General features: G+C 44.5%; 1 protein-coding gene across 1 annotated transcript; it reads right to left on the reverse strand.

Moving 5' to 3' along the window:
* Positions 1-352,460: 352,460 nt before the first annotated feature.
* On the reverse strand, positions 352,461-843,844 carry RFX6 (regulatory factor X6). Its single transcript, XM_069605240.1, has 19 exons — positions 843,619-843,844; positions 842,869-843,025; positions 817,969-818,092; positions 808,897-808,958; positions 723,595-723,672; positions 716,333-716,360; positions 627,089-627,196; positions 529,669-529,746; positions 516,036-516,149; positions 469,299-469,348; positions 467,778-467,937; positions 463,109-463,253; positions 451,616-451,710; positions 417,401-417,518; positions 407,092-407,214; positions 398,263-398,472; positions 387,679-388,194; positions 358,442-358,657; positions 352,461-353,125 (listed from the first exon to the last, which is right to left on the reverse strand). Exons 1-19 carry the CDS (start codon positions 843,842-843,844, stop codon positions 352,944-352,946), a joined length of 2,790 nt encoding a protein of 929 aa, XP_069461341.1. The 3' UTR covers positions 352,461-352,943.
* Positions 843,845-992,001: the final 148,157 nt, after the last annotated feature.

Raw genomic sequence — 992,001 nt, forward strand, 5'->3', positions numbered from 1 at the left:
AGAAGTGTCCATGAGAGGGTCTGGTACTGTAGCAGGAACTCTGCGGCTGTTAAGCTTCCTGGTCTGTGATGGTGTTGGGTGGATCCCTGTGCTAGTCTGTGTTAGGGAGAATTCTCATAAATGTGATAATTCCCTTCACCTTAGTGACCCCCAGCAACTTTACTGGATTTTGAGGACTTGATTCTTTTTACCTGGAAAGAGTGTGAGCCTTTTTCCCACTCTTTCATGTTCTTTCATGTGTTTTGATGTGTGTTTTACACTTGTGTTCTTTGAATATGGGGTTTTAGATAACTCCATAGGCATCATCTTTTCATGTGTGTTACACAGCGCCTTCAGTGCAGTGGCACAGGGATGTCTTTTGAGACTTCCCAAAGGTTTACATACCTTCTCTGGGATACACTACTGTTTCCCAGAGAATGTGAAGTGAAATTGACTTTACTAGTCTTTCCAAATTCATAGACCCAGCACACACCATCTTACAATGGAGTGCTGGAGGGGTTACATAGTATTCCCTGTGTCTAAACACTCATATAGCAGTCAAATGCTACCCTTTCCCATTGAAAAGGCTGGTGTCAGTGGTTTTACAACGAACTACCATGGTTTTTCCCGCCCGCAAACACTGATAGCTAAAAATCACAGAGCCATGTTTTTCAAGATGGCGCCTTAACCCACTTTGTTTAAACAGGTACCGCTCTTCTTTTTTCGCTGTTTCTTTTTGGAAAGAACCTTCTAGAGTTTGTCTCTGCGCGCCAAACCAGATTTGGTCCCTTTGTTCATGTGCCTTTGGCGGGCTTCAGGAGTTAAGCCTGCCTCTGGTGTCTGAGTGTCTGGGGTGGGCAGGAAGTATGGGAGGTGCCCAGAACTCCCTGTGCTTAGTCTCCTAGGAGACCCAAATGCACTCTGGCATGATTGGCTGGATGACTGTCCGCCAAGGACAGCCATCCTGCTGGGTGAGTGACAGCTAGGCTGGAATGAATGGGAGAAAACTGTTTAAAAGGCGAGTCTCCTGGACTGGAAGGCAGAGTCGACCACTGGAACGAAAGAACTGAAGACGAGCTGGAAGAGGACGGCTGCTGCAACTCCTGGACCATTGGTTTGCCCGATGAAGCCCTGCCGCAGTTCTGAATTGCCAAAGCTCCATTCGACAGAGAAGCTCCTTCAAGGACAGCTTCTTCCTTTGAGTTGGTGGGACCAATCAACTCGTAAGACACCTGGATACCATTCTCAAGGTTGGTTAGGATTAACCAGGGAGAGGGACACCAGCTTGTGTTCTTGAATCTACAGCTACTGGAAATTGAAGTGAGTCCATCTTGTTTGCTTTCTTTGACGATCCCGTGCAGTGCAAGAGTTCCTAGACGTCCTCCCTCTTGTCCCCACCACTGAGGCTCAGGAACAATGAGACCTGCAGGAACTGCCAGAAAACCACGACTTCAGCAGCATTTGTTTCTTCAAAATAAGGTACTGTGCCCATTCGATTGAGAAAACCTCTCTCTCAGAGTGAAAGTTTGTGAAACTTTCCCAACTTAATAATAATAATAATAAGCCTAATCAGCTTGTGATCCGACATATGATTCTTTTTCGCCAAAACTACTTCTAAGAACTTTTGCAAAGACTTTACCGTTGGATACCAGAACTGCTCTTTCCTATCCAGAACACTAGCCCATAGACTTTGGCCTGGCCTATTGACTTGAATTGAACTATTCTGGTGAACTGAAACTATTTGCACTATCTACCAAGTATATGTAATCTATTCTGCTACTTTACGCCTTTTTACCCCTTTTGAAAGTTACTTACGTGCCATTTTGCTCCCACTTCAGGGGAGCCTAACTTGTTCAGAAACTTATTGGTTTAGTACTGAAGTATATCTGTGTATATTATTAAGTTGCCTAACACTAGTGAATGTTTTATAAATGATTGTGCAAATAAATTAATAAGTGTGTTACAAAGAAACCTTGAGTATAAGTGTCTACTTGAACCACTGTGATTGTAAGTCCTCTGTGTAATATCCTGTACTGTTCACATTTCCTCTTGAGATAAGCCTGACTGCTCAGCCCTGCTACCACTAAACTGTGTATTACAGACTTATACCAAAGGTTGGTTTCGCTTACACCTGTAGCACTAATTCTATGTGGTGGTCCCAGAGGGAACTGCATGCAATTCTGTCTAACAGTCTGAGGTAGAGAAATGTTCATGAAAGGGTCTGGTACTGTAGCAGGAACTCTGCAGCTGTTAGGCACCCTGGTGTGTGATGATGTTGGGAGGATCCCTGTGCTATTCCGATGTAGAGGTGTGTCCATGAGAGGGTCTGGTACTGTAGCAGGAATTCTGTGGCTGTTAGGCACCTTGGTGTGTGATGATGTTGGGAGGATCCCTGTGTTAGTCTGAGGTAGAGAAGTGTCCATGAGAGTGTCTTGAAATTACTGCGTTGACAATCAATGTAATTGAAGTGCCAATCCAGAAGTCATAGAAGGCTAATACTGTCGCCTACGAGTTCACCTGGCTATACTGGAGGTATCTGATGCCCTTGTGCCTATGCTTTGCGGTCCAGTTTCTGGATGTGTTTTTCTCCGGCTGTTGATGATGCACAAGCAACCAATAGTAGCCACTGTGGTCATTCTTTTAACCGATTGTGGAAATCCACCCTGTCCCGAAGCCTTTCTTGAAGTAATAACTTATACTTCGAACCGAATGCTCTGGACATCATCACCAGCTCTACAGCATCTGTTGCAACAAACAGTACAGCGTCATTAAGTAGGCGTGGCCAACTGTAGTACTATCTTTTATTCTGTAATGTGCCTGCAATAAAAACCATTATGAAATACTTGAACAATATTTGGTTGAAGCCCTTATATATATATTGTATAGGTTTTCTGCCAGCTTTCACATATGCAGTGATATGTCTACTGTGCACACTTGCCCAGGCTCTTTGTTTATAAAACTACCAAATATATATATATATATATGTATCAGGGCCACGACAAGAGCAGCTTCTCCTCCCTTCATCATGGTTTAGCTTGGGACACTTTGTCAAGAGCCAAATGCTTCAGGAAAATGAGGTGTGAACTCACAGAGATGGAGGTGGGTGCTGGGAGGGTGGCCGCATCGTTGAGGTGTCTACATTGAATGCACACAGGGATGGGAGTTGATGGCTCAGACACATGGCTAGTACAGTGGGTCATTATTGCAAACATATTGTTCTGTCCTGCATGAAGAGCAGTTCTCTTTCACAGGGACCAGACCTGCCCTGCCAAATCCTGGCTCCAACACAGAAGTAAGAATGTTGATTAAATGTGCATACTGTACACATTGTACAGCAGCGGGTTCTGATGATGTTCTGGCCCGCAGTGTGAATTATACATAAACATACATAAAAATGAAATACAAAAAGGAAAAAATGACAGTGGTGGGGACATGGAGGCATATGACCAGTTGTTCAAAGTAACCCAGTTTGTGAGGAGATCACCAACAGGTTTGCGAGTAGCAGTCTCAAACCCTTGCTCCCAAATGCATTGCAGGATCCAAGGCAGACGTGATTCAAAGCCGATCCACCCATGCAGAGTGCTGGTAGCTCTAACACCTGTGTGCTTGAATGGATGCCTACATCACACTCTCCTACTCGCATCACCTCGTGGCCAGGTCAGGAAGGCGCAGGCACTCGGGTACCATTCAATGGCAAGAAGCTACTCAGTGGTGGAATGAGAAACACAGTCATGAAAGGTTTTGGACGGCTACCATTGCCAATAGACTGAGGCTAAAGCAATGCCGAAAAAGGGGCCCAAGGCAGCTTTTACACGGCCGATAAAAACAGCGAGATTTTAAAAACTCAATAGGCCTCATTACACAGTAGGCGGTAAGGGTTTACCGGTACCGGTATTTTACCGGTACCGGTAAACACTTACCGCCTTACTACGAGGTCCCTTTGCGGGTTGGAGAATTTAACGCCTGCTTTTTGCAGGCGTTAAAAACCAACCCGCAAAGGGACCAGGGAGCTAATTACGGTACCGCAATTTGCGGCACCGTAATTAGCGCCTTCCCCATTCCCATAGAGCCCTATGGGGCAAAAATGGGAATGGGGAAGGGCAATGGGGGAAAGGGGAATTACCGCCCCGCCAACCTTGGAATAGGGCGGTAATTCCCCTTTCCACCAAGGCGGTGCCGGTATTTTACCGGCATGGACCCCTTGGTCCACCGCCATCCGTGTAATGAAGCCCAATGACACCAACTGCAGTTAAAAAGTCTTGCTGAATATTAAAACAGCAAATAACTATTTTAGAATAATAACGTGCTTCTTCTGCAAGGCTAGCAGACTTATAGATTTTGCGCCTTGAAACACCTGTGTATAGGCGCGCTATAAATACCATATCAGATCATACATGATTCATATACATAGTTTTTGTGGCTTCATCAGAGGAAAGACAATATTTGCATCCAAAATGGTGATTCTTTTTCTTAAGATCAAGAAGGTCGAAGGAGAACCAGACATCAGTTTTAGGATGGCGATTAAGTTGATAATCAAAGGAACAGTTTGATCCGTAGAGCCAGCTATGAGTTGATAAAGGTTGCATAGGTCATAGCAGGGCACAAATCACATGTGCAAGGAGGAAAGTTCAACAAAATAGACATTAATCATTTTAATGAATGATGTCTCCAATTCCCAGTCAACTGGGGGTTGGGTGGGGTGAAAGGAAGAGGGAAGGGAATTAGATAAGTAAATAAGAAAACGACCCAGCCAGACAACGGGGCAAGTAGAGAAAATAATCACACACATTTTGGCGGCAAGAAGATGAGATCAAGGGCATGACCTGCTTTACGAGTAGGGTTAGGAATACACTGCTACAGATTCCGTAATTCCCTGGTATGTAAATCCCACAGTACAGCATGATGCCCATTACTCAGATATACTTCCCTAACCACTTCTCTGAGATTTGGAGCAAAGGAAAAGTCAGAGGTATGGGAGGGGCTATAGCAGAAGAGAGATAGACACTGTAGATGAAAGACGGACTTTAGTAATAAGGCATTCACTGGAAATAGGACTCAGGGCCTAAGTTTGATGGGTTTCTTAACTGTATTTATAAGTAAATATGAGTTCTACTCCCGGGAATGGGGGTGGGAGGGTGATTAACACACATAATTGTGTCTGTAGATGGAATGGTCACAACAAAGTCCTGAATAATCAGTGAGCCAGCTTTCTCCTAGAAAATTCAAACTCGGGTGGGGAAGATTAAAGGTCATGTATCTTCATCGGAGCAGGCTGCCTACACCAGCACCTGGGGCATTGTGAGCTGCAGGAGCTGCACTAAGCAGCAGAATTCTGTGAAGGCAGGCCCTGTGGGTCTTAGTTGCTTGATTTAAAAAGAATACCAGAAATTGTAGCAGTTCTTTCGGGCAAAGCGTGCATCACGTTCTAAATTACATCAGAGGATGTGTTACTGGCCATATGGATGGCGCTTTCATTTTGAGGCAAATTCAGAATGTTTAAACATTCCTTTGGGATTATTTAAAATTCGACCAGCATCAATCCTTGTATTGCAAAGCACCTCTAAGGTGGCTGCTTGACACATGGGCCTGGAGTATTTGTCTGACTGGTAGCTGCCCCCACTGTGATTGGCTGCCTCCTTCATCAAACAGTCAATGAGAGGTGCCGGCAGGCGAAAGCTAGCCCCTCCTGCAAAGGTCCACAGCTAAGGCCCCGTCTGAGCCTGTCCAGGCCTGCAGCGACCACACTTTCTCACCCACACAACAGACTATGCTGCAGCCTGCTGTGCCATCCTGCTCTCCCATGATCCTGGTCTTCACCACCCCTACCAACTGATCCTCTAGTGAGTGATGGCTGAACTATTCTTTTTTGCCTCCTCCTCTAGCATTCTGATCCATATCTATGCCTATCTCACTCCTCCTATCCTCATCACCTTCACTTCTCCTTCCTTCTGTTTGCCCAATGCACAAAACTGATTTTAGTTTGTGTATTTTCACATCCCGCACCCTCATTTCAATGCATTTGTGCACTTTTTTATCCTGCACTCACATTTGTGTTCTCCCTTTGTCACTACTAGGCCACCTGTGACATTAGGTTAGAACTGTGTAGTGCAGTCACCCCTTCACCCTTCTCCTTTCAACTTCTCTCTGCCCCCCTAATTGCACTCACCATCTCTCCTATTTCCTGTAACTGCTGCTCTATCTCCTAACCCACTTCTCTCACTAAGTCGGGAATGAACAAGCACAAAAAAGACATCCTGCGTGCAAACCCTGGCCTTCCCATTGCAGACACCTATGTCAGCGCTGCATCCAGAGAGGTCTTCATGGATACTCTCTTCACTGTCCCCTCTCCTGATCCATGTACTAAACATCTCATCTCTACTCTCCCCCCTTTCACTTCCTCTTCCATTAACGTTGGTACCAAGTGGGAAGTCCTCTTGACTGGCTTCTCATCCTCACGCTACATCTTTAATGTCTACTTTTTGAAGGACTTTCACCTTAATAAGTCATCTATTGCAAGAATTGCTAACTCTATCTTAAGGAGCATTGCCATGGATTCTAGAAACATTATTAACACCAATGTGGATAAGCCAAGGGAATATGAATCCAGGGAGGTGCTTAAAAATAAAATCTTAGCCTGGTTCAATCAAAGAGTGGGCCATAATTGTGTTATGACTCAAGACCTGAGAGTCCTACGAAGGATACAGATTGATAACTGGTGCTCCCTTGACAACACAGAGTGCATTGTTATTGGATGTAGATTAAGTAGTTTACCCTTGTTTTATAACAAAGATATAAACCTGCAGAAAATGTCCTCTTTTACCAAGTTAAGAATGATTGTGACCTGATATTTTTGATGGTTATGTATGCTTTGGTAATTTGCTCCCTTGCCAATGTTTTCTCATATGCCTGATTGTATGATGTCTTTCCATGTTATGTTTTGTATTTCTGTGTCATTGTTTTTGTCAGTGCACTGAGGCCTATGGGCGTTCTGCGCTATATAAGAAATAAACTAAACTAAACTAAACTAAACTACCACACAGGCACTATCATGGTCTAGGGTCCTCAACCCAACCTCCTTCTCTTTGACCGGATCCTGCCTTCCCTCATTAATTTTCTTCCATCGGCTGCCTCTCCCACCACCACTCTCACTGTCCCTCCCTCACTGACTGGAGTACCACGCCCTTGTGCTCCCCCTAACAAAACCTTCAAAGGCAAAGAGCTCCTCCACCTGGCGATTCTTAATGCCCTCTATACCATAAAACACTCTGCTGACATCTGCCTCCTTCTTGAAGACACTGACCTCGACATTCTCACACTCACTGAGACTTGGTTCAATGCCAGCTCAGTCACTGATTTTGACTCCCTCTTCCCTGATGGCTTCAAGATCAATTCCAAGCCTCGACCTTACTGTGCTGGCAGTGGGGTTGCCTTGATCTGTCCTGAGTGGGTTCCCTCTTCCATCATACCCACCCAACTCTATTCTTCCTTTGAGAGCCTGGTTTTCAAGTTGGTCATCTCTCCCTCCTCCACTCTGACCAGTGCTACCATTTACCAGCCTCCAGGTGCTACCACCCTGCTCCGCTCCGAATGGGATGATTTCTGATCCTCCTCATTTTCAACCACCTCCAACCTCCTCCTCTTGGGTGACCTCAACATCCAATTGTATTCCTCTGCCTCATCATCCACTATTTGCATTGACCTCTGCGCCTATCGTTCCCTCCCCATTCTCCCCTCCGGTCCAACCCACTTGAATGGTCACACACTAGACGCCATCCTCCACTCTGACCGCACTCTCACTTCCCCTCTGGTCACCCCTCTCTCTTGGTCTGACCATTCTATCTTCACCTCACACCTGGGTCCCTTCGGCCCTCCTAAGGCACCCTCAAAAGCCCTGCCAACCTCATTCTCAAATATCCGCCTGATGAAACGAGTGTCAGCTTTTGCTTCTACCTTCATTCCTCCTTCCCCCTACCTCATATTCTACCACTGACTCTGCTCTCAGCAACCTTCACTCAGCTATCACCAAAACTCTTGAGATCCTTGCCCCAGTCAGGAGGATCTGCCTGAAACTGGCCTGTAAGCTTAACACCTGGTATGACTCCAAACTTGCAGTCCTGAAATGAAAGTGCAGAGCAGCGGAATGGAAGTGGGAAACCTCAGGTTCACCCTCTGACAAACTGGCCTGTCGCCTGCTCCAAAGGAATCCTAGACTCTCCATCCATGCCAAGAAAAGGGTCCACATTCAGGCACGGGTTTCTGGTGCATCCAACAACACAGCTGAACGCTTCCGAATCAGCAGAGAGCTAGCCAACCCTTCCACAGTCTCCTACTCCCTTCTTCCATCACAGGCCCTCAGCAACACTCTGGCCACACACTTTGCCACATATTCTCAGAACATCCTGAACACCCTTGTTCCTCACCCACCAAACCCATTCCTCACTCCCTTGGCCACTCACCCTCCTCCTTCCGCCTTCTCCTCCTTCACCCCTGTCACACCTGAAGAAGTTACCGGAGTTGTGCGCTCTATGTAGATGTCTTCCAAACAGGTTCCCCCCTTCTCATCCAGATCATCAAGCACAATATTGGCTCTCATGCTTATGCACTGGCTTACTTCTGCAACCACTCTTTTGCCACTGGTTCTTTCCCCTCCTCCCTCAAGCACTGCCTTGTGCACCCACTACTGAAAAATTCTTCAGCCGACCCTACCTGTCCTTGCAACTACCGCCCTATTTCAATCACCCCCGTCTGGGGAAATTTCTGGAGAAGCTGGCCTTGCCTCAACTCAATTCCCACACTGAACTTGTCGGTGGTCTCCACGATCATTAATTTGGATTCCAAACATCCATAGGCACAGAAACTACTCTTCTGAACACCAGTGAAGAACTGCTTGCATCCCTGGATTCCAACTCCCCTGCTGTCCTCATCCTATTTGATCTCTCCTCTGCCTTTGACACTGTCAAACAACCCATCCTCATAAAAAGGCTCCACGATACCCTTGATATCTTGGAACGGGCACTGGAATGGCTGACCTCCCTCCTCACTTTTCGCTCTTCCCAAGTCATGTTGGGAACCTTCTCCTCTCTTACCTCCTTTTCCACCTGTGGAGTCCCCCATGGATCTATCCTCTCCCTCTGGCTCTTTAATATCTACCTTGCTCAGATGGCACTCCTCATCTCCTCCTTCTCTCCCAACTTCCAGTGTTATGCCGATGAAACTCAATTCCTTTTCAGACTTCCAGCTGACTCATTTGCACCTTCCTTCATCCCTGACTGCCTATTTGATATCCAGCCTGGTACACTTCCAACGATCTGTGCCTCAATGCCAGCAAAACTGAGATCCTTCCGATTGGGGAACCTGCTCTCTCCTTCTTCCCTTTTCTCTGGCCTGCCACCTTGGGCTCTCCCTCTGCTCCTTCTTCTGAAACCAGAAACCTTGGAGTCATCTTTGACTCCTCTGTCTCCCTCCCCGTCACACTCAGGAAATTGCCAAGAAGTCTGACTTTCAACTCTTCCGTCTCAAAGGAATTCTCCCTTTTCTCACTTTCCCCCAGAAGCTCAATGTTACCCGAGCCCTGGTTCTCTCTAGGCTTAACTATTGCAACAGCCTCTTACTCAATATTCCCTCTTCCACTCTGTGTCCCTTCAAGTAATCCAGAAAAGAGCAGCAAGACTTATCCTTGGCCTTAAGCCCAGACACCGCATCTCTCCTGACCTAAAAATTCTCCATTGGTTCCCAGTTGCTGCACTGATAAAATTCAAATCTCTCTGCATCATCCAAAAGGCTTTCTGGGGCCAGGGACCACACTATTTGCAACTCTCCCTTACAAAGTACTCTCGTTCTAGACCTCTACGCTCCTCTGGCACCTACTCCCTGTGAGTAAAGTGTTTCTCGCTCACTTTCCTCAGCGGGATCCCTCCTATGCGATAGTCTCCCCTTCCTTCTGCATTTTGAGCAGGACAGTCTTAAGTTCCGTAAGCACCTCAAGACTTTCCTCTTTTCCTCCTCCTTCCCCTCTTCTCTCCTCTGCTAATCTCGCAGTTGCTGTGGTTGGTGTCTTGGACTTTTATGCATCCTCGGGGCTCCTGACCTCTCACACCCAATCTCCCCAGCTTCTGTCTACCTTCAGCACTTACCTCGGCTCACCCTCTGCACTCTAGACTCGCACTTTCCCGTGTAACACGGCTCCTGGCTGCATAGCACTTACCATTCCTTGCACTTAATCTGTAGCTCACCCTCAACCACGGACACCCCAGCACTTACCCCACTACCCTCTTCCTTGCTGCACTTGCAGGTCCTGAATACTCACAAGGCATAGTAGGTTTGGTCGTTCCTCCTCCACTGTATTTTTGTTTTTGTTTGGATTTTGTATATTTTTAATTGTACTGCAATCCCATGTTCCCTCCCTGTTGCCCTGTGGGCGCTTTGAAATTGAATGTATTTGCTGTATAAGCCCCTAACAATCATACACTAAATAAATAAATACATGTATCACAATAGAGTGTCTTTCAAGAGAATCAGCATTAATCCCAAACCATTTAAAGTCAGGAGTGGGGAGGATATTGACAGAGTATCAGGTGAGGATATATCCAAAGAAGTTGGGGTTCTAGCTGCAGGAAAGGCATTTACACCAGGGGCCCCAATAATCTGCGAAGTGTGGAGAGCCTCCAGGACACTGATAAGAAAGATGGTTGTCAAAAGAAGACTTCGAACGTTCATCTAAATTCAGAGATGTAACTTAGAGCAACCAGTGCCCTCAGCCACATCCTTGATACTGACTGGAGCAGATTGGCTTGTCGCTGGAATTCCTTCAGCACACCTGTGCACCCCCGCTGTGGCGGACACAGAGTGCAGTCCTTCATAAGGGCCCGTAGCAGTCATGTGGACAAGATGAAAATAAGTGGTGCGTCCACAGCAACTGACCCTCCATCTTAGAATGTGGTAAAGCTGCTGTGCCACAGTGTGTGCAGAGCAATAAAAGAAAGAATCAAACATGGGGCCATGCAACCCTGAGAGCAAAGCACCTACATGGAAATAAGAATACACAGAGCATGAATGAAGTTAAAATAACAGGGTAACAAAGATATATAAAAGTGAGGCGCACTGAGCGCAACAGCTACTACCAATCTACAAAAACGGAGGCAATCGCTGAGTGCAGTGCTTCATTAGGGCTAGTTGGTTACGTGGGCAAGGTGAAAATACGTATCACTCTCACTAGAACTAGCTTACCATCTTAGAATCTGGTAAAACTGATGTGCATTAATGAAGCACAATAGCAAAAGAAAGAGAATTATGGTGTGCATGCACCCTCCACAGTCCAAACAGATCGACAAGGAAGCCAAACACACAATAAATAAATAATCAAACATAGGGCAATCCAATACCACCAGTAAAGCGCATACAAGAAACTAAGCACATGCACAAAATAAAGGAAGCTAAAATAATTGACTAATTTAAAGAGAGGAAATCTGAGCACAACACCAACTCACAATCTCCAGAGCTACATTCTCTTTCATGGAGACTTCAACATCCACCTGGATGCTTCCTGTCCTTCCTCTGGACTCTTTCGCGACCTTTTCAACTCTCTCACTCTCTATTGTCCCCACTGGCCCGAAATCACTATGCAGGGCACACTCTGGATGATCTGATCTCCTCAGACCTTCCCCTTTCTATCCTTTTCACCACTCCTCTCTCCTGGAGTGATCACTTTCTCCTTTCCTCCCAGCTCACCCTCTCTACCCCTCAGGCCAAGCCAACTCCAGTACTGCCACCCACCTTCTCGGTCATCCGACCCATGAATCGTGTGTCAGTTGAGGCTTTCGCCACCACTTTCTCACCCACTCCTCCACCTTTGGTTGACTCACACCCTGACACAGCCCTTTCCATGCTCCACTCTGCTATATCTGATAGTCTTGATGTTCTTGCCCCTGTCATGAGGATCCGCCTGAAGCGCAAAGCCAAGTGGCTGAGAGAAAATGGCGTGCTTGTGGTATATCCTCTGACAAACTGGCCTGCCGCCTGCTTCAAAGGCAATACCCGCTCTCTGTCCTCACCAAGAAGAGAGCTTGCATCCAAGCCCACGTCTCTGCAGCATCTAAAAACTCGGCTGAACTCTCTAAAATCTGCAAGGAACTGGCCAATCCGGCCGCAGTCTTTACCTGTCGTATCCCTTCCCAGGCCATCTGCACTGCACTGGCTTCATCTCTAAAATTCAGGACATCCTGTCCTCTCTCTCCTCCTCTCCCTACCTCCCTCAACTCTGTGCTCTTCCTCTGGCCCTTCTTCGGCCAGCTATCCTCCCTCCTTCTCTGCCTTTCCCCTGTTCTCCCCAGGTAAGGTTTCTAGACAAGTCTGATCTATGAATGTCTCCTCAAAACAGATTCATCCCTGCTCCTCCAAAACCATCCAGGACCACATTGTCTCCCTGGCTCCTGCTCTGGCTGACTTCTGCAGTGACTCCTTTGCCACTGGAATCTTCCCTTACCCCTTAAGCTCCCCCTTGTGCACCCTCTTTGAAAGAAGCCCTCTGCCTACCCATCCTGTCTGGCTATCGCCCAATCTCCATCACTCCTTTCCAGGGCAAACTCCTGGAAAAGCTGGCCATCTCTCAACTCAAGCTTCACACTGAATCTGTTGGTTGTCCCCATGATCATTAGTCTGGCTTCAGAGCTTCCAGAAGCACGGAAAACGCTCTTCTGAGCATCCGTGAAGACCTGCTCTCCAACCTTGATTCCAACACCTCTGTTTCCTCATCTTACTTGATCTCTTTTCTGCCTTTGACAAGTTCAACCATGCCATCCTGCTCAACCATCTCCATGATAACCTGGGTATCACCGGTCAGGCCCTGGCTTGGATGAATTCTTTCCTCTCTGATAGACCCTCCCAGGTTCAACTTGGGTCCTTCCTCACCTCTATCTCTATCTCTACCTGTGGCGTTCCCCAGGGGTCTAACCTCCTAACCTCTCTCCCTTGCTATTCAACCAATACCTGGCACTTCTTGACCACCGCATTGCCGCGCTCTGCCCCAACTTCCAGTGCTATGCGGATGACACTCAGCTCATTTTCAGGCTACCTTCAGCCACCTCTTTTTCCTCTCTCATCTCTGACTGCCTGTCCGCCATCCAGGAGTGGTGTGCCACCAATGATCTCTGCCTTAAGACCAGTAAGACTGAGATTTTCCTCATCGGCACACCCACTCCCTCCTTTCCTGTCACCCTCTGGCTGGCCTCTCTTGGCCCCCCTCCTTCTCCCACCTGTGAGGCTAAAAACCTCTGGGTCATCTTCGACTCCACACTCTCATCCTCCCCTCACATTTCTGACATCTCTAAGAAGTCACACTACCAACTGCACCTCCTCAGAGGTATTCTTCCTTTCCTCTCCTTCCCCCAGAAGCTCACTGTCTCCAGAGCTCTGGTTCTCTCTAGGCTGGACTATTGAAACAGCCCCTTTCTACATCTGCCTACTTCTACTTTCCGCCCTCTGCACCTCATCCAGAACAGGACTGCAAGACTTGTCCTTGGCCTTAAGCCCAGGGATCGTATCTTTCCAGGACTGAAATCACTGTGCTGGCTCCCAGTAGCTGCGAGGATTAAGTTAAAAACCCTCTGCATTGTCTACAAGGCCTTCTGGGGCCTGGGGCCTCAATGCCTTCAACTCTCTCTTCCTAAATATCTTCCTTCTTGGGCTCTTCGCTCATCCGCCTCCAACTCCCTCAGGGTCAGTCACGTCTCCAAGCAACGGAACAGCCACCCTGCCACCCTGAAACTTGAGGAGAATCATCTCTAGTTCCAGAAGCACCTCAAAACCTTTCTCTTTGCCTCTGCGTTCTCTCCTCCTCTCCCCTGCTGAATTTCCTGGCTGAAACTGAAACTTCACTGGTTACCTGGCCACCCTTTGATCTCGGGCCCAGGCCCCCCCCCAGTCGCACACCTGCACTGCCTTCCTGGCAACCCCCGCACTTGGGGACTGTTTTCTGTATCCCTTCAGTCCCACTACCAGCACTTGACACCTATTGTCTGCACTTACCCTTGCACTTGCCACCAGCTGGCCGTACTTTTACTTATTGTTATTCATTCTATTATCCCATGTTCTGCATTGTCCCCTCCCCCTTACCCCGGCACTTTCCCCCTTCCCATGCACTTGCGCGATCTGAATGACTCCTGGCCTAATAGGATCGTTGTCTTTCTCTTCTCTCTGTTCCCCCTACCTTGCCTCGTTGCGACTTGAATCAGTTGTGTGTGGGACGCGTTATAAATGCCATATCATATCATATCATTGTAAGTGAGGCTATTTTCCAGGAGCGTGCACTGAATCACTTCTAAGAACTATCAAATGTTTGAGATAAATCACAGTATTTAAGGGCTGGCATTAAAGGACCATATTAGTACTGTTTTGTAGTGGTTACTCGAAAAGTGCACAAATCACATTGTAAAGCACTTTTATAAATCCTTTTAGAAAAAAGTTACTCAAAAGGTACATTATTTATTTTCCACGTGCTGAATGGATGGCTACCTGTCCAATAATGTAAAGAAGTGCAAGCCCAAATCTCGTTTGTTTGACTCCACTATTGTATACTGCCAGTCTTAAAGACACCCAATGAAACACATTGTTTGATGACGTCATCAGCTCATAGCAGATGTTTGGAAAAAGCATTTAGGGGCTGATTCGTGGAATTTGTGCGCCGAAAAACGGGGATTTCTGCCCGCAAATCCCCATTTGTTAAACAGGGATTTGCGGGCAGAATGGCGCACAAATCCCCATTTTTCAGTGCAAATTCCATGAATCAGCCCCAGAGTTTGTTTTTATGTACGGTGTTAAGAAAATGGGAATATCCACATAAAAGCAAACAATGTTTATGGTTGTCAAACTAGCCGACATAATGGAAATGAACTAAGCATTTAGAAAACGCGTTTATTTTCTTACACACTTTAATTGTGTTGGAAGAAGACACATATGTCTAAGGTAACTGCAGCTGTGTATCAGATTTCAATTGTAAATGATCCAATACGATTCTAATCACCGAAACGTTCAAGCTCAAGAAAATGAACTACTGATAACATATCGATTTGTTACAAAAGGTGAATTGCCAAGCCCCTGTTAAGGTGCTTGATGCACAGTACAGGCCCAGCTCATCGTAGCAATCCAGTCCTCCTCAAGAAAGTTCTGGAGGCGAGCACGCTGCCATGTGAGATGTCCAAGAATGCCGTCAATGAAAGCTACATCCGAATGATCCCCTTAGTGTTCTGCGTCTGTACTGTTTACTAAGACTACACATAGGTACAGTATTACACATCTTCATTACACATCTTCATAGGAGCATGCCTCAGACACAGTACAAACCTCTGAAGTGTCAAACGCTTAAAGGCCTATCGGTAAAATCGGCAGGTGAGCCTAATTCACGGAATATTTAGTCACTTTGCACTGGGAACAAACAACTTGATTCGCAGAGCGGTGCAAAGTGTATTTTTGCAGTGGAAAGTCACTTTGCACTGCAAAACTACTCTTTGCAACACGCTCACTGGGCCTAATTCACAGTGCAACGGGTACTTTTGCAGTGCAAAGTGAGTTTGCACTGCAAAAATACGCTTTGCCTCGCTCTGTGAATCAGGGTGTTTGTTGGCAGGACTAAACGTTCCATGAATCTGGCTGTTTTGGCCAAGGAAAGCTTTCACAGTCTCCCAGTATTTTTCCGGTATCTCATTCCAAAAACACAACATTCTACGATGCACTTAACATTGTGCTCTGCCGCCATCCTGTGGTGAACTCTTGTACAACATATAAACGTCAGCAGTCTATTTTGGAGTAAGTTAAATGTTAAATGTTAAAGGTATTTGTACCTCGCACCGTGACCAACGGAATTGGTCCCCAGGCGCTCTGGCGGATCTGTAAACGATAAGGTGGGATGGGTTAGTAAGGTGGAGAGGGAGTAGGATAGTGAGAGGAGTGGTGTTCTGTTGGCAGCTTCAGCTTGGTATACACCAGATACTGAGCTTTGGTGCAGGTATTGGATCGGTGTCAGTCCGCGTGTGCTGTTGCTCCGGCTTATGTGTTGTTGCAGTGTTGTGAAGTGCGTGCGGCTTGTGGTGCGAGAGATGGTTGTGTGAGTTTCTGAGTGGGATAAGTATGCAGAGTTTGAGGTTATATTGGTTAGTGGTTTGCCTGAGCTCTAGCATGCTTACATGTACAGTAAGTAAGTAATATATGCACACTTATTCGAGGCATATCAGAGGCAAATCAGTCGGGAGGACCATTAATAGACAAAGGCCTGTTGTTTCCTTATAAATGCAGGAGTGGCCCTTGCTGGCTCTTAAATACATATGCACATGTGAAACGCTTGCATTCAGGATACATGTGTAAGCTTCACAAATATGCACTCCTCCGGTCCGTCATTCTTCTGAGTTTGCTAAATTGGGTACCCTGATATTTGTGTGATGAAAACACCAACTAATACAGCCCTTAGAACTGGGCGACCCTGGCATGGAGCACTGTATACAGGCTGGTAATTATTACACACAAACACATAGGGCCTGATTTGAACCCCATTGAAAACGTTTTGTAAATCAGGCGCATCATCTTCTAAATGCTCGCTATTTTCCCACTAAGAGATTTTTGTCGACCAATCCTGTTGTTGTCACAAACAGCATATGTCCTTATAATAGTCTGGTGAGTTCATAGAGACAGCATGGCAGGTGCACAGGCATTGTATGGGCATGTACAAGCTATTTCCATGATAAGACATGGTTACTGAATAAAAACTAACACTACCTCGTCTCACTCATGTCATCGCACATGCATACCTTAGCACTCACTCTCTCTTACCCATGTGCTTCAACCGTATTGCTTTGTACCATAAATGTGTGTATACTATATAAACCGTATAAACTGTATAAATCGTAAAATGTATAAAATGTATCCTGTAACCATCTTCCTAAGCGCCCTCTTACCTCTGGGTCTGGTGCGCTATATAGATAAATAAAATAATAAACAAACAAGACCATGTAATACCGTAATACCATAGTTGTATCTATTACTCAGATGAAATGGCAGTTATGTCTATCATATAGCAGACATTTTTATTTTATTTTTATTTTATTCAAAGTGGTTGGTTTGTTACACACCTTTCACAGTACATTCATAAAACTAAAATACTCCAAATAAAAGAGGCAATGATAAAGAAAAGAGTTAAGGTCATCATCATGAAATGTGCACGAAGAGCAAAATAACCGCAGTGAGACTACCTGGTTTAGTCCAGCCGGGCCAAAAAGAAAGAGAAGGGAAACGTAACAAGTGACAAGCATAAAAAAGCTAGATGTGAGTTTCCAATTCAACATCTGGTCAACAGGTAACAATATAGATCCTTCCTTCCTTCCTTCCTTCCTTCCTTCCTTCCTTCCTTCCTTCCTTCCTTCCTTCCTTCCTTCCTTCCTTCCTTCCTTCCTTCCTTCCTTCCTTCCTTCCTTCCTTCCTTCCTTCCTTCCTTCCTTCCTTCCTTCCTTCCTTCCTTCCTTCCTTCCTTCCTTCCTTCCTTCCTTCCTTCCTTCCTTCCTTCCTTCCTTCCTTCCTTCCTTCCTTCCTCTCTCTTCTTTTTCCCAATATAACGCTACTTAGATATCTAGGGTTTGCCATCAAAACATCATTGGGGGAGTGCACTGAAAAATTCAGTGGCTGTGTTTGGTGTTTGCCGCAAAGCAGAAAAATACTTACTGTTCATTGATTGTGATCTCCTATTTTGAGGACACTTCCTACAAAAGCTTCAACAGAGTAGGCAATGTGTGTGTGGAGAAGTGCATGGCAAAGTGCAGTTACTGTCTTTGGTGATTGGAGCAGATGAGGAAAATGTCTCCTCTTCAGGGATTGTTGTCACCTCTTCTGAGGCTGGTTCATACAAAAGTTGTGAGCACATCCAGAGGTCATGGCAAAGTGCAGTTACTGAGTTTGGTGTTTGGAGTGGAGCGGAGGAGAACAATACCCACTCTACATTGATTGTGGTGTTACGGTGGTCTCAAAATGCCAAATAGACCCAGAGGAATCAGAGTCAGTTCAAGCCAAACTCACAGACAGAGCAGATAAAGTGCAAAACAAAACCCAGCTTTATTTAAAATTTGGTCCCTCTTAGCGTGTTAATAAAAAACAATTGTACTATAAACATGTCACGAATGACGTCATAACATAATCTCAGTTTACAAAACCTCTGGCGAACAGAGATAAGTTAATGGTTTTGGCTAGTTATGGGTTCCATAGGGGTTAAACATTTCATTGAGTTACAAGTAGGTGATGGCTCCAACTGGAGCCACCCCTATATTGGTATGTTAAAAATACATCATCTCTACGACAAGTGGTTGGTTGGCATACTACTTGATGGGCAGCATGTGTAAGGCAAAGTTTGAATGCAGTACCCTCTGGGAACACTACAAACAACTATGACTACAGGTATAGGCAACCCAACCTTTGTTAAAAGCTTGGACTACACAGTTTTGGTAGCGTGTTGCGCAGCCAGGCTTATCTCAAGAGGGGAAATGTGAGCTGTAGTGGAGTAACACAAAGATTCACAGTTACAAGTATTCAAATAAACTCTTACACTCAAGGTTTCTTGCATAAACAATTAATAATGTATTTATCAGTCAGCTATAAAGCCTTCTTCAGAAGAGAGCAATAGAATAGCAACACACACATATACTTCAATACTGTACACCTTGAGTTTCTGAATCAGACAAGGCCCTTTTGGGGTGGCCCACAGACACAACCTACCCCCACAAGTGACTTCAGTAACAAGGGTGCTGGGGACATTAATATCTTACTGTTGGCATACAGAAAACTCTTTAAAAAGTAAGGAAAAGGAAAAGGTTATTATAACACAAGAATTTACAAATCATAAGCAGGGCAAATACATTCAGATAGCACTCAGAAGAGTCATTCAAGTCAATAGGCCAAAGTTTTTGTATAGGACGCAGCACTTCAGGTAAGTAAATGGAAAAGTCTTTGCACAAGTTCTTAGGAGTCTTTGATGAAAAGAAGAATCAAATGTAGGGCCACAAGCTGATAAGACTTGTGAGTTGCAGAAGTTACAAGCACTTCCACAGTAAGAGGTAAGTTCTCTTAGGCTTGATTTACAGTACCTTGGTAAAGAAGAAAAAGATGCAGCTGAAGACTTATTTTCCTGTACAGCTCTGCAGATCTCACTGTTCCTGGACCTCAGTTGTGGGGACAAGAGGGAGGACGTCGGGGGACTCCTGCACTGTACTTGCACCGTCAAAGCTGGCAACCGGCAAACTTTACTTTCAGTGTCTGTTTCGCGTTTCAGCTCCTTGCGGTACAGCAAATAGCAATACGCGCAGTTCCTGGCTGTCACGGTTGACTTTCCTCACATCTGAGGTCTCTCACTCAACTGAGAGGGGGTCAGGCTTGGTCAGTCCTGCTTTGTGATTGCTCGGAGGATCTTCCAAAAGCTGTAGGCCAGCTTACAAGCAATGCACACAATCTGGTGTCCCTCTCCCGGGCTCTACAGTTTCCTGCAGCAACTCTGAGGAAATTCAACTACCTCCGAGATGGGTGTCCAGGTGGCTTACTTGAGAGTTGATTGGTCCCACCAACTCAAAGGGAGAAGTCATCCTTGCAGGGCTCCTCTGTCGATGCAAACTTAGCGATATAGACCTGCAGCAGGGCTTCACCAGGCAAAACAAGGGTCCAGGAGTTGCATCAGCCATCCTCTTCAATCTCTTCTTCGGTTCCTTCATCCAGTGGTCGACTCTGCCTTGAAATCCAAGAGACTCACCTTTTATTCAGTTCTCTCCCATTCATTCCAGCCTAGCTGCCACTCACCCAGCAGGATGGCTGTCCTTGCCGGACATTCAGCCAGCCAATCACCACAGAGTGCATTTGGGTCTCCTAGAAGACTAAGCACAGGGAGTTTCGGGCACCTCCCACACTTCCTGCCTACCCCAGTCACTCTGGAGCCAGAGGCGGGTTTCACTCCTGAAGCCCACCATAGGCGAATGAACAAAGAGACCAAACCTGGTTTGGCACGCAGGGAAAAACTCTAGAAGGACCTTTCCACAAAGACCTGGTGAATAAAAGAAGACCGGGCATAATTTTAACAAGGACGGCTGGACACCATTTTCAAAAAGATGGCTCCCGCGGTTAACAATACCGGGGCCGCGGACGGTCGCGGTAAATGCAAACCTTGTTAGTTCTAAACAAAACCACTGCCACCAGCCAGTCCATTGAGGAAAGGGTAACATAACAAATTCTACATGAGAATTTAGACACAGGGGATACTATGTTACCCCTCCAGCACTCTATTGTAAGATAGGGTGTGCTGGGTCTAGCAAGTACAATGCTAAGTAAAGTCAATTTCACTTTACTGATCTGGGAAACAGTAGTTTACACCAGAGAAGGTATCTAAACCTTGGGAAATCTAAAAAGACTTCCCTGTGTCACTGCACTGAAGCTGCTGTGTGACACAATTGTAAAAGATGATGCCTATGGAGTTTGTCAGGCTGCATATCCAAAAGAAACACAGAGGTAAAATTCACACAAAAATACATGAGAGAGTGAAAAAAGGGTCACACTCTCTCCAGGTCCAAGTCCTCAAAATCCAGCAAAGTTGCTGGGGGTCTCTAAGGTGGAGGGAATTAGCAAATTCTTGAGAATTCTCCCTAACAGCATGACACTAGGAATTTTGATAGGTTTGCTCTCTGCTAACCAACCTTGGACACTTGACAGGTCGTCAAGATATGAGCCAGACATGGAGTATGGGGAGAGAGACCCATGGACTGTTCTTTGTTCAATTACAAGTAACCATCCCTCATTCTCAGGACATGAGACTGGGCATTCCCTTTGTACTTGACCTTGTGTGGCAGCTTGCGTCTATGTGTGCATTTAGGAGGTATTGCATAAGTCTCATCTCTTTTGGTGCTCATGAATAAACAGTATTCTCCAATAAGAGAACACATGCTAGGAACCAGTGTATACAATTGAATTACCCTCTATTTATTAAGCTTTTAGGAAATATTAATTTGTGTGTTGTGTTTTCTGTTACCACCAGGTACACTCTTGAGTTATTCTTCATGGAGTCTGTTGGCCTACTGTTTTACTGCACCTGGCTAACAAAGACAGGTTATGCTCCTATAAACCTTTAATTAATCTGGGAGTATATTGCTCATGTCTTGGGAATTGTTATTTCATGCCTTCGGTGTGCCATTCCAGTCCTCCCTTATTTTATTCTAACCTTGGCACTGGTTGCCAGCTGCTGTCTGAGGTTTGCACGGATAAGTATTTCTTTGGATTACATTTTTGAGTCATCGCAAGGTCATGAGGCCTTTGCTCCTCCAAAAGCATGATTTGGCTTCCATTTCTAAGACGATGGCTGCCCAATTGCACTCTTGTTTATGTGTTAGCAAGCTATATTAGAATGTTGTTCATGTTGCATTCACCTTATACATATATCATGTTAGTGTTCTTCATGTCTGTGGATGCTATGTTAATATTCTTCATGTATAAATGCATATATTTACCTATTGTACGTGTTCTTTATGTGGAGTGCATGTCTGCATCGTGTCCATTGAATATGCTTTTTAATGTTACATAGTTATTTTCAATGCTTTTGCCATCTCCAGCTCATATTGTCTCCACGTCCTGCTGTACCTGCATAGGATAAAGGCAGAACGGTTGTCTCAGTGAGTAACATTTCTCACCGTTGTGGTATTGGGCTGGGGGAGGGGATCGGCTATGGATGACGTATACATCTGCCTCCCTACAGCGGCCCTCTGTTTTTGAGGGCAGTTTTGACTGTGTTTGGTGTTTGGAGCGGAGCAGGAATACGCCTACTCCCCAGTGATTGAGGTCACCTATTTTGAGGGATGTTCCTACAAAAGCTTTGCAAAGTGCTGTTTTTGCAGGTGATCACAGTTGAGTACAAGAAGCTCTCTATAGCCTCCAACTTCTTCATCCCTAATTTGAAACTTCTCATTCAATCACTTCCTAATGACATCCCCATTGCCATGCTGATAGACTTTAACCATCCCAAGCCCTCTGGTGCTCCTGCATTGAACTTAACTCACTCCTATCGGACCACTCCCTCTACTCCCTGATGGACCAACCTACCCACTCTCGTGGGAATGCTCTTGAGCTTGTATCTTTTTTCAAATTCATACTCCTCATGTGACCACTCAATTGACCCCCTCCCTCTGATCACTCCATTGTTCACTTTAACATCTTGTTTCCCCTACTCTCTACTCCTCCTCTCCTCTCTTCAATGACTAAGAGGAAATTCAGGCAGGACTATCTTGTCCCATACCTTGATGGTGTGAGGACCTCTCTCTCCTGTCTCTCTCCTAATCATGCTTCTTCCATTGACCATATTTTTTCTGACTTCAACTATGTACTTATGACTCCATTTGACCAACATTAGCCTGCTCGCATATTCACAGATTCCTGCCCATATCCTCAACCCTGGGCCATCTCTGAAATTCAGGCCCTGAAAAACAAACATCACCATGTTCTACCACATTGACACAAATTATGAACCCCAACTTTACTCCTAGCCTACAAAAATTCCTTTGCTGGTTTCACATCTGCACTAGATTCTACCAAGTCCTCCTACTTCACAAAGCTAATCTTCTCCCTTCATAATCACCCTTACAATCTTTCATTCACCTTCCATGCTTTGCTCAGACCTCCCAAGGCAATTTCTATTTTCTTCCCCCTTTCTGCTAATTTCTTTGCTCACTGCTTTTCCTCTGAAATATCAGAAATGTGTGATACTCTCACATCCCTTCTTTCCCCCAACCCTTCTTTTGTCCACCTCTTCTCCCCCTACCTCACCTACTCTCTACTACTTATCCCATACCTCTCCTATTGAATTAGCACCCATCATTTGCAGTGCCAACCCATTTTGTGCTTCTATTGACAATTTTTCTCCCCAAATGGTCAAAGTCTTGGGTCCTCTTCAGGGGTTGGGTGGTATGCCGGCGCAAATTGCACTGGGATACTGCCCAATGCAATTAGTGTTACCGCAACTTGGTCCGCAAATTGGTTCAATTTGGCCGATTCACAAGTTGCAGTGAGGAGGTAAATCCCCATTCCCATTGGGTCAATTGGACCCAACAAGGGTTTCTTGGCACTATTTGCACTGGCGCAATTAGTGCCATGCTAATAGTGCCGGAAATGGGCAGAAAAGTGTGATTTTTACCTCCAGCAAAAAGCTGGAGGTAAAACTCCCATTTCCTGCCCAACTCGAGATTGGGCGGAGCAGTATATGGGGCGGTAATAGCATTCCCGCTGTATTTTACTGCTCGGCCCAACTTGTGATGAGGCGCTTAGTATCAATCACTCGAATCTCTTTAGCTTCTATCTGTTGGACTCTTCCCCGCCTCCTTCAAAATTGCAACCTTCTTACTAAGGGTGTACCGAACTTCGGCTTCAAGTAAGTATTCGGCCGAATTCCGGCTGAAAGAAAGCTATTCGGCTCCGGCCAAACATTTTCTTGCTATTCAGCTCTTGCTGAAAACTTTGACATTCCATTTGAATACAATGCACATGAACTCAGAAAGGCAAATATAGACTTCAGTTTGCAAAACTGAATAGAATTCGACCAGACAAATTCCTATTACACAGCTGAAAAATATCTTATATTGTAATCTGCTCTTTAGGGCATGTTTTTGTTACAGACTTTTAGACAAAAAACGTGCATATCTTTTATACTTGGCCTGCAACAATACAGGAACATCTTTTCTTTTGGCAAATTTCTATATGCAATGTGCACTTTTTTCAGTTGGAAAAAACAAACTGAAAGAAATGTGCATAGATATTTTCAGTGTCTGTCCTGTTACTTCCCATTGCGTACGTCATAGTCCCCCTTTTCTTTTTTTAAGGACTTGAGTCCTGAGTTTAACATTATCTGATATTTTATCAGGAAATTATAAGTTACATATGTTTGTGTATTGGCGAGAAAGAGTGTCTTGGATAGTGAAAAGTTAGCAGCATTTGTTTGGTTGGGATAAATAGTTGTGAGATGGAGTTCTCGCATTTCAGATTTCCTCTTGACTTGTGTCCTGCATGAGCCGACATGAACCATTTTATACATTTCTATGTGAGCTGCAAAGAAGTTTCGAAACTGGACCACATCGACTTTGCAACTGAATAGAGAATGCAATGCATCTGATTCACATCGGCAGTCCTTTTGCATTTGTGAAGCCTCCTACTTTAACTGGCACTGAATATGCAACAATCTTCTGTACATTAGGTTCCTTCATTTTGGTTAAATCTGCTTTATTTCTGGCTTTTATACTTTAAATAAAGATGCTATATTAATTGCAATGAAGAGAAATAAAAGTATAAATTGCATTTAAAATAGTGTTTTATTTGTTTTTTTAATAAGTGTGTTTTTTGAAGTTTGGAACATGATTTATTGAATAAAGCAACTATTCGGCTTCATATTCGGCTTCGGCCGGGCCAAATACTAAATATGCTATTCGGTACAACCCTACATCTTACCCATACTGAAGAAACCCTCTGCTGACCCAAACGCCCCAGCAAACTATCACCCAGTTTCCCTCCTTCCTCATTATTCAAAGGCACCTGAGTGGGTTGTCTTTAAAGAGATCACTAAAATACCTTGAAGATAATGGTCTTGGAGATCAACTTCAATCTGGCTTCCATAGTAAACACTCCACCAAGACTACACTCAAGAATGTCTCCAACATTCTCTCTGGTGATCACCACTCCTATTTTCATCACTCATCCTTTGTGACTTCTCTGATGCTTTCAATACTGTCGGCCACTCCCCTGTCATCCTAACTCTCCAGGACTTTGGGTTTAACAAATCTGCTCTTGCCTGCATCACCTCCTACCTGGAATCTCAATCCTTTAAAATCAGCTGAGCATGCAATCACCACTCTTCCTGTTGATATCAGTCAGTCAAACAAGTTTATTCGGTTGTATAAAGCAACCATTAAACGACAAGTAGACACAATTATTACACTAATTCAAATTACAAAAATCTTAAAATTACACTTCCATGAAAAAAAATAGTTAAAAACATTGGCAGAAGCAGCATACAAATACATTTGGCAGTTAGGCGGTTGCCTCGATATGAACTACATTAAAAGTTGTTTTAGTGAAGATTAGTTTAAAAAGACAATACAAAATACTTTAACCCAGTACAGGTACTATAGAGATTTCTTACGGGCCCTCGCCACCTTGCAGTTTCACAATGCGATTTCTGAAATACATCGCTCTTTTCAGAAACGTCAAAAGAGCCCACGCAGTGTAGACTGATTCAGCGCTCAGGAGAAACACAAGAGCAGCCCTGTGTGTGCGGATCGTTGACTTCTTAAGGGCAGGAATCAGAGACATTTTACGTATGCCTGCATACCCTATACAGAAGAATAACAAATGAGAGAGATCCTCTCTATCATGTCCACAAACCGGGCAACCCGCTGAGTCAGAAAAACCCTTCCATTTATAGGTGTTGCCTTGCAACCGAAGGCAATCGAACCGTGCCCTTGTAATCAGCCACCTGTCCCTTTTTAGCGTACTCCAAAGCAAGTAAGGTTGAATTCCCGTTAGACAACTAATACTTGAATGAAATTCACCTTTGCTATGGCCACGCTCTAGCAGAGTTCTTTTGCTTGCTATGCTTTTACCCAGCAAGGCTTTGTACACAGACCCCTCACTTTTGGTCAAAATAGTATCAGGCGGAAAAAGGGCGCCTAAGTTGGCTTCACCCAGAATTGAGAAAACATACGCAAGCCATGGAATTTTTTTCCAGCCACCTTTGCCCAACACGGTACGAATAATAGTATGGCACAAGGAAGCTTGCTCGTTAGCCCACAGCCTGACCCAAAATAAAAGAGGGGCCAACGCCCACTGATCTTCCCAAAACTCCACACCCAACTCCCTATGGACGGCTATTCCAGATACACTGGACGGGAGCCCAAGCAGATTTTTAAAGAATTTGTTCTCCTTACTCTGTATTTCCCCTGTATTCTGGAAACCCCAGATAGCTGCGCCATAGAGGGTGGAAGCCACAGTTTGAGTACCATATATCTTAAGGATCACATCCAAAGGCCGGCCCCTGCACTTCGACATAAATCTAAAAATTCCACCTATCTGTTGACTCATCTTAATAGATTGTTTGGTCACGTGGTCTTTACCATTTAAGGCCTCCGAAAAACTTATTCCAAGGTAATCAAAAGTCCTAACTCTAGGAATAATTTCGTCTGCACAAAGCATGGGTTTCATGGGCACAGGACGTTTTCTGCCAACGCACGCCATTACTGCCGATTTCTTAGGGTTGATTTTTAGGCCCAGATTATCCATAAACCTTGAATAAGCATTAATCAGTATCTGTAGGGCCCTAGGTGTTCTTGCAAGAAGGACAGTGTCATCTGCATAGGCCAATACTGGAAACCCCCTTCCTCCCAAAACTAAAAAATCGGCCAATACTCCAATCAGGTCCTGTGAGAGGCCATTAATATAAAGGCAGAAGCAGATGGGGGCCAGCACGCAGCCCTGCCTCACACCGCACCCCACCTGGAAACATGCCGTACAATGCCCCCCAGAGCCACTTCGTACACAGGCCTCATTATTTGTATGGAGGTCAACCAAAGCCTGTAAGATTTCCCCTGGGCACCCTAAGGACCCAAGCACTGCCCAGAGCTTAGCTCTATCTACTTTATCAAAGGCAGTGCTTAAGTCCATAAAAGCTAGATAAACAGCCTCGCCCCTACCAAACACAGTATTAGCCACCAATAAATACAGGTTAAGACTTTGTTCTATGGTGCCTACTCCAGGACGAAACCCAAATTGGATGTCAGAGAGAACTGGCTGTGCCCCCAGCCAGGCTTCTATACGGGCCAGCAATATTCTCCCAAAAATTTTAAACGATGAATCTAGTAGGGAAATAGGTCTATAAGCACCGGGGCTAGACAAGTCTCCCTTTTTAAAAATGGGGAATATTATTTCCCTCTTCCACGAGGAAGGATATTTCCTCGATTTGAGACAAGCATTGAATGCCACAGTCAGAAGTGGGGCCCACAGGTCAACTGGGTCCTGGAACAAATCTGAGGGTATCATATCCGGGCCAGGGGCGCGGTTGTGTGCTTGGAGCCTGATTGCCTTAGCAGTCTCCTCCACTTCAAACATCAGACAGGGGCCGCTAAAGTCTGACGCGGCCTCTAAATGTTCAGATCCAAATAGACTACCAAAATGCGCCAACCATGCCCCTTCTTCCACATGGGTGGCACTCCCCACGTTGGACCACCAACCATCCGGACCACTTTTTACAAATGCCCAAAAAGCCTTCTGGTCCCTCTTTATGGCGGCATTCAAAAAACCTTCCCAGGCTCCCTGTTCTAACTCCCTTTTCCTTCTCTTTAACTCCTGTTGGTAGGTTTTCCTATCTTGTGCAATCTTCGATCTAGAACTAAATGGGTCCTTAAGGGTTCTCAGCAGCGATTTCTTTGCATTTTTGCAGGCTTCATCAAACCATCCTTTCTTTAATATTTGACCATTGGACTTGATAGTTTTAGAGAATTTTGAGGTTAGTGCAGCCAATAATTCTACAAATTTCTCTACAATTATATGTGCAGATTGATGATTGCCCAATATGTCCAGCACAAGCGAGTTATTCTCCCTTAAGGAAACATGATGTAACCCCTCCTCTAAGATGGTACCCCATTTAATTCTTCTGGAACCTGAGAGTACCCCCAGCCGCGGGCTGGGGGCTATGACCAGAGATTCCCGTTCCCCCAACAGACCCATTAGCGTAAGACAGATGGGCAGATGGTCACTATGAGTATCCGCCTGCACCTCAAAACTCACAACACATTCCCAGAGGTTTACTGAAATACAAAAGTAATCAATAGTGGAACAGCCTTGATGGTTCTTGAACGTTCCCTCCCCTGGGATGTCCGGGGCCTTTCGACCATTAACAATACGGAACCCCCATTCCAACAGCCAGGAGTTAAACTGAAGACCCTTCGGGCAAACTCTTGCATCTCTCATACACCTGGGCGGGATGTTTTCTACCAGATCCTCAAGGGGGTCAAGAGCGCCCTGGTCCAGCCCCCCCCCCATTTTTAGATTAAAATCCCCCCCCCCAGATGCAGGAGGTGAACTTCCTGCCTTCCTTGGACAAGAGGTTCTCAATGAACCTCATGACCTTGGGCAGTCGCTCCAGATCAGAAAGGTGAGGGCTATTATAAAAATTGATAATGCAGATTACCTTCCCCATCCTAGTTGTTAGGGAAGCAACCTGCAAAAAATCCAGCCCAGTTGGGATCAACTCAATTCCGCATTCCAGCGCACCCTTGATCAAGATGCACAAACCACCAAAGAGTCTACCTCTCGTCTTTTTGTTGGCTGGGATATCGAACGAGATAAAACCATCTAAATGTGGGGGTTCTAGAGCCCAAGTTTCTTGAAGTAGGACTATAGAGTTAGCTTGAAGAAGTTCCATCACTGGACCCAGCTTTAATTTCCTCGTTGCGCCTGCTATGTTCCAAGAAAGTAGGCGCAATTGCTGATTATCTATGGCCAAACTCCTATGGGATGCTAAGGGGGTCAACACCATTGCCCCATCCTCAGTTACAGCCTCTTGTCAATCCACGTCCTCACACGACGTCAGGATCTCGAAATGGTTTTCCAGAGGCAAGGGTGTTGGAACAATTTCTGCCGGGGCTTTACGCTGACCCTTTTTGGATAAGGTTGTGCTTCAACCGTCCAGGGGGCTATTAGACGGTGACTTTCTGTCCAGGCTAATAATAGGGTTTCCAAAACCTCCGGCCTGCCTACTACCTGAGAATGGGGTCGGCAACTTCCTTCCCCCAACAGGGACATAGAAATAATCCAAGGGAAATAATTTACTGGACAGTTTGGAACCATTGGGTTTAAGGCCCCGGGCTAGATTGGTATTCAAGAGATAATCCGTAATCTGACCATCAGAAAAGGTGATTACCACACAGTCTCCCCGTAGATTCTTAGGTCTATTTCCCACCCATGCCACACGCCTGGCCATACGAATCATTTTGGGATCGATCTTGGGTCCCATCAGATTCGAATTGACCCAGTGCGAGGCCTTATTCATCAGGGAATGAGTGGACTCAAAACTTCCAGTTGGCAGCCCGGGCAGACCAGTAATAATCCCTACAAGGGGGACCGCTTCCGGGGGTAGGTTCAGGATTGTATTGGTCCCTATCCCACTCCCCGGCCCCTTTTCACATTCCATTTTTCTAGGTTCGTCACTCTCCCCATCCCTTACAGGCCCATTTAAGTTCTTGTTAGCCCCTGGAATATCATCCTGATCTTCAATGATCACCACCTCCTGACTGCACCTTAGCGGAGATATAACTTTCTTACCATTAGAGGCGGTTTTCCTCGGTAAAGGGGCGGTTGGTGGACACTTACATCGCCAGTCCTCTGGGCCCCTTTCCTCAACAATAACAGCCAAGTCAGACAATTTAAGAGATATTGCCCTAATGGAGTCATCCATAATAGCCAAGGTGGTCAAAACCCCTTCTTTAAGCCCCTTTAAAGAGTTTAACATCAACTGTAAAGGCTTAAGCTTCTCCTCCAGTAAGGCCTCCAACCATTCTTTGTCGCCCTCACTGGCGACAGAACAGTCTAGCGACCCAGATTCCCTTTGCGCCAAAATCCTACCATTAATACTGGGTCCCCCCTCCACGGGGTGCGTTGATTGCGACAGTAAATGAGGAGGCGTCACCAGACCAAAGACAGGCGCATCCCCCCTAGACACCACATCCCTATCTACAATCCCCTGTCCCTGCAAGTCCGCCAAACCCAATCCCTCGCCCCTGGGAACAACCTCTCTAGAGGCAGGTTCAACCGCATTCATACAATTAACTATTTTATTTGCCATGGCATCCATATAAAAGTCCAACGATCTCTGGGAAGGTGTTACACCATCTTTCGGAAGGGATTTAGCTTTAGTTACTGTTTTTGGGGGTTTGGTGGTAAGGGAAGAAGTGACGTTTTTAAGTTTTTTCGCCCTTTTGCTAACCACCCCAGCGCCAGCCCCAACCCCTCCTTCTCCAGCTTTCCTCTTCCCCATAGATAATATATATTAGAAACTTAAATGGAAAATGTTAGGCGGGGAACAAAGAAAACCGGGCAAGCCAGTATAAGCCGAAAGTGGAATAACGGTGAGAGATGAGGGGGAGAGAAAAGAGAAAATCTCGCAGCCCCCTCACACTCTCTACAAAATTAAGCACTAAATACTATATAATACTAAATGATGTTAAAAGAAAATTATGTTCTAGTAAAAAGCCCCATATAAAATATATATATAAATATGGGAATATAAAATGGGTTAAATACAGCAAATATTATACAGACTTTAAGACCATGGAATAAAAAGAATTACGAACATTCACAATTGATAAGTATAAAAGCGGTAGGTGGTAAAAGAACCATGCACGAATGGGGATAGGGGTAAATAAAGACCCCCCTTACATGAGTCAAAGGCAGACAGTAGCAGTCAATGGTGGGTGATTATAGCCCAACTTTTTTTTTTTTTTTTTTTTCTTTTCTTCCTCCTTCCTTCTCCAAGTCAGGAGCAGAGTCAGCTATAAATCAAGGTTTCCAAAGATAGATATGGGTGACTGCAAGCAAAGCTTGTGAAAACAAAGGCAGGGGTTATAAAACCGGTCCAAATTCAGGGGAGCACACCAGTGCACTGGACAAAAAAGTCACTGGAGCTGGGGGGCGGGGAACGCCCGACAGCTCAAGGAGCTGCCGTAGTCCGTCTCTCCCCCCCCACCCCTCCAGCAGGCCTTGGAAAATGGGCAAACAAAAACACAAGATTTGACCGCAAACAACTGCGGCAGAAGCCGTACCTTGCTTGCGTGCAGGATTCGATGAAGCCGTAGGCAGAGGGCTGGGGTTGACAGAGCAGTTCCAGGCAGCACCAGCGGCAGATGTAAACTGCCTCCCCACAAAGTGCCGCAAAGGACACCAAGGACTCTGCGGACTCCGCGCGCTCCGCGCTGCCGAGGGTTTTCGTGCCTGAAGGCCCGCCTCCTCCTTCGCCGGCCAAGAAAGTTAACCCCTTGCAGGGACGCACACAGGGAAGCTCGTGGACAGGGCTTCCCAGACACCAAGGACTCTGCGGACTCCGCGCGCTCCGCGCTGCCGAGGGTTTTCGTGCCTGAAGGCCCGCCTCCTCCTTCGCCGGCCAAGAAAGTTAACCCCTTGCAGGGACGCACACAGGGAAGCTCGTGGACAGGGCTTCCCAGACACCAAGGACTCTGCGGATATCACTCCTTGGACCTCTGCTCAACACCCTCTACACATTTGCACTAGGAAGAGTTACATCATCCTCTAGGTACTCACTATTATCTTTTTCATGTTGACCCTCAAATCCTCTCCTCCTTTCACTCCTTCACCTCAGCCATCTTTGAACAGAAAAAGAACTGTCTGACTGCAATTTGTCAATGGGTGGCTCTCTGTGACCTCAGGCTGAACTCTTCAAAAACAGAATTATCTTTCTTTTGGCTTCCAATGCCATCAATCCCACCCTACTCCTATCTCCTTCCAGCCTGACCTTCTTGCTCCTTCACTCAACATTGCCTCTGCTGCTGGTATTGACATCCTCAACATTCGGAAAATTCCTTTTCATACTAACACCTGTAAGAGAACTGTAATCTCCACCCTCATGCTCAGCAAACTTGACTACTTCTGAAGCCTACTCCGTGAACTTTCGCTCTACTCCTTCATCCCTCTAGACAAAGTCCTCAACTTTGCTTTCCTCACTCTCTGTAACCTACCCAGATCCTCCCCTACTTCTACTTACCAACAACATGCTGGTTGGCTCTCCATGAACAACTGCTCCCTTTTCAGTGTCCTTCTCCTAGTATACCCAACTATCAGTGTTCTTGCTCTTCAGTACCTATTTCATTGTACATCTGTCTACCTACCTTGTCATTCCCTCTGAGCCTCCTCTGCACTCAACCTCAGTGTCCCATGCCCCCACCTGGGCATCCTCTAATGTCCATTCTTTCTCCCTACTCACCCACTCCACTGGAAACCACTGCTCATCACAATCAAAGCCAGCCCGACTGTGGATCTCTTCAAAACTTGGCTTACACTTCACTGCCCTCTTACCTTTACCCCTACCTGACCCCACAATTCCCTCCAGTGACTTTAATATGTAATTTTATGTATATATTAAATATGTAATAATATGGAATTGTGTATATTGGTATACTATTCCTCTTCAGTTTGAAACACTATACATATATACATTGCACCACAAAACAACCCTGCTCCACTGTTCAGTGACTGACGCGTACATGGTAATACGTCATCATCATCCTTGCTGGTGTATTGGCTATTGTTGAAGGCCATTCCCTGATTTCCACAATGTAGCGAATGTCAATTGTTAAACATCTTTTTGTAAGAAGAGATGCAGATACCTGAGACATACATATTGAACCATCAGTCAAAACCAAACTTATTATTTGGGATAAATTATAGTATAATAAGATTAATTCTATTTTTTTACATAAAGGTTCAAGTTTTTTTAAAGCAATGAATGGTCAATTAATTATAAATATTCTGCCAATGATATACAAAACAACAAATGTCATTACATTTCATTTTAATACACACATATTCCTGCATTCCATTACTGACTAATAACACTTAAAACACCATACATACAAAAAATACTTTAAATCATGTATACAACACATCCATTGTAGGAAAACATATTCTGCATTTACAGTATTATTTCATATACAATAATAATAATTTCTCCCATCCATTAGTACTAGAAATGTATTGAACATTTACAATATTTATGTAATCTACATCGAATAATTATCTCTTCAACCAGTTTTGATACATTCTGTGGCCATGTCGCCATGTGTTGAAAAGCTTTTTTCTTTAGTTGCACAACAACGTTGTTAATGCCTATTTTCGTCCCTTGTTCCTTTTCAGGTAATATATCTGTAATAAAAATTTAAAACTGCAACTAATCTATCTGTTTTTTTCACATTAATGTATCTCAATCTCTGGGTTCCTAAATGATCTCCTTACATCCCATATTGATGCTAACTCTTTCACAATTACCAATGTAGGATCTTGCAGTTCTTTTGCAAAATGAACCCGCCTTGCATGGGGCACTTCACGTGAAGGTGCCACCAATTAATCTTGTGCAATGGTGGTCTGCCTAGTGCCCAGAGCAAGTGCTGTTGCATGAGTTAAAAGACCACAAGTAGCAGGAGTGCCCTGCTTCTGACCATATATGTGTCCCCTGATGCCTCCCTGAATCTCTGTTGGTTCCACACAGTAAAATCAGGTGAATATGCCACTTCCATGTGCTGCCCTTAGTGATTTCTGGATCGTCCGGCTAGTCTTCCCAGGTGTCACTTGATGATATGTATCTCATCCACTCGCTTCAAGAGACAGACACAGACTGATGTGTCACCTACTGCCTCCCTGAATCTCTGCTGCTCCCTCCCAAAAAACTCATGCTAGCTACCTCTCCCACAAGCCTCACTCAGTGATTCCTGGTTCCTCCTGCTCCTCCTCCAAGGTGTCACAACATGGCACATGTCTCATCCATTTACTTCAAGACACGGACATTGACTGCTGTTTCATCTACCACGTTGTAAGATCATTGCTTCTCCGTCACAGCGAAATCAGGGAACGTGACTCTCCCACAAACTGTCCTCAGGGATTAAGAGAGCATCCTGCAGCTCCACCCAGGTGCCACCTGATGGCGCGCGTCTCGTCCACTCACTTCAAGAGATGCGCACCCACTGGTTGGTCTTCCAACTACCCGAATCTCGGCCGATCCAGCTCAGCAAAATCAGGTGAGGATAACTCTCCCACAAGCCGTCCTTAGGGATTCCTGACTCCTGCAGCTCCTCCTCCCAAGTGACACCTGATATCGTGTGTCTTGTTCACTCATTTCTCAGAGACGGACACTGACTGGTGTGTCAACTACCACCTTCCTGAATTTCTGCTGCTCCCTTGCAGGTAAATCGGGCAAGCATAACTCCACAAGCTGTCATTAGGGATTCCTAGCTCCTTCCACTCATCCTCCCAGATCGTAAGATTGTATGTGTCTCACCCACTTGTTTCAAGAGATGGACAATGATTGGTATGTCACCCACCTCCACCAATCTGCTCCCATGCCCCAAAATCAGGTGTTTCTGCCAATCCCACAAGGTACCCTGGAGGATTCTCAATTCCTCCCACTCCTCCCCCTTTCAGGTGACATGTGTTGGCACATGTCTCATCCACACATCTCAAGAGAAGGACACTGACTGGTGTTCCAACAACCAACTTCCCAAATCACAGCTGCTCCCTCACAGCAAAATCAGGCCAGCATGCCTCCCCCACAGGCTGTCCTCAGGGATTCCTGGCGTTCCCAGCTCCCCTTACCCAGGGATATCCAATGGCATGTGTCTCATCCACTCATGCCAAGAGACAGACTCAAACTAGTTTGTCACCCACCTTGCCTAAATCTCTACTAATGGTACCTGTGTTGTTCACTGATTCCAAATCACTCAAGGTGTCGCACAGTGCTGCATAAGCAAGACCAACCCTAAACCTCACTCTATGACTGGGTCCCAGTCATACATTGCCTCTCTCTGTTCTTCTTTCTACTTCTTCTCATACTTTCCCTGATCTTCATTAAATATGATACACCTTCCTCCAGCATTGATATACTACTTCTACGAAAGCTTTCTGAGACTGAATGGGAGTTGTTGCCACATGTCTACTTTTAAGCCATGTGGATGTACATCAGACAAACTTTTCTAAAACTGTTCCTGAGGTTTATCCTTGATGAATCAGTCAATGTCTGGTTGATTGTTTTTGTTAGAGAATTTATGAGCTGAAGAATTTGTGCAGTATTTTCATTTTGTAATTTTGATGTGATGTTTATCACCCCTACCTCCAGAGCCTTCTCTCCACTCCAAGGGCCTCCCCAGCAGGGCAGTGGTAGGAGTAAAGGCAGGGAAAAGCATACACCTGTTGCTGTGCATCTGTTATGAGAGCAAACGATCAACTCCCTGCAGTGGGTGGCTGCTACTAATTCATCAGCACAAGAGGGGTTTATCAGTGTCACACATAATTGTATTGATAGTCCACTGCTCACCCCATTAAGTAACCCTTCATATGTGTATGAAAAGACATGTACCATATTTATGAAATCAATACACAATGCATTTAGATAGATCCCCTGCTCTTTATGTTCATGTTCAAATTCTTATCACTCAGTAATGAACACTCAATAAATGTTTATAAACTCTCATGTAAAAAATACATCTTTTAATTATGAAAAACTTGTAATAAAGAAATATTGCCGTTATTATCATCAATATAAACAACACACTTAAAATGAAAAAAGTCATTAATGAAAAAGCTGAAAATCATTGTCATTGCCTCTACCTCAAATCAAGGCTAAGAAATCATGGTCTCCTTAAAAAACAACTACCTGCCTCAACGGTTCATGAGAGGCAATCCCATAGATCATACTAGGCAATCTAGCATCTGCCTCACCAAATGATGACAGGCAATCTCATAGAAGCATCTGTCTCAATCAATACCTCAATAACCTTCACACTTTGATATCAAATGAAGGGTAAAAGGCCTCTAGATACTCACTAACTCTAGAAGGTAGGCAGTGGAGAGGGCTGGAGAAGACTGGATGCCTGGGAATATCCACAATTCAAGGAAAAATGGAAAATTGAAAAATACAAAACATATTAATAGGTCACATTTTAATGCACCTTGTTTTTTTCATTAAAAAATATCAAACATAGGATTAAATTCTTAAAAAAATAATTAAATATCCATTGGGATTAATGGTGCCAGCATATATTCAATCCAGAATAAAGTGTCTGCTCTTAGGTGGTGAGCTGATTTGCCTTGGGGGAGAAAAATAAAAGTTATTTCAAAGCAGATCAAACATAATCCTTTTCTGCTCAAAGGTCAATAGGCAGGGTACTTTAGGGATGCAAAAAATGCCTCAAAACAGCCAGAATCCAGCTTGGTGACTTTAACATCTAGTAAACGAAAAAAGAGGGAGTTGCCCTGTCCCATCTGGAAAGTCTCTGCTCTCTTTCACCTTCCAGCTATCAGCCCCTGCTTCCTGGTCTTCCTGCTAGCTATGCTTCCCTGAACAGCTGTGTGTAGGGCCTGAGCTCACTCTATTTTTTACTTGTCAGGCCGTCCTATTTCACAATCACTAAAGTTCATCCAGCACTGAAAATCTTTCTAAACAAAAAATCAGCGAAGCAGATCTTTTTTCATAAGCAATTAGCAACGACAAACCATCAGTCGACACTAGGAATATTTCCCAAAAAAGTGTCAGTGGACAGCACCTGTCTTGTGTAAATATTAGCCAAGGAAGGATTTAATCATTCAGCACTAGGAATCTTTCCAACAAAGGTGTTTGGCGGACAGCATCTCACCTGAAATACTGCAGGATGGCATTTTGTAGTTCTTCCACTTTCATTGCATTTTTATCACTTGTTTACAATTTATCCTAGAAAAAGCTGTATATCAGTGAACAGCCTTTGATTATACAAGAGGCTTGTGGTGTACCCGACTCAAGGCTGCTGGCGCTCAGCCTGGACTATTGAAAAATATTCTAATATACAGTACTTTAACATTGCAAAAGCAAATCTTGCAGCCTGTATTTTATTAAATATGAAAGTATTTGCATTGCACTGTGCATTTAGCAACAAGGCTGGGTCTGCAGATCAAACCACATGCTGTTTTAAGCTTGGCACACATGGGCAGACAAGAGAAATAACATGTCAGTTTAACATTTTATACTTACAGAATTGGGGGATAAAGAGTGGGTTAGCTTTGTTTAGGCCATGAAAATTCTGCTAGCCACAGGTGCACAAACATGGTCAGGTTCACAAATTAAAAGTTGAATGTGAAGGAAAGATTCATTTGCACAGAGCATTGCCACAGAAGCGAGATGCTCCTTGAAAATAAATACTAATGGTTAGTGCAAAACAGGAGGGAAAGGAAGGAGAAGGGTGGAGGTAAAAAGGATACCATTAGTAGGAGATTGTGCTAAGCAGAACGCTGCTCAAAGGACTCAAAAGGGGTGAGATGGGTGTTGGAAATGTGACGTGGTCAGAGGTGACATCATGAAAAAGTCTGGGAAATATTAAAATGTACAGAAACATACAGAGGTGTTTCGGAGATGAATGAAGGTTTTGAAATAGAGGGAGAACAAAGGGTGCTGGGTCATTTTGCAAAGCTGGAACTTTGGTGAGGCTGGACTCCTGGGCTCCCGATTGCTGTCGCTGAGGATTCTAGTGATACATTAGAAGGGAGTTAGTTGGTGGCCATGGTTCGACTATGTGGCAGTGTTCTGGCAAAGATAAGCTGAAGCGTACCTTGTTGCAGGAAAGGCTATTGCGTGCCAAGTGCGTGACGTCTCTCCTAAAATGCAGATTGACAAGGTTCATTTGGGTGGTGAGCATCAGAGAGAGAGATACAAATTAGGCTAATTGACGAGCTGTCAGCCTGGACATGAAGGACATCACCTTCTTAATCTTTAAGGTACCAAAAGATTAATGTCGTAGGCTGAATTCAGAATCTTGAATGTGAATTTTTCCCTTCGGTGCAAGAGGGGTCATCATTTGACGAACCATCCAATGATAAGTGAGAAAAGGTCAATAACAGACAACTGAAATCCTAATGCTGTTATAACAAAATTATTATCGGGCAGGGTCTCCCAGGTTAAGGAAGAAAAGTGCATTTGCCACGCCATGCCAAAGTAAAATGTGTTCTTGCACATGTGCCTAACGATACATTTTGTTAGTTTTTTTGGTATTCATGCTTAACAAGTGACATAATTGAGTTGTCTGTTTTTTGCTGATGAGATTGAATATATAAAGTGCCTAGCTGTGAAAGTGTGTAGTGGTTCTTATTGTGTCTTCTGGCTGTCCTTTTATTCTTTTACCCCTAGAGGTAAAAGAGCATTATAAATGAAAGGTTCAGTACTAAGCCAGATAGTGCATAGCTAATAGCTTCCTACATATTTGGTGGAGATGCTGAGGATTTAGCCAGTGCACCAACCAGATGTGGCATTGCATTGTCAATAGTGTGCTGTAAACGTGTACTATAGAAGTTTTCAGGCAGTGTGAATTATGCAGGCAGGTTGAAATATGTCTGAGGTGAGCATGGCAACTGTGTGTGCCTATGCAGCATCTAAATTCTTTACTCTAGGAATGTGGATATCAGACACTTCGAATGTGTGGTGAGAGCACTTAATTTCAGAGATTGAAAAGGAAGTGCACGATAAATTTTTTGAAGAGGGCACAGTTTTGCCCTCTTGTTTGGTCAGACTCTATGAATGCGATGACAAGAAATCTCAGAGAGACAGCTTGGTTCGGTTGAGTGCAAAAGTGTGGTTCATTTTGCACAGGATGTTTGATATTAGGATTCAGGAAAGGCAAACAATGGTAAAGTATCAAAGTGAATTGACCGAATTACGCGAAAGAGTGGTTTAGCTAGAAGGTACATCAGGTGAAAGGAGTTTAGAGTTTTCACAGTTGCAGAGCCAATGAAATCAGTTGATAGAGGAATTGTCATATTTACAAGCGAGTTTGCAGCATTATTATACATTGCAGTATGAATTAAAAGACGACAGATTCAGGATGACGTGAAACATATTGATCATTTAAAAGGGGAATTAGCTCAGATTTGAGTTGATAGAGAAGAGGTTGAGAAAAAATGGATTCATTATGTAAAGAAAACAAACAACTGTCACATGATGTTCAGTGCTTAAAAGACGAGATCACTGGCGGAAAGTGAAATGAGTTTAAAAGTGGCTGTTTGATTACATAGAACAAGTGACAGAAATGAATGTACTAGTTACAGAGCTTGGCTTGAGCAAGGTAAAATGAGTGCAATCGAAGGCAGATGCTCTAAAAGCACAAATAAGGCAGTTGAAATCATGAATCAGGGGTTTAAGAGGACACATTTTGCACTCACGTTACAGTGAGCTGCAGAATCTGCCAGCGAATGAACCGATGTTTCAGGACATGGTAGACAAGGTATCACAGAGGCCAAGGATTGGCCAGCTGCCAGTTTCTGGGAGGAAAGAATGCAACGAGACTCCGGCTGGGATAGAGAGGTAGAGACAATCTGTGAGGCAGAAGAAGAGATAAGGTTTTCACTGAGGGGAGAGTGACAGGCGCACCAGAACAAATGCGAAAGAAAAATGGTGCCTAGTAAATTTGAAGAGCACAGATGCAGGGGGTTGTAAAAAGGGAGCAGACAGAGCTACACGCAGATCTCACAGCTATGGGTCCTCACAAGAGAATGTGATAAACATAGACCCGGTTAAGGCTCTGAGGTCACTTAAAGAGATTATACGGCCATTTACAACAGATGCTAATGGGTCCATAGAAGAGTAGTTTGATCACACATTTACAAAACACTAACTGCTGCAAAAGAGCAGTACGTTTGATTCTTCCATTGGACAGTTCATCCAACACATGCTGGACTTTTGCATAGTCTAAAAGAACAGCTCATTTTATCTTGGGAAAAGTACCAACAAGAAGCGAGAAGGTATTGTTTGCCCTACAAATCAGTGCAGGAAGCAAAGTGAGTGGCTTATGCATTGCCGGCAGGCTCAGCCAAATCCCCTAGGCAATTTTGACAAACACTATAAAAGGAATGTTTATAGTTTGATGTGGCTGCAACGTTATTTCGATAGATTTCAAGAATACACTTTTTATGGTCTGCATCAGCCGATTGAAGCAGAGTTGGCATGCGATTTTTCCCATGAGAAGAGTATTCAGTGAATATTAGATCCATCTATGAAGGTGTGGGAAGTGGGAGGTGGTAGTTTACCCTACAGTTGCAGAAATTAATTCAGGGAAGAATATGGAAATTGGAGACAGGAAAGCCAAACATGACACAATACAAAATCAGAAAGAATTGTCAATACAAGAAAGGGTCCAGACAGGGAGTGCGACATCACAAATGCCTGTGTTTCAATACACCAACCCCAGGAATCGGGCTACCTATGTAAGTCCACAGTATTTAGGAACCTCGCACTGGTTAGGGATTCAGTTCAGTGTTGCAGAATCAAATAGCACCTCAAGTCAATCGCCTTTTGGACCATATTAGGCATTGGGAGCTCAAAGTACAACAATGACATATGGGAACAGTGATCAAAGGGAACCAAGATATGTAGAGATCAGTAGCAGCCTAATGAAAGACATAATGTTACATATAGCCCACACACATATGCCCAAGACACAGCGCAAGGGGGTTTGGACAGAGAGCAACCCCCACATTCTCCCCCTCTCTGTCATGGGAATTCAGAGGAAAAACTTACCAATTCCAGTCACTGACGTTAACCATGGTAACCAGAACAGTCCAGGGCAATTTGAATCAAATCAATATAGGTCTAGAACACAGAGAGATTACTTTAGGGATCAAGAGAGATTTCAGGGCCTAGACACACAGGTAAAGATGCTTGTTGAGCAAGTGGGGAGACTGTGTGCTACTCAGAGAAATCACCAAGAAATGGCAAATCAGAACGAAGAGCACAAGAGTGACGTTGCCCAAGGAACTAGTAAGTGTGAGAAACCAAAGAGTGTCTCACCTACTAGTCCCCGGGGATCTCTCTCTCAGGTGGCTAGGGCACGGCCATCGCTTTTGGATCCAGACCCTGGGGGTGGAATAGTGAGGGAGGATCACCTGGGTGAGGGGGCTTTGGTGAGTGGTTTTGAGGCAACTGATGGTGAGACGTGGTATTTCCCCCTTAAGCATACCCATGACCCATCCTATTTTATAGGATTCTCCAATGTTCCAACTCCCCCCCTCTTCCGCACAAACACTGGGCTGAGGAAGAGGGTGACTGAGAGTAAAGAGGCTAACCAATACATATCTCATTGGGCATGTCCCGCTAATCGGGTCGGGCAAAGGCAGGCAATTGACTTTAATCACATACATTTGATACCTATTAGCTCTCCCCAAGATGATAAAAGGCAGAACATAGAGACACACTCTGAGCAAAGTGGAAAACGAGAAGGCAAACCTACTGGAGCAGAGGGACCAATCGAGGGACCAGTGCAAAGGGCAAAGAAAACCTGAAGTTCCCTGCAGGAGGTCCTTGCCTCCAGGAAGCTGTGAAGGAGATGCAGAGAAAGCCAAATCGCAGACCAGAAGAAACCTGCAGTGTGTTTCAAGGATGCCAGGAGCCCTCCCGGGTCAACGACAGAGAAGCAGAGGCAAGGCCAAGCCTGTGGTATTTACATTAACTCGTGAATCAAAGCCATAAAGACAAGAAAGGAATGAGCGCAACCAGTGAGTTAGTGAAAGACATGAAAGGCCGGTTCAGGTCAAGGAAAGATTGAAGCCACAACAGTGTATTTCACAAGTGAAGGTTGCACACATGCTGATGAGATGCAAAAGAAAGCTAACCACTGATGAGTAGCGGAGTGGTCCGGTGAAAGGAAGTAGCCCACTCGAAATGTGAAATGTTTGGTTATAAAGCAGCAAAGTGAATGAACTCTGAAATGCAAAATGGTCAATATTAACCCCAGCAAAAGGGGACGTGAAAAGCTGAATGCATGAAGAGAAAGATTTCTTATGAACTTTTGAGCTTATACTACTGAACTACCAAGATCAAGAGACACTGCGACAAATAACGTAAGAGTGTGAGCTGAAGAGAAAGGCGAAGTGGTCTGCGGCGGTCTATAGTAAAAGCCACGACATCAGGAAAAGGTCAGAGCCCGACTGAAGGAGACTGGAAGTGTGATAAGTTAGGGGAAGGGAACCCCTACAGAATGTGAATTAAGCTTGGTTGACAGTGAGAAAGCTGATTGACAGTGATATATGGATAATGTGTTCCTGCAGGTAAACATGGTATACAACTCAGTCCCAGACTCAGGTGCCTTCTTGCGGTCCCAGCTTGGAATCTCTTCCTGCGGCAAGGAGTTCGAAAATTATTCACTCGCTTGAGACTAATGTCTCTGTAGAGCCAGGTGTGATCCTTTCCAAGAGCAAGATTAAGGCCCCCATTGTTTCCCCAGTTAGTGTTCCAGTGCTCTGAAAAACACAAATGACACTTCCTAAAAGCGGTCACAGACAATAGCTTCTGAAAATGCTGAACTGCTCATATATGTTTTGAACTGAGGCTCTGATTAGACCTTCTTTTTGCTGTTATTGAACCTATAAATATGGAGGGAATTCCTTTTTGTACCCAATAGGGCTAAGTGAAGCACTGTAAATAAACACATATAAAAATAAAATACCTACCCAAAGGACATTATAGCAATCAGGAATGGATGTGATCCATTGTGTGTGCCGATGTGTCACTTGGCACAGAATTCTCCAACACGATCGTATGATAAAGGTAGTCTTATGTGCCCTTTAGTCATGTTTTGGTGCAGAGGTGGGTTTGGAGACTAAGGTTGGTGAAGCCACACCAACTTGATGTCACAGGGTCAGGGGAATATCAGCCTAAAACATCTGATGGACCCACAGGTTCTCCCAAGACATGCCACATGTTTGCAATAAATTCAATGTGCAGGATACACAGGGCCACAAGAATAGAAAATGTCTTGCTGAAACTTGATGGGCCAATCAAAGCTCCCGATTCAATAGAGCAGTTCACTGGCGGGATACAAGTGTCATCTCTCTTCCTGGTTTTCTGTAGGTTGTGTTTGACAGTCAGAGGGAGGAACACGGCTGTCCCACATGGGGAGATAGCATAAGAGCTTGTGTTGTTGCCATGGAAACCAGTTTTGACATTCCCTGTGTTTGGCATTTTGTTGGGTACTGTGCGTGTTTTGTGAAGCTCCTTCAACTCTGCTTAACCCTTTGAGAAACCTTTTGGGGAAGGCTTTTCTGATGATTTTTCTGACTCCCTTCTCTTTTATTGCTTCCAACCCTAAAAAAAAGAGAAATACTTTAGAAAAGTCTCTTCCCTTTGTGAAGCCTTTTGTAATTGGTTTTTCGAATCAGTCTCTCTTAACTTTCCCTTGTCCAGTCCCTAAAAAATCCTTTGGGAACTCCTGTGTGATTGTTGATTAAAAAAAAAGAGAAACAAACACACTATGCCTTGACAAAGAAAGAGAAGCTCGTTTTGAAACCTTTTGTACTAGAAACCCCTTGTGAAAACCTTGCCCTTAGTGCCAACCACCTACAAAATTGCCATCAAGAAGTGATTACCTTTGGGACAATGTTACTCAAATTAAAGTAAACGAATCTGCCAAACCTTTGCAGCAACAGCACACATCCTCCCAGTAACTACACAAGTTAACTTCACTGCATACATTCACAATCCATTTAAACATGGCTCATGAATAACCATTGAACGTCCAAGAGTTCTTCAAATTTAACTATTAACATGTATTTTCATTAAATCAAGTCTTCTTTAAATAATGGTACAGGCACAGGCAGGCGTAGGCCCAATGCATTCCCATATACATCTTTCATAGGCCTGGGAGGACAGCTCATCGGCAACGCGCCCGCTTTGGAAGCAAGGCGATGCGAGCAACGCGAGCAACACAGGTTCGATGTTGGGTCCTGGTGAGAAACCCCTCTGGGTATTAAGCGTGCAACAGTGTCCCTTGTAAAAGAATATTTAGATGGAGAATGAAGCAGCCCATTATTGTGTAATAAACATAACTAAATGAACTTTAGTTATGTTTATTACACAAAGATTTAGCAAGGTTGAAAGGGGGTTACTATCACCTTTAATAAAAGTCTGGAATGACCGTTGTGGCATCTACGCTGCCCCTTTTATGCAAAAATATGTATTTTCCTATTAATTTAACTGCAGCCTTCCCCTTTGTTCTCTTTAAATTGATTTTAACCTTAGGCACGTGACTAGGCAGAGGCTGGCTCATGTTTATGTCCGCCTTCCCCTGTGAGGCCCTGATAGCAACTCCAATGGACATTTTATGGGAATTGTGACCTCAAGGTCACTTCAGCTGAAAGAACAGGCATGACCTTATCAGCCCTTACTGTGGTTTCCATCTAAGCAGTGTATTTATTTCTATATATATTCTTTATTTCTAAGTAATGGCCATGATTGATAGTTGACAACCAGGCCCCTTTCTTCAGGGCAGCAGAGGAAAGGTCTTGAAGGTTAAGTTTCAAGTTTGGAGAAATGACCTGCTCATGTATCCTGCAAGCAATGGCCTTTTAAACTCAAACACAAGGCATTTTCCATGACATCTGATAAGGCACCTTGGCCTTATCCATAGGTATTAAGTTTCTTTAATTTAAAAATACATGAGTATCACTTCTGGATTGTCCATAGGTATAGGGCAGTTATATGAGAAAACCACGCTCAAACTTTGAAAGTCTAGTGAGCATTTTTCTCTGCATACTGTCATTTGGATGAGGGAAAAACTAAAAGGAAATTCTTGTATTTCTTGTAAATGCGATGAGCTCTGTTTCACTCTAGCTCCTGGAGCACCATCTGGTATTACATTGATGATAATGTACACCATCTGGTATTACATTGAAGACTGCTGTCTCTTTAAGTAGAAGTGCAGCTCTGCATGGATTGAGTAAATGGCAATATCAGCCGCATATCTTTCTTTTCCTTGCTGAATTGCATTGTGCATATCATTGTACTTTTGAACTTCCAGCTCACTGTCTTTCCTTGGTGTTTTAGGCCTGGTTTGTTTGGTTCAATATGCCTCATGTCTGACATCATCATTTCTGTGCTGGCCTTATATTTCAATGGCCATTTATAACTAACTCTGGCATCTTTATTTCTATCATTCAGGTGCTATATTTCACCCCACATGCTCTGGTTGAACAGGACTCAGGTTTCAGGGATTTCAAGTAGATGGGGGCTGCTCCGTACACACGTTTGTGAATGATTGATCCTGCTTTAAAATGTATGTGTTCCTGGATTGGTAGTCAATGTAGAATTTTTTTCTGTAGGTTCAGACATGCTCCCGCCTGGTTTATTAACAATGAATACAGCATTGTTTTGGAGCACTTGACATTTCCTTAGGTTGGTAGATGAGACTCCAATTAGTAATAAATTACAATAATCCAGTCTAGATAGAACAGTGGCTCGCGCAATCATTGCACTGCTGTCTCTGGTGATATATGGGTGAATGTTTTTAAGAAGGCAAAGGGAATAGTTACAGTTTTTTTGTCAATTGATTCATGTAGGCATCAGAGTTTAAGGTGGCCTCCAGGTGTATACCTAGGGTGTTCACCTTATTCTGAACGGGAATGCAGTTTGGGCTTATTTGGAAACTTGCATAGGCAGCACTTAGTTTCACCTGGGCAGACTTTGAACCAAACATCAGTAACTATGTCCTATTTCCATTGAGGCAGAGCCAATTAGATGACATCCAATCTTCAATGTGATGGTAAATTGTAGTAAGCGTTGCAGAATCAGTTGTGTAGTCTCCTGTTATTTCTATGGCTAACTGGGTGTAGTCTGCGTAGTTGGTAAAGAACACACCCAGGTTGTCTAGGAGGAAGCAGAGAGGCCAAATATACTGATTGAACAGGATGGGTGACAGGCTTGCCCCCTGCGGTACACCTCACCAGATTGGAGCTCTGGGTGAGCAAGCCTGACCCCACTTGATTCTTGAATCCCGGTCTATTAGAAATGAATGGAACCAGTCAACTGCTTCGTCAGAGCAGTGATCAAGATGGCGCAGGGTTTGTTTGAGAATGCCATAGTCCACCAAATGAAAAGCCGTGGATTAGTCCAGCAGTGCCAGAAGACGCAATTTACTGTTTTTTTCCATGATGCAGAGCATATGCGACTGAAGGTCCGCCAGTGCATTCTCAGTGCTGTAATTGGACCGAAAGCCTGACTGTCTAAAGTAAAGGATATTATTTGCTTCTACAAATGACTGTAACTGCATATATGCAGCTTTAGCTAAGACTTTAAAGAGAATATTACAGTTGGTGATTGGTCTTAGATTATTGGAATCTTTGGGGTCAAGATTGGGTTTCTTCGACATAGGGGTAACTGGGACTGTTTTGTTAGATTTAGGAATCATCCCTTCTCTAAATGAGGCATTTACAAACCTTGTGAGAAATTGAACAAAATTATTCTTATCTTCCAGGACATTTTTTGGAGGAATTGTGTTTTCTGAGCATGCTGTAGGTCTGATGCGTAATAGAATTGTTTCCATTTCGCCTGTAGATATTTCCGAGAGAGAGAGATGGAGGGTTGGCTTGTCGGTTCACTGTTAGCATGTAGGGAGATGGTAGGTGTGTTGGTCCCAGCCTGCATTTTATCTTCAATTTTCTGCATTGGGTATAACTGCAATGCACAAACACAATTCATGGTGGAATAAATGGATGTTTTTATAGGCACGTGAAATCCACTGCATCCACACCTATGGTATCTTTCTCAGATGGTGTGGAGGAAACATCTGCTAGCTTGACGATCGATATAGGTCCTTCTCACCCATACATGGAACGTGGCAGTATGAGAAAGATGCTAAACTACATCCCAAACACTGACTGCAACCACCAGGCCTATAATGCCTTGATTGGCTACACACAATCACCTTTAATGGAAAGAATGTATGTACCTACATATGGGAGCAGCCGACATGATAGTCTTTTCCAGAATGCACGAGTACCTTGTCTGGTTTATGGGGTACTCAGCCACATGGAGAACATGCCATTCAAGATGCTCTGGATGCTCACATCCATTTCCATCACCCCAAAATCTCCCACAAAATAGAGAAAGTAGGGGAAGACTGACACAAATTCACATGTGTACATAGACAAGCCACCCAGCCTACTTGGCCACCCCTATCTCTCGGGCCTCTTCTCCTGGCACCCTATCATCTAGCATCTTTACCAATCCCTTCATTCCCTTTCCATCTTGTGCATCTTCTTTCTTTGTCCAGACCCACCTTTGGAAGTCTGCACAAACATCAACTATACCACTAACATATTTGCTTTTAAGTCCATCTCCTACACTTGGAATGGTGTCCAAGACTTACTTAGAAAATGTTCACCCCGTTAATCCTCTGTTCCCAAATGTCACTCTCAATATGCTTGCCGACATCTCCTTGTAAGTGCTCCTTTTTGTTCCTCTGTTTGTTTTCTCTGTCATCGTTGCTGCCCTACCCTACATCCCCCATCAACTTGGACACCGTGAGAAAAATTATACGTCTGGGTCCCTTTCACGCAATTTGATTACCACCCGCTGTATCCGTGAATCTTTACACTTCTTAACAGTACTTTATTCTGCTGCGTTCGCAAGTTCTCATTGGACTTCATTTTGCAGGGTTTTCAAAGTTCTCATTAGCCATTTGATCTTGAAATGTAGGTCATGAAGGAGGCCAGAAGGTATTCTGTGTTATCTTTCATTTAGTATATCCCCGGAAAATGGATAAAACATTCAAATTAATGTGCACAGTGCTGTAGAAATGTAAGCCCTGCATTCCATCATCCACGTTTTAGCAAAGGTTAGAATTTTAACTAGGGCCACAGGTGTGACACTCATATATGTAACTCAAGGGTATGAGACTCAGGCTGAATCTAAATAGATGCCAATGCGCAGAACACATGCTAGAAAATATTCACTTTGCTCCTCGATGCTATTTCAATGGGCTGAGTTTCAATAAAAAAATAAAACTAACATGAAACAAACATACTAATTTACATTACCTATGTCTTAGTAACTCCCATAATAACATGTAGTGCAAACCAGTACGTGATACAAACTGGATGAAGATTGATGGAAATGCATGGTGGTCTGGAAATGGAAAATAATAATAATTTAAACGTGCAGGCTTAATGCTGTGCTGTGTCTTCAAGTGTGGAATGTGAGATCCACTCTGCCAAAAGAGATGTAACACTTTCTCTTCAGTCATGCAGTTTGTATCTCGGGTAAAGGCACAAAGGAAACAACGTGCAATTTTAGTGGGCTGATTTGTCAAGGGGGGGTGCTTTTTGAGTGACACATGGGTTTCAGAAAAAGGTTTGAGGCAGAGAGGGCTGGGTCATTCACTCACTCACTGATGAAGGGAGCAGAAGCACTGGAAGAGGAGACTGCTTCCTGAGAGACTGAGTCTCCTGTGTTCTTGCTGGCAGTCCTTAGAAGAGCTGCGGTCTCGAGAATCCTTATCTGGGTTGACCCTGGGCACGGCAGACAGAAGGGCTGAATCAGGGAATATCGCCAGTTTAACCTAGGTAATTATACTGTAATTGAGGTGCGTGTTAAATTGGATGTTTGATACTGTGTAACATAGGTTAAATAATTCAGTTCATTTGTAGGCGTTGCATTAATAATAATAATTTAAGCGGGCATGTAAAACTGTGGTTATATTTCTCCATGTTTTGCTGCGATTCAGAGTGTCAGAGCTTCTGCCAATTTTTGTTGCGAAGTTCAAAGCTAATTACAGGCAGAGCTCTGGACATTATCGCAGATAGAGCGTTGAAATCCCTTGCAGGAAAACCTTGTTTATATTTGAATTTACACCATGGGTGCATATGGCATTCTGTGTAACTGGCATATTTCTAGTTTCTGATAAAGAACAATAATTGAAAATGTAATTTAGTCTCAGTGTATTTATTCTGCACTCAGTCTCATTGAGGTGGCACGCATAGAGATGTGAAATGTGCAGTAAGATACATATTAAAGCAAAGTTAGTAAATTGTTTTACTCTGAGAGGCTGAATGAATATTTTGTATTTCATTTGCATGTTTAATGCATTATGGGATGCAAGCAACCAGGGCACAAAAGAATTATATTTTAGATATAATATCACAGGAGAGCATGAGCTAATTATTCAGAGTGTACTAAGTCCAGCACCTGTTTACCGTTAGTGACCCTGGTGAAATAATTATAAGGCAGTGTTTTGAAATTAGTCTCACCACTATAAAAATACCCCAACAAGTTTACCACAATATATTGCTAAGAGATAAGAAAAATTACGACCATACCAACATACCACTAAATACCAGGAGATACTAAATATCACCCAATAAGTTCTCTAACAGTATACACCTTGCGAGGCACTGTCGACACCAAAAGATTGTACTTCAACTGTGCAACCAAATGCAATACCAATAGAGCTAATATTTAGAAGATTATCTCAAAATATTGGTCATTGGTGAAATTGAGTTTACCAAATAAGAGCTAACCCATCTTACATGTTAACCAAGGGACATTATGGAATCTGCATCCAATCATTGGTAATTTTCCTTGTGCCATGTATTAGTATAAATACACCAAGGAAATCACTAACTATCAAATAGGTGATGTTATTTGGATTATCAAAGGCATGACAAACTGCAAAAGTAAGAGTTTAGTGTAATGTATAAAATGCACACGTAGTTTAGGATACATTGGCCAAACCCTTAGAGCACCAATTGTTAGAATCACATCTTAGAACACTTATTTGTTGTCAACATCTCAATGCACCACTAGTCCGATATCACTGAAAATAATCATAAGGAAGATGATTTATGTTGGTGGATTCTCGTCTCAATGTTTCCAATCCCACATACGGAATGGGGCCATGCCTTTATAGATCAACAGTGGATTTATAGAATTATATCACCTTTAGTAAATCTTAATGATCAATTTGACTCGTCCTCTCTAGTGAATGATTACTTAGAGTACAAAAATGTTTAGAACATTTGTGATCCCCCACACCAGTTGATTTTATTATTTTCGAGCCCTATTTGTGTGACATCTCAAATGACATGTATTAGCATGTACTGGTGCTCATCTAGAATACTGATGATTTTCCAAATACAAGTTGCTATAATACATTTTTTAACATCCATCTTATTTTGTTGACTGTTTTAATGAATTGAAGGTTTTGGATTCCATTTTATTTTTCATTTTAAATTGTGACAAGATAAGCCAAGAAATCGGGGCTATTAGGTGTAAAAAATGAGTCTTCATGCAACATGATGATGACATACTATTCGTGTTGCAGAGAAATATACAGTCAAAATGTTACCTGCAAACCCGCTGGTGCCGATATCAATGCAGAATCATGCCTCCTGTGATGAGAATTCATACAATGGAATATTTAATTGGTTAGCGGTCACCTTCTCATTTATTTTTAAGCTTTCCTTTTGATGACAGACACTCTGACCCTCTTGTAATTTGCATTTGGGATGTGTATCTTTTTGGATATACCAAATATCATCAATAGGGAGATAATTTACAAGAACAAAATCTGGAAAAAGGTTAACTTCTGTCATCCCTTAAAGATTCATGAATCATGGGGCCAATTGATGAACAGAAGGCTGTATGCCAACCGTGAAACTATTGATTTCAAAATACTCACCCTTTTCATGGCTACCCCCATACGGCATACCGGGTCCGGGTTCCGTGAATGGGGAAATACTGGCCCATTCCAACATTGGAGGACTCGGTATTTCCCCATTCAGGGAACCCATCCCCGTTTCCATTCGAGCCCCCATAGTGCTCAAAGGGAATGGGGAGGGAGCTAACAACGGGCCCATTAATAACAGGCCCATTGTTAGCTCCCTGGTCCTTTAGCGGCTCCCACTAAGGGCGCCTAGTAAAACCAGCCGCCCTTAGCGGGACCCGCTAAAGGACCTCGTAATGCGGCTGTAAGGGGTTAACGGCACCCGCACCCTTACCGGCGCAGTTAATCCCTTAGCGCCAACCTCGGAATGTGGCCCAATATCTCCATCTTAGAATAAGAAGGCTCTTTAAGATACGCATATATGTTGGCAGTAGAGAGTAGTGAAATCGTACTAATAATAGTAAAGCTCAATTTAGTCATATGGATTGTTTTATTCAGTTTCAGATATTTAACATGGACATTTGGTGATGGAATAATAGCAAGATGTTGCAGATTGTATTACAGAGTGTGCATTGATCTAATATGTCTTCTCCTGTATAGTTGGATAGGTAGTGTGCAGTTCAGTTACATTTTAAATGTGTGTAGTTTAAATTAATGTAAGTTTTATCATCATTTTCATTAATGTGGCTTCATGTCTATTTATTGTCACATCAATCTATGTATTTTCTGATTAAATAAGTCATGTAATTGTATATTATTCAATGTGTTGGGTACATTTGTTATGTTTTTGATGTGTGATCAGATTTTGTCAAATTACAAAGATTTTTGATCTATTCCCAGATAATTGATCATTAAATATTTTAATAGTTTTGGTGGCATACAAAAATTTAAATGAGTCCAACTTAATAAGATTACATTTGAAAAGTACATTCATTTCATGTTGAATTTAAAGTAATTCCAAATCACGTATATTGATATTTGAAACTATTTAGCAAAAAGCCCTTTCTTCTGTATAGTTTTCTTTCATTGAAGCTGGGCATGATCCTCACACACGGACAAGAGCACATCCCTCATCAGTGTGGCTGTATCCACCTCACTAGCAAAACCATTGGATTTATGGCCCTTTAGTAATGTGCATGCAATGGATGGGGTTGCAGAATAACTCCAAATAATCACACCAACTCAGGAAGATGGCAAAGAGTCTGTTTTGTTAAACATCATCTAATGCAGAGAGTTTACAACAGACATAAACTGACTTTCGCTCAGCTCTCGACGATTTTCTCATAAAAATATCCTAATATGCAAAAAAATATGTCATACTACGTGGCAAATAACAAAAAACCTATCAAGGGGTGGGATTGGTTAAGGGAGACATCTAAGTATACATTGCATAGGGAGTAGGGTTGTAATTGGCTGACCACTGTCAGGTGGACAACTTATGCCCACCTCTAAAAACATGTCAACTTTAACACTATTAAGTAAACAGTTTATCACTGTCTTCACACTATAAGGCCCTTCGTTATACGGCCCTCTACAATTGGTTGGCACACTTGTGCCGTGTCTGAAACATTCGCTCCAATTAGAAGCACGTAAACTCAAACCCAGGTGCCAGGAGGTGGACTTGACTTTACCCCCACACCTAATTAGCCCAACATCTCTCATTGCCCATACCTTCTGCCATGAAGATTGTATTTGAACTTGACCTTGCAAAGTATCCTTGTCTGTGGGAATATATGGGAGTGCAGACTCTCACTATCGTTGTTCTAGGACTCAAAGCCTTTCCATCCTTGGCTCACGTGACTGGAGACCACAATGTAATACATTTTGCAGCATTTAAATGTCTTAAATGAATAAAACCTAGCACTCTTGTTGTTCTTTCTTTGCACCTTAACATGATTCATCCTTTGCACATTCACTGCTTTCAAGAATAGATAACCGACCATGACTGCTTCAGTTTTGATACCAGGCCAGACAGCCTGTAAAGGCGCTTCCCCAATCTCAGCTTATTCTTACTGCGACACAATTCTCGGCCTTTCATCTCCACGGGTCTGGGTTTACTAAATTCATGACACCGATGTCCAGCTCCTATACAATGGTGGCTTCGCTTGCAGTCTATTCACTACATATAGTCAGCTTCTCTGATGACTTAGTCTACTTGCGTTTCAGCATCTGTACAATTATTGAACGGTTGATTTTCTGCCGCACTTCGCCCCCATACAATCTTCTTTTTGTACATGAAAGTTTACTCGATTCTTATCTTTACCATCAGTTTCTGTACGATCCATACATCCTTTTCAGCCAGTATTCTTGGGGTGTCACACTTGTCTCTTGTGACGTCATTAGCTTTGCTCTTTTGCTCCTTTTCATATTCCTTCAGGGAGTTCCTCCCTCAGATTGTCGTCCCTTTTGGGATACATTCGATAGGGTTTTCTCAGTTGGTACCTTATTTCGAATCTCCGCTGCGGTATTGACACAACTGCTGGTGTGAAACAGGGAACAATCTCAAGCCTTCAACATATAGGAGGTAGGGGGATGGGATTTCCTGAAGAGGCATGCAGCTGCTTCTCTACACCATTGGACCTGATCATGTTTGATAGGTTACGTTCTAGCAGGCTCACAACTTGTGGTACACCTGCAGTTGGTTCAGAACATGTTTCTCATGTAGGCGCTTCTGAAGTGAGAGCTGATTTTCTGAGCCATGGCAATGATGCCCTGGCAATGGCTTATAAAACATGTCACAATAAAAGGGAAGGTCAACAGAAAAGCAAAGAACCTGCAGGATCTTACACATCCAAATAGCAATAATGATATTTGATCCATTGTCAGCAGCAAAATGCCCAGCTGTAGCTACTGCACCAAAATTCCCCCACCTTCTCCCAATTGGAAATTCCCTTGTGGACTCTACCTTCAAATCCTTGCATACCCAAAGTGGCCTGATTCTGGATGATGCTGGACTACGGGCACCTGCTGACCTCTAGGATTACTGGGGGGATCCAGATCCCTATCGGCTTGCAAGGACAGGGAAGGTCACCCAGTTTCTGGTCACAGCCATGTTGAAAATTCTCTGTTCACTAGTCCACATGACCATGGTGAAGTGAACCCTCTAGCCTTCATACCTACTGACTGTCCCACTGCTTAATGTGCTGCATTGTACAACTCTGGTAAAGCACTGTGTGAACATTAATGTTGACTGGAAACTTTGCATTTGTGACCAACTTCACTCATGAACCAATGGAAACTGGGGTATTTGAGAAAAGAATGGTCAGAAGGTCAATCGACAAAATTACCACCACGTTAGTGGTGCCCAAGTGCACTCTCTCATGTGACCTGTGACATTTTTCTGTATGGTTAAATGCCTCTATCACATGGATCTGGCACTGGGTAGTGTCACTGTTGGCAGCATAGTGGGGACTTAGCATCCAAAACAATCTTAGCACACCAGAAATGCTTTCTGAGATGACAGTATGAGCTAGGGTTGGAAGGATAATGGACTGCTGATGTTAGTTTGTGCCTATGAAACAGGTGTGCACATGGATTGTGCGCCTCATAAATCCTCAATAAATAAAAGCTGCACACATCTCACTGTGAAGGGGCAGTAGGGTTGGTGGTTTTATAGTGCCATTGGTGGTCTGGATAGCACATTGGTATGGATAGTGTTTGAAAGACATTGCACAAAAGTCAAATGGTCTCAACACGAGTTGGGCAGTAATGGTATTAGCTCTGCCAATACCACTCTGCTGGATTACGAGTCAGCGCAAATGCTGCCAGAGCCAAAAGGAACCGGCGCCATTACAGCCGGTGCAAATACAACCAGAGCTAATACCGCCGACAACACAAAGCTCAATTACAGCCGTAACCCAAGTACATGTATGGAAGTATTAGCGTCAAAATCCGGCCCTAATACAGCCGAGAATTACCTGCAGCTGAAGGTAAATGAGCCCAGGTGCCAGGAATCAAGCCATAGGTGTACACAATGCTCACCAGAGGGCACACTGATTCCAACACCATTGATGCCCTCCTGCACCATGTCAACCAAGACATTGACTGCCCACCACCCGGGCCCAGGTCAATGACTTGAAGGCACGGTTTTATGCCACTTCACAAATGCCTAATGTAATAGCAGCCATCGACTGCACCCATGTTGCATTGGTGGCACCCCAGGCCCATGAGGTCGTATACAGGAACCGGAAGCACTAAAATTCCATCAACGTGCCAGTGACTTGTGGCCCTGACCTCATCATTACCCACTGCTGCACCCGATACCCAGGTTCCACCCATGACTACAAGGTCCTATGCAACAGCACACTGCCAGGATACATGGAGAGGCACAGAGGACAACAGACCTGGATAGTGGGTGGGTCCAATCCCCGCCACATATGTACGGAGTAGCACAAGACAAAAAATAGGTGGGGGATAGCAACACTGACGAGAAGTATTGCATGTCGAGAGAATGGACTGTCATAACCTGGCCAGCACCTGCACCAATGAGGCTGGGCATGTAAGGGAGCATGCACACGTTGGACACACCTGGACACACATGGTGACAGACACACACCACTGCCATCCCAATGACATATCAGACCACATGAACCAAAATGCATCTTGAATGATGCACAGTGCAGATCCAGACAGCACCACACAGCATGCACTCCCATGCCACAGCTGTTTGCTCATGTAGTCACCTGGGACATGTCAAAGAACAGCCGCCACAATGACACAGGGTGCATGTATAGGACAAGGAATGCATTGCATTATTAATGAAGGCTGCAAGCCCATCACACATACACATTGCATGGGCGGGATTCAGACATGAATGCTCACAGCTAACAAGACCTTTGCATGAGACAATTGACTGATGTCTATATTCCTCACCATGTAGGTGACTCTGGATATCCCCAGTGTGTGGCTGATGACCCCTTTGCATGACCTGCATACACCACACGAGACCGCTTACGACCATGCCCACAGCCGTACCTGCGTATACATCAAGTGCACCTTTGCACTCTTCAAGGCAACGATTTCTGGTGCCTAGATTGCACCGGTGGAGCCCTGATGTATGCCCCTGACAAAGTTAGGAAAATAATATTGATGTGTGCAATGCTACACAACATTTGCCTGAGGAGGAATGTGCCACTACGTCCCGATGTGGACAGGCCACACCGAGAGGAAGATGCAGATGATGAGCATGTGGCGCTAGCCAGAGCAGAAACTCACAGGGATCATGTGAGGGACGGGAGACGTTCCCAGCAGGCACTACTAGACAATTACTTCTAGTATGCTGCCCTGACTCAGTCCAGTACCATCACAGTGTGAATAAAGTGCACAAGAACACAAACATGAATGTCCTTGCATAATAGAAGTTCAATAGATTTGTATGTAACTTGTTTGATCAACAATATCCCTTCCCCTGCCCACCACGAACTCCCCAGCACATAATCCTCCCTCCCCCTGCCCTCACCAACACCCAAACACACAATCCCCCTCCCACTGCCCTCCGTTGTGTTCATTGCATAGCCTCCCAGGCCAACATTAGTCATGCCATCTACAATGGCCTTGGCCTCTTTTCCCGACTCCCATCATCTGGTGACTGTGTGCTCAGATGGTGCTGGGACCGTGCCTGGGGAGTCCAGGTGCGATTCCTCTGTGGAGTGGTTAATGGAGATGGTATTAATGCTGCCCCCTGCAGCTACTGCCATTGGAGGGCATTGCTCTCCAAGATTTGTTCTGCAAGGGCTGCAACACCCTCACACAGCTCATGCACCCCTTTGCCTGAACCCAGTCAGTGAAGTGGTGCATGGTGTGCCAACTCTCCTTGTCACACGCTATCCTTCTTGTGGCCCCATCGATGGCATCACAGATGGCCTGCATGTGTTCACTATGTGCATTGGCAATGGCCTCCATCTGCCTCTCTCTTGCTTCCATATCATTGAGTCTCTGCATGACCATGCCCAAAGTGGCTGTAGGCTGAGATGGAGAGGGGGTGCCTTGCCTGGATGGGCTGCCACCAGGGGAGCCATAGGAGGGTGTGTATGTGTCAGGTTTGGGGGTGTTTTCTCCAGCGGTGTGGTCGGCTCTGTGGGCTCTGGCTGCGATCTCTCACATTTGCTGGGCTCTCGGCGTGGTGGATGGTTGACGGCACAGACTGCGGTCTGGGGTTGGGGACACTGCTGCATGGTGGCTGTCACTGCTGCTGCTCTCCCCTTTTACCCCCTGAGAAATGGTTTGCAGTTGTGTATCCTCTCTGGCGGTGTGGACTGCCACAATGGTGTCATCAGTGACAACAGGTGTGCTGCTGGTCAGCTGGGCTGGGGGTCTAGATGTGCCCCTGCTGTGGCAGGGTGTGGTGGGATGCGTCTTGCGCCTAGGGGTTGCATGTCATCCCCTTTGTGGGGTGGTGGTGGCATGGGAGGGAGCACGTTTAGATGACCCTGCTGCATCCTCATCTTCAAATGCCTCTGGAGATGCTTGTGTGCCTGTAGGGGACATAGGGGATGGCGTTAGGACACATTCTTTTACTTGTTCTGGCATACACAACGGTACCTACATGGTGATGGGTGTGGCACCCGGATGTAGAACTGATGCACAGGCCTGTTCTGGTTGCATTTGGTAGTGGATTTGCAACGATGGAGACACGTGCTGGAAGGGGGCAGGCCCATTGGGGGATTGACTTTGGCTCTGGTGGCATGGCAGGGGTACACTGCTGGCCTAGCTGTTGATTGACTTGCATGTATCTGTTCCACAAGCCTGAAATTTGATGACACATGTGGTAATTGGGGGGGCCCTGGTACTTGTCGCTGTCAGGTCCCGATGGAGCACTGCTGTGCCCCCGCCATGGCTTTGTGGTGCATGGCGCTTGGTTGTGTCCCATGACTCCCACGACACTGCTCTGACTCACAGGGGTGGCCTTGGTGCACTGGCACATGGGTTCTGTGGTAGGTGCCTGTAGTGGCTCACACACACTGCCCTGAGGCACAGTGCACGGCTCATGGGTCGTTCCGCCTGGGGATGCTGTCCTAGGCTGGTGTGGTTACATGCAAATGTAGGGGGCGGGGGTTGACTTACCTTCTGCCTCCTGGCCGCCAGAGCCTGCCTCAGCACCCCCGAAACCCTCAAAACCCTCCATGTTGAGGACCAAGCTGCACTTTTCTTCCACGGAGTGAGGGGAAGTTCCGGTGGTGGACCTCCCTCTGTGGCCATGGTGTTCTGTCTGTGCTGGGCCAGCATTCACGGGCCTGCACACGCAAGTCATTCCACCATTTCCTGCAGTCTTCCCCGTCCTGGAGCACATGACCGACTGCAGAAACCTTCCGGCTCATTGCCTGCCAGATTTGAGTGCACTTCTGGGAAGAGGTTTTGCGCTGTCTTGCACCATAGAGTTCCTCATGGTGGGCCACAACCTCATCCACCAGCACCACCAGCTCACCCTCTGTAAATGTGGGCTTTTGCAGGTGATCTTGGGCCACTTTGCCCTCAACCCTCTCCTTTAACACTTCTGCTACTCAGGGAGTGTGGAAGGCTGCCAGGGGCTATGATTTTTAATGGATTGTGATGTTCAAAATGGCCACCACAGTGCTTCCCATTTTTGTGGTGATGCATTTCCTGCAGATGCTAATAATGCAGGCTAATTGCGCCGGTGCTAATAACGCCGGTGGCGATATTGCTAATAGCACTGGGATTTTGGGTGGTAGCCTGCTTTCTGGTGCTGTTTCCACCGGGTGCAATTAGCATTAACACCGGGCCGTGTGCACACACACACATTCTTGTGATGCGCCGCAATTTGAGCCACGGTTCCCAGTCGTAACGCTATTTCTGCTCGTCCGCTTACCGCCCAACTCCTGATGAGGCCCAATAAGTAGATTGATCTTTCTCCTTCATCACTGTAACTATGCCATTGGCCTCCAACACCCCATTAGCATTGTTTTCCACAATCATGTCTGGCTGACGTCTGTACTCAGATGGGTCATACTCTTTCCCTTGCTCATCATCATCATTATTTATCCATTCTTTCTTTTCCCAGCGGCAAATTGAAAGAGAGTCTGTCTTGGGGTGGATGTTTGTTAGTTCCCTCAATTTGCTTGGAGCTCCCGCCACCTTGCTCTCCAATTGACTAGGGCCCAGCAATTGAATACTATCAGTGGGATCCACTCTCAACATCATTTTCGTACTAATCTTAAATAATTTCACCCATTGTGATCTGTGTAAACGAGAACGGCCAAGGCATGCTTTGCACAAGAAAGAAAATGAGAATGAGGACAGCATAATAACTGCCATTTATGGCAAACGTGATGAAACAATTACAGTAATTCCTAAAATTCACCGGATTTATAATTAACTGAGAGGAATAAAACATCCTCCCTGACAGCAATGCTAGAATTGAAAAACTTGGAAACCAATGTTCTTAAAGCAGAAGAACCTATTCATGGAAGATTAAGCAGGCTTTGCTGGGGCATATATGCTGGACCTGTCTAAGACATGAGCTGCTGGACCCTGCAGAATCCAGACTTCTTCAAGGAACCAGCGAGAACAAAACCAGCCCTCCTCACTCTGACCCAGCAGGAAGAGCTGGACCATTCACCTATAGGAGGCTGTGTTTCCTTAAAGGTCACTCACTGGACTCTACCCAGCTCATCTGGTGGCTGGAGCAGCGACTACACCGATGGACTGGCAGCATGTAGGATATGCAAACCATAACTGCTGACATGATTACACCCGCATGAGGCTCTGTGGGATCTCAGGCTTACCTTCTTTGAACTGCTGGTCTGTTAGGTGTACATCCTCAGCTACCAAGTGAGCTGCACCACGGGCCAGCATCAGGGTCATTGCTCCCCGTTTCTCCAAGACCATCCAAGAGCCCGGGTCATCCGCCTTTTCCAAGAGCCTTCACTTGCACACCCTGAGGCACTTTGGCTGAAATGCAAACTTTCCTTACTCTTGGACGCCTACTCTTTTCATACCCATAAGGCCTTCTCGTGTCTTTGCCCCATTGGTTTGATTTGAGCTGTGTCCTAACCATGACGTGCTCTGACTCTTGAAAGTGTCTATCAAACGCAATCAATGTTATTATGGTGGTTGATACAAAATGCATGGAAAAAACCCTCTGCCTGAAATGTGGGCGCTGAACAGGCCACTTCAGCTTAAAAGTCACACAATTGCTGCAGCTGAAATAGCCTACTATCCTTTGAAAAGTGTGACAGCTCCACTTAGCCATCACAGCAGAGCTTTACTATGTGGTTTACGCTTGTGACTGGCGTTAGGGTTCCCTCCTCTCTGAAAGCTCTCAAACTAAATGCTTATTTTGGAACTCAAAACTGAACCCTTGAGCTGCCTATAGAGGTCACTGTCCTAACACTCTATAACCTAGAATGTTACTTACCTTTTACATACTGCATTCTTCATCTCTTTAGTTTATCTATGCAGAGTGTATTTTTACAAATGTATGGTGTGGGCACTCCCTTATTGTGTTTCTATAGTTTGTAAAACTGTGTCTTTTTACTACACTTCTCCCATCCCCAAAATGAGACATAAACTGCATTTCTACATTTACCCCTGAGACTAATCTGATGAGTAGCCCTACAAAGTAGCTTTGGGTTGCTCGTTCCTGCCATACTAGTAGGGCCTATTCATAAAAAGAAAAATCCGACCAAGATAGTTTTCCAGAAGAGTAGGTGGGCATGCATGTTGTACAGAAAGCCAATGCAGTGGAATTGAGATGAAGGCAATGGTGGCTGGACAAGTTGGCTAGATCAAAGTCTTCTCTCGGCATAACAGGGGTCTCCATAGGAGAGGAAGCAAGAAGCTAACGTTAGAGAAGAAAGAGTTGTGGGTAAAGGAGGGTGATAGATGGCAATTGCGAGAGGTATGAGTGGGAGAAGAGCAAAAGAAATATTCTCAGAGAATGTTGGAAAGTAGTTGGAGGGGTGAAGGGGAATGGATTGGCTGGCTTTATTGATAAGGAAGCCAACAACTCAAACTATATTGATCAGATGTGAAGACTGTGAGGGAGTAGCAGAGTCCATTTGGAGGACATAAGGAATTACCTGGTCCTGGAAGTGATCCATGTCCCCACCATGGTTGCCATTATGGATAACTTTGGATGGCTGTGAATAGTCTCTGCCTCAGCGATGGGAAAACAGAAATTCTCATTGTGGGCTCCCAATCTAAAATAGCTGCCCTCCACCTGGACTACTCTTCTATTAATATAGATGGTACATTGATCCTAATGCTCAAGCAAGTAAAAACATTTGGTATGTACCTAGACTCCAACCTCACCATATTAGCATGCTCTCATCTTCTACGGCTTACACTTTCAAACTAATCAAACTAAGTCTACAATTTCTGTCTCCTACCAACTGCCTCATCCTGGCCAGGGCCCTGGTATTATCCAAGCTGGATTACTGCAACGTAATACTACTAGGTATCTCCAATACCAACCGCAGTAAATTGCAACTCATGCAAAATAAAGTTCTAAGAGCAGCCTTAGGGATAAAAAAGTACGACCACATCTCCAAGATCAGAAAGGATGCTCACTGGTTACCCATCAAAGCCAGAATTATCTTTAAAACACTCTGCATCGCGCACAAATGCCTTGCCAATAAAGCCCCCACCTACCTCAATAACGCCTCACAGAAAAAGCTCTACCAGAACACTGAGATCCAATGACAATCAATTTCTAGTATGACCCCGTCACAAAAACAGCAGAGCTGGGGGCAGTAGCTTCCATGTCCTGGCCTCCAAACACTGGAACTCCCTCCCCATCAACAACAAAAAAGAGCCACCATTACCCTGCTTCAAAAAACAGCTAAAAACCTGGCTGTTTAACCAATATTAGTATTACGGTCACTCAAACCAACACTAATAGATCGCTCACCTGTTGAATGTGTAAATACTGTTCTGTAATGTACTGTATGATTCTGTATTTAAATGTCCATGTTCTTCGCTATGTATGATCAATGTTAAGCTGTCTGTAACCGCGCCGTGATACCCCAGGGTCTGGGCGTGTAACAAATGAACAAAATAAAATAAATAAAATGAATAAACCACAGGGTTTCCTATAGGGTAGAGGCCTTTGGAGGCATTGGAACAGAGGAAGTAGAGATAATTGGAGGTGGAAGTGAGAGGACACAGCTGGAGCAGGAGTAGGAGGCTGGAGAGAAGAGACCATGAGAAGAGGATGAAGGAGACAGTGATCATTGAAAGAGAGGTGAAGATCAAGGAGCTGGTGAAGAGTAAGGAAGTTGTAAGAAGTGGTCATAGTAAGGAGGAATGGAGGAGTGAGGAGGTAAAATGGAGGACGATCAATAGTAGTGATCTGTTTGAGGGAGAGTCACAAAAGGAGAGAAGGGAGAAAGACATATAGAGGAGGTTATAGAGGAGGTTGGAGATTAAAGTAAGAAAGGCAGCAGATTGTAAGGAGGAGGATAGGAGAAGCATTTGGAGGAAGGAGTTGAAGAAGAATCAGGAGGTGATTGGAGGCAATGGCATGAGGATGGAGGAGGGGAAGAGTATGAGGGAAGTGGGATAAGGAGGAAATGAGAAGGAGGGGAGCACAAACAGCCAATAAGAGGCTGAGCTGATAGGGAGACAGAGCAGGCATGTTGCAAGCTTGAAACAAGGAAATTAAGGACTGTCTTTTACCCTCTGCTCCACAACTCTTTTCCTCTTCCTGAGCTCTTTTGCTTTCACCTATTGCCTGCTTAACACACAGCTCTCTTGTATATCTTCCACTCAGTCCCATCATTTGTAACCAGTCTCCTCCCTCTCAAATCTCACTGCATGCTTTGTGGCTGTGTGTGTGCTGTGCACCTCAAAGGCATCTCACCCCCCGGGTCCCCAATGCACCTAAAATCCCTGCCTCACTTACCTACCCCACAGTAATATGTTCACACAATATTGTGTGCAGCCTCTGTTTGCTAACCTCACCAGTGATATGTTTACGTGATTAGTAGTTTTGATGCTGGTTTCTAGCCCATAACAGTTCATCTGCTCTTATGCCAGATGTTTTGATGCAATGAGCACATCATTCTCTGATAGACAATGCTGCTAAATAGATAACTTCAGTTTTCCTCTGTTTAGTTTGTGTACATTACTGCTTAAACTGCCCATTGACATCCTTCCATGCATAATTCACTACTCCCACAGTTGGGTGCAACACATTTTCTGAGGACCGTGTGAAACCCTCCCGCTGTTATGTTTGCTCATCTCAAGATAGATAGAATGGTAATATGTAAAGTGTTATAGCTGATCGAACCATATAATATCCGTTCTTGTGTTTTCTCTATACTTAATAAAGTCAAACTAGCACGTATTCCCTACACATGGTTTAAGGGTGCCTGGGTGACTTAAGTCTAGCAATTCCTGCCTTGCTCCATAATAAAGTTACTTCTTAGTTTCATTTGTACGCATATGTGACCATTAACCAAAGAGATAGCCCCTCTTGAGTTTAGTTGGGTCAAATCTCAGTGAATTAAGCATATGGTCATTCGCCCTTTATCCCCTCCCTTGAACAATTTAGCAACTTCTTGTCCAACCCAGAAAATCCTTTTTATGTTTTTTCTTTTTTCTTCTTTTTTTCATCCTTTCTCTTTTCCATTTAAATTGGTTTCTTTCTGTGATTGATTGATTTTGGAGATGCATATTGTTTGTTGTAAGTATAGTGGAAGGGTTTAATTAAAACCAGATCACTAATAATTTAAAAATATAATCCTTTTGCCCTCTCTAAACCCTCTGGCTTCTCTCTACATATCTTGAAGTTCTCTTGCCATTAATATGACTTCCCATCCCCCTGTTCCACTTCTCTCAATCACTGTATCTCATTATTATTTCATTCAAAAGTACCTCTAATAACAGAAAAACCTTTAAAAAAGACTGTCTTCATAATATCCCGAACACGCCTTGTTCTGACTACTATGAGAAAAAAAGGAAAATAGGGAATAGTGCCCTTATGTTAGAGAATAACCTCCACTAATGGTGACTAACCTTCATAGTTTTTTCAAAATCAATTCTAAAAAGAAATTAACGCAGCATTCCTTAGGGAATCTATAAATCCCATGAACAAAAAACCCAAATACACCATAAACCTCAATGATAATGGGACTGTATTGTTCCAGGCCAAAAACACCAGCTAGTAGCCTTAGACAAAGTACTTCCTAACCTCAACAGGATCTTCAAGAAAAATAGCATGCCATTTGCAAAATGGCTACTGTCACAAAGTCTCCTGCCTGGTTCTGAGGACCATCAAAATGGAAAATCAGTGTCTCTCCAGGTCATTGGATGATGGGTGAAGGGGCAGTATGAAGAGGATCCTCTTGCCACTCTAAATTGGCCACTGTCCCACGGATGTCAATGTGGGACAGTCCTGTTATCTTGACCCTCAACAGTACCCCAGTAAGTGAAAGCGGGACAGTCATAGTGCTTCTGACCCTCCTCAGCCCCATAGCAAACCAGCCCAGGAGAGATACAATAACATTGACCCCCCCCCCAACTGAGAGAGCCAGAAGCCCTTTGTAGGCAGACCCACATTTCTAGACGGGCCGTCACTTTGCTTCAGTGGTAGTGAGTTTAACCCACACAATACTTGGAATGTTACTCCCGCTACAGTTACCAATGAACCCGCTGTAGCAGGGAAGTGAATTTAAAGACCTAGGGAGGCACTTTGCCAGCTCCCAAAGCCTGTGTTAGTTGAAAGCACCAGGAAGACTAATCAAGAACTCTCAAGGTACTAGATGAAACCCCCAGGAAGAGGCTCTGTAGGTTCCCAAATCCAGTGTTAGCTCAAGGCCCCAGAGAGATGCTTCTTGAGCTCCCAAAGTCCACATTAGAAACAATGTCTCTGGTTTGAGGCTTTGTGACCACAGGTTACAATACAATCTCACATGTCAATTGTCTCCAAGCACAGTGTTTTCTGGGTCGAGTCACAAAGCAGCAAGTTGACTATGACCCAGTATTCTATACGCATTCAGCAGAGTTGAAAACCTTATCAAGAGATTTTCCAACAGCCCATTCACATGCTGGGAGAATGGGAGACCTTGGTTCTGCCCAGACAGTATGAGGCAGTAAGGAAGTAGAACAGGAATCCTAAGATGATAGCTTTGCCGGATAAAGACTTGGTCCAGCACCCTGCCCCCCAAAGTGAGCCCAAATGAAGCTTGATAAAGAGCCAATTCCAGCCTGTCTCTTAAGGTTCAAACAAAGGGGAATGAAGCAGAGCCCTATATAAAGTTGAGACCTCAGACCCCAGTCAGTGAGTGTGGGTTGCAGCAGAAGAAGCCATGCGTTTGGCAGGGGGTGGAGAATGTGCAAAGTTGTAGATGGCAGAGAATGGAGAGGCGGTGAGGTGGAAGAGGCTGGTGAAATGGCAGCACTGAAGAGGAGGAAGTGGTAGCAAGATCGAGAAGGAAGGAGAAGTTGTTAACATCAGGAAAAGACTCTGGTAGTATGGAGGTTGTAACATCAAGAAGGGATTAGGAACTGGTAACATAATGAGGAGAAACAGGTAGTCTTGAGGCAGTAACAATGGGTGAAGGGCAGGGGAGAACATTACAAGTAAAGGAGGTGGAAATAATTCCAGTAGGCGCGTCTGTGGGCCAGTTTCGTGATCAGTGTTCCTGCTTTGAGTGACATGCCTGGATCTGCGATTGTTTCAACTCTCTTTGCTACTACAAAAGTTGCCCACGTGCATGCCAGCGCACGTGTCTGTGAGCGAGTTTCGTGCTGAGTTTGTGCAGTCTTCGCTTGACAAACTGGTGAGGACAGACGAAATAGAATTTGACTCAAAACTGTGAATTATACTGTAATGGTTATCACAGGTGCAAGCAAGCGAAAGAAAGAGCTTCCTAAACGCCTGTTGCCCCATTCATATGTTTTGTTCAGTAGGGTGGGGAGACCGGTTGCCGCCATGCGAACCATTAAGTTATTGCCACAGGTGCTGTGAAAATAAGTGAAGCAACATTAAAAGTTTTTTTAGCTCCTCTCCTAGCACCCAACCTGCACTTAACGACACGGAATGAAGGAGATAGGACAGAAAAAGCAGACCGGTCAAAAATCACAGTCTTTTTTGCTGCAAAGTCCAAAGTTACAAATAATACTGTAGCAGTAAGCGTGAATACAATAATGATGGCTGGCTCACCATCGACCTCCATTGCAATAGACAATAGTTAGCTTTTAAACTTATGTTTGAACCTGCAGCGAGAAATGCATAACACAAATTCACAGCAATCTTGCAACCAAGATTCCTTAATGATCCCAAACACCAATCTTTCGGCGAGCCCTGACTTAAATAGAGACGCCCCTACTACAACAGCTGATTCTGATTCCTGTAAGACTTCGAGTGAAATTAGAACAGCCCGGGCCCGCATCTCACAAATAGTTGCATCCTTCATGCCGAGCATAAACACTATAGCGACAACGATGGATGCAATATTTCGTTTATGCTCAACTTTGGTTCAAGAACAAGGAGAGACAAAGAACATCTTGATGAGTGTGGTGTCCCTTTAACTAGCACACCCGGCGGAGTGACGTAACTCGGTCGTGTGTGGATTCCAATAAATGGGGCATGTCACGTACACGCTTGGAGCCCGGACGGGTAGCAGAGCTCGCACGTGCAGGGTTCCGGTACCAGTGGTTGTCCAGACAGGCCCCATCCGGGCTGGATTCTTCTCACAGCAGCACCCACCAAATGTGGCCCTCTTGGATCAGGAGGAGGACGGAGCCACCCAGGACCAGGACGCAGAGGAGGATAATGAGAATATCTTTTTTTATCTCGAGTGTGAGCATCCAGAGATCGAAGGCCAGGAGGCAGCCAAATACTGTGGTGCAGATGGATGGGTCACCAGTGCCACTGTTGATGGACACAGGTGCTTCAGTCAATGTCATGGACAGGGTACATTACAAGGCCATGAGAGAACCCCCGACTCTACAATATCCAAAGGCACGCATTTTCACCTTCAGGGGCAACCAGCCCATCTCATTGACAGGGGCGTTCGTATTGAATCTGGAGCATGGCGACAGTTCAATTAAGGAATGCTTCTTTGTAACAGAAGCATTGGGAATTGTCAACTTTGCATATAGTGTGTATGTGGAAGATGTGCAGGCAGTCTTCGAAAGGTTTGGGGAGCTATTTGTGGAGTTCAGCCAGTGAGATTGTGCATTGATGAGTCCATCCAACCAGTGGCCCTAAAAAACTGAAGAGTCCCTTTTCCTTTATGAGAGTTAGTGGACAAGGAGTTGGCAAACCTTGTGAACTTGGACATAATTGAAAAGGTGGAAGGCCCAACGCCCTGGGTGTCACTCATAGTGATTGCTCATAACCCCAAGCAGCCTGAATCTGTCAGGATCTGCGTAGAAATGCCCAACAAGGTTATAAAGAGGTAGAAGTGCCTTACCTTGACAATTGATGACATCAACGCAGAGTTGCAGGGTGCAAGATTTTTCTCCAAGCTGGACTTGAGGGCTGGGGACCACCAGGTGGTATTTCACCCAGAGTCCAGGCACATCGCGATGTTCATGACACACCGGGGGCTGTACCGCTACAAACGTCTTAGTTTTGGTGTGTTGTCAGCTGCTGAAGTTTTTCAGAACTTGATACGAGGGGCTCTGGAAGACTTGGAAGGTGCCTTGAACATCAGTGACAACATCCTAGTATTCGCAAAGTCGGAGGTTGAGCACATGGCACGGCTGGTGAGGACACTGGAATGCATACAGGTATTGGACTTAACAATGCATCTGGAGAAATGTGAATTCCTGCAGACAAGCATTGAGTTTTTTAGCTTTGTTTTTAAAAATGGAGGGGTTTCCCCTGACCCCCGCAAGGTCAAAGACATAATCGAAGCAAGGCCCCCGGAGAATGTGACGGAGGTTCGCAGTTTCCTGGGTGTGGTAACCTACTGCGGCCACGTGGTCGGAACCACTGAGGAGCCTAACAAGGAAGGATACCACCTGGCAATGGGGTCATCTTGAGCCGGCATTGTTCGAGAATGTAAAAAGGGGCCTCACGGCTGAGGAGACGATGGTATTGTTCGACCCAGCTCTTAGTTCTGAAGTGGTGGTGGACGCCAGTCTGTTTGGTCTGGGGCAGTTCTAACGCAAATGGACAACAAGGGAGAATCAAGGCCCATTGCTTATGCCAGTCCGGCACTATCGGAAACTGAACAGCAGTTCTCCCAGATTGAGTTCAAAGCCCTGGCGTGTTGTGGGGCTGCAGGCATTTTCGACTCTACATGCTGGGGAGGCCGGTGACTGTGGTGATGGATCACAAGCCTCTTCTGCCCATCATGGCGGGCTCATCCTCAAAGCTGCTGGCCTGGATTGATAGATGGATGCTGGTGCACTGGATTATGTGTATTGCTCGTGTACAGCGCAGGGGCAAACAATGCGGCTGACTATTTGTCAAGCCACCCCCAAGACAGAGGGGATGGTGAGGATGCGTCCAGCATTGAGGAGGCCGGCGAGCACGTGCAACTCATCGTGGAGTCAGCTACCCCAAACTCAATGCCCATCCAGGAGCTGCAAAGGGCATCAGAAAGTGATGAATGCTTCCGGATTCTCAGGGACACCCTGTAGAAAGGGGAATGGAAGGCAGTCCTGGAAGGTGTGGGTAAGAGAACTCAGAAGCTTGTGCTACTCTGGAGCAGATGTGGAGGGTCAGGGATGGGCTAACATTCCCAGACTCCAGGCTGCTGCGGGGCAACAGGATGGCTGTGCCTGCTCACAAGATACAGGAGTTGATTGATCTGGCACATCAAGGTCCCCAGGGGATGGCCAAGACCAAAGCTCGACTGCAACTGAAGGTGTGGTTACTGTACTTGGAGAAGAGAGTGGAGGGGTTTTTGGGGGCCTGTGTGTGGTGCCAGGCAGCATCCCCGATGCAGAGGTAGCCCATGATTGAGTCCATGCCTTGAGAAAGACGGCCATGCGAGGCGGTGCATAGTACTTCCGCTCCACGCGGAGAGAGCTCCACTTCCTGGTGGAGGTGGACCATTGGTCAAGGTACCCGGAGGTGGAGTTTGTTGACTCTGTGTCACTCGACAATGTAGCAGTTGCACTGGAGAAGATCTTCACAACCCATGGTCTCCCACAGACTCTGTGCTCAGATAATGGACCGCCTTTCCAAGGGGAAAGCTTTGGCCAGCTTCTGAAGGATTATGGCGCGGACCACAGGAAAATCACTCCAGTGTGGCCACGCACCAAAGGTGAAGCAGAGCGATTCATGAGGACCCTCAACAAGGTGTTTAGTATTGCCCATGGACAGGGTTAGTGCCTTTGCAGTACTCTATACCAGTTCCTCAGGAATATCGAACAACCCCGCATTGCTCGACTGGAGTAGCCCCAGCAGAAGCAATGTTTAGGAGATGCAGGGGTCTTTTGCCGGCTGCGGGTGAACGAGAGCCGGCTGTGATTGATGACACCCAGATAGTAGAGGAGAGAAGCCAGAATGAGGGCGAAAACATTAGAAGGGGGTTTCGACAACACCAGTTAGCCCTAGGAGATGAGGTGATCGTAAGAAATAGGCAACCCCAAGGCAAGCTGTAGCTGACATATGAACCGAGCACCATGGATGTAGCTGCAGTGAAGGGGTCGATGGTGACAGCCTCAGATGGAACTGCCACCATTAATAGGAATGTCAGTTTCTTCAAGAGGCTGGGCGATGGCACACGGCTGGGGGTGTCCACGGGCAGAGATTGTGCCTAAGAACCGTATGAAGGTGGTGGGGCTGGCTGCTCTCAGATTCCCCTGGACTGAGAGGACTCAGGTGAGGAGAGGCTGAGCTGGGAAGGGGGCAGACATGCCTGCCTGAATTACTGTGTACTGGACCCCTGATTCAAGCAGCCGGGTGGTGCTGGAGACTATGTCACCTGTTTGTCCTTAAAGGGTGCTTGATTTGATCTGCCACATGTTTTGTGTGTGTGGTGGTTGTTGTTACATTGCTGTTGTTGTTATGAAAAAGGAGGAGTGTGGTGTCCTGTTAACTATCACACGCGGTGGAATGACGTAACTCTGGCACGTGTGGATTCCAGTAAATGGAGAGTGTCACATGTTACAAGCAAACAGCAGCAAAGTGACAATTGAGGGCCCAAACATTCAAAGGGCACCCCAGGGAAATGAATGACTATATAGAACAATTGCAGAAGACTATATGCTATAAGTCCACATTATGAACAGGAAATACTGCCTACGACAAACTCCTTACGGATTAAGGAAACGCACACTTCCTATGAAAGCCCTTCCATAAATTGCACATATTTGTTGTGTCTGCTGCAGCAAGTTCCTGAACTCAGAATATTATGTTATGTTATGTCATGGGTATTTCTTAAGCGCAGCGGCCACCTCAGGGTATCTTGGCGCTAGAGAGAGAGCAACAGCCAATTTAAAAAAGAAATGTCTTGATCGCTTTCCTAAAAGCTAGATGGTTAGATTGTTTCTTTATGGGTAGTGGCAGCTCATTCCCCAAAATAGCAGCTGCCACGGAAAATGCCTGACCTCCTTTCCATGCTCGTCGATAAGAGGGCACGATAAACAGGTCTGCAGTTGCCGAACGCACCCGACGATTAGGATAGTAGCACACAAACTTGGCCCGTAGAATCTCTGCTCCCAGATTATGTACAGCCCGGTGAACAATGAACAGGGCCTTGAACCTGATGTGTTGACTCACAGGCAACCAATGGAGGGATCATAGAACTGGAGAGATATGGGTTCCATAAGGGGAGCCAGTAGCTACTCTTGCGGCCAAGTTTTTCAGGCGCTGCAGTCTTTGAATAAGCCCCTTCGGTTGAGCCAAATACATAGAGTTGCAGTAGTCCAGCCGGGATAGAATAAGAGCTGCTTCCACTGGCGGACACAGAGGCTCAGAAATCAGAGGGAACACTTTTTTTAGGACTTTCAACTGGAAATATCCTGTTTGACAAACGGCTGCAACCTGGCTATCCATAGAGAGAGAAGCCGATAGTGTTACACCCAGATTTGTTACCTTCCCCGTAGGTATGCAGAGGGCACTGAAAGAGACAGGCCAGAAGAAGACACCCAGAGTGAGGGATCAGAGGGTCACCCGACAACCAAGACCTCAGTCTTGTCTCCATTCAGTTTCAGGCAGTTGTGGTTCATCCACTCACCAACAGCAGTCAGGCATGTTAGCAAACACGACACCATCTCAGCCTGATCTAGATCTAAACGTATCAGGATCTGAGTGTCGTCGGCGTAGGGATAACACCTGACGCCGAAGGAAAGGATGAGACAAACAAGTGCTCAGATATAGATGTTAAAAAGAATGGGAGACAGGGAAAAACCCTGCAGAACTCCACAGCTAAAATGGCAGGGGGTAGATAGAAAAGGTGGCATAGAGAGAGTCTGAGTATGATCTGGCAGAAACGAGGTGAACCAAGCTAGTACCTCACAAGATATACCCATCTGGGCAAGACGGGACAACAGGATGGGGTGGACGACAGTGTCGAAAGCCTCTAATAGATCTAGTAGAATCAGGGCACCCCGCCTACCGAGAATAATTACCGCAAATGATTTGCTTAGTGTTGCGATACCGGACTTGGACATTTGCAGCAATTGTGCCATTGCCACCTTTGTCTCACCAATCATTACAGATTGTATTCGCTCCTACTCCACATACTTAAATAACTTGGGCTTTGCAATACAAATTATGCTACTGGTGCAGAACACTGTATACACTTATATACCCAGAAAGAGAAAAACATTAAGGCAACATGGTGATCACAAACGTGTTACATGGCAGAAGCGGCGAACACACAACTACCACATAAGCTGACACAGTCTGAAGGAAAGCCCTGGGTGGCAAACGCAAATAGTGGATGACAGAATTGACCCTCTTTGACAGGTAGAGGTATCCAAGTATTGTCTTGGAACCCGAGAGGCCACCACTTGTTTATCTCCATCCAGAGAGAAAAGCACTAACAAGATTGGCTGACCTGCTAGTCTTACAGGAAACATGGCTAATGCAAAACTTGGCGATTGATGGATATATGATCTCTACACGAGAAGCCATTAAAGGAACGGAAGGGAGACCGAGGTGAGGATTATGTATCAGTGCCAAAAGCCACCTACACATGACAGAGGCAAACAAGGGTGCGCCGATAACAGCCTCCTCTGTTCTGTGATTGCTGATGTTCATATCGAAACATTATGACTCTGGTGATTGTTCTATATGATCCACCTGACAGGACTTGTACTCAAACATTAGTGGAGGAACTTAAAAGGATACTTGAAGCATGGCAGGGAAGAGCCCCTGCTGGGGCGGTAACAATAGCAGGAGATTTTAATGCTCACTCCATATAGGTAGATGATATGATAGCCCCTTAGACGAGTACCATAGCAAGGTCATCAACAATAATAATGTACATTTTAGTTGGAATCAGAAAAAGCTATTGGGCAAGGGAAGATTATGGACAAATTTGCTGGTGAATTATGACCTGTTACCCTTGGTACCTCCGAGTGGCCAATCATTGCTCACTCTTAAGACGTGGCGCAGTGGCAATAGCACGTCATGTTTGCATGCTATATGTGTAAGCTATCAAATATGAGCACAGATGTTGTCTTACACTGTAAATGTCAATGTATTGAGTGATCATGCAGCACTGCAAGCTTCAATACTCTAACATGAAACGGTGGCAATGGGGAGACCGATGGCGCAGGCCACTTGTAATATACAGGGGAATTGCAATAGGTGGATCTATTCACCAGGATTGTTCTTCTCGGGGGCCAACTGTTCAAAGGAAATCATTACAACATAAACACTTTATCAAAAGTATTTCTGACTCATGCGGGGCAGACGAATATTTAAAACAGAGGGAAAATATCCTGCAGTATTTGACATTGAAATACAAGCCAACATGAAATTACACCGCAGAGCTATTCGTAGCTTTAAACTCTATAAATCCTTAACTACAGAAGGGAAAAAGATTGAATTGATCAAATGTAGAACTAAGTACAAACAGTGGTTAAGGACACACAAAACAAACAAAAATTCTGCAATTTGGAAATTGATCTATAGAAAATAAAAGCCCATGATGCCAAGATATTTGGCATATACACGGGACATACATATCCGGGTTAATCCCTAAGGAAATTACCACTATCTCTGAGGAGAGTTGGTGTGAATACATTGGTAAATTGTATTTGGATAAACTCGTACGTCTATTTATCGTGAACTATTTGCTCATATCCGGCAATAACATTATACAAAGATACCACTTATGCAAAAGTTAAGGGATGATGGCAAGTGACAAAAAACGTTATTAACAGGAAATGTGGGGGCTCGGTGGAAGCCCTACTGGAGGTGTACAGAAAGAGCATTGTGCCTTGCACCAAGTATGGCCTAGAAACACTATTGGAAAAGCACATTGGTTGGATTAAGGACCTGGAAGGGTCAACAGTTACGCTCCATGATAGCTCTTCCAAATTCGGTCCAAGTTGAGGCATTGCATCTAGAGCTGGGGCTGAGTTCCCTTCATAATCTTTGGAAAATGGCAGGCGGTAAGTTGTATATTAGACTCGTGTACAGGGAAGAGAACCGGGACACCTTAATGACCCACATGGCGGAACATGTGAATAGCACGCAAAAAAACTCGGCATACATAGACTTGTTTAATACTGTTTCTCAACATTTAGCAGAAATTGGACTTGATATTCCCAAAGAAAATTAACTTGGTGTATTTGCAAAAATGCATAAAACCTAATCACTCGATTGGGCTGGAGTGTGAAACATAGCTGCACTTACAAACAAGAAACATGATATGGAATACACTAAACAGGGCCATGAACGTGTTATCCACAGACATTATTTAACCAAGCTCTGTTGTCTCAGGCTGGGTCGCTTTATCACGTATATCCGCCTAAACATATTACCAGTGTATGAATACACGGGGGCATGGAGCCGCATTGGGTGCAAAAAGTGACTCTGCAACCAAGACATTGAAACATCCGGACATATATACTGACGGGATGCTTAGACTTAAGGGTGTTGTACTTGAAGGGTTATGGCGACTTCTGTAGTGTAGAGACTAGAATCCAATCCAACCAATTCCGGTCACTGATATGCTCAGCAGGCTCTACTGTAATCCCTGCAGCAGCCTATCATATCTGGCTATTAGGCCTCTAAAAAACAATAACGTTAGAGGAAATAGATAGATGAGGATTTCATAAATAAATATATTACTTGTAAGAAATACATTAGTGCTAGTTGAGCTTGTTAGTGACATTTTCATTGCTTTCCTCCTATTTGTATTTAATGGTTTGCTCATGGCTAGTGATTGTCAAGAGGTTACATAGATGTTTGTTTTTTTCTTGCTGTTTTCCTGTATATGGTGCAGAAAGCTTTTCCTATATGTACAAATAAATTCAAAACTAAAATAAAGACAGTACACAGGAAGAGGTGGTAACATCAGGTATGGGGAAGGAGGTGGTGACGGAAGCTGGTGGAAGGGATGGAACAGGAGAGGGAATAACACCATAAGGTTACACAAGTCAGGAGGAGGAATAGTTAGGCATGTCTTGGGGTAAGGGACAACGGAAAGCCCTCAATCAGTCAGTTAGGGTTTGGGAAGCCATAGAACACGCAATGCTCAGAGAATTGAAAGGAGTGAGAGAGCTCTTTATGAATTGTAAAGGAACTGGGTAGAACATTTCAAATTGACAAGAAGCCAAGAAGGCCCAAGATCCCCAGGGTCACCACAGAGGACTCTGTGGGACCTCCCAGAAATGCAACAAGCCAGCTAAGACAGTGTAGGTGAACCTCCTGACAGATTTTAAGTTCAGGAAGATCCTGTTTTACGTAATCCAAACGTGTATCTATTTCCCGAATAAAAGCTTGAACTTGAGGATAGGAACTTCCTCTGCTTCTTGGCAGGAGGCAGCCCTGCAACACTACCCACTAGCTATCACTGTAAGTGTGGTGCAGCGAGGACACTAGTTTGATCATCTACAATAACTTTTCCATCATGAACCATTTATCCTGAAGCAGAGGCTACAATCACCGAAAGCCTACAAGGCCTACATTCACCAACTAAAATGTGTCCCCCATCCCTACTATAGAAAATCATCCTAATGCCCCCAATAGCTGACCTGCCATAAAGAATTCCCATCACATTTGTCAATGCATCAAAGAATATAACATCAATCTCCTTGAAATCACCAAAATGTGGTTCACACCCATTAAATCCATCCTACCTAGAGGCTATTAATTACTCATTACAGACTGATTTACTAAAATAAGAAGTGGGGTTGCTCAATCCTTTCCAGAGAGGTTTCACTTTGTTTAAAACCCCCATTACCACTAGTTTATATACATTGCTAAGTAATTGAGGCATCAACACCCCACTAACAGTTGGGTACTGGCCACCCGGCCTACAGGTACATTTAATCAGGTAGGTAATACAGTATTGAGCTTTTGCCATTTACATTTAGTACAAAAGTCGAATTACATAACATGTAACCAAGCATTTGCACATGCATAAAATAGAGCACGAGTCATTAATACATACACAAATACAAAATATTTAAAAGAAAAACACAGTGGTTAGAATATTTAGATAGCTAAACTTCAATTATAAGGGGCTTAAACATATATTAAAATGTTCTGCCCAAACGCTTGAAAGAGACATTGATATATTTGCTGAGATCAGTACACTGATGGGTCTAAGACACAGTCTGAAAATATTTAAAGAGAAATGTCAGGATCTGTCACTGGCATTAAATATTGAAAAAAACGTCATGGTGTTTAGTAGAAAGATGCAGAAAAAAATCCAATTGAAAATGCTGGTGGATTGCCACAAGTTAGAACAGGTGCCCTACTGCGACTATTTGGGCATAAGGTTTGCGGAGGATCTCTCATGGTCAGCTCACCTTGCTAAGGCTACAACAACACTACAGAAATACAGTGGGGGAATATGATGTTTCTTTAACAGACTAGGAAGGGGTGCTATCTTCCCAGTGATGAAATTGTATCGGGAGCAATGTATGGCAGCATCAATATATGGTGCAGAACTGTGGGGTCACTGCCCCTTAGCTGAGCTGTGTGTAGTGGGTAATAACTTCCTCCGGAACCTGCTCATGCAGCCAAAGGGAGTCCTGATGGCAAGCTTGAGATGGGAAACTGGCCTCCAACCGTTAAATGAAGTCATTGCTACCAAGCCATTTCTCAATGGTATTAGGCTTTGGAGTGTTCCAGAACTGGCAAACAATAGGAAGGCTCTGAGTGTTCTGTTACTGGTGCCTGGGGCTCGGTCATTGGCCTGGCCTAAATTTCTTAAAAAAGGCTGCAAAGAACTGGGTTTGATGGACCACTGGGTAAACCCGGAGGTCTTAACATTGAGTGCTAAAGTCAATGCTAAAACAATTTGTCGAGGGGTAATCCTGGGTAAAATGCAAACAGCCGGTACTGAGTTGAAAACAGGAGGCCCCTATATTATGCTAAAACCAGTTGCAGGTATTGAAGCATATTGGGACTGTGTAACCCCAGCGTATGCCCAGATGCTGTTTGTCCAGCTGCGCAATAATACCCTTATAGTAGCTGAGTTTACTGCGAGCTGGGCAGCAGCGAGGGAAAATCATTGCAGGGTGTGTGGTGACACAGTGGAAACATTGAAGCATTTTCTTTTGTTTGCCCAGGGTATGACAGGCTGAGGAGGTATTATTTATTGCCAATCTTCTGATTAAAGGAGATTAGGACAACAGAACGGGCAATAACTTTCTGTAAGAGTACCACAGGCGTGAGCCGGATTTATTTTATTGCAAAATAAATACATAGGGCATGGTTGTATAGAGCTAAGTATATTTGATTGAATTGCTTGGGTATTTTATGAATTTTATGCATATTTTTAGAGTGTATTATTGACATGTATTTTTAATAGTTTCTGTTTTTGAATGTTTTAATGTTTTGTTAAGATGCTTCTATGGTTGCCATACCGAATAAAGCTATGTACAACAACATACTATCAAAAAGTGTGGTTAAGTCCTCGACAAACCCTGCATCACATGACAGTACCTCTCCTTAAACTGCCAGGACACACGAGCTCTCAGTCGTAAGATATTTTACCTTACCTTTGCCATCCTGCACCTATGGGTCAGTGATCGTAGTGTGCAGATCGACCTATATTCAGAAGACAAACTGCGAGCAGTAACTAAATACCTCAATGAGCACAAGTTCATAAAGATATTTAAAGCCAGATCGTGCTGTAGATCTTTAGCTCTTATTTTAAGCTGTTGTTTAATCATTTTACCCTTCTTCAGTTGTTCAATGTTTATACCTCACTTTCTACATATCAAGGTACATCTCTTCCGAAAAGGATAGGTAACCTGCAAGCTTTTTGACAACATCTCCCCATAACATTCCTGATATTTGGATTTTCTGACATGTTTAAAAATAATTCCGGCAGAACTCTAAAAATCTTAGTTCTAGCCGTGCACCGATGCAGGGGGTGTCAGTTCCCATCCTTAGGCTCCCCTAGGGGCCTCAGACACACGCCTAATAGCTTCCAAAAATCCACGATCTAAGAACTGCATACAACTTCCGAATGAACCTTGGCCTCCATGACCTGAATGCATTTGTCGAGACGATGGCCACCAAATGTATATTCAAATCTTGCGAGGCTGAACACGCCTGTCAGAAGATATTTTTTCACCAACCCGAGATTGGGAGACCGGGAGCAGGTACCTGCAAAAACCACCCCCAGATATTGATAATTATCCACTACTGCTTTTTTTGCTGTTCTCGCTGTTGATATATTTATTTCATTTTTCATAAACATAACAAGCAGGTTCAGAAAAAAAGCGTAAAACATGCCTATATTATTCACTACTTCTATCTTAACACCATTGATCGACCAAGCAGATTTCAATTTATTACTGCCGAGGGCGACTGTCTTGGCCTTTGAAGAGTTTACATTTAGAACGTTTTGTTTAAAATAACTGCAATTAAGGCCTTTAGGAGCTGAATCAAGTAATATAGGGTTATCAGCATATAGGAGTGAAATGTAACTAATGCCATTTAAAGCTGGAGACAATAATATATCATGCGGAATGCAGGGATTTAAATCAGATAAGAAATTATAAAAAAGCAAAGGGGTCATTGGGCATTGCTGTGTTACCCCTTTATTAACTTTAAACTGCTCAGTTGGTCCCTGACCTAGATGGCTAATGACAGAGGCCTTACAACCTGAATAAAGGACGATGATCATCTGTAAAAGAGGTGCAGGTACTCGCAGTTTCTGGAGTTTACTCCACAAAAGAGCACATTTGTGCAGAATCAAATACCACGGCACGGCCTGTTGCCCACAAAATGGCTTCCTAATTGCAGAGCTCCTGACCCCCGTCGACTTCTCCAAAGCATATGTCCCTCTGTAAGAAGTGATTCACACTAAACAAACAGAGTCAGTTAGAGCCCAGAGAGCAGAATGATACTGGTGGCGTGACCCCGGGGGTTCTCGGAGACCCAAAAAAGGAGACGTCAGCAGTCCCTGGGAAGCACGGAAAAGAACAAGGAAAATGGTGGGCAGAGCTCTCCAGAGCAAGCAGAAAGCTGTGAGAGAGCGAGGAGCAGAGCACAATCTCGGAATTGCAGCAGGGGAGTGAAGCGGAGGCTGGGGAGAGCACATAGGATCAATAAGCTTAAGCCCTGAAGGTGAGCGGTGACTGGTGCTAGGAAGACCCTCAGCATGGAGGCGGGGGAGAAAGCTTGGAAGGAGAACAGCAGCTCTGTGCAGAAAGGGAGAGGAGGCTGCTGCAGTGAAGCAGAAGGGCTCCTGCAGCACAGAGTCTACTAGGCGGGAAGGTCTCCGGTGATGCTGATCTACCACTGATACAGGAATAACAATGGGAGCTGGGTGACCATGGAGGGGGCACGCCTGAGGGGGATTGTGGCAGAAGCACCACTGGGAGGGTGAGTGGATACTTCATATGCCGGCCACAGCCCCAGGTCTGCTGCGTGGAGGCAGTGACATCCTGTACAATGCTAATTTAGGAACAAAAATTCCAAGTTCAACAAGGAGCGGGCACACATGAAGAGGTGGCAGGGGAGGAGAACTGTCTGACCGCTGAACATAAGGAATAGAGCTCAGCAGAAGTGCAATACAGAAGGACTGGCTGAGCCACCACAAAGTTAATGCAGACAGATCTTGAAGAGTGCAAGGCGCTGATGGGTGACAGGCAGCAATTGGTGGGTGGTGCACAGCAGAGAATACTGTATACGCAGGAGGGCTATTAAAGATCTATTGGAGGTGGGTTTACTCCTGGTTATCTTGTCTGATTCGGTATCAATAATCCTTCTAACACGGTAGTTAGTGCGATACAGGTTCGCTTTTATTGATGGTTTATGAAAGATTCCACTTGATACAATGATTAGTGTGTAGAACACTGTTATGGCATTTTTTTGTGCCTTGGTGCGGTCAGCCGACACGTGTTTCAACCCATACGGGTCTTTCTCAAGGCTGAACAATATTCAAAAGGTGCAAAGTGATATGTGGTAAAAGACATTTTGTGACCAGCATGTTTAATTAACAAACATTAAACGTGGTGGGTGATGTGTGGTGGTGGTGAGAAATTTATAAAACATTGCATAATTATACATTGTGTTTACAAGTTGGATTATTAACAAAGTAGACAGAAGAAAAAATGGGGAGAGAAAAAAGAGAGAGGTTAAGCAAGAGCGGTGGGGAGGAGGATGGGCGGAAGGAGGATTGGAGAGATAAATGGTCTTCTTACCAAGTATGTAATGCTGCGGTCCCTAGGTGGGGTTCTTGTTTTATTGTGGGTGGCTGTCCTTATGGCAGTCTAGCTCCTATTGGGCTCTGAAAATAATTCATGAAAAAGTCTGTGGTTAAAACTGGTATATGATTTTAGATTTTATAGTTCGAGGGGGGTCGGTTGAGCCCTTTCTTGGGTATGGCGAGTTTCAGCGAGGGTTGGATCGAGGTGGCATTGCTTACCTTCGTCTGAGTAGTGTCTGTGATGCGTTGCTCCCTGCGGCTTCAGTGGCGAATGAATGCCGCCATGTTTAATATACTTGCGCATGCGCCTACCAGCCATAGTTGGACTGGCGGTGCATGCGTGAGCGTGTGGTGTCCCAGCGGGTGCTACTGCGCGTGCGCGAAGAGATAGTGTTCTTAGGAGGCAATTGCGCATGCACGGGTGCGAGTTTGCGATACTGACGTGTGCATATTTTGATATATTTCTGATTGGGCCATGGCCCGGTGGAAAGGGGCGGTTTTGTTGGAACCTAGGAGGGCAATTCAAGGGGGATCTAAATGGAAGGGTGTAAGTGGTAAGTGGATAGCTCATTTAAAGTGTGATTGGATAAGTCATTACGGATGGTCAGTCGTGGCTTGCCAAGAATTTGTCGATGTCTGAAACTGTTATTCGTGTTCGTCGGTCGGGCCAGGGTGTGATGCTCATTGGAGTATATCATGGAGGAGGCAGATTTGGTGGTTGAGAGGGTTTACAGAAAGACATTGAGGTCGTGATCTCTGTTAAGACCATTTTTAACACATCTAAAGTGACAGATAAGTCGCGCTTCTTCTTGTCTGAGTTTCTGGATTCTGTCTCCTCCTCTCGGGCCCTGAACCACCTCCAAATACCGGGCAACTACGAGAAACTGGACAACAATCCCCAAGCCAGGATTCTCAGGGAACACCGAGAACTCCTAAACAAATACCAAGCGATAGGACTCATTACAGAGGATGAATATGACTACCTTAGAACGGATCATCCAATTATGCCAACGCTGTACTTCCTACCGAAGATCCACAAAACCTTTGACACTATTCCAGAAGGGAGACCAATTATGAGTGGCATTGGCGGTATTACTGAAACACTAGCAAGATACGTCAACAATGTAATACAGCCACTCATCGTCAAGATCCCTACCTATCTCAGGGATACCATGCATACTTTGGAGATACTTTCCAGAATCAAATGGGAACCGAATTTCTTAATGGCCACCTTAGATGTCAAGGCCCTGTACACATCAATAGACCATGAGCTTGCAATATCGAGTATGGGGTACCTCCTCAAATACGAGTCAGCGTCACACCTCGATCAAGTAGAAATGACCAAATCCTTCCTGAAATTTTCACTCAACAACAACATATTTATTTTCAATGGTGAATACTACAAGCAAACCAAGGGGATCGCTATGGGAGCCAGCTATGCTCCAGCATTAGCCAACTGCTTCATGCATACCTACGAACAAGAGCATGCAATGAAGGAAACCAAATACACCAGTCTAATTGTCAACTGGGCTCGTTTCATAGATGATATCATCCTGATATGGAAAGGGACAGAAGATGAACTAAACCAATACATGGATTACCTCAATACTAACAACTATGGCATCGAACTAACTAGCCATATCAGCTCGGAACAAATAGACTTTTTGGATCTCAAGATTAAGATTGAAGACAACAAAATTACAACCAGAACATTTCGTAAACCAACGGAAGTGAACTCAACCCTTCATGCACAAAGTTGCCACAGGAACAGTGTTATACGAAATATCCCAAAAGGTGAATACATCCGAGCGAGAAGGAACTGTAACACAGACAAATCCTTCACAGAAGAATGCGACCTACTGGATCGCAGATTTAGATGCCGAGGTTATTCCGCCCAAAGCCTGACACCGGCAAGAGAACAAGCTATACACATTCCGAGATCTACACTGTTAACACCTAAACCCAGAAGACAGGAATGCAACCCCAAGATTAGATTTGTCACAAGATACAACCAAGACAGTCATGCCCTCCAAAAAATCTTGACCAAACACTGGGAGCTACTCCGTATGGATGAACATATCGAACCTCAGCTTGAGACATATCCAAGCATGTCGTTCAAAAGAGCACCAACTCTCAGGAACCTACTTAGTCCTTCCTTTCTCGCGGAGAAACACATCATGGCACAAGACTGGCTTAGCAAGCAAACACCAATAGGCTTCACTAAATGCGGCACTTGCTCAATGTGCAAATATGCGACACAAACTAACTGTGCCAAATTCGCAGGTTGCCCAATATTTAAAATCACGGAGCACATCAATTGTAGAAGTAAGTATGTGATCTATGCTTTGATTTGCGTATGTGACAAGATATATATTGGCAGCACCATCCGAGAAGCTCGCATCAGGATAAGGGAACATATGAACAGCATACATTCGCAAGATCCTAAACTACCGCTGGCCAACCACTGGCAGAAGTACCACCAAATGAACGACAAAAGTGAAATAAGGTTCATCGGACTGAAAATCGTCAGGCTGGGCCCGAGAGGAGGAGACAGAATCCAGAAACTCAGACAAGAAGAAGCGCGACTTATCTGTCACTTTAGATGTGTTCAAAATGGTCTTAACAGAGATCACGACCTCAATGTCTTTCTGTAAACCCTCTCAACCACCAAATCTGCCTCCTCCATGATATACTCCAATGAGCATCACACCCTGGCCCGACCGACGAACACGAATAACAGTTTCAGACATCGACAAATTCTTGGCAAGCCACGACTGACCATCCGTAATGACTTATCCAATCACACTTTAAATGAGCTATCCACTTACCACTTACACCCTTCCATTTAGATCCCCCTTGAATTGCCCTCCTAGGTTCCAACAAAACCGCCCCTTTCCACCGGGCCATGGCCCAATCAGAAATATATCAAAATATGCACACGTCAGTATCGCAAACTCGCACCCGTGCATGCGCCCTCCTAAGAACACTATCTCTTCGCGCACGCGCAGTAGCACCCGCTGGGACACCACACGCTCACGCATGCGCCGCCAGTCCAACTATGGCTGGTAGGCGCATGCGCAAGTATATTAAACATGGCGGCATTCATTCGCCACTGAAGCCGCAGGGAGCAACGCATCACAGACACTACTCAGACGAAGGTAAGCAATGCCACCTCGATCCAACCCTCGCTGAAACTCGCCATACCCAAGAAAGGGCTCAACCGACCCCCCTCGAACTATAAAATCTAAAATCATATACCAGTTTTAACCACGGACTTTTTCATGAATTATTTTCAGAGCCCAATAGGAGCTAGACTGCCATAAGGACAGCCACCCACAATAAAACAAGAACCCCACCTAGGGACCGCAGCATTACATACTTGGTAAGAAGACCATTTATCTCTCCAATCCTCCTTCCGCCCATCCTCCTCCCCACCGCTCTTGCTTAACCTCTCTCTTTTTTCTCTCCCCATTTTTTCTTCTGTCTACTTTGTTAATAATCCAACTTGTAAACACAATGTATAATTATGCAATGTTTTATAAATTTCTCACCACCACCACACATCACCCACCACGTTTAATGTTTGTTAATTAAACATGCTGGTCACAAAATGTCTTTTACCACATATCACTTTGCACCTTTTGAATATTGTTCAGCCTTGAGAAAGACCCGTATGGGTTGAAACACGTGTCGGCTGACCGCACCAAGGCACAAAAAAATGCCATAACAGTGTTCTACACACTAATCATTGTATCAAGTGGAATCTTTCATAAACCATCAATAAAAGCGAACCTGTATCGCACTAACTACCGTGTTAGAAGGATTATTGATACCGAATCAGACAAGATAACCAGGAGTAAACCCACCTCTCATACGCACCAAATTGGGGTCCTGGCTAAACCCCTAACCACTCCTGTGATCTTGCGACACCAGAACAAACCTTCCAACCTATAAATGGTGCTTAGCATGGGCAGGTTCCAATACTAGAGCCAACCAGACCCTTTATTCACTATTAAAGATCTACATGGCAACTGTGCAGAAGTAGATGGATTCAGCAAAGTTGGATCTGATTTTACAGCAGTTTGTGAAGCTCAATGAGGCCATCGCAGGCATGAACGCCAGAATGATAGATACACATACTGAGGTGCTGGTAGTGAAAACGGACATGAGCAGGATGGGCAATAGTTGGAAGAGAAAGTGGGGCAAATGGAGGAGGTGGCTGCCAAGATATTTCGCTCTAGGCACAACTCGAGGAAGTGGAGACGGCGCATAACAAGTTGAAGGACTGAAGCAGAAGATGTAATGTGTGCTTCTCTGGCTTCCCTGAGAGAGTGGAGGAAAGGGATCCACTAACATTTCGGGAGAAGTGGATAACATCAGTATTAGAGCTGGAGCTGGGCAGACCTTTGGAGATCCAGAGAACGAACAGAATCAGGAGGCAAAATGGAAGCACCCCAGCCCCTCATCGCATGCTTCTGGAGGCACCAGCACGTGTGGCAGATCCTAGCACTGGCCAAGAAAGAGAACCGTACAGTCTGGGATGGCCAAAATTGTGCATGTCCATTGATTATTCCAGGGATACCATGGAGATCAGGAACTAATTCCTGACGCTTAAATCGCAACTGAGAATATAAGACATAAGATACAGACTACTTGACCCTGCTACAATGCTACAACAAAAGGACAGAAGACGCTAGAATTCAGGGAGCCAGAGGCACTGTGGGACTTTATACAAGAGCAGCAACCAGTATAAATGGACACATCTCAGCTGGAGCGCAATGGAGAAGCACGGCATAATATGAGCGCTTGCAGAGAAATAAAAGATGGGAGAAAATAGATGGCATCAGACAGGCTGCCAGCGTGCAGAACAAAATGTAATGGCCGACAGACCTGCAACGCAAAATATGCCCGGACGGGAGAGACAAAGAGAGAAGCCTAGGTCTCCAATAAAGTCTCTCCCCTGAAAGGGCCTGAGTGGAGGAAAAGCAGAATCCTGGGCGGAAAAAAAAGGCAGGCGGAAGGAGGGAGAGGCCATGTGGATCTAGAGTGTATGTGCAAGTATGGTACTGGGTTGGAGAGGGAGACGTGCCAGGCATTCTGTTTGGGGGTGGGGAGGAGGAAGGAGGGCATCCAGGAAAATAATTGTAAAGGGTGTGGGGTGTTATAAGGGGAGTACAATGGCACCAACACCGAGAGGAGGGAGGAGGTTGGAGGAGAGGACACAGGGTCCCTAGGTTTTTGCTTTAATGTACATAGTTACTCAGCAAAAAGATTGAGGTCCAGCTTCAGCGCGAGTCCTCTTTGGGGATTTGAATTGATGGAGGTGAAAGAGGTCCAGAAGGGGCCAATAGCAGTCTCAGTGATTAGCCCCAGTAAGTTTAAAAAATATACCACCATGGGCAGGGGTGCCGGAGAACAAACAAGTGGAGGGTGAAATGGTGAATAGAGCTTTAAATGTAATCTCTCTGAACTTCAGTGGCCTTTATCATTATGCCATCAAGTGTAGAAATGTGCTGCAATATCTAAACTCGAAGGGGACCAATGTGGCAATAACAAAGGAGATGTATCTGCTGAAGGTAGAGGCAGAAAATCTATGTATGTGACGGGTGGGGAAAGTGTATTACAGCTGCCTCAAGAAAGGGAAGAAATGTGGGGTAGACATTCTTATTAGGAAGTCTATGCCTGCTAGGATTAGCAAGGTGTGGGCAGATGTGAGGGTGGGTTGGTAGCTTTCAAGATGCATGTGGGTGACAATACACTGAAGGGTGGTTCATTATACGCACCCAGGGCTGATGAGCAACCCTTTTTCTCATATTTCTCTAGAACGTTGAATGAGATGCCCAATAATAATATATTACTGGGCATGGGGGGGAGGGGGTGCTGGGACCTGACCATTGACCCCTTCCTGGTTAAGTCAGACAAACACATAGATGGGCTGAGGAGGGAAAGGGAAATACTAAAGCAGCTTATGGCAGATCATGGTCTGCTGCTAGATTCATGGGGACTAATAAACCCAACAGCAGGAGAGTACACCTTTACCTCGGGTGTCCACAGCACGCAATCGATGATAGATTTCTTTTTGGTGTCAAGGAGAGTGGTGCCTCACTTAAAACGGGGGAAAATACTCCCGGGGGGTCTCATACCGTGAACCAGTCATACTAGCTCTGGATACTGTGCTACAACACCAAAGCTCCAAAAGGTGGAGATTAAATGTCAGCTTGCTAATAGTGAACATGATAGAGGACTCCTTTGTGCTTAATGAGTGCTTGGTGGGGTTGACAGGCACTCTATAGGCTGTGGGAAAGTGGTACTTATGGAGGGCACTGATCAAGAAAGGGGCCAGGAAGAAGAGCGTGGATAAGAAGAACCCGGGGCATCTAGAAAGAGAGTTAAGGGAGTTAACGCTGCTGTTAAGACGGATTTCTGAACTCTGACCTGGTGGCGCAGAAGTTCAGAAGGCCAAACTAATTACTTGGAACAGGGTAACCTCTGGACGAGCCAGACCAATCAAGGTAGCGATCGCGGCGGTCAAGACTAGATCTCAAGAGGGGTGAGGGTGACTGAAAGCCCGCAATGAGCACACAAAGCAAGAGCGCTTACAAACTACTCCAAACAGTTGTTATATCAAAAATATATACACATTTATTTTAAGGCCTTTAAAATAATGACCGTAGCGAGAAAATCACAATATCACAATATTAAACCAACACATACCATATCAACACAATATATATACAAATACAACAGTCGCTAGCATTATAAGCACGAAATATGTAGTCCACCTGAAAGGGAAGGAAAACAGGCAGTGCGATAACGCTTTAGACTCAGTTCGCCTTCAGAGGCACCTAACTAGATGGAAGTCCGAGCCCTGCGAAGAGTGGAGCCTTGTGCTCAAAGTACCTGCCACGCCGGTGCCAACGGGCAAAAGGGGAAGCTCTTCGGAGGAAGTCAGGCAGTTCGGGTTAGTGCACAACAGAAGGAGAACAGGTTCCGCAACTCAAGCGCAGCCTCCACAGCGAGCAGAAGCAGAGCGCGAGTACGGCAAAAAGGGTGCTGTTTTTACACAGCAGGGAAAAGCAATGGGATACTGCAGGAGGGCGACCAGATCCTAGCTAAACTACTCACCGGTCCCCGAAGCAAGCAGACCCAGGCTTCTCCACGTTAGTTTCAGCAGCTGGCAGGTTCAGAAGAGCAGGGAACGCCTCGTAGTCGTGTAGAGCAAAAAGACGTCCCAATCGACGAAACCAGCACAGTTTGTTGTCGCAGCAGGACAACGGAGCGGCCGTGTGTATCTGAGCCAAATGTACACTCCTCCCTTCAGACTTGGGAACGCCAAGTGTACGAAGCGTGGGAGAGTGACAAGGACTCGAAATACAACACAACCTGGCGGCGGTTACAGAGCAGGACTCCCTTGTAAGCTGGTCAGTCAACTGGATGGCCCAGAGACACTTCCGAAGGCTTACTTGGCAGGAGTTGATGAAGTCGCCGGGAATAGCTGTTCCTGCTATTCCAAAGGTCGAAGCACCAGTACAGGCCTTCTGGTTCGATCCAAGGAGGAAAGGGTTTCACAGGACGACAGAAGTGCAAAGGAGGATTCCTTCAGCGGGTCACCAGCGATTCCTCGGTCCAGCCTCTTGGTTGCAGGATACTTGGCTCCTGTATTCCTTCGTTCGTGAGAACTCAGGAGATCGACATGGTAGTGGTGTTTCCAGCCCCCTCTTATCCACGGTTCCCTTCGCGCCAAAACGGAGGGGAGCCAATGGGAGATCCGCTCATCAACACACATACCATACGTGGACCAATCACGGACCACGGTGGACCCAGGCATTCATACCACCCTAGACTCTCTGGCACCCAGGATGTGTATTGGGACCAGACATCCCAGCCCACACCCTGGAGGCACACAAATGACATGTAGAAGCCCGCGAAAGCAACCACGTTTCGCGGGAAAGTACATGCCCAAATAAGGAAGGCCCCGGGTCGCTCGACCTGGGGAAGGTGAAGGGAGCAAGACGGTCAGTGGACAGGACAAAGGAGCCTCGTGGTCTGGCCATTTTGGGAGCCAGGCCACCATTTTGGGTTCAGTGCGAAAAACGTGCTCAGAACGCCAAAAGGAGCTCAAAATAAACAAAACGATCGCTGCCACCATTCCAGTCCCTGAATGACTTGCACCGATCAAAATACCGTCCTAAAAGAGTATCTAGGGCCTGTAGAAGGCTAGAGACCCAAGAGAGCTGTAACTTAGCTTACAGTGCCCTCTTGTGTCATGTTGCACTAAAGCCGCAACATGATAAAAGAAACTACGGGAAACAGCGTTCCCCGGTACTGACTGTCTTAAGGGCATGTCAGTTTCCCCATAAGAAAAGGAGCGAAAGCCCAGAGGAGTGCAGCAGAAGGCTGCACTTCTCTGGCAAAGTCAAGAACAAGGTGAAAAACAACAGCAAAAAGTTTAGGGGTTGCCACATGGAAGGAAAATTACCTACAATTACGAAATCTTTCCTAACAGCTGCAAGATGAGAAGGACCCCAGAACAGACATTCTATTGCTGCTCAGGAATGCAAAGTACGGAGTGAACAATCATTTCACACAGAAAGCAGAGCATTCCCTTTTATGGCTACAGGCCTCACATTATCAACAAGGGGAAAAAGCAGGGCGATAACTGGCAGCCCAGCTTAAGAAGAGGGAGGAGCAAGGGGGAATCACAATGATCCAATGCAAAGGCACAGGGAAGCATGTAACACAAGCCAATGAAATCCTACAGGAATTCTGTGCTTTCTATGGAGCCCTGTACATAGCAGAGTTTGCTGCTGACTTGACAACAGAACAACTGTTCTTAGACCCCTTTCCAATTCTGCACTTAGCTCTGGAAGACCAGTTGATGTTGGGGGACCGGATACAAACAGAGGAAGTGTGGGAATGTATCACTAGTATGAGCAGTGGGAGATCACTGGGAGAGGATGGTCTGCCGGGGGAGTTTTACAAGATGGGTGGACTAGAATTGCTGCCAAATTGGCAAAGGTGTTTAATGAGGCGGTGAAACTAGGGAACTGCAGTCGAAGTTTAATGAGGCATTATTAACAGTGATCCCGAAACCAAGCACAATCCCCTTTTCTGCATCAACTACCAGCCGATCTCACTGATTAATATGGACATCAAAATCTTTGCCAAAGTCTTAGCGTCAAGGATGAAAGAAGTAATCCCAAAATGGAACCATATGACACAAGAATATCTGTTCAGGTCAATAGACAGCTTTGGGTTAGGGGTGCTGGAACTCTGCATTGGTCCAGCTCTTATATAAATGCCCCAGCACCAGAGTTAGGGTGAAGGGCTCTGAGTCGGAGGCATTTTGCATCAATAGAGGATCGAGGCAGGGATGTCCGCTTTATTTTGGCACTGGAGACGTTATCCTTGGCTATAAGACTAAATCCAGGAATTAAGGGAATAGAAACACTTATGGGGGAACAGAAGGTGCTTTTCTACACAGATGATATCATGCTGACACTGGCAGATCCGGATTCCTCAGTGAAGGAGCTGGTGCATACAATTGGTGGTTTCTTTTCCTTCTCATGATATAAAATTAACTGGGAAAAGTGCAAGGCTATGCCCCTCGATGACAGTACTTACAAAATCTGTCTAAACGAGACCCAATTGCGGTGGGTGCGTGAGCATCTCAAGCATCTAGGATATACTTATGAAAGGGTTTGACAAATATGATTAGAGACAATGTGGATCCAGGGTGGGGGGAACCACAAGTGGAGTTTGGAAGGTAGGCACCGCTGATCCTGTCCATTTGGAGTTGGACCCAAATAGTTACAATTGTAATGACTGCTCGGCTGAACTACATATTTGGCATGCTACCCCTGAAAGTGCCGGCAGGACTGATGAAAAAAATAATGCTGGGCGTCAAATCATTTGTGTGGGAAGTGGAAGACCGTGACTGAAAGTGGAGTATCAGTATGCACTAGCGAGAGCAGGGGGGCTCAGGTTACCTCAAATGGATGTATACTACGTTGGCCAACAAGTGTCCGGAGTGACAGAATACTTTCGGGGTGAGGCGCAGAGGCTGGCATGGGTGGTATGGGAGCAGAAGATCTTGTGGAAGCAGGGTCTGGGCATCATCTTTGGAGCGGAGGGGAGGGATGAAGCGCACCCAATACTCAGCGCAAACATTTTAGAATTGGACCAAGCCAATGCATGGATAAAGGGCGATTTTTACTGCCATTTAGAGGCCCCAGTTTGGCACAACAGGAGGATTAGGATAGGGGTAGGCATGTCTACTTGTAGAGATGGGTAGATTTGTGTATACAGAAAATGAGGGACATTCTGATGGGGAATCATTGCACAGCATTTCGTGAAATCCGGGTTCAATGGAAGTTGGGGGCGGAAGAGGAGTGGAAGCATAGGCAGATGACACAACGCACACAGAAGATCACCATAGAGCACCAAGGGGAGATTTGTAGCTTGCCGATTACAATCTTGCTAGGGAAGTGAAACTGGGGCAATGGGGAATCATTGCACAGCATTTCATGAAATCCGGGTTCAATGGAAGTTGGGGGCGGAAGAGGAGTGGAAGCATAAGCAGATGACACAACGCACGCAGAAGATCACTATGCAGCACCAAGGGGAGATTTGTAGCTTGCCGATTACAACCTTGCTAGCAAAGTGAAACTGGGGCAAGGGTCAGGCTTTACACAGAGATAATAGATTTGTTGTACACAAGCCGGAGTAGAAATGAATCGTGGACAGATTGTAGAAGCTTTTAGGGGAGCAGTTTTCAGAGGAAACGATTCACAGTATCTTCCAAAACTTTGAGAAAGGGCTTACGGAGGCGAGGCTAAAGTTAATGCGCCTGTCGACATGGAGCCTACTGCTCATTGGACCAGATCCTGACCCAATACAGCAAGGGTCTCAGAGACGGGAATCCAGCAATTTTAAGCCAATTTCACTCCCCACTTACTGTTATTAATAGCACACAAAATATCTTGCAATGAAAAGGTAATTTCACCATTGGAACCCATCAGTTGCCAAACCACAAGTGGAGCCAGCGCTTCCGCATTATACAAAATAGCCTTATAGTAGGATACCCACTCTGATGGTGAAATTAGGCTACCATCCACTTGTGGACAACCTGAAAACCCACTGGCTACTAAGTTCCAAAATCCCCTTACATTATTTTCCTTGATCATCTTTTCCAGAAGGTCCCATTGCAACACAGCAAATACTCTTTCCTTCTTAAAATGTTTCTTATACTCTTGTTTGACCAGCTGCAGGTTTTTGTTCTTAGATGCAGCCCACAGTTTGAATTTAGCCCTGCAACATTTGCCGTGGAACCAAGCAGCATCTTTGCACTTGTCTAATCGGCGGTGTGAAGAGAAGCTAAAATCCTGTCTGTATTTACCAGCAATGAACACAATTAAGTTCTCATAAACTGGAATTGCCACCTCTGAAGACTGCCGGAATTTGAGAAGGGAAACCTTGCCTACCGAGCTCTGCCTCTACTAAAATAGAAGTTAACTTGTCCGTAGGTAGTTTCATTATGTAAGAGGCTTTAAAAGGAACTGCTAACGCAGTAGACAGGTGTGGGTTTAGTGAGGCCACACTCCGCAGAAGGACCAACGGTGGGGGAATGACCATAGGAGTACAGGCATAAAGCTACTCTTGATCTTGTTTTGACAGACTTAAGTTTAGAGGAGTTGGCCTAGACAGTCTTTGCTCTAATTCCTCCCTGGTCAAATCTATGATAAGACAAATTGGATCTGAATTTGCTCCTAAAAACAACTTAGTATTTAGCTTCCTTTCTCCTGGTGTAGCCAAACTTGCTAGCTTACAGGGAATATACCAGGCATCATGAAGGTGGCAGATAATTGATATCACATACTCATGTACTTCAATTCCTTTACTTTGCAAAACATCACGACAATTTAAAATACATGAGCAAAAATATTGGTTAGAAAAACAAAAATGGACGTTGCAGCCTTTACAGTGCATGCAATCAGACAGTATGCACACATTTGGAAAGAGTTTAAAAGAAATGTCATCTACTCCCAAAGCTTCGTACTTGGCTTTCACTAATGATTTTTTATAAGAGTTTTTGTTTCCGTGTGTTAGTCCCCTGAAACAAAGAATCACATTTCTTTTGAGCCAACCGATAAGAGGGTCGTCTCTAGTAGCCAACCTCGCACTAGATATACTCAGAGCCTCGAGCGAGCTACATTAACCCGCTGCGGTACATAGTTGACACAATTGGAAGAAACTTGACATTCAGTCTGGCTTTTAACCAACTCCCCTGGAGGCACCAGTCTATGATGAAGAGTAGACCCCTTGATGTTGAAACACTTTGAAAATGGTGAAAGCGATTGTTGCAGTGCAATAAAAGACGAACCACAATCGGAACCTTCCAAAGACTCCGAAATGGCTTCTTTAGCTCTACCAGAAGCTCTACCAGAAGGGGCAGGATTCACAGAAACAGCTTGGCTCCCTAGATCAACAGCTAAACACCCTGCGTGGATATGGTCATATTAGGAGTCGTGTCACACAGTTCACTTCCTGATTCAAGCTCCAAGATACTTTGGCCAGAGTTGGACGATTTAATATCACTCCCTAGAGTGGTTATCATAGATACCAAGGAACCTATGATGTACAAACTTGTATCCATTCTCTCAGCATCCTTTAACCTCAAATCATATAGCATTAACAATGATCTGCTTACTTCAGAATAAGCAATCGTGAAGCCAATAACACAATCTACCAAAAACCTTGAACGCCCCGGAACACTTCGCCATCGCCTAAAGCAAAGTCAGCCCTTGATTCATTGGACTGGTCTAATGGGGAGACCGGCCGTGAAGAATACGTAGAACCCATGCAGCCTGTTTGGTCCTCAAAGGGCTGGCCTGGGGATATACAGGGAGAGGCAAGATGTGAAGAAGCAGGGGCCAATTGTATACCCTGAGTCCTCTCCATTAGATTGATGGGAGGACACGCTAAAGCATTTGTGATTACATTGGTAACGGCTGGAATGGCAGAAAAAAACCCTGACACTATCATAACCTACTATTGGGGCAGCGTACTGTAACACGGTAAGACCAGAAACTGGTGCTGATTCTTCTAGCAATGCCCTTGTTGATGCTGACATAGCACCAGAAAGTGGGTACAAACTTAATGATGTTCTCCACATACACTTCTGCTCGTAATGACAGTCGATTGAATGCTCGAGTGCCTCCAATATTGACCTATTTGAGGGACCTACTTCAGGAACTGATAAAAGGGAGGACCGGAGAGAGGCCAGTGCGCTTTCAGTGACACTTTCTGTGTCTGACGATGGTATAAATACTTGTGTTAACATTGAAGGAGAAGGCACTCTGGCCAGGAAGACAGTGGGCCTCATTATAAGTTTGCTGGTCTGGTAACAACGGTACCGGTAAGCTTGCCGGTACCGTTGTTATCGGACCGGCAAACTACGAGGTCTGCTAGCGGGTGCCTTCCCGCCCGCCAGGTATGACCTGGCGGGTGGACCAGCACCCAAAAGCAGACCTACATGGTAGCACCGGCGCCGTTATTAACGGCGCCGGTGCTACCGACCTCCCCATTCCCATTGAGCCCTATGGGGCTCGATTGAGAATGGGGAACATTTTTTACTGGCACCCAGGAATGGGCAAGTACTGAGTCTGGCAAGACCGTATTGACCCAGTAATTACCCATTCCCGGGCGCCCGTTAAAAAACGACTCAGGCGACAGCCGTGCCATTAATTACCGGCAAGGCTACTGCCATAGTTGTAATGAGACCCAGTATTTTTTTGAAGACCACACTGCACAGAATCTGAAGTCAGGTTTGAAATTAGTGGAGAAACAGCTGAGTCCGTGGTAATGTTCTGAAAAATGTCCAATGGGTCCAATGGTGCAAAATGTGGATCTACGAAACCTGTCAAACATCCGCTGCTTGTTGTAGTTGCTCCACCATTTCCTTCTCTTAAAACTGAAGCTACAGCTGACAAACCACAGCCCACAGCCTGCAGCCACGCCTACAGCAATGGCTGTCTGTATGACTTTATACCTGTATGCCTGTTTGAAGCTATAAACAGAGGCTTATAGAGGCTTAGTTAAACTCATGAAGTCCTAGGGCTCGAAAAGGCACAGAAGGCTCATGTGATACCGCAATACCAATACCAAAACTGCAGTACCGCAAGACCGCTCAAAACCATGCAACCCTCAAGTCCAAAGACATGAGCCAATATTGGCTGAGTAGCAAAATAACTAAAATAACATAAACTAAAATAACGTAAACAGGTGTAAGGTGTAAGATGTATTGCGGTTTTAGGACAGGGTGTAGGGTGAGCATGCCAAATTAACACAAGACCTTGACAAGTGCATTAGCACTGCACTCGTGCCGGTGCCGCCTTTCTCCCCTCCTCTCCGGACACCAGCAAACTGCCTGGCTTGAGCCGTGCTGCTCCTGCATCTGTCTGCAGCTCTCAGCTCTCCACTCTCAGCTCCTGGCACTGAGAAAAGTAAAAAAGAACCACAGAACGTGTCTGACGTCTGGCGTGGCAACACGCACCCGCAAAAAACAGTATGCAGTGATAAAATTGCATCAAAAATGTCCCCAGTACAAAAAAGTTGCGGCAAAAATGCTGTGGTTTGACCCGTTAAAGGTGTACCCCATTACACCATTTAAGGGGAGCAGAGGTTGCGGGGGTGTCCCCTGCTCACCTTAAATGGTATAATAGGTCCAGGGGTTGCGTGGGTGTCCCCCGCATCCTTTACATGGATTGCGGCGGCAAAGCCACACCTTTTTTGCCGCAATATTTTGTGTCCACGGTCATTTTTGCCATGTTTTTAACATATGGAACCCAAAAAACTGTCACTTCTGACACAATTTCCTCGTGACTAGCTTGACCGAGTCCCTTAGCACCATTCAGGCCAGTACCAACACAATATTGATCCTTGAATGATATCAATCTCTACGTACAGTGCTTGGTTGCTTCCCTATCTAGATTTGTGATTTGCAAATACCATACTACTCCCGTGCATAATGAATTAACCTGTGGTTTGATCAACCAGACAACACCACCACTAGTTTGTTCATACAAGCCTTGTAAAATTTGGCTTTGACAGCCAGGGTAAATAACTTAATGCATAGAAATGGACATGGCATGGCCATCATCTACTCTCTTGATGTTACTCTAAAATATACTATTTACATGGAACTCTTGTGTTCAGAGAACCAAATTCTCAATGAATGGTAACCACTCAAAGCCACACTTCATGAATAAAATGTCTCATGTCCAAACCAGTACATCCTGATAAAATAAACAAATAGAACTTTGAGGAGAAATTCCCTTTACTGAAGACTTACTCCTTCTCACGTATTGATGAGGACAATGCGAATTCGCAACATTTCTCTTTGCACGCTTCATGCAGTTTACTATGAAACTTTGTAAACCTCAACATATTGTACAAAATGTGAGGTTCAGCAGGAAAGCACTAATATTATATTTGTCATTATCATTTGTCATTCACCCTTTTGTGTCCTTCAACTTTTTTTTCACCACACAGCCAACTCTTGGCTCTGACACTTCTGTCAGTGGGCTCAGTAGCACCAGATCTCTCTCGGAGTCCCCATAAAGGACGCAATATGAATATCTGGTCTCTAAGCCTCCACAACATCCCGGAAGTCTTCAGCACATCTCAAGGCCATCACACATCAATAACCTTACTTATAAATAAACGTATGACTCATTGCACTCCTAACTGTCAAGATAATTGTTTTGCCCATTGTGAACAGCTTCATACTCTTTTCATGACTGTTTTGGTCTAAACCGATGCATTGGTTTAGACCAATGTCTAATGCATTGTATGGTACATGCATTCCAGCTAATGCTACCACCCGATCCCCATATTACCCTCCCCTCCCCTTGTCACCTTTGTCTTCTGGTTGATCTCCACCTTTCTCCTGCTGTTGCCAATTCCTGCTTACCTTATCCTCATTCCCTTCTCACCCCACAGACCACGGTCTTCTTTGCCCCCTGGGTGGAGTCATAGTTCACCCACACACACACGGGTTTGGTGCTCTAAGACCACTACGGTGGTGAGGTGCGCAGTCTAAAAGCTAATTAACATAGCATAACATATTGAGTGAAAACAAATATGTTAAGTGACAGTTAAGGTAAATGTGTCCTGTGCAACATAACCCTTAAAAGTTAGTAAAACATCATTAGTTAAAGTGCAATTAAGGGGCTGGTTTAATGCAACAAAACCCCTAAAATCTGGCAGGTACTGGAAGATGCATCATCTTAACTGTGAGCCCCCCATTGCACAGCCCTAAGCACATCAATGACAACACCAATAACATCACTAATGACAATGCATACGACATATTGTATTAAGTCAACTATGAAATCACTGGAAACTAGATCACACTGATGACATCACAGACAGCAGCACGGATGATATCACACATAACATCACATAAGACATCACTTGCCCTCGTCAATTACATCATTGGTAACTACCATTCATGATGAAAGCAATATCATGCGCTATTTCAAGATAAATGTGCCATACTAACAGAGATGTAATATCCTGTGCCATGTTTTCATGCATACTTAATCGAATGTCAGAAAATATTTTGCCAGTATCGTAAATAAAGATGGATTAGTAGTAAGAAGTTCATGCTCACAAGAATCGTCAGTTGTATGTGCATTACACCAGGAATCAGCAAAATGTGGCTCTCCTGATGTTTTGGACTACAGCTATCATGAACACTAGCCAGTTTAGTCGATGGTGTGGGATTGTAGAAGTCGTGGTCTAAAACATCTAGACAGCTGCAAGGCGCAGACAGCTGCACTAGAACGATTAAAACTTGGTGCAGTACAGTATATTATCTACTTATGTACAGAAAACCATGCATCCTCTGAACATCTAAACTATATTAACTTGTGACTGGTCTTAATGGGTCACCAGTCATACCGTTAATTTATTTTTTTTATAATTAGGGATGTGAAAAAATATGGGACTTGAGAAACTGTTTCTTCTCATTCATGTTACTATGATTTTCTGGACTTCTACAAGGTCATAGTTATACTTTTCACAATACCACTTTTGTTCTTCAACATGCCCCTAAAGATTATACTCTTGCCTTTTTAAAATGTTCAGGCATCCACACAGACCACCTTTATCATATCCTGAAAGATGGATTTACTACTGAGAATTAAACCTATTAGGCTGAGTTGCATGCACAGTCTATCAATGTAGGGACAGAGTGATAAAGGTACTAGAGCATCTTTTTTAAATACACATTAATCTCTGTCTGATACAGGTCTTTAGGAATACTATGCTTGTAAAAGGACAGTATTTTGTAATGTGAATTTTGCACTTGTCTACACTCTATTTTAGATGCATGTTCCATGCCACGATTTGCCACCCTGAAGGAACATCAAGAGGCACTGTGATGAGGAAAAGGATGAGGGCTTGGATGAGGAAGAGGCACTCTGATGAGTAAGAGGAACTGTGATGAGGAAGAGGCACTGCGATGAGGCACTGCGATGAGGATGAGGGACTGGATCGAGGAAGAAGGAATTGGTCGAGGAAGAGGTTGAAGGACTGTAATAAGGAACAGGGTCTAGGACGAGGAAGATTAAAAGGGACTGTGTGATCAGGGGGGAGATTGCAACCAGGAAGAGGCACTCTAATGAGGAGAATGCTTGGGGGGAGGAAGAGGAACTGCACCGAGGAAGATGAAGTGGTATATGATGGTGGAGAGGAAATGGGCTGTATTGTGGAAAAGGAACTGTGATGATGAAGAGGAAGAAGCACGTTGATTAGGAAGAAACTAGGGTGAATTAGAGAGACTTTGATCAGAATGGGGGACTGCAATAAGGATGGGGAAAAGAGTAAGGAGGAGGGACGGTGAGAAGAAAGAAAGACTGTGACAAGTTAGAGGAAGAGGAGTTATGAAGAGTTAGAAGTACTGGGATGAGGAACAGGGACTTTGATCACCAAGAGGGAGAGGGATTGTGACGTAAAAGAAGAGGGACTGTGAGCAGGACATGTTCATGTGAGGAGAAGGAGTTACTGTAAAGGGGACGAGGAAGAGGTATTCTGATGAGGAAGACGAACTGCAGCAAGGAAGATAAACTGTAATGAAGAAGAGAAAGAGAGACTGGGATGGGAGAGATGGATTGTGACAAGGGAGAGCAAGAGGGTCTAGGACAAGGAAGAGGGACAGGGAAGAGGAAGAGATACTAGGACAAGGAAAATGGACTGTGCCAAGAAAAAGGAAGAGGAACTTCAATAAGGAAGGGCAAGAAGAGGGACTGTGATGAGGAAGAGGTACTGTGACAAGGAACAGAAATGAAGAAGAGGGGCTTGGACCAGTAAGAGGAAAATGGATTGTAATGCAGAAGAGAGACAGTGATGAGGAAGAGGGGCTGCAAGAAGTAAGAACAACAGGGAGGATGAAGAGACTATGATGAGGAAGAGGGACTGGGACATAGAAGAGGGATTGTCTGGATGAAGAGGGACTGGAACTAGGAAGGGGAAAAGGGACAGTTATGAGGAAGAGGGCCTGTAAAGAAGAAGACAGACTATGATGAGGAAGAATGACCGGTATTGGAAAGAAAGACGTGGATGAGAAAGAGGGACTGTGATGAGAAAGAATGACCGGGATGAGAAAGAAAGACATGGATGAGGAAGAGGGACTGTGACAAGAAAGAGGGAATGTGACTATTATGAGGTAATGTGATGAGGAAGAGGTAATGTGATAAGGAACAGGGGCTGAAACAGGGAAGAGAAAGAGGAACTGTAATCAGAAAGATGAAGAGGGATTATGGTGAGGAAGAGGGGCTGGGATGTGGAAGAGGGACTGAGAAAACAAGAGGGACATACGGGAGAGGAAATTGGATTGTTGTAACAAGTAGGAGGGTTTGGGAAGAGGAAGAGTGACTGTGATGAGGAATTGGAAAAGGATCTATCACAAGGAAGAGTAACAGACTATGAGGAGGGCAATGAACTACAAAGAGGAAAAAGAAGAGGGGCTGGAGCAAGGAAGCTGCACTGTAATGTGGATGAGTAACTGGGGCAAGGAAGAAGACTACAAATATGTTCAAAAATTCATATACAATATATATATATATTAATTTTACATTTCTGTTTAGTATATTTTAACATTTTCTTTATGTTTACTATCAATTACATGCATTTTAAAATGCATTATATCTGAACTTTAAAGAATATCATATAAATAATGAATATATATATTTTATTTGCTTTAATTAATTACAATTTTTTAGCAAAAGGAAAGAAAAATCCATCAACCTTTCATTCAGTGTTATGTTTAAAATCTAAAATAGATATCCTAGTAAAGTTTGTTCATGAACGTGAAAACTGCTATCACGTGTGAAGTCTTTCCGCCATTCATCAAAGTGGTCCACCAGTCTTCTGTATCACGAGTGGTGTACTTAGACATCAACTGGCCAAATTGCTTCCTTTTTTCAACATTTAATGCTGGCCAGAGTAGCAGAAGATGTTTCAATGTTTCCACACTTGAGTCCTCTTTACAAAAACAAAGCAATAGGTGGACCAGTGGATCAGGATGACACAGATTATTCAATAATTGCACATTGTAATCAATAAACATATAACACATCACTGTATGTATTGTTTAAAATCATTAGCTCTTTCCATCAACATATCTTTCATATTTCAGGCATCCATTCTCAATCCCACACTAACTCATTCACACATTCTCATATAAAACCAATTTGGCATTTTATATATTGTGTATTTATAGTGTAATACTACACAGAAATTTCCATAGGTTGTAACAGTTGTTTATGACCCAGTCCTTATTCTCAGGTGTCGTATCTCATCTGGTATTTTATTTTCCAGATTGTTCATATAATCAAAGATTATATGAACAATCTGGAAAATAAAATTGGTAAAGTTGGTTTCTCGCTCTGTTACAGTTTCCAAAACCTAAGATCTTTGTTGTGTCCTTGCTTATTTCTAGTACATTTGCCTTGATGTAATGTTGGAGGTTATCCAACTGTCGTTGAAGGCCAACTGGGGTTTGGTCTATCAAGACCAAGTCATCTGCATAGAATAAACGTGGTAGCTGAACACCCCCTACCATTGGTGGGAAACACCTGATTGAAATCTGGGTTGCTCAATGTCGGCCAAAAAAAAGTTAAACAAGCCCAGAGGCATTGGACAGCCTTGTTTCACTCCTTTTACCATGAAAATTTTTCCTGATAAGAGTCCTGATTGATTCAATCGAACTCTCATGGTTGTAACAGAGTTTAAAGCTCTTAGTGGCCCCATTAATGATGCTGGGCAGTTCTGTGCCGCCAGTTTTTCACACAGCCTACGGCGGTTTACCTGGTCGAGAGCCTGGACCAAATCCACACGAAAATCTCATGTTTGCCTTCCCGCACAAGTCCTTTCAGCATATTGAGTAATGGGATGTTTACTGCTGTTCCAATGCCTTTAATGAAACTGGTTTGAAAAGGGTCATTACAAGCTGTTGTCAAGGACCATTTTTGGAACTGCTGTAGGATTAGTGAACCAAAAAACTTCCCAATTACATCCAGAAGGGCGATAGGGTGATAGTTGTTTTGGTTTTTCCTGTCCCCTCTTTTAAAGATAGGGACCACTATCGCCTTCTTCCATGAACTTGGTATTTGCTGTGTTTTGGTAATCTGGGCAAAATGTTTGGGTATGAATTTGGCCCATTCCTCCGGGTGTTCTTTTAGCATGGAATTTGTTAAACCATCTGGGCCTGGAGCTCGTGAGCTGTTTAACTTTTGAATTAGCTCTGTGATATCTTGAACTTTGTGTGGAATGTTCCAGGGTCCAGTCATGATGGTTTGGTCTAGTGTGGCTGTAGGGGACTCCTTTATGGTGTAGAGTTTCGCAAAAGGATGTATCCACGGTTGTTCACTGACACAGTTCACATGCAAGTCGATGGAAGTACCTCCAATGGACTTGACTCAGGCCCAGAAGTCACTTGTCTTGCATCCACAGATAACTCAGAGCATTGTCTCAGCATCATTTTGGTACATTATTGATCTATACGAACATAGCCATTGTTTGTAATTCCCACCCACAATTTTTGCCTTAGCCTGGTCGTCTGGATGTTTTAATTTCTTTGTGACTCATATAGCCTTTCTCGGTGTTTTTCTTTTTTCCACAAGTAGAGCATCGAAAACGTGTAGACTGTTTAAAGGCTGTAGATGGCGACTCTGTTTCTTTGTACAATGTTGTTCTAGGAGGGACATCCACTCCACCTTTGAGACTTCTTGTACAAAGTCAATTGTAAGGTTATTGAAAGTAGACCTTACCAGTTTTAGTCTGGTTCCTCTGTTACATTCAGACACATCCACAGACATTGTCTGTCACCAGGAGAAGTAGCAGTCCAATCCATATATAGCAAGTTGTGATTGCTGTTTGTCGTCCTTACCACCCTGAACATTGTAATGAGAGGGAGAAGGTTTCTTGACAGAAATATGTGATCGATTATTGAAGATCGTGCTTCTCTCTCCTAAGTTGCATGTGGTGGTATGACCTCCTTGATATAGCTGATTAGTATATGAATATCCTTGGTGGCCATAAGTAATGACCACAAAGACCTTCTTGTTATTCGTGTATTCTCTTGTTTTAGGCCGGCTGATGGTGGGCCATCCTTTATGCATTTTACATTTAAATCTCCACTTAGGATGACATATGGAGTCTGCTGGTTGATATATGTGTTGTTGATACAGTTTGCAGTCATGTCTATGAAGGCCTCGTTCGTTATCGCTTGTGGGTCCTAATAAACATTAATTAAGACCATTTTAGATGGAATTTTTGGGCTTTGTGGCATTTCAGGGGCCTGCCACCCTATAAGGAGTTCTTGAGCAAAGACACTTGATGAAATTATTTTAATACAGTTGAGTGCACTCCCAGATTTTACGGCTGTTAATAGGCCTGATGTGGGTCTCCTTTTGTACCTTTTGTTGTTGGACTCAAGTTAAGTTCGCAGTCGTCAAAGGACGGTTTTTCATAGAGCCAAGTCTCTTGCAAGCACATTAAATCATAATCTCCCAGATTTTTGTTGCTAATTTCGGTAAGATGTATGAAGCCTCTGGTGTTCCATGAAGCCATTTTTTGTCGTGTCATCCCAAACACATTCACATTTTTGTGAAATCTCTTTGGAGATTAATCACACAACTTCTTGGGTGGCTACGGTTGTTGATGATGTGCTAGAGCATTCGGAAGCCAAGACCAATCCAGTGAGCTTCCACTTTCTGCCGGAGCCCAGGTAATAGTTCTAACATTTCTAACTTGTCTTTGATACTGATCCCATTTGATGGTCATGCTCAAGTTCGATCCCGGGCCCTCTGGAACTCGGGCCATCTTTAAAGGGTCAAAATAGTGCAGTGTGGGTCTTCGGTCCAATTTTACTTGTGGAGGTTGGATATTTGCATCTCCTGTCAATCCTATCTCTCTCCTGGTATTGCTTCTTGAGCTGGTAATGTCACAACAGCCTCCATAGGAGTCTTCACCTGTGTTAGATCAAAACCCAAAATTAACAGGCTTTCTGCTGCATCTATCATCATACCCTTAAACATCAGTGAGGTTATATGGATGGAGATCCCGTCAATATGCTGTTTGTCTCCAAATTCGAGGATTGTCAAATCTTTTTAGGTCAGTTGTCTTAGGTTTGGGATGCAATGCAGCAGTTCCATCACAGTTTTTCTGTTAAGTATCAGATCATTGTCTTTATCAAGGATTTTCTCCAGCTTCAGAGAGCACTCAATAGTACTTTTTGTTCTCAAGGAATTTGACCGATCATGTGGGTTCCTGGTTCATCTCTGATCCTGTAATCTTTTTGTGGTTGATGGTCTTTCTCTATTTGGAATGTGTCCGCTAGTAGGTGAAGAAATCCTTCCTCTTTCTGAATATTCTCGTCTAGAAACTGAGATTCGCTTTTGGTCATGCAAGTTATCGGTTTGATGTTGTGAGCTTGTACATTTTCGTGGATACGGGGGATCACTTGAGTATCTGAGATTCAGTTTGCTCAATGCTTTCTTTCTTTTCTCCGAAAGGGTGAGGAAGCACAAATAGTGATAGTCTGTGGATGATGGTTGACTAGTGTTGACGTAGGCGGCTTTGGGTTAGTAATCCCAGAAATGGCTCATTCTATGGTTGGTTAGGAATCTAAGTCTTCAATTGAGTATGCGGATAGATCCATCTGGGCTTGCAGTGTTGGACTGGTATCGTTGTCTTTTGCAGGGAGGTCCATTGGCTCCACCTCTCCCGTAGGTACGAACGAGCAATAGATGTGGTTTAGGAGGAAGTAAAGTTTTTGCTATAGGTACTTCCTAAGCACTGGTTTCGGTGGGACTTTCCGACCTATTTGTGGCTTTATGGTTTTTAACAATGGGCCGTAATGGTTCAATTGAGGAATTTGCTGATGCCGCAATCCTGTCTTTCTCAAAATTACTCTTGTTTAGCCTCTGGGAAAAAATGGCAAATTCAGGGTTGATTGTTCCTGCTGGACGTGGATCCTCTTTCTGAATTTTGTCCACTTCATTCTCCAGTAGCACACATGATCTTTGCATCGTTTTTGAGGGGCCAGAGGGAACTTCCCTCGTAATTGGTTTTGTATGCATTGGAATAATGTTAGCCACTTCTTCATCAGTTAAATCGACTTGCAGGAAGATCTGTAAAGTCTGTGTGGCTTGATATTGCGTTAAAGGAAGCATGGAGTTTTTAGGTGAGATGTCGCTGCTAGGATGAGGCTGTAGAGGACGTTTAGTATGGTTTCTCGACTCATTAGCTGTAATATAGCCTTCCTTGAATATAAGTTTGGAACGCATCATCGCCATCAATGTAGCATGATCCTTCAGAGTGCTTTTTACGGATTCATAGGGCCTCATTCTGAGATCGGAGGTAGTCATGGCGCTATTTGAGCTATGACTGCCTCCAATAACGGTACCAGCACCGGTCTCGTTCAATGGGGACTTACCGGTGTAGTCTGACCTTTGCGGGACAGGTAAGTCCCCATTGAAAAACCATTCCCCATTCCCATTTGAGCCCCCATAGGGCTCAATGGGAATGGGGAAGTAGCTAATAACGGTACCGCAATTTGCGGTATCGTTATTAGCTCTGAAGTCCCTTAACGGGTCCCGTCCTTAACACATGGTCAGACCAGGCGTTAAGAAAGGGACCTGCTAAGGGACCTCGTCATAGGTGGCTAAGGGATTACCGGCACCGGTATCCTTACCGGTGCCCGGTATCCCTTACAGCCCTACTCGCAATGAGGCCCATAGAGTTTTGTGAAGGATGATAAAGCGATGGTTAATGTGGAGATCATTGTTAACAAATCTGGTTTATTTTTCCTTGTTGATGGTTGGATTTGTTCTGCTTGTTTGCCATGTTCTACTATGTTTATATTAGAAAAGTCCACACTTGAGTTTGACATAGTTTTTGGGTTCACAAAGTCCTGCGAGGGGCCTCTCCGCCAGACATGCTGATCCCGGTCTGGAGTGGAGGAGACATTCCTCACAACATTTGACCATCTCTGATTGATTACCGGGTCCCCCATGGTCCCCTCCTCATTTACCTTTTTTCTCTGGTAGAACCATGTATCTTGGGGCCCTAGTTTCATGTTGTTTCTCCAGTTCAGGATCAAGCTCTGTGCCTGTTAATTCTTTAAGGAAATCTGGGCAGACTTTTTTCAATGCTAAGGCTTAATGCCGTAGTTACTCCGCCTTTTGAGTTTCAATAGCTGTTTTATTATTCCCGTCCGTCTCCACTTCGTGTAAAGGAGGGGCCAGCGAAGTGGCGGGTTGTTGTTCATCCAGTGATCTGTCCAATTGTATTAAATTCTCTTTTTTTTTGGACCATCTTACTTTGGTCTGGTTTATGAGGATCAAGAAGCCTGACATTTTCTAACACAGTCTCCGTAGTTCTCGAGTCCAGGACATCATCATTGTCAGCTGCGCTGAGGACCTCTGTACCCTCAAGCATTTTGGCATCTGACAATTCTCCTGGAATGGTAACGTCAATGTTTCTCGATGTTTTGGGAAAGCAGAAAGTTGCCAATTTAGTACCTGAACTATTTCCTTTTGGATTTGTTTTACGAAATATTCTGGGGGGATTCAATGTGTTGGTCCCTTCCCAAATGTTCGAATTGGATTGGATGAGAGAGGGCTGAAGAGGCATTATTTTTGTGGTCTTTGCATCTGGTTGGTTTTCACTAGAAGAACGATCTGGTAATGTAAACTTTTTTCCAGGATTTCCGAGGTTCTTTCCAGTCGTTATTCGTATTGATGGTCAAATTCCCTGTGCTGTTAATACCAAGGGTGTACCCAAGGCGACCAAGGCTGCAGCATGCTCTCTCTCATTGGTTTCAAATGCACTGGATCTAGATCCTTATCATGTCTTGTTTTAGTGCAGGCTGTGTTAGACAGGTGGTGTTTTGAAATAATCGAGGGAAATTCCTGCCAAGTGGCTGAATGAGGTGGAGGAAAGCTATGCATTTGTGCCTTTGTCAAAATCTGTGAGTGATTTGGGATTTTTGTCACCACGATCCCGCACTGATCCGGATCTGTGACTAAGACCACGCCCATGGTTTGTGGGAATTTCCCCCCTAATGCTGGAACCACCTCCCCCACTCCTACGGACCTCAGAGTTTCCATTACACCTTGTTTCCCTTCATCGGGCTGCGAAGACCGTGATAGGAGGCTCTCCGGCTCTTGCTTATATGTGCACAAATCAACACTACTTGTCAATGTTTCCTATATTTGTTTTCAGTTATTTGAAGGATATTACCTTGATGATGAAATTACCCAATACTGTAGATTTCACAGTATCCAATTTCACCTAATAGGAAATCTTTGAATTTCTTTTTTCTTCAAATTAGTTAGGTAAGTAGGTAGATTTTAAAACATAGATGGGGTGGGGCAAGGGGATACGATAAGGTAGAGGGAAGTGGAGGGTGGGGGCTCTCCCCTGCATAATAAAAAAAAATAATAAGAAAAAAATCAAAGATTTCACCTTTATCACGGACATCCGAAATTACCAAAGCCTACTGATTCTTAGAATGATTCTTAAAACTGTTCAGCTTGCCTTCCACTGGCATGAGTAAATGCAGTAAAGTGATTATGTAACCAGGTCTCTGCAACCTGCAGCTCCCCATATGTTTTGCACAGTGACTCCCTAGAGTCTTCACCATTAACTACGTGGCTAAGGCTGATGGTAGTTGTAGTCCAAAGCATTTGGAAAGCCAATGCAGACGAGACCATCTTAGAAACTCTTCCCAACGTTTCTAGGTAGTGGGATCTTGAGAAAATCTCCCTGTAACTTAATAAGTGAAAACAGCCTACAGGTAAATGTAGCCCTCTTTAAACACAAAACATACATTTACCTACCAACAAGAAAGAACAGTGCCAATTTGCATTTCATATTTGGGGCTATCACCAGTCCAATTTCATTAGCGCCAACGCAAATGCTTTTCCACTGGATTTTCACTGGCACAAATGCAGTATGGACATGCCCACTTTTAGGTAAAGCCGCCCTTCGCCCACCCTCGTGCTGTTCACTGAGCTACTGCGATAATGCACCATCTTGAAGCAGTAGCATCACTGTCAAGCAGGAAGGCTTGTATCTTCATTGCAGCGTCAGTCGCATGTACCTGAAAAAATGTGACATGTCAAAAATATCCTTCATAAACAACTGCCACAAATGTAGACCGGAACATGGGGAGACATGTTGGACTGCGAGGGCGCATTGTTTGCTGTACCAAGTGCGACTCTTCACATCACACCGTTGCTACTGGATGGCCTCCCATCGGCCCCACTCAACAGAAACATTTCGAGTGGGAAGAAGCTTTAATACCCCAGCACTGTTTAACATTGGAAACGATTTAAAGTTCAATACATGGAACAAAATGACCCACTTGACCACTGGATGGATTACAGCACGCTTGAATAGTTGTGTTGCCAACATTAGTACCTTACTTTATCGGAGGAGTGAAGGTTGAAATACGAATGGCTTCCTGTTAACTGTGACAAGTGTTGTGCTCGCCTCCGAGGGCCCTTTCAGTGAATTGAAAAAAAGAAATAGTTTTCAGCAGAAAAACGTTTGTATTTTGAACAATGGGGCTAATTAAAAGTTGTTTTGTACAACGGAAGCACTGCAGTGATGGTTTATGGTAGACTGCATGTGGGAGAGGAAGGATAGCTCAGAGGGAACGTGTTTGTCTGGGAAGCAAGACAGCACAGTGCAACGCATGTTCGGATCCCGATCCCGCGTTTAGACACCACTCGTTGGTATTAAGCACCTTATAAAAGAATAATTATATATTTCGTTAGAGACACTCCTTAAGAGCAAAGGTACAAAATTAATACAATCCAAAACGTACTTGCTTAAAATATGCAATTTGAAATATGATTTAATGTTCAGAAGAGCGGTCCATTGTATACATATGTAAACTATACTTCCAAATATGATTGCTTTGCTCAATTTGCAACCATTTCAAGATGGCATTGCATTCAACTTCAACAATATATTAGATTCTTGCCTTCAGAGTATCTTAATGTGTGCCGATGCATAACAATGAGGTAGCGCATTTCACGTGTAGTAGCTATCCTTCAGTACAGTAGTCAAAAGCCAAATCTTTAGTAGAGGTGTCTCCTAGCACGAATTTCCTAAAAAAGGTTTTAAAAAACATACTATTTCTCGTTCAAGGCAGTAGTCGGCCAAGAGGCACCTGGGCCACATTAACAAAGCCCGGACTGTGTCAAGCACAGCCCGTGCTTATGTGCCTTACTAAACATAGTAACCCAAATACACCGCATCCTGCCAAGCTCATATATTAACACAAGAGGAAAAGTACCTCCACAGCAGATGGATGGAGGTGTTTTGGCGTAGCTTACAGCTACCAAACATCTTCCCTTGTAGGCACAGAGTTGTCTTTTGATTACAGCTCACAAGCCATACCCATCCAGACCACCAGTGCCACCTGCTGGTCTAAAGTTTAAGAGACCCCGATGTGCACTAGATATTATGCTGATCTTGTCAGTGACCCGTGGTTACCTCCTCTCCATCCAAGTTCTTCTGCCAATTACCCCATCCAGCGTTCTTTAAAAGGGGGTCAACCTGCAGGTACGTACTTCTGCCCACACTTGTTCCCAGAACACCGACAGGAGATACCCCACCTTATTTTTTTATTCATTTATATACAGGAGGAACAATGCTCTTTTGATCACAAAAGAATGTCAAACAGATGAGAAATCAGATTTGACAGAAAGCAGTGAGTGTCTTGCAATGGAGTGAGTTTGAGGGACATTCTGACCAGGTTGTGGAGGGGAGTAAATGGAACAGTCCCCTGGAACAATACGTAAGTGGACATACATCGATTAGGGACAACCCAACATTGGACATTTTTAAGTGCAGGTAGGCGGTATGGCAAGCAGTGCTTGGGACATAACCATGATGGATGAAGTGCTAGAATGGAGGCAGAAGAAGTGAGAGACAGAGGCAGGTTAGAGACGAGGGCAACATGTTAGCTACCAGGCACATGAGAGGTAGGTAGGCCACCTACTTGTTAACCATGGCCGATGACCATAGTTGACATTGGTAAAACCACAAACAATCATGGATTGTCCATGAATTTAAAAAGAGGTATAGACCTCGCTACAACTCCTGTCTCCAGGTCTTGATAAATTGAGGTGGAGGAGGCACATCTCTGTTCCATTGTGTGGCAGGTGTGGGTGAACGGGCAACTGGCGGCTCTCTGATTCCGGCATAACAGGTATGGATTGATGATGGGAAACGCATTAAATTGCAGGCAATGCCCCATGCCACACTGTACCATGGTCTTTACTCCCATTCACCTAATCCCCACATAAGCCCAACAGTCATTGCTTGTCTCTTGCCCACTCCAAACAACCTATGGGCACAGAAGTGTCAGTGATGGGGCAAAAGGACATTGCAATCACTGTTGCTCCCAGAATCCTCTCTACAGCTACCAGAGTCTCGATATCTTCCTTTGCTAGGTCTCCCTTCACCTATCCTAATAATCCAGACCTCTTTACTTATTGAAACAGTAATGTGAAAAGTGTTACTTATGGAAATTATAAGCATTGTGCACCTGTTAGGTAGAAATGTTCCTTATGTTCTAGCTTTTAAAATGATATTGATAACATAAACGACCATGTTACAGAAATTATGCAAGTGGAATTTTGCACGATAGTAGCACTTGGGCAAAAATTGCCCTAGCACTGTACAAAACTGTCCTTTCAATGCATTTTTTCAACAGGACAATGGTTGCCTCAGTGCTAAACACTGTTCCATATTATCCCTAAGGCCAACTTTGCTTTGGTGCAATCATCAAAAAAGCGATGTGTGGAAGGTTTTGAATTCATCTCAATCACTGGCAATGCTCTGGGAAACGTTCCACACCACCAGTGTTTAGCCCATCTGAACCATTGGAAAGGTGTCCAGCCATTTGCAAATCAGTCAGGTACTGCCACCAATGGGAGCAGCCCTGCCCATAGTGCTAGGTCAGGCCCCCTCCGCATGGAAACACAAGCAACCGCAGACATGTCTCAGCCAGCAAGGCTCATCAGTGGGGTGCAGCTTGGTTCTGTCATGATGCCTACCTCCAAGGAACCAGGTCCGACCCAGCGACCCCAGAGGCAGGCATCATTTCCCCCAGGGGAGTGCCAGCGGGCCCAAGCTGGGGCTCTTTGGACGCAGTCCTGCCGCCTTAGGCGCCAGGCTCATGTTGGACCTCTGTCCTGGTGCCTTAGGCGCCAGGCTCATAAAGCTAGACATGTGTGCAAGTGTTTTCATGTGCACTTACCTGATGCAGACCATGCTGCCACATCCAGGCCCTCTTGAGGCCTGAATGGAACTACTTTACCTGTGGGACTACTTCCACCCGGGTGTGGTCGGGGAAGGATACATACCTGATCGGAGGAAGGATACACACTTGGGACTTCTTCCAAAGCTATTTAAACCACACCCGATCAGCAACTCACGCTTCGCGTTGTTCTGCTCCTCGCAGCTGGACGCTCACCATGTCAGCTCCTGCTTCTGGACTTCAGCCACGCCTGTCAGCATCCTGGGTCACCTGCAAAGGGAGACAAGAGACCTTACCAGCTAAATCTGCACCACGGATACATCACCGACGATCCTGAAAGGGAAGACATTTTTTTTTTAAAAGCATTTCGTTACGATCGCTGCAGCGCTGCATTTCACTTACCTTTCCTGGGTTCCTCCATCTTCAGCAGCGATCATCAGGATCCACAGCCACTTCCCAGAGCCTAGAGAGAAAAAGACAAGAACAAGGTGAGAGAAGGAAAGGAATAGGAAAAGCTCAGTTTCCTTCTAAGACTTACCTGTTGGGTCATTCCCATTTCATTTCGGGTCTTGCCGCTTCCAGGCATTTTCCGGACCCCGGCCCCTATGGGGAAAAAAGACAAAGACATTGAATGAGCGTATGCAAAGTCAGTTCCCGAGCGCTCACCCAGAACTAACCTGCCATTTACTGGAACTGGAACTGCACGTTTCACTTCGGGTCGGTGCCATATCTCCGGCATTCCGAACCCCGGCCCCTAAGGGGAAAAAAGACATAAACATTAGCGCTTGCTGCAAAAAGACAATGAACATTATTATTAAGGTTGGACTTTTGAACTTGCTACAGAACTCTTACAGCGCCTTACCTGAATAGTCAAGCTTATTTGAACTCCCATCAAACCTCAATCCAGTGAAGTAACTGGGTTGCAACGCGCCCCTGCATCAGAAGCAGGATGGAGAACTCATCCTTCCAGACCCTAAGGTGAGACTTCACGGGGAATCGTGGAAGGGTATCGTGGAGGGTTGGAAGAGAGTGGGAGGCTTCATCATAACTCAGTCAGTAGGTAATACTCCCTTTTCACGCACAGGGGAATATTCCTGCGAGCCGGAGAAGCCATAGTAGAGGGCCCTTCCTGTCCATCTTCAGAGTCCTGCGCTTCACCATTGCAGAAGCATCAGCACTGGAAGCCAGACCTGCGCCTCCGTGGGAATCAGGTGAGCGTTACAGGTTCGCTATGATGCCGCCGAGCAAGGTGTGCACGTCTGGGCATACACTCTCTCACACAGGAAGACAAAATATAACCAAAAAAGTGATGGACGGAATGTAGTGAATAAGTCTGAACCACTGGCACTGCTCCGAACAACCTTCCACGCCATTGTTTTTTTAGCCCTTCTGCGCCATTGCGACAGGAATCCACCCAAATGCAAATCAGTCAGGTATGTCCACAAATTGGAGTAGTCCTGCTCGAACTGCTAAGCTAGGCCCCCTCTGTATGGAAGCACAAGCAACCCCAGACATCTTTCAGCCTTGTTGGATTGAAAGCATATGTTATTTTCACTATGGAAATGTTTGCCCCACTGCTTATACCAGGAGAAATTAATTGCACTTGCGCTGGTGCATATTTTCTGTAAGGCAACCCATGGTATTCTAAAATATGTAATATTCAAGTTCAGTAGTTTTAATTGATGTAAATCATACATGTAAGCATCTATCTTCATGTAGCAATCCAAAAAATACTCCAACGTCCCTCTCATGATTAAAAATCAACTTTAAAGCCACACGGTTTGACTGACGCCACAATATGCTGCTGTACATTTGAAATGAAAGTGTTATGTTCGGTTTTTCTCTGTGTTTCCTCATGGAGAAATCAATGTGTATGTACTTCAACTGCATTCGCTCATGAAGACATAACAATTTCATAATGCAATGTACAATGTAATAAATATCCAAAATCTAACTTCTTATTCTCAGTCAATACATTAAATTCATATCTACTTTAATGTCTTGCAAGTCAAAACATGCTTCATAATATCTTTTTCAAAAAGTGCTTATGCCATTTAAAAAAAAAACACGTTTGGCATAGCAGCATTCCAGCTTTTCTTGCATAAACACAAAAGAATAAAAATTGAAATGATCAAACGCCAAACAGCATGGTCCAGATTATCAAAGCTTTGCACTTGTGCAAAAAGTGGAGCAAATATATTTAGCACCAGTTTTGCTGTTTAGAGAATACAGAATGGAGCAAACAGGTTTAGCTGCAATTGGTATTATCAAAAAATGTTTTCACCAGGGCAACATTGAAACAGGTTGTTTTATTAACTACCTTTGCTGCATAACATGGAGCAATGTAGTAAACAACTTTTAGTGCAACACACCTTGTACAAAAAATGGTCTAATGAATTCTTGGCCTCATGCAAATATGTGTTAGATAACATTGACTGTGGTTGCTACATTTTGTATTGTCAAAGCATTTGTCCACTTGTTTGCACTGGTGCAAATGTTAAATAATCTGGCCCCTTATGGTGCACTCCATTTTTCAGCATATAGCATTTTCCCCCACTTTCGCCACCTGTACCAAAGCAACATTCAGCGCAGTCTCTTTATCCTCACTCCACTTGTCTCCCAGTCCTACTCATCATGAATAATACTGCATATGTTTATACAGCTGCTCTCTGCTTAAAGGATATTTGACAGGAGAACAACCTTTGTTAACCAGATTTGTAGCGCACACGTTCACCCGGGGGGCATCTTGGCGCAAGGACTACACCACTAGGCTAAGGCAACTGTAACCTAGAATAACAAGGTTTTCAAAGACTGTCTGAATTGCCGATGATTCTCCGTGCACCTAACGGCGAGCGGCAGGTTTTTCCACAGTTTACCAGCAGCGAAGGAGAACGCACAACCTCCAACACTCGATAACGGTATTTTCGAGATGCCAACTAACTAAGCTTTACAGGAGCCGAGAGGCCAGCCAGGAGCATAGGGATGGAATATGTCTTGGAGATAATCAGCACCCTGGTAATAGAACCCCTGCTGGACCAGACACAAGTTTTTTAAATGTAAACCTCCGGGCTACTGGGAGCCAGTGGAGCGAATGAAGCACTGGGCGGATGTGAGAACAATAGGGGGTGTTAATGGCCACATGGGCAGCAAGGTTTTGCAGAAGCTGAAAGCGATGAATAAGGCCAATGGGCTGGGCCAGAAACAGGGCGTTTCAGTAGTCAATGCGACTTGTAACCGAGGAAGCAACAACCAAAGGTTGCAGATGGGGGAAGCAATGGTATTACCTTACGGAGCACTTTAAGGAGGAAGTGACTCATTTTACATACTGAACTGACTTGAGGATCCATCAAGAGTGACAAGGAAAGAAGAACCCCTACATTCTTAATCACCGACACTGGAATAGGAAGAGCACCCAAGGCAGAGTGCCAAAAAGAAGAAGTCCACAAAGCAGGGTTAGAGGGGAGACCCACCACCAGGACCTCCATCTTGTCCCCATTAAGCTTGAATACGAACAAACAAACTCTCTTAGATTATGTAGTAAGTACTAAGACAATTTAATAACTCATTTTCATACAGAGTAACAATCTGTTTTATTATTTGCAGTACAAACTAATCCTATGTGGATTCATCTTTTTCACAAAACTTATTCATACATAATTCATTCAATACCCATTCATCTAGCCCAATATGTCCTCGGCTTTCAACAAAACATTTAATATCAACAGATTCAAACAACAGTGTTCTAGACACAAACAAAATGGATACTGTTTAGAGTACAGAGTCTTGTCCGGTTAGTTTCCTTATTATCTGGTCTATCTTGCTAAATCAGTGCTGACAGTTGATGTATAGAAGCGTCGACACATTAAGCTCGAGCAACTTCCGATTCATCCACTCTCCCATGGCCGCCAGACATGACACAAGCACAACGACACCTCAGCTTGGTCTATATCTAACCAAACCAAAATCTAGGTGTCATTGGCATAGGCATAGCATTGGAAGCCGTGGGAGAGGATGATATGAACCAAAGGCTGAACATAGATGTTGAATAGCATGGGGGACAAGGCCAGCCTTGGTGAACACCACAATAGAGCAAATGAGATGAAGAAGAAAAAGGAGAGAGAGAGAGTGATTGACCCCTGTCAGTGAAAAAGAAGGTAAACTGGGCCTGAACAGGACCAGAGAAGCCTACCGAAGCCAAGCAGGACAGCAGGATGGAGTGATCGATGGTGTCAACTGCTTCTTTTTTAAAAGCATGTGTGGTGCTGGAAGTTAAGCTGATCACGCTTGTTGACACTGCTGTTTGAAATTGAAGATGGCAGTGGCGCCATCCTGAAGCCGAAAAAGTTTGACTTCCTTATTTTGAAAAGCACCTCCAGCTGATTGGCCCATACAAATTCCTAAGAAGCCAATCCGGCAAGCGAACGCCGGCCCCCCACCAAAGGCCCACACTCAAGGCCCTGTTTGCGCCTATTTGTGCCTGTTCGCATCAGGGCATGGAGTCTCGTGGCTAAAAGCTCCATAGCCCAGGTAAGCACCCCTTTGGTATGCTTGTACACCTATTTTGCCTCTGCTTCGCTCTCTGCCTCATGCCTTCCGTCTACAAAAATCCTAGCGGCTGGCCGCAAAACCTACTGTTGCAAGTAAGCCTCAAGACCATTCCTAAATTGCTGACCCCCGCCCACTGGCTCTACCTATGCTCTGAGCAACTCTACACCATAACACCTGAAACTATTACAAATTTGTCCAATTACTTTCACCTTATCGCCACACCAGCTGACAATTGACTCATGCGGACGTCAGCGGCGCACGCTTTGACTACACCTCGGTGCACGTTTGTGAAACTTTCAGCACCATAGTGTTATGGCTTGTGTGTTGTAACTTGCTTCTACGTCACAAGTTCACTGTGGCATAACTAGCCTTAGTGTGTTGCTTCCAGTATCCTATTGCATATCCCCACTGTGCTGCATATCGTACTGCTGCTTTTAGCTCATATGGCTGTTTCCTGCATTTTGTTGCTTTTCATATTATTTTGAATCCAGGCTTTAGGGCTATACTCTGCAGCATGCTGCATTTCTCATTATGCTGCTTCTAGCCTATAGGGTTGTATCCTACACTTTGTTGCATCCCATATTGTGCGGTATCTACCCTATAGGGCTGTATCCTGCATCTTGCTGTATATCTCATTGTGTTGCATCTAGTCATAGTTTGATTATAGCACTTGCAAGTCTCCACCACTCCTGCTCTGCACAATCCCAGTCTACTTAGAATTCCAACTTATGCTACTTATTCTTTTCTCATGGCCACCTTACGGAGAGTAACACTCACTATGACTACCATCCTTCCCTTGTTTCACACTATACCACCAACTAGGTTCCTGCCCTCCCTTCAGCCTCACTCACCGCGGCGTGATGTGAACCTAGCTCCAGCCAACAATGTCCACTGGCCCACTACCCCTGCTGAATGGATCCACCTTTTCACACTCACACCCACGCCATGGGTCCCATGCCCACTCAGCCTGAGAAATAGCAGATTGGGTTCCCCTTTTCTCAGCAATAAGACCACGATTAGGCCCCATACTCTGCCTGCCACTAACAGTCTGTTCAATATCTTGCCTACAATAACTCCCATCTTCTCTTCCGACTCCAATAAAAACCCTTGATCACCTGCAACCACAACCCCAGTACCTGAGACACCCGAGGCACTAGCTATCAAAGGAGCTCTTATTATTGCACGATCCTTCTTAGCTCATGTTCTTGACATAGCCGACTTCATCACAACCAATCAACTTGACTTCTTGGCCATATCAGAAACTTGGTTATACCCTGCGGCTGGACCTATCCTGCCCTTAACTCTCCCTGATAACTACACAATCATCAGAGCAGATAGAGGCACTGGCAAACGCAGGGGAGTGGCTTTCATAGTCAAATGACATCTGGGCCTTAGAGAATTTTCCAAAGCCGGCTTCCCTTCAGATGAACTTCTGTCGGTCAAACTCCCTATCTCAGCCACCTGCACCCTGCTACTCCATCTCATCTATCGGCCCCCTGGCTCAATCTCTTCTTTCGAGGAAGACATCACCCTCCTCTTGACCCAAAACACCAAGCCTTATTCCCAAATCATGCTATTGGGCAATCTTAACCTTGGCCTTCAAGACCTAAATTACTCTAACGCTACAGCCATAGAAAACTCTATCTCACAACTTGGCTTTGAGCACTGCATCACTGAGCCCACACATTTCAAATGAAGAACATTGGATTGGTTGGCAGACCTAAATTGTACTACTACAATCCTTAAAATGTGGCTTGTGCCTGGTCAGACCATCACTGCATCACCTTTAGCATTCAGGAGAGCACCCGCCCTGATCCCTGTACCGCCATCGCTCTCAAACGCTGGCCAGAAACAATTGTAACATAACACTAAAATACTTATTACCCCTACTTCAACCCATCACAGATCCTTCAAAAAATCTAGATAAGGACCCATCCTCATTGGTAGACCTGTACAACCGTACATTAGAACCCGCCCTATATAAATTGCCCCACTTAAATTAACCCCTAGCCCTTTTAAATAAATGGTTCACGGCTAACCTAAAAACCTCCCGTAACATGAAAAGATCAGCTGAAGCCACTTGGAGAAAAACACCATCAATCTTTAAAAAGGAAAGTTTCACGATTGCTGCTACTAACTATAAAGCAGCCATTCTTAATACCAAAAGAGAGATCTACAATGTTAGAATTCAAAACGCTAAATCTGGCACGAATGATCCCTTTATGATGCTAAGGGAATTGGAGTCCCCTGCTACACCTACAGAAGTCTGCATCAAGGACGCAGCTTGGTGCGCCAATATGCAGAAAGCCTTATCTTACAAAATAGCCTTACTTCAATCTAAAATTGAAACAAAAAAGAAAAACCTTGCTCTGAGTTCCCACTCACGCAAAACTGTCTGACCATCAATCTCTCCTGTGTCACCCTTTCTACTTCACTACAGTCACCATAAAAGAAGTTGAAAACATCATTGCGGGTCTACAATCGTCAAGATGGCAGGGAGATACTTGCCCATCTTCAATCATCAAGGAGGAGAAAAAGATCTAGCTCCGTTCATCACTGCCTTGATTAACTCATCCTTTGAAAGCTGCTCAGTACCTAATAATCTTAAAGTAGCATGGGTTATGCCTCTCCTCAAAAAACCCAATATAGATCCAAACGTATCCACTAATTATAGACCTATAACAACAGTCCCATTCCTCCTAAAAATATCAGATCGAGCAGCCTATCTACAAATACAAAAACACTTGGAGGTCAACAACCTTCTGGGCTTGCGTCAATCTGTTTTCAGACCCAGGCACCGCACCGAAACCGCCCTCCTGGATCTTAAAATCCAAATGGATGAAGCCAAAGACAAGGGCAATCTGGCCATTCTTCTACTGCTGGACCTCTCAGCAGCGTTTGATCTTGTTGATCATCAGATCCTTACCAAACATTTGACCACTGCTGCATCTTTCTCTCCGAACGCCGCAAGCTGGATCCAATACTTTCTCTCAAACAGAACAACAAGGGTCTTTGCACCAAACGCATCTGCTGATCCCGTACCAATCTATTGTGGAGTCCCACAGGGTTTGTGTGTTTCTCCCACACTGTACATTTTCACAAAGCTCCTTTTTGATCGTCTTGACAATCTGGGTGTGACCTACACAAATTATGCTGATGACACTCAGGTCCTCATTACACTCACTGGTAGCTAGGAAAAAGACTCAAAACTGCTAAATGACATTTACCTCGAAATTCAGGCATGAATGGCTGCACACAGCCTTTGTCTAAATGACGACAAGACGGAGCTTCTGATCATTGGTTCCAAAGCTCATCTAAACAAACTTGATGCACGTGACAAGACTTTCAACATTGATGGAAACATCATTAAAGTTGCCAATGAAGTCAAAACCTTAGGTGCCTACTTAGACTCCTCCCTCTCACTCAAAAAACAAGTTAACACTACAGCCTCAACTACAGCATACACCAATAAAGTGATCAATGCTTGTAAAACCTACCTGTACACTAACAGCTGCCTCACGCTTGCCAAGGCACTGATTTTATCTAAGTTGGACTACTGCAGAACTTTATTTTTAGGCTCCACCGAAAGCAATCTGAATAAATTACTTGTTCTTCAGAACAATGCTCTCAGATCGGCTTTACATATCCCACATTCTAACCACATCTCTGCAACCAGACGGGACACACGCTGGCTCCCAGTGTATGACAGAATCTCACTGCGCACATTATTCATCACGCATAAATGCCTATCTAACACAGATCCTAAATATTTGGCTGACAAATTCTCTAGGAACCTACCATTCAGACCCACAAGATCCTTCTATTCTCACTGTCTCAACATTCCGAAGTACAAACTGAAAACTTCAGGTGGGTCTAGCTTCCCTGTGCTAGCTGCAATGAGTTGCAACTCACTCCCTACAGCCATCAGGGCGGGATCGTCTTTCTGGACCTTTAGATCCAAAGTGAAAGCTTGGCTCTTTGCCCAGCAACACTAAACTTGGCTACTACCATATTTATGTGATTTGCTCCTCTTCTACTGCAACTTCACTGTATCATTCATGATGTTGGTACTTTGACTCATTTTGTAACCCTGCCAACAAGCCGTGTGTGAACTGTCTCTCTATGTATATATTTGTAACATTCACCTAAGCTCAAACGCCCAGATATCTCAGGGTTAGGTGCGCTCTACATATAATAAAGAAATCTAAATGCTGCAGAAAGATCTAACAGTATCAGGGCTCCTACTCCACCTCAGTCAACCAATGTCTAGGTCATCTACTACAGACACCAGGACAGTGCTCCACGTCCTGGACAAAACCCTGATTGAAAGGGGTCAAGAAAACAAGAAGTTTCAGGAAAGGAAGACCGAAGGGGAGACACCAAAGATTCCAACAACTTCATGATGAAAGGGAGAAGAGAGAGAGAGGACAGAAATTAGCCAGAGCCGAAGCATCCAGTGAAGTTTTTTTCAGAAGGGGGATAACAATAGCCTGTTTTAGCTCCATGGGAATGGAGCTTGACTGATGAGCAAGACTCACCTCCTGCGTGACCCATTAAATAATACCAGGCATAACATCCTTCAGGTTAGTAAGGGGGACATGAGAACATCCTTTCAACTCTCAACTTATCTAAGTGTGATCTCAGAGTGAATTGGCAAATTCAATTATAAATTATACCGCCTGTGGTTTCCTTCGGCTTTGCAATACAAATGCCTTTGTCCTTTGCACTGCACACTTTCACTGCAGCATGACCTCTGCTAACCAGGCAGCTTTAGTGCATGTGAACAGCAAACACAAGTGTGCTTTGTATAGTGCTAGGAACCCTCCACGGAGAATGTAGTCAGTAAACTGGCCCCTCATTGGGACACTGCCCTTGATATGAATATTAATTTCCGCAGTTCAAAGTACACTCTCATCATTTGCTTCTGGATGGAGAACATCCAGCGGGCCCAGTTGCCTTTGTGCCTGCTTTGGCAACTCAGAAAATGAGCACAGGCAATAGTATTCACTCATATGTATGATCAAAGCGCCAATGCAATTGTGGGAGTATCCCTCCTGTAATGCACGACTGCTGCACTTTCAAATGTGCCTTTACTATTAAAAAAATGTGTCCACGGGGCCTCTTTTGTAAAACTAGTATAACGCCCTCTGCAGGGCAAACTGCACAGTACGTATTTTAGTGGGTGGTACATAAGTTAAAGAAGCCCCAAAACACTCATGGAGCGCGTGTGACCTGTTCACAACAATTATGCTGGAGAAAAAATGTTGATCAATTGCTCCCTCTGTCCCCCATAGAACCCCTTTGCTCTTTATGGTGTGGACCATCTGCACCGTTGGCAGCAAGCTCTGTGTTTGTGAACTCTGCTTAGGAGTTCGGCCTGGAAGTAGATCCTTGCCTCATCAACTGGACTGCCATCTTACGGTGCATCCATGACATTGTAACTTCTACCACTCTTGCATGATTACCCAACCACATGCTCGAGGATGTGGGTGTGTTGTGGTTGGCAAGCGGTGTGGGATATGCAATTATGGATTGGTATGTGGCTCCTACCAAGTTAGAGGTGAAGGTGATTACTATATATATGCCCAACCCACCTGTCAATCACTGCTTATCTGTTGGTGCTTTCTTGTTTTGCCACCCTTTGCCCTAATTAAGCAGCCCTCCAGCTTCCTTTGCTTTGCAGATGGTGAGCAGGTGCAAGTGGATCTAGGTAACGTGGCATAAAACCTGCCCACCTTGTTAGTCCTTCCTTTTCTTTTTTGCTCTTAACTCTTATATCAAGGCTGTCTCTGGCCCTGGTGTCCGAAGAGAAGGGCAGAAGAATAGGAGGCAATTCCTGTTTTGAACTGTTCGGACCGGAGGATCCAGGAACAGATCCCATTCCCTCTCAACATCAGGTAAGCTCCCTTGATTATGTGTTTCACTCCTCTCTCCCAGCAGCTCATTCCTATCATCACCACTCATTGCCAACCTCGCCACTCACCAGCAACATCATGGACAATGCATTGCAATAGCCACACCCATGTCATCATACACCCCCATCACCACTCCATCATCCAGCATTAAACGAAAAGTGACGCTCACCAATGTCCACTCAGCAATCAATCATGCATCTGACATCATCAACCTCATCACAACACATGATTTGGATGTCATCTTCATTACTGAGACCTGGATGACATCCATCTCCTCTCGCATCTTAGATGTCCTCTCCCCAAAGGCTACAAAATTCTACAATGAGACTGACCAAACAAGATCGGCGAATGCTTCGCAATCATTTACAAGGCATCATGGCCATGCACTCAACTGGACGTAGCCACCATTGGTTCTTTCGAAAACCCATGCTGACACTTCCCGCTCTCCCCAACGGATGCAGTAACTTTTCATCTTATCCACAGACCACCCAAGGTCAATACCTCCTTCATTGAAGACTTCATAGACTTGGTCACCACCATGTCTCACACGCATGCCAACAACATCTTCCTCAATGACTTCAACATCCCTAGCAACCCAACAACCAAATCAATGAAGAAATATCTCCACTGCCTACTCGACACACTGAACCTCACACAGCACATGAAAGAACTAACTCACAGGAAAGGTAATATGCCCACCCTTCATCACAACTCTCCTGTTCCACTCGACTGGTCGCACTATCTGGCAATCCCCTTTGAGTTAGTCACACCACACCTCTCAAGCAAACCCATTGGAAACCAAGCAATCAAGTCTTCAAATCCTTCAAGAACTTCCCATTGGAGGCTCTCACACAATAAATGCACCAAGGGTCGAGTGACCTCTGCGTAGTCTTCAATGGACTTTCAACTATAATTAATAAGTCCAAGAAGGCTTCTTAATTCTCACAGAGTGGTAGGGTATTTTAATTTCAATAAGGCTTCCACCTTCTTCGCCTGGGGATTAAGACCCTCTGCTTTCTGCAGCTGTGTTAGAACATACCTGATTTCTGCTATATGTTCCTCCAGAGTTGAGCTCTTGATCAAAATATCATCCACATAGGCCAGGTTTCCCCTTTCACCCAAATCGGGCATGGCCTTATGTAGGAAGATGTTGAACTCATTGCCAGAGTTTAGGTATCAAAAGGAGGTTCTGATCCACATGCACTGCTGCCCCCTGAAGGTAATGGCAAGCATCTACTGGTCTTCCCTACTCAAGGGTACTGTCCAGCAACCGTTGGTCAGGTCAATGGCATTGAACACCTTTGATCCTTGGATCTGGGCCTGTCCGTGATCGATGAAGGGAAGGGGCCATCTTGACATGTGGACCCATTTGTTCAATTCCCCCAGGTCTGGACAAAATCTCCATTGACCGTTTGGTTTGGGGATCCCCAGTACTGGGTTGTTGAAGGTGTCGTGGAGCGGACAAATTATCCCACAGGATTCTAACTTCTTAATAATCTCTGTGAGTGGCTCCATGGATATGAGAGGTAACTGGTGTTGTTTCACAAATACTGTATCCATCTCGGGGTCTATGGGAATGGAAGTTGAATTAATGGATGTGCGTCCACAGTTGTATGTGTCCACTGAAAAGATATCTTGGAATTCCAGGAAGACCTGTTTTAGATTTTGTCTTTGCTCCTTGGTCCCATGGGCATCATCAAGATTTATCCTTTCCTCGACCATCTAATTGAAACCTGGAAAGACCTTGTGCTTGGTAATTTCAGCGGTATCCTCCAGTTGGGTGGAGAGATATCTTTTGATGGTGTTTATCTGGACAGGGGATTCGAGGTAGTGGTTCTTGACTCTGAACACTACCTCCTCCCTCCTAATGTCACAAGTCACCCTTCCACACCGTAGGAGCAGCAAGAGTACACCATCAAATTATGGCCATGCCTAGTAAAAAATGTTTCTGGAGGAATACCGTTGCTGATGTCGAAACAGTCATTTGGGATTGGTCCTATGATTTAATGACCTAAACCAATAGAATCATGTTGGGCATCAACCGCCATTACAATAAAGGTCCCTGCACCCAAGTGATACTTCGGGGGTCGCTGTTATCCACCAATATTCGAATGGTGTTGTACCCTAAGTCTAGTAGAGGTTTCAGATTTAAATACAAACCTTGTTGTTGGAGATGGGAATTTAGATTTATATATTCATCCTGATGGTTGAGGTTCTGTCCTAGCACAATTTTGAGGGCGGGGGAGTCAATTGTCGCATCTTTCCTGGTATTGTGACCTGTTCTCGCACTTGAACTTCAACCGCATAAGGCAGCAATTGAGCGGACTGGAATGCTTTTTCAGTGTTGTCAAAGCCCATGGGGTTACTACCCAGTCGGGACGAGGCTTTATTATTAAAGGCACTGTCTAGCATTCTCTTTTTTAAAACTTCCTATGTAAAATTTTGAGCTATTCAAGCTCAAAATTTGCAAAAGCAAGCACATGGGCGCATCCATTTTGTGAAATGGAGGCCCTCCTGTGCTGGCTTTTGCTTTTGCGGCACTAATGAAGGAAAAGCCAGCCAGCTGTAGTAAACAAAAGCTACCGCTGGGTGGCTTTCCCTTCATTAGTGCTGCACGCAGAGGACCGGGACCGGAGACCAGAGCAGGAAAGCTGCAGCTGATTCTCGGTAAGTGCTATTTATTTATTTTTTTAAAATAAGCACTAGCTGCGTTTTTTTTTCTAAGTTTTCCGGGCTGGAGGAGCCCGGAAAACTTAGAAATAAAACCGCAGCTTTAAAAACGCTGTATTTATGTTTGCGGTCGCTTTTGAAGCGACCGCAAACATAAATACAACGTTATTGTGTTGGAAAACGCTGCGGTTTTTCTTTCCAAGTTTCTCAGGCTCCTCCGGCTCGGAGGAGCCTGAGAAACTCGGAAAGAAAAACCACAGCGTTTTCCAACACAACCGCGTTGTTTCTGCCTGAATCTGCTTTCCCATTTGGGGCTCTCGGGCTCCGTGGGGAGCCCGAGAACCCCAAATGGGAAAGCAGATTCAGGCAAAAATAACGCAGCATTGTGGAAAACAACCGCGTTGTTTCTGCCTGAATCTGCTTTCCCATATGGGGCTCTCGGGCTCCCCGTGGAGCCCACGGGGAGCCCGAGAGCCCCAAATGGCAAAGCAGATTCAGGCAGAAACAATGCAGCATTGCGGAAAACAACCGCGTTGTTTCTGCCTGAATCTGCTTTCCCATTTGGGGCTCTCGGGCTCCCCACGGGGAGCCCGAGAGCCCCAAATGGGAAATCAGCTGTAGGTAGAAACACTACGCGGCATGTAAACATAACCGCGTTGTGTTTCTGCCTGCTGTGGCTTTCACTTTGGGTCTCCGGTGCTCCCCTGGGAGCACCGGAGACCCAAAATGATAGCCACAGCAGGCAGAAATACAACGCGGTTGTGTTGGAAAACGCTGCGGTTTTTCTTTCCGAGTTTCTCAGGCTCCTCCGAGCCGGAGGAGCCTGAGAAACTTGGAAAGAAAAACCGCAGCGTTTTCCAACACAATAACGTTGTATTTATGTTTGTGGTCGCTTCAAAAGCGACCGCAAACATAAATACGTTTTTAAAGCTGCGGTTTTATTTCTAAGTTTTCCGGGCTCCTCCAGCCCGGAAAACATAGAAAAAAAAACGCAGCTAGTGCTTATTTAAAAAAAAAAAAAAAATAGCACTTACCGAGATTCAGCTGCAGCTTTCCTGCTCTGGTCTCCGGTCCCCGTCCTCCGCGTACAGCACTAATGAAGGGAAAGCCACCCAGCGGTAGCTTTTGTTTACTACAGATGGCAGGCTTGTCCTTCATTAGTGCCGCAAAAGCAAAAGCCAGCACAGGAGGGCCTCCATTTCACAAAATGGATGCGCCCATGTGCTTGCTTTTGCGAATTTTGAGCTTGAATAGCTCAAAATTTTACATAGGAAGTTTTAAAAAAGAGAATGCTAGTATTTTTTTTTTTTATGTTGCCTATCTATTTTTTAAATAAAATTTTTTACTAGACCATGCCTTTAATTAGGTCCAAACTGATTGTAAATTGGCTCACAATGTCACTTCCCAGATAAAAGGCGGTAGAGAAATCTCTCACAACCTAACAATGATGTTCTTTGCTTTTGGAGCCAATGGACATTTTTATCATACACATGCTAGGCAGGAGATGTATGGAATTTGGGGTTTCCAGACCTACTTCCCATTTTTCAACCCATTTAAATGTGGCAAAGGTCTAATCTTTTGGGAGTTTCCTGAATATTTTGTCGCTAATGAAGCTCCTTCCATTATTCATGCATACTCTGGTGAGCACTGGCTCATTTTTATTTTTATTTATTTATATTTGTATAGCGCACAGCGGCCCTGAGGCATTGTGGCGCTTGTTACAGAAAGCTTGATAGATTACAATTTTAACATATTACAGCAAATGTTGAACATTTCAGGGAGAGTGGCAGAGATACCCATTCCTTGGTTACAGTGGAACAAGGTGACAGTAATGATCAAGCAATGCAAGCAGTTGAGGATAGTCGGTTAGTTAAACAGTTTGGTTTTAAGCATTTTACGGAAGACAGTGTAGGATTTTTCATTCCTGTGTGCAGATGGGAGGGCATTCCAGTTCTTAGGTGCTAGGTGTTGGAAGATGGCGCCTCCTCCTTTAGCTCTTTTGAAGGATCGGATGTAGATCTGATTGGTGAGATCAGATCTCGTCGGTCTAAATGATGTACAATGGGTGAGCCTTTCAGATAGGCAGGGGGGGTGTTGAGTGAGAGGAACTTGTGTGTGAAGGCCAGGGTTTTGAAAAGAATAGGATCTTTGACTGACAGCCAGTGTGCGTCTTTCCTAGCTTGGTATATGTGTTCCCTTTTCGGGATGCTTTAGGCAGCTCTCAGGGCATTGTTTTGCATAACTTGCAGTTTGTGAATGTTTTTTGCAGAGGCGCCCAAGAAGAGAGCATTGTAATAGTCAAGTTTAGTGCCGACTGTGGCTCTAGCAATGGAGAGACAGTTTTATGTTGATAGGAATGGTTTAACTGCATTAATGATTTTAGTGGTGAATGCCCAGAGGATGCTATGGCATTGACCTGACGAGTCTTGGATAGCGAGGAGTTGAGAAACACCCCTAATGTTTTTACTGCTGGGCAGACAGTGATGGTGGTGTTGTCAATGGTGAATGTGCTGTATTGTGGCAAGAGTTTGTTGAGTGTTTCTTTAGTGCCAATCACAAGGATCTCTGTTTTCTCTCCGTTGAGACAGAGGCCGTTGGCTGCCATCCATGATTGGATGGCAGTGTAGATTTTGGTTAGGGCTGCAGCGTCTTGTTCAGAAATGCCAGTAAGGGGGAGTAGGACTTGAGTGTTGTTGGCATAGTTGGTGTAGGCTATGTCACGACGATCAAGGCCATTCAAGAGATGGAGGGTGAATATATTGTAAAGGGTGGGAGCGTTGCAAGAACCTTGCGGGACTCCACAGTGTATGGTGTTGGGTGGAGCACAGGCAGAGTCTGAGAAGACTCTCATGAACCTACCACTCTCCCATTTACCTGAATGGGGAAAAACAACTGCTCGCCCTTTTTCTGAATGTCCGTCAGACTTCGAGCAGGTTCTTCCTTGTCTGGTTTCACAGGTCTCAAGGTTTCTTCTGATTTTGGACTGGTGTAAACATTCTGAGTGTTCCCTTCCAGTGTGGATTGCTACTTAAAACTGGGAGGAAGGTTGGTTTTCAAGAATGGAGAAGAGTTCCCATCAGCAGTTTGTTCTCCTACAGAGATGACAGTGATGTCTTTGACTTGGTTATTCTTGAAATGGAACTTTATATTCTCAGAACGATGATCAATTGCGTGACAGGTACCATGCAGGTTTTCATAATTGGTACCATTTTTTATTTGATAGGGCGGTTAGTCTGAGCCCAGAGGACCTTGTTTACACAGTCGATGAGAGGTGATAACCTCCTTAGGAGATCGTTCCCCAGTAAACAAGGTGGGCCCTCTGGAGTCACAACTATCACCGGATGTTTCAGCTTGTGACGTCCAATTTCTATGTCCAGATCTGCAGTCCCTTTGACGGAAATATCATTCCTGTCAAAATGTTGCCGTTGTTTGGGAAGTGGTGTGAGTGGAATTTTGTGGCCCTCCCCCCGCCTTAGCTTAGTTGGTCAAAGGCCCTTTTTGACAGGAGAGTGCCTTGGGATCCAGTATCTACCAGAGTTGTTAATTCACACTGACCCTGAACCTTAACCGGTGCATAAAATGAGCCTTCTTTCTCCTCCAAGGTGCAAAGAAAATGTGAGATATTTGACAACCTGGTGGTCATTTTCTTAATATTCAACTCTAATACTGTGTGATTTTGGGCAGTTTTCTGTGTCAGAGTTCAGGAATCTTTAACAACAACTTTGCAACTAGTTCCTGGTCCTGAGTCTGTCTTCATGCTTACCCTGTCCCACTTAGGGTCTCTTGGGACCCATTTTTCTTTGGGAGGGATCCCCCCATTTTGTAAAGAAAAGGTCTGCTTGCCTGAATCCTCCAGGGATTCTTCTCTTTCAAGGGGGATAATCTGGAGTTCCTCCGCAAAGTGGGTTCTCCTTTGGCCTCTCCTACTTACCATTTGCTCTTTCAGTTCTAACATTTCGGGGGCAGAAGAGACTCTTTCATTCTGAGAGGTTTTTAAGGGTTCTGTTTGGGTGAGAAAGGTAGCTTCCTCTAGGGCTTTGCATATCCCTCCACCTGCTCCCCCTCCTCAGGACCCTGTGGTTTGTCAGAGGATTCCACCTGTCATTTCCACTCTGGAGCATCATACCTGGGTGTTGGGGGTTTTTGGGAAGCAGGGTTAGTTTGAGTTGGATTGAGCCCTCATCATGGGCCCCAGATCATTGGTCATTTGCTGGACCTGTCACTCCAATTGCGAGACCTTGTCTGGGTGGTAGGGATGTATCAAGTCACACATTTCCTGCTGCTGAAAAGGGCAACTGTCCCTTCTCCCAGAGTAGCTCAGCTACTGGAAATTCCCCCCATAATTTCCCATCCCAAATCTCCCTTCCCACGAGTTCAGGGATCTAATGTCCTGGAACCGGGAAGAGGGAGGATTGTTTTGGAATTTCTGATTCAGGGCATATCTGGGGTAAATGTTCAGATTGGGAGGTGGAGTGATACTTCTCTCCTGAGGGAAGTTTGGGGGGAAGTATCCCGGGGCAGTAATTAGCTGATTAGTCCCCTCCAATTGGGTCAGGAGAGTGTATACAAACCCCAGGATTGTTTTAGTACCTTTGTACCTAGGATTTATGTAGGTGGCAGGGTCAGAGGGATCATTGTTCTAGGGCCCTGCCTGACTACCATTTGATTGGGCCATGTTGGGGGGTCCCTTCTGTTTTCCATTTTGCTTGATGGCAGGAGTGTTACTTTTAGGTCCTCCGTCTCCAGATCCAATGGAGGGGTAGTTTTGACCTCTGCTTCCTCTGGAGCAGCCGGGGTGTTAGCGGGTTTGGGTGTTTGGCTGTATTACTCTCAGCAGGCTTTTGGACCTCATAATTCCTGGTGACCTGTTTAATCACCCAATCCAAGGTCCTCTGCTTGTGAAAATCACACACAAACTGAGTATTTGGAGAGAGCATGGAAATGTGCAGTTATGAACTCCCTACTATTGGTGTTCACCTGCCGAGAAGTCTGAGCAAATGCCCGCTTTAACTCCTGCACAAACTCCCTTGGTGCATGATCTTCCCCACACTGCAAGTTATATGCAGCCTTACCGGCCACTTGTGGGTTCCAGTGAGTGGAAATTCTTTTTAATATGCCCTCGTTATAGGTGGACCATTTATAATGATCCTGGTCCTACATTCCTGCAAAGAAACTGGAGTACTCAGGTGAGAAAGTACAATTAGCTAATTCTATACAATTCACACCATTCCTGATCTGGAAAGATGCCATAATCTGCTCATAAAGTCCCAGGTGCTCCCATGCCGAATACTTGACATTCTTGTGGTATGGGGTCAGGAACCTATGTATGGCTTTGATTTGTCTTATTGGGTCTTTCACAAAACCCTTGCTCTGCTTTGCTGTCTTTTTCTTCCTCTGCACCTCAGCCCATTCACCTTCTGACCCAGAGCTGCTAATAGTACTCCCTTCCCGGTCTTCTAGGTGCTCCCTGTCTCTATGAGAGATCTCCCAGAACCACAGGGTCTGGACTCCTCTCGCCTGGACCAAAGAGAACTCTCAGGGTCACTCTCCCTGGAGTTCCTTTCAGGCCAAGCATAGAACCCAGTTTCCTCTTCCTTCCTACCAGGGAGTCTTGGGCAATCCCCCGCTTCCCCCAAGTATACAGAGGTTTTTAGAATGCCCTTCCTAGGCTGACGGTCGGGCTTTTCTCCTTCAGCAAGCAAGCAACATGGTCGCATCTTCAGCCAATCTAACTCCCTGACTTTCTCCTCATAAATGTTTCCATGGTCTGAAGTACTTAAAGGCATGGTCTAGTAAAACATTTTATTTAAAAAATAGATAGGCAACATAAAAAAAAATACTAGCATTCTCTTTTTAAAAACTTCCTATGTAAAATTTTGAGCTATTCAAGCTCAAAATTCGCAAAAGCAAGCACATGGGCGCATCCATTTTGTGAAATGGAGGCCCTCCTGTGCTGGCTTTTGCTTTTGCGGCACTAATGAAGGAAAAGCCAGCCAGCTGTAGTAAACAAAAGCTACCGCTGGGTGGCTTTCCCTTCATTAGTGCTGTACGCGGAGGACAGGGATCGGAGACCAGAGCAGGAAGGCTGCAGCTGAATCTCGGTAAGTGCTATTTATTTTTTTTTAGGAGCCCGGAAATCTTAGAAATAAAACCGCAGCTTTAAAAACGTTGTATTTATGTTTGCGGTCGCTTTTGAAGTGACCGCAAACATAAATACAACGTTACTGTGTTGGAAAACGCTGCGGTTTTTCTTTCCGAGTTTCTCATGCTCCTCCGGATCGGAGGAGCCTGAGAAACTCGGAAAGAAAAACCGCAGCGTTTTCCAACACAACCGCGTTGTGTTTCTGCCTGCTGTGGCTATCACTTTGGGTCTCCGGTGCTGGAGCACCGGAGACCCAAAGTGAAAGCCACAGCAGGCAGAGACCCAAAGTGAAAGCCACAGCAGGCAGAAACACAACGCGGTTATGTTTACATGCCGCGTAGTGTTTCTACCTACAGCTGATTTCCCATTTGGGGCTCTCGGGCTCCCCGAGAAACAACACGGTTGTTTTCCCCACAGGGAGCTGGAGGAGCTGGAGGAGCCTGAGAAACTTGGAAAGAAAAACCGCAGCGTTTTCCAACACAATAACGTTGTATTTATGTTTGCGGTCGCTTCAAAAGCGACCGCAAACATAAATACCACTTTTTTAAAGCTGCGGTTTTATTTCTAAGTTTTCCGGGCTCCTCCAGCCCGGAAAACTTAGAAAAAAAAACGCAGCTAGTGCTTATTTTAAAAAAATAAATAAATAGCACTTACCGAGATTCAGCTGCAGCTTTCCTGCTCTGGTCTCCGGTCCCCGTCCTCCGCGTACAGCACTAATGAAGGGAAAGCCACCCAGCGGTAGCTTTTGTTTACTACAGCTGGCTGGCTTTTCCTTCATTAGTGCCGCAAAATCAAAAGCCAGCACAGGAGGGCCTCCATTTCACAAAATGGATGCGCCCATGTGCTTGCTTTTGCGAATTTTGAGCTTGAATAGCTCAAAATTTTACATAGGAAGTTTTAAAAAAGAGAATGCTAGTATTTTTTTTTATGTTGCCTATCTATTTTTTAAATAAATTTTTTTACTAGACCATGCCTTTAAAGTATTATTCCTTAAGTCCCAGGACACACTGGCCACTTTCAATTCTGTGTGGTAGAGATAAATACTCACCAATATCAGACAGGGACTGGCCTTCTTGATCAGTTGGGCTAGTCCTCGGTAAGTCTAACTTCCTCATGTCACCTTGTTCTTGATAGGTGGCATGCATGCTGTTGGTTCCCATTTATGAATGAGAGGTTGTAAATGAGTGGCATGAGTACCCTGTTGGGAAGGGTGTCTCCCCTTGATCAGTGGGCCTTGTCCCATATCCGATTGGTCAGGGTGGCTCGGGTCCTTTGTATAATTTTCGAATTCCTTGGTGAGGCTCTCACACCTGTTTCTCTCTTTATTTGTGTGCTGTTGGTAGTCAGATAGCTGGCTTTTTAATTATGACACTGTAGCCTGATTAATCTCATGCACCCTGCTCTGAGCTACCAACCGATCCTTTGTTTGCTGCATCTCGTGCTGAAGGAATTAATTTTCCCTCTGTGAGCCTTGTAAGCTGCGTGCATATTCAAGGTGCTTTTCCTTCAGGAGAATAATCTCGTTCTCTTGTTCATCCCTATAATTTGCTGCCTCTGATAATTCAGCTTCTATTTGCCTCGCTTGCTCTATTAGCTCATTCCTTTCTTCTCTAATTCTGGAAAGTTACTGAGAACCTGACTGTCCCTTTTCTGCCTCCATTTCCAACTGATTTATCCTCTAACCCAGCTGTGTCCTATGTTGTTTGAGAGTACTTACCTGCTGATGTATCTGACCAAAGTCATTTTTGGAATCAATCCCTTTAATAATTAATTGACTATTTTCAGTTTTACATTGTTTTTATTTCTGATTGGAATGTGATAATGTCCACCAAAATTACTCTAATACGAGGAGCCTGGTCATTTATCTTTTGTTGCAGTGTGCTCAGATCTTCTTCACCCTCTTTATGGGCATTTGTCAGTGCAAAAAACTGTGTTTCACACTCTACACTCACTTGCTGCATTGTTTTAACTCAACTTTGAGCTGTTGAAAAAGGTCCTGGGCCTGTGATCGGTCTCCAGCCACATTCATCCTACTAGCCTCACTATTTTGCCAACTCGCTTCCACTAAAAGCAAATAAATATATAACTGTTCAATTCGCTGAGCCATTTGTATGTGCTCATCACAAGCAGTTGTCATATAAAATGCCTCACGTGCTTTGTGCAATATTCCGCAGCCAAGCCAAATATCATGGCTTACTGAGGTAACCTCATGCACAATTCTGGTTTGCCAGTTTCCCACATTGTCCTCAACCCATTCTCTTTTAAGAACTAATTTAGTTAGCAGGTGCTCCTTGGTTTCCCCAAGGTGTACAACAGTCATTTTCACAATTGGCTTTTTGCACTTTAGTAAAACTTTCTTCATGCAGGGGCAAAATCACCCTGTTCCTGCTTGATTTCCTCACACAAATAAATTCTTTCACAATCTTAATGTGTCACCTATACACCTACCTGGAACTCAGGGGTCAAGTCCTAGGTGCACTTTAACAAAACAAAGATGACTTTTCTTCCACCTTAATAACCATTGAGGTGGAAGGAAAGCATCTTTGTTTTGTTAAAATGAATAGTCTGTCACAATGTTCTTGTCATGGGTTAGAAATAGGCAGGTAAATCCCAGCCACTGGCCCCCAATTTCTAACAGTTTATTTAGAAGTCACCCTCAACGTAGGGATTTCCTTCCTTCCCCACTGAAGGTCTAATGTAACAAACTGTTTAACAGATTATTTTCTTCAGCCCTACTTCAGACGCATATCAGGCCCCTTGGATCCCTCCCCCTGAGCTAACAACGAGCCAAGAATAAGGCCGTTGTACGGAAAATATATTGGTATTTGCTTATATTAAAATTAATAGACATTAGCACGAAAATGTCAAACACCACTTTATCTGTGGCACAATACAATCAACTTCTCTCAGCATAAACAAATCACAAAAGTAATTTGAAAAGAACACAATCACAATTCTTCACTTTCTGCAAATTTCACTTCAAGAAATAATTACACTGATCAATAAAGAAAACAATTATCATGTAGTGTTGTGTGAGTTTAATTTTCCTTCAGGCTTTAAAGCTAGCAGTAGGATTTCAAGATTGGTACATATACAATTTTGATTTTGCCCATACTTTTGGTTTAAAATAAACACATAGGGCCTCATTACACGGTAGGCGGTGAGCCATGGCGCTATTAGCGCCATGGCTCATGCCGGTAAAATACCGGCACCGCCTTGGCGGAAAGGGGATTTACCGCCCCATTCCAAGTTTGGAGGGGGGGTAAATCCCCCTTCCGCCATTGCCCTTCCCCATTCCCATTTCTGCCCCATAGGGCTCTATGGGAATGGGGAAGGCGCTAATTACGGCACCGCAATTTTGCGGTGCCGTAATTAGCTCCGAGGTCCCTTAGCGGGTTGGATTTTAACGCCTGCAAAAAGCAGGCGTTAAATCCCCCAACCCGCAAAGGGATCTCGTAGTAAGGCGGTAGGGATTTACCGGTACCGGTATTTTACCGGTACCGGTAAATCCCTACCGCCATCCGTGTAATGAGGCCCATAGTGATTTAGCAATTTGTTTTTCAAACCCTCCCCCTACTTTGGTCTGAGTTGGGGAAGTAGGATGGAAAAATTGGAATGATTTGGGAAATTTTGGATTTCAGATCACCCTTCACTGAAAGGCCTGCGTCGGGGAAGCTGGATAAAAAGGTTGGACTGATTTAAGAACAAATTCACCCCTCTTCCTTAAAGAAGTCGATGTCAGCAGGACAAAAATGATTGCCCAATTAAATTATAGGTTGCTGGTATGCCTCGGCAGGCCCGCAGGAAGGTTATTGCCCTCCGTAAGGGTATGCGTCATTGCGCAAACCCATTCTATACCCACTGGCAACTGCCCTGGAGAATAGTGGCTTCGGCTCACTCCGCAGCACTCCGCAGCAATTTTGGACTACAATTCCCAGCTTTCCGCCTCCCGCTGTCAGCTCAGAGGCGATGATGCGTGAGCCTCGGTTTCGTCCGGTTCTGCCTTCTCCTTCCCGATTTAAACCTCGGAACCGGGCGAAACGCTGCTTCTGATTAAAGTTGCATGCCGGTATTTAGAAGTTCCGTCTTCAATCCTACATTAATTGCTCGTGTACCAGACCTGTTTCTTCATTCACGGACTGCTTTTGCCTGCCGCTTTTGGAAAACTACTTACCCGTGTACCAGACCAGTTTCCTCATTCATAGACTGCTTTTGCCTGCCGCTTTTGGAAAACTACTTACCCGTGTACCAGACCTGTTTCCTCATTCATGGACTGCTTTTGCCTGCTGCTTTTGGAAAACTACTTACCCGTGTACCAGACCTGTTTCTTCTTTCACGGACTGCTTTTGCCTGCCGCTTTTGGAACCTTGTGATCACGGCATCGGTAAGACTCTTCTTTTCACCATTTGCTAACAAGCACATCTCCTGTACTCATTGTACCTTGCCGCTGAACTATAACACCTGCAACACTCCAACTCAATTGTGTCCTTTGCTGTTGCTGTTACCATCCTCTTTCCACAATCAGACTTCCATTGGACATTCTTCAGTAGTGTACAGGGACGCTTTGCGGATAGTGCACCTACCCGACTCTAGTGCGGCCCTCGTTCCGCCCGGGTTCAGTTTCCCTAACTAACCTACCTATTTGTTATTTTGCACTTCCGTTGTCATGAACTTTTTGGACATTACAGATTCAACAGCACATTAGTGGTAAGGGTTTTCTTTTGTATAGTTATCCATTTTCCTTAGCTAATTGACAACTATAGTCAGGACAGGTTACATTCTCCTCTCTTACTTGTAGGTGGTTTCCGGTTGCCTTGAAACAAGGGGAGGGCATAGTTCAGGTACTACTAGAAAGAAGTATCGAGGGAAAGGGATCTTTCTTTATTCCGAATTGCTCACCTCTTGTTTTTCCTTTACAGCTGGGTTCGTGGCGGCGTGTCCTCCAGGCCCTTTTGAGCGATCAGTCTCTCTGCCTGGTCCTACCCAGCAGAGAGTCATATCGTTAAAAAGGTCTTGTGCCCTCACAGAGAGGAGGCTAGGTTGGAGGCCACGACCTAGCTCTTCAATCAATAGTTCAGTCCTGCGCTTTCCGGCCACCGATTTGGTATACTCCCCGTCCTGTGAGTAACAAAATCAGAAGCCATGGAAGAAGCGGATCCGTTGGCCACTCTGGTTCATTTGGTATCCGAACTACGGGCAGACATGACTGCAGCGCATGATGCCTTACACCAGCGGATTGATAACATGAGGCCCTTTCCTGCACCCCAGACTCTGGAGATTGATCCGTCCGGTGCTACTGCCTCAGGCTCTGGAGCGTATTCAGCCTCCGCCTCTGGGTTCACCTCTGGCCCTGTTCTGATGGCCACACAATTCCCATTGGCCCCTCCGGAACATTTTACTGGTGACCCAAAGCAATACCGGACATTTATCAACCAATGCAAATTGCATTTTCTTTGTCATCTTTCTGCCTTTCCCAATCCTACCACGAATGCGGCCTTTGTCCTTTCACACCTTGGAGGGACGGCAGCAGCCTGAGCTAATCCCCTGCTTGAATCCAATAGCTATGTTTTGTATGACTGTGACGCTCTTATCACAGCCATGAATAGGGTGTTTGATACCCGGTACAAGTCACAGGCCACAGACCTAGAATTCTTGAATTTACATCTGTGTACGTCTTCCTTGTTTGCATACCTCACTAGGTTCAATCAGTTGGCAGCCGAGACGGATTGGCCGGACGAGAAGAAATCTGCGGTGTTCTACAAAGGATTGTCTGAGGAGTTAAAAGACATCCTGGCTACTGTGCCAGTAATCCCTACCACATTCGGGGAGTTGCTTGATTTGGTGTTACAAATAGACGCTAGATGATATGAAAGGAAGGGAGAATGGAAAAATGTGGCTCCAGTACCCCTTTCCCTTGATTCCGTTAATCCTCCTTCCTCTGCTTCTTCTGAACCTATGCAGATAGGGGCAGTGTGTGGTCCGTTGTCTCCTTGCCAACGTGAACACCGACGATCCAACAATTTATGTATGTACTGTGGTTCGTCTGAGCACCAACTCAAGGATTGTCCAAAAAGACCCGTTAAGAAGGCGTGAAACGCCAGCACCCGGCGATAGCAGGAGTCCCTACGCCGGGGGTATTATCTTTGGACTCGAATGTGGCAATTACCATACCTGTTAGTCTGCCAGTGGTATTTACCACTACAACTGACTGTTCTTTCTCTTCTCAGGCTATAATTGATTCAGGTGCTACTGGGAATTATATGGATTATGACTATGCCATGAGCAATAACATTCCTGTGGTTTCTAAACCACAACCTGAAGCCGTACATGCTGTAGACGGCTCTTCTCTGGTCTCGGGTCTGGTTACTCAAAGCACGTCTCTCGTCCGTATGCAGACGGACGATGGACATACTGAAACACTCACATTTGACCTAATTAAGGCCCCCCAGCTTCGTGTAATTTTGGGCATTCCGTGGTTACAGCACCACAATCCTGACATCGATCCTGACATCGACTGGGCCAGGAAGATGGTACAATTCCCTTCCTCTGTCTGAAACGAAAGGTGTTTTCAGACCAGTAGCATTTCCGGTACTTCCTGTCAAGCCCTGGTGGCCTCAATGGCCTTGATAGGTGCCATTACCAATGCCATCGAACCTTGTATCCCTGTGGAATACGCTTCTTTCCGGGACGTCTTCGATAAAGGTGGCGCAGACCAGTTGCCCCCACACAGGCCATATGATTGTCCTATCGACCTGGTACCGGGGGCTAAAATACCTGCCGGCAGGGTTTATTCACTCACACTGCCAGAAGACAAAGTGCTAAAAGAGTACATTGACAAGGCATTGGCTACAGGGTTCATCAGACCGTCGAGATCACCGGCAGCGTCTCCTATGTTTTTTGTTCCTAAAAAGGAAGGCGACCTTCGCCCTTGCATTGATTACAGGGCATTAAACGCAATCACAGTTAAGAACCAGTACCCTCTCCCCCTGATCTCTGTACTCTTGGATCAGCTAGGTTCTTCTATAATCTTTAACAAACTTGACCTGCGGGGTGCCTACAACCTAGTTCGCATAAGAGAGGGGGACGAGTGGAAAACCGCCTTCAAGACCCGGTACGGGTTATTTGAATACCTTGTGATGCCCTTCGGGTTGTGTAACGCCCCGGCCACCTTTCAGGCCTTCATGAATGATGTATTTCACGATTGTCTGGACCGGTTTGTTGTGGTCTTCCTAGACGATATACTGATTTATTCTTCATCCAAGAGTGAACACACCGGACATGTGAGATTCGTCTTACAAAGGCTGAGAGAGAACCGTCTCTTCGTCAAAGCCGAGAAGTGTATCTTCAATTCATCGTAGGTTGAGTTTTTAGGTTACGACCTTACCAATCGGGGCATCCGGATGAGCCAGTCCAAGGTCAAGGCCGTTTTGGAATGGCCTGTTCCTACTACAACCAAAGCCCTACAGTCATTCCTGGGGTTCTCGAACTTTTACAGGTGCTTTATCTTTTAGTTTTCTACCATCTCGGCTCCTTTAACAGCTTTAACTAGCTCGAAACAGCCATACCGATGGACACCAGAAGCGCAATCCGCCTTTGAGGCCTTAAAGGCGGCTTTCTCTTCAGCTCCAGTGCTGCAACATCCCGATCCGCTCCTACCCTTTTTGTGGAAGCTGATGCTTCTGGGACGGCCATCGGGGCTATACTGTTGCAACCCTGTCAGCGCAACTATCCTATCACGGAAAGAGAGTTGCTGGCAGTCAAGGACGCTTTCTCGGAATGGCATCACCACCTATTGGGGGCCCGTCATCCGGTTACCGTCTTCTCTGACCATCGGAAGTCTATTGGCATTCAAGTCGATGAAGTGTCTCACTGCCCGGCAGGCCCGCTGGCACCTTTTCTTTTCTCAGTTCAATTTCACCATCACGTATCGGCCAGCCCGTCTCAACGTTTGTGCAGACGCCTTGTCTCGCCTGCCCTCTCACCTGGAGCAAAGCAAACCCGATTGCCATCTTCTGCTGCCTTCTAGGGTAGTATGTACATGTACTCCACGCCCTTTGCTCCGTTCTTTAATCTCTGACTGGGTGAATACACATAAAGAGGAATGTGTAGCCCTAAATCTTGACGTGGTACAAGGACTTCCCTATATTCAGGGCCGCCTGTTTGTGCCCCCGGGGAAAGCTCGTCTACATGCCCTTGCTTTGTCCCATAACTCCTTGATAGCGGCTCATCCAGGCCAAAAGAAGACTCTGGACTTGCTCTGTCGTTTGGCCTGGTGGCCGTCTATGTCTCAAGACGTGGTTTACTATTTGGCCTCCTGTTCTGTGTGCGCTCAATGTAAGGTCTCCCGGTCTAAACCTGTGGGTTTATTGCAGTCACTCCCGGTCCCTCACAAGCCATGGTACATGGTCTCTATGGATTTCATTGTGGACCTGCCACCGGTTGACGGTTTTGACACCATCTGGGTGGTAATTGATTATTTCACAAAGATGGCGCTTTTCATTCCTTGTGCGGGTTTGCCCTCTGCTCCGACATTGGCCTCATTGTTCCTTAAAAACGTGTTTTGTTTCTTTGGTCTGCCTTCTATTGTGGTTTCGGATCGCGGGCCGCAGTTTACGTCACGTTTCTGGAGGGCTCTGACGGCATCTCTTGGCATCGATGACAGGTTCAGCTCTGCCTTCCATCCACAAACCGATGGGCAGACTGAACGGCTCAACGCTACTCTCAAGCAATACCTACGCTGCCTTACACTTCGTTTACAGTCCTCTTGGATGGCATTGCTAACACCCGCTGAATTCGCTTATAATAATTCTCTGCATGCCGCTTCTGGTGTATCTCCCTTTTTTGCACTTTACGGACACCATCCGCGGTCCTTGCCCCTGGATCCTGACCTTCCCATTGACAATCCAGCGGCTCATGCGTGTGTTCGGGACCTCAAGTCCATTCATGGGGTCGTTCGTCAACACCTGCTGCATGCTCAGGTAAAAGCGAAGAAATATGCAGACATGCATCGGACACCTGCACCCAACTACCGTGTGGGTATGAAGGTTTGGTTGTCATCACGCAACCTGAGAAAACCTGGTAAACGAATGCTCTTACCCAAGTTTGTGGGTCCCTTTTCCTCTTACAAAGGTCTTAAATCCAGTTGCTGTGCGTCTTTCGATGCCCTCATCCTGGAAACAGCACCCAGTGTTTCATGTCAGTCTGCTGAAGCCTTGCCCAGCCAACATGCGGTTGCCGGTCCGCCCACCCCCGGTGCGGGTGGATGGCAATGATGAGTTCGAGGTGGCTGATATCCTGGATTTTCTACTTCGGAGGGGTCGTCCTTTTTACCTGGTTGACTGGAAGGGATTTGGCCCTGAGGATAGGTCTTGGGAGCCTTTATCTAATATCCATGCCCCGGCCCTGCTTCGCCGCTTCCATGCCCGTAGGGGGGTGGTGCCGCCTTTGGGGGTGGATGCTGTTACGCCTCGGCAGGCCCGCAGGAAGGTTATTGCCCTCCGTAAGGGTATGCGTCATTGCGCAAACCCATTCTATACCCACTGGCAACTGCCCTGGAGAATAGTGGCTTCGGCTCACTCCGCAGCACTCCGTGGCAATTTTGGACTACAATTCCCAGCTTTCCGCCTCCCGCTGTCAGCTCAGAGGCGATGATGCGTGAGCCTCGGTTGCGTCCGGTTCCGCCTTCTCCTTCCCGATTTAAACCTTGGAACCGGGCGAAACGCTGCTTCTGATTAAAGTTGCATCCCGGTATTTAGAAGTTCCGTCTTCAATCCTACGTTAATTGCTCGTGTACCAGACCTGTTTCTTCATTCACGGACTGCTTTTGCCTGCCGCTTTTGGAAAACTACTTACCCATGTACCAGACCTGTTTCCTCATTCACGGACTGCTTTTGCCTGCCGCTTTTGGAAAACTACTTACCCCTGTACCAGACCTGTTTCCTCATTCACGGACTGCTTTTGCCTGCCGCTTTTGGAAAACTACTTACCCGTGTACCAGACCTGTTTCTTCTTTCACGGACTGCTTTTGCCTGCCGCTTTTGGAACCTTGTGATCACGGCATCGGTAAGACTCTTCTTTTCACCACTTGCTAACAAGCACATCTCCTGTACTCATTGTACCTTGCCGCTGAACTATATCACCTGCAACACTCCAACTCAATTGTGTCCTTTGCTGTTGCTGTTACCATCCTCTTTCCACAATCAGACTTCCATTGGACATTCTTCAGTAGTGCACAGGGACGCTTTGCGGATAGTGCACCTACCCGACTCTAGTGCGGCCCTCGTTCCGCCCGGGTTCAGTTTCCCCAACTAACCTACCTATTTGTTACTTTGCACTGCCGTTGTCATGAACTCTTTGGACATTACAGATTCAACAGCACATTAGTGGTAAGGGTTTTCTTTTGTATGGTTATCCATTTTCCTTAGCTAATTGACAACTATAGTCAGGACAGGTTACATTCTCCTCTCTTACTTGTAGGTGGTTTACGGTTGCCTTGAAACAAGGGGAGGACATTGTTCAGGTACTACTAGAAAGAAGTATCGAGGGAAAGGGAACTTTCTTTATTCCCAATTGCTCACCTCTTGTTTTTCCTTTACAGCTGGGTTCATGGCGGCGTGTCCTGCCCGCCCTTTTGAGCGATCAGTCTCTCTGCCTGGTCCTACCCAGCAGAGAGTCATATTGTTAAAAAGGTCTTGTGCCCTCACAGAGAGGAGGCTAGGTTGGAGGCCCCAACCTAGCTCTTCAATCAATAGTTCAGTCCTGCGCCTTCCAGCCACCGATTTGGTATACTCCCCGTCCGGTGAGTAACAGTTATAGTTTTAAGGGCACACTGGGAAGTGAGCTTTGTTAAATTCCATTTTTAACAAAATTCACCCCGTACTGTTCTGCCAAAGGGGGAATTAATTAAATTGGTATTTTTAGTTAAATAGGCTAAGGATATACACAGTTTTGCCCCTCCCAGCCACTATAAAGGGAAATGATTTAAGGCAAGCAGACTCCCTCACCCTTTTGTTTTCCCTGGGCTCAGTTCTACTTACATATACAGTCTCTGTCTAAAGTTCAGGAAAGCCAGCTGCATTCCAGGACACTCTGGAAAGATAGGGCAGGGGTCTGGTCCCTCCACTCTCAAAGATGGCATCCCACGCTCCACCATAGCACCCAATCAGCTTTGAGGCCTTTCTAGAAATAGACAGCTCCACCCAGATACACTCGCAGCACTCTCCTCTGGAGAGGAGACAGCTGTCAGATGGTAAGTTTCAGCAGCCCTCTCTGTCTCTTTGTCTCCTTCTGTGTGTGTGTCCGCACTCCCCCTTATATAGCAGTGATGACACCACCACTTTTACAATCTTGGGAAAGTACCCTGCAATAATTCCTGCAACTAGGATTGGACAGTTACCCTTCTCTCTCCTCAGCCTCCAAGTCAAGATTGATTTAGTCGTCTGGAGCAACATATGGTAATTCCCATTTGTAATCAGCCTTTGTTCTCCTTTCAAGTTTTTGGCAAAAAGTAGTGATGTATCACAACTTCATAATTGCACTATCAACTGCCATAATATACATATTTTTTGATTCAGGTAATCTTAGGGAATTAGATAAGCCGATCACCAACTCCATACTTTGTAGCACGGGCATGTGGCACCTTTCTGAACATTCCATAAAAATCATAACAGTTAAGAATATGTAAGTTATTACCCGTATCCCTAATTTTATTCTCCACCCACTCACCAACTCTCATATTTGGAACATGTTCAGATCAGCCAGAAATACATCTTAGATAGCCCTTGCAGTTCCCTGAGTCGCATGTGCATGCATTTTAAATTTCCAAAATCGCCTGGAAATTACATAAAAATGGTACATAGTTGAAATCAATCTGCCTTTTGTTGCTGAGAAAATGGCCTAAATGATAATGGTCCTTTTAAATTAACTGTGAATCTTCATTTGAGACAAATGGAAATTCTATTGGCTTCCGGTCATTTGTTTTCACTGGCTCAGCCTGTACCCAGGTTTTTTTTTTTATCTCAGTCTCTTTGTGTTGGAAGCTTGCTCTTTGAAGTTGCTGGCTCCATGTTCACACACATTAATCATGCTCCAACCAAGGGGAACTTCCCCTGCAGTCCATGCCTTCAGAGCCAGCAGGTCTGGAGAATACTGAATTTTGACACCTTTAGCAGAACATTTTATTGTAGTTGGTAATTAGATGGGAGATGTGACATCCATACTGGGAGTGAGAGATTTCCCTGTGAGAAGTTTCCCACGGCCAGCAAAAGGGATTGTCTTGTTCTGACATGTTTTCATGAACACAAAGTGGCTTTTTAAATGTCACTGGAGCTTTGTATGTGAAACCTAATATACATTGCTTTTTGTCTACCGCACATCATGTTTTTTCCCTGACATTTTTGTGTGAGCTGTAAAGGGATTTCATTCAGGCACACACCCAAGTCTCGCCCAGCATGTAGTGCGCAAATGAAACCCTTATTTATTTGTGTCTATAAGTTCAATATTCGGAATGATATACCACTCATAGCACACCCTTCTCAAAATACCACCCCCTCCCCCCGGTCACACTGAACCATCAGGCTAGTTTGGAATGTAAATATTTATTTATTTATTTAGAATTTAAATCACAATATATTTTAACAGGTAACAACAATCACCAATGGGGTGACAGAACACTGAATAATATCTTTAATGCACTGGGAATCAGGTAATGAACACAAAAAGAATGCAGCACAGAAAAGGATGCTTTTTGGTTGGTTTGGAACAAATAGCGCTATGGTTAGAGGTTCCCCCTGCAACAGCCCTCAACCCACCAATAGGCAATTTAAATAGATGTGAGGAGAGAGCAGGCACTCAGGAATAATACAGACCAAACAGAAAATCACTCCCACCTTCCCCACTTAAACACAAAAGTAAAACAGAGTTGACTTTTCAACTGTCAGGATGGCTTTGAAATTGGCTGAGCAAAAGCACTAAATGAGTTCAAAAATGCTTAAATTATTATAAATTTCTATGGGAGCCGCTTTGAACAGATACAAGCAATCGCAAGCAATGATTTAATCAAAAGAAAACAATTGGAATCTCAAAGGATAAGTGGGAAATAATTTAAAGACCATTCACATGTGTAAAACTCATGCAAAATGTAAATCTGCGGCAAACTTTTACTATGCGATTTTTGATAAAAACGGGTCAACCGCACTCTTTCGCAATGCGGTTTTGGGTTGTGGAGATAGCTAAGGAATTGAAATTTCATTTCTATCTTTAAAACTGAGGGAATTATAGAGGTTTTAGTGAGAGGTGTTTTTCGGAAATAAAGACAAAAATTTGGACAGGAACTTCAGTTTAAAATCCGAAAATATGGGTTATGCTTTTACGCAAGACTAGAGCATGCAGACTAGACAACCAGGTTGGGACGAAGTAAGCTCTGAGACTGATTCATGACTTCAGTAACAGATCCCCAGCGCCTTCCCCGGCGGAACCAGTCCAAACACTCGAAGTGGGATTTATGGATCAGAGTTATACAAATAAAAATGACTATGAAATGACACTTTAGCAAATAGACAGAGTAAGATAGCACTAAGATTTTGACACTGTTACTGGTTATGAAAGTAAGGATAGTTCAGAGATTGGGGTGGAACAAGATAAAGCAAGGTATACAATAGCTCTCTAGCATCCTGTTAATGTCATGATGCCTACCCACGGGGCACCACACCAGGTCAAGCAACCCCGGAAGCAGGCATCAAGTTATTTTGAAGAAGCCCAAAAACCCCTGCTAGGGGCTGTTTGGGTGCGGTCCTGGCACCTATGGCGCCAGGCTCATATGGAGAGTCAGTCCTGGCGCCATAGGGGCCAGGCTCATAGAGTAGAACTTACCTGATGCAGACCATGCTGCAGAGCTCCAAGCCAAATGAGGCTTGGAAGGGACTATTTTACCTTGGGACTATTTTTTACTCGGGTGGGGCTGGGGAGGAATACTCTCCTGGGACTACTTTGGAGGCTATTTAAACCACACCCGAAGAGCAGCACACGCTTCGCGTTATTCTGCATCCAGCAGCGTAACGCTCACCGTGTCTGCAAGCCTGCATCCAGTCTTCTGCCACACCCGCCTCGAGTCTGCAGCTCCTAGAAAAAGGGAGGAACAGAAGGAGAAGAGGTTAGAATAAGAGCAAACCTTCGATCCTTACCTGAATTCCAGATCCACCGTGCCTTCGAGCTGGAAGAAAGCAGCATTTTACGTGCGCCGCCTCACCTGCTGCAGCGCTGCGCTGAACTCACCGGCCTTCGCAGCATCCTCACGATCCACTGCATCCTTCTGCATGTTCCCGGCGCACTCTGGCACCTAAGGGGAACACATGAACAGCAAAGGTGAGCCAAGGGAAGAAACAGAGGCAATAGCAACTACCCCCATAGACTTACCTGATTACCGCCGGGGGAACTATTCCTCTTCACGGGTCGGCGCAGTCTCCATTTCATCCTCGCCTTACCCCGGCCCCTAAGGGGAACAAAAGGACAACAGGGTGAGACAAAGGGACAAACAAGGGGAACTCTTCTCACCACAATAGACTTACCTAATTTTACCGCCAGAGGCATTATTCCCCGAACTTCATATTTTCTCTCCACACCTGAATAAGGGAGCAAGCAACAGGTTACATTATGGCCTTATTTTATTGAACTGTGTAGGATAAGCCAAATCCTTACCTGAACTTAGTCAGCTACCACGAGGAACTCTTCGCTGGGGTCAAGCTGCAAACTGCAAGGAATCGGACAAGAGTGAAAGTCAGACATGTGAACTCTTATGAACTACATACTTTTCAGAGTCAATATTGTTCTGGAACTCACCAATTACTTCGAGCCAGTGAAGCAACTGGTTATCAACGCGCCCCTGCGCTCAATTCAGGATGGAGAGCTCATCTTTTCAAACCATCAGAAGAATATTCCTACGGCCCAAGCAAACGAAGCTAGGTGGGCTAGTCCAGTCCGTCATCTCGGCCCTACGCCTCACATTGGTGGAGACCGCAGCTGTCCAGTTCAGATCGACGCCTCTGTGGGAGCCAGGTGAGCGTAACAGTTAATATTCACAATCCACTGGGATTTAAGATTTTTGGCCCGTCAAGATTCTGGTCAATGGATCGGTCTATCAGGGAAGGACAGCACATCAGCTAGGATCAGCTAGGCCTGTCACCGGAACTGCACGTGGTCTGCCCTTCTTGTTTCTGGATATTTCAGATCAGCAGGATGGTGATTTCATCAGGCAAGCATTAATGGTAGCAAGCCAGATAGTTTCAGGATGCTTCCCTACAACACAGCGCTTCACTGTGTTGTAAGGATTAGTTAAGGATGAGTCCTAGCTGAAAATCGTTCAGCTACTGCTTTGACTGGTCATTGGCATCTGGATCTGGAAGGATGTTGAAGGCTGGATGTTGAATGCTGGAACAAAGTGCTTCACTGGAATCAGAAGAGAGAGTGTGTCTGTGTGTTGTCAGCTCTCTCTATTTATCCTGTGATGTCATTCAAATGACATCATAAAAATGGGTGTATGGCTTAACTAAACCTGCCCCTGTGAACTGGGTTTGGATCAGAGCCTCATCCCTGCCTTGCATCCGAGTGATTGGATCAAAGACAGATGATGTCAAGTTTCTGGTTCGGTTTTTATAATCCTTAGAAACCTCCCCTAGCCACTAGTATCACAATCAAATATCGTCCTAAATAAATATTTATACATTTGTAACGTCTACGAAAATCACATACAAGGATTACATATTTTATGGAGTATCTGTTCATCAAAATCCCACAGCTGTGAGACCTTGTTTCGCCTTTTTGAAGCATTTTGTCCATTTCACCATGAACACATTTTCCAAACTTTCTCCAACTTTCCACAAATATGCGTGTTTACCATAGGAATGTGTGTGCAAAGTTTATAACAATTCTAGCATAAATACAGTTCCCATGAAACCACACATATTGCCATTCCTGTTCAGAATATGCTACACAGTTCCACCACGTTTTGAAATGTAAGGCCAAAAATTAAATTAACAACTCTGTCCTTTTTAAAATTTTCATCACCAGTGATAGCGAGTTATAAGTCTCTAAAAAATCTTCATTACATATTCTTGGCAGCAAATGGTACGCCTTTTGTCTGTCTCGGGAGGCAAGGAGCAGCTCCCACCTTTGGGATTTCCTTCAAGGAGCAGCCCCCACCTTTGCGATTTCCTTCTGCAAGCCTAGGTTACAACCTTTTCACACATCCATTTCCTGGCCTGGAGAATCTGCCATTGTTCAGTCCTTGGCTGCAGACACAAGTCTGGCCTACCCCACAATTATCATGTGTCAGTGAGCATCTGCTGAGAGGAATGCCCTCCCCTTGGGTGGAGACCTGTTTTTCAACCGCTTGCAGGCCCAGACAGCCTAAAACAAACTTGTTGTATCAGATGACATAGATAAATTACATTCTTAGATTTAAACCTGTGGGATCAAACCAACTTAGATCTGTGTTCCTTTCAGCAACAATCCTTTTATATTTGCTAATTCGGCAGATCTTTAGTTTTAGACAACTTTAAAGTTTAATCAGCAGAGCCCATTTGACAGGGGCTGTCACTCACAGGTAGCCCAGCGTGGCTGCACAAAGATTTTTGATAGGAATTGTCATTCACAGGCAATCCAGTTTTGCTGAGAAAATGTTTTGCTCTTAACATTTCAGAACCTTGTAAATTCACAGTGCTTCATCAGATTAAATGAATTTTAGCGCCAAGTAAGATTTTGAATGTTGGAACAGTGTATGTACAGGCATTTTGAAGTTTCAGCAGCAAAGTAAATGTCATTTACAGGCAAATTTTGGAGTTTCACTTGCAAAGCGCTGCTGCTCCCTCTGCACTCTATGTTTACTTGTCATAGAGCCCACTGCCACTTTTTCAGCATTGTGTGCTCTGTTCCACCACACATGCACCATGGGTGGCAGGTTGTGCAGCCATCTTTTTGTGTGTTGAAATGCGGTTTTGGCGCGCACAAGGGTTTTGCCGCCATTTTGCTGTTCCTCGCACCAAAGATATCAGAGTGAGGCCGCATAGTATAGCAGAGTGGGTCAATACATTCCACACAGCAGTGGTACATTTCAAATTTAAACTGCTTTTATGTGCACACACCGGTGCAAGCCGTTTTTGTTTCAGTGTTTAAAAATCCTGTTTTCCATGTGAAAGCGATCTTTGATTCCTCCTTCTTTTGTAAATTAAAATGCTGCTTTTCCTTTGGTAATGACAGGTAGGCCCCTTTCCACATGGCTCTTTAATTTTACTTGAAAAACAAAAATTAAGGCGAAGCCGTTTTTGTGTCAGTGTTTAAAATCCTGCTGTTCATGGTAAAGGGGCTTCTTTTTGGGCCCTTTGATTGCACCCCACAGTGCAGATGCCTTAGCCTGTTTGTCCTGAGCTAGCTACTAAGAGAACACTTCTGTCTCCTCCACTTCTTCCTCTTCTGTCTCCTTCTGCACCACCACCTGTGCACTCTCCTCATTTGGGGATGGGCTACCCAGCAGCTTTGCTGTATGCTTCCCAATCTCATCTACAATACCAAGTTAATTATGATGTTGTCCCGGAACAATTATAATCTTTCTACAGCTACACTGACTCTGTTCTGCATCAAATCAAGTCTTGCCTGTCAGTCCCACTCAATAGTATCCAAACCATCTCACTTAGAGTGTCACAGTTCTTTTATTATGTTTTAGTACTGTTTTGGTGGTTAACAGCAAGGGAAGGGAAACAGATGGCATATGCCACACACTGTTTTGTTGGACAACCACACAAACAAATGGGATTAGGAATACAACAGGGCACACTTTTGTTCTGTTTTTAGACAAAAGGTAGTGCTGTTAACAGCGAACAGCAAACCCATTCAGACGTAATGAAACTTTTCTAACACACAACATTTGTGCTTCCAGGAAAGTGTGTCCTCCATTACTGGCTGCCGGAGGGTGCCACAAGATAAAGCGGGAACTCTGAATATGAAGGAATGTACTTGGTTCAAGCAATGCTGGGTGGGCGGTTAACCAGCCTTATTTGTCACTAACAGCACTGTCATGCCCATTAGAAGGGGCATGGAATCAGTAGTATTTTGCTATTCAACTCAAGATTGCCCTGGACCTTCCTCATGATAGCCTTGTTATTTTCCATGTTGGGCTATAGCTGGTGAGCATCTGTCTTTCTAATTTGTCTGTGTTGGGCAAACAAGTGCGTATGTAATGTAAGACACATTCCCCTTGCTGGGCATACCTTTGAGGTGTCTACATTGGAGGTGCGGCTATGTGCAGCTGTGCTTGCCAAAGGTCAAAATGAGGGTCTCGTTTTGTAACCATATAGTCGTATGGAATGGTTCGTGTTCATTCTGCACTTTTATAGTGTTTGTCTTTGTGCGTAGTTTGTCTATGGTTGCCCATGGTTTGATGGTCTTTAAAAAGGGTGCAATTACCATTATATCCTGATGTGGACAGATTAAACTTGGGCAGTCATTGCTTACACGGTCCTATGTCATTTCTTAGAATTTTTTTCATCGAAGTAGAAATCATCGATATTTTTTTCTACTGTAAGATTTTGCTGCACATCTATGCAGGGGGAGGCCCCCACGCCCCACCTTAGCCCCTGTACGTTAATTAGTCAACTAAACCCACCCACACATACATTTGGGGAGGCCCCCACGCCCCACCTTAGCCCCTGTACGTTAATTATTCAACTAAACCCACCCACACATACATTTGCGGCAAAATCTGTTGTAAGAAATTAGTTTCTATTTCGATGAAATCTACTGTGGCAAAAATGAAAACAATTGCACTTACACACAGAAACAGGGACTCCGATCCTGGCACAGCAGGTATGCAGTAATTCTGCACATGCATAGTAGGTCACTGTGTGGATATTCATAGAATACACAGTGTACAGATGGGGACATTGTCTAGTTAAAGTAGTTTGCCTGAATTTTGTTCCCCCTAAAGAGTGAGAGAGACAAAGGGAGGGGGAGAGAGACAGGGGGGTAAAGTGAAAGAGAGAAAAAGAAGGATAGAGAGAGAGAGAGAGAGAGAGAGAGAGAGAGAGAGAGATGACCCTTCTAATGCTGTGTGGAATATGGAAGAGGAAGTGCTCTTCATTGGGCCCAGATTTAAGTGGTTCAGATCAGATTGATCCAGAGCACATTGACCTTTGATGTAAAGGGGTGCAGTGGTGGGTTGCTTTAAAGATGTTGGGAAACGTAAATGCTCTTCTCGATTGGAGAAGGAGAGGTTGAGTGTGGGATGTTCAAATTCTCAAGGTTCCGCCATGTAGAGCTACTATATACTGGTTGTGGCCTCCCAATTACACACAATGTACATGGTCCATATGCAGGAAGACAAATGAGGCCCACATATTGGCACCTCTGGTGTGTTAATGGACCAGAAACGAGCCAATGAAAATCACATTTTGGTGGCTTAGAATATATCCCAGGACATGGAGGACACAGAAAATTGAATGTTCCATGCATTGGGACAGGTGCATAAACAGAAGGAAGCTACAAGTGTACATTTGGGTGAACGTCAACATTTCTGTTTCCACAGTTTTGCCTTGGTTGAAATGCTTGAGCGCTATATCCTGAGAGACGTTGATTTACCTTTCTTTGTTGAAATGTCAGACTCTATAAGAAAGGCAATAAAAAGAGAAGCAACATTAGCCTGCAAACAAAAAATGAAAGTGCCATCTCATTTGAGGGAAACAAGCAGCATAAGCACGCAAATAGTGATATGCAAAACTCCTGATGCACATGCTCTTACTCATATATGTTCTGATAAAGTGCCTTCTTGTGTTCTCAGTCCAAGGCAAAATAAACATGACTTGCCCCTCAAACGTCTTCTAAAATCGGATGAGAAGAGGTTGAGCATCTTTTGGGTTAAAGAGGGTAGCAGGTGATGGAGGTGTCCTTCATGAACATTCTGCTGTATCAGTGTTTCCGCATGAGTGAATTTGCACCTTGCCGAAGGAGCAAGTCAAACCGAACCTCATATTCTGGATTTGGCTGCTTTCTGGGCTCTCACGAGACTTGGGCACACTCAACCTCACCCAGACTTTCCCTAATCATAACAAGATGCCTGAGGTGTTACAGCAAATCAATGTAAATGCTGCTTCAAACACACTCTGGGATTACTCCTCCTGGGTGGTCAGTGACAAGAAATATTGTATGCCTGAAGATCATGCAGGAGGGTCACTGGGATTCTCTCTTGTCTGGTGCTTTCCACAAAAAGATGGCATGTGTTTCACACTCAGGGCCCCTAATTGGTCATTTCCTGCCCCCAATCAACTATTGGACGTTCTCCTCCATTTTAGTCACTGACAAGAAATGCCATGAATGTCATGTCAGGTAATTCATTGGACTCTCTCCTTAGAAGTAGCCCCTGGAGAGCCCATTTCTTTCTGCCTCCTATTTATTTTATGTATTGGACAATTGTATGGCGCCTATACACAAGTGTTTCCAGGCTCCACAAGACAAGATGGTGGGGGTTAGGGGGTAGCAATTGAATAACAACAAAACACAAAAGACGAGGGGTCGAGGGAGAAGAGCAGGAGTGGGGGCCGCCCAGGGAAGGGGTCAGGGAAGTGTTGGGGGTCAAGAAGACAAGTACAATGGGAAAAAAGGGGGAAAGGGAGATGAGTGTGGTGGCAGGGTGGACAATTTGGGGTAGTCCGGGGAAGGGGGCCCGAGGGCAAGTGCTGGCAAAGGCTGTAGGGGGACTGGTGGGGGATGGTCTGGCCCCTGTATGCTTCTGAAGGGACTGGTCCCCAGTTGGAGCAGCAGATGGATATTTAACAAGAAAGAACCAATCCTATTTCCAACCGCTGCCTCAAAGAAATCTTATTGCAGTGTTATACCTGGCTCAAGAAAATTTAGTCGGGTTGAGTCAGTGGAAAATCAGGTAATTCTGAGTTTATTCACATCTGTTTTCCCAGGATAATTCTGTTGTAGATAAACTAATCAGGCAGACATTTTAGAAAAGTGAGACTGCTACTATGAAAGGACAGTAGGACAGGCGTAGTCCTCCTATTTTTAATCTCCTCCTCCACTTTTTCTGGGATACTTGTAAAGAAATCTTGTTTGGCAACTCTTTTGCTGCTGTTCTTCGCTTAAAAAGAGAACGCATGAAAGTAATTCCCCTTCATATCTCAGGCGTTTGCTTGTAGCTCCTTCTGAACCCTGATGTTAGATCCTAATGGATCTACATCTGACTGATGAGACGTGCAAAAAAATGCGTTTCGGTTGACATTTGCAGAGTTGACTAAAGGTTTGATGGAAACGCTGTGCAGCGGTGGCTAACGCAAAGTTCTGGTTAAACATTCTCCCACCGTTTGCATTCTGCCGTCTGGTGTTTTTACACGGACGGCTACGCGAGGCTGCCGGCAGTATTGACTTTGTAATTAAACTATTTTAATGTGTGGGTGTTCTGCGCGCTGCTTTTAAAACCATCTGTTGCGCTATAAGGAGGATTTTCGCGAAGGTATAAGACATGTACAAAAAGTATATGTTTATGTTTGCAGGTATATATTTACATATATTCATTGATAAACATGCATCTGAGTGAGTCTGCGGGCCTGATTTAGAAAATAGGTTTCCAATGGGAAAGTCGCTTTGCAAATCAGGCTCTGTGTGTCTTTGAGTTCGCATGTCTCTGTGCACGTGTCTGTATTTATTTATTTATTTATTTATTTTAATGTATATAGCGCGCAAACAGCCCAGGGGCATTGAGGCGCTGTTACTTGTAAGAGCTTAGTTACAGAGGTACAGGAATGGTCGCAATCGTTGGTACATTATAAATACTACAGACATAATTCTATGCTTACAGCTTATGCAATTGGTCATTACATTACAGCTTATGCAGTGGGTCATATCTGTGAAGAGGATGGTTTTCATAGCTTTACGGAAAGCGATGAGGGAGGCCTCACCTCGGATTGTGGGAGGCAGGGCGTTCCAGTGTGTGGGTGCAAGATATGGGAAGCTGGATCCACCCGCTCTGGCTCTTTTTTACTAGTGGCACGTAGAGCCACGTAATCACTTGATAATGTAGCTAGTTATTATTATGTCAGAATGTCTATGGGTTATATATTTTTTTCTTACCAATATCTTTTTGGAAAAAAAAATCCCCGCTTCTCAGTATTTAATCGAAAATTCAATTTTTTTTGGACCACTTGTAGGTTGCATCATTTGAAAACAATAGGTGGGCATCTACTTTGGCTATTCTGGCACAATGGCATTAGAATGCACAGACCACACTTTGGGATGGTGAATAACCACTATATAGTGAACAACAATCACTTGTCTAATAAGCTCACAAACATTAATTAGCAAGTACCGATTAGGGGTTGTGAATGCACAACCCACCGGCTTCCTGTACTCATTGAGCATCTACAACACAGTTACCAGTACTATGCTGTGCTAAATGAGATCCTGTGATAATGATGTACTGTGTACTTTATACCAGTTCTCTTTGGGCACCAACCAATATGAAAGGTATCACAATTGCAATATGAGATAAATGGAAACTGTTATGTTCGCTAGACTATATGTGACCCCATTTATTCATAAAACCATATGTCGGTTTGTCTTCCCTCCTCTCTCCTCGAATCCTGACCTTTGGTATCTATCAATGTGCATCTATTGGATTTGATTGTACTGGCACTTACCCCACGTCATTTGTATAAAACCATTGTTGTCTAAAAGTTTACTTTCTCAAACAACCACATTCTAATTAGGTGCACTGATTGCAATTGGTGCCCATGCAGCCTTGAAAAAGACGGAGAGTCGAAACATGTGTTGACTGTTTATAGTCATGATGATTTTTGAGTGAATAAACTCACATATCAAGAATACCAAGAATCTGGAAAAAATGTTCGAGAATTCGCTTGCAACTGCAATTCTGTATATACTTGCATTGTCTTAAATGCATCAGTGATCTTCTAACTAAGGCTAAGAGCGAAGAACTAGGGGTGTCCACACACTATATAAGTGCTACGGTTCTAGGGTTTTGCACAGACCACTAGCCACGTGGCTGGCCTGACGTTTTGAAATTCTGTCCCAGCGCAACTGGACACAGAATACCCTGACATTTCCTTTAAAATAATGAGCATGTGTAGCAGCCACTACCTTCTCACAAGATGTGTGCCTGGGCCCAGGCTCTCCATCCCAACCATCCAGCTGGCCCCTTGGCACATGTGTGACCAACAGGACACCCCACCCTGCAGTATTGTGCCATCACTGGCACTGAGGTCACACAGACAGGGCCGAGTGTATGATTCCCATCCCAAGCCCAGCCACATGGGCAACGGTCACATGGATGCTCCCCTCATGTCAGATCTGGCAGACTGCAACGTTCAGCCAAGTTACTTGGTGGGTAATCATTGCATGTTCAGGAGTCCCTCTGTCACCCCGGCTGTTGTGGGACATCCACAATGCACAGTGCTAGTTTCACATCCTACAGAAAACACAGGGAATGTGGCGCAATGTGACACACATCCCAGCAACACTCAAGGGGCACTGGCCATTTTGCTGGAGCTGACCCCACAGACGGTATTATGCCACTAGCAGACACTGTCACAGTGTTGCTGGCTCCAAGCGGGACCCGGGATGGTGTCCTTATGGGTGGCCCAGCCTCATTGCCCTACATCCATCTGTTGCTTCAACCAGTTCCCTCAGCCAGACCCAACTGCACATGTGGCCAGGCCTGGACCAACAGCTGTACTGAGTAACAGCTGGCCCAGCCAGGTGGCACATTTCTTGGGCCAGCCAAGTGGCACATTTGTTGGCAGCAGAGCTCCAAGGATAACATTTGGTGCATGCGTTGTCATACGTGGTGGGTGTCTCCCTGTGTGGCGGACATGTGGCATGGGGCATTGAGTGTCTCTTCTGTGATGGTGCCGGAGCACAAGAGCAGGTGTGTTGCTACACGCATGTCTGCTCTGTGGGAGTGGCTTAGCAAGGCCTGCACTCACTTGCAGGGCGAGGAAGCACAAGTGTTCTGGTAGGTGGCAAATGGAGGTGCAAGTGGAGCTCCGTGATGTATTTGGGGTCACCAGGACTCTGGAGGATACTGCTTGGGGGCATCAATGGCATATACCCAGTTGTGCACATTGTGGTACCACACTTCTGTGCCACGGTGTAGGCCATCGCTGTCAAGTTTCCCTGTCCCATGCGTGACTCCTGTCTATCCGGTTTGTGTCCTTTCCTACTCTGCATGTCTATGTGAGCAGAAAAGGTGTTCATCACCTGTCCCACTGGAATGCAGATGGGTCCCATGATTAATGCTTCAGTCTAGCTGCAACAATTTGTATTCTCCCATAGTCCCACACTCTATGACATGCTTCACATCACCGTGACACAGGCGTGTTCTGCTTTGGTCACTGGCATGGTCTTTGCCACTCCTACCTACCTGCCTACTTTTGCACAGGCTGGAATGCACCCCAGGCATTATTTGTGATTCCACTCATTCTGTGAATCGTTGGACTTCTGTCCTCCAAGGGCATTCACTTGAAATTATTTGAGGCCATTGCAATGGCAGAAAGACACCATAAATATGCCATATGACATTGCATTACCATGTCACATGCACATTGGGTGGTCACGGTACAGGGGGTGAAATGGTGTGTTATCCTGTTGATGTGCAGATGTGCAGATGAGTGTGGTCCACCAGGGAGTAATGGAAGATGCTCCAATCCTGGATTCAACAGCAGTTCTCCCTGTTGATCATGTTGGAGGATGAGGCAGGCCAGATGAGTTGAGGTAAATGGAAGATCTACATTGGAGTGATAAGGGGGCAGACTAGCAGAGGGCTGCCTGGGGGTTGTGGCTGAGGTCAGTGGGGTGAAGGGAGGGGGGCCTGATGGCTGGGTGTGGCCTGGGGGTTGTGGTAGAGCTGAGTGGGGTGAGGGGATGGGGGTACGGTGGCAGGGGGCTGCCTGGGGGTTGTGGCAGAGGTCAGTGGAGGTGGTGGTCGGTGGTGTCAGGACTTGATGGGGCTGTTTGGGGTTTGTGGCGGAGGTCAGTGGGGTGAGGGTAGGAGGGTATGGTGACAGGGGACTGCCTGGGGGTTCTGGTGGAGGTTGGTGGGGGTGGTGGGTGAAGTCAGGCCTTGAGGGAGCTGCCTGGGGGTTGTGGCAGAGGTCAGTGGGGTGAGTGGAGGGGTTGTGTGGTGGAAAGGGGCTGCCCGAGGGTTGTGGCGGAGGTCAGTGGGGGTGGTGGGTGGTATCATGACTAGAGGAGGCTGCCTGTGGGTTGTGGCGGAGGTCAGTGGGGTGATGGAAGGGGCAGTGTAGTGGCAAGAAGCTGCACGGGGGGTGGAGTGGAGGTCAATAGGGCTAGGGGAGGGGTGTGTGGTGGCAGGGGGCTGCATGGGGTTTGTGGTGTGGTTGGTGGGGTGGTGGTTGGTGTCAGGACTTGAGGGGTCTGCCTGGGGTTTGTGGTGGAGGTCAGTAGGATGGGGAGGGGTTGTTGCAGGGGGCTGCCTGGGGGTTGTGGCAAAGGTAATTGGGGCTAGTGGGTGGTGTCAGGACTTGTGGGGGCTGCCTGGGGTTGTGGCAGAGGTCAGTTGGGTGAGGAGATGGGTTGTGGTGGCTGGGTGCTCTGTGGGGTGTTGCAGAGGTCAGTGGGGTAGGGTGAAGTGGCCAGGGGCTGCCTGGGGGTTGTGGCAGAAAACAGTGGGGCGAGGGGAGGGGGTGTTGTGCTAGGGGGTTCCATGGTAGTTGTGGTGAAGGTCAGTGTGGTGAGGGGAGGGGGTGAAGTGGCCAGGGGCTGCCTGGGAGTTGTGGCGGAGGTTAGTGGAGCAAGGGGAGGTAGATGTGGTTCCAGGGGGCTGCCTGGTGGTTGTGATGGAGGTCATTGTGGTGAGGGGAAAGGTGTGTGGTGGCAGGGGGCTGTCTGAGGGTTGTGGCTGAGGTCAGTGGGGACTGGGGGTTGTCATATCTTGAGAGGGCTTCCTGGGGGTTGTGGTGGAGGTCAGTGGGTTGAAGTGAGGGGTCTGTGGTGGCAGGGGGCTGCATGGGGTTTGTGGTGGGGTTGGTGGGGTGGTGGTTGGTGTCAGGACTTGAGGGGTCTGCCTGGGGGTTGTGGTGGAGGTCAGTAGGATGGGGAGGGGTTGTGGTTGCAGGGGACTGCCTGGGGGTTATGGCAGAGGTCAGTGGGTTAAGGGAAGAGGGGAGTGGTGCCAGGGGTCTGTCTGGGAGTTGTGGCAGAGGTCAGTGGGGTGGTGGATGGTATCTGCACTTGAGGGGCAGACAGGTGCTTGTGGCAAAGGTCAGAGTGGTGAGGGGAGGATGGTGTGGTGCCAGGGACCTGCCTGGGGGTTGTAGCAGAGGTCAGTGTGGGTGGTAATTGGTGTCAGGACTTGAGGGGCCTGCCTTTGGGTTGTGGTGGAGGTAAGTGGGGTGAGGGGAGGAGGTGAAGTGGCCAGGGGCTGCCTGGGGCTTGTGGCACAGGTCCGTGTGATGAGGGGGGAGGGGTGTGGTGGCAGGGGGCTGTCTAAGGGTTGTGGCAGAGGTCAGTGGGGGCGGTTTAAGATCTTGAGAGGGCTTCCTGGGGGCTCTGGTGGAGGTCAGTGGGTTGAGGGAGGGGTGTGTGGTGGCAGGGGGCTGCCTAGGGTTTGTGTTGGAGGTCAGTGGGGGTGGTGGGTGGTGTCAGGACTTCAGGGGGTTTTCTAGGGGTTGTAGCTGAGGTCAGTCAGTAGGACAAGGGGAGGAGGTGCCAGGTGGCTGTATGGTGGTTGTGGCAGAGGTCAGTGGGGTGAGGGGATGGGGTGTGTAGACAGGGAGCTGTCTGGGGGTTGTGGCAGAAGTCAGTGGGGGTGGTGGGTGGTGTCAGGACTTGAGGGAGCTGCATGGTCATTGTGTCAGAGGTCAGTGTGGTGAGGGGAGGGGTGTGTGGTGGCTGGGTGCTGTGTGGGTGTTGCAGAGGTCAGTGGGGTAGGGTGAAGTAGCCAGGGGCTGCCTGGGGCTTGTGGCACAGGTCTGTGTGGTGAGGGGGGAGGGATGTGGTGCTAGGGGGCTGTCTAAGGGTTGTGGCAGAGGTCAGTGGGGGTGGTTTAAGATCTTGAGAGGGCTTCCTGGGGGCTCTGGTGGAGGTCAGTGGGTTGAGGGAGGGGTGTGTGGTGGCAGGGGGCTGCCTGGGGTTTGTGTTGGAGGTCAGTGGGGGTGGTGAGTGGTGTCAGGACTTCAGGGGGTTGTCTAGGGGTTGTAGCTGAGATCAGTCAGTAGGACAAAAGGGAGGGGTGCCAGGTGGCTGCCTGGTGGTTGTGGCAGAGGTCAGTGGGGTGAGGGGATGGGGTGCGGAGACAGGGGGCTGTCTGGGGGTTGTGGCAGAAGTCAGTGGGGGTGGTGGGTGGACTTGAGAGAGCTGCGTGGGCATTGTGTCAGAGGTCAGTGTGGTGAGGGGATGGAGGGGTGCGTGGTGGCAGGAGGCTGCCTTGGGGCTGCCTGGGGGTTGTGGCAGAGGTAATTGGGGCTGGTGGGTGGTGTCAGGACTTGTGGGGGCTGCCTGGGGTTGTGACAGAGGTCAGTTGGGTGAGGAGATGGGGTGTAGTGGCTGGGTGCTGTGTTGGGTGTTGCAGAGGTCAGTGGGGTAGGGTGAAGTGGCCAGGGTCTGCCTGGGGGTTGTGGCAGAGGTCAGTGGGGTGAGGGGAGGGGGTGTGGTGCTAGGGGGTTCCATGGTAGTTGTGGTGAAGGTCAGTGTGGTGAGGGGAGGGGGAGAAGTGGCCAGGGGCTGCCTGGGAGTTGTGGCGGAGGTTAGTGGAGCAAGGAGAGGTGGATGTGGTGCCAGGGGGCTGCCTGGTGGTTGTGATGGAGGTCATTGTGGTGAGGGGAAAGGTGTGTGGTGGCAGGGGGCTGTCTGAGGGCTGTGGCAGCGGTCAGTGGGGGCTGGGGGTGTCATATCTTGAGGGGGCTTCCTGGGGGTTGTGGTGGAGGTCAGTGGGTTGACGTGAGGGGTCTGTGGTGGCAGTGGGCTACCTGGGGTTTGTGTTGAAGGTCAGTGGGGGTGGTGTGGGATGTCAGGATTTGAGGGGGCTGCCTGGGGTCTGTGGTGGAGGTCATTGGGGTGAGGGAAGAGGGATGAGGTGGCAAGTGGCTGCCTCTGGATTGTGGCAGAGATCAGTGGGGTGGTGGGTGGTATCACAACCTGAGGGGTCTGCCTGCGGTTGTGGCAGAGGTCAGTGGGTTGGGGGTAGGGAGTGTAGTGGAAAGGGGCTGCCTGGGGTGTGGCAGAAGTTGGTGGGGTGAGAGGAGGGGGTGTGGTGGCAAGGGGCTGTATGGGGGTTGTGGTGGAGGTCAGTGGGGGTGGTGGGTGGTGCCAGGACTTGAGGGGGTGCCTGGGGTTTGTGGCAGAGGTAAGTGGGTTGGTGTCAGGACATGAGGGGACTGCTAATACTTAGGGGTGTAGGGAAGCAGTTTGGATGTCTTGAAACTAGGGGTGATGCCTGCAGTTTTGCCAGGGTTCTGCCTTGAGTTGTGGGGGCAGCACGCAGTTGGGGTGCATCCATGAGTTATGGGCTGACGGTCTGAAGTTTCGCCAGGGTGCTGTCTTGAGTTGCAGGGGTTGGAACGCAATTTCACCAGGGTGCTGCCTTGAGTTACTGGGTGATGGCCCAAAATTTCACCAGGGTGCTGCCTTGAGTTGCGGATGGACGGCATGCAGTTGGGGTGCATCCTTGACTTACTGGTTGATGGTCCACAGTTTTGCTGAGGTGCTGCCTTGAGTTGCGGGGGGGGGGGTGGCATGCAGTTGAGTTGGAGCCTTGAGTTACGGTTTGACGGTCTGCAATTACAGCAGGGTGCTGCCTTGAGTGGCAGGGGGATGACATGCAGTTGGGGTGCAGCCTTGAGTTACTGGTTGATGGTCCGCATTTTCGCCGGGGTGCTGCCTTAAGTAGCGGGGGATGCTATGCAGTTTCAATGGGGTTCAGCCTTGAATTATGGGTTGATGGTACGCAGTTTTGCCAGGGTGCTGCCATGAGTTGCGGGGGACGGCATGCAGTTGCACCGGTTTGCTACCTTGAATTACAGAGGGTGGCATGCAGTTTTGCTGGGCAGTTTTGCTGGGGTTCTACCTTGAGTTGTGTGGTGACTGCAGACAGTTTTGCCAGGGTGCTGCTTTGAGTTGTGGGGGGCGGCACAAAGTTTTGCCGGAGTGCTGACTTGAGTTGCAGGGGGACAGCACACGGTTTTGCTGAGATGCTGCCTTGAGTTGCATCGGGACTGCATGCAGTTTTGATAGGTTCTTGCTTTTAGTTGTGGGGGACGACACACAGTTTTGGCAGGGTGCTTGAGGGTGGGACAAAGGTAGGCACAAAGGTTATTTGGCAATGGTTTTTGTTTGCATGGGGCGTGTTGTGGAAGTTCCAGGTGCAACTCGATTTTGTTTGCACCTTGGTTTACTTTGTGCTTTGGAATCCATGAATGCATGAAGCATGCAAAAGAAATGTTTGCGCGCATGTAGCTGCAAACTTGTTTTAGGCGCTAAGTACTTTGCGGGTACTTCACAACTTTTCTATGAATCAGGCCCTAAATCACATATTACAATTTATTTTGAATTTGCAAATGGAATCATCTGCCCTAGCGCAACACTGTCACATGACTCCCCACCGTTTCATTTGTTTTAACCACTAGGCAGCATTAGGGTGTCGCCACTAACCCAGTGTGTACATGTAGCAAGGTCATGTTGGGACGGGGGAAGCCCCCCAAGCGCTTTAAAGTTAGACGAGATACTTATGAGGCACTGTGATGAGCCCAGGGAGAGGTGGAACAGTGAGAGGGATGCCTTCCCATCCAGCAAGACCCCATATTAATATAACGAATTATAGCTAAATACATGGTGTGGCCCAAGGCGCGGACGGCATCACTATTTTGCATAGATTAGTTATCCTATTAGAAGGGAAGGCTTCCATGGTAAATGCGGCATTGCATGCACTAGTCCCGAATCCATGATGCCACAGAAATCTCCAGTCATGCCCGAGCTCCCATGAGGACAGTTCGCAACCCCACCCGCCACACCGTCCATTCATTGTTCCAAAAGTGTTGCAAAGATGTGTTTTTCACCCGAGAAGAATGTGCCCTACAAGGCTGCAATCAGAGAACGGCGCCTGGTGTGCACGTTATCTCAAACTGGCCAAAGCATGACCCAGCCCATTTTCTGGTGACCATGAGTTATATAGCCCATATAACTGACTAAACCCTAAGATTCCTGAATTCCATGGCACCAGGTGCCCTTTCACCACCAACCCCAAAGTAACAAGTCCTGAAATGTTCAAAGAGGATGGACAGGGCCTATCGTTGGAGCGACAATTTTGTTATTTGTATTGTGAGGTGGTGGGAGGGATACATTATAGTTCAAAATGAGGGTGGAGACCTTGGAGGCGGATGACACCGAGGGAGTGAGTGAAATGTGTGTGTGAAGGTAGTGCCCCATAACCTCCTCTGTATCCGTTTTTAGGCCTGCCAAGTGCACGGTATGAGTGATAGAACAAGCTGTACAGTAGGAGTATAATACATTTTTCTGACCTTTAACGTGAGAAGAAGATGAGCCCCGCAGCACCCACGTGATGGAAGATGGACAGAATGGGCTGGGACCAATAAACTGCCATCCCTTATGGATAGAGGTAGTACATGTATAGGGTCCATCCAATCAGCCATGCAGGGTTTTACTGTATGTATTGCGTCAGTTATGACAATGTTTTTCTTTTTAAGATTCTGCTTGTACTACTTTTCGGCAGGTCGTTCTTAGAAGCAGAGTTATTTCCTGTTGCTCTCATCTGCGTGTGAGATTAATCTAGTTATCCTTACAAGATCGACTTGGGCCTTTCTTACCTAGCGTGTTGTCTTCTCTCTGGTGTGAGAGTACAGGGTTGTGCCTTCAATTGTTGACCCTGACCTGTTCCCAGCACCCCCCTGTACTTGCAGAGGCTTCCAGGCTGCATCTCCAGAAGGAGTCGCGCCCAACTACAGTGACCGGCCCCCAAAAAAACATGTGTTTTGAGTGTTTTCGCAGGAGCCCTTTTAAGAAAAGTCCTCTCAGGTCTTTGACGCGGGGTGCAGCTGCGAGGAGAATGCAGGCCAGTGTTGGAACCCTGGGACGGAGGAGTTTGGGTGAGCATGCACATGTGAGTAGACTCTTGTAAGAGATAATAAGTAGGGGACAGATGCATGGGGAAGTATGAAAGGTGTGAGTACGGGGAGAGCGAGGTCATCAATGTGACATGGAAAAGGTCAGGGCTATTTGATGGTAAAATTCGTATTATAAATGGAGTGTAAAGTATTATAAGGTAAGACATTATGAGGTAAGGCAAAGGTAAGGCAGGGATCCCCTCCTCGGAATGGGTGGGAAGGTGGTATAACAAGGAAGTATAGTATTTAAAGGGTTCCATGTGATAATATACCCGCAAAAATGTTGCGATACAAGAATGGCACCATTTTTTTGCAGCAATATTACCATATGGAACCTGTGGGGGGCACCCCTGCTACCCCCATACTTTTTTTAAGGGAGTGGGGAACACCCCTGTAACCCCTGCTCACATTTTCCCCATATATTGTCCCCATAAATAATGTTGCTTATGCCGTTTCCTGGTGACATTATTTATGGGGATAATATTACCTTATGCCATTTAAAGGAGGTTTATGGAAATAAAAAGTAGTGGTCTCGTATAAGTAATAGTCCTGGAACAAGTTGTGGTTGTTATTTTAGCGTATTATTTTAATTTATGATGGTTGTGTTTTTTGGGTGAAGGGGTGGTAGTTGTGTGCATCATGGTGTGGTGCTGCCCAATTTTGTGGAGCGGGATGTGTGCGTATGGAAGGGTGAGAGAGAAGGGTGGGGGTTGATTTATTTTGTTTTTGTTTTTAAACGCAAGTGGCAACATGCGTGGCTTGTTAGAGGGATTTTGTGGGGTCAGTAAGAGATAGATGTCACTAGCATGGGGGGAGGAACACCAATAGAGCACATATACATGGCCCTGCCACTGTATCATGGCAGGGTCGAGAAATATCATAAGCAGTGGATCACAGAAATGGGAGGAGAGGGGGATTGCTCTGCCTTTGGCCAGGGCAGGGCTCACACAATAAGAGTATTTTGGAAAACATGTATACATTTTTAGTAGCAAAATATAAGGGGAAGCAGCTACAGAAGGGAAAAGAGATTTTTGATCATTGGCATATGTTCGAAGAAGCAGAAGATCAAGGGAATGGAGTGGAGGTTCAGAAAGATGGGAAGTGCAGAAAGGGAAAAGAAGAAGGTGGGGCGCCAGTCGAGGGTAGTGGATTATATCCCTTGATAACATATCCCAAAGAAGGGTTCACTAATCCAAGCTGTGTACCCGCTGCAATAGGGATCCCTTCTGCTGTGATAGGGTCTCCCTCAGTGTCAGTAACACTACAGGCTTCCGCTCCCTCACCTCCATATACCCACTCACCTGAAGTACCGGCATCAGCAGGTTACAGCTCTAGGGAGTTCAAGAATAAGTTGAAAGGATTACTAACAAAACTGAGAAGGGTACAGACATCCCCAGGAACAGCAAGAGATTTAAGTGCATTGAGAGAAGGGTCGGAAGAATGGAAGTTATAAAACGTGTAGGAGTTGAGAAAGAAAGGAGCCCGGGTGGGTGGATTATCCTGGGAGAGGAGAATACGGAGTTGGGAGAGAATGGGGATGTTGATACGTTTACTGAAGATCAGAGCAAAGTAGAACGGAGGGGTGAAGAGGCGGCTGAGAATACCCCCCAAAGAGGAAGTTTATGGGCGGAGGGCAGGTTGAGCAATAAGGCTGGCTGGGTGGCGTTGGTAAAGAAAAGAGACATTTTGAGGAAGGGTGTGGGAAGTAAGGCAAAGATTCAGATGCCCCTCATATATGAGGGAGCAGGGAGGACCCAAATGGATAAGAACAATTTAAATAAGACACTCCCGCAGCAGGGTCAAGCAAGTGGATATACGAATTTGAAAAGCAAACCACAGGGGTGCCCCTAACAATAGGGGATCTTAAGTGCCTGTTGGTTGCCTTAATTGGGGACCAGGCTGGGTACATGTGGGTTAAGGCTGGATTACCGGGATTAAGCCTGGGGGATGATGCACACAATGAAGCACCATTTACTGGAGTTAGGGCAATGGTATGGGACGCACTACGGAGGGCCTTCCCGGATACCCCACATTTACAGTCTTTGATGCAGTATACCTTGGGTGATGATGAGGACCCAGCTAGATTTATTCTTGAAATGCAAGAGAAGTGGAGAGCTGAGGTGAGAGGGTTGTGGGATCAATCAATACCATTCTTCTATTTTATTGTAAAGAAAGGTTTGCTCAAGGAAGTGCAGAAGGCACTGGATAAGACCATGGGTATTGAGGTGATAGGATGGCCGGAAATACAGAGTACAATAGTGGATAATTGTAAAAGGATTAAGGAGCGGGAGAGGGAAACAGTGCAAAGTCATCAGGGGGATGAAGTGAAATTGGTGGAAAAAAAACGGGCAAAGGTAACAGTTCAGGAGCTTGTAACGACGTCAGTACACGTAGAAGGAACAGAGAGCACCCAGCAAGTCATGACTACCACTATTGCTGCACTCTGGGCCAAAGGAGGAAAAGGACAGTGGGGTGGGGGGCAACAGTACTCAGGCCCACAGTGGCAGCAAGGCGGCAGCAGCAAGGAAGATGGGGATTTCAAGCAGTAAGTGCAGGAGGGTTTGGACCCAGGGGAAGTGGGTTCAGACAGTATAATTGTTGGAATTGTTTAAGGTGGGGGCATTTCGCAAGGGAATGCAGGAGCAGGTCTGTAGTGGGGTATAATTATGGGCCACAGCAACAGGGCCAAAGGCCCCAAGAACCCCAAGGACTAGGGTACCCGCAACAAGGTCAAGGGTACCAGAATCAAGAGTATCCACAGGGGCAATACCAAACTTATAATCAGCAGTCCCAAGCACCGGACACACAAGCACAGCACCTGCCGCAACAACAGCAGAGCAGTGCTGCCCCAGTAGACAGAGTGCCAGGAGGGATTGCTGCTCTATTTAGGAGAGCAGCAGTAGTAGAAGGTAGCCCCTTCTAATCCCCCACAACGAACACGTATCCTGATTAGGACAGCCCACAACGAGCACTCACGTGTCCAGTCTTGTTGACGACTACCGACCCTGAAGAGGAACCTTTGGTGGAGGAAGAGATAGGAAATAAGCAATTCATATTCATAGTGGAATCTGATGCAACTAAATCATGTATCATGGAAGGAAGCTTCCCACTATCAGGAAAATATCTTGACGCGTAGAGATTCTCAGGGGCTATTTCCAAGGTTCCATGCACTGAGGAGTTGGACATAAAGGTGTGAGGGAAGGTAGTATGGGCGCCCTTACTATATTCTGAGAGTTCTCCTGTCAATTTACTGGGTAGGGACCTGATCAGTAAGTTAAATATGACCATATCTTTTACAGATCATGGTGTAGTCTGTCCATACCTGGGATGTGCGCCGTGAGGGCAATGTTGATAAAGATATAATTACGAGGGACGTGGTAGACTGTGGGATTCCCGTGGACCTGGACATGTTTATCTATGGTATTACAGTGCTTGTGCCCCAGATTGCTAAGTAGTGCTGGCGAGTGCCCACTGATTTTGTTTTTCGCCCAGCTGTGTCACCTGAGGTGGTGGCATGAACAATATTATCGCTGGACCTACTGGTGTTGTTGGTTTCGGACAAGCAGGTTATCCTATTGGGAATGGATAGGGACGGGTGTGAGTGCCTCACAGTGCTCTGTATATCCAACCATGCAGATGAAAACTGTTTGGGAATAACGACAAAGAGGGGGAAATAATACTAGAGATATGCATCCCATGTGACATCATCATACAGTAACAAAGAGTGCAGTGCTGCTTAATGGCAGCATTAACTCATCCCCATTTTTTGAATGAAGATTTACAGTACATGCCTTCACAGATGTGGACTAAAAATCCACATGATGCAGGATTATTGAAAGATGTAACACCTGTGCATATAAATCTGAAGCCAGGTGCAGTGCTGCCTAGGGTGATAAAATATCCTCTATCAAGAGAGGCATTAGAGGGCATTAGAAAAACAATACAGGCCCTACTGGACCAGAGGATTATTGTACCATCTACGTCCCCCTGTAACACTGCAATATATCCTTTTACAAATTCAACATGGGGCAATTGTAGAATGATCCATAACTTGCGCCCCCTAAATGATGTGGGGCAGAAAGAGTTTCCAGTAGTTCTGAATCCTGCAACAGTTTTATGCAGCATCCCCAAAGAAGCCACATATTTTATATGTAGTGGATTTGAAAAATGCATTCTTCTTGGTTCCACTCCATCCTCACAGCATTTACGCAGGGCCAGAAGTGGTTCGGGCACACTAGGTTACCCCAGGGGTACTGTGAGTGCCTGAGCATTTAACAGAATACTGCATGCCGATCTAGGGAATATTCAGGTGCCTAGCACGATTATCCAGTAAGTGGCTTATCTGCTAGTGTGTAGTGACAGTGATCAGCACTGCTCAAGGGACTCCACTGCACTCCTACAATTGCTGGCCTGTAAGAGGTACAAGGTTGATAATGCAAATTACAATATTTACAATATTACAATATTGCCATCAGGAAGCAATCCATTTGGGGCAGTCCATATCGGCGAATTTGAAGAGGATACTGCCCAAGAGGGCTGGGTCAGTACATGCCACTCTCAGACCCGCCTCAATTAAAGAGATGCAGAAGTTTCAGGGCTTATGTAATTATTGTAGGGCCTGGATTCTAGATTATGCGCCGTACACAAGACCACTTGTACATGCCCTTAGGGAAGTACAAAGGACAAAGGACCACAAGTTACAGTAGATGGGTGAAATGATGAGACAGTTTGATGACTTGAAGTGATTAGTTTGGCACCCGTACTGGCCACTTCAGATTATATACAGGAATTTTATATTTTTTCACATTTTGATGGTCAATTTATGACAGCAGTGTTGATGCAAAAAAGCACTATGGGCCACAAGCCACTAGGCTAATATAGTGGCACTTTGGATGCAGTGATGTAAGGGCTGTTTGCGTGTGAACAAGCTCCAGCAGCTGCTACCTTTGCAATAGAGAACATTTCTATGATCTTAATTGGGTGTTCAGTAATGTTGTATGTGGAACATTCTATGTTTGCTATTCTAGAAAGGTCAAAATCTACCCTGACTACGCAAAGGTTGTCGGCATATGAGATCATCATCTCTAAACCCCAAATTCATGTGGTTAGGTGTAAGCCACCTTTTTAACAGACATACCTACTACAGAGGACCTGACAGTGCACAACTGTGCCACATATGTGGGGCAGGAGGATGACATTCCCAACGTAAGGGACTGTGCATTGACAGAGGGTGAGATACTTTTCGCTGCCGGGTCACCCACAATTAATCAGGAAGGTGGGCAGAGATGGAAAAGGGCAGCAGTGGTATAACCTAAGGAAGGGGAGTATAAAATGGGGGTCATGAAAAGGTTGCATACGCGTTATTCTGCACAAGCGGTAGAACTTGTGGTGCTCATCGAAGCACTGAGAGCTTCACGAGGGTGCCATGTCACAATATATTCTGACTCGGCATACGTTACAACAATGGTACATGCCGGTCGCTCCCTCTGGAAGAGGAGAGTGTTTCGGGGGGGTGAATGAATCCCCAGTGCAGCATGCGTTGCTGCTAGAGATGCTGATACAAGAGTTATAACAGCCATATGTTTTGGCACTCGTATAGTGCGCCGCCCATACCAATGGGACAGACAAATATGAAGTGGAATGCAGCTGCCAACGTGGCAGCCAAAATGACAGCATATCTGCCAAATGAAATACCCACTGAATATGTTGTGACTGCCCCAGCAGCAAACGAGCATCCAGTGAGAGGGAGAGGGAGAAGGAGTTGTGGTTACGGAGAGGGTGGAAGTAATCTCTGACAGATATGTTATGGAGGTAGAAGACAGTAATGCCCCAGGAGCTGCTAGCAGTAGCGTTTGAACAATTACACTACCAGTCTCAGAGTTCGAAACAACACATAGAAGCAGACATACAGGAGAACTGGGTCATACCAAACATCCAGGAAAGCATCACAGAAATCATCATACACTGCACCAGGTGTCAAAAATTTAGTACAGGGATGACACTATGAACGTTAAAGGGCACCTTGCCACAACCTACTGGGCTGTTTCTGTGAATTACACATAGACTACGCTGATATTTGTATTTGTATTTTACGTTTTTTGTATCAAGTTGTTCAATTGTGCAGAGCTTTGGCATAAAGCGCTGTATAAACTAATAAATACAAATACAAAAATACAAATATGGGTGAGTGTTGTAATGGATCTAGGTACCTCATTGTGGTGGTCTGTCCTTTCTCAAGGTGGGTGGAAGCAGGGCCATGTGCTCACAAAGATGCCAAGTGTGCTGCAAGGTTTCTAGTGTGGGAAGTATTCCTGCACTGGGGTGTGTGCAAGTTTTTAAGGTGAGATAATGGCACACATTTCTTCAATACGTTATTACAACACATGACAGCAGTACTTGGCATCACGCATCAGATGTGTTCGATTTATCACCTATAGGCCAATGACGTTGTGGAGAGAATAAATGGCCTCCTTAAAAGCAAGTTATCCAAACTGTGTAGCACATTGAAGAAAAACTGGGTGCACTGTTCGCCCGTGGCCCTTATCAGATTAGGCACGCAGCCAAGCAAAGATCACCATCTGTCACCTCACGAGGTGGTCACTGGCCGGCGTATGCATACTCCCATATCCTCTGTAATAGTGGTTTCTGTTGCACATAGGGCTGCAGCAGTGTTAGGAGAGGAATTCAAAGAATATTTAACAACACGAACTCGGGCCATTAAATGTGTCTTCCGACATAGTCCACCTCCTAGTATTGTTACAACAGAGATGCCAGATGCTGAACATACTACGGTGACAGATCATGAGCATATTACCATTCTACCACTACTGCCTGGGGACTATATCTATGTTTGCAATTTTGTACGCAGATGGAACAATCCTCAGTTCCAAAGACCGGACAAGATGGTGTTTTCTACTCCTCTTGCAGTTAAAGTAAAAGAATTACGCAACTGGGTCTAGCTATCTGATGTTCGTAGGGCACCTCCAGAGAGTACATTGGTGCATCAGTTATCTTAAAACAAGGGGTGAAAGTACTTGTACCCCAACTATCTCGCCAACCTGTCCAAGGGGTGATACGGGTGTGCTGGTACGTACAAGTGGCAGGCCAAAGCTCAGCTGCGAGCTCCGTGTTTTTCTTTTTTGTAGGAGTGGTTTTTATTCTTGTCTATCTCTCTTTTTCTCTTCTCTCTCTCCCTATTGTTTCTTCTTCCTTTGCGTACAGAATATGTCTTGCACTTTTCTCCCTTGTCGTTGTCTTGTGTGCCTGTGCTTCTATTTCAGGAAAGAAGACGATGGACCCAACTAATGTACATAGTTTGTTAAATTGGGACTTGAGGTGCAGACACTAGAATGAGATATTGTGGATATCTATCTATTATTGTGGGTCAGTAATTGCTGGAGGACTGTGTGTGATATTGCTAGTACTACTGGGAGTGTATTAGGGCAGGGAATTATAGGGGGAGGTCCTATAAAGGGGGGCAATGGGGTAAATAGGATTGGATATTATCCAAATGGAACTATATATATATACATGTTAATAATACAAGTGAATTTACATATATCAGTACTAATGTGAACACTAATAATAATAATGGAAATTAATTTAATGATTCTAATATGCAGGTTACGTTAGTGGATGAAGCAGATAATAGGTTGTTTACAACAAGTTGGGTATTGTCTACCACTATGAAACAGTATAATGTTATTTCTGACAGTACTTCTAAAGCGGCCATCCTTGAGAATGTGTATAGAAAAAGGAAAAGAGAGGTATGACAAAAGTATGACAAGTATCAAGGGCTGGGTTTTGATGTGATTGAGGATATTCATCACCCTGAGTTCACTAATTCATGGTACTCTGATATGAGTGCTGCGGGGAGAAACGCTGTGAATTGGAGCAGTTACGTGTGTTCACTCATTCCACATGTGTCAAGGACTCCCAAGGTGTTAGTACTACAAGCAGTCCCAATTGTAGATGCACAATGCCCAGGTTAATCTTGCACTATGAAGAATACAAGGAACGTTCCAGGCACATAGTGTGCAACTGCAAATGGTAAGCCCAGATTTTGTAAAATACACCAAAGACGCAAAAAACATCAAGTGTGTGGAGCTATCCTATCTGATGGTGAAGTGGTGGAAACATGTCAATAACAACTGGCAGGAAATTACACTACCTTGCTTGCCAGAAGTACTGGTGACATATAGCAAGGAACGGATAGGACACGTGGTCACCTTTTGTGCCAAATCTGGGCAGAGCATAACACAAAGCTAACGTGGATTGCAACAATGGAAAAGTTGGTGCGAGTGCGCAAGGAAGAAGAATATAAACTTTGTTTCCGCAGCAAAGATACAGTCTTTGTCGGCACAAACACACACTGTAATAAAACTCTCTTAATCACAGACATGAAGAAAAACACGTTTGTGCTGATGAATTACTCCTAGGTCTGCGGCCTTCAAGCTTACTTGCACCTCCTGCCATCATTGAGGGGCTGTTGTTCTCTGGCCACATTGCACTCAGCACTATTAGTAATCCCAGAAGAACACTTGAAGGGGGAGTACTACCTGCAGAGGGGGCCAGTGAGTTTCCCCACAGCGGAAAATGAAGATAAGTGCTTGGTACCCACACAAGAGCTCCACATCCAGCTGGGAAAAGGACAGTTCTATAGAGGATGAAAAGATTGAATTACATAATAAAAAAACTCTTCCACATTGCTTGCTGCGATAAGAGAAGAATACAGGCTTTTCAGTTCAGCAGAATCCATTTTTTCCTCTTTATTCTTGCCGGGAGTGCAGGCTGCAGACAATGCCAAATTGTGAGGTGGGAACAGGTCCAGCACACGGAAGACACAGAGGATAGGTTCAATGTGATCAAGATTGAGTTGCAGGCATTGAGACTTATAAGAATGCAAAATCGCAATGTGCTGGATATGCAAACAGCCTTGGAGGGTGGGGTTTGCAAAACATTTGGTGATTCCTGCTATCCATTTGGGCCGCCAGAGGACGCGCGGAACTAATCATTATCCCACATCATTGCAGCTGTCCATGGCCTGGATGTTCGCATGAAGGAGGAGGGAGGAATTCTGGAGAGTGATTGGCTGGCTATTTTATTAGGGCTCTGTCATGGCTAGGAGAGAATGTTAATGCCCATCATTGTGTTCATCCTGGTCATTTTCTGCACTTGCCAGCTGGTTCTTTGATGCTGTGCCACTGTGGCACCTGATAGCCCAAGAATTATTGCATCAATTGGGGGTCCAAAAGCACCTTGCGTAACAAAAAATATTGAAGTATAAACTGATGTCCCAGAGGGTGGCCCAAAGTATGAAATGTTCCCCATCCTGTATGGAGATGAAGTTGATCTTCTACACTGAAGTATCATTTCTCCACCCCCTGATCCAGAAAATTACACAGAGGTTTGGGTGGACCTGGAAGGGGAGGGGAGGATGCATTTATATAACTTGTTCACCTGAAGAGATGCGCATATGAGGGAAGAGTTTGCAATCAGTGTGTAGGGCTTGGGTGCCAGCAAAGAGGACTCAATCATGTGTGGATATAGAAACTGGGGGCTGGAGCACAGAAACATTCCAGAATTCTTTACTGTAGAAGTAACAAAAAGGGGTAATGTTGGGAAGGGACTAGCCCCCCAATGTGCATTAAAGTAAGACGCGATGCATTTTAGGCACTCTAATAAGCCAGGGGGAGGGGGAACAGTGAAAGGGATGCCTTCCCGTCCAGCAGGACCCCATGTTAATATAACCAATTATAGTAGATATTAATAATCCTAGGTAGAAGGGAAGGCATGCACGCTAAATGCAGCATTGCATGCACTAGGCTCACATTCATGAGGCCACCAAAATCACCAATCATGCCTGAGCTCCAATGAGGACAGTTTGCACCCCCACCGGCCACACCATCTATTCGTTGTTCCAAAAGTGTTGCAAAGATGTAATTTTCACCCCAGAGCAATGTGCCCAACAAGTCCACATTCAGAGATGGGCACCTGGCTTGCATGTCATCTCACACTGGCCAAAGCATGACCCATGCCCATTCCTGGGTGACCATGAGCTATAACCAATATAAATGACTGAAACCCTAAAATGCCCAAATTCCATGGCACCAGGTGCCCTTTGACCACCAACCCCAAAGTAACAAGTCCTGAAATGTTCAAAGAGGATGGACAGGGCATATTGTTGAAATGACAATCGCATGATTTCTATTGTGAGGTGGTGCGAGGGATGAATCATAGTTCAAAAGAAGGGTGAAGATGTTGGAGCCAGATGGCGCGTAGTGAATGAGTGAAATGTGTGTGTGAAGGTTAGAGTGCCCCAGAACCTCCTGTGTGTCAGACCTAAGGCCTACCAAGTGCAGAGTATGAGTAATCAAACAAGCTGTGTAGTAGGAGTATAATTAATTTGTTTTCTGACCTTCGATGTGAGAAGAAGATGAGCCCTGCAGCACCCACATGATGGAAGACAGAATGACTGGGCTAGGACCAATAAACTGCCATCCCATATGGATAGAGGTAGTATGTGTATAGGGTCCATCCAATCACCTGCACAAGTTTTTACTGTACATATTGCATCAGTTATGACCATGTTTTCCTTTATAAGATTCTGCTTGTACTACTTTTCGGCAGAACGTTCTTAGCAGCAGAGTTCTTTGCTGTTGGTCTCATCTGCGTGTGGGATGACATTTCTTATCCTTACAAGATCGGCTTGAGCCTTTATTCCCTAGCAGGTTATATTCTCTCTGGTGTGAGCGTTCAGGGGCGTGCCTTCAGTCACCACAATAGATATATAGACACTGAGCGCAATTAAAATTGTTGTTGTGTTCTTATCCAGGTTTCTACAATACCCAGCATAGTTTGCAAAATGAAGCGTTTTGGTGTTCATCCTGCATCCTTTTTTCTTTCTCCAATTGATGTTGTAAGTGCTGCAAGTAAGCATCCTTGCACATTTGAATTGTCTCCTTCACTGTGATGCTTTTTGAAAGTCTGTCTGAGAAGTGCCCACTTTTACTTTGAAACGTTGGTCCACAAACGAAGCCAGCAGGTATTCCATGTTACCTTTAAATCAAACTACTCATGGATCACTATGCAAGGCTGAATGTAGGTCCCTCACCAGCTGTGTCACATCTGACCTCCCAGCCAAGGTATGGGCCCTTGCCATGCTGGTCAGGTTGCGCTCAAGCAGGTAAACCAGAGGAAGTACCCCATTCAAGGAAGTGTTCTGATGGTTATCAAACTTGGGTACCTCCTGGAAAGGGCGTAGCAAAGAACACACATTAGGCACCAGCTGACACTGAAAATGCCCTATCTCAAGCTCTGCTGTGTGTGTTGCAGTAATCTTTGATGACATATAAATGCACTCATAGCCTGTCCAACATGTGCACAGTAGTGTTCCTGAGATCTTCAGGTTGAGCAGGGTCAACTTTTGGCATACTTCCAGCTGGCCAAGTGTATTGTTGGCATGGAAAGTTTGGTCTAAATGGAAGCTACTCTTCTGGGTCATAACAAGCATACAAACCATGAGCCCATAGCCACTATGCCTCTACCTCCTCAGCCTTCTCACAGATCCATCTTCCAGGCTCTACCCTGAACCCCTTTTATGAACAAGATTGCCAGTGCCAAAATGCATACAACTGCTACACCCTTGAATTACTCCAGGGTCCCAATTGGCTGTTGGTGGAAGAAAATACCACCCAGTGTGTTTTACCACTGTTAGACAAAGCTCTGGCAAATGGTTCACTTGCCCTTAATAAAGTGGACGTTTTGTCCCATGGATAGCTGTACTACCTGCTCCACTGTAGCCAAAGCCTCATTTTACAATTCCGGCACTGCCTCATGTGAATAAATATGTCACACGGAACGGTCCAATGGTGATTGACTTTTCCCATAAGGTGCCGGAATCCAGAGTTTTCCCCAAAGGAGCAGGACAGTAGATCTACTACCAACATTATAACCAGATGAGCATCTAGCATGAACTGTCTGTCATCGGTCTTGTGATAGTTTTGGCAATGTTAAAACAGTTCCATAACATTTCCCAGGAGCAATAGAGGGATCAATACTATGTGCCACTCGGGTACTGGGGGTAGAGCTTGGTATCCTACTCTCAAGCCCTCATAGAGCTGAATTATGTTCAGGGTTAATTGTGTGGATTGGTGAATGTATGCAACTTGTCTGATGGTATGCTATAATCTTTCAACTTCTTCGAGGCTTGTTCATGGTGCTGCTGCATATTGAACTGCTTAAATATGGTAAATAAGTTGGTGCTTGCCTTTCCTCAGCAAACTGCTTTCTTTCAGTGTGCAAGTGAAATTTGGTTGCTACTTTTTCTCATTGAGGTGCTACCACACTTTTGACTTTCGTAGAGGGGTAGCACTCAGGCTGGGTTCATGTGAGTGTGATGGTGCTGGCAGTTATTGAGGAGACCCCAAAACACCAGAGGTATTGAACTCAGTCCAAACAAGACTCAATGACAGAGTAGGAAAAGTGCACAGCAAAACCCTAAGACAAACCCGGAACAGCATACGAATATTCAAATCTCACTGCTCTCAACATATTCATCAAAAACAATTGCTTAATTATTAAAAACACATCATTAATGACATCACAACATGATATAATTTCGCAGAATTTATGGGAATTGGGGATAGGTTAGTGGGATTGGCAACATATAGATTCCATAGGGGTTAAATATTTCCTTGGGTTACAAGTATCTGATGACTCCACCTGGAAACACCCCATTGATGAAGGCAAAAATGCATCATCTTGAGGGCCACCAGTGGGAACGTAGATGGCAGCAGCCTGATCATCCTGCTCTGCTTCCACTGGGTCTTTGAGAGCGATAGCCACTGCTTGTGACCCCCCCAAAAAGGCTGTTTGGTGATCTTTAGATGGTTGGGCCTTTGCTGCACCACTGAACGAAATTCCAGAGCGTGCATGGGGAAGCATGAATCATTGAGGAGCAGGATGCGGCAGTGTCAGGCCCTGCCGCTTGCAAGAAATGCTGAACTTCCCCCGCCTCATGGGGCTTGGATGTGCTGCCATTGCAGAGGCTCGACAGTGTTTTGTGGCAAAATGGGTGCTCCTATGACTGAGACCGCGGCTCCGCACGGCCCAGCAAAAAGAGCCTGGGTGGAGACAGCAATGGGAGTCCAGTGGAGTTGGGCTGCGTTGCATTGTGCGGCCCAACGAGTGGCGTGGGACCAGCAAGCTCTGAGGAGTCCCTGGAACACTCAGGAGCTGGGAAATCAACACACGGGTGAAATCCTGCCCTTTGTTGTCCCTCTGGGCCCGGTAGGTGGCTCAGGGGCACCCGGTCTGCAGAGCTATTGAGAACACCTCCGGAGTCTTCTGTGAGGTGGGAAAGTGGGCCAGGCCAACATGGTCTCCCCGGGGAGACCTGATATTATACCTATGTGGCAGCAAAGGTGGCAACTGACAGGCCCTGATTTAAGACTGATCCTGGTGGCATAATATATTCTAGGTGAGGTGCTGGAGTGATGCAGTAAGGCTCTACATCTTTTGAGACTGAGGTTAGGCACTTGGTCCGAAGGCACAGTGGGTGCCAGCCAGGGGCTGCTCACCCTTGGTTCCCCCCCAGAGCATTGTGGGGTTGTAACCAGACTGTAGGGGACCATCTGAAAACACAGACACCATACCAGACCCAGGGAGCTCAGTGGTGCAGGTAAGAACAGAAGGTTAGTTTCCATTGCCGTGTCACCAGTTGGTGCATGGTATTGTGCTTTACGAGCCCCTTATGGGAGTGAGCCTCAGCTGGGGATGAGTTATGGGGGCTGAACTGGAACTGCAATTTTATTTCTTTGCCTCATCCTTATAGGGGGACCTCATTGTACTGTTGAGGATACCACAGATTTGAGAGTCCGTAACTGAGGTCAACATTCGTTCGGAGGGATGGTGTGGGTATACACTTGACCAGGAAACCCCCCCTCTGCTGTCACTCTCCATACTCTGAAAGAGCTTGCTGGTAGATATTGCTCGCATTTGCGCACTCCATCCACAGTGGTACCCGAAGCTCTGGGAGCTTCGGTGCTCCATAAAGTTCTTGTTTACGCTTGGCCTGTATGGATGATGGAGCCCTATTGAGCTGTGGAGCTCCCTTCTGTCCAGTTATTGCCAGAAATGATGGTGGGTGTGCCGTGTGTCCCACACTTCCCCCCTTGATAATGGACTTGAAGTATTCCTTACAGATATTTTAGTCTAGCGGCTTCCTTGTGCCTTCACTTGGGCTCAGAACAGCATCAGGGATGATGATGGAGATGGCTGCCAATCCAGTGTCCACCAAAAAGGATATTGCGGCATTGCTGGAAGAGATACAGGGCATCCGTGCTGATACCGGAACTCGGATGGGCACCTTGGGCAAACAAGTTGATCAAATCGATGACACATTGCAGAACCTTGAAAACAACCAAACCTCATTGGATACGATGGAACTCCACATCGATATGCGGCTTTCTGAACTGGAAAAGACGGAATGGAAATGACACTCGGGATGGATGACTTTGAGAACTGTGAAAGACGGAATTACCTCTATTTCTTTGTAATCCAGCAGAGGGAGGAGGAAATGGAGAGAGACATTAAGAGGGTCACCCATGAAGTGGTTAAACTCTTGTTTGGTGGCAAAATCATAGCCAAACCTACTACTGACATAGCCCACCATTTGGATGGAGGGGGTAGAAGCCTGAGATCAGTGTTGGCCCGGTTGCACTACTATGAGGAGAAAATAAGGATCTTGGAGAAGGCCAGGAAATTAGGGCCGGTTTCGTTGGGAGTGTCTAAGGTAACGATTTTTCAAGACCTATCTGCATTTACCCTGGCAAGGAGGCAAATGTGTGCTCCCCTTACCCGATGGCTCAACAAGAAGGCGCTTGGTATCGCTGGGGGTTTTCCTCCTCCATATCTTTCGAGTATGATACTCACAAGTATAAGTCGGTGACAAAGTGACAACATCCAAAGAGTCATGGGGGAGCTGGTAGGGCTTTCTTAGGAGGAACCCAGAGAAGCCAATTGATCACTGGCTGAGGGATTCCAAAAGGCGAAAGGGAGCAAGTGGCACAGAAGCCCAGGCTCCAGGAAGTTTATAAAATGGAATACACTATTGGAACCCAGGGTTGACTCTTGAAATATATGATATTTAACTGATATATGTTCTGTTGACTGGGTTGTAGTGGATGCTCTCATGCAAAATGTTATGGTTGGTTACTAAGTGTGGAGGGGCATGGGGCTAGAGCCCATGGGACGCGGTGAGGGCGTTTCCCAGTGTTCACCTGTTCTTTTGACTTGGGTCGACAGGGTGGGGACTTGACCTTTTTGGCCTCTCAGTTCTATATGTTATGCTGGCTGGGCTGAGCTTGTTGCCTCCATGAGACTGTTATGGTTGATTATAATTTGGGGTGTAACACAGTTGGTCCTGGGGAGAGAGAGGGGGAAGCCTAATGTTCCTTTGATCTGTGCTGTCATGGTGGAGACATGTGGCTCTTGAGGGCTATAGTGGGCAGGTGGTGAGGGGTCTGGGAGCTCTTCAGAGTTTGAATGTTATGGGTATAGCCCAGTGGAACAAGATTTTCCTGGTGGTTCGGTCCAAATCCAGTGATGGTAACTCAGCTGGACTGGGCACCTGTGGGGTGAGGGGGGTAGTTCTAATTTGGGGGGAGGTATTGTTCATGGGGAGATGAACAATTGTTCTTTGACTGGGAGCAGGGAGCTTGGGAACCTCGAGCTTCGATTCTTGCAGCAGGCATGGTTTATTTTGCAAAAGTACAGTTGCCTCGTTGGGAATGTTTTCTACTGGCTGATGTGAATGTTGTTTTGGTGGTGGGGTCTCTCACTGCCCGGGGTCTAAAATCCCCCACAAAGTGGCCTCTCATACTCAGAGAATTAAGGAGAGCTAAGTTGGACCTGCTCATTTTGCAGGAAACCCATTGGACTAGGGGGATCCCCCGGGGCTGAAGTCCAGGTACATTGGGGAGGTGTGTCAGTGCTACATTGCTGTCAAGGGCCTGTTGAGGGGCAGTCCAATCATGGTTGTGTCAGTTCATGGGCCCAATGAGGGTAAGACTTATTCTGTTATGGGATAAGCTCAAAGAGGAACTGAAACTGTTTCTTGAGGGTCAACTGATAATTTGAGGTAACTTCAATATGGTCCTGGACCCAGGGAAGAGGAGGTATCTCGAGCTGAGTGTTCCCAATCCAGGAAGTTTCATAGCATTAGCGCCAATATGGGGGTTACGGATGCCCTTACGTTGGAAAAAGGTGGGGCGTCCCCCTTTACTTTTACTCTCAATTTCATGACTCTTACTCCAGAATCGACATAGTTCTGGCTGACACTGCCTTGAAGGGGTTTGTCAACTCTGTTACCATGCCTCCCATCCTGCGGTTGTATCAAGATCTTTTTTGGGTGGTATTTGGGGAGGGATGGGCTTTTAGGCCATTGGGGAGGTGGATGTGCAACAACCTGCTGCTAAAGGACAAAGAGATTGCTCAGGTGCTTCAGACGCACATTAAGGAATACTTTGAGATTAACGATGGGGGTGATACCAGCACCCAGTTTGTGTGGGATAGGTTCAAGGCTACAATTAGAGGGGTGTTGATTGGGATGGGCGCATAGAAGAAGTGAGAAAGGCAAAGGAAAGAGGCAGACCTACTATCAAAGATGGAGAAACTCCACCCGGAGAGTACCACGTCGGGAGGGCAGAACCCACAACCGGTAGCGCAACTGCATCTCTATAAATCATGGCTGCAGGATTTTCAGGTCGAGGATATGGAAAAGAAGTTGATATTTTTTAAACAGAAGAACCACGAGAAGGGAGATACAGCAGATAGATTACTGCCATGGCGGTTACGAGAGGTGCAGACATCTAAATTGGTTAACAGAATCAAAATCCTGATTGGGGGGACCTCTTTGATGCAGGGGTGATAAGGCATGAGTTCCCAAATTTCTATGAGGCCCTATATATGTCTGAGTTCTCTGGGAATTGTGTACTTGTGTCTCAATTCCATGGCTCTCTACAGATGTAGGGTTTATCTGATATTGCCGTGGACAGTATATATGGCTCAATTACCCAAGAAGAAGTGGCCCTCAGGATTAGGGGATTGAAATCAGGTACCCGTCCAGGCGATGGCAGATTTTCAGTCAACTTCTACAAGATGTATTGGTCTCTCCTGGCCCCCCATCTGTCCAGGGTTTTTAATAAAAGCTAGAGGAATAAATACTTCCGGATTCTATGTTGAGTGTTTTCATTGTGGTTATTCATAAGCAAAGGAGGGATCTGGGAGAGTGTTCTTCATATAGACCCATATTTCTCCTAAATACAGATGTGAAGATATTAACCAGACTCCTGGGATGGAGGCTTGATGGTTTCCTCTGAACACTGATCCAAGAGGACTAGCTTGGCTTTATTCAGGGATGTCAGAGATTCAACAACATTAGAAAGACCATTGACCTGATTCATGTGGAACAGGGGGAGGATGTTGACCCCGTAGTGATCTCATTGGACTCAGAAAAGGCATTAAACTGTATCAAATTGCCCTACATGTTCCAGGTCCTGGAGAAGTTTACACTTGGGCCGCACATTCAGCAATGAATTACAGTACTATATGGCTCCCCTTCAGCCTGAGTATAAGTTCATGGGATTCTGTCTACCTCTTTTATCTGCGCTCCAGAGGGTCGAGTCAAGGTTATCCCCTTTTGCCCCTACTTCATGCCATGTCCCTAGAATCCTTAAAATTGCAGTCTGTGCCAACTGGATAATCAAGGGTATCCAATGCAGAGAAACGTCCTTTATGTTGTGTCTATTCGCTGATAATATCTTGGTATATGTAGTAGATGTACACTCAGCGGTTCCTGAACTTATGTTGTTGATCTTGTACTTCGGCCAGTTTTCGGAGCTCAAGATTAATGTATGTAAATCTTGTAATATGTCAATCAGGCTAGAGGGCTCCTGTTTGGAAAATAGAGTTCTGTTTAAGGGGATGAGAGTAAAAAGGTTGGGGCTTACGTAACAGGGAATTTAGCTTGCTAGAGATCTTACTGCACTGTTTTCATCGATCTATACCCCAATGCTCATTATTTTGAGGAAGGATTGGTGAGATGTGCTCCCTGGGTGCTCTTGCAGTAATGGAGGATGATTTCTGTTAAAATGAATGTTCATCGCCGATTTCACTATCTCTTTTCGAGGCCTGCCCATGGAGGTCCCAGAGGTATCATTTAGAGAACTGAAGACCCTGCTGACCCGGTTCGTGTCACAGAACAAAGTCCTCAGAATTAAACATCCAATGCTAACTTTGCGATAGGACTGGGGGATTTGTGTATCCTGATCTACCGATTTATTATAAGGTGGCACAGCTACTGGTGCTGGTGGAGCATCTAAGAGATGACTTGGAAAACAATTGGACCTTTCTCGAGAACGTTGTGGCACACCCACAGAAGATTAGAGATTATCTGTGGTCTCTGCAACGGACTATCAACCAGATGTTGTGATCACATCCCACCTTAGGGGATTTATAGTCCTTATGGAAAGAATCCAAGACTAATGTTCAGTTGTCCTCTTGGCCATCCCCACTTTCATCGGTATGGGTGCCCCCAATAGACCTAGCCAAGCAGGGCTTCCGTCATTTTCAGATTTGATTGGAAAGTGGGCTATAGAGGGTAGGTCAGCTGTTTCGGGAGAGGTCTTTCATATGATATGACACCTTGGCCGATGTGGTGGGGAAGGACTCAATGACAATTCATTAATATTTCAGGTTAAGATGGTTGCTCACTTACAGGAGGTGGGAAGATAAATTGACAAAGAACTTGACTCAATTCGAGGAGGTCTTAGCTTCTGCGGAGGGTCAGAGGGGAATCCTTTTGCACCTATATTTTTAAAAAGAATAGTTTTATTGTGCAATACTTAATTACAAACATTCTATGAATGTAGCGTACGTTATAAATTAGTAGCAGCATTAGATAAAAAGCTGAGGAACAGCTTCCACTTCAATTCATGCTTATATACAAGAGTAGGGGAGGAAGCATTACATCATTCCAGTCTATGAATATTGCATATAGAATTCCACCAAATGTTTTGATTAATACGATCAAGGTTTTTCCAATTGCCCGAAATAGTTTGAATTGCAACTAAGATGAAGAGATCAAACATATGACAAACATTACTTTTTAAAACTCCTCGTAAAAGAGCACTACCTAGCAGAAGAAATTTAAAACAGAAGTCATGTTGAATCTTGAAGATTAGTTTCATTGTATTGCACACGTATTTCCAATATGTCTTCACACATTCAAAGTCCACAAACATATGTTTAAATGTTCAGCATGTAGGCAGCTCCAGCATCTTTCGTTTTGAGCTGCCTTGAACATGAAGAGGTTAATAGGAGTAATGAAAGATCTGTGGTGCAAAATGTACAGGGTTTGGAATAAGTTGGCTGATGAAGTAACCTGGGAAATTATTTTCCACACTGGGGGCCAACTTTTATCTTCATTGGTTAGGTTACATTCATGCTGCATACAATTTGAGATCCCTACAAACGATCAGGAGATGTTTCGGCAGATAAGATTTTGTAAAACATGGAGGCACTAAAATTAAGATTTAGCATGTGCTGCAATCTTTCGAGAAGCTGATGAATTAAATAATAAAACACCAACGTTTTCCATTAATAACTATAGCATATTTTTGCTGATAGGAAAGCAAAGTAGATAACTTTGCAGCAAATTGATCAAAAGACAATGGTATTCCATGAAGAAATAACTGATCTACATACTTAATTCCCTTGGAGAGCCATGGCTCCCAAAAGACAGACTTGCCATTTACCTGTACCAAGGGGTTGAACCAGAGAAATTGTGAAATGAACTGTGCTGAGTTAAGAATAGTAGGATGCAAATAGGTTCTGAGGTAGCAAGTAGATAAGATAACACATAAGCCTTTGATAAATCAATGTTTCCCTTTAATAATATAATCATCAACAAGTGACAAAGGAAATACCATACCTCTCACCATAGCTTTCTCCAGGGTCAGCCATACAGGCACATTGTTATGGTTTGGAGGGGTAAACCACATCTGCGTTTGTTGTCAAGACAAAGGTTAAATAATCATTTTTTAAATCAGGAAACCATAGGCCACCATTTGCAGGAGATTTTTCGAGTTTGCATATGGATATTCTGTGCTGCTTCTTCCCCCACAGGAACCTGGTCAGGGATCAATCAATAGCTTTAAACAAAGAGGAAGAAACGGAGATTGGTGGTATATACAGAAAATATAAAATGATTGGAAAAAATGATAATTTTAATTTACTCAATCCGACCACACCAAGACAGATATGGGGAGACCGTGCAGCTGTTAAATCTTTGATTCTGGATACTAACGTGTTAGTGTTTTGCTTAATGTTATCTTTAATAGATGAAGAAATGTGAATACCTAAATATTTAATTTCCAATGGACACCATTTCATGCCGAAATTTTGAATATGACGTTTGGTGTAGTATATATTGAGAGGCAGTATTTTGGATTTTTCAGTATTAAGTTTATAGTCAGAGTCTAGGGAAAACTGTGAAATGACATCTAACAGGCATTGTATACTAGTGCCAGGATTTTTAAGGAACAGAAGGAAATCATCCACAAACGCCACAAGTTTTACTTGCACTTTACCAGCATCTATTCCTTGTATAGTATTATCATGTCTAATTGAAAAGGTTTCATTGCCAAAAGAAAAAGCAGGGGCTACAAAGGACAACCTTGGCGTGTGCCTCTAAATAGAGGCTTGTCCATTTGTAAAAACAGCTGTTTTAGGATTGGAATATAGCACACAAATCGTGGAAGGAAAGGAGGCACCCATCCCATGCCACTTGAGCACGTTAAACATATAATTCCATTCTACCCTATTGAATGCTTTTTCTGCATCTAGAAGAGGATAATCTACCTTTAACATACCCTAACTGGTCATTTTTAATCAGATTAGGTAAAAAAGGGAGAAGTCTATTTGCCAGAATTTTATCAAAGATTTTACAATCAGTCGGTAGCTTTGGGGAAGTTCAGGGTTTTTGTTAGGTTTAGGAAATACAATTAACATGGCTTCTGAAAAAGTCCCCTGAGCTTTTTTCACTGTGATGAAATGAGTAAAAAGTTCATCAAGTTTAGTTACTAATAGGGTGTTAATTCATGCATAAAAATACATGGGGAATCCATCAGGGCCCAGGGCTTTATCTTTTTCAAGGTTGCTAATGGCCTAGAGAATTTCATCTTGAGATATGGGATTATCCAATGTTCTGAGATCTACATCAGGATATGTAGAGTGGGAGACTTGCCCAAGTAATTCTTGGCAATGAGGATTATTAGGCTGTGACTATGAAGAATATCATTTTTGATAGTATTTAGAGAAAACATTGATTATATCCTTATCTAAAAACTTTCAATTACCCATCTGATCTTTATTGACTGCAACTATTGCTTTTTGTACTTCAAATTTAAGATATGATGCAAGTGACTTACTCGTTTTATTGGAAAATTGGTATATCTTTGCCTTATATTTTAATATGTTTGCACTCGAGGATTCTGAAGACCTTTTTTGTACTGAAGTCTTAGTCGAAGGATATTATTAAGGATGCAAGGAGTATGGCTATGTGAGTATTGCGATTCGAGGGATTTTAATTGTCTTGATTTTTCTTTTTTCATTGCATTGTGTAATATAATTTGGTGTCTAAGTACACATTTATAGCAATCTTAGTTATCTACAATGGATGCATCTTGACCATTGTTTTCACTAAATAAATTGCCATTCGTTTCAACTATAAAAGGTGTAAATGACTCATCGTGCAATAGAGCAGACTTAAATCTCTATCTATTAGATGTATGGTTATTTTGTGTAATTGCTAGCTGGACATGAACTGGGGCATGCTCCGATAATAATATGCAATCTATACTGTCATCTAGAATAATATTTAACATGGAATAAGAAAGGAGCATATAGTCTAATCTAGAAAATGAATTGTGGGAGTTAGAGAAAATGTGTACTCTAAATCAGAAGGATGTGTCATGCTTCATGCATCAATGAGGCCTAATTCTGATATGAAATTCTGAAAGTCCCTGCACGATCTAGTATATACAAAGCCCACACTTCATTTTCTATCATGAAAGGGGTCAATGACTAAATTACGGTCACCACAAACAATTAAATTGTGAGAATTAGATTGAATATGATTGTTTCTTAATGACAGTCAAAAGGAAGGATCTGGAGAAGTAGCACATATACATTGAGGATAGTATATTCTATTAATCAACCAAGATTTTTACTAATACCCACCTTTCCGAATCATCAGAATCAGTCTTATTAACTTTACATATGAGCACCTTATTGATAACTGTAATTTCCTCATCCTTCTTGCCAAGTGGCACACTTGAAAAAACGTGTCCTACCCAAAAGCATTTCAGTTTGGCTGCCTCTGCCTGTGAAAGATGGGTTTCTTGAATGCACGCAATGGATGGTTTGGTTCTATTTAAACGGGACAAAAACTTTTGTCTTTTAATGAGATTTTGTAGACCCTTTACATTCCAGGAAGTTATATTAAGTGGAATACCACAAGGTTGTGTGCAAATTAAAACCATAACCTTTAGTATTGAAAGTATACAGAATCATATTAAATGCTATTATGGCAATAAACATAAAGCAGTTGTAGTAAGTACATTGACCATAGATAGGCTGATTATCCTGCATAAATTATTACATGAAGGGATATACACATAAGGGAAGGGGAGAGACAAACAACGTCAGCATGAAATTCATCTATAAGGAAAAGCAACTTTTCAACTAGGAAAACAGCCACACCAATTAATGTTGGCAAAATGGTATAGCAATGGTAGAAAGCCGAGCAGAAAAGGAGGCCAGAAACACACCTCCACTCCAGTGGAAGATGCAACTTTATAATTCAGTGGTTATGTGCCATTAGTTCTTATGAATCCATTTGGGGAGTGGGTATCGATGTATACATTTCTTCCATTCTATGAGCTTGAATAAAGTGTCTACGGTCTGTTGGATTCTCAAAAGTAGCAGTATGACAATTGAGGCTAACCTATAGGATTCCTGGGTGAATAAAACCATATCTAGCACATAACTGCCATAAAGCTAGTCTGAATGTAAGTAGATCCTGAATCCTTGCAGCTGTTACATTGGAAACATCCTGAGTTATAGTTATCTTTCTACCATCACATATGTGTTGTTTGATTTGTTTAACTTTGTTCATCTTGAGATGAATATGTGTGTAATCCAGAAGGGTTAAGATGCGAGTTCTCGAAGAGCTATTTGTATTACGTACAGAGTAGATAGGTCCCACACGATGATTCCTTTGAATATTCAATTGTAATGAAGTGGAAAGATCCAAGAGCTTTGGGAGCATAGTAGTGAGGAATGAGATAAGGTTATCTTTTTCGGTCCCCTCAGGAAGACCTACAATGTGCAGGTTGTTACTTCTATTTCGATTTTCAAGATTTTCTGATTACTTTTGTAAGGATTTATCTGTAGATTCTAATACTGCTACTCTGCAGGTGACATCTTCTGCATCACTTACTTGTCATTCCAGTTCTACTATTCTAGACTGAAAAGTAGGCCATTTATCATCTAGCTGTTTTAGTTTGGCATTAGTTGCTTCCATGAAGGGCTTTAAGGCCCTTATTTCCATTGAAACGGTTTGCATGGCAAGGGCTAATTCATATTCTTTTGGTGTGAGCTGCTTTTTGCCGCTTAAATGTATTAGACGGTGTCAGAGCTGCCTCTTTGACTTGATCCTTTTATGAATATGCCACAATGTTACTTGCTCACACAGCTTGTGACAACTTTAAAGTGTTGTGAAGAAAAAGTGCTTCCCTCAGCACAACCGTACCACGCGTCGAACTGGAGCCGGGACAGTTGACAGGAACTTCGGCAGACAAATCAAGGGACCCCGTTGCGTGAGGCCTTGCTATCATACTCCATGACGTGCCTCATAAACTCCAGGAAAGATGCAGGGTCGCTGCCAAATCCCTTTAGGAGCTTGATAAGGATGTTTTTCTCTTCTTTTTGAGGTAAGGTGTATATTTAAAAATAGAAAATGTCCCCCTGGAGCGGGAGCGCACAACTATGCATCCATCCCTCATGGCGCTCAAGCCATGCCCCCAATAAGTATACCTCTTGATGCCAATTTTCTTCTAGTTTTTTTTAAATAGGCTTCCCAAGCAAAAAAGCCTGCTGTACTGCTCCTTGGGCATTGCTGGCTACCATAGAATGCCCTGAGAAAAAAATACTCTGGTGCTCATTTAGTGTAATTGTTTCCCTGATGATTATTTATTTATTTATTTATTTATTTATTTATTTATTTATATACAGGACGAACAATGCACATTTTATCACAAAGAACGTCCAATAGCTAAGAAATCAGATTTCATGGGAAGCTGTGAGCTTCTTACAATGGGGTGAGTGTGAGGGACATTCTGACTAGGTTGTGGAGGGAAATAAATGGAACAGTCACCAGAGACAATACTCGTGAAATAGTTTATTTGGATCAAAATCCATAAACCAGCGCTAACATACAAATATACACAGTTGAATATAAAAATACAGTTAACATGAGCAGTATAAAAAATGTACAATGCAGACTAATAACATACAATTTACGAAAACAGGATAAAACAACTAGCAATATAAAACCTTGCATTTGAATAGGAAGAGAAGAATTAACATTTGATATGAAACAATTTATGTTAGAGCGTCCACAATGCGTTTTATTCTTTTCCATGCCTTCCTCAAATATTCTGACAGGCCCCAGGCAACAATCAGGGGTTTGGCACGCAACAAGAACATAAGCACTGGACGGCACTGAGCAAAATTAGCTTCTCACATGAGTGGGATAATGGTTTGTTTCTCGATGTCATGATAACAAGAGCAAAACAAGACAATGGGCCTCATTCCGAGTACGGCGCTAACTAATGGCGCTATTAACGCCTTGGTTGACGCCGTACCCGGACCGGCAGCACCTTGGTGGATGGCGGAATAACCGCCCCATTCCAAGGTTGGCGGGGCGGTAATTCCCCATTCACCAAGGCTCTTCCCCATTCCCAAATGAGCCCCCATAGGGCTCAATGGGAATGGGGAAGATGCAAATAACGGTGACCGTTCATTACGGTCACCGTTATTGGCTTGGAGGCCCCTTTGCGCCCTCGACTTTAACACCTGCTCAAAGCAGGCGTTAAGGGCGAGGGCGCAGAGGGAACTCGGAGTATGGCGGTAAGGGATTACCGCCACCGGTCTCGTTACCGGTGGCCGCTATCCCTTACCGCCATACTCGGAATGAGGCCCAATGTGTACAAGGTCTTCTTTCAGAGCCCCACAACCCGGACAAGCAAAATTCTGCTCATACTCCTGCCATTTCTTCATTTTACCTCTCAACAGCAGTAAATTAAAATGCACCCTGGTCAGTGCCCAGTGATCCACCTGTTGGTCGCTATGCGTTAAATAGGGTTGCATGATGTCCAGCTTTGTAATAGGAAAGTGTAGCCTATTAGACTCAAGAGAGAGGCCAATGGATCCTCTTTTTTTTTTTTTTTTTATCAAGGTAAGCAAGCAAAAAGCTCCCTTATACATTCTGCTCCCCCGTATTGCTAAAATGTGAGCCAGACATTGCAAAGTTGGGGCCTTCACCTGTCTCCCACAATCAGAAATGAATTTTAGCCATGGTACCAAAATCCCCAGCCAGTGCAAAATCGGTGCTTCATGCCAGTTGTCACCAATATGGGTTATACCCAATTCTGCATGCACAGCGTGGTTAGAGGCGGAACTGGGGAGGCCCAACCATTTTCTGCAGAAAGTTGTTCTCAATGACTCTAATGGCCAATGTGTTTTCGGGACCCTCACAGTGCCACCCCATAATTGGTGACAGCCTTTGTTTGTGCCCGATAAACTTCCATGTTTATACTCAATGGTTGGCCTTTAGCACATTTTCATGAATCTTGCAATGCCCCCCAGAGCCTGTTTCATTTGAATGGTTTGTCTATGGACATGTGCCACCCCCTCCAATTTTCCAAGAAGCAAATGCCTAGATAATCAAACTTGATTACCATGGGGATAATAGACCTCTTACTCATCATGATGCTCTCCCAGGGCTGCATGCCACCACTGCCGACTTGCTGGTATTTATTGTTAGTTTTAAGGCTGTCATAATGTCAGTGTAGGCATTCATACGTTTTTGAAGAACTATCAGTGTCTGAGGAATGAGGTCCATATCTTTGGCGTATGCAAGCAAAGGAAATGCTTTAGCACTCACCCAGGGATAGTCTGCTTTTGAGTTCACAAGGGCTTTAAACAGGCCGTTTATGTAAAGAGTACATAGGACTGGCACAAGAACGCAGCCCTGGCGCACTCCAGTATCAACCTCAAAGACATAAATTGACATACACAGATTAAGGACAACAAACATTGAAGGTTTTTAAGTGCACTCAGGCAGTACAGTCAGCTATGCTCAGGATTTGACCATGATGGGTGAAGCGCTAGAATGGAGCCAGAGGAAGTGAGCGACAGAGGCAGGTTAGTTATGAGGGAAAAATGTTAGCTAGCAGCCAGATGAGAGGTAGGTTAAGAGAGTAACCTAGAGGCAAGGAGGTAGGCTTTTAGTTTGGTTTTGAACAAATGTCTGTGAACTGTTAGTCGGATGTCAGGACGAAGAGAATTACATTCAAGTGGAATTCAAGCAAGAAGAGAGAAAGAGCGGTAGCAAGAGGAAGCACAGGGAGGGCAAGGAGCCACAAGGGTAGTCGAGGAGGCAGAGTGGAGATTACAAGAAGACTTATACAGTTGGATAGAGGAAGATAGGTACAGTGGTGCTTTATTGTGGATAGATTTGTGATGGAGGAAAAGACATTTAAATCTGGCTCTGTTTTGCCTTGTCAGCCATCAAGCCTGGTGACGGAACTACAAGGAAGTAGGTGTGAAGTGAGGGAGTTCAAAGAACATCCAATAAGCAAAGTTAATGATCTTGTTGAGAGGACAGAAAGAATAGTTGGGGAGACCAAAGGGGATTCAGGCACAATAGTCCAGTTTAGAGAAGGCAAGAGTTGTTAAGAGATGCTTGGCAGTGTTGAAAGTAATGAGGTGCCTCATTTTCCTACTATTTAGGAGGTTGAGGCGAGCTGCTGTTCCAGTTTTGGAGATGAAAGTACAGAGGGTGTGAGAAGGGTCATAGATGATGCCAAGATTTCTGAAGAAGAGCAGAGGAGAGTGTCAGGTGGGAAATGGATAGGCAGAGTAAGAGATGAGAGAGAGCTTTTGGCAGAGAACGAGAGCACCTCTGTTTTGGCAGGGTGCAACATCAGAGAGTACAAAGCTACCCAATATTTAATGGCAGAGAGACAGCTGGACATTTTTATAGAGAGATTAGAGGAGGGTTCAGGAAAAGCGAAGATTTAGCGGTCATCTGCAAAGAGTTGTTACGAGAACCCAAAGGAGAAGCTTAGTGCTCCAACAGCAGGGGTGTAGAGTGTAAAGAGGAGCAAACCCAACACAGAGCCTTGTGGAACACCAACAGAAGACTGAATTTAGATGTGTTGTTGCTCCAAGAGACAGATGATTGGTGAGCTGCAATGTAGTATTCAATCCAGGCAAGGGCTTGAATGCAAATCCCATGAAGAAAGATAGTATTAAGGAGATCAGAGTGATTGACAGTGTCAAAGGCAGCAGACAGGTCAAGGAGAATTAGGATAGAGGAGAGGTCGGAGTCCTTAGCAGAGGAGATGAAGTTTAACACATTCATGAGAGCAGTTTCCGTGGAGTGAAAGGAGCATAAACTTGCTTGTAGGGGGTCTCAAAGGTTGTGGATGTCTAAGAAAATGGTGACGGTTGACCACAACCCTTTCAAGCACTTTAGAGTAGTGCGGTAGGAGAGACACAGGGCAAATGTTAGCCAGTAGGTTTGGGTCAGCCCCTTTCTTTTTTAGGAGAGGAATGACCCTGGCTGTTTTAAAAACAGAGGGAAAGCAAGCAGAGTTGAAGGACAGGTTGAAGAGTTTAGTGAGGTGAGAGGCCACTAAAGGGGCAATAGGCTTGGCTAGCTGAGGAGCAAGAGGATCTGATGGGGCACAAGAGGGGTTAGCCTTCATCAGTAGAGATAGCACTTAATCAGTATTTGTGTGACTAAAGTGGGAGATGAGGCAGAGGATGATGGTAGAGTAGAAGTGTGAAATGTAGGAGGAGGGAGTGCAAGGAATATCAGGAGAGAGTCTCTCATTTTGGAGGTTTTGCTGTGAAGTATTCAGCTAGGTCATTGGCTCAGAGAGTGGAGTCGATAGTCATAGACTTAGGAGGTGTGAGAAGTGAATTCAGGGTGCCTTGTAGCCTGTGAGGATGGTTGGGGTAACAGTCAATGAGGGTTAGGTAGAATTCACTTTTCGATCCATCAAGAGTGGACTTCAAAGAGTTTAGGGCAGGGAGTTAGGGCTGCAGGTCCTCATGCGAGTGGGTATGCCTCCATTTCAACAACAGCCGATGCATGCCTGTGTGGAGAGAGTGTGTGAATGGGTTGACCCATGGTTGAGGATGCTAAGATTTATGGGTGAAAGCAAGCAGTAGAAAGTGAGAGGAGAAAAAGTCAAATAGTAGGAATTGGAAACTGGAGAAGGCAGTGTTGGTGGAAGAGGCATCGGATGTGAAGGAGGAGAGTGAGTACTGTAGGTCGGAGAGAGAGGGGGGAATGTCAGGTTTACATTTCCTTTTAATAATAGGTGAAGCAAGTGATGAGGAAAGGTCAGAGGGTGATAAGGAGATGGTGGTGGAAACAATTGAGTATCAGATATGGATGGTGTGACAGTAGTATTAGTGGCTGAGAGAGATGTGGAGATAAATAAGCAATCCAAAGTGTTACCCCGTGTATGAGTAGGTAGGTTATGTATAGAGTGGAGAGCGTGGTCACTAAGAAAAGAGTGAAGTTCAGATTTCTGATCAAGTGGTTGGAGAGGGAAGGTTAAAGTCACCTAAGAGAATGAGGTGATGTTTAGTGAAAAGAGAATCAAGGAGTTGCCCAAGATCATCAATGAATGGTCCGGTCCAGTGGGACCAGGAGGGCGGTAGATGGAGATGGTGTGAACTGGGTGAGGCAGAGCAATAGTAGAGATGGTGAATTCAAAAGAGGCTGGAGAGGAAGTGGGATTGGAGATTTGTGAGGCATTGAGGCAGGAAGAGAGTAGTTGGCTGACCCTCCAACTCTGCCTGTTGTTAAGGATTCCAATCGGGCGTCACACACCAAGCCAGGACTCTTGCCCTTAGCCTAGGATGTAGCGCACAATTGAAATACTTTTTCTTTATTTCCTAGAATACGGATTGAGCTGGCAACCAACCCGTCTCACACCCCCTTTTACGAATACCCTGTGTCACAAAGGACCATGAACCAGGCCGGTTGGGTGGAAATACAATATTTATTTTATTTATTTAAATTCAAAGAAAATCACACAATTTGAATATTGGGCACCAATCACCAATGGGGTGATAATTACAATGTACAATGATGAAACACACTTGGTTGACCTTCTACTATAACATATTCAAAGCACAGATGAATGGGAGCAATTTTACTGTTCGGTTAGATTGCATCAGAGTTAAGATTTCCCCCTACAATGCTCCCTCAGACCCCTATTAATTGAATTTTGAGTGGATAGAAAGGAGCAGCAAGGAGTCAGGGATACTAGGCTTTCAAAACCTTTGAAATTGCATAACTAGCACTCGGAATTACTAAATATTTAATTTAATGTGCGGTTGATTAAATGAGGTAAATATGCGTTCTAACAGTAGCAGGGGTGTAAGAACACTAGCAATTACAAGGCAAGATATCAACAAAGGGCATACAGTTCAAAAATCAACTTTGGAATAAGAACACAGTGCAGCCAAATCACACATTGGAAAATTGCATTTTCTTCTTTTTACAGGTTTAAATGTGAAAACGGCTTGAAAAACAGGTGAAATAGACACAATCGGAATGCGTTTTTTATGCTTGGTGATAGATGCACATCACAGGGATAATATGAACGTGAAAGAGTGACTCTGGCTGAATAACTGGATGAGATTTTCAATGTGAAAGGAAATTCGATTTTAAAAATAAAAGCACTTAAAAGAGAAAATAGGTATAAAAGGAAAGGACAAGTCTTACCGAAACTATATTTTAAAGGAATAGTGCGCTCTGAAATATTATTGTCCCGAGGGTTTGGGCATGTGTTTTCAAGTATACTTTGATCGATCGCACAAACATTTCAAATGCACCGTACTGTAGTTTTCCTCTTTTGTACCCATGCGGAATCAGGCTGCAAGGCGCAGCCATCTTGTGATATTGTGATCAGTTGATGCATCGCCCAAGGTGGACTACCCACACGGCACTAAATCATATCCCCCACCCCTGAGGCTGACATCACCAAACCTAGTGAAATTCTCTGCCTATCTCCATGATGTTACTGGGCAGCGTAGCCAAACGCGCCCAGTCATCACCTACGTGACGCAGAACCCAGAAATCAACACACATCAACCCACAACACAGCGCGTCACAATTTGGAATACGAAACTATACTTCAAAAGGAAATAGCAAAACAGTACAATTTTTAAAGTACTTTTATTTCACAATCAACGCTCCGAGAACATCTAGCGATTGCCATATTCAATGAAATGGGTACATTTTTTCTATTTCTCTGTTTTTTCTCGGTCCACAAATATTTATCATGAGTCATGTGGTGTTCCTTTTAGGTAGGTATAAGAAGCGCATCAGATGCACCGTGAATCACAAGACTTGGGCATCAGCTTGGCCGTAGTCCACCGTAAACGATGGCAGATTGCTCCTTATCGCTGGTACCGCATAAGGGCATATGGGCATGTGTCGATCATCCAAAAAAAGGGTCACTGTGACCCAGCCATTCAAAAGTATCTGCAGATGGCGGTTGAAAAACCCGTCTGTTGGTATCTGGAATCGATGACAATCGCAGAAAGGCACGATGTAGCTGTTTGGAAAACATAAGAGAAATGTCTCTCAATAGACGATCTTTATTACAATTTATCATTTTACCAATGAATTCGCCCGCATTAAAACTAATCGTGGACACAGACATGAAACAATGGCAACACAGAGAAAACAACGTGAAAACTAGTCCACAATTATATTCAGAAATTAGTCCTATGGAGTATATTCAGCTCGAAATGGGATGCGGAAGCTGACGCTACAATTTGAATAACAGACAGATGGCATTTTAATTAAATATTAGCATTGAACCTGGGGAACCGAGTGGTGGTCTACATGCATCTCGATGCTGAACTCCCCATGTGCCTGGGAACAAAGACAAGTACACACACAGGTTGTACTTGCGTGTCATTGCAGTATGCCACAAAGAACAACCCAGTAGAATGTAACCTAGCAATAACGGTGGGCTAATGATAAATTAAGTCGTTGGTCTATATAAATGGTCGAAAGTAAAACTTACATTATATTCAGCATTTACATTCTCTTGGGGTAACACAGAGACACCATTCAGATCAACGACTTTTAATAAAATTAAATTGCATGATCCTTTGTCCAGTTTTGGAATGGTGAAACTTATCAAATTTGATGTTATTACAACCCTCCCTTAATTCATTCCTTTGGGGATCATGCCTTTCTCTCAAGGTCGAAAAACAATTGAACTTTACCCTGTGTGCGTTACGTGGTGTGGGTGCGATTTCTCGCCGTCACCATAATCAGTACAAAAGGGACCCTATAAAAACTCAAACAGAAAAGAGTTGAGTAAACATTGCTTTATTAACACACAAGCATTCGCGAATGGGCCACAAGTTCAACCGTCTCGCAAAGCAAGTCGTCAAAGTGCCGCCCTTTCCCCTGCACATCGTGGTCCTTTTATACCCATCTGTTTTACATTGTCATACATTGCTGCACATAGATTATGTCCACCACAAGGCGGTTCCTCACAGTCATGACTTTGCATCAACGGTCAACAGTTCAACATCTGCTATTGTGGTTTCCTGTTATCTGTTATTCGCTCTCTCTCGTGCCCCTCTGTGTCCTTATCTCTGTGCACGAGGCTGTGCTTACTCATTCCTTCCCCACCCGTAATCTGCAGATAGTTTTAGCAGGCTCAGCATGCTTCGACATACAGTGACCAAACACAATTCTTCTGTTAAAAACAAGTTCTTGCCAGGTCAGCAGGTCTTAAACGCCGCTGTATAAAGAGAAGGCCTCTTCTTTTAACAAAAGGGTACATTCTTTTAACACATATGGTGATTAGTACAAACTCCAAGTGTGAGCACAACATTACATATGTATGCGTACCTTCAATCCACCCTTTGCTCACACTTGAGCATCAATCTAAACAGTCCTAGCATAAGCAGATGGCAGGAAAGCAACATCATCACATACTGTATGTACCATAATCTTCTCCAGGCCTCCCATGTCAAAAAATTCCTGTTGTACATGGCTTTTATCCATTGGATTTAGGCGCGTTATGCTGGAAGAACACATGGAAACACAGCACGACACACATACCGGGAAGCATTGGATGCAGAGACAAATTCCTACAACTATTGCCGCTAGAACCAGTATAGGCGTAAGAAGTTGCCATCCAATTTCTTTCAGGAGCTTCATCCACCAGCTATCTCCTGACCCTTCCTCCTGGTGGATGCTATCCGCCACTTTATGCAGTTTGTTTACTCCATCCAGGATTCCTGTACTCCCTTCTGGTATGTAAACACAGCATTGGGATCCCACCAAAAAACAGACTCCGCCCCTTTCTGCAGTGAGTATGTCTAAGACATACCTATTTTGGAGAGCCACTAGCCGAATTGCTTTCATTTCATAAGTGATGTTTTCCATTAGGTCTGCAGATTCTTCGATTACGAACTCAAGGGCCCTGTTTGGATTTCTTGACTGTTCATAAAGATGCCCGCTGGAGGAACCAGGACCCCCATCATATCTATAAACGTTTCCCATCCTGTAGGTTGATACGTAGGAATTTTTGGGTTTACTGCTCGTTTATTTCTGCTGTGTATTTCTTTATGCAGAGTAGACGGGGCATATACCATCACAGCCAGCATTATTCTGGCTATGTAACATACCCCAACAAAATCTTTGGCTAACCACAAATAAGCCCTCTTGTTACATACGTAGGCATGTCCTTCAATCTGTAACAATCCCTTCGTGTAGTTATTTAGATTCACCATTTGACTGCACCCCGAGATCATTCTTTGATTACCTCTTGCGCTCCTCTTAAAACATATATTCTTTGGCCTAAACTCTTGTGTGATGGTGATAGGGGGAGGAGGTTCTCTTACTATCTGTACCATAGCAGGTGCAAGCCCGATTCCCTCAGTTTTGATTTTATAGCGTATCTTTTCCTTTAGAAGGGTTTTGTTCTCTCCTCTAACATAACAAGCTGTATTCGGTATCATGTATTGCTGTGCTGACACTATTCTCATGTAAATTAATGTACACCCGGCATCCTCAGTAACTGGCGATGCGTACACTGGGATGCCTTCACTGCTATGTCGGGGCATGTGGGTGCAGATCCAGCAATCAGTTTTATTCACTACCCCATATGTTGTGTTTATTATCTTCACGTATTCATTTTTAGCATAGTCCTCCGGGTCGTGTTGGTCATAGGCATCTCGATTCCTGCTCTTGACCCAATCTGTTCTCCCTGTTTCATTTGACTCGGGCAACAGGTTCTTTAATTCATATCTAGATGGATGTTCCAGATACCAGAATATTATGGCAAATGCTATTAGTACTACTATCGTGCATACAGAAAACAAAATTTTGCCTCTTGTGGTACAAACTGGTATTTTCCTCTTACCTTCTGTGTTTGAGGAGCATACACTTATCCGTTCAGGGACTAAACCAGCATACACGGGTGTAGACATAGTTCAGTATATGGCTCAGTATACAGCGTATATCAGTTGCAACCTAGCGATATAGCAATATCCCCTATTTAAAGCACCAGTGTCCTTATTACTCTAATAGTGGTAGGTCTCACTGAAAACCTTCATCCGATCTGTCCCACGTCTCGTAGTGCCTGTCCCAGGAGGGGAACGCCGAAGGCCCTTCAGGCTACAAGCCCGTCGTCTTCAGTAAGGCACAATTCTGCTAAAACCAACAAGAGAGTCCAAATGTTCATCTCCCTAATGATCAAAGTTCAAAACAGTGTCCTTACACGTTGCTTGGCACATACACGTCACGGGATCGGAGACGATGGGCACACCTACTAATGGCGTCTGGCAGTACTGTTGCAACCTGGGGTTGGTTGGTTCCCTTTTCCGGAGGAATCAGTAATGGAAGCGTCTTCTTGACGTGATTCACGTGGTACCAGTGCGGTTTGCCATCAACTTTTACCGCAGTTTGTGTTGCGAGGAGCACCTGAAACGGGCCCCTCCATCTGGGTTGCAGTCCGCTGGTGCGATCGAAGGCTTTTATAACAACCCAGTCACCGGGCTGCACGTCGAGACCTTCTCCTATCAGAGGAGATGGAGCTACTGCGTTCACCTGTGCATTAATAGAAATCAGTCTATTAGTTAACCCAATACAGTACTGTTGTAATGCAGGCCATGCTTGCTCAGACAATCTCTTAGGTGATATGGGGGTCCCAATACTTGGTGGGCGCCCCATAGCAATTTCGAAAGGAGATAAACCATGTGTACGCTTAGGCATAGTACGCATACTCAATAATGCAATAGGCAATGCATCCGGCCATTTCAGTCCCGTTTCAGCACAAGCCTTTGCCAGTTTGTTCTTCAGTACCTTATTTGTACCCTCTATAATCCCAGCTGATTGAGGATGAAAAACTGCATGGAAACGTTGATCAATACCAAGGGCCTTGCAAACTTTGCGTACTACTTCACCAGTAAAATGAGTCCCATTGTCAGACCATAGATATCTGGGGACCGTATACAAGGGCACCCAGTGTTTCAATATGCATTGTGCTGTGGAGGTGGCACTATTGTCCCGCAGGGGATATGCTTCCACCCATCCTGAGAACCCACATTTCATCACCAAACAGTAGGAATGTTTATTTACAGGCTCCAGCTGTATAAAGTCCATATACACCACCTCAAAAGGGCAGGTGGGTAACTTACTGTGGCCCGCCGGGGCCGGTACACCTTTCCCCACATTATATAAAACACATATTTTACATTGTTTTGCCCATTGGCGACAATACATTCCCAATCTTTTGTTGTACCACACAGTACTTAAAACTTCTTCCATAGTCCTTGCGTTAACGTGAGTTGGACCATGAGCCACACTCACTATCACAGGTAAGTATGCATCAGGTAGTACCCAAGTATTCGTATTGGTATGTGCCCATAGCCCATCTACCGTCTCCTCGTATTGATCATCCTTGTGCCAAGATAGTCTTTCTTCAATGGTTGCATCTGCTTGGATTTCCTTTACGCGCTCCTTCGTCCCTTCCATAGTCACATCCCTCCCCACTATGAGCTGTCGGGCTTCCCACCGAGTGTCCCTTGTGGCAGCTAGTTTAGCCATCTGGTCAGCCAAAGAATTTCCCTGCGTGACATAATCCAGTGTTTTTTTATGCGCTGAGCACTTCACTACGGCCACCATTTTGGGCAGCGTAAGGGCTTGCAATAATTCAGCAAATCAATCGGGCATGTTTAATAGTATCACCTTGGGAGGTTAAAAACCCACGCTCTCCCCAGAGTTTACCAAAACTGGAAACCACCCCATGAGCGTAGGCTGAATCAGTATAAATTGTCACTTTCATACCGCTGCTTAACACTAATGCTCTCGTTAGCGCAATTAATTCTGCTGCCTGGGCCGATTTTTCACACATTTTCCCACTCTCAATCAACCGTTCCCCTGTAGTTACTGCATACCCTGCTGTTGTCTCCCCATTTGGCAGTTTGAAACAGGAACCATCACAGAATAATATACCCTCATTATCAACCAGCGGGGTGTCTTGCAGGTCTGCTCTACCCTTAGTGTGTTCTTCCATTTGGATCACACAATCATGCCTAATGTCATCAGGTGAGGTGGGCAAAGGAAGCAGTGTCGCTGGATTCAAAGTGTTACACCGTTCAATTTTTACATTACTGGCAAACAGGATCATCTCATACTGTGTGAGTCTAGCTGTAGTCAAATGCTGTGTATGCACTCTATTCAGAAGAACATCTACCGTATGTGGAACCTTTACTGTTACTTCACTCCCTAGGATGATACCTGCACTTTGTTTTAGGGCTGTCGCTGCTGCAGCTACTGCTCTCATGCATGGGGGTAGGCCTCGAGCTACTGAGTCCAGAGTGCTAGAAAAATATGCACATGGTCTCTGTTTACCCCCTTGTTCCTGTGTCAAGACTGACACAGCGCAACCTTCCTGTTCATCAACAAAAAGGCAAAATCTCTTAGTATAATCAGGTGTGCCTAAGGCCGGTGCGTGGCATAGAACATCTTTCATAGCTGTCAGGGCTTTTTCCATCTCAGGTGTCCATTCTAATGGGCCGTTTTCTTGTACTTCTTTTAAGGCTTTTAGCATGGGCTGGATCAATACAGAGAATTCAGGAATCCAGTGTCTACAGTAGGATAAAACACCAATTATCCTTCGGAGACCCTTTGCCGTGTCTGGACCTTTTATGGACTGTATCAAAGCAATGCGATCAGTAGACAGGGTTCGCCCCTCTTCGGACAGCTCAAAGCCTAAATAATGGACCTTTTGTTTTACATGCTGCATTTTGGCTAGGGCTACCTTGTGCTTATTCTCTGCTAAGTGCATTAGCACCAATCTGGTCACATAATGGCATTCCTCTTCGGTGGCTGCACATAATAGCAAATCATCAACATATTGTATCAGAGCAGTGTTAGCGGGTAGGGCTAGGTTATCCATCTGTGTTTTTAGTGCTTGGCTGAATATGGCGGGACTTTCTGTATATCCCTGCGGGGCTCTAGTAAATCGATACTGTCTATCTCGAAGAGTGAAACTAAACAGGTACCTGCTTTCTTCGGCAATAGGAATGCTGAAGAAGGCATTTTTCAAATCAATTACCGTAAACCATTTCGCTGTTTTGGGAATTAAAGTGAGTACACTTGAAATATTAGGGACAACTGGATATCTGGGTTCTACTATTTTGTTTATCTCCCTCAAATCAATAATGAAACGATAGGGTACCGCTTCATCACCTTTCTTGTGTACTGGAAGGATCGGAGAGTTACAAGGGCTATCATTTGTTGGCTCTACCACCCCTAATCGTATCATGTCCTGTACTATTTGATATAGTGCCTGCTCTCCCTCGTGTGATATGCGATATTGTTTTATCCTGGGCAACCTGGCACCAGGCTTTAGTTTGATTACTACTGGGGAAACATCCAACACTCCTACATCATTCCCATGAGTGGCCCATAGTTCATTCGGGATGTCTTGGAGTTCCGGGGGCAGGGTTTGCATTACTCCTATCATACTCATAGGTTTGCTTATGGTCATTCTCACTCCCTGGGGGGAGCAATATATTGTGGCCCCTAGCGTTTTTAATGCATCAATACCTAACAAGTTTTCTGGGCAGTGATTGGTCAATAGCCACCCATTCTCCCATTTTACCCCATGAAGTTCCGCTTCTACTATTTCACTTACAGGAGTCTTTATTGGATTTCCCCCAAATCCAACTGATACCTTGCTTTTATCCGATAATGGGACAGCGGGGACGGCTCTGATATTCACGGAACTGTTTCCAGCTCCCGTGTCTACCAGACATCTCAAGTTTCGGTGGGGGCCGATCCTAATAGAGGCATAAGGCCCCCTTTGGTCTATAGGAACCTGCACCACTCCCGCTATCTCATTCCGGCATCCTCAGGACATATCGCTTGTGTTATCCTGAAAATCATCGTTATAGTATACCCCTTCTCCACATTCTTCACCCTGGCATACACCTTGCACTTGTGTCGTTTGTCGTGGCTGATACAGTAGATTGGGGGGAGGCGGGGCCGGCCAGGGAACATCCCCTCTTGCTTGTCCGTCAAAGGCATTGGGTTGAGGGGGTTTAAACATTCTATTGTCTTGGTTGCCGTACCCACCAGTCCTATTTCCTGGGGCAAATGTTGTCTGTGAAGGGGGCCGTACGCCCCTTCCTCTCCCACCACTCTGGGGACACTGGGATTTCCAGTGTCCGGGTCTCTTGCAGAAGGCACATACATCTTGGGGTAGCCCATCCCTCCTCCCATATAGCGCACCTCCTTGCACTGTACCTCTTCCTGTCCCTTGGCCCCCTATCATGTTGCTACTATAGCCCTGTGACGGGCCGTTATAATTGTAGTTATACCTGCCTTGGGGCCCTTGATGCAACTGTTGCATCAACACTTTGGTTTTTAAATCCTTCTCTTGTCGTGCCTTTTGTTGTCCCTTCACTCTTTCCCCTCTTTCGTAATACCTAGCCATTTCGAGGAGATCCCGGGGGTTCCTAGTCATCCATGTACTTTCTGCCCTCCTAATGTTCTCCTGAATTGGCCCGTGGAGCCCCTCTACAAAGTTTGTGGCAAAGTACCGTTGGCCCGTTTCAGACCCTATCTCTAGCCCACTGTGCGCTTTGAATGCTGCTTCATAACGCAGAAAGTACTGTGCTACTTCCTCACTTGCACCCTGTATCACAGCGGACAGTTTCTCCACATTCACATCAAATGGGGGTAACACCTTTTCTAGAGCCCTCAGGACTGCCATGCCATGCCCCCTTAGGGGTTCAGGATATTCCTCATGCAGTTTTCTATTTTTGCTCGCATCCATTACATCTTTCCATTTTATTGTTTCATTGTCTTTGGCACGAAAGGGGGTCCATATTTCTTCTGGGACAATGGCTAACAATATGTTATCTACATCCTCTACGGTAAATAACCCTGGTCTGAATAACTTTCCTACTTCTTTGTAGAATCCTGCCGGGTCTATACGGGGGTCGGGGATGGACTTGGTGATATGCATTAATTCAATTCGGGATAAAGGGACATACACATAGGTGCGCATCATGTTACCAGTGGCTGCCTCTATGGTGGGTTGGCACTCTCTCATTGGCATTAATAGTAACTTTTCCGTATTTGTTTGTTCACTCACAGGGGCCTGCGCTGGTGGCGAAACAGAGGATTGATGACTAAGAGCTTTCTCTTTTATTTTTTTATAATCTTTTAATAGTTTCTCCACCTTAGCCATCCTCCATTCTTCCGCCCCTGAATCATCCACTCTTATATTAGATAGCAGTTTCTTATCCAATTCCGTCCTAATCCTATTCCACTGGGACACATACCTAGGCTCCTTTTCCTCTTCTATATCATCCACCCTAATAAGAAGATATTTAATTACGTTTACTTGTATAGGCCAGCCAAGGCCCTCCATCAGACTCACCAGGGTGGACATGGACTGCGAGTGTATGGATGCTATCATACGATTAGCTACGTTTTGGCCCGCCTGGTCTGCATCTTTGAGTTTAGCCTCTCTTTCCCTCACCTCTCTTTCCCATGCCCTCTTTTCCTTCTCCCATTCAACACCGCCCCTTATGACTTCCGCTATTATGTCGGACATACATCCCCATAACTGAACACTGGACGCAGTCACTGGTAGTAACGCGACAGCGTCCTGATATGCTGAGGGCAGATCCGCAGTACTCTGTCCTCTCAATTTACAGTTACCCTCATGAAAGGTATATAGTTTAGTGGCCACTGTCCTAAATTCCAAAGGTGTCAAACGCCCCAATTGGTCCCGTAGGCTGTCATTGAGGGGTGTGCCATACAGCCCGGTCATAAAGATTTGCAAGTCTCCATCTCTATCCTTTTCTACAGTAGTCGTTCTCCTATGGTCTATCAACCTATCTGGGTCTCCATACTTCATTGGGAATTCCACCCTTTCACCCTCACTGTCTGCCGGTGGAGCTGTAGCTCCTGGAAACAATAATTCAGTCGTTGTTTGTTCTGCTTCTAGCCCTATCACATCTTCATATCGAGGCACCGGCACGGCAGGATACATACCCCCACTGTTCTTAATCATCATATGTCTATCCAACTGATCTAGCCTCTCACCCTTCTCTTTTATCTCTAGATCATGTAATTTTTGATTTACCGTTCTCTTCTGCTCCTTTGCTTTTCGTTTATTCTGAGCATTGCGCCTGCGCATTGCTTCTACCCTCCATAGTCGTATAGCCTCAAACTGTGCGGGTCTGACCCGTCTTTTTACTAATTCTATTTCTACTTTGGATATGCGGTCCACATCAAAGGACCCGGTGTCTGGCCATTTATGCTCAATCAAATCTTTTGTGTATTCGGACCATTCTTTTAAGAACAATGTTGAATTCAATCCATGTTTAATCAACATATCAAATGCAGGGGTTCCTTCAAGGGGGGCATAGTGTCTCTTGCCTATACCTCCCTTGTGGGAAGCCGTTTGACCCATCTTGGCGGTATACCGCAATTGCCTAAAACACTCACCTTTCCCAAATATGCACCTATTGGCTAACAATAATAATACATCCTCCTGGCGTATCTAACATATCATATCATCATTTCAACATTACTTCTTCATAGACGGACTTACCACCGTCCTCTTCACAAACCCTGAATCATTATTTCCTTATTCCATCATGCATCCGTCCATACCACTTATCTTAAGGGTCCCGCCAGAGTGTTCCGGACCCGAAGGGCGACAGCCTGCTGTTCCACCGCCAACGGAGCCGGAAAAACAAGGATGACGCGTTGGTTGCAATCAAAGGTGCGGATTCAGTTGTTGGGGCCCCGTGATCAATTCCTTCTCCGGTTCCGCCGCGGCGTTCCTCACCCAGTGACGGACTGTCGCTCCTTCGCGTCCCACTTCTGACACCAAAATTGTGGGTGCGATTTCTCGCCGTCACCATAATCAGTACAAAAGGGACCCTATAAAAACTCAAACAGGAAAGAGTTGAGTAAACATTGCTTTATTAACACACAAGCATTCGCGAATGGGCCACAAGTTCAACCGTCTCGCAAAGCAAGTCGTCAAAGTGCCGCCCTTTCCCCTGCACATCGTGGTCCTTTTATACCCATCTGTTTTACATTGTCATACATTGCTGCACATAGATTATGTCCACCACAAGGCGGTTCCTCACAGTCATGACTTTGCATCAACGGTCAACAGTTCAACATCTGCTATTGTGGTTTCCTGTTATCTGTTATTCGCTCTCTCTCGTGCCCCTCTGTGTCCTTATCTCTGTGCACGAGGCTGTGCTTACTCATTCCTTCCCCACCCGTAATCTGCAGATAGTTTTAGCAGGCTCAGCATGCTTCGACATACAGTGACCAAACACAATTCTTCTGTTAAAAACAAGTTCTTGCCAGGTCAGCAGGTCTTAAACGCCGCTGTATAAAGAGAAGGCCTCTTCTTTTAACAAAAGGGTACATTCTTTTAACACATATGGTGATTAGTACAAACTCCAAGTGTGAGCACAACATTACATATGTATGCGTACCTTCAGTGGGCTTGCTGAGCGTGAAAGCAAAAAATCAAGGCTGCTGACCTTCACTCAGACTGAAGATACATTCTTAGTTTGCAACATCTTGTCTCGACGCATCCATGATTAAGCGACTTTTGAGGCATAGGCACATGAGGAAAAATGTGGGGGCTGTCAGTGCTTGCTGTTCTTGGCGCTGCTGAGGGGTAGTGGAACTTTGCAATGACAGAATGCGGCCTAGTCCAAAATTGTAGCCGAGGGTGCAGAAAATGGAGTCCATGTGTGTCTAGCAATAGCGCCACCTGTGCTTATGTCAGGGCCTTCTTCCCCATGACAGCAGAAGGGCAAAGGATGTGCCCCACTTGAGTGCAAGAGCAGGGTGTAACTTTTGCGCATAATGTATAGGGGCGGGGGGCTCAACCAACCCACTCCTTCCTTACATTAGCAACAACCCCCTACACATGCCCCCATGAATTTATTGGTCAGAGTGCAGCTATTTCTCACCAACAACCCACTTTAATCAGTGAATGTCCCGCAGTAGGTCGACGAAACTGGGAAGTGTGAAAGCACAGCGTTATATTGTATGGCATTCGTAAAAATGGAACTTGTTGAAAAAAAATTGACAAAGAGGATAGATATCAAAAGACAAATTTGATGCTTTATTTGGACACTTCATAAAAACATTGTTGATCACGAAAAGAGATGATAATCATTTGAACCTGGAAGTGAACTCTTCCACAAGCTCTGCTTTAGGAGGACAGGGCACGTTGGCAATGTTTTGTTGCAATGTATGTGTACACGAAAAAAAAAAATTGCGTGCAATTCCATGAGTATGTATCTCCAAGACAGTCATAATAAGATCTTTCACAAAATCAAATTCTATTCCCTCATATACTGGCTTGACCACACATGTTTTGCTTCTTTTCGTAAAGGCCATTGTGTAGCGAAGCATTCCAAAGTTTCCAACAGTCCTCGATTGTTCATGCCCCACATTCTCGTTATGCACTAATACCGCTAGCAATATCCTATATTTAATACCATCTATGCAGAAATGCAATCTCTTTGGCCTGTACTTCAGGCACATATTGTGGAACACCTCCAAATTTCCTGTGTGACAGAATTCTGTGAGTCCCTTCAGATCTCTTGATAGAGTTTTATCAAACACAATCTTCTGAGGGCTTTGTGTGGAGATGAAGATGGAATCAACCACTTCTTCTTCAGTTCCTGCTCCGGCGACAAAGGGCCATGTGCACATTGGTGGAAATGTTGGTTTGCTGTCCAAGAGTGAACGTTGGAACAATGGTACATTAGTGACCGCCATTTCTCTAGTAGACTTTCCACAGACCCATCACAAGTATTGGAGCTCCACCAAAGATGGTTGCTGAAAGACTGGGACCACTGTAAAATATTTTTGGAACCTTTTTTTTCCCTGCTGCTGAGATTTCTTTATTGATGGATTTGGCAACGTGTCATACATCAAATTGATGGCGAATATTTGGGAACTGCTCTCGCATTGTCTTGGCTATAGAAACATGTCTGTCCGTGACTATGAGGTCGATTTTCATTCCCCTCGATTGGAGATGCCACAGTGATTGTATAAAACCAAGTTTTTCCATGGCCACTGAGGATTTACATTCGAACACCTGCACGACCATCAAACTCACAATTTTTTTACTTTCCATGTCCTGAAAGTGATATGTGCAGTACTTTGCTGAAAATCCAGGGCTGTCACACTGTCCATCGCCAGCTAGCTTGAACCGTTTTTCGGAGAATGTACTTTGAATAGACATTTGTTCAATTTTCCAAGCTTCACTAGTGGCAGGGAATAGATATTGATGTTGATATTTATAGTACTGCGTTTTAGAAATGAAATGGAGTCCCACAAATGCACAGAAACTGGACATCTTACTGAAACTAGACCCACTGAAAAGTAAAGCTGCTGCACACAGTAGATTCCCAGCTGGCAGTTTCCCGAGCATTGGTTGATAGGAACATGGACATTTTTCATGGAGCATTTCACAGGTGGCATATATTTTGAGGTTACTGCCTTGTGAAACACGAGTCACATTCACCAATGGCTTCCCACATACTTCCCCTCTCACTGAATGCACACATTTCAGCATCATTATAATCTCCATCAAGCAGCTGTTGAATACTATGTATTTGTGCTCCTTTATTAGACTATCATCCTGTTTTAATGTTGTTTCTGACTGAACTGTGGTTGTCATATCAGCCAAACTGGACATACTGTAGTCGAGATCTTGGTCTAGTTCCTCGGTCAATTTTATTGATGCTTCAGTCTCTGTCATTTCAGAATCTGTTACTTGAACATGAATCAGAGAAAACATCAATGTTGATTAGTTTTTGGGTGGCCTTTGTTTGGTGGGTGTTGATTGTGTCATGTGGTCTGCGACTAATTCAAAAGCACCTCCATTACATTCAGTTTCATCTTCATCTGGTGGAGCAGTCGCATTGTAGCAATGGTCCAACAACACTTTGCTGGCTTCGCCGGTCACATTAAATTCATTTTCTGGCCATTGAGCAAAAGGCATCTTGAGTTGGCTTATTGATTTGAACACGCTGCGCCTCAAATAATAGTTGCTCCATGGTGAAATTAGTTTGGCAGGCAGCATCTCTGATTTCTGTCGCTGTCTGTGTCTGCATAGTTCGTACACCATCAGGCAACTAGAAGACATGTTGGAAAAACATGTTCAATGTAAATCCAAAATACAGTACATGGCACTTTAGATTTTTTTTAAAAAGCATGTTATGAAGGCATCAGCGCAAAACACTGTTTGAAAATGAAATTGTTTGTAAATTACCATAGTTTCTTGGTTTTCTGTGAAACCTGTGTCTTGTTACTGTAACAACTGCACCAGAAAGCTGGTCCACCGACTTGGATCCACGTGCCTCCTCTTCTATATCCAGATCAATTAAAAATAAGTAATTTGTATTTGAAATCAAATTATTCCATCGCACAAATGCCTTACCCAGATACCCTTGTATACTGTTTACATCATTTAGTCAAAATATACATTTCAAATTTCACCTGATTGATGGATAGTTTACTCGATGAAAGATGACTGTGCGAAACACACTGATTGAAATGTTGCACTCAATCAATTTGCAAAAGCTGCTCGTTTATAATAATGTCACTGTCTAATAGTATTAGATCTAGGACCTACTTTCTTTCATTCGAGGGAACTGTCAGTACACATACCTCTTGCTCCTGAGCAACTAGGAGGGATGATATAATTGTAGTAGAAGTATCAGCTTCTCCCTGTAACACAGTACTTTTTTTTTAGTATGGATGAAAACATTTAAACTGAACACACACAAATTGACGCAGACGATGGTACATATCAATAAAAAAACATGAATGAAACATTGTGTAAACGAACGACACGATACGTAAATATGATTATATTATCTCAAATTCCATGCATAAAACAATTCCAGAACTGAATAGCTAAATAAGACTACCTGATACACACTCAAAGTTGTTGTTGACTCCAGACATTACATGGATCCAGAATCTTGCTCCCTCATATTCAGTGCATAGTCATGGAGTTGTAAAGAGAAAATTTGATTTGATTTAGAAATGCTAATCTTAAAAATTGGCATGTAAGAGACAGATTACAAAAACAGTATGCTTATTTCAAAGGGCACAATAGCATAGTTATCTGTGCCCATAAATCATTTTCTATGATGCCCCTAAAACCAAGGACAGATGATCAGCAAAATGGGGTTTAGTTATAAAGCAATACAATCTTGAGAATAAGTATTATAAGGGACATTTACACCTGAAACACCAATCCGTCCATTTAGTTACCTGTTCACTACCCCAAGGGCTACAGATAAATCCAGAACTGTGACTCACCTGAGGCAGCCTGTGCATGAATAGAGTCGGAATTGTATTTGAAGCAATTTACGAGTCGTTCTGAGTCGATTCTTCTTTGTGTACTTGGATTGGTCATACATATTTGTGGCAAAGTGCAGGCTGCAGACATGGAAACGATCACCCCTCGTGTCCTTCAAAACTTCACAGGCTCTATTTTCAAACTCTTTTGGCTTAAATCCGCAATATCAGACCCATTCTCTTATTTGATCTACATTCCTCAGGAATGCATGCAATGTAGTGCCTTCTAATTTGTTATGGGTCGTAGAAGCGCAACAAAACACAGTACATGCAGGCATTGTTGGAAATTCTCTAAAAAAAAGGTCAACACTATTCAAAAATTACTTTGCATAAAAGCGTGCGAAAGAAGTAAATATACCATACTTTTCTTCTATGCAAGCTATGTTTTGACCACCGAAGCAAAACCAGTGTAGCGTGGCCGGCTGTATTATAGGATAACTTTCATAAACAATTTGTTGATGTGATGAAAATCATAACATGTTACTCGTCCCTTGAATGTACTATTGTGCATCAAAAGGAAACATGCTTATAGACACGGTCCACGAAGGATGCAATTCGATGCCAATTGACACTGATGAAAATTGATAGATATCGAAAACACAACAAATTAAAATCAAGCCAATGGCAAAGAGATGAATGAACATAACACTGCTGGGTGTATGCGCTCGAAGTAGATAGAAATTTAGAGATCAAGGAGATATGATTAGGTGACCTGCCCTTACCTTGAACAACTAACAGTTAGATTCTGCAAGCAGGGTACTTAGTGGCAGGAGAACAGGGAGATGTCCAGAGGTAGCACGGTGACGAGCTGACTTGCAGTGGTCGCAGAGATTCTCACGTAGCACGTTCACGAATTGACTTGCAGTGCTCAACGATGTTCTCATGTTAAATATCAAGTGGTTTATGAAGAATTACAAAAGAGGGTGTGTATGTGAATGAATGACGTGTATTTGGCGTGGTCTTATGTGGATAGCAGGGGCGCGGCCTGCTTCAGGGGTGCATGCCTGGGGACACGGGGTCTGGCTAGGCCATGTGTAAAATGGGCCCTGGGCGTAAGATACCTTTGAAGTGTACATGGTGTTTGGCACCTTGGCCGTTCCCACCCCTGCCTGCCTCCTTTGGCAGCGCACATCCACTGGTGCGAACTGCCTTTGATAATGGGGCGGGGGAGGGGGATGGATGGGCATGAGGCATGCAGACAAGGCCCGGAACACTGCTGAATGGAGAAACATTTATGTGGATTGCAGATGCACGGGCTGCTTCAGGGGAGCATGCATGGAGACACGGGGTCTGGCTAGGCCATGTGTACAATGGGGCCTGGGCGTAAGATACCTTTGAAGTGCACATGGTGTTTGGCACATTGGCCGTTCCCACCCCTACCAGCCCTTTTGGCAGCGTCCATCCACTGGGGCACGGCCTGCTTCAGGGGAGCATGCCTGGAGACACAGGGTCTGGGTAGGCCATGTGTACAATACAATGGGCCCTGGGTGTAAGATAGCTTTGAAGTGTACATGGTGTTTGGCACCTTGGCCGTTCCCACCCCTGTCAGCCCCCTTTGGCAGCACACATCCACTGGTGCAAACTGCCTTTAATAAAGGGTGTGTGGGGGGGTGGATGGGCATGAGGCGTGCAGGAAAGGTCCAGAATACTCCTGAATGGAGACACACTTGAATCACTGAAAAATTGAAACAACCATTGATGATAGTTCCGTTGTGTTTTATTTTGATGCTGATTTTGAAGGAATAAATGTACTACACATTATAAAGTTCTGGTTGCAGCACAGTGAGGGGAAATCCCCTATACTGACCGCTGTCACTCTGGAAAGTTTCTCTAATGGCACCAACGACACAGTCGGGTATTACTCATTGAACGCGGTGTCCAGGCCACCATGTAAATGAGCGATAGGCCACCAGCCTGTACCACCTGTGAAAGAGAAAGATTCAAACTGTTTTTAAATGAACAAGATAAGTGTATTAAACGTTAGTGGACAATGATAATTCTTGTATCCAATGGCATTGTTGCCAGTACAACTGTTACCTAGACACTGTACAATATTGAATGTCTATGCATTCCATTACATTTGGGACACAAAGAAATATTGCTTCATGGATGTACATGAAATTAACATGAGGAGACCACTATGATTTCCCCAAATTGCGAGTGATGTATAGAATTGCAAGACTACATTTGTTTGCCATTGATAGATCAAAGTTATGACAATATAGGAGACAACCATGAAATGGTAGTGGCCTATGTGACATCACAACTTGAGTACCCTTACTCATAACTTGGATTGCGAGGGCGAACTGTTGCTCGAAGTTCGTGCATAAGCACCATCATAATCCTCAACACGATCCGTGTGAGGCAGGCTGCCCTGAAGTCTGGCAGCTTGGTAACGCATTGTGGCTGTGTCTCACCTTCCGATATGTAGGACAAGCATCCAGAGTTTTCTCGGCAGCAGGAGTTCTCCTCCTCGGTTGGCATTAGAGTACACTGATTGCAGGTACACCATGTGGAAACGCCGTCCATGCGACTAGGCTCTTAATCTGTTGAATCGTCCTCCCAACTGTCGTCCGAAGCCCCATTTTTTGTGCATCTTTCTCTATCTAGTAATTCCTCCTCGGAATACTACAGCTCGTAGTGGTAGGGCTGTATTTTTGCCATTATGTGGAAGAAAGAAAAGATGGCGCCCAAATAGGGACCCTCCCCCACTTGTTCCATCGTGTACGTTGTAAGGTAAGGAAGGAGGAGAGAACGGCGAGGACGGGACGATCGAGCCGGGATCAAGAGGTGTTCGGGGAGCCCCTGTTTAAGTGATGAGACTCCTATGCAGATCTGCACACATCTGATCCCTAATCGACGTACCCGGCCAGAGAACAAGGAGGCGAAGGTCCCGAAACGAGGCAGAGCCAAGAGACGCAGACCCAACGTCATTGGTTGTGTCAGTATACAGACAAATTGTGTCTTGGAAGACAAATTGACTTATCAGGTGAGTCGTACCCCGATTCGAAATAGCCCTGATATTGGTTGAGAGTTGACTTTGCAAAATCAAACGCCCAGTGTAAGGTTGATTAGCTGAGGGTAAGGTTAAAACATGCCTGGGTTATTGTCCACCCTAGCAGTGTTTTTCCGCTGCAGTAGACAATCTTTGAAAGATGGCCAAGTTGCGCCACCTGGGGGAAAGCCGGCATACGAGATGTATGTAAAGCATGGTGTGGGTGCGATAATGTTCTGAGAGATTTGGCATAAGCAAACCAGAAACCAAGAAGATGTTCAGTGGCCGATTAATGAGAGTTTTGAGATTGAGAGAATAGATAACTTGGAGAAGGTGTTGATAAGAAAGAAAGCACGTCCCGCAGCATTCGATATCCTTAGGCACTGGAGAAGGGAAGCTATGCTTCGTTGGAAAGGTAGAGAGAAACATGCACGCAGGCATAAATCAAAAACTGAAATAGTGGAAGAAAAGGAGGAGGAGTGGACTGAGAGTCTTAGAAGGATAGGTAGACGCGAACAGTTGAACATAGAAAGAATATACCCACAACGAGAATTGCATATAGCAGATGATTTAATAGAAAAAATGTTGACCGATACAAAGCGGGGTCCAAGACCAGAAAGTAAAACAAACGCATCAGGAACCACTGTTCAGCCCCCTCCTGTTGCCCAATCCCCCGCCCCCTCCCAATTGTTCAAATCCTAGCACAGCCACAGACTGCGCACATAGCCCATTAGCCAGACAGTACCACAACAGTCACTTCCGTTCCTGTTATCCCATCCGCACCTCCCGTCCTAAAAAAAAGACACAGTCCCGTCCATCCCACCCGCGGTTGAACTTGAAACTACGGCGGTGAAAGATGGGACTGTACAAAGTAGATGCACAAGAGTGACCTGCAGTGTGATCAGCAAGGAGAGGAAGCAGGAATTGCAAGCTCAGGCAGATGTGTATATATGGGAACGATGGGATGGCAGCATTGGACTCGATGTATGACTTCCAAAGAAGCAATGAAAGACAGGTAGTTTTGGAATGCATGGGTGAATATTTTGTGAGAAGATGGAAACAGTTAATTGGGAAATTACCACCACAACGATTGTTAGATTTAAATGCATTAGCACGTTGTAGAGAAAGAGACAAAGAAGTAAGGGAACATGTATATGGACTTTTTGAGCTTAAAAATTAACTTGATAATGAATATGCTGAAATGTTTACCCCACCTGGGTATAGAAGCAAGGACGCTGGGAAAGGGGGGACGCAAAAGGCGATTGTTGATGAGTTATTATTATTAAAACAGGTAGGGGAGGATTTGAGAGCATGCTTATTGAAGACGGGAGTGCTACTTCAGCAAGTAGCGGGAAACAACAGAGGTAGGGGGAACGCACAAGGAAGGAGTAATTCAAATATGCATGGAGGACCGTTGGAGCAGAATCAGTGTGCATACTGCAAAGAGGAAGGGCACTGGAGAGCGCAATGCCCACATTTGCAAAATAGAACTGGGGTGGTCAGAGAAGACAGCACCGGGGGCATACAGGAGCAAATGGACCGAATAGAAATAATATGCAGCAGCACCAAAGTAACCAAGGAGGTCAGAATCAAGCTCAGCATCAGAACACTACCAACCAGAGTCAGGGACAGAGTAATTAACAACATGGGAATAACCAGTATGGGGAAGCTAGAGGGAGGGATCGGAACATTTTCGATACACAACAAAATGCGTATTACAGCAATAGCAGTGATTACACATCGGACGATGTGTTATTCCCTCAATAGGACAGCCCAAGACAGGGGGCGGAACCAGTGTCTATTCCTGTGAATCAGAAAGGACCCTACATAGAGATGAGAGTCGGGGATACAGAGCACCGTTTTCTTGTAGATACAGGAGCGCAGAAGTGTTCAATAGATCATCACTTGGTTCCAGATATACCACTGTCAGGGTAAAAGAATATTTCTGTAGGGTTCGCAGGTACACCAGTAATTAACCCAGTGTCCCAATCAGTCCCAGTAACAATAGGTCCATTCACTGAGCATTGTCCATTTGTCTTAACAGATAATTGTGGAGAAAACCTTTTGGGATTGAATTTATTGAAAAAACTAGGTGCAGTTATTCATTGCACTCCCGATGGTGTGTTTTTAACAATTTGGCCACAAGATGCACAGGTGTCTGAATTTTTGTCTAAACCCTTGCCAGGAGAGTTGAGTAAGGTGCCAATCTGTATATGGGCAATAAATGACAATGATGTGGGATGCTTAAAGATGGAGCCAGTAAAAGTGATTTTGAAAGAAGCGGTCATGCTGCAGCGTATTCCACAATACAGAATTTCAGCTGACGGAGAGCAAGGATTGAAAGGGATTGTTTCAGATTTGGTGAAATTAGGGGTAATTGAGGAAATTGCAGGTAGTACATGCAACAGCCCCATTCTTCCGGTATACAAGAAAGGAGATAACGAGGTACCCTATCATTTCATAATTGATCTGTGCGTGTTAAACAAGGTAGTCAACCCTCAATTTCCCTTAGTGCCAGACGTCACCACCATTTTGACAATGATACCTGCATCAGCAGAATACTTTAGCGTGATTGATTTAAAGAATGCTTTCTTTAGCATTCCAGTGAGCAAGGACAGTAGATATTTGTTCGCGTTCACTTTAGAAGGACGGTCATTCACATTCACGTGCATTCCGCAAGGATACACGGAAAGTCTGAGTATTTACAGAAGGGCATTGAAGGAACAACTAGATATGCTAGAGCTACCAACAGGATAGACGATCTGTTGATCGCTGCAGACACATAGAAGATTTGTAAAGAAAGTAACATTTTACTATTAACACACTTAGCAGTGCATGGCCACAAAGCCAGCTTGAAAAAATGTCAGTATTGTCGAAAGGAAGTAGCGTATTTGGGTTACTTACTTTCGAAAGAAGGGAGAAGACTAACGCCAGAGCGAATAGAGAGCATTTCTGGTATGCCTATTCCAAAAACACAGAAAGGAGTCAGAGCCATAATAGGTATGGCTTCTTATTGCCGGCAGTGGATTGGGAACTTTGTGTTCATTGTGAAACCAATGGTGGCATTGACGAAAAAGGATGCTGTGATGCCTTTGCAGTGGAATGAAGAATGTCAGAGAGCATGTGAGTCGTTGAAAATTGCATTATGTTCTGCTCCAGTTTTGGGCACACCAAATTATGAGAAGATTTTTAGACTGTTTGTATGCGAAAGTGAAGGATGTGCATTGGCTGTTTTGACACAGGAACAAGGTGGAAGAAATAGGCCAGGTGGCTATTTTTCTTCCGCGCTGGACCCTGTAGCGTGCGCACTGCCACGATGTTTGCGAGCTGTTGCAGCAGCTGCTCCGTCAGTGAAACTAACGGAAGGGATGGTAGTGGGGCACACTTTAATTTTGATGAAGCCACATGCCATAGACGTTCTACTAAATAGAACACAGATGCAACACCTTACCTCTGCTAGACTGACTAGATATGAAATCATCTTTTTCGCGCCCCACATCCAAATTATGAGGTGTAGCGCTTTGAATCCAGCAGAATTAATGCCACTGCCCACAGAGGAACTTGGTGACAACAAATCATCTCCCCATGATTGTTTAATGGTTACTGAGGAAGAAATGACGGGGAGAGTTGATTTAAGTGACACCCCACAGAAAGAGCCAGATGGAGAGTTATTTTGTGACGGCTCTTGTTTTAAATTACCTGATGGCACATCAACTGCCGCCTACTCTATCACTACCCTAGAGAACATTGTAGAAAGAAAAAGAATCCCCTACAACCAGAGCCTGTGAGATATCTGAGAATTTAAACGTGAACATATATACTGATAGCCAGTACGCCTTTGGCGTGGATCATAACTTTGGCTGACTCTGGGTGGAGAGGGGTTTCTTGACATCACATGGGGCCAGAATCCAACATGGCCCTTTGATTGTACGATTGCTGTCTGCACTCATGTTTCCAAAGCACCTAGCAATAGTGAAATGCGAGGGGCATAAAAGAGTGACATGTAGAGTGGAAGAGGGAAACGCATTTGCAGACAGGATTGCGAAACAAACTGCCACTGATTTAAATACCAAAATGATGACAGTACAGTCTGAGGAAGTGCCTTGCATGATAGAAGATGGGATTGCCACTGTCAAAGAAATGCAGGCCGAAGCTACTGCTGATGAGATACAAGAGTGGGCTGAGGGCTCTGCTGAATTAAATTTGGAGGGTTTTTGAGTGGACAAGAGAACAAAAAATTGGATGTTGCCTAATTCCTATGTAAATGCAATGGTCACAATGACCCACAGCCCTACCCTCATATGTGCCAAGAAAATAATCCAGCATCTAGCTATGCTATGGGAGAATGTAAACATAAAAAAGAATGCAGAGAGGTTGGTCCAGAACTGCATCACGTGCTTACAGCACAATGTAGGAAAGGGAACCGTGACTCCGACAGGAAGTTTTGGCCCTCCCTCTATGCCTTTTGAGGTAATCCAGTTTGATTTCATAGAAATGGAGCGATGCCAAAACTTGAAATATGTTCTGGTGGTAATATGTGCATTCAGCAAATGGGTGGAAGCATATCCTTTAAAGGACTGCACAGCAATGAGCACGGCAAAAGTAATGCTAAAGAAATATTTTTCCCGGTTCGGCCTGCCCCATGTCATATGGTCAGATAACGGTCCACATTTGGTGGGCGCAGTGATATTACAAATATGTGCAGGTCTCATGATTGATAAGCGATTCCATAGTTCTAGACATCCAAGTTCGGCCGGTCTTATTGAACGCCATAATGGAATCTTAAAATCTAAGATCAGTAAGATATGTGCAGGAAGCAAGTTGAGTTGGGTGGACGCATTACCATTAGCACTATTGTGCATGCGCACGTCAGTATAGGCAAGAACTGGGCTCTCCCCATACGAAATTGTTATGGGGAGGCCAGCAAATGTTTGGTGCGCACCTCAGCCTAAGCGGCTTTGCGAAGTTGAGCATCCTGTGCTTAGTACTTATTGTGGACTTTTAATACAGCAACTGCGTTTGATTCATCAGCAGGTGCAGGAGGTTTTACCCGTGAGGTATATTGGCCCGGGGCATGCACTGGAGCCAGGAGACTGGGTGCTACTAAAATACTTCGAATGAAAGACATCGTTAGCAGCCAGATGGCGTGGCCCCTATCAAGTACTTCTGGCAACGCAAACGGCGATTCGTGTGGATGGGAGGAAGGCGTGGATCTATGCCACGCATGCTAAAAAGATCCCACCGATGCAGAAAGACTTGCCTGACCGAGACGACCAGAAAGAAACAGCAGCTCCAGAATCGAAAGAAACTGTTGCTAGTCCCTTACTACAGAATTTGCCGAAACCTGAAGTGAAGCTTGAAGCGAAGCCTGGAAGGATTGCTATAAAGGAGAAAGGGCAAAGAGTGCCCCAACGTTGGCCAGCTGAATCTGCATCACTGCAGGCCGACATAGAGTGTGTACCACTTTGGCGCACACCAGCATCTGCCATTGTGCCACTGCCTGAAACGAAATCTTCATTACCGCTGCGGCGACCACAGCCACTTGTTATTGCGCCACAAGACTCTGAGTTTGAGTCTGGGAGTTGCCTGGCACTATTCATTGACCACACTGTATCAGGAGCTAAACGGTACAATCTGCGCCATCGAAAGAAGGAGTGATCAAATCTGCATTTCATTGATCTTTCATCATTGCCTCTGGTTCCCATCATGGATGGAGAGGGAACTGGAGGTCTAGAGGAGAGAAACGTGAGAGTATTGCAAATCGGGCAACTCAAGACTCGCGGATCCTCGGTGCGATCATAAAAATCTATGTGTCCGGAATCCGAGTGAAGAAGCGGGGCCCACATGGTACAAAGGCAATTGATAAACTGCTCTGGAGTTCTTTTGAGCAACATGCAAATGCATAATGATCTTGCCTGAACGAGTAAGCAATCCAGGCTGCTAAGAACTGGTAGAATGAACTGTTGACATTTATTGAACTTATTGACATTCGGACGAGTGCCACAAGGAGAGATATTCACGACGACCACTGCGGAAGAAGAAGGACTGTGAGAGAGAGAATGCCAGAACCAGCTTTAGCCTCCTCCTGCACCGCTGCTGATAACAAATTAGGTATAAAGACTAAAAAGTTAGAAAAAATGCATTGTCGAAAAAACTGTATGCTGATCTTAACGATAGTTATGTGTGTTATGAGTTTGTTAGCACCAATAATGACAGCGTTGATACTATGGTACGTGGAAGCAATGCACCTGTTGAATATGCTCTTACTGGTAATTAATATCTCCACCACTGAAAGCCCGGTTCATGTAATTACTTACACCTTGTCCCCAATGGAAGAGAGGCACAGAGAAGGATATGGGAATAATACCCTATTGCTCATAATGAACATGACACATGCAATTTTAAAGAAAAATAATTGCTGGGTATGCGGCCATTTACCGCAGCATGCTGGGAAGGGAATAGGTTGGTATTTGCAGCCATTACCATTAAGTTCTGCATGCAGTGCATCACTGAGTGCATTATTTTATGGGAAATGGAATAAGAGTGATACGGGTCAATTAGATAAAACAAACATGAATGAATTTGAGGAAATAATTATGAGACCTGTAGGCTGTTCTATATTTCATAAAGCACGAATGTTAATACAAAAACCTACACCTAAACCTGTACGACGAGATAGATTGTCTCCACCATCCAAAACATCAGTAATCACGTTTCGTGTTAGAGCAGAAGAAAATAAAGATGCAATGCCCCCTTCCTATACAGTGAATTATAGCCCACAAACTGTCCCTTTTTGCCTAAAGAAGAAAGGCTCCTATTCAGTAGGAATGTTTATTGTTTGCATGAATACAGTGGTTCTCAAAAGAGAAGTAGAACCAGTGTATGTAGGTGATCCCGTTTATTTTATATGCAGAGAAAAACCATATCCCTGGTTACCTAGAAACTGGGGAGGCACATGTTATTTGGGTCTACTGTTCCCAGGAGTGTTCCTCTTGGAGACAGCAGGTGTAGCTAGGCTATCCAGATCTAGGCCACGAAGAAGTACAGAAGACGCTTTGATTACAGAAGACTTAGCAAAATCATTCGTACCATTTCTGGCCCAAGCAATAAATTCCTATAACATAAGGCAACTATCCAGAATATTAGAGAATACAATAAACATAACAAGAGATATACTATACAGCATGACACTAGAAGAAAAAGGGATTAGATTAATGACGTTGCAAAATAGAATGGCTCTTGATGTAATCCTGATTGATCGTGGGGGAGTTTGCAAAATTGTGGGATCAGCCTGCTGCGTATTCGTAAATGACTCCTCCCCTATGATTTTTGAAGCGATAAGAAAGTTACACGTCCTGAGTTCTGAACTCCATACCATGAATGGAAACTGGGAGGCAGGGTCCTGGTTCTGGGAAATATTACGTGCGTGGGGAAGGAAGTTAATTGCAATACTAGTAGTAGTGTTCAGAATATTTATGACTTGCTGTTGTTGCATATACTGTCTGCCCCTAGTTTGCACTGAGATAAGTGAAGCGTGTATGCATATAGTAACCCAAAAACAAACACATGGCCAAGATCACAAAGATACTCATGAAATGAAAACAATACAAGAATTCATGGCCATAAATATTGATGAGAATGAAGATGCAAATAGTGGCATGCAAGATTCAGGTTCAAATTCAAATTCAGATACTTCAGACACATCATCAGAGGAGGATGCATTGTATGGATGAGGCATTTGGCGTCGGCCAAAAGGATTGGTTTGTCAGTCTAGAAAAATAGATACCTCTCACGACTAATGGCAATGTATCATATTGGCCGACGACCAACCGTCTCATGCACTAAACGTCAGAAATACAGACTCATAAGTTTGACCAATGTGCGGCCATTTTGATGTAGCTAGAATCGCCATTTTGTTCACTAACGTTTGCTCATTGCTTTTTGTTCAAAACTGCTTAGCCTAAAGCTTATTCTGCTTATTCTGCTTCACTGATTACTTTGTTGTTCAAAGCGAAAGAGCAAGGTCGTGAGGCCGTGAGTTATTCGTTGAAACATAATGTAGGCAGCTCCAGAGAGGAATTCTCAATCCCCTACCGCATATAGCCTTGGAGAAGAGCAACACGGCATTTAATCATTTCACTGATGCCAGCCAGTCTCGTTGATATGGTAGAAATGCTAGAAAGAAACAGCTAAAGGCTTGAATTATGCTTTTCTTATGGCCCCCCCTTTCCTAAACCCAGCAGAGCGAGCTGACTCCCAGGACACGAATAGCAAATAGGAAATAGCAAGGCCTGGAATGCGACTCTTCCCCCGTACGCAGCTTGGCAGCAAGAACAGAAGCACTGCATTCTGTTTAACAAAGAAATATGTCTCTAGACTCGCAATGTTGCATATTGTTGCTAAAATAGATGTTTGAAGGTGTCATATTCGTTGAAATTGTCAATCATCAGACCCAGTTCAAAGAAACTGTCCAATGAGTGTAATGAACATGTCATGACCGATTGCAGGATGTCCATTTTGCATACATGCAACTGATGTATGATATTTGCTCTCTTGCATCCCTCGAGGTCTGGAGACACACGTCGCGGGGTGTGAGACCGAGTTGGCCAACTGAGACTCTTTGCTTTGCAATAAACCCTAGCTTTTGGGAATACAACCTCGTGTCTGACGTGTCAGTTCGTGTGTGGTGATTTGCCTTGTTTCCACTACGCGAGGGTCTCCTAGGGGCCCCTTCAATAGGACTAAGGACTTATACAAGACAGAAATTAGTGGAAGAATTGCGCTAATACTAGGAAATCAAGGAACAGAATAAACTGAGGATTCTTAAACCAGTTATCAAGGTATTAATGGAATTAACTAGAAGGTGGAACCAAGACAAGGGGCCTCATTACAACCCTGGAGCTCACGTAATGAAGGGGGCCGGTACGGGACCGGCACCCTTCATTAAGTGAGCGCCGATTATGAGGTTCCCTTTGCGGGACCCGGACCAGATGTCTGGTAAAACCAGACACCCATTCCGGGTCCCGCGAGGGGAAGAGGGAGGTAATAATGGGCCTTTTGCAATGTGCCCGTTATTACCTCCCTCCCCATGGGAATGGGGAATGGTTCCATCAAGGAGGATTAACCGGCTCCTCTAATGTTGGAATGACCCGGTTATTCCTCATTGAGGGAACCCGGTAATGGAGCCCGGTTTGGAGGCAGCCATGGTGCTAATAGCACCATGGCTGCATCCAAACTTGTAATGAGGCCCAAGGTATCAAATTAGGGTACACTATGTGTTGCTATGGTATGGGGAGATACTCACAATCAGCGCTGGAGTTTGGTATTTGGGGCAGCCAACTGGGTTTCTGGACTCAAAAGATCTGGTCACGGCCCTATGGCAGGGCTCTCCTAGCAGAAAACAGCTGGGCCTGTCTGGTCACGGCACTGCGGCATGCTGGTAGTGGGGCAAAAAGCTGCTTTGGTCACAGGATACTCTCAAAAAGGGTACCACCGCTTTCCCCCCTTTCTCCCTGAGTTAGTGGGATTTTGTTATGGGGTTTAGTTCTGAAGTGTGGTTCTGCCTAAATAGGATTAGCTGTACTCTGGCCTGGCAGTGGAATCTGGAATCTTTGCAGGATGAATATGAAACGTTTGGATACACATGAGCTGGGAATTCAGAAGAATGTGTGTCCTTGTCTCTGTGAGCTTCCCCCTTTTATAAGCCAGGTGACATCACAGGATTTACCATGGGTGCAGGCTTTGGCTGGACATGCCTCTAAACAACAGGATTGGTCAGGGTTTACTGTTACCGCCTTCCTGTCAACCGGTTGGACTTTAGAGACATGACATCAGTTTTACGGTGTGGGTTACTATGTTCGGGCCCTCTCACAGTTAATTTTGCCAAAACTCTGTTTTGACATAATTTTCAAATTTTTACAGTTGTAGTGCTTTTCTCAAATCATATAGGAAAATTACGTATTCCACACAGAGCATAATATTCCCACTCCCAAGTTTGTAGGACTTTGTTTCGCCCTTCTAATAATCTTTTGTCATTTTCAGTGGGAAATATTTTACCTAAAATTCTATACTTTTATACATGTATACCTATTATCACAAGGCATGTTAGTATTGTATTTCAAAGTGGCACCATATACACCTTCCTCAGAATGCACAATTTTCTGCCATTTCCGTCCCCAACTTGCTAGTGAAAGCTACCACGTCTTAATTTAATGCCACAAAAATTGCATTTAAACTGTAAAACATTCACATTACTACGTTGTCCGGTTGCAGAAATAACAGTCCTAAAGTTTATTAATTAAAATAGTCTTTTGAGCCAGATGGGCTGGCCTTTGTCTTCCCAATATGGTCATTTCTTTCAAGGCCACAACCAAATGTCAGTTTAGCCCTGTGCTGCCTTGGAGTTTGTCTTTGAAGCTCTCCAGTTTAATTTGAGGGGAGGGCCAACTTGAAATTTCACTCTTAAGTGTCCAGAAATCTATTGTACCGGGCTAATGCCCAGCCACAAAGTCTGACGAGCGTGTGAGATACTTCCTCTTGGTCCATTCATAGGGCCTCATTACAAGTGAGGTGGTAAGGGGTTAACGGCACCGGTAAAGGTGCGGGCGCTTTTAACTCCGTACCACGTCATTACGAGGTTCCCTCGCAGGACCTGCTCTAGACATCTGGTCAGACTAGACGTCCTTTGCAGGTTCCCGAGGGGACCAGCATGCTAACAACGGGCCTGTCATTAACAGGCCCGTTGTTGGCAAGGTCCCCATTCCCATTGAGCCCTATGGGGGCTCAAATGGGAATGGGGATGGTCTGGGTTTCATGAATGGGGAAATACCGGGCCCTCCAAAGTCGGAATGGCCCGGTATGTCCCCATTCAGGGACCACGGGCCCGGACCCGAGTTTGGAGGCAGCCATGCCCTTATTAAGGGCATGGCTGCCTCCAAACACGTAATGAGGCCCATAGTTTCCAAGGGGCTGGCCCCTTTGGGGGAAGGCAAATCCTGTTCCCAGAAAGCAAATGTCCTTTGAAGCCAGGGCAGGAAACCTGTTCTGTGGCTTCAGCACAGTAAATGCAGTTATTCATTTACTTTTTTTTGTATATATGTATATGTATGTACGTTTTCAAACAAAACCCCCCTTACATTTCTAGGCAAGGACAGGGCCTTAACTCAACAATTTACCTTTAAAGAGACATTTTCTTATTTGCAAAAAGCAACCCTTTTTACACGTGGTACGTTTTCCTTTTGCTGTCACTTCCAATGCGGTTTTCTCTTCCATCTAGATTCTGAACATTATTTGCAACCCTAGTCAATTTCTCATACACAGCAATCTATTCAAGGAAAAAGTCCACTGACACTCACTTAAGCACAGATAAATGGGGCTTCTTGTTGAAGAGTTCAGCTTTGATATTTTGTAAAGCATTTTTCCATACGACTGGGAGTAAAGTCCTTGGTGTTTCACAGATCTTGCCTGACACAGCCTGTCATTCAATGAAAAATGCCCCTTTTTGTTGGGCACAACCTGAATATGGATGGGCATAGCTGTGTCTCACTGGAATAGAACTGTGTTTTGTTGAACAGATGAAAAAGAACATCAGGGTACCATCATTTTAAATATAAAATATTTCCATTTATTTCAAGGGGAAAGCACCGCTTTTATATTCTCTTCTTTGGTGCATGTAAGGAAACACAGGTGCAGCCTTTCTTGGTGTGTTCCCTGTTCCATCTTGCCCAATAGGTGCTTGGCAAAGACAGTGCAGCCGTCATTTTTGTAGCTGCTGCAAAATGCACTTTTGATGCAAGGAAATGGTGCTCTGCTGAGCCAGCGCAGCCATTCTGCTGGTAACTGCTGAAGTGCAGATTGGTGATGGAGGGGAATTCTGCTGGGTGGGTAAATGTACCCCACACTGCGGGTCGAGGAGAGTGAATGAAGGATAGTTTAGAGTTGTGCAGGGCCACCAGAGTGGCAGTGTCAGATGGATAAATCCAGGTTTCAGTGATGGTAAGCTCTAGGGGAGAAGAGCTGGAGTGAACATAGTCAGTGATAAAGGACGTTTTGTTGCAAACAGACCGAGCATTCCAGAGTGCAATGTTCAGTTGATGCAGTAAGGAAGGGTAGAGAAGTTGAGTCTCAAAGGAAGAGAGGCAATGTGGATTGCTGTTAGAGGAGATATAGTTAGCTTGTTGGCTTTGTTTGTTGAAAGGAGGTGGAAGAGCGATGGAGCAGTGGGAGTTTTGAGTTTGAGTTTTATAATAGGGATAGGAAAAGAGGAAGTTGTAACATGGCTGGAGAAAGCATTGGGCGAGATGAGTAGGAGGAGCAGCAGGAGATGCTGAAGTGAATGCATTATAGCTGAGTAGCACAGTGTGGATAGACAGTACAGTAATTAGAAAGCTTCGGGTAGTCATAGGTGCAACAGGGAGAAAGGCAAAAGCAAATGCTCATAGGCTAAGAGGCAAAGAGGCTGGTCAATGGCTAGTCTTCACCTTCACTGTTGTGCCCTTAACTGGGATGCCCCTGGCTGGACGCCCCTAGGAAATTCAGAAGGCATGACACACGCTCTTGTCACCTGATTGCCTAGTCTATCAGTGGTTGGTCTCTCTGATATTGTCCATGGTGTTGCGGGGATGAGGCAATTTCTTTCTGATTCATGTTCCCAGAGGAGCCTCTTATGGCCTTCAGCTGGAGATTGGCTTGATCCAAGATGGACACAGGAAGGGATGTCACCAATCCAAGATGGCCACTTGCAGTGAAGTTCCAGGCAGAAAGTGAAGCCAAAAACCAGAAAGGATGACATACGCTCTTGTCACCCTATCGCCTAGTCCATCAGATTACTAAAGAAGCTGTAATGGGTGTGTAGGGTGTGCATCAATTTCAACAAATCAGCTTATGCTTTAAATCATACTCAAGGTAGAGGGAATTTTAGTTCTATAGCACTATTTCTGAAAATGTTCAAACTTAGCTCAAAGTGTATTCTTACAAAACTGTCTATCCAATCAACTCACTGCACTCAACCATTCTATGTGAAAATATAGCATCATTTACAGAGAGAAAGCACCATTGTCTAATGAAAAAAAGGGGTTCATGGGTATCCAAATTACAACTGCTTGTTTTCTGAAGCATGTACTATAGGTATTGATCAGGGAAATGAGGCTGCAGTGCACACTGGAAGTTTATCAATTTGGGAACTCAATGGGCCTCATTACAACCCATGCGGTAAGTTCCCTACTTTACCACCATGGTGTAAACTCTGTTTACACCATGGTGGATGGCGGATTTACCGCCCCATTCCAAGGTGAGTGGGGCGATAAATCCCCATTCCCCATTTACCCTTCCCCATTCCCATTTTTGCCCCATAGGGCATAATGGGAGTGGGGAAGGCGCTAATTACGGCACCGTAAATTACGGTGCCGTAATTAGCACCAAGGCGGGTTAGCGCCTTGCATTTTAACGCCTGCTAAAAGCAGGCGTTAAAATGATAATCAGGCGTTAAGGGTTTAACGGCGCTGACAGCGCCGTTAAACCCTTAACGCCTGGGTTGTAATGAGGCCCAATAGGTCTTGCTTTGCAAAAGCAGAGGGTAAGCCTTTTTCCTCATATAGGGGCTTACGAAAATCACACATAGAGCATACACTAAACCAAACCAATTGGTTTTCTATATGCGTGTAACAGTCTAGTTTACTCATTAAGATACAGTCAACATTTGGTGGCTAGAGTGGCTGCACTATGCACCTTCATAATGCGAGAGAAATGTTCATAAACTAGAGAATTGCCTTCCCCTTGAGACTTAAACGATGGGGACATTGGCCCATCTGAATCAAAATGAAACAAATTAAATTGGAAGCATAATGGCATTACACATTGTTGAAGGCCTGAAAGGCTGCATTGTAAGTTGTTCTCATTAATTCAACCAAGCATTAAAAATTAGTGATAAAAATATTAATTTGTCAGAATTCGTTTGTATAATTGCTTGCCTAATTAATGTTCTACAGTTAAATATAGGGAAGACGCTAAATTCTATCAACTATCCCTGATACGACTGAAGCTGTACTCTATCACGCCGCAGCACGCCCGCCGTTATCGATTTGCATTGTCCCGCTCAGAATCAAATCCTATCAGTACAGATAAAATTAGGAAATCTACTGTCGGCAATGTCCCTGGAACCGGTTTATCTGGTGTTCGTTTGTTCGCATGTGCTCTGCTTCACCCGGCCACGCAAGATGAACCCGGAAGTCGATTTGATTCCTCGCCATATTTTCTGCCACTTGTGTTTGCTAATTTCTATTAGATAATAAAGACACGCCGGCTCTAAGGAGATAGCCTTTCACGTGACAGACCTTGGGCGCACCGTGGCTTCATTCGCAAGCTGACACCTGGTTGTAGATAAGTAAACGTGATAATGGAAACAATGTCACAGTTTTCATTCCAAATGGCCCGCTCAATCTTGTGTATTCATGTTTAATTCTATCAAAAAAGGCGATGGAAGAGTGTAAATGACAGGTTCACCTTTAGGAAGTAAGAATTATATTTTGTTTAAAGTTCCTTTTAGAATGGATTTCAAATATCCCCTTTTGATTATTATTAGTTTACTATTGCATCAGAGTACAGATTGGGAGATGTGGCATATGAGGATGGGAAAAGAGCTTGTAGATGTTGTTTGGCTATTTGCCCACCCATTGACTGCCCATGGCCCTGCTAATCCCTATGGCCATTCCCACCCAGTTGCAGCCCCTTCCCTTCCCCAAAACACCTCCTCACAGGAACTCTTTGAGCTCACTTTACTCAAGCCTTACATCAAACTTTACTCAAGTGCCTGCAAGTGTTTTTTCAAAGCAGTCTTCTGAGAGTTAATGAATTCATTGGATAGGTAAACACGCTAATTGTGTAATAGAAATGTCTTAAGCTGATCTGGCTTCAGCCACTCTATTTGTAATCATTGTGTGTGTCATTCACTGAAGTCCTGTTAAAAACACGCATTGGCAAAGTCAACCGTTTTGACTTGTGTATAAACATGAAGTATTTTCCAGGCACTGCTATTAGATGCCCAGGTACTTGCACCATTTTGCACCTGCTACCATCAATAGCCAGTTAATACCAGTACGTCAGTGCCTGGCAAGTGCCTTTCCCATGTCTACACAGAAGGCGAAACTGTTGGCATTGCTAATGCTTGTTAGTTTGGGATATTAGCTGTCGCTTGTGACACCTATAAGCAAAAACTATTGCATTAGAGTCAAGATAGGCAGAAATGGCATATGAGGAGGGGCACACAGCGTGTAGGTGTTGTTTGGTTATTTGCCCTCCCATTGACTGCCCTTGGCCATGCTAATCCCAATCCCACCCAGTTCCTGCCCCTCCCCACCCAAAACACTTCTACATAGGAACACTTTGAGCTCGCTTTAATAAAGCCTTAGCATCAAATTTTTGCACTCAAAGTTCCTGCCAGTGTTTTTTGAAAACAGTCTTCTGAGAGTTAATGGGCCTCATTACAAGGTATGCCGGTAAGGCAAAAACGATGCCGGTATGGTAATACTGGCATCGTTTACCGTCCCGTTGCATTCCGAGCCGCAAACCCGGTATTAGCGCCACCCTAAACAACGGTGCCGCTAATAGCGGCATAGGCGCGTACACGTGCCCCTTCAGGGAGCAAATACCGGCATGCCGGTAATAGGTGGGAATCACAACCTACGCAGACATGCAAATACCGGCATCGCGAAGCCGGTAATCAGGGGCTGCACGATGCCGGCCATACAGGCATCGCGGACCACCCGCAAACAGCAATCAGGATACAAGGCAGCTGCCACAGGTGCACACAATCCCCACATGTGGAGTCAATGGAGGCTGTGCTAGTATAAACTGAGCACACCCACACACCACACCCCACCCCACAGGTGGAGGCAATGTAGACCGACCCAGTACAAAAGGAGCACACCTACACACCACACCCCTTCCTACACCAAAATGCTAACACTAGCAGTTGCAATCATGGCGCTGGAGGACATGCCTATACTGCTACAACTACAGCAACAACAGCAACAACAACAACAACTACAGCAGCAACAACAACAACTACAGCAGCAACAACAGGCGGCACAGAGGAGACGCAGGAGGAGAAGGAGGGTGAGACAGGCCCAGCAATTACCACCAGCGCAGCCACCATTACCTCGTAGGCAGCCACCAATCCCTCGCACCAGACCCAGCCCATTCAAACTAACCCCTGAGCAGATCCACACCCTGTACCGGTTGGACCATGACACCATCACTTTCATAGTGGACATGATACAGAACGACATTTCCAGCCACATAGGAATACGCACTACCATCCCCCCACTACTAAAGGTGGTGTCTGTGCTACACTTCCTGGCCACAGGCACCTACCAACACAGAGTGGGCCAGCTGCATGGCATTTCACAACCACTATTTTCACGCATGCTGAACCAAGTGCTGGATGCCCTCCTGAAGCACACAAGCACCCACATATCCCTACCATGGACTGCCCAGGAGATAGCCGAAACCAAAGTAGGCTTTCATGCACTGGCAGGCATGCCCAATTGTGTCGGTACCATCGACTGCACCCATGTGGAATTGGTAGTCCCCCATGCCATAGAGGCGGTGTACCGCAATCGCAAGCAATACCACTCCATCAATGTCAAATGGTATGTGACCCCAGGAAGATCATCACCCATTGCTGTGCCCGATTTCCTGGATCAACACATGATGCCATGTTACTGGGTAATTCCACGCTACCCCATCACATGGAGAGACATGCCGGACCACGTGCCTGGCTGCTTGGTGAGTTGCACAACGGTCCCATGGCAGTGCTTTGAGGTACTGAAGTGGGGATGCATAAGGGGGGGAGGGATACTGCACCTTGGTGGGAATAGCCGGTGATCGGATAATGCATGCAGAGCCAAACACTCCTGACCTGAACCAGTCAAATGGTACATGACACTTCACTGGGCCACATATCACAAATAATGCATATCGATGAGAACAAGTAAGAGGCACAACCAGGCCACCATGGTGATGGCAAGCAATGCATAAATGAACAGGATGGCAAGTGTGGCAATGTGGGCAGTGTGACCATGCATAGTAAATAATGAACAGCAGGAATTGGAGTCAAAACATTGTTGCACTACCACAGCATATCTGCCTCAGCATGCATGATTTCACCCTCCATCCTCTATTGAACGCCATCCAGACTACCACACCTCATGACAGTATATATTGCACCTAGATAAAAAATGTTCATGCTTACAGGGACATGTGCATGGCCACACCAAATAGCTGCACCATGACTGTGCTCCCTGAATGTGGCAGTTCAGAGTGACACACACCTATTTGAATCTGATTGCAGGTGATGGAGGATATCCCTTGAGGCTGTTCCTACTCACCCCTGTGTGTAACCCGCAGAACAGCCATGAGGAGGAGTACAATTGTGTGCACACCCGTACCCGTGTTGTGATTGAGCAGACCTTTGGCCTGTTGAAGAGGCGGTTCCGCTGCCTCAGCAGGTCTGGTGGGGCACTCCTATATAGGCCTGAGAAGGTGGCAAAGATCACCAAGGCCTGTGTCATGCTGCACAACATGTGCGTCCGGAGAAATGTACCACTGCCACCTGACATTGACATGCATGGTCTGTGTGAGGATGATGAGGATGGAGACGGAGGTGAAGTAGCCCCCCTGCCAGTACGTGATGCACGGCATGGCCATGCTGTAAGCCAAGCACTAATTCACGAATACTTTTGAAACACAGGGACTATGAAAGACTTGTGTCAGTCAGACACTGGGCCAATGTGGACATGCACACAGGGAATGTTGGGAGTTGGGCACTGAACACTGTACCACATTGAATGGATGCACACAAAAATAACAATGTCCAGCCATGTTTTTTTCTTATCACGTGTGTATTATTTACAACAGTAAAAATGTGCCCACTCCCCCCTCCCAGACTCCCCCCACAAACTCCCTGACCCCCCCAACAAACTCCCTGACCCCCCCAGCAAACTTCCAGTCCCCACCAACAAACTCCCTGACCCCCCCACCAAACACCAACACCCCCAATAGACTCCACAAGATGCACCCCTTCCCCCCCAACCTTATGTCCCACTACCATTGTGCCCCCACACTACTTCCGGGACTTCTTCCTGTCCAGAGGTGGCATTTCAGTGTGCCTTGCACTCCTACGTGTGTGGCGCACTGGGCTGGTGGGGACAGATGAAGCTGGTGTGGCGGTAGTAGGTGATTCGCTGGCAGGTGCCACACCACCTGCAACCGTGGCGCTGCATATGAAGCAGCATTGAGGTCAGCACCTGTGTCACTGCCCTGAGGCAGTCCCTCATTAGCCGAGCCGATGCATTGACAGCGGCTGTGTTTGCTTCGATGGCCGCTGTGGTCCCTGCAATTGCTGTGGCAATACCCCGCCTGGTTTCCTCCCCGTCCGCTATGTACTGGCGGAGTAGGTCTAACATGGCCTCCTGTTGGGCCTCCACCATCGACAATTGTGTCTCCAGGGTTATGGAGGGGGCTGGAGTGGTGGGTTGTGCAGTCACGTGGATGCCATTTTCGGGACTGGACTCCTCAGAGGTGGGTAGGTCACAGTCACAGAGGCAGGGATCAACTTCACTGCAGGTGGTTGACTGCAGGTGTTGGGGCGAGGGGGTGGGCACGGGGCTCGGGGTGGCCGGGCATGTCACCTCAGTGTCTCCCTCAGGCTCCACACTGGCATCAAGTTCTTCCCCAGTGGAGGCGGGTGCTTCCAGGGACTCCCCTTGGACAGGTGTGGGTGTGGCCTGCTTGTCTCCAGCGGAGGTGGTGGTGGTGGTTGCCCTCTTCTTACGGTGTGAGGTGGATGCCCTCGCAGTTGTCTCATGGGTTGCTTCTTCCTCATCATTGCCTGGGGGGGTAGAAGAGATGCAGGGCATCAGTGATGGTGTGACATGGCAGTGGCGGTGCTGTTCATTATTCATTTGATCATGCTTTCATGTCTTACAGGTGTGTCACGCAGGGTATTCAGAGGGGGCATGTAAGCATTCACTGCATGGCAGGTGGCATGCCATTGATTTTGGGTTTGTGTGAAGTATCACATGGGCAAGCTCCAGGTGTGTTGGCTGTGTGTTGGTTAAGGGATGGGCACTCAGCATGCATTTCAGTGTGGCAGCGTTTGGCACGCCATCTGTAGTTGGGTATGGTCATGTGGGTGTTGGGACATGCATTGCCTTGCCTAGACTCTCTACCACTTCACTTGTGCTACTTCATGGTCTCCCCTACAGGGATCTGCAGGGTTACTCACCTCCTTCCGCGGTTGATGCCGCACCCGTCTCCATCTCGCATAATCCCCCGATGGACTCAGGACTGATGAATCTGCTGGTTGTCTCCTCCCAGGGCATCAATTTGGCAGGGGGGTGGACATCCCCGCCTGTGGCCATGGCCTCCCTCCGATCGGTGGCCATGATATTGCGTACTCTCAACCGGAGGCAATCCCAACGCTTCCTGCAGTCCCTCACACTGCACGGGGTGGGACCTACGGCTGATACCTTGCGGGCTACCTCCTGCCAGATTTGCCTCTTTTGTTGCTTCACCTCCCTCTTCTTGTCGTGGGATTGTATTGTGTCTGCATGTGCAGCTAGAGTGTCTGCTAATATGGTGAGCTCTGCGTCTGAGTAACGCTGTTTACGTAGCCGTGGGGGTGGTCTGCCTGGTAGCCTTTGACATTGTCTATGGATTTCCACTTTGCTCTCCGAGTATCGACTGGTGGTTATGGAGGATGGCAATGGATTGTGTTTTTAAAGATGGCCGCCAGCCCATTTCCCGTTCCTGCGCAATGACGTAATTTCCGGGTCCGTTTTTTTGCGAACACGGTATTATCATGCCGGTATTGCCATGCCGGTATTTAGGGGTTGGTATGAGGCGGTACCGCTATGGGCGGGTCCTGCGATGCCGGTATGGTGGAGCTGGAGGCCCTTTAGCGGCATGGCGGTATTGCCACTACCGGCATGGGGGGACGCGCGTGCTCGCGCACTCGTAATCACTCGCTATTAGCAGGTTCATACGAGCATGGGCCCGCTCATTCCGGCATGCCGGTAATGAACCAGGTTTTACCGGGCAACTTGTAATGAGGCCCATTGCCATTGTAAATCCGCTACTGGTGTTCTAAAAATGGCTTAATCAGATCTGCCTTCAGCCACTCAATTTATAAGCATTATGGGCCTCATTACAAGGTTGCCAGTAGGCCGCCGGTGCTACCAATGGCTTACCAGAAACCTCGGTTTACCGTTTCCACTGCCCGATATCCCGGTATACTGGGATATAACGAGCAGCGGAGGACAAGTAATTTCCCATTTCTGTGGAGTCCCATAGAACTCCACGGGAATTGGAACACTGAAGCATGGAACCGTTAGTAACAGTGCCAGTGCTTCAATGATTTTTCTGCTGGTAGGGGCCTGAACTACCGGCAGGTCAGTCCTGCCGGTAGCTCACAGCCCCTACCGGCAGACTTGGAGTGACCCAGTCCAGAAAAGGTGTCGGTAACAACGATTACCAGCACTTTTTTCCAGACCAGGTAACTCATAATGAGGGCCCATGCGTGTCCTTCACTGACGTGCTGTTAAAAGCAAGCAGTGGCAAAGCCAACCGTTTTGGCTTGTCTATTAAAATGAGGCATTTGCCAGGCTAAAAGATGCTCAGGCACTTGCACCATTTTTCACCTGCAACCATCAATGACCAGTTAACACCACTTGAGCTGTGCCTGGCAAGTGCCTTCCCTGTGCCTAAACAAAAGCCCTAACTGGTGGCATTGCCAGTGCTGGTTGATGATGGCGAGAAGCCGAGTTGTCCAAAACCATGCGTGAGTAGTGCTGCAGGCTCTGACCTGAGGGACAAGGACCACAGGGCCCACCACACCACACGACAGCACAAGCAGAAGAGAGGATGAGTTTGGAAGGGGAAGCTGCCGCTGTTTTTGAGTTACAGCAATGCTGCTCATAAGCAGCAGATAAATACATGAACGTGCTTCAAAGAATGGGACACAATATTATGGGAATAGCACACAGTACAGGAGGGCAATAAACCATCGGAGCACCATCAATTATAGGGATCAGTCTGCAGTTCAGTTCCCTTCATTAGAAAGGCTCTGATTAGTTTATAGGAAATTAGTGCAATACCTGTTGGCTAACTAGACAAGCGACTGTGGTAATGTGAACTCAAATCCCCCAAACAGCTATGTGGCAATTGAGTCTCCCAAGGTAACAAAATGAATCACAAATAAACTTTAATGCTTAGTTTATTTCTACAATGTCTGTGTCAGATATGCATTCATGGTTTTGTAGCACTTCAAATCACTTGCCAATTTAATCTCCATAACAAACTTCATGACCTGTCAAATAATTACGATAAGCAAGTGACCTTATCACACAGTTTATTTTGTTGTGTGTCTTGAATGTACAGTACAAAACTAAGAGAAGATTTGTTTAGGCTCACATCACTTGGTCCACGTGCAATAGACTGAGGTATTTGGTTGAATTATTTTTTAGTTAACAGTATACAAGTCAAGTCCAACTTTTGCCTTGATCAGTGCAAGCAGACCAAAGATATGATTTGATAAATTAACTGTATATCAGCAAGTTGTGAGATCCTCTGCCTTAGGCTCATGGGCAAATCAAAAATTGGGCTGGATTTCCACAGAACTTAAATCCTGCAAAAATGTCTCCCAAGATCTGACGTCATGGGACCCCAAAGCCGTTGCCTCACTACACCTGCAGTGATCAGCTCTTCCCAATGCTCAGATACTGACTACCTTGCTTTTTTGAATCTGTAAAGATAGCTTAGGCTCGATCTGCTCGCCTTTTGCACAGGACAATGCTGCATGCCATGTCTTTGAAACCCCAGTCGGACCTACTCCCCCATTACCTCAATGTCAACAAATTGGGAGCCAGAAGTGGGTAATAATAGTGTAATTGTGTCATAATCTTTACTGGGGACTGATTATGGCTATGTGTTGCTATTGGAGTGTAGTGATGTCACTGCCAGAATGTGGAGTGTTAGTGGGGGTTTGGAGTGCTGGGTTCTACTGGTGTCAGTTGGACCTAACCTGCTGGGCTGTATGGATGTCCCAGTGCTTTCTCTACATTATAACTGGAGAATAAGCATACAAGTAAACGTACCTACTGGTGCTTGTCTGGTCCTGTGAAGAAGGTGGCTTAGTTTACCACACTGGCGACAAAGATGTTTTTATTTGCTGCTGGGAAGGGGCAGTAAATGAGAAGTGCTGTCTTCCAGAAAGACATTCATCCAGCAGTAAGAAGCTGCAGGCCGGGCGGTGCAGTGGAGGTCCAGGTCAGGGTCCAGTGCCAGGATCCTGAGAGTCCAGTCCAGGTTAGGGTCCAGGGCAAGGATCCTGAGAGTTCAGTCCAGGTGGCCAGAGGTGTGGCTGTTATTATCCTGCAAGCCGGCCGGTTGCTGAAGCTGCGGAGGGCCCTAACAAGAGGGGCCCTCTGGAGTTCGAAGGAGGAGCGGAGCTGTCCAGTGGTGGAGACAGCTGGTGAGGTGCTGACTGCAGTCCTGGTGCGAGTTGGGTCGTGCGCAGGCTGAAAGCTAAGGTGGCTGGGTGGAGGGTCACCAAGTTGGGTGATCCACACGTTGTCAGGCATGATGGCGGGAGGCAGCGAGCGTGGGCCCTGTGAAAATACTAGCGTCCTGCTAGTATACAGCCGGAGAGGGCGTTTGGGCTTTGCGAGCTGTAGTGATGGCTGTTTACAGGGAGCGCCGTGCCTGCTGGGATGGCCGAAGCGGGCTGTTTCCCAGGTGGTGGAGCAACAGCGGGATAAAGACACCAGTCATTTTGGCGTCGGTGAGCCGGTCAGAGGTGTTTCCTCTGTGGTGCCGGCAGCTGAAATGATGACGTCGGCGGAATCGGCAGGGGCGTTCCAGCGGGGATTCCTGGAGAGTGTCATGGCGTTGAAACGCAGCGTTACGTTCCAATTGCCGGATGAAGGCAAGGAGAATCTGGTACTGTCAAGAGTCAATGCTGATGAGTTGGGAACGTTTTTGTTGCTGCGGGGCACACTGAAATTGCTGAGGAGCCCATTCTTGGAATAGTGGGTTTTCATGAAGAAGTCTCTGAGCAAAACAGCGAGGATTGCGGAGGACCGGAAGGTTGCAGTGTGCTGGAGGAGCAGGCTTTCTGTTTCATATTTTCCAAGGAATGGAAGCAGCTACCTATTTTCTGTGTCAAGTGTTGTGGCAGTGCAGAACGTTTCAGGGTCTTGCATCCAGATCTGTGGGGTTTGGACCTCCGGATTAAGGTTCTCACGGGTCCAGAGGACTAACTGAGGTACGCGTGGGGGGAGGCCAGTTTTGCTATCAATGTTGTTTGTGTTTATGTTGTGGCCTCTGGGGTAGTTGCTTTTTGGGTTGGGCCCTGGGATAATGTTAGCGGTTTTGGGTCTGTATCATTGAATTTCGTTTAGGGCTGTTGTCTCCGTTTTGTGGCCTGCCATATAGGGTGCTCCCCCGGGTTTTCCCTTGTATACTGGTGGGATAATGGTCACATCTTGTGATAATCTTTTCTTTTTTGCCGGACTGGCTGCATATCTTGGGGGTGCAGTGGGGTTGGCGCAGGGAACTTTAGCGCCATTTCATTTTTACTTCCTTTCATTCTGTGGACATGTGGGTGTGGGGTTGGCACAGGGAATTTGGCGCCATCGACTTTATATGGTTATTGGTTACTGTGGGGTTTTATATGTTGTTCTGTGGTGTTTGTGTTGTTTGTAGGGGAGATTTTCCCTAGTAATCTCTGGGGTGGCCGGTTGGAGTCTGGAGTCTGGAGGGGCAGTTAGGGGCTGTCTGTTTGGTTTAGGTGACAGTGAGGTGCTGTTTAGGATGTTGGTATGGTTGGTGCCGTCGGTGATGTTAGGGGCAGTGAGGTGCTGTCTAGTGATTAAGGGACAGTGAGGTGCTGTCTAGTGATTTAGGTGACAGTGAGGTGCTGTCTAGGGTGCGGTTAAGGGACAATGAGGTGCTGTCTTTGTTGTGGTCAAGGGGCAGTGAGGTGCTGTCTATGTTGTGGTTAAGGGGCAGTGACGTGCTGTCTATGGTATTGTTAAGGGGCAGTGACATGCTGTCTAGGGTGCAGTTAAGGGGCAGTGAGGTGCTGTCTATGTTGGGGTTAAGGGGCAGTTAGGTGCTGTCTATGTTGTGGTTAAGGAGCAGTGATGTGCTGTCTATGTTTTGGTTAAGTGGCACTAATGTGCTGTCTATGTTTTGGTTAAGGGGCAGTTAGGTGCTCTCTAGACAAGTTATGGGGATAGTGTGGTGATGTGATGTCTGGCGGTAGAGTTTTGATTCGGAGTTTTGGAGTTGGACATATACATTATGGTCACGTGTCTGTGTGGGGCTTGGAGGTCCAGTGGGTTAGTTTGGTTGTGGTATGCGGGGTCTCCACCGGGGAAGGTTGTACTGTTTGGTTCCTTCTATTGTTGTTTTTCAGCGGGTTTATAGCTGAGTGGGTGTTCAGGCCTTGGGGAGGGCCTGTGGTTTGCGTTTTAGTTTTTGGTGTTTTCCATGTAAGATCTTGGCTATGTTTTGTGGTGTTGCGGGTTGGCTCAGTTGGGAGTTGTTTCTGAGCTGATGTGAGCTATTTATTTCTGTATGACGACAGGGTGTTTCTTCATCTTTGTAGTTGGTGAGTAGTTGCAATCGAAGTGTGGTGTTCTAGTGGTGGTTTATAACTTTTCTTGCAATTTTGTGTTTGTGCTGGGTCTCTATTATGGCTTTAGTGTTGTGTCAGTGGTAAGGAGGGAGATGTTTCATAATCTGTGCTGGGGACTGATTATGGCTATGTGTTGCTATTGGAGTGTAGTGATGTCACTGACATAGAATGTGGAGTGTTAGTGCGGGTTTGGAGTGCTGGGTTCTACTGGTGTCAGTTGGACCTAATGTGCTGGGCTGTATGGATGTCCGAGTGCTTTCTCTACATTAGAACTGGAGAATAAACCTACATGTAAACTACTTACCTTCTGGTTCTTGTCTCATAAAAAAGGAGCCTTAGTTTACCACACATTGGGCCTCATTACGACCCTGGCGCTAAGTGAAAAATGATGGCGGTAAATGGTTACCGCCATCGTTTTCCGTCAGGTCCGATCATGACCCGTGACCGTTAACTACGATGCCATTAGCGGCATCGTAGTTAACGCTGGCGCTAACTGCGCCAAGGGTGCGCGCACGCGACCGCCCACACCGTACTTAGCGCCATGGCGGAAAGGTACCCAAATGCCGACCCAAGCGGACATGCACCTAACGCCATCACCCAGCCCGTTAAGTACCTTACCGCCATGGTGCAAATAACGCCATCGCGAACCAACCATAAAGGGCCATGTTAAGTGAATGCAGCTGCCACAGGTGCACAGAAACAGCACAGGTGAAGGCAATACAGACTCAGGGAAGCACAAAAAGAGCACACCCCACCCCTTCCCACACCCAGTCACACTCCACAATGATGGCAATACGACTAGCAATGTTGGGGCTGGAGGACCTGATAGCAATGCATGTGCTACAACAGCAACAACAACAACAACAACAGGCAGCACAGAGGAGACGCAGGAGGAGAAGGAGGGCAAGGCAGGCCCAGCAAGCCCCACCAGCACAGCCAGTGCCACCACGCAGGCAGCCCCCAATCCCACGCATCAGAGCCAATCCATTCAACCTCACTGCTGAGCAGATCCACACCCTGTACCGTTTGGACCGGGACACATCACCGCCATCGTAGACATGACACACAACGACATCGTCAGCATGATAGAAAGTCCAACCGCCATCCCCCCCCTACTGAAGGTAGTGTCTGTACTCCACTTCCTGGCCACAGGCACCTACCAGCACACAGTGGGGCACCTGCATGGCATTTCACAACCATTATTCTCACGAACACTCATCCAAGTGCTCGATGCCCTCCTCAAGCACACATACGACCACATCTCATTACCACGGACTGGCCAGGAGATTGCAAACACCAAAGTGGGTTTCCATGCACTAGCCGGCATACCCGGTTGCATTGGTGCCATCGACTGCACCCATGTGGAATTGGTGGTTCCACGTGCCATGGAGGTACCGTACCGCAACCGGAAACAGTTCCACTCAATCAACGTGCAAATGGTCTGTGACTCCAACAAGATCATCACACATTGTTGTGCCCGATTCCCCGGATCAACCCATGATTCTATGGTCCTGAGGAACTCCACAATACCACGCTACATGGAGCGACATGCAGGCCCAAGATCCTGGCTACTCGGTGAGTCCAATGTCATGGAAGTGGGCAGGTGAATGACGTACCGATGCATACTCCACCTTGCATAAAGGGGGGGGGGATGATGCATACTCCACCTGGCAGAAAGGGGGGGAGGGATGATGCATACTCCACCTGGCAGAAAGGGGGGGGGGGGATGATGCATACTCCACCTGGCAGAAAGGGGGGGGTGATGCATACTCCACCTGGCAGAAAGGGGGGGGGATGATGCATACTCCACCTGGCAGAAAGGGGGGGGGGATGATGCATACTCCACCTGGCAGAAAGGGGGGGAGGGATGATGCATACTCCACATGGCAGAAAGGGGGGGGATGATGCATACTCCACCTGGCAGAAAGGGGGGGAGGGATGATGCATACTAATTAATAAAATAATAATTAGGCTTTTATATAGCGCTACAAACCCTCAGGTATCTGAGCGCTGCTTATTATTACCCACGGTGTGTGGTGCTCATTTGGCCCCGCCGGGATTCGAACCTGCGTTAACAGGCTCTGCACGGGTATCAAAGCGGGCGCTCTACTCGCTGTGCCACTTGACCGGCTTCACCTGGCAGAAGGGGGGGGGATGATGCATACTCCACCTGGCTGTGAGTAACACAGAGAACGGAGACAGCGGATGGGCACTCACAATGCACACAACCCCTCTGCATACATTGGGTGATGGCATGCAAAACAGGCCATGGGAGCCATGAGCATATACTGGTTGCATTGTGTGAATCAATCAGTGCATGTAGAAGTGAGCCAAAGTAACAGTTGGATGCGAGCCATGGTGGAACATCATGTTCCTGATCAGACAACATGACTGACACATACATTCTCGCCTACATACAGGTGATGCAGGCTATCCCCTGAAGAGGTGGCTCCTTACACCAGTCCGGAACCCGCAGAACCAGCACGAGGAGGACTTCAACCGTGCACATACACGTACTCGTGTGGTCATAGAGCAGACATTCGGACTATTGAAGGCACGGTTCCGAAGCCTCAGCAGGTCTGGTGGCGCACCCCCATGCACATCCGGTAGGGTGTGGGTGTGCCCAGTGAGCGCACGACGCAAGGCGGCAAGTTCCGCACAGATGTCCCTGGACATGGCCTGCATGGCATCCCTCAGGGTGGCAGTGCTCTGTGCTACTTCGGCCCTTAGGGTCTCCGTGGCCTGTTCAATGGCAGACCTAGCCCCCACACATTCCGCGGCATGCTCATTCAGCATCGTGGCCAGTTGATGCTGCCGTTCAGTGATGTCCTCGAGGAACTGCTGGCCCTGATGGCCCATGGCCAGTGCTGGTGGAGTGATGGAGGGGCTGCTCCCCTCCTGTGGAGTGTGGACAGGGCATGGGGTGGAAGGCCACTCCTCTACCTCTGCGTGCCCCTGTGTGTGATCCTCATGGGGGCTGGCGTCTGAGAAACAGGGGGAATGTAGTAGGTCAGTGGGGCTTCTGACCTCGTGCTCCATGTCTGAGTCTGAGCATGCAGCTGTTGCAGCTGTCTCACCGATGTTGCTGCTGGCCGCTGACCCCGTGCCTTCTGTGGCAGGCAATGTCGGTGGAGGTGGAGCAGCTGCTCCTGGCCTGCTGCCTACAGGGGTGCTTGCCGGTGGGACGTCAGGTATGCTTGCAGTGGGACCTGCTTGTAGTGGGGTCTGCCTCACTGCAGCTGAGGTTGAGGGTGCAGGGACGTTATTGATGGCCTTCTTGGCTATCTTCGGCGCAGGGGTGTCCTGGTCCTCTGGGTGTGAATCTGTGCCTGTGGTGGAGCAAAGGAGGGAGGGCGTTATTGATGGGTCTGCAGACTTTGGAATGACAATGATTGACATTATTCTGGTCAGTAGATGAGGCAGATTTCAGGCAGTGCCATGCAGGTTGTCTCCTATTAGCGTGGAATGTGGATGCAGGTATGCGGGTGCCAGCAGTGCATACAGGGTGGTGCTTGCATGTGGCTATGGGCAGTGTTGATATGTGTTGCATTTACACTCTAGGGCAAGCTTGTGCTACACATGATTGGACTGCAGTGACTATGGCATGTCTTGTTTGAGGCACCTACCTTCATCGCCTGATGTGGGAGCTCCCCTTTCCATCCCTCCGACGCCTTCAATGGATTCCATGCCAATCGTGGTAGCACAGATCTCCTCCCACGGTTGGAGTTTTAGGGGGGATTCCAACCCTCCACCGGTACCCAGGGCAAGGTTGCGGTTTGCAGAGATGACGGCTCTGACCCGTATGCGGAGGTCGTCCCAGCGCTTCCTGCACTGCTGTGGGGTGCGGGGTACGGTCCCCACCGCGCTGACGCGCTCAGCCACCAGGGCCCAGATGGCCTTCTTCTTCCCTATGGCTGTCCTGGTCATTTCCGGGGAGAAAACGACACCTGCGTTGTCTTGCAGGGTCTCCGTAAGCATGCAGAGTTCCTCCCGGCTGAATCTCTCCTGGCGCTGGCGGTCACATGCCTTTTTCACAGCTTTTGGCATTTTCGGGTACTTGGATGGGTGGGTGATAGGTTGGGACAGGTGTCAGGGTTGGGTCTGGTGTTGTTCGGTAGGATGGCAATGGATTGTGTTTTTAAAGATGGCCGACGGGCTGTTTCCCTTTCCGGCGCGATGACGCTATTTCCGGTTCTGCTTTTTACGGCCGCCGCAAATTGCGGTGGCCGCTACTTACGGTGGCCGCTACTTACGGTGGCCGCTACTTACGGTGGCGGAAGTGCACCTTGCTCGCTTTACGATGCCGGTAGGGGCCTTTTCCGCCATGGCGTTAATTGCATTACCGCCATGGCGTAATGCTCGTGCGCGATGGGTCGTAATGTGGCGCTCTTTACGCCATCGGCCCACGGCGTAAACGCTCATTACGCCATGGCGGTAAAGACGGACGATTACCGCCTGGGTCGTAATGAGGCCCATTGTTTATTATAGTGCTCAGAAGGTGGAGGAATTTTGCATCATTACCAATAATGTTTTTATTTTTTTTTACGTCTAAGCACATTAAAGTGTAATAAATGCTTAATGGCTGCAGACAAAGCAGAGAGTGGGTAACAAAGAAGTGCTATGGTGTGTGGCATGCCTCTTATGAATGTTGGGTGATTAGAAATGGGACTGGTGCAAAATGATGCATGCTGTTTGAAACAATGACAGCAAGCAGGTGATTGTATCATGTACTTTATTTCACTGTTTCAGTTACGGATCTACAGAAGTGAAACCCTCAGGAGAGTTCTTTGTGTGCACATTACTTTTCATGCTGGTAGGCTTCCATTTAGGATGGGGATGGGAAAAATAAAACCTCCAATCATACTCCTTTTCGCAATATGTTACTGTAGCGATATTGTTACTTTGCTTTAGTGTGTCAATTGTGCAATTTCAAGTCATCTCATGAAGCAGAGTGTTTTAGCCGTGTTTCGGTTTTTAGAAGTCTATCACTTGCCTACCATGTCTACACCGATTGCCCCAGGCCCGCTGCCCTCCGCTCCGCACCCCCACGTGATGAGTTCCCCGAGTACGTTCTTTCCTTCTCCAGCCAGGTTCACGCATAATGGTTAAGCAGATCCAGACTACATCCCCGAATTGGTCCTCTAGACTTGGTTGTATGTTTTCATTTCGGGAGTGGTACCCCTACATTAAAAACTGGAAAAGCAGTCTGCTGGTAGCATGAAAAGTGTAAAATCAGGACTGCCTGACTTACTCATACACGGAACACACGTGTTGTGCTGGATGCAGGAACGACATATCAGTCTGCCAACATCAATGAGTAGTGAGCTGCCTGAACTGCAAGTCAGCTGTCTGCACGAGAGTTTGAACCGTATTAACCAAGTGTGGTGGTCCACTTCCACCGGATTGCATCTCCTTATTTTGAGCTGTGGTTGCCTGTGTTGAATTTCCATGCAACCTTTGAGAGACTGGGTGTGGATTGCCAAGGTGAAAGTTCACCCATTCTTGAGTGTGTGCAAAGGTGCTGCCCTCTAGCTCCCTAGTGCATTATGTTCCCAGATGGTCATGCACTGCCTCCTGCCACTCTCTTAGCATAATATCTCGTTTGTTTCATTATTGTTCAGCATGCCCAGGCAGCATAGGCCCCTAGACCTAGGTTTAATTCTGTGGCGCATCCTTTGAAGAACACATCAGTTGTATTAATTCTGCCTTAGTACTGCATCCCCTGTCCGTACCGGGTGACCATGGACTTTGGAGAGTACTAGCAGTGAGTGGTCCTTCTGCTTCTTGTGCTCCATCGGTCCCCAGTAGGCTTAGCAACCCCGGATGCATTTCACCCACAGTTGCAACTGAATATCATTTGGGGAAGACACCATCTGCTGAAATCCTCGGAGAACATGCTCTCCTGATCCACATGATACCATGTGTACAGTGTATATAAGTGTCCATTTTTGGATCACATCTCACTGTGTTACCAGACTAGCTTATTCGAGGGAAAGGTAACTTATTTCTCTGCACTCCCCATTTATGACAAAGGGAGAGAGGAGTGATTACAAAGAGTATTTTTTGCATTAGTGACAGTTTTTGAATGTATGGCATAGATTAAACCTTAAGTGGCACCCGTAGTGGCGTTTTCTTGTAGCTGCAGTCGTAGCCATCCATTGGGATACCAAAGAATGACAGAATAGGGTCAATAGGGCAAGGGTCATCAATCCAGAGCTTTATTGATTTTTACAAACCAAAATGATGATGGTAGATCTCCCTCTGAAAGTGAGCTCTGCTAATCAGGCTCACTTTCCTAATCTCTCATGCTAAAAAGTATAGAGCAAATATGTGACACCCTTCCAGCTGCCTCGTAGTGTGGCAACATGGCTGTTAAAGAATACCATGTGCACTGCTGTGAACAACGTGATGGAACCTAAAGTTCCAATAGCCAAGAACTTCCTTTAACCATGGGCCATTCTGATCCAAATAAATGATATAATTGTGTACTCAAAGGGAAAGGTGGTAGTTTGGTAAATTAATAATTATAAGCCATATCTGCTTGATATGAAGGCCTACGGCAGAGGTCTGAAACCTCTTGCTGTCCAGATGTTTTGGACAATAACTCCTGTCATCCCGATCATGGGACTTGTAGTCCAACACGCCCAGAGAGCTGCAGCTTGAAGACCCTTGAGGGAATATACAATTATACTGGCCAAAACCATTTTGTCTTCATTTATTGCCAGTATGGTTCAATTCAGCTGTCAGCATCAGTATATTTACAATCTTGGACTGAGTTTTACCCAAAACAGACCTGCTTCAAAGGCACCCATACCAGCACAATGGGGACATCAAACCAGGGTGGTATATACTAGAATTTCTTTAATGTAGGCAGAAATGACTGGGCTAAAGAGTAGCCCAGGAGTGGAATTGCCAGCAAGAGATTGGTTCCACCATAATTGGGGTTTCAACAGACTCCCGAACTTTCTGTACCCCCACCTACTTCATGTAGACAAAGCACTCTGGGAATGACATCACCAGGAAAGGACATTTGTCACCGCAGCCAGGATTGGGCCCTTACAAAAGACTTGAATTGGACCAATCCAGTGCAGCAAAATGGGTAAATACGGAGACGAGACCCCCCTTTCAATTGAACCATCTTTGAATCATCGCTGAACCGAAGAAGAATGTTTCACCCAGATCTTTATTGTGGTACAGTTTGACCAAGGTTCTCTGTTATAGAGGTGAAGATAAAGAATTCCAAGGAGGAAGAAGGACTCTATGCTACCCACCACAGATGGCCATTTGGGGTGAACTGATGTTTGGACAGGTCTGTCTACTGCCTGAACATTGTTAACAAGGATCATGCTTCATAAGTCACAGACAGACAGTGCACCCCAATTCCAAGCTGCTCTGTAAGTGGAGATGAACAGGCATTGCCTAGACCCTTCTCCAAATGTTGGGGAATGGTCTCCCTTCACTATCAATGTAGTGGCAAGGGAGAACTCAAGGGCCTCCAAAAGTGCAGTTTACACAAAGTTCCAGCTCTATCAGCGATGTTCTATGTCTGTGCTGCCCAGGAAGGGCACTCATCTTTGACTTTACTGGAAGTGAGAGGTATGCTTTGGCTGCTCTTGAGTGATGTATATTTTGCTGTGCAATGGGAGAATGCAGACGGGGGGGGGGGGGGGGGTTTGCCTACTCGGTGCAAAGTCTGCATATGCTTTGTGGAGTCCTGCGCTGCTCTCTACTCTTATGTTGAACAAGTGATTTGCAATATATTGTGAAGAAAGCAGAATGAGGGAATCTAAAGATGGCGCACCACACATAACTAATGATGAGTGTCGACGTGGCATTTGACATATATAACCACATGTATATGACTTCAATACCCTGACAACCGCTGCCCCCACATACTCAGAAGGTGGATTTCGTGAACACAGGGTCGACCACACTTAAAAAAAAAACGTGCACAAAACCCTAAATATACGAACCATGAAGAACACATCCTTTTCCCATGCAGGAATTGAAAGACATTAAATGATCCATATATCAGACAGAAGAAGCTCCATTCAAGCATAATAGAGTGAAGATCTCACTATCCTGGACAATCAATGCAGAAGAAAGAGATTACCATGACTAAAACAACCATCACTGATACTAACCTCTACCACAAAAACAAATTAAGAACATAGAACCCTCCTAAAGACAGTTAAACTAAGTACCAACCTTTTCCCTGCACTGTCATTAAGCATGGGTGAATGCTTTTTAAAATGACTTGTGACTATTTGTTGTTTTACCAGTGAATATTTCGGACTGCCTGGGAGCCACTCAATTATTCAGGAAATCCATCCAAACTTTATATTTTTCAAAGTACTCCTGAGGCTCATGGACCTTGCAGCAACAAAGGCATTGTTTTTAAAGAAATATGAACCCCTTGCCCATATTCTACAGTTACCTTCACATTGCTGCTTGTAAAATTCATCACTCCCTGGCAGATCCAGCACAGACAAAAGGTACCATGCCTATTGTGAAAGCAGAAAGACTTCTTTTTGTTGTGCTTTCAAAGTTTGCTATACAAGAAAGCTGAAAGGAATTCTTCTAATATTACTTCACTGGGTAATCATAGTAATAGATTACCTTCCTAGGATGCATGTGATTTATTTGAAAATATTTCACCTAATGGAGATTTGACCGAATCTATTCACCGAAAAACGAAATGAACTTTTTACCTTCTCTACTTTTTCTTTTTATAATGCAGGGGGATACCCCCCACACCCCCTTCCCCGCCCCTCCCTACCCTAACTTATACCCTTACCCCACATCCCACCTTTTTTGCACTACATATATACCACTTTACTTAACATTTTCGGTGAAATAAATTCGGTGAAATCTCCTTAGGTAAGATTGTATTCTGTGAAATGTAGGTATACAACCTTCCTTTAAAGTGATCTGATAACTATGTCAACTACATGTTGGGACTCTGAGTTGAATTTGCAGGACTACCACTTTTCTATTCCTTGTTTCCCATGGAGCATCAATAGCTGCACTAGTGATCAAAAGGTAATTATGGGATGATGGGCGGGGTTTTTTACTTTTACACTGCAAGTTTATACAAAATATATACGCCAGTGCCCAGCTGAATTTGGGAATAGTGTAGCAACTTTGATGGTCCCCAAAAACTCTTAATATTTATGTGATTGGGGGCAGGACAAACATATGTGTCCATGCATATACTTATGCACCGTATTCCATAGAAAATCCAGTAACAATTCATGGTGAAATTCACAAAAATGGACACCATACAAACCCTGCCCCATAACACCTTACAGCCATTTGCATGCATGGACATCAGCAGCATCATTGCTTCTTTCAAAGCGCACTTCTCTTATCATCCAATGAGAGGACAACATCCCCTAAAACACAGTTTTAAAGACTCTAAAGACAAAGAGCTACTTTCCTGTTTTAGCTAGTTTTTAGTTTATAAAAGGTTATTCGGAACATAAAATTCCACAAACTCACAGCATTAAAATCATCATTCATTACATGGGCTAAAACAATAATATAAACCATAAAATAATTAACATTTAAAGGAATAGTGCGCTCAAAAATATTATTGTACTGAGCGTTCGGGCATGTGTTTTCAAGCATACATTGATCGATCGTACAAACATTTCCTATGCACCTTACTGTAGTTTTCCTCACTTTTACACATGCAAAATCAAGCAACAGGGCGTGGCCATCTTGTGCTAATCTTATCCTTTGCTGCATCGCCCTCAGGTGAACTGCCCTGGCGGCACTAAATCATATCCCCCGCCCCTGAAACTGACATCACTAGACGTGTATGGCCCATTTCACAACGCCAATACACGTCTAATGTCAACGTTCTCTGAGCTCCAGCTAGTGACGTGTATCCATGGAAATGGCAGGGCACCTCTTTCCTCAATAAGTATAAACAGACCGCTTCTCATCAGACAGCATCAGAGTAGCTTTTTCAATAATTTAACTGTCTTTTTTGTGTATCCTGTGGCTCGTTTCTGCTCTGCTCAGCTATCTTCGTTGCTCGTAGCCCATGCGAACAGATACTAGTAATATCATTACTATATATTTTAATTTTGTCACATAATGGCATCAATACACTCCTACCAGTACAAGCCGGAGTATTCCGAGGCGGAATGACTCGAAAGAGAAAGATGCAGAAATGATGGGGCTTTGGACGACAGTTGGTAGGACGAATCACCAGATCAAGAGCCTGAGCCTAGTCACATGGATGACATCACCACCTAGTGTACCTGCAATCGTTGCAAGGTCATGCTTACCCGAGGACGAGAACTGCTGCTTCTGAGAAAACTCTGGATGCTTCGCCTACATATCGGAAGACGAGACACAGCCGCAATGTGTTACAGAGCTGCATGATTTCAGGGCAGGCTGCCTCACACGGTCTGTGTTGAGGATTATCATGGTGCTTATGCAACAGTTCGCCCCGCAATCCAAGTAATGAGTAAGTGTACTCTAGATGTGATGTCACTTCATGTTTGTCTCCTATATTGTCATAACTTTGATCTATCACTGCCAAATGAAAGTAGTCTTACAATTCTATACATCACTCGCGATTTGGGGAAATCATAGTGGTCATCTTATGTTTCTTTCACATACAACCAAGAAACAATATTTCTCTGTGTCCCAAATGTAAGGGAACGCATAGTTGTTCACTTTTGTAATGTGTCTATACTTTAAAGCCCAAGTTTATTGATCCATTAAGTAACATTTGTACTGGCAACAATGCCATAGGATACAATATTGCATTTTCAACTTAAGTTTGATACACTTATCTTGTTCATTTAAATACAGTTTGTATCATTCTCTTCCGCAGGTGGTACAGACTGGTGGCCTATCGTGCATTTACATGGTGGCTTCCTGGGAGGCTTGGACACAGCGTTCGACGAGTAATATCCGCCTGTGTCGTTGGTGCCATTAGAGACACATTCCCCAGTGACAGCGGTCAGTACAGGGGATTTTCCCACGCTTCGCTGCAACCCGAAGTATATAATGTGTAGTACATTTGTGCCATCAACATCAGCAACAAAATAAAATACAACTGAACTTTTATGAATGGTTGTTTAAATTTTTCAATGAATCCAGGACATGCTCACTTGTCCTGGCAGGGCTGACTGGGTGGGAACGGCTGAGGTGCCAAACACCATGTAACCTTCAAATGTATCTTACGTGCAGGGGCCATTGTTCACATGGCCTCCCCAGACCCAGTGTCTCCAGTCAGGCTCCCCTGAAGCAGACCCTGCCCCTGCAATCCACATAAGTGTGTCTCTCCCTTCAGCGTTTTTCTGGGCCTTTTCTGCATGCATCATGCCCATCCATCCCCCCTCCATTATCAACGGCAGTTCACACCAGTGGATGTGCGCTGCCAAAGGGGGCTGGCAGGGATGGGAACGGCCAAGGTGCCAAACACCATGTACACTTCAAAGGTATCTTCTACGCAGGGGCCATTGCTCACATGACCTCCCCAGACCCAGTGTCTCCATGCATGCCACCCTGAAGCAGACCGCACCCCTGCAATCCACATAAGACGCATGTCACTCATTCACATACACACCCACTTTCCTAATTCTTTATAAATCCCTTGATATTTATCATGAGAACATCTGTGAGCACTGCAAGTCATCTCATGATTGTGCTACCTGAGAACATCTGTGACCACTGAAAGTCAGCTCGTCATCGTGCTACCTGTGAACATCTCTGAGCACTAGAAGTCTACTCGTGATCACGCTACCTGTTCTCCTACTACTAACTACCCTGCTTGCTGAATCTAACTGTTTGTTGGTCAAGGTAAGGGCAGGTCACCTAATCATATCTTCTTGATCTCTAAATTTCTATCTATTTCAAACAAATCTACCAAGTAGTGTAATGTTCATTCACCTCATTGCCATTACCATTGACTTGTGTTTAATTTGTTCTGTTCTCGATATATAGCAATTGTCATCAGTGTCATTTGGGATAGAATTGCATTCTTCGCGGACTGTGTCTGTAAGCATGTTTCCTTTTGATGCATGAAAGTACATTCAACGGACGAGCAACGCGTTACGATTTGTGTCACATCAATCAATTCTGTATGAAGGTTATCCTAGTGTATAGTCGACTACGCTACACAGGATTCGCTTCTGTGACAAAAACAAACATTGCATTGAAAAATGTATGATATAATTCCATCTTTCTCACGCATTCATGCAAAATAATTATTTAACGATGGGGACTTTTTTTTACAGATTTTTAAACAATTCCTGCTTGTATGGTTTACAGTTGCCGTTCTAAGACACATACCAAACCTAAGGGCACAATAATGCATATATTCCCAAGGAATATAGTTCTAATTAGAGAATGGGTCATATATTGCGGATTTGCGCCGAACGAGCTTGAAAGTAGAGCCCAGGACGGCTTGGGGGACTTGAGGGGTGATCGATTCCGCATCTGCAGCCTGCACTTTGCCCTGAATATGTACGACCAATCGCAGTACACAAAGAAGCATAAGCTCAGAACGTCCTGTAAATTGCTTCCTAATGCAATTCCAACTCTATTCATGTACACGCAGATTCAGGTGAGTCACAGTTATTGATATTGATATTGATATTTTATTTCTATCGCGCTCATACACAAGTGTTTCAGAGCGCAACAAGGCAAGGGAAGGGGAACAGGGGAGAACAAAAACAACGATCTTACTAGGACCAGTGATATTGAGAACATTGAGTTCATGAATTAGCTGTAGGCCTTGGGGTACTGAACAGGTAACTACATGAGCGGATTGGTACTTTCGGTGTAAATGTTTCTTACTAAACTTTGCATATTTACCAGATTGTATTGCTTTACAACTATACCCCATTTTGCTAGACATATGTCCCTAGTTTTAGGAGCATCATAGAAAATTATTTATGAACACAGAAAACTATGATATCGTGCCCTTCGAAATAAGCATAATCTTTTTGTAATCGGTTGCTTCACATGTCAATTCTTTTAGGTGAGCATGTTGACTGAAGCACAGACTATTGATAGTGACAAAATCACTGACACGTCCAGTATACCAATAGTGAGCCACACAGACTTGCTGAAGTTCATATTCTTGAGAGTTGGATCTTCCCACATATCTAATGCAAATCACATTTTCCCTTTACCACTTCGAGAAAATGTACTGAAAATGAAGGAGCAAGATGCTGCATCCAACTCTTTTCCAGAGTCAACAACAACTTCGAGCGCCTATCAGCTATTTTTATTTCACTTTTCTATTACGGAAATGTATTATGCATGGAATTTTAGATAATATGAAATAGTTTACGTACCCTGTTGTTTGTTTACATAATGTTTCATTTATGGGTTTTTATTTATACTTACCATGGTCTGCATCCAATTGTGTCTGTTCAATTTCAATGTTTTAATCCATACTAAAACAAGTACTGTGTTACAGGGGATGCTGGTACTTTGACTACAATTACATCATCCTTTGGAGCTCGTCCAGCGCATGAGGTATGCGTACTGACAGTTCCCTTGAATGAAAGAATGTAAATCCTATATCTTATACTATTAGATAGGGATATTCATATAAACGTGCACCTTTTCAAACTTTTACCATTTCTGTTCTAATGTTAAAATCTCTACCCTAATGCCGAATACAATTCAAAATGCTTGAGTGCAACATTACAATCAGTAGGTTTTGCACAGTGATCTCTGATCGAGTACACTTGCCATCAATCAGGTGAAATTAAAAATGTATATTTTGACTAAATGATGTACACTGTTAACAAGGGTATGTATGTAAGCGATGTGTGCAATGAAAGAATTTAATTTAAAATACGATTGACTTTTTTTTAATGAATATTCTATTCAAGGGATGTATAAAAGGTCAGGAATTAGAAGAGGAGGCACATGGATCAGAGGTGGCGGACCAACTTGCTGGTGCAGTCGTTACAGTGAATAACACGGTTTCACTGAAAATCAAGAAAACAAGGGTAACTAACAAACAATTACGTTTATGAAAATTGGTTTGTACTGGTGTTTTCTTCATAAAATGTTTTTTTTAATCTAAAGTGCTATATACTGTATGTTGGATTTACATTGAACATGTTTTTACAACCCATCTCCTAGAGGCCCAGAAGAAAAAAAAAGTATGAAGCCACAGACAACAAATGAAATCAAAGATGCTGCTTGCCAAACAGATTTCACCATGGAGCAACTATTATATGAGGGGTGGCATAGTCCAGTCAATAATCAGACTCGAGATGCTTATGCCCAATGGCCAGAAAATGAATTGAATGTGACTGGCGAAGCAAGCAAAGTGTTTTGGACCATTGCTACAATGTGAGAAATCGACAAGATGAAGAAGAAACTGAATATAAGGAGGATGCTTTCGAATTACTCAGTGACCACTTCACACAATCTACACCCGTAGAAAAAGGGCCACCCAATAAACAATCGACATTGATGGTTTCTCCAATTTGTGTTCAAATAACACAAGCTGAAATGACAGACACTGAAGCCTCAATGCAATTGACTGAGGAACTTGCCAAAGATCTCGACTTCAGTGTGTCCTGTTCGGCCGATATGTCCACCACAGTTGAGTCACAAACCACATTCATGCAAAACGGTAGTCTAATAAAGGAGCACAAATACATTGTATTCAGCAGCTGCCTGGTAGAGATTATACTGATGCTGAAAAGTGTCCATCCAGTGAGGGGCGAAGTATGCGGGCAGCCATTGGTGAATGTGACTCATGTTTCACAAGGCACTAACCTGAAAATCGAAGCAACCGGTGGCCAGCTCCATGTTACATTTTCATGGTCCGCTCAACCGATGCTGGGCAAAGTGCCAGCTGGAAATCTACTGTGTGCAGCAGCTTTACTTTTCAGTGGCTCTACTTTTAGTAAGTTGTCCAGTTTCTGTCAATTTGTGGGACTCCAGTTCCTTTCTAAAACACAGTACTACAAATATAAACAAGAATATTTATTCCCTGCTATTAGTGAAGCTTGGAAAATTGAACAAATGCCATTGAAAGGACATCCTCTGACAAACGGTTCAGGCTAGCTGGCGATGGACTGTGTGAGTGGCCCGAATTTTCAGCAGAGTACTGCACATGCCACTTTCAGGACATGAAAACAAAAAGAATTGTGAGTTCGGTGGTCATGCAGGTAAATCCTCAGTGGCTATGGGGAAACATGGTTTTATAAAATCCCTGGAAGATCTCCAATCGAGGGGAATGCAAATAGACCTCATAGCCACCGACAGACATGTTTCAATAGCGAAGGCCATGCAAGAGCAGTTTCCAAACATTCACCATCAATTAGATGAATGGCACGTTGTGAAATCAATCAATAAAAAAATCACAGCTACTGGTAAAAAAAAGGGTTCTGAAAATATTTTACAGTGGTCCCATTCTTTGAGTAACCATCTTTGGTGGAGCTCCAAAACTGTGGTGGGTCTGTGGAAATTCTATTTGAAAAAGGGCACTCATTATTGCACCACTGTTCCAACGTTCACTCTTGGACAGAAAACCTACATTTTCACCAATATGCACATGTACCTTTATCGGAGGAGCAGGAACACAAGAAGAAGTGGTTGGTTCCATCTTCACCTCCACACAAAGCTCTTGAGAAGATCGTGTTTGATAAAACTCTATCAAGAGATCTGAAGGGACTCACAGAATTCTTTCACTCAGGAGATTTGGAGGTGTTGCACAATATGTGCCTAAAGTACAGGCCCAAGAGATTGCATTTAGGCATAGACGGGATACAATATCGAACATTATTATCAGCATTAGCGCATAACGAGAACGTGGAGAGAGAACAATTCAGGACTGCAGGAAACTTTGGGATGCTTCGTTACACAATGGTCTTTACGAAAAGAAGCAAAAAATGGGTGGTAAAGCCAATATACCAGGAAATGGAATTCGATTTTGTGAAAGATCTCACTTTGACTGTGTTGGATATACATACTCATGGAATCGCTCATGATTTTGTTCCTCGGACACATACATTGCCACAAAACATTGCAAACGTGCCCTGTCCACTGAAAGCAGAACTCATGGAACAGTTCACTTCCCGGTTGAAATGATTAGCAGCTATTTATTTGTTCAACAATGTTTATACATATTGTCCAAATAAAGCATCCAAATTGTCATTTGAAATGTATCCTTTCTGTCCATTTTTTTTAACAAGAAGTGCCTTTTGGAGGATGTCATACAGTGTAACGCTGTGCTTTCACACTTCCCGCTTTCGTCAAGCTCTTGTGGGTCCTTCACTGATTGGGGGAGGGTCAAATGGATATCAGCATGAAAGTAACTTTGGGGTTCTGCAGTTGCCTCACCAAGCACATGTCCAAATAGCTGAATAAATGCATGTCCCACAAAGGAATGAGACCTAGGCTAGATAAAAAACTTGGCACACATGAACTACTGGCTGTAAGCAAAACAACGCATGAAAGGGGGTTGTTGGTGAGAAATAGGTGCATTCTGACCTATATTTTTATGGGGGCATGTGTTAGGGGTCATTGCTATCGGTAGCCTTATCAGTGGGGCCGATCTTTGATTTGCAGCATTTGGTGGCTTACGATTTCAAACACAGTGGGGATAGGTGTCAGTGATACCAAAATATATGATCACTCCTGATTAGGTATATGGGAGGTGAATTTGGGTGGTGCGGGGGTAGGGTCTGGGGACCAGATGCGTTCAAAGGGAACATGGGTCATGGGTTCAGGGGACCGCGGCCTGGCAGGAGGGGGTTGGAGATGGCATGAGTCAGTGAGCAGAGATGGATTGTGCACTGAGGTTGGAGCAGGGCTCGCTCTGACATTCTCGTAAGAGCAGATTTTGTCAGGGCTCGAGACTCACTACTTGCAAAAAGGATTAGCTGCATTACCGTGAGAACTGGAGACGGGCTGAGCTGACAGGTGGAGAGGGCTGGCTGTGCGAGGCACTGGGAGAGTGAGCAGTTCAACAGAGGGACAGAGGGACTAAGGCATATGGAAGTAAAATAACTGTAACTGTTTTCATAAAAAAAAGTTAATCACTATAAATATCGCGGCATTGGTGGATGCCAGCAAACAATTTGTTTGTTTTTTGAAAATATTTCAAATGCCAAGTTGGTCTGCAGGGCTATTCGCTCCCATGGGAGTGAAGGTCACCGCGTTTGAATTTTGCTTGTGAGCTGTGCACACCCACGCATCCTACTCAGTGTGAGGTTTGATTGTTTTTCGTCCTTGGAAGAAAGGGCAGGATTCAGAATAGAAGGGAGGTGTGTAATACCGTCAAATATGATAAGGTTCACCATTCCAAAACTGGACAAAGGAACATGTAATTTCATTTCATGAAAGTTCGTTGATCTGAACGGACACTCTGCATTACGCCGAGAGAATGGAAATGCTGAATATTATGTACATTTTACTGTAAACGATTTTATAGAGGAACGAGTCAAGGTTTCATTTTCTGACCGTTATTGCTGGCTTACATTGTAATGGGTTGTTGTTTGTGGCATGTTGCAACGACACATAAAAACAACCTGTGTGTACTTGTCTTTGTCCCGGGTACATAGGCAGTCCAGCACCGAAATGCATGTAGTCCACATCTGGGTTTCCGCAGGTTCCAACAACGCCAAATTCTACGCTAATATTCTGTTAAAATGCTGTCTATGTGTTCTTCGAATTCTTCTGTCAGCTTCTGCACCCCTTTGTGAGCTAAACATACTCCATAGCACTAACCTCTCTCTCAAGCACATCGTAGACTCCAACTTTCCACAGAATTAATGGGTAAATTGATAAATTAGAATAAAGAACGGCTATGGAGGCACATTTCTGTTATGTTTTCTGCACAGCTACATCCTGCCATTCTGCAAATGTCATTGTTTCCAGATACCAATTGATGGCTTCTTCAGCTGGCAGCTGCAGAAACACTTAAATGGCTGGATTATAATGATGCTGTTTTGGGCCGATTGTCCCGGACCGATATGCCCTTTTGCGGTACCAGCGATAAGGAGCAACCTGACATTGTTTACGGTGGTCTAGCGCCAAGCTGATGCCGAAGGCTTGTGATTCACGGTCCGTCCAATGCGCTTCTTATACCCAAAGGAACACTGTGTGACTCACGATAAACATTTGTGGATTGAGAACAAAGAAAGAAATTACCAATGTGGTTGAATATGGAAATCGGCAGATGTTCTCAGAGCGTTCATTGTGAAATAAAAGCACATTATAAATGCAGAGTATTGACGTTTCCTTTAAGAATAATATTTTGCATTCAAAATTGGGACATGCTGTGTTGTGAGAGGATGTGTGTTGATATTCCGGGTTCTGCGTCAACTGACACCAATACTTAGGTTATGACTAGGCACGTTTGGCTACGCTGCCCAGTAACATCATGGAGTTAGGTGGAGAATTTCGCTAGGAATGGTGATGTCAGCTTCAGGGGCGGGGGATATGATTTAGTGCCACCAGGGCAGTTCACCTTAGGGTGATGTGGCAACGGATAAGATTAGCACAAGATGGCTGCCCCCTGCTGTCTGATTTCGCATGTGTAAAAGTGAGGAAAACTATGGTACGGTGCATAGGATATGTTTGTGCGATCGATCCACGTTTGCTTAAAAACATATGCCCGAATGCTCAGAACAATAATATATTTGTGTGCCCTATTCTTTTAAAACCAACTGTGCAGTAACTTAAAAAAGGTGACATTTCAAGTAATTAGGTGCATATTAAAAGCGCGTTCTCAGCATAAAAGTCAATGGACTGCACCACAAGCAAATCAGTGGCAGAATGGAGAAGCCTCAGGCCGGCTTGAACATGTCTCACTCCCCTCGCCCTCAACAATGAAAGAAGGAATCTCTTTCTTGGGGTCACAAATATAGGGCAAAATAATAGTAAATGCTGTAAATCACACGCATTACGCCAAGAGCTTGTGCATTTCTGGTCTACAGTGCCGCTGTTCTGTGGCCAAAATGCTAGTTCGTTCACAAGAGGCAAGTTCGACCTTGAACAGTGAATAATTCCCCTTTTCCTAGGGTTTGTGAACCAATAGGCATAACTATCCATAGGAAATATGGGCATTGCACTCTTGTTATAAAATTGCACGCTTTGTTTTTGCGATTCAATTTCCCTTCTAGTGGTTGCTTGACAAGCGATATAACTGCACACAAATTTCCTTTCTACAGTCTTCCCTTTAAGTATTTCCTTAGAGAAAAGATGCGTACAGCCGAGTTTAGGGACATGTGGTCCAATGGTAGCCCTCCCATTTTTGAGCCGAGTCATTGATTTACAAGGCCTTCAGTGTTTGGTCCTAATGTGTGCAGACCTCCTCATGTGGCGTGTGATCGTGACACCTAGGTTACGGAAGGAGGAAACCCATTGCAGCTTATTTCCAACTACAAGTATTGTACTTCCTTGCAATTTACTGTTGCCTACCCACATAACCTTAGATTTCCCTATATTTATTTTGAGATCTTTCTGCCCCATGTAATTGTTAAATCCATTCACCAGTGTCTGCAGGGCTGAGTTGGTCCTAGCATCAAGACTGCATCATCCGTTTACAAAAGTATGGGCATCTTTTTGCCATCTATCGCTTGCCAGGTTGGCCAGTGCACTTGGGAGTGAGTTTATACGAAGGTTAAAAAGAAGCAGGGCTATTACACATCCCTGCCTCACTCCTTTCGTTACTGGAAATGCCTGGGTTATTTGGGCTCTAGTGCCCACTCAGACTCTTGCCATCAGGTTTCAGTGCAGCTGAAGAAAAATGTGCCACATGTCCACTGGCATACCTACGTCACATAGAACTGCCCATAATGTGGGCTACACAATCAAAAGCGGTGGAAAGATCCATGAAGCCCAGGCAAATCGTTCCCTTGTTGCCACGGACATACATGTCCAAGATCAAGCTTAGATTCAATATCTGATTGGTCGTGGCAACTCCCTCACGAAAACCATACTGGTACTCGGAGAGAATGTGATTTTCTTTGGCCCAATCCAAGATCCTACCATGTAACAATGGCCCGAACCATTTGGCTGAGGTGTTGATTAAGGAGATCGGGCAACAGCATGCTGAATCGCTTTGATCACTTTTCTTAAAAACCCGGAATGATAATTGCATCCCTCCAAGAATCTGGTGTGACCCTCATTTGCAACCTTGTATTAAAGAACCAAGTATGTACCGGCACCCAAACCCTCTTCTGATCTTTAAAAAAACTCTATTGTGATTGAATCTGGGCAAGCGATTTCCCATTTGCCATCCCTGCAAGGGCTTTGGTGTCTTCTGTCTGTTTTTGCTTTCCAGTTTTGGATTCAGTCAGATGCATAAACTCTATGCAGAGTAACATTTGAATTCACTCCCACACTTGAAAGAAGCTACGAGAGTAGCAGGTTAGTGGGATGTCTACTCCTTTTGCTGCCCATTAGAATAATAACTGTCATGAGCAAAACATGGGTATCTTGTTTTTAAAATTTGGTTTTCATTTTTTTACTCCTACGTAGAAATGGTAGTGCACATGGTCCAGTGCAGATAGCCAGATCTTTCTTAGAACTTAAGTTTGATAGCGTCCTGAAGAAGGGGGCCCATAACACATTCAACAACAGGATTCAATCGGTTTATGTGTTTTTCCACACACAGAAACAAGATTAAGTGTAGACGTGCCATGATAAATAGACACTATTTCATGTTTACCAAAATCACCAATGATACTAACATCACATACCTTTGAATGCAAAATATCAGATGCAGACTTATCTGATTGATGAAAGCTGCTATAACCATTTCTATGTGATTTATGTGATATTTTCCTTTTATCTATTCTTCATAAAAACGCTGATGTTTCTTCTGTTTTAGTCAAATTGTCCATGTGCTTTGCTAACACATGGTCATTTTATATAGTTGTGTATACCCATTAAAATATGTCTTTTTTGTTGATACCTGAATTGATGTTGACAGACACAGCTGACTGAAAGTTATTATCACTCACGGAGTACTCATTCCACAGCCTAATTGTTGGGAAGGCGGGAAGCTAGTGGTGAAATTGCTCTTGTACATATGTCACTAAATGGTCATGATAAACATATCAAAGAAGGGATCAGTTCCTTTAATGTTACAAAATATGTCTTCAATTCAAGGTTTTGTGTCAATCGGAGTTGTGTGCCAACAGTATTTCATGTGCCTTTCGCCAATGTGGCTTTTTCAAGGCTGAGAATGTATGTGTTATAATCAATTTAGAAATTATGTTTTACAGAACTGATTTTGAAAGTTGTAACTTGGTGCAATCAAATAGCATAAACAAATTGAATCATAATCACAGTTTTTCGAAAATGGGAAAGAAGACAGAAAAAGAGAAGAAAGAGAGAAAGAGAGAACAAATGTACATCTTATTTAGTAGATTTCATATTGTTGGTAATGTGATGAATCCGATGGTGTCATTACTTCTTTTCCAGTGGTGGACGCTCCCCTTGTGGCAAGGGGATGGCAGCCATTACCTGATCCTTAACCTGGGGGTGGCTATATGAGGGAGGATCACATGGGGGTGGACAGCCCTTGGGAGGATGTCATGACATCATTGGAGGAGACATGAAATCCGCCTTTATCTTTTGAGGATACCCCCACAGTTCCCCATGCCTTGATGGCATATTGCCATACCTCCCCTCACTCACCTAGGAGAGGTACTGGAAACACTTTCACAGGATCTGTATACAAGGCCTTAAAATCTAACTTACCTATCAAGACTCCTAAAAACATAGTTTCAAACTCTGCATACAAATCCTCATAACTGACTTGCTTTTTAAGATCACTTTTGACATATTTTCAGACTTTGCAAACAAAACATAGGTAATCAACAACCATTGCCCTAAAAATGAAAGTACTATGACTAAAAACATGAGCAGAGTAATGAAGATTACTGGAAGCCATGAATACATCTGATGCTGGGAGATTAAATTCATCAGACCAGCTGACAGGTGCTCCAAGACTCTGGCTGGAGAACACTGCTTCTCTAAGGGCTGACCGAGGAACCGTGGGGCTGGAGCGGTGTTCTTCGAGCCAACCGGCTCACTGGAAAGGAAGAAGGGAGAGGATTGATAGAGGGAGCATGCTGCAAGAAAGCCAGAAGTAAGCAGCAGACTTTGACGGTGTAAGCAGGTACTCTAAGGCATAGCACTGAAGCCCAAAGGGGTGCAAACCGAATGTGAGGAAGCCACTGGAGACAGAGAAGTGGAGAAGCATTAGAGGTAAGAGGGAATGAAACCCTGAGAGACTGCTACCAGCTTGCCGCGAGTGAAACCGTGTATGCCAGCAAGAGCTGGTGAGTACACCCAAGGGAAGAGGGGACACCGGGGTGTATTGGCAGCCTTGCAAACAACTAACAAATATGAATGGAATATATGAGAGAGATCGAACAAATGAAAATTTCTTAAAGAGGCAAAGTAAAATAAGATTAAGAGACTGTGAAGGTCATGAGTGTATGCAATACACCTATGAGAGAAGTCCTATCAGAAGAGTATACCAGGCAGATAAAAAGTGCAATAACATATATGAGAGGATTGTAAGGGTACGCAGAGCTGACATGAGGTAAGTCCTGCCAAGAGAGTCTACCAGGCTGATTTAAAGTGCAACAACACATATGCTCCGACAGGAGAGTACACCAGGCAGATTAAAGGTACAAGGTATATATATATATATATATATATATATATATATATATATATATATATATATATATATATATGAGAAAAGCCCTGGCAGGAGAGTATACCAGGCAGATACAAGTTGAAAGCATGTTGATATAAGAAAAGCCCTGCCAGGAGAGTACACCAGGCAGATGCAAGTATCAAGCATATTCATGTGAGAAAGCCCTGGCAGGAAAGCACACCAGGAATCATCAAGTTGAACAGTGTGCATTATACAGTATTCAAGGAAGTCCTGATATTCTTGAATATAAAGCAGAGTGAAGAGAATTCCGGGGGTAGGGAACCACCCACTGGAATAAGGAACTCTATCCTTCTGGAACTTTTTTTGTGCCAGAGTTACGTATTTATTTTTGAACATTTATACACCACTCTACTCCAAAGACATTATCCTTTGCACCTTAGAGTTAATTTTGTTAGAATGTGAGGGCCAGAATAGTACTTTGGATATGGGACAGTTTTGCATTGGACATTCTGACATTGGCAGACCCTTAGTTTTGGTTTTAGGTATGGAAACACACCTTAGAGCAGGGACAGGAGGCATGTCCCTAACCACTTTCATTTTAATAAAATGATTTGACCAAAACCATGACTCCCTTGTGTTCGAGCGTCATTCCTGGCTCCTCACAGTGACTATCATCAAACATTACATGTGGATATATTTTCTCACCTACTTATCTTGTATAGGTGTTTGGAACTAAATGTATCCTTTTATATCTCATGTGTACAACATCCCTTTGCTGACAGTAGTTTTTCGATGGGATTTTTACCCAAAGAGCAATAGGGAGCTTGTTTTATCGATGGATTTCAACATAATACCTTACCCACATTTATTTGGGTTGTATTTCCTCACAGCACACTGCTTTTCTCACAGTATAATGTTTTGCTTAAATACAGATGCTCCCTGTGAAACAAATGTTAAACTCTCATTAGCTTTTCTTGTTACGGATTGGGATTAGGTGAACCATAATAGTCTTATGTATCCTATAATGAATTTATAAAATGATAAACCACTCGCCTTTTGTCAAGAGAGTCTGAGCGGCTAATTTGCTTGCTCAGTGACAATCTGCATGGATAACAGCCACCATTTTGTTACAACAGGTTATTTATAGTTCTATTGACAACATGACGTTTGGTGATATCATGATGTAATTCCGTACTGTTGTAATACTTCGCATATTACGTGTGGCATTCTTTTAGTTCTTAAAAATTGTAATGTTACCTATTGCAAATATATACCTATGCTATATACCGTTATGTGTCCATTGTACTTATGTGTTGATACTCAAAGTGGTGTGTTGCCCCTCCTATTAATTTACATTATTGTTTTATGTAATTATGACATCTCATAGGAGTATTTTTTCCAGCCGTATCATCATGGCAATAGCGTTATTTATATTTCTATCTTTTGAATCCTCATTCATTATCAAGTGTTATTTTGCTCTCCCTACTTTATGAAACAATACATTTTTCACATACCAATCATATTAAGAAACACAATCAATTGTTATTGTAATTCCTTCATGTTGATTTACAATGCCTATCACTTGGGTGTCATGGTGAATGTTGTCTCATGCTTATTAATACATTTTTCTTTTCAATATTATGTACATCCAAACCTGTTCTGATTGATTATGTGTGTTTCTGAACCATTTCTAAGCAATACTTAATATTTTTTTTAACCAATGTAAGCTTAAATATCTGGTATATTTGTTTATTTAGTACATTCGTACAATTATTGTCTAGATAATATTACAGTTCGGAATTAATATAGAGAAACTGTGAGATAATATTGATTAAAAGTGTATGTTACTAAGTAATCATTGTTAATGGTATCTCCTGTTTTTTAATCAATTTTACATATGAATATGCTACAATTGTATGTATTGAATACCAGGCATATTATTGTTCATTCCATATGTTGCTGTTCCATTCCGTTGCATAATTGTGTAATTTCAATAAACAACAATGACAAGTGATACTAAGGTGTCATTGTTAATGATATCTCCTGCTTATTAATTAAGTGTACATATAGAGATGTTGAAATTGAATGTAATAGATACCGGAACTATTATTGCTCTTTCCTATGCTGCTGTACCATTCCTTAACCATACTTTTATAATTTCACAAAGAACTGTATGTGCTTAAGCATATGATAAATAGTTCTATTAGATACATTGTTATAGTTTATTTCCAAATCAACATTGATCTTGTGTTCTGAATTAAGTTCATATTGAACCGTTGTTAATTGGCAAATAAACTGTGCTTCTGTTCGTCTCAGTTTCTGTTCACGATTGCCCATTGTGATGTCTGCTTTGACAAGTCTTACTTCAAGAAATGTAATTTCTTCTGTATTGTCCATCTGGTGATATGTCTGCCAATGACCAGCCAGTGGTAAATTTGGATCATGTGCTCCCACCATTCTTGGATGTTCTCTGATTCGTGTTCCTAGTTCACAAAGTGCGCTGCCTATATACATTCTTTTGCATGGACATATGATGGCATGTATACGACAAATTTGAATCTACAATTAATGTGTTTTGAGATATTTAAAGTACAATGCTCTTCCATTCTAAGTACTTGTGTATTGTTCATCGCAAACATACACCTATTTCAGCTATCACATTTGAAAAACCTTTGACTGATTGTGATATAAAGGATCCTGCTGTACTGGTATTAACACAGAGTCATGATGTAGGTATAATTTAGGTATGGTATGGTTTGGTGGTAAAGAATTGGTGTTCACCGGTGTGTGGTGATGGTCATTGGGTCGGTGTGATGATTCTAGGCTCAGTGGCCTGATTTGTGTTTGTTTGTTTGTTTTTTACAGTTTTTCTACCTGCGTAGAGTAGAAAATTAGGTTGGAGGATGACCTGGCCTCCTGATTCTTTGGCCCTGATGAAGACTTTTCTGAAGAGTCAAAACTAGGGCATTGTAGGCCATAGCGGCCTGGTGGATCTATTATTACAAAAGAACTGGTAAAAATAGATATAGAGATGTGCCCTCATTAGGCATCTAGTTGGACTCATTTTGAGTGTTTAGATGCCACCACTGAATTGATATCTAAAGGCATATCTCATTTTCTGAGAGATTAGTGGTGTCTGCCAGACTATGGATGTGGACTATGGGTCTCAGGTGATTTTATGAACATTATGACATTTGTTTAATGTATGAATTCTATGGAATACATATGCATTCTTTGTAAACAGAAGCTTTTCACTTTAGGAAATGTTGTTCGTTTAAACCACACATACATGTTTGTGGATTTATTTTTACCCATTAATCTATAGGATTACTTTTAATACTCTGTGATGTCAGTTTTGGTGGATTATGTTTTGTACTTCTTAACAAACTGTTTTGGAATTTGCTACAACACAGTTTTGTCTAGCTGGGTGCAATCCTAGGTTTTGTTCTTTCCGCCACGTACTGGAAACGGAAATGTACTGATACACATACAGTAATAGGTGTATGCAGAAGCTTCTGTAAGCAATTCAATATACTGATCCAGTCCAGGAGAAAAGTTGTGTTTATAGTCTGGTATTAACTGTTGGCATAAAACTTGGACATAGTTTCAAACTTAATGTTGGTGCCCTTGTGTATAACATTCATGGTCATGCCAATGCATGTTCCACGAACAAACAGAAGTTTACTTTCTTTGGTATATCCGGTGATGAATCTTGTGGTGGTATCTTTATTAGACCTCCATTCATTGTTTTAGTTAAACATTATGCTTGACTGTCTTTATGACTTATTCAGAGTAGCCTCTTTCTAGAAAACATTTTCTAATGCTATCAAATTCTAGCTCACATGACATTTCTTCACTATCATTTCGAAGTCACCCTCACAAATTCTTCCGTAGGAATATTGGTTACAGTGTCCCAATGATGACAGCTTGTCACATGTAAAGTGGCATTTAATTCTTTTGGTTTCTGATAAGTCCATTAGTCTCTATTCTGTTTTCTTTCATGCTAATTGTTATATTTAGAAAATTAAGTGTCTGCTTATGATGGTTGGGACTAACCTCTATGCTGAAATCATTGTTGTCCAATAATACAGTGTATTCGCTTAGTTTTTCGTGTGTTCCATTCTGAATCATAAATATATCATCAATGAACATCACAAAAATATGATGTTAGATATGAACTTGTTATCATTTAGGGTGTGTGTGATTTCAAATGTGGCCATTAATAAATTGGAAAGTAGGGTGCAAATCAAGAACCCATTGCTATTCCATTCATGTGTTTGTAGATTGTTTTATTAAATGAGAAATGCTATTTTCCATTGTAAATTGAAAGATCTCCTTGAGCAATTAAGCATGAAGCAAATATGTAGCTTACTGATCATTATTAAATTAACCTATTTTATCTAATACTAATTTGTTGTTGATAGAAGTATACATTGTGTTCACGTCCTTTCTTGCCAAGATGAAATTCTCATTCCAAGTCATCTCATTAAGCATCTGAAAAAAATCCATGGTGTCTCTTATGCATTATTTCAGATTATATACCAAAGGTCTGAGAATGTTATCATTGTACTTGGGGATATTTTTAGTTATTCATCCAATACTGCTATCAATTTGACTCCTAGATGCTTTATATACTTTTTTTCATGCACTTTTCATAATAAGTATATAGTTTGGTATTTTGGGATATTCATTAGTTAGAACATTCCTTCCCTCATCTGAGATTAAACCCTTTTTGTACCATTTACCGATAAGACTTTTTGCAGATCCTCTAGTGGAAGTAACTGAATTATCTTTTTGTATTATGTAACAGTCTGGTGAAATTAGTTGTTTCTAAGCCATATTAATGTGGTTTACCTTGTTAAGGACTATGCCTTTATTTGCCTCCTTGATTATGATATATTCATAACTCAGAAGTTTATCCAATCTATTTACAGAGTTTTAGTTAAATTGTCACTGTTCCTATTATGTCTACTGTACCTGTTGTCAATGATTAGCTGGATATCTCTTTTTCATAGCTTTGTAAAATGTATCAATCAAGATATATTGTGCCAAACGAGGGGTGAATTTGGATTTGCTTTTGAGTTTAGTCTCCAATATGGTACCTGTGTCTATATTTAGCTCTTTTATTAATTGTGCACTAGTAATATTGGTCGCTTATTCCAAAGATAAGAGCAATTGTGTGTCTTTAAGATCTATGTTTTCAAAGAAATCTTTATTTATGAAACCATCACAGTGCATATTCATACATTCAAATAAAAAAAGGCACCAGTATAGATTATCCCGTTCCCAAATAAATCATCCCACACCATGGAAACTAAGGCAGAGTACAGTAACTCAGGGGGAAAAAAGTGCATACATTATGGAAATACTCTCTGTCGTCGCCAAATATGCATGTCTCAATGCCCATATAGAACTCATAATGACCTATCGAGATTAGTTGAAAGACTCATCAGGTACTGCTTAAAAGGTTCCCAATAGATCTTTTAAGTAGCTAATCATGTGTACATATTTCTCTATTTGAGTCGTAGCTTATTTATGGTGAAAACATTTGTAAGTTTCAATTTTCTGATGAATGTTAACAGATCTATTTGGATGTGACTGCAGTTATTATGCTATTTAGGTCAAACAACAGAAGACATAAATCCACAGAACAAAGAGGCCAAGAAAAACATGTGGGGACACTCAACCCCCAAAACTGTGAGTGACATGGTACTAAGGATATAGCCTAACAAAGGAGCTTTGACTTGATGATCATACATCCCCAAAAAAATGTGGTGCTTGAATCTAAGCCAAAGACACTGTATTGTTGAGTTATATTTTTATTAATGAGAAGTGGTGACTCTTCCAGGAAGGGATCCTTGAATTAAGGGTTCCAAAACTCGCAAATGTGTTGCTTAAACAAACAGAGAAACAATCCTGATTCTTGGGTAGAGTGCCTACTTTGCCCAAGAGAGGCAAATGCCCTTGTTAGATATTTAGAGAAAGCTTCTAAGGACCTGGGCAGTGGTTGTGAAACATTTTATTTGATTTGTCTCACTGCTGTAGTTACCCCTCATAAACATGTTTGTGCCTGTCTGGTTTGTATCCCACCAGGTTTTAGATATAGTCCTGTTTTGATTCTGGACCTCACAAATTGCCTCCCTGCTGGATTTCTATTTTGGAACCTCTCATGTGGTTTTTCACACATCCTTTCATTCTCATTGTTTTGTGCATTTTTGCTTTATTTCCTTTTTTCTACAAATCATTTAACTCTATAGGGTATTTTGTGAGGTTCCCTAGCTTACCACAAAGCACGGGCTAGACTCAAATTGGGATAATTTGCTGAAACCAAAAACAGCGCTTATGGTTGCACTAGGGCACAATTTCTCTAGCTTATTTGTATTGCATTGGTGTTTCAGTGTAATTACTCAGAACAGACTTACCAGGTCACCTGAAAAAGAATGTGTTAATAACATGGGGAACCAGCTTGCAATTCCCCGTACTTTATTGGGGGGCTCTTGGAGAGACTCAGGTTCTGATACAGCGCTGGACATGTAACATCTCATCATGGAAATATGCATACAATGAACAGCCACCATGGCCTTCAGTGTTGATATATATTTTCTCAAAATATGGACAATGCACAATTGTAATTTATCAGAGTCATTAGAAATACAAAGAGAGAGCACATTTAGCAATAAACAAGGTCAATTCAGGTTTCACACATTACCGCCTGCACGCTGCAAAGCTCAATGGATGCAAAGGTATTCTGAAATCCTTTTTTACAAAACCTCCCACAAGGACACTTGGCAGGCGAAGACAGGGTTACCAATGAAGCTTTGGCCTACTTCTAAATGTTTTTTGTCACTTTGAAACTGGTTGCTCACATGCAAAACTCACACCAGCTAAATTCTATTGCACACAAACAGAATGTAATTTCCTCACTTTGTTAGTGATATGCTTACCAATATGCCTGAGGGATCTTGCTTGTAACACCAGCAAGAGATACCTCTCCATGAACTGGGCTCTGGGCTGCTTATCTGTCTCTCTCTGGGCACACCCCCCTTCTTCAATCGCAGCAGGTCTATGTCACAGGCAGCTTGGATGTCTGTCTCCTCTCTCTGCCACCCATCTTCTCCCTCTATTGGCAGCAAAAAACACAGCCATTCTCTAATTGCAACTTTTTAAACTCCTTCTGCACTCCTCCTTCCAAGGTATATCTTCCTACAGAAGGCATACCATATTCCTGCCTCTTGCAGTGATGTCATCCCATCTATCAAACACCTCCTCACCGATGCCAGGCCCCCTAGAATCTTCCAGAAAATGAACACATGTCCCGATCCTGTCACCTTTGCACAAAGTTTAGCGCAACAAGCCTGGATGGCTTAGTTGAAACATTGTTACTTCCAGTTTCTTACACAAACAATGGATCTAGTTTGCTGCATACTCCATGATTTCTAACCCTCAAGTTTTCCATCTCAAAAGCAGCTTTAATTCTGCAACTTGCTCTCTAAGCTGCATTTTAGGGCATGGGTCTGCAGTCCCATTTAGATCCCATTGTGCACCCTAAGTTTGCACCAAATGCTATGGTGAGTTTTGAGCATTAGCAACCAGTTGCAACTGACGAAAAACATTTGAAAGTAGGTCAAAGATTCATTGGTAACCCCGTCTTCACATGCCACATGTCCTTGTGGGAGGTTTTGTAAAAAAGGATTTCTGAATACATTTGCATCCATTGAGCTTTGTAGAGTACAGGTGGTAATGTGTGAAACCGGAATTGACCTTGTTTATTGCTAAATGTGCTCTCTCTTTGTATTTCTAATGACTTTGATAAATTACAATTGTGCATTGTCCATATTTTGAGAAAATATATATAAACGCAGAAGGGTGTGGTTTTAAAAAGAAACGTGCAGCTGTTCATTGCGTGCGTATATCCATGACAAGTTGTTACCTGCGCCAGAACGTGAGATTCTCCAAGAGGCCCCTGATAAAGTACAGGTGATTACAAGCTGATTCCCCATGTTATTTACACATAATTTTCAGGTGACCTGTTAAGTCTATTCTGAGTAATTACACTGAAACACCAATGCAATACCAATAAGGTGGTGAAATTGTGCAACCCTAAGCCCTGTTTCAGGTGACCTGGTAAGTCTATTCTGAGTCGTTACTCAGGAGGATAGCTAAGGGGCAACGTGCTCGCCTTGGAAGCAAGACAACACGGAGCAACACAGGTTTGATCCCCGGGTCCGTGCTTAGAAACCTCTGGGTATTAAGCACGTTATAAATAACCTATCATATCATAACTACCAATGCAATACAAATAAGGTAGAGAAATTGTGCGCCTAGGGCAACCCTAAGCCCTGTTTTTGGTTTCCGCAAATGATTCCAATGTGAGTCTAGCCCCGTGTTTTGTGGTAAGCTAGGGAACCTCACAAAATACACTATAAATGTATGGTGCATTGGCCGGGAATGGCTGTGAAGTCCTCCATTGGACACCGTCTTTCATGCCTTTGTTGATCATTTGTCCTCTATCGTCAGTTGTGTTTGTTACTTCTTTTATATCCACATTTTCCTGTATTCATGCTCTCATTCCCCTCATCCCCTACACTCTGCAGTTGGAATAGTTCACATTTTTCTAAAGATAAGGCAATTATTTTGGTGTTTTGGTATTCATTGGTGGGTTGATAAACAGGTACAGGTTTTCTATGATTTGTAAATCTTGTTGAAAATGTTAATTTATCTGAGGAAGTCATTAATGATTTAATCTCTTTGAATAACCACATCCGTACTATCACCATTATTTGCTGGAGCCACATGTCTTCCTGCTCCATGTCCATCTGCCCATTTCCTTTTGTCCCTCATCAGGTTTGTTGTGTCCTGCTTGGGCAAGGCCACATTGTGCCCGATGAGGATGTTCTGCAGCATTAGAGTCATCAGAACAATCTTGTGACTTGTGTACATTAGGAACAGTTCTTGAACCTGCTCAGTGGTATTCGGGTGGCTGATGGGTTCCTAACTGCAGCGTTTCTGCTTTGGAGTCAAAGGCTAACGTAGGGTGTCATGAGCCATGTTTGTAGTGGATATACATAGTCTCCTGTATGAAGGCGTGATGGTGGGTATGAGTCAGCAGGCGCACACATATGGGTCGCAGACCAATGTGCTTAGATATTGGGCTGCATGTGTCTGTTGTGGAAAAAATATTCTTGCTGCGGGGTGGTAGATGCATAAAATCATTTTGCCTTGGGCTGGTTTAAGGATTCTGAAGAAACGTGTCGGTGTAACGCCATGTGCCATGGTGTTTTGGAATGTACCACTAGCATGTAAATGCAGGGCACCAAGCCGCTTCAACAGGGAGGTATTGCTGCCCTGATCTCAATGTTTGGATCAATGTCATCTGGGATTTTAGAGAAGGTCCCATTGGTTGGGGGACAAGGGCTATTTGGCAGTTTTATGTAAGAAATCATTTTTTGTGTGGAATTTGGAATGACTGATCGGGGGAGGGAGACATGCATCATTTAATGGTTTTGAAGAGTCCTTTGCTTTTATTGTTTGTTATGGTAATGGGCATATTTGGGGTATCAGACCTCCCCACTTTTAAGTACTGTAATAGCACTGTAGCTGTTAGTATTACCCTCTTTACTGATGCACAATTAATCGACCTTGATGGATGAAGGGATCGGTCTGTCCTACAGGATTGGAACTTGTGAATCAGAGGTGCGCACTTAACCACTGAGCTATTCACCCTTCAGCAAAGGTCAGCCTCATGTGGGCCATGTAGTGAGAGTTAACCCTGGTGAGGTATTTTGGTCATATTTGGCTGTGCAAGGCTCCTTGTTGATGGGGGTTGGCACGTTGATGTTGGTGAATTCTTGTAAGTAAGAAAGGTGGGAAGGTTTGATCAGCCTAGCTGGCAATTTCTTAGGCGCTTAGCCTTGGGAGTTGACAAGTGTACACCTAACAATGCCAACCACAGTATATGTTAGACGTTTGTTTTGATGAATTCCATATTTAAGCATTCTCTCCAAAGTTTCGGGGTATATTCAAAACTCTATGGTCTCATGAAACTGTAGACTTGAGTTTTCTACGTAAAATGGATGATACAATGACCATACAATAGTCCTTTGAGAAATGAAGGATAACGTGGTATTATCTGAACGGGCTGCAGAACCGTCTTGCTTCTGCCCATTCTGCCACTGAAGTAATCAGGTTTTCTATTTGCCTCAAACATTTTACAATGAAAGGTGGCATTTTCTGCTGCAGTGGTTGTTGTTTGCAATCATTAATCACTATTGCGTTCAGAACACATTGTCAAAAAGCGATCTGTCACACTTGGGGACCAAACCCGTCTAAAAGAATAGAATTCTAATCTTTCAGGAAAACATATGAGCGATGGGTAGCGTGAGAACAGGTGGTGAAAGGCTGAGAATAAATAAGCCCTTGCTTCTAACATAAGAGCAGCGGGGTGCCAGCAGAGCAGCACTGGATATCAGTATTGAGGGTTTGGCCTCTGCCGTTGCCTCTTATGCTACATTTTATAGAAAGCCATACACTGGGGCTCATTTCAAGTTTGGCTGTAATTCGGTGGTTGTTAGAGCGGCTTTAGTCCCCATTTATGGAGTCCGTAGGACTTAATTGAGGATTTTCGGCGGAGTTACCACTTGGTAATTCCAATGGTGGCAATGCCACCAAAAAGTATACTTTGGCAGGCAGGAACAATGGGGGTAATTCCGTAACCGTCGCAAAGAAAGTGTTGGTAATGGAATTAGCGCCACTTGTTTACCACACCACCAAACTCGGAATGAGCCCATTGTGTCGCAGCACCACAATTGTTACTCGAAACGTTGCAGACCTTGCCACTCTGTCAGTTCCAATGAATTGACTACAACGTCTGTCGATGAAAACATCACAGGGGAAAATGGGCTATCAGTGTTCATATCAATAGCATGAGCGATTGCAGCAATAACACACAGATTCCCCCCGTATGCACGGGATTACTCTGCAGAAGGCTTTGTGTTGAGGCTAATGACATGTAGAGGTTGCACAGTCTCCCAACGACGTTACATTGGAGCAGGGCCAAACAACAGTTATTCAGCAGTCATTCTTGCTCGATGTTTCTCAGCCCTATGTCCATGCCTGTGCCTTGGAGTTTGTAACCCTGAACCTAAATCATGCAGTGTAAGAGAAACTGACAACTGTCCCAACCAGATGTTGCTTTCAGTGGTTTCTGCTGGGGCTTTATTGAACGTAAAACAATAAAAAAAAAACATACACTTAGGATGCAGGGAAAAATGTATGATGGAGACAAATAGGGGGCGAATGGGTAAACGTGTGAAATATAGATAATGCGCTGACAATATAACAATATGACAACGCATTAAATTAAACGTACCCCACTTTGCAAATTCAATCACACCAGAAACAACCTACAGAAACCTCCATGCCGGCCCATGCATTGGCGTTGTCCATCTCTTTCCCCATACTATTGGTTTAACTCCCTCAAAATATAGAAGATGTCCTAACTGAGCACCTCAGCGTGTGGCTTGCGTGTGATTCCATTTGCTTTATGTAATGTGGATCGACTGTGAAAAGCCTTCTTCAGGGATCAAGTACTGTATCCTGATGATGATAGTAGAAGCTAAGCAAAGTAGCTGAAAGCATACTAGATATCCCAATGAAGGAGATCCCGACTACAAAACAATATAATGATGCCCTTCCAGATTCTACTTTCTATTTTACAGTGAGTCCCATGTAGCCCAATAACTTGTCCACCTTCACCCAGCTGATTAGGGGGACCTATACAAATATTTAACAGCCCTTGGATTGTCTGACGCACCCCGAAAAAATTCACTCATTTGATTTAATAAAACGCACACTCTTCTGACACCCTGTAGCTTCCCTCTTATACATATTTAATAGATCTCTTATTTGAAAGGGTTTAGAATATATCCTAGTCCACTTTGTTCTGTGTCCTTCATGGACTGTTGCTCTTGCTCGTCCCCACAGAACTGAATCTCTCGGTAGGATAGCACAGGGGCAACGTGCTCACCTTAGAAGCAGGACGACACAGAGCAACACAGGTTTGATCCCCGGGTCTGCGCTTAGAAACCTCTGGGTATTAAGCGTGTTATAAATAACCTATCATATCAATGTAGAGGAGTCCCCCAACTCCTTTTTAATTCATTTCACCCAACCTGATTAATCGCTGGGGAGGTCTCCCACAGAGGTCAGTAGACGTCCAGAACATTCCCTAGAGTGTAAGGAATAGCTCATTCTCAACCAGATATTTTAGAAATGTACGTATGTGTGTGTGTGTGTGTGCGTACGTGCGCGCGCACGTTTTATGGGGAAATAAAGCATTTGGGATATACAGTATATCTGTTTATCTATAATGATATAGTGTGGTCTATACATTATCAGGGTGTGATTAAAGGTATATTTTATCCAGAACCTACGTTTTAAAAGCCAGTTCAAATGTAGTTACATTTACATTTATAAAGAAAAAATGTGGGTGATGAACACAAGTGTACTAGACATTAAAAAAAATAGAAAATAAAATGGTAAGGCAATTTTCCAACACTGAACTTCTTTGCACCAACAGGGAGTACTCTTCAGTGGTAAGGATTAACCCTTCTCCTGTCTACGGAAATAGCAAGCTTCATTCTCCTAGAAATACCAGGTTTACCGATGCTTTTGTCCACTGAGTCACAGACCCGGCACTGTGGCTAGTAGTTTATTTGTTTGGGCTGTTAGGGAGCGCTTGTACCATCTATAAACCGATAATATTGCATTATAGTACAGATAAGGAGACATGGCATATGAAGAGGGATGCAAAGCATGAAGGTGTTGTTTGGTTATTTGCCCACCCATTGTCTTCCCATGGCCCTGCTAATTCCAATGGCAATTCCCACCCAGTTCCTGCCCCTCTCCAGTCAAAACACCTCCTCATTGGAGCTCTTTGAGCTTACTTTAATCAAGCATTGCGATCACACCTTTTATTCAAAGTGCCTGCCAGTGTTTTTTTAAAGCAGTCTTCTGAGAGTTAATTACTTAATTGGACCTCTAAAAAGCAAAACTGGTGTGCAAAAGGTATTAACCAGGTTTGCAGTCAGACACTCGATTTATAAGCACTATGTGTGTTCTTCACTGAAGTCCTGTTATACCCAAGCCAAAACTTTTGGCTTTGCCAAGGCTGGTTTTAAATTATTGGGCATATGCCAGGCACTGCTATTAGATGCCCAGGTAGTCATATTATCCTGCACCTGCTACCATCAATTGCCAGTTAATACCACTATGGCAGGGCCTGGCAAGTGCCTTTCACATGCCTACACAAAAGCCCAAACTGTTGGCATTGCCAGTGCTTGTTAATTAGGGGAAGCAGAAGTACGACAGTATTCTGATGTCAAACAAGCCTTAAAGGTAAATGGTTTGAGGCAGATAGGGGTAGGGGGGCATGTCCGATGTTAGCTAACATTTTTCACACCGCACTTTGATAATAAATTTGGTTTTAGACAAACAATGTTGAGATTGCTGTTTTTATGTTTTTATCTTCAATACATGTGCAGAACATGGCAACATGTATGTTTGGAGGTTTCCTTAGGGTGTATCGAGTGAGCCTTGAACCCTGAACATATCTGTGTGAAATACTCTTGATGTTTTTATTATTTTCCTTGTTTGTATATTCTTTAATGTTTTTTTAGAAATGTACTGATTTTATGAATGTGTATTTTTGCACATTTGCACTCTGGTGGTTTTTTACCGAATCAAGTCTTTGTTGTTTTACTAGGTGAACCCATTTAACTAACAGATCTCCGGCTTGGCAAAGTAGTTTAAATTGTAGTAATGCAATGGTCTTTTCAGATAATTTAATAACAGTTTGTAATTTATGAAAAACCTGTGCTCAAACCACTGTAAATGGACCCTCTTTCTGATATTCGAAATTTGTGATACATCTTTCCAGTTAGGCGGTGCACAATCAGCTTCTTTGCGGGTTTGGAAAATGGGGGGCTTAGATATCACAATAGTGAACTTTACTGGTGGGATAGGAAAGTGCACAATGGGAAGAAGATTGTTATTGAAGCCCAGAGCTGTAACTTAAGATAGATGATTTGAGGTATATTAAAGAAGTTGGGCCCAAAAGGGCAGGTTTAACTCAGGGTAGGGTTGATGTGTAAGACAGATGTTGAAATCAGGACCCAATTCCACCCAATTTAAAATGGCCATGCTCTCATAAATTAGTGGTTATTTTATGGAGTAGCCATTAACAGCATCTTATACGAGCTATAGAGGAATTTGGGAAAATGTAACAGCAGCTGTGATAACTTCAGATTAGGGAGACCGAAGGAGGGTACCTCTGGATATACTGAATATCCTAGAAGAACAAGAAATGTAATTGGTGTCCTTTTACAGCTTGTTTCCCTTAGGGAGAATCTGCCAAAAAGAACCTGGCTGCAGCTGCAGATTGAACCCTCTCAGCTGGATGCTAAAATGATATTCTAGTAACACTAGACGTAACATCATTATATATGAGCATCACACAAATGAGTTGCATTCAGGTTCTGGAATAATACCTTAATAAATGTACAACAACCTTGAACGCAGTACATACGGCATTCATCCTGGAATGTACCAGAATAGCCCTTACAGAACATCTCTTTCTATATGAAGGGTCCTTCTTTAATCAAAAACATGGCACGATCCTGGACGCAGCTTTTTCTCCGGATCTTGCGAATCTGTATATGGACAATCTAGAAACACATTCAATTTACCATAAAGATAACCCCCATCAAGACAATTTAAGCAGCTGGCATTGGTACATCGACTATGGGCCTCATTCCGAGTTTGGAGGTAGCCATGGTGCTATTTGCGCCATGGCTGCCTCCAAACCCGGGTCCGTGTCCGGTCTGGGTGAATGAGGACTTACCGGGACATTCCGACCTGTGCGGTCCTGGTAAGTCCCCATTCACCCGACCATTCCCCATTCTCATTTGAGCCCCCATAGGGCTCAACGGGAATGGGGAAGGCACTGATTATGGGCCTGCTAATAGTAGGCCCGTAATTAGCGCCCTGGTCCCTTAGCGGGACCTGAAAAGGACGTGTGGTTCGACCACACGTCCCTTGCGGTTCCCGCTAAGGGACCTTAGAATTGGGTGGTAAGGGATTACCGGCACCGAGACCGGTATCACTTACTGCCCAACTTGGAATCAGGCCCTATGTTTTTATGATTTGGAAGGGGTCTGTCCCGGAACGTGAACAGTTTGTGATCTTGCTAAACAAACAGAATGAACACATCAACTTCACATTTAGCCATGACAAAAATAGAATGCCTTTTTTGGATTTAGAAATCGTGAAAACGACCAGAGGCACTCTGGAAACTGTACTGTTTAAGAAACCAACTGACAAAAATATGCTTCTGCAGTACGATAGTTTCCATCCTCTTAGTTTAAGTGAAAACCTACCAATAGGTCAATTCCTAAGAATACGTAGGAACTGTACACAACTAGCCGACTTTGAACAGCATGTCAAAGCTCTAAAATCACGACTGAGAGATTGGCCTATTCACAAAAGACCATACAGACATCATACAAAAGGGCACAACATGCAAATAGAGAAGTTTGTCTCACCCCACAGAAAAAGACTGGTTTAGAAAAAATCGTGTGTGTAAGTACCTTTAGTCCTATTAGCAACGGCCTAAGGAAGACAATTCTAAAACACTGACACATTATTAAAACACCAGACTATAATCCTGCACCCCAAAGATTTGCCTTCAAAAGGCAGACAAATCTAAAGGACACACTAGTACACACCTATCCCAATAATGAGAAGGCCCAGACAAGACAACTCTGGGGGCCTCCCACCAGTGGTAGGTCATTTCAGGTGTGGGAAGTGTTCGGTATGTCCGTTGACAAAAGACATTAAAAGCATCAACCTTAGAGGGAAAGAGTGGAGATTTAACAACTTCACCAATTGCATGACTCAGTGGGCACTGTATGTATTATGTATGTATAATATGCCCATGTAACCTTATTTACATCGGTAAAACAAAGCGTCAAGTACGCCAACGCATCTGTGAACAGAGATCGTGTATTAGAAATAAAGTTGAAAATAAACCCTTAGTGGCACATTATACAAAGCAGCAACACACACCAACAGACATCTTTTGGTTCATGATCCAAGTAATGAAGACATCAGCTAGAGGGGGGGATTGAGATCTGGAATTAAAGAAATGTGAACAACAGTGGATTTACAATTTAGATACGGTTAAAAATGGTGTAAATTCATTGGTGGAAAGGGGCATCTTCATGGGAAACTAAAACATTTAGGTGCATAAACTATACTTGCACTAGAATAGCATAAACTATACTTGCACTAGAATATGAGAAGCCAGAACAAGAAAAGTGATGGAATATTCTTCCTCTGTAAACTTATCCTTTGGTGTAAGAACATATGAAAAAAGAAAAAGAAATACAACTGTCTGCATGTTGTAAGATAGTAAATCAGGTGGAGTCACTGACTTATGTAGTAAAACATCAATCCACGACTAATACTGTGCATTTTTATGTAGAAATAATAGAAGGAAATAAAACAGACATTATAAAAAGATTCTCTACTATGTTTGACAGCTCAAAGACAAGATATAATGTCTCAATTAGTATAAAAGATGGCACCGTGGCCGCGCCATCAAGATAAAGCTATATCCATGGTGCAGTAGTTAAACGTCAGATGATATCCATAATGCGATCATTTGATTCAACCAAATGGATAAAAAATGTGTAAAGCAAGCCGCGGGCCGTTTAGGAGTTTGCCTGACAACAGTGGACGCGAGCAAATTAGAGAGGCCATTTACAACAAAAAGGTAAGCAAACACTGCACCGCGCTGAGCGCATTATAACTTGTACAGCAATGCAAGGCATGTATTATCCAGATCGGCAAAGAACAGCATTCCACGAGTCTAAAGAAAATCGATGACAATGGAGTGTGGTGATTAATATATCCATAACAAACGTAGCTGACATTATGTAAAAAGAACTTGGCGACCTAAACAAGGGCCAAGTAACTAAAGACACAGTAAGTCTGCATTAATGATAGATAGCATGTGACCAATGTCTCTGTATTTTTACAGATACAACAATTAAACAACCAGAGAATGAGAGAACACGTTTGTAAATTGGCACGACTATATGGTGCGAAATAAGAAAAAGGAAAAGACAGTCATGTAGTATCAGGTCAGTACAATAGAAATGACAGGTAAGGCCAAATTATACAACACACATCAATGATGAATAAGGCAAAAACGTTATAATTTTTTGTAGGTAGATACAAACAACATGTCATCTGCAGAGTCAATGCAGCAGTAATTTTGCTTGACCAAGAAGCTCAGGTCTAAATGCTCTGAAGAAACAGGTTAGTGACCACAAGAGGCTGTAAATATACAGTCACCCACATTATATCCTCCAGTTTTTAATTCGTTTTTATGTTTTGTATTTTTTAGAGTGTGCAATACAACAATACGCAGGGGGGTTCCTGTGATTCAATCCTAAATACAAAGACATTTCTGTGTCCTGAAGATGGCCAAAAAAGATCACAAAATGCGCCAGAGATAGCGTCCAATTTAAAAAAAAGGCTGAAACATATGTAAACCATTTATGAAGCATGAAATATTGAGCCTCACTCATTTGGAGATCATACTGAAAGCTCTCCATGTATAGACTAAAGCCTGTGATGTATATAGAACAAAACAATTTATAATAACTAAAGTGATCTGTGTTTGTCTTTTGATTGTCCTATATAACGACCTCCAAGAAGGATAATTTCTGTTGAAGAAGGACTTAGGTCACATACTAACCCCACTTTTGAAAACACAATTCTGTAATGTTTTATATAAATAGTCTTAATTGATTTTATGTGTGTTTTGTGAAGATCAAACACAATTCTAATGTTGAAATAAATGGTTGGAGATAATGTTGGCAACCTCATTACCAATAATCTGTGATAAGGTTGAATAGTGGTACACTAACTCATACAAAACAGACTTAGAGGGGTAATCAGTCTTTTGTTCTATTATTTTTCTCTTATATCCGTCCCACTGCTAGGACTGATCCCCCGACAATAAAAAACAGGGAAGCACCCAAAAAGTATTGCTGCTAATGATTCACTACACAAATGTGTGGCAGGCATGTGACTCCAGAGGGACACTGGATTCCAGTGCCTGTCGCTGCTTCATGCAGTGATCACGTCTTGCTCTGCACCATGCATGCATGCACAGCTCAGACCAGCAACGGCAGCCACCATGATATACATTGCTGCCATTATTAAAGTGGCCCCCCATAGACTGTGCCTGCGTTTCAACAGTTGTGGATCAAGCAGGCACTGTCAGCACGAAGCCAACTCATACACACAGATCAGAAAACGGATCAGTTTGGATGGACTTTGGTTACTTTCAGGGGGCCTCATTACGACCCAGGCGGTAAGTTACCGCCTGGGTCGTACCTTTACCACCATGACGTAAACTACGTTTACGCCATGGTGGCTGGCGGACTTACCGCCCCATTCCGAGGTGAGTGGGGCAGTAAGTCGCCATTAACCCATTTACCCTTCCCCATTCCCATTTTTGCCCCATAGGGCATAATGGGAGTGGGGAAGGCGTTAATTACGCCACCGTAAATTACGGTGGCGTAATTAACAACAAGGTCCCTTAGCGCCATGGATTTTAACACCTGCTAAAAGCAGGTGTTAAAACCTCCATGGCGCTAAGGGTCCTCGGAATCAGGCGGTAAGGGTCGGCGCTGTTTCCGCCGCCGTAAACCCCTTACCGCCTGGGTCCTAATGAGGCCCAGGGAGTGGTAACCCCCAACTCGGCTTCAGAGTTGCCTCACTTTGTTCCCGCTTTATGTGGAGAATAATTGAAGTGTGGATCAGGCGTGTAGCTTGGCACAGAATCACAATTTCCACACATTTACTGTGCGATCTGCTTGATTGAGAAAGAGGCTCTAAGTGTGTTTGTTTACATCACAGGGATACATTTTTACTGCCGCATTTTAGAGCACATATCTCCAGGGGATGCGTGAAAGATTGCATGATGAGATGAAATATTGATTTCTATGAATTACCCCCTATTAGGGGTAATTCATAGAAATCAGCGCACAAGTGGCGCACGCCGCTGGAACACAGTGTGCGCATGCAGCAGTCTGCGCCAGCTGCGTGCGCCAAAATCCATTTCCGCGCGTATTCATGGATTCTAACATCCATAACGAGCTGTGGTGCAGAGTGGCGCAGCGAACCTGCAGCAGTGCCAGTTACGACCCCAACCCTGCCCCATGCGCCATGAACAGTACACAAATCCCGTACATGGTGCACAGGGCAGTGGACCAGCATACAGCCCCCGAACCATGAAAACGTCTGTAAAACTCCCCGCGCACCCCTCCGAATACACAAACCCTGCTCGCAGCGGGGTGCGCGTGGAGTATCACACACGACAGGCCTTGTGCGAGCGGGGTACGTGTATTTCGGGGGTGCGCATGGAGAATCACACGCGATAGGCCCTGTGCAAGCGGGGTACATGTATTTCGGGGGTGCGCATGGAGAATCACATGCGATAGGCCCTGTGCGAGCGGGGTACATGTATTTCGGGGGCGCGCATGGAGAATCACATGCGATAGGCCTTGTGCGAGCGGGTACGTGTATTTCGGGGGTGCGCATGGAGAATCACACGCGATAGGTCCTGTGCGAGCAGGCTACGTGTATTTCGGGGGTGCGCGTGGAGAATCACACGCGACAGGCCTTGTGCAAGCGGGTACATGTATTTTGGGGTGTGCATGGAGAATCACACGTCATAGGCCCTGTGCGAGCAGGGTACGTGTATTTCAGGGTTGCGCGTGGAGAATCACACGCGATAGGCCCTGTGCAAGTGGGGTACGTGTATTTCGGGGGTGCGCGTGGAGAATCACACGTGATAGGCCCTGTGCGAGCGGGGTATGTGTATTTTGGGGGTGTGCGTGGAGAATCACACACGACAGGCCTTGTGCGAGCGGGGTATGTGTATTTCGGGGGTGCGCATGGAGAATCACACGCGATAGGCCCTGTGCGAGCGGGGTACGTGTATTTCGGGGGTGCGCGTGGAGAATCAAACGCGACAGGCCTTGTGCGAGCGGGTAAGTGTATTTTGGGGGTGCGCATGGAGAATGTGGGCCAGAAGACGGCAGGGAGAACGACTGGCGCATAGTCTCCACAGAGGAGGAGAGGTCCGCCAGAGTGCGCGACACATGTAGGAACCCACCGACCATGGCCCATCCCAACTGTGCCACGTTGCCACGCAGCTCTTCGTGATGGCGTGCGTGGTTCCGCCAGGAAGCACACACGTCATCACGAATGACACGCGTGTGCAACGCGACACCAATCAGGATGGAGCCCATACGGTCATTGGACTCCTCGTCCGCAGGTAGTGGAGAGCCAGATGACGTGGGCCTCCCCCTACCTGCGGCGGGCCTGGGACGGGGCATCCCTGCTGGTGCATGGTGGTGCAGTCACAGGGTCAGGGACAGTGACATGCACAGGCCCCTCCGCGGCGACCTGTGCTGCCTCCTGCCCCTGGCCCTGAACTGCACCACTTGCACCAGTGGTACTACCCGCACCAGGCCCCATGTGCGGCTCAGTAGCAGGCTCCTGCTCCTCTGTGGAGACCACCAACCTGGATGTCTCCGCACCATCTTCCGCTATTGCATGCCCCTGTGGGGGCTCACCCGGCCCTTCCGTTACAGCCGTAGTGGCAGACATGGCACCAGTCCCCTAGCTCCCGAATGATGGCAATACCTGGGAGGGTGGCTGGGCTTGCGTCGCCGCCCAGTGGAGGCATCCCTGCCACTTAGCTCCACAGCGCCGTCTCCGCCCTCTTCTTCACTCAACGCTGCGTAGAGGGAGACATAGAACACAAGCATCAGGGTACTGTACAATAGTCCCCTAGACAGGAAGTAATAACATATGAGTGGCACTGTAAAATGTCACTTCCATCCTGTCCCTCCACAACACATGGGTCAATGGCAAGACAGGCACGGCGCATGCAATCAACATCAGCATCCATGTACAAGGGCCTCTATTGACATAAATGTTGCCTTGAAACTCACATGCATCATGGCTCATACTGATTCCATGCACACACGTCACCGGAGGGTCATGCATCATGGCTCGTATACCACATACACAGTGGATACAAGGGTGACCAGACTGCATAAGTGAATCTACACATCGTCACGGACATATGTCATGCATCCATGGTGTTTCAAAGTCACACACAAGCTTCTCAGACACACAGACATGTACACCATACATGTACATGAGAGCAGCACCCATCTCTCACCCCCCATCCATGTCTAAGAACAGGGACAGGCATGCATTCATGTGTGCATTCCGCATGCTGCTCCCCATGTTGCATTGGAACACATGCACCATCCATGTGGTTCATGCATTACTGGTCTCACATGCATTACCATGATGTCCCTGCACACACACACATCCATACATGGCATATGTTACACATACAAGCAAGTAGCTGACTACCAGCACACTGCAACATGCCCGGTTTCACACAGCAATGCATGGCCACTTACCGCTCAACTCCAGACGGGTCTTCCTCTGAAGGATCTGGGCGTGGAGTGCTGGGCTTATGCGTTCCAGGACCCTCATCTGGATGTTGGTCAGGCTGACCCGGCACCCCTCTGCATCCTCTGCCTTCATGAGGCGCCGGGCCTTGTTGAGGGTCCTGGACCTGAAGTCCTCCCAGCGCTTCCAGACGTGCCTGATGTTGCGGGTTGCCACCCCCTCCGCGTTGATGGCAACCACTACATCCTCCCAGATCCTCTCCCGTCCTTCCTTGTCGATCCGTGATGGTGTGAAGAGGGCATCATAATGCCCCAGAACATGCTCCACCAGGACACCAACTTCCTTCTCACTGAAGCTGGTGGCCCTCTGCCTCTCTGGCTGGGGGTCGTCAGTGGTCTCAGATGTTGTTTGCCCCGACATGGCGACCCCCGCGGCAGGTGTGGGTGGGCAACTGGGTCCTGGGGCTGGGCTGTGGAGCGATGGTATCCCAGTCGGGAGTCTTCTGTTCCAGCAGGGGTGGACACAGCAACTGGACCCCTGCAGATGGCTGACGTGCAGGCACCAAATAGCAGGGCACGTGGGCAGCAGGAAGGCAGGCAGCAGCAGATGGCAGGTGGGAGCGTGCTCGGGGCTCTTGGGGGCAAGGAAATGACCTTTTGGGCAGGAGCGTGGTCTTCTGTGTGTTGTCACGTGGCCAGCTTGATACGGAGTGATTTGGCACGTGAAAAAAGTGCACGTCAGCGTGTAATTCGAGGAAAGGCCCTTAGCGCGTAAGCGTGTCTGTGATGTAACATGCACGGGCGTTTCCCTCAACACGGGTGCATACTGGATCAGCACGTGAAAAAACCACACGTCGGTGTGTGAATGCGTGTAATTCGAGGAAAGGGCCTAAGCGTGTAAGTGACGTGATGCGTGTGGGCGTTTCCCTCAGTACGGGTTAAAGGTCAGCGAGGCCAGCAGTTCGCTGTACGTGCCTTTCATGGAGACCGACGTGTGTGTTGCTACTTCGTGTTGTTACGCGCGCCATCCAAACTTCACAGCGGATCACGGACGTATCTCTTCTTTTGGCGGGGGTATTGGCTACGCGTGTTTTTCATCATCACGCTAGTGTGACGGTGAGTCGCGCATGCTACTTTTCCCACTGCGGGTGCCCCTGTGTATCGCATACCGTTTTTTAAGGTCATAGTAGCCTACGTGTCCCACGCGTACGTGTTTTTCGTGTTCCTGGGTGCCACCGCGTACTGCGGGAGTTTAATTCCACGCACGTAGGCTGCAGGGGTTGCATGCACGGTTTTACAGCAGTTTTGGGGTGCCTGAGCATTGCGTGACCCGTCACTTCATCACCGGGGTCACATACAGCCTTGCAGGTGCAGGGGTGCTGTTAACATCTTGCATATCCACCGGTGCCACTGCCCATAGTGATCAGGGCGGCATTTGCCAGCCAGGGTCTGCCCCAACATCCAAGAGGAGGAAGGTTGCACCTGCAGCACAGGCTGGGACCCCACACACAGCCAACAACTCCTGCACATCGAGGAAGAAGCCTTTCTGTGCGCAGGATCTGGATTTCCTCGTGGACTATGTGCGGGACCACAACCGTGACATGCTAGTGGGGCCTAATTGTCAAACTACGACTGCCCATCGTGGTACCCACTGGAAGCAAGTTGCGGAACATGTGAGTGCATTCGGCCATGAGGTGCGCACAGCGCAAGAGTGCAAAAAGCATTGGAACGACCTCAAACGCAGCACTAAGGAAAAGCGTGCCTCAAATTACAACATGACTCTGGTGACTGGCAGTGGGCCGGCACCTGAGGAGGAAGACCTCACTCCGCACGAGTCACTCGTTGCGGAGTTCATACAACCTGAATTGGTCGAAGGAGTGGGAGAGATGCCTGACTTTGATGCCCAGTCCAGTGTGTGTTGCTGCATGTTTGTCGAGGCCATGTGTGTTTTACTTCTGTGATGTGTTGTGCATGACTGCCACTACATGTCATGTGTACATGGCTTAGATGTGCAAGTAATGCAATGCTTCACTGATGCATGGCTGCTCTGCAGGGTGGTGGACATGTGGAGCAGACGGGGACTGTCCTCATCACCACACTTGCAGCCTACTCACATGCTGGTCACCTGGATGCCCCTCCGGTCCATGTTCCAGCTCACTGGGCCTTCTGCATGTCGACTGGGGTGTCCTTCCTCTCAGCACTGGGACTATGTCATTGCATGACTGACGTGCATGTGTCCTCTGCCTGCATGCGGGTACTCCACGTAGGCATGCTCCCTTGCCCCTCCACCCCCCTGCACCCCAATATCACCTTTGCACTTGTCTGCAACATTTTGCCGTAATGCAATGGCCTGTTCATGCATACTGTGTACATGCTAACTTCCACCAGCCAACCTGCCAGACATGTGCAGTGGGGTACATCCTTTGTACTTGATGCAGGGTGTCTCACTTGGACTGTGCAGATGTCAGATACTCCGCAGGGACATCAGTGCCCATTCATGCTCCATGTGCATTCCATGCATGCCCCTATGTGTCCTTCACTGGATGATCATTGTAGTACGTGTCCAGGGTGACCTACATTGCATGGCATTTCATCAGCCTTCCCATGGCCACTGTGGCTCAGTCCTGCGTCCCACACATGTTTAGGGTGTGACAGTCTGTGTGGGTCACAGGCCTCAGCCTGTTTCAGGCCCACTGACTCTGTCCAACTGGTGTAGTGTCTTCTGCACACGTGGGTGAACTCCTGAGGGTTCATCATGTGTCCTGCTTACTGTCCCATCATCATCTGCTGTGTTGTCACTTGACTCAGATGATGCAATTGATGCTAGTCAACACTGTCTGCCAATGCACAGGTCTCTGGTAATCCTTTTGATACCATGCAAGGCATCCCTGAATTTCCACTTCGGGTGAGGGGTGGTTTGCTTGTAGCCATGCAACCCATTGCATTCACATTTCACATGATGCCTGAACTTGACCTTGCACTGCCTTCACGTTTTCTGATACACATCATGAAGTACTTGTACATGTAGATAGTGAGTAAATTACAAATGTCCAGCACTGCATCGACCCACTTCTGAGCAGTATAACACCCGTCTACATGTCTAATCACAGAAGCAATGTCAAGTTCACCCGGCATGCATGGCAGTTTCTCTTTTGTGTGTGACATGTTTGCTTCTTGTGTTGGCTGTCTTTGTGATGTCCATGTGTGTGTGTGTTGTCTGCTTCTAACATGTGTAGTGATCTGTTTTTCTCTCCAATTTTCAGCTGATGAGGCAATGGAGCCAGAGGATGGTGTTGTCATGCCAGGCACAGGGTTGTTATCACTACAGCAACCCGGCACAAGTGGGGGTCGTGGGGTGGTAGGCCATGAGAATTCACATGTTCTACAGACCATCTTGTCTTTGGCTGGCAATGAGTCTAGCCCAGATGACCACTCTGACGTCCATGTCAAGTTGGATGTGCATCAGGTCCATACGTCAGGAGTGAGTGATTCTGATGCGGACACTCCTCTGTCCATGACACCGGCACTGAGGGGTCAGACAGTGGTGGGGCCTCTGCCTGTGGTGGATCGGGACGCAGGGTCACCCTCCACGCCAGTCGCTGATGGGCTGGCCCATCACCTCGATGGGAGCATGTAGTCGTGCAGCCACGGGTGGTGCCAACCCAAAGAGGACGGCCGGTCCTTGGGTCCCGCAGTTGTCAAGCCCAGCAACGCGGTGGGCGCGTGCCACCGAGGAATACTGAGTGGGAGCAAGACATGACTGCCAATTCAGAACGCCAGGGGGCAGCAATGGAAAACATCGCTGTGAGCATGGAGCGTGTAGCCCAATCCGGGCTCCCCCTGCCAGGCAGGTGCTTCTCCAGCAGCGGGCGGCACAGCCCACGGCCCGCTCGCTCAGGCTGGGCATGGCAGCCTCAGACAGGGCACGCCAGGCTGAAATGTTGTCTTTGCATCAAGCAATTGCTGCTCATGCAGAGGCACACATGGAGGCTTTGAGGGCTGAGTATGAGTCCCTCAGATCCACTCTGGGTGTCCCAGAGGGCACGGTAAGAGGAGAGGTTTGCGCAGCTTGAGCGTACCATCTCGGCTGAGCTACATGCTTGCCAGGAGGTGCATCAGTTGTCCGGCCAGGCCTTGCAGGAAGAACTCTGTGTTACACCTGTTACCTTGCAAGAGGAAGCACGCGTATCACGGGAGGTTCTGCATGCAGACCTACTTGTCATCGCCGCACAGAACCAGGCTCACACGTCCGACAGACTTGCTGCCGATGAGGGGCAAGCTGCGGCTAGGTGTGGTCAGGCTCCTGTGCCACATCCTCCTTTTCAGGAAGAGCCAGACTCGGACGACGAGGTATCTCCCACACAGGTCGGGCTGTGCAGGCGTTGAGACCAGGGAGGTTTTTTTTTTCCTCAACATCATCGCATGTGGGTGTTGAGCAGCACCCTGTACCTCCCCCCTCCTGGGTAACTCCCCCTCCCAGGTCGTATGTGGCCATTTTTGATTTTTCTTTTTAGTTTAGTTAGTTAACTTTCGATTTGATAGTTAGTTTAATTAGGTAATATAGGTTTTTATAGTTAGTGTAATTAGTTAATATAGTTTGAAATTGCTTGTCTATTGTGCTTTCATGTGACGGTGTGGTGCTTTGTGGCTTTTGAAAGCATCCACTGTCTGTTCCAGCTGGTCCCTTCAAGCTTGTCTCGTGTATGTGTTTGCAGCTTGGGGTCCTGACTCACATAAACAACTCCTGCTTCCCTTATCCATGGGCTCGCAAGGATGGTTCGGTGTTACAGCCTATTTCACAAGGGCTTTGGACTGTCATTTCTGTGGCGTGTCTGCTGCTGTACTACTTGTGTTAACACCCCTTGATTATCGACCGCATTTCTTCTTTTGAGAGATGGGTGGTTTCATGATTCATGTGTACATGAATTGATATACATTGTGTAGTATGTTTATCTTTTTTTATCTTTTTTTTTTAGAGTCTATATTTTTTATTATCACAAAAACAAGTATGGAAGCAGAAACAAGGCTAAAGGTGAACAATTAATCATATAAAAAGTCAATTAAAGGCAAAACATATTAAACAACTCATCAGTAATTAGCAGGATACATCATACAGAAAAGAGAAAGCTGAGGAAAAAGAGAGAAAGAGAACAAAGAGAGGAAAAGAAGAAATACCAAAAGCCAGCACATTCATAACAAACCATACAGCAGACATAGGAACTCATCAAGTCCATGGCAGGAAGATACAGGCGAGTAAACATAACATCAAGTAACCTCAGTAGGGAGTCACAGTTTTTGAGGCAAAGTTCGAAGTTAACCATACACATCAAGAAAATAGCTCCAAATGTCCCAAAATGTGTCTAGTTCATTTTTTTGTTTGTAAATGGCTTTTTCATACGTTGAAACTGTAAGAAGCTCTTCCACCCAATCATCAATATTAAATGAAGAATTCGTTTTCCAGGACCTCAGTACAAACTTCTTAGCAACCATGCATGCACGTAGCAGCCAAACTTTCTTACCAAAGTCAATGTCCTCAAGCTGAGAAACATCACCCAGAATGAGCAGAGAGGCGTTCATCGGGATGGCAATTTGCAAAACTAAGCTCAGTCTTTCACAGACCTTTTCCCAGAACTGCTTTGTCTTGAGACAGGACCACAGCAGATGACCAAGAGAGCCTCTCAGACATTTACACTTCCAACAGAGATCGTCATCCAAAAGTCCCCTCCTAAACAATTTCACTGGCGTCCAGAATGCCCTAAACAGTAGCTTTGTTTGTGATGCACGGAGGCCACTGTCCAAGCTTACCAGACAAGTGTTCCCACAGCATCTCCGCCAACAGTTCATGTCGACCTCCTCTCCCTGGTCCCCTGCCCAAACCGCCGGTAATCCTGCATCCCCTTTCCGAGTGGCCTTTATGATTCCATACATGGTGGCAGCAGGATGGGATGCACCAGAGCATACAACCAAAGCTGTCCAATCTGCACTTCGAGTCTCCAGTTGTGATACCTCAACACATGCTGAAATTATAAGTTTCAATTTTCGATATTCTGAATAGGAACATATTTCCTATTTCCTTCTTATCAGAGACAAGAGAGGAGTTCAACCATGGGGCGACTAAATGGAAGATGAACACACATACGAATTGTCGCACTAAAAATGCGATTTACATTATTAGATGTCCTTGCAATCTCCTCTATGTGGGTAAAACCACAAGAGAGATTAGACAGCGCATAGGAGAACACCGCAGCTGCATTCGAAATAAGGTAGCGGAAAAACCTCTGGTTCACCACTTCAACCTCAAACAACATAAAGATACTGATCTAAGATGGTTCGTGTTACAAACTTTAAAAATCCAAAAAAGAGGAGGAGATATATCCACCGAGCTTCACAAAATGGAACAACGTTGGATATATCGTTTAGATACGGTAAGGAATGGCCTCATTCTTTCAGTTGAATGGGGAGCTCTTATCACACATTAATACGTGATCACACACTAATGCGTGACCTGTTGCAATTCGGGTTTTTTCTTGTAATGTTAAATAGTCCCTTTTTAGTGTTTACACTCGTCAGTAGAGAGATAGTCCTCTTTCTTGCTCGATGCATGTACGAGCATATAAACGCATGCGAGACACAAGGAATTAGCACCGGAAGACAGACGCGATACAGCATTGCAGACGGGCTCGTGAAGGAGAAGGGAAAAGGTAAGTAGAATGGCCTAACGGCAGTCTGGGTAGAAATAAGGGAAATAGTAAAGAGATGGAGGGTGCTCTGTACTGGAGAACTTTAAGGACTGGACTTTGGCAATTTAAAACTGAAACTGCAAGCACAAAGGAGGGCTCTTTTGAAAATGAGAGTTAGTGGGTTAAACATTGAAGTGTTGAAAGGCTGTAATTGAAAGGTCAATTTCTAGTATTTCCTGTAATTTATTTTGCAGATACTGTTGTAGGATCGTTATCAGAGTGACATCTGGTAGCTACAGATATAAACAATTCTCTGTACAAAAAACGCTCCAACAGTTTTAAGTATTCTGACCATCTAGTAATAAATAGCTCCATGATTCCTGTGGGAACCGCTAAGCTTACACATTTCCACTCCTGTTTTTCCTGCCCTATAGGAGCCTTTTTCTATCCGATTGCCGGATCCAAATACGAAGAACCCCTCTTGTATGAGTCCGTAGAAATTACATTAATTCATGAATACAACTGATTTGTGAATATAGCAACATAACTAATCTGAGTAAGTACATGAACAAAATCATGCTAATGTTTGGGTTTATTTGCATCTTTAATGTGGACAGAGTATAGTGGCCATCATGCTGAGAGGTGGATAGGATTTATCCGATTATCAATTAAATGGGTGTCATCAAGCCTATCACTCATATATATTGATACAATGATTACTGATTAGAATCATTTTTCTACACATTTACTGTGATTTAAATAAGAGGGAATAGCTTGCTAATGAATTGGAATAGATGATTGATTAATTGATATTTTAGCTAGATATGTTGATATTCTGTATTGTATTTTAGGTGGTGATACGCACCCTACTTGATGTTTACAGGAATAAGGCAACTCCCGATTTTCTGTCCTGAAGAAGGTTGCAAGATCCAAGGGGCCATGAATGGGGATCTCCTGAAAAGACAACCGAAACACGTGTAGACATAAGTCTGTGTGATTAAGAACATGCAGGCAACACCATCACAGAATTTGATAGAGGACTTTTGTTGATCACTGTGTAAACAAGTAACCGGAGGCCATCCAGGAAGGTGGCCATGAGACAATAAGACTTATGAGTTGTGATAACAAAGTAGGAAGTTGAAAGAGTGGTAGGAGTGAATCAGCATGAATGCGTGATGCAGATATTTGTTTTTGATAAAATGTTTGATTTTATATTTTATGAAATTTTGATATGAGAATAAAGGTTTTTAGAAATCAACAAATGGTAGATTTATTGATATTGATAAATAAATAAATGTTGTGATTAGCTATTCCCTGTTCTGTTGGTCCAATATCAGATTTATTGTGTTTCCAGGAACTCCAGTCAAGGTGAGCAGCACAAGGGGACCACACCGCAGCCAACCTTCCACCATGCATGCTAAGTAGCACCACTGACCGTCAGCTTGGACATGTATTGGTGTTGAAGGGCACAGTAAAGCTAAGATGCGTTGGTGGACTAATGGCTAGTTGATGACAAAGTTGTCAGGGGCACACGCGGGGGCAGTTGCACATATCCCCCGGTCCAACATGGTCCATTGAGGCAGATGTATTAGCCCTGTAGCATTCCGAGCCAGGGAAAGTAGCAGAGCACAGGAAACACAGCGAGGGGCAGACTCGTGTGCAGTGCATGTCATTTGCATGTTGAAATTGACACATGCGCTACCTACTTTATTTGGGGGATGCTGGAACACAACTTGTACTGAAGTCGTACCTTGCTAAATGTGTCTAGCTGCTTACCAAGGGAAGATTACATGTTGTGTGAATCTTGACACATTGGTCTTCCATTTGCCACGCACCCATGTGCACCGGACTTACTGCATTGACTGCGTATGAACCATCATGGGGGGAATCTTACGTATGGGTATGAAGCACCAACAAGATTGTTTGTTTGTAGAGGGGTTTGTTACTTTGGGGCATGTATGGTGGTGTGTGTGTGTTATGGGCACACACAGATTAGTAACTCTGACTCTCTTTGCAGCATTGAACTGCTCCTGTTACCAGACCTGAGAGTGGCAGGCAGGAGGCCAGCACTCACCCCAGAGATAAGTTTCTCTTTGACTTCCATTTGAGTAATTTGGTACAATGTGCATGATGAACACGTTTTGTCTGATTGTGTATGTGTTAATGTGAATAGTAGATTTTTGTACATTCCCTACTTTCACTTGACAATCCTACTCCACTCTCCTTCCCCTCTTTCCGCTTACCCAGAATACCAATGCCTGTCCCAACAACATATCCCTGACCCTCCTTCCCCACCGGGGTCTCAGAGGCCTGTGTAAGTTTGACCTTGCAGGCACCCAGACCACGGTGGGGGTGGTTGGTTCGTGCCACTGCTGCGCCTGTACACCGGAGCTGTGACACTACACATCAGTTTGTGGTGCATCATTGTATATTATGTACCAAACATGGTATACATCCTGTTGTTGCATTGTTTCACTGTGCTACCTTGGTTGTTCCATCATTGTGCTAACACTTGTGTTTTGTAATTTACTGCTACTTCAAGTCATCTACTGGAGACTCTTCTGGTGTATTTTGCTGCCTGCAGGCTTTTTGCTTGCCTTGTGTGTTTGGCTCCTTTGAGTCCTCTTTGATTTGGTATTTTTGCCAGTCGAGGTGGGCTCGGAGGGTGCTGGACACTTTTTACATGCAAGGTGGAAGACGGAGACAAAGGGGAAGAGTGATCCTGTGGCCAGGTAGACTTCAAGGAAGAAGGCTACATACCCCAGGCGCAGTTGTTCAGTGGGTCATGGTGATATGTGAGGGAGGGGGGTTATTTTGTTGTTGGACAGTTGGCTTGGTCTACAGTGTGATGGGCACCCTGACATTGTAATTGTGGTGTCCTATGTACATGATGTATTCTGCTGATCAATGCCAGTTCATGTGTTGTGTTTACCTTTCAGGTGTGAGGGGATTGGAGTGGTTTGACATGCTGGGGTGAACACATGGGCAATGTTCACATGTGATGTGTAGAGGACACTGATGGTCACTTGATTTCATATGCATGTATTGAGTGCATGTCCCTACTGACACACACACTCGCACTATGATCCACAACATGTACAACCGCCCTTCCATTTCCACATGTGCACTCAGTTTGCCTTCTGGGGCCCACTGTGTCCCTGCAGCACATGATCTATGAATATGTGTGGATCCTGTACATGCGTCATTTGTTTTTTATTTTAGTTGGTCGTTATCATGTCATGCTCAGGGTGTGCGTCACACACAATGGCTGGTCACTATGCTGTGTGCTGAGCAGTGTGTTGCAGGAAATGGACACAGCACACAGATTCTGCAGTGGTGATTTTGATTTGTAAACAGGCATTAATTGTTATGTTCATGCTACAACTGTTGGTATGCATTTGGGTATGACTTGTTTTGTGTGGGAGGTTGTTGGTCAGTCATTTCATCTGATTCCATGACAGGCATCATTGTCTATTGCCACTTTCCATTTTTCACATGTCAATTCGTACATTATTGGTACTGTGTTGGGGTTTTGCTATTGCTTGCCATGTCATGGTGTGGCAGGCAAGGGTGACGTGGTTTTGGAGGGTTTGGGTGACATACCAGTGATTGTAATGGCCTTTTTGCAGGTGTGTGTGATAAACACCTTGCATGTGTTCCTTTTGGTCACACAGGATTGGCTAGGTTTGAGCAGCTAGGGATGCACACAATGTGGCGCTTCCATGGCAACATTCTCAGGGTGGTAAGGTTGTGACAGTTGCTGTCTCTTTGTCATCATCGATTGTCACCTGGTATGTGCCAGGCCTGTGTGCACTCCGCAGGGGTGGGAGTTTAGGTGAAAAATGTGGCCACAAGCTGGGTCTGGGCTGCCTCGCCACGTGCCCTATCCCCTCCCATGGGCAGTGCCTGTACCTGTGGTTGGGGATGTGGGGGCACCACCATGTCCACCGGTACGGCCTGCCCCACATGCTGCCCCAATGATCCTGCACACTACTGGGGGTGCATAGAGTAGCTGCCCGCCAGAGCAGTCAAGAGAGCGGAAGCGTGACTTGAGCACTCCGAATGTGCGCTCCACTATGCCCCTGGTTGCAATATGGGCAGCGTTGTATCTTACCTGCGGTGGTGTGGTGGGGTTCCGGATTGGCGTCATCATGTAGTTGCTCAGAGGGTAGGCACTGTCCCCTGGAGAGGTGATAATGGTTGTGATTATTGGGGTTTTTGTATTTGTCTGTGCGTGACATGCATGCATGTGCACGGGCATTTGTACTCACCTAGGAGCCATGTGTCACCATGCTGCCCAGCGTCCAGGGCCCGGCTCAGGGCGGACATTCTGTATATGAAACTGTCATGGGTGGAGCCTGGGTAGTTTGCATAGACAGAGGTGATGATTGGCTTTGCATCGCGTACCACCTGCACATTGATGGAATGCCAGTGCTTGCGGTTTCAGTAGATGTGCTCAGTGGCCCTAGGTGGACGTAGGGCCACATGGGTGCAATCTATGGCACCAAGCACTTTGGGGAAGTGTGCCACCCTGTAAAAGTCCTGGACAACGGCCTGCCTTTCTGCGGGTGTTCTGGGCATGTATATGTGCCTGCGGAATGAGGGGCTCGCAGTCATGATTGCCAAGACCTGGTGTAGGCAGCGTGACTGCGTGGCCTGTGAGACCCCCCCCCCCCCACTATGGCAGTTGTCCACTGAAATGACCCAGTGGCCAAAAAACGCAGGACATTGAGCATCTTCTCCAAGAGGCTCAAAGCTTGGGAGCAGAGGGTGGGGGATGTAAGGTCATCTTCCGACTCCCTGACCAGGTCTAGGATGATACGAGGTGGAAACCTATACCTGCCGTAGACCTGGTCGTCATGCATCCCAAAAAGGCTAGTCGGGGGGGGAAAATGCGGGCCCTGGCTATTCTCCTCCTCCTGCGGTGTCCCACCATCAGTGCTGCGACAAATGGGGCATTCATCGTAGCGGTATAAACGTGTTTGTTGTTTGCGCGCACTTTTATACTGTGCGCGGGGATGCTTACGCCTGCCTTCCTGTGGCGGACGTGTTGACGCCTGTGCGCGTCTTTTTGCGTGCGCTTGTTTCCCGTATTCGAATCCATGAATACGAGTTGTTCGCGTGCGGGTGGGCGTTCCGTGTATTTCCCTGCAGTACTTCCCCAGTTACGCCTTCTTTTTCACGCGTTGTTCCCCATCCTGCGCGTTACGCCCTGTGTCCCGCCCCCTTTTTGGTGTGTGTGCGGATGTCATGCGCTTTCCCTGTGCGCGTCGTGCACGGCGTTCGGGTTGTTGCAATGACGTGTGCGCCCGTGTGCGCCACGCAAGGATTTGGCGCACTACCAGTGGAAAACACGCGCAGCCCCTTCCTTGAATCGCACGCGTGCACGTGCGCTTGCTTTGTCACGCTTGAGCCAGCTTGCGCTGTGATTTTCGGCGCACGTTTGTTCCATGAATCGGCCCCTTAGAGTCTGTTTATTTTCATGGGCGTAGAACATGGGGGTACAAGAGGGACAAATCCCCCCACAATTTTAAGTGGGGGGATATGATGGAATTTATCCCCCCCAGAATATGTCTGTGTGGGACTGGGCATTGATGTATGACTGAGTGAAGGCGAACGCCTAGTGTATGAGGGCTGTACCGATACAAAAGGAACCTGAGAAACTATCGAGGCTCTCAGTCTGAGTTTGTTAGAAGTGCTTTTATCCCAAGCATTAAACACTGCGTCATTAAGAGTTGGGATACTGCAAGGAAATCCCTGGTATTACGGCATCATTTTAAAAGTGGGGGTACACTTATTTTTTGCCACAAACTAGAGCTGTGCTCCCAAACATTATTTTCTTCGGCAAGTGAAGTGGCTAGCACATTCCTTTCATGGAAACCTGTTGCACCTTCGTGTGCAATTGCAAAAATCCAGGCAAGTAAGGGGTTTCTCAAGGCAGTGTACTAATATGCACACAATATTCACAAATGGGAGGCACATTGTATCACCTGTGCTTTTTTGCACAAGCAAAGATGCAACGACTTGTCTGTCGATTTCTTTTCATGAGACAAAAGCTGATGTAGAAATGAATTTTCATCCCCTTTAGATGGAGGAAAGCCATTTTTACACGTTCTGGAAAAACAGACATAGGCTGAAAAGAAACACTGCATGCAGCATTATTTTCACTGAATACTGTCTTTTATAAATACTGCATGGATGGGTGGAAGGTGCTTTCAACTCCCTAGTGCCGTAGGGCTGCTAAAAAAAATGCGAACTCCCCAAGGTGTCCCCTGTAAAGGGAGAGAAAAGAAAGAAAGAAAGAAAGAAAGAAAGAAAGAAAGAAAGAAAGAAAGAAAGAAAGAAAGAAAGAAAGAAAGAAAGAAAGAAAGAAAGAAAGAAAGAAAGAAAGAGAAGGGAGAGCGAGTGAGAGAGGTAGACAGAGAGAGACAGCTGCAATGTGGGAAAGGGTAATGGGGTCTGTCTGCAAGAGTTTATTGGTAGGAGTGCACAGAGGACACTAGGTTTCATTGCCTGGTAGGTTCCATCCCCTCCTCCCCTCCTGGTGCTCCCACCACCAACTTTACACTCTCACATACAGTATTCCACAGTATAGCTCCTTTATGCATTAAGGATCCATGACATACACTGTGCACTTGATGAGATCATTCACTTAGCTAAACTGATCTCTTTTTTATTTGTTTTGCCTGCTTTGTGAAGCCTTTCAATCAGGTTAGTGCTTGCAATGGATGAAATATAGCATTGTTAATTGCAAGATGACCACTGTATTTAACATGTTTATTTTTTACAGTGTTCAGGGGTGGCTCGTCTACAAGGGTGATATGTCGTTGGCCAGCTACGCATAATGCAGGTGCTAAGCACCGAGCCCAGTGAAAACAATGAGCTCTCCCCCAGCAGCAGCAAGCAACTGAGGATGTGCTTCTGGCCTGGCCTTGGCATACAGTATTGCAGGACGTGCATACCCAAGAATTTAAAAGGCTAGAGGCGTTTTGCTTCCTGAACCCTGCATGGCCCATTGGGCTTGCAGGCTGTGTTAGTGCAGGTCCAGAGGTGTGTTGGGATGTTCCTACATCTCCTTGTATATTCAGAGGGCATGGGGCAGTGAGATGGTGTGCTCCAGCTCCCCCACGCATGTCGGGAACAGGAAAGGCTGGGATGTTTGACTGAAACCTCCCCCTACGTCTTGGTCCTTGACTGTGCCATGTTCCTCAGCCAGAAGGTAATCTGCAGAAGCATGCCAGTTGGCAGCCGGATCACAGGCTGGAGCTGAGGCATTATGCAGGTAAAGAAAACACTTTTATATGCATGTATGTATGGGGGCATGAGAGGGGTTGTGTCTCTGTAAGTATGCATGTGAATGTGTGTGTGTGTGGATGAGAATACTATTGGTATGCTCTAGCATATGGGCGCACATGTGCATTTGTATGAATGATATGATACAATATGATATAATATGGCATGTATGTATATGTTCAAGGTAAGAAAAAAGCTGATTGGGCGACGTTTAGGAGGTTTCTATGTCGCAAACTGAAAGCTTACTATTTGTACTTGCATTATGGGCAAAGTCATCATCATGAGTGTTCATTCTTCGGGATGCTGGCCTATATTTGTGTAGCCACCAGGGACATATTTTCTTACAGTGACATGTTGTTTTTTCTAGCATTATATGTAAAGCCAACATGATCAGCGCTCTTACATTGGGATACTGGGCCACATTGGTGCGACCAGTATATGCATATTTTTATAGTGCCATGACAATTTTATGGACCTTATGGGCAAAGCCAACATGTTGAGTATTCCTATGTGCGGAAACTAGCCTGCATTGTTATAGCCAATGTGGACCTGTTTTCTTATTGTGACATATTATTTTCACTTGCATTAAGGGCAAAGCCAACATGATGAGTGTTCTTATGTAAAGATAGCGGCCTAGATTGGTGCAGCCAATATGAACATGTCTTTTACAGTGGGTAATCATTTTAACTGGAATTATTGGAACAGCCAACATGGTGATGTTGGGATGGTGTTCTACATTGGTGTATCTAGCATCTAGTAAGTTTGCTTACAATGGCATGGCATTGTTACTGGTATTATGGACAAAGACAACATGATGAGTGCACTTATGCAGCTTTTCTTGCCAACACTAGCACAACCATCATGGACATGTTTTATTACAGTGTCATGGCATTTTTACTGGCAATATGGAAAAAGCCAACATGATAAGTATTCTTACATGGGGATACTGGCCTACATTGATGTAGCCAGTTTGTAAATTTTATTTTACTGTGGCTTGGCATTTTTACTGGAATGTTGGCAAAGTCAACATGAGGAGTGCTGTTATGTGGTGGGATACAGGTCTAGTGTCACAGCCAGTATGGTCATGTTTTCTTACAGTGACATATCATTTGTGCTTGCATTATGAGAAAAGCCAAACATGATGAGTGTTCTTATGTGGAGATACTGGCCTACATTGGTGTTGCAAGTGTGGACATTTTGTTTACAGTGGCTTTCCATTTTAATGGGAATTATGGGCAAAACCAAGATGATGAGTGTTCTTGCATGGTGGGATGCTAGCCTAGAATTGCACAGCCTGCATGAATATGTTTTGTGACAGTAGCACATCACCTTGACTAGTGCTATACACAAAGACATGATGACTGTTCTTATGTGAGAATACTTACTGTAGCATGGAAATGTTATGAACATCATGGCAGCACCAACATGCCAGGCCTTATGGATGAATAAGCATGGGGATACTCGCTTGCATTGGTGTGGCCAGTGTGGACATATTTACTGACTGTGACATGTAATTTATACTGGTATCATGATATAGCCAGCATGTGGAGAATTCTCACATGGTGGTCTACCGGCCTAAACTGGAGAAGCCAGTATGCTCATGTGTTCATACAGTGGTGTATCATTTTTACGGGTATTGTGGGCAAAGTCAACATGATGAGTGGTATTACATGGGGATACCGGCCTACACTGGTGCAGCCATTATGTGTATGCCTAATGTAGCATTGCATTTTAACTGACATTATGGGCAAATCCACAATAAGTGTTCTTACATGGGAATATTGACCTATGTTAGTGCAGTCAGCATGGACATGTTTTCTTACAGGATTGTTTAGGTTATATGTTATTACATCTATGGTCTTTTTTATGTTTATTTTTCCAAAAAAACTAATAGAATGTTTTTAATTATTTTGGTGGGATTCCCCCAAACGTCTCCACCCCTATTTTGGTTTTCCTATTCCCAACCCTGTACCTCTTATATGTCCTTCCCAACACCCCTATACTTTTATGAGTTTTTATGAGTTTTTTAATTATATAAATGGGGGGAATTCCATTGAAAAAATGACAGTCAATGTAATAATGTTGTACCGATTATTATAGACATTATCGGCAAAGCAAACATGAGTATGTCTTACCGTACATAACTGATTGTAAAACCGTGTGGCATATTACCTATTTTTTCATAGAAATTGTGCTGTAAAATAGACCATTTTGACAGGGCCATCTTAAGCATTTGTGGGGCTCTGGGCATGGACATCTTTGGGGCCCCCCTCCACCCAACCAAAGGAATTAAGTGAAAAAGAATATCTAGTGGCACCCTCCCCCCACGTAAGCATAACCCATAGGTTAATATGCCGGCTCGCAGCAATCAAAATAAGCATGTTTACTACGTTTAAGTCCCCTTACCATCTTCATTCTTGCTCTAATCAGAATGATATACAGGGAGCATTTGAAGGCCAACATTAGCAATCTACGAAGAGGTTACTTCTCTTCTAGTATAGAAACAGGATACTTTTTATCAATAGCAGCCGCAAAGGTATGCAGCCTGTATTATAAATGCCGGACTGTATGTAAAAGGCACATTACATGTAACACAGAATAGGCAGAGAACTCGCATTAGCTGCCTCAGAGAATTCAAAAATGTTCAAGCATGGATAGAGTAGACCAATTGTAAGGAAGGCGAAAGCTACACATAGCATAGCATGGATAGTGTAAGCAGATTAGAAGCTACCGGGAAGGTGTCGCTATCCAGACAGAATGAGATTAGAAGTGAGACATGGTTTTCAAATAGTGTTGCCATTAGAGATGAAGGGAACAAGTACCTGTGGTGTGCAGTATATCAATGCTCACTATTACAGTGGAAGCAACCCTATAGCCAGTGAAATCATGAGTGAGGCTTTTATGATATATGGCATTTATAACGTGCCTATACACTAAGTGTTTCAGGGCGCGATGCTGCATGGGGGTGGGAACAGAGGGAGAACAGAGACAATGATCCTACTAGGCCAGGTGTTATTCAGATTGCGCAAGTGCGGGGGAAGGGGGAAAGTGCGGGAGGGGATGGGGTGGGCACAGTGCAGTACATGGGGAAAAATAGAATAAAAAACGATGTAAAAGTATTGACAACTGGTGGCAAGTGCAAGGGTACATGCAGACATCAGGTGTCAAGTGCTGGTATGGGACTGTAGGGATACAGAAAACAGTTTCCAAGTGCGGGGTTTGCCAGGGAGGCAGTGCAGGTGTGCAACTGGCGAGGGAGGGGACCTGGGCCGGAGATCAGAGGGCAGCCAGGTAACCAGTGCAGTTTCAGCCAGGAGTTCTGCAGCGGAGAGGAGGACAGAAAGCAGAAGCAAAGAAGAAGGTTTTGAGGTGCTTCCGGAGTTCTCCTCAAGTTTCATGGAGGCAGGGAAGCTGTTCCAGAGGGAGGCCCCAGCCGAAGAGAGAGATCTACCACTAACTCGTTGCTTGGAGAAGCGAATGACCCTGAGGGAGTTGGAGGCGGATGAGCGAAGAGCTCGAGAAGGAAGATATGTATGAGGATCATACCCCGAGAAGGAAATCACTCTGAAAGGCTGACAATTTTTAAAGGTTTAGGGACTGGCAATTCTGAGAGGTTAGGCAATACAAGATTAAATTAGATGCCCAGGATCACACATTGCTTAAGGGGTGAAGCTGGAATTTGTGCCAACTCTGCAATTCCTGCATTTGAACACTTTCTTTTCCAGCTCTTACCATGTACTAAAACAATCTAATTTCATAAAACTGACTTGCAAAGTACACAAATCACATTTCCAAACCTGACAATTTTGAAAAACAAAATATTACAGAAGGGTATTGCGCAAAATGGGTATTATTCTAGCTTCATTCTCTCCATCATCGGGGGAAGTATATAAGTACCAGCATGCCAATCGATGTGATTTAGCAGATTTAATCTAGGTATGACTTTTGTACTTTTAAGCTTTAAATATTTCCAAAACAATGGCTTGGTAAATTGTCATTCATAAACGTGCAGAAAAACATTTGACTTTTATACAAAAAGCAAAACGTTTTTTGTGTCAAACGAGCAGACCTTAAAATATGCTTGCCCAAGGCCTACAACATCTGGTCCACTCTCTCCTGTCTACCACCCCTTCCACTCAAATGGCCTACATAAGAAGAAAGATCAAGTAATGAGCTAAACGATGCCACCAGCATGCAAGGCAAACCTCACTGAAACAGCACACTAATGCAAGCGGTATTATGTCCGCTGAAAACCAGGCTTTGTGCGCCATTCGGCTTGCAAATCCCCTTTTGTGAAACAGGGATTTGCGGGCAGAATAGCGCACAAAGGCTGTTTTTCGGCGCACACAATTCCATGAATTAGCCCCCAAATCTCCCGGCATGTGCTATTTAAGTCTGGTGAACAATGGAATCATACTTCAGATCAAGCAGCCTTGTGGGGGCCCCCCTCCAAGGTGGGGGCCCTGGGCAAGTGCCCCTTTTGCCCTCCCATAAAAACGTGTCTGCATTTTGACCTATCATTTAAAAAAAATATTTCTTGAGGAATGAACATTCATCACCTTAAATGCCCTCATTGCGCTTGGTTGCTCAAGTTCATTCATGGGAAATGTTTATGCCTCTCCAATTAAAAAAATGCAGCTTTCTAATTTACAGCAGACTAAAGCACATCTTGCATTGCCTTGATCCATCTGCCTGCATGTATATTCTTAGTAAAACATCCCCTAACCTGGGGCTGAATTTTGGAGTGCATGTGTCTGACTGGTTTGTCTTGGTGAAGATCAGCCATCTTCACCATTCCCAGAATGCTTCAGTGAAGGATAGTCATTTTGGAGATAGTTCCGATCAACACAGTGGAAGGATTTAACGTGAAACAGCTTTCTGATGTCATCGTAGTGTACCTCTCTCTGCCATATCAATAGCACGTGCAAGAAATCAGTCTTTGAAAATATGTTTACTTCTTTTAAAATATGGCAGAGGGGACAAATAAACAGCATGTATATTTTTTTAAAACCTTTAAATCATACCATCTTCGAAATTTGGACAAATAGAACAGGGAGGGGAACTACTTCTTAGCAAATTCGCATGGTAGGTACACTGATTGCTGAATGCATTTCCCGTTGCATTGAATTTCGGTGAATTAATAATGCCGTGTTTAAAGGGCAGACTCGTTTTAAAAGCATGTGTTCCTATATAACACCACATGTTCAACTAAATACAGATGCAATGTTTTTACAGGGGTCATTTTCCAAGTTCGCAATCAATTTGCAGATAATATTTCCATCCGTCATATTTAAGTGCGACTTTTATAAGGTTACCACATGTGCCATAAAACCGTGATGGAAACGTTAAGAGCAAAATCTGTCAGACATAATCAGTGCGACATTTTATGGCAAAGGTGTATTGCTTAAAAAAGAAATGCATAGATCCATACGGGCTATGCCACTTTTAATTGTTCCCTCGCATGCAATAAGCGTTTCAGAGTAATTGTTTTGTCAATACATTCTGTCACCCAGCGAGCAGCAGTCATGCACATTTATTTGCACAAGTATAGGGTGGGATAGCAGCGTGTTTCTCCTACCCTCAGGGAATCGTAATACACGTTTTGGGCTGCCTCCAGGACTGGTGCAAGGATTTATACTGTCCTAAATTAAGTGCCATTTGTCTGGCCCGCTTCCATACATACATTGGGTCAGATTTGTAGTTTTCAGTGCCAAAATGCTGTCAGAGAAACCAGGCTCACACATCAATTTCGGGTGAAGGCAAACAAAGGTGGGTTTATTCATTGGCTTGCAAGTCAAGGAAACACGACATCCTGCATTCGGCCAGAACCCACCTAACTGATCCAACCCGCCATCCAAACCGTCACATTTGTAGATGATATCTCTCCTAACACGGGAAGATTCGCGAAAGCTAATACTAGGCCTTGCAGCATGCTTATCCCGTTGAAACAATACATCCATTCATGAGATTTTCATGTGCATCATTAATGATCATAGACGGAAGTGACGACCAATGATGTACTTCTTGTCAAGCAGGACCTGGCATGAGGAGAGGACCTCTTACTCCAGGATCTCTTCTGGTCTTGCCTCACCAGCCTCGTCCTCGACCCCCATGATGACACCCGGTGGTAATCAATAGTCTCTTGTTCTGGCCAGATCATGCTGGATCGTAACACTGACGTCAGGTGTCTGAACTTGCTCCATTAAACCTGAGGGGCCGGAGCCTCCAGTCCTTAGCCCTGACCGCATGCGTCATCTAGTTCATGTAAACATGGATTGACTTGAGCCAACGGGTGGGGTGTCCTAATCTAATTATGCTAGAAGTAGAAACTAAGCGCATACAACAGACACAGTCTCATAAGGCAGGAAAGACTTTGCCTTGGTTCATGAGGCATTCAAAAAGTCCTACTGTAAATGAAAAAAGCATAATCTTCTTCCGATGTACTTATTTATGAATTAAAGCAACACTAGAGTTCCATAATGGCTAGTTGAGCCATACAAAGCTGCCTCGCATGGCACCTACCCTCGGCCTTGTGTACTGATATGAAGGACTCTAATGCAAGTGACCTGGATTCTACTCCATTGACACAATTCCAGGGGCCTACTTACAATTTCCACTCACTCTGTGCACCAAAGGAAAACGCACTTCAAAATAAGATGGTGTTCTTCCATTGATCTCCTTTGGATGCAATGGGCACATCTACACTCACACCTTAACATGTACCAATGGTGGCCAGCACAATATTAATATTAGAATTAGGTATTTATATAGCACTCCACGCCGGATTCCTCCCAATTATAAGCGATGCAATAATAGTTATCAACCAATGTAATGGTTCTCAGTATATTCACCTCAGAATAATGAAGGTCTGGGTTGGTCTTTTCCTTAACACAAACTTGCAGACTGGCCCAATGTCAGAGTGGACCTTCATAATCATGTCAAGGGGTTGACCTTGGTACATGACCATAAAATGTGACAGGCCCCCAAATGTTTGCCTCATCTTAATTTTCTGTTTCTGTATGTGGTCCAAGCTTGTAACTGTGGAAGAAAAGCAAACCCCCAGGTAATCAAATTCCTGGACCGTTGGACCGTTGGAATAGCAACCTCATTGCATAACATCAGGTTCATTTTACCAGCCTCTCTGCCATTCAAAGAGGCCATCACAGCTTACTAAGAAGTATTAATCTTAAGATCCAAGTTATTCATACATTTGGTATAGACCTGGATAGGGCCCTTTAGGAACCTGCATATGTAATGGATGGGATCACACAGAATAATAACTCAGGAAGATGGCAAAGTACTGTTTTATCAACAAGTATCTAAAACAGGGAGTTTTTATTGTCCACAAGGCTGTCTGGGGCCTGGGTCCAAAATACCTTCAGCTATCCCTCCGCAAATACCTCCCCTCTCGAGCTCTTCGCTCCTCTACATCCAACTCCCTCAGGGTCAGTCGTTTTTCAAAGAAACGAGCCTGGGGGTAGATCTCTGTCTTCGGCTGGGGCCTCCCGAGCACTCTAAAACTTGAAGAGAACCATCTCTGGTTCCAGAAGCACCTCAAGACCTTCCTCTTTTCTTCTGCCTTTGCTCCCTCTCTCCCCTGCTGATCTGTTCTCTCTTGGCACCGTGCACCTGGCCACCCTCTGTCCTCCGGGCCCAGGTACCTGCTCACCCTGCCACCCTCCCGCACTGCCTTCGGGCCATCCCTTGCACTGAGGTCCATATCTGTACCCATTCAGCCCCCCCTTTTCTTTCTGCACTTATCAGACCTACTCTGTCTGCTGCCTTAAACCTACCACTTGCAGATTGCTGGCTGCACTACCACTGTTTGTTGCCTTTATTATTTATTTATTGTTATAATCTGTTTCTCCTCTGCTTGGCACTTTCCACTTCTCCCCCCCTCCATGTACTTTTCCCCTCCCCCTTTTCCCATGCACTTGCGCGTTCTCAATGTCACTGAATCTTGTAAGATCGATGTTTTGTTCTCCCCTGTTTCCCTCCCTTGCCTTGTCACGCTCTGAAACACTTGTGTACGAGCGCGATAGAAATAAAATATCAATATCAATATTAAGAACATCAATGGACAAATGCTCAGGTTCTCTCAGCGATATTCACACAATCATAGCTTTTATATCAAAAATACATCAGAGGCGATGTCATACTATGTGACAATAATGAAAAAACCTATCAAAGGTTGGGATTGGCTTAAGGGGAACATCTAAATATACTTTCTATAGGAACTAAGATTGTGATTGGCTGCCCACTATCAGGTGGACAGCGTATGCCCAGCTGTCTCACATGCCATCTTCAGAAACATTAGATACACAGTTTTTCATTGATCTTCAAACTATAAGGTCCTTCATTATATAGACTACTATAATTGGTTGGCATGCATGTGTCAGGTCTGGAACATTTACAGCACATAAGCCCAGACCCAGGTGCAATGAGATGGGGCATGACACTTCATCCCCACCCAATTAGCCCAGCATCTCTCATCGCCCATGCCTTCTGCCATGAAGATTGTCCTTGGACTTGGCCTTGCAATGTATCCTTGTCTTTTAGAATACACGGGAGGGAGAGCACTCACTCTCGTGTTCTGGGACTCCAAGTTCGAACTATATTTTCATTCCTTGGCTCACGTGACAGGAGACCACAATTTTGCAGGTTTTAAATGCTCTAAATGAATGAACTTTGCACTCTTGGTGTTTTTTCTTTGCACCTTAACAAGGGATGATGCATCCTCTCCATGTTCGCTCATTTCCAGAATAGATAGCTTACCTTGGCTGCTTCAGTCTTGATTCCAGGCCAGACAGCATTGTCTTGCAGCTCCACGATTCTACTTATTCTTGCTGCGACACAGCTTTCCCTTCCCGCTTCATGGATCCTGGCTTACTAAAACTATTAACTATGTATAGTCATTTTCTATGATGATTTAGTCTACCTTGCGCTCCAACATCTGTATATTTATTGAACGGTTGATTTTCTGAGGCACCTTGTGCACGTGTAATCTTCTTCCTTGTATTTAAAAGTTCACTTGATTCTTTACTTCATCATTAGTTTCATCAGGATCTATCCATCCTCTTCAGTCAGTATCCCGGGATGTTGTTCATACTTTTTGTGACGTCACTAACTTCTTTTCTTAGCTCTTTCTCATATTCCTACAGGGAGTTCATCCTTTAGGTTGTCATCACTTCGGGGATACATTCGGTAGGGTTGTCTCAATGGCTATCTTCTTTTGAACACATGCTGTGGTATTAGTACAACGGCTGGTGTCAAACACGGCACGGTTTCATTCATGCTTCCAACATATGGGATGAAGGGGGGAAGGGTTTCCTGCAGACGTATGCAGACGTATGCAGCTGCTCCTCTACATTCCCCCCTCTGGTCGAGTCCTCAACCACCTCCTCGAGTGTTTCTATATCATGGTATTTTCTCTTTAAGAAGTGATTCTTAGGTGTCCATATTTGTATCAACCCCCTCAGGGTGCTTGCTATTTTGACATGTCATCTACACTCCAGGTCATGTAGTTACATTGTCCATTCGGGATAAAATGGACCCATCATCCCACGTACTTCTTATGATTTTTTGGATACAGAACTGTGTTCCCTCAGGTGCTACAATGCTGGCCTCTGTGTATTTCCTGACAGCATCATCAGTCAGCTCCTTGGCATTTGGATCCTCTTTGGCATCAATCATGATCTTCATTCCTACCACCTTCTTCGCTGTTTTCTGGCATTGGACAATCACCATCCTGACTATACAGAATCCAGAAATGACTAGCACCAGAATTACCTTGAATAAATTCACCAACCACTGAGGGATCCATGAGATCAAGGAGGTAAACCAACTGTCATCTTCAATGTCATCTGTCTCATCTTCCATCTTGGTGTACAGGTCTGTCAACATCGTTATGGCCTCTGTCAACGTTCCCTTCTGGCCGTCGTGAGAAGGTATACATGAGCAACGTATGGCCCTCAGCTCTTCTTTAATGGCATTGAATCCCTTCATTGTCTGCAGAAGCTCCCATCTGGTAATTTGCGACCATTTGGCATTTGCCACTGTGTAAGAATTTCAATCACTAACCTGATGGTGCAGCAATCAACGAGGCACTTGGGGAGCCCCCTAGGGACCCTGACACCTCCCCTCTCCTAGAAAGGGAAAAAGGGGTTGTGTGAGGGATCCCAGGGAAACCCTCCTGGGGGAGAAAACCCTGCCGGAACGAAGATGTAGCAGGATAGATCCAATCATCCTTGGAATGCCGCTCTTCAACGCAGGAAGGATTCTATTTGCGGGAATCTGACTGCTTCTGTACTCTAATTAAACAAACAGGGTATGAGCTGAAGTATAGTCATAGAAAAATCAGACAGGAGTGAGAAAAGAGCAGTACCCAGCGTGTTGGAAGGGAGTGACTAACGAAGAGTCTTGAGGAGTCTCAGATGTCGGAAGTGGGAGGCTGGATAAGGACACAAGTCTGTAGGTAGGTAGAGAGAGAAGGTAAGTTTAAAGGCGAGGATGTAGGTAACATGCACCCTAGCTGCGAACTTACGGAGCGTCTGGGGAGAGAAGCGATGCGCTGAGCTGTGGTTCCGCTGCACCATATCCGGGATCCCTGGAACAGCGTGGTGACGTCAGAGACGTTTGACTGAAGACGGAAACACTGCATCACAACCCATAGTAACAGGAGCCATGCTGGGAGAGGGAAACAAAGACATTGGGCCTCATTACGACCCTGGCGGAAAGGGGTTTACGCCAGCGCTAACCGCGCCGACCCTTTCCGCCTGATTACGAGGTCCCTCAGCGCCATGGTGATTTTAACGCCTGCTTTTAGCAGGCGTTATAATCCATGGCGCTAAGGGACCTTGGTGTTAATTACGCCACCGTAATTTACGGTGGCGTAATTAACGCCTTCCCCACTCCCATTATGCCCTATGGGGCAAAAATGGGAATGGGGAAGGGTAAATGGGGATTGGGGACTTACCGCCCCGCCAAGGTCGGAATGGGGCGGTAAGTCCGCCAACCACGGCCAAGGCGGATATTTTCCGCCAGGGTCGTAATGAGGCCCATAATCCGCAATCTCCAGCGCCGCCAAAGGGAGCCGCGGCGCCAGCGAGACATGACAGTATGCCCCCCTCTAAGGGCCCCCCCACCGGGTTTGTCAGGGTGAAACCGATGAAAGCGGCGAACAAGCAATGGTGCGTGGACAGCAGAGGCTGGCTCCCACGAACGGTCCGCTACAGTGTACCCCTTCCAGTGGATCAGATATTGAAGCCGACCATGATGATAACGAGAATCACAAACACCGGAGACTTCGAATTCGGGACCATCATCAGTTGACACAGGTGGAGGACAGACCTTAGAACAGCCGAATCGATCTGGAACATGGAGCTTGAGTTGGGACACATGGAATACAGGGTGGATTCGGGACCAAGATGGTGGAAGCTGCAATTCAAAGGCTAGAGAGCCCTTCGACCTCAAAACTGTGAAAGGTCCAAAGAATTTAGGAGACAATTTAGACGGAATCAAGTGTCTGGGAAGGAATCTTGCCGAGAGCCAAACCAAATCCCCCGGAGAAATCTCGGGAGACGGTGAACGATGCAAATCCGCAAAGCGTTTGGAGCTTTCCTGAGCTTCCAACAAAGCAGTCCTGGCCAGAAGGTGTCCCTGTTGGATGTCGCCCATAAGGGCGTCGGCATCTGGAAATGCCGAAGCTTTGAGAAGGGAGGAAGGAGAACAGGAGGGATTGTATCCATAGGTACAATGGAATGGACTTGTCCTAATGGATGCATGAGGAGCGTTGTTGTAGGCAAACTCTGCCAAGGGTAACAGTTCCATCCAGTTATCTTGAGCCGCAGACGCAAAGCAACGCAGGTAAGTTTCCAGAGTCTGATTCAAGCGTTCGGTCTGTCCGTTAGTTTGAGGGTGGTAACCCGAATTTAAGGCTCTTTTAATTCCCAACGCGGAACAGACCTGCTTCCAGTATCAGGAGATGTACTGCGAACCTCGATCGGACACTATACTGTCCGGTAGACCAGGCCGAGAAAATATGGAATTGATGAAGTGTCTGGCCATTTGTGGGGCTGTCGGTATAGAGGGCAAAGCCAGAAAGTGGGCCAATTTGGTAAAATAATCGACTGTTACCATAATGGTGGTACAAGCTTTTGACGCAGGTAAGTCGACAATGAAATCTGTGGAAATCAGTTGCCAGGGACGGGTAGGTATCTGTACCAGTGCCAACTTCCCGAAAGGTTTGCTGCGAGGGGTTTTGGCTTGGAGGCAAACCATGCACGATGAAACATAGTCTTTCACATCCTTTCTCAGGGTTTCCCACCAAATATGCCTTAATACAAGCTCCTGAGTACTGGCTATACCGCGATGTCCGGCCATGACAGAATCATGATACATATGCATCACTTCGGTACGGAGTTGGAGAGTAGGGACATAGACTCGATGGTCCTGATAAAAGCATCCGTCTTCAAAGGAGAGACCCCACCTTTCCATTTGAAGACTGATAGAATCCTTGATGAGACAAGTTTGGGATGCAATCGAGTGAAGAAAATCTTGCACTACAGCAATAAATGTAGCCCGAGGAAACAGTCTTTCGGTCTGAAAACCAAGTTTGCAGGTTGGATCTCTGCGTGATAATGCATCGGCTTGTAGATTGGTGTTACCAGGGATGATTGTGAATGTTATGTTGTAGGGAGAAAAGAAATGTGCCCATCTAGCTTGCCGACTGTTACGTGTTTCTGCGTATTGGAGGCTTTTAAGATTTTGATGATCCGTGCGTACTTCAATACGGTGTTGGGAACCCAAAAGGAGATGTCTCCATTCCTGAAATGCTTGTTTTATGGCCAACAGTTCCTTTTCTAAAACCGTGTAGTTGATTTCAGAGGGAGAGAAGGTTTTAGAAAGATAGGCCACAGGATGTTCTGGTCCATGTGCTTGAGCCTGTTTCAACACGGCTCCCAAGGCGAAGTGAGAGGCGTCTGTTTCTACAATAAAGGGTAGGCTCTGGTCTGGAGTTCGCAAGAGTGGGGCTGACGTAAAAAGGGCTTTCAAAGTATTGAAGGCTGACTGGGCTTCTATTGTCCATTCGAAAGTCTTCCCCTTCTTGAGCAGCCTTGTTAGTGGCAGAACAATAGAAGAAAACCCTGCAATAAACTTCCTGTAAAAGTTTGGGAATCCCAGAAAGCTTTGGAGTTCTTTGACGGTATGGGGTGGAGACCATTCCAGAATCGCTGTTACTTTGCTGGGATCCATTGAAATCCCAGAGGAGGACAGGACGAACCCCAGATAAGTAACTGTCGTCTGATGGAATTTGCACTTCTCTGGTTTACAGAATAGGTGGTTGTTCCGTAATCTGTTTAAAACCTGACTCACATGTTGGTGATGTTCTTTATGGTCCTTGGAATACACCAGGATGTCATCAAGGTAGACGACTGTTGTGTGGAGAAGGAGATCAGAAAATATGTGGTCGATAAATCTCTGGAAAACAGCAGGAGCATTTGATAAACCAAAGGGCATAACCCGGTACTCGAAATGACCAAAGGGGGTGCGAAAGGCTGTTTTCCACTCATCCCCCTCCTTAATCCTGATGAGGTGATAAGCTCCTCTGAGATCCAGTTTTGTGTAGATTGTGGCTCCCTTTACTGCCTCCAAGATATCAGGGATGAGTGGCATCGGATAACGATCAGGAATGGTGATCTTGTTAAGACCCTGATAATCGATGCAGAGCCTTAAGCCTTAATTCGTCTGTGTCCTTCTTCGCTATGAAAAACAAAGATGCCCCTGCCGGAGAGATTGATTCCGTTATCAGTCCGTTCCTAAGATATGGTATCAAGATACTGTCTTAAGACCGATTTTTCCTTCTCCGAAAGGATGTACATTTTACCGAAGGGTATGGGCTGTGCAGATTCAAGACGAATTGAACAATCGTCTCTTCGATGAAGCGGAAGCTCCGAGAACCGAGGAGAAGAAAAAATGTCCTGGAACTCCTCATATTCGGGAGGAAGGAGGCTGATCTGGTCTACAATCTTATGGGATCTGTCAGGAGGTGAAGGAGGAGTGAAGAATCCTACAGAGCTGTCTGCGAGACAGTGTTGAACACAGTGTTCTGACCCCAAGAAGATGGAACCGGCTGACCAGTTTATGAAGGGATTGTGTAGCTTTAACCAGGGCAACCCCAAAATGACGGGATAGTGAGCGGCCTTAATAATGTCAAGTATGATCTCTTCTCTTTGGGAACCAATGGACATTTCTAAAGCGAACGTTTGTTCCCGAATGGGTCCTGAAACCAGAGGCGTACCATCCACCCCTTCCACTGGTATAGCGAAGGCTTTGGGAGAGCGAGGTAAATTCTGTGATTTAGTCCATAAATCGTCTATGAACAGTCCCGCTGCACCGCAATCCATCAAGGCGGGTACCGTTACTACGGTTCTATCTGGTAAGGAAAGAGAGACCCGTAAAACTACCATGTCTAATGATGGAGGAATCAGGGTTGGAGAGTGGGAACCAGCACCTGTTGCCCCGACCGTTGTTCCCTTTGCGGCTGGGGTCTGGCGTTTCCCGAACGGGATTGCCGTCTAAGAGGAGCGATAGGGCATTCTTGTACGGTATGAGAGGAAGAGCCGCAGTACATGCATAGCCCTTGACTTTTCCTGCGAGCACGTTCCTCTGGAGTAAGAGGTCCCCGAGTAATTCCCACTTGCATAGGTTCATCTGGAGTAGTGGTTTTGGGGACTGAAACAATGTCTGGCCCAAAGCGGTGACTTCTCCCTTTTTTCTTTTCAGCTTGCCGTTCTTGTAGCCGAGAGTCCAACTGCATGGTGAGGGAGATCAATTCCGCAAGTGTATGGGGCCTAGAGACCCGTGCGAGTTTGTCTTTTAACTCATCATGAAGCCCCCTTCTAAACAATCAGAGGGTCATCAGCCCATGAGGTGCAGGACGCCAGTTGTTTGAATCGAGTGATGAATTCTAGAATACCTAAGGATCCTTGCTTGATATCTAGCAGTTTCTCCTGAGTGGAGACATGGTACTCCTTTCTTGAGAACATAGCCTTCAGGCTGGCAGTAAAAGCGGGCACTGAATCAAGAATGGCGTTATTAGAAGTGACAATAGGTGTGGCCCAGGCTAGAACGGGTCCTGTTAGATGGGAAATCATGTATCCCACTCTGTCTCTATCTGAGGGGAAAAAAGATGTTTTAAATGCGAATTGCACTGTGCAGGCGTCCAGAAATTCCCTTAATGATTGAGGATTCCATCGTATTTCCCACCTGGTAATGGACCCGGTGGGATCTCAGAACTTGTGGGAGGCTTCACTGATATTTGCTGTTTCAGGTAAGCGTTTTCATGTTTCAAGGCTTGTACCTCATGGGACAAACCTTGTACCGCGGTCGTTAATTGCTGCACCTGGTCTAACGCTGCTTGCAGCGTTGTCATAATGAGATTTGTTTTTATGGGCGTCGCTTGCTGTAAGAATTTCAATCACTAACCTGATGGTGCAGCAATCAACGAGGCACTTGGGGAGCCCCATAGGGACCCTGACACCTCCCCTCTCCTAGAAAGGGAAAAAGGGGTTGTGTGAGGGATCCCAGGGAAACCCTCCTGGGGGAGAAAACCCTGCCGGAACGAAGATGTAGCAGGATAGATCCAATCGTCCTCGGTATGCCGCTCTTCAACGCAGGAAGGATTCTATTCGCGGGACTCTGACTGCTTCTGTACTCTAATTAAACAAACAGGGTATGAGCTGAAGTATAGTCATAGAAAAATCAGACAGGAGTGAGAAAAGAGCAGTACCCAGCGTGTTGGAAGGGAGTGACTAACGAAGAGTCTTGAGGAGTCTCGGATGTCGGAAGTGGGAGGCTGGATAAGGACACAAGTCTGTAGGTAGGTAGAGAGAGAAGGTAAGTTTAAAGGCGAGGATGTAGGTAACATGCACCCTAGCTGCGAACTTACAGAGCGTCTGGGGAGAGAAGCGACGCGCTGAGCTGTGGTTCCGCTGCACCATATCCGGGATCCCTGGAACAGCGTGGTGACGTCAGAGGACGTCTGACTGAAGACGGAAACACTGCACCGCAACCCATAGTAACAGGAGCCATGCTGGGAGAGGGAAACAAAGACATAGGGCCTCATTACGACCCAGGCGGTAAGTTACCGCCTGGGCCGTGACTTTACCACCATGGCGTAAACTACGTTTACGCCATGGTGGTTGGCGGACTTACCGCCCCATTCCGAGGTTGGCGGGGCGGTAAATCCCCAATCCCCATTTACCCTTCCCCATTCCCATTTTTGCCCCATAGGGCATAATGGGAGTGGGGAAGGCGTTAATTACGCCACCGTAAATTACGGTGGCGTAATTAACACCAAGGTCCCTTAGCGCCATGGATTTTAACACCTGCTAAAAGCAGGTGTTAAAACCTCCATGGCGCTAAGGGACCTCGTAATCAGGCGGTAAGGGTCGGCGCTGTTTACGCTGCCGTAAACCCCTTACCGCCTGGGTCGTAATGAGGCCCATAGTCTGCAATCTCCAGCGCCGCCAAAGGGAGCCGCGGCGCCAGCGAGACATGACACACTGTCTGAATTCCAGGCATGAATAAAGCTGTGATTATCATAGCAGTCTTGCTGAACAACTTGTGCCCTTCAGAAATAGTTTCATATGCTGTTATTGATTTGGCTGAGAAATAATGTTCTCTTTTCGTCCAGATGAGTTCAAGTAATCTTCTTTTTCTCAAATGGTCATCCACCTTTGGAAATTCACCAATATTTAGATCGCTCTGAGGAATCACTAATGCTGGAACATGAAGGAGCAACAGGGAACACACCCTGCCCCAATCCTTGGGGAACTTAATATAGGCTCTAGATCCACAAGCACAATATCGATTCCTAAGGACAGCAGTCCCTTCTCTCATCCTAAGAACATTAATTGTGGTTTTGCATTCTTTGTTATATCCCACATGGTTCTTTCCATGTCTTCGGAAACATAGTGTTGCATTAACCAATGGGATCACAACTACTGGGTCCGATTCATATTCGACCCATGTCAGTAACTTGGAGTGCTTGGCCTATGACTTTAGCATCCATCATTCACTTTTTGTATGTAGTCTGTTTTCAGCAGATGAGCTGCACAGGGCATCATGTCTTCTTCCCATCCCTTCTTGGTATTCACTTGTCCATAAATCAATAGTTGTGTTTGTTCCCAACATCCAGGCGATCCTGCTATTTCTGTCACACCAGGACAATTGAGAATGTGCACACCCTTTTCAGTCTCAAACAGAAACCCCAGGGAACCACAGACACTACTGGGAGGATAGACTCATGAATAGAGAACTGATAGCCCTGGGGCCTGGTGCACACAAAGGACTTGACGTGCCCTATAGATGGAATACCTTCCTTTTGTACCTAGCTCATAAAGTACTCCTGGCAAGTCACTTTTGTAGTGGGAAAAACCTTTGAGAGATTTGTTCCGGATCATTAATGGCCTAGCATGTTGAGCTAATGGATCATTGTTAACTCTGATTGACTTTCATGTTGCCTGGCAAGTTTGAGTGACAGACACACAGAATGAAATTGGGGCTCATTATAACACTGCAGGTCCGGAAACAATGGTTGTTTCAAGGCTGGCAAAGTACAAGTCTGGTGGGCGGGTGCTCTCCCGCCCGACAGGTCTGATTTGCCGGTTGGACCGGCACCCACCCACAGACTTTCATATGGGACTGGGGAAGAACATGTTACCGGCACCTAGCTCTCAGTCAGCGCGGCTTGTAATGTACCGGTGTTACCAGGAAGCTAGGTGCTGGTAACTGTTTACTGGTTGAGTGGCTACCTGCCAGTTTACCCTCACGTTTACCGCCAGACCCGCGTTGAGCCGCTATGTCTTTGGTAGGGGAGAAAATAGGGATCAACATTATTGGTCACCTTGATCCATATAAAATCCAAATAGGCAACCAATTCATCCTAGCAGTCATGCACCAATCAACCAGGCACCCTGGACACATCAGCCTGCCTGGAGGGCACAGGCTAGATCACTTTCTTAATTCCTATCTTTCGTATATGTTATTAATTGTAGGTAAGGACCTAGAAGATATATTTCATGTTAAGTGTGTGATAAATAAAGTGAATGAGGTTGTGCCTATAGGCAGCATTACTGCAACTGCATTAGAAAATACTTCAATTGGGATTGTCAAAAGTATTCGGCTCTGCTATAGAGTTCCTTGGTTTGGGCTGTGTGAGGGGACTGAGGGGAACTGGGAACTAAATGACCCTGGACACTTTTTAATGTGAGGCCCCAAGGATGTAAAGAGAGCAGGCTCCCTAGCCCATCACCTGCTTGGGTCCAGAAGCTTTTCAACAGCCCCCCCTGTATGAAACCATGTTGCCCAAAGTCAAATGTAACAACAAAGTGGCTCCTGACATAACCTCACTCATACCTGTCATTTTTGTTAAATAAATCAAGACATGAACACTTTACTTTATAATAGTAGATCTCAACAACTTTCTATTGTTTCTTGTGAGCCGCGTTGTTATGGGATGCGCTAACATTCCGCAACCCAAGGACATCCAAATGTCTACATTATAACACAGAACTCCTGATGATGTCATACCTGTGAACCCACATTGAGAAATGACATTTTGAACTGTGTCAATGGACAGCTGACTAATTACGAGAATTCAGGGCCTAATTCACCATATGATTGCAGTGTACTAATCAGGCGTCTTAACTACATCGTGAGTCTACACCTTTGGACTTCATCACGTCTCATCCAATGAATCCGATTTGAAGAGTCAGTCAACGGTTATCCAAATTGCACATAGTTTTACACCGGTTGTGTGAGAAGATTGTATCTGCCATTTTGCTTTCCCTGAAGAAGTTCTGCAAAATACTGTACAACAAAGTTTAAGAACGAAACATGTTGGGATAAGCTATCCCCACTGTAATTTTCAACAGTGTAGTATTACTAATGTATTAAATTGCATTATGACCTAATTAGAGGTATCTGCCAATTGTAGATCTTTTCTAGTTAGTTGAATAGACTCATGAACTAAAGGGTGTTATGAGTACTGACCAACGTTTTTATTCTTTTTATGTTTTTTTGCCAGGTGTATGTTTTTTGATATTCAAATGTTTTGCACAGCACACGTCACTTTTTTAACGTTTTTTGAAGGGGCCCTCTATTGCAATTTTTATGTGTTTTTAATGATTTTGGTGTAACATTAATAAAGATGCAAATGTATTGATTGTGACTATATGCCTCTCCTTGAGAAGGGGGATTTTGTTTATTGCAATTATTGTATACTGAAGGGACTGACAATGTGGTTTGAGGCTTAAAGAAACAATACAAGGTTGTTGGGATCTACTGTTTTGTATTCGGTAGGTGTGTCAGGGAATGGACCCAACGTCCTTAATTTTCCCTATGTCTTCCTTAGGTTGGTATTATTATCGCGTTACTTTGTAATGCAACACTGTCGCATCATGAAAAAAGCTTTCTCATCAAACTATTGTAAATGAAACATATGCAATTTCATTTCATTTCTCAAGAGGAGTTCATTCATGTGGCTCAACTAATGCCGTCTCTTAAAAAGAATCAGCATTTAACCTCTGATCTAAAAACAACCTAGACATATACCGTGAAACACTAAAGTTCAATAAACCATGATTTAAAGCGCCTTTGCTGAAAATGAAGCAAGATCAAAACAAAAAAGATGTGAATACAAAACTACTGAAAAATAGTAATGCATACACTGAACATGATAAGCAAACACAGTTGTAAACAAACAGGCATCAGCTCATTGTTCATGCAAGTTGCAAAATAAATGTAACCAAGAAATTGCTAACTCCTAATGCATGTTTCGAAATGAATTAATCAGGTAGTTGCAAACTGATGCACTCTATTTGTACAACTCAAGAATAATGACCAGGGTCCATGTCTAACTAATCTTGAGCTTTTTTCAGGATGCGACAGGTTTGCGCTATAAAGTAAAGCGTTCATTTCTTGGGTTATTACCGAAAATGACAGGTATGAGTGAGTTTATGTCAGGAGCCCTCTTGTTATTACTTTGTTGGTTTTCTGTTCCTACCTCCTGGTCAATAGGGGACGTCCCTTTAGTATTTAAGCCTAAAGACAAAAGAGCTTCTCCCACAAGGATGCAGATCTCAGGGAGAAGGGGAAAAGTAAAGAAGCTTAATGTAGAACCCTGAACAATAATATAATAATTTTGGCATTTATATAGCGCTATGAACCCTCAGGCATCTGAGCACTGCTTATATATTACCCACGGTGTGTGGTGCTCATTTATCGACCTCAGAAGAATGAAAGGCTGAGTTTGGCCCCGCTGGGATTCGAACCTGCTTTAGCAAGCTCTGCACGGATGTTAAAGCAAGCGCTCTACTCGCTGTGCCACTTGACAATAACTGTAACTTTTTACTTATACAGTCTTTATGAGCCTCTGGTACATTCAGTTTCCATAGTTGCTTGGGAGAGGAAAGGACAAGTTCAGAAACACGTTTGCACCTGCATTCACATCTGGTTCATGATGTATTGCTGCCATGGTTGCTAAGGGCCATACCTTGTCCGCGGCTTCAGAGACCACATTCCTGCACGGCCCCTGCTTCCATGTCAGACCCTAATATATCCACCTTTCTAAATCCAATCCTTTTCCCCTGGCAGGCTCAGACCCCCACTTGTGTATCAAACCTCAGGGGAAACCTTAGAAGACAAGTCTGTGTAAATGTAACTGAGGACAACCTCCCAGAATAACGTCAACAAACCGCACAGCAGGACTTGGATTTACTTAATTATGAAGAAGCCTGTGCTCACTGGACACCCTCAATCTGTGAAATTTGCACAATGGGACAGAACAATGAACATATTGGTGAATGTTTCAAACAGAGACTTCTTCCTCAAGCCCTGCTCATAGCTCTAAGAGTCCACGGGCTGTACAAGTGGGAGTCAGTGGAGCTAGGACACAGTGCAACATTCAGAGTGGATTTGGCTGGAGAGCAAACCTCCATCAAACTCTGCTCTTGATGCTGGAAACCGATACAAAGCAAAGCTAATGCCATGATAATGGCTCAGCCTGTGCACTCCTGCTTCTGCACAGGGAGGAGAATTGAATGCAGCTGACATTTTTGTAGTTCATAGACCATCCAGCCAATGTGAGGGCTCGTTCCTCCTGGAGGCAATCCTGAGGCCAATTAATCAATTATTGAGCGAAGTAGCCAACCTAGGCAGCTGTATGAGGGTCCAGTTCAGGTCATGAGTATGGGAGTTTGGATCTGAAGTGGGCAGGAAGGTAGTGCTGCATTTTGGAGCAGAAAGGAGGAAAGAGGCTGGAAAAGAGTGGTTATGTGAAAAAGGAAAGTGGCAGGGGGTAGAGTAAGGCAGAGAGTGTGAACCTATGAAGAGAAAAGTTGAAGGAAGAGTGTCTCAAACAGGGAGGTAAAGGAGAGAAGACCTACAGAGTGAGATGGGAAGGAGGACATGTAGGTAAGAACCTGAGGAGTTGGAGAATTAAACAGAAAAATGGGTGGAAAAAATTACAGATGAGGAGAGAGGGGAAGAAAAGATAACAGAAAAGTTAAACGGAGGAGTAAAGAAAATAATATACTGAATTCAAGTGGGAAGTAGAATGTACGGAGAACCCAGGGTGTGCACAGGAAGTGCAAAGAAGGACAGAAAAGGGAAAGGGGACAGGATTTGCTGAGTTAAGGAAAAATATAAAGCGGAAGTGGGGTGACCATGAGGAGAGTGAGAATGAGCCATAGAGAGAGAGAAAGAGAGAGATAGAGAGGAGGGACGGATGGAAAGAGAAGAATAAAACAGAGGGGGAGAAGAAAGACAACCCTGAGATGGAGGAAGCAAACAAAAGAGGCTGATCCAGAGGCAAAATCTGATAGAGGCTTTTGGACTGATGGAAAATGTTGAAACCTGAAGGTCTCCCTTTACTTGCTCTGGGAGTTTTGGGTAAAACGGGACTCTGACGTGCATAGCAGTCTGCATGACACCCTGACAACCACTACAAGAAGCAGAAGTGTTGATACGATGAGAAGCGTGTGAAAAATATACTGCCCAGATGGACACACCATCCAAGAAACGGTGTGAAGCTGGTAAAACCCCCAGCACTGTGAGTGATCGTTTTGACTACCAACAAGAGCACAAATGTAGGGAAATAGGTAAGTACTAAAGGTCCAGAGACCACTAAGGGAAATTGATTTTCATTGTTTGTTGATCCCAGACACAAATACCCAAGCCATACTGTCAATTTTATGTTTCATTAATAGAGATCCTTCCAATCGGATAACTGACTTTCAATCGCCTGTTAATCCTTCAGCTTGTGCAAAACCAAAAGGTGACGGCTGGAAGGTTTTTAATCAATCATAACCACTGGCACAGCTCTGGACAACGTGCTATAGACCATTGTTTTTCAGGCTGCCAAGCCATTACAGAAGGGGAAACACCATATTCAAATCAGGTTTGGTCCCACCCCAAAGGTGACAGTCCAGTCCAAACTGCTGGGTCACATCCTTTCTGCAACAGACGCCAAGAATCGCCAGACATGTTTCAGCGTTGTTAGTCAACATTAGTGGGGAGTAGCGTGAGTAGCTTGGGTCTCCATGCACAGCAGGCTCTGAACCCATATCTGGGCATACCCATCCCACTCGGGGTGACATTAGAAAACCCAAAAGGTGATGCCTGGAAGGTTTTGAATAAATCATAACCACTGGGACAGCTATGGGCAACCCTCGAGAGCATTGTTTTTCACCCTGCACACCATTACAGAAGGGGAAAGACCATATGCAAATATGCAAATCAGGGTTGTTATACCCCAAAAGGGGAAGTACAGCCCCAATGGCTCGGTCACAACCTTTCTGCAAGAGACCACAAGCATCCTAAACATGTTTCAGCCTCATTGGGTGTCATCAGTGAAGAGCAGCTTGGGTCTCTAGATCCAGCAGGCTAAGGTCCCACATCTGGACATAACAGTCCCATTCGGGGTGATTTTAGCAAAACTGAAAGATGATGGCTGGAAAGTTTTGAATCAATCATAACCACTGTCACTGTTCTGGGCAAACCTCCAACATGTCTGGGGTAGCTTGTGTTTCCGTGCAGAGGGGACCTGGCCTACCAGTCCGCACTGAGCTGCTCTCATTGGTGGCAGTATATGACTGATTTGCATATGGCTTGACCCCTTTTGCAATGGCGCAGATGATCTAAAAAGCAGTGGTGTGGAAGGTTGTCCATAGCAGGGCCAGTGGTTGAAATTAATTCAAAAACATCCACCCATTACTTTTCTGGTTCTGATAATCCTTCAGCTCATGGCAGTTCTCGAACAAGGTCATGTTGGACTGGGACTCCCTCTTAATGCCATGTAATGTCAAATATATGTCTACAGATTGTGGAGCTTTGAATATATTCTCTATTTCTAGATCCGGATCAAAAGAGTTGGAGAATTCCTCAACACGATGCTGAAAATCATGATGGCCACTTTAGAACAGCCTCCGCGGAGGAGGTGAGATGCATGTTATTGTTATGAGATACTTGCGCAAAACTAAAGTGGTGATGGCTGGATGGTTTAGAATTAATCTTAACCTCCGGCATTACTCTGGGCAACCCTCCAGACCATTGTTCTTTGCCTGCCAAACCAGTACAAAAGGGGAAAGACCATATGGAAATCAGCCCTGATCCCACCCCAAAAGGGGCAGTCCAGCCCAAACTGCTTGGTCACTCCCCTTCTGTATGAGACCACAAGCATCCCCAAACATGTTTTGGCCATGTTGAGTCTCATCATTGAGAAGTAGCTTGGGTCTCTAGGACCAGCAGGCACAGGACCCACATCTTAGCATACCCGAACAACTCAGGGTGACTAACCAAAAGACAAGGAGTGATGGCTTGAAGGTTTAGAATGAATCTTAACTTCTGGCATTGGTCTGGTAAACCCTCCAGACCATTGTTCTTTGCCTGCCAAACCAGTACAAAAGGGGAAAGAGCATATGCAAATCAGGCCTGATCCCACCTCAAAAGGGGCAGTCCAGCCCGAACTGCTTGGTCACATCCCTTCTGTACGAGACCACAAGTATCTGTGAAACACTCCAGACCATCGTTTTTCACCTGCCAAGCCATTACAAAAGGGGAAAGACCATATGCAAATCATGTCTGATCCAACCCAAAAAGGGTCAGTCCAGCCCAAACTGCTTTGTTAAATCCTTCTATACGAGACCACAAGCATCCCTAAACATGTTTCGGCCTCATTCTGCCTCATCAGTGTGGAGTACCTTGGGTCTCTAGGCCCAGCAGGCATAGGACCCATGTCTGGGCATACCCGTTCCACTCAGGGTGACTATGGCAAAACATAAAGGGTGATGGCTGGAAGGTTTAGGGTTAATCCTAACCCCTGTCATTGCTCTGGGCAACCCTATAGACCATTGTTATTTGCCTGACAAGCCATTACAAAAGGGGAAAGACCATATGCAAATTAGGCCCGATACCACCACCAAAAGGGTCAGTCCAGCCTGAACTGCATGGTCACATCCATGCTGTATGAGACCACAACCATCCCTTAACATGTTTTGTCCTTGTTAGGGCTTCATCTGTGAGGAGTAGGTTGAGTCTCTAGGCCCATCAGAAAAACCTGGATAGTGGTACCTTGCCCCTTGAAATGGTTGAACAACTGTCAACATTTCTACTTCTTCTCTTCCATTTTATGAGAGATATCCAACTTGATAGAGTAGCACACAAATATGACCAAGAATTACTTTCTACAAAGATCCACCAGGAAGATCTTTTCAACAACTTCAATGATCTGAAAGTTGGCAAGAGATGTGTTTTTCTTCTCTTGTTGAAAGCCTGACTTCACATGATTACCAGGCTTATTTTTCTACATTCATTAAGCCAACATATTTTATGGTAGGCTTTAAAAACCTGTAATAATCATCTTAGGGCTTTGGCCTCTGCTCAGCAGTAATCTAAAGAATCTCACATTTTTGTGCTGCATTCTATTCTCCACAGTTTCCCATGTAACCTGTTCCTCAGTCTTAAATATCAGTAAAATTCACATTCTGGCAGAATTTATCTGGGCATTTTTATGAGCAGTTCCCATTTTTTCTTCACCTTTGTGGATCTTTTCTTCAAACATAATATGGCATTTAGGCTGTGGTATGAACATCCAATACTTTTAAGGCATTTGTCTTTTGACTTAAATATCTGTAATATGTCTTAGAATCATCCAGTGGGGACACCTCTTCATTTGTGATTCTAAATGTACTGTGATTATCCCTTTTGCTCAATTCTGCTTGTATGTTGTTTGGCTTTGCATCCATCCCTCTTTCATTCCTCTTGTGATTGTAATTTGCTTCCCAGATATTTTAGCTGAGGCTTTGGGCATGGTCACGAACCTGGGCACATTCCAAACCTTCCTTATTTACAGTGAAATCCCTTTATTTATGCCCCATTTATTTTTAGCATTTTTTTTCTTGTATATCACAATCAAAAATTGATTCAAGATTAATATCCTTTCTTGGCTTCGTACACATTATTCCTTTTATTAAAGATGCCTTTACGTCTTGGCTAGAAGTAGTGTGAAAGAATGGCCCAATGGGGTCTCTATTTCTAGAGCAGGAATGCAAGTTGAAACCTGGCTCTTCTTCTAGCTCACCGTCTGGCCCTATAATACTGTGATCCAATCGACCCATCACAGGTCTCATTTCTTCAACATTCAAGTTTAATAGGATTTCAGTTACTATGACACCTTCATTTTCCTTTACGGTAGATTGTCATTTAATCTGCGCCATGAATAAACTGGCTAAATTAGTTGCTCGGTTGGCACTGGGTTCAGATTCAGTAATGGATACGCCAGCAGGCACGGCAAGGGGTGTGCTGGAAATAGCAGTGCAATTTTGGGGCAACATGTTGCTGTGGACTTACCCTTTTTTCACCCCTTGTCCCTGACCCTGACGTCATTATTGGAATTTGTGTCTTTGCTGTTCTTGTTGCTGCTGCTTATTTGTCCATGACCTTGGCATTGATTTTCAGGTCCATCATTGTTTTCATCAGAGATTTGTTTATGAACACCATGTACTTCAAAGAGTTACCTTTTCTCTTTTGCTTCAGTGACGTCCAGAACAGTGTGAAGAGGCACCTGAATCAGCTTGTCAGGACTGAAAGGGTTTTGGCGTAAAGTTGAACTTTTGATGACTTAGGGCCTCAATACGAGGTCGAGCATAACCCACAGGTGCTAGCGGCAGGCTGCCACCAACCTTGTAACCCCGTTCCGCCACCTGATATCTTGGTGCCAAGGAATAATCCATGTGGCTTCCCCCGGGATGTCAGTCAGCGGAAAGTGTAAGTCCCCATTCCAATGGAGTCCCAGAGCACTCCACGCGAATAGGGACATGGAAGCACCTGCACCGTTGTTACCAGTGCCAGCGGTTCCGTGAAAACCATGCCAGCAGGGGCCGGTGCTCCGGAAGGTCAGCCCTGCTGGGAGCATCGGGCCCTGAAGACATTCTCGTAGTGCGGTAGTCCGGAAAGGGTGCCGGTACGTTGCTACCAGCACCCTTACTTCTGGACCACCATGCTTGTAATGAGGTACTTAGAGTAAAACTGTTCCCAAAAGGACTGGCTATTTCCTCTGTTGTAAGATTTTCTATATTTTTTCTCACTCCAAGGTCAAACCTCATTCAGTTGTCTTCTTTCTCTGGCTCTTCATATAACTGAGGACGCTGAATTTATACTTGAACATCACCACATGATCATCTTTCAGGATGGATAGTCGAGGAGGGTGATTGCAGTTATGTTGTGGAAACTAACACATGGGAGAAAATCGCTTTAGATGCTGTGAGTCCTTCAACCAACTAATCAAACTCTAATGTTGTCTCCTAAGTGGGCTCAATGGCACTATCAACTTCTCATATTGGAGTGGCTGTTTGAATGACTTATAATCATAATTGAATTATGAATACAATAAGAAGTATATTAATCATTAAGTCGACGCAAGTACTGATTAAGTACTGCTTGGTGCCTTGGTGTCTCGCTGCTCCTTCCTGCCTGTGATTTTGCTGTGCTGTGCTGTGGCGTGAGAAGCAAGTGTGGACCCTTTAAGAAGAGTCCCACCTCTCCTACGACCAGATTGGTCAATTGTACTTAAGCAATGTGCACGCGCACCCGGGCGCGCGCACTTGACGCAAGTACTGATTAAGTACTGCTTGGTGCCTTGGTGTCTCGCTGCTCCCTCCTACCTGTGATTTTGCTGTGCTGTGCTGCGGCATGAGAAACAAGCGTGGACCCTTTAAGAAGGTGAAACCACAGCACTACGGCATTACTACGAACTTTGTGTGCACTTTGTGTAGATTTGTGGACTTGTGTGGACTTTGTTGGGTTCTGACCCCATTCCCATTTTTTTTTTCAGAGTCCCACCTCTCCTACGACCAGATTGCACACACGCAACGCAAGTACTGATTAAGTACTGCTTGGCTGCTTAGCTGCGCAGCCAGCGGTCCAGGCGACCGTTCCCTTTTTTTTTTTTTTCCTCCTCCGTTTTTCCTTTTTCCTTTCCTTGATTGGTAAGCAATTTTGATAGATTGCTATTGCCATTTTTGTTTCAGTTTGGTTGTTTTTTATACAATTGTCTTATATACTGTTTTGTTTCATATACTGTTGTTTATTGAGAGTTGCTTTCATCCTCAGGCATTGTTGCACACGCCATCATGGCATATTCTCTAAAAACGGGTATGCCCGTAACCCTTCAAACAAGTGCTACGGCTACACCGTTTGCATATGCTTCATGCTCCTCTTACAAATCATGTTCCTCGTGTAAATCTATTACCTTGTCCCCTGCTACCATGACACCTACCACAAAGAGAGTGTCCACGTCAACTTTGCAACCTCTAAATGATGGCCCCTTACACACACCCGGAGTGTTTTTCCCACGCACCCCAGCAGCCCATATTGCACCTGGGGCCCATTTTAATTTTTCATCCTTGCCCCTTTCAGATAACACCATGCTCCATACCCCCCTGCCGCGTCTTCCTCGTCCGAGGCAAGGCTACATCAATGCTGCAGCGCCCCAAACCTCCTCCCCCTGTACCGACCATGACCTTTCCCTATATGCGAGCCAATGTGAGTCGCCTACCTGCATGTTCATTGGCTCTCACATCGCTGCTGAAATTACCTCAGGCTCAGTGTCCTCTTCAGACTCTCCAACAGTATCCTTTGTGTATCCCACACCAAGGAGGGCGCGTGCCTCAGTTCCACATGTACCTACTCCCGCAGCTCCCCACTCCCCTTCTACCAGTCCCACGCTCGATGTCACTCTGGCCGCTATGCAATTGAATATGGTGACCTTCTCCAAGCTATATGATGGGCTAGATGCCAAAATCATAGAGCAATCGACTCAAACTCAACAAGTGCTATCCTTTCTAGAATTGTTGTTACGGCACTTTAGGCTAAGCCCTCCAAATCTCTCAAATTTGGATGACGCTCCAGCAGATGATGTTTCCATTATTTCTATTGGCTCTGTCAGGTCCCTACATTCTCCACATGCCCCGACTCTCCCAACCTTTGCAAATATTATCATCCCAGAAGTAGAGAGTGGCGTTGCCGCTGGTGTGCTATCGTCACATGAGTCATGGCTTAGCCTACCTTCCACACCAGCCGCCAACGCTCCACCTTCATCTACTGCTTCTCTGGCGGCCTTGGCACCCACTGTGAAGGATGTTGTATCCCCGATGCCAGCTGTGCCAACAAAGAAAAAACGACTTCCAATGTGCCTACTCCGTCTATCTAAGAAAAATCAAAACCGTCTCACTCTGAGACTTCCAAAACAAACAATGAAATCCTTTTTTAACACACTGAGCTACAATGCAGTCAAAGGTACACCCGCCAAAGTAGTAACCTGTACACCTCCAGTAGCTTCTACTATACCTTTGGCCATCTCATCTTCTGGACCTGTGTCGCAAGAGCCCACTGGTTTACCACAAGCTCTGGCAGTGCCCCTGATACCTCCATCGGTGGTCCCCTCGAAGGAAATCGCAATCACTTCACCTTCCAGTTATGCCCTCCAAGAATCCACATTCATGCCGCAAAATCTGGCGGCGCCTCCAGTGACTATTCCACTTCCATTTACATATTATCCCCCACTTGATGCCCTAATCCGGGAATTGGACCTTGCAGATTCGCTGAGAGCACCAGATCCTGCTAATAACATATTTGCACTGGCACCCAAACAGAACACTGCTGTTCACCCTGACAAAACGAGCCCAAACGAGGCCTGTGACCCTACCACTGTCCAAATACGTAAGGCTGTAGACTCTTACTTAGCGTCATGTATCAAGGCTTCCGCATTTACACTCATTCAAAAATCCTGAGAACAGAATTCTAACTTGCTCCAATGGCTCCTTCCGAGTGCTGCTGGCCCAAATGTAGATGTTTTATGTCATCCCATCCCATTTAAAAGCACTGACCATCCTTTGCCCTCTCGGCATATGGAAACTTCTTCCCTTCCACAGAAATCAGATGAGCCAATTGCTAATTCAATGCAACAAGATGACTCTGTATTGAAATCCAGACACAGAGCTCCTGATGTTCGAAAATGCCATTCTCTCATTTTAAAATGTTGAAGAGGCAATTTCGGCACCTATGATCTGAATAGACGCAGTGTGCTGAACATCTTCTCAGAATTAGTGGAGCTTGAAGATACCTGTTCTAGTGATATTGAACAGATCGAGTTCATCTCTGAGTCTACTTGTTCAGTTGTGCGTTTGTGGATTCCTTCCGGGATTGTTTTGAATACTATTTGGAAAGCAAAAATGCAATTGTTCAACATGGGATTTCTTTTAGCACAAGATCCTGCGCGCATGCATGTAGGAAATGATGTAAAGCATTCATTGTCAATCACATAGCATAATGAAATGGCAGTGAGAAGTTCCCATCCTGATTATCCCCATATGTCTTAACCACCAGTAATTTCTAAAGAATGTCCTTGTACCATCACAAGCTGGAATACACGAGGCCACTCCCTTTTGCAAACTTCCATCGCTGGCTTTCCCAAGGTGTACGATATTATAGCACTGCAGGAAACCTGGCTCTTACACTTACCAGCATGGAATAACTATGAGATTGCACGATTGCCAGCGATCGCAGGCACCAAGGGTCGCCCCTCCTCTGGCCTTTTGGTGGGGGTCAACATGACAAAGGGCTTTTCTGTTCAGTCTTGGGACTCTGTGTCAGCTTATATACAAAATCTCATGTCCATCTCACACATTAGCTTTGATTAATGTCTACCGGAACCCTCTCGGGCTAACAGATACAGCCTTCTACGGTGGTATGTCCAGACTCATTGACCTCATAACAGTCACTCCGGACATCACAGACACCATCATTGTTGGTGACCTCAACCTTAATTGTTTACATCCTAAAGGCAAAAACACTGTTGCCAAAGTCAAGCGCTGGTCCGCATTCATGCTGGAGCGAATTGTTCATATGACCAATGGTTCTATACGAGGTGACATTCCAGCTCACCCGACATGGCTAAGGGAAACTGTATCCAGTACCATTGACTATATGTATATCCATACCAACTTGAATGGCCACATACAATCTTTTGAAGTCATTCCTCAGATACATAGTGACCATTATTTGCTAGTATTAATAATAAACTGGGTGTGTGCACCAATAATCCGTTCATCTTTGCAGCAAAATCTAATTGCCAACAATGCCAAATCCCGTTATCGTTGGTCTGAGACCAACCTTCTAGCCTTTTCCAAGCTGGTCATTTGCAATAATAAATCGTATAACCTAAGGCAGTATACACATGTCTTGTTTACTTTCAAAAATCCAATAAATACTGTAAATTGTCGAGGAGCTTCACACAAACATTCATTTTATTCCCCTGGTTAAAGCCAGGAAGACTGAACATCAGCGTGAAAAAAGACTAATCTGCAAGCTAAATCTGCCCTCTCGTAATCAGCAACTGAAATCAGCCAAATGCAAATATCGCAATTGGATGCAGCAACATCAAGCCCATATTCTGCAGCATGATAGTGAACACATGCTTAGATTAATAGCAAATAAAAACACAGCAGAAACATGGGCCGTTTTCAACCAGTGTGTCCATCAGACCCAACCCTATATGCAAATCCTTAGTGTTTCTAAGGCACAGCGGATGCAGCATTATACCCATCTATACACGGACCCTAACTTCTCTAATTCGGCCTATAGACAAGAGGGACAAGGCAAATGGTTTCTGGAATGCTTTCTGACCATTCTTGAGGGATATATTAAGCACATCAGTCCCTCAAGAGCTATGGGCCCTGATGGCCTTAGTAATTTTATGTTTAAATCAGATCCCTCCATGTGGGCCAAAATCCTAAATGACCTATTCCAGCAGATCATCCTATCACGCTGCATTCCCACCTCGTGGAAAAGCTCAATAATAGTGCCAATTCATAAAAAAGGTGATCGGACTCTCCCATGTAACTACAGGCCTATTGCACTGCTAGATGCGCCTGGGAAGCTTTTTGCTAAACTTATTCTCCGCGATTTCAACAGCTGGACAAAAGCTAGGCTTAAAAGAGATCCCTTGCAAACAGGCTTCCTAGCAGGCATGGGCATGAACATCAACCTGTTCTGTCTTAATGCGGTCAAATCCCAAGCCCAGACGTCAAAGCAGGCAATTTATTTTGCCTTTGTAGATCTTCACACAGCCCTTGACACCATTTCTCGCCCTCTGCTGTTCTCCAAATTGACAAGAGATAAGTGTCCTTATACATTGCAGCAAATTATCCAAGCGCTACATTGTGATACATCAATCTGCATTAGACTAACGGTGGACGGGTTGTTGTCTTTGGCAATTCCAACTGCCCGTGGCCTCAAACAAGGCTGCCTACTCGCCTCAGCTATTTTCAACTACTTCATGCATGACGTGAGCCAGGTCTTTGAGGCACTACCATCAGACTTACCCAAATTAAATAATGTTTAAATCCAGACTCTTATGTACGCTGATGATCTGGTACTACTTTTAAAAACTCTGAGTGGTCTTCAAAACCTCCTCAATGTATTTAATAGCTATATAGAAAAAAATGAAGTGCGACTCAACACCCTGAAACCCAAATTGTCACTTATAGACCAAATCATTTTTCAAGACATAAATCATTAGGGACAAATAACCAAATTCCTTTGCTAACAGTCCCAAATTATGTCTATCTGGGAATGAGATTTGATGGTAATGCCTCAGTCTCTGGTCATTTAGATGCTGTCAAGCAAAGATTGAGTACAACTATCTCCCAGGCTAAGGTTATTACACACTGTTATGGTGCCTTCACCATGAAGCCAGCTGTTCTGTATTGGAAACAAAAAGCTATTCCATGTATCCTATATGGCCTTGAATCCCAATCGATAATTTGGAAGGCAAGTTTTGGAAAGCGATTCTCCAGCTTCCTCAATGCATCCCAGTGGTCTATATGCGCTATGAACTAGGTTTAACCTCCTTATATGCACAATACTCCTGGAGGGTATGCGCGTTACTCACCAAATGTTTGTTGTCAACGAGTGAGAATAACATCTTAAAATTTCTTTCTGACTACATATTTAAAACCAATCATACCTTCATTAAATGCTGGTTGCGAGCCGCATACACCATTTTAGCTCAAGCTGAAGTAACCCTTGAGATTCTGCTCACCAACCCTGACAAAGTTAAGAATCTAATTTATCGCTATGATTGGATAAGCACGAGAGGAAAATGCTTACAATACAAATTGGCCATTCCTGCCATCCCTGCCAAATTTAAACATAAATGTCTAGGCTCAATAGAACCATACCTTCTTAGGTTTCCATGTAAAAAAATACGCTCTGGAATCCTAAGGATGCGCCTCAATCTGTGGCACACTCGCGAATTACTTGCGTAATGCAATCACATCAAATCGGACCTAGTCTTTTGCCGTTTTTGTCAAGACACAACAGTCATGGAAACCTTAGAACACATACTATCCTTGTGTCCAGCTTTAATCTGTGAGCGCCTGAAATTTTTCTCAGTTCACTGCAATCATCTTGGGATACTAGACCCAGTACAAAGATGGTCCTCCTTATTGTGTACCACAAATATTTCCCTTCAAATTGCAACAGTCAATTTTCTACATGCGGTGAATTTAACCTTCTGAATATTTTAATTTTGTGTCAAGTTTTAATGATTCTGTTCTCTCCTTGTGTCTTATTGTTTTAACACATAATAACTGTATTGCAACATACTGTAGTGTATTGTATTTTTGTTCTCTTTTAAAAATTGTAAAGTTTTGTATTGAAAAGTTGATTCAATTCAACTATATCAATAAAAAAAATATTAATAAGAATGCAAAATGTATAAAGATGTCCTACCCACTCCAATTTTTGCGAAGGTGTGCTATATGAAAAAATTATTGTTTCATTATTAGAAGCAGTCAGGTTATAAATTAAATGTGCAGTGATTGTTGTATGTACCTTTAGCAATCCCCTGGCCTGCTGAGGTTGCTTTGAGTGGGCAATGTCGGGTGGGGAGGAGTCTTAAGCAATGTTGGATCATCTTTAGCTGCTAATATAGCCTGGGCTTCATAGGTGGTTTACTTTTGATCTGAGCCAGCTGGATTTGAGATGAGATGTCAGAACCACATTTCTCAGATCAATAATCAATGCTATTTACCTTTGTATTGTTGTTAAACATTGTTAAACATTGTCGTTTTATTACATTTTTTATTCGGAATGGGGGGGTTCCTCCAACCCCCCTTTTTTTATTTCTTTTTTTGTTTTACCCATTTTTTTTTTTATTCCCGAACCCCAAAATAAATATATTATTTTTCCGACTTTTTGTTTTTCGATATTATGACTTTCGACATTTTTGTTCCGAAATTTTGACTGCACCCCTTCAATCTGAATTTCATAAATAGAGATCTAATTCTCAGTCAGTCAGTCAGACATGTTTATTCGAATTTTAAAAAAAAATCATCAAACGATCAATTAATACACAAATACATACAATCCATAAAAAATTCACAATTCCTAAAAACTAGTGCTTGGGGTTAAAATGAGACATACAGATAAATTGAACAGTAGCAAGTTCACATTCATTACATCGTGGGATCCAATTTGAACAGGGGCACAATAAAAGTCAATATGCGAGGTATATCCATTGTAAAGATGGTTCATAGTTTGCATTCGTCCTCCTGGAGCCTGAGCAAATTTTTCCTAAAGTACAATGCTCTTTTTAGGAATGTAAGCAATGCCCATGCTGTAAAAACGCAGTCAGCACTAAGTAAATAAATAAGTGCAGCTTTATAATGGCGCACCTTGGTTTTCCTTAGGGCGGGTAGCAAAGTTGCCCTTCGAATGCCTGCGTACCCCAGGCAAAAGATCATAAAATGAGCCAGATCTTCCAGCTGATCTCCGCAAACCGGACAGCCGGCCCCGTCTTTGGTTCCCTTCCACCTAGCTGAAGTTGCTTGCAGGAGAAGGGAGTCAAAACGTGCCCTTGTGATAAGCCACCTATCCTTTTTATAAGGGCTCCATATTAACAAGCCGATTCATGGAATTATTAGCGCGGCGCAAGTGGCCAAAAACGTGCGAATCGCAGTGGAATAGCGAAAATCGCAGTGCAAGTGCGAGAATCGCCCGAAAAGCAGCGCACATCGATTCATGGAAGGCCGTGCGCGAGAAAGCCATCGGATGTGCGATAAAAAAGTGCGCGGCGCACGTTGGCGCACAGGCCATCTAACGGCGTGCGCCAGGTTACAGCGAAAATCGCACAGGCCACAGCGAAAATCGCACATAGCGCGGCGCACGCAACAAAAGTAGGCGGAACACGGGGCGTAACACTCGGAATGGGGAACAACTTGCCAAAATGTGGGCGTCACGGGGGAAGCACAGGGTACAAGTGCGCGGAACGCCCACACGCTCGCCTACAACACGTATTCATGGAATAGAATAGGGCAAAAAAGCGCACGCTCAAACCAGCGCACAGGCACAAACACGACCGCCACAAGAAAGCAGGCGGTAGCGTCTCTGCGCCTGTAAGAAATGTGCGCCAAAAGGTGCGCCAACAAATAGCACCTATATACAGCCATGATGAATGCCCAATACTGTGGCCCTCCAGGACAAATGACGTGCAAAGGGGTACCCACAAACACAGACACGCGCTGACAGAAAAAAAACGTGTGCATGTATACCGGGGTGCGCGGGAAGTCTCACACGTGAATTGGCCGGGTACGTGGATTACAGGGGTGCGCGGGAAGTACCACACGCGATTTGTCAGGGTACGTGGATTTCAGGGGTACGCGGGAAGTTCCACAGGCGATTAGGCAGGGTACGTGGATTTCAGGGGTGCGTGGGAAGTTCCACACGCGATTTGGCCGGGTACGTGTATTTCAGGGGTGCACGGGAAGTCCCACACGCGATTAGTCAGTGTACGTGGATTGCAGGGGTGCGTGGGAAGTTACACACGCGATTTGGCCGTGTACACGGATTTCAGGGGTGTGCGGGAAGTACCACATGCGATTTGTCAGGGTACGTGGATTTCAGGGGTGCGCGGGAAGTTACACACGCGATTTGGCCGGGTACGTGGATTTCAGGGGTGCGCGGGAAGTTCCACACGCGATTTGGCCGGGTACGTGGATTTCAGGGGTGCGCGGGAAATTCCACATGCGATTTGGCCGAGTACATGGATCTCAGGGGTGCGCGGGAAGTACCACACGCGATTTGTCAGGGTACGTGGATTTCAGGGGTGCGCGGGAAGTTACACACGCGATTTGGCCGTGTACGTGGATTTCAGGGGTGCGCGGGAAGTACCACACGCGATTTGTCAGGGTACGTGGATTTCAGGGGTGCGCGGGAAGTTACACACGCGATTTGGCCGGATACGTGGATTTCAGGGGTGCGCGAGAAATTACGCACGCGATTTGGCCGGGTACATGGATTTCAGGGGTGCGCGGGAAGTACCACACGCGATTTGTCAGGGTACGTGGATTTCAGGGGTGCGCGGGAAGTTCCACACGCGATTTGGCCGTGTACGTGGATTTCAGGGGTGCGGGAAGTACCACACGCGATTTGTCAGGGTACGTGGATTTCAGGGGTGCGCGGGAAGTTACACACGGGATTTGGCCGGGTACGTGGATTTCAGGGGTGCGCGGGAAGTTACACACGCGATTTGGCCGTGTACGTGGATTTCAGGGGTGCGCGGGAAGTACCACACGCGATTTGTCAGGGTACGTGGATTGCAGGGGTGCGCGGGAAGTTACACACGCGATTTGGCTGTGTGCTCCCAGGTATTACCTGTACACCCTCCACGGCCCCTGCAGGCAGCACACACCACAGGGGACTACCCTGCACACCTGCTCATGTCACCCACCACCCCCACCCCCCAGCCACCAGGGGCACCCTCCACCAGGCCCCCACCCATGTCACCCACCACCCCCACCCCCCAGCAGTGCAGGGGCATCCTCCACCAGGCCCCCACCCATGTCACCCACCACCCCCACCCCCCAGCAGTGCAGGGGCATCCTCCACCAGGCCCCCACCCATGTCTCCCACCACCCCCACCCCCCAGCAGTGCAGGGGCATCCTCCACCAGGCCCCCACCCATGTCTCCCACCACCACCACCCCCCAGCCACCAGGGGTACCCTCCACCAGGCCCCCACCCATGTCTCCCACCACCCCACCCCCCAGCACTGTGGGGCACCTGCCAGCAGGCCCCCACCCATGTCTCCCACCACCCCCACCCCCCAGCACTGTGGGGCACCCGCCAGCAGGCCCCCACCCATGTCTCCCACCACCCCCATCCCCAGCCACCAGGGGCACCCTCCACCAGGCCCCCACCCATGTCACCCACCACCCCCACCCCCCAGCAGTGCAGGGGCATCCTCCACCAGGCCCCCACCCATGTCACCCACTATCCCCACCCCCCAGCCACCAGGGGCACCCTCCACCAGGCCCCCACCCATGTCACCCACCACCCCCACCCCCCAGCCACCAGGGGCACCCTCCACCAGGCCCCCACCCATATCTCCCACCACCCCCACCCCCCAGCACTGTGGGGCACCTGCCAGCAGGCCCCCACCCATGTCCAACCCATGTCTCCCACCACCCCCACCCCCCCAGCACTGTGGGGCACCTGCCAGCAGGCCCCCACCCATGTCTCCCACCACCCCCACCCCCCAGCACTGTGGGGCACCTGCCAGCAGGCCCCCACCCATGTCCAACCCATGTCTCCCACCACCCCCACCCCCCAGCACTGTGGGGCACCTGCCAGTAGGCCCCCACCCATGTCTCCCACCACCCCCACCCCCCAGCCACCAGGGGCACCCTCCACCAGGCCCCCACCCATGTCACCCACCACCCCCACCCCCCAGCCACCAGGGGCACCCTCCACCAGGCCCCCACCCTTGTCTCCCACCACCCCCACCCCCCAGCACTGTGGGGCACCTGCCAGCAGGCCCCCACCCATGTCCAACCCATGTCTCCCACCACCCCCACCCCCCAGCACTGTGGGGCACCTGCCAGCAGGCCCCCACCCATGTCTCCCACCACCCCCACCCCCCAGGGGCACCCTCCACCAGGCCCCCACCCATGTCTCCCACCACCCCCACCCCCCAGCCAGCAGGGGCACCCTCCACCAGGCCCCCACCCATGTCACCCACCACCCCCACCCCCCAGCAGTGCAGGGGCATCCTCCACCAGGCCCCCACCCATGTCTCCCACCACCCCCACCCCCCAGCCACCAGGGGCACCCTCCACCAGGCCCCCACCCATGTCACCCACCACCCCCACCCCCCAGTAGTGCATGGGCATCCTCCACCAGGCCCCCACCCATGTCTCCCACCACCCCCACCCCCCAGCAGTGCAGGGGCATCCTCCACCAGGCCCCCACCCATGTCTCCCACCACCCCCACCCCCCAGCCACCAGGGGCACCCTCCACCAGGCCCCCACCCATGTCACCCACCACCCTCACCCCCCAGCCACCAGGGGCACCCTCCACCAGGCCCCCACCCATGTCACCCACCACCCCCACCCCCCAGCCACCAGGGGCACCCTCCACCAGGCCCCCACCCATGTCACCCACCACCCCCGCCCCCCAGCCACCAGGGGCACCCTCCACCAGGCCCCCACCCATGTCTCCCACCACCCCCACCCCCCGGCACTGTGGGGCACCTGCCAGCAGGCCCCACCCATGTCTCCCACCACCCCCACCCCCCAGCCACCAGGGGCACCCTCCACCAGGCCCCCACCCATGTCTCCCACCACCCCCAGCCACCAGGGGCACCCTCCACCAAGCCCCCACCCATGTCATCCACCACCCCCACCCCCCAGCAGTGCAGGGGCATCCTCCACCAGGCCCCCACCCATGTCTCCCACCACCCCCACCCCCCAGCCACCAGGGGCACCCTCCACCAGGCCCCCACCCATGTCACCCACCACCCCCACCCCCCAGCAGTGCATGGGCATCCTCCACCAGGCCCCCACCCATGTCTCCCACCACCCCCACCCCCCAGCAGTGCAGGGGCATCCTCCACCAGGCCCCCACCCATGTCTCCCACCACCCCCAACCCCCAGCCACCAGGGGCACCCTCCACCAGGCCCCCACCCATGTCTCCCACCACCCCCACCCCCCAGCCACCAGGGGCACCCTCCACCAGGCCCCCACCCATGTCACCCACCACCCCCACCCCCCAGCAGTGCAGGGGCATCCTCCACCAGGCCCCCACCCATGTCTCCCACCACCCCCACTCCCCAGCACTGTGGGGCACCTGCCAGCAGGCCCCCACCCATGTCTCCCACCACCCCCACCCCCCCAGCCACCAGGGGCACCCTCCACCAGGCCCCCACCCATGTCTCCCACCACCCCCACCCCCCAGCCACCAGGGGCACCCTCCACCAGGCCCCCACCCATGTCACCCACCACCCCCACCCCCCAGCACTGCAGGGGCATCCTCCACCAGGCCCCCACCCATGTCTCCCACCACCCCCACCCCCCAGCACTGTGGGGCACCTGCCAGCAGGCCCCCACCCATGTCTCCCACCACCCCCACCACCCAGCCACCAGGGGCACCCTCCACCAGGCCCCCACCCATGTCTCCCACCACCCCCACTCCCCAGCCACCAGGGGCACCCTCCACCAGGCCCCCACCCATGTCACCCACCACCCCCACCCCCCAGCAGTGCAGGGGCATCTTCCACCAGGCCCCCACCCATGTCTCCCACCACCCCCACCCCCCAGCCACCAGGGGCACCCTCCACCAGGCCCCCACCCATGTCACCCACCACCCCCACCCCCCAGCAGTGCATGGGCATCCTCCACCAGGCCCCCACCCATGTCTCCCACCACCCCCACCCCCCAGCAGTGCAGGGGCATCCTCCACCAGGCCCCCACCCATGTCTCCCACCACCCCCACCCCCCAGCCACCAGGGGCACCCTCCACCAGGCCCCCACCCATGTCACCCACCACCCCCACCCCCCAGCAGTGCATGGGCATCCTCCACCAGGCCCCCACCCATGTCTCCCACCACCCCCAACCCCCAGCAGTGCAGGGGCATCCTCCACCAGGCCCCCACCCATGTCTCCCACCACCCCCACCCCCCAGCCACCAGGGGCACCCTCCACCAGGCCCCCACCCATGTCACCCACCACCCCCACCCCCCAGCAGTGCATGGGCAGCCTCCACCAGGCACCCACACATGTCCCCCTGCCCCCAGGTCCTGACGATACTCAATCATGGCAGTAATGGGCAGCATACCCAGCACAAACACCCAGGCAAGGATTGCATCTACCCACATAGTGAATGCAATTACATGATACAACCCCAATGGCAAGTATGTAAATAAACACATGTCCGTCACACACACATACACAATGGGTGCAAGTGAATGTCAAAACCCATATCATGACATGTATGAAACCAATGAGAAAATACCACAAGTGAAAGTTAAAAAAACATGTATTAAAGATGAAAAATAAGTAAACAAATCAAACATACAACAATGGGGATAACAAAATAAATGGTCCATGTCCGAGAACAAATGTAAAAATAAAAAAAACAAAGTAATCCAAAAACAAATGTTGTCCAAAGCAATATCATGTGGAAGGAAAATAATGAAAAACCATTTCCTCTTGGTGAACACAATAATTAATAAAAAAAATGTTTCTTCAAAAAGCAAACTATATACACGAATATTCCAGGGTCCATGAGCCCAACACCATAAATGAAACCTACTACTACCTAATGAAAAATAAATATACAAAAAAGTGGCCATTGTCCGAGCGGTCCAAAAAAATAAAAATGAATAAAGGAAACCTAACACTAACTAACTAAATAACTATATACAAAGGCAGCGGGCAAGTCCTGCGGCTCACTCGGTGATGTTGCTGGCCAGGGCATCATCGAACTCCATGTCGATGTCCTGGAGGCGGGACTCTGTCCTGGCCCTGAGGTCTCGCAGGGATAACCCCATGTTCAGCTCAAACTCCCTGCGAGGTTCCTCGAGGCACTCAGCCCGCCTCAACGCCCGACGCATGGAGAACTCCGCCCTGACCATGGTGAGCCGCTCCTCTTCCGCCCGCTGCCGCTCCGCACCTATCCGCTGGACCAACTGCTCCCACACGGAAGACACCACCATCCCAGGGTTGCCCTGCCCTCCGGCCGATGCCTGCCCCTCTGATCTTGATGGCCCCGAGCCATGATGCCTCCCACGTCGAGCCTGCTGCTGCCTCTGACGCCACTGCCTCTGCCAGCACGACGGCATCCAGGCTGATGGAAACCACCGACGCCGTCGTGCACGTGCCCTGCCCGATGATGCTGTCACATCTTCCATCTGCTGGGGTCCAGTTGCTGTGTTGTCCACCCCTGCTGGACCTCCGACTCCCAACTGTGGCAGGGATGGGATCCCCACCGAGCTGGCTGCATTGGTCGGGGCAGGTCCACAGGGGGCCCTGGTGGCATCTGGGCCGGAAGACGGCAAGGAGAACGACTGGTGTATAGCCTGCACAGAGGAGGAGAGGGCCGCCAGATTGGCCAACACATGCAGCAAACCCCCGAACATGGCCGATCCCAATTGGGCCACGTCGGCACGGTGCACTTCGTGATGACGTGCGTGCTCCTCCCGGGAAGCATGCACGGCATCACGAATCACAGCCGTGCGCATCGCGACCCCAATCAGGACCTTCTCCACATGGCCAGGGGTTCCCACGTCCGCAGGTGGAGGGGAGTCAGGTGACATGGACATCCCCTCTACCTGCAGACGGGCCTGGGACGGGGCATCCCTGCTGGTGCATGGTGGTGCACTCACAGGGTCAGGGACAGCGACATGCACAGGCCCCTCCACGGTGACCTGTGCTGCCTCCTGCCCCTGGCCCTGGACTGCACCACTTGCACCAGCAGGGATGCCCCCACCAGGCCCCATGTGTGCCCCAGTGGCGGCATCCTCCTCCTCTGTGCAAACCACCAACCTGGATGGCTCCTCACCGTCTCCCACCGTAGCAGGCCCCTGTGGGGGCTCACCCACCCCTTCCGCTGCAGCCGTGGGGGCATCCCCGCCGCCTTGCTCCACAGCGCCGTCTCCGCCCTCTTCTTCACTAGCCGCTGCGTAGAGGGAGACAAAGAACACAAGCATCAGGGTACTGTACAATTGTCCCCTAGACAGGAAGCAATAGCAGATGAGCACCACTGTCAAAGTACACTTCCATCATGTCCCTCCACAACACATGGGTCAGTCCAGGCAAAACACACACAGTAACAGGCATGGTGCATGCCATGGACATTTCCATGCATGTCCAATGGACTCTTGAAACATTCAATGATATGTAACTCACATGCATCATGGCTCATGCCTATCACATGCACACACTTCACCTCAGTCACATCCATCTGGCCCCAAACACACCAAACACAGCGGATACAAGGGTAATTTGGCTGCTTCACTGAATCTGTGCATTGTCACACACATGTGTCATGCATCCATGGCATGCACAAGTCACAGACACGCAGGTCAGGCACACAGACATGGCTACCATATATGTACCTGGCATCAGCACCCATCCCTCACCCCCACCCATGTCCAGGTACAGAGACTGGCATGCTCTCATGTTCAAAATCTGCATAGGGCTCCCCATGCGGCATTTTAACACATGCAACAACCATGTGGGTCACACATCACTGGTCGCACATGCATTACTATGATGTCCCTGCACACATACATGCATACATGGCCTATGGCACACATACAGGCAAGTATCATAGAACCAGCACACCGCAACATGCCCTGTCTCACACAGTAATGCTTGGACACTTACCGCTCAACTCCAGACGGGCCTCCCTCTCAAGGATCTGGGCGTGGAGTGCTGGGCGTACGCATTCCAGGACCCTCATCTGGATGGAACTCATGCGGCCCCGGCCCCCCTCCACGAGGCGCCGGGCCTTCACAAGGGTCCTGGACCTCAAGTCCTCCCAGCGCTTCTTGATCTTCTGGACGTTGCGGGTTGCCACCCCCTCCGCGTTGATGGCAACCACACAGTCGGCCCAGATCCTCTCCCGTCCTTCCTTGCTGGCGCGGGACGATCCAAAGAGGGCATCATACTGCCCCAGGACATGCTCCACCAGGACACCAACTTCGGTGGCAGTGAAGCTGGTGCCCCTCTGCCCCTCTGGCCTGGGGTTGCCACTGGTGCCAGATGTGGAAGTGCCCGACATGGCAACCCCAGAGGCAGGTGTGGGTGGGCAACTGGGTCCTGGGGCTGGGCTGTGGAGCGATGTAATCCCAGTCGGGAGTCTTCAGTTCCAGCAGGGGTGGACACAGCAACTGGACCCCTGCAGATGGCTGATGTGCAGGCACCAAATGGCAGGGCACGGTGGCGGCAGGCAGGCAGGCAGGCAGCAGCAGATGGCACGTGGGAGGCTGCTCGGGGCACTGGGGGGCAGTAACTCGGCCTTCTGGGCAGGAGCGTGGTCTTCCGTGTGTTTTCGCGTGGCCAGCTTGATACGGAGTGATTTGGCACATGAAAATCCTGCACGTCAGCGTGAAATCCGAGGAAAGGCCCTTAGCGCGTAAGCGCGTCAGCGCGCATACGCGATTCTATTGGACCAGAGTCCCTCAGCGCGTAAGCGCGTCTGTGACGTGACCCGCACGGGTGTTCCCCACTCAGCACGTGATGACGGAGCACACGTGGAAATACTGCACGTCAGAGTGTCATCGCGTGTAATTGGACAAAAGTGCGCGTACACGCGATTGGCCTATGTACGTGTATTTCAGGGGTGCGCGGGCACTTACACACGCAAGTACGTCAGCGCACCTGTATCCCGTGGTGCGTGGGAATTTCCACACGCTATTGGACTGGGAACTGGATTCCAGGGGTGCGCGGGTCACACGCTCGCCTAGAACACGCGCAAAGCATAAATTTGCGTACTTTAACAATAACAAGCTCTGACGCCAGGATGAACATACCGTTCTTAGCAGCAGTGGCATTGGGCTACCAAAGGAGGAGGAGGAGGATAGTCAGGGCCAGAATATTCACACCCAGAACCAGCCTTTTCGGGATGCCTGATGACCAGGTGTATGGGAGGTACAGGTTTCCACCACACATAATACTGGACCTGGTGAATGAGTGGGAGGATGACCTCACATCACCCACTCTGTGCTCCCAAGCACTCAGCCCCCTGGAGAAGGTCCTCAATGTACTGCACTTCTTAGCCACTGGATCATTTCAGCGGACAAGTGCCATAGTGGGTGGGGTGTCACAGGCCACCCAGTCACGCTGCCTACACCAGGTCTTGAACATCATCACTGCACGCCCATCAGTCCGCAGGCACATATACCTGCCCAGAACACCTGCAGAAAGGCATGCTGCCGCCCTGGATTTTTACGGTGTGGCACGATTCCCCAAAGTGCTAGGTGCCATCGACTGCACCCATGTGGCTCTACGTCCCCCCAGGGCATCTGAGCACATCTATAGGAACCGCAAGCACTGGCATTCCATCAACGTGCAGGTAGCATGTAATGCCAAGGGAATCATCACCTCAGTATATGCCAACTATCCCGGGTCCACCCACGACAGCTTCATTTACCGAATGTCCACCCTAAGCCGGGACCTAGAAGCTGGGCGGCATGGCGATACATGGCTGCTTGGTGAGTATGTATGCCACTGCACATGCATGCATGTTGGATACTGAGCAAGGTCACAACCCCACCAATGATACCAATCACCACCTCCACAGGGGACAGTGCCTACCCTCTCAGCCCCCACATGATGACGCCAATTCGGAACCCCACCACGCCACCCGAGGTAAGATATAACACAGCCCACATTACGACCCGGGGCATAGTGGAGCGCACATTCGGAGTGCTAAAGTCACGCTTTCGCTCCCTTGACCGTTCTGGCGGGCAGCTGTTATACGCTCCCCCAGTTGTGTGCAGGATCATAGTGGCAGCATGTGTCCTGCACAACGTTGCAACACGCCAGGGCCTGGCCGTGGACATGGTGGTGGCCCCACATCCCCAACCACATGCACAGCCACTGCGCATGGGAGGTGAAAGTGCACGGGGGAGGCAGCCCGTACACAGCTAGTGGCTAATTACTTCACATAGTGATCACACCCCTGTGGAGTGCACACTGGCCTGGCACATTCCATCTGACAATCAATGATGACTCAACCTGACACTGATCCTGAATGTCTGGAGATTCAACCGTGAAAAGCATATCAGCCTGAGATTGTTCACCTGGAAGTGTTACAATGTGTGCATCCCTACCCACACACACCACCAATGCAGTTTTGTGAAGAAACACATTCAAGCAGCTAAAATGAATACCCACTTGCTAAATGCAACAAGAGGACAGTGCCATGTCACCCAACCCATCCCCAGCACCGCCACACAACACACCGTGCCATGTCATGCTATGTGCAGGTAAACAAAGTAATCCCCACAACATGACAAGTGTCACGATGTACAGTGTACCCAATTGAAACTTGCTACACCTGAAATGCTCACTGTAATGCAGGACCAACAACAAACTTGAGCAGGTACTACCATTAACATGACTTCACTAATGTAATAAATCAGTAGTCCCACCACCTGGAAATACCTGCACTCCCACCACTTCCAACTGTACAGTGTTGGCGCCATGTAGAGTTGTAGGTGCACTGCTGCCAACAAGGACCCCATCTCCAGACTAGAGGGCCTTGTGTAGACATGAGGAAGGGACCTGCAAATTGGGAGGCAGACACAGATGATGAGTTACACATCAATGCAACATGCAGTGTACAACAGAACAGCAATATGCACTAGGAATGTATACACAGTATTGACTAGACTACCCACACATGTAGTGGGAGTCCAATGTCACCATGTACTTCAATGTCACTTGGGCAAACCCTTTGCAAGCCCATGGAAACGGGAAGCAGGAGGGATGTGTGTGACTCAAACCCAGGCATCTGAACCAAATACATGACAAGCCTGCATGTGCCCAGCCACAATGCAGCGTATGCCCACAGGAACCACGGAAGCCAACAAATTGTCCCAAAAAAATTGGGAAAAATATAAAAATAAAAATAAAAATAAAATAAAATCAAAAATGGCCATTAATGGGCCCGGGGGGGTTGGGGAGGCCACCCAGGAGGTCCGAGGACAGGGTGCACACCAAAACCCACCTGTGTGGATCCTGGGGAAAAAAACACCTCCATGGGCTCATGGCCCACACGGCTACCCTGTTGTGGGAGTATCACTGCTGTCGCTATTATCACCCTGTGCAGCTGCATCCGGAGGTGGTTGCACTATGGGAGGCAGCCCACGCAAGGCCCTACTCTGTTCCTCCATGGCTGCAAGCATGCGGGTGTGGTAGGTCTCGTTCTGGAGGATGAGGGTGCGGAGGTCCCCATGCAACAACTCACGGGATGCCCGGACCTCCGCCCTTGTTGCTTGCATCTCAGCTGAGAGCGTACGGGTGAGACGCTCCAGCTGCTGTTCTGTCCTTTGGTGTGTTGAAGCCTCAAGCTCAACAAGAGTCGTCCTGAGTTGATGGAGCTCCTGCCTCAGGGCTTCCCTGTGGCCCTGGGACTCTATGGAGATGGCCTCCTGCAGAGTCGCCAGTGCCGCCCGCCTGTCCCTGTTGGACGCCAACATGTCCTCCCTGTGTGACTGGCAGATGGAGTCGGTTGCCTGCTCTAGTCGCTCCATCAGCCTTTCAGGGGGGACAATGGAAGTGGCCACCCTATCCATGGCCTGAGCCATCATCTCGGATGATGCTGCCTGTTGGGTAGCCATACCGTAAATGGATTGCTCCCATGCGGTATTGCCAGGTGGCGTACGGCCACCATGTCGGCGGGCACCACACCTGTCTAGGGCAAGGCGGACTGCGCCTTGCTGTGCCGGCACTGCCTGAGGCTGCAGGACTGCATTCCCCTTCTGATCTGCTGGCCCAGGAACAGGATCAGATGTCGCGGAGTGTGACCCTGCATCCGTAACCACCAAAGGCCTAGCTGCCAACACTGACATCCCCATTGAGGGTTCTGACCCTGGTGCAGGTGGGTGGGACAGAACAGAATCCCTCCCTGGAACACTCACCTGCGACGGCACGTAGGTCTCATCATCCGAATCAACAGCTGAGTACAGCTCGGGGGAGGTGCAGCCAGAGACACCCCTTGAGAGCACGACCTGCAGCACTTGTGGGTTCTTACCAGCACACCACGTCCCTCACTGGTGGTTGGTCGGCCCTCGGACCCCTCCTGGCTCTGCACCATCTCCACAACCCCAGCAGTATCAGGTGCGTCTTCCCCTACAAAGACATAATAACAAAGAAATGGAAACAGGCATTAGCACCATGGCACACAATGAGGGCTGAGAAGCAAGAGAACCAGTACTTGATTGACACATGTCCCACATGACTAAGACCCTCCCATGCATGCACCCTCACTGCGTATGAAGGGCAGGCAAATGGCACACACTGATGACACAAAGATGGAAGATGAACACATTTCCTGCATGCTGCCTGGCAGTGGCATCACACATTGGCCTGTGATTGCCAGGTGACACACACATGCCATCACACAGATGGCATGTACCATTGCTATTGAGGCAAGATGGAGAGGAGGGCAGCACTTATTCATTCAGTCCAGTTCCCGCATGTAATAGCTTTTCTAAATCAAACAGGTCTGATTTTCACCTGGAGCTGGCAGTCCCAAATGGTCCAATTGCACAGGGACATGTGTGAACATATGATATCCAGGTAACAAAGTCACTCCACTTTACCATAGCCATGCCAGACATGTGACTAGAGGACTGAGAAATGCCTAGTATAATTGGTGGAATGCAAACAATCTGTCTGAATGAACAGAGAAAAATAAGCAACAATGTTGTGGCAAGGTGACACTTCAAGGGCAACTGGCGTGCTGTTGGGCTAGATGTCTACTGTTGGCAGAAGGGATACTGCAATGGCCAAATGCAGCTGCGCAGGATGTATTGCATGAAGCACATGGCTGACCCATACGACTCAGGCGCACACACTCTCACCTGGCACACAAACAGAAGCCCTCACACACACACCATGCACATGGATGACACACACATGCATGTGCACTCACCGGACAATGCCTCGTAATCAGGCAGATCTCCCACGCCTTGGATCTGTTCCTCCGTGACGTAGGTCCCAGCGACTGACTCATGTGGAGTGAGTTCCATGTCTACTACTGGAGACCCACCTCCAGTCACTAGAGTTGCGGCATGACTTGAGGCCAGCTTCTTCTTTGCCCTGCGCTTTAGGTCATTCCAGCGCTTATAGCAATCATTGGTCGTGCGCCTCACGATTCCAAGGGCACTTACGATGTCCGCAACGGTCTGCCAGTGTGCCTGGCATTGTGCAGGTGTGGTCTTGGATCCTGCAACAATGACCATCTCGTTATCATGTCCGGACACATACTCGACAAGTGCATTCAGTTCGTCATCCGTGAAGCTGGGCTTCCTCGACGGGCCGGACTGTGTAGCCGTGTCTGGGGCATCAGCCTGTGCCGGACGAGCACTCTTCCTCTTCCGCTTGGAAGGTGGTGGTGATCCTGAGTGTCCTGCGCCGCTCTGGACACTAGGGGCAGGAGCCCTGGTGGGCTCTGTATCAGGTGTGTGGGATTGCACACTCAGCATGGGAGTTGGTGCAGGCATTGGCTCAAGTGTAATGGTGTCAGGGGGAATGTCAGAAGGATGGACTAGGACCGACACTGTCCTGGCTGGGTGTGTGAGAGCTGGGGTGGATGGAGCCGCAGCTGCCCCTGCAGCCTCTCCGCCCTGCCTACTTGGGGCAGCAGATGACCTTGCTGCCCCAGATCCACGTGGCATGATGGCATCAACGTGCACCAGCGCACGTGTCGTAGCCCTGCTGACCTGGAAGTCAGCCATGGAGTCAGCCAGGTCTGGTGCCACAATGGGCTGGTCCAACAAGGGCTGAGCATGGATGGTGTCAGCCACATCATCCTCAACGGGAGGGGGGGGTATTATGGGTGCCCTTGACTGGTCCTCCACACATGGGGGGACAGGCTCACCCTGCAAGTTACGACCACGTCCCCTACTGGATCCACCACGGCCACCACTTGTGGCTCTTCCACCTTTGCCACCCTTACGGAATCCTCGCCTCCCAGCCATGGCACTGATGTTAATGTGCGTATGGGAGTGGATGTAGACTATTGTCCTGGGCAATTGGGGGTCAAAGGGGTTGGGTACCAGATGGTAATTGTACCCTAGTGCTCTAGCAAGGCTGAATGTAACCCCTGGGGAAAGATGACGGGTCACGCAACGCACAGGAGGCCCAAAAAAGGGAGATGACGTGCACGCAACCCCTCCTAGACCACGTGTGCAGAAAGAAAAACCTGCACTACGCTGTGGCACCCAGTAACACAAGAATGAACGTATGCGTGTCACACGCAGCGTAGAATGACCTCTGAAGGGGTAGGCTACACACGGGGCAAGCACAGATGTTAGATACGTGCGTGACTCACCGTCTGCCAGGTAAAAGAGCGTGAAAAATGAGCGCGTTTGGTTGGCAACACCCCCGCCAAAAGAAGATATGTACGCTGTCTGAGGAGACAGGACAACAGTAGAAGGGAACACTGTTTGAGGGAACAGGCCCAGGTAAACCAGTACAAGAGAAAAAATAGAAAAAGCTGTCAGAGGTAACAGGGAGTACGAACTTGAAACGCCGTGAAGTAAATCGCGTGTGAAACGACAAGAAGTACAGAATTCACCCACTCGCTCTCCACGAAAAGCACGTACAAGGAATTGGTGTTCTACACGTACCTTATATGCAGGCCCACACGTACAGCGTCACTTACGCGGCGTGTACGTGCTAGGCCCATTCCCACCAATTACACGCTTTGTCACTTCTGCGTGTAGGTCCATTTGCGCCAATTACACGCTTTGACACTTCTGCGTGTAGGTCCATTTGCACCAATTACACGCTTTGACACTTCTGCGTGTAGGTCCATTTTCACCAATTACACGCTTTGTAACTTCTGCGTGTAGGGCTATTTCCACCAATAACACGCTTTGACACTCGGACTTGTCACGCAACTTTTTCCTACGCGTGCACGTGACTTCATAGACGCGCATACGCTAGTGACGCGTTTACACGCTAAAGGCCTTTCATCGATTTACATGCAGACGTGTGGGATTTTCACGTGCAAAATCACTCCGTATCAAGCTGTCCATGCGTTCACACACAAAAGACCACGCTCCTGCCCAGGAGGCCAAATTACTGCCCCCCAGAGCCCTGAGCACGCTCCCACCTGCCAACTGCTTCTGCCTGACTGCCTGCTGCCCACGTGCCCTGCCATTTGCTGCCTGCACATCAGCCAGGGGTGCTGTTGCTGTGACCACCCCTGCTGGAACCAAAGGCTCCCGACTGCTTTTCCGTCGCCCCACAGCCCAGCCCCAGGACCCAGTTGCCCACCCACTCCTGCCTCTGGGGTTGCCATGTCGGGCACTACAACATCTGGCACCAGTGGCAACCCCCGGCCAAGGAGGCAGAGGGGCACCAGCTTCAGTGCCAGGGAAGTTGGTGTCCTGGTGGAGCATGTCCTGGGGCAGTATGATGCCCTCTTCGGAAGGTTGCGCGCCGACAAGGAAGGACGGACTCGGATCTGGATGGACATCATGACTGCCATCAACGCGGAGGAGGTGGCAGTCCGCAACTACGAACGTGTCAGGAAGCGCTGGGAGGACTTCAGGTCCAGGACCCTCAACAAGGCCCGGCGCCTCATGATGGCAGCAGATGCTAAGGGGCGGGCGGGGCCACTTGTCGGAAGATCAGATGAGTGTCCTGGAACGCATATCCCCAGCGCTCCACATCCAGGTCCTTGAGAAGCAGACTCGTCTGGAGTCGAGCGGTAAGTGTACATGCATACTGATTGTAAGCTGTGCGTGTGGTGGTGTGCCAGGAGTGTGCAGGTTGAACATGTATTTTTATGTAGCCAAGTAGGGGGGTTGTACAGGGCTGTGAGGGTGACACATGCGAGGGGTCTCATGTGTGACACATGGATGGTGCTTGTGTGTGTGGGCTTGCATGGCACAGTATGTGGAGGAATGATTGTCAGGTGTGACATGGATGTCGATCGAGACACTGCAACAGTTGGCGGAGGTGTACACATGCATGCAGGTTTGGTGTTGTGTGTGCATGTGTAGTGTACTCCCTATGTTGCATGTGATGTGTGGATGACCTTTGGCTGCCCATGCTGTTGTATGTGAATGGATGGTGCTGGCTGTTGCATTATGGCTGTGGTATGGCTCATGTGTGCAAGTTGAAATGACATGTGTGTTGAGGATTGTGATGCCATGTGTGAGGTTTACCAATGCCACTCATGTATAACTGTCATGTGTGTATGAGTCCATTTTACAGTGCCCTGATGCCTGTGTTTTCTTTCTCCCTGTCTGCAGCGTCAACTGATGAAGAGGGCGGAGAAGGTGCTGTGGAGCACAGCGGCAGGGGTCGCACCACCAGCCGAAGACGCAAGGCCCGGATCCCATCCCAAGTTGTGATCTCGTCGGGGAGTGAGGAGTCTGGTGCGGCGTCCCAGGCCGCAGCTGGCGAGGGGAGGTCCAAGAGGCGGAGGTCGGAGTTGGACTCCTCAGCAGCAGAAGGGGCAGCTGGGACCCCACAGGGCCCAACGGGGGAAGATGGCACGGAGTCATCCAGGTTGGTGGGGTGTTTGGTGGAGGGTGCCCCTGCACTGCTGGGGGGTGGGGGTGGTGGGAGACATGGGTGGGGGCCTGGTGGAGGGTGCCCCTGGTGGCTGGGGGGTGGGGATGGTGGGAGACATGGGTGGGGGCCTGGTGGAGGCTGCCCCTGCACTGCTGGGGGGTGGGGGTGGTGGGAGACATGGGTTGGACATGGGTGGGGGCCTGCTGGCAGGTGCCCCACAGCGCTGGGGGGTGGTGGTGGTGGGAGACATGGGTGGGGGCCTGGTGGAGGGTGCCCCTGGTGGCTGGGGGGTGGGGGTGGTGGGAGACATGGGTGGGGGCCTGGTGGTGGGTGCCCCTGGTGGCTGGTGGATGGGGGTGGTGGGAGACATGGGTTGGACATGGGTGGGGGCCTGCTGGCAGGTGCCCCACAGCGCTGGGGGGTGGGGGTGGTAGGAGACATGGGTGGGGGCCTGGTGGAGGGTGCCCCTGGTGGCTGGGGGGTGGGGTGGTGGGAGACATGGGTGGGGGCCTGGTGGTGGGTGCCCCTGGTGGCTGGTGGGTGGGGGTGGTGGGAGACATGGGTTGGACATGGGTGGGGGCCTGCTGGCAGGTGCCCCACAGCGCTGGGGGGTGGGGGTGGTAGGAGACATGGGTGGGGGCCTGGTGGTGGGTGCCCCTGGTGGCTGGGGGGTGGGGGTGGTGGGTGACATGGGTGGGGGCCTGGTGGAGAGTGCCCCACAGTGCTGGGGGGTGGGGGTGGTGGGAGACATGGGTAGGACATGGGTGGGGGCCTGCGGGCAGGTGCCCCACAGTGCTGGGGGGTGGGGGTGGTGGGTGACATGGGTGGGGGCCTGGTGGAGGGTGCCCCTGGTGGCTGGGGGGTGGGGGTGGTGGGAGACATGGGTGGGGGCCTGGTGGAGGATGCCCCTGCACTGCTGGGGGGTGGGGGTGGTGGGAGACATGGGTTGGACATGGGTGGGGGCCTGCTGGCAGGTGCCCCACAGTGCTGGGGGTGGGGGTGGTGGGAGACATGAGTCGGGCATGAGTGGGGGCCTGGTGGAGGGTGCCCCTGGTGGCTGGGGGGTGGGGGTGGTGGGAGACAAGAGTGGGGGCCTGGTGGAGGCTGCCCCTGGTGGCTGGTGGGTGGGGGTGGTGGGAGACATGAGTCGGGCATGAGTGGGGGCCTGGTGGAGGGTGTCCCTGGTGGCTGGGGGTGGTGGGAGACATGAGTTGGGCATGAGTGGGGGCCTGGTGGAGGGTGCCCCTGGTGGCTGGGGGTGGGGGTGGTGGGAGACATGGGTGGGGGCCTGGTGGAGGCTTCCCCTGCACTGCTGGGGGTGGGGGTGGTGGGGGACATGGGTTGGACATGGGTGGGGGCCTGCTGGCAGGTGCCCCACAGTGCTGGGGGGTGGGGGTGGTAGGAGACATGGGTGGGGGCCTGGTGGTGGGTGCCCCTGGTGGCTGGGGGGTGGGGGTGGTGGGAGACATGGGTGGGGGCCTGGTGGTGGGTGCCCCTGGTGGCTGGGGGGTGGGGGTGGTGGGAGACATGGGTGGGGGCCTGGTGGTGGGTGCCCCTGGTGGCTGGTGGGTGGGGGTGGTGGGAGACATGGGTTGGACATGGGTGGGGGCCTGCTGGCAGGTGCCCCACAGCGCTGGGGGGTGGGGGTGGTAGGAGACATGGGTGGGGGCCTGGTGGTGGGTGCCCCTGGTGGCTGGGGGGTGGGGGTGGTGGGTGACATGGGTGGGGGCCTGGTGGAGGGTGCCCCACAGTGCTGGGGGGTGGGGGTGGTGGGAGACATGGGTTGGACATGGGTGGGGGCCTGCTGGCAGGTGCCCCACAGTGCTGGGGGGTGGGGGTGGTGGGTGACATGGGTGGGGGCCTGGTGGAGGGTGACCCTGGTGGCGGGGGGGTGGGGGTGGTGGGAGACATGGGTGGGGGCCTGGTGGAGGATGCCCCTGCACTGCTGGGGGGTGGGGGTGGTAGGAGACATGGGTGGGGGCCTGGTGGAGGCTGCCCCTGGTGGCTGGTGGGTGGGGGTGGTGGGAGACATGAGTCGGGCATGAGTGGGGGCCTGGTGGAGGGTGCCCCTGGTGGCTGGTGGGTGGGGGTGGTGGGAGACATGAGTTGGGCATGAGTGGGGGCCTGGTGGAGGGTGCCCCTGGTGGCTGGGGGTGGGGGTGGTTGGAGACATGAGTTGGGCATGAGTGGGGGCCTGGTGGAGGGTGCCCCTGGTGGCTGGGGGGTGGTGGTGGTGGGAGACATGGGTGGGGGCCTGGTGGAGGCTGCCCCTGCACTGCTGGTGGGTGGGGGTGGTGGGAGACATGGGTGGGGGCCTGGTGGAGGCTGCCCCTGGTGGCTGGGGGGTGGGGGTGGTGGGAGACATGGGTGGGGGCCTGGTGGAGGCTGCCCCTGCACTGCTGGGGGGTGGGGGTGGTGGGAGACATGGGTGGGGGCCTGGTGGAGGCTGACCCTGGTGGCTGGGGGGTGGGGGTGGTGGGAGACATGAGTGGGGGCCTGGTGGAGGCTGCCCCTGGTGGCTGGGGAGTGGGGGTGGTGGGTGACATGGGTGGGGGCCTGGTGGAGGGTGCCCCTGGTGGCTGGGGGGTGGGGGTGGTGGGAGACATGGGTGGGGGCCTGGTGGAGGCTGCCCCTGCACTGCTGGGGGGTGGGGGTGGTAGGAGACATGGGTGGGGGCCTGGTGGTGGGTGCCCCTGGTGGCTGGGGGGTGGGGGTGCAGGGGGACATGAGCAGGTGTGCAGGGTAGTCCCCTGTTTTGTGGGCTGCCTGCAGGGGCCGTGGAGGGTGTACAGGGAACACCTGTGAGGACCCACCCAGCCTAATCGCGTGTGATAATTCCCACGCACCCCTGTAATTCACGTACCCTGCCAAATCGCGTGTGATAATTCCCGCGTACCCCTGTATTACACGTGCCCTGGCTAATCGCATGTAAGACTTCACGCGTACCCCTGTAATACACGTTCCCTGGACAATCGCGTGTTGAACTTCCCACGTACCCCTGTAATACACGTACCCTGGCTAATCGCGTGTAAAACTTCCCGCGTACTCCTGATATGAAGGTTGCCCGCTTTGCGTTCCTTGTTTGGCAGCCCTGTAAACTGGTCCAGGGTTAGCGCAGCCCTTTGCGATGATTTAGCGATGTTGATGGCTTTTCCTTGCGCGAGGGCGTTCTTGGGGGCGTTACTGGCGCTGCTGCAGGCTCGCTGCGATACTCTGCGCCACGGCTGGTTTGGGAGCATGAAATCCATGAATACGCTGTGCGCGGAAATCGGTTTTAGCGCACGTGCCTGGCGCACACAATCGCACGCGGACACTCTGCGCCAGCCGCTTGCGACACTTTTCTGCGAAATTCTATGAATTACCCAATAAATAGGGTTGGATCCCCGAGGGCCTACTAATCATAGTGTGATATTCATCACATTTGTTGCCGTGTTCCCGAAGTGTTCTTTTCCTTACTATGGCCTCTCGGACCACAGTTTTATAACTAGATGCCTCACTCTTAATTATGAGTGAGGCTGGTGGAAAAAGATCACTAAGGTTGGCCACCCCGAGAGCATTGGATATATATGCAAGCAAAGGGATTTTTTGCCAGCCCACTTTGCCCACCATGGTTCGAATAATAAAGTGGCACAGGGATGCAAATTCATTGGCCTACAATCGGATCCAAAATAAGATTGGAGCCAACGCCCAGAGATCCTCCCAGAACTCCATCCCCAGTTCTCTATGAGTTCGGAAGCCCCAATAGCTGTCTGAAAATTGTATTTTCCTTTACCTGGATGTCCCCAACCTTTGTGAAGCCCCATATGGGGGCACCATACAGGGTGACGGACAATGTTTGGGCACCATATATCTTAGTAATTACTTCTAAGGGTTGGCCCTTACATCTTAACATAGAATGAAAAATTCCCCCAATTTGTTGGCTCATTTTGACCATTGTTTGTCCACATGACTTCTACCATTCAGGGCTTCAGAAAAGCTGATGCCCAGGTATGATCTAATTCTATTATCTAGAAAAGACATCAGATATGGAGGTAATTGGTTAAGAGCTCTTATTTCTGTGTCGCATGTCAGATTTTCTTTATAGGTCACTTTCTCTTTGCATGTTTTTATCCAGTCTTTCCGCATTATTTCCGTTTTTGCATACTGTGGTTAATTAAGTAGCATTTCTATTGCGATTTCCTCTTGTGTAAGGAGTTGAGCCATCTGCTGCTTCCATTCAATTAATGTTTTCACATTTATGGAATTTTCCTTTAATCTCAGTATCTCGATTGCTGGGATTTTTTCTTTGCTGATTATCTTTCGGTACAGTTGCAACTTCTTCCATATCACGATTGATCTGAGTGATTGTACCACCACCTCGAAGCGTATCCTTGCAAAAGGGAATGATGTTGGCAGGTTCATGATTTTCCTCCAAGATATAGCCTCTAATTTTGGCCATATATTTGGGTGCGATTTTGTGAAGGTTTTGCTTCCGTATGTTATGGCTGGGATGACTTTACTCCTGTAAAAGGTCATGATTGGTACAAATGAGAATTTTCCAAATTTACGATGGATGGCATATCCTTGTCTAGCAAAGGCATATGCTTTCTTGTGGAGTATTTCAGTCCATTCCTTTTCGTCCTTTGTTTGGTTGATCATAAGTCCCAGATATTTGAATGAATGAACTTTGTCTAATGTAAGGTCATTCATTTTAAAGATTGGTGTCTGCCCTTTCGATTTTGGGCTTCGTTATGGCCATTACTTTCATTTTTGCCACGTTTATTTTCAGTTTGTTTTTGGTCATGCACATTTCCATTGTGTCCAAACTGTATTGTAGACCTTCAGGGGTTTTGTCAAGCAAAAGTTTTTTGTCAGCATACATCATTAAGGTCACTGGAGTGGAATTTAGTCTCAGAGGGTTCGGTATTGTCTGCCACATTTCATGTTCTAAATCTGCGGTAAAAAGATTGAACAGGGTTTCTGCCAATGGACAGCCTTGTTTGAGACCATTCCATGTCTCAATGAGTATGGTCTGCAACCCCTCTTTGGTCAATCTTACTCGAATCTTGGTCCCCATGTAGAGTGATTTGATAGGCTGTAGGATGTGATTTGGGCATTTCCACTTTTCAAGTTTATTCCATAATAGTTGTTGATTTACGGTGTCAAACGCCAAGTGTAGATCCACAAATGCCATCCAAACTGTTTTTTTTTTGTTAAAGGCTTCTTGTTTCAATAGATTAAGAAGGAAGAGATTAACATTCGTGCCCATGTGTTGAGTAAAACCTGTCTGTCTTTTAGCAAAACGATTTTGTTCTGATGCCCATGTTTTAAGGTCTCGTAGCAGCATGGTTGAGAAGATTTTACCTAAAGGATCTAAGAGAGCAATGGGCCTATAATTTGCTGGATTTTCTTCATCCCCCTGTTTGTAGATCGGTATAGGTGTAGCCGATCTCCATGTTGATGGAATTTGTTTGTACTGATTGATTATAAGTAGGATTTGAACCAGGATGTGTGCCCAATGATCAGGTGACTTTTTCACAATTTCATTGGACAGGCCATTGGGCCCAGGTGCTCTTGATGGGTTTAGCTTTTTAAAGATTTCTACAAATTCTTCCTTTGTTTGGTGATTGTCCAGTTTGGTGTGCCTTAATAGTGGGATTACACTGTCCCTGGTCTTCTTCTGTATAATTCAAAGAAATAATCTTTCCATCTGTCACATTTTGTTTAAGTGTTGTTGGTTCATGCATGGTGTGTTGAGGAGACTCCATAGGTCATATGTGTTACGGTTCTTCAAACACCTGAGCATGGATTGACATCCTTCTGCATCATTGTGGCTTTATTAGTCCTGATCAAGTTTTGGTAGTTCTGTTTTGCAGATCTACTTGTGCTCAGATCTACTTTATTGGAGCTTTTCCTATAGAACCTTCATATTTTCCTGAGTTCCCTTTTGTATCTTTAATTTGAGAATCAAATTGATGGGTGTGGCACTGCTTGGTAATTCTTCCACTTTTCATTACTTGGATATGAGGTTCTAATAGCCATTAGTAGTTTATTTTTAGGAGTGGGTCTTTCTCAGAGTGCTGGCATTGACCTACAAGTTTGTCCATCTATCCTGGATTTATTCGTAACCGTGTTTGTTGCATGTTAAGGTCCAGCGCAGGAAGCCGTTGTTTTTGCTGCTGTACTCCATGGTCTGCCCAGGTTAATAGTAAGATATGATGGTCGCTATTCGATGTCTGAAAGGTCTCCATCCAATGTTTTGCAGACTGTATAGCGGGAGATGTATATATGTAGTCAAGTATGGCTTTCGATGAACCCTGCGTCCATGTCGGAATCATTTGTTTTTGCTTTGTTTGATAGTTTCCCACACTGGACAAACATCTCACGTCCATTTCTTTAACCCATTGTCTTTCTTTTTTTGTCAAAGTGGCTCTATCTTTCAGGTTTCCCATTTTATCCACAAGATGAATGTTCATATCACCACATATCACAATGTCTATCCTTTTATATTTAGCTGTTATGAAGTCAAGCTCACTCATGACTGTGTCTATGAATATCATCTCGTTGATTGCCATTGGATTCCTGTAAAGGTTGAACACAACTAGTCTCGATGTGTCTCTTGGGTAGTTAGTTGAGTTAATTTCCTTATCTGTTTTCTGCAGTAGTGTATATTGCGTCCATAGGCTCCGATTTTTTGACTCAATGGCGGACCATATGGAGTCCATTTTAACCAGCATCAGTAGACATGAGGAGGTTCTTCCTTTTTGCTTAATTTCGGCTGGGTTCATGAATATATTGTACCCTTCACACACTGGGGGGCGTGACAACCATGTCTCCTGTAAACAGATTATTTGACTTCCTGTTAGGATCTGATGCATCTGTTGAAATAAGTGCTCGTGGCTCCTTGTGTTCCATGAGATCAATTTCGTGTGAGCTTGCTTTCTCTGCGTTAGTTGTTACAGATGTCGTGAGCCTATTTCTCTTCCTGCACTGTGGCTAAGTGAAACATTGCCCTTGGCATGGCTTGTGCCTTGCAATGTTGTAGTGGTGGCATGGAGCTTCCATTGAAGAAACACATTCATGTGGCAGTGTGAACAATGTCTAAATGCCAGGAAGCCTAACATTAACGCCACAAAGCAATGTCCATTAACAATATTGAAATGCAGATTGGTATTCTACTTATCTGCTTCTAGTCAAGAGACAAATCAATCGTCGGAGAACACATTAACAATCATGGACCGCCTTCCAGTGGCACTGTGCTGTTTTTACCACTGTCCTCAATAGTTTGCATTGAAGCAGGGGTCTGGCCCCTCTGAAAAGGTCGCATCCAGCTTTTCCTGAGGAGTGTAGTCACTCCATGGGGGTGATTCTGAGTATGAAGGTAACCATGCCGCTATTAGTGGCATGGCTACCCCATACCGGGTACCGGTTCCGGGTTCCTTGAATGAGGAATTACATGGTCATTCCGACCTTGGCGGGCCCAGTAATTCCTCATTCAAGGAACCCAGAACCTGTACATCCCCATTCCCATTGAGCCCCTAAAGGGCTCAATGGGAATGGGGAGGATGCTAACAACGGGGCCATTAATAACGGGCCTGTTGTTAGCATCCTGGTCTGCTCGCGGGACCCGTTAAGGATGCCTGGTTTTACCAGGCGTTCTTAGCGGGCTCCTGCGAGCAGACTCGTAGGGGGTCATTCCGAGTATGGAGGTAACCATGCCGCTATTAGCAGTATGGCTAACCCCATACTGGGTACCGGGTCCGGGTTCCTTAAATGAAGAATTTCCGGGCCATTCTGACCTTGGAGGGCCCGGTAATTCCTCATTCAAGGAACCCGGACCCGGTACATCCCCATCCCCATAGGGCTCAATGGGGTGAATGCTAACAACGGGCCAGTTGATAAAGGGCCCGTTGTTAGCATCCTGGTCTGCTCGCGGGACCCGCTAAGGACGCCTGTTTTTTTTTACCAGGCATCCTTAGCGGGTTCCCACGAGCAGACTCATAAAGGGGCGGTAGGGGGTTGACGGCTTCGGCACCTTTACCGGCGGCGTTAACCCCTTACCGCAAGGTCGTAATGCCCTCCGTAATGGGGCAGTAAGGAGTTGATGGGTCTGGCACCTTTACCGGTGCCATTAACCCCTTACCGCCAAGGTCGTAATGACCTCCCATGTCTTGTGGGTGATGGTAGACTACTTCAGTCACAAGGGAGTAATACATAGTAGGTGATAACCTGCTCACATGTAGTTCTTTCTAGTGCTTCCTTCGACCTAAAAATAAATTCACATATGTTCACACATGAATACCGTTAATCAATCACATTCTTACACAAATGCTTTATTGCAGAGAGGTATGGGCACAGACCCACAGACCCATAAAAGGAAATGTCTGCACCTGAAAGTAAGAGAAATGAGTAAGGGGACGCTCTGGACAAGGTCCACCTCATGTCCCAAAAGCACAGCAGTGTTGAGTGGGTGACACTGCTGAGTAGACAATCGCAGAAGGGATGCTGGGCAGTCATTAATTGGAGGAATTAGTACAATCCCAGGGCTGGATAATCTATTGACCTGGGCACACTGCAACATCAGCCTCAAAACGGCCATGCAAATGTGTCTTGTCCATCGTAGGCACGGACCTGAGATGATGAGATGCAAAGACATCAGGTGGCTAACCAAACCCAGATGTCCTCAATGAGATAAGCATCAGGCAAGAGATTGGTAGGCCTGTCCATTGAGGTGATGAACACTGGGCAGGTCGTGACAGAAGAGATGATGGAATGTTCTGGGGGCCATGACAGCTGAGATGGCCAAGATCAGCAGTGCTATAACATCTGCGATGTCTGTGATGAGAAAGGCCATTGTGCCTGCGTTGGCAAAGAGCGGGCATGTGCACCAGTGTATCTCCTGGTTCTATGTCTGCCTTATGATGCTGTATCATCCGAAGGCAAAAGAGGTGGACATCAAACTTCATCTACCCTCGAGGCATGTGTTGTAGCCAGCCACAATCACACCAATTAATTACAGAATTCCCGCCACGTGGACCAAGAAGAGGATGCTGGCCCTTGACATATCAATGCAGAACAAACTCTGCATGAAACACTGTCTGAGCGAAGAAGGTATCTGTGTGAGGGACACAGTGCATACGTACAGTACGGGGCATTCCCGCTGGTAAATGAGGTGACATGACCATGTACCTGAGCTTTATTTTGTTACTATTTGATACTGGAGTTATAGAGCACATTCTATTGTATTATCATGTCATTGGACCTCATTACACGGTAGGCGGCTGCGGAATGAACAGTGCCGGTAAGGGACCGGCACCGTTCATTCTGGGCCGCCACAGTATGCGGTCTGCAGCGGGTCCTGCTCTGGACGCCTGGCCAGACCAGATGTGCAGAGCGGGACCCACTAGCAGACTAGGATGCTAACAACGGGCCCATCATTAAGGGCCTGTTGTTAGCATCCCACCCATTCCCATATGCCATATGGGGGCACAAATGGGAATGGGATGTACCGGGTCCGGGTCCCAAGAATGGGAATTACCGGGCCCGCTAAAGTCAGCATGGCCCGGTAATTCCCTATTTCGGGAACCCGGACCCAGTACCTGGTTTGGGGGTAGCCATGCCGCTAAAAACGGCATGGCTACCTCCAAACTCCTAATGAAGCCCACTGTGTCACAAACACTTCATGGAAAAATGTATTATTTTTATTCTTCCATTCTCACATAGATAGATAATACTGGGGTGACATATGCAGGCACATCCCACTACATAGCACTGGCAAGTACAGCACAGTATTCTTGCTCACACCATCCATGCACTATATATGATGTGTCATGCCACTTTCTGCTAATTTTTAAATGAATGACTGGCTCCAAGTCTGTTTTTCAGTCTAGTGAGCTACTTGCGTGTTTTATTTCCTTGTGTCCCAATAGACACACGTGCAACGCTCTGCTGTGGCCCTGGAATGTTGTGCTGTGACTTTGGCGAAAGTTCCTATGTTAAAAGTAAACCCTGCATTCGTTTTCTCTTCAGATAAATTAGTGCCAGGTTTTCCATTTTTGTCTATGGAAATACTGCTTCTGACTAAGGGTCTGATAACAAGTTCTTTAGTATTTCCTCTAGAAAAACCTCCAAATGGTAATACCACTACTACTTGTGGCAAGCATGTGGTACTCTTGGCGTCTGCATGACTAGCAGTCATGCAGACATACGGCAACCTCGGCTTACCGTTTCCGAAACCCTATATCCCGGTATTACCAGGATATTACGGGCAGCGGCGGAACGGTAAGTTCCCGTTCCCATGGGAATGGGAACACTGAAGCACCAACACCGTTAATAGTGCCGGTGCTTCAGTGATTTATCTGCCAGTAGGGGCCTGAACTACTGGCAGATCAGGCCTCCCGGTTCTTCACTGCCCCTACCGACAGACTCAGAGTATGACGGTCCGGAAAAGGTGCCGGTAACCGTTGTTACCAGCACCTTTTACCGGACCGACAAACCCGTATTTAGGCCCATAATGTTATTCCCCATTTTGGAGCCCCATCGAACTCAATTGGGATTTTTATTACCCTATGAAATAATTCCCACAAAGAGTAATGCTTTTGTGTGGCGGTAATTACGGCCACACAAACGCAGACATAAAACATCAATTTCATGGTTGAAACTCGTAGTTTGGCAGAGTGCTAAAAGGTCCCATATTAAAAAATATTACAAGTTTTACCACTACCGCAAAACCTGTGTTCAGTCCCAAAGTGTCACATCTTGGAAAGATCAGTGCAAATGAAACGCAATGAAACAGACGGGCCATTGTTAATGGGCAGTAGTGGTAAAGGTTTTAATGCACAATGCAAACAACAGTTGCTTTGGTTTCAACTGAGGGAAAGAAGTGAAGACTGAAAAGGCACACATTTCCCTCAGAGGTAAAAGGCATTTGCCCAGCAAGTCTTAATAAGGAAGCCAGCATTGCTATGAAAATAAATATAGAGCATCAAGTGAATATTAAATACACATTATTCCTTTATTTTACAATACAGCTTCGATAGCTTTTCTTTAATAAATTAATCACAGGAAATATTCCTCACATGGAATGCCATTTGTGTTTCTGCTACATCTGACATGTCCGGCACAAGTTTGAAGTGGCGGTTGCGCACTTTAATATTTGCAGGTCTACCTGCGCGGCAGTTTTGGTGAGGTGCTGAAAATCCATACAGTCTAGTATTTCCTTGTTGGAGATGTCAGGCCAGGCAAGGAAACTGTGCACTACCCACAATTAAAGGCTTTTTTAAAAAGCATTCCTAGTACACAGAGTTCCAGGGAACCGTTCCGTGTGGTGTAGAAGGTCACCATGGGGGAGCTCATGTGTCGCCCCCTGCCGCTCCCATAAAGACAGTATTGATGGACGGCAAGGAGGACACCATCTCCCGAATGTCTCTGTGCGTTCCACGGGCATCCATCGTTTCCTGTGCGGAATACTGACCAGAAACTCCATACATACAGTGGGAGGAAGCTGCGGATAACCCATTCTGCAGACTTGAAGCTGCCAAAGAAAGTAAAATGTTGTTAATGACAGAAATGATTCCACTCTTTGAGCAAACAAGCATCCAAATCAGTATACTGAAATCCTCTGACAGCGCTATGGGGTGCAACACATTTCAGGTACAATGAAGTAGATTGGGCTCAGAGACAAAGATCAACAAAGTTCAAAACGATATTTACTTGTTAATAATTGTACTTGACAATTGGCAAACTCCTAAACCAATGGCCGGTAACCGTGCCAGTAAAACAGGCATGGCTGCCGCCGGAGTTGCATTTTTTACGGCACTTGCGAATGGGCAATTACCGGGTCATGCCGAGTTTGGTGGACCCGGTAATTGCCCATTCGAGGGTGCCGGTAATAAGGGACTCCCCGTCTCCATTTGGCCCCATAGGGCTCAATGGGGAGGGCGGTGCACCGGTGCCGTTAATAATGGTACCAGTGCTACCATCATGTTCTGCTCGCGGGTGCCGGTCCGCCCGCCAGGTCAGACCTGGCGGGCAGATGGGCACCCGCGAGCAGGACCTGTAGTATGGCGGTGCGGTAGCAGCGGGGCTGGTAGCTTACCGTTACCGTTGTTATCGTACCGCCAGGGTTATAATGAGGCCCAATATGTATTATTAGCATTTGGAGATCATTATTGACCTCCTCTCAGCCAATCAGAATGTTTAGAGTGCAGTCAATGTCTACTGCAGCAGACAGGGAAAAAAACAATTCCATTTCCAGGCAAGCTTTTGTTTCAACAAGACACTTCCTCTCTGGCAGGACCTTTTTGCTACATGCTATTTAACACACAAAAGAGAAAGAGAAAATATTGGAAAATGCTCATGTTAAACCGTTTTCATTTCAACCAAGTTGCAATTAGAATACTAAACTTATGAAGAAAACCAAGTGGGTATCTCGTATACATGGAAAAAAGAGCGATAAATGAGAATACGATGAAGAAGTCAGTCACAGCATCATCTATGGTGCAGCAAGGAGCCTCCCCACAACCCAATACAACCCAATACAATAGATTGTGATTACAGCTATCATCAACACCACATCGGGGGGGTGGGGGCGTAATTACATGGCCAATAACAGCCTGCAGGCCGAACCGAGGCATTGCAGGAGCCCAGTCTCCCATGAAACCTAAAAAACAAGATTGCCCCCACCATAGTAAGTACCCTTTCTATTTACATGGTGGGTGTGATGCTGGAAATGCATTGGAGGGACAGGGCCTCCCTGTCCTTGTCCTGTAGTCCTTTTTCATTGTGTTCTGTATTGTTTTCTGCCCAGGAGTCCATGTGGGACTCCTGGCAGTGCAGCTCTTCCTGTTTTTGGTTTGGTGTACAGACCCATGGGATACCCTTATGGCACCCATGGGTGGGGGTACAACCCTGTGCCCCTAGTGTATGTTTTTGGGCACCTGTGTGTGGCCCACAGAGCAGGGTATGGGCTGGTGGCAGCTCAATGCTGAATTTGACAGGTGCTCTGAGTATCCTCCATTTTGGGATACCCAGGCCCTGCCATTGGAATCAGTTGATTCCTGATAGGAAAAAAGATGGCCCCTGTGGCCTCTTGCTTTCTATTGCCTGTTACCTTGTTTTCCCAAAGTCCTGCGAAGCCCTGACTCTGTCCCTTCCCCCTGAATGGCTGTTGGGTGGAAGTTCCATATATAGTGTTGTTGTGAAGTCCAGGCCAGACTGGCTGGAGCCTTCTCACTGACTGTAAGTTGTGGGTACACCCTGTGGGTGGGACCTGGGTGAATGGAGTGTGCGACCAATGTGCACTTCTTGTTGTGGCTGTCTGGTTTCTGGTATGAGAGACAAAGACTGAGACAGCCCTGCCCAAAACTGGCCTGAATGCAGGGTGTAGTGTTGAATGGCTGGGTACTTGTCCCAATACGCATTCCTTGTTGTGAGTGTCTGAGCGGGAGGAGTATTGCCTGAATGCACTGTATGCCTGATTGGCTGACTGACTGCATGAATGCCCTTCTGTATGATTGGCTGCTGAGTGTGACCCAGCAGTGTGGATGAGAGACAGAATAGTATATCTGGGGACCTCTCACCACTGGAAATTGTTCAGAAGCTGTGTCTACACTTGAAGAGTAACTGGAACTGCTGATCCACAATGCCCAGCTGGAAGAAGAAGACTTGCTGCTGCATTTGCTTCGACCTGATCCAAAAGCTGTCGAGTTTGTTGAGGACTGATCCGAGAGAGGACCTGGTAAGGCACCCTCTTACCGTGCTCCGAGGGACCATTGAGCACGCTAACCTTCGCCGATGCTCCCTGGAAGTCATACCGCCGAAAGGCTGCCGACCGGAGACAGGGACCGCTGAGGAGAACAAAGTGAAGCACCCAAACATCGCCGCCGTCGAAGTCCATTGCCGTCACCAGGGTTCGGAGTATCACCGTAACCGCTGGAGGCCTGTCGAAGCCGTGTTGGCCCAGAAGAGGGGACCGTGTGACGCCGTGACGCCGACGACGGGAGGCGCCCGCTTCTTTGCCTAAGACTGTTGAATTGAAGGACTCCCCTGACCGCACTGTAGAGCTCTTTTTACCGCAGGAGAAAGTCGAGGATGCCGACGTGCCGAGGAGAATCTGCTGGTGGTTTTCCCGCTACCTGAAGGCCACAGAGACTTCGACGACTCAACACCCTTGTTGGGCCACAGTTCTTCTGAAACTCTTTGCGGTCCAGAACTATCAAACGCTGAGGTGCCCCGCACACCTCATCCTCGCAGGACGTCGCCGACGAGCACCGCCTGTATCTACGCCGTGGTATCGCACCCTCGAACTTGATCTCGATGCCCTCGATGCCAAGTTCACCTTCTTCGACGCCTCTCGACGATCCGTGACTCATGCTTTAAAGGGAGTCACTCAAGAAGGATCCGTCGACGCTTCTTCGAAGAACTTTGCTCCACCAGGTACATTGGGGGGGTAAAACATTATAGGAGAAAATAAGACTATTGATCAATATATGGACTGGGCTTGTGCTATATCTTTATTTTACAGGTTGCCCAGCTGGGGAGATCTCTACACAGAACTGTGTCTAGTTGTACGGGGCCAGTATTCTGCCAATTGTTCAACCATCCTGCTTTCCTTCCTCTCTCTACGGTTGGTTTCCTCTTTATTGATCTGGGTGACATTTTGACAGGATAGTTGATGCACTTTAATGAGATCTAATAATATTTGTGGTACCACTGTTGAACTGTATATATTTACCATTGTTGATCTTCTAAGTACAAAGTGAGTTATTGTGATAGTGTACATAACCTTGAATATTAATTATATAAAAACTGTGTTTTCAGTAATACAATGTGTGGACATTCCTTTGTGGGGGCTTGGGGACTACACTGTACTTAAGAACCAGCCTGCATCACCTCCTGAGAAGCTAGGCCTTGATTGCTCGACTACGTTACCAATAATAGAGAATCTTGGCTGGGGTCCTCTGTGCCTCTACTCTACCATATAGAGAGCAGAAGTACAGACACCCCCCCCAGTCTTTACAGTGGGCACCGAGGACGGGAGAGAAGGATAGGAAAAACAGAATAGTGGATCTCTTACATAGCTAGAATCCAGTTAACACATTTATGGACCCCAAACAACCTTTTATGTTAATTAGCATCATAGCATGAGACCTTACAGATGTTGATACAATTCGACTTGGAAGTTATTTGGGAGAGGCTCATTAGAGGTAGGCAATACCTAAACACGCAGGTGTTCCTGAAGACTAGGGATGAGCTTCCAGGAAGATGTGTTAATTTGTCTGTTTGTCTATTAGATAACTGTTGATATCACACTCCTGCGAATGATCTTTTGCTTCTCATGTGTGCATAAGCATTATCCCTTGCCGGTTACTGGGCAATAAAGTGGGCCCATATCTTCCTCCCTTAGCGGTGTAGTCTGAGGACTGTGAAAAAGCACACACAAACAGTGGAGGTTGTCCAGGCCCCCACAACTTCAGAGTGAATTTGAGAGCCCAGTAAGGAATCATTGTGGCTCCTAGATATAGGTGGTGTAGAATATATGCATAATATTTCCATGGTGAAACTGATAAACAGAACCTATGTAAATACTAGACTACCTGTGCACTTATTTGACACTTATTTGACATAGGTTAAGCGCTGTTGGGCTTAATGTAACCCTACACACTTTGTCCTTATACTCTCCCTCTACCACTTGCTTGACCTGGAATGTACAACGCTCTACCACTTGCTTGACCTGGAATGTACAACGGGCTGTAACTCATCTTACTCCTATATCTGATCCTCCCATGTCCTGGGGGGACACTAAGCAAATACTTTCTCAGCAGGTGCATTACACAGTGACAATAAATACATTCCGGCCTATTTTTTATATGTAGAAATGTAGGTGTGTAGCTACCAGCTAGATGGATATATCCTGACATATGAGAGTTAAGCTTCAGAGGTCTATGATGTATCCGAAGGGAAATGCACCTTTTAGCTGAAAGGTACACATCTGTAATTTTAGATTGTTAATGGCTCCCATGCTCACTTTTCAACCCCAGCACTCTCCCATATTGATCAGCATCTGAGGGGGTGTATGATATAATATGATAACTGATTTATAACGTGCCTGCACAAATGTAGAGTCGAGCCATGAGGGACAGGACACAATTAAAAAGCTGCCATTAAGAGTTTGGCTGTGTGGTAAAAATGGTGGTAAAGTTGCAGTGTTCTGATTAACGACACTTTGCCACCTTAAATAAGCGCCCAGATACCTTCGGTCTCGGTGCGGTATAAAAGCAAAACCCCCGGTCCCACTACATTCTGAATTTGGGGGTAAAGTGCAGGAAATGCATCCAGCACTTGCTGGAGGTTTTTCATCCACTTTAGCTCGAAAAAGATGTACTATGTGCAACATTACTTCATGTGGTAAACTCAGAATCCCCAATACGGTTCCAGGGACTTTAGGAATAGGGATCTATGCTGCCATTCTGCCACTCGTAATCAGGCAAATTTAATGTGATTGCCAGTGGCGAACATGGTAAAATAGTTTGGCTGTATTTAGACAGGAAATACTGCCAAACTTATGAGTAGGCCCCAATCTCCCCCTCCCTCATCCCACAGCACATTCAAAATAAAAATAAATACATGCAGAGAAAATGCTGGACCGTCCACTGTGACGTCATAGAAGTGATTGGTGGCCTTCATAATCCTGTGCTATGACGTCACAGCAGGACGATATAGCATATAGAAATGGAAACAGTCGCTAATGGCTTCCTATGTAGGCCATACCCAACATATGTATGTTTCTCATCAGAAGCATTACAACTGTATCTAGACTGATACAACACTAGCCATCCACTGAACATACCCATTGAGTTCCGACACACAAGTGAAGATGCGTCGGTGTAGTAGGCGTCTGACTGCTTCCGATCGCCGTCATCTAAAATGTTTAGGGGGTCATGGATGTCATTGTAGGAAGGCAGTGTCCGAAGGCTGCTCACGCTACTAATTACAGACACGTGTTGATCTATCAGGGACCCAAGGCGCTGGGATTCTTGGTAGGTGACACCGTTTCCATAGTAACCTGCACACAAAAGGAAATAGAAAGAAGAATAAAGAAGCCACCAGCACCATATTGTTAGCAATATGAAATATGTACCTAGGCCGCCACATATGCTCCGAGCAGGCTCTGGTTAAACAAACAAAGGCAGACTGATTCTGCTAAGAGAAGGGCCAAGGGTTAGGGCGAGAGATTGCCTGATAAAATATTTGCTTTGCAGCTCTCGGATCCGCGAGGTGATCCAGCACTAAGCTCTAAAAGCCAGGTTAGTTTGGCTCATAAATGGTACTAAAGAGCCCAGCTTACTGAGAAGTTAACATGAAGCAGGTTTGCACAGAACAATAGGTCAGTGATTTGAGGATGCGAAGCAGTCTGTCCTACTTTTTCTTCCAATAACCTTTACATTTATGCAGTTATTTCATTCTATCAGGGTATTCTCAGAACAAAATAAGGTTGACAAAATGAATTTAGTGATACTAATAGATACAGAATGAACCCAAATTTGAACACTGAATGGAAACAATGGATTATACATTTTTCTGAATTTGTAAACCATAGCAAACCCATAGATTTACAACTGTTTTCAAAGATGTTGCAAACGCTTTGCAAACTTGATATTTACTTGATGTTTACACAATTTTTCTAGGAGTGAACATTGTGTCTGCAAAATGTTTACATGGATGTAAACAATAAGCATGCCTTATGTTTACAATATGCTGCATATCCGTAAACCATAGTAATGGTAAGGTTTAATATGCTTTCCAAGGTTTGTAAACCACAAAAACACGATTTACAACACTTTAGTGCAATGGTGAAAATGTTTTGAAAACTCAATATTTGTTTTTCCAGAGAGGTTGAGTGAACATTCTTTTTGCAGAAATTTATAACACTTGTAAATTATGTTATGTTTGCTGTTTTTTAATGCTTTCAAACATAAAATTAGTTTTATCTTAAAGGTTTGTCAGAGTTCTGAAAATTAAAAAAAACAAAGTGCAGTTGACTGGTAGAAGGGATAGTGGGCGCATGGAGTGCGTTATTAAAGGTTTCATATATGCTGCGGGCAAGTATAAGGATGAGAATGTTAGTATTATCTGAGTATGATGTCGGGATGGGGCAGAGAGAAGTCAGTAAAGAGAGTGGGAAGGGTGTTGGATCAGTATATAATTGCTACACAAGTGTACAAGTTTCCTGGATGTGGACTAAATGCTTTTTCCTCACTTGGATACATTGGGAGTTATTACGACCCGGGCGCAAAGGGATACCGGGCACCGGTAATGACACTGGTGCCAGTAATCCCTTTGCGCCCTATTCCGAGGTCCCTTTGCGGGTCCCTCCCTTAACGCCTGCTTTTAGCAGGCATTAAGGACGGGACCCGCAAAGGGATACCGGGGTCAATAACGGTACCGCAATTTGCAGTACCGTTATGGCCGCCTTCCGCCTTCCCATTGAGCCCTATGGGGGCTCAAATGGGAATGGGGAATGGCATTTGAAATGGGGATTTACCGGCCCCGCAAAGGGCGGAATGGACCGGTAAGTCCCCATACAACCACGTCGGTGGCGGTACCGGTATTGGTGCTAGTCATGGCGCTAATAACGCCATGACTAGCACCAACCTCGGAATGAGGGTGATTCTCTTTGCTGAAATAACTTCTATAAAGAAACCTACAAACTGTGTTGCTGAAATCGTCAGCTATATGGGGTTTACAGAAAGGATACCTTTGTAGTTTTCCCTGCAATTAAAGTTCCTTGGATATAGATGGGCAGTTAGAATATATCATAGCAGTGACATGTTACTATCAGCTTTCCATGCCGCCCCCCTTATGTACTTACATAGGTAAATAATGTTGAAGTAAGAGGGGCCACACTTCATTAATCAGGATGGTTCTTGGCTGATGCTGAGCTGCAGAGCATACATAGAAAACACATGGGTCAGAAGTTCTAACCACCTTCCCCCTGCCCTCCCCAAGCTCAGAATTCAACAAGTGTGTGCTCGGGCGGGGAACTCAGTTCTTCTGACGCATGTGTTTTCTACTTATATAGGTAGACAACAAAACCAGCAAGGGCTGAGTTCCACTAGTAATTTGCGCTGCTAGATTCAAAAATATTACAATGTAGCTAATAGTGTAATGACAAGTCTTAGCCCAACAAAATTAGAGTCACACGAATGGATGTCAAATGGATCTTGTATTCAATTGGTTTTCATTTGCCAGAGTAATTTGCCTACCGGCAACCTCAGTTTACCATTTCCGCCACCTAATATCCCAGTAATACCGGGATCTAATGGCCGGCAGTGGAACGGTAGGTTCCCATTCCCATGGAGTCTCAAGGGACTCCAAGGAAATGGAAACACTAAACACCAGCACCGTTAACCGGAGTCAGCAGAGTGAACGGACACGTATGCGGTACCCGGTGAGTTAAATAGTATTGTGCTCACCCCAGATAATCATTTTGAATACTGAACTGATGTAAAGAAAGTGAAGTGGAAGAATAATAATTACTCTGAAAACTGGACTGAAACAAAGAAGATAAAGTGGCAGAAGTATACGAACTTTGGGAACAGACCAGAAAGGTATCAGTGTACTTATAAAAGGTCAGAGTACTTGCCAAAGCCAAGAGAAGGCAATATTACAGCAAGTTAATAAGACCAAACCGTTCCAGAGAGGGTGTAGCCTTGATCTTCCCTGAGTGGATTCCTGCATCTGTCATTCTTATGCAGACCTATTCATCTTTCGAAATGCCTTGTCTGTATGCTCTCTCTCTCCTGGCCACCCTCTTACCGTGGCTACTATCTATCGGCCACCTGGTCAGATCAGGTTCTTCCTCTCCAAGTGGATGGACCTCTCCTCCTCCCTCCTGGCCTTGACCAGTCAACTCCTCCTTCTTGGAGACTTTAACATCCACCAGGATGCTTCCTGTCCCTTCTCTGGACTCTTTAGTGACCTCTGCGACACTCTCTCTCTTTCAATTCTACCCTCTGGCCCGACTCACTCTGCAGGGCACACTCTGGACGTTCTGATCTCCTCAGACCTCCCCCTCTCTATCCCCCTCACCACTCTTCTCTCCTGGAGTGATCACTTTCTCCTTTCCTCCCATCTCTCCCTCTCTACCCCTCAGGCCAAACTTGGCTTTGGCCACCACTTTCTCTCTCCCTCCTCCTCCTCTGGCTGACTCACATGCTGACACAGCATTTTCCATGTTCCACTCTTCTATCTCTGATTCTCTTGATGTTCTTGCCCCTGTCATGAGGATACGCTTGAAGCCCAAAGCCATTTGCAACTTCTGGTATGACTCGGACCTCGTCACCCTTAAACGCAAGTGCAGGGTGGCTGAGAGGAAATGGCTAGCTTCCTACACATCCTCTGACAAACTGGCCTGCCGCCTGCTCCAAAGGCAATACAGGCTCTCTGTCCACACTAAGAAGATAAACTACATCCAAGTCTGCGTCTCTACAGCATCTAACAACTTGGCTGAACTCTTTAAAATCTGCAAGGAGCTGGTCAAACCTGCTGCAGTCTCTACCTCTCCTGTCCCCTCCTAGTCCCTCTGCACAGGCCTGGCTTCTCATTTCATCTCTAAAGCCCAGGACATCCTGACCGCCCTCTCGTCCTCTCCTCCTCCTCCTCCACCCTCTACTCTCTACTCTCTACTCTCTTCTCTACCGCTGGGCCCCCAAAGGCCACCTCTCCTCCCTCTTTCTCTTCCTTTCCTCTGTTCTCCCCTGACAAGGTTTCTAGACAATTCTGATCTATGAAAGTCTCGTCAAAACAGGTTCTTCCCAGTTCTTCCAAAACCATCAAGGACCACATTGACACCCTCGCTCCTGCCCTGGCGCCTTCCCATCCCCCCGGAAGTGCTCTCTTGTGCACCCTCTTCCCAAGAAACCCTCAGCCAACCCCTCATGCCCAGCTAACTATCGCCCGATCTCCATCACTCCTTTCCTGAGTGAACTCCTGGAAAAGCTGGCCATCTCCCAGCTTAATCTTCACACTGAATCTGTTGGTTTTCTCCATGACCATCAGTCTGGATTCAGAGAACCCAGAAGCATGGAAACTGCTCTCCTGAACATCTGTGAAGACCTGCTTTCTAATCTCCCCTCTGTCCTCATATTATGCAATCTCTCTTCTGCCTTTGACACGGTCAACCATGGCATCCTGCTCAATCATCTCTGTGATGACCTGGGTATCACAGATCATGCCCTGGCCTGGCTGACCTCGTTTCTCACTGATCGACCCTCACAGGTCCAACTTGGGTCCTTCCTTTCCTCTGTCTCACTCTGTGGTGTTCTCCAGGGGTCTAGCCTCTCTACCTGGCTGTTCAACCAATACCTGGCACCTCTCGCCCACTGCATTGCTGCTCTCTGCTCCAACTTTCAGTGCTATGGGGATGACATTCCACTCGTTTTGAGGCTCCCTTCTGCCACCTCTTCTCCTTCTCTCATCCCTGACTGTCTGTCTTCCCTCCACGAGTGGTGTGCCGCCAACGATCTCTGTCTTGATGCCAATAAGACAGAGATTCTCCTCATCGGCACACCTGCACCCTCCTTTCTTTTCCTGTCACTCTCTGGACGGCCTCCCTTGGCCCTCTTCCTGCTCTCGCCTGTGAGTCGACTCCACACTCTCCTTTTCTCCTCACATCTCTGACGTCTCTAAGAAGTCAAACTACCAACTGCACCTCCTCAGAAGTATTCTTCCTTTCCTCTCCTTCCCCCAGAAGCTCACCGTCTCTAGAGCTCTGGTTCTCTCTAGGCTGGACTACTGCAACAGTCTCTTTCTAAATCTGCCTGCCTCTACTCTCCACCCTCTGCAACTCATCCACAACAGGACTGCGAGACTTCTCCTTGGCCTCAAGCCCAGGGATTGTATCTCTCCAGCACTGAAATCTCTGCATTGGCTACCAGTGGCTGCGAGGATTAAGTTCAAGACCCTCTGCATTGGCTACAAGGCCTTCTGGGGCCTGGGTCCTCAATACCTCCAACTCTCTCTTAGTAAATAACTTCCTATTCAAGCTCTTCGCTCCTCCACCTGCAAATGCCCCAGGGTAAGTTGCTTCTCCGAGCAACTAGTTAGTGGTAGATCTCTTTCTTTGGCTGGGGCCTCCCCCTGGAACAGTCTCCCTGCCTCTCTGAAACTCGAGGAGAACCATCTCCGGTTCCGGAAGCACCTCAAGGCCTTCCTCTTTGCTTCTGCCTTCTCTCTTCATCTACCCTGCTGATTTCCTGTCTGATGCTACACTGGTCACGTGGCTACCCTCTGATTTCGGGCCCAGGTCCCCACTCTCCCAGGTGCACACCGCACTGCCTCTTGGCAACCCTCACACATGGGTCTGTATTTGTAACCCTACAGTGCCCGTACCTGCACGTTTGGACACCTGCTGTCTGCACTTACTCTTGCACCCGCCACCTGCTGGCTGCACTACTTGTGTTTGTTTTGATCCCATGTGCAGCACTGCCCCCCCATCTCCCCAGGTACTTTTCCCCTCCCCCTTTCCTGCACTTGCACGATCTCAATGTCACTTGGCCTAGTAAGATCGTTGCCTCTGTCCTCCCTGTGTTCCCCCTTCCTTGCCTCGTCGCGCCTTGAAACACCTGTGTATAGGCTTGTTACAAATGCCATATCATATCAACCAACATTGCCAAAGCCAAGAGAGGGCAATTAAGAAGCAAGTTGTTGGTAAACCCTATTGCAATAGTGAGAAAGAAGCAATAGTTGCAACTGACCTACACAAGCATTGTCTAAGCCAAAGAAGAGCAAGTGTGAGAAACAGCGATTGTCAGCACTTGGTTATTATAAGAGTGGGAAAACAAGTGGCCCATTCAATGCTGCACTTGGGGGTGGAACCCTGACTGAAAGTCATTTAGGAGGTGGAGTTGTTCGATTCTGGCAAGTAGTTGTGTAGCAACTACTTTTTCCAAGATTTTGCCAATAAACCAGAGGTTTGAAATGGGCTGGTAGTTGGCCAGGTCATCTGGATCTGGGGTTGCTTTTTTCAAAAGAGGTCATATGAGACCAGTCTTGGTGGTGTCCGGGAATGATCCTTCTGGGGGGAGGCATTGATGATGCTGAGAACCAAATTGAGTGCTGGGCCCGTCACTTGTTTAGGGATGGAGGCTGCAATTATATCATCAGAGAAAAAAGTAGGTTTGAGGGAGGCAATCATTTTTAGGAGATCTGGGGGAAAGAGAGTAGAGAATTTGGTGCAGGGGAGCAGTGTGCGTGCCGGTGTGAAGGGGATGTTAATGCTGTGAGAGAGTAATTCGATGGTCTCTCAGATTTCTTCTATTTTTTCAATAAAAAACATGTCGATTCTGTCACATTTCTCCTGAGTTTCTGGCACCTCGAATGAGGGTTTGGTACAATGCTTTATTCTAGGAGTCACAGAACACATTTAAGATTTGTAGTATTTTTAATGCAATTTTGAATGTATATGGCTATAATTCATTGCACTCTACTTTACCTCTTCAATCTCAATACTTTTCTTACTATCTGAGGCATTTACCTCGTGAGATAAACAGCTCTTTCGGTACAGTCAGCATAAGAATAATTTCCCACACCCTCATTATCCCCACAAGATATGAAACACTGCCTTCCTCCCATCACATCCTGTATAAATGTGAGACAGCCAATGGATAATGCAACATTGGCACAACTGCTATTGCAGGAGACAGAGGGTGAATACCAAACTATGTAGGGCTGGATGATATATCGAGTTTTGGAGATATATCGATATATTTTCAAAATTAATATAGGATGAGACAAGGGGCCTCATTCCGAGGTGGGCGGTAAGGGATGCCAGGCACCGGTAAGGAGACCGGTGCCGGTAATCCCTTACCACCCAATTCCGAGGTCCCTTAGCGGGAGCCGTAAAGGACGTGTGGCAAATTGCGCCATGGCTACCTCCAATCTCGGAATGAGGCCCCATTTCATTAACATCGAGATATATACATATGTCCATTATTACATATACTACAATTTTTCATTAACATTTTGAAATTTACAAAGCTGTGTGTATTCTCAAATAGGAAGAGGAACCCTGTATTTGCACTTTATTTTAATCAAAGGGCCTCATGATTGTTTGTTTATTTATTAGTATAGCGCACCGAACCCTGGGGTATCTGGGCGCATTGTATATTACACGGTTACTTAAAAACAGATTACATAAAAACAGATAACAATTATATACAATTAATTCAGACATGGAATCGCAGCAGTGTGACCGAATTTCCCAGGAATTACAAAAACTTTGAAATACATTGCAATAAAAGAAATATTTACAGTAGTATATAAGGCAGGCAGAGTATTCAGGATGTGTAGTGCTAACTGATGGAAGTGGCAGTATTACACATCAGTGGAGAACATCCACAATTTGGTTCCTTTCCTGAACATCTAGTGAGAAGGGGATGCTCTTAAGGTTGCAGGCAAGGATTTCCATAGCTGAGCTGCTAAAACTGGGAAGCTGCTTCCCCCTGCTTTCTTAAGTTTGAATTTTGGGACCTTGAGACAGTTAGCAGGTTCTGATAGGGCATTCTGAGGTATACTTGTGGAATTTATCCACTAAATATTTAGGGGCCAGATTGGAAAGACATTTATAGGTAAGGGTTAAGGTTTTATATGTGATTCTATCCTGGATAGCGAGCCACTTTGTGGTGCGCCTGGCTATTGATATGTGCTGCATTCTAGGGACAGTTGGCACCGTTCTTAGGGCATTGTTTTGGAAAGTTTGCAGTTTGATAATGTTCTGTTTGCTGGTTCCTAGATAGAGTGCATTACAATAATCTAATTTAGACAGAATGAGAGCTCTTGCTAAAGAAATGCAACTATTGGAGGACAGAAATGGTTTACAGGCGTTAATAAGCTTACAGCCACTATAGCTAGTGGCTGAGGCAGTTGCATTCACTTGTTTGTTCAAATTCAGTGCTGAGTCAAGGTAGAAGCCTAGGGTCTTTGGAAACTTTAATGTTAATACCATCAATGTCAACTGATTAAAAGAGGTTACTAAGTGTGTTAAGTTTCCCTGAAGGGCCAATGAGCAAGAGCTCTGTCTTATCGTCATTAAAACAGAATCCGTGTGTGGCCATCCCGGCTTGTATAATCAGGTACATTTTGTTAATCCATGCCACATCTGTGTTATAGTCACCTGCAATGGGGATGAGAATCTGAGTGTTGTCCGCATAGTTAGTGTAGGAGACAGCCGGATTATCCAGGTCATCAAATTATGACTTAGTGAAAATGTTGTACATTGTAGAGGAGATGCAGGAACCCTGAGGTACTCCACAAGTTACTGGTACTGGATCTACTGATGATGTGGCAGAGAACACTCTCATAGAGTGATTATTTAGGAATGATTGGATCCAAGCGGTGGCTTCAGTAGAGAAATGTGGCGCAGAGGACAGATGGTTACATAGCACTTTGTGGTCCACCAAAATGGAAAGCAGCAGACAAATCTAGGAGGAGAAGAATGGCTAAATCTCCTTTGTCCTTCAGCTCATCCATTTGGTTTTTGAGGTCAATGAGCGCAGATTCTGCACCATTTCTCGGTCTGAAGCCTGATTGGCAGAGTCCTAGCAAGTGGTTAGTTTCAAGGTAGGTCTGAATCTGGAGGTATGCTGCCTTGTCTTGTATTTTCAAGAGAAAAGGTACCGTAGTGATCGGTCTATAATTAGTGGGGATACTCGGATCTAAGTTGGATTTCTTGAGAAGAAGAAGATCCCAAGCATCTTTAAGATTAGTTGGGACTGTGCATGTGTCAAAAGAGGAGTTGATTAGTGTGGCGATGAAAGGCGCTAAATCCCTAGCTGCCTCTTTGATTATAGATGCTGGGCAGGAGTACCCTAAACATCTGGAAGGTTTAAGTGATGTTATTACGTTCTCCACCTCATGGACGGAAACCGGTGCAAATTTAAATTGATTGACCTGTTTGCTTGGAATCTTAGGAACATCCTGCAACTGTAAATAATTAGGATTAGGAGTTAGGCTAGCTTTTTTCACTTTAATTTTTTCCTGTAACAGAAAAATGTTGTTACATAACACATCTTGTATATTAGTGCACCAAGTTTTGTCTTTAATGCAAGTGTCAGTAGGAATAGCAGGAGATTCAAGTTCTCTTAGGATAGTAAATAGTTCCCTTGTACTGGAGCTGGCTTTAGTAATTCTATTGTTAAAAGATTCTCTTTTGGTTTGGAATATCTACAATTTATATCCGGCAGCTATTTTACTAAGATTATTCTTATTCTGAGCTGTGGGGTTATTTTCTCACAGGGATTCTGCCTGCCTTTTTTCATTGCAAGTCGCTTCACGCTTAGGAGTATACCAGGAGTTGAGGTGGGCTCTAGTCTTCCCTTTACATAATTTTAGTGGAGCTATTTTATCAATAGCTTGGTTGATAGAGCTCTACTAGTGCTACAGGGTCTGTACTAAGATTGGTAGGGTTAATGATATTGTGGAGAAGCAGCAATAAGTTATTAACAGTTATGTTGTGCTTATTTCTGGTTAAGGCTGACGAGGCCATTTGGCTGGGAGAGTTGAGTTGTAGATCGTCTTGAATGGAGAAGGAGATGAGATGGTGATCGGTCCGTGCACAGGGTTCAATGGATGTTATAGTAGTCTTACAATTGAGGTCCGCAAGCCAGTCTAAGGTGCAACCTTTAATATGAGTAGGCAGGTTGATTCTGTGGGTGAGGCCTACCTCAGCAATGGAGTTAGCAAGGGTAGAGGCAATTGCATCATTCGGGTCATTCAATCCAAGGTTGAAGTCACCAAGTATTAACATTTGCAAGCCAGGTTTTGCATTAGTAGTGAGTAAGGCAGTAATATCTTTCTCAAATGTGGAGATGGGGCTAGGTGGCCTGTAAACGAGTTGCATAGTCAAAGTGCGGTAAGGTAAAAGTGGTAGTTTTAATGATAAGAGTTCACCGGAAGGGAACAATGGCTGCTGTGTGAGTCATAAACCCAGTTGTGTTTTAGCAATAAAGGCAATGCCTCCTCCTCTCGAAGTTTCTCTATCTAGCCTGAGGATAGAATAATTCTCTGGAATAGATGGGGACAAGGTGGGTCCTGCTGCTGGGTGAAGCCAAGTCTCTGTTATGGTTGAAACGTCTAACTGATTTGCCATGATGAGGTCGGCGTTGTCTGTAGAGTTGGCTACCATAGATTTGGCATTGATAAGGGCACCTTTAATCACTGGCAAATTCTTAGAATGACGGTCAGGTAGGCGAACTATAGGGGGATACAGACTGCTTCATAAGGTCTGGATTAGGTTTTGGTTTAGCAATGGTCGTAGGTGTTGTTTGTAGGTTCAAAGGGTTGCTTGCAGTGGTGTCAGGAGAGGAAACATTATTAAACCTAGAACCAAGCTGTGCATGGTTGATTAGGGGTAGGTTTAGAGGCCGGCGGTAACCCTGCCGTTGCTTCCGGCGGGTTCCTGCTGGACCCGTAAAACTGTTCCGGCTGGGAAGTCAGGCCCCGGTAAATGTGTTAATCCCCATTCCAAGGACTCTATGGCAGTGGGGACATGGAAGCACCGGCGCTTACAGTGCTGGTGCTTCTGTGACGGGTTTGCTCACCATGACCGCTGTGCCTGGCAGTGTCTGACCTGTTGGGCTCAGTGGCTCCGGCAGGCAAACAGGTAGTTTGCCAGTCCGGAAACAAGGGGGCCGGTGAGCTTAACGGCATCCTTATTTCCAGACCGGCAAACTTGCCATGAGGCCCACTGGCTTATAAATAAAGGTGTTTGTGACATCTCACATGTAGTTGGTGGTTTACAACTGAGCATTTAACCTACATAAAGAATGTCGACATATATATCGTATATCGCCATTCAGCACAAAAATATTGAGATATGACTTTTGTTCAATGTCGGTACCATGTGCAAGAATGGCCATTTCTTTCTCTTTTATCCTCCTCAAATGGAAAGCAGGAAGTGAAATTGCTAGGAGCAATTTATCTCATGCTTGTAGCTTCAAAGATGTTTTTGGTCTTTCCATCAATGGAAATGCATCAAAATGCAAATCCATTGAATGCCATTGCATCGAAATGCTATCTTTTACATGTAAAAGTGCATTTCCATCTAAACCAGTCCATTCACTATATAAATGAAGAGGTTTAGATGGATATGCACTTTAAAATGTAAAAAATAGCATTTTGATGCATTTTTTTGTAACGTTAAAACATTACACAGAGCTGTCCAGTGCTGAAATTTCGGAACTGGCCAGCTCCTTGTAACGTTTTAATGTTTATTTTATATTGGGGGGGGTCCCCCCCACCTTCCCTAACCCCCCCACACACCCCCCTTAACCCTAACCCAACCCCCAACCCTAACTCTAACTCCAACCCTAAACCTAACCCTAACCCTAAACCTGACCCTAACCTTAATCTAACCCTAAATCTAACCCTATCCCTAACCCTATTCCTAACCATAACCCTTAATCTAACCCTAAATCTAACCCTAAATCTAACCCTGGCCCCTGATCTAACCCTACCCCTAACCCTAATTATGCATCGAAATTAACCATCGAAAATTATTCAATGAATAATTTTCAATGGAAAGGTATTCAATGAATAATTGTTAGATGGAAAGTCCAGATACCCTTGAAAGAGCCTCGTTGGCTTGATACCAACAACTACCAGGCGCGACGTCCCTAGTGAAACTGGTGCCATACTAATAAACCTTTTTGAAAATAACGGGTTTTGGAAATGTGTATTAAGGAGCATTATGACACAAATAAGGCATTTAAAAGTTAATTGAAGAATATCAATAACACACATTGCGTATAGTTTAAAGTAAAATTTCCACAAAAAAATAACACCATAATAATATGAAACACATTAGCGAACAAATTTCCAATCCCAATTAAAATTCCAGTGATGAATATTTAATGGACAATAGTCTGAATCTCATATGAAGGTTACATTTGTGGCATGCCATGTACTAGCAGCTAATTCTCCAAATACAGTTCCTGTATTCTAGATGATGCCAGATACCTAGGAGCTGCTCCTGGCTCGAACCTGATCATCAATTCTTTATTTTGATTAGTCACAGAAAATGTCGACACCTAGAAATGTGATAACAGGAAGATGATAGTGAGATTACTTACATTACAAGACGTACTTATTGTTAGGACTGTTATGGTTAGGGCATTCCACCTGCTGCCAGGGAGACTTTGGCAAACTATGTGGACTCGCCGTTATTGCCATTAAAATTCCTTATGGGATGTAACGTTAAGAAGTCCTTTTAATCCTGCTCTCTGTGAACCTCGCTCAGAGTGCTATGTAACAGTAACGCAAGTTCAGTGTTACTAAACATGACCACCAGGTGGGATACGTTATCTTTCTAGACGTGCAGGTCTAGTGTTTACCAAGATGGCCACCAGGGGAAGGCTCAATGGGCCTCATTACGAGGCTGCCACCGGTATTTATTTATTTCCAGCGCCCAGGAATGGGCAATTACCGGGTCATTACGGCCTTGCTGGACCTGGTAATTGCCCATTCCTGGGTTCCGAAAATATTCTTCCCCATTCCCATTTGAGACCCCAGACATGCTCTGCTCACGGGTGCCGGTACAGCCGCCAGGTCAGACCTGTCAGCCGCAATGGCACCCGCGAGCAGAACTCTTAGTTTGCCGGTCCGGGAACTACAGTACCAGCATGCTTACCGGTACCGTAGTTCCCAATGTCTCCTGACCATGCACATAAAATGAACAGGGAAACTAGCAAGCAGTGTCTCGAAAAACTGCCTGTTACTGAGATCCTGACTGCTCATCTCTTATAATACCCAGATTAGGTATTTAGCCAGGTAAAACAAGAGTTGTGACTTTGCCACGTTCTTGCATATTACTTCTCGTTTTTGCAGGGTCCTTCCGCTTCCAGCAGTATCACCAGGAGTGCCTGTATGTCTTTAGTTCAATTCGAGCTTCCAGTATATGTCACTGCTAGATGCATATTTTTTCCATTATAACTTGTTTCCTAAGCAGTGAAGCGAGTAAGGAGTGCTTCGCTAAATTGTCCCATTTAACTCCTGACTTCCCTAGCTTCAGTTCTCTCTACTGTAGAACCCCTCCTGTGCTACAACCAGGAATACCCCAAGGATGGTTCACAAAAGCCACAAATTGAAATCCGGTTATCCCAGGGGCTGTTCATCTATGATGAGAGTTCTGAGTCTATAGTTGCATAAAGACACAATTAAGTCTGGTTACTAATTGCTTCCTTGTTGTCACTCCACATAGCTCGGGATTGGGGATAAGAAAAGGGACGCAATCAATAAGTCACCCCTCTGGGTTTAGTTGTTCACTATTTTGTCACACTGTTCAAAGGGGCGACGAGTATCCTTGATAGGCGTGGACATTTCTCTGGTTCCTAAGGACATCTCATGCATCTAAGGCTGGGAAACTCTGTCACTTATATGCCTTGTCAGCTGGCAGGTAAGAGAGCTACACAACTGCTAATGTAAGTGTGGGGATTTGAAAATATATTAAACTTAATTTTACATTAGGGTTTCCACCTAATGAGTTTTACAAGCATGAGTTGGGTTTCTGCTAATATGATTAGGTCAGGGGGAACAGCAACACCACACTGATTTATTTTGGTGATGGATTTTAATGGTAACCAGGATTGATAATCAATAAAACATCTGTACTTTGGGGTGGTTGTTCTGAATCGGTTATGGGTTTATTGGTGATTGATTAAAAGCACTACAGAACTTAGCATCATAGGCCTATCTTTCACTGAAGATTGTGTAACCTCTGGAATTGAAAGCGCTAAGGTGAATTTGTTTGAAGGGTTAGACTTTATGAGACTACACATGTATGTAAAGCAATAATAAACCTTCTATGTCCCACGGTCCATACATGTTTGAGCCTAGTGAGGTAATCTGCACAAGTGTCTGAGTCTTGTGAGCCTTTTTAGATCAGCTCCCCATTTAAAGTTAGGTTTTGTTTGTGCCCTCCTTGTGCAATTATCCCTCCCCTCAAGGTTGGGATTCTCTGTTCTGGCCTCCATTCCTTTGGACTCCATATTGAATATCTGTCTCTGACCAGTTTGCCACACTTTTCTAATCATCGTCTTCCTTTCTTCGAATCAGAGGCACTGTGAAGGCACACGATCCAAGCGGTCTGCCACACATTGCTAATGGTTTACCTACTTTCTTACAATCAGTCATCGTGGAGGCGCTCGCTATAAGCGGTCTGCCACTCTGTGGCAATTGTTATTTTCTTACCTTCTTTCCGTCATTCCTTCTTTCCTTCATACGTTCGTTCCTTCTTTCCTTCCTAAGCAATAAGCAACAATGAACTAATAGTCCTCGTGTTGCTTTTTTAGAATTTGAGTTATGCATGCTATAGGTAGCCAGCAACACCATGCTAATTTTATACCAACATTACAATGGGCTTTACAGAGTGTCACAAAGTGGCTAAGGGACCAATAGTCCCATACCAAGGGCATACAGAAGACACACCAAACTTCACAAAATGGGTATGCAGAACCCATTGCTGTGCACACCTATTTCAAAAGGAGTAAGTGACATGCCTCGATAAACTGGAGAATTAGTAGAGTATATTTTTAACTGTTCCACTTGACAAAACCCTGATCCTGGCCAGATAACTATCTCTGCTAGCCTGCAATGCCTTTTATACCATACATGATGTTGGTTTCGAACAGGAAATAATCTTCCAGAAAGATCTATTGAAGACTCTGAACACTTAAAACTGAAGAAATAATTTGTTGTTATTAGTATGGGCTATTGGATGGCAGAGCCACCTATAACCTCAAACTATTGCATTAGAGTACAGATGGAGAGAAATGGCATATGAGGAGGGACACACAGCTTGAAGGTATTTGCCCACTCATTTACTGCCTATTGTCATGTTAATCTCTATGGCCATTCACACCCAGTTCCTGCCCCTTAACGCCCAAAACAGTCTTCTCATGAGAACTCTTTGAACTCACTTTAATCAAGACCTATTATCAAACATTGCACCTGGAGTGTCTGCTAGTGGTTTATCAAAGCAGTCTTCCGAGTATTAATGACTTAGTTGGAGCTGTAAACACCCAGTGGTGCAATAGAAATGTTTGAAGGAGGTCTGCCTTCAGCCACTCATTCTATAAGCACTACGCGTGTATTTCACTAAAGTCCAGTTAAGAACAAGCATTGGCAAAGCCAACCAGTTTGGTTTGTATATAAGTGTTAGGCATTTGCCAGGCACTGCTATTAGATGCCCAGGTACTTGCAGCATTTCGCTTCTGCTACCATAAATGGCCAGTTAATACAACTATGGAAGTGCCTGAAAAGTGCCTTTCCCATGCTTACTGAAAAGCCCAAACTGTTGGCATTGACAGTGTTTGTTTTTGCTTTATAAATGGTTAATATTACTATTTAATGAACTCGGTAAAGTAATCAGTTGGCTGACATAGAAGCTACGACGATGATATTGTTGTTGTGTCAGGGAATTGAAAGAGCAGATGTGGCTAACTCCTTATAGTTTTGTTTTTATATTTCCAAGGACCACATTCAACATGCTCCAATCCATTTCTTGGAAGGCTCAATTAACAATTACTTGACCACAGTCACATACATTGCAATCGGCATTACTCTGTTTTGGATGCATGGACCTTGTTAAGAGTTGCCTGCCTTTTAGATAGATTTCCCTGGCGCAATCATGGAATATGAACTCATGCAGGATATTATCTGGGATAAGAATGATTGTGATTTTGATGCAACTTTGCAGAGGTGAGAGGTGGTGCTCTACAATGAAGCTGGGTGGAGGTGAAAAACAATACTTTAGCAGGCTAGGACATGCATATGCTGGGCATGCCCAAATATACAATCTTGTATTTAGAATCGTTCTGCTTTTATTGTGGGTTTCTTATATAGTGTACATTTGCTTCACCTATAATTCTCTTCTATGGTTGCTATGCTGTACAAACCTCATCTGCCTTCATCAGCGCTTTTTGATTGAATTTGCCAGTGGCCACTATATGCCTAGTGTTCAGTATGCAGCATTTTCTTTACCGTTTAAACACACTAACATATTGGCTTCACATGGCTGTAAGCATGTTAAGTAGATGTTGAGTTGATTACACTAATTTGCCCTGTAAAAATTAACTTTAGTGCTCTAAAGACCCATAAGTGGAGGATGAACCAACAATTCATAAGAAATGTCGGTGAAATGGGCACAGTATTGCAAGAGACTAGCGTCCTAGAGAAAATCAGTTCTTACAATTGTTTGTGTGTGTTTGTTTATGGATCTCCGTCTTGTGTGGCGCATGCAGTGCAATGTTGGCATGCAATCACATGGCAGAGAGGCTTTACATATTTTGATAACTTAATTATTATAATTTTGTTCATGTGTCCTGCTGTTTTCTTCAACCTTTATGTGCCTTTTCTAAGTCACTGTGGAGAGGGGAGAACAGCTACTGCAGTAGATTCGGTATCCCTGGGTATTATCCCCACAAAAATATCGCTGTACATATGGTTGTTTGTCTCGCCATAGGCGATATTTTTGGGGGGGATAATTTGTGGGAGCGTGAGTTGCAGGGGTTTCCCAGCGCATTAAAAAATAATGCAGGGGTTGCGGGGGTGTCCCCCGCAGGGTCCATGGCTCAATATCACCACAAAAATATGGCAATATTTTTGTATCGCAATAGTTTTGCGGGGATATTAACACATGGAACCATAGATTCAAAATCTATACTTACTAGGTTACATTAGGAAACCTTTACAACATTTTGTTTGCAGGAGTATACAACATCATTATTTAATAAAGTATAGGTTTACTTAAAATACTGAACTGAATACTATTTGCAAAGGTTAACAAACAATTGTAAATGCTGTAACCCAAATGTTTACTAATATTGGCGAATTTGAAGTGTACAGTATGTTTGTAAAGGTTTACAAATATTAATAAATGTTGCAAACCAAATGTTTACTAATATTGACAAATAGAGGTGAACACTAGGTTTGCAAAGGTTTACAAATATGTTACGGGTGTAAAGGAAATGTACAGTTGTGCATTACACATTAAGTGTTCATTAGGTTTGCAAAGTATTCCTGTTTTGTAACACATGGGAAGGTATACAAATTCACGGAACATATCCAAATAGACTTGCAGAACTAAATGGTTTGCTCAAGTGTAATCACAATGTAAACCAAAAGTTTACAAAAGTGGTTCAAACAGGTGTAAACCTTTGCAAACAAGTTTGCAAAGTTTCTCATGCTTTTTACCAAATTTATAACTATCATTTTCATGTTCTCGAACCTCTTTCAGTAGAATCTGATTGATCTATATTCATCAACACACTGCATAATTACTTATTAGGAGATTCTCGCAACCTTTCATGAGATCAAGGGAGACCACATGTTAAGTCATCACCAGTTGTACCCAGTGCATCTGTGCTTTGGCTTTTAAAATGTGCTCAGCTAGAGAATCTCCATAATGCAGTACAGAACTATTTTAAAGCTGGGTTTTCTGGGAAATAGTCAAAGCTAAATATAATGAACATGGCTGACTTGCTGACAAGCTTCACTTCCTTCTCGGTATGGATGGACATTACCACTAGAACCTCAAATCACCCAAATTTCATTTGATCAGACCATCGAACTTCAGACCATCTTCTATATCTGTTCATCCTAGGTTCAACTCTATGGCCAAACATATGATTGGTGCTGATTTGCAGTCTTAGGCAAATGTCAAAAAGGCAGGAGGCTGTTGCTGGAGGCAGGCTTGTAAAAGTTAGGGGAGGGGGAATCAACTGAAGTGGCCTTACATCATTTCAATAGGAGAAAATGAAGGTAAAGGCAGTGAGTGACTGATGCATCAAGGTTAAATGTGAGAAAGGTTTTGCTCTGACAGAGCTGGGTAATGCATTCAGTGATTTGAAGTGGGTGAACAATGCATGTTCTGCCTGGTCTGAGTTTAGGAGCAGGAATATTTGTGAGGGAGGAGAGAAGCTTAGGTAACAGTGAGAGAACAATGTACGTGACTCTTGTTTTTATATGACACCTCTAGAGGTATCGAGAAAACAGCAGTAATTGCTAGAGGCAGGAGGAGAAACTAGGCTCTTCTGTGTCAATGTGATTATAAGTGACACACATGCCTTGATAAGAAAATAAAGCTTTTCACAGCTTGTGGTTCAGACTAAGGAAGAGCAGGAGCTGCACGGAATCCTTGAGGGGATCTTATGCAAGAGTGACACATGCCTTTGGGTGACACCTACGAGGACACCTATGTAATGAATCCTCACTATTGTATTTCTGGCATCTATAGTACAATTTTGCATTTGAATATACCCGATTTAATGAAAGAAGGAGGGCCAAACTATAACAGGTAACAATGGCCTCAAAGATGGACAACTATATCAACGCTACCATGTAATTAACAGCTGCCCTTTGTTCAGCAAACCGAGGCTATCAATCCTGAAAAAGAAAAAAATCCTGTTTACATAGAATAAATAAGCTGCAGTAAATGTTCTGCCTATACATTATCAGCGAACATGACTCCGACTCTTCTCATTCCACTTCCTTAGTGATTGTAATGACATCGGTTGATCTCACAGCAGAGGCAGCAGCAATGAATGGATGTTATCCCAAGGAGCCGGAGTAGTTTAGAAACCTCTTCATGGGGATCTAATCTTTGAAACAACAGAAAAAAGCTTAAAGGAATGACTGAAGAAATGGGGGAAACCACCAGATTGTGAAGGGATGAGAGATCCACAGACAATGTGCTTCAGGGGCGTTAAGTTGTTGGCATGCTTAGGTTTGAAAGAGGTGGATGTGTTAATAGTGGCTCAGACCATAAAGGTAAATGGGGGGATTTTAGATCAAATCAAGCAGTATCACGAGATGACTCTACAAGAGCTGAGCAACATTCACAATAAACCACATATTTGTTGGTTGGAGTACAGAAAATACAGGAGAATATCCCTTCAGTGATTTCTTTGAAGATTATGGAAAAATTGAAACAACTAAGGTTTTGGAAGATAGAGCAGGAAGAACATGGTATTCACATTCGTAACACTCCATGGCCATAATACAGTTGACAACATAATCAATGGTCCTAATTGTGAAGCCAGTAAAGGCATGCTATAAACGGTTCTACGTGATTTCGCCGAAGTATTTTTCAACGTGGGACTTTTCATCACCACGTTTTTATCGACCAAAACACATTTTTTTATTTTATTTCAGGGGGGGTTGCCCCCCCACAGACCCACCCCCTTAATTAAATCATCACACCCCAACTCCAACAAAACACCCACCAAAAAATATTTTTCTTTAAATGAGTTTTGGTAGATGAAAATGTTGGCGATGAAATGTCCCACGTTGAAAAATACTTCGACGAAATGCGTGTATACCGCTATAAACATGAGATGCACACTGCAGATTACTAAGATTAAGGTGGTGGCTCAGGCAGTTTTAATGGATGATATAAAATCTTTGACAATCATGGAGGAAACATTGGTAGCCAAGGGGTTGGAAACTTGAAGCAGCGGATTTAGGGTCTTTCTTATTCGCAGAAGCGGAAGCTGTTGGGTGGTTAATCCAAAGGAGGTGGTTGGTGCCATGTGTGATAGTAGCAACAGGCTAAACAATTGCCTTTGCACCCCAAGTCATCTTTGAGGAAGCATGATGCTCCTTTGCTTCAGACCAGTAAAACCCTTACCTCAAAAGAAATGAATGAGAGCTGGGCCCAAAATTCAGCCCAAAGATGGATATTCATGATCTTTTAACTTTAAAGATACATATGCATATGATTGTGTCTAATTTGGTAAGAGGGAACTAAGGTGTGGGATGGAATGGCGATCAGTCTTCAAAGGTAGAAGATCTGTGGAACTATTACCTCTTTAATGTACTCTATTCCACTAGACCAGGAAATATATTTTGGAGAGCACGTCAATGGGATATATAGTTTGCAGTATCTTATCAGCATTAATTTTTATTGTCTCAGTAAGATTATTTGTAAAGTGTACCCATAAATATGTTATTTACCATGAGACTCTTGTATACGTAAGTCACCCAGTATCACGGTAGAGCATTTATTGTTCAAAACAAACAATTGTGATTTTATTTTTCCTAAGGAGATAGTTCAAGGATACAAGATGAGAGAGAATGGTGAATAGCATTGCAGGGACAGAGTTCTTTGGGAATGACTCATATAAAACAATGTTGTCTGTGTCTGATGTTCACAAACAATTTTACCCCAAATGCAGCCAGAAGGGCCCAAAAGCTATAAGGCATAGTTAAAGAGGGTATTCTTCTATTGGTCCTCAAAATAATGAAAACGATCTAATATAGGACTGTTCATACATTATCCAGCAAGGATGGTTTACAGAAAGCAGTCAGCATATTCATAAATTCATAAAGCTCTCGCCAGCTTCCCTTTTAGACACAGGGGACAAGCTAGGCCAGGAAACCTGGTGAAAGGAATACACTATGTCAAATGACAGAAAACCCTGATAAAGTGCTCAAATTGTGGTGTGGGCAATGGCATAGCAGACAGGCTTTGCACTATCTGATGAAATGCGGACACTGTCTTGCTCTAGATGGACCAATACCAATTGTAAAGAGGATATTTCTCCACTATAATTCTGCTGAAAGTTTCTAAATCAAGTTGGTTTAGTGACAGTGGACTCTGCCAGCAACTCTGAATTGGGAGACTGGATGCACTTTTTAAACTGAAACCCTAAGGGAGCTAATAAGTGAACCAGGAATACAGACAGATGCTAACAGGAAAGAAGAACATGAACAGATCTGGAGAAGGGACTCAGAAGTCATTTTTGAAAGCCCTACTTCAGATGTGGAAAAAGAGTAGAGGAAAACCAGGGATTAGAAGCATAGCCATAGTGCCTGCGAATTGATGTAGGTCATTGTGCCGAGCTGATTACCTTGCTGATGTTTCAGATAGAGGGGAGATATTTGCTTCAAGATGTCACCCAGACAGGCCTATCTGTGTAGAGCCCTGTTGTCCTGTGCCTACTGAAGAAGCCTAGACTTAATTTAACTGAGGACATTAAACATGTAAATGTTGAATCCCTATAGAATCCAAAATGTAGTTCAGAGGATAGTTAGCCCTACTAATTAGAGATGAATACATCAATTCTCCAGGACCCTGCAGATGCAGAGGGTTTAGCTGGATGTATGTGCACAGATCTACCAGCAGATTTCACAGATAAATGGTGTCATTAGTAGGCTGCATGCCCTGTTACAGACATACTTTAAGTCCTTAATTAACCTATTTTTGAATAGTACCTAGAAAATCTGAAGAGTGGAGCATAGAAAATAGGATATAGGATCACAGACACCAGTGTGTTTGTTGTATTCAGCCTTTCATTTGTACCTGAGATAATGTCATTTTAAAACGGCCTATGTTAATTGTTCTAAATCTAAAAACATTACAATGATAAAGGTTCTGGCAATGATTATGATATGTAGAGTCTTTAACATTATCCAAGCACATAGTTTAATCGACTTCACAATAATTATTCATAGTTTCCTTTCTGATATTTTTAATCTGAATCTATTTTAAATCCTGTTCTAACTATTGCATTTGTCATTTCGTTGAGCTAACATATTTATTTAATTATTATTCTGAAAAAAAACACTGAACTGTTGAACTCAAGACATGTGTTTGTTTTGAATACATGATGTGAATTCAAAGCAGCATTTTTTTATTGTCATGGTATTTATTAGAAAGATGAAGCCAGACAGGCAGTTGATACTGTTGTTGGTGTACATATTTTGTCTGCTTGGATTTGCCTACGGTGCTTCACGTGCACTCCCCCTGTATTGTGAGAAGGGAATCACCTGTAAATGATGTCATTTTATCATTTAAATAGAAACAATATTACAAATAAGTGTGAGCCTTTTCCTGACAACTGGCAGTAGGGTTGTCATACTTGCAGTCTATTACACTGTATATGCTTGGATCTGTAACACGCATTGGCAATTCCAACAGTTTGGGCCTTTGTGTAGGCATGGAAAAGGCACTTGCCAAGCACAGCATAATGGTACTAACTGGTCATTTTATGGTATCAGGTGCAAAATGGTACTAGTACCTCGGCATCTAATAGCAGGACCTGCAAATGCCCTTATACTTATAGAGAAGCCAAAACGGTTGGCTTTGCCAATGCTTGTTTTTAACAGGACTCTACTGAAAGACATGCATAGTGCTTATAAATAGAGTGGCCGAAGGCAGACCTGGTTAAGGCATGTTTATTACACCAGTAGCAGGTTTACAACTCCAATTAAGTCATTAACCCTCAGAAGACTGCTTTTGAAAAACCACTGGCGGGCACCTTGAGCGCAATATTTGATGGTAAGGCTTGAGTAAAGCAAGCTCAAAGAGTTCCCACGAGGAGGTGTTTGAGGATGGGAGTGTCAGGAACTGGGTGGGCCCTTAGAGATTAGCACGGCCATGGGCATTCAATGGGATGGCACATACCCAAACAAAACCTACAAGCTGTGTATCCCTCCTCATATGCCCTTTCTCCCTATCTGTACTCTAATGCAATAGTTTCGGCTTATATGTGTCAAAAGTGACATCTAATAGAACAAACTAAAAAGTGCACACATAAATAGTTGTGCAGATCTTGTATTGGGGTAGATTGTTACATTGCACTGAAAAGATGATGCTCAATTAAAGTTGTATTACAGGTGCAGCCACAACATTCTGGCTCTTTCAGCTGTGGGATAGCACTGTGGATCCAAGGTAGTGGTAATAAAAACAGTTTTAATCAAACTAGTAATTAAGGCACATCAGGTGCATTATTTACGCAAAGACCTTCACACATCCATCTACATATCTAAGGTTGGAATTGGAAGAAAGTCTGATGTGGAAAGTCAAAGATAACAATGAGAAGATAACAATGAGAAAGAGTAACAGCAAGGAACATAATAGCCCATGGCTAAACTAGCATGCTTCAAACTAAAGCATGACCACAGTAACATCAGCAAGGATGAAACTATTAGATAATACTGGTGTTACAGTACAACCAATAGTTAAATAGCCCATGTCTTTGTGGATGATTGAATCTGTCGCCATGCTGAGTACAAACATGGGAGATCATATATGCAGCAACTCCTTCGGTAAGCAAACACTCTCTAATAACAAGTGAAGATGTATAGTGATGATGCTAATGATGAGGGTGATGAAGTCAAGGAGACACCACGTTTTAAGTAATGGATACACTACAAAGCATGCATATGAATGGCTTGATGACCAAGAAAGAGTAACTTCTAAAGTTGTATTCCTACAAAGAAATATATATCATGAAAATACTGTTGAAGATATCTGGTGGATCTCCATAGATCAGGAATCTAAGAATCCAAAGAATGACACTGAAAATGAAGATGACCTGATTCACAATGAAATTGACACAACGAGTTTTCAGAAAAATAAATACAGGGATGTACACTCAATGACCAGTAAACGAATACAAAACATCCAACATAAGAAGCATGTGATGTTTTGGGAGGGTTACAGTAATGATGATAGAGTTAAAGGATGCAAGTTCTACATAAAATGTTATAAGACAAAAGAGAGATAGGGAAATTAGACCTCAATGTGTGATGCATGGAAGTAGGTTTCTTATAACTCATTTATTACGGAAATGTGTTCTGTATGTAATCATAAATGCTACTATAGATAATACTACAAGAGCTGGAAAAGGGGAGCATGGGTGGCAGAAGAGACAGTAATGGTGAGTCCGGGAGGAAAGGAGGAACCATGATATTTTGCTGGGTTAGTCAATTCTTTAGCACTTTCGGGTGCATTAGAGTCAATCCATAGCAAGTTGCAGTAATCGAGGAAGGGAAGGAAAGAGGAAACTGGAAAAGGGGAGACAGAGAAAGAGAGAGAAATAGATAGAGGGAAAGAAAGCTGTATGCAGTGATGCAGTGGGTCTGTAAAGAAGGTTTGTGGCACAGTAAGTGCATGCTGAGGGCATGAACATTGTGGGTTGTTATTTTAGGTTATATCTGAAACTCTGTTTGACATGTTTTGAGGCTCTATTAGTAGTTGACTGAGACTCTGATGTTTTGAATTTTGCTGCGTTGGTTGCACCACACTACACACTGAAGCATCTGTGTATGTAGCCCTAAGCTGGAGACATGGGTGTGTAGGTTGATGGTGGAACGAAGAATAATCAATAATAAATCATGTAAATATAGGGATATGTGAAAGACATTAAAAAGCACTATTTATTGCAAGTGAGGCACTATTTATTATTCAATTGTTCCAAATATGCTGCCAAGCGATGTAAACCGACTGTGATCCCTGAACATTCCTTCCAGCATCCATCACATCCTTCACACAATGCTTCAGCAAACAGCTGCACAATAGTCTCTCTCTCGCTCTCTCTCTCTCGCTCTCTCTCTCTTTCTTTCTATCTCTCTCTACCGTACCTAAAATATAGACTGTATACTCTGAAGAGCAAGCAACCAGCAATGGTAGGAGAAATTAAGGGTTGCTGTCAAATTTGCCTTATTTCTCCAATGAGTAAGAAAACTGGGGGCATTGGTACTTATGGGGTTAAGAGACAGTATGGGCCTCATTACACGGAAGGCGGTAAGGGTTAACGGTCACCGGTAATGGTACCGGTGACCGTTAACGCTTACCGCCTTACTACGAGGTCCCTTAGCGGGTTGGTACTTTAACGCCTAGTAGGCGTTAAAAACCAACCCGCTAAGTGACCTTGGTGCTAATTACGGCACCGCAAATTTGCGGTACCGTAATTAGCACCTTCCCCATTCCCATTATGCCCTATGGGGCAAAAATGGGAATGGGGAAGGGCAATGGTGGAAGGGGGAATTACCGCCCCGCCAACCTTGGCATAGGGCGGTAATTCCCCTTTCCACCAAGGCGGTGCCGGTATTTTACCGGCATGGACCAAGGTGCTGTTAGCACCTTGGTCCACCGCCTACCGTGTAATGAGGCCCTATGTCCCCAAATCACATGCAATGCGAAAAGTGAAATATATAACACTCTGTTGCAATATTTCAGATGTAAAATCATTCTATTTCCCATGGCAGACTCAAAATGTTAGATTTCTTAGCTGCTTCATGGGAAGTACAGGCTTCAATTAAAGAGTGCACATTCTTATTTAGGCAAGGTTTCTCCACATTCAATATAATTTACTGAACATAGTTTTTTCTTTGGCTCAAAGTTCATTTGTACTTCACTATGGGCAACATTATGAGTTTGACAGTATTTTGGCAGTAAATGCAGTGATATACTGCCAAAATTGCTTACTATTACGCCCCCTTGTTACTCCGGGATTACAAGTGGTGGTGTGGCAGAGTAAATCCCCATGTTTTTAGTTCAGAGGATTCCATTGGGAGTTTGGCAGAATTCTGCCCATTTTTTAAGGAAAGATGGAGGAATGACCTCCAGCATGATACTGAAGGTCAATCCTCCACTTTTCCTCCAAACTCTGAATTCGGCGCTACAGTAAAAACAGCGTTAATTCTGTTTCTGCCAAAATAGGTGGCGGTAACGGAATTACCACCACTTTTTACTGCACCGCTGAACTACTACTCAGACCCTATCTACTTTTTAAATTAGAAGCTGAAAACATCCCACCTATAAAGAAATGGCGGCTGAGTACGACAGCATGTGCACCGTTCTTGAATGTAGATGGTCTACTGCCATCAATATTAGAAGATCTAGCACAGTTATTTCTCTTTTTCTAAGGGACTAACGTGAGAGGAATTCTCCACATATAGAATTCTCTTTTGTCAATTCCTAACTGCATTTGCCTCTGATCCAGGGGCAGCATTGAAGTCTCCACCACATGACATCTCTGAGTACATACAAACATTTCACTCAGTCTCAAGTCCATAATCTCCTATATTCATTCCCAAGGTGTTAAGGAAAATGGAGGGCAACATGGCCACCAAATATGCTTGGTCAACTGACTGAAATACATTCTGTCTTCCACTTTGTCACCCAGCATCTTCTTTATTTGCTTTTATTTTTTAGTACAATTGACTATAGGATATGATATAACCTTACATTTATGCAAATGGTAGATTGAATATATTGAATCAATCATGAAACAGGTAAATAATATTAATTTACATTCTAACTAACCTTGTGGAGGGGTCACTTGGGCGTCTATGTAAAGGGAAGCTTTCTGGATTGAGCTACAGCTAAGACATTCCTAATTGTGCTCAGATCTCTATGGAGAAAATTTAGCACAGTGTGCTAAATTTATTAGCATTAAATGTAACCCTGCTAGGGTAGCTCCATCATTCAGGGGCAGGAACAATGGTAGGATATTATTAGAGCTATTCTTAAAACCAAATGTCAAACTAAGATGTTAAATGGCTTTAAAGACAATGGAATGTGCTGTGCAGGCTTGGCCAAGCATTGAACATTTTGATCAAGTCGGACTCCCTCCGCACTTTCCGGCATAACCCTCTAAAACTTGTGAAGTGCATGATGGCCATGTCCATCGTCACCTGCGGAGTTGAGGAAAAAAGCCTGATTTGCTTTAGCTACTATATTTGGAAAGGCGTTACTTACAGCATTGATCAATGAATTATTTTAATAAAATGCATTGCAATAAAGTTTAGTAGATGGAGGTGTTGCTTTTTGGACAAACCCAAAGCTCTCCTTAAGATTGTCTCCAAATAGCTAGTGCAGTCTTCCCTTGCAAGTACATTTGAAGGCAATGCATCACCTTTTGATATAACCGTAGTTCCCTCTCCACAACTTAAGGGTAGTGCCAATAGATCCTGTCTATAATGCATAAGTGACTAATTTACATATAATGTTTCCTCAACCCCTATTCTGATGGAACCCAAGAAGGACTCTCTTGGTCAGGTGTTGCTTCTTTTTCACTGAAACCCTCTTCAGAGGCGCATTCCTCTCTTAGCAAACCAACAAACTCTGCAACTTACTTTGCAATTGTACCTGCAATACCCTGTGCCATGTATCTTCCTATATAGCTATACAAGCAATATTTTTATCCTCAAGCTTGAAAGTAAACCCGGGTACTCCAGTCCTCATATGCAGTCACCCCGTCTGTTCAAACATTTGTAACTGTACTCAACAACTGGTAAGTATGAACCAGGGATAAGTGTGCATGATAAATACCAGCGACTCCTGTCTAGACCTTTGCACTCTGAATCACTGCACGCAATCACATATGCTGCAGGGATAAGTGTACAGCACATCATCATGAGAAATTTCTGTCCTCGGACATGACATCTTACAGAACACATTCTATGTTTAATCTTTTCCACCATGAACTGGACAGGTTCAAATCAAGACATAACCACATGAGGGGTAGTTTTGCATTACACAAATTCAACCTAACATATCCTGCATCACAGAGTAACTTTAAATAAAGCTTTCGTGGTAAGATCCAAGAAAATGGCCTTTTACTTTCAGTGAGATGTTACGTGCATTTCAGATTAATAGTCCATTTAGCATTGCCAATGTCACCTGTTGGGTAATAACCATTAAGTAATCAAAGGGAACAAATGGTGGCATAGAACATCAAAGGCACAGTACATCTCTCCAAGTAAACATTATTTTTCCAATAGAGCAAACTAACTGACCACTACAATAAAAATAACTGCATCTGATGATAAATATATTCAAATACAATTATAGTCTTAATAATATTTGCAAAGGTGTGGGGGCCCCTCAACAGAGAATGAATACAGATGAATAACCTGTTCTGTGGTATGGTTCCTACTGATGGGGGTCTATAACCAGGTTTTAGCTCACTGTGCCTTGCCAGAGAAGAAATGTCCATGTGTATACAAGTCTCATCCCAAACACAAGGGAAGTCCAGCACCGAAATGCTAGACGATTCTCACCTGAACAAGAGTACCATCAGCAGCCCCACAGGTGTGTCTATTCCTTGTTCATCATCATCAGGGAGATGAAGCTGAGAATCTCAAAAAACAGTGAGCAAAGGGCCGACATCTGGATTATCCCTGGTAATTTAGGGTTCAATCCCAAACGTATAAATAAAAGCGAGGGTGTCCCTCTACTGAGAATAAATGCAGTCATTCATTCTCAGGGGTCGTTCCCACCCATTACGATCTACAACCACATTTTATCTCACTGCAACTTAACTAGAGGTGAATACCAACTCATATATCAGTCTGGTCCTGTCCACAAGTGAAGTCCAGCACCAAACATGTTCTCTCAACAAGAATACAATCAGCAACTCCAGGCACGTGGTACTGCCTTTTTAGGCTTTCAGCGCTGTAAAGAGATACAGATTCACCTCAGGGATGACGCCCAACATGGCTGCAACACGGGTCTCTCTTGTTCAGGGAATTACCTAGCATTCTGGCATTCCACTGTAGTTGTAGGCAGGACCAGACTGGCATGCACATTCATATTTCTCCTCTGTGAAAGGTACTGTGAGGTAAAATGTGGTTGTAGAGCCTTCTGGGTGGGAATCATGCCTTAGAACAGGTTATTTGTCCACGTTCAATCTCAGTAGAGGGGCGACCTCAATTTTTCAAATTTGGAATGCGTGAGGTTCCACCCTCACAACGGTAACCCAGATTTGGACCCCTTGCTCTCTGCCATAGAGGGACATGGCTTCCCCTCACTGAAAACACCCAATAAGTCAGAAACAAAAAAAAACAAAAAACATGCGTCTTGGATTGCTCTTGACATGCTTGCACAGGGGATAATAGTCTAGCATTTCAGTGCTGGAATGTCCTTGTTGGACCAGCATGAAAAGCAAATTGATATTTCTCCTCTGCGAATGGAACGGTGAGATACATAATTTTTGTAGACTCAGATGAGCAGGGACCATCCCAGAGAACAGGGTGTTTGGCCATTTTGATTCTCAGTAGAGAGGCTCACACAATTTCCAAAGGCAGCCGTAATAATAGTTGGATTTCAGCAGGTTTGAATTGTATTCTCAACATAATATGCAACAGAGGGAATATATGAAAAGTGCCCTTTTGATCCTGGTAGCTGGCCATGTACATCATAATGATTGTGATATCAGCTAACATACATCATATTGATCATGTTCTCAGGTATAAATGCATTGCAATTAGAATCATAGATCATGTGTAAAGGTTAGTTACCATTGGTAGAATTTGGCGAATAAGTCACTCCTCCTTGGCAGCTCCCAGGTGTAGCATTGCTCAGGAAATTGAAGCTCCCCGGGTTCAAAAACTGTACGCTCTGTGTTTCTTGTGCGTTTGTCGAAGACTCATAGTCAGAGGAAGGCCTTGGGTTGTATGCAGACACAGCACAGCTATTGGCAAAAAAGTCTCTGGTGAGTTGGTGCTCACTTAAGGGGGTATACCTACTGCTTTCTGGTCGGTGTTGATAAACAACTGAAGGAGGGTGGGCCTGGGACCTGAACATGGCTTGGTAATTCGAGCCATTTGCATAATATCCTTGGTTTGTTTGAGGCAGCGTCTGGTAAAGGGGGTCTGAAAAGGATGAACACTCCAAATGTGAAGACAATCCCGGCCCAATGCTGGGTGGCCTCCCGGCCATTGGTCCCTGGTTGATAACGCTCCCTCTGCTGGCCATGGCAGGAGATATTGGGGGCGTCATTAAATGTTCAGTGCTTTGCGACAGCTCAAGCTGACCTGAGGAAATAAAGATGGGTATTAGACCTTTTTACAATGTTTTCAATTCCATGATCCAAATCCAGCAGCAAAACATTCCTGTCATATGCTTTTATTACATGTATTTCATGCCAGTTATCACGGTTCCTCAAGAGCTTATTCCAATCCATGTTTTCAGAACATCCGCACAAAGTACATTTGATAACTGTGGCCCTAACAGGTAGTATTCACATAGTTAGTGGTTATCCTGAAAACCTGGTGTGTTTGGACCGCTTGAGGAACCAACCTGGCCTATGGGATCCAAGATAGGTTTCCAGCTTTAAATGTTGTCTTCTCTTAAAACAGTTTGCATTTCTCACCTTTTGATGAAGGCTTTTTAGGACACTTCTGTATTGAATAACTTTCGTCTGATTGCTGGGTAATCCTTGATTGTCAAGATTTTGGAAAATCTTGCCATTATCCAACTCTCAGAATTTGTCCGCAGAATATCATTGGACAACCTGCAATCTGACTTCAGTACTGACTTCAGTACTAAACAAGGAACTGAATCTGTTCTGGTTTCAATAGGATATGACATTCTTTTTTTATTTTTTATTATTTAGTGTGTTATAGTTACAAAGAAACTCTTCACACAAAACAATTAAGTAAATATCTTACAATTCATCTAATTTCCATAAAACGTCCTAATATACATCCTTATACGCACTTACATCAAATATTGAAATATATAAAATAAGTATACAAAATATCAAAGATGCATACAAACAAATAGACCCAATTCATTAATTTCTTATAATTCCAACATTCCATACCTGCTATACCCAATAAGGTAACTCTTATTCACAAAGTGCTTCTACGGAGCCATAATCCTGGACTCAATTATTTCCACAATATGCAAAGTGCCATAATGAAGGATATTTGCAAACTGGATAAGCATCATTATCAAACATTTTCAGACTTAAAAAGTTCTGGGTTATGCACAAAAGGTCCAGAATACATAATATATTTGTTACCTAAGGTTAGGAAACTTGTGAGGAGATGTCTGTTGGTTTCAGGTAAATCGATTACCTTGCATAATCGACAACATTTTCTTTCTTTGGGGATGCCCAATCAAGGGCCAAGTAACTCATATGCAAGGGAGGGACCTGACTCAGTCTTAATAACATTAAAAATCTCCTGGAGGGAGATGCAGGCCACTAGATTATATAATTATGTGGCATCATAAAAGTAAAGGGCAGTCTAGAGAAATAATGCAGTTGTGCAATGTGGTCATGACTGAGGTTCCAGTCCATGCCTTTATTTTGAATTCTGCTTTCAAGTGCCAAAATTCTTTATGCCATATCGGATCCCATCCAATCATGCTATTAAACTTCTCGTTCAAAAATGTAAAGCCATCTAGCATATTAGTGGTATCATATTTCAGTGCTTTTCCCGCCAGTGCCAGGAACGGGCACCTTGCGTCCTTCAATGCTTTTATATACAAAAGCCCAGCTTTAGTAGCACCTGACCAGACAATGAGAATAACCTCTCATCAAGGCATATGGCTTCCATAGGGACACACTCGGGTAGACCCAATGGTTTCCTCCAAAAAATGTCCTCCAATAAATTCCTTCAATCAAAGTCCTTTTTAATTTAGGCTATTACCTATAAGCCGAAATTATTGCATTGGATGAAAGATAGGGAGGACGGGGGCATATGATAAGAGACACAAAGGAATGACATATGAGGATGTACACACAGCCTGTAGGCGTTGTTTGGTTATGTGCCCACCCATTGCCTGCCCATGTCCGTGCTAATCCCTTTGGCCGCCTGACCCATTCCTGCCTCTGCCCACCCAAAACACCTGAGAACTGTTTGAGCTTGCTGTAGCTTTGCATTCAAAGTGCCTGCCAGTTTTTGTTCAAAGCAGTCTTCTGAAAATGAATGACTTAATTGGAGTTGTAAACACTTAACAGGGCTGCCTTCAGCACCTCGATTTTTAAGGGTATACTGCGATGTGAGCCAGAAGCAGCAGCCTGAATTCCCCTCTCCTGCAGAGTGACAGCTTAGGAAGTGTCAAAGCCAAGTGCGACCAGAATGTGAGAGAAAATGGCTCGGCAGTTTTATAATACGTTTTCCTTTTTTTATATAAAGAACCAGATGCTCACAGTGGGCGACCCCAATGCAGCACCATTTCCAAAGTTCCAATCACTAAATTGACAGATGGTAGCCTGCATTACTGTCATTTCATAAAGTCTGTGCAACGTTGAACGTCTGTCTTTCTTTGCCCTCAGCCAGTCCAAGACCCAGATTATAAAGAGGAGGTTCCTTCTCATTGTCATCAAATCATACTTCAACATTGCAACATTTATGTTGTGCGTTTGTGAAAAATCAGTTCGCTGCACTCCTCAAATGTGAGCAAATCGTCCCAGAGAGTAGGTGGAGGGCTCCCTTTGCTAGGTGCCCACTGATGTTTTTATAGGACAGCTGTCCACCTTTATTACGTAGTTTCTGTCCAGAGAACGAGGCCCTGTGTCCCACCATGGCTGCCAGTGGTGTTGTGCCTGTATTCATTCAACAATTGATTATAAACTAGTATTTCCAAAAAGAAAGTCCTAAATTGCGATTCCTCCTTGTCCATTTACTTGAACCAGAGCACATTCCATTTTGTCGTAGTGCTGGGAAATAAGCCTTAAAGGTGTTTTTAGTGTGACAGTAAAGGCCATCCCTCGCCAGTCGAGCATGCCCCTTAATTCGGGAAGACACTTAAACAAATATATTGTGTGTATTTATGTACACGAACGGCAGAACACACTAGCAGGAATAGATAGCTTCGAGAAAATTGCATTTGGCAAAATCATTGCCTTTCTTGTTTGATGCCTTAAACAAGCTCCTCTGATTAAACGTCTTGCAAGCGATGCAGTTTGGTCTGGTCTAGTGGCTATTTATCGCAATCTGGTATCCAGTGGGCACCCCAAATCACTGTCAGTGAGACATTAAACAATTCATTTGTCTCACTAACATCTGTTTAATTGGTGCCTTGTTGTGTATGTGTGTGTATGGGTTTAGATTTCCAGCAGCTCCAATTTCCTCCAGAATTGGGTTGATGAGACTGTGCCTAGACTGGCGTTGTGTTTCTGAGGGAGGGGATAGTGAACATAGAAACATGTCATTAGTAGAAGGAGGAAGGGATTCACACATGGCTGCAATAACACTCCCTCCTACACACCCACCCGAATAGTGGCCCAGGACAGCACCTACAAGACCCAGACCCTACTCCTGGCCCAGAGTTCACAACAGCACTGATTTCCAACACATTTAATATATTACGTACACCTGAGTCTGGACAAATCACACACGTCACTATCTAGAGCACCTTCACGTGTTCTTCAGATAAACAGATAATCTGGCTGCATTGTTATCTGTTTTCTTTTCTTCTGCCTACGCATTGATAGACTGGATAATCTGAATTATTCATATTGATTAAAATAACACTTTCCAAAACAGGAAATCGACATGAAAAATAAATATTATTATAGTCATTAGAAATCGAAAAAAAATGGACAGAGCGAGTTAATACATCATGTGCCAATTAAAGAAGAGCTTCTCAGGGCAGACTTGTTTAAGCGTCTTTCTTGTGATTGCACTGCCCAGCCAGGTAGGTTCCAGCATGGGCATGTGTCCCACTTGCCTTGGAATGACCACTGGCTGCCATAAAGTAATACATTCCCTGCTTTGCTCTTGCAGAAAAGTGTCTCAGACACCATGGGAAATGTGCCGGCAGACTATGTGCATGAGGCCACACATTACATTTTCTGCGTAATTAGAGTGGCTTTGCTCCTTAGTGCAGCACACTCTTGTTGTGCCGTTGGTTTTGGGGTTTTCTTGAAAGTCACCCACTGTCTCGACAGAATTTGATGTCTACATTGCTTGTCTTGCAGCCACAAATGGACCGATTATTTTAGGAACTAAAAGTGGAGTATATTTACCTTCCCAAAATGGAGTAAGTACACAACAAGAAAGACTACCATAATCGGCACTGCAATAGTCCTAATTTACTATCCAAATATTGTACTAAAAATACTTGAATCAAATAATAGCAGGCTTGTCAGAAAAACTGAGTACAAGATGGAAATGAAGAAAGATAGCTTTTCATCCTTCCTCATTGAGTGCACCCTCTTGAAGAGCAATAGCCCAAAAGAGACTGCCCCCGTCTCTAATGAATGGACAGGTGAACATGTCATTCAGGGCCCGTGTCCTGCCCCCTTGTCCTATATTGCAAATATGAGAAGAGTTATGCATTCAAACAACTGTATTATCCATACCCTAGACAGATACAGTAAGGATAAGCACAGTGTGAGCAAACGATGACAGAAGTAAGTGATGTCATCTCACCTATGACACATTTAGCTGCATAAGAGACCAGGCAAAAATATATTCATTACAAAATAACACAGACATTAGGCCAAACTGTGTTTACATATGAAGGATATTACTCACTAGACATCAGAGAAGTGTAGTGTTTAAATACATGCAGAATATAGCTCCCTGACATAAGAAATATGACAGCAACAGACATCCATTGTTTTAAAATAACCCACAAAGCATGCAGTACAAATGGCTACAGCCCTTAAATCTCAGGGAAGTTTAAAAGTGCTGAAGGCACAGAAAAAACAGAGTTGGGAGAGCTCAGACAGAGTAGCCAGAGGCCCAAGACAAGGTTACAGGCTGGGGCCTAGGCAGGCCAGGTGCACAACTTGGCAACATCAAATAGCAGAATATATAATTTTCAACGATGCTGCTCACAAATAAAACTGGCATAAAGTCAGAAAATATAAGGTAGAGAAATTTGCCAATGAGAAATTAGACAGCTATTCTATATCCTTGGCAAGCTGACTAGAGAGTGCATCATCACAGAACTGCTTGTTTCCAGTTTTAAAGTTGCAACATATGCCCTGTGATTTAGTAAATGTGGAAAAGGACCAGTCATGCTGATTAGCATAATTTAGGTCATTGCACCTAATGTGTAAGACTTGCCATTCTATAAAAGCATGTTGTAGGCAGAAAAACATTGAGAGTTTCTTTTTTCAGCTTGTAAAACAGTTGATTAAACAGATGCATCTAGCCAGCTATCTTTATCTCTCTCTCTTTCACGGCATGTGTGTATTTCCAAAGATGGCTGACTGAAAGGAGTTATGGCTAATAAATAACTTGGTTTAACATTCTCTAATGCCGGGTGTGCACTCCTTTAGACAGAGCTGAGCTTGGCATTGTGGGACTGCTAGAACACCCGCTCGTTTTATTAACTTGCTATTATGCTTGTAGAAGCATTGACCAATGACTTGTACTCTTCCTTGCCCTAATAAAAGCGGCTCCGGGGCTATATGGTTTGGGGGTCAATGGGATTAGCCCTATCACTTTCCAATTAAATGTGAATTCATTATAGTTCCTGGGCCACAAACGGTTGTCCTTATTAGTTTGGGCTATTAGGTGTCGCTTGCAGATAACGCATAGTCAAAGAAAACCCTTTGCAGAAATAACTACAAAAACATTTCAGCTTAGAGGGCACCAGCATAAATAATGGCCAAGTGTGAACTGGTCAGATTGGCCTTCCGGCCACATTATACTCAAAATGATTAGTAGATCTGGCTTGATGTAATGGTAATACATGAAATGTATGATATGGAACGGCATGTCATGACATGGCCATGTATTGTATTGTGAAGACATTATGCTGGTTTTCCTCTCTCAGAAGGTGAGTTCTGCTATTCGGGCCTTACTTTCTAAATGTTCCATTGCAAAAACGTATATTGAACATGTATTCTGTTTGCTGGACCTTATTTATTTGTATACAGGAGGAACAATGCTCTTTTGAAAACAAAAGAACGTACAATAGATAAGAAAACAGATTTGACGCGAACCCATGAGCTTCTTACAATGGGGTGAGTTTGAGGGACCTTCTGACCAGGTTGTGGAAGGGAGTACATGGAACAGTCACCAGAGACAATACATAAGTGGACATACATAGATTAAGGACAAACCAACACTGGACATTTTTAAGTGCATTTAGTGACTATAATGGGTGAAGTGTTATAGTGGAGGCAGATAAGTGCGGGAAAGAGGCACGTTAGAGGTGAGGGAAAAATGTTAGCTAGCAGGCAAATGAGAAGCAGGTTAAGAGGGTAACTCAGAGGCGACGAGGAAGACTTTTAGTTTGGCTTTGAACAAACCTATGTGGACTGTTTCTCAGATGTCCGTGGGAAGAGAATTCCATGCAAGTGGAGCAAGAAGAGAAAAAGAGCTGAAGCAAGAGGAAGCGGAGGGAGGGCAAGGGGCCACAGGGGTAGTCGAGGAGGCAGAACAGATATCTCTTCTGACATCCCAGCAACAACCATGTAGTTCAGTAACATGGCAGCCCCAGAGTAAAATGTACATTCCTGAAACAGCTGGAAAGAATTAAAATTATTCCAATTGCCACGAGCTGGCCTTAACAGTGGAAACCCACGCCTAAAAATATATACCTGTGTTATCCCAAGACATGATGGCCGTTTGGTTAGATCAATATAAATCTATATCTGTTTTGATGTAGTGGCCAAAGTTAGACTTTGTCAACACCATCTGATATCATTTTGCTTTCAACTTTCCTGTGCCTCTTATAGTTGTTAGTGCTTTTGTGTATTACCATCTTTGGCTGAGGTTCACCCACAAGTGGGTGCTGGGCCCACCCCTGTAGCTGCCTTTGTTCTTTTCTTCAGAAGACTTGACACCTTTCAAAGGAAACATGATATACTCCTTGGGGTAGAGTGGGAGTCAGTGCTTTGAAGGAAGATCTACCAGCACAATAGGGAAGCCACACCAGGTTTATAATTACTAGAATCATTTTGATCAGGCAGAAATTATATGGGGCTGGGGAATAAGGGAGCTTAGGAGAAGACTGCCCACAGTGAAAGGGTCACACCATCTTGGTAATGTTTAGGCACCACTCCTTTCTGTGCCCCCCAGACCTCTTCCGGCAGACAAAGCACTCTGGGAACTGACATCAGAAGACAAAGCTCTTGTTAAAACTGCAGATGTTTGACACTTACAGAAGGGTTGAAATAGACCAATCTGCTGTTGCAAAATTACTTGATAATGGGGTGAGATCCTTTAGTTGAATCATCTTAAAGACTCATCTTGAGCCAACTTGAAGAGGATTTTGCTGGATCTTTGTTGGGGTAAAGTCTGCCCAAAGTGTCCAGCCAGTGAATATAAAGATGTCCAGAGAGGGGCAAAGGCCCTCTACCTATCAACTTCAGGTGAACATTTGAAGTGGCCTGCTGTTGGAAAATGCACACCTGTTGCTCAGACACTGTCACCCAAGAAAATGCCTGCTAAAGTGGAAAACCTGCAAGTGTTCCTGGCAACTTTCCTGTATGCGAAGCATAGCAACAAATGCATCTTTTCTCACAGACCACGTGCAGGGTCTCACAACACACAAAGGACCTTCTGTTGGAAAGCCTGCTTGCTGCCTGGATGCTGTCGCTCAGGACACTGGCTGCTAAAGTGGACAATCCTGCAAGTATCCCTGGCCAACTTCCTGTTTAGGAAAGGCCAGAAGAAGGCTTTACCTTGCATCTGAAACCGTGTGCAGGGTGTCAGAGCACCCGAAAGACAAAAGAAGGTGCCTTTGTCGCTGTCTGAAATTTCAAACCACTTCCAGTGCTTGCGAGCTATGTCACAATGAGCATAACCTGCCTGTCCCAAGCTTCTTTGAATAAACTAGAGGTGATGGCTGGAAGGTTTAGAATTAATCGTAAACTTTGACATTGCTCTAGGCAGCTCTTCAGACCATCATTCTTCAGCATGCCAAACCATCACAGAAAGGAGAAAGACAACATGCAAATCAGGCTTTGTCCCACCCCAAAAGAGGCAGTGCAGCCCAAACTGCTTGGTCACTTCTATTCTGCACAATAACACAGGCAAGCGAATTTGCTAAAGATGGACTGTTCATACTGACTAGGTGAGCCTTCGTGATCTCCAAGGTTTTCCTTCTAAACAGTGATTTTCCTCGAAATTGCACACTGAAAATTAAGATTGTAGGATGTAGTGTACTTATTGAGCACATGGTCATCATGTTTGGCCCTCTGGTGTTAAGTGAATGGGACAGTAAGTTAATGGTTTAATAGCAGAAACTTAAGAGGTTTGCAGAATGTTTGGTAGCCAGTGGGCACTGTTATTTCAAAGGGTCTCAAGTTACATAAAGGTGACATGTGCACGCAGTTCTCCAGCAACCCACTTTTCTCCAAATATATGATGTCCATAGGCCTAAGGAGTAATTTGATCTGGTTTGCTCTGAAGTGACTATTTATGCATGTAACCTGTTACACAATTCTAAAAAATAAATACAAAAAAACGATGGCATTTGACAGTCATGTCATTTTGCATGGTTCATGACCACGAACACAAAGTAAACAAACAATGGCAATGCTAACATTTTTGGTTTTAGGCATGGGACAGGCATTTGCCAGGCACAGCCATAGTGGTACTAACTGGCCATCGATTGTAGAAGCTGCAAAATGGGATGAGTATCTGGGCGGTGCCTGACACATTCCTACTACTTATAGGCTATAGGTGTAGCCTCTGCCTTTGTCTATTATATGGTGAAAGTAATGTATTGTGAGGCCTAGGCCTCTCTCAAACTTTGCAGGACTCTCAAACCAAGGTGTAGCCACCAACTTTGGCCATTGGATGGTAGAACATAACGTATTATGAAACCTAGCCCTCTCCACCACCATACAGGATTCTCAAGTCTAAGCATTTAGCCAAACTGCGAAGGTCGGCTGCGAGAAATATAACCCACTAACCAAAAAGCTGAACATTTCTGCATACTTAACTCACACAAAAACCCACACAACCACTTCTCGCACAACAAGCTGCACCCACTCCACCACACTGCAACAACAAACAAACAACACATAAGCCGCACCGACAGCACACGAGGACTGGCATTGATCCGATACTTACACCAAAGCTCAGCACACAGTGTTAACTGAACTGAAGCTGCCAACAGGAAACCACCTTTCTCACTATCTGACTCCCTCTCCACCTTACTAACCCAACCCGCCTTCTCGTTTACAGACCCACCTGAGCGCCTGGGGATCAACTTCGTTTGTGACGGTGCGCGGTACAAATACCTTTAACATTTAACATAATCCAAACTCTGTTGGCTTTGCCAATGCATATTTTTAACAGGACTTCAGTAAAGACAAGCATAGTGCTTATAAATCGAGTAGCTGAAGGCAGACCTGGTTAAGACATTACACCAGCAGTCCATTTACAGCTCCAATTAAGTCATTATCTCCCAGAAGACTGCTTTGAAAAAATACTGGCAGGCACTTCGAGCACTAAGTTGGAGGGTAAGGCTAGGTCAAAGAGATCACAGGATGATGTATTTTGGGTGGGCAGGGACAGGAAGCGGGTAGGAATCACCATAGGATTTAGCATGGTCAGGGGCAGTCAATGGGTGGGTAAATAACAAAACAACGCCTAGAGGGTTTGCGTCCTTCGTCATATGCCATTTCTCCATAGCTATACTGTAACGCAATAGTTTTCAGCTTACATCTGGCACTTAAAAGCCAAAATTAAAAAGACTGTAATGTAGATATGCAAGGGTCAGTGTATGGGGATGCAAATAACCACTATACACGGTGGAGAATATTGATAACGTGCACTGAAGGCGTTCCTCTGAAGACTCTATTGGGCGGGTTTCAAAAGCCAACGCTCAACCAGTCAATATATGGGATTTATAGAAAACCAGTGCTCTCTGGCAGATCTGAGAGACTTCTCGACTTCTTGTAGAGTGAAATGGACAACCTGCCCTCCGTGGATTTCTTAATGAAAAGTAAAGCAGGCCTCTTCCCTTCTTAGACCATGTGTTCTGCTGGAAGAGGTCATAAAACATGTTTATCTCCATGTTAGTGTAATCGAGTTTATGCCCCCCCTTCCCCCAACCCCCTATTGTCTGCAACACTGGTTACTTGTCGAAGCTTTGCAGCCAGGTAACAGACGTCCTGATTTCGCTATGTGTAACACCAACGACATGAATGAGGTATTGAGCAAGGCATGACGCACCTGTAAACTGCATGCTGTCCGCGTCGCCAGCAGGAAAGTGGCGCAAGCCATTGGGCAGGCTGGCGTGCTGGTTGGCAGAGAGGGAGGCATAGGCTTGCTCGGAAAGGCACTCATTCTTGACAGCAGCATCGCTGGGAAGGTTGCATGGCTTGTTGCGGTTCGCCAGGAAGCAGGAGCTTGGGGATGCAGTGAAAGCAGCCTTGCTTGCATCTGAAACCCGGAAGAAACACGGGATGGTTACTTGCGGCATGCAGACAACCTCCCCCCCCATATGTATGAGGAACTATGCTTTTAAAACACGTGGAATAGAGCCCTCGTAATTCCGCTACAAAGCTTGCTCTTTCCCCTCACTCATGAATTTTCAAATCGCTGGGAGGGTCATCATCCAAATATTTTCAGTCAGCACAAAGTAATGGGCCAGCTACAAAACGGTCCTTAGCATGTGCACAAACTCATATTTACTGTGACGTCAGGTACTTTCATGGAAACATACAGGGCATGTGCCTCCTGCTGCGCACGTGCAATGCCAATTAAAGTGCAAAATCAAATGCACATCAATTGCCATTATGCCTACCCCTTAATTCACGCATGTGCTGTATGTTTACCTGAGTCTGCCTGACAGTACAGTCAACATTTGCGAAGGTGCATGCTAATGATGGCTTCTCGCTCTCTCAGACTGGCCTCAAAACCATGGCCTGTTGGTCATACAAAGAAGCACTTCAGCCCCAAAATATGGGGCCTCATTACGACCCTGGCGCTAATGGGTTAACAGCGCCGTAAAAGGCTGCGGCGCCATTAACCCATTAGTGCCCGATTACGAGGTCCCTTTGTGGGACCGAACCTTAACGGCTGGTCTACACCAGCCGTTAAAGTAGGGACCCGCAATGGGACCTTGGTGCTAAGTACGGTACCGCAATCTGCGGTACCGTACTTAGTGCCTTCCCCATTCCCATAGAGCCCTATGGGGCGAAAATGGGAATGGGGAAGGGCCATGGTTCAATGGGGGATTACCACCCTGCCAACCTTGGAATGGGGTGGTAATTCCCCATTGAACCATGCTGGACCTGTTACAACACCGGCACCAACCATGGTGTTAATAGTGCCATGGTTTAGCGCCGCTGTTGTAATGAGGGCCATAGTGTTTGAGTGCCACACAGCGCTAACACTAGTCAACCGGATGTTTGGAAGAGATATTGAATCTTCCTGTGAGGAATTTGACCATCCTCGTGGTGAGCGTGTGCTGAGCTGGGCTTTTTTGACATTTTTAAATGAAAGGGATGATGGTAGACTGACCGCAGGAAACTGCTGGGCCAATCCACACACATTTTCCTACGCTCACTCCACAACAAAAGCATAGAACCGTGTGCTCTGGCATGGACACATTCTACAGGCACAGTTCGCCCTGCCATATTTAGTTGGAATGTGACAGTTGACATCAGGAGGGCACAATGTCATCCAAAGGAGGGGAGGACAAAACTTCCCCCTGCATTGTGCAGCCTGTCTGTCTGACAAAGGCTCCATGGAACCGCCAAGCTCTTTTGTTAGGCACTGCAGCTGGTGGCAGAAATTAATATACACACAGAGGGTACTTCAAACAGGGCCACAGAGGGCCTGGCTTCAGAGAATAACAACAGAGGCAGCACACCCAACAACCTTTCATATGTAACTGTGTCAACCTGAAGCCAGCTCCCACCTCTCAGTAGCTCAGTGAACTGTCATGTCAGGGTCTGTTGTTTAATGTAGGCCACCCCTGTAGGGACCCCATTCATAAGGTAACAAGACTGTGGTTTGCAGGAGCCAGAGAGTCTGGTTTTGCAATAGCTTCAAGGGAGACCTGCCTCTTTAATCAGGAACCACAGGGAGCTCCATTAAACAGAGATACTCTTTGATCACAGCAGACAGGCAGATGGGTGAGACTTAGTAGCACAAGGGAGTGAGCCCAGAGCTCTTTCTGTTGAGAGGAGGTTTTTTTCCGTATTGGTTCTGGGACACTCCTGGTTCCTGTTCCACCCCTTTACCTTTTCCTGTTGCAAAGCACTCTTGTTATGACTTCACGCAAATAGAAAATTGTTGGTAGGGACCCCAGGATTGGTTCACTAAGGGCTTAGCCTACACCAATCACTGTGGAACACCTGACTTTAAAGGAGGGGTGGAGCACTGGCATGTTTGGAGTCATTAGCTGAGATAATTAAGAATCTAGAATCCAGAGGAATCATTATGCCCATTCATAGCACATCAAATACTCCCATATTGGGTGTGTTAAAACCTAATGGCCAATGGTGTTTGTGTGCAGGGTTGTTAATTTGTTCAGGTTAGTATGTACACAGTTCAAACAGGACAGAGGATCTGTTGCCCTGAACTAGTCAATTTTAACATAATGCCATTGCCCAGAATGTGTGCCTTTCCATTTGTAATGTGCACTAGCCATTCATGATGTTTGCTTTTTTTCTACATGAACCCCCTAACACTATCTCAGTGTTCCTACACCTTACCTCTTTTTTTTCTTCTGTTGTTATCCCCTCTGTCAGCACGGCAGCAGAAAACAAAATAAACTCTTCAGAATGTGTGCACCACAGGAATTTTTTCCTTCCCCATTGTCATCAAAATCAGAATCAACATCTTCATCTTAATGGTGATAACAAGCAGCCATTCTACTATCAGAATAATCGGAAATGCCAAAATCGCTAAACCTCTCTCAACCCATGTCCCCCAATTGAATGCATTCCTCTCCATCAAACCTACACTGTTCACAGTAATGTTATCTTTTTTTAGATTCATCTTAATTGTATGCACCTTCTTATCATTCAATAAGAACTCCACATTTGAATCGATGGGAAACTTATTTTTCTGGAAAAAAAAAAAAAATCGATATTCTCTACCTTCCCACAGATCACCATCAACATGAAACACAGTCAATCCACCTACTGACACTACCGTATCCTTTGGAGCAGACATGTAAAACACACTATGTTTCAATTGTTTTACAATAAAAGACCCATGGTTAAGATGAGTAATTGTGTAATTCCCCATGAAAGTTCTCACCAACCATTTGTCTTAGTCAATTTAGTGTGGGCCAGTTCCTCAACCCCGGGATTACTAATGACCACTTCACATCGCCCAGAACCCCCGGGATCTGATTTCAACCCACAAATAGCATCTGCTGCATCACCCTAAAAAGGGCATTACCACAACAGTGCTATACCACTATACCACCATAAGAGAATACCACGAGATTAGGTATAGCTCCCCAAACAAAATCCCTAACAGACCCAGGATTGGTTCACTAAGGTAGGCATAGCATACACCAATCACTGTGGCCCGCCTGACTTTAAAAGAGGGGTGGAGCCCTGATTTAAGGAGATCGTCTGAAGACTTCATAAGAAGTAACACAGAGGAACTCAACCTTGGACCCTGGCTGAAGTACAGTCTGCCTTAAAGGACATTTTCGAGCCAGTCGAGTGCCTCGATCTGCCACGGACAGTGATGCTGAGCGTTGTCTAACTGCCATTGCTTAAGGGCATCCGAGACGTCTCGCTCAGTGCTTCAGAACTGCCGGTCGGCACTGAGATGATTCCTGACCCCAAGCCTGCAGCCATTTGTCCAGCTTCGCTCGCCGAACCGGCTTGCCATCTAATACCTGCAGCTGACTCCCATCCCAAACTATGTCAAAGAAGCCTGCAAAGTACACTGAAGCCGTCTCGACCTTGTCGACCATCAAGAACACCTACAGCACAAGGTACATTGTGGTTCTGTTCCCCTGGTCCTTCTCAGAAGGCACATAGAGACATTTTAAGATCCATTGCTCCCTTTGTGCTGATGCCAATAAACCTTAACAAAAGGTTGTGTTTATTTATCATACCGACTACCCACCTGTCAGTATCCAGAGTGCATCCCTTTTCCTTCTTTGAAACTGTCCGTCCTCTGCATTCCTTTACTGGGTGGGTTTTATTTCATAGTGTTGCTAGACTGTCTGTTGTGATTAATAAAGTAGATATTTTTAATACAACCTTGACTGGACACTCCTTTTATTATTGGGAAATAAATGTATTTTCAATGTGTGGCAACGAACCAACGATCCACAACCTTTCGGAGATAAGCCTGCCGTTCCGTCCACATTACCAAAATTGGACAAGGAGGTTTATAATTTGCTTGTTATTCCAATCTGTTCGGGTCCCTCCTGGTGTGTTAGAGGTGTGGAGCTGATTGATGGTTTAGAACCCGATATTCACAGCATGGACCACTGGTGTCCCGGAAGTTGATTTGTCACACTTCATAAGCACTTAGTTCTCCAGCAATAAACTCTGGGGTGGGAGGATTTACCGGCTGATAAAATGTCCAACGCCCAAGTGACTAAAACGCATGTTTCTGTAGTGACCACAATCGCCCCTGCATACACTACTCCTTGTGGCTATATGGATCCTTGAGTCGGTTAGTTCCAAGAAGTGTGCCGAATAAATGCTTGAATTCATTCTTTCATTCATTCAATGGCTGTCCCATGGAACACAGACGTGCAGGCGTGTCTCTCCTTTCAGCACCCACGTGCCCACTTACTGCAGCACAGTATACCTTTACAGTAAACTTCCACGGTCCTTTTGTTCACAGCCATGGAAATTCAACATCTTTTTCTGGCCACTTCATAGCAAGTGTTCGTGACTAGGGCTGTTCGAATGATGGCCACACTGATTTTAGCACTTGAACTAAAAATAGGTATTTCGTAATACAAGTGATTCATGTCATTAAAAAGGAGAAAAAACGAAGTTTCTGCTGCTGCTGGCAATAAAACATGTCAGTTTCCTTTCCAAACACAATATATGTCCTCACCGAGAACATATATTGTGTGAGAAACGTTGCCCCTTTGACACGCTTTTGCTTTCTTTTTGGGTTACAAGGGAAGTTGTAAACCTCCCATCTCATTCCAAACATAGCACAACATATTTTCTATCTTTGTGCAAGTAATGGGAGCTGCACTGAGATAACACTTCTTTCTTGAATCCCACTTCTCTAGTGAGTACTCCATTGCCAGAGCCCTCTGAAGATGTGGAGCCCCATTTCAACAAGATGCTTGGAGACCCCTTTCTTGGAGGGGAGAAGAACAGCCTGAGGCAGCCCTGGACAGGGGTGGACTGGCCTCTAGTGAACTCTGGAGATTCCCTGGGCCTCTTGTGTGTGGTAAACTATTTTATTTTCAATTTGTCGCATAGGACAAGGGTTGGGCTTGCTGAAAATGTGTAATATGGGGCCACTTTGAATATTACTTACAGGGCCTCTTTTGAGTCCTAGTCCACCCCTGCCCGTGGGGTGCATATGGTATAATGGAGACAAATAAATACAGCCAAGGGGTTAATAGCCAGCAATTATCATGAGACAGCCAGCCAGCAGGAAGCAGAACATTTTCAAGTTCCCTATAAATTACAGAGGGGGCCGGTTACCTTTGCACCTTGACATACACAGGGCCCCTCTGTGTAATATTCAACGTATACACGGCCAAAGTGCAGAGTGACAAAGGGGCCACACACACTTGAACGGCACCCTTTGGTACTCAGTCCTGCAAAATGAGTAAACCCTGCCTGCCATGTACGCACAGCAGGCAGCATTTACAATTGATTCCAAAGCAATCCGTCTGCTTTTTGCTGGTGAAAAAGCAGACAGATTGCATAGGAATCTACATAATTTCCGCCCGCATAAAAATGCGTGCTGGTGCAAATGCTGGAGTATTTGCATGGTGGGGAGGAAGGGCACCGGAATCGTAATTTACGATCTGCTCATACTCTCAGAGATACAAATAAATGAAAATATGGCATGGTGTCAAATAAATGCATAAAAAGTGTATGCATACATTTTACGCATTGATTGTAGTACACACCATGCCGTCCACTGAAAAGCTATTAAGCTTTCCTTGTCAGCAAGAGACCAATATAGAGAAACCAGGTTCAAAGGTACTGAAGAGGCCCAAGGAAGGAGACACCCAGAAGGGTTGCATCCAATGCAGCTCCTGATGTACGCTCTCCAAAACTTACATTTAAAGTCCGGGTGTATATTGGTGTGTCATAAGAAAGATGACTATCTGTAAAGACGCCGGAGGGGGGGGTCTGTACTTCCGCTCTCCATATGGTAGAGGAGAGGCACAGAGGACCCGAGCCAAGATTCTCTATTGTGGTAGCAATGGACAAGCAATCAAGGCCTAGCTTCTCAGGAGGTGATGTGGGCTGGTTCTTAAGTACAGTGTAGTCCCCAAGCACCCACAAAGGAATGTCCGCACACTGTATCGGTTAAAACACAGTCTTTATATAATTAACATTCAAAGGTATATACAATATCACGATAACGCACTTTGTGCTCCGGAAATCAACAATGGTAAATATATACAGTTCTAAAGTGGTACGACAACGATTATTAGATCTCATTAAAGTGCATCAACTATACGGTCAAAATTTCACACAGATCAATAAAGAGGAAACCAGCAGTAGAGAGAGGAAGGAAAGCAAGTTGGTTGAACAATCAGCAGAATACTGATCACTACCGTTAAACACAGCTCTGTGTGGAGATTCCCCCACCTGGGCAACCTGTAGAATAAAGATACAAGCCCAGTCCATATATTGTTCACACTAGACTTCCCAATAGTTCTGCAACCCCAAAGTACCTGGCGTTGTAGCGTTCCTCAGCGGGGAATCGACAGCCCTTCTTGAGTGCCCTCCCTTTAAGGCATAAGTCACGGGTCGTCGAACGTCGGACGGAGAACAGGGTGAGCTACGACGGTGAAGTGGCAGCTTCGTTCCTAGCGGTGCTCATTGACGGGGAAGCGTAAACGTCCTGCAAGGAAGAGGCGTGCGGGGCACCTCGGTGTCGAAAGTTCTGGATCGCAAAGAGTTTGAAGAACTGTGGCTCAGCAAGTGCGTTGAGTCGTCGGCGTCTCTCTGGTCTTTGGGTGGTGGGAAACCCACCGGTGGATGCTCCTCGGCACGTCAACGATCAGGCCTTCTCCAGCAGGATTCAGCGGCGACGATGGGGACCAGAGCGTCCTTGGATCAAATGAAGTTCTTAGGCAAAAACAGGAGCACGACGGCTCAGGTCGGCGACGGCAGTCGTCGATGGTGGCGGACAAAAGTCCGGGCGCTTCTCCTTGTGATTCTGCGGCGGTCCCCTTCTCGGGTCAGCAGCCTGTCGAAGGTCTGTCTACCAGGGAGCTTTGGCAAAGATCAGCTGGTGCACGGTGGTCCCTTGTAGCTCGGGAAGAGGGCGCTTTACCAGGTCCTCTCTGGGTCAGTCCTTGGAGACACAGCAGCTTTCATATTGTGAAGGAGAGCAACAGCAATTCTTCTCTTCCAGCAGGGCTTCAAGGTCAAGCGTCTGTTTCACTCCAGTTACTCTTCACAGTTTGGACTTCAACTCCGAACACTTCTGAACACAATTCATAGCAGTGAGAGGTCCCCAGATATACTGTTGATCTCCCATTCATTCCGCTGGGTCATACTTAAGCATTCAATCACTACGAAGGGCATTCATGCAGGCAGGCAACCAATCAGATGCATAGTGCATTTAGGCCATTCACTTCTCTCCAGACACTCACAACAAGTTATGTGTATTGGGACAAGTACCCAGCCATTCAACACTCCACACTGCATTCATACCAGTGCATTCGGGCAGGGCTGTCTCATTCATTGTGTCAAACACCAGATACTAGACACCCACAACACAGAATGCGTATTCGTCACACATTCTATTCACCCAGGTCCCACCCACAGGCGTACCCACAACATACGGTCATTGAGAAGACTCCAGCCAGTCTGGTCAGCACTTCCCCACACTACCATATATGGAACTTCCACCCAACAGCCAGTCAGGGGGAAGGGACAGAGTCAGGGCTTCCTGGGACTTCGGGAAGATCAAGGTAACAGGCGATGGAAGGCAAGAGGCCACGGGTGCCATTTTGTCTCCATCAGGAATCTACTGATTCCAATGACAGGGCCTGGGCATCCCAAAATGGAGGACACTCAGGGTACCAGTCAATTCAGCACGCAGCTGCCACCACCCCGTACCCTGCTCTGTGGGCCACACACAGGTGCCCAAAAACATACACTAGGGGCACAGGGTTGCACCCCTAGCCATGGGTGCCATAAGGGTATCCCATGGGTCTGTTCACCAAAACCAAAAGAGAGAGCTGGACTGCGAGGAGTCCCACATGAACTCCTGTGCGGAAAACATGGCAGAACACATGATAAAAAGCAATAAAGGACAAGGATACGGAGGCCCTGTCCCTCCGATACATTTCCAGCATCACACTGTCAACATGAGGGCAGTTGTTAGGGCCACCCATTTGGCTCCGACCTCATTCAACTGAAAATATTTGAAAGGCCCCGACATCATCCTTGTCCATAGCTCCTCAGTATAAATAGCAATAGATCTGCACCTCACGCCGCTAGAAAAGGAAACTGCAGGAAACCAAGGATTCAAACTCCTGACTGCAGGTTCTAAACAGATATCAGAGGCGGAAGTTCAAAACACATGTGATCTCCCTTCAGTGATACCATGTAGACCTAATAGGTTAGTTTGATCGCTTTCAATACCACAAACGTGCATCATTCCCTTCCCACACCCCATTAAACAAAGAGGGGGCGTCGTGCTGTATGATGACCTTGCTCCCCCCAGCATATGTCTCTACTTTCACAGCTTGCCAGGACGCAGCGTTGATGTCCTCAATATTCGCAATTGCTTCAACACTTTGGGAAACGTTCGCAGTCTATTGAAAGGGATTTGCATGTTTTGGTCGTTTAATGGGCAAAGGCCGTTTTGTAGGGGTGCATATTCACACTGTGAACCAGCGCCTGTTACCTGCATTCTTCATGTACTTGTCCAGCAGATTCTGCAGCTCCTGCTCCTTGTCATTGTTGAACTGGGTCTCCATGGCCAGCAGGATGTACTCGTCCAGGAGCATGCGCACTAGGTGGAAGGAGCCTGCGAGGCGGGGAGGAGAGGGAAAGGGAAGAATTATCTCCGTGACCATCTCCCAACACGCAACACAAAGGAGGTGAAACAGATAAAAAGTCGTTGGACCTGCAATGACCCGAACATACAAACAAGGGCCAGTGACCTTTCAACCTCCAGCTGCGAGCTCTCTTTGCACTGACCTCAATATGTTTGCTGCCATTCGGACACTAATTACAACAAGGGAAAATACTGATGAAAGTGAGGCCAGGTTTACACACAGTGGAGAGAGATAAGGCGTGTCCAGGGTGCATCGGGTCTGCCTCTGATCATGTGATGTGTATCCTAACTAAGCGCGGTAGTGCTGATAATGACGCAAGCGGGAATACGTCGAAAAGTGGGACTATAAAAACGTGAAGTAAACAGCCGGGACATCCTAGGAAGCACTCTCCAAGGGAAGGGATGCTCCACAATTAAGAAAGTCTGCACACGTGCTGCTAGTGCCGTGTGCTTCGATAGCTTAGGATGAGTTGTGCTAAGTAGTGCCCTTATCCTAATTAGAAGTGGACTGGTTAATATGCAATTTAGCTCAATTTCGTTCTCTTTGGCTGGCTGAGAAAGAATGTATTTGGCAAATAGCCGGGTAACAGGGTTGGATAACTGATAAAATTGCTCAGTGGGATGAGCGCTCGCTGCTGTGATCTGCCGGTCGCAGGTTCAAATCCCGGCAAGGCCAGCTCAGCCTTTCATCCTTCCGAGGGCGATAAATGAGTACCCATTTCGGTTGGGTGATAATGTATGTAAATATGTGCTCTGTAAAGCACTTTGGATTAAGGCGCTATATAAATAACACATCATTATTATCATTACATGAGCACTGTGCTTGTGATGACATTACAGAATGTGGCCACCTTTCCATTAGTGTATTGCATGAAGGAAACACACATGGGGGCATCACTCAGGTGAAATGGCGTGTCTGATACGTGCCAGTTACCTAGATATCATTTTCCTTTTTATTAAAAGAACATTTTTTTTAATGTAACGATTCTCACACAGCTGGGCTTTCAGTAAACTAGCATTTTGAGTGGCGCAGTGTCCGCCACGAAACAACCTCTTCTCTCTTACAAACCAACTACTCAGAGGTCGGCAGGAAACCCGAACTAAGAAGGCAATCTGCAGCCCCAAAATAATTGAAGACAAATGTCACTGAAAACTCTTACGAGGAGTTCTCTACACACCTTAATTTAATCAGAGAGGCTTGCCGATTTATTTACTTATTTATCAAGTTCTTGCTTACGCTAGCTGTGGACATTTTTCAAATATAGCACTTAGCCTAGGGTGGCAAAATCTCTCCCAGTATCTCTGGCTGGCTAGAAAGTGCGTTTAGTCTAATAGCAAGGATAAAGATTTGTGTTGCTATTTGCATTTATAAAAGACAAGGTGGCCACCTCGATCAGAAACACTTACAAGAAACCACACAGCAGACAGGGCAGTCCTGCAAGCACGTTCCTTACAAAAGGAAAGTCAGCAGAGACCAATCAGTACAAAGGCAGCTGATGTGTTTGTCTGATCTACCGAAAAATACGGATTTCTCCGATAGTGCTGTATCATACTATCGGGGATAGCGGTATAACCTCCGTGGAGCCTTATGGTCTTTTATTTCTAAGGACGTTGTCTATTGTACTGTATGTTTTTCTATTGTCTGCGCCTTTATGCCCAAGGGTCAATAGCGCGCATAACAAATGCAATGTAAAAATGTAATGTGGGGGATACTATATCATGAACAAGGGACTCAAAACATGACGGATACGTTGACGATAATTTAGCAATAATACTCGATCCGGTGGGCTGGATCGGGTGGTAATGGCCCGAGGACAAAGGCACAGGCACGCGCGCGGCAAGACCTTACCAATGGGCCAGGTATTATTGCTATTAGAAGCTTGGGTTGCTAATTGGGTAACCCAGGGAGCTGACAGCAATGTTTTTGGTATGAATGAATTGGACATACAAAAAACAGACTCAAGATGACCACCACAGAGCTGGAAGATGGAGCCCCAAGCAGAGGCCCTCTTCTATTCCCATGGGGGCCAGAAGGAAGAAGGAACGGCAGCAGCAGCAGCGGGGGAGCTGCTGCTGCTGAAGGAATCGGGTAAGTGGGCTAGTGGTGGGAGTGAGGGTAAACGAAGGGGAAGGGCGGGTTCAGGGAAAATGTTGGGGCGTGGAAAGCAGCAGTCAGGTTGCTCGTAACTCACGCTTATATCATGACATTCAGCCTGCAATCCAAACAACCTGATTGATTGGTGCCCCCGGCCCCATGTGCTAATAGTTATTTACAGGGAGATGGCAGCATATATACAGTGCATATACAGTGGTTGTTTGGATGGTGGTTTCAAAGCGGGTAATACTATTTGAGAGGGTGAGTGCTCATTCTTGGTTTGGGAGATGGAGCTTCAGGATGAGTTAAAATGAGTGAAAGATAGAGCTGTTTTTGATGTTTGGGTGAAGGAAACTCCAGTAGGGGTGCGTGAGGGGCAGAAGGAGCAGAAAAATGAAAATGTGCAAGGTGGGCAGAGGATGGACAGATTGAGCAGAGTACTTCATGAAAGGATGTAAAGAGGAGATTAATAAATGATACAGGCTTGTACTGTACATGGAGTGCCAGCGAACAAAGAGGCTGTGTGGAATGTTTGAAAAGAGCTAGGCAGGTTTTAACGAGTACAGGTGGCGAAGTTGAGAACTTTGTTAAAAGAAGCAAAGGAATAGAGAGGAAGGATGAGAAGGAAGATCATGTAATGGTCAATATTACTGAAGAGCAAGGTTGGCATAAGCTATTTTGTGGAATGGTAGGGAAGGAAGAGACAAATCATTCTGATGTTAAACAGGTTATTCCTATCAGTAGTGGCTGTAGCGCTGATGAGGTGCTGGAGCTTAAGATCACTTTCAACGGCAACCCCGAAGCTGCATGCCTTCGGGGACTGTGGAGAAAATCAAAGGTGAAAAGAGCTTTGAGAGGGGTGGTTTTGTGGGCCAGAAGATAAAGGATGTCTGTATTTGAGGAGTTAAGCATTAGACAGCAAAGCAGCATCCATACATCAGACATCCTTGAGGAGTGGTCCAAAGGGAAGGAGCGGGTTGAGAAGATTTGAGTTTCATTAGCAAAGAGGTGATAGGGGAATGCAAAGGAGGAGGTGAGCTTTTCCATGGGTGGAGATATAGAAAGTGCACCATAGTGGGTGTAGGATGGAGCCTTGAGACATTATCTGGAATCAGGGTTTCCAGTTTTGTAGAATACAGAGAAGAAACAACCAGCAAGGTTGATCCAAGTGAAGGCACTGCCTTGGATCCCAAGGTTGAAAAGGGTTGGCAGACTAGCAGGGTGGTTGGAAGTGTCAACGGCAGCAGAGAGGTCCAGAAGGATATGGATGGATGAGTGCTTGAGTGATGAAGAGAGGTCAGGACGTTGGAGACATGGGTCAGTTTCATTTCAGTGGAGTAATGAGTATGGAATCCAAATTGAAGAAGGTCACAAATATCATTAGTCTTGAGGTAACTAGCTCTGTTAACTATGTTAAAGACCACACCATTTTGGAGTAGTGAGGAAGGAGAGTGACAGGAGATAGCTGGCTGGGCAGTTTGGGTGCAAAGAGTGTTTTCCATAGAAATGCCTAATAGCCCAGCAGCTAATGAGTTAAGGATAGGTTGGACTTTCTCACTTCAAGAAGGTGAAGAAAATTCCAGTAGAAGGAAATGTTAAAAAGGGATGAGGCAGGCTGGGGGTAGAAGCTATCTGATAATTTGCAGAGCTGAGCAAAAGGGATCCAACATTTTGGCTATCAGAAAAATGTAAGCACGCCAGGGGGTGAAGTAAGGAAGAAGGAGCAAAACTTGGAAATGGTAGTGGTGAGAGAGGAGAAGGAGGCCGGTGGATGGAGGGCAAGGAGGGTGGATATGCTTTTGTGTATCTAGGAGATCTCCGATGAGAAGTAGAAGGCAAAGTATGTAGCTGAATGGGAAGAGATATTGTTGCAAGGAGTGGGAAGTCTGAATTGCTTAGAATGAAGAGGAGAGTTTACGGGGTGAGAACACAGAGAGGACATTAGGTTTGGTAGTCATTTGATTTGGCAATGTCAAGAATCCTTGCAATTATTATATTCCTTGAGAAGTGAAGGTGGAGTGAGATTTGCAACATCCGTGAAGGTGAAGACGCTGCTCAGGGGAAATCCCAGGCTGGGCAGGAGCGATAGAGCAAGGGAAGGCATGAGTGGCTGTAGCATTAGTGGAACAGGGAGGTAAGAAATAAGTGGAAGCCATGAAGATCTTTTCGATATAGTAGGCCAGAGGAGGATACAAGGCATCTGAAGATTGAGGAGAAAGGTGAAAGGTAGAGAGGGGGAGTAAGAGAGATGTTGAAGTGAATGAGGGAGTGGTCAGATGGGGAGGGGTCAATAGTTAGGTCAGATGAATTAAAGGGGGACAAATGGAAGACAAGTGGGAAGGCTGTGGATGAAATTCAGTGAGTGTTCTTACAGACAAGAATCACAATACATTTGGCAGGGGAGGGATATTTAGGAGGTTGAAGTCCCAATGAGAGCAATAGCAGTATTCATTTGGAGGGAGTCAAAAATATGTGAAGATCAGGGAAAAAGATTTGAGTGGGCCTGGACCTGTAGATAAGGAGAATAGTGTTGGGGGTCGACGCAAGGAGTTTGGAGGGAGAGTACCGCCTCTCTTGGCCATCCAGGAAGAGTGAATAAACGTAGCAGGGTCTGAGTAAAGAGCTATATGGATAGCAGGGCCTTGAGGGGAATCAGTTTTCAGTTATTCCCTTGACTGTCAGCTGAGAGTTGTGGGAGTTGAAATGGTCGGAGAAGAAGAGGTTTTTCTACAGAGTCATTGGATGTTCCACAGCCTAAGAATGAGAGAAGTGTGGGATCAGGAGAGGGAGAGGCGCGAGTAATTGAAGGTAAGTGAGTGATTGGAGAGCATTTGGTGGTCACGCAGATTTCTATGCGCGATGCAAAGTTCAGGGGTGGGCTAGGAGGGTGAGGAAGGTGGGAAAAAGCAGGCGGTCGGATTGCCAGGATGGAGTTAGATGCACTAGGAGAGAGTTCCGGAGACAGTAGCAAGAAGCAGTGATGGAATTAGAGAATGAATGTCACTGAAGGGGAGTGGTAGAGGCATGGTGAACAGGAGTCATCACTTGCAATTAATGGAAGATTCATTGGGTAATCAGTGTCCAAAATCAATGTGTGAGGGTTGCTAGCAACCAAAATCAAAGTAACGAGGTCACTGGTGACCTCAAGCACAGTTACAGAGTCACTAGTGAACAAAGCAAGTTACAGATATATGTTTCCATTGTTTTGGCTATTAGCAGCTCTCTGATGATACACAGCCATGCCTGCTTTGCCATGGTGGGATAAAAACAAAAAAGCGCTCGAGCTTTAGTCTCTATGCATGTAAGTTACGTACACAACAATGTGCCTTTTCAGCAGCCGCCAAGCACCCAATCACGTTGGTAATACATAGAGCTCCAATATAGTGCCCACATGAACAGGTGATCTTGTGGCTAGGTTGCAAAATCGTACACTCTTGAGACCTGGCGTCTAAACTTAACCAAAAGACAATTGTGTGATTCTTGGACTATCAGCTCGTTTTTCCTGTAGTCGGTCCCACTCCCCATTACATCCAGGTTTTCTACATTACCTTACAAATAGACCCCACTATGAACAGCACCTCAAGTTCCGGATGCTCCAGCTACAATGCAAGTGTTCTGCTTCTCTGCTCCTGGTGACTACGTGTGTGCTTTGCAAAATGCATTAAAAGGACACTCAAGCCATTAAAATGTTTATATGGATTAATTTGCAGAATGCACGCATTCTACCTTAATTGCTCAGTTGGCCAATGCTCCTAATGAACATGTGTGTGAAACCGGCAGGTCAGGGCCTTTACTCACGCTTTGGTGACAAGTGTACAGACAGCAAAGTGGAGGACTTTGTAGAGAGGTGAAAAAGCATAGTTGGAAAGGCCATAGAGTAGACTGACACGGTATTAGTCAGATCAAGAGACTACTAAAGAGGAGTTTAGGTGCTTAGCACTGTTAAAAGGGAAGAAGAGGCCTTATTTCCTCATGTTGAGAAGATTAAGTGGTAGATTTGGAGATAAAGAGCGAGATATTATGAGATGAGTCGAAGACGGCACCAAGGTGGCAAGCAGAAGCAGAGTAGGGAATGTAGTGAGGAGAGAAGAATAGAAGAGGGGATAGGAAGAGATAGCCTGTTTGCATGGGAAGCAGAAAACATCAGATTTAGTGGTGTTGAGCATGAGCGAGTGCGATGCCATCGAGTATTTGATGGCAGAGAGACAGTAAGATATTTTTGACTGCAGCTCATCAGTTAAAGAGGAAAAGGAGAAGAAGATCTGAGTGTCATCAGCAAAGATTTGGTAGGAGAAGACATTGGAGAATATCAAGGAGCCAAGAGCAGAGACATAAAGAGTGAAGGGAAGTGGACACAGGACTGATATTTGCGGAACACCAACAGTAAGGGTGTGAGTGGGGAGGTAAGGCTCTTCCAGGACACCTGGAAGTGTGTGAGTGAGAAATATGAAGCAAACCAAGTGCGGGCCTTGTCCCTGATGCCTTGGAGAGATAGTGCTGAGAGAAGATCAGAATGGTTGATGCCACTGAATACAGCAGCAGAGAGGTTGATAAGAATACATACAGATTAATGGTTATCATGACAAGCGGACATAGATGTAGTTGCTGACAATGTGGAGAGCAGAGGTTGGAAGCCAGATCTAAGAGGATCCCAGAGGTTGTGTGTGCCAAGGAGCTCAGTGAGTAGGTTGAAAACTACACGCTCTAGGATTTTGGAACTGTGAGGTAGAAAAGAGACTGGACGAAAGTTTGCATGAGAGTTAGGATCTAGGCCTGGTTTCCAAAGGATAGGGATGACAGTAACCAACTTGTAGGATGATGGAAAAGTGGAAATGTTAAGAAAGGAGTGTAAGAAGAAAGCAAGATATGGCGAAACACTGGGAGCTATACTTTTCTCTATGTGTGGGGATAGAGAGTTGATGGGGGCACATGAAGGGTTACACCTGAGCAGAAGGTCAAGAATCACATCAGGGTAAGTGGGGGCAAAGGAGGGCATTGGGCCTCATTACACATTGGGTGGTGTGGGAAAAACGTGGCACTACCGCCACATTTCCACACTGCCAAATTACAGGTCTGGAGGTGGGGTGGCCAGATTTAGCTGCAGCTCTGAGCTACCGGTAATTCCAGCACCAATGCAACACAAAATGCTGGTATTACCGGTGTCAGCAATAACAGCAATTCCACCAATGGGGTCCTATGGGACTCCATGGAATGGGGAATTACCACTGTTGCCGGGACTTTGAATATGCTGGTAATTCTGACATTCCAAGTGCTGGTAATCGGGTATATTGGCGGGATACCACCAAACCCATAATGAGGACAATTGTCACAGGAGAGAAGGGTAGAGGTGGTGGAGAAACGTGAGCGGGTGGGTGGTGGGATGAAGGTAATTTCCCTGGCTATTTTGAATGTTGAACCTTTTTGAAGTAGAGAGCTAGATCATTAGCAGGTCATGCAGAGGAGATGGAGGAAGGTTAAGGTAGTGGGAGAATTGAGCTGAGAGATTTTTGGAGGTACTGAGGTTGAGAGGATTGAGTCCAAATGAGGGTGAGCTAGAGGTCATGTTTGGCAGAGTCCAGAGCAGAGCAGTAGTTTTGAAGAGCAGTCAGGTAGAGTTGCAGATCACAAGAAGTGTCTAGATTTTTTCCAAATGCAAATGTTTTTCCTCGTTTTTGCATTCAGTGTGCCAATGGAACGTGTAGTCCAAGGGGAGGGTCTAGGAGTGAATTTACTCGGAGGGAAGTGAGAGAAGAAGGGAGCGTTAAGAGCAGCATTAAAGTTAGTGAAGTTATTATCAGTGGATGTAGCAGTGAATTATGCATTGGAGGAGAGAGAGTGGTGTAGGTCAGAGAGGCAGATATTTATTTATATTTATATAGCGCGCAAGAAGCCCAGGGGCATTGAGGCGCTGTTACTTGCAATAACTTAGTTACATGGTACAGGCATGAAAGCGATTGATAACACATTATGAATACTACAAGATATCATACAGTTCTTACAGATATTGCATTGGGACGTATATTACAACATATATGATAAGTATTTGTGCTGGTGTGTCGGGTCTTATGTGAAGAGGGTAGTTTTCAGAGTTTTGCGGAAGGTGGTGAGGGAGGCCTCCCATCGGATAGTGGGAGGTAGGGCATTCCAGTGAGTGGGCGCTAGATAGGGGAAGCTGGATCCGCCCGCTTTTACTCTTTTTACTAGTGGCACCGAGAGCATGTTGGTGTACGGTGATCTGGTTGGCCTGGTAGTGGAGACGGGGTGGATCCTTTGAGGGAGGTATGCTGGAGCAGTGAGGTGAATGCACTTGTGGGTCAGTGTCAGGGCTTTGAATACAATCCTTTCCTTTATTGGGAGCCAGTGGGCTAGTTTTCTGGCTTCAGAGATGTGCTCTCTTTTAGCAATGCCTTGGGCTGCCCGGAGAGCATTGTTCTGTATTACTTGTAGTCTCTCTAAGTTTTTGTTGGAGGTTCCTAGAAAGAGTACGTTGCAGTAGTCTAGCCTAGAGCCGGTGATGGCTCTGGCTATGTTGGTGCAGTTCTCTTTGGAAGCGATAGAGAATTTGGAGGAGGGAAACATGCGCTTGTTAATGGAAGTGGTAGGTGGAGGGTGTGGGGCAAAAGTAGGAGTAGAGAATGAGGAAAAGATGGGATGATCAGAGGGAGCAGGAGCAGTGGAGATATTAGTGGCGTAGAGTTGAGAGGAGATGAGAATAAGGTCATGGGAGTTAGAATTTAACTGGCTGGGCAGAGGGTGGATAGAAGAGAGTGAGTGGTTAAGGAGAAGAGGGTTAAAGTCAGTGGATAGAGAGAGATAGAGAAAGAGAGAGAGAGAGAGAGAGAGAGAGAGAGAGTGAAGTTTAAAGTAACTAGTGACAATGAGGTGATGATGTGGAGGAAGGGAATCAATTAGTTGGGAGAGATACATTGACCAGCAGGACCAGGTGGACCTAGTTGTCTGAATCCAGCTGATTCCAATAAGGAGAGCAAGGATGCGACTAGAGGATCTGTTAAGTCATCAGCCCATAAGTTAAAGTCACCCATTAAAAGCACTAGGGATTTAACTTTAGTACAGCTGTTTAATAGTTCAATTAACTGCTCTTCAAAGAGCAACATAGATTGGGGAGGTCTATAAAGGGTGAACATATTAAGAGATGTATTTGGGTTCGTTTTCATTTTAACTTCAAGGAGCTCACATCCATCCAGGTACAAATTGTTGGAGAAATGGCATTCAACAATAAGCACAACACCCCCACCTCGTAGGTCCTTTCGATCAGCATGATACATTTTATAAGCGGCCAGCAGGGAGTTTTCATTGGCTATCTGAACTGCGTCGTGTAACCATGTCTCTGACAGTGCAAAATGTAAGGTTCATAGGTAAGAATATAGTCGTCAATTTCAACGGCATGCTTTACCAAAGAACGGGTGTTTAGTAAAGAAATGCTCAATTGGTTCTTCATATGTTCCTTAGGTGTACAGAGTTACGTCGGTTATACGGAGCCAGTCGAGACTCAGGCAGAGCCGTCTTTGCATGGGAGATGCCCTCGGGCATGGATTTTGCTATTGGGCTAAGCCTTTGGTGGATACCCCTCGGGTTGCATAATGGATCATCTTAAAACCTGGCAGTAATCTGTCTATGCAATGACTATGTGGACCGATATGTTGGGTGCTAATATTATTATTCATCATTCGAATTTTCACCCAAAAAAAACTCCAGCCTATAAGCATGGAAATTGTATACAGGCGTGTTATAAATGCCATATTATATCATAACCAGGGTCCGATCCCATTCTGCTCAGCAGTGTCCTGTTTCCAAGATGAGCACCCTGCCCCTTATGTACCCCCTGGCCCAGCATCACAGTGGCACATTATTTTTCAAGAAAGGAGACTTAAAACGTTTGATGCATATATTATTTTTGTGTGGAAGTAAATTGCTGGATGCACTTGATTTAGATATCAAATGGAATACATAGGGAGGACACAGATGTTCAGGAATCCTTGAATCCTGAGTTCAGTGGAGGTCAGTGGAACATAAAATAGGCTTTGAAATGTAGAAGCGTACCAAAGCTTGATGCGTTGTTTAAAGTCAGGTTATGCATCACTCGAGCCCCAAAAAAGCTCCACTTCAGAAGAAAGTCTTGTGCCCGCTTCTTTAAAGAGCGCCCATTCTGCTTACTGGCCTAAAAATGAAGCGGAGAAACTTGCATCATGAACTAAATTAGCATGCATACATTTAATTAAAACATACATACATACACCTTAAAAAGAAAAGAACCAGTATACTTGCCCTGCAGAGAACGAGGTTCATGTTTGGTAAAACCTGAGTCTGTCGTGATCGAGGATACTTTTCTCATATACATAACGTTTACCCTTTAAAGTTAATGTGGGTTTGGTCTCCGAACTATATAATTTTCCGTTGTTATGATACATATTATCCAAACTATGCTGCCAATAATCCCTAGTCTTTGGATTCGGTCGCCTCCGACAGAGAAGATTTAGATGACTTAAATATGCGAGATAGCCTTTATGCATATAGCCATGCTATGACTGTAAAGAGATCAGCAGGGTCTATCTCTAACCATTCATGGGAAATTCGGATTTGAAGCACACAACAAATTATTTTGAGAACTATCAGTGTTAAGGAGTTATAGGGACTCTAATGATACCCACTTATGAACTCACCTCCTGAACTCAGGTTGATAAATGTAAAGTGAAGGATACAATTGAAAGGGGATTCCTTATTTAACATGGAATTATTACAATGAGAATTTGAAATGGTCTGTAAACTCCAGTAGAGTTGCGGACATCCAAAGGTGGTCTTCCCTACCTATCTGATGGCCTGCTAAATGTGCCTCTTAATCTGAAGTTGAGCAATGCGTTACTAAAACACCTAGTAGCTCATATTGGAGTGCGGCATGGTGTAAACAAAAGGCGCAAAAGCCTCACATAAGGCATTTATGCTTTTCATTCACATCACGCCTCATTCTCATGAATTTGTAAGGTGGAAAGGATGGGCGCATCATAACTTGCACATTTCCTCTCCACCGTACAAATAGTACAGCATTTGCGCCAACATGGATTTTAATGCCGGCTAAAATGCACTGGATTCCTAGGGAGTCCACCTGCTTTGTACACCAGCACAAAGCAGGCAGACTCTATAGAAATCTGTTGTATACATTGCCTGATCTGTGTACATGGCAAGCAGCGTTTACTTCATTTTCACAGTGGAGTGCAAACGAGTGGCGTGCAAGCGTGTATGATGCCTTTTTACACTCCCCTTTTGCACTTCCCCATGCAAGTCATAAAAATTACATAGCATGGACCTGTCTGCAATAAAGTGCAAACATTACTGGTCTCTGCCATGTTATTACATGGTGTAAGGAAGGAATGCTATCAAAGTAAGACAGACACAAGTGATCACAGTTCAAGGGTGTTTATTAAACTGTAAAAATGGGTGCGATAAATACCTAATCTAAACCTACATCTAAGATGGTAGCAAGCTACGACCATCAAATAATAATAATACAGTCCTAGTGGAGTCTAGTCAAATAAACAGAGCATATACTAAAAGAAACTAATGCCAATCCCTACCACTATGCTACAAAAGAGTGTGGGATAGGGTTCACAAGAAAAGAAAGAGGCGCTCACAAATCAAAAGTCAGGATGTTATAGCCGGGATCTCCCTTCCCCAAGTTTTTAGCACGGGACAAGGCGGGACTCTGGAGCACAGCACACTACAGTTCCTTTTCTCAATATCAGGACCTTCTCTGTTCAAGTCTCTTTCATGCAAAGTCTCTTGCTTCAGAGGGTCTGATTTATCATAAATAGCAAAGCAAAAGTTCCTTCTATTTATCTTCACGTCGAGTGATTACTCTTCACCTTTGGATCCCCCTCAGCCGAGCTCCGATCCTTCTCTCTACGGTAGCCTTACTCGGTTGGGCTCAGGCAAACCACTCACTTTGGACATCCCTCAGTCGGGTTCACACTTGTCATCACAATGTTCACGGGTGTATAACTGCTCACCGTAATTCATAGTTATCCCTCAGCCTGGTTCACATTTGCCAATTATCACAGTTCACTTAGTTTTAACACCATGCAGTATTCACTTCCCTTGGTTTTTCGCTTGTCGACCCTCAGTCGGTTTCACTACCGCCTTTCAATCACAATCTATTCATTTGTAGTATTCAAAAGTCTCAATGTCTTTTTAAACAACCATCTAGTTTGGGTAGGTCCCCCACATTCGGCCTCAGACCTTCCTTCACCGGCCTCCTAAAGTACTTGTTATTTCAAACAAAAACTTCTGAGGGGCGACCACCTCTCGCTGGGTTACTCGGTAATTCTCTGGCAAGTGCGTACTTTAAAATGTCACAGTCCACATGGTGTTCCCCATATCCGGGCTCAAACACAAGTTTCACACTTCCCTTAGTCTGGTTCACACTTTAATATTCCTCAAAGACTTCTGCAACTTGCCAAGCACTTTCGATTGTACAAGGGGTTTGGCTTGACCCTTGCATGATCACCTTGACAACTCACTCCGGCCTCCCCTAGCGCCTCTTGGTATTTGTAGTTTCCACAACAACCGAAGACTTTCGACTGTACAAGGGGTTTGACTTGACCCTTGTATGATCACTTCGATTTCACAGTTCAACACATTATTATTATTATTTTTTTTTTTTTTTAATTAAAATGTATTTGGTTTGTATCATAAACCTTACATTTTCGATTCTACAAAAAACATTTATGATTCTACAAAATAATTCATCATTTAGTCTTTTCCTTTAAAACTCATCAATGTTGTGGTACTTTTCGGCTGTGATATCTTCCCAAAAATGGACAATGGTAGCGACCATTTTTCTATTGTTTCCCATCAGAATTTGACTCCATCTTTCCTTGGGTTCCAGTTCTGAGGTAGCACTTTGGTATTTGCTGCTATATATCAGTCGTTTCTGGTTAAGTGCCTCACATTCCATTAGGATATGCTATATAGTTTCAGATTTCCCAGAGATTAGGCAAAATATACAATCTTTGTTGTCATCTTTGTTTTGGGTCCAATACCCTAGGACTTCTCTTGTCGGGAGGAGATTCAGCCTAAATCTTAAAAACGTATCTTGGATTCTTCTGTCCGGATAAAGGTTGAGGTAGTGTGGAAGTTGATTAACCGCTCTTGATTTTTGTTTTCTTTATGTTTATTTAAAGTTCGTTTTGTTCCATATAGTCCTGTGTTTTATTCAGTGCTATTTGGAGTCCACACAGTGTTTTTGCCAAAAGGATGATGTCATCTGCATATATTAAGCAAGGCACTATTGTGGTGTTTAATTTTGGAGGATTTGTGCTTGGTTCGTTTATAGCTTTCTCAAAATCTGACATAAACAGACTAAATAATGCTGCCGCCAAGGGGCAACCCTGCTTTAATCCATGCCAAGTATTGATTAATTTTGTTACAACTCCATCTGCTGTCATTCTTACTTGAGCTGACCTCCTCTGTTTGGTTCTCGCAATCTGCTCCTTCTTGACTTGCTGAAGACAGATTACAGTTTCCAGAGGGCAATTCATCATCCGATATCTCCTCACAACATAGCTCTATGGATATATGTAATCCTGTGAATGATTCCTCATAACAATCTATTATGATAATTGAAGAGTCTTGTGTCGAATAAGTAGATAGGTTCATCAACAAGTCGATGTTTCTCTGTTTTGTTTCTTCAGCTTCTATGGTCTGGATTGTTGGTTTTTCTATCGTCTTTCCTTGTCTTTGTGTGATTTTTTCTTTTCCTCTTCTGTTTTCGGTCTCGTTTCTGATAGCTTTAATTCTACTTGGCATCTTTAATTCTGTCTGTTTTGATTTTCTGGGAGTTTCCCTATTGCTGTGTACCAAATTTCTGAGGAAAGCTTGAGAGCCTCGCTGTTGTTTTTTGGTTTGTTTTTTCGAGCCCTCTGTTCTTGCTTTGTCTGCAATATTCTGTGCCTGTTGTTCGAATGTGCTATAATTCTGGGCCCCTTTGAGTTGTTTCTTATTCGGATCAAGCTTTGTTTCTGCTGGCTCCGAGTTCCGGTTAGGATACTTTTCATTCGTCTTGTTCCGTGTAGTATCTGATGTCAAGTCAATCAAAAGTATATTCGCTTCAGGAGTCATGTTATCTTGTTGGGTTTTGTATTTCTTGCTTTGTTAATTTGAATCTCTTAGGTTTGCTTTCTGCTCGTTCAAAACCTCTTTGTGCATTTCGTTCTTCTTTTGAGTCTGTTCTCTAAGATTATTATTCGTTAATGATGTCTTAGTAATAGTGATTAGGGCTTCTGTTAGTGAGGCTTTATACATTCGGTCTTGCCTTGCTATCTCAGCCAGCCGTTGTTGCCAGATATAGCTATTTTCCACTTTTACACTCAGCCATTCTTGGATCTTGTATATAAATTGTTCAAGGCTCTTTTGTTTATCGAATATGGAGTTTAGGATCTTTGAGTGTTCTTTGACAGTCTCTATGTTTGCTTCCTGTAGTTTTACATATGGAGTCATTGTTTGCGAGGTTACAGCGATCAACATGTTTTGCAGATCTCCCATTGTAGTGGCCACGGATTCCTGCTGTTGAATTGGATTTATAGTACAGGGACAGATGGACTCTTCCATCTTGAAGGCCTTTCCCTTATCGTAAGAACCAGACATTTGGCATTGGGGTCTTTTTTACTGTTGTGTCCCCAATATCGCTGTTAGGAAGCGTTTTAAACTCCCTAGCACTATTCTCCTTTCTGGGTCCTAATTTGTTGCCTAGTCTTTTATTTTTCTTATTTGTTTGTTGTAATTGCATTAGTGCTTCAATTTCCGATAAGTCCAGTGATAGTCGTTCAAGGCGGCGTGGACTTAATGGTACAGTCTCTTTCCAAATCTGTTCTGATTTTGTTGCTCTCTGGTAATATTGTTTCCATTTTTCCTTTGCCTTAATTGCTTTCTCCTTCTAGGAGAGTGGATCGACGGCAGCTGCGCCGTTCTCATTGCCATGCACGGGCACCGTTATGTTTTCATTTTAGTTTGCCTCTTCTTCTGTTTCTCTGACACTAATTTGAGTTTGTTTGCCCTTACTCTGTTGCTCTTTTCTCCATTGTGCTTGTAGCAAGTTTTCTCTTTCAACATGAGTATTTTCTGTATCATCCTCTTTATCTTGATATTGATGTGATATACTTGGAGTGGCACCACTTGGTTTTTTTTTGTGTACTGGTGCTTTTTTCACCGTTTATTTCATCCACTCTTTTGTTCGATAGCAGTGTTTGTTTCACTTCACTGGTATTTACCTGTGTGTTAATAAAGGGTACTGTCTCTTTAATGGAGGAGACTTTTGAAGCTTCTTCCATGGCGGGGTTATCATGCTCCACCGCTCTCTTGTAGTTTTCCTTTGGTGCTTTAGTCTGTTTTTCTGACATCTTTTTTTTTCTAAGCCTCGTCTGGTGTGCCGGAAGCTTCTCCATTGGCAGGCTTCCACCGCTCTCTTCCACTCCAGGCATCGCGACCGCACAGGAGGCAGGCGAAAGCGAAACTAAACGTACCTCGCGTTCCTCCGACGCCGGCTCTGGCCTCATTAGCAGCTCCGCGGCACCCAGGCAGCTGTCAGTCCGCCACGAGGAGGCTGGCCACGCACCGTCCATGCTCTGTGCTCGTCCCCTGTTCCCCAAAGGCCCACAGGTAACGGGTGATGGATTGGTGAGTTAGGGATTGTTGGATTTTCGGTGTGGGGGTCGAAGGACGAACCCACAGTCTTCTCACGTTAGGCTTGATCCCTCCATTCCTCCCAACGATGGGCCGAGTGGAATTGTTTAGCGGCATCTCAGTGGTTTTGTGCAGTCTCAATCGCTGTGGCTAGGGTAGGTCAATTTAGCTGTAGAATGGCTTTCTGCAAAAAAGGGGGGTAAGGAATTAGTGATTTTTCTAGGGTTAACATCTTTTACAGTTCTTCTAAGGATTTGTTATTAATCCACAGTGTCACAGTGTTTTGACAGGCTCACCCATCTCTAAGGGGGTTTCTGCTGGGCTTAATCTAATGGCCCTCAACATTTGCCGATAAAAATTGCAGGTTTGCCCCACTCTTTAATGGATAGAAAGGTGGCTCCCTGTGCAAGATTAAGTAGTTGATAAGAGGTTTGTAGTTTGCCTTTCAATAAAGGGGCCAAGTAGCATCCCTCATTCGGGTTCACACTTGTTATCACAATGTTCACAGGCGTATTACTGCTCACCTTAATTTGCAGGCATCCCTCAGCCGGGTTCACATTTGCCAATTATCACAGTTAACTTAGTTTTAACATCATGCAGGATTCACTTCCCTTGGTTTTTCGCTTGTCGACCCTCAGTCCGGCTCACTACTGCCTTTCAATCACAATCTCTACATTTGTAGTATTCAAAAGTCTCAATGTCTTTTTAAACAACCATCTAGTTTAGGTAGGTCCTCCACATCTGGGCTCAGACCTTCCTTCTCCGGCTTCCTAATCTACTTGCTAGTTCAAACAAAGACTTCTGAGGGGCTATCACGTCTCGCTGGGTTACTCGGTTACTCTCTGGCAAGTGTGTACTTTAAAATGTCAGAGTTCACACAGCGTTTCCCTCATCCGACCTCAAATGCCAGTTTCACACTTCCCTTAGTTGGGTTCAAATTTTCATATTCCTCAAAGACTTCTGCAACATGCCAAGGACTTTCAATTGTACAAGGGGTTTGGCTTCACCCTTGTATGATCACCTTGACACCTCACTTCAGCCTCCCCTAGGGCCTCTTGGTACTTGTAGTTTCAACAACCGAAGACTTTCGACTGTACAAGAGGTTTGACTTGACCATTATATGACCACTTCGATTTCACAGTTCAACGCATTCTCCTTGTTCAGGAGCAAGGCATCCATCAGAGTCCTTCGATTGAGTGCCCACGTGGCACTGGACCACTGAAACTGATACCTATTTTGCTTACAAAAGACTCATGTGCTTTTAGTCCTCTATCTTCATACAATGTTGCTCTTCACAACCTTGAGCTCAACAAAGTACAATCTATTATCAGCTCTTTCTGACTCACCAGCTGGGCTGAACCCTGTTGGCGTCTCCTGCCTCTGGAGTCAAGGACGGTACCACAATGGCAACTGCTTCTCCCCGCCCTGGCTATCAGTGCGGGAGGGTTCCATAGACCGCTGACATCCTTCGCATCATTCGCCGCTGCAATTCCCGGTCTTACGTTTCCCTTCTCTGAGGCTCTGCGGATCAGTGTTGAAAAGGGCAAGGGCAATTCCCTCCTCATCGTCCTTTCTGGTTTCGCCACATTTCTCCTCCGTTTGAACTGCCATCCTGCAATATCTTTTTCCTGATGCATTTGGCCTTGCTCAGAGTGTGCATTCGTGCTCTACCTTTTATTCCTATGGTGAACAGGAAGGGAAGTCAGGTGTGTGTAAGTCTCGGCATTTGCCTGACTCTGCCTGACCCTTGTGTTGGGGCATGCCAGATATACAGCTCTGGTGTTAGTCCATCGTCTTTCATGGTAATCGGTCTGTGTTAAAGTGTTCGTATTAAGAAAAGGGGCTTGAGTTTCTAATATCCTACTGGTAGGATGGGGAAAAGGTGCAAGAAAGGGGGTACCGCATTTCACCCTTCGGTGTCCCACTTCCACTCCCGGAAGACCCCTCATCCATGAGATACTCCTGCACTGGTCCACACCCATGAACTCGATCCAATAGCAATGGCCCTGTCCTGGCCACCTGGATGACAGATCCCCAGGGACTGGCAAGTGAGACACCTTCAGGTTTCTCACAGTGGAGACTCAATAATGAGCTCTCTTGTGGCAGCGTGGTAGCAGGTCTGAACCCTCAGGCTATACTATGTAGAACCAGGATCTCCAAACACTAGATCGTGAGTTACTGGTAGCTCACCTGAGGCTATCCAGTTGCTCTTTGCATCAGACACCAAAATGGGCATTATGGGTTTAATGTGGTGTCTGAAGTCTCTGGGCCTTTTCTCCTGACCCCTCCCTCTCCTCTTCCTGCAAGCAAACAGTCAAACGATGTGTGCACAGTGAGAGGTGGGGCTGCATCTGGGTTGAAGGGCTTGGGGCAATGTCCCAACATGGGGTTAACTATCAATAACAAAAGTAAAGGAAATGTGTGTTGTGGCCATTGTCACCAAGACGTGCAAATGATGGCTGATTAGAAAGGGAAGGAGGGGGACATCTGCATGTCATGTGAAACAAAGCTGGGGCTCTGATCGTTTCAATCTCACTGTGTTTCTTTAGATTTATTTCAGTTAGCATTATTTTACATGCTGGTAATTGCAGGCTTTCAATCAGGATAGGGAAAGTAAAGCTACAGTTGTGATTGTTTATGCGGTATGTGCGTGTGTAGAAATAAAACAATTCATGTGAGTCCCAGCGTGTAAGAAAAAAGCTATATCTAGCATTACATGTTGCTGTTTATGGTAAAACTGTGATTTTTTAAAATATGAAAATACTGAGTTCTCTGTTTTAAGGCAGTAGTACCCCAACTGTATTAAAGGTTAAGATTGAATTCACTGTGATATGGAGGAGCCCACCTCTATGCGTTTCCCAATACAGGAATTGAAGCACTGACACCAATTATACATTTAAGTACATGTGGAAAATTACTAGGTGCCTTGAATTCTGGTTCTCGTCCACTTACATTAATAGAACTAAACAGGAATGTAAAATGACACATGCTATCAATAGCAGTACTTAAAAAACATGATTTGAGAGTTCTGTTTCAGCCTGTGCTTTACGGAACAAGAGTACCAATTAAGTACTTAAGTGGGAAAACTGGGCAGTGGTTTGTATGTTTATATTTTGATATGTATAGGATGAATATAGCTTAAACCTAGTTACTAGGTAACTGAGCACTGTACAAAACAAGGCGGTGAATAGAGGGCGAAACATTGTGGAGAGCCATGGGAGGGGAGAACAATTAATAGGGTTGATCCCCTTTGGCTATGTACACAAACTGGGAGATCTACAGAGAACTGTAAGGGTAACCTGTACACATATGTTCACATTCTGGAAAAGGATTTTCAGCCTTTCAATACTGGGTTGAAATGGTGCAATTTATGAGCACTGTTTTTGCTAACAATTGGGCAAAACAATGTACAATTTACAAGTAATTCTCTAAGACATGGAACATTCCAATATGTCTGATAGAGCTGTACGTGTTTGCCAGGCATGGCTCATTGGTCATGCACCAGAATGACCTGCATGATACCTGCAGGGAGAGGCAGTGATCCTGTGAACTGTTCTCTATGATACTGCCTCCTTCATGAAGGGCAAATGGGAGGCAGGCCGGCACCCATTATGAATATTTCGCCCCTCGCTGCAACCATGCTCTATTTGCTCAAAATGTTAATATAACGTTTCATATATTGTCTGGCTGGGTTGTTATATGATTAATGCATTTTTGAAGTCATTGCTAATAAACTGAATGTTATTTTAGCCATGCAGTTTGCACTTTTTGTATATAACTTGATCACATGAGGTCCACATGTTCATTTTTTCAATATTGTTAAATAGTTTGACAAAAAACCTTTTAAGGGTAGTCAAAAAAGTAGGCCTTGGCTTACTTTTCCTTGGCTGAATTCTGTGACCTGGCATGTGAGCAATTTGCATGAATTGGAGACATTCTAAACTGGCAGGGCATTTTATTTTTTGACGAAGCAGAATGTGGTAAAAAGTGAATTATTTTTAGAACTGTATAACACATGTTTTTGCACAAGTATCCATACAAGAAACAAATAAACTACGCTTGCTGAAATCCTGGATGCAGATGCCGACGCGCTAGCCATGAGAAGGCAAAAGATGTACAATTGCCCTCCATATTAGAAAGCCATTTTTTTCTCCCAGCGTAAAAAGAATATGTACATCTTTAATCTTCAGTGCCCAAGTTACAGTGGGGAAACAAGAGTAACACTGATTGCATTTTGCAATAATACACACAAATTATGAAAATAATGTTCCCAAAGGAAACTTTCTGCCATCCTAAAACAAGTATGTATAATAAAAGCTGCATTGCACATGTTGTCACAGAGGCATACTTCCAAGTTGCTAATTATTTGATGAAAAACAAATGTATCTCCCGCCTATTGGCCATTAACTACCAGTAGCTCTTGCCAACATAAAGGTTGGAGACCCCTGATGTACAAGGTGGATAGTCAAATGCAATCTCAAAAAATAAATGCAGTCTTCACGGTTTACTTTAGGATGCAGCCTTTGATTCACAGAAAAACATCACACAATTATACCGCAGCACAACCACATTTAATAAAAAGACACCAAAAGAGGACCGCTGTCAGCGTTCTTAGCAAACAGTACAAATCGTTTGAGCCAATGCAATGTTCCCAAACAGAGGAACAGAACACTGGCTATCCAAACACCTCTAAGAGTCTTTCCAATCTTGCCAGTACACAAACAATTCTTTAACTGTAGACCATTGTGGTTCTTGTCAAATGCGTTACATTACACATTTAGATTTTCGACTCAATGGGGTGGTACAAAACAACAACAACTCGTTACCTGCTGGACAGCATCCAAAGGAAATAGTGACCCTTTGTCACTTAGTAAATGCTGTTTTTTCCTAGGGGAAATTAATTCTGTAGTGGCTGACACAGTGATCACACAGGCCAGCAGACACGATGCTGTGGGAAACCAGCCTTATTAAAAACAGGGCAGTGATCACACGGCTTTACATTAATGATTGAGTCGGACACAGGTACACCATTCATGGAGTCTCCTACCGTACTGCCCCACGTGCTGCCAAGAGGCTCCTTTATTAGGAGCAGGCCATGGTCATGGCTCACAGCCTTAAAGGTAACATCACTACACTCCTCCTTTTTCATAATAACAATTCATAATAACAAATTAACAGCAACAAACAACAACCAAATTTATGTAACATGCTAACCAACATCACATTGGTGGGTGCAATACAGTCCTTGCCCCATCTCGCCAATTATCTGGGACAACAGTCCTACTACTAAAAAAATGGTGATCATCAACGCTTCTTCCCTGGACCTTGTTTGACCCTTCCCTGGGTCGGAACTGGGTCCTCTAATCCTGGGTCAAATTTTTTGCTCAGTTCATCTCCTGGGGTCTTTACCCAGCCTCCGGATGGACCTCCCATCCCAGAATGTTTCATCTGTCCATCACCCAGGTCATGGAAGCATTTAACCCGATAAGGGTTCTACCTATTCTCCTGCACATAAGCAATGGGCCGTAGTGTGCCTTACATTGGTATGTCTTTGATAGTGGGCTTGTTCCATAGTTCGGCCAGGGTGACCAGTTCTTTGCTGGATGTTTCACCACAGGTGGTCATTTTTACACAGCTTCGGTCTTTGGACACAGGCTGTCTAAACTCCTGCTTGTCCTCTTGTACACCGAAAAGGAAGAAGACATCGTCATCTTCTTCCCACATAGGCTCTTCACATGCTGCTGCAACAGACTGTTTGGCCGATGGTCCCCCAGCCCTTGGTCTGGCATATTCTCTTCATGGATTGGCTGGAGACGGGGCTCAACAAACCCTTGCAAAATGGTCAGCCATTCCGCACCTCCCACACGTGTGGCCTTTGGCAGGACATTCATGTACGTGCAGTATGTCCCATCCACACTATGGGTAGGATGGGGCATGTCCCACACAGAATCTTTCCCGGGCCATTCAGTCTTCCTGAAAGTCTTACCTCCTTGCATTTCCCCTACCAAACATATCTCTTCCATTTTTAACGTCTTCATTGTCCCATCCATGGCAGATGCTCTCACCTCTGAGAGCTCATGGGATTGCCACACCTCCAGATTCTTGCTAGCGTTATACGTGGCTCCCTAAGGATTAGCCTCCTCATTTTGGCAGAGTTGCATGCAAGGATTATCTGCTGCCTGATTTCTTCCTCCTCATTTCCTAGTGCACTGGACAACGCAAGATGCCACAATCTCCTGTGAAATGCATTTAGGCTCTTGCCCTCATTCTGTCTTGCTGGTCTCAGCCTGAAGCACACGTAATCAAGATTGAACATGGGCGTAAAACATTAATTGGGCACTTCGACCCCATCAGTGTAGGAGTTGTCTCTGGGCGAAAGTGCCTTGAACAGCCTTTGGACTGCTCAGCCCGCAGAGTGCACCAGGGTAGTTCATTTTGCAAGTTCTTTGATCTCAACAGCCTCATAATACACTTTGAGTCTTTTGACCCATGAGGTTCAGCGAGGCACAAGGCTGGATGGGGCCCCAGATACATCAAACTCACTCAATCAGGCTAATTGTCCCTGCAACGGAGTGTTCTCCCAAAAAAGGTGCTCCATCCTCTTCATCACCCACTCTTGCCTGGGTTGTCAAAAAGATTGTGTGCTCTTCTATTTTTTTTTTTTAAAACTTTATTTTTGGTATTTAAGACAAAAAAGTAAAACAAAATCATAAAATAAACAAACATGGAAGTAACTCGTGCTTCTTCTTCCCGTCTCCATATCCCGCTTTCCATCACCTCTCTGTCACACCCTAGCTTGAGTTAATAGCAGTTCTCGGTTATTTGCATTGTTGGTGACGGGGCCTGTATCTGTAGTCTCCTGTGGGGGTGCTGGAGTTGTATCTCGAGGGGAGTCTCTGCTTTTGGTAGATAGTAAGTAGGCAATGTAAGGGCCCCAGATGTCGGGGGGTCTTGCGTGCAGAGGTAGTAGCTTTTTTGAAGTTTGTTTCGGTGTCGTGACTGTACGTTACGTCTTTCATCCACTGTTGTATGGTCGGGGTGGGACCTTTTCCCCAAAGCATTGCGATTCTTCTGCGAGCCAGCAGCAGTAGCAGCCCTCCCAGTTTGCGAGTCACAGGGGGAAAGTGTTTGGTGTATCCCAGTAACGTGATCTTGGGGTCGGGTTCGATAGGTGTGTCCGTTATTGCCGCTGTCTTTTCCAGTACCGATGTCCAAAAAAGTTGTATTGTTGGACAGGCCCATTCGAGCTGTAGGAAGACAGCCTGTGGCGCATTACAGCGCTGCATTGTGGGGGGGTTGAGGGGTGGTAATGGTGAATTCTGGCGGGAATGTGATATGTCTGGTGTATGAATTTCAGGTGTATTAGTTTATATCTTGTATTTAGTGATATCTTTTGTGTTTGTGCTAGGACATAGTCCCATTCTTCATCTGGCATTGTGATCCGAAGAGCCCTCTCCCACCTCGCCTTAGGTGCTGTCGCGTTTTGGGCTGTGTCCGTTAGTAGAGATTTGTATAACCTCGAGACCAGTTTGCCGTCTCCTTGTGATTGGATGACCCCATGGAGTAACTGCCATGTCTTAGGTTTTCGCGGGAATGCTGGAAGAAGCGTTTGTAGGGCACCTCTGAGGCGGAAATATAGGAACGTATCTAGTGCGATGGAGGCTCTGCGGTCTTTGGCTTGTTGGGGGGTAAGGAAGTGCCCCTCGATAAAGAGGTCCTCCATATTTTTAATTTTTAGTTTGTCAACCCAATCCAGATGCACTCTCTCGGCGGTTAGTGGGACAGCAGGTATGAATTTTACAGGCAGTAAGGGGGAGAACCTGGTCTGTATCTCGTATTTTAGCACTATTTTTTTCCATATTGCTATGGTGGAGAGAACAGGATTCAGGGTTTGGTGCGGGGTGTGTGTCAGGCCTAAGATGGCTGCCCTGAGTAGATTGGGAGACGCTAGGGCTCGCTCCAGTTGGACATGGGGGCGGATGAATAGTGTGGCGTACCAATGTCCCAGGAACAGTTCTACGTCGGGGAGGGCCATTCCGCCTTTGTTTACTGGTTGGATCAGTGAGTTATAGGCTATTCTGGTTGGCTTGCCTGCCCAGAGGAGTTCCAGGATCATGCTTCTCAGGTGTTGGAGCTGTATTTGGGGTACTAGAAGGGGGAGGTTTATAAATAAATACAGGAGTTTGGGGAGTAGTACCATTTTTACGAATGATACGCGACCCCACAGGGTAAGTGGAAGTGATTTCCATCTTTCTACTTTCTCTTGTAGTGATTGGATTACCTTCCCATAGTTGTCGTGGAATAGTGTTTGGTGGTCACGGGCTAGTTGGATGCCTAGGTATCGCACGTTGGAATGTTCCCATTTGAACCCATAGTCATCTTGGAATTTTAGGGTCTCCGGAGTGAGTGGGAATATGATGGACTTACTGTGGTTGATCTTCAGCCCGGAGAAGTTGCCAAATTTTATTATGTCACGAATTACTGGGTTTAGGTTGGATGTCGGGTCTCGTATGTAAAGGGCGATGTCATCTGCGTATAGGGATATTATTAGTTTCTGGGGACCGAAGATCAGGCCTCTTTGTATATGTTTAGCTCTGATGTCTGAGGCGAGGGGTTCCATCACTAGTGCAAAGAGTAGGGCGGAAAGCGGACACCCTTGCCTTGTTCCTCTCTGGAGATTGATTGCTGTCGATCTGGTTTTTCCTAATATAATGTGGGAACGGGGATGGTCGTACAGTAGGGCTATTAATTGAAGGAATCTCTTGCCGAGGCCCATCCTCTGAAGGATTTCAAAGAGAAAAGGCCATTCAATGGAGTTGAACGCCTTTTTGGCGTCTAATAGGACTGCCACTGCTTGCTGGGAGGAGTCAAGTGCTTCCATGACCCCAAACATGCGTCTTATGCCGAATGTGGTGTTACGGCCAGGTACAAATCCGGCTTGGTCTGCCAGCACCGGCGCGGGCATCAAGGGGATGAGTCTAGTGGCCAGGATCTTGGCTAGTATTTTATTATCTAGGTTGATGAGCGAAATTGGCCTGTACGAGCCGCATTCTTCCGGGGGTTTATTGGCTTTGTGTAGCAATATCATATTTGCTTCTCGGAGTGTCGGGGGTAACAAACCGACCTCTAGTGCCTCTTCATATACCTGCTGTAACAATGGGGCAAGGATGGGTGCAAACTTTTTGTAAAATTCACCTATCAGTCCGTCGGGGCCTGGGGCTTTGGTGCCCGGTAGATCTTTGATGGCCTGGTGGATTTCGTCTGTTGAGATTGGCGCGTTGAGGGGTTCCCTTAATGTGGCGTCTACCCAGTTCTAGGTAGCGAGACATTGTTTCCTGGGTGGCATGAAATTTGGTGTTATATAGGTTTTGGTAAAAAATGCGAAAGGTCTCTGCTAGTTCTTTATCGGTGTGTACCAGGGTGCCCTGATGGTTCCGGATCTGTTCGACCTGTGTAGGTTTGCGGTCCACTGCTATCAGCCTCGCGAGCAGTGCTCCTGGTTTTTGGCCCTCACCATATTGGCGGATACGATGACCATGTGATAGGAATTTCAATTCTCTATCCGCGGCTGTTCTGAATTTGTCGAGATCTCTCTTCAGCGATGCCAGTACCTGTGGTCCTGGGGAGATTGATTGTAGTTGTTCTAGTTCTTTTAGACGTGTCTCGCTTTGCGATAGTTCTCGTAGAATGAGCTTCAGGATGCCTTGCTCTTTGGCTAAGCATACTCCTCTGACGTAGCATTTCAAGGATTCCCACAGGGTCCCGGCTGAAGATACTGAGCCCTGGTTGATTTCATGGAACGTCATGATTTCTGTGCGTAGTTCATCTGCGAATACCTGATCCTGCAGGGACCCTGGTTTGAGCCTCCAGTGTCTCCTCCCTTCTGATGGGTCTGGTGGGGTGTATTCGGCCATGACCGCTGAGTGGTCCGACATGGATCTAGGCTGTATTTGGCAGTTCGCCCATTGGGCTTGGCTGTGAGCGGACACCAGGATGTAGTCCAGGTGGTCCAGGTGGACCCAAGAGTGAAATGAGTAGTCTCGGGACTCTCCATGTTGGCGTCTCCAGATGTCGACGAGACTAAATGCTTTGCAGATTTCTAGGACCTGGAGAGCGGCTTTGGGGGTGACCGTGGTGGTCGGGTGTGATTTGTCCTTTTGTGGGTCGAGGGTGGTGTTCAAGTCTCCCACCCAGATAATTGTTGTGGACCTTCTTTCTTCCAGGTGTGTCAGGACCCAGTCAAAATTATTATGTCCGTGGGTGTTTGGTCCGTAGGAGTTTATGAGAATAACTTCTGTGTTTTCCACGGTTCCGTGGATCAGTAGTGATCCCCCTTGGCCGTCGCTTTTAACTGAGTGCAGTTTGAATTTCAGGGTTTTGTTTATTAGGATTGCCACTCCCCTGGCATATGTGGAGTATGACGCAAAGTATCTGTGGCAGCCCCAGTCTCTGGCCCATCTGTTCTCTGTTCCCGGGAGGAGGTGGGTTTCTTGGATCAGGGCGATGTCCACTCTATGTCTCCGGAGGTACTGTGTCATCTTCCTTGTTTTGGTCGGGTTATTGCCCCCTTTAATGTTACAAGTGGCTAGCTTGAATGTTGTGGATGGTTGAATTTTGAGCAGGTTGTTGGCCCGAATGGCGGACTGTCTTGTCGCGCGGTGCGCTGGTTACGCTTTTTCTGGGCACTTGTATTTTCGGATGAGGGCTGGCTTTGGTGTTTCCGCTGGGTGTCACCTGGTGGCGGCGGGTGGAGTGTGGACATCTTGCAAGCACGCTTCCGTAACATAAAACTGTTTCCCTCCCAAACATGGGCAACCTCCAACTTGCCCATTGACTTTTCCCTCCCTGAAATCCCTAACATAACTTCGCAGTGCTTGGGCGCTAGGGAACTTCCAAGGTCCAGCACACCTTTAGCTTAACTGTGGATTTCAGGGATCAGGGGGAGGGGGGATCAGATTAAGTGGCACCGAGCCGCTTGTGATAAGGCTGTAATGGGGGTCATGGTGGGTCCCCGTTTATTCGGTCTCTCCTTTGTGGCCGTGGGTTGTTGCTGTTTTGGTGGCATCCTATCCTATCGAGAAATAGATTTGCCTCCTCGGGAGTGTTGAAGAATTGTGACTTGCCACTGTGTTGGATTCACAGTTTGGCGGGGTAGAGCATGGAATACATTAGTTTGTTGTCTTGAAGCTGGCGCTTCACACCGGTGAAAGTTCTGCGCAGCGCTTGGACAGATGGGGAGAAGTCGGGGAAGAATTGGATTTTGTCCCCGTCATATTGTAGGTTTCCTTTCTCCCTTGCAAGGCGGAGGATTGTATCTCGATCTTAGTAATTCAGTAGTTTCGCTATGATCAGGCGGGGGGGCGCCCCGGGGATAGGTCGGCTAGTAGGTACCCTGTGGGCTCGTTCCACCACAAATAGGTTGGAGAGTGCGGGCCTCCGAATAATTCTTTGCACAGGTTTTCAACGAAGACCTCCATTTTTCCCGTGTTTTGCTGCTCTCTCACTCCAAGAATCCTAATGTTGTTGCGGCGTGATCTTCCTTCGAGGTCTTCGTTTTTGGCCATGACCGCTTTCATCTGTGCTTCTAGTGTTGTTGCCTTGGTGGCTATGGAGGATGTGTTGTCCTCCACGTCGGAGATACGTTGTTCAGCGGAGTCGAGCCTGTCTCCATGTTTATCTAGCCGGTGTTGTAGTTGATCAAACTTGGTGGACAGGGAGTCAAGTTTGCTGTCTATGCTACCGATCCCGCCTTTAATTCGAGGAGGATTTCTTTAATGTCTCTACTGTGAGCGGGTTCGGCGTCTCGGGGTACAGTTTCTTCGGGGTGCTCATGTCGCTCGCTTGTTTTGGGGGTCTTAACTATGGCACCCGCTTCAAATGTCAACTTCCGTTGGGCTTTGTCCGTTTTTCCCATCGTGAAGGCTGTGTGTCAATAAATTATCAGGGATGCCTTCGCTCTTGCTGTGTTCTCGTGGGGGGTGTTTGGCAGTCTTTGGTAGCGTGTTTTTTGTTCCCGCGGTTTGCCTGGGTTTTATATCAGATGTGGGTGCCTCCTGTGTCCTGTATGCTTCAGCCGGCACGCTTTGTTTCTTGGGTATTGCGAGGTCGAGGGGGGGGCCCGCCCCCGTCCCGTATATCGTCCGGGGTGTTGTGTGCCTCGCGAGTTGCCCGAGGTTGTGAGGTTGCCGGATTTCGGGCTTATTTAGGCACGAGGGGGGGTTCCGCCGGTCGAGTTGGGGTTGTCCTGAGCTATGGGTAGTCTTCGGGGCCTGCTTTTCCCCCCGGTTCGGCGTGTGCTTGTGCCGAGTGGCTCGGGGGCTTGCGGAGTGATAGTGTGGGCGTTGGGCTTTTTTCCACGCACCCCCCGGCCTGCGGAGTTACTGCGAGTGCCCCTTCGCTTTAGTGGTCCCCTGGTACGATCCTCTCACCTCTGGGGGGCTGGATGGCCCCCGGACTTGCTGGACTCCAGAAAGGGCGGGCTGCTTCCCGCGAGCCCCGGCTTGCACTGTTAGCGTTGCCGCTGGGGGTTGGGCCCGTGGGTTGGCTGGAGCTCGCCGGCTCCGATTCCTAGGAGCGATCCACGCGAGCCGTTGCTCTATGGCTCTCAGGGGCAGTCGCGTGTCTCGGATCTTCTCTCGCAGACCCGTTTCCCCGTAGCGGGAGGTCACGGCCGGATCGCCCGCAGCGCTGTGCCTTGGATGCCGTCATGGGCTATGGGCCGGGGCTGGCCGGGGCCCCCCTCCGCTCCCAGTCCGCGCCTGGCAGGCGGTGGTGGGTGGTATTTCTTGTTGGCGGGGGGTGTTCCGTCGCTGGAGGGGGTTTGATGGCCCCTGGATCTGCTGCTATTTCCAGGATTAATGGGTGTGCTGTCGGAGCTCACACCAGTGCGGCCATCTTGGTCGCGCTCTAGCGCTCTCTTTGTGTGCTCTTCTCTTGATGTTGTGACGCACACATGTGGGGGGCTTTATTCTGCCTGTGTGGGGCTTTATTCGCGTCTCTTCCTCTGCCTCTCTTCTCTTTCTAACCCCATCAACTGAGCATTGCACTCTGGAATGCTCAGTCTATAAGCAACAAAATGTCCTTTATCACTGACTACTTTCACTCCAGCTCTTCTCCCCTAGACCTTCTTGCTATCACTGAAACCTGAATTTCTCCATCTGACACTGCCACTCTGGCAGCTCTAAGCAACTTCAAACTATCCTGCGTTCGCTCTCCTCGAATGACTGGCAGAGATGGAAGCTTTGGACACCTACCCTCTTCATGCCTCAATGCCTCACAAATCCCCAATGCCACGTCCTCTCCTACTTCTTTTGGATTCACCATCTCTACTATTGCTCTACCTCACTCGGTTCACATCATCTCCATCTATCACCCTCCTGGTCCCACTGGGCCATTCTTTGATGACCTTGAGCAACTCCTTGATTCTCTTTCCACTAAATATCACCTCATTCTCGTAGGAGACTTTAACCTTCCCTCTCCAACCACTTCTCATAAATCTGAACTTCAGTCTTTTCTTAGTGACCATGCTCTCCACTCTATCCATAACCTACCTACCCACACAGGGGGTACCTCTTTGGATCTCCTATTCATCTCCATCTCTCTCTCAGCCAGTAATACTACTGTCACACATGCATATCTGATCACTCAATTGTTTCCACCACCATCTCCTTTCCCCCCTCTGACCTTTCCTCACCACTTACTTCACCTATTACTAAAAAGGACATTTAAACCTTCTGCCATTACCCCCCTTTTCTCTGACCGAAGTTCTAACTCTACTCGTTCACATCCAATACCTCTTCCCCCAACACTGCCTTCTCCAGCTTCCAATCCCTGACTCATTCTCCTCTCACTTCCCACTGCTTACTTTCACCCCTAAATCTCAGCATCGTCAACCATGGGTCACCCAATTCATATGCTGTCTCTGCACAGACATGAGTCAGCGGCTGCACAAACAGAGGTGTTCCCACTCACATGAGGACCTGCAACTCTTTCTCTCTGCCCTGAACTCTCTCAAGTCCACTCTTGACAGAGCTAAAAGGGAATTCTATCTAACCCTCATTGACTGTCACTCCAACCATCTTCGCCGGTTACAGGGCACCCTAAACTCACTCCTCCTAAGTCTTTGACTGTCAACTACACTCTCACAGCTAATGAGCTAACTGAATACTTCGCTGCAAGAATTACCAAAATTAGAGACTCTCTTCTGACCTTCCTCACACTCCCTCCTCCTACATTGTACACTCTGCCTAATCTACCATCATCCTCTGCCTCCATCTCCCACTTCAGTCACACTAATATTGATGAAGTGCTATCTCTATTGATGAAGGCAAACCCCTCTTGTGCCCCATCAGACCCTCTTGCTCCTCAGCTAGTCAAGCTTATTTCCCCTATAGTGGTCTCTCACCTTGCTGAGCTCTTCACCCTGTCCTTCGACTCTGCTTGCTTTCCCTCTGTTTTCAAAACACCCACGGTCATCCCTCTCCTAAAAAAGCAAGGGGCTGACCTGAACCTACCGGCTAACTTTCACCTTGCGTCTCTCCTTCAGCACTACTCTAAAATTCTCAAAAAGGTTGTGTTCAACGGTCTTACCAATTTCTTAGACATCCACAACATTTGAGACCCCTTCCAAGCAGGTTTTCGCTACTGTGTCTGCACCGAAACTGCTCTCATGAAGGCGTCCAACTTCATCACCTCTGCTAAGCACTCAAAAAAATCTAATTTCCTAATTCTCCTTGACCTGTCTGCTTCTTTTGACACTGTCGATCACTCTGATCTCTTAAATACTCTCTTTCTTCTTGGGATTCGCGATCAACCCCTTGCATGAATTTAATCCTACCTTGCACCTCGCCAATTCTCTGTCTCCTGCAGCAACAACATCTCTCAACTCACTCCTCTAACTGTTGGTGTTCCACAAGGCTCTGCCTTGGGTCCGCACTCTACACTACTGCTCTTGGGGGAACTAATCTCCTCCTTTGGGTTTCTGGTACCACCTCTTCATGGACGACACCCAAGTCTTCTTCTCTTTTCCTGAACCCTCCTCTGATCAAATGTACAACTGTCTCTCTGCCATTAAATATTGGATGGCTTTACACTCTCTGATGTTAAACTCTGCCAAAACAGATGTACTCTTCTTCCCTGCCAAAAGCTCTCTCTCATCTCTTCGTCTACCTATCCAGTTCCCACCTGACACTCTCCACTACTCCTCTTCAACTAGAAACCTCTGCATCATCTATGACCTTTCTCACACCTTCACTACTTTCATCTCCAAAAGTGGAACAGCAGCTCACCTCAACCTCGTAAATATTAGGAAAATCAGACACCTCCTTCCTTTCAAAACCGCCAAGCATTTCTTAACCACTATTGTCTTCTCTAAACTGGACTACTGTGCCAGTATCCTCTTTAGTCTACCCAACTATGCTTTGGGTCCTCTTGACAAGATCATTAACGTCACTAGCCGGAATCTCCTTGAACTCCCTCACTTCACACCTACTTCCTCGTACCGTCACCAGGCAGGATGGCTGATGATGCAAAACACGACTAGTTTAAATTTCTTTTCCTGGTTCACAAATCTATCCATGGTAAGGCATCACTTTATCTATCCTCCTCTATCCAACTCAATAAGCCTCTCTTAATCTCTGCTCTGCCTCCTTGACTACTCTTGTGGCTCCTCACCCGCCCTGTGCTTCCTCTCGCTCCTGCTCTTTCTCTCTTCTTGCTACACTTGCATGGAATTCATGGAATTCTCTTCCCCCGGACATCTGAGAAACAGTCTACATGGATTTGTTCAAAACCAAACTAAAAGCCTACCTCCTCATCTCCGAGTTACCCCTTAATGTACCTCTCATCTGCCTGCTAGCTAACATTTTTCCCTCACCTCGAACCCGCCTCTGTCTCTCACTTCCTCTGCCTCCATTCTAGCACTTCACCCATCATGGTCATGTCCCGAACACAGCTGGCCGATCCCCCTACCTGCACTTAAAAATGTCCAATGTTGGTTGTCCTTAATTTATGTATGTACACTTATGTATTTTTCCCGGTGACTGATCCATTTACTCCCCTCCACAACCTGGTCTGAATGTCCCTCAAACTCAAATCTGATTTCTTATCTCTTGTACGTTCTTTTGTGAGCAAAAGAGCATTGTTCCTCCTGTATATATAAACAAAAATAAATAAATAAACAATGAGCACATGTGCAAGGTGTTGGGAACACTCAGAGCCCAGTCTTTCCCAACTGTTGAGGGCACACAAGTACTCAGAACTGGAGCCGCAGCCCTCACAGGGCCACCAGTACCTGTTGTTGGACACGTCCGTGTATGTTAGGCTTAAATCGCCAGCATATCTCCTCTTCTCTGACAGGTTTAAGTTACCAGCATTTCCGCCTTCTTTATTTCTGAGTTTATGGCCCTTGGAACATGCATTTGTTAATGCATGGGATTACACCTGAATAATTTGGAGTCCAAATAACCAGACAAACTCAAGAATATGGCAAGTTACTCTTTTATTAGCAATTATTTAAAACAGGGAGGTTACAATGAACATGAACAGACATACGCTCAGTCTCTCAATGATTTGCACAAAAAAATAAATTTCATATTCTCCATTACGCATCAGAGTGACGTCATACTACGTGGCAATAGAGAAAAACCCATCAAGGGTCGGGATTGGCTAAGGCAAACATACAGATATACAATCATATAGGAGCTAGAATTGTTATTGGCTGTTCTTTATCAGGTGGACAGCTTATGCCTACCTCTTCAAACATGTAATTTAAGAAAAAAATAGTTACACTGTGTTTCATTGGTCTTCTAAACTATAAGGTCCTTTATTATACGAACTAATACAATTGGTTGGCAGGCTTGTGTCATGTCTGGAAGATTTGGTTCATTTAGCAGCACGTAAGTGTCACGCTCACCTGATTCCCACGGAGGCGCAGGTCTGGCTTCGAGTGCTGACGCTTCTTCAATGGTGAAGCGCAGGACTCTGAAGATGGACAGGAAGGGCCCCTCTACTCTGGCTTTCCTGGCTCGCAGGAATATTCCCGTGCGTGAAAAGGGAGTATTACCTACTGACGGAATAATGCTCACGCCTCCCACTCCCTTCCAACCCTCCACGATACCCTTCCACGATTCCCCGTGAAGTCTCACCTTAGGGTCTGGAAGGATGAGTTCTCCATCCTGCTTCTGATGCAAGGGCGCGTTGAAATCCAGTTACTTCACTGGATTGAGGTTTGATGGGAGTTCAAAATAAGCTTGACTATTCAGGTGAGGCGTTGTAAGAGTTCTGTTGCAAGTTCAAAAGTTCAAGCTTAATAATAATGTTCATTGTCTTTTTGCAGCAAGCGCTAATGCTTATGTCTTTTTCCCCTTAGGGGCCGGTGTTCGGAATGCCAGAGATATGGCGCCGACCCGAAGTGAAACGTGCAGTTCCAGTAAATGACAGGTAAGTTCTGGATGAGCGTTCAGGTAATGTCTTTGCATTCGCTCATTCAATGTCTTTGTCTTTTTTCCCATAGGGGCCGGGGTCCGGAATGCCAGGAAGCGGCAGGACCAGAAATGAAATGGGAACGACCCAACAAGTAAGTCTTAGAAGGAAACTGAGCCTTTCCTATTCCCTTCCTTCTCTCACCTTGTTTTCTTGTCTTTTTCTCTCTAGGCTCAGGGAAGTGGGTGTGGATCCGGATGATCGCTGCTGAAGATGGAGGCGCCCAGGAAAGGTGAGTGAAATGCAGCGCTGCAGCGATCGAAGCGAAATGCTTTTAAAATGATGTCTTCCCTTTCAGGATCGTCGGTGTGATGTCTCCGTGATGCAGCTTTAGCAGGTAAGGTCTTCTTTCTCTCCAATTCTCTCTTATCTCCCCTTGCAGGCGACCCAGGATGCTGACAGGCGTGGCTGAAGTCCAGATGCAGGAGCTGACACGGTGAGCGTCCAGCTGCGAGGAGCAGAACAACGCGAAGCGTGAGTTGCTGATCGGGCGTGGTTTAAATAGCTTTGGAAGAAGTTCCAGATATGTATCCTTCCACCGATCAGGTATGTATCCTTCCCTGACCACACCCAGGTGGAAAGTAGTCCCACAGGTAAAGTAGTTCCATTCAGGCCTCAAGAGGGCCTGGATGTAGCAGCATGGTCTGCCTCAGGTAAGTGCACATTAAAACACTTGAACACATATCTAGCTTTATGAGCCTGGCGCCTAAGGCGCCAGGACAGGGGTCTAACATGAGCCTGGCGCCCAAGGCGCCAGGACTGTGTCCAAAGGGCCCCAGCTTCCCTGGGGGAATGATGCCTGCCTCTGGGGTTGCTGGGTCGGACCTGGCTCCTTGGAGGTAGGCATCATGACACTACCCCCCCTCAAGGCCCCTCCCAAGGTTGTTCCCTCCGGGGGTTTTGGCTTGTTCGGAAATCTCCGGTGGAACTTTTGTATTAATCGAGGTGCGTGAACATGGTTACTAGGCTCCCACGATCTCTCCTGAGGTCCATATCCCTTCCAGTCAACAAGATAGAAGAGTTTTGACTTTAACACCTTGGAGTCTAAAATGTCTTTAACTTCGAATTCTAATTCCCCTTCAATTTGAACTGGGTCTGGAGGCTTGGACAGTCGGGTCCCTGGTTGTACTGGCTTCAAAAGTGATGCATGAAAAACTGGATGAATACGCATGTTAGACGGTAAATCCAGTTTAAAGGCCATGGGATTGATGATAGCCTTGATGGGATAGGGTCCTATGAATCTGGGATTGAAGGTTCGCGGGCCCTTGAGGGGTAAATGTTTCGTTGCTAGCCATACCTGGTCTCCTACTTCATAAGGAGGAGTTTTACTTCGGTGCAAATCAGCGTTTTCTTTATACTTTTTCTTGGTTTGCTGTAAATGAGTTGCAGCTTCTTTGAAGGCTCGGGTTATTGTGGAATGCAGATGATTTACTGCGGGCATTTCCAGGGTCAGAGGTGGATCTAGGTCAGAGGTCCGAGGGTGGTGACCATACAAAGTATAAAAAGGAGTTTGTCCGGTTCCAGAATGCACTGAATTGTTGTATGCATATTCTGCGATCCAAAGGATGTCTTTCCAATTTAACTCGGATTGGTGTAACATGCACTGAAGATATTGCTCGAGAGTCTAATTGGTTCTCTCGGTTTGTCCGTCGGTCTGGGGGTGGTGACTGGTGGATAACCGCACATCTATTTGTGCTAGTTGGCAACACTTCTTCCAAAAATGGGAGATAAATTGACTTCCACGATCCGAGACTAATATGGAAGGGAAACCATGTATGCGAACTATATTCTCCAGAAATTCCTTGGCCAAGGTGGAAGCTGAAGGCAAGCCTTTTAAAGGGATAAAGTGGGCCATTTTGGAGAATAGATCCACAATTACAAGGATAGTGTTGTAACCAGCACAAGGAGGCAGGTCAGTTATAAAGTCCATTGACAAGGTGTGCCAAGGTGCCGGTGGAATATCCAAGGGTTGAAGTAGGCCGGCTGGCCTTTTCTTTTGACCCTTGTTTTGGGCGCAAATTCCGCAAGACAATACAAAAGACTTTGTCTTTTCTCCAAGAAGGCCACCAGAAGTGGCGTTTGATTTTTTCCTCTGTTTTAGCGATACCAGGGTGTCCTTCCATTAATGATTCATGATGATGGGCAATAACAAGTTCTTGCAATTCTTTACTTGGCAGAAACAACCGCTCCTGGAAGTAGGGTAAATCATCCTTAACGGTGTAATGAGGACCCTTTTGACTCCATTCCAGTAAGGCTGAAGAGTTTATAAGTTGTTTTACTTGCGTTTGGATGTCCTCAATAGTTTGCAATGAAGATAGGCCTAAGATTCTTTGTTCAGGTATGATTGGCACAGGTTCTAAACTCGAATTGGGTTCTTCCATGCCAATCCGGGATAAGGCGTCCGCTTTACCATTCTTGCAGCCAGGGCGATAGGTAATTACAAAATCAAATTCCGCAAAGAATAGAGCCCATCGGAGTTGTCGTGAAGATTGAGCTTTGGCTGTCTTTAAATACTGTAAATTTCTGTGGTCCGTAATTACGGTGATGGTGTGTCTTGCCCCGAGAAGGTAGTGACTCCAAGCCTTGAAAGCAGATTTAATAGCCAGTAACTCTTTGTCGGTAATTGCGTAGTTGATTTCAAGAGGAGAACATTTCCTGGACCAAAAGGCCACAGGGTGTAGTTGGTTAGTTTCTGGGTCTCTTTGCGACAGGACAGCTCCCATGGCCGAACTGGATGCGTTGGTTTCCACAATGTAAGGGAGATCTGGGTGCTTCAATACAGGTGTAGAGGTGAATTTGGTTTTCAGGTCCTGGAAGGCTTGTTCGGCCTCAAGAGTCCATTCAAAGCGTTTGTTTTTCTTTAGGAGAGCTGTGATGCGTTGGACTGTTCGGGAAAATTCCGGGATGAATCTTCGATAGAAATTGGCGAAGCCGAGCATGCTCTGAACTCCCTTCACCGAGCTAGGAGATGGCCATTTGAGGATGGCGTCCACCCTTCGCGAGTCCATTCGGACTCCTTGAGGTGTCAGGATGAATCCGAGAAACTCAACTTCTGTGGTATGGAAAATGCATTTTTCGAGCTTTGCAAATAGTCTGTGCTGGCGCAATTTCTCAAGAACTGCCCTAAGATGTTTTCTGTGATCGGATTCTGAAGAAGAGTACACCAGGATGTCGTCAATATAAACAATGACACAGACATCGATAAGTTCCCGAAGAACATCATTCATAAAGTACTGAAAGGCGGCAGGTGCATTGCACAAACCGAAGGGCATCACCTGATATTCGAAGAGCCCAAATTTGGTGCGGAATGCAGTCTTCCATTCGTCGCCTTCTTTTATACGCACCAGATGATAAGCTCCTCGGAGATCTAACTTGGTGTACACACAAGCGTCTTTCACCTGGTCGATACGCTCAGGGATCAGGGGCAGAGGATAACGATTCTTAATCGTTATTTGATTTAGGGCGCGATAGTCTATACATGTTCTAAGGTCGCCCTCTTTTTTCGGCACGAAGAACAGAGCTGAGGAGACTGGAGACTTGGACGGGCGAATAAAACCATTGGCTAGGTACTGATCTAAATACTGACGCAATTGCAGGTTCTCAGGTTCCGTAAGAGCATAAATCCTACTACAAGGTAGTTGAGCATTGGGTACCAGATCGATTTGGCAATCATAAGACCGATGGGGAGGTAACGTGATAGCCTGTTCCTTCTGAAAAACGTCTTGGAATTCTTGGTATTCTGACGGTAGCTGTACAGGGGTGGAAGTTGTTGAGGTTAGACCCATAACTGGATTTCTTGGATAACAAGTTGGTTCACAATCAGGAAAACTTATCTTCTTTGCTCGCCAGTCAATTCTGGGATTATGTGTTTCTAACCAAGGAATTCCAAGAATTACTTGAAATTGTGGGGCCTTGATCACATCAAACACGATTGCTTCCCGATGTCCATCCTGACCCACCAGTATCATTTCAACAGTGGAATGCGTTACAGGCCCTGAGGCTATTTCGGTTCCATCTACTGTAGTAATGACATCTTGGGTTACTTTCGGGCGGAGAGGGAGCTTAATCCTGGAAGCCAATTCACGGTCTATGTAATTTCCAATAGCTCCACTGTCGATGTATGCTTTTATAGCATGCAACTGCTGAGGCTGTTTTGGGTCCACTAGCACCATTGGCATGACAAAATGCGAGGTCAAAGAGTCTGTTTTCAAGCTCGGCAAGCGGACCCCTACGCTTGTCGGGCTAGGTCGTTTCCCGAATCAGGTGTCAATAAATCGTTATCAGTGGCTCCAACCACCTTCTTAGGTGGTTTAACTGGACAATTTCGAAGAAAGTGACCGGAAGTCCCGCAATACAGACAAAGTTGCATTTGCCGCCTTCTCTCTCGTTCCTTCTGCGTTAATGGTCCTTTAACACCGCCGATTTGCATAGATTCGGATACGTCGGTACTCTTGGAGTTAGCGTGGGTTTTGATTGGTACTCGGATTTCGTACTTGAACCGATCTGCTTTTCTATTTTAAAGTCTGTGATCAAGTTGAACCACCAAGTCTATGTAGCCTGCGCAGACCTGGGGTGGATCTACTATCTGAGCTAGATCATCCTTAAACTCTCCGCGCAGGCCTCGATGAAACAATGTGATCCTTTTGTTTTCCGGCCATCCAGTTTCCACAACCAGTCTATTAAAGGTGGCAACGTAGGACAGGAGATCCTGATTACCTTGTCGTAAGGATAGCAGTTTGTTATCAAGGGCCTGTCCTTGAGAGTGTCGAGCAAACAATCATTCCATGCTGGCCTGGAAACCCTGAAAATTCTGGAGAATGGGATCATCCTGATTTACCAATGGAATAGACCAATCGGCAGCACTGCCACTGAGGTAAGATAGTATAAAGGCTACCTTGGTCTGGTCGTTAGGGAAGGCCCCGGGTCTGCATAGAAAGTGTAAACGACATTGGTTCACAAAGACGGCATATTTCTTGGGATCCCCCGCAAAACGTTCAGGCGGGGCCAAAGGCATGTGTCCAGGTAGGTTGATTTGTACCGGGTTATTCAAACCCATATATGTGGAAGTACCTCCGGAATTAGGTAAAGGAGTGTGCCCTGCCTGGGCCTGCAATAACCTTTTGGCCAGGTCATCTGTTCTTTCCTTTGATAGGATCAGTTCTCTTTTGAGAGCGTTAGTCTCCTGGCGGGCTGAGTGCGCTTCTGCCCGTAATTCCCCCAAAAGCTGGGCCAGCTGATCTGTCTCGGAAGTCTCCATAGCGCCCGGGTGGGAAATTGTGGGTAGGCTTTGCATTCTGTCACGCTCACCTGATTCCCACAGAGGCGCAGGTCTGGCTTCAAGTGCTGATGCTTCTTCAATGGTGAAGCGCAGGACTCTGAAGATGGACAGGAAGGGCCCCTCTACTCTGGCTTTCCTGGCTCGCAGGAATATTCCCCTGTGCGTGAAAAGGGAGTATTACCTACTGACGGAATAATGCTCAAGCCTCCCACTCCCTTCCAACCCTCCATGATACCCTTCCACGATTCCCCGTGAAGTCTCACCTTAGGGTCTGGAAGGATGAGTTCTCCATCGTGCTTCTGATGCAGGGGCGCGTTGAAACCCAGTTACTTCACTGGATTGAGGTTTGATGGGAGTTCAAAATAAGCTTGACTATTCAGGTGAGGCGTTGTAAGAGTTCTGTTGCAAGTTCAAAAGTTCAAGCTAAATAATAATGTTCATTGTCTTTTTGCAGCAAGCGCTAATGCTTATGTCTTTTTCGCCTTAGGGGCCGGGGTTCAGAATGCCGGAGATATGGCACCGACCCGAAGTGAAACGTGCAGTTCCAGTAAATGACAGGTAAGTTCTGGATGAGCGTTCAGGTAATGTCTTTGCATTCGCTCATTCAATGTCTTTGTCTTTTTTCCCCATAGGGGCCGGGGTCCGGAATGCCAGGAAGCGGCAGGACCCGAAATGAAATGGGAATGACCCAACAAGTAAGTCTTAGAAGGAAACTGAGCCTTTCCTATTCCCTTCCTTCTCTCACCTTGTTTTCTTGTCTTTTTCTCTCTAGGCTCAGGGAAGTGGGTGCGGATCTGGATGATCGTTGCTGAAGATGGAGGCGCCCAGGAAAGGTGAGTGAAATGCAGCGCTGCAGCGATCGAAGCGAAATGCTTTTAAAATGATGTCTTCCCTTTCAGGATCGTCGGTGTGATGTCTCTGTGATGCAGCTTTAGCAGGTAAGGTCTTCTTTCTCTCCAATTCTCTCTTATCTCCCCTTGCAGGGGACCCAGGATGCTGACAGGCGTGGCTGAAGTCCAGATGCAGGAGCTGACACAGTGAGCGTCCAGCTGCGAGGAGCAGAACAACGCGAAGCGTGAGTTGCTGATCGGGCGTGGTTTAAATAGCTTTGGAAGAAGTTCCAGATATGTATCCTTCCACCGATCAGGTATGTATCCTTCCCTGACCACACCCAGGTGGAAAGTAGTCCCACAGGTAAAGTAGTTCCATTCAGGCCTCAAGAGGGCCTGGATGTAGCAGCATGGTCTGCCTCAGGTAAGTGCACATTTAAACACTTGAACACATGTCTAGCTTTATGAGCCTGGCACCTAAGGCGCCAGGACAGGGGTCTAACATGAGCCTGGCGCCTAAGGCGCCAGGACTGTGTCCAAAGGGCCCCAGCTTGGGCCCGCTGGCACTTCCCTGGGGGGAATGATGCCTGCCTCTGGGGTTGCTGGGCCGAACCTGGCTCCTTGGAGGTAGGCATCATGACAGTAAGCCCAGACCCAGGTGCAGGGAGATAGACATGGTGCTACCTCACCACCCAATTAGCCCAGTATCTCTCATCACCCATGTCTTCTGCCATGAAATTGTCTTTGTACTTGGTCTTGCAGAGTATTCTCATCCCGGGAATGCACGGGAGTGAGGGAACTCACTATCGTGTCTGGAACTCCAAGTTCGAACTCTATTTCATTCCTTGGCTCACGTCACAAGAGACCACGAGTTGGTCCTTTCTGCAGCTTTTAAATGCTTTAAATAAATTAAAACCTGGCATCCCTTGTGTTCTTTCTTGCACCTTAACGTGAGAGGATGCATCCTCAGCACACTTGTTCTTCTTCAGAGTAGATAGCTGACCTCGATTTCTAGGATCTTGATTTCAGGCCAGACAACCTCGCCACGCAGCTTCACTAGCCTGCTATTCTACTGCAAGACAGCTTTTCATTCTCCTTTCTTTGTTTCTGGCCTATTTATTTCATGATGCCAATGTCCAGTTTCTGTACAATGGCAGCTTCGCCTGCATTCTATTCACTACTCATAGCTAGCATATAAGATGACTTGATCTACCTTGCGTTTCATCGTCTGCACATTTATTGAACTTCTGTTTTCTGCAGTACTTTGTTAACATGTAATCTTCTTTTCCACTTTGCTAGGTCACTTAATTCTTTCCTTCGTCATTTGTCATCTATGATTCATACATTGGCCCTCATTACAACTCAGGCGTTAAGGGTTAACGCCACCGTTAACCCTTAACGCCTGATTCTGATTTTAACGCCTGCTTTTAGCAGCCGTTAAAATCCATGGCGCTAATCCGCCATGATGCTAATTACGCCACCGTAATTTACGGTGGCGTAATTGGCGCCTTCCCCACTCCCATTATGCCCTATGGGGCAAAAATGGGAATGGGGAAGGGAAAATGGGAAATGGGGATTTACCGCCCCACTCACCTTGGAATCCGCCAAACGTAGTTTACACCATGGTGGTAAAGTTGGTGTACTTAGCACCAAGGTTGTAATGACCTCCATTGTCTTCATTCAGTATATCGGGACGTTGTGCACACTTATTAATTATGTCATCAGTTCATTTTCTTAGTGCTTTCTCATATTCCTTCAGGGAGTTCCTCCTGTAGGTTGTCATCAAATTGAGGATTCATTCCATAGGGTTGTCTCAATGGATATCCTCTTGCAAATACCCTCTGCGGTATTGGCACGATAGCTGGTGTCAGGCAAGGCACGGTCTCATGTCTCCAATACAAAGGAGGTAGGGGGGGATCTCCTGCAGATGCAGGGAGCGCACAGGAATCCCCTTTTATTTTTATTTTTTTATAGATCTCAGGTCATGGAGGACACACAATACACTTTTTTTCATGTTTATTTTCTACTAGCTCTGTTCACAGAGCGCACCAAAACCACATCCCCTTTTTTTCCCCAAGCTCTGTTCACGCACGTGCCACAACCAATTCTTCACCATTTTTTTTTGTTGTTGGCCTCTAGCTCTGAGCACGGAGCGCAAAAAGCCACTGTTTTTTTCTTTCTTGCACTGTTCACGGAGCATGCTACATGCTCCTTTATATTTACCCCGCTCTGACCTGGAGCGCACAACAGGCACCTTTTATTTTTTTCTGCTCCGAACAAAGAGCACAGAGAGATCACTGCTGTTGCGGCATGGGACCAACCAGGGAGGAGTGTGGGCCTCGGCAAAGTGCAAACATGCACTGCCACCTGCAGTCACAGGGGTATGGCCGCGACGATAAACAAAATAAACACTTCCTCACTGAATGCAGCCGCTTCCACACGGTTAGAGAGAATGCTGAGCGAGACACAGGCAGGCGTCCTCAGCACCATGGGGTCCCTTCAGCCTTTGTCACCAATGTTGTGGCTAGCACCAGGATCACACAAACCAGCAGACATGTTGCCGTGGGCACACAGCGTTATTAGAAACAGGGCCGCGGTCACACGGCTTTACATTAATGAATGAGTCAGACCCAGGTACACCATCCATGGCGTCCACCACCGTACTGTTGCACGAGCCAGCGGGAAACTCCTTTTATTACGAGCATGCCATGATATGGTCATGGCTCACAGTCTTAAAAGGGACATCATCACACATTCTTATGATTCATTATGTTAACACATGCATGTACATGCTCCAGGAAGCAAAACATTGAGTTTTGTCAGGTTTTTCAAAGCAGAAAAGAATTTTGCAATTTATATGTTTTCAATGGAGCATCTTATTAACTGGAAGTCACTGCTGCCAAAGGATGTGACCTGACGTACAACCTATACTACAAATCATATCACACAATTTGGATTTCTGACACCAGTCTATTGTAATGTCTCCCTACAATGATTGACTTAGACTTTGGGGCCAAGATGTATTGTATGCATACATGAAATGAAGTGTTCAAAATAAAAAATGTACTGTTATGATATTGAGTCGAACCACTGGGAATACAATGTAAGCATTTAGTCAAAAGTCTAGAAAAAAGAAACGAACTCAGATGATCATAGCTTTAGGCAGCCACACAGTTTCCAATAAATATTTCAAACAACCATAGATTTTCAAAACAAGGGGACTCAAACTACTGTGTCGATGAATAAGGCAATACAAAAACAATCGCCAGTATTGTTATTGTGCACCTATTTCAGGGAGTTCTGGGATGCATTTTTAAAGTTTGATGGAGTTCTGTCAGACCGGAGTACTCCTGTGAATGTCAGCCTACAGGAGGACATTTTTGATTTTTTTGTTGTGTTCCCCAATATCAGCGGTTTGTTTTAGGTATTCATCTTTGTAGTTCAGTATAGTACATGGGAGGCTTTCACCTAGTTAAGGATCACCTTGAGGGCTCACTTTATCGACTGAGAGAATTTACTGTAAACCAAGCAATCTTTTCCACGTCCACTGCAAATGAATCGTTAAAGTGAGCAGAAGGAAAAAGGCAATGCAAGGATTTACGACATGTGAATGATTAACTCTCCCTTTAATCTTGATTGATATTGCAGTGCTCCCTGCCATGAGAAAACAATCTCAGTAGTCATCATTGTGTTTACTGATATGACAGAGGTTGAGTGAGCAGCTTCGGTTTGTGTTGGATGAAAAATACTGTTCCGGGATCTTCATCTATAAACTCTGTATGAGACTGCCTAGGCACGGGCATTGCAGTCAGGTAGTATTCATTATTTCATAGAATACCACACTCCTATAAGTGATACAACATCAGATTGTCCCAGTCTCGATCACTCTTCAGATGGGATCAAAAGGCTATGTTCTTCATTGAACACCTTGCCCCCCGTCAACCACTCTGACAGTACATCTCTCGGCTCTTTCCTTTGACCATACCCTGCTATCCTTATCCATCTCTCTGCATTCTCCTGATTTTCTGTACAAGGCTCCATTTCCTAATAAGTAGGCACATGGAATATAAATCGCACACATACAAAGATGCACACATAGGGCTTCATTACGCGGTAGGCGGTAAGGGTTTACCGGTACCGGTATTTTACCGGTACCGGTAAATCCTTACCGCCTTACTACGAGGTCCCTTTGCGGGTTGGAGAATTTAACGCCTGCTTTTTGCAGGCGTTAAAAACCAACCCGCAAAGGGACCAGGGAGCTAATTACAGCACCGCAATTTGCGGTGCCGTAACTAGCACCTTCCCCATTCCCATTATGCCCTATGGGGCAAAAAATGGGAATGGGGAAGGGCAATGGGGGAAGGGGGAATTACCGCCCCACCAACCTTGGAATAGGGCGGTAATTCTCCTTTCCACCAAGGCGGTGCCGGTATTTTAACCGGCATGGACCAAGGTGCTAATAGCACCTTGGTCCACCGCCGTCCATGTAATGAGGCCCACAGTCTAGATGCTAAAATGAAGACAGACATTAGTGCCTTCTCGGGCCTACTAACTAGTGCCCATAGAACGAACTCATGGAGGATGTATGAGAAGACAATCATGACATCGTGTTAGGCTGAAAAATAGTGGCCTCTCATTTTTGCTATCTGCCTAAAATTCATATTGCTCAACAGTAAACACATTACATGGAATCGCACAAAAATACATGTTTGATGATGGAAAATTAAAAACCAGTAGTGTTGCAGTTAAAACAGCAGGTGGCATTAACAATGGTGTTTTTGCAAGATCCTTGGTGTGCACCCTTGTTTCTAAATCTTGTTATCTTATAGTCACTTCAGATCACGCTGTACATCTTTGTGTCTCTGTGTGCGTGAACATGCACATGCACAAGCATGTGTGTTTGTCCAACCACACGGGCAATCAGAAGAAGAAACATCACACAATCCTGTACCTCACCATGGGACAAGAAAAACATCTCACCAATCAAGACAGTACCTTGATCACCCGCTGCTCTACCACGTTGTCCAGCCACTCAATGGAGGACTCCACTGTGGCATTCTTCTTCAACAGGTCTTTCAGTTCTTGGAACACTGTGATGGAGTCATCTGCCAAGTCCAAGCAAAGAGAACAGAGATGCACTTGCTGTGAAAAGCTAGCAAAACATGATAGATGGATCCAATTTTAACAGCAAGAAATACTGCTCCATACAGATAAAGCCTGTGCACTGCACTCTATGAGCACCCTGCTGCCATTATCAAGGTACCCAGATGCCTCCAGGTGGGGGCACCACTTTTCTTGGCCCGGGATTTCAACGTACACATCATTGATATCTGGCTGGCAATTGGATTTTTATTTTTTTCATTTGAGCTTTATCAACATAATATATATATATAAATCACATTCGGGCCCATTGCGGATCGCTCCATCTAAATAGTGCCCTAATCTTATTGTCAGCTGTGAATTAAATTTGTGGAAGTTTATATATTTGTAACGTATTTATGGTGGTTTTATATGCATTCCTTTTTGACTTCATCGTGTTGTTGGTGTTTTGATTATGAAATCTCATGTGTTTTTAGTTAGAAGGAAAATAAGTTTGTATTCATTTATATTGATGTATTCATGGATTTTGTGAAATGTATAACTATTTACTGGCACTGTGCACTTTGTGAAGAATATTGTTCCCTATGTTATACATGGTGGGGTGATGTTAAAAGATGGCCGCCACAACTTGTGAGCTTTGTACACAGTGGTACTATAGAGTAGAATCATGCCTTTTTTAAACAATGTGGGGTTAATTCATAGAATTTGGCGCAGAAGCAGTGCACGCGGGCAGCGCAGAGAGGGAGTGTGCGCCAGCGTGCGCTAGCTGCATGCGCTTGCAGCATGCGCGAGCTGCATGCGGCAAAACCCATTTACATGCACAGCGTATTCATGGATACTTACATCCATAGCCAGCCGTGGCACAGAGTGGCGCAGCGACCCTGCAGCAGTGCCAGTTACGCCACCAAACCCGACCCGTGCGCCAAAAACATGGCGCAAAGGCCAGTGGACCAGCATACAGCCCCCCAACCACGAAAATGTGCTAAAAACGCCATTCAGCCCTCACATGACAGCGAAATCGTGTGTAAAACTCCCCATGCACCACTCGGAATAGTCGTACCCTGCTCGCGCCAGGCCAATCGCGTGTAAAACTCCTTGCGCACCCCTCGGAATATGCGTACCCCGCTCGTGCCAGCAAAATTGCATGTAAAACTCCCTGCACACACCTCGGAATACGCTTACCCTGCTCACGCCAGCAAAATCGCGTGTAAAACTCCCAGCGCACCCCTCGGAATATGCGCACCCCTCGGAATATGTGTACCCCACTCGCACCACCCAATCATGTGTAATAATCCCTGTGCACCCCTCGGAATATGCTTACCCCACTCGCGCCAGGCCAATCGCTTGTAAAACTCCCTGCACACCCCTCAAATACGCTTACCCTGCTCACGCCAGCAAAATTGGGTATAACACTCCCCACACACCCCTCGCAATACGCATACCCCGCTCGCACCAGCGATATCACGGGTAAAAATCCACGCGCACCCCTGGAATATGCGTAACCCGCTCGCACCAGGCCAATCGCGTGTAAAACTCCCTGTGCACCCCTCGGAATACACGTGCCCTGCTCGCGCCAGTGAAATCACGTGTAAAACTCCCCGCGTACTGCTGAAATACGCGTACCTCACTCACGCCAGGCCAATCGCATGTGAAACTCCCCTCGCGCCCCTCGGATAACGCGTACCCCGCTCGCGCCAGGTAAATTGTGTGGAAAAAGTCCCCCCGTGGTGTGGGCTGCCTGTGAGGCATGGGGAGGGTAGGTGGGCTGCCTGCGGGGCATGGGGGGTGGATGGGCTGCCTGCAGGTCATGGTGAGGGTTGATGGGCTGCCGGGGGGCATGTCCAGTGGTGTTGGGCTGCCTTCGGGTCATGCGGAGGGTTGATGGGCTGCCTGTGGGGCATGGGGAGGGTTGATGGGCTGCCTGCAGGTCATGGGGAGGGTTGATGGGCTGTCTGCAGGGCATGGGGAGGGTGGATGAGCTGCCTGTGGGGGATGGTCAGGGTTGATGGGCTGTCTGCGGGGCATGTCCAGGGGTGATGGGCTGCCTGTGGGGCATGGGGAGGGTGGGTGGGCTGCCTGTTGGGCATGGTCAGGGTTGATGGTCTGTCTGCGGGGCATGTCCAGGGGTGATGGGCTGCCTGTGGGGCATGGGGAGGGTGGATGGGCTGCCTGCGGGGCATGTCCATGGTTGTATGTGGCTCCCCTCTGGTGTGGGCTGCATGTGGCTCCTCACCACATGGGTGCACAAATATGGGGGCATGCGAGTGCGCTTTACACGCGATTGGCCTGGCACGAGCGGGGTACGTGTATTCCGAGGGGTGCGCAGGGAGTTTTACACGCGATTGGCCTTGTGAAAGCGGGGTACGTGTATTTTCGAGGGGTGCGCAGGGAGTTTTACACGCGATTGGCCTTGCGCGAGCAGGGTATGTGTATACCGAGGGGTGCGCAGGGAGTTTTACACACGATTGGCCTTGCGCGAGCGGGGTACGTGTATACCGAGGGGTGCGCAGGGAGTTTTACATGCGATTGGCCTTGCGGGAGTGGGGTATGTGGATTCTGAGGGGTGCGTGGGAAGTTTTACACGCGATTGGTACTTGCGTGAGCAGGGTACGTGGATTCCGGGGTATGCAAGTGTTCTTTACACGCCAATTGGCAGTGCCGGCCCTCCTGGGTGTGCCCACCATCTCCCCATGACCCACTGGCAGCCCACACCACAGCGGACCACCCTATACCCCTGGGCATGCCCCTCAGCCAGGCCATCACTCCTGGGCATGCCCCATAGGCAGCCCACACGGCATCATGCACATGTGAGCCCCAACACATGTCCCCACCTCCAGTTATGGGCACCTGCCAGCAGGCCCCGACTCATGTCCCCCACCCCACCCCCAGTGACGGGCACCTGCCAGCCCTCGCCTGCCTCAAAGCCCGATGCAGGGAATTCTCCACCCTGACCCTCCTGAGCCGTGCCCTCTCTGCCTGCGGCCTCTCTGCATCTAATTGCTGGCCCAACCGATGCCAGACGGAAGACACTCCCAGTCCGGGGTCCTCCTGCCCCTCGGCCGATGCCTGCCTCCGGGGTGTTGATGGCCCCGAGCCATGATGCCTTCCACGCTGAACCTGCTGCCTGACACATGGAGAAAATCCCTGATCATGATCCCTCCCAACTGGGCCATGTTGCCACACATCTCTTCGTGATTACGTGCGTGGTCCCCCCAGGAACCACGCACGTCATCACAAATGTCACGTGTGCTCAACGCAACACCAATCAGGATGGCCTCAATCCTGTCATGGGTCCCTACGTCCGTAGGTAGAGGGGTGCCAGATGACGTGTACTTCCCCCCTACCGGTGGACGGGCCTGGGATGGGGCATCCCTGCTGGTGCATTGTGATGCAGTCACAGTATCAGGGACAGTGACATGCACAGGCCCCTCCGCGGCAACCTGTGCTGCCTCCTGCCCCCGAACTGCACCAATTGCACCAGTGGTACCACCCCCACCAGGCCCCATGGGCGGCTCTGAAGCAGCCTCCTCCTCCTCCGTACACACCACCAACTTGGATGCCTCTGCACCGTCTTCCGCCATCACAAGCCCCTGTGGGGGCTCAACCGCCCCTTCCGCTGCAGCCATAGTGGTGGACGCGGCACCAGTCCCCTCGCTCCCGGAAGATGGAATTTCCTGGGAGGGTGACTGGGCCTTGTGTCGCGGGCCGGTGGAGGCATCCCTGCCGCTTTCCTCCACAGCGCCGTCTCCGCCCTCTTCTTCACTCGCCGCTGTGTAAAGGGAGACATTGAATACAAACATCAGGGTACTGTACAACAGTCCCCTGGACAAAAAGCAATAGCACATGAGTGGCACTGTCAAACGTCACTTCCATCATGTCCCTCAACAACACATGGGTTAGTGCAGGCAACACACATGCAGGAACAGGCATGGCACATGCAACAAACATTTGCATCCATGTCACATCCAATGGTGGCCTGAAACTCACATGCATCATGGGACATGCTGATCACATACACACACATCTCCGGAGGGTCATGCATCTGGCCCTGTATACCCCCAGACACAGTGGATACAAGGATGACTAGGCTGTATCACACACTACTCAGACACACGGACATGTACACCATGCATGTCCATGACAGCAGCACCCATCTCTCACACCCCAAACATGTTCAAGTACAGACACAGACATGCATACATGTGTGCATTCTGCATGCTGCTCTGCATGATGCATTGTAACACATACACCATCCATTTGGGTCACGCCTGACTGGACTCACATGCAGCACCATCATGTCCCTGCACACACACATCCATACATGACCCATGTCACACATACAGCCAAGTAGCTAACTACCAGCACACTGCAACATGCACTGTTTAAAACGGGACTGCATGGGCACTTACCGCTCGACTCCAGACAGGCCTGCATCCTAAGGGTCTGGTGATGAAGCACTGGGCGAATGCGCTCCAGGACCCTCATCTGGTAAGGTGGACCCGGCGCCCCACTGCATCCTCTGCGTCCAAGAGGCGCCGGGCCTTCTTGAGAGTCGTGGACTTGTAGTCCTACCAGCGCTTCTGGACGTGTTTGATGTCGTGGGGTGCCACCCCCTCTGCGTTGATGGCAGCCACTATGTCCTTCCAGATCCTCTTCCATCCATCCTTGTCAGCGCGCAATGGTGTGAAAAGGGCATCATAATGCCCCAGGACTTGCTCCACCAGGATGCCAACTTCATTAGCACTGAAGCTGGCAGCCCTCTGCCTCCCTGCTGGGGGGTTGCCACTGGTGCCAGATGGTGTTGTGTAGGACATGGCAGGTGTGGGTGGGAAACTGGGTCCTGGGGATGGGCTGTGGAGCGATGGGATACCAGTCGGGAGTCTTCAGTTCCAGCAGGGGTGGTCACAGCAACTGGAACCCTGCTGATGGCTGATGTGCAGGCACCAAATGGCAGGGCACTGTTGGCAGCAGGCAGGCAGCAGCAGATGGCTTGTAGGAGGCTCCCCAGTGGCCTGGGGGGCAGGAAAATGGCCTTCTGGGCAGGATTGTGGTCTTCTGTGTGTAGTTGCGTGGCCAGCTTGATGCAGAGTGAATTGGCATGTGAAAAAACAGCACGTCAGCGTGTAATTCGAGTAAAGGGCCTGAGCGCGTAAGCGCGTACGTGACATAATCTGCACAGGCGTTTCCTTCTGCACGCGTTAATGGTCTGCGCAGGTCTGCTGCGCGCTGTACGTGCTTTCAGTGGATACCGACACGTGTGTTTTTCCTACTTTGGGGTTCACATACGATTACTTCACAGCGGTTACAGTGCCTACACGTATTTATTTTCCATGCAGACGGTGAGTCGTGCACGCTATTGCATGCTATTTTTCCTACTGCGGGTGCCCCCGTTTGTCGCGTACCCCATTTATTGAGATCGTAGTAGCCCGCGTGTTCATCGCGTACACTTTTTTGTGTTCCTGGGTGCCACAGCGTACTGCGTGAGTTTCTTTTACACGCACATGGGCTGCAGGGTTGCGTATACGTTTTTCATGTATTTTTGCGGTGCCTGAGCGTTGCGTGAATGTCATTTATCCCCAGTGTCCACAGGCAGCCTTGCAGGAGCACAGGGGTGCGTCTACCATCACGTATCCTGCCCCCTTCACCCCAATTGACCAGGACAACTGTTCAGTGCAGCTCCCATTGGCATTAGTACATCCGTGCCATGGTTGTGAGGCCACCAAAGGTTATGGGGGGCTCAGCTGGGTGTCCTGCCAGTGTTGGGAGAGGTCAGGCACATGGCAGGGGTGTCCAGGGAGTACGTGGAGTCCAGGGTGGCCAGGGTGGCCGTAGAGCTGGAAGAGACAGGAGTGCACCACAGGGGCAGGATGTCCAGCCACAGGCTGGTCCAGCCATGCCACCACCCCCTGTGGCTCCAAGTGATGCACCGTTGCATCCGACCCTGGCACCCTTGCAACCCGACAGTAAGTAACATGTGCTGACACTGGCCCACCGGTAGTGGTAGCTGCAGGTGCAGCTGTGGTGACCACCACACAGCCCGCCACCTGCCAGGGTTACTTGTAATATGGCGGTACGGTATGGATGATGCTAGTGTCGTACCGGCACCGTCTATGGCATACCGCCATACTCATAATCACCCCCTTTGTATGTGTGGGAGATTTTTGCCAAGTGAGTTCATCAGGTCCCATGTCAGGTGTGAATGTCTCATGCCTGTTTACATTTCTCACGTTGCACTTGAAGACGATTGAGTCATGTGTTGTGCATTTGGTTGGCTGTTCAGCTGTTGCATGCCATGACATGGCATGGAGGACAGGGGCCATGGGTGTTGGGAGAGTTTGGGTGACATACCAGTGATTTACATGGCCTGTTTTGCAGGGGGGGTGGTGGGATATGCACCTTGCATGTGTACCTTTTGGTCACACATGATTGGTTATGTTTAAGTAGCAAGGGATGCACACAATGTAGCACTTCCGTGGAAACATTCTCAGGGTGGTAAGGTTGTGACAGTTGACTGTCTCTTTGTCATCATCGATTGTCACCTGGTATGTGCCAGGCCTGTGTGCACTCTGCAAGGGTGGGAGTTTAGGTGAAAAATGTGGCCACAACCTGGGTCCGGGCTGCCTCGCCACGTGCCCTTTCCCCTCCCATGAGCAGCGCCTTTGCCTGTGGTTGGGGATGTGGTGGCACCACCATGTCCGCCGATACGCCACGCCTTGTTGCAACATTTTGCAGGACACATGCTGCCACAATGATCCTGCATTCTACTGGGGGTGCATATGGTACCTGCCCACCAGAGCGGTCAAGGGAGCGGAAGCGTGACTTGAGCACTCCAAATGTGCGCTCCACTATGACCCTGGTTGCAATATGGGCTGCGTTGTATCTTACCTGGGGTGGTGTGGTGGGGTTCCGTATTGGCGTCATCGTGTGGTTGCTCAGATGGTAGGCACTGTCCCCTGGGGAGGGGATGATGGTTGTCATTAGTTGGGTTTGTGTATTTGTCTGTTTGTGACATGCATGCATGTGCACAGACATTTATACTCACCAATGAGCCATGTGTCGCCATGCTTCCCAGCTTCCAGGTCCCCGCTCAGGGCGGACATTCTGTATAGGAAACTGTCATGGGTAGACCCAGGACAGTTTGCATAGACAAAGGTGATGATTCCATGGGCATCACATACAACCTGTACATTGATGGAATGCCAGTGCTTGCGGTAGATGTTCTCAGTGGCCCTAGGGGGACGTAGGGCCACTTGGGTGCAATCTATGGCACCAAGCACTTTGGGGAAGTGTGGCACCCTGTAAAAGTCATTGACCATGGTTTGCCTTTCTGCGGGAGTTCTGGGCATGTACATGTGCCTGCTGACTGAGGGGCGCGCATTGATGATTGCCAACACCGGGTGTAGGCAACGTGACTGCATGGGCTGTGAGACACCCCCAACTATGGCAGTTGTCTGCTGAAATGACCCAGTGGCCAAAAAATGCAGGACGTTGAGCACCTTTTCCAAGGGGCTCAGTGCTTGGCAGCACAAGGTGGGTGATGTGAGGTCAACCTCCCAATCAGGTCTAGGATAATACGAGGTGGAAACCTATACCTGCCATAGACCTGGTCATCAGGCATCACAAAAAGGCTGGTCTTGGGCAATAAAATGTGGGGACTGGCTATTCTCCTTCTCCTGAGGTGTCCCACAATCAGTGCTGCGAGAAACGGGACATTCATCGTAGCTGTATATACGTGTTTGTTGTTTGCGCGCACTTTTATACTGCGCGGGGACACTTCACCTGCCTTCGTGTGGTGGACGTGTTTACGCCTGTGTGTGTCTTTTGGCGTGCGCGGGTTACCTCTATTCAATTCCATGAATACGTGTATTTTGCAAGCGTGTGGGCGTTCCGTGTATTTCCCAGCAGTACTTCCCCAGTTACACCCTCATTTTCACGCGTTGTTCCCCATTCCACGTGTTCCGCCCCCTTTTCGGTGTGTGCGCTACACGTTGTGCGATTTCGCTGTGCGTGTCGCGCACGGCATTTTGGATGTCGCAGTGACTTGTGCGCCTGTGCGTGCCACGCATGGATTTGGCGCACATCTCGGGAAAAACAGGCTCAGGGCCTTCCATGAATCGCACGCATGCACGTGGGCTAGCTTTTTCCCGTTTGCACCAGTTTGCGCCACAAATTTCGGAGCACATTTATTCCATGAATTACCCCCTGTGTATTTTATTTTATTGCCAGTGGGGGTGCATAACACATTGCCTGTGGTTCTCTCGTGTGGACATTATTCCGAATAAATATAGATTTTTTGTCAGACCATAAATTGTGTCTCTTTGGTTGTATGCGACCCGCCATCTTTTGATGTCATGTTTCTTAATATATATATATATATATATATATATATGATAAGGGGCCTCATTACGACCCAGGCGGTAAGTTACCGCCTGGGTCGTACCTTTACCACCATGGCGTAAACTATGTTTACGCCATGGTGGTTGGCGGACTTACCGCCCCATTCCGAGGTTGGCGGGGCGGTAAGTCCCCAATCCCCATTTACCCTTCCCCATTCCCATTTTTGCCCCATAGGGCATAATGGGAGTGGGGAAGGCGTTAATTACGCCACCGTAAATTACGGTGGCGTAATTAACATCAAGGTCCCTTAGCGCCATGGATTTTAACACCTGCTAAAAGCAGGTGTTAAAACCTCCATGGCGCTAAGGGACCTCGGAATCAGGCGGTAAGGGTCGGCGCTGTTTACGCTGCCGTAAACCCCTTACCGCCTGAGTCGTAATGAGGCCCAAGGAGTGGTTATCCTAAACCATGTAATGTTGGAACCTGTTTTCTCATTTGTGTAATCACTTTTGATCTTTGCTATATAAACACATATTTTTTTAGTACATTTAGGTGGAATGATGATTTCACAATTTGTCTATATTCAATGAGGTTCTTTGAAATTTCAAATTTATGTAGACGATTTCAATGTAATTTTCCTCATCTTTTTATTACATTTGCTATTTTGGCTGTTGAAGGATGTTGGTTTTGCCTGCCACATTATCAGCTTGTGTTATGAGAATTACTGCCAATCTCGATTACCGGTCCCACCACTCGTAATCGGTCAAAGTATGCCTGATTACAAGTGGCAGAATGGCAGCATAAAACCCCATGGGGATTTTGTTGGAATTACCTTGGGTGGTAATTTTACTGAGATGATTCCTCCAGTTGCTGGTGTTAATGTGGAGGAAATACTTCAGGCCAAGGGCCGGCGACTTTTTCTCCACGTTACCACATTTAAACAATTTAATACAAATAAAATACCACCAAACTCGTACTATTGCATTGCAGTAAAAGTGGCAGTGATCCCATTTCTAGTACTTTTTTACCACGCTGTCATACTCGTGCTGAAGCACAGTACTCGTAATGAGACACTGTGTGTTTGTTTCCAGGCTTGTACAACTCTCATGGTGTTAGCAAAGATTTGCATTACTTTTCATGCAACACATTTATTTGTAGTTCTTCAATTCATAGTAATAATGGCAAGACTACATTGGGTAGCATGCAAACAGCCTGCCGTACCCAATAAAGGGCGTCCCTTCAATCAGACTTGTTAACTTGGGCTTGAGACCATTAACAACCTAAGACACTTTCAGTAGCGGATATTAATGCAAGGAGCTGGCCAATCCTGCTGCACTCTCCACCTCACCTGTCCCCTCCCAGGCTCTCTGCACAGCCCTGGCTTCTCATTTCATCTCTAAAACTTAGGACATCCTGTCCTCTCTCTCTTCCTCTCCCCCTCCTCCCTCTACTCCCTGCTCTTCCTCTGACCCTTCTGCGGCCACCTCTCCTCCCTCCCTCTCTGCCGTTCCCCTATTCTCCTCAGACAAGGTTTCTAGAGAAGTCCAATCTATGAAAGTCTTGTCAAAACAGGTTCACCCCTGTTCCTCCAAAACCATCAAGGACCACATTGACACCCTGGCTCCTGCTCTGATTGATTTCTGCAACCACTCCTTCACCACTGGAGCCTTCCCCTCCCCCTGAAACACTCCCTTGTGCACCCTCTTCTTAAAAAACCCTTTGCCGACCCTTCCTTCTCGGATAACTATTGTCCAATCTCCATCACTCTTTTCCTGGGCAAACTCCTGGAAAAGCTGGCCATCTCCCAGCTTAATCTTCACACTGAATCTGTTGGTTGTCTCCATGACCATCAGCCTGGCTTCAGAGCTGCCAGAAGCACGGAAACTGCTCTCCTGAACATCTGAGAAGACCTGCTCTCCAACCTCGAATCCAACACCCCCTGTGTCCTCATCTTACTTGATCTCTCTTCTTCCTTTGACACGGTCAACCATGCCATTCTGCTCAACTCTCTCCGTGATAACCTGGGTATCACCGATCAGGCCCTGGCTTGGTTGACCGCCTTCCTCTCCGATCGACCCGCCCAGGTCCAACTTGGGTCCTTCCTCTACTCTATCGCTACCTCTACCTGTGGCATTCCCCGGGGCTCTAATCTCTCTCCCTGGCTGTTCAACCAATAGCTGGCACTTCTTGCCCACTGTATTACCGCTCTCTGCCCCAACTTTCAGTGCTATGTGGATGACACTCAACTCATCTTCAGGCTCCCTTCTTCCACCTCTTCTACTTCTCTCATCTCTGACTGTCTGTCCGCCATCCAGGAGTGGTGCACCGCCAATGATCTCTGCCTTAATGCCAGGAGGACCGATATTCTCCTCATCGGCACACCTGCTGCCTCCTTTCCTGTTACTCTCTTGTCGGCCTCTCTTGGCCCTCTTCCTGCTCCCGCCTGTGAGGCTAAAAACCTTGGGGTCATCTTTGACTCCACAATTTCCTTCTCTCCTCACATCTCTGACGTCTCTAAGAAGTCACACTACCAGCTGCACCTCCTCACAGGTATTCACCCTTTCCTCTCCTTCCCCCGTGAAGCTCATTGTCTCCAGAGCTCGGGTTTTCTCTAGGCTGGACTACTGCACCAGCCTCTTTCTGGAATTAACCAGGTTTCTGAATAGAGTTAACCCGCATTTTTGGAATCCATAGTATTCCATGGGGATTTTGATGGATTTACAGTGAGCGGCAATTCCACTGTGGTAAATGCACCGATTTTTGTAAGTCAAGTTGAAAAGGTACCTCCAGTGTTTTTGGAAGTAACTTCTTCACTTCACCTCCACAGCTTGTAGTATGTCAGTGCGGTAATGTGGTGGTAGAGTGCTGCCAACAGATATAATGCCACTTTACCCACGGTTCTACCCACACCGCCATACTCGTGATTCGGCCCAATTTAGTTCTTTATCAAATCACACCTGTTCACTCATATCATTTTGTCTTTATTTCAGAAAAGCAGGGCTTTCCATTATGTTCCTTCTAGCCTGAAAAGAAAAAGAAAAATAGGCTTACTCTCTGAGTAGACTTCGGCATCAGAATCTGCACCCCCACACCCTGAAAGCAGAGCCTGGGATCCAATGCTGTGCAAGTCGACCTTCTCAATGTCCGACACCATTGAATTGACCACGTTCTGGTCAAAGAGGGCAGGTCGAGCAATCTGGAAACAGGAAAGCGCAAGTAATGAGTTGCCTGTTAGCAAAGACTGAGTAAATATAGTTCACAACACAGATGTCTGAGTAAATGCACATTTTGTAAAAACGCAAGTCAACCTTCTTTTCTATTGGATTCTGCATGCAAAGACGAATATTAAATGCAGCAGTACAAAATTGATTTGCAACGATGAATTCACTTTTAAAAACAAACTTCTGCATTCTCCTTGCCCACTTTTTTTCCTGCCACAAGATGCCAGTTTTCGCATATTTATTTTCCCAGTTCGACGTTGGTCATCATTTAATAAGCATGCTAAAATATTCATGTTTTCTCTCCAGAAATTCTTGGACATTTGAAACATTACTTTGTCAGCTGTGTTTCAGCATTATTTTCCCACCACTGCATCAATATTTTTCAGACAGACAATTAGGATGTATGCAGAATGACGGGCCTGTGATAAAATGTGCGTACTAAGCGCACCAGAAAAAGTGGGATTTTTACATGTCAAGCATGCTGAAAAGCTTAAAGATAATGGGCCTCATTACACGGAAGGCGGTAATGGTTAACGGCCACCGTTAATGGTAACGGTGACCGTTAACCATTACCGCCTTACTACGAGGTCCCTTAGCGGGTTGGTGCTTTAACGCCTGCTTTTTGAAGGCGTTAAAAACCAACCCGCTAAGGGACCTCGGAGCTAATTACGGCACCGCAACATTGCGGTGCCGTAATTAGCGCCTTCCCCATTCCCATAGAGCCCTATGGGGCAGAAATGGGAATGGGGAAGGGCAATGGCGGAAGGGGGATTTACCGCCCCACCAACCTTGGAATGGGGCGGTAAATCCCCTTTCCGCCAAGGCGGTGCCGGTATTTTACTGGCATGAGCCATGGCGCTAACAGCGCCATGGCTCACCGCCTTCCGTGTAATGAGGCCCAATGACAAGATCAGACATACAAGGGTTCTTCGCAATATTGAACACCAATATCAAAGCCGTCTCCCTAATGATTTAGTCAATTAATGCAGAGGTCACAAGTTACATGCCAGGCTAATATCCATAACAGCCTGCTGTACAACTCAACTCTGTCACCCAAAATTTACCGTACACTTAATCAAAAGCAAAAGGGCCAATTCACAAAGTTGTCAGCCAAAGTAATTGTAAGTTATCCCTGGAGAGAGACTATTCAATTAAAAACAAGTTACTAGTAGTACATTTGTCTTACTCGCAACTTACACTTGTCTTCGTCTTTCCAGGTGCAATTCAGAATTTCTCCTGAGATCATCTTTGAGTGCTGAATAGGCTCTCTCCAGGAGTAAGTCAAGTTACCACCTCTAATTTCTTTGCAAATCAGCCTGAACGCTTTGGCCAAGTTTCACTTTAAGGTCAAAACCAGAAGCTATTGAACGCTCTCACTTGAAGCCTGTACTTAGAAACTGCTGCTTAGAAATCCAGGGATAGTACGATGCAGCATTTCTAGGGTGATCTCAGGTTCAGACACTAGCGCTATTTCCCACTCTCCCTGCATGGCAGATTGTTCTCAATCGATTATGGAGACAGACATTTCCAAAATAATTGTACATTAATTTTAACATACAGTTTCAGTTTATCATAAGGATGTTCTGCCTCTATATTCCCAACCTTCCCATTTTCAGGTTAATTTGCCAAGATCATAGTCTTTAAAAATGGTTGAACTTATTATTTGTTTGTTTTCCAAGTTTTACACTCTTCTGCCATTTGGTCAACTTTTTCCTTGTCCCAGAGGTGCCGATACATGGTTTCTGGGTTGTCTTTATTCTTGCCACTATCGTAACTGTTGGTGTTTTCTAGTCTCTGGAGCTTTGTCTCTAATTGTAAAGTCAATCTTTTCCCGCCAGGTTTTACTGATAACCAAACTTATCACATAACTTTCTCCCCTAAACCCATCATGGGTTATTTTGCTTCAAATTGTCCATACATCTCGCTTACCACATCTCATGATTCAAGTGATTTGACTTCTCAGCAAATCACAAGATTCTGGTCCTTTCAGCTTCTCACCTCCTCCGAGGGTCCATTTTCTTTTCACCTTCCTAACACCTCCCAGCATCTTAGGCTCCCAGTTTGTGAGCAGCCACCAGCGTATGGTTCTCATAATTTATCAGCCAGTCCCAGGCTAAAGTGTTCTCAGCTTCTCACAACCTGCCAGGGTTCGAATGGTGTTTGGCTTCCTAACAGCTTTCAGGATTTAAGTGCTTTTGAATTTGTATCACCTCTCAGGGATCAACTACTTTTCCGCTTCTTACCACCTTTTAGGATTCCAGAGTGTTCAGGTTCTCATTACCATGGAAGGTGAACTGCTCTCGGTTTCTAAGCATTTCTCAGGTTAAAGTGTTCTCATGTTCTCCTCACATCACAGGTGCAAGGGTTCTCAGATTATCTGCACCTCCCAAGGTAGGGCACTCATAATTTATCAACACTACTCATGTTTTAGTGTTCTCAGATTCTCAGCACCTCTCAGATTCAAATGTTCTCAGATTTGCAAGCATGTGTCAGGTTCAATGGTTATCAGGTTCTCAGCACCTTCCAAGGTAGGGTGGTCATCATTTATCAACACTACTCAGGTTTTAGTGTTCTCCGTTTCTCAGTACCTCTAAGATTCAAGCGTTCTCTGATTTTCAAGCATGTGTCAGGTTCAACGGTTGTCAGGTTCTCCTCATCTCTCAGATTCAAGTGCCTTCAGGTTCTCAGCATCTCACAGGTTCAAGTGGTCTCAGATTTTCAAGCACATGCCAGGTTCAAGGCTTCTCAGATTCTAAGCACCTGCAAAGGTAGGGTGCGTATAATTTATCAGCACTACTCAGGTCTAAGTAATCGTAGATTCTGAGTACCTCTCAGTACCACATGCTTTCAGGTTCTCAGCATCAAGTGATCACATGTCCTCAGCAACTATCGGGGTTTCAACACTTTTATGGATCGAACCTGTGAGGTTCGACCCTTTACAACAGTTCTGCAAACCTTCCTAATTCAGGTGCTGGCTCTCGCTATAGAGCACAATTCAAGTTGCTAGGCATTCATGTTGCAAAGCAGTCATCCTTGCACATGCATGGAAGCTGTGCTTGTGCTCCATTTAAATTACAACAATGGAAACCTTCTTTTGAACATGAGGGAGCATTAACGACAGGTTTGAAGGTAGTGAATTTGATGAGCCTGTGTCGACGTACTATAATTCCACCCAAGGCTTCTCTTGTGACCCTATCCTTCATTGCAGCTTCACCACAAACACTAGTACCCGTTTTCAGCCTGCTTTAGTTGCCATTAGTATTATGGTGCCAAACTAGGAAGTCCTCTTTACGAACTGCGGCAAGTCTATACAGTGTTTATGTCCTGAGAATCTCCTACTGCTTTATCATGCCACGATCATTGTAATTATGGGAGTTTCTTGGGGATACAGTGATAGCAAAAGCTACACCTCTGTTTCTACAAGTTTTCTTGCTGGAGTTTTAGAAGCAGTTTTTCCTGTATCTAATAAATATTCCATCTCTGTTAAAAAGATCTTTTCATTTCAAATAACTCTATACGTAATACAAAATAAAATAATCAAAATGCACATTAAGATATTATAGACTCAATTTTCCCAAAAAGATTGTTTAAAAAGATGTAATGGCCAGTCATTGTGCAAAAAATTAGGTGCTGTCACATCCTGAGAAGCAATGTTAAGGAACTGTTGATACCACTATGATTTTACAAGGCGGTTCTGTGGTTTTGCTGATTGAACTTAATTTTGATGGAGAAAGAGAACTAAACTCTACTCAATTCCAAAAATGTGTCCCTCCACAGAGAACAAACACGGGCATCCACTAACTTATTATTTATCTTGTTTCTCTTATGCTCTGCACTTAACCCACCCCCCCACCCCCCGTTTTCCTTGCACTTTCCCCCTTTCCCTTCCCCATGCACTTGCGCGTTCTCAATGTCACTGGGCCTAGTAAGATCGTTTGTTTTTGTTTTTCTCCCCTGTTGCCCCTCCCTTTGCCTGGTCACGCTCTGAAACACCCGTGTATGAGCACGATATAAATAAAATATCATATCAAATACTCTGTTGTAAGGGATGGTTCGCACTCAGGAGCGCTACAACCATGCTTTAGCTCACTGCACCTTACCAGAAAAGAGATCTACATTCACATATAAGTCTGGTCCCACTCACAGGGGCCGTCAATTACCGAACAGCTAGGCAATTCTCTGAACCAGAAATCCATCAACAATCCCAGAAACTTGTTTCGACCCTCTTGGGCCTCCTACATATAGTGCACCTGAGCCCCTCAAAGCACAGTGAGTAAGGGGTCCAAATCTCTTAGTGAATTTCCCCAAGTGTTTCAAAATTTGCAAATATGCGGGATTCCCTCTACTGTCCATTCAATTCTACTTTGACAATCCTGCAATAAATAAGCACCACTTTAGCTCACTGGCCCCTGTCAATGAGCGCCCTCCCACCAGGTCTGACAGCATACTACCAGCAACCGAAGTCATTCAAGACAAATATAGTTTCCAATCAGAAATACCTGTGCAAGGTGCAAGAACGACGTCTGACGTTTCAAAGAGGACACGAATCTTCGGGCAATAGGCAATTTCTTCTCAGAAAGGGCACCCGGAAGATTTTCGAGGGATGCGGACAACCACTGCTCCCAATGTTTGGCAAAATTTCTGATGTCTGCAAGCAAACTACAAACGTATAACATATTTTAATTAAATTCATATGCTGCCAACAAATCGCACTGCACTGTATCCTGGTCTATTCACACTGAGTGTGAGAAATGTATTGATGCCTGTAATTTCTCCTAATTTTAATTCTTTGGGTGGTATTTTTTGACCATCCCACGTTTTCGAGTGGGGCTCATGTACAGTCAGCTTCTCATTGGTCAATAGAAAGCAGAGTATAGACGGGCTGTGAATGGGTCCCTGACACAGACCCCACCTACTGCATACACTCTTCATTTTTCCCTTCAGGGTAGATCTTAAAGTAGTTAACCTTTCAGTTTAGCCCGGCTAGCTGCCTGTCATCATAATCTGGCTGACCAACAGCGGACTACTGATATTTTTAGTAGGCAGCCAACACAGTTGTGCCCAGTAATGATTAAGCGTCTATGGAATCACACCTCCCCCACCCCAGTCCGCCAGTGCTCAAGGTCAGGGCATCACAAGCAGGACTAGATTGGGTACTTGCTCTTCTCACTGTGCCTCAGTAGTGTGCTGCCAAAGGCACTGTTAGGCTTGACCAACTCCAGGGGTCAACACTTCCCTTTTTTCGGGAAAATGGCTCCTGGTGACTAGTTGGAGTATTGACTGTTTTTCAGTTGGAACTGCGCCAAATCCTTATACATTTGAAGTTCAGGTTGCTGTAGTTTCATTATATTACTGTAGCTTGATGAATTTGTGGTTTGGATTAGGTTATTTATTTAACTCTGTCCCACTTATGCCTGAACAGTAGCCATGTGATCAGCCTCCTACTGAAAGAAGTGCTTGCTCTCCTTTTCTGCATTAGTGTTGGCAAACGAATGTGGGGTTTGGTGTGGGTGTATGTATGGGGTGCAGGTTCAAGATCAGGACCAGGCCACCCCTCTACCTAGTCATACTTTCATGTGATAACCCCAACAAATGATCACAGTGAAGCGTTCATTGTTGAAATGCTGTTAGACCTCTAGAACATTCAACAAGGGATACCCTGCCAAGACCACATTTGTTTGAGTACTCACAGTGCTATCAAAAAGGAAGAGACTTCTGACGATTAGCGTGGCATCAAAGATGCCAGGAAACTTTGATTTTTCATGTTCTTTTTAATAGCACTCTAAGCGCCCAAGTGTAGTCTTTACAGGTGTTAATGGAGAATCTGCTGGCAGTGCTAACCCAAAAACAGAAAGGTGGGGGGGTGCAGACCGAGCAGCACATTGGCTAATACCATTGAATAGAGCCTGCATTATGAGCATCCTGATTGGCCAGCAACCCACACCAGGGTGTAATATGCTTTATATTGTATAGTGTATCCAAACTATTTGACAGACAAGGGGTATCAAGTGCTCACTAACCTTTCAGGCATTTCTTGCATTGTGGCGGGTATGAGTACATCTGTGAGGACCTGAAACAGAGGACATGTTTACATATAATGCTTTGCTTATTAACACATGAAAATACTTTCTGGATAGAGCACTAGAGTCATTTTTGGCACCACCCACTCTACAAAGAGTCATGGTATCACATAAACTATAAAAGAACATATGCTTGGAAACATATCTTTAAAAAAAACAGAAATAAACAAATTCATACTTTCAATTTCCAGCTTTTGATGAATGGGCGATTGTGTGAAAGAACAGACAGTGTTTTAGTACAGACACTGCAAGCAGGAAGGTAGTAAGAAGCTACGTTATAACATGCAAAATACTGCTTTTAGCTGAAGCAACCGTTTTATCCATATACTGTTTTTGTGTTAATGCACGCAACTGGTTTCTCTTGAAACTCTCACGAGGAGAAAGCAGGCATTGTTCACTGGTATCTCTTTTGACACTAACAAGAAGACCTCTGCTTCCACATGGTTTTAGTGAAGGCCATTTCGGGAAGGATGTGATATGGGGCCCGAGGCATCAATATATTTGGGCCATTTCACATAAATCACACCAATGCCAGAGAATTCTGCACTGCTGGCAGGCAATTTTGCTCCCACGATTATTGCACGCACAGACCTATCCAAAAACAATACGGCAGTGCACAGTTGCCTGCAAGAGGTGGAAAAATCCCTTTTAATGTGATTCATGTGATTTTGTGTTCACATTCAAAGCACATTTTTCAGGTCACAAAGTGATACTTAAAACTTGTCAGTTACGGAGTAAATCAAGAGTTTCCACGAGCGTCTCAGATTTGCTCCTATAACCTCCTTCCTGATTCACAAAGCCTAAAGCTAGAGCAAATCCGGATCTGCCTGGAGCATCGCTGAGATGTCTGTCAGCAAATCTTTGTAAAATCATTGTTATCAAACTCAAAGATGCAGGTCTAAAAAGAAGGGATTCCTGTGGAATCCACCTGCGTTTAGCACGTGCTAAAAGCAGCCCGTTACACTAGGAATCCATTGTAAATGCTGTCTGCAAAGTGCCATTTGCAGGAGGCATTTACATCTTTCACATAACAGGAGTAAAATGAAAGTGTATATCCTCTGTTTTGACTCTCTCCTGCTAATGTTGGCGGTCCTCTACATGCAATTCCCTATTTTTGTAAAATGAGCCGCCTCACAGTATCAAAATATTAATATTTTTTTTTTTTTAAATTAACAAATTGATATTCAAAAAGAAAAAAAAATTGGAATGAGAATACATTTAAGAAAACTCATGTTGCATGAAGGCTGTACTAAAAACAAGCATGGATGAATCCAGTCATGTTGGCTGCCTTGTGATGACAGTATTTTCAAAGTTCATTCAAACAGACACACTTAGGAAGATGGGAGCGAGGTCGAAGGGAATGCAGGTGGAGCGTGCAGGCAGGGAGGATACAAGAGGGGTAGATGAATTATCATGAATGTGAGCATCTGTGAATGAATGGGTGTAAGGGAGGATGTGTGAATGAATTCATTGGGCATAAATTAAGTGGAAGGGTATTGTGCTAGAGGGTTGAATAAAATATTTTGAAGATGGATGAATGAATAAACAAATGTGAAAGGGCATATGTTTGTGTGAGGCAGTATGGATGAATTAAGGCATAAGTAGTATATGAGTGAATGGATAATAGACTCATTCAGTGATGGATAAAGGAGTGTGAAGATTGGTGTATCAGTGAAAAAGGAGGATCATTGATTGAGGGATTGTGAGTAAAGCAGTGTGAAACTCACAGTGCTGCTGCATGATGTGACCCTGCTGCTTACCATGCCGCTGCCAGTAAATGATAGAGTGTGTAACCCACAGTAGAAGCGTAGAGGAGTAATGGTACAAATGCTAGCTTCTTCCACTGCCAGTTCACGGTCCCGGTTTCTGCAGTTTGAGTTTCTGAGGAGAGTGTCAGATATTCGTCAGTCGCTCATCCTACCAGCAGCCATGTTCTAGAAGATATTCAGTTGACACTGTCAAGTCCGACCAACCCGCATTGTTATTTCTGTTTTAAGAGCATTTAGGCATGTGTGTCCGAAGGGTCAGAAGACGAGTCACGTGTGCCCATGGTGCTAGGATGCCGTGGGCTGAGGAGTGATACGTAAATTGGCCGTAAAGGTTCTGATATGTTTCATGCCTCTTGTGAGGGGTCATCAATTGCCATGTGTGGGGGACTTAGTTGGCATGCGACGAGTCACGTGTGCCCCTGGTGCTAGGATGCCGTGGGCTGAGGAGTGATACGTAAATTGGCCATAAAGGTTCTGATATGTTTCATGCCTCTTGTGAGGGGTCATCAATTGCCATGTGTGGGGGACTTAGTTGGCATGCGACGAGTCACGTGTGCCCATGGTGCTAGGATGCCGTGGGCTGAGGAGTGATACGTAAATTGGCCGTAAAGGTTCTGATATGTTTCATGCCTCTTGTGAGGGGTCATCAATTGCCATGTGTGGGGGACTTAGTTGGCATGCGACGAGTCACGTGTGCCCCTGGTGCTAGGATGCCATGGGCTGAGGAGTGATACGTAAATTGGCCATAAAGGTTCTGATATGTTTCATGCCTCTTGTGAGGGGTCATCAATTGCCATGTGTGGGGGACTTAGTTGGCATGCATATTCTGTTCTGAAATGTAGAATTTTAATGGGTTAGTGCATGGCGCAGCCTGAGACCTTGAAAGTAAAACAACCTGAAGCCACATCTAGCAGATCAGAACATGGCATAATAAGGCATGCAAAAAGGCCTGAAAGTCATCACAATGTATTAGAAGTCGTAGAAACAGCTGGAAAGGGCTTAAAAGTCTGGCGTCCTTTCCATGCTGCTACCACTCAGTTCTTGCAGACTGGTCCCATTTCCCTTTCTCACATTGTCAGTGTCAGCGTGTTAGCCTCTCAGTCTCTCCATCTCTCTCATACCTTGTATCCTAAATGCCACAAGTATCTGGGAATTGGCTGATGCAGGAAGAGGGCGGTCCAGGGACTTCATTTATTACTGTAGGCTAGGGCCATGGGCCATGGGAGGCAAGAATGTTGGTTCAGGGAAACAGCTGTTGAGACGCCAGGCACCCCTTCTGACTTCCTTAGTACGTAGGTTAGCAGACTGAGTGCCATCTTGACCCTCACTCTAACTTGCCCTGGGGCTATACTCCATGTCCCCTTCGGAGCTTTGTCCAATGTGGACCCGAACAAATGTTAGCCCATCGGCATGTGTAGTAATCAGCATCAATGTTACAGGGATAACACGTGTTCCCTCAATAGGACACAGTTAATACATCTGGAAACATTAAAACATGCCACCTGTGAGGTCATTAATAAAGTGGTATTGGTAAAACTGGCAATATTTGCAAAGCATTGTTGGTTGTATCTCCCGCCCTGTACAGCTTCGGAGGTATATATACCTCAGGCAGTAGCCCATGGAAATACCTCTGAATTAACTAGCAGATTTTTAACCTGAAAATCCTCCAAGTCATACTTACCTCTACCCCAGAGGTCGGGGGACATTTGTAAAATGTCCACAGCATGGTGGTTTTAAAGGTTCCTTCCCCACACAGAAGGGAATCACGGGTGTTGCCCTTTAATCACATATTTAAATGTTGCATTCAGGACATGGGAAACGCATGATAAACTGGGCATTTCTAATGACCACCCTCTGACCACCTTTCTCATGCAATGCATAGAAGGGTCTCAATTTCTCCCTTTGTGTATTGAGAATATGTTGTGATATCAATCACACCCATGCACTATCCATTTGACCATCAATATGTGATTACTGAAAGAAAACAGTACAATACATGATAGCAAGTGCTATGTCTGGATTATAATTACTATTAGGCCTGTGGTATTTCTAGACTTGGGCATATATTTAAATACCTGTGCCAATGGTGGTAATTCCCACTGGTGGGACTTTATCCAAAACATCTTCTAGTAGGGCCCTAATGAAACTGGCATGAAATACATTGGTTCTCTGAAGTCAAAGTGAATATGCAGCATATTTATTTAAAAAATCGGAAAAACCAAATGCAGTTATTTTTATTTTATTCCTAAAACAATCGAATAGGACTGACATGTTAAGAGCTTTTTTGGGACACATACAAATGAAGCACAGAAAGTTCCAGAATGTAAAATGAACACTAACACTAAATCAGCCAATCCATCCAACAAGGTACAATTTGAGAAGTAAGGGTTTAAAGGGAAAAGGATTTTAGAATTACTGTGTGAAAAGGAGAACTTTCCAACTGCATCAGTAAAGCCAAACATGCATTGTTTTCCTTGTAATTTTCATTCAATTAAATACATTTTTTATTTATAGCCAGGATAGCATCAAGCAAGTGCTGTCTGTCATGTGACTGGTGATATTTTTCCTGCTCAAATAAGTCTACAATATTGGTGTGATGCAATGGGGATCACTGGGATGCAGTGCAAGTTGATTAGGGTAGGGCTTGGTGTCCCAAGAAATGACACAGCTGCAATATGTTCAGAGGTAATTGTGCAGACCATTGGTGGTGTCATGTTTTCCTGGTGGTATGGGGTTGTTGCGCTCAGATCTTTTCACTTCTTCCCATGTCTGTGCATGGTGCTACAGCATACATGACTACACATATTTTGGTACCCAGGTTGGTACCTGCCTTCCCATATAAAACTGTTTTCTGGTACAGTGTGAAAGCATCAATATTAGGTTGTGATGTATTCTGTGTGATGAACTGCCACCGTTTGGGTTTCCATGGCAGCCTAACAACACACAGGCTGGGCTCAGCTGGGCATGATGGTGCTGGCAGTGGTGGCAGTGGTGTTCTAGATGCCACGCAAGGAATGTATGTACTTTATTATCTGCAAGAGTATGCTGTTTCTCAAAGAGACTGTGCACATGTTGGGGGCGGGGCATCCATTACTAATCTAGCCCCTGTATCTGTTCTATGATTCTCTGTATCTTTCTCCTTTCCATCAAATGTGCACATTCCATCATGGACGGTGATGGATCATTTTCTTTATTTTGATCATCTTGATGCTCGAAATGTGCCGTCCAGATCCATGAATCTCTGCTACTTTCCCACACAAAAGTCACCCGAGCATGTCTTTCACAACTGCCCTGATAGATTCTATGCTCCTCCCTATCTTCCTCCCATGTGTCAACTAATGCATCTGTCTTGTTCACTCAATTCAAGAGGAAAACATTGACTTGTGCATCCTCAGAGTTTCTCTGATCCCCCTAATCCTCACATGTTTGAAGCACAATCTGGACCCATTTTATTTACTCAGAGCATGGGTCTCACTTACAGTCAGGTAATGGCAAGGAATGCCTTGCATCTCCTCCTGGCTTCAACAACCACTGGTATTTTCTCCATACTTCTATAGGGATCTCTGACAAAAAAAGCAACATTCATGTGTATGTGTATATTAGGTCATCCACGCTGCTCACACTCTCGGGGATTCCCTCTACCTAAACCGAACAGATTGCAATTGTGCTCCTTACCCACTTCAAATCATTGATTATGTCACATAACATAAAACACCTACCCTAAAAATAAGTGTCTGAGTCTCCAGTCACTCGCTACCTTTACCGTTCATACTTGTTACTCAATGTAACTATCTCCACTCCACTTTATTAAACTTACCCTATATTTCCTAAGCTCATGTTCAACAACACCGCCATGTACCTCTAACGGTTACCTAAGACTAAAAGGAACTCCAGCCACAGGTTCACTGTTAGAGCTCATAATGGTAAAACTTTGTTGAACTTCATAATAAGGTCATCTGAGGTTCGATCTGGCTAAACCACCCAACATGTTTGTGATTCCAGGTTTTATGAAATAGGTTCAACCATGCCTGTCTAGATCCATCGAAACCTCAGCACATTCAATGTCTCAATGAATCATAAAGTTCAGAATACTTAAGAGCATGTGTCCCTGTTCAAACTCATTTGTTCCAAAAATCAATTCCCTACAAATGTTTGTAGGTTCTTCACAGCAGTGCCGCAGTTTACCAACCAGTTGCAGCAACTGCAAAGAAGTTTAAGGGCCCCGGTTCATATATCAGTGCACAATCCAATCATTCATGCTCTATTTTGCTATAATAATGCCCTTTATTCTCTGCTCACTGCTTACTGCCTTAATCACCACAGTTGTCTACCCAAAGACCCAGGCCAACCAATCAATTATCACCTGGGGCAGGGATGCAACCAATCAGGTTGCGTGGATCGCGGGTTGAATCTACTGATACAAATCTGCGTTTCAAGCAACCTGATGGCCTCTTCACCTACCCCATCATCTTCCACCGCCTTCCCTACGATTCCTTTCCCTTCCCTTCTAATTTCCACTCCCTCCCACCCCCAGTCCCACTTACCTGTTACTTTTGCAGGGGCTGTGCCCGCTGCTGCTGCTGATCCATATTCGTTCTGGGCCTCATGAAAATGGAAGAGGGGCTCCATATTGATCCCGCCTTCCTGATTCATGGCGGCCATCTTAAGTAAGAGCACCCAGGGTTTCCGGATTGCAAACCGGGGTGCTAATAGCAATAACACCCAAACCAGCCCGCACACCCTGTGTAACATTGTAAATACAGAATAGTTTTGTCATAGTTTTATTTTTCTGCATAATATGTATATTTTGATATACATATTTCTAAGAACGTTTTTATTTTGTTTGATAAATTGTTAACATTTGAATATTACTTCACTAAATCACAAGTAATTTTGTGATGAGTAACTAAAGTGTAATAGGAATGCAATAATAATAAGAATAAGAATTAAATAGTTTGTTTTAAAGGACTAGCAAGAATGCAACTAGTGGGAGCAAACTCCTGCAATGCCTTGGATTTGATGATGGTGGTTCTTAGAAGGCTCCCAAGCAAACACAGGATTGAATCATTATTGGGAAACATCGGGCCTCATTAGCGCCATGGTTGCCACCGGTACCGTACCGAGTCCGCCTTGGTGGATGGCGGAATTACCGCCCTACTCCAAGGTGAGCGGGGTCGGTAATTCCCCATTCACCAAGGCCCTTCCCCATTCCAATTTTTGCCCCATAGGGCATAATGGGAATGGGGAAGGTGCTAATTACGGTACGGCAAATTGCGGTACCGTAATTAGCTCCGAGGTCCCTTTGCGGGTCCCGTCCTTAACGCCTGGAAAAACCAGGCGTTAAGGGAGGACCCGCAAACGGACCTCGTAGTAAGGCGGTAAGGGTTTACCGGTACCAGTGCCCTTACCGGTACCGGTAAACCCTTACCGCCTACCGTGTAATGAGGCCCATCATCTTGAAACAGAGAATCTTAACTAATAGCACCGTGGGATTCTGGATTGCAAACCCGGGGTGCTAATAGCAATAATACACGTTCAGGCCTGCCGGATCATGTGGTAACGGTACTGGGGCCCATCAGTAAGGGCCATGCTGCGCTTGGGCCTGTACCTTCGGCCCTGGGCTTTTACCACCGGATACAGCTTGGCGGTTTGGGTATTACTGCTTAAATAAATACCCCAGACTTTGAAATTAATTCTCCACTTTACCCCGCCAAGCCTGAGTTCATCACACCCATGATACCTTTCACCCTTTGTGACATGTGAATACAGAATATTTTTTTAATATTTGTATTATTCTGCATTTTATATATATATATATATATATATATATATATATATATATATATATATATATATTACGAAGAAAGTTTTTATTTTGTTTGAAAATTGTTAACATTTTAATATTGCTTCATTAAATCATATGAGTAACTAATGTGCAATAATAATGATGATTTAAGAATTAATTTGTTTTAAAGGACTAGCAGGAATGCTATTAGCGAGAGCAAACTCCTGCAATGTCTTGGATTTTATGGGTAGTGGTTCTTAGAAGTTTCCCAAGCAAACACATGATTCATTCGTTATTGGGAGACATTGGGCCACATTACGGGCCCAGCAGTAACCCTGCTGTCACCGGCATTCCACAGGCATTCCACAGGACCCGTAAAGATTTACCAGCGCCTGACTTCCTGGTGCCACCGGCTCATTACGAGTGCGGCGGCCGAGAAGTCAGGCGTTGGTAAATTTGTAAATCCCCATTCCCATAGAGTAATCTAGGACTCTATGGGAATGGGGACACTGAAGCACCAGCACCGTTCTTAACGGTGCCAGTGCTTCCATGACGGCTTTGCTTACCGTGACCGCTGTGCCCGGCAGGGTCAGACCTGTCGGGTACAGCAGCTCCAGCAGGCAAACCCATAGTTTGCTGGTCCGGAAACAAGGGTGCCGGTGAGCTTACCAGCACCCTTATTTCCAGACCGGCAAACTTGGCATGAGGCCCATTATTTTAAAATAGAGAATGTTGCGCCTAATTTCAAGCATAGTTCTAATGGATACAACCCCAATTCCATCCTGACAGCAAATAGACAATCCTATGGTAGATTTCCAAAGGCTGCCCTCACCACACCCAACCAGTTTAATTTTGCAGAGAGGTATGTTTCCATGCTTTAAGGAATGCTAGGAGCTATGCAGGCATTGTATAATTTTATTATGCTGAGTATGCAAAAACCCTCAGCAGTACTAATACTCTTTTTGGAAGCCAGGAATTAGCTTATCACTTCAGTTTTGGCTTTGCGTATGTGCAGGGTCAGATTGGCCCCTCGGCCTTTCAGCCCGGGGCCAGGCCGAAATCGTCCCTGGAGAGTGGGGGCTGGTTTCTGTCCATGCCTGGGCCGGTTTGGAGAAAAAACAAATTTAATTTTTAATTTTTTTTCTCGAATTATTCTTTTTCCAAAAAGCCTTTCATCCTTCTTAGGTCGATAAATGAGTACCAAACCAGGTTGGGTGATATTGTATGCATATTTGTTCTATAAAAAAGAGCTTAAGCGTAAGTGCTATACAATAACGTATTATCATTTTGCCTTGACGTCTGCTTGGATTCACAGTAATTTAGTGTACTTAGGAACAATGCTATTTGATGCCACTTCCTGTTTTATCAAGGGCTGAAAGGTCATGTTTCATCGCTTCCCAGGATGTCACTTTGGGGTGGGGTCAAATGACATCACTTCCGGTGATGTCCTCAGAGGTCGAGGGTTGTGAGGCGAGGGGTGTACCACTTTTTTGAGGTGAGGGGTGGGCCACTTTTTTGTGGTGGGCCGGGCCTATTTCTTGTCCCAGTCCGACCCTGAATATGTGAGATATTACACATTACAGGGACGATCACATAAAAGTGCATCAGTGCTAGAAATGTTTGCCCTGGTGCTACACAGTTCTGCACTTGTGACAGGAAACCGTACAAACACAGTAATTGTTTGGCGACCCATAACAATAGTAATTCGACACAGTAAAAAGACATCTGTACACCACCGTGAAGCCGTGTTACCTTATCTATTACTGGTGTTGTGTGTCTGCAAATACTAACTTCACTTGCAGGCATGTTATGAACGTGTAAGGGAATTGCCCAAGGTTTAACTGCCAAACACATACATGTGTACAACACGCCCTGGAGCATACACGGTTTTGGAAAATGTACCACCTGAGGTAATTCCACCACAGAAAATGCACCCTTTTTTGCAAGTAAAGTGCAAGAGGTTTTCCCCCACATTGCCTCCAAACCTGGAATATAGTGATGAAGTAAATTTGTGTGTACTATCTCCACTTTACTGCTACTGTTTACACCATTATCATGCTTGGAAGGAGGTCCAATGTATGGAATAAATTGTCCTGGGAGGATAGCTCAGCGGCAACGTGCGCGCCTTGGAAGCAAGACGACACGAAGCAACACAGGTTCAATCCCCAGGTCCACGCTTAAAAACCTCGGGGTGTTTAAGCGCGTTATAAATTGCAACTAAGACAAAAAAAAACAATTACGCAACTAAAAAAAAAAAAAATCCTGTAACCTGCGGAAAATGCTAAATAAAAAATATATATTGGAGAAAGGAAAGGACGACATCATTGAGAAAGAAAGGACAGCTTGAGCATTAAAATGAGTAATGAGAGAAAAGAAAGAAGGACTAAACGTGCAGGAGGAATAACAAAACAGCATGCGGAATGACAGTACAGGGAGAATGACAGGACAGGGTGAAATTACAGCACAATGTGGGGAGCAAGCATGCAGGTGAGAAATAAGAGTATCAGAGAATGAGAGCCCGGGAGTGAACACATGGGGAGAAAGGAGAGTGCATGGGGAGGAATGAACATGGGTGTTAAAGAGTGTAGGCAGAGAGCAGTTAGAGTGTGCAGGGAAAGAGAGCAAGGTAGGGAGCAATAAAAACATTATGAGGAATGAACATGTGAGGGGACTACAGTGCAGGGTGGAAAGGAGGCTGCAAAAATCCAATAGATGGATACCTGGTAGGCAACAGTATACAGGACCATTGGAATACATTTTAATGATTCTTGTGCATCCGGTATATGCCGGGACTACCACTGTAAAGCACTTGTTATTCCTCACTATACATTATATGCCAGCCGGGCCCTGCAAAACACTTTTTGTTGCAGCCTGTGCCCGACTATGTATCAGCTTTGCCACTGTAAAACAACTATGTTAGTAGTCAGAGTATATGCCAGCACTGCTACTGTTAAACAAATCTTCATGATTCCTCAAGCCTCCATGCATATGCCAGAATAGTCCTATAAAATAAGTTCTCATGCTAACGGCAGGCAAATATTACTACCCACAATATATCACAAAAAAAGTTAATATAGTTCGCTCCACCTTTTAAATTACAGGACTACAGACATTATTCTGTTATAATAACAATTTTGGGAACACACCAGGATCCACACTTGCATTATGTGGAATGCTTAATCATAAGATTTGACCAAGTAACCCCTCCTTGGTACTGGCTATAACCGTTTAGTGTATGTTCAATAACATAACAACCACATTAAACTCAAGAATGTTTTATGTGAAAGATTCTACATTTATAACAATACCTCAAAATAAATCGAGCTCAAAAAATCAAAACACATACAGGCAGGGATTTTGTATACAAGGAATTTTGTGTCTTACTGATCCTTCATTAGGGTGCTGCCTGCAGAAAACCTGTGCAAATATGTGCAACTATTGTTAATTCCAAAAAGCATTACATGTGATATGACACAGCAATATTGTTCATCATCATGCCTTTATTATGGATGACGTCTTAACGAATGTGCAAAGATTGTGTATCTTTTAATTTTTTTTAAACCGAGCCAAACTAGCATTTGAGTATTTTGCTGATGAAAAGCTTTTTCAGCATATGTGCACACAAATGTAGCAGGAAGTAATCGCACAACTCTACTTCTTGAAATATTTTTTTTATAAGAATGTTCTGTTTTTTTCCTCACAGAATACGTTTGTAATGTATGACTCAAATGTGTGAGTCTGATGCGTTTCTACAGGAGCCAACACTTTATTTGTAGTTGACCATTTTTGATATGGTGACATTTTCAGAATGTCATTAAATTTGGGGAATAGATGTACATTTAGAATATTTGTTTAGATTACTAATTGTTTTTGTTTGTTTACATTATATATCGCTAAATGTTAGATATACCCTCCACATCCATGACACAGAATGTTTTTTTAAATCCAGAGGAGGTAATATGATGAACAATATTGTGCATGTAATGCTTTGTGAAGTAATTAACTGTAGTTGCACCAGGGACGTCATTTCACCGAAATGCCAGGGGAAGCGGATGTGACATCAGGAAGTGATGTCATTTGACCCCACCCCGAATTGACATCACGGGAAGCGATGCAACACTACCTTTCACCCCTTGACAAAACAGGATGTGGCATTACATAGCATTGTTCCTAAGAACACTACAAAATATGGTTACAATATCACTATAATGTGATATACATTTCATACAAGAATGGATCACCATATGTATCGTTAATATCATTGTGTATAGGCCCATATTACCAAATTACTGTGAATGCAAGCAGACGTCCATGGCCAAATGATAATGATGTATGATTATATAGCACTTACGCTTACGTGCTTTATATAGAACAAATATACATACAATATCCCCAAACCTGTGTTGGTACTCAATTAGCGACCTCAGAAGAATGAAAGGCTGAGTTGAGGTGTTTAAGAACAGACTAAATCAGTGAATCACCCGCTGAAGTGTGCCTGAAACAAGCCTTTAATGAGCCTAGCAATTATTGTATAGAATTCCAGAAAGACACATCGGGCCTCATTACGAGTCAGCCGGTAGCCGTTCCGGTAAAACCAGCAGGCTGCTGCTGGACTCGTGGGGATTTACTGGCTCCGGGCTTGCTGGAATCAATGGGGCATTACAGCCCCGGTAGTCCGGTAATTCCGAAGCCGGCATTCCGTTACTCCCCATTCCTGTGGAGTCCAATAGTACTCCAGGGGAATGGGGGCAATGGAAACACTGGCACCATGCGGTAATGGTGCCAGTGTTTCCACGTCTGTGTGCCGCTGGTGGCGTTACGCCCGCCATGTCAGACTTGGCGGGTGTAACACCACACGGCCACTTAACTCGGAGTTAGCCAGCCCGGAAAACGGTGCTGGTACAGTTTTACTGGCACTGTTCAATCCGGACCGGCTAACTCATAATGAGGCCCATTGTTTGTTATTCCTATCGTTTCTTATTTAGGGTCACTGCTCGAAGTGTTCCACTTTTGGAACCCAATGTTTTTTAAGAGGCCTGAGCAAGAAAGCCAGCCACTCCAGAAACAAAGACCCACATGGCACTCGCCTCAGCCCAGGAGCTTACATTTAAAAAAACAAAAGAAATTATCTTTTTTTATTTAGGTGTGGCAAGGGAGACTACAGTAGCAAGGAGTAGCAAGGGAAACATCAGGGGTCGCAATTGTGTCCCCTGGCAGCCCCCAAATGACGTCCCTGAGTTGCATGTGTTTCCACATGCTTTTCAGAGACAGCTACCTGATGAAGGATCAGTAAGATAATAATAAATAAATAATCCATGTCTGTCTGTGTTTTGATTTTTCGAGCTGTGTGTATTTTGATGTTTTATTATAATTGTAGAATCTTTCATATGAAACCTTCTTGCATTTAATGTACTTGTTGTGGCAGTGTTCATACACTAAAGGGTGTCATACAGTGCGAGGGAAGGGGGTTATTGGTCAGTTCTAATAAATACCCATAATAATATGCTGCCACTGCCCATGATATATGCCACCATTGCCAATGAAAAGCGCATGTTTATGATTCCTCATTCCACAGAATATGCAAGCTTGGTGGTGTATGATTCCTCGTTCCACAGAATATGCAAGCTTGGTCATGTAAAACAAATGTTCATGCTGACTGTGGACAAATATAGGCTATCATTGCCACTCTGAAACAATGGCCCTCATTACGACCTTGGCGGAGGACCATGGTGCTAACAGCACCATGGTCCATGCCGCTAAGGTCAGGATTCCGCCATGGTGGATGGCGGAATTACCGCCCCATTCCAAGGTGAGTGGGGCGGTAATTTCCCATTCACCAATGGCCCCTTCCCCATTCCCATTTTTGCCCATAGGGCATAATGGGAATGGGGAAAGGCGCTAATTACGGCACCGTAAATTACGGTGCCGTAATTAGCACCAAGGTCCCTTTGCGGCATGGGTTTTAACCCCTGCAAAAAGCAGGCGTTAAAATCACCATCCCGCAAAGGGACCTTGGAATCAGGCGTTAAGGGTCGGCGCCGTTTACGGCGCCGTAAACCCCTTAACGCCTGGGTCCTAATGAGGGCCAATGACTTAATGTTTCCAGCAAGCTATTCTAGCACAGACGCAGTAAGAACAAGTTAATAAGGCCAGTGCAAACAATATATGCCATTTAGAAAATGTATTATGCTGCTGTTGCAAGAATCTATGGCAGTGTTGCCACTGTAAAACTGTTTGTGCAGGTATCCACAATATATGAAACATTCTACTGTAAAGTACATCCATGGTGCCAGTGTAATCCCCTCTGTTGTCCAACACACACACACACATCTCACACACTCACAAACACGTGTAGATACACTCACACAAAAAACGAATTCACACAACCGCACAATCATTCATACTCTTGTTGACACACATTTCTTTCAAAGCATTGTGAAGGCATCATTAAGCAAGACACAGAAAACAGATTAAAATGTATGCTCAAAAACTTTTATTAAACTTAAAAAGCAGGATGGAGTAAGGCCTAGCTTGCCCTACGCTAAGGTGGGATTTCCCTACCTAAGAAAAACTAAGGATAATCTGCGTCAAGATGTCCAAATCAAGTAACGGTCTGTGTCCAAAACCTACACTTGCCCTCACAACTAACTGTGTACAATGTGTAGGGATGTCAGCTTCAAAATGAACAGTGTTCTAAAGTTCCAAAGAAAACTGTATAGCATCTTCCGCCTCTTGGTTTACAATCAGCTCCCCCTTCCCCAAGTTAAAAACAGTTAACAAAAGACTGGGGTTCCCTTCCCCAAGAGTTCAAATCTTCCAGCTTTGCAAAAAAATATAGCTCCTTGGGACACTTCCCAACTCTCTTGTAATTAGTACTCTTCACTAGTTCACAAAACAAGTCTGATTCTTAACTTCAGAATAGTATATGTAGCCATTGCACAACACAAGCGTCTGTAGAAATATTTTCTTTGGCTTTATTCACAAAAGGCCTTCGGTCTAGGCGCAGTTGTCAGACCACACGGTCCACCAATTAATTACATGTCATTCAATCGATTCCCCTTCTTATCTGTTTTCCATTAGCAGTTGTCAACTGCTCTCCTTGAACAGTTAAACTTGTTTCGTTCATAAAAGTTACTCTTCCAACACTTTGCCGTGGCCTGGTTTGCAACCATGCACTTTGTTACACCTTGTGTATTCTTCTGCCTCTTGTCAATACAGGTTTTCCCTTAACCTGCAATTCTTGAACTATTTTAATAGGTTCCATGTGATATCGCAGCGAAAATATCGCCATACAAATATTTTGCCATATTTTTGCGGTGATATAACCTGCGGGGGACACCCCCGCAACCCCCATATATATTTAAAGGGAGTGGGGGACACCCCCGGAACACCCCACCCATTTACCCCAAAAGATTTCGCCACCAGAAATATTGCCTATGGCCGTTCCCGACGACCATATGTACGGTGATATTTTTGGTGGCGAAAATATTACCTGATACCTTTTAATAGAGCTGCTCAACACTTGGCTTCTACTTTCATACCCTTCTTGGGGTTTCTTTGGCTTTTGCCACACTTGCGTTTCCAACAATTCACTCTGTGGTATCTCTCACTTGCACCAACTTGTTTCCATTCCACTCATAAATATTTATAACTTGTTTCTGCTTTATGCTGCATTCAAACTGGTTTACAATGTCTCTCGATTAGTTCGGTATTCAAAATATCTGGCTTTTGCTTTATGTAGCATTCAGAATTGCTCATTATCACTTTCAGTTTCTTTGCTTTTCTAAAAGTATTTGTTTCTGCATTCCAAAAGAGCTTATAACTATTTCCCGTTCATTTGGTAACTAAGAGTGCATACGTCAAACTTGTGGAGTGCCCCGGTATGCATGTATCCTTCGTATCACTTACTGGCTCCGTACGCAGCTCCTGTTGGCTTCTCTCATGCTCCTTGCACTGCTGCCTGCCTTCTTGTGTCTCTGTTCTTCTTCCGCAGAGACCGAAGAGAGCACTGCTCACTCTCTTGGCATTCTGCGGCCACTGGAGTGTCCTGGCGCCCACAGCTCCTGCTGTGTGCACCCAATGAGGAGGGTTGGCAAGGCTTCCAGACCCTATTGTGGCAAGCCTCTTCCAAAGCGTCCCTCTCTCCTGCCCAACACTGCTTTCGGCTCCTGCTCCTCTCGCTCATCAGCCAGCTTCTCTTCCACTCATGTCGGCAACCTGCTTCTGTGTTCCTTTCCATGCTCCCCTTTCTACTGGGCAGCCAGGCTTCGTATACGTAGTAGGATTGTCAAAGGCCCACAGGTGTGGGTCATTTAGTTTAATTGCCTGACCTTGAAGAAACCTATTAGCTGGACATGCCTGGCTATTCCCACATTATAATTCGATATGCCTCTTCTTCGTCTCAGTACCAAAGTGGTGTTTGGGGAGGTTGGAAAGGAAGGGTGCATTACTCTGTATTTCCTCCTACTCGTCCCAGTGTCAAGGTGATAATTTTGGAGGACTTTTCGGAGGGAAGAAAAGGGAAAGGGCTGACGGTATCCTAAAAAGGCTTGAGGGGTGGAAGGTTCAGTTTGTAAGGGAATGGGGGATACCATGCCTCACCTAAGGATGCCCTCTCCCCTCTCCCCAAGTTTCTTCCACCCAGGTGATCCTCCCTCGCATATTCACACTCATGGTCAGGTTCTAAAAGCGATGGCCATTCCCATGCCATCTGAGAGTAATATCAGGGGGAAAGGAAGAGAGGATGCCCTCAGGTTCCTCACAGCATGCACGCACATAAACACCTCACATGCACGCACACACCTCTACAAACATGCAGACTCACTCAAATGCACCCATGCACACACACGCAAACACACACACACACACACACACACACACACACACACACAGATGCAAATTAAACACACACCTAAACACACTTCATTCACAACTCACAAGCAAACAAACACACATATTTTTCTTTACTTGCAACATACATTTCTATTTAAAGCAGATAATGTGTGATGACACCTTTTTTCCATCTTTTAGGATGTCTCAATCACAACAGTAGGGCATCAAGGGATCAGCGTGGGGAAGAGGGGAAACAGGGACATAAAAAAAGAGGAGCAAGGGAAAGGGAAGAACAAATTAAGCAGTAATACTTGAGCAAGAGTTGGAAGCAAAGCTAGCAGTACCACATGATCCCGCTCGCTGCTATTCCTGCAATCTTCTTCCAGCTACTGATCAGAGAAACAATGTAGGAGATGAGCCAAGAAGAGGGAAAGATCAGGGATCAGATGCTGAGGAGTGTGTCCTGGTGGGACTTGCTGCTGCAGACCACAGCCATGTTAGCATTTAAGGGGTGGTGCTACATGCAAACAGAGCCTGATGCTGATGCAGGACAAAGGAAGCAAGTGGATCACTGTATGGCCCAGTCCAGAATGTCCACACCTTCAACATCCGAGACTCTTGATTGGCCCAAATCTTGTAAACCGAGACCTCAATGATTTACATCATAGAGGAACACAAGAAATAACAATCAGTGCTTTTCCCCACACATAGCCCAAGTATGGTGGAAATGCCAACTATATATTCTGCTTCCAGCACCTCTCTCTGTCTCTTTTATGTAGCAATGTTTTGGCCACATATTGTGTCACACTGCACCAATAAATGCACCAAAACAAAAAATGGCATTTTCACCAATTTACCAGTGAAAAACATTTCACACTGTTCGGTAACTAAGAATTCACAAATATACTGTTAATAAACAGACTGCCTACAGACTAGCACCAGAGTTAAGCTGCCAGGGCCCCAACATATCACACTGCATAGTGCAATCATGTTCTAAGATGGGTGTTAACCACTGTCGTATTTTGGAATCTGCTTTTGACCTACCCAGCAGTCAGGATTAGGGATGTGTGAAATTGTAAGATTCCGTTCTGCCAGCCCCAGAAACTAAATCTGTCCGATTTCATTCCACTTCGCCCCAATCCGCCATTCTTCGAGCCAGCGTATCGGAAACAGTAGTGCAAAGTTTATCATGCCGCTACGCTAACCAAAAAGAGCCATGCAAAGTTTCTTGTGCCATTGCATGAACCCCGCAAGGATTTTAACGAACCACCCGAAGTTTCTCGTGCCGCTGCGCAAACCTAGCATAAAGCAAAACAAAAACTCTGCAAACTTTCTCATGCTGCTCGGCTAACCCAGCGCGGATCGAAATACCAATGTGAAGTTTCTCATGTCGCTGCGAGAAACTAGCACAGATCGAAAAAGGACCACACAAAGTTTCTCGCGTTGCTGAGCGAAATTGGCACGGATCGCAGAAGACCAACACAAAGCTTTGCATGTCCTAGCACATGCGAAACTAGCCCGGTTCGGAAAAACCTGCACAAAGCTTCTCGTGTCACTGCACAACACTACCACAGATTGAAAAAAGACCTGTGCAAAGTTTTTTGTCTTGCTGTATGAAACCAACATGGAAACTAAACATCACATCAGCACAAAACTGCACAAAACCAGGTGAAACTTCAGTGGGGGCGGAACCATGATGCTGATCTTGTGGAATGGGCAGAAGCGGATTCCAGTGTGAATTTGGAACTTTTTGCTTCACGGATGGAATTTGCACCCAGTCAGGATCATTCAACTCATGGCCCCTTCACACGAGCAATCACAGGGCTATGTTACATATTAAGAAGATAAGGACTCAGATTATGCATGGGATGCCTATGGACAAGGATGTCGATAGTGCAAGGATAATGCAAGGATAATGCACAAGCTATGGATTCGACTATCAGTACTCAGAACTGCAAGCTACAGTGCCCTCCACAGCTGCTTCCATAGTTTTTCCTTTTTCCTCACACTTATGTTTAACTAGGTGAAGTTCACAAAACAATTAGAATGTTCAGAAAAATGTATAAGTGTTGAAGTTGTTACGGACCACCGTGCCTTTAAGAGTTAGGCCCGCACACAAAGGGGCAGGACTAGTGACGTGAATTGGGGGAGTTTTGGGGGAAGAGCTGCGTGGTGCCAGTTAATGTTATGTATTAAATAAAGAAGGTTATATTGCATCCCTCCAGCTGTGCGTCCTCTTCCTGCGTACCTGGACCAGCCTGGGTCAACACTGGCGACAAGGCCATTCCCCGTACTCTGGAGTCCTCCTTGCCGGCAGTCCGCCGTGCGTCATGGCCCCTGCGCGGCCGGAGATCCCACCGCGCCGGTCCTCCATCACTGTGCTGGCAGTCCGCCAAGCGTCCTCCTCCTAGTGCGGCGGTGATCCCACCGCACCAGCCCTTCGCCGCCTCCTGCATCCGTTTTCATTTGCCTCCAGCATCTCCACGCTGTACGCCTCCACACGCGACCCTGTCTGAAGCAGCAGCGCCATGCCGACCAAGGGAAAAGGCGCCCTGCCCCTCAGGTTCCCCGAGGCCGACGCTCCTCCAACAGCAACCCGGATCCGATGCACACCGCAAAGTGAGTGTGCAGGCTGCAGAGAGCAGCCCTCCCCCTTCACAGCGCATGCTGCGCACTTTAATTTCTCCTGGAGGTGACGAATTACAAGCTGGTCAAAAAAAGGGATGGTAATCGACTTGCACTCCTGTATGGTTATTTTAGAGTTCTACAACATTTAAAAAGACTGTTAAATAGACTTCAGGTGCGGAGGAGATAATAAACAACCCTGGCATATGGAATGTAACATATAACAAAAACAATAAAGTTCCCAAGTGCGGGAACGCCCGTCCTCTGCACACTATTAATGGCTCAGAGTGAGTCCTAGAAAGTTGAAAATACTATTTTTATATTCAAATGTTCTTATCTGAAAACACATTGAATTCGGAAGCATCAATGTAACTATCTTAAAAAGTATGTATAAGATTCATTGCATATCCGAAAAATAGACACAATCGGATTTCAACAATTTATATGTAGAAAAAAATATTTAAATAACATACATTAGTACAAGTGGTATTGACAATATTCACAGCATTAGTTCAAAAGACAACACATCAAGGCATTCTTAATAATATCGGTGCTTATTCTTAAACACATGACCAAATGTCAACATATTTGCAAAAAATACCCTATTGCTTTATATAGGTTTGTTGTATTCGAGATACTCTTAGAACTAATACTGTGAATATTGTCAATACCACTTGTACTAATGTATGTTATTTAAATATTTTTTTCTAGATATAAATTGTTGAAATGTATTCTTTTGCCCCTGAAGAAGTGTTTGTTCACGAAACGTGTTGGGCCACTAATGAATCAACCAAACTTGACAAGGAAATCCTATTGTGTCTATTTTTCGGATATGCAATGAATCTTATACATACAATTGTTTAATTGATGCTTTCGAATTCAATTGGCCTCATTATGAGAACAGTGGTAGCCATGGAGCTATTAGCTCCATGGCTGCCACCATTCCGGGCTCAATTACTGGGTTCCTGCAATGGGGACTTCCCGGGTTACTCCGAGATAGGAGGACCCGGTAAGTCCTCCATGCAGGAACCCTTCCCCATTCCCATTGAGCCCCATAGGGCTCAATGGGAATGGGGAGGGAGGTAATAAGGGGCAGATTACATCTGGCCCGTTATTTCTCCCTCTTCCCCTCTCGGGACCCGGAAAGCACACCTGGTTTTACCTGGCGTGCAATCCGGGTCCCGCGATGGAAAACTTGTAATCGGAGCTCCTGGAATGAAGGGGGCTGGTGCTGTACCGGCCCCTTTCAATCCGGGAGCACCAGGATCGTAATGAGGCCCAATGTGTTTTCAGATAAGAATACTTCAATATAAAAATAGTATTTTCAAATTCCTAGGACTCACTCTGAGCCATTAATAGTGTGCAGAGGACGGGAGGACCGGTAATTCCCCATTCACCAGGGCCATTCCCAATTCCCATTTGAGCCCCCATAGGGCTCAATGGGAATGGGGAAGGTGCTAATAACGGTACCGCAAATTGCTGTACCGTTATTAGCTCTAGAGTCCCTTTGCGGGTCTCGTCCTTAACGCCTGCAAAAACCAGGTGTTAAGGAAGGGCCCGCAAAGGGAACTCGTAGTAGGGAGGTAAGGGATTACCGGCACCGGTGCCCTTACCAGTGCCAGTAATCCCTTACCTCCCACCTCGTAATGAGGCCCATCCACCCAGGCGTGGCACAACCCGCATTTCCTGACACAGATAAGGGGCCCTCAATGCCTAAAACTCCTGGAAGGCACATTTTACCACCAATATGAGCAACCCCAGCAATCCACCGTTGCCCCAACCAGTCTGCGCTGCCAAATCCATTCAACTGCAAATGCCGCTGCTATTCATCACGACACCGCAAGCCACAAAAGGCCCACGATGGGCTGAGTGGATGGAGGATTTTCACCATTTTGTAAGAGGATCAGGGGACGGCGACTCTCCCCACCTAAGGGACATTTTCCTCAACCTGGTGGGGGGGGGGGGTGGGTAAAGACAATTGTTAAAACCATCCCAGCAGCTGAACAAAATGACTTTGCGGCCCTAATCAAAGCCCTTGACAACTACTCATAATCGAACCCAACTGCGACTATGAGAGGTATCTTTTCAACCAGTGCTCTCAGAAACCACAAAAGACTGTAGATGAATATATAATTCGCTTAAGGGTGAAAGGTGTCCACTGCCAATTTGACACTTTCTCTCTAGATGAAGCCATACGCCTGAGGATCATCGAAGGCTGTCTGTCACCAACGCTTAAGAAGCAACTGCTGAAAAATCCCCTCACAATCCCCGAGGTCAGTGAACTCGCTCGAATTTTTGAGAGTGTAGATGACCAAGCCGCGTCCATGACAGGCGCCAACGCACCAAAACAGGATACCACTGAACTCACAGCAGCCGTTCAACAAACCCCACCTCACCAGGGCGACAAAGGAAGTTACCCGTACAGACCACAGGCCCTGCACGTACCACGACAACAGAGGCTATGTTACCGCTGCGGCATGGCATTTCCACACTCGGGGTCCTGCCCGGCCTTATCACAAAGGTGTACAAACTGTGGAAGAGAAGGACATTTTCAATCTGTGTGCAGAGAGGGGAAACCATTTCCCACCTTGTGGCCTCAAGCACCTATCAGGACGCCCTTCTGCCCGCCCTTTCCCCAGTATGGACCACAAAGATACTATCAACCAAACCAACGTCCATACGTGAGGGCTGTCGACGAATACCAATTCCAGGAGTATCCACAAACACAGGATTATGTGGAACTACCACCCTACCTTACGGATGAGTATGAAATTCCGCCAGAAAGATACGGAAAGGAGGTGTACTACCATGACCTTACAACAATGTCAGGCACCATGTATTATGACTCACACTCACAGGACGAGTACTTCAACCTCGTACTCGACAGCGAAGAAGCCAGAGAAGCCCCAAAATTACCAATCAAAATGGGCAACTGCCTGTTTCATTTCATGGTGGACTCGGGCACCACCGTAAACATCATGGGCGAGCAAGAGTATCTCAGAATCCCAAATCCACCGGCGCTCGGACCATCACAATCCAGAATCTTCCAGTGGGGGCAGCCACAGCTCTATAGATCATCGGACACTTCATGCGCCACCTCCTCCTCAAAGGCCAAAAGGTGGACACCACCATCCATGTCGTTCGATCCCTCACCAATGGTCGGTGCCTACTCAGTTACTACACCATCTCGCGCCTGGGGCTAATCGACATCGATGTGGGGGTTGGCGACATTATCACCTAAACCTCAATTCAGCAGGACCCAAAGGAGCATATTGGGGCTATCCTCCACGGACAATCCCAAGGCCTCATCACCAAAGCAGACATCGGGCAAACATTTCTGCAGCTGTGCACGGGTCTGGGAAAACTCAAAGGTCCCCCAATCAAATTGCACATAGACCCAACAGTGAGACCCGTTCCACAACACCAGAGGAGGGTCGGATTCCACCTCCAAGAAGCGGTCTCCTGAGAGCTCGATCAACTACTCTCTGATGGCATTATCGAGCCCGCTATGGGGCCAACTCCATCAGTCTCTCCCCTGGTCATCGTACCAAAAGATGGCGGCAGACTACGCTTATGTGTCGACATGAGAGTGGCCAACACTGCCATTCAACGCGAAAGAGACCCTGGCCCATGCATCGAGGACATGATAGTGCAGCTAAACAATGCCCGCATGTTCTCCAAACTCAACCTGATACAGGGATGCCACACCCTGGAACTACATCCCGACTCCAGAGTAATAACGACATTTGCGGCACATGACGCAGCTGAAATCTTCCAGGAGGCTGTGAGGCAAATCATCAGACCAATCCAGGGAGCCTTAAACTACAGCAATGTCATCCTCATCTTCGGCTCGTCCAAAGAGACTCATGACGCTGCTCTGCTCGCCACATGCAAAGCAGTACAAGCCGCTAGCCTCATGCTTAATATCGACAAATGTCGGTTTAGCAAATCAAAGCTGACATTTTTTGGTCACATCTTCTCGAGCGAGGGGATGACGCCTGACCCCGATAAAGTGGACACATCACCAAATTTAAAGAACCAAAACAAGTGGCAGACGTCCGCTCTTTCCTTGGCATGGCCGGATATTGCGCCAGGTACATACCTCACTATGCCTCGCTCATGGAACTGCTCAGGAAACTCCTAGAGAAAGACGCGACGTTTGACTGGTCCCAAGCATGCCAACGCGCGTTTAGTGCGATCAAACAAGCACTCATGGAGGCCCACCGCCTGGCCTATTTCAACCCGTCCTGGCACACGGAAGTGAAAGAGGATGCCAGCCCGGTTGGCCTGGGAGCCATTCTAGCACAGACGAGTGGTGCTGATGTCAACCCCAGGCATGTCATGGCATATGCAAGCAGGGCATTGTCCCCCCCTGAGGCAGCCTACTCGCAGGCCGAGAAGGAAAGCCTGGCCGCAGTCTGGGCCTGCGAACATTTTGATAACTTCCTGATTTGAAAAAAAATTCACCCTAATAACCGACCACCAAGCATTGCTCTCGCTGTTTGGTAACCCACATATGAAAATGCCTCCAAGGATAGAGCGCTGGGGCATTCGCCTGCAAGAATATGACTATGACATAATACACTGCCCTGGAGGCGACCTGAACCCTGCTGACTATTTGTCCAGACATTCGGTGGGGCCCCCACTGACCCGAGGAGGTGATGCTGCATACATCAATTATGTGGTGGCGAACTCGCTACCACCCGCACTATCGATGGAAATGGTTACTGCGGCTTCAGCGGCAGACCCCACAACCTCACTCGCCATCAGTCTCACTTCGGCCAACAAGTGCAGGAACTAACGACGTGCAATGTTGGCTCACCCGGGGGTGTCTAAAGAAGAAATAGAAAGGCTAGCCAGAGTACACAACGAGCTGGCCATGAAAGACCACAACAAACTCCTCAGGGGCTGCTGCATTGTTATCCCCGCGGCCCTGAGGGCAGATGTTGTCTGCACTGCACACGAAGCTCACCGGGGAGCTAAGAACACGAAAACGCAATTACGACGTCACATATAGTTCCCATTTCTGGACTCAGCAGTGGACAAATGGATAAAGAACAACCACGCCTGCCAGTGCACGTCACCCGCTGTACCTCCTGTTCCCCTGCAACACACACCAATACCAGATCGACCTTGGGAAAGGGTGGCCATTGATTTCTACAGACCAATGGAATCAGGAGAATACTTCCTCCTCCTGATTGATGAATACTCGCGATTCCCCATCGTCAAGAAACTAAACACCACAGCATTTCCGCAGGTGGCTGCCATTCTAGACGAAGTACTCAGTGAATGGGGCATTCCCAGGGTGATGAAGTCTGACAATGGACCAACTTTCAACGGATACGAATTTGCAGCGTTAGCAAGACACCTATGATTCAAACATCTGAAAATAATACCTCAATGGCCACAGGCGAATGGCATGGCAGAACGCTTTATGGCGTCAATATAGAAGACGATCCAGAGAGTCCGCATTGAAGCAGTCAACCCACAACAAGCACTGTGCCCGCTCCTCCTAGACTATCGAAACACTCCCCACGAGGCCACAAACAAAACTCCTGCAGAGCTCATGGTCTGGTATGACGTACACACATGCATATTACGAAGTTCATCGACTCCAGATGACACTGATGCCAAAGTGGCTCACGGAGATGCAGAGGTGAAAGCGAAAGCTAAACAGGACACTGATGCAAGGCGCAATGCGATGCCAAAAGACTTTCAGATCGGAGACGAAGTCCTAGTGCAACAGCCCATGATCAGAAAGACTGATTCAAGGTTCGCTCCAAGCCCCATGAGGGTCACAGCCGTAAAGGGCACAATGGTGACAGCGCAGGACCAAGATAAGGCTGTTACGAGGAACTGTTCACGATTCAAACACTACCTCAAAAGAGAAGAGAGCGAATCTCCTCCGCTGGCCTGCAGCCCGATACCACGGGAGCCACGGTATGACCTGTGGATTTCAACCGGGGGAACTGTCGTCATGACAGAACCTGGTGAAGACACCCCCGTTGGAGAAGAAACAGAGACCCGACATGAGAGGCCACAGCGGGTGATCAAGAGACCAGCACGATTGGTTGAAGAGTGCTGGCACTGACGTTTGAACATTTGTCTGGGTGTGGTGTTATGGACCACCGTACCTTTAAGATTTAGGCCTGCCCACAAAGGGGCGGGACTAGTGACGTAAATTGGGGGGAGTTTTGCCACCAGTTAATGTTACGTATTAAATAAAGAAGTTATACTGCATCCCTCCGGCTGTGCGTCCTCCTTCTTGCATACCTGGCCCAGCCCAGGTCAACAGAAGCACCACATATTTGAATCAAAAAGTGTCCATGAGATGTATCCCGGAGGTTTAGCCAGGCAAATGTTTTTCTTGGCACTCTAGCCTCTCTTCGTTCAAATGGCTGGCGGGCCTTAGACTTGTTCACTGATGTGGTTAAAAACAAATTGAGCAGGCTACCTCTGGAGGGGGAACAACCTATAATGTGTTAAAGCCAGATACTGCGGGTATTGCACGATTCATAGAGTCATCTGAACACCTAGGGATTCATTTTGGTAGCAAAGAACATGCCACGGCTGGTATAAACAGGCAGATGCAAGCTCTTCTCCTGTTTTTGCTTTCGGTGTCATTTTAGGCAGAATACCGCAGATGGAGTAGGGCGCAGACTGGGGAAAAGCTTCTGTCCATTTCTTTTGTCAATTTCCCCACTCTGTGAGGGAAAGCTGACGGCATCTCTGCCCATATCTACTTATGACGCGGGTGGAAAGGCATGAATCTGCAGTAGTTTCTATCTGCTTTTTACATGTCGAGAAAGCAGATTGAATCCCTAGTGGTACATCGTAATGCCGTAATGGCTGGGGCAGGGAGTTGGCAAAAAAGGCCTAATACCACCTGCAGCCAAGTTCAAAGCAGCATCTCAGTTCCACCGAACTCAAATTGTCTGCCTTTTACTGGCAACAGAAAAACGGGACAGGTGTATTAACAGCCAGCCAAATTCACGTGCCAGCAGTCCGCCCAAACTCATCAGTTAGCTCCGAAATAAATGGAAGTTAGCATGGGAGATTGGTGGACGAACATGAGGATGGAGCCTCAGCGCCAAAGACATTTATTCTGTGCCACCTACATATGCACACACAGGCATGTCTTGAGTCCTAACCACAAAAATGGGGATTTACTGTATACGCAGTGCAGCTGTACCTTAGTCTACCATAGTGTACATTAAACCATAGAACTGCCACTGGTACAAAAAGGCAGCATGGCTAAACATTTTCTAAAAGACATAGGTGATCCCATGCTGGTAAATATGTTAAAAACAAAGCATTGACAAAGACATTAGGTCTGGCTTTGTAAATGAAGAGGGTACTTTTTTGAAAGGTCCACACCAGATGAAAAGGCTTACCATCTACATTTCTCTTACTGTTTTTGCCATGCATGTAATTGAGATTTGCTACTGAAGAGAACTCCCCAAACCTATACTTTATAATGTCTGCCAGATCGCCAAGCCCCCTCTTTTATCTGCAGCCTTATTTGCGTTGTCTCTGACCAGTACCTATAATGCATGCTCCAGAAATCAACCAAGCCTCATTTCTATGCCCATGAAGCGTTGTTGCTTAGAAGAGGTAGTGACTCTACCTTCCTCAAAATCATTTTAGATTTTTATTTGGGATGTAATTCAAAGGGGTTAGTTGTAGAGAGTTGAGCTCCTGCATAGTGTTGTGAGACGAACATCATTGTCATATGAACTTTGCAATGGATTGTGCTGTATATACACTAGTGTGAGCAACTTTAGAGAAGCAGCTTCAGTACAATACAGTAGCAAGATATATGGTGAGCTGCTTTAAAAACAACTATGCATACTAGCATGCTCACACCCATCCCTCCCTCAACAGCTTTATAAAACGTAATTGAAACAATTACAAAAATACTAAACTGGAAGTGAAGATGTTTTTCTATTTTCTAATACAGCAATTCGTTACTATAATGCATGGTTACATTACACACAGCAGCTTACAGTTGTATTATCCAAGGAAAATGTACACTGGATGAACATATCTCCATGGAGCTGACACACACATGCATACCCAATAACATTGTCATCAGTATCCTGCAATTTTAATACATGTGAAAACACTTATTTAGTTAAGATGTAGTGGCCCAATGAAAGGCACTTGCTGTATGGTACAGCTTTTATGAATTGGTAGCCTTCCCATTATATTCTTTAAAAACAACTTAATGCAACACAACATTGGGAGACAACCACAGTGCACCAAGCATTAACACCCTGGGTGGTGGTGCTGGCCAATCAGGAGGCGCAGAACACAGGCTGTACTGTATGGTACAAGCCTACATTCCAAGCTACATGGGCAGCCAGGGTCCCCTTCCCTTCCCTGCTCCCCCTTCACCACTTAGCACCTGTGTAGTTCGCTATACGGGTGCTAACGGTGTTTTTTTATTTAAAAAAAAAAAAAGAAACGTACCTTTGGTGTGCGGCTCAGCACTGCACAGTGCTGCTGTCAGCCAAGTCCATTTTCCATGCTGATGATGTCACACTAATCAACATGAAAAAGGACTTCCCTGACAGCAGCACTGCACGGCATCGAGCCACACACCAAAGGTAAGTTTCTTTGGTTATATAAAAAAGCACCATTAGCACCGTGTAGGGAATTACACAGGTGCTAATGGCGATAGTAACCTCAGTGGTGGGCCGACCCTTGGTAATGGCACTGCAGCCCTCGGTAAAAGATCCTTGCTTCGTTGGGGCCATTAACTTGGGTAGCATGCCGTTACCCACAGGGTCGGCTCGCCGCCTCAGTTAATATCGCCTCAGTACGGTAACACAGGAAGATCATAAAATCAACATTTGCAAACTCCCATTCCCAGGTTGTACTAACTTCTGCAAAATGTCAAGTACTATAAAAGAGCCTTTACCATGATGCAGTTCAAACAAAAGGGATGGCGTCCAACCACTTGCTTTTAGTCCCTTTACATATATATTTTAGTAAAGGCTGGGTTATTCAGCATGCTTGGTATGACAGAAGCCATTTCATTAAGCTAACTATCATACGTGCTAAAAAAAAGGAGCAATTAAGCCCTTAAAGGTTGCACTATAGCTTTTTATTTAGCCAGTGTTAGTAAGTGCAGAGAGAATTTTCTGCATTCAGTTTAACATACATCTTTTTAGTTTTGTGGTGTACATATAAATCAAAGCACATTCATATTATTTAACAAATGCATGAGAGAAAAATAGCAAATGCTTAAGGAGGATTAACAAACAAAACATACCGATACACAGTCATTAGTGGTTTCCCTAAAAATGCAATGTATGCAAAGAAACATAGGACCTCATTACACGGAAGGCGGTAAGGGTTAACGGTCACCGGTAATGGTACCAGTGACCGTTAACCCTTACCGCCTTACTACGAGGTCCCTTAGCGGGTTGGTACTTTAACGCCTGCTTTTAGCAGGCGTTAAAAACCAACCCGCTAAGGGACCTTGGTGCTAATTACGGCACTGCAAATTTGCGGTACCGTAATTAGCACCTTCCCCATTCCCATTATGCCCTATGGGGCAAAAATGGGAATGGGGAAGGGCAATGGTGGAAGGGGGAATTACCGCTCCCCCAACCTTGGAATAGGGCGGTAATTCCCCTTTCCCCCAAGGCTGTGCCGGTATTTTACCGGCATGGACCAAGGTGCTATTAGCTATTAACACCTTGGTCCACCGCCTACCGTGTAATGAGGCTCATAGTGTAGGGTTTTTTTTTTTTAACACCAGGCAAACAACTGTATAAAGTGTGTGGAGTCAAACCCATGAATCAGAAAAGGGGTACTATTTTTATCTGAAACTGAGTGTATTGTTGTTGACTCCTAGGAAGAAAGAGACCTAGTCATGGTTTCGTTGGCACGCCTTCTATATCATGGAGCAACTGATTGAAACGCGGGGTCCGCTACATACTTCTGCAAAAGCTCTCTCTAACCAGATTTTAAATTAAATGATTACATGAGATCTACAGGGCCAGATAGCCTTCTCACACTAGCCATTAAACACATTGGGCCTCATTACAACGTAGGTGGCCGCGGAATGAACGGTGCCGGCAAGGGCCAGGCACCGTTCATTCCGGGCCACCACATTATGAGGTCTGCAGCGGGTCCCACTCTGGACACCTGGCCAGACCAGACGTGCATAGCATGACCCGCTAGCAGACCAGGATGCTAACAACGGGCCCGTCTTTAACGGGCCCGTTGTTAGCCTCCTCCCCATTCCTATTGAGCCCTATGGGGGCTCAAATGGGAATGGGGATGTACCGGGTTCGGGTCCCGCGAAAGGGAATTACCGGGCCCTCCAAGGTCAGAATGGCCCAGTAAGTCCCCTTTTGAGGGACCTGGTACCCGGTTTGTGGGTTGCCATGCTGCTATAAACGGCATGGCTACCTCCAAACTCGTAATGAGGCCCATTGGGTCTCATTATGATTGTGGCGGTCAGGAAACAATGGTGCCGGTAAGCTCACTGGCAGTTGTTTCCGAACAGCCACACTACGAGTTTGCCTGCCGGGGCCGCTGTGCCCGACAGGTCTGACCCTGTTGGGCGCAGCAGCCCCGCTAGGCAGACTCGTCACGGAAGGATCAGCACTGTTAGTAACGGTGCCGATGCATCCGTGAACCCATTTGCATGGGGTCCTATGGGACTCCATGGGAATGGTGACTAACATTTACTGGCACCCAGCTTCCTGGTCGGCCGGGACTTCTAATGTCCCAGTGGCACTGGGAAGCTAGGTGCCGGTAAGAAGTTAGGAGTTTGGTGGCAACCCACCAGTAGCACTGGCAGGGTTACCGCTGGACCCGGTAGTAGGCCCATTCCCTGAAACGATCGCCTTCAGACATTATGCATGACTGCATGCTCAACGTCAATGATGTCTACTAGAACTAGTTGTCTTGATTGTGCTCATTATTTTAGCTCTTGCACTGTGCAGCCTTTTATCTTAACCTCCCCAACTATAATAAAACACTCATACCCGGCAAACCTACATATTTTGTTGATATTTACAGTGAAATTAAAGGTGCTTACAAATCATCTACTGGCCATGTCCTGCTACACTATTCAGTCCCCATCTTTATTTTTCTGCCTTGCTTATTATGTGTTGAAAACTATACAATGTGTATTTGCCTTGTAATCATGTTAACTGTGAGAGGGAATATGCATTCTCCCTCAGCTTCCTCGAAACCTTGAATAAGTATCACATTGGTGGCATGTGGGTTAAAAGTTGCTTCTTGAACTGAAGTCACCATAATGCTCAATTTGTCGCAGCTTCGTTGGGCCTAAGGCTTTCATTTAGGTCAATAGACAAATCAGTCAAAAGAGTAATACATTTCAAATCAGTTAGAAATTAATCTGTTCACTGATGTACTGCACATAGAACCAAGGATAACAAGGCTATTCTGGAGGCAGACAGGAGTTAAAAAACGTATGGAAAAATGAGAAGCTAGAAATAAGAGGTGATGTGTTACATTTGGGCTTCACTTTGAGTTCTGCAATGAGACTAAAAATGACAGTGAAGTGGAGGTTATTCTATTCACTGGCCCTTTCCTGCATAACAGAATTCTGAGTTTCAGCAAAAACTGGAGGAGATGCCGCCAGCATATGCAGGAAGCAGGTTGTATGCCCTCCACTTTATGGTCACAAACTGGGGGAATGACCTCAGGAAGATTTACCGCCATGCATTCCAACAGGAATTCACATCATTATTACTGAAGTTGTAAACAAGTGGTAATTATGTGGAGATAATAGTAAATGAGTTTGGCAGTCCTTTTATCGCAATTACCACCAAACTCATGGTGTGTTGCTTTGTTTCTTAAATAGTGTGCAACTGTAGGAATTTCTGCTTTCAAGCCCTTTAAAACATTTGCAGGTGGGCTCAGTACTTCATCCTTCCAAGGTTGATACGCTCATTCCTGGAGAGGAAGGATAGCTCAGGGGCAACATGTCTGTCTTAGAAACAAGAAAGCGAGCGCAACGTAGGTTTGAATCCTGATCCCGTGCTTAAAAACCAGTCATTGGTATTACAGGCGTTATAAAAGAAGAATTATAATTCCTATTGCCTTCCCCTCTTTGGCATTGTGAGTTTGACATTTGCGTGAGTGAGTTGGCACCATGAGACATGCAAAGGGCCTCATTACACGGAATACGGTAAACCATGGTGCTTAGCACCATGGTTGCCGCCGGTACCATACCGGTACCACCATGGAGGAAAGGGGAATTACCACCCCATTCCAAGGTTGGCGGGCGGTAATTCATCCTTTCTCCATGGCCCTTCCCCATTCTCATTTTTGCCCCATAGGGCTCAATGGGAACGGGGAAGGGGCTAATTACGGTACCGCAAATTGCGGTACCGTATTTAGCACCAAGGTCCCTTTGCGGGTCCCAACTTTAACGGCTGGTCTACACCAGCCGTTAAGGTCGGGTCCCGCAAAGGGACCTCGTAGTAAGGCGGTAAGGGTTTACCGGTACCAGTGCCCTTACCGCCTACCGTGTAATGAGGCCCACAGAGCTGGAATCGTCCTCAGTATCTAGGCACATCTAGGCTGTAGAATCTGGAATATTTAGAAAAATGCTAATCATTTTCAAACGGAATGCCAGAATATAAAGTGTTGGATGCAGTGAAAAAGAGATACTCCGATTGAAGCGTGCAGAAGCCACACTACGGCCACTACAGAATGAATAGAACAGGAGCAGACTTCGCCCCGATTATGTTTCAGGCATAGTTTATTTATTTATGTATGTATTTATTGTTCGCTTGTTAAGTTAATTCTGTTTCAAAATGCTTCAAATTCGCCAGCTTGGTGGACAGCCGCATTCCGAGGCAGTGGTGCTGGTTCAGGTCAACTAAAAGGTTACAAAAAAGTTGTCCACAGGAGTATTTTTAAATCATCAAACAATAATTACACGTTCCTCAAAATGCACAGATTTTGATCCATGAACCCCGCTTGTTTTCGAAAGACGCCTTTGCTCTCTGTATCTTGTGTGAAACCGATCTATGTAGGCCTGTTCCCCAAAATTAGTTTACCATATTCTTTACAATTGTGCATATTTTTTCACATTTTATAAAAACTGGAGAAATTTCAGCCAGAATTTCACAATATTTGTGGAAGTGAATTCAACAAATTTTGCACAGACCTCACACTGGATTCTGAAAAAAACATGATCTGCCTACTCCAAAACAATTTAAATCAGGAATCTGCCTGCCATTCCCTGGCTTTCTCTGCTTCACGGGATGCCATTCATATACAGTACTTGCCATAGGCATTTGTAATGTCAGCTGACACGTGATGCCTGCTAGGCATTATTCAATGGCACATTACTCATCCACTTGCTTAAAAAAAAAAACTTAAAATGGTGTGTTACCCACCCTGTAGCATGAGATGTTAATGTTAATGTTAATGTTAAAGGCATTTATGTAGCGCACCGTCACCAATGGAATTGGTCCCCAGGCGCTCAGGCGGATCTGCAACAAACGGGGTTGGTGGGAGTTAGGTTAGTCGGGTGAAGAGGGAGAAGGATAGTGAGGAGAGTGGTCTGCTGTTGGCGGCTTCAGTTCGGTTTTCACTGTGCGCTGAGCTTTGGGGTAGATGTCGGATCGGAGCGAGACCTTGTGTGCTGTTGATGCAGATTACGTGTTGTTTGGTGTTGTTGCAGTGTGGTGAAGTCAGTGCAGTTTGCTGGGCGAGAGATGGTAGTGTGATTTCCTGGGTACGTTAGGTAAGCAGAGGATTGAGAATGGATTAGTATGTTGTGTGCCCTGGGTTCCAGTTTAGATAGGTGGTGTACCTGTGGGTATTCTTAGTAGCTGGTTATGAATCTTCGTCATCTATTCATTAGTTTAAGGTGTCATGATGTGTCACAATGTTCTTGGGTGTGTCGTTTGGATCTTGGGGTAGAGGTTGGCTATGGCTAGTCTTTCTCCTTCTGGTGTTGGTGCTGTGGTTTGGCCGGCTCCTATATTATATTACCGCAGTCTGCTAGGTTTGGGTCCAACTTTCAGGATGTTGTTGATAGTCGTCTATGGGTTTACATCATGGTTTAGTTTTGTGTATGGTCATTAGTGTCGTCCTGTTATGGCTAGCTCTAAGTTTGTGATGTGATATGTCATAGATTGTCTACATTGGCATCTGTATGTAGTTGGTTAGTTGTTTGGGTCCACGGTTGGTGTTTTACACTCACCAATGTTTCTGGTGAGTGTGTGCCTATGTGAGCATTCATCTGATTATTCCTTGAAGAGCCAAGATTTTAGCAGTTTCCTGAATAGTAGGTGGTCCCTTGTGTTGCGTATGGTCTTTGGTAGGCTGTTCCAAATTTTAGGTGTGAGGTGAGAGAAAGAGGCTCCTCCTAGTTTTCTTTTGTAGTAAGGTTTTGGTTCCAGACGGATGTCGTTGCTTGATCTGAGGGTTCTGGTTGGTTGATGTAGCTGTAGTTTGTCTCTTGGCTCACCTGTTTTTTGGATGGCGATGCAGGTGAGTGCACATGTGCCTGGGCCTCGATTTTTTTGTCCCCACAATCATGTGTGCCCCCCAGCCCTTGTTACGAGCTCCATTTCCCCTTCCTTTCCCTCCCTCCCTCCCGCCTCCCAGCCTGCCCCCACTCCATTGTGATTGGTTGATTGGTTGTTTTGCAAAGGCTGTATTCCGGCACTGCTCCCTGCTCGCCTGTTTTTTGGATGGTGATGCAGGTGAGTGCACATGTGCCTGGGCCTCCTGGGCCTCGATTTTTGTTGTCCCCACAATCATTGGTGTCCCCCAGCCCTTGTTCTGAGCTCCATCTCACCTTCCTTTCCCTGCCTCCCAGCCCGCCCCTTAACCTGATTGGATCAAAAGATGGCCTTAATTGGCCTTCCCAAGGCAGCCCTCTGCCCGGCAGCCCCTGCGGCTAAGGGCCCAAGGCAAAGGGCGGCTCAACAAAGGTGGCTCCAGATCGTATCTGCAGGTATCCGCAGGAGAAGCAAGAAGCCTATAGCCTGCCGTCAACCAGCTCCGACCAAAACGTAAGTGTGGCAAGGGTGCGGACTGAAGCAATCACTTCAAGCCAGAAAGCCCTACCACTCTTACTTATATAAAAACATTTTAAAAAAATAAAGTTGTATAGTTAAACTTTGAAAGTGCGCCTAATAGCACCACTGTAGTATACTTTAACTTAGAAAATGTGCCTAATAGCGTAACTGTGGTATAGTTGATTTTACAAAGTGTGCCTAATCGCAAATATGTGGTATAGTTGATTTTCATAGTCTGCCTAATTAACATCACTGTGCTAAAGTTGAATCTAGAAAGTGTGCCTAATAGCATCAATGTAGTATACTTTAACTTAGAAAATGTGCCTAATGGCGTCACTCTGCCACCGTTTGAACTTGGAGAGTGTGCCTAGTAGCGTAGCTGTGGTATAGTTGAATTTAGAAATAACGTAACAATGGTATAGTAACTGTGGTATAGTTAAATTTAAAAACAGGGTAACTGTTGTATAGTTCACTTTAGAAAGTGTGCCTAGATAACATCACTGTGCTAAAGTTGCATCTCGAAAGTGTGCCTAATAGCATCACCGGGTTAAATGCTGAATCTAGAAATTGTGCCCAATAGCGTAATTATGACATAGTTGAACTTAGAAAGTATGCCTAATTGCGTAACTGTGGCATAGTTGAATTTAGAAAGTGTGCCTATTAGCGTCTCTGTGCCAAAGTTTGAACTTAGAAAGTATGCCTAATAGCGTAACCATTGTATCGTGAATTTAGAAAGTATTGCCTAATTTAACATCACTGTGCTAAAGTTGCATCTAGAAAGTGTGCCTAATAGCATCACTGCCAAAGACTGAATTTAGAAAGTATGCCTAATATCATCACTGAGCTAAACGCTGAATCTAGAAATTGTGCCTAATAGCGTAATTATGATATAGTTGAACTTAGAAAATGTGCCTAATTAACATCACTGTGCTAAAGTTCAATCTAGAAAGTGTGCCTAATAGCATCACTGTAGTACAATTTAATTTAGAAAGTGTGCCTAACAACGTCTCTGTGCCAAAGTTTGAACTTAGAAAGTATGCCTAATAGCGTCACTGTGCCAAAGTTTGAACTTAGAAAGTATGCTTAATAGTGTAACCGTTGTATAGTGAATTCGACAGTATGCCTAATTTAACATCACTCCCAAAGACTGAATTAAGAAAGTATGCCTAATATAATCACTGAGCTAAATGCTGAATCAAGAATTTGTGCCTAATAGCGTAATTATGATATAGTTGAACTTAGAAAATGTGCCTAATAGCATCACTCTGCCAAAGTTTGAATTATAAACTGTGCCTAACATCATCGCTATGCTAAATGCTGAATCTAGACTCATGCCTAATAATGTAACTGTGGTACTGTTGAACGTAGAAATTGTGCCTAATGTATGCCCCCTGTCCTGCTCTCGTGCTTGATCACAGGCACTTTACTGATAACCACCATATCAAACTACTACGCTTACTCTCTCCTATACGCCATCATTCAACTAGAACACAGCTGTACTATGACACATTCGGTCTAGCTGTTCTCATAATAACATGACCCCACAAACTCCACATCATCCTAATAAAACACATCTTGGTGAGCACATTCTGGCTAGCTTAAGCATCTCTTCAGGCCTAATGCAGCCAGAACTCAGTCTGGGTGTCCATCCTCCAGACTGAACACATCTATCTGATTTCCTCAGTACCACACCTACCGCTAAGAAGCAGCTTTCATGCAACAACCACACCAGCTGCACACATATCCGGTGCACCCACGCACCATACCAGACTCTCTCTCTCTCTACTGACTGAACTGCGGTTCCCGAGGGCATTCAACCTGTGCTTTGAGATCATACCAATGATACATAAGGCGCTAATAAATGCCAAGTAACATAACATAACCTAACCCTGAATCTCTGCTGCGAATGTCACCAGGACTCTTACACAAGATGCCCTCAGGGATTCAAGAAACATTCCCCAACTCCTCTGCGGTCTGACCCTATTGCACATGTCTCAACCACTCCCTTCAAAATATAGACAATGACTGGTGTCCCCCCCAACGCCAGCAAGGATTTCAGCTCCACCATCCATGCACAATCAGTCCTCAGGGATTCCTAGCTTCTCCCATTTACCCTTCCAGATGTCACATGATGGCATGTGCCACATCCATTCACTTCAAGAAATGGACACTGACTGGTGTGTCACTGGCCACTCTAAAAGCTTACTGCTCCCTCACTTCAAAATCAGGTATGCATGACTCTACCACAAGCTTCCACCAGATATGCCCATCTCCTTCCATTCCTACTCCCTGGTGTTAAGCTCCAGCTACTCCTATGGTGCGTCACCCAATGGCACGTGTCTAATCCACATGCTTAAAGAGATGGACAATGGCCCTCATTACAACCCAGGCGTTAAGGGGTTAACGGTGCCGTAAAAGGTGTCGGCGCGTTAAACCCTTAACGCCTGATTACGAGGTCCCTTTGCGGGTGGCACTTTAATGCCTGCTTTTAATTTACGGTGCCGTAATAAGCGCCTTCCCCTGTCCCATTGAGCCCTATGGGGCAAAAATGGGAAGGGCCATGGCGGCATGGGGAATTACCGGCCCGCCAACCTTGGAATGGGGCGGTATTTCACCATTCCACCAGGGCGGACTCGTTACAACACCGGCACCAACCATGGTGCTAATAGCGCCATGGTTTAGCGCCGGGGTTGTAATGAGGGCCACTGGTGAGTCGCCCACAACCCTGTTCTCTGCTGTGTTCTCACAGTAAAATCAGACACGTATGCTTTTCCCACAAGCTGCCACCAGGGATCCTGGCTCCTTCCACTCCTCCTCCAAGTGTCACCCGATGGTATGTATCTCAACCACTCGCTATAAGAAATGGACACTGACAGATGTTTCACCTACTACCCTGAATGCAAGCCTCCCTGCAAAATCAGGTATGCGTGCCTTACCCACAGGCTGCACTCAGAGATGACTGAATTTTCGAGCTACTTAGAAGTGTTTTTCACTAATGGCAAATGTCTCATTCACGCTCTTAAAGAGATAGACCATGCCTCGTGTGTCACTCATTGCCTGGAATCTCTGCTGCTTACTGCCATCAACATAAGCATTACATCCCTCTCACAAAAGCTGCCCTCAGGGATTTCCAGCTCATCAAGGTACTCCTCTGAGGTGTCAACTGATGGCATGTGCCTCACCACTCGCTTACAGAGACAGACTGGTACGGAACGTCTGCTGATCCCTCCCATCGACATCAGACTGTCCCACACGCTTCCCTTAAGGTTTCCCAATTCCTCCCGTTATTCCTACCTGGTGTCACCCTGTGACACATGCCTCATCTTTTTGCTTCAAGACATGCACACTCGCTGGTGTCTCAGATGCCATCTTGAGTCTCTGATGCTCACTCCCAGCGAAGTCAGGTGTTGGTGCCTCTTCCACAAGCTGCTCTCTGCGATGCCCAGTTCTTCCCACTTATGCTACTAACTTTCACCCAAGAGCACATACCTGGTCCACTAATTTCAAGAAACAGACCACTTTCCTAAATCTCTGTAGCTGCCTCTCAGGAAAATCAGGCAAGCATGACTCTCTCAGAGGCTTGACTGAACAATTCAAAGGGCCTCCCACGCCTCTTCCCAGCAGGAACATGATGGCACGTCTCATCAACTCACATCAAAAGATGGCCACTTACTGATGTATCACCCACAATCACTGAATTTCTGCTGCTGCCACTCAGCAATATCAGGCATGCAATCCTCTTCTATAGGCAGCCCTGAGATATTCCCTATGGCTCCTCATGTTTCTTCTCCAAGGTGCCACCTGATGGAACGTGTCTCTTGCACACTTTTCAACAGACCGCAATTGACTGGTGTGACCCTCCACACTATTTCAATGTGTCCCCCACCAAGCAAAAATTAGGTGTGTTTGTCTCTTCAATGAGCCACCCTCTGGGATTTCTGGATCATCACCACTTCTCATGCTACGTTTCAACGGGTGGCATTTGTCTTATCCACTCACTTAAAGAGATGAACATTGACTGGTTTGTCACCCACCATCCTGAACATCTGCTGCTCATTCCCACCAAAATCAAGTAGGTGTGACTCTCCCACACGCAGATACCAGGGATTACCAGCTCTTCCACTCCTCCTCCCAGGTGTCACACTATGTCATGTGTCTCATCAACTCACTTCAAGGGACCGAAACTGATGTGAGTTTCGCCCACTGCACTTAATCCCAGTTGCCCCCTCCAGTAAAATGGGGCTCAGGATATTCTTACTCCTCCCACTCCTTTTTCCAGGTGTGACCTGTCTATTCCACTTGTTTCGGTGATAGGATAATGACTGGTGTGTCACCTACACCCCGGATCTCTGCTGCTTCCATCCTGCAATATCAGGCCTGCAATCCTCTCCTACGGGCTTCCCTTAGTGATTCCCACCCCCTTCCACTCCAGGTCCCAGGGGTCACACAATGGTACATGTCTTGTCAATTTGCTTCAATGGACAGCCACTGATTTCGAGTGTCATCCAGTGGCCTGAATCTTCACTGCTCCTCCCAGAAAAAGTATGTGTGTGTGCCTCTTTGCTCCTGCAAGCTGCTTTTACGGGTTATCAACTTTTCTCAAACTTCTCCCCGGGTGTCACAGGATAGCATGTGTCTTGTCCACTCGCATTAAGAGAACGAAACTGACTGTGTGTTACCCACCACTCTGAATCTCTGATGCTCGCTCCAAGCAAAATCAGGCTAGGATGTTCTCTTCCATGAACTGCCCTAAGACATTTGCGGCTCCACCCACTCCTCCTCCGAGGTATCACGTCATGGTATGCATCTCACCCAATTGCTTCAAGGCATAACTGACAGGTGTGTCCCCTGCCCCCTTAATCATTCTGCTTCCTCCAAGTAAAATCAGATAAGTCTAACACTGCTAGAATACCCCCTCAGCAATCCTAGGGTCCTCACATTCCATTCCTGCTTCCACATGTCACCCAACGGCACATGACACATCCACTCACTCTAAGATATGGACATTGACTGGTTTATCAGTCACCACCCTTATTCTCTGCAGCTCCCTCCCAGCAAAATCACACATGCATGCTTCTCTCACAAGCTGCTCCCAGGGCTTGCTGGTTCCTCCCACTCTTCCTCCTGGGTGTCACCCAATGGCATGTATCTCAGCAACTCGCTTTCAGAAACTGGCATTGACTGGTATGTCACCTGCTGCACTAAATCTCTGCTGCTTCCTTCTAGTAAAGGTCAGGTCTGCATGCCTCTCCCATAGACTGACCTCAGGGATTCCAGACTCTTCATGCTCCTCTTGAAAACGTGTCATGTGATTGCATGTGTCTTGTCTATTTGTTACTTACTGGAAAATCATCTTCTGCCCTGAATTTCGCCTGCTCCCAGCCAGCAAAACCAGTTGAGAATTACTCTCACAAAAGCCGCTTTCATGAAATCCTGTCTACACATGCTCTTCCTCCTAGTTTCCCTGATTGCAATCTCGTCCAGTCACTTCAAGAGAAGGACTCTGGCTGGTATGTCACCTTTCACTCAGAATCTCTGATGCTCCCTCCCAGCAAAAGCTGAACCTTCCTGTGAACCTGCCAAAACTGCTCTCAGGGATTCCGAACTCTTTCCAAACGTCAAACCCAGTTATCTCCCAATTGTACATGTCTCAACCACTTTTTAAAGAGATGGACACTGACTGATATATCACCCGAGGCCCTGATTCACTGCTGCTCCCACCCAGCTTATTCAGGCCTACGTGCCTCTCCCACAAACTGCCCTCAGGGATCACTACCTCCTCCCACTGTTTTCCCATCTGCCACCCGATGGTCCATGTAACCAACTTGCTTCAAGAGACTGTTGCTGACTGCCGTGTCATCAACCTCCCTGAATCTTAACTTCTCCTGTGCAAACAAATCAGGTATGTGTGCCTCTACCACAAGATACTTTAAGAGATATCTGTCTCGTAGCTGGTGATGGAGGTAAAACAGGCCCCCCACTGGCAAAACACTGCTGGTGTTAATACCGGTGCCGAATGTACCAGCAATGCAATATCCTGATACTGCCAGGATCTCAGGTGGTGGAAACGGTAGGTAAGGCCTCAGTTTGCCAGGATTCTGCCAGAATAACCGGTGGGATACCAGAAAACTTGTAATGATTGCAACTGTCTTTTCTTTTTTAACGTGAGTGGATTCGGCACATGCCATAGGGTTCCACTTGAATGGAGGAGAAGGAGGCGTTGGGAATCCCAGAGGACTGCTTTTGGCAGGTTAATACTTGCCTAATTTTGCCAGGAGGGAGAAGCAGAGTTTCAGCGTGAAAGGTGATATGACAGTCGGTATAGGTCTCTTGAAGTAAGTGAACACGACATCAGCACGCAGACCAGAATTTTTGTTGGGAGGGAGAAGCAGAGATTGAGTGCAGCAGGTAACATATCAGTCAGTGCCCATTTCTGGATGCAAGTGGATGAGATACATGCCATGCTTTGGCACCTGGGGAGAAGAGTTGAAGGAGCCATTAATCGCTGTGAGCAGCTTGTGGGAGAGACACATACACCTGAGTTTTCTGAAAGCAAGTAGATGAGATACATGCCATCAAGTGACACCCAGGAGGAGGCGTGTCAGGAGCCAGGAATCCCTGAGAGCGGCTTGTGAGAAAAGCACACATGCCTGATTTTGTTGGGAGAGCGAGTAGCAGAGATTCAGGGTGATGAGTGACAAATCAGTCAATGCCTGTCTCCTGAGGTGAGTGATTGAGACATGGGTAAACTTTGAAGGAGTGTGCAGAGCCTAGAATCCTTGAGGGAATCTTGTGCAAGAGTTAGACTCATCTGATTCTGCTTGGAGAGCACATCAGAGATTCAGAGTGGCAGGTGACACACCAGGAAACAAAGGATCTGCGAACATCGTTCATGTGTAAAGAACGCAGTGCCTGAAAAACCACTAGTGGCTCATTTTGTCAAAGCCAAACATACTGTCAAAGACATCCAGTGGGTTATACTTCAAACAGTACCACCACATCCCCGCGGGGGAGATAGAGACCGAAAATTAAGACAGCTTGAGCAAAAATGGATTTATCAATTAAATACAGTCCAAGCTGGCTTAAACATCGGGATAGAATGGAGTCTATTCCTTCACAAATGATTCACCTCTTTTGTTTGGACACAGGCGCCATCCACACATGTAACCAACTATTTTGTGTCAGTGTGACCATTTCAACATTTCCCATGTCGCCTAGTCTGCTAAAAATAAATTATGCAGTCTACCCTCATAGAGGGATCCAGGTACATGACTACTTCAGTTCCGCCAGCATCCGCCTTTTGGTTATCCAAGATGGCGTCCAATATAATCCATTCTGGTAGTACACTCACGGTCTAGTCCTCAAGCATTCAAATATGGCCTCACCCAATCTGTATCTTCCAGTGTTTCACTCAGCACTCGGCACTGTGACAGCCTGCAATCCTTCGGCATTTCATTCTGGTTTCCGAATAGGTAAGAGGACAGAACATTCACACTTTCACCAGGCCTCACACTAGCGCTTCAAGGCATTTACCGGCTTTTCCTTTTCTCTTTAAAGAAATAGCCACACGGCGCACTCTGTATTAGCCGCACCATTTCGGCCAACACCGTGTCGATCGACATCAACGAACAGGCACACCTTGGCCTGGGCACGAAGGTAATAATCGTTACCAGCATGTTTGTAAAACTCTGCATGTCAATATGTAGGCCTTTTTCAATTTCTTAATCATAGGACTATCACTAAAATAAACGGATAGTCCACGAAGAATTAAAATTCAATAGCCCAAGCTGCTCACTTAGGGTTTGTGCAGTTTTTCGCACATAATGTAATAATTAAAATACAAATAAATGTTGTTCAACAAACAGCTAAAATTTATTTTTCCATTTCAGTCATTCTAACTGTGATTTCCCACAGTTACTACTATCGAATTCGGTCTACATGGTCACCAAATCCGATGCCACACACAGCTACAAAGCAATTGCAAGGTTAGTGCTAACAGTTGCACGTGTACACCTATAGAGATTTTCAACTAGTTTTTAAGGTACCACTAACACGTTTTCTGTGTTTTTGGTTTTTAGCATTATCATTGTGCCCCTGAGATTTATCCTGTGGCCCTACAAAGTATTGTCCTGAAGAAGGGTCCAGCATACGTCTCATAGCAATCTAATGTCAGCTAGAGAGTTTTTCTTTCCAACAGCATCCGCTGGAACCCAGAAACACATTTCTCTGTGTCGACAGAGTCAAGGACAAATAATAGCAACCATTGAGGATATATGAATTGTCAATACCACACTTGTACTCACCTCACAACACTGTTTAAAAATGATGTTTGCAGTTGTTGTCTTTCTGGTTAGGATAAACGCTGATTTTCAAACCATATGTTTATGTTTTGTGTAAACGAAATGCATTGTTGGTTTTTTTAACATGTCGAGTTTTCTCATGTACTGATTAAAATATGTTTATCTCTATCCCTCTTTCCTGTTCGGATCTATAAACCAACATGATTTGTTAACACTTGGTGCAACTAGTCACACCTAGCATGTGTGTAGGCGGGTAGCTGTATTTAGTGGCACGCCTGTTCATAATCGTTTGCATTTTGTCCTCAGCCACGCAGCCCCCTAAAAAAGAGGACTTTTCTAGCTCGCATCGCTTGATTTACTACACCAGGAAAGGTGCCAGTCACAGAATTACCGGCACTTTAACTGCCACTTTTTCCAGACCAGCAGATTTATTATGACACCCAGTGACTGATGTGTCTCATATCCACGTGAATCGCTGCTTCTCCCATCAAATTCATGCGAGTGGGACTCTTGCGCAAGCCTTTGTCTGACATGTCCCCATGCCCTTCCTCTCAGTTGTCTCCCAATGACACATGTCTCATCTACTCATCTAACGAGATGGACAATGACAGATATATTACCACAGTCCTGAATGTCTAGTGGTCCCACACAGCAATACCAAGCCTGCATGCCTCTCCCACAAGCTGCCCTCTGTCATTCCTGCTCCTTGCACGCTCTCTCCCAGGTGTCACACAATAGTACAAGTCTCATCAACTTATTTCAAGAGATAGACACTGACTGGATCCCTGAATCTCTTTTTCCCCTCCCAGAAAGATCAAGCGTGTCTGTGCCTCTCCCACAGCATGTGCTCTGGGATTATCGCCTTATGTCACTCCTCTTCACAGATGTCACGGGAAGGTATGTGTCCCATTCGCTCGCTTTAATAGACTGACACTGTCTGGAGTATTACCAGCCACTATGAGTTTTCCAGAAATTGGTCTGAGGTTTGCGTTTGAAAAATACCCACAACCCACCCCCCCCCACCCACACCCCACACCCCCGTTTGTGGGATTTGAGTTTATTGTTGGAAGGTTCAACCAGGACAATGTGCACCCCACAGGCACAGGATGAGTATTTGCCCTGAACATCTGCTGTTTCTGGTATCTGGCCACCTGCACAGTCCTGTCCACTATCTTTCCACCATCTGGTCTCTTGCTGGTATAGCGTCCTTTCTTCGACACGGGTGTTTTGCCGCTGCATTTTTGCCCCAGAAAATGTTTAGGGTGGTGAGAAAGTACTAGGGCATGTTAGCACTTAAAAGCCAGAAAAGGTTTTTTAAATGTGACACAGTGGCATATTGGTATCTAATGCAAAGAATTAATGCAAAGAATGCTGTAGAGATGGAAGAACACCATGGAAGCTTTAGAAAATGCTGTGGTGCCGCATTTTGCCATGATTGGAGTTGATGTATCAAGTATTTTGGCAGTCCTTCAAATAACACATTAGCACGAGTTGACTAGTGCACCCACTAGAGTAGCCTGGTGAGAGTGGGGGAGATAAGGCAATACGTGCTTTAACATTGGAATTCGAAGAAAATAAGCTTTAACTGTTGAATTGATTTGTTTAATCAGTGAGTGTCATTTCAAGGTCCCAGATGACAACAAGATTGGTTACGTCGCTTTCATACGTTGTAAAAAGAACAAACAGTTTAGGAGGTGTGGGATATCTCAGGTGGTCTTTGACTAGATGTTTAGGTCCCAGGAGCAGGAGTTCAGTTTTTGAAGGATTTAGTTGAAGATAATGAAGTGACAGCCATATTCTGATTTGTTTCAAACATGTTTGGAGTTGATCAAAGGTCTTATTGGGACCACAAACCTTAGAAAACGATTGAGTGTCATCTGCCTATGAGTGAAACTGAATCTTACAAATAGTGGATGATGTTCATCATGGACAGCACTTAATTGTTGAACATGAGGGGCAAGAGAGAAGAGCACTGGGGAACTCCAAAGCTGGTTGGGAAAGAGGCCAAAATAACAGGACTATATTTTACTGTCTGTGATCTACCAGAGGAGAAACTGCAGAGCCATTCCAATGAACTATCATGTACTCCAACAATGTGTGAAAATTGTGATAATGGAATTGAGTGGTCCTCTGAAAGGTCCCAAATAAGCAAAAGTGATAAATAGCTCTGTTCAGAATGCGGAAGGAGATAGTGCATAAAGAGACTAAGCCGGTTTCTATGCTGTGATGTGGTGAAAGCCTGATTGAGGTGGATCTAAAATGTGTTTACTCTCCACCACCTTCATCAACTGTTGCAGTGCAGAATTTTCAAGGCTCTTGGCTATCCAGGAAATACTGGCTATGGGTCGGTAGTTGGCCAGTACACGTGGATCAAGTTTTTAAGTGGGGTAATGAGGACAGTTGTTAAACCGGCAAGAATGCTTCCTTCTTTAGACTATAGATAAACAAGTAGTGGGTTGTATTTGGTATAAATTGAGGCTTTGGTTCATGCAACAAAGCAGGAAGAGCATGTCTGCACCTGTACAAGAGGGCAACTTCATCGTCAGAAACGTCCATAAAGGAAAATGAACCATAAGGTTGCAGAACAACATCGACCATCCCGCAAGGATCCAAAGTTTAAAAAAATGGTAAGCCTTTACGGATGTTTTAACTTTAAAAATGAAAAGAGGATAATTTCGTTTTTGGGTTTATTATATCTTTTTTTATACAGTAAGAGGGCTTCTTATACGTCAAAAAGGTGGGAAACATCCTTTGATTGCTCCCATAATTTTACATTTTTGATATAAATTATTTTCAGGAATTTTAGTACCGAAGAGTATCATGAGTTAGAAGTTTTTTTAGCCCTACTAATAAAGGTTGGGTCAATGGTAGTTTGATATGATGCTGGACAATGATTAAAAAATGCATCGATGGTGCGGTTAATGCTACAAGTAGGTAACAAAGAAACAAAGTAATCTGTACCACTGTAGCATGACTTGTTTAGAGCTTTACAATTCAGGAAATAAGGCACAACTTTGGTTTAATTAATGTTTAGACTTAATTATGAAATGCCTCACAAAATGGTTGCTTCAGAAAATTGGAAGGGTTGAAGTGATATTTAATGACAAACTCCTGGAGTAAATCATTTCTAAACAATGACAACCACTGCGGGAGGGAGAGGATGACTGTGATTTAGGGGAATGCCACTGGTTCCCTGGACCAATCTTGCCTGTTCTTCCCTCTCCATCTGTGAAGTGGTGCAGATAGGAGAACAGAACAAAAGGGGGCTAAGCCCTGCCCCATTTTGCTTCGCAATTCTGCCAAATCAGCCCGCACTGGATAATGTTCCAGTGCATGTCAGGGAGCTGCAAGGTGGCTGGTTTAAAGTTTGTGGCAGGAAGCCGGCAGTTGAAGCGTATTGTCCCTTGCTGCCATGTATGATTTAAAGTGGCAACGCTGACATAGATTGGTGAGGGGCAACAGTATTTTCTTTCTTTATTGTGTTTTGTGTCTCAAGTAATATACATGAGAAACTTTCACAAATACAAAAGGAAAAATTACTTTTTAAAGAAACACAGTCATATAAAATCCAAGGTAAAAATAATCAATTTTAGCAGACGAAGAGGGAGGAATAAAAGAGAGATGAGGAAACAAGAATATCAAGTAGAGAAGGGAAAAAAGAGGGAGAAGAAAGTAAGGAAAAACATATTCCAACCAACAGTATTCTGGATGTGATTTATAGTGGCAAAGATTATAAAAAGAGTGGCATCCAAGGCAGTAAAACATGTCATAGTGGCACGGTTTACATATAGTGTGGACACCAGTGTCACACACGTGTTATACAGTGGCGGTAATGGCATATATTGTGGGCAGAGGCATCCTCCTATGTAGTGATAGTGATGTTGCATCTCATGTGTTACCCTACAAAACGGTTTGTACATTGTTTGGCGTTTTACCCAACACATTATTTTAAAACATTTGTCAGGGGGAAACCCCCAGTACGTTCTAGGTTGGATTGCGCTCTCACATTACTGACTACCCTTCAAAGAAACTTTTCAAGATTTATCAAAGTTGTCCTGCCTGACCCCCAATAGTGTATTGTGTTTCCGGATGGAGCAAAAGGTCAACAGCACAAATGATTTTCTTTGAAGAGTCACACAGACACCCTTTTTGGCCAAATCCAGCTAGATTTGTGAGCCAACCTTCACACGTACATACCTACGTTCTAAGAACACTGATTAATGCAGATGTTTAAGTCGTGTTTGATTTAAAGAGTCAAAATATTGAAAGGCAGATTCTTTGAAGTCCTCTGATGGACAATGCATATACCATAGCAATGTTAGTAGCCTACATACCTTATAGAGAATAGAGTCGCAGACACAGAAGATATCGATGATGACTGGATTTTCTAGTAATGGTAGAAGGTGATCAGGCATTCCTTGCCAAAAATGTAATAGGAAATGCTGAATCTGCAATGAACAAAACCATGAACAAAATTGAATCATGCAAGCGGTACAGTTAGTCGTGGACAAAATGCTTGAGATACTCTTTAAATCCCTTGAATAACATGAGATGAGAATCGGTCGCCTCTCTGAATAGTTTTGGAAATTTGGTCAAAATAAGTTTGGCTAGGTTGAACTGCAACATGTGCTAGACGTATCAAAATACTTGGTTTGGAGTGAACTGGGAAGGTTTTTTAAAAAAAAAAAACATACCCATGGCCTTTTGGCATCTTGTTGTTCTTTGAGAGCCCTCCAGGGACTCTTTCAGACTATGGTGCCTCATTGCACTCTTGTAGGTAATGCTAAAACAGGTGACAATTGCGGTATAGCTCATGTTGTAGTACACACCTTAGTGCAGGCAAGTCTTTACATCCATATTTCACCCTGAAAATCCTTTTTTTTTTTTTTACCTCAGCCCCAAGATTGGCGTAAACATTGTAAAAAGTCCCCAGAAATCTTACACATCCTTCCAGTACAGTAGACGCAAGTACGTGCTTCTCTTCAATGCAGGGCAAATAGACTGTTTGAATGGGGCCATTGTAATGTGGGCACCTTTGATTCCCTCCATGCCACCACCTTCCCAATATAATGAATGAAAGGGATTCAGTTTACCCTTTTGTGCATTCAAAATACAGTGCACACTACTCGCATGAAGCACTACTGCACACTATCCGTTTCCACCTTCAATAGGAGGTTGGAAATGGATATTAAAAAAAACAAGTGTATTTTCTAGATAACCTCTATTGGTATTCCAGGAAAAGCCACTAACCCCACCAAAGAACCAGAGGTAATGCTGTCATTGGGTCTGACTACTCGAGAGAACACCTCTCGAGCTGTAATGATGCCCACGTGCTCCTGTTCATTTCTAGTGCATCAGAGTGCCCATGGCAGAGCGGTGGGTAGGTTTCTTTTTTATTCTCCCCGCACTCCAGAAAATTGAGTGGGTAGCATTTCATTGGATGCAGTCCCGTCTGGGCAATGTTGATTGTTTGCATTTCAAAGTGAAAATAAAAGACAGAATTCCAGGTGTTTATGCATTCTTATACCTAAGAATGCAAAGAACCCTTAGTGGCTCCAGTCCTTTAGATACATGGCGGAAGGCACATGCATGGATTCCTATGAGATTCATCTGATATTCAAATCTACGAAAAGGAGGCGGATTCCATATTTCCCCAGAGCACTTCCACCCACATCAAAATAGAATGTAGGCAGAGATGCCGTCAGGGCTGTACGTCAGGGCGGATGGGGGTGGGAGATTAGGACATTTGATCTCTGCATCTACTTCGCCATACAAATCCACAAACATCAAGCTCATGCTAATCCCTGTGGCCATTCCCACCCAGGTCCTGCCCCTCCCCTTCCAAAAGCCCACTAATGGGAACTCTTTGAGCTTTCTTTAATCAAGTATTACCATCAAAGGTTGCACTGGAAGTGCGTGCCAGTGTTCTTTCAAAGCAATCTTCTGAATGTTAATGACTTAATTGGAGCTGTTAACAGCTACTGGTGTAATAAACATGTCTTAACCAGGTCTGCCTTCAACCACTGATTATAAACACTGACGTCATGCTAAAGACAAGCATTAGCAAAGCCAACAGCCAAAGCTTGTGTATAGGTATAAGGAATGTGCCAGGCACTGCTATTAGATTCCGAGGTACTTGCACCATTTTTCAGCTGCTACCATCGACCGCCAGTTAATATGACTACATTAGAGCTTGTAAAATGCCTTTGACATATCTGTTTCACCACCATACATTCAGCAAAAGGATCCGCTATGTCTATTGTGGGCCAGAAGATGTAAGACATATACGCCATTGCTATTAACATTGTAGAAAATCATTTTTTTTAAAATCAAGTTTTTGTTTCTTTTCGTGGTGAATACGGTTTATGGCATTGTAAAGCTTGTTTAGAAACAAACATTTTTGTTTCCCTTCCCGGTGAGTATGGTTTACCACTTCGTCAGCAGGCACCATCTCACAAAAATCCTCTGGAAAAGTAATTTCACCTGATGCAGCAAAACTTTTGAAACTTCTGGAATGCCACCTGCCTTCACCTTCGCCTCTCAGGTCCATTTGCCTCTCATACATTTTTTGTTTCCCTTCCCAGTGAACATGGTTTACAGATTTGTCGGCAGGCCAAATACTTCTTTTTAACTTTTGCTGAAATCTAAGAAAAAGGGTGGTGTGTCCAAATATCAAGTAGCCAATAATGTCCGAAGGGCCCTGACAGGTAACTATGCAAAATGTGGTGCAGATTAGTGAAACAGTGTGGAAATTGTATAAGGAACAAGGCTTCGCCAAGCCACAAACCCACAAGGCCACACCTCCCTCCACAAACCCACAGACACATTTTGACTTTTATACATACAGATTGGTTCCTCACAGTTTCATATATTATAATCATTTTCAGCACTTTCTTGTATTTTGGCATACATTTATGATATTTGGTCTGGTATTCCCTTATTCCTATATAGGTTATGTCTATTTGAAATTCCCAAATCACTTTATATGTTAACTTTTGTATCATGAATCCTGCTATTGAGGGTCTTTGTCAGATTGGTGGCTTACATATAACTATTAATATTGATTATTCATACAGGAGCCAAGCAAGTTAACCTTTGTTCATGTGTGCCTTGAAGATAACAAGTACTTATTGTTCTACATTTTGGAATACAAATTTTCTTTTGCATATTACGTATCAGAAAGTCAGATACTTTAAGTAAACAATACATATTTGTTAATTAACATAAATATGTATCAAAAAGTTTAGAATATGTCATTTCCATACCTTCTCAAGACAGTACATACTTAGACACAAAGGGCCTGGTTCACAGAAACCTTTTATAATGGCGCAAACCCATTGGAAAACTCTCTGTGAATCAGGCCCAACCTTCTTTTTTTACAGATTTACAAAACAATACTTACTGAATGTATAAAACTAAAAGATGAAAGATGCAAATGATTGGGTAAAATGGTACATAATGTTGACACCACTGAGACTACGTCTTTCTGGGGGAAAGGTGTACAGGCAAATACCATTCCGATAATTATTGCTCTGAGAATATTATGCAATATAGTGAAGGAAATAATGGACAAATGATTACGCGACGTTCAGGGCTCATGTATAATGAGACTTTGACTGAATTAGTAGATCAATTCATTGGAAATGTCTATTATATTTGTAAGCTTTTATTATTTCATTGTGAAACAATTATATTTTTGATTCTGTGAAAGTGATGATGTAATGATACGGTATGAAAAGTAATGTTTTACTAAAATATACCTAATAAATAACAAATACAAAAATAATATTGAATGAGGCTTGTTTGGTGATTTGCAGTACGTCTATTCAGTCAATTCTTCAGTTGAGGTCAGCACTGTTGCCGAAAATCCAAATGTGTCTCTGTAGTATCCACAATATCTTCCAGTGGTGAGATAAGCCTAGGAGCTATTCAGGTGCTGGGCTGGACGCTATAGTGCATCCCTGTCACTGGGGCCAGATCTGCTCGTCCTAGCCTGTCTCATTTTTCTCTTTGCTGAATTTCCACCCACTCGTGCCTGGATATCTGATTCTACCTTTTAGCTCTATCCCTTGGGAGCTAATCTCCTCACCATTCTGCCACACACTCCTTCCCACTCCACAGAGACAACTAGTATTTGGATGTTTGCATTTGTATTTGTATTTATTGTGTTTATATAGCGCTTTAATCCAAAGCGCTTTACATTATAACAACAGAATACATAGAACATTATAACAGTAGAAGCAATTTACAATCATGAATCAAACCAATAAAACAGTAATTAGAGCAATTAATCTGTGAGGGACGAGGGAAGGGGTGAAGAAGGGAAGGAGGAGGGAAACAGAAGGGGTAAAAGTGTGAAAGTGAGGGAGGATAAGGGGAAGGAGGAGGGAATAGAGGATCATAGTGAAGATTCGATGGAAGGAGAGAGAGTGAGAGGTGGGGAAGGTTTCATGGCAGGGAATGGAGAAGGAGAGATTTCAGGGAGGTGCGGAGGAGGAAAAGGTAGTTATAGAGCGGATAGAGAGAGGTAAGGAGTTCCAATGCAGGGGGATTAGGAGCTGAAAGGAGCGGAAACGGGAAGAGGCACATGGGGAAGGAGGGACGTGAGAAGGAAGTGGTGAGCTGAATGAAGGGAGCGGGAAGGAGTGTAGAAAGAGAGGAGAGAGGAGAGATAAGGGGGAGCAAGATCATGGAGAGATGGAGAGATTTAAAGACTAGACAGAGGAAATGAAATTTAAGTTTGGAGTGAAAGGGAAGCCAGCCAAGGAAGGAAAGCAAAGAAGAAATTGAGTCATGGAAGGCAAGGAGACAGAGGGTACGGACGGCTGAGTGGTAGATAGATTTGAGGGGGGCAAGATGAGAAACAGGTAGTCCAAAGAGTAAAGAGGAGCAATAGAAGGGGCCGGAGAAGATAAGGGAGGAGATTAAAAGTTTAGTAGCATGGAAGGTGAGAGAGGAGCGGACATTGCGAATATTGAAGAGGTGGTAGAGACAGGCACGAGAGGTTGTCTGGCTGTAACTGGCCCTGTGCCCCAAGGGATACCAGAACCCCCTTCTGTCCTCACTTCTCCTTCCCTCTTACAGCTGCTATCTCCGTCCTGAATGGTACTCTCTTTGACATTTGGCAGAGTCACTAAGGTCACTTTGGGTCTTTCCTCCTCCTCCTTGAATGTGTTCACTCTTCAATCCTGCTGCCTCTTCTTCTGCAGTTCAGCCACTCTCTTTGCTTTCTAGGCTTGCAACGCCTCCTCGTACACCTTCTCTTCCCTCCTCAGAAAGCTCCAGCCTCTAAATCTGTACATTTACTTCTCTCTTCCCATCTGCCTGCTGCACCTGCAGATCTTTCCACCTATCCTCCTGTTACTTTGCTTCTCTCTTCCTCACTTTCTTCTCATGTGGCTGCATATTTTTCACACCATCACCTCCTCCTTCACATCACTCTTAACACCTATTCTTACTGTAGCTTCAGATCTTTCCAGAACTTTCCCTCTCGTTCCTTCTTCCCCTCAAACCCCTTCATCACCTGCACCATTCTCTGAATCTCTTCCTCATATACATTCCGCTCTCTCTGATTCAATTATGTGCTGCTCCAAACACAAACACTGATCATCACCCTTCCATTTAAATCGGACCCTGCACCCTATCCCCTCGGCTAGTCTCCATACTATGGGTTGCATCTGTGGATAGGGTATACTGTGGCCATGCGAATGTTGAGTTGGTGAACCAACAGGTGTTTCCCCTTGGCTTGACCCAGTCTGACCTACCCCATAGACCAAGCATTGAATATGCTGGTCCAACATTTTGGATCTTTACTGTTCATGGGCGCACACTGATGGGCAATCTAACAAGGAATAATGATGGGTCTGGCACTTGTACCGTGGTCCATCTACAGGCTGCTGTGACAGATTCCTGCTTTGATTCTATTTGGATAATTTTGCTGGCTTCTCCCTGTTGGATGAAAATTGGTGACTCGTCTGAAAAGTGAGTTATGGAAACTATCATGGCCATGTTTGGGGGCATTTTTAGAGGTCAAGTAAGGGGAGGAGTACCAGTGTCACTATCCCCAGTGCTGTGGTGGGGACCATTGGATCATACTCAATTCACCTCATGGCTGATTTTATTTTATGTGATTTGAACATTTGTAAAAGCACATATCCCTTAGGAGCCTAGCAGAAATGCATCTGGGCGCAGATGAGAAAAATAATTCTTTCGATTTAGCAGAGTGGAAAAAGTAACTACCAAAATAGAACCAGGAGCTCTTATTCAAACAGAGGTTTTCAGCAGTTTCCGAAAACTGATAAAGATGTGATCTAACGCAAAGATTGCAGGAGAGGGTTCCCTCCTTTTGGACATTAATGAAACTGGTATTTATTACAATTGGTTATCTTGAACGTATTATGGTTTACTTGTTTTTGTGGGGCTAGTCTCATCTTTACTCTTCTCTGCTTCCAAAGGTTTCTCTTTATTGGTAGCAGAATTATAACAATGCCTGGCTGGTGGCGGTTAGCCTGGCTGGGCAAGGCAGATTGATTCTTAGATGTGTGTCGTATTGGAAGTTCTGTTACATGAGCTACCCCCTTTTAAGATTTTGTTCTGATATTGAGTTATTTTCTTCAGCTTTGGAGTGACCGCCTCTGTAGAGCACTCTCTTTTCCATTGAGTTTCTCACCAGGGTGTAATTTATTTAAAATAATGGTGTGCTTTTCCCCTGTTGTACTGATTACGTTTACTAAGCTAGTAAGCTAGTACCCGACAATATGTCGAAAGGAGAGCTAGGATTGTCTTCTATTTATTTTTCTCCTTATGCTCTTTAATGTAATCCATAGACCCTTGAGAAATGATCCGATAGTTTTTATTTTTTATTTTTAGTGTGGCTGAACTAATGGAATCTATGTACTAGGCACTTCACAGATAACTCCACTACTTGGGATCATTAAAACGTGCTTTGTTAAACCCAGACCAATTAGTGACATGTCCTGGACCAGTGTCTTGTGTGACCATACATTAAAGCACTAGTTAGCACTTTTCCTTTCTGTCCATAACTTCCCTCTTTACTGTTTCCCATTGGCTTTTCAGCACTTGCATTTGTGCTATTTCTTTTACCATTCTGTTTTACTGCACATATACCTTGTTGGTCTGCTTGCCAATAAGGAGCTGATACATAGCACTGTGTGTTCATCTCATTGATCTGCTTTAAGTGTAGGGGCATGGAAGAACAGCATCTAAAAGGATAGCTTATAACTCATACCAGGTAATAGTCCAGGTTTCCCGAATTACAAAAATGCTTTGGCATGCCCCTGGGTCACTTCTCTTGTGTAAATGTCTCAAATATGTTCTAAAGACCGGCCCCCTGAAAGCTGGACCCAGTGCACACTGGTGGCTACTTTCATCTACTCCTCCAACTTTAAAGGGCATCTTTCAGGGAGAGAAAAGTGAATTTTCAATGTTCAGCTTGCTTGCACGAAGCATCATCATTAGAGATGAGGTGACTAAGGGGACGGGAATAACAAACTCTAAAAAGTCAAATGTGCAGAAGCACAAAACAGGATCACGTGATGTGCATTATGTCTACAGCTGGTGTGTGTTCATGACCTACCGTGCAGCCTGGATACTGTTTTGGGAAATGCTGGTGGGGAGAGAAAACCCCGTCGATCCGCTGGCCTAACAAGATGCTGGCCAGGGACAAGTCAGAAGGCCACATCATCGGCAGCCTCAGTGTCTACTCCCGACGCCTCACATCCCCACAAAACCTAGACACCTCGAGCAGCTTCAACCTGCATCAGCAGACACTGGCTCAGTGAAGTACTACCGCTAGCACCTAAAGAAGGCAGCTCCGCACTCACCATCAGTATCCACGCCATGCACTTCAGGAACACCTTTTCGTCATCCTACCCCTGTGCACCAACCGTCAGTCCTTTCTTATGTCTTGTACTTACCTGCAAGAGAGCAACAGTCTGCTGGGGACAGGCCTCACCACCAGCAATACAGTAGCTGCTGTCCCCCCTTGCAGACTCACAGTCTTTCAGACTCAAAGGGCCTCATTAAGTGTTTGGGGTAGCTGTGCCCTTTTTAAGGGCACGGCTACTGCCAAACTCCCTACCGGTCCGGCACCCGCGAATGGGCCATTACCGGCCCATTATGAGATGAATGGGCCGGTAATTTCCCATTTGCGGGTGCCAGTATGGCCGGCCTCCCAATCCCCATTCTGCCCCATAGGGCACAATGGGGGTCGGGAGCATGGTTGCACCGGCACTGTTAATACCGGTGCCGGTGCAATCACGAGTTCTGCTCGCGGGTGCCGGTCTGCACGCCTGGTCAGACCAAGCAGTCTGGCACCGGCAAGCAGAACTCGTAACGTGGCGGAGAGGTAACAACGGCGCCGGTAGCACTACCGGCGCTGTTGTTGCCTTTCCGCCACATTCGTAATGAGGCCCAAAGTGTGCATTTAATCACCTGGGACATTTTAAGAACCTTGAATTTTCTGTAGCACCAGCTTGTTTATCCATTTCTTCCACTGTACACCAGGTCTAGTGCAAACCCCGAGTCATGGCTTAAATTAAGGACTCATTCTATCTGCACATTGAGGCTACATATGGTTCAACTTAATGGTCTTTAAGGTGCACAGCATGGGGGATCAACCATGAGTTAAATCGATTCAGTGACATCCAATATCACTGAACACACATGCCTCTATGCACACTGAAGTAGACCCTGCCTGAGTAAAGATACAGGAAAAAAATGATAAAATAACAACCCATCTGTCCAGGTGTGAATGTGGGTGGATGGGATGGGATCTGGCCCGGGAGCTCATACAGCTATGAGCTCTCTGCGAGATGTTCAGCACCAGTCTTCCAAACACTGAGACTTATTAATGCTATATATAGAGGGGTTACATCATCTCCTTAATGCATACTTCTCCATCACTTTTGGAAGCTCACTCAAGCATTGCAATTACTAAAATCAATCAAAGACCCCCAAAAATCAATCAGACTCTGGAAGGAGATGAAGTTGGACATGTGCCTTGAAAACTTGAAATGTCCTAACGCCATAACTGATCTGAAACTAGACAGAAACTACTTGATGACATTCATGCCTGGATAGCAAACATCCTCAACATTATGGCCCCAAAGACGCCTTCCAAAGTTTCACAGAAGAAAAACGAGTTACTAAATAGTTTATCCTTCACACGTAATATCCTGAGAAAAGAAAACCTGTGACTGCAGAAAATTGAGGGAGAAAAAAATTACCTGTCAAAAGATTATTTGCCTTGTCACTGGCATGTCTGGAGTGGAAACTGTCAAAGCAAAAAGTTAGTGCTACATATCCAGAGGGAAATTATTCAGGAATTCCAAAACCCTGTTCCTGGTACAACATCACTGGCACCGTATCAAGAGCTCAGTGATTCCATTGCAGCACATTTCAACAACACAATTTGCCAGAAAGATGAGAAAGGACCACCACTGCCAATCCCTGCAATGCAATGCATTATTAATGGGCCCGTTGTTAGCATGGTCCCCATTCCCATTCAGCCCTATTGGGGCTCTAATGGGAATGGGGATGTGTTCCCTGCATGGGGAAATACCGGGTCCTCCAAGGTTGAAATGGCCCGGTATTTCCCCATTCAGGGTACCCAGACCCAGTATGCGGTATGGGGGGTGGCCATGCCGCAAATAGCAGCATGGCTACCTCCATCCTTGTAATGACCCACCTAGAATACAACAACCTCCTTAGCCTGAGACAATCTGGCTTCCGCCCCGGCCATGGAACTGAATCAGCCTCCTTGATTTAAAGATACAAATAGACAAATGCATGGACAATGGTAAACTCGCCCTTCTCCTCCTTCTTGACCTCTCGGCCGCCTTCGGCTTGGTGGACCACAACACAGTGTGCCATCACCTGGCCACAGCAGCACACTGCTCACCCGAAGCGATCACTGGATCAAATTGTTTTGCCCAACCGAATCATGAGATTCTTCTCATCATCAGCTGCAGCAGACGCAGCCCCAGTCACCACTGGTGTCCCCCAAGGCTCGTGTGTCTCTCCCACACTCTACAATATTTTGACAAAGCCCCTTTTTGACTGCCTTGACTCCCTGGGTATCTTCTACACCAACTATGCAGACGATACCCAAATCCTCATCCCCATTACTGGCAACTATGCCAATCTACTCACGTGCCTTGAATGCTGTTTATCAAAACATCCAGGCCTGGATGGACAGGCACTCGTTATGCCTTAACGACAAAAAAAACAAGCTCCTGCTCTTTGGTTCACATAACCACCTAAACAAACTCGACAAATCCTATGCATCATTTGAGATAGACGGATACACCATCCCCTTCTCCATATCAGTAAAAACTCTAGGAGTTTATTTCAATGCCTCCCTCACCCTCAACAAATAGGTCAACACAATATCTGCCTCATCAGCCTAAACAACAAAATTCATTAATGCCAGCAGACGCTTCCTGTCCACTGATAGCTGCCTTACCCTAGCCAGAACCCTCATCCTCTCGACTACTTTAATGCCTCTTTGCAGGAACATCCACCAGTAATATAAAAAAAACTCAGTCATCCAAAATAGAGCAGCCTCGAACATCCAGAAAAAAGGCCACATCTCAGCCTCCAGAAGAAACGCCCACTAGCTTCCTATCCGCGAGAGAATCCACTTCAAATGCCTCACCATTACATATAAATGCCTAGCCAACACTTGCCCCCAAATACCTCACCACAAAATTCAAGAAGACCCAAGCAACCAAACAGTCCCCAGGACATCCCTCTCCAACATGCTCCTTACACCCAAATTCAAACGGCAAAAATCTGGAGGACGCAGCTTTCCTCTAGTTGCATCAAAACATTGGAACGCCCTCCTGGCATATCTGACAGCCGACACCTCCTATTGGTCATTCCTGAAAAAAACTCAAAACCAGGCTGTTCTCGCTCGATAACTAACGCCATTAGCATACCCGCTCAAAGTCTGTTTGCCAAGAAATGACTTAATGCCATGAAATGTTAACATGCTATCTGTAACTGAACTATGCTTTGTATGCCCGAAGTTCGCACTGTACTACTCCGAATGTAACCTAAGAATGCCAATAAATGTCTGTAACAGCACCCTGATGCCTACGGGTTTGGTGCGCTATACAAATATACAAATGAATAAATAAATAACCACAGTCAGCAACAGTAGCAATCCAGCAAGTTCATTGGAAGACCCACATCATGCCAAAATCTACAAAGCAATAAAAAGGAAGAATCATGGAGTAACCCCCCCCCCCTTCCAAGTCCTGCTTAACCCTTCAATTGAACAAAGCAACATCCCTCATGCATTAAAACCAGTCCTCATCAAGTCTTTTCTCAAGAAACCTGTGGCTGATTCCAACGACCCAACAAACTATCGACCAATCCCCAGACGAACACTGAAAGCAACAGCTTCCCCCACCAGTCATTACATCGATTCAGACCAATGGGACAAACAAAATGAACGACATGCTTTGCTCGTGACATGAAAAAGACAAAGCAGACAATTCTTCCAGTGCACTCATTCTACACACTGCACTGAATATGTCCACCTCTCTCAATACTGTCAGCCACAACGTCCTACTAAAAAACTAGAGGACAAGGATCCGAATAATTTTTGACCAATCCATTATGGCCATGACTTGGAATCGGACTAATAATCCTGTGAACATACAAAAGGCATGCGGACAGCACATGAGACCAGGGAGAATGGACTCATTTGAGTCAGTCTCTCTTTGCCCCTTAAATGACTCTATTGGTCCCCTAAATGAATATGGAACAGCAAGATGACAAACAATGGATCCTAAATCACTTTCCCAAACACTCCTGAACCAAAAGATTCTCTCTCACATAATCTTTCCTCTCTCTCCTGCTAAATAACTCACACTGCCTTCTCGTTCCATATAGTACAGCTCAAACAATAAATCCTTTCAGATGGCAGTGAGCTGCCTGGAAACATGCCACATTTACTTCACCCCCAATATCCTGCAGCTAACTCAGCGCTGACTTCAACAGGCAGATCTTGGGCTCTCGCTTCTAAAAACACACACCCAATTATATAAGCCACTATTCACCTAGAATCGCACAATCGAATACATCTGGCCAGCAAGCATCCACACCACAAGATTTGCATCTCCTTCCCACCTCTCTTACAGAAACAGAAGCCGCAAGGCACAGCAATGACATAAATGTACTTTACAACACCGCTTTAAATTACATTATCTAGGGTACAGCTCATTTTTGCTGCTGTGTTCAAAACAAAATTAGTTGAAAATGTCAATACAATACTTACACTTGTTCTCAGGATAGGGGCAATCTTTGGAATAACTCATGTAAATTGATGTCCTAATTGATCTTCTTCACGAAGGGCCTAATTCACAGACCGTTTTCCTGTGGAATTGCACCATTATAAAACTTTTCTGTTTATCAGGGCCCTACTTTCTTTTGGCATCATTATTCATATGGTTATCTATGGCAAAGGCCTAATTTATCTGAATGACACAATTTAACTTATGAGAGTTAATAATTTCTGTTTACATATTTTTGCCTTCTTTGTAGTTGTGCACTTTTGAGGGACCTTAGTGTCCTGAAATAAAGTGGAATTAATTAACCAACATTTTCACGTATACTTCTGCTAGAAAACTGCACTATGTGCACAGACAACAGCATACCTAAAATTAATTGATGTAGAGAATTTAATGTGGCAGCCATTTTTATTTGGTCTGACTTGCTTATTAGTCACACAATAAAGTCTATGGAAGTTATATTTAGGTTTAAAAAGAGTGCAACATCCTGGTGCTTATCTAAACCTTGTAATGTTGACTTTATCTTGAAGGCCACCTGTCAATTTAAAGTTCGGTTTCCACTAGAATCAAGTTCTTGGAAAATGTGATGCTATCCTGAGGGAAGGAGGCATATGTACTTAGTTTTCTTTAAATGACACCTACAAACTGTATTGCTGGACTGCTTTTGAATCATTCATTATTCAGTTGATTGGCTGTGTTGCTCCCTTTTTATAGGATCACTTACCTATCACGTGCCACTTAGCATGGCTGTAAAAAGGTGATGCCTCTCACTGCTCCCAACAGCAATGGTTTTTCAGAGAATTAACAAATTCCCTGGGAAACACTGCCTATTGCGGGGATCTGCAATCTGTTGCTTTCCAGATGTTTTTGACTACGACTCCCATGTTCCTTCATAAATGACAATGCTGGGTAGTACTGACGAGAGTTGTAGTACAAAACGTTTGGCGTGGCCGAAGATTGCAGACCAGTGGCCTATAGCAACAGAACCAACCCTGACCTACCCTGCAGACTATTCTATTGGCTTCAGAGAGTTCAGAATGCTACAGTTCAAGACGTTCTATTCATCAAAAGAAGCAAACCATCTCTCCAACACATTCCTACCTTCATATGTTAGCACTGGTTTAGTGCCTTCTACTCTAATCCTTGTGCAGCACCCACCACAGCTTTCAAAAACTAGAAATGTCCTTACTGATCTCAATATTGTAGCACTTAAAACCCTGTTCAAGGTTTAGGACTTCATCTGGATGCTTTCTTTCCACCACTTACCTTCACAAATCATGGTCAGGCGTCATAAATTTGTTGCTCTTGAATGAAGAATGTAAAGCACTTATTGCTTTAGGTATGGAACATCCTCGACTCCCAGACATTCCAAAGATCTTTCGAAAACCGTATTATCCTTCAATCAAATATAAACTAGATTGTCACTTACTTTACCACTCTCTCCTTGGGCACTTAACCAAGAGACTAGTAGTTGTTGAATGTTGACAATCTAAAAATGTCATCAATAACAATGATGATGATGATAATAATAATACTAACAATAATATTACTAATAATACTAATAATAATAATACAATTAATACAACATTTTTGTTCTCCAAAGAATCAAGACATACATTGGTTTTGAAAAATAAATGAATATCCATACCTCTTCAAAATTTCCATTGATTGCATTGTCAAGGACACACTGACAGTGGGTTTTGTACATCATGATAAGAGTATCTGCCTAGTTAAAAAAACAAAAATCACAATAATGTAAATACATATTCTACAATGTATTTGATTAATACTTTGGGAAGCCATACATGTTTGTGTTGCTCCACAGTTTAGTTCTACCAAAAGTCAACTTTCGATCTTAGACATTTAGCAATCTAATTTTTAATTTCTAAATACTTTTTATTTGTTGGATTGCAAGAGCACTGGACAGCTAAACACAAACACAAATTATCACAATACATAATGATTATCAGATTGCATAATACAATTTCATCAGTTAGCTGAATCTGAACGTAGAACATTTCCAATATGACAGAATAAGCAAATATCTTGAAAAATTCTGTTATATTTATTCACATTTTTTATGAGATGAAATGGGAAAAGGATAAATATATAATGACACATGTGATCTAATCATGTTTCATTAAAAACCTTCCTTATGGATGCCTGCAAAGACTTGTCAACAACTTGAACAGACCTGGAAAGTGAGTTCATTATTAGGGGGAAAAAAGTTATCACTTTGGATGCAACAGCTGTCGATTCTCTGCCCAGTGCTCTGAACTGCACATGTAATTAACACAGCTGTAAGTACATCTGTTTATCAGATATTAGCAAGTTCTGTGGCAAGTTTGATGATACTCTATAATGAGTGGAAAAATATCTATGATTAAAAAATCTGGCAGCTTAAATTAAATCTGGGCGGGATGAAAGTCATGTAGCTAGGGCACTGAAATCTGGACCAATAGGGAAAAGGCATCCATTCACCTAAATCATCTAATATGATAATAGTCACTGCCACTCTGAAAAAGAGGGGTCGGTGTTGAAATCTAAAATGTAGCAGATATTCCAAGAAGAGTTCTGCTTGGAATATCGGCTACATATTAGATTTCACCCCCGCCCCTCTCTTTTTTCTGAGTGGCAGTCAGCATTATCATATTAGGTGATTTGCCCTCTTCTCTAACTTTGCATTCTAGTGGTAGATGTGGTACCAATCTCCCACCGCCCCCTTCAAATCCTTCCAAGGTACTCAGTGCCTAAGTAGCCCTAGGGCAGAAATGTGGATGGTAATCCCATTATATGAACTAGGAATTTGTAAAGCTGCCAGGCTATGCCTTTGAAAACTTTGTGAAGTTTTCTAAAAGCTTTGGAAACTCCATGGAGTTTTCAAGTTTTTTGTAGGTACCATTAATTTGGGTTTTGAGTGTACTTAGGTATAATTGTGATATATTAGCATGATCAATGATGCTCTGGAAATGCTACGATTTGTCTTCTTCACAAACATCTTTGACAGAAGAACAAGATCCTCAAATTTTATTCACTTTAAAACACAGGTAATTCCAAATACATTTATTAGAGCTAATTACATAATTTTTGTTGAAATATGTTTCGCTTATTTTTTTTTAGATGCTTGAATTGTGAGGGTGAAGGAGTACAGGGGTCACACAAATGTCTGGAACTGACAGCTGTATCAATTAATTGAAATAGTTGGTTCTTTCACTGTAACCAGTGGGTTTACAAAAAAACAATAGAATTAACAGGAAACTGCAGTAATGCAAATTGGCAAAAACAATGACACCCAACATCCCTGTCCAAATTCAAATAATTAACTAATATATCTTGCATAGTTTCATCAAGTCACCTCAATTTGGCCAAACATTTTACACCACCAAATTGGAAGATTAATATCACACAGATAGAAATTGGAGAAACGCAAATACAGAGCAAAGTAATTGTTGGAAATAGTATAGTAAGCTTCCCACGAAACCCTTTACAAATTCCAAAACTATTTATTGAAACTGCAATTGTGTTGTTGATTGAGTCAACAAGAGAATATGTTGCTATTATTGTTTTGAATGGAAACCTGCACTTTTTATGTAGCATAGAATTGTCTGGATAGGCAAAAGAAAGAAACAACTATTTGCAAGTATAAAACTAGCAACACTTCTAATGAACTGACTTCTTCTGATGTATTATTTGTATCTATTCTTCTCCTTTATAGTTATGCATTTTACATGCTAGTAAAAATCTGTTGACTGCCTTGAAGGAGAGCTTACAGAAAACACATGTGTTGGCTGTATCCATGTGTATTGTGTATCAATGTTTTATGCTGTACTATAAGCACTGTACTGAAGTGTATCAAATGTTATCACTTTAAGTTAAATACTAAACATACTAAGCAACTAGTCACTTCTAAAGAAACTCAATTTATCAAAGTATTACAAAAGTTTGAACACTAGTTATTATTTTGGTCCAAATGCTATTCATTTGTTGAAAACATTTGTGTTTCATTATATTTATCTCAAACTAAATCGTATGTGAGAACTCAATCACATTCTGAAATTTTAAACATAGAAATAGTATTTGTGCAATTTTATATTCTGTGAGAAATTTGTACTTAATGTAAGAAAAGTCAATGTTGTTTTTTATATTGTCATAATTATTACTTTGTATATATGGGTTTCGTTTTAATAATTACCTTTTACTAGTATTACATTTATTTTGAACTAAAATTGTATTTGTAGATTGCTATTTTTTTCATTATTTTTATTATTGATTATTCTATATAATGATCAATTATTTAATGTATCAAAATAGCTTTTTTCATTAATCATTACACAGCATGTTATTAATCTTGATTAATAATGTTAACAATAATTTGCATTCATGTTTAAGCTTTTAAATATTTGGATTTGTATTATTAATATTATCATTACTATTATTAGTATGTGAATTTCTTTTTTAATCTTAATTGTTATTTTGTATCACTCATTGTATTCTGTATTCATAGGTTATTTTAATTGTGTTACTATTTCCATTTTAATTAATCTGTTTAAAAATAATAATCATGATCTGTTTTACATCTGAATAGCATATGTTGTTATATCTTACTGTTAATGTATTATTGTGTTTTTTTAATGTTTACATTTTGTAGACTTGAGTGGATGTAGTAAAATACTGAGTTTGAGGAAGCACAATAGTGGATGGGAGAGGAGAATGGCTATGAATATGAATTTGTAAATCAAGAATGAAAAAGAAAAAAAACTGACACTGCCAATTTTATAAAATTAAAACATAGTGCCGACTTCTCCCAAACTGACAAGTCAGGGGGTGCCAGAATAACTGCAGAAACTAATTCCTTCCTCACTTCCTGACAATTCTGTTGACGTCTGGTGAGATCATCCATATTTGTGGTTATAATATATCTTTACCTACTTCCTAGAAAGACACTTTTCCACATCAAGATGAGTGGGACCTAAGGACTGAGTCCTACGATAGTGAATCCCCAGACGTGGTCAGTGAGTGGGATGATAAACTTATGGAAATTATGTCTCATGTTGCTGCTGACATTGCTAAAATTAAGGCATCTGTCAGGGAAATGAAGGGGTGCATATGTTGAGTAGAAAATGCACAGACAGTTCCAACTCTGACACTTCAGCTTGACAAGGTGACCAGTTAGCTGTTGGCGCAAGAGCATGTTTCCTTGGGGAACAACTTCACCATTGCATGTTTGCCTGGAAGGCAGAGAGAGGAAACCCAAATGACTTTCTTCAGAAGCTCTTGCCCTTACTGCTTCATCTACACCCAAGTCCTCTGAGACAAATAGAATGCATCAAAGCTCAGGCCCCAAGCCAGGTCAAGCGGAATGCCTTTGTAGGACGATTGTGATGTTTTTTTTCTTTGAAGGTGATCCTCCTGTGGCATGTGAGGAAGAAGTAAATGTAATCTGGGAAGCCAAAGCATAAAGTCATGTTTTTTTTCTGATTGCAGCAATGATGTAATTGATAGGTGTAAAATCTTCAAAAAAGTTAAAGAGCTAGCTAATGTGTGGCACCCAACTGATTACACAGTATATCCAGGTGGTGTTGGATGTTGCGATACAAGCCATTCAGGAGGCTTACAAGGCAAAGAAGTTTTTAATGGACTGAGGGAGGAAGCGTATCTACCCCAAATCTGAAGAAAATTGCTGGTGTATGGAACAGGTCCTGGGTCTAGGCAGACGAATAACGATTTCAGAAAGCTTAATAGGTTCTCTCCTCAACATCGATCTGCATATTGACTTATTGCTCTGTTTTCAAAACTCTGACAGGGCCTGCTATTTCATATTACTTTATCTAGGCTAGTTCAAGTCATTAGTATAGTATAGCATAGTATTGTTTATGCAGTTTCAAAATCTGCTTTTTTCAGAAACATTCCATGCAAGCATCACAAATGCAACCACTATGTAAAAACTAAATTCACATGGCCCATAACTACATAATGGATACTTAAATTCTTATTATTTCTTTTCTTTTTTACTCTCACAGTATTTGTTATGATGGGAGCTATGTGTTTTCATGTTCCTAGTATAGGTCTCAGTTTCTTTCTTTCTTTCCTTCTTTCTTTCTTTCTTTCTTTCTTTCTTTCTTTCTTTCTTTCTTTCTTTCTTTCTTTCTTTCTTTCTTTCTTTCTTTCTTTCTTTCTTTCTTTTTCATTTCTGGGGCAGAAGGTATGATCTTTAACTACTGCCCACTATGTAAAGGTTCTATTTGGTGGATGCCAAATGATGCCAGGGATTGCAGTGAAGTTTAATGTCTTTGAATTCCATTGGCTGTGTGCTCTAAAGCCTGCACCATGCTTTTCCCATAGGAAGCTGGCGTTGTGCATGACTGAGGTGTGTTGCCAAATTGTTCCACAGTGGATTAGGAGGTTTGTATATTGTGTGCTCTATCCTCATCCTTTGAAGATGTTTTGCAAGTGTGCAAGTGCTGGAGATTCAGCGGTAGAGTGACCTGGAGTTCACTGTGCAGGTGAGGAGGCGGCTGGGGTTCAGGTGCTTCACTTCTATGTGTCCTGTGATACGTTCATCACCATGATGGAGCCGTGGCATTAATCAGCAATCACTTTTTAATATGTCATTTTGAGGAATAAGAGACACTATTTGGCTTGACGATAGCAATTGTCTCTTTGTACGTTATTTACCACTCTAATAAAGACGTGTAATCAACTAGCTAGTACGATGAAATCTGTCAGTGATAGTCTGCCCTAACTAATGACATTATTTGGTTATATTCTGACCTAACTAATTAAATGATTTGTGGTTTATCATGTTTGTACATGAATTTCATGGATTTGTGTATGTAATTTGTGGCACTGTGTTTCCATGGAGAAATGTAAATTAATTGCCTGTATATGAGTTTTAATTGAGATTAGAATTGTGGCAATGCAAAAGGTTTAAATGTGTATGACATTATTTGACTTTAAGACACATGTTTCTTTGTATTTTCCATCAAGGACTATGCTGTTTTCTAATTTTGATGCTACACTATTGTTGATACAATTATGAATAATTGATCATTTAATTAATTGAAGATTCATTCAAATCACATTTATCCCATGGCCATGGTCTCTCCGTGTATATTGTTAACTCCCAGGTGATTACTAGGTCACAGGAAATCTGCTCATCCGAGTCTAATCAATCTTGAATCAACCCTTACCAGTTATTCAGACAAAGAATGCGAGAGCAGCCACTGTCTAGTGGATCTGGTGCAAATACTAGTACTGGACCCGCTAGTAAGCATAATGAAAGTGCTGCTGGGCTCAAGGTCTCAGTTGATTTGACTTAAAGGGGAATGAAAGTCTCTCTACTGACTGATTTTGTAATGCTACTGGCAGGTTTCGATGAAGTACAGTCACAGTAGGTGGAGCAGGCACTGAACAAAACAAGAAGGTAATTGCTTCTGATGAAGATGAGAATGGAGGTGAAAGTTAGAAAAATGCTATGGGCAGCTATTCCTCACCACTGCCCCTTTCAGGATATGATAGCCGTGACCCTCTAAGGACACCTTTAGTATTTGTTAAATGAAAGATGAAAGATGCAAGAACCAAATGTGTACTGATAAAAACAAGAATTTTGGTGCTTTTTGCCTTGGACATGTGATTGCAAGTGTGACTGCAACAGAAGCACAGCACAAAGCAAACATCATAGGTGGTACCCCTAGGGCCTATATCTTTCCACGGAAAAAGAAATTGAACCAGAGTGGGGAAAGTAGTACAAATTCATCTGTATGCACCATAGCAGCAATATACAGTAACCCAATGGGGTTGGATTCTTCTCTGTCCACTGAATCTGCCTCCAAACAACTCAATAGGAATTTCGGTCAGTGACTTTGCCAGTGTGAAAAGGTTATATTACAGACCTGTTTATAAGAACAATTACTGCATTGCCATATGCAAACTCTTCAAAAACAGTGCACGAGGGAAACCATGTACACTGGAGTGGAGTCACTTGGAAAACAATTATCAAGGGGGTTTGTTTGCTAAAACAGAAATGACTAGAGGTGTGTCAGCTTCTGGAACTTCTTCTGAAGGTAAATTCCTTATGCTTGAGGAAGATAATGGTGATGCAGGAATTGGTGCAAAACATCTTTTCTCAATGAATCAAGGTGCCCATTGCACTGGCCCCCGGTGGCATAGAGTTGTCTCTCCTACTCACTCATGTTCATCACTTAGTGAGACAGCACCCTTCCAGTAAGCACATTTCCATAATCACAGTCTCCTAAAGCAGCCAGTATCAATACTATGTTCAACAGGTCTACAAAGTACAACAGAAACTATCATTTGGTGCACTTCCACAATGGGAAGATGGTCAAAATATTGGCAGTTCAAATCCTGCCCTATTATTTTGTGTACACTGCAGAATTCCAGCCATGTATCCAAGCTGCGGCCCACAATATCATGCTCCCAGCTGCACATATTTTTCCACAGTTGAAGTGCTTGATCTTTACAAACAATTTTAACAACTGGAAGACCACTGTTGGCTTCTGTCATGCACACTATTCATATTACTACGCCGCGATACCCGAGAGTCTGGGCGTGTAATAAATGTAATAAACAAATAAATAAATAAATACAAATAAAATAAATAATATGACAATGAACATGTTAATCCGGGAACAGAAAACAGAGTGAATGTGCGTCACTGAACATTGAGCCTCTTTAATGGAATTGAACACTCTCCATAACAACTACTAGTACCTCAACTGCCACAGAGAAGGCACACATAGCAGCACATATCCTGGCTGCATTAAATGCCAAGATTTTAGGATAGCTCATACCAAAAGCACTGCTTTTATTTTTATTGTGTGTGGCAATGGTAGCAACATTTTACGCGCAATGGTGGATTGTAATTGCACAAGAATTACAGAGATTGACACTGTAATGTGCATATGTTGTAAAACAGCAGGCATTTTTTTATCCATTCTTTTAAAGCAAAGAAGATGCTCAGAAGATTGCATTATCACAAATGACCTTCCCCAGCTCAGCCTCATAGCAGGGGATGTCAAATCTTTGGAATTCAACCTTATATATGTTTTCAATTACTCTCTATGCAACACACATGTAGGAACAATTATGTGATGCAACACCAAAGGGAAGCAGTTTTTTTTTTACTCCCAGGCAATTGGATTTCATGAAATGGCTCATGCAAAGTCGAGTGCCTTTTTGACTATAACAATTCAAGTTGTCAGTAATGTAATCCCTCTAGTTCATGTGTCAGATTATGAAGATGGGGTAGATACATTACAGAAAAACAGCATACATCATCACTTGGAAACAAATGCCAGGATCGACACAGACATGTCTGGGTCAGAGGAGTTCATCTGGGAACCAGATTTAAACACATGCAAATGATCTTAATTGTTAAGCGTTTGACTTATTTCCAAGGTTTGTTTGGGAAAATACATGATGTGGATCTTGGACTGCATTGCGGCACATGAGACAGTAGGGTCTCACTTGCAACTTCTCAGGAAAGGTACTGGAAAAATGCTCTCTTCTTCCAACAACCCAATACACATTATTTATCACTCCCAAATACTACTGCTTCTGCCATTACACTACCAGGTCAGCAGAAATCATTATCCTCTTCAAAGTTTCATCTATCACTAGAGAACACAGCAGCACAAGTCCATGTTTTCCTACTTGGTTGTCTTATAGTAGAGCTCCCCAACTTCAGAAATAAAACACAGAATCTCATTTGCGAAGGCTTATTGAAATCTGGAGTCAAGCCACAGAAAACAGACCAAGTATCCATATCAAGATAGATAGCAGGCGAAATGCTTGAACATAATCTGCAGATGACTATAGATTACAACAGGTCTATGCTGTATTGGAAAATCTAAATGGTGCAGTACCCATCACTAAGCAATCTGGCTGTCATATATCTCTTTTGTTCTGTGAAGTAATCGGGGTCCGTACCCCAGGTAAGTGTGAACACCTCTTTTTTGTCCAGTCCTGCACACCACTTAGGACCACACGGGATGGTAGGGAAAATGCAGACACCAAGTAGGAAAGAAGAAAGAAGACACCAGGCTCCCTACACCAATCAATCAGGTACTCTTGTTCAGAGAGGAATTGCCATAGCATTTCGGTGCTGGACTGCCCATGTGGGCGGGACAAAGACTGATATGCAAATGGTAATTTCCCATCTGTGAAAGGTACAGTGAGCAAAAAGCGTGTGCTGCAAACTCTCATCTCGGAACAGGTTATCATGCCATGTTCTTTCTGGAGAGGAGCGCCTGCTACCTTTTTTGAAATATTTGAAAGGAACTTGGGGTTGGTCACCCTGAGTTACCTGGGGGCAACCAGACGTGGACTCCCTGCTCACTGTTCTTAGAGAGACAAAGCTTCACCTCACTGATGAGGCCCAACAAGGCTGAAACACGTGTATGGGGTTGCTTTTGGTACTCTTGTTCAGAGAGGAATTGCCATAGCATTTCGGTGCTGGACTGCCCATGTGGGCGGGACAAAGACTGATATGAAAATGGATATTTCCCATCTGTGAAAGGTACAGTGAGCAAAAAGCGTGTGCTGCAAACTCTCATCTCGGAACAGGTTATCATGCCATATTCTTTATGGAGAGGAGCGCCTGCTACCTTTTTTGAAACTACACCAATCAAAGTTCTCTCTGCTCACAACTGTCAACGGTACCTCTCAGAACCCCCAAGCCATCAAGCACAAACATTCCACTGCCCACTGTGACATCACCACACCTAAGCAGCCCACTACATTCTGCTTCCCGCATCAACTCCAAACATGTTTTTAGTTATCATTAGAGAAAAAAGGACAAGTCTGCCAGTCAAAAGTGCAGGAACTCTAACCATGCCGAAGGTGAATCAGCATTCGGAGCAAGCAGATCTGGAAGATGCTGAACATCTTCCTGATGCTGCTGACTCATATTATGATTATGCAAAGGACGGAACCATCATCCACTAGTGCTGGTTGGGTCTACAGTCCTCTGCACCGGAGAGACTGGTAACAATATATAACGTCTATTCAACCCAGATTTCAAGGATAATGATTTCAACCCCAAAAATGTTAGTCAAAAGAAACAAATGATGCACTTTTGAGAACATTTCTAATGTATTCATGGACATGTAGGGCTAAAAGGGATTAGATGGACCACCATTACACCATTACAGCTCACATTATTTAGTACCTGAATCACATATGCCATCTGCTAACCTAGGCAGTGTGACACTAGTATAACTGCTCAAGTGAGCTAAACAACATACTATATCAGGACAAAGGTCTCAATGGGGGTATACAAATGTGTTATTATAAAATAAATGTGTACAAGATATTAGCTCATAGCAACACAAAGAAAAATGGAAGGAAAAACAAACCAGTGTCCCATTAATATTAAAACACTTAAAAAAATATTTAAAAAATGCAAGAAGCAACTGTCTATTCATTCATGCCACCCCAGAAAAAGGTTGGCACTAGACTCTCCTCAAACTGCCCAAACAGAGTCTCCATATGGGCCAGCTGGACTTTCACTCTGGGCAGTTTCCCTTTTTTGTTTAAAGTCTTTAAACATGAATGCCTGAAAGGTGCAGCAGTAGTAGTGGTGGGTCTGGAGGGTTGGCTGTGCCAGGTAGGCTTCTCTTTCTCTGTCTCGTTCTTGACCATAGAGGTGTGTGACAGGCTGCTGTCTCTTCAGTTATGGTCCCTACACCCGTGCAAACTCCCTGTCCTGCAATGGGATAACTGTGATGCTAGCATATTTCAGATGCAGCTCCTGCTCCTTTCCATCTGAGAAAGAGAAATATGTTCAATAAAGTATAGTATCTAGCAACATTATAGCACACAGTATAGTATAGTTTATAGAAAAATGTATCATTTAGAGTTTGAAGTGAGTGCAATGTAGTATAGTATATTATAGTATAATAAGGTAAAGTATCGAATAGTATAGTTTGGAGTTGACAGTTTCATAACATTTTTAAAAGAATGTTCAAAGTCAAATGATGCACATATTTGCAAATCACCTTCTCTACCATACTATTGCCATCTGCTGCTCTTTCAGGCATGGGTTTCATAGCCTCTCAAACCTGCACACATAGGCTCGCAAGCAGGCCTGGCTGATGGACCAATACGTTGTCCCAGAAATGGTGTGCCTGTTCACGAGTACATTTCACATCTGTTCTCCCCTCCATTTTATTAACCAATGTCTCCAACATCCATTTCTTAATTGGAGAGGTTATGCCCACACACCCTACTTTACCATTCTAGGTATATCATCTGCCACTTATTGTAAGATGCAAGACACCTCTATCACTCACTAAACCTGGTTTTCTAAGGGGCAATGTCCAAAAAGAAATACAAAACTCTGCTTGACAGAGGTAGAGGCAGTCACTAAGTCACTGAGAGCAGGAGTAGCCAAGCTCACATGTGTATTACATATACATGGGTGTGCACTTCCACCTGTGTGATGTACACCAATCGTAAATACACCTTTGCAAATGTGGTTATGAATTTTGTTGTTTTTTGGCTAAATGTACTTTGGTCTGTAATTAAGTTTGCAGTTCTCAATCCTTCATGCGCCTACATATGTGAAATTATTTGAAAACTTTCGGACATATCTAATGAAGTGCTCAATCTGGAAGGAAGGATGACTGCAATAGAAAGGTCATCAGGTACCTGAAGGTAGAGATAGCTGTGAGTTGTAAGTCTTACAATGTGATGATGGGGGAGAAAAGCTAATAAAAGTGCAGATTGTGGAACTAGAGATGAAGAATCGTGAATATATTCTGGGTATGGTTAGAGTTGATGGAAATGCACTGGGATCTTGAGCGCACCATTGCCAGTTCTAATGATAAAGAACAAAGGCATCCACTCTGGTATCCTTCACATTGAGGGTATTACCAGGCACATAGAGTTGGCCAGAGAGTGCAGAAAGATTATTGTGATGTTCACCAAATTGGAAACTAATAAGGGGACCCTACATTCTTCAAGAGAGAAGTGTAGTATAATTTGGAATGGAACACAAACATTTCTGTAACCTGATTTTCCTAACGGGCTGTGGAAAAATGCAGGCCGTTCAGTGAAGTGAAAGCATTGGCCAGGGAGGCAACTATTAGGGTGAATCCAAACAGACTAGCTACTCTGAACTTGTATTTTCCTTATGGCATGCACACTACAATGGATGTTTTTTTTTAGGTGCAGGTTTGTTATACCTTCCGTGCACACTGACTATATTATAAACATGCACATTAACACCATGCTTGTTTATCATAAGTCTCCATGCAGCACGCCAGCTTAATACAATATAATTATGACTAAATAATTTGATTCTAGAGGTGCAGAAAAAGGTGAGCTACTTGGAGATTCAAGACCGACTAGTATACCCATCACAATAACGTCAAACGTTTCATTGAAGAATACATTTGAAATATTAGAAAGCTTATCAAAACTAGGAACTAGAACACTGTGGGAAATCAAAACCCTACAAACAATCTAAAAGTTTGAAGGATTTCTAGATGTTTCAGAATAGCTATTTGTTCCTTGTTTGAGGAAGCAGACAAACAAGCACTCAATGAATGGGAACATCTTCCAGTTACTACATCAAATGAATATCTGTGAAGAATTATTAACCAATCAGGTATCACGCATACAAACATTATGGAAGAAATTAAGTTAATTATATCAGAAATAGAAATAATCAATATTATGGAACTACATTAAAAACATTATGAAATTCTGCATAAACTATTAATTGACTTTTCACCAATTATCAAAGCAGTAAAAGATGGAGGGACACGGCAGTCTTTTTAATTTACTACATGTAAAAGAATTCCACACTATTGAACTATTCCTCAAGGACTCTATTAAAAGGACAACATGGAGAAAATTATAGTCAAGGGTACACTTATTTTGTATGTGATATCCTCCTGATAAGCTATAAATGTAATGTGTTAAGTATTTAGAGGAATTAAGTTATAGAAGATCTTAAGAATTACAAATTGAAAGATTAAGACTACATATGTTTGTACATTAAAAATCAATGAGAACTCAGAATGGAACAATTTGAGATGTACAAAATTGATGATAATAAGAAGATTCAAACTACAGATAATTGCAAATTAAGAATAACAATTGATGATGCAAAAGTGGTTACATGAACTGAGAGTTGATAACAAAGAACTGAAAATAAGCAATGGCAATTTCATCAACATAAAGTTAATCAAGGATTAAGCACATTAAATAATAGCTGACTCAATACCTATGTAGAAGGAATGGACAATATTGCAAAACTAAGAATTAATTAACATAAATTCATGCACATTACATTAAGGCATGAACTGAGAACCTCAAACTTGTTATAATAATACCATTTTTGAGTTCATTGCAATCATTTGTTTGCTTTTTCTCATTATAACAGTACATGCATTGAATTGTTTTCTAGACAAAATTGCACATCAGCATCCAGATGTCGTAATGTACTACAATGGATCGTCAATGGACTGTATTTTGGTGGAAAGGGTGTGCTGAGAGGCCTTGAGGGACAGGGATAGTGCTGTCCCCTGAGTCCTGCCCTCCACCTCCTGGGTATGTATGTATTTACTATTTATTAGATTGACTCAATACTTTATTACTGACCTTTGCCCAAGATGCTGCCACTTCCTAGAGTGAGTTTAATTACTGCCTGTCATGCAAGTCACCATGAAGGTGTGTGGGGCATGGTCAGTTGTCACAAGAGCTACCCCAATTGATGTATATGCTCTTGCTTACCTGCTCTTGCTCATCAGCATTGGGTCTTGCATTCAGGTTCTGGTGCAGCTAGTGAAGGATGAAATAATAAGCAAAGACCATGATGGAAAAAGCAGGTCATATCCTGAAACCTGGGTTAAGGATTAAAGATTTTGAAAAAGTGGGTCTGTGAATGTTGTACTGCAAGTCAATGAAGATTAATTCTTACTTCTGGGGCGCTGGGCTACCTTTGCATCTCCACTGGACGAGCTGGGGGTTGTGGACGTGCATGGCCGAATGGGAACTGGATATAGGCTCATTCTATTTGTATGGCAAGTAATGACTATGGAATACTCTGGGGCATATTGGATATACATGAGACATGTTCATTGCAGCTGGAGCCTCACCACCCAGTTTTGGATTTTGGACTCTTTTGAGGATACTTTGGGTTGGCACTACAAATATGGAGGGGCATCTACTCATATCCAACAGTGGCAAACTCCCCCTCAGTATTCTTGTCCTTGGAAGAGGGACTGTTGGAAGCATACCACATCCAAATGGAGATGTTACTGAACAATGGCTTGCGAGTGTCAGATGCACCAATGCTATAGAACAAGCTATATATAGACAGAAAGGAGATTTCAGGGGATCTGGTCAAAGTTTGGTGAATGGCTGGGAGAGGTCTGCCTGGGGCTGAGATGCTTAAATTAGACATTAATATAATCTGACTGTATGGTTTTAAATGTACATAGCACTCTGTACATGCACTCAGGGGTCTTTTATGTAACAGTCTTTTTAACAGATTAACTCCTGCTCCTAAAATGTACACTTTTAATGGGGCTCCATTTCAAGCTCTGCATTATTTATGCAGGGAGGACCTGTAACACTTGCAATTGTTGCAAACAGGTCACCTGCACTTAATTGTCAACATTTGCATGTTTGATTGCAAGAGTGGAGTCTAAAATGTGCATTACACTCTTTTACACTTCCTATGGAATCTGTCTGCTTGTTGCTGTGTGAAAAGCAGGCAGATTGTCGTGGAATGCACAGCATTTACACCAGCATAACAATATCATGGTCATGTAATGTGTGATCAAGTATGATCAAATGTTAAATCATGGAAAAACTTGGTACCTACTCATTTGGAATAGGTTCAAGGTCCAAATACCTCCTCTCACAACACACAACACACAGGACATTTTAAATAATTAAATAGATAAATAACCTAACATAAACAGAACCAATAAAAAGCAGAAGAAAGGAACCACACCTGCGATCCCCTGGTAATGCTCTGGAGGCGAAAGAAAATAAAAATCAGATGAAGGGCAGCTCTATAAGGCACACAAAGAAAACATTACAAATTAAACAATTACAAAGAGCAAACAGCATATTCATAGGTACCTGCTAAGGAATGATTGAATTCTTCTTCATACAACCTGTCAAGGATTTCATAGAGGGGAACAAACATCTATTCCCTCTTGGAATCACTGAAGATTACACACAAAGTTACATACGTTCAGAAGTAGTAAGTGACACTTGGTCCTAAGATGACCAAAAGGGTATCAATTTGATTTTGTCTCCACACTTTGTGCAAGTACCTTATTTAAAGGCTACCTTTTAAAAGACTAACTTTTAATCCTTTTAATAACAGGCATATGTTTCAATTCCAGTAGCAGGTGCAGATCATTCCATAATGTAAAACAGTTACCAGTACTTCAAATCCTGCGCAAAATGTTTCCCCATTGTATTATCAACAGGTTTACTCTTTATCCGACTACGTTATATGACACAGAAACCCCCTTTTAGTTCAATGCCACATAATCAATATTACCACACGTAGTATGCACCATATTTCAAGAAAAAGTACCTATTTTGTAGTAAAAAAAACTTGTATTGGCAATATAAGACCATGTGGTGCATGTGGCACACACACATATATATATATATTGAAGGACACAACTTTAATTTCAGGGAGGTTAAGGTGAAACCCTAATTTTTTAATTTTAATTTAATGTTATTTGTGTACAGCTCTAAAAGAACTTTTACAAAAGTAATATCACAATGTTAAAAACAATTCATAATCACTAATTCGGTCATACAGAGGCATTATTTGATCAATAACATAATAAATAGTAAACCATTTTAAAACTAATGATAAGCTAAACTTTCTATAGCTTAAAGACTCAAGATAATAACAATCAGCCACCATATACCGAAAGGATTACTTGTCGCTTGCCAATCGCTTCCTTATAACAGTCCACAATCGATAAAGTGCAAAGTGCGTGCTCTCAGTGTCATTATAATGAAAACAGTCCCAGAATGAGCCTTCTTTTATAGCATCATTTCAATACACCATGTGACCTAAAATATTCATGTATTCACAGCTCAGTACCAAACATCTTGTAAATAAATGTTTTGCCGCCTCTAATACACCAGATTTTGTACACAGTCGGCAACATCTCTCTTTAAGGGGAACCCCCAATCGAGCTCCCACAAGTACATATGTCGTTCATTGATTTATATGCATTCTTAGTCGAAAGCTCTGTACCGATGGGTTCGGGCTTGGCCACAACTATCTCTGAGGTTTTAGATAATTATGGACCACTCTGGATAGGTACTCATGGCTTCTGAGAGACTCTAGATGGGTATAATTCTGGCCCAGTCCATTGTTTGACTTTGTGTTTGAAAATGTGTTTCACGGTTTGGTAATTAGTCTGTCGGGGCACCAGCCAATATCCTTATTTAAGCTCATTGCCAACATACCAAACTGATCTGTGCCTCGGCAAATAGCAGGCCTACCACCTATATCCAATAGTGCAAGCAGATTGCATTTTGGGCGTGTGGTCATTTTGATGTGTAACAGGCCTCTTCTAATAAGCAATTCACTTCTATGTGATACCAGTCCCAACTCTAGTCTTAGTTATTCTATAGGGGTAGACAAACTCAGCCTTAGAATATGCTTCCAAAAGACTCCTTCTATATGGCACAGCCATTGCAGGTCTACCAGTGTCAATGCTTCCAAACCATATAATACCATCGGGTTGAAGCATTGCTTATAGAATATGATGATTCTCTCTAGTGAGAACCCAGCAGTATTCTTAGCAAAATTGCATATTAGTTGGGTCATACGAAGGGCCTTAGTTTTCTTGATGGTCAAAATACACTCGTAAACCATAGTGACAGCATATGCAAGAGACAGAGAAAATTGCTCTCTGCATACGTACATGTCTTTGAAAAGAAGGAAACATCCTATTGTCTGGCCAATTCTTTTAACTTCTGCAAGTTTGTCAAAGTGGATGTTGACAAACTGAATGACAAACTGAATGTTGTCATATAGATATGTTTGGAAGCCAACAACTGTACCAATTACTCAATTGACTAAACCTTGTTCTACATTAAGGTTACGTTTTAGAATTACTGTGCAGTTTAGACACAAAGTCAATATTTTCTCCAATCTGGCTGTGTTGGAGATACATTTTTCTAAACTATTTAATCATGCCATTGCTTGTTGACAGATAGGAAGTGTCATACTGTGCACATCTAGTTTGTCTGTGGAGCTGATGAGCAGTATGGGTTACATTTCTTTTTTCAACATTGTCTCATTGAATTAACTACAGCTTGAAAGTGTTGCCATTAAGGACATACATTGCAGATTTGGTTGAGTTCATTGTTCCATGACATCAGGAGCAGATGTGTTTCGTCCATGTAGCTCATGGATTAATATACTATTTAAGATGGAATTTGCATCTTTAGTAAGCAGCTCAGTTCTATTTTAGCATCCGAGAGGTCTGCTGACTGGCACATGTTTTGAGTTAGTTCTCTGTAGTGAGAATATTGCCATACAGGGTATGATCTTTGTGTCCTAATGTTTTGAAAATAGGTTCAGTTTTCACTAGTGTTCACTTTAGGAGGTTTCCAAAAACAATAACTTGTTTTCCACCAAACAGTTCTTCGTAGTTGATTTTTAGGAATTCTTGCATTCTGAGATGAATTAAAGCCAACATGAGGTTGAAAACAATGCTTACTTCATCTATCAGGAGCACTTTCATTTGTTTTAGAATTCTGCGTACTTCAGTAGCAGCTTCTGCTGACAATTTGTAGTATTCTAATTTGTTCTGGAATTCTATGCGCAGAAGTAGCAGTCGGAATAAAGTTACACCACCTATGTTGGAGGCAGCTAAACCTGTGGGGGCTGTTACTACAGCTAAAAGGTTGTTGTTTGTTAAGTTTTATAGAAATGTGCTGATTATTATAATTAAGAATGTTTTGGCAGAATCAGCTTCACCACTTACATACATACAGGCGCAGAGCTTATAATTTTTACAGCTATAGGTTTTAGTTTAATGTTTAAAACCATGGTCAATTTCTTGAGTGACTGCTATATAAATGATGAGTTGTTCATTTAGCTCTAATTCCAGAACTGACAAGTTTTCCTCAGATTTTTTTTATATTGATACATGGTATTTTCTACCTCAGTCATGGCTATTTCTACTTCATTTAGAATGAGTGATTCTCCAAGTGGGTCTCATCTGTCTGTAAGGGAAGGTTGACTGCCTTCAGGAGTGTCCTTGTCTAGTTGTACTTCAATTTCTTCCTCTTGTCGGCGTTCATTGTCCAACATGTGTTTGTATTGTTTGAAACTAGCATTTGTTATACTGCTTTCTATTGCTTTGAATGCAGCTTCAAATGAGTCATAGTCACCTAATAATTATTTTTCTTTTCTCCAAGGTTTAAAAAGTTGGAGAAGGGCCATGTAATACAGTTCTCTATGTTGTGGAGACTTAAATGATAACTTTCTATGATTAATTATACTGGGTTTGTTGAGTTTCACTAGGCTTCCTTCACAAGTTGAGACTGAATATTTACCAGTTGTCTCATTTGGTGTGATATTGTTTTTCTGGGTGTCGATTCTGGCAATGTCGCACAGACACATGTTTTCCAAAGCAGTACTTCTGTTTGGGTAGTATGTTTCAATTAAATCATTTTTTAAACTGTCCTGGCTGTTGGGATGTTTTCTATCTCTTGGTAGGATATTAGTACTCTTTTTGGGGATAAAGCTGGTCCAAGGTTCAGCCAGAAAATGTGCTCAGATTTGCCATATAAGGCTGTTTACGGTCTGCAGCTTTGTAGCAACCACATTCTCTATGGGAGAGCATTTTTATACTGAAGCTGTACAATTTCTCTGATAGTGTTTTTTCAGATGATATGCCATCCCAGAGGTCCTCTAGCTCGGTCTTCTCAGCTTTGGTGAGATTCACTAGGCTTCCTTCACAAGTTGAGACTGAATATTTACCAGTTGTCTCATTTGGTGTGACATTGTTTTTCTGGGTGTCGATTCTGGCAATGTCGCACAGACACATGTTTTCCAAAGCAGTACTTCTGTTTGGGTAGTATGTTTCAATTAAATCATTTTTTAAACTGTCCTGGCTGTTGGGACCATTTGTGGCTATGTTTTCTATCTCTTGGTAGGATATTAGTACTCTTTTTGGGGATAAAGCTGGTCCAAGGTTCAGCCAGAAAATGTGCTCAGATTTGCCATATAAGGCTGTTTACTGTCTGCAGCTTTGTAGCAACCACATTCTCTATGGGAGTGTCACAAGTGCTGGGATATAACGAAGAATCCTCCAAATCAGATAAGTCTATGTCCACCTCCCCTTTCTCCTCACCTGTCTCTTCCAGAAGACTTCCTCATCTGTAGGACTTGTCCTTTGGTTTTTTCTTCTTTGTGAAGAGATACGGTCGTCCGCGGGAAGAAGCCACCCTGATTCCCTGATAAACAGGGAAGCAGTCGGCCCCTGTCCCGAAGATGCCAGGAAGAGAGGAAAAAAGCAGCCGCTTAAAAAAAACCTCTCACCGGATGTTGTTGTCAGTGCCGGAGGAGTTGACTGGTGAGTCCGGAATGCAGGTGAAAACAGGAAAGTCTTTCCGATGAAGTCAAAGCTGTAGTATAGTCCGGGATAGTAGAAGTTGAAGCAGGAGAATCCCGAGGAACCGGGATGGAAGTAAACACCAATGCCAGATACCGGAACGTGATCCGGAAAGCAGGAAGGAATGGAGGAGCCCCGAAAGGCACGGGAACCGATAGAACGGAAAAAACAGGGAAAATATAAGGAAAGGGAAGAAGCAGTAGAAAGGAATACTGCTTTAGGTACTGAGTAAATCAGGCAACAGGCAAAAATACTGGAAACACAGTAGCACGGCAACAAAGCGAAAGAAACAAAGTTGCAACGCACAGAGCCCAGAGAGGGGCGTGGTTAAATACGGAAACAAGAGAAAAGGCTAGACCGTTAAACCAGGAAGTGAAAGGAAAGACACACAGAAGAAAAAGACTAAACCGCCAAACCAGGAAGTGAAAGAAAAAACACACAGAACTTCTAATGGCGCCGCCAACGCCAAGCCTTCCATAAACGCCAGCGACCACCAAAAGACGGCGGCATGACAGGGAGAGCATTTTTATACTGAAGCTGTACAATTTCTCTGATAGTGTTTTTTCAGATGATATGCCATCCCAGAGGTCCTTTAGCTCGGTTTTCTCAGCTTTGGTGAGATAGGCTGTGACATATCTTGCAACTACAGTGGAATTGTCTGCAATATATTGTGTGTCTTCTATGTTTGCATTCCACAAGATGGCAATGATTGGATTGTAATCATTGATGTACTTGGATGCTTGGATGCTTCGTCCCTTTTAATGTTGTATGTGTTTTTAGGGGATGTACCGTTTACATTGTGTCTAACTGGAGACATCAACCTATTGACTTGATCTTTTTTCGCAGACTAGTCTAGGGAAACCAAAGTGACATTTGGTATAGTATTTCCCTTTGTTTTTATATTTATGTTGGCAGTTTTTGTCACATTAATGTTTTTGGAAGAGTAACATTGTTTATGTAGGTCACTATCTGTGGTTTCTGAAGGGATGTTGAGGGCAATATATTTTTCAATAAACTGTAAAAAGTGGCATCACTATCATGCCACAATTTTGGAGCATCTTTTATCCAAAAAAGCATGTGGATGTGCAGTGCTCCTCTGGAATGATATTCTTTTCTCCAAAAGAAGTGTTGAACTTCTCTGAGTGGAGGGGTAGTTTTATTGCAGATAAAATGCAGCATGGTAATAAAGCAATGATGAAAGTGCCTTGATACATTTACAGCATCAAGAGAACAGAGTTCTCCTGGTGTTTTTATGTCTATTCCGTCTTTATTTTGGTTTGCATTGCGTAAGAAGTCTTGCAAGTCATCCCATGTATACTCTGCACAACTTAGAGTAACAAACCATATGGGTGGGCCTAAGTTCCTTAGCATACAACTTAGATCAGCATGATGTCAGAGCCATTATTCATTTGTACCATGCTTGTTTGCCAAGAAATTTGTGATACTTGACTGCAAAACGTAAACTTTGTCTTTTATTTTTTGAAGCAGTTGGGTAGCGGATATGTTCAAAAGGTTGAAGCCTTTTTTAATGTGTGTGTGACTCCATTACATAGAGTTGGTAGTTCACTTTTGAAGAGGACGTGGAAAACATATTCAACATTGTGTTTGAATCTGGGGTGTTTAGAATACATTTGTAAAGAGCAATATTTTGATGCACTAATTTGTGTGGACCTTTCATCATATCTTCCTCCTTTTCCTGTAGGAAACAGTAGAGGAAATGAACATGCTTCTACACTTTTTTGCCATATGCTCATTGGGGATCCTTTGGCTTCATGCATATGATATGTTTCTAATGGATCGTCAATTGTGTCTTTGGAGTATAGTGGGTGAATTGTATACTGGTCTAAAATGTTGGCTGCTGTAACAGGATCTACACGTTCAAATTGGCCAGTTTCTAGTGACTCTTGAGTAATGTGGGTGGTTTCTCTTAGGTTTTCCTCTATGTTTATATCTTTGTAGTATTGATTGGTTTCTTTTAGATATTGTAGGGTTTGTCTAACTTTTCCAATTCTTTTTCTTTTGTTTGCACACCACTGACTAGAACAATAAAAGATTGATCTATTGGCCGTTGTACTCCTAGAGTTTGTACATTTTCGTTTAGATCCAATGGTAATTATACTACTTTGCCACGGATTCCCTTTAGTAACTCGGATGGAGTTAATTTGGCTGATTTTGGTGGAAGGCATATTATAGCTTGAAATGGGTGCACTGTTTGTATTTTAATGCTCTCGTACAAGTTGAGCTGATGGAGAGCTTTTGAAAGGGGGAATATTTCTAAGTTATTAGTGATAGCATTGATGGCATTTGGTTATTGTCAAGCATTGTGTTGCAGTACATGCACAATCTTGAGGGGTTAGTTATTTTGTATTTAGTTTCTGCTTTTAGATATAAAGCTATTTGGAACCATTGGGATTCTTCATTATCTTCTATTTTGTAGGCTAGATCTACTATTTTTTTGCTCTTTTTATAAAATGTTCTGCGGCAACAGACACATATTTGGTCTGGTATTCCAGCAGATGTGTTTTGAAACTTAGCTATTTTTTTTCTTTATGTCTTTATTAGGACATTTGTGTTTATGAGGTTTTTGGTATTGTTTTCCAAAGGTACAGAATTTTCTAGGTCACCTCAATTTCCAAAGTATCTATGTTGGATGTGCTATATTTCTTTGGCTGTTGCATGGAGAATGTTATTTAAATTTTGCAACAGTTCCTAAAACACAACCTAATGATTGTCCTTGCAGACCAGTGTGGCTGTGAACTGGACAGGAGTCTGTGATTTGTAATGTTTTCATTTTACATTTGTCTTTTTGTTTCACATAGGGACTGAGGAATTGTCGTAAAGATTTAAAGGATTGTTGGCATATATTACACATTGAGCTGCATGTCTACTTGTACACTTGGCAGTTTGTTTGGGTGAAAGGAGCATTTGGTTAAAAGTTTGTTGGGGACCTTTTTTCTTGTTGGGGACCTTTTTTCTATACTGGTTTCTTTTGCCATAATGGTTTGTTCCATCATTTCATACCCTCAACCATGATTGTCTATGGCAATTGTTTTTTGTTGTTCTAGTTCATAAGCTTCTTCATTGGAGTATGGTTATGTGCTGCTTGTGTGAATCCATTCACCATCACAGAAGTTTGAAAATGTCTCTATATTGATACTGCACATGTTTATAAGTCATTGTTGTAAATTATTGAATAATTTAGTTAGTGGTTTCGTTCTGTTTAAAATCAATAAAAACAATGTTCTCTTCAGTAGAAAAGCCCTGTCAATTAGAGCTTGTAGGATTACTCTCCTGCGGTAGTTTTTAAGGGAAGATCATGACTTTTCAGTGGTTTTTATAAGAATGTGAAGAACTGTATGGTGGGACATTTTTTGTAACATAATTTGTTTGGATTGCTTTGCCATGACTATGTTAACACTAGTAGATAGAGGATTGGGTTTGTTAGTAGGTCTGCTTTTCTTTGTAGATAATTGTTTACTTTATTGTTTTTGCAAGGGGGTGTTCATTTCTTTAAGTGTGGCTAGTTTAGTTTTGTTTAGTGATGTTGCTAGCTCTTTTGTTTTAATGTTTTGTATAAATCGTTTTATGGGTGGATGACTATATGGTGTAGGTTTAGTCTTATCTGCTCTACTTTTTCTTTCTTTTCTATGGAGTTGCTGTTTAGTAGGCATTTTGTTGTATCTGTTGGGAAAAGAGAAAGGTTGAATTTGAAAGTTGTGCCATGTATATGCATGTATGGTGCATGGGTGTGTGGGTGTGATTGTAGAGATGAATAGAGTGCTGTTTGATTGTGAGGCGGTATATTAGGTGTGATTGGGACAATTGTGAGAATGTGATGGTATTGAGTTAGTGAGTAAAGCAGTGGTGGTGTTATGGAATCTGTACAGTGATTGTGCTGTTTTGACGAACAGAGTGGGTGTTACAATTGTGTTGCAATGGTGGTGTGTAGATGGGAATAGTAAGGAATAGTAAGAGTATGAATGGTGGAATATAATGGGCTGGAATGAAAGAAATGTTGGTTTGAAAAAAGTAGTCTGGGGTAATACATATAATAGAACAGTGCTGCTAAAATTACATACATATACCTGGTATATTAATGTACTTACTTTGTCGCATGCGAAAGGTGTTTGTTTTTCAGTTGTTGATTTCAGTGATGTGCATCTTTCCTGTAATTGTAAAAGAAAGTTAGTGGGGATCTGTGATAATAGCAAAGTACTTTTAGGAAGCAAGTTCATATTCAGAGTGGAAGGAGGAGTGGTGGGGAAAAAGCTAATAAAATTGGTGGACGGTTAAAAATGGTTGCTTTTAGGAGCATTTGCATGAAAGTTAGGAAATCCGTATGTGCATTTGTAGAAGCTCTGTAACATTTTGTAAAAGAGAAGAACAGTTGATGGAAATGATTTTTAAAATACTTTTAAATGGCAGTTGGTGTGTGGAAGTTTAATATGTTAGGAGTATATGCATGATTACCAATATGATGCTTTTTAATATGTAGGTGTGTATGTAGTCCTAGATTGTTTGTTTGCATTATGGGGCTTGTAGTTCCACTTTTACCATTGTGAAAGTTGGAGTACAAGTCACAGAATGTAGAGAAAAAGTAGGACTGCATAAGGAGCTGAAGATTGGAATGGGTTATTTTAGGAAGTGTATGTGTACTGTGAATATATTAACCTGGCAGACACTGAGTGCCATTTACAAATGGTGTACAAATCTATTTTATCTACTTTTACTTTCTTTTCTGAAAAAAGTGACACAGTTCTGCTGTAAATGCAGATATGCATTTTTACTTTCGACAAAATGCTTGCAAAATTCTTTTTTGAAAAGCACTCCATTTTATATGTTTATTTGATATACATGTCACAGTTCCAAATCTTGCAGTTTAGTCGTGTTTTTTCTTTGCATTCTGGGACTTGTAGTTTGAGTTTTATGATGAGTGAAGTGGAAATGGAAGCAACAGATTGCAAAGGAAAACATAAAGACTTAATAAGCGCCTATAGATTGGTAGGGGTGATGTTATGTTAAATGAATTTTTTGAGCACACATACGCCCAGAGGCATCTTGGTGCAGATTGCATAAAGGGATTTCCGTGTTAGAGAGTGGCTAGAACAATAGGGTTTTCAACATCCGACAGAAGGTAAGATGATACGTAGTCCCACGAAGGGCGATAGGCAGAGCATTCCAGGCTTTGGCAGCAGTCACTGAGAAAGCCCGCCCACCTGTCCATGAGAGTCTGATCTGGAGGACCGCCACAGGCAGGGCAGATTGAGAATGCAAAGCACGTGTGGGGGCATACGGCACAAATTTCTCCTGGAGGTATTCCGCCCCCACGCCGTAAAAGGCACAATGTACAATGCACATGGCCTTAAAAAGAATGTGAATATCAACGGTGGAGCTGCCTTAACAATGGAGACATATGGGCTCCAAAGGGGGGGAATAGATCTGGTTGCAGCATTTTGGAGTAACTGAAGCCAGTTAATTAGATAGCCAGGTTGCGCCAGGTAAAGAGAGTTGCAATAATCAAGCCCACTCAAGACCAATGCAGCCATTAGCGGAACCTGGCACTCCGCAGGGATAAAGGGAAGAAACTTCTGCAGAATCCAGAGCTTAAAGTGACCCGTTTTGCAAACTGCCACCACCTGCTCATCTGTAGCGAGGGATGCAGAGATCTTTACCCCCAAGTTCTTGACCGATGAGGTAGTTATGGGGAGAGGGCCAAGAGAAGTGGGCCAGAACTGTGCAGTCCAGAACAGAGGGGAGAAGTGGTCCCAACAACCAGCACCTCAGTTTTACTGCCGTTGAGTTTTAGCCAGTTTGTTCTCATCCAAGCTCCTAGATCCTCAAGGCACTTTCTAAGCCGGGCCGCTGTGTCAGTTTAAGTGAGGTCCAGGCTGACCAAGAGTTGGGTATTGTCCACGTATGAGTAGTAGAGAAACCCATGAGACAAGATGAGGACCAGAAGAGGCCTAATAGAGACATTAAACAAAATGGGGGACAACACAGAACCCTGGGGGACCCCACAGAAAAGTGAGACTGGACTGGAACAGAAGGAACGATCGGCCAGGAAAGTCACAAACCAGTCAAGAACTTGGCAAGACAGACTAGCGTCCGAAAGGCAGGAAATCAGAGTGGGATGGTCGACTATGGAAAGTGGCTGAAAGAACCAGATGTTGGAATGTATGTATCTGCTGCCATTATATTAAATGGGCAGACACTAAGTGCAACTTAAAAATGGTTGACAGATCTATTGTATCTGCTTTTCCTTTGTTATGTGAAAAAGTGACACGGTGCCGCTGTGCATGTACATATACATGTTTTAACTTTTAATACAATGCTTGTAAAAAGAAACATTTTGAAACACAGAGCATTCTAATTGCTGCTTCATGTGAGTAGGTGATGAATGCTGCACTTTTTTAAATATAAGCATACCTGTATTATGTTTTGTAGATGCAGATCTTGTTGAATCTGGAAATAGAAATCTCAGACAGTTGCACGGTAGTCTTGAATGAAAATGCCTTTCATTAACATGAGATATGTACTCTGAGAGTTCAAGTGTAGATCTGAAGTGTTCAAATGAGATGACTGGGTTAGGTGTAGAGGTTTTGGATGTGATTGGTGGATGTATGTGTGACTCTCTGAAAGCAGCCAATGAGGGAGTGTTGAGAACATGAAAAAGGAAATGGTGCAAGGGCTGCCCCTGTGCTACGGGTCTGCGGACACTGCGGTAGTCTGTGGATTGCATGTGCCACATCTGGGTCTTTTGAGGATGGGTGGAATGGAAAGGGGACTTTTGGGATTACCAAATCAGGTTCGCTGGGTGTGGTGTACTGGAAAGGAGGGTAATGAGGGTAGTAGGAGTTTTGTTTGCAGGAGTTGTGAGAGCAGTGACAATGGGTATGGCTATGTGTCTAACAGGGCAGATTGTGTGGATTCTGGCTGACTCTTCAATTTAGTCATTGAAGGTGTATGCTGATAATCATGGCATCCTTGGAAATATTGGATTGGCAGAAGTGGACTTTTTCTGGCATGCAGATTGTGGCTTAAACTGGGCAAGCGTGCTTTCAATCTGTGATAGTATGGCTCACTTTAAATGTCAAGACATTGTGATTGTGCATTGTGGAGGGGACAGTTTGGGGTTTGTAACTCCAGTGTCTTTGCAAGTTGCGCTGAAGGATTTCTTTAAAAACCTAATGCAACTGTTTCCTTCTGCTCAGATTATTTTATGGGAAATAAATCAGATGCACATATGGAGATGTCCAACAAACCTTTTCACTTCTCAAATTGAAAATCAAGGCAGATTGTCAATAAAAGTGTATCTACTTTTATATATGATGCAGAAATGTCATCTTTTGAGAATAACATAGGGTCTCATGGTGTGATTTATTTTTGTCCAGATGGAGTTCACTTCACAAATGTATGAAATGCAATTTTCCTTTACAATCTTAGGAATGCATTGAAGAAGTTCCTGTAAGGACATTGTAAAGGAAGATGTAGAGTGTACAGTTCTACTGTATATAACAGCAAAAAAAGGAAAAGAAAATGTGTTTGTTAACAAACCCCCAAAAAAAGGTTCTTGTCAGAGCCACCACTAAAGATTAAATAACTTTTGTGTTTAATTTCCCTCCCCTTTGACATACCGCACCATCTGTGGACAACGCAGTAGTCTGCGGATGGCACATGCCGCATCGTGGTCTTTTAAGGATGCCTGGCATGGAAAGGGGACTGTGAGGATTAGCTAATGAGGTGTTTAGGTTATGGTTTAAAGGCAGAGAGGGTAGTAGGTGTTTTGTTTGTTGCTTGTAGGGAAGATGGATGTGGGTAGTTCTAAAGAAATCTCACTATGTGGCTGGTGAGAGATTGTTGGGGGAATAATTTGAAAAGGTACACTGAGTTGTGTGGAATCTCTGGTCTATTGATTTGGAGGGAGTGGAGGTTTGCTGGTATACCATATCTGGGCTAAATTGGGTGAGTCTACTATCATTTTGTAAGACTATGGGCCTCATTACACGGTAGGTGGTAAGGGTTTACCAGTACCGGTAAGGGCACCGGTACCGGTAAACCCTTACCACCTTACTATGAGGTCCCTTTGCGGGACCCGACCTTTACGGCTGGTGTAGACCAGCCGTGAAAGTTGGGACCCGCAAAGGGACCTTGGTGCTAATTACGGTACCGCAATTTGCGGTACCGTAATTAGCTCCTTCCCCATTCCCATTGAGCGCTATGGGGCAAAAATGGGAATGGAGACGGGCCATGGAGAAAGGGGGAATTACCGCCCCGCCAACCTTTGAATGGGGTGGTAATTCCCCTTTCCTCCATGGTGGTACCGGTATGGTACCGGCGGCAACCATGGTGCTGGTAGCACAACGGTTTACTGCATTCCATGTAATGAGGCCCTATGGCTCACTTTCAATGCCCACATGTTATTGTTCTTCATTTTGGAACAAATAGTTTGGGGTATATTATTCCACTATATTTGCAGGTTGCATTAAAATATATGTTCCGAGGCTTAATGGAACTATTTCCATGTGCAAAGGTTATTTTTTCAAAAACACATCCAAGGGAAGTGTGGAGATACCCAAATGTGTTTTGTGCACAACTAGAACAAGGTAGGCACCTTGTAAATAAAGGTGTATGTGCTTTTTTGAATGGTGTGGACATGGCATCTTTTGAAAATGAAACATCAAGGTGGATGCTGCTAAAAACATTATGAGTGATGAAGTTAATTTTAGCTGATTATAGCAATCAGATGTTCCTTGTAAATATTCAGAATGCACTGGCAACATTTATGTGCAAAAGATGTACAGTGAACATGAAAACATTTATAAGTAGTTTTAGGAAATAAACATCAGAAAAGCAAAACAAAAATTAAAACTGGAAACAACAAAAAAGGCTCCTTTTGGAGCCACCAGTGTATAATAAATTGTTTACCTTAAGTGTGTAGGGAGGATGGATGTGGGTAATGCTAAAGAATAGCTCACTATGTGGATGGTGGGAGACTGTTGGGTGAATAATTCGAAAAGGTACACTGAGTTGTGTGGAATCTCTGATACTATTGGTTTGGAGAGAGTAGAGGTTTACTGGTATACAGTGTATGGGCTAAACTGCAGGAGTCTACTATCATTGTGTAAGACTATGGCTCACTTTTAATGGCCACATATTATTGTTCTTGATTGTGGAGGAATTTATTTGGGGTATGTTACTCCACTATATTTGCAGGTTGCATTAAAAGGTATGTTATGAGGCTTAATGGAACTATTTCCATGTTAAAAGGTTATTGTTTCAGAAATGCATCCAAGAGAAGTGTGGAGATGCCCAAATGTGTTTTGTGAACAACTAGAACAAGGTAGGCATCTTGTAAATAAAGGTGTATCTGATTTTTCGATGATGTGGGCACGGCATGTTTTGAAAATGAAATCATAATTGTGGATGCTGCTAACACTTTTCTGATTGATGGAGCTAATTTTACTGATTATGGGAATCTGATTTCCTTGTAAATATTCAAAATGCAATCAGAACGTTTATGTGTAAAAGATGTACAGTGCATATGAAAACATTTGTAAGTAGTTTTAGGAATATACATCAGAAAAGCAAAAATTAAAAATAAAAACTGAAAAGAGCCACCAGTAAATAATAAATTGTTTAAATAAAGTATGTACCTCCCCACACCCTTCAATTGGACGATCTGTCTGTGGACACCGTGGTAGTCTGTGATGACACGTGCCACATCTGGGTCTTTTGAGGTTGCCTGGCATTGAAAGGGGACTATAGAGGGCGTGGACATTTGTGGTGTCCGCAGACATCAGGGGATCAGCCAATCAGGTTTCATGGGTGTCGTGTACAGGAAGGGAGGATAACAGGAGTTTTGTTAGTGGGTGTTGTGAGAGGATTGAAAATGGCCATGGCAATGTCTTTCAGCAGGCAGAGTGTTTGGATTTTGGGGGAGTCTTGGGTCCACTGGGTGAAGGCGTATTCTGAGCTTTGTGGAATAGCCAAAAATCTTGGATTTCCTGAATTGGAAGTGTTCTGGTATGGAGTGCAAAACATGAAGTAGGATGATGTTCTCCCACCTTGTGCAACTAGGTTTCAATTGAAAAACCCGGATATTATTATCATTCATTGTGGTGGGAACAGTTTGGGGAATGTGAGTGGAATTTCATTGCAGTTTGTAATGAAGGACAAATTGGGAAAGTTGAAGGAAATGTTCCCTAATTAAAAAAATAATTTCACGCATTGCGCAGAGACAGATGTGGATGTGTTCCAGTTCATTTGGTCTGGAAATGGAAAAAGTGGCGTATCGTCAACATAGCCGCGTGTGCCTTTTTATGCGATGTTGGTATTACATTGTTTCATAATGAGAACATTAAATTTAATAGTGATAGAGCCAACCTTTTTCGGCTAGATGGAGTTCATCTAACTGATGAGAGTAATCAGAATTTTTGGGAAAATATTTAAAATGCTTTGAAGCAGTTTTTTGAAAGTTAGAAGAAATAATAACATTCAGTGAAGTGTTTTCTTATTTTAGTTTGTAAAACCAAAAATATAAAAAAAAAAAAAATTCCCAAAAAACCCAAAAAAGGTTCTTTGAAGAGACACCCTTTTTGAACGCAAAACAATTAGAATGATTTCAACTGTCCCATGCCCTGAAATTCTCAGATGTTTGCGGACTACTGCGCTGTCTGTAGACTTTGCAGGATGCATAGAGGCCTACAACCTTTTTTCGCACTTCTATTTTGTAACTGTGAAAGGTGGCTCATAAAGGAAACTTTTTTCCGATTTAGTATTTTTGGGCATTTTTTCTCTGCAGAGGCAATGTATGGGAGGGAAGGAAGGGAAGGGACACCAACCTCAGGGACAAACGGGCAAGTGGAGAGAGGAAGATGTTGGATGGCCCTTAATCAGGTAGGTGGCAGTGTTTCTCATGCTATTGGCTACAGCCTTGAAACCACTCCAAAACTGCTCCCCCCTAGAGATCGGTGCTTCACAGTACATGAATAGCAGTCTGACCTTCGAAAGGTAAGGGTCAGTAGCGTTCTGTAGGGCCTGTGAAGCCACGTCTGGGATCCTTTGCCCCAAAGGATTATTCTTTGTGTTGACAGGAGCAGATGAAGATGATGGGGAGGAGGAAGTCAACCTGCTCTTACCTGAGAAAGGTATGGCCTTTCTCAGAGCACTCTGGTGGGTCGATTTGGTGTGGCGCCTCATGGAAGTAGTCCCGTAGGAGTACTAGCCAGGTTTCCCATGACTGAGTACAACTTTTCACTCAGTGCAGCAAACCTTGCTTGCATAAGCCGTTGGGTCATTTTTAACAGTCATAAAAGAAATTGCCACACCCAGGATTCCCTCCGAGTACTGGTGACAGGGACTTCCTCCACTTCATGCTATTCTTCTTCTTCATTCTCCTCTTCACCTTCACCATGCCTGTTCCCCTCTCCAGGCCCTCCAGGTTGTTGAGGTGATGGTGGTGGGGTAGTGGCTGGGAAGGAGGGGTTTCCATAACAAATGCCATGATGGGCTCCAATAAGTTCTGCAAATAGATCTACAAAGCAGGTGCTCTCTCTTGGATAGCCAGATTGAGGAAAAGTAATGCGTGGGTCCCTTGAGTGGAACTGTCAATGGAAAGTCATACTGTCCGCGGACTACCAAGTTGCAAAAAGGCCTTGAAAAGTTATAACAAATTGTCAGATCAACGTAGAATGTGTCTGGGAGCTGTGAAAGGGTGTAGCTCTGCCTGAAACACCCTAGATAGGCTGGAAATTGACTTTTAAACTCTCAGCGGCCATGTACACCATTTGTGACCACCAGCAACATGCCGCACAGGTCCAGTCCCATGATAACATCCTCAGACGTCCGTGACCTCAACAGGCATCCCCGGACATCCTCGAGGCGGGAATCGCAAGACACATGCACCGGGTATCCGTAGGACAGGTCAACAGACTTATTAAAAGTGTGTCACATGAAAACGGACATGTCCGGACATCCCGCCTGTCCGGGGGCACCTCATTTCTGAGTGCAGACACCCCCGGGCAGTCATACCGCCCGCGGACTAATTAAAAGTGCATGATATGAAAACAAACATGTCCCGACATCATGCCTGTCGCGTGGTCCGCAGACTCATAATCAGAGTTTTTAGTACAAATATATACTTATTCAAGAAAGGGATGGGCTATCGGAATGAGAATCATAAATGGGAGAATCTGGAACATTTGTACAATAATTATGAAGGGAAGAGGGGAGTGAGATTTCATCATAGTGTCTTTGATTAAAATGTTCAGAATTTGCTGGGGATGATTGCTGGGGACAAGGGGGACAGGTGATAGGGAACATTTTTAGTCACATGATTTTTCACATACTGTACAAGTTCTTTCAAATCATTACTAAGTTCATATAATTTGTTGGACACGTTCATGATTTGCTTATTTACAGTTGGGGAGAGGGCTTCTGTTAGTGATTCTGGGGATTGGTTATAATTCAACTGTGGTGTGATTTCTTCATGAAAACTATGTACTGCAAGAGAAATAGAAATTATTATTTTACTAAGTTGTGTTCAAAATACATTATTTGTTTACATTAAAATATCTATTGTATATCATTCGAGAGGTTATCATAGCTCATTTCATCTTTTGGGAAGTTCTCAGTGGAGAAACTTTGCTGAAAATGTTGGGGGGGACATGACCTCTGAAGAAAAGATGCCCCATTCAAATGAATGGGGACAAAATAGTGTGCCATGAAAGTTGGGGGGACAAACACCCCGTCCCCCCTAAAACTACGCCCATGGACGTTCTCCTCCATCCATTCAAGTGTGCTTGCCATATCTGTGAGAAAGAAAGGGTTTATGTGTCATAACACATGTTCATGTAAGGAAAGCTAATAAAAGAGAAATAAATACAATGCACTTACTATTTAATGAGAATGTGTTGTCCAGTAAGCACCTGATGTTTCTTAATCTGTATGCAGAATTGTAGTGAGGAGATTATTTAAAGTGTACAGTTATGGTTTGTGATTGGTGCATTCCAATGTACTTAATGTGTGTTATATACAAATATAATTAGTATTTTATAACGTGTTTGTACAAAAAGGAATATTTGCATGTTGTAAATATTAGTTGTCATTTTAGGTACATCTGTTTATTAGTTGCTGGGTATACCTTTTTTGGGTCTCCCCTATGATTCTGAGCATGTAAATGCGAACTCCATATCTGACATATTATTATGTAATGGGCTTGCAGCTGATTAAAGGGGCACTAGTAAAAACCTATGAAATTCACTGAAAAAACTTGGTTAAAGGGACGTTATAGTTAAATTGCACTAACATAAACCAATGAAATTTACTAAAAAAAAACTTTGTTAAAAGGATGTTATGGTTACAAATAAAACTGAAAAACCCTTGAAATTCACCAGTTATGGTAGGCTAAGCAACCATAACTCGCGCCACCTTCGTTCACTGCTAAGACTAACACCCAGGACATCAAAGATGACATCACAAATGTCAGTGTTCACATCACCAATGACATCAAATATGACAATAATTTTGATAACAATTCTGTAAATGGGGTTGAGTTTATAATGTTAGTAACAATATGTCAGGGGTGATCAAGAGACCTATCATGAACTTATTAATGTATTAAAGAATGTACTTAAAAGCGCAGTACTTTCAAAGACAATGAAGAGGACCAAGAAGATGAGTTAGAGGAAGTGCCTACCTCTAGCACCCAGAAAGAATCATGGGTGTGGCAGTTCTTTATCACTGTTGGGAATGTACCAAAGGCTAAAGCTACCAAAGTGAAATGCACTGAGTTCAACTTTGTACTTAGTCGCAGACTAACGGGACAGTACTCGTACAGGACCACCTCCATGTGCTGCCACACCAATTCCAACTGCTCCAATGCTCTCAGAAAGGTTGTTCCTTTCTTAGTAAGTATGAGGCTGTCTTCCTTTACCTCATCTTGCTCAACCAATACTGTAACCACACAGCCTACTTCTGGGGGACACAAAATCCCACCAGCTACCTTGCAAGCAATAAAAGAGGCTGTTGATCCATATCTTTCAAAGACAACAGTCCTATGTATATACTGCAACACATCACTCTGCATGGGGAAGCAATTTCGAAGTGCTTTTTAAGCTGTAATCAAGGAGCATGAGAAACACTGCCCCCTACCTTAGAAGTAACACAGGAACAACATCTTCCCCTTTCTACCTGCCCCTCCATATTAGTGTGTGGTGCCTCTTCCCTCATTTCCCTCCCCACCTTACGTTCTAACCTCTCCTGCAAAAAAAACAACATAATAAATCAACAAAAGAAAGGTTCCTTTAGTAAACACCTTTCACAGTTAAAAAATAGAACTAAACAAATCTTATGGACTCCATCTACATTTCTCAGTAAGGTACCTAGACTCAATAAGATTTTCCAACATTTCCATTAGCATTTTGTGTTATGCCAATAGGAATAATGTGGCGTTCATCCCCCGTTCCAGGGACTGAAACGGGGAATAACGGCCCGGCAGCCCAAGTTATCGGCCCAAGTGAAGCAAGTGCAGATTATAAGTGTTCCGGATCATTATCGTTTCAGCCCCTGCAATGGGGGATGAAGGCCATTAGCATCCCCGGTTCCTAAAGCGGAAACCTGGGGTGCTAAAAAGGATTTTTCTTCCTACACCGGGACGCCTGCGGCATCCCGCTGTAGGAAGGAAAATCCTTTTCCAAGATAGCCACCATGGAAAGAGAAGGCAGGGCTCCGTACAGAGCCCGTCTTCCCTTTCCATAGCAGCCTGCAGAAGGCCAAGTGAGAACCTATGAACATATTACCACAAGCACATTTTGTTTTCCCTTTCAAACCTATACTACTTTTGAATAACTTTACCACATAGCGGGTCCCAGGAGGACATGGCCACTTCAACCCCATTTGTCATGCCTCGTAGTCAATGGCCATTAGCCAGATTGTCCAGGTCATGACCTTATGCCATGACCCAGACAATCTGGCCACTGTCAATGGCCACAGGCTATACTTTAGTCACCAAAGGTATATCACAATTGTTTGAGCCTACTTTATGACACTTGTCAAAAAATAAAACACAGGCACATTTGCAAAACCATGCTGTGAGGTCCTTTCCAATGCTCCTTACACAAGTTGCACCCACGTTTTTTTTTTCAAAAATGTCAAAATGTATGTACATACAATAGTGATATAACTTAGCTCCCACTTGACAAAATCCATTCAGACTTTATACAAACATTCAAGGTTAGGTCTATAATCATCTTTCTGAAAACCTTTGTCCATATTCACCAAATGGCAACAAAGTTATAAGCCATCTAAAAATGTTCAGACTCCCCCTCTAAATTAGAGCCCTCTTGACAAAATCCCACCAAACTTTACAAAAACATTTATATGTAGATCTAAAATCTTTTACAAAACGTTTGTGTAGATTTGTCAAATGGCACAACATTAATAAGGCTTTACAATATTTTGGGACCCTCCTCTAAGTTTGCCCCCTGTTTACAGAATCCCACCAAACTTTGCAAAAATATTAATATCTAGATTTGAAATTGTTTCAGAATCTGGTCTAGAATAAAATCAAAAATGTTCTGCAGATTCATTGAGTGGCGCAAAAGTTATAAGCCATCCAAAAACTGATTTTCACCAACCCTGTAAGGCAGAAATAGGCATAGATGTCCTCGAACATCTGAAGTGTTCGCGATAATCACAGGACTGTACCCGAACATCCAGACTTTTCGCTGACTTTGGGGATGAAAAACACCTGTTTTTTGGTCTCTTACGGCCATATCCATCCCATCCTCATCACCCCTCACCTCCCCAGAGATTGTTTGATAAGTTTGACAAGTGCAATGTGGTGTTTTTTAATATGTTTTACCGCGATGTTCACGGACAACGGCTGTCCTTCGAATCCAAGATGACGGGCATTTCCAAAAATCTGACGCACTTCACACTTTTCACCATCCAATCAGTGGGCGCGTCCGATGTCTGCGGACATTACGTCGCCGCTTAGGCCAATCGGATGCCCGCCCACGGACCGAACAGGGAAGTGAGTCTGCAGACCGAACCCAGGTATCACACATTTTTTTGTACCTACTTATGGGCCGCTTAAAAAAAAATACTGCACGGATTTATACCAAATTTACAAAAGCACGCTTTCGGGGACCAAGCCACCGCTCCTGCAGCAAATTTGGTGAAAATCCATCCAGCGTTTTTGGCTGTAGTTGTGAGCAAAATTCTTTTTCCATTGCATCTATGGAGAAAACTGAAGTTTTGGGAGCCCCCTATACATTTGACCCCCTTGACGAAACCACACTAAACTTCACAGAATCAATTTGGCGGGGCCATATACTATTTTGAAAGGTTTGGTAAGGATTCATCCAGGGGTGGGGGGTGAAGTTATAAGCCAGCCAAAAAGTGCTCTTCCTATGGATAGAGCTACTTAACCATAACTACAGGGCCACTACTGCAAGCCCTGTAAAATATATATATACATATAGAACATAATACACGGTTAAACTGCTAAGAAAATAATGTGTTCTCTAATTAAACATTTGTTTCTACATTTTAAAAATATGGCATCCCCTTTTAACCATACCAAGTGCCTTTGAGAATGAACCGTATGTATAGAGTAAAATATTGTGAACACTTTTAAATACTGGGAAAGCAATATGTAACCAAATACAAATATTGTTCACCTGAATAATTTTACAGGGTTTGCTTGAAATCGTATAATAAAAATTTATAAAATGTATACTAACTACCCTTACAAACAATGTTCCTCTACCACGCGAATGAAATGCATTACATTTGTAAAAAAAATAAGTAAAATAATAGTTAATTGGATGTTAGTTAAGTGTCTTTAAAATCGTTTGAAAAGCAGTACCCTGAAATGTTTTCTTTCTGCGTAAATGAAATCCTTACTTTTCTTCAGAAATGTGCTAACTCTGAAGTGTACAAGTCAGGTGAATGAGCTAGATTTTCATTGGTGCTAAAAATATACTGGTGCTTTTGAATATGGAAAAAAATGTGTGGCACCATTTGCCAGAGCAGTTGAAAACAGAAGCTAGTTGTTTTTGATTAGGAGAAAAAGTGAGTTTACTTTGGAGAAGCAGGATGCACTTTGAGGTGTATGCTGTAGAAACACTGAGTGTACTAGGAACAGTCAAAATCTATAAATGCTCAAAGAGCAGTAGAAATGTGATTTTTCTGAGAATGGTTTTATTGCCACTTTTGGCGTTTTAAAGAGTGTGTTTGAGTGGCATTCAGAACATGCATGTGTTTTAAAGAGAGTCTCTATATGTGTAAATGTTTAATCAATGGATCCTTTTGTACATTCTATAATGTGTGGAAGTTTTTTCCAGTAAAGGATTACCTTCTTTACAGTTTGCAAATATTATATTGACTCTTATGCAGGTCACAGCTGGATGCAATCGTAATCTCAATAGTATGGTATTCAGTAAGTGTAGTTTCCCCTCCTAATAAAATGAATACTTATAAATGCCTGTATAGCAGTGCTCTAAGAACAATTATAGATTTTGGGTGGTCTTCTCATAGTTAGCCTTTCTGCAGTATTCATGTCTGTTTAGGCCCTAAAGGTGTCGACTGCTAAAGATGATCTAAATGTTACTTATATACTGAGAAACTGTTTTTGTTTTCTTTTTAGTCATTTGATTCCTGTGTTTCCCATGACATATTTTCTCTCTGTTTTAAATATGTCCATCTGTTCCAAACATACCAGGTTAGCTTCATTATATGGTCATGCTTCCTAGTGATAATTATAAAGCTGTGTAATTGTGCCAACAGCACTCCTCTGTGAATATTCATACATTTAGTGAGTGTGTTGTTCAGTAAAGCATTACATTCTTTACATTTAGGAAATGTAATTTGCACCACATGGAAACTCAACCTTTTTGGTGCAGTTGTTCCTTCCTGATCAAAGTGCTTTATGGTAAAGGCAGATCTCTGGAGTAACAAATCATGAACATGTATGGGGATTGCTGATCAGGTTCTGAAATCTAGTATATGTGAGTCCTATTCTGTGATTGGAAATTATATATGGGGTCTGTGTTAGAAAGAAAGTAAAAGTGAATTTGCACAATTATTTAGATTTGGAGAATATGTAAGGTTTTCATGGGTGCACCTTGCCAGAGCTGCCATAACGCCGAACATGAGTGAGTGTTGTCCAGTGAAACATTATCCTCTTTTCACACTATCTATTGGGGCTGAGTTGCAACTTTACATTCCTATACACTGAGGTTTCTAGCAAATGTACGTTCTCTCCCCAATTAAATGAATACCTAGAAATAGGTGCACAGTACTGCTGTGAGTGTAATATCAGATCTGCAGTGGCTCTGGGAGAATCAGGCTTTCTGTAGCATACATCTCAATTTAGGCCCTGCTTTTGAAATCTAACTCCTGCCTAATAAGTTACTGTTATAACAAAAGTAGCTAGTTTCCTCATACTGAACATACTTCCTTTAAAAACTGTATCTCTTACTAAATAGTTCTGCCCTGGTTGATATGTCTAGTCTTTTTGAAACTTACATTTCTCTAACCGGTTGAGTCTGGTGATAAGGTGGGATAAGTGTTTTCTATTAAAAGATTTCCTCCTACCCTATCTTCTGTACCCAAAGTGACAAGAGTAAGGATTGTGGGCAGGGAAGTAAAGTATTAATCTTTAGTAATGTTGATACTAATGTTTCATGCTTTGTACAATCATGTTGTAATGGTGTAAATTCATATAGAAGACATGTCCACAAATAACGTGAATGGAATCAAGCACATTTCAAGACACACTGATAATATGGAAAATCTATCAATATTGGAGCACACATAAGAAATAACTGTTTTTTAAGAAAATATTCATGAAAAATGTTCCACTCTCGAGTCTCTACAAATCTTTTGAGAAGTGTGAAATTAAAGTCTAGGCCTGCGGTGAAGGGTTTTCTGTAAAAGAAAAAAATAGACTGAATAATCAGAAAAGCTTTCCATATGAAAAGAAAATTGTTCATTTTTGTGTTGAACAAACTTAAGAAGTTAGTTAAGGTCATAACGCCATTCTACACAAAGGTATGATAAAGCCAGTATAGGCCTATTCTACAATATTTCGCGATGGGGATTCATGGTGTTTGTTGCAGTTTAATGTAAGTAAAATTAACTGGGTTTTTAACACTTTTAATATTGTTTTTATCCTTTTATTAATCTGTCTATCAATCCTGTTTTATGCTATGTGGAATTGTATTTGTTTTTATGTTATATGCTTTTGTGGTTTTATGCCGAAATAAAGCAATATTGTTGATGATATGCTGTTGTGGATTACATATGCTCCTCAGTTTGGTAAACAAAGTGATGGCTGTGTGATGGAGTTTATACAAAAAATGTTATTTGTTCCATCCCATCTCAGCATGTTAATGCTCATTTATGGTACAAGATGGAAAGGTTCCAAAAGCACTTTTGTGGAAAGTACTACCTTTGAGTGAAATTCAGCAGTTAGATGAAAGTGTACACTGATAACACAGAGATCTTGAAAACCAACTTGATTGATAATTATTATCCAAATAGGTCATCATTTTTGGATGATCTTCATTTGTATGAAGTAGCAGAATGCTACTTATGTAGAAACATTGAACCAAACAATGACAGAGAACAGTTTAAAGTACATGGATGCACTGGTTGTATGGTGAGACATGAAAAGCCAAGTTTCATCAACCACATGAAACTGTCTTGCAAAACTGCAGAGAAACAGGAATTATTTTATTTTTGACTTTTGTAGTTGTTCTTCTCATGGCCATAAGAGAGTGGTTTGCTTGGAAGTTTTCTAATTTTTTGCAAAACATAAAATGCAGTACATATCCAAAGTTTGAACAGTACTTAGACATACTGGAAAAATAACTACGTCAAGAAGAACTTTTGACACTTGAAGGGCAGTCAAGGTTCTGCAGAAGGAAGTCAAAATGTCTTAGGTGAATCAATTATTCAAACGGATGTTTAGCTCACCATGGAAGAAGTAGAAATTGCAAAGCAACAGACTAAAGTTTCACATGCAAATGATTACGCATTAGTAAGTAAACTTAATGTAGAGCAGAAGGAAGTGTATTGCAAAATTCAAGATAGGTTTTTAAATGGTTTACAAAATGACAAACATGAATGTTCTTATGTCCAATGCAGACCTCTATTGATGTATGTTAGTGGACAAGCGGGAACAGGACAATCTTTTTTAATTTATGCATTGAGAGCAATGATACAACATGTAACTGATTTCTCTGTCATGTAATGTAATTGCTTCAACAGATTGAACATAAGGGGTGTTAATTTACATCAATTGTTGATGCTACCAGTGGAGCATGATAATGAACTTGAGCGTTGAAAACTTGTATCACATGCAGCACAAGAAGTTTGGAACGTCTTAAGAAAATTAAATACCTTGATTAGAGATGAAGTAAGCATGGTGTCTAACTTGATGCTAGCTTTCTTTTATTTGCAAGAGGTCATGAAGACTATGACGTTATATTTGGAGGTAAACATGTCCTTATTTTTGGAGATTTATTATATTAACTCCTGTGAAAGGTCAACCAGTCTTCAAGAAGCTGCAGACTAAGGCTAGTTAAAAACAATAGGTAGCATTGGTAATATCAATCTTTGGAATTGTTTCGAATCCCAGGAACTTACCATTAATATGAGGCAATCTGCACACTTAGAGTATGCAGAAATGTATAATAAGATTTGTAAAGGTATCCCTGAGGAGAATAGGAAAACATTCTTAAAAGCGATACTGATTTCTAACATGTTACATGCAGGTTGCATATCACCTGATGTAATGTTGACTCTTCAGGAAAGAACAGTTCTTGTGTTGCTTTGATGTACACTTGGTGAGTGTGACAAGTTCAACTCTGCAATGCTGCTGTCTGAGAAGCAAGACATTGTAGAGATAAAAGCGTGCAATGTTTTAGATGGCCAGACCCTCTGCATCATTCACAAGGCTTTCTAGGGCCGGTGCCCTCACTATATCCAACTCTCTCTGCCTAAATACCTTCCTTTTAGAGTCCTTCACTTAGCTACCACCACCTCTGTGAGGGTCAGACTCTTCTCCAAGCAGAGAGTGGGGGATAGATCTCTGTCCTCTGCAGGTGCCTCCCTCTGGAAGGACCACCCTGCCCCTCTCAAACTTGAGCCAGACCACCTGAAGTTCCAGAAATTGCTCAAGACCCTCCTTTTCTCCTCTAACTTCTCTCCCTTGCTTCCTTGCTAACTTAGCTGTCTGCTGTGCGACTGGTTGCTTGGTACCCTCAGAGTCTCACTGGGTACCAGGCTCCTCCATGACCAGTCTTCCTTGCATTGCCTCTGGGACTTTCACGCACTTAGTGGCTGTAATCTGTAACTCCTACAGTCCCCCTGCCTCCTTTCACTTACCCAGAGCCACACTGCCCTGGTTGCACATACTCAGATCCATGCTGCCTTGATCGCACTCCCCTCACCTTTCCCCTGCCCTACCCCTCTCTTTTCCCCTGCACTTCTTGTAGCCACACTTGCATGATCCCAATGTCACATGGCCTAGTAGGATTGTTTGTCTCGTCTTCCCTCTGCCTCCCTTCCCTTGTCTTGTGGCCCCTAGAAACACTTGTTTATAGGCACATTATAAATATCATATCATATCATGCCATTACAGTTAGATAAAAGAGCAAAAGCTCAATTAATTCCATTAGACAATTCAATTTATACAACAGGTCTAGAATTGGTTTTAAAACTGTGCTCCAATGCACGAGTAATGTTAAAGAGGAACTTCAATGTCAAAATTGGTCAATGGAGCAATCGGAAGAGTGGTTTCATTTCTTACTTTTCCTCACAGTGCAAATATTGAACCACTTCTTGTAAAGTTTGATAATGTAGAGGAACCTCATTTGATTTCTCTGACATCTGCCCGTTGCATGCTTTTTAAAGATACCTTTGTGAAAAGAGCACAATTTCCATTGTCCTCTGCATATGCAATTTATATTCATAAATCACACGGGTTGACTTTAAAAGCAGCACTGATTGACATTGGTTACACAGTGTTCAAAGAGGAAATGTCATGTGTAGCCCTTTCCCGTGCACAAAATATTGAAGGTTTATTTTTAATAAACTTTTATGAATCAAACGTGACGGCTGACATTTCCTGCTTGAAAAACATAATAGAGTATACGTGTACTGCATGTTCCTCACCTTAACCTTATATCTGTTCCTGCCAATCTTATAGCAAGAGAAAATAAGCAACCAGTGAACTTACATTCAAATAAAATGGTTCCTCTTAACTCTGCAAAAGAAGAGAATCTAGCAGTGTTGGAAAGTCAAAAGAAATACTTCCACTGTAGATTTAGTAATCAATCAGGAATTTAATGCTATTAAGATGCAGCATTGTGCATGATGTTTCAAATAACACCACTGATGCAAGAAATAGCTTCAACAGTAGAGAAACATCTCTTTGCACAACGTTCAATTCTTAAACTATCTGTAGATGAAAGACCACACAATACACATTCAGCATTGCCAATCCGAAATGCAGTTGCTGTTGCAAGGGGAAGAGAACATTTCTCTCATAATACACAGGAAGATAGTCAATAATTTGCTATTATATTTTTGAGGTCCTAATGAAATAAACAGTTAGTGTAGATATATATGTAGGAATATTCTATGAGTAGAAGCACGAGTGCCCACAATGTTACAAAGAGAAAATGACTCGAGATGTTACTGAAAGGTTTTTATATCTTCCTGTCCCTGATCAGATAAGTGTGAATTTTTCTGATCTCATAATAAAATAATTTCATGAAATGCAATGCAGTGACTTTGGTTGCAATGTATAGTCAACACTGCAAAATCAAGTTTTGAATAAGTACTTTAAATAATGTTTCAGAGATATAGTATAGATGGTAGGAAAAGTAGCACTCTGGTAATGAATTTTGTAAACAGTCAGTTATCTATTTCCCCAAAAACGTTCAAAACACGTGCAATCATTTTTCATAAGAGAGCATCCATTCACTGTGGACATTTCACAACATGGGTGCATACAGAAGTAGATTGGCTTGTCTGCAATTAATCTATAGTCACACACCAAGCTAGATTGCTTAACGGTTCAAAGAATGCTTACATAATGTTGCTAGAACCTAAGTTTGATTAGTAGCCGTCGAGAGACAATGGGATTGTAACATGTGATGTTACCCGACTGGGAATCCCTCTCCCCATAACGTTCCTTCCTGTCCCCGGCGGGCGGGTGGGGCAGCCACTCAGCCAATGAGGAGGCTCAGAACAGGGTAATCCCCGCTCCGAGCCACCACACGGCTGGAGGCTGCCATCTTCCCTACCGAGGGATTGAGGTAAGTGTTGTTTCCTTCCCCTGCCTGCCCTCCCAACCCCACTTAGCTTCTTGTTGGTTCATTTTGGGAGCGGACGTGCTGGGAACACATCTCTCCGGAGCGTGTCCGCTCCTGATCCGTGACAGGCCATCATGGAAAGGAAGAAGGGGCTACACGTAGTCCCGTCTCTCATTTCCATAGTGGCCATTTTCTTTGTTTACATTTTCCCTATTTTTTGAATGGCTGCCATGGAAAGGGAAAATGGACTACGTGTAGTCCCTTCTCCCTTTCTATGGTGGCCATTTTGTTTGTTTACCTTTTTCCATTCATTTTCAATGGCTGCCATGGAAAGGGAAAACTGACTCTGTCTTCCCTTCCCCGGCAGCCATTTTTTTTCCCATTTGATTATTCTGTTCCGAAACGCCCAATGGTTTTGGAACAGAAAAAAAATGCTCTTAGTACCCTGGTTTTACAGGCTTCACTCGGGCATGCAACTATGGGCCCCGGGGCATTACCCAAAGTGGTAATGCCCCCCGTGCTCGGGGCCTATTGCTTAAATATATGTTGGATATTATATGTGAATATAGACATACAAAATTAATATTTAAAAGGGGAAAAAAGGTAATAAGTCTTTTCTATAAACTGAAGGATATATATTTACTAGATTCCAATATAAAATCACGACGAAATAAATGTATATAGTAGATTGTCAAGATTATACAAATTACAAAAATAAGAAGCATTCTGCAATCTTCTACTTCTGATTTATTATTTAAAACACTGTGGGCCTCATTACAACTCTGGCGGTAGCCGTGCTGGTAAAACCGGCACGGCTGCCGCCAGAGTTGCATTTTTTCCAGCACCCGTCAATGAGGAATTACCGGGTAATTCCGACATTGCCAGACCCGGTAATTCCTGCATTGCCGAGTGCCAACAACAGTACTGGTGCATCTGACATGCTGCACTCGCGGGTGCCTCTTTGCCCGCCAGGCCAGACCTGGCAGGCTGACAAGCGCCCGCGAGCACAGCTTGTAGTATGGGGGTCTGGGAACTACGGTACCGGCATGCTTACCGGTACTAAAGTTCCTGGACCGCCATGCTTATAATGAGGCCCTGTATATTTTAACAGGTACAAGTGTTCCCTATAAGTACTGGGTTATATAAGTGGTTAATTGTACATTTTTGTGAATGCTAGGGAGTGTAAGCTAACTGATAGTTATGATTAATTGACTGACTCCACTTGTAGAGCTCTACGTAGTTTAAACATCAGTTTGTGGTGTCTCTGAAGTACTTTGCCATTTGTTTGACAACTTCAGGATGGTATTCTGCAGTTATGATCAAGCTTCTGTGAAAATAGAAGTATTAAATACATTGAGGTGTAGATTATGAAATTCCATTATTCATTTCTTATGTGTGTAGGTGGCCAAAACACGGGCACATAGGGATTTTACAAGAAGTATTGAAATTACATTTCCAAGATACTTAGTGTAGCTTGTAGTAGGTACTCATGCCTTTACATAAAGGGAACATTTTATTGTCAACCTATTATTTCAAATAATAGTATGACTAGACATTAAAAAAAGATTTGCATTCAAAATAATTGTACAATGTTGATACATCTGTATATTATTTTTGTAAAACTGATGACAGTTAGGTTATATGTCTTGGTTTCCTGCTTAAGGTTGCATAAACTACTCCAAATTCCATATGTTTTAAAATAAAAGAAAGTTTGTACATAAATGAAAACAGCGGGCCTCATTAAAAGTCCGGCGGTAACCGTGCCGGTAAAACCAGCAGGTTGCCGCCGGACTTGTGAATTTTACCAGTGCCTGGCTTACCGGAAACACCTCGGGATTATGACCCAGGCATTCTGGGAATTCAGGCGCCGGCAATTGTAAATCCCAATTCCCATTTGAGTCCCATAGGACTGAATGGGAATGGGGACCACAGAAGCACCAGCACTGTTAATAACGGTGCCGGGGCTTCCGTGTAACTCTGCGGGTGGGTGCCGTCCCGCCTGCGAGGTCTGACCCTGGCGGGCGGATGACACCCGCCCACAGACTTGCATTGTTACCGGCCCGGCACACTTGTAATGAAGCCCATTGGTTTTGTGTGTATAGTTATGCATTGTTAAGATTCTCTTCTTGTATATTATTTTGAAAATTGAATCTATAGTAGTGCCTTTGCAGGTGCACCGATCAATGACATTGCTGCAAATCTTTAGAATGTTCAGATGCAAAACCAGATTCGTAGTAATCTGAGTGCTTAGCGTAACTGCTCAACACATTCAGTGTTGTTTATGTTTTATTGACTCTTGTCCCTAACGTAGCCTCTCCACACCTATACTTTTTCTAAGCGTAATTCTCTTAACCTCCACTTTATTAAATGTTGGGCGCACAGGTTCCTTTCTCATTACCTAAAACAAGGGGAGGCATTATGAAATGCTTGTTTCCATTTCCATGGGTACCCTCACTCTTTGAGAGGTGTATTGGCCCTTTTTGACTTTGATTTAAGATGCTAATATTAACAATGATACATTCTATGTGCAGCATTGTTTACAGAAATAGTAGAAAGCACTGAAGTTAGGGTCCTCCCTTTCCTTGGACTTTTAATTTGTGGCCTATGTTGTTAATGGCCAATGTAGCCATATAATGTACATTCATTGGAATGTTAACATCCTCAGTAAGTCTGCCATATAGATATGTTTCTGCAAACAGAGATAGAATTTAATTTGTGTGTAAATATTTATTTTATTCAGGAAACTGAAGCATAGCAAGTGAATGAATTAGCAATACTTACTGCATATAGTTCTGATGTTTTGTTTTATAAAGTCATGAGTTTTGATAATGGTATTTGAGATTATTAGTATCATATAAACTAATAATGTATATCTAAAAGTAACCGTTAAGCATGCATTTTAGTTCAGTGAGTAGAGGTTGTTTCTCTCCAATGAGAAGTTTTTACCTCTACAAAATGATTACTCTTCACAATCTTAATTGGTTGAGAACTTGGAATACATTTATTGGGCCTCATTACAACTCAGGCGGTAAGGGGTTTACGGCGCCGTAAACAGCGCCGACCCTTACCGCCTGAGTAGAAGGTCCCTTAGCGCCATGGCGGATTTAACACCTGCTTTTAGCAGGTGTTAAAATCCATGGCACTAAGGGACCATGGAGTTAATTACGCCACCGTAATTTACGGTGGCGTAATTAACGCCTTCCCCACTCCCATTATGCCCTATGGGGCAAAAATGGGAATGGGGAAGGGTAAATGGGGATTGGGGACTTACCGCCCCGCCAAACTCGGAATGGGGCGGTAAGTCCGCCAACCACCATGGCGTAAACGTAGTTTACGCCATGGTGGTAAAGTCACGGCCCAGGCGGTAACTTACCACCTGGGTCGTAATGAGGCCCATTATCTGTACAGAACTATTAAAAAAAAAAAAAACATCACCACTCTTCTTTATATTTCAATTACAAAAAATATTGTACTGTCTTTCACAAATGTTATGGTGACTGAGCAGACAAAATCAGGCATCCGTGAAAGAAATCAGGTAAGCAATTTTGAAGAACAATTTCTTGTTAAGGAAGGAGCGTAATGCAACAAAACCCTTGGAATTCAACTAAAGCCACCTTAACTTTGTGCACCCTGTTGTGCAGTTTATGACCACAATGATGACATCACAGATGACATCTCTGATGACATCACTGGTGACATCACTAATTACATCATCTATGACATCACTGATGGAATCACTGATTACATTACAACATAAAATGGCCATGGCGGCAGTATTTTTTAACACACTAAGGGACTACTAGCCATCCATAGCCTTCGGCCATGGCCAGGGGCCACAGACTTTGGCCATGCCCACTGTATATTTTAACTCATTAAGGGTCCACTAGCCATGGTCTTTCGCCATGCTCACTGTATATTTTAACAAATTAAGGAGGCCACTAGCCTTGACATTCATCTATGCCAGTGACCATGGCCTTCAGCCATTTCCACTGTATGTTTCACAACACTAACCACATCACTAACTGGCCACTAACCATGGCCATCGAGTTAATGTCCTATTGCCTCTGTTTACTCTGTGGTGTACCATGTTTAAACATTCATATTTTAACTCCACATGGGTCATTTTGGCCTACTCCTCAAAATGTAACACAGCAGCATTATTTAAATCCTTGTTCTTCATTGTGTGAATGCATTCTTGAGTTTTCTAATGGTGTTTACAATTAATCAGATCACATACATGATCTGATTGACTGTAGTGAAAACATGTATTCCATTCATTAGATATTGCTTTGTTCCAGTCAGACAATAGTTACAGACAGTACATGTTCCATTGAATGTTACTATTTCGGATAACCAATGTGTGTGTAATTACCCACCGACAAAAATACTTTTTGTCAACGTATCTTTTAACTTTGTTCCCCTCCTTTTAGTTTTTCCCCCGCATATATCACATAGTTAGTCTAAGATCTAAACAGCCAGTGGGAGAGTGATCGCATTTGACAATAAGTCAATGTTTGTTAAGAATACCAACAAACTGGCTATTGTGTGTATGTGGTGATTCTCTTGGAGCGAGGGCCGCCACAATTAGCGAAGCCATGCCACAGGACTAAGTTCTACCTTCAGCATTCGGGCCTGCCAGGCCGACTCCAATAATGACAGTATGTTGCCGGGGTTTGTACATCCTCAGTTCGAAACTACACAATACTAATGACACTACAGCATATTCATAACCTTGCGGAACCATGTACTATTGGCGCGGGTCATACACACTCCTTCTGGGACCAGTCTGAGGCTCTCTTCATGCGGACTGGGCTGGCCCCACAACAGCATCCCAATATGCTGTTGGCCCTTACAGGAGAATTTCTACTTTACCATGCTTCTCCCGGATGTCCTCACGTTATCCCTTTGGCTCCTAGATCACAATGTTCACTCGCCAAACAGTAACAGCCGCTTCATATCAAATACCCCTCTCTGTTTAATGGGGATACTTCTCATTCATCTGGGCACACACCCTCTTTTTCTGGCTCTCTTCGCCCCGGGTCTTAGACAGGGATTTTCAACCCGGGCACAATTTCCCTCCTCTATCCTCCCTGGGCACTGCACTGGGGCTCATCTCCGCCTCTTCATGGCCTCCTACAGGGCCAAATGTCTCCCCTCTACTTGCCCTGGGGTATGGGACTTACTTGTTTGGGGGCAGTGGTTCCTTTCTTCTTTCTATGCACACCCTGCAGCAGATTGATCTCTTAAAATGTCTTTTGCCTTGCAGGTCCATTAATTGTCTCAGTGTAACAAAGTGACTTTCTTAGCTGCAGGTAAGTTCCAGTAGTTTTATTAAACCTTCTTATAGTTACATTAGGTAAGCTCAACAGGAGCAGTTACAAGAAACAGACACTGGCTCCCATCACCCAGGCAGGGGCTCTCCAGGTGCTTGGGTTAGAACCCTCCCCACAAGCATTCCCTCATTCACACCATACCATTCCGCCTTGCACCACATGCTTCTCCATTTACTTCCAAGCACATTACAACACTTTGTTTAGAACATTTTATAAGAAATTGAGCAGAAGGTTTTTCAGACTATTTACTTACATGATTTAACAAACTATTCCTATCTCTCAGATCTCTCATATTAGCTTTTTCTCTAGCGGTTCAAATATGGACATCGAAATATTTTATTACAGGTAACCTATTGGAAACATTGGCCATATGAATATGCATGAAGTTTGCAAAAGTACAGCTGTTCTGAGAAGCATAACCCAATTTGCGTAGTGTATTACTAACTAATATACATTTAGCAGGAGACAAAACACGCATGGTCACATTTGCTTCAATGCATTATTGATAAACTAAATTTAGCAGAAAACAAAACACACATGACCACATTTGCTGTCATTTATTTCTGATCAAGTCCATTTTACTGAACACTAAAACTGATAATCACATCCTATTTGCAAATGTTCAACCTTCCCAAACAAATGTGAAAACAATTACTTATTTTTAATAAATGTAATAAGTAATTACCTGTGTTTTAGTATGAAAACACATGTGAGGCTCATGCAGCAGATGAAAAGATACACCCCAAATTCTTCCAGTGATGAGTATAGTCAAACATCATTTTCCGGACCGTCACAAAAGAAAACAAGGAAGTCGAAGTGGTATACTGTTTATCATGCTACCTGCAGTACATGGTATGCTCATCTCTATAATCCTATCATGGCCAAGATGGAAATTGTTTGTGTGAAATAGTTTTAGGAAATAGTGACTTATGGAATTATTTTGCCACACCCACTACTTTGGTTCAACAGCTAGAATTTAGCTACATTTGTTTTTTGGTTACAGATGTTTGATGAAGGGAAAAAACATTCAAAGCTCTTTTTATTGTGCTAATAATCACACTTAAACGCCTAAAAAAAGATTTGCAGGCAGTTAATGGTGCCTGCAAAATACTTTGCAACTTCACAGAGTTTTCAAAGTTTTGTGTTAAACTTCAAGAAACATGTGAAGGTGAACTTCCACATTTTCACACAGCCTTATTTAAAACGAATTGCGTGATATATTTTTGGGATGATTGCAGTGTGAGCAGAGAGGGCATGCAAGGTAGAATTGAAAGATGCTTGTGTAAACACCCTAGTTTCCATCACCCATTTTAATTCTTAAATCTCCACAATCATTTTGAGTTTTACTTTGAATAAGTGTGTTAAAATAAATGGAGCACAAAAGTATTTCACACAAGGAAAATGATGCTGAAAATCTGCACTGCTTATTTTAAGTGTAGTGCATGTGAGTCATTTGTACAGAGAAATATTGTACTGATAAAGCAAACCAATAGGTGCAACCTTATGTAATGGACAGGATACAACAAAAACATGGAGACTGCCTCAAGATAAACTGAAGAGTCACCAGAAAACGGTACTGCTTCATTTGCATGTGTATGTTTCTTTCAGTTGCCATAAACAGGATGTACCTGCAGGAGGCAGGCCCTTCTTACCCCCATTAGAGACAGCACCTGACAAAAGGCACAGATTTGGCCAAAAAGCAGGAATATTTTTAACTGTGCTAAAGCCACAAATAGACGTAGTAAAATCTTGGTAATACTATCTATTTGAAGTCAAAGTGGTGCTTTGTCACAATGAAGCAATGCACTAACAGCTAAAGAAAGCCAGCGTCATTTGCAAACCAGGAAAATATTAATGTTGAAGACAACACCAGCCTATGTATTGATTTGTCATTTTATAAACTAAAATGTTGACCTGTGTTCAAACTGAAGCCTCACAGTGTACCAGCTGTGTTATTGGCAGTGTTCACATTGCAAAATTATTCTTATTTACAATATGTTAAAAAAGGAATCAAGTCATTGAAATATAAGAATGACTTACACGTTGTCATTGTAAAAGATTTCAATAAGACCTTCATGCATACACCCGTATGTGATGTTTCCTTTGAGTTGGCTTAAGCAATGCTTGTTAGCTCGCCAGTGAAATCTCTGGCAAATACCTTTCTTAACTTCAGTCCTGCATAGATGGTCAAATATGGGGAGGTTTCTATTTCTCAGGACATTTTTTGGCTGGGCCATCTAGAGTGGAAATATGTGTTGTTTGTTTCCATGAAAACCCCCTAGATGTCCCGTAATAAAAAAAGGCAATTTGGACTAAGGCTTTCTAGTTAATGATCATGCCCCAACATTTGTGAACTCAGCTGAGGAGAATATAATCTTGTAAATGCAGCTTAAAATATCAGTAAAGTTTGAAATATGTTGTGCTGACCCGATTAGAGTCGGGACTGTTTTCCTAAGGCCAGGCTTCAAAAATACTTTGTTGCATTTAATGTATCAACTTTGACATCAGTGACATCAGTGAAGGCAATGACGCAGACCAGATGCAGCCTAATAGAAACCCAAACAAAAGAGGCCATTGTCAGTGTACCTTGGCTAATTATTAAGTGAGGTCAGGCCTGAACATGTGTTAGGCGGAAACCTGTGCAGTTCCCTCTGGGACCACTGCAAAAGATTTAGGACTACACGTGTTTGGCAGTAAACCCACTTGGTAGCAGTCTGTACCACACAGTTTCACTTGGTAGCTGTGGCTGAGCAGTCAGACTTCCCTCAAGAAGAGTTAGGCAGTATGTGGAGTATACAAAATAGGGCAATCTACACAGTAAGTCAAGCAAACACGCAACAAGGCTTCAGTGTAAAGATATATAGTTATTTATTTATAAGAACACATCTATAGAAAACACTCTGGCACTAATACGGCAAACGATTTCAATCACAATTACTATACGAAGGAAATATCAATCCCCCTAACAATAGTTCGACAAGTCTAGGTTCAACGGCATCACTTATTTCCAGACAGAGGTGTATGCTTTAACCGAGATGGCACTCTAGTATTCGTTAGGACGGGAGAGAAAAGGCGGGTTAAGAAATCAACTCGATACCAATATTTCTTAAGAACAAATGCAAGGCAAGAAGACAGGAACCACTGTAGATTCCAAAGTTCAGATGCCAGGCCCACTCGGAGAGAGGCAAGGCGAGGTGTCCCAATAATTATCTTAGTGGAAATGCGCTTCGAGTCTTTATCGCAAATTGTTATGGAAAGATTGGACCAGTTCAGAACAACAAGTTAAAGAAAGCTTGGAGGCGACCCAATGGAGAGGCGAGGATTAAGATACCTCACTCTATCCAGCAGAAAGGGAAGCCAGGCGGACACGGTACCTTGTTTGTGGAGAGACAGCTCCGGCGGGGGCAGTTGTTCCTGGTGGTGGATGCACGTCGGGTCTTTGCCAAAAGTAGAGATGATCTCGTTGTCGAAGAAAAGTGAAGTCCGGTGCACCACCAGGGAAGAGGCCAGCCGCGGAGTGCTCCGTCACAAGGCACCAGCTTTTGGTCGCGATACAGGGGTAGTGGCTATCCGGTTGCCGAGGTGCTCTGCACGGGCAATTCGACCACTACATCCTGGAGCGAAGAAAAAGCAAAGGAGACTGGTTGTTCCCACCAGTCAGGGGAAGAGACTCTCCGGCAGGGAAATCTCCTCTGTCGTCGGGAAGTGGTGAGTCGGTTCCGCAGGGCTCCACCGGAGGTGTCGTCGTTGCAGGTCGGCTCAGCTTTACCCTCGTCGGATTCTTAGGTCCTGTGGTGACTTCTGAAGATCCAGTCCCAAAAGCCCTGCTTTTATGCAGAAAACCCCCATTCATTCAGCCTAGCTGTCAATCAAAACACGCTAAGTGGTGAGCGGGGATGCTCACCACTTGGGCCAATCACTCTAGAGTTCTACTGGAGTTGGCAAGGCAACTCAGTCCAGGGTGCCTAAACCCCCTCCCACACCGCTGTGGTAACCCAGACAGAATGGCACCACTTTGGAGGGTCTCTGTACAGAAGCCCGCCAAAAGTGGAACAAAGGGCTCAACCTTTGGTTTAGGAGTCACAGAGACGAACACAGACGCCATTTTAAAAAACGAGTTCTGGCAGAAAATACCATCCGATAAACTTATTTAAGATAAGTAAACCGGTGGTATGTTAGAGATTAACGAGAAAGGTATCAATCTCCAACAATGGGAAGAATCCCATTGGTTTACATTCGGGGTCGAATATAACAAGTAGTTTCCACTGCCACCAGCCAAAACTCGACGAGGGGGGACGGGACAGTGCCCCCTCGAATAACAGACCCAGGAGTAATCGAATTACCCCTACTAGTACGTCCACAATAGGATGGTTTGTACTAGTTCTATTTGTAAATTTAGGTCTAGTAAAGCCAATGGTGACTTTACATGCCCGGGGAGACGGTAGTCAGTCCCCGGGTATGGAGTCTATGGTGGAGGTCCGCTAGGACGCCCCAGTGCTACGGCACGGAGGGTGCAGTGTAACACATATAGCAAAACATATGAGACCCTATGGAGTAAAAGACCCCATAGCCCATAGAACACATTGACATTCAAAGGAATTACACACTTTCATGTCCAAGAGTGGGAGAAAAAGAGTCTCACTCTTGGCAGGATGGAAAAAAACAAACTCCAGAAATCCAGCAAAGCTGCTGGGGGACTCACTAGGTTAGAAAATCAGCCTAAACAGAGAATTCTCCCTAACAACATGCATGCCTTTAATTAATTAAAAAGTGCAAAATAGTTTGCAAATTTACATTTCAAATACTGAAAATGGGTTTTGCGTATAACCCTGAACCATATGACATAGATATAAGTGGAATAGCGTGTGTTTCTCTACGCCCCACTTATCACCCCACTCTCTTGGTCAGATCACTCCCTCCTCTCCTCTCACATGGGTCCTCTCTGCAGCTCTGTCAACGTTGTTCACGGAATTTGACCGATGAGTGTCAGCTGCTGCCTTCGCATCCACCTCCATCTCCCTCTCCCTCCAATGCAGACTTTATCCCTGACTCTGCACTCAGCAACCTCTATATTGCCATCACTAACACTCTCAACATTGTTGCCCCAGTCATGAGGATCCGCCTGAAACATGCCACCAAGCGTAACACCTGGTGCAACTCTGAACTTGCAGCACTGAAACGCAAGTACAGAGCTGTGGAATGGAAGTGGCAGACCTCAGGCTCAACATCTGACAAACTGGCCTGTCGCCCTTCTCCAAAGACAATACTGAATTTCAATTCATTCCAAGAAAAGTGCTCACATCCAGGCACGCATCTCTGGTGCTTCCAACAACACGGCTGGACGGTTTAAAATCTGCAAGGAACTAGCCAACCTTTTAGCAGTCTCCACCTCGCCTCTTCCCTCTCAGACCCTCTGCAATGCATAGGCAACTCACTTCACTGCAAAAATAACTCAGGACATTCTGAGCACTCTCTCTTCCTTCTCCCCCTCGCCCCTCATATCTCCCTTCCTTTGGCCTCTCATCCTCCCTCTGCCTTTACCTCCTCCTTCTCTCTTATCAAATCCAACGATATCACTAGAGTTGTCGGCCCTATGAAGGTCTCCTCCAAACAGGTCACCCCTGTTCTTCTAGAACTATTAAGGAAAATATTGGCTACCTTGCCCCTGCACTTGCTGATTTCTGCAATCACTCTCTTGCTATTCGGTCTTTCCCCTCTTCCCTCAAGCACTCCTTTGTGCACCCCCTCATAAAAAAACTTCTGCCGACCCCTCATGTCCAGCTAACTACTGCCCCATCTCTATCACCCCTTTCCTTGGGAAACTCTTGGAGAAGCTGGTCTACCCCCAACTGGCCCAGCATACTAAGCTTGTTGGTTGCCTGTACAACCATCAATCTGGATTCTGAGCTTCCAGAGGCACGGAAACTGCTCTTCTTAATACCCATGAAGAACTGCTTGCATCTCTGAGTCTAACACCCCAGCTGTTCTCATTATGCTTGATCTCTTCTCTTCACTTCATACGGTCAACCACTCCATCCTCATAAAATGGCTCCACAATACCCTATGTATCTCAGAGCGGGCACTGGACTGGCTGACCTCCTTCCTCCCTGACCATCCCTCCCAGGTTATCTTGGGCTCTTTCTCCTCTCCCACAGCTTTCACCGCCTGTGGCATTCCCTAGGGCTCCAACATCTCTCCCTGGCTCCTTAACATCTACCTTGGCCCGTTTGCACACCTAATTTCCACCTTCTCCCCTTACTTCCATTGTTATGCAGATGACACACAACTCTTCATCAAACTTCCCTCTTATCCTCCCCTTAGCTCCTTCATCATTCCCAACTGCCTAATGCCATCTAGTCCTGGTGTGCCTTCAATGACTGAGATCCTTACCAAATTGGGACTCCTGCTCCTTCTTTCTTCCCTTCACTCTGGCCTCCTTCAATGGGCTCTCCCCCTTCTCCTTCACCTGAAGCCAGAGAACTTGGAGTCATCTTCGACTCCTCTCTTTCCTTCCTCCCTCACATCCAGGACCTTGCCAAGAAGGCCTGCTTTCAATGTCACCTCCTCAAAGAAATCCTTCCTTTCCCCAGTTTCCCCCAGAAGCTCAATGTCTCTAGAGGTCTGGTATTCTCCAGGCTGGACTACTTAACCTACCTTCTTACTCTCTACGTCCGGTCCAGCTTATCTAGAATAGGGCTGCAATACTTATCCTCTGTCTCAAGCTCAGGGACCGCACCTCTCCAGCCCTAAAATCTTTCAACTGGGTCCTGGCTTCTGCAAGGATCAAATTCAAATCCCTCTGCATCATCCGCAAGGTGGTCTGGGGCCAGGGGCCAAGCTATCTACAGCTGGTTCTCACCAAATACTCTCCCTCCAGATCTTTACGCTCCTCAGGTGCCAACTCTCTGCGTATCAAGTGCTTCTCAAAACAGCAAGCTTGTGGCTGATCTCTTTCCTCGGCTGGCTCCCTCCTCTGAAACAGCCTCTCCCTTCCTCTCCATCTTGAGCCGGATCTCCTCAAGTTCTACAAGCTTCTCAAGACATTCCTTTTCACCTCCTCCTCTGCCCCCCTTGCTAAACACCACAGTCAGTGAGATTGGTGACTAGGGCCCTCATCTATCCTTCTGGGCCCTGGCCCACCCACCCAATCACCTCCAGTCTCCGCCCACTGGCCTGTGCTGCCTCACAGGCCTGCACTTATTATTGGCAGTTGACCACTCTCACCAATTGATTTCTGCCAGGCACTTAACAACTGATTGCAACTTACCTCCTAGCACTTCCTCAGTGGAACACCTAGCACTTACCCTCTTCCCTCATCCCTTCTCCCTCTCTGCACTTGCACGTTCTGAATGCTCACAAGGCCTAGAAGGTGCGCCTCTTTCTTTCTCTTTATTGTTAATATATTTGCCTTTCGTTCCCATGTTCCGTCACTGCTGCACTGTTTACTTGATGTATAAGTGCCTTACAAATGCACAATAACTAAATAAATACATACATTATGACCCTGAGCATCCAGTCTATCACATGAAACCAAACTCTATGAAAAATAATGCCACACATGTGTGCTGTATATCCAGTCAAGGCTGAGTATCCCAGAAATTGACATTTCATTGATATGGCATGGTGCTACGATGAAATACAGAATACAAATTATGTTTGCATCCAAAGTGTAAGAGCAGATTAGCCACCCACCTTTTTATGTCAGAATAAGACCTGAGTTTTCTATAGGAGTTTCTGACTATTGAGCTATTGAGCAAGGCACTGGAAAGAGTTGACCAACAAAAACATGTGACATAAGCATGGGAATATTGCCCATTATAAAAGTAGAGACACATACAGAATTGGGACTCTGGAATCAAAATCTGCACAGAAGTGATACTACCTGTTCCAAATGGTTGAGTGCTGAAACTGAACATTATCTGGAGAGCTGGGCCTTGTGCATGAGGAAAAGATTACCTGGAGGAGACTTGCTTTCAAAAAGGGAGTTCTTTGAAAACTCACAAGGGTATATTCTGAAACAGCCCCTTAAAGAATAATCTCAAAGTGAGTATAAAATATAATGTCATTAGGAAAGCCCCTTAAAATCATTGCCCTGCTAAATGCCTGGAGTGAGAGACAGAACTGAGAAGGTGATTTCTGTTATGCATTACATTTTTCTGTGCCCAGATTACAGGGGCAAACACAGAATGAGAAGGTGTTGTCCTTTGCTACTTTGAGTTATATTATAATTCATTGTATTAAAGAAGCAAGAGATTACATTTAAATAAGACCAACGATGTATCTTCAATGTTGTGTCTGCTATGTAAAACAGCAAGCACTTCTCGGAAGCTAACTGTGCTGCATTTTGAAAGTGATAGCTCAAATAAACTGAATCCTCAGCATTCACAGGAGTAGTCAGCACTGAAAAGGTAGCCACACTTCCTACCTTATATACAGGATGCTTGATAATTTGCACCCTATGAAAGCCAAAGATATGTAAAACATGAAAGGGGAAATTAAATAGTGTTTAGCCATCTTAATCTAGTTTCCAGCAAAAATGATATCAATATAAGTACATCCTCTCCCCTTTCTTGGTGTTACATTGGGAAGGGATATGCACCTCTGGGGTCCAATTTGCACAGTGAAGTTGAAGGGGTACTCCTTCTTGTAGTAGGAAATCACCAACTTATTTTCCGATATTGGGTGGGTGAATCAAGATCCTGTGCATTCTAAATTAATAGCACTATTTTTCTAACACAAACCTGCAGAATAAGATGAAACTCATTATAGTCTACATTAGAATTGCATGCACATGTTAGCAATCCACAACCCCACATTCCTGTAAATGTCCTTTTTCTATGCAACCTTTCTCTAATACCAGTACGTGCTTTTGATATTGGAAAAATTACATGTTTAATCTATTGTTTATTAATAGAAACTAGTTTTATGAAAGAAAGTTTTAGTACACTGGCCAATATGGGTTTTCTATATTTTAGCGAGATTATCAAAAGCAGGCTAATTTTAATTGTGTAAAAAAATCATCATAGTTTATGTATCTTATTGTGGTGACTTCCCCTGCATGAAGTGGGGACTACCTTTGAATTATTTTATTTAAATACATTTGAGTTTTGATCACACAGCTTGTCCTTTGTCTCAGAATTGTGGGCTCAAAGTGTACACAAGGGAATGTTAGTTTAGCAGTTGCCACTTATTGAAAAGAATAACATAGCAACACACTTCTCAACCAGGGTTAATTGCAAATTAGGAGAAATATAATTCAGGTATTAGAGAAATCTCTTCAATGTATTGACATCACCTTTCCAAATAGCAAGCAGGTCCCCCATATACCTCTGCTACAAAACTACATTGCCTTTTCAGTGATTAATCTCAGCGTTTCATACTTTGGTTTGCGCCCAATAAAGATTAGTAAAGTCTGGGGCAAACTGGGCAACCATGACAGTGCAACTCTATTGTTGATGATAGGTATCATAAAGGACAATGGGGGTCATTTTACATAGCTCCTAAATTGCACGGGAGGTGACTGGCCCTCATTACGACCCTGGCGGATTTTTTCCGCCATCGGCGGACTTTTCCGCCATGGCGCAAAGTCCCTTTACGCCATGGCGGATGGCGGACTTACCGCCCCATTCCGAGGTCGGCGGGGCGGTAAGTCCCCATTGACCCATTTACCCTTCCCCATTCCCATTTCGGCCCCATAGGGCTCAATGGGAGTGGGGAAGGTGTTAATTACGCCACCGTACACTACGGTGGCGTAATTAACACCGAGGTCCCATAGCGCCATGGATTTTTACGCCCGCAAAAAGCGGGCGGAAAAATGACCATGGCGCTATGGGAACTCGTAGTTGGCGGTAAGGGGTCGGCGCAGCTAACGCTGGCGCAAACCCCTTAGCGCCAGGGTCCTAATGAGGGCCACTGTGTCTAATTGTACTTACATGCAAACGGTCCTTCCATGCAATTTTGATAATTTCCAAAAGCAGGGTGGAGATGCAAACAATAAAATACAGACAAAAGCAACATTATGCTTTACATTTCCAATACGTTTTGGAAAAAGTATAAATGCCACTGGCAAATTATGTTTTGCAGGAAGCATTTACAATGGATTGCTAGGAAAAATGCCTGATTTTATCTGGTAGTTAATAAAGCGGATTCCGTAGGAATCCATTGGTTTTCCACCAGGATAAAATTACATGTTGGCAGAACACCATGGAGCTATTTGAAGGCAGAGCAGGAATGCATATACAAAAAATGATTATCCCCTTCTTTGCCCCATCCTACCTTCAAATATCATTAAATTCCCCTGTCATAAAATCAAGACATAAAGGGCTTACGCTTTTCATGTTTTCATGTTTTAATTGTATGCATTGAGGGCATGTGAAAGAACACGCAGAGTAGTTAATCTATCAATAATTGCGTAAGAGGCGTTGAGAGGTGAGGTGTCCAGTCTGCAGTTGCAAACGCAAGCATGTGTGATCTTTCTTGATGTTTCTGGGTAATTGGCTAAACATGGAGCTAAGGAAGGGGTGAGGAAAGGTGATCCTAGGTGTAAGAACTATGTTTGGATTTATTTGGCAAGTAGTTTAAGCAAGACAAGTCTTATATTTCCAAATCTGTAAGAAAACATTGAATGGGAGACATAAGTTATCCCATGTAAATAGCGCCAATAAGGTGAGGACATTGAATAAGTCTTAGGAGGACCTAGTGATAGTAAAAGGGAATTAAGGTATGCTTAGTGCCTGGGAAGATTTACAGCTGACTATTGCTCAGAAGGATACTGGCTTATGTTATTATGCTACTCACTGAAAGGCCTCCAATGGGCAGGATTCTGATGTAATCAGGTGGTGTCAGCCTCCAAACTCCCATTGTTCATACATCTACACATGTCCCCTCCACCCTATTGGATTACTCTGCAACATTCAGTACTCGATCGGGAGCGTCAACACCCCAGACTCCCATACACATCCTCACTTACCCCCACCCCCACAGCCACTTCCTCGCCATCGCATCTCCTCCCGCTGCCTGCCCCACCCACCCACAGCAAACACGTCCCCTCAGCATCCTCACACAACACTCACCCACCCTGTGCCGACAACACTTACTTACCTGCTCCATGTGACCCGCAACCCACCACTTCCTGCTTCCAGGCTCCTGCTTAGGTGGAATTTACTGGATGGTTTCTTTAATAAGCAGTCTAGGAAGCACGGTATGAAGACCACATACCGGAACACTATTGCCTTATGGGTGATGGTCACCTGGGGCTCCAAAGAATGGGAACCAGTACTGGTTACTAACTTCAATGAGGTTGGGTGGGGGGCTTTGTTTTGTGCGAGGTTGGAAATTGTACAAGTTAACAACTCCTCTAATACTCCCAAATTCACCCTCACCATTGGTAGTCTGCATGTCATGCTTAAGTGAGTCCCTGCTTATCTTTGAGTCCCCCCATACCCGTATCAGAATTGGGGAGGTTAGGCCCTTGAGGAGGAGTCCTCCCTGCATTCCCCTAGACCTCAACCTTTCAAAAAAAATTACAACAAATGTAGGAAGTAAAAAAATCAACATCTGACTACACACATATCCTCTAATTCCCCAGTAAAACTCATAAGATCAATGTCTTCAGTAGATGCTATAATTGATTTAAATACTCAGCCTAGGGAATCGAGGGCTTCTGCTTTGGGAGAGGGGCTGATCTGAGAAGAAAAAGGTCAGGGGGAAAAGGGCCATAAATGTGGGCACCTTAAGTGCTGCGGTGCCACTTAGATCATAGCAATCGATCATGCCACTAGCCCGATGCCTTGAGACAAGGACACAGGCGTTGAATTCCATTATACTGCTGTGACTGTTTGAGATTTGTGTTCTACTAGGCCTTCTAATTCCATTCCATCACTAGTTTCCCTCCACCCTTTTAAAGCTATAGCAGAGCTACTAAGGGGACAGCAGTCCAGTATTACTTTGTGTTTATGCCCAGCTCTGAGGAAGTCCATAACCATTTCCACCACTGCCCCTGTACAGGTCTTGGGCTTGGTGAATGATGTGGCAGTGGTGGACGATGGGATTGTGGGTGTGGGGACAACCACCAGTCCGGTGGTACTGGAGGAGCTTGCGGTCCCGGTCATCCACCAATCCCCGGTTATGGGCGTCAAATCTAAATCGATAACAACTGATCTAAATGATCCGTGTTCTTCCAAGATCATAGGATGGGAGGCTAATTTTCAGGCCTGCGGTCCTACTCGTTTGAATAGGACCAGGCTTCTGGAAATATTTAATTTGATCCCTCGCCTGAGATCTTTGCATTCAGAAGATATTGATTTGTTGTCCTTACCCTTTGTGAACAACAACCACATGGTTTATTTTATCCATTCTGAAACAGTAGCAAATTTGGTTGGGGCCAACGTCACATTTTCCACTCTTTGGGGTACGACCTGTTTAGATTGGAGTCTTGGATGATGCAAAGCCATTTTTGCTATTTTCATCAACTAAGCCCAATCTCAGGGCAAAGGACATTCCTGTAGTATCATGTATTGCCTTATGTTCCCCTCATTTGTATGTTGAGCGAGGTACAGGACTGGTTTTGGCTGGAATCAGCTTTTAATACTCTGGCAACTCTTAGCCAGCCCTCGATTCAACCCTGATCTTGAATCGATGAATGTGCTCTCCTTGAACGCTTGTGGCTACACTAATCTAAATAGAATGTGGAATGGTTCTGATTGTTTGCGCAATTACAATATTTTGCTCTTTCAGGAAACTATGACACTTTTGTCTTTTGCATTAGAGGGATATGTGACTTTTACTTGTCTAGTGACTCGGGCTTCCATGGGCCGACCCAGGGGGGGCATGGCCATTGCAATTGATGTTGGCCTTAATTCCATCTCAGATCTATGGTTTACATCTGAGGGGGTCTTGGAGGTCTGTCTGACCCTCCCGGATTCTAGCCGTGAATTCCTATTGGTCAATATCTATTGGAACACTGTTAATCATTCCATTGACTCCCTTTCAGTGCATTTTGAGAAATGTGTTTGATTTGTGACTTGTGGGTGGCCACCACCATGCATTAATTGTGGGGGGGACTTTAATGAAAATTGCACGCTGGAGCATAAGTACAACTACACATCTACCATTCCTCTGTTAGTACAGAACAACCTTTTATGGGGTATGGATTGGGAATCCTTTATGTCAGACTGGGACTTGCTCCTACTTGATGCCTCCTGGACTAATACAGAGTTCCCTTTTACTTGGCATAGGGGTGACAAGTCACCCTAGATCGATCATTATTTTGTGTCCTCAGGCCTTGTCACCTATTTCAGTAAAACACTCTTCTATGACCCCTTTTTAGGGGACCATTCAATGATACATTTCAAGTGAAATCTGGAGGTCCGATTGCCTGAAGTCTGTCTGGCTCTGGCCCCTGTGCTTCCTGCCGGAAGAAGACTTACATGCAGGTGGGCGAGAAGGAAATATTTGAGATGTTTCCTGCGAGGTTGGGTCCTCTAAGGATCCACTGGCTCAACTTTGTGGACAATGTCATTCTGTTCAACAGAACTGCACCAGGCCTTCAGAGAAAGCTGAACATTTTTCATTCATATGCTCTTAGTAATAACCTAGTGGCAAAGAGGTCCACATCCAAAATTGTGAATTTCTAATATAACAGAAAAGTCAGAACTACATGGTGGTCTATTGGGGCTGAAAGAGTGGAGTTGGTTGCTTCTCTTCGATATTTGGGTTTATAATCTCTCTAATATGACGTCATTGGCAATGTGGAAATCGGTCCTGAAGGCGAAGTTGTCACCTCGTTGAGTCACATGAAGCAAATTTACAATAAACTGTGTACATTTTCCCTTCTTCCAATTTTGAAAAATTACCTCTCCAAAATCGAACCTATTCTACTCTATTGTCCTCATTCCGAGGTTGGAGGTAGTCATGGCGCTAATAGCGCCATGAATACCTCCAATACCGGTACCGAGTCTGCCCTCGTTCAATGGGGACTTACCGGTCTATTCCGACCTTTGCGGGACTGTTAAGTTTCCATTGAAAAAGCCATTCCCCATTCCCATTTCAGCCCCCATAGGGCTCAATGGGAAGGGGCAAGGCGCTAATAACGGTACCGCAAATTGCGATACCGTTATTAGCTCTGAAGTCCCTTAACGGGCCCCGTCCATAACGCCTGGTGAAGCCAGGTGTTAAGGAAGGGACCCGCTAAGGGGCCTCGAAATAGGGCGCAAAGGGATTGCCAGCACCAATGTCCTTAATGGTGCCCGGTATCCCTTTGCACCCACCTCGTAATGAGGCCCTATGGGTTAGTCCCTGTCACATTTGGGTCTGTTTTTGGACTCCCTACTGGGACAGATCTGGAAAATTGTATTGGGACTTGCTTCCTCTATTCCTAACCCAATATTGCAACACAAACTGGATTTGGTTTCCCTACAGGCCCGATATCGCTGGAGGCTGCTCTCCAACTATTCAGAAATGATGTCACCTCTGTTCAATTCTCTTTATGTAATCTGCATCAAGTCTTAATGTCCTCTTCTGTTAAATCTGTTAATTTATATAACACCCAAATGCTCAACTTAGTTGACCGCAACGGTTCATCAATTGAGGAGCTCTAGTACAGACAAGAGGCGGCCAAACTTAAGCTTATCGGGGATGATTGGAGAGTCACGCTTGATGAACTACCTGCTTATTCTTCATTTTTCTAATACTCTGTCACAAGTTCGGGGTGGGATAAATGACAGAACAGACTCTTTTAGTGAACAGAAGTAATATTTTATTTCTCTTGAAAGACAGTAACAGAGCAAATGCTCTTTCTCTTTGATAAGGATACACCTTAGGAAGCAGGCCCTGTTTTTCGTTCTCTGAACTCTATGAAGAACCTCGGGAGTTGGTGACTCAAATCAGGGGAAAAGGCGACTTCTCTTCTTTTCAGATTCCAACTTCGGTTGATGACAAGGAAAATTAGTCTTTTAAACAATATTCAGTTCTGTAGTCTGAACGTCCTCCTTTATGTTCAAGTCCTGACCGCTCCCGTACCGCTCATTCTTTCCTTCCCATTTATGTGTTCGCTTGTGACTAAGTAAGCAATTTCACATTATATTTAGAGACCTTGAAAGTAAAGGGTTTTGAAGGGACAGAGTCTCAGAGGCCGTGTGAAGAGGGATGCATGGAAGGTAGATTTGGAGATGAGATCATGGAAAGACAATGGCACTTGTTGTAGGGAACAATGGTGGGTAGCCTCCAGTTAGAGCTTTGAGAAGGAACGCTCATGTGATGTATGTGAGAGACATTTTCATTAATGACAGACGCACCTGCTCTCCTTTTATTAACTGGATGGTAAGGGTTGCCTCATACTCTAATTCTAAGATGGAGGTTTCGATTCTCAAATGTTCTGAGTGGTTTCAAATAGGTAAGGTGGTGCAGACCTATAAAGGTGGATTTCTGATGTGAAGGTCAGGTGGATGTGGGGTTGTTCCAGTAGAGCCAACATCCTGGTTTGATAATTGTCTTGTAAGATAATAAAGCTCTCTCTTACTTTACTGCTATCTGGGATCCATTCTTCACTGTGCGGGTGGTGGTGCCAACCGCAGTCACCTTCCGTGCCACCTCCTCCCATATTTCATATTTGTGCAGTTGGGCTGCGTGTTTGAGGTCATTGTCAAAGACCTCATCGGCATGGCCTGCCAGCGTGTCCGCCAGCATATTCAGCTCCTAGTCCAAGAAGCGCTTCTTGCGCATGCGGGGGGTGGATTTGCGAGTTGCCTTGGACATGGTGGCTTGATTGGGCCTGCTCTCCACTCTGTACCTGTGCTGTGTTAAGAGGATTGCAATGGATTGTGTTTTTAAGATGGCCGCCGGTGCATTTCCCATTCCGGCGCATTGCCGTTACTTCCGGGTCCAGTATTACGAACCCGGTATTTACATGATGGTATTGCCGGGTCCGTTATTAAGGGGTTGCTCCTGGGCAGAGGCGTATCAGCGGGTTCCGTGATGGCACTATCAGGGGTTTGGGAGGTCTTTACCGCCATGGCGGTGCAGCCATTACCGACTGCGTTTTTAGCGTGATTCTCATCATGAGGCCCACAGACTCGCACAGCACCAATTTCAAAATTAAAGAATTTACAGTAACAAAGTTAGAGTGACAGACTATCACAGTGCCAAATTCCAAATTAGAGAATTCACAGTGCTAAAGTTCAGTGACAGACTCCCACAGTGCCAAATTTTAAATTAGAGAATTAGCAGTAACAATGTTCAGAGTGACAGACTGTCACAGTGCATAGAGGCCAATTCAGAATTAGAGACTTCACAGTAATATAGTTCAGAGTGATAGATCCACAGAGTGTCAAATTCCAAATGAGAGAATTCACAGTAACAAAGTTCAGAGTGACAGACTTTCACAGTGCAAAAATTCAAAGTGGCAAATAAAAAAAATAGAGAATTCACAGTGCTAAGGTTCAGAGTGACAGACTCCCACAGTGCCAATTTCTAAATTAAAGAATGTACAGTACAACGTTAGAGTGACAGACGATCACAGTGCCAAATTCAAAATTAGAGAATTCACAGTGCTAAAGTTCAGAGTGACAGACTCTCACAGTGCCAAATTCAATATTAGAGAATTCACGGTAACAATGTTCAGAGTGACAGCCTCTTACAGTGCAGAGAGGCCAATTCAAAATTAGAGAATTCACAGTAATATAGTTCAGAGTGACACATTTGCACAGTACCAAATTCAAAATGAGAGAATTCACAGTGCTAAAGTTCAGAGTGACAGATTCACAAAGTGTCAAATTCCAAATGAGAGAATTCACAGTAACAAAGTTCAGAGTGACATACTTTCACAGTGCCAAAATTCAAAGTGGCAAATTAAAAATTAGAGAATTCACAGTAACAAAGTTCAGAGTGACAGACTTCCACAGAGCCAATTTCAAAATTGAAGAATGTACAGTAACAACGTTAGAGTGACAGATGATCACAGTGCCAAATTCAATATTAGAGAATTCACAGTAACAATGTTCAGAGTGAGAGCCTCTCACAGTGCACAGAGGCCAATTAAAAATTAGAGAATTCACAGTAATATAGTTCAGAGTGACACATTGGCACAGTGTCAAATTCAAAATGAGAGAGTTCACAGTAACACATTGCAGAGTAACAGACTCTCACAGTGCCAAAATTCAAAGAGGCAAATTCAAAAGTGAAGAATTCATAGTACTAACGTTCAGAGTGACAGACTCCCACAGTGCCAAATTCAAAATGAGAAAATTCACAGGAACAAAGCAGAATGACAGAATTTACAGTGACCCATTTCAGAGTAACAGACTCTCACAGTGTCAAAATTCAAAGAGGCACATTCAAAATTGGAGAATTCAAAGTAACATAGTTAGGATTGACAGACTCTCACAGTGCCAAATTCGAAATTAGAGAATTTAAAGTGCTAAAGCTCAGAATGACAGATTCGCAGAGTGCCAAAAATCGAACATAGAGAATTCACAGTAGCAAAATTCAGAATGACAGATTTTCACAGTGCCAAAATACTAAGTGGCAAATTCATAATTGGACAATTCACAGAATGAAAGTTCAGAATGACAGATTCTCACAGTGCCAAATTCCAAATTAGAGAATTCACAGTAATAAAGTTCTGAGTGACAGACTCTCCCAGTGTCAAACACAAAATGAGAGAATTCAAAGTAACACAGTTCAGAGTGACAGACTCTCGCAGTGCCAAATTCGAAATGAGAGAATTCACAATAACAAAGTTTAGAGTGACAGACTCCACAGTGCTGAAATTCTAAGTGGCCAATTCAAAATGAGAGAATTCACAGTACCAAAGTTAAGTGTGAAAGGCTCTCACAGTGTCAAAGTCACAATTAGAGAATTCACAGTAACCAAGTTCAGAGCGACAGATTCTCACAATGCCAAATTCAAAATTTGGGAATTCACAGTAACAAAGTTCAGAGTGACATACTCTCCCAGTGTCAAACTCAACATTAGAGAATTCAAAGTAACACAATTCATAGTGACAAACTCTCACTGTGCCACAATTATTTTATTTTATTCATTTGTTGCATGCCTAGACCCTGGGGTACAACGGCGTGGTTACAGACAGCTTAGGCATTGGCCATACATTTATAGCAGGCACAGTAATTATTTACAAACAGAGGAAAAATACAAAACATTGGTACACAAAAATTTAGAAATTGCAAGTGTGGGCATTATACTAGGCTAAGTTAGAAAACCCATTTGCTAATATTGGTTAAATAACCAAGTTTTTAGTCATTTTTTAAATCCGGGGAGGGATGACTCTTGTCTGATGTTGATGGGGAGTGAGTTACAGTGTTTGGGGGCCAGGACAAAGAAGCTACTGCCCCCCGCTCTGGTAGTTTTATAGTGGGGTGTAACTAGGAATTGATTGTCATTGGATCTCAGTGTTCTGGTGGGTTCTTTTTTCTGTAAGGCATTGTTCAGGTAGATAGGGGCTTTTTTGTCAAGACATTTGTGTGCAATGCAGAGTGTTTTAAAGATAATTCTGACTTAGATGGGAAGCCAGTGGCCATCCTTCCTGACCTTCGAGATGTGATCAAACATTTTTATCCCTAATGTTGTTCTTAAGGCATTGTTTTGCAACAGTTTAAGTTTACTGAGATTAGTATTGGAAGTCCCAAGCAGTAGTACATCGCAGTAGTCTAACTTGGATACTATCAGAGCCCTAGCGAGGGTGATACAATTGGTAGGAGTCAGAAACTGTCGGCTTAGTGCGATAAGTTTGGATGTATAGGCCGTGGATGATGCAAGTGTACTGATGTGTTTGGTCATAGTGAGGTTAGCGTCTAAGTATACACCTAATGTTTTTACTTGCTTAAGTACTTGGGTCATGGTGCCATTGATATTACTAGAGGAGTAGTCTGAGTGGAGGGCAGCTATTTTGGATATGGAGCCTACGATGAGAACTTCAGTCTTCTTGTCATTCAGGCAGAGACTGTTTAGTGCCATCCAATTTTGAATGATAGTGTATATTTTGTAAATAGTTGCGTTGTCTTGGTCATAGTTCCCGTTTTCTTGGTCATAGAGATGGGTATGAGGATCTGGGTGTCATCTGCATAGTTAGTGTAGATGACACCCATATCATCTAATGCAGAGAAGAGGAGCTTCGTGTAGGCATTATAGAGTGTGGGAGAGAGGCAGGATCCTTGAGGTACTCCAATGAGTACTGGGATGGGATCAGCAGCTTCTTTACCTATTGCAACTCGAGAAGTACGTTCTGCAAGGAAGGATTTCACCCACAAAGTGGCGTTTTTGGAGAAGGTGAAATCATTGGCTAGTGAGGTACACAGTTTGTCATGGTCAACAAGGTCAAATGCTGCTGACAGGTCTAATAGTAAGAGAATACGGAGCTTCAGGGAATCTCTGATGGTATCCATCTGGATTTTGAGGTCAAAATTCAAAATTATTCAATTAAAAGTAAAAAAGTTGAAAGTGACAGACGCCACAGTGCCAAAATTCAAAGTTACCCATTCAAAATGAGAGAATTCACAGTGCCAACATTCTGAGTGACAGACTCTCCCAGTGTCAAACTCAAAATTTGAGAATTCAAAGTAACACAATTTAGAGTGAAAGACTCCGACAGTATCAAATTCAAAAATAGAGAATTCACAGTAACCAAGTTCAGAGTGACAGACTCTCACAGTGTCAAATTCAAAATTAGAGAATTTGCAGTAATAAAGTTCAGAGTGACAGGCCCTCACAGTGTAAAATACAAAATTAGATAATTTACGGTTACAAAGTTCAAAGTGACAGACCCTCACAGTGTCAAATCCAAAATTAAAGAATGTACAGTAACAAAGTTAGAGTGACAGACTATTACAGTGCCAAATACAAAATTAGAGAATTCACAGTAACAGTGTTCGGAGTGACAGATGATCACTGTGCACAGAGGCCAGTTTATAATTAGATAATTCACAGTAAAATACTTCAGAGTGACAGATGTGCATAGTGACAAATTCGAAATGAGAGAATTCACAATGAGAAAGTTGAGAGCAACAGACTCTCACAGTGCCATAATTCAAACTGGCCAAATCAAAACGAGAGAATTCACAGTAATAAAGTTCAGAGTGCCAGATTCTCACAGTGCCAAATTCCAAATTAGAGCATTCACGTTAAGACATTTCCAAGTGACAGATTCTCACAGTGCCAATTTCAAAATTAAATAATTTACAGTAATAAAGTTTGAGTGACATAGTATCACAAATTAGAGAATTCACAGTGCTAAAGTTCAGAGTGACAGATTCGCACAATGCCAAATTCCACAACTGAGAATTCACAGTAACACATTTCAGAGTGACAGACTTTCACAGTGTCAACATTCAAAGTGATCAATTCAAAATTGGAGAATTTACATTACTAAAGTTCAAAGTGACATACTCCCACAGTACCAAATTCAAAATGAGAGAATCCACAGTAATATAGTGCAGAATGACAGATTCACACAATTCCGAATTTCAAATTAGAAATTTCACAGTAACTAGGTTAAGAGTGACAGACATTCACAGTGCCAACATTCAAAGTGGCAAATTCCAAATTAGAGAATTCACAGTAATACAGTTCAGAGTAACAGGCTCTCACAGTGGCAAAACGCAAAGTGGGAAATTCATAATTGGAAAATTCACAGTAATAAAGTTCAGAGTGACAGACTCTCATGTGCCAAACATTCAAAGTTGGCAATTCAAAATTGGAGAATTCACAGTACTAAAGTTCACAGTAACAGACTATCACAGTGCCAAATTCAAAATTAGAGAATTCACAGTAACCAAGTTCACAGTGACAGACTCTCACAGTGACAAAATAAATTCAGAGTGGCTAATTCAAAATGAGAGAATTCACAGTAATAAAGTTCACAGTGACATATTCTCACAGTGCCAAATTCCAAATTAGTGAATTAACAGTACTAAAGTTCAGAGTGACGGACTCTCACAGTATCAAGTTCAAAATTAGAGCATTCACATGTGCCATTTTCAAAAATTATAGAATGTATGGTAACAAAGTTAGATGGACAGACTCTCACAGTGCCTATTTCAAAAGTAAAGAATGTACAGTAAAAAAGTTAGAGTGACAGATTCTCGCAGTGGCAAAAATAAAAATTAGAGAATTCACAGTAACAAAATTCAGAGTGACAGATTTTCACAGTGCCAAAATTCGAAGTGGCCAATTCAAAATGAGAGAATTCACAGTAATAAAGTTCAGAGTGACAGATTCTCACAGCGCCAAATAACAAATTAGAGAATGTACAGCACTAAAGTGCAGAGGGACAGGCTCTCAGTGTCAAATTCAAAATTAGAGAATTCACAGTAACAAAGTTCATAGTGACAGACTCTCACAGTGCCAATTTCAAAATTAAATAAAGTGCATTAACAAAGTTAGAGTGACAGCCTATCACAGTGCTAAATTCAAAATTAGAGAATTCCCAGTAACAAAGTTCCTAGTGACAGACTCTCACAGTGCCAATTTCAAAATTAAATAAAGTGCATTAACAAAGTTAGAGTGACAGACTATCACAGTGCTAAATTCAAAATTAGAGAATTCGCAGTACTAAACTTCAGAGTGACAGATTTGAACAGTGCCACATTCCAAAATTGAGAATTCACAGTAACAACGTTTAGAGCGGCAGAGTTTCACAGTGCCAACATTCAAAGTGGCAAATTCCAAATTAGAGAATTCACAGTAATAAAGTTCAGAGTGACAGAGTCTCACAGTGCCAAAATTCAAAGTTGCTGTTACACTTCAGGCTTCCCCGCGGGCCTCCTTGCAGAATATGACTTCTTTACAAGCTCCTCTATGGACCAGATACAGGCTGCCATGGCGTCTGTACAAACTACGACGGACTCTGGGTCAGCTGACACGTCTTGTACGTGGAAGACGTATGGCAAGAAACGCCCCTCTTACGACTATAAAACCACCGTCTTCCAAGGGGCTCGTTGCTGCTAATTAGCGTTACAAGCTACACGCGGTTACGTCCGTTACTTCTGAACTCCTGGTTTTGAACTTTGCCTGACCATTGGATTGCCTTTTCTCCTCCTTTATTCCTGTCGTGCTCGTCTGGTTGTTTGACTCGGAACGTTACTGGATCCGGCTCCCTTCTGTATCTTGCGGTACTTCATTCCAGGTTGCCGCTTCTGCACTCAGAACCAAAAGTAGAGACTTGCTGTCAACTACCTGGAACTTTTCTACACCTACTCTGGATACATGTGTGCCCAGGTACATACTTAATTGGCAAACCCCATCTCTGCTACTATTTATCTCCACGACTTGTTTGGATATTTGTCTTCTGTTGGATTCTGGGACATTGAGTGAATATCTTGTGAGCTTGTCTTCAAGTGCATATATACGCTTCCCTGAAACTGCACCAACCCGGCACTAGTGCGACCCTCGTGCCGTCCGGGACTACTTCCCTATACTAACATCCCTGTTTGTTATTTTCTCCTGTCGTTGTCTTCTGTTTCCTGGATTCCTTTCCTCAAAATATCCTTATTCAGGTTAGTTGTTACCAATTCTATATATATAGTTGGGACCGATATTTACTTTGACCATTTCCACTGATTTTGCGTTATTCCTTGTAGATCCACCCCGGTGAAGCTCCACTCCAATACCTATCTAGGTAGTTGCCCATTTAATTCAACTGTTCTAATTACTTGCCTTAACCTCAACACTGTCTAATATCTTTGTATTCCTTTGCAGCATTGGTATTGGCAGTGTGTGTTCTCCCCGCTCTTTTATTCAATTGACACCTCTGTCTGTCCCAACTGAAACAGCAGAGAGGTACATTGTAGAAAAGAGCCCCTCTTTGAGGAAGCCTGAGTCTTGTACTCATGGGAGCAGGGATGGAAGGCTGAATATCGATTCTGGTACCACCATCATCTCCAGGGTCACTCCTCTGCATCTTCGGTCTTTTTCGGAGTGGTGAGTAACAGTTGCCAATTCAAAATTGGAGAATTCACAGTACTAAAATTCAGAGTGACAGATTCTCACAATGCCAAATTCCAAATTTGAGAATTCACAGAAATAAAGTTCAGAGTGACAGATTCACACAGTGCCAAATTTCAAATTAGAGAATTCACAGTATCAATGTTGAGAGTGACAGACTATCACAGAGCCAAAATTCAAAGTGGCCATTTCAAAATTGAAGAATTCACAATACTAAAGTTCAGAATGACAGACTCTCCCAGTGCCACATTCAAAATGAGAGAATTCACAGCAACACATTTCAGAGTGACAGATTCTCACAATGCCAAATTCCAAATTAGAGAATTCACAGTAATAACGTTCTGAGCGACAGACGCTCCCAGTCTCAAACTCAAACGAGAGAATTAAAAGTAACACTGTTCAGAGTGACAGACTCTCGCAGTGCCAGATTCGAAATGAGAGGATTCACAATAACAAAGTTGAGAGCGGCAGACTCCACATTGCCAACATTCAAAGTGGCAATACAAAATGAGAGAATTCACAGTAACAAAGTTCAAAGTGAAACACTATCACAGTGTCAAATTCAAAATTGGAGAATTCACAGTAACCAAGTCCAGCGTGAAAGATTCTCACAGTGCCAAATTCAATGTGGGAAATTGAAATTTAGAGAATTCAAAGTAATATAGTTCGGACTGACAAATTCTCACAGTGTGAAATTCCAAATTTCAGAATTTACAGTTTGCAAAGTTAGAGCGACAGACTCTCACAGTGCCAAATTCGAAATTAGAGAATTTGCAGTGCTAAAGTTTAGAGTGACAGATTTTCACAGTGCCAAATTCAAAGTGGGCAATTCAAAATTGGAGAATTCACAGTAATAAAGTTCAGAGTGAGTTCGGAGTGATAGACTCTCACAGTGCCAAATTCAAAATTAGAGAAATCACAGTGCTAAAGTTCAGAGTGACAGATTCACACAGTGCCACATTCCACAAATGAGAATTCACAGTAACAAAATTCAGAGTGACAGACTTTCACAGTGCCAACATTCAAAGTGGGCAATTCAAAATTGGAGAATTCACAGTACTAAAGTTCAGAGTGACATACTCTCACTGTACCAAATTCAAAATTAGAGAATTCACAGTAACAAGGTTGAGAGTAACAGCCTTTCACAGTGCCAAAATTCAAAGTGGCAAATTCAAAATTGGAGAATTCACAGTACTAAAGTTCAGAGTGACAGACTCTCACAGTGCCAAATTCAAAATGAGAGAATTCACAGTAAGACAGTCCAGAGTGAAAGACTCTCGCAGTGCCAAATTCAAGGTGGACAATTGAAATTTAGAGAATTCAAAGTGATATAGTTCGGACTGACAAATTCTCACAGTGCAAAATTCCAAATTTCAGAATTTATAGTAGCAAAGTTAGAGCAACAGACTCTCACAGTGCCACATTCTAAATTAGAGAATTTACACTGCTAAAGTTCAGAGTGACAGATTTTCACAGTGTTAAAATTCAAAGTGGCAAATTAAAAATTGGAGAATTCACAGTATTAAAGTTCAGAGTGACCGATTCTCGCAGTGCCAAATTCAAAATTAGAGAATTCACAGTAATAAAGTTCATAGTGACAGACTCTCACAGTGCCAAGTTCCAAGTGAGAGAATTCACAATAACAAAGTTCAGAGTGGTAAAATTGAAATTAGGTGAGTAACACAATGTCAGAGTTTGAAGTTGAGCACTCGCAACAGCAATGTTTCACATTGGCAAAATCAAGGTTGAAAAAATCACGATAACAGAGTTTAAAGAGTATATAGGGCTGGGATTAAACCTCTGTGCCAGAGCTATATTTTTCCCCCTTATAAGGCTAGGCCCCATTTCAAGCATGATCAGCCTTATGTGCTTCCTCAGGGATGGATGCCCTTGCAGTAACCTGTTTTGCAAACTGTTGCAATACTGACTGAGGCACCATGCTAGCATGGAATTATGTGTTTCAGTAGTGCACTGAGGGTGTGCGGCCTCTGACAAGGTGTGATTTGCAGCCTATAGAGGGCAGATATATGGAAAATCAAATGTCTTTCATGGTTCCAAAGATTACAATTTCCTTTCACACTGCTTTACTGTAAGTTTAAATACCAATACAATATAAAGTACTGCCTTCTTCAGGAGGAGCACAGAATGTATGCCACAACCTTAGCAATAGCTGCTGCTAAGAGTCCTCAGTAACTTGCAGTAAGACTAGTTAAACCAATAGTAGTACAGGTTCTAGTTGTCACACACGTACCATTAGTAGAGGTGCACTGTTAGTACTAAGATAACACTAATTAGTACCTGGTGAGAGACAATCAGAATGCAACAAGCATTCTGATTGGCTCTCGCCGGGTCATTACCCAGCCGGGAATCCTTTGATACAGATGTTTGACAAAGATTGTCATTGGGAATATGAGAATATCAGGGTGTTGAGTTGTACCTGCTATTATACCATGTTAATGGCCTACCTTGATTAGAAAGCCTTTAGGGGACTGGACTTTCAGCAGAAGGATTTGGTGATTCTGGAAATGAGATCCCTCTATATAAAATTCTGAATCAGCACTTTATCTCTGGCTGCAGCAATTGGCAAATGGCGGGTCTTTAATCCACATGAGTGTTTATGTCGGTGTTATAGTCATACTGAAAAATCTCTCATACATGTTCTTTTTCTAAAACATATATGGTGCTGAGGATAAGGTGGCTCAAACCTCACCTGCTTGAGGATGGCATTAGGCATGGACTGAAAGCTCTGGAGTGGATGAGAAGTACTGTTTTCCGCCAGCGGTCTATGCGGTTGCAATGTTTCTAGGAAACCTTGGAAGATGCAGCGTAATTTCACATCAATAGTGATGCAGGACGGTGAGATCCGTATCCAATATCGTGTAAACTAACATAATCTTTTCCTGCATGTGATGTGAAACACTATCCTTGACAACATGCGATCTGATAGGGGAAAGCTACATTCTTTAAATTATCTCAAAATCAAAAACAAAACTTCCATCTGAAAATGTCATATGTCATGGGCATTGTATTAGGGTCCCATTAAGTACTTAAAAAGCAATGTATAATGTTGTCTATTAAAGGGGAGTACAATTGTAAATATTTGCATGTGGAACACTCTTCCGATAATGAATATGGCATGTTAACCGAGGGAGAGAAAAAAAGGGAAAGACAGAAGGGAAAGGTGAAATGGGGGGTGCGCAGGGGGCAATCCTGACAAAGTCAAGGGTTGGCAGCAGACGGTCACAGATTTAGCCATTCTTTCACAGATTTTTCTCAACTCAAGAACATGAAAATAATAATAATCTTTGATGGTAATTATAGGCAATTCTTGAATTGTGTAAACAGTTGACCTATATCCATAATGTGTGAGCAGAAAGAAGCACCCAAAATACTCTCATGCGATGTGCTATTGTGAATAATGTACCCATGAGTGGTGAGTTTATCTCAATAGAAGAGGTGATCACCTGTGAGTGAGCATGCCCGTAGCTGTCAGAACATGCACGACTGTACAAATGAGTGAACCATTACTAATTGCCTGTGAATATGGCGTTAAACATAGTGTTGCCACACTCCAATGGTCACTGAGCGGATGTCCCTATGGGATAAGACAGAAGATACATTCCTGGTGGGTTCTGGTTAATGGACAGCGTGATTCTTAAACAAACTATATTATGCACAATGACTGTTAGGTTTCTAGGCACCTACCCTTGTGCCTTGTCGATTTCTTCTGGTTGTGGCAGCAACCAGAACTACCTGAATTGGCATATAATTAGACTGCCAAAAGATGTGATAACAAATTTCAAGACTTTTACTTGAAGGCATTGGCTAAATGTGCAGATGCATTGTGTAATTTCACACGAAACTCAGCACTCACCTTAGGTGCTAATGTTTCAATATGCAGTGATGGTTTGAGCTAGGGCAGATTTATATATGATCCTGCAAGAAGGAGGTTGAATGGAAGGAAGGATATTTGTTAGCTACATTAGATGTGGCAGCCTTTTACACCTCTATTGATCATGACCTAGCAATCAAGACTATAGATTACATGTTTCGAGATCACTCAGCGTCTTACCTGTTGCATGTTGAAATGATTAAATCCTTTCTTAAATTCACACTGACTTTTTCTTGTGCTCTTGTTAGCTTGGCTGTGCAATCCTTCTTCATCCTGCACTCCGATTGGCTGGCTCAGTGTCTTTCTGTCCAACTGGGGTTCGGCAGGCTTTAGCCGGCCCTCTCACCAAAGGCCCACTGCCCTGAATCAAATCATCCCTCTTCTGATCACCGGAACGCGAGGTCCACCATGCCTCCCTCCCTTGCCAGCTGCACTGTCCGAAAGGAGGTCGTGGCAAGCAGTTTCAAAGGCATCCAGTAGGTAGGTGAATTCATTTTCGACCTACTGCACCACCCGGGATAAAAAGAAAGAAGAATCTAGGAAATTTGGGAAAATCTGAAAATCTTTTAAAATCGAGCCTTAATTACTCTTTCAATTGCGCAATACCAGCGTGCTGCCTGGGAATCCCTACTTTGCCCACACGCTGCCTTCTTGCAGCATATACTCGATTTTGTTTTGTGCTGCCTGCATTTTCTACAAGGAACCCTGCAGCACTTCTAAGATAGCCGCCTCCTTTTTCTTGTGCTCTTGTTAGATTGGCTGTGCAATCCTTCTTCATCCTGCACTCCAATTGGCTGACTGAGTACCTTTCTGTCCACCTGGGGACCGGGAGGCTTTAGCTGTTCCCCTCCCAAAGGACCACTCCTAAGGCCCCTGTCTTCTCCCGGTCCGCTATTAGAACGCTACATGGGGTCCTCCATGCACCCTAGCACCTTAACTTCAATGATGCTGCCAACTCACTCTTCTAAGAATTCTGGACTGTCTTGACTTTGCCACCTACTAACTATGGGTTAGTCCCCTCCTTCTGGACTCACTCCTACCCCCTTTTGACTTTCACTGTCCCTTTTGCTTGTTTCACCCATGTTTACATTCTGATTTGCACTGCGTGTTTAGCCCCTTGGCTAACATCCAAACCCAATCTGAAAGTCAAATCTTGCCGTTTTTGCTTTTTAGTTTAAAAGTCAATTCTTGCTGTTTTTGCTTAATGGTTTAAAAGTCAGATCTTGCTGTTTTTGCTTTTTGGTTTAAAAGTCAAATCTTGCTGTTTTTGCTTTTTGGTTTAAAAGTCAGATCTTGCTGTTTTTGCTTTTTAGTTTGAAAGTTAGAACTTGCTGTTTTTGCTTTTTGGTTTACAATTCAAGTCTTGCTGTTTTTGCTTTTTGGTTTAAAAGTCAAATCTTGCGGTTTTTGCTTTTTGGTTTAAAAGTCCAATCTTGCTGTTTTTGCTTTTTGGTATAAAAGTCAGAACTTGCTGTTTTTGCTTTCTGGTTTAAAAGTCAAATCTTGCTGTTTTAAATTTTGGGTTTAAAAGTCAGATCTTACTGTTTTTGCTTTTTGCTTTAAAAGTCAGATCTTGCTGTTTCTGCTAACTTTCTCTGCAATTTGCTTGTAACTGTTGCTTCTCTGTAACTTGCCGGACCAGTGACTTCATTGCTCTCCACTCCCACCTGCTTTTACACCCACCCACCCCACCTGCTTCTCCCTCCTTTCCTCACTAGCTCTCCATGGTGCTTACTGTTTCTCCTATCTTTTCCAACTGCTTCTCCATTGAATATCCTTCCCTTCTCACTTAGTATGGTAGGAAGAAGTTCAAAAAGGATATCCTGGCCTCCAACCCTGGTCTCCCTATCGCTGCCACCCATTCCAATGCTTCCTCCAGACAGACCCTCACTGACATCCTCTTTGGCGTTCCTTCGCCAGATCTATGGACTCTTTATATGATCTCTGTGCTCTGTCCTGTCGCCTCCTCTCCCATTAATGGTGGTACGCACTGGGAAGTGCTCATGGCTTTCTTCGACTCCTCTCCTGCTGTCCCCTCCTATACCTCATTGGCTACCTTGCCCTCTCTTTCCTCCTCCTCTGCCCCACCTTGGGCTCCTTCTCCTCCGCAGGGCATACCTCTGATTTGTACCCCTCCCTGGAAGGTCTTTAAGGCTGCAACCTTCTTCAGTGTGCCACTCTCAACTCTCACTCTGCTGTCAAACACTCCTCTGACATCTTCCATCTCCTTAAAGAACTTGAGCTTGATGTCCTCGATCTTACTGAGACATGGTTCACGGCCAGCTATGTCACAAGCTCTTCTCCCTGATGGCTACAAGATCCTCCCCATACCCAGATCCTCTCGGTCTGGAGGGGGTGAAGCCCTGATCTTTCCTGAGTGGATTTGTGCCTCTATCATTCCCACTCAGACATACTCCTCTTTCAAATGCCTTGTCTGGAGGCTTTCTCTCTCTCCTAGCCATTCTCTTACCATGGCTACTATCTACTGACCTCCTGGTCAAATCACTGAATTTCTCTCTCAACTCCTCCTCCTTGGTGACCTCACCATCCATCTAAACTCTCCTTGTTCTTCCTCTGTACTCTTCTGTGACCTCTGCGACTCCCTTTCCATCCTCCCCTCTGGCCCGACTCACTCTGCAGGGCACACACTTGATATATTAACCTCTTCTAACCTCCCCCTCTCCATCCCACTGACCACTCAAGGTCAGTTGTTTTTCAAAGAAACAAGCTGGGGTAAATCTCTGTCTTTGGCTGGGGCCTCCCTGTGGAACAGCCTCCCTGCCACTCTGAAACTTGAGGAGAACTATCTCTGGTTCCAGAAGCACCGGAAGACCTTCCACTTTGCTTCTGGCTTCGCCCCTCCTCTCCCCTGCTGATCTTCTCTCTCTCGGTACCATGCACCTGGCCTTCCATCAGACTTCCGGGCTCAGGTACCTGCTCACCCTGCCACCAACCTGAACAGCCTCCTGGCTGTCCCTTGCATTGGGGTCTGTATTTGAAACCATACAACTCCCCCACATTTTTTCCTGCACTTACAAGACATACCCTGTCTGCTGCCTTATACCCAGTACTTGCCACTTGCTGGCTACACTAGCATTGTTTGTTGCCTTTTACTATTTATTTACCTTATTATTATTTATCTGTTTTCCTTTGCTCCGCACGTTCCACTTCTACCCCCTTCCATGTACTTTTCCCCTTTCCCTCTCCCAGGCACTTGCACATTCTCAATGTCACTGGGCCTAGTAAGATCATTGTTTTTGTTCTCCCTTGCCTTGTCGCGCTCTGATACACTTATGTATGAGCGCGATACAAATAAAATATCAATATCAATACAAATACAAAACAACATTTTCCTGTTTAACAACGTCTATTACTCACAAACTGAAGGAGTTGCCATGGGGGCCAAATACGCACCTTCCTGGCAAATCATTTCATGGCTCAATATGAAGACTTGCATGCACTAAACATTAACGACTTAGTAAATCATGTCATTCTTTGGAGGAGATATATCAATGACTTTCTGTTAATATGGAATGGTACACCAGAAGCATAAACAGACTTTATAAAGTATTCAAACAACAATGCATTTGGGCTCTGCCTGACAGGGAGCTGTAATGATATATCGATTGACTTCTTAGATTTACTTATCTATATTGAGAAAGGCAAAATTGAAACAAGTACTTTTCGCAAAGCAATTGAAGTCAATTCAACCCTCCACATTTCTAGCTGCCATCGTAAAGCTACTATAGACAACATACCTCCAGGGGTGTGAGGATAACCATTTTGATAGCGAATGTGAACTGCTCTCAATGAGGTTTCAAGAAATAGGATATTTGCCTCCTGTGGTCAAGAAATCTTATGACAAGACTAAAACATTGATTAGAGCTGATTTCATATGCCCGAGTCCAAAAGCGAGTTTGAATAAGGAGGTCATCACAGATATTATTACACAGTATTCTCAGTACTCGCATACTTTGTACAAAATAGTGCAGGGGCATTGGCACATCCTGTATATGGATAGTGATCTACAACAATATATTCACTCCAAGCCAAATGTGTATACACTAGGTCGCCAACCACCAGGAACTTGCTATGTCCCTCATTTTTAGAAAGTGAATGCCCAAATGCTAGCAGGGGCAGTGATTGGTTGAGAACCCTGTCTGGTTTTCACTGTTGTGGGACCTGCAATATGTGCAAATGTGTACACTGAGATTGTGACAAATTCTCTTATAAACCTGGCACAGAGATTCCTATTAGAGATTTTATTAACTGTAAAATGACACATGTAGTAAATGCTATTATATGTCTATGTCAACAATTGTACATTTGGAGTACTATTAGGCAACTAAGAGTATGAATTAGAGAACACCTTGCTAGTCTTGAAAGTCAGGATCGCAGGTTACCCCTGGCACATCATTGGCAAACCATATGTCTGATAAAAGAGAAATCAAATTTCTTGGCCTTATGAAAGCAAATTGTGGCAAACGCGGGGGAAATCTCACATTGACTCTAAGACAAATGGAATCTAAGTGTATCTGTAAATTAAGGGGCACCAAAGATGGTCTAAATATAGAACATGAGAAAATGTGTTCCCTTAATTTACCTAACCGATGTTTCTAATAAGCTAATGTCTATTTACATTTTTGTCATACTAATGGATTCATAATACATCATTGTATGTGCATGAAAAAGATAATTACTTAAATGAGTTATTTTGTGCACCTTGACTAATCAAATCGTCTCTCTTAGCTACCATTACAGGAGATGTTTTACTGATGTTCAGCGTTCTGAATTACTATATGATTTTAAAATGTTCACCATGTTGAGACTGGGCATATCGCCCTGAAACCCATTCACACAAAATCAAACTCATAAACATTGAATATTCGACTATTATGCAATTATTAAAGCATGGGATGGATGAAGCACCCCACTTACCTACTCACGATGAACATTATTGGGTATATTATTTCCTTTACTATACTAGTATCAGTAATATTTGGGACAACTAGACATTACACAAACTAAATGCCAATGAACTCACTTTTTCACATTAGCAATCTTTTATTCCCCCTTCTTTTGATCATAACTGGATATTGTGCTATTTATCACATGTTACATACTCAATTTCGGGACCTCCTGTCTCATCTACATGCTCTCTTAATATTTTACTGGCTTACATGCAGTCGATCCGTGTTGCTTGCACCGCTCTAGTTTCTCAATCGACTAGTCAGTCATGCATACTGATCCATCTAGAGCACTGCTGATTGCATCACCCCTGCTGCTGAATACCATCATTTACTTTTCTCCATTGGCCCATGCTGAAGTCAACCAGAATATCCAATAACATCAATCCTGGACCACCAACATTACTGACCTGGTTGACATTTTGGGCACATCAGCCGTGTATGTATATCTATCTCTATATATATTTTCTTTCACATTGACCTATCCCAATTGGATGGACATTGGGAGATTTTCTTCTTGCAGTAGCTAACATGTTCAGAACACAAACCACCAACAGACATGTTACGGTTTGTTTACATTATGCTCTGATGGCTGTAACGGCGCGTATGTCAATTTGTGACATCACACGCACAATACTGATATATGCATCTTACGTCATACATGTAATACATGTGACATCAGACGCATACAATTGATGACAACAATAGCATTAAATTGGCAGACGCATGTCTTACGCACGTGGATCTTCTTCCAGGGTGTCCCTAATGGGGAATCCTTTCCAATTAAGGTAAGAACTTTGCAATTCATTCAATGCCAATTAAGGCAAGAACTGTGCATTTGAATCCATGCCGAACTGTACCACCAATTGATCATGCCATTATTCCCGTTATCTCTGCAATGTTAGTGCTAAGTGAATCGAACTCACAACTAGAATTTCAAATACCAACATTTGACATACTATGCAATGTGTTCATAGGCCAGTAGCCGGCAAGCGACTAATTGGCTAAACTTCTGCAATGCTCTTATAGAGCTCATTGAATTTCTTATCAACGTTCAGCAATTTGAATATCTAGAGGTGGTACTATATCATATCCTGTCTTCTTGCAGGATCATAGATAATTCTGCCCTCCGCTGAAACCATCACCTCATATTGAAACATTAGCACCTAAGGTTAGTGCTGAGTTTCATGTGAAATTATACAATGCATCTGCACATTTAGCCAATGCCTACAAGTAATAGGGCCTCATTATACGGAAGGCGGTGAGCCATGGCGCTATTAGCGCCATGGCTCATGCCGGTAAAATATCGGCACCGCCTTGGCGGAAAGGGCCCTCATTACAACACCGGCGGTAACCAATGGCGCTATTAGCACCATGGTTGCTGCCGAGATTGTAACAAGTCCGTCATGGTGCAATGGGTAATTACCACCCCATTCCAAGGTTGGCGGGGTGGTAAATCCCCCTTCCACCATTGCCCTTCCCCATTCCCATTTCTGCACCATAGGGCTCTATGGGAATGGGGAAGGTGCTAATTACGGCACCGCAATTTTGCGGTGCCGTAATTAGCACCAAGGTCCCTTAGCGGGTTGGTTTTTAACACCTGCAAAAAGCAGGCGTTAAAGCACCAACCCACTAAGGGACCTCGTAGTAAGGCGGTAATGGTTAAAGGTCACCGTTACCATTAACGGTGACCGTTAACCATTACCGCCTTCCGTGTAATGAGGCCCATAGTCTTGTTTTTGTATACACATCTTTTGGCAGACTAATTATACGCCAATTCAGGTAGCTCTGTTTGCTGCCACAACCAGAATAAATCGACAAGGCACAGGGGTAGGTGCCTACAAACCTAGCAGTCATTGCGCATAATATAGTTTGGTTAAGAATCACGCTGTCCATTAACCAGAACCCACCAGGAATGTATCTTCTGTCTTATCCCATAGGGACATCCGCTCAGTGACCATTGGAGAGTGGCAACACTATGTTTAACGCCATATTCACAGGCAATTATGAATGTTTCACTCATTTGTACAGTCGTGCATGTTCAGACAGCTACGGGCGTGCTCACTCACAGGCGATCACCTCTGCTATTGAGATAAACTCGCCACTCATGTGTAGATTATTTACAATAGCACATCGCATAAGAGTAATTAGGGTGCTTCATTCTGCTGACACATTATGGATATAGGTCAAGTGTTTACACAGTTCACAAATTACCTATAAGTTCCATCCCAGAGTATTGTTTTTTGCATTTTCTTGATTTGAGATTCAGACAAATCTGTTAAAGAAGGGCTAAATCTGTGACTATCTGCTGCCAACCCCTGGCTTTCCCTGGATTGCCCCCACCCCCGCCCACTTTTCATGTTTCCCTTCTCTCTTTCCCTTTTTTTCTCTCCCACGGATAACATGCCATATTCATTTATTTCGGTATGTATAGCTACTTGTTTTTGCTACATCTATTTGTTTCTATCAATGACTTTTGCTGTGCAACTTTCCTCAAAGGTCACCACTTGCATACATGTTAATACTACCTTATTTGATCAATATACAGGGCCTCATTACACGGAATGCAGTAAGGGTTTACCGGTACCGGTAAGGGCACCGGTACCGGTAAACCCTTACTGCCTTACTACGAGGTGCCTTTGCGGGACACGCCTCATTACACGGAAGGCGGTAAACCATGGTGCTAATACCGGTACCACCATGGAGAAAAGGGGAATTACCACCCCATTCCAAGGTTGACGGGGCAGTAATTCCTCCTTTCTCCATGGCCCTTCCCCATTCCCATTTCTGCCCCATAGGGCATAATGGGAATGGGGAAGGATGTAATTACGGTACCGCAAATTGCGGTACCGTAATTAGCACCAAGGTCCTCTGCGGGTCCCAACTTAAGGTTGGGTCCCGCAAAGGGACCTCGTAGTAAGGCGGTAAGGGTTAACGGTCACCGGTATCCTTACCGGTGACCGTTATCCCTTACCGCCTTCTGTGTAATGAGGCCCACAGACTTGAAAAAGACTCCATGGCCCTCATTACAACACCGGCGGTAACCAATGGCGCTATTAGCACCATGGTTGCTGCCGAGATTGTAACAAGTCCGTCATGGTGCAATGGGTAATTACCACCCCATTCCAAGGTTGGCGGGGCGGTAATTCCCCATGCACCATTGGCCCTTCCTCATTCCCATTTTTGCCCCATAGGGCTCAATGGGAATGGGGAAGGTGGTAATTATGGTACCGCAAATTGCGGTACCGTAATTACCTTCAAGGTCCCTTTGCGGGTCCCTACTTTAACGGCTGGTCCAGACCAGCCGTTAAGGTCGGGAGCCGCAAAGGGACCTTGTAATTAGGCGCTAAGGGGTTAATGGCGCCACAGCCTTTTAGGGTGCCGTTAACCCCTTAGCGCCAGGGTCGTAAAGAAGCCCCATGTCAAAACACGTGTTGGCTGTATTTTTCTCAAGAGTGTACTCCATTAAAGCAAGAACTTTGTAAAAGAGCATTAGATTAACTCACTTGTAACAACTCATTGGGTGAGCCCGACCAACTAGTACAAATCTGTTATAGATTGTATACTTTTTGAGGTTGGGAGTAGAGCCTCGATGCACTAGTTCCGCTGCGCGTCTAATACCTGATTTCTGGCACTACAGTGCACTGTAAATCAGTCATACTCAATTCTCACTACCTCTTCTGATAATGTAACATTTCAACATACAATCTAGGGGATCAACTAAATCCCTTGGTTACACAGCTGTCTCGCGAGGATAGCTCAGGGGCAACACGCTCGCATTGGAAGTAAGATGATGCAGAACAACACAGGTTCGATCCCCAGGGCCGTGCTTAGAAACCTCTGGATATTAAGCTTGTTATAAATAACCAATTATATATAATTATAAAAGTCTTCAAATGGCCAAAACGTGTTTCACACTTAGCAGTCAAATAACATACTGCCTCTTGCATGTGCTTCCTCAGGGGCTAAGTCAATATAGAATCTCCTTTTTCACATGAGGTATCCCCATAGATCACAGTTTAATTTTAATAATAATAACAGCACACAAATGTTTGCAGGTGCATTTGCAGGTGATCTGCTGGAGGGTTTGCTTAGTTGTGGTCTCAGATCAGTCGTACAATGAGCTCTGCATGCAAGTAAGCTTTCTAGGTGTGAAGTGTAGGAGAAATCTAAAGCTTTGGGCCCAGAGGGGTGGCCTCGTGCTTACAGTGTGGGTGTGTGTTGACCAATGGTTAAGTATGTTAGTTGAAGTTGGGGGTGAACGTTTATGATGTTCGAAGTCTTGGGAGAGGGTCTTTTTAAAATCTGTGTGAATTTGTGTTTGGTATGCAAGGTGGAGAGAAAATGAGGGTTAGTCAAAAGGTGGGGAGTGTTTATGGGGTTTCTGTAATGCTTTCAAATTATTGATCTTGCTGTTAGTTGTTACTGTGCAAGGTGTTTGGCTTTAGTGGTTGATGTGTGAAGATGTTCTGTATTGAGGTTAAGATATTCCGGCAGGCTGGGAAGATGTTCTGTGGGTTCTTTTCAGTGCCTTCATGTGATGTTTTCGAGTCGTTATAGTTTTCTGAGTTCCCTGCATACTAGGTGGATGGTTAGGAGCTGTATGGCATTTCCCATGGTTGAGCCTGTGCATCAAAGTCAAACAATTAATAAGTGTTGCTTCCACCACTTGATGGGTGCAGGTTAAAATTCCTGTCTGTTAAGCATTGAAGAACCTATATATCTAGACTTCTCCTGAATTTCAGGTTGTCCTGCAGGGTGGGGGTTTCCCTTTGCAGCATGCCCTAGTGTTGATCACCATGGTGGAAAAGGTGAATCTTCATTGTCTTTCTCTGCAACATTTCCTGGTTCCTACTGTCATGTTGATTCTCAATCTTAGTACTCTGGTTGGTAGAGTAAGATTTTGTTTTCAAGTAATTCTGAACCTTGACCATCAAGTGCTCAGTTGGCAAAGCAGCAGACCTTGAACTGTACCTTTCTTTGATTGGTAATAAGAGGAGTGTAGCTTCTGTCATTTGATCTGTTAAATAGTTTTTGTGCGGTTTGTCGAGCATAGTTTGGTAACTACAGGCTGCACAGTACATTTTTTCTAGAATCATGGAGATGGTGACCAGGGCTCTGTCTGAAAAGGAGACATAGGGCCTCATTACGAGTTGGGAGGTAGCCATGGTGCTATTAGCGCCATGGCTGCCTCCAAATCTGTGTCCGGGTCCGGGTAGTCGGAATGGGGACTTACCGGGTTATTCCAACCTTGGAGGACTCGGTAAGTCCCCATTCTGAAAACCATTCCCATTTGAGCCCTCATAGGGCTCAATGGGAATGGGGAAGGAGCTAATAACGGGCCCGCAAATAGTGTGCCCGTTATTAGCTCCCTAGTGCTTTAGCGGCTCCCGCTAAGGGCGGCTGGTAAAACCAGCCGGCCTTAGTGGGACCCGCTAAGGGACCTCGGAATGCGGCAGTAGGGGGTTAACGGTTCCGGCATCCTTACCGGTGCCGTTAACCCCCTACCGCCGTACTCGTAATGAGGCCCAAAGGTCATAATCCATTGGATAGAATGGAGATGGTAGAAGCATTTTTTACTATTGCGATGTTATAGGGTTCCAGAGTAAGTTCAGTTGCCAAATAATACATCTAGCTGCTTGATCTCTTTGCATTGTTTAGGGCAGTTAGCCATTTGCACATTCCATGGTAGAGGTGTTTGAATATTCTTTCAAATATTTAAGAGCTTCTTTTGCATACTCCTGTACCCCTCACAAAACTAATTTGAGTTCTTTATCCGAGGGCTTACTAACTATAGAGGGGTCCAGCCTAGACATTTGATAGCTTTTTCTTGCATATATTATCAAATTTCTCTTCATAACTATCCATGTTTTCTAAATCTTTTATAATAGACCGTTCAAAACTGGGTAAGGCCTCATCATACAGTAGCACTATGACAGAAGTACATTTGTTTTAACTATGCTATGTTGTCTATGGGTATCAGGTAATGTCCCCATGCATAATGTCCCCATAGACAATGTCACCCGGAAAATCCATTGGCGACATTAAATATGGCTACATTATGTATGGTGGTTGCAGGGGTGTCCCCCGCATGTTCAATGTAATAATGTCTCTGCAACAAACTGCCACTTTTTTCTCAAGAGACATTTTTGCAGGGATATTATTACATGCAACCTGTCTATGTTCTTGATAATTATCAATAACTTGAAAATGAGATGTGTAGAGTATTCCTCAACCCACATTTAACATTGTATTGTATTGTATTTCTCATTTATATAACGCCCTTTCCCCATTTGTATGGCCTCAATGTGCTTTGTTGTTGGAACGCCCTCGGTGACCGCAGTACATGTGTAGGAGGTTCTAAGAGTTTAAATTAGAAAATGCATTTGTACATTTCTTGCCAGGTTAGGACTTATGTGGGCTGGCTAGGCTCCAGTAAGCAGCCCACAGGTCAGGCATGTGGGTGGGTGCTGTTGGTGGTTTAGGATAGAGTGCTAGGGCTGAAGATTCAATGTGTGCCCAGCTATACTGATTTTTTTCATTGGTTGTCATTGTATACTAATGGCAGAGGTGTTGGGGTACATCAGGGGTTTTAGTGTGGGCGGCTATGTGTGCTGCTAGACCGGTATGGCATTGGCACAGCTGCATCTAGGGTGTATGGCTGGGTGGCCGTGTCTGTGGCCTGTGTCCACAGACATGGTGCAGGTATAAGTACTGTACGCTTGCAGAAGTTTGACTGCAGTGTTTGTTTTCTTGGTCCAATGCAATTGGCTGGTCTCGCTATTCGTGGTCTCACTAGTACCAAAGTCTGAACAGTGGTAGAGGAGCCTGGGGGCGGTGAGAGGATGACAATATGTTGTGACAGTGTGCCTCTGCAAATGCTGCCGGCATCCGTGGGGTATTGTTGTGTTTGGGTCAGCGTTTATGTGCACCTATTGAGAGTGTGGAGTGCAAGGGGCTTTCAAGAGGAGGGAGGGGAAAGCCAGGGTTTGAGGGTCTTTCTGAATGTCAGGTGATTGACAATGTTGCAAATGTGCAGGGGTAGGTTATTCCATAAGATCAGCGCTTTGGCGGAGAAAGAGATTCCCCCCAGTCTGGATGAGTTGTAGTGTTGGACAACTAGAAGAGATGCTGTGTGAGATTTGAGAGTCCATGAAGGTTGGTAGCGCGAGACTTTGGGGCTGATTCATGGAATTTGTGCGCTGAAAAAAATGGGGATTAGTGGGCCATTCTGCCCACAAATCCCTATTTAACAAATGGGGATTTGCGGCCAGAATGCCGCTGAAATCCCCATTTTTCGGCGCACAAATTCCATGAATCAGCCCCAAAGTCTTCAAGGCATTCCAGGCCAGTGTTGCGGATGGGACAGTGAGTGATGCACTTAGCTTTAAAGGTAGTCCGTCGAGCAATAAGAACCCAATGGAGGACTCTAAGTGTAGAGTTGATGTGTTCTCTCGGAGGGAGGTTAGTGAGCAGGCGGGCTGCAGCGTTTTGGATTCTTGGCAGTTTCCTTAGCTCAAACATTGGTGTACATATGTAAAGTATGTTTGCGTAGTCTAAGCAGGAGAGGATGATGGAGATGATGGCAGAGAAACAGTGAGGCTAGGTGAGGTAAGGGAAGATACGCCTGAGGATGCGCAGATGGAAGAAACAGGTTCTGGATATGGAGTTGATGTGTTGGGAGAGGGATACATCTGTGTCCAGTGTGCATCTGAGGTTTTTTACCATGGTGGAGGATGTCGGTTGGGGGGCATAGGGATTGCAGCCAGGGAATAGGTTGGGGGAGGAGCGCTGTTTTCCCACAGACTAGGATTTCAGTTTTCCCAGGATATAGGATGAGGTGGTTGGTCATCATCCAGTGGTCAAAATCCGAGCAGCATGATGACAGATCTGGACGGTTGGAGCCTGGCGATTTTCGGATTTTAAGTATGATCTGTGTTTCGTCTGCGTAGTTGGAGCAGGTAAGATTGTGGGAGCGCATGAGTGCGTGCAGAGGGTTTAGTTAGATGTTGAAGAGCAGGGAAGATCGGGATGCTCCTTGTGGGACCCCTTTTGTTACTGGTCGTGTGGTGGAGGAACATGATTTGTGAGTGATTAGAGAAATTATATGATATGATAAGATATGATATTATATGATGTAGCATTAATAACGCACCTGTACACAGGTGTTTCTAGGAGCACCAAGGAAAGGAGGAGTGTAAGAGTATGGACTCTGCATTTCAATATTTAGACTCAGCATTTCAGCATTCACATTTTAGCGAGGGTATGAACTTTAGCTGGGGCCAAGGGTATGAAACTCATTGCTGGACTCAAGAGTGTGAGTCTCAGGTAAAATTAAATAAATGCCAATGCACAGAGCACATGCTCTATTAATAATAATAATTTTTCAGAAATATTCGGATTTTGTACACATGCCCAAATTCTCTCAAATCGTAATAATAATTTGAAGTAAAAAGAACCATATTTTTCAAATTAGAAAAGTCTCACTCAACAATTTTCGCCGAGCCAGGAATTTGTCATTTCAAAATGGCTGCTGCACGTATTTTTACGTGCTACGTCATTGCGTTGCCTATACGCGATGACGTCACAACGAGGAGGATGCGGACTATAAAAGAGGAAGCAGCAAGAACCGGGATCCATTGCGGATCCTGGCGGTGACTACAAGGCAATCGGACCTTGCGGCTCAGAACGACTTAAGGAGGTAAACTATTTTAGAAATAATCCTTTTAGTAAAAAGATTTAAAGATTGACTGCCTAGATTAACTACTTTATGGGACTATCTCGGACTATCTCACAAGCCTTCAAACTCTCTATCCCCTTCTATGGCTTGTATCCTAATTATTTTTTGAAAGCAAAATACATTTTTCTAATTTATAATACCAAAAGTGTAGATAAGATTTATAGCGAATTACACACAGGGTGTCTTGAAAGTAACTGGACCTTCTGGACTTTTACAGATTTATGAGCTTTGGCGACCCACCTCTAGATCGAGAAATAGAGACCCAAACATATTGTTCAAACACCTTTAAGAAATCACTTGGAACAGAGGTGAGTGAATTTACCCTATATAATCAATGCAAAAACCACAATACTGAACAGGCTCACCAAACCATAAGATACTAGGCCTCTTTCTTCAACTCTTTTCTTTTCTTAACTGAATCACTCTTTCTTTTTATTAAACTAGTTACATTTTGTGTTCCTTTCTATTTTTCTGTATAGTATCTCTCCCGAAGAACCACGGCTAACACTGTGGGGAAGCACGTGTAGGGAGATCATGACAAATAATGCAATGAGCGGGAGATCATGACAAATAATGCAATCAGCATAAGATAAATATCTACAAACAAAATGTATGAAATCAATACATGAAAGTCACATCTGTATGAAGAATATTAATAAACACATCTGTTTATCATTAACTGGATTAATGATTGACACTGATTTTCTGTGAGCGCAAACAATACAAGTACCATCTCAAGAAAAATATAATCGAACATACTAATTAACCCAACCCCATTTAACATGTAACCGATTCCCTAAATAACATTTAGTGCAAATGAGACCATGATGAAATAAACTGGATGCAGATTGAGCCAACGCATAATGCTCTGAAAATGTGAAGAAAAATTACTTTAAACTTGCAGGCTGAATTTGCACTGTGTGGTAAGGTGAAAAATGTGAAGATTCATTCTACTAAACACATGGCTTTATCTTGGAGCAGGAAATGCAAGAGAAATGTTTCATTTTTTTTTCAGCAATGCAGTTAGTACAATATGGAAGCCACAGAGGAGATTGTGTGATTTCTTTAGTGGGATGATCTGGATAAGGGGAGGTGCTTGTGATTGGAAAAATAATTTTATAAAACGGGTTTTTGAGGCAGAGTAGAGAGGCATTCCTTTTCTGACACTGACTGAAAGAAGTGAGGTTTCCTGAGCAGGCTGATTCTGGTGCTTGCAAGCTGACTGTCACCTGGGCTAAGGCTGAAATTGAGGCTGTCTATCTCCTGAGTTGGTGATTCTTAGCAAAAGTGCAGTCTCGAAAATCCTTATCTGGGTTGACCCTGTGCGAGGCAGGCAAAAATGCTGGGGAAGATTTCACTGCCAAGCTGAGGTGGGAATATCACCAACAGATTTCGGTAAATGTGTGGTTAGTTGAGGTGCTGGTGATGTGAATGATACTATGTAGCACAGGCTAAATAGTTCAGTTCATTTTAGGTGCTGCATTAGAGATTCAAATTTCAACATGCATGTACTACTGTGCTTATATTTCAAAGTTCTACTGTTATTCAAAGTATATTTACCCTACCAAGTTTTGATACAAAGCCATGGTCAATATGCAGAGCTTTGAACAAATAGAGCGCTGAAAGTCATTGCAAGAAAAACTTACTTGTACTGTGAAGTAAAATGTGGGCATAGGTGTCACTCTGTTTAACTTGCATAATTCCATTTTATGACAAAGAACACATTCAAAAAAGTAACTTAGTCTCATTATATTTATTCTGCATTCAGTCCCTTTCATTTGACATGTGTAGAGAGATGCAGACGTGCAGTAAGAAATGTCTTAAAGCAAAGTAGCTGCAGTGAAAAATGTTATTTAGAGAGGCTGAATGAATGTGTTGTATTTCAGTTGCATACTTTACATTTGTTGAAATATAGCCAAAAGGGCATAATGTGGCATTGTACATAAGATACCACAGAAGGGCATGAGCCATCTATTCAAAGTGTATTAAGTCCAGTATTTGCTTGTTGTTAGTGACCCTGGTCAAATCATTATTAGGCAGTAATCTGAAATTAGTCTCACCACTATAAAAAAATACCCCAACAAGTTTACCACAATGTATTGCCAAGGACTATAAAAAATACCACAAAAATACCACCATAGCAAAAATACCACAAAGTAATAGATATAACCCCAAAATATATCTAACTTTTGAACCAATCATGGAACAGAGACGGCTCTGTTGGACTTGAAAGCTAATATAACAGAAATCGTAGAAGAGGGAAGTTCTGCATTATTGCTTTTGCTGGACCTTCCTTCTGGTTTTTACTTGGTCGATCATGACCTAGTAGCAGAGAGACTGCAAAAAAATAGGTTTATGTTCACCAGAAACAGTATCTTGGCTGAAATCCTTCCTCGGCCCTAGAACTGCCTGTGTCCCTAAGGGAACATCTCAATAAGGGAACCTCTCAATCTAAGAAGGTTTCTGTCACCGGCGGTGTCCCCCAGGGATCGTGCCTGTCCCCACTGCTATTCAATATGTATATCAAATGCCTATTGGTGTGCAATTTGCCAACTATGCCGACGATACCCAGATAGTTATTAAACTATCTGGGATCTACGAGGAGGACCTTGTTACTATCAATGAGATATTTGGGGCATTCCAGAAATGGATGGCCCTAAATTCTCTAGCTCTTAATGACAAGAAGACAGAGCTGCTTATCATTAGCACACCCCATAGAATGAAGAATTTGCATACTCAATACAAAGCTTTTGAGATAAATGGGAACACTATCTTGGTGTCCGAATATGTTAAAATTCTGGGAGTGTTTTTTTATGCCTACCTCTCTTTCCAGAAGCATGTATCCTATCTTAAATCATCATGTGCCTTTTTTATACATCACCTCTGGCAAATCCGTCCCTACTCGTCAGAACACAACAGAGCTTCAATTGCAGCAGCCATAGTTAACACCAAGTTAGACTACTGCAATGGCCTCCTCATGGGAACAACCAAGGGCAATATTAGGAGACTGCAGGTTATACATAACGGTGTGGTTCGGGCTGTCTGTGGAATGAGTCGCCAAACACACATTACAGAAGATCAGAAGAAACTACACTGGCTCTCTATAGAGCAATGAATTAACTTTAAAGGGCTAGTCATTGTTTTTAAATGCCTTTCAGGTGATGCACCGGATTACCCTAAAGCTAGAATAAAAAAAGCCACACCATGGGGGACTTTGGGATCGAATAATCAGATGTTATTGATCCAACCTTGCACAACCCTGAAGAAACTGGGTGGAGCAAGCTTTACAGTACGGGCCCTTAAAAACTGGAATTTGATCCCGCTGCAAATAGAACAATGTACGACATTGCAGCAGTTCAGGAAATGTCTTAAGACATTTCTCTTTGAAGCCTAAGCTCAATAACAAATAACAAACAACCTCTGACATCTCAAAATTGCTTTGTCAGTCACTATGCTTAGTGACTGTTTCGTACCCCCCATCACCTTGGCTTGTTTATGTTTTCTGTTGTCTGTTTATGTGAGTGCCCAGAAACCTCTAGGTTAGTGTTGCACTATATAAGAATGTATTTAGTTAGTTAGTTAGTTAGTTAGTTAGTTAGTTAGTTACAGGAGGAAACAAGGTAGGACAAAAAACGATCTTACTAGGTCTTGTGTCATTCAGATCATGTAAGTGCAGGGAAGAGGGAGGGGGAGAAGTGCCAGGTGGGAGGGGATGGGAGAAGTGCAGTTAACTCACAAGTGCAGCCAGCGGGTGGCTCATAAGTGCAGAGAGAAGGGACTGTAGAGTTGTAGATACAGACCCTTAAGTGCTGGGGATCCCGGAGGCAGTGCGATGGCAACTGGACATGCAGGAGGCTGAGCCCAAGGTCAGAGGCAGGGAGACTGTTCCAGAGGGAGGCCCGAGCTGAGGAGATAGATCTGCCCCCAACTCTCTACTTGGAGAAACGTCTGACCCTGAGAGAGTTGGAGGTGGATGAGCAGAGAGCTACAGAAGGAAAAGGTTTTGGAAGAGAACATTGGAGGTAGATCAGTCTCAGACTCCAGAAAGCCTTGTGGACAATGCAGAGGGTCTTGAAGTTGATCCTTGCAGCCACAGGGACCAGTGAAGAGATTCCAAAGCTGGTGAGATATGATCCCTGGGCTTGAGCCCAAGCACAAGTCTTGCAATCCTGTTCTGGATAAGTTGTAAAGGTCGAAGAGTAGAGGCAGGAAGATTTAGAAAGAGGCTGTTGCATTAGTCCAGCCTAGAGAGGACCTGAGCTCCGGAGACAGTGAACTTCGAGGGAAAGTGAGAAAAGGAAGAATACCTCTGATGAGGTGCAGTTGGTAGTTTGATTTCTTAGAGACATCGGTGATGTGAGGAGAGAAGGAGATCGGGTGAGTCGAAGATGACACCAAGGTTCCTAACCTCATCGGACAAGAGCCCAGAGTGGGCAGCGAGAGAGAGAGGAGTGGAGGGAGTGGGTGTCCCAATGAGGAGGCTCTCAACTTTAGTGGCATTAAGGCAGAGATCATTGGCAGCACACCATTCCTAAATTGTGGCGAGACAGTCTGGTATGAGAGAAGAAGCAGCGGTGACTGAGGGGAGCCTGAAAGAGAGCTGAGTGTCATCTGCATAACATTGAAAATTGTAGCAGATAGTAGCGATGCGGTGGGCAAGAGATGCCAGGTAGTGGTTGACGAACCAGGGAGAGAGGTTAGACCCATGGGGACCACCACAAGTAGAGAGAGAGATAGAAGAGACGAAAGACCCCAATTAAACCTTAGAGGGTCGGTCAGTGAGAAAAGAGGTCACCAAGGCCAGGGCCTTATCAGTAATAGTAAGCATGAAAGAAGAGGTCCAAGATAGGGCAGTTTCTTTGATTCCAATGAGTGTAGTCTGTCTAGGAGGATGGTGTGATGGATGGTATCAAAGGCGGCAGAGAGGTCAAGAAGGATGAGTATAGCACAGCCTTCTGCATCAGCTTTTCTTTTTTAGGTCATCCCAGATGGACAATAGGGAGTATTCGGTTCCTCTGATCAGTCAGAAGCCAGATTGTGCAGGGTCGAGGAGGTTGTTGGCTTCGGTGAAAAGGCCAAGCTGCTTGTATGCTGTGCAGTCCATGAGTTTGGCCATGAAGCAGGTGTTGGAGATGGGCTGCTAGTTCTGGGGGAGGAGTGGGTTGAGTGTGGTTTTTTTTAGGAGGGGTTTGATGTAGGAGGTTTTTAGGGCTTATAGGAAGGTTCCCGATGTTAGGGAGCGGTTGAGAATTGAGCGTGCGATACTGCCTGCACAGGTTGAGGCTACAATGTTTTTGAGGAGGGTTGGTGGGCAGGAGTCCTCAGGGGAGCCTGATGGGCGGCTTTGTGCTAGGAGCGAGAGGAACCCGTGGTATGAGATTGGAGAAAAGGAGGTGAAGGTTTTTATCGAAGGGGGTATTGATAGGAGTCTGGCTGTCGGTGGGTAGGAGGTAGGCATGTGTGTTCCGGTTCTAGGTTAAAGTATCGAAATCCTAAAAGGTTTGAATGCCTTTTATTCAACAGTCAAAGGGTCGAAAAAAAGGTTCACATTTTTTTATTTTTTTATTTTATGGGGGGGTTCCGCCCAACCCGTTTTCTTTATTAAAAAACTTTTTTTACCAAAACAAACTAAAAAATATATAAATAAATAATAAATGCGAACTTTTTTTGACCCTTTGACTTTCGAATAAAAGGTCATTCAATCCTTTATTTTCGAAACTTTAACTGGACACTGTGTGTTCCAATTTAGAGATGATAGCGGAGTGTTTGTCGATAGCAACATTGTGGAAGTGTTCAGATAAGGTGTCACATAGGGATGGGGAGATGGGTGGGGGGACTTATAGCAGGCAGGGGAGTTGAATTCAGAAATTATTCTATGCAGTTCCTTTCTCAGGTTGTGAGAGTTTAAGATTCTGTTCCCATAGAATGCTTTCTTGGGTTTTATGATTTTCAATCTGTATGTTCTGCTTAGTCTTTCTAAGGCCTTTTTGTTCTGGGCCGCAGGGATGGTTCTCCAGGTCCGTTCCAGATGGTGGTTGATGGTTTTTAGTGATTTGAGGTTGAAGGTGTACCACCTAGGTGTGGGCCCTGATATCTGAGGGGTCCATTTTGTTGGGGTGGGTGGTGTTAGGGCACTTGAGAGCCAGCGGCCGAAGAGTTTGATGGGGGGTGGCCCTTGGAGTAGGGAGAGAGGTGAGGAGGGAGTTGGCTAGATCTGGGTCATAATTACTTTTTTCCATAGTGGAGTGAGAAGAGTGAGGGTTGGTGGGGGTCGGGCATGGTCTTGGGTGCGGTCAGCCGTGGTCAGTGGTACGGAGAATAAGATTGATGAGTGACCTGTCCATGATAAAGGGTGTGGGGGCAGTGTGGATATGTTTGTGGTGCTGAAGATCGTATAAAGGGTGTGACCTCCAGTATGGGTGGGTATCGTTGAATGTTTTTAGCTTGTCTGTGAGAGATGGGGTCTTGGGGTTTGAGGGTGAGTCAAACCAGATGTTGAAATCACCTAGAATGGTACATGTTGGATGAAAGTTTAGGTTGGTTGTCAGAGAATTGCAAAGTGTGCATGCTAAATATTTGTTGTAGCCAGGGGGTCTGTAGATGAGTATGAAGCTGTGCGAGACAGAGGGTGAGAAGTGGAGTTTTACCAGAAGGAATTCATAGTCTGTGGTTTTGGCTGCGGTGTCCTTAATTATTAGTGGGCATTGGTGTTTGTGTAGTAATGCAAGTCCTCCACCCCTTCACGATCTGTTCCGAACAATAGGTTTGAACCCAGGTGGGAAGGCCTTGTGCGCAATGGGATTGTAATTGTCAGCAAACCAGGTCTCTGTGATGAACAGGACATCTGTATTTTCTTCTGTGATGAGGTCAAAGATGTGGAATTGGTTTTTGGAGACTGACCTGGAGTTGATGAGTGCACAAGAGAGATGGTGTGGTATGCTTTCAAGTGCTGGATAGGTTGGGTTGGAAATGTTGGGAGGAGCAGTAGTGGAGGAGAGGGTGTGGCCGGGGAGGGTTTGACCAGGGGAGGGCTTGAGGGGAAAGGCATTGGTCGGTGTAGTTGGTGGCAAAGGGGTGGGTGGTGGAAGGTGTGGAGAGGAGGCCTTCGGGGGGTGGAGGTGGACCAGGGGGGATGGCCATTGAGGGGAATAGGGCTAAGACCGGGGCAGATGCCGGCTGGGATATTTGGGCCCTATAGTGAGGTGGCAGGGTTTGGGATCTGGGTTGGAGAATGGATGATGGAAGGAGGGAACTTAGGTGGCCTTGGTTTGGGCCTTTCCTTGGCTTTCGGGTGGCCCATGGGGTGTGGGTGATAGTGGGGGGGCTGTGGAGGTTGGGGTATTGGCCAGGTCTACTCTTGCTGTGCTAAGAGAAGGGAAGCACGAGTCGGGGCAGGGTGCTATGTTGTTGGGGAGAGGTGTGCGCGGAGGGTGCAGGTAAAATCGAATGCAATCAAATTCATGCCAAACTAATCTGATCTTAAATTAAAAATAATACAGTATTACGGCCCTCATTACATGTTTTACAAAATTACAAGAAACTAATTTACTGGTACTGCATGTAACAAGCAAACAGTAACTTGAAAAATCTGAATGAATTTGAGTCATGCGGAACATTCTGTTAATCCCCACTTTTGGTCATGTGGTATTACCATGTATGGTAATACCACATGAGTAATATTGAATGCAGTAATGGTTTTGTGTGGAGAAAGGTTCCTCCACACAAAAACAGGCAGCAAAAATAGTTTTGATAGGTAAATGGTGTTTATGCAGAGTGGTAAAACATCTGGCCTTCTTACAAAGCAGAGGTTCCACCTCTACTGCCTACATTGTAGTCATGTCCTAAGGGCCTCATTTGGTAGTATTGCTTTTGGAAATACTACCAAACTCAAATACTGTCAATGCTTGCAGTACTCTCATCAAACTGCATTGGCTCCTGCAGCAAGCCCGTATCATCTTCAAATCCTGCTGCATCATCTATAAAGCTATCAGCCTGAAGTCCCCAAGCTACCTCACTGAGGAAACGTTCCACCAGAGGTAAGGAAATGTGCAGATTTGAACTCTGCTGGTGCAGGAAGGATAGAACCAGTAGACACCCTTTTCTGTCTACGCCCCAAGACTCTGGGACCTCCTCCCCTTCAACATTGCCCCCTCTTCTACAGTTCAGGAAGGAGCTCAAGACCTTACTCTTCAAGAAATGGCTCCTCCCTAACACTTAGGTCCACACACCCTCTGCTCCCGACCCTACCTGAGACTGTGTGCTCTGATCCCCACTGTTTTCTCGCCTGGTTGCTTATAGACCCCTTGCTGACAAATCGCCGACCTGCCCACCTCCCTTGTTGTTAGCTCCTCACTCCATTGTTTCACTGCTCCCCTAACCCTGTTCTTCCCCCCATGATTGTAAAGCGCTCTGCTGCTTCTCGAAGCTAGATCTGCGCTTAATAAACACCCTAATTATAATAATAAGAGGTCATGGGAAGGGTGTGTGGGATTTGTAGTCATATGGACCCTTCAGCAATTCCCAATTTCGAAGTCCCATAGAACTCTATGGTAATTGGAAATTACTGCACAAAGTAACAGGCTGTGTAAAGAAAATCTCCCGCAGAAAACCAGGTGGAATTTAGTTTCGCTTTGAAAGGCTAAATTTGGCTGTGCATTAAAAGTGGCAGTAATCCAATAATCGCCATTTGTTTACTCGTCTCCAAACTCTAAACGACGCCCCTAAAGTGTACTTGTGGTTAAATTGCAGGCAAAGGTCTGATTCGGGTACACTTACATCTAGTAAAGGCTGCATCCCAACACAGAACTAAGCAACTGTAGGCAACATCTTGAGTAAAAATAAAGAAGAGTTAATATTGTTATGGCATCCACGGCAGATTACCTATGTTATGGATTCAATTTAACCAAGCCACGCTTTTATATGCAGGTCTCGGTATCCGTGTCCTATTAACGGACAATGAGAGCCGACTATGGCGGGGTGGTTAATAGGTGAATTATTCAATCCACTTTCCATTGATGGCGCAGCTGACGAGCCCGTTGAAAGGTTCACACGTCAAGATGTGGGCTGTAAAGCCGTCAGCTCTGTTTGACAATGCAGGGTGCATATCTGTAATGTCAATATCATGGCAGCTCGAACGTTACAATAATGAAGAAGGCGGCCCAACAGCCTTTGGTCTGAGAATCAACAAACAAACATCTCAGTGACTTACTTTTTCCTTTGAAATGCTCCCCTGGAGAACCAGATGTTGAGCGCTCGGGAATTCTGGAAGAAGAGTTCCTGTTTTTGAGCTTAATGAGTACTTCCGGGTGAATCCTCCCTGTGGAGTGAAAAGTATTTATTTTGACATGTTACTTTATAAATGAACCATATCAAGACACTTAAAAGTATACATTCATCCCAATGATCACTATCAGTGATTATGTAGTCATTTCCCGACTTGCTGTGAGTTAAACCTGTACGTTTTTGTCTCCTCGACTTTACCCAGTCTTCCCCTTTCCAAATGCACTTGACCCGGTTTCCTTTTCACCCCACAAACCACGGTCTGGTTACCATCCTTGGGCGCGGTCTCACTTTGCCTCTACCTGGACAAGCCTGGGCACTTTAAGACCACAAAAGTAGTGGTGTCCGCAGCATAAAAGACACACAACATAAAATAGCAAAATAATATACCTGCAATTGAGCAATTTACAGTTTAATTCTATCAAGAAACAATTGTACAGAAGCATGCACTTCTCTGTATCAGTAGTTTGTATCAAATATTATATTATAATTCAGGTAAGCATAAACAGTACTTTATTATTAACATTTACCTTTGATAAATGATATATTTAATCGACTTTAGAAATAGGAGAAGCATTAATTTACATTTACTACAGCAGTGCAAGGTAAAGAGGCAAAAAAAAATATAGCTTTAGTCAATAAATAGCTAAATATACAACATCACTGATTTACAAAGCTGCCTGACGGCATCATATCATGAATGAAGAGCACACCGCAGTGCTTGGGTGGTTAGCTCACCAGTTAAGCTCACAGGATAAGGGCTTGCCCAGGCACAGGGCTAGATGGCACTTCCTAAGCACAAATCCAGCTGCATGGTCGAATCACCCTTTCATCCTTCTGAGGTTGGTTACTATTAAAATTGGGTAGACACTACTCTCGGGATAGACCCAACCACAAATGCCCCGCACCAAGAAAAAACGACACACAAGGAATAACCAAAACAGAATAAACGAACTGGAACAATATCAGAACACCACACCCAGGAACCAGCCTATACCAAGAAACGGCACACATACACATCCACTGCAAAGGAATCCCTTCGCTAGAACAAGACCAAAATCGCTATACGTATTGGCCTACCTGTCAACTTACCCCCACTCAGTCAACCATCCATCCTCACGCACTGTAAGCAGGTAAGGAGGATAACAAAACCAAAAATAATGACAACACAACATTCATCACATAAAATTGGCTTAACACACTGAATCATCAATGTTGGCAGGCCGATGACCCTGAAGAAAACATCAAGCCATGACGAAACCTTGCTGAACTACTCAACGAAGAAACAGAAACAACAGATCTGAATACACAAGCTGGTGGAAAAATGGACCAATATCAACGCAATCTCCCAAATAGACAGTCAAAGACCAAACAAACCGCAGAAAACAAACAGATACACTGCAACCTAGTCAACGCCAGATCAATGTCAAAACACATAACAGAAATATATGATTACTTAGCAATGGAGGGATAGACTTCCCATTCCTCACTGAAACCTGGCTAGCCCGAAACTACAAGGTAATTGCGCATGATTGCCTACACAACAACTTCAATCTTTAACAAGCCAACAGAGGAGGAGGCCTTGCCATAGCATACAAGGACCAGCTAAAAATACCACTGCACCACCACTAAGCATCCCAAATTGTGAATCACTTCTCCTGCACCTAGGCATAGATCACCAAACCAACATAGCGTTTTCTGTCTATGGACCACCGACATACAACACCACCTTCAAACACTTTTGTGGATGCCGTCACCATCATCTCCATTACACATAATCACCTGATTATACTCGTTGAATTCAACATCTGGTTCGAAGTAGAAAACATCAACTCATACAAAACCTTAACTAATCAACTAGTAACAATGCATGTGCAACAACTGGTGAAAGGAGCGACAGACACAGCAGGCCACACACTTGATGCAATCTTCTGCAAAAAAAACTGGTCACAACTGCACCACCATTGCAAATCCTCTGGAGAGACCACCTCATTATACTCTTCGTGATCCAGCCACCAACACGGATACTTGCTAACCCCCCCGAAAAATCATCCGATTCTGAAAAGAAACTGGAAATCCATTAACGGTGTAGACCTAAACACGAGACTGGAAGCCACAAAACCATCAATCACCTTTATAGACTTCGCCAACATAGAACAAAGTACAGACACAATCCAAAAATGGATCATGAAAACATTAGATGACATTGTATCAGAAAAATCATTCACGCCCTCTCTAAAGCAAACAATCACAAGATGGTTCACACCCCACCCCAGAGAACTGAAAAAACAAACAGAAAATTGGGGCAAGGACGGAGGAACAACTACAACCAATGGAAAAAATGCATACAAAAGCCTGATACGACTATACAAAGCAGAAATACTCAAAGCAAAAAGGACATTCTACAACATATGGATCATTAACTCAAGCAACACCCAGTGTTCAACATCATAAACGAGTTACAAAATCCAGCAGGATGCACCAGCACAACAAACCCATCACAAAAACTATGCGATGTCCTTGCAGATCACTTCATGAACAAAATCACAAACATCCAGCAAATCATTGAGAGCAAGCTGAAAATCACCATCAACATCCTCGACCAGCCAACACTGGAATCATCTACTAGACTAATCTCCCACATCCCACCGATCTCAACAGAAGAATTTGCCAGCCTTGTGAGCAAAGCAACAGAGCCGGCTCTCCAGCAGACTACTCCTCACTAAAAGAGAACATATCACAACAGCACTGAGAACACAACATTGGTTACCAGTCAAAGAACACATCTTCAAAACCATCTGCATACCACACAGAGCAATCCATGGCCAAGGAGCATATACAGGGAAATATCTCCATCTACAAATCAATACGAACACTAAGGTCCAGCAACGACATTCCCCACAAACCAAAACAATACCCAAAACACAAATTCTGGGATCAGCATTCTCCTGCATAGCGGTAAGGCTTTGGAACTCGCTCCCAAAGGACAAATGTGAACAACATGGCTCTTTAACTCACCAAACTAAAGAAGGAACACCGGAATAGGAAAACCGCCAACGCCATAGAATAAGATTAAACCCAAAGTATTGACCCAATCCACAGAAAAAGACTCAGATGACCGCTGACTAACCCTACTAAGAACTCTCAAATATTCTGCATACCCACCCTCCAACACAGAAGAAACCAGGTACATACCTTTGTTGCGAAAAACAAAAACACTGCAAACTACAATCACGCTACTTACTATCCACAAAACTCAAAATGCACATAAACCACCCATATACAATCAGCCACCAAACACCACATAACGGCGATCAACAAAAAACAAACCAACACACAGTGACCGTTTTTTCGGAACTGAAGCTACCAACAGCACATCAAAGCTCTCTTGCGCTTTTCCCACTCAATCCCACTAACAAACCTTTACCAATCGCCTTCCATTTTAGATCCGCCTAGCTGCCGGGAGACCATGATAATGGCAGCAGTGCGTGGTAGAAATCACAATAACTTAACGTAATATAACATACAGTGTTTAATAGCCGGGGGAATTTGTCATGAAGCGCTAAACGGGAACAGTCATTATTATTATTTTGCGACCAGGCAGCACTACATTCAGATCTTCTGACTCTAAAGAAATAAATGCTGAGGAGCTGAGATCTGTGTGTGTCAGGTGGACCCGACACTCACGTATGCACTGGTTTCATGATTTTTAATATGCAAATGATGCTCGGTGTCTCTCTCAGAAAGTGACCTCTCCTAAACATGCTTGACTTTCTAAACGTACAAGGTCACACATGTCTACTTTGCCTGGCCTGTCTACTGACAAACCAGCAGATGTAATGTGACTTGGTATCATGGCAGCCCAGAGTAACGTGCATTCCTGGGGCATCCATGGATTGCCTTTCACAGTAGGCACCCATGATTAAAAAGGTACGAAGTCCATACATCGCCGTTTTATTTTCCGCAGCATTTTTTGATGCCGATTTTTTACTGCAAAAACCCATCTACAAATATGAAGTGGTAGAGGGATATAAGATGTAGGGGGGGTCTGGGGACTAGATTGTAAATAGGTGGGAACGGGGGTAACCCCCCCAACAAAAACAAAACAAAATTCAAAGAGTTTGTGTTGCAAAAAATGCCACAAAATAGAAACGGCTATGGAATGACATGGAACTGATTCAAATATTATATAACTATATATCCCCATGGCCTTTTGCCTGGACTGTGGTTATAACATAATATGTGGATTAACATAGTGGTATAAGAGGATATACAATGACACATTGCAAAACCCATGGATGCAATTTTCTTGTCAAATATTTTTTGTGAATCATGCAGTTGTCATTTCCCATTCAAAAATGCTTTTGTAAATCAGGCCCTTTGTGTAATGCTGTCTGGGCGGGAGGTTTTGCCCACAACACATGTTGGGCCCAGCCCTGGAGGCACCTTCTTTTTACTTCTGGGAAGGCTGGACACCTTTCCAGGAGAACAGGGTATACCTCTTGGGGGGAGAGGATGGGATCCAGGTACTTCAAAGAGACTGTTGCAGCACAATGAGGAGGTCATACCAGGGGATAACTACTGGGGTCTTTTCTTGCTGTTAGGTAGAGAAAAGAGGGGGATATAGTGTAGCTTGGCAGAGGAACAATCTCCATGACAAGTGTTCAGGCATTTTCAAAATGCCTAGGCCACACCTTCATGTGACCTCCCCTAAATTCCTGCAGACAAGGCACTCTAAGAGCAGACATCAGAAGTCAAAACTCTTGTTACAGCAGCAGGGATTGGCACTTACAGAAGGCCTAGAATGGCCCAATATGCTGTGGCACAATTACTACATAAGGGTGTGAGGCCCATATGTAGTTGAATCATCTTTGGACTTATTTTGAAGATACCTCCCCAGGAATCCTCTTTAAAGAATATTTAACTGGAACCTTATTGTGTAAAGTCTGTCCAAAGTCTCCAGCCATTGGGGCAAAGATAAGGCTCTCCAAGGTGGGTGCAGTCCTTCAGCGGAAACATTTGAAGTGGCCTGCTGCTTGGAAAGCCTGCTTGCTGCAGCATTCGTATACAAGGCTCTGTCTCCTGAAGTAGCAAACCTGCAAGTCTTCCTGGTAACCTTCCTGGATCGAAGGGTAGGAAAAGGACTTTTCCTTTTCTTAGAGTTGCTGGATCTCCGAACTGCTAAGAGCCGGTTTCAGGGCAAGTGAGTGCCTGGGAGACCCTGCCAGCCTCTGCAAGGTTCCAAAGGGCCTGCTTTTGGCACTCTACATTTTGGAACCTCTTCGAGCACCTTCCAGCTACACCAGCTCAACATCATCTTCCTGTTTCCCATCTTGGCCAACCTTTGAGCCATTACCGCTGTTGAGCTGCATTTCATCAGTGGATCCAATCGAGCCAGCTCATCGCTGAAGTTTAATGGCTGCATTGAAGGGTAGGAAAAGGACTTTTCCTTTTCTTAGAGTTGCTGGATCTCCGAACTGCTAAGAGCCGGTTTCAGGGCAAGTGAGTGCCTGGGAGACCCTGCCAGCCTCTGCAAGGTTCCAAAGGGCCTGCTTTTGGCACTCTACATTTTGGAACCTCTTCGAGCACCTTCCAGCTACACCAGCTCAACATCATCTTCCTGTTTCCCATCTTGGCCAACCTTTGAGCCATTACCGCTGTTGAGCTGCATTTCATCAGTGGATCCAATCGAGCCAGCTCATCGCTGAAGTTTAATGGCTGCATTGAGCCACTATTGAGTCTTGGACCATATGGTTCTGCACATCTCCTCTTGTCCTAAGCTTCTTCAAGCAACCATCTGTTGCCACCTGCCGAGTTGCCCATTTTGCTTATCACGTTAAACCAGCTCAAAGGACTCGAATCCCACTCAACCCAACAGAAAGCAACCAGAAGCCTGAATCAATGCTGTCGATTAAAGGTATAAAATAGTGGGTCTGTCCCCTGACTTTGTTCTGCGGGCCCTAGTGACATTTAAGACCTCACTTCATATAATCAAAAACATATTCATTCATTTTAACTTGCTACAAAGACTATTTGCCTGCACACCCCTGTTTTTGATAGCCAGAGTGTAATTTTCACTCAAAATTCGACGTTATCTATGATTCCTTTACTAGGGTGGGTGGCTATTCAGTTTAATTAAAGTATTACTTTTTTAAAAAATCTTTATTGGACATTTCTTTTTATTTTGGTATCACAGCACTATTGTTGTTGTGGATGCTTGCTAGCTGGCTCACGCACCTCTGCCCGTTGCATCTTTATGATTGAGTGCAAGGCATCTTAGTTAGTAGTGTGGGGCTGACATGATGTTTCGAAACTACTGCTCATGCCTGCCGTCTGGCAGATCAGGAGTCATGTTGTCAGAATTCACTCTTCCCCAAAGGGCCGAAGGACTGATGAGATCAGCAGGCACCCCAGACCCCCTCTGACACGTGGCTCCTGGTGCCTCTCCCGAGGTGCCAGGCCACAAATTGGCCACAAGTGAAAAGCTTCTGTTACAGTTCCACAGATAATTTAAATATGACATTGAACTGAAACTCATCTTTTGCAAGTTTTGCAGGAGTGGTTGTGTTAAGGGATGACGTGCTCGTCTTGGAAGCATTACGATGAGGTTTGATCTTGATCCCCGGGTCCTCGCTTATAAGCCGCTTAGAAACCAATGTGTATAAAGCGTGTTATAAATAACCAATTATAATTATAATAAAGGGTGCTTCAAGACGGGCACGGGCCTGAAAAGACACCTGCTGAACTTATGTTTCGCACAGTGCCCAGCCTCCAGCTGGTGAGATCAGATGGCGAGGAAACTGTAACTGCGGTGGGGGGGGGGTATTGGGGGGGGGGGGCTTACAGATGTAAGCACATCCCTTTTTGAATAAAGGATGTGTAATCGCCTAAAACAACCTCTCACCCAATGCTCCTAACACACACAATGTCCATCTGGCACAGCAATGTTTGCAGAGACTTTTCAAAATTGCCCTGCACACAAAATGCACCATTTTTTTCGACGTGCATGAATATTTGAAAATTCTTTTGAAAGTCAGGCCAAATAAGTTTGTCCTTCATCATAAGAAACGGTTTCATGCACATTAAAAATGTATTGATCTCGGTAGAGGTGACACATATTTTCTCCGTCTGCCGAATTCCGATATACAATAGACTAATTGGAAGAATCTTTTAATGATGCACTACTCATAAGTAAAATTCAATTTGAAAAGGTGCAATCCTGGGCCATCTCGTATTCTTGGGGGACTGGTTAGTGGGTTTACAGCACTATATGTGCCCAGAAGCGCCATCCGTTTCTTTTCTACTTAAACAAGGCACGCATGAGCTATTGAGCTATGACATGTATGATGAACAACACAACATCTGTCCTTCAAAAAGTACATTTTTAATTAGACACTGAATTAGAAATGTTGTTGTGTGCTTGGAATTTATAATGTTAATGCAACCAAACTTTCACAGTGCGTGCTTTTGAGGTGTATATGGTACACTTGGAATTGTGAGTGATTTAAAAACGATGACTTGGACTTTGTAGAAACAGTGTCCATGTAGGTTGGTTATTGATTTATTTCACAGTTTGATGAACACATGAAACGAAAGAGTAGAGCGTCAAACGCGCGCCGATAATTGTTTCAGGCCTGGGGATGATTGTATCAAGGCCTTCCTCAGGACAGTGTGCCTCTGTTCGACTTCATATCTGTGCCATATAAGAAATACAATCCTACTGCAAAATGTAGACTAAGCACACAATGCAATTGTTATCAATGCATGTGGGACACTACGCAGCATCACACAGCCCTTCAAAAGATTGCCCCCCTCACATTACAATGACCCGAAAGTCTTTAGATGTTCCGCTTGGGTCAAACATATCAACAGAAACATCCTCCATATGATTAAGGCCACAGACTACCCAAGAAGAACATGTGTTAAGCCATGTTATGGACTTTCTGCACGATCTGTCCCAGCATAGAGTTGCTTGACACTCAGAGCAGAACACAGTGGGCCATCAAAAGAATTATATAAACCCCAGAGTAAGGGATTGGTGGACATTAGCTAAGAATTGACGCAACGGCTAATTGCATGTGTCGAGGATATCTCAGGGGTGCAGTAGGTGGCAGTGAGCAAACGACAACATAATGCTGATGACCATGGACAGCAGGATACTTCAGTACCAGTCAATCCACTACAATCTGCCCAGTGCGACAACACAAATGTAGATACAGTGCCAAATAAGGGATCAAAGGAGGAAGGGGATGAAATCACCAGAGGAATGCATGGATGAGGGTGGCACCAATGCAACACATGCAGAATCAGGTAAGGGAACTGCACCCGAAAGGCACAACACATGTTGCCACACGCAATGAGAAGGCTTTAGAAGGGAAGAGATGACAGGGTGTCACTGCTCATGTGTGCATATGCAGAGGCATGGTGTGTGCCTCTACACCTTCTGATTGGATGTCTAGGACACCAGACGCACTGGTGTGGTCTCTGGGTGAGCGAACAAAGTGTTGATCCCGTTCCATAATTGAGTTTACCCTAGCCACACAACTCTGCCCACACCGCCAGGCGGTCCCCCTTGCTGCTCTAAATGCTCTCCCATCCGCTTTGAGATCATTGGCTATGCCTTCCTGGCTTACCTAGTCTCTCTTCTCATACTGAGCATTGGGCTTTGCAATGATGCCTACAGTTTCTCCACTGATGCCATGGGCCCATAAACCTTCTTCTGCCTGCCATATACAAGCTTCAGTGTGCTACATTCGGAAATGACCAAGACCTGTAGATGTTGCTACTTGCAGCACTGCTCCAATGAAGTTGAAATTTTAACATGCACAGATGGCCATTTACTGCCGTGTACTTACCCGTTACCGCCACATTCTGCTCTACTGGATTCCCACCTCTTCACTCGAATTGTTACAGTGAATGCGCCCTCTAGCCCCGCAATGGTGGCCAGAATGATCTTCAAACACATCCCCATCTTGAGAAAACTTCACCAATGTAGACTTTGTATTCTATGGCACCCTAGCCTCCTTTTGATGATGAATGCACTTACAACCATGCATATGTCTTGGGAGGATAGCTCAGGGGAAATGCGCTTGCCTTGGAAGCAAGACAGGTGGGGAGCGACACAGGTTCGATCCCCAGGTCCGCGCTTAGAAACCTCTGGGTATTAAGTGCATTATAAATAGCCAATTATAATTATGAATGGCATATTATTATTTGAGTGAGTAGTGATTGCCCAGTGTGGTGTCATAGCCAGAATGTCATCCTACTGTTGTTTTATGAATGCACCCTTGGTTATCAGACATTTGGGCAAAAAAAATTGGTCGACTAGACAAATGGTTGAACCAATTTGGTCGAAAACCAAATGGTCGAATTTTTATTTTATTTTATTTTCACCCCTTTTTTGGGGGGATCCCCCCCCAAACCCTTTTTTTTCTAAAAAAACATTTTTTTTAAAAACGAAAACCCGAAAAATGAATATATAATTTAAAAAAAAAATTCGACCATTTGGTTTTCGACGAAATTGCGTCGACCAAATGTCTTTCGACCAGTTTTCAGTCGACCAAATGTCTGGACACCTGCACCCTCCATGCCATGCACAGCCACAACCCGGCAATGGTCTGCCAACCGGTATTAAGGGATTACATATTGTCCAATAGAACAGGGGTCTTCCAACCAATCTCCCTCATCTTCATCAGTAACTAATGGAGGTTGCAACTGACAGGCAGCTTCCATTGGTGACCATCCTTGCTGCATCATGCACACATGTGTATGCACACGGGTACACTGGACCCATCCAGTTGTGGCATATGGCTCTTTTGCGGGGAGGAGATATTCTGTGTGGGATGTTGCGAGGGCTTGCAGATTCACTGACAGGTGGCTGCACACAGTATGGAGGCAGGTCGCCAATGTACACAAAGGCATGCATCAGGAAAACCCAGAGCAAACAATGGCAATCAAAGTGCAGCCACGTGCTATCTCATGCATCTGTCTATTACCCGGGTGGCACTGCCCCATTGTGATCGGCTTAGCGCCAGGCCTGTCAGTGGTGCTAGTGCCAAATGAGGTGAGCATGAAAGCTGCCCGACATAGGGAGCTGCCCACGGCAAGCTCTGGGCAATGCACTTTAGTTCAGGTCGTCATCATAGATTTCTACTTTCTATGAAGATCTGAACAAAATAAATGTATTGTTTTATCTAATGACACAGTCGGGGGTCATTTTTTAAGGCTCTGGAGAGCACAAATAAGGAATAAAAGTAAGGCGTTAACCATTTACGCTTTATTTTTACACTCCAGAGCACTTTACAACCACGAAATAATGTTTACATGTATTCTGCTTTGCATCCCTCCTTCTCCTTCGCCTTCAAAGGCACAAGCTTGTATGCCTGTGTGGGATTTTCAAGCAGGCATAAAAGCAATTGGATGCCATGGGATCCACTTGTGGATATCTCCATCTCCCTTTGGTAGCCATTGTGCATTCTTTCTGCCATTCGTTGGTAGCAGGCACATTCAAAACAGAGAATAAAAGCAAGGCTTTAAGGTGATTTTGCCTGCTTTGAAGCTTTGCTTTGATTGTAATTTGTGTTATGATTATTGTTAATATTAGGGTATTTATTGAGTGTGGACCTAACTTCAGGAAGCAACTGAGTGCTTTACAAGTCATCAGGGGAAGGAAACCATGAATGAAGCCGCGATACAAGAGAGCGTAGAGCTAACTACAGGCGAGGGGGGTTGATGTGGTAGCAAGAGATCTACAGGCACCGAGGTGAGGCAACGGATGAGCACATTCCCAAGTCTGAGATTAGTTGGGAGTGCAGAGTGTGTGGACCTAGGTATTAGGAAAGAGCCGTTCTCTGAAAAGGAGGGTTTTGAACTCCTTTTGAGTGAGGGGCAAGTTGGGCGTTTCAAAGGTGGAAAATTGCACCGCGGGAACCCAACAGCACATTAGTGCCAACATCGGTGGCGTGCTATATGCAATTAACACTTGTTGTAAAATAATGGCCATTTGCAGTTTGATATCATTTCTTTTTTTGTGAGTCAACACATTAAACCTACTCCCGAAAGGAAATGGCTCTATGACATAAGCAGCCAATACTTCCTTGACTTCCTTTGCATCACGATACCTCGCTGAGAGAAAGAAATGTATTTGTCTTCCATTGTCATTATTCTCTCTTTCTCTCTCTCTGAACATTTACATAGATATACATTTTTACTTAAAGAACAGAAGAGTGAGTCATTTGAGCCAAGGACACGTGCCACAGCACCCCCCAGCAGCCATTGCTGGAAGTTAACCTCCAGGTCAGTGCCACATGAGAAAAGCATTGTGGATATGCAAATTAGCCCAAATGCACACCATTTGTTCAAGAGAATTGTCTTTGGGCCTCATTACGAGGTGGGCGGTAAGGGATACTGGGCACTGTTAAGGAGACTGGTGCCGGTAATACCTTACCGCCCAATTTCGAGGTCCTTTAGCGGGTACTGTAAAGGATGTGTGGACTGACCACACGTTCTTTAAGGGACCCGTTAAGGGACCTTGGAACTAATAACGGGCCCGCAATTAGCGGGCCCGTTATTAGCACCTTCCCCCTACCCATTGAGCCCTATGGGGGCTCAAATGGGATTGGGGAATGCCATTTGGAATGGGGACTTACGGTTCCGCCTATAGCGGAATGTCCCTGTAAGTCCCCACTCCACCAGACTGGACCCAGACACGATTTTGGAGGCAGCCATGGCGAGCGCCATGGCTGTCTCCAAAGTCGTAATGAGGCCCTTTGTCTTACAAGGCAGTACTATTAAATACATTGTTTGATCAACCCAAGACAGAACTATCAAAGTAACAGAGAACTGTATACCTAATTTCACCCTTATTAGGGATCGTCAGAACAGTATAGTCTGACAGCGTTATGGTCGGAGCATTGCAGCATGTTTAACAAACACCACAAAGTTATGGTGAGTTTGAAAAGTATTGAAACAAAGCATTACAACTGACAGAAAATTCACTATGTCTTTGTGCTCCCTTGTACTTTTCGCTATTTGTCTCTAATTATTTGCTTTCAAGCTTATGGCTTACAACTATGAGAGGATCTAGGGCCATCCCTGCCATTGGAACCAATGGGGCATAGAACCTTAACAAACTCAAGTTCCATTTCTTCAGTTCTAGCTGGTGAATCCTGATTGTCTCCCAGGCAGCCAGTTCCCTGTATTTCAGAGCCAAAACCTTATATTTAAGGGCTACCGCATGGGTGAGTTATTTGTCTCTGGCTGCCACTGGATGCACCTTTCATGTCCTTCTCAGCCGTCACTGCTTGTAGCCTCCTTTAGGCAAATTCCTGGACTTTTCAGGCTCCATTTAAGACCTTTTAAATTAGACACAATTACCTAAATCCACAGTCACTCGTTTTCTCATTACAAAATACCCTCAGCACCTGAATAAGAAGCAGTAGAACCTTGGAGCTGGGGTAGAAGCTGTAGTGGCTCCAGGCCTCAGTAGGGAGAGGACCCTGGTAGTCCACAATGGCTTCCAGGAGCTCTGGCTTTGTGTCTGTCACACCCAGACACTTGTCAGTAATCAATTATTTAAGTCTCCCGATTGTTGAATTTGCTTAGGGTGTCTGCTGTAAATATCACCATTGCCTTTTCTCTTATGTACTCACATCAGAAATTGCCTTTGAATGACATGTCTTTGCAGTTTCACTGAGTCCTTATATCACGAGCCCCACCACTGACATCACTTTGTGAAGGAGGATATTCTGAATGCTACTGGTGTGGGATTCAGAGAGACCTTCTTTGGTTGAGTGCATGCAGGACGGGGCCCTCAAGATAGGCCAAACTCCCACTGGTAAACATGACAAACACAACCTCCCCACCCCACACACACCTACACACACCCACACACACAACAGCATGTAAAGGATAATGTGCATTAAGAAAAATCCCCTATTAGCTAATGTAAGTGGTGCATGTAAGTGGTCTTGTGAAGCATTCTTGTACAATTTTTGGAGGCCTCACTGTGCATCACTCTGTAGGAAAAAGGGGGAGGCACATTTGTGCGACAGTGGCAGAGGCAGATACTAAACCTTTGTTGTTGATGGATGCAAGTCTGTCGGACCAAGTTTATTTCTGCGAGTCTGCTTTCTATGGGTTTGGCAAAGAAAATATGATAGAATGTTATCCACAGGGATGATGCTAAGACCCGATCAATTACAATGTGTTGGGTGTGCTAAGCCACTGATGTGGAAAAAATAGTGTGTTAGGGGTAAAGTGGAGAGTTTTGTCATGGTTCGGTAAGTGTTGATGTGCTAATGGCTAGACTTGTGACAGCTGTCTGTGGTGGGTTTGTGTGTATAGTGTAAGGTGGCAGGAGATTGTAGAGGGGAGTCAGTTGGTCAGGGAACGGGAAAGAAGCCCTTATAGGGCAAAACAACCTGCAACCCTGCACACCTACCACTGGCCATTTTGGGGTACGTCCCATTTCACAAGCTCACATTGCCGCTGTCAATCCCTCTCTCTCTTGCCCCCTCTCTCTCTCTCTCTCTCTCTCTCTCTCTATTTCTCTCTCTTCCTCTCTCAGTCACACTTGCTGTCTGTGATACATACCATGCCATGTAAAAAGCAAAGTATTGTCGAGTTGGCAGAGGAGGGAAAGCAGCAGTCTGGACACTCCACACATTTCCATTAGCTACATGCGAAGAGATGTGGGATGCAACAACATTTGATTCAGAGAAAGGGTAGCTCGAACGTTGAGGACAGCAGTCAACCATTCCACTGTCCTTAGTGTGTTGGTTGATGGGCAGAGAGATGCCTCAAATCTCACTCTAACATTCTCAGGGCTATGCCTAGTGGAAGGCTGGGATTTTGGTCCATCAAGGGCAGGGAACTGCGTTTGTCAGGCAGTTGTATGGGAAAGGGGCTATCATTCTTGCTCCTTTCTACCATCAGCCAACACTACTGTCTCTCACACACCCCAAATACTTCTCACACATTCCAGAGTGGCATTGCAACCAGCTACACCACCAACGACAACTCCTCACAATATATGGAGGCAGCACCAGGACTTTAGCAGCAGATTGATGCTGCAATCCTGTAGGAGGTTCTTCTTCATGAAGAAAAGAAGAGCAGAAAAGATCAAAGCAAAAGTGTGGACTCCACAAACATGTGGCACTTAGGACTAAAATGTATGGTAGCTGCAAGATGGTGCAGAACAGTATGCTGGCAGTGACAGAAGGGTTTTTGGGTGGTTTTGTGGGGGGATAAGATGGACTTTCCAAAAACATTGCACTATCTCTGGCCCCTTTCTAGGTAAAGGTCTCTTGTTGATTTCCTTACAGATCTGTGTCTCCACAGATTCGTGATTTAAGCAGGCCATAATCACCCATTATGAATTCATCCCGATTGTAAAGGCTTTCTTCTAAAGGTAGGGGGGGACTGTCACGCATGTGCAAAAGGTGTGAGCTGTCCCAGGCGGGCACATTAGTGCGCTTGGCGCAATCCCAAACATGACACAGTTGCCATTTAAAGTGGGGAAGAAAACAAGTGGTTAGACACATGCTGAAACAATAAGGATATAAAGTACACACTTAGATAACTGATTGTTGCAAATATGTCACCAGAGAATTGAGTAATTTAGTTGACGCAGCTACTTATGGGTCTCTGAGGAGTATTGTAAATATCCTTGCATGGGATTACAAAGTCAATAGCGTGGTTACTTGGTAGGTGGATAGTTACACATGCCTTTAATAAAAATAGGGCAGTCACACCCTAGGGAGCCAAAGGTAATCCTTGGGAGATATCAACACACAGGTTTCATTACCAAAGACGAAAACAGCTATGGCTTCGGGTGCTAATGTGTTACAAAGGTTGTTGTTGTGGTCTGAGGGGGCAAGCAAGACGCTTATTCCAGCGAGCCCCATGAGCCCCCAAGAGGAAGTCCAATGCCTTCAGGTAAGTCAGAAGACTTGGGGGACACTACACACACTCACGGTTGCAGTAAGCACCAACCAGAGGTAATGGGTGCAGAGATTATTTCAGCTGTCAGGATTGGGTCTGGTTGGCAAGGTTTGCGGTCACCATTTCAGGACTCATAGCCGTGGAATATGTTTGAAGCTGGTTGTCAGGATCTCGACAAAGGACAGACAGCCTCTGCTTGGAGTCCCACAATGCTGCAGAAGGGAAAAAGATGCAAGTGGCAGCACTGAAAGACAAAGGGGCTCGGGACCAACAAGCTAACTCTGCTTGCTGACCAGAAGCATAAGTAGAACAACAAATAAACTTGTCCCATGACACTACAGCCAGCCATGGTGCAGTACTGAAGGTGAACCCAGTGCCCAAACAAAGGAAGAGCCCCTCCCTCAGGATGTGCAGTCCTTCAGAACTTGAGCCTATCTGCAGGGCACTAATGGAGGAGCCAGATGGAAAACCCATTGTGCCCACTTGTTGAGGTGAGTTAATCACTTGGAATGGCATAACTTGGTCGAGGTACACAGAGATTAATCTTCTAGGGGTTGGCATTGGCAATGGTCATTGCAGCAGTCGATCCAGCCTCCTTCTGCGGCCCCTAAGTGCTTTAGATACATGTTCCAGTGCTTAACTAGTGAATGGCTCATAAAGCTCAGCAGATATATATGCAAAGTTGCAAGGTGGGGCTGATGGGTACTCCAGATCACCATTAAGGTGCATGCAAAGGAGCCAAAGACCTGAAGGGCTACCATCCCATGTGCTGGAATGATTTTCAATATACTGTGCCTCCTAGAACAATCTATGCCTTTTGGGAGAGACTGCCCAAAACAATTTGAGAGGCTGGCTGCACAGTTCTAGCGGCTGGGAAATCCACAGGGGGCACTGATTGTGGAAGAACCTATGACAACTACCCTTGTCTTTCATGCCTCACCTGGATTCAACTCCAAAAAACTCCAATAGCAGTTGAAGAGCTCCTCACTCTGTCTTTACTTGCTTTCCTTTAGCCGTCATCCCAGTGCACACACGTGCAGTTAACACAATTCATATTGTGTCAACGGTTACCAGACATTTTCGTCGAAGAAAAATGGTCGACAGGACATTTGGTCGAAACCATTTGGTCGAAAGACAAATCGTCGAATTTTTTTTAATTTTTATTTTCACTTTTTTTTTTGGGGGGGTCCCCCCCAATCCCCTTTTTTTCTAAAAAACCCTTTTTTCCCCAAACTAAAACCTAAAAAATATATATATAAATTTAAAAAAAAATTCGACCATTTGGTTTTCGACCAAATGTCTTTCGACGAAATGTCTTTCGACGAAATGTCCGGACACCTATGTCAACATCTGTATATAAAACACATAAAAAAAGAGTTGCATGGTGTGTGTTGTATGTCTCTGTCGGGAGCTCAGAAATCACATTAGGTTACTACTAACCAACCTCTTGCCCACCCTCCAGCCTATGTCTATTCACATAAATTGAATGACTGCACATTAAAAGATGCAGTACAGCCTTACCCCTGCCCTCCTGCACCACCTTCTACCTCCAAAATGTCCTTTTGAATGTCAACATTTTCGAATGCATACAAAGAAATGTTCTTGTTGTCTACATCATATATATAAAAAAGGTAGCAGGCGCCCCTCTCTCGAAAGAACAAGGCATGATAACCTGTTCAGTGGTTATTAACCACATTGAGAGTTCGCAGCCATTGCTTTTTGCTCACTGTACCTTCACAGATGGGAAATATCCATTTGCATATCAGTCTTTGTCCCGCCCACAAGGGCAGTCCAGCACCGAAATGCTATGGCAATTCCTCTCTGAACAAGAGTACCATCAGCAACCCCATACACGTGTTTCAGCCTTGTTGGGCATCATCAGTGAGGTGAAGCTGAGCCTCTCTAAGCACAGTGAGCAGGGAGTCCACGTCTGGTTGCCCCCAGGTAACCTAGGGTGACCAACCCCAAGTTCCCAACATGCTGATGATGATGCCCAACAAGGCTGAAACACGTGTATGGGGTTGCTGATGGTACTCTTGTTCAGAGAGGAATTGCCATAGCATTTCGGTGCTGGACTGCCCTTGTGGGCGGGACAAAGACTGATATGCAAATGGATATTTCCCATCTGTGAAGGTACAGTGAGCAAAAAGCAATGGCTGCGAACTCTCAATGTGGTTAATAACCACTGAACAGGTTATCATGCCTTGTTCTTTCGAGAGAGGGGCGCCTGCTACCTTTTTCGTATTTTTGAAAGGAACTTGAGGTTGGTCACCCTAGGTTACCTGGGGGCAACCAGACGTGGACTCCCTGCTCACTGTGCTTAGAGAGGCTCAGCTTCACCTCACTGATGATGCCCAACAAGGCTGAAACACGTGTATGGGGTTGCTGATGGTACTCTTGTTCAGAGAGGAATTGCCATAGCATTTTGGTGCTGGACTGCCCTTGTGGGCGGGACAAAGACTGATATGCAAATGGATATTTCCCATCTGTGAAGGTACAGTGAGCAAAAAGCAATGGCTGCGAACTCTCAATGTGGTTAATAACCACTGAACAGGTTATCATGCCTTGTTCTTTCGAGAGAGGGGCGCCTGCTACCTTTTTTGTACATCATATATATGACACGACCTGCGGTAGCGGCCATGTAGTTATGGTTAAGCTGCTAAACCCATAGGAAGAGCACTTGTGGGGTGGATTATAACTTCGCTCCCCTTGGATGAATCCTCACCAAACTTTGCAAAAAGAGTATATGGCGCATTCTGGATTTTTTTGGGCAGGTTTGGCGAGGTTTCATCAAAAGGGGGGCAAAGTTATAGGGGGGGGTTCCACATTTTTCTTCCATAGACATAATGGAAAAAAATGTTGCTCACGCCTACAGGCCAAACCGCTGGATGGATTTTCACCAAATTTGTGACAGGAGTGGCGGCTTGGTCCCGAAAGCATGCTTTTGTAAATTTGGTGTAAATCCGTAGAGGAGTCTTTATAAAAATAACCAAAAAGTAGGTAAAAAAAAATAATGATATCTGGCTCCCATTTCCCGGTTCGGTCTGCAGACAGGCATCCAATCAGATGCGCCCACGGATTGGATGGTGAAAAGTGTGAAGTGCGTCAGATTTTTGGAAACGCCCACCATGTTGTATTCGCGGACACCACGATAGAAAAATATAAGAAAACACAACTTTGCACTTGTCAAACTTATCCAACAATTTCTGGGGAAGTGAGGGGTGATGAGGATGGGATATGGCCGTACAAAGGCAAATAACAGGTGTTTTTCTCCCCGAAAGTCCACAAACAGTCCGGACGTTTCAGGAACAGCCCTGTGATGTTCGTGAATACTTCAGAAGTTTGGGGACATCTTTGCCTATTTCTGCATTACAGGGTTGGTGAAAAGCAGTTCTTGGATGGCTTATAACTTTGGCACCACTCAATGAAACTGCATGAATTTTTTGAATTTTATTTTAGACTTGATGCTGAATTGTTTTGGAAAGTGTGGAGCTGTTTTGTCAAGAGAGAACACATTTAGGGGGGTCCCAAAATATTATAAAGGCTTATAAATGTGGTGCCATTTGATGAATCTGAATAAAAGTTTGCATAACAATTTTCAATCTAGATATACACGTTTTTGTAAAGTTTGGTGGGATTTGCTCAAGAGGGGGCTAAATTAGAGGGGGGGTCCCAACATTTTGAGATGGCTTATAACTCTGTTGCCGTTTGACGATTGTGGACAAGAGTTTTCAGAAAGATTATAGATCCATCCTTCAATGTTTGTGTAAAGACTGCATGGATTTTGTCAAGTGGGTTATATGACTATTGTATGTGCATACATTTTGACACTACTTTTGAAAAAATAAAACATGGGCAGACTTTAAGCAAACTCATGTAAGGAACATTGGCAAGGACCTTAAAGAATGGTTTTGCAAATGTACTGTGTTTTATTTTTTGACAAGTGCCATATTATAGGTACAAAAAATAGTGATGTACCTTTGGTGGCTGAGGTATAGCCTATGGCCATGGGCAGTGGCCAGATTGTCCGCGTGATGGTATAAGGTCATGACCTGGACAATCTGGCTACTGGCCATGACCGTGAGGGATGAAAAATGGTGTTGAAAGTAGGATAGGTTTGAAAGGGGGAACAAATGTGCTCGTGGTAATATGGTCATAGGGTTCTGACTTCACCTTCTGCAGGCTGCCATTGAAAGGGAAGAGGGGTTCTGTACGCTGCCCCACCCTCTCTTTCAATGGTGGCCATCTTGGAAAAGGATTTTCCTTCCTACAGCTAGGAAGAAAAATGTATTTTTTAGCACCCCGGTTTCCCGCTTTGGGAACCAGGGGTGCAAATGGCCTTTATCCCCCATTGCAGGGGCTGCAATGGAGGATAATGGTCCAGAGCTCTCATTATTTATTTATTTATTAATAACGCACCGAAGCCCGCAGGCATCAGGGAACACACAGACACACTTTGCTTGGGCCAATAACTTGGGCTGCCGGCCCGTTATGCCCCGTGCCGGTCCCTGCCACAGGAAATGAACGTCACATTATTTACATTAGCATAACACAAAATGCTAATGGTAATGTTGGAAAAAAATATTGAATGTATGTAATTTACTGAGAAATGTAAAGTAGATGGAGTTTATAAGATTTTTTTTGTTCTATTTTTTAACTGTGAAAGGTGGTTCCTAAAGGAACCTTTCTTTGTTGTTTTAAAAATAAATTGTTTGCAGGAGAGGTGAGAACATAAGCTGAGGAGGGAAATGAGGGAAGAGGCACCAAGCACTAATATTGAGGGGCAGGTGGACAGGGGAAGATGTTGTGCATGTTGTACTTCTAAGGTGGTGGGCAGTGTTCTCATGCTCCTTCATTACAGCTTCAAACGCACATCAAAATTGCTTCCCCCTGCAGAGTGGTGTGTTTCAGTATAAACAGAGTACTGTTGCCTTCCAAAGATATGGATCAACAGCCTCTTTTATTGCTTGCAAGGTAGCTGGTGGGATTTTGTGTCCCACAGAAGTAGGCTGTGTGGTTACAGTTTTGGCAGAGGAAGATGATGTGGAGGAAGACAGCCTACTACTTGATAAGAAAGGAACAGTCTTTCTTAGAGCATTGCGGTAGTTGGATTTGGTGTGGCGGCGCATGGAGGTGGTCTTGTAAGAGTAATGTCCAGGTAGTCTGCGACTGAGTACAAAGTTGCACTCAGTGCATTTCACTTTTGTAGCTTTAGCCTTTGGTACATTCCTAACAGTGGTAAAGAACTGCCACACCCATGATTCTCTCTGGGTGGTACAGGTAGGCATTTCCTCTACCTCATCTTCTTGGTCCTCTTCGTTGTCTGGAAATACTGCACTTTTTTAGTTGTGTGGGTCCTCCGCGAGGTGGTGGGAGTGGCTCTTGGGGAGGAGGGATGGCAATAGCTGATGCCATTTTTAAGATAAATAGCAGTTTTGCTACTATTCTTCCAAGTATGTGCTTTGTACTAGATTGTTAATGGATAAGGAGTAAGAATAGGTGTAGGAGCTGTGCAAGGGTACATTTTGAGCTTGAAAGTTCCTACATCAGTAGAAAACTCAGTTCTGAACTGTCCTCGAAGCAAGGACCCGAACTCAAAGTGCAAACGCGTTCCTGGACATGTCATCATGCTGCACGCAAGTGCATGGTCACGTGGCCCTGTCCGGAAGGTCCACAATGACGTCAGACGGTTGTGGACGTCGACAGAAGCAAAAACTGTGGAAAAAGTATGGAAGTGTTAAAAATTATGCTAGAAGGTGGAAAATGACAGACATTCAAGGCGAAACATTGTAAATTGGACAAAAATGTGTCTATATTAGGGTAAGTATGAAATTAGTAAGTTGCATGAAAATAGCATGCACTGGTAAAACCCATGGAATTCTCTGACAAAAAAAGTTGTTAAAGAGACGTTATGGTTAAGTTGCACCAATACAAACTTATACAATTCAATGAAAAAACTTTGTTAAAGTGACTTCATGGTTAAGTTGCACTAATAATAATGTATGCAATGCATTGAAAAAACTTTGTTAAAGGGACATTTTGGTGAAGTTGCACTAATAAAAATCTATAAAATGTACTGAAAAAACTTTGTTAGTGGGACGTTATGGTTAAGTTGCACTAATAAAAACCTATGAAATTCAATGAAAAACCTTTGTTAAAGGGACGTTATGGTTAAGTTGCACTAATAAAAACCTATAAAATTCACTGAAAAAAGTTTGTTAAAGGGATTTTATGGTTACAAGTTCCGCAGACTATGACCACAAAGATATTTTATAGTGATGTCAGGGGTAAGAAATCATCAGCCATGGCCAGTGACACAATTGCCATCCAGGTCTCTCCTCCATGCAGTAACCAGGACAACCTCTGCATAGCTTCAAAGTGAGGAAGTGGCCAGTTTCCTCAGGCCATGTTGCTCAATAAATGAGCCAACCTTACAAGACCACTTAGAAAAATGGGCCGGCCCTTTACAAGCTTTCAAGCTGGACATCCAAATTATTATTATTTTTTAAACTGTACTACTGTCATTCCTTGAAGGTTTTGCACTCGGAGACAATTTTTTGCCTTTTGCTGAATTGCATTTTGGTATTTGTAGTCTCCCAGTGGGTTTGCCGTCCTGGCAGTAACTGAGACGAAACCTGCTTAGCTTCAAAGCGAGGAAGGTTTCAGCCCCCTAAGGCCATGGTGCCTTATAAATGAGCCCACCTTAGAGAAACATGGCCTAAGGGTGCTGGATCCTGCCTTGCTTTGAAACTAAGCAGGCTCATCCTGGTTACTGCATGGATGGGAGACAGTTCACAGTCCCAAATGCTGTGTGTTTTTTTTTTTTAATATCTCATAACACAGGGTATCAGCATTATTTTTTTTAAACTGTGCTACTGTCATACCTTAAATGTTTTGTACTAAGAGACAATTTGTTTGCCTTTTGTTGAATTGCATTCTGGTAGATGTAGTCTCACAGTCACGATGGGGGAAATAATGCCACAATTGTACACGTTTTGCCTAACATAGTTGTATAGGGATTTATATATTTGAGTGACACTGTTTTATGTGTATGTTGTTAAAAACCAGCCATAGGGCTGAGGAGGGGAAATGTTGAGAGGGCAAGTAAGTCATGAGAATTTGCCCACAATGTGGCAAGAGAGTTTGCAATCCTCGACACTGGTGCAGTTATTTTCCCCTGATTGTGGCTGCTTTTCTGGGCACCAGTAAAAGGCACATGTGGGTGGGCAGCGTAACTTTCATTCAGAGGGCGGGTGCAACCCCTTGTTGTTTTTTGAGGTTGTCAAGCTTGCTCAAGTATTTGGCTACCAGGATTTGACTCAGATGTCATGTCCCCAGTGCAGACGGTTACTCACAAAACTACAAGCTCTTGTTTCATATTGGGAAAGTTTCACCTTAAACCTCTGCAATTCCTCACCTTCTTAACATAATTATTTCAGTCAATTAACATTTAACTGGCACCTAGTCAAATCACAGCAGGGCAAATCATGGTCTTAGTCTATCTATTCTACATCAAAAACATCTAAGAAATTGAATTGAGTAGTAATTTAAAAAAACATAATTTGATATTAAAGGACATGAATCTTAATTTGTGAAACATAAAGTAACATATATCGAAATATTCTAAACACACACAGACACCAATGTTAACTAAATCTACATATATACAAAATATACCAATCAGTAATGCATACAACTCCAAGTAATAGTAATGTAATCCTATTGTCAAATACGAAATACTCAACATGAATCAAGTTTGACTGAAACACAACACGATTGATGTTTTCTAATGTTCTGGTATATCTTAATTGTATCACCTTCCTCAGAAACCATAACCGATTAATATGGACCCAATCTCTAAACCTTCATAGTTGTTTCCATTTATTCTGATTACAGTTCACCCTCAGGCATCGCTCAATATCCAAATAACTTCTCCATATCTGAATTATATTGTGTTGTATTTACAATTCTTATTGAGGAATCGTGCGCTAATGTTTGCCTTTTAGTTTGACCTTTATTAGATCAGTTGTAACTCGAATCGTGTAATCTACAGCATCCTGTTTGAATTTAGGCATCAAGTTTGCACATCAAAATGTATCTGGATGTGGGAGAGAAGCCAGATGCAAACAAATAGTTGAGCTAATGTTTTACTGGATATCATTGATATCATGGGTCCCTTTATCATGTGTCAGAATTGGGGACAATTAAAGTCTGACTGAAAACTCATTGAACTTTTCATTTTTGATCTAATGTGTACTATTATAAAACATTTTTACAAAGACATTAGATATTTTATGGTGCACTCAACTCCTGGAACTTGTAGAGGAATCGGCCCCCTTTTTCCCTTCCTCCTCCCTTCCTGCTTTACAACACAGTCTGCCCCGAAAATAGCGGTTCCAAGTTGAAAATGGCATTAAAAGTATCTAAAACCAAAAACCTGTGGTGCCATCTGCAAGCTTAGGATTGTTCAAGGGTTTGAACTCCTTGAGGTGTGACTATGCTCTTTCAATTGGTGCTCGGTCTGAAGATTCAGAAGATATCCTGATGCAATGAAGACCCTGACTCTCCATGAATTCCACAGTTTTGGAATGTTTCAGAACATTTTCCGTTGTTATTCGGAGTTTTCACATGTCTTGGACATTATACTTTTAACATGGAGCCAGCTACCACAGATGATGTTCTACTTGAAGAAGACTGTGTCCATTGTCCATTTGAAGATGAATACCAAGCTAATAAGTACCTGAAGGTGCCCTCCAATACATGGTCCTTCACTGTAGATTTTGGCTGCAATTTTCTAGACAGGATCCACTCTTCCAAAATGTAATCCTTTAAAATTGTTCAAACTTGTTGGATGATTCATCCATGAAACACATGCCTTTGAAACGTTGACTGAAGGAACAAATAGATATAACAATGTCATAAAGCAAACCAACCAGACATGCACTATCTTCATGCAGGGGAAGGTGTATGACAAAGGAGCAGAGTCATTTAATTTGCGGGTGGGTCCCCTACTCTCATTTTGCACGGTGGCACCTGTACTTTGAGATTCTCTCACTCACTTTTAAGGTAGATTCAAAACGTCTTACTCCAGTAACGCACCACTTAATAGCCTGTTATGTCTGCTGTTTATTGTCACTTTTTATTTCTTGAAATGTATTATTATTGTTTTAAAATAACTATTGATAATGCATTTCATTGTGTCCCCAATTGATGATTTGTATTGTGCAGTGCTTTTTATGCCCCTGGGTCAAAGTTTAGACCTTTGTGAAGAGGTTACAAATAATTTAAAAACAAAGTGTGACAGCTGTTTCACATTAACTTCTCAAGAACATCTATGCTCTCACATTGAAATATCTATTTCAGTTTCTAAGAGTCACCAGTTCCTGTCTTGGCATGGTCATGTGTACTGAGAAGTCTTTCTTCAATCACTAATCTTGATTTCAGCATGTGAGACATTTCTTATGATTGCAATGTCAGAAACATTTTAGTCTGTATTGTCCTTTGCATTGTCTCCCTGATTTCTTGAAACCAAACGTTTATGGCTCCTCTCCTGAGGGCTTTGCTTTGGAAGCGTCAACTTCCTGCTACATCCCAATTTAACTTGATGGTGATTTCCTATCTTTGTTGCTTGACCTTGTTGCTGCCAGTGAGGGGCATTGGTTAGAGTACTTGATTTGTGCCTGTTGTTGAGGTTCATGATACATGAATGTTATGTTTCTGTTCTGCCACTGTGAAAGTGGCATCATTTAGAAAGGTGTTTCCTTCATGATAATACAGCATCAACATGATCCATTTAAACTGCCAAATCCGACCATCACAGCTGTCAGAGTCATGCTTCTTGAAGGTTCATGCCCCTAAAATGATATGCTAATTTACAGCTGTGATTTGCCGAATATATAGATATTAGAAGAACATTGCCCATAGGTACTGTCATGGAAAAAAATACTACTGACTATTCCGGTGGATTGGTGAACAATGTATTAGTAAAAAGCAAGCAACAGGATAAAACAAACCAACAGCAGAATGAGACTTCGACGCAAGTGAGAATCCCCCTCCTCCAAGCACCGTTCTCTTATACCCAAAGCAACACATGCATTTCAATAGAAGGGGATGTCCAGACAGGGCAAGGATTCAAACTGATACATTGTTTCAAACAGGGAACACATGCCCTCCATACAAGTCTTTGATACCAACTGCATTCCTACATGTAAGATTGTATTATCAGGAAGGACAACATAAAGTGATCTATTTAGTGGAGCTGAACATACTCCTCAGAGGTTCACACATGATCTGAGGCGGGCGAGCATGCTTCTAATATGATGGCATCCAGTTGCTAAATCCAAATTTTCCTAAGAAAGTGTGAGCTTAAACCAGGCTTAAGTATGCCGAAAGGGTAACAGAAGTGAGTGATGTGGAGGTAAGAATGGCTACACACTAGGCAAAGAGCCTTCATTGCAAGGAAATGTGTAGTAAAGCCTAAAGCCTCACCTTGCACGGGCAAGAAACAGTTGTTTAAATATTGCAGTTTGCAGTGCCTACTCAATATTATAATGCAGAACTTTTTTCAATTTTCGAATCCGGACTTTGCCCCACAGGACCATGCTATGTAACCCCCCCTGTAGAACTATTCATTTTCTGGGCCAGCAACCTTTTTTCATGTAGGCAGTCCAAATTCTTGCAGCAAAAAATGCATCTTTTCTCTAAGACAATAAGCATCATTGTGTTTTGGCCGGCTTGACAATATTTGGCAGTCATTCCATTACTAACACTTTTGATGGTGATAAGGGAATTCTATGACAAGGCTGGAGGAGAGCATTATGCTTCATCTTCATTTATTTCTACTCTTCAGCAGTTCAACAAACACATATAAAACTTTGAAAAGTGAACAACAAAACTTTTCCTTTTTCCAAACTACAACATCCATGAGTCTCTGTAGTCCATATCCTTTCCACCAGTCACAACCCACTTCCTGTGTTTGGACTCCTCCTCCTCTTTTACTGGTCTTCAAGCAGATAAGTACCATTTCTTCCCTCTCCATATGTCAGTGGCGAATTGACTGAGTTTGAGTGGAATATTAGTATCAAGAGCATATTAGACATGTATAGACAAGGCACAGTGTGTGTGTGAAAGAGAAGATTTGTTTAAAGCGTTTATAGTTAAAAAAAATGTGGCTTTGATATGGATGCGCGTTCGCGTACAGAATTAGGCGTTTTCGTCTTGTTACAGCGCGAGGATAGTCAGACAAACCCTCGAAGGTTTCCTGTTTCATTGAGGAGCTTGTCCGCGAGGCTGACGGCCCCATGTCGTAAAACCGGTACCTCAGGGGTTTAGTCAGCCTCGTGGACTACGCAGCTCGGGACGTGCCTGTATGCACGAGGACGGCCCCCACCCTTGGGTAGGAGGAGCCGGCGGCTGTGAGAGGTACAGCGCGCCTGGATTGCATTCGCAGCTACGGACCCACCTGCGGGTGGGTGGAGCAACCGCGAGTCAAGTGCGGAGCTCAACGCTCCAAAGCATTAGCCCCCACGCGTGGGTGGGAGGAGTTTAGCGCGTTTACACGTGCATCGAGCGGCGCCGCATTTGTGCAATGATATCTGTGTGTAACGCACTGCAACAGAACGCTCGTACAAGCTAAACAAACTCCGATTCCTGGTCTCATAAAAAAAAAGTTTAAAGGGAATTCGGCGATCATAACGATCCTGGGCGCTGTGCTTTCAGAAGCGCATGCAAGGAAACAACAGCCCACGTGCTGGTGAACAGCAGGGCTCAAGAGACTGCAGATCCCCTACTCTGCTAATCAGTAGAAGATTGGCGCAGCAGAAGAGAGGACACTCGCATGAGTCAGAAGGCAGAATACATATAAGGGTGCAGCCACTGAAAAAAAATATTAAAATAAAGAGAAAGAAGTAAAGAGAATTTACTGATACAGAATCATCAAGACACAGGAGAAGAAGTTGACCCTGAGGCTCTCGCTGGATGGGCTCGGTGGGCAGTCTGTCTTCTCGGGAATGCAAATTGTGCATTGCTTCAGAAAGAAGGAAGGGTCTATTACTCAATATAGATTCGAAGCTTAGCGATCTGTCATTGTATGAAGCGGGAGAAGGAGCCCAGGGCCTCCTGTTTGGAGAGACCTTTGGGAAGGAGATGGGCCGGTTTGTCAGAACATACGCTTCTCTTGAAAAGGCTCAGGCATCGATCCGCAAAATATTCCCAAGTAGAGTTTTTGGAGGGACTGGCCGCTTCAGGGGTCGTGCAGCCGGTCGCAATCAAGGAGGGAGAAGACCCCAGAACCCCAGAGCGCAATACTGGGAAAACAAGAGCCAGGATACATTCTTCCTGTCCAGAGGGAGATTCCCGAGGGGCCGCAGGTTCAGAGGATCAGGACGAGGTCAAGGATTTACACCAGGTGAGAGCGGTTCAGTATCCTCCGGTAGGTGGGAGGACACGCATGTTTTTACAGAATTGGCGCAAGCTTTCAAGCGATTCCTGGATATTGCAAACCGTCAGAGGTCTACAGCTAGATTTCATAGAGGCCCCAGTTCAGCTGAGCAGACCGCAGAGTCAGAAACTAGCACAAGCAGAACAAGCATGCCTAGACAGCGAGATAGCGCAGCTAGCCCGCAAGCAAGTGATAGAAATATGCGAGACGACCCCGAGGTTTGTGAGCAATATGTTCCTGCTGCACAGGAAAGAGAAGGTACGTCCAGTTATAAATCATAAAGAGCTGAACGGCTGGATCATATATCGGCACTTCAAGATGGAGGGCATCCATCAGCTCAGAGACTCCCTAAGAGAAGGAGACTGGCTGACGTGTTTAGGCCTGAAGGATGCTTACCTTACAGTCCCGGTACTCAAGGAGTACAGACCATTCCTAGATTTCGCTGGCAAACACAGTTCTGGCAATTCAAGACAATGCCATTCAGACTTGCTTCTGCACCCTGGGCATTCACGAAGCTGATGAAGCCAGTAGCTGCAGCGATCAGGTAGAAGGGTGTCAGGCTGATCATTTATCTGGACGATCTCTTACCCCTAGCAGAAGATCGAGAGGTATTAGTATACCAAACGAGATGGGTGCAAGATCTCCTGGTCTCACTAGGATTTCTAGTGAACACAGAGAAGTCAGATACCATACCAGCGCAGAGATTAGACTTCATGGGTTTTGTTCTAGACACCAAGAAAGCGACACTGGAGCTTCCAGCTCGGAAGTTAAAAGACATAAAGAGGGAGATCAGATTATGTTTAGAAAAACAACATGTATCTCTCAGGACATTGGCGAGAATAGTAGGGCTTTTAGCAGCATTCCCAGGCTCCCTGCACTACCGAGCACTGCAGAGGTTGAAGATAAAACATATGCAACAGGGTCTGAAGTACCACCAGCAAGTACCCCTAGATCAAGACTCCATTACAGAACTAGAATGGTGGTTAAAGAATATGGACGCTTGGAATGGGTGAGCCATATTCGGCGACAAGCCGGATCTGATAATAGAATCAGACGCCAGCCGGAAGGGCTGGGGAGCCAGATGTGGGACTCTACAGACCGGAGGAAAGTGGAGCGAAGAGGAGCTTTGTCTTCACATAAACTGCCTGGAGCTCCTTGCAGGATCGTTCGCGATCAAGGCTTTCACAAGAGGAAGAGTGAAATCTTGTGTTCTGCTGAAGATGGACAACATATCAGCAGTGAGGTACATCAACCACTTAGGCGGCACAAGGTCCAAGATGCTAGCAGAACTAGCGAAGATTTGTGGCACTTCTGCCTACGATCAGAGACATCAGTGACAGCAGAGTGCCTGCCAGGCACACTGAACGTGGTAGCAGATTGGAACTCTCGGTATCTGACAGACTCCAGCGATTGGAGGCTGGATCCAGCAGTGTTTCAGAGGCTGAACACGGGATGGGGGCCATTACACATGGACCTTTTCGCCTCTCAGCTCAACGCACAGATGAGACTTTACTACAGCTTGAGGCTGGATCCAGGAGCGCAAGGATCAGATGCCTTCCTGCAAGAGTGGGTCGGAGGAGAAGGTGGAGCTGGTATTAGTAGTGCCTTTGTGGAAGTCACAAGTGTGGTTTCCAATGTTTCCAATGCTAATGGAACTAGTAGCGGACATACCCCGAATCCTTCCCGAAGGAGAGCGACTGCTCACGGACCCAGCTGGGTTGTGTCATCCTCTGAGAGTGAGAGGGACACTCCTGCTAGTCGCGTGCAGGATATCAGGAAACGTTGGGCCCTGCCACGAATTCCGGCGCAGGCTGCTCAGCTCATCGCTGAATCCTGGGCTCCATACGCTAGGAGGAGCTATGACGCAGCTTGGGCAAAATGGACAAGCTGGTGCAAGAACAGAAGTGTTCATCGCGTTTCAGCACCTGTAATGAAAATACTGAATTTTCTAGCAAACTTATTGTAGAACGGTAGAGCTTTCCGTACAATAGGAGTGTACAGATCGGCTATATCAGCAGGGCACATGCCAATAGAAGGAGTCCTGGCAGGAGAACATCCGGCAGTAGTGAGGATCATCAGAGGAGCGAGATTCAGAATTCCGCCAGAGCCCAGATATAGTACAACATGGGACGTGGCGACAGTATTACGATTGTTATCAGATTAGCCAACAGATAAATACCTTTCTCTTAAACAGTTATCAGGTAAACCAGCTATGTTATTATGTCTGATCTCAAGCAAATGAGTATCAGATGTTAGAGCCCTAGAGATTAAAAGACGGTCCTTTGGACTGGAAGGAGTGACTTTCTCTATAGTCAGGAGAACCAAGACAGGGACTACTTCAGTCCATTACCCATATTTTCCGAGCAATACAAAATGGTGCGTAGCACGATGCATTAAAGAATGCGAGAATAGGACGGCAGGGAATAGGGCAGTAAGTACTACTCAGCTTCTAATAGCACGCAGGAAGCCCTTTCATGCAGTTATGTCAGCTACTATCCCAAGATGGGTCAAAGAGATCATGCTAGCAGCAGGTGTGAATGTGGGCATGTATGGAGCTCATACAGTGAGAGGAGCGATGGCCTCAACAGCAGTGAGAGCTGGTGTACCATTAAGTGAGATAATGTTAGCAGCAGACTGGTCGAGTGATCGCACATTTAAAGAGTTTAATTTTAAGCCAGCAGAGAGTCTAGCTGGGACGGTGTTGGGGAAGCTTTGAACAAGCATAATGCTCGCCTCCAGTCTTGTCATAGAATAAAGATTACCCCTGCTAACTGCGCAGGGAGTATTAATTCTATTAAAGACTAGGAAGCGAGCATTAAATTCCCACCCGAGTATTGTACTGTCTAGAATAACTATTGCATTATGATAGCAAGTGCACTACATAGACACCACCCTAAAATCTCCTATTCTATTTGTTTCATAGGGGAAGATCAGAAGAACAGCTGAATGCAGAGATAGCAAAAGACTTCAGGAGACTGGAGGTTCACCGGCAGTTGGGTTCCAAAGTTCAGCAGAGTCTTCGCATCGTTGATGGGAACTAGTTATAAAGTTGAGAAGCTGTCAGAGTGAGTAAAAGCAGAGGAGGAGTCCAAGCACAGGAAGTGGGTTGTGACTGGTGGAAAAGGTATGGACTACAGAGACTCATGGATGTTGTAGTTTGGAAAAAGGAAAAGTTTTGTTGTTCACTTTTCAAAGTTTTACATGAGTTTGTTGAACTGCCGAAGAGTAGAAATAAATGAAGATGAAGCATAATGCTCTCCTCCTAGTCTTTAATAGAATGAATACTCCATGCACAGTTAGCAGGGGTAATCTTTATTACTGCCAATTTTAATGCACCTTTGAAAGTCAAGTTTGGAGGTGAAGTGGAGGATTTACCTCAAGCATATGGCCGGAGATAAATCCTCCACTTTACCCCAAAAAATTAGTGGGCTTGCTGCACAACAATTCCTGCTCATGATAAAGCCACAAATAGCCACATGATGTCCTATGGACTCCAAAAATGTGGATTAACTCATTTTACCACCACTAGCAATTCAGTGGTAATTCTGCTGGAGTGAGCGGAGGTGTAACGGTCAAGGAGTTTGGTAGTAATTCCACCCAAAAATTGCAGAATTGCAGCCATGCTCTGAATGAGAACCAATGTTCCTAATTCATGACACCCACTGTTTGCATCAGAAATCATCAATATATAAAAGAAATGTCTGAAACCAAATTCCAGTGAGTTGTGAAACCTAACAAAGGTCAAACTAGTGATTAATTTTGATTTCATGTGTTTGTGATTACACAATTATGAGTGTCAAAACTGGTGGATAAAAGTAAAATACAAATTTACGAGCCAAACAGAGCAGTTTACTCTATATGCAATGGCCATCATTAGAATTAACAATATTTGCATATTGTCAATGTGCTGTTAGCCTCTTCCTTTGTCTGTCTTCCCTCTGACCCTCCCATCTTCACTACTGACTTTTGTTTTGCAATCTGCCAAGATTAGGATAACTACATAGTTGGAAAATAGTAAATTTGGCTCAGCCTGTTAATGTGTTATCTACATTTACTTGCCAGCATGTGGGTTTCAGTTTTGTTTCTGGTTAGAAGGGTGGTAGGCTAGCATTTTGAAGCACCTCAAATACTGTTAATCTTTCTCAATGAGTGGAGCTTCTATTCAGATACAAATCTGCAGCATACACTTTTAGCGATAATGGCCCCTTTACCCAGAGTAGTGATTAGTTTGTGATGGCACATTTAGCAACCAACTTACGTAGTTAAATTGTTATTTCTGAGAAGTTCCCATCATCCTGATAGCAATGGAATCTGTGGGACAGAGAGTTGCAAGGGACAGCAATATGTATTCCCTACTAATATGTTTGTTGTTTCCTTGGTAAGATGAATACCCAAAGGATGGATACTTCCATACTTTCCTATGAATGTTTAACATTCCAGAAAAGGCAGAGACTTTGTTTTCCCTTTTGAGAATTGAGAAGTCCTTAGACTGGGTGTTAATATTTATCTACTGGCTTGGAGTAGTGAGGGAATATTCCACAACAATTTGGCTACCCTGCATGAACATCCTGTGTCAAAGCATATATTGCTACCTCGGCTGCATGGAATTGCCTGTATATATATATATATATATACATATATATATATATATCATCCACTTGGTAATTTATGGTTTTATTAACCACAGTTTTCTCAATCATCTTTTGTTCGGCTCTTATAGGCCATATGACTAACATTCATATATATATACATATATATGAAAAAACTTTAGCTAAGAGAGAGTTATTGTGATCAGATTGAACGTGAAAAAACATAGCAACAGAACCTTTGCAATTCAGTGATAAAACCTTTGTTAAGAGAGAGATAAGGTTATCAGCTTTATAGCAACAAAACCTTTGAATTACAGCACTTGCATTTGAATCAAGTCCACCTTAACTGTGCGCCCCCGTTGCACAGCATATGACCACAATAATGGCATCTCAGAAGTTCAAGGGTTTTGTTATGCTATAGTTTCTTTGGGGCCTACTAACCATGGCCTTCGGCTGTGGCCACTGTACATGTTGCACCAATAGGTGTCTTTGGGGCACAGTAGTCGTGGCCTTCGACCGTGGGCACTGTATGTCTTATAAAAGTTTCTTTGGGGCCCACTATCCTTGGCCCGCGTCTGTGACCACTGTACATGATGCAGCAAAATGTTTGTATTGGCCCACTAGCCCTGACCTAAGGCCATGGCCAGTGGCCAGGGCCTACAGCCATAGCCACTGTACATGTTGCACCAATAGGTTTCTTTGGGGCCCACTAGCCATAGCATTTGGCCATGGCCACTGTACATGTTGCACCAATAGGTTTCTCTGGGGCCCACTAACCCATGCCATTGGCCATGGCCCATGAGCCTACATAGTGCAAATGGCATAATGACAGGGTGGCTTACAATATATTGTAATTTCCCAGCAATTGTGGCGAATGCATCCTCTCATAATTTTCCAACGAACTTGCAGCCAACTATATATCTAAATGTACAAAAGTGCATAGCACTTTGGCAATGACTTCTTCATTTTAAAAAAATGCCTGCATATAGTCACATATCCTAAAGTACATAACATGGTATCACTTTGTGATATAAATCCATGACGTCTACCTAGACAGTATATAGCTGGCCACTCTCTACATCAATGGGGGTTAAAGTGCTATGTGCTACAGTACCCTTTTGTTTCTTGCTAAAGTGCATAGCACACTAGCAACTTGTCTTTAGACAATATATCTGGCCACTCTCTACGTGAAAGGGTGTTAAAGTGCTTACATCATTGAACAGAATGAATAGGAAACAATCACCACTTAAAAACAAATTAAAAGACAATTAAAAAATGACACAATTAAAATACAACATGATCATTACATTCAAAGTTCATGGGAATGGAGTCAATCTCTGAAGATTAATAGCCAATGAGCACATATATGAAATGGAAACTGCTGGTTAAGCCCAAAGGAGCCCACAAGAGTATCATTACACAGCCTAAAATCGAAATTCAGAATTTCTAGAAAATCAAACCCTTCTTAATTTCTCATTATGTTTCTTCTCTCAAGCAAACTCAATGTCCCAGAAATGTGTACAGTTCTTCATCAATGTTATGTCAATTGGGCTGTTTACTCTCGAAATCAAGAATACAAGTTTACTTTTGTCGCAGTATTTTTTCTTTATCTCCACCTCTTGGCCGAATTTCAATTTTATGGATGCCAAAAGATCCAAAGCCATTCATATTTTCCTTATGATATTCACTGAAGTGTTCCGCCATTGGACAGTTGATGTTGGATTGCTCTTATGTGTTGTTGTATTCAAATTTTCAATTTGCCCTTAGTGCTTCCTATATACCATTTTTTACAAGCACAAATCAAAACATACACCACATGATCTGTCTCACAGGTAATTCTTTCTGATAATTTCATCATCTGTCCTGTGATTGGGTGTTGAAAAGTTCCACAATTGGTTGCATATTTGCAGATATTGCACCGTGTGCATTTAAAAAAACCTTTCTTTTGTGTCGTCAGCCAACTCTTTTGATTCATTTCTTCGTCTTTGGACATAAAACTTTGGACTAGGGTGTCCTTGAGAGAACAGTTTCTTCTAAAACTGATTTCAGGCTTTTTTTAAGGCTATTTGTCAGATCTGTGTCTGTGAGTAAAATGTTCCAATGTTTTTGTAGATTATGCCTGATGGTTGTTGCTTGGCTGTCAAATCTTAGAATCAGACGTGTGCATCCTTTTTCCACCTACATTTTTTCTTTCTTGCGTTATCCAGAAAGGAGGCTATGTCTGTCTTTAGATACGCCCTTTCAATTATCTTTTTGGGGTACATTTGTCTATGGAATCCTGCAGCCGTTATTCTGCTCTCCAAATCGTAGGTTTCTAGAGTGGTGTTGTTTCTTCTCAGCCTTACAAATTCACCATTGTGACTCTCCATATCAAATTCTCTGGGTGCCCACTTGTTGAGTGTAGTGATGTATTAGAACCAGTACTTTTTCTGTGCAGTTCACAAGTTATGGTGTTGTTCACAATTCTTATATTGACATCCAGGAACGTTATTAATGTCCGACTTTGTGTCTCTGTGAATCTGAGATTATTTTGGTTTAGGATTAGTTTCTTGACAAATTCCAACCACCCTTTCTCTGTCCCCTTTCAGATAATGAATAGGTCATCTATATATTTTAGCCATAATGCAACATTGTTTGATCTTGGTTACCATCTGTCCATACTTCCAGTTCCTCCCATGTACCCATCGTGTGATTTGCATACAAGGGTGCGAAGGTCGTCCCCATCGCAGTTCCTTGTACCTGTTTAAAATATTCTTCATTGAAGAGGAAAACATTGTTTGTGAGACAAATATCAATCATGTCCATCACCATTTTGGTGTGTTCGAGATAGTTTAAAGACTTGCTATCTAGGTAATGTTGACAAGCCTTTTTTCAGTACTCATGTCCAATCGAAGTGTATAGCGAGACAACATCCATAGTTGTCATCAAATATTCTTTTTCCCAAGGTATCCCCTCAATCGGGGACAAAAAGTCAGTGGTGTCTTTTATGTACGATGGAAGTGTAGATACAAAAGGAAACAGTATTTCATCTATATATTTAGACTTGTTCTCTAATTCTGAGCCTATTAGGCGCACAATAGGTCTCACAGGTGGTTTTTTAATGTTCGTATGCACCTTCGGGGGAAAGTATTTGGTTGGAGTGATTGAGTTAGATATCATCAGGAATTTGCAGGTCTCTTCAGACAGTATTAACTTATATTCCCATTTGGACAGAAATACTTTCAACTTCTGTTCTATTTCTTTGACAGGGTTGTTTTGTATCCTAGTGTAGCATTTAGAGTCATTGAGCTGTTTGTAAGCTTCTTTGATATACTCAGTTTTCTTTAGTAACACTATGTTCAGAGTGTTTAATGATACAGTTTTTAAGCTTGTGCAGTTCTTTTACTGCTTGTCTGTCTGACGCTGTCATATTATCTTTAGGGATCCTGATGTTGTGTTGTTTCGTGCGCATTTTTTTCAAATCCTCTATCACTAAGCATTGTAATGCTTCAATATTGCTCCCCGCATTCATCATCGGGTTAAACCTCGATTTTTGTTTTAGGCTACTTTTTGCCATCCACTCTGTGTTGAAGCCCAGTTCATCCAAATTGTTTGATTCCGGTTCAGCCCCTACACGATTGCCTTTTTCTAGTTCTATCAGATCAGATAATATACCAAGTTCTTTGATGATAATTTCTGTTCTACAAGTTTGCACTTCTTTCTTCCACTGAATTTGACGATTCGTGGCGAAACATTTCGAACCTTACGAATGAAATGGTTAAAATCTATTCTTGTTTGCACATAATCATTTTTGGAGTTGGGGCAGAAATTCAAACCTAGACTGAGTATTTTGTGTTGGTTGGCAGTTAAGGTGTATTCCGAAAGATTGGTTATTTTGAAACTGCCTTCTTCCTCTATGTTTGTCCCATTCATTTGCCAGAGCTCAGTGATCTGGCTGGGGTATTGCTCGTTGCATATCCTGCTCCTCTGTCCCCTCCTCGTTTTTTTCGGCCGCCTCTGCCCCTGCCCCGATTCTGATTTCCACCTCTTTTTTGTTTGCTTTTTTTGCCATCTTGGCCTAATATACATATTAGGCTAGCAAAGCCATTTATTTTGCATATTGCAAACTTTCGAGGAATGTCTCCACTTCCTCAGGCAGGAATAGAACACACAGCACAGCACCACACAGTAGCCATGTAGCCATTACTGGACAGAATGACTACTGGGTTAAACAGTGCTCAGTGTGACTTGGCTGAAATGGCAAATTCTGCTTTTCCAAACCAGGTCAATGTGTTGTTTTCCAAGTAATTTAAATCCACCTTAACATTGCTGGTATTTGCTGGTATTTGCACAACATGCCCCAATTCTCCAAACACAAAGGTTTACACTATTCTGTACTGATGATCCCTAATAACTATGAAACATGCTTGCAGTGGTCTGAATTCCTGAGAGCTGTTTGTCTTTGGTTGAAAAATGCTATTCATAAAATAACATTTCCCTTTGGAGATAGAAATTTTTCTCGCTCAAAGACGTGATATTTGAGCAATGCATTACCAATTTGGCACAGAACCGGAGGTGCACTTCTCTTAATTGCTAACGTGTGGCACTGTGCTGTGTGAGAAAAAGGCTAATTCTGCTTTCGCAATTCAGGTGGAAGTTTTTTTAAAGTTTTTTAAACCCACCTGGTGTTTAGGGGGTTGAGTTTGGGATGGGAAAGGTGGGAAAGCAGGTTCAGGGGAAATCCCCCCCCGCCCAATTAAAAAAAAATATACAACCAACAAAAGTTGAACAATAATTAGGTGCATTAAATGTGGTTGATGAAACCACATAGAAGACCGTTCTGCCATCCTTGCATTTTCATTCCAGGCAATGATTGTCTGCTCTCATTTTTCTGTTGTTCTCAGGGACTGAATTATTTCTGCATTTCTGTACCTACACCTCAGTAGCATTCGCAAAGGTAACTTTCCTGGTTCCTTTAACTCTCCTTTCTGCAACAGCAACTTTCCATTTGCCTTCAGTTTCTTCTTTGGCCTGAGCTGGGAACTCCAATGTCTGAAGAGGGCCAACAGGCCACAATTGGGAAACTCAGAGTGCACTCTTGTGGAGGGAAATCTAGTGTTTAAATGCAAACCGCAATTTCATGCAACTTCTTTTACACTATGATCACATGTATTGTCACTCAGTGCTGCATGCCTATGTTTGATATATTTTCCTTTGCCACAGTTATAGATGTTTACAGTTTGTTTATCACAGTGATTTGACTGTTTATTTAAACAGTGGTTTATCTGTCAGGTACCAGGTCCAGTTATTGTTGTAAAGTGCTTGACCTGAATTTCAGATTTAACAGTGAAAAAAGTGGTCCAATTTGGTTTGAACCAATCAAGCCTACACAGTGATGGCTCACAAGTAAAATCAAAGTGAGAGCAGATGTCTAATTCGAACTGCACACGTCTTGGATCGGCTTGATCAAACTTGAGCGGCTAGGTCACTATGGCTTAAATTGGGTTAAAGTCTTTTGGAACAATAGACACATTGATTTAAGTCAATTCAGTCTGTGTTGAACCATAGGAAACTACTTATTCCAACCGTATAGAGTCAACTCAACCTAGTAAGAGAAACTGAAAGCAGAACAAATGCCTATCGTGAACAATGTTCTAAAATTAATTGTCATATGCCAGAAATACTGGAGCTTTATCCTGCACTTTAATCCAAAAGCAGAGAAATTACCACAGGCAATAATATCACCATGGTATTGAATGTAATATCCCCATTGCGTCCGATGGATTCTGAAAATCAGTCATTGATCAATCTGTTGCCCTGAACATTAGCTTCATTGAATGTAGCCAGATATAAATCCATGCATGATAATGAGTACATTAGATCTATTCGAGCTCTGCTGGATATTATGGTGCTTCAAGAAACTTTGGCTACAAGTGAAATTTAGCTAGATATTTTTCTAATGTATAACATACCAAATAAACCAAAGTCTCATTAACCTTTTTTCGACTTATGTGATATAATAGATAGACTCTTTGATTCTTCGATGAAGGTCCCAGATTGGGTAATCGTGGGGGCATGGGCAAGTTGATGCTAAAATAGGGCAAGGACCTGATATTGATCTGTTGGATGACAGTGAGGTCTTAGTTTCTAACGTCCCATGGCTGGAAATGGCAGATTCTTGCTTGTGTCCGATGGGTCTTGAATCATTTTCTCCCCTTCAAGGTTGGGGATTGGGATCAATTAATGGGAGGCATGACAATGACTGTCCAGGTAGTTACACGTTTCCTGGTCATAAGGGGAAATCAGATGGAACGAGGCTAAGAGCTTGAGGAAAGAATTGTGAGATCCAACTACCAAGGAATTATGTCTGTTTTGGACTACTATGCTGAGGCAGATGTGGTTCTGAGGTACTATTCTACTTGTCCCAGGTTTCAGATATGTTTTTAGACAATACACAGGCAGGTGTACTTTACCAATAAATGGTTCATGGTACGATTTGTCACAAGGAAAAGACACTATTAATCTTTCTATTAAAAATGCCTAATAGTGGCAAATCACAGATAGCACAAGGAAGAACAGAGTACAAATGCATCATTGACAATAGAAAAGCAGTGTTAGGCATAGAGGCGTGGGATGAACTTTCAAAGGCAGGTACTGACAACAATTCCAGATTGTTTTGAGACTTGGTGAATCATTGTCCTTGGCATGTGCCGAACTACAATCGAATTGTTACAAATGTTGTTGATTCGGCCTGGGTGTCTGACTTTGGAAGTCTTTATAATGCAAAGACTTTGAGGTTCAATGAATCAATCTCTGGCTTGGTTTCTGTTGAATCATTTAAACTGAGAGTAAGCTTAGATGTAATTAAACTTCCATTGTGCTGCCAAGCATCTGCCAGAAGCCCTGGGTCTGACGGTATACCCGTGGACCTATTTAAAACATTGCAGGATCTTTGGGCACCTCTACTCACTGTCTTCTTTAATACATTTTTGGAATGCAATAGTTTTCCTGAACTTTGGCAGTCTGTGAATATGTTTCCAATTTTCCAAAAGAACTGCCCAATTCTTATAAGGCAATACATCTTCAGAATTCACAGTTTAAAGTCTTTGGATGGGTCATTCTGGCTAAACTGCAAGATTACGCAACTAGTAATGATATTCTCTCGAATTTCCAACTTGGGTTGCAACAGGCCCTTGGGATCAGAAAGCAGATGTTGAATTTGTGTTTGGTGATTGCTAATTCTTGCTGGCTAAAACGGTAGAGGGGCTGCCTTGCCTTTATGGACCTCAAGACTGCATTCAACAAAGGAATAGGAACACTCGTTGGCAGTGCATGAGGTAACTAAGTTGTCCACCGGACGTAATTAACATACTTTTCCTGATTCATCATAATCTAAGAGCCTGTGTGAGAAGGGGCAGTAAGCCCTGTTGAAACTAAAGTGAGACAGTGCTGTGTTATGGCTCTGGTTCAGTTCACAATTTGGGTTAAAGAGTTAATGGAGAAACTCACAGTATGCAATGCTTTTGTCCCCACCTTGGTAATTTATCTATTCCAATCTTGGTGTATGTGGATGACACCATGGTTATAGCCTGAAGCCCCTGGAGCTGTTAAAAAATGTATTGAAGTTCATTCAAACTTCATGAATACTTTGGATCTCCAGATTAATTGGTTCAAGTTGGCTGTGATGATCTGTCATTGTTAGGGAAAGTTAGATCCTCAGCCTCTTTCTTTGTAAAAGATGAGCGATTAAAACAAGCAGAATGGTACAAAAACTTTTACCTCTTCCCTAGAGGGGACCAGGCTCTGTACCAAGCAATTGTCGAGCATGGTTCAAGCTATGAGAGGGGTTTTCCGTTTTGCTAAATCCACTAAGTGTTCTCCAATTCAACTGATACTTAATATATATGCGACTTAAGTCATTTCTGTAGTTAAATATTGTATGAGACTATGGTGATACTATTGCGATACTCACCTGTCACAGATACAGGTAAATGAGGACACATTTCTGAAGCAGCTGTTGGGATTTCCTATGTCATCTGTGTGGTACATGAAGAGCTTGGTCTTGTATATTTAGATGATGAGCTTACGCTGGAGCCAATGTATTTGCACTACATATCTGGGGTAACACGAATGCTATTTCGACACAAAAGATCATTAGTTGCTTGTTGGCATCTGAACACAAAATGATGGCTATTACCTGGTTCAGGCACATTAAAATGCTTGCAAATATGACAAATGCATATTTTGTATTCACTAACCCCACTATCATTACATACAAGTTGCACGTATTTATAAGAATAGACTTTGGGAGACACTGGCTGCTCTTAGAGAGCAAAAGGAACTTGTGAAAAGTTCTATTCAACATCATGTCATTTTAATTTCTAATAGCATTAAAAATATTTGGGAATCTCAACGTTTTTAAAAGATTGTGTCTTATAACTAGAGGCGGTTCTACTTGTTACCTCTAAGGGCAGTGACTGCCAAATGGTTGGTCCCTGGATCAACTATTACTTGGGAACTGTATAATGGCAGTCCTGAAGATTTGATGCATTCTTTGCTTTTTTGTTCTTTGCACGATAGCATTCGGAAACATACATTGATTCGACTATTGCAGAAATGTAATTTTAGAAAATGCAGACCCGCAATGTATTTTATTGTTCTCGCAGATTCACCTCTTGATGCATGGACCATCCGCTCATATTTAAGGGTGACAATAGCAAGCAGAAAGAAGTTGGTAATGGATGATAACATATTATCAGATTCCATTAGTCACATTCAATATGTCATTTAGGGTTCGGTTTTGTAGCCATGTTTATATTTATTTTATTGTGTATTATGTATTTCAGAGAGTTATAATCTACAAGCAAAATGTTATTCGAGGTTCTGATTTGATCTATTTTCAGACTTGTTTTTACCTTTTGAAATGTGTATAGTGTATATGGTTGAGATATTTTTCTGTTTTGTTTTTGATTTGCTCAAAATGTTATGGTATGTTTTTCCAGAATAAATCTATAGTACTGATACTACTACATATTGTTTCCAATCATTTTAGTCTTTGTTGAACCATAGTAAACTATTGATTCCACCCGTATAGGGTCAACTCTACCTAGTAAGAAAAACTGAAAACAAAAATAATGTCTATTATGCACAATGTTCTGAAATTAATTGTCATATGACAGAAAAAGGCTGCTTGCTGGTGACATAGTAAACAATGTTGCTACCTCTTATTTTTCGGGTGGCAAGTTCATTACTGGCACTTTTGCCACACCACCGAATTCTAGGTTTCACCTTAAGGTGGAGGAGATACCTGTAGTCATGTACTGGAGCTATATCCTCCACTTTAATCCAAAAGTACAGGTGTTAGCACTGGCAGTATTATGAACACGGTATTTACTCCATAATCCCCATCGAGTCCGAAGTATTCTGAAAACGGGGCTCACGCCTCCATTACACACACTCATAAACGGGTGGTAATTCTGCCAGACCGACCGGCAGTAACAATAAATGGGTTGGACAGTATTTGCCCCAGAAATAAACCAAACTTGTAATGAGCCCCAATGAACCATTCCACACTTTCTGTTTTCTTGCTGTTATAATTAATTAAACCAAAAGTAAACCAAAAATAAAGTTTTTCTTAAAAGGAAAGTATTTAAGTGTAAATACGAAGTGCAGTTTTTGCAGTTGACTGTTTTCGCTGCAATACAAATATAACTTCCTTAGACACCTTTGCCCCAGAATTCAGTGTTACCAACGAGGTACATTCGAGTCAAGTTAAACCATCACATAATCATATCTACACAAGTTGCTTGAATGCCAGTAAGAAAGTTTCATATACCATTTCGCGCTTACACTCCAAATTGTTTGAATTGTTCAAACCGTTTTCGAACCCCCACTGTCAAGGTCTGATTTGAAACGGTTCTCCCATCCCTACTTTGCTCCCACATGATTAACCTGTGACCTGTTTAATAGCCCAGGATCATGTCTAGCGAACAGTTGAAGCACACTTACATACAAGACGTATCTCACTGACGGGAGATCTGTCTCAGTACACTCTTTTCTCAATACACTCTTTTTGCCACTGCCCATTTTTATACTACACTCATGTAACAAAACTATGTGGGTATACAGAGTGCCACACACCTGCTCCAAACGGTAGGCCAAGAATGATATAGTGAGCACTTTTCCCTCCAATGGCTTCTCCCAGCGTACTTACTGGAACTAAACTCAGACACTTAAAAGAATGTTGCTGAACTTTTGTCATATAACATCACACCACTAGAAGCGGGTTTAGAGCAGTTGCTGGTGGGTTATCAAATACATATTGTAGAAAGCAGTGTGCTAGTGAGAACAACAGAGAAAACTAAGGATGGAGCTGGTGTTGCTGTAGGACCTTTGTTCCGTGTTCCGAGAGACTGTGGTGGCACTCCGAGCGAGCAATGGGACTGCAGCACCAGCAATCAGAGACAGTGGGCCTCATTACAACTCTGGTGGTAGCCGTGCAAGTAAAACCGGCAGGCTGCCGCCGAAGCTATAATTTTTTTCGGCACCTGGCTTCACAGAATAACACGGCATTACAGCACCGGTGGTCCGTGAAGTCAGGCGCCGGAAAATGTTACTCCCCATTCCCAGTGAGTCCAATAGGAATGGGGAGGATGGAAGCACCGGGAACAGTGTGCAAAAGTGCCGGTGCTTCCCGCAAAGTCTGTGGGCCGGTGCCGTCTCGCCCACCAGGTCTGACCTGGCGGGTGGGACGGCAGCCACCCACAGAACTCTGAGGGCCTCATTACAGCTTTGTCGGTAGCCATGCCGCTATTGGCGGCATGGCTGCCACCAAAACCGGGTCCGGGTACCCGGAATGGGGAATTACCGGGCCATTCTGAGTTTGGAGGGCCCGGTAATTCCTCCCTCTGGGAACCCGGGCCCGGACCTTCCCATTCACATCTGAGCCCCCATAGGGCTCAATGGGAATGGGAGAGGGAGCTAACAACGGGCCGATTATGACCGGCCCGTTGTTAGCTCCCTGGTCCCCTCGCAGGACCCGGTAAGGACGCCTGGTTTTTAGGTGCAGTAACGGAATGAGTGACACTTTGGGCCTCATTATGAGTCAGGTGGTAACCATGCCGGGAATTCCGGCAGGTTACCGCCGGACTCGCATTACCATTCCGCCTCCGTGGTTCCAGGAATCACCGGGGCATTACAATCTCTGTGACACAGTAATTCCGGAGGCGGAATTCGGTAAATCCCCATTCCAATGGAGTCCCTTAGGACTCCATGGGGATGGGGAAGTGGAAACACGGCACCATCTTGTAATGGTGCCGGTGTTTCCACGTCTGCCTGCAGGCGGGTGGTGTTAAACCTGCCAGGTCAGACCTGGCGGGAAGGACACCTCCCGCCTGCAGAACTCGAGATCAGCCGGTCCGGAAACAACCGTGGCAGCGGGTTTACCGCCACTGTTATTTCCAGACCGACTGACTCGTAATGATGCCTTTTGTTTCCAAACCGCAAGGCAGGCTATGAAACCCTAAGCATGGTCTGGAAGCAAGCAGGAAGCGCTTGAGATTCATATTTGTATGAGTTGACTCAACCTTCAGGCTGGCAGAGAGACTGGGTTGGACTTGGAGCTGAGGGCATTGCGTAGGGGATCCCTGTGTAGGAGGGCAGGATTTCACCCGTCTCGCCTGGAGTCCGTTAAGTGGCATAGGGTAGGGACGCATGCTTGAGTGTCACCCTTAACAGTATGAGGAAAGGTTGGAGCTGCAACCACGGGTCTGAACATTTGCCTGTGTGTTAAGTGTAGATGGTCAGGTCACTCTTACCTCATGGTTTGCAGGACAAAGACCGAGTGACAGTGCTGCAGGTGTTCCCCTAAGTAGTGGCTCCCCAACCTTGTTGGAACAGAATAAGCCCTAGACAGGGGGACACTTCCCTGGAGTGTCAGCTTGAAGGCTCAAAATCCATAAATATCTATAAAGTCCTGATTTTCACTGTCTTGGGAGGCTATGGGTTATCCTGCTCCAATTTCAGGCACTGGACCAAAAATACAGTTTGGGGATTACGCGTAGCACCTCTACACTGCGTCACTAATGAGAAACAAAACATCAAGTTGCCATATTATGTTTGGAATCCAAGTACCAACCTGACAACATTGAACTGGCCCTCAGTGTAGCTATGTTGTTAAAAGGTATCTTTCGCATTTGATGTCACCAACCTGACCATCAAAAAGTGGGCCTGATTTACAAAAAGATTTTACAATGGCGCAATCCCATTGGAAGACACTGGGGGCCTCATTACACGGATGGCGGTAAGGGTTTACCCGTACCGGTAAGGGTACCAGTGCCGGTAAACCCTTACCGCCTTGCTACGAGGTCCCTTTGTGGGTCCCTACCTTAACGGCTGGTTTTACCATGCTGTGCCTCATTACACGGAAGGCAGTAACCTTGCCGGTATTTTACCGAGTCCGCCATGGTGAATGGTGGAATTACTGCCCTATTCCAAGGTGTGTGGGTGTGGTAATTCCCCATTCACCATGGCACTTCACTTCCCGATTCCGATAGGGCTCAATGGGAATGGGGAAGGTGGTAATTACGGTACCGCAAATTGCGGTACCGTAATTACCTCCAAGGTCCCTTTGCGGGTCCCGTCCTTAACGGCTGGTAAAACCAGCCGTTAAGGTAGGGACAAACAAAGGGACTTCGTAGTAAGGCGGTAAGGGTTTACCGGCACTGGTACCCTTACCGGTACCGGTAAACCCTTACCGCCATCCGTGTAATGATGTACATTTGGAACATTGCGTTTTCTCGGTTGACCTACTACCGCAAAAGAAGAGCAACATTTTGTGGCTAAGTGGCACAACTCCCAAAGAGTGATTCATCACACCTAACAAGGGAAATAAGTCATTAGTGATACTCAATTTCCACACATATGCATCGTGAACACAATATTAGCACATCAATGCGATTTAACAACATGCGGACACATTTACTTCACCTCAGCCTACCACAAGTCCTGCCATTCAGCCTATGAGCCTGTTACTTGCAGTCAGTGAAATGACAGACGCGTGCGGCGCGGGTGCCTGCACACCACCCGAAAGTCGCTCCCGCCTATCAGCAAAATCAAACAGGGATAATGAGCTGCATGAATGAAACGGATTTAGAAGGAATCCTGTATTGACACACAAGTTAACACACAACAAAATGGCTCAGTCAATACTGCAGCCGCCTAACAATGGTTTCTCCACATAGGCCCGTTTTTTTTTTAATTGATAACGACTGCAATCACAGTTACTTTGTCCTGCAATTACCCATTACTTAGAGCAAAAGCTTTTATTAATTTAAATGAGTCCATTTATTGCTGCTTTTAAGTTGAAAACAGTACTTTAATCAATTCTTAGCGCTAATGGATTTGCATAATAGCTTGAAGAATGTTCAAAGCTATGATTTTGCTAATGGTTCATGGTCATGATAGCGGCTCGCCATCTGCCTCTAATGGCGACTTTAAATTGAAATAATGAACCCAATTAGGTTTGTCTAATGTGCTGTGCTTCCTCCAGTGGCTTAGTAAACCCAAGGAGAGCTGTGATATTTTCCTAGAGAAGTTTACATTCAATGGTAAACACATCTTTGGCCTGATGGACCCTGATTCATGGAAATCAGCGCATTTTTCCAGCAAGTCCTGTGTGCCGAGAATGAAACTGCGCGAGCTGTGGCACAGAAAAAAAGGCGCACTCTGCGTATTCATGTATCCAAAGGCGCATTTCTAGCCGTCAGGCAAGTAAAAACAAGCTGCGCGGGGAACGCTCACAACACTCCCCCACGCTGAACGCCCACAATACTCCCCCACGCACACCAAAAAGCAAGTAAAATCTCACACCAGACGCAATCCTCCGTGTCCACCCTTGACCCACCATCCAGTACCCCTGAGAGAAGGCGCGCCTTCCCCCGCCATCGCAGGCTGCACCCCTGTGAAAACTTGGGCCTCCCTCGTAAGTGGAGGCAGCACCCCAGGGAAATCGCACGCCTCACCAAGCTAGCCCATGCTGCACCCCTGCAAAAATGCATGCCTTCCCCTCACAAGTCCAGGCTGCACCCCTGCGAAAACACGGGTTCTCCCTCTCAAGCCCAGGCTGCAACCCTGCAAAAACATGCGCTTCACCTCGCAAGTCCAGGCTGCACCCCTGCGAAAATGCAGGCCTCCCTCTTAAGTGGAGGCAGCACCCCAGGGGAAAACGTGCGCCTCACCTCGCTAGCCCAGGCTGTACGCCTGCGAAAACGCGTGCCTCACTTCGCAAGCCCAGGCTGCACCCCTGCAAAAATGTGGGCCCTCCCTCGCAAGCCCAGGATGCACACCTGCGAAAACGCGCACCTCACCTTGCAAGCCCAGGCTGCACCCCTGTGAAAACACAGCCCTCACTCATAAGTGGAGGATACCCACCCCCTACACCAAAAGCACCCATTCTGGTGGCAACCACCCCTAAATGCACATCAACCACTCTAGGCCAGAAACCACACAGTAGCCCCCCTCACCTTCAATAGCACCCCAGGCAGCCCCTTCCAGTCTGGAAAACACCCACCAGCCCCCCTCACGTCCGACATCACCACAGGCAGCCCCCTGACAGTACACTCCTCTCCCCAATATCTCCCTCACCTGTGACACCACCCCAGACAGCCCCCTCCAGCCTGCACACCACCCACCAGCCCCCCTCACCTCTGTGATCACTGCAGGCAGCCCCCTCCAGTCTGGACACTACCCACCAACCCCCACCTCCAACATCACCCCAGGCAGTCCCCTCCAGTCTGAACACCACCCACCAGCCCCCCTCACCTCCAACATCACCCCTGGCAGCCCCCTCACCTGCAACATCCCCCCAGGAAGCCCCATCCAGTCTAGGCACCACCCACCAGCCCCCCCTAACCTCCGACATCACCCCAGTCAGCCCCATGACAGTCTCCCACAATACCAGTGCAATGCATGTCTGCAGCTCACCTGAACCTCAGTGTTCTGCCAGCACCATGAAGTGGACCACCAACATTTCCACCGCAAACACAATCAACAGGAAGCACCAGAGTTCCATCCATGACTGGAGCATCTGCTCACACACCCTGGCAGACCTTAATCTGCCAACCCCATACACATGTGACAAGTGAATGCAATGCCAAGTGGCATGTGCATGTTGTCCATGGCACATTGCCAAGGCATCAAAGAACACCAACTGAATGTGTGCCCATGACAGAAGTAAACCTACTAAAACATGTACCAGATCCACAAACAATGGCCAGGCACATCACAGCCTGAGCATCACTGACCTGGGTGGAAGAGGTGGCAAAATCCCTGTCAGGGAACACTAACATGACAGGCCCATGCATGGGTGATGGGAGGGCAGTCAGAGAGTGCATGAGAGCGCATGAGTCACTGAGTCAGGAAAAGTGTGCTGCCACACCAAAAGAGAAAACATGGCTCACTACTGAATTCCAGTGGTAGAGGTGCAGCAACACATAAGAGAAGGCAGTGCATGACTGCACATGATGGTGTGTGTATGTGTGCATGAAATGGGAGTGGCAAAGCAATGACAAACTAATGTGCAAGTGACGTGACCATCCACACTGACCCCACCACCCAATGCAGCAGCCACAATGCCCAATAAACTGTACAGTGAATAGAGTGTGTGCACACGCATATTCCCATGCATTTGCAAAGGGTATACATGAATTACAGTGGACTTGAAATGAAAGCAATGTTGAACTCTGTAAACACACAGGAACTTGTGGCATGACATCCACAATCATATCTAAACAAAAATCAATAAACACATCTGCACATCACTGCAACCATGCATGGATGTAGATAATCCTACACACCTGAAGCCTACACCACAACCACAATGATGCCAAACACAATATTGCCCAGGACTATAACTTGGTGTGCCTTCCATATTTCAGTTACACCTGGGACATGAGTGTAAAGGCTGCAAGAGGGAAAGGGGGTACACAGGGCCGGGATCAGGGACATGCTGTGGAAGCAGCTGCCCCAGCCCAAAGGGGTAAGGGACATGCTGTGAAAGGAGCTGCTCAATCCCCAGGGGGTAAGGGACATGCTGTGGAAGCAGCCACACAAGCCCCAGGGGGTCAGGAATGTCTGTGGAAGCAGCTGCTCCAGCCCAGAAGGGTAACGGACGTGCTGTGAAAGCAGCTGCCCAAGCCCCAGGGGGTCATGGATGTGCTGTGGAAGCAGTTGCCCCAGAGCCTAGGGGGTATGAGACATGCTGAGGAAGCAGCTGCCCAAGCCCCAGGGGGTAAGGAATGTCTGTGGAAGCAGCTGCTCCAGCCCAGAAGGGTAATGGACATGCTTTGAAAGCAGCTGCCCCAGCCCCAGGGGGTCATGGATGTGCTGTGGAAGCAGCTGCCACAGCCCAAAAGGGTAAAGGACGTGCTGTGGAAGCAGCTTCCCCAGTACCAGTGGGTTGTACCATGTCCCAGGCCACTTGTGGTCTGACATCTGGAACCCAAAGTGGTCCCAGCCACACAGGGGAGGCACCAACACCTCATGTCACTTGTGGCAAGAAGGGAAAGCCTGCACAGCAGGAACAGGCTCAACCCCATAACACGGCACAGGACACTGGTACATTGAGGAAGAAGAACTTCCATGATGAAGAATTCCAGATCCTCCTGGACTACGTGACCATTCACCAGCGTGACATGTGCCTGCATCCAGGGAGCACCCATACAACTGCTCAGCATTTGGTGCATTGGCAGCATATCACGGACAAGATCATCACCTTAGGGTTTGAGAAGTGATCTACTGCACAGGTAGTGAAGCGCTGGAATGATGTCACCCATTGTACCAAGCACAAGCTGAGTGTCAACCTGTCCTCTGCTCTGACAACTGGAGGGATCAAAATCCTGAAGAGCAGTTAGCTCATTGTTATTTGGTTGAATAATGTATTATATTGATATGTGCCATGAAAAATATGAATGAAATATTGTAATAGGACCACATTACATGTGAAAACTTATAATTACAATATTTATGAAAAATTGTACTATTGAATTTATGAAATCATTTGGATATGAGTGAGATAAGTGGATACGCCACTTTCGTAAATCACCAGAAACATTTATAATAGTTCATATTAAAATATTGTTTGTTTTATCAAAAACACAGAGTGTGCATGGGACGTGAGTGTTCCACAGACCGTGGGCACTGTTTCTCTCTAACTGGAGGGGAATCACCAGAGGAGGAGGAGCTGACATAGCATGAAGAGGCTATGAGCCAATTCATACTACTGGAGAAGGTGCAAGACGTGGGAGGCCCGGAAAATTACGAGGACATGTCCGTGAGTGACCAACAGTGTGCATCCTGAGTATGTGAGGTAATGTATAATTGTGGTGAACATCTGGCTGCATTGGAATGACTGCGCTGGGTGAACCATGTCATGTGGTGGACTGACTCCTGTCCAGTGGACACAATAGTGGATACAAACTTTGTGGTGTACATCAGTGAACATGTCCGTGTGACACTACTCATCCCCCACAAGCATCCCCCCAACATCTGAAACATGATACCACAACATGCACAGTTGTTTGCTGCATCATTGATGTGAGTGACTCTGCTCTACTAGACATATGCATGTGTCCTAAATCCTAGTTACACTTCATGCCATGCAGGGTATTGAATCTCTTTTCACACATGTTGTACATATGTGCTGCCATGCCAAATAGACCATCCAAGCTGACAAACAACATGCCTTATGGCATACCCTGAGTCAGTGGGCATATGTTCAGACTGTAGACATCCCGCTGCCCCAATGCCAATGACTCCAGAGGCAAATTGTTGTGATGCCTGCTCCCTGTTACCCTCCCCCACTCAGCCAAAACTCCATCGGCCACACCCCTCTCCCTCTTGTTGGTCACTGTACCTTATTCCTATCTACAACCGCATTAACTTACTCTCTCCACTTCACGGACCCTGCCTGGGTGGTCCTCTTACAGCCACACATCACCTGGGACTATTTCCTGTTTGACAAACCTATGGCATATTCTCATTGTCTCCAGTCCCTGTACCAAGACAACACTGGTGTGGCATGTGATGGCTGTGGCCTTGTATGTGGATATGTGTGGCTGCCTGTTGCCATGTAATGTAACTGCACGTCAGAGAGACACATGTCCATCACCATTTCACTGGTATTAGTCAACAGTGGGTGGTGCCATGGCCCATAATTTGTTTCTTACCAACCTGTTGGTTGGCAATGTGTCCACTGCCAGCATGGCCATGAGCAGGGGGTTCGGTGGCCAGTCTACATATGCCATGCTCTCATTGCTTGTTGGCCATAGTGTGGGGAAGCTGTATTTCTCGTGACTACATGCCCTGCATTTTGTTGCATGACAGCAATGTGATACACATGTTTACTGTAGACGCATTGCACATGACTCCACATTTCTTTTTCTGTCCATGTGCAGGTGAGGATGCACCAGATGTGGAGGAGGAGGAGGATGAAGAAGAGTTTGTGGTGCCTCAGACCAGCAGTGGAGGACGTGGCGTGGCAGACCGTGGGAACCCACTGGTACTCCAGACCATCCTAAGCCATGCTGCACACCCTTCTGACACTTTGGACTTAGCTGGTTCTGATGCTGAACCGGATGTGCTGTCCTCAATGCTGGTGGAGGTGAGTGTACCAATGGGTGGAGCAGTTGGGGCCTGTGAGTCAGCAGTGGATCAGGTGGCTTCACAAGGCCAGTCCGTTGTGGCCCCCCCACCTGCAGTGGTTACGGCTGCAAGGCCACCCTCCCATGTACTGGTTTCTGGTCCTGGGACAGATGTCCAAGGGAGGGTTGCAGACTTGCAGCCATGACAGGGGCATCACAGCAAGGGCCATGCTCCCTTGCATCAGGCAGACGTGGACCCCGCACTGTGGGGGACGTGTACAGGCTGGGTAGACAGAGTGGGAGCAGCAGATGTTGCATTCCGCACTCCAACAGGGTGATGCCTTTCAGAGGTTGGCTGAGGGCATGGATAGGGTGGCCACTTCCATGACCCCCCAGCAACACAGGTGCCGCAACAGCTGCAGGTCATGCAGTCCATATGCCGCTCACACAGACTGCGCATGGAGGCCAACATCAGGGGCCGATGGGCAGATCTGCAGTGTCTGCAGGCATCACTGCTTGCAGAGGGTCGGGCACACAGGGATGCCCTGAGGCATGAGATATTTTCCCAAAGGACTGCAGTCTATGAGGAACATGCAACCACCAGAAGACTGTTCCATGAGGAGGTGTTTGCATTGAGGCAGACAATCTCTGAGGAACTCTGTGACACACATGAGCTTGTGCATGGAGACCTCACAACCCTCAGTCTGCTGGTGCATTCATCAATGTCACGCCTGGAATCTGCCACTGAGGACCAGGCCAGGGCACTGCGTGATCAGCCTCCAGCACCACCTCCACCTGCAGATTCAATGCAGGATTGGGGTGCCAGCGCAGATATGCCTCCTGGTCCACAGTTGCCAGGAGGTCCATGAGCCTATGGAGAGGATTTATATAGGCGTTGACATGCACCCTGCCTGTCCCTCTCCCTTATGGTTCCCCCCTCACTCCTGCCCATGATAGAAATATTGTGTTTGAGTCCCTTTTGTAGACCCCAGGCCCAGATGTTGCAATGTTATTTTTGAGGGACCTTTTCTATGTTTCTTTTTTTTCTTATTTACATTTTTTGTTCTATTTAACGTTTTAACTTGAGTTGTGCAGTTGCCCTTTCAAGGCCATGACATATGCAGTGGTGGAAATGAAGTCATGCAAAGTGAGGTCAACTTGCATGTTTGCATGGTGGTGCTCAGGATGCCATGTGCAGGTAACTATGGATTGAGTGTATCCTGACACATGTGTGTTGTGTGAATGGTACTATACTAAGCCTGTTGTAATGTCTTGCCCATGTTGTTTCAGTAATCCATAATAAGGCGGTGACTGCAGTCCCGGGGGAGACACCCTGCACCCTTTGAAGTCCACGCTCCCCATGCCCTCCGCCAGGCACTGGCCCTCCTCTCACTCATTTGGAGGCACCGTTCCTGGTGGAGGTGATGCAGGATTCACATCATGCCAGCTCAGTCAGCAGGTAAGCATGAGCATCGTCTTGCATGTTTAGAATGTGTCATTGTTCCCCGTGTTTGCTGCATGTGGCAGTTTCCTTATATGTGCTTTGTATGCTACCATGCCAGGATGGTTTTTCAAGTGGTATTCATGTCAATGTCTTCCTCCCTCGGCCAACTCAGCTGTGCCCGCACCTACTGTGGTGTAGTGCATGTCCTTGGCCATTTCCACTCCAGACAGTGTACTCCTCGATGTGTTTTTCACTTGGACCTCTCTCTCTCTCTCTCTCTCTCTCTCTCTCTCTCTCTGTCTCTCTCTCTCTCTCTCTCTCTCTCTCTCATGTGCTATGCTTCATGCATGGGCAGATCACAATCTATGTCCTGTCATCCTCCTGCACCTGCTTCTGCAGTGGGTGGTCTCTGCATATTTCACCATCCATTCATGTGTTGTCATGAATATGCAGATTCTTTCTGTTTTTACTATGCATTTCTTTACATTTAGGGGATGTGTCTCCCGGTGGGTTGCATTGTATGCAAGGCAGGCGGATACCCTGTGCAGGTAATTGAAGGGCATTTGCAGACCTTTGTGTGGTGTTTGGCTGTGAGTCTTGCACTGTGTGTGATCACTTTAGATTGACTTGTCTTGTACTGCACGGGTACTACCTCATCAGTGCATGTGTCACATGGTGTGATTCTGGTGATATGTCTGGGCATCGTGTGGTTTCTATTGATTCATGGTGCCACAGGTTGCAGATTCAACATTGTGGGTGTTCCAGCTGTGTTGGCCTTTCTTGGGGGGTTGTGAGTAGGTGGCAGGGCCAGCTGTTTGTGGCCTATGACAGGTGTTGATGGTTGTGCTGGTGTGTGTTTCATTGTACTTTGCACATGTCTACTGAGTGACACTTCACATCTCATGGAATGTTTGTGTGGTAATCGCTCTACGGCACATCTGTCTGCTCTTGCTCAGGGTTCCTCATTGATGTTGTGCAGCCCCAGTTATGATCCACAAACATGGCACCATTGAGGCACATTTTTGGGATGCTATGTTGTGAACAAGCACACTATGTTGTACAGTGTTGGTGTTTTCACATGCATGTCCCATGCATGCTGCACCATGGTGTTTGCAGCTACAAGCTGACCGCAGCTGGGTCCATGGTGCTGATACATTCAATTGAATGCACAATTGAACCAACTGTATGCTGTTACAATTAAGTCTGCATTGACCTTGCACTTTTCCCTTGCATCCAACCTTGTGTGTGCATTTATCCTTGTTTGCAGTTTCACATTGCTTTGTCTTGTCTGCTTATGTCTTCCATGGCAGTTGCCTCAGTGGCCAGCCTTCCAGTATGACATCGGCCTCTGTGAAATGCTGCCTCCAGCTTGATCGTGCCTGGAGTGCAAGAGGAGTACAAGAGGTGAGTATTTGTGTTCTGGGCTTCTTGTGCTTTGCATCATGGGCTCCCATGACTGTGTTCACTGCACTGTCCCACTACTAAGCTGGTGATGGCATGCCTTGTCATGTCATTGCTTGTCTTCCCGGGGGCTGCCTGCTTTTTTGGGGTCTCAATTATCTCCTTTTCTGATATAGGGCCTCATTACGAGGCAGGCACTCCCGTAATGAAGGGTGCCGGTACGGGACCGGCACCGTTCATTATGGGACGCCCTATTACGAGGTTCCCTTGCGGGACCCGGTATGGACACCTGGTAAAACCAGGCATCCTTAGAGGGTCCCGCAAGGGGACCTGGGAGATAATAACTTCAAGCTCCCTCCCCATTCCCATTGAGCCCTATGGGGGCTCAAATGGAAATGGGGATTGGTTCTGTGAATGAGGAAATACCGGGTCCTCCAAGGTTGGAATAACCTGGTAATGCACCCCTTTCGTATTTGCATTGAACAGAGTTATTTTTCTGTGTCTTTTAGGTGCTGCAGCGTTTTCAGCGTGGATGCCGGTTATGAAGAACAAATGCGGTGGGTAAGCGCAGTATGCAGCGCCTCTAGATGTTTCCACGCTAACCTGTAGTGTCTTTTCCCTCTTGCAGATGGATGAGAAGTTCCGGAGACAGAGTTCCCCCAGAGCGGCTGGGATTCAGGTAAGCGTTTGAAGCTCGTACAGTATTTAAAAATAAGCAAAGATTTTCAGAATGCTTAACAATGCCTTTTTTTCGGTTCTTTTCCCTTTTCTTTAGGAAGCAGCGTGCCAGGATGGGAATGACACCGCCGAAGATGCCCGCAGAACAGAAGGAGCGATGACTGATGGGCAGAAGCGCTGCAAGGTAAGGCTGTTCCTAACGGTGTTCTTGTTCTTGCAGGAGCTGAGTGCAGAAGAAAGATGCAGGCCTACTGGAGACCGATCCGAACACGGTGAGTGTCACGCTGCAGGTGCAGAAAACGCAAAGCATGTTTCTCAGCCTGGGTGTGGCTTAAATAGTCTCTGGGTATCCCAGGTGCCTCTGGGCTGAACCACACCCAAAATACTAGACCGCACATGCAGTTCTGGGAACCGAAATATGTGGGGGCATCCATCTTGTCCCCATCAATGCACTACAAGTCCAATCCCCAATGTTATCCTATGGGAGTGAGTGAGTCTGGTGCCACAAGCGCCAGGTCTGACTCCAAGTGAGTCTTTGGAGGGATGGAGAGGCCCTTGAGGGCCATGTAGGTGATTGTGGCCTGGCTCCAGCCTGACATCTTGGAGGGCTGGGCACATGACGGGCAGGAATCATGACAGTGTGTTTTGTGTGTTTGAATTGCATGCAGTGTGCAGGTGATGCTGCATGTGTGTTGGGACACATGTTGACGGTTGTCTTGTGAGTTGTTTGTATGTGTTGCATGTCAATGGGGGCACATGTGTACTTTTTGGGTGCATGGATGTGTTGGCTGCACTCAGTTTGTATTTTTTCATTGTCTGCAGATCCTTCCATCAGGGAATGATGGCTATTTCATGGGATGAGTTTTGACTGTCGACTGCATGCCCAGGGCACAGGTAAGATGTGCATTTATCTTGAACCATCTGGAATGGCTACATTAGTGGCTGATGGGTGCATGTGGCCATTGTCAATTATCTCTTGTTCAGTGGTTCATTTGGGATGGGGTGCATTGTGGTCATGTTGCCAGAATCTATGTCACATGTGGATCCTTACTGCACTGCTTTTCCACACAACACAATAGGGCATGTTTGTGCACATCATGCAAATTCTCGAACAGGTGTGCTTCAGGGATTTTGGGGACATGTTACTTTTCGAAGCCATGTATGGCTCTCAGCTCAGATATGATGGTTGTTGAGATATGGAATTATCGGTGTATGCACATTTGACTGGTATGTTAATTAGTCATATGGGATGTTTTTTGTGCTAAGGGGTGATTTCATTCAATGGTTAGCATGGTGGTGGTAGTGTACTCCCTCTTCAATGTGTTTCTTTCGGAAATACCAAATGCATGTCCTTTTAGTTCTACTGGATGCACACAAATTTGCACTCCCAAGGGCACATTCTCAGGGTGGTTTTGTGGGCACACTGGATTGGCCCATTGTCATCATTGAATGGCACCTGGGATTTGGCTGGATTGGGTACACTCCACAGGGGTAGGATTTTAGATGAAAAAAAGTTGCACATGCAGCCTCTCCATGTGCCCTTTCCCCAGCCATACGCAAGGGGGGTGCCTGTGGGTGTGGCTGGTGGGCCACCACCATGTTCACCAGGACGCCACGCTGTGTTGCGACATTGTGCATGACACATGCTGCCACAATGATCCTGCAGACTACTGGTGCTGCATATAGCAACACACCACCGGAGTGGTCAAGGGAGCAGACACCTGACTTGAGCACTCCGGATGTGCGCTCCACTATGCCCCGAGTCACAATATGGGCAGTGTGTACCTTAACTCAGCAGGTGTGGTGGGGTTGTGTATGGGCGTTATCATGTATGTTCTCAGAGGGTAGGCACTGTCCCCTGTATAGGTGAGAATGGTTGTCATTTGTAAATGTTGGCACTGTCTATTGGTCTATGTGCATACATGTGCAAGGCCAGTCATACTCACCAATGAGCCATGTGTTGCCATGCTTCCCAGCTTCCAAGGTCCGGTGCAGCGAGGACCACCTAAAGATGTAACTGTCATGCTACCAGGATAGTTGGCATACACTTCAGTAATGATGCACTTGGCATTACACAGAACCTGGTTGCAGTAGATGTGCTCTGTTGATCTAAGTGGACTTAATGCAACATGGCTGCAATCAATAGCATCTAGAACTCAGGGAAAGTGTGCCACCCCATAAAAATACTGGACCACTGCTTTCCTTTCTGCCAGTGTTCTGGGCATATAGATATGCCGATGAACAGAAGGTTGTGTAGTTATGCATGCCAACACCTTGTGTACGCAAGACTGCGGGGCCTGGGAGATACCACCTACTATGGTGGTGGTCTGCTGGAATGACCCAGTTGACAAAAAATGCAGATCAGTGAGTACCTTTTGCAAGGGGCTCAGTGCTTGGGAGCACATGGTGGGTAATATGAGGTCATCTTCCCACTCCCTGACCAGGTCTAGGATGATATGGGGGGAACCTATACCTTACATAGCCTTGGTCCCCAGCACCCTAAAAAAGCTGGTCCGTGGATGGAAGCTCCCGGCTCTGGCCATCCTCCTCCTCCTGTGGTGTCCCAGGATGATTGCTGTAACAAATGGTTTACTATTTGTGGCTGTATCCATTTGTTTGGTGTTTCTTGCGTGCCTTATAGGCGTTTGTTAGGGTGCACGTTTACGGCTGCTATTGCGTGGCGTTGGTGTACAGGGATTTGCGTGTCTTTTTCCACGACCCGATCTTCCCAGTTCATTTCCATGAATACGATTATTTTGAGCATGTACGGATGGTGCGATTGCTTGGCGGTGGAACATCCCTTGTAATGCCCACATTTTCGCTTTGTGCATGGTATAAATCCCAATGACATAGCTTAACAAACATAACACCCTAATTGAATGAATCAAGCTGTTTTCGGTACACAATAAAAATGAATGCAAACCTATCACCCCTATCCTCACCCGATGAGGGTCAGATCCCCGCCTCAGTTGCCAGTCATTTGCATGATTTATAACATAGTTCAATAGTATGAGGGCCAAAATAGACCTTTGCGTTATCCTTTTCCTGTTGGGAAATCTCAAGTTAATTTGATGGTTGATTCAATCCTGACTTTCCCCACATTGTTTCAATGTCTTACTCACCCAGTTAGGTGAGAACTCCCAACAGGTATCCTGATCAAGAGTATTTTTACAAAGATCTTACTTTGAGAATCCAGGAAGATGTGGTTGATAATCCAATGGGTTTCTGGGAAAAAACTCATACATTCCGAATGATCTCAGAAAATGTCCACGATGGAATAACCCAGCTGATAGTTATAACTGAATTCAAATGTTTGCATAATGGTGCACTGTAGAGGTAAACCAACACCAGGTCCATGACAGAGGCCTTCTCTGGTTTCTAGACAAGGAATGCAGAGTTCACCGCCTGGATTGTAAAATGTGGGTAGCATGAATCCCAAACTCTTGTTGCTACTGTGAGGAGTTCCTGTGTGTCCTGCCCAAGTCACAGCACACCCCCTGCTTCATGTCATCAGTTTCTCCAAGTAAGTGCGTGAAAAGGGTCCTCTGTGTTGTTCATATTATATCTCACTTGAAGAGTCTAAAACTGCAACAGATAACGACATACGAAATGTGCAACATTGACTTTCTTGACTTAGAAGTTAGTCCAGAACAAACAACAGAAACCTAAAAGAAATGAGCATATTGACAGCATAAAGCAGTATGTTACACTCACATTGCATTGATAAAAGCAGCACAATAGGAAATGTATCGATGCGAAACGGAACTGCATTGATGCAGAAAGAAAAATAAATCGGCAAAACATTATGAAAAACCATATTAGAGGGTTTACTCAAAAAACCCAATTTAATAGCGGCACGCTGATATTTTATTTACCCAAAAATTGTGGAAATCCAGAGTTAGCTGCCCTAACATGTTATTGAAGTTAATTAATTTATAGATTTAGGGTGCAATTGAAAAAGAAGCTACTCTGATTTTCCCTGGACTTGAAGGGCATTCAGTTCACAAAGACGTTTTACTATGAGCAGCTCTGACTTACTCCTGATTTACTCTGACACTGTATATTTTGTTCAGTTCATGTAATGTATCAACAATATGCTGGTGTTCTATTAGCTTGTTAGCTCCTACTAATCCCATTGACACTCATATGCTGCACACAACTGTCACAAACAAAACAGAATCCCTGCAAGGTGTAAATATTCAACCTCATCCAGTTGCTTCGGTGAACAGGCCGAAGTTGAGTTTCAAAATAATCAGGCAAACTGATTTTTTCAAATTCTCCAAGGGGCAAGTCAAGGGCAATTAAAGCAACAGGAAATGAAAGTCTGGGGAGAATTTTGACGAGGAGCCATCATGCTCTTCCAAAGGCCATTTCAATAGGAATTATTTTAATCCTCTTCAACCTGCTTAATTTCTAAAGTGTAGTACATGTTTTCCAGTTGGAATGAATGTAAAGATCTGCTTGGATCCCTAATTGCACTGCAGAAGGCAAGCAATGATGAAGACCTAAAGCAAAGACACTGCTGCCTCGCTGCTTATGTCTATGGGGGCATTGGTGATTTTCAGTTTCTCAATGAGTCTGTGTTTGTTAGTTCTATGGCCACGTCCACTTCAGATACAACATTCTATATATTGAATACATTAATAGAGCATGAATTGTCTGCAGTTTTCAAAAACGTCAGTCCTTTGCTTCAAATTTTACACACCATTCCTGTCCCTATATCTCAGAAGAGTGGTCTTTCAGTAGACTCTCTCTCGTAAATAATTACCTCAGACTGCAAATGTCCGAAGAGTGGTTGTCACATTGATTTTAATTTAAACAATGAACATCAAACTCCACTGTTAAATGAGTAAGTTCAATTAATCATACACTTAAATTGTACTGTGTATCTATTAAGATATCACAATTATTTTTGATAAGAGCCAACTCAAATTCTGAAGACCAGAATTTATATACATATTATTAATATACATATTATTTTTTCTTTTTAAATATGTGTTTCTCTTTGTAATACCAACTTTTGTCACAAATGTATTACCATTATTTTTTCATCTGTAATTGCTTTCTTCATTTGCAATTGAATAAATTCACATAATTTACAAATATTTTCACTTGATGGTCTTCAGAATTTCAGTTGACTCTTATCAAAAATAATTGTGGCATCTTAATAGATACACAGTACAATTTAAGTGTATGATTAATTGTACTAACTCATTTAACATGGTGGAGTTTTTGTTCTTTGTTTTAGATTTGTGTCTTACTCCACCAAGCTTTATAGGACCTTCCCCATTTTCTTGTTAGCCATTGATTTTAATTGAAAACAAATATTACCAATTCTTGCAACACTGCAAACCCACTGGATTTTGCATTCTTCATAGACAAATGGGCTTACATTATAGCGCAAAAAGTAAAAATATGAAAAAGAAACGGTTTTTGTTTTAATGATATATGACCGATTGTATTAATTGTGTTTTTACCATAATCAATTGCATTGGTAGAGCATGCATGGAACAGCATAATTTAAAAACTGCCCTTCACATTCAGGAAGCTCAGCTGATGGAAGACGAATGCAAGAAGAAAGCTGGAAGATACTGTTTTAATTTTTTTTATTTTATTGTTATTTGGTTGACAAAAGAAAACAATTTCAACCTTTAACAAATCACAAATAAATAGTAAAACCTGTTTTATATCACTCCATAAAAATTAAACACATCAATTCATAAATCATTCCTTATATTCAATTAACTAGGAAAATACTTTTACAAAAATTGAAAAATTGAAAGAAGTTGGGATAACTCTGTGGTGTAAAAATGACCAGTCATCATTCCGGTGGATTGGTGAACAATTTATTAGTAAAAAGCAATAACAAAACAGAAGCAACAGCAGCACACAACTTTGGTGCAAGTGAACCCCCTCACTTTGTGCACCATTCTCTTATAGCCAAAGGAACACGTGTTTCAATGGAAGGGGTGGTCCAAACAGGACAATGGGGGTCATTCTGAGTTTGGAGTTAGCCATGGTGCTATTAGCACCATGGCTGCCTCCAAAATCGGTCCGGGTTCCTTGAATGGGGACTTACCGGGTCATTCCATGCTAGGAGGACCCGGTAAATCCCCATTCAAAAAACCAAATGTGTTATTGATTGTGTGCTATGCTCATGAAGTCAGCATTTCTAAACACACAAGAGCATTGTGTAAAAGTGATTAAAGATATCTCGTGTTGACGCATTTGCAGAAGAACATCCATTAATGGCATATGATTACTGCGGATAGAGCATGTCAAGAGGCAAACGCCGGGGAGAATACAGAGAACTAGTGCTCCGGCAATAAGATACTCATTGGATCTGTGTTACAAGAGCGTTCTAAAAATAGATGAGAAATAATAAACTACCACGACAATCTTTGGATGCATTCAGATTAAGAATTTTAGAAGCACTGTGGAGCCCCTCTCATGAGAACAAACATGGGCAAATAACATGTTCTCTGGGTAGGTGCCTACGGGAAAGATATGCATGTGCATATCAGTCTGGTACCTACCACTTGGGCAGTCCAGCATCGAAATGCTAGGCAACTCTCCTTGGAACAAGAGTACCAACAGCAACTCCAGAAACGTGTTTTGCCTTTGTTGTGACTCACAGGTGAGGTGAATCTGCACCTCTGTAAAGGTGAGTGACCAAGGGGTCCACATCTGGATTACCATGGATAATTTAGGGTTAAACCTCAAGTTTTACAACATTAGAACAGGTGTGGGAACCCCTCTACTGAGAAGGAACATAGCTAAATAACCAATTCTCTGGGTAGATGCCCACTCAGGAGGGTCTGCAACCACGTTTTTGTCAAGGAGTTCCCACCCTTCTCACCTGAGTTCGATCTTTGCTGGATTTCTTGATCGATGCCTTCTTGCGTACTGCTCGAGTCTTGAATAAGGCTGCACGAGTCTCTTCCGACTCCAGCGTGCGTTCAAGTACCGGGAAGCAAGGGTCCAGGAATCCAGGCAAATAACAGGGTGCGCAACTAGCATGCGAGTCCAGGAATCAAGAAGGGAAGGAAAGGGACTAGAATTGGGTTAGAGTGGAAGAAGCAAGGGAAACAATACCGCGAGCTACGGAGCACACGTCTGGTCGCTACTTCGCAATAGCATTGAGACGCGCAGGGCCGCGGGGCGTGGCATATTTATGGAACGTACTATGTCCACCATGAAGGCTGGTGCGAGGAGTGTCACGTGATACGGCCATGTTGGGAGAAACAATGAATGCAAGCCCCGCCGTGACAAGGACCAGGAAGTCCAGAAGGGGCGCGTTCTGTGGGTCATGACAGCATGCCTCCTCCGAAAACCTGTTCCACCAGGTTTGCCCGGGTGTATAAGGTGAAATCTTCTGAGTAGTAGAGGGGTCTTGAGATTAGAAAGTGGTTCCCAGGTTGTTTCACTAGGAGAATATCCTTTCCATTCAACCAGGTATTGAAGCTGACCCCGTTTATACCTGGAGTCCCATATTCGACCAATAGAGGAGGAGGTCGGTAGGATTTCCGGGAGGATTGGTGGTAGGGTTTTAATAAGGATGTGTGGAATACTGGGTGAATTTTCTTCCAAGAGTCTGGTAGACTAATCCGGTATGAAACCGGGTTGATAATTTCCTTGATGGGAAATGGACCATAGTACCGAGGGGCCAACTTGTTTGGCCGTAGATGCCGGGGTAGTAATTTCGAGGACAACCAGACTTGATCACCGATTGCATCAGAAGGACCTGGTATCCTTTTTAAATCCGCATACCTCTTAGTCTGTGTTCTGGCCTTCTCTAAATTTTCTTTGGCCTCTTGGTGTACGTTGATGAGGGTTTCAATCCAGGAGTCGACAGTAGGTACTGGTGTAGGATGAGGGAGAACAGAGGGTAGAACTGATGGATGGAACCCTTGGCTACAATAAAAGGGGCTGGTTTTAATTGCTGAATGGTCAGAATTGTTGTAGGCAAATTCAGCCACGGGTATCAGGAGCGACCAGTCATCCTGAACCTTGGTGGCGAAACATCGAAGATACTGCTCCAGGGTCTGATTAGCATGTTCTGTGGCCCCGTTGATCTGGGGATGATAACCAGATGAGAGGGCACGTTGGATTCCCAAAATGCGACAGAGATGTTTCCAGAATTGAGAGTCGTACTGAGGTCCTCGATCAGATATGATCTTGGAAGGGAGTCCATGTAAACGAAATATGTGTTCCAGGAAGATTCCAGCAAGTTCGGACGAGGATGGTAACTCACACAGAGGTGTAAAATGAGCCATATAAGTGAACAAATCTATGGTAACCATGATGGTCGTGTAACCCTTGGGAAGGTGGTAATTCCACAATGAAGTCCGTTGCAATGAATTCCCATGGCCTGTTGGCAGCGATGGTTGCATTAGAAGACCCGCCGGTCTCTTGTTATCATGTTGGTTTTGACTGCAGACAGCACAAGTTTTGATGTACTGCTGTACGTCGGTCTTCATTCCAGGCCACCAAAACTGTCTTTGTATAACACGGAGGGTGTTGGTTATGCCACGATGTCCGGAGTGAAAGGTATCATGAAAGAGGTTTATCATTCTTTGTTGTAATTTCTGTGTAGGAATGACCAGTGCATTGTCCTTGAATAAGTATCCTTCCTTAAGTCTTAGGTTCCATGGATTCTTCCTTGAAATATCCTTCCAGAGGTCAGAGGATTGGGTTTGTACTCGAATTTCTTCCAGGAGGTTGACTGCTTGAGCTACAAAGATCGTGTGGGGAAACATCTTAGGATAGGCCTTGTCTTCAGTAGTTACATAGTCAGGACGTCGAGATAAGGCGTCAGCAATCATGTTTTGTGATCCAGGAACATGAGTGATTTGGAATTGGTATTGGGCAAAGAAGTGAGCCCAACGCGCCTGACGACTGTTCCTGCACTCCAATGATTGTAGAATTTGAAGATTCCGATGGTCCGTGCGGACCTGAACTGGATATCTAATACCCAGAAGTAGATGTCGCCATTCAGTGAAGGCCTGGCGGATGGCTAACAGTTCCTTTTCCAGGATGGAATAGTGTGTCTCACTGGGAGTCAGGGTTCGTGAGAGGTAAGCAATGGGGTGTTCCAGTTTATCCTCAAGTTCCTGTTTCAAGACCGCTCCTATGGCGTAGTTAGAGGTATCTGTTTCCACTAGGAATGGGCGATTTATGTCTGGTTGGGCCAGGATGGGGGCTTGCGTGAACTCTGTCTTCAATCGTTGGAATGCTTTGTCTTGTGGTGTAGACCAGATAAAGGGAGTGTCTTTCTTCAAGAGAGCAACAATCGGCTGGACGATCTCAGAAAAGGAAGAAATGAACTTCCGGTAGAAGTTGGCAAGCCCCAGGAAGGATTGAACTTGTTTCACGGAGGTGGGAGCAGGCCATGCCAGTATGGCCTTTACCTTTGAAGAGTCCATATCAATTCCTTCTGGGCTAAGGATGAATCCCAACTAGTGAACAGAAGTAACGTGAAACAAGCATTTTTCGGGTTTGGCTAAAAGTTTGTGTTCACAGAGTCGTTGCAGTACTGCCTTTACATGCTTTTCATGCTTTAGAGGATCCTTGGAAAAGATCAGTATGTCATCCAGATAGACAATGACAAAAAGGAATAACATGTCAGAAAACACCCTGTCCATAAATCATTGAAAAACCGCGGGGGCATTAGCTAGTCCAAAGGGCATGACTAGATATTCATAGTTACCAAAGGGTGTTCTAAAGGCTGTTTTCCATTCGTCTCCTTCCCGGACACGGATCAAATGATAGACACCCCAGAGATCCAACTTTGTGAAGACTACGGCGCCTCTCACAGCTTCCAGGATATCCGAGATCAGGGGTAGTGGGTACCGATCTTTGAGGGTGCATTGATTTAAGCCACGATAGTCGAGGCAAGGTCTGAGTTCCTTAGTGTCCTTCTTGGGAACAAAGAACAATGAAGCACCCGCTGGAGATTTTGAAGGTCTTATGGTGCCGTTTTCAAGGTTGGTATCCAGGTATTCTCTGAGGGCCCTTTTCTCAGGTTCGGAAAGAATGAACATTCTGCCAAAGGGAATCACTGCTGAGGGATCCGTATCTATGGCACAGTCTTCAGGTCTGTGAGGGGGTAAGACCTGGACTATGGCAGTTGAAAATACATCAGCATATCCCTGATAAGCCTCTGGGACTTGTATGATATTAGAAACCATGAGTGGTGTTTTCAGGTCTCTTGGTGGTTCTTTAGGGGGTGTCGAGGAGGGATCCAGGATTAGACAGTGGGACATACAAAACTCTGAGCCTAGGAATAGTGATCCTGCTGTCCAATTGATATACGGATTGTGCTTCTGTAACCAGGGCATACCCAATACCATGGGGTAATGGGCTGACTTAATGATGTCGAATGTAATCCGCTCTTGGTGATGGTTTATGGAAAGTTGGATCTCTTTTGTCTGCAGGCTTATGGGTCCTGAAGAGAGGGGTCTTCCGTTGATTGCTTCCATCGGCTGCATGGTGCTTCGTGTCTCGTACGGAATATGATGACTAACAACCCAGTCTTGATCAATGAAAATTCCCATAGCTCCGCAGTCCACCAAGGCCAGAATGGGGTAGGTCTTATTCTTGGAGGGCGACAGGAAGGCTTGTAGAATCACCAAATTGTTTTGTCCAGGAGAGTTCAAGGATGAAATTGATGTGGAGCAAACATCTCTCTCCTGAAGCTCTGCTCCATCTAGGATCGGGAGCTGGCGTTTCCCGAATGCCGAGGAGGGGCCAGAGGACACTCCCTAACCAGGTGTTTGTCTGAGGCACAATACATGGACAACCCCGTATGAATCCTTCTCATTCTTTCTTGCAGGGATATAGGTCCACGGAAGGCTCCTATCTGCATGGGTTCTGGTTCAGAGATTGAGCCTGAGTTAGTGTCCGCCTTGGTGGTACTCTCAAAGGACGGCTTCGAAGGATTAGCTTTGGATTTCTTCTTCTCCGCCTTTCTTTCCTGGATACGAAAATCTATTTGCATGGCAAGGTCCATTAGTGCCTGGAATGAGTTTGGGCGAGCCACTCTGGCTAACTGATCCTTAGTCTCCTCATTCAGTCCTCTCCTGAAAAGGGTAAAACTCGCCTCTGGGGACCAATCAGCTTCCTTGACTAACTGCTTGAATCGGGTAACATAAGTGAGCATATCCTGGGATCCTTGCTGAAAGTCTAACAGGCGTTCCTGGGCACTCTAGACCTGTTCTGGATGGTCAAACATGTTCTTAAGGGCCTGTATGAAGCCATCGTAGTCATCTAGAAGAACGTAGCCGGAATTAATGAGGGGCGTAGCCTAGGTTAAGGCGTTTCCTGAAAGGTGGGAAATTATGAAGCCCACTTTAGCCCTGGGAGTTGAAAAGTAGTAGGGCTTAAAAGTAAAGTGAACCAAACATGAATCCAGGAATCCTCGAAGGGTTTTTGGTGAGCCATCAGATTTGTCCACTATACTGCCCAGCAATACACTTTCTTTTGTGGCAGAATCGCGGGATAGAACAAGTTGTTTGAGAGCGGCGTTTTCCCCCTTTAGATTCTGCACCTCGGTTGATAGCTCTTGCATGCCACGCATCAGGTCCTGGACGGCCGATTCCATGTCCATATCGAGTTCGGTCGGGTGGCGTCTCAAACTGTCAAGGAGTTCCCCCCTTCTCACCTGAGTTCGATCTTTGCTGGATTTCTTGATCGATGCCTTCTTGCGCGTACTGCTCGAGTGTTGAATAAGGCTGCACGAGTCTCTTCCGACTCCAGCGTGCGTTCAAGTACCGGGAAGCAAGGGTCCAGGAATCCAGGAAATAACATGGTGCGCAACTAGCACATGAGTCCAGGAATCAAGAAGGGAAGGAAAGGGACTAGAATTGGGTTAGAGTGGAAGAAGCAAGGGAAACAATACCGCGAGCTACGGAGCACACGTCTGGTCGCTACTTCGCAATAGCATTGAGACGCGCGGGGCTGCGGGGGCGTGGCATATTTATGGAACGTACTACGTCCGCCGTGAAAGCTGGTGCGAGGCGTGTCACGTGATATGGCCATGTTGAGAGAAACAATTAATGCAAGCCCCGCAGTGACAAGGACCAGGAAGTCCAGAAGGGGCGCGTTCTGTGGGTCATGACAGTTTTTGCTCACTGTACCTTTCATAGAAGAGAGATATCCATTTGCATATCAGTCTGGTCCCACCCACGTGGGCAGTCCAGCACCGAAATGCTAGGCAACTCTCCTCTGAACAAGAGTGCCATCAGCAACCCCAGACACGTGTTTCACCCCTGTTGTGGCTCATTGGTGAGGTGAAGCTGTGCATCTCTAAAGCACAGTAAGGAAGGGGTCCAAGTGTGGATTACAATGGGTAATTTAAGGTTAAACCCCAAGTATTACAACATAAGAAGAGGTGCGAGGCAGGGGTCCATGTCTGGAATACCCTGGGTAATTTAGGATGAAACCCCAAGTATTGCAACCTTTGAAGAGGTGTGGAAGCCCCTCTACTGAGTACTGAGAATAGGACCATTTTTGTATGAATGCAGATTAAGAATTGAATGTATTTTTGTGGAAATGTAATTTAAGGATCTTTTTTTTAGTTATGTGCACCCCCCTGCTGGAAAACTATGATCCTGCTCCTGAGCGTTTCTTTATCATCGAAAATGCAACCAATGGATGTACATATGTCTGTTGGAGCTTCAATGAATATGCCAGAGAATAATTGTTTGTTGATATTATGTGATTGCATTACTCTAATTGATATCAATTGATGTGTATTTGTATTTATTTGTAATTTATTTATAGCCTTACATGTGCCAATTCACAGTACAATACTTATGATACATAGCGATAAAATAAAAAGCGAATAAACTAATTCAGTAACAAAGTTAGTTGAAATACATAATTAAGGTTGAAGTAGAAAATATTCCAGAGCAGCACGAAACACAGATTAAGAATCAATAGATTGAAGAGAAAGGGGAGGGTTTACCAATTGAGAGGAGCAAGCAAGGAGAAAGAGTGAAAGTGTGATTGCACTCAGGGGGATGAGGTACAGATAATAGAAAGCAGGATTCAGAATTAAGAACATGGGAAGCGACATAAAAAGACACAATGGATGTGAGATAAATCGATGCAAGGCCATGAAGAGACTTAAAAAAAAACAAAGAAAGCTGAAATGTAGTTGAGAGTGGAAAGGTAGCGATCTAAGAGAGGATAAAGAAGTAGAGATGGAATCGCAAGAAGAAAGACTACAAAAGATATGATATGATACGATACGATAGGTTATTTATAACATGCTTAATACCCAGAGCTTTCTAAGTGTGGACCCGGGGATCGAACCTGTGGTGCTCCGCGTCGTCTTGCTTCTAAGACGAGCACATTGCCCCTGAGCTATCCTTCCGAGACAGAAGAGTTAAAAACAGACTTTAAAGGAGCTAGGCAGGAATCAAGAAGACCAAAAAGTAATGCAGATCATTATGTTGTGAAAAGACAAGTGAAGATATAAGAAGTTTGCTAGCACTTAAAGTAAGAAACACCCTGACTTTACGGATGTTAAAAAGATGAAATTGAAGGCACGAGAGGAAATAGAAATATGATAAGTGAAAGATAGGTCAGTGTCGAGATGAAAGCCACGATTACGGGCAGTAAGAGAAATAGGAAGACATGAGAGTGAAACCAGTACAAAAGAAAGAAGGGGAGGAGGGGGAATAGTACTAGCATGGAGGAAAGGAACTTCAGTTTTTGAAGCATTAAGAACAAGAAAGTGATCAGACATCCAAGTTGTAATAGCAGAAAGGGCGAAAGATTTGCGTGAATAGTAGATGTGAAGGAAGAAAAAGAGAAAAGAGTTGGGTATCAGCAGCATCAAAGTGATGAGATAACTCAAAGGAAGAAATAGTTGCAAGAGGAGAAGGGTAAAGAGAGAAAAGGACCAAGGATAGAAATCTGTGGGATGCCATGGGAGAGAGGAGAGGCATCGAACCGGGTTCCAGCCCATGAGACTGAGTAAGTATGGTTAGATAAGTTGGAATGAAACCAAGATAAAACAGAACCAGAGAATCCAAAAGAAAAAAGAGACTTTTGAGTAGTGTATGAGCTACTGTGTCAAAAACAGCAGATAGAGCCAACAGTGTTAGAATAGAAAAGTATTTAGCGTAGCGAGCTGAGAGCAGTGAGTCACAGACAGAGAAAAGAGCAGTTTCAGTAGAGCGAAGGGGTCGAAACCCAGACTGAAAGAGAGGAGTAATAGAGTGGAAAGTGACAAAGGAAGAAACCTGAGAGTAGACAAGATGTTCCAATAGCTAAGAAAGAAAAGGAAGGAGAGAAATAGGATGAACATTGGAAAGTAAGGATGGATCTAGCAAAGGTGTTTTCAGAAAAGGAACAATAATAGTGTGTTTAAATAACAGGGGAAATGTAAAGGTAATAAAAGAGATATTAAAAGGGTTAGTGGGAGAAGAATTAAGAGAAGGATAGATTTTTGAAATAAGAGAGGAGGGAACGGGATCCTTAGGGGAGGCAGTCGGTTGAGCCTGTGAAAGGAGCAAAGAAGTATCAGAATTAGGTATAGGGGAGAAGGAAGAAATAACCATAGGTGATGAAAAAGGAGGAGAAGAATGGGAAGAAATAGAGGTAGTGGAATCGATAGCCGCACAAAGAGTATCAACTTTAGAAGTGAAATAAGTAGAAAAGTCAAGAGCAGTTCACGTTGACTGAAGAGAATGGTCAGGAGACGGAGGGGACAGAAGACGAGAGAGCGATTGGAAAAGGCGTTGAGGATGAGAAGATTGAGATTGCAGGGGATCAGAATAATAAGAGTGCTTAGAAGAAAGAAGTGCTTCATCTTAGAGGGAGTGATAACAAGAAAATAATATGCGATCAGCGTCAGAGCGGGACTTATGCCAACGCCGCTCAAGGCGACGTAGGGCTCTTCGCATCCAGCGAAGCTGAAGAGTAATCCAAGGCTGTGAGGGCTTTTGAGAGTGAGAAAATGAAGAAACAGGGTATAATGCATGAAGAAACAAAGAAAGAGAAGTGGAGAAAACCGAGGCAGCCTCATCCATAGAAAGAGAAAGGAAAGCTGAATGAGATGGAAGTCTAGAAATACAAGAAGATACAAAGAGGTGTGTTAAAGCACGAAGATCATGACGAAGATAAGGGGGGGTCATTCCGAGTTGGGCGGTAACCATGGTGCTGTTAGCACCATGGCTGCTTCCCATACCGGGTCCGGTCTGGTTGAATGGGGACTTACCGGGTCATTCCGACCCTGGAGGACACGGTAAATCCCCATTCAACCAACCATTCTCCATTCCCATTTGAGCCCCCATAGGGCTCAATGGGAATGGGGAAGGCGCTAATGACGGGCCCGCGAATAGCAGGCCTGTTTTTTAGAGCCCTGGTCCCTTAGCGGGACCTGTAAAAGACGTGTGGTCGGACCACACGTCCTTTACGGTTCCCGCTAAGGGACCTCGGAATTGAGCGGTAAGGGATTACCGGCACCGGTCTCCTTACCGGTGCCCTGTATCCCTTACCGCCCAACTCGGAATGACCCCCAAGGAGTACGTGCAGAAGAAAAACAGTGAGTAGTAGTAATAGGGGAAAAAATTGAAAACAAAAGAAAGTAATGGTCTAAAGAATGTTATGTTATGTTATGTTACTTGGCATTTATATAGCGCTCTATATATCATTGGTATGACCTCAAAGCGCTGATAGGTTGAACGCCCTCGGGAACCGTAGTTCTGGTCAGTAGAGAGAGATAGGTTCAAAGGGTGCATGGGTGCACCAGATATGTGTGCAGCTGATGTAATTGCCAGGTGTTAACTGCATCCTAGAATTAGGTGTGGTGCTGGAGATATCAGTTGGATGTGTGCAGTCTGGTGGGTGACACCCAGACTGGGCTATGGCTGTGTTAGGCCTGAAGGACGCATATGTGAGCAACTAGGCCGGAATGTGCTCAGCTAACTGCATTTTATTGGGGTTATGAGGTGTTCATGGGATCGTATTCGTATGTGAACAGCTAGGCCGAATTAATCAGGGGTATACCTGTGTTCTAGTTGAATGATGGTGTATAGTAGAGAGTAAGCGTAGTGATGTGATATGATGGTTATCATTAAAGCGCCTGAGACCAGGCACGTGAACAGGATGGCAGAGAACAGATTGAGACATGGACACATAGAGACAGGGGCTGCGTTTACAGCAACGGGGGGTGGGGTAAGGATATATAGCAACAGGATGGGGAACAGGAAGGAAAGGTACACAGTGATACACATGTGGGGTATGTTAACATTTACATTCGTATTTCTATCTAGATGCTATTCAGGTCAATGTGGAAGTAAACGTCTTTCAGGTCTAAAGCCACTAGATATTCGTGGGGTTGTATGGCCTTTATAACATCTTGTAGTTTGACCATTTTGAGCATTTGCTTTTTAATGTTTTTGTTTAACTTTTGCAAGTCCAGGATAGGATGCTACTTCCCGTCTAGCTTCTTGACGACAAAGTATCTTGAGTATACCCCTTTTCCCTTCGATAAAGGAGGAACTCTTTCGATTGCCCATTTCTTTAACATTTGGCGCACTTCTTGTTGTAGAATTGGACGGTGCGGGTGTGACACCTTTACGGGAGGCAACGTTTCTGTGCGTGCTTGAATTGCAACAAGTGGCCGTGCTGGATGGCATCTAGCACCCATCTGTCTTTTGTAATTGCATGCTAGTTGTGGAGATGAAACACCACATTTTCTCCCACCGGTGTGCCCATGAGGCAGTCATTGCTGGGCCTTGTTCTGTCTACCTCTATGAGAGGTGGTTGTTCCACGTTTGTGTTGTACCTGGTGATACTCCCTGCTGTGCTGTGAGGACTGGTAGTTTCTTTTGTATCCCTGGGAGTAGTATCCCGATCTGCCGTAGTTTTTGTTGCATTTGTATTTGTATTTTATTTATTTGTAAAGCACTCCAGGCCCTGGGGCATCTGGGTGCATGTCTTACAGAAAATAGCATTACATAAAATAAACAATCTTGTTCATGGGTTACAACATGAAGTCAGGACAATACACAGTATTGAGTTAATGATGCCAGGTTAACAAGGATGCAACGGATTATACAGTAGGTACAAAGAGATCATTCAGGAAGGTACAATAAACAGGTAAAAACAATTAAGTGTGGCAGTGCCGGTTATCAGGGGGGAACACAGTAAATTATGCATTACAGGGAGGGTAATAGCAAGGGGCAATGTGGAAATGAGATCCCTCTAGATCACCCAGCCAAGAATAGCTAAACTTATGAATGCTGCCCAGCAAGATCCAGTTCATGGAGCCAATGTTTAGTATTGCTCTTAAATAGTTGGAAGGAGGGTTCAGATCTGAGGGAGGAGGGAAGCGTGTTCCAGAGCTTGGCTGCTAGAACAGGGAAACAGGAGCCTCTGTCTTTTGGAGCTTAAATCTAGGGATGGAAAAGGTGTGAACTTGAGCAGCTCTTAGAAGTCTTGTAGAAGTGAGAGAGTCGGTTAGTGAGGTATGCTGGGGCGATATTCGCCCTTGCTTTTTGCATCAATGCAAGAGATGTAAGGGAAATTCTCTGCTCAACAGACAGCCAGTGAAGGTTACGTCCTCTGTCCGATATGTGGCGTTTCTTCGGAATGTTGTGGGCAGCCCTGATGGTATTGTTCTGTGTTACTTGGAGCTTATTGATATTTCTGTAGCTGGTCCCTAAGTAGAGGGCATTGCAGTAATCAATTTTGGCCATGGCTAGGGTTCTAGCAATGGTAATACTATTGGATGTCGTAAGGAAGGGCCTGCACGCAGTAATTCATTTGCAGGTATACACTGATGCTGCTACCACTGCGTTGGTTTGTCTGGTGAAAGATAGTGTGGCATCAAGGTAAATACCTAGCATTTTAGTATTATTAGAGACCTTGATACTGTTGCCATCAATAGTGAAGGAATTGAAGGCCAGGTCCAGCTTATTAAGTCTAATGTAAGAGCCGAGGAATAGTAACTCAGTTTTCTCATCATTTAGGCAGAGTGCATGATGCACCATCCAAGCTTGGATGACTGAGTAGATTTCGTTAAGGGCGTTTGTGACTGTTGCGTGGTCGTCAGTGATGGGAATGAGTATCTGGGTGTTGTCCATGTAATTGGTATACATGACACCCAGATAGTCGAGAATGTCAAAGAGAGGCTTCGTGAACACATTGTAGAGTGGAGGAGACAAATGACCCTTGCGGGACCCCACAGAGTACTGTAGAAGGTTCGGCGGAAGCAGATGGTAAGAAGACCCTCATAGTCCTATTTGCAAGGAAGGATTTAATCCAAGATGTATCTGTATCTGAGAAGTGGGCAGCTGTTTTCAGGTGGTGGCAGAGAGTTTGATGGTTGACCAAATCAAAAGCTGCCGATAGATCAAGCAGAAGTTGGAGGGCTAATTTACCCTTGTCTTTTATATCTTGGATTTGTGTTATGAGGTCAAACAAGGCCGTTTCCATACCGTGTCTGGGGCGGATACCTGATTGCCTGAGGCCCAATAGATTGTTAGTTTCTAAGTAAGACTGTATTTGCAGGTAGGCTTCCTGGTCCAGTATTTTTACTAAAAAGGGCACTGTTGTAATAGGTCTATAGTTGGAAGGGTTACTAGGGTCAAGGGTCCGTTTTTTGATTAGGGGGATGACCCAAGCATCTTTGAGGTTATCAGGCACAATTCCTGTTTTGAAGGAGGCATTAATGAAATTGGTAATGAAAGGAGCAAGGTCAGGTGTGACCGCTTTAATGACAGGTGCGGGGCATAGGTCACCTTGACCAGTTGGACGGTTTGAGCTTCCTGATAATGTTTTCCACTTCCCAAATGGACAAAAGTGAGAAACTAAATGGTTTAAGTGAGGGCTCAGGAGGGGTGATATTGTGCATAGCTGGTTTGGATTCTGGATCTGCAAGTAGAATACATGTTTTAGAGTTAATTTTGGTTTGTAACATAGATATTTTATCAAGGAGAGCACCACGAGGAGTCAGTGATGCATTTGTCAATGGGGGCAATAGGAGATTTAAGTTCTCTGAGGATCTTGAACAACTCTTTTGTATTGGACTCAGCTTGTATGATTTGTTTATTAAAGGTGTCTTTTTTGCCTAGAATGATAGCTTCTTTGTAGTTGGAGAAGGCTGTGGTCAGGATACTTTTATTGGCTTCAGAAGGGCAGTTTTTTCAGTGTACCTCAGTATTTATCTTCGGTTTGCACAGATCTCATAGGCGCAGTGTAAACCAGGAGTTGAGGTGAGATCGTGGTTTGGGTTTGCGCAGTTTTAGAGGGCCTATGGTGTTTAGTGCTTTTAGAATGGCGTGATTGTAAATATCCACTAGAACCGTAGGGTCTGAATGGGAGGTTGATGTGTTCTTGAGGAGGGGAAGAATAAGCAGAAGGAGTATTTCTGTTGTAATGTTCTTCTTATTACGGGTATGAATAGCCGGGGCAATGTTCAGATTAGGGCTGTGTAGGGTGGCTTTAATAGAGAAGGTCATTTTTTGGTGATCTGACCAGATGCATGGCGTGATAGACATCAGATAAATTGTGCAATTGAGGTCCGCGAGCCATTCAAGGGTTCTACCTTTAATATGTGTAGGCTCGTGAATGTGGTGGGTGTATCCAAGATCCAGAAATGTACTGACTAAATCAAGGGCATTGGTGTTCTTGGGGTCTTTGAAGCCAAGATTAAAATCTCCTTGAATTAGGCTTTGCGAGTTAGGTTTAGTATTGGTAGCAAGGAGCATCGCAATGTCATCAGAGAATGTAGAGATAGGTCCAGGTGGCCGGTAGATAAGATGTACTGTGGCCGTATGGTTTGGTGATAGAGGCAATTCGATAGATAGAGATTAAGCAGTTTGGATATGAAGGTTGGGAATAGCTCTAATATCAATAGAGTTCTTAAAGATGAAGGCAATACTGCCTCCTTTAGCTTGGTTGGTGTTTCTATCACATCTGATGATGGCATAGTTGTCTGGAATGGCAAGGGACAAAGAAGGGCCAGCTGCTGTGTGTAGCCTCGTTTCCGTGACAGCAAGGAGGTCAAGGTCTTCAGTAGTAATGAAGTCTGCAATGTCCAATGCATGGGCTGGGCGTGATCTAGCATTAATAAGGGCTGCTTTGATCATGGTAACTTAAGTGCTTGTTTCATGAGTAGTTGGGTGAGTAGCAGTCATAAAATCAGTGCCAGAGATGGCAGCTACGTCATTGGCAATGTTTGTAGGCTTAGCGTGAGGCAAGGAATATTTGCTATTCTTAAGTGGGTGTGGGCAAGGAGTTTTTGGGCAAAGTCGAGATCCTAGTCTTAGGTTTCTGTGGGTAGTACTGAGGTGGTTAGGTGAAGGTTTAGCCTGGATAGTGTTACTTTTGATGATATCCTGACATGAGAGTTTTCTGCTGTTTGCCCCAGGATATGAGAGCAATTTTGTTAGGGTGAATCTAGACCCCAGACTACGATTTCTGAGAGCGGTAGAACAAGGTTGGTTAGGTTTTGGATTGGTGGTGAAATGTTGAAGCCAAAGGGCTGGGTCGTTTAGGTAGAATTTAATACATGGCATGGTTGTTGTGTCGAGCCTGTGATTAGGAGTGATGGCTATTGCATGCATAAGAAGAGAAAGGTAAGGCACGGCAGGTGTGCTGACAGCGCTGTGGAATGTGCTGCGATGGTAGGTCGTAATGCTAACAATAGGCGCGGGGCTGAGCCAAATAATGACGTGCAGGATGTGAATGGGATATGTCAGGAACCAGTGCATAGTGGTGTAAGGTGGGTGTACGTAGATGGCAGCTGGGACACTCCTGGACATGGACTAAATAAGGTGGTGGCAGCGAGGAGGTGACAGTATGTTGCATCTACTGATGTTAGAATCCTAATGTCATGCATGTAATACAGTGATTATAAGGGAAGCAAGTACTTAGCTAATCAGGAGTAGCGAGGGTGTAAGCTGGTGCTAGTGCTGTAACAAAGTAGTGAGTGAGCATAGACCAGTTGGGACCACAATGTCCCTTGAGGACGAGAACCTAGATTGACCTGAGGCACCTCGAAAGGAACAAAAAGACCTGCCCTGTAAGGCTGTTAGTGAGTCTGCTTTCATTGTTTTAAGGGCCTCATCGATTTTGTCACGAAAACCGTTTTCTCCCTCAAACAGTATGTCAACCACTTTATGGTGCACCTCCTGTCTAAAGTCGGTGCAGCGTAGCCATCCTTGCCTTCTGATGATGACCCCATTGCCAATTTGTTTGAATCCCGTTTCTGCGAGATCCACTGCAATATTGATACTGTGGTTTGAGACCTCCTCACCTTCACGTACCAGTGTCATGGCTTCACCGCTACTGCTCTGGCAAGTGCTCTAATAAAGGAACCAAGCAATGCCACATTTCTCGGTCATAGCGAGCCATTATTGCAAGGGCATTGGCCCCTTTAACTGTTGTTGCCCCGAGGGTGAGTACTTTTTTACGGAAGGCATCGAATTTTCTGCTTCATTGTTCAGGGGAGTGGCGCATTTGTGCTGTGTAAGAGTCTTGTGACCTGCTGCCGCTGACACAACCAGCTCTGGAGAGGGCTGTCAGGTTAGACATTTTGGTGTTGTATCAGGTGCCTTACATTTTTTGTCTAGTCTCCCTTTAAGTGCCAGTTCTGAGAATGGATGTTTGAGAGTGCATAGGCCTTCTTGCCAAACATGATCTAGGATGGGTATAGTAAACACAGACTTTCTGCGGTTAGCCATGTGATCAAAAAGAAAGCAGTCTTTCTTTTGCTCTGCAGGAGTTAAACCAAATTCCTAGCATGCCTTAAATGTCATGGAGTGGAAAGCCCCAATATCGTCTGAAGGAGAGCGTTGTGCTGGACTACCCTGTGTATCCTGGTCTGGGTCATCCCTATCCCATGTATCATCTCGGTGAGGAGAAGTTGAGGAGACAGTAGAGCTTGTGTCCCTTGGAACTGTGTCTTGATCTGTATCCCTCTTCTTGTTCACCTATTCACGGACTATCCCTTCTTGGAGGTGGAGGTCTAGGTGGAGATTGGACTCAATGTGCCAAACTTGGACGCTGGTCGCGGTCCCTGGATGGACGCCCTTGATCCCTTTGTTCTTGCTGACCTGGCATACCCTGGTCATTCCTACATATATGAACCCCCTGTGGTTGAGGAGGTGGAAGCCTGGCATTGAGTTGTCCCAGCAGAGTTTGCAGAGTGGAAAGCACCTGCAGGCAGAATAAAGATTGCTGGTTTAAAGGGGGATATGGTGGTGTTATACCTCCAGTTCCCGAAGGTATAGCTGGAAGACCAAGTGGTGCATTATGCAGCCTTAGAGGTGTTTCTTCTCCTCTTGGTGGGAAGCGACTAGAAGGCTTGTCCTGTATATGAGGTTGGATCCTGCCTTCCTCGGAATCGGAATCCGTGACGGGGCACTCCTCTCTTGGAGGCTCATAATCCGATGTTATTTCATGCAGTAAAAACCAGATAAACCAGATGAACAGAGAACACAGATTTAGTCAAAGATGAGGTAAAAATAAGATCCAGTCAGGAGCCGGAAACATGAGATGGAGGAGTGGAGAGAGCTGAGAGATAGTAGGAATCAAGAATGGCTACAAATGGAATAGAGGCATGGGCAAAGGAAGATGAAGATTAAAGTCACCCAGCAGTATGACGGAATTAGAACAGGGTAAAACAGCACTGAGTAGTGCATCAATATCATCACAAAAAGTGGTAAGAGGACCAGGGGGATGATCAATTAAAAGAAAAGTCACTGCACAAGGCTTAGAGAAAGTGAAAAGTAGAATACCAGTGCCTCCACCACAGCCCAAAAGGGGAATAGTAGGTTTGAAAGAAGAGAGCCAAGGCTCAGTCATACACATACAATGTAAGTTAAGACACTGAAACATATAAAGGATAGAATGTGAATTTTCTGAAAGAAGCCGAGTGGCCGAGCATTCCAGAGTGCAACATTAGTGCAAGAAAATTTAGGATCAGAAGACGCACAAACAAGATTAAAATAGTTACGGAAAGCTAGAGAAGGAGAGTGACTATGAGACGTCCAGTGGGTGGGAATTGGGCTAGATATAGCGGCAGGAGTATGAATAAAGCAAGTATCAGAACAACCATGTAATGATGGTAATAGCACTAGAATGGAATAGAACAGAGCATCAGCTAACCGGCAAGCTGGGCGTGCTGCAAATGGGAAGTCGTCTGTGAAGGACTGTGATGGACTGGCAAGACATGAACAAGCAGAAGACATTATAGTTAATAGTAAAGAGTGAAAAGGAGTATAGTAAACAGCGTCTATCAGCGGACAGCAGCAGACAGCTTTGACCGGACTTAACAGGACTTAGCCCGTGCTTCGCCCAGGAAATGATGTTTTGTCTGTGGCCGCTGGTCTGGCCAAAAAGGGGGGGTGTGTCCAGATTTCATATCGTGTGCTGAAAATACACAGGCTCACCGTCCAAAAGCCCCAGAGGAGCAAGCAAGCAAATGGAGTTCCTTCACAAGGACTGCATAGCTGCATGTTGTTTGCCGTCACAAACAGGGACAAGGTGTCAAAGTGGGTGGTTGAACCTGGAACGTGGATACAGTAAGACAGTGCCGTTAGTCTTGGCAGCAGACAGCTGCACCCTGGACTTAACCAGACTTAATGGAGTATGTATACCATTATTAACAAAATGCACATATATTTTATTCAAAGATGGCTGCCAGAATAAAGTCAATCTGATGAAAAATCCTTTGGTCGCAAAATCATAGTGATAATATACATTTACAGTTTAGGGAGTCTTATCCATCCAAGATGCCCTAACCAACAAGATTGCGACCCTCCAGTTAAAAATCAAAACCAAGAAAGCATCTATCCTTGCCAAATTACACAAGCTTGTGTGTTCCCAGCCTTTCCCTGCCTGCAACCCCTCCTACCACTAACAGCACCTTCAGTTTCATTGCAGACCATGCATGCTAAGAAATGCACCCTGAGGTAAATACTTCAGGTAAAGGCTGACAGACCCCTGATCCTTTATTCTTTTGTTTACTTTCATTTCTTTTCCTTTTAGGCTTCGGTTTATGTGACCGGGTCGTGGCGGTTGACTGGATGCCAGTTGCTCTTTTGATCTACTAATATTTTGTTACCTTGTTATTTTAATTATCCTTTTGTTTCCTTGTACACCATCAGGGCGGAGGGTGCATGGCCTCATTTGCATGTTGCAGCTCGTTTTATCAGTGTAGTTTCTTGACTGTAAGACTTGCATGCACGTCTGTGCCACAGTCTTTCTTTTCTGCCTACATGCAGCTCGCGGGACTACCCTCTGCAATAGTATGTGCTTATTTAAGGTGATCCAGGGCCAGAAGCACAGGGGACGAGCGCAGCGGGCACGGTCTTGCGCCTAAGTTAAGCCTGCCTGCGGTCATCCACGCACAGGATGGGCCATGGGCCCCTTAATTCCAGCATACTGACACAATTACCTGGTCCCACAGAGAGCTGCTGCAACTAGCCTCACCTGAAATGATTCTACCTCGTTTCGATCCTCTGTGTGTTCTGCCTGAGGCAACAATGTCTGACAATTTGAAGGGCCTACTGCTTAATGCCCGCTCACTGGTGTCTCATGCTGCTTTCTGTCATGACCTCCTCGAGGACCTGAACCCAGATTTGGTTTGTGTTACCGAAACCTGGTTGTGTGAATCCTCCGGACCTTCACGGAGTCCAGTAAGTCCCCGACATGTATGACATCATTCGTTTCGACTGGGTGTCAGTCCACTCTGGTGGTGGCCTTGCCATTATCTTGAAAACTGTTTTAGCAATTACGGGTGTACCGTTTGATCACACCATATAGGTGGAGGCTCTCCTCATGAGGGTCCCCATATCTGAGTCTTTTAGCTTGCACTTTCTAGTAGTTTACCAACCCCCTGGAATGGATGCTTCCATCTGCAGTCTATTCCTCAAACTGACAGCCAATCTGGACCTGAAGTTTTCCAAACTGATAATCATTGGCGATTTAAATCTTACATTTAATCCTCCTGTCATACTTGCAGTAAGTCAACTCCTTGAAACTATGAGTGATCTAGGTACTGAACAACTTACCCATGGCTCTACCCATTAATTGTGTAACATGCTCAATCTAGTGTTTGCAACTAAAGCCTTGGTTTCAACGGTCCTCCGTTTCCAGTCCTGTTGTCCAACCACCTGGTGGTCCCCTTCTTAGTCTATGATAAAGCTGACCATGCAAACGTGGATTCAAGGATATTATTGATGCATAGTTGGAAGAGGGTATCTAAGGAAGATATCACATCCAACCTACAGGCAAAGTGCCTCGTTGCCGGTATCATAGATTTTTCCTTTTTCACCCATTCACTTGCCTCGGTTGCTGATACGCTGGCTTTGTTAAAATTGCACAAGGCTGTTGGTCGACCTTCCCAGCCTTGGTTTAATGAGGAACTGAAAGCTTTTCTGTCGCTAAAGTGCCAAACAAAATGAAAACGGCAGGCCTCCTATTCCTTGGATGATAAAGCTGGGTTCCTGCTAGCCTCTAAGTCATATCATCAAGCAATATGCCCAAGGAACTTTTTTCCCTGGTACGGACATTATCATGTAGGCCTGTTGACTCTGGGGGTGCAACCGCCTCCCAGGCCTTGTATGACACCCTATCTGACTTTTTCACTAACAAGGTCAGGAGCATATGTGACCAGATCAGAGGGTTAGACTAATGTATCCACACTACGGGCTCCCCAGTTCCCCCTCTGGCCTCTGAGCAGCGATGGTCTACATTTCCAACCTTTTGGATTAGGCAGGCAGTTAATCATTTTTGCTCCTCAGTTGTAATCCCCGTAGAGATGAAGCAATCGATAACTATTCCCCTCTTGAAAAAAAATCACTAGATTCATCTGTGCTTGCTAACTTTCGTCCTATTTCACTCGTTCCTTTTTTATGGAGCTATTAGAATCGCTTATCTCTCCCCTTCTCCCACCCTTTTTAGAGCGCTCTAAGTTTCTAGATTCCATTCAGTCTGGCTTCCACCATGGCCAAGGAAAGGAGAACGTACTTGTTCAGTCTTTGATCACCTGACCCGACTCGCTGACCTAGCGGTGGTTGGGGTCCTGATCCTCTTAGGTTTGTCAGCGGCATTTGACGCAGAGGACTATTTGGTGCTACTGAACCACCTCTCTGTGGCCGGCCTCTCGGGATAGGTCCTCTCTTGAATTGTATCCTTTTTAACTGATAGAAGCTAGACACCAACACGTTCCTCCTTTTCCTCTGCCTCTACCTCTCTTTCATGTGGGGTCCCCCAGGGCTCGGCCTTGTCTCTGGTTTTGTTCACCATCTATATTCATCCTCTTGTATTGCTCATCCATTCCCACAGCTTTAGGTCTTACTCCTATGCAGACGACACGCAACTCATTGTCCGAAAGGACTCTGCTCAGTCGGACACAGTGGCCCAGCGTAGGGGTTGTCTGGAAGCAGTGGGAAATTGGATAGGCTGCAATTGGCTGAAATTGAATGGAAAGATGGCAGAGGTACTGGTGGTTAGCCCTTCTCCCATTCTGCACCTGTCTCTGTCTTCCTCAGCCCTAGTCTGGTCATCTGCATTTTGGCCTTCTGAGCTTGTTTCCTGCCCTCTGCCTGAGATGAAGAACTTAGGTTTTAAGTTTATGTCATCCATGTCTACCTCAGCACAGGTTAGTGCCATCTGCAAGACTAGCTTCTTCCAATTGAGGGTCCCTCGTAAAGTTCTACCATTTCTTCCTGCTCAGCTTTTTCCTCTCGTGGTGGCTTCTCTCCTTTTGAGCCAGCTGGATTAGTGGAATTCCTTATTTCTGGCAAAACCCCTTTATCTTTTTTGCCACCTAGAGCTGCTTCAGAATTTAGCAGCCCGCATCTATAAGGTTACTCCGTATGGCCCCACATCTCTCTGGTTCTCTGCTCACTTCACTGGTTATCAGTACAACAAAGGGTGTGGTTTAAATCTATCTACAACGTCCATCTGGTCTTTTATGGCCAACGGGCAGAGTATTTCCAGGTAAAATTATATCTGTTCCTGCCAACTCGTCTGCTCTGTTCCCACGGCACATGCCTCTTCCCGGTGCCCTGTTTATGGTTAGAGAGGGTGGGTGGCCGCTCCTTTTCAGTGGCAGCTGCAAAATTATGGAATGCTATTCCCATGGCTCTTCGGACCACGAAAAATGACTTTGTCTTTTGCCGTGCTTTAAAAACATATCTTTTCTAGGGTGCTCTTTTCTCCTTCCTGTTGTACTCTTCAGCGCTGAGATGCCCCTGGCGGATGTGCGCTTTACAAAAATGGATAACATAACATAACACCCTTGAGTCCTTCTGTCCCAAGTGCCCATCTGCAGTCAACAAATCAAATTTCCTCCACCTCTCCAGGGAATATAAGCAATCCATCCATGTAGCCAAAGCCACCTTCCTCTCATATAGGATTGGTAAAGCCCAATCCCAATCATGAGAACTATTCTGCATCCTATGTGAATTGGAATCACCCATCACACCCATTGCTAACCTTTACAAAGATGGCCCCTAATGCCAATCCATCCAAGATGCCCTAACCAACAAGATTGCGACCATCCAAGTAAAAATCAAAACCAAGAGAGCATCTATCCTTGCCAAAGCACACAAGCTGGTTTCCAGCCCTTCCCTGCCTGCAACCCCTCTTCCTCCCACTCACACCACCTTCAGTTTCATCCCTGTCATTGAAACAGAAATATCCTCTCTTATTACTGGTCTAAACCGTCCACCTGTCAGGGTGTCAGCTATCAAGCTCCTCTCATCAAAGCCTGCACCTCAGTCCTCATCCCAATCATCACTGCACTCATCAATTCCTCCTTCACTAACAGCATCATCCCACCTAACCTCAAGGAAGATGGGTATCTCCACTCATTAAGAAAGCATTCCTTGATCCCAGCACTCCTACCATCTACAAGCCCATCACCACAGTCTGCTTTCTTCTAAAAATCTTAGACTGTGCAGCTTGTATTCAGACACAAGCCTACCCGGAACTCAACAAGATCTTAAGCCCATGAAAGTCAGGTTTCCGTCCAGGATACGGCACTGCATCTGCCCTGCTAGACATCAAAAATTAGTTGGACGACATCAGAACACAACCTGAACAAGCTCCAAACAATTCAAAATAATGCCATTCGAGCTGCAATGAGCCTCTCCAGATGGGATCATATCACGACCTACAGGAGAGCCGCCCACTAGCTTCCCACTGGAGAATGAATTAACTTCAAAGTCCTCTTCATCACTCATTGTTGTCTATTTAACTCTGCACCGTCCTACCTTTCGCAGAGGATATCGAAAAGCACATCGGCCATGCCCATCAGAATAAACGAGAGCCACAGACTCACAGCCCTGCACTTTAAATGTACTCAAGCTGGGGGGGCTCCAGCTTCCCAGCCATCGCTGCACAACTGTGGAACAACTTACCTCCCACCTACACTCCGAGCAATCATACTGACCTTTCAGAAAACATTTCAAAAACATTTTATTCCAATGACACAAGGAGTTTGCAACCTCTTTCCTTGATTCCGTACCTGTTCTGATATACCTGTAACTGTCTTGCACTTCCTGCCCCTCAACACCCCGGTTTCCCACTTCTCCCCACTGTTCACAACCAGCGCCTCAATGCCCATGTGCTCTGCACGCTCTACAAATGTAAGTATAAATAAATTATGTACAGGTGCAATAGTCATCAGTATTTGAACGGAATGCACAGATTGTCACAGTTTCTTACTCCAGAAGAATAAAGTAGCTGATCCAGACAGCAACACATTAGGTTCTGATGAGTAAAATCGAGGTAGGACTATATTTAACCACCATGCCAGTCGGGCCATTAGCACTCAGCACCCATCTAACTACACAGGTTATCATGTTGGCGAAGTGCATTTGTGAATAACTGCCGATTATCAGGTTGGCAAACCTTTAAAATTGAGCCAATAGGTATGTGGGTGTTAAGTCTGTGTTTGTAGTTTAACAATTACAGTTATCACTTGTAAATATGAGCTGGATTTACGTTAAGCAAGCAGATTTTACCCCAAAAAATAGTTTGCTTGTTTTTTTCGAGCAATTAAAAGCTGATCATGTTCCTTGAATTACCTAAGACGATCGACAGCTATGGTAACTCTTGTTAATAATAATGTATTTCTAATATAGCCCTACACAGCCATCGGCATCAGAGAGCTGAAATAACAGAAGACATTATTATCCCACAGAGTGGTACTGAATTTATCGACCTCAGAAGGATGAAAGGATGAAAGGCTGAAAGGCTGAGTTCACCTTGCAGGGATTCGTACCTGCCACAAAAGGTTTCGCACAGATACTAGGAGAAAGCACTTAGCTCACTGTGCTATCTGACCGGCATAAGAGACTTATGAGCATTTGTTCTTTCAATAATGTAGATTTAATATCAATTGGACTGTCGGTTTTATCCAAAAATACATCTTTCTTCCTTCTTTCTTTAGCATAAAAATGAATTAGGTCTTGATAAAGTTTGTAGGAGAGAAAACGTGTTGGCCATTAACTGTTGTACAATATGTGCAAAACACTACAAGACAAATAAAGACATTATGTGAACAATGTGCGTTTGTATAACGGAGACTACATTTTGTGTATTGGAAACCATTTGGAAATATTTAGATTGCACCAATCAGCGAGGAATATGTATTTGCAACCATAAATTGAACAGTGTTGAAATTATACTGTAATTATATGATAAACATAGCAACCTATCCTTTGACATGATGAATCTGTCATTAACGTGTTAATTCAATGGATATTTCACTGAGAAAGTTCAGTCCCTTTTTCAACAATCCCCTAGCTAATCTGGCCGTACTGCTTAGTAATGACCGTCCAGCAAGAAGTAACAGCTGAATGTCGTGAGGGCCATTACCGAAAGTTGAGGCACTGATTCCGTTTTTTATGGTTCTTCTCCCTTATGTGATATTTGGAAGTAGGACCCCGGCAAACTACATCTTGGCGTTAAATGATACTTAAAAGTGGTTGATCTTCTTTTTCAAGATGACTACCATGAAAATGGAGAAAGTGAGTTAAAAAAGGACTCTCTTCTCTTTCCAGCTGGGTGAAAGAGCTGTTGTGATGGACATGGTAGTCCAAAAAGCTAAGTTCTAACATTTAGTCTTTTATTTAAAAATTCATGTCAGACATGGCACAGTATAAGGTGGGCAAAATAGAGCTGTGTGAAAGCTGGTTGTGGGGCTAGGGAAAAAGGAAAAAGCTGAGATAATGCTCAAAATGCTGGCTTGCACTGGCGGTTACTGCCCATAGTCCTACCGTCCTATTGGCTGACAGATCCGACCACGGTGCTCTACCAGTGAGCAAATATTGATGTCAAGTCAGCCTCCTGACACTGTGCAGCCATTCCATTCGTTCTTATATAACCAGGTTGTTTGCCAATGTCTCACTTTCTTATTGGACTGGACTTCAAATAAACAATCCAAGAACAAGGTTACTTGCCCTGTTCAGGTCATCCCTGACTCCTTTTCTGCATTTGTGTTCGTGTTGCTGAAGAAACATCACTTAGGATTAAATTTGTGAGCATATGTCTTGCCAAAACTTACAGCGCCAGCGTCATGCAAAGCATCAGTAGTCTAGTAGTGTGAAGCTTGAGTCAGTACTAATTTGCACCTGTAGGAGATACGCCATCCAATCAGGAAGCTGTGAATGAGGGCTGTCATATAAGCCTATGTTACTTTCTTGCCTCCTGGGCCACTCCCCTGTTCTGCCTTGTATTTTTTCTACTTCACTGCCCTTGGCCTGCTTCCTGCCTCCCTTTTCTTCCCCTCTGATATCCTTAGTCTTTGCTAGGGCTCAGGATGGCAGGCCACTACCATTAAAGCTGTTCAGAAGCTGGTCCTTAATGCCCTTCGGCCAAATGGTATTTTGCCTTAAACCTGCATCAGTTGCCTGAAGTATGTGCAGGCATTGCCAAATTCTTCCCTCGTGTGACAAAGTGGATGAAGTTATTGTATCACCAACAAGAATATTGTGAGGCAGATTCACAGGGACACACAAAAGCAGAATTATGGATTTGAGCACCCATATAGAAAAGACTAAAGGGTTGCAAGTGGAGGGATAGCCTCCACTTACAAAGGTGATAATCGCCCTGTGTGCAGTAATTTCACACATCCGAAATTGAGTCCTGGGGAATCCAAATGGGGAATAACCATGACCCTAAATCATGCAATGCATTGTGGTTACTGTGTGCACTAACAGTGATTCAGTTTGGCATTATTGACAGAGGTAATACGCCAAACTTGTCATGAGGCCCACAGTGTAATAATGCCCAGTCTTTGTGATGAAGCTGGATCATACATAATTGAAGGAAATATCTAAGAGTTAGCAGGCCCAAGTAACAGCAACTTGAAAATAAATGAGATGACGTTTTAAGCCCTCAAACAAATTAATCTAATCTTACTTTTCTGCGAGATCACTTATCACTGCTAACAAGAACCCTATTGTGTGCCCTAGTGGATTTTTTAATTTAGATTTTCAGATATGTTTGTCTGTATCTCTGCTTATATCTAACATTGGCATTTATGTAAATTGTGATTCATTGTTACATTTATTCTCAAATGGGGTGTGTCATCTATTCTATTTTTAATGTGTAAAATATTCCATATTTTGGGAATTTCCCCATCTTGGCACAAAGTTCTTTTTTTTAATTTACCGCTATTGAATTGCCTTAAACTGGTGTCACACCCTACCACTTCCTGTGGGATACATAGCCTTGAAATCAACAAAGCTACACATTCATTGAGCAGAGCATGCTTCAGGAATTGGTTGGTCTTGGTGACTGAGTTTCAGCTTTCACAACTATACACTATTTCCCTTCAGAACAAAAGGGCCAGTGAAACCTTTACAATAAAGTACAGCATTGATGGTGTGTTGCTTTTTTGTGGTTCATGCTACATTATTAGCACGCGTAAATTGTGGCAACAAACTGCTAAAGGTTTGACAGAAAATGTTTACCATTAAATGCCATTTTTCACAACGTGGCAAGATTTCATTTTAGGAAAGAAGGAAAAACGATTGATTGATTAAACCTCTCTTTGGACTAGGGGATGAGTGTCCAGACTTACTATCACCCAGTTATCACACTGGCTACGAATTTGGAACTACTAAACCATTCTAAAGTGCTGGAGCAAAATGGCTTCCTGCGCACTGAAATTGTCTTACGCAAGCACTCATTTGTAGAGTCCTCTCTTTATCAAGCCTTCTGTCTGGTTTATCTTCTGAAAGCTTGCTTGCAGACACGCCTACTTCCAATCGCTAGATCTCTTTGGAAATCATACCAAGCACAGGGCGTAGGCAGTACTCATTTCCCCTTAGTGAGTCACACTCCTTATTTGCCAGATGTTGAAGCACGGAAAGCCTAGATGCTTGGTATGTAGATGAAAGATGTCACAGGCACAGCATTTAACATGTAGTAATCATCCTCAGACTTCAGCTACCAGAAGTCCGGAGGGAGAAAAACAAGGAACAGAGATTTCCAAGTTATGTCTCTGGGTTGTAGAATACATTTCTGCTTCATAGTGAATTTTCCAGAAAGAATTAAAAACACTTTTTGGTCACCCAGTGTCTATCTGGTCAGTAATCACATTTGAGAATCATTATGAGTCTGAGGGTAATTTGGTTGTGCATCTGTGGAAATCCCACCGAAATCATTTACCATTACTTCCACTTGGTCCAGTGGAATTACCACTGGATTTGAGTGGTGGCAAGAGCTGTATACCCGATTATTGGAGTCCTAAACCCTGCATGCGAATGGTTTCACATTTGCTGGGAGAGGGAAATCTGCCCTTGTAAATCCGCAGACCTTTGAAGGTGAAGAGTAGGGTTTACCTCCTGCCACTTGCTGGAGGTCAATTTACCTCCAAAACTCGTACTAGGCAAGTGTGGGAAAGTGGCAGTAAAGTGGCAGTAATTCTGTTAATGTCATTTTACTGCTGTTCTTTCCCTATACTGCGACACTCGTAATGAGGCCCATTATACTGACATACTAAGCAACACTTAAAGGACATTTCACTTTTACAATTCGGTAATTTTATTGTGATAGAAATAATTCTTTTAGAAACGTTACTTGTGATATTTATTGGCTGTTAAGCGATTACATGCATTGATAGGAATGTTTTATTTTAAATGAGGATTTACGTGTTTTCCTTACAGCTGGTTTTGGTGTTGATTTTTTTTTTTTAATGGGGGTTCCTCATTAATCCTCAACTATAGCCCATCACCACTGCCAACACCCAAACACAAACACATTGAACATATATTTGTAAAAAAAAAAAAAACAGCTGGGATGAACACACCATGGTGAAAACAGCCACTGCAAATAGTTGCTGCGATGTAAACACAGGAATCGTTAAATGATTATCAAGTTGTATGGTAGGATGAGGATTCAAGTGGCCTAGGTTTAGACCTTCAAAAATATGCAAACTAAATAAAAATATAGATGAACTCATTGGTGGTTTGACATGGGATAGGGAGGTTATATAGTGGAAGAATTTGTCGAATCCGAATTAGACAAATTATTTTAATCAAATTTGCCTGAAAGCATATATGTGTGCGTGGGTAGTCGTGATAATTAAGATAGGGGTAAGAGGAGGAGATTGTGGGGGTCTCCCCCAGAAATATTTGCAGGCAAATTGCATTGAAGCAAAAAAAGAATTAATGGAAATCGTATACAAATTGTTTTCGATGTAATCGCATAGAACCATTTGAAATTCAACACTGTCCTTTTCAACAATTGTTTGACAAAAAAATTTCCCTGCTCAAATTCACAAATTCCAAGCAATGGGCTGGGCAACTCAAATGTTTTCTTTCCACACATATGAAGGCTCATTTTCGAGTACCTCGGAGTGTAAATGGAGGGTGGGTGTGGAACAGGAGTTATGTTTCCGGCTCCTGTTTGCCCTCCACCTGTAAAAACAACTTGGTTTTATGCCAGCATGATATTTTCATGTTGGTGTAAAACCAATGATTTCCTACAGAATACGCAAGATTTTTGCACGAGCTAAAAGCAAGCAATTTCCATATAATTGTAACTAAGTACTAAAATGCTGAAATATAGCAAATCCAATATTTATAACAGCATCCGTGTTATTTCTTTATTTATGGATCTCATCTTGTTGCTCGCAATGCAAATTATACAGAGGCAGATGGTAATATGGCGAATGCATTTTGGGCCAGATGGTTCTTCATCAGGGCAGACTCTATGGCCAATGCATTGTGAACCAGATGGTTCTTCATCAGGGCAGACTCTATGGCCAATGCATTATGAACCAGATGGTTCTTCATCAGGGCAGACTCTATGGCCAATGCATTTCGGGCCAGATGGTCCTTCGTCAGGGTAGCATCTATGGCCAACGCATTTCGGGCCAGGTGGTGCTTCATCAGGGTAGACTCTATGGCCAATGCATTGTGAACCAGATGGTTCTTCATCAGGGCAGACTCTATGGCCAATGCATTTCGGGCCAGATGGTCCTTCGTCAGGGTAGCATCTATGGCCAACGCATTTCGGGCCAGGTGGTGCTTCATCAGGGTAGACTCTATGGCCAATGCACTGTGAACCAGATGGTCCTTCATCAGGGCAGACTCTATGGCCAATGCATTGTGAATCAGATGGTCCTTCATCAGGGTAGACTCTATGGCCAATGCATTGTGAACCAGATGCTCCTTCATCAGGGCAGACTCTATGACCAATGCATTCGGGCCAGATGGTCCTTCATCAGGGCAGACTCTGTGTGGAACGTACAAAGTGAAACAGTGTCTTGTGCGACTTAGACATTCACAAAAGTGATCGGTTCATAAAACCTCGGAAAACATACAACAACTGTGCAGCTCAAACAACAGTATGGAGCTAATACACATTATGTCACAGTCTCTGTTGCTGTGCGGTATTCATTCCACAGAGTTTCTGAGACAGCCTTCTTTCCAGACATTTCCAATGCCCACATTTTATTTCTGGGATCACCCCTTAACAAATGTACATATGTCTATACTTTTGAAACAGGATAATCCATGTTTTAGGCGGCTCACTTCTAAAACCTGCAACATTATTATACAGAGATGCTCACCTCATTTTTCAACTTGCTTCCTGAGAACCTATGGGGGGAAAAGGAGAACATTTTAAATAATACATGCATTAAAATATTCTTCACAAAATAAACATGTATAAATACAGGGTGTGCCACCTGAAGAAATGACAATAAGCACAAGCATCAAACACATGTAAAGCTTTATCCAATAAGAGTTTCATGGACATTCCTTTCCTTTAACTCTACCCCCAGTCTTTCTACACAACTATTGAGGTACACACTGTCCAGCGATCTATTTTCCCCACTATGCAATGAAAACCATATGATGAGTTCCAAAATATGATCAGCTTTACTAGGACCAGCAAAGACTTCTGTTGGAGCTACAAATTCACAAATCACGTATAAATATTGCAGCAAGAAACCCTTTTTTTTTTACAGTTGAAAACTAACAGCTCCGGTGTCATGGCATTAACATTTACTCTTTTTTATGAGAATACAGGCATCCTTTCCATAGTGCTTGCCAATGTCAACTGTTTCTATTAAGTAATTCAGTTGACCAACCTTAGAAGAATAGAAGACCGAGTCACTCCTGCTGGGATGTGAAAATATGATTTGGAGCCATTACTCATATCAGCAGCAAGCTTACAACTCACTGAGTTATCTCATATTATTTGTAAAAACGTGCTGCCATTTCCTCTGTCAGCACATGGAAATAATGACTGACCTCCTCTGAAACAATGAGAATGCTCAGAATCCAATTGATAACTTTTGGTATTCATTCCAAACACACTAATTAATGAAACGTTTAGCGTGGTGCAAAGTGACTGAGCACTAAGTCCACTCTACTTAGTGCTTTTTTTTTTGTATTAGGCCCATTTAGCGCAGTGACTTTGCTCAACAAAAATACACTTTGCACCGCTCTGTGAATTAGGCCCGGTTCAACGTGTTTGTTGGCAGTGCAAAATCACTTTGCAACAGGGGCGTAGACTTTTGGTTTTCCCAGGAGAAGCAGAGGGGGGCCGACGGCTAATAAAATAGTCCGATTATAAGTATAGGAACTTTCATGAAAATAGCCTTTCCCGAGGGGGTGGTACCCGGGCCCCGTAGCACCCGTGTAATCTGCGCCCCTGCTTTGCACCGTTCTAAACGTTCCATGAATTAGGTCCTTTGACTTCAAAAGCAGACAATGAAAGAGCAGAAAGCCTTTCTCTGCATTCAAGAAACATCATTGCAATTCCCCAAGCAAGATCTCTTTTAACACACACACTCGTTATTGAAATACTGAAAGATAAACACATTGGGCCTGATTCATGGAAGTGTTTTATAATGGCGCAATCCCATAGGAAAACGTTCCATGAATCAGGCCCATTTAATGTTGTAACCTTTATTGTTTATTTACTTCACTTGCGTTTAAACTATGTTTTAATTTCACCTCAACTCCAAAACCATCACTAGTATGTGCTAACAGCTTTATAGACCTAGGGAGGTGCCATTATCGCTTCAGATAATGACCTGCCTCAAAGTTATGGCCCGAGGCGAAATAATGACCCCTCACTCCCTTTATAAAGTTATGTGATTTGCTATGTCACGGGTGTAAATGAGAATGATACATATCTGTGCAGAGCAGCAAAGTTATGTTTGCTACTTGCAAATATTAAACTTGCACCTTAATGGATAAAACGCTTCAGATGTACTGTATTTTGCTTTTAACTTGTTTGTTAACCATCGGGGAAGTAATTTTGGCTTTTCAAAATAACACTTACTTGATAAGAGTGTGTTGAGCACACATTTACAATATTATTCAAGCTATACACAAATTATTTCAGAGTAGCTGTATTTCTCTAAGGACAGTCTAGGTGCATACAGAGATATTTAGGAAAGAATGTGCAAAACCAGACGTAAGAAGAAAAATACATGAGGTCTGAAGTGTAACAACGTAAATACATTTCCAGAACATACCTCATTGCAGAATTCTTCTGTGATTGCTCTTCAAAACGCCAAAACACTAAGATAAGGTGTGACAGAATGCCATCTTGTGAGGGCGAGATATCATGAGTTGTAAGTCTGTTTCTGAAAGTGAGATCTGCTAATCAGACCCTAGTTTCACAATTCCGGACACCAAAAAGAACAAAGCTCTCATGTACCTTGCTGTGACAGTCTACGGACATCCCCAGCAGCAGCCCAGCAATGGCAACAAGGTAGGTTCAACGTTTGCATGTGCATTCTTTAACACAGCTGCTGGAACCCAAACTACCAAGAGGTGACCTTTTAGCCGTATGCACAATTTTGTACCCCAGAAGTCTGGTGGCAGATTAATATCTATGTTTAGCCCATGTCTGGTTTTGACATGGTGGCTATTGATGTTACACATATAAATATTGCCACAAGTATTTGATGTCATTTCATTGTCAGCTTGGTTGACAGTGACTCCTTCATGACAGGGCCTGGTGGGTTTCAATATCTTGTATTCTTTCATTTTGGTACCACAGTACTATTATTTGTGTTGCTTCTGTGCCAGCTAACACCCCCTGAAGAGTATCGCATCTCCTCAGTATACATTTTGAAGGAGCTATACCTCTTGGCCTTTACCTGTTTCACCGTTCTGATTGAGATCACTACTGGTTTAGTGGTAGTGGGGGTCAGAGTAGGTTCTTTAGCCACTCGTCATCCCTGTACTCCTGCAGAGAAGTAGTTATTTCATCACATAAGCCAACAATATTGTGCGGCTCATTATGAGTTGGGTGGTATTCCAGCAGTAAATCCACTGGAATACCCCCCAACAGAATTACTGTTACCGGCAGATGGCCCTGTGGAATTACCACAGGATTACAAGTGGTGGTGGCAGAGTTAATCCACAGTTTTTGAGAGTCCATTGGACTCTATGGGGCATTTTTGTCAGAATTACCACAGGTGGAATTACCACTGCAGTAATTCCACTGATTTTGCTGATTTCAGCAGAAAGTGGGAGGATTTACCCCAGCAGGAACACCCCCTTCCTGGGGAAGCTACTTAAGAAGCTGGCCTTGCCCCAACTTAACTCTCACACTGAACTTGTTGGAGGCCTCCATGACCATCAATCTGGATTCCGAGCATCCAAATGCACGGAAGCTGCGCTTCTGAACACCTGTGAAGAACTGCTTTCATCTCTCGACTCCAACTCCCCAGGTGTCCTTATCCTTCTCTATCTCGCCTCTGCATTTGACACAGTTAATCATTCCATCCTCGTACAAATGCTCCACGATAGACTTGGTATCTTGGAATGGACACTGGATTGGATGTCCTCTTTCCTCACTAACCGCTCTTCCCAAGTAATCCTAGGAACCTTTGCCTCTCCTTCTTCCATCTCGACCTTTGGTGATCCTGAGGGCTCTATACACTCTCCCTGGCTCTTTAATATCTACCTGAACTCCTTGCATGCCCCATCTCCTCTTTCTCCTCCAACTTCCAGTGTTACGTAGACGACACACAGCTCTTCTTCAGTCTCCCTACTGATCTCCTTGCACCTTCCATCCTCCCTGACTGCCTTTCTGCCCTCCATTCCTGGTGCGCCTCCCATGATATCTGCCTCAATGCCTGTAAAACTGATATCCTTCCCATTGGGGCCCCTGCTTCCTCCTTCTTCCTTTCACTCTGGCCTTCCTCCTTGCTCCCCGGCCCCCTGCGCCTTCAACTAAAGCCAGAAACCTTGGAGTCATCTTCGACTCCTCTCTTTCCTTCCTCCCTCACATTCAGGACATTGCCAAGAAGTTCACTTATCAGCTCTTCCTTCTACCTTTTCTCACTTTCCCTCAGAGGCTCAATGTGACTCAAGCCCTGGTTTTCTCTAGACCTGACTACTGAAACAGCCTAGTCCTGAATTGTCCTTCTTCCACTCTGCGACTCCTCCAACTTATCTAGAATAGGGCAGCAAGACTTACCCTTGGGTTTAAGCCCAAGGACTGCATCTCTTCTGCACTAAAAAGTCTTCACTGGCTCCTGGTAGCTTCATGGATTAAATTCAAATCCCTCTGCATCATCCACAAGGCTGTCTGGGCCCAGGGGCCACACTATCATCAACTTTATCTCACTAAATACTCTCCCTCTCGACCACTTTGCTCCTCTGGCACCAACTCTTTGTGTGTAAAAGGCTTTCCTAAATAGAGGGCAAGGGGTCGCTGACACTCTCCTCTTCAGCACCCTCCTATGGATTAACCTCCCCCTACCCATTCGCCTTGAGCAGGATCTTCTCAAATTCTAGAAGCTCCTAAAGACTTTCCTCTTTTTCTCCTCCTTCCCTCCTTCTCTCCTCTTCTAGTCCCACAGTTGCTGAATCGGTGTCCTTGGCCCTTATTTATCTTAGGGGCATTGACAACCCACACCAATTTCTCCCAGCTCCTGTTTGTTCGCAGAACTTGCATTTGCACACCTTTCGTTCTGGAAACTCGCACTTACACCTCCTGTGGCCCGCCATGTAGCACTCTGCATTTCTAGCACTTCGTCCATGGCTCACTCACGGGCTTGAACTCCCCAGCACTTACCTCCTCTTCCCACTTCCTTCTGCACGTGCATGTTCTGAATACTCACAAGGCATAATAGGTTTGTCTCCTGCCCTTTTCCCCTTCTGCTCTTAATATTGTGTGTGGTACTGCTGTAATGCATTTCCCACCCTTCCTCCCCTGTGGGCTCTTTGAAACAGTATATTCTTATTGAATAAGCACCTGAATAGCAAAAAATTAAATAAACAGAGAAATAAATGCCCAGAAAGAAACCGATGAACTTTTCAAAGTCTAAAACTTGCTCACATTGCACTCTGCGTCATGGTGCATATACCACACACAAACACACAGGACCTCTGAAATCTCATGCACAACTTTTTCATCTAAAAAATCCAAAAATCAGGCATGCAATCTCCCCACCTGGCCGGACATCACCCATACACCATCCACCAATCTGCATACCCTTCCTCGACTGCTTTAAACCAGGCACTGACTCTGAAAACCTCCCTGCTATTGGATCCAGGCCTTTTTGGATCTTCTAAGTACAAGTGCAGGCCATGAAAAAAAAGCCATGAACCGGGCTGAAAATATCCTCCATGACTACTCCAAGATCCTCAACAAATCATTCAAAGAAGGACTTCTCCCATGTATAGTTATGTTAAACGAGATAGGTGGACAAACCGCGTAACTCATCGACCCCTGGGCTACCAATACAAAAGGTCTGGTTTCGCATGAAATACAATTCCGTTATTCAATTCTCTTACTACCAGGGCCATCAGTGGACAGGGCATGGGCCAGAATCCCCCAGGAACAATAAACAAAAACAATCACAATAGGCAGCAGTCTGTAATCAAAAACAATCAATTTGGTTTTAATTAGAATATAACGGCATATATAAAAGCATGAAATACAATCTCGTCATTAAAACAATGGATCATCTTTATGGTTCGCAATAAAACACACATGTCTAAATATTGTAGGACAAATAAGATTCCCTAATCTGTACCAAGTATGTAGACGGAAGAGGGGACTCTCGAACATAAAATATGGTCAACTAGGCGGTTGAGGTTATGGCAGTCCAGTCAATATCCTTAGTGACATTCTTGTTATTAAAATCAAGGTCGTCATCGGATACAAAAACTGCTGCTACTTTCAACCTTCCCAAATACTCGTTTCGACTGAGCTAACGGGGAGTTAGTCCCATAAATGATCAACAGTCTTCAACATGTTCAAAAACTAGAAAAACAAGCATTTCAGAAAGCTGCATCAGACAGAAGTCACATGGGCCTTGAGATGAACACTAGGAAAGCCTGGTGCCCTGAGATATCCTCCTTTGCACCAGGGACACTTTCAAGTAACAGAGTGGGATGCCAATGGAATGCAGTGCCCATTTATAGAGCACCCGGTACCACCTCAGTTCTCCCATCGCTGACGATTATCTGAGGGGATAGCACGCGATGTGCCCACGCCTGGATGTTCAGATATTAGGTGGCGGGTGCAAAGCGAGTTTCAAGAAAGCCAGAGCAGGCAGCACACACCAGGAGGTAGGTGAGGAAAACCTGTCAGGTGGAGTACGGTGTGTATTTTCTGGTTTAAGCTAGTAAAGGAAAACATATATGCGCAAAAGAACTAGGCCGACCAGGTCTATGCCCACTGGTACTGTGACGCTCCGAGAAGCAGCTCTTGTTGCAGGGCACAATTAACAGAAGCAGTACACTTGCACGAGAGAATTTACAAAGAGAACACGCACAAATCATTCGGACCGTCTGATGACAACTGATAACTGCTGAACCCATATGCATGCATTAGTAATGGCCGAACCCCGAACCCTCACCCATAATGATAGGCTCACAACCTATTTCAAGTGTTGCCAATAAAAAGGCCGTACATGTCGGCGCCTCTGAAGAACCAGGCGGGAAGGGGGAAGTGCCAGCCCTCTGTGTGGCTGACTCTGACACAGCCAGACCTGCCTTTCAGAGACGCTGACTGGATATCATTCTCCCAGTAGCCTAGTCCATTGTGTGTCTTTTTCAACCACTTTACAAATCTACGAGCTCTGTGTGCACGCCATTCTTTAAACCGCAGATGATCTCGAGTGTTTGTGAAGCTGCCGTTCGAAGATACACCTGGTCGGTTGTTGTGACGGTACGACGTCCTTTCATCGCCGTTTTTTTTTTGTGGCATTTTTTGCCGTGGGTTTTTTGCCGCAAAAAAAACCATCGGGAAATATGGGGGGTGGGTAGAGGGATATAATGTTTCTGGTGGTTTGGGGTGCTAGATTCTAAATAGGTGGGAAGGAGGGTTTTTGGGGGGTAAACCCCCATAAAAAAAATGTAAAAAAATTCGATGAATTTTTGCGGCCAAAAATCTGCGGCAAAAAAATGCAGCGAAATAAAAACGGGCGATGGAATGACATGGAACCGTTGTGACCACCGCCTTTTGAAAATCATTGCATGCTTCGAATTTAACGGTTTTCTAACTCATGGAGACTTGTTGAAAATTATGCAATTTGCAAAGCAACACCAAGGTGCTTCCAAGTGTATTGATCCTGGCATGAGCCACAAGTATTGGCAATCTCTGTTATCAATACGCGAGGAGCAGTTACTTCACATTATAAATACACACAAGAGCAGCGACCCCTGATTTGGTGGCCTTCCATCGATCTGTTATGTCCTGCTCAGTGTTTGTCCACCTATTGTTCACGAGGAGCCACTATCGTGGAGTTCTACACGGGTTATTAAAAATTGATATCGGGTGCAATTATGAGAACACTTTTACAATGAAAAAGGAAATTAACAAGCACACTGTATGGGGCACTCATTGTACCTGGTCAGGCCTTTTCCAGAGTAAACAGAATGGTAATATTCGCTGCTTTCCTTAATGCCAATTCCATAATAATGGTACCTGAAGAAAGAAAGAAAGAAAGAAAGAAAGAAAGAAAGAAAGAAAGAAAGAAAGAAAGGAAAAATAATTACAAGCAAATCGTTTCAAGATGTTTAATTATTGATTTTGAATATGACAAATGTACCTCCCAGATTCACTCTGAAGGTTGTGTTGGGGACATTTAAAATGAATTTGTTCTCAATATTCAGAGGGTGTGCTTTATGTGTTTGTTTCTGCTTGCATTTGAAAAATGGAACATAGGAAAATGGGCTACATGCTTAGAATATGTGCATGAAGTGTGTGTCTGTGTGTAGATCTCTTTTAGACACACCTGAATAGTTCTTCCGAAACACCATCACACATAAACAAATTCTTTGCACCTGCGAAAGTAAAACAAACCATGCATTGACGTGGAGGGTTGGTAACTCCTGCGAAATCGATTTCCCGGGATGAGACAAATATCGTCATCGATATTCGGTATTCCAGAGAGATTTCACGGTGCCTACCTTCAGCTCAAAATGATGACCGAACCCCACAAGAGCTTAAACATGTGGCACATTTGAATCCTTGAGCATCCTGCTGATATGTTGTGTGCTAAGCAGAGCCCCAGGCTCTCTGGGAAGGTTTGGTGGGCCTTGCTCACTTTCTTTGTGGGTTGTTTTTAGCTGTTAGAGGGAAGCCTAGGCCTGACACACAAAGGGAGGGAACAATAGAGCGTGTTCTGTTGCCCGTGAAAGGAATATTTGTGTGTACATTTCACATTTCAGTTTGTGTTTTTGCCACATTCTCTGTTTCTTATTTTGGTAGGTTCCTTGAAGTCTGACTCCCTAATTGGAAACCCTTTGAGAATCTCTTGCTGAGTGCTTACTTGTTTACTCTGTTCCCCCTCCCCTTTCTTCCTGTTACCCCCTAAAAGAGAAACAAAGAAAAGATAAGCCCTTTGGGAAAACCTTTTGTCAAACCCTTTGTTATTGTTTTTAACCTCTTTCCCTTACACCATCCTAAAAGTATAAAACAACACTGTGAAACCGTTTGCACTAGCAGGCACCCCTTGTGAAAGGCTTTACCTTCCCCCACAATTTTCAAGTAACTAGGGGATCTCCTTGAGAGCATCTCATATTTGATTGAAGAGTAGAATCATCTGCAAGAGGTGGAACAGAAGGAGGCAGCGATGGAAGGTCAGCAGGAGGTGGAACTTGCATAGCCAGAAACTGAGGGACATCAGCAGGGGGGCGCACGATTAGACACATGAAGGGTCAGAAGGAAGTTAAACAGGATGGGGCAGAATTGTAGGCAGAGGCATAGACTGGGTAGGGCCTGAGCGGGCAAGTCCCACCCATAATCTGTAAATACCCACTCAGCAGGGCTGTGTGGGCATTTACAGATGTTCTGTCACTGCAGTGGGCCCAACTACATTAGCTTCAGGCCCAACTTGTTAGACACTCTTGGCTACGCCTCTGATTGGAGGGGCAGCAGGAGGGGCAAAATGAGGAGGTAGATGAGGGGAAGCAGATGGTACATGATGTGGTGGGAATAGTGGAGGCAAATGCGGGGCAGGAGGAAATGAAAGAGATACAGGTGGTGCAGGGGAAGAGGAAGAGTGCCAGGAGGAGGTGTGGCAGCTAGAGGAGGAGAAGGAGGAGGTTGACTGATCTGACGAAACTCCTGATGGTGGCTCCCATTCAGTGGAGTGGACGAAACACTATTTAGCGTGGCAATACTTCACCTTGCCTGAAGGGAAGGCACAGGCAAACGCGTGCACAGTTGTGTGCAAGCTTTACAATAGGTCAGTTTGGCGAGGCAAGAAGAATGAGCATCATGCATTGGGGAGTAAAATGTAAAAAAACATTTGGTGGTGGCATAAAGTGGTGTATTGTGGTGCTGAGACTTCTCGCTGCACCACTAACATAGTAACTCAACTATCAGGAATGTGTTGCCTCACCTGGCTCACAACACCCCGCAACCCAGAGGTGGTAGAAACTTTGGTTGTGCCATATTTGAGCACACACTGCTTGCATTCATAGGTGCCAGGTTATATGGGCGCACAGGGCACAGGTTCCACCAGAACTTCACACTTTGGGGATCAAGGGGCGAAAAGAAAGCTGTCCTCTAGCAGGGGCTCTGTGCTATGTCTGGGAGTCTGTTTTCAAGAACAGGGCCCCGCTCTATAGGAGATCACCTGGTTGGCGCCTCACACTATAAGGATGCCCCATCCCTGAAGTGATTGACCCTCCCAATACACTAAAAGGTGCACAGGAAATTCGTGGTGTCGAAATGAGGAGCATCATGATTGCAGCTCCTCTTTTAACTTGTTGATCCCGAGGTCTATGTGGACACCGGTCTACCTCATTGGCCCCAAGCTCTGACTAGGCCAGTCCTTGAGTCATGGATTCTGGTGCCTGTCTTGGTAATTACGGTCTCCTTCTTGCCTCAGCCGGCAGGGATCAATGGCCGCCCTACAACAATCCTTCACCAATACTGTTGGGATAAAAGTCTACTCCTGTAACAAAGCGTACAGAGTCCAGGTTTTGTGGACCCACAGTCTCGTCCAAGAAAAAGAATGTAAATAATGTAAAGTAGGGAGAAAATAACCAACAGGGATTTAAGTGTGTGCTGCCCCTCTGACCTTTGACAGTGTTTCCAGTCGTGTTTCAATGTAAATTAATGTTTTTCTATTTAAATATTGCTGTACCTGCATTATTTGAGGAGGGGGGCTATTCTTTGCATTTCGGTACTTAGTTTGAGCATTTTGCTTAGTTTAAATGCAGGGCTACAAGTCCCTGAATGCAAATCATTGGGCCTCATTACTGATCCGGCAGTAAGCCTGCCGGTGCTACCGGCCGGTTGCCGCCAGAAAAGTAAAATTTTACCAGCACCTGACTTCCGGGTGCCACCGGCTCATTACGAGTCCGGCGGCTGGGAAGTCAATCCCCGTTCCCAGAGAGTTCCATAGGACTCTATGGGAGTGGGGACACAGAAGCACCGGCACCGTTCATAACGGTGCCGGTGCTTCCATGACGGCTTTGCTTACTGTGACCGCTGCGCCTGGCAGGGTCAGACCTGTCAGTCACGGTAGGCAAACACATAGTTTGCCGGTTCGGAAACAAGGGTGCCGGTGAGCTTAACACCACTCTTTTTTCCAGAACAGCAAATTTATCATGAGGCCCTTTGTCTCTTAGAATGATACTAAAGCACAAATGGATTTTTTATCCTAGACTCCTGTCCTGGTTGCAAACCATTTCCCCTGCCTTGCTGTATAGAGCACACTTCATAGTTCATAATAAATACAAACATAAACCCTTAAAAAAACATTCTTGTATGCTAATACATATAGGACTCCATCCAGGATGGGGGTAAATAAAGCTAAAATCAAACTCGTTTTGCTCAAGATCTTTGCCCAAGATTTACATTTTGAACGGATGAATTATTATTTGACGTATGCACTTTTAAGTCATCTCTGTAAAGCTGAGTATTATCTTAGTCCTGCGATGCCACACATTAACACATACATGATGCACCATCTCTAGCCATTCTATAGAACATATCATTTGTGGTGCCAAGAAACACATATTTCTGCAGACTTCAGACTTGGCGATTTGTGGTCAAGCGCCTACATTGCAGACTGTGCCCAAATCCCAGCTTCAACACTTAACCAAGTGTGTGAGCCTTGGCAAATTGTTTAATCTCACCGGCCCTTATCAAACAGAAATGCGAGTCTTTAAAATGTATTCTGTTTACTCTGCGAGCAATTAAAGAAGCCACACTCATGGTTAATTCTAGTGTAGCATTGACAAAGCCAAGAATCATGGCTTCTGGACAGTGGCATTGTTTTATTAGCTGCAACATATTCACCATAAAATGTGTGTTGTTTCTAAATACGTGGGCAATATTGAGGATCTTGTTTAAGGTTGCTCAAAGGTGAAAGACTTTCAGCACATGTCAATGGATACAAACATATTGTCGGTCTATTGGCTGAAGAGAGAGTATTTGTTCTAGCTATATTTTCAACTGACAGTTAACGAATGGAACATTGATTTACAAAACAGCAGCAAACACTTTTTGCAGATGCAAAATCTTGCACAGTGTGCTTTAGAAAATTAATATATACATGATATAACAGAGACTTACCTTATATTATCTTAATGTAAGTTAATGAAATAAGCTTTATATCGCACTGATTTTATAAGGGTGTGGTGGGGTTGCTGGGCATGGTTTGTGGTATTGGGGTACATTGTGTTGTTTGGCCCATCGCACTACATTGTCTAGAAACTGCCCTGGAAAGACGGTAGGTACACAGGGATTGAGAGAGGCTGTAAAGTGCTCAATTAACACATGGAGTCTCCCAGGAACATGACGTTTTATGGACATGTGTTTTGACACAGTTGTGTTTTTGCTCACACATTGCTTGCTTTGACCGCATTGCACATGACAAACAGCTCACCCCTGTCAAAGCTAACCTTACCAAGCATTCTGCTTAAACCCATTTCCACCTGGTCGCAAAGTCCCCGAGTTCTATCCCTGCTCAGAGCCTGAAACCCACAAAGCCATCCTCCATCCTTTGGCAAGGTCAATCCCATGTCTCACTAAGGTCAGAACTAGGGAAAACGGGTATGCAGTAATAAAATTGCGGCAAAAATGTCGCTTTTACAAAAAATTGCTGCAAAAATGCTGTGGTTTTACCCAGTAAAGGTGTACCCCATTATACCATTTAAGGGGAGCAGCGGTTGCGGTGGTGTCCTCCGCTACCCTTAAATGGTATAATGGGTCTGGGCGTTGCAGGGGTGTCCCCCGCTTCCTTTACATGGATTGCAGTGGCAAAACCACAGCCTTTTTGCCGCGATTTTTTGTGTAAACGGCCATTTTTGCCGTGATTTTAACACATGGAACCGGGAAAACGTGAGTGTTCTCACTGAACTTTCCACAAGCATGCTTTGAATGTTTAGATTTTCTTAGCCTTGTTAAAGGCATACATTACGCCACTTGATATTTGTATAGCGCTTTACTGCCATTAGTATAGCTTTGAAGCGCTCTGGGGGTGAATGGCCCTTTGGCAGACCGTAGCCTGAACAGACATGAACTAAAGAGAGCATTACATTACCCGCAAAATAGCATTTGTAATTTCAACTGACTGCTCAGTTATTAGCAGAGATGACTAGTGTAGTGACATTGTAATAGCCATAGTATTGAGAGTGCGCGGGCGTGGCATGGATTGCTATATCAGTGACTATGTGACAGTTTGACTGAATTATTCATGGGACTCAGAGTAATAAAGGTGGAACGGGACTAATATGAATCAGTCCATCAAACCCAAAGGCAACTGTCTGCATTTGAGAGCTCTGCTATACTTTACATGCAAAACACAGGCACAATGATTCAAATGCAATCACATGCAAATTACGGTTGTGGTGCTGGAATTGGGGATCTGGCCACAACAGGCGTATGTTTTACTATTTCAGATCTTACTGATTGTGTTTTGAAAGACCCTACACACATGTGGACAAGTAGCATGGTCTTTCACTCCCAACCCTGTAACTGTTCTATTCACATCCTAGATTTTAAGGGTTTTCCAGCTGCTGCAAGGACTCAGATGCCCCCTCTTCCTTATCAAGCTCATTGTCATCTTTGTTCTCAGACTCACTGAATATGACAGGTGGAGAGCAGGAACACAGCTCATCCTGCTCTTATGCACTGTGTGCTGATTCTCCTGTCTCATCATTCTCCTGCTCTAGACTGTGTGCTGTTTTTCCAGGCTCCTCATTCTCCTCTACAGCGTGCGTTGTTAGGCTTGGCTCATCATGCTCCTCTGCACTGTGTACTGTGTCTCCTGGCACATCATGCTACTCCAGGATGTGTGTTGCTTGTCCCGGCTCATCAGTATAGCAATCTGCACCTCTTCTTTCATCTCCCCCACAGAGTACTTAAGCCTTTTCTCCTACTGTGCCCACAATTCTTGAGCATGTAGAAATGTCTCTTGTGAAGCAGGTGCTTCTAAATGTAACACTGATGAATTCAATTTGCCATGCGCACATGTTCCGGCTTCTTCGATGCAGTCAGCATCTGCAGTGGCTGCTGCTAAATGACCTCCAGCTTCATGCCTCTTCCTTGCACATTTGGGGATTCCAGACATTTTGGAACTCAAGATAGTTATAATATAATCTTATTCTGCTGCCCAAGAATTTTAAGAATCTTCTACTCAATCAGCATGTCTGTGGACTTGCCATAAAAAGATAGCACACTGAGTTATAGATACTGAATGTAATCTCCTCCTGGCTACAAGGATTGCTAAAATGGTTCTACGCAAGCACCACATACATGGGCTGGCTCTACAAGGATGAAACTCAATTACAGCACTGAATATAATCTCCTCCTAAACCCCAAGAATTCTAAGGATCTTCTACTCAATCAGCATGTCTGTGGACTTGCCATAAAAAGATAGCACACTGAGTTATAGATACTGAATGTAATCTCCTCCTGGCTACAAGGATTGCTAAAATGGTTCTACGCAAGCACCACATACATGGGCTGGCTCTACAAGGATGAAACTCAATTACAGCACTGAATATAATCTCCTCCTAAACCCCAAGAATTCTAAGGGCCTCATTATAAGTACGGCGGTGCAGTAAAAAAGGACAGTGGAATGGAGGTAGCTCTGTTACTGCTGCATTACTGCACCACCATATTACAACATTGGCGGTGTGGTGGGGTGGAAAATCACCCACCTTACCGCCCAAATATCGGCGGAAATTATCACCGGCGGTAATTCTGCTGAAATCCCCACAGAGTCCTACGGACTGCAGTAAATGGGGACTAACACCACCTATCACCACTTGTAATCTGGCTGTAATTCCGCTGGACCAAGTAGCGGTAACGGTAAATCCGTTTAGTGGTATTTTGACAGATTTACCACAGAGATACCACCAAACTTGTAATGAGGCCCAAATTCAAATCTTAAATCTTTTCTATGCAAGCAACAACTATGTGGACTTGAAAAAAAACAGCACACTCATATAGAGACACTAAATGTAATCTCTTCCTCTCTACAAAGATTTCAAAGACTTTTCTAATGAAGCAACAAGTAGGCGGACTGGCCGTAGAAAGACAACACACTCAATTACAGACAATCAATTCTTCTCCTCCTGCCTTCCTTCTGTGAAAACAACAGCATGTGGACTGGCCATAAAAAGAGGACCTGCTCAGTTAGAGGCACTACACGTGGGGCCTAATTCACAGAAGTGCTTCATAATGTCAAGACTCCATAATATCATGCCTGCCATTGCTTCCACACAATTCTTTTTATATAATCATTGTTTCCTTTCAGATATGTGCACTGAAGCCTCTCTCTTTTAAGACTTTACTTTAAGAAACAGGCTATTACTTTATAAAGAAGAGAAAAAAATGGAAGAACAAGTCAAGCAAGGTTCTACACAATAATGCATTTAAAAGAAGATTAATTGACATGAATTAAAGCAGTACATAAAACGAAACTATATGCAAGCTTCACGTTGACAGTGGGCCCCCTTAACATCGACAATATTCAACAAAGTGCCATATTACATGATGCTATTACCAAAAGACTATGTACTAGGCCTGTTGAGGAAAACTCTGAGAGGGATAAACAAACGGAGAAACACATATTTGTTATAATAATGCTGATCTTTGAATTGATAGTATCACATTGTTACAAACAAGTCCACAATATCTCATTAGTAGGTACGAAATATACGAAAGCATCTGACATCCAGCAAACTAAAGATACACGCTTCTCCGTTTAATACCAAAGGTAAGCAACACCAGTTCTTTCTTTTCTGGATATAATAGGCCTACTAAGAAAAATAGTAAGCAAACCATGCATCTTGCATCTTTGAGTTGTAATATCTAACAAGGCCCCGTCATTCAATTCAATGCCCTTAGCAGGGCACATAAGATTTCAACATGCAGATTCTGTAGTATCTGCTTCATTTTTCCAATTAGACATAATGATTTTAAAGGCAATTGTTAACAGTAATCTCATTATCCTCTGCCTTATTTCAGACGGGCAATTCGGGAAATCAGATGGGACACTTGATTTTCAAAATATTAAATGTAACCTTTGATACTGAACTTTAATGGATATGTGGTTTTGCACATGTACAGCACGTTCTTAGGGGGTCACTATATCATTTGTGTAGAAGCAGCACTTCTTATCACCTATTAGTTTCAGACAGTTTATACCTGTGTATACTATTTAACTCAAACCACCTGTTCCACCCTCACTAAATGACCCACAATCTTCGGTTAAATCAGTTTTAGTGAAAACGGGTCACAGTATCGGTGGTGCAGTTTACAGCCAAAGACGTTCACACCAGCTTAAATGTAACACAATAAGAACCTCTTTGTACAAACATTTGTTTTAGGGACTTGTACATATTCCCTTAGCTGAATTTCACAAACACACACACACACAGCTGATATCCCTCCAGTTCTTGTGACTGTTCATGATCGGAACCTGTATGTGGTCAGATAAACATAGCTTGCTCTGGCAAACATAGATAAATACAAACACATACACTACAATACCAACTAAAAATGTCAAAACACAAGGCAGTCTGACATTAAAAAAAAGACTAATAGTCGACACAAACATGCACTACTGAATCTACATATTTTGATACTTTCAAAAGCATGAGTGGAGTGGAGTCATAAACACCATAACATATTGTATGTGAATTGCATATGGATAGTGTATGCAAGCTATGCCAATGCTGGTGCACATGCAGTTGTTTGCACACACGCATACACAACGCATGTTACAAAGACACATTGCTTTGAACCCTGTTTTGAATATGGCCTGATTTGAAAAGTGTTCTTTGCTTTGAGCGGGACAAAAACCCCGCTCTGAATGCACAAGGTGATTCATTGAGTGAAACTTTATTTTCGGAGTCAAGATCCATCAAATTTCACAACAGCAAAACAAAGCACTTCATCAAATTAAACAAACTTACAAGCATTTAAATTATAAATTAGAAGACACATAACCTAAGCTGCCATCATGTTTCTGTTCTGCGTACACAATGCCATTAATAGACAACTGGCCAAACAATCACATGTTCAAATATCAGATAAACGAATAATAGTCTACAAAGTGTGTCCGATTCCATAATCTCATAGTAATGGATATCAAAATATTGTCACCAATTTAGAATATATTTGGAAGAATAGGAAAAAGAATGCACAAACAAAACATATATGGTTCCTCTCATCTACACCCTCTAAGAACAATATTTAACAAAGGGAAGTATTTTCATCAGAACAGAGTTATCATGGCTCAATATCTCCTATACCTCACTATAACTCAAGATATTCTGCAATATATATCTCATAGATGCAGTCAGTACATACTCCAGAACTGTCTTTTTATGTAGAGCTACATCATCTCTGGATTACACCAAATATGATAGCCACACACAATTCATTATGTCTTTCCCATTACTTGGTATTACTTCTGGATTTTTTAACCAATTTGCATATCCCAATCTTTTCAGATTTGCACAGATATACAAGTATCGGGTAATTTTAGAATTGAATCTCCCTAGTTTAAGATCCCTAATTATGGCTTGGGTCATCAAACCTCTTTTATTTAGCCATAGCGATATCCAAAATATAACTGGGTTACCCATCTTGATGTGCGCCACAAAACATATGAGTGTTTACTGTTGAAGTTGTTCAGGCAGTACACAATGGGCCTCATTACAAGAATGGAGGTAGCCATGCCGCTATTTTCAGCATGGCTACCCCCATTCCGGGTACCGGGTCCGGGTTCCCTGAATGGGGAAATACCGGGCCATTCCTACCTTGGATGCCCCGAAAGGGCTCAATGGGAATGGGGAGCACGGTAACAGCAGGCCCATTAATGCCGGGCCCGTTGTTAGCATGCTGGGCCGCTCGCGGGACCCGCTAAGGACGCCTGGTACCAGGCGTCCATACCGGGTCCCACGACCGGACCTCGTAATGAGGCGGTAGGGGTTTAACGGGGCCGGCAGCTCTACCTGCCCGGTTAAACCTCTACCGCCAGGGTCATAATGAGGCCCAATATCCCTAAAATGTATTTGCACTAACTTGAAGACTCGAGGAAATAGAGCACCACCTTATCCTCTGAAGTCCTAGTAAGATATTTAGGTAAGTGATGGCTAGTTACATTTATACAGTCTTCTTACAATTCCAATATTGACCTGGGACATTCTTGAGGTTTCTTATGCATTTGATTGTGCCTTGATAAAGTTCAATTCACATTTTTTCCTAATTGTATTGGTTACAAATATAGGTTAGTGTGTCTTCTGTCTGTTAACCACTACCAAAATATTGTATTTCTTTGTATTTACCCCAAGATCTCAAGGGTTCATATAAGTGGTATAGGATGTCAGTAGCTTTTGCAACGTACACAGAAACACTTGTGCATAGGCACATTATAAATGACTTATGATATCATATCATATGATATGGAGTTTTGCAATGAAAGCTGCATTCTCTGCGTACATTAAACATGGTATCTTTCCCATTGATATTCTGAGGACATCCGAGAAGGCCTTTACTAGGACCTTAAATATATAATTTGCATGTAGATTAAGTGTTAAAGTGCCAGGTCACAACCCGGGGACAACCCTTTTGATACAAATTTCTCAGAAGCGTTCCCATCTGGACCAAACCACTCCCTCTGAGTATTTTCAAAATGGAGGGCCATTAAAATTGGCAGAAGGGCCTTGGGTATACCAAGCTTGAGCCATTTTTCCCATAGAGCATCCCTTCTTACATTATCAAATGCTGAGGTCACGCTCATATTTGTGGGATATACAGAATCCTCTACAGACATACTTTGCACATAGGAGAGACAGGATAATGACCTGTAATTATGTAGATCTTCACTGAAACCATATTGTATGTATCAATGAATGCTATAAATGTCTAGCCATTCGATCAGTCCATGATATATTATGTTTCTAAAGAGGTTCACAGTTCGATTGATTAGAGAAATGGGGATTAGGGTGTTGGTTCTTTGTACTGTAAAGCTTGTACTTAAGTCTGCTCAGTTGCTATTAAACTCTACAGTCACATTAAATGTGCACGTCAAGTGAGGAGCCCATAAAGCTGGCATATGTTTAAACAGGTCCAGAAATATGTCATTAGGACCTTGGCTCTTGCCAGTCGCTTGGCATCTTAATGCCATCTCTAATTCCTGTATAGGGATGCACAAGCATCTATGAACGCTCAGTGTCGGGCACTCCTATTTTGTGTTAGTTTAGTTTATTTTATTATTTGTATAGCGCCGCCTGGCCCTGGCCCAGCTTGTGATACCTCACCCTCACTAAACCTAGGGCACCTCTAACCCTCAATATCTACGCCATATAATTTGTCTACACCATATAATTTGGAGAAATGTTCCGCTCTATCTCTGGGGTCACATATGGGGGGCGTTCTGATGTTTTCTTTTTAATTAGGTGTGCTGAAACAAATTTCAGAAGACAGATGAATAACTTCTCCTCGCTGTCTCTCCAATCTTGTGCCACATTTCTCCCTTGTGATTCATGTACTCTTCCTTTAAGCACATGTGTAGCTCTTTCTACAAAGGTTAATATTTTCTTTATCGAGAGGGCACAACTTCAGAACTTCTATTAGAAAACAATGTCCATTCTTTCAAACCTTGTCTAACAGGGATTTCTTTCTTTGAAACTAATGCAGACTTTTCACCCTTATCGGAGAACACTCTGCAGCACTAATTAGTGTGCTAAATGACTTCAAGCACGCCATCCCTATATTGCCCATCTCCATAAGGTCTAATATAAAGTGAAGTTTCCCTTAACTATTCTAGTGTATAAATGGTCTTGATCATCCATGGTCCATTTAATATTTTCCTATTATTTTTCAAAATAGAGTGGGAGGCCATTTTCAGCATCCAATCTGAGTCTTCCTTCCTATATTCCAATTTCACTATAATTGGATTATGAACACTCTCACATATGTTTTCACCAACACGTTTTAAATCACTTTCCATTGTGGTATGGGGACCAAAAATAATCTATTATAATGTGTGTCATGTTATTTCAAAAAGTAAAATTACCCAGGCATAGCACAATTAAAACAACCATTTAATGTATTAAGACATTTTCTAATAGGAATGGTCATGTGGGTAAACTTTATTTTTAAGCCATCAGATCAGAGAGTGATGCACGAGCAACACCCAACTCCTTATGCTCAGCTAAATTCCCCATGACTTCTTGGCCATCACCAGGCCTGATATGAAAATCCCTCATCAAAAAAGTCATTTAAAAATTGTGATATTGTTTCTCAGAATTCAGACCAATAAACAATTCCTTCATTTATGGAATGTTTTCTAGCTTCTTTTGCATAATTTAAATTATAAAAATGACCCATCGTCCATAGACACTTCGGTCATTCTCTCTCAATGTCACAAGTAGTCTATTATCATACATATTTGTATATGCTCTTTCTGTAAAACCAACCAGCCATTATGAGCACGGCAAAAACAGCCTCCATCCCATAGCACGGCCATTTTTCATTTGACAGGCCTGAATCTGAAAGGATGTATAGCTGTGTAGGTCAGTGTTAGTTTTCAGTTTCCTGAAACAAGATAATATCATGTGTACTTAAGATTCTAGCCATTCTTCATCATCTTCTTGAGATTATAAACCATGATAAGCATTTCAGTTCTTGCCCTATTTTGTTCCGCTCCCTCCAATTAGCCCCAGAGTCAATCAAGTAACCTTCCTTGTTAGCCAACTTTACTTTGTCAACTGTTTGGTTACAGAGATCACCAGCAGAAAGAACACCCCATAATGTATTCTGTTGGCCACATACCCAGATGTATTTTCATCAATCGGTCAGCTGCTTCATGCCTGATCACTTTGAATTCCCCCCGTTATGTGCCCATTCAGAGACCCCATAAAGAGTGATACCACTGACAATCTAACACATCGAACTCTGCAGGGGGATCAAACCTATTTGTAAGTTCCAGAACTGGTCAGCCACTCTCCCCTCTATGGGATCTAGAGTGAATATGCTAGGTGTAATTTGAGGTCTTGTGATTTAGCAAAGACATCCAGTATTTGCATTGTTGCATCATTCTAGGGTGCACATTTGAAACATGTCATGCTGAGGACATGAAGAGAACAAAAAAGCCTTGTTCATATATATATGTTAAGGAATCCAAATCAATGTTTATATTTAAAAAGAAGATATGTCCTTGAATATTGTTTGCGTGCCGGGTAGACTCTTTTTGCAAGGCAACCTTGGAAAGGGAGAAGGAACCACACGTAGCCCCTTCTCCCTTTTCCAAGGTGGCCCTTTTTTATTTTTATTTTTGTCCTTTTCATTAGTACAGAGCAACTAGTTTCCCGATCCTGCAGACCCCGGAATACTGACGGTGGGCCAATTCCACCCACGGTAATGCCCCTGGGGGTCCCTCTCTGTATGCCTGGCCCGACCAGACGTGCAGAGTGGGACCCTCTAGCAGAAGAGTATGCTAACAACAGGCCTGTCATTCACAGGCCCGTTGTTAGCATCCTCCCCTTCCCATTGAGCCCTATTGGGACTCAAATGGGAATGGGGACGTACCGGGTCCAGGTCCCGCAAAAGGGAATTACCGGGCCCTCCAAGGTCAGAATGGCCCGGTAAGTCCTTTTTTGCGGGACCCGGACCCTGAGTTTGGGGGTAGCCATGCCACTAAAAATGGCATGGCTACATCCAAACTCGTAATGAGGCCCAATGACATTACATGCAAGGATTGGCTGTTACACGGCATGTGAAACTGAATTAGGCCTGAGACAATGCTACATACTTTACTTTGCAATGTTTGCGGTTAGAACAGAGGTACCTGGACAGCTGGTGAGCAGATGCCATGGGGGACACGGGTGGACTGAAATACTGACTACTGGGAAGAGAGGGAGGAGAGAGAATGGATAGACAAGTTGAAGATAGATTTTTCATTTGAATAATGGTACTAAATGATTGCCATTTTGTGAGTTAGTTTATAATTCTAATTGTAGCCTTGCTTCTATATTTTAAAAGTGTACATTTGACTTTCAATACATTTTTATTTATTTTCAATGACCTGAAAACCAAGATTGAACCAAAATGTACTTTTGGAAGGTTATCTCTTAACTGTTCATTGATGCTAAATCAATGAGCTGATGTTTGGTCCAAGTGTGGCTATAGCTGTCATCAAAGCTGTCAAGGGTTTTGACCCATGTTGAATTATTAGACTGGGTAGATGTGGGGATGAGCTGTCGCCGCCCATCATTCTAACCCAGAACAAAACTAAATCAATAGACTGGGTAGATGTGGAGATGAGCTGTTGCCGCCCATCAGTCTATGCCAGAACCAGTAGAACCGCGCAGTTTTGCACACACCAAAATGGTCGCCTGACCTGCCACCCACCAGTGCGAGCGTGATAGGCCAGGAGTGCCATGAGTGAAATGTGTGCCAAAGGAAAAACAGCAGTACCAGTGGCTAAAAAAGAAAAAAGCGCTTTGAAATCACCTTTGTTTCTCTGAAATGCAAGCTAAAAATGCCTATTTTAAACATTGCAAGATATTCAAAAATCTCAATGAACACCAGCAGACATTTGGCAGAAGGTAGACTTGTGTGCATACAAAATCTGGAAAGAGAAAGAGCCCAAAACAATGTTTATAACAAAACTGGCTGAGCTGTGGATGTCAGCAGCTGAAGTGAAATTGGACTGAAAGACACTAAAATCTAAATGTTTAAAATAAATGAGTGACCTACCGTTGAGTGGCACATAGTTTGCAACTGTTAAATGTCATAGTTTTGAACTTAGAATCAGCGTTCTAGCTGCATGGGTAAAAATTGTAAGTTTGATTTGGATGAAGAAAAACTGGGAACCAAAGTGACATTTAGCTGAAGCCTGGCTTAAGAGAGTGAATTCTGCCCGGCAAACTACCCCCGACAGGAGCGAAACTTGCTCAGCCACTCTTCCCAGGCCTGGCTGCATTCTGCTGCACCCACCAAAAGGAGATGACACCTCCCTGATTGAATCAGGGGAAGAGCACCTGGGGACTGCAGGAAACTAAACAAAGCACTGTCCTTGGCCCAGGCCAATGTCAAATTAGGGGGGTCGTAAATGGCTTCCTCTTGGAAGGAAACGGGGAGGGGCACTGCATGTGAGCAAGCTGAGCTTGGGGGAAGTGGATAAACCAGAAATTCCACCATGTGCTTTGGAAAACCACACCCCTTTGGGGCCAGAGCATAATTTTAAAAAGATGGATAATTCATAGTGCGGACTTGTAAAAATTATATAAATAACATCATCATTCTTGTGATTTATCTGTGCACATTTTAAGAGGTGTTAGGACTCTGGGGTATGTTCTTGGGGATAGTAGCGGAAAAAAGGTTGTTGCTCCAAATGTATGCATGTTAAAAATCTGACACTTTATCATCTGAAACCCATATCCCTGGTGCACATTTGTGTAAAATCTGGAAAGCTTTAGAGGTCGTTATCTGGATGAAAAGGGGAGAATTCTGTCATAAGTGGACACAACGTCTTACAAAGACAGGGATCGGATGGTTTGGTGCTACAGAAAATATGTTAAGTGGACATATAATATTAGCAAAATGGTACATAGATAAATATGTATTTGGATCAGAAATAGATTTGTGTGCAATTTGACAAGTGGAGGATCCTCTGACCATGAACCTACCTCATCACTCTGACACACAACCCAGTTCCCCCAATCAAGGGAGAGAGGAGGAGCTGGCCAATGATAAGTTGAGGGGGTTGGGCATAGAAGATGAGCCGACCCTCCCTCTTTCTAAACACATAAAAGTAGACTGTGCAGGACAGGCAGGGAGATTCACTTCCCACTTCAAGCTGATTTTTTGCAGAGTGTTTTGCCAGAAGACACCAGATCCAGCACTTAGACTTCAAATCCAGACAGAGACCAGAACTTTGAATTCAGACTTCAGAATGTTTCAGCAGGCCTCAAAATCTTTTGCGAACTGATTTACCCCAGACTTCCAAGTGGCACATCAGAGTAAAACAGCCGGGCTGAGCTGTTTGATTCTGGCCTAGAACCCTGTGCCAGAAACACCCAGAAAGCAGAGCTGTACCCGGAACCAGAGACCAGACCTTTGTGAAGCGTCGAGTGCCAGACCAGCAGAGCAGAGCTGACCCAGACCGCTGTAACCAGAGAACCGGTACTAAAGACCGTCTGTGGCGAGAGAACCGCAGTCAACCTGACCAGATCCGTGACGAAGTCACATTCCTGTCCCACATATAGTGTGAGTACTCAGCCAGGACTGTGCAGAACCAATCTCTTAGTTTAAAATAATCTAATTCAAACTATTTAACCTATTAGAACTGCATCATTAGAAATCGTGTCCATCCTGTTGATTCAAAACCTTCCAAAGCGCATCTGTCATTCTGAAACTGTAATTTCAATTCTGAAAATCTACCTCCACTAAATCGCCCATATCTCTTGAACCGTTGGTGCTAGTTTTAACTGTCATTTTAAAGCTAAGATTCTACGCTTTCCAACAAACCTAAAACCAACTTGCTACTCCTTATAGTTTTTCCGTAATCGCGCTCGACGCACTCGGAAAAATTGACGCGATTGCGATGTGAAGAACACTTGTCAAAATAGCAGCGTCTTGCTTTCCTTTGCTGAAATTCGTTTGCAACCTGATAATCATTCATAGAGCATTGCTAAAGTGATCCTGAACTAATACAAAGTAGCTGGTGTCACCCACCCTGAACCTCTAGAGGGAATTAAAATCATTTTAGCATATTTTTCACTTCATTGAATACCACATTTAAAGGATTTTGCCTGTGTTTAAAATCATACCTGTTTTCCTCTAAGCTCGCTGGGTGGAACTGAAACTTTGTATTGCATTTGTGTGTATTCCTGAGAATTGTGTGTGTTACTTCCATCTCCTTACATTGCATGGGGGGGGAGTGAATTGTCAAAGAAAAAGTGATCACATTATCTTTTGCTGAAATCATATCAAGTTTATTTCTGTACTGCCTTTTATTCATCTTTGCATCTCCTTGAAACCATAAGGCATTCTCTGATACCTTATTCTCCTGTTCCTAGTCATAAGTCACCAGAACTGTGCTATTGTAGGATTACCTATTGCTGATTTCTGCTCATATTCACAAGTGTGATATCAATTATTAATTTATTATAAAAGTGTAATATATATATAAATATATATATATATATATATATATATACATATATATATATATATATATACATATATATATATATACATATATATATATATGTATATATATATATATATATGTATATATATATATATATATATACATATATATATATATATATATATATATGTATATATATATATATATATATATTGTTTAATTCTCAAATAAACCTTTTAAATTTGCAAAACAAACTTACTTCTTGGCTCAGTGGGGTCAGGGGGATTCTAAGAGAGGGGTGTTATATAAGGGTGGTCATCCAGAGTACACGAACTGGACATAAAAATATATAAATAAGGGCTTCCCTTGAGCAATCCCAGACAAGGCACTGACTTAGTGGGACTGCTTGGTTGGAGTCTTTAACAAAGCCTTTGTTCCCCCTTTTACTTCTTCTAGCCAGGATAAGATCACCTATGCTTACATTGCTGGATGGAGATGGAAGAAAGAAAACCACCAGGAAGATTTACATTGTTTTTCCAATATGTTTATTAATGGATTTAGAGTGTTTAGAATATTTGAACGCCTTCCTAATTTTGATGGCATATAATATTGACCATTTATACAAGGTTAATGAGTGTTGATTTCAATATGTTCTGGGTAGGGCCACACACGTTTTCCCCAATAGTACACCTGTCAGATGTGCAAGGGTAGAGCGCTCTCTAGCCATAAATCACAGAGATCCAACTCTTTCCATAGCTTTCATCAGGTATACCATTATTCTATGCCACCAAGTATGCCAAGCCCCCTTTACAGCATTCTGACTACCTCTGGGTTAGGCTCTGTCGAACAGGATATGATAAAATGCACTAAATCAGAAACATATATACACCAACATATGCAAAGATCCCCACATACACAAGCACTGACATACAGGCATGGACACATCCATAATAATCATAGAAACAAATAGCTGCACATCCACAAATCCTCCATCACCACAGTTCCACAAACAAAATAGGAACCCACTCAAAAATCAAAATACAAAGCCCCTAATATCACTTTCTCAGACACACTAACAGCAAAGCTCACATACAGTCATATGTCAACTCACTGACAGACCCAAACATCTAGAAATATTCTACAAATCAGTTATACACAGAATGTAAAGCACTTCTTTCATCATTCATTTCAAGAGTCAGAGCTCACTTCAATTTCATAGGAAACCCAGGTCAGCAAGTGCAGTTGTGCATTTAAGTTTGATGCATTGGCTCGTGGTGTTGGTGTCATTAAAACCTTGCCGGTTTTAACCTCCTAAGCTTCAATATTTGGTACATTTACTTCATCACACTTTTCTGGTAATATCGGGGTGTCAGGTCCTTTGTAACACACCTCGTCACAGAGGAGACCACAGCCTCCTTTACTGTTGTGACACCTGCACCTGAGGTTACTGCAAGCTCACAGTAACACTGTCCTGATGCAATACTCTATGTAGTGGTGCAGACAAATTAGAAGAGAATGTATGAAATTAGAAAAATTGATGTTGTCAAGTTGTCTTCATACTTGTTGAGGTAGATGGCATTTGGGAGAAGTGTGAGTTGGAGAAGCAGTTTAAAAGTTAATTTAAGACAGAAATACTTAATTTCCAATGTGATCCTATGGCAACGATTGACCTTGAATATGGGTGCCAGGTTTGTTTGCTTTTGATATAGATGATAGATTGTACATGTTATTTCTGGTAAAATGGCCACCAGCTGCAAGGCAATATATTCAAGGGCTGTGGCACTCCCATTATACTCACACCACAGTCAATAGGCTCCTGCTGTGATGTGTGGCATGCCGGAGCCTTGCAACCACCACTCTGAGCCAAGCTTTGAATTGAATTGTTGGATGCAGGTGCTCAAACTAGTGCATTTGCAAGCTACCAATCTACAAGCACCAGGAAAGGCCTCTCTGCAAACCATTAGAATATCCTTCCGAATGGGACGTTGCTCTGATTGTTCCACTTGCCAGCACTACCTCAAGCATTTGGGACTTATGCATGTGTTTAGCTAAAGCACTTGCAATGGACCAAAAACGTTTGGTCCTAGTTTGGCAAGCTACTTACAACACAAACCCAAACATGTGGTGACCATGTTTATCCCGAGGGAAATGTGTGCAAATGCTGGGCGTGTGCATGTGCTTCCACCTGCCACTTCAATATATGGGCTGAAGGCGTAACAGAGCACAGCACAGAAGCATTGTTTGAACTATTGCTAACTAGCCCAGGTATTGGTATAAGCATAGTCTTGGAGGCAGACAGCAGAAGAAGTCAAGAGAGGGAAGGAATACCTTTGCATGCTCCGCTGGACAGTGTGTCAGTAAGAAGCGCTATCCTCACCTCACGAAAGTGTAAATAAATACAATTATCCAACTAGTATGTTTTAAAAATGGAGGTGACTTTCATAAGAAAGATACATTCTGGCAAGAAAACTTAACCAATGATATATCAGTGCTGCTTTTCTAAAGCTGACAAACTTTGTCATAGAAAAATGCAGGAATAATGTGGGAGGCACTCTTAATGATTTGAAGTATTTGGGGTCTTCTGCGGGGGTGGTAAGGAAATGAATGAAATTGCTGATGCAGACCCAGGGACATAATGGTACCGATACGAGGGTTGAGATTTTTTGGAAAGTCATAGAAATATAACTTTAAAGGCAGCAAAGATACAATCGGTGGCGGCTGGCATTGTGGGGTGCAAGGGTGACGGTTCCCTTGTTTGAGGAGAAAATAAAATGAAAGGTATACTAGTAAAGTCAAATCAACTTTAAACTTGCATCTTTCCTCTATACAGATCCATTGACCGACTCAGGCCAACCGGGGTTTCTGGAGGAGTTGATTAGGGACGTTTCCCACGATACGTGCTTAGCTTTTTATTTCTAGTAAGAAGCCTGCAAATCTCGCCCAAAATGCTACAGAGCTTTCTATGGAGGCACCACCGGGGGCGCCAGTGCTTCGGTACCGCTCTGCCTGATTCATGAAATTGTTCGCGCCGAAAACGGGGATTTGTGCGCCATTCTGCCCGCAAATCCCCATCTGTCAAACAGGGATTTGCGGCAGGATGGCACACAAATCCCCTTTTTCGTCGCAAATAATTTCATTTGGTACCCAGCCGCCACTGGGTACCAAATGAAGTTCTTGCTGTTTTCATGCCATTAGATGGGTGTCAGTGGCAGAGTCGCTCTAGGCGACCAACCCTCGTGCTTCTGTTACTTTCAGTATGGGCGTCTGCGCCAGCCACCCACCTTACCTTCTACCAGTGTAAGTGAATGTGGTGAACAGTGTATTTTGAAGTGTATTAATTTTACCATTAACAGCTGCGCAGTGGACTGTGTTACGTTGGGCGACAGAACAGGCAAATTAAGTTATCTGTCGTAAATAAACTTTTTGTGTAAAAGTGGAGAATTAGCAGATGTTTCTTATTTTTTGATTATCTTTTCCAGCTACAAACATAGGGAAATACTATTAAGACAAATATCATTGTAATGTAATGCTGAACTATCGGATGCCTTAGCGGTAATGCTGAAGGGCGTCATGACGTAAATGAGGCGCTCTACACTTTGAATTATAATATTTAGTATAACTAAAAAAAATAGTATTCTTGTTAAATTGTAGTTTTACAAGTTTAGATATGATTTTTGGAAATCATTTTAGCGTAGATGTATAGTTATTATGATCCGTCACATGTATTTATAATGCAGAAATTAAAATGCAAATTATTAACATTAAAGGCAAACTTTGGCAAAAAATGCAGGCTGCACAATGACCCAGGTTTTCCAACTGGCAGTCCCACAAAATATGCCCACACTGACTTGCCAGAGAAAACCTTTCATCAAAGCAGCCTCAGCTTTCTTCGGTGTTTCTTACCCACATCATACTTGACTCCTCTTCAAAAGCACTCACGCCCTTTAGCCTAAATTTCAGTGAATTCCTGGTGAAATCAGCGACTTGAATGTGGTTGGGTGGGACTACTGGCATATATGACGGTAGCTATCCTAAACAAGTTTATTACACTGGCATTATGGCTCTTGCATGGGATATGGACCTATATTGGCAAAGACAGCATGGCCATGCCTCATGCAGTACTATGACATTATGACTGGCAATACAAGCAAAGCGAATGTGCGTGTTCTGAAAAAGAGGCACTGGCCACCATTGCCACAGCCAAAACCGGCACGTTTTTTTTTTTTTTTTTACGTGGCAAGACATTCTTACAGGTACTCCAGGAAAAGCAAATTTGAGGGTGTGCTTGCGTTAGAATATTTGTATCTCTTTACACAGGAGGTATGAAAACGAGCAGTATTTGGCAGACACTGTGGGCAGCCAGCATGAAAATGTTGTTTTGCACTGGCAGAATATTGGTATAGATTTTATGCAAAGTAATCTTCAAAATAGTCCTGTGTACATTTGGTGACCTGGAATCCATTGGAATTGTATGTGTTGCCCTATGATACTGCCTGTAAATTGCATGTCTTTTTACCAATTTTTTCAAAGGACAGGTGCAGTAAAGTGAACCATATTAACCCATTATTTTTAAATAATTATTGGGGGATACCCTCCAAACCACTCTGGAAATCATTACCCCCCACCAGTGAAAAAATGTAAAATGTATCAGCCGCCACTGGGTACCAAATGAAGCTGAGCATGACTTTCCTTTTAAATGTGGTGAACTTTCACTAAGTGATTGTGAGCTACAGGAATAAATTGCCTGTCGCCATTCGAAATGGAAGCCACATGTTTTAGGACCAACAGTACCATCAATGGCATAAAATATTCTTGCTCAAATTTAGCAAAACAAAATATCAGATCACTCGCCAGTTACATTGGAGTGTCTACTTCCGGGGCTGGCGGTGAGGAGAGTGAACTGGTTGTTCAAATCGGAAGCACTGAGGGATGCGGTCTTCCACGATGATCTGTGCACAGGTATGCAGGACTTCTTTGTCATAAATGCAGGCACAGTGGACTTCTTAGGGGTGCTGTGGGAAACCTTCAAGTGTTGTGTCCGGGACATGTGCCTGGGGAAAGAGGCAGGGATACTAAGACAGAAAAGGGCCGACTTGGAGGTTAACGAAAGTAAACTGAAAGAGCTGGAGGGGCTTTACTAGGAAAAGGGGGAAGATGCGGTTTTGGCAGACATCAGTAAAGAGCTTGATGGTTTCAGGCGAAAGCGTTGGGAGAGATTAGATACATGCAGAGGTCAGCCCAGGTCCAACAATACGGGTAGGGCCAAAAGGCGGGGGGCACTCTTGGCACGGCTCCTGGCAGCAGAACGGAGACCGACCCAAGTGGATTACATAAATAATTCCTGGGGGTACTGTGTATATAAAACAGCGGATATCGCTGAGGATTTCCAGGAGTACTATAGTGCCCTATACTCGTTCAAGAGGACACACTTGGAAAGTAGCATTGAGCAATATTTGGGGAAGGGGAAGGTAGGGCTATATTGGTTATCTTTGGAACAGAGGGAGCACCTTGTTAGGGAATTCATAATAGACGAAATCCTGTGGTTGACTAAGGGGCTGCCGGGGGCTGAATTGCTGGGCCCCAATGGCCTCACAGGTGAATTTTATAGTAGCCCAGCATTTACTACAGGTGTACCAGGTGGCAGTGTAGAGAGGCACCTTACCACCAACATTGTGGGAAGCCACAATAGCAATCCTGCACAAGGAGGGTAAGCCGGTAGAAAACTGCTCCTCATATAGGCCTATATCCTTGATTAATCTGGATAGTAAAATACTGGCCAAGCTGTTGGCAAACAGGCTTCTCCCCTTTATGCTTACACTAGTCTTGGCGGACCAATGAGGACTTATTCCGGGGAGCAATACCACCTTTGTGTTGCGAACACTGTTTGGCCTTCTTGAAGGGATAGACTAGGAGGTTCCAGCAATTTTGGTACTCCTGGATGCCGAGAAGGTGTTCGACTCTGTATAGTGGGAGTTTATGTTTTGCATGCTATGGAGGGTGGGCTTGGGGCACACATTCCTGGAGTATGCTGCCTTGATATACGCCTCCCCCACTGCACGGATAGCCATCAACGGGGAACGGTCGGCACCAGTGCGGATGGCAAGTGGGATGCGACGGGGTGGCAGCCTCTCACTGTTTCTCTTTGCACTGGCTATCGAACAAACATCTAGGGGGAATTCAGTGTTACACGCACAGGTTTATACTCTTCCTTTATGCTGACGATATAGCTCTATTCATGAAAAATCCCAGAGAAAACCTTAACCCGATCATCAAGCAAATAATCCAGTTTACGGAGAAGTCAGGCCTAAAAATGTATTACAACAAATCAGTGATGTTCCAACTCACAGCCATGGTAGAACCCTTTGGTGATGACTATAGGTTTGGGTGGGAGATGGCCCATGCATGGTATCTTGGCATAGAGATATAGCAGGATCCGTAGGTCATGTTTAGGGAAAACTATGGTAGGGTGTTCCTCAGGCTGCAGGAGCATATAGATGGAGGAATGTGCCACTCTCCCTCATGGGACGAGTTGCGACTATTAAGATGGTGGTGTTGCCAAAATGTCTCTATCTGTTCCAGAATCTGCCTATCATCCTTCCTAAATGTTTTTTTCAAGAGACTACAGGGAATACTACTTGAATTGTTATGGGCGGGGAAAGTCCTGAGGGTGAGCTGGGAGGTGCTTATGCAATCACTTCAGTGGGGCTCTCACTCCTGGACCTTGAACATTAATTCTGGGTGGCAGGAGCTCATTTGTTATCCTTTTGGTACGAGGAGAAACCCAGTAGACCCTACGTGCAAATAGAGAGATTGAAAGTAGCACCAGACATTTTGGGCACAGAGATCCTGGGGCGGGGGCAAGCAGAGGCGCAGAGGTCCCAGGGTAGTAGCCAGCACATGTGAGGCATGGAGGAGAATGGCCAGAAAAATGGGGGCAGGAATGCTGAACTTCTTGGCCTACAAGCTAAGTTTATCCATGGGTTGGGGATCACCAACAAATGGGTGTACACAGCCTTGGTGGACAAAGTGGGAATTGAGCGAATGGGAGACTTCTACCTGAACAATACATTATTTAGCCTGGAAGAGTTCAAGAGGAGGGAGAAAGCTCAACCCTTGATGTATTTCTTTATTTTAGGATCCAGAGTGAATTTAAGGCCTCTTTCCCTTCTTCCCGCAGCAGCCATCGGTCTTCTTGCTCTTGCATGAAGTTATGGAGGCACAGGGAGAGGGGAGGATGGTCTCTCAGATCTAAGTGAGGATGGGGGCACAGATGTCGAGTATAGGGAGTAAGGCAAAACAGCAGTGGGAGAGGGTGTTGAGAGTGGAAATTGGGGACAGGGATTGGAATTATATCACTGTTCAGATTAAAGGAGTGTCACTTAATGCCAGAAATAGGCAAATGCATTTTAATTTCATACACCAAACTCACCATTCTCCATCCAAGCTGCACAAATACTATGCATAAGTACCTGGGGAATGCATGTGTTGTAAGGCTGTAGAGGCAGACTTTATACACCTGGCATGAGCTGTCCTCTGGTTGCGCAGATCTGGGCAGAGGTGTTTGAAACCTTATCTGCAATGTTTAGGGAAACTGTGGTGTTGGACCCTCTGTCAGCACAGCTGGGTTTGACAGTGAGGTTGGCCAGACCATATAGGAGACTGGTCGGTCTGCTGTTGATCCTGGCTCGTAGATGGATAGCTATAGCGTGGTGGAAGGGACTGGTGCCGACAAAGGCACAATGGCTAGGATGTTGCATATTGTCATGACTTTGAACTGGCTTACATCTATACGCTGCATCAGCACTCATGACCTCCAGATGTGTGGGGATTATATGTACAATTCTTGCTATGTGGGGGGTAGTCTCACCGTAAAGTAGAAGCAGTCATATAGGAGACCTCCGAGCTGAGATGGAGGGTGGAGGGGACTAGGGATACAGTACTGACTGTTGGAAGGATGTGTTGAGATTCAAGACTGTGATGGAAGAGGGGTAACCCTTGTAATTTCTTTCTGGGGGGCGGGCACTCTGGCACTATGTTATGTGTTGTTGGTTTACGTTGGAAAATCAATAAATACAATTTTAGCAAAACAACTTTAACTGATGATTTGTGCAATTTGTTGGCATTTTTTTATGAAGGTCAAGATTATAGAATGACTTAAAGGTGCTTTTCTTATGGATGTGACCTTTGAAGCTTAAATAGGGAGTCATGGACTGGGGACACACTGTAATTGTTATACGTATATATTCCAAAGAATAAAAGAATTGTAGAGGAGGAGCCAAGTGCCTCTACTGGAAGTCCTGCCTCCATTTTGAAACCAGAAATTGCGACATGCACAATGCCAACAATGGCCCCTATACTGCAAAGAGTCCTCGAAACAAGGTATCCATTGAGGAAACCCTATATGATTTACCCGTGGAGAAATGACCGTCTTTTGAAGGAGGTTCTAAAAGAAGTGTGAAGATTAATGAAAGATAAGACTGGTGACGTCACATGAAGCAGAAATGACGCACCCAGAAGAGATGCCAATGAAGAGAGTATATAGACCTTATAGAATCTGATGGCGAAGTAAAGAATTGAATAACATTTCATGTGCGGAATAAAGATTGCACATGCGCAAAGCACTGAAGAAAATGCAAAGTCGTTTTTTAATTGTACAGATGCTTAAATGGAAGCAGACTAATCATAAGGCTGGCTATGCGTAGTGAATAGACTGCAGGCGGTGCCGCCAATATATATATGTGTATAGAATCTGGATGTTCCACAACGTGTTTTAGCAAACCAGGGCCCCATGAAGAGAAGGGCTGAAAGTGTGGCACAGTAGAAGAAAACAGCTGACGACAAGGGCAGAGAGTAGGAGTGATGATGGATGATGGGCTAATTGGGTGGGAAGGCATAGTCAAGTCCAACCGTCCAGCACCTGAGGTACCAGCTTGCACTCTGCAAGTGAGTGGAATATTCCAGAAGGGTACAAGCATTCCAACCAATTGTAGAGGGCCACGTACTAAAGAGCCCTATAGTTTGAAAGCCAATGAAATGTTGTGTATTTCATGACAGCGAAGATGATGTGCACTAGGGGTGGGCATAGCTGTCTACCTGGCCTTAGAGATCCAATCACAATCCTACCCCCCATAGAAAGTATACCTAGCTGTTCCCCTTAAGCCTATCATAATCTCACTTAGGATTTCTTATTTTGTCACGTAGTGTGACGTCACGTATGACAAGCTTTTGCTATAAAAGTAATGTTTCTATGAAATGCGTTTAGATTTATGCTGTGGGACGTTCGTTGACGCCCGTTGTACTCCCTGTTTTAGACAATTGCAATTAAAAACAGTTATATTTTGCCCACTTCCTGAGTCGGTCTGATTATTGGTGTAAGAGTAAGATCTGCATCCCCATCCATCCCATAGAGCGCTACCTCGCTTAAAGGGCCTACGGGTTCAGAATACATTTCTGTGTGATGGTGGTATGTGTTATTATTACCAAACTCAGCAGAACTTTCATTTATCAACTTTGCAAGGCTAAGCATTAATGATTCAAACATAACAACACAGATTCATCCAAGGATTCATTAGTCAACTGAGCTAGGTTTCTGAAGCCAGGTTCAACACAAAACTGTAAATATAGTTTGATTTTATCTGTGTCAGCTAAATGGATTTACACTCATGTGTTGCATTGCACACAACTCTAATTAACAGGTAGTTGGGGTTCATCGGACGACAGCCAAAGTGGAAAATGATGTAACTGATTGCCCAAATCTAATCCCATGGAGTGCAGAGTACCTCATGGTTCATCCCCTCCATGCTAACTTCCAACCCGTATGCCCAACCAGGCATGGATCTACTCTGCAAACAACAACTCCACTTACAATCCTACACCAATGGCAGTCAAATCTTCTTAAGGATCATGGGCCATAAAGAACAATTTGTGATCATATCAAATGCACTTAAATACATTGAGAAGTTCCTGGGAATAATAATTTAAGATCAATAGCACTAAAACTGAAATCCTAGTCCATGTCCCGATTCACGTACTGAAAGAAACCATTTTGCAATGCCCTCCGCCCACTTTTTTGTATACATTGTCGCTATAAAACACAAGGTGCGCAACCTAAGTGTCATGTGGAATGGTCATGTGGAATGCTGACCTCCTAATGAAATTGCTGGATGGTGCTGTGTACAAATCAGCATTCGTACCAATTAAACTACTGAAAGGACACGTTCTCTACATACAAACAGAAAAACGCCCAATGGTGGACGGTAAGAACACTTGTAAACTCAAGGGTGTGCTGCTGCTAGAACCTCTACTGGGCCCTTCCTGGCCAATCAAATCAAAAGGCTACAAACAAAGGTCCAGAACACGGCAGATATGCTAATAGATGGCTTAAGGAAAAGTAAAAAGGTCAGCAACCAAATCACTGCATACTACCATCAAGTAAATACCTCACTATAATTCCCCAGCAAAGCCCTACTATCCAAATAGCATGCAAGATCCGACAGGACAGATGACCAATACAACGACTCCCCACATTGGAGGTACCTCCCAGAAGACAAAAGTATTGCCCCCAACTTGATGTTTTACAGGGAAAAGCTTCTGTTCTAATCCATTATATTATTTTACTATGTTGATGTTTGTGTGTATTTATTTGTACATGACTCATTGCATAACATAGTTGTTTCTCTTTGCTTCTGGCAGGTTGCAGAGGTGCTACCTCCAGGGTGTTTTACCCAAACATTCTACAACATTATGAGAAGTTACTGTACTTCACTCCTCCTGTAAGCATGGGCAACGTAGGATCCCATTCAGTGCCATTGGGCTAGAAATTAGAAAACTCTAGCACATGTACATGAGCATTAACCAAATCACACACAAAAGTAGCATGTGTGTCTCTTGGAAAGGTGCCTGTCTATGCTTGCTTCGAGCCCATTCAATCATGACCGCTCATAAACAGAAGAATAAATGCAAACAGTGCCCAAGATGTGCAGAAGTGTTATATGATACGCCAGAGTCCAATTTACCATAAAATATCAGATTGAAAAAAATAAAAATAAAAATTGGCAGATTTTCCCTAGCTTCTGAACACTTGCTTTTGTTTACATAAATATTAAAACAGGTGTCTGCAGCCTGTGGTTCAACAGGTGTTTTTGCATGCGACTTCTATGATCCCTCACAATTGACTATGCTGGCTGGGGCTGATGGGAGTGGTAGTTCATAAGATCTGAAAAAACAGGCTCTAAACACATATTGTGATTCTGATTTTTAAATCACTTGCTTCTTGATTGTCTGTGTTGCTCATTTCCTCCCACCCGCACTCCCCTTAACCTTTTCTGCATCCTTTCTTGGTTTCCTGCCTTAATATGTTTTCCTCCTGAGAACCTTGAACACCTAGTAACACATTCTGTTATGGTGTCTGCTTTATGAACCAAATACAGATTGATAAATCGTGCTGGCAAAAGAGCAATGTCACAGAAGGTCGCCATCTGAAGGCTACTGCCCTGCAACGTCGCTCTCTGACAGCGTTCCATTTTTGGGGGTCCCCCTGCATCCTTTGTTGTCACTAGGTGACAAGCTCGCCCCCCTTAACCGATCTCTTCTCCTGACCTCTCTCCCACTGTCTCCACTTGGAGGCTGCCAAGGCAGAGCATAACGCTGTTTATGTGCGTCACTCTATGCACCACAATCTTTTGTGCGTCAGGATTTATCCTGACAGTCTTTCAATCAATCTTTTAACTTTAAAACTTTGATCTTATTACATATCAGATATTATAACACTTACATATAACAATATAAGGGGAGCTAGGAACAGTAACAATTAACTAGCATCTATTTGTGTAGTTAAAACTGACGTGATGTGTACTTATTTTCACCGAGTAAGCATGTCACCTCACAGCCTCTTCGAAGCACTAGACTGCAACCAGATTTGGGTGCCATATGGTAGTTCATGATTCAAAGTGCATAGATGTGCAGTTAGCTTGTGGGGTATTCGGATGGACTGGTTCCTCTGGATCAGGGAGGGCTTTTGAAGCTGATGTTTAGGAAGTGCACAGCCAGGCGTCCTAAGCCTATCCTGGGGAGTCTAGTATCATCTGGGTACAGCGCCCTCTGCAGTTGCAGCATGCAGGGGTGTCCCATGGCAGACAGCTTCAAATGTAGTCATATTTTAATGAACCCGAGAGCTACTGCTTGATCTAATATACAGATTTAGATTTTAGCAGGATTCAGTGTTGTATTAGTTATAAATCAAGAGCCTTGTCACACTACCAGTGAGAGTGGAAGCCGTCCAGAACTTAGAGATCGTTTTACCCTCAATCTTGTCCATTCCTCAAGCAATACCTATACTCACACATGTCCGCAGTAAAAGATATATGCATGAGTGAGTGAGTGAACCACCAAAATGTCATGCATCACAACCTATTTGCTTTCTAGTGCGGTTTGGTATTTCATAGATGTGGAAAAACACATAAAGGTAACAAATGATAGTCCCTACCAGGTAAGATTCATAGACGTATGATAAAAGTCAAGTAACATAATGGAACAAATAATTAGAGAGATTAACCAACTCTGTGGGATATGTTTAGAATTAAGATTTTATTAAGACGTGCAGTCCCTTCCCCCTTCCTATGGCAGCCATTTTGTTTGTTTACTTATTTCATATCTTTTTAATGGCCGCCATGGAAAGGGAGAAGGGACTATACATAGTCCCTTCTCCCTTCGCATTGCAGCCATTTTGTTTGTTTACTTTTTTCCCATGTTTTTTCAAAGGCCGCCATGTTTTCCCTTCCCCGGCAGAGCATTTCGGAACAGAAAAAAAAATGCTTTTAGTACCCCGGTCTAACGGGCCAGGGTACTAATGGCAATAAGCCCCTCGACTGCGGGCCATTACCGCTATGCTCGGGCCTGTAACTATGGCCCCAGGGGCATTACCTTATGCAGTAATGGCCCACAGTCTCATGACTTATTGCCTAATTAGCACCCGGGTTCCTTGGATCACGGGCTGAAACCTATAATCTTAGCCCGTGTTCCAGGGAACCCGCCAGCTGCCTCCCCCACCCCACAGCGCCATCTTCCTTCCCCTTCCTTTCCTTCCTCCTATTAAATTTTTTATCCTATTTCCCAACCCACCTCCCTGCCCCAATAACATGACTGCTGCGGCGACAGAGCCCGCCGCCGCCTCAAAAGCTCTCGCTCTTCGCGACCGCCATAGTAATGGAAGCCCTGCCTTCCATTACCATTGCAGCCATCTTAGCAAAGGATTTTCATTAATTGAACGGGACGCGCGCGGCATCCCGTTCAATGTATGAAAATCCTTTTTTTTAGCAACCTGGATTACCAAAGCTACTAATGACGTTATCACCCCGTTCCTTCGCTCAGACCTATTACTTGGGATTCTGGGCCATTGCCCCCTGTTCCAGCCCTTGGAACAGGGTGATAACTCAATAAAAATAATTTGGAATGTTGGTGGGCCATTGTAAAAAAAGTGTCAGCAGGGAGACTTAAATTATTGTTAGCACTCTTTTTGGAATGTTCAATCAATCAAGATGCAGGAGTCCCAGCCACTATTAATAGGTAGTTGCCGAGGATGTCTTTGGGCCTCATTGCAAGATGGGTGGAATGGGATTAACGGCGCCGGTTATGGTGCCGGCGCCGTTAATCCCATTCCGTCATATTACGAGGTTCCCGCGCAGGAACCGCTCTGGACGTCTGGTTTTACCAGACATCCAGAGCGGGTCCCGCAAGGGATTAACGGGCCCGTTGTTAGCTCCTTCCCCATTCCCATTGAGCCCTATGCGGGCTCGAATGGGAATGGGGAAGGCCCGGGTCCCCTGAAGGAGGAAATACCGGGCCCTTCAAAGTCAGAATGGCTCGGTATTTCCCCATTCAGGGAACTCGGACCCGGGCACGATTTTGGAGGCAGCCATGCCCTTGTTAAGGGCATGGCTGCATCCAAAGTCGTAATGAGGCCCTTTATTTTTCTTGGCTCTGCTGCCACGCTTCCACTGCTATCCCATTCTACACCTTTCTACATTTGACATTTGACATGCTCTTCTGATCTAAGGACCCCACACTACTACCTGCAAACTAGCATTAAGATGCTGCCCACTTCCCACCTTTTAGGACCCAATTCCATCTTCTGCCCACACTCTGCGGTAGTCACTGCTCTGCTGCCACTCTGGTGGCCTTCAACTCACTTTTACAAGGGGACCACCCTGGTTTACGTGTGATGGAAACATCTCACCCTTTCTCTGTTCTTGCTCTCTGAGGGCAATACGGAACATTCCTCTTCTGACCTCCTCCATGTTGGTATAACATGTTAAAGGCTACCCCTTCTGATCCTGCCCGCTACCTGCTATGCTAGCATCTCCTGGGCAATACACCACCAAGGGGGAAGTGGACAATAGCTTTTTTCGTTTGAACAGTAATTTTTTGGCATCACTATTGCAACCAGAGGGGGTGGTATTCCCAACAATTAGGTGGCCAAATGCCTCATTACGGGCAATCACTTTTCTAGAGGCCATTAAGTCGGGTTTTCCTGGCAAGTAATGTTCCCTGATTGCCATCCAGGTGTTTATGTTGATGAAGCATTTATTGAGGGTGCTGTCAGGGTTGTTGTAGTTAGTAATCCCGAAGATGAGTTGGGTGTCATCTATATAGTTGGAGCCTTTCTGTCTATGGGTTTGAATAAGCTTTATCAGGGGTGTCAAATAAATGTTGAAGAGGAGTGGAGAGAGGCTTGATGCTTGTGGTACACTTCGGGTGATATTTTTGGTGTTTGATGTAAATGGTGCAATGTGGATTCTTTCAGTTCGGCCGATGAGAAAAGATTTCAGCCATTGTAGTGCAGAGCTTTGTATACCAGATTCCCACAGTCTCTTAATTAGAATTGTGTGTTTGATCGCAACTGATATGTCCAATAGTATGAGGGCAAAATGGGCATTGTTTTCCACATTGATTTTGAGGTTGTCCCATATGGAAAGGAGTGCTGATTCTGTTCTTCTCGTGGGTCTGAAGCCAACCTGTGATTGGTTGAGTATTCGATTGCTTTCTACATGATTGAGTAGTTCTTTGTACACATGGTTCTCCAAGATTTTAGCTAGGAACGGTAGGCTTGATATGGGTCTGTAGTTAGTAGGGTCATTTGTATTTCCTGTCTCATATTCCAGGTGAGGTTTGATGTACACTGATTTGAATGACTTTGGTACTCTTCCTGTGTTTGAGATTAGATTCGTTAGTAGCCAGGTGTAGAGGGCTGGTAGCTTTAGTAGGTTGGTAGCTTTTTGTATATTTCCTGTGGGCATTGGTCACTGGGAGATCCATCTATGAAGGCTGCAACCAGACATATGAGAGTGCACCTAGTATATTGTTATAGAAATGTGCACTATCAGAGTGTATGAAGCTGAACGAGACATATGATAGCTGAATGGGTCATCTGATGGTTGTTTAGGGGAATATACGTATACAGCTGTCCATGCAAAACTCTATCTGGTAAATTGTGGTTGTAGCTGGTCATATAATGTCTGTTCCTGGATAAATTAGAGTGTACCTGGAAATAGAAGGACGTACTGATAGAATTGTGAAATACATCCATAGCCGATTTCGACATTCTGACAATCTCATTCTTCTTATTACTATCTAAATGTGGCTATGTTACCTGAAGCAAACTGTCCTTTCCACTCAGACTTCTTCACTATTGAATTCCCTTCCAATTGTCCATGGTTTTTGGAGTCACTAAAAATGTAAAGTAGATCTACCTACTGTGTATTGATGCCATGAATCCTCAAGTTGGTAATTTCTATAAGTGCAAAAATGCAGATTCCAAGTTAACCTGCTTTATATTCCTAAGTATTGAGCAGTTGGTACCTGACCTAAACCGACTTTATAGAGCTGGCAGGAGTATTTACGATAAGGAAGATCTAAAAACAAACATCCAGAGCCAGAAGCATCTTGCATGCATTTCATATGCACATAATATCTTAAAATGTAAAAATAATGAACATTCAGCTAAGTCCAAGTGAGTCACCGCGAGGATAGGAATAATGAATTCAAGAAAATGACAAAACAAAAATCGATTTGGGTTATCAGTTTCATTCCAATTTGCCTCTGGGAATTGAACATGTTTTTGAATTAAACAAATTGATTCCTCCAAGAGCATCAACTGTCAAAAAACATAAGCCATTCTAGTCACTAATAAAGTCCTTTCAGAGTCAATGTTTGAGCCATCTTTACATTTCATCAGGTAGGGAATCAATCCTTCTTCAAATCTTTGTAATAGTACTGTTCCTGTGACTCTTATTTGGGTTGCAACACAATATAATGTCAACATATTTTAATCCAGATCAAGTTGTAGTATTAGGATGTTGATCACCCTAATGAACAGTAAAATTATATGACACCTCTTTTTGTGTTATGGTCCTAATGTGATTTGAAATCCTTATCTTCAAGGCTGTATGTCCTATGCATATTTTACCACACACACACACACACATTCTACAACATAAACCTTAAAAATTAGGGAACAGGTAACAAATGTCCTTATAGTAAACGTAAGGGACCCTTCATATTTGAGCTGCACAAACATATCTGTTAAAAGGTGAAGTATAGACAGGATAATAACATCTGAAAGCTAGGCTTTACAATTTTGTTGTCATGTGTGTAAGTGGGCTGGTGGAACATAGCTTGAAGCAATGCAGAGCAAATATTATTACTAAGACTGAAACTGCCATGGGCACCCAAATGGCACCCCCATACGCAAAGGTTTTTATGGCAGACCTTGAACAGCGATTTTTACAACAATCCCAGAATTCACTAACATACATGTGCTACATCAATTACATTTGCTTAATTTGGACAGAGGGCGAAGATGCCCTGAAACAATTCTATGAATCCCTAAATACCTTTGATCACAGTCTTTAGTGCAACATGGAATAATCCAAGGTTGGCATACACTTCCTGGACACCACCACTTCTATTGGAAGCAATGGCTGCTTAGAAACAGCTGCATATAGGAAAAAAGTAGACAGGAACAAATACCTTCACAGGACAAGTTTTCATCCAAGCCACACATAATGATCTTCAGCCAGGCTATCCGATACCAACATATGAGCTCCAACAGGAAGATAAGGGACAACCAAATGTCCACACTTTCATAGCCCCTTCTTGTCAAAGCAAAGGGCCCCTCAGCCAGAAAAATTGACAGGGAATTTGATCAGTCATTGAGAATACCTGGAAATAACCTGCTTCAATACAGAGACAGTGAAACCACAGAAAGAATACCCTTAGTCATCACATATCATCCAGCACTTACACACCTGAATAGAATTGTTAAGGACCTACAATCATTAACAGCGATCAGGAGCTGAGTGACATCATCAATAAAAGCCCTACACATGCATACAAACAACCTAAAAATCTTGCACGGTCCCTCCCAGAAGCACATTTGTACTGTATAAAGAACAAAGATGACAGGGAACCACCCCATGCAATGTTAGGAGATGCAAAACATGCCAACACATCTACACCGAATCAACTGTAAAAACTCCACAAAACCAAACATTACAGATAGAATGAACATACGATTACAAATCATACAATGTGGTATACCTCATCTAATGAGCATGTCCAAAAGGATAGTATGTTGATGACAGTTCCAAAGAACAATGTAGAAGAAAGAACCTGCACAGACACTTTCTCGAACCACAAAACAGCAACACCAGTTGGCCACCACTTCACACAAGATGGGCACACGCTGCATGACCTGTCAGTGATGGTACTGAAAGGTGTTCTCTCAAATACCACACAAAGAAGAACAGGGGGACTCAAGTATTTAAAGATTCTCACTCTGGGAAATGATGGTCAGAACATAGACACAGTATTTATGTCAGACTATGACCTACTTTGAGTCTGAGACCTTCAAGGCAACAACATCGACAGTACATGAATATAACCTGCTGCTACCTCTCACAATGTTTAGACACAATGGGCCCGATCCATGGAATTCATTGCACGGTTCATAGTGACTTTGCACTGCCGACATAAACCCTGATTCATGGAACTGTGCAAAGTGTATTTTTGCAGTGCAAGTCCATGCAAAGTCATTTTGTACTGCAAGAATGACTATGCACAGACTTTGCACAGACTTTGCACTGCAGAAATACACTTTGCATAGTTCCATGAATCAGGGTTTGTGTCGGCATTGCAAAGTCACTTTTCAGCATTGCAAGGTCACTTTGAACTGTGCAAAAAATTCCATGAATCGGAACCAATGTTTAGATCCCGGATGGGTAAGGACACAGGCATCAAGTATGGCAATTCTGAATGTCTGAGCAGAAATGATTGGTGCCCATTATTAAAGAAGAGGCACACCCAGCAAACAGTGGAAACATCACCATTCAAACAGTGGTAAAGTATTTTTGTATTTGCCACTTTATATGCACGTCATTACGACACTGTCAAATGTGAGGGAAAACTAGCATACATTTGGACATAGCACTCTGTACGCTTAAGGAATATTTCTATATAGTTCCACCATATGCATACAAAAGGGCCTAAGTAAATCAGGTTAACCTATTGTACCACCCCAGCACAGCATAGTTGTTGCAGAAACATGCAGCAACCACTGTCAATATTTTAGCCCCACACACGTGTGCACAGTGTTTTCTCTTAGTTGGGGCATTGCAATCACTGCAAGCAGTAATTTAGCTGTGACTGGACTGCCAGGAAGATGCATGTACACATTGTAATCGTGAGTCATTGAAAAATGCATACCACTGTACCTGTGAAAAACCATACTGCACAAGGAAGGGGCGAAAAAGCATATCCTTTCCTTCTCAAACTGTGTGCCTTTGAATCTAACATTTTGGAATGTATGTACAATAGCATTACTGATTTTAATGCTGGGTATCACTCATTAAACACTACGCGTTTAAATGTTGGGGCACATTACGCACTGCAGAACATTTACTTGAAATGTAACTTCTGGGCGAGGAAAACTGCTTCCCAGTGTTTGAGCATTTGTCTGTTTTTGCTTCCAATTTATGGCCCTTTAGATGAATTCCTGGCATACTTTTTTCCTGCAGCCAATGGAGCTTAAAGTGGGAGAATCCCTTGACTTATTTCACATGTAAAAGTGATGTCCAGGTCTGTGTGTGTTCTCTTTGTTTCCCATTTGTCTTGTGGCCACCATATGATTAAAAGGTCTCTTGGACATTGACAGCTTACGGAACTACCATTTTACCACAATACTTTGTTAGTCCAATAAAAGGTATCAAAACGTGTATTTTGCTTGACTACTAGTACTAGTGATTCCTGGTTTGGGTTTGAAAAAAAATGAAATACATTCAGTGAACATAGGATTCTTGAACCTAATCTTAACAAATCCCTGTTCCCCCAGGAACACCACAGTTTACAAATCAAAATCCAAATGTGATGCCCAACAGAAAAAGTCCAAACTATTCTTAAAGGTTTTTTAGCCTCCTCACTAACTCGAAACTTATAAAAGACATTTTCCAGCACAAGGATCTACAGCTGATCTTTTCATTTTCAGCCCTAGTTTAGAAATAAATACAAAAACAATGGTTGCCTTGGCCACCTCGTCTAAGAAGTACTCACAATGTAGGTCTCTCATAGCCCTGCCCATTCCACAGGCTTTTAGTTTCTTCTCCAGAACTCTTCATGGTTCCTCTATTCTCTAGACCTCGCCACAGTACTCCCCATGTTTTAGGCCTCTCGACAGTCTCTCTCATTATTTAGACCTCTGAATTGTACTTCTCTTTCTCATCCAGACCTCTCATTATCATTCTCTTCTCTTCTCTAGACGTCTCCACATTCTTTTTCTTCTTATCCAGGTCTCTTGATAGTCATTTTCTTCTCTAGCCCTCTTCATGGTATTTTTGCTTCTTCTCAGCACATGGGCCTGGGTACTCACTCCTTTGTCTGTCTTTGAATTTCAGTGTTGCTCCTTCCACCCAGCCATGAACATACTTTCCTCATTTGTCCAGGTGGGTTGTCAAAAAGTCTTTCTTTCTCTCCCCCTGTTCTATTTTGCTTGATCTCTCTTTGTTTATCTCTCTTTCTCTCTCTCTCTCTATATATCTCTCTCTCTTTTTCTGTCTTTCTCTCTTTGTCTCCATCTCTATAACTAGTTCTCAGATCAGGGTATTTCCTCAGCCTTTGGATTCAGGGTGGTTTCTTCCTTCCCTCACCACACCATGGTCACTTTTAGCTGCTCCAAAGGCAATGTGCCTTAGATTTGATTATGGCTGATCAAGTTCTTTGGCCCTATTTCAAAATTAAACTTCACTTTTCCAACACATCAAGCCTCCATATTGCTTATGATTAATCCAATTATTGCACCCTCTGTCCGACTGTTTGTTCTTGTTCTCTTAATTTTGGTCAATAGCATTGCTCCTTCCCTTGTTTTTGGTTTTGGGGTGTGTCTCTCTCTATTCTCAAGCACCATAGACCCTTCCACAGACGTTCTCTTTCTTATATCAATTTTGCCATTGTCCTTTCCCAGCAACCAGTTTTCTCAAAAGCTAAGGTACACACTCTTTCACCTTCTTTTGGGTTTGGGGTAGTGGCTTCCTTTCTTTCCACCACATATTGAAACTCATTAGTTCTAGATGCAAAAAGTATTTCTCTCCAGACCCCATTCAGGGTACTTGTCAGAAATCTTGATATAATCACGCTTCTGGCAGGGGTTCCTCATCAGGATTTCCTTGGGCTAAAGGGACTCTCGGAAGAACCCAGTTCTGAGGTCTTCTGCCTTCTTCCTGCTTTCTGTAGTACTAGGACCCTGCTGTTGGCTCCACCTCTTGCACATAATTGGTTCTGGTGACATTGTCTCTGCCTAGGGTCAGGACCAGCTTCTGATGGATAAGGGCCTACAAGTAGGCTACCTCGGTCCAGGTAGCAGCCTCCCCGAGAGCAGTGAGTAGCAAATCTGCTTTCTACCATCTTGAGCCACTTAATGAACTTCTTCTGGCTCCCTTACTAGACATGGGCCAGTAGGTGTATTTGTAAAATGGTTCGGAATTGGTCTGTCTTTCAGGAAACCTATCTTGGCCCTTTTTCATAGGTTACTTAATTGTGTCTTTAGGAAATAATTGCTAATCTTCTCATAATTGGTAAGTGATAAACTGTCTATATTATTCTCCCATGGCCGCATTTCAGCTTCAAATATGTGACATGTGCTCAGTGCTATCTTGGAATTCCTATTGGGTTTGTTTGCAGTCCCATGGTGCTCCATGACGACCTGGGTTTACAGGGTGCACTTCTGCTATGCTGCTGCCTGACCAGGCATATTCAAAAGCCCAAGAGACAAAAGGCAGAATTGGCCAAGGGAGCCAGACAGTATAATCTGGACAGCATAGCAGCAGAAAGTGCTGCATATTGTTAAACTGGAGAGTGAAAATGGAATGGATGAGGAACATGAAACAGGTGAGTGTGACACATGCAGTTTACAAGCCTATTACAAACAGTTAGCACATAAGGCTTACAAGCCATTTGTGTCCACGTCATGCAGGCACAGCATAGGTGGACACAGACCAATGACTCACTGAACAATGACCATTCACAGTCTCAATCAAGCACACATACAACAATGTTGTAGTACTGTGGCTTTATGGTTCAAATACACACACACAATGATATGATATGATATGATATGACATTTGTAACGCGCCTATACACAAGTGTTTCAAGGAGCGACCAGGCGGGGGGGGGGAACAAGGGGAGACAGACAACGATCCTACTAGGCCAGGTGTCATTCAGATCGCGCAAGTGCAAGGGTAGAGGGGAAGGGAAAGTGCAAAAGGGAGGTGGAGAGGGGAGAGTGCAATACAGGGTTAAGAGCATACAGGATAAATAACAAGGGCCAGCTAGTGGCAAGTGCGAGATAAGTGCAGAAAAGTGCTGGGAAGGGGGGCTGTAGGGATACAAACACAGTCCCGCGTTGCAGGGGGTTGCCAGGGAGGCAGTGCAGGGGAGAGTGGCTGGGCCAAGGACCGAGAGCGGTGAGTGGCCCAGTTGCAGATTCAGCGCAGTTTCAGTAAGTTTAGCAGAGGAGAGGGGGGGAGAAGGCGGAGGCAAAGAGGAAGGTTTTGAGGTGCTTCTGGAACCGGAGATGGTTCTCCTCGAGTTTCAGTGAGGCGGGAAGGCTGTTCCAGAGGGAGGCCCCTGCAGCAGAGAGAGATCTGCTGCTGACCCTGAGGGAGTTGGAGGCGGATGAGCGAAGAGCTCGAGAAGGAAGATATTTGGGAAGAGAGAGTTGAAGGTATTTTGGCCCAAGGCCCCAGAAGGCCTTGTGGACAATGCAGAGGGTTTTGAACTTGATCCTCGCAGTCACTGGGAGCCAGTGTAGTGATTTCAGTCCTGGAGAGATACGGTTCCTGGGCTTGAGGCCAAGGACAAGTCTCGCAGTGCTGTTCTGGATGAGTTGCAAAGGGCGGAGAGTAGAGGCAGGCAGATTCAGATAGAGACTGTTACAGTAGTCCAGCTTCGAGAGAACCAGGGCTCTAGAGACAGTGAGCTTCTGGGGGAAGGAGAGGAAAGGAAGGATACCACGGAGGAGGTGGAGCTGGTAGTGTGACTTCTTAGAGACGTCGGATATGTGAGGAGAGAAGGAGAGTGTGGAGTCGAAGATGACCCCGAGGTTTTTTGCCTTGCAGGTAGGAGCAGGAAGAGGGCCAAGAGAGGCCGGCCAGAGAGCTGCAGGGAAGGAGGGAGTGGGTGTTCTGATGAGTAGAATCTCAGTCTTACTCGCATTAAAGCAGAGGTCGTTGGTGGGAAACCATTCTTGGATAGCAGAAAAACAGTCATAGATGAGGGAAGGAGAAGAGGAGGCCGAGGGTAGCCTGAAAATGAGCTGGGTGTCATCCGCATAGCACTGAAAGTTGGGGCAGAGAGCGGTGATGCGGTGGGCGAGGAGTGCCAGATACTGGTTAAACAGCCAAGGAGAGAGGTTAGATCCCTGGGGGACAACACAGGTAGAGAAAAAGATGTCAGAGAGGAAAGACCCTAGTTGGACCTGGGAGGGTCGATTGGAGAGGAAAGAGGACAGCCATGCCAGAGCCTGACCAGTGATACCCAGGTTATCACAGAGACAGTTGAGCAGGATGGTATGGTTGACGGTGTCAAAGGCAGAAGAGAGATCAAGCAAAATGAGAACACATGGAGTGTTAGAGTCAAGATTCGAGAGCAGGTCCTCACGGATGTTCAGGAGAGCAGTTTCTGTGCTTCTGGCAGCTCTGAAGCCAGACTGATGGTCATGAAGACTACCAACAGATTCAGCATGGAGGTTAAGCTGGGAGATGGCCAGTTTCTCCAGGAGCTTGCCCAGGAAGGGAGTGATAGAGATTGGGCGATAGTTAGCAGGGCAGGAGGGGTCAGAAGAGGGTTTCTTAAGAAGGGGTGCACAAGGGAGTGCTTGAGAGGGGATGGGAAGACTCCAGAGGCGAAGGAGTGATTGCAGAAGTCAGCAAGGGCAGGAGCCAAGGAGTCGATGTGGTCCTTGATAGTTTTGGAGGAACAGGGGTGGACCTGTTTTGACGAGACTTTCATAGATCAGACTTGTCTCGAAACCTCGTCAGCAGAAAACAGGAGAAAGGCAGAGAAGGAGAGAGGAGGGGTGGCTGCAGAAGGGCCAGAGGTAGAGCAGGGAATAGAGGGGGGGAGGTGATAGGAGGAGAGTGAGGGAAGGATGTCCTGAGTTTTTGAGATGAAGTGAGTGGCCAGTGCCGTGCAGAGGGCATGGGAGGGGACAGGAGAGGTAGAGACTGCAGCAGGGATGGCCAGCTCCTTGCAAATTTTAAAGAATTCGGCCGAATTATTAGATGCCGCAGAGATGCGGGATTGGATAAGGGCTCTCTTCTTGGTGAGAACGGAAAGCCGGTATTGCCTTTGGAGCAGGCGACAGGCCAGTTTGTCAGAGGATGAACATGAAGCACGCCATTTCCTCTCTGCCACCCTGCACTTGCGTTTAAGGGTGACGAGATCCGAGTCATACCAGGAGTTACATTTGGCTCTGGGCTTCAGGCGGATTCTCATGACAGGGGCAAGGATATCAAGAGTATCAGATATAGCAGAGTGGAGAGTGGAGAGGGCTGTGTCAGGGTGGGAGTCAGCCGAAGGGGGAGGAGGGGGCGAGAAGGTGGCAGCGAAAGCCTCAACTGACACACGCTTCATGGGTCGGATGACCGAGAAGGAAGGTGGCAGTGATGAGGGTGGCTTTGCCTGTGGGGTAGGGAGGGTGAGGTGGGAGGAGAGGAGAAAGTGATCCCTCCAGGAGAGGAGTGGAGAGAGGGACAGAGAGGGGAAGGTCAGAAGAGATCAGAGCATCGAGAGTGTGCCCTGCAGAATGAATCGGCCCAGATGAGAGAATAGAGAGTGAGAGAGAGTCGCAGAGGTCGCGAAAGAGTCCAGAGGGGGGACTGGAGGCATCCAGGTGGATGTTGAAGTCTCCAAGAAAGAGGAGTTGAGTGGTTGAGGACAGGAGTGAGGAGGAGAGGTCCACCCACTCGGAGAGGAAGGAGGAAATTTGACCAGGTGGCCGATAGATAGTGGCCACGGTAAGGGAATGGCTAGGAGAGAGAGAAAGTCGGCAGACAAGACATTCAAAAGAGGAGTAGGTCTGCGTGGGAGTAACAGTGGCAGGAATCCACTCAGGGAAGATAAGGGCCACACCCCCCCTAGCACGGTTGGGCCTGGGCACGGAAAGGATCTTGTAACCGTCAGGTAGGAGTGTGTCAAAGCTGGTGACAGATCACTGCAAGGGCAAGGTGAAGCACTTACACACACATAGGTGTAAAGGCACATTCCACGAGATGGGACCACATATGGCAAAGTATTGCATGCATAAACACCCATTCCATTTGTGGGTAGAAACAGGTGTTGGGGGACACAGTGATCTATGTCTGACAAAAATGCCCACAAATGAATGGCAACTCTGACTCCAATTCTGTCCCGGAAAGCACAGCCTTGCCGGAATTATCAAATATAGAGGCTGCAGAAAAGCAAAGGAGACATGTGGGGGCCAAGACTGCCAAGAGGGTGTGAACATCACCATCATTGTAACAGCCGCACACCCAAGCCAGGAAACTGCAAATGGCCTTGGTGGAGAGGCATGTAAGGCAAAGAATTGGGGGAGGGGAGCACACAGCAGGCGCAAGTGACCACTGAAGAGGGAACATGCCAGCAACTAACTACTGCAAGCTAGGAGACAGCTTAACATACCACACTAAGCAGGCAGAGGAGAACCAGCAACAGTAACCACTGGCAGACAAACAGCAGCTTCAGGCAGGGGCAGAAGGGAGATCAGTGACCTCAACATGTGGAGCTGCTATACTCCTCTGATCCAGAGGATACTTGGCCGACACACTTCCACCAATTAATACCCCAGCACACAGCACCCCCATAGGGTGACAGTGGCATCTGTGACAGTGTCATGGTCATAAATTTGTCAGGAGGAAACTGGAACCCTTCCCAATCTAGGGTAGGTGACCAACCAGGGTGTATATCAAATCCATTCCTACCCCAGAGGCTGATGGACATGAGGGACCCAGATGCAAGCCCCCCCTGGAGTGTGCATTGTAAATCACTGCTGGTATCATTGTCTCTTTCACAACACCTGTCAGCCTCTCTTCTGGCCAGAATCCTCTTTGTTTTTTTCAGAACTGCAATTCCCAGAATGCACCTGGGCAACATTAAGAAAACCCGGACTGGAGGGAAAGGAATAGTGACCAGGCATTGAATGAAATGGGATTTTCCAACCAAAGAAATATGAAATACCCACCACCCGACTCACCCGACTCACCAACCCCAGACAGATCCTTGGGAATCGTGGAGCAAAAGAAAATGAACTGAGAGTGAGAAGTAGTCCGAGATTACGAAATAGGCAAAGCAGGCACCGGACTATGGGCCCCTCTCCTTTTAGTGGCCCTGCGACAACGGATCCAAATAATATTGATTTGATCTTGAAAGAAAATTGCAATCAAGCTTTCTTAAATTATTTCCAAAAGCTAAAAAAAAAATCAACTCAAATGAAATCTTTACGTTAAAGACTCTATCGAAAAATACTGTATTAATGTAATGTTATTATAATTGTTATAATCATTCTTTATTTAAAATAATTGTTCTCTTATAACACGCTTAAAACCAAAGGGTGGTTTCTAAGCATGGGATCGGGATTCAAACCTGTGTCACACAGCATTGTCTTGCTTGCAAGACAAACACATTGCTGCTGAGCTATCCCCCCTCACCATCTAGCCATTAACAACTTAAAGAACATAAACCAGAGACATCAGATTCACATAACAGCTTGTCTCTTAAAAGCTCATCTTCTGTCAGGGACGTCATTTCACCAAAATGCCAGGGGAAGCAGAAGTGATATCACATGACCCTTGACCTCTGATGACATCACAGGAAGTGATGTAATTTGACCCCACCCTGAAGTGATATCAAGGGAAGTGATGGAACAGGACCTTTCACCCCTTGACAAAATAATAGTGGCATCACATAGCATTGTTCCTAAATATACTACACAAAATATGGTTACGATATCACTATAATGTGATATACATTTCATAGAAGAATGGATCAGCATATGTATCGTTCATATCAGTGTCTATATGTCCATATTACCAAATAACTGTGAAGGCAAGCAGGCATCCAAGGCCAAATGATAATGATGTGTTATTATATAGCACTTACGCTTAAGTGCTTTATATAGATCAAATATACATACAATATCACCCAACTTGTGTTAGTACTCATTTATCGACCTCAGAAAGATGAAAGGCTGAGTTGAGGTGTTTAATAACAGAATAAATCAGTGACTCACCCCCTGAAGTGTTCCCAAAATAAACCTTTAAAGAGTCTAGAAATTATTGTATAGAATTCCAGAAAGACAAATTATTTGTTATTCCTATTCTTTCTTATTTAGGTTCACTGCTGAAAGTGTTACACTTGAGGAACACCCTGCTTTTTTAAGAGACCTGAACAAGAAAGCCAGCCAATCCAGAAACAAGGAGCCACAGGAGATTTACATTGTAGAGGTAGCATAGGAGACCACAGGGGTCGCAGTTGTGACCCCTGGCAAACCCCAAATGACGTCCATGTCTTCTGGCAGCTGTAAGTTTGTAAAAGAATCTGGTTCAAACTACGTACTTGTAATGTACAGTAGTGATGGTGATCGCCATCTAACATCCGACCTACATATTACTTAGTTCAATGTGATCCCACTAGAGCACTGCACGTGCACGAGAACCTTCCAAAAGGTTTCTGTCAGTTAGTGTGTTGCGAGAATTCCCACTGACTCCAGACCCTAGTAGAATATTCACGAGTAGAAGCTTCGAGAACACTGACAAGTGTATATACCCGACGTCTGCATTACTGTAAGTTAGCTTTTCTGAGTTTTAATGAAGTTTGATTAACTTCACCGTCTAATTTAACAGAGTGAATTGTTCAGGCACTTTTACTCATTTTTGGCTGAGACGTAAGAATTCTTTCATTTTATTCAACAAATTGTAAACATTGTTTTTTGTCACTCTTTTGTAGACCTATAATGTCTCAGCCTGAATGAAAGTAATTTGCGAGGGGGGGCCCTGAAATTTCGACTGCCTAAGGGCCTCCATGGGGATTCATCTGCCACTGGTGAACAGGGAATGCAAGGGAGAAGGAGAGACAAAGAAATCCTCCCCAAACTCAGATGGCAACAACCCTCACCCAAACAGGAAGAACACCATTAGAAAAACGAGCAGGCTGAGCACATGGCTGCCAAAACACAAATGGAGTCTGAAAAGGGGATGAGGATAAAAGTCAGTCAATACACTTTATTTCGGGCAGATCACATAAAGATACAGTACATGCATGACACAACAAATATGAATCAAGTTATATTCTTAATTTTTTTTGTAGTTTATTAGAAACCTTTAAAAAAGAAACAATTTACATCCCTCTTCTGATCCAAAAACACAATAAAAAGAAAATAAAAGCAGAAAACACTTACCATTACTCTTATCATATCAAAATTAAATCGAGCTTGCAGCTATTGTAGATCTATTTCTCATCAGTTCATAGAAATTGTGATATAAATCATTTCCAGCAGATTCCTTAGAATTCATCGTTTAACTCATTCTATTCAATTTCATAATTCTTACTAAGATATCTAACAAAGCTGCTAAGGCAAATGTCCATTTGTGGCTTTTGCCTTGATGCATCATTAACCACCATTCCTCTACAGTACAAGTTGGATGTTTGGCCATCTCCTGCCCAAAGCATCTCATTCTTTTTTCTTCCAACTTTGGACAGGACATCACCAGATGCTTTAATGATTCAAGCGATTCATTACACAAGCGACAAGCTTTGTCTTGTAAGCTACCCTTCTTCTTTTGATATGAGGTTTCTCTTGTTTCCCAATCATTTAGCCTACATTTTAGAAAGGTTAATCTTCTACTTCTGCATGGGAATTTCATCATGTACTTTGGAAGCACATTTAGTTTCTTAGCTTCAAGTGGCGCATTTTCCATTCTGGCATGTCGGATTCTTTTATCATATGTCTCTATCCAATCTTGTTCATAGAGTTTTGTCTTCACTGCAGTTGGGTTGAGAAAAAGAGTGTCCTTATCTGTATGCAGCTGTTTTAGTATAGTTGCACAGGAGGCTCTCCAGCAGATCTTCAGTATGAGGAGTAGTAGAATTAGTTAGAATTCAGAACTGGGGGATATCGTCAGCTCCCGCAACTTTCCTATATAGGGATAGGGTATTCCATATCACTATCGCTTTAACAGATGATAGACTCAGCTCGTATCTCATGCAGGCAGCTGGATAGCCCTTAGGCAGTTCTAAGATTCTTCTCCATATCACATGCTCACAGCGTGACCAGAGTTCAGAGGCACATCCTAACAAGATCTCAAATCCATAAGTGAGTGCTGGAATGATTTTGCTCCTGTAAAAGCGAACCACCGGAACTATGGAATGTTTCCCATATTTCTCATGCAGGTTTCCTGTTTGTGCCACAAGCTGTTTACACTTGGCAACAATCTTTTTCTTCATGGGCTCATCGTTATTCTTAATTGTACTGAAATATAATCCGTAAATAACTACATAAAAAGTGAGGTATTCTTTCCTCGAAAGTGCAGTGCATAAATTGTACATATTGGGCAAAAAATAACAATGAGCAAAAAGTTATAAAAATGTCATATGTTCGTAAAAGTACAATTCATAAAGAGCTATCCTATATGACCAATAAATAGTTCATATAACTGCTTTTGATTGGATACGCTACGCCCTATTTAAAAAGCTAAAACACTCAAAAACAAAATCCTCATAGGTGGTAGATTTGCACAAAGCATACGTGCCTGAGACAGAGCATGTCTGGTATTTAAGGGGAATGGGGTAAAGCCATCTCCTGCTATGGTTATGATACACAGGGCAGAATAACAAAAAGTAAGATTCGATTTCAGTGGTGCACGATAAGCAAAGGTTAGTGGAGCCACCAGTAACATTTATGAGTAAGTGCTGGAAGAGGGAAAATGTTGAATCTGAATTTAATGTATTCAACTCTATTTGAGATCGGAAACAAGCATTTGAGGTAGGGTTCAGGATCCAAATTGGGTTTAAATATCAAATAACTTGGGAAACGTCTCAGATTGATAGATTCAAGGATCAAAGTTTCCAAAAACAAAATCTTGAGTTTAGATTTTATTATCCTCTTGCACTCTTCCGTAATGGTAACATGTTCAGTAAAAAGGTGTGACATCCCTATGCTTTGCAATCTGTTGTGAAGGTGTTTGTATAATTTCCAGCATTTACCATTGGCAGTTTCTACTACATCTCTTAACACCTTGTTGTATAAAGTCAGGTTAGCCAAAGACTTTAAACACAGCCAGAAAATAATGGATTTCGAAAGTGCCACGAATCTAAGTGCTCTGAAACCAGTTTCCAATAGAAACGAAATAGTAGGGGTTTTGGTTGAGAGGTTGAGAGTTTTGTTTATTAATTTATTTTCTATCTTGGACAAAGAGAAAGTATCAACATGTCCCAAACGTTTGCTGCCATATAAATCAGCAGACCCTGCCTGGAATGAGTAAACATCTAATATGGTTAGTGGGAGTCAATATCCTGTTTGACTATTTAGTGTGTGTGGCTGGTAACCTACCTTCTTTTGAGAGTAAGCTCACTTTTGTTTAATTGACCAGACCATTTTGCATTGTCTTGGAATCTCAATCCCAGATAATCATAAAAACTCACTTGCTGGAGTCCCTCTCCTTCAGTGGTGATGTCAGTGGAAATTGTACATGATGCATGACATACCATCCCCATGGCTTTAGAGCGATTAATGATGTGTTTTCTTTCTTTAAAAAACTCAGTTAATACTGCAAGTTGTTTTAAAATCCCCATGTTTGTCTTTGATAATAAACTCACATCATCTGCATACATCAAAATGCCTACTGGAAATTAGTGGTGCATCACTATTTAATTTTGGAATTCTTAAAATGAAATCCTTAACATATAATAAAATAAAGCTGGGTAGCAAGCATGCAGGCTTGGCACGCTCTGCTTGCAATAGGGAATGGGTACGTTCTTCTCCACCTGCCCACATCGAACTATAGCAGAGTTATTACAGTAAAGCTTTTTTATAGAATATAACATTTTGGGAGGAATTTTAAGATCTACGAAAACATTCCACAAAATAGTTCAGTCAAAGAATCAAATGCTATTTTTAAAATCAACAAAGACTAAAAAAAAGTGTGCTCTTGTTTAAAATCACACTCTTTCTAATGATAGAGTGCAAGCAAATGGCCTGGTCTATTGTACTTAGCACACTTTTAAAACCTGCCTGAAGGTCAGAAATGATATTCTCATCACTTTGAAACACATTTTGTATCGGCGCTATATAAATAAACTTATCCTATCATCCACCCAATTCTTGAGATGCTGGAGTACCAATTTTCTGTAAACTCTGAACAGGTTATCGATCAGGCTAATTGGTCAAAAATTCCCTGGTGTTTGCATATCACCTTTTTTATTTATAGGCACAATCTCATCATGGTTCCAACTGGAGGGTACATAGTCTACAGTGTTCAATCGGTTAAAGAAACCGTTAAGATTTGGCACCCAGATATTTTCATCTTGCATAAAAAGGCTGACGGGGATCCTATCGACTCCGGGGGCCTTCCCTTTTTTTGGGATCTAAATGTCTTACGAATTTCATCAACAGTAAATACTATAGGAGTCCAGGAGGCATCCTGCAGTGTTATAGATGGAAAACCCCAGCTCAGCGTAAGAGGCATAAAGGGAGCTACTGACTGTAGAGGATAGCTCTGTAATTAGGGATACGTAACAGGCTTCTACTATGTATGGCATGATATGCACCGTGGCTAGAATATTCAAAACTATGCAGTGCAATTTCAAGAATCAGTGGGATGTTACTTTCGTAATCAAAGTCTGCCCATCTAATACTCCTTCGCTTACTGGCAAGTATGATGTCGGTGTTGCAGTCATGTTAGATAGCTGGTTGGTTGTAAAAAGGGTCCCAAGCTAATTTTAAGCATTCAGGGTCATGATCGCTCTAGTAATGATCTTGAGAGATTTCCCTATCTTCCAGCTAACAACATCCAGAAAGATACAATCAATATGTCTTATCTGAGAGCCTCTTCTAAAGGTGGGTACTGATAGGCAGTCACAGGTTAGGCGGCCATTGCAAGCTCGCATTTCGAAGGTGAATAAAGTTGTGGCTATCTCTTTAACGTGACGGTAGGTGTCCTTTGGTGGTGGGAAGTCCAAGGAAGTAATATTTCAATGGAAATCCTCCTCATCAAACAAACTGGTATGGCTTGGTATATGTTCAATTTGTGTGTTCTGGTCTCCAAAAACGATTTTCTGCATAAAGGTTTGCTTAAGATGTAGAGATTCATGATGGCATATTTGATCTTCTATCTAATTTAGGGCCAAGGCTACATTACCATGCTTACCAGTGCAAGTTAAATAATAACAAGGTTGATAAAGGGAAGGTTAACTTATGGAATTGCAAGTCTCTACAAATCGTATTCACCTCTTCTATATGAGCTTTTAGGGTTTACTGATACCAACATACCACCACTATGTCTACCTCTATCAGCCGGGGCGGCAAGTTTAAAAAACTTTGAGTATCCTGCCTTTCATGCATTTTCTACCAACCATGTTTATTGGAAACAAATTATCTGGAATTGGTCTAAGAAAGAATGCCATTCTGGATCTAAGAGTTTTAACTTTAGTCCAGCTATGCTCGATGATAAAAAGGCAAAGTTGGGACAGGGTTCCCCATTGGTTTGCTGTTTCTCTTTTGTGGTAAGGGTGGGGTTATGGGTTTCACTATGCCAGTCTAAATTGTCAGCAATAAACTCCAGTCTCTTTGATGGAGGGATGTTGCTATCATAAGGTGCATTTGGTTAGGGTGGATTTGGTCTGGTTGCAAAATGGCAGCAGGTACCGGAGGGAGTTGAATAGTAGGTCCACAAATTGAAGGCCTAAGTTTATACAAGTGGAAGTAGTGATCTTTGTTCTATGCAAAGTAGGCCTTTGATCAACTTCCTATTCCCAAGCGTAATCATTATGTTATCCAAACCTAAGAGCTTTTTATTGGAGAGTCTACGTACCTCTGTGATGTCATCCCTATTGATAGATTAACACCTTTTTTTTATGTCTTACCCAGTGTATTACCTTGCTAACTAAAGAGTCCCAATCTTCCTTGGCACCGCTATTGAGTTTGAGTACATTAATCATGAAAAACGATTGCCAGGTTTCAGATTTGGGGGACCGCTGTGGCTTTGGTACTGCGTGTCTGGGAGGTGCCCCATGTTAGTCCTTGCAGGAGGGTACCCACGTATCTCTGGAGGGGGAAATCTTCCTCTGTCATTGCCTGTAAGTGCATGAAAAGGGCTTCGAAAAAAGTACCTGTAGGTAAACTTTCCCAAGTAAGGCACTGCTCAGAGGTATTAAGGTCTAATCAGGGGGGGGAAACTCTCTGCAATAAGGACACCTCCAGTGGTTGAGGAACTTGTGGGGAACGGGACCAGAATTCCAATATGTAATGCCAATCTCCAACTCTGGGTACTTTGCCTATGCCCCTACAAGGTTCTAAGGAGGTGGACATTCAGTCTAGTAGAAACTTTACTACCCAAACTGAGATATTTTTTGTGGATGAAACAATTAGATGGGACGTGGTTAAGAATACTAACCCGACTGTGATCACGGTTCCCCAACTCTGTGTTAAGGAGAAGAAAACTCAATCTTGCAGAAGCTTAACTACCCAGACTGACCCATTACCTGGGGATGAAATTACTAAAGGGGGACCAGTTAGTGATATTAACCCGAGAGTGATCACTATAACTAGGGAGGAGCACTACAGGGATTCCCGAATGGAAGAAGAGTTGAAGTGTGAGACATATAAGATCTTGGACTAGTCAAAGAATAATAAGATGGGTGGTACACTGGGAGGCTCAGTATCCAATATGCGCAGGGCTGCCTTTGATTTCAGCTTCCGGTTTATGGCTACGCCTAAGACTGATAGAATACCTAATGTGGCTTGGTCTTCGGTCCATATTGAGGGTAGACCACAACTGGCTTAACAAGACAAGATTCTAGCTTTGCAAGAAAATGTCTCTGATTTAACTTCTCCTAACACAACTAATATGGTTAATGAGGATTTGAAGCTGACCCAGGTGAATCCAAATAGTAATTGGGAGGCTGTGATGAGTTCTTCCGGGATTCTGCGGCAACACCGTAAGGGTACTACTCGGGATCCACATAACATGGCTGTGCAAGAAACAGGATGCAGCAGTCTAGTGATTCAAGCACCAGTGTACGAGCAAGTGGCCATGCCCCTGACCTGCAAGCAGCATATCCGGAAACACAGCAATCGCTCCTATGCGTTGCTACTCTCTTCTGAGTCGAGCTACGCTCCCTGAGTACGATTCCCTTCGAAACCTCACTATATTCTGCTTGTTTCCTCCTTGAGCTTCCTGGTTTACTTTCTGTCTTTGTTTCTGTGTTCTTTACATTTAATCCCTAGACATGAGCCAGACACATTTACACCGAAAGAGAGCTTTTTCACAAAGCCGCCTTCCGCCTAATTGTGCAGCTCGGTACGTGTTAACCTTTGTGCATCATCTCTCCTCCGTTCGTTCACTCCTCTTCCCATTTCCTGTTGAAAGGTTTCTACCTTACCTATTATATTTTCCAGGCGTGTCCACGGACTGCCATGAGGCCACTTCACTATCCAAGCAAGAGTCATTCAGCCCTTCCGTGGAGCGGGAATCCTATCGCCCTGGCCCTCGCACCTGGTGGTAAGATCATATCTTCACTCCTAGAACACATATGACTATTCTTACATTTTGGTTTTATAGTGCCCCCTGCCTCCTTCTAATCCTCTCTACCTTGTCAGTTTCTTCTTCGTTATCAGCTATCTCTTGTATCAGATCCAGCTCTCTTTCTATGACACCACACCCCTGGGCAGACTTCCTCCCGAAACAGGGGTAAGCCAACCTTCAACCTCACTTAGTAAACGTTCTTCAGATATCACTGTCCACATTCCTGTACACAAACCTCTTTGTGTTCATATATAGTCAACTACGAATTGAAGACTAATCTGCCACACTGAAATCCACTGCAGACCAGACAACAACTAGACAGCTTCTTACCGGAGACCATGCACTCTAGCAGCTCTACTCAGGGTTTTTTTCCCGTTTCCCTGGAGGTCCCACCACGTTCAGACCTTTTCTGAGTCGGACCGTGGAGGGGTTTCTGGGTAAATCCTCACTCACACCAGCATCTGGTAGGATCCGTACAGTAAAAGATAGAGAGGTAGGTGTTTTCCAGTGTATGCTTGAGTCATTTTTACTAGTATTGTATATTCGAACATAACAGAGGCCTGGAGTCAACAAAAACAACAGTGCTTACAGAGTGTACTCCTGAATTTGTACCCTAGGTTGAATTTGGGGGTTGGGCAATGGCTTGATAAATTATACAGATGTAATGGAAAGAATCTGGATGTGGGATGAGCAGTGTGTGAGGGAACTTTTAAATCAAAACCCTATAGTGTGTTACGGCAGGCCAAGGATGGTGATGGGCAATGGAGAGCCATGGGTTCTAATAAGCCTGACAATAGAGCAGCTAAGGTCTTATCTATACAACCAGAAAGTGGGCAAACCAGTGGTCAATTTAAATTGTGTGTGGGTTGTGCTTTGCGTCCAGATGTGCAGGTATGCTTAAATAGGCGGAATGTGCTCGAGTATCTTTTCCAAAATCGCCACATTGAGTTTGGTCTAATCGACGGCTATTGTCCGAGTAGCATTCCCTAATCGACCAAACACAAATAATTGCCATCTTTATTTTGGATCAAATTTGGTGAAAGAGTTGGTATTATTGGAATTTAAAAGATTTAAGGAGTTGGGGATTTGATATTCAACCTTTAATGAACTTGGTACAAGAGGGGAAGATTAAGTGGGGGGGTGCACCTCCATATATCGATCAATCCTGCTATTCAGGGTACAAGAACTGCTAAATTGATTGGGGTAAAGGGGGATGTTAACGATAGTAATTGGGATTTAGTTGCATCCGTTTTGTGGAAAAGTTTGGTACCATAGAAGCTCACTGCCCGGTAAGAGGGGATTCCAGGATTTAAGACTGAAAGTTGTATCCTGGAACACCAGAGGTAGTCAACATTTGCTCATTAATTGTGAAGCCATGCAAATTCTGAAACAGGGTAACATCATATTTCTTCAGAAAACATGGTTTCTGGAAACGCCATTCCTCAATGGTGTCAGGATCCATCCCTGGAAGCTATGGCAGAAGTAGAAGTTTTTGCCGCGGAGAACCTTCACTTAGCAGTCCAGTCCTCATCCAACATGGCTGCTTTTGTTATTTAAGCAAGCCCCGCCCACCTCCCGGCGCGTTGTATCTGTGTTATTACTCCTAGTGATACCAGCGCTCAGCTAAATACTCCATTTAGCTCCTTCAGTGTCCCCCTCATAGTGTTTTCTCCTACCCGCTTGCCTTACCTCCGTTTTACTCTGCCTTTCCTTACTCCCTTTGTCCTTTCACAGCACTTGTCCGTTACGCCTTTTCAGTCTTTCCCTTTGCTTTCCGCATCTTGCTCTCGTACTAGCGGTCTGCCGTCATCTTCGCGTATCTACGTGTTCCTCCCTGTGCCTTTCGTGGATCCCACCATTTCTGGTAAGTAGGGACTTTAACTGCTTCTCCCTCTTTTCCTACCTCTCTCTCTCTGCTCGGTCCGTGCCCCCGTTCCGGGCTCTTTCCCTCTTCTCTTCCCCCCGCATTGCTCCTCGTTGCTGCTACCCTGTATCCGGCCAAGTCTCCACGGATCGGATCCTGCCTTCTTTTCCTCAAGCCATCTTCATTTTGGTGGACAGAACGAACTTACTTGATCCACTTGCTTCTTGGGTTCACTCCGGATCTCTCACTACCACATCCGCTATTGGAGAGTCTAATATTCAATACCATCTCAGGAAGACTACACAGGGTTTTTTATCGTCCATCGGTCTTTTCCCTGTCGCGGGGCTTTGGCTCATCGGGGTCCCCCAAGACAGGTTCCACTTCCTGTCGAGGTGGCCTCCGAGGGAGCCAGACCCTACTTGCATGACAGGAGGTCCCGAGACAAGTCTACAAAGGAAGATACCAGAACTCCCCGAAGATCCTCCAAACACTCCAAGGACAAGCAAGAGGAAGCCACAGGTGAGGAGAAGGGTGGTGAGGGTGAACAGCCTGACAGATGGTTACACAGTGTTTACTCAGTCTGCTCGGCCTAGTAAGCAGGGGAGAGCTTCAGGGGTTTGTTGATTGCAGTAGGACCTATTTTTTCTATGAGTGCTACTCTGCTAACGAACCTACCTTTTAGGATGATGGCAGTGGCACTAACTTCCCTTGAGTGCTTGAAGAACGTATTAATTATGAATGTCTACTGGCATTGTGGAGTGCTGCACTGCAAGGTTTCTTGAGGGTATTCTCTCACTGCATCAATTTATGGGCTAATGCTCACCCAGATGGAAGAATAATGGTAGCTGGTGATCTTAATTCTAATTGTATTAAGTCAGAAAGCATGGATGAAGACTGGGATGGGATTGGGGTCCTTGCTTGAAGAAAGCCTAATTTACATAATGGTTGGCTGTGGTGGTCCACATTGGGGGCGTTGGGTTTGTCCCTTATCAACAATACATCACAAAGGGAGGCAGGGGCTCTCCCAACTTGGCATCAAGGGGAAAGCTCCTCGACCTTGGATTATATGTTTGCAGATTAATTTCTACACTATTTATTGTGTGAGCTTCTCGGTTCAAGCTAACAATTGGAGTGATCATGCAATTCGTACTGCTGAGTTTGATATCCAGATTAAATATGGGAGATGTAACATTATGGAGTACTTGGAATCATCTTGTGCAAGGAATGCTATTAGATGGTCAGATCGGAAAATTGTGATCTTGAATAATGAGTTGGACTGTGTCATTAGAGGAACCCCTATTGACTGGAAGAAGAGGGTCTTTAACTGTCTGTGCCTTGATAGCTTCATGGTGAACTGAATAAACGAGTAAAATTGAATTGAAAATTCTCCAACAGTGTAAGTGGGAAAACTAACCACATGTATAAGGTTGATATGGCAGAAGTGAAGAGGAAATGTCATAGAGATATTAGGGCCCTGAGCGAGGGAGTGATGGGAACCATAATATTTGGGTGGAACTGAAGAAGTTAAAGCAAAAATATAGAAACTTGTGTAAATTGAGTCCTATTACATTTGGATGCGGAATGTATGCTTAAAAGGTTAATAAAATATGACGTGAGTAATCTTGGACCGTCGTTGCAAGCTAACGAACTGAATACAGTGACGGAATACCAATGGTTGGATTTCTTTGGAAATTTCACCGGCTCAGGGCTATTAGGGATAGATTCCCCACAACCCCCCGAGCTAGTTAAATACAACGCTGACTCTGCATGGGTTCGTAAGGTAGACTATCAGGATATCAGGATCTTAATAAAGAACTGTAAGAAATCTGGACCAAATGGGCTTACGAAATATACCCTAAAATCAGATCCTGTGAATTGGTGTAAGGTTTTGTTCTTGATTTTTGGGAGTATTATGGACTCAGGGATTTTTTTCAGTGTCATGGAGCACTGTAAATATTGTCCCCATTTTTAAGATAGGTTGCAGGTCAGACCCAAAAAACTATCGCCCTATCTCCTTATTTGATGCAGATTGTAAAATATTCTCTTCCTTCTTATTAGGCCATGTTAAAGAATGGGCAAAAAAAAACAGGAGACTTGACCCCTTCCAGACGGCTTTCTGTAAAGGACACTCCACTAACGTGAATGCTCCGGTGGTGAGGGCCTTACAAGAATCGGCTTGGAGAAAGGGGAATGGCTGTACTTATTTGGCCTTCATTGATCTCTCCATGGCCTTTGACAAGATCTCTAGCAATAGACTATGGAGTAAACAGACGAGTTGGGGTTTTTAGCGGGGGGATTATTGATGCTCTTAATAGACCTCTATGAGGACTGCGGTATTTGTTTGAGGCTAAACAAGGAATGTGTCCTCTTGGGCCACATTTAAACCTTTATGGGTCTGAGGGAGGGTTGTAATCTGGCACCCTGACAGTCAAATGGTTGTCATATGCTGATGACTAATGATAATGCCTGGGCTGAGTTACACCATCTCCTGCTCAAATTCTCCTTATTTGCAAAAGATAACGGCCTCGTGATTATTCCTAGTAAGACCAGGATTTTAGCAATTTCCCAGGGGAAAAAACAAAAAGGGTGGATTTGTTCTCTGGAGAATAAGGCGATAGGAATGGTGAATTCTTTGGTATACTTAGGTTTCCAAATAACTGCCCGCCCACGGTGTACCAATTTCAGAGAGAGCGTATTAAATAAAGGGAAGTTATTGACTAATCAAGCCCTAAAAATTGACCGGTAATAAGGGAATTTTTCGATTAAACCAGTTCTAAATTTTTATGAAGGTGTCACTAAAGTCGGTAAAATCCACTTCTTCACAAGAAAACTCTGTTTCACCCTCCTCCCCCGACTACTCACCTTCCATCTTCTTCTTGGATTTCCCTTTCTTGTGGCTTGTATGTCTCTCCTTTTTTTATGAAGGTATGGACGTCCCCTGAAAGATGCCACCGTGCCACCGTAAAAGGTGTAACGGGGCTAATCCCTCTGGGAATGCCAATTAAGAGGAAAAGGCCGATGGCACAAAAAACCCCTATGAGACTTCCTTCAAGGAAATGAGGAACAGGCTCGAGTGGCTGGCTCTTATAGTGAATGGAGATTCGGGGCGGTAGAATATCCCGCAAGGTAAATTCAAGTTCAATCCAAAGATGGCTGAAGTATCGAATTCGTGGCAAAGACAATCTGTAAGACAGGCAAAGTTCTGGTACACAGCTGACAGGTAGGTACAAGGGCAAGGCAGATGCAATCCGTGAGACAAGCAGAGTTCAGGAACACAGCTGACTGGAAGGTACCGAGGGCAGGGCAGAGGCAATCCGTATGGCAGGCAGAGGACTGGTACACAGCAGATAGATATGAATCAGGGGAGGAGTAAAGATAAGAGGAAAAGGAAGGATCCTGAGTAAACAGGCCAGAAAGAGGGAAAGAGGAACAGAAAGAAAAGAGGAGGGAGGAAGGGAGGCAAGTAGATTATGAAAAGGGGGGAGCAACAGCAGGAGGAGAGAGAGAACGAACAAAAGAAGATGGACCACAAGAAAACGGAAGGAAAGCAAAACGTAACAAAAGGGGAAAAATTACACACAAAGGACCGAGGGAAATAAGTATACACCACGTTCGTAACCAGGAAGTGGTGAAATATATACTTCCGGCTACGTACGCGTGCAACAACTAGAACGGTGCAGGCGGAAAGGAAGGAACGTGATGGGAAACGATATGGCGGACCGTTACGCCAGCGGTTCCAAACCCGCCTAGATGTCACAGAAGGTAAGAATGTGCCAAAACTAATTTATGGTCTGGAACTGGCTGATGAATCCATCTTTAAAGTTCTTGATCTCATTGAAGCGAAACTTTGGTGCAAAATACTGAAAGTACATAATTCTATTCCACTAGCAGAAATTTGATTTGAATTGGGGACTATCTCCCTTGGGGCACGAGTGCAATGGTGGTTACTTTCACTATTTTCTAAATTGATTGCCCCGATTCTGCATTGCCTCTAAGAGCAGCTTGGTAAACAATTGCAGGGTATGAAGAACAATATAGATTTCCTTTCTCAGCTGAAAGTAAGTTGTTCTTTTTTTCTAGAGAATCTGGTGAGGGACACGGCTATTTTGTTAGCAAACACAGAGAAAGTAAAGAAAGCTCTATATGATTATGATTGGGTGTGTACCACCGACTTATTCCACTCATATGCATCTTTGAGTGATTTGATATTTGAGCATAGAAGTCGGGGATCTATATCTATGATTTAGCTTCAGTTCCAAATAGTTATTATAAAAATGATTTTACTTAGACTGAGATGGAACCTGCTTCTAACAAAAGAGATTCTATTTAGGAGACAAATGATTATTGATTTGGAGCTTGGCTGTAGATATAGCAAACAGTGTCTCATGGAGACTGCAAGACACTTGGTTTTAGAATGTGAGGCTTTAAACTCATTCAGGATTAAATATTTTTTAAAGATGTGTCATCAGGCTCATGATTTGGGTTCAATTAATTGTGATTATGTCTGGAAAAGATGTATTAATATTAATTCTGTAACAGCAGTTTTAGCGGTGGCTGGTTTTATTAAGACTATGAATTTGATGACTTGATGTATTTAAATCATTTTCTGGGATGAAATGCTATATGGTATCGAATAAATTGTGTGTTGTTCTGTAAAAGTTTTTTTTTATCTCATGCGCTAGTCTTTTTCATATGCATTGTACTGATTATGTAAAGGTTTTTCCTTAAACCAAATACAGACAAAGAATAACCTTTTTTTCTTTTTTTTAATTCTCTCACAGATCACTGTTAACACTTTTAAAAAATAAAATGGGCTCTCTTGTTTCAATGTAAAAACGACCAGAATATGTATGCTTTGTCTTTTGAGGTTTACTGTACTTTTAAACATTGAAATGGGTTCTCTGATTCATGCTTAGGAAACCGGAATCTTTATGCTTTGACTTTTAAATCTTTGTAATAAAAAATGAGAAATAAAACAGGGATCTAATTTGGCTTAACGTGACCCAGGAATTTCCCTATGTGGCTGTCTGCTGCTTTAATAGACAACACATCATCCTCTTCACTCCCGCTAGTACTCGAATGGAAACTTTGCATCCAGCTGCCTAGCACATGACATTTCTACTTCTTTTTCCTCTTCTGATCTCATCCTCTTCTCTGATATATATATATATATATATATATATATATATATATATATATATATATATATATACCTTTAGTCCGCTATCTTTATCTTATCATCATGTATTTTTTAAACTGGACACTTGAAAACATCTTTTCCAGCCTCTTATCTCTTGTTCAAAGCACATTTTGTTTTACTTTGCAAGCTCATATCATATCTTATCCTCATGTACTAGTTCAATGGTCAGTTTGAAAAAAAAAATTGATTTTAGAAAACTTCTCCATGCAATTTGTTGATTATGCTGTTTTTTCTAAAGTGCACTTGTGAATCAACCCAATACTTTTTCCTTTCCCTTTTGATCAAATCTGCTGTCTGTCTGTTACTCCTATGAGAGGATGTTGATATTCCTCTAGGATTTGTTTCGGTGAGCAGCGGCCTTGGATGCCCAAAGGTCAAATGAACGGAACAGGCCCTGCCTTTCTGAATGCACGTTTTATCTGTATATCCATATTTGTAAAGAGTTGCAATCATTCACTCTTGGTCTGGGTCGATCTCTTTATCATCGCTTGTCAAAAGACTAACTTCTGTGTTTGCCCAGAAGTATGAATACGTTCTGAAATTGCAATCTTTTGGTTGCAAAGAGCCGAAAAAACTATAATATTTAATGCAACCCGATGAGTTAACAGAATGTGTTTACTTATGAATAAAGAACTGCAAAGAAATGACAGATTAGTTATTGTTCAATTAAAGACTCGGTTTTAGATTGTCCTTTTTAGTGTGACTTTGTGACCACATGGTATGTCCTTATGTCTTAGTGCTCCTCTTTTGTCCTTTTTAAGTGTCCTCTTTTGATCTTTTATTGTCCTTCTTTGATCCTCTTTTTTATGCGTTGATCCTCTACACGTGTTTTACCACTTAGATGTGGCTCTTCAGGAGGAAAAATGTCATTTGATGTAATAACTAATAATATCTGTTGTTCAGAATTTGTTGATAAACATTCATGTTTTTAAGTTATGATTAGTAACATTATGCATTTGCAGAGGTAGAATCAGATCCTGCCATTTTATATGCAGATGATTCAAGAGTTTACCACAATTATTCTCAATTGTACTGGTCTATCCATAAAAGCTTTTTGATAACTGTAGAAAAGAAGTGGATTGGATACTTTCATTAGGCAGAAGGAAACGATTGCCCTTGCTCGTTTGGCCATGAGCCTATATTTATATGCTTTTAACAAATGAAGTTGTTATGACTCTGCTACCACTAGGCAGTTTAACCGTGCAAATTATATTAACCCTTCTATCCCCATATGGTGTTGCCAATCCATTCATGTGAATTTCATACAAGATCACACCTATACTCTTTACTTAGTCCTAACACCACTGTAGTGCTACCTAATTGCTTGTTGTTCAAAAGTGGGATGTAGGGGCATCTATGGTTTGTTTACACCACAAAATAGACTAAATGATGCCACTTTAAGCTGAATGACACCTCTCTGTCTGCCCAAAGGTTGTACTAATCAGTCTGCAGCAAATTCATTCCATGAGGAATTCTTTTATGAAGGGTGAACACCTTGATCTGGCTTTTTCACACTGTGCCGTAGAGGTGTGTCCCATGAGAAGAAAGTGACTAATCTGAGTACCTTTTCTTTCCTGAGATGCTATAAGTCATCATCATCCACACGATGATTTACAACAATGCATGGAGCATCCCCTTTGAATCAGAAGGTACTCACTGCATCCTGACACATAGCTGTCCCATCACAGGGAAAGTGCCACATGGCACAGAACTGTACTTGTGGCTAGCAGATTTATAAGCAACATAGCACATACTTACAGCAGGAGAACATCCAGAAGCCCACCCAGGTGCTAGCCTAGACTCAATGAGACATGAGTGCTATCAGAATTACCACTAGGGCCATTCTAAGTGTCTACAGGCTTAATACCAAACCAGTGAACATTTTGCACAAATACCATCTTCATAGAACTGCAATGCTTTGAGAAAGGTTGGACCAGCTACTGGCAAGGGCTAATCTACAATGAAACATTTCCTTCTCAAATAAATGTGCGTGCAAGGCAATATCTCAGTTGTATGAACACATCATTCCTGCATTGGGTACACAGTTGAACAGGTCAGTTGCAGAGAAAATCCAATTAATTATGGGCATCTGAAAATGTGTAAAAGCCCCAAAAACATAGATGTTACAGAAGACTAAGTCACCATCACTCCAAGTGAAAAAAACAGGAGGAGCCACAGCCAGTGCATGCTGTTCACTAACAAGACAATTTGTGAATGGCAGGCTTTGACTTTTGACACACAGTGAAGCTGTCATATGAGACAAAGTAGAGTGGTTCTTAGCACAGCGAACAAATGCCTGTCAGCTAGCTGAGGGCTGCATGCAAGTTAGTACTTGCTTCTGAAGCAGCTTTAGGGCTACTGAGCTACATTAGCCCTGCAGCATTGAAAATCAACAACAGTTACCAGCTGCCCCAGCACATTACATCTTGGGGTACAAGGTGCACCTGGGACTAACCGGTCTTTTCCGGGCATCGACGTGCATCGGCATACGGCACCTCACCCTTAGATCTGCAGGTAAACTCCCTGTTTTCTTCCTATCTTCTTCATCTACTGCAACTCTTGGGCAATATGGGTGTTCCACCTAAACCATCTCTGTCATTAGCTCTTATGTGAGCTAACCGCCTTGCCCCCATTAACACACTCAAAACAACTAAACTTGATGCCCTGAATAACTTTCAATTGGCAATTGGCAACTCGCACCCCACTTTTTCCTATGACGCATCTTTGACTCTCCACGACACGGTCTGTCTGTAATCTGGCTATGGTCCCACTGGCCCCATGATATCGATATATCATGTATGATATGTTTGTTTTCAATGTAGAAGTAGTTGACACTGCTGTCCTGTAGACACATCAGCACTATTTTTACTTTAAATTTACTTACACATATAATTGTCTGCCTTTCCAGTATCAATTATTGTAAAAATCGAATACACGTTTCAGTCCACTCAGGTTTCAAGGTGTTATGAAAATTGTATGAAAACATGTCATGGCATTTTCCAAAGTCATTAGGCTGTGTGGACCAATGCCCCCTGAAGGCCTCCATGCACACACACACATTCATACACATTCACACAAGCAGTCATGCACCCATACAGATTCTCTCAATCAATTACAAACACACACACCAAGAGCATTCACAGTGCATTCTCACTGACATGCTTTCTCACGCATATACACTCTATCACACCACACACATGTCCACATTTTCTTCCAAATAAACTCTCTCCCACACCCATGCACCGTCACAAATCATGCACACACAATCTGCCCTTTTTTATTTTAAAAACATCCCGGGCCGCAGCAGTGATCTTCTATTCAGAATGGGATTCCCGCTCTCCCCCGGAAGAGGGTCATGGGCAGTAGATGCTCTTCACCTTGCCTCCTATTTTAACATAAAACACCACTCTCTCAGCACACACACGACCTGACCAGCCATTGAAAATGGAAGTCAAGTTAAGCAGATGACAACATCACAGCAGCATAAACTATATTAATGCGTATATGCACCGAATTATGTCATATTCAAAAGTCTTTTACTCAAATATTTATGTGGATATCCCTTGGAGTGCTGGGATACAACATAGTACAATCCACCCATGCTTATCACTCTGCCTTTTTGCTACCCACTGGGGAACTGGGGCACCAATGGCCTCCGTCAAACAATGCTTAAATCGCAATACTTATTATATATGTTGCATATTGTTTTTAAACTTATTAAAATGACCTTTATCACTTTTTATCAAACATGCCCAAAGCTAAAAATGGGGCTCCTTTTTATTTTAAATACTGTGACCTGTGTCACTTTAACCAAAAGCGCAACCGTTGTTGCATTAATGACATTTCCAATCAACATTTGGTGCCCACCCTTTTTTTTTAAATGTGCCCTTTGTCACTTTACAAAATATGCACCCTTGGTTACATTACAGATTTCCAAATCAACATTTTGTAACCTCTTTTGCATTTTCCCTGGCTTTCCAAAGCCCCTTTCCTTTTTTCTTTTTAAAATCGTTGGCATTACTGCATCAGCACTGGAGCCTTCCATCACAGTTAAGTACGTTTGTTATGTGCCTGCCAATTTAACTCAATTCAATCCATCTTCATTGATACCAAAACACAGTAGTATGTTGAAAATGCATTGCGTCCTAACGTTACTCTTCTCTGCCCACCCATGCTATCCACAAACAGGAAATTATTGAACGTCATCAAGACTACTGCTATTGAAAACGGCAGCCTATTAGCAATTAGTGGTACGTTATCATTTGCAATGTGGACACTAACAAAAATCGTATTCAGTAAGTTGAGCATTTTCAGTTTTTTTCCTACCGTGAAGTTCATGCAGTTACATTGTGCCCACTGTTCCTTCATTGGTCATGACTGGAATGACAAATGCAAGATCCTTTAAATACGATGTTACATACTCGTCCTCAATCAAACTGACGGTCCAAACCCGCTCCATTTGTAGAGAGCACTTCACTCTCACTTTGATTGCCTTTCTTCTTGAGAACTTATACATTTCAAGCACTTTGCAAACTGACCTTATCTCAAACGGCAAGGGCACATGCTTTTCCATTTTGTTTCTTCCTTCTTTCACATTGTGATGAGGGGCCGCAGGGGAAGGCAGGGCTATGTGGGCGGGACGCGCTAGGCAGACGTGCAATGAGGGATGCTGACACATTGGCTCTGGTGTCAGAGCGGAGACTGCCTTTTGCAGGCTTTCTCCCTCTCCTTTATTCACCCTACCCACGTGGTCCATGTCACGTGGACATCACATCCCTCCCCAACATGGGCAAACAAACAAACACATGAACATTTCAACCACTGTGATAGTCTTTCATGGTGCTCGCCAGCGTGCCAGTCCTCTGCGTTCTGGCTTATGCACGTCTGTAAATGCCGTTCAGGATGTACCCTTGGAGTCGAGTGGAGGGTACCAGCCGACTCCGTAGTGAGTATCATTTGTCATGCGCCGCCTCCGCACCTGGCGTCTTTGGCCCCGCTGCCGCTTAGGGACTTCCTGATTCCCGTCACGCTGACGCTACGTTCTCTCTATGCGGTCTAGTCTTCTCCGCCGTAGCGCTATTTAACCACTCCTCTCCCTGAGCACAGCGCGTTGCAACCTTCCACGGTCAGCTGCTTTTCCTCGCTGCCGCGGTCTTGCTACACGCTGTTTACCTTTTGCTCCTCGAGCATTTTTTCTCTTACTCTTTCCGTCCTTATTACCGGTCCTACTCCGGTCCCAGTCTTTCGTTTCCTCTCTACCTCCATTCCTTAGTTCCAGCTCTTTGCCTTTACTTTGTTTTCTTTACCTTTTGGCGTTTTTCGCTGCATCATAATTCCACCTGGTTCCGGTTGCTGCCTTCTCCCATCATTCATCTGCATACACGTCCAGCGGCCATCAGGATACTTACCGGTCCAAGGGGTTTTTTGCCTACTCTGGCTTTTTTCCCCCTTCCTGTCTCTCCCGGGAGGGGGACACGGTCAGGGCGCATTTACACGCTCTCACTGTGGCTTCCTCTTGTGGGAGACACTCTCAACCTCGAAAAAAGGAAAAGGATTATACGGCGCATCGAGCACTCAGTCCAGCTGAAGAGGATTTCGACTCCACAGGTGAGGAGGTTGAAGAGAGAAAGAAGGGTATTACACCAGTGGTAGAATCGGAAGCTGACAGTTTGCAACGCCAACAAACACCAATCATGGCTACTCCTGAGCAAGTGCAGGAACTAATCGCTGCGGTACAAAGCCTTTCTCTAGAAATGCAGAATATGAAAACTGAAAACAATCTGTTAAAACAAATGGTGGCAGTAAGGGAGCCCCCCAACACAGACCTGCCCCCTATGCCTTTGTCTTCAGGGAAGTATGATGGTTCCCCCAAGACCCTAAAAGAATTTCTTGACGCTTGCAGGGTGTATTTTTCCTTCAGAACCCGCACCTACGCCTCAGATCATGCCAAGGTTGGATTCCTGGTGTCTAATATGACAGGGAACGCTCTAGCTTGGGCCACCCCTCTAGTCACCGGAAATGACCCTGTCCTTCAGAATTTCGATGCATTCATTGCTTTTGTTAAACAAACCTTTGAGAGACCCGAAGTCTCAATGGCAGCTGGTGAAGACTTGATGGACATTCGTCAAGGACAGTTTGATGTGCTGTCTTATATCTCCTCATTTAAGAGATTGGCCATGGAGACGGGTTGGTCTGAACAGTCTCAATTTATTTTGTTCCGCAGAGGACTTCGAGAAGAATTAAAAGATGAAATGGCTCACTTTCCTCGGCCTACTTCCCTGCAGGATCTTATGACGGCCGCCCTTCAGATGGAGTTCAGGATGCAAGAAAGGCGTCAAGAAAGAAGAAAAGCACGTACCTCCTTTTCAAGGACCTCCTCACCTCCTTCGGCAGCGCCCAAACCTCACGATGAGCCCATGCAAATCGGCACTACTCGCCGTTCTTTAACACCTGAAGAAAGAAGGAGGAGAAGGGAACAGGGCCTATGTGCCTACTGTGCCTCTGATCGCCACACGGTGCATAATTGTTCTGAACTAACCAAGAAACCGGCGGAAAACGCAAACCCTCGAACCTAGTGGGGACGGGTTATCGAGGGCAATCTTCCAGTCCCTACGTTACTATGTCTATTGATTCCTCGAACCCTTCTGAAGATTCCCGCCTGATGGTTATAACGGTCCAGGTTACTATCAATGGCAGCCCCGTAGAGACGCTGGCTCTCTTGGATTGCGGTGCCGCAGGAAACTTCGCTGACACCCTTTGGGTAGACAAAGTGGGTGCTTCACGGATAGACCGCAGCCACGGTCAGAAAGTAGAAGGAGTAGACGGCACACCTTTGAGTTCAGGACTCATTGTTCAGACAACCGAACCCCTTCCTCTGACTATATTTCAACATTCAGAAGTCATTACTTTTGACATCATTCGAGCAGCCCATTTTCCTCTTATCTTGGGGATTACCTGGTTGCGACAACATAATCCCCATGTCGACTGGAAGTCTAACACTTTGCAGTTTAATTCCAGCTATTGCCAGACACACTGCTTTAAAGAAGCACATTACCAGGAGGTAAAGATATCTCCCACTGTTCTCCCCACGAGTATAGGGGTGCTTTCCATTGACTCGGTATTGGAAGAATACCCTATGGTGTTTGCTGAATCCGCTCCAATGGCATTACCACCTCACAGACCGGAGGACTGCTCTATCGAGCTAATACCTAATGCCCTGGTCCCATTTGGACGAATGTTTGCTTTATCCAAGACTGAAAAGGACGCTTTACGAAAATATCTGGATGACAACTTGTGCAACGGTCTCATCAGACCCTCTAAATCCCCGGCGGGTGCTCCCTTGTTTTTTATTCCAAAGAGGGATTCTAAGGACCTCAGACCATGCATCGATTACAGGGGACTCAATAAAGTCACTTGTAAGGATAGATATCCCATGCCCCTCATTCCTGACATTTTGGAATCTGTACAGGGAGCAACAGTCTTCTCTAAATTGGATCTGCGCAATGCATATCATTTACTCAGAGTGAGTCCAGGAGATGAATGGAAGACGGCTTTCAGGACACCATTCGGCCTATACGAATACTACGTTATGCCTTTCGGACTGGTCAATGCTCCCGCTATATTCCAAAGGTTCATAGACCGAATATTCTCTGATTTATTGTTTATTTCAGTTGTGGTTTACCTTGACGACATACTTGTTTTTTCACAGTCTATGTCAGAACATCTACTACATCTCACTGAGGTCCTGGAGCGCCTTAAAAAACATCATTTATTGGCCAAACGTGAAAAGTGTGTTTTTGGGGTATCCTCGATCCCTTACTTAGGGTTTATCCTCTCACCACAAGGAGTACAAATGGATCAAAAGAAGGTTGAGGCCATTCTCCATTGGCAGGCTCCTTCCTCAGTCAAAGAAGTTCAGAGATTCCTGGGCCTGGCTAATTTTTATAGGCGTTTCGTGCCAGGTTTTTCCAACACTGTCCTACCAATTACCAATTTGTTAAAGAAGACATCTGTGCCTTTCATTTGGAGCCCACAGGCTGAAGAAAGCTTTCAACTCCTGAAGAAGAGCTTCTGCAGCGCTCCCATCCTATGCCAGCCAGACCAAAGCAAACCTTTTATTGTTGAGACAGATGCCTCTGCCGCAGCAATAGGAGCAGTTCTACTACAAGAGCATGACAACGCGGAACACCCAATAGCATATCTATCAAAAACTCTCACTCCGAGTCAACGGAATTATTCAGTAATAGAACGTGAACTACTAGCCATGAAAAAAGCCTGTGAAGTCTGGAGACACCTCTTACAGGGGTGCAACCACCCTTTTGTAATCCGGACCGACCATAAGAATTTACAAGTTTTACAGTCAATGGATTGCATCAATTCCAGACAAGCCCGGTGGGCGCATTTTTTCTCACAATATGACTTTACCATCACATATATTCCTGGAAGCCAAAACACTTTGGCAGATGCTCTGTCCAGAAAGGCTTTCTCCTCCCATGTTGCCTCATCCTGCCCGGAAAAGTTGTTTCCCAGGAACCGCATTGTTGCCACTATCTCTTCCCTGTTTCAACGGATAAAAGAAGCTGTCTCCTTACATCCAGAACCTCGCGGCATGATCCAAAAGGATGGTTTGTTCCTGAAGAAACAGAGGATCTGGATACCATCCAAACCTCTTCAAAAAGACATAATGTCCTGGTGCCATGATCACAAGACAGCAGGCCATAGGGGACAAACCAGCACCTTGGACTTGATTAGTAGAGCCTTTTATTGGCCTAATATGTCTAAAGATGTTAAACATTATGTCAAGTCCTGCAGAGTCTGCTGTCAGAGTAAAAACAACACAAAGAAACCCATAGGTCTGCTACAACAAGATGCCATCCCGGAACGTCCGTGGAGTCATATATCTACAGATTTCATTGTGGACTTACCTTTGTCCCACGGATGTACATGCATAATGGTGTCCATCGACTCTCTCACCAAGATGGCTCATTTTTCTCCACTCCCTGGTATACCAACTGCCGATGGTATGGCATTAGTGTTCATTAAAGATGTGTTTCGACTCCATGGTCTCCCCGACAAGATTGTATCAGATCGAGGAAGCCAATTCGTCTCCAGATTCTGGAAGTCCTTATGCGCCGCTCTTAATATTCAGCGCGCTTTGTCATCAGGATATCATCCCCATACCAATGGGCAGACAGAGCGGTTAAACGCCACCTTGGAACAATATTTGCGCAGCTATACCAATATGGAACAAGACAACTGGGTGGATATGCTGCCGACAGCGGAGTTCGCATATAATAATGCCAGTCATTCCGCAAGCAAAATGTCTCCATTCTATTGTTCATATGGCTTTCATCCCCGAGCCATCATTCCACATTTTTTCTGCAAACCTGCACTTCCGGCGGTAGAAGAGACACTTATCCGAATAAAGGACATTCAAGACAAAGCCAAGTTGAATCTCAGAGATAGCCTCCAGGCTTACAAAAGGCAAGCTGACCGGCACCGGCAGGTTGTACCTGATTGGGAGGTTGGTTCCAAGGTATGGTTATCTACTAAATACCTTCCTAGATGGTCTCGCCCATCTAAACTGTCCCCCAGGTTTATCGGTCCCTATCCCATTTCTGCCAAGATCAATCCAGTGGCCTTCCGCCTTAAGCTGCCACATTCTCTTAGGCGGATTCACCCAGTGTTTCACGCATCTCTTTTGAAGAGTGCCGAACAGTCATTAAGGGCTCGTCCTTTCCCCACTCTTTCTCACTCACCTGATGCTCCTGATTATGAAGTGTCCGGGTTGCTGGACTCCAGATACCGCAAAGGGCGCCTGGAATACCTGGTGCATTGGAAAGGTTTTTCACATACTGAGGACTCTTGGGAACCAATTGCACACATCCACGCTCCTATCCTTCTCCGGAAGTTTCACCGTTTGCATCCCGGCAAACCGGGTGGCCTGGGCCTTGGCAGGGGGCATACTGTCATGCGCCGCCTCCGCACCTGGCGTCTTTGGCCCCGCTGCCGCTTAGGGACTTCCTGATTCCCGTCACGCTGACGCTACGTTCTCTCTATGCGGTCTAGTCTTCTCCGCCGTAGCGCTATTTAACCACTCCTCTCCCTGAGCACAGCGCGTTGCAACCTTCCACGGTCAGCTGCTTTTCCTCGCTGCCGCGGTCTTGCTACACGCTGTTTACCTTTTGCTCCTCGAGCATTTTTTCTCTTACTCTTTCCGTCCTTATTACCGGTCCTACTCCGGTCCCAGTCTTTCGTTTCCTCTCTACCTCCATTCCTTAGTTCCAGCTCTTTGCCTTTACTTTGTTTTCTTTACCTTTTGGCGTTTTTCGCTGCATCATAATTCCACCTGGTTCCGGTTGCTGCCTTCTCCCATCATTCATCTGCATACACGTCCAGCGGCCATCAGGATACTTACCGGTCCAAGGGGTTTTTTGCCTACTCTGGCTTTTTTCCCCCTTCCTGTCTCTCCCGGGAGGGGGACACGGTCAGGGCGCATTTACACGCTCTCACTGTGGCTTCCTCTTGTGGGAGACACTCTCAACCTCGAAAAAAGGAAAAGGATTATACGGCGCATCGAGCACTCAGTCCAGCTGAAGAGGATTTCGACTCCACAGGTGAGGAGGTTGAAGAGAGAAAGAAGGGTATTACACCAGTGGTAGAATCGGAAGCTGACATCATTCTCCTCTCTCCCTGCGTGGGGTGGCTGATCTGGGCAGACTCCATTCCTTGTTGCTGGGTGCCGGGGTCTCCTGAGTTGGCTTTTCTCTCTGTTCTCCCGCTGGTGGTGTAGGTTCCGCTGAAGGAGAGCAGGCCCTCTTGGGGGTTCCGTCCTCTTGGGATTCCTCCCACAGGGTGTGTGGCGTCCGCTTGAAGTGGGACACTTTCCTGGTGACTGTTTCGGGTCCTCGCACAGCTGTGGCTAGCCCCTGCTCTCGATTGCTGATGGTCCAAGGGAGAGACTGATAGGGGAAGGCCATCTTCCCCCATGGCACACGGTTCTTCACCAATGCTGTGTCCCCTACTTGGAGGTCATTTGGTGTAGCTCCTCTTGATCTATCTTCCCTTGCATTGTCTTCTGTGTTCCATTTGCTCCAGGTCCACTTGTGGGGGGTGCCAAGAGTGGTGTATGGGCAGTCCCACCTGGATGGGTACCCCAAACATTAAGGCTGTGGGGCTAGCCGGGGTGGCCGAGTGAGGGGTTTGTCGATAGGATTGAAGAAACCAGTATAGTTCAGGTAACTACGGTTGTCTTTTGTCCTTGGCGATCCTCACAGACTTGTTGGTAGATGCCATAAATCTTTCTGCAACACCGTTGGCCTGGGGCCAGCACAGTGTAATGTGGTGGTGACAGATTCCCATGTCATTCCCATGTCATTGATGAAGCATTTGAACTCTTTGCTTGTGAACGGTGGACCGTTGTCACTCTTTATCGACGATGCTGTGGACAGCAAACATTTTCTCCAGCGCTGTTGTAACAGAGGCTGCATCTGTGGAGTTGACCGGCTCGACTTCCAGGTACCTAGTGTATTCGTCTATGGCTACCAGGAGGTAGGTCTCATTGGCGATTGTGCAGAAGTCTATCTATCTAAGCCGGCGGGTAGCTAAGCATGCTTTGCAGGTTTCAACAAGACCAATTACTTTCTGCTGTATCTACGGCATCCACACTCGCGAATTGACAAAGGCCTGTGTCTTTATGATTCCCTGGTATCCCTCGTGCGTGAGTTGGAACGCTCTCTCATGGAGGTTGGTGGCCATTATGATGCGGTGTCCTTTGAGGATCAGGCCTTTGAGAGACAGGGACAGCTCGTGGCCTGTTCCAAATAGGGCTTGAATCATCTCCTGAGCTAGGGGCTTCCTGTGGGCGACAGCAGTGAGGAACGTTTTCCACTCGGTTAGTATCGCATCCTTGGTCATTTGAAGGCAGGGGTCTCTGTCCGTTTCCTTTACAATTTCGTCCAGTTTCATTGCTTTGGGTTTGGCACAGGCTATGATATTGCATACGTGCTCCACTGTTTCCTTGGCTGCTTTGCGTTCCGTTGCCATGGCTGGTCGGGCGTGTCATGATAAAAAGTCTGCATGGTTGTCGGCCCCTGCACTGTATTGTACTTCGAGGTTGAATTGCTGTAACTGAATCCAGCATTTGATCTTGGCTGGGGGGTGCAGTGCCGAACCTTTGAATATTGGGACATGGGGTGTATGGTCTGTTAGTACCTTTGCAGGGTGGACCAGGATGTATATGTGAAAATGTTTGCACACCCATATGATGGCAAGGGCCTCTTTCTCAATGTGGGCGTAGTTTCTCTCTGCTGACGAACGTGATGGGGACAACCGTTCTGTCTCTGCCAGTCTGGATGAGAACTGCTCCAAGTCCAATGGGACTGGCGTCCACTAGCAGCTATGTCTTGCGCGACGTGTCGAAGAACGCCATGGTGGCATTGCTGGATAGCAAGTCTTTGATCTTCTGGAAGGCCTACTCCTGGGTCATTCCCCATTCCCATGTCGTCTTCGCTTTTGTGAGCTCTCGCAGGGGAATGGCAATGGTGGCCAGGTTGGGGATGAACCGCCTGCAGTATCTTGCCATACCTAGGAAGCTACAGACCTCGGTTGCCATGGTGGGGGCAGGAGCATTTTTAATGTCCTCTGCCTTTCCTGGGCCTGGGTATACTCCTTTCTCGTTAAAGACATAATCAAAAAAACTCAGTGTGGATTTTCCAAATTCACATTTTTCTTTATGTAATGTCAGTCCTAGTTGCCGTAGTGTGGCTGCTGGTTGGCTGTTGTGCTCTTTTTCTCTTTTGCTATAGACAAGGATGTCATTGCTGACATTAGTGACCCCTGGGAGGTGCTGAAGTACTTTTCGTATTTCATGTTGGAATACCTCTGCTGCCAAAGAGATTCCAAAATTGAGCCGGTGACATCTTCTCAGCCCCAGATGTGACAAGAACGTTGTGATGTACCTTGAGTCCTTCGCTAGGCGGATTTGGTGGTACCCTGATCTTAGGTCCAGTTTGCTCAAGACAGTGGGACCGTTAGGTCTACGATTAGTTTGTTCACTGTTGGTGTTATGTGTCTTTCCTGCACTATTGTCACGTTGGGCAGGCGCTTGTCGATACATATCCGTACTGCTTGGGACTTTTTGGGGTTTGCTGTCAACACCGTGGGGGACACCCAAGGTGTGGGGCCAGTGGTCTTCTCAATTATTTGGAGGTCCTTGGATTTGTTCAACTCTGCCTCTACTGCTGCTCTCATGTGTAAAGGGACTCTTTGGTGTCGTACCGCCCTTGGTTCTACCAGGGGGTCGATGTGGTGTTTTAGTGTCCTCCCTTTTAGGCATCAGATGCCTTGGAATAGCTTCCTGTGATTACCTAGTAGGTGGTCAATTTCCTTGGAATGGATTGCAAAGGTTAATAGTATTAGTTCTAGTCTTTTGGCGGTTGGGCAGCTGAGTAGTGTCTCAATCCCTGCGTCGACTACATAGATGTGAGTCATGCAGCTTTTCCCGCTGTGTTTGAGAGTAGTTTTGAAGTACCCGACAACTGAGAGGGGCTTCTTGCACCTATACGTGAATAGCTATACAGGCCTACGCCGCAGGAGTGGTCTGAGGTCTAACTTGCCGAACCTTGTAGTCGGCATGACATCCACTGTGGTGCCAGTGTCTATCATCATCGTCACTGGGATGTCTCCGATGGTGACTTTGCAACTGCGCTGTGACATTCAGTCGATGGTTTGCCTGCCATGCGCCGGCTTGACCGCTGAGGTCATGTGGGCATTTTCTCGTCATGAGTTGTGGTATCAGTTGGTGCGATTTGGGGACTGTTCCCTGCCCGACTGGTCATCGTCGCCACTGCTGCTGTCAGTGTCTTCTCCTTCAATTGCTTGGGCCCGTCCTTTTTGGGTGTTTCGGGTCTGGTCAGGCTGTATCTGCTGGCGGCGGTTGGGTTGCCTTGAGCGGAATGTTTGTGCGTTCCTGGACCCTGTGTCACTCCTCCAGTCTTAAGCTCTCCTCTGCTGTGAGTGGTCTTTGATTCTCTGGGATTTTAGGCATACCGACGCATAGTGGTTGATCTTCCCACACTTGTAGCACGTGGTGCCATATGCTGGGCTAGGTTTTCCTTTATGTTGCTGTCTGCCACACCACAGGCATTTTCTGGGCTTGGTTGCTGTCTGCCCTTGTTGGGGTTTGTTCTGCCGTAGAGCATTGATGGTGGACATGCTGTTGCGTGGCATTTCCGTGTCTAGTGGCAGGCGACTAATCATCTGTTCCATTTCTGCCACGTGCTTGTCTGTTCTTTCCCGTTGTCGCCCCATAGTCAGGATGGTGTCTAACAGGAGATTCGTCTCCGACAGGATGGACCTCCGGAGCTTCTCCGAGGAGAGGCCATGTATGACCTGTTGCCTGACTGCAAATTCATCATTTGGGAAGTCGCAGCCGATGGAAGTTGTCGATACGTTCCTGTTGGTGTTGTCTGGTCTGGCTCATTTTAAAGCTCAATTTCAAATCCAAGTAATATAATTAAGTGGATTAATATAACTGCTGCAGAGATCCCAGGAAGCTCAAAACCCTGAATAAAATTGCTCAGGAGGTAGGGTGCCTGCAGCAAAAAACTGTATTCAGCCTGCACACCATGGTCATAAAGCATGTTAGATTGTCTGTGTCACAGATGTGCTTGTAATATCAACACATATCGTACAATTCCTGCCATCGTCTTTTCACATGTTTCCAAAATGAGTCCCTTTCAATTGGGTAAAAGTGACAGATGTTACTAAAGAATGTGGCTATCCAATAAATTGGGAGTTTTACAAAAAATATTTGGAACCAAAATTCCCCAGTCTGTGGCAGAAGAAATATGCTTCCCAAAATTAGAGAGTTGTTTAAAAAGGAGGGGCTACAAGTTTACAATTCAGAAACATTGGACCAATGGATGTACAAATGAAACAAACACGTAAATTAAACTTGCTCATGCCAATCAAAGATCTGAAAATCAGCACTATCCCATCACTGTAGGAACCATGGAGGACTCAGCATTCGCTATATATTTTAGCTGGTGTCTTTTACCATACCTCAAAGCACCACAAACCTACCCCACCCGAACAAACAAAGAAAAATACTATTAATGAAAAAGCATTTTCAAGCGTCCCATCTGCTCTCAGTGCCACAGGTAGAAAGCATGGCTTTAGCATCCCAAAGGTTTGTATTCAGTATCACTTTAGCAGTCAGCCGGGTGCTAATTGGTATAATCACTCCTTATGTGTTTCAGTGCCTCGCTGGAGTCAGAAGGCTAAAGATGGGCAGGGCCAAAAGGAGGATTAGAAAGTACAAGTAGAGACATCCGAGTCTCCCCTCACAGTGATTGCATACATGCGTACTATACTTTTGGGTTTGTCTTAGTTAGTTAGGCCCTGCCAAACAAGCAACATCTATGAATGCCCAAAAATACAAACTGTGCTGTTATTGACCTGTTTATCTTCTGATAATGTATTCCTTTCATGGTTGACACTAACCTCTTTCATAGACAACAAAGAAAATACATGCAATAAAATAAAGAATGCATATACGTGTGTTTTAGATTCACAAGTGTTTTACTTGTTTACATAACTTTATTTATTAGAAAGGCAACTATTCAGCTCTGTATTCGGCTCTGGCTGAATACTTGTCCAACTATTCGGTAATTGGCTGAATACTTGAATCTACTAATCGGTACACCTCTATTCATGGCAGGCAAGTGATAGGCTTGCATGCAGTGTAAAACCAGTACAAAAATGATACTCTGTTGTAGACAGATGACTGTAAATTAAGCACCTTCACATTAAAACACAATCTGACAATCTTTAAATCAACAAAGCAATGTTTTGAGCAAAAGGATTACAGTTTTATTTTCCTTATTCTGTATAGGAGGCTACAAGCTACAAATACCAGCAAGTAGATTAATGGATCTAAACAAATCTCCTCTTTGTTGTGCAGTTGTACTATAAACACTTAAAGACACACAGTGAAGAGAGTTTGTGATACCAATGCAGGTGAGTATTCTCACGTAATACCACTCATTATATTTAAGTTTGCCCACAATGCCAGTAACAATGCTATGCTCCTGAAGAGAACATGTGCGCTAGTGACCGATGAATAATTGGTTAAAATGCTGCACTTTACAGCAAAATTTCTGTGAAAATTGGGTAAAAATCTGCACAGTTTACATTAGGGTTTGTGGGTTGTCACATTAATACACCTAATAGATACTAAGTCACCAGCAGTGCACAGGAGCATTTTTCAATCCATTTTTCGTAATGCCTTTTCCCACAATATGTGCAGAGTATTGTGCCAGAGTAAAACACGTGTTCATGCTGGTTGTGCCCAAACGTCCATTCTGGCACCAATGTAGCAGCACTCATTATGTTCTGTTTTCCCATGATGTGAGTAAACATTTGATGCACTTTAAGAGACAATGTCCACACCGTCTGCACCAATGTAGGCTATTATCTTCAAGTAAGAAAACTCATCAAGTTGGCTTTGCTTATAAAGCCAGTAAAGATGTCAAGCCCCCATAATGAACTGGCGAGGAGAAGTGGGCACTTCCCCAAATTTTGAATTAAAAAATGAATGCATGTCAATTCAATCTTTAGTGGAGCAACCGGGCTGTGTGATGGTTCTGTGACACCTGGACCCAAATCAAACTACAAACCTCCAAATTGAAGCTAGATAGCACTACCCAGCTAAGTCTGGTGCTCTCACGGGTGCTCAAACTGAGCTGTATATTTACTCAAATTCTTTTAAGATTCAGAGCAACTTGATTTTTTACTCTGCGATGAAAATTAGAATTGAGTGCTGTTCGCTGAAGAGTTTTCTTTAATGATTGGCTTATAGTATAATGGTCATTTCTCAACAGGAAAGTTATCTTATTATACTTGGAAGCGCTTCCTGAGACAGAACATTTCAGAGTAAAACTCCTTCTTCAGGGCCTTAACAACTTATATATTCAATAAGTAACATGAATAACCCAATATTGGTCACTAAACAGGTCAAAATGGTAGTGCACAAAAACAAGTCACATAATACAAATAATTGTTATGTTACCAATACATACCATGGGTGCATATGTGGGACATTTGAAGAATTTCAACAATGTTGGAGAGAACACATAAAACATCATTGATAGGAATATAGCCCACAGAAGACTAATAATCTAAATGAAAATGTTCCAAAAGAAGGATATTGAGTACCTTGTGACTAAAAGTCTCATAGTTCTGTTCCCCAAGCGTGTTCATAACAAGTCAAGAGAAAAAAAGAAACAAATGGTAATCATTCAGTTGAAGGAACTAAATCTGTGTAAAATCACATAAAAAAATGTAGAGCGGCGTTCATGGCAGTGAACCGCTGAATTACCTTGTGTTCAGGGTAGAATGCTGCTGCTGCATTCGATCAAGGCTGTAATAAACGTGATATGTAAGTTCACGGGTCTCTCAATTGTCTATGGTACCTGTAATGCTTAGCAGTAGGTAAATATGGAGACCCAAACTAAAAGTAAAAAATGTACTCACCCGAACGCAGGATGCATTCGTAAAAAGGTGCTGCAAGCTGCGGCCGAGGACGCGGCTATGTGATTGAAAATGTTTAGTGGTTGATAAGGTTATCCCGTGAGGCATCGCGGAGTGTTAGCGTGTGTGCTCACGCTTCGGTGCCTTGCGTCCCGCATCCCCATGGCAACGGGGGTACAGGATGTGAGCATCAACCAAGCCCTGAAGGCTGTGTAAGGTAAAGTCAAAAATGATAAATGGCAAACATGATAAATGGTAAAATAGATGGTACTACGTGTAATGTGCTTTTAATAGAATTATAAGCTAAGTAGTTGTGTACTATGGGGTCTAATGGTACTATAGAAAATATAAAGGCGGCACATGCAAAGTAAACACTACGTGCAATGTTAAAGATGAACTGCTTGTCTTCGCAGGAATCGTACATACAAGGGGTGATGTATGATATGTATTGTGGTTGTTATGTAATGATGTAGATTTGCTGTGATAATGGATCATCCAAATAATGATGTGGATGTTGGGATTGGTGTGTATGTATTTAGCGCTATGGCCCCAGGGAAAATATAAAGATGCAAAAACGTAATGATTGTACTAGTGTGTACAGTTTAAGAAATGGTCAAAGAGAGGGGAGATATGTTGTAATGTTAACAAGAAAGACCCACGTGTATGGAAATAAACAAACTAGAGTGCACAAAATAATGTATTGTAGACAGTCTTTGACCCTAACTGAGGTGGTATGTGGTATGACGGTATATGTATATTGTGATGACAATGTTTCTTAGGGTCTAAAGATAATACTTAGACAAATAATCATTTTGGGATTCCAACGTTTTGCTATTCATTCACAGAATAAGCAATAATCAGAAAGGAGATATACAATCATCTTTACAGGTAACATGTCCAGTTAATTTCTTCATTTAGTCCCTTAGGGGCGAGGGTCCCCAAACCTTCAATCCAAAAGCATTCCCTCCTGTCCATACGTTTCTGTAAATTCTCATGGGGCTCTTTCCTATGAACCACTTCCAATATGAAGAACTGTATTTGTGCCATATTATGTCTCTTGTTCACCCAATGTCTAGCTACTGCAGAGTTGGTGTTTTTATTACGTATGCACGACATTGAAGTTTAGCTTTTCTTCTTGATTGACCTACATGATATAATCCACATGGACACTTGATTCCATATATTATGCCTGGGGTTTCGCATGTCGCAAAGTTTTTGAGTGTTATTTTCTCACCAGTGTGAGGGTGGTTAATACTGTGTCCTTTGTGCACATAACTACAATTGCTGCATTGTAAACAAGGAAATGTTCCTCTGCGGTTACTTTACACTCTTTTGCTTGGTGGATGTGTCTGTACAACGCAGTCTCTAAAATGTCTACTGCATTGATAAGCAAAGGTGGGTAAGTCTCTGAACAGGTGTTCAGTCTTAGGGTTACATGTCAACACTTGCCAATGTTTCTTGATTGTAGTTTTAATGCGGTTACTCTGTGCAGAATATCTTGTTACAAATACCAAAGGAGGTTCAGGTTTCAATTTTCTGGGTGCTGTCATCCACTCTTCCCGATTTTGAAGATCCACTTTCACCTTAGCCGCCGTAATCCCTTCTTCTTTGTACCCCCTTCTGATTAATTTTCCCCCATATTTTCGAGTTCAGTGGTGTAATCTGTGGGGTCACTAATGATATGTTTCACTCAGAGGATCTGGCTATAGGGTAGGTTTTGTATCAGGCTTGCCTGGTGAAAACTTAACCTATGTAATAGGTTGTTGCGATCCGTTGCTTTGCTGTAAATATTAGTTTTGTAGCCGTTTGCTGTCGATTGGATGTTCACATCGAGGAAATGTATGTTTGTTACAGAGTATTCATGTGTGAATTGAATCCTATGATCGATGGTGTTGAGGTATCTGAAAAATACTTCCAGTTTCTCTTCTGTGTCTGTCCATATACCGAAAATGTCATCAATGTAGCATATCCATGTGGCCAAATACGGTTTCCATGTGGGGTTGTTAAGGACATGGTCCATTTCAAATTTGTACATAAAGGTGTTCACATAGGCTGGTGCTATGGTGGCACCCATAGATGTTCCGGCAATTTGCAAGTAGAATTGTTTGTTGTACTTAAAGTATGCATTTTTTAAATATGAAATATAGTAGTATAATTATGAATTCTTTCTCTGCCTCAATCTCACCAGTGTTCAATAATAACCATTCAATGGCCTGAATTCCCAGATCGTGTGGAATAGGCGTGTATAGGTTTTTGACATCAATAGTGAACAGTATGTGAGTTGGAGGATACGGTATTGCAATCAGACGTTGTAGAAAATGAGTCGGAGCCTTGATATATGTAGATGTTTGTTTAATCAGAGGTTGTAGGAAGTAGTCCACATACTTTCCTATCTGTTGTAATACGCTGTTGATCCCGGCCACGATTGTCCTACCTGGTAGGTTCTGTAAATCCTTATGAACCTTTGGATGTGTGTAAAAGGTTGGTATACGTGGGTTGAGGTTGTAAAGGAATTTATGGGTGTGGTGGTTCATCCATCCGTTCTCCTCAGCCTCTTCCAATATCTCTTCTGGATCTTGCATAATTGATGTAGTGGGATCATTAATAAGTGTTATATATAGGTTGGTATCAGCGAGTTGTCTTTTGCACTCCTTGTCATAGTACTCTGAATTCAAAATGACCAATGCACCGCCTTTGTCTGCTGGTCTGATTGTTATTAATTAATCTCCATACAGGTTCTTAAGCAATGCTAGTTCATGTGGTTGTACATTTCTACGTTTAGTACTTGCAAAGTTAATCTTCTCTAGGGCCTTAAGTGCCTGTTTTTCAAAAATGTCAACTGCTGGTTTGCTTGTGGGAGGTATGAAGTTACTTTTGGCTTTGAATACTTTGTGTGTGTGTTCCATGCCAGGTTGGGGTTGTTCTTAAATTTCCTCAAAAAAGACCTTCAACTTCATCTTTCTTATCAATTTAAACAATTCAACTTTGGTGTCAAACAAGGAGCTGTTTTATGTCGGTACAAAGCTTAGACCCTTTTGGAGGGTCTCCTTTTCTGCAGTTGTTAGTATTCTGGAAGATAAGTTAATAACTAAGTCGTCCTCAGTTGTAAGCGCATCAATGGTCCTCCGCATCCTCTTTCTCTTCCCCCTCCTTGTTCTCCTAGCCCCCATAATGAGAAATGTCCATTCTGGTTGCACCAATATAGATCAATATTCCCATGGAAGACTACTCATCATGTTTGCACTTTACCCTTAATGTCAGTGAAAATACTATGGACACTGTAAGAAAGCATGTCAATTTTTTCAGCACCAATTTATGACAGTATCCCCACATAGCAACACTCGTAATGTTGCCTTTGCCAATAATGGCGGTAAAATGCTAGGCCACTGTAAATAAATATGTCAATACTGGATGAAACAAGGTAGGTCAGTATCACCACATGAGAACACTGAACATATTGCCTTTGCCCATGATGCCCGTAAAAATATTAAGCTTTCAGTTTGGAGCCTAGAGACACCCTGTTGAGCCTCACCTGTCAATCAGGCGCACACACACACACACACACACACAGACACACACACACACACTCATTTACATTTGCACTCACACCCATACCCTCCAACACATACACTGCACTCTCATTACCACGCAAACCCATATGCTACACCATACCCATTGTACTTTCATTGTCTCATTCACAAACAAACCAACGTGCTCAACATACAGACTACACTCTCATTCACATGCACATCTTTGTTCTACAACATTCACACTGCACTCTCATTCACACATCTAAACATTCACGTGCACACCTACACAGATACAACCCTGTCACGGGCACGCAAACAATGTACATACATTCACAAAAGGTATTTTTCTTACATGCACAAAGCTGTCGCTTAAACTCAGGATTCTCGCCACTGCCACCCAAACTGCCTTGCTGGCCCTCTACCTCCCACGCACCTCCCAGACAGGAATAAGGAAGCAGGGTATGTTGTCAATAAAGCACCCCTCTCTTTCAGTTTCCTGACATGGTCAGTGGAGCCTGAGTGCAACCAACTCACTGCCCAAGGGCCTCTTAACACGCAGTGAGGTACAGGAGCATCTCCTACATTTACTTGGGCCTGCAGTATCCCGGCCTGCATGCAGAGTAGAACAGGCAAGTCTGAAAAAGCAAAATGGGCCAGAACGCATGGTGCACTGTAAGCCAAGGGGAACCACATTTCCTTATAAAAGCTATCCCAGGCCCCTGCCCTCAGCTACTTCCTAGAGCTGAGGGCATGCTCAGAGTTTTCACTGGGCTGGCGTCACCCTCCATGATCGGTGGCGGGAATGTGCCCGCTTGCACATTATGAAAGAGCCGACACTGGAGAAGCAGCTACAGATTGGAGTGGGTCATGCTGGCAAGTAAGCATCCGAGTCATCACAATTCTCCACCCGAAAACTGGCACAGCAGCTCTGTTATGCTGTAATCTACGTATCTTATGTGAAGGGTTTTATTCCACTCATTGCCAGCGTCCGACTGCTGACAGTTTGAGGTTACAAGTAGGGTAGAGGAGACATCCGGTGTACTTCAAGAGTCTGAATGAACCAGAAACTATGCAGTCAAAATGTGATCACTCGCTGTGAATGTTGAGGTGCTGATTGCCCTGTCAGCCTCTGCACTGCTGGTTGATCTGTCCATTGATATTTATGAAAACTCATCTTCAAAATATTACATTTTCATCTACACCTTCCAGGTATTTTTTTATTGAGATTTTTAAAGTGCTTTCTCCAATGTGCTGGAAAATGGTAGCAATAATATGATAGAATTCAAGTGAATGAGAAAAAATAAACCCAAGCAACAGTTTTAGGGGTTACTGAGAGCCGAAAGCAAATAAGCTTTCAGACGAGATCAGAAGATGTAATAAGAAGGAAGGGAGCAGAAATGCGTGTGAAAACCATCCAAGAGTTTGGGGCAAGAGGAGAGAAAGAGCGGAACTGAGAAGAGGATTTTGGGTTGGTGAGACAGGAGAAAAACTGAGAGAGGAGAATGCAAGGAGAGCAGAATGAAAGTAGAGATGAGAGCAAAAGAGGGACAAGATAATAAAGACGTTTGCAGACTAGTGAAAGCAAAAAGACGAGAGTCAAAAGGAAGGAGAGAAATAGAAAGAAGGGAGGGCAAAACAGAAGAACCAAGAGTAAGCTGGAAAGGAGACGAATGTTACAGATCAAACAAAGGGCGATAAGGTGGGAACATGGAAGACCTACTAGGAGAGTGGAACAGTTACCAAAGCGGGAGATGATAAGAGAGGATATGAGAAACTTAGTCACATGAAAGGAGAGGAATTGGTGAGCCGGGCAAAGGTTGAAAAGATAAAACTCCAAGTGCGGGCAGTGTTGGAGATGAAGAGTGATGAGAATGAAAGAGATGAGTCAATGATTACACCAAGGTTGTGGGCTGAAGGAGAGAAATAAAGGAGGGCTGAGGGAAATTAGAGGTCAGTAGGAGGACAAGGAAGGGACATGTGTAAAGGAATAAGACAATCTCTATTTTGGAGGGATTGACGTGAAGAAAGTCCGAGTTTTTTCAGCTGCAAAGCAGGAAAAGACAGCAGGCTGGAGGGAATCAGGAAACAAGCAAAAGGAAAAGAAGATTTGTGAATCATTGGCGTAGAAGTGGTGGGAGAGGTTAAAGGGGTCAACTTAGGAAGAGAGAGGATGTGTGTAAAGTCAGAAAAAGAGGGGTCAAAGAACCGTACCTTAAGGAACACTATACAGTAGAGGTCAAGAGGGAAAAGTGTCCCTCCCAAGACACAGATTAGGAGCGGTCAAAGAGATAGGAACAAAACTATTGAAGCACAGAACCCGACAGGCCAAAGAAGATAAGAGAGTTGGGTTGTTCACCATATCGAATGCAGCTGAGAGATCCAACATTATGAGTATTGAAGACTGTTTGTTGTGAGATGCAGTGAGGAGAGTGTTTGAGACTGATAATAGAGCTATTTCTGTGGAGTGAGAACTAGATTGATAAAGGGGAAGAATAGAGTGCTGAGTAAGAAATGAAGAGACTTGGTTAAAGATAGCTCTTTCAAGGAGATTGGGCAGGAAAGGGAGAATGGAAAAGGGTCTGAAGTTGAAACGCAGCGAGTGGTCGAGAGAGGGTTCCTTAAGAATAGGGAGGCTAGTTCCATGCTTTAAGGAAGAGGGAAAGGTAGAAGAAGAGTGAGGAGTGTGTGTGATAGAGAGAGAGAGAGAGAGAGAGAGAGAGAGAGAGAGAGTGAGAGGGAGAGAGAGAGACATAGAGAAACAGAGAGAGAGAGAAAGAGAGAGAGAGAGAGAGAGAGAGAGAGAGAGAGAGAGAGAGAGAGAGAGAGATGTTAAGAAGGGAGGTTAGATAAGGTAAGAGAGAAGGGTAGATTATAGGACTCAGAGACTAGGGAAGTGGGTCAAGGGGTGAGGCAGTTGGGTGAGAGCATGAGAAGGAAGGGAGGGGGTGTCAGAGTCAGTCATAGGAGCATAGGAAGAGAGGAGGGTGGAAGAGGTAGTGGGAGGGCTGATCTCAGTTATGGTGATGAAAAAGAAGCCCGGAGTGAAGAGACTTTAGTAGTGAAGTAGTTGTCAAATTCAGATGATGAGAGGGGAGAAGACCACAGTTCAAGGCTACAAGCCTCCTTCCAATCTATGTCACCGAGACACCACAATCCCAGCCTTGATAAAGACCTGTTTATGGTCGAAACACGTGTCGGCACCTTCTGAAGATTAACACAATTTCAGTAAATCACAAACAAGACGTAAAGCAAAAATGTGTGGACCATATCTACTACGCTCAACAGAGTGAATGAAGTAAATGTATATAATCAATTGCACCAGTGCCATATGAGTAGAAACACCAGCCAAACAGCATTGGGTACAGGCGCATTATAAATACCCAATGAAATAAAAAATAAAAAATAAAAGGCATGACACTTTCAACGTCCCCTGTACAATCTGGGTCTATCACTAACTGCAAATGAATGGATCTTGGATCGGAGGTTCAAAGATGAGCACTACGTGATTCACGTTGGTTTTGGTGTAACTGGTCAAGTCAATTTACCATAAATGGCAGATACAAGGATAAGCCCAGTGGGGCTTGTGGACAGTTATCAGAAAGGTTGGGGTGACCAAATGTCTGTCCTCCTCTTCCTTTTCGACTCAAATGAATACAGAACCTTTCGGCTCAGCACTGCTGAAAGGCTGCGTATTCATTCGAGCCGAATGGCAGAAGGAAGACGGACGTTCACAGTGAGTGATAGACCGAGAAATGTATTAATTAGCATAACCAGAGCAAGATATTTGGGTGCAACCTTCACTACAGGGACAATGGGGACAGCTGAGACAGTCTGGACCATATGGCCGGCAGGGGCAAATGGGACCCTGCGGCCAACAGGTCCTCTATGACCACTAACAAACATATTTATTTGCAACTATTGTAAACAGGAGGGACATCGGAAGAATGAGCGGCCCTACAGACCACAAATACCATACTTTCAGGGCAATCAGGGACAGAATAATACTCCAAATGCCCTCTTGGGGGAAAAGCTGGTGTAGGCAGATCCAACCCCCCCCCAAAAAGAAACTGTGACCCCTTGGACACAGCAACCACCTGACCATTGATTACAGGGGCTGAGGTGTGGCCGGGAATAGGCCTTAACATGTTCTTTGTTTGTTCTTGCCCCATTTGCTGAGTGCAGACACAGCTGGGTCATCAGCTGTGTGATGGAGGGCCATTAACATGTTAGTGTGACATTCCCCCTGCAGTCACACACTGTTACCTTAGGTGTCGTTCGTGTGTAAGGTAATCTGTAAAGACTGTGTTTTTTTGTTGTTGCTTAAAACACACGTCTGCACAGAAAAAGACTACGTTACAAAGCAAATTCATTTTCTAAAACTGAAAATCACCATTTGACTGTTTGTTTAGTTTTTTGGTGGGAATGCGCCTTGTCTTCGCTTCATCCACATCACTTAGAGGCATTTCTGTTTGAAATACTAGAACACATTATGCCACACTTAAAGACATCCCCTGATGGCCCATGTGAGATGCTCGGTGATTCTTGGCTTTAAGGCTCGCATCGGACTGCATACCGAAAACATACATATCGTACAAGAATATAGAGTGATGTGAGCTGAAAAGCCAGAAAATGCCGAACACCCATCCTAACAGGAAGCATTCACCTTTGCAAACTGTACAACCGGAAAACATGGGCACACTGCTGGGGTTCCCTATTTCACCAATCTATCGGGTTGTCTTTGGTTCCCCGAAACTGCAGTCACCTAGAAGTGATTTGCTGAAGTGTGAAATACACAACAAGCCTCGCTCATGCATGGTTTAGTGGTGTTTCTTCTATGTAAAATAGTCATGATCATGTATACAGTACACATCACATGCTAACTTGTCCCCAATGTACTACAATGTTTGGTTGGCGAGTGCCCTTTCCTGGGCCCTGGCTTTCGATGGAGTCCACCAGCCTGATTTGACTCTTAGCAACCCCCCGCAGCCTAAGGGTCTTAGTGACTCCATCTTCTACAGAGTTTATGAGTGGGCTGCTGGAGGAGATGTAACTCATTGTAGGCATGGGGGTGCTTGCCTAATCCCGGGTCTTTGCTACCGTCCACACATCGATTTAGTTTTTAATCCCCTCTCTTCCACCATCCAGGACATGTGCGCTCCACACGCTAAGCCCACTTTTGACTTCAGGACCTGGGGAAATCTCCTGTATGGTGTAAGCACAGTTGCAGCCAAGTTGGCTGCTTGCCCATATCTTCCCGGACCGAGCACAGTGCACCATCTCAGTGTCACTCAATGTACCAGCCTTGGAAGTATTCAATGATTTGGCGGCACATCCAGGATACACATGTGTGACCCGTAGCTTTCACACTGAAGGCTGAGGTTGGAGCAGCAACCAGCCACGGTACCTTTCAAATTAAACTCGGATGATCTACTGTGTGGGATCACCTTCTTAACAGAAGGCGACAAATAAGGGCGCAGATATGAGAAATGTTATTCTGAAGGGGAAAGTGGAGTCCAATCAGAATGTAGTGCAATGTAATTCAAATAGGCATTGCATAGGACACTGTCTAACATCATCATCAGGCACTTGGATGCGATTTTGCTTACTTTGAATGGCCTCTTGTCCCAAGCCTCCTTGTGGTGAGAAGAGGGAACTTCTGCCGTATTGTCTGAGAAAAGCAAACACATTTTATTAATATTCAACCACAAGTCTTTCACAGCATTCTTTTTCTTTTTTTTTTTTTTACAAAACAGGCTTTTAATTTAAGGTTAATTACAAAATGTTGTAATATAAGAAAGCAGGGTGTGATATATGTGTGATTAAGTTGACAGATTATAGTAAGAAACAAACTGGACCAGAACAGGTATATGTGAAATGTATCAAGAAAAGCTGCTGGTCAGCGATAGAATGACACTGGCTTAAATAAAAGAGGAAAGGTTTTTTAATCTGGCCATGCTAAGGCATTTATTTAGTTATTTTAAAAATGGCTGCTATTGTTAGTATACCTAGATGTAAAAGTCCACCTATCCCCAGAGCTTGTGGAGTTTAGCCGATTTGACCCCATTCTGAACTAAAAACAAATGTGCCTTCTGATTCCTCATTGAATGTGGAAAGTGAGTCATAACAACAGAGCTTCAAAATCTCCCTAAAATGGACAAGAAATATCCCATAATTTCAAAATGTGGCTTATGACTGTGTATGAGAAGGGGGTTCAATATCGCTGGGTGTTTCCATTCTCCATTTCCTTTGAGTATGGCGGCCACAAGTGTAAGTTTGTTACAGAGGATGATATCCAAGGGGTCATGGGTGAGCTGATGGGTCCCTCAGGAGAACAGACTCAAGAGGACGAAGGGGCGCAGGCTGATGAGTTCCCAAATGTCCATGAGAGCAGGCCAAGTAGAGTGCCAGGCTCCAGGAAATTTAAGAAATTATACACCACCGAAAGTTGACCCTTGACATGTTTATGCATTGGGATAACATGTTCTGCTGCTTGACCTGATGTGAGTATTTCAGTGAGAGCATGTTAGCTGGTCAAGGTTTATGGCAAGGCAGAGGAAGGAGCCTTGAGGAGAGGGGTGGGTTGTGCCCACTATGCTGCTACCTTGTGTGGTTACTGGGTTGGGGGTTAAGAGAGGGCTCTTAGGAGTTTGAATTTGATGAGTGTGACCCGGTGGTACGTAGCCAGTGATGGTTACTCGGCTGGACTGGACGTCTCGGAAGGGGACAGTTCCAAGATGGGGGTAGGGAATATTTGGGGGGAGGGGAGGGAAGAGGGTCAATTGGGGGGGATAAGGCAGAGGGGGAAACTCGATGTTCGGTTTAGTGTTTAGGATATAACACTGCAAAGGGAACTGGCCGCTTTTCCTTGAACATTGGTATTAGGGAGATTTATCCGTTTTATGCTTAATCTCCTCTCCTAGTGACACCCCTCGCACTTTTAGCTGGATTTCTGGACCTTTTTCTTTCTCTCCTGAATGAGGGGATCCTTGTTCCCCTCATTCATTCTTATTTGCTCTGACATTTGGAAACTCTGTACTTTTGTTTTACCTTCTACTATGGAGTCTTGCTTTCCTCCATATCTCTTAAAGGAATCTGTGTTACACTTTTGCAGCACACAGCACACTCTGTGCAGTGTTGCTGGGAACCCTTTAATATTCTTTGACTATCTTTAAAAACAACTCTTCTTAAGGATAGAGGGATACTTTGTATCCTTCCTGTAACCTATGAGAGATTGGCACACACCACCTTTTGTGGAGTGCTAAGGGGATACCTATTATCCCCCTTCTGTCTGCTCCTGTGACTTTCTGGTCACAGTGACAACTCCAAAGTTGTGGCTGGTGCCAGTGGACGTTTCTACCAACTTTGGTGCTCTTTTTTTCTGCACACTGTTTCCACAGACTCGATTATGTGCAGAATAGGGTCATCTATGTTCTACATGGTGACCCCTTTCTTTTTCACAATTTCTATTGTGGTTGTTCTATTGTGGTTCAGTCACCCCTAATGTTCTGTCCTTGCCGCCCACACTGCCTCCCACATCCCTGCGACCAACAACTCCCTACTGGCCACCTCAACGCTTCTGAGTCCACCCAGCCACGACCATCAGGGAAAACGCCACGTCCCATCAGGTCATCTGCCTACTATTCAATGCCCGCTTTGTGACCAAATCAGAAACAGCATTTTTGACCCCCTATCCTCTGACAATCCTGATCTCATCTTCATCCCTGAAACATGGTTCTCAGACTATTTCAAACCAGTTCTGCACAACTTCCCCACCCGACTACTCGCTCATCTTCCACAACAGAGCTTCCAGAGGTGGCAGAGTAACCGTCCTGCACAAACCTCACATCTCCCAAAAATATCAAATTTTGTTTTGTTTTTCAGTTTGGGGGTCCCCCCAGCCCACCATTTCCCTAGCTTTATTACACCACCCCAAACCCCTCCTACCCATTTTAATACCTTACCCCACCCCAAATAAATATTTGTATTAAATGAATTGATATTTTTTGTCATTTTCAATTTGTTGAAAAAATGATTTGTTATTCTCATTTTGTTATTTTCACTGTATACCCTCCATCTCACTCACCGAAACCCAGCAATGCACAGCTAACTGTGAATCCCTTCTAGTCAGACTCTCCATGCTGCCCACTCGCTGACACAGCTTCCTACTCATCTACAGGCCACCTGGATATGACAGACATTTTGCCAACAGTCTCTGTGACTCAATAGCTACCACTCTGGTCAACTACCCAGCACTCACACTACTGGGAGACTTTAATATTAACATCTGGTTTGGTGTGCCCAACAACTCCATGACCCAACCCCTGGTCGACAGTCTAGAGGCCCTCAACCTTTCACGGCATACAACTCCCACCCTCACTGGAGGCCATACCCTTGATGCAATCTTCAGCTCCTCCGACCTCATCTCTGTGTCCAACCCCAAACCCCTCATCTGGACAGACCACTCAGCCATACTTTCTTCGTCTGCACAATGCCCCACCACCCAAGGCCCGCCCTGCCCTCCCACATGATTACAAATGCTGGGACATGGTCAGGGTACTACTTGACCTGGCTGAAGCCATGCCACACACACTCCCGGCACTCCTGGCCTCAGTTAGACACTTACCTATCAAATCCTTTGACTCGTGGCTTAAAGAATCACTACTTCCTCTCACCCCCTCCTACCCGCTGCCACCAGCAAAGGACCATCCGCCAAATGGTTCACGCCCCAACTGAAGGCTTTCAAAACCCAAAATCGCTCCCTCGAGCACAGATGGCGAGCATTCATAACCCCTCATAGCAAGTCTGTGTTCACCCACCATCACCGTAACTACAAATCTGAGCTCCGAAAGGCCAACAGAGCCTACTACTATAAAAGAATCCTGAACTGCTGAAGCAGTGGCAAAGAGCTCCACAGGATCATCTCGAATTCGTGAAGCCCTCATGCATATTGCCCGACCACGGGCAAGCCAACTCTCTGCTACTCCCTCTCCCAACACTTCCACAACACAGCACTGGTCAGACGGCTACCCTTAATGCCAAACTTTCCAACCTCACGCCCTGCCCAACACCGCCTGCTTGAGATTACACCTTCTCCACCCCTGTATAATCCAATTTTCTAACTCTTTCCACCCCACCTCAAGCAAGGAGTTCCTCAAACTTCTGTACATCAGCAGACCCTTTGGGTCCCCCCTTGACCCTTGTCCCACCTATCTCCTCAAAGAAATCTTCACCTGCACCTGTGCAGGAGAACGGGCAATGTCCATACTGAACAACTCCCGCACCTCTGGCATTTACACAGAACCCTTCAAAGTAGCGGATGTAAAATCCCTTCTGGAACATGTGTGTCGTGACGGCCTCTAACCAATCGATTACAGGCCCATCTCCAACACCCGATTCTCAGTGAAACTCAACGACCGCTCTGCATACTCTCAGCTCAACCTTTTCGCAGAATCCAACAGACTACAGACCAATCAGGCTTCAGGCCAGATCATGGAACAGAAACCACACTGATCTCAATCTGGTATGACCTGAAAGTCTCAGCAGACTCTAAAGGATGCACAGCACTGGTTGTCCTTGATCTCTCAGCAGCTTTTGACACGATTAACCATTCAATCCTCCTTGACCGACTCATCTCCCTAGGAATCCGAGACTCAGCACTCAACTGGATTGCCTCTTTCCTCAACAACAGGAAACAAATCACTTTCCTCCCCCATTTTCTCTCCACCGCTTGCCACGTGAACACTGGGGTACCCTAAGGTGCTTGCCTTTCACCTCTCATTTTCTACCTCTTCATGACCCCTGTGTTATGGATCATCCGCACACACAACCTCACCTGCTATAACTACACTGATGACATCCAAATTGCCTCCCCTTCCTCCAACATAGTCAAAAGCCTTGGCTGCACCATGGACTCAGGCCTAACCCTGTCCCACCTGATCAATAATGTATAAAATCCTGTCACTAACCCCTCAGGCTTCTGAGACACATCTTCCCTTACCTCGCTTACCCCAACAGACTGGCTGCTGTTATGTCCATTGTCAAATCCAGACTGGACTATGCAAACTCCATCTACTTCAGTGCACCGGCCTACCATCTTAACAAACTCCAAAGAATCCAAAATGCGGCCGCCAGACTCCTTCTTGCACTGAGACGAAGGGATCACATTGTGCCTGCTCTCTGCACCCTTCACTGGCTCCCTTCTGGACGAGGGGCCGCTTTGAAAATCCTATGCAATATCCACCGAGCAGTGCACAAGACCGACTCGGCATACCTACAAGAGAAGATCATGTCCTACCTCCCAACACACACACTGTGGTCAAGCACGGCCCTCCTGCTAGTGATCCCCGCATTCAATTCAGCCAAGATTGGAGGGTCCGCCTACTCTACCTTGGCACCAACACTGTGGAACTCACTGCCTCTCCACATTCAACACCCCAAGGACTACATAGCCTTCTGTAAAGCACTGAAAACCTGTCTTTTTCCCTAAACCATGAAAGGGACCGCCTAGGACTGCCAAACCCTCCACCAATGGCCTGAATTTGTCTAGAATAGCATTATCTCAAAAAGTATGAACAGCTGGGCCACGGAAGCTGGCTAATAAGGCATCCTCACAGAAGCACGAACAGTCTGGGCACAGAAGCCGGCTCAAGAGACCAGCAGGCTTAGGGCTATGTAGCTGTTGGCCCGCCACATCCTGGCTCGACAACAATGTCCTAGCAGCCCCCCTTGTGCCAACAAGTGGGCCATTCCCCACTAAGTGCTCCCAATCCCATCGCCTATGACTCCAAACCTAAGACTTGACATCAATATAATTGTATGGCTCTACCTTTCTGGGAATCAACCCACAGGGCCACTACTGCAGAACCTCATAGCACTTATCTCTCAAACATTACGATTGGCCCATATAATGTCACCTATTGGATACACAAGGCATTATATGCTCAAGTCAGGCAACCCTGGCCTTCCAAGGAATAAGGCTAATCATGGCCTCACCCGAGGCGCTATAACAACTATGCTTAGTTGGACTCTCCTGAGAATTATGCACTACAGCCTCCATCCAATCAGTTCTCCAGACCCCTGCTCTCAATTGAACAGCGTTGTTGCGATATAATTCCAAACTTGTAACTACAAACGTGTCAAGAATTTCCCAGCCACTTACCCTAACCATGACCAGGGACCCGGAAAATGGGCCCTCTGACACCTACAACAGAGCCTAAGAAACAAGGACCGACCGTCCGGGAAAACACATACCCTGCACCAGCCAGTGAATCTCTCTCTGAGATCCATTTTTGCGAACCACCAGGACAGACACGGCCATCTCATCGGGATCCGGAAAGTAACCAGGAACAGGGGTCTCCTACCAGTGAGCACAGACACTCACTGCAACCATTATGCTCACTCTCCACTTCACACCAACAAACAATAGAACGCAGGTATACTCCTAGATCAATTTCGGCCTAGCTGCACACTTACCTACGCTACTCCTTAAACACCTCAACAGTCTGTTAGAATGCAGTTATACGCTATGAGAAAATCAGCTTAATTGGACACATAATCTCCTACACAGGCCCCACGGCTGCAAGAATGCAGACTCAGAGACCAACTACCTCGCTGCACACATTCCACTGACCTCTCATAACCACTGCACCACACCTAGCATTAGAATACAGCCACCACTGCACAAACCGCACTGGTTGCACACATACTGAGTGCACCCAAGCACTATATGCTACCCTACTCTCTCCACTGACCTGGACTACGGTCCCCAAGGGCGTTCAAGTCTAAATTGAGTCTATGAAAAGGACAATATCTTGCTTACAGAAACTGGGCTCACATAGAGATGTTTCATTGATAGATTGATTGATTGATTGATTTATTTATAGAGCGCCTTACACCAAGGCGCTGTACAATGGAACAACAAACTACAGAGTAACAACAACAAATAACATTGGGAGCAAAAAATTACAACTTGAATCATTCAACAAAACAGTGCAAAGAGCAATTAACTGGTGGGGTAGTGGCGTGGGAATAGGAGTGGTGAGGGGGGCAGGAGAAGGATTGGACGAGTGTAAATGGAAGGGAGAGAGGGTGTAATCAGAGAGGGGAGAGAGGAATTAGATGAGGGAAAAAAGGGGGGAAGTAGAGAGGGCAGGGGGTGGGCTTTCAAGGCGGAGAATGGAGGAGGAGGGATTTAAGGGAAGTGCGAAATGAGGTGAGGGTCGTGGAAGAGCGGATTGAGAGTGGGAGTGAGTTCCATTGCAGAGGAGCAAGGAGTTGGAAGGAGCGTAACTGGGAGGAAGGAGGTACAGTGAGAAGGAAATGGTCAGCAGAACAAAGGGAGCGAGAGGGGGAGTAAAAGGAGAGAAGGGAGGAGGGATAAGGAGGAGCAAGCCCATGGAGGGATTTGAAAACAAGGCAGAGAAAGCAGAATTTTAGCTGTAAGTGGAAAGGTAGCCAGCAAAGTTGAGAGAGCGAGGAGGAGATGGAGTCACGGGAGGTAAGGAGACACTTGCACTGTTTACATTGGCAAAGAGGTGTTAGAATCCTCTTTACTTTGGAGACTTTGATTTTGAAAGAGTCTTTGATTGTGTGAGTCCTCATCGCCTATAAGCGGGCCAAACCAGGGTGTTTCTTCAAATGTATCATCCCACTATAATAATCTAAGGACCTGATTTACAAAACATTTTTCAATGGGATTCTGCCATTTTATTTTGAAAGGTTTTTTATAAATCTGGCCCCAATACTGTAACCATTCACTTCTACCCTAAATGGTATGCTAGCAAGTATGTTACCTTTAAAGGATTACCCCACCACGCCCTACCCCTAACCTCCCATAAACCATTGAGTGTATGCTTGTATTCCCTACCGTTGTATAGCGTTTGGTTGATTCACGAAGCTAGGTTTGCTGTGAATATAAATGGTATTCCCCCCCAAAAAAGAAAACCAAAATAACCAGGCTAAAAATAATGAGTTTTAAAAGTCGAGGTTTTGCAGGATTTTGGTACCCTTTTTAAATGGATATATAGGGGTGCGGTAAGGGTATACATTGTGGGTGGGTGTTGCGGGCGGTCTCCCACCTCAATTTAAAAATAAAACTTTATGTTCCAGAATTCGACCCCAAAAAACCTAGTTATTTTCAGCCTTGTTATTTTATTTTTGCTATTTTAATGTAGAACCGAATAAATACCCAGAATGTATAACAAAGTAGATGTAACTTGAGTAAATGATGTAAAAAATAACTGTTGGTCCCTTTGTGTGCATTACTAGTGGCAGGAACATATGTTTCACTCCTACCTTTTTATTTATTTCACCTTTTACTAAGGCATTTCCTAATGAAAGGGTGTCTCCGCGCCCGCTCAGTGACAGCATGTCAGTATCCTCAGTTAATGATACAATGAGGACTGGTCTACATCACTCGCCGTAAAGTGATGGCTGCGAACTATCAAAGTGGGGAAAAACCCACAGAACAGGTTATTATGCCATGTTCTTTCTGGAGAGGAGCGCCTGCTACCTTTTTTGAAAACTTCCTGCACTTGACCCTGGGCACTGCGCCACTGGGTGCACTTCTCCCCTTCCACCCTCCACTTCTTGTCTGCGCACTTGCATGATCTAAATGATACTAGGACTAGTAAGATCGCTTGTCTTGATCTACCCTGTTTTTCCCTCTCCTTGCCTGGTTGCGCCTTGAAACACTTGTGTATAGGCGCGTTATAAATAACATAGTAATCAATCATCAAGTCTTTAAGGATATTGTACAGGTGGGGCTGCTTTGTGTGGCTCAGATGTTGACATACAGGGAGTTCCACAATACCACAACCAGGATTTACAAACATTTGTCAAATACGTATTTGTTATACAAGTGAAGGACCTGTGGTGGGTGTATGGTTCTTGAGCTGAGCTGTCGTTTACGGAAGTACTCAGGCATGTCATTTGGGGGTTGCCAGGGGTCGCATCTGCAACCGGTGAGGTCTCCCTTGCTACCGCTATGGTCTCCCTTGCTACCCCTAAAAAAAAGAAACAAAAAAGATTTAATTTATCTTTTTTAATTTCTTTTTTAGATTGAAGCTCGTGGGCTGTGGCCAATGCCATGTGGCTCTTTGTTTCTGAAGTGGCTGGCATTTTTGTTGAGGCATCTTTAAAAAAAGGGGGTTCCACAAGTGTAACACTTTGAGCAGTGACCCTAAATAATAAATAATAGGAATAACAAATTATGTGTCTTTCTGGAATTGTATACAATAATTGCTAGACTCATTAAAGTGGTGAAAGGTCATGTTCTATCGCTTTCCATGATGTCACTTTGGGGTGAGGGCAAGATGGCAAGAGTCACGTGATGTCACTTCCGCTACCCCGGGCATTTTGGTGAAATGACGTCCCTGGAAGTACTGAGTTAATTAAACATTTATATGTAATCACCTCACGTTTCTACATATATTTTTCTTGTTATTACGTGTTATAGAATTGAAATGTTAAATCGTGTGACTGTTTGTGAATTAGGAATACTTTAATAACATTTTTAATGTTATTTCTCCGGGACCTTGTAAGCCTGGGACTAACAATGAACTGGTGTGAACTGTTAGAAAAGTGACGTCGTTTTTCGTCAACGCATTTAATGGAAAGCTTCTTTCCTGGAATATCAAGAAAGCGAGAGAGACAGAAGCAGGAAATAATGCGAGACTTACCTTCCCGAATGTGGCTGCGCAGGCCGGCTCCAGTTTCTCTTTCCTGCAGAAATCCAAGTAATGGGCGTAGAGAATGCACCTTGGTAAACAGACCCCTTCACATACAATGTAGTTCTCTTCCAGCCTGCAAAAAAAGAGGTCATCCCCGACGTCATTAAGATGCAGCAAACAGAAGCTTTCTCAGCCCATTGTTCCTGCGTCATTGCTTTACCTCACCGCTACCGTCTGACTGAAATACAACACACCTTGCTGAGTCATACGTGTAAAGGAGTCTACAAATTTGTAGTATTTCGTTCTTAAAAATACGAGCAGTAGAGGAGAATACTCGAGAGCACGCAGCAAGAAACCAAGATGTTTTATTAATTTGTTTGTAACACTTTCATATTTCAGAAACGTTGACATTTTTGTTGTTTCTTTGAATGTTTGCAAAATATGGAAAACGTAACCCAACTCAAACGTGAGAAATGGAATGCAATTGTCAAATGTGATTTTAAACGCAGTTTAAACACAGTTATGTTTGAAGGCTTGCGGTCTGCTTTTAGTTTTGCATCCTTCATATATGATTTGCAAATCTACTTTTGTGTCACTCTCCTGTGCAAAACAAAGAAAGATTAAACGCGTTAAATGTAGCACTCTGTATTGTTGTTGGCAAAACAGCTCCTAAATATTCATGGCCAGACGCACGTCTAGGGTAAAATAACCGCTATGAGCGAACTGACTAGGGCATTTCAGATGACAGATGCTCGTGTTTGCCTTACCATTTCCACTGACTAAGAACATATGTTGGAAAAAGTCTGGCTGTTTAACTACGGCCCCCGCTGAATAGTTTAATGATCAACACAGGGTCGCCACACAAAGCACACATTACAAAATCAAACACCATCCAGCTTCCATTTCAGATCCTTTGTAGAGGTTCAGAGTTTATGATCTAGATAAACATATGGCACCCATATATAATGCGTCCCATCAAAACCCGCAGCCTGGGTACCATGCTGGCAGAATGAGTGATAGAAGAGAGGCTCCGACTGGCACATAGGGCAGTAGGGCAATGCCAGAGGGGCGCTGCCCGGCCAAAAGGCAGTGTGGGCATATTTAATGGTCCATCCTTGGCGAATTTGATGCCTGGGCGTGAAAATGTCAAAGCCCGATGGGCCATAAAATGCACCATTTGCTACGCATTTTTACCAAAAATTCACCCAGGCTACCACTCCGCGGGTCTTAAAGGCCCCTGTCTGCAAACGTGACCCATTTTTTGGGGAGCTGATATATCTTATCCCCAGTCTGGTCCTTTACGGAATAAAAGGTTGACATCACCCTTTCCGATTCCAATGTATTTTAAATAGCACACACAAATCACTGGGGGGCTTCTTGGCGCTAGAGACGTGAGAAGTTACAAAGAAATATAAAGGCATATAGTAAGGAGGGGCAACATTACAGTAAATAGGAAGCCAATAATGAAAGGGGTGCAAAAGAGGACTGAGTGGAAATGAGGGACACCCTGACAAATGCAATGCTGGGAACCTAAACAGGTGTCCCGTCCTCAGCACACCTAGGGCCTGATTGATGGAAGTGTTTTATAATGGCGGAATCCTATAGGAAAACGTTCCATGAATCAGGACCTAAATGTTACTGTATAACAATCAACAGTTTGGAATTTGAATATATCATTTGAAAAATATTCAGACACTAGTATTTTGCAAAAAATAATCAGTTTTATAGTTAATTCAGCATAAAGCATTTTTAAATATAAGCAATATGATGCAAAAAAATCTATATAATACACTAAATAACTACAGAGCTTTTGACTCTGTTGATACATGATACATCCTTAAGGTTTCATCAATAAGGGAGGATTAGTTTAATCCATTTATGATCAGTTCTGTACTCCTCCCTATTGAATATCTTGATGAGGATTCTATGGTTACAGTGCTTAATTTATTGTCAACTATATAATTTCCCAATAGTGCAGAGTTCGACCATCCTTTTATACACATTTTTAGGCACAACATTGAGCTAGACTACTATGTAGTTATTACGCCGCAATTAATGCATTTTCTGTCCTTAGAACATGAATGAATAGGGAGAGATTGTGCAATCCATTGAGGGCGCTGCGCGTCATCTGTTCACTAATGATGTCATCATGCTGCAACGTAGCGATACCGTGATATACAAAGTGGCCATTTTGAATGGTCCGTGAGGTTTAGAAACAATGTGGTTCATGGGAGCAGACTCTAAGTAAACAAGGTAAGCTTTGGTTACCGGTTTTTCTTAATTTAATAAGATGGACTATGGAATAAATAGATCCAGGATCTTAGTTGTCCTCTATTATTTTATAGCTTCTAAGGAGCCATACCTCTGAAGCATTGGGGACTCTCTCTAACGCTTCACAGCACAGCCTGAAGCAGACCCTTATCTTGATATATCACACGGATGTGTACTCAACTATGAGAAGAAGCTAAGGTAGGAGCTATGGCCCTTTTTTATCCTAGCATGCCAAAGAACTATGACCAACATATATACTATGCATTCTTATTACAACAGCGAAGGAAGAATATATATGAAGGACATATGATGTATTCATCTTAACAGGTTGAGTTCACGTAAAGTACAGATGAGCCATACCTAGGATTTCTACAACTTCTCGAGCCTCAGCCATTCTAGTCTGAAGGTACGAGTTTCTTATTTCAAGTTATATTCATCACTCATCATAATTCCAGGGCATAATAAACACCAGTGATTATTGATTTACTTAGCAGGTTGGAAAACTGCCATTCTCCGGTACCCATGAATAGAGGATAGTAGTTTGGATCCCATAATTCTGACCTACAGCAGGTGAATGAGAATGGGATGGACCATGATAGATTTTTGTGATAAGATGAGTACATGTGATTATGTGAATGTTCCGAACTAAAAGAGTTTATTCTCTATTGAGCTTATAGATCATCGTGAGGATTCACGTAGAAGAGAACGTGCAATTTCTTGCTCTTGAAGAAGGGATTGTTGTTATCCCAAAACGCATAGAGTAGAGGTTTTCTAACTGTTGAAAATACATCAATTTATGTATTATATATATTTTTTGTATCATATTGTTTACATTTAAAAATTGTTTATGCTGAATTAACGATAAAACAGAATGTTTTTTGGAAAATACTAGTGACTGAATATTTGTCACATGAATCATTAAAATTCCAAACTATTGATTGTTATACAGTAACATTAGGTGTTTAGGGGACGCGAGTGTTCCACAGGCAACACGGAGCACCACAGGTTTGATCCCCGGGTCCGTGTTTAGAAAACTTTGGGTATTAAGCCTGCTATAAATAACCTATCATATCATGTTGCATGTGATACATATACCTGCCCCAGAGGGTATTCCCCTACTAACAGGAAGCAGAGAGACATATGTTTCAGCTGCCGATGTTGAGTGCAAACATTCCAAGCCGTCATGCTCTTCTACTTGCCTACAGCAATTCTGTGGGCGCTGGCTGTCAAGAGTCTACACCTTCCAAGCCAATGGAGTTGGAGGAGGACCACCAGTTTAGAAAGCCAAGGTGGCTCTTGAACTAGCTTCCGTGCCAATTATGCTTCACATTCTCAATTGTCCTCCCATTTTCTCCACTCCATTAGGTGTCAGTCAGTGCACCCATTCTTCCCCTGCCTCCAAGAGTCAGAGCACCTTGACTTCAACCCTTCATGTATGGTATATTGCACACCGAGAGAACCCAGGGTATATAAATCAGTCATGCAGTGCTGCATCATGTGAGATATATTTAATGGATCACTGTTAATGTGGGGAGCACTTCTCCTTCCAATCAACAGCACCACACAAATAGACCTTGATATTCTATTTAGTCCTGTTTATGGCTCATCTAGAAACAATTAATCTCCCCCTTGAGCAATTTTAAGGCAAGAAACAGGCCGGTGTACATAAATAATATATATTTTTTAAATAAAAGCTTCACTTAATATTTGCACACTTGTCACTTTCCCTGTGGCACAAAACAAAGCTTCAATACAAAGACTCACTTTTTGGGAATCAATATTAAGGAGAAAAAAAACGGAAATTACGCCCCATGTGTGTTTTCACTTTTGGGCCTGATGGAAATAGAACACAGGTCAATTAAACAGTTCAAACCTTCTATCACACAAAAATCCCTGAATGTCAACATTAGACAGTACCCTGGAAAGTGACAAGATCGTGAGCATTAGCATTCCTTCATAAGGTTTAGATTTAAACCAACTGATACCTTTTTTATTTTCAGAAGCAATTTCACACATGCAATGCTTTTTATATTTAATTTCCCTGCGCACTTGAACATGGTAGCAGTTCTGAAATCACAACAGACCTTTGATAATACTTTGAATTACTAGACACCTTCTTCCTTCACCCCTGTGCAATGCAGAATCTCTTCTACCAGGAGTCACTTTCTCAGTCTCTGTAGAGAGTGTACATTTCCGTTAGGGACCTCAATTTATTTAATTTAGCAAGACACCTCTCTGTACTAGCACCAAAAACCCTCACATTCAGTGTGCATGTATCACCCCTCTGCTTTAAGGCCAGGATTGAGGAATGGTGAACAATTATGAATTTTGTTTTTAGACAAAGACATCCCTTCCCTTGAGGGAGGTTTGGGGTTCGGAATGAAATTAGGAATAACAACTCGCTTTATATTTCTATTCACACTGGAAGAGGTTTTGTTAATTTTGAATATTAACAAAATTACCCTGTGTCATTTAGCAATAGGAGAAATAATTGAATTTATTATTTTGTAACATGCCACAGGTTTACTTCCATACCCCTGCCCATTAATTCAGGGGAAGGTATTAAATCAAACAAATCCCCACACTTGGTTCAGTTAGACACATTACTTACATGGAATGTCTCTGGAGCTGTCACTCAGGGAAGACATAGCCTTTCCAGACCCTCTCTTGGGAAAAACAGGGATCTGGTCAGGCACTTCAATCATGTATAGCCATCAGTCATCAGCATCTATCCCTCGATTGTGGCTCTCCTTGCAATGATCCCATCATCTGTCTCTGTTTCCCTGATTTCCTTTAGCACTCTCATCAGCAATTCCACTCCAGGTAGTGTCAGGCACCATCCAGGCAAGGTTACATTCTGCGACCCTCTTTCATTAAGATGATTTTAGGTAGCTCTCCTCCTCTCTGGCTTGTGCGCCCACTTTTTAACCTCAAAACAATACCTACAAAAATGTAAATTTGGAATGTTGTAGCTGATTAGTGCTGAATTTTAATTGAACCCTTAAGGTCCTCTCCACCTCCAGAGCACAGCCCCTCTCTTTGGATAGGCTCCCGGAGTTATGTAGTTGAAATGATGGGAGGGAGGATTCCACCCACAGGACCTTTAATTTTACACTTTTCAATTTTTTACCTATATATTTATATTTAGATTCCCCATATCATACCACACTTGATAAAACAATTCCCATGTTTGCAAGAGGTTGCACGTTCAAACAGCAATTTTTTTTGCGGTTTATACAGAAATGATAATAGATATGAACATGACATTTTCTACCCAGATATCTAATTTATTAAGTTATCACATTCTGAATTCCGAATCTCTGCATTGTGACATTTTCTGGAGAGTTAAGAACACATTTTAGGTTTTAACTCTTGTCCCCAAGCTTGAATTTTGATAAGGGGTATTTCAATAAATAGCCCTGTTCAGCCGCTTTTGTTAGTGATACTTGAACCAATATGGTGTGACTTACGATTCTTGAGAAACTGAACAAAATATGATTGTCCATTTAAACTAACAGGACTCTTCAAACATATATGCATATCCTGACTTTCATTTCACAGCTCAGTTTCATTACTCATCTGAGCATCTGCTCCAATCTCTGCTGCTCCGTTGTTGACTTGGGTCTGCAATTAACCCATCAGCTGTTCTTCTCTCGGGCTTAGGATCATCCTGTTGCTTATCTTAGAGAACAGGCCCCAATAAGAATCCTTCATGGTCACTGCTTGAGTGTTCTGAATAGAAATTGAACCCTTCTCAGGAAATAGAAACTTAAAGTCATGCCTCCAGAAACAGACACCTATGATTGTGAAGGTTACATTTCATTGGGAACATGGGGCCTTCTGATTATTTTTAACATAATTGTGTCTTGCCACCACTGTTAATTTTTCCATCTGCCAACTGTTCATTGTTCTTAATCTGGACAGGCACTCCTTTCCATGATACCAATTTATGTATTTGCAAATTAGCAATTCAGGCTTCAATCACCTTGAATGAAAAGTAGGGCTCGGATTTTGTTTTTGCTTTGACACTTGCCTGCAAGGCCCACTTAGTAAGTGTGTTTCTTTTTCTTTGGAAACAGCATTCGTGATGTGGCAGCTGAAAATAAAATGCTGCCTTTTTGTCTGTCAGCTCACAATGTGGCTTTCCAGCCTGATTTGAATATGGTCATTACCCTTTTGTAATGGCTTGGCAGGCAAATAACGATGGTCTGGAGGGTTGTCCAGAGCAATGCCAGAGGTTAAGATTAATTCTAAACCTTCTAGCCATCACCTCTTTTGTTTTTCTATAGTGACTCCGTGTGGGAAGGGTATGCCTAGACGTGGGTCCAGTGCCTGTTGGGCCTAGAGAACCAAGCTACTTCTCACTGATGAGGCCCAACTGGGATGCCTTTGGTCTTGTGCAGAAGGGATGTGACTGCCCCTTTTGGGGTCAGACCAAGCCTGATTTTCATATGGTCTTTCACCTTTTGTAATGGCTTGGCAGGCCAGGAACAATGGCCTGGAGGGTTGCCCAGAGCATGCCAGAGGTTAAGATGAATTCTAAACCTTACAGACATCACCTCTTTTGTTTTGCATTTCCAGTTCCCTTCTGCAGCCTGGTTTCATTTTTCACATATTCCTTGCTTCAACTGCAGAAGTACATACATATGAATTCACTAGGCACATTAGCAGTGTTGAACATTTTGAAGCTGGCTTTTCAGTCTGCCACTGTGCCTTCCCACGACAAGAAGGTATTTCTGCACATTTTGGGCCTAACATGGCCTTTCAGTTCATTTGATCCTGTAGCTGGTTTTTAAACACCACAATCATGACATTCCAATGAACAGATACTATATGAAATAACAATGACACACCTCATCAGTCAATCCAGGCCTAATACACACAGTAAACAGGCCTAGTACACATCAATTTGAGGGTACATCCAATTCCAGCAATAGCTGATGGATGCTCACATAATGTGTGGTTTTTTTGGGTGTTTTTCTCCTATGAGGTCCCTTTCAAACCTGAATTGGTCGGATGTAAAGCTGAGAGGAATAATAGGGTAATAGAGCCTGTGATCGATAGCTGAATGAGAATGGGTAGAGGTGGTGTGTGGTGACAGGCCTCTGGGTGACAAGATCCAAATCTTGTGTGGTGAGTGGAGGGCATGTGGGTCAAAATCCATCACCTGTTCCCATCTTGGACACAACGGTGTAGAGGGAGGCATGTAGAACGCCTGTCCTAAATCTGCATTCTTGGGGCGTGCTTCGTACATCAGTAAACTGCTTGCTGTGCCCCTTGTTTCATACCCCTGGAAGGAAATAAGGGCAAAGAAGGCATAGGACAACAACCAGGTACACATTGTTGTCCCTTAAAATGAGCTACCTTACTCCAGAAACCACACTTGGATGTGCAGGTATTCGGTTCTTTGCTCTGTTAGGGCCCCCTACATGTGAGCACACCCGATGAGTCCAACACACTACATAGTGGCATTTTTCCTTCACTGGCCCACAACTTGATCATCCCATCTCTTCTAGCTGATCTTTCATGCCCATAGAACAAGGCCCCACTCAACCCAAGACTTTCCCTACATCATTATTATATATGTTGTCTTTTGACTTAATGCCCAATTCCAGCTGGGGGTATGAATGCTGTGTCATTTAAGGGCTCCGCTCCACCAAAAATGTGTCTTCATTCCCAATTTATTTGAGGCGCATGAATAACTAGACCCCCAGACTGGCCACTAGATTGTGTCAACTCCGAGAACCTCTCGCTCTTCAGAACCCCACTCCTCCTCACCTGAGTCTTCTGTTGAGGATTTCTTCTTCAGTCCTTTCTTCTTCAGAATCTTTTTTTTGTGAAGAGATAGGGTCGTCCCCAGAAAGAAGCCACCTTGGGACCCTAAGTAAACAGGGAAGCAGAGGACCCCCTTCCAGAACACGCCAGTAGAGAGGAAAAAAGCTATGCTCAAAAAAAACCTCTCTGGATATTAAGTGGCTGGTTGAGATGGAAGAGTTTGTACTTGTTGGAGGAAGTATGCAAAGTTCTTTATGGTCGTACAACCGGAAGCAGAACCCTTCTGGGATCCGACCCAAGGTGTTTAGAGCCGTGGAATAGGTTGGAATGTCCACAGGAGGCAGACGATTCCAGTATCTTGCATGGGATGGCAGCAGAACAATGTGGTTAGAAAGACAGGAAAGAAAAAACAGCAGGTAAGAAAGAAAGACAGAACAAGCGGGGAAGCCAAGGAAAGCGGCAAGAAAAGACAGAGAAAGAAAGCCTTTAGAAACAAACACTAGGAGCGTAGAAGGATAAGGGATAGCTAAGAATAACAAACCCGTAACCCCATAAGGAGAGAGAGCCGAAAGAAAGATCGCGTCGTTCCCTGCCTCGATACCGGTTCCCTAGCGACACGTGAACGGAGCGCGAAACCCAAGCGAAAAATAAATCAGCAAAAGGGAAAGCAAAAAATATTGAGGAGGAAATATCCAAGACTAGGGAAAAATAACAGCGGGCAGACAAGGTAAGCGAAAAATGCTTAGGAGACACAAGAGAGTGACAGCACCCGAAGCGGAAAGCGAAGGGTTGCAACGCACCGGCAGATCGGTGGGTGGTGCTAAATACCAGAAGAAAAACACCAGAGAAAGAGACTAGACCGGTAAATCAGGAAGTGTAGAAAGGCTTTGTGGATCCAGTCAATGGCGGTGGAGCTTCCACCTACTCCATACATGCCACGATGGGGTGCGCCGATAGCGAATGACAGTATGCCCCCTCTTAATGGAAAACCCCCCTGGTTTTCCCGGGTGAGTTCTATGGTACAGTTTGAGCAATTTCGGTGCATGTAAATGGGAAACAGGTTCCCAAGAATCCTCAGAGTGTAGGTACCCCTTCCAATGCACCAGATACTCCAAGCGTCCTCTTCTGTATCGGGAGCCGAGAATTTCTGCTACTTCGTATACATCTGGGTCTTGATCTTCCATAATCGGCAGTGTGGGAGTCTTGCGTTTATAAGGATCTTCTCAAAATTCCTTTAACTGAGAGGAATGAAAAACAGGATGTATACGTCGTATCTGCCTAGGTAGTTGTAGACGGTAGGAAACCGGATTAATGCGATCCAGAATGGAAAAAGGACCCAGATATCTTGGAGTAAGCTTAGAAGGGTGCAACTATCTGGGCAGATACTTGGTGGACAACCATACCTTAGTACCCATATCCCAAGTTGGGGAAGGTAAGCGTTGAGGGTTCTTCTGCTGTCGATAACGTTGTTGACTGGAAAGTAAACTGTTGGTGGCAGTTCGGTGAGCTTCTGCAATGTTACCTAATATGGCATCCACAGAAGGAATGTCTGAAGAGTGAGGGATCAATTCGGGAATGAATCGAGGATGATAGCCATAGGAACAGAAAAATGGGCTAAGGTTTGTAGCACTATGACAGGCATTATTATATGCGAACTCGGCCGTTGGTAAAAATGATACCCAGTTGTCTTGTTGCACATTGACAAAACAGCATAAATATTGTTCCAATGACGCATTGGTCCTTTCCGTCTGGCCGTTAGTCTGTGGATGAAACCCAGAGGACATGGCTCTCTCAATTCCCAAGCGGTCACATAATGCTTTCCAAAATCAAGAGGCATATTGTGCTCCTCTATCGGAGATAATCTTCCTGGGTAGGCCGTGTAAACGTAAAATGTCCCGAGGGAAAACCGATGCCATCTCAGCCGCCGTTGGAAGACCTGGTAGTGGAGAAAAATTGACCATTTTAGTAAAACAGTCCACTGTTACCATTATGCATGAACACCCTTCTGAAGGAGGTAAATCCACAATGAAATCTGCGGAGATGGTACTCTAGGGTGTGTCGGGCGGCGGTTCTTGTTGGAGATACCACACAGGCCTCTGAGTGTTGTACTTCGCTCCATTACAGACTGGACAGGACTTGACGTAGTCCATCATCTCTGTAACCAACCCAGGCCACCAGAACTGTCTCTTTCAAAGATCAGAAGTACCTGAAGTACCTCTATGACCCACCACAGGATCATCATGACACCATCGTAATGCTCTCAGGCGAGACTTCTGGTCCGGTAGGTACAACTGATGATTGACAAAATACAGGCTGTCGGTTTTATGCCACCTATCTCGAGGCTTAAATTTCGGAATCGAGGACATGTCTCTGGATGCCTTGCAAACCTCTGAGAGAAATGTAGAGATCTTACTGAAAACCCTCCGTTGTGGTAGTATAAAATTCGGCAGATCTTCCTGTGGAACCCCCGGTAAAGGTATCCTTGAAAGAGCGTCAGCTAGAATGTTCTTAGAAACTGGAATGTATGTTAACCGGAAGTCATATTGAGAAATAAAATGCGCCCATCGGGCCTGTCGTGAATTGACACATTCCATCTGCTAAATAGCTTTGAGGTTCTTATGATCTGTTCGGAGTTCAAATGGGAAGGAAGTCCCCTGTAACAAATGACGCCACTCCTCACAAGCTATCTTCATCGCCAATAATTCTTTTTCTATCACCGAATAATGAACTTGACTAGAAGTCAGTGTCTTTGATACATATGCGATGGGGTGTTCAACTCCGAGGTGTTCCTGTAACAATGCTGCTCCGATGGCTGCAGCAGAGGCGTCAGATTCAACAATATAGGGTCTCTCTTGGTCTAGTTGATGGTGAACAGGAGCGGAGCAAAAAGCCTTCTTTAGTCCTAGAAAAGCCTCATCGGCCTTAGGAGTCCACTGAAATGAAGAGGAGGTCTTTTTTTTAGCAAACTAGTAATCGGTACCACCACTTCTGAAAATCCAGAAGTACATTTTCGGTAAAAATGTGCTAATCTGAGAAATCTCTGAATATCTTTCACAGAACTAGGGACTGGCCATTCCAGAATAGCCGTAACCTTGCGTGGATTCATCCTGATATCCTCGGCAGATAGAATATACCCTAAATAAGGGATGCTGGTAACCTGAAACACATATTTCTCTGGATTCACAAGCAAATGATTGTCCTTGAGCCTCTGTAGAACCTCTTGAAGATGAATCAAGTGGAGATGTTTATTAGGAGAGTACACCAATATATCATCCAAGTAGTTGATCGGACTATGAAATAGGAGGTCTGAGAATAAGCGATCCATGAATCTCTGGAATATGGAAGGTGCATTAACCAAGCCAAAGGGCATTAGCTTGTACTCGAAGTGTCCAAATGGAGTTCGGAATGCCGTCATCCACTCGTCACCTGCGTGGATGCGCAACAGATGGTAGGCTCTTCTCAAATCGAGTTTGGAAAAAATAACTGCCCCTTGTACTGCTTCTAGGATATCATTTATCAAAGGCATCGGGTAACGGTCTCTGATGGTCACGCGATTCAAACCGCGGTAGTCGATGCAGGGTCTTAACTCATCTGTGTCTTTCTTGGGAATGAAAAACAGCGAAGCCCCCGCCGGAGAATGTGAAGGTTGAATAAGACCGTTGTGTAGATTGGCATCCAGATATTCTCTTAGAACCTTTCTCTCTTTCAAGGATAAAGAAAACATTTGCCCAAAGGGCACCATAGCCTCAGGAATAACTTCTATGGCGCAGTCCTCAGGTCGGTGTAGGGGTAGTTCAAGAGGCACTCTTTCCAGAAAGACCTCTCTAAACTGACACAACTCAGTCGGGATGTGGTTGATTTCCACAGTGGCTGGAGCCTGGATCTTCTCCTCTATGGCTTGGATGGTGGTATACTGGGATTCTGTCAAACATGTCTTAAGACAAAAGTGTGAAGAGAAAGCCATCTGGTTCTTCTCCCAATCTATTGTAGGGTTATGCTTGCGCAACCAAGAGATTCCAGGAAGACATGGAAATGAGCAGCCCTGATGAGGTTGAATTGAATCCTTTCGGTATGTTGTAACACCTTCATGATGAATGAAGGAGTGGTGTGCATGATAAGACCAGAGCTAAGGTGTTTCCCATTGACCCCTTTCACATTTTGGTCTATCTCCTTCTCAATATACCAGCCTTTTGGGCTCAAACAGTGTCCATAAAGCATCCGGCAGCCCCAAAATCAATAAGGGCTAAGACATCGATTGCGCTTGTTGGAGATTAAGTTGGATGGCTACCACCATTAAACGATTATCTTCTGACGGGGTAACCGATGTGACTGACATGGATACATAGAGACCAGCACTTCCTCCTCGATAACCTGTCCCTACTGGTTCCGAGGACGGCCGTTTCCCAGCCTTCTTGGAGGCTCATCAGGGCAGTCTCGTAACAGATGCTGTTCAGAACCACAGTACATGCAGAGATTATTGTCTCTCCTTCTCTTCCTTTCCTCTGTGGAAAGTGGGCCTCGGGTTGTGCCAATCTACATGGGTTCTTCCTTTATGCGCAGAGGTGAGGAGGGAGAAGGGGTAGGTATCTCGGGTAGGTTTTGCAATGGTCGACCCTTTCGCCGTTCAGACCTTCTCTCAGATATTCGAAAGTCTAATTGTAATACAGTAGACAACAAGTCAGACAGAGTGGCTGGACGAGGTAGGCGAGCAAGTTCGTACTTTAGTTCTTCTCGAAGACCACACTGAGATATAGTCTATTGGGCAGCTTCAGGCCATCCAGCCTCTGCAGCAATTCGCTTAAAGGTAGATATGTAAGACAATAGATCATTATTTCCTTGGCGAATATCTAGCAATTGTTCAATCGCCACTTGCAAAGTCTCCTTTCTTTCAAATGCTTCCTTGAATTGTGCTGTGAAACCACTATACTCCTGTAGTAGCGGGCTGGCGCTAGTAACCAGTGGTGTGGCCCAGGCCAGAGCATTGCCGGTAAGGTTGGAGATAAGGAACCCTATGCGTGTCTTATCAGATGCAAAAGTCTGAGGTCTGAAGGTGAAATGTATGATACAAGCTTCCATAAATGCTTTGAATTTACGGGGTGAGCCATCAAATTTGCCAGACGTAAGAGGCAGGGAGGGCAGTTCAGTTTGCATTCTTTCATGGTTATCCACCCTCTGCCAGAGGGTGGCATTCTCAGCTTTAACTGCTTGGAGCTCTTGGGATAGCCCTTGTACCGCAGTCAGTAATTCCTGGAATTGCTCTGCAGAGGCCATGTTAGTAGTATTATGGCGTTGCAATCTGTCAACTCCGAGAACTTCTCGCTCTTCAGAACCCCACTCCTCCTCACCTGAGTCTTCTGTTTAGGATTTCTTCTTCAGAGTCTTTCTTTTTTGTGAAGAGATAGGGTCGTCCCTGGAAAGAAGCCACCCTGGGACCATAAGTAAACAGGGAAGCAGGGGACCCCCTTCCGTTAGAGAGGAAAAAAGCTATGCTAAAAAAAAACCTCTCTGGATGTTAGGTGGCTGGTTGAGATGGAAGAGTTCGTAATTGTTGAAGTATGCAAAGTTCTTTATGGTCGTACAACCAGAAGCAGAACCCTTCTGGGATCCAACCCAAGGTGTTTAGAGCCGGGGAATAGGTTGGTGTCCACAGGAGGCAGACGATTCCAGTATCTTCGATGGAATGGCAGCGGAACAATGTGGCCAGAAACACAGGAAAGAAAAAACATCAGGTAAGAAAGAAAGACAGAATGATCGGGGAAGCCAAGGAAGGAGGCATGAAAAGACAGAGAAAGAAAGCCTTTAGAAACAAACGCTAGGAGCGTAGAAGGATAAGGGATAGCTAAGAATAACAAACCCGTAACCCCACAGGGAGAGAGAGCCGAAAGAAAGAGCGCGTCGTTCCCTGCCTCGATACCGGTTCCCTAGCAGCAGGCAAACGGAGCACGAAACCCAAGCGAAAAATAAATCAGCAAAAGGGAAAGCAAAAAAACACTGAGGAGGAAATATCTGAGACTAGGGAAAAATAACAGCGGGCAGACAAGGTAAGTGAAAAACGCTTAGGAGACACAAGAGAGTGACAGCACCCGAAGCAGAAAACAAAGGGTTGCAACGCAAAAGCAGATCGGTGGGCGGGGCTAAATACCGGAAGAAAAACACCAGAGAAAGAGACTAGACCAGTAAATCAGGAAGTGTAGAAAAGCTTAGTGGATCCAGTCAATGGCGGTGGAGCTTCCACCTACTACATACTTGCCACGATGGGGTGCGCCAATAGCGCATGACAGCCTGTGATAGTGAGCATTCTGACAATGCATATCTCAGGTTTTCACCTTCTGCCCCCACACCATGACACCACTTTCACCAATCATTTGGAAGAGGGAAAGAGGGAAAGTCAAACATTTACATAACCCATTGTTTTCTGCCCCAATCATTTGACTCTGGTCTCATGTTGGCAACCTTAACTCCGCCCCTCAGGACATTATTAGAGAGTAGCCACAAGATGTGTAGACGTCAAGTCACCATCTTGCAAAACGTTAGGCCAACTAGGTAGGACGTTTAGCATGTCTTAGTGTATTGCAGCCCCCTTGCCAGTGTGTCCATTTCACACATGCACAAAGTGCAGCCCTTATCCATGAACAATAATTCCCCAAAACACTAATACTTAGATATGCTCAGAATTTGCATATTTCTCAAAGATTCGGGTGTTGTTCAGATACAATTGTCAGAAAACATTTATAAATCCAAAAAAGGCCTGAATGGATTTAGTGAGAAAAAGGTGGCCATGTTGGTATTTGACATTCTGTGGAGCCTGCTGCATTACCTAACAATGCTGCACTTACTTCGATCTAACTAACCACTTGGGGGCAACACACAGGCACGACTCTGTTTAGAAGAGCTATGGATTTGGCACAGTAAAAGTAAAGCCGTTGAAGATGGTGCAGTTAGATATTAGATGGTGTTGAGGTGGTTTATCAGGATGAAGGACCTATAGAGAGGGCTCGTAGGAAAGAGCATGGAGCCTCCATCTTATCCAAGGATTCCATGATCAAGCAAAGAGGAAGCCCGTGGTTAAAAGCCATGTCCTATGGCAGAACATCAGGGACAAGACTGAGTAAGAGGTGGTAGAGTAACACGAATGACCTGTGTTTAGGAGGTGAGAATTCTTGAGTGGGGAAGGAATAGTTTTGTCTCCCCAGCTACAGGTTCAGTTCTCTTGACAAGATCATTCACTTCACAATGGGGCTCTGTTTGAACTCTCTCGCTTCACACCTACTTCCTCTTACCGTCACCAGTCTGGGTGGCTGACGATTGAAAAAAAGGTCCAGTTTTAAATGTTTCCAAATCTTTTCACAGTAAAGCACCACATACCCATCCTTCTCTGTCCAACTCTACAAGCCTGCTCGTAATGTCTGCTCTGCCTCCGCTACCTTTGTGGCTTGACTCTTCGCCCTCCCTGTGCTTCCTTTCTCTTCCACTCTTTCTCTCTTCTTGCTCCACTTGCTTGGAAATCACTTCGCCCGGACATCCGCAAAACAGTCAACACTGATTTGTTCAAAACCAAACTAAAAGCCTACCTCCTCGCCTCTGAGTTACACTCTTAACATACTTCTGACCTGCCTTCTAGCTAACATGTTTCCCTAATGTCTTACCTGCCTCCGTACCTTAGTTCCTCTGCCTCCACTCTAGTCCTCCATCCTTCATGGTCACATCCCTAACAAAGCTGGCTGTACTGCCACCTGCAATTCAAAATGTCCAATGTTGGTTGTCCTTAATTTATGTATGTCCACCCATGCATTGTTCCTGGTGACTGTTCCATTTACTCCCCTCCATAACCTGGTCAGAACACCACTGAAACCTACCCCATTATAAGACGCTCACTGCCTTCTGTCAAATCTGATTTCTTATCTATTGTTTGTTGCTTTGTGATCAAAAGAGCATTGTTCTTCCCTGTATATAAATATAAATATAACATGAATGCAGAGCTAATCAAATCAGTTTGCCCTAATAAATTCCCAGATGCTTAAAAAACATTATCGATATTTCGGGATGTGGTCAGCATTCAAAAGTGTATCTGCTTGCACTTTACAAACACAATCACAACAATATGGTATGTTATGGTGTGGTTTGGTGTGGTGTGGAAGAGTGTGGTGTAGTATGGTATGGTATGATATGGTATGGCGTGGTATGTATGGTAAAAGAATTTTATAAAGCACATCATTCACCTAAAAAAGACATATTGGCACCATAAAACCCTTGAAACCCGTGATGATGGAATAACCAAGGCAAATTAGCCAGGTAGCAGATGAGTGTTCCAGGGGTCCCTAAATGTTGGATTGTTCGATGTCAGGAGGATATTATCTCACAAAGAATTCCATAGCAAGGCTGTGTGGATGGAAAAAGATGTCCCACTCCATTTTGCCATCCTAAAATGCAGAATGACGACTTGACCTAGAAATGTGATAGAAGTGCTCTTGTTGGACCATAAAAGGAAAACTGCTCTGTGATGAACCTGGGGCTTTACTGATTTAAAGCATGGTGGTGCAGGAAAAAAGTGGCAGTAACAGAATTATTGCCACTTTTCCCACTCCGCCAGGCTACATGTGTGGCCCTGGAGTGGAATATTTACCTCCCGCATCGTGCAGTTTGCAACTAGTCAAGGTTTTGGACAGTGATTATAGTGTTTCATAGATTAAAAGAGAAGAGATTAAAATCGGGCATGTTAGCAACTCTGATACTGCATTTTCCTTTGGTTTCTTTGAGGCTCATCGGATGCAATGAGACTGGCCTACAGGCTGACCTACAGGCTGAAGACCCATGCCAAGCGAGGTCACAGAGCTGAGCTGCAGAAACCGTGATGCCTCAGGCTGCAAAGCCCAGTTCAGGCCCCTCCTGAGAAGTACATAGCTGAGGACACTGCTGGCTCAAATCCCCAAGGCCAGAGGCTGCCTTGCAGATATGACAGTGTATTTCTCAAATGCAGGCTCTACTCCTTCCTTTTCTCCAAAATGTACCTTTTTGTTATTATGCATGCTTATACGTACTGTTTTAGGGGTGAAGAATGGATTTTGCCACCTTGTTTGTATATAAAGATGAGTCAGGGCTTGGGGTTGCTGGGGGGCAGAACAGTAAGCAGCCATCCCATGCACTGATGTGTTTGAATTACAGCCCAGTTCTCTCTACTTCTGGTCGCCTGTGTATTGTTTGTTTCCGAGTGCCTGAAGTGCCTGAGGTGTTGTCGGGGAGCAGTATGAGCCTGTAACACAGCTGCATTTGGAAGGATCTGTGGGAGCTCTACTTGCAGCCCCTTGGTCCTACCGAGGGCTAAAGTGCAGTTGAGTAAAGACACTACAATCCTTCTCTGGGGGAATAAAGAGCTCTCTCACCTCCGGAAAAGATAGTATTATGTCTTATGAGAAACCTAGTCTGTGCTGCTTTCCAGGCAGTCCTAATGAGTGAAATCTGGAGCTCATTAAGTTTTGTTGTGGACACATATGGCACCAGGGATCGCCGGCATCACTACATTGGCGCCAACACCTGTAATGCATGCCTCTAAATTGTTGTAGTGGGGTATGCATTATTTTAGGAATACCTTGGAAGAGGGCTTGTGTCAGACTACACATACAAGAAGCTGTGTTTAAAAATGTACAACATATGCTTAAACTCAGCCAAGACCCAGATGGGACGGGCACCTTTCCATCAAACATAGCCCTTACAACAATGTGCAAGGGATATTTTCCCAGCATTGTTATCGAATGGCAAGTCTGGGAATGTTATGAAGGGACAGGCAAAGGGAGGAAAACAAGTTATAAGACCACAGGTCAAGTAAACTTGCAATTGGTCTTCATGGGCACCTTACTATGGATGAGAATGTAGTTGTTTGTTTGTCATAGGCATGCATGATCCCTTATTTTCTTCACTGAGTTAAAAGAGGGCATAACTCAACTTCATTAGCAATGGTTGCTCGCACAAATAAGCAAGCATTGAAAAACCAACAGGTTAGCTTTTGTGCAGTCGTTGGTTGTGTATTTACCAGGCACTGCCATAATGGCACTACTTGGCCAAAAGATGGTACCAGCTGGAAACGGGAGTGAGAATCTGGGCGCATGATGTGAGTTCCTGGCAAATGGCTAATACCTATTGATGTGGCAGGATTGTCCTGATACTATACCTCCTAGTAATCACCCTCCCCTGCGTGGTCCCAGATACTTCACCATGGCTTAGCCTGGGGCCTCTTGCTACACCCGGGTCTCCTGGCATGCCCACACCCCGCCTTGGCTCAGGAGGCCATGACCTAATGCTGCCCTTGGGACCCATGAGACACCAGCTACCCGTACCTTTCCTTAGCTGTGTACAAATACTACCTTATAATGAGTATTACAGTGTTTACGCCAAAGTTGGGTACTGGTATTGCGACACAATGTACCCTGCATATAACTGCCAGGTTTCTTCACAAATGTCTGCTTCATAGCATTACCAAATGTCTACAAAAGTCATGGAAACTTGCCAGGCTATATAGGATGAGTTCTGACCGAACGCCGAGAGAGAGCACTCCGTCTGACACCTGTCCCTTGTCATTCCGTATTACTGTATTCTGCTGTTTGTCTTTCTCTAATAATAACTTGGTTTAGCTCTCAGCTGTGTCCTGACTCTTTATTGCTACATCACTATACACCATTCAAACTGTTGAGTTTGCCACAGCTTGTTTTTAATAGCACTTCAGAGCAAGAAACAGATGTGAGGACACACATGCTTCTTATAAAACAAGTGAATGAAGGCACAATTAGCTAAGATATTCTATTTAGGAAGCTTCCACTTTCCAGCTGTAATTAAGCAATTTACTCTCAGAAGAATGTTTAGAGATAACACTGACAGGTCCTGGCCAGCACACAGTTTGATGTTACTGTAAAATAGAGCTAGCTCAAAGAAGTGCAAGGAGGGTGTGTTTAAGCCGGGAAGGGGCGGCCAGTGGGTGGGAATGGCCATAGGAATTTCTTCTTACGCCTTAGGGCCTTCTCTTAAGGAACTTTCTGACCCTTCTCCCATGGGTAAATCACTCCCTTTGTGGTTCTCCTTTCCTGTGTTTTCTACTAATGATATTCTCGCAGCCAGTGTTAAACTCAAATCTGCCTGGCCAGCGGATTCCATCCATCTTTTCGTTTGGAAAGACATTATGCCTTTGGATGCACAATGGTCACTCAGGCTGTCAATCTTTTACTCTTAAGCACGCTTTGGTTACTCCTCTCCTGAAAAAAATCTTCTTTGGACCCTTCTGTCCTCCTAATTTCCGTCCTATCTCTATATTGTCCTTTTTTATGAAACTGTTAGAATCTTTGGTGGGTACCTCTTTTTGTTCTTTTCTAGAAGATTCTTCCTTTTTTGATCCTTCCCAATCTGGTTTCTGACCTGGCCATGGCACTGGAGGAGTCCTAGTGTTGGTTATTGGCGATCTGACACATCTGCAGGATCAGGGCAGCGTGGGAGCGTTAATTATCCTTGACCTCTCCACCGCCTTTGACACAATCGATCATGTCATCTTGTTGGAGTGTCTGATGAGCGCTGGCCTCTCATGTGCTGTCTTGACCTGATTTACGTAGTTTCTTTTGGACCGTACTCATTCTATTTCTCTTCCACCATTTTGTTCTACTCCTGTTCCTCTTCACTGTGGTGTCCCTCAAGGGTCTGCCATCTCCCTGGTCTTGTTTAACATCTACATTTGGCCTATGACCAAGCTCATCCTCTCTCATGGCTTCCTGTGTTACCCCGATGCAGACGATACCAGGGATGTCATTTCACCAAAATGCCAGGGGTAACGGAAGTAACTTCACACAAACCTTGACCTCTGATGACATCACAGGACGTGATGGAATTTGACCCACCCTGAAGTGACATCATGGAAAGTGATGGAATACGACCTTTCACCCCTTGGCAAAACAGGAAGTGGCATAACATAGCATTGTTCCTAAGTATACTACGAAAAATATGGTTACTATATCACTGTAATGTGATATACATTTCATACAAGAATGGATCACCATACATATCATTAATTTCAGTGTGCATAGGCCCAAATCACCAAATCACTGTGAATGCAAGCAGACGTTCATGGCCAAATAATAATGATGTGTTATTATATAGCACTTACGCTTTAGCGCTTTATATAGAACAAATAAACATACAATATCACCCAACATGTGTTGGTACTCATGTATCAACCTAAAAAGGATGAAAGGCTGAGTTGGCCTTGCTGGAATTCAAAAAACCTGCAACCTGCAGATCACACACACATAACTGCCGCGAGTGCTCAACCCACTGAGCTATCAAATCATCTATAGTAAAATGATAAATTACATGTCTGAATGTTCTCAAAGTCAGAAAGCAAATGACACTGGGCCTCATTTCGAGTTTGGAGGTAGCCATGCTGTTTTTAGTGGCATGGCTACCCACAAACTCGGGTCCAGGTCCCGAAAAATGGGAATAACTAGGCCATTCCGACCTTTGCGGGCTCGGTAATTCCCATTCGTGGGACCGGACCCGGTACATCCCCATTCCCATTTGAGCCCCCTAGGGCTCAATGGGAATGGGGAGGATGCTAACAACGGTCCTGTTAATGACGGGACCGTTGTTAGCATCCTGGTCTGCTAGCGGGTGCCACTCTGAACGTCTGAACAGGCATACAGGGCAGCCCCGCAAGCAGAACTAGTAATGAGGCGGTGAGGCAACAACGGCGCCAGTAGCACTACCGGCGCCGTTGTTGCCTTACCACCAGGGTCGTAATGAGGCCGACTGTGTGGTGGATACCTTTAAACTGGTAACAGATTTAACAGCAGGCCAGTTCATCTGCAGGTCATGCAATGTTGGCCACATGTCAAACCTGCGTGAATCAACTTTTCAGTCTTCAGAGTTGGCAAAATACATACCATTGTGAGGGCTTATAACTGTGTATTAAACAATTTAGAGTACCACAGGGAAAACAGCGCAATCACACGGCATCCCATACTCTGGGCAGTCGCTACCTCATACATGCAAACATCCTGAACAGCATGCCATGGAGATAGAAAAGATAGAAACATTACAGCAAAGCAGTTCTTGTGGCACAATGAAATCAAGGGCCACTTTATGTGCTAAGGTCAAACATTTATATACTCTACACAAGCTTTTAGGCACAAGTACTTTGTCAACTGACTAAGGACACCGAGATGGAATGTCTTGTGATGATTGTAACAGAGACAATGGCGGAAAAAACCATGCTATAACTGCAACTGCAACTTGTGAAAAGCTAAATAAGTTTTTGTCTGCATTGTGAATTTGAGGTGACTCACCCCCTGAAGTGTGCCTGAAATAAACCTTGAATGAGTCTAGCAATTATTGTAAGGGATTCTAGAAAGACACATTTTTATTCCTATTCTTTCTTATTTAGAGGCACGGCTCAAAGTGGTACACTTGTGGAACCGACTGTTTTTTTAAGAGGCCTGAACAAAAAAGCCAACCACTCCAGAAACAAAGAGGCACATGGCGCTGGCCACATTCCAGAGGCGGATGTTGCGCTATATACATATCTTTAACATAACTTAACAAAACATTTTCATGGTCAATCAATGGTTGGGTAAATAAATAACGTTCCAAGCTGTGTGGCCTTCCTCTTATCAATTCCCCATACATCTGTACTCAAATGAAATAGTTTTTACTTATACGTGGGACCAAAGCACTCCATAATTGCGAAAATGAAAACTGTGTGTGCTGAAGATGAGGTTGGACTCCAGGAATCCCTACATTTGTATTTATCATTGCACCCATGGAGGTTACTCTCTTCACTTTGGTGCAGCCCTCCTATTGGCTGGAGAGCCAATAAACAAACCAGTACCAGGAAGTAGGAAATGCAATGGTTGTTCTAGAAGGAAAAGGAATGCTGTAGAAGGGTGCTACACCAATGAGCGCGCCAAGTGGCACCGGAGGAAAAAGGCCAAAAAGATAAGATACTAAGTTCCAAAGAACCGCCAAAAGGAAAACAAAAAACATCTTTTTGATTAAGATCAGAACCAAAATTCCAGAGGAGCTATCCATGCTCTTGCGCACACATTTGAGTGATATGAGCAAGACTTCCGGGTGCTTGACTTCCTGATCATCTCTTCACTGCTCATCCGGGCATTTCCTGAACAGAACCTTACATGTACAATGCACTTTAACGAGGTGTCCTAGGAGCAATACACTGCGAGGGCAGGTCGCAGCATGGCTGGTATGTCCTGGTTGTCACACCAAGTAAGAACAGTATTGCTCTTCTGGTAGGCCTGCCCGAAGCGATGCTCAAACTCCGAGCTCGGAAAGGCCTGGTGGTAGGTGGCAAGGGCCTTATGCGGCTGGTGATAGCTGCGGCAGAGGTGTGGGTGTGCACGGACCCTATGCTTCGGGTACCGCCAGAAGGGTCGGCAGGCGTCCGTCCAGGGCTGCGCTTCACGGAGCCGGGGTTCCACTACCCCAGAGCCATGTCTGTGCAGTTGATAACCCTGTGTAAACACGGGACAAGCGCGTGGCCGACTGCCCGCCTTATTTTATGAATGGCACTTTCCAATCGCGGTCTTTCTTGTACACCTTGTGCGCCTGCTGCCCTGTTAAGCCAATGCACTTTTTAATGTATACATGAGGCTGATTTAAGGTGTCATTGCCTTTGCCAGTGGATGGATGATTTTAGTGAGGCAATCTGACTGGAATGATATCACTCTCAATGCTGTTTGCTACACCAGCACTGAGCACAGGCTTGCTTTGAACGGTTGGTGGACGCCATTGGCAAGGCTCCATCTGTGGGTAGCTTCTTAATTGCCCACTGCATTAGAGTGCAGACTAGTGTGTGCGAAACGGAATAGACCGCAGCACAAACTGAGTGAGCCAGCATTATTATATTCCAGCACGCCACATTGTGTAAGTCTGCATAATAGGTGTTATAAAAATATTTGAGCACGCTGGCTAATATGAAGTAGATGCAGTGGTTACTTTCTACATATAAAAGCTGTTGCTGCAATTGATTGATGATTAGGTAATCAGATAGCAGATAGATTGATCGAAACTAATAGCTAGATGAGAGATCCAGATAGATAGATGGATGGATGGATGGATGGATGGCTGTCTAGATAGATAGATAGACGGACGGACGGACAGATAGATAGATGGCGCGAGAGAGAAAGAGAGATAGAGATGGACGGACGGACGGACGGACAGACAGACAGACAGACAGAGCGAGAGAGAAAGAGAGATAGAGATAGACAGACAGACGGACGGACGACTGAACAGACAGACAGACAGAGCAAGAGAGAAAGAGAGAGAGAGATAGAGATAGATAGATAGATAGATAGATAGATAGATAGATAGATAGATAGACGGACAGACAGACATAGAGCGAGAGAGAAAGAGAGAGATAGACAGACAGACGGACGGACGGACAGACAGACAGATAGATAGAGCAAGAGAGAAAGAGAGAGAGATAGATAGATAGATAGATAGATAGATAGATAGATAGATAGATAGATAGATAGATAGATAGATAGATAGACGGACGGACGGACAGACAGATAGATAGATAGATTGGTGGAGAGAGAGAGCGACAGGCATGCGGACAGACAGATGTACGGACAGATGGACAGGCAGTCAAACAAAGCTAACAGACAGGCAGACAGTGAATGGGTTGTTTTGTGCTAAAATGACAGACTAACTTTCATCACTCGAATCACATTCGAGGGCCTCTCATGAACACAAGATGGTATCCATGATACAACTTCAAAACATCGAACAAAATGAAAACGAACCGCTATGAACGGTCCAGGGGGAGACTCCACTAGAGGCCGCAGCACAGGTGCCAGGGAGGCAGGTGTGGAGCCATGCATGCAGTGACGCTCGGATGCGTGAGTGGACAGGCGGGGGCTGGGGGTGACGGACAGATGGACGGATGGGTGCACGATAGTTCATTCATGCAGAGATGTGGGGAAACACTTGTGTATAGGCGCGATATAAATGCCATATCTTATCAATGGAATACACGCGATGACGCACCAAGAGATGTACTGAAGCAGGTTTTCAGTCCACCAAGAAACTTCTTTTTCAAATTTAACTCATTTTTGTTACAGAAAATCGTGGGTCGGTGCTGCGTCGTGATGCCAAGGACGTCACCATGAAACAGCCCTACTGTTCCCATCGGGTTTCTTTTTTTGTTGTTGGGGGGGGGGCAAGGGAAGGGCGCATCATGAAACTATGCTATGCAATATCGAAAATAGTAGACCCTTTAAAGAAATGTATTCATTCACTTGAGTCATAAAGTGCTTTTCAAATATACTTTGCTATTTCTGGATCAAATTAAAGCGCGCTGAATCCTACTAAGATACCTGCCACCCTCCTGGCTTTACAGATGCGCCAGGGCGCCAAGAGACCACACAGGTGGCAGCAGTGTGCGGAATCAGAACCTTTCCCATAACAGAACAGAGCTCCTCTTGCTGCCCGTGTCTTGTCACCTTCGAGCTCTGCACAATATCGCAGCAATATCTACCTGGCAACAGGTGACTTTTCGGGACTATTTAATACATGTAATACAATACAATAACATATTGCACGTTATATAGGTGTATAGATCATTTTTTAAAGCATGAACCAATGATTTGCTGAATCCACTGCAGTCCACCTTTGAACACTGGGATGTGGGCATGGGCACTGACTGTGAAGCAGAGCGTCTGCTCTGGGCCTTAGAGGAGGCGCCATTCAAGTGCCTCTCAGCGCTGAGCATCGGCGGTGGCGAAGCTGGGCCGCTAGGACAGCGGGCACCTGAGTGGGCAGCGTCCCAGGGACCAGGGTTCCCTTGCTGCAGGGATGGGGGAGGGGGACTCTTACCAGTGCAGGGTGAGCTGGGTCTGCTTCTTCTTGTCCTTGATGTTCTGTGTGATGGTCTTCTTCTGAGAGAGTTGCCTGTCCAGGGAGTTCGCCCTCTTGTACAAGGCATCCACGTCCTCTTCTTCAGAAGACCCGGCCTCACCAAGGAGATGCATTTCTGTCGTCACATATGGGGCATAAAAAAAAAGCATTACAATAGCTTCCCAATAATATTTGCAAGGCACCCACCTTTGACAACTTCCGTATCCCCCACCGAAAGGGCAAGACCACCATGCTGGGGATTTTCATTGCCAGCCCACTTGGGTCAGAGTTGTAGCAAGCATTTCTGGAACCTTCCAGAATGTGATTTTTTTTGTCTCCCCTCCCTTGGCAAAATATGGGCACATTTTCTGGTTGGCTTTGGCGACTAATGAGGTGCCTCTGAGCGTGTGGTGCAATAGTCATCAGCCCAGCATTGTCTTGCCCTGGTAGAGGGATATGCCACCTGCGAATCTGCAGAGGGTTCAGCCTACCACCACCACCGGCCCTAGCCAGCATGGTCAATGGTGTGGCATCATGGGAGTAGGGGGCCAACACATCTGGAGAGTCATGAGTTGAGTTCACCTGCCTGGGAAGCATCCCCCGGTGCGAGCGCACCCTGAACACGACCTTCCCAACAACAATAAGGTAGAAAAAGAAGACCATGCGACTGCAAATCCCGAACCACAATCCACTGGCTCCACCACATGCAGGATTGCAATAGTAACTCACCGGCCTTGATTCCGATGTCCGTCCCAACCTCTTCTTCCTCACAAGTCGGTGGGTTCCCTTCCACGCTGTCGGCACGGGGACCACCCTGCGAGTAAGAGGGCAACCCCTTCACCACCGATCTCAGATAACAATCCGCTTGGATTCCAGATAAAACCTTGGGAGGCGGTTGTCCAGTTTGGAAGGGGTCATCCTCATCCTGGCTCTTCGACAGCCTCTTCATTGGCATAATGTTGCGGGGGCGCAGAAGCGGTGGGCACGCGCCTGGGCCAAAGAACACGTGGTTTTAGGTGGGACCGTCCAGCGTCAAGTTGCCTTTCTGATCCAGGGTCACTTCCCCTGACTGGGGTCTTTGGATGAGTTGATGCTAATGCAAAGTGCAGGACAAAGTGCCACCACCTCCCTGCTGCCCAGAATCAGACCTGGAAGTAATCCCACCGCTTGAAAAGGACTGAAAAATCAGAAACGCCAACCTGTAAAAATCATTATTCAGAACCAAACATTTCCTGGGATGAGGGGAAAATCCGGGCGGCTCAGTGGCTGCTCTCGTCCAGGTCTGACAGAGCCACTCCGAGCTTGTCGCCATCAGTTGCTATTTTTAAGTCAGCCCCTAAACACGCCCTTTTGTTAGCACAAAACTGCTATCATACGAGGCGCCGTTGATCATCAACAGGTTGGAGCCTGAGGTCCCTGGCTCTTTTACTCTGAAAAAATGGCTCACCGGAGCAGGGCTAATTACACTGAAAGTGACGTCGCTCTAACGAATTGTGTTTATTTATCATCGCGGTGTGTGTGTGAGTGTGTGTGTGAGGGAGATGGAGGGGGCAGCATAGGGGGCAGCCGTCGAGTGCAGATCGGGGGAATGAATGATTAACAGAATGGAACAATTGCCTCTGATTGTGTCACTCAAAGCGCTGTTTATTATGTGTTTCCATATCTCGAGCGGGGCGAGCGGGGCTGTGGCGCACGGGGAATGGGCTGTGGCGCAGAATCAGGGATGGCGGCCTGCACCTATTCATAGCCATTGGAAAAGGGAAAGGTGTCTGAGGGCCTGCAGTGCGCTGGGCGTGCGCACTCATGCCTGCCGTTCTGCGTATGCTGACTGACAGCAGGGTCAGCGCAAGCAACATTTCCTCTGAACAACTAACGTGCAAGTGTAACTGTTAAAACACATGAGTCAGGGCCACAGTGAGGGGCTGCAGAACCCATGCACTCTTATTGGTGTTTGCATGCAGCGCGTTCCATCCGTGTTGATGACGTGCGCCCCGCCCCGTGCTGTGTTCTACATACACTCTGCTTCATCCATCTCCATGATGTGCTTCAATAAAACCTCCATATTATCACAGTTGTTTAGAGCACAAGCCTAGCCCAGGAGCAACAGAGTGTTGTACAGTCCAGTCTACAGTGGTACCAGGAATGGTCAAGTAAACATTACCCATAATTATCACAGTACAAAGGGTGGGAGCGAGATAGCCACACATCTAGATTACGCCAAGCTCTTGTTGGAAGAGCCAGGTCTTCAGTTCTTTCCTAAACTCAAGGAGACTCGGAGCAGCCCAGATTGCCACCGGGATGAAGTTCCACAGGGGACAGAGAGTTGCGAAAGGACTGGTCCCTAGTTCTCTCCTTTTCGATCCATCCTAGCTTCCAGTCTGGTGATGGTCTTACTGTGGGACGAGCGTGTGCAGCCGTTTTAGTTTGGACGTCAGGTAGGCCTGCGTACCGCTGGTGGTTGCCTTGTAAGGGATTCATGTGGTTTTGAACCAGATCCTAGACGGGATGGGGAGTCAGTATAATTTGTAAAGGTGGGGGTGATGTGGTCACATTTCCTAGAGCCGGTGATGAGGCAAGCAAGTGGATAAAACGGATGAGAGAATGAGTGGATGAGAGGATAGAACAGACAAGTGGATAGAACGGATGAGAGAATGAGTAGATGAGAGGAGAGAACGGACAAGTGGATAGAATGGATGAGAGAATGAGTGGATTGAGCGGATGAGTCGATTGGGCAGATGAGTGAATAGAGTGGATGAGTGGATAAAGCGGATGAGTGTTAGAGCATATGAGTAGATAAGGGTACAGAGTGGTTGAATGGACAAAGATGATGAGTAGAGAGAACGTATGAGCGAATAAGTGTACAGAGTGGATGAGTGTACAGAGTGAATGAGTGTATAGAGTGAATGAGTGTACAGAACGGATGAAGGTATAGAACAGATGAGTGTAGAAATGAATATATGGGACAGGATACTGATATTGAATGCGTGAAAGACACGAGTGCTTAAAACAGATGAGTGCGGGGAGCAGATGAGTGCAGGGAGCAAGTGAGTGCAGGCATCAGATAAGTCCGTCGAAGGGATGAATGCGTAGAGGGATGAGTGCGTAATGGGGATGAGTACGTAAAGGGGGTTGAATTGCGTAGAGGGGTTGAGCGGTTAGAGAGAAAGAATGCGTAGAGAGGTTGAGTGCGTAGAAGGGATGAATGTGAAGAAGGGATGAGTGCGCAGAAGGGGTGAGTGCGTAGAGGGGATGAGTGCATAGAGGGGGTGAGTGCGTAGAGGCGGTGAGTGTGCGTAGAGGGCTTGAGGGGGTTGAGGGGGTAGAGGGGGTGAGTGGGTAGAGGGGTGAGTGAGGTACAGGGGGTGAGTCGGTACATGCATGAGACCGACAAGAGTGCACGCGTGGGGCAAACAAAGTGGATAGGGGGGCATGGAACTGACTGAAACGCATAGAATTGCATAATGTATAAAGTAAGGTTTGGAACGCAGATAACGCTTAAAGAGCATCTAACCCACAACGACTGGAGTACGCATGGTGAACTAGAGCGCACAGAACGAACTCGAACGCACGCGGCGGAACAGACTGGGATGCATGGAGTGGATAGGAGTGCATGGAACGGACTGGAGCATGTAACAAATATAGTATGATTTGGAATGCGGAGACAATCCGAAAGGGTATATAACCCATTTTATCCCACCACCACGCTTACTCTCTCCTTACATCACTACTCAACTAGAACACAGTGATACTATGACACCATTCGGTATAACTGTTCTCATACCAACACTCGCCGCTCACTCCACATCATTCTAAGTAATCACTGCTGGTAACACACCCCCAGCCAGGCGTTCTCCTCAGGCCTAACGCAGCCACATCCGCTCTGGATAAATCCTGCCAGAACGAACACATATTCCTGACCTCTCAACCAGCACACCTACCACTAGAATGCAGCTATTACACGGATACCGCACGAGCGGCACACATACCCGGTGCCCACATGCACCCTTTTGACTCTCTCTACTCTCTCTACTGATACGAACTTCGGTTCCCAAGGGCGTTCAACCTACCAGCGCCTTCAGACCATACCAATGGTATATAAGGCGCTATATAAATGCAAAATAACAATAACAATAACAACAAATAAAGTTTTTCAAAAAGTGTATCCATTGTGTCTGTGTCTACTATTGGCTTAGGCTAGGTGGATCTAGGTCACCTGGCCTAAGCCCCGCCCATCTGGTGCCTTCCTGGTTGCCGCTCTTCTTCCCTACTTAGGCATCCCTCCAGCCTCTTTTCCTTTGCAGATGGGGAGCAGGAGCAAGTGGATATAGGTCAACTGGCCTAAGCACCACCCACCTTCTTAGCCAGGCCTCTTCCTTCCTGCTCTTAGCTTTTAGATCAAGGGCGTCTCTCGCCCGGCCTTCCAAAGGGCAGGCAAAGAAAACTGCAATTCCTGTTTGGACCTGTTTGGACCAGGGCGACCCAGGTCCCAAACCCCTGCCCAGACAGCAGGAAAGCATGCACCAACATGTGTTTACTCCTTCTGTCCCCACAGGACATCCCCACCATCATCAGGCAACGCCAACATCAACTTTTCCGGTGCTGGAGTGAGGACAGGTGCTCCGTGGCACAGTAAGTTGTGCATTTGTAAAAGTTGTATTCTCGCGCTGCAGCGTGTGTGCCCGCTCCCCCCTCCCTCCATCCCACCGTCCTCCCATTGGCTGGCAGGCACTTTAAATCGGCCAACCAGGTCCCCGCTGGCCGTGACAGCCCCCTCAGCCAAGGACCAGAGGCTTACCCTTTGTGCGTTGCCCCTCGCATTCCTTAATCACATACCCATCCGCGCCCCCCTATCCCTGCTTGCTATGCATGCGCCCGTGCCACCTCCATCCTCGCATTGCTCGCGCTTTGCCTCCCTTACCTGCATTGCCCCTCACAATCTTCCATTGCATTGCCTGTATGCGTGCTGTGCGTCCCATGACTTGCATGGTTCCTCGCAATCCTGCAATCTCATCTGCTCTAGCGCCCTCTCCATCCTCAGCCACACTCGTGCCTGCATGCCTTTAGCCTGTGTGGTCCCTCACAATCCCTGACTGCATTTTCCACGCAACTCCTGACCGCGCGTTCCTCGTACTTTCCATCCTTAGTTCGTGGCATCTCTTCTGGGCCTAGTAAGATCGTTTTTATGTTGTGCTGTGTTCTCCCTTGTTCCCCTCCCTTGCCTATTCGCGCTATGAAACACTTGTGTACGAGCGCGATACAAATAAAATATCATATCATATTGCACGTCCCTGACTGCGCGGTCCCTCGCAACTCCCTATCGCGTGTTCCTCGTGCCCCCCTTTCTCCAGCCTCCTGCACCCACGTGCCCCCTTCGCTCTTCCTCATTGACTGCCCTGTTTTCCATTGTATTGCTGTATTTTGTATATTATGTGTTCTGCTGTGCTCCACCCCCCTCTAGGTTCTCCTTTTAATGACTGTTCTGTTCCTGATGCCCTGGTAACTTGGTGTGCTTACTGGACTGCCTTCTTTTCTGCCTGCTCTTCCATCTGAGCTCTTGTCTACTTAGTCAATCGTCCACTATTGTCTTGTCCCTTTCTGTCTCGTCTGCTTGCACCCCTCCTTGTATCTTCCCCTAGTGTTTCCCCCACATTTCCCCTACACCCCTCTCCTCTCTCCTGTTCCCCCACCTACTCTATGGTGCTCTCTGTTTCTCCTATCTTTTCAAACTGCTTCTCTATCGACTATCCTGCTCTTCTCACTAAGTCTGGTAGGAAGAAGCTCAAAAAGGATATCCTGGTCTCCAACCCAGGCCTCCCTATCGCTGACACCTATACCAGTGCTTCCTCCAAACAGACCCTCACCGACATCCTCTTCATATGGTCTGTGTGCTCTCTCCTTTCTCTTGTTCTCCAATTAATGGTGGCACCCAGTGGGAGGCCCTCCTGGCCCCCTTCCACTCCTCGAAGGTCATCATTAATGTTTACCTGAATGGCACTGTCTTGGTCCAAGGCATTCAGGCCAACCTTCTCCTCTTTGATAGACGCTTACCGAGCCTCATCAATTATCTTTCTTCTCCTGCTGTCCCTTCTCTCCCTTCTTTGGCTTCCTTAACTCCCCCCTCTGCCTCCTCCTTGGATACCTTTCCCTCTACTTGTTCCTCTTCTGCTCCCCCTCGGGCTTCTTCTACACCTCTGCAGGGCATACCTCTGATTTGTAGCCCTCCCAGGAAGACATTCAAGGTTGACCACCTTCTCATATTGCCACTCTCAACTCTCGCTCAGCTGTCAAACACTCATCTGACATCTGCCACGTCCTGGAAGAACTTGATCCGGATGTCCTCTGTCTCACTGAGGCATGGTTCACAGCCAGGTCTATCACGAGCATTGACACTCTCCTCCCTGATGGCTACAAGATTCTCTCCGTGCCCAGATCCAACAGTTCCGGAGGGGGTGTAGCCTTGACCTTCCCGTAGTGGATTCCTGCCTCTTTCATTCCTATGCAGGCCTACAGCTCTTTCGAAGTGCCTTGTGTGCAGGCTCTCCCTCTCTCCTGGCCAATCTCTTACTGTGGCTACTATCTATCGGCCACCTAGTCAAATCACCTCCTTCATCTCTGAGTGGGTGGACCTCTCCTCCTCCCTCCTGGCCTCGACCACTCAACTCCTCCTTCTTCGAGACTTTAACATCCACCTGGATGCTTCCTGTCTCTCCTTTGGACTCTTTCAAGACCTCTGCAACTCTCTCCCTCTCTTTCTATTCTCCCCTGTGGCCTGACTCACTCTGCAGGGCACACTCTGGATGTTCTGATCTCCTCAGGCCCCCCCCTCTCTATCCCCCTTACCACCCCTCTCTCCTGGAGTGATTACTTTCTCCTTTCCTCCCATCTCTCCCTCTCTACCCCTCGGGCTAAATCAACTCCAGCAATGCCACCTACCTTCTCGGTCATCCGACCCATGAAGCGTGTGTCAGTTGAGGGGTTCCCCCCCACTTTCTCTCCCCGTCCTCTGGCTGACTCACATCCTGACACAGCCCTTTCCATGCTCCACTCCTCCATCTCTGATACTCTTGATGTTCTTGCCCCTGTCATGAGAATCCGCTTGAAGCCCAAAGCCAAGTGCAACTCATGGTATGACTCTGACCTTGTCACCCTTAAACGCAAATGCAGGGTGGCTGAGAGGAAATGGCTAGCTTCTTGTGCATCCTCTGACAAACAGGCCTGTCACCTGCTCCAAATGAAATACCAGCTCTCTGTCCTCACTAAGAAGAGAGCCCAAATCCAAGCCTGCATCTCTGCAGCATCTAACAACTCAGATGAATTCTTTGAAATCTGCAAGGATCTGGCTACTATGCATGGCCCTGGCTTCTCATTTCATCTCTAAAACCCTGGACATCCTGTCCACCCTCTCGTCCTCTCCTCCTCCTCCCTCTAGTCTCTCCTCTACCTCTGGCCCCCCTGTGGCCAAATCTCCTCCCTCTTTCTCTTCCATTCCTCTGTTCTCACCAGACAAGGTTTCTAGACAAGTCTGATCTATGAAAGTCTCATCAAAACAGATTATTCCCTGTTCTTCCAAAACCATCAAGGTCCACATTGACACCCTTGCTCCTGCCCTGGCTGACTTATCCAACCACTGCTTTGCCACTGGAGCCTTCCCTTCCCCCTTGAAGCACTCTGTTGTGCACCCTCTTCTAAAGAAACCCTCAGCCGACCCCTCCTGCCAGGCTAACTATCGCCCGATCTCCATCACTCCTTTCCTGGGCAAACTCCTGGAAAAGCTGGGCATCTCTCAGCTTAATCTTCACACTGAATCTGTTGGTTGTCTCCATGACAATCAGTCTGGTTTCAGAGCAGCCAGAAGCACAGAAACTGCTCTCCTAAACATCCGTGAAGACCTGCTCTCTGACCTTGATTCTAATCTCCCCTCTGTCCTCATCTTACTCAATCTGTCTTCTGCCTTTGACACGGTCAACCATGGCATCCTGCTCAATCGTCTCCGTGATAACCTGGGTATCACCAATCAGGCCCTGGCCTGGCTGACCTTGTTCCTCACTGATCGACCCTACCAGGTTCAACTTGGGCCCTTCCTTTCCTCTATCTCACTCTCTACCTGTTGTGTGTTCCCCATGGGTCTGACCTCTCTCCCTGGCTGTTCAACGAATACCTGGCACCTCTCGCCCACCGCATTGCCGCTCTCTGCTCCAACATTCAGTACTATGCGGATGATACTCAGTTTGTTTTCAGGCTCCACTCTACCACCTCTTCTCCGTCTCTCATCTCTGTCTGTCTGCTATCCAGGAGTGGTGTGCCACCAGCGATCTCTGCCTTCATGCCAGTAATACAGAGATTCCCCTCATCGGCACACATGCACCCTCCTTTCCTGTCACTCTCTGGACGGTCTCCCTTGGCCCTCTTCATGCTCCCACCTGTGAGGCTAAGAACCTCAGGGTTATCTTCGACTCAACACTCTCCTTTTCGCCTCACATATCTGATGTCTCTAAGAAGTCAGGCTACCAACTGCAACTCCTCAGAGGTATTCTACCTTTCCTTTCCTTCCCCCAGAAGCTCACTGTCTCTAAAGCTCTGGTTCTCTCTAGGCTCGACTACTGCAATAGCCTCTTTCTAAATCTGCCTGTTCCACTCTCCACCCTCTGCAACTCATCCAGAACAGGACTGCGAGACTTGTCCTTGGCCTCAAGCCCAGGATCGTATCTCTTCAGCACTGAAATCTCTGAATTGGCTCCCAGTGACTGCAAGGATTAAGTTCAAGACCCTCTGCATTGTCCACAAGGCCTTCTAGGGCCTGGGTCCTCAATACCTCCAACTCTCTCTTTGCAAATACCTTCCTACTCGAGCTATTCGCTCCTTCACCTCCAAATCCCTCAGGGCCAGTCGCTTCTCCAAGCAACAAGTTGATGGAAGATCTCATTTTTCGGCTGAAGCCTCTCCCTGGACAGCCTCCCTGCCTCTCTGAAACTTGAGGAGAACCATCTCCGGTTCCGGAAGTACCTCAAGACCTTCCTCTTTGCTTCTGCCTTCTCTCTTCCTCTCCCGTGCTGATTTCCTGTCTGATACTTCACTGGTCACCTGGCTACCCTCTGATTCGGGCCTAGGGCCCACCCAGTTGCACACCTGCACTGCCTCCCAGCAACCCTTTCACTTGGGTCTGTATCTGTAACCTTACAGTCCCTCTACCTGCACTTTTGGACACCTGAACTTTTCTTTGCACCTGCCACCTGCGGGCTGCACTTCTTGTTATTGTTTTGATCCCATGTACATCACTGCCCCCCTACCCTTTCCCCTGGCACTTTTCCCCGGCCCCCTCCCCTGCACTTGCGCAATCTCAATGTCACTTGGCCAAGTAAGATCGTTTTCTCTGTCCTCCCTCTGGTCCCCCTTCCTTGCCTTGTCGTGCCTTCAAACACTTGTGTATAGGCACGTTACAAATGCCATATCATACCATGCCTTCCTTACAGGGCACAAGACACTTTTCCCAAGGTTCCAATGTGGGGCGACTTCTACCCTTTGTTTTGGCTTCCAAGCTTTCTTATGGCAGCACCGTTCATCTTATGCAGTGTGCTGCCAGGGACCCCTCGGGTCGAGTTTCCAAAGTCGTCTTTTTGGGTTCAGTAGTTCGTTTCTAAGCTTGCCAGTTTTGGATTTGTAAATTCCTTTTTATGGCTTTTGTGCTTTACCTTTGCAGCAAAAGCCATCTTATATGGAGTGCCGTAGAGCAATTTTGTTTCCTTCTCTTTTTTCTAGTTAACATTTTCTCTACTTTCCAAACGTAGGCTGGGGCAGTCATTACATTCTTACTGTATGCATTATCCTGTGCTCCCTTTTTAGCGACAATAATGCACTTTAAGCAACCATATACTCATTTTAGCTACAATAATGCACTTAAAGGGACCATACACTCAAAATGACCCATCTGCATGCTGTTTAGCCCTGTTCGGGATTGGCTGCCCTTTGTTGGTCTTCTACTTTACCAGGTGGGGGAGTGCCCCCTTTCCTCATAACACTTGGTAGGCTTGTTACAAGAAGCCTGCAAAGCCTCTCCTTCGTGTGTGTGCTGGCAGGAAGTGAGAGGAGGCTGTCTACCCTCAATCCAATTCCTTGAGGGGCTTGGATGTTGCTGGGCATGTTCTCCTGGGATACGTGCAGAGGGGCGTTGTTCCCGTTGCATGCAATTAGGCCTAAATTATTTAATTATTGAGATTTCACAATCAATGTGCACTCTCAAAATAATTACTTGTGCTTAATGTTTTTAAATTGTGGTTAATTATTTTACTAACCACAATTTAAAAACATTAAGCACAGTTACAGATTGAAACAAAATACATAGTTAAAAATACTAAATATATCCAATTGTGTAATTGCCATAAATACCCCAACCATAAAGCAAGCACACATTTCCAGCAAATAATATAAATAGCAAATCAAAGCATTTTTTGTGTACAAAAATGGATCATAAGCCAAACATTATTTTTGAAGAAGTTCAATTTTAAGAGGATTGATCAAAATATCAGGAGATCCCATCTATATGTCGCCTTCCCAGCGACTCAGCCAGTTCATCCGGAAAGGTTCATCTATACATAGTTTCTTTAAATTCAACTTAAGTGCATTAGGTTCACAAAAAACAAATTGAATTTTATGTTTATTTGAAGAAGGCCAAAGTTGTGTACAGCCAAAATGTATTTGCCTTCAATGGAAAAAAGTCATAAGTGCACCCTGTGTCGACAATCAAGGCATTTTTCCGCCAAATAATCCATCGCCCTCCTCACGACCAACTAGTCATTCAAAGGGACCCTGTGAAATTGAACTGAATTAGATACTGGGAAGCGAGTTGGGTGGTTACCATATAAACAGAAAAAAGAGTGTGTCTCACTAGACAAGTGTCCCATCTTGAGGGAGTAGTTAACTCCTGGACTTTTTTAGTTGGTAGATATATATTACATCTTTTAGTGCCTGCAAATTGTGAGAAACCTGAGGGCATCCTCATCTCTACTCCCCTTGGATCCTCTTCTCAGGTGTCCAGGGAAAGTCCATCGCTTTTGGATCCTGACCATGTGGGTGGAGAAGCGAGGGAGGATCACCTGGGTAGAGGGTCCTTTAGGATTGGGGATGAGATGTGGTATTGTGCCTTTCACTTTTAGGAAGAACCCTCTCTCCCAGAGGCAGTTATGGGGTATTGCTATCCCTGTTCCCTGCGTCAAAGTGCTGTATAAAGCTTTTCGAATACCAAACTGAATGAAAACTTGTAGCAAAGCTAAATCATGCACATTTACTACCGAGTTGAGTGAAACTTTGTGGGCAAAGCTGTTAGCTGATGAAAGTCAAAAGGGAAAGTGGCCGTTTGAAAACAACCTATGAACAAGAGCGCAAGTGTAAAAGAGTGCAACAGAAAGGTGGGAAATTGATAAAACCACCACAAAGTGAAATATATGAATGGAGACAGTGTGGCAAAGCCAACGATTGGCATCAGACGTGCAAAACCTTATGAAAAAGCCAAGAGGCTGACCAGGAGAGTGTGAAGCTGCACATTAAGCCAAGTGAATGTGAATTGGGACACTGGGCAAATGCAGAAGAACCTGTGAGGGCTGAACAGCCCAGGATTCCTTGTTGCGTGACCTAGATTGATGGACTGTGCAGTCTCACAACTGTGCCTAGACAAGGGAGCGCTAAATTGTGAAAACCTAAGACATTGTGAAACACACCAAGAAGGAGAACTGTAAGTGAACTGTTGATGCAATCCAGAAGGAGGGTCAAGTTGACACAGAGTTGTGTTGAACTTTGAAAACCGGAGACAAGTACAAGTTGCTACGTTGAAGTCTTGGGGAAGGGAATACCGAGACTTGATGAATTGCAGATCCTCTATTGAGGACGGAGCCTCAAGACCATTTTCCTGTGAACTGTGCTTCCTTGAACTTGGGGAAGGGAACTGTATTGCTTTGAACTTCAGGAAGGTGGTCTAGAGTTTTTTGTGGAATTAATTTATTTATTTATTTATTTATTTATTTACAATAATATATACAAACATGCAATAAACAAACCAGCAAATATCAGTAAAAAGAAGGGAAGAAGGCAGAAGAAAAAAAATAAAAAAATAAAATCTGCCTAAAAGGAGTCATTAAATAAATTCCAAATATTCTCTTACAATGCCAACTTATGCTTCAGTTAGTAGATCAACTTTTCAGTTCTCAATAAACAGTGCATCTCCTGGAGCCAATCTTCAAATGAAGGGGGCACCCGGCTCTTCCAACCCCGCAATATTATCCTTTTCGCGACAATGGTAGCTCGAAAAAACAATTTTTTGAGGCCATACCCAAGGTCCGACAGCCCCATGTCATCGCCAAGGATCATTGTCTTGAAATCCAATACACATCCAGCACCAGTAAACTTATCACATACTTCACAGACATCACACCAAAAACCTCGGACCCTCACACAGCTCCACAACATATGTTCCAACGATCCAGTCTCTAGTGCACACCCCCAACACTCATCAGTGTCCGACATGCCCCTCTTAAGTAATGTTTCCGGACACCAGTATACACGATTGAGAATCTTAATTTGCCGAGACCTTTCTCCTAAATTCAATGAACACCAGGAAACATTTCTACATACATTCTGCCAGCAAACATCGTCAATTTCAGAACCAATCTTTTCACTCCAAATATCCCGAAGTCTGTCATTGCTTTGAAATCGCCACACAAATAATCTATAGAGTCTGCTGGCCAAACCACCTTCCCTTCCATTTGAACTACCAAGAAAGACGTTCAAATCCAGGGTTTCTGACCAATCAATTTCACCCACAGATCTCTTCAGTCGTCTATAAGCAGAATCTAATATATTAACAAGACCCCTTGGGGAAGGGAATACCGAGACTTGATGAATTGCAGATCCTCTATTGAGGACAGAGCCTCAAGACCATTTTCCTGTGAACTGTGCTTCCTTGAACTTGGGGATGGGAACTGTATTGCTTTGAACTTCAGGAAGGTGGTCTTGAGTTTTTTGTGCAACTTTCTTGAACTTGTGGAAGGGGAGCTGAAAAGGAATTGGAGAGCTGGAAGGAGCTCTGACCTTTGTGTTAATCACCATTTCTTTTATTATTGACAACCCTACGCATTGTTTAGCTTTGTGGGGGCAAGGATAGGTTTTGAAGTTGGACTCTTTGACTCAGACTTTCCTTTGTTTCGTTCAGGTAGGGAAATCCCATCTTAGCATAGGGCAATTTAGGCCTTTAGGAATAAGAAAAGAAAACACCAAGCACACCTTGTCAAGTAAAAAGTTTAGTTTGTGTCTAGTTATTGTAGATGTATTGTCAGCTTAATTAGGAGGATTTGAGGTGCAGGGGAGAAGTGCTCAGCCTTGGTATCTAGGCTGGGAAAAGTAACAACAAAGAAAAGATTTCCTAATTAGGAAACCTGCGTCCCCTGCACACCTTCTGAATGGCCTAAGCCTACATAAGTGTTTGTAAAGATAAGTCTGGTGTCAGAATCTCCACTATGGGTGGAAAAGACAAACCAGACCATCCTATTTTTACGTAAGACATCTAAGAACTTTAACAATGTGTAACCTCATACATCAAAGGTAATTTAAAATGTAGCACATATATCATTTGACAACTTGTAAGTTTTTGTTAAAAAATTATTTTCTTTTATTTTTTGCAACTGGCCCAACGCGTTTCGAGTTTGTATCACTCTTCATCAGGGGCAAAGATACATTTTTATACAATTTCTATAAAAAAGAAAACATTTATATGTACATTAGATGGCTCAACTTGTAACTATCATGTGGACATATTCAATCATGAAGAAATATATCACCTTAGACCAAAACAAATTCCCAAAGAGGTGGCTATTTACAACTCATAATGACTTAAAGCCAACTTTTTACACTTAAGTCTAGGACATCATTCAAATCGTCCTAATTTCCAAAAAAACTATACAATAGAACTAGTTAATGTTTTAGTAGAGAAATATATATATAGTCTATGCTTTCTCATTATTAATAATTAGAGAGATTCAATATAATTAGCCGGTTAGGGTGGTCAGAAACAGCAAAAGTGCTGTTCACCATGTTGGTAAATAGTGCTTACCTATTTTCTACAGGTGTTGGTCTTCCACTGTGAGCCTACTACTATTCAGGGCCCTGTAGTATGCAAAGGTCCAGTATTTGGAACCTATAAATACAAGATCTCTGTTAATTCACTTATACTTGGATCCAGAACTAATGATAATACTCTTTGTAGCCGGTGAGTGAAACTGAAGATTTACCACACGGCAGGCTTTATCAGTCTCTAGTTTAAGGGAGGGGGGTGCTGAATAAATGTTGATCACTCGGTCCTCTGTATGATGAGCTGCTGGCTGTTTGTGAGATAGACCTCAATAGTGTTACAATGTACCAAGTAAAGTGCTTGGTCCTGAACCAGAAATAAAAACGAGGTATTTAAACTATGTTTTATGCTTATATAGGGAACCCAAAAAAAGAGAAATCTACTTTATAGCTAACTTATTTGTAGATTATGTGTTCGAGTCCCAAAGTATTAAATGCCAAAAATTGGGGGGTCAGCAATCGGCCATGTTTGGAGTAGAGGTAATTCCAACAGATCTGAATTGGAGTCCAGTCCCTAATCCAAAATATAAGGGTAAGGAAAGGGTATCACTTTGTTACATTACTGATGTTTCAAGAGCTGAAAAACTCCCTAAAAAATGTACTTATCTTCTCTTCTTCTGTTGCGGACCAAAGGATCACTTCTTAGGGTGTCAAGAGTGAGCAGGACAGGAACCGAGACTGTCAATGTGCTCATCCGGGCCTGTTTATATTCAATTGGATGTCTGTGATGTCATTCGCGCATGCACAGATGACGTCACTCTGTAGTCTAAATGAGGCCGGTTTAACTAATTCTGGATGTAATCGTGACATCACCCACGCACGCGCGAGTGACGTCGTGATTCATTATGTCCATCATTACTGATGGCGTAATTTCGCGCATGCGCAAATGGCGTTTGAAGGGCAATTAAGCACTCAGCTTGGTGTTGAGTAGTATACAAAAAAAATGTTGCAGACCAAATTTGTTTTACAGTTATACCAGCTCACTTGTTGGTAGCGTAGAGGTATAAAATAGACATAAAGTCTAGTCTAGTAGGTTAAAAATAGGAGTCGAGCTGTTATGCGATTTTTCCACAAAGGACTGGAGTTTGAATGTGGAAAATGTTTTAAAGAATTTTAAGCAGACAATTACAGTTTGTAATGGGCCTGAGATTTCTTGGGTCTTAAGGGTTCAATCCAGGCTTCTTGGGAAGTGGAGGCACTGTAACCGCCTTGATTAAATGCAGAACCGAGCTGTATCTAAAGGAAGAATTCACCAATCTGGTAATGAAATTGAGTAAATAGTTCTTTATGCTCCAAGATTAGTTTGGGCAGGAGGAGGGTATCAGTGCAGGAGGTAGGTCTCATTGAGGACAGCATGCAATTCTGTCTGATAACTGTTTTAGTGTTGTTGTGAGGTTTTGGTGGAAGATCTTCCAACTGAATACGGAAGTCTCTGATGTAATGGTCCAACCACATGCACAGCATGTTGCAGTCACTGTTAACTATAAGGTTTCTAGTAACCACCCAGTCCATGATGTTGTTATTCTCTGTAGTAGGCTCATTGATCTGAACGTGATGGTTACTATTGTTCGGGTCTAGTTCCAGGTCTATGGCCTCTTTTTCCACTTGGTGTCCCTGCCACCGGTTCGAGTGCCCCAAAAAGAGTATCACATAATTTGAGCTCGAGAAATTGCTCAACAAATTTCCTCATTGAAACCGGGCATTGTTGACAACGGGTGATAGATCAGTATAAAGTTGATACAACTTTGGTTTGTTGGGGTCATTTTAATATGCAGGATCTCACAGTCTTGGGAGGAACGGGGTGCAGTGAACATGTCTAGTTCATTTCTAGCCATAACTGCTACCCCCCCTGGCATGTCCCTATTCTCTGTTTTTGCAGTAAATAGAACACCCTACTGGGACCACCAAATCAATCATAGCGCTGCTGGTGTCCAAGATCCATTTCTGAGTGAGACACAAAATGTCTAATTTGTTATCTACAAGGAGATCATGGATATCTCAAGCATGTATGTTCAGAGATCTAGTATTGAGGAGAGCCATTTTTAGCAATGTTTACTGAACCCTGATCCCAAGTAGGCAGGGGGGCGCTTTTTCCTCCCAACTCCTTTGTTTGTTTAGTAATGCAGGAAACTTGAATTTCCCCTGAGATTGTTGCTGGGGGAGCAAGCTCTTGCTCGTGGTACCGAGTGATACTCTATACCGGATCGAGAGAACATGTTTTGTCAAAGGTGTTAATTTGATGTTCACCTTCTTTAGCAAGAGTCTGAGCGCACAAACAAAGCTTTGTGATGACTGTTCTAATGCAGTCTATGCATGTTCATACAATGTAAATGAGGTGGTGCTTGTATCAGGACGGGGGAGTTTCCGGATGGCTGAGAAAGGTCGCTCTCAGCATCCAATTTTGTCTGTTTGAACTTGTTTACAAGGGCAAGACAGTTTGCTCTTTGGGAAGCCAACAAAAGGTTTTGCTTAATTGGAAAGCTCATAATTCCCTGAGTGGAAGTTAAGTCCCTGTATGAGCGGAAAATAAAAGCGCCTGGGATTACCTGGTAAAGGGACCGAATTGCGAGGTGGTTGCCATATAAAAAGGGCAGAGAGAAGTCTTTTAAAAGTCTGGATTGTCCATTTTGGATGCATTTTAATTGTTGCTGTGTCTTTGGCACTATTACAATGTCTTTGGGCTGACTATATATTGCTTGCTTGCCTTTCTTGCTTGTTGGGTGGCGCCTTCTTGGCCCCCAGCCCTATCATCTGTGGAAAGTCGTTTTCTGTTGAAAGTCATGTAGCTGGCCTGGACTCCAAATCTGATGATACACTAAGATGTAAAGCTGAATGATTCATATATTGTCCTCACTGATGTTAACACTGTCTTGATGAATGGTACCGTCTTCACAGACACTTTATGATTCTAAGTACTGTGTCACCCTTCCCACTTTGGTCTTTGATTGGACACATCATCATGGTTTCAGAATCAGAGTACATGATGTATTGCACATTTCAACTGAACCAAGTCAAGGTCCTAGTGATTGAAGTGATGATGGTCAAATGTGAGTCCTGAAGGTGCCATACAGTACGCTTTTAAGATGTTAGTTGGTAACTTATCCAAACTTAAATGTTTTGTTTTACTTTAAAAGACGATATTCGGCTGTTTGCCTTCAAGAACATTGTTGCATGCATTGACAAGCTGGCTCTAAAGTCTTCGTTGAAATCCTGAAAAATCACTCAATCAAGAGTCCCTTCAACATGCACTTTTTTGTGCAATCAGGTCGATTATTTCTGAATTTTGCAATTGGACAAGCAAATTCCGCTCCACAGACATGAGAATAAAGGATTCAAGGTTGTCCTGGCTGAGGTGGTTTCTTAGGCGGGTTTTAATATTCTTCAATTTCGAAAAACTTCTTTCACACGCTACCTGTGTGCAAGATAAGGTCAAGATGAACTTGTATGCCAAATACAATTGCCGGTAAGCACTACTAAAAAGTTCATACTTTTTTAGAATTGCGTAGCAACATACTGCACAGTTACGGCATGTATTGCATTTCTGTACTAAATGTTTAGGTAGCTCTCCATATTCTTCTTGTAGTGCTGGATCTTCACCATGTAGGGCGTCAAAGGCATACTCTCCTGGTAGTGTCCTCTTCATTTTAGTCCACTCGCTTGCAAAGTCTGAGAGTTCTTCCCTTAACCCCTGTAGCGTTATGGAGTCATCCAGTCTTTCAAGCAAGGAGCACATGTTTGTAAGAGCATTGTCGGGTAGACTTTCATTGAAGTTTTTGGGATCCAGGCATGCTATATCTGCGGCAAGAGATGAGTGGGGTTTAAAACAACTAGTTAGTCTTTGAAGAATGTTGTCCATAATGGCATTATGTACAGTAACTCTAAACCGGTCTTTAGCCAAGGTGATTGGCTCATCCCTTGCACTCATTCCATGCATCCTCTTTTTGTGGGACACTCTCCCCTCTGGAAGTGCAGTTTCCACTCCTTTATTATAGCCTCTCTCTTCCAATCCCACATTGGCCCATTCGGAAAATTGTTCTGCTGCACAGTACACAGAATCAAAATTTCTTGACTGTGCAGCAAGCATTTTTGTAGTGTCCGAGACCATTCTTTGTGCCTGAAGGATGTCCATGCCACTTGTCTGGAGGTACTTATATAATGGGGTTGTCGAATTAAATACTCAGAGATATAACTGGGCTGTGAGCACGGTTTGGAATTTGCACAGAGCCTCAGAAAGGCATAAAGCTTGGTAACAGATGTTTGTATTGAATTTATCTGTATTTGAGCAAATATTAATGAGTGCTACAACCACATCGATGAACATTGCTTTGTTTGGGTTATTAAAGGAGCCAAAAACTTTCCGTAGTGCTGCATCCTTTGCCCACCACCTTGTTTCTCCTATTATTTGTATTATGCGGCCTTCCACAGACAGCTCACGCCACACATCCATCCTTTTGTAGGACTCCTGGAAAAAAAACGGCACAGGAGTTTAACAGGCCAAACAAAGACGTGGATTAATTTGATACTTGTGTCCCTTCTACAAGTACAAGATTTAATACATGTGCATAGCAGCAGACATGTATTTGACCAGGGGATTCCTTACTGAGCCAGGATGTGAGACCATTGTACTGGCCCTGCATATTGGATGCACCATTGGTTGAATTTTCAATGCACTTGCGTAGGTCAAGACCATTATCTTTAATAACACTCTGCACCAAATCAAATAGCCCCTTTCCAGTAGACAAAGTGCAGTTGGTTACTGCTAGCAGGCGTTCATGTACAGTGTCTGTAACATATCTAATAATTATAGAGCACTGATCGGTAAGACTCACATCTTGCGTTGAGTCTATCTGAATGGAAAATAGTCCTGCTTCCTTTATTTCTTGACTGATTACCAATTTAATCAGTTTGGAAATGGCTTCAATCACTTACCCAACTGTAGTCTTTGACATGAAGGTCACCGAAGCACCCCGTCCTTGTCCGGTTTTCTTTTTGGACTTGGTTTGAATGGCCTCAATATGTTCATTTAGAGGTCTGTTAAATTTACTTAGGAGCCGAAGCATTTTAAGAAAGTTGCCATGATCCAGGTCTTCGTTATCCATCTCAAATATGGACTCTGATTTCCCACGAAAACTGGCCGCCGCAGTCCAGAGCGGAGCGTGAGCCGGCGAGCACACATGGCACCGGCCCCCTGCAGTGGCAGCACAGCCACCGGCCTGGTGGCCCACCGACGCCGTGAATGGATTATGCACATGCATCTGCATCTGCATGGATCATAAATTATGATGCATGCATGATGCAGATGCAATCATCAAAGCAAGGTAACATCTAGTGTTTCCTTGCTATGATGATTGTGCAGAGTCTGCAGACAGTGCCGCCGGCGCGCAGCGTCTCCCTCTCCTGGCTCCCTGCCTTGCCCTGCTGCGCAGCCCAGCCCAGGCGGCTCAAACCCCCCCTCATCTGACTTCCTGGCCGTGGACGGCCTGCTGTGAGCTTGGAGCCACACAGACAGCGACACCAGCTCCGCACGGCACGGCTCGGCAAACACACACACACTAGGCCGAGGCCGCGCAGGCCCGGCCTGCCAATAATTAAAAAAAATGACGTAATTTTTTTTTTTTAATAAAACCGTCCAGGAGGTGGCTGCCTGAAAACCGTCCCCAGGAGACCCCAAAGTCGTTCGGCCACGGACCTAAAGACCGAAAGGGCCAGTCCAACCCTGATGCCAGAGTTGACACAACACCGTTACCCTGACGGTGGGCGGGTTGCGTCAGGGACTCCTCTGACATGCATCTGCTGTCGTTCAGCACATCAGCATACACGTCAACATATGGAGGTTTCTTGAGCTTCAGGGATGGCGGAAGGCCGTTACTTGTTGGCAGTTGTGGTTGTCCACCCTCATTAAGAACTAATCCCAAATTAGTGGCTCTCTGATGGCTAGTTTTTTGGGTCAAAATGGGCCTGTTTATTGGTGGGCCACTTTGATTAGTTACTTCACTATGCAGCTTGTAGTTTAGAACAATGTTGCTGAACATAGATCCTTTGAAATGCAGAATTTGTAAAAACATTTGACCCAAAAACTCCCCGCTGGGCACTACTCGAACAGTCTGTGACAAAAGGAATGAATTGCTATTTGCAACTGTGGGCCTCTTTCTCATTGGTGCCCGGGCCAGTTTTATGCCCCAGTGCAAGTCTGCTTGCGAGGTGCATAAGTGAGGGTACCCTTGCACATTGCAGGCAGCACCATCGGTCCGAACCAACAGTGAACTACTTTGCATTGGCTCGATTGCAACTGTGATGTCCTACGGTTTTGGGATTATGCACTGAGGCCAGTAGCGAAGGTTTCCATGGGTACACAGCCTCACCTGTGGTCAGTGGCAGATTTAATGCAAAGGGCCTGTGGGCAAAGATTACAGAGGACCCCCAAGTGGGCGGGTCCTGGAGGCGGGGCCTAGAGTGGGCGGAGTTGTGCAAAGATGAACTTTAGGTACACATGATTCATTTTTATTTAAATTGTTATTTATTAGGCCCGAGCGCAGACATCCAGCTCTGAACTAATATTACAACAAGCAGAATTCAGGTCTGCTTAAATCTGATTTATTTCTTAACTATAATACATTAACCACTTGCTAGAGCAGAGGAGCGTGCGTTTCTGGAGAGGGGATATGGCGAGAAGAAAACTGCCCAGTCAGAGCACCCTGGACCGAGCTGCAGCCGACAACTGGGAAGTGATTAACACAGAGTAATAGTGGGCATTGTGCACCGCGCGGCAGGCGTTTAAAGCCCATTAATAGATTCATTGCCTCCATTACAGTGTGCTGAATTTCGGGTCTGACTGCAACGTGTGTCTCAGAGAGAGACTGGGAAGGGAAGGGTTGGGCAGAGCACAGGGGCCCGCTCGCCATTTGTCTGCCTGCCGACCGTTAAATCCGCCACTGCCTGTGGTGGTGGCAGAAACACAAACATTGTATTTATTTATTTATTGGATATTTGAAAGGTGCCTATACAACCAATGGTCTTCATTGGTCTAACCTTTAGGCATTCATGATGAGTGATCTGTCAGCTGCCTTGTGTGGCTCGTCAGTTACCAAGCACCCATGTCTATTACTCATGCTTCACATCAAAAGCGGCACGCTGCTGTTTTGCAAGACCCTGGCATAAAAGCTTTGGTTCAAATTCCCTGGTGGTGCTGCTTGGTTATCTAGTGCTGGGTCTCCCTCTGATGCATACTCTGCTTCAAATAGGCCCTCCCCCATTGGTCGCCTTGCTGTGTGTCTCCGTGCACGCAAGAGGCAGTAGAGTGTGAAGCCATGTTGCTGGCGGTGGGGAGCTACCATGATCTGTTATTTTGTGCCTATTTCCACCGATGTGAGTTAGAAAAAATTTCCTGCATTTCTTTAAAGATAGTGACAGGGTTGATGAGCAGCCCCGTCAGCAGCAGATCCACATCTGTCCAATGGAATATGATATGATATGACATTTATAGCGTGCCTATACACAAGTGTTTCATGGCACAACGAGGCAAGAAAGGACAAGACAACGATCTTACTAGGCCAAGTGACATTGAGATTGCGCAAGTGCAGGCAATGGTCGGTGCAATTGACAGACTGTTGGTTGTGTACTTCAAACCACTTTGGCTCAACTCAAAATCGGCCGATGCACGGCAGAATCTTTTCCCGATGGATTGGCGCCTTTCTGATAAATTCCCACCACACCCTACATGCGGCTCCCAGTGTCGTTTTTATAATTGCGTTCTTTTTTCTAACAGCATAGTCATTAAATGTATGTGGGTGTGGTCTTTCTGAGAAGGAGGCTGGGCACTCCTAAATCAGCAACACTAGTGCTGCGTTGTTGCCCCTATGATGCTCACAGACCCACTTAAGCCAAACTTATTGGATTCCATGTTTTTGGAAGCCATGCTTTCCACCTACACTCTCCGTGCGGTTGTGTTCGTGTCCAGGCACCCCAAGTTCATTAATAAAATCAGATTTCAGATAAAGCAAGAAATCGGTCTCATTGGGATAAATAGCAGAATGATGCTGAAAACTCCAGCAAGTCAATAATGAACATTACTATGGGTACACCCCAGTTTGCCAAATGATTATCAGCAAGTGGAAACAAAAAGGATAAGGAAGCCATCTTTTTAGAGAAACAATTAACCAATATGGATTTTAGCATTATAAATGAGGTCCCAACAACTCCACAAGGTAATCAGTTGGATTGGATCATAGCTAACAACCTTAAACTCTCCATTTGCAAGACAGAGCCATGCATATGGAGTGATCATTACTTGGTCACCCTAAATATTGAACTACAGGCATCATGCACCAAGGACAACCCCCACTCGAAGGTCACCAGTAGAAATTTTAAAAAAATCACTATAGACCACATCCGGCCATGCATGGATAAAATACTTACCCCCTTTCAGGAGCAAGACAGCTGTGAGGAAATGCTCAAGGTATACAATGCTCAAATACAACTACTAGTAGATGAGATCGCACCCCTCAAAATGAAGCTTATTAGAAAAAACAGTAACCATAAGAAATGGTTCAACTCGGACATAGAGGCAATTAAAATAGAGAAGCGAGCCCTTGAGAGAAAATGGCTCGCAAACAAAACCACTGAAAATAAAGAACGGTGGAAAGTTGCAAATAAGAAATACAAAGAAAAAATTAAACTAGCTAAAGCCGACCACTTTAATAAGGAAATTGAGTCAGCAGACAACAAAACAAGTAAACTTTTTAAAATTTTAAAGAGTGTAGAAAAACCGACAACTATCACACCATCATTAGCTCCATCAACAGAAGACTGTAACACTGTTCAAAATGCATTTATGGCAAAAATAGACAAAGCCAGGCAAAAGATCACTTCAGCCAGACAAGAAAAGGATGACAGCACCTATGAGTGTAAAAAGAAACAGAGTCAGGAAACGTTCATGTTTACACCAATAACGGAACCAGAATTACTAAAATTGCTTGATCTTATGAAACCTACATCGTGCGCGGAAAATGTCCTACCCCCTGACATTATTCTGCAACACAAGGAGCATTTTGCCCCTATACTACTCAAGATCATTAATGCATCATTCAGAGAAGGCACCGTTCCGGAAGAAGATAAAAAGGTGACAATCACACCCATAGTAAAGAAGGTAGGGCTAGATCCAAAGGACCCAGGGAATCTACAACCCATAACTAGCACTAATTTCATCCTGAAAATACTAGACAAATTGGCTACCCAGCAATTACAGGCTCACGTGGAAACACAAGAATCCCTACATCATCGGCAATCTGGTTTCAGAGCTGCTCATAGCACGGAATCAGCCATGTTGAACCTTCAAAATCATATGCTGGGCCTTATGGACAAAGGGAAAATGGGGATTTTGATGTTATTAGACTTAAGTGCGGCTTTCGACCTGGTGGACCACGACCTGCTAGTCAAAGCACTCAGAGACAACGTAGGCTGTTCGGACCTGGCCTTGAAGTGGCTGGTTTCCTTTCTTACCAACCGTCAAGCAAGAGTCCACTGGGGCGATAACTTCTCAGACCCCACCCAAATTCTGTTTGAGGTGCCACAGGGCGCGAGCCTCTCACCCATGCTTTTTAACTTATACATGCGAGCACTGTTTGACCTACTGACGGAATTGGAAGTGTTTTTCTGCAATTATTCAGATGATACGCAACTTATATTAGAGATAGAGGGATCACATCAGAAAGACAGCGAGAAATTAGGCGCAATATATAGCAAAATTGATGAATGGATGCAATCCAATTGGATGTGATTAAATGACTCAAAAACGGAGCTGATGCTTTTTGGCTCCAGTCGTCAATTGAAAAAATTGGGTGGGGAATATAAAACATTCCAGATTAAAAAAGCCATCATTACAGTCTCCAGTCAAGTAAAGACGCTGGGTATGATGATGAATTCCTCGGTTAATTCAGAGGGTCAGGTGAATCTCTTACTTAAGAACACTGCCTATTATCTGCGATTAATGAGGGCCATCAGACCGTTCTTGAATGACAACAACATGGCTACCATTGCCAGGGCAGTAGTGTTATCAAGGCTGGACTATGGCAATGCCCTTTTGATAGGGGGCTGCGCTAAAGACATACATACCTGCCAAGTCATACAAAATGACGCCGTCAGGACTGTAAAACAACTGGCTAGAAGAGACCATGTTAACACAGCGAGAGAATCTCTCCACTGGCTTAGAGTCAAAGACAGGATTGAATTTAAAGCCCTCACTCTGGTACATAAATGCCTTTTTGGCAAAGCGCCCCACTATCTAAAGAAAAATATTGAATTTTATACACCCAAGAGACATCTTCGCTCAGCTGGAAAGAACCTACTAGTCGAACAGAAACACAGGCTCAAATCCGGTATGGGCAGATCTTTCATAGTAAAGGCGGTTCAGATATGGAATGCCCTTCCGATAACCCTGAGAAGCCAAGAAAATCTCCTCCAATTTCGAAAACTCCTGAAAACCCACCTATTTAAATAGTCCTCTTGATACCCACCGGAGCCAGAGATCTGGATGTCCAATTTAGCCTGTACCTATTATGTGTCACAGCGCCCTGATGCCTGTGGGCTTACGGCGATATAGAAGCATATAAACATAAACATAAACATAAACAGGAAGTTATGGTATCCATTAAAGCAGGGTAGTCCAACTCCAGGCCATTAGGATTGGATCCATGCCAGTTTTTTAGGCTACCCATCATTAATATTCATGAGGGACATTTGCATAACATTATTCTAAATGTATGCACATTTTTCCTCATGAATATTAATGAGGGATATACTGAAAACCCACTAGGATTCTGGTCCTCGAGGCCCAGAGCAGGACAACCCTCCATTAAAGGTAACCATGGGAACGAGAATGTCTAGTTTATGTTTGGTCATCCCCATTACTCCAACTCCGCTCCCTTATCACCTTAGTCAAATATGAGGACTCTCCTGCCTGTCTACAAAGTCTTCTTTGTTCCAAAAATGTCTTCTATGTGAGTGCACATATTCCTCCCTCGGTCCTTTAACTTCCTGGACCCATAACACACCTTGACCGCATACACAGCACCTACCCATGTACCGATCCCTGGAGCTGTCTGTCGTAGCACCACTGTCCGGGCAGGAGGAGAGTTCAAATAATGGGGATAGCCTTATAATAGCTAGGTATTGGGAGCGTACAGAGGCTGAATAGCCGAGCTCCGGCCGAGACGCCATTTCTCGATCCTTTTTGCCGGTATAAAGAAGTGCCTACAACCACGAAAAGCTGATGCAGAGGTGGGAGAAGCTGACCCCGACGCAACCTGCTTCACCAACCGGGAAATCGGACCTTCTGGTCGGCGAAATTGTCCTCGAATCATACTCCCTCCCCCGCTCCCATACGCATCCAAGATGGCGCCCTGCGCCATTTAGCGGAAACTCAGAGAAGGAAGCTGCCATCAAACGGCATCCGGGGACTAAGGTGGCCAGATCGAGCAGAGACACCACGACGGAGCACGATCGCATGCAGAACATCGGAAGGGAGAGCCCCCATCCTGCTTCTCACCACTGGGCGAGGCCCGCCACAGCGGCACCTCTACACCCGTGGTACACTACGCGGGCTCAGCCGTCGCTGGGGACGGCCCGCTGAGGGCGCACACTACCACCAGAGGTTCCTCCCCAGCATCGCCCCGAGGCACAGGACATCGAGAACCAGCTGCAAGAGCGTGACTACGGCGCCCCCAGATCTCTCGCTCAGAGGTAGGGGCAGTTCGGCGACTTCACAGATATAGTGGCGGCACCCCTACCCCCTGCAGATTCAGATTCATTGACTTTTGACACCTTGGGAACGTCACTCATCACTCTATACACGGGGAGACGGCTGATACCCCCAACGGTAACTCATCTAAAGTGTCCCAGGGGCAGCATCACCGAGACTCCAAAATGGCCGCCAGGAACAAAGCGAAAGCAGCCACCATGGACTCATTTGTATCCTCCAAGCCATAAACCCCCATACTGGCTCACTCTTGTGCCCCAGAGATTACCCACACAAAAGAGGGGGAAGCCACGGATAACCACTCCCAAATATTGGAGGCTATTGCTTCATTGAGGACACACATAGACTCTAAGATCGACAAATTTAAAATGGACATTCAACTCATGCGTCATGACACCCGCAAATTAACCCAGAGGGTGACAAACACAGAGACTTCAATAGAAGAAACGGCAGGAGCCACGGCAGTCTTGAAGTCCAAGGTTGCAGACCTAGAGAAGTAAGTGGCGATCCTAGAGGAGAGGTCCGAGGAGGCCGAAGGTCGGGCTAGACAGGGCAACATTAGTATCCTAGGAGTACCAGAAGGAAACGAAGGCCCGAACACTACAGCCTACATAGAATCCTTGCTACAACAGGAGATTGGGGCCGGGATATTGTCGCAAGGATTTGCGGTCGAAAGGGCCCACAGGTCACTCCAGAAGCGGCCCCCACCTGGATCATTTCCACGACCAATAATTGCTAAAATCCTAAACTTTCAAGATAGGGAGATTATCCTTCGCCACTCCAGGGAAGAAGGCCCCATCGAACGTGGCGACTCTAAAATAACCATTTATCCCGATTACACTCAGAAAGTGCAGAGGGAGAGGAACTCTTTTGTCCCGGTAAAAGCAAGACTCCCACAACTAAACCTGAAATACAGGCTGCTCTACCCATCACGCCTGAAAGTCATCTTCAACGGACGAGCCATATTCCCAGAAAACCCAACGGCCGCCAACATGTGGCTGGAAGATAACAACCTTGCAGATGGTAAAGATGCTCCCCAGATGGAAGAATGAGTCTCTCAGACCGTCGGCACACGACACACGCTGCCATAAATGGCCACAACAAGCACAATCAACCAGACCTCAGAAGGTAATCCAACTAACAGTTAGCTACATAGAAACGGCCCTTGTTCGGCCTCTCTGCCAGACACCAGCCCTATCCCCCACAGACAATCCGGGTCGGGACAGCCGCCTGCCCGACCCAGCTCGTGCCCGATACCCGGATGGGTCTGGACGGCTCGAGAGCGCCCGAGCACCACAACGAAGATGTAGTCGCTGGGCGCACCAGTTTGAGTTTTGTTAACAGTTTTGTTAGTTATACAGTCTTCATACCACTATCGCTGAAGAAACACAGGATGGGTGCATGCCACAACTTGGGGGGAGAAGAACCCGATTACTCCCGTCATCGGTCTCATAACCTAAGATTGGCATTACTACAGGCTCCAGACGATGAGCTGCCAGCCAGCCTCAAAACATTGACCCGATGGCGTCACAACTCAAGGTCATGACGTGGAATGTGAGAGGGATGGGCTCATACCTGAGACGAAATCGAATACAATCCTATCTCCGCAGGAAAAAGGTCTCAATTGCAATGTTACAAGAGACGCATCTTACGGAAGACACCATGGCCCTCATTACGACCCTGGCGGAAATCGAAAAACGATGGCGGAAATGCAATACCGCCATCGAATAGCGCTCGGTGCGACTATGACCCGTCACCGCAAAGTACGAAGCCATTAGCGACACCGTAGTGAACGCCAACGCTAACTGCACCAAGCACGCGCGCGCGCGCCATGCCAAACCGCAAACACCACCATGGCGCAACGGTACGCCAATTCCGACCCTAGCGGACATGTACCTAACGCCATCAGGCATGGCGTAATGTACCATTCCGCCATGGCGAGAAGTACGGCATCGCGAATCAACCGTAAACGGCCCCACTGAGTGCCTGTACACCGCTCCCTGCCCACAAAGTACAACCCCCCGTAGGTGCAATGAAGCCACAATGCAACCATTGAAATGTACAAGTCACCCATGCATGGCAACGAACAAAAGAAACACAAGAGGGGCCAATGGGAGCTGCAGGGCACAGATGGCACGAATACAGAAGCCATCCCAATGGACATGACCACAGTCCCCCACCAAGAAACGCACGCAAACACAGGCACCTGTGACCAGCAATATTCCGAAAATCACATCATTCCACCAGTCCACCTGGCTGACCGGCATCTGTTACACAAAACCCAATCCCCCGCCCCTGAGCATGACAACATTCAAACAGTCATATTGGCAGCCCCCATCCCTGACCTCACTGGGCTTCGTAGGCAAACGCGCCCAGCACAGTACCACGCAACTAAACCCCGAAGCTGGAACCCAATGCAGATCTCCTCACAATACATCGCCCCCCAAATAGGCATATGCCACATCACTTGCAAAGAAAAACGCTACACGGGCCAAATCAGAATAGAAATTTTATGCACATCAAAATCACCAAGCCCATACAGCCATCAGGCCATGAACTCCAAAACACTAATCACCATTGTGGGCTGCTTCCGCAAGAAATGACCAGCCACTACCTGTGTGTCGCCCTGTTCCCCCATGGTACACAGAGCCACATTCACGTACGAAAAGGCAACATGGAAGCGCACAGAACCGCAGGGCCGTCCCAATGGGGAGGCACTAGTCCAGCTGAAAGGCCGAAATGTTGCTCCGAGCCACCAGTACTGCGTAAGGGCATGTGGGCCATTGGCGATCGTCCCATAAGACCGTAATGCTGCTCCACTGATTAACACGAAGCAGCAGGTGTCGGGAGTAAAATCCATCTGCAGGAGTGGCATACAGATGGCAGTGGCAAAAGGGGAGGAGATACCTGTCAACCAAAAGAAAAGAAAAAGAACAGAATGGCCATCAGAACTACATTCCAACAACTCACTTCAATGATCACACGAAATCCACAGCCATATGCATGCTAGCCCACTCAAAAGGATCATCACCACCCCAAAACCACTTGCGACTCATAACCATCTATATCGAGGTGCAAACACCATCACAAACGAGTGTACCTGTGCATGCGTCTGTCAAAACAGATTCCATCAGATGGGAATGTTAACGTGCATGGACACAAGTGTCTGAGGGCGCCTCGAGACAGGGAGGGCTCAACAAGGCCAGATGGACGATGGTCCCACTATGGCAGCCCTGCATCACATAGCGTAGGGGAGGCGGATAGATCCCAAGAAGCCCTGTACATGGCAAACTCTGTATCAAATCACCTGCCCATGCATCCATCCATCATTCCCTCATCCCGGGATCAAAACGCCTGAATAATTACTCACATGACATTAGAAACATCCATTGAGTCTGTGCGTTATGCAGCCTGCTAAATCCACAGTGCCCCAGCCCGTAATTCCAGTGTTGTGAAGTAACATGTATTTGGGAACGGACGGCCTCATCGCCCACGTAGCTATTGCGCATCCCAAACTATTCATATCAATCATTGCTCCCTCGCCATGGGCCCTGTCTCAAGGACATAGAACAATAGAACGTTATATTTGCAGTCAGACCTGTGGGCGTCTCCTCGCCGCTAGCTGGAAACCGAAAGCGCCGCCCTTCGAATTCCTCATTTGCAACATCACGTCGAAAAGGCATCTGTGGCCGTTTGAAATCACTAATTATTCCATCGAGTGCGGCTGTGTGTGAAAATGGCAACTGCCTTCACCCACGAATGGGACGCCCCGCCCGTCGTTGCAACTCGGTACAGTGATGCATGAGGGCCCACCGTTACTCGAGTACTACGTTCCACTGACCCCTCACAAGTCTGTTCGCGACTGCACAGATAGTATGTGAAACAATGGGACCACAGCAGAATGAACATATCAACCAATCTTACACGGCCATCGGGTACAAATACATGATTGCAATAGCAAGATACAATTCCCCGAATTGCAGCGTTGTGCGCGGGACGTGCTCGGCCAAAGGGGAGAGCAGTTTGCACAGGTGGAATCAATCACCACAGGTGGAGGCCATACAGCCTGAAAACACATAAATTGCACAGCCAGTCTCCTCCCACAACCACACCGAAATGCTACCGGCAGGACTCGCGATGTTGGCCCTGGGGGACCTGATAGCACTGCAAGTGCTCCGACTCCAAGAAGAAGACGAACACCAACTACAACCAGCCGCACGGAGGAGACACAGGAGGAGGAGGAGGCCAAGGCAGGGCCAGCAAGGCCCACCAGCACAGCCACTACCACCACGCAGGCAGCCCGCAATACCACGCCTCCGAGCACATCCGTTCAACCTCACTGATGAGCAGATCCACACCCTCTACCGTCTGGACCGGGACACCATAGCCGCCATTGTGGACATGACACAGGCTGACCTTGTCAGCATGATAGATAGCCCAACCGCCATCCCACCCCTACTGAAGGTGGTGTCTGTACTACACTTCCTGGCCACAGGCACCTACCAGCACACAGTCGGACAGTTGCATGGCATTTCTCAGCCACTGTTCTCACGGACACTATTGCAAGTGCTCGATGCCCTCCTGCAGCACGCAGACGACTACATCTCTCTACCACGCTCGGAGCAGGAAATAACCAACACAAAAGTGGGATTCCATGCACTTGCCGGCATACCGGGTTGCATTGGTGCCATCGACTGCACCCATGTTGAATTGGTCGTCCCACATGCCATGGAGGCCCAGTACCGCAACCGAAAACATTTTCATTCCCTGAATGTACAGATGGTGTGTGACTCCAACAGGATCATTACACATTGTTGTGCCCGATTCCCTGGATCAACCCATGATTCTATGGTCTTGAGGAACTCTACAATACCACGCTACATGGAGCGACACGCAGGGAACAGATCCTGGCTACTCGGTGAGTCTCATTACATGCATGATGATGTGGGGTATGTGAATTGGCAATGACCTGCCAGGAAGGGGGGGGGGGGTGTGCGTACGTATCAATGGCATTCCACATCATACGTTTCTCGTCCACATACAGGTGATGCTGGATATCCACTGAAGAGATGGCTCCTCACACCAGTCCGGAACCCACGGGACCAGCATGAGGAGGACTACAACCATGCCCACTCACGTACCCGTGTAGTCATTGAACAGGCATTCGGCCTACTGAAGACTCGTTTCCGCTGCCTCAGCAGATCTGGCGGGGCACTCCTGTACCGCCATGAGAAGGTTGCAAAGATGGTGATGGCATGTGTCATGCTCCACAACATGTGCGTACGTAGAAATGTGCCCATGCCCCCTGACGCAGAACTGCAAGCACCTGATGATGGTCATGATGAGGGTGGGGATGTGGCAGCACCTCATGGAGTCTGCGAGGCACCGGAGGCCCGTGACATTCGTCAGCATCTCATTGATGTATGCTTCTAGCACTCACGCCTGGTGGCTGATACATGGACACGGGACTCGTGGCACTGCGTGTGTCTGGGACATGCACAATATGGACTGTACGCCTATGATGGCCTAGTACACAAAGATCAATGTCCACACTTCTCATTGGTTGATCGTGCACTTTTTATGGCATATGTGATATCATGTTGAACACCCTATCGACCCGCCACCCAAGTGAGCCCAACACACCCCCTCCACCCTCCTACCTCCCCCCCGAACACCAGTGTCCAAAGATGCTCATTGTCAGTGGGCTGTCACTATTGCATGCCCCCTCTGCGGGTATCAGGGGCACCCCTGCCTGTGGAGCGCAGGTTCCTTCCAGATCTACGTTGGGGGCTGCCCTGGACGGAACTTGCAACGGATGATGTGTCTGCCTGCTCACGTCCATGCATGTCCCTAAGGGTTTGCGAGAGCTCAGTGAGCACACGGCGCACTGCGGCAAGTTCGGCACATACGTCTTTGGACGTCGCATGCAGTTCCCCCCTCAGGCTCTCGGTGCTTCTCTCAATTTGTGCCCTTAGCGTCTCTGTACCTCTCTCCATTTCTGCCCTAAGTGTCTCAGTTGATGTTTCTATGTCTGCCTTAGTGCCCCCACATTCATCGGCATGGTCCTTGAGGAGTGTGGCCAGTTGCTGCTGTTGTTCGATCAACTGGTCGAGGGACTGTTGCCTCTGCTGGGCCATGGCCATTTGCGGGGGTGTCACAGAGGGGCTGTTGTCCTCATGTTGCCTTGCCACAGGGCTTGTGGGGGATGGCCAGTCGTCGTCTTGTGGGTGCCCCTGCGTGGTATCCTCATGTTGTACGGGATGGGACAGACAGGGGGATTGGGACAGGTCATGGATGGATCTGACTTCGGCATCCCCGTTTTCTGTGTCCGAGCATGCTGCCATCAATGGGGTGTCACCTATGGTGCTGCTGCCACCAGAGGCAGTGCCTTCTGTGGCATCCATTGGGGGGACCTGTGGTGGTGGTGTTGTGGGCATGCTGGCTGCTGGGGTGCCTGTTGATGTTCCCTCCTCTGTGCTGCCACCTGATTTGTGCTTCTGCCGTGTCTTGATGCGTGCAGCTGAGGTGGAGGGTCTCTGGCCGTTGGTCTTGGCCCTCTTTGCAGGTGTGCTGGTAGGGGTGTCCTGTAGCTCGTCGTTTGGATCGGACCCTGTGGTGGAGTAAAGGAGGGCGAGGGTTATTGATGGGTCTGTGGGAATTGGAATGGCATTGTATCACATGCTTTGGGGTGGTACCTGAGGGTGATTTGGGTCGGGGCCTTGGAGGTGCTTTGATTTGTGTGTGGAGTGAGGGTGCAGTTGTTTGGCAGCCTGCAGTTAGTGTGTGCCTGCTGCACGTGTAGTGCGTGTATTAGGGGTTTTTAATTATTTATGTATTTATTGTGGGTTTTAACGTGCGCTATCAGGCCGATGTGTGTGGACGTTCTCCTGGACATGTGTTTCTGTTGCACTATGTGGACGCATGGTACTTCACATGGATGGACTGTGTGGATTTGGCATTGTTTTATCTGGCCCACCTACCTGAATCTTCGGATGTCTGCACTCCTTTCTCCATCCCTCCGACTCCCTCTATGCTCTCCATTCCGATGGTGGAGGCACAGATTTCTTCCCAGGGGGTCAACTTGATGGGTGATTCAGGACCTCCCCCGGTGGCTGTGGCAATGTTGCGGTTGGCAGAGAGTATGCTGCGGACGCGTATCCGCAGGTCGTCCCATCGCTTGCGGCATTGCTGTGGGGTGCGGGGTGCGGTCCCCACCGCACTTACCCGCTGTGCCACCAGAGCCCATATGGCCTTCTTGTTTGCAAGTGCCGTCCTGGTCATTTGCGTGCAGAAGACGACGGCAGCATTCTCCTGGAGGGTCTCTGTTAGCACGGTGAGTTCCTCACGGGAGAAGTGGACCTGCCGCTTGCGGTCGCACGCTTTCTTCGCTACTTTTCCCATTTTTCTTGGTTTCGCTAGGGTGGTTGACGGGTTGGGGTGTGTTTCAGGGTAGTGATTTTAGTGGTTGTGTGGTTTTAGTGTTTTTATAGGTGTACGCCGGGATGTTTCCCGTTCCGGGCCCATGTTTTAACTTCCGTTTCCGTATATTTCCGGTCACCGTACTTTCCGGTAGGCGCACACTGCGGTGACCGCTAAGAGGGGTGGCGGTATTGCACCTAGGGCGCCGTACGGCGGCGGTGTGGGCCGTTTTGGGGTCATTTCCGCCATCGGGGACTTTGCACTTCCGCCGTGGCGTGGTGCTCGTGCCCGATGGGTCGGAATGGGCCGCACTTTGCTCCTTCGTGCAATGGCGGAAACGCTATTTACGCTGTGGCGCTCCGGTCAGTCGCTTTCCGCCAGGGTCGTAATGAGGGCCCATGTCCAAAATAACAGATCGATGGGCTGGGACCGGGAGAGGATCCCCCTACTCCAAATACTCAAGGGGGGTGTTCACATGGGTGAACCCGAATGTGCCCTTCCAATTGCAAGTATTCGAGTCCGATAAAGAAGGAAGGTTTGTGATAATGTGGGGCACTATCGAACAGACTCCAATCTGCCTAGTTAATTTGTACTTCCCGCAACACGGAATACCATCTCACCTCAGAGCAATATGCTCAAGGATATCATACCACCGAAATAGGACCTTTATATGGGGGGGGGACTTCAACTGCGTCATGGATGGCTCTATGGGCAGGTCTGCGCCACCCCCCCATCCAAGTAACCCCGCAACATGTGCTCTTACAGAAACACTGCAACAACTCGACTTGGTGGATATTTGGAGGGAACAACATCCTGTTGAAAAGATCTATTCCTATTATTCAGCCCCGCATAAGATCCACACGAGAATCGACTATCTGTTCATCGACAGGGAACAAATATAATTGGCAGAAACCACGGCATATTTGGGAAGATCAATCTCAGATCACTCCCCACTGATTATGCAATGATTTGCGTGTCGGAGGCGGCCTCTCTCTTGGCGTGCGCCTGAGAGTGCGAGCGTGAGGTGCGGCTTGACACGCCCCTAGAGGTCCTTTCCTCTAGTCTCAGCGGAGCGAGGAGGCAGCCGAGCTGGGTGGGTGAGGAACGAAGAGTGAGGAGCGGAGTTCGGCCGGGTGGCCGATACGGCTTGGCTGTGGGTCTTGGGTGGATCCACTGAGGTGTTGCCCTGGTTGCCCTGCGAGCGCTTCGGTGGTGTGGAGCTGCAGCGGCGGAGCGGGGCTGTGGAGCTGCGGGGACGCAGTCGAGTAGTGGGTGAATTCCCTGGACGTGCTGGGGAGCAGTGTGGAGGCCGGCCCCACCGGGTTGTGGACTGGACGGGGGTGTGGAGTGTTTGCGGGCCCGGATTGACTTTGGGGGCGGGACCCCGCGGCCGTATTTTGGCTGGTCTGGTTGAGGACCACCCCGATCGAGACTGCAGCTTGCTGCCCCCCACGACTTTCTCGGCGCCGGTTGTCTGGCGCAGTTGCCTGGAGCCTGGTTGGCTGGGTGGTTGCGGGTGGTTTTGAGCGGCTGCCCACTGGCGGGGTCTGGTTATGCTGGGCCTGTCTGCACATAACCTTGGAGATAAATAGGGAGTAGGCAGAATCACTGAACTTAGCCTACTGAGCCCATGAGGCTAATTAGCCCAGTATAGCAACAATCAGTGTAACACACTAACAATGCTAAGATAGGTGGAACTACCAGAATAGCTAGCCCCCTGCTATCAATCCAAGCGGATAATATCTGGAGACTGCGGGCTGAAGCCTTTGATCCAGAGCTAGTACAATAACAGTCTGCTAGTGGGAAAATAAAGTGGGCGATACCCTGCAAACTGTGAGTTGTCGTAGTGTGTGGTCCTGGCACTCATAGATAGTCCACTCGAGACGTCACTAATGCAATCTGACAAGAATCTTAATCATCCTGTGTACAACCTAAGGAAGACCAAGTCAAGAACAGTTGCTTGGGGTCCTGCCAACAAGAAAGCTGAGATGGATAACCTGACGCCTAAAATAAAAGCAAAAAAAAGCTCTCCGATCAAACAAGGTGTGATTACTTCCTTCTTCCCCCCTCGTGAAATAAACTCAACTACAATTGAAGAAGTTGTATTTGACCAACGGGACAATCCTATATCGAGTATGTCTAATTTTGAAGACATCGACAATAATTCACTATTAGACCTATGCTTAAATATCCAGAGAAACATGACACCACAACCTGAAGTAAGATTCAATAATAGCAGCTGTCTATCGACAGGTAAACCTATGGACATAATTTCAGGGTCTTCCATGGTCAGAGATCGACCAGAGAGACTCTCCGCATCTCCTAATTTGGCATCAGCCTCAATCGAAGATGACCCTGATGAAGTAATAGATCGCATTGATAAATCTAGTACAGGGCTAGCCGAAATAGCGGAGATTCAGGCATCGGTAGCCTCGCTGCAGTTCGCATTTAAGATCTTGTTGAAAATGTCGGGGAGGATCCTAGCCAATACGGACATCCTCATCAGAGGAAATAAGGAGAGAACGATTTCGGTTGAAGATGTGGAGGCAAATCTATCTGAGGCAATCCATGCTACTAGTGAGATGGATAAGCAACTAAATTTGGAGACCAACGAGGAGTCAGACATACCTGATCCATTCTTTTCCAAAAAAACAGAAGCGTTTAGCAAGAAAAATAAACAAGGGCAAAAAAATTATTGTTACACAACCAACATCGACAGAGATGAAAGAGAGGGGAATGACTACTAAGAAGAGCAGGAAAAGAGCCGCAAGAGCCAAGAAAAGAAAGGCAACTCGCGATGGATATTTGACCAGCTGGCTTCTCTCCGAACAGGGACCGACAGTGGACCATGAAGAAAGTGTAGAGATCGTGGAAGGGACGGAGGCGAGCCATGGCAGCGCAGTAGATACAGCCATGGTAATCAGTCAACCGACGGTACAGGAAGATCTACCCCTTGAAGTAACAGGCACTTTGGTCAATAAGGACGAGAAGAAAGGCAGTCGAATTTGCCTTATTAAAAATCTATATCAGAGTAAGGTCAATAAATGGTTATCGCGATCAGAGTTTTTGACAAGATTATTTTCTGTCCCGCAACTGCGGGTATTCATTTCAGATGACTTCCAATTCATTGAACCACTGAAAGGTCCGAATCCCAATGTTTCAGCCATCCATTGTAAATTTGCAGCCACGGCAGATCTATTAAGAAAGTATAGAGAGGAATTAAAATCAGTAGACGTGGATGTGGATGTTGATTTAAATGAAATAGACCCCATGTGCCGGGAGGAAGAGGTTGCCGTTGCTGTGGATACAGTACCCTGCCCCAAAATACAGTTGGATAAGAAAGCAGAAGCGTCTGATGTCCAACAGGTTTTGAAATGGCTGGCTGACGCCCTTCCTGAGATCTTAAAACAATCATGAGATCTATCTGTTGTATCTTGGAACTGTAGGGGTTTTATGCATTTACTTACACCAGAGGGCTCTATAAAACTGTTTGATAAATCTAGCTGTTTCTGCCTGCAAGAGACTTGGACATTGGACCCTTTGGTATTAGATGGGTACACGCTGTTTCATGCTGCTGCCAAAAGAGGTGACAAAGGCCGGCCTTTTGGTGGTCTGGTGATAGGTGTGGCCAATACCTTGGGCTCCAGGCAGATTGGTTCTAACTGCGGAAACAACTTACTCGCAGTCGAAGTGATACTTGAGAGCATAGATTCTATGTTTTCTTTTCTGTTGGTAAATCTCTACAATCCACCTGGAGCTATACTAAGCGAACATTTACAAGACTCATTACAGGATGTTTTGGCAAATTGGTCACCTATAGCTACTAATTTGGGAGTAATGGTTGTGGGCGATTTCAATTGCCATATGAGAGGACGGGTGTGTAAAATGCAAAATCCTAAATTGAAAGAGAAGAGCATTATGCTGCATAACAAAAGAAATGTTGAGGGCAGTACCTGGGAATCCCTGTTTGAACTATGGGACATGATAATGCTTAATGGCAGAAGAGCTAGTGACTACCCTGGACAATATACTTGGTCCAACGGTGCTGCTAACAGCACATTGGACTATATATATGTATGTCCAGGGCTTCAAGAGCAGATTGACGATCTGATAGTTATGCCCAACGTGTGGAGCGATCATGCCGCACTAAAATGTACAATGAGTATTCCTCGAAAGCAGCCCTCAATTAGCAATACAGGTATTGTAAAAGTCAATAAGACAGGAACCAGGATTTCCTGGTCAGATAAGAATATAGCACTTGCGGCAGAAACTCTGGGAATAGTAGTGCTTAAAGAGCTACATAAATTCAATGATATGTCCATCAATTCCATAGAAGACTGGATTAGTGCTTTTTCAGGTAAACATGCTGCGGCCCCTATGGGGTGTATGATAAGTAGTGTGGGGAATAAACTACCATTCGACAAAACAATCAGAGACATGAAGCGTAATCTTAGAGCTGAGCTTCGCAGAGTTAAGAAACTAATGGCCCCAGGGGAAGCCTACTATCGGACAATTAGAGTGATTAAAAATAGATATAGATCGGCCATTAAGGAGAAAAAAAGGGCGGACAAGGTTCTTACCTGGCAAAAATTAGTGAAGACTGTATGCGAAAAGAAGACCCGTAATATCTGGTCTCTCTTAAGCGAGGCTCAGGGTACACAGAGGGGGACATTGGTCAATCCTATTGAAGCGAGAGTGTGGGTCACATATCTAGAAAACAGAAACATGGTGGGTGAGGAAACAACAATATTGGGTAGGCCACCTTGTGAGGCCCCATTTTCTGTAACGTATGAGCTCATTTTGAATAAAATCAAAGAGTTAAAATCATCAAGAGCACCGGGACCCAACGGTTTGGCTAATGTTGTCATGAAAGCATACCCAGAGTTCTGGGCAAGTCTGCTAAATATCCTGTTTCAGAAAATACTAAAGACAGGTAAAATTCCCTGCTCATGGCAGACGGCAATATTAATTCCAGTTTTTAAAAAGGGCGATAGACTCGACCCAGGCAACTATAGGCTGCTTTCTATGCTTGATGCCACTGGAAAGATATTTGCCTCATTTTTGCTTAAGGAGTTACAATCCTGGGCAGAGGGCAGAGGAGTACTGTCCAGATTCCAAAGTGGGTTTAGACAAGGTTACTCCACTGCCCACAACATCATGATTATGGACATTTTGCGAACCAGAGCTTTACGAACTGGATCGGTCCCGCTCTACGCATTGTATATAGACTTCACAGCGGCGTTTGATTCCATACTCCGTAGTCGGTTATGGAACAAACTGTATACAATGGGTTGTCCTGATGGCCTAATATATTATTTAAAACTCCTGCATTCAAATAATTCAGTTAAACTGAAATTAGATCAAGATGGCCATACAACTCAAAATGTTATTCAAAACAGGGGTGTCAAGCAAGAATGCGTAATGGCTCCTTTAATCTACAATCTATATACCTACGACATCCCTGAAGCATTAAATAAGGTGAGAAATTGCCCGCCGAAAATTGGGAAAGCTAGCTGCCCAGTACTAGCATACGCCGATAACTTGGTGATATTTGATCACACCATCAGTGGGATGCGAAGATCTGCGGTTGCACTATGGGAATACGCTGAAGAGAATGGCTTAAGCATTAATCTAGGAAAAACAAAGATTATGAGATACACAAGAAAAAAGGTCTCCCGCGTGCAACTCACAGTAGGGGCAGTGAATATTTCATATGTCCCTCGATATTGTTATCTAGGCATTGACTTTGAAAATACTGGGGATTATTTGGCATGCAAACAAACACGCTGTATTAAAGCTGCACAGTTGACTGCCTTATTTCATAGATTTACGATCAGCCATAGCGGCTTTACTCTATGGGGTATAAGGCAACTCTATATACAGGTGTTCGCCCCGGCGATAATATATGGCCTGGAAGCACTATTAGAGTCTGATCTTAGATGGCTTCAGATATTAGAGGGTACATTTTGGCGACGTTTGCTTGGTCTACCTCCCTCTATTCCGATGGCCATCCTCAGATTAGAATTGGGTTTAACCTCCCTAAAGGCATTGGTGTTAAAGAAGCGAGCCGCGTTATATCTCAGAATGGCTCGAGACACAAGTAACGACATATTACTAGCGATACACCAAGAAATAATAAAGGAAGGATCAACCTCTTCAATTGTTGTTCAGATGAACAATCTGTTCTCCGAAATAGGCTGGCAACCCAGAGATGGTAAATACTCAGATAAAGTAAACAGAGCATTGAGTAAAAGTATTGATCTCTGGGATTGGCTGGAGAATTTTGGACATCTTAAGAGTTTGAGCAGCTACCAGTTTGTGCAATATAGACTATTTGAATTTAGGAAACCCCAGAGATACTTGAATATCTGTCCATCTATTAGGCTTAGACGGTTCATATTACTGCTTCGTCTAGAACAACTACCTACCCTTAGCAATACGGGGAGAAAAGACAGCATGGCTGCCGAGGAACGCATCTGTCGATTATGTAAAGTGCATAAGCATTTGGAGACTGCAAAACATTTGCTGACTGAGTGTTCGGAGATGGTTGACACTTTTACTCCCCTTCTTGGCAGTTACGTGCATGAAACTACATATATTGGGGAAGCTCTGTTTTGGCATTATTGCCTCAATTCCAACAGTCTACGTCTCTTAATAGCTATGTATACTGTTTGGTTGCAAATTGAAATTAGATTGTGTATAACTCTGTAGAGGAATAGGTTTTATGAAATAATTCTTATACAGATGGAATGAAATTTATATATATCTGTGAATAATGCGAATTATTTGTCTTTTAATATAGTATTTTGTATTGCAATTCATGTATATTTAAAAATTGTATTTGAAGTATGTTAGTATTTTTTTTTTATCATGTTAGTTATGTTAAATTTGTGTAAAGTTTATAGTTTAAACTAAAGCACAATAAATATTAAATTAAATTAAATTAGTTAAATTATGCAATGGCAATTAACAGGGCCTAGACCACCAATCCCCATGTGGAGGATGCCCACTGCAGCCCTCGCCGACCCGGAGTTCAAGGAAGACCTCGCTGAAAAACTAGAAAAATACATTGACATTAATAAAGGCTCAGTATCTACCTGGAGCAAACTGTGGGAAGCCATGAAGGTGGTGGCCAGAGGAGAAATAATATCAAAAGCTGGAGGCACTCATAGGCAATTGAGGTCTGAACTCGAAGCACAAGAAAAAGAGATCTCCCGTCTAGAATCCACCTCAAATATTACTCCAGAGGTTGAAACGAAGTTGAAGGAAGCCCGCGAGAAATGCCAATCTTCCTGGGACAGATTGGAGAAGTTTGACTTTGCGACATACACCACCAGGTCTCATAAGGAATCCGACAAACCCGGCAGACTGCTGGCCTGGCTGTGTAAGCGTGAAAGCCCCAGGCACCTCCCAGCGGAGATACTAGACGAAAATGAGACACGTCACAAGACACAACTAGGAATTAATGAAGCGTTTGCCAAATTCTACTCCAGATTGTACTCCCACGAAACACAAATAGACAGAGACGAAATCAAAGAAACACTAGATGAGATAGTCCTCCCCAAAATATCCAGCGAACAGAGAGAGGCACTGGAGATGGAAATCACAGCAGAAGACGTGACTGGTGCAATCCGATCGCTAGCCACCTGTAAGGCTCCCGGAAGTGACGGCCTCCCGCCTGAATTTTACAAAACATACGAATCTATCCTCACCCCAATCCTCCACGAGGTCTACCTGGAGGCCTAGGAAAACGGGGTCTTACCTAACACTATGAAAGAGACAATAATTATTCCCATGCTCAAACCAAACAAACCACCCACTGTCTGTGACTCTTATCGCCCTCTGGCCATGTTAAATTATGATAGTAAGATTCTCACCACTATACTGGCCAGCAGACTCGCTAGGGTGGTAGGGTCCCTAATCCACGAAGACCAGAATGGCTTTGTCCCAGGAAGCAACACCACAGCCAACCTGAGAAGGCTTCAACACATTATGGCCGAAACCTATGAGAATTAGGAAGACCTAGCAGTACTATCACTCGATGCCATCAAGGCCTTTGATTCCATCTTCTGGGAGTGGATCGTCGAGGTGCTGAGGGGGTTCGGGTTTGGTGGGGGCTTTGTCAGATGGATCAAAGTACTCTATAATTCTCCTATGGCAAGAGTAAAGACCGGCAGAACGGTGTCTGAATCCTGGAAAATACAAAGGGGCACCAGACAAGGGTGCCCACTGTCACCCATGCTATACATATTGGGCCTTGAGCCGATTGCCATATATTTTAGGAATCAATTCTTTGACGCTGGCATCAAAGTGGGCAACGAACATAACATAATATCCCTGTACGCGGACGATGTCCTTTTATACTTGAAAGATCCCAAGGTCAACGCACCAATCACATTGGATGTACTAGACAACTATGCAAAATACTCTGGGATCAAATTCAGTAGACTGAAATCCTCTGCCTTTCCCTTGGCCAGCCTGAGAGGCTTAGTAGAAACTGACCTCCCGGACATTGGGATAAAGTGGCAACTCGACACGTTCCGGTACCTAGGAATTAATGTGAGTCACACCCCGATGCTCACACAAGAGCACAACACGGAAGTAGCAATAACCAGCCTTCGCAGATCCATGAAGTTTTGGTCTAGACTCCCACTTGCAATGGTGGGCAGAGCAGCAATCGTCAAGATGATAGTCCTCCCCCGATTTCTGTACTTCTTCGTCAACATATGCCACTACGTCAGACTGCCCTTCTTTAAGAAATTAGAGGCACTTATCAAGGGCTTCCTATGGGGACCTACCAGGCATAAATTGACTTTGGCTTCCCTATCCCTCCCATACAAGGAGGGGGGAATACAACTCCCAGACCTCCAGATGTATTATTTTGCGGCACAGTTTAGCCACGTGACGAAGTGGCTCTCGGACGAACCATCAGCTGAGCTGGGACTATTGAGACAATCTCCCTCCAGAATATATGGACACCGACCAAGGCCGTCTGGTCTAGGGTGGTGCAATCATAGGAATCTCTACCGCCCCATTCCATAATCTTGCTGGGGATATTTGCTATCAGTGCAGAAGGAGCTCCTGCTACAGCAGCGTCCGAGATCATCTGATTTTTCAAGCATCCAATCTCTATGTCTGGGATACTGATGCTGGCAACAAAACTAAGGCACCAAAGCATCCCCCTCACCTCTCAGCTGCCAAAAGGATCCATCTGAGCTACCACAACTGTCTCGCATATCTTTGTGGAAGAAATTGTGTCCTGAAGATGGCCCAAAAGAATGAATGCAAGACACTAGGGATAGTGTCTAAAATATTATAAGGCCGAAACATGTCAACATTTATCTGCAATACCCATACAAATTGTGCGTGGAACTGCTGATGCAAACAAAGTAGTAACGAATGTACATCTTGTTTTGCTCATACCCTTTGATTATGTTAATTATGTGTAACATACCCTATCTGTTAAAAGGTTTTTAGAATATCTCTTTGTAACATTATTTGTCTTTGTTTCTGTGGCACTATGTGCCCCTTTTTTAATCATATACAATATATAATAAATTGTTTTTGATTCTTCTTTTTGTATTGGGTTCTATGATGTACAACAGCAAACTGTATTTGTTTAGTTTGTAAACGCTTGTCTCACTCTAACTTTTGGGCACTGGAAAGTGGGGTAATCAGACTTACCTTTAGACTTTCTCATTTATACTTAGTTTCCTTTAAGTTCTGATCCCCCGAAATCAAAAAAGTGGGAACCTACCTGACTAAGGTTAGACTCCCTACATGAAGGCCACTTTCCCTTTGTTCCATAAAATGGCATCCTATCCAGTACGCTTTGCATCTGTTGTCTCGGGGGATCCATTGATGGCCCTCTCTCCAGTTTCAAAGAGACCAAACACCATTGAATCACGCTAAATACTCTTGCTGTTACTATAACCATGTTCTCGTACTTTGTGTTTTCTGGTTTCCAACAATTCAAGCACATGATTCATCAAGTGTTTCAGGACAAATGAAGTTCAAGGCCCCAGGAAAACCTTTGCCTCCATGTCCCTGTGTACCCTGATCTAGTTCCTTCTTGATGCTTGTTTAGGGGATAGAAGACTATGGGCCTCATCAGGGGTTGGGTGGTATCCCGGAATTAATTGCGCCGAGATACTGCCCAGCACTATTAGCGTTACTGCAACCCAGTGCCGTGCAATTTGCGCCAGATCAGAAATGCGGTGGGGGTAAATCCCCATTTGGTTTCTTGCCGCTATTAGCGCCGTACTAATAGCACCGGAAACGGGCAGAAAGGGGAGATTTTTACCTCCAGCACAAAGCTGGAGGAAAAACTCCCACTTTCCGCCTAACTCGAGATTAGGTGGAGCGACAAATGCGGCGGTAATAGCATTACCATTTTCCCGCTCCACCCAACCGTGGTGAGGCCCCATGTAACCTGTTCCTCCATTGTGTTGCTCTCTATGGGGCAGATAATTAATTCCTGCATCTGCTGCTATCGAGGCTACGATGAAGTCTATTCTGTGTATTGGCAGCATCTTCCAGTGGTTGATAAGAAATACCAGTATATTTATAACTTGATGTACCCTTTGCGGGTGAGTGTATGCTATTTCCTGTGTTGGGCCTAGGATAATGCAGTGTCAAGTATGGCTGTCTTCTAATTCCATCTGAAGAACCCCAAACCCTGGTGCTCCTAGTCCCATAAACATTATCGGTGCAGATGTTTGGGTGAAAGGTAACACCACGTTCTGTAAATGCGTACAAAGAACAGAAAACTATAGATATATATCGCGGGCAAGGCAGTACTATTGGAACATGATACCATGCACCCTGCAGGTTCCCAGCAAGGTTCTACAGTTGTAACAGGGGCAATATCTGCTGCAATGTGTCCATAAGGAATTGACCACACAGTATCTAAGCATTCAACTTCTTCAAGTCCAGGACCAGTCTGAACTCACCCAAGCTCTTCAGCACCAAGACAAGATGGCAGTAAAATCCCATCCTGTGTTCTTGAGTGGCTACTGTAGTCACTGCCATTGTTTTCAATAGCTTCTCTATTTTCTTTCAATACTGTGGTGGTGCATCCATACTTTCCCTGATTGAATAGAAGCCAAAGCAAAATCAATTGAACATCCCTTCCACACAATATTTGCTGACCATCGCTCCCCTTCCAGTACCGGCCATGTATGCGTAAGCAACTTTGCACTGGTAGGAGTTCTTCTTCTAGGTCCATTTCATACTCCGGACTGCTGTGTCACCAGTTGTCCTTGTTACTCTATAGGTAGCAATACAACACTGCCACTTCACATTTTTCCTTTTTGATACATGTTTTGGGTTCTTTAAGCATTGACTAGGTTGTGTACACTTGGATAGATTTTACTCTGCATAAACTTTCTTTAAGGCTGCATGTATCTTCCAACCAGTTCTTAGGGTCATGTCCTCTGCCTTCATGATCGCCTCAGTGATAGGTTCCGGACCATGGAGTCAACATTGACATATTCAGATCATTCTGGCTCTCTATCCTGTGCTGGTACCTTTTGGAAGTAGACATTATGTTATATCAGCTAAGGACATCACCCTCCTCCTTGCTGGGAACTCCAGAGTTGTCAAGATGTGGCACAACACTCCTCGTCTAGCCTCTTTCAATATGTATTAACCGTTGGTATCTTGGCTCATTATGGGTTTGCCGGTAACTCACCGGTAATTCTGGGGGCTTAACGACAAACCCACCTTACCATTACCGGTGGCCGATATCCCGGTATTTCCGGGATATTACGGGTGCCGGCAATGGGAGTAAGTTCCCATTCCATGGAGTCCCATATAACTCAATGAAATGGGTTTGCCGCAATCACCGGCACCATTAGTACCAGTGCCGGTGATTGTGGCAATTGTCTGCTCGTAGGGGCCTGATCTGCTGTCAGGTCAGGCCTGCCAGTAGGTCACAGCTCCTACCATAAACTTGGAGTCTGCCGGTCCGGTAAAAACATCAGAGCCGGTGTTACCAGCATTTATTTTGGCATTTTTTACCAGACCGGCACACCCGTAAGCCCTTCTCCGCATCGCTCTTTTCTCCTGAGATTGAGAACATCCCGCATTTGCCAGTGTTATGTCAGGATCCATTTTGTCTTTTAGCTCTGCCTTTAATTGGGAAAATACTGGGAGGGAGAGCTGCCTCTTTCATTACACGTGTCCCACTCTGGATCCCCCTGTTTCTCTGGACTGTGATCTTGTGCCTTTCCCCACGCATCGCGCGTTGGGAGCTTCCCATTCTATTGGACTCGGGCCCCTTCTGGGTGGGGAGAATTGCTGGATGACCATGAGTGCCTGGCCTGCCTTTGTCCATTTTGAAGGCACAGGTTCCCATTCTGGAAGATGGTGTCGCGCGTGTCACCCTGTGACTGAATTCAGCGACTGTCACCGCGCGATGATCCCTAGCACAGAGCTGTGCGGATTGGCCAGTCTTTCGATCACCATCAGTGTCAGCAAAGGGAGTAATCCCAGCCAGGACACAAAGATGTCCACTTACTTCCTCCACCCACCCCGCCCCTACTTGTTATTTCCCTTATGCACACCGCCACTGAGCAACTGCTGATGGTGTCACCAGAGTGAGTTTGAAACACTAAAGTGTGGCAGAGGTGAAGTCCAGTCACTCCAATGTGCACAAGAAAATGATTACACCCATTAAGTCATGCAATGCAAGCTGGATTGCAGTCGGGTGTTCGGGCGGGTGCTGGTATTTTTCATGCAAGACTGACTATGCCAGGTAATGCGTCATACATTATTATGTGCTGGCCTTCAGAGCACGTGCCTACTCAGCAACAGGTGTGTGTGCTTTGCTTTCTGTCATAAGAAGAACATGACAAGTGTAGTGCACAGGGCAAAGCTGTCTTATTGGTGCATGACAAGGATGGAGCCTGGGCAGAGCAAAACAGATAGTCAGGGAGTAGGAGTTTTTTTTCCCCCTGAAGAAGTTAAGGTCATGAGGTAGAAGAGAACTCATGACTTAAAAGGGAGGTGAAGAAGTTGAATTGAGGGTAATGGCTGACTTAAATGAGAAGGGAAAGTAGCTGAACAGGAAGGGGGAGGTCAGTTTGATCACATGTGTGAAGATATACATGGGTTTGCACTGGGTATATGAAGTGTAGAAATGTTCCCGGGTGCAAAGAGGGAATGCCCTTAAAGGGGCACAGCACCAGATGGTAGCTGGTGACTTTACTTTTCGTTTTCTTCCTGTTTGCTGATCAATGGGAAGACATTTTTGGAGATTGGGTAATACTACAGGCAAAACAATAACTCGGCACTGACTCAAAGATTGTCATACTGAGTACCGCTTATCAGGACAAGCCCATTGATGGCCGTTCTCAGTAACGCACATTTCTTAGGTAAACACCTTATATCATGTCAGTGGGTGTCGACTAAGGCCTCCCACAGCATGTGCATGCCTATTGGCAAGTAAGGTGGGAACGGTGATGGAAAATGTGCACTATATGTGGTAGGACGTGTTAGGTTATGTTATGTTATGTTGATTTATACCGTCACCGATAGCACCCAAGGGCAGTCTCCAGGTGCTCACATGGCTCTGCAAGAAAGAAGACAGGGTTTGTTAGTGCGGGAAGAATTATAGGATAGGTCCAGAACCAGGAGAAACTGGCATCTGTGTGTGTTGGCTTGCAGATGGTAGGCTGAGTTCACTGGCTTGTAACCGTACGGGTAAGGTCCAGTACCTGGGATGTTGTTTTCTGTGTGGCTGTTTGTTGTGTTTAGGTTTGTCTGTGTGTTTTATGAGTAGATTGCTGGTATTTCGGGTTGTGCACACTGGCTTGTTCTATCCGTACGGGTAAGGTGCAATGATGTTTCCATGTGACTGTTATGTTGGGGTGTGTATGTGTTTAATGGACAGATTGGCAGGTGTTGAAGTTGTGCGCACTGGCTTGTTGTGTTCACAGGGGTATGGTTCAGTGACCGGGTTTGTTTGTTGCGTGTGTTGCTTGTTTTTGGTGTGTTTTAGGGTATAGGTTGGCTAGCCCAGTGAGCATGTATCGTGTTTGGGTGGCGTGTTTGAGGAGGTAGAAGAAGTGTAGTTAGTGTTTTGGCTACTCACTAAGTTCTACTATGTGGCTAATCTACCCAAACCTATCTGTTGTGACAAATGACTAACCTCCATAATTCTATCTAAGTGTGATGCATGGTTAATCTTCTCAATTCTATCTGAATAGGGCGCGTGGCTAATCTTCACAGTTCTATGTCTGGCACATGGCTAAACTTCATTATTCTATCTAACTGTGATGCATGTATAATATTCATAATTCACTCTAAGTGCGACACATGGCTAAACATCTCAATTCTAAGTGTGACGCATGGTTAATCTTCACAGCTCTATCTAGAAGTAACGCAGGGTTGAACTTCACAGCTTTATCTAGAAGTGACGCAGGGTTGAACTTCAAAATTCTATCTAGGTGTGACAGATGGTTAAACTTCATAATTCTATCTAAGTGTGATGCATGGTTAACCTTCACAATTCTATCTGAATAGGGCGTGTGGCTAATCTTCACAGTTCTATGTCTGGCGCATGGCTAAACTTCATAATTCTCTCTAAGTGTGATGCATGCATAATATTCATAATTCACTCTAAGTGCGACACATGGCTAAACATCTCACTTCTATCTAAGTGTGACGTATGGCTAATCTTCACAGCTCTATCTAGAAGTGACGCGGGGTTGAACTTCAAAGCTTTATCTAGAAGTGATGCATGGTTGAACTTCACAATTCTATCTAGATGTGACAGATGGTTAAACTTAATAATTCTACCTAAGTGTGATGCATGGTTAATCTTCTCAATTCTATCTGAATAGGGTGCGTGGCTAATCTTCACAGTTCTATGTCTGGTGCATGGCTAAACTTCATTAATCTATCTAAGTGTGATGCATGCATAATATTCATAATTCACTCTAAGTGCGACACATGGCTAAACATCTCAATTCTATCTAAGTGTGACACATGGTTAATCTTCACAGCTCTATCTAGAAGTGACGCAGGGTTGAACTTCACAGCTTTATCTAGAAGTGATGCATGGTTGAACTTCACAATTCTATCTAGGTGTGACAGATGGTTAAACTTCATAATTCTATCTAAGTGTGATGCATGGTTAATCTTCTCAATTCTATCTGAATAGGGTGCGTGGCTAATCTTCACAGTTCTATGTCTGGTGCATGGCTAAACTTCATAATTCTCTCTAAGTGTGATGCATGCATAATATTCATAATACACTCTAAGAGCGACACATGGCTAAACATCTCAATTCTATCTAAGTGTGACGCATGGTTAATCTTCACAGCTCTATCTAGAAGTGACGCAGGGTTGAACTTCACAATTTTATCTAGGTGTGACAGATGGTTAAACTTCATAATTCTATCTAAGTGTGATGCATGATTAATCTTCCCAAATATCTGAATAGGGCGCGTGGCTAATCTTCACAGTTCTATGTCTGCCGCATGGCTAAACTTCATAATTCTCTCTAAGTGTGATGCATGCATAATATTCATAATTCACTCTAATTGCGACACATGGCTAAACATCTCACTTCTATCTAAGTGTGACGTATGGCGAATCTTCACAGCTCTATCTAGATGTGACGCAGGGTTGAACTTCAAAGCTTTATCTAGTAATGATTCATGGTTGAACTTCACAATTCTATCTAGGTGTGACAGATGGTTAAACTTCATAATTCTATCTAAGTGTGATGCATGGTTAATCTTCTCAATTCTACCTGAATAGGGCATGTGGCTAATCTTCACAGTTCTATGTCTGGCGCATGGCTAAACTTCATAATTCTCTCTAAGTGTGATGCATGCATAATATTCATAATTCACTCTAATTGCGACACATGGCTAAACATCTCACTTCTATCTAAGTGTGACGTATGGCGAATCTTCACAGCTCTATCTAGAAGTAACGCAGGGTTGAACTTCACAGCTTTATCTAGAAGTGACGCAGGGTTGAACTTCAAAATTCTATCTAGGTGTGACAGATGGTTAAACTTCATAATTCTATCTAAGTGTGATGCATGGTTAACCTTCACAATTCTATCTGAATAGGGCGTGTGGCTAATCTTCACAGTTCTATGTCTGGCGCATGGCTAAACTTCATAATTCTCTCTAAGTGTGATGCATGCATAATATTCATAATTCACTCTAAGTGCGACACATGGCTAAACATCTCACTTCTATCTAAGTGTGACGTATGGCTAATCTTCACAGCTCTATCTAGAAGTGACGCGGGGTTGAACTTCAAAGCTTTATCTAGAAGTGATGTATGGTTGAACTTCACAATTCTATCTAGGTGTGACAGATGGTTAAACTTAATAATTCTACCTAAGTGTGATGCATGGTTAATCTTCTCAATTCTATCTGAATAGGGTGCGTGGCTAATCTTCACAGTTCTATGTCTGGTGCATGGCTAAACTTCATTAATCTATCTAAGTGTGATGCATGCATAATATTCATAATTCACTCTAATTGCGACACATGGCTAAACATCTCACTTCTATCTAAGTGTGACGTATGGCTAATCTTCACAGCTCTATCTAGAAGTGACGCAGGGTTGAACTTCACAATTTTATCTAGGTGTGACAGATGGTTAAACTTCATAATTCTATCTAAGTGTGATGCATGATTAATCTTCCCAAATATCTGAATAGGGCGCGTGGCTAATCTTCACAGTTCTATGTCTGCCGCATGGCTAAACTTCATAATTCTCTCTAAGTGTGATGCATGCATAATATTCATAATTCACTCTAATTGCGACACATGGCTAAACATCTCACTTCTATCTAAGTGTGACGTATGGCTAATCTTCACAGCTCTATCTAGAAGTGACGCAGGGTTGAACTTCAAAGCTTTATCTAGTAATGATTCATGGTTGAACTTCACAATTCTATCTAGGTGTGACAGATGGTTAAACTTCATAATTCTATCTAAGTGTGATGCATGGTTAATCTTCTCAATTCTACCTGAATAGGGCATGTGGCTTATCTTCACAGTTCTATGTCTGGTGCATGGCTAAACTTCATTATTCTATCTAAGTGTGATGCATGCATGATATTCATAATTCACTCTAAGTGCGACACATGGCTAAACATCTCAATTTCTATCTAAGTTTGACGCATGGTTAACCTTCAGAGCTCTATCTAGAAGTGACGCAGGGTTGAACTACACAGCTTTATCTAGAAATGATGCATGTTTGAACTTCACAATTTTATCTAGGTGTGACAGATGGTTAAACTTCATAATTCTATCTAAGTGTGATGCATGATTAATCTTCTCAATTCTATCTGAATAGGGCGCGTGGCTTATCTTCACAGTTCTATGTCTGGCGCATGGCTAAACTTCATTATTCTATCTAAGTGTGATGCATGCATAATATTCATAATTCACTCTAAGTGCGACACATGGCTAAACATCTTAATTCTATCTAAGTGTGACACATGGTTAATCTTCACAGCTCTTTCTAGAAGTGACGCAGGGTTTAACTTCACAGTTTTATCTAGAAGTGATGCAGGGTTGAACTTCACAATTCTATCTAGGTGTGACAGATGGTTAAATTCATAATTCTATCTAAGTTTGATGCATGGTTAATCTTCTCAATTCTATCTGAATAGGGTGCGTGGCTAATCTTCACAGTTCTATGTCTGGCGCATGGCTAAACTTCATAATTCCCTCAAAGTGTGATGCATGCATAATATTCATAATTCACTCTAAGTGCAACACATGGCTAAACATCTCAATTCTGTCTAAGTTTGACGCATGATTAATCTTCACAGCTCTATCTAGAAGTGACGCAGGTTTGAACTTCACAGCTTTATCTAGAAGTGATGCATGGTTGAACTTCACAATTCTATCTAGGTGTGACAGATGGTTAAACTTCATAATTCTATCTAAGTTTGATGCATGGTTAATCATCTCAATTCTATCTGAATAGGGTGCGTGGCTAATCTTCACAGTTCTATGTCTGGCGCATGGCTAAACTTCATAATTCTCTCTAAGTGTGATGCATGCATAATATTCATAATTCACTCTAAGTGCGACACATGGCTAAACATCTCAATTCTATCTAAGTGTGACGTATGGCTAATCTTCACAGCTCTATCTAGAAGTGACGCAGGGTTGAACTTCAAAGCTTTATCTAGTAATGATTCATGGTTGAACCTCACAATTCTATCTAGGTGTGACAGATGGATAAACTTCATAATTCTATCTAAGTGTGATGAATGGTTAATCTTCTCAATTCTATCTGAATAGGGTGTGTGGTTAATCTTCACAGTTCTATGTCTGGCGCGTGGCTAAACTTCATTAATCTATCTAAGGGTGATGCATGCATAATATTCATAATTCACTCTAAGTTTGACACATGGCTAAACATCTCTCTTCTATCTAAGTGTGACACATGGTTAATCTTCACAGCTCTATCTTGAAGTGACGCAGGGTTGAACTGCACAGCTTTATCTAGAAGTGATGCATGATTAATCTTCTCAATTCTATCTGAATAGGGCGCGTGGCTAATCTTCACAGTTCTATATCTGGCGCATGGCTAAACTTCTTTATCCTATCTAAGTGTGATGCACGCATAATATTCATAATTCACTCTAAGTACGACACATGGCTAAACATCGCAATTCTATCTAAGTGTGACATGTGGTTAATCTTCACAGCTCTATCGAGAAGTAGCGCAGGTTTGAACTTCAAAGCTTTATTTAGAAGTGACGCACGGTTGAACTTCACAATTCTATCTAGGTGTGACAGATGGTTAAACTTCAGAATTCTATCTAAGTTTGATGCATGGTTAATCTTCTCAATTCTATCTGAATAGGGCGCGTGGCTAATCTTCACAGTTCTATGTCTGGTGCATGGTTAAACTTCATAATTCTCTCTAAGTGTGATGCATGCATAATATTCATAATTCTCTCTAAGTGCGACACATGGCTAAACATCTCAATTCTATCGAAGTTTGACGCATAGTTAATCTTCACAGTTCTATCTAGAAGTGATGCAGGGTTGAACTTCACAGCTTTATCTAGAAGTGATGCATGGTTGAACTTCACAATTCTATCAAGGTGTGACAGATGGTTAAACTTCATAATTCTATCTAAGTGTGATGCATGATTAATGTTCTCAATTCTATCTGAATAGGGCGCATGGCTAATCTTCACAGTTCTATGTCTGGCACATGGCTAAACTTCATTTTTCTATCTAAGTGTGATGCATGCATAATATTCATAATTCACTCTAAGTGCAACACATGGCTAAACATCTCAATTCTATCTAAGTGTGACACATGGTTAATCTTCACAGCTCTATCTAGAAGTGACGCAGGGTTGAACTTCACAGCTTTATCTAGAAGTGATGCATTGTTGAACTTCACAATTCTATCTAGGTGTGACAGATGGTGTGATGCATGCATAATCTTCATATTACACTCCAAGTGCGATGCATGGCTAAACTTCTCAATTCTATGAAAGTGTGACACATGGTTAATCTTCACAGCTCTATCTAGAAGTGACGCAGGGTTGAACTTCACAATTCTATCTAGGTGTGCCAGATGGTCACAGTTCATAATTCTATCTAAGTGTGATGCATGGTTAATCTTCTCAATTCTTTCTGAATAGGGCGCGTGGCTAATCTTCACAGTTCTATGTCTGGCGCATGGCTAAACTTCATAATTCTCTCTAAGTGTTATGCATGCATAATATTCATAATTTACTCTAAGTGTGACACATGGCTAAACATCTCAATTCTATCTAAGTTTGATGCATGGTTAATCTTCACAGCTCTATCTAGAAGTGACGCAGGGTTGAACTTCACAGCTTTATCTAGAAGTGGTGCATGGTTGAACTTCACAATTCTATCTAGGTGTGACAGATGGTTAAACTTCATAATTCTATCTAAGTGTGATGCATGATTAATCTTCTCAATTCTATCTGAATAGGGCGCATGGCTAATCTTCACAGTTCTATGTCTGGCGCATGGCTAAACTTCATTATTCTATCTAAGTGTGATGCATGCATAATATTCATAATTCACTCTAAGTGTAACACATGGCTAAACATCTCAATTATATCTAAGTTTGATGCATGGTTAATCTTCACAGCTCTATCTAGAAGTGACGCAGGGTTGAACTTCACAGCTTTATCTAGAAGTGATGCATGGTTGAACTTCACAATTCTATCTAGGTGTGACAGATGGTTAAACCTCATAATTCTATCTAAGTGTGATGCATGATTAATCTTCTCAATTCTATCTGAATAGGGCGCATGGCTAATCTTCACAGTTCTATGTCTGGCACATGGCTAAACTTCATTATTCTATCTAAGTGTGATGCATGCATAATATTCATCATTCACTCTAAGTGCGACACATGGCTAAACATCTCAATTCTATCTAAGTGTAACGCACGGTTAATCTTCACAGCTCTATCTAGAAGTGACGCAGGGTTGAACTTCACAGCTTTATCTAGAAGTGATGCATGGTTGAACTTCACAATTCTATCTAGGTGTGACAGATGGTGTGATGCATGCATAATCTTCATATTACACTCTAAGTGCGGCGCATGGCTAAACTTCTCAATTCTATGAAAGTGTGACACATGGTTAATCTTCGCAGCTCTATCTAGAAGTGATGCAAGGTTGAACTTCACAATTCTATCTAGGTGTGACAGATGGTTAAACTTCATAATTCTATCTAAGTGTGATGCATGGTTAATCTTCTCAATTCTATCTAAATAGGGTGTGTGGCTAATCTTCACAGTTCTATGTCTGGCGTGTGGTTAAACTTCATAATTCTCTCTAAGTGTGATGCATGCATAATATTCATAATTCACTCTAAGTGCGAAACATGGCTAAACATCTCAATTCTATCTAAGTGTGACGCATGGTTAATCTTCACAGCTCTATCTAGAAGTGACGCAGGGTTGAACTTCACAGCTTTATCTAGAAGTGATGCATGGTTGAACTTCGCAATTCTATCTAGGTGTGACAGATGGTTGAACTTCATAATTCCATCTAAGTGTGATGCATGATTAATCTTCTCAATTCTATCTGAATAGGGAGCATGGCTAATCTTCACAGTTCTATGTCTGGCGCATGGCTAAACTTCATTATTCTATCTAAGTGTGATGCATGCATAATATTCATAATTCACTCTAAGTGCGACACATGGCTAAACATCTCAATTCTATCTAAGTGTGACGTATGGCTAATCTTCACAGCTCTATCTAGAAGTGACGCAGGGTTGAACTTCACAGCTTTATCTAGAAGTGATGCATGGTTGAACTTCACAATTCTATCTAGGTGTGACAGATGGTTAAACTTCATAATTCACTCTAAGTGTGACACATGGCTAAACATCTCAATTCTATCTAAGTTTGATGCATGGTTAATCTTCACAGCTCTATCTAGAAGTGACGCAGGGTTGAACTTCACAGCTTTATCTAGAAGTGATGCATGGTTGAACTTCACAATTCTATCTAGGTGTGACAGATGGTGTGATGCATGCATAATCTTCATTTTACACTCCAAGTGTGACGCATGGCTAAACTTCTCAATTCTATGAAAGTGTGACAAATGGTTAATCTTCACAGCTCTATCTAGAAGTGACGCAGGGTTGAACTCCACAATTCTATCTAGGTGTGCCAGATGGTTACAGTTCATAATTCTATCTAAGTGTGATGCATGGTTAATCTTCTCAATTCTATCTGAATAGGGCGCGTGGCTAATCTTCACAGTTCTATGTCTGGCGCATGGCTAAACTTCTTTATTCTATCTAAGTGTGATGCATGCATAATATTCTTAATTCACTCTAAGTGTGACACATAGGTAAACATCTCAATTCTATCTAAGTGTAACGTATGGCTAATCTTCACAGCTCTATCTAGAAGTGAAGCAGGGTTGAACTTCACAATTCTCTCTAGGTGTGACAGATGGTTAAACTTCATAATTATATCTAAGTGTGATGCATGGTTAATCTTCTCAATTCTATCTAAATAGGGCGTGTGGCTAATATTCACAGTTCTATGTCTGGCGCGTGGTTAAACTTCATAATTCTCTCTAAGTGTGATGCATGCATAATATTCATAATTCACTCTAAGTGCGACACATGGCTAAACATCTCAATTCTATCTAAGTGTGACGCATGGTTAATCTTCACAGCTCTATCTAGAAGTGACGCAGGGTTGAACTTCACAGCTTTATCTAGAAGTGATGCATGTTTGAACTTCACAATTCTATCTAGGTGTGACAGATGATGTGATGCATGCATAATCTTCATATTACACTCCAAGTGCGACGCATGGCTAAACTTCTCAATTCTATGAAAGTGTGACACATGGTTAATCTTCACAGCTCTATCTAGAAGTGACGCAGGGTTGAACTTCACAATTCTATCTAGGTGTGCCACGAGGTTAAACTTCATAATTCTCTCTAAGTGTGATGCATGCATAATATTCATAATTCACTCTAAGTGTGACACATGGCTAAACATCTCAATTCTATCTAAGTTTGACGCATGGTTAATCTTCACAGCTCTATCTAGAAGTGACGCAGGGTTGAACTTCACAGCTTTATCTAGAAGTGATGCATGGTTGAACTTCACAATTCTATCTAGGTGTGACAGATGGTTAAACTTCATAATTCTATCTAAGTGTGATGCATGATTAATCTTCTCAATTCTATCTGAATTGGGCGCATGGCTAATCTTCACAGTTCTATGTCTGGCGCATGGCTAAACCTCTTTATTCTATCTAAGTGTGATGCATGCATAATATTCATAATTCACTCTAAGTGTGACACATGGCTAAACATCTCAATTCTATCTAAGTGTAACGTATGGCTAATCTTCACAGCTCTATCTAGATGTGACGCAGGGTTGAACTTCACAGCTTTATCTAGAAGTGATGCATGGTTGAACTTCACAATTCTATCTAGGTATGACAGATGGTTAAACTTCATAATTATATCTAAGTGTGATGCATGGTTAATCTTCTCAATTCTATCTAAATAGGGCGTGTGGCTAATCTTCACAGTTCTATGTCTGGCGCATGGTTAAACTTTATAATTCTCTCCAAGTGTGATGCATGCATAATATTCATAATTCATTCTAAGTGGGACACATGGCTAAACATCTCAATTCTATCTAAGTGTGACGCATGGTTAATCTTCACAGCTCTATCTAGAAGTGACGCAGGGTTGAACTTCACAGCTTTATCTAGAAGTGATGCATGGTTGAACTTCACAATTCTATCTAGGTGTGACAGATGGTGTGATGCATGCATAATCTTCATATTACACTCCAAGTGCGACGCATGGCTAAACTTCTCAATTCTATGAAAGTGTGACACATGGTTATTCTTCACAGCTCTATCTAGAAGTGAAGCAGGGTTGAACTTCACAATTCTATCTAGGTGTGCCGCGAGGTTAAACTTCAAAATTCTCTCTAAGTGTGATGCATGCATAATATTCATAATTCACTCTAAGTGTGACACATGGCTAAACATCTCAATTCTATCTAAGTTTGACACATGGTTAATCTTCAAAGTTCTATCTAGAAGTGACGCAGGGTTGAACTTCACAGCTTTATCTAAAAGTGATGCATGGTTGAACTTCACAATTCTAACTAGGTGTGACAGATGGTTAAACTTCATAATTCTATCTAAGTGTGATGCATGATTAATCTTCTCAATTCTATCTGAATAGGGCGATTGGCTAATCTTCACAGTTCTATGTCTGGCGCATGGCTAAACTTCATTATTCTATATACGTGTGATGCATGCATAATATTCATAATTCACTCTAAGTGTGACACATGGCTAAACATCTCAATTCTATCTAAGTGTAACGTATAGCTAATCTTCACAGCTCTATCTAGAAGTGACGTAGGGTTGAACTTCACAGCTTTATCTAGAAGTGATGCATGGTTGAACTTCACAATTCTATCTAGGTGTGCCAGATGGTTACAGTTCATAATTTTATCTAAGTGTGATGCATGGTTAATCCTCTCAATTCTATCTGAAGAGGGCGCGTGGCTAATCTTCACAGTTCTATGTCTGGCGCATGGCTAAACTTCATAATTCTCTCTAAGTGCGATGCATGCATAATATTCATAATTCACTCTAAGTGCGACACATGGCTAAAAATCTCAATTCTATCTAAGTTTGACGCATGGTTAATCTTCACAGCTCTATCTAGAAGTGACGCAGGGTTGAACTTCTCAGCTTTATCTAGAAGTGATGCATGGTTGAACTTCACAATTCTATCTAGGTGTGACAGATGGTTAAACTTCATAATTCTATCTAAGTGTGATGCATGATTAATCTTCTCAATTCTATCTGAATAGGGCGTGTGGCTAATCTTCACAGTTCTATGTCTGGCGCATGGCTAAACTTCATAATTCTCTCTAAGTGCGATGCATGCATAATATTCATAATTCACTCTAAGTGCGACACATGGCTAAACATCTCAATTCTATCTAAGTTTGACGCATGGTTATTCTTCACAGCTCTATCTAGAAGTGACGCAGGGTTGAACTTCACAGCTTTATCTAGAAGTGATGCATGGTTGAACTTCACAATTCTATCTAGGTGTGACAGATGGTTAAACTTCATAATTCACTCTAAGTGTGACACATGGCTAAACATCTCAATTCTATCGAAGTTTGACGCATAGTTAATCTTCACAGTTCTATCTAGAAGTGATGCAGGGTTGAACTTCACAGCTTTATCTAGAAGTGATGCATGGTTGAACTTCACAATTCTATCAAGGTGTGACAGATGGTTAAACTTCATAATTCTATCTAAGTGTGATGCATGATTAATGTTCTCAATTCTATCTGAATAGGGCGCATGGCTAATCTTCACAGTTCTATGTCTGGCACATGGCTAAACTTCATTTTTCTATCTAAGTGTGATGCATGCATAATATTCATAATTCACTCTAAGTGCAACACATGGCTAAACATCTCAATTCTATCTAAGTGTGACACATGGTTAATCTTCACAGCTCTATCTAGAAGTGACGCAGGGTTGAACTTCACAGCTTTATCTAGAAGTGGTGCATGGTTGAACTTCACAATTCTATCTAGGTGTGACAGATGGTTAAACTTCATAATTCTATCTAAGTGTGATGCATGATTAATCTTCTCAATTCTATCTGAATAGGGCGCATGGCTAATCTTCAAAGTTCTATGTCTGGCGCATGGCTAAACTTCTTTATTCTATCTAAGTGTGATGCATGAATAATATTCATAATTCACTCTAAGTGCGACACATGGCTAAACATCTCAATTCTATCTAAGTGTGACGTATGGCTAATCTTCACAGCTCTATTTAGAAGTAACGCAGGGTTGAACTTTACAGCTTTATCTAGAAGTGACGCAGGGTTGAACTTCACAATCTATCTTGGTGTGACAGATGGTTAAACTTCATAATTCTATCTAAGTGTGATGCATGGTTAATCTTCTCAATTCTATCTGAATAGGGTGCATGGCTAATCTTCACAGTTCTATGTCTGGCGCATGGCTAAACTTCTTTATTCTATCTAAGTGTGATGCGTGCATAATATTCATAATTCTCTCTAAGTGTGACGCATGGCTAAACATCTCAATTCTATCTAAATGTGACGCATGGTTAATCTTCACAGCTCTATCTAGAAGTGACTCAGGGTTGAACTTCACAATTCTATCTATGTGTGACAGATGGTTAAACTTAATAATTCTACCTAAGTGTGATGCATGGTTAATCTTCTCAATTCTATCTGAATAGGGCACGTGGCTAATCTTCACAGTCCTATCCCTGGCGATGGCAAAACTTCATAATTCTCTCTAAGTGTGTGGCGTACATAATATTCATAGTTCACTCTAAGTGGGACGCATGGCTAAATATCTCAATTCTATCTAAGTGTGAGGCATGGCTAATCTTCACAGCTCTATCTAGAAGTGACGCTTGGTTGAACTTTATAATTCTATCTAGGTGTGCCAGATGGTTACATTTCATAATTCTATCTAAGTGTGATGCATGCATAATCTTCATAATTCTGTCTAAGTGTGACGGATGGTTAATCTTCACAGCTCTATCTAGAAGTGACTCAGGGTAGAACTTCACAAATCTATCTATGTGTGACAGATGGTTAAACTTCATAATTCTATCTAAGTGTGATGCATGATTATTCTTCTCAATTCTATCTGAATAGGGCGTGTGGCTAATCTTCAAAGTTCTATGTCTGGCGCATGGCTAAACATCTCAATTCTATCTAAGTGTAACGTATGGCTAATCTTCACTGCTCTATCTAGAAGTGACGCAGGGCTGAACTTCACAGCTTTATCTAAAAGGGATGCATGGTTGAACTTCACAATTCTTTCTAGGTTTGACAGATGGTTAAACTTCATAATTCTCTCTAAGTGTGATGCATGCATAATATTCATAATTCACTCTAAGTGCGACACATGGCTAAACATCTCACTTCTATCTAAGTGTGACGTATGGCTAATCTTCACAGCTCTATCTAGAAGTGACGCAGGGTTGAACTTCAAAGCTTTATCTAGAAGTGATGCATGGTTGAACTTCACAATTCTATCTAGATGTGACAGATGGTTAAACTTAATAATTCTACCTAAGTGTGATGCATGGTTAATCTTCTCAATTCTATCTGAATAGGGTGCGTGGCTAATCTTCACAGTTCTATGTCTGGTGCATGGCTAAACTTCATTAATCTATCTAAGTGTGATGCATGCATAATATTCATAATTCACTCTAAGTGCGACACATGGCTAAACATCTCAATTCTATCTAAGTGTGACACATGGTTAATCTTCACAGCTCTATCTAGAAGTGACGCAGGGTTGAACTTCACAGCTTTATCTAGAAGTGATGCATGGTTGAACTTCACAATTCTATCTAGGTGTGACAGATGGTTAAACTTCATAATTCTATCTAAGTGTGATGCATGGTTAATCTTCTCAATTCTATCTGAATAGGGTGCGTGGCTAATCTTCACAGTTCTATGTCTGGCGCATGGCTAGACTTCATAATTCTCTCTAAGTGTGATGCATGCATAATATTCATAATACACTCTAAGAGCGACACATGGCTAAACATCTCAATTCTATCTAAGTGTGACGCATGGTTAATCTTCACAGCTCTATCTAGAAGTGACGCAGGGTTGAACTTCACAATTTTATCTAGGTGTGACAGATGGTTAAACTTCATAATTCTATCTAAGTGTGATGCATGATTAATCTTCCCAAATATCTGAATAGGGCGCGTGGCTAATCTTCACAGTTCTATGTCTGCCGCATGGCTAAACTTCATAATTCTCTCTAAGTGTGATGCATGCATAATATTCATAATTCACTCTAATTGCGACACATGGCTAAACATCTCACTTCTATCTAAGTGTGACGTATGGCGAATCTTCACAACTCTATCTAGATGTGACGCAGGGTTGAACTTCAAAGCTTTATCTAGTAATGATTCATGGTTGAACTTCACAATTCTATCTAGGTGTGACAGATGGTTAAACTTCATAATTCTATCTAAGTGTGATGCATGGTTAATCTTCTCAATTCTACCTGAATAGGGCATGTGGCTAATCTTCACAGTTCTATGTCTGGCGCATGGCTAAACTTCATAATTCTCTCTAAGTGTGATGCATGCATAATATTCATAATTCACTCTAATTGCGACACATGGCTAAACATCTCACTTCTATCTAAGTGTGACGTATGGCGAATCTTCACAGCTCTATCTAGAAGTAACGCAGGGTTGAACTTCACAGCTTTATCTAGAAGTGACGCAGGGTTGAACTTCAAAATTCTATCTAGGTGTGACAGATGGTTAAACTTCATAATTCTATCTAAGTGTGATGCATGGTTAACCTTCACAATTCTATCTGAATAGGGCGTGTGGCTAATCTTCACAGTTCTATGTCTGGCGCATGGCTAAACTTCATAATTCTCTCTAAGTGTGATGCATGCATAATATTCATAATTCACTCTAAGTGCGACACATGGCTAAACATCTCACTTCTATCTAAGTGTGACGTATGGCTAATCTTCACAGCTCTATCTAGAAGTGACGCGGGGTTGAACTTCAAAGCTTTATCTAGAAGTGATGTATGGTTGAACTTCACAATTCTATCTAGGTGTGACAGATGGTTAAACTTAATAATTCTACCTAAGTGTGATGCATGGTTAATCTTCTCAATTCTATCTGAATAGGGTGCGTGGCTAATCTTCACAGTTCTATGTCTGGTGCATGGCTAAACTTCATTAATCTATCTAAGTGTGATGCATGCATAATATTCATAATTCACTCTAAGTGCGACACATGGCTAAACATCTCAATTCTATCTAAGTGTGACACATGGTTAATCTTCACAGCTCTATCTAGAAGTGACGCAGGGTTGAACTTCACAGCTTTATCTAGAAGTGATGCATGGTTGAACTTCACAATTCTATCTAGGTGTGACAGATGGTTAAACTTCATAATTCTATCTAAGTGTGATGCATGGTTAATCTTCTCAATTCTATCTGAATAGGGTGCGTGGCTAATCTTCACAGTTCTATGTCTGGCGCATGGCTAAACTTCATAATTCTCTCTAAGTGTGATGCATGCATAATATTCATAATTCACTCTAATTGCGACACATGGCTAAACATCTCACTTCTATCTAAGTGTGACGTATGGCTAATCTTCACAGCTCTATCTAGAAGTGACGCAGGGTTGAACTTCACAATTTTATCTAGGTGTGACAGATGGTTAAACTTCATAATTCTATCTAAGTGTGATGCATGATTAATCTTCCCAAATATCTGAATAGGGCGCGTGGCTAATCTTCACAGTTCTATGTCTGCCGCATGGCTAAACTTCATAATTCTCTCTAAGTGTGATGCATGCATAATATTCATAATTCACTCTAATTGCGACACATGGCTAAACATCTCACTTCTATCTAAGTGTGACGTATGGCTAATCTTCACAGCTCTATCTAGAAGTGACGCAGGGTTGAACTTCAAAGCTTTATCTAGTAATGATTCATGGTTGAACTTCACAATTCTATCTAGGTGTGACAGATGGTTAAACTTCATAATTCTATCTAAGTGTGATGCATGGTTAATCTTCTCAATTCTACCTGAATAGGGCATGTGGCTTATCTTCACAGTTCTATGTCTGGTGCATGGCTAAACTTCATTATTCTATCTAAGTGTGATGCATGCATGATATTCATAATTCACTCTAAGTGCGACACATGGCTAAACATCTCAATTTCTATCTAAGTTTGACGCATGGTTAACCTTCAGAGCTCTATCTAGAAGTGACGCAGGGTTGAACTACACAGCTTTATCTAGAAATGATGCATGTTTGAACTTCACAATTTTATCTAGGTGTGACAGATGGTTAAACTTCATAATTCTATCTAAGTGTGATGCATGATTAATCTTCTCAATTCTATCTGAATAGGGCGCGTGGCTTATCTTCACAGTTCTATGTCTGGCGCATGGCTAAACTTCATTATTCTATCTAAGTGTGATGCATGCATAATATTCATAATTCACTCTAAGTGCGACACATGGCTAAACATCTTAATTCTATCTAAGTGTGACACATGGTTAATCTTCACAGCTCTTTCTAGAAGTGACGCAGGGTTTAACTTCACAGTTTTATCTAGAAGTGATGCAGGGTTGAACTTCACAATTCTATCTAGGTGTGACAGATGGTTAAATTCATAATTCTATCTAAGTTTGATGCATGGTTAATCTTCTCAATTCTATCTGAATAGGGTGCGTGGCTAATCTTCACAGTTCTATGTCTGGCGCATGGCTAAACTTCATAATTCCCTCAAAGTGTGATGCATGCATAATATTCATAATTCACTCTAAGTGCAACACATGGCTAAACATCTCAATTCTGTCTAAGTTTGACGCATGATTAATCTTCACAGCTCTATCTAGAAGTGACGCAGGTTTGAACTTCACAGCTTTATCTAGAAGTGATGCATGGTTGAACTTCACAATTCTATCTAGGTGTGACAGATGGTTAAACTTCATAATTCTATCTAAGTTTGATGCATGGTTAATCATCTCAATTCTATCTGAATAGGGTGCGTGGCTAATCTTCACAGTTCTATGTCTGGCGCATGGCTAAACTTCATAATTCTCTCTAAGTGTGATGCATGCATAATATTCATAATTCACTCTAAGTGCGACACATGGCTAAACATCTCAATTCTATCTAAGTGTGACGTATGGCTAATCTTCACAGCTCTATCTAGAAGTGACGCAGGGTTGAACTTCAAAGCTTTATCTAGTAATGATTCATGGTTGAACCTCACAATTCTATCTAGGTGTGACAGATGGATAAACTTCATAATTCTATCTAAGTGTGATGAATGGTTAATCTTCTCAATTCTATCTGAATAGGGTGTGTGGTTAATCTTCACAGTTCTATGTCTGGCGCGTGGCTAAACTTCATTAATCTATCTAAGGGTGATGCATGCATAATATTCATAATTCACTCTAAGTTTGACACATGGCTAAACATCTCTCTTCTATCTAAGTGTGACACATGGTTAATCTTCACAGCTCTATCTTGAAGTGACGCAGGGTTGAACTGCACAGCTTTATCTAGAAGTGATGCATGATTAATCTTCTCAATTCTATCTGAATAGGGCGCGTGGCTAATCTTCACAGTTCTATATCTGGCGCATGGCTAAACTTCTTTATCCTATCTAAGTGTGATGCACGCATAATATTCATAATTCACTCTAAGTACGACACATGGCTAAACATCGCAATTCTATCTAAGTGTGACATGTGGTTAATCTTCACAGCTCTATCGAGAAGTAGCGCAGGTTTGAACTTCAAAGCTTTATTTAGAAGTGACGCACGGTTGAACTTCACAATTCTATCTAGGTGTGACAGATGGTTAAACTTCAGAATTCTATCTAAGTTTGATGCATGGTTAATCTTCTCAATTCTATCTGAATAGGGCGCATGGCTAATCTTCACAGTTCTATGTCTGGTGCATGGTTAAACTTCATAATTCTCTCTAAGTGTGATGCATGCATAATATTCATAATTCTCTCTAAGTGCGACACATGGCTAAACATCTCAATTCTATCGAAGTTTGACGCATAGTTAATCTTCACAGTTCTATCTAGAAGTGATGCAGGGTTGAACTTCACAGCTTTATCTAGAAGTGATGCATTGTTGAACTTCACAATTCTATCTAGGTGTGACAGATGGTGTGATGCATGCATAATCTTCATATTACACTCCAAGTGCGATGCATGGCTAAACTTCTCAATTCTATGAAAGTGTGACACATGGTTAATCTTCACAGCTCTATCTAGAAGTGACGCAGGGTTGAACTTCACAATTCTATCTAGGTGTGCCAGATGGTCACAGTTCATAATTCTATCTAAGTGTGATGCATGGTTAATCTTCTCAATTCTTTCTGAATAGGGCGCGTGGCTAATCTTCACAGTTCTATGTCTGGCGCATGGCTAAACTTCATAATTCTCTCTAAGTGTTATGCATGCATAATATTCATAATTTACTCTAAGTGTGACAAATGGCTAAACATCTCAATTCTATCTAAGTTTGATGCATGGTTAATCTTCACAGCTCTATCTAGAAGTGACGCAGGGTTGAACTTCACAGCTTTATCTAGAAGTGGTGCATGGTTGAACTTCACAATTCTATCTAGGTGTGACAGATGGTTAAACTTCATAATTCTATCTAAGTGTGATGCATGATTAATCTTCTCAATTCTATCTGAATAGGGCGCATGGCTAATCTTCACAGTTCTATGTCTGGCGCATGGCTAAACTTCATAATTCTCTCTAAGTGTTATGCATGCATAATATTCATAATTCACTCTAAGTGTGACACATGGCTAAACATCTCAATTCTATCTAAGTGTAACGTATGGCTAATCTTCACAGCTCTATCTAGATGTGACGCAGGGTTAAACTTCACAGCTTTATCTAGAAGTGATGCATGGTTGAACTTCACAATTCTATCTAGGTATGACAGATGGTTAAACTTCATAATTATATCTAAGTGTGATGCATGGTTAATCTTCTCAATTCTATCTAAATAGGGCGTGTGGCTAATCTTCACAGTTCTATGTCTGGCGCATGGTTAAACTTTATAATTCTCTCCAAGTGTGATGCATGCATAATATTCATAATTCATTCTAAGTGGGACACATGGCTAAACATCTCAATTCTATCTAAGTGTGACGCATGGTTAATCTTCACAGCTCTATCTAGAAGTGACGCAGGGTTGAACTTCACAGCTTTATCTAGAAGTGATGCATGGTTGAACTTCACAATTCTATCTAGGTGTGACAGATGGTGTGATGCATGCATAATCTTCATATTACACTCCAAGTGCGACGCATGGCTAAACTTCTCAATTCTATGAAAGTGTGACACATGGTTATTCTTCACAGCTCTATCTAGAAGTGAAGCAGGGTTGAACTTCACAATTCTATCTAGGTGTGCCGCGAGGTTAAACTTCAAAATTCTCTCTAAGTGTGATGCATGCATAATATTCATAATTCACTCTAAGTGTGACACATGGCTAAACATCTCAATTCTATCTAAGTTTGACACATGGTTAATCTTCAAAGTTCTATCTAGAAGTGACGCAGGGTTGAACTTCACAGCTTTATCTAAAAGTGATGCATGGTTGAACTTCACAATTCTAACTAGGTGTGACAGATGGTTAAACTTCATAATTCTATCTAAGTGTGATGCATGATTAATCTTCTCAATTCTATCTGAATAGGGCGCATGGCTAATCTTCACAGTTCTATGTCTGGCGCATGGCTAAACTTCATTATTCTATATAAGTGTGATGCATGCATAATATTCATAATTCACTCTAAGTGTGACACATGGCTAAACATCTCAATTCTATCTAAGTGTAACGTATAGCTAATCTTCACAGCTCTATCTAGAAGTGACGTAGGGTTGAACTTCACAGCTTTATCTAGAAGTGATGCATGGTTGAACTTCACAATTCTATCTAGGTGTGCCAGATGGTTACAGTTCATAATTTTATCTAAGTGTGATGCATGGTTAATCCTCTCAATTCTATCTGAAGAGGGCGCGTGGCTAATCTTCACAGTTCTATGTCTGGCGCATGGCTAAACTTCATAATTCTCTCTAAGTGCGATGCATGCATAATATTCATAATTCACTCTAAGTGCGACACATGGCTAAAAATCTCAATTCTATCTAAGTTTGACGCATGGTTAATCTTCACAGCTCTATCTAGAAGTGACGCAGGGTTGAACTTCTCAGCTTTATCTAGAAGTGATGCATGGTTGAACTTCACAATTCTATCTAGGTGTGACAGATGGTTAAACTTCATAATTCTATCTAAGTGTGATGCATGATTAATCTTCTCAATTCTATCTGAATAGGGCGTGTGGCTAATCTTCACAGTTCTATGTCTGGCGCATGGCTAAACTTCATAATTCTCTCTAAGTGCGATGCATGCATAATATTCATAATTCACTCTAAGTGCGACACATGGCTAAACATCTCAATTCTATCTAAGTTTGACGCATGGTTATTCTTCACAGCTCTATCTAGAAGTGACGCAGGGTTGAACTTCACAGCTTTATCTAGAAGTGATGCATGGTTGAACTTCACAATTCTATCTAGGTGTGACAGATGGTTAAACTTCATAATTCACTCTAAGTGTGACACATGGCTAAACATCTCAATTCTATCGAAGTTTGACGCATAGTTAATCTTCACAGTTCTATCTAGAAGTGATGCAGGGTTGAACTTCACAGCTTTATCTAGAAGTGATGCATGGTTGAACTTCACAATTCTATCAAGGTGTGACAGATGGTTAAACTTCATAATTCTATCTAAGTGTGATGCATGATTAATGTTCTCAATTCTATCTGAATAGGGCGCATGGCTAATCTTCACAGTTCTATGTCTGGCACATGGCTAAACTTCATTTTTCTATCTAAGTGTGATGCATGCATAATATTCATAATTCACTCTAAGTGCAACACATGGCTAAACATCTCAATTCTATCTAAGTGTGACACATGGTTAATCTTCACAGCTCTATCTAGAAGTGACGCAGGGTTGAACTTCACAGCTTTATCTAGAAGTGGTGCATGGTTGAACTTCACAATTCTATCTAGGTGTGACAGATGGTTAAACTTCATAATTCTATCTAAGTGTGATGCATGATTAATCTTCTCAATTCTATCTGAATAGGGCGCATGGCTAATCTTCAAAGTTCTATGTCTGGCGCATGGCTAAACTTCTTTATTCTATCTAAGTGTGATGCATGAATAATATTCATAATTCACTCTAAGTGTGACACATGGCTAAACATCTCAATTCTATCTAAGTGTGACGTATGGCTAATCTTCACAGCTCTATTTAGAAGTAACGCAGGGTTGAACTTTACAGCTTTATCTAGAAGTGACGCAGCGTTGAACTTCACAATCTATCTTGGTGTGACAGATGGTTAAACTTCATAATTCTATCTAAGTGTGATGCATGGTTAATCTTCTCAATTCTATCTGAATAGGGTGCATGGCTAATCTTCACAGTTCTATGTCTGGCGCATGGCTAAACTTCTTTATTCTATCTAAGTGTGATGCGTGCATAATATTCATAATTCTCTCTAAGTGTGACGCATGGCTAAACATCTCAATTCTATCTAAATGTGACGCATGGTTAATCTTCACAGCTCTATCTAGAAGTGACTCAGGGTTGAACTTCACAATTCTATCTATGTGTGACAGATGGTTAAACTTAATAATTCTACCTAAGTGTGATGCATGGTTAATCTTCTCAATTCTATCTGAATAGGGCACGTGGCTAATCTTCACAGTCCTATCCCTGGCGATGGCAAAACTTCATAATTCTCTCTAAGTGTGTGGCGTACATAATATTCATAGTTCACTCTAAGTGGGACGCATGGCTAAATATCTCAATTCTATCTAAGTGTGACGCATGGCTAATCTTCACAGCTCTATCTAGAAGTGACGCTTGGTTGAACTTTATAATTCTATCTAGGTGTGCCAGATGGTTACATTTCATAATTCTATCTAAGTGTGATGCATGCATAATCTTCATAATTCTGTCTAAGTGTGACGGATGGTTAATCTTCACAGCTCTATCTAGAAGTGACTCAGGGTAGAACTTCACAAATCTATCTATGTGTGACAGATGGTTAAACTTCATAATTCTATCTAAGTGTGATGCATGATTATTCTTCTCAATTCTATCTGAATAGGGCGTGTGGCTAATCTTCAAAGTTCTATGTCTGGCGCATGGCTAAACATCTCAATTCTATCTAAGTGTAACGTATGGCTAATCTTCACTGCTCTATCTAGAAGTGACGCAGGGCTGAACTTCACAGCTTTATCTAAAAGGGATGCATGGTTGAACTTCACAATTCTTTCTAGGTTTGACAGATGGTTAAACTTCATAATTCTCTCTAAGTGTGATGCATGCATAATATTCATAATTCACTCTAAGTGCGACACATGGCTAAACATCTCACTTCTATCTAAGTGTGACGTATGGCTAATCTTCACAGCTCTATCTAGAAGTGACGCGGGGTTGAACTTCAAAGCTTTATCTAGAAGTGATGCATGGTTGAACTTCACAATTCTATCTAGATGTGACAGATGGTTAAACTTAATATTTCTACCTAAGTGTGATGCATGGTTAATCTTCTCAATTCTATCTGAATAGGGTGCGTGGCTAATCTTCACAGTTCTATGTCTGGTGCATGGCTAAACTTCATTAATCTATCTAAGTGTGATGCATGCATAATATTCATAATTCACTCTAAGTGCGACACATGGCTAAACATCTCAATTCTATCTAAGTGTGACACATGGTTAATCTTCACAGCTCTATCTAGAAGTGACGCAGGGTTGAACTTCACAGCTTTATCTAGAAGTGATGCATGGTTGAACTTCACAATTCTATCTAGGTGTGACAGATGGTTAAACTTCATAATTCTATCTAAGTGTGATGCATGGTTAATCTTCTCAATTCTATCTGAATAGGGTGCGTGGCTAATCTTCACAGTTCTATGTCTGGCGCATGGCTAAACTTCATAATTCTCTCTAAGTGTGATGCATGCATAATATTCATAATACACTCTAAGAGCGACACATGGCTAAACATCTCAATTCTATCTAAGTGTGACGCATGGTTAATCTTCACAGCTCTATCTAGAAGTGACGCAGGGTTGAACTTCACAATTTTATCTAGGTGTGACAGATGGTTAAACTTCATAATTCTATCTAAGTGTGATGCATGATTAATCTTCCCAAATATCTGAATAGGGCGCGTGGCTAATCTTCACAGTTCTATGTCTGCCGCATGGCTAAACTTCATAATTCTCTCTAAGTGTGATGCATGCATAATATTCATAATTCACTCTAATTGCGACACATGGCTAAACATCTCACTTCTATCTAAGTGTGACGTATGGCGAATCTTCACAGCTCTATCTAGATGTGACGCAGGGTTGAACTTCAAAGCTTTATCTAGTAATGATTCATGGTTGAACTTCACAATTCTATCTAGGTGTGACAGATGGTTAAACTTCATAATTCTATCTAAGTGTGATGCATGGTTAATCTTCTCAATTCTACCTGAATAGGGCATGTGTCTAATCTTCACAGTTCTATGTCTGGCGCATGGCTAAACTTCATAATTCTCTCTAAGTGTGATGCATGCATAATATTCATAATTCACTCTAATTGCGACACATGGCTAAACATCTCACTTCTATCTAAGTGTGACGTATGGCGAATCTTCACAGCTCTATCTAGAAGTAACGCAGGGTTGAACTTCACAGCTTTATCTAGAAGTGACGCAGGGTTGAACTTCAAAATTCTATCTAGGTGTGACAGATGGTTAAACTTCATAATTCTATCTAAGTGTGATGCATGGTTAACCTTCACAATTCTATCTGAATAGGGCGTGTGGCTAATCTTCACAGTTCTATGTCTGGCGCATGGCTAAACTTCATAATTCTCTCTAAGTGTGATGCATGCATAATATTCATAATTCACTCTAAGTGCGACACATGGCTAAACATCTCACTTCTATCTAAGTGTGACGTATGGCTAATCTTCACAGCTCTATCTAGAAGTGACGCGGGGTTGAACTTCAAAGCTTTATCTAGAAGTGATGTATGGTTGAACTTCACAATTCTATCTAGGTGTGACAGATGGTTAAACTTAATAATTCTACCTAAGTGTGATGCATGGTTAATCTTCTCAATTCTATCTGAATAGGGTGCGTGGCTAATCTTCACAGTTCTATGTCTGGTGCATGGCTAAACTTCATTAATCTATCTAAGTGTGATGCATGCATAATATTCATAATTCACTCTAAGTGCGACACATGGCTAAACATCTCAATTCTATCTAAGTGTGACACATGGTTAATCTTCACAGCTCTATCTAGAAGTGACGCAGGGTTGAACTTCACAGCTTTATCTAGAAGTGATGCATGGTTGAACTTCACAATTCTATCTAGGTGTGACAGATGGTTAAACTTCATAATTCTATCTAAGTGTGATGCATGGTTAATCTTCTCAATTCTATCTGAATAGGGTGCGTGGCTAATCTTCACAGTTCTATGTCTGGCGCATGGCTAAACTTCATAATTCTCTCTAAGTGTGATGCATGCATAATATTCATAATTCACTCTAATTGCGACACATGGCTAAACATCTCACTTCTATCTAAGTGTGACGTATGGCTAATCTTCACAGCTCTATCTAGAAGTGACGCAGGGTTGAACTTCACAATTTTATCTAGGTGTGACAGATGGTTAAACTTCATAATTCTATCTAAGTGTGATGCATGATTAATCTTCCCAAATATCTGAATAGGGCGCGTGGCTAATCTTCACAGTTCTATGTCTGCCGCATGGCTAAACTTCATAATTCTCTCTAAGTGTGATGCATGCATAATATTCATAATTCACTCTAATTGCGACACATGGCTAAACATCTCACTTCTATCTAAGTGTGACGTATGGCTAATCTTCACAGCTCTATCTAGAAGTGACGCAGGGTTGAACTTCAAAGCTTTATCTAGTAATGATTCATGGTTGAACTTCACAATTCTATCTAGGTGTGACAGATGGTTAAACTTCATAATTCTATCTAAGTGTGATGCATGGTTAATCTTCTCAATTCTACCTGAATAGGGCATGTGGCTTATCTTCACAGTTCTATGTCTGGTGCATGGCTAAACTTCATTATTCTATCTAAGTGTGATGCATGCATGATATTCATAATTCACTCTAAGTGCGACACATGGCTAAACATCTCAATTTCTATCTAAGTTTGACGCATGGTTAACCTTCAGAGCTCTATCTAGAAGTGACGCAGGGTTGAACTACACAGCTTTATCTAGAAATGATGCATGTTTGAACTTCACAATTTTATCTAGGTGTGACAGATGGTTAAACTTCATAATTCTATCTAAGTGTGATGCATGATTAATCTTCTCAATTCTATCTGAATAGGGCGCGTGGCTTATCTTCACAGTTCTATGTCTGGCGCATGGCTAAACTTCATTATTCTATCTAAGTGTGATGCATGCATAATATTCATAATTCACTCTAAGTGCGACACATGGCTAAACATCTTAATTCTATCTAAGTGTGACACATGGTTAATCTTCACAGCTCTTTCTAGAAGTGACGCAGGGTTTAACTTCACAGTTTTATCTAGAAGTGATGCAGGGTTGAACTTCACAATTCTATCTAGGTGTGACAGATGGTTAAATTCATAATTCTATCTAAGTTTGATGCATGGTTAATCTTCTCAATTCTATCTGAATAGGGTGCGTGGCTAATCTTCACAGTTCTATGTCTGGCGCATGGCTAAACTTCATAATTCCCTCAAAGTGTGATGCATGCATAATATTCATAATTCACTCTAAGTGCAACACATGGCTAAACATCTCAATTCTGTCTAAGTTTGACGCATGATTAATCTTCACAGCTCTATCTAGAAGTGACGCAGGTTTGAACTTCACAGCTTTATCTAGAAGTGATGCATGGTTGAACTTCACAATTCTATCTAGGTGTGACAGATGGTTAAACTTCATAATTCTATCTAAGTTTGATGCATGGTTAATCATCTCAATTCTATCTGAATAGGGTGCGTGGCTAATCTTCACAGTTCTATGTCTGGCGCATGGCTAAACTTCATAATTCTCTCTAAGTGTGATGCATGCATAATATTCATAATTCACTCTAAGTGCGACACATGGCTAAACATCTCAATTCTATCTAAGTGTGACGTATGGCTAATCTTCACAGCTCTATCTAGAAGTGACGCAGGGTTGAACTTCAAAGCTTTATCTAGTAATGATTCATGGTTGAACCTCACAATTCTATCTAGGTGTGACAGATGGATAAACTTCATAATTCTATCTAAGTGTGATGAATGGTTAATCTTCTCAATTCTATCTGAATAGGGTGTGTGGTTAATCTTCACAGTTCTATGTCTGGCGCGTGGCTAAACTTCATTAATCTATCTAAGGGTGATGCATGCATAATATTCATAATTCACTCTAAGTTTGACACATGGCTAAACATCTCTCTTCTATCTAAGTGTGACACATGGTTAATCTTCACAGCTCTATCTTGAAGTGACGCAGGGTTGAACTGCACAGCTTTATCTAGAAGTGATGCATGATTAATCTTCTCAATTCTATCTGAATAGGGCGCGTGGCTAATCTTCACAGTTCTATATCTGGCGCATGGCTAAACTTCTTTATCCTATCTAAGTGTGATGCACGCATAATATTCATAATTCACTCTAAGTACGACACATGGCTAAACATCGCAATTCTATCTAAGTGTGACATGTGGTTAATCTTCACAGCTCTATCGAGAAGTAGCGCAGGTTTGAACTTCAAAGCTTTATTTAGAAGTGACGCACGGTTGAACTTCACAATTCTATCTAGGTGTGACAGATGGTTAAACTTCAGAATTCTATCTAAGTTTGATGCATGGTTAATCTTCTCAATTCTATCTGAATAGGGCGCATGGCTAATCTTCACAGTTCTATGTCTGGTGCATGGTTAAACTTCATAATTCTCTCTAAGTGTGATGCATGCATAATATTCATAATTCTCTCTAAGTGCGACACATGGCTAAACATCTCAATTCTATCGAAGTTTGACGCATAGTTAATCTTCACAGTTCTATCTAGAAGTGATGCAGGGTTGAACTTCACAGCTTTATCTAGAAGTGATGCATTGTTGAACTTCACAATTCTATCTAGGTGTGACAGATGGTGTGATGCATGCATAATCTTCATATTACACTCCAAGTGCGATGCATGGCTAAACTTCTCAATTCTATGAAAGTGTGACACATGGTTAATCTTCACAGCTCTATCTAGAAGTGACGCAGGGTTGAACTTCACAATTCTATCTAGGTGTGCCAGATGGTCACAGTTCATAATTCTATCTAAGTGTGATGCATGGTTAATCTTCTCAATTCTTTCTGAATAGGGCGCGTGGCTAATCTTCACAGTTCTATGTCTGGCGCATGGCTAAACTTCATAATTCTCTCTAAGTGTTATGCATGCATAATATTCATAATTTACTCTAAGTGTGACACATGGCTAAACATCTCAATTCTATCTAAGTTTGATGCATGGTTAATCTTCACAGCTCTATCTAGAAGTGACGCAGGGTTGAACTTCACAGCTTTATCTAGAAGTGGTGCATGGTTGAACTTCACAATTCTATCTAGGTGTGACAGATGGTTAAACTTCATAATTCTATCTAAGTGTGATGCATGATTAATCTTCTCAATTCTATCTGAATAGGGCGCATGGCTAATCTTCACAGTTCTATGTCTGGCGCATGGCTAAACTTCATTATTCTATCTAAGTGTGATGCATGCATAATATTCATAATTCACTCTAAGTGTAACACATGGCTAAACATCTCAATTATATCTAAGTTTGATGCATGGTTAATCTTCACAGCTCTATCTAGAAGTGACGCAGGGTTGAACTTCACAGCTTTATCTAGAAGTGATGCATGGTTGAACTTCACAATTCTATCTAGGTGTGACAGATGGTTAAACCTCATAATTCTATCTAAGTGTGATGCATGATTAATCTTCTCAATTCTATCTGAATAGGGCGCATGGCTAATCTTCACAGTTCTATGTCTGGCACATGGCTAAACTTCATTATTCTATCTAAGTGGGATGCATGCATAATATTCATCATTCACTCTAAGTGCGACACATGGCTAAACATCTCAATTCTATCTAAGTGTAACGCACGGTTAATCTTCACAGCTCTATCTAGAAGTGACGCAGGGTTGAACTTCACAGCTTTATCTAGAAGTGATGCATGGTTGAACTTCACAATTCTATCTAGGTGTGACAGATGGTGTGATGCATGCATAATCTTCATATTACACTCTAAGTGCGGCGCATGGCTAAACTTCTCAATTCTATGAAAGTGTGACACATGCTTAATCTTCGCAGCTCTATCTAGAAGTGATGCAAGGTTGAACTTCACAATTCTATCTAGGTGTGACAGATGGTTAAACTTCATAATTCTATCTAAGTGTGATGCATGGTTAATCTTCTCAATTCTATCTAAATAGGGTGTGTGGCTAATCTTCACAGTTCTATGTCTGGCGTGTGGTTAAACTTCATAATTCTCTCTAAGTGTGATGCATGCATAATATTCATAATTCACTCTAAGTGCGAAACATGGCTAAACATCTCAATTCTATCTAAGTGTGACGCATGGTTAATCTTCACAGCTCTATCTAGAAGTGACGCAGGGTTGAACTTCACAGCTTTATCTAGAAGTGATGCATGGTTGAACTTCGCAATTCTATCTAGGTGTGACAGATGGTTGAACTTCATAATTCCATCTAAGTGTGATGCATGATTAATCTTCTCAATTCTATCTGAATAGGGAGCATGGCTAATCTTCACAGTTCTATGTCTGGCGCATGGCTAAACTTCATTATTCTATCTAAGTGTGATGCATGCATAATATTCATAATTCACTCTAAGTGCGACACATGGCTAAACATCTCAATTCTATCTAAGTGTGACGTATGGCTAATCTTCACAGCTCTATCTAGAAGTGACGCAGGGTTGAACTTCACAGCTTTATCTAGAAGTGATGCATGGTTGAACTTCACAATTCTATCTAGGTGTGACAGATGGTTAAACTTCATAATTCACTCTAAGTGTGACACATGGCTAAACATCTCAATTCTATCTAAGTTTGATGCATGGTTAATCTTCACAGCTCTATCTAGAAGTGACGCAGGGTTGAACTTCACAGCTTTATCTAGAAGTGATGCATGGTTGAACTTCACAATTCTATCTAGGTGTGACAGATGGTGTGATGCATGCATAATCTTCATATTACACTCCAAGTGTGACGCATGGCTAAACTTCTCAATTCTATGAAAGTGTGACAAATGGTTAATCTTCACAGCTCTATCTAGAAGTGACGCAGGGTTGAACTCCACAATTCTATCTAGGTGTGCCAGATGGTTACAGTTCATAATTCTATCTAAGTGTGATGCATGGTTAATCTTCTCAATTCTATCTGAATAGGGCGCGTGGCTAATCTTCACAGTTCTATGTCTGGCGCATGGCTAAACTTCTTTATTCTATCTAAGTGTGATGCATGCATAATATTCTTAATTCACTCTAAGTGTGACACATAGGTAAACATCTCAATTCTATCTAAGTGTAACGTATGGCTAATCTTCACAGCTCTATCTAGAAGTGAAGCAGGGTTGAACTTCACAATTCTCTCTAGGTGTGACAGATGGTTAAACTTCATAATTATATCTAAGTGTGATGCATGGTTAATCTTCTCAATTCTATCTAAATAGGGCGTGTGGCTAATCTTCACAGTTCTATGTCTGGCGCGTGGTTAAACTTCATAATTCTCTCTAAGTGTGATGCATGCATAATATTCATAATTCACTCTAAGTGCGACACATGGCTAAACATCTCAATTCTATCTAAGTGTGACGCATGGTTAATCTTCACAGCTCTATCTAGAAGTGACACAGGGTTGAACTTCACAGCTTTATCTAGAAGTGATGCATGTTTGAACTTCACAATTCTATCTAGGTGTGACAGATGATGTGATGCATGCATAATCTTCATATTACACTCCAAGTGCGACGCATGGCTAAACTTCTCAATTCTATGAAAGTGTGACACATGGTTAATCTTCACAGCTCTATCTAGAAGTGACGCAGGGTTGAACTTCACAATTCTATCTAGGTGTGCCACGAGGTTAAACTTCATAATTCTCTCTAAGTGTGATGCATGCATAATATTCATAATTCACTCTAAGTGTGACACATGGCTAAACATCTCAATTCTATCTAAGTTTGACGCATGGTTAATCTTCACAGCTCTATCTAGAAGTGACGCAGGGTTGAACTTCACAGCTTTATCTAGAAGTGATGCATGGTTGAACTTCACAATTCTATCTAGGTGTGACAGATGGTTAAACTTCATAATTCTATCTAAGTGTGATGCATGATTAATCTTCTCAATTCTATCTGAATTGGGCGCATGGCTAATCTTCACAGTTCTATGTCTGGCGCATGGCTAAACCTCTTTATTCTATCTAAGTGTGATGCATGCATAATATTCATAATTCACTCTAAGTGTGACACATGGCTAAACATCTCAATTCTATCTAAGTGTAACGTATGGCTAATCTTCACAGCTCTATCTAGATGTGACGCAGGGTTAAACTTCACAGCTTTATCTAGAAGTGATGCATGGTTGAACTTCACAATTCTATCTAGGTATGACAGATGGTTAAACTTCATAATTATATCTAAGTGTGATGCATGGTTAATCTTCTCAATTCTATCTAAATAGGGCGTGTGGCTAATCTTCACAGTTCTATGTCTGGCGCATGGTTAAACTTTATAATTCTCTCCAAGTGTGATGCATGCATAATATTCATAATTCATTCTAAGTGGGACACATGGCTAAACATCTCAATTCTATCTAAGTGTGACGCATGGTTAATCTTCACAGCTCTATCTAGAAGTGACGCAGGGTTGAACTTCACAGCTTTATCTAGAAGTGATGCATGGTTGAACTTTACAATTCTATCTAGGTGTGACAGATGGTGTGATGCATGCATAATCTTCATATTACACTCCAAGTGCGACGCATGGCTAAACTTCTCAATTCTATGAAAGTGTGACACATGGTTATTCTTCACAGCTCTATCTAGAAGTGAAGCAGGGTTGAACTTCACAATTCTATCTAGGTGTGCCGCGAGGTTAAACTTCAAAATTCTCTCTAAGTGTGATGCATGCATAATATTCATAATTCACTCTAAGTGTGACACATGGCTAAACATCTCAATTCTATCTAAGTTTGACACATGGTTAATCTTCAAAGTTCTATCTAGAAGTGACGCAGGGTTGAACTTCACAGCTTTATCTAAAAGTGATGCATGGTTGAACTTCACAATTCTAACTAGGTGTGACAGATGGTTAAACTTCATAATTCTATCTAAGTGTGATGCATGATTAATCTTCTCAATTCTATCTGAATAGGGCGCATGGCTAATCTTCACAGTTCTATGTCTGGCGCATGGCTAAACTTCATTATTCTATATACGTGTGATGCATGCATAATATTCATAATTCACTCTAAGTGTGACACATGGCTAAACATCTCAATTCTATCTAAGTGTAACGTATAGCTAATCTTCACAGCTCTATCTAGAAGTGACGTAGGGTTGAACTTCACAGCTTTATCTAGAAGTGATGCATGGTTGAACTTCACAATTCTATCTAGGTGTGCCAGATGGTTACAGTTCATAATTTTATCTAAGTGTGATGCATGGTTAATCCTCTCAATTCTATCTGAAGAGGGCGCGTGGCTAATCTTCACAGTTCTATGTCTGGCGCATGGCTAAACTTCATAATTCTCTCTAAGTGCGATGCATGCATAATATTCATAATTCACTCTAAGTGCGACACATGGCTAAAAATCTCAATTCTATCTAAGTTTGACGCATGGTTAATCTTCACAGCTCTATCTAGAAGTGACGCAGGGTTGAACTTCTCAGCTTTATCTAGAAGTGATGCATGGTTGAACTTCACAATTCTATCTAGGTGTGACAGATGGTTAAACTTCATAATTCTATCTAAGTGTGATGCATGATTAATCTTCTCAATTCTATCTGAATAGGGCGTGTGGCTAATCTTCACAGTTCTATGTCTGGCGCATGGCTAAACTTCATAATTCTCTCTAAGTGCGATGCATGCATAATATTCATAATTCACTCTAAGTGCGACACATGGCTAAACATCTCAATTCTATCTAAGTTTGACGCATGGTTATTCTTCACAGCTCTATCTAGAAGTGACGCAGGGTTGAACTTCACAGCTTTATCTAGAAGTGATGCATGGTTGAACTTCACAATTCTATCTAGGTGTGACAGATGGTTAAACTTCATAATTCACTCTAAGTGTGACACATGGCTAAACATCTCAATTCTATCGAAGTTTGACGCATAGTTAATCTTCACAGTTCTATCTAGAAGTGATGCAGGGTTGAACTTCACAGCTTTATCTAGAAGTGATGCATGGTTGAACTTCACAATTCTATCAAGGTGTGACAGATGGTTAAACTTCATAATTCTATCTAAGTGTGATGCATGATTAATGTTCTCAATTCTATCTGAATAGGGCGCATGGCTAATCTTCACAGTTCTATGTCTGGCACATGGCTAAACTTCATTTTTCTATCTAAGTGTGATGCATGCATAATATTCATAATTCACTCTAAGTGCAACACATGGCTAAACATCTCAATTCTATCTAAGTGTGACACATGGTTAATCTTCACAGCTCTATCTAGAAGTGACGCAGGGTTGAACTTCACAGCTTTATCTAGAAGTGGTGCATGGTTGAACTTCACAATTCTATCTAGGTGTGACAGATGGTTAAACTTCATAATTCTATCTAAGTGTGATGCATGATTAATCTTCTCAATTCTATCTGAATAGGGCGCATGGCTAATCTTCAAAGTTCTATGTCTGGCGCATGGCTAAACTTCTTTATTCTATCTAAGTGTGATGCATGAATAATATTCATAATTCACTCTAAGTGCGACACATGGCTAAACATCTCAATTCTATCTAAGTGTGACGTATGGCTAATCTTCACAGCTCTATTTAGAAGTAACGCAGGGTTGAACTTTACAGCTTTATCTAGAGGTGACGCAGGGTTGAACTTCACAATCTATCTTGGTGTGACAGATGGTTAAACTTCATAATTCTATCTAAGTGTGATGCATGGTTAATCTTCTCAATTCTATCTGAATTGGGTGCATGGCTAATCTTCACAGTTCTATGTCTGGCGCATGGCTAAACTTCTTTATTCTATCTAAGTGTGATGCGTGCATAATATTCATAATTCTCTCTAAGTGTGACGCATGGCTAAACATCTCAATTCTATCTAAATGTGACGCATGGTTAATCTTCACAGCTCTATCTAGAAGTGACTCAGGGTTGAACTTCACAATTCTATCTATGTGTGACAGATGGTTAAACTTAATAATTCTACCTAAGTGTGATGCATGGTTAATCTTCTCAATTCTATCTGAATAGGGCACGTGGCTAATCTTCACAGTCCTATCCCTGGCGATGGCAAAACTTCATAATTCTCTCTAAGTGTGTGGCGTACATAATATTCATAGTTCACTCTAAGTGGGACGCATGGCTAAATATCTCAATTCTATCTAAGTGTGACGCATGGCTAATCTTCACAGCTCTATCTAGAAGTGACGCTTGGTTGAACTTTATAATTCTATCTAGGTGTGCCAGATGGTTACATTTCATAATTCTATCTAAGTGTGATGCATGCATAATCTTCATAATTCTGTCTAAGTGTGACGGATGGTTAATCTTCACAGCTCTATCTAGAAGTGACTCAGGGTAGAACTTCACAAATCTATCTATGTGTGACAGATGGTTAAACTTCATAATTCTATCTAAGTGTGATGCATGATTATTCTTCTCAATTCTATCTGAATAGGGCGTGTGGCTAATCTTCAAAGTTCTATGTCTGGCGCATGGCTAAACATCTCAATTCTATCTAAGTGTAACGTATGGCTAATCTTCACTGCTCTATCTAGAAGTGACGCAGGGTTGAACTTCACAGCTTTATCTAAAAGGGATGCATGGTTGAACTTCACAATTCTTTCTAGGTTTGACAGATGGTTAAACTTCATAATTCTCTCTAAGTGTGATGCATGCATAATATTCATAATTCACTCTAAGTGCGACACATGGCTAAACATCTCCATTCTATCTAAGTGTGATGCATGGTTAATCTTCACAGCTCTATCTAGAAGTGATGCAGGGTTGAACTTCACAGCTTTATCTAGTAGTGATGCATGGTTGAACTTCACAATTCTATCTAGGTGTGACAGATGGTTAAACTTCATAATTCTATCTAAGTGTGATGCATGATTAATCTTCTCAATTCTATCTGAATAGGGCGCATGGCTAATCTTCAAAGTTCTATGTCTGGCGCATGGCTAAACTTCTTTATTCTATCTAAGTGTGATGCATGAATAATATTCATAATTCACTCTAAGTGCGACACATGGCTAAACATCTCCATTCTATCTAAGTGTGATGCATGGTTAATCTTCACAGCTCTATCTAGAAGTGACGCAGGGTTGAACTACACAGCTTTATCTAGAAGTGATGCATGGTTGAACTTCACAATTCTATCTAGGTGTGACAGATGGTTAAACTTCATAATTCTATATAAGTGTGATGCATGGTTAATCTTCTCAATTCTATCCAAATAGGGCGTGTGGCTAATCTTCACAGTTCTATGTCTGGCGCATGGCTAAACTTCATAATTCTCTCTAAGTGTGATGCATGCATAATATTCATAATTCACTCTAAGTGCGACACATGGCTAAACATCTCCATTCTATCTAAGTGTGATGCATGGTTAATCTTCACAGCTCTATCTAGAAGTGACGCAGGGTTGAACTTCACAGCTTTATCCAGAAGTGATGCATGGTTGAACTTCACAATTCTATCTAGGTGTGACAGATGGTGAAACCTCATAATTCTATCTAAGTGTGATGCATGATTAATCTTCTCAATTCTATCTGAATAGGGCGCGTGGCTAATCTTCACAGCTCTATCTAGAAGTGACGCAGGGTTGAACTTCACAGCTTTGTCTAGAAGTGATGCTGAAACTTCATAATTCTATGTAAGTGTGATGCATGGTTAATCTTCACAGCTCTATCTAGAAGTGACACAGGGTTGAACTTCATAATTCTATCTAGGTGTTCCAGATGGTTACAGTTCATAATTCTATCTAAGTGTGATGCATGGTTAATCTTCTCAATTCTATCTGAATAGGACGTGTGACTAATCTTCACAGTTCTATGTCTGGCGCATGGCTAAACTTCATTATTCTATCTAAGTGTGATGCATGCATTATATTCATAATTCACTCTAAGTGCGACACATGGCTAAACATCTCCATTCTATCTAAGTGTGATGCATGGTTAATCTTCACAGCTCTATCTAGAAGTGACGCAGGGTTGAACTTCACAGCTTTATCCAGAAGTGATGCATGGTTGAACTTCACAATTCTATCTAGGTGTGACAGATGGTGAAACCTCATAATTCTATCTAAGTGTGATGCATGATTAATCTTCTCAATTCTATCTGAATAGGGCGCGTGGCTAATCTTCACAGCTCTATCTAGAAGTGACGCAGGGTTGAACTTCACAGCTTTGTCTAGAAGTGATGCTGAAACTTCATAATTCTATGTAAGTGTGATGCATGGTTAATCTTCACAGCTCTATCTAGAAGTGACACAGGGTTGAACTTCATAATTCTATCTAGGTGTGCCAGATGGTTACAGTTCATAATTCTATCTAAGTGTGATGCATGGTTAATCTTCTCAATTCTATCTGAATAGGACGTGTGACTAATCTTCACAGTTCTATGTCTGGCGCATGGCTAAACTTCATTATTCTATCTAAGTGTGATGCATGCATAATATTCATAATTCACTCTAAGTGCGACACATGGCTAAACATCTCAATTCTAAGTGTGACGCATGGTTAATCTTCACAGCTCTATCTAGAAGTAACGCAGGGTTGAACTTCACAGCTTTATCTAGAAGTGACGCAGGGTTGAACTTCAAAATTCTATCTAGGTGTGCCAGATGGTGACATTTCATAATTCTATCTAAGTGTGATGCATGGTTAATCTTCATAATTCTAAGTGTGACGGATGGTTAATCTTCACATTTGACTCAAGTGTAACAATCGGTCGGTAGAAATTTGGAAAAATTGCATGATTTCATTTGGGGATTCACATAAATAGAATGTCTAGGCGGAATAGCTGACCCCTGGTTCTCGAGTGTTGAAGTTTCATTTTGTATTCATCTTTTAATTCGTCTTTGGGTTTTTGCAAGGTGTTGGTTACCTGGGTCAATTGATTTCTGAGATGTACACCCATACCTCCGTACCTCCCCATGTGCTCCGGGCTCTGTTGTTCTACGCTTGATTCATTCTGTATGAGTTTATGTAACCATGGTTCCACTTTCCTGTAACACATGTAGAAATAAAACTATTGAAACAAAAAGAAAGATCTGATGCAAGCCATTCTCTGCCTGGAACTAATAAGAAATTGTCCTGAAGTGTAAAATGTGCGCCTCTGTATTGAAGGTTTGGGAGTTGGAGAATGACCATGCCAGTGGATCTGTATGGAAACTGTCTGCATTTTGCATGCCATGGGAATCCATTCCCTTAACAAGTGCATGGAAATCTCATGCAGGCACCAATGCATGCGCCCTTTGAAGTTGGAGGAGGAATGCACAACAGAAATGATCATGTTGCCTCATTCACCTGCTCCATGCGAACCGCACTAACATTCCTTGGAATGTAAAAGTAGGGCATACATGGCGAACGCCTTGTTTTTTCATATAACGTTTGCACTTTAGAGTTTGGAAGATGTGCCCCACTGTACTACGTGGCGACTAAGTGCTTGATTACGAGTTTGGCAACAATGGTAATGTAGTATTTGGGTACATTACATATTTTCAGTTTCAAGCCTGAAACTCTTCAATTCCACTTCCTTGTGTGTGGAGATTGTTACCCTAGACAAAATCATCAATGGATGTGATATTACCGCATACCAGTGCCTTAAGTGGCCTGCGTACTCAAGCCAGGGCCCTTAGAAGGCGTGGCCTGGCAGGGGGTTGGCACCTCAATTTAGAGGCAATAATACCCTCACCAGAAGGCCGCCTCTTAGGCCACACCCCCGTAAGAGCCCTGGCTCGATTTAGCCAAAGGACTGGGTCTGTGGCCCAGGGGAGTTGCTAGGTCTGGAAAAGATCCGGGGCTAAGCTAATGTCCAGGCTGTCAGGACTCGGGGCTAGCTAGTCTTTTGACTGTAGCTCCTGAGCTTCTATCCGGGGCTACAGCCAAAAGATCCGGGGCTATAGCCCCCTCAGCTCCCCCCTAGCAACGCCCCTGCTGTGGCCTAACTGCCAGCATCAGGTCAGGTAGCTGTTGCCTTGTCTTTTAATTGCGGCGCTGACCACCTGCCAGGCACCCCTTTCACTAGAGATGGGGGCTCATCACCCTGTCACCTGGGGTGCAGGGTGATGGTTCCTGCATCTTTAATGAAAGGGTTGTCTGGCAGGGGGTCGGCGATACAATCAAAAGGCTAGGCTTTTTTGTAAAGGCTGAAACTCTCTCATCAGACTTTTCAGAAAAATGCCTCACCTTTAACGAGTCACCAACCCCCTGCCAGTCACCCCTTTCATTAGAGATGCAGGGATCATCAAGGGTTGGCTGGCAGCAGAATCGGCAGACAAAAACAATAGGAGAAAAACAAAAAGAGAGGCTTTTTCCCCCTAAAGTCTGACGCTCTTGCTTACACGCCTGAAGGTCTTGCTTACACGCAAGAGCTTCAGGCTTTACAAGAGAAGCCTTGCCATGTAGTGGGCTGAGGTTAGCAGGAGACTTAGGGGGGCCCCGGCAGGGCCCTGTCTCAGACAGAATTTTCGGAGACCTCCGGGTCTCGGCCCCTGCCCACTTAACACCCGGCCGCATACGCATGCAGTAATAGGGCTTTTCGCCCTGATGTCCTATGGGACCCCAAAATGCGGAATAACTGATGGGACCGAATGAATGCAGACCCTTCATGTTACCTCATGCATACTGCATGCGATAACTGTAATTTCGTCTGTCGATATTTGAAATTACGCCATACTCGTAATTAGACCCTAAACATCCCATTGTACCATTTGTTAGTATATTGACACTTGTCAGAAACTTAAAAAGCACATTGCTTTCCAGACACTACATCTTCGAGAGGCTCTAAATCTAACTTTTATACAGCACAGAGACACCCTTGTAAGTGACGTTTGAATACGTTTTTTCTTCTGTGCGGCCTGCCAAGAACAGAGGGAATGCGTGGGATTTGTCAACTTCAGGTGTAACATCTAGAACACACCCTCGATATTCAATTATTCTGCACATGTGTTTTTTTTATCACTTACAATGTCGGTTTCACTTTGAAAGCATGTTAAAGTGTGCCTGGGGAGCCCTCTAGTGGTAGGATGCGAGATTGTACAGTTCGAACTAGTCCAGACTTCGTTGCGCGTTGGCTTGCTTGATAGGCAAACGAAGTCGACCGCATCCAGTCAGATAAACGGTCACTTTAACCCTTTGAATATCTCCTTCTGGATGGCATATTTTGAAACTGTATGTCCCTACAGTTCCTTTTAGAACAAGAAAATGTTCATTGTTGCAAAGACATATACTGTATGTGACGAAAAATAATCAGTACCCTAGCACAACAATCTAGAGGACGATATGAAGCGCCTGTGGTCGTTGAAAAGCCCAAGCACAGTTGGGACGTCCTCCTTCTCTGGCAAACAGAGGCACCTCAGGGATTGTGTATAGCTTCCTCATTATTCAGCCCATCCTTCAACTATAGAAGAAAAGGGGATGGGGCACCTGGGAAAAGACAGTTTAAATGAAGAGGCCTCATTACGAATTTGCCGGTATTCTGGCAATACCGGCAAATGGTAACACCGTTTCAGGCACTCGGTCTTGCTGTATTAATGCCGGATCACGAGTGCCAGATTGACGGATTAAAGGGGGATTTGCCGGTATTACCTGTACCAGTATTACCGGTTATGGTATGGTTGTTTTTTTTTGCCAGTAGGGTGGCGCAATCACCTCCAGCTTTTAGCCGGACGTAAGTCCTCCACCCCATCGGCAAACTTGTTCTTTGCCAGTGCGGCAACGTGTTGGTATATGGCAATACCGGCATGTGAATTGCACACCGGCCAAGTTTGTCTTTAAAATCATAACAATTACATATTTTCCTGCCACTGTTACACACTACAAGGCCTGGGCTGTGTTGCCTCCTACCTCTCTGACCGCTCATTCTCCAGCTCCTGCAAATGAAACACTTGCTCCCTTTGTCACCTGCTTGTGGGTGTCCCCCAAGGTTCTGTGCTAGACCTACTTCCCTCAATACTCGACACCACCTTCCTGGATAAGCTCATGTCCTTCGATTTTTATCCTTTAGCCCGGCCATATCTCAAAACATCACCGCCTAACAGTCATCCATCACTGGATGGCATTAAGCTGATGACCTGAAACTCTTCCAAAACTGAATTTATATTCCTCGCATGCCTCCAAGGGTAATCCCACTCTCCCATCTCATTCCCACCAGACATTCACACTCGTTCACCCAGGGCTCGCAGTCCTGGGGTCCACTTGAATAGCGGACTTAGATTCCAACAGTTCATTACATGCACTAGTACAGCTGGGGGGAGGCACCCGTCTCAATATGGGGCACATTCATCCCTACTTCACCCACCACTCAGCCGAAATGGCCAAATCTACTTGTGTGCTCAATAAACTCAATTACTGCATCAATGCAAAATCGCTCTCTCTTAAAATTCCTTCCTGTCTTCAAATTCGCCCATGTTCCTGCATACCTATCAGACTGCATCTCTCTGTAGTCTCCCTCACAGATGCGATGTTCCTCCTCTGTGCGTTCCCATCACCCACCTCAACTGCACCTCCTCCTGCGTTCACGCCTTCTCTTTAATTACCCCACTGCATTGCAATGCACTCTCCCCACATATCAAAGCTACCTCATCTCTTGAACACTTTAAAACAAGAATCAAGTTCCACCTTCTGTCTTGAAAGGGGTCTCCACCACCCTCCCCAACTCAGCCACAATACCCAATTGTGATATGAAGAGGTATATTTGGGAATACGTACAGTTGCTATACATTGTGGTACTAAGGCTGAATTCAGAGGGCTGGCTATGTCTGTTTCTTTGTATAAGTCCCATTCCCTGTCTTCCTCAACAACCAGCTACTCACTCCCATATACCCTCAATCTATGGCGAAGGTACCCTACCATGGCACAGATTGCATCTGCTGTATTGGATCGCATAAGGGCGATTTCTAGTTGAAATGACACCCCAACCTTCAATAAATAAAGTAAAACCCAATAGATCCTACGGCATCACTCATGTGAAGCAAACACACCTCTTTCTCCACTGCCTAAACAAGGGGAACCGAGTAGGCCACGAACGCATGTCTCTTTCATTCTGTGCCACTGCTGCTCTGAAAAGGGGTAGGATGGCAGCATTTCCAGCGGTGGCCAGTAAGATCGCTCTTGTCTCGGGAGGATAGCTCAGGGGCAACGTGCTTGCCTTGGAAGCAAGACAACATATAGCAACACAGGTTTGATCCCCGGATCCGCGCTTAGAAACCTCTGGGTATAAAGCGCGTTATAAATAACCAATTACAATTGTTTATATCTCTCTGAGATATATGCAGACAAGATCTATGCAGGTCCCCCAAATCAAGCATGGAAGGGTGTTAGGCATTTTTAATGACCTTTATTAACTACTTTAAGTGGGCGTTCTGGGGTGTGGCCTACCCAATGTCTGCAAATATCCCAGGTCTTCTTTGATGGATGCATTCCTAAACAGAGCATCCCCTTCTTGAGTGTAAAACAAATCAGTCACTTAATAATCTTTGGAAAGCATATCAGAGGCCGCCATCAATAGTAAAACATACTCAGTCTATCCCTTGTAAGAGGATTCAATTCAACACTACAGCTAAGTCAATGCCTAGTCTGGGATACTGAATGGAAACCCTTATTGATATATCTTTACGTCCAGTTCATGCGTTCTGGATGACTACCCCTATATAACACCCCTCTCTTGGAATCCCCCTGACCCCACTGAGCCACGAAGTAGTTCTGTTTTGCAAGTTTAAACGGTTTATTTGATAATTTAAACAATATATATATATATCACACTTTATAATAAATTAATAATTGAATATCACACTTAATCTGAGCAGTAATCAATAATGGATAGTCCGGCACTAGCACACTTCTTTATAATCAATGATGAGTGGTTATAGGATGGATACGATAGCAACAATACTTTTATGGTTTCAAATGGATGCAATGTGGAATGAAATGCAGTACAGAAAATAACTTGATAGGATTTCAGCAAAAGACAATGTAATCACTTTCTTGGACAATTCACCCCCCCTTTTATGCACTGTAAGGAGATGAAGATGACACAGTTCTTAGGAATGCAATCAAATAGAATTCAGTTCAATTCCCCCCAGCAGGTTATACAACAGATAGGAGTTTTGAAACACAGGCAAAATGCTTTGAATATGGTGACAATGCAGTGAGAAATATGCTGAAAATGCTTTTAATTCCCTTCAGGAGGTTCAGGGTGAGTGAAATATACTTGGGATGAGTTCAGGCTCACTTTAGCAAGGATCTAGGAGTAACTAGCAGGTTAAACAAATTTTTGGCAAAGGAAAGCAATGAAGCTGCTGTTTTCACACGTGGCTGGATTTTTAACCAAATTGCAAATCTTCGCGAGTGCGAGAATGTCGGTTCTAGGCTTGTTGGAAAGGTAAGATTCTAAGCTTTCAGAGGAAAGTGAAACCAAGTTCCTAGCACACACGGTTCCAGAGTTATGAATGATTTTGTGAAGGTTGTTTTTCGGATTTGAAATTTGAAAAGTTCAAAGCGACAGGTTACAGCTTGCAGCTAGAAAATGACAAGTGACAGCTTTGCAAATGACAGGTGACAGTTAGGAGACAGTTCTGGTTAGATTAAAATAGATTGAATTATATTATTTTAACTAAGAGATTGGTTCTGCACAGTTCTGCTAGGTACTCACAATATATTTAGAAAGAGGCCTCGCCACGGATCTGGTCAGGTTTTGGACTGGACTCCGGTCTGGTCTCGGCACTTCACAGTGATCTGGGTCAGCTCTCTGGTTCTGCTAACAGCGGTCTGGGTCACTCTGGATCTCTGGCCTCTGGTTCTGGATACTGCTCTGCTTTCTCTGGGTACAGCACTGCTTCTGGATCTTTCTGCACAGCTTTCTCTGGATACAACACTGCTTTCTGGCAAATGGCAAGAGTTCTTGCAAAGAATTCAAACAGCTCGCCTGGCTGTGAATAGTTGCAATGATTTGAGGCCTGCTAAAGAGGGATTTAGCTTGTAGTTGACCTCTCTGCTACAAATTCTGAAGTAAAGTCTTGGTCTCTGAAGGTGGATAGATTGAAGTCTCTATGTTGGCTCTCTGGAGGTTGATGGAGGTAAAGTATGGATTTTCCCGGCAGAGCGTCCCGCAGCAGATGGAATAGCATGTCCTCTCTAGCTTCCAGTGGCTCTTTTTATGTCTTTTGAAAGTGGGTGTGTGTGCAGCATCACTAGCCAGCCCCTTTCTCAACTGCCCATTGGTCAAGCTTTCCTTTCTCTCTTGATTGGGGAAAAGAAGTGGAGTGTCAGAGCGATGTCATTTAATGGCTTGCAGAAAGGACACTCCCCTGTCAAATTACACACAATCTATATTTGACCTAAAGACATATTTCCCCGATAGACAGTTGTTTGGCATTGCATACACACATCATGCATTTACTGATGGTAGCCCCTGTTCCAATTCTGTCGTTTCTAGGAGCTTGGGTTCAAAATGGCAACATATTTCACTTTTTGGTCAGGTTACCAATATTGGATTTTTCTCCAGATTTATACACATGTACACGGCCTGTCCATACATACTCCAGTAAATTACCATGTCTCTAGCTTAAACACAGAGTCTGTAGTATACATAAATAGCAGGGTTTTGCCCCAGAACCTCACACAAATTGGAGTTTGGGCTTGAATCGAAGGTACATTTTTTAAATGAAGGCTCTCAAAGTTATACATTCCTGTCATTTGATTACAAAGAGTTATCAGTGTTTCTGTAAAATATATATTTTGCTTTCAATTCAGTTCTCAGAGTGTTGGGGTCCGCCTCCAAGACTTGGGTGGGTCAGTGATCACATGTGTCTTCTGGCAGGCAGGCCTTTGTTGACAGGAAACAGTCAAAATCAACATATTCTATTCAAGTGCGAGAGCCTATTGTGTGGTCTCCAGGAGGCTCCCAGCCAGTCTGCCTTCTATCAATCAAGAGGTCATGTGAGATTCTAACTCCTGGTGTGAATCTCTGGAGATGAGAGGGTTTCCCAGGCTTCTGGCCTCTGGGAACAGCAGGTGGCTAATTTTTAATTAAAATGCAGCCTTTGAAGTCAGCTGAGTCAAATCCCTTTGTCAGCAACTGCACTTAGTTCTCCTGTCAGAGTTTAGACCGCTAGCGCCGCCTTGAGGATTTTGTTAGTACTGCATCCATTTTTGGGATCTTTCTTGGATTAATGCATTCCAAACAGGAATGGTTCTTACATGGTAGTAAATAATCCTTGCTTAACATTGTTTTGACGGGGCTCCTTACAGTAAAATGGTTATGTGGAACCCCACAAAAGGGTTGAATCTTTAAAGTGGTCCGGTGAGCCACGATTTCAGCAACTTTTTGATATCAGTAACAGTGGATTTTGTTAACAAAGATCTTTCTTTACACTGGTGGGTGGCAAGTTAGGTAACCATTTTGGTGTGCGCACAAACTGCGTGGTTCTCATGGATTCTGGCGCACTTGTGGGCTTTTTGGCCATCTTGGATTTTCTAAACCCACAGCACCAAATGTTGCAGCATGATAGCTCAAACGTGGGTCAGGACACCCAACACCCTGAACCCAAACTACTGCATTGCTTCATGTATGCGGTGCTACTGTTCTCATATTTTCAGCCAAACTCTTCACATGAAGCTTCAAAATGCTGGTAATGGTTGGAAAAATGAAAAAGAGGCAAAGGACCGGAAATGGAAATGTCTGACCACTCGATGAAGGTCTTCTTTAACTATATGATGAGATGTCCTGCACGTCATTACTATAACAAGTTACACAATTAAATGAAACGACGTAAAGCTTCACTTGGGCTTTGACATATTTGTCCTGTTGATGCTTTAAAAAAATAATATGTATATTTACAAAGCCAAAGCTACTGACTTTGCCAATGTCTGTTTTTAGAAGTTGGAAAAAAAAAACATTATAGCCCAATCATTGCTTCCATGGCACCCTGCAGCTAGAGGGCGCTTGTCAATAGATCTTCCAGCATGGCAGCTCACTATTGAGAAGTTGATTTAATCACCACATTAGTCTTGTCTGTATGAAGAGTCCCTCTATTTTAAGCTCATACATTTCTTTCCCACCATTCTCAAATGACAGCAAGATAATGGGACAGGAACTAGAGATAGCAGTGTAGTGTTATCTGCTGCCTTTCCTTGGCGAGAGTGCATTCAGAGCACTTATAAGCCTCACTTTCATGAGCAGACAAAGGGACTCACTGGATTTGCTTTCATAACATACTGCCCCGAATCCACCGGTAAATAACACGAGCTGAAATAATCTTCTGTAGCCAGTGAAATCCAAAAGCACTCTGCTAAATTGAAGATATCAGACTATCAGTGAGAAGGACACAGTAGGAATCTCTGGAGTTTGCCCACAATTCCTTTTAAGATTCTGCGCTGGAACTGAGCAGGTGAGGATCACTCTGTCATCAACCTCACGCTGCTCATGTTCTGCATGGCGGAGGGAGGTGTTAATAGCCCCCATGTGTAATGATGGCTGACAAAGGAGGACCTGGCACCAAGAGGTTTGCCAAGACCGCAGATGCAAGTTCGATACTATTATCTAGGGACATGTTTACAAAAGGGACCAACTTAAAGCAAAGTTCCCAAATCAAAATGTCAGGATGGTTCTCCTCTTGAAACATAAATGGGTCCTTCACACCCTTTCGATTTTCCTTACCTAGTCCTTACAGTTCAACAGTCATTCTGTCACCCTTTCTCAGTTCCCACTCCACTAAAAGCTTTATGGTTTCACAAAACTTAATTTGGGTGTTGGATTAGATGCAAGTTTTATGGGGTCCCATACCCCAAGGCCAATCCCAGAGCTTGTTTCATGACCAGACCGGCCAGCAGGGGTAACTGGTGGGGAGAGCATAAAAGGCATTTTGTACACCTTCCCTAACCAGACCCCCTTCTGCTCCTTCCCCACTCACCTCTCTAACCTTATTCTATTCTCCCTGGCTGACTCTCGTTCCTTAACCCACATCCTTGTCCTCCTCAAGGCAGATCTGGCCTGCTGGAAACGTCCTGCTCTGGCTGCATACAGGACTGCTCTCTTCCTCTTCAGTGTATCACTCACGGCCTGTTGTTAGCTCCTCTTCTATGGCGCCTTCTCCTTCTATTGTTATCATTTCTTCTCTACCACCTTGGAAGAGGAGGTGTATGTAGTAAGGAGTAGCTGGTTAGGTCTTACAGATGCAGGAAAAGAAGAAGGGTCCAGTCCAAGTCCAGAAAACCATCCAGGCCCGACAACACAGTGGCACAAGGATGCAACAGGCAGCCAACAGTCCAGGTGAGTGTCCAGGTAACGGTTTCAAGAAGAGGGACGGTTCAGATGGGTTTTAAATCATGACAGGGTCCCTTTGGGTAGCGTAGAGCCCAGTAAGTTCAGTGAAGTCAGTGTGGATTTAGGAGGAAATACAGAAAGTCTCAGGTCTCCCGATTGGGGTGTGTGGAACAAATTAGGCAAGAGAGGGAGTGGGGAGTAAACACAACCCCAAGCCAGAATCATGCATCGAAACGATTGTCTGTATCTGCATTGAGGAGCATTGTGATGCTAGACAAAGGCACCTTTGCAGCTGCTGTATGCGCCTTCAATGACAGGATGATGGAACATGAAGTCTGCACTCACGGAAGCCACACAGCGCGCGGCTGATGCAGCGGTACTCCCTCACATTTCCCCCAAAAAGATCCACCCAGGAGGGTTTTGTGTGACTGCCAACAAGGAAAGCGAGCAATGAAGCAATCGGGATGAACATGTGTTGCAGCCTTCCAGGACCGATCTTCAGGGCCATAGCCCTTCGAATCCACTAGGTTTTACGTGTATGGGGTTGCTGTAGGTACTCTTGTTCAGAAGGGAATTGCCATAGCATTTCGGTGCTGGACTGCCCATGTGGGCGGGACAAAGACTGATATGCAAATGGATATTTCCCGTCTGTGAAAGGTACAGTGAGCAAAAAGCAGATGGCTGTGAACTCTCAAAGTGGTTAATAACCACTAAACAGGTTATCATGCCGTGTTCTTTCGAGAGAGGGGCGCCTGCTACCTTTTTTTTTATTTTTGGAAGGAACTTGTGGTTGGTCACCCTAATTTACCTGGGGCAACCAGACGTGGACTCCCTGCTCACTGTGCTCAGAGAGGCACTCCACCTCAATGATGAGGCCCAACAAAGCTGAAACATGTGTATGGCGTTGCTGTAGGAACTCTTGTTCAGAAGGGAATTGCCATAGCATTTTGGTGCTGGACTGCCCATGTGGGCAGGACAAAGACTAATATGCAAATATATATTTCCCGTCTGTGAAAGGTACAGTGAGCAAAAAGCAATGGCTGCGGACTCTCAAAGTGGGAAAAAAAACACAAAACAGGTTATCATGCCATGTTCTTCCTAGAGAGGGGCGCCTGCTACCTTTTGAGTTCTTTCATAAGTTGTTCTGTCACTGTTTTAGCTGTGTTAATGATAAGAATGAGCCAGTCTCTTGTGCATTTGTTGGCTATATATGACCAATCCTTTATAAATTGTATATTCTCTAAGAAGATATGTGATTCTATGCGTATTATCAAACCATTAGGAGCTGAGTGGGCACGTATATATTCTATCATTAGTGCACGATGCAGTTCTGTACGGATTATTTTCTTCCTTATAATTTCCATCTCATTCCATTCGTCCGAATTGAGAATAACATGTGTGGCCAGATCGGCACTGAGGATAGATGGATTCAATAGAATCCCTTCAACTAATTCCTCAGCAAAAGCAAGGTAATTATTATCAGCCATGTTGGTAATAAATCTGGCTATTATAGGCAAAGGTTGGCAATGCAGTATAATGGATACTCATTTAAACACAGTGGTGATTGAAGACACAAATGGGGAGAGGGGGGGTGCTAAGGGGAAGGGGAGGTTGTTACAAACATACTAGGAATGAAGCTATGACTTTAAGTATATACTTCACAAACATATGGACCAATGGACTGTCCAAGTCCTGGTCCTATGCTGAGTGAGTCAGACCTACCGACCAAGTTGGTCGTGTGAAAAATACAGTAACACAAAGTGTATTGCTAAAGACCGGGTGGTCTATTTTTCGTTCCTACCATTAAAGTAACAGCATTATAACACTCTTTAACGGTTTGTGGAGAAGGCATCAAGATATATAATATATATATCACCTATTGTTTATTCAAACATGCAGACAGACTGTCCCTACTAGAAAAACACCCTGTCCCTCTCTCTCGGAATCTTGCCCTAGGCTCGGGGTGTTGCACCGCTTTTCTAAAAGGGATAGGGTAGAGAGGCTATCCCTATTCTAAAAGATGTTTAGCTAATCCGCCAAGTACAGGTTCTAGATCACTTACTAGTAGACACTCTACATTAGATAATGTCTCGTACTGGGGTATATTTTAACTGCTGGTAACTGGAAAAGTAACATGTTTATTATCCAGTATCTTGCCAGCTGAGAAAATATCTCAAATTAACTTGTAGTAGTATTTGAAAAAAACACAACAAAAATGAGCTCCTATGTGAAGGAGCATAAATGATTCGAATAGTAAATAAAGAGGAGTGGGGAACAACCTGATCACTAAGTCAGGTCACCTAAAAGTAAGGATGTCTGTAACTATTATTCAGGTTAACAGATCATCTGTGGCATAAGTCCTGCTTATGCCTAAACAGGTCAACCGGTTTCATAAACCATTAACACTTTGCTCATCTTCATCAGGACAAAATAAACTGATATAGAATGTAGAGGTCCTTGCTCCCTTCTTCAATTTCTGTTGGTACCCACTGCAGTGTTTTCGTGTCCTGGGGAAAAGACAACAGAGAGAAGAGGGGGAAATGTATGTACAAATATAGAATCCCCTATTGGAAACATACTAGTAATTCCATTATCATGTGTATTATTTAGACTGGTGGTGAATACTACAAGGCCTTAATAGTACGACACAGTCATATAGGGCGGGGGGTGAGGGATGTGGGGACAGAAAGGTGTGAAGCGATGTGTTCAAAGGTTACCCTCTTATATCATGATTATCATGATTTAGAACACCCATGATGTGATTCAATGGTGTGGCTCCCTTCATGCAGGTTTACCACAGGAGATATGCAGAGGGTTAAGTTGCAGTGCCTCTACAGCGTTGTATTGGATGGGCAAGTACTTTCACTGTTGGAATACCTAAGGGTTAATTAGAGGTATTTATATAAAATCTATATTAGCTCAGCTCACTCCAAAGGTGTACAAAAGAGAGTTGCATAGGAGCTTACCAATGTCGTCGGCCGTTAGCGAACGTTGGCTTACTGATAGCGTGTTAATGCGCGAAGTGAAGTTGCCTCAACTCATGACTTTGCTTGCTCGCCGGGATGGCAAGTACTCTCACTGTTAGAATGCCTAAGGGTTAATTAGATGTACTTATTTAGAATCTATGATAGCTCAGCTCATTCCAAAGCTGTACAAAAGAGAGTTGGATAGGGGCTTAAAAATGTCATGGGCCGTTAGCGAAGGATGGCTCACTCATAGCGTGTTCATGCGCGAAGTGAAGTAGCCTCAACTGATGACTTTGCTTACTCGGCGGGATGGCGTTTCCTTTCCTATGTAAACATATAATAGAACTGCAGCATCAGGCTCTGCATGCATCCTCGTATGGATTTCTCACTACGGGAATACTTCTTACTGTTGCAAAATTGCTTGTAGGTTATGCTGCGCTGCTTGGGTACACAGTAAATGCTGCAAGCTACAGCGGAGTCCTAGCTGTTTGTATATTGAATGTTCTAGCTGCTGGTACCTGGCTCTATGGTACGGACGCCATCTTGGATGTTTACGTGGCCTGATTTTGCTGCCATCTTGGATAGGTGCCGTGTTATTACAGGCCTATTTCAAGGGTGCGGGGGTGTCATATGGAATATGAAAGTGGGCCGGACCACAAATCCGGGGCGCTGCGGAATTGTAATACAAAAACAGGGTAATGAAGATTCCCTTATAAGTGTGTATGGTCTCCAACTTCGTGCATAGAATTAGCTCACCGTAACTCAGCTAACATCATCTATGTTATATGTGTAGACGGAAAGGGGAGCAATGTATCTACCCGCTGTGTTCAACTTGGTGCGCACTTATAAACGGCTGATATTAAGATCCAATGTCGAGGGTGAATGCAAAAGTGTGTGGCAACACATGCTGCATTAGTTCTTATGCTATGTGCCCATCTACAGGGTCTCATCCTCTTTTAAGTAGGAATTTATGAGAGGCCAACAGGGATATATGGTCCCTGGGGTGTCAAAATGCTGCCTGTGCCCTGTGCCACTACAAAGATAGAGGGAGGCGCTGGTATTCAAAGGATGAATGACTAAGTGGTGTAATTCATCTAGGGAGCACAGCCAGTTTGTTCCATTAGATCTGTTCGCTAAGTCCTGTCTTTTGAGTATTTAATCTAAAGATCCAGTTCTGTTCCCTTCTGCAGAGAATGTTATGATAATTGCCACCGCGTCTGGGCATTTGTATTTTTTCTATAATGGTCCACTTGAAGTCTTCCACATGATGGCCTGCTGTTACAAAGTGTGTTACCAAGGGGCCGTAGGTTTTTTGGTCCTAAGGCAAGAGCGACTTTCAATCATCCGCGTTTTGATGGATCTCATAGTCATTCCTACGTAACGCAGTTTGCAGGGACAAACGATTAGGTATATAACGCCTGCTGTATTGCAGTTCGTGAAGTGGCGTTGTATTCAGGGTGTCTTCAGTCCGAGGTCTATTTCTTTTGTTCATTCTGTTTGTGGACACATGGAACACTTGCCTCATGGTGAGTGGCCAGTCAGGGGATTGCTCTGCCATATTGTGGACTCTTGGACTTTTATCTCTTCCCGTAGTGTTTTCACCAGTTTATCTCTTACATTGATTCCATGTTTTAGAGCAAAACTTTGGTTCTTCCAATGTGTGTCCTCCAGTGTTTAGAATGGGGCACAATGCCGTAATTTCCCTTTTTATTTTATTGGCCATAGGTGAGTAGCAATGTGGTACTTCTCGAGATATTGTGTGCTCTTTTGTAAGTAGTGTTAATTATTTTCCTAGGGTAACCCCTATTGCTGAGTTGCGCCTTCAGTTGTGTGCCTTGATCCTCATAGTCTGTAGTTTGGGTACATAATCTTCTGTATCTCAAAAACTGGCCGAATGGCAAATTGTATTTAAGTGCCTGGGGATGGTAACTGGAATATGTAAGCAAAGAATTCCTGTCTGTGTCTTTTTTGTACACTTTGGAACAAAGTTTTTCCTCATTTGTAGAAATGAGTAAGTCCAGGAAATTGATTGTTTTTTTGCTGTATTCCATTGTGAATTTTAGATGTGGATAAGTTTCCTGGACTCTGGAATATGCAAGTTCTTGATGGACAACCATACCATGTCATCAACCTTATACATGGGAGATGACAGCCTGTGTCTATCTGCATACCATTTGTGGGTGAGTTGTGCACCCAACAAGTGCTCTTGAATGGCCTTTTCGGCATTTCTTATGGCAGAGCGGCATCTTCAGCTACAGGTACAGTGGCTTCTGAGGGTAATAGTATCAGTAACGTATGGAGATGTCTACTATAATTATCATCGAAAGATGAACAGCCTTTAGAGGAGTGTTTTGTGTTTTTATATGCAAACTCAGCTGTGGGTAAGAGATGGGCCTAAGATGAAGGATGATGCTTACAATAACACCCGAGGTACTGCTTGAATGTCTGATTGAGCTTCTCCATCTGGCCATCAGATTGTGGATGATAACTAAATGACAGACGTAACTCTATGCCCAAAAGAGTAGTAAACAGTTTCCAATACTTAGATGTAAATTGGGAACCTCTATCGGAAACCAATACAATTAGTAGTCCATGTAGATAAAAACTATAGGACAGCATAAGACACGCTCGTGTAGAAGCATTGGGTACCCCTACACAAGGGATGAAATAACCCATTTTGGTTAATGAATCAGCCATGACCGATATTGAAGAGTACGCATGATACAGTGTAAAGTCCCCACATGATCCCACAATAAAGTCCAAACTGAGAGTATTCCAGGGTTCGGTTGGTACCGGATGTGGTTGTAACAACCCACAGGGTTTTCTATGCATGGCCTTGACACAGGTAGAAACAGCACAAGTGCGGATATAAGAAGACACCGCCTGTCTGAGGTTGGGTCATCAGCACCATCTCTGCAACAGGTCAATGGTCTTGGCTAAACCAAAATTACCAGCTGTCTGATCATCATAACACCACCTGATAGCTCTGTGTCTGTGTCTGAATAAGAGAACTTGTTTTTAAGGTAGTCCCCCATTGATAACCAAATCAGTAGTCGATCCTTGAAGGGAAGCATTCTCCACCCAACGTTTGATCCAATCCAAAACATGGAAAGGGAGCAGAGCAAAGCCATGTGACCCATTGGAAATCCAGAATGGGGGGATTAACCCACTTCTCGATATATTCAGGATTGTGACATCTGGAAAGGGCATACATTTTAGTGTTAGCCACACAGGGACAGAAGGAGGCCATGAAATTGTAGACAGAAAAAACAAATGCCATCTGGCTTGACGAGCATTGGAACAACACGCCAAGCATAAGCAAAGCCGATTCTTGTGGTGACACACTGGGAAGCACCTCGTAAATACTGGCGCCACTCTTTGAAAGCCAGTTTAATAGCCACTAGGTTGCGATCAGCAATCACTTTGGTGGAACTGAGCGTACAAGAAAAGTAAGCACCTGGTTGCAATTAGCCAGTATTCACACAATTGTGGGACAACAGTTCCCCCACAGCTATAGAAGTGGCATCAGCCCCCACCACAGGCAGTTTTCTATGATGGGATATGCCAAAATAGGCACTTTGGTGAATGCAGTTTTAAGCACAGAAAAGGTCTGTTGAGCTTGAGGAGACCACTCATTATGGACAGATATTTTGGTAATCTGGGCTAAGGGCTCAGCAAGAGTAGACAAATCACGATTGAACCATCTGTAGAAATCAGGTAACCCAAGAAAACCCTGGGCAGCAGCAGTGAGAGCCACCCACTGAGACACCAGACATTTCACAGGCAAAGGGGACAAAAGCCCTAGTACACCCATGGTATCTTTCTGACAATCAGGAAGGAATGAAACACTGTGTGTGCTGCAGTTGATGGTAGGGTTATGTTGTAACAACCAAAGAGAACCCAAGATTATAACAAAATGAGGGGCCATAATGATGTCAAACCTTCTTTGTTCCCCATGCGTGTGTGCTTTAGTAATGGCCACTAAGATGGTTTTCTGTGTTCCAGGTCCTGATATTAAGGGTGAGCCTTCCACTGCCTGGGCATTCTCAGTTGCTTTTTTCTTCTCAGTGGGTACAGCTAGGGTCTGAACATAATACATGTCTATGTAGTTGCCTGTGGCTCCCGAATAAATAAGAGCAGTGGAGACCACAGGCTCATTGGCACCGCATACAATAACAATGGGGACTTACACATGGGGAAAATGGAGGGTGTAACCTTGGTACAAGAGGAAACCGCATAGGAGACAAGGCCCAGTACATCTAGTCGGGTGCACAGGACATAAACATGTTGATTTCTTCTGCAACCCAGTGGCCACCATGGTGCCACCGGTTTCTTTCAATGACGGTCAAGGGTATATGGAATCAACCCAAATGCATGGGTTGAGGTGGCCTATGCACCACTGGTTTACCTGACTCCCTGACACTGGATGCAGGAAAAGGCAAGAAAACCAGTGGATGGCATTCCTCATCCTTCCACTCTCATATCCTCTGGGTGACCTGTTAGATTAGAGCCAGGAATACAGAGAAGGAAGGTGGCAATGAAGGAACTGTTGAGAGGGCATCTTTCATGTCATTGCACAACCCATTATAAAACAAGATGGTGCTTTTAATGGCAGGCCGGGCCACTAGCTAGGTAAATGTGCCACAAACTGTGCAAGGTCTTTATCTCCTTGTTTAAATTCCAGTATCTCCATTTGAGAAGCCAGGGACTGGTAACGTGTGTCAAAGACATGAGGAAGGGCTTGGGTCAAGGCTTCAAAATCATACAGTACTCTGTCGTTATTCTACTATGGGTCTGCTAATACAGCTGCCACAACACCTAGATAGATGAGCAGAAAAGCAGCTTTGGAAACAGGGTCAGTAAATTCAGTAGGCCTACAGATGAAATGTAATTTGCATTCATTTAGGAAGGTATCATAGGTTTTATCACCCATGAACCTCTCTGGCAGGGCTAACTGGAAGGGCTGGAATGGCACATGTGGCCAAATAGGGTTTAGGTTGGGCGGGACTGGTAGAGAAGCAGCTGCTCCAAATTTGGGAGTGTTATTATGCAAGGGGTGCTGATTTACCTGAATCAAATCCATGTGTGTCGACAGTGCTTGAATATCAGTGCACAGTGCAGGAAGAACCTGAGTGATAGCCGCCACTGGGTCAGCTGCGGGTTCCACGAGGACCACAAAAAAAGGCTCCTCAATCTTTCAGGTTCAACATTTGGCATGAACCCAAAGTCCCACAGTGCTCCAACACTCTGCTGGGGAGAGAGAGATAAGACCCCCAGGGGGCGGAGGTGGTAGACGCTGGATAAGGAGAACCTTCAGGAACAGCAACCCTCAAGACCTTAGGAAAAGACAATAACAAGAGACTATTAGTGTCAGAATAGCTTAAGGTAAGGGAGATGAGGTTTATGTAGTAATGAGTACCTGGTTATATCTTGCAGTTGCAGAAAAAGAAGAAGCGTCCAGTCCAAGCCCAGAAAACCATTCAGTCCTGATGAAACAAGGAGGGCACATCAGCACCAGGAGGCGACACGCAGCCAGAAATCCATGTAAGTGTCTAGGTAACGGTTCCAAGAAGAGAGTGTTCACAAGGGTTCCAAGTCAAGAGAGGGTTCTTTTGGGTAGAGTAGAGCCCAGTAGGTTCTGTGAAGTCAGGGTGGATTTGGGAGGGAATACATGAAGTCTCAGGTCCCCCCAATTGGGTGTGTAAGACACATTAGGCAAGATGGGGAGCAAGGAGAAAATACAGCACTGGCAAAATGGATTTCTAAAATCTGTCCTGGTGGAAATATTTTAGGAGACTCTGACAGTTTAGCCAAACCCAATCAAGGTAAGTGTGGAGAGTTGTTGAGGCTAGGGGTCAGGAGTCCACAATGAGTCCACACAGTGAAATACACAATAATTACACTTAGCCAGTAAGTATGTAAATACTTTAATTAGTTTAGGCCCAAAGCACACTATAAAAATGAATCCAGCAGATAATATTATCACACAAAACTCTAAATATAACGCAGTCACAGTTAGTCAATAAAATGCATACAAATCACCACCCCACCCTCTACCTGAAAGAAAGGTAGGTAGTTAGACAGTTGTATCACCAGTCCACAGGAATAGAAGCCCTAACTTTATAAATCCAAGGCTAAATTGAATGGAGCGTCGTGCCCCAAAGTACCTTTAGAAACTGGGAAAAGGTTAGGAAGTGTTCCTGTGGATGTGAAAATTGATCCAGAAGACTTTAAAAGTGATTTACAAGTGAGTAAAGGACTTTTCCTAGCTTCTAGAGTAGCATTTTCAACCAACGATTAAAAAGCAAAGCAAAGGAATATAAATCAAAGTTCTTCACAAACTTTATAAAGGATGAGATAGGGCACCAGCAACCATTTTGACTACTCACTGCCCTTACTTCAATTTTACCAAAGGACTTGGCAAGTCGTAGGAGAGTTGCTGGCATAGTTGGTTTTTCCGCCGTTGGATCCAGCAGCAGATGCCCAGTAGCTGCAGGTGCAAATAAGGTTCTGGTCGGGTCCAGGAGCTGAGTGCAACCCTTTCCAGTGGAGAAATGAAGCAGACACTGATTCAGCATTTGGGACAGTATCCCAAAATGGAGCTGGTCAGTCCACCGGCTGGTCCAAGAACACTTCATAAGGCTCCAGGCTGCAGGATCGTGAGAAGGAGTCGAGACTGGTTGGTCTCACCAGTCCAAAGGGTTGAAGCTAAAAGCAAGGGTCTTCTGAGATCAGGTAGTCCAGCACAACTTCACCGGGACAGCAGCAAGAATGGTCGCCAGGCCTCTCCAGAACTCATCCTCGGGTCTTCTGTCTTCTGCACAGCTACTCTCCTCTTCTGATCTGCTGGAACAGCTGCAGGACTCCTCTTCTTTTCCTAAATTAAGGTGAGTGATCAAACTCAACCCACCAATAGGAATGGCCACCCCACATTCTTTCTCACCCATAGACACCACCCATCCATTATCACTCTTGCACACTCTCGTAATATTTTTGCTAAGGGCCACTGTATACACGAAGAGCTCCATTTTCGTTATTTATTTCTTTATAAGTAGTGTGTTCTCACAATCGTGTACATATCCCATCACCCAACCTTTCCTATTAAAGTCAGAGATAATACACAAGAAAGAACGGATGTATCTTTTTACTGTGATGTTCTGCACCTCTGGTGCAACCCTCTTCTTAGTAGATTTAGAAAACATCAACAGTGATGTCAAATGAACAAAAAAATCATCCCTTCCCCATGACATTGCCAGAAAGCGGAAGTGATCCAGAGCATGCACCGACAGTGTTGCAAATACCAAACAATTCATCATGTTCATTTCGCCTGCTACCATCATACTTAGCTTATGGGATATTTTAGAGTTGTAATCTACCACCTTTTGGTGGATTGTGTTTTCTTTTCACTCCTCATAGAGAACTGTCTGCATCCCTCCACCAAACAACCCCATCACTATCCTAAAGAACATCTGCAACACAAACAGCCATCCCTGAATGTTATAATACTATGTTATTTTTTTCTTCTGTGAATCCCAACATGTTCCTTTTCCTTTCCTTTCCTCATCCTCTTCAGTTGATGGATGTGTTTGAATGCTAACCCTGGGACACCTCATTGGTCAATAATATAAATCAGGTCGCTCACCCTGTCTGTTATAATGTAGGGCCCTTTCTATTTAATTCCAATTGTTCTTTTTCTGTCCTCATTTCTCAGCATCACCATATCTCCTATTCTGAACTGGAGTGCTTCCGAATTTCTGTTTTACACCTTCTGTACCTTTAAATCAATACACCCTGTAAGTAAAATACTTGTGTAATGGAGGTGCTGAAATGAAGATAAGGTACCAACAACTGAATGCAGTAGGGGGCAGCCCCCCCACTTAAAGCTAGGCAAATACATTTGTATGGAATGATTTAGTATTGCAAATGTGTCAAAATAGAATGTGTACAAAGTCGAAAATGCGTTAAGTTTGGTTTAGTAAGCAGGCAAGGTACAGAATGCATATTATAAAAACTGAGTAGGAAAATGATTACGTATTTTTTTTCTATACCCAGACAGAAAAGAACTCTGCCATTTATATAACTGACAATGCCTTTAACTGATAATGCTGCTAAATGGGTGAAAAAGATGCATAAATGAAGAAATTCTGCCAAGCGTGTTAGCATGAATCAGTTCCGAAGTTGAAACATTCAAGGCCAACGTGCCTTCAGAAACCAGATAAACACCCTGAAACCAGACAGTTAATTGGGCTGTATCTGAAAATGTAGCTAAGGGAACTAGCTGTATGACCATATTTAGAGTAGAGTGACCGGGAAAAACCTAGGATATGTGCCAGAATTTTGAAGGTTTAAACAGATAAGAAATAATTGCCCTGTGCGCGAATGTTCACCGTAGAGTTTTGCCTGGACATGTTTAGAAAAGGTGGAGGTTTAAATCCTCTTTCTCTGACAAGATAGAAAAGGGAGCTCTGTTTTTAGCTGAGAGAGTGGTTTGTGTACTTAACAATGATGCTGTTTGTGGTCTGTGTCAGCCTGGCATGAAATAAAACCTGATGAACCTGACTCTGCATCCTTGCCTGCTGTCTGATTACCTTTGCTGTAATGCCAGAGAGCTCCAGAGAGTGCCAGAGAGGCTCAGAGAGGTTCACAGAGGGTCCCAGAGAGCACCAGGCCCTCCAGAATGTACAGGATGGCCTGACAGAATGGAAAAGGTGAAAAGGAGCAAGGTCTTAGCACTTCGAGAACACTTGTTTTCTAATCAAGTCTAACCCTGTCACCAAGTCACTTATGTAAGTTCCTCATTCTATCTCCTTATCTTTGGGGTCCCCTGGTTTTAGTGGCAGCAACTGGTTCTTTGAGCGAGGCATTTCTCGCATAAATAGCACTTCATATGACGAGTATTCAGTTCTGGTATGTTTTCTTGATCGTTTAGTGTGTAGTACGTATGGGAGATGCAGATCCCATTTTGGTCCTTCATCAGGGATGTGTTTTTAAAGTTCCTTCTTCGTTCTTGGTTTAATCTTTCCACCATCCGTGCAAATTGCAGGTGGTAAGGAATGTGGAATTGCTGGTCAATTCTCATCATTTTGCACACTGTTTTGAAAGATCTGCAGAGAAGTGAGTCCCATTATCTGAAGTCATCCGGAGGGGTATTCTGAATTGTGCGATTATGTCCTGCCCCAGATGTTTCACCACAGTTGCAACAGAACAGTTTCTAGTGGTGAACACTTCGGGACACCTAATAAATGAATCTAAGATCACCAGTATATATCTCTATCCATTTGGCATTGTCTGTAAAGGCCTGATGATTTCAAGATGTATGTGTTGCCGTGGGCCATCTGCCCTTGGTTTGGGTGCCAAGACCTGGTTATTTGACAAGTATGAGTCACATTTTCAGCATGTGCCACACTCTCAAAGTGACTTTGCCAGTGCTTTTGCATTGTTGCCACATCCAACTGAGTTCATTCCTTTTTCGTGGGCCCAAAATTCAAGAGCCCAATAGAAGATGCCCGATGTAATTTGCTGTGGTATGATCAGGGCCCATTGCCATTCATCATTCTTGTTCCACCAAACTCCTCTTTGTTCCATTGTCTTTTCATTATTCTTTAAGACTTCCTTTAAACTCCCATCTTCTTTCTGTAGCTCTCCCAGCACTTCCGACTTGTCTGATCCCTCTGGGAGCTGCCGGAGGTCTTTAATGTCTGAGTGGGGTCTTTCTCCAGAGACTGCCAGTCCTCTTTTTCGTCCTGGTCTCTCTCTCTCCAGGGCCTTTTCAATCTCTGTTATTGGCCCACAGGGGCTTGTTCACAATTCCTTCTTAACTGTTCCAACCGCTTTCATGTTTCCTTCTGCCCATGGGCCTTTGTTCTTATGGGGCTTAATCTTAATGACCCATATTCTGTTATGATTCTTTGATTTTTGTCCTCTATTTCCTGCCATTTTTCCTTGAATCTAATGAATGATCCATCGGTACTTCTGTATTCCTGGCATTTCCACCACTAGACCTATATCATCAACTCGCAATATAAATAGTGTGATTCTACTACTATCAGCAGTGGGACCCCTCTGGGTATGTTCCATTTCCTCCAGTTACTTCTTAACAGCCACCCCTTCCCCATATTGGGCCCTTGTTCCCTGTTAGAATTCTGTTTCTGACTTCCATTCAATCACCTCTTTCCACACCACTGCTTAGGACACCCTTAGTTTGCCATTTAGAGAGATGAGCTTGCATCGCAGTAGACCATAGGGCCTTCTGGTGGTTTATCCTGCTGGCATCCCCTGAGTACATTGTGCAGTGTTCCTTCTTTCAATGTTACAAGTGTGCGGTTCTGCAACTGCCACTCCTGACAATGGAAATTCCCCAGGCACAATATCTTCCACCCCGATGGCCATTGTTGTTCATAATGCCAGCCATTTACCTTTTCTCTGGGTGCTCATATTACCCTTTTATATTTTGGGAGACAGCAATACCTTTATTGGTGTGTGGGTTGTCTTGACAATGCACTAATTGCCTCCCGTCAAGTACCTACATTTATTCACCGCCCAATAAAGTGCATACACTGATCTCTCACACATTGAGTACTTGAGTTCTGTCATTTTGAACTGGACCAAAGCATGAGTTCACTCTCTTCCATGCAGGGACAACCACAGACACTGATATCAGGATTTGAAAGCTTTAATCAGAGCTCCATCTAGCATCATGGGCAGGCAGGCCCCATTCTATAACATTCCTCTGTGGGCTGACCGCAGCCTGAGGCTTACAACATTTCCATATATATAAACAGTGTGTTTCTGAATGAACAAAGGCATTATTTGGCACATGACCCAGGGGGCTGGACAGGGTTTAGCCATTAACCATGGAATGCATGGTATTTCTCCAGAACACCGGGTAGGGCACCAGTCACCCCGAGTCATCATGTAGACAAATTCCACTATCCCTGTAGTCAGACCGCACCCTGTGTCACATGAATAGATAGAAAGACAGCAGCATAAGAACAGAGTTATGTTATTATCATTTCAGTCAACAATGTGGTTACATTTCTTGGTGTGACATCTAGGGTGTGTCTCATGGGTTGTCGATGCAGGTGGCTGCGCCTCTAGGTCTAGGTTCATGGGAGGTGTCTGTTCAGGCATATGTGACTTTGCATGGATATCGTGGTTCTCTGGCTGCTTCGGTGGCCACCAACTTTGTGGTGTATCTCACTCACTGTACAGGTACGGCCTGTTGTGTGGCATATTTGTGTGTAATGTAGCACTTTGTATATCTTCATATGTGGGGGCTTGTCAGTTGCATATTTCATCTGGCATGGTACATATGGCTTAACGGGGGAATATATGGGTTTATAGATTTGGCATTTTGCATCGCTGGCTCTCAAGGTTGCATGAGGTGACAAGCATGTTGGTGTTTTCTGTCATCACATGTTTTTGCCTTCATTTCCCCATGGTGGGACTTCCTGGTGTACTCGTGTAATATGTTGTCATCTGGATTCCTGTGGCATTGTTGACAGTGCACCTGCAAGAGACTTACCAACAAAATGGTCACCTGTGTGACCGCCTATCGGTGGCTTGGAGCTCATGCACTCCCTTCTGTATTCCTCTTCCCAAGTGTGTGTGCACACAAAGTTCAGCTTGGCTGCCTGCTTGCACTTCCACTGTGCCTACTCTCTCAGCCCTTGCTATGTGCAGGATGCGTGCCACTTTCTCCTCCCAGTTGATTAGGGGCAGCAGTTTCACTGTGCCCCCGCCAGTGCAGATGTCTTGTAGTGGTGAGTGGCGATGACACTGCGGACATGTGTCTGGAGGTTGTACTACCTTCTACATCTAGCTCCGTAGGTGGGGCACTACCACTAATTTGTCACTTATTTCATTGAATTGGGTGGTCTTGTCGTGGATGAATGTCTTGTGTCACTGGCTTCCAAACAGCCTTTCCACATTGTCCACAGCCTCATCTACAAGGACATGCAGCTATGCCTCACTGAATTTGGGTTTGCAGAACCTCAATTAAGCCACTTCAACGTGCCCTTGTTTCTTGCCATGCTTCTGGTGAGTTTGGTCCACGAATGGCTATGTAAAGTGATAGATTCAGGGCGGATTGTATTTTCCTAGATGGCTGCTGCTCACGTTCCCATTTCCACAATGATGCTCTCTACATATGGCTGTAATTCTGTCTCTTTTTGGTAGAATTGTCACACACCTTCTTGCCCTATCCATGACGGGCAGTATTCCCAGCAGGCAACCTGAGCATGCAAGAGTTAGCTTTGGGGTATCCCTCGGCCTGCCAATCAGCTGTGAGGGGTCAGAAATGTGAGGTGGATAACTTGGTAAAGGTTATTCATATGATGCCATTTTATTCACTCAAAAGGGTTTAACAAGCACTTCACTATCCCTACCCTGAAGAGGATTTCCCTGCCTATTAAAATAAACTAAAGGAAACACTCTAACTAAAGGAATCTGTCCCTCACACTTGTACATACAGCAAACCTATAAAAGGGATGTATGGTAATTCAAAAGCAGAAATAACAGTTATGTTCAACATAAACCTGCTAAGTATTTCACAGTGACTTCTGCTTCCTCTGCTTTCCTCTACACGGCAGACCATTCCATTTCACATCCCGCGGCCCGTGCCGGTCGGGGGAAGAGCATTCCCCGCTCCAGGGACAATCTGGTACTCGACTGCCACCGAAGCCCAGCTTAAATTGGGGAAAGCTTGTCAAATGAATGCTTCCTGCCACACGACCTATGCATTCAGGGCCCGAAAGGGGAAAGCTTTCCAAAACAACAGTTCCTGCTGCACAGTCTCTGTATACAAGGTCTTCAAAGGAAGAGACCCTCTCAGAACCGGCATCAGCTCTGCAAGTAGCAGTAATTCCGGCGTCTCTGCTTTCCTGCAACTTCTGCTGCCACTGCAACGTGGAGTTACGGCAATCACTCCACCTACTGCTTCTCCTTCTGGCCTGCAGCTGAGGGGCCCTTTATACTTCCCAGTCCCTCTTACTTGTGGGTAATTAACACTACGGGGCTGAACCTTGCAGTCCAGTGTCTCTGCATCCGTCTTCCTCGTCCCAGTAATTTGGGCATTGTGGGACTTGAAGTCCCCAAAGTTCCAATCACCTTTTCAATGCACAGTTTGAAATTTACAGTAGGCAATTAAGATGGCAGGGTCTCTGGGAAAGATATTAATGGGGTTTTACCATTCCTCCTGACATGCCCTCTCCCCATGTGATCCTCCCGCAGAACACCACCCCTTTAGTCAGGATCAGGAAGTGTCTGCCTTTCCCTGGCCACATGAGAAGGGTCCTAGGCCAGGTTTCCTGGGGAATCATCTCTGATTCATCACACATCCTACCAAGAAAGGCAAAATGGGTGACTACAGCCACAAATTTAAAATAGCTCTTTTTCTTAGACAAAGGTTCTTGTCTCCCACAACCTTTAGCATGTAGCTTGTGGTAATTGAGTAGAGTTATCAGATTTCTCACTGCCCCTCATCTTCCAACTCGCAGATGGCTGTTTTGTTGACCACTGTATAAAATGTATCAATTTATTGTTGCGAGTTAGCTCACAGTCACTGCACAGTCGCTAATGTTTTTTCTGTTTCCTTGCCTGCCTGTTTGCCCAGATGACCGTGAAGGAGGAGCCCGCTACAAAAACTCAGCTCCAAGCGGAGCGTAGCAGAGTTGTTGCAAGTTAGCTCGCATTCACGCAGTCTACGCTGGAGCATTGGAGAGGTTGGACACTTTGGCTGAAACTACTACCTTGAAGCGGGCGTTTACAAATACCCTCCCGGATTTATCTGCGGAGCAGAAGCGGAAGGCGGCACTGAACTATTGAATGACTTGCAAGTAAGTCTTTGAACATTCCATTCTCTTTTACTCATGAGTGCGATCCGGAATTGTGGCACTCAAGGTTTTTGTACTGAGAGAGGTAGGGCCTCATCACGAGTTGAGCTGTAGCCCTTAAATGCGGTGGTAACGATATTACCGCCACATTTAAGGGCTGGCCCTATCACGAGTTAGGCGCTAAGTCGGCTGTTTTACCTCCAGATTTTTTGTGGAGGTGAAAATCCCTGTTTTTGACGGTATTACAGCCGGCTGTATTAGACTGCAGTATTAGCACCGAAAATTCCCCATTGGATCCAATGGACCCAATCAGGAATGGGGATTTACCGTTAGGGCCCAACCCGTGATCCGGTGGTAATACCACCAGGCCGGTCGGTGCTAGGGCTATTACAGTCGGCGGTATTACAGCCAGTAATACAGCCCAACTCGTGAAGAGGCGCATAGTCTGGTGCAGCCTGTCCTTTTTTATTTTTCTCCTTTGCAGTGATTGTACACTACAACTGAACAGCAAATGTAATTAAGAGTTGGGAGTGCACGGCTTGTTTTCGTGCTATTGATCTATTCAAGACTGTTACGTATATATTGGTATCCTACCTTGTGACTCCCTTGAGAGCAGATCTCCATACCGACTTGAGTGAGATTCACTGAATCGGATGTAAACATTAGTGTTGGTGTGAGTGGCTAATAGCCACTAATCCTTTGGAATTTGATCTACTGCCCATGACTCTCGTCGTGAATATGCCCAGGAAAATGGGCCTGGGATCTAACAACCATAAACAGAAGAAATATTTTCCAAACCCCAAAGTTTTTATAAGCTCTGGTGTGTGAAATCGAGTTAAAGGAACCAAGACAAATACCTCCAGAGCATGTGCTACCAGCTCACCTAGAGGAAACCTGAATAGAGAAGGCATAACCGGCTCCATCGACTCATACTTCTCGTCATATCCAAATTTCAATCTACCCCCACCTGTACCGACTGCACCCTCCCAGTTACTACCTAATGATGAACCACCTCGTAGAACAAACAATTCCTCCCACTTCGATACTTTGTTTTCTGCCATGGATAATAACCATTCTTTGTTAGCCTTGTGCTATTCTCTCAGGGAATCACTCGCAGCCAATGACCTACAACATCAACAGATACCGGGACTTGGGGGGCACCAAGGCCACATTAAGGGGTTGGAGGGTAATTTGACTACCTTGGAGAAAGCTGAGTTGGAAGCATCGGAGGATGGGGTACAAAAACTCTCAGCTTCACCTAACATGTGCCCTACTGTTTAGAGGGTCATTAATGGGTCCTCCAGTCGTAACCTTGACAACTATTGCACAGCCCATGCTCAAATATCCGTACTGCAGTACTCCATGAAAGTGCTATTGAAGTTGTGTGGGAAGATTTACAGTATTGACCAGCCGTAGTACTCCAGAGTTTGAGGATGATAGAGCCCTAGATGAACTGATTGCTGCAGCAACACCTTACACTTCTGAAAATCGGGCTCATCTTAATGACTCTATGAGAGAAACAAGCATAGCAGCCAATGCTGATCCCATCATGATTGAGGGGGAGGAGACGGCTGAACTCCCTAGTGAATCTTCCACTATTTATTTGACCCATAAACAGCGAAGAAAAAGAAAGCAATTAAATTGTAAGGCAGCGATAATCAATTTGAATCCCACACAAACACAGTCTGATGATGATAACCCACAGGTGGCCCCTAAGACTTCCCGCTTACTAAAAGAACAAAAAAGGGCACCAGGAAAAATAAGAAAGCCCACTATCGGCACACTTACAAGCTGGGTGCTGAATGATAATCAACAAAACCCCAGGAAAGATAGAGCTAATCAAACTGGGAATGTGGCAGGACCAGCGAGCCCATCTCCTGCAGTGTCCGGTCAAATGGTCGACAGACAAATGGTCGACAGGACAATTGGTCGACACCATTTGGTCGACAGGTCAAATGGTCGAATTTTTTTTTAATTTATATATATATTTTTTAGGTTTTCGTTTAGGGATCAAAAAGGGGTTTTTAGCAAAGAAAAGGGGGTTGGGGGACGCCCCCAAAAAAAAAAAAAAAAATTGTGAAAAAACAAAAAAAAAATTCGACCAATTGACCTGTTGACCATTTATTTTCGACCAAATGACCTAGAACCTCTCCTGCACCACTGAATAATGAAATGCATCACCAAACACTCAGACCTGATATTAATACACAGGCTCAGTCATCTAGCCACGGAAACAATAAATATATGGTCTGTGATAACACCCTGGAATTAGTAGTAAACAATGTACCTCGTTTCATTACCATCAGGAAAAAGCCCCTGGCATACCTAAACTACACCCACTCATTAACAGAGCGGATTTTCTTTCCTTAACTTGCAAAATACTCCTGCTTAGGATCCTGGACACCAAGGATTTTGATTTGTTGAGCCAATTAAGGACCCCAAGTTTCACTTTAGCAAAATCTACTGCTGTACTGACGAAACTGCCCAATTGATTAGATCATACAGTGCCCTATATGCAGAATTAGTTGAGTTGCATGTGGATGAGGAGGTGACCGTCATCAAACTGATACAGCAGCCTAAAATTAGAGCCCTCAAAGACAAAATTACCACTATAAACAACTCTGGAAATATGCCTAATAACAGCGCTGCACTGCAAGCCAACATTTTGGGCATTCGGAAATTGGCTGTTATCAAATAGCAGAAATGGCCATTGGTACCTGGAACAATAGAGGTGTTTCCGATCTCATCGAGCCTTCCTTCTTCAAGAAATATGGCTGCTGTCCGAACTTTTGATCGATGGTTTTCAGATCTTCCAAGTACTGGCAAAGAAGGGCCCCCGGGGCTGTCCCTATGGAGGACTTGTTGTGGGAGTACAAAATCATTTGAAAGCTACAAAAATACAGACTAACGGCCTCATCATGACTTTGGCGGTAACCCTTAAATCCGGCGGTGGCGCTATTACCGCCGGATTTAAGGGTCCGCCAAATCAGGACGTCGGCGGATTTCACCCCAGCTCTTGGCTAGAGGGATGAGAAGTATGCTGGGAGTAAGTTAATTAGCCTAGAGTTTTTCCATGCCATGATCTAAGCAGGTGATGTACATAATACATGCATAGCCGCTTTGATTGATGCACCAACTAACACACCCTTTATACCTTATTTTGTGCTATCACTAACTCTTCCACGCAGCTCTTGCCATTCAGGGGCCTTCCGCCTATGTGTTAGAACAGCACTGCGCTCTTCAGAGTACAACATGCACTCGAGCATTAGACCCCTCTTTTTGTTTTAACAACATTGCACACCTGGTTCTGCGGGCTTCATCCCAGAGGGACAGCCTTAGCATCAGGTTGTTCCCTTATATTGTGTACACATTACCACCACAACGCAATGATATGTTGCCAGCCTAGACTTGTCCGCCCACTTCAGGTAAAACACATTGTTAAAACAGGCAGACTCCATTGTTAGGAGCTTGTTCTGCAATTAGGACCGACGCAACCTTCAATGCTTCGTTTGCCATTGACAACTGAGTCCACGTACTTTTGCGCAAGCGCATTGCATAGGGACACCTCTCCCATCCGCATGAGCACTATATTTCTTCTACACAACTCACAATCCAGTCGTGATCCAGTACGCCGCGATTACTTCCCTTACCACCTGCAAGAACGCTGTGCAGGATCTGGTTCACTTTGTCCGGATACCCTACTAGGTAAGCCATTTACCCTCCTTTACTGGATATAACATTGGGCCCGCCGGTTTTGCGCGCACAGAAATGGGACATCTTACAGTTCCCAGAGTTGGCTCCATGGTGCTGTAGCTCAACCTTTCTACTTCTTCCCCACAGGGATCGCCGTGCTTCGAGAGATATTAATCTCTGTTCAACCGCACAACCAGCTATTACAAAGCTTTCCATGTACTGTGGATGTAATCACTCCTACTCTATCAAGGTACCCTTGGCTTTTCAATATATGGTGTCACATTTTTAGTGCACAACAAGTGCAATTATTGCCTCTTCTTATAGGGGCTGCCAAATCTCAATTCTTCCTCCATCTTTCTCTCGCACAGGCAACCGTCGCTTTCTTCAGCCCTGCTGATCTTAACAGAGCCTGCTCCAGTGACTATGACATTTACTGCATAGAGGGAGCGCAGGTACCTACTTTCACCAGTCTCTCTTCTTTCTGACTACGGCTAATTTTCAACCCAACCCTTTAACTCCATCCCTTGCTTTCTGTCCCCTGATCCACAGCACCCCAGGATATGTGTGCCTTCCGGGTGCCATTTTAGTACAAAAGACTCAGGATCCTCTGCTTTATCATCCCAGGAAGACGTATCAAAGAATGACTCAGACCAGGTCAGTTAGCGGTTGGCAAGCACCTGCATAATAGGAAACATTTTTCCATAATTATCCAGTATATGGTTTTTATTTGACTATATATAAGTTCATGTGTTTATATGAGCCTTTGGCCTCAGCATAGAAGAGCTCGACACTAATTGAGTTCACTTTTATATGTTCCCCCTTGAAGGGAGACCCTGGTCTAGGCCCATGATGAGGCTGTCTGACCAACTTGCCGAAACGTCACGGGACGGAACACCTTGAGTGTTGGAACAGTCCCCCGTCACAATCAATTACAGTTGATCTACATCTAGACGTAGACCGATGACTAGGTCACCCTCCCGCCTGGCAATTCTGATCATCTAGTGTTCAAAAGATTACAAAAAGCATAAAGAAAGATACACTAACGCAAATCTTTGAATATAAATGTTTTTGTGTTTAGCACTGAAGTGACTTCTACTATAGTGACTGAATGTATAGGCAAAGAAGGTGCATTGAAATTGGTTACACTGTCTAATTATTTATTGTATTCATGTATATCTTTGCATTTGTTTGCCCACTATGATATGTATCTAATATGTTTTGTTTTACAATTTACAAAAAAAGAGTACAATAAGAATGCAGAACCTATTGATCACCCAAAGAAAACCCTCTCCATAAAATTTGGGTCACAACTGCATCCCTACATTAGCTAAATAATAAAAAGCTACGTGAACTCGATAACTGTCTTTGCTCTTCTATCTCTCCATTGGTTTAAAGTTAGCACAAAGCAGATTTCTCTGCAAGAATATAAAGCATGAAAAAATCGCTACTCCTTACAGAAAATAAATGTAAAGAGAAAAATGCATGTGGCAGGACGCCACCCCCTTGTTTCCAAAGAAAATACATTATAAGACATTTCTATGATCCCGCAACCCCAAGCGTGAATCCAATCCTTGCGAGAGAAAAATTTGTCATAAAATTCTCCCGCTAGGAAATTGAGCTAAAAATGTCCTCAATCAAGCACTCTAGAGCCCCCGGTCCTAATGGACTTTCTAATGTCCTATTGAAGAAGAACCCAACTTTCTGGGGGGAAATATTGTACCGCTTATTCAATAAAGTGAGCCTGGAAGACCAGATTTCTGCATCGTGGCGTAGGTCAATTCTGGTTCCAATCCACAAGAAGGGACCCAGAACATTCAGAGAGAATTTCAGGCTACTAGCAATGTTAGACACAACTGGCAAAATATTTGCATGTTTATTGTTGGAAAGACTGGCAACCTGGGTGGAATCCAATTGTTTGCTTAGTAATTTCCAAATGGGCTTTCGTTCCAAATGGGCTTTCGTTCTCCTTCCCTCATCTCTGATTGCCTAATCACCATTCAAAATTGGTGTGCCGCCAACGATCTTTGTCTAAATGCCAACAAGACTGAGATCCTCCTCATTGGTACTCCTTCACCATCCTTTCCCCTCACTCTCTGGCTGGCCTTCATTGGCCCTCCTCCTACCCCGACCTGCGAGGCTAAGAACCTCAGGGTCATCTTTGACTCCACACTTTCCTTCTCCGCACACATCTCTGACATCTGTAAAAAGTCAAACTTCTTACTGCATCTCCTTAGAGGTACTCTGACCTTCCTCCCCTTTCCCCAGAGGCTCACTGTCTCTCAAGCTCTGGTTCTCTCTAGGAGAGACTACTGCAACAGCCTCTTTCTAAATTGACCTGCCTCCACTCTCCACCCTTTGCAACTAATCCAGAACAGGACTGCAAGACTTGTCCTAGGCCTCAAGCCCTGGGATCGTATCTCTCCAGCTCTGAAATCCCTTCATTGGCTCCCAGTGCATGCAAGGATTACATTTAAAACCCTCTGCATTGTCCACAAGGCTTTCATGGGCCCAAAATTCCTTCAACTATCCCTCCGTAAATACTTCCCCTCTCAAGCCCTTTGCTCCTCTTCTTCTAACTCCTTCAGGGTCAGTCATTTTCCAAAGAAATGAGCTGGGGGTAGATCTCTGTCTTCGGCTGGTGCCTCCCTTTGGAACAGCCTCCCTGCCACCTTGAAACTTGAGGAGAACCATCTCTAGTTCGGGAAGCAGCTCAAGGCCTTCCTCTTTGCTTCTGCCTTTTGCCCCTCTTCTCCCCTGCTGATCTGCTTTCTCTTTCGGCACCGTGCACCTGGCCACTCTCTGTTCCTCTGGCCCAGGTACCTGTTCCCCTGCTTCCCTCCTACACTGCCTCTGAGCCACCCCTTGTACTCTAGTCTGTATCTGTACCCATACAGTCCCCCACCCACTTTTCATCTGCACTTATCAGATACACCCTATCTGACAAACCTAGAACTTTGCCACATGCTGGCTGCATTACCACAGTCTATTGCTTTTATCTGTTTATTTAGTTTACTTATTACTGTTTATTTTGTTCTCTCCTCTGTTCTGCATTTTCCACTTCTCCCACCTCCCAAGCACTTCCCCCTTTTCCCTTTCCCATGCACTTGCACTCTCTTAATGTCACTGGGACTAGTAAGATTGTTGTTTTTGTTCTCCACTGTTCCTCTCCCTTTGCCTGGGCGCGATATAAGTTAAATATCATTTAATTTCCTACTCGTGTAATGTCCAATGTCTATGGCTGCTAGACTCTGATCACGGCGACTAAATCTAATGATCAACCTGGCCTATATGTGGTGATGATTGAATTTAAGGCTGCTTTTGATACGGTCAATAGGGGGAAACTCTGGGCAAAAATGAAGCGATTGGGTTGCCCAAAAGACCTTCTATTGTCTATCAAGGGCCTTCACGAGAATACTTCCGTCCAAGTCAGATTAGATAATAAGGGTCTCATTTTGGCCCTGACAAGTATGAACCGTGGAGTAAAATGGGTCTGTTCCCTCGCCCCGGTGCTTTTCAATGTATATCTTTCAGAGCTCCCTAAGGCATTAAAAGCTGCGAGACTTGAGAAGTTAGTAGTAACCACATGAATTTTATGGAGCCACTATGAAAGTATTTTATTAATTTTATAATTGTTACATTATGAAATGAATTTATGAAATCAAATTTAGCGGAATCTTATGAATTTCGAGTAAGTACATTTGAATTATTCTATTATATTTGAAGAATTTTATCATGTAGCAATGTAGCAACATTTTATGCTATACGAACATTATGTGTTGTATGAATTTGATTGTAAATGTATTATGTTAAAGCTCTTTGAGCTATAATCATAATTAACAATACATTCAAATGAAATGTATCAGTTTGAGAGCCAGCATGCTAGTGGCAATGTGAACCAGTGAAAGAATGGAGCTTGTCTGCAAGTGGTGGGAGTGCAGGGTTGCAGGTTGTTTTACCTTGTAAGGCCTATTCGCAAGTCCCGCTGATCAACCAACTTCCCTCTAAGTTCTTCTACACACACATACCCCTGCCTCCAACAGATGGCAGTCATTATCACATTAACACTAACCGAACCATGTCTAAGCTCTCTTCTTTAGCCCCATCACTCTTTCCCACATCAGCATTAGTCCATCAGACAGTGGGCCCTTCCCTACGGAGAACAGGCTCCCATGTTTCTCCACCAAAACCATAGCAAGCAGAGTGGCACACAAGAACCAGATACATCTGACCTGCAACCATCAACATCACAGGTTTTGCATCTGCCTCTCTCGCTGTCCCACTAATGCAAACCCTCCCCCTTTTGTCTTATGTTCTAGAGTAGCAGAAGGGTGCTATACAAGAACGGTTACTTCATGCACATGTAGACAACTGTGTGGCCTGCTTTGCCAGTGATGTTAATACATGAGCATTTGGCCTGCTGCGAGGCCTGTTTTGCCAACACTATTAACAAAGGCTCATGTGGCCTTCTGTGAGGCCAATGTCACCAATACACAATAAGGTGTGCTGCAACAGCACTACTGAGTTACGGTAAGAGATCTGCTTCATTTCTGTTGCATGTGACAGGATATCATTCAATGTGCCAAATCCTGCGTGTAGCACTCTGCCACATGGAATACAGCTGAGTTCCACAAAAAGTCAATCCAGCTGTCATGTAGTTTCTATCATCTTTAATACACTCCTTGCCTCTTCTCCATCCTCCATCCTCTCTTCGGCTTCCAACGGCTTCACACTAGACTCCTCAGCGTAAAATACAATTTATGCTGCATAGATTGCGCTGCTCCTCTCGCATTTCTTTTGAGACTACAGTATTTTGTTTAAAAAATGTTTTTTTTATTTATAACGTGCCCGAGCCTGCAGGCATCAGGGCGCACATTGACACAAAGACATTTCTGTTCAGATGGGATACATCAACAAAATAAGCAGGTGGAGGCTTATTTAGCCTATTCAAAAAGAAGAGTTTTTAGGGGTTTTCGGAATAACAGGGTGTTTTGGTCCATGCCTAGGTCTGCAGGAAGAGCATTCCATGTCTGGGACGCCATGAATGGGAATGATCATCCCTTGTCCCTTGTTCTCTTGGTACGTGGGACCGAGAGCGGTTAGGTTGAATTAGAGCGTAATGTTCTACCTGCCGCATGCAAGTCCAGTTGATGTTTTAGGTATTCAGGAGCTTCCCTCAATACCAGTCTGCTGAAGGGCCATGCACACTTCAGCGCTTTGACGTCATGACATATGGCAGAAAGTGGTATACAAATATAACGTAAAATAACATTCTCTAAATCACAAACAAAATACCTTCAACCATGCAGGAACCCCAGAAATCCACACGTAGACCAACACATTAAGGACTCATCCACCAAAACCCCAGGACACACAGCCACACCACACCACAAGATGGCCGCCAGTTAGGTTGCTTCGTACAGACGCCCTTGACTCCAAGGTAAGAATATCCACTTTTATCACTCATTGCAGAGACCCATCCACTCCTTTAATGCTTCTACCTTTGTTCTCCGATCTCTGCCATTTCCCTCTGCTGTTGGGTTCACAGGAGGGGTTACGTGGCTGGGGGTTTGGGGTTCGAGTCTTCATTTGTCCTCTTGTTTTGCTTCTTTTTCCACCTCAGTGTATTTCAGTTTTGCCTACTTTTAAATCTTTTACGATCATCCTAGTTTTCACAGATTTTTGCCACGGTTTACAAATGGCAGCTGGTGTTCCTTCCATCTTCCTCCAGTCTTGTCACATGCAAGGGTCTTGCCTTGCATTGCTGCCTGTGTGAGGACTTGTCCCGCCATCTTTCTCAGCTTGTCCACTCTATCTGTTGACTTGCATTCCCGAGACGGGACCAATGCAACATGTTTCCATCTCTTTTTTCCCTTTTTTTGGAGGTGGAGGCGCAGATTAGATGGCGAGTGTATAATTGCTGTTGTGCTGTTTTCAGGATGCCTTGACTCACTAGTTTTCGGCTTTTGACCTGTCCCTGTGTACGAGGCAGAAGTAGTTTGTCCCTTTGGGATTTTCATTCAGAGATGCGCTGGACCGTAGCAATACGTATTCATTGTTTTCGTGCAGTGTTCTCTGACCTTTGTTTGCCATGTGCCTTGATGGTGAAGAGAATTGCATGTGTATATCAGGGCATTGGCAATTCTATGTCAAGATGGAGGCTTCCCATTCTGCACCAGCAGCAACGAAAACAAATTTAGAGTAAAACAATTTTTGTTTAAAATCACGCAAAATTAACATTTTTCTTCAGAGCTGACCCCAACCCAAGATGGGGAAAAGGGCATGCCCTGGAAACGTCTAATAGTGTAGAACAGGGATCCCCAACGTGTAGCTCGGGAGCAACATGTTGCTCGCGGCACCCTAAATTGTTGCTCGCCAGTTGCTCTGGGCCATGATGTGGAGGCCTAGAAGGAGGTGCTGAATGGATGAGTCCTCAGTAGCACTGTAGTCAGGACAGAGTCCTGCACTGTGCAAGAATGTTTGCCAATGAGCCCCTGTGTTTCCAGCTGGCTTATTTTTATACATGCAAGATTTGTGTTTGGTGCCACCATGCACATAGATTTTCAGTAAATGTCCTTACTTGGTATAGTAGTGTCATTGCTAAAACCCTGTCATCTCCAGTTACTTTGCCCAGCTGACAAATGTTTTAATGAGTACAATATTTGATCCATGTGTCTGTCATGGAGAAAATTGGCATATTCTGTTCCTTGGTACAGCTAGTATGAGAATAATGGACAAGGAGGTGGCATGCATACCCAAGTTACTTTTATTAAATAATGTGCATGCACACTTTCTGTACAAGTGAAGTTTGTGTTTGATGCCATCATGCATATTTATCGACAATATTAAATTTGGTGTCACCTGTATTCATTATTACATAGTGTCCTAGCGGATAAATCGTCATTGTTTGATACTCTGCCCATCTGGCACATGGTTAATGGGCAGATACGGTAAATGCATGTCACATTTTTCATAATTAATTTGACTTGTATTCCAATCAAATTATTGTTAATCGGTTTAAACTAACAAGCCAATTAATTGATTCAAATACTTAGTTAACACCACCACACCCCTCCTATAATGTGGCCATCAAATGCTCAAAGGTTTAACCAATGTTTCCCACTAAGTCTTGTGTAAAATTCCTTTTGGGCAGAGAAAATAGGCTCCAAATAATTGAGAAAGGTTTTATTTTTATTCCTAACCACTTTTTCACCAATGCAACAACGTTCTGGAGCTTTAAAAACACAACATTTGCCATAACATTTCCAAATAATTCTCTGGAAGTAACCTCCAAAGGCCCAATGAAGTGATCTTCAAAGCCTACCATGAAATGACCTGAAGTACTAATTAATATTTAATCGTATTTCTCCATTAAGTCAGCAACATTTAAAAACAGGTTTCATATTTTTCATACAATTCACACAGAACAAGCCCAAAATAAAACAGCAACTTTAACATATTCAAACCTGCTATATATAAAAGCCTGATCATTACAATTAATTATATATAACATAGTTCCCATGCATTCCACGCTTATGCAAAACAGAGAACAGAGAAACAACAGCAAATTAACAGAAAATTAACCAAATCTTTGACTCCTATTTTGCAAGCGCACTGTGTGCTTCCTCCTGCACACCTTCTTAACTTATTGAGGAGTGGGTACGTTTAAATGTACCATTACCACCAGCCTCCTGCATTCTGGGGATCATATTTCACAGATTTCTCCTTGTCCTCTTATGTGTGTACGTAAGTCTGTATATAAGGCTAAAGTGGGCAGCCTATGTATATTTTGGACTTCTGACTCTTTTTCGATCAGACAAGCTCTTGCTTTTGAGCTATTTTGAGGTGACTTAATGCACCAAATTTAGTTATATCCCATCCCTACCCAAATGGAAAGTGCCTTACAACCGCCCATAACCACCGTATTTTTCTTCACATGGGGAGGCTACACTCGCTCTTTATCTGAATTCACTTTATGATTAGCAGAAAATCCCAGATGTGCTTTTAAAAAATAAGGAAAAAAAAAATCTTAACTGGCCTGACACTTTCAAATTGAACACCCCCAAATCAGCTCCAAGGCGCTAGCAGGTGTATCTGCAGGGAGACCTGCTATTTGGCACATGCATATATATTGCAACTCCTCCAGGAAATGACAGTTCTAACCACCCTAGATTTTGCGCCCTTAAAATCATGGAGCAGATATACCTCCAGACACTTCTCCAAACAGAATGCAGCAAACTTGAAATAACAACGTAAAAATCCATTTAATCATTAATTATGTCTTTTCACCTATCTTCTTAAAATGACTGACGCAAGCACTGCTCTTTCAGAAGAGTAGGCTCAAATAAAAATGAGACTGCCCCCTCATATCTACATTCATTTTAAAACTAGCTGCAAGGTTTCACGCTTTGCCTGAACACCATCATTTTTGTTTTTTCATTATATTTAATTTCAAACTGTAATTTCCAAAATAGTAACTTGTGTTTAGCAGGCCCTGGTGGAGACCTACTGGGGGCAAGTCCAAAATAGATGTGTCTTCTGCATAAGGAAGCATGCTATAAAATGAGCCATTCAGTTGGAGGGTGGATTAACTTTGCTAAGGGAAGTACTAGAATCACCATCCAAAAGGAATACATTGGGACCAACTGACATCCCTGCTTATCACCTTTATTGGTGTTGGAAAACAATGTATAATTCCACAATCTTGTATATTGGACAGATGCTGAGATGTCTGCGTATCATGTTGGATAAGACTTAAAAAACCATTAGTGACCTTTATGAATGTCGAAGTAGGACTCGGACACAGTGGGCTCATGTTGATTGACCTATACTTTTATTGAAAGTAAAAGGGTGGGGGACTGGGGAAACACCTGGCTTTCCCTAAAGCTAAGATAGCTTTCCCTACCTCAACCAAAACTAAGGAAACTGTCAGGATGTCTTGACTAAAGTAAATAGTACACCGTCACAAGTCCAAAGCCTATTTCCATCCCTCAAACTATTGACTAACCTATAAAAAACAAAAGGTCTTCTAAATTCAGAAGAATAAGTTGTAGATCCAATCAAAGAGTTCCAAGTAACAAAAGTTCCAAACAACTAAGGTTCCAAACCCAACGTTCTTAAATGTAAAACAAGTTCCATGAAGATCTTAGATATTTCTCTGGTGCACAAACTTTGCAACAACCAGGGGCAACGACTCCCTTGTCCTGGTTCCTTCTCTTGGCAACACTCTATTTATTGGACCACAACCAGGGGCAATGACTCCTTTGCCCTGGTTCCTTCTCTTGAAGGTCTCAAATCTCTGCTTCTCTCTCTTTCCGCTTGGGCCAACTTGGTTCACTTTCCTGCCAAGTATGGTCGTTAGTAAATTACTCTGCGGTTTCCCTTCTTCTCATGAGATTGTTCCCCAGGCCCCTCTTGATGTTCGGGAACTGGGAGCCCTCTTCTCCCATGTACCACCACGAGGAAGAGGACTTGTGTGTTTCTCGTGTAGTGGGTCCCAAACCCCCCTTCTTTGCATGAGGGTACTTGGAGCCCTTTCCTCCCAAGTACCGCCAAAAGGAAGAGGACTCATTTTGCTTTTGTTTGGTGGGTCCTAGACCCTTAAGTTTCTCTTGTTGGGGGACAGACATGGTCCACATGCCTGCCAGGTACTGTGACTATTAAGATGCTGACTGCACCGTCTTATTTTCCCACCAGCCAGCCTGAGTGCTCCCCCTTTGTAGTGGGCTCTGGTCTGCCCGGGAACACTGTAGTGTCAATCTTTCCCAGGGCAGCGTGGTCTTCCTTTCACACGCTTCCCTGTCTGCAGGAACACCAGGTTCCTCTCTGTCAGCTCGCCTTCTGGTCCTTCCACTGTGGACTGGCCCCTGTCCTTCCAGCTCCCCTCTTGGCATCCTGGTTTGCTTCCTTGCACCTTCCTGCACTGTGCTGGCTCCTGCAGCTCCTTCATGGAGGACTAGACAACTTCTTCCTGAGTCCCTCTTTCTTTCCTACTCTGCATTGGCCAATGAGCAGCCAGCAACAACTGAACTGCTCATTGTGGTTCTTAGGAGAACTCTTCATGCCTCCGCTCCTCCTCTTCATCCCAGTACTTATTCCAAGTTGTCTAGAATGCTCATGTTGGTTATGCGGTACACTCTACATTCCTCCATGCATCTTCTTTGTCTCAGTGGTTGTCAATAGCATATCTTTCAACTCTTCCCCATTCTTCCTCGTCTCAGTATTTCTACCCTTGATCTCCCTTGGGTCGGTTGTGCTCTTCATAGTTCCAGTACTTATCTAGGGAAATGGCAGGGCGACTATAGCTCATGAGTCTATTAGGGAAGGGGTTGTTCTTTGGGTTATAGGTAGGGGGGTTCTAGGGTCCGGTGTTTGGCAAGGATATTGCGTTCTCAGGGTAGGTGTGAACCTCTCCCTGTGCACCACCCTCAGGGGAACTATTGTACCAAGGACGTACCGCCCTGGCCCCATGGGAATGGTGTCCCCCATAGGGGAGAAGGGACAGCATCCACAGATTTTTCACAGACTCCAATAAAATGAAAATTACACCACATTAGGTTTCTATCAATCAAATACCGACGAAATCCACCCTGGAGGATCCATAATTGGGGACTAAAACCGCCAAACCACCACTTGTAATCTGGCAGTGATACCAGTGGACCAAGTGGCAGTAACGGTACCGGTGAGATGCCACCAAACTCGTAATGAGCCCCAATGTCCAGTAAGGGAATTGGCCTATAACCGTGAGGGGCTGGTGGTCCAAGAAATACTTGTCTAAGGGGATGGCATAATGCCTGTCTTGACAACAGCAATAAACATAAAACGATTTGGTGTCCTTCAAAAAAGCTCCCATTGTTTTTCAAATTCTTTTTTTGTCTTAAGGCAATTTTATATGCCATTTTGAAACTATAAATCTGACCAGCAGTGTACACACCCCTCATTAAATCATGGTTCAGTTTTCTTTTCGAGATTCTACATTCTGCATCGAACCATGGTGCATCCCTTTCTATAACCTGGAACTCCTGAACTTGGGGGCACGGTTTGCCAATAGCTCTGTCCTCAATAGTTTCTCCTAAAGACTCAATCAAACTGACACTTTCCTTTGTGGCATCTGAACTGTTCAACAGTTTTAAGAGAATATCTTAATTTCTTGTGAATTAGTAATTCTTTCCAATGCCTCCTTTTCGAGCGTAGGCATCGCCAACCAACCTCTCTGGCTGTCAGATATCTTCTTCGTGGTGCCTACCCTGGCCATTGAAAAATGTACTCAAGAGGATTGTGTTTACTCTTTGATCAATAAGAAATGTAACATTTCAGAAGAAAAAAACCATCCACAATACAGTCATCAATAACTGTGGAACAGTATTGCCGATCTTGCATGCTTAGGAATGCACCATTTGCCATTAAAGATTCCATAAAATCCAAGGCTGAATCTCAGTAGACCTGAGAAATCAGTGCTCTTTTTGTGGCCATTTTTACCATCCATACATTTGCAATAATATTTTGTCCGGGAACCTGAAACCCCTGGTAATGTTTATTTACTCCTACTTTATTTTTGAACAGCTGGACTGGTCCTACATGTCTAAAAATGTACTACTGACCACTCAGTTTCCTCAACATTTCTTGTAAAAAACCACTTAACGTCAAATGAAGTTAAAGGCCTTGCACATTTCCTTGACTAGATAACACGTGGTCTAGATAACTATTAAGTACTGTAAATTAAATGTTCTATACACAGTTTTAACTTTGTTACATTTCTAATTTGTGTTGCAATCATTTGTCCGCCAACTGTGCGGCGATATGTTCGGTCGGAAAATTGATGTTGCTCACCATTTAATTTGATATGCCAATTTTGCTCATTGCGCACAAAAGGTTGGGGACCCCTGGTGTAGAACCAACTACCATATAAGTCCCTTCCTCTAAATTGACATCCTCTTCTTTGCTGCTGACGCCAAAAGTTAAGTACTTTTCCTATGTCAGTGTGCCTACTTCGAATTGTAGCTAACATTGTCATTTTTTTAGTTACTGTGTTTCGGGTTGCACGTTGGGTTAGCTTTATTCTACTGTGAAGGCTCCCTCTCTGTGCCTGCCCCCACAGGGGGGAGGGGGCTTGCTTCTTCTGTGCATGGAGCATTCCATTCTTTCTGAGGAGCCAGTGACTAGTGCGCCACTCCAGCGCATGCCAGGTTTGTGGCCGAGTGTTCGGTTGCGAGAATCCCATCACAGAGCTCAAATCCAGTATGCCCCTGTTGATGCTCTGTGCAGTGCCAGTGAGGCATTGTTTTCCTTTCCTCTCGCCTGCTCGGTGAAGCGCGGCCCATGGTCTCCTCAGTCACGAGGTGTTTCCATCATGAGTGCAGGGCCCATAGTCCCGGCGAGCTGCGACTGGTGGACTCGCGGGTGCTTTTCAGGCAGGGTTCTCAGCGCCACATCTGCTTGGTGTATGCTGTACCCAAGCCTTTGCTACACGGCCATCATGCTGTGGACAAAGTTTCCTTAAGTCAATGTTTGCCTATTTTTGTACACATTGTTTTCCTTTCTAGTGGGACTTGAAGGGAATTTTAGAACTATGGCGGCGCCTAGAAGTTTAGAGGGGCTCTCTTCTTCAGACGTGGGTACTCAATTCAAACCTTCAAAATAAAATGACAAGTGTTCAGTGGGTTTGGGAGCAGAAGACAACCCTCCCAGGGCGTCAGGTGAGGTATCCCCTTCAGCCCCTTCAGTGGTTACTAGGGTAATTCAAGATACCATGGATGATGCTTTGCAGCAGCTTAATTCCACGCGAGCTTCTAATAATAATAATAATATGTTTTGATAGGCTAATTGATGTTTGCAGATTTTCATCCTTGCAGTAGTTCAGAGTCCATTTCGCCTGCAGTGCTCAGATGCCTGTTTTCGCTCCTCGCAAATCCACTGCTAAGTCCAAGCATGTGTCCTAGAGACAGAAGAAGGTTCTAGCCCTCCTCCTAGCCAGGGTCTTTCACCTATAAGAGGTTTAAAATGTAAAATAGAGGCAAAAGGGCTGCTCGCTTCTTTGCTTACTTGGGCTAAACTGCTTCTGGGGAAAAATCCATATCTGATTCCTATCAGGGTGGCTCAGACGATTCTGAGACCCCGCCTAAGCGACGCAAGACAAAGGTTGCTCCCTCAGAACCAACCCAGACCAGGAGTTCCCCCCCTTTTAGATGATAGTAGGTTACCGTTCTTCGAGCCTTCTCTCATTCAGCACCCTAGCTCAGCAGAGTGGCATCCCTCAGGGGTGATTTCCTTATTTCCATGCCACTGGATCAGGAGGTCTTAACCAAGGGAGGGCAGAAACAAGCTCTGCTCGGAGTGTCCTATGCCGGATCTTCCAGATAAATTAGCCTTTTCCCTGGAAACACACCAGCCAATGGGGTCGTCTTTAACGCAGAAAGGCAAGGATCCCAGGAAGGGGGTGGACAGGGCCTTGAGTGGTTTTCAAATAGGCTACTGGATGTCTTAGGTCCCCTCACACAGAATTCTGAGATGGTTGAAGATTGTGTACTCTCCGGCACTCCTTTAGATGTGCATGCCCTATGTGGGTGGGTACAGAGAGCGGTTTGCCTGCTCGGCAATGCCAATGCATCAATTTCAAAAGAGAGACGTCAAGCATTACTCATGACAATTGACTCACATTTGGCCGATATGGCAGAAGGAGAGGCAGGTCCTAAAGCGCAGAGGAATCTTTTTGGGGAAAGATATATAAAGGATTCGTCCACTTACATGCACACCTTTACTGCCCTGGACAAGGTGCAGTCTAACATCCGCAAGGTGTTTTCCCACAAAAATGTTGACAGGGCCAGAAGAGGTAGATCCCACTCCTCTGGCCATTTCCCCCAGGATTCGTCCCATCCCATAGAATACACATCCAGGGGTGCTCACTACTCTGCCTCTACAAGTGGTGCACAGACCGGATTCTTTGCCCAGAGGGGGATGCAATGGAGAGGACGTGTGAACAGAGGTTTTGGTAGAGAAAAGTCAACTCCAAGTAACACCATGTATTTTAAATGTTTCTTCCCACAGAGGTTTGGGAGGAAGGTTGGGCAGGTTTCTTCCTCAGTGGAGGGTGTTTACATCAGACCCATAGGTTCTTCAAACAGTGAAGGGTTTCCTAATAGAGTTTTATTCCCCTCCATGTCAGATGGTTGTTCCCGCTCCCCTTTCTTTCCACAAGGGCAAACAAAAAGCTGTTTATCTGGAAATGTGGTATCTCATTCACAAAGTGGTGGTGGTTCCCACCACTTTCAGGGCCTCTCAATTCGTAAACACAATATTCTTGGTACCCAAGTCAGAGAAGGGATTTCGCCCGGTCATAAATCTCAAAGTCTCAATGCCTTTGTGATATGTCACCACTTCAAAATGGAGAGTATCCATCTCTTAAGAGACACGCTGTTACCGGCGGATTGGTTGGACATGATAGACCTAAAAGGCACATACTTTGTGGTCCCCCCTGACCAGGAATTTCTCCAGTTTAGGTGGAACAGTTGCACATAGCAGTTTTCCTCTCTCCAGTTTGACCTCTCCTCAGTCCCTTGGTGTTTCACGAAGCCCATGAGGCCAGTTATGGCTCACCTCAGTTCCAGGGGGATAAGGATCATCATTTATCTGGACGACATGCTGTTGTTGACTCAGAGCTTCCACACTCTTCAGAAAAATCTGACTTTGACAGTGTCCCTTCTACAGAGGTTCAGGTTTGTCGGAAATGTAAAGAAGTCCATCTTCCATCCTATGCAATGTATCCAATTTCTGGGCTTCAATATAGATTCAAAGCAGTGCATCCTCTTGTTTCCAGGCAGTAGGATGTCCATGATACAGAAGGAAATGTGTCTTCTCCTCCCAAAGGAGAGGTTTTCCCTCAGACATTTCACGAAGGAAGTGGCTATGCTGTCAGCATACATTCAAGCTATCTTTCCTCTTCATTACAGAGCCTTGCACTGTCTCAAAGGCAGGCATCTTTGCAGGAGTCTATCTTACTATCAGCTCCTAGAACACTCATGCAATGTAAGGATGAAGCTTCCATGGTGGCTCAAACACAGAGATGCCTGCAATAGCAAGCTGATTTTTGTTCCATCTCGAGATGTAGTTCTGGAGTCCAATGCCAGCAGGATGGGCTCGGGAGCCATGATAGGTCAAGGTTCCACTAGTGGAAGTGGTCGGAACAGGAAAAATATCTTCATATCAACTGTCTAGAATTGCTAGCGGGTCCACTGCAATGAAGAATTTAGTAAAGGATCAAGGGAACTGTTGTATCCTCCTGCGAATGGACAACGTCTCGGCAGTTTGTTACACCAATCACCTGAGAGGGACTCAATCCAAGGGTTTAGAAGATCTAGCATGGTAGTTTTGGCACTATTGCCTGGACGTAATACAATCTTGCAGGAGGAGTATCTCCCGTGTCGCAGCAATGCTGTAACAGACTGGAAATCCAGACACCTTCAGGACAGGAGCGACTGGATGTTAGACAGAATCATCTTTGCCAAGCTTCTCATTCTCTGGGGCTTTATGCAAGTGGATCTAAGGCCTCAAGGCTCAATGGTCAGGTACCCCTCTTCTTCAGGCGGAGACCAGATCCCAACACGCTATCGACAGATGCATTCCTGCAAAACTGGTCCAGCATGAAAGGATATGCTTTCCCTCCGGTAATAGTGACCCCCTTTTGGCCCTTTCAGATATGGTTTCCAGCCCTGTTGGAGTTGACAGTGGATTTTCCCTGTCTTCTTTCTCCTCTTCCTCACATCGCAGATCCCGCGGGTCTCCCTCATGACGTAGTCCTTCAGGGGCACCTGTCCCTCATGACTTGGAAGATTTCAGCGCTTTCTGGTGTGTTTCAGGACTTTTGCAGGACGCTTTGTGTGTCCTCAGCCAGATCAAGTTACTCCGCAGCATGGAACCGGTGGGTGGGTTGGTGCGTGGCTAACCATGGCAATCACATCTCTAGCCCTCCATTAGAGGTGCAACTTTTTAGTGACTTTATTGAAAGAGGGGAAGGCTTACCGAATGGTTAATGGGTTCAGGACGGCCATTTCCGCAGGACATATTTTGGTTAAAAGAGAACCGATAGGGCGGCACTTCCTAGTGTGCAAGGCTCTTCTGTCCATTCACATTAAGTTTCCTCCTAAGGCTAAGTATTTTGTTTTATGGGATGTTAATTTAATGTTTACATTGTTTCAGTCTTGGCCTTATATTGTCAATTTAAGGTTACAACAACTGTTTTCCAAGCCTTCTAAGTTATTGTGCTTGATTTCAAATGTTCGATCATTGGATGTGGATAGTGAAATGGATTTGCCAGGCGAGGTGATGTTTTTTGTCACTAGGCGAACTAAATGTATGACTTCCTCACTTTCTAATCCTTCCGTCTGGAGTATCACCAACTGTTTGGAGTTCAATGTTTGAAGTGTTTTGAACAAAAGACGGTTGTGATTAGGCCTCCAGGTTCCTCTCAGCTGTTTATTTCATACCGCAACCCCAGGGCCTGGTGTCCCCAGCCACTTTAGCCAGATGGATAAGGTTTGCTGATCCTTCAGTCAGAGGAGCCATGGCATCCAAGTCAGCATTTCTGGGGGGCAGATTAGAACACATCTTAAAGGCTGTTGATTAGTCTGAGGAATCCACGTTCAAAACATGTATTCATAAGTGTATTGAACATGCTGCTTTGTGTGTTATGCAAGGGCTTTAAAGTTGCATAATATGAAGCCTCCGGTCTTGAAATAGAATGAATAAACCCCCTCACTAACGTGAAAGGGGGTTTAGATTCTATCAAAGACATGGAGGTGAGTATTATCCCTCCCACCCACTTTTTTGCTTTCCTCTGAAGACGAGGTTCAGGCTTTTCGGGGGCTTGCGGTCATGCAGACAGATCCCTGGTTTCTGGTTCGGAATGTATTTCCGTTATCGTGCGGTTCTTCTTCTGCATGGCGGTCGTCATGTTGCAGCTGCTGAAGAGGGTGTCAGGGGAAGGAACTTCCCTATTGGACATTGCCTGTCAGGGCTGGGACTGGTGAGGGTTGGAGGGGCAGGACAAGGTATTTGCCATAGAGGGAATGTAATACTAAAACATGGCACACAGGAGAATAATACAAAGAAAAAGGCACAGAAAGCTATGTCTACACCTAGACTGTATGTACATCGTTTCAGTGCAAGGGCCAAACCGCAACCTGCTCTTTTGGCTGACTCCCATCCTGACACAGCCCTTGCCAACTTTCACCTTTCCATCACAAATACTCTCGATATCTTTGCCCAGATCATGAGGGTCTGAACCGAGCCTCCCAAAAAGTGCAACTCTTGGTACGACTCTGACCTAGCTGACCTTAAACGAAAGTGGAGAGCAGGGGAGCAGAAATGGGGATCTTCAGGTGCACCCTCTGATAAACTGGCCTGCCTCTTTCTGCAGAAACAATATAGACGCAGCATCCGGTACAAGAAAAGAGTCCATATTCAAGCCTGCATCTCCACGCTTCCAACAATACGGGCAATCTTTTCAAAGTCTGTAAGGAAATGGCCAACCCTACTGTAGCATCATCTTCTATTGCACCCACCCTGTGCCCTGGCTTCACACTTCACCGTCAAAACGCATGACATCCTTTCCTCTCTCTCCACCACTCCCACTAGTGCACTATCATCTTCTTGGCCCCCCTTGGCAGCCCCCATCATACCCCCACTTCTCTCTGCCTTCTCTCCTATCTCACTTGAGGAGGTTTTTAGACAAGTCCGGTCTATGAAAGCATCCTCCAAACAGGTGGACCCTTGCCCCTCCAAAACCATCAAGGACAACAATGACTCCCTAGCTCCGGCCGTGGCAGAACTATGCAACCTCTCCTTTGCCACTGGAGTCTTCCTCACTTCTCTCAAGCAATCTCTTGTGCAACAATCTTACTAGGCCATATGACATTGAGATCGCGCAAGTGCCGGGGAGGGTGGAAAGGGAAAGTGTGTGGGGGGGGAAGCGGTAGGGGGCAGTGCAATACATAGGATCAACAGTAAAGAATAAATAAAATCAAATAAAAACAATAGGTAAAAGTGCGGCCAGCTTGTGGCAAGTGCAAGGGTAAGTGCAGACATCAAGTGTCAGGAGCTGGAGGGACTGTGGGGATACAGAAACAGCCCCCTAGTGCAGGGGTAGCCCAGGAGGCAGTGCAGGTGTGCAGCTTACTCTCCACACTGAATCTGTTGGTTGTCTCCAAGACCATCAGTCTGGCTTTAGAGGATCCAGAGGGTGTCCGGTCAAAGTTTCGAAAAAATAGTTTTGACAGGTAAAAGGTTTGACACAAAAGTGCCGAAAACAAAAGTTTAAATTTTTCTTTTAAAATAGTAAAGGGTTTATTTTAATTTGGTATAGTTAAATAGGTGTTTTAAAAAAAAATACAGGGCTTTGGGGGGTACGCCCCCATAAAATAACACAAAAAAGAAATAAAAAATGTTAAACTTTTTTTTCGACACTTTTGTGTCGGAACTTTCACCAGTCGAAAATTTGACTGTCGAAATAGTCACTATGAACCATCCAGAGGCATGGAAACTGCTCTTCTGAACACCCGTGAAGACCTGCTCTCAAACCTTGACTCCAACTCTCCCTCTGTCCTCATTCTCCTTGACCTCTCCTCTGCTTTTGATACAGTAAACTACAACATCCTGATCTCCCATCTCCATGATATCCTGGGAATCAGAGATCAGGCCCTCGCGTGGCTTGTGTCCTTTCTCTCTGACTGTCCCTCCCAGGTGGAACTGGGGTCCTTTCTCTTTGCTATTACCCTCTCTACTTGTGGAGTCCCCTAGGGATCTAACCTATCCCACTGGCAATGTCTACATGGCCCCTTTGGCCCACAAAATCTCTGCTTTCACCTCCAACTTTCAGTGCTATGCGGATGACACACAGCTCTCTTTCGGGCTACCCTCGGCCTCTTCCTCCTCCACGCTCATTCCAGACTGTCTGTCCACAATTCAGTCCTGGTGTGCTGCTAATGACCTCTGCCTTAATGCCAGCAAGACAGAGATTGTCCTCATTGGGACCCCTACTCCCACCTTCCCACCCTCACTCTGGCTGGCCTCCCTTGGTCCTGTGCCCCTACCCACGAGTGAGGCAAAAAACCTGGGGGTCATCTTTGAGCCTACTCTTTCCTTCTCTTCTCACATCTCGGACATGTCCAAAAAAAATCCCACTACCAGCTGCACCTCCTCAGAGGTATACTGCCTTTTCTCACCTTCCCCCAGAGGCTCACTGCCTCCAGAGTCCTGGTTCTCTCCAGACTTGACTACTGCAACAGTCTCTTTCTCAATCTGTCAACTTATACTCTCCGACCTCTTCAACTTATTCATAACAGAACCGCAAGACTTATCCTTGGCCTCAAGCCCATGGACCGCATCTCTCCTGCACGGAAATCTCTCCACTGGCTCCCCATAGCTGCAAGGATCATGTTCAAGACCCGCTGCATAGTCCACAAGGCTTTCTGGAGCTTGGGCCCTCACTATCTACAATGCTCTCTTCCCAAATACTCCCCTTCTAGAGCCCTTCGCTCAGCCTTCTCCAACTCTCTGCAGTGAGCCGTTTCGCCAAACAGAGATTTGGTGGTAGATCCTTCTCCTCTGCAGGTGTCTCACTCTGGAACAGCCTACCTACCTCTCTGCAGCTTGAGCTGGACCTCCTCAAGTTCCGGAAACTCCTCACGACATTTCTCGTCTCCTCGTTCTCTCTCCCTCTCTCCCCCTCTTTCTGCCTGTTTTCTTCTCCTTCCTTCTCACCCCCCTGCTCAGTTAGCTGACTGTCGCCTGGTGCACCTCCTGAACCTCACAGGTCCCAGGATCCCCTGCCAGTCCTGCACTTGCCCCTGGACCTCTGCACTATGCCTGGTGCTACTGCAATATCCCCCATGAAAGGGGCAACCATCCTGCACTTAACCCTGGCTCCTGCTGGTCTGGGTGCATTTTCCCCCCTGCCCTCCCTCGCACTTCCTGTTGTGCGCACTTACCCAACCTTGAATGTTCTATGCCCAGAAAGCCTGTCTATCCAATCCTCTTCTTGTCTCCCCCCTGTAGTACTGTAGTTCATGTAGTTCCTATAGTCATGATCTGTATGTTTCCCTCCCACCCTTTCTGTATTTTCTCCCTCACCCTTTGTCGAGCACTTCACTAGTAGATATGCCTCTGTGCCTAGTATGATAGTTATTGTTGTTAGATCATTTGGAATCTTCAAGGCCTAAGAATGATGACTGTATTCCCTTATTCCCTTCCAGCCTTGAAGTGCTTTGAAGCACTTCACTTGTGTATAAGCACCATAAAAATAAACAATTACAAGTGCGATTACAATTACATGCTCCAGAAAGCAATCTCAGGGCTTGCACTCGAGAGCCCAACCCCAGAGAATGTGTTCTCAGGGAGCTCTGGCTTGCACACAAACGCGGGGGGCCACGCCACACCGGAGAAGCATATCGGCCCCTTTCTTAATTCAGATAAGTACTGCAGCGCTCCTAAATCTTTCAGGGACGCAGAGGAATACACAGGGGGTTCAGCCCCACCGGGCCAACCCGACCCCTGCTCCTGGGAAAGCTACATTGGAATAGTGATTTGCGCACTGCGGGCAGCAGACTGCATAACCAAGGTGCACTAATATCCTGCTCATGATTAATCCTGCTAACATCCTGCGTCACACATACTGGAGAGCAACTAAGGCGGCCACTAATCGCATTGTGCATAGAGCATGAAATGAATGCATGTTGTGTTGCCACGTGCGGCCACGCATTCCATAGAACAATTAAGTCGTTCAATGACCGCTTTGTGCATAGTGCATGTAACTGTCAGTCACATGCAGCATTGAGGGAAACATAGTATGTACACTAATCGTTGTGCCTTTTTTGCAGCATTCGAACTGCTACAGCAACACCGTATGGACTGAGAGGGCACTACATGCTCACAGGAGAGATCGAGGGACACTCAGAGTAAACAGCTGAGCAAGCTAAGTGCCTACCTACTTTATGTATACCTTGTGAACACATAAGCAAGATAAGTGCCTACCTAAGATGTGTATACCTTGTGTACAGCTAAGCAAGCTAAGTGTCTATGTCTATACCTTGTGTACATCTATGCCATGATGAGTGCATAGTATAGGGAAAACTGCTATTTAATATAGTGTGTGTTTGAGTTACTAGTGCATGTGTGGAACTGAATGTGAGCCCTGTTGGGCCAAACAGGGCTGTGCCTGTGAGCAAATGCATACAAGGAGCGTGCACAATGGCCATGGGCATCTTTCCCTACTTCCCCATACCCATCCATAACCTCTCCCCAACCCTCTTACTGGTTACCCCACTACCCCTAATCTATCCAACCAATGTGACCCTAACCCTCTTTCCCCACCAGGGTTGCAGAGCCTTGCGTTATTACTACTCACAGGTCCCAAAACCATGGTGGGGGTAGTTGGTTTGTGCTACTCTGTGCAGTGGAGCTGTGGAGACTTGTCAGAAGTGCAAGCTCACATATATTTAAACACCAGCGTAGTAGGACCTGGCTATACAATGGAGGAGATTGCTCCCGGTCCGCAGAAATTAGTTGGTTGTGCTTGGCAGGACTACACTCTTTAGCTAATCAGGTGCACGGGTTGGTCGCACAAGCATCCCCGTTACCAGGTCAATCCCCTATGTCAACCCCACTCCATGTCCAAGTGCAGATAACCCCAGAGTCAGTGGTCCTCTTGGCCCCACCAGAGAAGGGGACCCCCAAAAATACCAGACCTTTATCACCCAGTGTCGCCTTCATTTCCTCACTAAACCAGCAGTGTTTAGAGCCACAGAAAACAAGGTGGCATTCGTTTTGTCATACCTCAGTGGTAATGCTGCAGCATGGGCAACCCTGTTAGTGTAAAGAGATGACAGGATCTTGTAGGAATGGGAGGGATTCCTTGAGGATTTTCAACTGCCAGGCCGCATCTATGTTTCAGGACAGGGAGTTGCTAACCCCCAGGCAAGGAAGTACAGAGCTAGTGACTATGTCACGCAGTTCAATCGTTTGGTGTCAGAAGCTGATTGGCATAGGGAAAAGAGACTGATGCTCTTTAATCAGGGACTCTGTGATGACTTGAATGACCTTATTGTACAGGTCGACCCACAGCCTAAACAGTGTTCCGCCATGATTGATCTGGCACCACGCATGGACCATCGCAGACCGAGAGGCGCAGCGACAGGAAACAAGGAGGAAGACAACCTATTGCTAGGCTTGATCAGACCCACCAGCCTTGAGCGGTGGCAGATAAACAGGGCAGGGATCAACTGATGCAGATTGGATCAGTCAGGGGTCCTCTCACCAAAGAGGAAAAAGAAAGCAGGTGAAAAGGACGGTCTCTGCATGTATTGCTGCACCATGGGAACTTTGTGTGGAAATGCCAGACAAAACCAAAGACTCAGGAAACCGCCTCGGCTTGATGGTTATAGGGGTCACATAGTCAAGCACGGTCAGTGACAGGACCACATTGCTAGGCATAGCTAACTTTGCAACACATGTGCTTTTTGGTTGCCTGTGTTTCTTAGACAGAGTCTCCCAGTAACAATGTTAGTTGATTCAGGAGCAACAGGCAACTTTATCGACATTTCAATTGCCACAAAGATTGGTGTACCCGTATATCAACAAACAAAGACAGAACCAGTCAGAGCCGTTGATGGAACGCCCCTGACTTCCGGGCCTATCACCCAAAGCACTCAGGGACGTGTGCTCTGGTGCAGAGATAAGCCCCCAGAGCGGGCTAGCTTTGATCTCATTGCTGCATCACAGTTTGACCTCATTTCGGGACTGGCATGGCTCAAAAAGCATGACCCCATGATACATTGGACCGAAGGAACCATGGACTTTGTTTCTAAGTATTGCCAAGAGTATTCCTCTACCCCCATCAGACGCTGCACAGGTAGTTCAGAGCATTAGTATGGATGTAGGCATTCAGTCTACCAGAACAGACATAGATGAAACGTTGCCTCTCGACTATCACAAATACTGCAAGGTATTCAATACACAAGCCGCTGAGAAATTGCCACCACATCAGCTGTTTGACTACCGTATTGATCTGGAACCAGCTGCGGTCTTGCCTTGTAGCCGTGTCTATGTATGTTACGCTCACCTGGCTCCCACAGGGGCGTCGGTCGGACCCGGACAGCTGCGGTCTCCACCCACGTGATGCGTAGTGCAGCGATGACTGACTGGATCTGCCCTCCTAATCTTGTCTACTTAACCCGTAGAAATATTCTCCTGCAAGTGGAGAGATGGATTTAGCCACCTGTGGATTCAAGTGATGGCACCCCCACAGTCCTCCCCAACTAATCACCTCCGAAATGCCCTCACAGCAATCTCACCTTATATTCTTGAAAGATGAGCTCTCCATCCTGCGTGGATTTGCAGGGGCGCGTCGATTCCAGTTACTTCACTGGTTTGAATGCTCGGGAGAGTTCCGGAGAGTATTGACTCTGAGGTTCCTGGTGAAGACCAGTAAATATTAAGTTCATAGAGTTCAATATGTCCGATGTTCACTCTTGTTCCCCCCTTCCTTTCTTGTCTTGCAGCTGGCTTGTGAAAAGATGCTCTTGTGGCAGCTGGTGGCGCTCAGGTAAGAGTCTGTATTACCCGGCGCTGTCCGATAAATGCTGCACAAGGAAAACGTGTTGTTTTGTCTCTCTTTACAGATGCGGCACGTGAAAATATGGAGAATCACAAAAGGATGCCTCCAGTGGTAAATCAGGTAAGTCTATGGTGGTAAGAATTATATTTGTTGGTTCCCTCGGCTCACCTTGTGGTTTTCTTTTGTCTCCTAGGTGCCGAAGTTCGGCGAAGAAATGATGGAGGCAGCGCCGACCCGAAGGATGCTGTGAAGACTGGTGAGTATGGTGCGGCGCTGCAGCTGGAGGTGCGGCACGTGCAGAAATGATGTTCTTTACAGGTCCGGAGACAAGATGGATCCAGAATCAGGTGTGGAATAGAAATAAGTTAGTTTTTCTAACCTTGTCCCTTTCTTTCCTCTTTGTTTTAGGAGCTCCGGATTTGAGGCGGGCGTGGCAGAAGACTGGATGCAGGCTGCAGGCACGGTGAGTGTTACGCTGCTGGATGCAGAATAACGCGAAGCGTGTGTTGCTGGTCGGGCGTGGTTTAAATAGCCTCAAAAGTAGTCCCAGGTAAGAAGTCCCTAGAACCACACCCGGTGTAAAAAATAGTCCCTGTAGAAAAATAGTCCCTTTCAGGCTTCATGTTGGATTGGAGTCATTTGCAGCATGGTCTGCCTGAGGTAAGTAATGACTATGAGCCTGGCGCCTTAGGCGCCAGGACTGATTCCTACTATGAGCCTGGCACCTAAGGCGCCAGGACTGAACCCAGATAGCCCCTAGCCGGGGCTGCTGAGGTTTTACTAAATGTCTAGATGCCTGCTCCCAGGGCTGATGGGCTTGGTCCGGATGCCTAGGGGTAGGCATCATGACAGCGCATTGACTAAGGCAGAAACTGAGCATTTACGTCAATATATTGAAACAAACCTTTGCAACTGTTTCATACAGCATTCTAAGTCCCCAGTCATATTGCCCTTGTTCTTTGTTCCCCAAAAAACAGTGACCTATGGACGTGTATCGACTATCGTGGGGTTAACCGTTTTACCAATAAAAACCGGTACCCGTTGCCCCTAAAACGGGTTCTGTTGCACCAAATGAGACATGCGTCTATTTACACAAAATGAGACCTCCGGGGTGCGTTCCATCTAGTGAGGGTGCATGAAGAAGCCGAATGAAAGACTGCCTTCCGGACCAGGTTCACTCTGTATGAGTCATGCCATTTGGTCTCTGCAATGCATCCGCTACCTTTCAGCACTTCTTGGATGAGGTCTTGCATGAATATCTCAACACGTTTGTGGTAATTTATATTGACGACATCCTCATTTACTCCCATGACATGCAAGACCACGTGAGGCCCGTCAAGGCAGTGCTGCAACTCCTGTGGGAACACCATTTATACCCAAAGCTTGAGAAATGCGAGTTCCACCGTACAACCGTAGTGAACCTTGGCTTCTTTTTGACACCAACCTGGGTACAAATGAATTGCAGAAATATCCAGGCCATTCTGGACTGGCCCTCGCCTACTTCGATGAAAGACGTCCAGCCATTTCTAGGGTTCACCAGTTTCTGTTGGTGGTTCATTAAGTACTTCTCTGAACTGGTGACCCCAATACCAAGACTGCTCAGGAAGGGACAAGCGTTCTGTTGGGACGCAGACGCAGAGCGCAGCATCCAACAGTTGAAGGAGGCTTTCACCACAGCCGCCGTCTCACGTCATTTGGATCTGGCACAGCCATTTATAGTAGAAAACGATGCTTCCCGTCAGGCATTGGTGGTGGCGCTATCCCAACCGGACCCTCAAACTGGCTTGTTACACCCTGTGGCGTACCTTTCCCCCAAGCTCCTACCAGCATAATCCAACTATACCATCTCTGACCGGGAACTGTTAGTCAGATTGCATCTGATGAGTGGCATCATTACCTATTGGGGGCCCACCAAACCATACCCATGATGACTGATCACCACAATCTACAATTCACCAAAACCGCTAAGACCCTGAGCCCAAGACAACTTTCTTGGGCCCTCTATTTGGCAGATGTCGATTTTATCATCACATACAGGCCCGGTAGCGACAACCAAAAGGCTGATTTCCTTTCACGCTACCCAGAACCCATAGAGATAATGCTATCTAATGACCCCCAGCCTATAATACCACTTGCCCAGATCAATGGAGCTGTTAGGGAGAATTCTACAGAATGGCTCATTTCCCTTACCTACTGAGTCCCTCAGCAGCTTTGCTGGATTTCTAGGATTTATTTTTTCACCTGGTAAGAGTGTGAGCTTTTTTCCCACTCTTACATGTGTGTTTTGCTATGTGTTGTACATTTTATGTGTTCATGAACTGTGGAGCCTCACCTACTTCATAGGCATCATCTTTTTATTGTGTGTTACACAGCACCTTCAGTGCAGTAACACAGGGTTGTCTTTTTCAGACTTCCCATTGAAACTCCATTTTCTGGGACTGACTCCTGTCTCTCAGAACATGTAAAGTTGCCATTGACTTTATTAGTCTTTTTAAATTCACAGACCTAGTACAAACTATGTTCCATAGAGTACAGGAAACGGTTAATAGTCCCTCTTTGTCTGTTTCTCATGGAACATTATTTCATTCCCCTTTCATTAAGATTTGGCTGGTTACAGTGGTACCTACCATGTTTTCCCTACCGCGGTCTATGAAAATAGCCTTGGTATTGTTTTAGGCTAAGTTAGTAGCCTCAACCTTACACCCGCTGGACCCCTTTTATTTTATTTCGGTTCCGGCTGGGTTTATTCGCCATTTCTTTTTGTAAAGGTCTTTCTTGTGTTTTACTCTGCGTGCCAAACCAGGTTTGGTTCCTTTGTTCGCTGTCCTTTGGCAGGCTTCTGCTCAGAAGCCCTCCTTAGGCGCCTGAGAGTCTAGGTGGGCTGAATGTGCCGGAGGGGTTTTAGGCCCCCTGCACAGGGTCTCCTTGGAGACCCAAGTTGCACTTTGGTTTGATTGGCTAGGCGACTGTCCGGCAAGGACAGCCACCCTGCTGTGTGATTGACAGCCAGTCTGTGTGAATGGGGGAAAACTGCATAAAAAGCAGGTCCCTGGGACTTGGAAGGCAGAGTCGCCACTGGATCGAGAGAACCGAAGAGAAGCTGAAAGAAGAGGACCTCTACCACGACTGTACCTCCCGGTGAAGCCCTGCTGCGGGTCCGAATCTCCAAACTTCGATGATGGAGACGATCTGCAAGGAATCTTCTTCCCCTGAGCTGGTGGGACCAACGAGTTTGCCAAACACCAAGCAAGGCTTCCCTCCCCTGGTCGAATTTGCTGTGCACAGCTGCAGTGAACCGGATAGCCAGGAGGACCGGACCCTGTTTGGGTTTTAAGGAGCGCACCCTTTATTCGATGCTTTGCTCTGCTGCTAGTTTCTTCCCTGGGCAGTGCAAGACCCTCCAGTCTTCCTTCTTCGTGTCAGTCCGACAGTCGCTTCAGGAACCGTGAGCTTGCAGGATCTGCTAGGAACTTCTGCCTCAGCTACAGCATTCTTCTTCTTTTAAGGTACTGTGCAAACCTGGTTGTTCGTTCCGTCCGACCGCAGAGAAAGGCCTTTTAAGTCAAACACAAAGTAATAATTCAGCAGTATTAACAGAACCAACACAACACTAATCTACCAAACATATACATTAATCAATGGTCAACAGGGATATTGCTCAGTACAGTTACAAAACCTGCAAAGAAAGGGGTTATGCAGTGTGAATATCTCTGTGGCTGTCCTTCACAATTCACACCCTAGCCAAGAGGTAGTCCAGTCCCTAAGATGAGTCGAGCATTGAGCTCAAAAGTACTTTTGGTGCTGGCGCATGCGATCGTGCGGTTGAGTAAAAATGGGGTCTCGTCAGGGAGCTGTAGCGACTCAGGAAGGTGAGTGAGGCAGTAAAGAATAAGTTCCCACTATTTGAGGAGGGTCTCCCCAAGAGGGCAGAACAGGATCCAAGAGTTGGGAATAGCTCGGTAGATAAAGAAGGGGACACTTGTGCGTAAAAATGGATGGATGCTCCATGGGCCACCCGTAAGGATTGCAAGTGCTCCCCGACCCTCGACGCACTCCTGACCAAACTTCGGCAGTCGAGTCCACTTTGGTCGCAGGTTCAAATCCTGCAGTTGCGTGGCTCTGTGGCTTTCAGGGGCTGCATTCCAGGAATGATTCCGTGATGGGACAGTGGCGATTTCTCCACTCCTGATGAAGAGATGAGGCCAGTTCTGCTGCAGCAAGTCTGAGGGCACAGGGAGGCACAGCAGCAAGTCTGAGGGCACAGGTAGGCACAGCAGCAAGGCACCCACGAAGTTCCTCACCACAGCTGGGTGACACAGTGACCGTGTATGCTCGGGTTCAGGCATACTCTCCTAATTCCAGACCTAGGAATGGTAGGTGTACGAAACTCAGCAGGAAAGTGCCTTATAGCCTCTACTGGGAACCTATAATAAAGTAAGCATGATAAGTGTATTGCCTGTCTAGGCTGGAATTTGGGTACAGCCAGTATAGCCTTTTCTTACTGTGTCATGGCATATGTTCTGGGCACATATAATGAAGCATCATAACTGTTATTACGTGGCTAGATTTGAATTTAGGTGCAACTAGTCCCGTCATTTCTTACTGAGCTTTGCCATTGTGTACTGGGCATCTCTGCTAGAGAATTCATGATCATTGTAATTACCTGGCTAGACAGCCATTTGGGTGCATCCAGTCTTGCCTTTCTTTACTGTGGTGTGGTATATTTTTCTGGGCATCTATGACAACGTATGCATGATAAGTGTTACTACATGGTTAGATTGGCATTTTGGTGCAACCCATCTAGGTGTGTCTTGCTGTGGCATGGCATTATTTACTGTGCATCATCAAGGCTACATCAAACATGATAAGTGTTATTACGTGTCTAGCCTATGTTGTTCAGACAGTTTTGACATGTTTTCTTATGGTGGCATTGCATTTTGAATGGCAAAGAGGTAAGATAGTTCAGAGGGTTGAGTGCTCGCAGCTGCGATTTATGTGTGATCTGCAGTTTGCAGGATTCAATCCCGGTACGGCCAACACAACCTTTCGCCCTTCTGAGGTTGATAAATGAGTACCAACTTTAGGTGGAATGATAATTGTGAAGGGAGGATAGCTCTGTGGCAACGGGCAGGTCTTGGAAGCAAGACCATGCTGAGCAACACAGGTTCGAATCCCGTATCCATGCTTGAAACTGAACTCTTGATTAAGTGTGTTATAAATAACCTGCAATTGCATGATCCGAATGTACAAGGTCTAGTACGATAATTCCTCCCTCCCCCCTTACCTTGTTGCGCCTTGAAACACATAACAAATGACCATTCAAAAAAGAAGAAAAAAATTATAATTGTATAGAAATACATGCTATCTATAGTGCTTAGGTGACAGAGCTATATAAATAAGAAATCATTATCATGAATCAAAGTATTAGTCCTCCTGTGCATTGTTGGTGACTTGTATCCATTGGATTTTTTGATACTTTAATATTGCAGCAACTGGCAATATAGGGGCTCTACTTATCGTATAATGACAATACCTCATATGCAGCTAGAACTGGCATAATATGGAAGTAACTGGCCAAACAATGCTGAAATGGTATATCAATTGCAGTGCCTCAGCCTATGTTGATTCTAGTGGGTGTAGCCCTATGATATCATCCATGGCATGTGAAGGCAGCACCCTTGCTAAAATGTGGTTGCTATCTAAAATATTCTTGTCTGCTTTGGTACCTATTTGGCATTTTAAAAATGATACATTTATGTACTTGTTTAATCCTGTAAGCCACTTCCGGTGATGTCACCAGGGTTAAATAGGAAATTATAGCATCCAGGTCAAAAGTCATGTGACATTACTTCCTGTCATGTCATCAAGTAAGTGATGTCACTTCTGCTACCCCTGCCATTTTGGTGAATCGAAATCCCTGGATATGAGGACCTCTCTCCTGTCTCTTTCCCTTATTTATGCCTCTTCCATTGACCATGCTTTCTCTGACTTATACTATACACTTTTGACTCCATTTCATCTACAGGATCCTGCTCGCACATTCACACCTTCCCGTCTTTGTTCTCAGCCTTGGATCACCTCTGAAATTCACACCCTCAAAACAAACATGTGCCGTGACTTACAATGCTGGTGCAAATCACAGACAACTTCCCTACTCCTAGCCTACACAAATGTCCTTGCTACCCTAACTTTTGCACTTGCCTCAGACAAATTCTCTTCACAAACATAATATCCTCACTTTGCAATTGTCCTGCAAACTTCCACGTCCAATCTTTGTTCACACCTCCAAATCCAATATCCATCACTTCCTCCTTTCTGCTAATCATTGCTCCCATTGTTTCCTCTAAAGTCTTTAAAATTCATGACTCTCACAGCTCTCCTCTCTCTCCCTCCTCAACTCTCCTTCTGTCCACCACCTCTCCCCCTACATCTCACATGACTACTTCTCCCCTATCCTTCCTATTTAATTAGCACCCATCGTTCGCAGTGCCAACTCACCTTGCGCTCCTATTGAATATTTTGCTGGCCAAATGGTCGAAGACTTAGTGTCAATCACTTTCCCTTATCTCTCTGAGCTTTTTAACCTCTCTCTCTCTCTCTCTGCTGGACTCATCCCTGCCTCCTTCAAATCTGCAATTGTCCCTATTGTAGAAACCCTATGCTGACCTAAAAGTTGCAGCAAACGATCGCCCAATTTCTCTCCATCCTCATTATTCAAAAGTCCTTAAGTGGAGGGTCTTCAACCGGATCACTAAGTACCTTGAAAATAATGGCCTTGGAGATCCACTTCAATCTGACCTCTGCAGTAAACACTCCACCGTGACTGCACTTATGCATGTCTCCAACTTTCTCTCAAATTCTCACCACTCCAAACTCTCTTCTATACTCATCCTTTTGGACCATTCTGCTACTTTTTGCACTATGAGCTACTCCTCTTTCCTCTTCACTCTCCAGGACCTTGGGTTTCGCAAATCTGCTCTTGCCTGCATCGCCTTCTACTTGGAAGGTTGATCCTTTCAAATCTCTTGGAACTTGCAAACCTCTGGCCCGACCCCTCTCCCTTTCAGCGTCCCCAAAGGATCAGTCATTGGACCTCTGCTCATCACTCTTTATACCTCTGCCCTAGGAAAACATATCTCATCTTTTGATTTTTACTATTACCTTTTTGCTGATGACACTCAAATATTTTTCTCATTTCCATCTTGTGCTCAGCAAACAAGACTACTGTTCATGCCTACTCGTTGCCATTCTCTAATCCTTCCTCCCTCTAGTAAAAGTCCTCAACTTTGTTACCCACACTCTCTACAACCTACTGAGATCTTCCCCCACTTCTACCTACCAACAACATGCTGGTTGGCTCTACCTGTACAACCACTCTCCTTTCAAGTTCCTTCTATTCTAGAAAGCTATCAATGGTCTTGCTCCTCAGTACCTGTATGGTTGTATCTCAGTTTACTCACCCTCTTATTCCCTTAGATCTTTCTCTGAAATCAACCTCACCCTCCAATATCCTCCTTGTGCCTCCTCTCACTTGCACACTTTCTCTCCACTGGAACCCACTGCACATAAAAACCAAAGCCAGCCCAACTGTGGATCTTTTCAAAGCTTGGCTTATAGAGGGAGCTCCTGTGCCTTCTCGCCTGTCCTCCCTACCCGACGCCACTACTGCCTCCAGTGATGCTAAATGTTGTAATTTTGTATATTTCAGAAGTGCTCCTCTTTAATTTGTAGCACTGTCCCCCTTAGGTTAATGGGACCCCAGTAAGTCACCTGTTCTCTTATATATATTTTGTTTCTGTTTGGTTTTGTTTGTCCCTGGTATACATCCTAATATTTTACAGCATCATAAGAGACTCCCATCGTGGGATGCTTCTGCTATCTGTAAATGAGTTATTGTAAGTAATTTCTGATCGTAATTGACATCCCTGTTGTTCAAATAAATACAAAACAAGCTATGAGTGAGTCCTTCACCTGCAGGGACCTGACACCAAACTTCAAGGTGGGCGGCAGGCTTTTGACTCATGAAAAGTATTGCTTACCTACTCTACTCTTCCCATCACTGACATGCAATGTGATTTCATCAACTGACAGGGTGCATCATTACAGGCATTCAAATCGTCATGCACCATGTACTGGCAACTGACATAGCCCATAAAGCCTTAACCATGCACAAGGTAGCCCAGAATTACCATGCTGAAGACAAGGGGATAGTATTTCCTGCAAATGTATGTTTTTCTGCATGCTGTTTAATGTTTATTCCCACATATTACTTATTGATCTGCCCAATGTTTCCCTAATGCTATCTACTATACACTGTTGGACTGTGGAACTGGGGAAACCGAGAGCCTTGCAAGTTCATTCACTCATTCATTTTGTCATTTGTTATAGGGCCTTTCACCATAATTATAATCCCAACGTGCTTTGGGTGAATGCCCTCGGAGGGACCGGAATCCGAACATTTGGGAGAATTTGTGCATGTGTGCATTTCAGACATTAAAGTTATGCGAGGGTGGCCAAGACCCTGCTTTTCACCCATGTCTAAATGCAGTGTGTATGGGCGCAGCTGAAGTATACTATGAACTAAATGAAGGGGGCTGTTTTTAAGGAGATGTAAAGTTATGTGGGAAGCCACAGTTACAACTTGTGTCATTAAAAGTAGCTTCATTCTTATAGCAGAGGTGATGTGCAATAGTGTTTGTGTTATATGTGAGTGCAGGGTGTGTGGAGTGAGCATGTGCCTTCCACTAATTTGTGAAGGTGTGGTGTGCAAGAGAAGAAATGGGTTAGCTGTACAAACAATGTCTACATCCTGGCTTCCATCTATGTACCTTGCACAATTGGGCTAAATGGAAGATATGGCTGACTAACACAAATTGGCAAAAAGCAAGGTAAGGCTACCTTACACAACTAGGCTAAATCAGAGATGTGGCTCACTTACATGAATGTGCCAAAAGCAAGGTAAGGCTACCTTACACAACTAGGCTAAATCAGAGATGTGGCTCACTTACATGAATGTGCCAAAAGCAAGGTAAGGCTACCTTACACAATTAGGCTACATGTGAGATATGGCTGACGAACACAATTAGGCTAAATATGAGATATGGCTGACTAATACCAATGGGCTTAAAGCAAGGAACAGCTCCCTTACACAATTATGCTAAATGCAAGATATGGCTGACTAGCACAAATGGGCTAAAAGCAAGATAAGGCTACCTTACACAATTAGGCTAAATGTGCGATATGGCTCACTAGCACAAATGGGCTGAAAGCAAGGTAAAGCTACCTTAGACAATTAGGCTAAAAGTGGTATACGGCTAACAAAAATGGGCTAAAAGTAAGGTTTGGCTACCTTACACAACCAGGCTAAATGTGATATATGGCTGACTCACACAATTAGGCTAAAAGCAAAATACGGCTGACGGACACAAATGGGCTAAAAGCAAGCTAGGCTACCTTACACAATTAGGCTAAATGCTAGATATGACTGACTAAACAATTAGGCTAAATGCTAGATATGGATGACTAACACAAATATGCTAAAAGCAAAGTACGGCACCTTACACAATTAGGCTAAATGCAAGATATGGCTGACTTACACAATTAGGCTAAATGCAAGATATGGCTGACTTTCGCAACTAGGCAAAATGCGAGATATGGCTCACTGACACAATTAGGCTAAATGCAAGATATGGCTGATTAACACAATCAGGCTAAGTGTGAGATATGGCTACTTACACAATTAGGCTAAATGTGAGATATGACTGGCTGACACAATTAGGCTAAATGCAAAAGTTGGGACATGGACTGACCAAATTGCTACAATGCAAAGCACATGGCAGTGGAGTGCTATCGAAATGACAAGTAATGTAATGCATCACTCATTTTCACAAGCAAGGTACTTTACCCTCAACTGGTTTTGAGGAATAATACTAATGTGCTGGTAAAATGATACCTCTCCATCTCCTATTGTGTATATGTTGACCTTGGCAGGCGCCCTGTCCCCTGCTGGCATAGCATGGCACATTACAATACCTCTGCCACACAAGCCCCTCAGTTTCCTCTGCAGCCCCAAAATCTGTTTATGGGTTGTGGTTTTAAGCCCCTGGCAATATCAGTTTCCTCCTTAAGATCATGTCTGGAAGAAGCACCTACAGCTAGGAAGTGGTGCTAGTATATATATTAAAATCTATAGGAATTTCAGGGGCCAGGTCTATATTTTTGAGAAACCTAATGATGTTTAACTTTTCTTTACCTCCCAGAGCAAAATACTTTGGGCCTCATTACAAGGATGGCGGTAGGGATTTACCGGTACCGGTAAAATACCGGTACCGGTAAATCCCTACCGCCTTACTACGAGGTCCCTTTGCGGGTTGGTGCTTTAACGCCTGCTTTTTTGCAGGTGTTAAAAACCAACCCGCTAAGGGACCTCGGAGCTAATTACGCCACCGCAAAATTGTGGTGCCGTAATTAGCGCCTTCCCCATTCCCATAGAGCCCTATGGGGCAGAAATGGGAATGGGGAAGGGCAATGGCGGAAGGGGGTTTTAGCGCCCCCCCAACCTTGGAATGGGGCGGTAAATCCCCTTTCCGCCAAGGCGGTGCCGGTATTTTACCGGCATGAGCCATGACGCTAATAGCGCCATGGCTCACCGCCTACCGTGTAATGAGGCCCTTTGTGTCACTCTTATTGAATATGCAGATTATGCCACACCTTGAACTCTCTGAAACTAAGAATAGCGATGACTGCAAATGAATGATATATTGCAACTCATCACCCTACTGATAGACACACTGCCAAGTTACTTTATTTAACAAGGAAGAATAAATAGATGGCTGAAAGAGTGAGTCAGAATTGGCTAGTCAATGATAAGAAGCTTTAAAAGGGCCATAAAATGCAGTTGAATAGCATGTTCTGTATATGTTTGTTGATGAGCTTACAATGCACAACACTTTTTCCAAATTCCACCAACTTGTTATCATATTCTGACTCTCACTCCCTATCGTTTAGATGTTTGTTACTTGCTCTTTTGAAATTACTTCACCAGAATAGAAACAAGATTGATTGTTCCAAGGTAAAGCGCTGTCACACAAGTGAAATAATGAGTGAAAATATACAAATAAATTCTACAGTCTGTGTTTTAATCAGTTATGCAACAAATGTGTCCAATTTTTGTCAACTTTGCCAGCACGTTTTTCAACCCTTCCTGGGTCTTTTTCAAGGCAAGGCTGAATAGATGAATAAACAATATAGATAAACAAACATTATGATGAGAATATGACACACATTGGTTACAACAGTAAGAGGACAAACGTGTGATAATTTAACATTGCAGAAGGAGAAAAGGGAAAAACAGAAGAAAAAGGTCCCATGTTACAAATATCATAGTATACACATCAATAGAGATACTACCAATTATTAAAATAAGCATAGACAAGAAGTTTGAAATAAAAAAAAACAACAAGGGAAACAGAAATACAATGTGGGGAAGTAAAAAAGGAAAAGGGGGAAAAAGGGGAAAACAAATAGATACCAATTAGTAATGCATTTGCCAGTACTGGGTTCATATTCAATGTTATGGGCAAAACAAAATTGGGGTGGCAATCATTATTTGAAAAAAACCCTATCACAATCCATATACAAGTGGAGAAAACTAATTTAGGAGGCATTTAGCCCAATTATTAGAAGTCCGCTAAAAACGGCATAGCTACCTCCAAACTCGTAATGAGGCCCAATGTACTTAGACCTACAATTGATAAAATCGCAAACCTGAATTGGCAGACCATGGTGACATGTGAACTTGGTTTTTGTGAGAGCAAATTGAAAATAATTGCACGAGCCGCATTTATAGAAACCAGAAGGGCTGGTTTTAAGCGAGCTCAGATGTTTGGGGTGGTCACACTGAGGTTCAAGAAAAGAGGGACTGAGTTGATTCTTAAGAGTCTTATTCTTAGTAAAGATAACCTTTGGTCTGGTAGTAATATAGGATCTGAGATCTGGATCTAAGTTTAACAGATGCCAGTGCTTGTTCAAAAACGTTTACAAGTAGTCACTATCCTGTACATACTTGGTAATGAAGTTAACCCTTTGGGAAGAATCGATTACCTTAACACTAGCATGCTCCAAAATGGAGTCCCTCGTTAGCAGATTGGTTTTATGTAAGCCCTTATTAATACACTGATAAGTGTAACCTAGTTTCTTGAACCTTTGCTTGATCAGTTCGCACTCTTCCTCATATGCAGCCTGCGAACTACAGTTCCTTCATGCACAGTGAAATTTCCCAGCAGGAATATTGTTAATAACTGCTCTCTTATGACAACTGCTAGCATGTAATGTAGCATTCACTGCTGTGCATTCCCTAAATGTTTTAGTATGTATGGTGTTGTTAATAACATCAATCCTGAGATCAATCCTGATAGATGTCCAGTAAAAAAATACCATCCCTGTCCCCTGGGTCCCACTGGGCCTAACACAATCAATATGATTATGTGTGTATGCAAGGCATTGGGGTCCCAAGGGGGAAAGCACAGTATTTTTGACTGGACATCTATGATAGAAATCCAGTATAAAAATACCATCCCTGTTCCCTGGGCTCCACAGCGCCTCAGAAGGAGAGCTGAGTTTGGCAGGTGGGTAGGGGGATTCTGCAACAAAGGCATTTAGGCATTTTTAAAATGCCTTTGTACAACCCTCCTTCCCCCCCTCTATCCACCACTTGCCAAAATCAGCTCAATGACCAAAACAAACTAACGCACACACACATTCATAC

The sequence above is a fragment of the Ambystoma mexicanum genome, chromosome 4p (genome assembly GCF_040938575.1).
Source record: "Ambystoma mexicanum isolate Mex_15411 chromosome 4p, UKY_AmexF1_1, whole genome shotgun sequence".
Classification (NCBI taxonomy): domain Eukaryota; kingdom Metazoa; phylum Chordata; class Amphibia; order Caudata; family Ambystomatidae; genus Ambystoma; species Ambystoma mexicanum.

What these genes read in the sequence shown, in the direction of transcription:
- RFX6 (XM_069605240.1), bottom strand. Translation starts at nt 843,844, where the DNA reads ATGCCAATGAAGAGGCTGTCGAAGAGCCAGGATGAGGATGACCCCTTC. An exon ending in GGACATCGGAATCAAGGCCG is followed by an intron (nt 843,026 to 843,618) that starts GTGAGTTACTAT and finishes ATGTGACGACAG; the next exon opens with AAATGCATCTCCTTGGTGAG. An exon ending in TAGAGCAGCGGGTGATCAAG is followed by an intron (nt 417,519 to 451,615) that starts GTACTGTCTTGA and finishes CTTCATTTTTAG; the next exon opens with GCCAGTAAGCAGAATGGGCG.